The sequence below is a fragment of the Lepidochelys kempii genome, chromosome 1 (assembly GCF_965140265.1).
Source record: "Lepidochelys kempii isolate rLepKem1 chromosome 1, rLepKem1.hap2, whole genome shotgun sequence".
Lineage (NCBI taxonomy): Eukaryota > Metazoa > Chordata > Testudines > Cheloniidae > Lepidochelys > Lepidochelys kempii.
The window spans coordinates 318051227-319204659 of NC_133256.1; the positions used below are offsets into that span (position 1 = coordinate 318051227).

At 41.5% G+C, this 1153433-nt stretch overlaps 2 protein-coding genes and 2 long non-coding RNA genes across 22 annotated transcripts; 3 read left to right on the forward strand and 1 right to left on the reverse strand.

Annotated features, from left to right (window-relative positions):
* Nucleotides 1-132026: 132026 nt before the first annotated feature.
* On the reverse strand, nucleotides 132027-724561 carry TAFA5 (TAFA chemokine like family member 5). 19 transcript variants are annotated; one of them, XM_073328350.1, is made up of 6 exons: nucleotides 722831-724561; nucleotides 406358-406507; nucleotides 240460-240587; nucleotides 168721-168962; nucleotides 140095-140142; nucleotides 132027-134293 (listed from the first exon to the last, which is right to left on the reverse strand). In XM_073328350.1, exons 1-4 carry the CDS (start codon nucleotides 722940-722942, stop codon nucleotides 168936-168938), a joined length of 417 nt encoding a protein of 138 aa, XP_073184451.1. In that variant the 5' UTR covers nucleotides 722943-724561; the 3' UTR covers nucleotides 132027-134293; nucleotides 140095-140142; nucleotides 168721-168935. The 19 variants fall into 19 exon arrangements, with proteins under 19 accessions (XP_073184451.1, XP_073184439.1, XP_073184440.1 ...); XM_073328338.1 differs by lacking the exon at nucleotides 168721-168962 and adding an exon at nucleotides 148400-148533 and having other exon boundaries at nucleotides 722831-724560; XM_073328339.1 differs by lacking the exon at nucleotides 168721-168962 and adding an exon at nucleotides 148400-148533 and having other exon boundaries at nucleotides 140064-140142; nucleotides 722831-724560.
* LOC140905295 (uncharacterized) lies at nucleotides 321414-377547 on the forward strand. Its single transcript, XR_012156811.1, has 5 exons — nucleotides 321414-321476; nucleotides 329581-329631; nucleotides 343347-343460; nucleotides 373591-373665; nucleotides 373755-377547. It is a non-coding gene; the product is annotated as an uncharacterized lncRNA (long non-coding RNA).
* LOC140905296 (uncharacterized) lies at nucleotides 577156-578764 on the forward strand. The gene is made up of 3 exons (XR_012156812.1): nucleotides 577156-577201; nucleotides 577675-577942; nucleotides 578680-578764. It is a non-coding gene; the product is annotated as an uncharacterized lncRNA (long non-coding RNA).
* A 422889-nt stretch (nucleotides 724562-1147450) lies between the features above and the next one.
* On the forward strand, nucleotides 1147451-1151868 carry LOC140905297 (uncharacterized). The gene is made up of 2 exons (XM_073328357.1): nucleotides 1147451-1148529; nucleotides 1151262-1151868. The coding sequence occupies exons 1-2, from the start codon at nucleotides 1147909-1147911 to the stop codon at nucleotides 1151700-1151702; spliced, it is 1062 nt and encodes a 353-aa protein (XP_073184458.1). The 5' UTR covers nucleotides 1147451-1147908; the 3' UTR covers nucleotides 1151703-1151868.
* The last annotated feature ends 1565 nt before the right edge of the window (nucleotides 1151869-1153433 follow it).

Below are 1153433 nucleotides of genomic sequence, written 5' to 3' on the forward strand. Positions count from 1 at the left end.
GATTAACCAGGTGTGGGTTTTTGCAGAGTTTGCAGCCTTGAGGCCCCCAGTAGACATTCCTGGGGCACATCCTGCTCTTCTAAAATGTATCAGCAACTTCAACACAGGTTTCAGAGTAACAGCCGTGTTAGTCTGTATTTGCAAAAAGAAAAGGAGTACTTGTGGCACCTTAGAGACTAACCAATTTATTTGAGCATAAGCTTTCGTGAGCTACAGCTCACTTCATCGGATGCTGTCATAAATATAAAGGGAAGGGTAAACCCCTTTGAAATCCCTCCTGGCCAGGGGAAAGCTCCTCTCACCTGTAAAGGGTTAAGAAGCTAAAGGTAACCTTGCTGGCACCTGACCAAAACGACCAATGAGGAGACAAGATACTTTCAAAAGCTGGGAGGAGGGAGAGAAACAAAGGGTCTGTGTCTGTCTGTATGCTGCTCTTGCCAGGGACAGAACAGGAATGGAGTCTTAGAACTTTTAGTAAGTAATCTAGCTAGGTATGTGTTAGATTATGATTTCTTTAAATGGCTGAGAAAAGAATTGTGCTGAATAGAATAACTATTTCTGTCTGTGTATCTTTTTTGTAACTTAAGGTTTTGCCTAGAGGGGTTCTCTATGTTTTTGAATCTAATTACCCTGTAAGATATCTACCATCCTGATTTTACAGGGGGGGTTTCTTTATTTCTATTTACTTCTATTTTTATTAAAAGTCTTCTTGTAAGAAAACTGAATGCTTTTTTCATTGTTCTCAGATCCAAGGGTTTGGGTCTGTGGTCACCTATGCAAATTGGTGAAGCTTTTTATCCAACATTTCCCAGGAAAAGGGGGGTGCAAGTGTTGGGAGGGTTGTTCATTGTTCTTAAGATCCAAGGGTCTGGGTCTGTAGTCACCTAGGCAAATTGGTGAGGCTTTTTACCAAACCTTGTCCAGGAAGTGGGGTGCAAGGTTTTGGGAAGTATTTTGGGGGGAAGGACGCGTCCAAACAGCTCTTCCCCAGTAACCAGTATTAGTTTGGTGGTGGTAGCGGCCAGTCCAAGGACAACGGGTGTAATATTTTGTACCTTGGGGAAGTTTTGACCTAAGCTGGTAAAGATAAGCTTAGGAGGTTTTTTCATGCAGGTCCCCACATCTGTACCCTAGAGTTCAGAGTGCGGGAGGAACCTTGACAGATGCATACTGTGGAAACTGCAGAAGACATTATATACACAGAGACCATGAAACAATACCTCCTCCCACCCCACTCTCCTGCTGGTAATAGCTTATCTAAAGTGATCACTCTCCTTACAATGTGTATGATAATCAAGGTGGGCCACTTCAAGCACAAATCCAGGTTTTCTCACCCTCCGCCCCCCCCCACACACACACACAAACTCACTCTCCTGCTGGTAATAGCCCATCCAAAGTGACCACTCTCTTTACAATGTGTATGATAATCAAAGTGCGCCATTTCCAGCACAAATCCAGGTTTTCTCACCCCCCCCCTTTTTTTTTCCAAAAACCACGCACACAAACTCACTCTCCTGCTGGTAATAGCCCATCCAAAGTGACCACTTTCTTTACAGTGTGTATGATAATCAAGGTGGGCCATTTCCAGCACAAATCCAAGTTTTCTCACCCTCCCCCCCTTTTCAAAAAACCACACACACAAACTCACTCTCCTGCTGGTAATAGCTTATCCAAAGTGACCACTCTCCTTACAACGTGTATGAAAATCAAGGTGGGACATTTCCAGCATAAATCCAAGTTTAACCAGAACGTCTGGGGGAGGGGGAGGGTAGGAAAAAACAAGGGGAAATAGGCTACCTTGCATAATGACTTAGCCACTCCCAGTCTCTATTTAAGCCTAAATTAATAGTATCCAATTTACAAATGAATTCCAAAGAGTTCCCAGAAGTCACCTACTACAGGACAGGCCTAACAAAGAAAATAACAGAACGCCACTAGCCGTCACCTTCAGCCCCCAACTAAAACCCCTCCAACGCATTATTAAGGATCTACAACCTATCCTGAAGGATGACCCAACACTCTCACAAATGTTGGGAGACAGGCCAGTCCTTGCCTACAGACAGCCCCCCAACCTGAAGCAAATACTCACCAACAACCACATACCACACAACAGAACCACTAACCCAGGAACCTATCCTTAAAACAAAGCCCGTTGCCAACTGTGCCCACATATCTATTCAGGGGACACCATCACAGGGTCTAATAACATCAGCCACACTATCAGAGGCTCGTTCACCTGCACATCCACCAATGTGATATATGCCATCATGTGCCAGCAATGCCCCTCTGCCATGTACGTTGGTCAAACTGGACAGTCTCTACACAAAAGAATAAATGGACACAAATCAGATGTCAAGAATTATAACATTCATAAACCAGTCGGAGAACACTTCAATCTTTCTGGTCATGCAATTACAGACATGAAGGTCGCTATCTTACAACAAAAAAACTTCAAATCCAGACTCCAGCGAGAAACTGCTGAATTGGAATTCATTTCCAAATTGGATACTATTAATTTAGGTTTAAATAGAGACTGGGAGTGGCTAAGTCATTATGCAAGGTAGCCTATTTCCCCTTGTTTTTTCCTACCCCCCCCCCCAGACGTTCTGGTTAAACTTGGATTTATGCTGGAAATGTCCCACCTTGATTTTCATACTCATTGTAAGGAGAGTGGTCAGTTTGGACGAGCTATTGGCAGCAGGAGAGTGAGTTTGTGGGGGGGGGGGTGAGAAAACCTGGATTTGTGCTGGAAATGGCCCACCTTGATTATCATGCACATTGTAGGGAGAGTGGTCACTTTGGATGAGCTATAACCAGCAGGAGAATGAGTTTGTGTGTATGTGGGTGGGGGGGGGGGGTGAGAAAACCTGAATTTGTGCTGGAAATGGCCCATCTTGATTTTCATACACATTGTAAGGAGAGTGGTCACTTTGGATAAGCTATTACCAGCAGGAGAGTGAGTTTGTGTGTGTGGTTTTTGGGAAAAAAAAGGGGGGGGGTGAGAAAACCTGGATTTGTGCTGGAAATGGCGCACCTTGATTATCATACACATTGTAAAGAGAGTGGTCACTTTGGATGGGCTGTTACCAGCAGGAGAGTGAGTTTGTGGGCGGAGGGTGAGAAAACCTGGATTTGTGCTTGAAGTGGCCCAACTTGATTATCATACACATTGTAAGGAGAGTGAGCACTTTAGATAAGCTATTACCAGCAGGAGAGTGGGGTGGGAGGAGGTATTGTTTCATGGTCTCTGTGTATATAATGTCTTCTGCAGTTTCCACAGTATGCATCCGATGAAGTGAGCTGTAGCTCACGAAAGCTTATGCTCAAATAAATTGGTTAGTCTCTAAGGTGCCACAAGTACTCCTCAACTTCAACACAATTCTTACCAGGAAGGAAGCGGGGTCAAGCTGCCCTTTCTGTGGCACCCAATACTCCCTCCCCTCCTTCCCTGGTCCAGCTGAGACTGCGACATGGCCAATTTATAGCCTGTTGACTTGGCTGCTTTTAGCAATAAGCCATAGTGGTTTCAGGTACTTTACTGGTTTGCTGACATCTCCCTGTACACGTCTGGCACTGGCCACTGTCAGAAGACAGGATACTGGGCTAGGTGGATCATTGGTCTGATCCAGTATAGCCGTTCTTATGTTGTTGCTTATTACTTGTTCAATTTTGTAGTTACCAAAAACATTCTTCTTTAATCATAAGTTTCTGATGCAGTTGCATTGTAGTTATTATTTATAAAGCACCCAAAGTTTGCTAGGTACTTTAATTCACTTAGTGTTTAATCCCTTTCCCTCTCTGATAACAGTACAGTAGTTTCAGGCCCAAGCCTGGAAAAAGTTACTCCCATAGGTACTTTTACTGATCTCAGTTATGCATGAGTAATCAAACAATGTATTTTCAAAATTAGACCAGAACAAAGACATTTATTTAAACACAATTTACATTCCTTTCTAATCAGTGCATGTATTTTTAAAACATTTGTGTTCTCTCCTTGATAATCAGATGTTTTGGAAGAACCCACCTTCTGAGATATTTTTCATTCCCTTTGTCTCCTTTTGTCTTTTGGGTTGTAAACCCTTACGGTGGGGACACTTGCATGCACTAAATTCGGTACATATTTTTCCATGTTCCTAACCTGAGCAGACACAACCACCTGTGTATACTTGAAAACCTAATTAGCATACACATATTCCTATTTTCACACCCAAATCATGATAGTCTGTGGCAGTCAAGTATGTACAAAAGATTGCATGCAATTTAGAAGGTGCACTTTTAAATATTAGGACATGTGTCTTTATCTATTTTTTATACATAGGGCTCTACCAAATTCATGGCCATGAAAAGGCATCACGGATTGTAAAGTCTGATCTCCCCTTTGAAATCTGGCACCCAGCCACAGGCTCCTACCCTGTGCAGGGCTGCAGCTGCTAGTCCCGGATGGGGATGGGGAGGATGAGACATCCTCTTCCCTTGCAGTGGCTGCTCTTGGGGCGGGCCATACCCGCCTCCAGATCAACCGTGGTGGGGAGACTGCAGCTCCAGCTGTCTCCTCCCTGTGGGGAGAGGCTGCGGCTCCAGACATCACCTCCCTCCCACACAGAGAGGCCGCAGCTCCAGCTATCAGCCCCTCACTCAGGTAGGAGACTCCTGGGAAAACCGGACATGGTAACCCACTCCCATTCCCTGCGACCATCACTTCTGCACTGCTGCTGGTCATGGCACTGGCTTTAGAGCTGGGCATCTGGCCAGCAGCCTTCCTCTCTGGCTGCCCAGCTCTGAAGGCAGTTCCCCTTCAAGCAGCAGGCAAAAGTAAGGGTGGCAATCCCATGACCCACCTACAACAGCCTTGCAACCCCTCCCCCCTTGACCTTCCTTTGGGTCAGGACCCCCACATTTACAACACAGTGAAATTTCAGATGTAAACATCTGAAAATGTGAAATTGACTAATTTAAAAATCCTCTGGTCATGAAATTGACAAAAATGTATTATACAGATCTGAGCATACCAACATCAGTGCATAGAAAACAATAAATAAAACCATCCTGTCCTGCATTCAAATGTTAGAAGACATCTGAGTACTGTCTGTGGGTTTCCCATTATTGTCCTTATATGGCTATTAAACTTGGTGGTCCATGTGGTTAAATTTTGCTCTGAGTTACAATAGTGTACATATGGAACAACTTGGTGTAACTGAAAAGATTTTGCTCTAGTATATGGTGACTAGGAAGGGGCATTAGCCTGAGAAGTTCACAGAGCTTTTGTGGAACAGAAGGTACAGAGGCTATTTTTCAGCTGGAAATAGCCACTTCACTTAGGTCTTGATCCTACAAACACTAATATATGTGAAAATTGATAAGGGAAGCAAAGGGACACAACAAGAAATCTATGGCTAGCAGAGTTGAGGACAATAAAAAGGAGTTTTTAAGTATGTTAGGGACAAAAATAATCCTAAAAATGTTATTGGTCAGTCACTAGATGGACTAGGTAGATTTGTCAATAATAATGCAGAAAAAGCAGAAATATTCAATAAATATTTCTGGTTTGTATTTGGGAAAAACAGATGATATAGTCATATCATATGATAACAATAAAACACTTTCCATTCCAATGGTAACTAAGGAGGATGATAACAGCTGCTGGTCTAGAGAAATTGCTTTTAAGAGTTTTAAAAGAGCGGGCTGAGAAGCATGCTGGCACATGAATTTTGATTTTCAATAGCTCTGGGGAAATTCCAGAAGACTGCAAGAAAACTAATGTTGTGCCAATATTTAAAAAGGGTAAATGGGATGACCCAGGTAATTATAGGCCTGTCATATGAAATCAGACCTGCACAAGATAATGGAGCAACTAGTACAGGACTTGATTAATAAAGAATTAAAGGAGGGTAATATGATTAATGTCAATCAACATGGGTTTATGGAAAATATATCCTGTCAAACTAACTTCATATCTTTTTCTGAAGCAAATGCAAGTTTGATTAATAAAGGTAATAATGTTGATGTAATATACTTAGACTTCTGCAAGGCTTTTGACTTAGCACCGCATGACATTTTGATAAAAAAATAGAATGATACAAAATTAATATGACACGCATTAAAAGGATTAAAACTGGTTAACTGACAGGTCTCAAAATGCAGTTGTACCCAGGGAATCAAAATCAAGCAGGTATGTTTCTAGTGAAGTGATGCAGGGATCGGTTCTCCTCCCTATGCTATTTAACATTTTTATCAAAACCTGGAAAAAAACAATATCATCACTGATAAAATTTGTAGATAACACAACAATTGGGGGAGTAGTAAAAGATGATGAGGAAAAGTCACTGATACAGAGTAATCTGGATCACTTGATATGCTGTGTGCAAGCAAACAATAAGCGTTTAAATACAGCTAAATGTAAATGTATACATCTATGAACACAGAATGTAGGCCATAATTACAGAATGGGAATTCTACCCTGGGAAACCATGACTGTAAAAAAAATTAGGGGTCATGATAGACAATCAGCTGAACATGGGCTCCCAGTATTAATATTATGTTCAAAAGGGCTACTGCGATTCTTTAATTTATAAACATGGGAATCTTGCCAAGGGTCTTGGTGGATTGTCTGTCACTGGTATTTTTAAATCAAGATTGGATTTTTTAAAGGTATGTTTTAGCTCAAAAATAAATTATTTGGGGGAAGTTCTATGGACTATGTTATACAGGAGGTCAGACTAGATTATCACAATAGGTATGTCTACATTGTAATGAAAGACCCATGGCTGGCCCGGGTCTGCTGACTCAGGCTCACTGGGGTTGGGCCATGGGGCTATAAAATTGCAGTGTAGATGTTCACACTCAGGCTGATGCCTGGGCTCTCAGACCCTGGGCTCCAGGCTGAGCACCTACACTGGAGTTTTATAACCCTATGGCCTGACCCTCGTGAGCCCAAGTCAGCTGACCCAGGCCAGCCGCGGCTGTGCCGCAGTCTTTGATCACAGTGTAAATGTACCAAGAGGTCCCTTCTGTCCTTGGAATCTATGAATCTATATGAATAGCCACACTGAACTGAATGGGGCTGCTCATATTAAAAAAAAAAGTATTCACATGAACACCTATTTGAAAGATTGGGGCCACATGCCTTAAAAACCAATGTTTGTAGTGATTGTAAACTTACAAATCTATGTTTCTATGTGCTTGTTATTGCTGCAATTAAGGAAGAACATAAATTTGCTCTTTTTCAAGATTTCTGTTTTAATAGGTGGTGGGTGAGGGTTCTTTACGCCCTCCCTGACACAGCACAATCAAATAGGTATCAGGCAGAATATAGTCCTAAGAAAGTATGCGATGGTTATAATACAATGATGAATGTTTATTAAAATGTATGAATGTTTATTATTGTGGGGTTTAATTTTTTATTTATTTCTCTTTCAGGAGTTTGTCCCCATGATCTTTCTTCAGAGGAGAAAGCAAGACTGGGCTCAGACTGTTCCAAGAATATTTCAGGTGACTGACTCCGTCCCTGTCCCCACGGAGTCTGAGTTTATTGGTCTTCCCTTCCCCACATGGGCTCCTTCTGTATCTCTCATAGCAGATACTGCCCTGGGCTCAAGCATCAGGTCCCCAGAAATTCTCTCTGTTGCATAGGATCCACTGGGGTCAGATAGATGTTTCCCCTGGACATCTCAGATTGGGACATGAGTACGGATCCCCTCGATTGTGGTGGGGAGACTATTATAGAGGCGGCAGCAGGGGGAGGTAGCTAGGCCTAAAGGCCCCTTACCAAACTCTTTGGTGTTGGCCACATCTGTGCTGTGTCCAATGCCCTTCATCTGCAGCCTGCAGGAAAGCAGAAGAGGAGGTGGCTGAGTTCCTCAGTCAGAGGCATGGCTACTAGCGCAGGCTATAAGGACATAGGGGCAATCTTCCATCTGGTATGTTGCCCTTCTGGGTCCAGTACCATTCAATATTTTCATTCACGACTTGACTAATGGAGTGGAAAGTATGTCTATATTTTTTGCATACAAACTGGGAGGGATTGCAAGCACTTTGGAGGACAAGATTAGAATTCAAAATGGCCTTGATAAATTGGAGAATTGGTCTGAAATCAACTAGATGACATTCAATAAAGACAGCTCAATTCTGCAAGGTGCTCAGCATTATTAAGGTACTGAATATTCTTGTGAGGTTCTGAACACTCTCTTCTCATGGAGATTGGAGGCCGGGTATTTTCCCTGGAGCCATTTCTTTTCCTGTCCTGTCTACTTCTCCTGACCAGGGAATCATGTAAACATAGAACTGTAGGACTAGGAGGGACCTTGAAGTCAAGTCCAGTCTCCTTGACAGAGGAAGGACCAACTAAACCTAGACCATCCCTGACAGCTGTTTGTCCAGCTTACTCTTAACAAATCTCCAGTGCTTGGGATTTCACAACCTCCCTTAGAAGCCTATTCCAGAGCTTAACCATCCTTATAGTGAGAGAGCTTTTCTTATATCTAACTTAAATCGCCCTTGCTACAGATTGATCCTATTACTTTTGGTCCTACCTTCAGTGGACATGGGAGAACAATTGATCAGTGTCCTCTTTATAATAGCCCTTAACATATTTGAAGATTTATCAGGTTTCCCCTTAGTCTTTTCTCAAGACTAATCATACCCCAGTGTTTTTACTCTTCCTCGTAGCTCACATTTTCTAAGTCTCTTATCATTTTGTTGCTGTGCTCTGGACTCTCTCCAGTTTATCCACATCTGTCCTAAAGTGTGGCGCCCAGAATTGTACACAGTATTCCAACTGAAGCCTCACCCCAGAATAAGATTTTTTTGCAACTTCATCACATTGTTGAGTCATTCAATTTGTGATCTACTATAGCCCCCAGATCTTTTTCAGCAGTACTACCACCAACTCAGTTATTCCCCATTTTATACTTGTGCACTTGATTTTAAACTCAGTTATTCCCCATTTTATACTTGTGCACTTGATTTTTTCCTTCGTAAATGTAGTACTTTGCACTTGTCTTTATTGAATGCCATCTAGTTGATTTCAGACCAATTCTCCAATTTATCAAGGCCATTTTGAATTCTAATCCTGTCCTACAAAGTGCTTGAAATCCCTCCCAGTTTGTTTGCAAATATTATAGACATACTTTCCACTCCATTAGCCAAGTCATGAATGAAAATATTGAATGGTACTGGATCCAGTACTGTTAGCTGGGGAACCTCACTAGATACCCGCTCCCAGTTTGACAGCAAACCATTGATAACTACTCTTTGAGTATGGTCTTTCAACCAGCTGTGCAGACACACACCCCATAGTAATTTAATCTAGACCACATTTCCCTAGTTTGCTTATGAGAATGCCATGTGGGACTGTGTCAAAAGCCTGACTAAATTCAAGATATCCCATCTATTGCCTCTTCCCATCCACTAGGCCACTAATCCTGTCATAGAAGGAAACTACGATATTTCGTAATTCCCTCCCACACTGCAACTTGAGACTATTACTCCTCATTCTGTCATCTGCTACCACTGAGAACAATCTAGATCCATCCTCTTTGGAACCCCCTTTCAGGTAGTTGAAAGCAGCTATCAAATCCCCCCTCATTCTTCTCTTCCACAGATTAAACAATCCCAGTTCCCTCACCCTCTCCTCATAAGTCATGTGATCCAGTTCCCTAATCATTTTTGTTGCCCTCCGCTCGACGCTTTCCAAGTTTTCCACATCCTTCTTGTAGTGTGGGGCCCCAAACTGGACACAGTACTCCAAATGAGGACTCAACAATGTTGAATAGAGGGGAACGATCATGTCCCTCCATCTCCTGGCAATGCCCCTACTTATACAGCCCAAAATGCCACTGGCCTTCTTGACAACAAGGGCAAACTGTTGACTCATATCCAGCTTCTCGTCCACTCTAACCCCTAGGTCCTTTTCTGCAGAACTTCTGCCTAGCCACTCGGTCCCTAGTCTGTAGCGGTGCATGGGTTCTTCCATCCTAAGTGCAGGACTCTGCATTTGTTCTTGTTGAACCTCATCAGATTTCTTTTGGCCCAATCCTCTAATTTGACTACGGCCCTCTGTATCCTATCCCTACCCTCCAGCGTATCTACCTCTCTTCCCAGTTTAGTGTCATCTGCAAACTTGCTGAGGGTGCAATCCACGCCATCCTCCAGATCATTAATGAAGATATTGAACAAAACCGGCCCCAGGACTGACCCTTGGGGCACTCCACTTGATACCAGCTGCCAACTAAACATGGAGCTATTGATCACTACCTGTTGAGCCCAACAATCTAGCCAGCTTTCTATCCACCTTATAGTCCATTCATCCAGCCCAGACTTCTTTAACTTGCCAGCAAGAATACTGTGGGAGACCATGTCAAAAGCTTTGCTAAAGCCAAGGAATAACATGTCCATTGCTTTCCCCTCATCCACAGAGCCAGTTATCTCGTCATAGAAGGCAATTAGATTAGACAGGCATGACTTGCCCTTGGTGAATCCATGCTGACTGTTCCTGATCACTTTCCTCTCCTCTAAGTGCTTTAGAATTGATTCCTTGAGGACCTGTTCCATGATTTTTCCAGGGATTGAGGTGAGGCTGACTGGCCTGTAGTTCCCCGGATCCTCCTCCTTCCCTTTTTTAAAGATTGGCACTACATTAGCCTTTTTTTCCAGTCATCTGGGACCTCCCCAGATCACCATGAGTTTTCAAAGATAATGGCCAATGGCTCTGCAATCACATCCACCAACTCCTTTGGCACTGTTGGATGCAGTGCATCCGACCGTATGGACTTGTACTCGTCCAGCTTTTCCAAATAGTCCTGAACCACTTCTTTCTCCACAGAGGGCTGGTCACCTCCTCCCCATGCTGTGCTGCCCAGTGCAGCAGTCTGGGAGCTGACCTTGTTCATGAAGACAGAGGCAAAAAAAGCAATGAGTACATTAGATTTTCCACATCCTCTGTCACTAGGTTGCCTCCCTCATTCAGTAAGGGGCCCACACTTTCCTTGACTTTCTTCTGGTTGCTAACATACCTGAAGAAACCCTTCTTGTTACTCTTTACATCTCTTGCTAGCTGCAACTCCAAGGGTGATTTGGCCTTCCTGATTTCACTCCTGCATGCCCGAGCAATATTTTTATACTCTTCCCTGGTCATTTGTCCAATCTTCCACTTCTTGTAAGCTTCTTTTTTGTGTTTAAGATCAGCAAGGATTTCACTGTTAAGCCAAGCTGGTCACCTATCATATTTACTATTCTTTCTACAAATTGGGATTGTGTGTCCCTGTAACTTCAATAAGGACTCTTTAAAATACAGCCAGCTCTCCTGCACTCTTCAGTCTCATGTTATTCTCCCAGGGGATCCTGCCCATCAGTTCCCTGCGGGAGTCAAAGTCTACTTTTCTGAAGTCCAGGGTCCATACGCTGCTGCTCTGCTTTCTTCCTTGTGTCAAGATCCTGAACGCGACCATCTCATGGTCACTGGTTCCCAGGTTCCCATCCACTTTTGCTTCCCCTACTAATTCTTCCCAGTTTGTGAGTACCAAGTGAAGAAGAGCTCTGCCCCTAGTTAGTTCCTCCAGCACTTGCACCAAGAAATTGTCCCCTACACTTTCTTAGAACTTCTTGGATTGTCTGTGCATCTCTGTATTGCTCTTCCAGCAGCTATCAGGGTGATTGAAGCTCCCATGAAAACCAGGGCCTGCGATCTAGTAACTTCCGTTAGTTGCCGGAAGAAAGCCTCGTCCACCTCATCCCCCTGGTCCAGTGGTCTATAGCAGACTCCCACCATGACATCACCCATGTTGCTCACGCTTCTAAACTTAATCCAGAGACTCTCAGGTTTTTCTGCAGTTTCATACCGGAGCTCTGAGCAATCACACTGCTCTCTTACATGCAATGCAACTCCCCACCTTTTCTGCCCTGCCTGTCCTTCCTGAACAGTTTATATCCATCCATGACAGTACTCCAGCCATGTGAGTTATCCCACCAAGTCTCTGTTATTCCAATTACATCATAATTCCTTTTTGTCTCCTGGTGGTATATTCTGGTATCAAGTGAAGTAGGAAGGTTATGGCCCTGAAGAGTGCTCCTGGGAACTATCAGAGAATGCCCATTGTCCTAACCTAGTAAATGCCTTCTACAAAAGCCATCATGGAAAACCTGTCCGATACCACCAGGAGAGTAAACACTTGGAAGCAAGGACTGTCTCTTACTGTATATTTGTTCACTGCCTAGCACAAAAGGGCCCTAATCTCAGCTGGGGGTCTCTAGGCACTCCAGTAATGTCCATATACGCTTTTATGTAGATTACCCCATTTCAGACATCATGGGATTCATTATTTATGGTTTCCTGCCAGACTGAAGGGATTCCATGGGCCAACACTGATCATATGAGGGTGAGGAGCTCTTGATGCAGAGTGGTGCCCAGAAAGTTATGAGGCTTGAGGATGCAGGAGGTTTTTGGATTCAAGTCATTTAGGTTAGCATAATATTTGTCCTTCTGGGTCAAAGCATCACCCTTGCTACTTTTTGTTCCTGGATGATAGGAGATTATGAAATCAAAGTGTGAAAAGAATAAGGCCCACTGAAGTTTTCATTGGTTGAGCCCTGGGCAGATATTCAAGATTCTTATGGTTAGTATACAGCTGAATGGGATACCCTTCTAGATAGTGGCACCAGTCTTCAAAGGCAGTATTAATTGCCAGGAATTCCTTGTCCAAAATTTTGTAATTTTGCTTTGTGGGTGTGAGTTTCCTGGAGTAGAATGTACATGGATGTAGCAGTTGTTGAGGACCATGCCTTTGGGATAGCACCACTCTGATCACCAACTTAGAAGTATTCACTTTGATGATAAAGGCATGTGAGATGTTAGCGTGGACCAATATCAGAGTTGTGGTAAATGTGAGGTTTAATTGCTTCAAGGCCTGATGGGCCTTGGGAGATCACAGGAACCTGGTGTTTTTGCAGAGCAGGACAGTGAGGAGGTGATCTGCTCCAAGAACTTCAGGATAAACCACCAATAGAAGTTTGCAAACTTCAGGAAACCGTGTTGTTCATGAACGTTCCATGCTGCAGCTCACTCAAGGACTGCATTTACCTTACATGGGTCCATTTCTATACCACCAGGAGACAAAATGAACCCTAGGAATTCTATGAAGGACTGATCAAAGGCACATTTTTTTCTATCTTAGCATAGAGGCCATGTTGGCATAGTCTCTTCAGGACAGAACTGAAGTGCATGGTGTGTTGTTCAGTGTTGTCTGAAAAAATAAGTGTCATCCAGGTATACTACCAAATACTGGTCCAGAGTGTCCCAAAGTACATTATTAATAAAATGCTGGAATATCCCAGGCTCATTTGTCAAACCAAATGGCATCACAAGATATTCAAAGTGATTCTAACATGTTCAAAAGGCAGTCTTGGTCTTGTATTCATGCCCAGCTCTAACACATACTCGGTTGTATGGAACCCGAAAGTGTATACCCGAGCAGCGCTCACATCATCCATTAGTTTGTGGATTAGTGGTAAAGGGTATCAGTTTCCAGTGGTGACCTGATTTAGGGCCTGATAATCCAAACATAGTCAGAGGCTTCCATCCTTTTTATTTTTTTTAACAAAGATTACTGTTGCCCCGGTAAGTAAAGTGGATTTATTAATAAAGCCCTTGGCTAGGTACCTCTGCAGGTAGATGCATAGCACACCTAGTTTGGGCTCTGACCATAAAAATGGAATGTTTGCCCTTGGTTGTAGCTCAATTGGGCAATCTTAGTTCCTGCATGGGGAAAAGGTGTCTGCATTTTTTTTTCAGAGATATCTTTGTAGTCGCTGTAATTGGAAGGAACTGCTGGGCCAGATACCCCAGCATGTGACTGCTGTGGAATTATTGTATGGATTTCTTTGGGTGAAGTAGTGCTGCTGCCAGAATTCTCAAAGAAATTCAACTTTTAATTCATGCCAGCTGATAAAGGGGTTGTGGAGGGCCAGCCATGAGATAGGATCAGAAGGAAGTGTGGGGAACAGATGGTACTGAACTGTAGAGTGTCTCAATGCCCTTGGATAGTATCTTCAAGATTAAGTTTCCATAGCCACTGGGCCAAAGGATAAGAATGACCCATCGATTGTCTCTACAAGGTTTGGAATGGGTTTGGGCTGCAGGAGAATTGGTCGTGCCTAGGCATTCTCTGAATCCAAAAAAGTGTCTGCTGCACCTGAGTCAATAAAGGCCTGCGCCAGAGGGCATTGCCCAGTCACAGTTGTGACACCTCTACAGATAACAAGATCTATGAAGGCAGCCATGTTTCTGAGCACTACCAGGAACCTGCAGGCCCTCACAGTGGGGAAGCCGGGGGGACCCTCACCACTGACACAGGGGTTTGCTTGTAACTCAGTTCTCCGTCTTAGGCAACTCACCCTAAGTCACAAAATTGTTCAGATGTGAGCCTTCCTGTGTGTCAGCTAGAGATATAAGGGACTGTAGAAAATCTCTTTTGCCCCGTGTGAGCCACCCACATCACAAGAGCTTGCACAATGGAGAGGCAGCTGTCATCCTCCAGCTGCTATTCCTCTTCTCACACAGGTGGGTGGAGACGGAGTGGAATCTTAGCTACGACACCCAAATCTCCCCCATTTTCCTTGTGAATCAAGGATGGCAGAAAGCGGAAAATCTGCAACAGCAAAAGGGATGGTACAGATTCCTTCCCTGGAGCAAGGGTGAAGCAGGAACAGATCATGACTCCTAAAATCACAATCTGGTTCCTGTTCTGCTCCTGTGGAGTGTAGATATGGTCTGCCCCTTTCATGGTCTAGATTGCTTGGGTACAATCCAACCTGCAGTGAGTTAGCAATTTTGGGAGGATTAGAACCTGCCCCCAGATCTTTGTTGTAATTTCTAGAATTCATCAGATTTCTTCTCAGGATTATCAAACATAAGCTTCTCTTTTGAATGTATGTTTCAAGAATTCATGCATTGAAATGCTTCCATTTGATCCTATTGATTATGCAGTAGTCTATTTTGTTAGTCCACTGGGGTTTTGTTTAGACTATTAAACTGTTAGTCTGCAGTATAATGTAGAACTGTTTGATTGCTCCCCTCTTTCCTATAAGGAGGTTTGTGAGAGTCAGGAGTGAGTGATTAGGCCCTTAGGGTTTGTTCTTGGTTGGAGCTGAACATCTCTGTTCCTATTGAATTCAATACCATGCTAGACAGGGCCTTAAAAGTGATGTCATCAAGAAAAGACATAATTATATCATGCTAATTAAGTCAGTACTCTTCTGAGAAGCAGACAAAAGAGTACTTGAAGAGTTGTTTATTTCAGCACTGAAGTGTTCAGCTACTTCTTCTCTTTTGAAAAGAATGGCAAACTTGAAATTCCAATTGACTCAATCTTGCAAAAAAAAAAAGTTTAAAAGCATTTTGAAGACTAAGGTTGGTAACATCTCTACCTTGGCATCTTATCACCAATACTACCACATTGCAAATAATATGAGACAAAATCAGACACATGTACAAATAGCTTGTGGTCTTCTGAGTTGGGAATAAACATCCTTGAAAAAGAATGACTCACAGAATTTTATTTTGAGAAAATGTGTATTAGAAACATATTAGAAACCCATCTTTGAAATACATCTGAGCACTTCTCTCCTGAAAAGTGTAGCTCTGCATGCAACAGAGCTTTCCAAAAATACAATGCCAGTGTTAAGAGTTCACTAAGAACACTTTGTAACAAGCTGAAAATGCCTGATCTTTGCTATTAACTGACAAGAAGCAGTAAAATCCCTGTAGGTAAATTGCATGTCTGAGGTATTTCTAGGACATCCACTACCATGGTAATAAAGTATAAAATAAATGACACACTCATGTAATAGCTGGATTCTTGTACATGAGCCTGTGTAATGGCTGATCCCAGTAATTATAATAGCCTGCTACTTACTCAGAGCTAAATGCACAAAAGGAGTTAGGTGCCTAAGTCCCAGTTCTGGGACCCCTGTGATGCACAAAACTTCTGTTGAACCTGTAGGTGCCTAAACTTACTCAGCGCCTATGTTTTTGCCATAAATGTTCTCTAGGTACCTATTTTTCTTCCTCTGAGCACGTGTCTCACTGTAGGCACCCAAGCACCTAAGCCCCAGAGCTCACAAACTGGGAGAAGACAGGCATTCAGCTGCCTAAATTGCATGTGGGGCCCAATCCGATAGGTGTGCTCGGGGGCACCTACCAGATGGTAGGACACAAAACAGCCAGAAGAAGACGCTCCCTCAACTTTTCCCCCAGTAGTTATGATACTCACGTGGGATGTGGGAGACCCCCTAGTTCAAGTTCTGACCCCTCCACCAGAGGGTGAGAAGGGATTTGAACAGGGTTCTGCCACCCTTCACTGAGTGCTCTAACCATTGGGCTACAGGATAGTCTGATGTGGTACTCTCTCATTCTCTCCTGTTGATGCTTTGCATATGGATAAATAATTAAAGCATCATTGGAGCAGGGAGACCGGGTCTCCCACCTCCCAGGTGAGTGCTCAAACTATCACGTTAGAGTCCCTCATGCTTGTGCTCTCTTTCACACATGTGTGCTTTCTCTCTTAAAATGTTATTTTGGCCAGAGAGAGGGTGCACAACCATGAGAATGACACAACAGCCTGCTGGGTAGTGCACACATCTGAAAGATGATACAAACCTGTTCAAATCCTTCCCCCGCCACCCATCATGTGCAGCGGGATCTTGAAAGGGGGAATCTCCTACATCCTATGAAAGTATTGTAACTAGGGGGCTAAAAGTTATGAGGGAAGTCTACCTTCTCCTTCCTCCCCACCCCCCAATTTTAGTTGCAGTAACATCATAGGCACCTACCTGCAAGAGGGGATTTAATTGCAAACAGAAATAAGCACTTCCCTCCAACCCAGACATAGACATTGATCTCTGAGACAGGGATGGGGGTTAGTACTTGCTTGTTGCCATCTCACATTGACTAGCTTAGGTGGCTCCCTGCCTAGTATGTTGGCTTTTTTGAATTGCAGTTTAAGGTGCTTGTCTCTCACCATTCATTGTATGGAAGCTTATGACTAACTCAGGCTTTGTGAATAGCAGTGTTATTCTTGGCACTTAACACCTTTGGTGCATTGACACCTTACTTCTTTACCTCATGTGACAGTGGTGCATTGTATTGTTGCTGAAGATCACTAGTTTGATCCCTCCAAAATCATGGTGTCTGAATAAATGAAGCCATTTGTAAAGGTAAAGTGTCAAACTCTAAAATTTTCCAGACAAAACTTATTACATTCATGTGATAAGTGAATATCTGAAGGAGTTTTCAGTCTGGCCATAGACAGGACACTAAGGGCTTATCTTCACTACCGGGTAAGTCGACCTAAGTTAAACTAATCCAGCTACATTATTCAGTCGACGTAGCTAAGGTCGACTTACCCCAGTGTCTTCACTGCGCTGCATCAATGGGAGAAGCTCTTCAGTCGACTGACCTTACGCTTCCTGGGGAGCTGGAGTACCAGAGTCAAACGGAGAGTGCTCTGCCGATGATTTAGTGGGTCTTCACTAGACCCGCTAAATCAACACCCGCTGCATCAATCGCAGCAGTGTTGATCTCCCCATAGTGAAGACAAGCCCTAAGCCACACAACTGTTTTAAATGGTGTATTGTTCCCTTCACGCATTTTATAAGCCTAAAACCCATTATTCTATGTATCTGATCACTGTTACCCAACATGCCTTGTTAAAGAAGGGGAGGGAACAATTGTTAAAGGTAGGCATGACTGATGATGCAAATATTGTCAAAGCAGTAAGTATTATGCAGTGGAAGAGAAATCCAAGTTTGGGCACTGTTTATATCTGTCTTTGGGGAGCTACTCACTGTCAAATATAGACAGACTGTGTCCACATTTAGCACTTTATGGGAATGTCAACAGAGATTAGTAACATCACAGATGGAGACAACATTATCAGCAAAGAATATCAATGGAAACTGTAAAACCATAAGACAATTTAAAAGAGGATCTCTAGAATCTCTTACCAGAAAAACGTTGGAGGCATTTTAGATGCAATTTGCCAAAACAGCCTGTCTGAGTCTTAAATGAGCAGAACATTGTGCCCTATGCCTGTCATTTGTGAAAGAGCTGGGTTTTCTTATTGACACTCAGAATAGGAAGGAGGCAGTGAATCAGCTGTCCTGCTAGCACTTTGCACAATCTTTGCAAGTTGCTGGATAAAACTGATACAGACGAGACTAGCATTAAATAAAAGACACAAACTGAAGTGCACCAGTCCACATGTGAAAATACTCCTTGAATTGTGCACAGTCATGGACCTTTACTACAAGCACTAGTTCAGCTCTAATCAGTTTATACAAATTGTGTGTTCAAGGTGAACTGACAGTTTCCTTTGAAATTGAGCATACCATCGTTCCTTGCTGGAACTCCTAGATAGCAATAAAAAGCATCCTATCCGTTTGAAAACTGTAACTTATGATACAGCACAAGCCCAGTATTTCAAGTTGTTTCCATACAGCCACAGTTGAAATCATCTGTTCTTCTGTCACTAAACCCAATTAACGCCAAATTGCTCAAGGGTTGGGAGGCTGAAGGAAAAAATACCTGGTTCTTCAGGCAACCGCAGTTGCAAATGAGTACAGGTGGCCTTTATGGGCATCTTTAACTTGATATCCCCAAGCAAGAATGCTTAATATGGGTTTTGGATCGTCAGATGCTGAATTATAATTCTGGAAACACTGTTAAAGTTAGCCTGGAGTGAACTCATTTTAATTTAGTTTGAAATTTTGTTTTGGATCTTAACTTTCTCCTGTGATAGGATAATCACTAAGGTAGTTATGGTGGTTAGCTGGAAAACTGTCTTAATATTGGTCATGTAATGGTAAAATCTCCATGTTGTTTTATTTTGTTACTTTGGAAACTGGCCAAGGTTACTGAAATTAGTTGACTTTTTTCTTAATATATTTGTAAATGAAATTGGGAAAAGTGTTTTCATGTTGAACCTAAATATCAAGGAATGGGCAGCATTACTACAAAATGTTGGGGAACTGGATACCTCAAAGTATTAGTGGTGCCTTTCCTCTTCACTTAAGGTCACTGGTCTGAATGTGGCCAGGGTCAGCAGTGAGAAACATATTACCATACGGTGGTTGTTCACTGGTCCATGTAAAATGAATTGATGGTCTTAGCCAACAATTCTGCCTGTTGATGGACTTTCTCAGTAGAAAGGCCTTTAATTAAATGGTTTTGAGGATGACCGGTTCCTTCATTGTAAAAAATGGCCTGGAATAGCTCACAGTTGGGGAGGTCTTGTTGGAAGCTTGTACTCATGCTATAAGTGTTTACCTGTAAAATGGTTAACTTCAGTGGAATTTTAAGACAATAGGGCATCTTTCATGAGCATTACCGTTATACAGCACATAATGCAGGACTAAACTACCTTCAACCAAACTTCTTCAGGATAATTAGACAGGACCCACTTATGAGTTTTAGGCTGTAACTAATTTCTGCTTGTTTGCCTAGAGAAGTGTGTCCCCTACAGGAAGTGGGGACAAAGTCTTTATCAGAAGCTCTCCACAAGAGATAAACCACAGATGCTGAGTGTGACTAAGAAACACAATGTTTTTGATTAACTTCTTTATAGAATAAATTATTGATTATTAATTTTGGGTCAAATTGTGATTCAGGCTACATATTTGCACAGTGAAATAACTCCGCCCATACCCCAATAGTATTGTGAGGCTAAAATTAATTACTGATTGATTGTGAGTTGCTCAGGTACTATGGTGATCAGGAACATATAAGTACATACCTCACTGAGTTTGAATCCTGGTGCTTTCTATAGCTGTGCTTCCTGGCTGGGTGCAGCTTCTGCATCACTCCTTGCTTAGACCTATGTCTAAAGCCACAACCATGCCTTTAGAGTTCTCTTCCTTGTGTGTATGTCAATGGCACACTCTAAGTGAAGAAGAATCTTTGTGACCAATAGTAGGAAAGTATTTTTTTTAAAAACTGAACTATAAACAGAATAATGAGCTATTACTTTTAAAAATATACCGCCCAAGGAACATGATGGAGGTACCATCTCTATAGTAAACTGCCACAGTTAGTTCTCTGATGTGGTGTTTTTAGAGAAATGCTGCTCAAGTGACTGTATAAATTTCATACAAATCTTCCAATTATTTACCAAGTGATTAAACCAATGTAATTTATTATAGTTGTACCTGAGTATTTTTGCTTACATCTTAAAAAATTTGCTGCCTCAATTATGGCCTTTTACTGCTATTTATCAGTATTGATTTTACTTTATTGTCTTATTTGGCAATTTATTTCTTTGTTTTTTCTAAGATTTGCATCTTAATATTTCTCACAAAATACATAATTGCATCTGTAAAATATAATTAACTCACCCCTAAAGCTAATTTTGTTTATATTATATTGGAAACATTTATTTTTAAAATTCATTCTGCTTATTTTATGGAAGAATTATTTTATTTATTGATTTCAGTGTCAAAGGGGACAGAAGATTTGCTTGGGAATTCCTATAATACTATGATAAGATAGGTAACATATCATGGCTGCAAGAATAATTATTCTTCAAAGAAGTGAGATGCAGGATTGCATCTGCAGTTTGTGGCCTCATTTCTGTATTTCACTGTGTTTTCGTAACTACTTTTAGGAGCCACTTAAACAGAATGGGCCAAATTGGCCCAGGATACAACCCCATTGATTTCAAAACCATTACACCAGGGATGAATGGAATCTCTAAATGAAACAAAGTTGCAAGGTAGGATGTAGAGAGCAGCCCCTGACACTCCTCTCTATAGACCCCAGAGAATTAGAAGACTCTGGCCCAGTGATTAAAAATAAGTTAAGTCAACCTCTTTGGAAATTTGTCAACATAACATTTTTCTGTTGGAAAATACCAATTCATCAAAATCCAACTGTTCCCTGGGAATGTGTTGATTTCAATTCCAGCTCCCAAACTCCCAAGCTTGCAGTTTCTCAGAAGTGTGGGCTCCTGGAGTTTCCTAGCCTCTGACCCTAGCTACCAGGGTCCCCAGTTCCAGGGTAGGCTACCATGGAATTCAGGCTCCTGGAGGTTCCAATGTCCCTGGCTCTAAAGCGGATCCAGGAGTTCTAGGCTTCATGTTGCCCCCTGTATTCCATGGGGCTCTGGGATCTTAGGGAGCCTTGTAAACATTTCTAATGAACTTTTTGAATTCCTGGTCCATGGGAAACTTCAAAATTCCATTTTTCATTCCATTTCAGAACAACTTTTCTTCTTTGGAAATTTGGAATTTCCCACAGACCACGAATTCTAGTTTTCAGCCCGCTCTACAGGTACGCCTACTTACCAACTTAGGGCCAGACTTTTAAAAGCATTTAGCTTGCTAAAGACGGAAATAAGTACCTAGTGGAATTTTCAAAAGCACATAGGCACCTAACTCCCATTTGAATTAGCACCATCTGCATCTTTAGGCACTGCAAGTTCAGATTCACAAAGGTATTTAGGCACCTTTTTCCCATTTAAATCAATGGGAGTTAGACACCTAAATACCTTTGTGAATCTGTGCCCTAAATACCTTTTAAAAAATCTCCCCCATAGTGCTTGACCCGTGTCATAAATATAAAGGGAAGGGTAACAACCTTCCTCTATACAGTACTATAAAATCCCTCCTGGCCGGAGGCACAAAATCCTTTTACCTGTAAAGGGTTAAGAAGCTCAGGTAACCTGGCCGGCACCTGACCAAAAGGACTAGATACTTTCAGACAAGATACTTTCAAATCTGGGGGTGGGGAGTGGGAAAAGGTTTTGGTATGTCTGTTCTGTGTGCTTGCCAGACACAGATCAAGGAAGCAAGCAATCCAACTCCATTAGAATCAGTAAGTACTAGCAAGGGAATGCATTAGCTTATTTTTGTTTTGGTTTGTGATTTTCTCTGTGCTGAGAGGAAGGTGTAATCCTGGTTTTCTATTTGTAACTTTAAAGTTTCGCCCAGAGGGAAATCCTCTGTGTTTTTTAATCTGATTGCCCTGTAAGATTACCTTCCATTCTAACTTTACAGAGGTGCTTCTTTTACCTTTTTTCTTTCTAATAAAGTTCTGTTTCTTTTAGAATCTGATTGGGGTTTTTTTAGTGTCCTAAAAAACCCAAGGTTGGTCTGTGCTCATCTTGTTTATTCTCAACCTTCCCCAGGAAAGGGGAAGTTGGGGCTTGGGGGGATATTAGGGGGAAGTAGGAACTCCAAGTGATCCTTTCCCTGAGTTTGTCTAAATCACTTGTTGGTGGCAGCATTACCTAATCCAAGGTGCAAGGGAGAATTTGTGCCTTGGGGAGTTTTCAACCTAAGCTGGTAGAAATATGCTTAGGGGGTCTCTCATGCAGGTCCCCACGTCTGTACCCTAGAGTTCAGAGTAGGGAGGGAACCCTGACAACCCATAGCCTACAGAAGCAGTTTATGAATGAGGCTTCTGGTTTCTAATGCTGCCCCAAACCTTACCCTCTATGTTCTGATATTACCCTCAATATACCAGTCACATATTTCATTAACATACATATCTGGCATCTGCCCTTTACATAAGGAATGACTTCCTAGTCCACCAAGCTACCAGTTTGTCACGATTCAAGACCTTCCTTTACTCACTTCTTCACAATATCCACACTAAGTGAGTCAGCAGTCATAACTTTATATACATATGAAACAATAGCACAATCTATGAACCAACAAGTGCTCTAACCTTAACAGAGTCATCACATGATTGCCTTGCTGTGCCCATTTCCTTCTTTACGCTATTCAGTCCCTACAGTTAGTTACAGTCATGGTGTTGCATCTTAACTTGGGCCAATGTGACTAGTCCTGACCATAAAGTTACTCATATGGATGTTTGCAGGACTAGTCCCTGAACTCTCTGGAACATGGGCTTTGTCTGTGTTTTTTTTTTTTTAACTTTAGTTCTTGTGACACTTTCTCAGAGTAGTTGGAACCATAAACCACTGTTTTACCCTCTACCTCAGCGCGCGCAAGAGAGAGAGTTGTTGGAGTTTAAATTGTGTGTCAGCTCCCTGCCAGACCAGTCTGTCTACCTCACCAACAAACTTCTCAAGACTCTGCCACTCTTAACCTTGCCTTGAAAATAATATTCTGTGAAGTCCAGTTCCCGAACCATCTGGAAAAGTGTTCCTCTGCACTATCCAGCCCCTATCACTTAACAGTCACAGAAATTACCAAGTTCACTGCTTGCAAAGAGTCAATGCACACACCAGCCTGTTAGTTTAGCTGAAAACCCACACTTTACTACACAGCACTGCGATGATTTAATTGTAAAACCAAAAATAAGTGTATTAATAACCAACAGATTTAAGAGATAGTAAGCAAGGATAATGTACACAGAAAATGGTTACAAATAAAACAAAGTAAAATGCTTTTATTGTATAATGTTTAACAGATTGCCTGAAACCAGGAATGAATTTCTTACTTACAGTCAGTTCTGAGCATCCTCAATGCGCAGGGCTAGGGTTTCACCGTTCAGAGATTCCAAGAGTGCTAGTCTCTTTGTCTTTTAAGTGATGGAGAACCACAATGTCTCTTTTCCCCCATAGTTCAGAAACCTTTTACATGTATTTTTTAAAGTAACCCTAAAGTTCTTCTGCCCTGTTACTTGTTCCTTAGGGCATATGTGCCATGTCTCTTTTTCACCCTCTTCTTAATTAGCTCCTCCTATTGGTTTAATTAATTTGTTCACCCGAGATGCAAATGTACTTTCATTGTCCCTGATTTACAGAGTTCGACCCAGGCAGACTGGTAAATCCACATTTCTTTGTCAAGGACCAGTCTGTGTATCCTCTTTACTCAGATTGCTTTGTCTGAATATATTTTAGGAACCTATTTCCAGCACACATACATAATTTTTTACACACTAACCAAAAATATGTCATGCAATAATATTAATGACAAGATGGGCACCAATTTTTTTTGATACCTTACAAGATACTTTTTGGATAAATGCTATGACAACAGTATGTTAGTGAATTTATCAGGACTGGTAACAATTGTATTTATGAAACAGTAAGTCCTTTCCCATTTGATACTGAAGGGCTTCCAAGCACAGTTCTCATGAAAGTCAAGAAATAATACCATAAAAAATTGCATATTCTGTGCAGATTTACCCCACAATTCTGCTAATGAGGTCAGATCCTGCAACACCTCCACTACTCTGGGGCTGAACCTTGCAGGATAGCACACTTATATTCATTTATATTAGTGACCCTAATCATCAGGATTAGAATTCAGGTCTCTAGAAATAAAAGGCTAGTGCAGTTAGCTGCCTACACCAGTTACCGTAGGTTTTCATGAAAAGCAAGGGTGTTCAAAGGATAATATTTGATTAGTTATATGCAGTATGCCATATGTTCATAAGTGCTCAGCACCTAGCTGCTCTCAATAAGATTTTTACCAAGTCTGAGATCAAAGATGGATGTTGCTTCAGCATCTTTGTTTAGACACTCCCAGTGCTCTGGCATTTAAAATCCAGATTTCTGATTTGGGCCTTTCTCTAATTAAACATAATGGAAAAATATCTAGGGTGGCCCTGTTGTTCTGCTGCACTGCCTTGAATCTCAGCCAATTATCTAAAGGATTTCTTAATGGATCATGTTCTCCTATTCTCTTGGCCTGACAACAAGCCTCATGGCTCACTTAGATATCATTGCCCTCTCATAATTTGGAAAAATTATCTTTAACACCAACAGAAAATCACATACTGTAAAATAGTGTATGCGGGGGGGGGGGAGAGTGGGGGCAAATAATGCACGTTATGTAGGTTTTGTACAAAAGTATAAAGAATTCCAGCCAGGCTAATTAAAATCATGAGGCCTATAAAACTGTGATTCCTCTGAACTGTGTACTTGCTGTCCCCTTGGTGTTAAATCCTAGTATGCCATAAACACAATGGATAGTATTTCGTTCCTACAGTGTGTCCACATCATACACCATCTTTGGCCTGATCCTGCCCATCATAGTATGGAATACTGCGTTTATAAGAACAATAGAGAACCTGAAAGATGGTGAAGGAAAACTGAATATTGCATTCTGGAGAGTGCTGCTGAGGTCACTAACTTATTCCTGTCTAGTAATGGAAGAAGGAGATAAGGGAATGTGTAGCATTCTCATTATCATGATGAAGACTGAATTTAATTCAGTGGTCATTCTCCACCTTGGCACACTCCACTTTTACAGTTTCCATATCTGGATAAGGCAGGGTGTATACAGAGGGTTTCAGACTTACTACTTATCGGTCAAAAGACAAAGATTGGTGATTTAACTTATCAGGGCCCATGCATAGCTTCTATTCACATTTTTACTGCAGTTCAACAGCACTGGACACTCTGCTCTGCCGTGTGCAAGTGCTTCCAGCAGAAAGGCCTGTGTGCAAAAGCAGATGATTAATCTAAGGCATCCGCATGTCTGAACTGAACATGCTATTTCATGATAAATTATCAATTCTGACATTTAAAAAATTAAGGATGGTACCAAAATACAATAGTTGCAGGTTTAAAGCTAGACTAGATATTAAATAATATCTAGGTGGATATCAAAAAAAATGTTTTCCCCTTACATCAATTTGTTGCAACACAAAATAAATGCATACTTACTCTCTTTTAAAAAATGCTTTTGATATCACAGTTTTGGGGTAATTTGATCTATGAATATGCTATTTTCTCTTTCATGACACACTTTAACTGCCTGTTTATTGCAAAATATGCCCGATATATCCATAGAGATGGCACCTAACGTACTACTGAATATCCTAAAATTGTCCTGATCAATGGTTCATAATTGAAACCTTTTATGCTCACCCCACTTTCATTCTAGTGATTTGGATATAGTGGGACATGAATCTAAATAACCTCTGCTTTTGGTTTTGCAAAACCAAAACCCAACCAACCAGCTTTTGGAAAAACAAAAGATATAAAGGAACTATAGCCTCCCCAGTGTATCTGTGGTCATAACACTCCAAAAATCTCAAAGGCATGATAAAACCAGCATGTGCTTAACATAAGAATGGCCATACTAGGTCAGACCAAAGGTCCATTTAGCCCAGTATCCTGTCTTCCAACAGTGGCCAATGCCAGGTGCCCCGGAGGGAATGAACAGAACAGGTAATCATCAAGTGATCCATCCCCTGTCACCCATTCCCAGATTCTGGCAAACAGAGGCTAGGGACACCATCCCTGCCTGGCTAATCACCATTGAGGGACCTATCCTCCATGATTTTATCTACTTCTTTTTTGAACCCTGTTATAATCTTGGCCTTCACAATATCCTCTGGCAAGGAGTTCCACATAGGTTGACTTTGCATAGTGTGAAAAAATACTTCCTTTTGTTTGTTTTAAACCTACTGCCTATTAATTCAATTTGGTGGCCCCTAGTTCTTGTGTTATGAGAAGGAGTAAATAACACTTCTTTATTTACTTTCTCCACATCAGTCATGATTTTATAGACCTCTATCACATCTACCCTTAGATGTCTCTTTTCCAAGCTGAAAAGTCCCAGTCTTATTAATCTCTCCTCATACAGAGGCCGTTCCATACCCCTAATAATTTTTGTTGCTCTTTTCTGAACCTTTTCCAAGTCCAATATATCTTTTTTGAGGTGGTGCGACCACATCTCTATGCAGTATTCAAGATGTGGGTGTGCTATGTATTTATATAGAGGCTTCTGAGTTCCTAGAATATTCTGAAAGCTGAAAATCAAACTTAGGGCAATGCCAAATAGTCATGACAATGGGGCAGATTAAACTAATAATGACTGTGAAGTTGTGAGGCTTTCACCATGATGATTTTAAAGAATAGCATTTGCCCTCATACTTTGGCCATTATTCCTTCTCACAATGAGAGAAAATAATTGATTGTGCTTATTGGTGTTGTACATCACTTGGGAGATGTATACAATATACACTTTTTCCCAATCAGATTGCTCTACTGAATGCAAACTCATCCTAAACTATTTGGTTCACACGGATGTAACAGGTATTAAAAGTTATAATTAGGATATTTTATTATACTAAAAAAAATCATTTAGCTGGCTTACTCACAAGTAAGAAGCCATTCAAACCATGGGGACATATTAAGCTCTATATCAATTATATTAATAGATATCAGGGCAACAGACTTTACACTGCAGAAATTTTGACATAACCTCTCATTCACTTACTCACTCACACCCACACACATTGGTGCTGGAACTAGGGGTGCTGCCACACCCCTTGGCTTGAAGTGGTTTCCATAATGTAAAGGGTTTACAGTTTAGTTCAATGTCTCTCAGCATTCCCACTATATAAATTGTTCCAGTACCACTACTCACAGAAGGGGGATAATATGCAGCATGTTGTTGCCAATTGTTGTTGTTGCCAGTTGTTTCAAGTAGACTGGTATGAGCTGTCAAGGTTCCTCCCCCACTCTGAACTCTAGGGTACAGATGTGGGGACCTGCATGAAAAACCTCCTAAGCTTATCTTTACCAGCTTAGGTCAAAACTTCCCCAAGGTACAAAATATTCCACCCATTGTCCTTGGACTGGCCGCTACCACCACCAAACTAATACTGGTTACTGGGGAAGAGCTGTTTGGACGCGTCCTTCCCCCCAAAATACTTCCCAAAACCTTGCACCCCACTTCCTGGACAAGGTTTGGTAAAAAGCCTCACCAAATTGCCTAGGTGACTACAGACCCAGACCCTTGGATCTTAAGAACAATGAACAATCCTCCCAACACTTGCACCCCCCCTTTCCTGGGAAATGTTGGATAAAAAGCCTCACCAATTTGCATAGGTGACCACAGACCCAAACCCTTGGATCTGAGAACAATGAAAAAGCATTCAGTGTTTTACAAGAAGACTTTTAATAAAAAATAGAAGTAAATAGAAATAAAGAAATCCCCCCTGTAAAATCAGGATGGTAGATATCTTACAGGGTAATAAGATTCAAAAACATAGAGAACCCCTCTAGGCAAAACCTTAAGTTACAAAAAAGATACACAGACAGAAATAGTTATTCTATTCAGCACAATTCTTTTCTCAGCCATTTAAAGAAATCATAATCTAACACATACCTAGCTAGATTACTTACTAAAAGTTCTAAGACTCCATTCCTGTTCTGTCCCTGGCAAGCGCAGCATACAGACAGACACAGACCCTTTGTTTCTCTCCCTCCTCCCAGCTTTTGAAAGTATCTTGTCTCCTCATTGGTCATTTTGGTCAGGTGCCAGCGAGGTTACCTTTAGCTTCTTAACCCTTTACAGGTGAGAGGAGCTTTCCCCTGGCCAGGAGGGATTTCAAAGGGGTTTACCCTTCCCTTTATATGTATGACATGAGCTTTCTATCAGTTTCATGGGATGTGTTGCATGCTTTTTATTAAGAAGAATCAAGAATTTAATAGATGTGTGAAAGTGTTTCTTTCATCAGAGACTCACTCTGTGTGAAGAACAATGCAGATTTGACCCCTGAATACTTTCCTTTAATGAGCTCTTCACCCGGTAGATAATTAAAAGGTACACTCTCTTGAATTCTGAAAGATATTGATTCTGAATTTTGTAGACATTCAAAAGCTTTCAAGAGCATTCATAAGATCTCTCACTGGAATTCCCTATGGACAGCATTCACACAGCTTCTCACTAGAACGTCTTATAAAATAAATTGCATTTTATTGAACACTATGAATATTATCAAAGACTCTTTATAAAGATACCAAATGCTGTGTAATAATAGAGAGCGGGAGTGCACAGAAAGATTTAAAATTACTAAGATAGTTAGACTAAGTTTCGTTCTTTTATTCATTCTTTCTGTCACTGACATGTCTTCTAAGCTCTCAAGAGGACATTAATATTAGGCTCAAATGGAAAACAAGCTAACACCAGGCTTGGAATTTTGGATTTATGACATATTCCCATTAAAAAACCACTGAGACCAAGGGAGGGATTGGTAATATTTGGTGAAGTTCACAGTGACAAGATGTTGAGTACCACCACAAAGGCAAAAGAGTTAAATGCTAAGAAGGCTTTAGTCTATGAAAAGTGGACTCTTTTGCCTATATGGGACATTCTGGTAATGATCAATCAAAGCTGTTATCTAAAATGTAGAACCAATGAAACAGTGTCATGAACACTCACCTAAAGTGCTGTAAAGTTTAGTCTCATCTATACTGATGTATAAATGACACAAGTGAGAATTAGCAGTTCATGTAGCAAGATGAGAAAAGAGATTTGGCACAGCAATAAATGACAACAGCTTTTGTATGGTGAAGAAAGATAGAAGATGTGATGGATGTTACCAGGTACCTGGTGACTAGTCTAAAGGGAAATAAGGCCAGATGGCAAAGTAAGATGGTGGGGTGAATTTCTCTTTAGATGATCAGTAGCAGAACACTATTCTGTAAAGATTTTATTTAGGAAATGTTTCTTCTGAAGTTGAGCTAGATCTGAGTTAAAATAATGGCAACTCCGTAACTAAGCCTGCAGGGAAATATAATGGACTTTCACTTTGGCATTTCTGGCTGGGAATTATTCCTATAACAAATACTTCAGATGCTCATAATTGGTATTTTGGCCGTCTAAATTAATCCTCATCTGTTACACTACACCTGTGCCCATTCAAGGGGTGATAATTTCATTAGGGTTAGGAGCCAGTCAAGAATGGTTGTAGATGAGAAGCGTGCAGAATGTGGCAAGTGTCATCTCTTCCAAAAGAAGCCCCTACTGCATGACAGCAGTGACCCATTAGTGTCATAAGCCTCTCATACCTGTTCACATTTGTATTCCAAGTTAGAGTATGGCTTTGTATGCTAATTATTCAAAGGCGTATTCTGATTGGATCATTTTGATGATGTCAGAGCTGGGTGTCAACCCCCAGTGGTGCACAGTTGGGACCCAACACCAGAAAAAAAGAAACAAACATTCCTAATCTCATTGAACTAAATTTAGTTGTAGCATGAGAAGGACTGAAGTCAGTATGATTTCCATTCATGTGTGTATGCACTGAATTTGACCCATCATGGGTGGGATGTTGGTTTCGAAATAAACAAATATTGGTTAGGGAAAATAGTTAGGGAGGGGTAAAAGTTCAATACATTTAAGTAGTGCACTTCTTAAGTGGTTTGAGGCATGCACCAAAGTACCTAAGGAGTGTACCAATAGCCTATTAACCCCCATGCTCTTGTAGCTTTAATAGTCACCATAAGAGTGGTGGAGATGAAGCTGTAGGGACTGATTCTTAAATTATTTACACTAATTTAACACTCATATAACTCTTGGTAACAGAGATTATGTGTAACTGTTGAGAGAGGGAGCAATGTACAAGTTCTGGTGGTATATAGCACGGCACGGCATATAAACCCTGGCAGAAATCTGCTTGGTAAATAAGGGTAAATTGATGTGAGATCAGAATCATGCCCGTGAAGTTTGTGGTACTTGTGGCTAGCGTTACATAGTACCTTTTACTTTTTAAGAACAATTGTCATATTAGCATCATTTATAAGTACAAGTTAGAAGCCCTCTGTTTGGCATCCAATATTATATAAGGATTCAGCTGGATTGCAATGAGTCGAGGAAAAAACATAAAACAAAAGCCCCTCAAAATATGGCTAAATATTTGGAAGTTCATGCTCACTGCTGGCCTAACCACTGATGCACTGAGATGATACAGAAGGGAAAAAAAAGATTCCATAAATGTTGATTCTGCATGAGGTCTTCATCTTTGTGTATTTCACTGTATATATGAAATAGCTTATTTGTACTTACAATCAAGTAATAACTAGAAGCACACTGACAGGACATGCTGTAAAGACCAGGGCCATAGTGTTTTTACATTTAAGTATTGTAATTGTTGTGGTAGATTTTCACGTCCTTCATATTTGAAATCACTGTTTCTTGTTACATGCTCAGCTGGGTTTTTTATAGATGTTATGTTTATTTTAATGCAATTTTTATATATGTTACAGAAATTGCCATTAAACAGTCAACATTTACCAAAGATTACCACATTGTGGTATCCAAGTTACCTCCATTGAACCCCTATACATGGAATAGTTAGTAACTTTAGTACCTCACATGAAGTGGTCTGGCTACACTTGCTCAATGTTGATCTTTCAATGGTCACCATTGTATTAGGACAAAATCCTGATGATATAATATATTTGTAAGTAAATGTATCCATGCTGTCAAGTACATTAACAATATGTGAGTGACTGAGAGCATGATTGCACTTATCATTCAAGAGCAGTTATGCCTGAGGGTTTTAATTATTTAAAAGCCTTTATTCCATTGATAATTATAATTCAAATATGAGCTCATGATATAAAAATGTTGTTCATGTACATTACATGAATAACTGTAAATGAAGAAAATTGCTAATGTATAGCCAACATAATTTGACTTACAATGTTTTACTTAATTTTTCCCTTGATTAAATTTTGTGCAAGTGGTATGATAAGCTCTGTGATGAGAAGGTATACAGTTCACATCTAAGTAGCTCATCGAGAATTATAAAACAGAGTGCTGAGATAATTAAATAAGTATTAAGTGGATTAGTTGGTCAGATCCCAAAGCTCTGATATGGTGTTTAAGTGGGAAAGAATGCAAAATGACTACAAAATCTGCTGGTGTGATTTCAATAACAGTTTTAGCTGTCATAGTGGGTGTGATCTCTTATATACTGCAATACATGGCATTTGTCATCCTACAAAATTATTGGAAAAAAATGATCATTTCCTGCTGAGTGTTTTAATTTTCACTTTGGATCGGGAAAAGAAAGAAGAAAAGTCTGTAGCAGAAACTAGATTCACATTTCCTTACTGGTCACATGAAATACTGGAAAATATGTTTATAGGTGCTAAATATAGAACCTCAGAAATGGTATTTTTCTTCAACTGTTTCCCTGTTATGGGTGTCATGCTAAATGTTATTTTTATGCTAATCTCATGCAGCACAAAACTCATAGGTCCTTATACTCAAAAGAAATTCAGCAGCGGATAGTTAATGCCCACAAAGGCATATCCCACTGTAGAATTGGGGCAACAGATTACTAGATTGTAAAACCTTCATAATCATGTAGTCTGACCTCCTGCATAACAGAGACCAGAGAATTTCATCCAGTAATTCCTGCTTCAAGCCTATGGAATCCTGGTGCCATTCAAATCAATGGCAAAACTCCCATTAACTTAAATGGATACTGGATTTCAACCCCTATCTTTTAGGGAGATATCCAATCTTGGGTTAAATTCTTCAGGTGATTGAGTATCTACCACATCCATTAGTAAGTTGTTTCAGTGGTTATTCTCCTCATTAAAATGTTTGTTATGCTATCAGGGGGCAGAAAAATATTATATGATTTAGATGATCAGTCACAAATCTGTAAACTCAGGGGTTGTACCGTATGATTGGAGAATTGCTAACATAGTTCCTATTTTTAAGAAAGGGAAAAAAAGTGATCCAAGTAATTATAGGCCTGTTAGTTTGACATCTGTAGTATGCAAGGTCTTGGAAAAAATTTTGAAGGAGAAGGTAGTTAAGGACATTGAAGTCAATGGTAAATGGGACAAAATACAACATGGTTTTACAAAAGGTAGATCGTGCCAAACCAACCTGATCTCCTTCTTTGAGAGAGTAACAGATTTTTTAGATAAAGGAAACGCAGTGGATCTAATTTACTTAGATTTTAGTAAGGCGTTTGATACTGTGCCACATGGGGAATTATTAGTTAAATTGGATAAGATGGGCATCAATAGGAAAATTGAAAGGTGGATAGGGAATTGGTTAAAGGGGAGACTACAACGGGTCCTACTGAAAGGTGAACTGTCAAGTTGGAGGGAGGTTACCAGTGGAGTTCCTCAAGGATCAGTTTTGGGACCAATCTTATTTAATCTTTTTATTACTGACCTGGGCACAAAAAGTGGGAGTGTGCTAATAAAGTTTGCAGATGATACAAAGCTGGGAGGTATTGCTAATTTAGAGAAGGACAGGGATACCTTACAGGAGGATCTGGATGACCTTGTAAACTGGAGTAATAGGAATAGGATGAAATTTAATAGTGAGAAGTGTAAGGTCATGCATTTAGGGATTAATAACAAGAATTTTAGTTATAAGCTAGGGACGCATCAACTAGAAGTAACGGAGGAGGAAAAGGACCTTGGGGTATTGGTTGATCATAGGATGACTATGAGCTGCCAATGTGATATGGCTGTGAAAAAAGCTAATGTCGTCTTGGGATGCATCAGGAGAGGTATTTCCAGTAGGGATAAGGAGGTTTTAGTACCGTTATATAAGGCACTGGTGAGACCTCACCTGGAATACTGTGTGCAGTTCTGGTCTCCCATGTTTAAGAAGGATGAATTCAAACTGGAACAGGTACAGAGAAGGGCTACTAGGATGATCCGAGGAATGGAAAAGTTGTCTTATGAAAGGAGACTCAGGGAGCTTGGCTTGTTTAGCCTAACTAAAAGAAGGTTGAGGGGAGATATGATTGCTCTCTATAAATATATTAGAGGGATAAATACCAGAGAGGGAGAGGAATTATTTAAACTCAGTACCAATGTGGACACAAGAACAAATGGATATAAACTGGCCACTAGGAAATTTAGATTAGAAATTAGACGAAGGTTTCTAACCATCAGAGGAGTGAAGTTTTGGAATAGCCTTTCGAGGGAAGTAGTGGGGGCAAAAGATCTATCTTGCTTTAAGATTAAACTCGATAAGTTTATGGAGGAGATGGTATGATGGGATAACATGGTTTGGGTAATTAAATATTCATGGTAAATAGGCCCAATGGCCTGTGATGGGTTTTTAGATGGGGTAAGATCCAAGTTACCCGGGAAAGAATTTTCTGTAGTATCTGGCTGATGAATCTTGCCCATATGCTCAGGGTTTAGCTGATCGCCATATTTGGGGTCGGGAAGGAATTTTCCTCCAGGGCAGATTGGAAGGCCCTGGAGGTTTTTCGCCTTCCTCTGTAGCATGGGGCACGGGTCACTTGCTGGAGGATTCTCTGCTCCTTGAGGTCTTCAAACTACAATTTGAGGACTTCAATAGCACAGATATAGGTGTGAGGTCTTTTTTAGGAGTGGTGGGTGAAATTCTGTGGCCTGCATTGTGCAGGAGGTCGGACTAGATGATCATAATGGTCCCTTCTGACCTAAATATCTATGAATCTATGAATCTATAAATCATGAATGATAAAGAGCAAATAGTCACAATGAACAGTTCACAAATAGCCCACTGCATATGAAAATCCCATTATTTGTCCATATGATTCAGTTAATACAAAGCATTTTAAAATATAGGAATTGTTTTCTTGTAAAAATATCATTTAAGAAGCTTGAAAAGTTTTCACGCCCTTTCTGTCTTAGGATATTTATTGACATTTTCTTATTTTTGGTCTGAGGAAAGGTGCTCAAGAAGAAACATGTGGATAGTTCCATTAAAAATATGATTGTATTTAAATGTTTGTTAATGAATCAGAATCTAAATAATAATCCTGCATACTGAATCTCTATAGGAAATGTTTCCCTACCTTTGGAATTTACAATGTCAAAAAACCTGTCAGATATCTTGATTTGCATTTCATCTCTTATTTTCTGCAAAACTACCTCTTTGGTTCCTTGGCTTGATATTTTCCTCAGTCTTCTCTCATGCTTGCTCTGTTGTGCTTTTTCTTTTGGTGTTGTGTATATTTTACAATGCCCTTTCAGGTCAAACCCTACTTTTTCTCATTGTACCCTCACATTTTGTTTTAGGTCTCTGTTTTGGATCTCTGGAGAAAAGTTTTCCTTTGTGACCCAATTTCCAAACCCTCCAACAAAATCACAGTTGCAAACTTTCCCCAAGCTATTTCACTGGAGATTATTTCTATCTCTTTTGCCAGGATTTTATATATTACAAATAGGCATTGTCTTGTAGAAAGATACCAATTTAAAAAGCTGTTAAGCCTTTGATTATCTTTTATTAGTTGTGGTTTCTTTCTAAAAAATAACGAAAAAAGAAGGTCCCAGTTCTACAATTAACAGACATGAGTCAGCAAAGAGAAGGACCATATATTAATTATAATTAATTAGTTATTTTTACACTTACCAGATTCCAGTCAGACAAAAGTGTCTGTTAGTAACATGTTAACTTGCATTTTCATGCCTTTCAATGTAATGGTAAAATATTACAGATAAAGATGGTAGTACTGCCTATTATTAAGGTTGTTCAACAAATCTCAATATAATACCCTGTTTTCAATTGCTTGTAACTCTGTGAAACTTTAAACTTTGAAATTTTCTATGCTAGGTGTCGACCCCAGGTGTCTACCATTTATTTGGAAAATGTCAGCCAATATAATTCAGCCATTTCCAAGATCAGGGCTAGGGCAAACGGCACTCTTTTGCCCAGATTAAAAGAAGAGCAAAGATTTTTTTCTTGGAAAAGTAGTAGGCTCTTTGAATCAGGGGTTTGAACTTCGCAAAGGGGTGACTTGGCCTTTGTGTAAGGAATGAGTTTTTTTACCACCCCCCTGCTAATTCACCCAAATTTGGCTGAATTATAAGCCTTAAAAAAATCACAGTTCACACATGTTCAGTGGACACGTCTTTGATTTTTAACACTACAATCTCTGAAGATTCTGTCCTCACAGAGCACATTAAATCTCTCATAGCTCCCAGTGCTGACCAGACTGCACATGCACCATTCACACAGAATGACTAAGTATGATCCCTCATAGCTACTATGTGTCTTTGTTCTGTACCTCTGCCATCTCCGCAGAGAAACTGAACATGCTCCAGACACAGCTATTGAGGTTCAGAAGGACTTTCTTTGTAAGAGCTGCTTTCAGCTGCTTTGGACGAGGCATCAGAACTACGAGTAGGGAACCTGTGTTATTCTATAGTAGGGAACCTATGTTCTTCTATATCGGTATATCTATCGGTATATCTATATCAGTATATCTATATAGGTAACCTGCTGGCAGACCACAAGACATTTTGTTTACATTGACCATCCGCAGGCACGGCCCCCTGCAGCTCCCAGTGACCGTGGTTCGCCGTTCCCGGCCAATGGGAGCTGTGGAAGCAGCAGGCCGCAGGGACGAGCTGGCCACCGCTTCCCGCAGCTCCCATTAGCTGGGAACGGCAAACTGCGGCCACTGGGAGCTGCAGAGGACAGTGCCTGAGGACAGTCAACATCAGCAAAATGTCTCACGGCCTGCCAGAAGATTACCCTGATGGGCTGCATGCCAATTGTTGCCAGTCCCTGTTCTATACTCTCAATGATCCCTGCAGCCATCCAGGCAGCAAGGAAGAAGAAGTCATTGAATGTGAACAAAGAAGAGACAAAAGCTAGACCAGAGGGAGGGAAAAGGGTTTTGATGAGACTGGGACTGGAGGAGGGGAGAGAAACTGGAACTAGAAGCTGGGTGGGCATTGAGGATGGAATTGCTGGGGTAAGGAGACTAGGGGCTGAATTATAGTTGCAAAGACCACCTTAATTCTGGCATTTCCTAACTTTTGAGTGCCTGACTTTGCAAGCTTAATATTATTTTAACATAGTTTTTTTGTGTGCAATACAACTTTATACTAGTGTATCAGTTAGCCTGATTCTAGCCTTTCTCAGTTTGATATGATCATCAGTTTAAAACTGATTTCCTTCAAATTTAGCTGCATTTTTACATCAGAATAATAACTAGAAAACAATTCAAGTTAGAAGAAAATTAGTTCAATAAATATGAAAGTCGCAATCCTTTAATGTCAGCAAAATATTTGTGATAAGTAGAGCTTGCTGAAAGATGGTAAATATGTTTTGCTGCAAAAAATTAACATTTTCTTTGGGGGGGAAGAGAAAAAAGGAGACAAATGGGGGGAAAAAACTGAAAACATTCTAATTTCAAAAAATGAAAATTTTTCATGGTTTCAGTTTTCATTTTTTCAGAAAAAAAATTTAAAAAATTGAAAAATTAATTTCAAGAAAACAATCATTTTCAAGTAACCCAATATTTCATTAGAAAAAAAATTAGAGAGAAAAATTTTGACCAGATCTTATGCAAAGTGCGGTCCTGGATAAAGGAATTTTCTACATGGAGTCATAACTTTGGTAAAAACTAACAAATGTTTTCAAATCAAGCCAAGGACCTAGTCCTCCATGAGGACTATGTGTCAAGTTTCAGCTTCGAAATTCAGCTCTTAAGACATAAAGGCCCAGAGTCGCCAGTCTAGTAAGATCAATTTTCCCAATATAACCAGTGCAAAGTGACCTTAAATAGTCCAAAGATAGGGGATGGAGAATTGCCCCTCCAGGGCAGCAGTCTGCTGACACAAAACCAAAGGAAGTAGCTCTACTATCTCTTCTGCCAACTGCATCTCCCCTCTACCATAAAGAAAGGAGTGTTGGGAGCTGTCAGGGCAGAGTATGGGCAGGATTAGTGGGAAAGGGATATTAGAAAGCAGAACTCTGCTATGCCCAATCTTCCACATGTGTAAATTAGACTTGCTCTTGTGCCGTCATCTTGCTGAGGCACCCCTTCTCCACTAGTGTTGTAAACTCCTTATTGGCTAAGACACTTAGCAAATATTGTCTAAAGTCTCTTACTTAAGTTATCCTATGCAAATTACTTATTAATGTATTTGGAGGCTTGCAGAGCCTTTTAACCCTTTTCCTAGGTAGAGGGACAACTGAACTATAACCTATTTCAAATTATATTTATATATTTACTATTTTTGGCATAACAATAAAATGCACTTGGGGTTCTCATTTTAGAACACCTTTTCCACCACCTTATTAATTATTCTTTTTGAATAGCCATAGAGTCATTGAGACCAAGGTTCACAAAGGAACTTAGGTGCATAGAAAATTATTGGGATTCATAAACCCTGAATGAATTGCTCAGGATCGCTACACAATTAATGGGGAAAGACAAACACCTAACGATGAGATTCACAAAAGCCAACACACTGAGCAAGGGGCCACTTAAGCTAACCAAAGGGAGATGCCAAGATTGGGGTATGTCCTAAACTCTTCCTATCTATGATTCTATGATTCCTCTCAGCTGGAGGTGGGCCCATTCATCCAGGCTCCAAGGAGGCCCTTATCTCTGCTTAGGATTTACAGCCAGGAACCCTCTCCTGTAATCACACAGCTAATATGTTTGCTAGTACTACTGCTGCTTGTTGGAGTAGAGGGATTGGATCGTGGATCTCTCACCGTCTACGGGGTGTGCCCTGACCAGCAGGCTATAGAGTCATCCTCTGTCTTGCTTTCTGGCCCAATGACTCTTTAATTATTTATCCAAAGTAGAACTTCTTGAAAAGGAAGGATTGAGAGAACGCCCCCTTAAGAGACTATCTCATAGTCCACTAGTTAGGGCATTCATCTAAGAGTTGGCAGATCCCTGTTCAAATCCCTTGTCCTACACAGGCAGATAGGAGATTTGAATGGGAGCTGTCCTACACTCCAGGTGAATATCCTAACCACTAGGCTAAAAGTTACAAGGGAGGTCCTCCCCTCCCCATTCTTTCATGTGGAGCTGCTGGGCACCACCTACCAGATAAGACCCCATAGATGAGTTGGGTGGAGGAGAGCCCCTCTTGCACAAGAGTTTAGGTCTTTGGACTCCTTCCACAGCGTGGCAGCAGCACACAAGCCCAAAGGCAGAAACTTAGGTGCCTAGGGAACTTTTACTGCAAAAATATCAGGACTGAAGGAATTTAGGTGCCTACAATGTTAGGCAGCAGTGCGGGGGGAGGGGTTGTGAATGCCATTGGCACCTAAATCTGGGACATCAGCATCAAAGACCCTTTGTGAATCTAGCCCCATGTAACTTATTTCACTTCAGAGGAGAATTAAGATACACAATTGGGCCCAGGGTACCTGCATCTGCAGGTCTCATGGGTGCTGTATGGTAACTTACTGGCCCTATGGTGTATATAGATGTAGATCAGCAGATATCCTTCAGGAATCTTCACTCTTGGCACAGTTTCAATAGACAGTGAAATATAAGGTCCACTGTGGATCTGAAGAGCAGATTTTCTAGACATTACCCACTTGGCAATCTTCAGGATGTGGTCAGTCGCAATCTGTTTCTAGCTTAATGTTCTCTTCACAACACGTTTGCACCTTATTAGTAAGATTGGAACCACTTCCCCAAAAGTGAACCTGAATTTGGGCCAAACACTTTTGAGTAGTATAAATTTAGTATACAATCCATGTCTCTGGTGTGATCCTTTCAAAAAATCCTTTAAAACATTTTTCAGAAGGAAAAAACAATCACTTAAATAAATTGTTCTTCTGAAGGATTACAGAAGAAAAGGCTACATTGTTTCTAACCATGCCACATTCTGATGTATTGCTTTACACGGTGCCATATTGTAATGTGTCACTTTTGGTGACTTTCTTACTTTATTTCCTTGGCACTTCAGATATGACATGATGTTATGCAATGTGACTAATATAACCTCATAGGACCTAAAGCAACATGATGCTTCGGGATAGAAATTTGCTAAAAGGGCTATTATTGTGGTGTTTTACAAGATTTAATTTCTCTGATACTTAATCCAGAATCTCTCTGTGTTAATGGCTAATTAGCATATTAAATTCCTTTACAAAAATATCAGTATTTGAAAATCTGAATCATTCTAAAAATTATCCACATGAAAATATATTTTGCTGAGTGTTAAAGTTCTTTAAAAATAAATATTGTGTTCTTATCTTGATGTACAGTGAGTTATGCATGTAAATACTCAATACCAAGTTGGAAATAAGATCCTTATGCTCCTATTGAAATACAAAATATAAAACCAGAATAGTTTAATTTCTCTGGGCTATTTTTTCTTTTGCACTTTGCTTTAAAGTTTGCAATCTAAAATGTAATCTCATTTATTTTTGCACATTTGTAATCTTTACAAATCCATCTTTCTTTGAAGACAAACATCAATTTTCAAACTTGAGTGCCTAAAGTTAGCCATGTAAATATCCATTATTGGCATCTAAGCCAAAGGCACAAATGGGACGTAGGCCCTCAACTCCATCATCTTTCAATGTGGGATGGGATTCTAACTTCCCTTAGTGCCTTTGATAATCTCCCTGCTAAGTACTGGTTTAAGGCATCAAATTATCTATTTAGTCAGTACATATCTGCCTAATTATCAATCTATGTACCTATAGTATAGTTTGACACTCAATCCTGAAAACTGTTCCTAGGATGTCATAGTACTTAAAGTTAGACTCATTTTGCAAATCTCCTTTTCTGTCTGGCCTGAAACCAACTTCAGAAAATGATAACTGTTCAGACATTTTGTAAATGTTCCCTTACACCCATGAAGGAGGGGTGAACTACGCATGCTAACTCTCATCACTGTTGCTGTCACTATGATAGAAAAGTGAAGCAGGAACAACTTTATTCATAGGGAGGATAGTCAGCCACCAGGGGTACTTCCTGAAGACATGCATTCTGGTTCCAGGAGTAGTTTCACATAGAAAAAAGCAATGTGGACAAAAGAGACTCTGGTTCAAAAGTTCAAGCTGTTGAAACAGGCAGTGAGAAGATGAAGCCTCAGTCCCAGACTTACGGGTGAGAAGAAGGGAAATGATGTTAGGAAAAAATGATAGAGAAGTTAAACAAGGGACAGAGAGAAAGGGATGGGTTGAGGGGTCAATTTGGGGAAAGAAGAAGAAAAAAATGGCAATTTCACTTTGCTGATTTGGGGCACAGGGAGCCAGTACATTTACAGTAGGCACTAATCTGAATGATGACTGATTTTTTAAGTTATGTGACCCCATCACGTCCTTGGTAAGCTTTAGTTGATATACAGACCTAAGAAATGCAACTGATTTGGTCATGAAATTTTTCTGATAACTTTTGCAACGACAATGTTTTTCAAGTGTTCATAACTCCAGGAAGGAGTTGAATCCTTTTTCTGAGCTGAAAAAACAGGTTGTTGGGTATTTTTACTCAAAGAAGCAGCTTTGAAAATAAACTCTTAGAAAGCTTAGAGAGCTGAGGTATTACCCAACATGCAAGCAAAGGTGCAAGGATCTATTTCAGGATTTTCAGTTAAATTAATTATTTCTAGGGGCTTTGCCCAAAACTGAGCTTACATGTGTTTAACACTGGTATAACTAAAATCAAAATCTGCTCTTGAGACAGTGCCTAGACTGCCCTGTCTTCAAATTTCAGTGATTTTAGATATAATTGAGAGCACAGTTTTAGCCTACATATGATATGGGTTTACTGGGGGTCTTTGTCCAATAATGGCTGTAAAGTTTGGCTAGGCTTCAAGAGGACTATTCAACAGTTTGCACACATGAGAAAGAACAATGGCATTTGTCAAGGCTGATACCCCACTCTGGCACTTCGAGTGCAGAAGGTGGGGGCCTGCAAGGATTTTAAAAATTAATACTGGCCACTCCAGGCTGGTATTAAATTCCCAAGGTCACAGCTTCTCTCTGACCTTGGATGGGTAGATGCTTCCACCACCCAAGTACAACCCCCGCCCTTTGAGAAAGGACCCAGAAAGGAACACTTGGGAATTTATTCCTGTGGGTTATCCTCAAGCCCTTTCATGCCCCCTTCCTGGGAAGAGCTGAGAAAAAACAAAGGAAATCAGCTGTTGTCACCAGCCAATTTAACAACATATGCACAAACCTCTTAGGGACACAAAAATCCAATCCTGTTCTTAAAAAAAGGTAAATTTTATTAAACCCAAAAAGAAAGGAAATACATTTGGAACTTAGACTTTCTGCTAGATCTTAAAAGAGACAATTACAAAAATTAAGCATCAGGATAGCTCTCTTGAGGTACAGCTTAAAGGTTAAAAGCAAAACAAAAGCATCTGGGGTTAGCACAGAGGAGTACACAAGACAATAAGAAATAAAAGAAATAACCCTAATCGCATCTTCCTAGACATTCCCTGATTACTTAAATATTTGGGGTTCAGATAAGTAGGGTTGAAGTATGATTTGATGCTTTTTCATACCTGGTTTTAAAGCTTTTTACAACATAGCTTTAGTCCTGTCCTGCTTGGTCCCCTCTCTCCAGAGAACAACAATATCACACAAAGGGAAAGCTTTTTTCCCAATTTTAAAAAGTTCTAGCCTTCCCATTGGCTCTTTTGGTCAGGTGCCCACTCCTTTTCCTTTTACCTGTGGGCTTGTTAACGCTTTATAGGTAAAGCAAGTAGAGAACAGCACCAAGAGGGATTTTATAGCTAACTGGCTGGCTGGGTGACCATAAAAGGAAGCTACCCAACCTCTCATTTATCACAGCATTTGGAGGATTTATCAAACAAACTGCCTGAAAACCTTACTAGCTTCTTCTTCTCCAATTATGATGCTCCTCCAGTTACACAGTATTCTGCCCTAGATATGGGCAGGCTAACTCAAATGAGTTTCATAAATAGATATCTCTATCAATACACTTCCTCTTTTTGTTTCCCCCTGCCCTATCTTCCTGATTTGCATCTTTTACATTTTTTTACTTTCATTCTCTTGTCAGGTTGTACTTACCTTCCAATGAAGAATCTCATCTAGTTGTATGTAATGTGCACTTTGTAATACAGAATTTCCTTTCTATGTTTGAATAACAAGTGCTTGCACAGTCTACCAGACTGCATTCATATGCTTTTCTTTATGCTTGAATGTCTACAATTCAATAGAAGTTTTATTAACAGAATCTATAAATGTCAAGGATGCTGAAATACTCACCATTTAGTTTCTATTAAATAGAAACCTACTAAAAGATGGGAGAGAATTAAGCTCCTGTATTAAGTTAAAACTGGCATTATATCCTCCTCTCTTGCTTTTATTGGTTCTCAAACAATAGTTATTATGCACAGAACATTATAGATGTGTGTGCCAGTTCACTGTATTGGGTTATGACGTGCATCACAATGATGTGACTTTCCCCAGTGGTAACATACTGATTCTTCACTAAAATATAAAGTGGTAAACCCCTCTTTGCAAGTGGCAAACCATTAACAATTCTAGTCATGACTTTAATAGCTGTAATAACATGAGAGGAGACAAACAAAATAACTGTAGGATTCACAGACTGAGAAACAAAACCAGTGTTGTGACTTTTCTTCAAAATTACCAGTAAATCAAAGTAACAATTTCTTCTAAAAATAAGAATGCTTCCATTGTGTGTGTTTAAAAGAAATAGAAAAATAATTTCTATGAATTTAAAGTAGACACAACCCAAGTGTAAGGTTCATATTCTGATTTCAAGATCAAATCAGTAACGGAGTTTGAGTTTGGTAGTAGTGGTACCACAATCTTGTGAGTTGTTCTTGTCAAACTTCAGCCCCATATGATGGAAATCCACAAGATACATTCTCTTTGTGTGACTTCCACTATCTTATGACAAAATCTTCCAAAAATTATTGTTATTAAGAGCATCTGGCCTTTATCAAGGGGCCAATCTTACACTTATTAAAGTCAGCAGGAACTTTCCATGAACAGATCATCATAGATGTAAAAAAAGCTTCCTTCCAGGTTATGGATCTAACCTATAATCATAGATTAAAATCCAGAGATTTGGACCTGAACCTTCCCCATGTCCTTGAAACTTCAAAGATATTCTAACTCCGGGTTCTGGTTTTGGACCACCTCTACTTTACATAAGATCTCAATAATGCAGACTGCTGCAATATATGATGGCACTGCAAGGAATTTATCTTGCCTAAAAATTCAGAATAGTGGGTATATTTTAGCTAAACTGTCTAGAATTATTAACCTAGGCCCCGATCCTGCAAAACCTCATGTGTGAAAGGTCAAACATATAAGTGTTTGCAGGATTGAGAGCAAAGTAACATATATGGACTGAACTTCTCCCTGTGGTAGTAGTTCCAAACTCTCACTGTTGTCCACAGGTGAAGAACCTTTCTACAGCCAGGGCCGGACCCAGACCAAATAGCGCCCTTCCCCTTCTTCCCCCATTTGTTAAACTTTTGAATACCTAATTTTTTATTTTACATTTGTAGCCCATTTCATAACTTTGATGCATGATTTGCATGCATGATTTATCTCTGCCATATAAGATGATAAATTCTCACTCTAGGATCTGTAAATTTGTTTTTATTCATGACAACATTCTAGGAGGTACAAAGAAAATGTAGTTCTCAAAAAGTCTGGAAGGTTCCACAAGGTTCTAGAAAGGTCCAGAACATTCTAATAGGTTAATGAAAAATGAATCCACATATGGAATACCTGTAACATGTTACTTGAAACTATTGTCGCTAACACCAAAAACACCCCAAGCCTGGCACCCTCCATGCCCGGCACCCCAGGCGGACCTCAGGGCAGCAAAATAGCCCAAAATACCACAACCCGCTACTGCTGAAAGACCCCGGCAACTTATAGCTAAAAAAAGCCCAACTGGGCAACCAGGCTGGGGACAGAGGGCTGGCCTTTCCATATTGTTGATATGGGCGGGGGGGAAGGGAGGGAATTTCAATGACATCTGAACCACAAACCTGTACTCTATGTCTTATGCAAAGAACAATCTACTGCAATTCTGTCATATGCATAAATAATAATAATTATTATTTAATTTTGTTCTGATTTTCTAGTATACATAATTGTATTACATTTTAAAATAAATAGATAAAACATAATTCTTCAAAATACAGTATCTAACACACATAAAGTTCAATATACATTTCAGGTACTCAGAACCTAACAGATAAGACTGAACAATAACAGGAGATGAGAAAATAATACATGAAAAGAAAGGAAGAAAAAATACTCAGAAACACCAGTCTGCAAATTTTAACAGAGATGCACATGGCTGTAGCCGAAGTCAACAAGAGGTATGTAGCTCAAGCCTGTGCGAGGGAGTTCCCAAGATATAGCAAAGGAGGTAGGAACATAATGTATAAGATGCCAAATCACCAATATAACAAAAAGTCTGGTATTTGTGATTCAACAAAATTCTAAGACAGAACGAGCCAGTTTTTCTCTGCTCCCAGCCCAGAAATGAAATGGAGGAAAGGGCAAAGAAGTGGTTCTAAGTCTCATTTGAGCCTCCTGAATTCTAGCCCCAGTCCCAGAGCCAAGACAGTGTAGTGTTCTCTGACCTTCTCTCATTTTCCCTCCAACTCTTGGCTTGGCCACACCGTACCCTCTACAGCAGGAGAAAGGAGGGGGCAGTATAACACTTTTACCACAGCTTTACACCACCCAGTAAAGGGTATTCTGCCATTTATGCCTCCTCTGTAGCCACTTTACACTATCAGAGAAGTGCAAAGGGGCTCTGTCATAAGAATTGGGGCCCTTGAGAACTTTTCAATTTGGGTATAAACACATAAAATTATGCCAACTCATGAAATGCTGTATTTGGTGTGGAATAACATTTTAAAATCAGCATGATGACCAAAGAGCTGAGCCAGTGCAACAAAAGCATTTCAGGGATAATGTGATCAATAAATTGCAGCCTGTGTCAGGAGTCTGATTACCGTATCCTAGGTTCAGTGAAAAGGACATATGGGGCATCATCAGAAAGGTCAGAATGCAGGGCATTGTTATAATCAAGTCTACTACTCATGAAGCATGGCTATAGGATTTCGATCAGCTTTAGAGAGACACATTTTTAGGTTAAAAAGAAAATAAGAGCTGAACTTATTGTGACAGTCCATATACTTGGGAAAAGGAAAACTCAAAATTTGATGACAATTCCAAGAGATTCTTAGTTTCCAAAAGATCTAAACTACAGCCAAGCCCAAAGCAAAACCTTGGATAGAGACAGTAACCAGATCTGGGTTTGGATCTGAGTTCACAGTTTGACCTTATTTCTATGACGAACCAAATCCAAATGCAGAATCAAAACACCACATAACCTGGGAAAGTTTGGACTCATATTTATCTTACCCTCTGAGTAGTTCCATTGGTTTCAATAGGATAATCTAGGATTCAGCCTAAGTAAGGGTGGCACAATCTAGCCGATATTTATAAACAGCTCTGGTTTTAGTGCAACTGAAAATAAACAGAAGCTGCATTTCAAGATTTCAACTGCAGGTGAAAGAGGGCAAAGTCACTGATGCTATTAATATCCTCTGAATACTAAATTAAGAAGGCCAGATTCTGCAGTCCTTACTCATGTGGAGTAGAACTTATTCATATTAGCAATAATAATACTTAGCTCTTACATAGCACTTTTCATCTGCAGACCTGAAAGCACTTTACACAGGAGGTAAGTATTATAATTATTAGAGCTATGCATAGGGTGCAAATTCCATGTCATGAAGAATTTTGAAATTTCTAAATATAGCTTCATTCCAAACTGAACCAAAAACTGAAGTTTCTGAAATTCTCCATGAAGGAAAAATCTGGAAAAAAAAAAATTTGGGGTCAAAATGTTAGTGGCCCAAGTCACCAGCTGGAAATAGACAATCAAACATGTCCAGGTTAGTTTTCTGTCCCTTTTTTCAAGGCTCTATTCATTGTCTTCACAAAAAAGAAAAGTGTGCAAAAAGTAACAAAAACAACAGTCTGTTTAGGGGTTCAGACTACGGTCCTCTGGTAGCTACCAGCTAGGGCCCTCTCTGATTCTGCAGCAGCGAGGAAGGGGGTGCTCCTTAGGGTGTGCCTGCCTGCAGCCTCAGGCACCTCTACACATATTTCTAAAGCTTTTATCACTGATATCAAGATCCTGCACAGTATCTACCGCATAATGGAACAGTCCATTGTTATCCACAGGATCTGAATGTCTTCAGAATTAGAGGATTAGAAATCTCAAACTAGTCACATGATTACCTGCTCTGGACACTCTTCAATGATTTATAAAACTAATGATTTCTACTTTTTGGTTATTGTATTCTTTTATTTTTTCTGCTATATTATTAAATATATTCTCTATAAACAAACTATTAGTTAAAGACATGATGGATGAGGAATGATGTATATTCATTATAATTCCACAAATGAAAATATCTAGCCATTATGTTTAATTAATTCCTCTCAATTGCCTCTAAAAAAGTTCTGTTGGTCTATCTCATCAGATCTCATACATTTCTTGGATCAGCGTGTAACTCCTTGTGCCACTTATGCTGCCTCAAATAGGCACAGTGAGGCAAGGTAAGGATTCATGGTCTGCCTTGAAGGTGAACTGAAAGACTTTGAGTCTGCCAGCACCAGAGTTAAAGTTCTGTATTTCTCCTGTCACTGTTGATTACTAGCTGATCGATCAGAGCTGGGAACTGCACTTCTCATAATATTTTTTTTGGTTTTTTTATTTTTAAATTATTTTAATGTATTTATTTGTGAAAGGTGCATTATTTATAAATGATGGTCCTTTACATACAAAGCAAAAACCAACCCTGTTCAGCCCAGCAATGGGGACCAGAGATTTGTCTTCTGTCACTGAGATTATGCCACTCAAGATATTCCAGTTCATTTTGCTGCATTCTCTAAGCAATGGCAACATGCTCTTCCACCCCTCTGCTGACAGCATATGTACTGGTTGGAAGGCTGTGTATGCTGCCTAACTAACAGAGCAAACTTCCTGTTGAGTGTAGCATATGAGCTGCTGCATTGGTCTGATAAGCTCATAGAGCACTCAGATGTGCTATGGAAAGAACTTTCCCTGCTCATTGGGTGGAAGGAAGTGAGTCCCTATGTACTTTTCCTTCCCCCTTGTGCAAAAGACCAGCATGTCCCCTCCTTTCCTCACACACAGACACCTGCCCCCTGAATTGCTAGTCAGACCCTGGATTCGCCGGTTGCCTCCCTCACTGCCTTTCTTTGCTTCCTGTCTGGAAAGGTTTGCTTCAGTTCCACCTCCTGGTCCATGTTAGAGTACAGAGTGTGCTGAACCTCATGAACACAGGCAGCAGGGAGGCAGGGAGGGAGGAGCAGCCGGATTGGGGGTGGCTACCAGGAGAGCTGTAGGAACAAGACATGTTAGAGATAGCGCTGATTAGGGCCTCATCTGGAATGGAGTAAAATACTACATCAGGATCTTTGTGTTCCCTTCATGTGGCCAAAGGGGCTCTTACCTCTTGAGACAAGACTATATGATCATAATTGCACTGAGGATTTTAACCTCCTCTCTGAACCACACCAGTCCTCTTTAGTGAATCTGTTTTCTTCCTCCTGACCAATCATGGCAATCCACCTGACACGAGTCTTACAGTCTCCTAGGAAGGGATCCAAGCCAGTTAATAAAGTGTGTTATGATCAAGGTTACATGTCTTCATCTATCCTATTTTAAAACCTCGGTGTTTAATTCACGACTATTACTCAAGCAGCCTAGCGAACCAGATGAATGAGATGGGGAAAACAGTTAAACTGTTTGACTTTCTAGCCTCAAATACTTCCTTATAAGACACATCTTCCTTTATTTTTCAGGATGCCTTCCCTTTCATACTCAGTACTTCTGCATTCTGAAGGGCAACTCTCATTTTAAAATATGTATGGACTTCATTTAAAATAAATGACTGTGAAACCCTCTGGGGCAAACCCATTCATGGTATATTTCCCCTGACTTCAAAGGAGTTACACCAAGGATGAATCCATCATTGTGTAAAACCAGAGGAAGTGAATATAATTGTTTCCAGTCAGATTCAGTAACTCTAATTACCAGCATTTCTAGTCCAAGCACATAATACACTTAACAATTCAGTAAACTGAAGGGAGATTTAAATACAGCTGATTTGGTTGTCTTTTATGTTTGTGTAAAGAGAATAATCAGAAGAGTAAATAAGGAAAAATGTATTTGTGAATTTTCATTGGTCATACACCTAAGGATATTGCAGAGCTCCACTGAAATGAGTAAGAAAGCCAATCAGGACTCTTCACAATAGGAGAAAATTGTTCCACACATTGTATAAGGAAATGTGACAGTTCAGTGCATTTTTACATTGAAAAACAAGCCTGCAATATGGATTTTATCAATCAGTGTGATATTCATTATTGTTTTATGTGCTGCTAGTCCTTTATTTTAATTATTTTGTTATAGCATTATGATTTTTGTATTCTACTTCACTGAAAATGTCCACAAAGGTTCTAAATCCCCAAAGTCACAGAAACCAAAATGTTAAAAGTATTGATGGTTTTTGTTAGAGTGATCAAGGAAGGTCTAGTGATAATACTGGCAAACTACAAATGTTCCCATCCAGAATCATTTAAAATACACACAAATAAATATTAATGTGTTGTCTAAATACAAAATAAGTCACTTGATTCATATTGTCAGTGGCTGATGGAAATTGATGCTTAAATAGATGTCTGAATATAGATAGGTAGTAAAACAGATGCTTATAAGCATGAAATATGGAAAATTACAATATTCTATAGGTTAACCCAGCCAGCTTATGCAACTTTCAGCAATATGCTCCATACCAACTTGCCTTTAAGTTTCATTCATTACCAAGACTGATCATGGTACCCAGAAAGGAACAGTTTGAGATAAGACACATTCAAGAATGACATCATTAAAGGTAATCAAGATTACTAACGTTTCCCCAAATCTTTAAACATTTGTATGTTCAGGGTACTCAGAGTTCAGCAATTGACTCTGACCCATCTATTCAAGTTTATTTTGGATGATGATTAATTCATCTCAAGGCTGCAAATGAAATAAAGACAGTGATTCATTGAGCTTATTACTTCTAGCTCAACAAACCATGCGATTTAAATATATAGATCATATTCTAGATTATTTAAAATAAATATTAGTCTGTCATTAGCTAATTCACATGAAGTACAAATGATTTTTTTCTGGCGTTCAATTCTCATTCTTTAAAAAAATATAGCATCTCTTCTGTCCTAAGACTTTAATTTTAGAAGTCGAGTTCCCTGTCCTATTGCAAATAGCATGCTTATTTAACAGTATATTCATACAATTCAAGCTATGCTCAGTAAGGGGCCAATATTAATGGGCGGCTGTCTTAATTGTACCTATAATAATATGTTGGTACATGCACACACAGGTGGGTCGATATCAGGGGCACACGAACAAATTTTTAAAGTGCAGCACACATACCAATACAGAAATGTATCCCCAAAGGTCTAATTTGAAATAGTTAAGACCAGGAAATTCATTGTTAGTGCTGAAATGCTGATTTAACCAATCTCTTTTCCTTTACAGGTGACATTCATCTATCTGTAGAGGGCCAGCATACAATCTCTGCCTCACTTACATCGCACTGAAGTCCTCAGCCTAATAAAGTATCCCTCTTCATCCCTCCATTTCATCTTTAGTATTGCAGGGATCTCTGAACAAATAGTGGTTATGAGTGGCTGCCCTTTCTATTCAGTATTCTTTGTTCATACGAGCAGTTTGCTATTGCTGAGTTTATTGTCATTCTCCCTCTTCCATTTGTGGATAACTTGGCTATATCCTACTCAGTAGCATTTGTGCCAAATAACTTCAGTGGGAGTTGAGAGGACTCAGCACTTCCCAGTTTGTGCTCAGAACTTGCACTAAGCATGCTGATAGCTGCCAATTTCATGCCATTACACAGGTGGAGCATTTAGCACAAACCTTAATGGATGTGGCCAACATTCACAAACCTCTGTGCTTAATGTTAGACACTGAAATCCATATTTAGGACCCTAAAGAACAATGGACTCATTTAACTTGGTGGGAGGAGTGGGTACTCAGCACCTCAGAAAAATCTTAGTTTTGAGACTCCTCAGCAAGCAGAAAGACACTCTGTTCAGTGGGAGCTGTGGAGGCCTAGCAACTCTGAAAATCCAGCCTCTATTCTTTAACATTCTAAATATAGAATTAGATGCCTAATTTGAAGTACCAAGTTTGATAGTTTTGGCCTATATACAGCATCTTAACAGCTCCTTAAAGCTGATAGGAATACCCCCATAATATTGCTCAATTTTTATGTTCACGGGAGTTTTTCCGAGAGTAAGGACTTCAGAATGTTGTCCATTATTATTTGTCTATTTAAATCATTATACTTAGCCATCACTGGTACCAAGATGTGAACAGGCATGAACTGAGTTTCCCTCGTTCTTCATCATCCCCTCATTAGGGTTTGCTATTCTCCTGTGCATTGTGTCACATCTAACGTTAGATAGTAAGGCCTGGATCCACAAAAGTGTTTCAATGCCTATTTTTTAGCGGCCTAGAAAATCACTGGAACAACAGTGGGATCCACAAAGCCTGAGTTAGATGCCTAGGCTCTCTATAAAATGCATGGGGCGGGATAGGGGCCTACGAATGAGATAGACAAAAAGCCAGCACTTTAGGCAGGGAGCTACATAAGCGAGTATAGGAGATACCACCAAAAGGGGTTTGTTCTGAGCCCAACCCCTTTCACGGAGTTTGGTGTCTATGTCTTCGTTCAGTGTACATTCAGGAAACTCTCTCATGGAGTTAGCGGGCTTAGACATCTAAGTTGTTTGTCGCGAGCATGAGTTAGGCAGCTGCCTAACTCCACACAAAATGGGGGGTGGGGCATGGAGGAAGAGGCGCTCTCTTATAACCTAGGGAAATTTTAAAGCAGAAATTTAGGTACTAAGTGAATTTAGACACCCCCAGGGTTAGATAGCAACCAAGTGGGAATTTTGTGGATCCCAGTTATGCCTAAAACTGCAGCTTAGGCATCTAAGGCCCTTTGTGGATTTGGCCCAAAGTTCTTCAGGAAGACAACACATTTGTTCTGTAAACCAAATAGCATACCTTATAGAACTAGATAAATAACCAATAATACATGGATTCACTACATATATATGTAATACATATAATTATTCCTCATCATCTTGATTTGGAGAAAAATATTTTATGGGATTTCCGTTATGAACTCTTAAGATTTGACTGTAATTAAGAGATGTTTTGCTGCTGAGTTCCGAATCAAGAAGAAAAAGTGATGGAGAGAATCAGGATGGTATTTAAGGCTTGTTGAGGAAACCTACCATGCTACGGATGTTCCTACAGAAATAAAAATACTACCAGGATTTCCTAAACAATAGAGCTATCACAAGTTACATTTTTAAGAAAAAGAAGAAAAAAATGAGCCTGTTAATCATTAATAGAACAATCAGGTATATAATTCTCGGAGATAAAGCATGGCACTTAAACATAAAATGGCTGAATTTCCTACAAAATCTAATGATCCTCAGCCTACCTTTGGGGGGCGGGGGAGTTCCAAAGATAAACCCAGAAGACCTGTCTTTATCACTGTTCAAGTCCCTGGCATACTCATCTGTGCTCCTCTAGCTTTGACATTAAGAGCAGCCAAAGTCAGAAGTATTTCCAGAAGACTAAGAAACATAATAAGCTTCAGGGATTTCTGGATGATGGATTCTAAAGTGTAACCTAACAAGAGGTGCTGATATGTGATTAAAAATAACAAGAGGTAAAAGCTATCTCCAGATTGCAAAAGGAGCTATGTAAAATTAGCTGTCCCATACGTCATGACTAAAACATTTCTATACAAATGAATCACAAAAGTTAAAGGTGGGATCAATATATTTTGTCATTTGTTCCCTCTCTGCAAATATAATATTGTTCAATACAGTGCTTTTATTTCTAGCATTTTCTGCAGTTTAGTTTCAAATGTCTCCAAACAGGTGTTGCTTCATGCAGAACATTAATGTCAAAAAGCTGTTCACCTATCAGGTTTGAATTGTTCATTTCCTAGGGTCCGCTGAAAATGTTGTCATTGCACTTTTTTTTTAAAGGAATATAAAAAAAACTTAACAAGAATTGATGCTTCAACCTGGCTCAGTTTAATCAGGAAAGTTACTTTGGGCCAGATTCTGCCACCATTGCTTATATCAAGTAGTTCCTTATTCTGTGAATAGTCCCACTGAAATCCATGGGACTATTTGCGGTGGTAGGTGTTATTCAAAGTAAGGATATCAGAATCTGGTCCCTGAAATCTGTACATCACAGCGAGGTCTGAACGGCTGTTTGGAGAAATTGGTTAGGCTCAGTAACACTGTAGCCATGACAACTATGTCATACACCCTGAAGGTGAGTTTTGTAGGAAATCCAAGTATTAGAGCCTCATGGGTACGTAACCCTCCGCAGGTTCACCAAGGACTGACAATCACATGCAGAGGTCAAAAAAATAAACAAGGAACTTTACTTCCAATAAGGCTGGAAGTTGGTTCAACAAAGTAACAATAAACAGAATTAAATAAATCAGACATAATAAAAATGAACAGAACATAATAACAGTCAATAACAATGAGACCTTGTGTTCTGGGCTAGTGCAAATGTCCATGAGTCCCATGTGACTCAGGAGCAAATACACCCTGAGACAAATCCTTCTCAACCACGAATTCTTATATCCAGTCAGAGCTCCCTGTCTCCCATGTCAGAAGCACCTACCTCACTCCTTTTCTTGACTGTGTCAGATTGTTGGTGGTTTCCCTGATCCTCCCATAATCACAAAGATGCTGCTTTCCCCCACCAGCCTTACAAGATGACTCCCATCTCTAGCTCCGCCTCAAAGTGATCTGATTGGCTGAGGGGAAGAAGTCCATCAAAACAGCAGTCTCATATAAATCCCACAACTGGAGCCTCCCACCCCCATACGGGAGAAACAGTAAAATCCCTGTGGAGGTCATTCTAATACATTAGATTGTGCTTTGGTCTGTGTTTTAATTTTTTAACTCTCCCTGCCCTGCCCCAGTGTGAGTGAGAGACAATGAATGTTGCCTGATCTTCCAAATGTATTAAGGAGTTTTTTTCTCTGTTGCAGGTGCTCACACCCACACATCTGCTCATCCTCCTGCCCAGCAATTAATTCTGTCCCCTGCCAACCTCTGTATCAGTCCTGCACCCCATCAATTTTGCACCCATATCTGCCCAGCCTCCCTAGCACTGCCTATATGATCTGTACATGCACACTCTTCCTCAACTCTGCTCCTCCTGCAGTTCCTAGGGCATCTTCATCCCCCTCACCAAGGCTCAGTGGGAGCCCCCCCTCTCTCCCATCCAGGCTGTAGGGGCAGCTCCAGGGGTTCTTCATACTCCCTCCACCCCCCTCATCTCTCTTCCCAGGCCAGGTGTTGCAGGAAGGAAAAGGAGAAGAGGGAATTACAGAGTGGGGAGGAGTGATCCTAAACTGAATTGATCCCTCTGTCTTCCCCCCCGCCCCGCAGCCTCCTGTGAGAATGGTGTGAGCTCCTGGTGGGGGTGGGGACCATGAGAGAGCTATGCCTGATCCCTGCAGTGTTGGATCATATTAAAGAAGTTCTGTATTAAAATCACAAATGAGTTTGATTCCCCAGAGTTTAAATTCCAGGGCATTACTAATTAAGAGGTCTCTTGGTTTTTGGTATTGTTTCTCTCCCTCTATGTGTGAAACTTGCAAGCTGCTAACTGTGTTAGTACATTCTAAGACAGAGTCTGTTCTCAAAGCAATTCACAAGAGAGAGAGACTCAAAGCAATACTCTAACAACAGAAACAGCACCCAGAGACTCCCCACCCTTTTGTTGTATTAACAATTGTGATTAAAATAGAGATAGAGGATGTATGTGGATGGATGCTTGGTGTGGATAATAACTGAATGATCAGGGAGGTGCCAGCCTAAGAATCCAGTGTCCATCGGCTGAAGAAGGTGTCAAGTGGAAATAACCAGAGGACCCCACCCGGAGGGCAGACTGGAATCCACCCAACAGCCTCAAGAATGGGAGAACCAAAGAACAAGATAACATCTTGGAGCCGTCAGGAATGCGCTATCTGCTGATTGATTCAGCAACAGCATGATGAAGCGATTCCCATAGACTGGCATAGGAAGAAATTCCTATAAAAATAGACTCTAAAAAGTGAGAACTTTGGGGTCTGATTCTGCAAACCAACTTCCAGGAGCATCAGATGAGCATCTGACAAGGCCCTGCTCCCTCCTCATGTCCAGGCCACCTGGCCAGTGGCTTGGCATGAGCAACTCTAAGGCTGGTAACTATGATAACAACCTTGCAGAACCTGTGTGTGTGTGTGTGTGTTTGTATGAATGAATGTGAGAATAAATATGAGATTGAATGGAATGTTATAGCTATAACTAACTGCTTACTATGATTCTTCCTGTATTCACAATAAATGTGGTATTTTGCCTTTTTCCCTTTAATAAGATCCTGCTGGTTATTTTTTTATTGGTACAACATTTTGGTGGAGAATTGCGAAAGGGGGAATATTGGTAAAAAACCTCAGTTATTGTAAATATTGGTGTGCACACCGCCAGCTCTAGTGAGCTAGGCATTTCTATTAGGTTAACCAGACCTGCTGGCCTCCGAGAAGGTAGCAGGGGACCTGCTGGCCTCCGAGAAGGTAGCAGGAAAAACAGATTAAACCAGACCTGCTGGCCTCCGAGAAGGTAGCAGGGGACCTGCTGGCCTCCGAGAAGGTAGCAGGAAAAACAGATTAAACCAGACCTGCTGGCCTCTGAGAAGGTAGCAGGGGACCTGCTGGCCTCCGAGAAGGTAGTAGGGAAAACAGATTAAACCAGACCTGCTGGCCTCCGGGAAGGTAGCAGGGAAAACAGATTAAACTAGACCTGCTGGCCTCCGAGAAGGTAGCAGGGAAGAACAGGTCAACCGGACCTGCTGGCCTCCGAGAAGGTAGCAGGGAAGAACAGGTTAACCGGACCTGCTGGCCTCCGAGAAGGTAGTAGGGAGAAATAGGTTAACCAGACCTGCTGGCCTCCGAGAAGGTAGCAGGGAGAAATAGGTTAACTGGACCTGCTGGCCTCTGGGAAGGTAGCAGGGGACCTGCTGGCCTCCGGGAAGGTAGCAGGGGAAAAACGCATAGATTAAGCTATGATTTCAGAATCTAGGCTGTGTCACTTGCTAAGTAATACCAGCAGTGACAAAGAGATTGAAATATCCATGTTAAGATGTTTAAAAGAAAACAGGGTAAGCCAGTACTAGAGGGAGGAATGGAGTCAGAAGGAACTCCAACCTCACCTTTTGTTAAAGAAATTACACCTTTTAAACAAATCCTTCAAAAATTTGGGCACAGTCCTTGGACTAAACAAACCCTAGCTGATGTCTGCACTATTTCGGACCTAGAGGATAGATTGGCTCAGTATATCCTCATATACAAACCTTCTAGTGCTGCCAAAAGAGATGCAGCAGCAATTTGGTTGTTGTGGGAGGCATGTAAGGATTCTTCCCTCCGCTTGTCTTCATGTAAAGAGGAAAAGGCACAAATGGAAAAGGGAGCAGACAATTGGAAGGTGCTGGCTACAAATATCCAAAGCCAGCTGAAAATAGTGAAAGAGGCACTCCAGGAATATAAAAAGAGTGAAAAAGTTAACTCTGCAGAGGCTGGAGGGAGGCAGGTAAAGGGGGAGAAGGTCCTATGTACGGCACCCCCAGGCATAATTACAAAGAGAAAAGAGAGTAAAAAAAAAAAAAAAAGTTAACTCTGCAGAGGCTGGAGGGAATTAAGCAGTTAAACTTTGTATTTCACCCAAACAACTTTTAACCGAAAATGTTAAAAAGGAAAAGTGTTAGAGCATTCTTGGTTTCTTTGCAGCCATTCTGAAAGAAAAATGGGCCCTTTTCCAAAGGAATGTCTGTAAATTAGCCAGGCAAAAATAAACTATCTGATTAAAATCATTTGACTGGACAATTTAGTCAAATTTGCTAAAAGAACATAAGAGGATTCTATTGGAACTTAACTGCCTCAAATGTATAAAGGGAATGTAAGATGTAAAAAACAGAGCAGTGTGGAAGGGATGTTAAGGAAAAGAAAACGTGTATGTATCTGTCTGTGTGTGTGTAAATATGTAAAGTTCTAAGGACCAGTTAGTTTTGTTTTTGTTTCAAATAATGCCACTAAAAATCCATTTGACTCTTTAATTCAAAGTTGCAAAACTGACAGACCTTTTTGCTAGACACAGGTAATTAGTGTTGTTTGGCTTTGGGATTTGGCATTTAACCCTTAAAAGGTAACTCAATGCTTTACAAAATTTAAAATGTTTTTAAGTTGTGGCTGCAGCAGGGCAGTCAAAATCAGGAGAATATAAAAAAAAATTTTTTTGGATTCTTTTTGTTTGTTTTTTGTTTGTTTGTTTTTGTAACAAAATAGCAGATGAGAGTTGTAGAAAAAAAAATTAAAAAAAGACAGTGCCTCTCTGAAGCAACAGCAGGGGTGAGGTGCACAAAACAAAAAGAAGCAATGTTAGAAACACTGAGTCTTAAAATGGCTCTGAGTAATCAGACTGTCACTTTGATAAAGGTACATGAAAACTCTGTAAGCAAAAAAAGAAATAGTGACACCTTATGTAAAAATGGATCTGGATAATGTTATAGAAGTTAAACTATGGAAGAAATGTGCATTTGCCCCAGAACATGTGCAGGGTATATTGTAGAAGGGGCAAAAGAAATGCAAACATACCATGCTACTTAATTAAAATGCTATTAGGGCTCCAAAGGGAGCCACAATAGGTTGGGTTTTCTTTTTCAGATTGCTGTGTGTTTTGGAAGCAGAAGTTAAAAGTAATCAAAACTCTGGTGAAAGTTGATTGTGTCCCTTTTAAGATAGAGTCTCTGAGCTGCTGATGGCTTTAAATCCAAAAGCAGGAAGTTTCTGTGAAAATGCAAATTACCTAAATGATAAAGGAAGGAAAGAACTAGCAGCACAAAGGAGCTGCAGATAAAGGACATACCTGGTCAGCAAACAAATTGTCTAAATAAAAGGCATGGGATAACAAGATAATTTTAATAAATTTAATGATAATAAGTATCCCTGTAACAACGTATAGTGTGTATGATTTTTGGAAAAATCCTTTAAGGTCGTATGGTAATGATGCTTCTCAGTTATTACCTGTAAATAAAACTTAAAGCTTAACACAGCAGGAAAAACATTATAAACTTGGTCTGCTGTATAAGAAGGAAAACTCAGGGATTTAATGACTAAACAGTGGGATAATTTCCCCATAACCCTTAAAAGATAAAAGCCATTGAAACCTGGCCTGCCTATAGAACAAAAACAGGAAAATATGGGGGCAATTTCTCTGTTTTGCCTGCAATCAGCAAGGGTATTTGTAAAAGAAATATGGGTATTTGTAAAAGAAATATTTTAAGCAATAATCTGCCACCCCAAAAGGGGTAGAAACATGTTCTTTTTGTCTTTCAGAAAATCAGGAAAAGCTGATGCCAGCTGAAAAGCAACCCAATACCATGAATCTACTGTCACAATAGAAATTGTGTTCTGTGTTCTATGTTTTGTCTTGTGTTTTGTCTTGTTGCTAGCACTGTTGTGTGTTTAAAAAAAAATACTGAAGACCTGCAGGAACTTAAAAATAAATTAAGCTTTCTGTCCCAGCTACAGGACAGCCTGATACAAAAACAAGTACATGCCAATGTAGACTTGGTCCAAATTGGTCTGGGTAACCTAAAAGGCCAATGGAATCTTTAGTAATGGCTTAATACTACCACATGGCTTATCCATAAGAAAAAAAAATATTAGAAATAGGAAACTACACAGCCATAGCTATGGGATGCACTGAAATGCAGATACTTGCACTAGCTACTTTGGAACACAAAATGTTCTGGGTCATATTGGGAAATATTAAGGGTTTGATGCATTTGTTAAAAAAGAAAGAGATCATTGTTGACACTTATCAATATGAATGGATGCAATATGTTTCCACTATTGTAAAGCAGACTTATTAATGGGAGAAATTGTTGTCAAAATTGCACACCAACAGTCCCTGGAGGCAAAGGTATTGAAGGTTAACCCACTCCCCATATTACACATGGGATCCTTTTGGCTACCCTGGACCTTGAGCCAGTGGGCTGGGAAGGGAGGGAAGCTATTGGACACTAGAGGTTGTACCGAATGGACTCCTCAAAAGTGGGTGTGCCTCACCTTGCCTGTTGCCCCAGAACCTTATAGTAAAGATACATCACTAGGATCATGTATGTGGCATGAATTGGAATCACAAACTCACAGTACTTTCTCTTGAATAGGTTACATAGAAAGTGACACTGACGATTATAAATCTTAGTGTCAAAAGGGGGATTATGTTGGATCATATTAAAGAAGTTCTGTATTAAAATCACAAATGAGTTTGATTCCCCAGAGTTTAAATTCCAGGGCATTACTAATTAAGAGGTCTCTTGGTTTTTGGTATTGTTTCTCTCCCTCTATGTGTGAAACTTGCAAGCTGCTAACTGTGTTAGTACATTCTAAGACAGAGTCTGTTCTCAAAGCAATTCACAAGAGAGAGAGACTCAAAGCAATACTCTAACAACAGAAACAGCACCCAGAGACTCCCCACCCTTTTGTTGTATTAACAATTGTGATTAAAATAGAGATAGAGGATGTATGTGGATGGATGCTTGGTGTGGATAATAACTGAATGATCAGGGAGGTGCCAGCCTAAGAATCCAGTGTCCATCGGCTGAAGAAGGTGTCAAGTGGAAATAACCAGAGGACCCCACCCGGAGGGCAGACTGGAATCCACCCAACAGCCTCAAGAATGGGAGAACCAAAGAACAAGATAACATCTTGGAGCCGTCAGGAATGTGCTATCTGCTGATTGATTCAGCAACAGCATGATGAAGCAATTCCCATAGACTGGCATAGGAAGAAATTCCTATAAAAATAGACTCTAAAAAGTGAGAACTTTGGGGTCTGATTCTGCAAACCAACTTCCAGGAGCATCAGATGAGCATCTGACAAGGCCCTGCTCCCTCCTCATGTCCAGGCCACCTGGCCAGTGGCTTGGCATGAGCAACTCTAAGGCTGGTAACTATGATAACAACCTTGCAGAACCTGTGTGTGTGTGTGTGTGTTTGTATGAATGAATGTGAGAATAAATATGAGATTGAATGGAATGTTATAGCTATAACTAACTGCTTACTATGATTCTTCCTGTATTCACAATAAATGTGGTATTTTGCCTTTTTCCCTTTAATAAGATCCTGCTGGTTATTTTTTTATTGGTACAACAGCAGTAGCTCCGATTGGCTGCTCATCTCTAGTAGAAAGGGCGGTGAGGAACATAGCCAATCAGAGGGGTTTTCCCCCAGACAGGACTGAGATTTGTGAGAGGGCTGGAGTTTCTCTCATCTCGTCACACGCTGGGCTTGTGCTCAGGTTCTGGTCCCGGCTCTAGCTAACCTCATGTGATTCCCAAAGAAATTGCAGGAGTTAGCAATACTGCAGTACACTGAAAATATATATACTCTGGGCAACAGTTTACAGAAAGGATGTGGACAAATTGGAGAGAGTCCAGCAGAGGGCAACAAAAATGATTATGGGGAACATGACTTTCAAGGAGAGGCTGAGGGAACAGGGGTTATTTAGTCTGCAGAAGAAAAGTGTTAGGGGGGGATTTGATAGCAGCCTTCAACTACCTGAAGGGCAGTTCCAGGGAGGATGGAGCTCAGCTCTTCTCAGTGGTGGCAGATGACAGAACAAGGAGCAATGGTCTCAAGTTGCAGTGTGGGAAGTCTAGGTTGGATATTAGGAAAAACTATTTCACTAGAAGGGTGGTGAAACACTGGAATGGGTTACATAGGGAGGTAGTGAAATCTCCATCCTTAGAGGTTTTTATGACCTGCTTGACAAAGCCCTGGCTTGGATGATTTGGTTGGGGTTGGTCCTGCTTTCAGCAGGGGGTTGGACTAGATGACCTCCTGAGGTCTCTTCCAACCCTAATCTTCTATGCTTCTATGATTCTATGAAAACAATGTCTGCTTAATTTTAAGAAACCAAGACTTTAGCTCCATGCCAACTTGCACATGAATAACTTCGTCAAGTTTAATTCACGTCTTTTATTAATTTGGAGCATGCCTTGGCCTAGATGCTCTTATTCTGAAATAAGAGTGCCCACAGAGAGATGTACACTGAAATAACAAAAAGAGTGAATTTAAATTGGTGCAGTGAGTGAAATCCTGGCCTCCCACTGAAATCAATGGAAGTTTTGCCACTAATCTCAGTGGGGCTAGGATTTTGCACCTGGAATCCTGGCATACAGGGGAATACAAAGGCTGCACACTCTTGCACACTCTTTCTTCCCATGTAAACTTATGCAAGGCCAAGCACCATCCTGCCTTAGTTCAGTTCAACTCCATGTAACAGGTAAGCTGCATTTGTTTCATTTACTTGTCTTGTCACTTAGAAAGGTGTGTTACTAAAATAGCCCCATCATATAATTTATGCCCATTATAAAGTTTATCCTTCCCCCTTAAGTTATCTTATATTTGATCTTTCTGTGAAGAGGTATCTCTTCATTTAATTTGAGGCAGGGGTGGGAGGCGAAAGTTCTTTAAAAAGCTGTCTTTCCCTAAATGTTGCTAATTAGAGCCAGGGTAGGGGAACTACTCTTTCCATTTACTTCAATTGGCTTTGGATCAGGCCCTTTGGTAAGGAATATTTGTTTTACATCAGAATTCTATTGCCCCAGTTAAACTGTTGCCATGTAGAAAATAATAATGTTCAAGTTATTTTGAATTCAGTATATCCTATAGGGGTATCGCGAATACAGCTAATACACATAGACTCACACAAATTGGAAATCCTTTTTAAGTCAACATGCGAAGACTGGGGTCTGGAAGATGCTTACATAAATTACATCAGCATGAAAGTTGATGTGATTTCAAGTGAGAAATAAAAATAGGTGTCTGAGATAAGAGTGATTGAAAAGTTGATGTAAAACTGATGTGATTTAAGCCCAGAAATTGAAGCAGAAAGGAAAAATAAAAGCAATTCAAAAAACCAATGCAGTTCTAAGTGAACAATGGAAATGGTGAGCTCAAATAAGATCGATGTAAAACTTGAAGTGATTTAAAATAAGAACTGGAAGAGGAGAGCTAAAATAGGTGCGGCTGAAAAGCTGATGTGATTTAAAGGGAAGACTGAAAGTGACAACCTGGGGTAGAATTAACTGAAAAGTTGATACAGTTCAAAGTGAGAAATAGAAACAGAAGGCCAAATCAGGATTGATACATTTCAAGGAGGGAGGTATGATATTACTTTATTTGCATGAGCAGGTACAGGTAATTTTGCAGTTTGTGTCCTTTCCTGATGGAAATATTGTGTTAGGCCCAATCTTATCCCCTATGGAAAATCCCTGTGGTTTGCACAGGAGCACTCCTGAGTGGCATGGGGGGAAGAGACAGAATTATCTGCCCAATTCCAACTTTTCTGTGGCCACTACTTCAGCCTATAAGTTGAAGTGGCCTCAGCAGCTGCGGTGTTCCTTAATCAACATGAGGAGTTTGGCCAGTGGTTCTGCATAGTTGTTTATCCCCTAGCCATGGCTCCATTCCCCCGCCTCAGATTTCCTCTATGGATCTTTCCTGAGCTATTTTTTATAGCACCCAATGAGTGCAGAAACCCTCTATGAGGCTGTCCCACTCCTATCTATCCCCTTACTGCAGAACTATGTTGGTTCCACTTTCTGCTGTCAGAGGTTTCCATAGTTCAGTAGTGATTGGGTATGTTCTAGTACAGGGGTAGTCAATACGCAGATCGTGGGACAAATCCAGACCTCCAGACACTTTTGAATGGACCCCAAAATCTAACTCTGGCTCTGGGGAAATCACTTAAGTGTTCTGTAGGGCTGGCCAGAAAAATGCCAACTAAACATATTTTTATCAAAAATTGCTGATTCATTGAAGTGTTCCTTGAAGGTGGTTTAGTTTCAATGAAATTGCAATGGAACCCAGGCAGGAATGTTGTCTGGTTTCCTGTCAACTTGCTCACCCAGCTTGTCTGCAGCCTTCCTGGAGGGCTTCTGGGACAGACCTCCAGGCAGACTGCTTCAGAATCGGGGACTCCAGGGCTGCCAGAGTCTGCAAGTCTGGGATAGACTGCCTCAGATTGCCTCAGAGTTGGGGATCCATTCCCTTTCAAGTAGAATTTCTAAATTCTTTCTTTTCATTTTGAATTGGAATGAAACCAAATTTTGAAATATCAAAATCCTCATTGAAATGGAGTTACCTTTCTCTACCCAGCACTATGGTTCTGCCTCAGTTTCCCCCTCAGTAACGCTTTGCTAAAAATTATTCTCTGCTTGTCTCAATAAGATGCTACAATGATTAATTAGATAATGTGTATACAGTGATTTGAGCCTGAAAAGTGTGATGAAAGGGCTAAATATTACTGTTGCAGTTAAAGTGTCCATGAATAATAGAATGCACACCCTGCCTTAGAGTGGGCTAATATCAGTGCACTTTGGAATAAAATGAAGGTCTATTCTCATATTTTTTAAAATTTCATTTACTGTAGATATCAGCTTATGCAGGAGTTCATCTCTGCACCTGTAACTTGTGTAGTCCATCCTAACATGCGCCTTGCTATATGCAGCCACAGTTCCACCTTTCAAGAAAGTTAGATTCCTGCACATTTTACTACGGAATAGAAATGTGGCTTGAGGAAATGCTAGTTCTTTCACTGACATGACTTTAAAATATAGCACACACTGTATTACCATTAAAAGTGTCAATGCAATTAAAATGCAACAGTCTTAGCTTTTCAGTAAGCGTGAGACCAGCCCTTATGCAGATACAAATGCAGAATTAACTCCAGTTCAGATTTCTTCCTTGGAATCTACTTTGTCAGCAGATGATGAAACTGTGGGTCCCCTGGTTAACTCTTTTCTGTGGAATGGGGGTTCTGCTGTCTCTGGCCTTACCACAGACTCCCCATTCCATAGATCAGCTTCTGCAGGGGGATGATGATGCCACAAAGCCAACTTTGTCCCCAGTTCAACTTTGTCCCCAGAGATTCATTACAAGAAAAGGAGTACTTGTGGCACCTTAGCGACTAACCAATTTATTTGAGCATAAGCTTTCGTGAGCTACAGCTCACTTCATCAGATGCATAAAGTGGAAAATGCAGTGAGGATGTTTTATACACACAGACCATGAAAAAATGGGCATTTATCACTTCTCTCCCCCCCACCCCACTGTCCTGCTGGTAATAGCTTATCTAAAGTGATCACTCTCCTTACAATGTGTATGATAATCAAGGTGGGCCATTTCCAGCACAAATCCAGGGTTTAACCAGAACGTCTACATAGAGTGCTTCCGCCGACGTGCACGGGCTGAAATTGTAGAAAAGCAGCATCACTTGCCCCACAACCTCAGCCGTGCAGAACACAATGCCATCCACAGCTTCAGAAACAACTCTGACATCATAATCAAAATCAAAAAGGCTGACAAAGGAGGTGCTGTTGTCGTCATGAATAGGTCAGAATACGAACAAGAGGCTGCTCGCCAGCTCTCCAACACCACTTTCTACAAGCCATTACCCTCTGATCCCACTGAGGGTTACCAAAAGAAACTACAGAATTTGCTCAAGAAACTCCCTGAAAAAGCACAAGATCAAATCTGCACAGACACACCCCTGGAACCCTGACCTGGGATATTCTATTTACTACCCAAGATCCATAAACATGGAAATCCTGGGCGCCCCATCATCTCAGGCATTGGCACCCTGACAGCAGGATTGTCTGGCTATGTAGACTCCCTCCTCAGGCCGTATGCCACCAGCATTCCCAGCTATCTTCGAGACACAACTGACTTACTAAGGAAACTGCAATCCATCAGTGATCTTCCTGAAAATACCATCCTGGCCACTATGGATGTAGAAGCCCTCTACACCAACATTCCACACAAAGATGGACTACAAGCCGTCAGGAACACTATCCCCGATAATGTCACGGCTAACCTGGTGGCTGAACTTTGTGACTTTGTCCTCACTCATAACTATTTCACATTCGGGGACAATGTATATCTTCAAATCAGTGGCACTGCTATGGGTACCCGCATGGCCCCACAGTATGCCAACATTTTTAAGGCTGAGTTAGAACAACGCTTCCTCAGCTCTCGTCCCCTAATGCCCCTACTCTACTTGCGCTATATTGATGACATCTTCATCATCTGGACCCATGGAAAAGAAGCCCTTGAGGAATTCCACCATGATTTCAACAATTTCTATCCCACCATCAACCTCAGCCTGGACCAGTCCACACAAGAGATCCATTTCCTGGACACTACGGTGCTAATAAGCGATGGTCACATAAACACCACCCTATACCGGAAACCTACTGACCGCTGTTCCTACCTACATGCCTCCAGCTTTCACCCAGACCACACCACACGGTCCATTGTCTACAGCCAAGCTCTATGATACAACCGCATTTGCTCCAACCCCTCGGACAGAGACAAACACCTACAAGAACTCTATCAAGCATTCTTACAACTACAATACTCACCTGCTGAAGTGAAGAAACAGATTGACAGAGCCAGCACAGTACCCAGAAGTCACCTACTACAGGACAGGCCCAACAAAGATAACAACAGAACGCCACTAGCTGTCACCTTCAGCCCCCAACTAAAACTTCTCCAACGCTTTATCAACGATCTACAACCTATCCTGAAGGACGACCCATCACTCTCACAAATCTTGGAAGACAGGCCAGTCCTTGCCTACAGACAGCCCCCCAAACTGAAGCAAATACTCACCAGCAACCACATACCACACAACAGAACCACTAACCCAGAAACCTATCCTTGCAACAAAGCCCGTTGCCAACTGTGCCCACATATCTATTCAGGGGACACCATCACCGGGCCTAATAACATCAGCCACACTATCAGAGGTTCGTTCACCTGCACATCTACCAACGTGATATATGCCATCATGTGCAAGCAATGCCCCTCTGCCATGTACATTGGTCAAACTGGACAGTGTCTATGTAAAAGAATAAATGGACACAAATCAGATGCCAAGAATTATAACATTCATAAACCTGTCGGAGAACACTTCAATCTCTCTGGTCATGCGATTACAGACATGAAAGTTGAGATATTACAACAGAAAAACATCAAAACCAGACTCCAGTGAGAGACTGCTGAATTGGAATTCATTTGCAAATTGGATACAATTAACTTAGGCTTGAATAGAGACTGGGAGTGGCTAAGTCATTATGCAAGGTAACCTATTTCCCCTTGTTTTTTCCTACCTCCCCCCCCACCACTGTTCCTCAGACATTCTGGTTAAACCCTGGATTTGTGCTGGAAATGGCCCACCTTGATTATCATACACATTGTAAGGAGAGTGATCACTTCAGATAAGCTATTACCAGCAGGAGAGTGGGGTGGGGGGGAGGAGAAAACCTTTTGAAGTGATAAACACCCATTTTTTCATGGTCTGTGTGTATAAAACATCCTCACTGCATTTTCCACTTTATGCATCCGATGAAGTGAGCTGTAGCTCATGAAAGCTTATGCTCAAATAAATTGGTTAGTCTCTAAGGTGCCACAAGTACTCCTTTTCTTTTTGCGAATACAGACTAACACGGCTGCTACTCTGAAACCAGAGATTCATTGTATCCAAGTCCTTTCTGCATGTTTAAACAGATGTGAGAATGCATTCATGGTGTTTAGAACTATACCAGGAATTCATGGTAATGTTACCATTATATTACTATGTGACCACTACCAAATAGTATACTCCTGGCAAAGTCCCTCACCCCAAGGATGACTCCATGCTTTTGCACATTAATGACTTTGGCTGGAGGTATCATACTGAATCCAGTTTGTTTTGTCTTTAAAGAGATAATGTTCTATGAGAACAGAAGGTCTTCAGTTCAAGAAATCCCAGAAGATATGCAAATGATAGTCAACAATTCTGTTTATCTTTAAAAAATAGTAACTAAATAGACATTCCTATCATATTGATCAATATTGTCTCATTGTCTCCTTCTACTCACCCATCTTTTGTCTCTTGTCTTATACTTGGATTGTAAGCTCTTTGGAGCAGGGACTGTCATTTTTTTCTGGGTTTATACAGCAGCAACTAGCACAATAGGGTCTATGACCAGGGCTTCTTAGTACTATGATGCTACTACTACCATTAATAATAATAATAATTTCCCCTTATAATTCTCTCAACGTTGTCTCATTCTTAGCACATCTGTAGATAAATTAAAGCCAATCTATTCTACAGGCATTTCATCCACACTAGTAAAATAAACAGGTATTACCTGGCGTTTCTTTAACCCAAATTTCTTGGTAACTTTTACTCGGTGTGAGGTGGTGTCAGAAAAGAAATCAGGGGAGACACGGCCGTCCGACCGATAGATGGCTGCACAAACAGGACACACAAGAGTGCTTTCACTTAAAGCTAAACTTTACTTAATCTCAAGCACTTACACACGTCTACAACAGGTTAGTAAAATACCCCCAACCCCCGATAATTACTGAAGCTGAGTGTGGCTCTTGAGTGGCACAGCGGCAGCCTTCCAGTGGCCAAATCTTCCGTCTGCCGGTGGGGACCGCAAGATGTATCCAGAGGGAGAGTCCAGTCCTGAAGAGGCCCACTACCTCAAACTTTCCCCCCTTATTTATACATAAGTAATAGAATGACATGTCCCTTAAAGAAACCTTGTTAAGCAAGCAGTTCCAATGGTCAAGCAAGAGGTTTCCTACTGATTAACCAGGTGTGGGTTTTTCCCAGAGTTTGCAGCCTTGAGGTCCTAATAGACATTCCTGAGGGCACATCCTACTCTTTTAAAATGTGTGTATCAGCAACTTCAACACAATTCTTATCAGGAAGGAGGCAGGATCAAGCTGCCCTTTCCGTGGCACCCAAAACCCCCTCCCCTCCTGCCTTGGTTAAGCTGAGGCTGCTGCATGGCCAATTCACAGCCTGCTGACTTGGCTGCTTTTAACAATAAGCCATAGTGGTTTCAGGCACTTGAACCAATCTCCCCGTCCCACAGGCACTTGAACCAATAAACTTAAACACATGTTGCTAAACACCACCACTGAGAGAATAAATTAAACAATGGCGTGTGGCTCTTTGATTCAAAAATTTAACTTTGTATATATTCACAAGTGATTTGTTCAACAAGGGAGCCTGTGAGGGGACCACAGAGCAGATAAGGCTCTCAGGCAAAGCCTTTGCTAGCCACTATCCCCATTGAGAACTCACAGGTCTGGCAGGACCCTGCTCCTTTAGGTTCTTTTGTTGTGAGGTGATTGATTGTTTGGACTATAGGGATATGCCCCAAACTGAAGGGATCTATAGGTAAAAAGTAGTTCAGAGAAGCAACTTAGACTTACTGCAGGGAGGACCCTGCTGGTGTTGCTTCCCACAGTACCCTGGGCTAAGACATGGAGGAGAGGGTGGGTCTGAGTTCCCCTATAACACCCCCTAAATGGCTACACCCAAATGATCCCCGCTTAAGGTCAGGAAAAAGTACCCATACTGTCCTGATAGAGAGTCAATTGATTGGAATTCTTGTGGACTAACCACTAGGTTGCCCAGCCCTCCAAGCTCCTGATCATAGATGGATTATGTAAACAAAGTCATAGAGTAATTTAGTCTAATAATATAATGGAATTTGTAAAACAAATTGTTTGATAATATTATTTGACTAGCTAAATATTTTAAAGAGCTAAAAAAACACTGCAACACGTTCAGATTTTTGGTGCTGATCCTGCAAATACTTATGTACGTAGTTAGCTTTACGCACGAGCGGTCCCGTTGACTTCAGTGGGAGTGCTCATATGTTTAAATTTAAATATGTGCATAAGTGTCCTTAAGATCAGGGCCTATCATTGCAGTATTTATTCAAGATTCCATTATTTAACCAGAGGTATTACACAATTTGTTGTTTTATCTGTAAACAGTGAAGGTTGCTGTGAATCTAAAGCATGTTATTAGTTAATCAAAATTTAAATTCCATTAATCTTTGGGACACTTTTTGTACTGCTTTGAAGAATCTGTTACAGTAGTAAAATAATGATTAGCCTTTGATATTTGTCCAAGCATAAGTTAAGATTCATGAGTGGGGCAGGGGAGAAGGGATTTAATTAGAATCCAAGTGCTTGCTTGCTGACTTCTTTTCACTGCTGGTACTTTTTGATGGTAGTTTAGGCTTTTACTTGATATTTACTTAAGCATCCAGATATACAAGTAGACTAATTAGAAAAATGAGGCCCCAATCCTTAGTGTTCTTATACATGTATAGCTGTACTCATGTGGGTCCAATGGGACTATTTATATGCCATGGATATTATGACATTCCCGGGTGCAATCCAAATCAGTGAGAGGCTGTGTCACCCCTGCCTGCAAACTTGGATGACTCACAATGCTTTGCTGCTGTGGCTCCCACCTGGGCGACTCACAAATAGCCTTCCAGTATGCAAGAAGTGTTTGAGAATAGCTGCATGCCGCCAGCTACACATCAGTCATACTGGGGCTTCCACCCACCTTGATTACCACTTGCAGGGTGACCCCAACACACTCCCTGTCCAGAATTTTCCCCAAAAATTTGTGTTCTGCACTGTCCAGCCCTCTCAGCCTAGACAGTCCAGATATATTAGGTCTGTTGCCTCTCTAAGACAATCAATATACAAGCGTCTGCTACCTTAAATGAAGTTACTAAAACAATTCACAACACTGGATTAGTTTTAATTAAAGAATAAAACTTAACTATAATGAGAGAGGTTTTAAGTGAGCACAAATATAAAGCATTAAAGTCAGAAATGGTTACAAGAGAAATAAAGATAAAACGCTTCATAGTACTAAACTTAATAAACTAGACTTGGTTCAAGATGAAGCCCCTTACCACATGTTTCCAGTAATATTGCTGACCAAACACTGAGGCCAAGATCTGCTCCCAAAGGCCAATAGCTGTTTCTTTTGTATTCTTTGGTGAAAAGGAAAGAGATGGATAGGGAGAGATAATTTGGGGAGTTTTTGCCCCTCACTATTATAGATCAGTCACTTTTTGAAATGCATTTTCCCAAGGGTTGCCCCTAGATAAAGTTCATTCCTACTGTGAGGTTGGAGTCCAAGAGCTTGGTGTCCATGCTGTTGTTTACTAAGATGCAGATCTGTCTGTTCCTGCCCTGCTTCCTTGCCAAGGAATGGCCACTTGATACGTGATTGCCCATCAGCTTTGATGACACCTAGCTAGCAGTGTCAGCTTGTCCTTTGCCTTTGAGAAACAGGTTTACCCACTTCCCAGACTTGTCTGGTAAACAAACTTCAGTCATGATTTCACCTTATGTTCATAAATTTGCATACAATGTTGCTACATACTTTTCATCATGATATTATTGACTTCAGAGGGAATGAACAAAACAGGGCAATTCTGAGTGATCTCCCCTGGCATCCAGTCTCATCTTCTGACAGTTGGAGATATAGGGACACCTGGAGCATGGGTTTGCATCCCTCATCATATTGGCCAGTAGCCATTGATGGACCTCTCCTCCATGAACTTTCTATTCCCAGCTCTGCCACTGGCCTTCTGAGTGACCTTGGGCAAATCACATCCCCTCTCTGTGCTTCTATTTCCTCATCTTTAAAATAGGGATAATGATACTAACCTCCTGTGTAAAGAGCTTTTGAGACCTACTGACTGAAAGTGCTGATAGCTTGGTATTTTTATTATTAATAATAATATTGAGACTTCCTGAAGCAGCAACTTCATCTGTATTTATTTGCCAAAGAAAACTAAATAATATTACAGAGGAAGAAATGACAATGGCATAAATATGTTAATCTGCCTGGAGAATAATAAATAGGGCTCATTCTGCTGTATGTGTGTATAACCCAGAGGAGAGTGGGTCTCTGTGAGTTTGCACTCATGGCATTTCCTCCTGATTCTTCTGTTGGAAGGGCAGAGTTTGTCATGGTCAAGGAAGAGGTTAGAGGTCCAGCTCCTTCAACTAATTCCCACAGGTTTCAGAAGATTTGATTGTAGCAGACACCATACACGTGCTTCCACTGATAGCCACCAGGGACTTGTCAGTCCCTGAATAGTATGTTCCTGCAGGAATGTTCAGTGATGCAGGTGGAGGTCTTGTAGAGTATGTAATAGCTGGCTCCAGTTTGCCCCCTGGGTTTTTTGTGGGGGTGTCTTGGCAGAGGCTGCCTGGCAACCCTCCCCATCACCCTCCACCCACAAATTTATATCCTACAGAGTTGCTAAGGCATTTCCATAGATTCGAGGGGAAGGTGCTCTGCCCACTTCAGCACTACCATTCATAGAAATGGAGTAGTTCTTAAAGCTTTTAATTTGTAGGTTTACTAATATAAAATGGAAACATTCAGCCATCAAAGGATCATTAATAAAGGCTAAGGGCCTGATTCAAAACCCATTGAACTGAGTGAAAACAGCTCCATTGCCTTCAAGAGAAGAGAAATAATTAAACAGCATGAACGTGACATGACAAACCAGTATAAAGAAAAGTACAAAGATAAAAACTGAATGGAAGGAAAGAGAAATCAGATAATTAATTTAATAAGGATGATAGCTTAATGAACAAGGAGATAATGAAAGGAAAGAAGAGCTGAAGAATGTGAGACTCATAGCCAATAAAGGGAACAATATGAAAATTAGCTGGAAGCAGTAAAGAGAAAATTGCTTTTTAAACAGAAATACAAAAACTGAAAGAAAACTGGGAAGGACGAAGAGTCTAAAGGCTAAATGCTTTTTAAAGACCTCCTGCTTCTTCATTACCATTACTACAGCTTCTTCCTAATATTTATTTTTCTGCTGCTTTCCAACAAATTGATGCTTTCCTGCAGCCATCATCACTCTATAGTCTTAAGATAGTCTCAGATGAGCCATCTAGATGCTAGGTGTAACAGCAACTTGATATGCCATGGATCAATTAATCAGCTGGCAAAGTTTGCAAATATCCCAGAGGTAATGTCTTCCAAATAAGCCAGGTGAAAGGAGAAGAGAGGTACCCACAGCAGGACATTGCATAGAGAGGGAGAAGAATAAAATATCACCAACTACTCATTATTATAAAAGGGAATAACTTTCTATAATGTGTATGCATTATGCTTTCAATGCTCATTTTAGGGAGGGGAAAAAAGCATTGCATACTGTGAGGAAATATGAGTGTTTCTTATTGTTAAATCTAAATAAACAGTTACAAGAAAAATACTACAGATTGTTGATAAAGATCTGAAATGTTAATTTAACTTATTGGTAAACATAAATGGAGTGTGTGTCCTTCCAGGCCAAGCCTAATATTTCATAATCATCTGCCCCCAGCTCCCCAGCCTGTTACATAGGATAAAATACTGTATGCCTCAACCAAAATTAGGGAGCATCAATAGGAGAATCAAATTACATCTTGGAAGGAAAGAGGGTTTTGTGGTTAAAACACTGGCCTGGGAGTCAGGAGATGTAAGTACGTTCTGACCTTTGGCAAATCACAATCTCTTTGTGCTTCAGGTACGCACCAGTAAAGTGGGGATAATGCTTGCTTAATTTCTCTTTGTTTACTTAGTCTGTAAAATGTCTGTGCCCTGAACTCAGTTTAGGCTTCAACTTGCTACTATAATACAAACAAATAAAATAGTAATAGCAGGTGTGCATTCTATTCATTTTTGCCAGAAAGCTAAATATACTTTATATGAGAGGCTATAAAATGTTAGATTAGGTATATTTAGCTACTTGCTGAATGTGTACAGGACTCACAAATGTAATCTGATTATCCTTAATTTTCAGAAGACATATAGTACATAGTTCTAGATGGTGGGAAGGTTCATTAGATGTCTAATAGACCGTCACCACTGAGATGGTTAATCCTGATCTCAAAATGAACTAAAAACCTTCTGGAGCAGATTATTACACTTCAAGTGTTTTTCATCCCCTTTATGGACAAAAGGCATAGATAATTAGCATCACAAAAAGCTGCATGTAACAATAACACTCTCACTTTTGTGACAAGCCCACAAAAGCACTTACATTTGCCTTTGAGTCAATTTTGCTGCACTGAATGATCATTGACATTGGAAGTTACCCTTCACTGGGCCTTATTCATTCCACAGATTAGAGTGGTATTTCACATGGAAGAAAACAGGGTCAGAACCTCAGCTGTTGTACTTCAGTGTAGCTCCATTGAAGCCAGTGAAGCTACATGGATTTATGCCATCTGAGGATCTGGTCTTTGGTTTCTCATTTCCCCAAGGTACAGACGCAGTGCTATTTCAAGGTCTTGGGTGTCTAAGCAGCTTAAATCTCCATGCATCTGAAGAAGTGGGTTTTTTACCCAAAAAAGCTTATTCCCAAATAAATCTGTTAGTCTTTAAGGTGCCACCAGATTCCTCATTGTTTTTAAGCAGACTGTAAGTCCTTCTGGTTCAGAGAACTTTTTCTGATCCAGCAAAAAGTTTTTTGAGGGGAGGTGGAGGGTTGCTTGGTTCAATATTTGGACTAAAGTTTCAGATTTTTTCTAAGATACTTTGTTGCAACTCTGCTGTAAATCTTATGAGATGTAGCTTGTTCATGACCATGGCGGGTCTGGGAACATTTGAAATCTCATACCCAAAATATGGGCAGAAGGAAGAGGTTAGATTTCTGTCTGAATGCTACAGCATGGCTGAATTTTGTGACATTTAGCAGCCCGCAAATGCATATGTATTTTTTTTACTAGAAACTGTAAGTAATAGAACATGTGTAAAAATACTGAATGGAACTGAGGGGTTCACAGCATAAACTAATATTTAACTACAGCAGCATCATAGAACTTCATGGCACATTCCTATGAAAACAGAATGATTGCATCAAGTGGCACAGCATATATAGGCACTAAGCTTCTCTCTCCCCCCTCTTTAAAACATAGTATTTTGTTTCCCTCAATCCCAGTTTTAACAATAATTGAGATATTTTTTTCCAGTGCCTGAATAGTAACATATAGGCAACGTGTACAGTTGGTGATATTCAGATGGCCTTTGACCCACTTCCTCTTAAAGGTACTTATTATGTTACAAAATATCTTTTTATTTCATTCACCCTCTTGGATGAATGGCTAATTTCCTTATTGTGAAAGATTGGTTAATAATACATCTATAGTGTTATGCTATTATGTATCTCTCTTTCTTTCTTGATTTAGAAGCAAGAGGGTGACCTCCCAATATAGCTAATTTAATCTGCAAAAATAACCTTGCAAATTGACTTGCCAGAAACTAATATTAGATGAAATCTTTGTTCTATTGAACCTGACTGTCATCAGTGATTCCCTGTGAAAGGCTTAATCTACAATTGTAAAAAACCTCCAGTAACATTGTCAGGTTTCATAAAATATCTATTTTATTAAAGAATTAGTGATGCAAATTCTGGAGGATTTGCAATATTTGGGGAGATAGCCTGGATCTGATTGAAATTCAGGCTGCCTTTTGTATTAAAGTATGGTAGTGTTAAAGAAATGATGCATTAGCTACTGCGGAGGAAAGCTGAGTGGATGATAAAGTTAATGAAATACGTTAATTCCTTTAGGAATGTGTAATGTTTTGTTTCTTATGAAAAACTTATAATTGGAGCCTTACTAGTTAGTCACAATTGAAAATGGTTACAGTCTGGCCTTTTGCCTAAATAGCATGACCATGGTATTTACAGTATGAATGGTATTAATTACTCTGTATGGCATACCACTGAATGGCAGGCTATATCTTAAATTCTTTGGTTACCTTTGTGGATCATGGACTATGTCTTCCAAGGTGTTTGTACAGTGCCTAGCACAAGAGGGTCCTGGTTTTCATTGTGGTCTCTGGGCATTAACTCAATACAATTAACAATACTAGTTTAAGATTATAGTACACTGCACGGTATAATAGTGGTTACACACACCTAGGGCTAGGTTGCCTGTCTCATGAATAAACGTGGAGATCTGGCTAGAGGGTCAGGAAAATTTCTGCTATATTTCCCTTGGAGAGCTACCTACAAATTGCCTCATCAAAAGGGAGGAGTCTGTGGCCCAACAGAAATTTGCACACCTACAGATCCTTGGGATCCACAGGGAAGGGAATCCAGTAACCCACAGAGGCAGGAACCATCCACACAAATGTCTCTTGCCTCTTCTATCCCCCCTCTTCCTTAGCAGCATGACTCTCTACAGAGGCAGTACTTCCTTTTTTTAAATCCCCTGCAGATGATCGATGGCAAATGGCCCAAGGGAGATAATGGTACCTCAAGCAGCACTAAGTCCCAATAGACATATTTATGACATACACAACACATACAGAGAACCTCTTTGCTCAGAGTCTAATACAATGGCTCTTCCATTTAACCAAGTACAGCACAAGAGAGTACAGATCATACAAAACATAAAAAACATCCTGAATGCAATGCCCCTCATTAATTCGCCCTTCTACGTGTCCTTGGGGGACCATCTGTTTCCAGGAAGGTGAGCAGAATTGCCTGCCTCCGGAGCCCTCTATATGCTGGGTAGTTTTTCCCTCATGGAGGCTTCTTCCCCATCTCCTGAGACTTTCCTGTCTGCTGCCCAATGCTTCCTATTCCTGAGTGGATCTCCCCCAGTTTCCCTATGTGGCTTCTTATTTAAACACCTGACTGGTCATCTGGCTGTCTTTGTCCTGTTTTTGGTAACTTGCCATTGCTCCAAATTTCCATCCTCTCTTCAGACCAGAGGAGGAAGAATCTCTTTCCAGATTGAGAAAACCCACTATTGTCCATTCAGAACACCATGGTGAATGTTGAGTACTTTCTCATTGTCTTCAGTCTGAGGGGAAAAAAATGCTTTTCAGTGTGGTAAAGATACCCATATAGAAGCATCCATATTACAGCAGTTTTTGTATTAACTCTTCATAATGACTTTGCAACACCAACCAGAATTCTCAAATTCTCAAAGCATCAAAAATTCTCAAAGCATCAAAAATTCTTCAGGAGCTAAAGGGTATGAGGAAAGGGCAAAAAAACAAACATATAGCAGTTGAGTAAATAACAACTAAACAGAGAAAGGACAACTATCTACAAATAGCTGAAAGATATAAATTCTGAGGAGAGAATGGAACTGTTTAGGTTATTCTAAGAGGCTATCACTAATTATGACATGAAATCATACAAAGATAAGAGGATGAATAAGAAGAAAATTCGTGAATTTTGAGACTGAACTAGAGTTCAGTCTCCCATTTGAAATAATAGACTGACACCAATTAAATCATAGAAAACTGGACTGAATGATTCACTTGAGAATATACAAGAGAGAAAATCATTCACTGGCAAAGGTGCAGTATGGAGACGATAAAATAATTTAATCTTTAATTTCTATAATGCTATGATTCACTTTCCACTTACAAATAATGCTAGAAAATGAAAGGGGTGTTTCTGATTAAAGGGAATAGAAAAGATTTAAACAGTTCAAAAATAATAGTTACAGTTATGCTGGTGAACTAGCAAATCTTCTCAACTAACAAAAAACACAAAACACTTCATTTATATGCACAGGGGATGCAGACACATTTTTACTGGGTCATGATTAGAGCAGGATTAAAGGTTTAGAAAATAATCCAAGTTCCCTTGAACATCACTCACAAATTTGTAAATGCAAATTCAGTTCAAAATGTGGAAGCTAGAGATCAGGATTCTCCATTCTAGTGGCCCAGTCATAGTACCATCAAACCCTAACCCCTTTCCTTTTGTGGGGCATAGGAGTTACTGTACACTGGAAACAACTTCTTTTAAAGAATTAATTTGCACCCCTCAGTAGATTTTACCAGGTTCAGCGAGTCAATTAATTCAGACTGTGTACAATGCTTGGTTGAACAATATTTTCAGTGTTGTTCTGTGGAGTTCCTGACACTCATGTTGAGACTTGAACAAACACAAACAATGCAAACATGTTGGCCAATGTTTGCGATGCCCTTGTCTTAATCAGGGTTATGATGAAGTATCAGCGTTTTAGTCTGCCTCTCAATCTTGCCTCCATTAAAATCTTTGCAGAAGAAGGGTGTGATCTTGCAAATCTGCACTCCATCACTGGGTCATATCGTGCCATTATTTTTTTGACTGAACTCACTGAAATCAAAGGTGCCTCCTGTATAAAACTGATGGCACAATATGACCTAATGGGATTACTAAAATGATGAAGGGTTCTGTGATTAACACTAACAACGATGTTGGTGACACACAGAGTAAAAAATTTACTAGACACCAAATCCAAATGGCTGAAAGAATATAATAACTAATAATACATTGTAAATAAAATAAGTATGTATTATAATAACATGGAAATAAACATTAAGGTAATATAATAAAAAAAACAAAAGACTCTTACAGTTTGCACTGACACTTTGCTATATTCCTTGTTGATCAGAATTACTAAAATTATTTCTTTAAAGTTTTTGGGTGGCTTTTTTTCCTTAAAGAAGGAAATCAAGAGAAGTAGGTAGTTTATTGAACATTACATAATCTCATACTATTAATGCTATAATTATGGTGAAAGTGGCACTTTCTTATTTAGCCCTTAATGCTAGCTAGAGCTCGGCAAAATTTTTCTTCTGAAACTTTTTTCCATAAGTAAGGAAGGTTTAGGGACTTTTAAACACTTTGTGAATTTGAGTCAACTTCACTGAATTGTTCATTTCAAGTAAAAAATCAGAAAAAAATCTAAAAGTTTCATTTCAACATTTTGAAATGAAACGTTGATATTTTGAATTTTATTTTTAAAAATCTTAAATATTTTTAAATGGTCGAAAACAAAACATTTCAATTTTGTCAATATGAAATATTTTATTTCATATTGACAAAAGAAAAATTAATTCTTTTTATAGTTCATTTCTTTTTAGTTTTCAATTCACTGTAATTCTTTTTTACTTTTCAAAATAGCCTGTTTTACTTTTCAAAATAGCCACTGAACCAACAAAAATCTGTTATTCACCTAGCCAAACCAGTGATGTACTGGAAGGAAGCAGTTCTGCACTTCCTGCAGTTCTCTTCTAAGTTCGGTGAGACGGAGCTGCTCCTGACAAGGCTGGCTCAGTACAACTGCAGGAAGAAGGAACAGATGTCACTAAATTTTCTACGTTCTATATTCCTATAATTACTTCAGCCTTGCCTAGCTCTGGACCACCCCTGTTGGTTACCAGCAGCTGCTGTCTTCCCATCATGAATCTTAGTCTACAATCCACGTCTCTGCTTCGATGTGACAGCACTGGCTTTCACCTGCTCTGTGATCAGCAGCTCCCATGGCTGCAGCACTGTCTGTCTGGTGATCTTTGGTGGCTGTATACCCAGGGTACAATCCAGACTAGTTAATAATTGTGTCACCCCTCCCCTTTATAATGTCTCGCTGATGTAGCCACCAGCCTGGACTGGTCACAAACAGCCTCCAATAGGCAAGACACTCCCAGCTACGTCTGTGTGTTTGCTACAGCCACCCAGCCACACCTTGGCTCTTAGGTTATACTGCAGGGTGACTCCAACACACTCCCAACCTTAGATTTCCCCCCAGAAATGTATGTCTTGTATTGCCCAGCTCTCTCCAAGACAATACAAATTCATATAATTTCTGTATTTCCTTAACAGAAAAAATATACATATACCTGGTTACCCCAAATGGAGTTTCACAGACTCGTCAGTTTAAACACACTGGATTAGATAAAACAATAAAATTAATGTATTAACTACAAAGAGATATTTTAAGCGAGTACAAGTAATGAGGCATAAAAGTCAGAAATGGCCGCAAGAAAATAAAGTTAAAATGCTACTGGAGCCTAGCTTAACAAACTATCAGATTCAAGCGACGGTTTTCTCAACTCATGCTCTCAGCAGTCTTACTGACCAAACATCTTATGTGAGGACTCCTTCCTCAGTTCACTGGCTGCTTCATTTGTTCCTTCTGGTGCAGTGTACTGATGGGCAGAGAGAGAAAGGGAGAGAGGGAGGAGGAGTGCCTTGGGGTGTTGTCCCTCATTTTTGTAGTGTCTTGGAAAACATTTCCAGCTGAGATTCAGAAGACAGAGAGTCTGTAGGAAAGGATGTTCCCTGCTGCTTTTCCAAACCTGTTTGAGGTTTCTTTGTCTACCCTTCCTACTTGATTACTCTCTTTATTTCTTTGATGCAAATTAAGCAGAGCATACATTCCTTTGTTTGAGATAGTCACCTGTTTGCCAACCTCAGTTTGGAACATATATTACTAACACTATACAGTGGAATCTTATAATTTCACATACAATGTTGCCACACACATTTTATCAGGACAGTAAGGATGAGCAGATTATGAGTTTTCAAATGATACCTTACAACCTTATCTTATATAAAGATTATTACAATAGTGTGTAGGGTGTGGACAATGTGTTTTCTGTCACAGTGGCACGACAGAGTAGTAGCCTTTCAGCCCCGCATGTGTCTCCCCACAGGGAGAGAAACAGGTGATCTAGAAAATCTTCCATCTCCATCCAACTCCAGTCCTTGCCCAGCCCTCTCTGCTTCCCTGTGCAGTTTCACGTAGGAAACACTCAAGGAGAAGCGCTTTGTATGGTGTCCAGAGTCCGCCCTCACCATGAGTCCTGGCAAAATCCTTGCTTCTGTCATGGTGGCTATCTTAACTGATACATCATGGATTCAACTGGGGACCTCTAGAAATAAAAGAATCAGTCTCCACAGCTTCAGCTGAAGAACCAGGATTGGTAGCTGATTCCAGTAACATATTCACATCCTTTGTTGATCGGGCAAAGAGAGAAGCACATAACTTACACTGAGCAGTTAGATATACTACAATTCCTTGCATGACAGCACCACCCTGGCTCCACTGCCTAGGTATTCCATCTGGCCGTGGAAGCAGGGGCAAGATTTAAAAACATATAATCCCCACCAGATATTATAAATATAGGGGATGTCTTTTATAGACATACCTTTTTTTATAGAACAATTTCAAGGTAAGACAGAGGTGATGCTGATGGGCAGAGGAAAATACTTTGAGGGGTTATCACCCACAATGCTCTTGCCTTTGGCTGAAGGTACACATGACCTGGCCTTGGTTTTATACACCTTCATCACCTTCTGTCTGAACTAGAGCAGTGCAATATATCGGGGCACTATATCATCAGCCCTTAGGAAACTCCAACTAGCTCCAAACAATACAGTGTGTCTACTTGGAAACATGGGATACTGTGAGCACATTTAAGCTGTCCTCCACACTCTGTGCTGTCTTCCCATAGACTAGAGAGTCAAGTTCAAGGTGTTCAATGGTCAGGACCCAGCGTATCTAAAAGATCACCTAAAGCTCCACCATGAAGACTATGGTCAACAACTTCATTCTGCAGGACTGTCTACCACAAAGATAAAGCATGTCGGTTCAGGAGACACAGCTTTTTGAGAGCTGCTTTGAGAGTATGAAATTAACTCCCTCAGGATGTAAGGGCCATCCCAAACCTCATCACCTTCCATTCCAAGTGCAAGGCATACTTCTTTGACCTACCTTCTCCAATATAAACATACAGCAGTAAATACATTTAAAACACCTTACAAAAATAAAACAGTCCACTGCACACAAAATTTTCACCCTGGGGAGAGAGAGAGAGAATGAATCACATATGACAGATATTAGTCAAGTTGCTTAATGTACTACTGGAAGGCATTCAGATGCTACAGTAATGAGGGCAGTGGAAGAACCTATACAGAATAGAATAAGCAATGATTCACTAACTGGAACTGCACTTTACATGTTCCAATTATTGAAGTCATTCAAGTCTGCAGGGAACAATTCCATACAGGCAGAAGGATGAACTAACCTAAAAGGTATTTTCCATCTACACTTTCTACAGGCTTGTACCTGCTCCCATTTAAGTCTACAGCTTCACTCCTATTGACATCAGTAGAATTAGGATCAGGCCCTGTGAATCTATGGCTATGTTTACACTGCCTCACAGTGCAGACTATGGGAGTACGAATAGCAGTGTGGTCCAAAGTCCTGCGTTGTAACTCCCCTGTGTGTGGACACTGCAAGCACAAAGTAACAGGTACCTAATTCACATTAGTATGGTCCTGTTTAAAGAGAACTACATTAAGGTGAACTAGGACCTTTTAGTTCACACCTGTCTGTATAGTGAAGATTATCTCAGTGTATACTTAAAAACCAATGTAGGTACATTTTAATAAATAACAATAAGTCAGTAATATTAATTGACTTTTTAAATAATTTTATTGTAAAAATATGATTCTTCAAGTTATAAAAAGCAAAAATATATTTACAATTCTTCATTGGTTACCTTGTATTACCACATCAAATACATTTTCAAAAATATGGAAATACTCAATACTGACTCCAATTCCATTTAAGAAATTGATTCACTTTTGCATGCCATTCCACTATTAAAATTCAAACTCAGCTGATCGATGCATACATAGACCCTCAGTCCCCCAAACATGAGGCAGCTGCCTTATATGCTCACAAATATTGTCTCATTGTTTCCTTGTACTCACACATCTGTCTGTCTGTCTTCATCTGTTCTCTTGTCCTGCACTTAGATTGTAATTTCTTGGCAGAGGGACCATGGTTTTGCTCTGTATTTGTATAGTCCCTGGCACAATGGGGTCCTAGTGCATGAGTAGGCATCTTAGGCTTTATTCTAATACATGTCTAAATGAATAACCTTACACACATTTCAGTAGTCCTTTTAATTTGAATAGGACTCTGCATGTGTATAAAGTCACTTGTGCGTGTAAGTATTTGCAGGATCTAGTCCAGAGGTGGGCAAACTACGGCCTGCGGGCCACATCCGGCCCGCAGGACCGTCCTGTCCGGCCCTTGAGCTCCCAGCCAGGGAGGCTTGCCCCCAGCCCTTCCCCCGCAGCCTCAGCTTGCCACGCCATGCCGTGCCACCAGTGCTCTGCCCTGCTGCTCTTGCCGGGCAGCATAGCAGCGTGTCTGGCTCCGGCCGGGGGGCGGGGCTGTGAACTCCTGCCACTCTGGGTGGCATGGTAAGGGAGCGGGGGATTGGATAAGGAGCAGGAGGTCTTGGGAGGGCAGTCAGGGGACAGGAAGCGGGGGGGTTGGATAGAAGGTGGGGTCCTGGGGGGCGGGGGGCCCCAGGAGGGGACGGTCAGGGGACAAGGAGCAGGAGGTTTGGATGGGTCAGTGGTTCTGAGGGGGGCAGTCAGAGGGGATGGATAGTGGGAGGGGGCCAGGTTGTTTGGGGAGTCACAGCCTTCCCTACCCAGCCCTCCATACAGTTTTGCAACCCCAATGTGGCCCTCGGGCCAAAAAGTTTGTCCACCCCTTATCTAGTCCACAGTTACTTATTAAAGACAGTAACACAACAGTGAATAAAAGAGTAAAAAAATCAATCAGATAATAGGAACATATGGAGAAATGCTAGCCTGTCCATGTTTAACACGGAAGCTAGCTTTCTATAGTAAATTGTTTTTGTGCACATGATGACTATCCTTACCTTCACCAAGACTAAATCAAGCCAACTGTATTTTTTCCATGTGTGATCAGATGTCAGTATAAATATATTGGAAAGCTTGAGGCAAGGCTCTGAAGTAGCTAGTTTCCAAGTCATTGTCAAATAGACAGTGTGCTGTTAAATACATGGGAGTGGATTACCCTTCACAGAGACAAGTCCGTGATTCTTTTATTGAGGGGATGTGGTTTTCCCCACGTACACATGAAGAAAGAATCTATGTTTCTATCCTGCTAAAATCCTAGGGCTCCACCGAGTTTCTCACAGATTTTGGGGGTCTACCAGAGATCCGTTCTGATGCCCCTGCCATCCCTTCCAATGGAACCACATTGCCATGAAGTGTCATAGAGGCATTGCCCTAGAACCTAATTGGGTTCTGCAGAAGAGAGGTGCTCAGCACAAAGTTAATACAGTTTGGGATTGTGGTTTTTTTGGAGGATTTACCACAGGAGTTTGTAGTATGGGAGGGCACAACAATGCGCACTTCATGCCCCATGCTGGCACCGTGTGGAAGATCCGGGGCCAGCCTGAGAGGGAATATACATACATAGAGGCATGCTAAGAGCATGGATCTCAAGGGGAAAACAGGGCCTATGAATATTATTTTTCTTAATAATATTTCTGTAGTGTCACTCCCCTCACTGAGGCTCTTTGGCTGCTGACCAATGTAATACAACCAAACATTACTATAAACTTAACTTTAAAAACTTCCCCTTAAATTTCACAATGAATAAAACAAACTCTGTGATGAGCAGTAAGTGATGCTGGGAAAGATAATAAATAGGGGGATAGCTCTGAGTCAAATCATCAAAACATCTTTGAGGTCTGGGAAACACGTAAGGCATTTTTTAGGAGAGAGAATATGCAACAGTTCAAGTTATAGACACTTTAGATCACCAAGCGTCATAAATATAAAGGGAAGGGTAACCACCTTTCTGTATACAGTGCTATAAAAATCCCTCCTGGCCAGAGACAACATCTTGTTACCTGTAAAGGGTTAAGAAGCTCAGCTAACCTGGCTGGCACCTGACCCAAAGGACTAATAAGGGAACAAGATACTTTCAAATCTTGTGGGGGAGGGAGGGGAAGGCTTTTGTTCCTGCTCTTGGTTTACGTGGTTGTTCTGTCTTGGGACTGAGAGAGACCAGACAGAAATCCATCTTCTCCAACCCATCCTAATCCAAGTCTCCAATATTGCAACCAGTATAGGTAAGCCAGGCAAGGCGGATTAATTTATCTTTTATTTTATGTGAATTTTCCCTGTGTTAAGAGGGAGGTTTATTCCTCTTTTCTGTAACTTTAGGGTTTTGCCCAGAGGGGGATCCTCTGTGTTTTGAATCTGAATACCCTGTAAAGTATTTTCCATCCTGATTTTACAGAGATTATTTTTAACCTTTCTTTTTTTTTAATAAAACCCTTCTTTTAAGAACCTGACTGATTTTTGCATTGTTCCAAGATCCAGGGGTTTGGGTCTTTAATGATTCTGTAACCAATTGGTTAGGATATAATTCTCAAGCCTCCCCAGGAAGGGGGTGTGTAGGGCTTTCAGGGATATTTTTGGGGGAAGACATCTCCAAGTGGACTCTTTCCCTGTTCTTTATTTAAAATGCTTGGCAGCATACTGTTCAAGGACAAGGCAAAGTTTGTATCTTGGGGAAGTTTTTAACCTAATCTGGTAAGAATAAGCTTAAGGGGTCTTTCATGCGGGTCCCCACATCTGTACCCTAGAGTTCAGAGTGGGGAAGGAATCCTGACACCAAGTAATGAAGAGAGCAATTAAAGAGGATAATTTAGGGAGTCAAAAAATAAATACAACTTTGTGCATCCATTTTTACCATGAAGGACAATGGGAAAATTCTTGATCCAAAGATAACTTTCATGACAAATTAACATGTGGCCTTAAGAAAGGCTGAAGTCTCTAAGAATGATGTTATTGAGCAACTTGAGAAACTCAAGGGCAGTAAATCACTAGGACCAGATGGTGCTGATGCGAGAGTTCTGAAGGAAATGAAGTGTGAAATAGCAGAGATAACGATGAAGATATGCAATCAACCAGACACCTTTCCCAAAGATTGGAAAGTTGCTATCTTTGGTCTAAAAAAAAAAAAAAACATAGATGATCCTGGGAATTACAGACCAGTGAGCTTCACTGCTGCTCCAGGGAAACTAGTTGAGAATCTAATTAAGGACTGAGCAGTACAACCCTTGTATAACTATAGCTCAGTAGGGTTTAATCAGTATGGTTTCTGCAAACACAAACCTCTCAATCCCATTACAAGTCTTAGAAAACAGTGGGAAGAGGAATGGTGTTCCTATACTGCCCATGCTAATACCATTTTATACTTTTTATCACCTCAGCCATCCAAATGAGGATTCTCTCTATACCTTCTAAGAAATGCTATTGCAGAGAGGTACTCATCCCTTCTCTATAGGGTGGTGTTTCTCAACTGATGGGTCACAACCTTTATGGGGGGGGGTCACAAAAGGCTAGCAGAGGAGCTTCATGGCATTGCAAATTTTACTATAATCTAAATTAAAGAAAATCTTGTTCCCCCTCTTCCTGCACACGCTTACCATTCAAGCTCAAATATTCTCTATCAACTTTTCAAAACACACACAAACAAATAAATTATGTGAGATGATCATTTTTATCAATTTTTTAACTCTTTCTTTTATAGCAAATGGATTGAACTCACAAAAGTTTTGACCCTGTGTAAATCATGACTTCATGGAGAGTGCAAAAATCATGAAAATGCTCCCAAACTGTCATTTTAAAAATATTTTTATTTTAAAGGAAAATGTCTACAACAAAGTCTTTAATACAAATATTACCGTAGCTTGTCAATTTCCAGGACAGAATGAATTTTACAAGGAAATTTAATCCATTTCAAGGGTGGAATGAGTTTTACAAGTATTAGTCAAAATTGATTATGCTTAGTAGTAAAGTTAATTCCATCCTTTAAAACGAATAACATTACTTGTGAAATTCATTCTGTCCTTGAGACTGACTAAATTTAGTTGTAAAATTCATTCCAGGCAAACTCTGAGAAATTCAGTACTGTTTATACTGTTCTGAATTTTCTTTAAAAAATATAAAATAAAAAATTGAGCTTTATACAGGGTCCTGTGAATAAGGAATCACCATCCTGAAAAAAGAAAAGGAGTACTTGTGGCACCTTAGAGACTAACCAATTTATTTGAGCATAAGCTTTCGTGAGCTACAGCTCACTTCATTGGATGCATACTGTGGAAACTGCAGAAGACATTATATACACAGAGACCATGAAACAATACCTCCTCCCACCCCACTGTCCTGCTGGTAATAGCTTATCTAAAGTGATCACTCTCCTTACAATGTGTATGATAATCAAGTTGGGCCATTTACAGAACAAATCCAGGTTTTCTCACCCTCCCTTCCCCCCCCCCCACACACAAACTCACTCTCCTGCTGGTAATAGCCCATCCAAAGTGACCACTCTCTTTACAATGTGTATGATAATCAAGGTGGGCCATTTCCAGCACAAATCCAGGTTTTCTCACCCTCCCCACCTTTTTTTCCAAAAACCACACATACAAACTAACTCTCCTGCTGGTAATAGCTTATCCAAAGTGACCACTCTCCTTACAATGTGTATGAAAATCAAGGTGGGCCATTTCCAGCACAAATCCAGGTTTCCCCCCCCCCCAAAACACACACACACAAACTCACTCTCCTGCTAGTTTCAACAATTCCCATCCCACCATCAACCTCAGCCTGGTCCAGTCCACACAAGAGATCCACTTCCTGGACACTACAGTGCTAATAAACAGTGGTCACATAAACACCACCCTATACCGGAAACCTACTGACCGCTATTCCTACCTACATGCCTCCAGCTTTCACCCTGACCACACCACACAATCCATCGTCTACAGCCAAGCTCTATGATACAACTGCATTTGCTCCAACCCCTCAGACAGAGACAAACACCTACAAGATCTCTATCAAGCATTCTTACAACTACAATACCCACCTGCGGAAGTGAAGAAACAGATTGATAGAGCCAGAAGAGTTCCCAGAAGTCACCTACTACAGGACAGGCCTAACAAAGAAAATAACAGAACGCCACTAGCCGTCACCTTCAGCCCCCAACTAAAACCCCTCCAATGCATTATTAAAGGATGACCCAACACTCTCACAAATCTTGGGACAGGCCAGTCCTTGCTGACAGACAGCCCCCCAACGTGAAGCAAATACTCACCAGCAACCACATACTACACAACAGAACCACTAACCCAGGAACCGATCCTTGCAACAAAGCCCGTTGCCAACTGAGCCCACATATCTTTTCAGGGGACACCATCACAGGGCCTAATAACATCAGCCACACTATCAGAGGCTCGTTCACCTGCACATCCACCAATGTGATATATGCCATCATGTGCCAGCAATGCCCCTCTGCCATGTACATTGGTCAAACTGGACAGACTCTACGTAAAAGAATAAATGGACACAAATCAGATGTCAAGAATTATAACATTCATAAACCAGTCGGAGAATACTTCAATCTCTCTGGTCACGCAATTACAGACATGAAGGTCGCTATCTTAAAACAAAAAAACTTCAAATCCAGACTCCAGCGAGAAACTGCTGAATTGGAATTCATTTCCAAATTGGATACTATTAATTTAGGCTTAAATAGAGACTGGGAGTGGCTAAGTCATTATGCAAGGTAGCCTATTTCCCCTTGTTTTTTCCTACCCACCCGACGTTCTGGTTAAACTTGGATTTATGCTGGAAATGGCCCACCTTGATTATCATACACATTGTAAGGAGAGTGGTCAGTTTGGATGAGCTATTACCAGCAGGAGAGTGAGTTTGTGGGGTGGGGGGGGTTGAGAAAACCTGGATTTGTGCTGGAAATGGCCCACCTTGATTATCATGCACATTGTAAGGAGAGTGGTCAGTTTGGATGAGCTATTACCAGCAGGAGAGTGGGGTGGGAGGAGGTATTGTTTCATGGTCTCTGTGTATATAATGTCTTCTGCAGTTTCCACAGTATGCATCCGATGAAGTGAGCTGTAGCTCACGAAAGCTCATGCTCAAATAAATTGGTTAGTCTCTAAGGTGCCACAAGTACTCCTTTTCTTTTTGCGAATACAGACTAACACGGCTGTTACTCTGCATCCTGAAAAAGTTGGGAACCACTGTTCTAGGGAAACTACCATTTATACTACTTTTATAGCTTCTTTTCCAATTGCCAAGATTCTCATTCTATTCCTCATTGTTTGAACTGAGACCAGAACTATCACAACAATTGTAGAAGGCCCTTGAGATAGTGAGCATACATCATTGCTTCTCCTGCCACTTCATCCTTCACACCTACCTATAGCTGTGCAGAGAAAGGTAATTCAGCTTCACAGAGGATTTTTATATTTCAGAATTTGGTTAATTCCTATTAGGAATGTAAAGTAAAAGTTTCAAAATTGTCCATGAAATGGAATGCAGGCCCAACTCTGGGGCAGTCTGCCTTGCTCATGCCCTGGACCCTGGAATCCCTCTTGTCTCTGGCCCCAGGGCAGTCCATGTAGAAGGCCAAGGATCAGGACCCTGGAGGCCAAGGATCAGGGCCAGGCCAGGCAGGTGTTCCATCAGAACTTCGGTGGAATCAGGCCATCTCCACAAAACATTCTGATTTTTGCCAAATTGGCAAATTCTGACAAAACAATGATTCACTGGGATTTTTCCAAATAGTTCTACACCTGACCCATATGAATCATGCCAGTTGCCCTAGGGCTATAATAATTTTCTGTTGCACAGTCTTCTTACAGGCTTTCTTTCCTCCATCTCTCTGTTCCTCTCTTTCACTCTTTTCACAGAAGTGAATACTTGGAATTTTCTATATCTCAATGCAGCACCTGGCAAAATGAGGCCCAGGCACTACCTTGATATAAATGTTAAATAACAATAATTCCATATGAAATGCAGTTATGTCAGCTCAGGTCTGAGTTGTCATTTGAGAGAGCATAATGTATCTGTCTGTGCTATGACAGACTGAATTTTTCTCCTGTATAATGGTTATATTGTGCAAATGATCTTTTAACTCTCACATTCTTATTGGCCTCTTTTGTAGATGGATAATACATTTATAAATGTTTATTCTTAACAATGCATTGAAGTAATCACACATCTGTCTTCATATCACTTTTCTGACCACACGACACTCTTTTGTAATGCAAATATCATGGAGAAATACAAACATAATGTTGAGTTTAATTGCTTTATGAAATCTTTATTCATTTTTCAACATGCATTTTACTTACTCAACTATTCATTAACAGATAGTTTGCTGTGTAGAGATAATATTTCTAATATGTAATGCATTTTATAGACTGTAAAAGTGCTTACAGTACAGAGCTGTTATATAGGTCACTGACCTATATGGAAATTTATGAAGAAAGCTTTATAGCATAGGAGTGCCAGCGAAAAGTGAGACGTGCCAACAATGCAAATAGATCATGTTTATCTATGTAAATGCCTTCTTTATAAATCAAAGACAAGCAAAAATCAATGAATTTACAGCTTTTGCATCTCAAGCACCCCATTACATGTGTCAAACAAGAAAGCAAACAAACAAAAAAAGCCTATTGGTGTTATTTATTACCCATCGCTTGGGGTGACATTCAAAAACTAAAGACCTACCAATGACTTTAATCTTCTAAAAGAACATTTCTATGCTAATTTTAAAGAATAATTAGCACCAGTGTCAGTTCTTAACTCTGGTGACCAACTTAATTATGTCTTTCCTTGCTACATCTAAACAGAGAGAAAAACAGTAACAAGTTAAAAACAAATGGAAAGACCAAATTTGATATAAGCAATCTAACTTTTTGAACTATAGATTGATTGTTTTATCAAATTATTTAAAGTTATGTTATGCATAAACACATATGTATGGATATAGAATATGTGACGTTTTATCAGCGTGAATTTGGGAGCATCACACTGCTCTTGACTTGCGAGTCATGAATGACTCATTCAGTTCATCCCAAACCAATACAATTTTCAAATCACACAGTGCCATCCTATGTATTAATCCCACATATTTACACCCCCCCACACACAAAATAGAAATATTTTAGTGTGTGTTCAAACATTTATTGGCATTTATTTTCTTTAAACAAATTTATAAACCTTAAGGCCAGAAAAGATCCTGAGGTTCATCTGAACTGACATCCTGTATAACACAGGCCATAAAATTTCAACTAGTAATTCTTGAGTCAAGCCCATATCTGGTGATTGAAATAGAGTATATTTTTTTACAAAGATTCATCCAGTCTTGATTTAAAGACTTCAGATGATGAAGAATCCACTACTACCTTTGGTATATTGTTTCAATGTTTAATTAACTTCACTTTTTAAAATATGCATCTTCTCTCTAACCTGAATTCATCTAGCTTCAGCTTCCAGCCATTGGATCTTATTATGCCTTTCTATGTTAGAATAAAAAGGCCTCTACTATCAAAACATTTCCCACATGTATATCAGTTGTGATCAAGACACCTCTTAACATTCTTTTTTGATAAGCTGAATAGATTGAGTTTTCTGTGTCTACTACTGTAAGGCAGATTTTCCAAATCTCAGTCTTTCTTGTAGCTCTTTTCAGAATCCTTCCCAGTTTTCCAACACTCTTTAGACGTATGGACACCAGGGACTAGATATTCAGCTGATGTAAATTCTTTTACACCATCTGATAATCTGCCCCCAGAACTGAACACAGTATTCCAATATTGGTCTCACCAGTCCCGTATACGGAGGTAATACCATCTCCCTACTACTACTTGATATTCCCTTGCTTATCCACAGAATTGCATCACACTAGGAGCCAGGATTGAGTTGGTGAGCTGTCATGAGCCCTAAGTCCTTTTCAGAGTCACTTCTTCCCAGTGTACAGTCCCCCTCACCTTAGTAAGGAAACCAGATTACTTTGTAGAACTCACCTTTTCTTATTATTTAACACTTGAACAATTGTTGTGTCATCTCCAGACCAATAATTCCTTATTTACAATTACCTTTTGAGATCTATCAGTAATATTTGTTAAGAAAAATCAACATCGCTGGTTCTATGGCCAATTCTTTTGAAACTCTTGTACAGAAGTCATCCAGTCCCACAGATTTAAAAATGTTTAACATTTATTGCTGCTATTTAACATCCTTCTTAGTTACTGCTGAGGGGGAAACGTATTTAATTATCACTGGAAGCTGTGACTATGTCAACGAGCTACTTTCCAAATACAGCATATAAATATTTGTTGAACATTTCTGCCTTTTCTACATCATTATTGACAATTTTAACTTCTTTATTTAAATTAAATTAAATGGAAATAATTTGCAGCAATACAGCATAAAATTTGTAGTTTAGAATCCACCAAAATGTTTTGGTCAATGAGAAATGATTTTTTTCTCCAAGTTTTTAATTTCAGTTAGGCTGTTTCAGGTGTTTTCACCCTTTTGACCGAGTTGGCTGGGGAGGAGGGCATTAAATGGGCCAAATTTAAAATCAACATGCCGTTTTGAATAGAAAAGTAAAAATAAAATATCTTGACTCTTTTTAAACCTTTTTCCTACCTGAAGCAATCTGCCAAATTGAAATCCAGCAAATAGTTACAGATCCCCCAAAATGCACTTTTTGGGGGCAAAAAAAAATTTGTTAAAAAAAATTCACCTGGTTCTACTTAACAAATTGCTCTCATCTGCTTGTTTCAACTCTGCCTGAAGTCAACAGAAAGGATTCCAAAGAAGTCAATGGGAATTGAACTAACCTCTGAACTATTTAAACCTCAATCAAACAAATAACAGCAGGCGGGCAGACCTCAGAGACAGCCATTTGCAGGATCAGGGGCTAAAAATATACCATAATGCATGGAGGATGTGCAACACAGTTGAATTAAAGCTGCTGCTGGAACTGGAATTTTTTCCTTTCATGACTTTGTGTTATTTTAAATTTTAAACTGAAACCTTAATATTGCATGAACACAGTTTTTGGCAGAGGTTTTAATTGTGTGTGTGTTTGTGTGTCTGTGTGCACACACATACGCCTATTTTCCTGACATGGGACAGAGAATTCTGTCCAGGGCCCCAACAACATCATCCCTGTAACCTGGAGATTAAATATTATCCTCTGTTTGCCTTGTATTGTGTAGAAGTTCTTTGGATTGTATTAAATTCAGAATGTTAGGTGACAATTCAAAGCAAGCAGATTATCAGCTACCATTTCCAGAAGGTATAACTTACATAAAGTCTTCTGGCAGCTTTGTGAGCAAGAAGGAACTGATTCTGATTGGCCAGCTCACTGCAGAATTCATGCATATTTTCCTCAATATTCGCAGTTCCTATTCCTAATGGAAGCTGACAGAATGTAAATGAGTTTCTAAAGGAACCAGCAAAAGTGGCAATTTTTCTCATTTAATCTTCAGATGAGCTGTCTATCTCCCAGCTGCTGAGCTTCATTAGAATTCTGAAACTAATTTCACCTATCAACACATGATTATTGGTTTGAGTGAGGTTTTTGGGATACTCTGAGTAAAAAATCACTCTAGAATAAGAGTTGGCTCAATAAAAAACAGGGGGTGGGGAGAAGAAAGAAAGAAAGAAAATTGGCAGACTTCAGAACAATCTGCTCTTACAGTGAAAAAACCTTAAGTCTCCCTTTTGGCTCTTTCCAAGAATTTCATCCTTTAGAAAATATTGCTGTAATAAAAGTGTGACACACAAGAGAGCTAAAATGAGACTAAACTTTCTTTCTTCGCCTAGATCAGGTTACAAACAGCTAATACCCCTGTCACATTACAGAAGTCAGTATGCTAGTAGCTAGTGTTACATCTTCCCAAAACAAATGCATATATGATATATATCAAATAGAAGCTACAACTACAGACTATTAATTGTACTCGCTACATGAAATAAATAAACATGGTTTTCGATTTTAACATTGGACGGTCATTTTCTTTATACCCTTGCTGTGAATACTCTGCTCCACTATTCACTTCTAGTTCATTTATTTTCAGTGAAGCAACTTGCTTATTACTTTTACTAAGAGACCCATCATCAGCGCTTCATTCTCCAACTGTATGTATATTCATTAAGGATACTGAAAATGACATGTTTCTGAAAAGTGGTTACTTTTATTGTAATCATGACACTATGCTCCTTGCACTGGACAATTGCATTGTTTGAGTTTGCCTCCAAATTTATTACAAACAAATCTGTTCTCTGTCATTCATTTACCCCTGCATTTTGTCTTTTTGATTCAGTGTGCGTTCATAATGAGATGTATTTCAGTTCTTTGTCTGCTAGCTAAAACTTCCATTTGGGAAGTGGACTTTAAACTAACGTTGCACATATCTACTGGTCTTTTAAAGTCAAGTCAATTTCTCAAACAAACTTGCTTTCAGCTGTATCTCGTATCAGTTATATCATACAGAATGTGTCTCTTGTTAATCCATCTGTTAACTGTTCAGATTTATATTATTTAGCTTAGGTCTGTAACAGAATGGCTAATAGTCTCACCTGGCAGCTTGTTTCTTTTAAGGAAATTGTGCCTTCCCCATTGTCATTCCTTCATGGTTTTCTTGAAAATTTTTAAGTGACTTTGTATGGCAGTTTTCAGTCCCCTTTATGTTCCCACTGGAGAGTATAGTAGCCCTCCAATGACTCTGGATCTGTCACATATAACATTGTGGAGGATTTCAGCCTCTCTGGTTTCTCCTCAATACCATTTACTCCCACTTACTCTAACCCCCTGTGAAGTTCCCTTCCAGGAATGTGAGGGATTCAGGTGGCTTCATTTGCTCCATTTCTGCCACAGATTTCATGTTCTTCTATCATCTTGTAATAAAGATGTAACACACAAGAGTCCAGGTAAAGGACTGACCTTTACTTCTGTTGTGTGTCTGAGTTAATTATGACTCAATTGGAATTATTTTATCAAAATATCAGTCAGATATTAGTGCAGCATGATACAGAGTACAGGAAGAATAGATGCATTGCAGCCCTTTGTTGTCAGAACAAGAGCTGGCTCTGGCTCTCTCCTTCACTGTATCTGGAGGGACGTGGCAGATTTCATTCTCAACTAAGTTCCCACACCAGTTTCATTATATAGGGGTTTCAAACAAAGAAAACCTCTTTTTCCAAAAGAAACATGTTTTGCTGTCATTTCTATACATTCACAGTTTACCTGATTTATGTGCAAAAGCACAGTTATTTACGGCTGAGAGGAGAAACAAGGTAATATATTTCACTGGTTCTTTCTTCCCACATAATTATTCTTTCCCATCTGCTGTATCAATTATCCCTTCTCAATTTCCCAGGTTTACATATGCTTATGTATGCTATATATAAAAAAGGAATGGTTTCCCAGACTATCTGGCATTCTATGGACATAGAGGTGCCCAAGATCAATAAATACAGTAACACATAGAATTCCTGAATAGAGTTACTTATCAGTCAAGGACCAGAATTCTGTGCCTTAAAATTCAACATGAATTTTGTTAAGATTGTAAAGAAAAGTTGATATATAAATCAAGTGTACAGAAAGTGAAGGACTAGTAGGGTTAATAGTTATTAACAGGTACTAACACTTCATCAACCTCAGTCAACTGATATGGGTCAGGATTGCAAAAGGTTAACCCACTGCCACATGAAGAGGTCAGAACTGCACTGACTTCAGTGACTACAATACAGATGGTACAAAAGAAAAAGGTCAAAATGCTCCCCTGGGGAGGGGGAAAGTTCATTCTTAAAGAGCTGAATCCTGCTTGTTTTACTTATGTGAATAGTCCATTGAAGTTAATAGAACTACTTGAATAAGGAAGAATTTGGCCCCAAAATAGCTCTGTAAACCCTGTCCAGGTCTGTTATCAATAACGACAAGAGTTTTTTGGGGAAAAAATAGTCCCAAAGAGTTTGAGGACTAAGTCACCCAGAAATCCGCAAAAAGAAGGTGCTTACTAAGAATGGAATGTAAATCTGAAGCAGGTTCCAGTTTGAGCCTCAGGTTTATACCAGAGTGAATGGTGACAAATTCTAACTATAGCACATTCATTTACTAGAGATGAGAGCACTTAGGTAAACCTGGTCATGACGTTTTTGACAAAACATTTTGTTGTTGTTTGTTTTGCTTTGTCTTTTGGAAAAAAGAGATTTGTCATTATGAAAACTTTCTGTGGGAAAGTGCTAGTTTCAACACAACTTTCAACAGGAAATGTTCCTCAGGTCCAGGATAGAATTTTCATCAAAACCAGAGACCGAGAGAAGAGAGAGAGAGAGAGAGAGAGAGAGAGAGAGAGAGAGAGAGAGAGAGAGAGAGAGAGAGTGAGAGAGAGCTTGCTATTCTAGGGTGTTGCTTTCTCTCATTTTTCATTGCAATCTTTGAAAAGTCTCAGTTTCATCCCAATGTAAAATGTGAAAAATGTTACGATCCTAAAAAGTTTCATGAGATGATAAAACCATTTCCTGCATTTCCTCTATGCATTATTTATGTTTCAACACAATACTCATATTATGAAACTGGTAAACATTTTTTAAAATGTATTGTAAAATATTTCAATATTCTAATCCTTAGTTTCTCTGAAAACTTGTAACTGTTCCAGGGATCCTGTCTATATCGTTACAAATTATCATAATTAAAATTAGTTTAGTACATGACTTTATAAATTATTGTTATTACTTTATACAGTATTCTGCAAGATAAGTACAGAAAATCATTATAATTCCATTCTTAGCAAGTGACTTTAACCAGGACAGTTTTTCATGTCCCACGCTGATGCACTCAGTGTAGTTTATAATCCATAAAGCATTTTAACAGTCCCTATAACTTGTTTAAAATTATATTTGCCAATCTTACAACAAGCTCCACTGTCAGCAATTGTTTCTTACCTGTTGTTTACAGCAGGTAAACAGGTAACTCTGTATTGAACATTTTCAATAGATATTAGTTAGTGGGGAAAAAGATTTGACATGTGATGAGAGTGAAGGAATCTTCACACTTTATTGACAACCACTACTATATAACAAAGTTTGAGCATCCTGTCCTGTGGTGAAATGTACAAGATGGACAGGGGATGGCAAAAGAGCAAGGAAACTCCTCCAAGTTTTACATCCCTACAGGTACTATCATGACAAATTGAGAATTGTCATCATATATAGATAGATTAGATTATATAGATATAGAACTGACAAAATTATTATATAAACTGATGCACTGTGTGCTACCACAAATGTCAAGAAGAATTCAATACACAATCGTCTCTGATCATTTTGAATTTGTGTATTCATAATGCCACAGATTATTAATAACTATAGGCATCCGTTTTTCCTCAAGCCAATTTGAAAATAAATACCATTTATAATAATCAGACTGAGTTACAAAGAATCTGTTGCTTGAATGTGGTATACAAAGAAAGGGACATTTTGGGGTTCTTTTTTAAGTTTTTCTTTATTACAGTTCCCACCCAAATCCACACACTTCAATGGTCACCCTTAGGGATATGACACTTTAGAATTCTTGCCTTAGAAAAACAGATAAGGGTATTTGCAGTATTCCCTATACCCTCTTTTCTGCATATTTCCCCAAACCGAAGACTATTTGCTTGCCTCAGATGAGCATAGGACATATAGAACTTAATAATGGCTGGATCTGTTCTTTGCAGAAATCTTCACAACTGGCTGGAAAACAGGGGTAAATACTGTGAACATATTCATGATTTTTTTACTCTCTTTTTGGGTCAAAATTCCATTTTGATGGAAATTTTCCAACTAGCCCTGCACAGAGCTGTCTGCACATGGAAGCTCTCACTCCATATGCTAATGAGGTTGACTGATAACTTGCTAGCAGGTCACAACCCAGTCAGCAAAAGAGAGAAGTACTGCTGGGAACACAAAGCCACAAGCCTCCGTGTTTTTCCTAAAGCCAGAGGACTCATTTTTACAGAAATTTGTTGAGCTATGCTGATTAAGTTAGAAAGAGCAACAGTGTTACAGTTAAAGGAAAAGAAAGGCCTGGGGTTCTTTTAGCACCTAGAGGATTATGCAACCATGATTAATATACAGAACGGGTTTACAGCAGTACAAATTAATTCCATTTTTCAATTCCAGTAACAAACCCTTATCTCCCTGTATGAGTGCAGTTACCTGATTGATTGTTTCTTCTTGACTATCATGTCTCAGGTACACCACATTTTTCTGTATATCCATGAATGTCCCCCGCTATGATGATTTTTCTTTTGCTTGCTGTGACTCATGAACATAATCTTCATTTTTCTTAAAACATTTTTTCTCTCTATTGTGGCTATCACCCACACGTTGCACCATTGATTAGTTTGGGGCATAATTTAAAAAAACCCACATTGTCAAGGTTTCTGTAGCATTGAGGTTGTACTTTGTGGGAAAATAATTGAATCTGGTAATTAAGACACCAGTCCTGCCGTGAGTTTCACACCCGTGCACCCACCCAGAGACCACTGCAGCATCACAGCATTAAAGTCTAGTCCAACTCCCCCTGAAAGCAAAGAGAAGACTTCCATTGACTTCCAAAGGAATCAGGTCATGTGCCTAGACACCGACTAAAGGAAACTACAAATGCATAGCCATGGTTGCATAGTCCCTTTCTCTTGATGCTGAGTCCTTTTAATTTCAGATCCATTCTGCAGCACACAGCCTGTGGATCCAGAGAGAGCAAACCCGCATTTGTGTGAGTAAAGGAAAGACAGAGAATACAGATTTTATACCACATTTAGCAGAAGCTTGTATTGGCAGAGTGCAGGAGCCACTGCCATTTTCTAGAGTCTCTGAAATGGCTGATGCTATGAGTAATTCTTAAGTAGAAGTCTTTTCACTTTACCCCTCCTCCCTTATCATCTTTACACATGCTCAGCATACATTATGCTGGACCACACATCCGTTGTTAAATTTCATTTACATAAATGTGTCTCATGAACTGAACTTGTATTTTCCCCCATATTCTCTAGCTTCATAGAACTCTTAATAAGGTTTTTCATAGTTGATAAATGTCATTCACAGTGGTAGGCTATAGTTGTTCATCTGCTTAATTAGTTCATTTATCAAATGGACGTGTTCCATTGTGGGGATGCCTGATTAAAAGTCTGCCTTTTCTGTGGTTGGTTGGAGTCCAGCTCTACTGTTGATTTTTCAGTTACAAGCCAAAAACTTTATAGAATGAAGACATGAGACTCATAGATCTCCAGTCCCTCCTGTTGTGTGCACAAGAGTGCTACTAACAAGTAACTTTTCTGATATTATAGAAAATGCAGACGTTTCTTATGCCTTTGTCTGTCTAGGGAAGCCTTTCCATTGGCCACTCACCAGACTGCTGTGAGGGGATACAACCACTAGAAAACATGAGTTTTAAGCCTCTGCGGCCTCAACAATGCCCAGGTATTGCAGCTGTCTTGGGACCTCTAGGTACACTCTTGGGGTGCAGACCTTTTGTGTAGAACCTCCTCCTGAGTTCTGTGCCCACACAGCTCACTGCCTAGACCCTGGAACCAGTGGTGAACCCTCAAACTTCCTCATAGCTTAAATACACCCTTTTCCAGAACTCCAGCCATGTGGAAGTTCTGGGTCAACAGGTTAACTCTTCAAGGGCATGTGGTAGGTGAAACACATAAAAGCACAGACACTTTTCACAGGATTCTAAACAACCTTGCTCTTTACTTAATCACATGACAAATACCCAGATGTATACAAAATTAGAAACCCTATATTCATTTCCCTGCCTCCATTTCCTCACCATTCAAGAGCTTTGTTTCCCCCAGGGCCAGAGTTGCCTGGCTGGGGTAGGAGGGAGGGGGAAGGGATAATGGGTTGGGTCACAGAAACCCCCTTGGGAACTGCCACCTGATGTGCTGGGGCTACCAATGAGCCCATTTACCCTGGCAGCTTGGGACTTCAGGATCCTGCCTGGTTGTGCCAGCTATGCTAGCCTGCTACAAACATAGACCCATGTCCCACTGAAACCACTGAACCACGTCCCCCAAAAGCTGCAGGTTTAACTGAAAACAGCTTAAGAAGTGCTCCTGTCTCCAACACCCAGATACCCAGTTCCCAATGGAATCCAAACCCCAAATAAATCCATTTTACTCTGTATAGAGCTTATACAGGGTAAACTCATAAATTGTTTGCCCTCTATAACACTGATAGAGAGATAGCACAGCTGTTTGCTCACCCAGGAATTAACTACTTACTCTGGGTTAATCAATAAGTAAAAAGTGATTTTATTAAATATAAAAAGTAGGATTTAAGTGGTTCCAGGTAATAACAGACAGAATGAAGTAAGCTATCAAGCAAAATAAAATAAAACACACAAGTCTAAGCATAATACAGTATGATACTGAATGCAGGTAAATCTCACCCTCAGAGATGTAAAACCCTCTTTTACAGACTAGACTTCCTCCTAGTCTGGGTCCCGCAATCACTTACACCCCTGTAGTTACTGTCCTTTGTTCCAGTTTCTTTCAGGCATCTCTTTGGGGTGGAGAGGCTATCTTTTGTGCCAGCTGAAGAGAAAATGGAGGGGCTTATATAGTCTCTCTCTTGTGGGTGGAAACCCCTCTTTCCCCCTGTAGCTGTAGAATCACAGCTACAAGATGGAGTTTTGGAGTCACATGGACAAGTCACATGTCCATGTATGACTCAGTTCCCTGTAGGTCAAGCCATTGCCAACATATTGGCCCGAACATTCCCAGGACAGCTCAGATGTGGATTAGCGTCTATCAAGGTCCATTGTTAGCCAAGTACTTCCATTTACTTGAATAACCCCCTCCCACAATGTTGACTAAATCTGCCTTAGGTGCATTCTACAACAAACACTTTAAATACAAGCATAGAGCCAACGCTCATAACTTCAGATATTAAAATGATGCATGCATACAAATAGGATGAATACATTCACTAGAACATAACTGGAATATGTTTTATGCTAGATATGCCATGTAACATATATTTGAAAAGGTTATGTCATATTTACACTCATAAGCATATTTCTATAAAGCATTATGGGGTGCAACATGACAGGGGATATCCAGGAGCCTTCTGCCGTGGTTCATGATTTGTCTTCGGAAAAATGGAGCTTCTCATCCCCAGCTAACCTTCTCAAAAGATCTTGGCTGGTCTATACTCTTCCTTTCTCCTACCCACAATTTCATGTTTCTGTCTCAGTGAGTCTTTCTAGTTTATATGTCCCACCAACAACACTTGGTTCCTTTGTTCTCTGCTGATGATTTTCCACTTTTCAAACCCCAGCCCTCTACAGATAAGCTGAAGGAAGTGGCTTCACCCAGCTTCAGGCAACCTCCTTAGCATACCTGTTGACTGGTAAAAGGACAGTTGTTAAGGTTAATTACTCTCCATTGTCCCAAGTCTGATTTTTACATGCTACAGCCTCGCCAGCAATGGTAGCTACACATAGACATAGAGACATTCCATGATACAGTAATTTTCATAAGAACAACTTCACAATATCAATCAGAATTCATAAGTTATACAGACAGATTCCCCAAATTGTCACAGCCTGGCATTCTACAAATGATTGTGTCTCGAAGAACTTACATTCTAGAGACAGGACAGACAAAGGGCAGGAAGGAAAACTGAGTCACAGAATGATGAAGTAGCTTGCTAAAGCTCATCAGCAGGTGAGTAGTAGTGCCAGGAAGTGAACCCTTGTCTCCTGTCTCCCATCCACTAGGCCACACTATCTCCCCAAGTCACCAGAGAAGTTTGTGTATTCTCTGCAAGTTGTCTAAATGTTTGATATCATTAACTTATTGTCATTTGAGTGAATATCTGTTGTTATCTCAGCCACAGTTGTCTTCTATTTCTGGATGCACATTAAGCTTTCTATTGTTCTCTTGTAGTATTTATTTTAGTAATTCACACAAATAAAGATAATTGCATCTGTGCTAATATCAGGTGTGTGCTGCAACACATTGCACCCAAGAATGAACACATCCTCAAAGAAGCACCAGCTGATTCAGTATGCTACAGCAGAATTGCCAAGCAACTCAACACAAACAAATGTTGGTGATTCACTCCCTGTATGGACTCCTATCCAAGATTGGATCAAATCTGAGATCCTGGTACTGATTTTCAAGAATTTCTCTGAGAGACACCCAGGCTATGCTCAAGGACCAACTCTGCTGCAACCATGGCATAGAACAGATGAGCTCCTTGGGATCCCTGGAATTATCTAAAAATGGTCTGTGACTCACTGGAGTTGGGTCAGAACATCCTCAGGAACTGGGTGGCCAAAAGCTATGGACCTGTCTCCCAGGAGAGACTAGCTCAACAATGGACTAAGGTCTCAATTCAACAAGTTGGTTGGTCAATGGGACTATCCATCTTCTTTAAAATAAGGCACATGTCTAAGTACATATCATAACATTCATCACTTCACAATACCTTTCATTTCCCTACAATAGCACCCATCCCCCAGAGAGCAGAAAAAGTCTCAGTCAGTGAGCATGAAAGGGCAGGATGGGAAAGCAGGAAAAGAAGTGGTGCTTAAATCCTGCAGTAAACCTCCAGGATGCCATTCCGGCACTTTTTAGGAGAGCTGGAACAGTGTCTTACAGCACTTCCGGTACTTGCATTCTAGTACTTCATAAGCACAGTACTCATCTGATGAAGAGAAGGATAAGGGAAAGGGTAGGAGAAAGATGAAAAAATAAACAAGATTATAAAGATCAGTCATGTTCCTGGAAGCTGGGAGAGAAAAACAAATCTTGGTAAGGCTTCTTGGTTGTTCTTTTTTGTTTGCTTGTTCTGGAGGGGAAGGGGTTTGTAACTTACTTCAGTGAGAGATGCCACAATGACAAACATGGTTGACATGATCAGATAAGTAGCAAAGATACTGATCTTCTTAAAAATAAGTAAATACATTGTAATGCAGTTACAACTGAACAGTTATTTTATTTAAAAATTAGTTATCTGATTCAAAAAGCAGTGTTGCATTTGGAAAGTCATCTAAATCCAGAATAAATTTAACTGCATAATACTTAGGAAGTGTTGATTCAGTCTTAGGATTCACCCAAAATCCCACATGATGGAATCTGAATCAGCTATATACATTTAGCAACGTACATTTTATTGTATAAAGTCCAGAGAAAGTTTTTTTAACAGTACTTTACTGACTCCAACAGAAGAATTACAAAGTTATTTTTCCCTGCTTGATTCTTGCCTCACTTACTTTAGACTAACTCAAGAGTTTCTCCAGTGAAGTCAATGGGGGTAGCCCAGTGTACTACAGGTGTAAGTGAAAGGAGAAACAGGCGTGATAACTGTATCTGTGACACATTTAAAAAGTAATAAAAGTATAGTGGATAAGAAAGTTTGGAAAGAAGAAATAAGAGTGCTGAATTAATGAGCACATTGCTGGAATACAATATAGTTAAGCATGTATTGTATAAAATAATTTACAATAAAGAATATTTTCAAGTATTTCCCCCTCTCTTTCTGACCTGCAATTATCCATAAGCAATGAAAAAAGCTTCCAATTTATTTGTTGTTCAAAATTATTTACAAATTTCGTCAGTCAATATTTCTTGGTCTGCAGATCATTCCATTTACTAATTAAAATATTATAATTGATGTAGAAATGATAAATTATGCTTTAGTTTTACTAATTCCTTCAATTATTACATCACAAATGTTGAATTCCATATTGTATTATAATATAGATCATTTGTTTTGCTAGTTAATTAACTAAGATGTCCAGGCAGGGATTAGAAGGAACACAACGTGAGTTATATAACTAACTAAGGCCCTGCTCCTGCAAAGAGAATTTGCACCCATCCCCTGCTGCCCTATACTTGGATCCTATTGAAGTCAGTGGGGCTCTGCATAAGTCATCCACCCACACCATTCTTTTTGCAAAACTTCATGCCAGCACAGCATGAATTAGAACATTGTAATCAAATATACTCTCTGAAATTTGCTTTTGGCAAGTATTCAAGGAGTCTGTTTGTCTATGGGACTTATCTGGCCCCCGTTACGGGAGTATCTCAGCATCTCACAGTCTCAGTCTTGTGAGTTAGGGAAGAGCTCTAATACCCATTTTAAAGATGCAGAACTGAGGTACAGAGAAAATAAGGCCTAGATTCACAAAAGTACTTAGGTGCCAGAGCCCCAGATTTAGGAACCTATATCTTGGTTTAGCCACCTGAATCCCAGTTTTAGACTCCACTGTGATACACAAAACTCATTAAAATCACTCAGTGCCTAAGTTTTTACAGAAAAAAGTTCTGCTCAGGTGAGTGCCCTAACCACTGGGCTATGAGCTATTCTGATGGGGAAGGTGAACTCATCTCTCCTGTTGAAGCTGTTCCATTGTAAATAATTAAATAAATAATTATTAAAGAGTAAATAATTAAAGAGTCATTTGGCCCAGAAAGAGAGTGAGAAAGTACTCAAGAATGAGAATGACTCAATAGCCTAATGGTTACTGCACTCACATAGGAGGTAGGAGAGCCAGGGTCCAGTGCCCCTGTTCCAGACACACTCTAATTATTATCCAAAGTGCAATAGCTTTAACAGGGAAGAGTGAGGAAGCCCTACATCAGGATATCCTATAGCCCATCATGTGAGAGATGGCAGATCCCTGTTCAAATCCCTTATCATCAGGTAGAGGGGGAACTTGAACTGGGGGTTTCCCACATTGCATGTGATTACCCAAACCACTGGGCTAAAGGTTATAAGAGAGATCTCAGGAACTCCATCTCATCTAGAACACTGCAGCATGTCTCCTCAGCAACATGGACTATGTTGAGCACACAAATTTGTCCTCCGCTCCCTACAACAGCTTCCCATAAAATATTGAATCAAGTTCAGGGTCTAGCTTTTGAGGGGGGTAGCTGGTGGTGAAGTTTCTGATGATCCTTCGTTCCTGGGAGAGTCCATTCCACAAACAGTTTGGGGAATGGACTCTCCCAGGAACGAAGGATCATCAGAAACTTCACCGCCTTCCATTCCAATGCAAGGCGCATTTCTTGCTGGGAGAATGTTCTTTCTCTTTTTCTTCCTTCTCTCTCTCTTTTCAGCTTTGAGGGCAAGGTGCTTCTCCTTGAAGCGGGCCACTGCCTGATGGAGGATATGGCAACATTGGGATCGGTTGGTGGCTTGCTTCTCCTAGCTTGTGATGTCCACATCAGTTTTCTTTAATCCAGCCAGGAGTCTATGAGACAGCCTAGATTTAGGGCACCTTTTCTATCCCTCTCCCCATACAGGGTGAGCAGGAGGTATCCGAAAGAGGACTGCTCAGTCACTATAGTAGCTGCCAAATTGCACCCCTGTCTCAGTCCAGGTGCCAGATGACCACCTAACTACCACCACCTACATGCAGATTCCTGGCTAGGGACTGCCAGATTCACTAATCTTGTCCCTGTCACCACTAGTCTGTCACTGCAGGACTTGGAAGGTTGGAAAGATGTTATTTCCCATAGTAGAAGCCACCGCATGATTTCTTTTAACGTGAGGAAGCTGGTGCTCCTACAGTGACCACACAATCATGACAAGCTGTCTGGGGCCCAGTGGCAGGGAAAGTCTGAGATGACTGAAGATCCCCACTTGCTGCAGTCCTCATCTGCTTTCACAGCCACTGAGATCTAAGGACCCTCTTCCTCCTGATCCACTGTTGAGGACTTAGGGGATTGGACCGTGCTTTGTCTGGGACCTCCCCTGAGACCTGTTCACCTTGGGATACCCTACCAGGAACATAAAGCTCCTGACAACTTAGCTCTGAGGATCATTGGAACACACAAGCCCCTTCACCACAACAAGGTGACGGTCCCTGAGGAGGAATATAAGCACTAAGACAAGCACATAGCAACATGTGTATAAATATATATATTGAAAAATATATATATCCCACCAAAACAAAACACTCCCGTGCACATAATTCTCCCCGTGGGGAGCGGGTGAAAGAGCAAGAAACAAATGAGAAATATTAGTCACATCACCCAAAGTACTCCTGTAAGGCACTCACATACTACAGTGATGAGGGCAGTATAAAAACCTACACAGAATACAATAGGATCTGAATTTCCCCAAAGTTTGGCAACAGTTAACACTGGGTTGTTCACTAAGCCCCATATAAGGATAAGGGCATATTGTTGGGGGTGGTCAGATATAGGCTTCTGGTTCAGGATGATATTTGAATAAAGAAATAATAATCAAATAAAGGCTTAAAACATGAGAACTTGAATAAAAACACAGAGTTCGCTATGATCCTCCCAGTAAAGAGAGCCTGCCTCAAATATCATTGTATGGGCTTAGGAGAGGGTCTAACCTTACATAAGCAGAGGCATAGTACTTGAATGCCAAGTCCTAAATCAATACAAAGCAATGCTCACTCTGGGCTTTTGATTCAGCTCTTTTACTCTTATCCTTCTGGTAGGTACTGGTTGATTTTAGTTATAAAGATTATCGTTTTGGAACTGAATTATACTAAAATTAGAGCTGCATGAAAGGATTCTGCTGTATCATGCAGATTTTTAGGAAACAGTTTTAAAGGACAAAGCTGTGGGAGGAAACATGACTATATACTCATTGACTTAATAATATCTTCCTCTGCAAGTAGCCCCAATTGTTTAAAGGGGACTGAGTAGAGGACTGATGAATGTGAATAAGAGTGACAGATCTGGCCCATAGTGAGTACCTTCCATCTTACATCATGCAGGCATACCAAGAGAGATAAACTCTGCTTCTTGGCTTAGTACATCCTTGGAAACTCCTAACCCCAAGATAAGATTGAGAAAGAGACTAGAAAATACATGACTTAAGACTTCATAGAGTTGATATACCACCGCATCCCGCACCCTTTATTGAAAGAAAAAATCATTAGTATCTTAGTTTTGTTTTTATTGGATCTTAAAGAAAACAAATTCCAGACTTAAAAATAAGTAAGTCTTATGAGAGTCAGAAGTTTACTTTAAAGTCATTCTTCAAAGTATCACCTAATCAAAGGATAAACCAAATGTCTCCTTAAAAGGACATTATTTTTCTAAGGACAGTGGCAAAACTGAAGGGCCCAATAAAATAAAGTCTGAACCAGAAATAGTGAAGAAACTCAGCCATGAGTCCTATAGATTATTGATTTGAATAAACATGGCTTTTATTTGGCTTTGACTTAATGTCTTATAGTGATGTTCCAGCATGTTGATGATCCCAAAGAAATGCAACTTCTAGAACACATGAAATTTCCAAACATTTTATGCTTTTTTAAGGAATTTAACCATTTACATGAAAAAGTTCCATCAAGAAGAGAATTGACAGGAGGAGAAGAAACTTTTTAACCAACTAGGGGGAAAAAAGTCTCTTAGGCGCCTTTCATATTATTTAAATTGTAAATAAGAAGAAAACACCCATATTAGAGGATAAGGTTGTTTGGAAGCCCTCTAGAGATAGCGAGAAAGGAAAAGAAAGACTGTTGTGAAAAAAGCATGAGATGAGTCCATTTGAAAGGTTGATATAAAATGACAAGCTTTAGAAAATTTGGAAGACAGCACAGACATATCTCAGAAAAGGAGATTTTTCAAGACAGATCTTTGGCTGATGTAAACCAGCATAGCTCCATTGACTTCAGTGGACCAATGCTGATTTTAGTAATATGAGCTGTGAATATGGTCCTTCATATTTCAGAAAAACAGAATCTTTAGGAAAAAGTTATGCCTTCACACACTCAAGCAGAGCTGTGAGATTAATTGTGACAGATAATTTTTTAAACAAACTTTTCCTCTTTTTCTGCTTGCAAATTGTGCATGGGCAGCTCATAATTTCCTCAATTTAATTTATTATTCCAAAATTATTTGCTGAATAATGGCTGCTACTAATTCTTGGTCCTGTGGTTGTTCATGAAAATTTTGTCACTGTTGAGTCTAAATAAAAGCTGTTTTACTTGACCACTCAGCAAGTCAATGTCAGAATAAAGAATAGAACCCAGATGGCTTTGCATATTACGCAGTGCTCCAACATACATCCTTTCAATGGCAATTTCTACCACACATCTGCCAACTTTTTCTCTTTTAACTTCCTTCTACAATTCCAAACATCACTGTTTATTGCAATTCAACAGAGACAAACTATGATGGCAGACTTTGTTAGTAAATTGCCTAGCTACACACACAGATTAGCTCTTTTCCAACCTCTCTCCCTGTACTGCTGACTGTCTAATAAAGAATTGTCTGTTTCTTACAATGGATTTCCCAAAATGAGCAGCCAAAACTCAGGAAGCATCACCTGAATCCCTCATTTTATACCACATAAAATGGACAAACTAACTTTTACTATAGATATATTTGTAGTAAAAGATTCTAGAACCATTGTTAAACATACAAATATTCAACTTTGAATTTACTGTAGTAGAAAATACCAACATTTGAGAACTTGAATCCTTTACCAAAGCTGTTGACAACTGGGTTATGCAGCAAATACTGTAATGGGTAACTTTAAAAAGAAGTATTTAGAAAACAGATACAACTCAACATGGGATCTTGATGGGTCAATTTCTTACTAAGGATCACAAGGCTACTTGAAGTGTTTTTATTAATTGAGAACCATATAAAACACCTTTACTCCAGTGCTATGTGAATAATCCTTTGTGTGAGTGTAATCTCTTTGCAATTATATGGCCACTTACTAATAGAGTGTGTCGAATCCTTAATCCTGGTATTGTAAGTGAATACAGTGGGCACCTCATTGAAAAAGAATGGCAATCAACAGGCTTGAATAGCTTTCAAAAAACATGAACTTTCATTGAATTCAAGCAGCTTAAAAGGAAATTCATACTATTTAGAGAGCAAATCAGAGACTTGAAGGTTTATTTTGTTATGGCACCAATGATCCTCTAAAACACTGTAGATTCTCCACAAGCCAGTAAACGTGTAAGAGATGCTTAATAGCCATTTTATTGTTTTTAATTTAGTCTTCAAAAAGCAGTGAAGCACATTTCAAAGACACAAGTGTGTATCATTAAAGAGGCTCAACTCTTGATGTTGCAACATTTTCGAAGATGCTGTAGTCTCTGTGTACAGGAATGTACATACGTTAGGTAAAGATGGACCTGGGTTGCAAAATAATTATGAAAGGGAGACTAGGCCCAAAATAGTCATGAAAGGGAGATAGGTCCAAAACTTAAAATTTGGAACTCTGTCTGAGTGTCCCTAGTTTTGAAGGGTAGGAAGAACCTCAGAATTGATATTCTGATTCAGGACCATCTTTCTGTTTAAGGTACATCTTCTATATACATTTCAACAATCCTTTCCAGATCAAAGAATGCCTGTGATTCAATTACTGTAGACACTACAATGAAAGTCAGAAATTTCTGGGGGAAAATATGCCATTGGTGTAGTGAATAACTTGAGATATGCTCTCTTCAATAGACTTCACTCTTACATGAAGGGAAAAACAAATAATTGAACAACTTCATAAAGCAGAAAAAAAGACAATGATGATTAATGGCTTAATCATTCTTTTAAAAAATATATTCTCTGAAATTTGTCATAATATGCCACTTTAAATTCAATATACTTAGTAATTAAAATACAGTATTGATTATGTATTTACTTTGCTTTGTCTATTTGTAGACATTTTGATCATGCTTCTCATTCTATATCTGAATGCTATATTTAACATATGTTATTTGTTTTCTCTTAAGAAACAGGGGCACTAAATAACTCAGATGATGGAGAATGACATACATTTTCTTTCCTCTGGGTTTTTCATTTGAATACATCCTAAGCTGGCCAATTTGTTTGACTTGGTGATTGTGTGGGTAGCTGGTGGTTAGGCTGCCTGTGGCCGTGTGTGTGAGGTTAGTCTGGTGGGGTTGATAGAATGTGGGTGAAAGAGACAATGAATGAATAAATAAGACGACAAGAGACAGTGTCCAGGCAAGGGAGAGAGTGCAAACATTTAACAAGTGAGTGGGAATGTGGGATGGTGTGGGGGTGCGAGAGAGATAGGATGAATTAGTATGAGACAGAGTGAATAAAAGATAGATGTGAAGGAGGTACAAAAGGAGAGTGGGGATGGAAAAAAAAGGAATAGAGTATGGAGAGAAATAAAAGGGGAACAAGCAGAGTTTAAAGTGATTACAATTAATAAGATTATAGAAAAGACCCACCCCTGTTCTGCTGTACACTCCATAGGACAGGCAATCCAACAGGTGGGAGAACAGGACAGAAGTAAAGAGCAGGAAATAACGTAGGACTCAGAACAAGGAAGATTTTAAAAATTTAAATGAGCAGAGCTAGCTTTAACAGTACAGATTAATACAATAAAGGGGCATGCATTATTGTCGATACTGTTTATCATTTCTATTGTACTAGCACCAAAGGCTTAACCTGACAAGCGTCTGTATATACAGCTATATGTCTTATGGCCTAATATAAAGTTCAGGATTCATATCTTTTGGGGACTTGTCATTCATAAGTAATACAGCCATCACAAACTCATGTCATTAAAAACCTTCATATCAGTCCATTCAATTCAAAATTTTCTTTAAGCTCATCAGGGTGAAATCCTGCCATTGATTTCACTGGGATCAGAATTTCACCCTTTGTATATATGTGTACATGGTTTGATTGTTTGGTTTGTGTGTGTGTGTATCATGCACCTAGACAGGCATCCTGTGTGTTTATGTGTGGGTGTGTGTACAAATTCATTTATTTACATAGATATGCACATACCAGAAATGGTGACACACACACACATACACAGCATACATGAATTTTGTGAACTGTATGTACTAAAAATTACTTTAAAAAACACAACAGCAAGTTGAGTACAAAATTTAAGAGGCTATTTATAACAGGTTGTAAGAATATCAACATTCCTCTGCTGAATAGGAAAGCGGCCCTTGACTGCAGAGATGTGCAACTATTAAACACAGTTAATTTATACTGGCTATTTAAGATGTTAAATGAACCATAAAGGCCAGATGACAGAGACAAATAATGCTCTTCCCTGAAAGTGAAGAGTTTCAGGCCCTGGATCTCCCTTTCACATTGGCACATTGTGTGAGACTCTGTAGGGCCTGGCTGTTGCTTTCTCTAAATGGCTTAACCTTCAGCTCTGTGTGGTCTGTGTAGTACCACAGCCTGTCAATTAAAGAAAATCAATATCTGGCACTTTTCTGCCAAAAATGTGGAGTCCCCTTTGGGGGTAAATAATTAGTTCAGAAATGCTTTGGGCAATAATTAACCAAACTAGACTTATTAAGAAAACTGCCTGCAGCATTTTTCCTTCTAAGAGGTGTTTAATATCTTTCACATCACTTTTAAATTATTTTGATTTAAGCATTGGGAGGGTTATAACTAACATGGTTTGACTGGATATCCTCCTATGAAATAAATTATGTTTAACTGCAAGACCTCAGTGCATCTTTAGACTTCATCTGCATCTATCTGAATGTGTAGAGAAGGTGTATGAATGATTTGACTGAAAAGCCTGTGATTTATATTGTTATTCAATGGAGGGAGGGGTGACTGCATTAGCTACAGTTTGTTTAGATCACAGTTTATGGACCCAATCCTACCATACCTCTGCACACAGATATCTGGAATGAAGCCAATAAGAGTTCAGCATATGGAGTAAAATGCTGATCCTACTGAAATTAATAGAAGCTTTGTCATTGAGTTCAATGGGGCCAGGATTTTATTCATGGAAGGCTTTCAGGATGAGGTCCAAAGACTACAAGTTGTCTTGATTAGACTAAATGTCCGTTAAAATTCAATAGTAAAAGTTCCTGGCTGGTTGGCGATCAGCTGCATATGTTATGGGCTACACAGAGGCTGTTGGAAAAGGGGGGAAGTTTGTGAAATTTTTGTTTTAAATTTTTTTTCTCTTTTTTTCCCCTTAAAATTTTACAACCAGCTGTAGAACTGAAGCTCTGATCCAGCGAAGTACTTCACCAACTATTTCAAGTCTAATCTCTTTCCCGTTACTGAAAGAATTAATTGGCCCTTTCACCTTGTTCTGGCTGTGAGTGTCACAGGGGCCTTGCTCCTGGTTGTGAGTTGGAGACACATCTCTCCCCAACACATTCGCCTGGTGGCTGTTATTTTGCTTGTAGTCCTCTCACATGATCTAGCATGGTGTGCTCTCCTAACTTCCAAACAATTACAAAAATCTTTCCCCATGTGCACTGAGTGCCAAGCAACTCAACAGCTTTTATAGATTCATTAAAGTACATGGAATTAGCAATCTGGGAATTGTCCTGTTATGACAGGTGAACTAGCATGGAAAATGCTTATACACTGTAACCATAATAACATTGCTTATACATTGTAACCACTAGAGTCGGTATGTGTCAAACATTTGAGAAATATTTTACTAATGAAAATATCCATTGAAAGGAAGATTCAAATTTTCCAACAGTTCTCCTAAACAAAACCTCTGTGAAAAAGAGCAAAATGTGAAGTCACCAGTAGTGAATTATAAAACTGGTGCTTCAAAATTATAATAGATAAACCCACAAATACCAAATGATAAAACAAATAAGAAAAGAGGCAAAGGGAGGATAGAAGCTCCATTCCCATCATAAGTATACAATTAATGGCCATTTTAATTGTCTCCAAAACCTGACCTTACTCCATCACATTACTCTGTTGAATAATTCTCTTAAATTGAATTATTCTAGTGTAACTGAGAGCAGAATCAGGCCTATTAGGTGTAGTTATGTGGGCCATCAAGAAGTTAATTACTTACAGAAACCAACTTCAGTTGAGTTGAGATTGTAGCAATCCATCTTATCCTGGCATAAAAGAAACCTTCCACATTTAGCAATGTCTGGTAAAACATTAATTCATGCTTCCACACAGGGATGGTTGGCTTGCATTTCCAGTGGATCAGAATGATTCATTTAGCAGCAACTTCAGATCTTTCCTTTTCCCACCGATTGATGAGATGTAGAGAAATAATGTTACCCAAAAAGAAATGCATATACATCATTGTTCATAATGATCCTGGCATCCAAACAATTTGCCTTAACTCTCCAAAGTCTTGTTGCTATTTGGAATTGCTGGACAGTCTCTGGTGGAATATTTTTTCTATTGGGGAATGCTTCTATTTAACAAATGCTGATTTGTTAAAATTGAGTTGCTTCATGGAGCTGGCTCGATTTTGACACAGCTGCTATGGAACCCAGGCAGCCTTCCTTGGAAATCTCCTAGTTCACCTGTCCAACACGTCAGCATTCCACCTGCAGGCTGGTGGGGAACTAAAAGCCTGGAAACCCCATCTCCCAAACTCCTAAGCTCCCAGACTCTTCTGAGCCTTCACAGCTCACCTGGCAGGCTGCCACAGAATAGGGAGCCCAGGGCTTCCACATGTAAATAAGGCTCCCAGGTGTTATCCTCCCCTCTGTGAGGCATTAATCTGTGAGCTCCCATTCTCTTATCAGAAATGTGGAGGGTAACAAAGAGACAGGGCAAGGCAGAGAAGGGACATAAATGCAATTGATTTAAATGCAATCCCCATTATAGTAATGAGATAATTTGCTGTCTTCTCAGGACTTCTTGAGTAAAAGTAACTTGGTGGCTGCCCAGCAATGCTTTCATGAAAGCATGGCAAGGTCCCTCAAAGAGCTCATAATAATATATGTAAATTAGTACACAGTGGCCATATGCAAACTTTAACCTGTGGTGAATGAGCAGATGGAGGTCCAATATACACCATGGACCATATTTTTCCAAATAGCCCTACTCCTTGTTAATTTATTTGTGACTTTCTAGAAGAAAGGTTTGCATGACTGGATTTTCTCACTTTCTTTAATCATTTACAGAGAATTTTGGTTCTATGAGATCTATTGAGCACCTCAGTATTGCTTTCTGAGAAAGCAGACCCTTCCTGGGTATACCCAGAATTGCAAGAAACCTCACTACCACCTGCCAAGTGTCAGTTCCCCAACTCCACCACCCTGTGAAAACAGAAGTACTGCTTTCCACTGCCTTCCACAGATCCCACGCTCTCTTTGCAGGTTGATGATAAGCACACTCCAACTCCCAAGTCCTCCGAGTATCGCCCTAGAGTGCCCAACCCTTAATCCACTGGACAATCGCAGAATTCCCAGATCCTGTGCTCCCAAAGGAACAGAACATGCCAGCTTAGCAGTTATACCTACATGCTCAACACACAGCATTTAGATATGTTTATAGTAAATGCAAGAAGTTTATTTAACAAAGAATAAAGATTCAAATGATAGCAAGTTGAAATATTGAAAACAAAGGGTTACTGTCGCAGGTCATGAATGCTCCGTCCCACTTTGGGATGGGGCAAGGGTTCTGATAGACCCCAGGCCAAGTCTGCGTGATTTCTCTGGGTCCTGGAGTAGTGTGGCCTAACAGCCAAGTCAATATATTCGCCCTCTCTATAAGGACGGGGTGGCCTATCAGTCAGAGTCCATATAGTTGCCAGTGTTCCCTCTAAGCTGCAAACCTGTGTGGCCGCACAAGAGTCAGTCAAGTGCCGTGCCCTTGCTTAGTAGAGCCGCACACATCCGGTGACTTGTGTTCAGGTCACCCCCCTTCCCCTCTCCTCCCCCCGCTCTGCTGCCCTGCTGCTCCTGCCCTCTGCCTTGGAGCTCCTGGACAGCTGCTCCCAGGACCCTCCTGCTTGCTGTGCAGAACGGTGGGGAGGGAGGGCACTGATGTCAGGGTGTCCCCCTCCTCCCTCCCTCCTTGTACCCCCACCTCCGCAGAGCGCGGGAGTGGGGACTGGGCTTGGGAGTTAGAGGGAGCTGCTGGTGGTTGCTGCAGTCTGAAGGAGCCTTCAGACTGGTGAGTGCCTCTCTGCTTAAAGAGAAAGAGTACGATCTCTCATGCACTTCCCCCGCAGCCAGCACACACACACACTGTCCCTGTCTCTCTCTCACACACAGTCTCAGCCTCACACACACATACACATATACACTCTGTGTCTGTCTCACTCTCTCTTTCTCACACACACACACACTGTCTGTCTCACACACGTACACACTCACACACACACACTGTTTCTGTCTCTCTCTCACACACACACTTTGTCTCTGTCACACACACACACATACACTTCTCTGTCTCTCTCATGCACACACACACACGCACACACTCTGTCTTTCTCACACACACACTGTCTCTGTCTCTCTGTCACACACACGCTGTCTCTCTCTCACAGACACACCCTGTCTCTGTCTCACACACAGGCCCGCCAACAATGGGGGGCAAAAGGGGCAATTGCCCAGGGGCCTGGGTGATTTAAAAGGGCCCAGGGGCCCCTGGCAGCCACTACTGCTGCAGTAATGGTGACTGGGAGCCCTTGGCCCTTTTATATTGCCAGGGCAGGACGCTGGGCTCCTAGGCGTGCGTGGCCCCGCCGGGACTGGGCATCACACTTTGGCCGTCTCCGCGGGCTGGCACGGGGTCAGTCCCGGAAGTGACGGATTTGTCACTTCTTCCCTGGGCCGTGGCCCTGCCCCCCCTAAGGATGGCCCTGGCCCTGGGGCCCAGAATTCCTGTCAGCGGGACTGCTCACACACACTTACATACACACTGTCTCTCTCTCTCACACACACACACACTCTGTCTCTTTCACACTCACCTCCCAACACATACTTGGGTTGTTACTGTTACTCCTTGATACTTCCTGCAGTGCACATATATTCTCTGTCATTTTATTCTTTCAACGTGCTGTTATTTTATTTTTTGACTGGTCTATGCATTTCACAATTTTATTTCTCTCTAATGCTTAAATTTAATTCTTTGAGTAGCGAGTTCTAAAATGCCTAACCTGTCCTGGCTGGAGTAATTATCCATATGGTAACCCTTTAAAAATATATATTATATTTAGGTTTTTTCTTTCTACTGGGGGTGCACATCCACACATTACCTTGATATTGGTGCCCATAACAAAATTCATTCTGCACATGGATGGAAAAAAATAGAGGGAACATTGAAAGTTGCCCTCTCCATCAGGGCCGTGTGGCCTAGTGGCCAGTCAGTAGGAATGCCCTCATAATCAGGGCTGGGCGGCCGAGCAGCCAGCGTCAACAGGGTTAGTGAGGTGGGCCGCCACCTCAGGATGGGCAGCAGCCAGGATAAGAGAACCTGGGCCCTGCCTCTCCACTGGGTCCCAACCCATGGCCACCAGCTTGGTGGGATCCAGCCAAAACACGTTGCGCTAGTCTCTGGTTCTCCAACCACCGTCCAGCAAAGATTCCCTGGGTTGCTTCCTACCCGCTTGTCCACAGCTTGTGGTCTTGGGGTTCCCCCAGTCTCTCCTTCCTCTGTGGTATCCGGAGCCTGGGGAGCATGGGTCACTGCCATCTGGCTGACCTTCAGCAGGAGCCTGCAGCACACCTTCTTTCCCTCTGACAGATTGAGCCCTGAATGAGCTGGGCTTCAGCCAGATCATGTCCAGCAGGGTAAAGAGGGTGTGGCCTCCTTGTCCCAAAGAGAGGAACTAACCCCTGCAGTCCCCAGTGTGGGGCATGTATGCCCTGTCACAGTTACATGTAAAATAACATCATAACACATATTCTAGAACCTAGACTTACTTAACTATACACCCACTGGCCTAACAAAGTTTATCTGACCCCAAAGTCATTGCAATGTTTTTCAGCCAAGCCTGGCTGTGATCTATTTTTCAATCAAACACACTATCAGCTTTCCTACTAGGTGAAGGATGCAGAGCGAGTTCTTGTACTTACAGTTATAGTCCAAAAAACCATTGTCTTCAATTGTAAACAGGACTCCCACCTGCTAGTCTATTTCTTCCTGTCCATTTCCTCTCTGGAAGATTCTACTATCCCTTCATTAGCATTTGGTTCAGACTGTAAATGGGCATCCAGTGTGAACCATACAATACTCAATTTACATATATAGACATACAGATAAACATTGCATAACTGAAAGAAACTTGTTCATCACCTTTTGGTGACCAGCTCCACTTCACAGATCTTAAGAGCATAATTTTCAGTTTATATACATAATGCCTTTCATATTATCCATCCATACATTTCATAAAAATTATGATAATCAGTGTGACACAGGCTTTCAATATAGACCTCCCTTTTGATGAGCTATTATGTAGAGACCAGACTCAGAAGTTACCTCTCACCCTATGCACCTCTTGCCCTCTGCCAGTTGGCACCAAAGAGGTCCCTGGGTCACAACAGTGCAAATGTATCAATACAGAAGAGTAGCTGCAGAAGCAAAAGCAAGACCACTAGGAAGATTTTATAAAACACACTGAGAAAAGTTATCAAAAAGAGAGGATGACAAATACAGCATGCGGTAGGGTAAAATGCTTGCATACTATTCTGAAAGGTCTTCTTAAGAGGATCACGGTATATTATGCTATGTCACATTTGCTCAAGCAAGTTTGGAGACGTACATGAACATTAAATAAACACACCTGCTAATGGCTAAGTATAACTGAAAGTTTTCAGACAAATTAACCCCAGGTTGTGGTCTCAGTAGTAATAACTGATTCATATTTTGATGCACCAATGAACAGCCACCTAGATAATGGTGTTTTGTACTGGGAAATGTGAATGAGTAGGTAAGCATGAAGGATCCTGAGAATAGTGACATCCTATTTAATAAAAAAAATAATGGAAGTGCTCTGGAGTTTAGTCACTTTCTCTGCTCATACAATGATTTGGGGGGGAGGGATAGCTCAGTGGTTTGAGCGTTGGCCTGCTAAACCCAGGGTTGTGAGTTCAATCCTTGAGGGGGCCATTTAGGGATCTGGGGCAAAAATTGGGGATTGGTCCTGCTTTGAGCAGGGGGTTGGACTAGATGACCTCCTGAGGTCCCTTCCAACCCTGATATTCTATGATTCTATGATTTCAGTGCAGCTATGTCAAATTATACCATCTGAGAATCTGGCCCAAATGGATGGCCCACAATAACTGAATAAACAGCGGAGTCTCTCTGATGTACTTAAATGCTAATGAAATAGAAAGACACTAGGAGGAACAGTAGGAGAATATTCACTGGAAGCATCCACTCCAGATAGAAAATTAACTTTCTTTCTCCATCAGCTTATTTGCTTGATAGATAAAATGAGTAGTTAGGAAACCCATCTCTTCAGATGCCTCATGAATTTGATGAATGGAAAAGTATATTTTATCTCACAGCCTTTTCTTAAATATAGAAATTAACAATCCCAGGTTGCTTTACATATTTTACAGGAAATATATCATCCATATGCCAATGCAGGGGTGGGCCATCAAGAAAATCAAATATAAAATCACAGTGATTTAGCTTGTGAAGCAAAGAATAAACCTACAGGAATTGAGATACTACAAATTAAAGCAAAAGAGAATTGTCTTACTTTTATGTGCACATCCACCTTGAAACACTCAAATATAAATAATCATTATGGATAAAATAACTGAAAGCAGAAAGAATTTCTGTCTGTAATGAACAGAAAAATGAGAGTTGGAAATTACTAAAAAACAAGAATCACAAATAAATACTGAAATACAATAAACCCTTCCTTTACATCCAGACATAGCTTTGCAGCTGTGGATGGCTGAGTTCATTTATTCTTTTTTCCCTTAACCCTACTGTCATACCATACCCAGTAGTCCAGAAATTGATCTCATCTCATCTCATCGGTGTAGGCATAGATCTCACTGGGCATGAATAAACTTGCATATAGATTGATTTGAGTACCAGGGTGTGAAACAAGGGTGTGAAAGGCTGTGTGCTGGAGATGGTGTTTTCAGGTTAGTGAGATAACTGGGAGCACCATGAACTGATAAACTTGAAATGTAGATAAATGAAGGACATAAGTGATTGGTCCTTACATGAGCTGTATGATGTCCAAACTAATTAAATTCAAGAAGTATAGATGTTAATAGCAAGGAAAAATGTATATAAACCATGTATGTGTAACATGATTTGGAATTGTGGTATCACCCAGTGCCTAAACCCCTTGTCTCTGGGCCTGGCCAGTGTGGGCATAGAGCTGTTACATGCCAAATAAAGTAACCTAAATGATGAGCTGGAGTCAAACTGAGTTTTTGGATCCCAGTGAACTGGATGAAGTATTGTCCCAGAACTGGACATGGTGTGATGGAGAAGCTGAGTGGAAACGGTCTCGGTGGGAATCCCAAGAACCTGCTCAGTCTTGGCCTGTTTCGCTTTTATGACTTTTAAATGTCAGTTGTTCAAATTATCTCAGTTACATTCATACTGATAGTCTATGTAATTATAATAGTTTGTCAAGACATACTGTTTATTGCTCATTTTGGTTAGCCCTTCCTCTACCAATAATCTTGAATACGTTCTCCCACATAACTGCACCTTTTGTGAGTTATGAGTGATAGCAACTATTGCGTTTCTTTAGTTTCATGCCAGTATAACTACACAGAAATCAGTAAAATTATACTGACATAAAACCGGACTAAAGTTCGGGTGGTGAATCAACCCCAGTGGTGAATCAACCCCACAGTATCTTCTTGTACAATAAGTCAGGTTATTAAACATATAGTATATGGTATAAAGAAAAGGAGTACTTGTGGCACCTTAGAGACTAACACATTTATCTGAGCATAAGCTTTCGTGAGCTACAGCTCACTTCATCGGATGCATTCAGTGGAAAAAAAATGGTATGGCAAACTGTGGTCCTCTAAGTATGACATTATGGTACAGCATGCAGGCTTTTACCCTGCAACATATTTTATGTGTCAAAGTTGGTTAAAAAGCAAGACACTGAGCTGGTGTAAAAAGATACAACTTCACAGACTTCAGTAAAATGGTAAAAATTACTTTTCCACTCATTATAGTGCACGGAGCTGAATCCAATCACACCCTTGAGGATCTGGCTCAATAAATTAAAACATAACATGACTTATTTTGAATTATAAAATGCTGCTAAGAGGCTTAGGATTCCTCAGGTTGGGATATGTGTATACACTTATTTCAGAGACAGAAGTACTCACCTACTTTAGAGCAGATGGGAATAGAGAAGTTACTGAAAAAGCAGAAGCAGTTTATCCCTTTTTCGTCTCCCAGATAATATGCTTGACTTGGACATTCACAGTAAGTGACAATATTTGATAGAGAGAAAATAACGAAAAGTCAACTAATAATTCATTAGAATACTTTCTGATGATCACCTAAGTTTCCAAATAAGTTGCTAAAAGATTTTTACTGAAGTCCAAAATTACAAGAAAATAAAGTCAAATGAGCCATTTTATTATTTCACTTGAGTTACAATGAGAAAATGGTATCCTTCCTATGGAAATAGACTGATTAATTTTCCACACGCTCCCAACATTTTATATCCTTTTGATTGATCGTTACCTTATTTTAGCACTTTTGCCTTTCATGGACTGTTTCCCACAAGGAAAGTTACCAGTGGGGTCAGATTGTGAATGCTGGGCAGCACAGACATAGCAAAGACCAGTCCCTGTGGTCTTTAGTCACTGTCTGATGTCTTTGCAAGATGGTTCGATATAAGGGTTGAAATTTTGGCTTCATTGAAGTCAATAGCAAAGCTCCCACTGACTTCAGAGAAACCAAGATTTCACCCAAAGTCCTTTCCACCTTTTCTAATATTGTGGAGGTATTCAGTTTAATACACCTCCTTCTACTATACAGTTCATTAACTTACCTGAGTGTAAGTAAGAAGTATGGGCCAGATTTTGAAAAGTATTTCTGCACCTAAAGATGCAGATAGATGTCTAGAAGTATTTTCAAAAGCATCTAGGCACTTGAGGCCAGATTTTTAAAGGTATTTAGGTACCTAAGTACCATGGAATTTAAGTGCCTAAATACCTTTAAAAATCAGAGCACTTTTGAAAAATCTCACTAGGCACATATCTGCAGCTTTTGGTGCAGAAATACCTTCAAAATGAGTAAATGAGACCCATCAGTTTTCCTCTTTAACATTATGCTATAATCACCTATAGACATCTAACAACACTTAATACGCATTTAAATAATTATAGTCCAGGCTAAAAAAGCAAACAGGGTAATATTTCTTTTAATAATGTGCTGCTTGCCAAGGATTCACTGAAACCACTAGTTCTGGATAATCCTTTTTCTAATTCTACGGATACTAAAAAAATTGACTTAATAATAATTCAAAATTAATAGCCTAAAAGTAAAAAATATATCTTTCCACTTGACAAAGTCCAAAGGTAGAACACAATTTGAGCTAGAGACCCAATGTGAGAATGTAATGTAAAATATCACTTTCTGTAATCTTCACTTCATGCGTCAGTGTTTCTCAGTGTTAATAATCTACTGTAATAATATCAGATTGGTGTGGGATGGAGGAAAAAATTGGATCTAGTGTGAGCACAATGGAAAGGCATGCCAGGAAAAGGTTTACCAGCTTTTTCGAGATTCTTCTCTCCCAGCTTTGTTACAACAAAAATTGCATCCTTATATTTTCAGTCAATTGCCTGGTTGATGGAGAGATGCTTGCTACTAGAAACTCCCTTGATTTATTGCAAAATCACATCAACAAAATTATTTATAAAATAGTATTGTATTTAGATAGCTCTTTCACCACAAAAAACATCCAACAATTATTTAATCTGTGAACTGTCAAGATAATCAGATGATGTTTCTATGGTTAAAATCAAAGCCATATTTATGATCAAAGAGATCCTGCAGTTAGCTTTTGTTATTCACTGATATTTGTCTGCAGACTTTGACTAAGCTGTTTGGTAACCCAGTTATTCATTGAAGAACTTGTTGGTGATTTGCAGCATATTCTGTCACAACTGACCTTGTCACTATCATTGTAAATGCAAAAAAACACATATATGAGTTCAGTGTATTGGCATTTTCTCTGATGTATTAACAGTGATGAGGAAAACAACTGGATAAATATTAGACATTGATTTCCTTTTCATTCCTGAATACTCTTTAATTAGATTTAGACAGTAAACAATGCTTCTGTATCTTATCACAATATCTGTGTATATTTCTAAATGCTAGTTGAACAGAATTGTTGGTGTTTGTGTGACATATATATCTGTAATCATGCTGTAAAGTTTTTTAAAGTGGCCCAGTGTATCACTTCTTTTGCTTAAAACCCCTACAGAATTAAAGAGGATGGAAATCTACTATCATATCTTCTAAGAAAGGAAGGCAAGGAGAATGCATTGGAGAATAATCATAAAATTTAATGTCTATTCTGCAGATCAATGTTGTCTGTGTCCATGAACTAATAATGCACAGTTATATTCCATGAGTTACTCTTTTGTTATTCCATGGCCACCAGTTTATCTTTCTACCACAACATCTACCAGGTTGGTACCAAACAAATGACTATGCATGTCACTAACATTTTCTCTATATAGTTTTTAGACTGCTTCATTTCATCAATTTCATTCAATGCAATTGCCTACTTTGGGAGTGGATCTGAGACTAAGTTTTACAATGAAAAAATGGAACAGTGCAAAAGCAGGAGAAGGAAGAATTGCAAATATTTGAAACCTAATACCATTTCATTATTTCTATAGGAGTTAATAGGCAAAATTGTTCTCTGTTACTCCCAGTGGGTGGAATAGTTTCTGCCTTCATGGGTGATATTGTCCACCATGCCCACTCGGGGAAGAAATCTACATTGTCTGAAAATTACAAAATCAAATAACTTCCCTGTTAAACATGCACAGCTGGATGTTTGCATCACTGCTGCTCTCTTAAACCTTATTTTCTTCCTACTGTTGTCCTTTTATCTCCTTCCCTTATGTTTCTTTTCTTTTCCCTACTTCATGCTGTTACTGTGGTGCTGAATCCCAATGAAACAATACTTAGGGTAAGCCCTTTAAAATGTGAGTATTATTATTTGTATATCATTGCCATCCACAATGTACTAGGCATTAGCCAGACATATAGGAAGACATGGTCCTTGGCTGAACAATTTGAAGTTTAAGACAAGAAATGTAGGGAAGAGAAGGAAAAAGGATACAAGCAGAACAGAAACCACTTAATATACATTATATCTGTATATATACCATTTTAAAATATAGATTAATAGGTTATAAGGCTGGAAAGGCCATTGTAATCATCTAGCCTGACCTCCGGAATATCACAGGCCACAGAACTTTCCTGAATTAATTTCTGTTTGAACTAAAGCACAACTTTTAGAAAAACATCCACTCTAGATTTAAAATTGCTAGCGATGGAGAATCCACCACAACCCTGGTAAGTTTTTCCAATGATTAATAACCATCACTGTTAAAAATTTGCTCCCTATTTGCAGTGTGAACTTCTACCTGTTGGATCTTGTTATATCTTTGCCTATTAGATTGAAGATATCATTTTCAAAGTTTTGTCCCCCATGTAGGTACTTATAAACTGATGAAGTGAGCCACTAACATTCATGTGAGTAAGCTAATTTTAAATCATTCTCATGGCTCTTCTCTGAACCATACTCAGAGGTAATATAACCTCCCTACTCCTACTTGAGTTTTCCTTTTTGCCACAGCACTGTACTGGAGCCCATGTTCATCAAATTATCTGCCATAACCCCCCAAGTCCTTTTCAGAGTCACTGCTTCCCAGGATAAAGTCCCCTTATTGTGTAAGAATGGCCTGTATTCTTTGTTCCTAGATGTCTGCCCTTAAATTTGGCCATATGGAAAAGCATATTGTTTGCTTGCATCCAGTTTACTAAGTGATCCAGATCACTTTGTATCAGTGACCTATCCTTTTTCTTTGCCATTGCCCCAAACTTTATGTCATCTGCAGACTTTGATTTTATATTTTCTTACAGGCCATTGATAAAAATGTTAAACAGCATATGACCAAGAACTGTACCCTGCAAGATCCCACTAGAAACACGTCTGCTCTATGGTGATTACTAAGGTTATGATTCTGTCACTAGTATTTTTAGTTAAAGTCAGGGACAGATCATGGGCAATAAACAAAAATTCATGGATGCCCGTGACCTAGCCCTGACTTTTACTAAAACTATCCTGGGGGCAGGGAGACAAACGGAGAGCTGCCGGGGGTTGCAGCGCACCAGCCCCAGGTGAGGCTGACCCAGCCCCGGCCACTTCTCTGGTAGGCCAGGGACCACAGCTCTGGCTGACCCAGGGCTGGCTGCTGGTCAGCTGTTCAATGTCCCTGGGACTGACCGCTGGTCAGCTGTTCTGATTGCTGCTGCTCCAGAGTTGGCTGCTGTTCCAGTGGTCCCAGGGCAGCTGCAGGCCAGCTGTTCCAGGGACTTCTGCTCCAAAGCTGGCTACTGCTCTGGCTGCCCCAGGACTGACTGGGGTCACTGTTCTGGTGGCTACTGCTCTTCAGCCCCATGGCTGGCCGCCAGTCAGCTATTCAGCAGCCCCAAGGCTGACAGCTGCTCCGCCCTGCCCCAGAAAACATTGTGAAGGTCCCAGAAAGTAATGGAATCTGTGACCGCCATGACAGAATCATATCCTTAATGATTATCTATTTACAATGACATTTTGTGACCCGTCAGTTAGCTAATTTAATCCATTTAATGTGTGCCATGTTGATATAGTATCATTCTAGTTACTTAATCAGAAAGTTGTGTGGCACAAAGTCAAATGCCTTTCAGGAGTTTAAGTCTATGACATCAACATTGTTACCTTTATCAACCGAACTTGTAATCTCATTAAAAAAGGCACCAAATTAGTTTCACAGGATCTATTTTCCATAAACTCACCTTGATTGGCATTAATTGTATTTCCCTTCTTTAATTCCATTATTTTTCCTGGGATTGATGGCAAGTTGACAGGCCTATATTACCCAGGTCATCACATTTACACTTTTTAAACACTGATACAACGTTAGTTTCTTCTAGTCTTCTGAAATATATATAAATATACATTAACAGTGCCAAATTGCCCTTCCACCTATCCATTATTAATCACCCAGCTTCCTGTAGGTGTTACCAAAGAAGTGGGTCTTAATGAGGGATTTGAAGTAGGAGAGGATAATGGTCTTACAGCTCAGTATGATATGTTAATAAAATCTTACCACATTTTTAAGTACCAGGCAGGTCAAGTTATCTCATTACCTAGAGGTAGTTTGGTGTTCTCAGTTGTAGCTATAAGCTGAGTAGTTCCTTACTTATACAGTTCTAATTCACATACATTTAAGCTCTTCTAATGGGATTATAGCTCTATGATGATTCATGACAGGCAAATAGGTATATTCTCCTTTTGCATCTTGCAGCACCCCATTAGCATTAAAGGGAGTTATGCCCAAGTGCCAAGAGGAAAATATACCCCACAGTCTATTAATACAAATGGCATCTTCCACAAACAGTCTTCTAAACAGCAATTTGAGTGTCCTGAAGCTCTCAAGTCATTCAGGAGAAATTACTCTGATGTCAACAATTGAGCAGCACAGATTCATCGGTTCCCCCCAAAGCACTCACAAGAGACTCTCAACAAGGCCTTTTTTTGTTTTAGTTAGTGGAAATGTCTTCCATTCTCAAGCCTATTAACTTGTAACAATAGAAATAATAGCAGCTGAGACAGGTGCAGAAAGTTTAATTCTCTTCTTGTGAGCTTAGAATTTAAAAAGGGAGTTAAAAAAACTCATGATAAAAAGGGTATTAAAATTCATGAATGCCAGCATAATATAATTTTGTTCTGCACAGTTTTTCAGGGATTGTTGTCAGGTTCTATTCCACTGTTAGCCATCATTAACAGCAAATATGACAGATACACTAATGAAATCGATTTGGTCGTGTTATCAATTTAATTCAAAAAATGTAACCCTATTTTATCATCATGTAGGTTACAAAGTCAGAGAGGGTAAATGTCATTTGTCACTGTGAGTGTGTATTCTTTTGGAGTCGCTGGTAATTAAATGTAGGCACACTGGTGTTCTGGTTTTTAGCCTCTCAACTCACAAACTTTGTTTTAATTACTCCAGCCAAAAGCACGGTTTGAAATCATCCAGGGGGCTGAAATGTTGGATTGTAAAATCTGGAAAATATTCAGTGCAACTAACTTGCTATTGTCTCTAAATCTGATATATTCTAAAGATGAGAGATGGCTTAGTGTGCAATATATTCTCTATTCACCTACTAAGGAACTGATCTATTCCTGACACACCTAAAACTCCCCTTGGAACTAAGGCAGTTTGGAGGGTATGAGTAATGCAGAGTGGGCCTTTAAGGTGCAAATATTTTTCCTATTAACAGTAGGAGACCTACACATGCACAGAATCTTATCAGACTGTAATACATCAATACTGGTTTCCTTAAATGGGCCCCCAGTAATTTCTTGCTAGCGAAAGAAACACCTAATGAAACAGTGATTGCAATTTATTGTGATATCATTTTAAAAGTCTGATTGTAAAATTAACATATTAAACTATATACTGGTATTGCAGATGTCATCAAGTGCTGTTGTATCACACAGCGTTCCAGGTTCTATTCTGAGCATCTGAGCAAACCGTCAGTCCTGGGAGAACTGTGTGCTTTCATTAGTGTACAAGGTTCAGGGGTGAGGGAAGGAGAATTTTGTCCTCTGCTGTGGGCTCTGCTTAGCCTCAGTTCTTGAGGCAGACTTGCTCTCTGTGAAGCAGACTGCGGTGTTGGGCGAAGCTTCATGAAAGAAGGGATAGCCCTGCAACCTGTGGTGACTACCTGTATTCCAGGACTGACACATACATGTGTAGATGAAACAAGTTTCACATAGACCATACCCAGACTCCACACCACTGATTCTTCTCCATCTGCAAGGCCCCAGACACCTGTTAACCCTCGGCATAGGGGCAACTACTATAGTACAATAAAGATTTGAGGAATGTCATTTTTAAGGGGTGAGGCCCTTTAAAGAAGACCAACAATTCTCCAGGCAGGAAAGACATAGTGGTAGCAGCAACCACTACAGGGGTCAGCGCAAGAAGATCCCCTGTCCCCTCTGACCTCTACAGAATGTTGACTTCAGAGAAATATGGCTGCAGTGGTCTCCCCTCTCTGTTGTCCTCCCAGGAGCACTGGGAACGGTATTTTTACAGGCTCAGACGCTCTGGTGATGTCAGCAGATTCTGTGAGCTATTCTGTGGAGTTGGTAGGCTTGCCAACCCTCCAGGATTGTCCTGGAGTCTCCAGGAATTAAAGATTGTGTCATGTGATGAAATCTCCAGGAATTCATTGGGAGAGTGACTCCAGGATGGGGGTAAGTTACTGAGTAGTGGGTTACATAAGAGGCATGCCCTAGTGACACATCCCTGGCTCTGGACTTCCAGGCCATGAGTGTACACTTCATAACAGATCAATGGATTTTCTACTATCCTACACCTGAAAGCTGCAGGGACCCAATCCTGCTTCTGAACAGCAGCAGTGAGAGTGAACAAGCCCTTGATGAGGCATAGACTTCAGAGGATTTATGCCTTCTATACAGGGAAGTGCCTGATCTTCTAAGGAATTAGGGGGATGGTTTACACTTTAAAACTGAACTCATGGTAGAAGTGGGGTTGCTGGTGATAGTCTATATAAGAAAGGAGGAAAAACAAATCCATCAATGCAGTGATATAAAAATAATATGTGGTGAACCAATGGTGAATTTTTCTGGGAGTTTGAGGGAGAGGCAAATATAAAGGGAGCCCAAACCATTAGGATTTGATAGGGTATTTAAAATACTATAAACAAACACATGATCAAATGTTTTGGAACCACTGAGTTATGGATGTTGTTAGCCTATGATATTATATTATAGTACAGGTTCCAAAGATTTGAGTGGTTAGAGCAGGAAAAAGGGAGTAAGAAAATATGTGTCCCATTGCTGGTTCTTTGTGCTTCAGTTTACCAGTCATTGTTAACTCAGCTAAAATTCCTCCAGGGACAACTGCTCTGGCACAGGTCATCCTCACGTGCCTTGTTTTGCATGTGTTAGAAGTTATGAGTTATACTGGGTCGAGTTCTCGTGCTTGCAATTCAAGAAGGATGTTGATAAATTGGAGAGGATTCAGAGAAGAGCCATGAAAATGATTAACGGATTAGCAAATGTGCCTTACAGTAATAGACTCAAGAAGCTCAATCTATTTAGTTTAATAAAGAGAGGGTTAAGGTGTGACTTGATACTGTCTGTAAGCACCTACTTGGGGAACAAATATTTGATAATGGGCTCTTCAATCTAGCGGACAAAGGCATAACAGAATCCACTGGCTAGAAGTTGAAGATAGTCAAATTCACACTGGAGATAAGACATCAGTTCTTAACAATGAGGGTAATTAACTGTTAGACCAATATATCAATTGTCATGATGAATTTTCAATCACTGGCAATTTTTAAATAAGTTTTTTTTTCTAAAAGACATCCTCTAGGACTTATTTTGGGGATGTTCTATAGCCTGTGTTATACAGAAGATCAGATTAGACAATCATAATGTTCCCTTCCAGCTTTGAAATCTATGAATTTGTGTACACTATCACTATACCTTCTTTTTGGCATAGCTTAAATCCATTCTCAAATCATGGCCTTAAATGCTACTATCAGTCATTTCTGAGCACTCTCACAGATAAAGTGTTAATCTCAAATAACCAAAACCAAAAATAAAGCATTTGTCTGTCATTAAGCTCCCAGTAGTACAGTGTCTCATCTTATAGTGCAGGGGCGGGAAAACTTTTTGGCCTGGGGGCCGCACTGGATTTCGGAAATTGTATGGAGGGCTGGTTAGGGGAAGGGGTGTGTGGCCTGCCCCCCCCCCCCCGCTTCTTGCCCGCGATGCCCCCCCCAGGACTCCTGCCCCATCCAACCCCCCCTGCTCCCTGACGCCCTCCCCCGGAACCCCTGCCCCATTCTCCCCCCCCCCCGCTCCTGTCCCCTGACTGCCCCTGGACCTTCCGCTCTGACTGCCCCCCGCAGCCCCATCCAACCCCTCCGCTCATTCCTGACGGCCCCCCCCGGGACCCCTGCCCCGTCCAAATACCCCTTCTCCCTGTCCCCTGACCACCTCCGGAACCCCTGTCCCTGACTAACCCCTGCCGCCCCATCCAACCCTCCCTCCTTCCTGACTGCCCCCCTGGGACTCCTGCCCCCAGTCAACCCCACTGTTCCCCACCCTCTGACCGCCTCACCCCCTATCCACACCCCCAGCCCCTGACCACCACCCTGAACTCCCCTGCCCTCTATCCAGCCGCGCTGCCCACGACACCAGGACAGACAGCCACACCCCTATGCAGCACAAAGCACTGGGTCAGGCCGGGCTCTGTAGCTGCGCTGCCCCAGGAGCTCGCAGCCCCGTCGCCCAGAGCATTGCACCGGTGGCACAGTGAGCTGAGGCTGCGGGGCAGGGGCCAGGGGCTAGCCTCCTGTGCCAGGCGCTCAGGGACTGGGCAGGAGGGTCCTGCAGGCCGGATGTGGCCCGTGGGCTGTTGTTTGCCCACCTCTGTCATAGTGGCTTAGAAGATGCCTTCCAGCTTTTACATTTAATACATTTCTTATCATTTGCCTTTATTTCTTTTACTCCATTTTACTTTCTACTTTTGTTTTTCTTACATCGTTTGCATTCGTGTTTCTTTGAACCTGGCCTTTCAATATTTCTTATATGCATTTTCTTCTGTCTGATTACACTTTACATTTCCTTGTTCATCCATATTGCTCCTTTTGGCACAGTGCTGCCTTCTGACATGTGGATGTGTTTCACTATGGGTGAAATCTGATCCAGCTGCATAGAGCCAAAGTCATCAGGCTTTATGTGGGCAAAATGCTGAGGGACTGGGGAAATGACATCCAGCCCTCAACCAGGGCCAGGACATAGGGTTGCTGCATAGTCCTCTGTAATTTTCCCTCCATGCTTCACCTGCTGTTCCAAGTCTATGTACTAATAGCTGCAATCCCTCCATGCCAGTTGCACAAGTTGATGCCATTGGATTCACATAAATATGGAGCTCATTGCTTCTCCCCCTGGCCTGCCTGAGGCCAGCTGGAGACTCCTTATGAGTGCATACAAACCCTAGTACAGATGCTTCACTGCAGGTGCAGTGATCATACCTGTGCAACAGTCAGCTTGACCACACAGATATCAGTGTGCACCACATTTCGAAGAGCGGTCACTGTTCTCTTCTTAAAACAGCTTAACATCTTATTTACCTGGTTGACCCACAAAGTGGGCAAACACATTCACTGAGCAGTCCATAAGTCCTTGAGGTCACAAGTAACTGAGAACCCAGTTGAATAAACAGGTAGTTTGAATTGTTCCTTGCATTCCACCACCTTGCACTTGTTTATAATCAATTTCATTTGCCATTGTGTTACACAGTTTCTCCTCTGCTGTTCTTCACACTCATCCCTAGTTTTTACTAACCTATATAATTTAGTAGTGCCAGCAAACCACATAATCACAGTGGTCACCCTCTCATCCAGGATGTTAATACATATACTGAACAGCAATGGCCCTTGTGTTGATCCACCCCCGAAGCAGCCCCTCATTAATCTCTGTCTATGGTGAATATTGGCCATTTATTTCTACTTATTTTCTATCGTTAACCAGGTTTTAGTCCATGATGGGACTTTATCGCTCACCTCATAGCTGTCAAGTTTCATGGGGCTTATACACATGAATCAAGCGACAAATATACCTTATTAGCAGCAGTACAGAAGGCAGATGAAATGACATCCTTTTCACTTTCTATTTCCCTTTTGTGTTTTTACTCTTTTTGGCTCCCCTAGCACTTAGACATCAACAATTAGCTAGCTGAAATGGAGAATCCCTGCTATAGTTTTCCTGACTCTTTTGTTCTTCTTTTAATAATTCCAGTGGGAAATCTAATTGGCCTAAAGGCTTGTCTTTATTGCTCAGTGCTCGAGTTAGTATACCGGACTTCCTGTTTTCGAGCTGGCCTAGCTTTAGTGAGTGTGACAACATTGCAAAACAACAGTAGAGCAACACAGAGAGATTGGATTAGCAGTTGTAACTCAGGCTGCTGCATCCTCACTGCATTACTAGCCTGAGCATTTGGAGTATTACTGCTTCAACCTGCCCCCTTTGGCAGGCCAGCTCGTTCAAGCTTAAAGCTAGGATCACTTAACTCAATTCAGAGATATGTGTGCGTGCACAGAAGTCTAGTTAGGGCTAACACTTGAATTATGGCTCAAGCTAACAATGCAGTGAAGACAATCCCTAAAGTCTCTTCAGTTTAGATTTACACTCACATTCCCATGTCAAATCCTGTAATGTGTAATGTGAATCCTGTCAAGTTGCAGTGGGGGAGGTTTAGGTTGGATATTAGGAAAAACTTTTTCACTAAGAGGGTGGTGAAACACTGGAATGCGTTACCTAGGGAGGTGGTGGAATCTCCTTCCTTAGAGGTTTTTAAGGTCAGGCTTGACAAAGCCCTGGCTGGGATGATTTAACTGGGAATTGGTCCTGCTTTGAGCAGGGGGTTGCACTAGATGACCTTCTGGGGTCCCTTCCAACCCTGATATTCTATGATTCTATGATTCTATGTTTCTCCCTAAACAGTCAGAATTGTCCCCCTTTTTGTGTCCATGACTTGGCCTGGATTGTGTCATGTATCTTTAGAAGGCATACCTCCTTTTTTACACAAAGCAAATTTAACCTGCGGAATTCATTGCCACAATATATCATTGAGGCTGAGACCTTAGTAGAATTAAAAACAAAAACAAAACAAAAATGGATAATACAATTGTATGGATAATCATAACACCAACAGTTACATCAGGCAGCAAAAAATATATAAGGAATAACCCCCCTCATGCTTCAGGGCATAAGTCAAGCTCTAACTGATTGAAGTTCAGAAGCAACTTGGATGGGTTATTCCATACGTGGTCATTAGGAGATTCTAGCAGGAATTATCTGCAGGATAGTGGACTAGATGGACCACTCATCTGATCTGATATGGCGATGCCTGCATTCCACTGGTGTCAGTCTTCTAAAAATGGCCTTGTGTAAAGACACATTCATGTAACATGCCAACAAAGTTAGTGCCCGAGTTATATCCATCATCATATGCACATACTACATACTACTAACTCATCACTTTTCATTAACCTCTATGATTTTTGCTGTCATCTTCATCTGTAATTATTCTTTCCTATAAGCAATCTTTTCTAAATTCCTACTATCAGCTTACTGCCATTATTTACTACTATTCCTTGGTATAGTCAAGTACATTTCAGCATCAGTCTGCAGGGGAGGGTGAAAAGGTGGCTATAAATCACCTTTGCACTGACTCAATCCTGAGGCCACCTGGGTGCCAAACTGGTCCACTGCATAAATCAGAGCAGCCTGAAGACTGCTCTAATTTTCATTGGTTGCCAAAGGCCCTTTAAATGCTAGCAGGTATAAGCTACTTCCCATGCTCCCAATATCAGTGTTTTGGAGCGAGGATGATGGTACAGGAACTCTGCACTTCCTGAGGATTCCCCTGCATGCAGGAATCTTCCCCTGGCTGCACCTGTTATCAGAGCTGTGTTTATCCTTTAAGCCAGTGGTTCCCAAACTTGTTCCGCTGCTTGTGCAGGGAAAGTCCCTGCTGGGCCAGGCTGGTTTGTTTACCTGCTGTGTCCACAGGTTCGCCCAATCGCGGCTCCCAGTGGCCACGGTTCGCTGCTCCAGGCCAATGGGAGCTGCTGGAAGAGGCGCAGGCCAAGGGACATACTGGCCGTCACTTCCAGCGGCCCCCATTGGCCTGGAGCAGTGAACCGTGGCCACTGGGAGCCGTGATCGGGCAAACCTGCAGACACGGCAGGTTAACAAACTGGCCCGGCCCGCTAGGGGCTTTCCCTGCACAAGCGGCAGAACAAGTTTGGGAACCATTGCTTTAAGCCAACTCATGTATTCCCTTTTGGTTCAGACATAGCTAATTCTGCTTGTACAATTCTTCAGCCATGGTACTGCATTCTTTATTTTCTTAAGGAACTCTAATTAATACTCAAGACGATGATTACTAGGCCATATTACATAGAAAATGCGGGGGTTAAAGATTTACACAAAAACATGTGGGTACACTTTCAGTAAACAAGCAGCGGACCAAAGAACATTGTGTGCATAAAACCTGTACAATAATAAAAAGAAAAAGTTTTGTTCACAATAAAAGCTTTTTTGAAAATTATATGAAAGGTTTTCTATATTTTTCTGTATTTCTGTTTTTGTTAGACTGTGGGGTGACCTTTTTCTCTAACTCTACCCTTTTCATATTTTATCGTCCTTTCCATGTGTTTTGAAAAGTTACCCATTTGAAAACTGAGAAAAGGAGGATATTTAACAGCATTCAAATCCGACATGCCTCTCCTATGCTTTGAATTTCTTTGTGGAAGAGGCACATAAAATACCCACATAAACAAATCAAAATTCTTTGTGAAATCAAGTTCCGTAAGGTTTGAAGCCCACAATACTGTAAAAGTGTAATGTCACTTAAAGGTAAAGGTTTCAGCATAGCATTGAGGACACTAATTTACATTTATAAAACCAGTCAGTATATTTTGTTCATTTGAAAATGTACATTCTGAAAAAGTTCTCTTTTGGAGTGGCTTGAGACTGCTGTCACACAAACTAGGCCCATTTCTAGCTAGAATGTACACATGTCTCTGACCAGTAATCTAAACTTTTCTTGCTTTGTTACTTCTCCTGAGCAGACCTTAAAAACCAGGACATCTTTCTCTTTTCCTGCGCATTCAAAGTAATGAAAACAGAGATATTAGAATAAATTTTCAAAAGTGACCAGTGATTTTGGGTGTCCAATCTGAGGACATGTTAAAGGGGCCTAATTTCCAGAGAATGGGTACTCGGTGCTTGTCTCAGACTGGGCACCCAAAAATGTCAGTGCTCAAAACTGTTAGGAATTTTGCAAATGTAGGGTATTATTTCAATTTCCAGTACTGAACATTTTCACCTATTTCATTGTGAGAATCTGCTTCTCTGTTCCCCTACCCGCAAGCACCCTCTACTGAAATTCTCTGTGTGACATCACGATCAGGGAACAAAAGTCTCACTTATAAAAGGATTTTCTTTATTTCCATAATTTAGCTGAACCAACACAAAACTGAATACTGTAAAGCAACAAAAATGTAACATCTTTAGTTTTTCTGTGTTTACTAAATAAGGCTACTACACTCCCTTAAAAATAAACTGAAACAAAACAGAAAATTGGTGGAGTGAGGGATCTGGCTCTTGAGTTCTAGTAGTACAGTAAATGTATTTACCATCGTTTATTGCATGACATTTCAAACCAGACATCGGTCATTTATAGTGCAGTCAGTCCATAACACTTTTCAAGTGGCTGGCCTGGAATTGCTACTTTGATACTGGTCAAAAAACTTAAGATTAAATAAGAAATTCTTATATATTTATTTTACTCAAAAGACACAGTCACCTATAATTCATGGTTTCTGCAACCTGTGTATTAAATAAGCCTGAATAGTGGAACAGGCCTTACAAAAAAAATAACTTTTTGTTTTTGTATTTTTTATCTATGGCTGCTTGAACAGTCTCTATATATTTTTCTTTAGTAGCATAGAACTAGCATAGTACTAAAAGTTAATTGGAGTATTAGGTAGTATACTACAGTGGAAACTTGGAGAATCATTAAAACTGGAATACATTTGCCAGGAAGAAGTTAAGCTCATTTGTTGATTTCATCATATCAGTATGTACCAAACATATATAGAAAGGTACGGTAATAGGGAGTGAGGGATCTTTTTATCTTCATTTCCCTTCTTTTCTATGCTGTCTTTGCATTAACTTTTCACTACCTGATAATGCCAAAAAAGTGGGCTTTCTAACGATGAGGTAAAACATTGAATCTGGGTCAAGGAACAGGCTGCAAATTGACTTTTATACTGTATTATCTAGAGAAGGGTGGGGAGAAGGAGAGAGAGAGAGAGAGAGAGAAATAACTTGGTATGGAAAGCCATGATTAAAATATTTTACACTCTATTTTTACCAGTACATAAAGACCAAAAAAATGCCTTCCAACAGTGCAATGGTTGAATGCATTTATGTAATATAAACAACATTATTCTTTGCTTTTTCTACAGAATCCTCTCTGGTCATGCTTTACATCCAGAATGCCCTAATGGAAGAAAGCAAATGACACCTGTCACTTCAGAGACAACTGAAGTAATAAAACACAACTTAACTCTGAACCATTTGTCATGACCGTCAGAGTTATCACGTTAATTGTTACATAGGATTTTCTACAAATATACAACATATAAAAACTGTTAAATATATAACTTTAGGCTTTTCAAAATACATTTAATGATCTCTTTCAAACAAGTGTTACTTTTTTTTTTCTTTAATTTGCTTTCTGGTGCTAAATGGTGTATCAGATGAGACATAGGCCACGGATGACCAAACATGCTCTTTGCAAATACTGTATTATCCAATTTTAACTATCAAAAATGGAACTGTAGAAGAGGCATGTTTAACCGGTTAAAACTGAAAATGATTTTAGTACGAGAAAGTCAATCTAAGTACAGAGGAATAAAGGTGCCATGTAGACAGTTTGTAGCTGTTTCATCAAAGTTTTTCAAACATACGCCATTTTCTCTCCATGCTCCGTTTCGTTGTTTATAATGTGGTTTTTCAAGAGTAATTTTCTACTTTAGTTTTTACTGCAGTGTTCCATAAAGACTTCTGCTGTATAGGAACATCTCAGCTTTGTGAGAGTTGAAATCATGTCTTTGTGGAGACCACCCTACTATTTAACCCAGATAGCTCTGTTAACAGTAAGATTGTGTCCACTTTAAAATAGATTTTGCTCTTTGGTCTATTGTATATACTGAAAGTATAAGAAAATAAAAGCAATTCAGACAGTCCAGGGCACAAGAAGAGATTCTCTTTTGCACCTCAGTGTCCTCCCATAGACAAAACAGTCTTCTCTAAGGCTGATTGGGATGAATACTCTTCAGTGCAGTAGACTCTTCAGATCAAAACATGTAGGTAACATCGAGTCCAGCAGTGGTGTATAACGCAGATGAAACATTAACCAGGAACTTTGTGTATTGCTAATGCCCAAGCGTATCTCTTATATCTATATTCCTTAGTCCAATGCTCCTTAGTATGGTAGAACAGACTTTTAGCTCATAATGTAGAGGAATTATGCTGTCTTTTATGAGATATAGAGAAACAGACAGTTGAATTGATGACATATAATGGATGATGATCCACAGCAGTGAAACTTGACTAAGGTAAGTAGTTCACACAGAACCTAGACCACTCATACGAGGATTCTTTGCTGCTGCATTTGTCAGGAGACCTGTAAATCAACAAGAACAAATGAGTCAACATCTTACTCTCCACTTTTGGTTATCTTTGCTGTCCGTTATTTCAAAATATACCATACAGAGATTCCAAGGAAGAAGTTAATGATTTGGAAAATATTTATTTGTTACCACAAACATTTTCTCTGGGAAACAACACTGATATAATCTATATACATTATTTGTTGTATGAAATTTTAACCATGACGTCTAGTTAAAAATTAAAGTTCTATGACAATGTTATGAATTAATAGTTTACAACAGCTTAACTGTTACTGTCTACTACGCCCCCTGCCCATCCATTTTTCTAATAACTTTACAGAATTCTCTTTCTTTTGTATTAAGTTACATATAAAATGATCGAATAAATGCTTTATTATGAAGTTTATGATTCTTTCTATCCTGTACAAATGGGATTTGATAAAAACTGAAATCCAAAAGTATTTATATTTAATAAAAAATGCAAGTATGTTTCTACTAGGGGCTTTTCTGCTTCTAATTTCTCATAGCATTGTTCAGCACACTTATTTATTCAATACTGCCCTCTAGTGATGCCATTACAAGTACAAATTAATACAAAAGTATATTTATGATCAATGTAGTTAGAAACTTGTTTTAATTATAGAGATTTAAAAACAAAAAAAATGAAACTGCAAAAATCATTGCCTCAGGAACCTCAGGAAAGAAAAATGGAATAGAAAAACCTTATAAAATGAAAGGAAAGAAAAGAGATAGTAGTTTGAAAGAGAAAAAACAGAACAAAAAAGTGCCCACTAAAGATAAAATGAGAACAATGAAAGACAGCATAAACATAAAGATAAAGAAATGGAGTGTTTATATGACAAGAAGGCTGTTGGACAAACTCACCAAAAATACCAGTTTATAAATTGTTTCTAAAATACACAGGCATTGTTCAGAGAAAAATGTTTTGAGGTGTATTGAGGAAACATGATTACTTCAAAATGCTGTTTGAATGTTCAAACACTTCCTTCTTTGTTTTCGGACATTTCTCAGTAGTTAAAATTCTCATTGTTGATAGAAATACCAAGCATAACTCCAGAAAATACTAAAAGTGTATGCGAAAGAACAAAATAAATAAGAAAATCCAATTTCCTTGGTTCAAGTCGTGTATGAAATTTAGATTTATTTTTTAACCTACCCCTTGGAGAGGTAAATGAAAGAAATACCTGCTTCCAAATCAGTTTAGCAACAGCTTGAAACATTTCTCTCTCTCTCTCTCTGTATATATTTGCCCTATAAGGCATAAAGTGTATTTCACAGATTTCTGCTTTTATCCTCTCACCTTTTCCAGGAAAAAACACCCCAGAAATCTTGAAAACAGCCTTTTCTTTTCGGACTAGTGATCAGATCTCCAAACCACATGGCCTCAGACAGGCTGAAGGCAAAAAACCTGGATGATTATTGAGGTATATTCTCTTGTTTTATATATACATTCAGCAAGAAGAAATTATGTTAAAGTTCTGCTTCAGTTAAATGTTTTGTTTCCCATTTACATTCCTTCCTTCTGGTCTTCCAATATTCTCCCATTGCCGAGGTTTAGCATCAGTACAAAATTCTGAAGTCTAGGAATAATTTTTATGCAGGATATCACATGAAGCTGGAGTTCTCTGACTTATTAGGGTGAAAGTAAGCTACTATTCTGTGAAGGATTAGGCTGACCTAGCTCATGATTTCTGAATCATGCTGGAATAACCCAAAACTAAAAGCAACAGCATAAACTGCATTGTGCGTCCCAGTATGGAGATACATTCAGATCCAACCACACTCATTTGCAGAAATCTATTGCTTTGTCATTTCATGGATTTAAAAGTCTCCTGCCTTGCTATCCCTGCCTCCACTTTGAACATTCAGATTTTCTCTGTGAATATGGTATCAATGCTTTAAGAGATAAAATGAGAGGAGTGGGAAGGATTCTACATTGTAAAATGCTAGGGAACAGTGGAGACAGTAAATTAAAAGGATGGAGAGAGCATGAGGAGGAGAAGAGAGATTGCAAACTTGCTTCTCATCTCCATGCTGTCCTCCCTTCTCTTCATTCTTCATGATCTACAAATCATCACCACACCCCATACAAATTAATAAAGAGAAAAAAGTAGGCCCCTGAATGACTGGAATAAACGGAATTCTTATACCATATACCCTGGTAGCTCAACCCTGCAACCAGATCCCCGGTGTTGGAAAATGAATTTAAAGGAAAAAAGAGACACTTTAAAGCTATTCAGAATACCCACCCTGACTAATCTTCAATTCCTCATACAGCTACTAATTAGTTTGACACAGATTGCAATACAAGTTATAAAATAAGTAACTAAGAATGTAAAAGCTTTTAGCATTAGAGAATGCTTTTGGTTTTCTAATCTGAAACCTTGCAGCTGAGGTAATAAAATCCTGGGCTCCAATTCCCTGGCTCAAGCTTCAACCCTGGATCTGTTTATGTGTTCACAGGTCCAAGTTAGGAATACAGGATGAAATCCTGACCCTGGTGAAGTCAGTGGGAATTTTGCAGTGACTTCAATGGAACAAGAATTCACCCCAAATTTTCACAAAGTAGGTTTTAAGTCCTTCTAAAAAGAACTGTTCTGCTTTGCTTGATACACTTCAGCCAGTGCATGCTGGCAAGAATAATCCTACATTTCTGTTGTTTGCTTTCCCTAATATAGGTTTTCTGTGTTGCTGCAGAGATCGCATTTTCTGAATGGCATACTGGAAATATTTGCACCCAATGCTTAGGGTATTGATAAAATTATTATAATCTGCATTAGCAGCATACTTCCCAACCAACTCTTGATAAACCATCACCCAGCAGCCCACTAGACAGAAGGATCCCACTCCCCACCAATATGTAGAATATAAAGTGAAGGGAATATGGGAAGGTTGTCTCCCCCTCCTCTGCCAAGTCTTCCTCTTGTCTTCCTCCTCCCTTACATCTCAGCCTCCTGCAGAGTTTCCAAGCTCCCTCCCCAGTTGAGGCAGAGCTACCGCAGTACTTACACTCCTTACAAGGGCTGAGCCTGAGTTCCTGTGCTTTGTAAATACTTCTCCGCCAGAGCACTCACCATCCTTGATTTAAATTGTAAAATGCAAGTAGTTGAATGGATTTGTCAAGAGTTGTCTCAACTCTTCCCCACCACCAGGGAATCCCTAAATTTTACACCTTTTCCTATGCTACACAAAAGACGATCTTATCCCACTGTTAGCACTGTGACTTACAAAATCAGTGCAAAATTATGAAACTCTCAATGCAATGTAAGCTACAGTAGTTACTTCCACATAACTGTCCAGTTCCTGCAATATTACTTCTCACGTGTCCTCTACTATGAGTCTTTACTCCACCCTGCCTTACATTTGGGTTTTAGCCAATTAACTGATACTAGCAGGTTGCCCCAACAGATACCCCTCCACAGATTATTGAAGCAGTGTTCTTCCCAATGGGTTTTTTATTGTCTTACATAACTATGTATTTATCTGTGTGTGCATGTACGTAAACTCCAGAACAGATAAAGGGACCACATTTTGTTTCTGCAGTTAACTGAGGGGGCAATTATCTAATAATATTTAGATACCTACAGCCTGATCCCAAATCCACTGACGTTAATGGAGTTTTTCCACTGAAATTAAAGTAAGTTTTTAGATAGATTTAATGGGCTTTGGATCAGGTACCATCTGCACTTGCAAGTAACTGATACTACAGTGGGCATAAAATTAGAGGCTATTTAAAAAAAATGGCCCAGCACATCTGTCTCTATACTACTTATAGTAAGAGGATCATAATTTGGGGAACTCTTGCACTTGTCAGTCAAATAAATTGAACTGACAAATGTCTATCATTTTTTAATCAAATCTAACCACCATAGTAGTGTATTTAAGCTCTGTGTGTTTATATGTAGCTAGGTCCAAATCACCCTGGTAGCAGACTTGACAATATCCCATGAGCAAACCTTATGCAATTAAGATAAGTTTAGTGAGTTAAGTTAAACTTTACTGAATTAGCATTAATATCTTTGAGGTACATAGCATTAAAAACACATGTGTGTATGTGTTGTTGTGGCACTGTATGTACCTTCTCTAGTGAGGAGGAGGGATGCTAACAAACTTCCTCCGTTATCAACCCTCTGAAGTCACCCCCCTCTGGGAGAAATGCAGAGTTCAAACTGGATTCTTCAGAGACCATCAGACAAAGAAAATACTTTTGGATAAAAAACTGGGGTTAACCTGCCCCAGGGGCTTCTTCCTGTTCCAGCAAACAGACAGGACCCCTGATCCACGGAGGGCCCCAATTATTAGGGGAGGATTGGAAGAAGTTGACCAGCTGGGGCCTCATAAGACTGTGTGCTTGTTCTGAGCTGAAGCTCTGATGAACTTGCAACCATGATGATGCCCCTAGGGTGGGTATTAAAAGAGTGCATTTACCAGAGCCCATGTAAGTATTGGGATGAACTCTGGTAAGCTTATTAGCATGTGTGCAAGTTCTTTTATTATTATCAATATGTTTTCTCTGTAATGCTTGTAAGCTTGCTTAGAAAGAGTTGTGTGGTAATTTATATCTGGAGCAATTACACTGTTATCCGTCTCTGAAGAGAAAGCAAGCAGGTGTCCTAGGGCAACCTGTCTGTGCTGGGAATGACGCAGTGAAGGAAAGGCAACTGTCCAGCCTGGAAATACCCCAGTCAAGAGAGAAAGAGACATGTCTCCACCCAAAAGAGGCAACATTTGGGGAGCTGTAAGCTGAGAGTGGGTGCCCTTTTGTGCCACTCAGGAAATACATCTTGTAGTTGCCATGAACTGTGACAACCCTCATCTATAGTATGTCCCATGACATGTCAGAGAGAAAGTAGTGAATAACTTAGCAGCCTTTTTCCTGAATGTCTATTAAAACATCATTTACAATATAAGAAAAACCAAACCAAATCTTTCACATAGCGACAGAAGTGTTATTATAGTTCTTAGATGGTTTAACCATTTTTGTTTATTAAAGCAATTCTAACATACTGAACTTGATTCTTCTTACATACTTCCATAGGGAGGAGGGAAGAGTGGGGGGAAATGCATGACTAAATAAAGTATAAAACTAAGAAAAGTTAATGGTTCATTCTTGATAGCAAAGACAGATATTAAAGGAAAATGAGTTAACAACAGGGGTTGGAAATGTGTGGTGCATTCCTTATCTAAAGTAACAAGATGAGCTTTCCACCAAAGTATCTATCTCCCACCATAGTAACTAGGCTCTGAACTAATGACAACATATCTGGGACTCTGATTACAAACCAGCAAACGAGGTTCGCAAGAGATCTCCGAGCCAGGGCTGAGTTTTCGAGCATGTGTGGACTGAGCTTTTATTTCACTTGGAATCCATAAATGTGCCAAAAATTCCACCCCAATCTTGGCAAAGGTTTGGCAATTTCACATGGGTTGCACTCTCAGTTTTCAGAAAGAAAGTGAAAGTCAGGGAACGTGAACCAAAGCTGTAGTTTTCTACTGTGACAGCCAAGAGCCTAATTTACATGAGACCAACGGATGGCTAGCAGAAGTAAGGACTGATCCACCTCCCCTGTTGTCTTTGCATTCCACAATGCCACATCTAAACTGTCTACTATTTGTCCAACACTACCTTTTGGACCTTCTCCAGAGTCCAAACAGTTATAAGTGGCCATTGAGGGGTTTGTGTTGGGTAACAGCTAAAAGGCTTGTCCTGCCCATATGTTTTACACTTTCAATTGCCTTTTAAAACAGTCTTGCTCCATCTACCTATTTTAGGATTTTATACAGCGCTCCTCACCGTAGTATCTAAGCACTGGCTCCTTTTGTTTCTTGCTTGGACTACAGTCTGGAAAAAAAAAACCAATAAAAAATAATTTACAAAGATGAATACAGGTATCTGGCCAGTCTCTGCCTCAGAAAATGTATTCATAACGGAAACAGTCCCAGTGCTTTGCAGCAATTGACTGCAAGACAGATAAATAGCATGTCTTTGCCCTCTGCTGCTGCAGCTGTCTGTTCTAGGACTCTGAATAACCATGCATGAATAATACCACAACAGAGATGGAAAACATTAAAACTCCCAAGAAAAACCCGACACTGCCCTGTAAGGCACCTCACTCTTCACAGGAATAAAAATGGAAATTTCTTGTGATGATCTTAGCAGCAATACCACCCTGTTGCATTTACCTGAACTGCCACAGTCCCTGGTGACAATTTATTCAGTATTGCTCCTTCCCTCCACTTTCTCCCATGCTATTCATTTATGCAAATTGATTTTTCAACGTTCACAAAAGGACAAAAGGCTTAAAGTGACTATAGCTATTAGAACAACAACAACAAAAAACAACCCAGCCCGACGTGGTTTATTTGGAAAAGATGTATATTTATTATATGTCACTGAACTAGCCACCAGGCAGGCCATTTTAAAAAGTCCAACAGCTTTTCGCTCCCACTGTATTCAAAGTGTAATAGGGTAGGTCATACCTATTGAATGTGTTTGTGGATGAATGTTTATAAAGATCAGCCTCACACATTATGTCGTCCATCCCCAGACATGCTTTCCATACATATATATTGCTTTTTCATAAGTTAGAAATCTGGGGATATCTATATCTGTTAGTATTCTTCCAAGAAGACTTTTCTTTATCATGGATTGTTTGCTTATTCTACATCCCCCGTTCAAATCAGCGACAAAAAGGAAAAATGATTTGCCTGTGGGAATAGGAAACTAATGTGCTAATAACAATTGGCTGTGGCTCCTATCGCTCTTAGGACATATATTTCCCCCCACAACCTCATATCAATAATTTTACTAGAATTCAAATAATAGATGTGCCCAATATTTTTCCTAAACATCACTCCCGCTTCCCCTGTCATATTTTTTTCTTCCTTTTGTATAAAAGTTATGGTTATATTTCTCTTCTTTGTTCTTATGAAAACTTTAAATGTATTGGGAGTCAGAGTCTGATACCTTTACTCAGGCTGTATTGGACCTTACTCTTTGAAATCAGTGGGACTACTCACAGAATAAGGTGACCAAGGGTACTAGAGCCAACTCCGCAGCATGTGTAAGGTTATTAGAACCTGCCCCATAGATGATTGGTGGTGTAGCTGACACAACCAAGTGCTTGTGCAGGAACCCTAGATTTAGAACACACTTTGATATTCCTGACTTAGCCATGTCATGGTGATGCTATATCATATTTCCTATAGATAAAAGGGGAAAGAGGCAGGTGATATTTCACACTACATGACTCCATAGGATAGCCAGATAATGAAGCAGCATTAATAGATGGTCTTATTAAGACTATTCACTGAATGTTCTTCATGGGTGTGGATGTGAAAAGCTGTAATAATATTTCAGGAGAAGAAGTGAGGTCTAATTGGGGAAAAAACAGGGGAAGGATTGGTGAGGCTGTACATGAAGTACAGGGCTGGCTCAGTACAGAGTCATGAGGGTTCTGATAAAAAGATTCCCAAACAGCTTCCCTCTAACATACTCTTTGGCCCTCCTGGTCAATGACAAAAAAACCCTGCCTCAGAAAAAACAACTTAAACAGACATTATCAACATGAGAAGTTCTTTTGAACTGACTAATTTAAAATAATGACTCTAGCTTCTAAGACAGTGGTTCTTAACCTGGGGGGCATGCACCCCCTGGGGGTGTGAGATGCCCTTTCTGGGGGTGTGAGACATGCCAGATTTTTTTAGAAGGTAAATCATCGAAAACACAAATTAAGCACAGACACGTAAGTACAACTACTTTGTTTCATCAAACTTATGTATTTATTAACATTATACCTTTTTTAACGATTACTGTAATATACAAACAAAAATATATCTAGGTTTAAAGAACTGACCTACTTCAATGATTTTTGAGAAGGGGTGCGAGAACATATTTTGAGAACTAAAGGGGTGCAGGCTGCAGTAATGGTTAAGAACCACTGTTCTAAGACAACACCCTTTAAGCAGTGCAACCTGAATTTATTTTTAAAATCCTTAAAGGGCATTTTAATAAGAGGTTTCCTGCTTCTCTGCTGATGTGTAAAAGTGTCTTTTACTAAGCTATAGGGAACATTCAGCAGGCACCCAAAGAATTCCACTCATCTGAAAGATTAGAATAAATTTCCCTATTTTAAGGATAGAGAATTGGTACATTCTTCAATTCCAGTGGAACTTTCTAAGTAGTTCTAAGTAGTGCTGTCAAATGCAGAGAGTAGACTGGGGGGAAAATTAGGAATATTCTCCTACTTTCTTCCTTCAGTTACAATAATAATAATATAGAATTTTCAGGCACAATGTGATTTGCAAGTTGATCATGTCCCTATAAATGGAAAAATTATCTACAATAGTAGAATAATATTTCACTGATTTTGTACATAACGAGCCTCTTGTTTAATCACATAATGATACTCAGCAGTGGAGAGAAACCCAAACTGGAAACTTGAATCTGAACCCTTTTCAACTCAAAGGAGGTAGTGTTTGAATTAAAACCCACCATCCAGCTCTCGCTGTGTGGTCTGCTTAGATTGGAAGTTCTTTAGGTCAGCAATCTGTTCTATCCTATAAAGCACTAGTTCACTTTGGAGTGCTGAATAGCTAATAATATTAATGTTACCTAAAATGTGGCTGAAATCTCATGAGAATTTCTCACAAGATGTAGTTGAACTTGAATAATAGCCACGATTAAACATCAAATCCAAACCCTAAACCTTTGCCTGAACACAATCTGGATTAAAAAACAGGAGGACTTGTGGCACTTTAGAGACTAACAAATTTATTAGAGCATAAGCTTTCATGGGCTACAGCACACTTCATCGGATGTATAGAATGGAACATATAATAAGAAGATTTTATATATATCTATATATACATACTGAGAAGGTGGAAGTTGCCATACAAACTGTAAGAGGCTAATTAATTAAAATGAGCTATTATCAGTAGGAGAAAAAAAACTTTTGTAGTGATAATCAAGATGGCCCATTTAGACAATTGACAAGAAGGTCTGAGGATACTTAACATGAAAAAATAGATTCAATATGTATAATGACCCAGCCACTCCCAGTATCTATTTAAACTCAAGTTAATGGTATCTAGTTTGCATATTAATTCAAGCTCAGCAGTTTCTCATTGGCGTCTGTGTTGGAAGCTTTTCTGTTGCAAAAGTGCCACCCTTAAGTCTTTTACTGAGTGGCCAGAGAGGTTGAAGTGTTCTCCTACAGGTTTTTGAATGTTATGATTCCTGATGTCAGATTTGTGTCCATTTATTCTTTTGTGTAGAGACTGTTTGGTTTGGCCAATGTACGTGGCATAGGGGCACTGCTGGCACATGATGGCATATATGTCTAGTTGGCAGCCAGTATCAAGTGGAGTGCCCCAAGGGTTGGTCCTCGGGCCGGTTTTGTTCAATAACTTCATAAATGATCTGGAGGATGGTGTGGATTGCAACTTCAGCAAGTTTGCAGATGACACTAGACTGGGAGGAGAGGTAGATAAGCTGGAGGGTAGGGATAGGATACAGAGGGACCTAGACAAATTGGAGGATTGGGCCAAAAGAAATCTGATGAGGTTCAACAAGGACAAGTGCAGAGTCCTGCACTTAGGACGGAAGAATCCAATGAACCGCTACAGACTAGGGACCGAATGGCTCGGCAGCAGTTCTGCAGAAAAGGACCTAGGGGTGACAGTGGACGAGAAGCTGGATATGAGTCAACAGTGTGCCTTTGTTGCCAAGAAGGCCAATGGCATTTTGGGCTGTATAAGTAGGGGCATTGCCAGCAGATAGAGGGACGTAATCATTCCCCTCTATTCGATACTGGTGAGGCCTCATCTGGAGTACTGTGTCCAGTTTTGGGCCCCACACTACAAGAAGGATGTGGAAAAATTGGAAAGAGTTCAGCGGAGTGCAACAAAAATGATTAGGGGACTGGAACACATGACTTATGAGGAGAGGCTGAGGGAACTGGGATTATTTAGTCTGCGGAAGAGAAAAATGAGGGGGGATTTGATAGCTGCTTTCAACTACCTGAAAGGGGGTTCCAAAGAGGATGGTTCTAGACTGTTCCCAGTGGTAGCTGATGACAGAACAAGGAGTAATGGTCTCAAGTTGCAGTGGGGGAGATTTAGGTTGGATATTAGGAAAAACTTTTTCACTAGGAGGGTGGTGAAACACTGGAATGCATTACCTAGGGAGGTGGTGGAATCTCCTTCCTTAGAAGTTTTTAAGGTCAGGCTTGACAAAGCCCTGGTTGGGATGATTTAATTGGGGATCGGTCCTGCTTTGAGCAGGGGGTTGGACTAGATGACCTCCTGAGGTCCCTTCCAACCCTGATATTCTATGATTCTATATCACATTGGTAGATGTGCAGGTGAACGAGCCCCTGATGGTGTGGCTAATGTGATTATGTCCTATGAAAGTGTCACTTGAATAGATATGTGGACAGAGTTGGCATCGGGCTTTGTTGCAAGGATAGGTTCCTGGGTTAGTGTTTTTGTTGTGTGGTGTGGGGTTGCTGGAGAGTATTTGCTTCAGGTTGGGGGTCTGTCCATAAGCGAGGACTGGTCTGTCTCCCAAGATCTGTGAGAGTGATGGGTCGTCCTTCAGGATAAGTTGTAGATACTTGATGATGCGTTGGAGAGGTTTTAGTTGGAGGCTGAAGGTGACACTAGTGGCGTTCTGTTATTTTCTTTGTTGGGCCTGTCCTGTAGTAGGTGACTTTTGGGTACTCTTCTGGCTCTGTGAATCTGTTTTTTCACTTCAGCAGGTGAGTATTGTAGTTTTTGCAATCCAAATATTGCTTCCTTGGTGGTTTTGCCTGAAACAGTCACAATGTAATTCCCTATAATATTTGCTCCATAGAGTGGCTAACCAAGTGGAAGTTGTTTTGCGTGGGAAAATGGTCTTGTGATTAAGACACAGAAATGGAACCGAGAGACCTTTGTTTTGGACCCCTGGCTTTGCCACCGATTTCCTGCAAGTCACTGATCAAGTCACTTAATCTCTCTGTGCCTCTGATTCTTCATATGTAAAACAGAGACACTACTACTTACCTACCTAATAGGGATGTTACATTGTAAAGCATGTTGAGCTCCTTGCCAGGAAAATCGGCACAAGTTCTTGTATTATTGTAAACTATATTCTCACTCACAGCTCTACTTTGTAAGGAATTTATCAAGCTATTCTAAAAAGCAAAGGGCTTTTTAGCAGGTACCTGATAAAACAGGTTCTACATTTTACTGGTTTGCTAAAAAAAGCACCTTGGTAATGAGTGTCTTTCATTAGGAAATCAGGCTGAAAAGACACAGACATCTCAGAAAGGACCTAAAGGTTTAGAGTCCAAATCAGCCTCTTGGGGGCAAAACAACTCTGTTTTAGAAAGGCTCTGATGACCTGTGGCATACAAGTTATTTTTGTCTTATCTGAAGCCTAGAGAAGATCACTAAGATTAGGAGCATCAACAGATGGAAGGGTGAAATTTAGGTACCAGAGCGGATAAATTGGCACTTATCAATGTGCGACATTGAGACATCAGCATCAAATAGCTGGGTTAAATAAAAATCACTTGTAATCTAAAATGGAGCAGCAATGGGAAATGGTGTAGCTACGTTTCTCCTAGAGAAACTCTAACGATCTGGGTAAGAATCAAATACATTAAAAGTAACCTCTCCCTAAAGGCCTAGAGTAAGTAACTGGATTGTATCTATTTCCTCTTGGTCTTCAGAACTGTATTAGGCATGAAGCTTTATGGAAAGTGAAAATAAGGAAGATATGTCACTGGTATGTGATTTTAAGTAGGAAAAACGACCACTTCTCTGCTTTTGTTACTGCTCAGATACAAGCAATTCTGATATTAATGTGACTGAAAACATAAGAGTAGCCAGAGGCTTTCCTCTGGGTAGTAAAAAAATAATCAGTGATTATAATTATTGTGATTACTTTTTTTTTGAGGAGGCAAGATCAAGTTAACAATGTGTCTAAGAGTTACTTTTAGTATAGTTTATTATCTATCTATCTATACACAGACATCTAAATATCCAGATCTATATATTGTAAGGACTGTTGCTTATCTCTGACAAGATCTACCTCAGATTTAACCTGTAATTATATCACATCTTCTCCCAAAAAAAAAACATCTTGGAGGAATAGTGTGTTAACAGTGAAGTATTTATTAAAGATAACAGTCTTTTATGGAGATAAAGTAAAGCTTCCATTGCTGCAGCACTGCATCATTATCAAAGAAAATATTGCATGGCGGGTGAGATGAGATTTAATTGTAAGGTTTAAAAACAATCACAGGTATTATAAAGTAAACTGAGCTGCTCAAGAAAACACATACACAGATCTGGCATCAACTGAACTCAACAGACAGTCTTAAACAGCTACTTTTCCTTCTCTAATTAGAGGAGAGAATTGTGCAGGGGCATTCACAGACCGACATCTGATTGACAAGCAGCTGGTCTGGAGCAAGGTTGGGCTCACACTTGCAGTAAAAAAAAAATGGGAAAAGCAATGTCCTGAGATTGATTGTGAAAACAGTTAAACTTTAATGAATAATACATCAGAAAAACAGTAGTGTTCTATTAGGCAGGATATTTAGGCTATTTCACCCATTAAAAGAGAGAATTCAGCCTCATAATGCGTGAGCTTTAGATAGGATGCTTTCCTGCCAGGGAAGAAATTGAATGATCAGTGCTTGCCAGTGAGATATTATGTCTGCTTTATGTATTCCACGTGGCAATTCCTTTAAGAAAAAAAAGTCTTGTTTGGCCTCATTCCAAAGATACAGTGTGGTACAGTAGGTGACTTGAAATCAGCAATCTACTAGCATGCCAGATATAGGAAAGAATCACTGGCATTCATAATTCAATGTGCAGAATTTTTGCCTATGCTTTGAGGATGGAGTCTGAGAGGTTATGGGGACAGGGGAAGAAGAATGCATATATATTAGATAAAGAGGAATGCAAAATATTTCTTCTATTAATTAATTTTTATAGCTCTGATTGAAGGCAAGAGAAAGAGCATGCTCTGCACTCACATGAAGTGGGAATATACAGCCACCCAAAGCATACACAGAAAAGCCAGATAGTGGCCTTGAATGAAGTTCATGAAGATGTGAACAGATACAAATGTGCACATGAGAGGAAACTCTCTTACCATCCTAGAAGATTGCTTGCTGCTGATCATAATCCTCACACTTAATGCAGAGACTGGCAGGAAAGTCTGCTAAAGCAGCAGTGTCCTTTGTTTGATGGGCCAGTCTCCAGCGCAGATTTCCAGAACAGCTCAGTGTCAGCACAAATTAGTTCAGCAGCTAACCCTTGGTTCCATTTAGGAGAACTTTTTTCTGGATAGCAGCCCAATCACAAAACTCTCCAGTCTAACAAAGGGATCTTCCAGTTAACATTTTAATAATGTTTAGATCCTGGTTCCAGAGGCTTTGGAACTTTGGGCAAGTACACCAGTTGTGTGCACATCAAGACCCCATCCCCTCAATAATGGAATTATTTGAATACAGTGACATCTATTTTTTTTTAAAAAGTTCACCTCCCCTAATTTGCATTGGAATAATAACTGTCATCTACAAAGAATCATCATATTATATGGGATAGTGAGGGACATAGCAAAGAAACCAATATCTACCTCTAGAAATATTAGGTTTCTCTAAACTAAAGAATACGTAAACACAGAGGGCCAAATTCTGCCCTGAGAATGTATGTTCAGCTCCTGTTCAATACAATGGAATACACATGTGTATCTACAGGGAGTATTTGGCCCTTATGCATTCTTTGTGTTATATTCCTATAATCACATAGGTGATTCCTCTTTTGCAATATCTACATATAGTCATGTCATAGAGTTCTGACTTGGATCTGAATGAAAAGAATGGAAGGGGATGGGGACAAGACATGCAGGGCTGAGCATAGGAGGAGAAATTACACATTCATCCCCAAAATTAGCCAGTGAAAACATTTTTAGTCTCCCAACAGCAAAGCAGACACATGGAAGGATTACAGTCCATGGAAACTTCTGTTTAACATTTTAATTACATTTAAACCTAAACACAAATTTGGGACGCATACAGTACAGTAGTTCAAAAACCAACCAGTGTGTCGCTGTCTATCAGAGACAGAGCCCTGTGTATTGTGCAGCATATTGGATCTAAATTCTTTGGCAAGATCCCCAATACCCCCTGGTTTCTGTGGAATTTTGGCAAGGAGTTCTGTGGTGATCAGATTTCTGCAGCAGAATGGAAACAAATAGAAAAACAGTAAAAAATAAATAAATAAAACAAACTGGCAAACTGCAAGGAAATGTTAACTCTATAATTTATAACAAATTTTACACGAACACTACACATATGAGGGAGAAGACTGTAAGAAAGCAAACACAGTACAACTTTGGAGGGCAGGGGGAAAGAGAAGTGACCTCCATCCCCCTACACACAGAACTATTTGGTGTTTGAAGAGTCACATCTCTTTTGTCTAGTTCCATCTGTATCATAGTTGAAATGGGATGAGAGTCTTGCCTTCCCCCTCTCAAGGCAATTCCCTCTCATGCAAAGTGTGGGAATCCGCACTCCCTCCCTTTCCCCAGCATATCTTCCAAGGGACTCCTCCGGCTCCCCATAGAACAGTTTCTTTGATAACCTTTCTCAGGCTTTTTTTTCTCAGGCTTTTTTTCGGAGGAGAAGTCCAAGTAGGTGCACCTCTCCTTAGTGGGACACAGCAAGTCCCATGCTACCATCAGTTGCATACTAATTCCCACTGTCACTCCATATGCATCATTGTGAAAAGCATCATCCTCTGGCTGAACATTATCTCAGGAATAAGCCACGGTGATAGAGGGAGAAAGGAATGAGAAACAGTTTTTGTGACTGGTGCCCTCCTGTTCTTCTGACCAATACAGCACACTACCACGGTTCAGCCAGGTGTTACTACCTAACAGAGCAGGTAACAGTTTCCGTGGGTCCCTCATCAAGGAGGAAATTCCACTGTTATTTCTGTGACAATAAAATCCCAGGAGTCAATAAGCCCTGATCACAGGTAGGCATCACACGACAAACAGTTTCATTACATTTGTGTTATAGTAGGTACTGCCAGGTTGATTTTTAGAAACAACTGGTTTTCATATTAAGAAACTGAAAAAACCAGCAAAAAGTGGAGAATAAAGTAAAAATTACTGAGGTATTCAAAAATATATTGGTGTTAAATCAGAGTACTATACGCTGCACTTTACTTGTCCTAATGGTAGGTATGGAACTGACCTTACGACACAGCTTATGACACAGCTACACAGATGAAATGTAATGAACCTCAGAAGCAAATGAGCTTCAGGTGAAGACAGGAACCAGGATATTGTAGTGACAAGCTCATTAGTCAAATCTGGTGTGGTACACTCTCTGCTATTTATCATAGTGCTATTTCCGAGTTCCTAATCAAATGCAAACACTCAACCCCAAGAACCCATTTAACATGAAACTTGTTCTCTTCTTTAGAATTTAAAATTTTCTTTTTAATGGGAGCTTTAGTACTGCACCCCTCCACCACTGTTCTTATCAAATTAAAGGAAAAATACAAGGGATTTGAAAGACTTTAGTGGCAATTTCAAATATATTGATTCCTTGGACTTCTTGGGACTATAAGAAAAATTGTAGGAGGATCTTAAAGTAGAAGGGAGAGATAGCTAGCACTGTGTCTTAGCAATTACAAGAGAATGCAGCCAAATAAAGAGATAGGTCCTGAAGATTTTATAATAGCCCAGATGACATGATTGGTGAAAACTCAAGATCTCACCATTACAATCACCCTTCAGTGCTACATTTTTGCCTTGTGAGAAAATACATGCTCAGATGCCTGGGGCCTGAGATCTGTATTTGATTCTCATTCCCAGGCTCTCAGTCCAAAAAACTGGCACAGGCTGGGATTACTGTGGATGATATCAGGGCTGATGGGGAGGGAGTGTCTGGTGTTGCTTACCACTGACACGTCTAGCTGATTAGTGTGAAAGGTACAGAAAGGAGCCTCATTCAAGTAGAGGAGAGATGTGAAAAAAGGGAGAAATGATGCAAGAGTCTTGAGAGTGGAAGACAACGTGGGTGCGATCTCAGGATTCTTACAAGCACCACTCTGTGTACAGTAAATGATTCGAGAGGCTAGATTGTACCTTAAGGCACAGCCCTACTGTGAAGCTGAGGGAAAGACTGCTGCAGACTGAGTAGAAGCTCCTCAAGGCATTTGCGCTTGAGGTCCATGTTAAACTTACTTACTTACAGCATCCAGCATGAATTCTCCCCTCCTCATGCGGGGCCCGCTCTGCTCACCTTGTGGAGATGATAGGGCTGATGTTGGTGCAGCCCTCAAGCAGCCATTACACATACTGCTTATTCTGGCTTCTACATAGGTAGTTTGGAAGGCTCCTTGTACCTTCTCTCCTACCTTGTGCAACTGCCAGGGCCAGACACGATCTGACCCAAAGTGTTTTTCATATTATTACAGTATGTCCACTTATCTAACTACTATGCAAGTATAACAATATTACATAGCTCTTATATAGTGCTTCTCATCAGAATAGCTCAAGAAGCTTTACAAAGGGAGTTAAGCATCATTAGTGCCATTTTATGGCTCGTGAAACTGAGCCACAGGGAGACAATATATAATACCCTACAAAGTGACTGCATTCTTCATCGTTCATACACAAATGCCAAAAAGCAGAACAGTCACATCAATGGTTAACGTCAAATGTTTCCAAAATGATATTTCCATTTTAAGGTGAGCTTTTGCCAAAATAATATTAAACTGTCCCTCTCCTAAATGGCAACGTGAGGTAGATATTCCACCAATAAAACCCACTCTGATCCTGGGAACCTTCGTTCAAAAACTGGCACTTTGATGAGCCAGAACTCTGACATCTGGAACTTCCTGGGCTTCCTCCAGATGGGAAACAATAATCCCAATATTTTGCCAGAGGTCATCTTTCTCTAGGATGGGCCAGGTGTCTATGGCCAAAAACACAGACTGCAGCCGAGCAGTTCGCTATCCAAATTCAGAAAGACAGTATCCTGAAAATGATCGTAACATTCGTAGTGATGGCAATGTCATATTCACATATGGGATATACTGTTGTCTAGCAAGCCAAAAGCAGCACAAACAACATTTAAATGTGAAAAAATTAAGATGGCTCCTTTATGGATCATAAGTAAACATAATCCAGAAGCTGAAGCTTGAGATTGATATTCATGTCAACAAGAAGATAAATATATTTTGATTTAAAGCCTGGTATGTGGTTTGATCTGAAATCGGTGCCAAGATGCATCATAAGCTGTCAATTGCCATTTGCTGTGATAATTTGAGACATTTGTGTATTTAAATATAGGTATATTCCTATGCCACTCTGTAATTCTGAAAATTCTCCTGAAACCACTAAAGCTGGCTTATTTCCCAGACATCTCCTTGTTAGCAAATCCTCATCCGGAATTTATTTATATATATATATATAGTGGCAGAGCTCCAACCTTGTCTCATGCTTCCAGGCAGTTTATGCAAGCCTCAGAGGCTCACTCCAACCCTCCACGTAGCCCTTTTCTCTCTAGAGCCAGGGTTACAGTCTACTGAACCCTTTTCATCATAAGCCAGCAAGAAGGTTGGTGAGAGAACTCCCACAGTCTCTGTTTTTCCTGTGGGGTTATTCTAGAACAGTTCAGTCTCCTGTCCTGACAGGGGCCTGTCTTCCCCTCCCAGGAGGTGTTTCTGTAGTGGCAGGTTGGGAGGAACCCGGGCCCACCCTCTACTCCGGGTTCCGGCCCAGGGACCCCAATGGCAGCAGCTGTTGGCAGCCGACCTTTCACCGCCAGAGTTGCTACATTTCCCTGGGCTACTTCCCCACAGCTCTCCCGCTTCTCTCTCTTAATGCCTTCTTCACCCTTACCTTAGGGCTATCTTTCCAGTGGCTTAAGGGTGTCTTCATTACCCTGCCCTTCGGCCACACTTCCTCTCCTCTGGCTCCCTGGCTCTCTTTGGCCTGACTGGAGTGAGCCCTTTTATAGTATCAGAGGGGCCTTAATTAGAGTCAGGTGTTCACGTTAACTTAACAGCCTCACCTGACGCTTTGCAGGTTGATTGGAGTCAGGTGTTCTCATTAGCCTAACGGCTTCAACTGACTCTTTGCAGGCTAACTGGAGTCATGTGTTCACCCTAGCTTGGAGCAGCTCCTGCTCTGGTCAGTCAGGGAACAGAAAACTGCTTATCCAGTGGCCAGTATATCTGCCTTCTACTACTCTGCTGTACCTCCGCATGGACTACATGGATCCTGGTCCAGGATCTCTTGGAGCTTGGGTGTAGGGATGGTCTGTCGTTCACCCTCCTGTCCCTGGATCAGGAGAAGGCATTCGACAAGGTGGACCACTGTTAATTCCTGGGCACTCTGCGAGCCTTAGGCTTCCGACCCCAGTTTGTGGGCTTTCTCAAGGTGCTGTACGCCTCCGCAGAGTGTCTGGTCAGGCTCAACAGGACCTTGACTGAGTCGGTCAGCTTCGGGTGGGGAGTACGGCAGGGGTGCCCCCTCTTAGGCCAGCTGTACGCTCTGGCGATTGAGCCCTTCTTCTGTCCCCTCCGCTGGAGGTTGACGGGGTTGGTGCTGCGAAAACCGGAACTGCGGCTGGTCCTATCGGTGTATGCCACTAACGTGCTCCTCGTGGTCCAGGATCCGGGCGACTTGGCGTGGGTGAAGGCTTGTCAGGCAGTCTACTCGGCAGCCTCCTCCACCTGGGTCAAGTGGGTCAAGAGCTCTGGCCTGGTGGTCTGGGACGGGTGGCAGGTGAGCTCCCTCCCACCCGCACTTCAGACCATCCGGTAGAGCCCAGCTCCGCTGCTCTATCTGGGCGTTCACCTTTCTGCCACGCATCCATCTCTGCCGGAAAACTGGCATGGTTTAGAGGGCAGGGTGACAGAGCGGCTCTGGAAATGGACAGGACTACTCCGGTGTCTCTCCCTTTGAGGGAGGGCACTGGTGCTCAATCAATTAGCCCTGTCCATGCTCTGGTACTGGCTCAACACCCCAGTCCTGGCCCCGGGCTTCCTGGCCAAACCTCCAGGTGGCAATTCTGGAGTTCTTTTGGCCAGGAGTGCACTGGGTCTCTGCAGGGGTCCCTGCCTCGTGGACCCAACTGCTCCCCCCACCCCTTCACTGTTAGCTGGCTGCACGACTTGCAGCCGGTTAGTTTCCAGACTGTGCCAAGGAAACATCTATACACGCTCGTGCTCCATACCCTTCACTTCATCACCCACACGTCCCGCCCCGACATGAAGTGGCAGGACCTCTTGCAGCCTCTGGAGGGTGAGGAGCCCCGATGGGCCAGCCTATATTCCATCCTGGTCCCAAGGCCCACCAGGGACATCAGCTGGCGGCTTCTTCAGGGAAGCATGAGCACGGGCATGTACTTGGCGCAGTTCACTCCGCTCCCGGACATCTGCCCCTTTTGCGGCATGAGGGAGACCTTGGCGCACGTGTACCTGGAGTGCGCCAGGTTGCAGACCCTATTCCGGCTCCTCCTAGATATTTTATTATGGTTTTGGTTGCACGTTTCCCCTCACCTGTTCATCTATGCACTCCCTATCCGTGGCCCCACAAAGTTGTGGGACCTCCTTGTCAAACTCCTCCTAGCCCTGGCCAAAATGGCCATCTACAAAACCAGGGAGAGGAGGTTGGCTGACGGGGTTTCCTGCAACTGTGGAGCCTATTTCCATTTCTCGGTCCGTTCACGCATCCAGGCAGAGTTCCTCTGGGCGGCATCCGCTGGCTCCCTGGATGCCTTTGAGGAGCAGTGGGAGCCATCCGGGGTTCTCTGCTCAGTGTCCCCATCAGGTTCCCTTCATTTAGCCCTGTGAGCTCCCGTTCCTGTTATCTCATTAGTTGTCCCCCAAACTTATTTGGAATCCTGGACTTGTGGATCCTCCCCTTAGACTGGGGGGAGGTCCTTTAGTAGTGCTGGGACAGAAGCCTGCTCACCTCCTGGATACCAACAGGACTACTCTACTGTACCCAACTGGCCTGGGTCTATCACAATATACACACAGAGACACACAGAGTATCATAAAATGTAAAGGTAGAAAAAGGGCCAGGGCCTCCCGTGTTTATGAGTTTGGGGAAAATGTACTGTTATCTCAAATTATATTCCCAACTAAGCTCTTAAGAACAATATTACAGAGATAACTGCAATTAAATGTCCTTTGAGTCTTTTGTCATTTTGAAATGAAGTTATCCATTTGTTGATTGAAGTTTCCACTACTTAATGTATTTTTCTGTGTCATAACCTACGATTATTCATCTGTGTAAAGTACAGGTCTCGCTCTCACAATTAACTACGTACTGGACATTGGCTAACTGGTCTAGTGAAGGGTGTCCAAATATAGGCAGAAGGCCAAATCAGGCCCACTGAGTCTTAAAATAAAGACTGAGTCTTAAAAGAAATAGTTTCTCAAAGTTGACCAAGAGTAAATTTATTGCTGGTGTCCTGTGCTTGGGGGTCAAAAAGGTTTGAATTTCTGGAGTAGAATAAATCCTTGGTGGGTGAGCAATAAATGAACACAGATTCAAGATTATTTTTATCTAGATTATGCACATAGTTCCTTTTATTACATTGAACAAAGTGGAATAAAACAGTAGCAATGTGTACACAAAAGGAGGCGTCAACAGGACTTCAGCAAAACATAGCTCTGCATTTAAGGTCTCAGGCCTACCTATTTCCCTGTGTGCTCCTTCCAAGATTCTGTTCCCATTTGCTCTATTATGTTCTAACCCCACACCAAACATAATAAATGGTCTTTTGAAAGAATGTGTGTTTGAACTGCCACTCAGAATTCAACAACCTCAGAACGAACAGTTGCCAAAGTGTCTGAAGTTTCCTGGCATCCAGAAAAAGGTAGCCTAAGGGCTTTTCTCCACTAGCCAGGGGATCGATGTGTGGCGCTCGGTCCACAGGGTTGATTTAGTGGGTCTAGTGAAGACGAGCTCAATCGACCGCTGATCACTCTCCTGTCGACTCCAGTACTCCACTGGAACGAGAAGCATAAGATAACTTGATGGGACAGTTTCTCCCATCGACCCTGCGCGATTTAGACACCACAATAAATAGATTTAAGATACGTTGACTCCAGCTACATAATTAACAGAGCTGGAGTTGCGTAACTTAGGTCGACCTAGCTCCATAGTGTAGACTTGCCCTAAGTCTCACTGACTTTCAGTGAGATTTAAGCTACTAAAGGCAACATCCACAAAGGGGTCTTAGGCTCAGTACTGCAGCACCTTCCTTTTGGTCCAGTGAAATCCCTCAGCTTCATATTTGGAGTCTAGGGTCCCTATACAGTCCATGGGGGGAGTTAGGTACCCAGGCTCCCTATATAATCCTGGGGAAAGTTAGACATGTGAGAATGGGATTCACAGAAGCCAGCAAGCTGAGTGGGGACCCACCTAAGCTAGCGAGAGTGAATGAGAGAACAACTCTATAGCCCAGTGGTTAAAGTGCTCTGCTAGGTTGTGGGAGAGGCAGATTCAAATCTCAGCTCCAAAAAATATTTAAGTATGTCATACAAAGTAGGAAAGCTTCAAAAGGAAAAATTGAGAAAGCCCCAACCCAGACTACCCCACAGCCCAATAGTTAGGGCACTAAGATGGTAGACCTGGGTTCAAGTCCTTGCTTTAGGGATTTGAACCTGGGTCTCCATAGTCTGGGTGAATGCTCCAACCACCTGGCTCTAAGAAATAAGGGAACCATCACAATCATTATATTGTGTGGGTCCTGATCTGGTAGATGTGGTTTTGGGTGTTCTCAAAGCACATTTACTGGGTTGGACCTCACAGGCAAGACAGGCAGGGGAATGCCTCCTTTGTGAACTCCCACTGGGGCTTAGGCATGAGTCAGGTGCAAAGCAGCTCAGTGGTGTCAGGACTCAGACAGCTTTGCACATGTCCACCAGCAGAAACTCAGGGGACTTCACTGGCAGAAACGAAGGTGCCTGAGGATTTTAGGCTCCTACCAGGTTAGGCAGCAGCTGGACATGGGTTCTGATCATCTAAATTGTGGACACAGGCACCTAAGATGGCAGTTAGGTGTCTATGTCACTTTTGAAAATGGAACTGAAGCACTTGAGGCACATAGGGCCTTTTGAAAATTGTTCCCATAATGGAGTAATTACTGTGTAAATATTACTCAGGTGCATTACAGGGCAGGTCTGCTCTGAAAGTGATGGTAAGGATGAAATCACCCGTGTTTTGTCTCAAAGAGCTCCATATAAAAGGCTGCTTTTTCCAGAGCTGGAAGTTGGACAATCATCCTTTTATTTGTGACCTGACCTAATCTGATATGGAATTAGCAAGACACAATAAACACAGAACCCTACAATGCCATTTTTACAGAAGCTTTTCATAGCAAAACCACACTAAGCACTGAGGGCTGAGTGTACTCCTTAGGCTAGATTGAGCCCTGGTTTTACATGGCCCAGAATAAGGCCTGCTTCTCTGGTGTGGCACTGGAAGCCTCCATCACATCACAGCTCCACTGAGAAACCAGGGGAACAAAGCAGACAGGTGATGTGGGAGAAAGAGGATGGAACCTATCAAAAACATCTCCAATAAGTACTGTAAATACTCATAAGAGGTCATTCATTCACTGATTAACAGCCAGTACAATTCCATGTTATTGCTGAGCTAGAGTCATGATATTTGGTTCATTCATGTAATATGAGTAATTAAATAAAGAAATATGAGTTTTCCATTAGAGGTCACCAAAAAGGCATCAGTCATTCTCATCAGATTACAGCACCCAAAATGCCCTTGCATGCTTATTTGGGGTAACAACGTGTAAAAGTTACATTAATTGTTTCCTCTGAGCTGGTTGTATTGGGAATTAAGCCTTTGGTTTGGAGAAAAGAAGATCATCTGAAGTCATTGGGGTAGACATTTTCAAAATTGACTGCTGATTTTGGGTAGCTCAACGTGAGACTCTGGAACTGGAGCCGAGGAACTGGCCCATTATGTGTCTAAGATAGTAAGGTAGCCTTTCTACCAGTTTTACAGAATTTTACGGTTCTATGAAATTACTTCATTCCATTTTTACCATACATATAACAACAAACAGTGTCAACAGAAGGGCACGTTTATGAACAAAAGGTCAATGTTAAAAGCTGCATTTTAGTGATCACAAGCACTTCTTTTCATTTAAAATAATGAAATTAAGTGACATCGCATTTAAAAACTGGAGCTCTCTGAAGGCAAGCAAGTTCACTGCAGGTGCCAATGCTGATAGTCGGTTCTGCTGAAACTGTTATAATTTCATGTGCTATCTGCCAGAAAATATAGCGCAGATTATCCTCTAGGAAAATATAGTATCTCTATTAATTGCAGGTTAAAATACTTCACATAACTTCTTCAGATTTAAGATAAAAAAACTTTTATTTTGTTTTTGTAATTTTTCGTCCAAGTAGTGGCCTCACGTAAATTTTAATAGGTGTGTGTCATAAATATAAAGGGAAGGGTAAATCCCTTTGAAATCCCTCCTGGCCAGGGGAAAGCTCCTCTCACCTGTAAAGGGTTAAGAAGCTAAAGGTAACCTCGCTGGCACCTGACCAAAATGAACAATGAGGAGACAAGATACTTTCAAAAGCTGGGAGGAGGGAGAAAAACAAAGGGTCTGTGTGTCTGTCTATATGCTGGTCTTTACCGGGGATAGACCAGGAATGGAGTCTTAGAACTTTTAGTAAGTAGTCTAGCTAGGTATGTGTTAGATTATGATTTCTTTAAATGGCTGAGAAAAGAATTGTGCTGAATAGAATAACTATTTCTGTCTGTGTATCTTTTTTGTAACTTAAGGTTTTGCGTAGAGGGGTTCTCTATGTTTTTGAATCTAACTACCCTGTAAGATATCTACCATCCTGATTTTACAGGGGGGATTTCTTCATTTCTATTTACTTCTATTTTTATTAAAAGTCTTCTTGTAAGAAACTGAATGCTTTTTCATTGTTCTCAGATCCAAGGGTTTGGGTCTGTGGTCACCTATGCAAATTGGTGAGGCTTTTTATCCAACATTTCCCAGGAAAGGGGGGGTGCAAGTGTTGGGAGGATTGTTCATTGTTCTTAAGATCCAAGGGTCTGGGTCTGTAGTCACCTAGGCAATTTGGTGAGGCTTTTTACCAAACCTTGTCCAGGAAGTGGGGTGCAAGGTTTTGGGAAGTATTTTGGGGGGAAGGACGCGTCCAAACAGCTCTTCCCCAGTAACCAGTATTAGTTTGGTGGTGGTAGCGGCCAGTCCAAGGACAATGGGTGGAATATTTTGTACCTTGGGGAAGTTTTGACCTAAGCTGGTAAAGATAAGCTTAGGAGGTTTTTCATGCAGGTCCCCACATCTGTACCCTAGAGTTCAGAGTGGGGGAGGAACCTTGACAGTGTGTTTACAAGCTCCTGAAATGTAAGGTTTAAAAAAAAAGACTGGAACAATGTTAGCCAACTGCTACCAGAAATTTCCTGGGGTTACAAGTTTCAGAGGAACAGCCGTGTTAGTCTGTATTCGCAAAAAGAAAAGGAGTACTTGTGGCACCTTAGAGACTAACCAATTTATTTGAGCATGAGCTTTCGTGAGCTACAGCTCACTTCATCAGATGTTTACCGTGGAAACTGCAGCAGACTTTATATACACACAGAAATCATGAAACAATACCTCCTCCCACCCCACTGTCCTGCTGGTAATAGCTTATCTAAAGTGATCAACAGGTGGGCCATTTCCAGCACAAATCCAGGTTTTCTCACCCTCCACCCCCCCCCACAAATTCACTCTCCTGCTGGTGCTAGCCCATCCAAAGTGACAACTCTTTACATAATCAAGTCGGGCTTGACTTGATTATGTAAAGAGTTGTCACTTTGGATGGGCTAGCACCAGCAGGAGAGTGAATTTGTGGGGGGGGGGGTGGAGGGTGAGAAAACCTGGATTTGTGCTGGAAATGGCCCACCTGTTGATCACTTTAGATAAGCTATTACCAGCAGGACAGTGGGGTGGGAGGAGGTATTGTTTCATGATTTCTGTGTGTATATAAAGTCTGCTGCAGTTTCCACGGTAAACATCTGATGAAGTGAGCTGTAGCTCACGAAAGCTCATGCTCAAATAAATTGGTTAGTCTCTAAGGTGCCACAAGTACTCCTTTTCTTTCTGGGGTTACAAGAAATTCTTGCCTTATTCCAGGAGCTCAGGTTCAGTTTTACAGAAACAAAGAAAGATTATTAAAAAATCAAAAACCATATTTGAAGCATGTATGTAAGTAACTTGATGAAAGAATTAATGAATTCTGCCAATACAGAGTATCTTGTAGGTTGATAACCTGGGCTTTATTTTTTGAAAAATATACTATATAATATTTTCAGGGGTTCTGCCCTCTTACTTTGTGTTTTTAATTTTTTTAACTTACCCGCTTGAAGTGTTTATTGCATATATTGAACTCAAAAAATGACTGATACCAAGAGTGATATTTCACAAGTATAATAATTAATTCCACAATATAGTCCAACTGAATAATCAGATATGACACATGTTTTAAGTTTCAGTGGAACATACAGGACAGCAGAAGGTAAAAGGCACAGTAGGTTACCTCCATACCCTGAGGACTGCAGCGGGTAAGAGAGAGAGATCAGTGGTTTGAGCATTGGCCTGCTAAACCCAGGGTTATGAGTTCAATCCTTGAGGGGGCCATTTAGGGATCTGGGGCAAAAATTGGGGATTGGTCCTGCTTTGAGCAGGGGGTTGGACTAGATGACCTCCTGAGGTCCCTTCCAACCCTGATATTCTATGAATGCACCCATGACCCACTAATGCACATCTTTGAGCAGTTTTATTGCTGGTATAATAATAGATTTTTTTCTGATTTAAGAACACTATATTTTTGTGGGCTTTAGTGAATATTCCCTGCATTTATGAAAAATAATTAAGTTATGAATACATGAGAAAGAATTGGTAAGAAAGGAGCTAGTAACCCTTTTTACAGAAATTTTGTTCTGACTTTTAAACTAATTTAATTTTGAAATCACCACCGACTAACATTTATTTTCCTTTTTCTGCGTAGGACTGGACCATTTACTTGACACATGTGGCTTTCAACATGGTTTTCACAGTAGTGCTGCTTCAAAATGGCTATATTGAGTCCAGGTTGTATGTGCCCCGGAATAAGGCCTTCTCACATGTATGTGGCCCTGAAAGAGTTTCTCATATCGCAGCTCCAGGTATGGGGAGCAGCTCTGCATACAGTATCACTCCCACAAAAAATAAATGGGGAGAGATGGAGCCATAGTTCTGCTTGCTCCTCTCTCCCTGCATTAACCAAGAAGTTAGTTCACTGTGCACAAGGAGGCAAGTGTGCTTTGCCCTGTAAAAAGCTGTAAAAAGCACATTACTCCCTCCGCCTATTGCACCAGAGGGGCATTGGAGTGTTGTTTGTGGCACAATGCCTCCTAGGGCTCCTGCTGGAGTTGTGCAGCTAACATTGAGGGCTACGTCTCATCTAGGGCACATTCCAGCCCCAGATTACCACTTTTTATTGAAAGCTAATTTGGGAGTCCAACCAGCCTGGCAATCTAGTGACAGAGAATGTAAGGCTTTCACACACTAGGCTGGCAGTGGATGGGAGGGCTGTGCAGAAATGTCCAACTCAGCCTCATTCTTTAATCCTGGTGAAATCAATGGGAACTAAGTACCTGCTTAAAGTTATGCATATGCTAAAGTACTGTCCTGAATGGGGATGGTGAATGGGAAGATCAGGTGATATCTTAGGGAGAAGGGAGAAAAGGGCAACTGATGATACTCTACAGTCCACCTCTGAGGACACAAAGAGTTGCCAACTCAGGGAGGAGCAGTGCAAGACTCCAGCCAATGCTTGTATATTCTTCCTTGGGCTGAGGTCTTTAAAGTGGCAAGAAGAGAAAGATCAGATCTTAAAAACACTCTTCCCCTCTTCCCTAATGCAGGAGATGTCAGATGACTCAGATCTTTCAGTTTTGTTTCCTTTTGGAAAAAGTGGAATTTCAAACAATTCAGACATGGGCAAGGAGCTATCAAGTGTAGCAGCATGACCACCAATTTCACTGTGGCTTTCAAAAGCACTTCATCCACAGCACCGCTGTTTTTTAACTTTCTTGCTGTATTAAAAAAAATCCCAAATCTGGTGGCATTTCATTTTCCTCATGTATCTTATTTAATTAAAGAAGAAAGTTAAAAGCATCCGAGCTGCAGGTTTCAATTTTTGGTGAGAGCTGTGGTTATGCTGATGGCAGAGACGATAGGGAAGACCCAGAAATTATTAATTAATTATTGTTATTTTTAAAACCAACTAGACAGAGTCCAGTGGTTTAGTGGTAAATGCTCTGCGCTGCCATGTGGGAGGCAGGTTCATTTTCTGCTCTAAACCTCTCATTCACAAGTAAGGCTGGATTTGACAGGATTTCCCAGGGGTAAGGAGATGTTTGGCATTGGCCAGTACAAACCCTTGAAGCCAATTAAGGAGCATGCTGATTGGTTCTCAAGGGAACCCCTGGTCCTCCTCAGACAGATGGATGGTGATTGCCACATGCTGTCTCAAAGGGAAGTGGAATAAATCAGGGGGGAAACAATGGCAGATTTTTTAGTGTTTCATAAAAGATATAAAGGTCTTTCAGTGAGGGGATAAAACCCCCACTAGAAACTTTAGGATACATCCTGTAGCCTGTTGAATATTAGTTGTATTTTAAAACTGCATCATTAACGATTATTACAAGTAATAGTAACATTGTTTAATGCTGATTATTAGGTAATAATGCAGGCTAATGCAGGGAAAATGACATAACTCCCTTCTCCTAATCACAACAGCCACAATAGCTTAATATGAATCTATACTCTGCCTAAACCAGCCCTATTTCTGCTATGACTGCAGTGCCCAACTGTTCATATCTTTGGGCTAATAGGAAAACCATCCCAGATGATCGCAATGATTGTGACAGCACAAAGGGAGAGGAGCAATATTTCTGATAGCTGGGACCCAAACCACATAGTTTACAAAACAATACTATACCAGCAGAAGCAAATGAGAAGCCAGGAAAATATCTGGAGAACACTGGTTCACAATACAGTGACAACTGCAATTTTACACTTGCTGTAGCTTCTAAGGCCCTGATCCTGCAATGCATAGTGTGTGGGTAGATTGCTGTGCCTATGTAGGGCCGCCACTGACTTCAAAGGGGCTCTGTGCCGCAGAACAGTCCACCTACATGCTACACATTGTAGGATTGGGGCCTAAGTGATCTTCAGTAATTTCCACTGACATGCAATTTGGAGTTCACAAAAGAATAGTCTGGACTCTGCAGTGGGCTGGGCTGATGTCTGCTTCAGGAAAATACAGCTATAGCTGTCAACCAAGCATACCAGATAAAGGTGCTTCTGGGCAGGAAACTAACTGAAAATTCAGGAGTGGGGGAGGGGATTGAGAAGTGTCCCTCCCCTCAAATTGTGAAACTCATTGATAAAAGACAAGTAGAGACTAAAATTGCCACATCTTCTAGGTATGCAGTGTTGTTGTAGCAGTGTCGGTCCCAGGATAGTAGAGAGACAAGTTGGGTGAGGTAATATCTTTTATTAAACCAACTTCCCTTGGTAAGAAGGTTTCACAGTAACAGCCGTGTTAGTCTGTATTCGCAAAAAGAAAAGGAGTACTTGTGGCACCTTAGAGACTAACCAATTTATTAGAGCATAAGCTTTCGTGAGCTACAGCGCTGTAGCTCACGAAAGCTTATGCTCTAATAAATTGGTTAGTCTCTAAGGTGCCACAAGTACTCCTTTTCTTGGTAAGAAGGTAAGCTTTCAAGTTACAGAGAATTCTTCATGCCTGGGAAAGGTACTCCAAGTGTCACAGCTAAATACAAGATCAAACAGATTAGTAAGCACATATTCTAAATGGCCACTTCACCTTGAATGGTCCCTTAGAATATGTGCTAACTACTTATGCTAAACTATCTGTTTGATCTTGTATTTAGCTGTGACACTCTGAGTACCTTTACCAGACCTGAGGAAGAGATGTATGTATCCTGAAAGCTTGTCTCTCTCACCAATAGAAGCTGGTCCAAAAGATATTACCTCCCACCCCAGAAACACGTTTTGCCTGGATTGAGCTTCAATCTCATGTTTTCCCTTATCTCAGACAAGCATCATTGCCAATGGCACTAATTCTCACTCTTGCTCAGCAGAGAGGGTAAGGACAGAATAGATACAAAGACTTAATGACCCTCTTGCTCCTAGTAACAGTGTCACCAGAACTTTGAAGCACTTTGGAGGGACAATATTGGGGAAGTCTGCAGTGCAGCTGCCTATGATGTACTTATTCTGTAGCTAAACAGAGGATTTCAGGCTCCAAGGCAGTCTGACACCTTTCACAAATAAGTAAGTCACTTTAAAAAAAATTCCGTAATACAATTGAACTGTATATTACTTATACAAGTTTAAGTTTGGAATGAAAGCCCTTAATTGGACTCCTTGCATCTCATGTTCATAAAACGTTTGAAAATGATCAAAAATTGAAAATGAGTATCTTTGTAGATCTAAATGTCATTAGCATACAATCAATTAATCACTTTACATCAGTTGACTCCATCTCTCTCACTCCCTTCAGTTGTATGCTTTGTTGCACAAGTGGAACAGTGAGATAAATCAACCACTCATTTATTTGCTTTATTGCATAAATCACACTGCAACAAAATGAAATAAATCAAATAAAGAAGTTCAAGATGGGTTTCGGTGAATTCCTGAGATGCTTGGAAATTAATCATGCAAATTAATATTATACCTCCTCAAGGGAATACATTTAATAGATTTTTCAATATTTGCTGTTCCTAACCTTTTTCCTCCTTTAATATATTCCCAAATGTTGCCACCATTTTTAGAACAAAAGATGATTAAATCAGTAATCTGCCTCGGTGTTGTCTGTTGCAAAAACAAACACACACACACACACACACACATGCAAAAGTCTCTTGGAAGAATGTTAAACTTGTGACAAAATTGCTAAACAATTCAAAATTAAGGCTTGACTCTTCAGACACAATTCATACCAAACCCCTAAACTTTGAATAAAACAAAAGAGATATAATTGCACCAGGATCAGTAAAATTGGGTAGCCACTACCTAGTGTAAAATGTAATATGGCCCTTGGATAAGGCTGCAGAGACATAAAATTGGGGTAGCTAACTGGTCCTCTTCTTCTAATTGAACACTATGTATAATAAGGTATTTAAAATCCATTAAAAGTCTACTTAATACTTTTGAAAGTTGCCTGATTGATAGTATAACCCATGCCTACTTGGTGTGGCGCTCTGTCCCCCTCTAGTGTCACCTAGCCCAGCAAGAGATTGATGAGTCTTCTACAGCCTTGGCTAAGAGCCATGTGGCATTTAGCTCTAGAGGTCCCAGGTTTGAGCCCAATGACAACCACGGTCTGTTGGTGTTACAACAGCACTGGAAATTATAGGCAAATTTCCCTCTCAAATACGCAGGTGACATCAACTTTTCTGACACAGGTATAATTTAGGACAGGATTTAGCTCTGACTCATAACATGGTCAAATGAGCAGTGTGAGTACAAACTTCCCCACATTGCTTTCCTAATGTGACTCTTCTGGAGGAACCAGAGCAACAAGTTCAGTCTCCCTATCTACTCACTCCCTGACCCCTCTGCAGAGACTGCTAAAAACATCTGTCATTTGTGTAAATGATAACAATCATTTTGTGATGTGGACATTACTCTCCAGCAAATGGAAGTCAGATCACAATCATTGTCACAGAAGCCACCAAAATGCGGTTGAACAATAACAGCAATACAGACAGTTCTGAGCTGTTTTAAACTATTGACCTAAAGGTAAAAGGCTCAGTACACTTCCACTGAACATCCAGTATTTAGTGATCTATCAAACCTAAATAGTTTCATGCACAAATATATAGGAAACTCTGATACCAGTGACTGCCCAGATTATTACGAAGTCAGTTCCCTGATTCAGTAGTATATCATGATAGCAGCTTGTTTTAATACTATTACCAATGCAATGACAACTGTCAAATTTTAGTGATTCCTAACCACTAAGCCTTTTAAAGAATGTGGAAGAAAACGGGGTATATTTTTGTCTCCTCATGAACAGCTGACTGGCGTTTCCAGGTTGGAACCCATGGTTTTCAGATAATCAAACTCATCATGAGCCTGATTCACCATAAAGTGGTTTATGTGAGTTTAAATGAGGTGTCTTTTTCTTGCCTGGCAGAAAGCCAGCAAATTTTATTTCTGATTTCGAGAACACACTCAGGGCCACTTGTGTATAGTGATATGGACAGAATGAAATCTGCAGCACATTTATGAGACAAACTGGTAGCAGCATGGGGGAAACACTGCTCTTTGTTACACAGGCCAAATGTTAACAGTGGTGCACAAATAATATGATTTGTGTGCGAGCCTCCGACATAATATGTACCCTGTAAGGTGCCCTATCCGGATGTGCTTGGAATTTCATGTACAGATACAAATATGGAATGCTCCATTATACTGGACTGAACAGGCTCTCCAGTATTATCTTCTTACTATATGTTCCATTCTATGCATCCGACGAAGTGGGCTGTAGCCCACGAAAGCTTATGCTCTAATAAATTTGTCAGACTGTAAGGTACCACAAAAGTACTCCTGTTCTTTTAACCAGCTTGATGTCACACATAAGCATATATACTAAATAGAGTGATATTGTGATCATGGTTCTGTAGGTCCGAGAGATATCAGTTTGCCATCTCTTCTTTAGGAAAAGGAAAGAGTGTGTCAAAAAGATCAGGATGTTTGGGTTAAATAGTAAAGCCAGGATAAGCCTGAACCGCTTCCATCAAATACACCAGATATGAAATGGAGAAATAAAAGGGAAAGATCAGCTAACAAGGTGCTAGCAAAAATGAGTGCTCAAAATACCTGCTTACATTGGCCTAATAATTGTGGGCTTAGTCCCACAGTCTTTACACAAGAAAACTTTCCGCTGCTTTGAACAGAAATTAAACAAATAGGCTGCAAGATTGGGACTTAGAGCACTTCTCTATAACCAAAGGTATCACATTTGAGAATTGGCTTTTCTTTAAACCATAAACTTAATCAGAAGTTTAAAAGATTTAAAATCTTTATCAAGATAAAAATACAAAGTCTTTATCACTGGTCAACCCCTCTGGTAAGAATGATAAGAGATACCGTCTTCCTTAGGTTTTCTAAGTTTTTGGAGCTAATGAGCCACTTCCAGACAAAGAACACACCATCCCTGGAGAGCTCTAAACCTAATGATATACAGCTGAAATTTTGTAACTATAATCATACCAGAAGCAGTTCATTATTGTCTCATTGCTACCTTGGGCTCTTTCTGGCTCTTTTTTTTTTATCCACCTGGTCCTACTTGTCATACATTTTGACTGTAAGCTCTCCAGAACACGGGTCATCTTGTTACGTTTATGGGAAGTGGCTAGAATAATAGGCCCCTAATGTTGGGATACATGGTCCATACTTTAGGCTGAACTCCATAAGGCCTATGGTGTCCATGATTAACTAGAGAAAATCCAGATTTCCACCTGGAATGCACTAACCCTAAATGAGATCAGGCACTAGGTTTTATTAGACTGAGAGTTGCAAAGATACAACTTTGCACTTGCTGGGATAACTGAGGTGACCCTCGTGAAAAATGTTCAACCTTCGGTGGAAGATGCAAGTTTACTGCATTCTGGAGGAACCAGCCATGTAAACAGGGTGGAACTTGTCCTCCATTCACCCTTTAATAAATCACTCACAATGTGGCACCCTGTTTCTGATCAACTGCTATATGCCAGGCTGATTAATTGTCATGGGCAGCTGTCCATCATTGTAGCCTATGCTCCCACTGAGGAGCTATAGATGCTAATAAAGATCAATTCTAGCAGCAGTGACACAATCTGTTCTGCCGCATGACAAATTTTATTATACTTGGACATATGAATGTCACACCAAGGTGTCCCAGAAATGGCTTTGAGACTATTCTCAGGCCATTTTGCTCTCCTTTTGCACTTCTCATAATATTATCATCCTGGCAGTCGGTTCAGGCACTTAAATATCCATCAGGAAACCTGGATATCCAGTGATGGCCAGCCAAGCAAGGAGCTGGATCATATATTGGTCTGGAATTGTAGTTTCGTAAGGTCACATTGGGCCTACAGAGGTGCAGAATCCCCGGCAAATATTGATCGTTTCTCTTTGTTACTAAAATGGCAATTACCCCCTGATTTCAACACAAGAGTGTGCTTGTTATGACACATAAGGCCAGACAGTGCCATGATACTGTTGAACATAAACTTTTATAAATATGTTTTGGGCGAGAGCAAAAGTGAATCGTGAAGTTTATTTTTAGAACTTGGCAAAAGAGGCAGAAGAGGAAATAAGATCTAATAAATTATGACTCTCATTCAAAGCTGTTCAGTCACTTTGATTCAAAACTGGACTTCATGAGGAGTTTATGTCCATAAATATGGCCGATGGTAAAACATGCTTAATGCAAAAAGTCCTGTAAAGGTAGAAAGAATATTATGAGACAATATTTAACCATCCTGAAGCAACTCCATGCCCAGATTTGAATGTGTTAGAGGTAGATGCAATTCCTGACCCCAAAACCTGTGTAGATGTACCTACTTTGGAAGAGGTTCACTCTGATATAAAGAAACTGTGATGCAGGCATGCTGCTGGATCTAATGGCATAGCACCCAAACTTCTCAGACGTACCATAGAGCCCATAAGTGTAGTATTACACCAATTTTTTCTCTGAGCTTGGACTACTGGGAAGATAAAAGTGGAGTAGAAGCAAGGGATCAACATCCTGCTTTATAAGGGGAAGGCCCATAGACTGAGTGCAGAAGCTGCAGGCCAATAACTCTGTTTTCTGTTCCCCAAAAAGTTTCTACGCACATCCTACTCACTGGGCCCCGGCCTCTCCTTGTGAAACGCCATCATCCAGAGGAACTGGGTTTCACTACTGGGCAATCTACAATGGACACTAAACTTGCTCTTCATCTTTTATCTGATGCAAATTCAACCATCTTTTGACAGTGGCATATGTAGACCTAAAGGCAGCCTTCAATTCTGTTGACAGAGCTGTCCTGGGGAAGGCTCTATGAAGCATTGGCATTCCCAACATCCTCTTGAGGTTAATTCAATACCTACATAATGACTCCAGAGCACAGGTAGGATGGGAGACCCATAGATCTTACAGGTTTTACACTAAATCTGGGTGAAGCAGGGATGTGCCTTGGCCCCTGCCTTGTTCTGATGTGCAATGGATTGGACATGAACATATCTCTGCACATACCAGGATAACTGTCAGTTTAACTCCTTTTACCAACCTGGATTATGGGGATGATGATGTCCTCTTAAGCCAGGACCCAAATGACCTAGACACAAAAGACACACTAGAGATCTTCAGCATGTGGCAGCTGCTCTTGGGCAAAGACAAAAATCCAGAGTGTTGGTGCAAATGTTGTGATACAAGGCATCTGTGCTGCTGGACAAAGTGTGGAAGTGGTGGACGATTTCAGCTATCTGGGCAGCAAAACTGTCATCAAATGGATGTAGCCAGCCCGACACCCTAAGGAGAATCAATTTAGCAACCTCAGCCACGAAGAATATGCACAGAATCTGGAGCCTAAAGAAGGTGAAATTAAATACAAAAGTATGGATTTATCAAACCTGTGTAATCCCAATCCTTTTATATAGATCTGAAACATGGACATTGCCTAAACAAGACATTAGAAGACTGGAGGCATTTCATATGCATTGCCAGCAGTGACTATTATGCATAAGATGGTTTGATTTTATCAGTAATAGAGGCGTATTATGGAAAACTGACCTCTGAGATAAAGTCCCAGCATATCGGACTTGAGGTGAGGAGGGGACATTGCCGGGCCATGGACTAGCAGTGACCATGTGATCATCCGCAATTAACCTGGCTGCACCAGATCAGTAATAACCCTGCGGAACTCTCAGACGCCTGGAATAAAGCCATACAATGTGGCCGGGGCATTCAGCGCTACTGTCTCAGCATATTGTTGTTGTTGTTGCTCTTGGGCTACAGTCCCTAGATGCCACCACAACACAAATAAATAAATAAAAATCCTAGTAGCACCCACTGGGAGTGCTGTGAGGGGAATCCAAGCCTCTGCTGTTCTGGATCCCCTCAGTGTTTCAAGCTTCTGGAGCCTGACAAGAATCCCAGCCACTGCCCCAATCTCAGCATTCCTAGACACACTCTCAGGGCACAGATCTATCTATCTAGCACCCCCCTCCAAGTTTTGGGACCCACTGACCAGCTCCCTAGTCCATCTTGGTCCAGCACTGACCTGGCAGATTCACTGGCACTTAAACACATCCCACTCCCAGAACTCCATCCTAAACACGTGAAGCTTCTGGTTATAGCTTAACAATCTCAGGGGCACACAGCAATTGTGAAGCAATTAATATATAGCGACATACTTGGCTCAGAATCTAGTGCATTTACGCTCTTTTATACTTAATAACGTAAGGCGCAGGAGAGTTCAGATCATACAAAATGATAAACACCAAATACATGTCTCTGTTTCCTCACCACTGTGAGGTATTCTTTGGGATGGGTTCCGATTCCCTACGGTAGTCCAGAGTCCTTGCAGTATATGGACTCAGAAAAGCAGGCAGGGTCTTCCTGTCCCCGGAAGCTACTACATGCTGGGTGACTTCTTCCTCATGGAGTCTCTTACCCAGTTTTCTGTGACTTTTCTCTCTCTTGCCCCACACTTTCTTTTCCTGTCTGGCCCCTGTTCCTGTGTGTTTCTTTTTTTTTTTTGTAAGCCCCTCCTAGTCACCTGGCCTTTTTTCGTTCTCCTTCTGGTAACTTTCTACTGCTCCAACCTTACCCCTCGCTTCAGAGGAATCAGCAAAACTTATTTTTCCCCCTTAAGGGTGTAACTTCTTTTAAAAATATTTTTATGAGATTTAAGTACCATCATTAACCTTCAGTACTTCCTTTTGTATTTGTCTAAGGTGTACATGCTATTGGCCTAGTCGGCAATAGTGGACTCATGTACATATAGGCATTAACAATACAGCATTTTCATAATATAACTTCACAATGTCAATCAGAATTTGTAAATTGTACAGATATAGCCCAATTCAACCCAATAAGTAACATCTAATTATGAAGTTTCAAAAAGGAAAATTTAATTTTAAAAGAGGTACAACATACTCCCACATTTCTGGTTGATGGGATGGGGCTTGATTTGCTGATGAATGATGTCCCAGATAAGGTTGAATTGGGGGGAACAGAGTCTCAAGTCCTTTTCATTCCAAAAGCCATACAATGCTGCCACTGAAAGCAACTTGATTCACAGAGATACGAGGATGAAAATAGGAAGAGACATTTAAAGGCTTTTAAAGCTCTAGTTTGGCAGCCCTCTTTCAGAAACAAAGTCTATTGACAGGTTTCAGAGTAGCAGCCGTGTTAGTCTGGTTAGACAAAGTTGGATGTATGGTCTTATCAGAAGACAGGCCTTTCAGTTCTTCTTGCAGTAGCTCAACCAGTGCTGCAGAGTCAATACCATCTTGGATGAAACAATTAGTAAGTCACATGTGGATCATTAGCAAAACAGACCGTCAGATGGGTCTGAAGTTCTCTCAAATTCTGATTTATGAGTTCCTGATGGCTCTTGAGTTACTCCTCTGTTCCCTTGAAGAAATCTGAAGCAAGAGGAAATGACTCCAAATTTCCTCTACACTCAGGAATTTCCAGGTTTTCTGATGGATGTTTCTACCCTGCTGTTCATAAATTCCAAGGCCAAGATCTTCCAGTTCTTCTAGCATTTGCAGTGCTTGCCAAGCCACCTGACAGCAGCTTCATCAACAGAATGAAGGGCCCTAGGGCCATTATGAACTCTGGTTAGTTGACACTCATCGACAACATGTTCCCCTGACAGATGGAGATCACACTGAGAAAGTGGGTCATTGCGCAGACCCCATGTGTAGAGGTTGGCTGGGCACATATTCCTTGACCAGTGCTTAACCTTTTCAGCAGAGCCCAAAGGTGAGGTGGCAAGTCAAATCCCGGAGGTCAAATGGTTGGATCAGTGACAAGGAAAGCATTCTAAATGTCTAGTCGACAACTCATCATGCCATAGGGTTGCTGCTGACAGATTGGACGCTTCAACATAAGTCACACTCTGGGGTGACTGAAGATGTCTGTGTACCGTGGGAGACCTGAACTGGCATGTCATTTTTTCACCTGTCTGTAAATTCTCTGCAACAAATGTGTGGAGGAGCTATGTTGCTAAGAACTGGTGGTCATGGAATAAGTGTGTGGCGCTAGGTGTCTGTGATGATGCAGATGGTCGTTCAATCTGATGTTGAGCAATTTAGTGTGAGGCGAACGACACCACACAGATATTCTGCTGAGGAATAGCGCAATGCCAGAGCCGATGTGTGACGTGTCTGTGCACCTGCGCCCCATATCGAACCAGCTAATATGCTGATTACTTATTCCTGGTCCTGAGTTTGGTAGCCATGTGTTTTAGATGGTCACAGTAAATCAAAGAGCAGTCCAGTGTGGCACGATGGTTTTGCTTCACGTTTCAGTTGTTTGCCATTGAGGAAGATGTCTAACTCCCACTTAGCACTTGCATTGTGGAGGTGCAAGATGTTCAAAAACATCTTGGTCACACTTGGTTTGAGGCGCCAACTGCTACAGTAGTCTGCCATCTTGGCCAGGTCAGCGTGCAAGATATGGAAAAAAACCCAACCGTCATCTTCTAGTCAGACCTCATGTATAACACAGGCCATAAAACTTCCCCAAAATAGCTCCTAGAGCATATATTTTAGAAAAACAGCCAATCTTGATTTAACATTTGTCAATGATGGTGGTAAATTTTTCCATGGTTAATTATTCTCACCATTAAAAATATATGCCTTATTTCCAGTCTGAATTTGTCCCTCTTCAATGTCCAGCCATTGTATTGTATTATACGTTTTCTGCTAGATTGAAGAACTGATTGTTAAGTCTTTCTTCCACATATATACTTATAGACTGTAATTAAGTCACCATTTAACCTTCTCTTTGTTAATCTAAATGATTGAGCTATTTGAGTCTATCACTACAAAGCATGTTTTCTAATCCTTTAATCATTCTTGTGGCTCTTCTCTCACCCCTCTCCATTTTATCAACAACTTTTTTGAATTGTGAGTGCCAGCAATGGACACAATATTCCAGCAGTAGTCACACCAGTACCAAATACAGATGTAAAACAACCTCTCTTCTTCAATACGAGATTCTCCTGTTTATGCATTCCAGGATCATTGTAGCTCTTTTGGCTGCAGCATCACACTGGGAGGTCATATTCAGCTTATTATCTACCACGACCCCCAAATCTTTTTCAGAGGCACGAACAGAACATATATATTCCACTTGGGACAAAAGAATTCAGCTTGGTCAGGCACCCAAAGTTGTCAGAAAGTCAGGCTAAGCATGCCACCCAAGACTGATTGCATTAGCAAGGGGAGACTGCTGATTATTGAAGAAAATTCAAAGAGTCTAGTTATCACTTTACCAGTCACTGTGAAAGAGGAATTACTGTTGAAGAGAACTTGTGTCACCACAAAGCAATGCAAATGGTTGTGAATACAGCCTTCAGTGAAGTTTTCTACTAAAGAGCCAAATATTAGCATTATTATTAGTTTATTTGCATTATGAAGGACTTGGTTCAGGTCTCCCTGGATTTTCTTAGCAGCAAGAGATTGGGAGTGTTAAACATAAATGCCATAAGGCACTAAGTATGATGGTTTGAATATATGTAACCAAGCCATTGTTCTCATCTCTCATCACATTGGTATTGTCTATGCGAATCACAATACAACACATCGATGCAGTGTGATAATCTTTGACTGCTTCTTGCTGCATCTTAAGTAACCATCGTCCTATTGTGCATTCTGGCACAGCCTTACTGAACAACAAGTCTTCTTCAACAGAGGCAGCGGAAACACACCTTCACAACACACCCAGTTGATTCATTGAGTTGAATTGCTAATTAGTCAGGTTTTCTAAATTTTGCAGGCAATTACTCTCTGCCATTCTCAGCTATATTCTACCAATATGACACAAAACAGTGTTATCTGACAATGACATTGATTTCAGTTGGAGAGTTGCCTCAGACATTATAACTTTTGAAAGCCTCTCTAGCACAGGGAAGGATATGAATTTCTGCAGTGGTACACACCTTCCACTTGTGTGATTTGTAAAGACTTCAACAAAATACCTTAAAGGCGGTCATGTGGATGCTACAGTTTCAGTCTGATCATTCAAATCTTGTTGATCTATCAAGGCTTCAAAATCCTGGAGTTTTCCTTTCCATGCCAGATGTCTAGCTTCAGAGCATGGCAACTTTGAAGTCTCTGTGCTTTCAGCAGCCAGAAGTTCAGAACACACTTCATGTGGTTTTAAATTGACTGACACAAAACCAATCATCATATTTGTTGTCATATTTCTGCAGAGTTATTGTTGTTTTCATTTCTAAATCATCACTGGAACAATTGGTCATCGTCCTCTTCCCAAAACAATCTCTTTCCAAATCACCTCTTGAACAGAACGAGCTGCCAAAAAGACTGAAAGACACATGCAACGTAGATACAGCAGTAAGCACCTTTGGGTGCTGGTGTTTACAGTGGACACTTATGGCATTTTAATTCAATGATATGTTTAACATGGTACATGGGTACTTGTAGTTTGCTATACCTAATAAATATTTTAATGTGCTTTGTATTACTTTTTGTTAAGGCATTCCCAAGCATATTCACAGAAGAAGATTTAATATTGTTTTATTAGCAGGGAGTCTAAAACACACTACATGCTAATTCTTCTCTACACACTAATTCCGTGCATTATTTCATTCATTAAACTATTATTTTGCTGAATTTCACTAAATCAAAAACCAGGCATTCTCAATTTACAATAATATAGTAGCCTTAAAGGATCACACTGTTGCATTCCTCCTCCACATCATACATTCTACATTTAACCCCTATTTGGGGATCTCAGGTTACAATATGGCAATGTCAAAAGCATACAATTATAGAGTTTATGTTATGTATCCAGTTTTTATCATTTCAAATTTACTTAATATCTGTACATACATTTTACACTTTTTGTGCCACCACTGGCAGACTTGTTGATTGAGGGATACCCTCCCTTAGGCCACATAGATCTGTATCTAATAAATTGTATAATTATATATCACTTTTAAGACAGTTAAGAATACCATCAGAACATAAGAACGGCCATACTGGGTCCGACCAAAAGTCCCTCTAGCCCAGTATCCTGTCTTCCGACAATGGCCAATGCCAGGTGCCCCAGAGGGAATGAACAGAACAGGTAATCATCAAGTGATCCATTCCCTGTTGCCCACTCCCAGCTTCTGGCAAACAGAGGCTAGGGATACCATCCCTGCCCATCCTGGCTAATAGCCATTGAAGGACCTATCTTCCATTAACTTATTTAGTTCTTTTTTGAACCCTGTTATAGTCCCAATTTTCCCTATTTGATGTAGAACAACCATCCCCACGCTGTTGGAGGGTCTCAAATGCAAGAACCTAACAGAATAAAGTCATTCAAACAGAAAAAATGCTTGCTTCTTTTCAACAAGCAAGGGTACTAGGTCTATTTGTTCCAAGCATCAAGGCTGGGTAGTGTCTTGTTTCAAAGATCCCCATTTCTGTCAAGAGAAGCAATTTCCATTTCCTCTGTGAGCTTATTCTGCCTCAGGAGCTGCTGCCTCCTGGGCAGGTGCTGGGAAAAGTGTCCATTGCAGTTATCTGTGAAACTTCTTCCAGTGCTTCTTGTAGCTTTTTAAAACATTATTACGGAATGGCCCTATCTGGATCTCTGTACTAATCTTTTGTTATTTTTTATAAATTTAATTAATTTTTTTATTTTAGATGTAATCACAAATGCTACGGGAGGAATAGGAAGATGGGACTCCCCAAGCTGGAATCATTCTTTTCCTTTATAGTGTGATTCCTTCAGCATGTGATGTCAGCCCTTCTATGAACAAGGGATGACACTAAACTGGGAGGAGTGGTAGATATGCTGGAGGGTAGGGATACGATACAGAGGGACCTAGACAAATTAGAGGATTGGGCCAAAAGAAATCTGATGAGGTTCAACAAGGACAAGTGCAGAGTCCTGTACTTAGGATGGCAGAATCCCATGCACTGCTACAGACTAGGGACTGAGTGGCTAGGCAGCAGTTCTGCAGAAAAGGACCTAGGCGTTACAGTGAATGAGAAGCTGGATATGAGTCAGCAGTGTGCCCTTGTTGCCAAGAAGGCTAAGGGCATTTTGGGCTATATAAGTAGGAGCTTTGCCAGCAGATCAAGGGATGTGATCATTTCCCTCTATTCGGCATTGGTGAGGCCTCATCTGGAATCCTGTGTCCAGTTTGGGGCCCCACACTACAAGAAGGATGTGGAAAAATTGGAAAGAGTCCAGTGGAGGGCAACAAAAATGATTGGGGGCTGGAGAACATGACTTATGAGGAGAAGCTGAGGGAACTGGGATTATTTTAGTCTGCAGAAGAGAAAACTGAGGGGGAATTTGATAGCTGCTTTCAACTACCTGAAAGGGGGTTCCAAAAAGGATGGTTCTAGACTGTTCCCAGTGGTAGCTGATGACAGAACAAGGAGTAATGGTCTCAAGTTGCAGTGGGAGAGGTTTAGGTTGGATATTAGGAAAAACTTTTTTACTAGGAGGGTGGTGAAGCACTGGATTGGGTTACCTAGGGAGGTGGTAGAATCTCCTTCCTTAGAGGTTTTTAAGGTCAGGCTTGACAAAGCCCTGGCTGGGATGATTTAGTTGGAGATCCTGCTTTTGAGCAGGGGGTTGGACTAGATGACCTCCTGAGGTCCCTCCCAACCCTGATATTCTATGATTCTATGATATTCTATTATTCTAAGGGCTACCTCTCTTTTGAACCTCATAGTCTCATACAGGGGTATTCCATAATATGAAAGGAAAACTACTATCTCTTGAATAAATTATGCCACTGTGCTCAGTGGAGGGGGGGTAGTATCTCTTGCTTCACTCTCTACCCACCTACAAAGCTAGAGCTTACAGCTACAACTCAGTAGCATAAAACAGAGCTGGCTCTCCTCTTTCTGCACCTCCCTCTTTCTTGACCATGGAAGCAGAGGAGAGCATGGGCTCCTTTACTTTCATGCTCAAGACCTTTAGTTAGAAAGCTGAGGTGTTGCAGTTTGCTGAGGCCCTTTGGGGATGTGACACTATATTGAAAAAGGACAACTGACAAAGACTCACTTGCACTTTCAGAATTATCTCCAGCTGTGCTAAGAGTGTTCTGCTCAGAACTGAAACAGACTTATCCATGGTTAAAATGCCACAAACCCTACATCTTTTCTTAGCAAGCCTTAATTTTTGATATTTTATTTTCTTTGACCATTATTTCAGCGAACTGTGTAAGGTGTGGGAAAAACTGTAAAAACTTATAATCATAAATATGCCTGACTCTCATACTACATTGGAGTTATTTTTTTTCTGCTTGTAAGATAGCCTGACACAGTATATGTTAACCATCACCATTCTCTGAAACAAACCTTTACTTTCTAATCGCTTCCATTGCTGATGATAGCCCTCATTCTGCATTGCTCTTTTCCCTTGTGGATTTCAAGATATCTTTCCAACTAGAAGAATACAAGTTGTTTAACACATCCTTATTTGTTAATAGTTCCCCCAAAGTTTGCATAAAATCCTGGCAAATCATACACAGAAAAGGGAGTTAAATGAACTGGAAGTTTCTAACCATACATTTTCTTTACATCAGATTCTGAGTTTCTTTTGGAACTTTGCAGAGCAATCCTCTCCCACACACGCATGGCTGACTGGACTAACATTATTCTGAAGTAGTCTTGTACTCCCAAAGTAGCAAGGAAAAATGAATAATCCCATATAAAAGTGCAAAAAAAGCAGAGTGCCGAACTGGCATCACGAAGCAAGTAAAGTGGAAGAGAGTACTTGCATTGTTGCAAATGTAAACAGCACTGGGTAGTAGCTGTCGTTCAAAATAGTGGCTGTGACTAGCTAGCAAGATTTACGACAAGGGCAGTCAATCCAAGACAGGCTGACAAAGATGACTGGAATTGCAGTTCTTCAAAGGAAAGGTAGGGAATGCCTGTAAATGTGGCAGTTAAGAAAAGAGTGTAGACATTTCTGAAATCTTACGTCATGCTTTGGCAATGATGGTGGCACAAAACAATAGGCAATATTGGAGCTGTCTCTGATTCAGGGCGTGTGATTACTAGATTTCCACAATGGCCATTTATGATTTTCTTGCCAACTTTTGGCTTGCCAATTTGCTGATGCTGGCTGTTGGGGACAGAGGTGTATGTACAGTTGTCATAAATATACACAGGGCAGCTGTACTGAATTGCCTTACCTGTAAGGGGTTAATCCATTCAATTAACCTAGTTGGCAACTGACCAGAAGGACCAATGGGGGAAGAAGATACTTTCAAACCTGTGGGGGGAGGGGAGAGGTTTTGTTTGTGCTCTCTTTGTTTGTTCCTTCTCTGGAAAAACATCTCCTGAAAACTTACCTGAAATGAGAATCTAAGATTACAAAAATTGTAAGTAAGGCCAGGAAATGTGCTAGATTATCTTTTGTTTTAGCTTGTGAATTTTCCCTATGCTAAGAGGTAATTTAATTTCTGTTTTGTAACTAGAAAGCAGAATCAGAGAGAAATCCTCTGTGTTTTAAATCTTTTTATTTACTCTCTAAAGTTACCTTCCATCCTGATTTTGCAGGTGTGATTCTTTTACTTTTTTTAAAAATAACATTCTTCTTTTAAGAACCTGATTGATTTCCAATGTCCTAAAAACCAAGGAGTTTGGTGTGTGCTCACATTGTAACCAATTGGTTATTAGATGATTCTCAAGCCTCCCCAGGAAAGGTGGTGAAGGGGCTTGGGGTAATATTTTGGGGAAACAGAGACTCCACGTGACCCTTTTTCCTGATTTTCTGTCTAAATCACTTGGTGGTGGCAGCAATACCGTCCAAGAACAAGGAAAGGATTTGTGCCTTGGGGAAGTTTTAACCTAAGCTGGTAGAAATAAGCTTAAGGGGTCTTTCATGCAGGTCCCCACACCTGTACCCCACGGTTCAGAGTGGGGAGGAAACCCAGACAACACTGCACTGAGATTTTGATCATGCAACTATCTTTTTCTTATTACACTGTTCCACGGCAACCTACTGAGTTTGTGGCCATGCATTATTGCACACGGTACCCTAATGCTTCTTTGTTTGGCCAACTATCTCTGTGCCCCTGCAGATGAGGCACCTAACAGGTCTATCCATTGGCATGTTCTTTGTTACCTATTGTCAGATGGTGAACTTTAGCAGTGGCCATGGTTGGACATGCAATAACTGAGATGCTGTTTCACTACATCAGCCCTTGCTGTTTTACTGGTTGTTTTTCATCATGCAGACTGGGTGGACTGCCTTTCTGAGAGCTGCTGTGATACTAGTGATTCTGACCAGTGTCTGGGGAGCAGATTACTGGCCACAACTCATACCCATCCCCTTTGGGGTGTCAGGTGCCACAGTGGAATAAGAACGGAGATGTCCCTAAGCTCCAAAGAGTATAGGGACTGCAATTTGCTGTTGATGGGGCCACACAAGTTCAGAAAAGACTCTAAGTCCTCTCCTACAACTGTGAACCCATTGAAGGTTCCAAGTCATACCTATAACTATTATTTCAATATTATCTAAAAGCAATGGTTTGCCTATCATTTATGGGTGGGCAGAGCAAGACAGGTATCTGGCAATCAAACATTTCTTTGTGCTCATTTTTTACATGCAGCACTTCTGGGCTCTAATGCAAATTACTCATCTCCACACATTCTTTGTACATTACATGGCTTCATAGGGTTGTATTGTAAGCATTTTGAAGCAGGATTATGTTCCTATTCAGGCTTTGCACTCCAGGTCAGACTGTTTGCTTCTTCTACCATCTGTATCACATGCAATCTCCATGTACAGAACATTTTTTTCCACTTGTCTCCAAGGGTTGAATGTCCTCCTAACCGATAGCTACTCAAGTGATTCTCTCAGAATTTTAAGGTTAAGCTTAAAACATGTCTGTTTTCCAGTTATTTCTCAATTGCTGCTGTACACATGGCTACATTTGATATACGTACTTAGTATTGGTCCTTCATACTTGAAGGACAGATGATAAATCAAGAGCTAGATTGAGGCTATCCTTGCATGGGCTTGCAAGAGGTTGAAGAAAAGGGTTCAAAATGCTCTTTCCCCCTCTCCTTGAGCACCTGATCAAGAAGAAGATGCAATCTTGGTTCACTTGAACTCTGAGTGTGCATGGATTTGAATGTTTAGTATTTACAGCAACACTCAGCACCAAAAAGGAGCTATACCCTGACCTTCTATATTAGTCAGCAGAGCAAGGCTGGCCCTGGGGACTGGAAATTTCGCCCTTTCAAAGAGGGTTGCAGCTGCTGCTCAGGCCTGTGTTATCTCAGTGCTCCCAGATACATTCTAGGTCAGTAATAATGTCTGCTGGTGCTGTTGTCCACAAGCCCCCCAAATACAGATTCTGGCTGTGAAAACCAGAATAGGGCCCCCCCCCAATAAATCATCAGATCAATGACAAATTTTGATCAAATTTCCTTAGCCCTGGTTTCCTGTGTGATAATTAATTTTCGAAATGCCTTCTAAAATGAACTCAAGCTGGTTTCTCTCTTATAGCTTCTTATATCATGATACAGTCATGGCATGTTTCCTAACAAATGAAGATAGACTCCCTGTCCCAGAGTGTTCAGTCTAAATCCGAGTGGGTGCAATTACTTTCCTTTCACCTTTTCCCTCAGCAAGAATGAAATTAATAGTACACTTACTGGTAAAAAAAAGTTTTTAAAAGCCCACACCTTTATCTATACTGATTGTGAGATAAGTACAATAAGAGGAAACAACAGACAGGGGGAAAGGAAGAAGTGTAGGGGCTCCCTTCAAGAGTCCATGAGAGATGTGCTTTAATATTACTTATCCCTACCCCTTTCCATTCTCTCCTAGCACTCCTCCTGTGTTCTCATACAATATTAATCTTGTAATGTTGTACAAAGAGAAGGTGACAAAATAAAGGGCCAAATTCTAAAACTTTTCTGATTGGCCCCAAACCAGATACATATTAACACTGTACTGTCAATGAGACCATTGTCTGGTGAGCCCCGACCTAACACACAGACTCACGATACACCAGGACTTTTTTTTTCATTGATTGATTATAATTTTAAACATATATTTCCAGAACAGAGTAAGAGCAAATTATAAAGAATAAACTTGGTTTTAATTAATATAGACTTAATGAAGATTTGACTCATAATTACAGAAGTTTCTTTAGTAGAAAGAATTGTTTTATTACAATCAAAACATAATTACATTATAGTATTCTCTTTCCATTCAACCACATATATTAAAGTTAATGTTATTTTAATTCCTTCACATACTGGTTGAATCAGTACCCGTGAAGAGGGGTATTAGACATGTATTAGTGAGGGATGGGAGAGCTAGTCGGAATACATTTGCCTCATCTGTTTTCATATATTATTTATTAAAAATGTACTGCCTCTAGAAATAACTTCCAGATTTCTCCATATTTTTCTGTTTTGTTTTGTAATCTGAATAGAAGATTTCCATATGAAGCTCCTTCTGTAGAAGACTTCAAGGTTAACTCTGTGGTGCTTCTTTTAAAATCATGGTAAGTACGCACTCACACCCAGGAAAGACCATGTTATTGTACTGTGGTAGGGTTCTGTGGGTTTCAGCAGTGAATTATATACTTAGCACGTGCTTATTAATATTAATGTCTACTGATGCATGTTTGACAAGATGTTAACAATGACTGAGGGTTAAACTTTTGGGAGGGCACTTATAAAGTTGCTGGGGAATACTATCAATCATAGGGGGCCTCCAAAATAGAATAAAGTCACTTAAATAAAGCATACAACTTGCAAGGAGTGCTGTGTACCTTCATGGTCATGGATGCCTCTCCAGTGTAGGGCCTGAATCAGGAAACATAAGAACATAAGAATGGCCACAATGGGTCAGACCAATGCTCCATCTAGCCCAGTATTGTGTCATCTGAGAATGGCCAATGCCAGATGCTTCACAGGGAATGAATAGTACAGGGCAATCATCAAGTTCATCAAAATTATCAAGTAATCCGTTTCCTATTGTCCCGTCCCAACATTTGGCAATTAGGCTTAGAAAAAACCAGAGCATGGGATTGCATCCCTGATCATCTTGGCTGATAGTCATTGATGGACCTATTCTCCCTGAACTTATCTAATTCTTTTTTGAACCCAGTTATACTTTTGGCCTTCACAACATCATCTAGCAATGAGTTCCACAGTTTGACTGTGCACTGTGTGAAGAAGTACTTCTTTTGTTTGTTTTAAACCAGCTGCCATTTGCTTCAGTTCCATTGACTTCAATGGGACATAAGCATGTGCGTAAGTGCTATCCTGAATATGCATGCTTTTCCTGAAACAGTACATTTGTCCAAAGTTTGTTGGAAATCATAGACACATAGAAACATCTGTGTGTTGGGGGAGTTATTTCATGTGAACATATTTCTCTCTCCCCCACTGTTTGGTTCATGGTAGTGATACAAAAGGATTTTGAGCTGCTCTATTTTGATTTTTAAGCACAGCACTGAAAACATTGCTGAAAATAGAGAAAGAACTGAAATAAAATTAACTAAATTGTTAAGAAATGGGGTGTCCACGATAGACCATAACATTAAGGTGCATACATTAACAAATAAGAATATACTAAAGAAATAAGGTGATTGTTTATAGTTTAAAAGTTTGATAATTTAAGTATGCATACAATGTTGGCACACAGCCCAGGGCAGTGAATTAGTAGTTTAAGCAGGTTAGGCTATGGCTAGTGTGTTGGTAGGCAGAGTATGGACTGAGGTTAGGTAAAGGTCACTCCAAAACTGAAAGGAAGGGTCAGTCAGGCATACTGAGTCCAATAGTAGCTGAGGGTCCCCAGATCGTCATAGTAAGCATTTCATAATACTAAGACTTGTTGTGTAACAGTTTTGATTGACAGTTAGACTAATCATAAATGATAAATCTATAAGTATGGACCAAAAAGAGAGGGTGTGAAGGTCATTGGAGGATAGGTATACTAACCAAGCCAATCAGAACAGGCCAAAAATTGAATAAAAGACAGAGAGCAAGCAAGCAAAAGTCAGGAGCAGGAGAAGAAGAAGGAGAACTAGAAGAAGATCAGAAGAAACCTAACAGAACAAAGGAATCAGAAGAAGTACCAGAAACAACCATAGGGTAACAGCAGAAGCAGTGATGTGTAGGTTTATGTTACTATGCATAAAGTTTAGAGTTTATTAAGATTGCTGTCAGTGTCCTGCATATGACTGATCACCATGTGTAGAACATAATCACTTTAACTTGTATACCTGTGATAAGGGATTTATGTTTTAATTTAGGTTTAGATTAATTGTATTAGGAAAGATTGGTTACACTAAATAAAGAAAACATTTTGTTTTGGGAAAGTACTGCCTGGGTGTCAGTCCTTTGAGCAGAAGGCTGTATCTGTTTCCTCCCAGGGGAACAGACCTATTCTGTTCTGGAGACTTTCCTGAAGGGCACAGGGAGATCCTTGGTAAACCCTGACAATTCTATTCGGGCGAGCCCCTCCTTTCACCTTGCAGGAACACATTAATAGGTCAACACCTTGGGAAGTAAGCAATACAAGGGCTACTCTGGAATCCCTGAGACTGTTCTTGGAGTAACAGCAGACCTTTGCTTGCTTGAATTACATGTGGTACATCATGGTGGCTGTAATGTAGCCTGAACCTGTGAAGTGAGCTTTTCTAGAATTATTACTGCACATGGTAAAAAACACTTGTATGAAGCTTTGATTTGTTTCTCCTTTTTTAAAAATAGCATTCCTGCAGACTTTTGTAATAGAGGCCTGCTGCCAAACACAGTATGACTAGTTGTATTTTGAATGTTAACTTTCCAGTCACTGCTCTTGCCCACATGCCGCTTGACAAGTGCTGTACTACTCAGGAAAGATCGCATTAATTACCACTTGACTGTTAGTTATCTCTCCATTTCTTGCAGCACTATTCAATCATATACTAATATTCATTGTACAGAGTGAATATGAAATGAATATTCATGACACAGCTAATTGTCATTGACATCTCTGACTTCATTATAATTTCTGTTTAGATTAGCACTTCTTGATACTTACAATATGCCCATCCCTGTGCTACATAACTATTATGTGCATGAGAAGCTCAGACCCAATTACAAAAACATAGGTGTTCACATCTAATAATATTGAGGATATTTGGAGTAATTTGTTTCTTATGCATGCGTAGATGGATTCAAGTAGCTTCTGTAATATTTTTCACATGTTTATAGCAGACTATGTACTGTATGTTTTAATTACCAGTCAAGCTCTTAATAATTCAGGACTTCTAAAACCTTTAGCAGAACTCACGTAAGCATTTTCCTTCCACTGGGATTTTATGGCAGACATATGGAACGATGTATTTACTCTGTGCATTTCATCCCAGCTTTATGAATGCAATAGGGAAAATATTGCAAGCAAACTAAACCTTGCATATGAGCCAATATAACATTTATCAAGACACTTGTTTTTCTTGCAAATTTGGTAAGTTCTTGACATCTATCTGACTCAGTCTCATTTAAACCAATGTGTTTTGTGAAACAGCATCTACCTGGGACCTTGTAGGTACTCAGGAAACTTAATTTAATTGGCTACAGTTGTAGTGTTAGACAGCAAAATGCCAAGGAAGGTTTACTTCATTTTTTAAAAGGGAATAGGAGGAAAGAACAAAATAAAAGTGGCATACCAAATACCATATCCTTAACCCTGGAGTGATTTTGTTACAAAGATAAATATAGGGCAAAAATGGATTCAAATACAGCCCAAATTTTAAAGAGGATTATTTTTGTTGAAACTAAATATCTTTACAGTCTGATTTGCAAAGTCAAGATGCATTTAAAAATTACATTGAAATACTGCTGAATTTAAAATGTAGGCAATTTTGGATCAGAAATTGTGAGAGGGGAACCTGTCAAAGAGAGGAAGGCAGTGGATTGGGGGAAAAGTTATGATGGTTTGTTAGCAGCCTGATCATGTTTTTGTGAGGCTATATTTAGCAGAGTTCATGTGGCAAGGTGAATAGCTGCCCCTTTCCTCATCTGGGAAGAAAGCTGACCCTAAATGTTGTGATCAGACCATACTGAACTATTTGCCTGGCTGCAGAGTGCCTACCAATTCTTGTTTGTTATAAATGTCAGCCTTTGGAGCTGTTATTTACAAGCACTCTCTGTGGTAGCCCTGAGATTCCCAAGGCATCGCTGGTTGGAGTAGTGTGTACATTAAGTTATTTCATTCAGGGCAATCAAGGACACAGAGATTCAGACTGACAGCTCACAACCTTACTACATTTTATAGTGGCCAGCATTCTATTCATTCAATTGATTTTTTTAAGAAGTCTGAAATTATTAACTTTCCTAAGGAATACCTTCAGTTTCACTTACCTATTAACAAACAGTTTCACTCAACTTTCCTTTAGCTTTGTATCCTTTTTTTTACCCTTTATAGCATGCCAGGCAAATGTACAGAGACATAAATAATAAAGAAACTACTAATAGGATAGATGAATAAATTGTGACATAGTTGTAGCCTAATTTTAATTTTCATCTTTGATATAAAGGTAACAAAAAGAGTATAAAACTGCTAAATAAATAAAGCCCTGTGTATCGCCTCAGCTTAACAGTGTTGCAGCTTCTGGAATGTTTAACAGCCCAGGAAGAGCTGTTAAATAAACCATCCATGAACATTCCAAGTCAGAGAAGTAGTGGAAAGAGCAAACTATCTGAGAAACACATTAAGAACAAAAGGAAGTACTGCAGGTTTCCTGAAGAACATGGACAAAGGGTCATTCTGTGACATGCATGGACCCAGTTAGCTAGTCTCCTGCTGATGGGAAGTAACAGCACATGTTACTCCCTGACAGAAGTTTTCCTGGAGGTCATATCTGATGTTGGTGACATTTATAAAAAGAATTTAGGTCTGTAAGAAGAGAAGTGTAGAAGATAGGACAAAGGGGGTGAGTGAAATGGAAAAGTGGGTATGCTTCCAGCAAGAGTAAATTACTTCAAACCCCTCCATCTCTCACCAACATAAAGTAACAGTCCTAGAATGTAAAATGAAAGACTTACATGTGTTGGAACCTGATTCAGGGAAGCACCCCTATTCAGGACAGCATGTAGGAATGCAGTTAAGGTCCACTTAAGCAAGTGACATTGCAGGACACGTGTTAAGGAAGTTTAAACACTTTAAGCTTTAAGCATGTGCTTAAGGGCTGTGTTAACTAGGGATGAACTTAAGCAAATACTGTCCTCAATCAGGGCCTTGATCAGCAATTTAGTAAGCTGGGCACACAGAATATCTGCATTGTGGAGATGCCCAAGTATGTGAAATTGGGCAATAAGGTAAAATTCATGGCTGAAGTGCTTCCAGAAATGCTAGACCCACTGGAAGGTGTGAACACTGACATGGAGTGAGTAAATAGAACTCAAGGTCTGCAACTGGACTGGACAGCTGGCCTCACCACATTCTGATGCACTTCCTCTGATTCATGGCAAAGGAAACTATTTTAAAAGAGAGAAATACAGACAGTATCTTGCAAACCTTCAATGGACTGGATATTTCTACGATATCTAAGAAAAGAGAAATGTAAACAACATGAACTGAAAATTCTGCTCAACCAAGGAGACTGGGAAACCTTCCCAAGTGACAGCTATCAGCTTCTGCAGAACCTAAACTTTCATTAAAAAACCCAATTCATTTTTAATCTCTGTGTTTTGGAGATAACTTTCCAGATGTTAACCATATGCAAACTGATGCAGGGATCTCTTCTTAATCTGCAGGCAAAAAGCTCCAGGAGGAATTGAAGGTATGTTTTGGAACTTTTAAAAAACACATATATTTTGTTAAATCTTTTCAGTTTTAATTTTGATGAGAAACACTAAATCTCCTGTATTGTAGTCAATACTGCTTTTACTGATCATAATATATTTTGAATTAAGCTGCTATACTTTTCTTAAGGGCTCCAAACTGAGATATCTAAATTCACTACAGCAAGAAGGGATATTGGGAAAACAATGGCTTCATTGCAATCATGTGAAAGACTTTATAATACCATATTTGCATACAAAAGAGGACCCATTCAAAATAAATATACTGATGAGAACTAGAGAAAAAGGATTTGCAATAATGTTATTTGAAGTGCTGCAAAAAGTGCAGCTCTCATCTAATAGAGAAGCTCTTTCAATGTCAGGACAAGATTTTGACAAGAGCAAAGAGAAGACAAGGTGATAGCAATTGTGATCCAGATTCCAAGAGATAACACTTTTACACATGCACAGCTGTTGTATTTGACCCCACTTCACTTTTTTAATATAATCTGTAAAACCCTAGTAGATGTACTAAATGTCAGGCAGAGGTGGTCACATTTTAATGTGTGTTGTGGCAAAGGAATAGTGACACAATACTAATTGCATATTCATTTAGTCAAACAGATACAGAACTAGAAGAAGCTTGCTTCAGTCTGTGTCTACAAGATATTCTAACACAGGTGGGGAAATATGTTACCTGTTTTTATGCACTCCACCTACTGACTTAAAAGCCAGGGACTGACCTTTGTAGTAAATAATTAGCATCAAGCATGTTGTTTTTAACCTACTTGTAACACACTTTGATCCCATCCACATGGAGATGACCATACTGAGTTGTAACAACCTTACTTTAAACAATGTGTAGATGGGCACTATTTTTAACAAGCCAATACCGTTAGATGAAATCCCAGCAAAAATATATTTATGCAATTACTTGGAATACATATCCCAATCTGTAAAATGAGGACAGTGGTACTCATCTGTAACTTTGAGATCTATGGATGAAAAGCACTATGTAAGAGCTAGGAGTTACTACTACTACTAGTAGTAATAGTATAAAATCTAGCTCTGGAGTGGCACAGGGTGAACTTCTCTAGTTTAGCTCTCTCTGGTCCGGCAACATCCACGGTCTGCAATGACTTTATTTTATGTTTTTTATGCTGTATCTACTTATTTCCTTGTGCCAATACTGTAAAATTGTGTAACAACATTAACACTTTGTTATGAAGAGAGCTGGTAAGCCTTGGCTAAGCAGCAAGCATTGTTCAGTTTATTCGCCTCAGCGAGATAAAATAAAAAGAAACCCACTCCCTACAATAGTGCCTCCTGTGGTTTGGCAAATTCTCTGGTTTGGCCCTGGTCAGGTCCCGAGGGTGCTGGACTAGAGAGGATCAACCTGTTCTTATAACTCCAGCTTCAAGTGAAGAACAGTGGTGAGGGGCCCAGCCCCATCAGGATCTGTGAATATCAAATGTGGAGTGCAGCTGTTGTGCCTCCCTTGGACAGCATACAAAATATGCTCCCTCTATGCTGAACAGGCAGCTCTTCTGAGTGCTGCAGAAGGGTAGGAGGATTGGGGCTATGGGCCTGCCCCTTCCTGCCTCCATTGGAGAAGATAGGGTTGATAACAGTACTGTGAGTGCAAGGACTGCCACTGTACTCTTCCCCACAGGTGCCCTCTTTCTCCTTTGCACATCTATGAAGTGGCTGGACACAGTCTTGTCCCTAGTGACTGTAATTCTAAAATGAAAAATTATCTTCCTGCCAACATAGTGACCTTCTAAAGAAAGTAGCTTAGAGTCTGCTAAATATCGCCTTATGGAGCAGGGAGCTAATGGTCCTAGTCATTACAGCTCTGGTGACACTACACTTGGAATATTGCATTCCATTGTGGGCACCGCATTGCCAGAAATATATTGACAAACTGGAAGGAGTTCAGCAAAGAGCAAAACTGATCAAGGATCTGGAATGACTGACGTGTGAGACATGATTGAAAGAGCTGAACAGATATAGTGTGGCTAAGTGATGACTAAGGGGGCAAAGTGATAACCAGCTACAAATATTTGAACACCACCAAGAATGGAGAAGAATTATTTTGTGCATTAGGGTATAATTGGCAGCCACTGAGCGAAAAGTAAAACGGAAATAATCAGGAGAAACAGTGAGATGCACCAGGCCTGAAACAGCCTCCCGAGGAGTCGTGGAAACCCCATTGCATGTGACTCTTACATCCATACTGGACAAAGCACTAGAGTATGTACTTTAGAGAACTATCTTGCATTGACAGAGAGAAGGATGGGATTATCTAAAAGGACTCATCTATCTCAAACTCCTGTGGGTCTATACAAACATTAGGCTAGACATTTTGTCAGAGGCTCTGAGAAATGCCCTCCCAATAAAGTAGCAAACCTGGTAAAGAGAGCATTCACCCTGCAGTCCTTACTCAGAAGTCCATTCTGCAAGTAACTATATTCATTCAACTATACTGCTTCAAACCACATCTACCTTTCACTGTTTCTGTTTAGCAGATGCTCATTTGCTAGTACTTAATTTTGTACTGGATTTAAAGTAATAGATTAAAGGCATTGAGTATTGATGACTAAATTAAAAAGGCTGGTTGCCAATAGCTATAACAGTAAGCAATAAATAAAGAGCATTGGCTGCCTCTGTGTCCTCTTGACCATGCAGAACAATCATTAAGAATTAAATGCTGTGATTCAGTCCCCCTCTTCCCCAAGGGGCAGTGCCTGACACATCACCAAGTATGCAATGCTCTGGGAACGGCGCCAAAAGTACAAACTTGTTCTTTGAATAAGAACAGTTCAAAGATAGTTCTTGCCTAAGGGGGAGGGGGAAGTAATACTTTCTTTTTTTCCTACTCAGGCTCATAATGAACAAATGTTTTTTAAATGGTAATGGGAAATCTTGTAGACATATCCGTTTACTGTGTTGCAGAAATGAAACCCAGGATTCCAGCTGACATAGGGTGCATTTAAGGCATGTGATTACGATGCATACAGAAAATGTATTATTTTCTTTATTCATCTACCTTTGTCACTATAAACATATATGAAACATTGGAAAGACATGTATGATGATGACACAAGCATAAGCCATTGTCAACCTTTTACAGTGAGGGTGAATTCAAAGAAATTGGACTTCAGAGAAAAATAAAATGCAAATCAAAACATATATTACCTGAGAATGATGTCCCCATTATAGGTCTGATTCTGCTGTCTTTTATCTGAGTTTTACACCACTCTAACTTTACTACATTCAGTTACTCCAGATTTACACCAGGATAATTGACAGCAGTATTAGGCTGTATTAGTTTTAGCAAATCACAACAAAAAAAATCACAATAATGTAACACTTACGTGCTTCTTTAGTTAAATTGCTCAATTTGGTACTTGTAGATTGCAACACTACATTTAAATTACACTGTGAATTGCATTTTAATAGTTTTAATTTTTTTCTACTCTCCACTGCCTGCAATAACCTCTTCGATGTTTTAAAATACATTTTATTTTCCAGTTGGCAAACATGTATTTTTTTTGTTGGCTTTCATTTCTAATGATGCTTGACATTAATGTCACTTTTCTATTTACTGCTTTGCATACTGCTCTTTAAGTCAATGCAGCACTGGAACTGGGTTTGGTTAAAATGGGTTTCCTCTGCTTGGTGTGCACCAGCAGAGCATAAAACAGAGATTATGTCTAAGCCCTCCGGAAACAGTACCTATTTTATTGTTTTTAAATGTTACTCCCTTACTGATGTTGACAAGAGAGAGTGGGCCAAACTGATGCCTCTACTGAAGTCAATGGTATTACACCAGGGATTAATTTGTTCCAGTATGTCCAATGTAAACAACATTTCAAACACAGGGCCAAATCACAGCTGGCTATGCATGAGTGTGCAAAATGGCTGAAAAGGCATAAGTCACATCTCCTCCCAAAATCCTAATGCAGGGACAGCCACAATCACAATGAAGAGGGCAGTTGAAGCTCCTGGTTAGCAACGTCAGTAGAGCTGGCCTGGTACAGGGATGAATCCACACCAAGCCCTTTCAAGGTGTGGCCGAGTGCCTTCTCCAGAATGTGCTCTCCACAAGTTCAGACACCCTTTAAAAGGGTTCAGCAAACGGTGGATATATCAGACAGAATTCTCTGGAGAATTCCACTGCTGCATAGCCCTTCTTTGTGTCCTTCCTGTAGTGAGAGGCCTTGACTTGACATGACCACAGACTTAGCATAACCTGCAGCCATCTTGTATGCTCAGCAACCATAAGTTGGAAACAAAAACTACAGAGTCAGAAAAATTTGGCCTTGATGTAGGCAGACAGATAGAAAAGTAGCAGCTGCAGCATTACTAATAGGGATAGATATATATTCACAAAGTCATGAGAATGAGAGAGAATGGACAAGCTAACCTTGAGTTTCTGCAGCTTCGTTCTCATAATAAAAAATATGAGGTTTTGCTGTTGCCAGTGTATCCCACTAATGAACCATAAAGATAAGAGAAACTTGAGAACTTTTTACTACCTTTGAAAAATACAAAAGCTAATGACGAGGGGGTCTTAGGCATGTGAACCCCTGTATAGTGAAAATAATTGGTTAGTATTTTTTGCATAGCCATGTTTTAAGAAAAATAACTGGCTCAGGCATAGATAAGAGAGAGCCTTATTTTAACTATATAATGAGGATCAGAAAACAAGCTCTGGAACTTTATCCCGGGATATAGCTCAAGACAAAGCTACTAGGATTTTTAACCCCTGCATGACTAGACTGTGCAGAAGCCAGAGCCCAGACGACATGACCCTGACTGGCCTTTGGGAGACATCTGTCTTAATTAGGAGTGGTGAGCAGAAGATGCTTGGCATGTGTATTCTCTTGATTGGCAGCTAATTGTTAATAAATATTTGTACATGTTTAAAGATATTCACTGTGTGAAGGCTCTTTCACTGGAAAAAGACCTCACAGACCCATTGAGCCCTGAGTCTAATGGGAATGGATGTTAGTCCTGAGCCCACAAAGGGATAGAGCCATGAGCCCACAGAGAGCTAAAGTTGAGTCCCTTATGCTCTGAGTACCCATGAGGACAGGTAGGGGTGGCAGCCCAACATTATGACCTGAGTACCCATGAGGTAGTGTAGGGGTGGAGTCCTAAATTGTGCGGGTAACATTACAACATAGGTAAAACAGAGTAACTGTGTACTTGCAATTCCATAGGTGTACATGCAAATCATGTTTGTGCACAGAAACGTGCATGTGTGCAAAAGAGGCACCTTCATTTCTGATGACCTGTTGTCTGCTTATAACAGAAAATTTTGTCCCTTTATGCCTGATTAAACTAAGGGAACATGCCTCACCATGACTTTATGCAAACTTCACAAGAGTAATTCTGAATCAACAGATTGACAATGTTTTGTAACTGCCTCATTGCTAGTGTCTCACTCTAGCTGTTGTTCTATTGCAGTTTACTTTTTTATTAAAAATTACTTGGGGCACATCTGTACAGGACATACACTGGGCCGTACAGTCTACTAAATATACAGTACCTGATATGTTGGGCAGCAGACTCAGAGGTTCACAGATTCCAAGGCCAGAAAGGACCACTGTGTAATTTAGTCAGACCTCCATAAAACACAGACCATAAAACTTCCCCAAAATAATTCCTAGTACATATATTTTAGAAAAACACCCAAACTTGATTTAGAAATGATCAGTGATGGAGGTAAGTTGTTTCAGACAATAGAATTAAAAAGTTTAGACAGAGAGAAATAGAATATTTTTCTTTGGTACTACCAGAAATATGACTAATCTTTTCCCAAATGTGGTTATTTAGGTTGTGTAAAAGAAAAGGTTTTACAAAATCTAATATTAATGAAAATGTTTTTATTACTTTCAAATGTCAAGCAATGAACTTTTAAAAAAGAATTATTTATAGCCTGACATATCTTTGCAGGGGGAAATATTATTTTTCTTATACAATAACTACAATAAAAAGGTTACAAATGACTACTCAGAGTGGACAAACTCAAACCTTGATAGAGGGAAGATTTGCAATGGCACAAAGGGGAATTATGGCCCAATTCCAAAATCTCCCCTTCCAACAGGGCCTTTTAACAATGGCAGAGCAGAACTGAACTCTGTATACTTGGAGATACTTTGGAACAAACTCCTTAACTAGACCTGTTGCACTGTCTCCACCCCAGCTGAGATAAGCAGGGCTTTGAACCATGAGAAGGACACAGACACAGATCTGAAAACAGTGAGAAGGTCTACACTACAGCCTAAGTCGATATAGGGGTGTGAAAAAGCCCCCCATCCCCACTGAGTGACGCAGGTTTTGCGCTGTGCACACTTCCACTTCTCGCCGAGGTGGAGTAATTATGCTGATGGGAGAGCGCTCTCCCCTCAGAATAGCATGTCTTCACCAGACACGTTACAGTGCATGGATGCAGCTGCGCTGATGTAGCATTGTCATGTAGACTTGCCCAGTGACATTCCTGGTTTTCAGGAGCACATGATCTCTCTACATGTGACTGCTGAGGGACTCACTCTGATTTTTTGTCATGTCTCAGACAGTTCCCATTAAAGTCAATGGATGCTTATATGATGAGTATCCATGTAAAAATGAGTGAGAACCTCACTATTCGGCCCAATGGAACTACCGTGTAATGACCTCTCGCATGAGTAAGGACTCTGTAATCAGACCAAAACTTAAAGGACTCGATCCTAAAACCCTGTATTGACGTGAGTAATATGGGACTTGAATGAGTAATGGATTCAAGAGCAGGTTAGTTCCAAACTCTAGTTTTTCTATATAATTCTTTTCCAATTTTCCCAGGTGTGCCTTTAACTAGTACAGAAATATCTTTTATACCCAGTTACTGAAACAAACTCCAGCTGTACTACAAAAGGACAAAGTAGACCAGATGACAAATGCCACGTTGTATCACTGAACTTGTATGAGGCCTTTAATCTGCTTTTTTGGAATCAAGTTGAGAAAATAAATGGTTATAAATTCACAATTAAAAATGATTCCATCTATAATGGAAAAATTAACTAGATTAAATTAACTGGACAAAATATAATATTTGGATTTACTGTATATGAAGAGATTACCATACACACAATAATATTTCTGCTATGAGCACATGCCCATACTCCCATATTCACAACAGCTCCTTGGGTAAAAATCTCAGAAGATCCTAAGTGACATGGGACTAAAGTCCCATTTTCAAAAGCGACTTAGGCATTTAGGGCCAGATTTGTATAGGTATTTAGGCACCTAAAGATGCACCCAGGCTCCAATTGATTTCAAGTCACTGAAGCACCCATAATCTTTATACTAAACAACTTTTTCGTAGAAGCAGCTTCTCACATTCTCACAGCTTCTCACATCATATTCTTTTCCGGGTCAGAATCCCAATAACACTCTTCTTATAAGCTTGACAATAAGCAATACACTAGTGCAATTGTATACCATATTTACATCTATTTAGCACCAACAATATGTGCATTAAGAAGTCCACTCATTTTCTGTATTCTTGCACATAATAAAAATTGTATTTCCCACACAAGAGAAAGGTTCCTGACATTTACTATTGCAACAATCCTTTGATGAGAGAGCATATTTCTACTGAGATCAAAATTGAGTGTTATGACCCCCTTTAGAGAAAACATCAGATTTATGTTCACACTTTTACTACTGATCAATATCCTGGGGCATGACTGCCATGTTGCATGCTGAGGCAGGCCATCCAGCACCCATACAAACCAGCAGACACAGATAAAATGACATAGTCAGAAATGCTAGCACTGTAAATCCCTGCTTGAAAATAGCAACTCTCTCCCTACATCACACTTTCTTTCCTTGCAATATATGTTACAGGCTCATCAACAAAACGTTTTTCAGTTGCCTCCCCTTGTAGCTGCAATTCTACAGGTTTTTTTTTAAGGTTGTTCGTTCTCTGCCTAACATGGCATTTCTACAGCTGTCTGTCAGAACCATTTATTGGCAGTGAGATTTCCCTCACTAAATCAAAGCTGCCACTGAAAAATGCACCAAAAGCTGTAAAAAGATTCTGCATGAAAGATGTCATATTAGCTTCCATTTCTAGCCTCCTGCTAGAAATCACTATACTGTAGTTTTCTATCAGATGGTCTGTTAACAAATAATCATTTAAAGGGACAATTCTTTTTAAAAAAAATCACACTTCTGCCTGAACGCTTTTTACCTATTGTTACAAGGAACACTTAAGATTATGAAACCGAAAAAGATTTGAAGACATATTTTATTCTAGATTTTCAGTGTTTATTTTTGATATTTGACAGTGCTTTCTGTACAGTCAGTGTCATTGTATAATCAGTCAGTCACTTCCTAGTTTTGTTCGTGTGGGTCTTTTATATGGCAAGAATGGAATGGGAAACATTATGAAATAGGGGAAACTATGTTCGTAAACCTGAAAAACTGGCAGGAGACTTCAAGTAGAAGTGTCATACTGTACACTACTTTTAATTGCTTTTTGGACTTTACTATATGTCTTTTTACATACTATGATCTTGGGTTAAATTCTCATTCAGGAAAATCTCCCCTGGGTTTCAATGGTAGTGTATGCTGAATGAGAATTGGAATGAAAGAACTACAGGCCGATCGCCTTGTTGTCCATGCCAGGATAGGTGTTTGCGCATGTTCTGCTGGTGTGTTTGGAGCCCCTGCTACATCGGAAGTGTTGCCTCCAACAGTCAGGACTTATGAGGAACAGGTCCACGTGTGGCAGGGCGGTCCCCCCACTCTGGTTCAGAAAGGGTTCAAAGCCAGCCCTTGGAGGGGGCTGAGGCTGACAGCCAATTAGGAAGAGGCAGGAGGCAGCTAATCAGGGCTTGCCAAGCTGGTATAAAAGAGAGCAGATCAGAAGGGGTAGTCAGTCTCTCTCCAACCTTTCTGACTACCTGAAAGTGAAAAGGGTATCTTGGACAGTGCAGTGCTGGGGAAGGGCAGGAGGAACTGGGGGAGCTCTAGCCTGGCAAACCCCCAGGCAGAGGCCTTGCTGTCAGGGCCAGAGGAAGTACAAGGGCTGTGGGGAGGCAGCCAGGGAAGAAAGAGGCAGCAGGTCCAACCCCCTGGCCAATGATGAGTGGCTATTTCAGACTGCAATTCACCTCTGGGGGAAGGGGCTAGATGAAGACTGGCAGCAGGTGAGGTGGGATTAGAGGATTAGGGGTTCCCTAGGGAGGGGAGGACCCCTGAGTGTGGGGGTACTGCCACGGGCACTCCCCAGGAGAAGGGCCACCACAGGCTGGTGAGGGACATGGGGTCAGAAGTATGGTAAGTGGTGGAGACTGACCAGGAAACAGGTACCTGTTAGGGAGACATTGGCCAGCAGGAGGTGCTTTGAGGCTGGGATAAGCTAATTCCTGGATGACCAGTAAGAGGCACCACAGCAGTGAGTGCATGCCTTGCTACACCATGTTAGATGCCATTTTGGCCCCCTGCTTGTGGCTGGAGGTACATCACAAGTTCAAGAAGCCCCTGCACATGGTGTATGTCAATCTTAAGGCTGCATTTGATTCAGTTGTCGGAGTCATAGTATGGAAGGCCTTAAAGGGCACAGGTGTCCCAACCACTCTGCTGGACTTGGTTAGCGAACTGCATAATGGAACCATTGCCCATGTACGTCTTGGGAAACAGATGTTGGCACCTTTTACATCAGTATCTGGTGTCAGGCAGGGCTGTGTCTTGGCCCCGGCATTCTTTTGTCGGGCACAGCGCATTTCATAATGTAGCATTCCGTCAGATCCATAGGCATTAAGATTGGTGATCTCTCACTCTCAGACCTTGGCTACGCAGATGACATTGTTCTTCTAATACACAGTAGTGACAGGTTTTACAAGGCACTCCAGCAAATGGGGGAAGAGTCAGCTTAGGTTGACCTCCATGTTTCATAGTCAAAGACAAAGCTGCAAAATCTAGGATCAGGTCCACCGATGACCCCAGTCTCTTTGAATAATGAAACTATCAAAGCAGACCCCAGCTTTTGCTATTTGGGTTCTATACTCACAAGTTCCTCCAACTCTCACATGGAGGTTCTCCACCCGATTGGCATCACAGCATCTGCCATAAGTCATTTACAATGAATATGGAATCATTGTTTTGGCATGGCAACCAAGTTCAGGACCTATTCAGTCTGTATCCTCTTCGTACTGCTGTACAATAACTCCTCGCTTCACACTGTAGTTATGTTACTGAAAAATGCAACCTTAAGTGAAACGATATTAAGTGAATCCAATTTCCCCATAATAATTAATTTAAATAGTGTGGGTTAGGTTCCAGGGAATTTTTTTTCACCAGACAAAAGACTATATATATATATACAGTAACTCCCCACTTAACATCCTCTTGCTTAATGTTGTTTTGATCTTACGTCCCTGCTCAATTACAGAACATGCTCCATTTAACGTTGTGCAATGCTTTGCTATAATGTTGTTTGGCTGCCTGCTTTGTCCACAGCTGGCAGCCCCCCTACACCCCTCCCCCAGTGCCTCCTGCCCACCGGCAGACCTCGCGGATCAGTGCCCTCCCATCCCTCCCCCGCCTCCTGCCCATGGCAATCAGCTGTCTTGAGGCGTTCAGGAGGGAAGGGGAGAAGCGAGGACGTGGAGTGCAGGCTCCCCCTCCCTTCCCTGCCTCTTGAACGCCGCCAGCTGATTGCCATGGGCAGGAGGCAGGGGAGGGATGGGGGAGGCTGCGCACTGTGTCCTCGCTCTTCCCCACTCCCTCCTGCCCCCTGAATGTTGCAAGACAGCTGATTGCCACGGGCAAGAGGGAGGGGGGAGGAGCGAGGATGCAGCACACAGCCTCCTCCCTCCCTCCCCTGCCTCCTGCCCGCAGCAATCAGCTCGCTTGCGGTGTTCAGGAGGCAGGGGAGGGAGGGGGAGCCTGTGCGCTGTGTCCTTGCTCCTCTCCCCTCCCTCCTGAATGCCACAAGCCAGCTGATTGCCGCGGGCAGGAGGCAGGGGAGGGAGGGGAGAGGAGTGAGGATGCGGCATGTAAAGGGGGAGGAGGGGGGAAGAAGAGGCGGGTTAAGGGTGGGGGCTTGGGAGAAAAGGGGAGAGTGGGTGGGCCAAGGGTTGAGCCCCCCGCCCCTGGTGCTTGCAGAGTAGGGGAAGCTACTGCTGCTGCACAACGTGCTTCTCCTAGCCTACAGCACCTTCAGCCTCCTTGCCTGCCTCATTGTCTCCGCTGCCAGTGGGCTGTGCCTGTGTGAGATAAGGTGGGGGCACCTCCCAACTATAGTACCGTATTGTACTGTATGGCAAAAGAAAAATTCCCTGGAACCTAACCCCTGCCCATTTACATTCATTCTTATGGGGAAATTGGATTCACTTAACATCATTTCAGTTAAAGTTGTATTTTTCAGGAACATAACTACAACGTTAAGTGTGGAGTTACTGTGTATATATATATATATATATATATATATATATATATATATACACACACACACACACACAGTATAAGTTTTAAACAAACAATTTAATACTGGTACACAGTGATGATGATTGTGAAGCTTGGTTGAGGTGGTGATGTCAGAGGGTGGGATATTCCCAGGGAATGCCTTACTGCTAAATGATGAACTAGCACTCAGCTGAGCCCTCAAGCGTTAACAGACTGTTGTTAATGTAGCCTCACACTCTACAAGGCAGCAGGAATGGAGGAAGGGGAGACAGCATGGCAGAGAGAGAAAAGACACACGCACCGTGTCTGTGAGAGAGAGAGAGATGTGTATTGCTCCTTTAAGTACACTGACCCCACTCTAAGTACACTGCCTTTTAAAGTTAATCAGCAGGCTGAGACGGCAGCTGCTGCCAGGAAGCTCCCTCTGTCCTGAGCCCTGTCATGTGTCCCCCACCCTGCTCTGTGGAAGATGGGGTAAGTGGGGTGCAGGAGCAGGAAGGAGGGGGACACCCTGACATTAGCCCTCCTCTTCTCCCTCCCCCGCAGAGCAAACAGGAGTCTCCGAGGAGCAGCTCCAAGGCAGAGTGCAAGAGCAGCACATGGCAGTGGAGGGAGGGACAGCTGAACTGCTGGCAATTGATAGCCTGCTGGGCAGCTGCTGCAAAGGGAACTTAGGGGAATGGGGATCTGATGGGGGGCTGCCAGTCCACCCTGGTTCCAAGCCCCCACCAGCTAGCTGCAATGGGCTGCTCTTCCTGCAGTCAGTGGACAAAGCAGGTGGCTGCCAAACGATGTTATAAGGGAGCATTGCACAACTTTAAATGAGCATGTTCCCAAACTGATCAGCAATGTAACAATGAAACAACATTAACTGGGATGACTTTGTGAGGAGTTGCTGTAAAGTTGTGAAACATGGACACTATGCTGCTCAGATTGGGCAAAGATGGAGGCTTTCTACAGAAAATGCCAACGTTGTACATTGGGCATAAAGATTTCATTTGTAATGCAGATGTTTATGGTCATTCCGGTCAACAGACTACTGGGGCCATTGTCCGCAGACGGCATCTTATGCTTTTTGGAGATGTCACGAGAATGCCAGAAGACGTTCCAGCAAATGCCGTTCTCTGGGTGGACTGTAACATCTGGGATAAAAATCCACCAACTGGGGTGTGGGAGAAGCCGAGAGACAGACCCTTATTATGTGGGTGCATCAAGTATGTTCCAACATCAAACTCTCGGCCCATCGAGCCCTTGCAGCCACTCAAGAACGGACCAAATCGCTATGGCTGACTTAACGTTGAAGAAGAAAAAGAAGAGAGTCCAGTTTCTTTTAAACACACAATGTAGCAGATGTTGCAAGTTCTTTGTGACATCGGAGGAATGTAGGCATTTTTAAACTATCTGGCTATTTAACACTGATTCTCTACATGGTAGAATCTGGTAGATCCTTGAGTTTATTAAGATCAAAGTCCCCTAAGGTACGTGTGACACAGAGGCCCACTGACATGTTTCAGAGTAGCAGCCGTGTTAGTCTGTATCCGCAAAAAGAAAAGAAGTACTTGTGGCACCTTAGACATTTATTTGATTTATTTGAGCATAAGCTTTCATGAGCTACAGCTCACTTCATCGGATGCATGCAGTGGAAAATACAGTGGGGAGATTTTATATACACAGAGAACATGAAACAATGGGTATTACCATACACACTGTAACGAGAGTGATCAGGTGAGGTGAGCTATTACCAGCAGGAGTGGGTGGGGAAAAAAACAAACAAACAAAAAAAACCTTTTGTATTGATAATCAAGGTGGGCCATTTCCAGCAGTTGACAAGAACGTGTGAGGAACAGTAGAGGGGAAATAAACATAGAGAAATAGTTTTACTTTGTGTAATGACACATCCACTCCCAGTCTTTATTCAAGCCTAAGTTAATTGTGTCCAGTTTGCAAATTAATTCCAATTCAGCAGTCTCTCGTGAGAGTCTGTTTTTGAAGTTTTTTTGTTGAAAAATTGCCACTTTTAGGTCTGTAATCGAGTGACCAAAGAGATTGAAGTGTTCTCCGATTGGTTTTTGAATGCTATAATTCTTGACTTTTGATTTGTGTCCATTTATTCTTTTATGTAGAGACTGTCCAGTTTGGCAAATGTACATGGCACAGGGGTATTGCTGGCACATGATGGCATATATCACATTGGTGGATGTGCAGGTGAACGAGCCTCTGATAGTGAGGCTGATGTGATTAGGCCCTATGATGGTGTCCCCTGCATAGATATGTGGACAGAGTTGGCAACAGGCTTTGTTGCAAGGATAGGTTCCTGGGTTAGTGTTTTTGTTGTGTGGTGTGTGGTTGCTGGTGAGTATTTGCTTCTGGTTGGGGGGCTATCTGTAAGCAAGGACTGGCCTGTCTTCCAAGATCTGTGAGAGTGATGGGTCGTCCTTCAGGATAAGTTGTAGATACTTGATGATGCGTTGGAGAGGTTTTAGTTGGGGGCTGAAGGTGATGCCTAGTGGCCTTCTGTTATTTTCTTTGTTGGACCTGTTCTGTAGTAGGTAACTTCTGGGTACTCGTCTGGCTCTATCAATCTGTTTCTTCACTTCAGCAGGTGGGTATTGTAATTGTAAGAACGCTTGATAGAGATCTTGTAGGTGTTTGTCTCTGTCTGAGGGGCTGGAGCAAATGCGGTTGTATCGTAGAGCTTGGCTGTAGACAATGGATCATGTGGCGTTGTCTGGATGAAAGCTGGAGCCATGTAGGTAAGCATAGCGGTCAGTAGGTCAGAGGCCCACTGGTGGTTCACTACTCTGTGTCAGCAAATTGTCAGGCCTGACACTCACACTGCCTAACATACTGTTGATATGATATATACCCAAAAGGTGGCATATAACGTATCTCTGAAAAACTAATAACTCATTGATCATTAATATTCTTGTGTGATGCATGTATGGGGTGTGTAAAAGAGTTATAAATATGTGCTAGAATCATGTTCTTAAAATGTGTTTAGCAAGCAATGCATAAGCACATTCCACCTTATAGAAAGGACTGTATATTTGTTTGTCTGACGAGCCTTATCACCAGGCAGAAACAATGAAGGTACATTTACATATAAGGTAAACAAAGCTAACACATGAGAGAGAAGACCTTAGTGGGAGAGAGAAACTTTAAGTGAGCTATAGCTCATGAAAGCTTATGCTCAAATAAATTGGTTAGTCTCTAAGGTGCCACTAGTACTCTTTTTCTTTTTGCGAATACAGACTAACACGGCTGCTAATCTGAAACTTAGAAGAATAGATTTCAAAGGTTTATTGGGCTATAAAGACGGGGCTCTGAACCTCAAAGGACCAGCAATTGAATCAACTTATTGTATACAATATTATTGTATTATAAAAGTGTATTGAATAAGGTCTTTTATGAAAACCTATGACACACTGGTAATTAATATTGGGAAATGTATTTATTAACACCATATGAGGAATTATGGATACTGACTGATATTATAACAGCTTTAAAGTCTGTGACAGGCATGAGAAGCAGGAGAGAAGTCTGTGACAGGCATTTCTCCCAGGCATGAGAGAAGTCAGCTATTACCTATTTCCAATGCAAATTAAGCAGTATGGAATCAAAGCAATGGAAGCTCCATTTACATGCAAATCAGCAGGGGGATGGGAACTCCACAGAAATGGAAGAACAGAAAGAACCCTTCTTGGATTCTGAAACAGAGACAATGAACTTTGGGGTGATATAAGGGGAGCAAAAAGACATTTGAATTATCTATCACTTGGGGGATTCAAGGGGCCAGAGCTCTTGAAATCAGGCTGTTGGATCCTTCAACCTAGGGGGTTGAAGTGTCTGGGAACTGAATGTATGTGAGAAACCTGCTTCAGCAAAGGTTGTAACTTGCTAAAGTTTAAGTTTTAGCCTTAGATGAGTATTTGTACTTTGTTTGTTACCCTTTCTATCTTTATTCCTTATACTTGGTATCACTTAAACCTCTGATTTTTGTTTAATAAACTTGTTTTATCTTTACTATAAAACAGTCCAGTGCTGTGGTTGAAATAAGAACAAATTCCAGTTAAATTAATGAGTGGTAGTATGTCTCTTTAAAGGAGCAACAAATTTAACAATTTCTGCGAGTGTTCCAGGAAAGGCTGGACACTGCAAAGAGCTGTCTCTGTAGAACTCAGGAGTTGGGGTTCACTATTTATTACCTGCAAGGCAGGGTTTGGACTGGCAGAGTCCTGAAGAGTTTGCTGGCAAGGCAGACAAGCAGGTATGTCAGGGAGTTTTCATGCAGCTTAGCAGTAGCAAAACTCTCACAGGCTGATGCTAAAAGTGGAAACACAGTAACTGACAATTCTGGGAACCTCAGCAGATTGTCACATTGGCAGATGATCTGGGGAAAATTCAGGACTGGGAGGGAATTGGGGTCACTCTGCAAAAAGTAACTGGGTGGGGGAAGCCCCGCTGTGACCTCCATGCTTGTTGGTGTCAGGGCCTTGAGCCACAGCAATGCAGCATTAAAGACACCCAGAGTTTCAGGGCAGGGGGTGACCCAACCCCTTACTGGTCAGGGTTGAACCCCAGAGCGTCACAGTATGTCTACACATTTTGGAGCAAGCCTCCCAGACTCAGGCTAACAGGGCTCATGCTACAGCTCCAAAAATAGCTGTATACACAGCACTTTGAACCTGTGGCTCCAGCTGGAGCTCAGGTTCTGAAGCTTGAGGAAGGGGAATTGGCTTTAGGCCCAAGCTTCAGTTTGAGCTGCAATTTCAAAGCACTGGCTATACAGATGTATTTACAACTCTAGCATGAGCCCCACTAGCCTGAGTCTGTCAACCCAGGGTGGAAGGCTCTCTCCAAAATGCTGCGTCGACATACCCTTAAAGGCTTAGAATCATTAATATCCATGATCTCCGGAACAAGTAGTTAAACTTTCTTACCCCTGTGCTTTGACCCAATAAAAAATGTAGAGAGCTCCTGTTTTGAAGATGTATTGTGGGAACTATTTTTAGGATTTCTTGAACAGAAAGATCAAAATGGTGGCAAACACATTATAGGCATACTAATTACAGTGCAAATTATGAAGCTCAGATGTTTTGGACCTGGATTTATTATTTGGGTCCAACTTTAATGCTTTTTAGAAGTGTCTGTATCAATACAGTAATTAGTGCAATTTGGGGGAATAAGAAACGTCACACACTATGCACTGTGTTCTACTCTCAACTCTCACAAGAAACTCGCGCTGATGTAACTCAATTCCCCATGCAGTATGTAGCTTTACTGCACATGTGGAAATTTCTCCCCGTGAAGTTCTTATGGCTCATTGGTCTTCTCAAGCAGGGCAACTAGCCTGTAGTTCTCTGCCCAATAAGCACATACCAGCACTGCCAGATGAATGATATCCCAACCAAAACAGCTGAACAATGACAGCACCTTTTAATGCTTTTGAGTCTATTCTAGGAAGGGGGAAAAAATCATGCAAGAACAAAAATTCTCAGAAAACTAAAAGAAACTCTATGAAGAAACGTCTTGTGTGAATACTAGCCCAGAGAAAATAACCATGCAGGAATACTGTTGAAACAACACTTGGTATATCATCAAGTAGTTCCTTCTAAGAAATGTCTCTGGTTTCCCAACAGCTGACCTGCTCTTTTCATGAGTCAGTTTATCAAGTTAAATGTGGGTATTATTGGTATGCAGTCAGGTTGGGTACTTCAATCCGCGTAATTACTAGAAATATGGACAGTTTCATTTTATCCATCTTGTATATAAAAACCATAATTTGGACCTTTAAAGCCTTATCTAAGTATGTTCAGCAGCCAAATAATTTCCTTTTGTTTAGGAGCTGCATGATTGACTTATTCTTAATAAGTGCAAAAATTGCTGCAGGCGCACAACAATACTAAGCTTGTAGTGCACAGAAGTGAGCTAAAATACAGATGTCATCCCTCAACTCTTCCTGTATAATTTGTACATTGTAGAGATAGTAAAGTGATTCCTTAAGCATATTTTCTAGCTTATTATTCATCACACTCTCATTTCATGTGACACTTCAAAATGCTCTTTTATACCTGGATTGTAGGAATAGGGTATTAGCAGCTTTGGCCTACTGCAAATAATTGAAAAGCTGGTACTTAAAAGTGGTCACCATTAAAGAGTCTTCATTTGCCAATAGTTATAGCCCAATCTTGTACTCTCCATATGAAAGAACTATGGTGCATGATCATGTTTCAAAATGTTGGCAAATGTTGACCTTTTAATGGTAACTACTCTGGACAGTAAGAAACATACATTTTAGGACTCTATCCGTAGTCTCTTTATATATATATATAGTAATGCTAATAGTGTTAAAATAGGTGAGAAGTATTTAATCAGGAGTTAAACATTCAGCATCAAAGGGCCTGACCCTGAAAACATTCCTTCACATAATATTTAAAATCATGTAGCTCTATTAATTTCAGTGGTGCAACTCTGGTTCTACACTGCCACACGTGAGATTAGAATCAGGTCCCGAGAATCTAACTACTGAAGCACTCCCAGCATTAGATATTTGACAATAGGAGCACTTAGTACTGTTTTTCACTTTTAAAATGAATAACACCATTGATGTGCCCTGATGGAACATGGCACCAAAGGGATACAATATATGTGGCTTTAGACTGAAATTTTGCATCCAGGGTGCAGCCTCAAGTGAGCTCAGAATATTCTCTCATTATAATATACAATAAATAACATGTGTGTTCTCCAGCAACAGATGTGTCCTAATGACACTTCATATTGTGCAGTATGTTAAGTATGCTTACTGTCTGACAGCCAGCATATTTTGTTAAAACAGGGATGTATCTATCATTTCTGGGGCAGAGTTAAGAGTTAGACAGTTAAAATTATTAAATCCAGTGCCTCTTCACCACTGAAAACAGTCTTGCATCTGAAGGCATCAACGAGATGCATTGATTTCTATATTGTTGTACATAAGCTGGATTTGCACTAATAGTATAGTACTGATTATACCTTCAAGCAAGATTTACTTTCTTGTAGAAGATCATCCCTCTTTATTTACTGAGTTAAGTACTTCATGGGCATTGCTTTGTCTAGCATAAAATAAAATGGCTTGTATTTAAAAAGTCAGTTGGTGAATGAACAGTTACGTAAGTCTTCATTTATTTCAGTTATTTGCCATTTATGTATTTAAAATGATTCTATGAAATACTGCCTTAAGGAAAATTGAGACTAATATTGTACAATTACTGTAAATAACCCTTGGGAATGTAATGGCAATGTTTTCTACGACTGCATGATTCCAGATTACTGCCAGAACAAATGTGAATTTGGTCAATACAATTTTTATATTTTATTTCAGCCTAAAATGTAAATGCATGTTTTTAAAGTCCTCAATGCTCTGATACTGTAATATAGATATATAATAATTTATTTACATACAGAAGAAATTAACACATTCATGCTGCTTATACAGTAAAGAATGATAACATCAAAAGAACACACAGACATAGAAATATGAGCTGCAGGAAGAAGACAAAAATAATTATATAGTATTTCCAATTGTCAAATGTGAGAACAATGATATTATGTCACATCCTCGTATATGGCCATTACTTGTAGATGATATGGATATCGCAGCTTTTTTTAAACCAGGATTTCTGAACGTTTTAGCAGCACTTTTTGGCATGACAAGAATACTGTGTTTTTGTTTTAAATGCTCCATTATAATATCATATTATCATCGATATAATAAATTGCCTGTAAACAGTAGATATCATGTTTACATTCCAAATACAGTTAAGGTCAGTTAAGGAAGACTCATTGAGCAAAGATAAAAGATTTTATAGCACTTAGAAAAATTGGTTGTTAAACAGTACGTTTGACTCAACCTTAAATGTAGTGGTGCTATAACCCCACCATTATGTTTCTACATTACCTTACGTCTGTTCACTGGGGGCAGGAACACTGGGAAGTCAGGAGGTGGGAGGGCGGCGGGGAGAGGGGAAGGGAAATCACATTAGGAGCAAGGACCATGCATAAGTATCTGGACGAAATTACTTCAAAACTATAATGAAGATGGTATAAGTTCATTCATCTAATTTAATTCATTTAGTGAGGAACAAATCCTGAGGAGTTTAACTGTTTTTACTTAGACCTTATACAGGACAGTTCTCATGGATTTCAAAGCATGAGTTAAATTAAGTAAAACACATTTGGATTTGACTTAGAATAATTTATAATAGAAATCAGCTTTTTGTCAGAGAAGTCCATTTGTAGGAGGAATTTCTTTCTGTCTGTCTATCTGAACATTTTAGTCTCTTTGCAGTGGGATACTCTACAATGACTAAGTAGAATTCTAATTCTGTTGCTCACGGTGCTTGCTTCATTTGGCAACTTTTTTTTAAAAAGAAAACTGCCACATACTTTGTACAGTTTTTTAAATTATTATTTTTTCATATATGTTTAGAATGTATAGATTAATGTTATCCACCAATGACTTTAATCTTTTTTACTTGAAAAAGGATAGATTCCTTCTCCGTCCCTGCACATGTTAAACTGAAGTTCTGTCCAGCCTCCCTCTTTCACTTACTTCCTGGCTTGCATATCAGTATCAATAATGTCAGCATAGCAGTGAGAACAGGGTTGGAATCCTTTTGCAGTAACCAGAGCAAACCCAACGTATGTCCTACATAAACAGTGGCTAGCGATGGTGGTGGGTTTTTGTGTTACAGTTCAGGAACAGAGTGGTGAATTCCTGCCACTTTCATGATCGCAGGAGACAAGAATCAAATACTGTAGCTTTATTTAGAAGTGGTGAATATACCAGATGAATATGACTGGTAGCCACTGTAATGGTACTTGAGAGGTGCTTCGAAGCTCTGCTGATCAGAAAAATATCAGAATCTAGATAGATAAACACATAAAGCAAATGTCATACTTTGAGCTGTAAATAGTCAACAGGATCAGGAAAGAATCCTCTGTGTTTCTGGATCATTACACCAGGGACGCTGGAGATGCTGAGCACCCTCAAATCCCATTAATTTAACTGTGCACTGAGTACCTCATAGGATCTGGTGTGTGATTAGATGGATTATGTTGTCATTGTTATTGTCTTCCCCAAACGCATCAGGTGGTGGCTAAAGGTTGTGAACATTTTCATAATAAAATGAAAAACTATTTAAAAAAATTAAGTGTTTTCACAGATGGTTAAAAACATAAAATTTGATTAATTTTCTCCAAACATTTCTCTATTGTACTGAAGTAGCTCTTCCTGGGGCAGTTTCACTGCTGCTCCACTGCTGGGAGGAGGATTCCTTCCCATCTGCCTCATGGAGATACTTGGCACACAGGGGTTTATCCCAGAGTCTGGTCTATGCTGCCCTTGGACCCAGTCCTGCAAAGACTTAAGCAAGTAGATGACTCGACTCATTGACTTTAAGGTCAGAAGGGACTATGATGATCATCTAGTGTGACCTCCTGCACACCTTTCATGGGAATAGTCTCTTTATGTACTGTTCTACTCTCATCCACATAAATAGTCTGCTAAATTGGAATATTATCCCTCAGCCATGACATACTTTAATAGTAAAAGTAAATCTTAAGTGATTCAGCAGAGTTTACAACGGAGGTCTATAAATCAGTTTGTAAATTTAAAAGAAAGAAATAAATAGCCCCAATAATTTAGCAAAGTAAAAATGAGGGTTTTTTTTTTTAGAATAATCTATTTTCAGAAACAATCTGAATATATGTATATAGACACACAGAGTATAATTCCAGTTATCTGAATTGCCTTTATCCAAAAATTCTAATTAAATGAAGCCACAATGTGTCCCCCACATAGCCCTTTGTTATTTAATAGCACTTCCATTTATCCCAACGGCCATTTCTCCAAAACTTTCAGATGTTCTCCAGGCCCTTCAGATAAATGGGACTGCACTGTATATATTTCAGATGATAAAGCGAGAGAGAAAAAGAGAAAAATCTAATTATGAGCAGCTGGTATTTAAATCTCATTCTCTCAAAGTTCTTAGACACCTGAAATTATAGTGTTTTTTACTTTTATAAAGGAAAAAAAAAAACCTTCCTTCCATGGCCTCTGAAAAAGCAGAAGGCAAAAGATTTGCAATGTAGCATAAAGAGTTAGGCTTTTTTGCATTGTGCCTCTATCAGGCCATATCTTAAACCAGAGCATCACAACAGAAAAATCCACAGTATATGCTTTAACACATAATATTTGGATTTTCTCTATGAAAATAAAAGGCAATGTCTCTGATGTATAACAAAGACATGCAAAACTAGAGAGACAAGGTGTAACAAGGTGTCTCTCTAACATCTTGGGACTGACATGGCTATAACAACACTGCATATTCTAAATTGGACACAGACTAGTATTAGCTTCCAAGCTGTGCTTACTTGAGAAATAAACTGTCAATTAATTAGCATTTTTGCTGTTATAGAAGAATGAGTAATTCTTGTATAGATCTAGAGAAAATGAAGTAAAAAAGACAGGACCTGCAGTAACCTAATGTTCATAAAATATCCTGTGCTAGCAGCCTGAAGCAGAAAACCTTTTGGCTAATATACAGATCTATGATTTAAAACCATATTTTGGAAAAAAAAGAAAAAAAACAACCCAACAACCAAGACTGAAGATTTTTTTCAGCAGAAAATATATTCTTTATACCCACAAATGCATAATTGGTTAAAGAAAATGGCACAAACTTTAATTTCATCCTCTGGGAAAGCAATATTTTTGAGCTTTCATCTAAGAGGTTTTGTAAGATTTTAAGTTGCACTGCTGTCTTTTTAGGTTTTATTTTGAATACTATGTAATGTAATGCAGGTTTACAGACAGTCTAATATAGACAACAACAAAAAAATTATCGCCAGGCAAGCACTTAGTTCACTTTTCAACACTATGTTTGTAGTATTATTATAACAGGGTTACTGTACTGGCTGGGTCTCAGTGTCTGGCACACCTACAGGGTCAAGCAGCACCCAAGGAGAAGGACACTTGTGATCCAGGGAGTAACCCTGGGAGGAAGATCAAACGAAGGAGTTGCTGCCTGCCTGGGGAGGTGGAGTCAGAAGTACCACCAGAGCAGGAGGGGAGCTGCCTCTGAACCCTCTTCTAATAATAAATACACATTCTGTTATTATTGAGCAAGTGTCAGTGTCTTCATGCCAGCGACTTTGCCTGCTGTGCTAACCCAAAAGAAAGGGAAGAATGAGACCGTGAGGTCACGCAACAGTATAGTAAAGTAGCATAAATTAAAACATTGAACGCTGGGTATATTTCATAGATTTAATTTCTGTTGCTGGTTAAACATCAAGACCAAGAGACAGTCTTTAAAAATACTATAGGGCAAGATGCTTAAACGGGAAAAGCACTGCAGATTGAAGTAAGCTCCACTGGGGGTTTAACAAGCACCTGCCACTTCCATGTGGTGAGAGATCAATCAGTCTCTGTATGAAGCAAGGTGACCTGTCAACAGCTAACTCACAAAGGGAAGAGATGAAAAATGATCAATTGCCCCAATATTGTGCTCTGCAGTAATACAATTACAATACACTAAAACACTGATATTGTCTTTCCCATTGTGCTACCCTAGTGAAGCAGAAACTCAACTCTGAGTCAGTAGTATAACTCCAGCTTGATACATAGAAAGAAAGATAAACTGGAATGCTAAATATTTTAGAAAATGAAATTTCTTTATACTTAATGTACAAATTCTGCAACATTGCAGTGAAAAATAAGTTTGTGATGATTTGCTGAAAGTTAGGGTTGCTAAATACAAATGCTCAGGTTACTGTTCTCAACTATAGAGCCATAATTTACTTATGGGGGCTTCAGTTCCTTGCTTATTTGATTTCTCTTTGCAGCAGGAGAAATGAGCGGGCCATCTGAGTATTAATATACATACACCCTACTCTACTGGCCGGCTCACTATTCCTGCTGCAAATATTTACAAAATCTTACCCAGTTGCAGTACTGGCTACAGGTCCAGAAAGAAGGTAAACTGACCAAGTTGCCAAGTAAACATGGGGGAGAAGATTCTTCTGCTACTGGCTAGAAATGTAATTATTAAAAATATCTATATATTGCACTTTACAGGACAATATATTCCTATACAGAGCATAGCATAGCAGAATGCAAAGGCTGGTTTCATAACTTGGGTTCTGATCCTGCAAACACATACTTAACTTTACTACCATGAAATCAGTTCAACTACATATGAAAGTTAAGCACAGGCATAACATCAGGACCACAATGTAGAATAACTTTGATTTCTGGTTCTTTGTTGCATTCCATCCCTCTTTTGTCTTTTTTGACTCTTTACATTGTAAACTCCATTGGACAGTGCCTGTTTTTTTTATTCAGATGGATGTTGTAACAATGCCTATGAAGCCCTGATCCCGACTGTATTCCAGTAGCACTCAAAAATGCAAAAGAATAAATAATAATTAGAGATGGGTACATAATTGTACATGCTCTAAAAATTGTGAATCTCTGTAAAACCAGATTGGGTGAGTAACCAGGTTTGGATACAGTGGCAAATGGCATCTCACTCTGCAGGGAGTAGCCAAGGTGAGGAAAATCAATCTTATTCCACAAAGGTAAAAAATAATAAGGCAGATCTCTAGATACTTTCTGACTATAAGGGTAGTTAAGCTCTGGAATAGGCTTGCAAGGGTTGTCATGGAGTCTTCATTATTGGAAGCATTTAAAAAGAAATTAGACAAACACCTGTCATGGATGGTCTAGGTTTATTTGTCCTGCCACAATGCCGGGGGCTGGCCTTGATGACTTCTCAAGGTCCCTTCAAGCCCTACATTTCTATGATACTACTAGTCTCTCTCTTAGGATCTGGAATATTGACAGAGGAATCCTACAAAAATGATGTGATTATATTCCAATATCTTGGAATATAGGAGACGGAACAGGGAAGGTAAGTAGCCTTTACACCACCAGCCTAATAGTTTTCATATCTACATCCCCCCTCAAAATGACGTGCTTTAAAGCAATTCCCACATATTATAAAATGTTATGCACCATCCTCCTGTGTAAGAAGAAAGGCTGTAGTTTTCGTGTTTTTGATTGATTGATAATTTTATGCTATTGCGAAAAATGCCAAAGAAATAAGTAAAAAACCCATACTTCTTCCTTCAACAGTGAAAGCAGGACTTGGGGAACTGATATACATGAGGAGTGGAGAAGGACAGAGAGCACTAATGTAAGTGGAGCGTGGGATTTTTCTTTAGTTGAGCACAAGAACACCTTTGTTCCAGACAAAAGAGTAGAAACGAGAAGACATACATGCCTGATGCTGACAGAAAGCTTATTTGTGCCTAATTCATTGAAGAAATTGTTCAAGAACAGTACATCCTTGTGCAAATATTATCCCTGAAATGCTGTCAAGGTCACTATCTGCCTGGGTTGTCTGCTGAGCAAGTGGCTGTAGCGTTCGTACAGTACGTATCCACAGGCAGCTTTAACTTTGGCATCAAACTTTTTAAAAGAAGGGATATAAGCTTTGCCTGCACCAGTCAACGTACGGTAACTAACTCGTTTGTTCTGCTGGCTTCCCCTTGCCTTATTTTCTCTAAAGCCTTTCAGAAAAAGGATGTGCACAGCCCATGACCATATTCACCAAATGACCAAGGTGAGATATACTTATTTTTGTGACAAGCCTGTTTTCCCATATAACCTACATGGAGTGGGGAATGTAGTTTCAGAATGGATCTATTCATGTGATAAAAATGAATTACGAAAAAAGAAAAAGGAAGAAAGCAAATTCACACACAATATACAGATAAACATATGCATATCACCCAAGGCGGGGAACATTTGAGGGGCTGTGTGAGGTGTTCACCTCACACAAAGCCTCAAGTAAAGTGGCCAGGAGGGTCAATTAACTGCCTAGGCTTCACCTGGAGGAGGAGCCAGGGTGCAAGGACTAATTAGAGATGAGGCTCAGCTAGACAGGAACAGGAAGGGCCTGTATAAAGCCCAATAGCTGACAGCAGCTAGAGGCTGCAGAGAGTGCAACTGCAGTTGCTCTCAGGTAGGAAGTAGCACAGGGACACAGCAGTAAGGTTCGGGACTGTGCAGACTTTGACTGCTTGTTGTAGGATTCCTGGGCTGGATCCTAGTGTAGGGGGTGGGCCTGGGCTCCCCTACCAGCCACTGTTCCGGAGCAGTGAATGGGAAGACTGCCTGGGACAGTGGTTCCTGAGAGACTTTGATACCCTGGAAAGGGAGGACTACAGTGACCTGACCAGAGGGCCAAGCCATGAAGAGGGGAGCAGTTGAGTTGTGAGAGAGTGAGACCAGAATGAGTGATGGAGTGTAACCACAGGAAGGTGCGTTGGCCTGGCAGAGCTAACTCCCAGATGTGGCCAGATGGAGGCACTCCAGCGGCAAGTAGAGCACCCTGTGATAGGGGCTCACACCAGACCATGTGTTAATTTTTGTCAGTAAGAATTTTACATTAAGCAAGCGCTATATGATTTCTACAACTGGATTGAACCACTTCTAAAATAGTGCATGGTTTGAGTAAAAGTGGGAGGACTTAGCCCGGTTTGAGTTGTCTTATTGTCTCAGACAGGCATACAGGGGATAAATATCTTGAACATAAGTTATTCCATACATACAATGGAATAAACAGGAACCACAAGCCTGCTCAGATGACTCTGTATACACAGAGTCATTTCTTCACAAGCACTTTTCATATTAGTACCACACTTTCAGGTAACTCATAGAGACAAAGGCCAAATCTAGCCCTCTTTCACGTCACGTGGATTGTGATGCTTTCTAAAATGAGGTGAAATCATGGCTCCAGTGAAGACAATGGCAACATTCCCATTGACTTCACTGGGACCAGGGTTTCACACATGGTATCCTAACTGTGATATCATGATGAGGTTTGTGGAAGAGAATCAAAGGGATGATCCATCATAAAATAATGTGCAGAAAATCATAATTTTTCAGAAAATCATTCTTCAATTAATGCTATTTCTGTTTACTTAGAGGGGCCTTATCAGTGTTGAGGGAAAGGTGAGACAGTGGATAAAAAAGTACTCTACTTATACCACTAAAATTAGGCATAAATCCCACAGTCCTAAGAATGCACTCATTTGTTCTGAAATATTTCTCTTAGACTTTGTCTACATGGAAACATTTTACTAAACAATTATATCAATAAACAAATATCCAGAACCCCTTAGAGTAGTTATAATATATATTTATCAACTGTTTTAATTAAAATGCATCTCAATAGTTTGAAAACTATATTTAAATCTGGCTGGTTTACTATGATTTCGTAGTTTTCTGCTGTATATTCCATACATCTCGAACCACAAACATAAATAAAATGTAACAGAATAAACACTTATTACAACATTTTGGAATATCATTAACATACACAATTTACATAGCATAAATCTGCTAACATCTGCAGTGATTAAAAAGCATTATTCACACTGTTAAAATGAAAAACACCCTGCTTGGTTTTTTCCTTGGTACAATAAACAAAACAGTGGGTTTTCTTTTATTTCCCATTCAATAACAATTCACCGAATGTCATTACAATTTCCTAATACAAAACATTCAAAGGAGAAAAGCTGGGGAATATGAAATTAAAAAGTTAAAGTCTTCTCTAACACAATGCCCAGAAGAACATATTACCTCTATCAGATAGTAATTCTGTGGTCTGGGAGGCTCCAAGATAAATAACTAGGGATATAGAATCATCTCCCTTGTGGTTTTTCATGTCTCCTGATTTCCATCACCCAAACCCATACTGTGGAAATTCAAATAAGAAACAATATAGTAAAGCTGGAAGAAAACAAAGCTATGAAAAATGGAATTCAGAAGGTTGCAAGAAAACTAGCTATCACTGCTGTGGATCAGTTTTTCATGTTAAATCCAAATCTACTATGACACATTAGGGTTTTTGTTTATTTGATTGGTTGATTGATGCAAGAAATGATTTTGGAAATTATATGACAAAATTGTAAACTTCCAGAAGTATTAAGAAGATCTAAAATCAATCTACAGCAGTTGTGAATTTTAAAGATGCTAACTAAGAAGGTAAAATATAATTATATTATAATTATATTTACAACTTTGCCTGCACCACGAAGGTGCAACAAATAAAATGTATGAATCATCCATTTTAGGTCATTAGAGCTAAGACTGAAATCCTGGCTCCACTGAAGACACTGGGATTTTTGCCATTGACTTTAATGGAGCCAGGATTTCACTCTACATGTACGATGTGTTGAGTGGTCTCAACACCCGTTAAAGTGAATACGCCAGAAACTGAGGTCCTTCCTCAGGCTGAATGAGGACCTAAGGATTTAGCCTACTGAGAGTGTAGAGCACACAGAAGTTAACAATAGCAGATTTGAGTTCTTAGATATCATTTGAACTAGAGAACAAGAGGTATCTATTGGAAGGCCCTTACAGGAGACAACTAAGACCCATTTTAGGTTTGCAGAAGTTGAAGCCAACAAAATGCCAAACTATATAAGCCCTCTTACTTTGAGAAGTTTTAGAGGCACATAATTCTTGACACCCTCTCTAAGTCAAGTCAAAGTTGCTGTTCACTCTCTCTTCATAGACTTGCTGCAGCAGTAACCTATCATCAATTAAGACTTGTTTTGCCTCTTCATATAGTCTCCTCTCTTAATGATGTCCTTTGCCCCAGATGTTTTTCTGCTTTTCAGTAAAGATAGTTACAGCCATTCCTGTTGGCATTTAGGACAAGAAAAGATACCCCTCACACACCATTCCATACCAAACTAAATAAGAAATAAGGGCAAATACTTATCCATTTGAAGGCTTCCAATAATAGTGGGGCCCATATGCTTCAACTGTGCCAAAAGCGATTTGTCCACTCGAAGGGGTCAGCAACAGAGTAGCTAGGAACTTCAGTTACCATCTTGCTTAGTAAGCCAGTTTTGACAAAACAAGAAAATCAGGTGGACATTCCACATCACACCCACCCAAGCAAGTGCAAATAGCCAGTCTGGCAGACAGTCTTTCAGTGGCTCAGAGTTCTGTTTAGGCCTTTGTCTCTGTAGTCCTGCCTTAACTGCCTGTAGCTTTGCACAAGGCTTTTATGTGATAGCTCTTCTTCAGGCCATAGCTAATGTGCCCTCCATTACTGTAGCACTGTCATTGCAGTTGCTCTAAAGCTGGTCACTATGGAGTCAGCAGTTCTCACTCTGACAGAACCTCCAAGGGCAGCATTTGTACATTTCCATTCCATTTACCATTATAAACGTATTCAGCTTTCTTTTATTGGGACATTTCAGTAACATGTTGCCATCTAGCAAAGATTTCATTGGTCCTGAAAGTGTGAGGATTTTCAATCCCCTTACTGTTTTAGGACCCTAAAAAAAAGGAAATGGATGAGGGCTATAAATCACAGTGACCCACAGGCTAACAGTCTGGTCCTCAGGTCTCTCTGAAAGCATAGCTCATTACTCAACTCTTCTTATTCTGGGACAGTCTGAACAATTATCTTCAAGAAAAAGCCAAAAAGACTGCTAATCCTTGATAATCAAGAACTTCCTTCTCTAGAAGACAAAGTTTCAAATAATGTCTCAAGTGTCTCATCCATTTTTTTTTAGGGACATAGAGGAAATGTGTATGTGGTATTTCAAAATGGATTTTAGAGTAACAGCCGTGTTAGTCTGTATTCGCAAAAAGAAAAGGAATACTTGTGGCACCTTAGAGACTAACCAATTTATTAGAGCATAAGCTTTCGTGAGCTACAGCTCACTTCCTCAGATGCATATCGTGGAAACTGCAGCAGGCTTTATATATACACAGAGAATATGAAACAATACCTCCTCCCACCCCACTGTCCTGCTGGTAATAGCTTATCTAAAGTGATCATCAGGTGGGCCATTTCCAGCACAAATCCAGGTTTTCTCACCCTCCACCCCCCCCCCCCACAAATTCACTCTCCTGCTGGTGATAGCCCATCCAAAGTGACAACTCTTTACACAATGTGCATGACATTGTGTAAAGAGTTGTCACTTTGGATGGGCTATCACCAGCAGGAGAGTGAATTTGTGGGGGGTGGGTGGAGGGTGAGAAAACCTGGATTTGTGCTGGAAATGGCCCACCTGATGATCACTTTAGATAAGCTATTACCAGCAGGACAGTGGGGTGGGAGGAGGTATTGTTTCATATTCTCTGTGTATATATAAAGCCTGCTGCAGTTTCCACGATATGCATCTGAGGAAGTGAGCTGTAGCTCACGAAAGCTTATGCTCTAATAAATTGGTTAGTCTCTAAGGTGCCACAAGTACTCCTTTTCTTTTTTCAAAATGGATTGTCATTCTTCACATAGATAAATCCATGTGAGTTCCCTACATTGATGCATGTCCAGGGACGACTGTTTAATTATTCTAATCACTGAATGTCACCAACTATGCTCTTGGGTTCCTACTTCACCAAGGACTTTTATCAAGATGATGGAGGCAACAGAACCGTCATATGTCTGATTAATTTGGGCTTTTCATGTCCAGCGGCATTAGTAGCCATACAAGCTGTCCAAAGCATATTTCAGCAATTGAGATGTGATCAACAACTTAGACAGTTCTCTTATCACAAGGCAAGGTAATGATGGCTTCAATAAAACTTCAATACAGCCAGGGGAAAGTATGCATGTTCGCAGACAGCAAACATAAATAGAAGAGATTTCTTCCCTTAAGAAAGATTTGAGTCTCTTTGGCCTTTTGGTTTCTTGTCTGGAATCTGTTCCATGCATCTCCTGCATTCTTCAAGCCCCTTTTACCGTAACAGGGGCTCAGTTTCTAGAGAACTTACAAAGATAAATCAGTCTCCCAGAAAGGTGAGCAACTCCCTACAATAGTTGGTTCAGGGTGTCAACAGGCACAGGGGAGAAGATCTAGGAGAGCCAGAGCAAGAATACTAACACATGATGCCAGGATCTCAGCCTGGGGAGCTCATCAAGATAACTGCTCCTTTCTTAGCATCTTCTTATAAAATCTAAATCATGTCTCTGCATGGACACATTGAGCGTTAAGTCAGTGAAAAGACCAGTTCACCTCTACCACAAAGCAAGAGCCTCTTTCTCCAGGGACATTGCCTTTACCCAGGCTCCAAAGCCCTAGTGCTGTCAGCCTAGTTTCTAAAGGGGATGAATTAATGTTTCTGGGTTTCTACTTTCTGTCCCTTTCCCCAATCTGATTTGGAAAGAAAATGACACCAGCTTGATTTCTATTGGCTTCTAACCTTCTACCTACACAGAATTTTGGCAGTTAGAACCAATGTGCTTTCTATATGAAGGGCCCAGCAAAATACACTACTTGTCCAAGAGAATTTAAACATACGCTCTTAAGGCATACTAGACAACTGAACTTCCCATCACCTCTAGGAATCAAAACACACAGAAGGGTTGTGGTGACGTCCTGGGCTGAAGAAGCCTTTGAATGTAGGACAGCTATTTGGTTTTCCCTACATGCTTTTTCAAAAGACTACAGACTAAAGTTTCTATGTAGACAAAGCTCTTCGGGCAGGGACTTTCGCTATGTCTAGCACACTGTTGGTGCTATAAAGACAGCAATTAATAAGAAATAAAAATGAAATAATGGGCCTCGTTGCCTTTATGTGGAAAAACAAACAAACAATGGAGTGTGGTTCTAGGAGGAAATCTCTGAAAAGCTGTGTGTGCAGTTTTCTCCAATTAATTCCTTTGTGAGGTGGAGTTTGGTATCTCACAAAATGAAAAAAGGGTTCTTGCCCCCCCAGGATCCACAGATCTCTGGTGTTCCATGTGAAACTATGGCCATCACCACAGATGCTCCCTAACCTCCACACCACTGCCAGGAACTGGTGCAGGGCCAGAACTGAAGCTTCACTGGAGTTCACTCCACCACAAACTATGCCTGGAACTCTACACGAAGTATGTACATGGCAGAGGGCACAGAAATGTAATTGTAATGTGAGATTTTTTTCAACAGATTCTCAATGGAAGTTCAGGGTCAGTGTAGCAGGAATACATTTTGACCTCCTCTTACCATTTACTCCCTTGTCCAACTACCTGTTGTCAAACTGCATGGAGGGCTCTCTTCAAGGATCAGGATTGGTGATACAATGCTATGGATACCCATCTGCCAAGCCAATGTGTGATAAAATCCATGTACAGATCCCCCTGAGGATCTGAGACAACTAGACTCAAATGGCTCTGCAAACCTGGACTTTACTAGTCCTGTACTACTGGTTTTGTTAGTATTTTCTGCTCTTATGATCTACAACTCATCTTTTTCATTCTTTCTCATTTCCCCCTCCCCCTCTGTATACTATTTTTTATAAGGGATTGCTATACAGATCACAGCCACTCAGAGATGGTGTAATAGAGAATGCAGAAATATAAGTTACTAGTTATCATGTTGCGCCGGTATTAAACCACTTCCAAATAACATACTTTGAAAGAATTTGTGAGCTGTGTTGACTCTTTCTCATAGTATATCTCTTACAGCACTTCATTTTATTTTTATGGACATACTGGCCTGTCTCCCAAGATCTGTGAGAGTGATGGGTCGTCCTTCAGGATAGGTTGTAGATCCTTGATGATGTGTTGGAGAGGATAGTTTGGGGGCTGAAGGTGATGGCTAGTGGCGTTCTGTTATTTTCTTTGTTAGGCCTGTGCTGTAGTAGGTAACTTCTGGTATTCTTCTGTCTTTGTCAATCTGTTTCTTCACTTCCGCAGGTGGATATTGTAGTTGTAAGAATGCTTGATAGAGATCTTGTAGGTGTTTGTCTCTGTCTGAGGGGTTGGAGCAAATGCGGTTGTATCGTAGAGCTTGGCGATTGAGGATGTGTTGTTCTAAGTCAGCCATAAAAATGTTGGCATACTGTGGGGCCATGCAGGTACCCATAGCAGTGCCGCTGTTTTGAAGGTATACATTGTCCCCAAATGTGAAATAGTTATGGGTGAGGACAAAGTCACAAAGTTCAGCCATCAGGTTTGCTGTGACATTATCGGGGATACTGTTCCTGACGGCTTGTAGTCCATCTTTGTGTGAAATGTTGGTGTAAAGGGCTTCTACATCCATAGTGGCTAGGATGGTGTTTTCAGGAAGATCATTGATGGATTGTAGTTTCCTCAGGAAGTCAGTGGTGTCTTGAAGATAGCTAGGAGTGCTGGTAGCATAGGGCCTGAGGAGGGAGTCTACATAGCCAGACAATCCTGCTGTCAGGGTGCTAATGCCTGAGATGATGGGGCATCCAGGATTCCCAGGTTTATGGATCTTGGGTAGCAGATAGAATACCCCTGCTTGGGGTTCTAGGGGTGTGTCTGTGTGGATTTGCTCTTGTGCTTTTTCAGGGAGTTTCTTGAGCAGATGGTGTAGTTTCTTTTGGTAACCCTCAGTGGGATCATAGGGTAATGGCTTGTAGATGTGGTGTTGGAGAGCTGCCTAGCAGCCTCTTGTTCATATTCTGACCTATTCATGATGATGACAGCACCTCCTTTGTCAACCTTTTTGATTATGATGTCAGAGTTGTTTCTGAGGCAGTGGATGGCATTGTGTTCTGCACGGCTGAGGTCATGGGGCAAGTGATGCTGCTTTTCCACAATTTCAGCCCGTGCACATCAGCGGAAGCACTCAATGTAGAAGTCCAGTCTGTTGTTTCGGCTGAAAGAACATCATCTCAGGCATTGGCATCCTGACAGCAGGATTGTCTGGCTATGTAGACTCCCTCCTCAGGTCCTATGCTACCAGCACTCCTAGCTATCTTTGAGACACCACTGACTTCCTGAGGAAACTACAATCCATAGGTGACAGGGTTTTCTGACTGATTCATTATTCCTGCTTCCATTTCGCTTTAAGGTTACATTTTTGTGTGTGACTCATTGCTCAAAAGCTGTCTCTCTTCATTCTAGGCGTCCTTAGCCAAATTATCTCTCAGCTGTTCAACTCAGGGCTACAATCCCAGCCAGGTCTCAAGGATGTTTTTCCAAGGAAGTCTCTCACCATAGCAGCATGCTGTCTGTCTTTCAACATACGAACCTCTCGCTCTTTGAGAAGTTTTGTATCATGTCCTTCTTTCCAAGGGAGTTTCTTTATGCTTTATGTGATACCCAAGTATCCCCATTCTCTCTAATGATGTCAATATCCAGCAGTGGGAATACAAGTCTGTACAAATTTAGCTAGGCCATCTTTGGGATCAGTTTGTTGACAATCCCAAGAGTAAAAGTTCTTTCCCAGAAATTACAGAAAGGTTCAGAAGTGTAATATGAAATTATAAATTGTATACTTAATAAACTAGGTATTCATAAGCAACACTTAGGCTAATGTAACTTAGCTAAGGGATGGGCCCAGCACACAACTGGACCAAAATTAGGGAGCAAGAGGCCCCCTGCTCCAGAACTGCACTGTATGTTCCTCAGCCATAGCCTAAGACATGGGCTTTTCAGGCCCCCAGGTAGAGTACATTGAAGTATTTCAATATGAGAGTGGGAAAGTCATGGATAATTATTGTAAAGTCTGTATCCAACAGGAAAATTTGCAACCTACGTGATAAGTGCACATGAAGGAAAAAGAACTCTTGGCTGCAACAGTTATATGGACATCCAGCAGCAGTCCAAGTCCGAGGCCTAACAATTCCACAATCTAGGAGTGCTCCATAAACAAAGGGGGAAATGGCCCCACAGTTGAAGGGATAGATTCTATTTCTGTTATTCTCTTAAGCTGATTACCCTATCCCACCACCATCACCTTAGTGTTATTTAGAATGAGCCTTAAACCAGCTGCCTCTCTTCCAAGCTCCGTTCTCAGCCAGATAATGGGACTGGCCAGCTGAATTTCATGAAAGAGGTACAGACCTGAGATTCAACCAACAAATTTGTTATGTTGCAAGCCAAACTGTCTTGCCATCCACCCAAGTGGCTTCCTAGGCACATTGAACAGGTGGGGCAGAAGAAAAGAACTGTATAATTCCCCTCAACAGAGAACACCTGGGGCAGATCAGTATCACCTGATATTACCATTTTTGGTCCTCTCGGAGAAGAGAAAACATAAGGGCAGAAATAAAGTTGCTAACTATCCCAACCCTATTCCAAATAATTAATTAATATATTGAGGGAGATTTTCAAAGGTACAAATGGCAGTTAGGTACCTAACTTCCACTGACTTGCAAGGCGACAAGAGAGCCACAACAGAGGCAGCTAACAGTAAGGTTTGAGAGGGAGTTCAGAGAGGCAGTATGAGAGGCTTTCCTTCCAGGTTCAGCTTCACATGGAATTTCAAGATGGCCAGGGATGGAACAGTGGTGGTGACCTGCAATTGGTGTGCCAAGTTCTCTTTCCTGCCTGAAGACTGAAGGGATTTCATGTGCATGAAATGCAAGTTGGTTGCTGTGCTGGAGCAGAAGATTCTTTCATTGGAGGGGCAAGTAAAGCTGACACTGAGAATTAGAGGAACTGATGAGTTCCTAAATAGTCAGATTCAGGAAACATCAGTACTCCACATTCCAGGAAGGAAGAAGCTGGTCATCAAGGAGTCGGAGAGAAAGGCAGTCAGTCAGAGAGGAGGCCTGGAAGTTTGTAACCACCAGAGGCAGGAGGTCACAGTGGCATTCTACTCAGCTGGAGATAGACAAGGACAGGCAGGCTATGGCCACCAGAGAAAAGAGGCAGGAGAGGAATTGCACACAGCTAGAAGTTTCCAACCGATACCTAGGTCCTCAATGTGAAAAGTGTGGAATATAGATACAGCTGGTCCACAGGAACAGAGAGGGATACAGGACATACTTGTGGATGGCAGCTTGGCCCAGCCAGCAAAAAAATCAAGCTTGTCCACAAAGAGTTCTCCAGTAATCCAAGAAAGATATATGATCTTTGCTGAGATTCAATAAACAGAAGAACTGAAAGAACATTCTGAAAGATTCAGGCAGACAACAGGATGGTGTGCTGTGTTTCTGGAGTCAAGACACAAGACATCAGACTAAAATTAGATAGACATTTGAAGTGGATGCAATGGATCCACTGGTGATAGTTCGTACTGGCACTAATAACACTGTATCACAGGCTCTCTCAGATAGCCGATGACTTTGGAGAACTCAGAAATGTGCTGAAGAAGAACGTCCAAGCAATCTTCATGGAGATCCTTCTTGTCCCATGAGCCAAAAAAAAAAAGAGCGAGAGAGAGAGAAGGCAGAAAATTCTGAAAGTGAACTACTGGTTAGGTAGGTGGTTAACTACTGGTTAGGAACATGGTTTTGTAGACCATTGATCCACCTTCTATGGGGAGAGAGGGTTGTATGATTTGAATAGCCTTCATCTCAGTAGAAGGGGGACCAGTCTTCTTGGGAACAAACTGACTAGAATAGTCAGGAGGGCATTAAACTAATAACAAAAGGGATGGGTTAAAAGAGGGAAGATATGAGCATTCAGCACAAGAACAGAATTAATCAAGGAACCAACGACATGAAGAGAATAAATAATTTAAATGCCTATACCCAGGCTCCTAGCACTGGTGTAACAAACAAAAGGAATTGTAATTGCTCATTTATTAGCATAAATTTGATCTAGCTGTTATTAATGGTGGGATGGTTCCTGTGACTGGAACATTAAAATCAATAGTTATAACCTATTCAGAAAAGATTGAGTAGGCAAAAGGGGAGGGGGAGTGGTATGTTGTCAAAAATGGCAATGCCTCTTTCTGACTCACTGACAACTTGCAAGAAAATGAACTTGAATGTTTATGGATCAATGTCTTAACTGATAAAGCATCTGATGGGGCATTACTTGGGGTCTGCTACAGATAAACAAATCACAGTAGGGAACAGGATGACTGTTTCCTTACATACCTATGTATAATATGAAGGGGCAGGGGGAGAAGTGTGTGATTATGGGGGATTTCATTTAAGTAACATGCTGAGAGTCTCAAGCTGCCAGTACTAAAACATCCTTGGGATTTGTAAATGTTATATATGACAATTTCCTAACTCAAAAAGTGCTCCAACCAACAAGTAGACCTCATTTTGTCAAATAAAGAGGAACTGATCATACAACTAAAAATTAATGGTAACTTAGGTACAGGTAATCATGATTTGATAACATTTATAATGTGCAAACAGAATAAAGACCAGATCAGTGATATGTATATATAAACACACACACACACACACTTGGTGCTATGAAAGAGCCAATTTCACAAAGTTGAAAACAATTATGAACCTGATCAGCTGGGAGTAAAAAAATTAATCAGAAAAATGTGAATGATAATTAGGAATTGTTTAAGAACACTTTACTAGATGCCTAAAAAGCCACAATCCCACAGCTGATGAAGGAGGCAATACAGGTTAAAAAAATGACCTAGTTTAGAGGGCGAATGAAGGTAGCTATAAAAATAATATATAACAAGTGGAAGAAAGAGGAAGTTGATAGTAATGAATATAAATCAGAAGTTAAACATTTTAGAAAATTGATAAGGGAAGCAAAGAAAGACAAGGCAAAATCTACTGCCAGCAGAGTCAGAGGACAATTAAGAGTTTTTTAAGAACAGGAAGAAAAACAACAACAACAATGCTATTGGTCCATTACTAGATGGAAATGGTAGAACTAGCAATAATAATGCAGAAAAAGCAGAAGTGTTCAATAAATATTTCTGTTCTGGATTTGGAAAAATAGATGATGTAGTCATATCATGTGATAAAATTAATATGATATGATAACATTTTTCTATTCCACAAGTATCTCAAGAGGATGATTTGGTGGAGACAGCTGTGAGATGCTCATGTAATCTCCATGCCTGATTTCAATATTGAAAATCAAGTAAGAGAGGAAACAGCAATGGAGAAAAGAATAATAGAGGGAAGGAGAATGGACCACAAGAAGAAAGAGTGCCAATGCAATGACATTAACAGTCAGGTAGGTGATACTGGCAGTAGAATGAGTGAACCTAATTGGGCAAGGAATCTGGTTGAATCCAAGCAGAAACATGTAAGATGCCTGTACACCAGTGCAAGGAGCCTGGATAACAAAATGGAGGAACTAGACCTGGTGCAGGAAGTGAAATCAGATATTATAGGAATAATAGAAACATGGTGGAATGGTAGTCATGACTGGAGTACAGGTATTGAAGGGTATGTGCTGTTCAAGAAAAGCCAGAAATAAAGGTAAAGGTGGTGGAGTAGCATTGTGTATTAATGATGAGGTTTTATCCATTCCATCACTTCAATTTTTTTCGGTCAAAAATCACTTTGGGAAAGAAGGTAACAGATAGTTACCACTACCACTGAGGTAGTGCTTCGGGTATGCTACAGACCCCGAGGATTCAGTCAGGATACGGACAGAGACCTCTAATATTTTTAATGAAATAAATATTACTGGGAATTCTGTGATTATGGGAGACTTTAATTTCCTACATATAAATTCGTGGACAAGTACAGTACAGACCCGTTTACGCACGGATCCGCTTAACGCATGGTAGCGCCATGCCTTCCAGTGCTACCTATTTGACAAGTGAAACTCGTTAACAGGAACTTGCTATGTAGCGCTACAGATTTGCTCACTAACTCACTGACATAGAAATCAACAGGAAGTGCAGAGCGGAAACGTGTTGTACGTCTTTACTGATATTGGTAAAGACGTATCACTCATGCTTAGTCATTGTCACGCTAGAGAGATAGATAATATATAGTAGTTATATAGTAATATATATACTACATTAGAAAATTTTAACCATAGGCCTAATACTGTATAATGGCAGAGGGCAAGCGTCAGTGTTCCTACACTGTAGAAGAAAAGCTAGCTGCAATAGATCGAGTAAATAGTGGAGAAACCCAGGCCAAAGTTTCAAAAGATATTGGGATTGCCGAATCTACTCTCTGAGGATGGCTAAAAAACTAATGTAAACTGAATGGCTTTGTACAAAATATTGATTCTGCTGTGGGGCTTAAGTGAAAACGTGTGCAGTATTCAGCAAAACACACAATAGACAAAGCCATGCGCACATGGTTTGCTCAGGAAAGGCTGAAAGGAATGCTGCTAAGTGGGCTAATTCTTCAAACCCAAGCGACAAAAATTGGAAATTTAATGGGGGATGAATAATTCCAAGCCAGCAAGAGGTTTATAAGTCATTTTAAAAAGCGTCATGGCATAGCGCAGGTGTCGATTTCTGAAGAAAGCCGATCAGCCGATGAATCAGCCGCAAACACGTTTCCCACCGAGTTAAAATCTATTTTACAAAATGAAGACTACCACGAAGAACAACTTTATAATTGTGATGAAACAGCTTTATTTGCAAAACTGCTACCTGAGAAGCCTTTAGCCTTTAATTATGAGACACAGAAAACAGCTGGATTTAAAAAGATAAAACATTGTGTAACTCTTCTTTTTTGTAGTAATAAGACGGGCAGCCATAAGCTTGCTTCTCTTCTCGTTGGCTGCTTTCATAACCCTCACTGCTTTAATCACCTCAATAGAGCCAAACTGCCAGTAATATATGGTAACAGCAAAAATGCTTGGATGACAAGACATTTTCAACAACTGGTTCCACAACAGCTTTGTTCCAGCTGTTTGTAAGCATCTGTGGTCGAAGAAACTCGAAGCCAAAGCACTTTTGCTACTTGACAATTGTCCAGCCCATCATCCAGCTGAATCACTGGTATCAAGCAATGGAAAAATTCAAGTGCTATACCTACCATTCAACACAACATCAAAAATGCAACCTTTAGACCAGGGCATTATTCAGAATTTTAAAACCAATTATAGATTGGAGCTGATTTCGGCAATCATGTCATGCACATCTTCAGGCATTTCCGAATTCCTGAAACAGTTAAACATGAAGGAAATTAGTTATTTAGTTAAAAAAGCTTCGGACGGAGTAAAACAAAAGTCCATTGAAAACTGCTGGATGAAGGCTCTCGGTGATGCCTTTTCTGTCAAAGACAGCTCAGACTTGGAAAACTCCAGCAGTGGCACTGATTAAGAGCCAGACTTTGAAGGATTTTTGGAAGAAAACGTCCAACAAACATGCATGCAAACAAAAGAGGATAAAGGTAAACTTCTCTTTCAAATGATAAAAGATTTTAGTTTGGATACGTCGCCGGAAATCATTATTGTGTGGCTGGAGATGGATGAAGATTGCCCGACTTCAGAATTTCTGTCCAAGGAAGAAATATTAACGGGCTGTGAGGCTACATCGGACCGCAAAAGCAATGGCCAGGATATTGTTGAAAAGGTCAAAATTTTGGCCACAGCAGCCCTTAGTGCTGTAGAAACTGTTGTAAGATTTATGGAGGAGCAAAATGCGGAAAATATTGAAATCATTCATCTGTGGGAAATGACAAACTTCATAAGAAAGAAAAAAATGCGAGCCAGAAAGAGCAGAAAATAACGGAGTTTTTTTCTAAGTGAATCATAAACGCTTTTTTCAGCATGGCCCTCTTAACCTGTGGTCTATTAACATGCGGTCATGAAGGCTTGACTCCCGACATCCGTGCGTAAATGAGTCTGTACTGTATAATAATCATGGTAAAACCCAGATATTCCTGAATGAGAGAACCAACAGATTTCTTCAACAAATAGTCACCAAACGAACAAAGAGGTGATGCCATTTTAGATTTAGTATTGGTAAGTAGCGAGGACCTCATAGAAGTTCCAGTGATCATGATCTAATTTAGTGTAAACTAAATGGAAGGATAAACAAAAGTAGGTCTGTAACTAGGGTCATTGATTCAAAAGTGAAAACTTAAAAAAAATAAGGGAATTAGTTAGGAACTGAACTCAAAGATCTGAACGCGGAGGAGACTTGGAAATACTTTAAGTCAAAGTTGCAGAAGTTATCTAAAGCCTGCATCCCAAGCAAGAGGGAAAAAAAAATCATAGTAAAAGGGTTGCAGAGCAAACTGGATAAGCATCCCAAATAGGTTATTAAGAGAAAGAAAAAAGCCTACAAAGAATGGAAGATGGGATGAATCAGCAAGGAAAGCTACTTTTTGGTGGTTAGAAAGTGTAGGGAAAAAATCGATAACTGCCAAAGGCCAAGCAGAGTGGGGTCCTGTGCAGGAAATTAAAATCAATAGTAAAGGGTTCTTTAAGAATATAACTGATTTTCTAGACAAAGAAAATGCAATACATCTAATTTATGTGGATTTCAGTAATGCATTTGACACAGTTCCCCATGGAAAATTATTAGTTGAACAGGACAAGATGTGGATTAATACAAGAATTGAAAGGTGAATAAGGGATTGGTTTAAGGGGAGACTACAACAGGTCATACTGAAAGGTGAACTGTCAAACTGGAGGAAAGTTTCTACCGGAGTTTCTCAGGGATCAGTCTTGGGACGAATCTTATTTAACATTTTCTTTCATGATCTTGACACTCCCACCAAAAAGTGGGAGTGTACTAATAAAATTTGTGGATGACACAAATTTGGGAGGAATTGTCAATACAGAAGGACTATAATATCATACCCAAAAATGGAGCAATAGAAATGGGACAATTTAAAATGCAAAGCTCAAGGTTATGCACTTTGGAACTAACAACAAGAATTTTTGCAATAAGCTGGGAATGTATCAATTGGAAGTGACAGAGGTGGAGAAAGAAGTGGGAGTATTGATTGATCACAAGATGACTGAGCTGCCAAAGTGATGCAGCCATGAAAAAGTCTAATGCAATCCTAGGATGCATCCAGCAAGGTATTACCAGTAGAGAGAGGGAAGTGTTACCATTATAAAAAGCACTGGTGAGATCTCATTTGGAATAGTGTGTGCAATTCTGATCTACCATGTTTAAGAAAGATAAACTCAAACTGCAACAGGTGCAGAGAATGGCTACTAGGATAATCAGAAGAACTGAGAATCTACCTTATGGGAGAGATTTAAGGAGATTGGCTTGTTTAGCCTCAGAAAATGAAGGCTGAGGGGAGATGGATAAATACCAGGGCGCGAAAGGAGTTATTTAAGTTAAGCACCAGTGTTTACATAAGAACAAATGAATATAAGCAGGCCATCAACACGTTTAGACTTGAAATTAGATGAAAGATTCTAACCAGCACAGGAGTGAAGTTGTGCAACAGCCTCCCAAGGGGCGTAGTTGAGGCAAAACACCTAACTGGCTTCAAGACTGAGATAAATTTATGGAGGGGATAATACAATGAGATTGCCTATAATGGCATGTGGCTCATCTGTGACTGATAGTAGCAAATATCCCCAACAGCCAGAGATGGGATACTAGATGGAGAGGTCTCTGAGTTGGTAAAGTGAATTCTTTCCCAGGTGTCTGGCTTGTGGGTCTTGATGACATGCTCAGGGTCTAACTGACTACCATATTTTGGGTTGGGAAGGAATTGCCCCCTTGATCAGGTTGGCAGAGACCCTGGTGGGGTTTTCACCTGCTCTGCAGCATGGGGCACAGGTCACTTGTTCAGGTCACTGAAGTAAATGGTGGATTTTCTGTAACTTGAAGTCTTTAAATCATGATTTTAGGTCTTCAGTAGTCTTCAGTGGTTATGAATCTATTACAGGAGTGGGTGGGTGAGGTTGTGGCCTGTGACGTGTAGGAAGTCAGACTAGATAATAATGACAGTCCCTTCTGGTCATAAAGCCTATGAGGATGTTCAACAGCAACTACGATTTTAAATCAGCACGTCCAGATAGCTTGTGAGAAATATAAAAGAGCTTGCTGAGGAGCTCATTGGAACTTAATTTTGAATTTCAATAAGTCTTGGGGCAATGGGGATTTTCCAGAAAACTGGAAGAAAGCTAAGGTTGTGCCAACAGTTAAAAAGGGAAACAGAATGATCTGGGTAGTTATAGGCCTTTCAGCCTGATATCTTGCCTAGGATCAATAATGGAATGGCTGATATGGTACTCAATTAATAAAGAACTAAAAGAAGGTAATACAAATTAATGCCAGTCAACATAAGTATATGGAAAATTAAATTGCTCTCTTTTTTTTTTTGAGGCAATTCGATGTTTGGTTGATAAAGATAAGTAGTGATGTATCATGCTTAGACTGCTATAGGCATTTGACTTAGTATCACACGATATTTTGATTTAAAAACTAAAAAGATATAAAATTAAAATGGCACACATTACATGGACTAACTGCTGGCTAACTGAAAGGTCTTAAAATGTAATTGTAAGCTGGGAATCACCACAGGTGTTTTTCTTGTGGGGCTCCACAGGGGTTGGTTCCTGGCCCTATACTACTAAACATTTTTATTAATGACCTGGAAAAAAAAAATCATCACTCAGATTTGCTGATGACACAAAAATTGGGGGAGTGATAAATAATGAAAAGGAGAAGTCACTGACACACAGTGATCTGGATCTCTTGGTAAGCTGGGTGTAAGCAAACTATGAATTTTAAAATAGCTAAATGTCAAGGCATATATCTAGGAACAAAGAATGCAGGGCATACTTACAGGCTCAATCTGGTGGAGACAGATATAACATGATCTAATGATTGCAAGGTGAAGCTAGACAAATTCAGATTGGAAATAAGGTGTACATTTTTAACGGTGAGAGTATTTAACTTTTGGAACAAGTTACCAAGAGTCATGGTGGAGTCGCATCATTGACAAATTTTAAATCAAGATTGGATGTTTTTCTAAAAGATATGTTCTAGGAATTAATTTTGGAAAGTTCTATGATCTGTGATTTTCATGTCAGACTGGATGATTACAGTAGTCCCTTCTGGCCTTGGAATCTATGAATATGGAAGTTAGGAGCTTACAGCCTCCTGTGACTTTGAAAATATCACTAATAAAGTATAACTGGGCCTTTCACACAACTGTCACTCCCTAGTCTATCTTACCCTAGTTCAATGTATTCCATTAATTATTGTTTATGATTTCGCAGGCTTCCAGTTGAAATGACAGTGCTCCACATGATGAGCCAATTAGGATTAATTTTTCAAGTAATGTTTTGACAGACACTTTGTCTAATACATTACTAAAATCACTGTACTGTGACACCTACTGCATTTCCTCTATATATGTAGTAATTTTGTCACTGAGTTCAAGAAGTGGTCTAGGTTACCTCACATGATTTAATAAACTTTTGATTTGTTTTGGATTCAGAAAATAGAAAAAAAAATTATTCAAACCAGATATGCATGTGTAATGGCTTCATGTCATAACATTTTTACCATGAAGACCTCCTCTCTGTGAAATGAGAGTGTAATATTTTAGCACACATTTTATACTTTTGTATTCTAACCCCCCCCGCAAAATAAAACAAAAACAAAAATATGTGCCCCACTTTGATTTATACAGTGTCAAAAACAACATACCACAGGGTTATTTCCTTTCTTAGGGTTTCACTTGCTTTTTTCCTACTCTAAAGGTCAAGATCAGACATGAAAACTTTAATTCTATAAAGGAAAGAAAGAAAATCTGCAATCCATTTGTCCTAGGGTCACAGATACGAATCCCACAAAGTGTTTGTGTTTGATCTTGAACTTCAGCTGTAGTCAGCTGCTCCCCATAAGAGTCTGTAAGATATTCAATGGTGGATCAAGAACTTGGCCACATCAGTTGCCCACAATTCTAGAACACAAAATCAAGATGCAAATCTTCCTCTTTTGTCAAGCTTTGTGTTGGCTCAGTCTCCTCTGTTCCACTACATTTCCCCATCTTTGTTCATCCATTTGTCAATTTCTTGCACAATCACCTCCATGCTTTATTGCACATGCACTAGCTAGTACACGATGTAAACATATGGACAGGATACAGTTCTCATCTACAATAACTGTATCCTGTCCATGTAGACTCATAGACATTAAGGTCAGAAGGGACCATTATGATCATCTCATCTGACCTCCTGCACAATGCAGGCCACCGAATCTCACCCGCCCACTCCTACAATAAACCTCTCACATATGTCTGAGCTATTGAAGTCCTCAAATCATGGTTTAAAGACTTCAAGGTGCAGAGAATCCTCCAGCAAGTGACCCGTGCCCCATGCTGCAGACGAAGGCGAAAAAACCCAGGGCCTATACCAATCTGCCCTGGATGAAAATTCCTTCCTGACCCCAAATATGGCGATCAGCTGAACCCTGAGCATGTGGGCAAGATTCACCAGCCAGATACCCAGGAAAGAATTCTCTGTAGTAACTCAGATCCCACCCCAGCTAACATCCCATCACAGACCATTGGACCTATTTACCATGAATAATTAAAGATCAATTAATTGCCAAAATCATGTTATCCCATCATACCATCCCCTCCATAAACTTATTGAGTTTAATCTTGAAGCTAGATAGGTCTTTTGCCCCCACTGCTTCCCTTGGAAGGCTGTTCCAGAACTACACTCCTCTGATGAAAAGGAGTATCTGTGGCACCTTAGGTACTTCATCGGATGTCCGATGAAGTGAGCTGTAGCTCACAAAAGCTTATGCTCAAATAAATTTGTTAGTCTCTAAGGTACCACAAGTACTCCTTTTCTTTTTGCGAATACAGACTAGCATGGCTGCTACTCTGAAACTCCTCCGATGGTTAGAAATCTTCGTCTAATTTCACGTCTAAACTTCCTGATGGCCAGTTTATATCCATTTGTTCTTGTGTCCACATTGGTACTGAACTTAAATAATTCCTCTCCCTCCCTGGTATTTATCCCTCTTTTATGTTTACAGAGAGCAATCATATCTCCCCTCAGCTTTCTTTTGGTTAGGCTAAACAAGCCAAGTTCCTTGAGTCTCCTTTTGTAAGACCGGTTTTCCATTCGTTGGATCATCCTAGTAGCCCTTCTCTATTCCAGCCCCTCTTAAAGACCTAGTGTTACAGCGCTACTTACAGTGAATAAAGACCTTGGGCAAGTGTCTTTACTGCTCTGTGACTGTTTATTCTCCTATCCTGTATCTGTCTTGTCTACGTAGATTGTAAACACTTTGGGACTGTCTCTCATTAGGTGTTTGTCACTGTACAAACACAACATGGCCCCGATATCAGCTGGTGTCACAACTGGGATATGGACGGTCTCACCCAGGGGTTGACATGGGAGCCGGGCTGGCTCAAATAGCAGGAGATCAGGGTCTGAGCTATGCCAGAGAGCAGCTGGAGAGTCAGGTGGCAGGAGGCAGGCAAGGTCAGGTGTCCGGGAGATCACAGTCCGACTGTAGGCGCGGGAAGAACATGGGGAAGCAGCCCTCAGCAGGGGAAACTCAGTTGCATGGACAACTTCCTGTTCCTGTGTTCAGTTTAAATACAAGCAGGGAACCAATCAGGCCTCCCAGAGTTCTGGCAACTCTGGAATTCAGCTTCCAGTCCTGGCAACTGTTACCGGGTTACTGGGTGGTTGGTTAGCATTTACAAGCCCCTAATAGCCCCATGGCCCAGGGTTTGAGACCTGTGGTCCCTGACAGGTGAAGCCGGTAGGTGCTAGAGTAACATAGATTATTAAGAACCTAAATTGTCTCTTGTTGTTTTTCTTCCACTAATCCCTACCTACTTATGTATCTGTCTTTTAATTATAAATTCTTTGGAGTAGGAACTGTATCTGAGTGTTTGTAGTGATCCTACTACATACACACATAGCATACATAAATAATTAATAATAATGATACAACTTAATCTCATCTTCCTGCTGGGCCTATGTTTTCCTAAAAATTCATGAGACAGAATCACCCATTACTGATCTGAAGCATCTGTATCCTCGGCACTCGATTCTTAAAAAATGTTTTCCTTTGGTTTTGGGGATGGATGTGAACCTCGCCTCCACATCATTATATATATTTTTAAGTTGTTTTATTCTTACAGAAGCATGAACCCTGGAAAGAACATCAAACTGAAGTAATTTTCATAAGGGCCAATTTAACAATGTAGGCACTCCCACAAGACCAGCTATTAAGGTTGTTCATGCAAGTGAACAATTTCAGACTTCACAACTTATTGGTTGGGTTGATAGTATGCCACATTACATTAGTGTCAGTGACTAGCCAAAGTTACAGATGTGTTATGTACGTTTCAGAATTCTGCTTTCAAAGTACAAAAAAAGAAAAAAACAAAATAACTATTTGGGTTATTTCCTTTTAGCAGAAGCACAGTCTATTCTACACAAACATGAAATAGATGACTAGCTGGGAATCCAGCCACTGGTGCCTAGGGTAAAATCTGTTTTTTTATTTACTTTATTTAAAAGGACAGTGCAAACCTGAAATGAATCAGATACCTATAGCTTATTTTACATTAAACTAGCTGGTTTCATGAGTAAATCAACACAACAGTAGTAAATCACTAATTCCTTAGAACCAGTAGGTGAGCAAATTACAAAAAACAATTGCTATGTAGATTTTAGTAGCCTAAGCCTAATTCTTTTCTCACTTACAGCAGTGTAGTGAGATCAGATTCAGGACCTACTATTTAAGAATGTAGCCTCTATCATAAACGGCAGTTACAAGTAAGAATTCAGAGAGAATAGACATCTTTTAAAATCTTATATCCTGAAAACTGATTTCATTTTGAATAGAAATTGTAATGATCTTTACAATATTACATACAGAAATGAGCACCCCTTTTACATTTTCTTTGAGGTTGGCTATGAGACATGAATATGTGACTAGCATGGTTCTCCATTAGTATCTGAGAATACCTCCTCTGAAAGGGAACAATGATGCTAAGTTTCCCTATATTCTTGCAAGGAAGTGTTTGAAATGCTTACACTCCACATTTTAAAATCAGACACTTCACTCCAAGTGATGCACATTCATAGGGGCAAAACGTGTGCTCATTTAAAACAATGGGAGTTTTGTCATCAATTGAAATGGAACCTGGATTTGGCACTCAAAGAGAAGAGCTAATCCTCTTAAAATACTCCCTAAGCAATTTAAATTTTCTCAACAGAAAACTCCTCACTGTCATCCCTCTTCAACTTGGAGCCCTTGGGGTCTGGGAAAAACTCCCAATCTTTGCTAGCATTCTGGATTTGGGGATTAGAGATTTTCATTTTCTGCAAATACTGAGTTCCAATAATATTTTACAGGATAATTGAGTCAAATAATTGAGTCAAATTTAGTTGAAAATTTAGGTTTTAGAAAATAAGCTTTAAAAATATATATTATATTATTTCTTATGGAAACATGGAGTAAATCACTCAACTTTTACTTAAGCAAAAGTCTTATTAGCTTCAATAACTGAGATTCCAGTGAGTTTTGTCCAATTTAGAAATCCAGGATTTGGCCAAGTTATCAAAAGCAAATGTTCTGCAGAGTCTGAACCCTCAAGTGTTGCTATTAGTACATTAAATCCTAAAAGTAAAATGGACTCAACCTAGCCTGAAGGTAATGCAAAAAGGAAACATCATACTAAATGGTGAAGTGTATCACTTCATGTTTAATAATCAGAGGTGTTATCTGTAACACAGATAGGGAGATCTGATGTTTATTTTTATTGCCCTGTGTTGAGGCCCAGGTCCTCTCAAATGCAGTGTGGCTGGTTAGCACTGCACTGGTGGTATAAAGAAGCCCTAAAACTATGCATCCAGCCCTAGCTGGATCACCTCACTGTAGAGAATCCTTCAGTGGCACAGAGCTAGCATGGTAGATCCTAGCCTGTGTCAGTGTAGAAGAGTGTTCAGGAGAAAATAGACAAGTCTGCAGATTCTGTATGCCCCTCAGATATCTGCATACTGGTTTGGATCCTCAGGACTATTAGCATCCAGTATAAATTAGAGTGAGCTTTAGAGCTGCTTTAAGTTACACCTGGGGAACCAGACCAATGTACACCTGATTCAGTATACGGAGAGAGCAAAGGCCATCTCTTCAATCACCTTCTGAGCTCTGTAATTTGACCCATGATGTCTGACCCAACTATGCATTAGTGGCAGCCACCAATCACATACAGAAAGGAAGCAAGCCCCAGGACAGAGAAATCAAGATACAACAAATTCATTACGTGAAACACTCAGTGTGAACAATGGGAACTCTGTTGGGAGAGGTGAATCTTATGAGACCTTGGAAAGGAATAATAGCTCGAATTCACAAGCACCAACAGCATGAATCTACAGAGTATACAAAACTGAAACACATGCTACCCATCAAGAGAAAAGCTTTTCCCCCTAATAAACAAACACCCACCAATTCAGAAAATCAGTGTCAAGTGATACCTTTCATTAAAAACTTAAGTAAGCTTCGAGCCCTAATGGTTGTGCAAATATCTGCATGAGTCTGTAGGCTGCCTGAAATAATATCTGTGACAGGCTTAAACTGTATCACACATCTCAAGAGGGCATTACCAACCAGACCCACAGCTCTGGGGGACCCTGCCAATAACAGATGACTGTGTATGTAGCAGCACAGGGAAGGGGATTACAGTGATCCCAGCCTATACATACAAGCAGGTACATCCTTAGCTGTTGGAATAAGTATTGGAGGCCCCTCTGGTACCCCTTCTGCCTCTCCAGGGTTTGTGACAGGGCTTCCTACTGCCACCTTAAGCTCCTAAGGAGGAGGACCCTGCTGCAACTCCTATGGGAAGATGAGAGCCTCATGCCACTGTGCCGTCACTGTGGGAGGTCCACTAAACATCACCACTACGAAAAGGGAGAGGTGGTCAGGGCTAGTGTGTTCAGACAGCATTGCAGGGAACTCCCAAACTGTGGAGTACAGCCAGTAATTACCTTCATGGGGCCTTGCATTACATCCTAGAATCACATGTGAAACACATGCAGAGATGGAGCTGGGAGGGTGACAAAAATATATATCAGCTGCCTTGTGGAAATGTGAAAGGTGTGTTTAGCAATACTCAGAACTGGAACCTGATCTATCCTTGCTATATGAATGCCAGAGAAATTAGTATAATTCCAGAGCCTATATTAATAATACTTGTATAGCACCCTGAATTTCCTAATCAATTACAGTCATTATCTAATAAAACCTCACAACCCACCTTTGTGATGTAGGTAGGTAAGTATTATTACTCCTACTGCATAGCTAGGGAAATTGAGGCAGAGAGGTTCAGTGACTTACCCAAGGCCACAGAGGCAGTGACTGTCAGAGCCGGGATTAGAGCTCAGGAGTTTCTGGCTCCCAGTCCCATGCTCAGACCACTAGACCATGGCCTCAGGACATTTCCAGCTGGTCTTCAGTCTAAAAAAAAGTAAATTCTCAAATCCAATATGCAATATGTATTTATATTTTTACTTTGAAGATAGAATGTAATGGTATGAGTAACACCACATTGCTGGTAAATCGTTGATGAAAACAAGCCAGTACATTTTGTCCAATTTACCTTAATCATACATTTGTGTATGATAAAGATTTGTAGAAAAATTTTCATTTAAATTCCAGTCAATACAAACAACTTTAGTATTTCTCAGGGTAAGGAACAAATTACCTTTCCAAGCCAGCCAGCATGTCATTTATATTAACGGTGAGTAATGCTAAGTTGCTCTGTGCGTAAGAAAACTCTATTAAGAAAGTCACGTCCCTTGGCGAAGCTAGATCCTTAGTAAATTTTACTAGCTAAGCAGTGAGCTCCATGTCAAAGTAATTACACCTTTTATCCACTGCGAGCTCTCTTTTAGCTTCTTCAGACTCCTTAATTTCCCACTTCAGCTAATTTAGCAGTAAAATCACAGAGGTTTTAAAAGGTTAGCTACTGGCGCATGAATGTTCTGTTAAGCTCCATGCATTGAAATCACATCATGTAAAAGAAGGAATTAATTAAGTAACAATTAAGTAGTGATGGATCATTGACAACATATATACACTTTGGTGCTAAAATTAATCTCCCCTGTAAAGCCAATAGAATTGTGTATCTCCTCATTTATACACTGGCAAGTTTCAAGCTTGAAATATAAAAGGGTCATGGTTCTAAGCAGTATCTTGTGAAATCATGACATATCTTCTGGCATTGATGAGATTATACAGTCTTTCTCACATGAGAGAGTCAGGTAAATTCCTTGTAAAAATCAGATTTGGGAGATTAATAAAAATATTAAAAGCACAACATTTTGCATGGTAGGTGATTTGAAGATAACCACAGAGGCATTTTTAAATAGAGGCATTTTTAAAATAAAACTACTTAGCATGAATCACTTTGTTAAAAGTGTTAACAACTAACTACAAAGTATTCTGTTCCTACAGCATCTCCTCTAGCAAGCTGCCATATTGTTTCCTTGTATTGACAATGCTTAGTACATAGATTGGCAGTTGGCCCAGTCAATCTTCAACGCTAAAAGCCTCTTACCAGATGAAAAATCCTTGGTTCATTCACACCTTGTAGAAATGATGACAGGGCATAAGTGACATCCAGATCCATTTAGAATATATGTTGGGTCTGATTCTCCCTTCCCTGGCACCTTGTGTAGTCATTTACAGCTGTGCAAAGTGAGTGCAAAAAGGGGAATAAAAGGCTGCCACCAGTGTGAGTAGAAAATTACGATTTGGTTGCATTACTTTGCACAGGCATAAATGCTTACACAAAGTGCGTGCAGGCAATGAAAAAATCAGGCCTTGACTATCTAGCTTAAACCATTTTGACACAAACCACTATTTTGACACCAGCCAAAGCTCTTCCTGGAAACACAATTCACTGAAACATGTGGGTGCAAAGTGTATTTACTCGATAAGCTTGCAGTTTCCTGGATATTTGGCACATAAAATATTAAGTATTGTTACATAATGTGATGCTGTTCACATCAGTAAAACTCATCCAGGCAAGAGTTCTATTTCTGCCTCATTTTCATGGGAAAAAAGTGGGAGGAAACTTATCACCTACCTCTACTTAGCTTCATGTTTCACACACTTCTTCTATGCCCAAGCCCTGACATCATATTATTTACACAAGTGCCTATAATGCCATATACACAAACACTAACAACAGGCATCAGTGCAAGAGTCACTACAAACATAAGTGCTAATCTAAGTTCTCCAGTGTTCAATACTATTCCTACTTTCCAGTTTTAGTACATATGGTGCAGCACATAATTACTGATATGATATCAGGAATATGATATGCCGCGTTACAGAAACGTATCCCTGCTCTAGTAGTGAAAGGTACAGTACTAGTACCTCTTTCACTTTCAGATACAACTTAATATTACTTGCAAACGCCTGCATAAATTATTATAAGTTAACTAGTTTAGGCCCCAATCCTGTTCCCATTAGAATATATGGCAGAATATTCACTTATTTCCACAATGGGCTGTACATTCACTGTGTATTTCGAGGCTAATTCCACAATGTTCCTGATCACCCCATCTCGGGCTGCACTTTGCTGTACTTATATTTTTCAACAAGGAGCAGTATGGGTCTAGCAAGTAAAACAGAAATATTACTTACTTTACACCTTCAAGCAATATTGCTACAAAGAAGAGTGTTCATGCTTCCATTATAAATCCTCTTTTCTTAGGGGTTTATATTAGTCATTATGAACCCCATATGAACCAAGTTCCCAGCTCTTTTGCTATTTTCTGACCCCTCCCCTGCACACCAAATCAAGTGCCCTACGAGCAATTAGACATTTTTTTTTAGTACTATTTTTTTCTGTTGGTCATTTATAGCTGGACCCAGTGTTCCTTGGAACATCCTGAACTGTTAATGTATGTGTGCACACCCACCCACCTGCCCATTACACTTCAGCTTAGAGGTCACAAAGGTGCTGGGAGGAGATGTAGTGAGAGGTGTGCAGAAGGGCTAGAGTGAAATTACACTCCCCTCCGACAATTCTCCATTGTTGTATGGTCTCTTAGGGATCTGAGCCAGCTCTTGTAGACTGTTCTAAATTAGGTAAAGGCCTGGGCTGTAACAGGGTTGGACAGAAATCCTTTTCTCTCCTCTGTTGAGTGTATCTTGTTGCAGAAGAGAATCTCCTTACTAAGACTTTGCTCAGCATTGCCATAATTTCCCCGGGATGTGGCCTGATTCTGATCTCATTTATGGTGGTTGAAAACAAGAGTAGTTCTGTTTAGGTCAGTAGAGTTAAACAGTTGTAAAGCGGTTGTGAGATCAGAATCAGGCCACGGTGTCAAATCTAAAAGATCCACTGAACCAATCTGATAGATATCTAACATGAATTCCTCAGGGTAGGCACTGTGCTTACTTTTTATCTTTCATAGCACCAAGCTTATTACTGGTGCATCCTGATACATCCTAAACAAACAATAATAATGATAGATGCAAATATCTCAGGGTAAACAGGTAATTTGCTTTACCTGAGGTACAGAAAATATCACTGAACTAATGAGATTTTGAATAATATTGTGAGCGTTCCAAACATACCCTGCCAGGTCTGCCTGCCCTTGGGAGCTGATGATATTGTTTCCCTCTATTATATTTTTATATCACCATTACATAAATTACACTAATATGACCTGAATAAATGAAGATTAAAGCTCTGATTTGGAGACTGAGAGGTAAATTTGCAACACTGTCCATAATGTACCTTGCTATGTCTAGCAACTACGGCGATGTCAGGACAGCATGGGATCTTACATTAGAACAATACCAAATTCATAGGTTGTGCTTGTAAATGTCAGTTGACAATAAATGTTATTCTCAAAGATTGGTAAAAAAAAAAATTAAAAAGTGAAGGTCATGCTGATTTGGTGTCAAAATACTGACACTGTAAAAAATATGTACTAAAAAATATGCAATAGTGTCTCCTCACCTCTCTCCAGAGAGAGTATCTATGCAGGGGATCCTGCTTGATAGGCCTGTGCCCAAACCCTGCTAAACATCACTAATTTGAAGCTCACTGGGGTTAACGTATAAGGCAGGTTTTGAAGTAAATCTTTATGATGAAACATTCTTGAAATGTCAGTTATTTAAATGTAGCTTGAGAGTCCTGTAAACCTATAGAAAAAAAATATCCCTGCTGGCATAGCAACCTATCAGGGTATTATTCTACCACATCTCTTGGGACGTTTTAAATTTTTGAAGCACAAAAAATTGAAGAATGTCCCACAGACTGATACTTGATGCTACAAGTCCCAGGAGCCATCACTGTTGTAGGCATATTCAACCTCAATATAGAATCTTCAAACAAATCCAAAACACTACAGGAGACGGCACCAAGGAGTTGAAAAATACAGTATGGACAAGTTAGAGCCAAAGTTCTGATTACCCACAAAAAGGGTTTTATTGTTTTGTTTTCTTTAGGCCTCATAAATTTTCCTCTGGGAAGATGGAGATTTGTCTTTGAAAACTGCCTTTTTATTATAGTGAAAAAGCCAAAACTACTTTTATTAAAAAAAATACAAACTAATTTCCCCCCCTTAGATCAGTAGTATGAAGTTTTATATCCTTGCTCTACCCACAGTTCAGAATACACACCAGGGTGAAATAAAGGTGAAGACTGGCTTTACTTTACTGGCTGAATTTATGGACCTTTTAAGTCAAAGTCTGACATTTTACATCCTTTTACTAATCTGCCACACTTTCCTTGTCTGTGATCACAGGTGTGAAAGTACATATGTGTGTCTCAGTATGGGTCTTTGTGAGCATGGGCTACTAACTGGCATCTAATTTTAAAAACCTATGCTGCATTTAAATTTGAAGTCTTACCCTTTGCTCTTTGGAAGTTACAGATGAGGAGGAACAAAAGGGAATTAGCTTACCGTGGTTGTCTTTATTCGCCCACCCGGTTGTGTACAGGTCCAGCCTGACTTATTGATTAGCAAATCACAGCCTTCTCCTTCTAAACATGGAAGCATTTCACACCACTGTTTTGTTTTGATAATTCGTGCTGTGGAAGAGAAAAAAACAAAAACAGTTGGCAGGTGGGTTTGTGTTTCACTTCCCTCTGAACTCTCACTATTAGAGGTACCAATTTTCATGATCTGATAACGCAACCACAGGCTACGCCATAGATAGCCCGAGCAATTTACAAAATTATTTACATCACCTGCTGTGCCACCAATTATATAATAAAAACAAAATTTAAATAACAATAAAACAAGACAGAGTACTGGTTTAACAAAAGAAAAAAAAAGAATAGGCAGAGGTAAGTTTTCAATGGCATGAATTCCAGGAGTATATGAAATATAATGGGAGGAGCAATGGTTAAAGTTCATAATAACGTTGTTTGCAGTTTCCAGAGTGGTAGCCGTGTTAGTCTGTATCAGCAAAAAGAATGAGCAGTACTTGTGGCACCTTATAGACTAACAAATTTATTTGAGCAGAAGCTTTTGTGGGCTAAAACCCACTTCATCGGATGCATGCAGTGGAAAATACAGTAGGAAGATATATATATATATATATACAGACACAGAGAACATGAAAAAATGGGTGTTGCCATACCCGCTATAATCCGGTAAGGTGAGCTATTATCAGCAGGAGAAAAAAATCTTTTGTAGTGATAATCAGGATGGCCCATTTCCAACAGTTGACAAGAAGGTGTGAGTAACAGTAGGGGGAAAAATAAGCATGGGGAAATAGTTTTACTTTGGGTAATGACCCATCCACTCCCAGTCTTTATTGAAGCCTAATTTAATGGTGTCCGGTTTGCAATTTAATTCCAATTCAGCAGTTTCTTGTTGGAGTCTGTTTTTGAAGTTTTTTCGTTGAAGAATTGCCACTTTTAGGTCTGTAATTGAGTGACCAGGGAGATTAAAGTGTTCTCCGACTGGTTTTTGAATGTTATAATTCTTTACGTCTGATTTGTGTCCATTTATTCTTTTATCTAGAGACTGTTTGGTTTGACCAATGTACATGGCAGAGGGGCATTGCTGGCACATGATGGCATATATCACATTGGTAGATGTGCAGGTGAACGAGCCACTGACAGTGTGGCTGATATGATTAGGTCCTATGATGGTGTCCCCTGAATAGATATGTGGACAGAGTTGGCATCGGTTGTTGCAAGGGTAGGTTCCTGGGTTAGTGTTTTTGTTGTGTGGTTGCTGGTGAGTATTTTCTTCAGGTTGGGGGGCTGTCTGTAAGCATGGACTGGCCTGTCTCCCAAGATCTGTGAGAGTGAGGGATCGTCCTTCAGGATAGGTTGTAGATCCTTGATGATGAGCTGGAGAGGTTTTAGTTGGGGGCTGAAGATGATGGCTAGTGGCATCCCAGGACATTAGGATATTAGAGAATCAACGTGGGTGAGATAATATCTTTTATTGGTCCAACTTCCATGGGCGAAAGAGACAAGCTTTTGAATGTATGCCAATCTCTGAAGAAGAGTTCCATGTAACACTGAGTTACAACTAGAAAAATATGCTAAATTTTCTCCATTCATGGGGCTGTCAAGGGGTGTCAGGAATATGTTTGTAGTTTATTTTTTAAAATTTGTTTACCCCATCTGCTAATTTCTCTTTGTGTTTGTTGGTGGGATCTCAGAATGCATCGATCTGTAATATTACCAATACTATGGATTGGCAGCCTAGGTATTAGTGATGTCATATTCTATGACAGTGGCAGCAAATTGAAACATATCAGAAATATTTCACAGAATGGAAAGAAAAACAAATGGTTCATTAAAACAGATTACTGTGCTAAACACACATAGTTAGCAGGATCATTTAGGCCCTGATGCTGAAAATCATTACAAACATATTTAACTTTAGGCATACAAATTGTCCCATGGAGCACATGTGTTAGAGTTTGCAGGATCAGGGCCTTAGCACATATCTATGGTATGAACTTAGTATCATCTTTTACTTTGCCATTCCCCGTTACAGCAGAGTGCTACGGGGAGGTCTCATATTACTAAGACTTCATTACTTTCACAGTATGTTTACCCACATAATATCAAGTACTATCAATAATTAAAATTGAATTACAGTTGTCAGAACAAATAAAGTGCATTTCCTGATACAATATCTTTGCATTTTATTGTGTTTATTCACTGAGGGTGAAATTCAGCCCCATGCAGAGAGCCAGCAGAAAGCCTATGACCCTCTTAAATCTCTCAGGCCCAGTTTTGAGGACTTATATGATGCATAGACTTTTGGATAGCTCTCTGCAAATTTCATCCTAAGGGCCTGATCCTGTGAACTGCTTTGCACGTTCTAACAAGTGACGAGCCCCTTCAACTGCATTGAAGTCAGTGGGGATTATGCACACACAGCACCTAGTAGAATTGTGTTTTTAGATAATGAGCATTTCAATTAGAGAACATGAGTGTGTCCAACCAACAGCGTTCAAGAAGATAATTCAGAACTGTTCCAGGCAGGCAGTGGTTACAACCAACAGGATGCCAAGCTCTCTAGTAAAATATTCTTAACTGATCTGCAACATTCAGTAGTTTTCAGTGGGTCTTCCAGTTATTAATGAGAAAGGTTAATATTGTTCAACTGTAGCTTGGATAAGGTAGCTTGAACAAAAGTGTTTTTAATTTTTTATGGGTGATTTCCTTCTAAATATTGAAACTAAGTGCATGTAATGACTTTTTACTCATAATTAACCTTATAAACTACCTTAACAGGATATCTGTATTTCTCAGTAGAACAGCAGTGTTGTTTTCTGTATTTCTTTTTCACATGGGTTCGTGATTCATTCAGACAGTTACCCTCTGCTGCATCTCTGGTAAATCTCCCAAACAGAAAGCATCATCTTTTTGTGACAGCAAAAAAAAGTGAGATAAACCTTGTCCAACAGCAATAAATACAAAAAGTTATATCCATCTTAGAAGATGTAGGATTGAAATACACACGTCTGCTGAAATTTTATTTATAATGTGTGAAGAAGGAACTTAGAAATAAAGAGAAGAAAAAACACTTTTACTTTTTCCTCAAATAAGAATATCAATAATAAATAATGAAAATAACACTGGGATATAGAGATTGCCATTCCAGATCACAGCAGTGGCCCTAGACAAGAAGTAAGTGCTATGAGTATTCAGACTCCACAATGAGAGGCATGGTGTCAGAACCCAACATAGTTAGTAGAAGATAAGGCTGTCCAGTATCCTATCTCAGAGTCACCAATACTACGTGCTTTAGAGGAGGGTGCAAAAATCCCTACAATGGACAATAACGGAAAAACCCACCCACAGGAAAAGCTTCTTGATAACTCCAGGTAGTAAGTGGTTGGCTTATGCCCTGAAGTATCAGTGTTTATATCACTCATACTTCTTATCCAATGTAAAGTTACTGTGGATGTTGCCATTATCCCCATACATGTCTGATCCTCATGGTTTCAATGATAATTTGTGGCAATTAATTAGGTTAATTATAAATTGTGTAAAAAGTATTTCCTTTGATCAGTTTTCCAATTGCTACTTCTTGGTGTCATTGTCCTTGACCTTTGGAAAAAGTGTAAATAGGTTAATAGTAAGAGTGATAAATAATGATTAACAATCATGAGCCAAGTATTGCTAAGTATCTGCATTTTTTATTGAGGCTAGGATTCTTCCCCTCCCCCTACCTACATGGTAGAAGCAGGTTCAACAGCCACAAAAAGCTTGCAAAGGGAACGCTAAGACTATCCTAGTGTTTCCTTTCTCAAAGTAGCTAAAAGTGCAGGTAGGAGGATTACATCAGTGCCTCTGAGGACCCTGTCTTCCCCATTGGTACTGGAGAGTCCGGCTCAGCTCATCAGACATGCTTGATAAATTTTGTGACTTGATAATTTTGTGACTTGATAAATTCCTAATGATAAATTCCATCATCTTTTCAACCCCTCTTACCCAGTCTCTCTTTCCTCATCCTTTGTGTTTGTCTCACTTCTTTCCTCTTTCTTCTTCTATCTCCCTCCATTTCATTCTCCTTTTAACCACTTCCCTTTTTCTATTTTCACAGCCTGTTCCCACCAATTCCTCCTCAGTCCTTTTGGATAATATAAATAACCAAATGTTTTATAGTATAAATAAAAAATGCAAAAAAATTATAAACCCTTGAACTAACGAAAAGGTTACAATTCACTGACAAGATACCCAGACCACTTTGCATTTATATAATATCTGCTTACCAAAAATCTCAGAACACTCTTCAAACTTCAAAGCATTTAGCTAGCCTTACAACACCCATGAGTGGTAGGTAACTTTTATGGTCCCCATTTTGTATAGAGGTTAATTGAAATACCTAAGGTCACACAGGAAGTTTGTAGCAGAGCTGGGAATAAAACCGCCAGGTCGCCTGATTCCCAGACTTGTACCTTACCCATAAGATATCTCCTCTTCCTATTTTTCCCTTATGGAAATATGGTATATACATATTAAGCTCCTATGTGCTTCTAAAAAAACGAGAAATTAAACAAAAAAATGTATGCAAAGTAATAGACTTTTAAAATATATATTGGTTAAACTGCAGTGGCAGTAAAGAGGCTGATAAAAGAACACAAAATGGATCACAGTAGTTTAATAAGCCACTGCAGTCATGAGTGTCTTCAGCGCAGTAATTTGGTTGTGCTAGCTCATAAGCCCCAAGCATTAATCCACTTTACTATGAAACAAGGAAACAGCAGAAGCCTTGGCTACTTTTCCAGCGGACGGTCATTCTGTTCCAGGCAGAAAATTAGAAACGGCTAATTCATGAAGAGTTAGCCAGAGACTATTTAAATTAATCCAAAGAACATTGCTGTAGTAAATATAGCAATGTTTAGCATCCCTGTTTTAGCATTTTGCTCTTGCTGTCATCGCGAGGTTGGACCTGATCCTGGAGTTGAGGCAGATATACAGAAGAGTTGGGGGAAAGAATCCTCTCCAGTAGGCTGTGGAGTGGCTGCATATTGGCTGAGATGCTCCTTGGGCAGCCCTGATGCAGGGTGGAGGGCTGCATGATCTATGCAGAGGCACTGCCCTTAATCCAACTCCCCCTCCTCTGTCCCACACACACACATACACCTTGTGTGGGAACCCAAACCCTAACCTCCCCATCCAGATAGCAGAACCATACCAGTCCCCATGCCAGGGGAATCTCCTCAGCCACAGAGGAATGGACAGGATTTACCTCTTAGCAGCTAAAGACTTGCTCCTGCAAACACTTGAGCACGTGAGTAACTTGATTCATGAGTAGTTTCTTAGAAGTCAACTCACGTACTTAAGTGTTTGCAAGGTCCTCGCTATGGAGATGAGACACTATTCAGCAAAACCCATAAGCACACACTTAACTTTACATCCATCTTCATAGAGCTCTTTAAATAAAGATGTACTGACAGTTTAGAAAGGAGCAAAACCAGAGACTCTACAAACCACAATGACAGATGATAATAATACAGAAAAACCTAGCAACAGAAAACTAAGGAAAAATAATATTCATGTGAAAGCCTGACTGAATGAAATAGCTATGCAGCATGACTGGAACTCAAGGTTTGATGAAGAGTCACAGAGCAAGTTGGGATGATGAAAACTTTCAATACCCTTCCAGAAAGTTTCTGACAACATGCAGTCCAGAAATCTCTGTTGAAGCTTGGAGAAGTATTTGTACTATGCAAACAGAATAAAGTCAAAACCAGCAAAAATAAATAAATAAATAAATACTTGGTGCTTTAAAATTAGAGTCAATTTCACAAAGCTGAAACCAAACATGAGCCAAAGCACCTGGGAGGAAGAATTTAGCTAAAAAATGTAAATGATAATTGGTAATTATGTAAGAACACTTTCCTAGACACCCCGTAAGCCATAATCTCACAATCAAGAAAAAGGCCTTACTGGTTGAAAAAATGGCCTAGTTTAGAGGGGAAATGAAGGCAGATCTACAAACTAACAAGGAAAAAAGGAGAAGCTGATATTACTGAAAATAAATCAGAAGCTAGGAATTGCAGAAAATTGATAAGGGAAACAAAAACACATAAGGCGAAATCTATGATCAGCAATATATTTCTAAGGAGAATACAGAGTTTTAAAGTATAACAGGAACAAAAATAATCACAATGGTATTGCATCACTAGATGGAAATAGGAGAATTATTACTATTGATGTAAAAAAGGCAGGTGAGTCCAATAAATATTTTTGTTCTGTTTTGGGGAAAAAACAGATATAGTGATAGCAAAAGATGATGATAATGATGACAATGAAATACCTTATACTCCAATAGAACTAGCAATGATGCTAAGCAGCAGCTACTAAAGTTAGACATTTATAAATGAGCAGGTCTAGATACCTTGTATCCAAGAGTTTTAAAATAGCTGGCTGAGGAGCTCTCTGGACCATTAATGTTGATTTTAAATAAGTCTTGGAACACTAGAGAATTTCCAGAAGACTGGAACAAAGCTAATTTTTGGCCAATATTTAAAAAGGGTAAATTGAAATGTCTGGATAATTATAGGCTTGTAAGTCTGACATTGATCTTAGGAAAGATAATGGAGCAGCTGATATAGGATTTGGTACCATATGACATTCTGATTTAAAAAAAAAACTAGAAAGATATAAAATTAACAAGGCACACATTCAGTTGATTAAAAACTGGCTGACAGATAGGCCTTTAAATGTAATTGTCGTTGGGGAATGGTCATCTAGCAGGTGTGTTTTTATTGGTGACCCATAGGTATCAGACCTTGGCCCTGCACTATTTCTTATTTTTATCAATGTCCTGAAAGAAAACAAAATAATCACTAGTGATCTTAGTCCCTTCTATTCTCTGCCTGTGAATAGTCTAGTCTCCTGTGGGCTGTAATACTATAGTCTAATTTTGGCTGTTGCCTTTAGTGTGAGGGTGCAGGGTGGCATTGGTGGATACACACTAGATGATCTGGTAGTTCTTTCATGCCTTAAACTCTATATCTTTATAAAGTTTACAGATGACACTAAAATTGGGGCAATCATGAAGAAAGAAGAGGAAAGGTCACTGATAAGGAACAATCTTCTAGATCACGTGGTAAGCTAGGTGCAAACAATATGTGTTTAATATGACTGAATGTAATTGGGTACATCTATGAATGCAGGCCATACATACAGAACAGGGGTCTCCATCTTCAGAAGCATTGACACTAAAAAAGATTTGGGAGTCATGGTGCATAATTAGCTGAATATGAGCTCCCAGTGTGACACTGTGGCCAAAAGAGTTAATGCGATCTTTGGGCGCATAACCAGGGGAGTATCCAGCAAGTGTAGGGAGGTTCTATTATCTCTCTATTTTGTGCTGGTGCAACCTCTGCAGGAATATTGTGTCCAGCTATGGTGTCCAAAATTCATAAAGGATGTTGATATATTGGAGAGGGTTCAGGGAAGAATCATGAGAATGATTAAAGGATTGGGCAACATATCTTACAGTAAAGAAGTCAAGGAACTTAATCCTTTTATTGTAAAAAGAGAAGGTTAAAGGGTGACTTGATTAATCACAGTTTATAAGTACCTACATGGGAAACAAATGTTTCATAATGGATTCTTCAGTCTAGCAGAGAAAGGTATAACAGCAAGGGCAATTAACCATTGGAACAATTTACCAAGGGTCATGGTGGATTCTCCATCACTGGCACTTTTTATCTCAAAACTAGATGTGTTTCTAAAAAGATATGCTCTAGGAATTAATTCTGGGAATTTCTCTGTCCTGCACTATGATCAGTCTAGAGGACCACAATGGTCTCTTCTGGCCTTGGAATCTATAAATCTATTAACTTGTTTTGTTCTTCTTTTCCATTTTGTCTCCAAACTATATTACAGCTTCCTTATTACATCCCAAACATAAAGAAACAAACTGCTTAGGCAGTCTGACTTGCTGGGAAATTCGCAATGTAGGCAAGGAGCTGTGCAGCCTGGGAAAAACCCAGTCAGGAGGGAGAGAATCACAGACCTCAACCCAAAAGAAGCGACAGCTGAGGAGCCTGGAGTTCCTATCTATATGCCAAAACAGCTAATTGCTTAATATGAACAACCTAACTCATAATAGCTCATCCAGGAGAGGAGTTTGACCCTAAACCGAATACCCAAAGTTCTGGATATCCAACAGTTTTCAGTGTGTGAATGATCCAGAGTCCTATTGTCTGGGGATAGTTACTTTTTGCTGTATAACAAGAGATGTTAATTGAACACTTGCCCCTAGAGAAAGTCTTTGTCAGGACTCACTGTCTTCTGTTTCTGTCTCCTGCTGCTTTCTGCTCTGCTGTATTCAATTAGTGTGCTGGAAGCAAAGTAAAATTTATTTAAAAAAAAACCCTGATCTCTGACGTGCCAGCACAAAACACTTCAGAGATCAGGTTTTGAGCACATTTCACTTTGCTGCCAATAAGCCGAACACAGCAGATTTAAGTGGAGATGGAGAGCAACACTAGACCACAGGAGAGAGGATATGAAGACAATACCGAGAGCAGAGATGCAGAAACGTGGGAAGAGTGAAGAGAAGAAGGAAATAACAAGAAAACAGAGTAGTGAAGAGTAATATAAGAGTGGGAGGGAAAGAGGAAGGAAGGAAAGTTGCTCAAGCACCATGGCTATAGGTGTAGGACAGTGACTGAGGTAATTAGACGGAACCCAGTTCTGCAGTACTTTCTCACCTGAGTCAAAAGGACAATGTGAACGAGTAATGGCTAGCTGGAAAACAACACTTTCATTTTGTGGAAAAAAAACCTGAGGTTTTGGAATTTGTTTTCATTCCAGTGTGTAAGAAAGCCGACCTTTCAAAATTGGTCGTGAAAAAACACAAAGAGAGAGACCTACCCCAGAATGACCAGTTGGTCAGTGGTTGGGACACTCCCCTGGAATCTGGGAGACCAAACTTCAAGACTCTGCTCCAAAAATCACTTACAGCAAGACTCTGTGGATTGGCTCAGCTGTCTCACCTGCTTACTCAGTCCCAATGCATAGAGCCAGATGGACGGAGTGGATACTGGGGACTATGAACTGTTTGAAAAAGTTTTGCTGCTTAAATTTGAATTGACCCCTAAGGCATACAGCAAAAGGTTTTGGGGTGTAAAAAAGACCTTTGGTGTGGCCAAATGGAAGTCACCACCCTCACGGGAGAATATCTCTGCAAATGGGGTAAGGGTGCAGGGGTTACTACCCTGGAGGATTGTAAAACCTAGCTGGGATGGAGCAGCTGTACAAGGTCTGTCCTCAAGACTTTAAAATGTGGTTAGTGGACAGGACCTGCGGGGTACAGGCAGGTTGGCTGATGAGTTTGTGGACAGTAGGTCCAGGTATGAAAAGAGACCCTAAAGGTACTGGCCTAAGTATAGGTCTGAGGAAAGGGAACTCATGGAGGCATCCCAGAAGTGGGACTCAGGCAAACCCAGAGTTGGGGGCATGGCCAGAGGGTGGGGGCAAACCTTCTCCAAGGGACCTCAAATACCTGATTTAATTACTGAGGGCAAAAAGGGCATAAGTGCACAATGCTCAAAAATCAATGAAATGGTGGCCAAACAGAATCCTCAAAGGGTTAACTTGCAAATGTCCAGGACAGAAGGGCAAATTCAGCCTCTGTCTGCACAGAAAGGCAGCCTGTAATTCAGACTCACAGAGTGCACTATGTGACTGAACTTTTGGAGGAAAGCAATCACACTGCCAGCTCTTTGGGGAGCACAGGGAGTGATGGCAGGTGGGTTCCCACTCCAGGTCCCAGTGTACGTGTCCTCTCATACTCTCCTGGGCTCAGGCACATATGATCCCCAGTGGAAACAGAAGGTGGTGGTTAATGGGAAGACGTTCATGAGGTGGAGAAATTCTTTGACAGAGAGAATTCTTGTCAAATCCTGGGTGATGCAACCCCATCAAATGCTAAAGGGCTGTGTAACTTGGTCCCAAACATGTAGACATTCGACCTGCCCATGGCTCAGATCCCTGTGCAGACACAGGAAGGATACAGGTGGCTGGTAGTTGGGGTTCTCCAAGATATCAGCTCTGAGGTCCTTTTGGGAAGTGATTCTCTCTTTAAGGCAGGATGCAGGCCCTGCTTCTGTAACAGCCAAGGATTTGAATCCAGAAAGCCAAAAGGCTGAGAATGCAGGTGTCATAGAATCATAGAATCATAGAATATCAGGGTTGGAAGGGACCCCAGAAGGTCATCTAGTCCAACCCCCTGCTCAAAGCAGGACCAATTCCCAGTTAAATCATCCCAGCCAGGGCTTTGTCAAGCCTGACCTTAAAAACCTCTAAGGAAGGAGATTCTACCACCTCCCTAGGTAACGCATTCCAGTGTTTCACCACCCTCTTAGTGAAAAAGTTTTTCCTAATATCCAATCTAAACCTCCCCCACTGCAACTTGAGACCATTACTCCTCGTTCTCTCATCTGCTACCATTGAGAACAGTCTAGAGCCATCCTCTTTGGAACCCCCTTTCAGGTAGTTGAAAGCAGCTATCAAATCCCCCCTCATTCTTCTCTTCTGCAGGCTAAACAATCCCAGCTCCCTCAGCCTCTCCTCATAACTCATGTGTTCCAGTCCCCTAATCATTTTTGTTGCCCTTCGCTGGACTCTCTCCAATTTATCCACATCCTTCTTGAAGTGTGGGGCCCAAAACTGGACACAGTACTCCAGATGAGGCCTCACCAATGTCGAATAGAGGGGAACGATCACGTCCCTCGATCTGCTCGCTATGCCCCTACTTATACATCCCAAAATGCCATTGGCCTTCTTGGCAACAAGGGCACACTGCTGACTCATATCCAGCTTCTCGTCCACTGTCACCCCTAGGTCCTTTTCCGCAGAACTGCTGCCTAGCCATTCGGTCCCTAGTCTGTAGCTGTGCATTGGGTTCTTCCGTCCTAAGTGCAGGACCCTGCACTTATCCTTATTGAACCTCATCAGATTCCTTTTGGCCCAATCTTCCAATTGGTCTAGGTCCTTCTGTATCCTATCCCTCCCCTCCAGCGTATCTACCACTCCTCCCAGTTTAGTATCATCCGCAAATTTGCTGAGAGTGCAATCCACACCATCCTCCAGATCATTTATGAAGATATTGAATAAAACCGGCCCCAGGACCGACCCTTGGGGCACTCCACTTGATACCGGCTGCCAACTAGACATGGAGCCATTGATCACTACCCGTTGAGCCCGACAATCTAGCCAGCTTTCTACCCACCTTATAGTGCATTCATCCAGCCCATACTTCCTTAACTTGGTGACAAGAATACTATGGGAGACCGTGTCAAAAGCTTTGCTAAAGTCAAGAAACAATACATCCACTGCTTTCCCTTCATCCACAGAACCAGTAATCTCATCATAAAAGGTGATTAGATTAGTCAGGCATGACCTTCCCTTGGTGAATCCATGCTGGCTGTTCCTGATCACTTTCCTCTCATGCAAGTGCTTCAGGATTGATTCTTTGAGGACCTGCTCCATGATTTTTCCAGGAACTGAGGTGAGGCTGACTGGCCTGTAGTTCCCAGGATCTTCCTTCTTCCCTTTTTTAAAGATTGGCACTACATTAGCCTTTTTCCAGTCATCCGGGACTTCCCCGGTTCGCCACGAGTTTTCAAAGATAATGGCCAGTGGCTCTGCAATCACAGCCGCCAATTCCTTCAGCACTCTCGGATGCAACTCGTCCGGCCCCATGGACTTGTGCATGTCCAGCTTTTCTAAATAGTCCCTAACCGCCTCTATCTCCACAGAGGGCTGGCCATCTCTTCCGCATTTTGTGATGCCCAGCGCAGCAGTCTGAGAGCTGACCTTGTTAGTGAAAACAGAGGCAAAAAAAGCATTGAGTACATTAGCTTTTTCCACATCCTCTGTCACTAGGTTGCCTCCCTCATTCAGTAAGGGGCCCACACATTCCTTGGCTTTCTTCTTGTTGCCAACATACCTGAAGAAACCCTTCTTGTTACTCTTGACATCTCTGGCTAGCTGCAGCTCCAGGTGCGATTTGGCCCTCCTGATAACATTCCTACATGCCCGAGCAATATTTTTATACTCTTCCCTGGTCATATGTCCAACCTTCCACTTCTTGTAAGCTTCTTTTTTATGTTTAAGATCCGCTAGGATTTCACCATTAAGCCAAGTTGGTCGCTTGCCATATTTACTATTCTTTCGACTCATCGGGATGGTTTGTCCCTGTAACCTCAACAGGGATTCCTTGAAATACAGCCAGCTCTCCTGGACTCCTTTCCCCTTCAAGTTAGTCCCCCAGGGGATCCTGGCCATCCGTTCCCTGAGGGAGTCGAAGTCTGCTTTCCTGAAGTCCAGGGTCCGTATCCTGCTGCTTACCTTTGTTCCCTGCGTCAGGATCCTGAACTCAACCAACTCATGGTCACTGCCTCCCAGATTCCCATCCACTTTTGCTTCCCCCACTAATTCTACCCGGTTTGTGAGCAGCAGGTCAAGAAAAGCACCCCCCCTAGTTGGCTCCTCTAGCACTTGCGCCAGGAAATTGTCCCCTACGCTTTCCAAAAACTTCCTGGATTGTCTATGCACCGCTGTATTGCTCTCCCAGCAGATATCAGGAAAATTAAAGTCACCCATGAGAATCAGGGCATGCGATCTAGTAGCTTCCGTGAGCTGCCGGAAGAAAGCCTCATCCACCTCATCCCCCTGGTCCGGTGGTCTATAGCAGACTCCCACCACTACATCACTCTTGTTGCTCACACTTCTAAACTTAATCCAGAGACACTCAGGTTTTTCTGCAGTTTCGTACCGGAGCTCTGAGCAGTCATACTGCTCCCTTACATACAGTGCTACTCCCCCACCTTTTCTGCCCTGCCTGTCCTTCCTGAACAGTTTATAACCATCCATGACAGTACTCCAGTCATATGAGTTATCCCACCAAGTCTCTGTTATTCCGATCACGTCATAGTTCCTTGACATCACCAGGACCTCCAGTTCTCCCTGCTTGTTTCCAAGGCTTTGTGCATTTGTATATAAGCACTTGAGATAACCTGTTGATCGCCCCTCATTGCCAGTATGAGGCAGGAGCCCTCCCCTCACAGACATTGCTGCCTGTGCTTCCTCCCGGTATCCCGCTTTCCCACTTACCTCAGGGCTTTGGTCTCCTTCCCCCGGTGAACCTAGTTTAAAGCCCTCCTCACTAGGTTAGCCAGCCTGCTGGCAAAGATGCTCTTCCCTCTCTTCGTAAGATGGAGCCCGTCTCTACCCAGCACTCCTCCTTCATGGAACACCATCCCATGGTCAAAGAAACCAAAGCCTTCTCTCCGACACCATCTGCGTAGCCATTCGTTGACTTCCACGATTCGACGCTCCCTACCTAGGCCTTTTCCTTCCACGGGGAGGATGGACGAGAACACCACTTGCGCCTCCAACTCCTTTATTCTTCTTCCTAGAGCCACATAGTCCGCAGTGATCCGCTCAAGGTCATTCTTGGCAGTATCATTGGTGCCCACGTGGAGAAGCAGGAAGGGGTAGCGATCCGAGGGCTTGATGAGTCTCGGCAGTCTCTCCGTCACATCACGAATCTTAGCCCCTGGCAAGCAGCAGACTTCTCGATTTTCCCGGTCATGTCAGTGAACATGCAAATAGCCTGGAAGGACGAGGGGATTTTCCCCCTGGCTGGTAGCACAAAGGAAGAGCTGATAAGCTTGATACCTTCCAGTCTGTAATCGGACCTGTGGATCGGAGTGGGACAGCGGGATGGTTCCTGCCCATCTCCACACAGGATATGTGACTCTCACTGGCTCTAATGCTGGGACCAAGGCAGCGAGCTCACTGTCTACCTTAACTGGGAAGGCAAAGGAAATGCTGAGCATGGTGGTAGCTGAGACCCCAGCTGAGCGTGGGGAGAGACAGACAAGGAAGGACAACTGCCAAACATGTTTGCCTTGTCCAGGGGTGAAAGAGATCCCACGGAAGGGGAAAGCAGATGGAAGAATGCTGATGGTAACAGAGACACCTGGTCCGAGGGTGGCCATGGCCATTGTAGAGTCTCTTAACCAAGAGAGACCAAATAACAGCCCTCCAGAAAGGGGGCTGGGAGAGGATTCAGTCCTGGGGTTGAGGGCAATAGGTGGACCCCAAGAGGGGAGATGGGCTCCTTGCATATGCACAGCTTTGGCGATGGGACACAACTCCAGAAAGGGCCTGCCAATGTGCAGAAGCACATTGCATGCCCGCCTCACCAGCCCCTGGGCAGGGACACCAGAGCCCCAGAGATGTGGTTGGGTTAAAAAACAATGCAGAAGGGATCACTCCCTGTTCCAATCTAGTGGCCCTCCTCACTCCCTGGCAGATGAGGGGAAGGAGGTAGTGGCAGGACCCTACCCCAGTTTCAAAGCCAAAGGTTTTGGGGTGGCTAAAAAGGCTGGGGGTCACATGAAAGCTTCTTATCTGCGTCCTGTGACTGTCATCAAACAGATCAAACTTAAGGGAGGATGTGAAACTGCTTTGAATGGTGTATTGTAAAAATTGTAATTGTGATGGATTAGCAATGGTGCTAAAAGAATCGCGAAAGTGCCTGTTAGAACAACTGCCAAGAAAATGGAAAAGATGCAGTGGCATCTATGGATAATATTGGTGGGTTTGAACTTCCCCTGGTAATTGGCTTAAGTAATCCTGCTTGATTCAGTCTAGAATGTGGAAGAGATGTAACAAAGTTGGAATTTTTCATAATATTTCAGATGACTATTGTGCCTGAGTTACCCCTTTGTGGTGTGTGGTTAAGTAGGTGGCATGAAAAGGGTTGTTTACTTTTTGCAGAGACCCAGAGATACAGGAGTGATGGATGCCCAGCTGCCGGGAGTCTGGGGGCCCATGCCCATGGAGAGCCTGAGAAGACAAGGGTCATTCCAATTGTCTGGGCATTTCGTCCCTAGCAACTAATGACCACAGACAGCCCACCTCTCTGCAGGAAGCCATTCAGGTGTGACCAGCTGGAGAACAAAGGACTGAGGAGAGGTCAAATGGGGTTGTTAATTGTGGGGCTGTTGGAAGGAGAAGCTGGCGACCACCAGGCTACAGATATTGGCTATTCTGGGACCTCTTGCCTCTCCCCAACGTTTCTGAAAGTTTGGTCCAAACAGGTATGTCTCTGTTTCAACAAACAAGTATTTTCCCCACATAAAAGTTCCCCAGAAAATTCCCAACCAGTTCTACTCCTGTTGTGAGCAGAATATCTAGCTTAGTTACAATGTGCAGGGAAGGGGAGGTGCAAATACTCATGCCAATCCCTCTTGGAAAGCATGCCAGTAGACTAGTGTTTAGGCAAACCTGGGGGAAGGCCAACCACCAGGCCCGTCATGCCCATAAGTATATAGGTGTATTGAGCTAACCGTTGCAAAGGTAGCAAGCCATATGGTTGAAGGAGAAAATCACAGTGAAGAAAACAGCATATTCTAGTTACCATTCTAGGGCATGATCCATAGGTGCTGACTCCGTGGGTGCTCCGGGGCTGGAGCACCCAGGAGAAAAAAATAGTGGGTGCTCAGCACCCACAAGCCACAGCTATTTGTTGTCTAGGGGAACAGGTTGGGGGAGGGCAGAGAGCAGCGAGCGGTGGGCGGGCGGGGCCTTGGGGGATGGGGTGGAACAGTGGTGGGGGCTCAGGGGAGGGGGGGGAGAGTCTGGCGGGAAGAGGTGGTGCAAGGGTGGCCCTTGAGGGAGGGGGCAGGGTGAGGGCAGGGCCTTGCGGGAAGAGCGGCAGCGGGAAGAGGTGGAGCAAGGGTGCGACCTTTGAGGAAGGGGCAGAGTGGGAGTGGAGCACCCCCAGGGAAAAATAAAAGTCAGTACCTATGGCATGATCAGTGTCATAGGGAAAGGTCAGGGAAGGAGGATATGAGATATTTTTGGATAAGAGGAAAATCATAAGAATTATCAATGCAACAAAGCACTGTGTCATGTTGAAATATGCATCAAAATGTACCCGTCTTCCATGTTAACTTCTGCAGTGTAATATATAATGGGTGGGGAGGAGACCATCAAAATGCACCATCCTCAGGGATATGGGTGAAAAGCTGGAGGTGGGTGGGTTACATTTTGATGAGCTCCTCATACCAGTCAAAATGTGTCTTCCTATGTACCTCCCATTTTGTATAATCACCCTTTCATAGCAAGTGCCCAGATACAGTCTGTGTTTCATGGTATGGACACAATGGGATCTGCCTGAGAGGAGCTTTCTGGAGGTTTCACTATTCCATCCAGAAGAACTCAAATGTCACAAATTATTGCAGAATCCCTGCACTGATTCAGTGTACTTGGGAGAGCAAAACACATAATGAAACTGAGGGAAAAGGCAGGATCCTCACTGAAATATGAAGTGAGCTGTAGCTCATGAAAGCTTATGCTCAAATAAATTGGTTAGTCTCTAACGTGCCACAAGTACTCCTTATCAGTCTTGCAGTGCACATGCCCACATCCTGCACGTGCTCATTAGGTATGTGAAGAGAAGAATGCGTAGGCTCGCTAGCAAAAAGGGCACATTTTGACATGACAACACCACATCCACTAAGTGAAGCAAGAGTGGCAATTGGAACCCTGGGGCTTTGAGCACCTGATGTACAGATATCAGACATCCTTTAACTGTTTAAAGCTACATCTTGAAGTCTTAGCTTATTCACACCTTGTGCATTTTCAAGGGAGCACACATAGCACAGTGGCTTTTCCTCTAGCTCAGTGATACTCAGACCTCAGTGGTTCAGGAGCCAAATTAGCGAACAAGAGAGCCGCAGTTGTGTGAGTTCATTGTTTCATTTACTACACATATATACACGATTCTCACAGCAAAAGGACTGACCAAGTGTTATTATTTTATCAACTGCAACTGGTTAATAACATAGTAAAAGCATCCTGATTGGTTAATAACTTAGATTGTTTAATAATTAAAATCACACAGTGTTTTAATATCTTGTGCTGCAAAGAGCTGCAGGAGACAGGTCTGCTATTGGATGAGATAAGGTTATGTGACTTTCTATTAGTAGCCAAAAAAGCACTGGTTCCTCCTCAGAATTGCTCACCTGTAACATTTAAATCTCTTTCTTTAGCTCCCTCTTTCAGACAAATTTCAAACAATGCAGTATTAAAATACCCTGCAACCTCTTAGGTTACAACAGTCCTTAAACCCCTCCCCCCAGTTTAATCTATTTTAAATTAACTGTAACTTTGAATCAATCCCCTACTTTGCTTCTCAAAAATGCTGATTGGTTTAAAAAAATTTAAAAGAGATTTAAAAAAATTGGAATACTCCAGCTGCCCAAAATGCATCATTTCCTTTTAATATATATAATGAGGGAATACCCAAAAAGAGCATTTTCAACAAACTCCTGCTCCTAAGAACAGGGGAAGCCACACTAAGGATTTATGTTGTCCAGCAAAGCAGACAGTACTTCAGCTTGCTGTGCTGACTCAGATAAAATTTCCAGTGACTTCAATGGGACTTCTACTTGACTAAGGATTGAGCTCACAGACCGGAAGTGGCCCTTGTGCTGATGAAGAAGCCTAAAAGTGCTAGTACTCTATTTCTCTTTGCAATAATGCTGAAATTTCTGTGTATGCAAACTGTATTGAAACCTGACACAGTAAATCAAAGTTAGCCTGAACAATTCTTCTCAGCCAATAATAAAAACATTTTCTACAATTTGAAGTAATTCTTGTATGTCAGCTTGTATATTGCCTCATGTGAAAATGGTCAATTGCTAGTCAATAAGGGCTTGTCTACACACAGAAATTGCACTAGTTTAACTTAAAGTTGCACTTGTATAACAATGCCAATTTGTGTGTGGACTATCAGTTTAAACGTGGCTTAAATCAGTTCAGCTTGTGTCAGTAGATTTACGGGTGCAAGCCTAACTCATATAAGCCAAGCTTAAACGGAGAGAGAATCCATGTGCAAAGTTGCACCGGTTTAACTCAATTCATATAAAATCACAGCACTGGTTAAACTAGTACAATTGTGTCTATAGACCAGGCCTAATATACTCAGCTGTGACTATGAGCTACAGCAAATATCATCTACCTGTAAAGCTGGGACACACACAACACACTCCCCAGTGTCCTGCCTGCTGGCTGGCAGAGCATTTCAAAGAAGACACAAGAAGTGTCAGAGAGGATTTGTACTGCTACTAAATCTCAAAGGTGAATGCTTCCTTGCATCCACAGGGAAGGGATAATGTCCATGTTCTCTCTTCTCTGCTTAGCCTCCAAAGCTGCAGGTGCCTTCCAGGTGAGAAGCAGGAGAAAGCCACAGCACAGCTTTAAAGGGAGACCTGGGAGCTGCACAAAAGGACCTGAACCATGTTCTATCCCTGAAAACAAGCACTCGCTGTTGCAGCTAACCACCAAAGAGAACCCTGAATTCATAGAAAGCAGGCAAGTAAGAAAGTGGAAGATGGAAGCAGTGATAGTGACACATTTTAGAGGGGGAAAGGAGGCAAGAGCATTCCTCAGCCAACCAGAGAGGAGGGCAGGTGAAGAGAGTGAAGGAAGGTGGTAGAAATTTTTCTTTCTTTCTTTTTTGCAGTGAGGAGGAAAAAAACTTTGTTTACCCTCTCACATTCTCAAACAAAAAGAAAAAACAAACAAACAAAAAAGACTCTCATCACTCCATAAAGTGGATGAAGCTATTTCACTTGAAAATTTAAAAAGACAACCTCCTCTGGGCAAGGACAAATGGGAAATTTCAGTCCAAGTTATGAGTGTGCTGGAAGTTATAAGCATGTAAAAACAGTACAGTAGCTATACTTAATTAAAGAAATAGCAATTGGCTTGACCACTGTATTATCTATGACTAGTGAAAGATTTTTTTCAACTGGAGAGTCTCATGCAGAAAGTTAGTATTAGATATGTTTTAGAAATATGTAACATTTTTGAGATATTTAAGGTCACTGACCATAATATAAACAGGATTCACTGAAGAATCCTAATTAAGGAAACATAGATAATAGTTTGATATCTCTGTACCCTTGTCATAAATATAAAGGGAAGGGTAAACCCCTTTGAAATCCCTCCTGGCCAGGGAAAAGCTCCTCTCACCTGTAAAGGGTTAAGAAGCTAAAGGTAACCTCGCTGGCACCTGACCAAAATGACCAATGAGGAGACAAGATACTTTCAAAAGCTGGGAGGAGGGAGAGAAACAAAGGGTCTGTGTCTGTCTGAATGCTGGGTCTTTGCCGGGGATAGACCAGGAATGAGTCTTAGAACTTTTAGTAAGTCATCTAGCTAGGTATGTGTTAGATTATGCAAAAAGAAAAGGAGTACTTGTGGCACCTTAGAGACTAACCAATTTATTTGAGCATGAGCTTTCGTGAGCTACAGCTCACTTCATCGGATGCATGCCGTGGAAACTGCAGCAGGCTTTATTTATACACAGAGAATATGAAAAAATACCTCCTCCCACCCCACTGTCCTGCTGGTAATAGCTTATCTAAAGTGATCATCAGGTGGGCCATTTCCAGCACAAATTTGTGGGGGGGGGGGGTGGAGGGTGAGAAAACCTGGATTTGTGCTGGAAATGGCCCACCCGATGATCACTTTAGATAAGCTATTACCAGCAGGACAGTGGGGTGGGAGGAGGTATTTTTTCATATTCTCTGTGTATAAATAAAGCCTGCTGCAGTTTCCACGGCATGCATCCGATGAAGTGAGCTGTAGCTCACGAAAGCTCATGCTCAAATAAATTGGTTAGTCTCTAAGGTGCCACAAGTACTCCTTTTCTTTTTGCGAATACAGACTAACACGGCTGTTACTCTGAAACCTGTTAGATTATGATTTCTTTAAATGGCTGAGAAAAGAATTGTGCTGAATAGAATAACTATTTCTGTCTGTGTATCTTTTTTGTAACTTAAGGTTTTGCCTAGAGGGGTTCTCTATGTTTTTGAATCTAATTACCCTGTAAGATATCTACCATCCTGATTTTACAGGGGGGATTTCTTTATTTCTATTTACTTCTATTTTTTATTAAAAGTCTTCTTGTAAAACACTGAATGCTTTTTCATTGTTCTCAGATCCAAGGGTTTGGGTCTGTGGTCACCTATGCAAATTGGTGAGGCTTTTTATCCAACATTTCCCAGGAAAGGGGGGGTGCAAGTGTTGGGAGGATTGTTCATTGTTCTTAAGATCCAAGGGTCTGGGTCTGTAGTCACCTAGGCAAATTGGTGAGGCTTTTTACCAAACCTTGTCCAGGAAGTGGGGTGCAAGGTTTTGGGAAGTATTTTGGGGGGAAGGACGCGTCCAAACAGCTCTTCCCCAGTAACCAGTATTAGTTTGGTGGTGGTAGCGGCCAGTCCAAGGACAACGGGTGGAATATTTTGTACCTTGGGGAAGTTTTGACCTAAGCTGGTAAAGATAAGCTTAGGAGGTTTTTCATGCAGGTCCCCACATCTGTACCCTAGAGTTCAGAGTGGGGGAGGAACCTTGACATTGTGGCATAGTGGTGGGATTAACCTGAAATCATTTTGAGATCCAGTTGAGATTTTTTGAACTAGAAATACAGATTTTAAAAAGGATTTTTTTTTTTCCTTTGGAAAGGAAGTCCAGAAAGCAGCTGAAACTGAAAGCAGCTTGGTTTTTCTCTGCTTTGTGGCCAAGCAGAGACAAAAGGGGATTATCTTTGTGAATTGCAGGTTTTCTTTGCCTGGAGGCAGGGTACTTAACTCCTGCAGGGAAATTCACAGTGTTCCAACCCAGAGTTGTTTTTTTTTTCTTTACTTCCTAAAAGTAAATAGGGGGTGTGTGTTCTACCCATTTGCCTGGAGACAAAAGTGGCAGGGTTTTTTTTTTAGGATTTTGATTTTTTTGTTTTACAAGGAGCACAGGTTTGAAAAGGATTTTTTTTTCCTTTGGGCTGCTGGTAAGCAGGTTTCCAAGTAGTTGGAGGTTTTTTGCTTTGATTTGGGCCCAGAGCAGAGACAAGGGAATTGTCTTTTTCTGTAGGCTGACAATCACTATCAGAGAATAGGTATTCTATTCCAGCACAGCAAAATTTTACAGCCAAGTTTTGTTTGTTTATTTCTAAACCTTGGGAGTAAAGTTAGTTAAAAACAGAGAGGTTAGAATGACAAAATCCACGGCTCAACAAAAGCTGGAATTAGCCAGATTTCAGGCTGCGGAAAAACAAAGGGAACATGAAAGACAGATAGAACTCATGCGGCTGAAAATGGAAGCAAGGGACAAAGAAATGGAAGCAAGGGCCAAAGAACTGGAGGAGAAGGAAAAAGAGAGGAAGCATGTGGAGGAGGTGGAGAAGATAAAGGCTCAGCGGAATATCCACCTTAGCAATCCTTCTCCAAGTACCACTTCCCATCCCAGAAAGTTCTCCACCTACAAGGCAGGTGATGATACTGAGGCCTTCTTAGAAAACTTCGAAAGGGCCTGCCTTGGGTACAACATCTCTACTGACCAATACATGGTAGAGCTGAGGCCGCAGCTCAGTGGACCCTTAGCTGAGGTGGCAGCTGAAATGCCTAAAGAACACATGAACGAGTATGAACTGTTTAAATCCAAGACGAGAGTCAGAATGGGGATAACACCCGAGCAGTCTCGTCGGAGGTTCAGAGCCCTAAGGTGGAAACCAGACATGTCATTTACCCGACATGCCTACCACATTGTGAAACATTGGGATGCCTGGATATCAGGAGCAAGTGTTGACTCTCCAGTAAATTTGCCCTTCCTAATGCAAATGGAACAATTCTTAGAGGGTGTTCCTGAGGAAATAGAAAGATACATCCTAGATGGGAAACCCAAAACTGTAATCGAGGCAGGAGAGATTGGAGCCAGATGGGTGGAGGTGGCAGAGAAGAAGAAAACTGGTCGCAGTTGGAGCGGAGACCAGAAGGGACCACCCCAGACCACACCCTATTACCGGGGGCCACCCAAAGCCCCACCTACCTCCCAAAGAACCCTCCAGACCCCTTATCGTCCCACCACCCCGTTCTCCAGCAACCCACCTCGCCCCGGTGACCCGTCAGCTGGACGATGTTTTAAATGTAACGAGCTGGGGCATGTAAAGGCCAACTGCCCCAAGAACCCCAACAGATTACAGTTCATTGCACCGGAATCACACCAGAGGCCCACAGGCCCAGATACCTCCCAGATACCCTTGGAGCGGAGGGAAACTGTGAGTGTGGGCGGGAAGAAGGTCACCGCGTGGAGGGACACCGGAGCACAAGTGTCAGCTATCCATGCTTCCTTAGTGGACCCCAATTTAATCAACCCAGAGATCCAAGTGATGATTCAACCCTTCAAGTCCAACTCTTTCAATTTGCCTACAGCCAAGTTGCCTGTCCAGTACAAGGGCTGGTCAGGAATGTGGACTTTTGCAGTCTATGATGATTATCCCATCCCCATGCTGTTGGGGGAAGACTTGGCCAAGCATGTGAAGCAGGCCAAGCGGGTGGGAACGGTCACCCGCAGCCAGGCTAAACAAGCTGTGAGGCCTAGCTCTGTTCCGGAAACTTCTATCAGGACCCGGTCAGAGGTGATGGACCTGGACCCCAGGCCAATGTCTGCAACAGCAGTAGTGGATCCAGTCCCAGAGACCCAAACGGAACCAGTCCCAGAACCGGAACCAGCCGAACAACCAACACCAGACCCCGTGTCAGTACTGAATCCAGTACTTGCAACCTCAACACCAGAGGGCCCCACCGAACCTGAACTGGCAGCAGCCGATAACCCTACCCAAGAGGCTCAGCCGGAGCCTGAATCCCAACATAGTGCATCAGCAGAGAGCGGTTCACAGTCAACAGAAACAGCTCCATCCCCTATATCGCTTCCCGAGGGACTAAGCCTAGGTCCCCAATCCAATGAGGAACTGATGTCTCCAGCATCAAGGGAACAGTTCCAGACCGAACAGGAAGCAGATGAAAGCCTCCAGAGAGTGTGGACGGCAGCACGGAGCAACCCACTGCCTCTCAGCTCTTCTAATCGATCCAGGTTTGTTGTAGAAAGAGGACTTTTATACAAGGACACTCTTTCGGGGGGACACCAGGAAGACTGGCATCCTCAGAGACAGTTGGTAGTTCCAACTAAATACCGGGCCAAGCTCTTGAGCTTAGCCCACGATCACCCTAGTGGCCATGCTGGGGTGAACAGGACCAAAGACCGTTTGGGGGGGTCATTCCACTGGGAGGGAATGGGCAAGGATGTTTCTACCTATGTCCAGTCTTGTGAGGTGTGCCAAAGAGTGGGAAAACCCCAAGACCAGGTCAAAGCCCCTCTACAACCACTCCCCATCATTAAAGTTCCATTTCAGCGAGTAGCTGTGGATATTCTGGGTCCTTTTCCGAAAAAGACACCCAGAGGAAAGCAGTACATACTGACTTTCATGGATTTTGCCACCCGATGGCCGGAAGCAGTAGCTCTAAGCAACACCAGGGCTAAAAGTGTGTGCCAGGCACTAGCAGACATTTTTGCCAGGGTAGGTTGGCCCTCCGACATCCTCACAGATGCAGGGACTAATTTCCTGGCAGGAACTATGAAAAACCTTTGGGAAGCTAATGGGGTAAATCACTTGGTTGCCACTCCTTACCATCATCAAACAAATGGCATGGTGGAGAAGTTTAATGGAACTTTGGGGGCCATGATACGTAAATTCGTAAATGAGCACTCCAATGATTGGGACCTAGTATTGCAGCAGTTGCTCTTTGCCTACAGAGCTGTACCACATCCCAGTTTAGGGTTTTCCCCATTTGAACTTGTATATGGCCGTGAGGTTAAGGGGCCATTGCAGTTGGTGAAGCAGCAATGGGAGGGATTTACACTTTCTCCAGGAACTAACATTCTGGACTTTGTAACCAACCTACAAAACACCCTCCGAACCTCTTTAGCCCTTGCTAGAGAAAACTTACAGGATGCTCAAAAAGAGCAAAAAGCCTGGTATGATAAACATGCCAGAGAGCGTTCCTTCAAAGTAGGAGACCAGGTCATGGTCTTAAAGGCGCTCCAGGCCCATAAAATGGAAGCATCGTGGGAAGGGCCATTCATGGTCCAGGAGCGCCTGGGAGCTGTTAATTATCTCATAGCATTCCCCACCTCCAACCGAAAGCCTAAGGTGTACCATATTAATTCTCTAAAGCCCTTTTATTCCAGAGAATTAAAGGTTTGTCAGTTTACAGCCCAGGGAGGAGACGACGCTGAGTGGCCTGAAGGTGTCTACTACGAAGGGAAATGTGCTGGTGGTGTGGAAGAGGTGAACCTCTCCATGACCCTTGGGCGTATGCAGCGACAGCAGATCCAGGAGCTGTGCACTAGCTACGTGCCAACGTTCTCAGCCACCCCAAGACTGACTGAACGGGCATACCACTCCATTGACACAGGTAATGCTCACCCAATTAGGGTCCAACCTTACTGGGTGTCTCCTCAAGCTAAAACTGCTATAGAACGGGAGATCCAAGATATGTTACAGATGGGTGTAATCCGCCCCTCTGAAAGTGCATGGGCATCTCCAGTGGTTCTAGTTCCCAAACCAGATGGGGAAATACGTTTTTGCGTGGACTACCGTAAGCTAAATGCTGTAACTCGCCCAGACAACTATCCAATGCCACGCACAGATGAACTATTAGAGAAACTGGGACGGGCCCACTTCATCTCTACCTTGGACTTAACCAAGGGGTACTGGCAGGTACCGCTAGATGAATCTGCCAAGGAAAGGTCAGCCTTCACCACACATCTCGGGCTGTATGAATTTAATGTACTCCCTTTCGGGCTGTGAAATGCACCCGCCACTTTCCAAAGACTTGTAGATGGTCTCCTAGCGGGATTAGGAGAATATGCAGTCGCCTACCTTGACGATGTGGCCATATTTTCGGATTCCTGGGCAGACCACCTGGAACATCTACACAAAGTCCTTGAGCGCATAAGGGAGGCAGGACTAACTGTTAAGGCTAAGAAATGTCAAATAGGCCTAAACAGAGTGACTTACCTTGGACACCAGGTGGGTCAAGGAACTATCAGCCCCCTACAGGTCAAAGTGGATGCTATCCAAAAGTGGCCTGTCCCAAAGTCAAAGAAACAGGTTCAATCCTTCTTAGGCTTGGCCGGTTATTACATACGATTTGTACCGCACTACAGCCAAATCGCTGCCCCACTGACAGACCTAACCAAAAAGAAACAGCCAAATGCTGTTCAGTGGACCGGAAAGTGTCAGAAGGCCTTTAACAAGCTTAAAGCGACACTCATGTCTGACCCTGTACTAAGGGCCCCAGACTTTGACAAACCGTTCCTAGTAACCACAGATGCGTCCGAGCGTGGTGTGGGAGCAGTTTTAATGCAGAAAGGACCTGATCAAGAATTCCACCCTGTAGTGTTTCTCAGCAAAAAACTGTCCGAGAGGGAAAGCAACTGGTCAGTCACTGAAAAAGAATGTTACGCCATTGTCTATGCTCTGGAAAAGCTACGCCCATATGTTTGGGGACGGCGTTTCCACCTGCAAACCGACCATGCTGCACTGAAGTGGCTTCACACTGTCAAGGAAACTAACAAAAAACTTCTTCGGTGGAGTTTAGCTCTCCAAGATTTTGATTTCGACATCCAACACATCTCAGGAGCTTCTAACAAAGTGGCTGATGCACTCTCCCGTGAAAGTTTCCCAGAATCAACTGGTTAAAATCGTCCTTGAGATGTGGAAAATATTGTTAGTCTTTATGTACTTGGTAGTATATTTAGAGATGCATGTGTCTTATTAACTCTGTTTTTCCTAGAGCTCCAGGAAGAAATCCCAGCCAGTGTTTCACCCTAGCTGAGATTTGGGGAGCGTGTCATAAATATAAAGGGAAGGGTAAACCCCTTTGAAATCCCTCCTGGCCAGGGGAAAGCTCCTCTCACCTGTAAAGGGTTAAGAAGCTAAAGGTAACCTCGCTGGCACCTGACCAAAATGACCAATGAGGAGACAAGATACTTTCAAAAGCTGGGAGGAGGGAGAGAAACAAAGGGTCTGTGTCTGTCTGTATGCTGGGTCTTTGCCGGGGATAGACCAGGAATGGAGTCTTAGAACTTTTAGTAAGTCATCCTGCTAGGTATGTGTTAGATTATGATTTCTTTAAATGGCTGAGAAAAGAATTGTGCTGAATAGAATAACTATTTCTGTCTGTGTATCTTTTTTGTAACTTAAGGTTTTGCCTAGAGGGGTTCTCTATGTTTTTGAATCTAATTACCCTGTAAGATATCTACCATCCTGATTTTACAGGGGGGGATTTCTTTATTTCTATTTACTTCTATTTTTTATTAAAAGTCTTCTTGTAAGAAAACTGAATGCTTTTTCATTGTTCTCAGATCCAAGGGTTTGGGTCTGTGGTCACCTATGCAAATTGGTGAGGCTTTTTATCCAACATTTCCCAGGAAAGGGGGGGTGCAAGTGTTGGGAGGATTGTTCATTGTTCTTAAGATCCAAGGGTCTGGGTCTGTAGTCACCTAGGCAAATTGGTGAGGCTTTTTACCAAACCTTGTCCAGGAAGTGGGGTGCAAGGTTTTGGGAAGTATTTTGGGGGAAGGACGCGTCCAAACAGCTCTTCCCCAGTAACCAGTATTAGTTTGGTGGTGGTAGCGGCCAGTCCAAGGACAACGGGTGGAATATTTTGTACCTTGGGGAAGTTTTGACCTAAGCTGGTAAAGATAAGCTTAGGAGGTTTTTCTTGCAGGTCCCCACATCTGTACCCTAGAGTTCAGAGTGGGGGAGGAACCTTGACAACCGTCTTGGAGATTTCATGAATACTTATTCTCTACCAGGCGGACTAGCAGGGAGCCTTTACTCCATGTCATGGAAAACATGATTCAAAGTGTCTCAGCCTGCTGAGAAAACATGTCTCCTTTTTTCACATAAAAGGCACACACACTGGGAAGGAGGGCCATGAATAAACAGACAGAACAAACTTTCTGCCAGCAAATTCTTCAACAATTCTTCTGTGGTGCAGATGAAATGATGCCAACTTTCTAATGGATACTATAGCTTAAGCATTGTGTTTATTATACGTAATATTTTGACTACTGAATCTGCACAGACCATCCTAGCATGGATTACTGAACAGGAACCCAATGGTTTTTTTTGTTTGTTTTTTTTTTTTTTGCTCCCATCCAGGTTTAAGTTTTCTTAATGTTCTGCTTGGCTGAACTATTGTCTGCTTCCTGCTTGCAAACAATTCATATTCAAAGCACCATTAGCACAATGGCAATTAACAAAAGAGCCTTTTAAGCAAACGTATTACAACTTCATTTCACACAGTCTCTTTCCAGGAAAAGATCTTTTCTCTCATTCCCAATACCAGTGAAGCACTCATGCTATGTGAAAAGAATTCCCTCTTTCTGTGCAGATGTTACATGATTGTGCTGTGCATGAATGACAGAGTCTCTAAGGTGCCACAAGTACTCCTTTTCTTTTTGCGGATACAGACTAACATGGCTGCTACTCTGAAAAGAGAATCAATTGTATGTACAACTGAGGGTTAGACTAGGTGACCCGAGCAGTCTTTTACAGTTCTGACACCTATGGGAGTTTACAATATGAGGAACTTCATATTAGGGGCCAGATACTGGCCTTTACATTGCAATGAGTGCCTGAACTGAAAATTTTGGTGAATTTTTCTGTTTACTCTAAAGGGTAGAAATTATTTGGTCTTGTCACAGTCTTAGTTCATAAAATAAGTCTTCCAGTAATGTTCTTAAAATAAAAGCACAGTGGTTACAACGGTCAATAACTAAATAACATCGCCTCAGCATCTGTTAAGTATAGAGAACTATGAGGAATACTGCAGTTACTAAGGTAATATTATCCAGTTATCTACAGCAAAATTAGGTATGTTTTTAAGCGCATCCAGGTGTACACTTCTACCAGTGGATAATTTGAAAGGTGGTTTTGCAATGCACTCTGCTGGACAATATTTAGCCAAAATATAACTTAGCACAAATATGGGCAAAATTTAGGAAGGTTGCTTACAGCAATATAATATTAGCAGCATCAAAACACTGTGCATCTGGGCTGCCATAAAAGAGTTGGCCAGATCCTGTCCCAAAAGCATCCTAGTGCCTCATCAATATCTTCAGTGTCAGATAATTAAAATGTTTCCAAATGCTTGAATGATACAGCCTTTTAGTATGATAATATACAGTAAAAGCTTTGTATCCAACACATTGGGAGAACAGGGGGTACCGGTAAGTCAAAAATCCTGGTTAACTAAGAGGGAGGGATTTGGGATGAGGGAGGGGGCTCAGGGCTGGGGTATGGGAGGGGGTGCAGGACACGGGCTCCGGGAGGGAGTTTGGGTGCAGGAAGGGGGTTCGGGGCAGGGGGTTGTGGCATGGGAGGGGTTTTGGGGTGCCGGATCCAGGCAGCGCTGACCTCGGGCGGCTCCCTGGAAGCGGTGACATGTCTCTGCTGCTCCTAGGCAGAGGCACAGCCAGGCGGCTCTGCATGCTGCCTCTGCCCCCAGGAGCCGCCCCCGCAGCTCTTATTGGCCATGGTTCCCAGCCAATGGGAGCTGCAGAGCCAGCACTCAGGGGTGGGTGGGGTGGGGCACCATACACTGCCCCTGTGGCCATTCCTTCGCCTGGGAGCAGCAGGGACAAGTCCGCAGGTAAGGAGCCTGCCAGCCCCGTGCCAACTGGACCCAACTGAAGATCAGAAATGCCAGGTTGTAGAGCTTTCCGGCTGGTAAAGTGCCAGATAACACAACTTTTACTGTACATGTCTTCTATGCATTGTAAGATTATTCACTACAAGCTACAGCATTGTCTAGAATGTGTTATGTATGTTAGTAACATGAAATGGAAGTAAGACCTCCTTCTTCCTTATGTTCCTCTGTGGCCTCCTTGGACTTTGGGCCCAGGACAACCCACTGCTAAATCCTTCCCAGCAGGTGGGTCAGGAGTGGAGGGAGCCTTGGCTCCAAAATGCTGGCCAGCTGTCCTGGAGATCCATTGTAATTTGCAACTGGTGTACGGGTGATAGGAATTGCTATACTGCATCAGACTGAGGCCAGTCTAATCCAGGATCCCATCTCTGACAGTGGCCAACATCACTGGCTTCAGAGGAAGGTATAAGAACCTCACAAGAGGCAGATGTAGGATAATCTGTCTGCCATACAGGTCTCATACCAATCTCTCATGGTTAGAATTTGCGTAAACTCTTATGCATGAGGAGTTAATACCCCTTCCACAAAAATTTTAGTTTTCATTAATTATGGTAATTCCAGATTAATAATTCCCCAGATCATCCCTTGAGACTTTTAAAAATATTAGTACAACAACATTTGCCACCTTCCAATCCTCTGGAACAGGGTCTGCTTTTAACGGGAAACTACAAATTTTTAGTAGCAGCTCAGCCAGTTCATACTTAAACTCCTCCACATCTCTTGGCTGTGCCATCTGGACCCAGTGACTTACCACATCTTAAATTATCAGTTTCCTCTAGCAATTCTTATTCTGAGTTCTCCATCTCTGATAGTACCTTGCCTTTGTTTCCAGAGAAGAACACTTCGGGGGTAGATATCCCCCCAGTAGCCTTGGTGGTGATGCAAAGAAATCATTTAGCTTCTCAACCCTTGATGGCCAACTGATTCTTTCACATGCCAACTTTCAGGCCAACTGATTCTTTCACATGCTATCTGCTTCTGATATACTTAAGTAATCTTTTTGTTTGTTTTTATATCCTTATCTATTTGTTGGTCAAAGTCTATTTTGGCCTTTCTAAGTTCTCTTAGTTAACACCTGCTTTAATTTATGTTCTTATTGTTGGCTTCTCTAGGGAAAGATTTCCAAACTTTGAAGGATTTCTGTTTGACTCAAATAGCCTCCAGAACTTTTCCATTTAGTTATATTGATTTACTCCTTGTCTTGGTTCAGCAGCATGAATGTCTTCTGAGACTCTATTATTGGTTGTGTGTTTATTTTTTAAGTAACGTCCGTGCCACCTCTTAAGATTTTACTTCCTTTACTTTTAGCTTTAGGGTTTTCTGGCCAGTCTTCTCATTTTACTGAAATCTTGCTTTCTAAAGTTAAGTGTCACTTTTAGGTACCCTGCTTGAGACTTAGATGTTGTTGAACAAAATTCTGTTGTGGTCACTATTACTTAGTGGCTCAGCTACTGTCACTTCTTGAATTAGTGCCCGCGTGTTATTTCAGAATAAATCAAGAATAGCCTCTCTTCTTGTGTGCTCTAGAACTAGCTGTTCTAAGAAGCAATCACTTAAAAAGTGTCAAGAATTTGTTTCTCTAAATTTTGTCCCATTGTGCCATGTGGCCAATTATTATGCTGATGGGGGACAAGCAGAGAGGAAATTGTGCCTCTCTGAGTTATTCCTTCCTTGCATTGCTCTTGGGACGGTACAGCTACCCAGTGTCCCAATACACAGGGTTTGTGGCAAAGCCACAGATTAGCCCAGTGTGAATGTCAGAATGAATATAAATGAATAATTTAAAAAATGAACATGTGTGTATTTGAAATTAGAGGTGCTTCTTTTATTCTGGTACTTTGTAATGCTGATTTGAGGACAATGGATATATTTTTTCTTTAAATAATGTGGAAAGTATTGGCACTGAATTATACATGGAACATGGGGGAGGTGGAATTCATATATAAATGAAAATTATAAATTATATTTTTCTTTGTCCCAGTTATAATTCAACACCAATACTGTTCACATCATTAAAAGTAAAATATATCTGTATGTGACTAGCACTTCATTTAAATATGTAAAGACATCCCTTACCTAAAGAAGGTTATAAGAAAAAAAATATAGCATTTAGTTTTTCCTAGTCCCTTCAGTATATTATGTGAAAAACATGCATACTATCGACTGTTCCTTATTTAAAGGTATCTGTAGGGATGTTGCCACTTATGGTGCACTCCCTTTTGGTCAGAGGTCACTTTGTAGGCACCCATCTGTGGGCCTGTTAAACACCCCAGTCAGTTTTTGTTGTGGTGAACAGAAATCTTTTCCGGTTCAATACCAAATAAAGTTAACCCAGACCCTAGAGTTCTTAACCACAAAATAAATGCAAGCAATTCTCAATGAATCCTCACCATAAAGACCAAATTCATAATTCATCAGTTCATATTTAGCTCTGGTTCTTCAGTCACATCCAGAAGTCTGTCTTTGTCAGTCTGCTCCACCTGAAGCCACCATCCCCTGCTCTTTCTGGCTGCAGCTCAGCCCTCTGATCCTGTTTCCTTCTCTTGTTAGTATCTACTGATTCCTGAGTGCTCTCAACCACCACCACCACCACCCCACCCCATGCAGTATAGACCAGGCCTTAGATTTCCTTTTATGCATGCAAACTCTGAAAGAAGGGTACTGTACTATTTTTTTAAAAAGTAAAAATATCTGTCATTTGAAAGAGAATTAGTTGTAAGTGTACCACACTTGATAAGTTTGCATGCTTAAGAAACACATGAATCACATCTTTTTCCATGAAATACAAAATCAATAATAATCTTTAATCGCAAATTCCTAACATACTTTCTTATTCTGTTCAGATTCTTCTATCATGGCCATCACCATAGTATCTGAGCACCTTTCTGTGGGTCATTAAGCAACATGACTAACATCATTCACGTGTCTGTTCTCTCATCATCTCTCCAGGGAAAGATGTGTGTGTGCAGTGGAGTATTTGGTTTGGGATATAAACATATTAGATACACACACACACACAGAGCTAAATGTTTGCTAGAGAAGGCAAGGTCAATGAAATGCACCTTGTACTTAGGGCAGAAGGTGATGAGGATTGTAATCACCTTTAGTTCTTTGGGGAGTTCATTCCACAGTCTTGGGCCAGCCCCCAAGAAAGTTCCGTCTCCTACAGAGACAAGCTGTGGTAGAAAGTTCCACTGAGACAGAGGAGTGAAGTTGTTGACAGTCTTCATCATGGAGCTTTAGGTAATCCTTTAGCTACACTGAGCCCAGGTCATTGAGTGCCATGAAGATAAGGACTGAGATCCTGAACCTGATTTGATATTCTACAGGATGTCAGTGTAGAGAGCAGAGGACAGGTGTGATGACATCATGACAGCCCATGTTGCTGAGGTGAGGAGACATGCTGCAGCACTCTGTACCAGTTGGAGCTTCCTAATTGCTGATGTGTTCATGCTATAGTCCACCTGAGAAAAGGTGTGGATAACTGACGCCAAGTCATTGTTTTTCAGGATAGGATGGAGTGTCCTAGCCAACTGGAGATTGTAGAATGAATTATTCGTGGATGCTCCTATGTGAGAATTGAGATTCAGTGCGTAATCCAGGAGCACTCTTAAATTACAGAATAAATTGACCAGTTGTGGGTGGGGAGCTTCAGTCGAAAGAGATAGCACTGTAGCCACACGACTAAGATGTGGGCCTAGATCAAATAGAATTAGGAGGTCTAAATTACAAAAATTGCTGTTAAAAGTAGTGATTCAGAGGTAAAGTGGAGGGAAGACCTTGAAAGAGGAACTATAGTACAATTTAAGGTGAAGCACCTGGATATCACACTATATAAAAATTAACCAGATTAGTAACAATCTGTTCGTGTTCTTACTTCGTCTTATTTAATATCAAATGTGTAACCCAAACATAATTTTAGGACTATCCCATGGTAGTGATCATAAAAGTGTAATTCTAGACTTTCCAAAACATTTTTAAGGTCTCAGATTTTGTACTCTCCCTATGATTTCTTCTAACAAGTCATCAGAAAAACATGATGCAACTTTAACATATAACATTACACATATAAGGATTAAGAATCATGTCCTGAGCTGGTGTAAACAGGCATATCTCCACTAAAACCAATGCAATGACACCAGCTTACATCACCTATGAATCTGGTGCTGGCCTAGAGCTTTTTATGTTTAATTATGATGTGATTTTTTTCATTCAGTAAGATTTTATATGTTTTAAACACACAAACATACACCCTTAAAATTAACAACATTGCAAATAATTCTCAGAAATGACAACATAGTCAAAATATGTGTGCGTGACTTGAAGGGAAATGCAATACCTGAAGATCACATTTTTAACTGCTACAGTCAATACAAATCCAGCAAATACAAAGAGAAGTAAATTGCCCCCAAATCTATGTAAATAAAACTCGGTTATTAAATTTGTGCACTCAATAGGTCTCTAACTATCCAAAAACAAAAGAGATGAAGCTAATGGAAAATCAAAGGAGAGCATGTGTACAATATACTACAGCACAAAGAGCAGAGAAGACACTCAGATTTTCAGGCCAAAAGGGACATGATAAATTGATCACCTAGTCTGATGTCCTGCATAACACAGGCAATAAGACTTCCCTGCTCCAAGTCCAATAGCTCTGGCTGACTTAGAACACATCTTTTAGAAAAAAACAACCAATCTGGACATAAACATTTCCAGTTTTTTGTCAGAAGCTGGGAATGGGCGATAACGGATGGATCACTTGATAATTACTTGTTCTGTTCATTCCCTCTAGTGCACCTAGCATTGGCCACTGTCAGAAGACAGGATATTGGGCTAGATTGGACCATTGGCCACTCTTATGTGCTTTCGTTCAGTTATGGAGAATCCACGACAATCCTTTGTAAGAAGTTCCAGTGATGAATTACCTTCACTGTTAAAAAAATTGCACCTTATTTCTAATCAGAATATGTCCAGCTTCAAATTCAAGACATTGGATCTTATTATATTTTTGTCTCTTAAATTGAAGGGCTCCATGTTATCGAATTTCTGTTCTCCATGCTGGTACTTACAGAATGTGATCAAGTCCTCACCTATAATCCTCTCTGTGATAAGCTAAATCCATGGAGTTCTTTGAATTGATCACCTAAATATATGGTTTTCCAATTCTTTAATCATTCTCATGAACCTTTTCATTTATCAACCTCCTTCTTGAATGGTGGATACCCAAACCAGACACTATATTACCACAGGGACCCCACTAGAAACACACACACTCAATGATTATTCCCAGTTTACAGTTATACTTTGAGACCTATCAGTTAGCCAGTTTTTAATCCTTTTAATATGTGACACGTTGATATTCTATTGTTATAATTTGTCAGTCAAAATATCAGACGATACCAAGTCAAATGCCTTCCAGAAGTCCAAGTATATTGTATAAACTCTATTTCCTTTATCAACCAAACTTTAATTTCATACAAAAACATATCAAGTTATTTTAATATGATCTATTTTCTATAAACCTATGTCAACCGGCATTAATTATATTACTCTCCTTTAATTGTTTATTATTTGAGTCTTGTATTAGCCGTTCTATTATTTTGCCCAGGATAGATATCAGGCTGACAGCCGTATAACTACCTGGGCCATCCCATTTACCCTTTTTAAATATTGGCACATTATTAGCTTTCTTCCACTCCTCTGGAGCTCTCACCGTGTCCTAAGATTTATTAAAAATCAACATTAATAGCCCAGAATGCTCCTCAGCCAACTCTTTTTAAATACACGGCTGCAACCTGGGATCCAGACCTGCAGATTTAAAAATATCCAACTTTCGTACTTATTGTTTAACATCCTTCTTAGTTACTGCTGGAATAGAAATAGATCATCTGTATTTTTCCCAAACACAGAACTGAAATATTTGTTGAAAGAAAATAAATTTTATGAAGCAGAAATATCTGCTAAAAATCACAACAAATACTCTGAAAATGCATATTGCTATTGACATAGCTGTTATAATTTACAAGTCTAATTTGTGAAGACTTAAGATAAACGCAAAGTGAAGACAACTTGACCAAGAACAGTGATAAGTGCCCAAATACCATTTTTATATGACCACAAATCAACTTATTTATCTGTCTTTCTTTGCTGCTGTATGTGCAAATTTTATAGTACTAATCAACACATGGAGCAAAAATGAAAGATAAAAAAAGTCTCATATCCCAGCTAATATGTGCCTTTGAAGAAGGTTCTGTAAACAATTTTTTTTCTTTTATATGGAATCAAGCAGTTCAGTGCATGCAAATCTTCTATCTCAGTCTCCGAGATAAACCTTTGTAAAACTCTGAGATTACCAGAAGGATTTTACTTGATTATTGTTCAATATAATTTTACTTTCAAATTAATCAACAAAGTACTTTTTCAAACTAGTGAAGTAATAATTTATCTCATTCCTTGACAGCAACAGATCAAAGCTCTAGGGGGGGAGTTGCTTAAAAAGACTTATAATCTTTAGTATAGCAGGCTCATAACAGATTGGGGAACAGAGGATTATATTAACAAGGGAACAAAAGATCAAGTGTTGAAAAGAATGCAATAAAGAGTGAAGTCCCTACTGATACAAAAAAGGGGGAGGGATGGCATCATATATAAAAACCAGTGAATGTAGAGAAATGAATGCACTTTCTCATTACCAATAAAACTGTTTTATCACAGTTGAAAGGTTTTTGTTTTGTTTTTTTAAAACATTTACAAATAGCATTACTGGATGGTCAGGATTATCCAATGGTACCACTGATTTGTTTGTTGCCTCAATGTCTGAATGAGACAAGGATGTGGACAAGAGTGAGCTGACGGGTGCTCAATCTGGGTAAGGCTCAGGAGATGCTAGTAAATGTGAGGAAGAGAATGAAAGATATAGCCAGGATCCCTCCCCCTTTGATTGAATATGTTTGCCCACCATTTGCAACCTGGACGTGTGTTGGATGCCCAGTTGTTATTAGATGATCAGAAACAAAGGCAGTGCTCAGGAACACATCTTAATACGTACACCTCACTGGGCGAGTGAATCTATTTCTTCCAGATGTGGACGTTGCTTCTGTGATCTATGACTTAGGCTACATCTTCACGGCAAAAAAGAGATGGCTATCTCAATATAAAATCCTAGTGGAGACACTAACTAGTGGAGACAAATCTCTGGTGCAGAGTATAGTGTTGGCATTGGCTAGCTACCTTCCGGTTAAAAGGTACGTGTGTCTTGGCTCCAGTTGGATTTTACATCAAGACATATCTTGAGTTAGCTACCTAGATGTAAAACCACACTAATTTGCAGTGAAAATATAGCCTTTGTCACCTCAAGATTGAATTACTTCAGTGCACTCAACCTTTGGACAATCTGAAAATGAAACCAGTACAGGATGCAGTACGCTGATGCTGTGTGGTGACAATTTATGATCATTGTGTCCCTGGATCTGCAATGGCTTCTGGTTTTAATTTAAGGGCCATTTTTAATCTATAAATCTCTGAATGGCCTGGGACCTTCCACCTCTCTCCTCATACTTCACTGTCACAGTTCTGATCAAGAGAGGTGCCTGAGGGGAGCCCTCTCCATATAAAAGAGATAAGGGTCTGGCAGTACAGGGTTTTCTGTGAAAGCCCTCATCTCTAGAACAGGCTCCCCGTTCCTGGTTTGAAATAACTGAGGTCTGTTGACCTTTATGCTATGATGCAAGATGTATTTATTTGTGCAGACTGCTCTAGAAGGCAGGGTTTGATCTTCATGAGGGAGGGGAGCATTGCTTTTTGTAGGGTGTTGAGTTCTGCTGTCTGTCAGGGGTTAAGCTGCAATTTTAGTTTTATTGTTCTTGTCTGGAGTCTTTGACAGGTGCTTCTTTTTATTACTACTGCAGAAATCCAAATAATAAATAGAGATTGTGGTGCCTCGCTTTATGAAATTGAGGCTATTCATGTTTTTCTTTTGTAGCTTCCCTGATCTAAATTGCAACATAGATCCCATGGGGAATGGAGTAGGCACAATTGTCTGTACATTGTAGTAGGACATTGCTCTTTTGTTTACTTAGAACGTTGCCATTGTTATGCTTAAAATCAATCTATGAAGCACTGTTAATTTACTTAATGGTTTGCAAACACAAATTGTCAGTTTCCCAGCCCTTCTGAAACTACTGGGTCTCTAGTGGATACATTTTGCAGTGTACACCTGACCTGTGAGTGAAAACATCTGATCTTTCTCTCTGCATGCTCACACACCAAAAAATTGCTGAAACCATAATATGATTTCAATTAATTACTTCTGCAACCCAATGAGGACAGCTATCCAAGTAATAAAACTGATGATAAAGCTTTAAAATGGGGTGCCCATTTCCTACTCCCACCAAATATTAAAAAAAGGTCTGTTGCTGAATCGATTTACAGCTTTTCATCCAAATTCGAATTCATCCTAAATGTACATTGGCACAGCCATTCCTTTCAATGGAAACCCATATTTGTGCTGGGCTTCAGAGTTTGGTGGAATTTAGAATGTTTCTTTCAAAATCTTTGTTATAAGCCTAATAGATTAAATGTTATATTGCCATTGAGAAAAACATGTATAGCATTTCAATGCTTTTATCAGTTGAAGTAGTCTCTGCTTCCTTAAATGGGGGAAGTAGATGTCTACTCTCCTTTGTGAAAAGCCAGTTTTTCTGATTAATTCAATTTAGCAGAAACCTCATTAGGGAATGCTACACTTAATTCACTACTAAAATAAGCAATACAATTTCAGTAGTGTCCAGGTCTCTTGAATATTTGTTCTCTCATTTTTTATTATAATAATATCCTGTAAGTACCAACATGGCGTGCTTTTCTATTTCCACACATCTTGCAAACATTAAAGTAACCCCACATTAGGTTGGTTTACGGCCAAAATTTATAACATAATCAGAAGTAGTCTGTTGTTGTTTTAATTTCAGTGAAAAGTTCTCTTTCTTAATATAAACATTCCCTTTAAGTGTTTGCAGTTCAAACACTGCAGTATTATGACAATCCATTAAAACATTGTTTTAACAGCATCTCTTTAGTTAATATGCATAGCACTCCTGTGAGAACAAAAATATTTTACACCATTTTACTGAAAGGCAGCGATGTTAAGTGACATACTGAACACCCATGAGTGAACCAGGATCAGATTTTAGTAGTCCTCTCTCCTTTGATGATGCAGTGCCCCTTTCCAACTTCCTTTATTTATCCCATCAGTATATTTAGACAGATCCACCTGTCTTTTTATAGGATGGGGGTAACTGTCTTTCATGATATCGCTAGCAACAGTTTATGTTTCTCACAAGGGGCAATAATTGAACTATTCAGGCAGTCTGGGAGCTGCCAAGTTTTAGATTAATTTTAAGGGACTAGCATAATTATCAGGGACTCAAAACCATTTTTTTCAGACTGTTCTTAAAGATCTTGTCTTCAAGAAAAATCCACTAAATCTTACACTCTTTGTCTCATAATTTGCACTATGATCTTTTATTATCATACAGTGAGTTTTTAATCACAGTGACATAGAGTAGAAATAATTAACGGTGCCTATTTGGGTCTTGAGAAGTGAAAGGTCAGACCTCAAAATTACCTATACTGTCCAGGCACAACTGCTACCATTGAAGAGGCACTACTCAGGTGTGAAATCGACAACCAGGAAAGGAAGCAGAAGGTCATGTGGGTGGGACCAAGAACTAAAGACCAGTCAGTCTCTTACTAGCACTCCTGTATGTCACATATTTATTCCAGGGAGAAGCAGCTCAGCCAAAGTATGCGATGCTGCAGCTTCTCATCACAGCCGCCTTCTTCACCCTCACCCTATTCTGCTAGGTAGCATGACACTGCTCCACTGTACAGAGGAAGCTCCTCTCCCACAGATTACCAGATCACCTGCAACTTTGTGGCTCCTGCCTGCCTTTCCTATTCCTGCTCCACCCCTCTGGCTTAGACTCCACTTCTCCCACCACAGTTACAACACAACATCCTTTTATCAACCCTTCCCATCCAATTGCCACTAACTCTACCACCATTCCAATTTTTAAAACTTCAGTGCTGAAGGGTTTATACTCTTTTAAAAATCTTTTTATGCACTGTATATCCAACACAGCTAACCAAATGCATGCCTTAAAAGCATCAGAACATGGCAGACATTTTGAACCAAAAGAAAACAGTTGTTTACAATAAAATTATTAGAATCTGGAGAGATGGAAAGATAAAATCCTCCTGAATTTTGAAGACTTATACCTTTCAACCTAATGCCATACTTCACTGATGTTTACAAATGCAATAATCTCCCTTAGAGTTTGCTGTCTCTTAATTTCCATGAACACATGGATTGTCTTACTTTAAACAGCTGGAAAAGATGAATCATCTAGAACAAGATCCATGGGTTTCCATGTTAAAGCCCTGCCCGTATTATCACACAATCATAATTTCATCAAATCCATGAGCTGCAGGAGATCACACAACATTACAATTATTTATTATCTAAAAAACAGGAAGCATAATGCACAGAAAATAGGTTCTCCCTGTCCTACACTATTTTGTTCTGTGTGTAGTTCAGATATATGCAAATATTTTTCTTTTTTAACATTTGATTTTTTTTTTCTTAGAAAAGGATAATGTGTAAGTGTGGAGCATTCGTTATCCGTACTTCAAACCATCCACAATCCACAGGATAAGAGTACACAGCATAACCTGATTACTCTCCCCAGGATGTTAGACAAACAAAAAATAAAACTGAGATGGTGTAATAAGTGCAATATGATCTGTGATTTCTGGGATTGTAGCTCCAAAGTTGCCAGACATTTCAGCTCTTTCTTTCTTTACATAGCCTGGTTACAGCTAGTAGTGACCAATGGCTTCTATTTAACTTAAATTTCAGTCTTCCAAGCTTTTTCTGTCTCTAAAGTGATCTCTGTAGTGTCTTGAAACAAATCCAGGCTTACACACAGGTAGTCCAGTCAACGAGATGTTCGATCAAGAAGCAGACTGCTGAAACTCTGAAAATTCATTTGATTCAGGGCATCACATTGTACCTGGGTCTATAAACAAATGTTTGTTTGACAGGAGAGAGGGTTGAGCAATAAAGCTTCCCCAAACTTCAGAGTTATGGTTCACAAGAAATTTCAGTATTTTGCTATTTGTTTTCCTTCTTATTCTTTCGAGCTGGGGTGCCAGGGCTCCCTGGTGGAGCTGACAACCCGGGAACACCAGCAGGTTTCCAATGAAAACCTGCCTGTGTTTTGACATAAGTTTCATTGAATCTGTAACAGATTCTGCCTAACAGTTCGCTTGAGTGAAATCAGCACTTTCCAGCTAAACATAGTTTTGTTGTAACATTTCCAATCAGCTCTATTGAGGAAGGCTGCTTACATTACCCCACAAGCAGAAGCCATAGTTAGGCTGCTTACATTCCCAGAATGTAATGAACTAGGGACAGAGTGGGTAGTAGCCAGCATTACCACTAAGTAGCCAATGTCCAGGTATGCCCCATTGCCAACTGCACACATCAGCTAGTGCAAGAAGGGTACGCAAGCTACTCCTTTTAAAAGTGTAACAACTCCTGCAAGTAAGAGTGCTCCCTAGTTTCACAGGAGCATTCTGTGTTAGCTCTGTGCAGAGAAAGGTAATTCTGATTTGCTGAGGATTTTGCTATTTTGAAATTCTTTTTTTTTTTCTGATTAGTAACAACTCTCCAAAACGGAAGGAACCCAGGGATGCTGGCCTGCGGGGCTGCCCTGGAGCCACAAACCCTGGAAAATAATCCACATAGCTTGCTGGTCCAGGATTATAGATCCTGGAAACACAGGCTCCCCAGAAGTTCACCAGGAGGGCGGCTGAGGAGCAGGGCAGGTGAACTGGTGAGCTTTATGATTACTTAGGCCAAATCAGTCCATATCCGTCAAACATTCCAATTTCACTGAATTTTTCAAACCAGCTCTATTCAGTGTGTTCCTGATCATTCAGGTTAGCGTTCACTCTACTGCTGTTTACCACTCAAGCAGCTAGCTCTCCACTGTTCAAGACCTGATCAGGCTCCGTGAGATGTCATCCACAGACCACTTAGCATTTATTTTATTCTCACGCTTTTGGCCTGCTTCTCATTTACACTAAGGCCTCTCTATACCACTCAAGCAGTACAGAGATTCCTCAGAGTGGGTGCAATTTATGCCCACTTTAAAATAACTTTACACTGCCAAGTAGTATAAAAGAGCCTTAGTGTAAATGAGAGTTAAGGCCTTCTTGTGTCTCACCACTGCAAGCATCAGTTTTAAAGAAGCATATCAGGGCAAATACGGGACTTAAGAGCTACAATAAGATAGTCAATTCTGAAGCCTAACAACAAAGACACTTTTTGTTGTAACTGCTTTTTATAGGTTCTATAGAATAAAGCAACACACAAAAAACCTAGATATTTTGAGCAAATACATTCAACAGATAATATGAGCAAGCTGAATTATATAATACAGCATGATGTATGTAGTATAACATGGTTCCTTTCCAAGGAAGGGGTGGTTATATCCTGGGACAGCCTATGGATCTCATCTGGCAGTAGACATTTCAAGCAAAAACACAAGGATGAGAGCAAAAGAATGTGTCTTGGCTTTTAAGCACCTTGCTAAACAATAGCACTTCCTAACTTGTCTCTCAGACTCCCGTTAACTGACTTTTTGTCCCCTGTAATCCATCAGTATATTATACCACATCAAAGCTGAACTCCAGCCTCTTAAATTACTATATAAAAGACCACAAACGTTTTGGTTTGACTGCATGGGACGGCTTTTTATTTAACAAATGGAAGTGAGACCTCAAGATATTTGTCTGTTTTTTTTATTGGTTCACCATTTACGCCACTTCCCTGACTTTACTACACCAGAAGACCACAGTTGTGGTGAGGAACCCTCTCTCCTTCCAATAGAAAGCCAACAGTCAATTCCCAGATATCAGTAAATATTAAATAAGGATTCTGTAGGTTGAAAACTGGCAGCTGTTCCCAGTGAGTCCCAACAGCAGTGCTCTTATCTAATCATTTTTATTAGACAAGGGAATTTTTAAATGGGGACAAAATTCTTGACTCACAGGGCAGAACCACCAGGCATATTAGAATAACCTTCATGCAGTCTACAGCATAAATCACTGCTCCTTTTGCCAAATTTCTTGAGTCTCAATGGGCTGAGATACCACTAACAGCGTAACCTGCAATCATTTTATCTAATAACATTGCAGACAGAGAATATCATAGCTCCTTTTCCACATCTGGCTCATTTCCACTAAAAATTCCATAATAGAATAAAGGCAGATATGTACACAGACCTAATTTGCATTTACGCAGATCTGACATACAGTCAAAACATCTCTTTCTCAGAGTATGCATAGGTGCATATGTATATAATTATCACTACGACTTCTTATGAATATGAAGGGTATGTAAAATACATGAATATATGTGAAATGTGTAAGAACCAGGAATAAAAGGTTAATAGTTATTAAGTGGGTAACACATTTCCTACAAGATTCCCCATTACATATTTACATCTGGACCAGTCCACACAAGAGATCCACTTCTTGGACACTACGGTGCTAATAAGCAATGGTCACAAACACCACCCTATACCAGAAACCAACTGACCGCTATGCCTACCTACATGCCTCCAGCTTTCATCCAGACCATACCACATGATCTATTGTCTACGGCCAAGCTCTACGATACAACCACATTTGCTCCAACCCCTCAGACAGAGACAAACACCTACAAGATATCTATCAAGCGTTCTTACATCTACAATACCCACCTGCTGAAGTGAAGAAACAGATTGACAGAGTCAGAAGAGTACCCAGAAGCCACCTACTACAGGACAGGCCCAACAAAGAAAATAACAGAACGCCACTAGGCATCACCTTCAGCCCCCAACTAAAACCTCTCCAACGCATCATCAAGGATCTTCAACCTATCCTGAAGGACGACCCATCACTCTCACAGATCTTGGGAGACAGGCCAGTCCTTGCTTACAGACAGCCCCCCAACCTGAAGCAAATACTCACCAGCAACCACACACCACACAACAGAACCACTAACCCAGGAACCTATCCTTGCAACAAAGCCTGTTGCCAACTGTGTCCACATATCTATTCAGGGGACACCATCATAGGGCCTAATCACATCAGCCACACTATCAGAGGCTCGTTCACCTGCACATCTACCAATGTGATATATGCCATCATGTGCCAGCAATGCCCCTCTGCCATGTACATTTGCCAAACCGGACAGTCTCTACGTAAAAGAATAAATGGACACAAATTAGATGTCAAGAATTATAACATTCAAAAACCCAGTTGGAGAACACTTCAATCTCTTTGGTCACTCGATTACAGACCTAAAAGTGGCAATTCTTCAACAAAAAACTTCAAAAACAGACTCCAACAAGAGACTTCTGAATTGGAATTAATTTGCAAACTGGATAGAATTAACTTAGGCTTGAATAAAGACTGAGAGTGGATGGGTCATTACACAAAGTAAAACTATTTCCCCTTGTTTATCCCCCCTCCCCCACCTCACTGTTTCTCAGACGTTCTTGTCAACTGCTGGAAATGGCCCACCTTGATTATCACTACAAAAGGTTTTTTCCCCCCTGCTCTCCTGTTGGTAATAGCTCACCTTACCTGATCACTCTCGTTACAGTGTGTCTGGTAACACCCACTGTTTCATGTTCTCTGTGTATATAAATCTCCCCACTGCATTTTCCACTGAATGCATCTGATGAAGTGAGCTGTAGCTCGTGAAAGCTTATGCTCAAATAAATTTGTTAGTTTCTAAGGTGCCACAAGTACTCCTTTTCTTTTTACTAGGGGAGAGGTTGTTCTAGGTTTGATTTTGATAAATAGAGTGGAACTTGTTGAGAATTTGAAAGTGGAAGGCAGCTTAAGTGTAAGTGATCATGAAATGGTAGAGTTCATGATTCTAAGGCATAGTAGGAGAGAAAACAGTACAATAAAAATAATGGATTTCAAGAAAGCAAACTTTAGCAAACTCAGGGAGTTTGTAGGTAAGATCCCACTGGAAGCAAGTCTAAGGGGAAAAACAGTTAGAGAGTTGGCAATTTTTCAAAAAGGCATTATTAAAGGCACAAGAGCAAACTATCGCACTACGTAGGAAACAGCGGAAGTAGGACAAGAGACCACCCTTAACTTAACCAGGAGAACTTCAATGCTCTGAAACTCAAAAAAAGCAATCAATTTGCAAACACCTAGAAGATAATAAGGTGCTAAGTAACAGTCAGCACAGATTTGTCAAGAACAAATCGTATCAAACCAACCGAATAGCTTTCTTTGACAGGTTAACAAGCCTTGTGGGTGGGGGAGGAAGTGGTAGATGTGGTATATTTTGACTTTAGTGAGGCTTTTGATATGATCTCACAAGATCTTCTCATAAACAAATAAGGGCAATCCACCTATATGGAGCTACTCTAAGGTGCGTGCATAACTGGTTGGAAAACTGTTTCTAGAGAGTAATTGCCAATGGTTCACAGTCAAGCTGGAAGGGCATATCAAGTGAGATCCCACCTGGATCACTTCTGGGTCCAGTTCTATTCAATATCTTCATCAATAGTTTAGATAATGGCATAGAGTAAACTTATAAAGTTTGCGAATGATACCAATCTGGGAGAGGTTGCAAGTGCTTTGGATTATAGCATTACAATTCAAAATGATCTGGACAAACTGGACAAATGGTTTTAAGTAAACAAGATGAAATTCAACAGGAACAATGCAAAGCAATCCACTTAGGAAGGAATAATCAGTTGCATACATACAAAGTGGAAAATGACTGCCTAGGAAGGAGTACTGCAGAAATATTTGGGGGTCATAGTGGGTCACAAGCTAAATATAATTCAACAGTAAAACTGTTGGAAAAAAAAAAGCAAACATCATTCTAGAATGAATTAGCAGGAGTGTTGTAAGCAAGACCTGACAAGTAATTCTTCTGCTCTATTCCATGCTGATTAAGCCTCAACTGGAGTATTGTGTCCAGTTCTGGGCACCACATTTCAGGAAAGAGGTGCACACATTGGAGAAAATCCAGAAGAGATCAATAAAAATGATTAAAGGTCTAGAGAACATGACCTGTGAGGGAAGATTGACAAAAAAGTGTTTGTTAGAGTGAAGAAGAGAAGACTTTGTGGACACACTAACAGTTTTCAAGGAGGAGGGAGAAAAAATATTCTGCTTAACCTTTAAGGATAGGACAAGAAGCAATGGGCTTAAATTGCAGCAGGGGGGTTTAGGTTGGACATTAGGAAAAACTTCCTAACTTTCAGGGTGATTAAGCACTGGAATAAATTGCCAGGGAGGTTGTGGAATCTCCATCATTGGAAATTTTTAAGAGCAAGTTAGACAAACACCTGTCAGGGATGGTATAGATCAGTGGTTCCCAAACTTGCTCCACTGCTTGTGCAGGGAAAGCCCCTGGAGGGCCAGACCAGTTTGCTTACCAGCTGCATCCGCAGGTTCAGCCCATTGCGGCTGCCGAACCTGCGGACGCGGCAGCTAAACAAACCAGCCCAGCCCCCCAGGGGCTTTCCCTGCACAAGTGGCGGAACCAGTTTGGGAACCACTGGTCTAGATAATACTTAGTCCTGCCATAAGTGCAGGGGACTGGACTAGATGACCTCTTCCAATCCTATGATTCTATGATTCTCTTGCAGAAGCCTCACATGCCACTCCTCAAAAGTGGACACCGCCTTCCTTCTAACCCTATGATTATATGTAGCTTCAGTAAGAGCCAACGGTAGGGTTTTCATTAGTTGAAATGACTACACATTTTGTGCAAAAAAAAAGAGGGATGGTATTAGAGAATTTTTTATAACAATTAATGGAGTATCTGTCAGGGCCTGTAACTTTACTTTCTGAAATTTAATAATTTATTGGGTTTAGTTAAAGTAATGTCATCCTCTATTGTGCAATGTATTTCCTGTTAATTAGGAAAATTTTAACTTCTGCAGGAGCATTTTGATGTCAGCTGGAGTCTGTTGCTCCTCAAGATCACACAGCTGTTACAGAAATTCAGGAATCTTTTAATAATAACATGATGATAAGTAGTTTAGCTTAATATGTCATCCTTGAATTATACATAAGAGCTAGAGCTGGGCTTTATGTGAAGTGGCCAACATTTTGCTAGATTTGTTGCCAAAGTTAAGGACTTTATTTCTTACAAATATTTATTACCTTTTTCAGCTAAGAGATGGTCTACATATCTCAAGAATTTAGGGTCAAGGTTTTCCCCACTTTTTGTTGAAAAGACACAACCTTTATCACCGTTCCCTAGAATTTTGGGAATGTAGGCTTTCATATACGAGATGTAAAGGAATGAGAAAAGCTCAGCTCATTTGAAACATCTGCTTGTCCTAGCAAATGGCTGAGAATAAATTGGTCCTGGTTTGCACTTCTTATGTAACCAAATCATCCTAATCTAAGTGGCGATGGAGTAAAAGCTATCCCCTCCATCTATTGCCTGGTGTTTTTCTGCCTATCGTTGGAGTAACTCCAGAAGACACATTTTCTTTTAACTTTCATTAATTATTATTTATAATATGAGAGTCAACTATTTGGATATTTATATTTTACATTATATTATTTATAAATCAAAATGAAACAGTTTGACCTTACTATAACAAAACATTTCAATTTCCTGTCAAGATTATAATGCAACTGATACATTCCCACAAAACATTTATATTTTTGGCAAATGAGCGCTTTTTGAGAAAAAAAAATGTTCAGTCAGAAACACTAGACTAGGAATCAGGAGACCTGGGTTCTATTCCAGGCTCCACCACTGGCCTGCTGGGTAACCTCGGACAAGTCACTTCCCTCCTTTTGCCTCAATTTCCCCATCTGTAAAATAGGGATAATGTAAAGCACTTTTGTAAAGCACTTTGAAAACTACTGTTAAAAGATGCTATGTAGGAGCAAGGTGTTGTTACCATTACCCTTGACCATCCAATTGCTAGAACTGCAACAAGATAGCAAAACTCCAAAACATACCTGCAACTAATTAGATAACATTTTCAGTCCAACACCTACACAGGAACAAATGACATAAGGAAAGGGAAGGTACTCTCTTTGGTGAAAAGAGGTTATTTAGATGAAGGCAATGAATTATTTGAACTGTTTGATTATGAAAGAAAGGTTTACTTTGACAGATTTTGTTGTTTATATTTTAATATTTGATCCAAAGTGTCCAAAGTTTCCAAACGCACATATAAATGTTCCTCATCACATGTTCATTTGTATTTGGGTTCTATAGATAAGAACTAAAGGAAATAACTATGATTACATTTTATGAAAGCTAAATGGAAGATGACAAATCCTCAGTATTTTTCAAAAGATAACTTCCCTTTAAAGTATGAAGGATGCTCTTACACATGGCTAAGGTAACTGGATAATTTATAATCTGCTTGGAAAACCATGCATACTTTCATCTATGAAGCAATTCATTCTAAATCCTTTGTAGTCAACACACAAGTCTACAAAGACATTTACCATCCCCCTTTATTATTTGTTCATGGTTATTTATAACAAAAAAATTCTAGTTTATTACCAAAATAACTGATAATGAAATTATAATAAAATCCCAATGAGATGTTACATTTTATTATTCAATTCTGTTACATTCAAGTCACAAATATATTTTAATCTATGATATTGTCTGAAATTTAAGAATGCTTCCCAAGTTAGAGAACAGAGGCATTATATGAGACCTTGTTCACTTTAACCACCCCGCCTGTAATTGCTTTTGAAGAAATACAGATGATAAGCCTAGCCTCACTGAAGACAAGGACAAAATTCCTATTGACTTCAGTAGGATTTTCAGTAGGGGTAGGATTTTACCCAGAAAGTAAAGAATATAATATCTGACACACCAGCTGAACTATTATCTCCTTACCATAACTGTGATATGAAAATACAGCACTAAGTTATTGGACAAAAGAAAATTAAAATTGATTCAAGTTAGCACCCAGTGCATTTAGACCCACGTATCCTTTAAAAAAATAATTCAGGTTTCCCAAACAGGGCACATTAAAGGAGAAGGAATTCAACCATGCTGAAACAGAATGAGTTCAGATTCACTCCTAGTATAATGGCATTACATTAGGAATTACTTTGGCCCATTTCCTTGTGCATTAGGTCTTCAGTGTGTATAGTATTAAAAATATATATATGATTAAAAAGACCCAGAGAAAACCCTATTGATTTTCTTTTGTATACGTTCCACATCTCTTTAATATTACTGGTAGGGGATATAGGGTATCTGTCTGTAATATCAGATAGACAGCAGTAATTAAGTGTTTTTAAATATCCAGAAAAGCAATAACAATAATCACCACTTAAGCTCCCATCCTGTAAGCATTTGCTTGGCTTTATACAAGTTGTCCCATTGACATAAACCTTGTACACACTAAGTGAGTTTTGCTCATATAGTTATACAAACAAAATCCTCCAGCGTGCGTGCAATTATAGCAATAAAAATGCTTATGATGTAAAAAGTGTCTACACTAGGGTTTTTACAGGCATACATATGTTGGTAAAAAACACCTAATAATAATAATAAGACTCCTAAGAACTTCAAAGCTTTGTGCAAACATTAAGACTACATACTCCTGAATTTGGTAAAGAAGGAGGGGGAAAATCAATGTTAACTGTACAAAATCCAGTGATACTACTCAACAACTCTAGTATCAACCTACACCTACCTATAAATATAGAAGAAACTATTAATAGACCAAGAAAAGATAAGATAGAAGGTAAAGAAGTGGCAGCAAGAGTTGCCTGTGGTAGGAACAACATTAGTCCCATCAATAATTTAGACTTTCCATCCCCACTGTATGTATCAGACCCTATATATGATCAAAGAACTGAGGAAAATATAAGGCAGAAGAGGAGTTCTACAAATAGTGAAATAAAATTCCTGTGTAAGAAGATGGTATTTCTACTAGGGCTGTCGATTAATCACAGTTAATTCAAGCAATTAATTCAAAAAATTAATGGTGATTAAAAAATTAATCATGATTATTCACAGTTTTAATCCCACTGTTAAACAACAGAACAACAACTGAAATGCATTAAATAGTTGTTGATGTTTTTCTATATTTTCAAATATATTGATTTCAATTACAACACAGAATACAAAGTGTACAGTACTAACTTTATATTATCATTATTTTATTACAACTATTTGCATTTGTATTTTTCAACTCAGCTCATACAAGTACTGTAATGCAATCTCTTTATCTTGAAAGTTGAACTTACGAATGTAGAATTATGTATAAAAAATAACTGCACTCAAAACCAAAACAATTTAAAACTTTAGAGTCTACAAGTCAACTCAGTCCTACTTCTTGTTCAGCCACTCACTTAGACAAACAAGTTTGTTTACATTTATGAAACTGTTTACTGTTTACATTCATATGCTGCCGGCTTCCTATTTACAATGTCACCTGAAATTGAGAACAGGTGTTCGCATGGGGACTTTTGTAGCGAGCATTGCAATGTATTTATGTGCCAGATATGCTAAACATTCGTATGCCCCTTCATGCTTGGGCCACCATTCCAGAGGACATGCTTTCATGATGATGACACTCGTTAAAAAATAATGCGTTAATTACATTTTGACTGAACTCCTGGGGGAGAACAGTATGTCTCCTGCTCTATTTTACTCGCATTCTGCCTTGTATATCATATTATAGCACTTTTGGATGATGACTCAGCACATGTTGTTCTTTTTAAGATCACTTTCACTGCAGATTTGGCAAAACGCAAAGAAGGTATCAATGTGAGATTTCTAAAGATAGCTACAGCACTCAACCCCAGGGTTAAGAACCTGAAGTGCCTTCCAAAATCTGAGAGGGACGAGGTTTGGAGCATGCTTTCAGAAATCTTAAAAGAGCAACACTCTGATGTGGAAACTACAGAACCTGAACCACCAAAAAAGAAAATCTTCTGCTGGTGGCATCTGACTCAGATGATGAAAATGAACATGTCTCAGTCTTCACTGCTTTGGATAGTTATCAAGTGGAACCTGTCATCAGCATGGACACATGTTCTCTGGAATGGTGGTTGAAGATGAAGGAACGTATGAATCTGTAGCGCACCTGGCATGTAATGATCTTGTGTCACGGGCTACAACAGTGCCATGCAAATGCCTGTTCTCACAGCCCTGATTTCTGCCTTACTCTGGACAGACGATAGAAACATTGGATATTCTTAAAATTTATGCCATTCCTGAGATTTACCTTTATAGTTAAATTGAAAAAAATATATAAAACAAACATCAGCCTAAGCTTTCCCCACAAGTATGTCTCTTCTTGCGGTTTTTCCTGGAGGACCCATTCTGTCCCAGACCTGACACCTGCTTCAGAGGAAGCTCCCACCACCTTTTATATCTTTGTGCTTTGGGGCAGAAACTTGAAATTTGGAGAGGGAAAATGCCCAAGCGTGGCCAAGTTACAGGCTTTGAAAAATCTGGGACTGCCCATGTTCAGGAGATGTATTCAGTGTAGTTGTAGCCCTACATCAAACTACAATTCATATTCGATGGGGATCCCGTCCTGAAATACATCTTTCCTGAATCCTCTCTTCAGGCCTTTGAACAATGTCCCGACCTCTCCAAATTTATCATCAGAAGCAAACTCCCCACAGACCAGGACACACTAACTCAAAGAGACACCAGACCCTGCCAGAACAACAAATCCAAAACCTGCAGATGTATCTCCACAGCTAAAATGATCAACGCCCTTCACAAAGCACCTTTCAAGATTCATGAGTCCTACGCATGCCTATCTCAACATGTGGTGTACCTCCTCCAGTCCACTAAGTGCTGCAATAACAACTATGTGGGTGAAATGAGACAATCACTACACTCTCAAATGAACTCACACAGGAAAATGATTAAAATCAAAAACACCTATCACCTGTGAGTGAACACTTTCACAATGCGGTAACACCATATCTGACTTATCAGTCCTGATCCTTAAAGGAAACCTGAATAATACTTTCAAAAGACGAGCATGGGAGCTTAAATTCATAACTCTGCTAGACACTAAAAATCATGGACTGAACAGAGATCCTGGATTTATGGCTTATTACAACAATTTGTTACTCACTAACACCCTGTTTTTGTCCTATGATGCACAGGTGTTAAAGGGCCACTCTACCTAGGCCTAAGGTATTCTACTTTAGAATATATCCTCACTACGTATGCTAAACAATCCGTGCCACCTTGCATTTAGCAGTGATGCTGGGAGTACCTTTGCCAGACCTGAAGATGAGCTCTGTGTGACTCTAAAGCTTGTCTCTTTTACCAACAGAAGTTGGTCCAATAAAATATATTACTTCATGCTCAGCAGAAGTTTGGCAGCTAAATTCTCCTAAAAGTCCATATGGACTGACCATACTCCGTCCCCTCACAATTCCTACTTGCCAAGTGGACTGCACATGTACCGCTCACAAACAGACTGAACATGTTCCATCATGAGGCTGCAGGGGTTGAGCAGAATTTTCCCTGCCATTGCAGCTACTGGCGACTGCAGGCCACAAGAGACAGAAGTGGCACAGAACAGGATAGGGGGACAGGGTCCAAAGGGGTTGGAAGGTCTGTGACCACTAAAGTACACTCCCCTCCAGAACCTGGAATGGAACCCCAGAACCTTCCTATTCCTCTGCAGTTGCAAAACACTATGCACCACAGGTTCATCAGAGGTTATGAAAATGTGTGTCTCAACTGCCACTACTGGCTAGTCCACACACAGGATGACACCCTACTCCATTAGCTCAAGCACCTGTGAAAGAAGTTGTTTAAGTGACTTGCCCAGCATTACATAAGAACTGCAGTGACATGCCTTACCTACTACACTGTATTTTCTCTTCTTGCCATCCCCTACCTCAGTGATCGGCAGTCCGATCACTTTGGCTTGCGGTCCACCAGGAAAAGCCGCTGGCAGGCCGGGAAGCTTTCTTTACCTGTAGCGTCCGCAGGTTCGGCTGATCACAGCTACCACTGGCCGCAGTTTGCCGTCCCAGGCCAATAGGGGCTGTGGAAAGGGCAGCCAGCACATCCCTCGGCCCGCGCCGCTTCCCGCAGCCCCCATTGGCCTGGGATGGCATATTGGGCTGCATTAGTAGGAGCATTGCGCGCAGATTGAGGGAAGTGATTATTCCCCTCTATTCGGCACTGATGAGGTCATATCTGGAGTATTGCATCCAGTTTTGGGCCCTCCACTACAGAAAGGATGTGGACAAATTGGAGAGAGTCCAGCGGAGGGCAACGAAAATAATCAGGGGGCTGAGGCATGTGATTTACGAGGAGAGGCTGAGGGAACTGGGCTTATTTAGTCTTCAGAAGAGACGAGTGAGGGGGGATTTGATAGCGGCCTTCAACTACCTGAAGGGGGGTTCCAAAGAGGATGGAACTCGGCTTTTCTCAGTGGTGGCAAATGACAGAACAAGGAGTCATGGTCTCAAGTTGCAGCGGGGGAGATCAAAGTTGGATATTAGGAAACACTATTTCACTAGAAGGGTGGTGAAGCACTGGAATGGGTTACCTAGGGCAGTGGTGGAATCTCCATCCTTAGAGGTTTTTAAGGCCTGGCTTGACAAATCCCTGTCTGGGATGATTTAGTTGGGGTTGGTCCTGCTTTGAGCAGGGGGTTGAACTAGATGACCTCCTGAGGTCTCTTCCAACTCTAATCTTCTGTGATTCCCCATATGTCAGACCAATGTATCTCCACCTTGATCTCAGAGTGACCACTTATACAGATGAAAGCGAAGTTTGGTCTCCAATTGCCCATTCAGGACTTTGCAGCAAGTGTGCCAGTGTGTGTCAACAGTGGTGGATTTTTGTGATGTTGGCTTTTATTAAGAGCTGGACTGAGCCTCCAATCATCATATGTAAGATACTGAACAGCTTTTATAATGTAATGGCTTTTGAGTTATATCCATAATGAACTATATTTGAATTGAACCTAGTGACTTCTGCAAGGCTCTATTAATGTTAATTATCTTTTAGGAACAGAATATTTAAGTCATCCAGTCCTTGATGGCATTTTTTTCTTTTACAAGTACCAAAAGCACCTGTTTGGAGACTGGAAAATTATACAGAATTACATGTAATTTTAAAACAGAGAAGGGTAAAAAACAAGTAAGGTCAAGCATCCCTTTAACTGCTCCTTACAATGTCAAAAGAAATCCGATTCAATTTCTTGAGAACTATTTGATCCTGGCATTTGCTGAAGACAAATCTTTTTTTAGAAAGAGGCTGTCATAAATATAAAGGGAAGGGTAAACCCCTTTGAAATCCCTCCTGGCCAGGGGAAAGCTCCTCTCACCTGTAAAGGGTTAAGAAGCTAAAGGTAACCTCGCTGGCACCTGACCAAAATGACCAATGAGGAGACAAGATACTTTCAAAAGCTGGGAGGAGGGAGAGAAACAAAGGGTCTGTGTCTGTCTGTAGTCGTCTTTGCCAGGGATAGACCAGGAATGGAGCCTTAGAACTTTTAGTAAGTAATCTAGCTAGGTATGTGTTAGATTATGATTTCTTTAAATGGCTGAGAAAAGAACTGTGCTGAATAGAATAACTATTTCTGTCTGTGTATCTTTTTTGTAACTTAAGGTTTTGCCTAGAGGGGTTCTCTATGTTTTGAATCTAATTACCCTGTAAGGTATCCACCATCCTGATTTTACAGGGGGGATTTCTTTATTTCTATTTACTTCTATTTTTATTAAAAGTCTTCTTGTAAGAAAACTGAATGCTTTTTCATTGTTCTCAGATCCAAGGGTTTGGGTCTGTGGTCACCTATGCAAATTGGTGAGGCTTTTTATCCAACATTTCCCAGGAAAGGGGGGGTGCAAGTGTTGGGAGGATTGTTCATTGTTCTTAAGATCCAAGGGTCTGGGTCTGTAGTCACCTAGGCAAATTGGTGAGGCTTTTTACCAAACCTTGTCCAGGAAGTGGGGTGCAAGGTTTTGGGAAGTATTTTGGCGGGGAAAGATGTGTCCAAACAGCTCTTCCCCAGTAACCAGTATTAGTTTGGTGGTGGTAGCAGCCAATCCAAGGACGACGGGTGGAATATTTTGTACCTTGGGGAAGTTTTGACCTAAGCTGGTAAAGATAAGCTTAGGAGGTTTTTCATGCAGGTCCCCACATCTGTACCCTAGAGTTCAGAGTAGGGGAGGAACCTTGACAGAGGCATTAGTATTTATTTTAGTAGGATAGTAATTAAAAGACATGTCACTGAAATATTTATTTAATTGGTTTGAGGGGCTGGGAAATAAAATAAGGATCCAAAAAAAGTTTACATCCTAACATACGGTAAAAGAACCAAGTGTTAGAAGGATTTGTTTGCTTATTATATTGATTCTAACCTGGAATTTGGCAAATTACAATGCATCAATATTTTCCTCTTTCTCCTTAAATCTGGAGCAGTCCAAGATGAAAATGACCTACATCAGTCCCAGTACAGTACATCAAATAATCCATTATTTAACAAATTAGTGAAGCACCTCTACAGAATGAAAGCAACCTATAGCTTGAATCCTACTTCAATTAACTTCCTCCTTCAGAGAAAGCAGACCTTAATTTATAACAATTTGCAATAATCTTTTCAAGAGAATGCTACTTCACTTACACATGCTGTTTGACAGCAAAATGAATTTCTCACCCATGTGGGCACCCTATTATAGTTCCAATAAAAATCGCCCATGGTAACAGCTAGGAAGCTGAACACTTTCTGTATGCTCAAGTGATCTCTGTGGTTAGATAGATGATGAGGGTTAATGATGTATGTTGTGAGTTCTCTCCACTAACATATGCAAGCAACATTCTGATTACTGAAAAAAACCTCAAGGACACTTGCTACAGCCAACTGAAGTTTCTGTTATCTTTGTATACAGATATATTATTATTTCAAATGGGTAATTATAGACATCTTTCACTGTAATATACTACTACTATTTGGCCCCTCCAAATGCTCAGTTAAGTAAATCTCACATCCTTGAAGGACTGGGAAACAAACTCCATTCACATAAAGATGAAACTAAAGAAGATTGTAGGTACTTGAAGTTAGTCAGCTCATTTCACATTTGGGCACTTAAGTAAGTAGCCTGATTTTGCAGAGGTACTGAGTATCTATAGCTGTCATTGAGTTCATTAAAGCTAGACACATATATCAACATTTAGACAGTTCAATAAGTTACCTAACTTTCAAAGGATTTGATATCAACAGAAACTGTGTATCTTATTCAGATGTCTAATCATGAATTTATATGCTTGGCCTAAGTGTTTGCCCAAGATCACACACATTAACTCTGTTTGCAAAGCCAGAAAGAGAGTCAAAGTCTTCTGGATCCCATCCCTGTTATTCTGCCATATATTTTTTAAACTCTGTGATGAATCTAACACTAAGCCACAGACTCATGAGTGGCATTTCACACTGACTGTTTCTCGCAGGAGTAGAGATTAGGATTCTGGTGTTTCTCACCAAAGAATTACACTCTAAATCCTGAGATTTATATTTTTCTGTATCATCTTAAATTATTTCTCATTGTGTTATGCTATGATCCTTTGCATAATTAATAACACATCAACAAATTCAAACATATAGATTTTTATGTTTCATATTCATCTTTGTTAAATGGACAACATTTTGTAAAAACATGAACATACTCTGGTGGCCAACACAATTTCTTCCCCTGGGTTTAGCATTGCCCTACAGTAAAGGCAAGCAGTTCATGAAGCGTTGTGATGATTAAATATGGAAATCTAGGCAAATGTCACAATTTTGCTGTAAAGTGCACTGTCTAAACACAATCTTTTACTGAAATGGTGTATTAACTGAAATGTAAGCCTCTGACATCAGCTTGCAAAGAAACACTACTGGAAGTGATGGCAGGAAAGGCAGGATTTATAAACATCTCCACATATTTCAGAAAAGACACTGAATTTGGGTAGTGTGACAAGAAACAATACTACTACTTTAAACTTCTATTTGCTCTTTCCAGGTACTGATTAACTTAGCTTTATGACATCCCTGTGAGATAGTTATTATATGAAGCACAGAGACATGATATTTATTCAGGATTGCACAGCAAGATAGCTATAGAGCTGGGAATAACACACAGTTCATCTGACACCCGAGGCCTGGGTTTCAACCAGAAGTCCATCTTTACTCTCCGAAGAAAAAGGCAGCAGTTTTTGGCCACACAGTTTTCATGTACAAAGCCCACTTCAGGGCTGAAGTGTGTTGGCAGTTAAATTAGAGATGCACCCAAGCAAATTAAAGTTTTTCTGAAGCGAAAAAAAAAAAGCAGCATGTGTTTAAAATTAGAAACTGTTCTCAAAGCTGATGATTACAGTTAAATATAAATGAGGGAATTTAGCCCATGACTGTCAAACAGAAACAGCTCAATAGCTCTTAGAGCCTTTCTTAAAAGCATCTGAGCTTCCAGCCCACTATATGTTAAAAAAGGTGATCTGTCATACATCCCACAATCATATAGGGAAAAAAATGTAATAAGTCTCTTAACATATCTGACCCAAAAGCCTTGATCTAATATTCTTTATATAATAGAAGATTATCTTGCTTCATTTCATCAGGAAACCCTGAGGAGCGATTCCACAGTAACTTCTAGTGCGTTTTGTTAACTGCCTTTTTTTCCTTAAATGAACCTTGCTTAGATGCCAGTTCATCTCAGATCTGACAAAGTCAATCTGGATTCTGATGGCAAAGAGGAAATACAAAAATATTGATATTCTATAGCCAGATTTCACAATTTATCCAAAGTGTTTAGTGTGTTGTTCCCCTCCCCCGCAAATTGGTACTTTCACCTGGTTTTGGCTCACATTCACTTTGTGCTAGGGTGACCAGACATCCCAATATTATTGGGACAGTCCCAATTTTAAAACATTTGTCCTGCGTCCCGACCACACATCGGTCGGGATGCCCTTTGTCCCAATATCAGGGACCACTCACCATGAGTTACCGCAAGCACTGAAGTCCCAGAGCTGGCAGCGCTTCCTGGGGCAGCTCCTGGCGCCTGCCTGCTGGCAGGAATCTGCAGTGCAGGCGGCCCCTATGCACGGAGGTGGAGGGGGTCTCCGCACGCTGCACTGGCTCCCTCCTGCCCTCCAGCTGGCAGAGAGCCCTCCGTGCCCCCACCGACCTGACCTTAGGAGCCAGAGAGACCTGCTGGATGCTTCCTGGGAGCCACCCGAGGTAAGCACCACCGGGACTCCCCACCTCACCCCCTGGAAGGTCCCTCTGGCTCTTAGGGTAGGGGGCTCTGCTGGCTGCTCCCGCCTGCAAGCCCCGCTCCGTACCTCTGGCAGCTCCCACTGGCGCTTTTTCTGGCCAATGGGAGCCATGGAACTCACGCTTGTGGCGGGCGCAGTACGTAGAGAGTCTGGAGACCCCCCCTTGCCACACTGACCCTAGGAGCCAGAAACCTCCCAGCAGGGCTGGTGAGTTCGGCCAGGGAAGGGGGCAGGGCGTGATGGAGTGAGTGTCTGAGAGGTGTGTGTGGGGTGCTGGGCTGTGAGGGTGTGGAGGGCGCTGTGGGAGTGGGGGAGGTTTGTGTCTTTTGGGGTGCTGGGCAGTGGGGGAGATCTGTGGGTGTCAGGGCACCGGGGGTCTGTGTGTGGCATTGTTTAGTTGTGGTGGTGGGGCTGTGGGGAAGGGCACTGGGAGGAGGAAGGGAGAAATCTGTGTGTATTGGGAAACTAGCGAGTGGTGGGTTCTGTGTGGGGTGTTGGGCAGCTGTGGTGGGGCTGTGGGCGGGGGGATGCTGGGCAGGGGTGGTGATGTGCACAGCAGTGTGCATTTGTGGTGGAAATGTGGTAGGGTTTTGGGGGGACTCTGGGCATAGTGGGTTCAGGGGGTGCAGGGCATAGTGGATCCAGGGGGTGCTGGGCAGGGGAGCTGTGTGGCGCAGCATGGGCCCACCCCCAACAGGAAGGGGCACGTTGGTAGCACAGGGCCAGACGGACCAGAGTCCACATTGCCCCTGGCCGGCTCCGCCCTTCCCGCTGCTCACCTCCTCAACTGAAGGCGGGGGTAGGGGGTGCAGGGGTGGGTCCTGGCAGTGCTTACCTGGGGCGGCTCCTGGGAAGTGGCTAGCAGGTCCCCGAGGTGAGTGTCAGCTGGGCTGAGCCAGCAGTGTGGCCCGGGCTCCCCACAGCAAAGTGCGTGCAGACTGGTCCACCTAGCTCATTGCAAAGCCAAGGAAAGGAGGCATCTGCCTCTGCACATGCTGTTTCCACCCAGGGCAGGCCAGGGCTGCTCACTGCTAAGCTGCTGCCCAGTTCACTTACCCACAATGGCAAGCAGGGATTGCACCTGGCAGCGTACATCTGCTTGATGTACAATCGGGATGCCATTTGTCCCGATATTCCAGTAAAATTTTAAATTTGGTAGTGAAATAGAAAATTAGTCGATTGGGAATGTCCCATTAAACCTGATTGTGATCTGTTTTCTACTGTCAATTTTGGTTTTTCAGGTTGTTTTCAGGTGTAACGCTGAAGCTGGGGCTGAAGGCAGGACTGTGGGCCTCCCCTCTGTGACTGCAGCTGGGGCTGGAGCCAGGGCTAGAACTGGGACCCTTCACTCCCCTGCTCTGTAACTGGGTCTGACTTTGCAATTAAGATCCTGCGCCCCTGTCCTGCGGCTTCAGCCGGGGGCTGGAGCTGGAGCCCTTTGCCCCTGGCCCCGTGGCTTCTGCTGGGGGCTGGAGCTGGGGCCATAAGTCCTTGAGTCCTTGCTCCATGGCTTGTGGTGCGGGTTGAAGCAGGGGCTGTACACCCCTCTTGCAGCTTCCTAGGGCTATGCGCCACCTCTCATGGCTCCAGTCAGGGCTGTGCACCTGTGGCTCTCCGCATTCGTCTCTCTCACACACACACACACACACCCCCACCCGATCGCCCAATGTGTCCTGATATTTCACTCTTGGGATCTGGTCACCCATAGATATTTAAGGAGGGAAAAATCACCTCATAGATGCTTTTCTGTTTGAACAAGTTAATGAAGAAGTAATCGGCCAGGATACAGCTATATTAGAAACACAAAGGAGCACTAAGTCTGCTTCCTTATCTAACAGACACAAGGACCATTTTTCTTAATCTGCTGAAACTGTAGCTACCAAAAGAGATCCTGCCAGCAGCACTGCTGTTTTCACTGGGAATTCATTTGATCAAGATAAAAAGCATCCCAGCCAATTCTGAAGCTAAAAAAAGGTATCAAATCTTAAACAATCTGAACAAACAACAGAACAAGATTTGGGAAACTACAGACCTGATTCTCTACTCATTTAAATCTGTTTTACCGTATCAACTTCAAATTAGTTACTCCTGGTGTATACCAGTGTAAATAAGTATAGGTTTTGGCCCAGTCTCCTTCATTTCTCTAAAAGTCTATATGAAATCATTCCAACTATTGCTCTCTCACATCTACACTAATTTGAGTTTAAAAGGAGAGATGTTAAATTCTTAATCAGCTCATTGTATCTGTCTAACATTTGAAGATGACAAATGCTTAATGTTATTTTCATCCTTCTTAACACAAGTGGGTAGACTCTCCAATGTAACAACTTACATTTGTTTTCTCTTTCCAGCCATATTAAAACACACCAGTTCTTTGGTGGGAGCCTCTATGGCTGTGTGTGTGTTATTTCTTTGGCTTTAGGTTGTAAACCTCCAGAACCATTTGATGAGATGAAGGGAAATGACATATGAGTAATATTTCCCCCGTATAGTTTTTTTTTTACTTACAGTAGCTGTTGGTGATAGTGAAAGCTATAGTTAAAACATGAAAACTAGTGAATTTTAAAAACTGTATTAACAGGAATTGCACATAAAGTATCAGCTCCTGAGTTCCCATGCCCTGTGGTTTTACAAGCACACACTCCTATATGTGTATATGTTTTTCTCTCCCTTGTTGCTGTGGAAAGTTTGGTCCCACAAAAACAAAAGGGGAAAGAAAGTGGTATTCCACAAAATGTTGTCAGATATCCAAAGTAAACACACCGAAGAAACAGACCTTTTGCTCTGATCTCTTGCAGTTAGAGTAGTCTTATGCATTACTTATAAGAACAGCAGCTAAACTATTTTTCAGAGAGAATGATTTTAAGTCACAGATGACTTTTGAAAATTGCTAAAGGGTTTCTGTCAAGGTTCCTCCCCCACTCTGAACTCTAGGGTACAGATGTGGGGACCTGCATGAAAAACCTCCTAAGCTTATCTTTACCAGCTTAGGTCAAAACTTCCCCAAGGTACAGAATATTCCACCCGTTGTCCTTGGACTGGCCGCTACCACCACCAAACTAATACTGGTTACTGGGGAAGAGCTGTTTGGACGCGTCTTTCCCCCCAAAATACCTCCCAAAACCCTGCACCCCACTTCCTGGACAAGGTTTGGTAAAAAGCCTCACCAATTTGCCTAGGTGACTACAGACCCAGACCCTTGGATCTTAAGAACAATGAAAAAGCATTCAGTTTCTTACAAGAAGACTTAATAAAAATAGAAGTAAATAGAAATGAAGAAATCCCCCCCTGTAAAATCAGGATGGTAGATATCTTACAGGGTAATTAGATTCAAAAACATAGAGAACCCCTCTAGGCAAAACCTTAAGTTACAAAAAAGATACACAGACAGAAATAGTTATTCTATTCAGCACAATTCTTTTCTCAGCCATTTAAAGAAATCATAATCTAACACATACCTAGCTAGCTTACTTACTAAAAGTTCTAAGACTCCATTCCTGGTCTATCCCCGACAAAGACAGACTATAGACAGACCCTTTGTTTCTCTCCCTCCTCCCAGCTTTTGAAAGTATCTTGTCTCCTCATTGGTCATTTTGGTCAGGTGCCAGCGAGGTTACCTTTAGCTTCTTAACCCTTTACAGGTGAGAGGAGCTTTCCCCTGGCCAGGAGGGATTTCAAAGGGGTTTACCCTTCCCTTTATATTTATGACAGTTTCCATTTGTTTTCAGCTGTTCATGACTGAAAAAATAATTTTGTGTTGAAACTGTCCCTGTTCATTTTCAGCCAAACAGCACTTGAAAAAAAAAATCAGAAATGGTTTTCTGACCCTTTTTAATTTGACATTGTTGATAAAACACCCTTTTCCCATTTAAAAAACACACACACACACACACCTTTTCAGACAAGACTTCAGCAAAAACAACAGTAGTTGGAAACTTGACTCTCTGTACTGTTATCCTTAAGGAGGAGTGCGGTTTTACCTTTTCATGATGTTGGGAATGGAGAAAATTAATAATAAAAATAAATAAGTAAAGTAACAAGTGACTGAAATATCACTTCTAGGTATGCTCAGTCAGCATCTGCTAAGTTTTTAGCAGGGCATAATGAAGGCCCACCTTCTTTGTAACCTCACTGCACATTTTCTTGGCCCAGCTTGGCAGGCACATCTGTTCCTGGAACAATCTGCATGAGGGAAATTTTAATTGGCTCATTGAAACACAAAGCAATAGCCTCCAAAAAACAAACCAACCAACTCTGCCTCAGCATCAGAGAAACAGAAATTGCAATGGTGAAAAAAAGTCAATTAGACCTAATGATATTAAGGTATTTCCCAATTTTTGTTGAATTCAGAATTTTTTTTTTTCAAATTCTAAGCTTCCCCTGGCCTTTTTGAATTTAGTTACTCTTTCTTTCTGTTGCAAAGATACAGCTATGACAATGAAGAATAATAAGCTGCTGCCCTGTTAACCTAACCTTCCAAAAGCCACTGAGCTTAGGCAATTGGGTCAGCCTAGTTAAATTCTAGCAAAATAACAGCACTAGCAGCTAAGGTGGAAAACATATTCCTTCCTAACCTAAACAACTTCCTTAATTAAAAAATTACCATTGGATGTATTCTGGATTTTTAAAAATAATAATATATAAAAGTGGGTGGAAATCTAAACCCAGAAATGTGATAATTACTCAGTTAATAAGAAAAAAACAGGACTATAAAAGGCTATATTTGTGAAATCAAGCAATTGAATATTGCTGTAGTAATTGTAACTTTTGCATTTTTTTTAACTGTACAGTCTTAACACTATATTTGCAAAGTGCTTTGCAAGTCATGTTTACAGTTTGAGTGTCGCACGCTTTCCTGAGGTCAGCTATGAATTTCTCCATAAAATAAGATTACACACAGAAAAATAGCTACACATTTTCAGCTTGCTTTCGTTAAGTATTGTGACTGCTCATTGAAAATATTGCAGTGTGTACTACGGCTCTCATGCAGCAGTGACTGTGGACCCATTAGCAATAGAAAATTGAGTCAAGAAAGCATGCAGGTATACACAATGTTTTCTAAATACAGAGACCAGGCCAAAAGCCAGCACACTGTAAAATGGGAAAGCATCCAAAAGTGAGCTTTCTGCTCTTCCTGGGCATAAATATTTATCATCCAGAGCAAGGGAATGTGTCATTGCTCTGCAAGCAAAGAATTTACTCAGAAAGCATTCTGGAAAGGGGGGTAGGGAGGAACAGAGAAAAGGGAATAACCCCCAAACTGTTGCCTTTATGAAATCAATCTAGGTTGCAGTGTAGAGCCACATCTAAAAAGCTGAACTAATCACTATTATTTTTTCTTGTCAAAGAGAATGAAGCCTCTTCCAGAACGCCAGCCACCTCCCTGATCTACCAGCCACTGGGTAAGGCACAATCAAAATGACAAAAGTTCATCATACATACCACATGAAAGCTAAAGATACTTTACAAGCGTATGCATGTACTAAATGAAAACAAGCAGCTTATGAGCATGCACCCACATTCATCTCATCAAAGCATTACACACCTTTTCTACCTTTCATTTATTTTTCTCCCAGAGAAACACAATTAGCTTGCTTAGTTTCCTAATGAGTGTAATAGACAATCATGTAAAGTAGACTGTTGCTTGGTAAAAAATGCAGTGGAAAACTGCAGGCAGTCTATTAGAGGTAAACTCACTTAATTCTTTAATTATATCTCTTTGATCAAAAGCAACTCACTTGGAAAGAAACTGGGAGCAGGGGGGAAAAAAGCTAAGTAATGAGCATTCACTTTCCACACTCTGCATTGAATGTTTTGTCTACTTGACATGACTGGGGGAAGAAATGTGGTGCCGAGATATTAAAAACAGTATAACTGATTGAGCATGTGTGCGCATGCACCACTAAAATTCAAGATAATAAATGTTACTTATAGATTTGTAGGAGAGTGGAACTCTGAACAACTGTTCTCTGCTTTTAAACTCCCTTTCCATCTCTGCCTAGTATCTCACTGAATTTTTAAGACAGACAGTTGAGGTCATCCATCAAAATTGTTCTTCATTTCCTACTCTCCCTGCTTCCTGCCTCCATCCTCTCCTCATTCAGCCTAGTCTCTGTGCTGGAGATCTCTTTCTCATTACTTCAAGTACCTCAAAGTTGTTTCCTTGAAGAGTGGGGGGAAGAGGAGAAGAGTGGAATTTTAATCTGATCCAGGGATTACAAAACTAAAAGGAAGGGGAAAAGGGACACTGATAGGATGAAGAGGGATAGATGGAGCCACAGGAAGCAGGCAGGCAGGAGCAAACAACCAATCAGGTGAGAGAGTAAAAAAAAGTCCAGAGCCTATTTTGAAAAAAAAATTGAAAAAAAGAAAAGAAAATCAGCTGACATCACTGGCATACGTGTTCTGCACAAGGGCTACTATTTTGTTCTGGGATCATAGGGTTATTTTAGCATTTTACTGGCTATAAGAAATTGATATAATTAATGCACAAGATTAATAGATTACAGTGTATGTTCCATATTGCACAACCTCTAGTTAAGGTTGCCCAATCCTTTTCATTATAAGACACTCTTTTCAGTTTCTTATAACTTTGCCAAACTGTTTGAGCAGAAATTTTCCATGCCAGATATCAGCCTCACACTAATTTCTTTTGGAAAGTTTCAGCTAGAACAGTTCAGCTGTTTCAGAGTATGAGATTAGGGGAAAATATTTTTTTGAGTGGGGTAGGCCTGGGGTTCCCCCATGTTAAAAGATTCCTACAAGTGTTTAGCTGAGAAGCTCTAGCATCCCCATGCTTTGACACAGGGTCTTAAAATTTGGAGTGGAATGTCCCTGGAGGAAGGTGTGTGCCTTTTTCTATCTCTGTGAAAAACTGTCCAGTTTTGGCCAAGTTATAAATGACCAAAAATAACAATTTTCACATGTGCAGTAAAGTTTTCTTAGAGTTGGGCTACAAAATTCTCCAAAGATTACATCTGCATTGAGTATGCCCCAACCCAGCCCTGCTGGGACTGAGTGGGAATTCTGCAACTGCTCCTCCAAGCCTCTGCGAGCCACTGTGAACACCGATTTAGTAACTTTAGTAACTGAGATCAGGAAGACACTCTGTGTGCGCGCTCAATGCTCCCTCTGCTGATGCTAGGATTGCCAGGTGTCCGGTTTTCGACCCGAATGCCCAGTCAAAAAGGGACCTTGGCAGTTCTGGTCAGCACAGCCAACCGGGCTGTCAAAAGTCCGGTCGGAAGCGCAGCGGGGTCCCGAGGCTAAGGCAAGCTCCCTGCCTGCCCTAGCTGCACACAGCTCCTAGAAGCAGCCACCAGGTCCCTGCAGCCCTATGGTGCACACAACCAGTGGGAATCACAACCAGTGGGAGCTGTGGGGGCATTGCCTGTGGGCCCGAAGGCAACACGCGGAGCCTCCCTGGCTGCCTATGCACCATTGGGCTGAAAGGACCTGGTGTCAGCTTTCTGGGAGCAGCAGAAAGCAGTGCTGGGATCCTGCACCCCAACCCCCCATCCCCAGCCCCCTCCTGCACCCCAAACCCTTTGTCCCTGGTTCCACCACAGAACCCACACCCCCAGCCAGAGACCTTACCCCCTCCATGCAACCCAACCCCTTGCCCCAGCCTGAAACACCCTCCTTCACTCCAAACCCCTCATCCCCGGCCCCACCCCAGAGCCCACACCCCAAGACCAAGCCCACACCTCCTCTTGGACTCCAAACCCCTCAGTCCCACCCTGGAGCTCCTTCCTGCACACCAAACCCCTAATTCCTTGCCCCAACCCGGAGCCCGCACCTCCAGCGAGAGCCTTCACCCTCCTCTCACACCCCAACCCCCTGCCCCTGCCTGGTGAAAGTGAGTGAGGGTGGGGGAGAGCAAGCAACGGAGGGATAGGGTATGGAGCAAGCAAGGGCGGGGCCTCAGAGAAGGGGTGGGGCATGGATGAGGCCTTAGGGAAGGGGCGGGACAGAGGTCTTCGGTTTTGTGCGATTAGAAAGTTGGCAACCCTAGCTGATGCCCAGGGAATAGGAACAGGCTCGAGGACATGGGGAAGGGAATATAGGAACAGAAATAGGCTTGGCAGGGGGGATTGGGTCAGAAGAATCTATAGCTAAGACTAAGATTTAGTCATGGGTAATTTTAGTAAAAGTCATGGACAAGTCACAGGCAATAAATAAAAATTCACAGTCCCATGACCCGTCCATGATGTGTACTATATACACCTGACTAAATCCTGGGTGTTCTGGGGGATTCCGGGGGTGTAACTGCTTCTCTGGAGGGAGCAGGGGGGAGGTCTGGGGGGAAGATTTAGCAGACAGAGAACTGAGAACTGCACCTGCCACACCTCTCATTCAAATTAAAGGTGGGGAAATGCAGTAATCTCTTTGTTTTTAAAAATAAAGAAGTAAAAGTGAGGCATTTCACAGACTTTTTTTTAGAGAACTCACCAAAAATACAAAGCACAGAGCAACTACAAAAGGAAAAGGAAAAAAAAAGTGTGATTACAAATAAACTAGCCAGTGCATCAGTTGAAACTATGAAAGCTACTCATTTATTAGAATTGTATAGTCCAGAAGCTATTCTAGCATCCAGTTCACATAAAGTTGCGAACAGAGGCTACTAACATGGGAGTTTTGGAGGGAGCAGCTGCATACTTCGTGCTTGGAGGAAGTGGGACTTGGCAAGTGCTGCATTTGGTCCACGTGTGGATTGTTTGGTTGACTGTGTGTTTGACCTCTGTGTATGGCAGGGTTCGGTTTGTTTACCTGCTGTGTCTGCAGGTTTGGCCGATCACAGCTCCTACTGGCCATGGTTTCCCGCTCCAGGCCAATGGGGGCTGTGGGAAGCGGCGGCCAGCACATGTGATGGTGATCGGCAATGAATGTGACATGTTTTCTTTCCTGACTGAAGACAAAGGGATTTCATGTGCATGAAGTGCAAGTTGGTGGCTTTGCTTCAGGAGATAATTCTTGGATTGGAGGGGCAAGCAGAGATGCTATTCAGAATCAGAAATGTTGAAGAGTTTCGAGACACGCAGTTTAGGAAACACCAATAATCCAGGCTCAAAGAAGAATGGAGCTTGCCACCAAGGAATCAGAGAGAGAAGTCTAAAACAAGGCTTGATGGCTCACAGTGATAAGAGACAGGAGGTCACAGAGGCATTCTATGTGGCTGGAGACACATGGGGATAGGCAGGCTGTGGACACCAGAAAGAAGATGACCATAAGGAATTCCACAGCTAGAAGTTTCAAGCCAATACCCAGCCCATAACGTGAAAACTATGGATGATACCTCTAACAATCCAGCTGCTACAAGGGAAAGGAGAGATAGGGTGGGACACACATGTAGATGGCAGCTCAGCCCATGCTTGCCCATAAAGAGTTCTCCAACTCTCCACGGAAGACAGATATTATCACTAATGCACTAATGCCACCATCTCTCCCTCTGTACCTGCTTCTTACCTTCTTGTGATCAGACTACTATTTGAATTAGCTAGGACTGCTACTTTTCACTTCACAACTTGTCCACAGGGTGGAGAAGACAAGTGAACTGGGAAAGAGCATGTGAGTAAGCCAGCAAGTAAGGGACATCATCAAGTTGCTCTAAATATGCTGAGACACAGTAATTAGATATATAGATTACATTAGTGATACAGTGAAAATACTGTAATACTGAAATGTGTTTGCTCAGAAAAGTGACCCTAACCCCACATTATCAGTTTTGCAGTCACTTTTCAGAGTACAAATACTTTATAATATCAGTGTTTTTCTATATACCACTTCAATATAACCTTTAAACTCAATTGCAATTGCTTATCTCTTAATATTTTTGTAATCAAATGTACTCACTTTACAAGTAAAACAGATATTTTTTTCAAGCTGCCAGCCTTGCAAACTCAGCCTGGGCTCTGAGAGTCAAGCTGGGTTCTTTACATCTCACTCATCATCACTAGCAATAAATGTTCTGTAGCCTTCAGTGACACCTGTGCAATTCCATTGCCTTCAATTTATTATGCCAGTGTCACCTGTACAACTCCTGCTGCCTTCAATGGATTTTCACAGGTGTCAATGATTGGTACTTAGTAAATATTCCTGTCAGTGGTACACCAGATGGAAAAGAATGTAGCTCACTCAGTCATAGCAGCAGGAGCTTTCCAGTGCTGGAAGGAGTAAAGGTCACTGCAAACTGATTTTAGTTACCAGAGTAGATGTATAAGAATGAACACATACAGGGTAAGGAGGTGCTATTTTTACATAGCCAGAGCACTTTAAAATAAATTTTAAAAAAGAGTCTTTGCCTAGAGTTCCCAGTTAAAGTGGGTTAGAAATTCTATGAAACTAAAATCTTTCGCTTTTTGAATTCTATTACTTTTCTGCGATAACAAATTTAACATTTTTTTAATTGCATAGACACAATTGCTCTATAAATACATATAATTACATCTTTTTAATTATTTGATTTATGATTTTGAGACCCAAGTAGAATTGGAATTAGAAGTATATCTGAGATAGAGTCTACTTTTAAAAATTGCTTTGTTTCTTTTAATGGAAATTATGATCATTACGTATAACATAGAAGATGACGATGGAAATGGATTTTCTACCATTCTAATCTTCAGCCTCAAAAGACGAGTGTCCTGTATGTGTTTATGAAGATAATGTGGAATCTGAACATCCCTTCACGGAAGAAAAATCATCAGATCATATAAACTTCTAACAGACCTTATAAACTCTAATCAAGCCACCTCTTAGCCTTCTCTTTGTTAAGCAAAATAACCTGAGCTCTTTGAATCTATCACTTGAGGCATGTCATTCTTGTGGCTCTTCTCTGAACCCTCTCCAATTTATCAACATCTTTGTTGAATTATGGGAAGCAGAACTAGATAAAGTGTTCCAGAAGCAGTGACTCCGGTACCAAATATAAAGGTAAAATAACCTCTCATAAAATAACCTTTAATCCATTTAATGTGTGCCCCGTTAATTTTATATCATTCTAATTTTTTAACCAAAATGCTGTGCGGTACCAAGTCAAACACCTTACAGACATCTAAGTACATTATGTCAACACTGTTATCTTTATCAACCAAACTTGCAATCTCCTAAAAAAAAAATCTAGTGAGTTTGACAGGATCTATTTTCCATAAACCCATGTTGATTTGCATTAATTACATTACTCCCCCTATAATTCTTTAATAATCAAGTCCCGTATTAGCCACTCGATTATCTTGCCCAAAATTGATATCAGGCCTATAACTACCCCGATCATCCCATTTAGGCTTTTTAAATATTGGCACAACATTAACTGTCTTATAGTCTGCTGGACATGTTTAGGGTTTTTCTTATCTGACCCAGTGATTACAGCAAATTGATATACAAGGGGAAGTCCAGCCACTGAAACACAGGATCTGTGGGTGGCTCTCCAAATACTTTTGCAGAAGATGGGGTGCTGTGCTCCTCCTCTCCCCACAAAGGTGCTGGAACCAGGGGTGTTGGGGGTGCTGCTGTACCCCCTTCTTGAAGTGGTTTCCATCATATGCAGCTTTTATTGTTTGGTTCAATGGGTCTCAACACCCGCACTATAAAAATTGTTCTAGCACCATTGACTCCCCCTCATTTTAATTCCAGAGTCTAATCCAGTAGTTGCTCCCTATGACTTATCTTCAGATTGCACACCAATGGCCAAGGAGCACTAGTCTAATGGTTAAAGGTATGATGGGGTCTATTCCCTTTCCTGCCCTAATATCTTGTTTGACCTTGACAAATCATTTAATTTCTCTGTGCTTCTGTTTCCCTGTCTGAGAAATAAAGGTATAATACTTTCTCACAGGGTTACTAGCAAGTTTAATTCATTAATGTGTGTAAAGTACGGAGAGATTATTGGGTGGAATGGAGCTATAGAAATGCAAAGTATTATTAAACTGTCCATTATTTCCCTCTGAAATTAGACCCTTTTGTCTAAGTAAAATTAATTGGTATGACAAGATCATTGAAAACCTGCAAGTACAACATAAAGACTACCTATTATGCTGAGGCTATCATCTGACACTGTGTACTGAAGATACCGTGGCTCAGCAGCATTCTGGCATTGCAATAAAGTATTGTTTTGGCTAGTTTGGCTCATTTTAATACCTATTCCAGTGTGACTATCAGAAAAAAAAAATATGTGAAAGGAGACAGGGAAGGGCCCAGATGTACCTCTGAGAAATCATTACCAGCTTGTCAGTTAGAAGTATACAGCTTTAGTGCTGGGATTTTGATGTGGGTTACAGCACTTTATTTGAAATTTTTCAGCAGACATCCAAAACTTTTAAAGTTTAGGTTTTAAATAACTGCACCCAGAGAGATGAACTGATCTGAATTGTAGAAGGTTATGAAAAATATTTAAAGAACTGAAAAAGAGGCTCAGGATTACCTCATGGGAATTCTGCTACAATAAGAAAAGAAATATCGGAAATGCAGCATGCTGGTATAAGTAAAAGAAAACCAAGATGAAGACAGACAGATCTTGACAAAGTACTTTATAGTTCATATCAGGTCTACGATGTCACAGGTCCTGGGGAGCAGAAAGTATGTTTGAGGGAGACAGATACAGTGCTAAAAAGAGTGGCAACACTGGAAAATGGCAAGGATAAGCAGAGGATGTGCTAGTTTCACCCATCGTTTTAGCCACGTCAGCCAAGAAATGGAGTATTTGTAGAAATTCAATCTGCTTCCTGCCTAAAACCCCAAAACACGGTAGACACACCACTTGGTGTGAATATCCTTGAGCACAGAGGGATTAGCTAGTGCAGGGAGCTATAGTTTAAGTTCCTCCACATCATTAGTCATGCTTTCAGTGATTCTGGACAGGAAAGACTGGGCATTGCCTTTTAACACAGATGTGCTGCTACTGTGTCACAGCATTGTTTAGTCTTCCAACTCTCAGATCAGCACAACTGACATCAAGTTCTGATTATCTGACTGGAGGAAAAGAAACAATTACTTGAAAGACTGAACATAGAAGTGGTGGGACAAATTTTACGCTAACCCTGATATGGTTATGCATCTTTATATATGGATGTTCCACAGTGTTCACTATTGAGTTTTTAGGTTGTAATGGAGGGGTGCGGGAAACACCTTGAAGTACACAGAACAATGCATGATGGAATAAATACCATCAAATATAGTATTTGTTCTCAGGTATCAGGTTTAGATACCAAGGTGATGAGTATGCCATAAAAACTATAGATCAACTGATAGAAAAGAGAACTGAATGACTTTGAAGCCAGGTGATACTATCTACAAACAAAAAAATTTTAAAGAAGAAGAAATGGAATTCCTGAATAAAATGCTCAAGTTATATTTTATGACCATACTAAAGAGCAGACACAGTGACAGTACATGGAGGATAATACATGGTTGCAAAACTAAATTCCAGTCTGTAATTCAGCTTAGGTCTGATGATCTCATAAAGCACAAAAGCACAATTCAAACAATTCCTGAATGACAATGAATAACCGAATTCCAGCTTCACTACTCCAGCTAGAATCAGAATGCAACATACAACAGCAGAACAGGATTCTTAATTCTGTATTTTACAATCTGCAGGTGAAAAATGTAAAAAGCTACAATGGCAGCAGTTACTGACTGTGAAGTTTAAATTGATAATTAAACCAAGGAAAGGCTGCTATACAAAAATAGGAGATTTAAAAGGTTAATGAAGCTGTAATAAAGATGGAGAGTTGACTGTGTATTTTAGAGGGACTGGAAAAAGAATGTAAATGACACCAGAAAAGGAGGTTGATTAAAACTGTTCAGATTGAACTTTAATATTAGGCAACATATTCCACTATTCAGCAGAAAACCCAGTCTAAGTATGAAGAAAAGGAGTACTAGTGGCACCTTAGAGATGAACAAATTTATTTGAGCCTAAGCTTTTGTGAGCTACAGCTCACTTCATCAGATGCATTCAGTGGAAAATACAGTGGGGAGATTTATATACATAGAAAACATGAAACAATGGGTGTTACCATACACACTGTAACAAGAGAGTGATCACTTAAGGTGAGCTATTACCAGCAGGAGAGTGTGTGGGGGGAAACCTTTTGTAGTGATAATTAAGGTGGGCCATTTCCAGCAGTTGACAAGAACGTCTGAGGAAAAGTGGGGGAGGGGGGTAATAAACACGGGGAAATAGTTTTACTTTGTGTAATGACCCATCCACTCCTAGTCTTTATTCAAGCCTAAGTTAATTGTATCTAGTTTGCAAATTAATTCCAATTCAGCAGTCTCTCCTTGGAGTCTGTTTTTGAAGTTTTTTTGTTGAAGAATTGCAACTTTTAGGTCTGTAACCGAGTGACCAAAGAGATTGAAGTGTTCTCCGACTGGTTTTTGTGTGTTATAATTCTTGATGTCTGATTTGTGTCCATTTATTCTTTTACGTAGAGACTGTCCGGTTTGGCCAATGTACATGGCAGGGGCATTGTTGGCACATGATGGCATATATCACATTGGTAGATGTGCAGGTGAACGAGCATCTGATAGTGTGGCTAATGTGATTAGGCCCTATGATGGTGTCCCCTGAATAGATATGTGGACAGAGTTGGCAATGGGCTTTGTTGCAAGGATAGGTTCCTGGGTTAGTTGTTCTGTTGTGTGGTGTGTGGTTGCTGGTGAGTATTTGCTTCAGGTTGGGGGGCTGTCTGTAAGCAAGGACTGGCCTGTCTCCCAAGATCTGTGAGAGTGATGGGTCGTCCTTCAGGATAGGTTTTAGATCCTTGATGATGTGTTGGAGAGGTTTTAGTTGGGGGCTGAAGGTGATGGCTAGTGGCGTTCTGTTATTTTCTTTGTTGGGCCTGTCCTGTAATAGGTGACTTCTGGGTACTCTTCTGGCTCTGTCAATCTGTTTCTTCACTTCAGCAGGTGTATGGATATTTTTCACAAGTATTGTGGGTGGGGGATCTCAAGCTGTGATCTATTCCAAGCACCCTTCCTGAATTGCTCAGGTCACTAATTGCATGTTTACTGGACAATGACAAACACCTTTTATATCACCAAATCACCTTACCAGGTGTTTGGCCCCAGCTGTGAGTTTTCTATTTTACAGCTTTTCCAAAGTCCTCTTTCGAAATACATAGATGACAAAAGTACACTTGTCATCTGTTGCCACTATCTGTTAAGCAGTGGCAGTGCATTCAGTGTTGTACATGGCACAAAATTATTAACCGCTTAAATGAATTAACTCAAATACACAGAATCATTAGTATACAAAGCCAGCACTTAAAAGCACATTGGTGCTTGTTAGGGGGCTTTTTCCTTCATCCACTTATTCCCTGGTCCTTGTCACATGAACAGAGAGCAACAATACCCGAAGTCCAAAGGTGCAAACAATTCAATGTTTATTGGGGTGAACTTCCAGCAAGCATGATTCCAGTTTCCTTCCTTGGTGTCCCCCTTCCCAGCTCTGACACCACAGAGCCTTACCTGTGGCCCTGTTCCCATTCCCCCCCCCCCGAACAAAACATTATTCCAATTCCCCACTCCCATTCCCTGTTCCCATTCACCCTCTCTCACTTCCTGATTGACTGCAGACTATATAGTAAAACTTCAGTTCTGCTTAGCTATACCTTAACCAATAATTTTCCTGAAATTTAACTAACCAATCCTAACATATTGTAACATGATTATTTAATCAATTATATCCCACCACCTTAATTAGTTTACACCCAGCAAATTAATTATACAGCAGACAGAAACAATCACAGAAGCAGACAGAGACCATGCAAATAAACAATAGCAAAGTGGGAACTATCATGACAAAACAATACAGAAGTGAGGATTTCACATCCCAGCTATTGATAAGTGAGTTCTTGCCAGACAGGATGCTATCAAACTAAGTTTCCTTTTACATTTTCTAGGCACTTCCCTTTCTCTGGAAGTGATGGGCGCTATCAGGACAGGATTGTATTCCTAACAGCCCAATAGCACCTTATTTCAATGTGACTAGTTTGGAATGTGAGGATGTGACCATTTGCTTCCCATCTTAGGGCTGCCTTTTCTGCTTAGCCAAAGGCCTTAGCATAAGAACAGGGCCGCAGACTGTCACAGTAAGAGAAGGCTCTTACACCAGCAGACAGTGATTTGATTCTTTCTTTTATACCTCCATAACTAGCTAAGTGATAAGAATACACCTAAATTAGAGTATAGGCTTTTACAGACAGGCCTGAATATCTATATCCTAACAATGCTGTTCTGCTTCCCCACCTCCTCTCATAGAAAGTGAGTGATGGGGTTTAACCATTAGTATCAGCCCAAAGTAAGACACGGTACTATTCAGAGGGAGCTACTGGAAGGAACTGTGCCTCTGAGTTAGGGATGGGAGCAAATTACTTGCTTCCTTTCCTATGCCTGAACACTTTACCTGGCTGGTGAATAGGGAAGCATATCTAAATATCACATTTATTGTCTCATTGTTCAAAGGGGTGTAAGAAAGGAGGGTATCAGGCAAAGAGCCACTGCTCTCCCCTCTCCATGGCAGAACTCACAACAGCAATGGTTAGGGGCAATGTAATAGGTTTGGGTTAACACAGTAAAGGTTAGGACTGATCTCTATCTTAGCTATTTCTATAGTCCCTCTCCCCCACATCTAGGACTCTACAATCAAATAAATATATATTTATTGGGTCAGTCTCCAGCCTTCCCTTCCCTGCCAAAGATGCCATCCTTGACTGCACATCTCTGAGTGTTCCCACAAACTTATTTGTGCCTGACTCCGTCCTGTTGTATGTATGGAATACCCACACTGTATTAGTAAGTAAGGTAGAGCCCTGTGCAGGACGAACGTAGCGCCCAGCAGCAGGACTGGGATCCCGCAGGCTGACATAATAATGGGAGCAGGATTAAAGAATAGTCCCATGCAGCACTCTACTGTAAGGCCACTACCCTCTCTTCAGGACCCACATCTGCCCTAGTGCCTATAAGAAATTAATTAATAATGGTTTGATGGGCAGTTAGGGATCGTTACAAACGTAGACAATCAGGAAAAAACATACAAATATATCTTTCTGTAGAAAAACTGTGTATCTCTGATTGTCTCTCTTCCTCTCCCCTTTTCATGTTACTTATTTTCTCAGATTGCAAACTCCATAAAACATTTTTATACAGAATCTAGCACATAAAATGCTATATGGTGGGACTTGAACACTATCGGCACCTCTGAATGCTAGTGTAATATTACTGTTAAATGATGATAACACTAGCTGTTTAATTCTGTTTTGCTGCTATTTTGCCTAACACAGAGACTGCAACAACATGCCTAGAGAAAAAAGGGGAGGTGGCAGGTGCTAAAGAATTTTTACTGGCCAAAGCTCTGGGTTTATCACAGCTTTTCTATCTCCAAATTAAAGGGGAACTATCTCAGAGGACGTTAAAGACCTGACACATGTGGTGCGATGATGACATTCCTAAAACACAACTGGATACTGTTCAGCAAACATTGCCTGGAACTGATGTACTGACCCAGAACCTGGAAAGTGGCCAAGTTGTGCTCAGAGCAGTTTGGTGTGTGTGCAGATGCAAAAAAAGAAGTCACCTTTGCACATCCTACCCATTCTCGGAGTGTCCATCTCCAGGTTGATCCCTAATATATATCAGAACAGACTCAAGGTGATTCTCATCTAAGCTGGTTGCCAGTCGCCTTAGGGGGTGTGGTAAACCCAGGACAAACAGTGTGGTAAACCCAGTACAAACAGCTACAAAAAAGGGAGGGGTAGTAATTAGTCCCAGGGGATTAAAAGATCTCTCCCTGTCCACTGAGAATAACCAGGGGAAATAAGGTTCAGCTGGAAAAAAGGGGTTGCTGGGGAGCTAATTAGGTTCAGCTGGCTACTACTGGTGGAGACCTTTTTAAACCCTCCCCAGCTTGGAAGGAGAGAGTGAGAGAAGGAGGGAAGCTGCTAGTAGGCTAAGGGTAGTAAGACACCGAAGCAAGACAGGGAGGCTACACTTCTCCACCCCAGAAAGGAATGAAAACAAACACAAAGGGTCTGATCAGGGAAAGGAATAACCAGACCCTGTGCTACCTGTAAGGATTTGCCTTGCTGAGGCCGTTGTCTCCAAGGCTAAAAAGGACTGAGTCTGCTGAGAAGAACAAGGTACTTTGCCACAGGGGCTATTCCAACTACTAGGGATTGCCTAGGAATAGGTATGCATTCAAAATACCTCCTTTTCCTAGTCATGCTCCTGCAGCCCAAGAAGGGATAGGGAGTGGTGGTGGAGCCATTATATTGGCTCTCCACCACCAGAGGTTTACTTTCATTATTTAATAGCAATATTACAGTAGCATCCACAGTCCCAACAGGTTCAGGGTCCATTATGCACTGAGTTATACAAAGATATTAGAAAACTTCTGCCTCAGTGTAAATGCAGAATTTTCTCCAGTGTCCGCTGGAGATGTCTTTAGGGCTGGTCTGCACTCCAGGAATGACTAATATCCTTAATATAACTCCATATCTTTAAGAATTTTGTCACTTACTCCATAATTACTGACAGTTCCCTGCAGGGACCGTCCTAAGTTCTGAGGAGGTTGGAGATAAGGCTAGGTGAAGGAGCAGTGGGAGTTAAGGGAAAGGTAAAGGTAAAGAAGGGGGAGTTCTGGGGTCAAGCATTGAAACCAATCAAGATAAGAAAGGGAGAAGGGCTTGTGAAAGGTCTTAGTCATAAACAATATTGCATTATCTTGTCGTGTGAGGATATACCTCAGAGAAGAAAATGGGAACAAGAGACGAAATATATATGAAAGGAATTCCTGTCCCCAACTAGGCCCCAAGCCACCCACACAATGTATATATGTAATATATAGAACAGTGGGGCAGAGAAGGGGGGGTGACTCTCTCTCCCATTCTATAAATGTTCTTCTTATACAGGGGGAATATATTCCTCAGGGAGAGGCTATGTATGATCTTCATGCTGTAGCATTCTAGAGGAAACTGAAGCAGGAGACCCTAAAATATATTTTGCCTGATGGACTGGAGATTTATTTAGACATCTTTGATGTTTCTTAATGCCATGGGTTACTTGCTAACGTAGGCAGAATGGACAGGAGGAATCTGAATGGACCCACAACCATTCCTGTTTCTTGCACTGGAACATGCTTGATGGAAGGATATGTCATTTAAAATCAGGACATCTTCACAGTGAGATTCTGTTTCCAGATAATAAGTTCTGAACATATGGTTTACACATCAAAAATGGTCCCTTTGTACTTAAGACTTGCTACATGGTGAGATTTATTGGCATTACTATACCAGTATAATTATACCCCTATGGTAATACTGCCATAACTCCTTGCATAGACATCCTTATTTGGAATGACAGTCCAATTTTTTCAGTTTAGCATATGTCACTAAAACCAAAAAAGGCCACTGTTATTCCAAATAATGCCAGTAAATTTCCCCATGTAGACAAGCCCTTACTGTTATTCTGCCCACTATAAAAGGAATCAAACGACTCAACCTGCAGCAACAAATTTTCCCAGGGTTTTCATATCTGCAGGTCACAGTGGCCATTCAAGAGGTGAAACTGTCACAGCTGGATGCCCTAGTGGACACTTCCAGGGCACGCTTCCCAAAACTATATTTTTTATCTCTATTTTAGATGCCTGTGAGATCTCTGTACCTTGCTTCCATCTCTGCCTATATATCACAGTCTTTCCATGGATATTTATAGTACACTGAACAAAGAATTTAATGGAAATAAAGTTAAACAAATGGCACAAACATGGATGGTATGATGCAATTCTTGAAGATTTTTTTGTTTTCACAGTAAATCTCTTACTTAAAACCCCAAATTCAAAGGATTTTACTGTAAATAGAATAGAATTAAGTAAATCACTTTCAAACTTCTAATGGGAAGGGTTTTTTTTAATGCTACATGTATGTTTATTTCAAACTTAGGGTTTTTTTCCATTTTGCACATGCTTACAGATGAATGCTTATCTGAGCTTGGAACAGCATTTGTGGGGGTGGCAGTAACCATATCCGTCAATCATTATATCACTGCTGGACTGTTACAGTATTCAACATTAAATCCAAATGCTTTATGTTTCATGTAGCACTAAACAATTAAGCCCAGCAAGCTATAAAGAAAGAGACTGCAGTTTCATGCAAGGCACATTGAGCCAGAGTCTCAGCTGGTACAAATCAGCGTAGCTCCACTGACTCCAATGGAGATATGACGATTTACACCTGCTGAGAATCTGCCCTTTATTTCTTTAAGAACGGATATTATCCAAGATTTCTTTCTGCATACCCTGAAATGCAGTATGCAGTGAAAAAGGAAATCCGTAATATCTTATCATCATATCACAAAGTGCCCAAAATAAAGGATACACCCTTTTTTCTAATCACTTAAGGACAATATTGATGCTACGTTGTTTGAAATCACTGCTCTGTGTATAAAATTGTTTTCATTTGTAAACAAACAGCAACCCCATGTCCTATTAAATTTACAATTGTTATTAAGCAAACATCAGAAAGCTCTGGTGCATTCAAAAAATGTTAATTGGAAGTCAATGGAAATACTGTAAGTAAAAATTAAACATACACAAAAAATCTCTTCAATCCAACAAGGATACAGGAAAGAGAAATATTGCTGTACACAGTCAGATTCCATCTTAACAAGACAAGACAGCTTCATTTAATGAGAACAATTCAAATAATTACTTTTCTGTTAAGCAACTACAGTGAAAATGTATTAATTTTCAAGATTCAGTTGTGTCATTAGATTGATTCACGTGTTGCTTACCACTAAGCCTGCATGTGCTTAAGTGTAGGAATGTACAGAATTTAGAATTGCTACAGCATAACATAACCATGTAAAACACTAAAGATTTGTGTAATCACATTAGAATGAAGAAACAACACTTTGTAATTTGCTACCTGTTATAAATGGGGTGGGGGACCCCAAACCTTTGATCATTTTCTTTGGAACATTTGTACAATATGACAGTGGCCATTTAAAATGAATACAGATAAGGGATTTACTTTTTTTTAATTATGGAAGTGTAATCTTCTCCACATCTAGTTTCAGAATGATGGCTAGAGGCTATTTACTTAAGTGAGTGGTGAGCACTAGGAGGGGTGGATAATCACATTTACTGCAGGTATTGTATATATGTATAAAATTATCCTAAAATGCCTTTAGCTTTGCATAAATACACAGAATTTACTCTCTTTTCATCAAAAATAAGCTGCAACAATATGGAAGAAATCAGGTGTCTGACAACATTAAATTGCCAAATGTGTTTGCAAGCAGAGGTGATATTTTGCTACCAATACACTGGCTACATGCTACCAAGAAAGAACAATGCTGATTTGCATTAGTATGCTGTGTTCCAAGTTTTAGAAAAAGTGCTTACAGCTTGGAATAAACAGTTTTAAACCACTGAAATAAATAAATAAATAAATAAATTTAACTCTAGATGAAACCAGAACTAGCAACAATCCCACCAATATGAATCCTGCTCTGTCTATGGACATGCGACAAACCCACCATGACAGTTGTCAGCTTGTTGGCAGACAGAGAAAATAAATCCAAGATTGTATGAGCATCAAGTCAAGGTAGAAACTCACTGGTAGGGAAAGCAAACCTCTGGAGTACTGAACTACCAACATCCATGCTTTCTCAAGAGTGAAATGTTGGCCCCGTTGAAATCATTGGGAAAACTCTGATTGGCTTCAGTGGGGCCAGGATTTCACTTTGGGCATTTTGGATAAAAGTAGTTATTACATTTCCAACTCTGTTAATCTGGCACCTTTTACCAGCACTTTAAAAACTAACCGTTGGATTTTACTCATTATCTCAATAGCCCTTTCACTTGACTGTCCCTTATTAATTTTCCCCTTGTATAGTCTTGAAGGAGAAAAAGTGTTAATCTGATAATCTATTTATTAATTTGTGAAGCAAAATAAATCATTTTGTTTAAATGCACAAATGCATATAGAGATTAATCCATAGAAGCATCTTCACACCTATTATATTTTAAACCTCAGCTCATTGAGTATAGATCTAATTCATATGATCACTATTCTAGTTTCAGTATTAGTCCTGAAACACAACCAACGAAGTAGGACAGAGTCAGTCAATCAATGTCAGAGAAAGCATAATCAGCCATTGATTAGAGGAGTTACATGAGTTTTTGAAGAGGAAAACAAAAATAGTCCCTACATTCTTCTCGGTACATTCTTGGACGTTAGCTTTTGTCTTGCGCTTCAATAGCAATTTCTCACAAACATTTCAGGTTGACAACCCATTACTGAATGTCAAAAATTTTCACACACTCCCCTTCCATTTCTCATAAAAGAGTAAATGATTCAATGATACCAATCATAACCCTATATAGTTTATTTGTGTGTGTGTTTCAAGAAGTTGACAGAGAATATTTGACCTTGAAGGGTAAAGAGATTCAGGAAGTGAGATTTTCTGTGCTTTAGATTGTACTATAATTTTCAGTGCCTCATGGGCCCCTCCCCATTGCCTTTTGTGACCTCCCTGGTGGTCACAACCCACCAGTTGAGAAACCGTATTCTAGAGACTAGGTTTACCATGTGTCCCTGAAAGCCCAGAATGTCCTTTTTTCAGAGCCTGAATCCCTCTAGGTTTTGACAAAAACTACTGTTCTCTCTGTGGTTTTAGAAACCCCTGAAAATCGGTCAACTGCTTACCAGCTGAGCTGGTGTATGGCTAGCACCAAAAACATACACACACACGTCACGTTGTGACTCTGCTCTTCTTCCCTTCTCACAAGGCCTCTCAGTAGTCCCCCTGCTTTCATGCATAGGAGAACTCTCATGAGTGACAATGGAATTTAAAACTGAGGACACTAAGTGACATAATGTATTCCAGTTTTGTGCCAATACAGATATATGATGAGAAAGTCTGGATAATATGCCAGCTCTTGGTAACATATTCAAATGCAATAACACAGTTCAGTTCTTTAAACTATGTTCAGTGTTTATATTGATCAATTTGTTATAGATAAAATTGATCTAGATATATAATTATAGATATAGAAACAATGGTGTTAAAATGCAGACTTTGGGCTGCCTTTCATCAGGCCCTCTGACAATTTAACCCTATCACTTTATATTCTGGTTGCTCTATTTCATCATTTAAAAACATGTAAGAAAACAATACCTTGCAACCATCTGCTGTTCACAAGAATAATACCTTCTAACTCATCACACAAAGAATTATCTTCAGAAGCTAATCTTTTAAATGACATATTTGGTTGAATGCTATACAGAGGGTGCGTGTAATGAGAATGAATGTAGCAGGTAAAGCAGTTATATAAGAGAATGCCTTCAAATTGAGAATATAATCAATGTCAAGCAGTCAGGAACAATCATCATTGATGGACACTGGATATTACAGTGCCTGTTGAATGCTGTGATTCGTATATGTATTGAGAATTACAGTACCATTATCTGAGAAATTAATTCTTTCTTTGACATGAAATTGGGGAGGGGGAAGTAAAAATGAGCCCAACCTATCTAATTCCCTCTGTTTTAGTATCAGACAAGGCTTATTAGATTCAGATGATAAAATCTGTTTGGATAAACCCTCCAAATCATGAATGCTTATTTTACTCTTTTGATGACACTTCTTCACATACATGCCATCCCTCCTTTTAATCCAACATAATCTTTCTCCATTAGTATGGGACCTCCTCATTTTTCCAGCTCCCCCATCCTGCTATGCTATTGCCAAATGCATCAGATCTTTAGATTGATCCTGTCATAAATATAAAGGGAAAGGTAAACACCTTTAAAATCCTTCCTGGCCAGAGGAAAAACCCTTTCACCTGTAAAGGGTTAAGAAGCTAGGATAACCTCGCTGGCATCTGACCAATGAGGAGACAAGATACTTTCAAGGTTGGAGGAGCGGCGGGGGGGGGACAAAGGTTCTCTCTGTCTGTGTGTTGTTTTTGCCAGGAACAGAAAAGGAATGGAGTCTTAGAACTTAGTAAGTAATCTAGCTAGATATGCGTTAGATTTTGTTTTCTTTAAATGGCTGATAAAATAAGCTGTGCTGAATGGAATGTATATTCCTGTTTTTGTGTCTTTTTGTAACTTAAGGTTTTGCCTAGAGGGATTCTCTATGTTTTGAATCTGATTACCCTGTAAGGTATTTACCATCCTGATTTTACAGAGGTGATTTTTTTTACTTTTTCTTCAATTAAAATTCTTCTTTTAAGAACCTGATCGCTTTTTCATTGTTCTTAAGATCCAAGGGTTTTGGGTCTGTGTTCACTTATGCAAATTGGTGAGGATTTTTATCAAGCCTTCCCCAGGAAAGGGGGTGTAGGCTTTGGGGAGGATTTTGGGTGGAAAGATGCTTCCAAGCGGGCTCTTTCCCTGTTATATATTTGTTAGATGCTTGGTGGTGGCAGCAATAAAGTCCAAGGGCAAAAGATAAAATAGTTTGTACCTTGGGGAAGTTTTAAGCTAAGCTGGTAAAAATAAGCTCAGGGGGTTTTCATGCAGGTCCCCACATCTGTACCCTAAAGTTCAGAGTGGGGAAGGAACCTTGACAGATCCCATGATGTAAATTTAGCAATTCTTTTTCTCATTTTCCACTCCTTCCCTTCTGTCCTGATCCAGTGTTGATGCTCTTTGTAGGCATCTTCATCCTTCGTTGATGTTCTAAACCCACTGAGGGTCTTAGCAGTTCTGGCCTTTCCTTTATTTAGTATTTTGAGGTAAAAATATAAGAGAGAAATAGGCCCTTATCACATTAAAATATATATGAACTGTATTAATCTATAGTAAGCTAATCAAATATAGACCAAGTTCACAAGGAGGCATACATCAATCCTTGAGGATGATAGATTATCTAGGTTTAGTCACTATTGCTATTTATTTTATCTATCTAAGGTACTCCTATGGAACCCAATATTGTAATATCTGCATGCCTCACAATCTTTAATGTATTTATGTTCCCAACACCACTGAGGCAGGGAAGTGTTATTGTCCCATCTGTAAAATGGGGAACTGATGTACAGCATGCTCAATGTCATAAAGGAAGTCTGGGTGGAGCAGAGACTTGAACCCATGGCTCTCAGGTGCTAATTTAGTGACTTAAGCACTGGAACATCCAAGAGACAGACAAGATAAAAGAGCTGTGTTTCATCTAACAAATGAAAAAGATTCATTGGGTGTATCAATATTCATATGACTTATAAGTTTCAAGCTCATGGATGTTATAATTCAGAGGGGCAAAAAAGACCCTGTCTTTGGAATCACATTTGATATAAATTAGTTTGGGATTTTTAAAGAAATATAGTTTGCTATTGCTTCAGACTTCTTAAAAAATTAAATCCTCTGCTAACAAAACAGAAACTAAGTTTTGTAGATCCTTAGATCTCTCTTATATTTTACAGTCCTTTGTTAGCTTAAATATATACAATATGAAACAGTCAAGTTATGACTATCTGAATGTTCCTATTATCCACTGAATTTTAAAAGCTGAATCTAAAGGTCATTGGAGTCAATGGACCATCAAAGGCTTTGGATCAAGCTCTATATGCATAGCTACTTCAGACTTTTCACTACTTTTCGAATACTACATAGTTTAATGACTCATGTAATTATGTATTATGTAACACCCCCTTCCCCTGCAAAAAATACCCTGCATGTTAATAGTTCCATACTAAGTGCTAGTATGATACACTGTAATGGAGTTAAGGACTTATTATTATTAAAGTTTTTAGGGGGTCTCCATTTAAATCTGTGCTCTGATCCTTTGAAAATAAGTCAAATTGTACACATGAAAGCACCAAAGAATAGATGAAAAGAGAGAAAGCTACAAGTGAACAAAAAGCATGGTCGATATTCCTCGTTTAATCTACCCTATTATGTTGAGGTGTTGAATCCATACCAGATATCACAGCACATATTATCATATTATCAGTTAGGAACTGAATTCTTATGAGTGCCAAATTCATCATGGGGTAGAACTGGTGTTTCAGCTCCAAAAACAAAATTATCTTTTCTGTATTAAGTATCCACGTAAGAAAAAATAATAGAAAGATGCCAAACTGTAACATATAATTTTTTCTGGGAGAGTAATAAACATTAAAAAGCAAATACTGAAGATTGAAGAGTTGGGTAAAGTTTTACAGTAAAATATATTTTATTTTAAATGTGTAGATTTAAGTTTGTGACTAAATACAAAACGCCACATCGAACTACAGCACTTGCCTCTCTCATTAGGAGGCCTCCTTATTATTACTGTTTAATTTTAACATTGAAGAATCTATCTATTCAACTATTTTGCCAATTTGACTCACTGGACGCCTACTTCATCTTCACATCTGGATTAAAATAATCCCCCTTCACTTAGCAGTTAAATTTGTGATGTCAGCCTGGTTCCTATTAGGCAAAAACAAATAAATAACAACAACAACATCATAAAAAACAAACAAGCAAACAACCCACCACCTCTCACAGTTTAGCCACTTTCTCAGCCTGCTCTGGCAAGGTCCTAGAAGGGAGAGGTAGGGACGGTTACTCTTCCTCTCTGACCCACACAGAGGATCTCTTGTTGTCAGCACTGTTGATCTCTTTTCAACCCTCTTCCAAGCATAGAACTTCCATTGTTATGACTGGGATTTAGACACATGCAATGAAAGCAGAATATGGACATCTGGGGAAAAGTTTTACATCTCCTGAAACATAATCTACTTGAATGGGATTGCCTAGGGGATATAAATCGGGGTAGAAATTGGTCCCCATGGGAAGATCAAAGGGGATTTTGTTCCAAGTTCAATAATTCTGTTATTTGAACAATGTGCTTCATTTAATATTAAGGGCCAGATTATTCCAACCCTGAGTAGAAGCTGATATGCAGCCACCCTGAGCAGGGGAAGTTCTAGCAGCCATTCTAGACAGCGCTTTAACATTGCCAATGTAGACAAGCCCTTAAACTTGTATGCACACTCACTTCAACACAAGTTGAACATCCATCAGAAGCATCCTCTTCATCTCACTCATTTTGATTCACTCTCAGACTCACTCTGAAGACTACAATTTATAGCAGTCCTTTACAAGGATTAAAAGCACAAAAGGAGCAGGTCAAGAAATACATTTACAAACATTAGACACTGTGTACACTGAACACAGTGATTCTCAAACCTGCAGGCCGCTTGCGGCCCAGTCAGCACCTAGTTGAAGCCCATGTGACATCCTTAGGGTCATACAGGTAGTATACACATTGTGTGGATGCAGCCCACATAACACCTACAGAGCTGCAGATGTGGCCCACAATGATAAATAGGTTGAGAACTACTACAAAGTTCCATAAACAAAAACCTCTGCCTGAAATGGAAAAGCTAAACTTTAATTTTCTGGTTGCTTTGACAAAATAAAAATGTGTGCATGTATTATTTTTAATATTTCAGGAAGATGGATAATAAACTAGGACTTTAAAACTATTTCTATAATTCCTTACCTAAAATAGAAATTTAAACCTTTCCCCTCCTTTATACTGCCACCCTTTTACCCCTTCTTTCCCCCCCAGTACCTCCCCCCCCCAAAAAAATAATTCTGAGAATGAATATTCAGCTAAAATGGCTGTAGCTCTGGCAGGAATATGCAGATTTTCCTTCTGTTTTTCCTCTCCCTCGTCCAATCAAGACAGGTTTGAACCCAGGGTTTTCATGAACAAAGTTTTACCTGCCCTGACTTTTCCATACATGAGACTGAGTTGGTATGTTCATTGGTATGATGATGAACTACCATACTGGAACACAGCATCCTATGTGATGAAATCTGAGATTAGAAGACTCTTCACATTTGGATAGCACATTAAGGTTTATAAGCTTTAACTCTTGCTCTGGTGTGAGGACTTCAAATGAATCATAGACTAAAATGGCCCACCAGCTCTAAGAGTAAAGGCTTTTGCCGCTTGAGCTGACAGAGAGATCATTTAGCTGGTAGCAGGGTCCTCACTTTTGGTTTTTTTTTTTTAAACAAATAACTAGTTATCAACATCCTGCACTTATCCATATGCACAAAGCTAGTATTGTTGACTGTTTAGGGCTCATTATATTTGTAGATTTTTATTGTACTGGTTTTTAAATCAAGGCACCCAGCGGCTTCACCCATGGCCACCCATACAGATTCAAACTTATTATATTACTCTATTATTCATGAATTTTCCCCTTAATTTAATTATGTTTGCTAGTCATTAAATAGAAGCTGAATACATTAAACTGAGTGAAAGGAGCTGTTTGTTACCAGAACACTCAGTAATAGACTGAATGGATGTAGTGCTACAGAACTCCATGTTGCTGACATGTATAGAAGTTGACAGAGTTAGTTAAGTGAGTATGTTAAGCATTCTTGGGTGAAAGGGTGTATGTTTGCCTCACTCTATGACATGCTATCTAAAAGTGGGTCATGCATACCCAGTGAGATTAAAAACATTCTTACCTTCTCTCTTTCTCTTGAGAATGCAGACAAATAAAACACTAGCTTATGAGCCTCCGAGGAAGAGGACTGGAAACTAGGTGTCTGATCCTGCCATGTCTCTGGGAATGTTTATATTAGGATTTTTTGCTTAAACTTTCCCATTGTTGCTATCGCCACTTCACTTCCACTGGTGGTAGCAATGCTGGGAGAACTTGTGTACACAAAGCTCCAGGCAGCCACCAGGATTTTAAAGCATCAGATAATCAAATCTTGCTCAGAGAAAGCCTGCACAGCAGGGTGTCTAAAATGCCACCAGCTGAAAGGCATCTTGCCTACATCAGCACAGCTACTGCTGCTGTCACTAGCGGCGCAGAACCAGTGGTAACTATGGCGGGAAATCTGGGGAGGGAGAGGGGAATCTAATCTAGACAAGTCATATGGGAGTAGTCACACTGGGAAGAACTATTGTAAAGGGTTTCAGAGTAACAGCCATGTTAGTCTGTATTCGCAAAAAGAAAAGGAGTACTTGTGGCACCTTAGAGACTAACCAATTTATTTGAGCATAAGCTTTCGTGAGCTACAGCTCACTTCAGGGTTGGTCACGATGGACAGGCTTTTCAAAAGCACATAAATGATTTGAGAGAACAAGTACCATTAATTTTCAATGGGACTTATGCTCCTAAAGCATAGAATCATAGAATATCAGGGGTGGAAGGGACCTCAGGAGGTCATCTAGTCCAATCCCCTGCTCAAAGCAGGACCCAACCCCAATTAAATCATCCCAGCCAGGGCTTTGTCAAGCCTGACCTTAAAAATGTCTAAGGAAGGAGATTCTACCACCGCCCTAGGTAACGCATTCCAGTGTTTCACCACCCTCCTAGTGAAAAAGTTTTTCCTAATATCCAACCTAAACCTCCCCCACTGCAACTTGAGACCATTACTCCTTGTCCTGTCCTCTTCTACCACTGAGAATAGTCTAGAACCATCCTCTTTGGAACCACCTCTGAGGTAGTTGAAAGCAGCTTTCAAATCCCCCCTCATTCTTCTCTTCTGCAGACTAAACAATCCCAGTTCCCTCAGCCTCTCCTCATAAGTCATGTGTTCCAGACCCCTAATCATTTTTGTTGCCCTTCGCTGGACTCTCTCCAATTTATCCAGATCCTTCTTGAAGTGTGGGGCCCAAAACTGGACACAGGACTCCAGATGAGGCCTCACCAATGTCGAATAGAGGGGAATGATCACGTCCCTCCATCTGCTGGCTATGCCCCTACTTATACATCCCAAAATGTCATTGGCCTTCTTGGCAACAAGGGCACACTGTTGACTCCTATCCAGCTTCTCGTCCACTGTCACCCCAGGTCCTTTTACGCAGAACTGCTGCCTAGCCATTCGGTCCCTAGTCTGTAGCAGTGCATTGGATTATTTCGTCCTAAGTGCAGGACCCTGCACTTATCCTTGTTGAAACTCATCAGATTTTTTTTGGCCCAATCCTCCAATTTGTCTAGGTCCCTCTGTATCCTATCCCTACCTGCCACCGTATCTACCACTCCTCCTAGTTTAGTATCATCCGCAAATTTGCTGAGAGTGCAATCCACACCATCCTCCAGATCATTTATGAAGATATTGAACAAAACTGGCCCCAGGACCGACCCTTGGGGCACTCCACTTGATACCGGCTGCCAACTAGACATGGAGCCATTGATCACTACCCGTTGAGCCCGACAATCTAGCCAGCTTTCTACCCACCTTATAGCGCATTCATCCAGCCCATACTTCTTTAACTTGCTGACAAGAATACTGTGGGAGTTTTAAACATCCCACCCCATATGTCCAAATAAAGTAACTGAGTAGAAATGTGCCAAACATGGAGGACAGGAGTATTACCCTGTACAGAATACCCTGTTCCCATATTGTTTTCTTAGACAGTACAGTATCAAGAATATTCAGCTCAATCATATGTTTTATTTAAAATTGTTTTTGCTCCTTTTTTTTAATGTAGCCAAGTGTTGCAACTGCATATATAGTAACATCACTGCACTGGTCTTTCACTGTAGGCTTACTTTAGGTTCAAATCTGATTTAATAAATCTCTGAACCCAGTTTGGTGATTAAATCTGGTCCTTAGACATGGCCCAGCTGGTCCATGATCTGACTCATGTAGTTAACACTAAATACACAGAAGAGAGGCAAAGCCAGAGTAGAGATTCAGTTAATAACAGCATCCAAAATGGTAAATGCCTGGCATTATTGCAAATGCTTATGGTTTATGAACCCCACATTTTCATTTCTGGATATAAAAAAAAAACATTGTAAAAGCTGTAACAAGAACAAGAAGTTCCCAATTATTCTGCTATTTTCGAAGTACTATGAAGTGCATTAATTAAACCTGATTTCTTTTACTCTGAATTATTGACTTTCCAATAGTCATGTCAAAAAAAAAAAAGAGAATTATGTCCTTACAATACACAAAAATTTGGTTACAACTTTGCCTCAAAGTTCAGCACTGAACTAATACATACTGTGGACTTCCATCTAATACCTTTTTTCCAGGTGTAAAGTAAACCACAGTACTGAATTACAACTGCTTCCAAGTTACGGCTCTACAGTAAGTGCCAATCACTACTAATATAATGGAAGGTACATTAATAGATGATGCCAATACTCTCTGAGCACCTGCAAGTACATTAAGATGACTTTGTAATGCATCATTCCTGCCTATCATGTAATTAAGTTACACGTTGCAGTATACAATTTCATTAAAATGGATTAGCACAAATATCAATGCTCAAGCAAATGCAGACTTGCAAAATGTGTAAGTAAGTCAATAACATAAATACAGTGTCCTAGTAACAGGACAGATCAACTACCAGAAGGGGCCTCTTCAATATTGCCATTTAATTGCCATGCATAGTGGGGTAACAGAGGTTATTTTTGTAAGAAGGCACATCTATAGATGGGACTGCCCCTTTGTGATAATTCCTCACTATACTAACATATGGTGAGCTACATTTTGTTACTTTTCTGAAATTGCATTCTTCCGTATATGGGCACTGATTTCCGGAGATGACATGTTACATAAAGGCAAAGGTGAAAAGGAGCACTTATACAATATGAATTAGCTAAAATAAGGTAATTCACAAATGGACTAGCAGTCCATAGCAATACACCACAGAGTCAGCAAAGAAGCTGTCACATCGATAGGAAGAAAATGAGATTTGAGGGAAAGATAAAAGAAACCTGATTCTCTACTTGGTGAGAAATTATGTGTCTAAAATTAGTGTGGTTTTCATAAAGGACTTGGTCATGTACCTTTCAATACCAAAATATTAATTTAGCCCCCAATACTGTGACCTTTATTCTTTGTGCCCCCTCCGACACCCAATGTCTTACTCATGGGGGTTTGCCTGAGTTACCACTGAGTAACACACACTTACTAGTGGGTTACATAAGGACTTCTGCATTTGGCTCATAGTCTATGATATGGAGCAATTTCTTTCTTTAAAATAGAAATCAATGACTCCATAATTTTCCCTTTTGGAAAATAAATGAAAAGTTCCCCATGTATGCACAGTTCTCTGTGTGTTCTTTCATAGTAAGGCTAACAGAATATGGTGCTGGAAATAAAAACTGCATACAAATATTCTTCATTCTCTCCAGATTTTCACAGCATTTGAGATGGCAGCATTGCCATAAACTAAGCAAGAAAAGGTAAGAGCTTTTGATTTATTGACCTTTAGTTTATTATTACAGTTAATGGCATGGCAATAAATAAAAATGCAAAACCATAAATGCTGCATAATATAAGATGCTTTTACTTCCCTCAGAAAACGAGATATAGACTCATCTTAAGTATTTTTATCTTCAAATATTAATATCTGTATTTTCTCAGCCTGAGTTTGTACAAAGGAATGACAATTATCTTTCTTTGGCTCAATCATGTTTGCAGATTAGTGCTGTTGGAGTAGGGTGACCAGATAGCAAGTGTGAAAAATCAGGACACATTTTTTTGGGGGGGGCGGGGGGGAGGGAGGAGGAATAGTTCCCTATATAAGACAAAGCCCCTAATATTGGGACAGTCCCGATAATACCACAATGTCTGTAACCCTATATTGGAGTCAAAGAATGAAGCTTTTTCACCTCACACAGAAAAATTGAAGGAACAGTTTCTATTAATAAACAGAATAAACTCTCAGACTGCGGAAGACTAAACAAAATCATGCATTTCCAGCATCAAACATTAAGATTTTGTAGATTAAAACCAAAATTAATTCAAATAAAAATGGCTCAAAACTACAAAGGCATAAAAATTTACAGCATCACTCCATAACAGAACAAAATGGCTTACAATGCTGTACAGAGATGTTTAACAAACAAGTAAACAAAACACAGCAAACCGATATACTTCAAAAAAGAGTTGGAGAGTAACACATTCTTCATATAAGAATTATGTTCTTAATTATGAGGATCCATAGGACCTGATTTTCCAAAGAGCTGTTAGCTGCTCAGAAATTTTGAAAATCAGGCCAATAATATATAGCCTTCACATATTAAAAAGTCTAAAGAAAAGGAGTACTTGTGGCACCTTAGAGACTAACCAATTTATTTGAGCATAAGCTTTCATGAGCTACAGCTCACTTCATCGGATGCATTCTGTAGAAAATACAGAAGATGTTTTTATACACACAGACCATGAAAAAATGGGTGTTTATCACTACAAAAGGTTTTCTCTCCCCACACCCCACTCTCTTGCTGAACTTTTTGACTTTGTCCTTACCCATAACTATTTTACATTTGGGGACAATGTATACCTTCAAATCAGCGGCACTGCTATGGGTACCCGCATGGCCACACAGTATGCCAACATTGTTATGGCTGACTTAGAACAATGCTTCCTCAGCTCTCGTCCCCTAACGCCCCTACTCTACTTGCGCTATATTGATGACATCTTCATCATCTGGACCCATGGAAAAGAAGCCCTTGAGGAATTCCACCATGATTTCAACAATTTCCATCCCACCATCAACCTCAGCCTGGTCCAGTTCACACAAGAGATCCACTTCCTGGACACTACCATGCTAATAAACGACGGTCACATAAACACCACCCTATACCGGAAACCTACTGACCACTATTCCTACCTACATGCATCCAGCTTTCACCCTGGCCACACCACGCGATCCATTGTCTACAGCCAAGCTCTGCAATACAACTGCATTTGCTCCAACCTCTCAGACAGAGACAAACACCTACAAGATCTCTATCGAGCATTCTTACAACTACAATACCCACCTGCGGAAGTGAAGAAACGGATTGATAGAGCCAGAAGAGTTCCCAGAAGTCACCTACTACAGGACAGGCTTAACAAAGAAAATAACAGAACGCCACTAGCCGTCACCTTCAGCCCCCAACTAAAACCCCTCCAATGCATTATCAAGGATTTACAACCTATCCTGAAGGACGACCCAACACTCTCACAAATCTTGGAAGACAGGCCAGTCCTTGCCTACAGACAGCCCCCCAACCTGAAGCGAATACTCACCAGCAACCACATACCACACAACAGAACCACTAACCCAGGAACCTATCCTTGCAACAAAGCCCGTTGCCAACTGAGCCCACATATCGATTCAGGGGACACTATCACAGGGCCTAATAACATCAGCCACACTATCAGAGGCTCGTTCACCTGCACATCCACCAATGTGATATATGCCATCATGTGCCAGCAATGCCCCTCTGCCATGTACATTGGTCAAACTGGACAGTCTCTACGTAAAAGAATAAATGGACACAAATCAGATGTCAAGAATTATAACATTCATAAACCAGTCGGAGAACACTTCAATCTCTCTGGTCACTCGATTTCTGATCTCAAAGTGACTATCCTTCAACAAAAAAATTTTGAAAACAGACTCCAACGAGAGACTGCTGAACTGGAATTAATTTGCAAATTGGATACAATTAACTTAGGCTTGAATAGAGTCTGGGAATGGTTGATTCATTATAAAAAGTAACCTATTTCCCCTTGTTTATTCCTCCCCTCCCCCCCCCCACTGTACCTCAGACGTTCTTGTTAAACCCTGGATTTGTGCTGGAAATGGCCCACCTTGATTATCATACACATTGTAAGGAGAGTGATCACTTTAGATAAGCTATTACCAGCAAGAGAGTGGGGTGTGGGGAGAGAAAACCTTTTGTAGTGATAAACACCCATTTTTTCATGGTCTGTGTGTATAAAAACATCTTCTGTATTTTATCACAGTTTGCATCCGATGAAGTGAGCTGTAGCTCACGAAAGCTTATGCTCAAATAAATTGGTTAGTCTCTAAGGTGCCACAAGTACTCCTTTTCTTTTTGTGAATACAGACTAACACGGCTGTTACTCTGAAACCTGTCAGATAAAGTAGTAAATTTGAAAAAAAGGCAACATACATAGTAAAATTTAAAAAAGTGCCTAAGCCTTGTTTACATTAATATGTGAAGGCAAGAGGAGCTAGGCTTCTAAGTGACTTAGATGGTTTTGAAAATTTTACCCCAAGTTCTCATCTTTTTATAATTATTGTGGTCCTAATGTAACACACACCCCTTCTGGGTGTGGTGTTCTGTCCCATCTAGTGGCACCAAGACCAGGTAGAGAGAGAGAGATAAAATGAGTCTGCTCTACAGCCTCAGGACCTGCCTTCATTGGCAATGTTAAAGCGCTGCTGCGGCTCTGAAAAACGCTCTGAAAAACCCCACCTCCACGAGGGGCGTAGCTCCCAGTGCTTGGTACTTGATACTTTACAGCGCTGAAACTTGCAGCGCTCCCGGGGGGGTCATGTTTTTTCACACCCCTGAGCGAGAAAGTTGCAGCACTGTAAAAGTGCCAGTGTAGACAAGCCCTTGGATAACAGCCAGTTGGCTTTTAGCTCATCTTGTAGAGGCTCATGCACTAAGCTCCAGAGGTCCCAGGTTCAATCCTGCCCACCGACCACCAGGGTCTGTCGGCGTTACACTAAAATAGAAAGACTTGTAAACTAAGTGAGGTATGTTCTGATAAAAGACCATTTTTACTGAATTTATCCTAACTAATGTATGGTCAAATTTCAATGCCCTTAATGATGCAGTGCAGTACCTTTCTCACTGGAAAAGGGCCACTTGTGAAATAAGGTGCTATTTCTAGAGATATATTTGCACAAGATTATAATTTAGAGATGCTCCCTCATAAGGGACAGTATTATGAACACAGAAATTTGGAGATGTGCCCTGGAGGCGGGGGTGGGGAATACTGCATGGCTGTGTGCAGCAGTTCACCAGAGATGCGCTCCAGTTTTTTTTCCCCTTTTTTCTTTTATTCCTTTCTCATTCACTGGTTTGTTATTTAATGAACCCCAGGATCCTTACATGGTGTCAGAAGTGCTGAATGAGAAGGAAACTGCGGTCATTTTGAAGTTAACTCCTGTGTTTGCAACAGAAAGCAGAGACAAAGGAAGGTACCAGAGAAGCACATAGAGCACAAGGCACAGAGGCTTTTGAATGTATTTGATGAGCACAATACTAGCTTGACTAGCTTAAGAAGGGACGGGGGAGTCAAAAATGGATGTGTTGCAACTTCCATCCAGTCTGCAATTGTCAGCAATGTTGCAAAGAACTAGAAAAAAATCAGACAGACATTTGAATTTTATGTAGCAGCCATAGGGGCAAAGAAAAATGATAAAGTGAAATCATCATTATTATTACATGTTGGGGTGGAAGCATTGGATATTTATAACAATTTTAAGTTTGAAGAAGGTGAAAGCATGAAGTTAAGTAAAATACTGACTAAATTTGAGGAACTCTGCATGCCTAAAAGGTATGAAACCTTTGAGAGAGACAATTTTTTACATACATGCAAAAAAGTGATGACACCATATAGAGCAATATGTCTGAGAATTAAGAAAACCCAGGAAAACCTGTGACTTTGGTGAGCTGACAGAATCTGTGGTCAGAGACAGAATCATTTGTGTCATTAAAGACAATATGTTAAGAGAGAGATTGCTCTGTGAAGAAGACTTAACTTTAGAAAAAGCTCGCCAAATATGCAGGGCAGCAGAACTGTGAAAGCATAAACCAAAGAGCTAAGTTCACTAAAAGGGGTTATCCATGCACTAAGTACAAAACAATATAGCCAGAATAGGTCAAATCAAAGAGTGGAACCATTCACTATGAAAACAAGAGGGAAGACTGGGTACAGACAGTCATGTGGAAGGTATGGATCACAACATGGCCCCTAACAGTGTGTTACCTTTAAGAAACTGTCATAAATGTGGGGGAAATAATCATTTTGCAAAATGCTACAGATCCCAAATGCAGAATAGTCAAGTGCATTCAGTTAAAGACAACCTGGTTGAGGAGTTTTTTATAGACATACTGGATCTAGCAAGCCTGATGAGAGTGACCGGATACTGCCTATGACAGTGATTGGAACAATTATTTCTCTGAAACTGGATGCAGGAGCTCAGATTAATATTCTGTCTGAACAAGATAATGAGAGACTGATAAGACCAAACTGGGACCAACCAAAGTAACTGGTTATTCTGGAACAAATATACCAGTGAAGGAGAGGTGCATTGCTAGCATCAACCCTGAAAATACCACATACAGGCTCCCATTCATTGTTGTGACAAAGGAGGGACACTAATTTTAGGCCTGGTTGCATGTGAGAAACTCAATCTGGTAAAATGGGTGCTCTCAATATAAGATCATACTGAACCTGGCTATGAGGCACTCTTCTGGGAATATCATGACCCGTTTCAAGGGTTGAGTTGCTTGCAGGATGAACATACAATCTGGATAAAAAAGCAGGTCCCTACAGTTATCCATCCATGTAGAAGGTGCCATTTGCTCTGTGTGATAAACTCAAGGCTGAGCTTGCAAGGATGGAAGCAATGCAAGTAATACAAAAATTTCAGGAGCCAGCAGAATGGGTGAGCTCGCTTGTCATTGTGGAGAAAAGTAATGGACATCTACACATATGCTTAGATCACAGAGATCTCAATAAGACTATAAATAGAGAACATTTCAAACTACCAACCAGAGAAGAGATTATGGCTCAATTTGCATACTCAATATTTCAGTAAATTGGATGCATCCTCAGGTTTTTGGCAGCTAAAATTAACCGAAGAAAGCTCAAAGCTATGCACATTTAATACCCCATTTGGAAGATACAGATTCTTACACTAATCCTTGGACATAGCTTCAGCACCAGAAGTGTACCACAAAACCATACATATGATCTATGAACATATTGATGGTGCTGACACCTCAATGGATGACATCATCATCTGGGGCTCAATGAAAGAGGAGCATGATTGTAGACTCTGGGGAGTCCTGGATGCAACTAGAGCTGCAAAGCTCAAACTAAATAGGGAGAAATATGTTTTAGGGATTACAGAACTGACTTTTGTTGGGGACATTATTTCCAATGAAGATGTAAAACTCAATAAGAGGAAGATTTAAACCTAATGGGCAGAAGGTTTAAAACAAATACAAGGAAGTTCTTCTTCACACAGTGTACAGTCAACCTGTGGAACTCCTTGCCTGAGGAGGTTGTGAAGGCTAGGACTATAACAGGGTTTAAAAGAGAACTGGATAAATTCATGGTGGTTAAATCAATTAATGGCTATTAGCCAGGATGGGTAAGGAATGGTGTCCCTAGCCTCTGTTTGTCAGAGGGTGGAGATGGATGACAGTAGAGAGATCACTTGATCATTACCTGTTAGGTTCACTCCCTTTGGGGCACCTGCCATTGGCCACTGTCGGTAGACAGGATACTGGGCTGGATGGACCTTTGGTCTGACCCAGTATGGCCGTTCTTATGTTCAGCAATTGAAATGATGCCATGTACCCTGTCAAAGGAAGATGACCAACGGTTCCTAGGAATGGTTACTTATCTTGGAAAATTCATACTTAACCTATTTACCAAAGCAGTGGGTTTAAGAAAACTCCTATAGAATAAAAATGAATGGTATTGGGGTGCAGAACAGGAGGAATCATGGGAAGGTTTAAAAGAACAACTAATACGTGTTGAAGCTCTATGCACCAGGAAGGATTATTAAAATTTCAGCAGATGCTTCACAGTCTGGGTTAGGTGCAGTGATTTTACAGAAGCATTGTTGTTGGCAACTAGTGGCATATACATCCAGATCACTGACTGAAGCCGAAACCAGGTACACACAGATTGAAAAGGAGCTTTTAGAACTAGTGTTTGTCTGTGAGAGATTCAATCAGTATGTTTATGGACAGACAGTGGAAGTTGAAGCAGACCACAAGTCCCTTGATAGCATTATTTAGCAAACTGCTAGATTACTGTACTTTAAGGATTCAAAGAATGATGATAAAGTTACAAAAGTATGACTTGGTTGTGACCTACATGCCCAGTTAATTCATGTGCACTGAAGATGCACTTTCCAGAGCAGTGGCTCCACAAACCAGAAAAGACTTTAGAGACAGAGATGCAAGCCTATGTAGATTTGATTGTAATGTCAATTCCCAGAGCTAACAGGAAACTGCAACAAATAAAAGAGGAAACAGAGACAGATGAATAATTGGGAATCCTTAAAGAAGTGATAATTTAAAGGATGGACTGAAAAAATAAGCAGTTGTTGTTGTCCTCCAAGTTTAAGAGCCTATTGGAACTGCAGATACAAACTTACAGTGATAGAGGGGGTGATTTTCAAGGGCAGTAAGGTGGTAATTCCAATGAGCCTCTGAAAAGAAATGCTACAGAAGTCCATGAGGGTAATTTGGGAATTGAGAAGTGCAAACATGAGAGGTGCTGCATTGGCTGTGGATCAATCACAACATTACTACATGGTAAGAAACTTCTTTTCATGCTTGAAATACAAGTCATGCCAACAGGCAGAGCCATTGAGATTTCATCCAGTTCCACGAAGGCCTTAGGAGAAGGTTGGCACTGACTTATTTACCTGGCAATCAAAGAATTATTTAATAGTCACAGATTATGATTCTCTGTATCCAGAAATGTGTACACTGCACAGTACTAATAGTAAGTTAGTGATAGCCAGTATGAAGGGAATCTTCTCTAGACATGGAATTCCACATGAATTCTTCAGCGACAATGGGCCACAATTTTCCAGTGCAGATTTTGGCAATTTGACATTGATTGCGATTTTCCTCACAAAACATCAAGCCCAAATTACCCCCAATCAAATGAATTTGTGAAAGGTCTATACAGACCATAAATAACCTTATGAAAAAGACTTTTGACAGTGGGGGTGATTTGTAGAAGGCGTTACTGGTACATCCTTAGAGAATGGCTTTTCTCCAGCTCAGCTGTTAATGGGAAGAAGGATCAGATCTAATTTACCAATTACTGATAACTTGCTGAAATCTCTTCACAATGCAACCATACGGAAGATGAAAGAAAATCAGAAGTGGAAGCAGAAATATTATTTTGAAAAAAGGGCCCAGGATCTCCCATCTCTTAACCCAGGTGATAGAGTGTGCCTGTGGAACCCTAATACTTGGGGGAAACGGGGTGCCATTAAAGAACAGCTGCATCCATCTTATGTAGTCCAGACAGACCAGGGAAGCACATTTAGATGTAACTGAAAGGATCTATGAGTAATTTCAGAAAGTTTCAACACATTGACAGTAGATGTGGATTCTGGCATTTCCCATCTGACTGATCCCTTATCATCAACGCACAAAGGAGAAACTGTCAAGGAACAAGAGAACAACTCATACTCTAATGAAAGGCTGATACTGAGAAGATCAGAGCAGGGGATTAAACGTCCTGAAAGACGTTGCTAACCTGCTTGGCGAAGGGGTATTTTAGGAAAGTGAGTGATAAAGAAGCACTCAAGAGTGATGTTCTGATAACCCCGCCTCTCTAGGTAGGTGACACAATGGGTTTATGGAAATGTACTACAAGGCTTGAGAATTTAATGCATGTCTTATTAGATAGCTGTTACGGTACATAAGAGTTCATTTGTTTTTCTTCAAGAGGGAAGAAGTAGGGATATGTTTGTAGAAGATTATAATTTAGAGACGCTCCCTCATAAGGGACAATATTATGAGCATAGGAATTTGGAGATGTGCCCTGGATATGGGGCCACATGGCTGTGTACAGCAGGTCACCAGAAATGCTCCCCAGTTTGTTTTATTAAAGTTGTATTCCTTTCTCATTCACTGGTTTGTTATTTAATGAACCCCAAGATTGTTACACTACTCAGCACGAGGAAGGGTGTTAAAATCTGGCCTTTAAATGTCTAATTAGACAACTGAACAGATAATTGCAGAAAGGACACTGACTTAAAAAGGTTGGCAACTAAATAGCTATTTTCTCCAGTTTATCAGGTCTATCTTACTACAGTATGTATAGCATACAAAACAGGTTATTGTTAATGTTCCTTTCCACCATGTAAAATTACCCTTATCCAGCAGAGGAGGTCTTTAGTAGGCCTCCTATACTTAAAATGTAGACCCAGCATTTTTCTATTTCCTGATGAGCTGGCAAAACTGCTCAGTCATTAAATATAAGATTCTAACCCTTTCTCACTGTTGCAGAAGAGTGCCAAACTTGAGTTTGACACTTCAAATGTTCTGTTTCCCTCTCCTTTAATAATGGAATAATCTTCGGTTCAGCTTCATGCTCTAGTAATTGATATGACCACTCCTAAATCCTTGGTTCATTCTATAAGCATGTTTAGATACACTAATTTTCTCAACAAGCAATGGATGTTAGTAAATTAAAAGACTGGTTTATTTTAAATACTAAATGTCTAACAGATCAGGACCTAATATTGGTCAAGCTAATGGCTATGGATGCTATAACAACAAAACAGGAAAAACTCTTACATGGATACAGAAATCAGGACTAAGTCAGGAAAAGGGATACACATTTACACTACACTCACAATATTCATTTACAAAGTCTCCACTGTGCTACCAATGATTTATTAATGAATTTAATGCTATACTTAAATATCCTATTTGGCATCTATTGTTACACAGTTTGGCTCTTCATCTTCCTATAAAAAGCAATTCATATAAATACAAACCTGAGACACTCTGTGAAAGCTGTTAGGCTGAGTTACAAACAGTTTAAAAGATCCATAGCCTATATACTTCCCAAGCAGGGGCTGCTGATTAAGACATGCAGCGTCCACAGCCTGGCTCTGACATTGCCCTCCCCCCTCGCCCATCCACCTGTGCCACAAAGGAAACAAAATCCTATTTCCCTATACCACTTATAATGCACTTGGGCAAATGTACATTTTATCAAGGAAAGACCTTTCTTCCTGACCCTGAAGGATCATCTGTTTATGCTCTGAAGCATGGGATTGATAACCAGTGAAGGATAACCACCTGTCCACACAAACGATGTATGTTTAAAAATCATGGCAATCAGAGATGAGAACATCCTTCTAGAATATTAAGGAAAATATAGATTAAAAAAAACAAGAAATTTATCCTAGGGTTAAGAAATGTTTAAAACCCACAACAATCTCTCTTCTGTTACATGTGGTGCTTTAATTAATTTATTTAACAAAACCAACCATGGCATCTGTCATAAATATAAAGGGAAGGGTAAACCTCTTTGAAATCCCTCCTGGCCAGGGGAAAGCTCCTCTCACCTGTAAAGGGTTAAGAAGCTAAAGGTAACCTCGCTGGCACCTGACCAAAATGACCAATGAGGAGACAAGATACTTTCAAAAGCTGGGAGGAGGGAGAGAAACAAAGGGTCTGTGTCTGTCTGTATGCTAGTTTCTGCCAGGGATAGACCAGGAAGGGAGCCTTAAAACTTTTAGTAAGTAATCTAGCTAGGTATGTGTTAGATTATGATTTCTTTAAATGACTGAGAAAAGAACTGTGCTGAATAGAATAACTATTTCTGTCTGTGTATCTTTTTTGTAACTTAAGGTTTTGCCTAGAGGGGTTCTCTATGTTTTTGAATCTAATTACCCTGTAAGATATCTACCATCCTGATTTTACAGGGGGGATTTCTTTATTTCTATTTACTTCTATTTTTTATTAAAAGTCTTCTTGTAAAAAACTAAATGCTTTTTCATTGTTCTCAGATCCAAGGGTTTGGGTCTGTGGTCACCTATGCAAATTGGTGAGGCTTTTTATCCAACATTTCCCAGGAAAGGGGGGTGCAAGTGTTGGGAGGATTGTTCATTGTTCTTAAGATCCAAGGGTCTGGGTCTGTAGTCACCTAGGCAAATTGGTGAGGCTTTTTACCAAACCTTGTCCAGGAAGTGGGGTGCAAGGTTTTGGGAAGTATTTTGGGGGGAAGGACGCGTCCAAACAGCTCTTCCCCAGTAACCAGTATTAGTTTGGTGGTGGTAGCGGCCAGTCCAAGGACAACGGGTGTAATATTTTGTACCTTGGGGAAGTTTTGACCTAAGCTGGTAAAGATAAGCTTAGGAGGTTTTTCATGCAGGTCCCCACATCTGTACCCTAGAGTTCAGAGTGGGGGAGGAACCTTGACAGCATCAGACTTTGGGCAGGGGAAAGTGACACTCGTTTGATACAGTATTGGTATGTTAATAATGTGATAAATTTACTTAATGCTTAGCACTAATCCTAGAAACTACTGAGATGAACTTGATAAAATCTGTCCTTAGAGAAATGACTTTCCACTTGTTTGAGGAACACATCTAATTGGGTTTGAAAATGGCTTCTGATCCACTAATCTATAAATGTATTTTTAGAATGAATTGGTCTCAGGTTTTATATACTGAAAAGTCTACATCTGCTGGGCTTTTGGTAGCATTCTCATTTTTAAGTGTTTTGGAGATGAATCAATGCACATTTGGACAGATCAGTCTCTCTCTTTCATCTTGATTAATCCATTAAAGTTAATGCTTCAGACCTCATTTGCAGCAGAATCTCCTTGAAAACCTGGAAAGGTAAGTTAATCATGAAAACAAGGTGATGCCACATCACAGTGTATGAAATCTCCATTCTGATAACTTGATGAGTGGATCTAATATGTTAGGGAATTATTTTTAAAACTAAAGATCTGAATTTACAATTTAAACTTTGCATTACCAACTGCCAGAAATAGATTACTTTTGTCAGCAAAGTCAGAATATAAAAGAAATTGAATTAAATGAGTGGCAAATTTTAATGCAGTGCAAAGACTGCTGAAGACCATCAATATTCACGTAAACACTGTAAGATAAATAAATATCAATGGGATATGGCAAGTACACAGACAGAGAGGAGTATTAATGTTGAAGACTTTTACTAATATGCAATACCCACATCAAAACAAATAAGACTGCAAATACATCAGGACCACAGTTTTGGTTACTCCTGGAAATGTTTCTTTCCCTCTCTTTCTGCACACGCCTCTGCTACTCATGTAAACAGCTATTTAGTACTGCACTATGGTTTCTTCTATTGAATGAAAGATAAAATGGCAGATAATTAAGTAATTAGGCAATTGTAATTAAATATAGAAGGTGTAATCATTAGTTAAAATGTAGTCAATTTGGTTGTTATCTGAGGGGCTGTCGCAACACAGAAACCATCTGTACATATCTGACAAAGGCTGGTGCATCCTCTTTCTTGAACAAATAGCTTTTTTAATTTAGTGAACCAAGAAGCACATTGCATTTAGCCTCTAGAGAGCCCTCAACTGAAAACAGGCCCCACACTTTTATAAGTAGCTATTTCAAGCAAATGTTTCAAGTTCCTGGGAAACACTGCCCATTCCCACCCTTACAAAACCAAGGATGCACACAGTTGTGTTTACTACTCCCCGAGAGACAAGGTGGGTGAGATAATATCTTTTATTGGACCAACTTTTGTTGGTGAGAGAGACAAACTTTCAAGCTTATGCAGACCTCCTTTTAGGTCTTTCTATTCCCTGACAGGCAATTTTTATTTCCTCATGCAGCCTTTCCAGGAGAAAACAGTGGTTTGAATAAATATGTACAAACATGTAACTTGCTAACAAATGCTAATCTCAAAGGTACAACACGGAAAAGGCAGATTTTTCAAATTCTCACAAACGGATTACTTTAGAAAGTGCATACAATGTTTTCTTTATCCATTGTTGACACGGAACTCTTGAAGAAATCTCAAGAAGCTCTCATTACAGAGACACCCAAATGTACATAATGTATCTGTGTTTTTTATTAGAACGCTGTATCTTTATCTCTGAATAAAGGAGAAAATATGAATTTACATTGTATCCGTATGCAAATATGAACTGACAGACTGAAGTACTAACAAAGGGAACAAGTTATTGCATCTAGGCAACATTCAGAGGGTGAAGGAATTTAACAATTTTTAACATTAAAAACATTTAGGGTAAATCCTGTTCCCACTGAAGTCAACAGCAAGACTCCCATTGACTTCAACGTATCTAGGATTTCACAGCTAACCTCTGAAAAGTTAGGGATTGATCCTGCTCCCATTTAAGCTGAGGGAAACACTCCCATTTACAAAAAAAAAAAAGGAGTACTTGTGGCCACTTAGAGATTAACAAATTTATTTGAGCATAAGCTTTTGTGAGCTACAGCTCACTTCATCGGATGTGTAGTTCACGAAAGTTAGTCTCTAAGGTGCCAAAAACACTCCTTTTCTTTTTGTGGTACAGACTAACACAGCTGCTACTCTGAAACTCCCATTTACTTCACTGGAGCAGGATTGCTTCCTGTGATGGTATGGGATAGTAGGTGAGACTTCTTAATTCGGTACTAGTTCCAGAGTTAAGGACATATTAGTCTTTTTTTTAGGTCCCTCCTCCCCCGCCCCCCCCCCCCAAAAAAAGAGAGAAAGAAATGAAACCATTCAACCAAAACCAAAAGTCATATTGGACTCAAAATTGATAGGTTAGTTCTGGGGCTGTGGTTAATTTTGGTATAAAATTTGAAGTGAATTAAATATGGAATTTTTGAGTATGACACCATAAAAACAAATACAGCTGGGAAACAGTTTCAAAAACTTTTAAAACTTTTTTTTTGCCACTTTGTAGCAAAAATAAAAGAAAGCGGGAGAGAAATAAAGCCAGCTCATCAGCATCTCCTGGCTGAGGCCAGGACCAAAATTAAGTTGATTAGAGACTGATTGCAGTGCTAATGGCATCTAATTTAGGCATGTCTCCAGGCAATGTAGACTCCTGTGACCTTAGTGCAGCACTGGTGGATACTGTGATGCTGGTAAACCAAGGGCCAGCTTTTGCCAAGGTTATAGGCATTAGCTAAGAACCGAAACTCATAGTTGGAGACCAGACCAGTTCACTTATGTGTTAGTGTTAGGTATTAGTCTTATAAGAATGCATTTAGTGTTCAGACTCTATAGAATGTTTGTAAATTGCTGCATGCATTAATCTTATTTGTAATGTCTAAATTGTGTGCTGTAAGGAAATATGTATATTTTGCTTTATTACTTTAAAAATGTTTGCTCTCAACTTGTGAACTTAGATGGGAAGATGTTTCTCCACACCTGTCCAGAAGAACTATCAAAATCAGATAGGCCGTCAAGGGACTTCATAAATATAAAAGATTGGTGAATGGCCCTATCACACCTTGGAAATGGTATGTACAAGGAAGCTTGTCCTATGCACTTGGAGGCGGAATGAAGGAAATAAAACCGAGGAAAATTTGTCATCTCTTTCTTGTTTGAACTCTCACAGGGCCAGGGACACTAAACTGAAGCCAGAAATCCCCAGGGGTTACCCTTGGGTCTGCCCTAAAAGACTTTTTGAATTGACAGATCTCTACAACTCTGTCTCTCTTAGACTTAGATTACAACTCATCTGGGTGTATATACTTGCTTGCTTAACCTGTAAATAACTCTCTTATTTCTCTCAGTTAGTAAACCTTTAGATAGTTTAGTACAAGATTGGTGTAAGATCTAGGGCACAACTGATCTGGGGTAAGTGATTGGTCTCTTGGGATTGGAAGCAACCTGAATATTTTGTTATTTTTGGTGTAAGTGACCATTTATCACTAATTCCAATTACCCTGGATGGAAAGACAGACTGTCTGTGACTGCAATTTAAGACTCTTATAGTGATTCAGGAGTTTACATTTGCCACTGGCTTGGTGAAATCTTATTATAGACTATACCACCAGTTTGAGATATCTGCCCTGTTTTTGACAGTCTGCCTTGAGGCAGGCGCTCACCATGACAGAATGACAGAGACTTAAGCTTTCTTTTTTGGGGGAAAAATAAAGTCTCTAGACCTCTTCCCAGAAGTGCTAGAGCTCAGGTAGTAGCTCAACTGCTACGGCAAATTATCAATGAAAACAAGAGATCTTTTGCCATCAAAAGGTTCTCCCCTCCTGCAGGCCTCAGCGGTACATTTCCTCCCCTGCAAGCTCTCTGCTGTCACCCAGGGTATGTCTTCATTAAAGAGTTAATTCAGGTGATTAACAGTAGGGTCTGAGCTCCCAGGTTAGCCTACCTCAGTTGTGAGTGGCCAAACTGCAAAGCCCTATTTGAATGTCTAAAGTGAACTGTATCCACACTGGTGCTGCACTCAGTCATGTGAGGAGCTAGTTTTTCTGGGGTCATACCCTACAGTTCTTTGTGCTGCAGTAAACTGATCCACCTTATAATTCTTTCTCAGTGAATTGTGGGAGAACCTGTCTGTTCTTCTGGGTGGGGGAATCATGGGAAGGCACTGGAGGACTATCAAAAATGGAATGGGTTAGCCACTGCAAAGTAGCAGGTTATCAGCCCAAGTGTAAGCCGCACTCAGACTTTAGCCCATACCCCTGCACAGATCAACTAGCTTGGGTGTAAAGTACCATCACACCCAGGCAAGAGGCTTGTGTATGGGGACAGGACCTGGGTTAAGGACAACACTGAAATAAGAGCCCGAGTTAAATCTGCAATGAAAACAGCCCCTTAAAGCAGATGGGGAGAGGCAAATGAGAAGACTAAGGGAGAAAGTCCCCTTCCTCTAGACCTACTGAGGTCTGTAGGAGGGAAGAACCCCCCAAAGACTCTTCGGAATTTCTCAACTAGAAAGCCTTAGGAGGCTCAGTTGAATCCACCTCCCCACAACTGTTTAGCTTATCTTCCTTATGCTTTATGAGGCTTATCTGGGGCTATTCCTAAGGCTTGGTACTTTTGGGGCTACAGCATCCTCTATGTACCTTGATAGACTTACTGTGAACAACCACTTGCACACACACCTTAGGCTCACTCAAAAGAATGAATACAATAAGTAACCACCTCCACAGAAGACTGGTTTATTAAGTGACTTGCCTAGAATCACATAGGAACTTTGTGGCAGAGGCAGGGAGATAATCCAATTACCCAGAGCAGCATTCAATTGCCTTAGCCATGAGACATCCTTTCTCTTTCTGTAATCCCCTGCTTCCTTCACTACCTGCCTTCCAACCTTTGAAACAAATGAAGCAGAAGGAGCTAGGAAGACAATCTAGTTCAAACAGCCTCCTTTATTACACAACCTTGACTCAGCCACAGAGCATGGTCAACCCTGTGCACTGAATGAGGTAGGGGTCCTGTGGAAAAAAAACAGTGATCATGAAATTAAAGGCTCTGACAAATTAGCATTAATATCAAAATTTTCTAATTCTTGGTGCTTGACTTTGTAACCTTAATTATGTTCTTTCAGTTCAGTTTTTGTATGTGTAACTTCCTAAGTTTTTAAAAAAGCAAACTGAAAAAAAAACCCAGAAATTCCATCATATGGCATCATATCGACTGATACCCACCTGGTTCATCAACAGGGTTAGAATCTTTATTTCCACCACTCAGACCTCTGCCACTTGAGCTAATGGAATAAGTGACAGCACTAACAGTAGATTTCACAGCTATTTGCTGATTGCTGACAGCAGAGCAAGGGTGAGAGTCAGGAATCTTGGGTTTCATTCCAGGCTGTGGATGTGAATATGTTCTATTAGGCACCAACTCTTGTGTGCATTCCCCGTCCCACATGTATGACTTCTTTCTCTTCCATTCCCTCCAGATTGTCTTTATCCTCATCCCGTCTTTTCCTCATCCCTGGCTCCTTGTCCCAGTCCCTAGATCCTCACCGAGCCAGTACCAGTGTCTACACCTCTGTCTTCTCTTCCTAGTCCTAGTCTCCTTTCCCATAAATCCTGAACTCAGTCCTCTGGACTCCCCCTCCTAGTCTCCTTACCCAACCAGACCCAGACGTTCGCCTTCTGTCTCCTTATTTGATATCTCTCCACCATCCTGGCCTCCAGTTCCCCCATCCACCCACATTCCCCATTTCCACTGGCCCCCAGTCCCAATCTCTCAGGCTCCTCATCCAATCTCAGTATCCCCACCAACCCCAGTTATTTGTTCCAGACACTTTGCACAAAGATAATCCCTTATGTATTGAGGTGCCTTTGTACCCTATCCAACATACTGTTTTAGCAACCGTATTACTAAAAGCAAAAGCAAAAATGGTTAGTGGTGTGGCAGGATTTGAACTACATATGAACTAAGACATATTATCATAGAAAGGAGAAGAGAGAGAGAGGAGACGTGATTGAAGTGTTTAAGATCATGAAAACTAGTTAAAACTGATCAATCGTTACCTTTTAGCTTATTTATTTTTACAGTATCTACTAATATGGCACAAGGACAAGTACAATTAATAGCATATACATTCAGAACCAGTGAAAAGGCATTCTTCATCACACAGTGTGAACGCAAACTGTAAAATTGAATACCATAGGAGCTTGGAGTAAAATATCACAGATGAAATTTTATAAAGTCTGCAAAAGTTTATGAAAAATGGAAACTTTTATACCTACATATGTTAAGATAAATTTTAACTGAATTTCAAGCTAGAGACCATAGGATGATCACTGTAGAGGTAAGGAAAGAATTCATACCACTGCTCACATATATAATAATGAATAATTGACTTAGTGCATTATTTGCCACCCTTTTGAGCACCAGGTATTCTGGCACTACCAGAGGCAGGAAAGTGGACTAGAGGAGCAATGGTTTGATCAGATAGGACAAATACTATGTTCCTGTACTCAAAATTTTTTACAGAAAATGGAGAATTGAATGTCAAGATTTAATATTTCACAGATAAAACCGCCAAATTAATGAACAGTGCAATTCACTTAGAGGACCATGAAGTTAAATGTGATAAATCTGCACTGATCATTCCAAATGCTATATTCAACATCTGGATCCCTAAACCAGCTAAAAGAATTTCATTGTAGCACAGGTGAACACAACTGCATTAAACAAGTGAGAGAAAATGCTGAGTCTGTTATCCACTAGCTCCATAAAGAAAATGGATTCTATAAATATTGCTGAAATTATATTATAACTCCATTACATATTTCAAAAAAATGTATCTTATTTTTCACTGTATGGCTGTGAAACATATCTTGCAATATGGACTATGTGTTCAGCTTTCATTGTCTGCGTTACAATCTGCAGTCCCACGAATAAACCACGATTGCCCCATAAAAAGGACAGCATTACATAATCACATAGTTTTGATAAACAAAATTTAAGGTAAAAATACTAGTAGACTTAGAGGCAGGAAATTGCACTAAATATGTTTGAGAAATGCATTAATATCGGACAAATGTCAATATTTGGGCAATTCCAACTATTTTATGTCAAAATACACCCCTCTTGAAGATCTGGCAGTTCAATCAAAAACTACACAAGGCTCAAATTGGGAGGTGAGATGTGGCAGGCTGGGCATTTGTTCTGGGATATAGCTTTCCTCATCTATTCCAAGGTGTCTTCTTGTGCTCCAGAATTTCTGCTTTCATTAAAAAAAATCAAGTCTCTAATCCTTATGGTGTGAACCAAGTGTAATTGATGAAACGTCTGTCTGAGGGCTTGACTACACTGAGACAGCCAGGAAAATTAATCCAAATTAACTAAATGAATTTAAAGTAGAGTAGTTAAACCTCATTAAACCCCTGTATGAACACCTTCATCCAGAGTTAAACTGGATGGTCTTAGGCCAAGTCTATACTACAGACCTGTACTGGTATAACTCCGTGGCTCAGGGCACCCCTGAGTGACACTGTTATACCAACCTAGCCCCCATGTAGACAGCGCTATGATGACGAGAGAGCTTCTCCTGTCAACATAGCCACCGCCTCTTGGAGACATAGCCACAGCCTCTATGTCTGCATGTGGAAAAGAAGCTCTCCCGTCAGTGTAGAAGCATCTTCACTTAATTGCCGCAGTGGTGGCAGCTGTGCTGATACAGCATTTTAAGTGTAGACCTGCCCTTGGTTCAGTTTAGTTTAATTCATTTCAAGAGTGAAAAAAACTAAACTGCAGTAAGGCCACTATAATTCTGAATAACAATGTCCACAAAGGAATTTAACGTTGTTTAACTAATTCACTTCAAATTCACATCTTTAGTTAATTCAGATTAATTTTTCTGCATGTCCCCACAAAGACAAGCCCTGAGTCTGCAGAGAACATGAAACAATAGCTCTGACACTTGTGAACTCCCCCATTCATCTCATTTAGGCCAGGTCTACACTCAAAAGTTAAAGTCAATCCAGCTATGTCGTTCTGGCATGTGAAAAATCCACACCCCTGAGCAACACAGTTCATAGCCCCTGGTGTAGACCATGCTAGGTCAACTGAAAAATTATTCTGTCGACCTAGCTACCAACTCTCAGAGAAGTGAATTAACTACACTGATGGGAGAATCCCTCTTATTGTTATACTGAGTGTCTACATTGAAATGCTCCAGTGGCACAGCTGTAGCATTTCAAGTGTAGACAAGCCCTTAGGCATTGACTCAGGCACTCTTGCCAACAAACAGTGGCTACACTGCGTACCTTTTAGCAGCACAGCTGTGTCACTAAAAGGTGCGTAGTGTAGATATAGCCAAGGTAACACCCACACTTACATAGAGTCTGCTGGCACACTGTGAATGGCCTATTCAAGTTGAATGGTCTATCAATAATGACAATGGGCCATGGGGAAAGCTTATCTTCGCATGATGAACTGTCCTGGGAACACATCATCAGCCTATGGATAATTGCTGCCATGACTCATCGAAGCAGGGAAAGGCATGTGACTAGACCACATGATATGGAACTCCATTCTGGTACCTGTATTTTTCCACAAACTGGGCACAGAACTTGGCTTGAAACAAAGGGGTTCGGGTCATATGGAAGAAGCTATAAAAGAGGAATGTGACATCACCAATTGGCCTAACTTCCCACACAAGAGAACACCTGGAAACATCTGAGGAAAAAAGACTGAAAGGGGGAAGTGCTGGTCCCAGGCAGGAAAGAAGGAAGCCTGCCTGTGTATGAAACCTTGGAGGACTGTTTATACTATCTAACAGGGTGAAACACTGCTTAATTCAAATCCTATCTAATATATTACGCTTAGATTGTGTTTTTGTTTATTTGCTAGGTAATCTACTTTGATCTGTTTGCTATCACTTATAGTCACTTAAAATCATCTTTCTGTAGTTAATCAATCTGTTATATATTTTACCTGAAACTGTGTCGTTTGAGTGAAGTGCTTGGGGAAAAATCCCAGCTCAGGAGCAAGAGTTGGTGCACATCCACTTTCCTTTGTAGAAATGGTGGGCTGAGTAATAGCTCCTTTACTGGTCAGGCTTTTGACAAGGGCAGGATGGTACAGCTCCAGGGTCCTAGGCTGGGGAGCTGGGGGTATTTTGGCTGGAGCCTCTCTATTGTTAGTTCATGAGTGGCAGAGAAGAAGCTTTCATGTAGCTGCAGTTGGGTGTGTCCCTGCCTGTGTGAATGCTGGTTGGAGTGCAGGATCGGGAGCGGTCTGCAGCTTGTCACAGCAACAGACTGAGAGGGAGCCAAGGCTGGTGAGTCGGAGGGCTCAGTGGTACCCCAGTTCCAGGTTGCATCCGGGGGCGGGGGGGAACCTGTCACAAGTATACATTCAGAACAAGTGAAAAGGCATTCTTCATCACATAGTGTGAAGGCAAATTGTAAAATTGAATACCATAGGAGCTTGGAGTAAAATATCACAGATGAAATTTTATAAAGTCTGAAAAAGTTTATAAAAATGGAAATTTTTATCCCTACCACCAAGTACCACCACAAGTGGTACCACCACTTATTTTTTCCCCCATCAAGGAAGAATAAAGCACAGAAACTATCAGTGTAATAAAATCCTACTGAGGAGGACCTATGCCCAAGGAACCCACATTATCATTTATTTTGAACATCAGTACACAGCGTTGGCATCTCCTTGCATCTCAAATGGGTGGAGTGAGGAAAAAGTGTTGTTAACTCCTGCCCCAGCCCACCCACCCCACCCCACTCAAGCCATGTAAACAAAGTTAATATAACTATTGTGCACTCTAGCTGGCATGTAATGGCTGTTGCCTTCTATCACCAAAAAGTGTTTGCATTTCAAAGCTCTTTGGGGCATGGACCGTCTTTTTCCTATGTGCTTGCATAGTGCCTAGCACAAGGTTCAAGACTGGGGTTCATAGCCACTAGCAAAATACCTATAATGTATAAAGATATAGGGTGCCACAGAAGTTTCATTGCACGTAGGGACATGTAGTGAATTTCATACTAAATTGCTGTTATCATTCTGTAGTTGGCAAGCCAAACGAACACATGACTACAAAACATGTACTGGAAAGGTCAGCTAAAGAACCAACTTAAAGACCACTGAATGAAAAATCACCGGCCGAGCTCCAGCAAAATCTTAGGAATATAGTTGAGAAATCAAAGAGGTAAAGAAAAGGATTTTGAGGAGAGGAGAGAAACAAGATATAGGCTATATTGAAGAAACCCAATGCAAAAAGAAACTGTCACACAGCCCAAGTTATTTGGAAAACATTCTATTACTTCCCTTGCAAAGCACTGGCTCTTCTGAATTTTCAGTCAGAAATATACCAAAGTTTTATAAATAACATTTCTAGGAACCTATGCATGCTTTTGGATCATAACCTGAAGGCAATTAATAAATAAACCTTTTCACGTGGCTACAGGACTGACTGAGAATAACAAATGACTGAAAAACTTCGCAAGTACTTGTTCACATATCTGAAGTGGTTTGATACAAAAGAGTAGTAGTAAACTCATCTCTGTGTGCCTCATTGGTATTTTATGTTTATTTACTGCAGTTGCATGATCAACAAAGACAGTTTATATTTTTCTTTTATGGAGAACATTTAAAAAAATACAAATTCTAACTTTCAAATAGCTTATCTTTTAAAGGGAAATAGCTAAAGCCAGGGTATTCTCAATGATACTGGAAATAGATTCATAGATATTAAGGTCAGAAGGGACCATTATGATCATCTAGTCTGACCTCCTGCACAATGCAGGCCACAGAATCTCACCCTCCCACTCCTGCGATAAACCTCTCACCTATGTACTGAAGTCCTCAAATCATGGTTTAAAGACTTCAAGGAGCAGAGAATCCTCCAGCAAGTGACCTGTGCCCCAGGCTACAGAGGAAGGCGAAAAACCTCCAGGGCCTCTTCCAATCTGCCCTGGAGGAAAATTCCTTCCCGACCCCAAATATGGTGATCAGCTGAACCCTGAGCATATGGGCAAGATTCACCAGCCAGATATCCAGGAAAGAATTCTCTATAGTAACTCAGATCCCACCCCATCTAACATCCCATCACAGGCCATTGGGCCTATTTACCATGAATATTTAAAGATTAATTAATTGCCAAAATCATGTTATCCCATCATACCATCTCTTCCATAAACTTATCGAGTTTAATCTGAAATACATTTTCTTTCTTTCAAATGTGCTCCTCAAAGCTTAAAACCTAAATCATTTCTCCCCTCCTGCCCTTTCCATCATACGCACAGATTTATTATGTTAAAGTTATCCTTTATCTATTTAACATGAGAGAACAAGGACACATTTGTTTTGAAATAGTAATACAAAAGGAATTAAGGAAAGAAAACAAGATGGATCAAATCAGGTGCATGTCAGTGTCTCCTTAAATTGAAACTTTTTTTTTTTTTACACGGCTGTGGATATCTCTGTTTTGAAAGCTTATTTGTCTCGAAGATCAGAAAGAAAATAAAGGACTTAAACGAGGGACGCCGAATGGCAAAAGCATTTTACCTGTGTAAGCTGGAACAAATAATGTTTTCGCTAGTAAATATTCAATTGGTGCTCTGGAATTAAGAGTCATTTTTATAAACATTTCAGGTTAAAATTTTGTTATCTGCTATACCGATTTCTATGCTGGGCTGTGCCAATACATATGGATTGTAGTATACATTTGTAGCCAGTAGTACATATTGCTTAATGGATCAAACATCAGCTTTTGTGACCCACAAAATATCTGTCTGTCATCTTTCTCGTCCCATCCTTTTTCTGTTATCTCCTCTTGCCTTTCTTGTCTTATTTTAGGACCCAATCCTGTTAGCATGAGTAAAGTTGCACATGACTTTGCAGATCTGGGGTCTAAAGCCCTCATCCTGCTAGGCTAGGAACACAGTCCTGCAGCCACATGAAATGGTTTATTTATTAATTGCCTTTAATTTATGACCCCAAAACATGTATAAGCTGCCATACAGGCAAGGATTTTGGTTCTGATTTTCAGAGGTGCTGAGCACCCTGACTACAATTGAAGTCAATGAGGGCTGAAGAGGCTCAACATACAAGGCGCCAGTTAGGGGTCATATCTGACAAACACCCAAAATAAGGACACCAAAAAGTTAATCATGGAGGAAACTTAAAATGAGAGGGGCCCATTCCTTTAGTGTAAACAGCTCTTTCTCGGTTTAATGATTCTCTCTTTGTGATTAACACAATTTTCAGGAATAAAAGTGAAGGGGCAAATTTCTAGGTGGCAATGGGACCAAAATGAGCGACATCTTGCAACACAAGGGACATTCTAGAGCTACTGTGCACAGTATCACTGAAAATCAGGTCCTTTGCCATTACCTGTTTTGTAACAGTCATGCATACCTATTGTGGCATATATAAGCAATAAGTAACTGATGTGAAAAATTGTGAAGAAAAAACAATAGCCTGCAATGCAGCACAGCTCATTTAGAAGTGAAATAGTGTACTTCAAGCAATACATTTTCTGTTTCCTCTTATTAGATCTATTGTATGCCAGTAGAACTGAGCCTTTGTTGTTCTCTTCGCAGAGAGATTTATATAACAGGACTCACCAAAGGAATGTTTTCTGGTTTGTGCCCATCTTATAGAAAAAAAAAGTTCACAATGAATTAAAGCTATTGAAGGGACCATTGTTTTGTTCTCTGATTGTACAGTGTCTTGCACAATGGGGCCTCATCTATGACTTGGGCTCCTAGAAGCTACCACAAAACAGATAATAAATAAAACAAAATAATATTTAGGACTTGAATCTTGCTACAAAATAATGGCCAAACTTTTCAGCTAGTGATTCTGGGTACCCAATATGAGTCACCATAAAGGGTCCCAATTTTCAGAGTGCGGGCATTCAGCAATTTCTGAAAATCAGGCTTGGGTGACCAACGCTTCTGGTTGGATATCTGAAGTTGCAGGTAACTTTGGAAAATGCTGGGTAATCTTTTATGGGCCAAATTATTGTGCTGGAGGTAATAAAGAGCTGAGTGAGCATGGCCACATTGTAACACTTATTCGGTGAGTGTGACACACTGCTCAGCTGGCTATATGTAGATCAGAAACTATGTCCTTGCCCCTTCCCACCCTCTTTGCAGTGTGTGGTTCAAAGGGGCAAAGTCAAGGATAGTGCCCACATCTTGAAGGAGCACAAAAGGAGGAGAGAGCTACTCCCATTCTTCCTCCTCCCCGCTGTCCTGCACAGGAATAATCTGACCATGCTCAATCTGCCATATCTTATATATCAGGAAAATGTATATAACTGAGTTAATACAGTGTATCTCTAGCTCAATATTTTATGAATAACTGCACTTCACACTCTGTCCTTTCTCTGGGAACACACACAGCATGTACCTGTCAGATAGATCTCGGGTTGTTTAGCAGGTGTTGCAAGTCATCCACAGTATGGTCAACCTCTCTAGAGTCTTTGTTCATAACCACCAGCCATCTGCTTTTTGGACTCTCCCATCTCCCCATTCTTTTAAGGCTACCTCTAAAGGGAATGGTGGCAGTAGTGGTTTGTCATCTAGTGAACACGTATCATACCACCTCCTTTTGTTTCCTTTTCTGTTGACAAAAGTAGATTCTTTTAATTGTAAATCACCTTGTCTCTTTTAAGATCGGCTTAATCTAGAAGAGCTCTTAAAGTGGTCTGATATTTTGGGATTATGTAAATATATCAGATTTGCAATTACAGATATTCATTTGGCAAATAAAAAATTACATGTCCAGCTCTCCCTAAGTAATAGAACAGTAATAGTTTCTAGTAATAGTTTCTAGTCTCCTCTCAGATCTCACAAAGCTCAGCAGAGTGAGACCTGATCTGTAATAGCAGTTATAACCTAACTATTTATCAAGTATCCAAAAGTGTGACAGGCATCTCAGGCAGTCCTTGCCCCCACGAGTTTACACTCTTTCACAGCAAAAAGAGTTAATGAAAGAAAGAATAAACAAAGTTATGGGAAAATATCTAAAATAACATTTTAATAAGATACTTACCAAACTTAGAAAGTTGAATATTTATTTATAAACATTTTTCCTGAAAAGCCTGGAAGGCACAGAAATATATATGAACAATGTTGATGTATGTGAAGGTTTGTTGGTTTTAAGAAAGTCCCTATAGAGAGTACCACATTCTTTTATGACAAGGAAGCATTTAAAGCTCACTTGTCCTATACCACTAGCACATACCATACAACTGATTACTCATATCCCTGAGCTCTAGTGATGTACACACTTTCCCTAAATGCAACATTTCCCTTTAAAGCATTGATCTGTGATGAAGGTAAGCTCACCATGATCCTTCACACAGTGCCAGCATTTATCTCAGAATTCCCTTTAATTTTGGTTCTTCATATCCATATAAGGACCTTGAATGAAGACTAAGCTTTCCACTCACCACATCCTTACTTGGCATTTTCTTTTTGTTTACCTAAGAAGTTAAGAGTGAACAGGTAACTTAAGTGGGTCTTTACTCAAGCTGAAGGATAGGCAACAATGAAGTTTAGAGGTCTTAGCTTTAATACTGATCTCTTTCAATCTGCAAAGAAAAGTACTTCCTCTCCCCAATTTAATTCTTTTTTGTTTTTTAAGTTAGTGATTGGTAGCCCAGAAGACATATCAAGAATCAAAATACTTTAATCTTCTTGTATGGCCACCCTCATCATAATATCTGATTACTTTACAGCAATGCCATAAAAGAAGAAAAAAAAATTGAAAAAGACTCTGGCTTTTTTCCCCCAGAATCAGATTTTAGCTTGCAGGAAGGGAAAAAAAGCTGCCAAAAACCATCCTCAATACTGTGTTCTATGATTGCAGAGGAAGAGGAAAGTATAGTTTCCCACAAAATAACTCAACATTGGTGGCAATTAACTAAAGGCAAGTCACTGGATTTAGTAGATAAATGACTGAAAGAGAAAATAAATTATGGTCTGTAGTGATAATAAAAAACAAAAAACACACACAATTTAAATAATAACAGACTCTCATATGGGATTGTACTTAACATATTCAAACCACTGTGTATAGATTTAGGCATAGTACTGTGTTGGGGCCGTGTGCAAATAATTTGCATAAACTGCTGTTCCCCTTTACACACACTCTCCCTGAACTGCTGCATCATGTATGTGTGGGTGAGGTGGGCGGGGGTCACTTCATCCTGACCCATCTGGAGTGAAATGCTACCCATGGTGAGCATCTTGGTAGAACTCTCTGCAGGGGCTACACCTATGGGCAGCCCTTATGCTGGCTGTTCAGGAGGAGAAAGGGTTCCCTATTTCCTTCTCAGATGGTACACTAGTGTAAAGGGTAACCACAATACACCCTGAGGGCTAGCTTCTGCTATCCTTACTCATAGTGAGTAATACCTCACTCGTTGACACATCTATTCAAAAAGTAAGAATCAGCTCATTGTGAACAAGGGTGTAAGAATTTGGCTATATCTACATAATTAAACCTCTGTGTGGTAGGTGAGTAAATACTGTCCCTATATAAAATATCTGCATATGTAATTTTTGTTAATTACTATTGCTTTAAAGACAAGAAAGCTCAATCATAGAGAGGCTGCCCAAGGCCACATACTGAGAGCATGATCCAACTTCCACTGAAGTCAGTTGTGTCTTTTCATTGATGTTGACAGCCCCTAAACTAGTAGCAAAACCAGGATTAAAACGATGATTATTCATCTGCGTGTTCTGGGAGCAAACAAACAGCTAAAAAAAAAAAGATCACACATGCTAAACAAGCATTAAATGTGTTGTTATTAATATGCACATGAGTCACTATAGAAGAGTCAATAGATAAGAACACTAGAAAACATTTAGATATATTGATATCAACAGCTATTCCAGCAAAATACTGAAAAGATTTTATTACTGATCACTGGATACAGTGCATTGTTATGATGTACAATTTAAGAGAATTTATGCTTCCACGAATGGCAGGATGAAGTCTCTTCTCAGCAGATAGAGTCCAGTGAATAATTACTTTAATTAAATTAACTAAGATCTCTGAATATTTTGGGGCTACATTAGGCCTTTACAGTATAGCTTGGAGTTAGGGCTGGTGGGCTGACATTTCTCCCCTGCCTCTGGGGGAGTCCCAAAAAGTACTATGTGTCTCAAAAAGTTCCTGGAGTATACTGAAGGGGTCATTTTGTTATACACCTTTATATTGCCATCCATTTCCCCCCCACCCGAGTCCAATGCATGTGGGGCCTGAGCCATTACACCTCATTATACTGGCAATGAGGGGCGATCAACAGGTTATCTCAAGTGCTTATATACAAATGCACAAAGCCTTGGAAACAAGCAGGGAGAACTGGAGGTCCTGGTGATGTCAAGGAACTATGACGTGATCGGAATAACAGAGACTTGGTGGGATAACTCATATGACTGGAGTACTGTCATGGATGGTTATAAACTGTTCAGGAAGGACAGGCAGGGCAGAAAAGGTGGGGGAGTAGCACTGTATGTAAGGGAGCAGTATGACTGCTCAGAGCTCCGGTACGAAACTGCAGAAAAACCTGAGTGTCTCTGGATTAAGTTTAGAAGTGTGTGCAACAAGAGTGATGTAGTGGTGGGAGTCTGCTATCGACCACCGGACCAGGGGGATGAGGTGGATGAGGCTTTCTTCCGGCAGCTCACAGAAGCTACTAGATCGCATGCCCTGATTCTCATGGGTGACTTTAATTTTCCTGATATCTGCTGGGAGAGCAATACAGCGGTGCATAGACAATCCAGGAAGTTTTTGGAAAGCGTAGGGGACAATTTCCTGGCGCAAGTGCTAGAGGAGCCAACTAGGGGGGGTGCTTTTCTTGACCTGCTGCTCACAAACCGGGTAGAATTAGTGGGGGAAGCAAAAGTGGATGGGAATCTGGGAGGCAGTGACCATGAGTTGGTTGAGTTCAGGATCCTGACGCAGGGAACAAAGGTAAGCAGCAGGATACGGACCCTGGACTTCAGGAAAGCAGACTTCGACTCCCTCAGGGAACGGATGGCCAGGATCCCCTGGGGGACTAACTTGAAGGGGAAAGGAGTCCAGGAGAGCTGGCTGTATTTCAAGGAATCCCTGTTGAGGTTACAGGGACAAACCATCCCGATGAGTCGAAAGAATAGTAAATATGGCAGGCGACCAACTTGGCTTAATGGTGAAATCCTAGCGGATCTTAAACATAAAAAAGAAGCTTACAAGAAGTGGAAGGTTGGACATATGACCAGGGAAGAGTATAAAAATATTGCTCGGGCATGTAGGAATGTTATCAGGAGGGCCAAATCGCACCTGGAGCTGCAGCTAGCCAGAGATGTCAAGAGTAACAAGAAGGGTTTCTTCAGGTATGTTGGCAACAAGAAGAAAGCCAAGGAATGTGTGGGCCCCTTACTGAATGAGGGAGGCAACCTAGTGACAGAGGATGTGGAAAAAGCTAATGTACTCAATGCTTTTTTTGCCTCTGTTTTCACTAACAAGGTCAGCTCCCAGACTGCTGCGCTGGGCATCACAAAATGCGGAAGAGATGGCCAGCCCTCTGTGGAGATAGAGGCGGTTAGGGACTATTTAGAAAAGCTGGACGTGCACAAGTCCATGGGGCCGGACGAGTTGCATCCGAGAGTGCTGAAGGAATTGGCGGCTGTGATTGCAGAGCCACTGGCCATTATCTTTGAAAACTCGTGGCGAACCGGGGAAGTCCCGGATGACTGGAAAAAGGCTAATGTAGTGCCAATCTTTAAAAAAGGGAAGAAGGAAGATCCTGGGAACTACAGGCCAGTCAGCCTCACCTCAGTCCCTGGAAAAATCATGGAGCAGGTCCTCAAAGAATCAATCCTGAAGCACTTGCATGAGAGGAAAGTGATCAGGAACAGCCAGCATGGATTCACCAAGGGAAGGTCATGCCTGACTAATCTAATCGCCTTTTATGATGAGATTACTGGTTCTGTGGATGAAGGGAAAGCAGTGGATGTATTGTTTCTTGACTTTAGCAAAGCTTTTGACACGGTCTCCCATAGTATTCTTGTCAGCAAGTTAAGGAAGTATGGGCTGGATGAATGCACTATAAGGTGGGTAGAAAGCTGGCTAAATTGTCGGGCTCAACGGGTAGTGATCAATGGCTCCATGTCTAGTTGGCAGCCGGTATCAAGTGGAGTGCCCCAAGGGTCGGTCCTGGGGCCGGTTTTATTCAATATCTTCATAAATGATCTGGAGGATGGTGTGGATTGCACTCTCAGCAAATTTGCGGATGATACTAAACTGGGAGGAGTGGTAGATACGCTGGAGGGGAGGGATAGGATACAGAAGGACCTAGACCAATTGGAAGATTGGGCCAAAAGGAATCTGATGAGGTTCAATAAGGATAAGTGCAGGGTCCTGCACTTAGGACGGAAGAACCCAATGCACAGCTACAGACTAGGGACCGAATGGCTAGGCAGCAGTTCTGCAGAAAAGGACCTAGGGGTGACAGTGGACGAGAAGCTGGATATGAGTCAGCAGTGTGCCCTTGTTGCCAAGAAGGCCAATGGCATTTTGGGATGTATAAGTAGGGGCATAGCGAGCAGATCGAGGGACGTGATCGTTCCCCTCTATTCGACATTGGTGAGGCCTCATCTGGAGTACTGTGTGCAGTTTTGGGCCCCACACTTCAAGAAGGATGTGGATAAATTGGAGAGAGTCCAGCGAAGGGCAACAAAAATGATTAGGGGTCTGGAACACATGAGTTATGAGGAGAGGCTGAGGGAGCTGGGATTGTTTAGCCTGCAGAAGAGAAGAATGAGGGGGGATTTGATAGCTGCTTTCAACTACCTGAAAGGGGGTTCCAAAGAGGATGGCTCTAGACTGTTCTCAATGGTAGCAGATGACAGAACGAGGAGTAATGGTCTCAAGTTGCAGTGGGGGAGGTTTAGATTGGATATTAGGAAAAACTTTTTCACTAAGAGGGTGGTGAAACACTGGAATGCGTTACCTAGGGAGGTGGTAGAATCTCCTTCCTTAGAGGTTTTTAAGGTCAGGCTTGACAAAGCCCTGGCTGGGATGATTTAACTGGGAATTGGTCCTGCTTCGAGCAGGGGGTTGGACTAGATGACCTTCTGGGGTCCCTTCCAACCCTGATATTCTATGATTCTATGATTCTCTCTGCCTACTTCATCCTGTGTGTGTGTGGGGGAGGAAGCATCTTGGTTTCAGCCCTGGAGACATCATTCGTGGTGCCCTAAAGTAGGTCATAGAAGAGGTGGAGGTATGAAGGGACAAGTCCTTACTTTCAGCTGTGCCCCTGCACAATCTACCCCTAGGCACTTTACCTACAGTAAGAAACAACCTAATATCCACATTTTACTGACACAGGCATGTACTATGATTCACTATGTGACCCACTTTGCCTCAGCAAGAGACAGACTTGCTGGTGCTACACTGGCTGTCTGCTCCCTGTCACCCCAAGCCCATTAGCCATCCAAACAATATCCTCATTGTAGCCAACCCCTACTTTTCCTTGCAGTGAACCTTAGCACCCCAGTTCCCAAGCTTCTCCACAGCATCACCTGTAGTGTCCAGCCCCTGTCACTGGACACTCACAGTAATTACCACGTTCGCTATTCCCAAGGAAACAGCATATACACAGCTTGATGGTACAACTCAGGTTCTTTATAACACCACAGCACAGAGATGTATTGATAGTGAAACAATCATGCATTTATTATCAAAGATAAAGATTTAAGAGATACTGAGAAAGAATAATGGAAACAGAAATGGTTACATGTGAAACAAAAGGTATAACATGCCCCTTAGAGTTCACACTGTAATAGGCTAAAATTCTTGTCTAAAGCAGTTTCTCACTTCATTGCAGTATTTCTAATCAGGGCAGTTTAGGATCCTACTTTCATTAATATAATTGTTGACTTCCTCAAGTGCAGGATAAAACAGAGGTCCTTTTGCCTCCCTTTTATACTCCAAAGTTTATTGTCTTTGCACCCCACAGACAGGACAGGTTTAGTTTCCAAGTGTCTTCCCAGGTTAATCTGGAATGCACATGTAGCTCCTATTATGTTTGGCTCACACCGTGTAATTGCAAAACAGAAAAACAAAAAGTCCTGATCCCGAATTCAGATCCGTGTGACTGGATCCCAGTACAGCATCCTGTTTAAGTCTTAATGGTTTTGGTCCAAGTGTCTCCCTATGCAGATGGGATTGCAAGGTTGGGGAGGGAGAATGGGAGAAAGAAAAGAAAACCTCTTAACGATGAGAAAAACCCGAAATCAGAGACAAAGATGTTTTATAATCAGCTCCCAACATATTCTGTCCACTAGACCATGTGTCTCTTGTTGGAAAAATCAAATCTTCAGTATCAGTTAGTATTAGAAGTAAAACTGAGATCCCCCAGGCTGGACTACATTAGTATTACATGTGTATGACTGCATGCTACTAGATGGAATATCAAACCTACTCCAGTGTTGCTTTCTAGTGTTTGAGACACAAAGAGGCTCGCGACCCGCAGAGTGCTACAACAATTGGAAATTCTCCATTAGCTCGAGTGTAAGCTATTCCAGAAAAATTCTATTCATAGAAATAAGGATGAAACCAACAGGGCTCAATAGGAATTTAATACGGTTCTATAGAAATCATTAAAAAACCCTATGGCATTTAGCAGGGAATATCATTTCTATAGGTTTTTAACCCTCATACAGAATTCTAAAATAGGGATGCCTGGTTCCTCTGCTGACATTGCTGAGCTACAGAAAAGAGATAGTGCTTCCCAAACACAGTTCTGCTAAGCAGGGTAAATAATACATGCATGGGGTTGGCCATCATAGGGGGACATTAAGTGAGAATGGAAAATGTGCTAGACTAGTTTAATTGAGTTAGTAGTGCTGGCTGAATAGTATTCAACAAATACATAAATCAAGGAATGTCACCATTTTTAATCTAATTTATTTGATCTCTGTTGTATTTGTCTAGTTCCAGAAGTTTGTTAAATATCCCCAATACTTTTATCTAACACAATCTGATGGAAACAATGGAAATGATTCTACCAGACACTTAAGAAACACCACTCCAGCATGCTTAATGGAAACCTGATCCTGCAAATCCTTACTCTCAGGAGTAGCAAGGAGTCCCAAAGCCTGTCCTTATGAGTAAAGGTTTGCAGGTTTGGACCCTCTATTACATGTTTATTACTCTTCAGATTCTCATTTCACAATGCTTATGGGATTGGGGTTAGGCCTTGGGAAACCTGGTTTATAATAAATATTGTTTTTAGACTATGAAAAATAAGTGATTGCTTAAAAAGATTAAAATTTCCCTGAGCCTATGGATTTCTTGCCAAATGTTATTATACATACAGTTATTTATCTGGAAGTCTTATGATAAGTCTTATGGTATTTTCTTTACTCCTTTGCATCTCTTCTAAACTGTGGACTTTATGGCAATGAGTTGATCAAGACCTATTATAGGCTATAATCTATTCTCAATAGTTCACAGTTTAAGAGCAAAGGATAAAGAAAGAAAAAAAGGCTAAGAATAGCAGAAGGTATTAATAAAAGATCATTTTTTAAAAGAGATCTAGGAATACAACTGTTTTTTTTTAAACCATACCTGTTTTTAATGATATATTTTGTCACAGCTACTGGATGAACTATATCTCTGACTCCACCTGAGTGTTTTAAAATACACTTCACCCCTACAGGAGTTGCACATCTTTGTAGTATTAGTGCTATAAATGAGAAGTGTTCATTTACCATGCAGAGGAGAAGACACCCAATGAACTATTTAGCTTTACATTTTATGAAGGTTAAAGAACTCAGAATACTGGAAACTGCAACTCCCTGTTTATCTGTATTCTACCTCTGTATATGGGAAAGGGTGAGCTCTCTCAGTACACTTAATATCATTACCCTATAGGTGTCCTGAATGCACCTATAAAATAAATCAGCCTGTCTCCTGGCTGGGACCTAGCCTCTCCTGCCAAAAGTCTGCCAGTTTAGCTGAATAATTCATGATGCTTCATGATGTCAGCTATTGTCCACAAGAGACAAGCAGACTCATTTTTCTTACATCCAGAAATTAGACTCAAAATGTGAGCCAACAGAAGAAAAATAAATGATTTTACTCCACAATCCAAATGAGTGTCAAACCCAGCTGGTAACAAAAGATGTTGGTATTCATGTGGAGCTGAGTCTGAAGGTAAGACAGCTCAGATGGAACTGGTGAGAGTCAATGAAAGTGATATTGAGGAGGGTTTTTTTATTTCAATCTTTTCAGGAAGAGGAAGTAAAGTTAAAGGTGAGAGGAGGAGGATCAAGGAATTTTGTAACCCACTTGGAATGAACAAATCCTACTTTAATTCACATTATGGTATTTGTCTAGTGTGGTTGCATTAAACTTTACTAAACTTGTCAAACCCTTTCATAGGACTGAAATGAATATGAAGATTAGTTACAGGCCAAAAGACTGTGGCAATGACCTATCTTGGCTGACAATTAGATCTGATTCTTAGTGAATTATTGCTCTATATGCTTATGCAATCTTCTTTTTTGTTGTATTACAACGTTTGGTGCCCCAGACAACTGGAGTCTTTTGCACATGGTTACATTTGGCAATGAGTGTATGTGGTAAGGTGGAGTAGTGTAATGTCACCAGGAATATCAGTGTAGACAGGACTGAATAACTCAGTGTTTAAGGTGGTAGGCTGTGACTTTGGAGACACATTCCATACTCTGCCACAGACTTCTTGTATGACTTTGGACAAGCCACGTTTGGCCCAGATCTACAAAAGTATTTAGGCTCCTAACTTCTTCCATTGACTTCAGTGGTCATTGGATCAGACCCAAATACAGGATTTTCCTGGTGAAACAGAAGCATGCAGAGTTCTTGCAGGACAATCACTGTGCCCAGTTTTGAAACTCTGTCCTTACAACTTTTTCCTTTTTAAAATGCAAAAGAAAATTATAATAAATAATAGAAATACCATGTATTATTTAAAAGGCTTCCATGTTCAAAAATCCATTCTATATATTTCTTTCGTGTTCTCAGATCCAAAGTTTTAACTGATTAAAAAGCAAGATATGATTAGTTAATTAGATATACAGCAATCAAGGATTAAACATCTGTCTCCACATTTCCTCCTCAAGAATATTTTATGCGACATAAAAAGATATTAAGAAGAGCATACTTTAGATCACTGTACTGAGTGTTCAATCTATTTTTGTTTTCTTTGGCTCTATAATAAACTGGTGTTTGACAGCACACTTTTTATCACTGTTTGACTTTACACCTGTCAGAGTTAATGTCATCTACCATAATGTGGTGCAATATTAAAGAAAAAATAACGACAAACACTTTAATCATGGGTGATATACTACACTGTCTGGGATCAACCACGTGCCTTCTGGGGAAGAGTGAGCTTTTCCACAACCATTCTGATAGCTCTGTCAGGAAAACTGTCAACATTAGTGGTTCACAAGTGGCAATTATCAAAGAGCTCCTTTTTTTGGTAGGAGCACAATACATTCCATTAATATCAGATTTTCTTGGGCAAACCTTGTTGAATACATAAACATTTATTGTTATCCTGTGATTGCAGTTTAAGGGATTTTGGGACTATCCTGCCCCTAACATGAGACTGGCTGAGCCTTTTGCTGAGTTACAAGATCCAAGTGAATAAGCCTCTCACCAGCCTAAAGGAAAGAGTATCTTTTTCCCCTCCCTTTCACGGTGAACAACTGTGCCAGAAATTTTGATTTTAAGACACAAAAAACCCTGATGAATTTCCTTATTGCCAGTGCTACTATATTTTCCTCTTTCTTTTCTCGCTGATTATCTCTTTACACTCTTCACAGTTATCTCATTTTTTCTTCTGTTCACATCCACCTTTACAGTTACTCCCATTCGCTGTTCTTGTTCCACAGGTTTTCTCACCCTTTCCCTCCTGTCTCTGCTGCTTCCTTTTTCTACTTTTCTTTCCAATTTCCCCTTCCCTTACCTACATTCGTCATCCCTCACTTCTTCACTACTCCCTTTTCTCCTCTCCTCATCCTGCCCTCTCCACTTTCAAAACACTGCCAGAGGGACAGTATAGAAACAGCCAAAGGATGCTCATAGAATATCCTACAAATACTGGACACATCAGTTGAACTCTGCATCATTTTAATAAATGCTAATAGGTGAGACAGTGTCCAGTCAATCTCCATGATAAAATGTTTCACCTGTGGTGTCGTAGGAATGATCTTGATTGGACAACTTTAATAGCGTCAACAGAAGCTTAATTCACTACCTCTTCCTCTCATTTCTAGCCTTACATCTTTCAAAGAATACTCAGCCTTATCATAAATTTCTGAGCTTTTCAGGGACTCCTGCTTCCAAATACTCAGTGTCATACTTCAGCTCCAGCAAGTCAGGCCGACCTAGCAATGATTCAAATACACATTTTCACAATGAACCTTAGTCAGGCTTCCCGCCCACAGAAGTGGGTAATGTAACTGGATTTAATCCACTATTGAATACCTACTCAAACCATGAAATTCTACTCAGTTGAGAAACCTATTAATGCAACTTTGCTAAGAGGCGATTTTCAAATTGTTAGGGAGGTAAGAGATTCAAGATGAATCACTTAAAATAAAAGCTGAGCTCTGTGCAACTTTTCTGTAATTATCTGGTTAAAAAAAAAACATTGGCATTATGATAAGGGCAGCCGATTCAATGGAGAATATGTAAAGAGAGAATTAATATAAATATTTCATTGTCTCTTCTTCAGTTATCCCTTGATGCAAGTATGGTATCTGCCAAGGGGGTTCATTGGTGGGTTTTCAAGTGGCTGAGGAGCCCAATTCATGCCCTGCAGATTTTCCCACAGAAGTGACAGGTATAATCTTGGAGGAGACATAGCTGTTGGCTCGACTGTTGTGCCATTTCTTTCCTCTTTTGTCACTTCTCTGGCTCATGAGCGTGTCTGTTCTCCTCAAAGTGAATGCAGTGGCGCCACACCATACACCACGCCACAGCTCACTTTGATTTTACTGTAGCCAGCTCCACAAATGTGGAGGGAATGAAACTTGTAATAATCTGATCTGTTTTCCACACAAATATACTGAATGAAAATTATCTGTGCCACTTCCACTTTGTGGGACATTATAGCACATAGTTCAGATTCTAATAACAGAAATTCTAACTTTAGGTGTATGGTGTATCTGATTAAAAGAGTTTGAATAGCCATATTATGGAATTTGTATTACACAAGAAAACAGTTCAGATGGTTTTGTTTTCAATCAGATGGTTCAGATTTTAGGCATCTGCATTAAATTAAATAGACTCAGTATCAGAATGAGTAAAGATGGTACTGTATCAAGTCCAGTGAAATTGCTGCTTTCTGACACAATGCATAATAATCTCGTCCTCAATGAGAAGCTCAGAAATGTTAACATTCATACCTTGTAGCAAGTGTCATCAGTGTTGTGGTAAAAATAATAGCATTTCTGCAGACTTCAAAAAGAAATTGGTTAAATAGGATTTTGTACTCTCTCTTTTTTCTTCACAATTCAACTCCATTTATGTGGCACCTCTGGCAAAGGTTAGATGAGACGTAGATTTGATTAAATGGCTCCAGCTGCTTTGCTGACTTTGTTTGTGTTACAGCCCTTGACAATAAAAGAAGCAGGGTGCATTCTATATCACATTCAAGCGCTATAAGAGGTTACATGTGTGTTAATCTGGACAATGCTAAGGGGGCAATACTATGTTGTAGAGAGGGACTTCCTTATGCTGGATTTATAGCAAATTCCTTCCTCCCTCTCTGAACTCCCCAGAGTCCTTTCTTAAATAACCCGAGTGACATTTCTGAAAATCATTGCAGTTTCAGAGTGACATTTCACTCTGACCGATGATTCATTTGACTAAGTAAATTCTTCCCAAATCATTAATAAAATCCAGCCCTGTTATCAAATGTATTAAACCTTAAGAAGCCATTTTTATTCATTCCTGACTGACTGGCTGTGACAATTTAAAGTTCACTGTGCTTGCAGCCACCTGCTTTCACAAGCACAGTAAGTGTAGATGCTTTAAATGGACTTTAGAAAACTAAATACAGCATGGCTGGACATGAAATAGAGATGTTTTCCATGGGGTTTAAAAATGAGTAGTGCAGGCAGAAAGTGTACTAGAGCGCTATTGAGAACAGGTGCTGTATATACTGCCACTGCATTTTCAAAATTTGTCAGGTCTACATGTCTTTGTTTTACAATGGCACTGACAATTCTATTCATAATTCTATTCACAATCTTTATTTCCTCACCCTTCTCGGTTTGTTATAACACCTTAGAGGATTTAAAATGAAATGTATGACATTTATCAAGTGTTTTATTTTACTGTTCCTTCCTTCTCATGCTTCAGAAGCAAAATGTCTGGTTTTGTTGAGTTCTTGACTGTGCACCAGTATCATGTTATCAATACCAGTAATGCTAAAAGAATGTGAATGGGACAGGAAACCCAGCTGCATCCCAATAGAATCCTGATAAAGATAGAGTTGTAATCAACTAAAGATAGACAGGAACTATAATGACAATCATCTACAGTAGCATATTGCAGTAAATGGTGATCAGTTCTAATGGTTATATGATGCTTTATGGATTTCTGTCCTTAAATACAATATATTATTAAATCATAGAAATGTAGGGCTAGACAAGACCCCCAAAAGTCATTAAGTCCAGCCCCTTGTGCTGTGGAAGGACAAAGTAAACCTAGACCATCCCTGACAGGTGTTTGTCTGACTTCTTTTCAATGATGGGGACTCCATTACTTCCTTTGGAAGTCTATTTCAGAACTTAACTCCCTTATAGTTAGAAAGTTTTCCCTAATATCTAACCTAAATCTCCCCTGTTGCAGATTGATCCCATTGCTTTTTGTCCTACCTTCAGTGAACATGGAGAACAATTGATCACCAGCCTCTTGATAACAGCCCTTCAAATATTGGAAGAGTGCTATCAGGTCACCCTTTTGTCTCCTTTTCTCAAGACCAAACATGCCCAGTTTTTTTAACCTTTCCTCATAGGTCACGTTTTCTAAATCTTTTATCACTTTTGTTGCTCTCCTCCAGACTTTTTCCAATTTGTCCACATCCTTCCTAAATTGTGGTGCCCAGAACTGGACACAGTGCTCCAGCTGGGGCCTCACCAGTGCCACATAGAGCGGAACAATTACCTCCTGTGTCTTACATACAATACTTCTGTTAATACATCAGCATGTGGTTTCACAGTTTTTATTCCCATATTTTGGTAGAAGTGCAACCTCCTGCTTTGCACATCTATATCACAATTAAATAATATTAATTTTCTTACTTTCTCATGTCCTACACTACATTGCCAAACACTAAAACTATAATAAAACATTTTAAGAATATGATGCAACTGATGCATATGTTCTATTCTAATTAGCATGAATAGGCGCTGAGCACACATATCCAGGGGGGAAATAAAATGTATGAGTAATAGTTGTGCTCTATATTAAACGTATAATTAATTCTTCACACAAATAATCAAGAAAGTAAAAAGGCTTTAAAAACAGTGGAAAACAAAAGAAATAAGAAAATAATACTAAGTGGTCGTTTTTTTTCCCTTTCAAATAAAATAACACAGGTACCAGTATAACCTCATCCATCAAAAACTCCTGCTCATTTTGATTGCCGAACACTGATAACTCATTGATAAATGGCTATAATCTCCCAAGTAGTGAACTGCAGTAATATGATTGCAGTAATAATCAATATTATCAGCAAATCACAACTTCAAATAATCATTCTATGCCTAGATTTATGGCAGTATGATAATATTCTAGCAACTGATAGCTATGCAGATCATTCCATTTTTTTCAAAGGACACACCATTTATCCATCATTAACAACATTATAATGACCGCTTCCATCAGGAAAGCTCTACAAACTGAAAAAAAACGCTGAGAGACTTCAAATATTTATTTTATGGGTGACATTTTTGCATATTTTTGAATAATTTCCCTTTGCTGTGGTGTTTTGCTTGTTTTTTTTAACACTCATAAGAGGAAGAGAGGTAGCCCTGCCAGCACAACCAACAACCAGCGAAGTCTATCAACACAGTCATGGGCCAAATCACTCCATCCTGCAGCAAAGAGCATGAAAAGGAATTAGGTAGCGAGACCCTTCTTCTTCCCACACATGGATTTAGTATCCCACAGAGGATCTGGGGACCTGAAAGGACAACATCCATGCCTTCTCCTCCCACACCGCTCTGCCTGGAAAGGAAAGATGTGTGCACAAAAGGTCCCCACAGTATAGATCTAATCATATAAAGGGCCTACTCCTGTTTTCAAAGTCAATGGCAAACTCCCATTGAGTTCAGTGGGAGTAATATCTGGCCTGTAATCACAGCCTATCACATATTTAGAGATACTGTTCAGTAACTTCATCAACATTAACATCGATGACTGTTTTATGGAGGCATCCTAAGATTCCAAGGTCACCATGATCAACCATGGGACTAGCCATAAGGTTGGTCACATGCTTTATCTAATGTTTGGGTTAGAACTGGAAGTAGCATAAGTGAAAATTTTGTATCATTCCCAAACTAGTCATTACCTCTAGAGATACAAGACTGAAGTGAAGTTCCGCTTATCCTGTTGGGGCAAGGGACATGTTTTTTTTTTCCCTCAAATGTTAATGGAAGACTATCACTTCCATACGGAACTGAGAAACAATAATGTTCTGACAGACCACTCCATCAATTGGTTGGTAGTACTTCAACATGATTGTTTCTCCTCAGCTATTCATTATCATATTTATTTATTTATATTATTGCGGTGCATATTAGCCCTGGTTATAGCCCTGGTGCTAGGTAGAGTACAAATGAAGGGGCCATTAAAAATCCTCTTTCCCAGCTTTGTCCTCAGAGTTCATCATGGTTTACAGATTAACTGCGAGAACAGAAGTGGAAAGAAAGAGATGGAGCAATGGTAGCAGAAGTCTACAGCTGACTCTGTTTTTTCAAATCTCAAGACATGGTTGTGTGTGGGAGGCAAAAAAATGTTTTGGGTTTTTTTTGTCTGACACAAGCACCCAAACAAATCTCAAACATGGATTTTTGTTTCAGTAGTGAACAACCTGGTTAATGCAAGCTCTCTCTATTCAGTGGCAGACACAAGTCCATCCCCTTGTGAGATAATTTTCTGGTCTTGGGGAAGCTTACTGGATTTTTATTTTTAAATTGGAAATGTCTTTAAAAATCTCTTCTTCTTTTTTTTGGATTTTAATAGATGAAATGGAGTTTGGTTCTTTATCTCTTTTTCCCTTCCTAAATAAAAAAATATGCAACAATAATATTGATAGAGACAACCTTCCAGGTGCTAGGTGGGATGAGCAATAAAGAAATGGAAGGAGCAGCTGTTGCACCAGAATGTTGTCCTGATGGTTACATTTTGACATAGACCAGACATCTGATGCATATATTTGTCCCAGGTCTGAAGTGTGGAAGGCAAAGACTTGGGGATCCAGGAGAGATCACAGAACTGTTGTCACCAATCCTGAAAACTGCAAAGTACTCCTGATTGTCTTTCAGCATGTTTTCTTAAAAGACAGAAGCACTAAGGTAGTGACATAAATCTGGGAGTACAGGCCTCGGTCAAATAGACTGAAATCCAATTAGTTATCCAGCTATACAGTCAGAAGGGGACTGAATGATGCAATAGCGTCAATTTAGGAACGCAGGCCTGAAGCACAAACAGGAGACACCGTGATGGCACAGATTCTTACAGGGAGGTTTTCTTAGGAAACAAGAGATTGTTGTGTAATAGAGACAGGGCTTGAAATATTTACCCACTATCTAATCATCAGAGGACTAAAAAACCAGTCAAAGGTGCAAATAATGGATATATCAATCCCCTGTGGCCACACCTCCAAAACACACACTGTACAATTACAGCAACAGAACATATGCAACATATCATGAGTATTGATTGACATTGTCAATGTCTTATTTTTAGATATGCTGAGTACCCACATGCCCAATTGAAGTTATTGGGTGCAGCAGGTGCTCAGAGCCTCTGAAAATTAGGTTTCAGCTTTCTATAATTTTTTTTCCAAAACGTTTACTACATTTCTCTTGCTTTTATGATAACACTTCCTTTCCTGCCTTCAGTGACTCATTCTTTTCTTTCCTAAAATAGATTACGGCACCTATTGTCCTGCATTGTTTACAGTGTATGTTTCCTCTGATCCTTGTCGCTCCCTCCAACCTATGTTCTCTCTACATCTTTCCCTACATTGTGTTCTCTGCCACCTCCCCTACGCTTCCTCTCTCCTTTCTTCTCCCAGTTATCCTCCAAAATCTGCATCTCTCAAAACCAGGCATCTCTCAAAAGTTCTCTCCAGTCTCAACCTTTCTTTCTTCCACACTCACACACATTCAGCCAACTAATCACCATCTCACAAACAGCACACTGTACTTGAAGCTGCCTCAGGGGGCCCATCTTCAGCTTCACAAAGTAAATTTGGTAATGATTTGACACCCATATGCTCTATCACATGTAAAATTAAGAACAACTTATCCAAATTCACAATTACTTTGCTTTGTTAATATGTGTAGACAATCTCAAGTTATCTACTGGCAAATGAACTCCCTTAGATATATTTTACATACCTATCTCTCTGAACTCTTCCTAAGAGCAACTTGAACATCATTGAAGCAAAGTAAGGACATATGATGATTGACATACCAATGATTCTTCTCCTGAAGGAGTTTGTACTTGGGCATACAAATGTGAAATAAATCAAATTAGCATGCTAAGGAAATTAATACTAATATAAATAGACTGCTGAATAGTCCCAGAGAGCTAATTCCCAGCAAGGGTAATTTTAATTCTGTTTTTATTTATGAAAATGAATTCTATCGGAGCTCCATTTGCTAAAAATGCCCACACCCCTAGACTATGCCTAAAGACAGAGACATTATATATGTTGCAAATCCAACTATTTCAAGAATTGTTGCTGATAGTTACTGTAAAGGTGGCAAGACTACAACATAATGAGAACAATTTGGAATTTAATTTGATTAAATGTATACTCTACATAATATTTAACCCCATATTTTCCACATATCATTTCATTAGAGTCTCTCATCTTGTTCTCTGCTAATCAGCAGCCACAACTGATGTTCATAGCAAATTAACAGTTCTGATATCACCTTTCAAAGTTTCAAAGAATTTGCACCAAACCACCTTATTGTAACACTAATTCAGTAAAACAAGCCCTTAGGCATAAAAATAAAATGAAAAATATGAGTGCCATAACAGTTCCAGCAGTAATGGGATATGGCGACATCTATAATCATAGAATCAGAGAATATCAGGGTTGGAAGGGACCTCAGGAGGTCATCTAGTCCAACCCCCTGCTCAAAGCAGAACCTATCCCCAATTCAATCATCCCAGCCAGGGCTTTGTCAAGCCTGACCTTAAAAACTTCTAAGGAAGGAGATTCCACCACCTCCCTAGGTATCGCATTCCAGTGTTTCACCACCCTTCTAGTGAAAATGTTTTTCCTAATATCCAACCTAAATCTCCCCCACTGCAACTTGAGACCATTATTCCTTGTTCTGTCATGTGCTACCACTGAGAACAGTCTAGAGCCATCCTCTTTGGAACCCCCTTTCAGGTAGTTGAAAGCAGCTATCAAATCCCCCCTCATTCTTCTCTTCTGAAGACTAAACAATCCCAGTTCCCTCAGCCTCTCCTCATAAGTCATGTGTTCCAGTTCCCTAATCATTTTTGTTGCCCTCCGCTGGACTCTCCAATTTTTCCACATCCTTCTTGTAGTGTGGGGCCCAAAACTGGACACAGGACTCCAGATGAGGCCTCACCAGTGTCAAATAGAGGGGGGCGATCACGTCCCTCGATCTGCTGGCAATGCCCCTATTTATACAGCCCAAAATGCCATTGGCCTTCTTGGCAACAAGGGCACACTGTTGACTCATATCCAGCTTCTCATCCACTCTAATACCTAGGTCCTTTTCTGCAGAACTGCTGCCGAGCCATTCGGTCCCTAGACTGTAGTGGTGCATTGGATTCTTCCATCCTAAGTGCAGGACTCTGCACTTGTCCTTGTTGAACCTCATCAGGTTTCTTTTGGCCCAATCCTCCAATTTGTCTAGGTCCCTCTGTATCCTATCCCTACCCTCCAACGTATCTACCTCTCCTCCCAGTTTAGTGTCATCTGCAAACTTGCTGAGGGTGCAATCCACACCATCCTCCAGATCATTTATGAAGATATTGAACAAAACCGGCCCCAGGACCGAACCTTGGGGCACTCCACTTGATACCGGCTGCCAACTAGACATGGAGCCATTGATCACTACCCGTTGAGCCCGACAATCTTGCCAGCTTTCTATCCACCTTATAGTCCATTCATCCCGCCCATACTTCTTTAAATTGCTGGCAAGAATACTGTGGGAGACAGTGTCAAAAGCTTTGCTAAAGTCATGGAACAATATAATGCCTACACAAAGGCATTTCTTTCTCTTGCTCTTAGAGTCACAATACTGTGTCTTTAAAATAAAGTTAGTGAAGCAAGATAATTAATGGTAAAAAAAAATGAAAATGCCACAGGATCTAAGGAAATGAAGGTTTTGTAAAGAACTCCAACAACTAGCGATCTTTTGTTGCAGAATATGTTTCAGTGTTCCATTTATCCAAAAGCCTCATTTCTTTAGTCCCACACAGTCTCTGGAGTGTTATTTTAAACCCCTCCATAAAAAAAACCCACATTAATTCCTTTTTATTCCCATCAGCTTGCCTCAGATAAGACAGCGTGCCACATTAGAGAGCTTATATCTGAAATCATTCAGGCTAGGAGCACAAATGTACAGAGTCTATAATTTACACAGGCTTCCAAGACTGAGAGGTGCTGTACACCTCTGCCGCTGGCTGAAAATCCTATATTATTAGCCTATTCTAGTATGATTTAAAACATGAGAAATACTCCCTGCTTGAAAATACCAGAGCTACAATGATTCCACTTTTTGAGGAAATATCAGATACCAAATTCTTGGATAACGGGTCTGGATCCTGATAGCCAAACTGGTCACAATCTCATGTTAACTTGCTATCACGTGTACTATTGTGATGCCTCACAGACAGTCTGATATATTTTTCCAGACCACCTGCAAACCTCTTAAGGCTTACAACCATTTAAAGCCTTCCTGAAGAGATCCTACTGCGAAAAGCAAAAAGGTAAAACAGAAATCAGAATGTGCAACTGTTAATTCTATATCTTGGTATTGTCTTATAATTACTGGCTACTCTTCTATTCCCCCAAATAGAAACCGGATGCCAGAACTGGGAAAAAGAGAGAGAGAGCATGAGGCCCGATGCTAGAGTTAAGGATGAGATCCTGACAAAAATGCAAGCAAATCTATCCCCATTCAATCAAAGGGAGCTGATGTTACCTCTGGATATAGCACTGGCAAGACTATAACTAGAATACTTTGTCCAGCTTGGGGGTTCAAACATCAAAAACAAAGCTGAAAAATTATAAAGGTTTGAGAAAAGAATTACAAAAATGAATTGAGGTCTGGCAAGACTGCCCTACAATGAGAGGTTTATAGAGTTTGATTTTTCTTACCAAAGAGAAGGTTAAGAAGTACAATGAAACAGAAACTGGAATTTCTGCCCTTTAGTTTCATCCTAAATCAAGCCAAAAAAATGGAAATATATGGGTTTTTTTCCATAACATGGAAAGTTCCAAATAATAATAAACACATCTGGAAATGGTGAAACTTTTTGTTTTGGCATTTTCTATTGAAATGAGACATTTCATGTTCCCAAATCAAAATACTTCATTATGGATTGCTGAACTGACCCAAAATGCTTTATTTCAAGTCAGTTCAACATTAAATTACATTGACCTATGGTACTGCAGTGCCTTATGGCAGCTGTAGTTTGAGGATCTCTTGACCCATTTTCGTCTATGGTTTGAGCTCCCTACAACTCCCATGATGCACATGCAGCCATATGACTCCCAAGTTGATCCACACTGTTCATGGACAAGATAGTCTGGTCAGAGAGACAAGCCCCTAGGAGAGAATGGGGCCATCAGGAATCTGAACTTCAAACTCCCACAAAACAATGCACCACCATAGGAAAATACAGTTTAATGTTGAAGGATCTAAGAGTGGAAAAGAGCTGTTCTTGGTTATTAGCCAATTGCAGGCTTCCAGTCTTGCTAAAAATACTTCAAAGGGACTGGGAAACAAAGGGGAACAAAGAGAGAACGAGTAACTACAGCATGCCAAGCCTCAGTCCGACTTACCTGGGGCATGCACAACTAGTAGCACCCACTACCATCAATCCAAAAAAAAGCTCAGATTAAGAGAGTAGTCTGTTCATATGCAAACATGCCTGTGCTAAAAAAAAGGGGGGCATTTTTTCAGAGTGTCCACAAGTAATACTAGTTGAAAGTGTATTTTTTAAAATACTTTTATTATTTGAACCCCCCCCCACAAACAAACAGGGATAAAGCCACACTATTTCTTTGGGAGGAGGGCAGGAATCCCCTTGATTTTTTTACCAGCTCTACCTACAACCTTCCCTTCTCACCCCCACTGCCCAAGTAAAATCTTTTGCGGATAGGAAAGGGTGAAGGGACTGCAGGAAGCCATTTTGGATCATTTGCAACATCCCCGCCCTACTGAAATGAATAACCATGGAATGGGAAGGAGGAGATTCATTCACAGAACCTCCCTTATCAGCGCTATTATTATTTATATAGCATGCTGAGTGCTTTACTATAAAAGAAGGGGGGGAAAGTCCTTTGCCCTGAGAAGTGTACCAGTTAAATAAATTCCAGTCATATAAAATAAAGGGAGAATGTGAAAGGAACCCATCTACAGTCATTCCATCCTAATGAAAAGATTAAATAGGAAAAGCGGGTAAAAAAGAGATTAGTGTCTCATCAAATACTGTATGTAGTCACACAGTGGAAATCATCTCTCTCTCTATATATAAACATGTATTTGTTGTGCATTAAGTATGTTTTTCAAATGTAAGCTCTGAATCACTAGTCAAATAGCTATAGGAAATTCAGAATTACCCTTGGCCATCTTCGTAAAATATGATACCATGTAAACATATGTAAAAAGAAAGTCATGAAAGCACTTTGTAATTGGTGTAGAAAATGGTCATAAAAATTCTAGCCCTGTAGCAGTAGTACCAGTCAATCACTGAAGGTCTGGAGTCAAACTAAGCTAGCATAAGACCAGGAAGCCTATAAATTAGCTTAGGAGAAGTAGTTAGTCCAACTAATGACCGGAGAGCTACATGATAGGTACCAGACATGGTTAATTCAATATGAAAAAAAATATATTGTCATAAGGAAAAATAAAGGATATACTCAGAGAAAGGTACAATACAATAGGCAGTGCTAGATTTCCACTGTTTCACCTTGTTGGTTAACAGCCTCATACCAACCACAAACTCAGAATCTGAATGAACTGGGTGCAAAATGAATGGTAATTTCTACCTACAGGTGAACCAATGTTGGTTTGTTTTACTTTAACTGGTAAGATACAAGGCTAATTGCTGGACTGCTTTTACTCTCCTGGAACTTTATACTATCAATATTGCAATTATTCAGTTCCTCTGTATTCTGTTTAGATTCACCTTATTAACCACCCACTGATTCTATTTAACCAGGACACCTGTGCTCATCTTTTTTGTTCCTAGTCTCCACCCTTTCCCCAGTCTCCACAATCCCCCTTTCTCTCCTTTTCTCCCACCTCCTCAATACCCAGACACCTCTCAAAAAAGTTAGCAAAAAGAACAGAAGACCAGAAGAAAAGGAAGGAGGAAAGAAAGCACAGTGGGAGCATCTAGCAGCATATAATCATAATTCAAAATTAACACAGTCTTACCCTTGTCTCCCTTGTCTTCCATTTCCTTACCCATACCCTCTGTTTTCTTACTCGTCTCACTCATTTTACCCATCTAAACTAAGACTCTAAACCCTTCACGACAGAGTCTAGGTCTCATTTGTTTGTAAAGCACCTAGCACACACTGGATGTTGTGAAATTAAAAAAAATAAAATAAACCAAACTACAAGTGCAACATGCTATTAGAATACAGGTAAACAATTTGTTTTAGTGGAACTGGAAGCCTGCAGCTGACCAATACTTTTATTGCAGTGTTAAAAGCAATCAGTGTTCTAGTCCAAAGCTCCATGCTTTTCTGATTAAAGACACAGGAGTATATTTTAAGGTCTGAAAGTATAATTAGTTTGTTGCATTAACAGGATGCAAAAGCTCCAATTTCCAATCAGTCTTGTATTGGCAATTAGACTTGCACTTGCACCAATCAAGGCTACCACATAACAGCAACTATGTATTCTACACCTGAAATAGAAATCGATATTGCACTGCAAGACTGAAGCCAATGATAAAAGGCTCTGGTAGATTAAAAAAATAACCACCCTTATCAAACATAAAACATAAAGAATTGGATTCAATAGCTACTGAATATCTCATAGGAAATAGGAAAGGTCTTTGAAGATAGCTATAGCTTATTTTCCTTGACATGTGTAAAGCTACTGTTAATGGAACTCTTATAAGCTACTAGTTATCCGTACTTAGTCAGTCAGTCTGTCTATGCAGTATAATGAAATTCTGGCACGACTGTTGAAAGTCCTACTAATGGAGGTATTGTGGCCACAGACGGTTATCAAACTATAGGTTGCTGAATATTAGGGCCCATTTTCCAACTGTTATACATTATTTAGACTCAACAAATCTGGGACATACAAAAAAGAAGATTTGGAACGTCTGATCTAGCATTCCACAGAAGTCTTTGTACAGAACAAAGAGTCTACAGGGAAAAAAAGGTTCTCAGTTTCTGTTGCAAATTAGATACTACTTTTGCTTCACAGCCAGTTAAGAAAATGATTTGTGAAATAACTGTAATTTCAGAAAGTAATTTAAGATTCTTTTTTAAAACAATTTATGGTGATTTCCTGTGAGGAGAGTATGAACAAAGAAATGACTTTACTGCTGAAAATGTGTGCCATAGCAACACAGGTTTTATTTATATTATATAAACCTATATTATATATATACACACACATGAATATTAACTTTCTCATACAACCGTTGTATATTCATAAACAATATGGCCACCCCATATTCATGCCTATTAAAATCATTACACTACACTATTGTGTATCAATATAGATACACTTATATAATCGTTTATAGTAGGTATTTACCAACATTATTATAATTAAGTTTGATTATAAAACTTTTTAGCACATTTATCTTTTGGGCTGAAATATTACGTCTTCTGTGTTTTCAAAAGGTGATTTCTTTTTAAAGTGAGTAAAATCCCTTTAGGTTTCTTTACAATATGGACAAATTAAAAAAATAACTTTTTCCATGGTAAAACTAAATTCTAAACACACTTTTCTGAATCATGGAAATTTGAAAACTCGAAACATTACATAGACTCAGTCCTCAACAAAGGCTAGGGCATTGTATTGTGGATGTATTGTTCTTGACTGTAGCAAAGCTTTTGACATGGTCTCCCACATGTATTGTTGATCTAGTGGATGTATTGTTTCTTGACTTTAGCAAAGCTTTTGACACCGTCTCCCACAGTATTCTTGTCAGCAAGTTAAAGAAGTATGGTCTGGATGAATGCACTATAAGGTGGGTAGAAAGTTGGCTAGATTGTCGGGTTCAACGGGTAGTGATCAATGGCTCCATGTCTAGTTGGCAGCCGGTGTCAAGTGGAGTGCCCCAGGGGTCGGTCCTGGGGCCGGTTTTGTTCAATATCTTCATAAATGATCTGGAGGATGGTGTGGATTGCACTCTCAGCAAATTTGCGGATGATACTAAACTAGGAGGAGTGGTAGATACGCTGGAGGGTAGGGATAGGATACAGAGGGACCTAGCAAAATTGGAGGATTGGGCCAAAAGAAACCTGATGAGGTTCAATAAGGATAAGTGCAGGGTCCTGCACTTAGGACGGAAGAACCCAATGCACCGCTACAGACTAGGGACCGAATGGCTAGGCAGCAGTTCTGCGGAAAAGGACCTAGGGGTGACAGTGGACGAGAAGCTGGATATGAGTCAGCAGTGTGCCCTTGCTGTCAAGAAGGCCAATGGCATTTTGGGATGTATAAGTAGGGGCATAGCGAGCAGATCGAGGGACGTGATCGTTCCCCTCTATTCGACATTGGTGAGGCCTCATCTGGAGTCCTGTGTCCAGTTTTGAGTCCCACACTACAAGAAGGATGTGGATAAATTGGAGAGAGTCCAGCGAAGGGCAACAAAAATGATTAGGGGTCTGGAACACATGAGTTATGAGGAGAGGCTGAGGGAACTGGGATTGTTTAGTCTGCAGAAGAGAAGAATGAGGGGGGATTTGATAGCTGCTTTCAACTACCTGAGAGATGGTTCCAGAGAGGATGGTTCTAGACTATTCTCAGTGGTAGAAGAGGACAGGACAAGGAGTAATGGTCTCAAGTTGCAGTGGGGGAGGTTTAGGTTGGATATTAGGAAAAACTTTTTCACTAGGAGGGTGGTGAAACACTGGAATGCGTTACCTAGGGAGGTGGTAGAATCTCCTTCCTTAGAAGTTTTTAAGGTCAGGCTTGACAAAGCCCTGGCTGGGATGATTTAATTGGGGATTGGTCCTGCTTTGAGCAGGGGGTTGGACTAGATGACCTCCTGAGATCCCTTCCAACCCTGATATTCTATGATTTCTTAGATATGGGAAAATAAATAAAGGTTGTAGTGGTTGAAAATGAAAAAGCAGCAGCAAAGATAAACCAACATTTCATTCACATATTATTTATCATGATACAATGTGAACATCAAAGGCCAGTTAGGTCATAAAAATATCAGGCAATGTATTTTTCACTCTTGCATTTTAATTTTATTGTTTAAAAATATAAAAAGAACATTAATATAATATTAAGATTTCACTGTAAAAATCACATATGCAAAAGTTAAGATTACAACAGCAACTAAACCTCAAGTGTATCGCACATGCTATGGCCCTGATCCTACAAAACTACATGCTTACTTCATGCACTGTGAACAGTCTTCATTGACCTCAGTGAAACTACTCAGGAATTTGTAGTTAAGCATGTGTATAAGACTTTGCAGAACTGGATCTTGTAGCATTTTTGTGGTTAAATACTTAGTACAATGCTGAGTTTAATATGAACGTAAACATACAAGATGTGGAACAAAGCAGAGTAATTATTGCTCTTGAAACATTAGCTTTAGCATTTCTTGACTTTTAGCAGTGATTTTAACTGCATAGTTTTAAAGAGAAATAGTTAACACTTATCTAGGTTTCTTTTTTATACCTAACTACAAAATATAGATCAATCCCAGTGTCATATGGGGCCTCACTAGGTATGTCTACACAGCAAAGAAAAATGCAAGCTCTCAGACCGCAGGGTCCTAAAGCCCAGGCTTCAGTCTGAACCTGGAAGTCTACACAACAATGAAACAGCCCTGCAGCCCAAGCCCACAAGCCCAAGTTGGTTGGCACAGGCCAGCCATGGGTGTCTAGGTTTCTTTGAAGACATACCTACTGATTCCAGTTAGGGTCCACCCATGTGCAGCTTGCACAACTGGAACCGTAGTTAGTTAAGCCTGTTATTTGTCTGGTTTTACAGAGCAAGAAGGAAGTGCTCTGACTTCATTTGAAATGAAAATATGATAGTAAAAAACAATAGAATTGGCCTGGGAAGTTGGACAGGAATAGTTCCTTAAACTATTTTGAACTGATTTTTTTAGTTGATTAGATTTCATATTAACAACATCCTTTTAACATCATGTTAATGTATGTTTTTGCGGAGGGTTGCATTTAATATTTATAACTACTAGAAAATCTTCTATGTGAACCTGGCCGTGCAAGAAAGAGTCTGAAGCTAACTCTTGGGCTCTTGCACTTTCAACTGTGTAGTTTTTAAATTAGCTATTAAATCCTAAAACTCATTGGAGAATGGGGTAAATGAACTGGCTATTTTGAACAAATAACAGATATAAAACTAATGCCAATGTTTAACGGGTATGAAAATATTTAACATTTAAATAAGCTTCCCAATTCCAGTTTCAAATAAATAGCTACAATTGATTATTTCTATTAAGTGGAAAACATCAACTATCATGAAAAGTTATTGACTGCAAAACTTGAACACTAGAAAAATAACTGCACTGTGCTCTATTTAAAACTATGTATATTAGGAATATGTTCAGATCCCTCCTCAAAATGCACTTCTTCCATGAAGCCAGTCAACGATACTTCATTGATTGCATCACTTTGTGCACTGGGGAACAAAAATATTTACACTGTCTACAGTGCTCTTTCTGTCCAGCAAAGGGCCTGATCCTGCAAACACAGAGTATCAGTCTTTGGCATCTGCACAGGAAATGAGCACCAACATAGTAAAAATATTATGCTACGTGATGCTGAAACTTTAAGAGGCTTGGAGTTTGTTTTGAGTAAAAAGACAAAAGTTCAGATACTTATCCACAACATTCATATGGGCTGAGGTGTCCACCAACCCATACAAGTGCACAATTGCATATGCAGTTTTGCATACAGAATCTAGGGGAAATTTTAGAAAAAACTGGCATTAAAAGCACAATAACACTTTTCCTAATAATAATGTCAGTCCCATTATTCCACCCCCAAAATCTTCCATCTACACACTTGAAAGGATTAGAAAACCTGATTTATGAGGAAATGTTAAAAAATAAACAGGGTGTGTTTAGTTTTGAGAAATAAAGACTGAGAGCGGGGGACGTCATAACATCTTCAAATAGGTTAATGCTGTTATAAAGGGGACAGTGATCAATTCTCCCTATGTCCACGGAAGGTAGGAAAAGAAGTAATCTTCTTAAACTGCAGCAAGGGGTTGGAATAACAGAGACTTGGTGGGATAACTCACATGACTGGAGTACTGTCATGGATGATTATAAACTGTTCCGGAAGGACAGGCAGGGCAGAAAAGGTGGAGGAGTAGCACTGTATGTAATGGAGCAGTATGACTGCTCAGAGCTCCGGTATGAAACTGCAGAAAAACCTGAGTGTCTCTGGATTCAGTTTAGAAGTGTGAGCAACAAGAGTAATGTAGTGGTGGGAGTCTGCTATAGACCACCGGACCAGGGGGATGAGGTGCATGAGGCTTTCTTCCGGCAACTCGCAGAAGCTACTAGATCACATGCCCTGGTTCTCATGGGTGACTTTAATTATCCTGATATCTGCTGGGAGAGCACTACAGCTGTGCATAGACAATACAGGAAGTTTTTGGAAAATGTAGGGGACAATTTCCTGGTGCAAGTGCTGGAGGAGCCAACTAGGGGGGGAGCTTTTCTTGACCTGCTGCTCACAAACCGGGAAGAATTAGTAGGGGAAGCAAAAGTGGACGGGAATCTGGAAGGCAGTGACCATGAATTGGTCGAGTTCAGGATCCTGACACAGGGAAGAAAGGTAAGAAGCAGAATACGGACCCTGGACTTCAGGAAAGCAGACTTCGACTCCCTCAGGAAACTGATGGGTACGATCCCCTGGGGGAATAACATGAGGGGGAAAGGAGTCCAGGAGAGCTGGCTGTATTTCAAGGAATCCCTATTGAGGTTACAGGGACAAACCATCCCGATGTGTCGAAAGAATAGTAAATATGGCAGGCGACCAGCTTGGCTTAACGGTGAAATCCTTGCGGATCTTAAACATAAAAAAGAAGCTTACAAGAAGTGGAAGATTGGACAAATGACCAGGGAAGAGTATAAAAATATTGCTCGGGCATATAGGAATGAAATCAGGAGGGCCAAATCACACCTGGAGCTGCAGCTAGCAAGAGATGTTAAGAGTAACAAGAAGGGTTTCTTCAGGTATGTTGGCAACAAGAAGAAAGCCAAGGAAAGTGTGGGCCCCTTACTGAATGAGGGAGGCAACCTAGTGACAGAGGATGTGGAAAAAGCTAATGTACTCAATGCTTTCTTTGCCTTTGTCTTCACGAACAAGGTCAGCTCCCAGACTGCTGCGCTGGGCAACACAGCATGGGGAGTAGGTTGCCAGCCCGCTGTGGAGAAAGAGGTGGTTAGGGACTATTTAGAAAAGCTGGACGTGCACAAGTCCATGGGGCCAGATGCGTTACATCCGAGAGTGCTAAAGGAATTGGCGGCTGTGATTGCAGAGCCATTGGCCATTATCTTTGAAAACTCATGGCGAACGGGGGAAGTCCCGGATGACTGGAAAAAGGCTAATGTAGTGCCAATCTTTAAAAAAGGGAAGAAGGAGGATCCTGGGAACTACAGGCCAGTCAGCCTCACCTCAGTCCCTGGAAAAATCATGGAGCAGGTCCTCAAGGAATGAATCCTGAAGCACTTACACGAGAGGAAAGTGATCAGGAACAGTCAGCATGGATTCACCAAGGGAAGGTCATGCCTGACTAATCTAATAATAGAATATAGAATATCAGGGTTAGAAGGGACCCAATCGTCTTCTATGATGAGATTACTGGTTCTGTGGATGAAGGGAAAGCAGTGGATGTATTGTTTCTTGACTTTAGCAAAGCTTTTGACACGGTCTCCCACAGTATTCTTGTCAGCAAGTTAAGGAAGTATGGGCTGGATGAATGCACTATAAGGTGGGTAGAAAGTTAGCTAGATTGTCGGGTTCAACGGGTAGTGATCAATGGCTCCATGTCTAGTTGGCAGCCGGTATCAAGTGGAGTGCCCCAAGGTTCGGTCCTGGGGCCGGTTTTGTTCAATATCTTCATAAATGATCTGGAGGATGGTGTGGATTGCACTCTCAGAAAATTTACGGATGATACTAAACTAGGAGGAGTGGTAGATACGGTGGCAGGTAGGGACTGGATACAGAGGGACCTAGACAAATTGGAGAATTGGGCCAAAAGAAATCTGATGAGGTTGAACAAGGATAAGTGCAGGGACGGAAGAATCCAATGCACCACTACAGACTAGGGACCGAATGGCTAGGCAGCAGTTCTGCGGAAAAGGACCTGGGGTGACAGTGGACGAGAAGCTGGATATGAGTCAACAGTGTGCTCTTGTTGCCAAGAAGGCCAATGGCATTTTGGGCTGTATAAGTAGGGGCATTGCCAGCAGATCGAGGGACGTGATTGTTCCCTTCTATTCGACATTAGTGAGGCCTCATCTGGAGTCCTGTGTCCAGTTTTGAGTCCCACACTACAAGAAGGATGTGGATAAATTGGAAAGCATCCAGTGGAGGGCAACAAAAATGATTAAGGGTCTGGAACACATGACTTATGAGGAGAGGCTGAGGGAACTGGGATTGTTTAGTCTGCAGAAGAGAAGAATGAGGGGGGATTTGATAGCTGCTTTCAACTACCTGAGAGGTGGTTCCAGAGAGGATGGTTCTAGACTATTCTCAGTGGTAGAAGAGGACAGGACAAGGAGTAATGGTCTCAAGTTGCAGTGGGGGAGGTTTAGGTTGGATATTAGGAAAAACTTTTTCACTAGGAGGGTGGTGAAACACTGGAATGCGATACCTAGGGAAGTGGTGGAATCTCCTTCCTTAGAAGTTTTTAAGGTCAGGCTTGACAGAGCCCTGGCTGGGATGATTTAATTGGGGATTGGTCCTGCTTTGAGCAGGGGGTTGGACTAGATGACCTCCTGAGGTCCCTTCCAACCCTGATATTCTATGATTCTAAGGGAGATTAAGGTTAGAAACTAGGAAAAACTTTCTAACTATAAGTAAAACTCTAGAATAAACTTCCATTTGTGGAGGTTGTGGAACCCCCATCATTGGAGGCTTTTATGAACATGTTAGACAAAACACCTGTTAGGGATGGTCATAGAATCATAGAATATCAGGGTTGGAAGGGACCTCAGGAGGTCATCTAGTCCAACCCCCTGCTCAAAGCAGGACCAATCCGCAACTAAATCATGGTTTATGTGGTCCTGCCTCACCACAGAGGGCTAAATTAGATGACCTTTAAGGCCCCTTTCATCTCTCTATTTCTAGGATTCTACGAAAAGCGCACACAAAACATTATTATTACTATTACTGTTATAGCAAGCAAAATCATCACCAAATTCAGATTTCCACCGATTTAGATGGGGTGAAACAAGATATTACTTTTGCATTATCTTTGAGCAAAATAAACTAAGGAAATGTTATGATTTCTGTTTCATCTTGACTCCATTTAGAACTGTGAAAGCCTGAGGCTGAGACTTATTGGCCTCTAGTTACTGGCATTTCTTATTAGATTTTGCATTGTGTCACTACAGTGCAGTGGAAAATCATAATGGATATAAGGATCTATGTAGAGCTCTACAAAATATTTCACACACAAATGATTCCAGTGAAATCTTTTTTTTTTGCCCTTATTGTAAATAGATTAAAGTGCACTGACACTGCAATGAAGGACTCCCATAAAAACAAAACAAAAATCCATCTCCCATGGGTGGGATAAACACTGCATAAAATATGAAGAATGAATGTGCTGATTGGAGAGGAGTATTTATTTGCATTCCCATCGAAACATTTACTCATAAGGTGAGGGAGGAGCTACAAACTTAATTTAAAGTGGAATTGATGTTATAGTTTGCTCCTGACAAAGAGATTAGGATAACATGGTGTTCAACTGACATATTTTAAAATAGGGAGCAGGGATAAAGATATTGTATGCAAGTCTAGGCACTGCCCCACTTTCCCCAGGACATATTTATTTATGGACCCACAGAATCTCTGCTAGCTCGTAAACAGTGTCTTGGAGCAACCCCTTCAGTGTGCCAGACCCTCATAGGGTCCCACCCTTCCTTAAGGATAGGCCATGTGGTCACAATGCCTCTGAGACTGAGCCTCTGAGCTCCAGAACTCCTGTTTCACACTGTGAGATACACCCACCATTTCTAGTTGAAGAGACCCCTTTTTGACCTCTTCAGTCATCCATGCACCTCCGCAACTATTTGCGGTGACACCAGGCAGCCTTTCCAGAACAGACTAGGGTTTATTAGTCAACTGGAATGTTGCTTTAGGAAGCACTTATATTAGCACAGAGAAGCAAAGGTTAAGACATCTTTCAAACTGACCAGCCCATGGCTACCTGGAGCAACAGTGCTGTGGAACCATCTTGGTTTCCTCTCTGTGCCTGTGTCTCCCAGTCCCAGGTGAGCCCCTTTGTCTTTCCAAAGGCCAACTCTTAACCTAGCCTCCTGTTATCTCTTGATTCATTGTCCTCCTCCTACTGACCATGCAGAGTTCACACGTTCTACCTGCTGGGGTTTTCCCTGGACAGGTGTCAGCTGTTCAGTCATTGGGGATCCCATTGGTTTTTCCAGATCCTCCATTGATATGGGTCAGATTCAGCAAGACCTTTGATGACTTATTCATATCACCCCAGACCCAAACACCTTAAGTCTCCTGCTCTGCCCCAAGAGCAACTTTTTAACCCTTTTCCACTAACTGGGCATCAATCCCTAGTCAAGAAAGAAATTCCCATGCATAGCATTCATAAAAATATTACAGAAAATACTCACCTTGTTAGAACCTGTTACTCGGTTTCAATCCTGGTGCAATCCAAAGGCAAAATACGTGCTCATGAAAACCATTTGTAAGAACCATGGGTGTATGTCCTCTCTGATAGGGGTGATTTACGAGTACACAAGAGGAAAGTGTGCTCCAGCTACAGGAAAATACCACAATCTTCCCTTCACTGTGGTGGTAGAATTGTTAAATGTCTCCTCCTGGACAGCACCATAATAAGACACTGGTCAGTCTTAAAAAAAAAAAAAGCCATTTAACTCAGGTAACTCAGTGATTGTAGCTCAGTAGTTGCAATATTGTAAGCATTCCCTACAACACCTATAGGGATGTTTAATAAATAGTACAAATACTGAGGTAACTGAATCTGTTTATATAAAACAAGATTGGTGGGATATAAGGGTCGATCATGATATCCAGCCAGCAATCACTGCTTTATACTTTGCAAAACTAAAAATTCTGTGAAGGACAAAGTTTCAATTGTGCTTGCTGCAGAATGTGGTTTTCACTTGAAAGACACTATGTGGTTTTCAGTACAGACCATCTGTTTTTAAAATCTTGCACTTTGCATTGCGTATCCCTGAGTAGTGAAATTAAAAACTAATGTTTTTTAAAAAGGGGGAAAAAAGATTATTTTGTCATGCTTAGTAGGCGTGTATAGGGAATTACGTGGGACTGTTTATGAAGGAAAGTGTAAACAACAGCAAAACTCAAGAGGAAGGAAAAGGATAAGCAAGGAAAATAAGAGTTGGGGAAAATCAAAACACAGTTCAGCTCAGGTTGAATCAAATCTGAATTGTTTTTGAATTTTCAGTGAATAAAAAAGTCAATTGTGGGTCTAACCCAGAACAGGCATTTGAACATCCCAGGGGAGTATTCTAATCACTGGACTAAAGGTTGCAGCACCACCACTCTCACCTCCAGCTCCGTGTCCTCTGGCTGTTTTGTGAATGGCCAAAGCGATTTGTATCAAATTTGCAAAGAGTTTTGGATCAACTGAAACTGAATTTTTTGTCAAATAAATAATTAATCTGAAAAAACTTTGCCTGGCTCTAATCCCAACTCTTCCAAAACAATACATTTCCAGGTCTATTGTTTCTCTTCTTTGCCATCTGTTGAAAATTTAACAGAACATTGGTACTTTCTTCCACTACAACATCTCCAAAATCCATCCCTTCTTCTCTATTCCTACTGAGAAAACCTTTCTTCACATCCTGGTAAGCAGTCAAGACTCCCATCTGAGGTTTGTGTGGCGGTGGGGAGTTTTGTATTAAAGGAGTTTAGAGTGATGGGCACAGAACAAGAACCAAATATAATTACACACTTTTGTGTAAATGGAATAATAAATGGAAACAATAATAATTAAAAGCACTGCTACTTTCTAGACTACCTAACTCCTGTCTTGCACGTCTAATCTCTATCCAAAATGTTGTTGTTAAATCTCTCTCCCCCACATCACCATCCCCACAATTCCAAGTCCATTCTATGACACCACATCTCCTTCTGTATTAAATTCAAACTACTCAGTTCCCCTTCAAGGCCCTGCACCAATCTGATCTGTCTACACATTAGCTCTAGTTTCCCATCACTCTCCTTAGAGTCCCACCTACCCTGTCCACTATCACATCTCCTGTCACATCTCATTTAGGGCTCAGTCTTGACCTTACCACCAGACTCGAACAAAGGGCAGAAGACCGCTGTCCTTCTTTAGAGCAGACCGGAAGGTAGAATGTGACTGCATCTGGTCTATACCTGGCACAGAATACTTCCTCCTGCGTTGCAATGTTAAACAGTGCATCAGGGGCTAGGGGAGGGTTCAGAGTCCATCCACTCCCTGCATCACTCTGCCCACTTTCACCAAGGAGGGTATGGACTTGCTCCATCGAAACTGCTCTCTTTCCTGTGCAGTCATAATGACCTATGCAAAGAAGCATCTTAGACACCCTTACTCCCTTGCACCACTGCACAAACCATCCTATAATCTTGCCCTTAGACTGGGGCTTGCCTTTGGGATGGGGATTGTGTCTTACTGGTGTGCCTTGTGAAGTATCATTTAAAAACAAATAACTCACTGATCAGTAATATCATGGTGAAATGTATATAGCAACATGTAAAGTTATGAATTCCCCCGGTGTGATGTTGTTAGTACATGTTCAATTCCACACAGCCTGACTAGGCAGAAGTTGTTAAACTGGTCTATCCTAAACCAAGAAATGTATCTTCACCTCAATTTACATATAAGTAGTAAACAGGGTCCTTGGGACAGCAAGGTGGGGTAAACCAGTTTCTCAAGGACAAAAGATTACCCAGGTATCATCAAAGTTAATGCTGGTCAAGTTGCTATTCTTTGACAACCAAGCCGGGAGGAACAGATCGAGCGGCATTTTAGCAAACAATAACATGGAACCTCTTTCACCACGAAACTCCATGTCTCCACCATCACAGCGGGAAGGAACTTTATCTAGGGGTAACTCTCAGGAACATGCATTTCAAAGGGTAACTAGACTATACAAGTGAAGGGCAACAACACCCAAGGTTCTCTCTCTTTCACCTAAGAAGACAAAGGAACCAGCCTTTTGAATTTGGGAGGGATCCTGACTGGAAAATTTGGTCAGCAATGTTGCTGCAAACATGTGGTAAGTATTTAATGTCAAACCAAGTCTAGTTTGTTAAGTTTTAGTTATCTTATTTCTCTTGTAATCATTTCTAATTTTAATACCTTATATTTGTATTCAAAGTCTCTCTCGGTAGTTAAATAAACGTTTTATTTTTAACATAAACAAATCCAGTGCTGCGTTTAAAGTGTTTGGGTAACTTAAATTAGCAAACTGTTGCATATTGATCTCTTACAGGGGCAATGGACCGCTAATATCTGAACTGCCCAGGAGAGGGCTCAGGGTGTGATCTGTACGCTGTCTGGCTGTTTGTGAGCAGACCAGGTCAGGAGCTACAGCAACAAAGTATTATAAAGCACCCAAGGTAGCAGGGCAAGTGGTGACACAACCCCTCACTGGTCTGGATTGCACCCCAAAATGTGACAACAGCACAGACAACTAAGTCCTCTGCTAAACATGCAACTCAAACTGAATGAGCCAGAGAATTAATGAGAGCCCTTACCATGATGTTTATTTATGGATGAAAACAACTATGTTAATGCAACAGCATCTTTGTCCCACTGTGATGCCATCCCAATCTCTAGGGACAGAGGACTTCTTATCTCCTCTCAGTCAGCCCTAAGAATGCAGCTTTTTGAGGGTTCTCCTTCAAAGAGGACATCTTTTCTGAGTCAGCCCTGTGCAGAGAACCATGATGGGGAAAGCGAAGATGTACAGCAATAACTGTGCTGCCACTGTGGATGCTGAATGTAGTGACATTACTAATGCTGTCAGTAATTTGTTTAGCACTCAATTTTAGAGTTTATTTAGGTTTATTCTGACACATCATCCATCATCACACACTAGACATAAAAGAAGTTAAAAATAAAGCTCTAATACTGTATCTCTAGTGATGTTATTTCTAACCATAGTTCTTCCCCCCCCCCCATTCACTTCCACATACTGAAGCAATTTTCTTTTCATACTTAGTCAGTCTACTTGGTAAGGATGAAAAATATTTAATGTAACTGGATCTTTCTAACTAGTTTCATCACCCCCAAAGAGTCACCAGACAACTTTGTGGTGATTGCTAATACTGTAACCCAACTAGCATTAGAAAGTCATAGAAATCAAAGGTAGAAAAACTGCAAGGTCATGTAGTACATCCCTCTGCTAATGCAGGATTTTGTTTCCCAGAATAGATTGTCTAGCCTTTGTCCATTTCACTTTTAACTGTCCTCAGTGATGAGGTTTCTAGCCATTTCCTTGGAAAACTAGTCCACAGTCCAATACCACATAGCCTCTGCTCATAGCACCTTGTGCTGAAATTCCTATCAGAACTCATAGCCAAGATAGGATTAGATTCCATAGGTGACTGCTAAGGACTATCCAGCAAATAAAGGAAATAAAAGGAAAATAAAGGAAGCAAAGCTGGTGGCACTATGTAAATAGTGAACTAATGAGTTCACTAATAGTGAACATTGAGGCACTGAGCTTCTCAAGGTGTCATCTTTCAAATGAGATGTAAAAGCAAGGTACTAACATTTGAGGTAATTAAAGTTCCTATACTCTTCCACATCAGTAACAGTGTTAACCCCTGGTTCCTGGCCAACCACCAAATCAGATAACCAAATTCTGCTTTCCTAAATATTTCCCTGTACTGTCAATTTGAAAACTTTCCTATCATACAAGGATGAGCTTTTTCCAGGTTTGAGGCCAAAGGAGGCTGCATGCCAGTGAGAAATGACTATGACCACAGGGGTATTAACAGGCCACTTCATCTTGAATAGTCCCACTACAAAAGGTTTTTTTCCTCCTGCTGATAATAGCTCACCTTAATTGATCACTCTCATTATAGTGTGTATGGCAACACCCATTTTTTCATGTTCTATATATATCTTCCTACTGTATTTTCCTCTGCATGCATCCGATGAAGTGGGTTTTAGCCCACGAAAGCTTATGCCCAAATAAATTTGTTAGTCTCTAAGGTGCCACAAGTACTCCTAATTCTTTTTTACCTTAGAATTTGTGTTAACTACTTATGCTAAACAATCTGTTCCATCTTGTACATAGCTGTGACACTCTGAGTACCTTTCCCAGACCTGAAGAAGAGCTCTCCTGTAAGCTAGAAAGCATATCTCTTTCACCAACAGAAGTTGGTCCAATAAAAGACTGACTCAGCTCCAGCAACAGCGCAAACAGTGAGAGATTAAGTAATTCCCAGATGGGATACATCTGTACAGCCTATTAGGATCCTTCAGGATGAAAGTATTCTGTAAAAGAAAGCTTTCTAGCATTCAATAAATATCACTGTCCTTATTTTTTCCGGATAGTTTGCCAAAGTGATTAGTGATTTTCAGTGTCTGTTTTTTTGGGTGCTCAACCTGATACACTTTAACAAGTTCTGGTTTTCAGAAAGTGCTGAGTACTCACAGTCTGAAACTCTGGCTCCATTTAAGGTGTCAAGTTGACTATCCCAAATTCCAGGCACTTAAATCACTAGTTGCTTTGGAAAATTTTGGCCTGCCTCTTTATGCATGGTTCCATTATGTGAATTTAGGTAACTCCATCATAAACAATTCCTCTTTGTTCTTTGTGTTTACACATTCACACACTTCCAGAAAAACTATAGCCCTTACTTCTTGCCCCTGAGAAAGAATTTCCCAGGGGCAGTTACAGTTCTCTCCTCTTTACACATTTTCACTTTCTTTCATTTCTGCATTTATTCCTGTGTGTATTTAAAATCAAGAGTGGTATTCTTGCTTCACTAGACTGCATATAAATTGATGTTGCGATGGGTGCTACAGCTACTGACTTTGCGCTGTTTACTTTCTTCTCTAGATTTTGGCCAATTATGCCGACTTCTTGCATGCTTACATTCCAGCTTTAACCCACCTTTTTATTTCAAAACCAAACAGAATAAATACATTATTGTTTCCCGTGATTCTACTTGAGGCTACATTTTACAAGAATTTACCAACCTTTAGTTTGGTCAAACTGTTTGGCTAAGATATTATTGCTAACATACAGTTAAAATTCCAAATAATTTCCCTAATAGTCCATTTCAGGCAGCAAAACAGAAGCGTAGTAAAAAATCTGCTTTTCATGTACTTCTAAATGAACTGTGATTCACAAGTTGGAAACTGTCATAATGTGCCAGGATCAGACATTTGTACATAGTAATGGGGTCTTGGTGGGTCACAGTAACCTACCCACCTCAGATTTCAGTTATCAGGGATATCTACAATTCAGATTATACTGGCATGTGCAAGAAAATTAAGTGCTATGCATGTGACTCCGATGTAAAGTTGACTCTGAAGGTAAAAGATCTTCCAAAGTAATTGTGTTTTAGGTGGGGTAGAGTTGAGAGAGAGGTTTGGGGTAAGAGGTGCTGGGCTTGGATACATTTTTTCACACAGGCATGAAAGCAGGTTTATTGTAAGAAAACAAAAAAAATCATAACTTGTTTGCACGTAAAACTGAATAGAAGTAGCTAATGTTCTAAGTTGCAGTGTTGGGTAGGGAAGGGCATTAACATCATGAACATCTGACGTAGTAGTAAATGTCAGATACATTCGCCTCACCAAAAGCTAGACAAGCTAACAGCCAAGCTAGCAATTTAAAAAGTTTGCATACGCAATGGCCAAAACATTAATACTTCCTTTCATTCCTCAAAAGACATCCCCTCCCCTGCACACAGTATGCTTTCCCTCTCCTAGCATAGGCATCAGGGCACAAGAAGTGATCATTCACATTGTGCGTGCAGTTGGCGAGTTCTTGTAGTGTTTAAAAGGCCTGATGATGAAGTGGAAAACTACTCTTGGGAAATTAAACTGGTATGATCTATGACAGTCTACACACCTGAAAATATTCAAACCACTCATTATTCAACCCATCTTATATATATACATTCCTTTTATTTTCCCACATGGCTTATAACACAGTCTTAGTATCAGGTAATTTAAAAGTTAACGGTCTGATCCTGCAAGGTGCTGAGCACAGTCTAAGAGGTGCTGAAAACCTTCAACTCTCATTTACTTCACTGGAGCTGGGGGTGCTCATCACCCCCTAGAATCAGGCTTTAAACATTTTGTGAAACTGCATCTTTGAAAGCAGTAGAAATATTGAAGCCTTGATCAAACTAATGAATCTCTCTCAGCTCCACAACTGAAATGTTGGTCTTGAACATAATTCATGATATCTGGGCTCTTGTCATACTGAAAATAAAAAAGTATCATGGCATCCAAGTAAAATTTTCTGCTCAGCTAGGATAAATCCCCACTAATCACAGGTTGCCAAACTGCATTAGCATCCACATAGCAGACCTGTTATTTGAATATACTTTTCCAGTATGGGGAGTGAATGATCTTAATGTCTACTGAATTCTGGGAGGCGCCAATCTGGCCGATGTGATCCACCTGTATTTTGATGAAAGGAAGAAAAAGATACTCCTATTGTACTTCTTCCCTCAGAGAGCATGCAGAGCATTAGAGCAGAGCTAGTTTTTCCAGCTCAGCCATCATTTTCTTCAGTTTCATATCACCGTTTTCAGAACTCCTTGCCAACCTACCCAAAAGGATAAAAAAGGCAAGCAGCTTTAAGAACATGCTCCCACCTATTCAATTCTCTAACTAGCCTCCAGGAAAGGCAGCTGCCCTTCTACCACTGTTACCACTGCTATATAATTAGTTCCACCTGTCTAGAACCAAATAGCCCTGGTCACCTCCTAAACCTAGATCTCCTGCATGACTAAACAGAGCACTGTTTGTGTTCCAGCAACCCAACGCCTGTCTACCCAATTTTATTCAATCTCCTATTAGCGTCAAATCTATCCAGTGCTGCAGTTTTGTTTCGCTTGCCTCAGATTTACTTATCATAAATGCAACTAAACTTACTCCATGTGCTGCATTTACAATGATAAGAAACCTTATGCCTTAAATGGCACTACAACAATAAGAGTATATGCAACTTAAACATGAAAGACTCATATTACATTTCTGGAGATTGTAATATTTGCAATATCTTTGGTTGTGTAAACTGGGATATATTAAGAAGCCTGAAGCCCCTTAAGTATTGAATAGAGTTCTGTTTCAGGTGGGTAAGTTCGGAGACAATTAATAATCAATTTTGACCCCAACATCTCCCTATCGGCTCTCAAAGCTAATGAGGAGAGAAGAGCAGGAAATTATTAAATGAGTCTAATACAGCCTCCTCAGAGATCCTGAGTTTCTGTGTTAAACAAAATCAATCACTGCCAACTGAAAAGCATGTTAAATACCATATATGAACTTTGTGTCACATAAAGATGCAGTAGAGAATAATACAATTAGGAATAATTATTGCAAAAAGGTACTAGAATTTAATTATCCTAAAGTATGTCTATACCTGGAGATTATGTCAAGGAGCTCTTTAAAAAGTAGGAGGAAAAAATCTAATAGGAATGGAGGAAAAAAGAGAGAAAACCAAGTATCGAAATACCAGATATTAGTGTTGTATTTTCAGTGTTTTTAAAGTAGTCAAAATAATAATACACAGTAGTACAGGGGTTCCCAAACTTGGTTCACAGCTTGTTCAGGGTGAGCCCCTGGTGGTCCGCGAGATGCTTTGTTTACCTGAGCGTCTGCAGGTACAGCCACTCACAGCTTCCAGTGGCCGCGGTTCGCCATTCCTGGCCAATGGGAGCTGCGGGTAGCGATGGCACGGCCCGTGATGCTTCCCACAGCTCCCATTGGCTGGGAACAGCGAACTACGGCCAGTGGGAGCTGCGAGTGGCTGTACCTGCAGACACTCAGATAAACAAAGTGTCTCACGGCCTGCCAGGGGCTTACCCTGAACAAGCCATGAACAAAGTTTGGGAACTCTTTTGCAGTATTATAATGCAGAAGATCATGCCTTTAAACAAAATTTCAAGATTGGAATCATATTTCAGTACTGCAGTGTAACATATGGCAATATAGATCATATTGTAGATGAAAACACATCCATAATCTTAACTTCAATTATTGACTTAACAATACCCACAGATATCCATCCATCTTCTAAATGGAAATTAAAACCAAGGATATTTTGATTTGTTCTTAGCTGCATTCAACAGCAAGAGGGCAATCCAAATCTTACTGCAACTGTCCTCTTTGAAACGGGATTAGATCATCATCAATCTTAATGCCCCGCGGCAGGGTGCACATGGATAGTTAGTTTGTGTCAGGTTAGTGCGGGGTAGATTCACACCCAGCTTGTGCAACCTTTTGTGTACACAAGCCTTTAGAGTCACAGGATTAGATTGTAGTGGGACAGGGCACAGAATTTCAGTGCTAGGAGTTGCTGTCTGCGGAGTGCTGAGCCAAGAAGAATGCCTCCTGACATTCTGGTGAGCTCAGCAAGAGACTACTATGACACTGTTTTTTGAAGAAGATCTAGAACCTCATCCTTCAGAGCTTAAACCAGTCTCCTGCTATTGAGGCTAGAAGGTGACGTCCCACATCTGCTCACAGTGGAAATTCTTGCACCTTCTTCTGAGACATGTGGTACTGGCCCATGCTGGAGACAGAATAGTGGACTAGGTGGGCCACAGGTCTGACCCTTTATGGTAACTCCCAGGTTCATATCACAGAATCCTTATGTCTCTTTTTGCAACTGGTATTTTAGGACACGATTGTGAGCAGCAAAAATATACCCCAAGTATTTCTACTATTTTGCCCACTTAGAGCAGAGTTCATTGCTGCACAGTATGAATGTCAACTGGGCAGAACATCTGCATTTAAATGATGAATAGCCCTGCATCTGATTAATATACCTGTCCTTACCACACATCACTGAGTGGAGCACCAAGAGAAGAGAGGAAAACATTAATGTAAATCAATGAGAGAGCCATCGTAGCATCTCACATGACTTAGTACTAATCTGTTAAGCATCATGGCTCTGCAAATTTATCCAGATTGGTACTGCACTTGTGGAAGAATTCTAATACAATCATGTGCGTGTATGTCAGTAGGTTTCTCTCTCTCAAGTGAGCACCCGCAAACACACACAGCATTATCTGAGTAAGACTGTACTAGTCAAGATTGCTTTTAGAACAAGAACTAAATTCATTACAATATTGTACATATATATCCAGTCAACCTCTTTCCTCTAATCAATCTCCTATATCCTCCAACTTAAAATGGTGCTGAAGAATGGGTCATACACGGACAAGTTACTCTGTGGACAATCCAAATGGTTATACTGAATTGCCATATATTAAAACAATGCTAATAAACATTTCATTACAGAATTTGATCTAAAAGGAGGGTCTATAGATCTCCAGAATGGTAAAAACAGAAAATTATGAGGCAGATACTAAGTTATATCACCACTACTCCTACATTATAGGTATGAAATTACGCCATAGCCATTACATACAGTTACACCATTGTCTCTTTCAGCAGAGAAGTAATACACATCAACTCAAGCTAGAAATCAGAGAGAACACTGAGGCCCCTTTCAAGCTACATTAGTACTCTACCATATTTAGAGAAGAATGATTGGAAATGAGTACATCAGAGCTCTTCATGCTAGCCAAATATCTAAAAGTAAAGCTTTGTTTTTTATACTTTACTGAGACATAGTGCAGAGTTGTGCCTGTTTATATTTAAGACTGCTTCCAGTTTTCTAGGATCTGAAGCACACACTTTCATTTCTTAGGAAACGACACTAGTTAATATACCAGTAGAAATCAGAACTGACTTTGGTAATCAACTCAGAACTTGTAGAGATTGCTCTTGGTACAAGTGCTTTTGAAGTATAAGAGCCCTTAAATTTCCTATTCTCTTTGCCATATAACTGACATCAGAATTCAGTCCTTCAGAAAATATACAGCATAACAGAATACACGCTAGAATAACATTCAACATAAAACAATGAGTAAATGGTAGTCTAATACCACTACCAGAATGTGTTCTGAATGTATTCTTCTAAATTTGATACAGAAGTCTGTCAGCGGACTTCTGGACACTGCCTCGTGCAAAGTCCTAATTTGAGCATTCTGGGTTGGTCCTTGGCTCAGGCAGCGGTTGCTTAAATCAAATCAAGAAAAATCAGTGTTCAGAAACTTACACAAGTCAAAAACCTTGGCCCACAGGGTTTCCATCTACAGCTCCCTCCCTTGTATTCCAGAAGGTTCTAAGTCTTTTAGAGGCAGACTGGCAGGGAGTTGCTGGCACTGACGTTCCAAGTTCTTTCAACCCATCTCTTCCTGTCTCTCTTTACACTTGTGCCTACCTTCATTCCCTGCAGCAGCTGGGGAGGGGCATGTCTGTCCATAACTGACACTTCTCACAGTTGGGGAGGCTGGTTTTGCTGTTTGCAGGCACAAAGGGTTCTTAACTCTTTCCTGCTGTGTTTGTAGACACCATCACAAAGCCAAAGAGTGCTCCTCTATCAGAGGTTCACATCGTAGTAACTAGTGTTTTCTTAACTACTGCTTTTGCTTAGTCTTCATCTTCAGTGCTTTTGTTCTAATTATTAAAGATCTGGGATACAATTCTGCCATTCAGACTCACAAAGCATAGAAGGAACCTTTACTCCACAAGCAGTCCCAGTGAAAACCAATGGGACTATGCACAGAGTATAAAATGGGAGAATCAGGACATTAGTTCACAGCAGATTATCTACTAAATGATATTCTTATTCAAAAAATCTTACCATTAGGGTATCTTCATTCTGGAGTAGGAGACTGTGATGGGGCTTACTCCCATAACCTGTTAAACAAGGGGTTAAGAGCCAAATTAGTGCAGCTGTGATTGATTGAATCCTGATCAGAGGGAGTGGAGCTAGATAAGGATCATTAGGCACCCGGGCCTTATAGGAATCTGAGTGAACTCAGTAGGAGAAAGACTGAAGAGAAGGTGCAGACAGAAACTCACAGAGAACAAGCCAGGCTCCTTCAAGGAGGGAGCCCTGAAATAGGATTACTGAAAGCACTTCAGTGGAGCCCAAGAGGGGAGGAGAGTGTTTAGTTCAGCACATAGGCACCAACTCCGTGGGTACTCTGGGCTGGAGCGCCCATGGAAAAAAAATAGTGGGTGCTCAGCACCCACCAGTCTCAGCTGTTCAGAAGGGCCCCGCCCAAAGAGTTGATTGGTGGGGCCACCAATCAGCTATTTGGTAGGTGGGTGGGGTCTGGGGGAGGAAAGAGGCAGAGCAAGGGTGGGGCCTCAGGGGAAGTGGTGGAGGGGTGGTGGAGTACTCCCGGGGAAAAATAAAAGTCAGTGTCTATGGTTCAGCAGAGGAAGCAAAAGTTGGGAGGACCTAGGGAGAACCCAGAGGCCTGAGAACCAAAGGGAGGCTATGTAAACCATAGCTGCAGTGCAGCACCACAAAGGGACTTAGAGATAGGAAGGGACCCAGAGAAACAGCAGCATGTCTGAAGAAGCAGACCGAGCTGCTTAATGGAGGGTCCCTGGGTCAGAATACAGAGTTGAGGGAAAGTATGGGTTCCCCCACCAGCCTCTGAGGAAGAGGCATCCAAGCCCAAACGAAGGAATCTTGAGCCTAAGGTGGGGATGAAGACTGATCTGAAAGGACAAGCTGAGGAATAGCCCAAAGGGTGGGGGTTGGGAGGGGAGGTTTTTTGGTGATGGGATGTTTATGAACTTTCTCTTCAACCTCCTTGTTACCCCAGAAGGGGACCGAACCAGATATGACTTGGCAGCAAACCCAAGCCATGGAAGACCCGGTGAGAGGCAGATGGCCTGCAGGAGGTACCGAAGACAAGGACATCTTGTAGCATCGCACCCTGACATAAAGAGGTGCAATGGGTGGTGAATACATTACACTTCACAGGCAAAAAGTCAAGCAGATGACTCAAGATCAGCTGTGAAGGCCAAATATTCCAATAACACAAGTGTCAAAAAGATGTTTTGTGTGTCCTTAGTGAGAAAGCTGAGTTTGTTTTTAATTTTGGCATTGAGAACTACGTGACTAAGAGAGAACAGAAGTCTCTAATAGACAAAAAACACACACACAAAAATCAATAACTGCAGATGTTCTCTCTCAGTGTAAGAAAAAAATATCCTACCCTATGTTTGGTTGTCACATTCCTAAAACAATGGTACTTTGCTAAAAACCAGAAGGATGTACAGCTCTCTGTGAAGGTTACTTCTCTGAACTGGCCAGCAGAAAGCATTCAATAGCAACTTCCCCAACACTTTTCCTAGAAACTAAATATGCTAGCACCTTTAGAAAATTCTACCTCCGCCTGCCCAGGCAGCAAGAATTGTTTGTGTTCTTGAGATTTAGCCATCTCACCAACTCACAGAACCATTTATTTTTGGTATTAGTTGTCAGCATTAAATATATTCATATGCAGGAGATTATGGACATGAGACAATGCTTGGATTACCTTCATATTTTTCTACTTTAAGGGGAAATTATACTTATGTTGAAACCAGATGGACACTGTCTGTCATAGTGCTGGGGAAGTCTTCTCTCTGTTTTCATGAGACCATGTCTGAATGAGCATTGTAGAAACCGTATTCTCTTTCTTTTATGATAAATTATTTAGAATTTGTTACCTGGTTCTAGCAGGTTATGGATCTACTTGATCCCTGATTCCAAAGCACCTGTGGAAGTTCAATGTCCCTAACTACATGCTGGAAACAAAATAAATGTATCTTAAAAGTGTTTGCAAGTGCAGCACTTAATAAAGGGCATAAAGTTTCCACTTTATACCTTTTAGGATAATCTGTGCTAATTGAATCCATTAGCACTACATAGGAACAGCATTCCAAGAGGAGCTGTGGAGGCAAAAAACCTAACTGGCTTCAAGGCTGAGCTTGATAAGTTTATGGAGGGGATCGTATGATGAGACTGCCTACAATGGCATGTAGCCGATACGTGATTACTAGCAGCAAATATCACCAATGGCCAGTGATGGGACACCAGATGGGGAGGGCTCCAAGTTACTACAGAGAACTCTTTCCCAGATGTCTGGCTGGTGCACCTTTCCCACGATGTCTGGGTCTGATTGATTGCCATATTTGGGGTCGGGAAGGAATTTTCCCACTGGTCAGACTGGCAGAGACCCTGGGGGTTTTCACCTGCCGCTGCTGTATGGGATACGAGTTAACACTAGTGTAAATGGTAGATTTTCTGTAACATGAAGTCTTAAAATCATTATTTGAGGACTTCAGTAACTCAACCAGAGGTTATGGGTTTATTACAGGAGTAGGTGGGTGAGGCTTTGTGGCATGTAACATGCAGGAGATCAGAGTAGGTGATCAAGATGGTCTCTTCTTGCCTTAAAGTCTATGAAATAACAGGAATTGTAAGACAAAGCACAAACTGCAGAGTAATCCATAGCCACAGTAGTCTGCTTGTAGCTTTTGCTTTTAGCTGATGATTTCACTACTTATTTCAAATGTGAGGGATTACAGAATGTACGCACCATCTTTGGTTATCTGAAAATTTCCAACTTCATACAAAGAAAAGGAGTACTTGTGGCACCTTAGAGACTAACCAATTTATTTGAGCATAAGCTTTCGTGAGCTACAGCTCACTTCATCGGATGCATACTGTGGAAAGTGTAGAAGATCTTTTTATACACACAAAGCATGAAAAAATACCTCCTCCCACCCCACTCTCCTGCTGGTAATAGCTTATCTAAAGTGATCACTCTCCTTACAATGTGTATGATAATCAAGTTGGGCCATTTCCAGCACAAATCCAGGTCTCCCCCCCCACACACACACACACACAAACCCACTCTCCTGCTGGTAATAGCTTATCTAAAGTGCCTCCAGCTTTCACCCTGACCACACCACACGATCCATCGTCTACAGCCAAGCTCTGCGATACAACCGCATTTGCTCCAACCCCTCAGACAGAGACAAACACCTACAAGATCTCTGTCAAGCTTTCTTACAACTACAATACCCACCTGCAGAAGTAAAGAAACAGATTGATAGAGCCAGAAGAGTTCCCAGAAGTTACCTACTACAGGACAGGCCTAACAAAGAAAATAACAGAACGCCACTAGCCGTCACCTTCAGCCCCCAACTAAAACCCCTCCAACGCATTATTAAGGATCTACAACCTATCCTAAAGGATGACCCAACACTCTCACAAGTCTTGGGAGACAGGCCAGTCCTTGCCTACAGACAGCCCCGCAACCTGAAGCAAATACTCACCAACAACCACATACCACACAACAGAACCACTAACCCAGGAACTTATCCTTGCAACAAAGCCCGTTGCCAATTGTGCCCACATACCTATTCAGGGGACACCATCACAGGGCCTAATAACATCAGCCACACTATCAGAGGCTCGTTCACCTGCACATCCACCAATGTGATATATGCCATCATGTGCCAGCAATGCCCCTCTGCCATGTACATTGGTCAAACTGGACAGTCTCTACGTAAAAGAATAAATGGACACAAATCAGATGTCAAGAATTATAACATTCATAAACCAGTCGGAGAACACTTCAATCTCTCTGGTCACGCAATCACAGACATGAAGGTCGCTATCTTAAAACAAAAAAACTTCAAATCCAGACTCCAGCGAGAAACTGCTGAATTGGAATTCATTTGCAAATTGGATACTATTAATTTAGGCTTAAATAGAGACTGGGAGTGGCTAAGTCATTATGCAAGGTAGCCTGTTTCCTCTTGTTTTTTCCTACCCTCCCCCCCCAGATGTTCTGGTTTAACTTGAAGAGTGGTCAGTTTGGATGAGCTATTACCAGCAGGAGAGTGAGTTTGTGTGTGTATGGGGGTGGGGGGGATGTGAGAAAACCTGGATTTGTGCAGGAAATAGCCCAACTTGATTGTCATGCACGTTGTGTAAAGAGTTGTCACTTTGGATGGGCTATCACCAGCAGGAGAGTGAATTTGTGGGGGGGGGGTGGAGGGTGAGAAAACCTGGATTTGTGCTGGAAATGGCCCACCTGATGATCACTTTAGATAAGCTATTACCAGCAGGACAGTGGGGTGGGAGGAGGTATTGTTTCATATTCTCTGTGTATATATAAAGTCTGCTGCAGTTTCCACGATATGCATCTGATGAAGTGAGCTGTAGCTCACGAAAGCTTATGCTCCAATAAATTGGTTAGTCTCTAAGGTGCCACAAGTACTCCTTTTCTTTTGGCGAATACAGACTAACACGGCTGTTACTCTGAAACTTATCTAAAGTGACCACTCTCCTTACAATGTGTATGATAATCAAGGTGGGCCATTTCCAGCACAAATCCAGGGTTTAACAAGAACGTCGGGGGGGGGGGTAGGAAAAAAAAGGGGAAATAGGTTAACTTTGCATAATGACTTAGCCACTCCCAGTCTCAACTTTCATGTCTGTAATCACGTGACCAGAGAGATTGAAGTGTTCTCCGACTGGTTTATGAATGTTATAATTCTTGACATCTGATTTGTGTCCATTTATTCTTTTACGTAGAGACTGTCCAGTTTGACCAATGTACAGCCCCCCAACCTGAAGCAAATACTCACCAGCAACCACATACCACACAACAGAACCACTAACCCAGGAACCCATCCTTGCAACAAAGCCCGTTGCCAACTGTACCCACATATCTATTCAGGGGACACCATCACTGGGCCTAATAACATCAGCCACACTATCAGAGGCTCGTTCACCTGCACATCCACTAATGTGATATATGCCATCATGTGCCAGCAATGCCCCTCTGCCATGTACATTGGTCAAACTGGACAGTCTCTACGTAAAAGAATAAATGGACACAAATCAGATGTCAAGAATTATAACATTCATAAACCAGTCGGAGAACACTTCAATCTCTCTGGTCACGTGATTACAGACATGAAAGTTGCTATATTACAACAAAAAAACTTCAAATCCAGACCTCCAGGGAGAAACTGTTGAATTGGAATTCATTTGCAAATTGGATACAATTAACTGAGGCTTGAATAGAGACTGGGAGTGGCTAAGTCATTATGCAAGGTAACCTATTTCCCCTTGTTTTTTCCCACCCCACCCCCCCGATGTTCTTGTTAAACCCTGGATTTTTGCTGGAAATGGCCCACCTTGATTATCATACACATTGTAAGGAGAGTGGTCACTTTAGATAAGCTATTAACAGCAGGAGAGTGGGGTGGGAGGAGGTATTTTTTCATGCTTTTTGTGTGTATATAACAAGATCTTCTACACTTTCCACAGTATGCATCTGATGAAGTGAGCTGTAGCTCACGAAAGCTTATGCTCAAATAAATTGGTTAGTCTCTAAGGTGCCACAAGTCCTCCTTTTCTTTTTGTGAATACAGACTAACACGGCTATTACTCTGAAACCTGCAACTTCATACAGTAATCAGGTGGAGAGATTATTGTGCTACTCTGTATGTCTCACCAGAGCCACTCATAATATAGGATGACAGAAGAGAGAGTACGGAGCCAGAGCCATCAATCCTGTGAAAGGAAGTGGTGTGTGCTATTATGAAAATGAAGACTGGGAAATCACCGGGAGTAGATAACATGCCTGCAGAATTGTTAAAAGGGATTGGCAATCGCAAAACTGAAATTATGTGGAAAAACTGTAGTGATATATATATATATATGACTAAAAAATGGCTGGAGGACTGGACGAAGAAAATTGTTCTGCCTTTCTCAAAGAAGGCAGACATGACAGTTGTAGTAACTATCATACCATCACCCTGGTATTGCATGCGAGGAAAGTTCTTCTCTGCATAATTCAGAATAGCATGAAACAAACGAAAGAAGCAGAGCTACCACCGCAACAATCTGTTTTCAATGCACATGTGACCAAATGGCAAATATTAGTCACATCACTGGAAAAATGCAGAGAGTACAATCATCCACTGATCACATGTCATCCATGGCCATCTTTGGAGGATATTGGCAGATATGAGTAGTCCAAAGCATTCCGAATTGGCAGATATGGGGTGTCCAAAGCATGAACTCATTGCAAGTCTCTTCCACCAACATCAGCCATGGTGCAAACAGTAGCAGCTGACAGTCAGTGGTTTTCCACCGGGCAGTCTATGAGACAAGAGTGTATTTTGTTGCAAGCCTCTAACACATACACAGAATTTATGATGAAAAAAGGCTTGGAAGGTTTTGACAAAGTAGAACAAGCTTGGATTTCCATTGGTGGACACCTAACCGACGTCACAAATGCTGATAATATGACATGTTTTGTAACAACTATAATGCAAATTTTGGAGTCTGTAAAAAACAGTTAGTGAGGAATGTGGACTATTCCTGAATGTGATGAGAACAAAATGCACATACGTTGACTCAGATAACAAAAACAGCATGCAAGCAGAAATCATAATTAACAGACAAGCTAGAGAGGCAGCAGATTAATTTAATTATCTGGGATCACATATAGCTAATCAATGAAGTTGTGTCAAAAAATTAGAAAAGACAAGGGATAGCTTGCTCAGGTATTGCCTCCCTTAAGAAAGTGTGGAAAAACCATTCTGTCTCAAAAGGGGCAACTAGTGAAAAGCCTAATTTTTCTTCCATACAGATTTATGGATGTGAATAAAGTTAATGCTGCTAACAAGAAGAAAGTTGAAGCTTTTGCAATGTGCTTCTGGCAAAGATTCTTGCATATCTCATGGACAGAAATAAAAGATGAATGCCTATGTTAGAAAAAAAATATTGGAGAGAAGCAGACCCTGATGTCAAAAATCAATAGAAGCAAACTCATGTACTTTGGTCACTTTAAGCACAGGAAATAACCTTCAGAAAGTTATTATGGAAAGAATGGTGGAGGGTCATCGTAGTAAGGACTGATCAGTGAGGAGAGAAATGGATGGTGCAGCAAATCACTGGAAGGTCAGATGCTGAGTGCTTGAAGACAGCAATGGATCATGAAGGCTTCTGAACATTCTGCTGATATAATTGCTATGCAGACATAGAATCATAGAATATCAGGGTTGGAAGGGACTTCAGGAGGTCATCTAGTCCAAACCCCTGCTCAAAGCAGGACCAATCCCCAATTTGTGCCCCAGATCCCTAAATGGCCCCCTCAAGGATTGAACTCACAACCCTGGGTTTAGCAGGCCAATGCTCAAACCACTGAGCTATCCCTCCCCTGAAATAGATTTATTTACAATAATCTACTCTCTTTAGTTGCATAAAGATGATTACCAAGGATGTTGGCAGCAAAACCAGGAGTCATACTAACCCCTCCCACCCATTCCACAGATAACGGGAGACATTTTTCTTTTCATCATATAAAAATGAGATGGGACCTCCCCCAGACTGAATGTGGAGCCCAGTTAACATATGACCTCCTTAATTGCTTAGCGAAATTTGTGAGTGCATTTGGTTTGTACATGCAAAATCCATATTTGCCCTCACAAAACCTACCTTCTTACTATCACACTGGGTATTTGCACATAATGTTGAATTACCCAATTTGCTAACAAACGGGCTTGCAAAATTTGCCCGAATAGATAAGGTGGCCCACTAAAAATTCATCCCTTAGGTACCCAATGAAACAATATTATGTTACTGCAAACAGGGAGGAAGAAAATTATTGGAGATGGAGTCCCACAATCCATGATGGAGATAGCAGAGAAAATGAACTGATCTACCGAGTACCAACAGTAGTGAAAGCAAACTATGGATGAAGTGAGCTGTAGCTCATGAAAGCTTATGCTCAAATAAATTGGTTAGTCTCTAAGGTGCCACAAGTACTCCTTTTCTTTTTGTGAATATAGACTAACACAGCTGCTACTCTGAAACATGGAAATAGAATGTATATGATGTTCTATGCTTAGCTCTGTGGGTAGGTACTGAAATCCCCATTTGAGCTGTCTTCTTTGACAGTCAATGGGTGAGATCAAATTCTTATGTAATGGCATGCAATATTTTTATTTAAGGACTCAAGCTGGTATGTGAGTCATTTTTCAAAGGCAATCTTTATTGTATCCATATAGAAGCATCTTCTTTTGTTCTTGTTAGAGTCTAGATCAAAATATGCCATTTTATGTCAACTATTTTTAACATATACTTAACATCATATTTTATTTCTTCTAATTGCAATATGAATGCTTTCTAATAAGGTTACCTCAGCAAGCTTACAATGAAGACTGCACCACTGCTAATGTTTTACTTAGCTGTAACATAGCAGTTCATTTCCTTCACAAAATGATTTCAAAGTGAAATATTTTCATACCTCCCTCTACATCAGCATTTTTGCAGGCTGCACGCTCTACTCAGCCACTGCATCCACAGTGAATCATATATAATGATCATTTTAATGAAAGAAGAAATACTATGCATGTAAAGTACATACATATTTTCTTTTCCAATAACATCACTAACGCTTTTTTCAAGAACACTAACTTTCATGCAGGAGTGGTCACTTTAGCCTCAGTGGTATTAAACCTTTGACTCTAGATTATAGTAAATGCATTTTTGGTTTCACACAGAACTTAAACAAACAAACAAACAAACAAAAATCCCACTCTAGAGAGCTCATGGGTTTCAGCATCATTCAAATTAAAATACAGAATAGTCCAATGCTATTAACATCTCACCTGCATTACCAAACTAAATCAGAAATGAAGATGCTAAAGAAGAAAAATACCACTGATTCATTGTCCTTTGGGGAAAATATACTATTAATGAGTAATTCTTGGTTTTGAGGATTTCATATCGTATCACCACAAAACTAACCGATTAGTAGGTTAGCTCACAGATACAATAATGTCAGATACACATAACCTTTTTTGTTTGAATATACAATTAAACGTGATGACTTTTGTGCTGGTAGATACTGATTGAATGGATCTTTGCCTCTTACCATCCACGCAGGCTGGCCTTGCTCTTGTTGTACCGGCAATCTGTCCTTTTTTACATGCACAGCGAGCTGTTTGTCGGGCTATAGTCCTTCGGGGCTGACTGCTATCTCTGTCCAAAGTAACAATCTCACATGTACCTGCAGCCAGTTGACCTGGAAAAAGAACCAGCAACAGGTACCAGAGTCACTGAATGCACTACAGGCAATCTATTACAGCTGAATAGAGTCATGGCCCAATGTCATGACAGACATTCCACAACAAATGGGAAGCCTGCGGATGAATATAATAAAACGGAGATGCCATACAATTTTTCTTTGTGGTGGACATGTGAAAACCTCGCAAACTGGTTTGGTCAGAAAATGGTGATTTTTCTATAGAAGCAGGAAAGCTAGGGTCAAACAGATTACTTTTATGTTAGTTGGCGTAAAGGAACAATCCATTTTTGCAGCAATGAAATTAAATGTGGCACTGTCTATACATGTGTTGAAAACAAATGTTTGAAAATGTTTGAAAATATCAAAGGCAAATTTCAGAAAATATCTGCAAACAGTGCCCTTTCCATGAATGTAAATCTTAATTACAGGATTTTTCTTTGAAAATCTAGTTTTATAACAAAGCATTTAAAAGTTTGAGCAGATTTTTCAATCCCTTAATTTAGCTTCCATCCCATCACAATAAAATACAAAAGCACTTACATACATATTTCCTATTAGATACTAGCCTGTGATCATTTTATGTACTAATCATGCCATCAAATTGCAAACCATATCAAGATGACATTATTTAATGGCCAAGCTTATATATGTATAAGTTCCCCTGACCTATGTTATTTTCTCCAGAAATATTAAGAAAACCCATCCAGTTTGATTCTGGATTTCATACCTGCTCTATGATAGATACAGAAAGTAATAGAAAAAATGTTTTTTGGTGGAAGTTGTGCATCCTGAAAGTTTGAAATGTCACATTCCTTTTGAAGATGTTGATAACATGACACTAGTAAAGGCAAATGTTAACTTTTGCAAGCAAGACAGATACATTACAGATAATACAGTGGTTAATAAGTTTGAAAAACAGACTATCACTTTTCACTGGGTAGATCTGTTATTTATCTCTTCTAGATTTTATGTTACAGTGCAAGATAGCACTTTTATTTGGTCTTGTACTTGCATGCAATCAATTACAACCATTTATGTGAACATGTGCAAAAATGTGCCTGAAATTCATAAGCTAACTACATCTAGTTCTCAGAATACTTGAGATGGAATAAATGCCAATCCGGAGATGACAAACCGGGCTGTGCAATTTCAACAATATTTCTAGTAAATGGTTTCAGGTCTATTGAAAACCTTAATGTTTCTTGTCAGGTGGGTCTTATAATGTAAGGTGCACATTTGAACAAGCAGTTAAAGACTGTGATATCTGATCTTTTACTACCACAGTTCCATAAAAATAAACCCTCTTATTTCACAAAAAGCTACCTAAAAACAACGATAAATTCAAATGAAGTGAAGTCTAAATGATTAAAATAATATTGGCATTGTTTTCTAGATGTAATACAATTTTTACCTTGTAGATTATTGCCCTTTTCTCGGCTTATGTTTCATGTTGCCCTGGGAAATGTGAATAAGATTTCTGGAATTGTCAGAGGAGCAAAATATTGATGGGTCTCATCCAGCCACTGGGATTGATTCACCAATGAGTTGCTCTAATTATATGTTGGTGAAATTCCATGATATCAGTGAATTATACCAGGGTAAACTGGAATAACACAATGATGAATCAGGAGCATAGCATTCTACAGACTACTACACATATTTACATATCTATATTAATCTGTTTAAAGGTTTTCCAAAACACCCATCACCATGTTATCTAGTGCCTCATAGTTAAATTAGATTTGCACAGTGAGATTTTTATAGAACTTCATGAACCTTCTTCTCTTCTGCATTCCCTGTTTAAGATGTGTTTATCTTAAGCAGGGACTATTTATTTTTAATTATTTTATTTGTTTGCTTCATTTCTCCTTTCTCTCTCCCATTAATCTGGTTACGGTGGGGAAGCTTTTCAAAGAGGAGGGCTTTGTAGCTTGCCCAGCCTCTATTTGCCTGATCTCCCTTAGAAAATTATTCCAAAGTTGACACCCCTTAAATTGAAGGAGAAAGAAAGAAAGAAAGAAAGAAAGAAAGAAAGAAAGAAAGAAAGAAAGAAAGAAAGAAAGAAAGAAAGAAAGAAAGAAAGAAAGAAAGTTTCTCCACATCTGTCATACATCTTGTCCTGCGCTTTGGGAGCTGCATTTTCCCCAAAAAATGTAAATACATTAATGAGTCATGTGTGGAGATGCAGTCATTGATGTGACTAGTTCTTGACCCTTGATGAATTTAAATATCATGACGGAGACCTTAGAATGGTAACAGAAATAGAATGGAAACCAGTGGAGGGATAGAAGCACAGAGATGATGAGCTCACAGAGGCCTTTCCCACTCAGGAGGTGGGCTGCTGTATTCTAGACAAGCTGGAGTTTTTCCATGCTTGCCACCATCAGTCCAAAATGCAGTAAGTAACAGTAATCCAGCCTGGGGGATGACAGTATGAATCACTGTGGCCAAAACCTCATACGGAAGGAAAGGGACAAGTTTGCTACCAAGGTGCAGATGGCTACCTGTTTTTCTAGACTAAGCACAGAGTATGATAAATAGGGGTACTTGCCTTCAAAAAGCCAGCTCATTAATTGAATCAATTCTCCCTTTGGACCCATTTCTGAGCTAGAAATACACAGATATCAAAATCCAAAACTGATAAAACTCTAAAAAATGGCAGTACTTCTGTAATTATTATTTTAAATTTGGGGCCACATAAATACCCACAACTTTCTTTAGGCAATGGGAATTGTGGGTACTCAACACCTTTTTTTTAAAAGGAGAAAAATAATATTTATCGTTCAGTTCTGTAACTGTTCCGTGTGTGAGAATCCTATCAAGGTCAATGACAGTTTCGTGAATACATGCTGTATAGCAGGGAGGGAAAATGAGGCTCCAGGTGAAACGATCAAATCCTAAAATGCATCTTACAATAGAGTCTATATTCTTGAAAAAATAAAATTAAAGGCCAGTTTGCTAATGAAACAAAGATTTCTTCCCAGGTTATTTTTAGGCATACTGGTTTGCAATCTCATCAAGACAGAAATGTATTCCAAAGAACCTTGAAATTTAAACTGCATGTCATATCAGAAAGAGACCACTTTTTGTAAGATGTTTGATGCCCTTCATACCACATCCCCAACATGCAGTATAGTAATTACTCCTGAAGGAGGGTCTGCATGATGATCTATTTAATGTTAGTTCTCTGTAGGAAATAACATTTCTGTTCTCTGCCACAGAATAAAATAATCTATTTAAAAGAAAGTCTGCTGTGATTATAACAAATGTGATACAGTTATGAATTTCTCTCTTACACACACTGAAAAGCAGAAGACTTCATTTTTCCTTAACACAGAAATTCAGATGGAGACAACATGTTCTCCATCTTCTAATACAATACAAACAGAATCTGATCTAAAGGGATGGTTTTGCTAAGGGTTTTAGCTTCCATATTCATCCAGGAACTTTAATTCTGAATTGCACATGCAGGCTTATATTGTAGTTTCACTGAATAATTTTCCATGCACCACCAATTTGATGCCTAGCAACACAAGCTCTTTTTAGTTCAAAATGCATAAAGGTAGATGTCATTAAAAATCTTGGCTAGATTCAGGCTCTGTTTGTGATTGAACACAATGCCAGCAGTTGTTTCAAATCAGATCATCATAATAAATTCTGCATTTTGTTACTCAAATACTGAAGTATTATTGACAGGCCAAATCCTGAGTGACGCTGAGCACCCACTGAAATAAGTGGGAGTTCTAAGAGGCTTAGCATTTCTCAGGATTTGCAACAGCTATTAACCCATAAGTGTCCAATAAGTTTACACATATTTTGCTTAGAAGAAAAATGACTGCTTTAGGCAAAGCTTGAAAATATTAATTCCATATTTCTTTCTTCCGATGAAATATTCCAGAACAATAGGTCTTTCCTTGACAATGACCTGAATATTATGATTACATTTAAAATGTCTACTTTTGGACATAGCCCTTTAAGCTTTTATTTTAAAATATAGTTGAAAACAATAGCACTAGGCAACTGGAGGAAATTAATTTAACCTAGAGTAACAAATTATATTCTCAGCATTACAACAATGTAAATTCAGTGTAACTCCAAATTTACATTGGTGCAATTTGAGAAGTCAGTGAAACAACTTTATAATTACTGTCACAGAGCAAAATTTGGTTCATGCTCTATAACTGAATATAGGAAAAGGACATTCACTGAAACATCACGATTTCAAGATAGCTCTCAACTGAGAGTACTATTTCAAACCTAATTTATGCTACAAATGCATTCCAATTTCTCAAGAAACATATACACTAAAATGAACTAAATCCCTTTTCCATCACTAAAATATCTAATTCTGAAAGCATTTGTCTCAAAGACATTCAATCTGTTATTGAGGATCATCTAGAATCCAAATCTTTTATTAAAACATATAAATGCTGTGGTTGTTTAGGTAAAGCAGTGCAAACTGGGATTCTTCAGACGTACTACTCTAGGACAGCAACTCTCTTTAAATGTTCTTAACTGGTTCCAACTGGGGATGACTGTGCTGATGATCAAAGAACCTAAGAATTAATCTGTCACTGTTACTGAAAGAAAAAGGAATTACTTTGGATAATTCCTTCATTACAAATTTATCCTGCAGAGGTACCAAAAGCTAAAAAGCACTGGATGCCTGTGACTCAGTTTTGGGAAATCTGTGGACTCTTGCAGGGTCTTCTGTAGGATCTTTGTTGAGTTACATTTACAGAGACAAATTGTGCTCTCATTTACATCAATGTAAAACTGGAGTAACTCCAACTTCAACAAAATTATTCTGGATTTACACTAGTGTAAAAGAGCATAATTTGGCCCGTATTTTGCAGTGCCTACATTAAGAAGAAAAGGAGTACTTGTGGCACCTTAGAGACTAACCAAATTATTTGAGCATAATCTTTCGTTTCGTGCTCACTTCATCGGATGCATTGTGGAAAATACAGAAGATGTTTTTATACACACAAACCATGAAAAAATGGGTGTTTATCACTACAAAAGGTTTTCTCTCCCCCCACCCCACTCCCCTGCTGGTAATAGCTTATCTAAAGTGATCACTCTCCTTACACGAAAGCTTATGCTCAAATAAATTGGTTAGTCTCTAAGGTGCCACAAGTACTCCTTTTCTTTTTGCGAATTCAGACTAACACGGCTGTTACTCTGAAACCTACATTAAGAAATTTTTCAGCTAAAAGCCTTCTATGATTCACAAGTAAATATTATGAATTAACAAGTGAAAAATCTGATGAAGGTCTGCTCTTTTTAAGAGTCTGGTTGAAATATTTTCAGAGTAATGCAGCCATGAAACAGTACGGTATGTCCCTAAAGTAACCACTAATCTTGTTGTCATTTTCAGACTACTACTTCTTAACCACTTCACACATAAAAGCAGTATGGATGCTAGGTGGATAGGAAAAAAACAGTCATCCTTTTCATTCTGAAATAAGCAATCAATTTTAATGAAAGGAATAAGCCTTCACAGCTAGGTAAAAAAAGGTATAGGCAAAAAAAAAAAGTCTATAGTGTAATAGGCCTTCAAGGTTCATTCAATACATTAGTTTATCCTCTTGCGGAATTATTTTTAAAGTAAATGTAATATTATGCTAACACTGCACATGGTGTTGCCAGTTTACATTATTTGCTTAGTGCCACAGCTTTGAAACTCAACTCTATTTATTTTTGTATAAATATATATTGTATTGTCCTCTGTTCACTGCCTTCAAAAACACAATTAAAAGGAAAATAAATGCAGATAGTGTCTCCACCAAAAACTTCAGGTCTAAAGACCTGATTCTGTAGTCATTCCAAAGCCTGAACTTTTGCTGATGCCGAAAATGAGCTCACAGCCAGGAGAGGCTCAAAAATCAAGACATTAATGCATAAAAAAGGAATGTAGAAACATTGCATACCTTATGATATTTACCATTTTCAATTTGCTTCCTGTTCAGTACATTATTTCCAAAAGTGATTCACAATGGTGAACAAATACAGGACATAGCAGTGTTCATTCTCAGATGCCTGCACAGTCACATGTCCAAATTAACACATTTGGCAGTACATTATATTCTCCGTGAAGGGAAAAGTAACAGTTTGGAGTACTGTATTGAGGAAGAAACTTGTGCACCACCATGGCAGAGGACAGAGGCATAATGTCCATGTGATAAAGCCACCAGAGTACACAGGATAAGCGTTTCTGGTTGGTGGTATGTTGCCATGAGTCAGATGCATCCCAGTGACGCATATCCAAAATCTACCTTTGTTCTCCTCCTATGTTCAAGGCCACCAGGGCACAGTTTACTCATTAAAGAAACTTAGAGGCCTCTAGATTGCTCTAAGTTGCACTGGCTTGTAAGATCCTACACAGAGTTTGATGGAATGTACTGCACTCCAGTCATGCCTCCTTCCGCACTGGCACAGCCCCTATACCTGAGGTGTTAGAAGCAATGGCATACATATCTGACTCTATGCCAGCCATGGAGGGCAGTCATTAGCGCAGTGGTCTAGCCTCTTAGCAAAAAAAAGGGGCTCCAGTGGAGGGCCAGTATCTAGTCCCAGAAATCCAACCCCCTTTCTGAGCACTCAGGAGGTAGGGTAATACAGCTTGGTGCACAAGGATTTGCGGTAAAAATCTGTGCTCGGTGTCAGTCTGTCTCATTTTTCAGTCTGCACACCAAAGCATCTCTTTTCTGTTCAAAGAGCCCAATCTTTGCATACTCACAACTCCCATTGACTCTGTGTAACATTCACTAAATAAGAATATGTTTCTACATCAAGAGAAAGACTACATACAGTCACCCAGAATTAAAATTAGTCTCAAGTTACTGAAAAACTAAAAGCCTTTTCAGTCTACAGTAGGAGAGATACATGGCACAAATCCACTCAACCTTACATCTGTAAGATAGAAGCAAACAAAAAAAAGTCTCACCCATAGGTATGAAAGAAGCAAGACTTCAAGTTATCCATTTACGTTAGTGAAAATAATGTTAAGTCATTAAATTAATGACATTGTGTTTAAAAGTTTAAATTAACATTTTTATTTTTAATTATTCCCTCTCTAATGAGGGCCATCTTTAAATGTAGTAATCAATTTTGGTACCCAATTAAAACTTAAACTGTGCTATCAATTTCCTCACCTAATACATAATACTGTTCAGACCAAGCTCCTTAGTAACAAAGAAACTAAAATGAAGACTTATTCTTTTGCTCAGCCATTTGAAGAAATATGCTTACCAGTACTCATGAATTACCAGTAAGAAAGATGCTACCCAGGACATGAAGTAGTATCACTTCTTGTAAAGAGACTATATATTTTAAAAAATAAAAAATTATCGGTTGTACTGTATGACCCTAAAACCGAAGATACTTCAAAGCAAACTTCTCCTATAGAATGTTTAGAAATAAGCAACTTGTGAAGTCCCCTTCTAGTTACCGTTATACTAGTAACAAAGAATGAATCAGTCACCATATTCTTTGCAAACCCCATATAAACTGGATGAAGTCAATTTAAGCCTGATACTATGAATCCCTTAATCAAACCCTATGAAAAATAGCACTATATAAGGCCCTATTCTACCCTGTATGAAGAACTCCCATTGACTTCAATGGGACCCCTACAACCAGAAGATCCACAGGATTGTGTCCTGAGTTGGCAACATTTTGTGTCTCCTATTTTCACCTAATTTATAGATCTTTCAGATTTAATGACAGAATATTGGCTGTGATCAAAATTTCAGTATGCGGGGTAAGTGTTTCTGATTAGTGGTACTTTGCTACAAAGCCTCCCCAGTCACACTCTGACCCAAGCTAAACACATGTATATAGGACAGCACTGTCAGCATAGACCCTGGTGGATAGTCACCAAGGAGGAATGTCTGCCCAGGCTGGAGGTTGTGGCAATGGACACTTTGGACAATGGCTCATTAGGAGCAAGTACAGCCCCAAAAGTAAATGGTGGAAGGCCAGGGAAGCTATGATGTGCCAATTCATCATTTTCTACCAGCAGCCTGGTTATAAAGTTTTTAACTGAAAGCTATTACCCCACTGGAAATCCTAGGAGGATGATGGCTCTATTACTACCTGCTATTCTTTGGGATAAATCTCTGCTGGAGTGCAGAAGAACAGATCAATCTGGTTTCAGTGGTGCTCAACCTAGCTTTCAAAAGTATGAATACGAGACATGTGCGCAAGAGAGTACAAAAGACACAGACCGAGAGTTGGAGTGCACAGAGGCAGATGGGAAGGCAACAAAGACAGCAAGAAAGATGTCTGAGTTGGTAGATGCATAACCCATCAAACTTAAGGTCAGGTACACATGGATATCACAGACTCTACATATGTGTTTCAGATGTACATCGCCACATTTACCAAAAGTCGACCTGCCTTTCTTATTAAAATAACTTAATTCTACATGTAGCCATAAAATAGGTTGAATGAAAATTGAGGATAAGCTGATATCAGAGATGAAAAGCTGGAAATAAATGTTGCAGTAAAAAGGCTTTTCTGCAAAAGGCCATACAATCTTTAATCTAACTGCTCTGAATCCAGAACGTATAAGTTTTAAACAAAAAGATTTTAATGAGATTTTAAATTTAATCTGTATTTATTATGACACTGAGATAAATCCAATCATTCAAGAGCTTGGGTTAAGTATCTCTGGACAAAATGGGCAGACGCAAGTATATATTATCTAAAAGACAGCGAAGAGATGTGAACTAAATGATTAATCACCACTGCAAATGGTTCTCATGCATCATGCCATTTCTCCATGCTATGTGTATGTGTATAGCTTTGTCTTTAATTTGGGAGGGTTGGGAAGAAGGGAAGGAAACAGATTTTGAAATAAAAAACTGAATCTCATTTAATCTTAAAGTTGGAAAAATACTATTCAAGGAAGCAAGTTTATTTTATAGAAATAAGAAAGGAAGATAATTATTAAACAGGCAGAAATTTATTACATGAGAATCATAATCTATTGTAAATATACAGGACTGAAAGTGAAAAGGTTTGCATTTTATTCCCGACTCTGCTACGCAGTTGCTGCAGTAATTAGCAGGACTACTTTCATGAGTGAAGGGAGCAGGATTTGGCACAATATAGTCCAGATACAGGAAACACTTAAGGACATTAGTAACTTTAAGGATAGGCCTAAATTGGACTACTTCTCAGTTTAAGTGTTTGCAGATATTAAATAAACATTGTAACACTCTGTCAGGATCCAGTCTAGTGATCTGGTAAAAATGAGTCAGAAAGATACGTTTCTGACCCTACACATTCTGATGCTGTTCTATATGACTATTATAAATAATATTTCTAAGAAAAAAATAAAAGGAGGACTTGTGGCACCTTAGAGACTAACAAATATATTTGAGCATAAACTTTTGTGAGCTACAGCTCACTTCATCAGATGCATGCAGTGGAAAATACAGTGGAGAGATTTTATATATACAGAGAACATGAAACAATGGGTGTTACCATACACACTGTAACGAGAGTGATCAGGTAAGGTGAGCTATTACCAGCAGGAGAGGGAAAAAATAACCTTTTGTAGTGATAACCAAGGTAGGTCATTTCCAGCAGTTGACAAGAACGTGTGAGGAACAGTGTGGGGGGAAAATAAACATGGGAAAATAGTTTTACTTTGTATAATGACACATCCACTCCCAGTCTTTATTCAAGGCTAAGTTAATGGTGTCCAGTTTGCAAATTAATTCCCATTCAGAAGTCTCTCGTTGGAGTCTGTTTTGAAGTTTTTTTGTTGAAGAGTTGCCACTTTTAGGTCTGTAATCGAGTGACCAGAGAGATTGAAGTGTTCTCCAACTAGTTTTTGAATGTAATAATTCTTGACGTCTAATTTGTGTCCATTTATTCTTTTACGTAGAGACTGTCCAGTTTGACCAATGTACATGGCAGAGGGGCATTACTGGCACATGATGGCATATATTAGATTGATCGATGTACAGATGAACGAGCCTCTGATAGTGTGGCTGATGTGATTAGGCCCTATGATGGTGTCCCCTGAACAGATATGTGGACAGAGTTGGCAATGGGCTTTGTTGAAAGGATAGGTTCCTGGTTAGTGGTTCTCTTGTGTGGTTGCTGGTGAGTATTTGCTTCAGGTTGGGGGCTGTCTGTAAGCAAGGACTGGCTTGTCTCCCAAGATCTGTAAGAGTATGGGTCGTCCTTCAGGATAGGTTGTAGATCCTTGATGATGCGCTGGAGAGGTTTTAGTTGGGGGCTGAAGGTGACGGCTAGTGGCGTTCTGTTATTTTCTTTGTTGAGCCTGTCCTGTAGTACGTAACTTCTGGATACTCTTCTGGCTCTGTCAATCTGTTTCTTCACTTCAGCAGGTGGGTATTGTAGTTGTAAGAACGCTTGATAGAGATCTTGTAGGTGTTTGTCTCTGTCTGAGGGGTTGGAGCAAATGTGGTTGTATCGTAGAGCTTGGCTGTAAACAATGGATTATGTGGTGTGGTTTGGATGAAAGCTGGAGGCATGTAGGTAAGTATAGCGGTCACTAAGTTTCCAGTGTAGGGTGGTGTTTATGTGACCATCACTTATTAGCACTGTAGTGTCCAGGAAGTGGATCTTTTGTGTGGACTGGTCCAAGCTGAGGTTGATGGAGGGATGGAAACTGTTGAAATCATGGTGGAATTCCTCAAGGGCTTCTTTTCCATGGGTCCAGATGATGAAGATGTCATCAATGTAGCTCAAGTAGAGTAGGGGCATTAGGAGACGAGAGCTGAGGAAGCGTTGTTCTAAGTCAGCCATAAAAATGTTGGCATACTGTGTGGCCATGCGGGTACTCATAGCAGTGCTGCTGATTTGAAGGTATACATTGTCCCCAAATGTGAAACAGTTGTGGGTGAGGACAAAGTCACAAAGTTCAGCCACCAGGTTAGCCATGACATTATCGGGGATACTGTTCCTGATGGCTTGTAGTCCATCTTTGTGTGGAATGTTGGCATAAAGGGCTTCTACATCCATAGTGGCTAGGATGGTGTTTTCAGGAATATCACTGATGGATTGTAGTTTCCTCAGGAAGTCAGTGGTGTCTCGAAGATAGCTGGGAGTGCTGGTAGCGTAGGGCTTGAGGAGGGAGTCAACATAGCCAGACTAAGTAAAAATATTTCCCCATGTTTATTCTCCCCCCCCCCCGCCCCAGTTCCTCACACATTCTTGTCAACTGCTGGAAATGGCCCACCTTGATTATCATTACAAAAGTTTTTTTTTTTCTCTCCTGCTGGAAGAGATCAGCTCACCTTACCTGATCACTCTCGAAACTCCATTGTTTCATGTTCTCTGTGTATATAAAATCTCCCCACTGTATTTTCCACTGCATACATCCAATGAAGTGAGCTGTAGCTCACAAAAGCATATGCTCAAATAAATTTGTTAGTCTCTAAAGTGCCACAAGTACTCCTTTTCTTTTTGCGGATACAGACTAACACGGCAGCTACTCTAAAAGAAAAAATCGTTTCAGTTTCAATTTTTTAGGTTCTTTCTACTTTCTCAAAATCTTGCATGAATGTTTAACTTTTTTGATATCCAGTTTTAAATACTGCTGGCAACCTCGCTAACCTGAGAAGCTATTATTCATGTGAATTGTCCTACTGAAATTAATGGACTGCTGACGAGTAAAGGTTGCAGGTCAGCCCTAATCTAATATATAATATAAATAACAACAGAAAATAACTGGTGGCCCAGTAGTTAACTTTCAGAGTTTGATTTGTCACTGATTTTAACAGAATTATACCAGCGTAAAACTGGAATGACTCAGCAGCAAATAAGATTCTGAGACTTTAAAAATACTTATCAAATGTAGTCTGGTCTTCCATTCTGCTGAAACAAATGGATTAAACAAATCTAGCCCTTCACTCGTCTTTAGTGAAGATGGCTCCAGCTCTTTTGAAGATCAGTTGTACTATCTGTTGTATAATATATAGTGTCCAATGCTGCTCCCATTAAAAGAAGTTTTGGCACAGATTTCCCAGGGAGAATATCTGACACTATAATGAGAAAATCTCCAGAATTATCCCTTTAGCAAATTTGTGTTGTATTTTCAATAGCTGTGGTTCTAACCAAGGACATTTGTCAAATAAAGTCTTATCAAAGTGGGAGCTCTAGTCCAAGAGCCATTCATTTTATCTGAAGTGACTGGGCCATCACTTCTAAAATTTAGAGATTTGTTTAAATGTTTATATTCCACTGTATCAGTTTCCAAGACTGTGCTCATACAGTGTTACAATGAACTGAAAGCTCATAAAAGTGAATAAAAGGCTGAAGAGAGCCTACAGAATGTACAGTATTCTGTGGGAATTGTGGAAATGTTTGATACTTTCTATATGTTTACATTGTTTACTTAGATTTTAAGCTATTCAGTGCAGGTACTGTCTCTCTTTTAGATTTGTACAGCACCCAATACATCGGATTGATTGAGGCATGTAGACACTAATGTAGGCATGTAGACATAATATGCATATTTAATAATATCTTTATTTGTTACATAATATAGAGAATTAAGAAAGAATGGCACTGTTGTTAAGGCCCGGGATTGGGAGTCAGGCAACTCTAGTTCTATTCCCAGTACTGCTACAGGTTTCCTGAGTGACCTTTGACAAGTCACTTAACTTCCTGATTTCTCTGTTAAATGGGGGACAATAATAGTCATCTGCCTCCTCAAGGTGCTGTGAAGCTTTACTCATCATCATTAGCAAAGAACTCTAAGATCTTCCGGTGGAGGGCACTATGTACAACTGTACAGTATCACTTATCAAACAGTAAGACTCACCCAGATCTTCAGCTGTGGTGCAGTCACTTTATGCTGTGCCACTGGAGCAAAATGGCGCCAGCTTAACCAGCCATGACAGATTCATCCTAACACAAAATGCCACCACTGAAGCTCTTAAATCAAAAACTCACTTAATTTCTGCTGGTGTATGGGGTATGGCTAGAAAAAGTGGTGGAACCTCAACTCTAAGCAATCCCCAGGTGTGGTATTAGCCCTTTGGGACCACTGACAGCTAGAGTAAGTTAGAACACCAATCAGACTGCTGTATGCCACAGGATTAGTCCAGAGCAAAGGTGGCCAAGGATTGGGGTGGCCAAGGATTGGGAAAGACACCTTTGGGGACATCCCTCTGAGCTGCACTGTGCTATCTGCTCTCTGACTGCATCCAAGGATTGGGGCTTGTGTATTTTTTCCCTTTACAAACACCATATTAAGGCTCCAATTCCACAACCATTACTACAGTAAGATTTGCAAGTGTAAATACTAGTATCATATGTAAAGGTTACAGGATCAGGCTCCAAATTTCATAAACATTCACTTTTCAAATTGGAATTTAGCCTTCATATATAGACATACCTCTTCATTATTGCTGATGTTGGATTTTTTAAGCATTGGAGCTTCGTTCTCCCTCTCTTCCTTTGCAATTTCAGGTATGCAGCTCCTGTTTATTACTACTCCGGAGTTCTTATATTAATATAAGTTTGACATAACAGAACTATTCTGCTGATGTGAGATAAGCTTATTCCATCTCCATTCCATTTAATACTTGAATTCTGACATCTTTAATCAAACAGGACTGATCGCTGTCAGAACTACACTAGGACAGCAAAAGCAGACATATAAGTTCCCAAGAATTCATTAACAGTAAAGTGTATGTGTGTGTTATTTTTGAGTCTCTAAAATCCTTTAACTGAACGTAAAATAGGTGTGTGTATTTTACACACAAACAATTGTGTTAAGGGTTTTTCACACTCTCAAAAATTGCAGAGATAGCCTAAAATTGTCTGATATCGTAAGTGAGGTCTCCAGTGGTACCTAATTAGAACACGCATGGCAAACAGATGACAAAATAAGAAAAAAATAAATAAAAGGTCAAATCCAGAAACAAAGCAACTTATACATTATATTAAATATAAAATATTCACAAGAGAGATCTGCTTTGATGTGTATAAAATGAATACCATTGGTCTGATCCTCTATAATCTCACACCTTACATAGTCCTCTAAATGATATAAAATAGGTATAAAATGCTACCAAATCAGAAATTTTCTACTCATGTCAGTGGTAATATTTTATATCCACTTGGCACAGATGCAAATGACTACACAAACACAATGCAATGGAGACTCAGACCCATATGTTGCAAGACATTTGGTCCCCTATCTTCAGTAGTGTATGTTAAATAGTTTCCTAGTTGCGTTTAAATCTGACTAGCCACTCTATCAATTATCCTTTGAATCAGAAGAAAAGGTCAAGAATGGGCTAGCTCATCAGCCAGCTGGGTAAACCTTTGCACTGTTAGGTGAGAGCTAGATATTTAGAATTAGCATCCTTTCTTCTCTTGTTTTACATGGGACTATGGAAATAACACTGCACCTTGCCCCAGAGGGTGACTGTTTATTGTGATTTTACATACACAGACACACTAATCAGTAGAACTACAGCTTCTTTGCCTTCCCACTCAGTGGGGGAATTAGTGACAGTAGCTACTATGAGATTATTAAACAGAGGACACCATGGCTCAGATTAAGAAAAGAACTGGGATCTCCAAGCAACCAGTCACTTCTGCAGTATATTCACTGTCTTGAGCTGAGAGTAGCCCTGGTCATTTGTGGACATTAGCACCCTTCTCAAAGTCAGTTTGCTGAAGAAGAACCCACACTTTGGTTTAGACTCCAAAACAAATAAGTAAACAACCCCCCCCCACCCGAAAAATCAGGTTATTGAATAGATTTAGTTATATTTTTTCCCCAAAGATGGAGTTGTATTCAGTGACAGTGTAAACATTTTACTTTGCACAATACAAGAACCACAATAAAAGAGTGTAATTAGCACTGGAAAAACATTCTCAAGGAAGTACTTTGATTTCAAAAGACTGTTGGAGTGATTGTCACCCCTGCTGTGCTCGGATTCTATCTTGATGTGCATAAAGTGTGAATGCAGAGTGCATTATTATGGGACCCATTCTGCCTTGTGTTTGTGTGCTCATTGCTTTTGCCATCTTGTGGTGACCAAAAATAGAAACCTACATAGCAGCTTATAATTCACAGTAGAATTATGCTGCTGCATTTTTTAATGAATTCCTCTGTGCATATACTGAAGATCTACAACCTGAATCCTACTTGTGTTTTGTCATTTATTTTTAAAACATAATATTTATTTATTTTTAAGATTGGGCCCAATGAAAAGCACAAACTTATATCTAAGCATTTAAAATATACATGAATGTAAAATGACTTAATATTCCATAAATATATTTCTAACATTTTATATAAACCAAAATATGCTATAAGAACTTTTCTAGGAGGTGGAATGCTACTTGTACTCTCTCAATACAGAGAAAGGTAACCTCTGGTCCCTAGTCAGCTGAAGGACAGTTTACTGTATGATAAAAACCATGAGGTTTGGACTTTACAAACAAGATAATTATTTATGAAACAGCATTGTTTGTAGGTTTTAGTTTATTGTTCATTATTTTAAATTATCAAGGAAAGCAATGAGTATAAACTATATCTCCTTCCTACGGTTAACTTCTATAAGAAGTAACCCATTTTGAGTTAGCAGTCCCAAGAGAGATAAGACTAGGCCTTCTGTTGCTAAGCAAGACTTTGCTATTTAAAATTTTCAAGCTTTAGCCGAGTACAAGCAAGAATCACTACTGCCTGAAATATATTGGAATGAAAGTACATGGGACCATTCATGACACTTCATCAGCATGCAGGAGGCAAACAGAGTGACTGCAGTGATTGAATACAGGCTCAGACAACTGGCTTTAATCTCCATCTCATTCATTCAGCCTTTACTTTTGGCACAGCTGTATGATAAACACTGACATTCTTTCTTGCCCACCCTCCCTTGGAATCCCATGATTGTGTTCATGTTTGTTACGTATTTAAGGGTGGCAGTGGTGACAGGGGGCACATGGGGGAGGGGAGGGGAAGAAATCTATAAAAACAGTGCAAAATGATTTAGGCAAAGATAACATCACAATTTTATTAATAATAATTCAAAGGCATCTTTATATGAATAAAGTAAAAACCAAGCGACTTTCATTTTGCCTTTGCACATGCCTTAAAACAGAGAAGATAAATTTAAAGCTAACGCTATGCTTTGTTTTATATTCCCATCTGTGCAATACTCCAAATATATGGTGCAGTCATAGTCAGCAAATGTATATGTTTATTATACATAAACCCTAACTATTCTGCAATTGTATAGCAAGGATGTGTTCTTTAAAAAAAAGCAGACCCTATCACTTATAAGTCATTTATTCAGTGTTTCAACACTGGGTATTCAATTTTATTTATTTTAAATGAAAACCACATTAGCCTGTTGGCCTAGCAGAACCACTGTGCACTTCTGTTTGGCAGACCCAGATTCACTCCCCTGTGTGTTGTCACTTTTCAGGCTGGCAGGGGCTAAGGATACAGCAAAGTACTGGGCCTGATTGACTGCTTAAACACTCTAACGCAAAACGAGAGTAATTCCATACAAGTCAACAGAGTTACAAAATCGATAAGAAGCAGCCTTCGCAAGTGTTAGTGTAATGATGAGAGTACTGCTTCTGTCACAGCGGTGACTTTTGTGCCAAAAAACATAAAGTTCTACTCCATCCCCTCACTCCCTTGTCTTAACAAGAATACTTTTTGTCAGTCCCGGCGGCTGCTCCCAGGGGATAACTCTCCAGGTTCCCAACCCCAGAGTGCATGGACACAGTGCCAGCCATCCAATCTCAGAGGCCATCAGCCCACTGCAATGAACTGTGTCTCAGCTTCCCACCCACAGAGTGCAGTGAAGAAAATGCTGCTTGCCCAATGCATCCCTGAAATGCAGTAAAGATTATTTTGGAACACCTTACAAAGGGCAGTGGTGAATTCTCCATCTCTCGAAATGTTTAAATCAAGATTGGATGTTTTCCTAAAAGATATGCTCTAGTTCAAACAGATATTAATTCAGGGAAGTCTATGCACGGTGCAAGATGGGAAATTCAGACAAGATGATCACAATAGCCATTCTGGGTTTATCATCTATGAATCAATGACAGCAGCCAATCTAAAACTTACTGGTGCAATGCACAGAACTGCGCATAATATTCCCAGCCCTGATAGTTGCCCATGTTTATAGGAAAACTGGCTGACTTAGCACAGGAGCCCACACCGGCTCCCCCTGAAGTTCAGCGATAAGTAACAGCCACCTAGGCAACTGGTTGGTTTTTAAAGGAGCCAGACTTCCTAGTGGCATTAAGATGCCACCACTCTTCCATGATTTTTTACTAAGTGGTCATGACTCATCTCTGATTTTACTGAAAGCCACAGCAAGAAAAACATTGCCCTACTCAAATAGCATTCAACATTGTCTCCTTCAGACAAGTAAGGAGCATCATGGTAGACTGAACAGAGCTCTGATGGTCGTAATATGGAGCACAGAGGGTGGGAGACGTAAAGAAGTGGAAATAATGGTCAGACCGTCTCTCTAAAAGATCAGAGAGGATGGATGGAAGGAAGAAAATGGTTAGGAAAAACTACTCAACTGAACCAACTATAGTACCACCTCAACAAAAGGGAATTAAATAAATTGTCTTCAGAGAACAAAATGAACCCTACATGATCTATTCTCCTCATTTGACACACATGTAGATTATAGTAACCTCCATGGAACTACGTGAGCACCTGAAACATTCCCTGATCTGTCTGTTACAAAAGTCAAAAACTGAAAAGTGGGAAGACGAGAAAATGATTTCTTTTGAGGTTTTGTGGCCTGGGATAGCAGCAAATCCTCTAGCACCCCCCACTTCCAATCACCATCACATAATATGGGCTATTAAGGAGCCATATTACTCGCAAGGTGATCTGAACCAAAAAAAGTTCTATGAGGTCTGCATCTGAGAAAGGAGATCAAAATCTCCTGGTCAGTGGCAGAGGGAAAAATAGTGACAGGCCATGATTACTCTCTGCATCTTCTGTACCATAATGCAAATGCACTAGACTATCAGCTAAAGATGTATGCACTGTTATTCTTTTACATGACTTCCCCAGCCTATAATCAGTTCTGTGTTCTTTGGAACCACCTTAAGACAGTTTACTAGTGGTAGCTGGTCACCAGCATTGAATTTTGTGGCCACAACATCTCAACCATTTTTTTTTTTGTTCATTGCACATACCCATGACAACACCACAAAAACACTGTAGATTCCACAGCCCACTCCAGCACACTCATACTCCTAGAGTCCAGAAATTTCTATGTGGCTTAATTCAAGGTAAGCCTTTAAGATGGGAGTTTCTCATTTAAATGCACTGGCAACACAGCTGCAGCAGTACAATACACCCGATGACCAGATATACTTAACTGTGAGAGTTGTGATGCTCTGTCTATAAAGCATCCATGTCCTACAATACTCTGTTCAATTACACAGTTATATCATTTAATTTATTTATTTATTGTGGGAAATAATTTAAAATGTATTTCAACTGGTGGGCATCTAAAACTAACAAACTATAGTAAAGGGAGGCTGAGAAGTGACTGTACGTAACAGAACCAACTGACTGCATATATAACAAATATTATAGGGGATAGCACCAGTGCTTTGTGACCTGCTTTAAAAAAATAGTCTTCTTTCTTTGATCCCAACATCTCCAGCAGCACTCTTTTTTTTGTTTGTTTTTGAAGTCCTCATTAAATGTACTGGGATACTCTGGAACTCATCAAGAGTAACCTTGGTGCTAATGCCAGGATTTATGAATTTCCACTCATGGTGTCCTCAAATATGCAAGACAACTATACTGACCTTGCTTAAAAAGAAATCCACTTTGGAATAAGTTTAATTGGGATTTGAAGAAATGGCCCTGGAGGTGTATATTGAATAAAAATGTAATTGCCTCGAAATTTTGTGTTGTGCTTTCAAAGGCAGCATGGAACAAATTACGTGCAGCATTTTGTGCCAGCCACTTCCAGTCTGATACATCAGAAGAGTTAATGACAATAATTGCTTGAATGGCTTGTTATTCCTTTCATCTGCTGTATTTCATCCCAGTGGTTTCCTTGTCTCTAAAAGTAATATGTCAAGATAACAAAATAATAAGCCAAAATAAATGTGTTTAAACTTAAGTTCTAAGTTATCAACCTTCAGTGGCACTCTGTGTTCACACTTGTCTGAGGCATTTATTCAGGTTTTGGTTGGAAAGGTTTCCTAACGCTCCACTAACAAATCCAACTAAATATGATTTTTTTTAAAAAATGTATTCGGTGGGCTCTGCTGTATTTTATTTACTAGTGGCTTCTCACTGTATTCCAATGTGACTTCAAAGGCCTTTACAAATAAAACTAAAAATGTCTGCAGTGTGTTCTGGTAACTTTTCTAAAATCAGACATAGGGCCCTATTCTCCACTGCCTTGCACCTTGTGCCATTTACACCCGTGCAACGTGGGTGAGGAGTGCTACAAATCTGCACTTTGCTCAGGTGTAAATGACTACAGAAGATACAAGATACTGTGGGGAATCAGCTTCTTGGAATTTAATTCTTTATATCTATATCTATCTATCTATATGCATACACACCCACAAAAATGTCTATTCCTTAGAGCTCAATCTAGATGTCAGGGAAGAAGATATATGTTGCCATGTATGTTGCAAATTCACTTGCTACGTTTACCTGTGCAGCTAAGTAATTTTACAAGATATTCAGCAACATGCCTGCCTGTATTTCAGAGGACTGAACTGGACTTTTAAGAGAATGTATGCCAAAATTACTGATGGAAGTGTCATATGTATTAATCAGAGTTTGTGAGCAATTCTCCTGAGCATTGGAGGAATAACAGAATTTTTAGCATACGCAATGCCATTGAGATATGCATTGTGGGCTTGATCCAGCATCTGTTAAAGCCAATGGGAGTTTTTCCACTGACTTCAGTGAATCTGGATGGGACCCTGAATGGCCCAATTTCATCATTATTGTATATGAGTTCAAATTCTGTGACTTCTACTAAAGTCAGTTAAGATATGCCTGCTTACATCAGATGTTAACTTCATCCTGTACCATATCTTCACATTGCATTAATGTATGCATTTAAGGATATGACAGCAACAGATTTGTGCCCAACTGGTATGATACAATTGCCAAAAAAAAAAATGCAGAATCCAGTTCTACAATTGTTTGAATAGTACCCAAAATTATTCATAGTCTGATCAAAAAGTGTATGGAACAAAAAAGTAAAATTACTACACTAATCTATTCTGCAAGTACACATTAAAAAGCTATTCCAGGAGAGGAACTCTTGAACATAAGTTAATACCAAACTTAGCTAGAGTAATTTGTGTTCTTTAGCATTCACAGCTGGTCTCTTGAGAGTTCTCTGGCAGCATACACTTTTCAACATCTGTCAGCTAAATCAGAGATCCAAGAGTACGGAGTGGATTTGTGACACCCCTTGGAAGACTTCAGGTCTGAAAATCAATGGCTATGTTTCATGGAATCATAAATATAGTATAGTATAAACTTGTTTAACTGACTCTCATTAACTGAAGATAAGTCAGGTCACCTAACATCAAAGCATACCACGAATATCCTGTTTATCTGAAAAATCTCTTCTTTTAAAACCCTTCAGATGACTGGAATTTTACTATATTTATGTCTCAGGTATCTGTCTAACTTGCTCTACTCTTGTTTAAGTCATGTAAAGCCAAACTCTATCCACTGGCCTCAAATCAGCACTCTGAAATGTCCAAAGGAAAGAATGGCTGGTAGGCATCAATAAACTGAGCCATGTGGCAAAGTGGGACTACTTTTCATAACTTCGTAACTGAAAATAGGTACTGTGGCCTTCATTATTTTATGGTATCATGTATGCATGAACACCAAACTATGGAAACGTTTTACCCAAAATATGAGACAATGTTCCAGTATTCTGTGGTACACGGCATGTGTGACAATGAAATGGAAAACAACACATATACCTGGTTTTTACAGCTGATTTCTTAGAACACAGCACACCTGCGTGTCATACCAGTTCTGTGGCATAGCTTATGTGATTTATCACAACCATAAGGATATATGAAACATGCCTCTTATTTTAATGTCATTCACACCACAGGCCACACAATGTTATGCCACGCCTACTGCATACTGCTTCAACGCATTAACGATCATGTATATTGTATTGCTAAGTTGTCATTTTTGGTGTTCATAGGAATACAAATTATCTGATGTTGAAAAAATTGATGAGACAATGGACTGATAACACGACAGCATTAGTACAAGCTTCTTAAAGCCATAAGTATGATGTGATGAACAGGGAAAAATCTGTATTAATTTTAGGAAATATGGTGTAGGTCTCTGTGGGTATGTCTCCACAGCAATAAAACAAAAAGCAAAACAAACACAATTAGTCTCAGAGTTTGGACTAAGCCTGGGACCAATTCCTCAGAGACCCTAGAAAAGGAATGGGGGCGGGGAGCAGGTTAGGTGAAGTAGGAAAGGTTGCCCAGTGTGTGTCAGTGATAAGCTGATGGGCTGGGAAGAGGTTACTCAGAGGGAGAGAAAGACACTGATGCTGTGAGAGCAGGTGCAGTCGGCCTCACCCAACTCAGAGATAGAGTTAGCTGGACTGAGAGAAATTTACAAAGGTTTAGGTAATATCCATGCATGCTCTTTTGCTCTATGTTCTTTGCCCCCTTTGTTCTATGTTCTTTGTATATTTGAGGAATGAATAAATACTGTTCTGTGCGGAAGAAGCTGTCACATGTTCTGGGATTTAGAGGGCTTACAGGTGCCAAATCCACTTGGCCCTGTCCTGTTAACACAGCTGGGAACCAGGGCCTGCAGCCCAGAGATCCAGTCTGATATTAGTTGGACTACCTGGTTCCACACAAAGTGAGGTAAAAGGAATCAGACCTGTCACCTAAGGAGCACATTAGAGAAGGACTAAAAAGGGTCTAAGGCACAATTCCCCTGGTAATCATGACATACATAAAACATGTAATGCCTCTAATAACATGCTGCCATAGGCAGCCTTGCTATTATACATCGTTGGCCCATATTTGTGATAGGTTTTGTTCCTACTAAATACTGTCAAGGATCATTGAACTATTGTTCAAATAATACAATGGAGACTCGCTTTCTAGCACAAACACAAATGTGCTACAGAATGATCATCTTTCTTACACTAAATATCATCAATATGCAGTACCGCTACCCAAGAAAATTACTAAGCACCATAGGTCGGCTGGCCCTTTCAAGGTAGTGCCAGATTAGATACCCACCTCCCTCCCAAACTGGCACTGATCAGCTGGGTGATTTCTTATAAAATGGCTGAGAAAAATCAGTTTGAGAGGAAACAGAGAGAGCAGACTGGTTTCTGTGGAAGTTCCTGCTGGAGACTGAGGGTATATCTATACTGAAAAGAAAAAATGGTGGCACTGAGTCTTAGGCCTGGGTCAACTGGCTCAGGCTTTGGGGCTAAAAATAGATGTTCCCACTTGGGTTGGAGCCCGAGCTCTGAAACCTGGTGACCAGGGAGGGTCTCGGAGCTTGGGCTTCAGCCCGAGCGGGAAAAGTTACATTGCTGTTTTTAGCCCTGCAGCCTGAACTGACTGATCTGGGCTCTGAGACTCAGTACAATAGGTTTTTCTTTGCAGTGTAGACATACCCTATGAGAAGGGAAGGAGCCTGGGGTTAAGGATATCCCAAAGCCAGAGACTGATAGATAACCCAGAAGGAACTGAGAACTGGGTCAAGGCAGACTGAAGAGAACTATAAGAGGGGAGAAAGTACTTTTTATTGGTTTTGGACTTTTGGTTGGACTCATTATCCTGAAAGAGGATTGAAATTGGAGTGACTCAGCCAGAGACCCTGTGAACCCCTGAGAGACAGAAAACCTAGGGGTGGGGCTTACTGAAGTGGGGAGTGCCTGATGCACCATACTCAGCCATCAGGGGGTGCTATGGGACAGGCACACCCCATGTCAGAGCCCCAGTATGCTTTGAGACCAGGAAAAAAACCTTCAATTTTAGAGAAATGCATAAACAAAGCCACAGGTAAAAGCTAGCTATTTGCTTCATACTGACCATGTGTTCCTGAAGTGCAGCTCAGTAAAGCTCTTGCAAAGCCAGATACAAAGAAGGATAAGAAAGTGAACAGTCTAGTAGAAAATTTGCTGTTCTTATAACACGCTGAGAACTGTGACCTTTTTGGCTTAGCCACTTTTTCTTCCCAACAGCATCTTAGAAACATTTTTCAATGGCCCTTAGGGTACAAGTCTCTGTCTGTTGCTGCTGTATAGTTCAAATACAGAAAACAGAAATATGTAAAATGTAAGTAGCTTTTATTCTTTTGAGTCTTAGCCAAGCTCACAGAAAAACAGATGTTGGCATTCAGGTCACTGTGATGGGGTGTAAAAATCCCACACTAGGCCTGAAGGGGTTAAATGACAATACCGGGCCCCAGTAGCCCTGTCCCTCCACACATGGAGAGCATACTTCAACTGGAGAGGAAGCTTAAAATGGAGCCACACAGCTCAGTAAGGGGGAGGAAGATAAACCTACCTTGAGGGTTCTTGGACATGGATACTGAAGAAGCTTCCCTGTGGGGAGTAGGACTTCATGCTGAGCCCCGTAGGGGCTTAAGGCTTAGTTATCTTTTCTTTTTCTTTTGTTACCTTACTTTGGACTTGGAGACATGGAGGGAGACAGATGGTAGGAAGTGGTACAGGGAGAGTAACTCAGAGGGCACCTCAGGGTGCCAGAGATTGTTGAATCTCATAGGGTCCTGAGTCAGAACACAGTGGATTGGGAGGGCCTGGACTCCTCCACCAGCTGCCTCTTCTGCAGGTAAGGCATAAACCACATTCCCCTCTCACTCCTCCTCTGATAAGAAGAGAGCCAGGACATTGCAACCCAAGGGAAGCTAAGCCTGTCCTTCGGTGAGGAATTGGACAGAAAGGCATTCCTGCTGAGAGGTGATACTGGGTGAACTGCCCACTAGACTACCTAGTCCTCTGAGGGCTCTATTCAAGTTATATTTGAGACATAATCTAAACTAAATTAATCTAATCCCAACTCTGGTCTCTTTTTATCGCACCCCAGCATTAAGCATTAATTCACAGGTCTCAGAAGGAACCTAGATCTCTCCCTTATTACTTTATTAAACAAAATCTAAAGCACTTTTTTAATAAAACAATTCAAATGAAGATGTGCTATGTTAATCTAATCCCTCTGTATAAGGCATTTATAAAGATACTTGTCCCCAAAGTATCAAAATCTGTAATGTGTGGATACAGAAACGTATTGTATCATGTACTTTACTAACTGATCTTTCTTCCCTGGAGCTGCAACTTACACAAGGATTTTTTAAAAACAATATACTTCTCCTTGCTTTTCCACAGCTTTGTTATTTGAGAAGGTTTATGTGAATACGTGGGTTTTGCAATGGGATCTGAAGATACTTCCAACACTCTGGGGCAGACACGTATATAGTGTAAATCAGCATAGTTTCACTGAAGTCAAAGGAGCTACAGTCATTTACAACACCTGAGAAGATGGCCCTGTGACACTCTGTACCTCAGGGGAACACTCTGCACCCCCATGTTCATCCTTATAATATGACTGTGTGGTATCCAATGCAACGTTTGTCATGTTGGGTATCTTCAGAAGGCTCATGATTCTCTGAGCATTGTTATAGTAATGTTATAGGTTGTAATTTCATGTATATAGTTATGAGGCTGAAAATGTGTCCTCACGGCTTAAAACAAGCCCAGGCAAAAACTCTTCAGGAGCAGAAGGGCAGTTCATACCTCATCAGGGTACGTATGGGACAAACCCAGCCCAGCCTCACAGGAACAAAGGACACTGGCTAGGCAACAACAAAGGATCTGTTGGACTCTCGAGTCACCCCCTTCCCTTGGTCAGTTTGGGACTATGATGAGATAATACTCACCTGACTCTGAAGGGGGTGGGGGGCAAAGCCAAGAGGGAAGAAAGGACATGATAAAAGGGAGAGACGTTTGCCATGCTCGGTCTCTCTTCTACCTACATTTACAGACACCATGACCAAGCAACTGAAGCGCTGATCAAAGGGGAGAGCCTGGCTGAAGGGCAACCAGCCAGCCTGTGGTGAGAAGCATCTAAATTTGTAAGGGCACTGAAAGTGTAAAGATCAGCTTAGAATGTGTTTTGCTTTTATTTCATTTGACTAAATCTGACTTCTTGTGCTTTGATTTATAATCACTTAAAATCTATCTTTTGTAGTTAATAAATTTGTTTGTTTATTCTATCTGAAGCAGTGTGTTTGGTTTGAAGCGTGTCAGAGACACCACTTGGGATAGCAAGCCTAGTACATATCAATTTCTTTGTTAAATTGATGAACTCATATAAGCTTACAGCATCCAGCGGGAATAACTGGACACTACAAATGAAGGTTCCTAGGATTGTGTCTGGGACTGGAGATATTGGGTAGTGTCATTTGGTTGCACAATCCAAGGAGCAGCTTACATGCCAGAGGCTGTGTGTGAACAGCCCGGGAGTGGGGGTTCTCACAGCAGAGCAGGGTAGGGCTGGCTCCCAGAGTCAAGGACTGGGGTGACCTATCACATCACTAGTCCAGATAACACCAAGGGAACATCACAGGCACTTTGATTGTAGTAACTTGCAATCCTCTGACAAAAAACTGTATGTTCTAAAGCATCAATCTCACAGGTTTTCTCTATATATGCTGGGGCACCTTCTTCCCCAATACATTAAAAGAAACATTCAACACATTTACAGTGTCAATTACTTTTTGACTAGCAATAACCAAACTTCAACACATCAATTAATTCCACTGAAAATAAGAATCTCTCCCCAACTCCCCCTGGATAATGGCTATTGTGTTATACTGTCATAAAGTTCTAATAATAAATTTAATTCTTTGAAAGAAATAATTCAAACTAGCATCTTATTTTCTTTTTTTCTTCTATTCCTTTGCTTACTTTTCTCTGTTGTGCCCAGTATTCTTGTTTCTGCTGATGTTTTCTTTGAAGACTCTAGAGCATTTATTATGAGATTTGGTTCTCTAATTTGCCTTGACCATGTTTGCTTTTAGTTATTTTACATCACTTTAATGCATCCCCTAGGATGCTGGGATGCTGCTTACTTTTTTACTTTTTAGTCCCTCTCATTCACTTATTTGAACATTTGCAAATGAAGGAACAGAGGCTCATATCTCCTTAAAGAGTGTGATTTGTATCACTTCATTAAATTTTAAAAATTCCTCTGGGCTTTCACTGTTCTTCTGTGTTGACCAGGCCAAAAAAAGAAAGTGGAAAGGAAACATTTTGACTACCAATTTACTACTGATATGGTAACCATGATGAATAAATGTCTCCTAGTAGCTGCGCTGTTCTACATTCAGTCTTGCTTTGAGAATTAAGACGATTTACATTTTTTTCTGCCTGACTGAATAATTCCCAAGGTAGGATTTTAGTGCCAACTAGTGAGTCAATGTTAAGTTAAAGAATTCATGGACATAATCAAATACTGATTAATGCAAGTGTCATGATTACCAGGTTAGCTGTGCCTTACATCCCTTTTGTCTCTCTCAAGTGCGCACCCCTTTGGGAACAGGGTTCACTACCTTCCCACACAGTCCTACCGCTCTGAGACTGGACCTCTGAGGTACAGCTCCCCCATTTACCAAGTATGTTAACCCAACAGTCTCCGTTGGGTTTGTCACCTCTGAACCCTTTATCTTAGGGGAACTGAAACAGTAGCTGAATAAAGTGACTCAAAAACGGTTTCTTCAAAACAAAGCTGTATTTATTTGCCAAACTGGAAAGCATCTAGGGAAATGGGTGAAAACCACAGCATCCCATTTCCTTACCTAAGCATACCTTCTTTATCCATAGCACAGGTAGGTCCAGCTTATTCCCATTTCTGGGTAGGGAGAACGGTTTGCTGCAGTTCCTGTTCTCTCTGTCAGCTTGCTGACAATCCACTCTCCCTCTTCCTGCCTATGCTAGCATCTTTAAGGCTTTAATCCTAGGTTTTGGTCTGGGAAGACTGCCCCTCACCAGACTAGGTCAAACCACATAGGGTGCATTCCGTCAACTAACTGTTTTCCCTTTAGTTCCTTAAGGACTCTTGATATACTCCTCATCTTTGCCATTAGTTCATTTCATTTCAGCTTCCCCCAGAACAGCCTCCTTTGATTTAAACTCTATTCAGTCAGGCAGGATAACATCATACAGGTAAACTTAGGTACGTACGATATTTATAACAAAAAATAAAATGCATAACTTCTTAATTCTCCATAACAAGCAATACATTTCTGCATTCAAAGAGTTTTCAGCATTGGTTTGTTGCTGAACACCAAATCCAAATCAGCAGGAAATATGAGCCTATTTAAGCCTGTAAGAGCTCTCTGAACTCACCTGGGAACTCTGTCACTAAGTCACTCAAGCTAAAAAGGCAACACTAAAAAGTAAATCAGTCTTCTCCATATGAAATGTTGTCAACTCCATACTCCTCATACAATAATCCCATCAGCCGAGCATAAAACTGTAAGAATATGACTGTTCCACAATTATTATTATTTATCTAGAGTCAGAGTTGAGAATTTGTCAGCATTCCCATTATAAATGTTTAATGATCAACAGCATGCAATGTATCCATGAGAAAATATCTACAGACTGAAAGTCTATGTGGAAGGTTTTCACTTAGAAAGCAAAATTCCCTTTTTTCCCTCCCAAAATGGATTTTAAATGGTTTCATTTATATTGATAAAACAAAAATTTGGAGGTTTTGAATGCTGTATGAACATTCCTGCAACATAAGAAGTTACAGTAAACTAGAGATCAAACCCATTCTATTTTATATTTCCTACATAGAGCTCCATGCACTTTACCTTCCCAACTGAGGCTTTTCTAAATTTGTGTGGCAGGGACGGAGGAGAGTAATGAGAAGGGAAATAATCTTGTCCCTTCTCTTGCATTTGAATAATCTATTCTGAAAGGAATCTATTGCTTTAGACACACCATATCATCATGGATTATTAGTGTCATTAATCTGTGTATGCAGGACCCTGTATTTGCATTGATTCAAGCAAATATAATGGCCCAGAAATTGTCTCAATGACAAGCTGATTCAGGGTCTTTAACAAAATACAGCAGCACCCTCCAGCAAAGACAGAAGCCTCAATTCTGCATTGCACCATGCCTGGACCAGGAGCAGGAGCAGAGCAGCAAAAAGTGGTTTAAACCCCAATTCTGGGCTGTCAGGGGCCTACCGAGCCTACAGAGAAATTTACAGCAACACCAGGGATGCTTTAAACTGTACTGCCTCATAACAGTCCTCTGTGGGTCATTATGAGAGCAACTAATAGTTGGAACACTGTGCATGGTGGCCCAGCCCCTTCCTGTGTCCTCCACTCTCACCTGAGCTCCAGCATACCCTTTATGCTGATGACAACATACAGTCTACAATAGCCACAGGACTCCTTCTACAATGGGCTATTGGATGGCTATCCATGTCTCTTTTCTGTCTCTGTTACTGGATCAGAGGAAAGCAGAATTGGGGTGAAAGGGTGAGAATCAGACCTGACATCACCCCTGCACCTATCTAGGTGCATCCAGCAGCCAATCAAGGACATCTCTTCTCAGAGATGCACAAAGAGGTAATCTCTGCTTGAACGATCCTGGGACCTTGAGCCAGCCACATCACAGCAGCAGCCAGGCAAGAGCAACAAGACTAGGTGGCAAGATTCTTCACTGACTCAGCGTGGCATAATTAGAATGAACTTTCAATTCTGCTAGTTTGCTAGTTCACTGAATACTGGTTCTAACATCCTGCCACCAGGCTTCAGCCACCCTAATCTCACTGTTTCTCAGCCTCACTTTTACCAAGCATCTTGCTCTTCTTCTCCCTCTCCTTCTGCTTCTCCCCTTCCTTCCTCTGTATCCCCCTTCAGCCTAGGATGAACCTCATGCAGGAACAAACAGTGTACTGATATAAACATAAGTGTAATGTCTACCTTAGTATTTACAGTCATTTAGTTTATTCACGCTAATGGGTAATCAATTGACTCAAATTACAACACTACCAAAATCTACTCTAGACAGATCCTTTAACTGTACATTTGAGAAAATGACTCATTTAAAATTGTCTATAATGCAACAGTCACACTTATGATGCTAAATAAATAGTAGCCATTTATTTAACTAATAAAATAACAATAATAACTAACTAATAAAAAGTATTGGTGAGCCACTAGATAAGGACACTCAGAATTCATTGGCACGATAAATAATCATCTTTTCAGAATCATTGTGCTTCATCTCCATTCAAAATATGTGAATAAATTGCCCCACTTTGTAAACTGCTCTATGCTTTTCATCTATAGATGTCGGTGTAATAGTTCCCATATTAAACACCTTTAGGATTCTGAGTTTCTGCCCCACTCTCATCATCATTGATTGTGACTGCATGTCACTGGAATAATCCTAAAAATGGCATTGAAACTGGTTTTCTAATATACATTTTGAATAATATGTTCTGTTTAAAATCTGTCATGAAGGTCATTTTAGCATTTATTTTGTACTATTTTTAAGCAATCATGACTGGTTGAGAATGCAGGGCATTTTCTGGTAGTTAATGACCACTTTAAAGAGTTGAGAGACCCTTTATACCAAAACCTGTCATTAACCTGTAAGTCATTTTTTGCTGTTAATAATGATGAAAAATAAATGCTCTAAGGGAAACATAAGGTAACTACTGGTTTTCCTTTGACTGCTGAGGTTCACATGAAGAGTGATATTCTTTTTGTCAATAACGTGACGTGAAAAAACATATCTATTTGTCATATCTATTGGTCTCTTGTCAAAGTTTTGGAGGGCAGGGATCATCTTTTAATTTTTACATATATTTGTATGTACACTGCCTAACACAACAGACAACGGGTCCTACTGGAAAACAAATAAATAATAACAGGATAAAGGTTTGGGGAAAATGCAATGAATATACAACCCATTTTCAAACATCAGTGAACCTCTAATAAAGACTGTGTTTTAGTTTGATGAGAGAATTAATGAAACCAAGTCTGAGGAGATTTAAAACTAGAAAATATGTTGTAAGAAGCGCACTTTTCCATCTCTAATTTCTATAAGGGAAAATCTGGGCTCAGTTACACCAGTGTAAATCCCAAAAGGAGGACTCAGAATTGCAAATTCAAATCTTCAGTTAGATCTTACGTACACTGGTTAATGTAATACAGACCACTTATGATGCTAAATAAATAGCAGCCATCCCAACTAATAAAACATATTATTACCATCTTTTGTAAATAGCATTGTAGGCATTTTTACTGTCTCTTGCCTCTTTGCAGAAAGCAGATACCCCCAAAATGTGAGGAGTTCTTTCATATTTACACCAGTGTAACAGAGCAGAATATGGGTCCATGATAATACTAAAATTAATAATCTTTCATAAACTTATGGCAACACTGATGCAATTAAGTCATTATTTTAGCTATGAAGTTTAAAAAAATCTACATATAGTTCTCTTCTCTCATTGGTCAGTTAGCTATGAATAGGTTCTCTCTTGAACAACTAATATCTTTTGGCAGGTCATTTTCTAACAAGGGGTTGAAACTCCACAAATTTAAACTGCCAGAGCTTTCCTGGAAATCTTCTGGAGGGGAGTAGGAGGCAGCAGATTTTGCTCTCATTCCATAGAAGGGTCAGGAAGGGGTTCTGATAACTAAACCTGCACATTATAGGACATCTGCCCTACATATAGAGGAAAAAACTACCAAACACACCAACAACATGCATCAGGTGGTGAATAGTTCAGAAAAGTCACTTCCATAACTGAACTGTATTACATTAACCAGTGTACAATAACTCCTCACTTAAAGTCTTCCCGGTTAACATTGTTTTGTTGTTACGTTCCTGATCAAATAGAGAACATGTTCATTTAAAGTTGTGCAGTGCTCCCTTATAACATTGTTTGGCAGCTGCCTGCTTTGTCCACTTCTTGCAGAAAGAGCAGCCCATTGGAGCAAGCTGGTGGGGGCTTGGAACCAGGGTGGACCAGCAGCACCCCTATCACCTCCCTGCTCCCCTAAGTTCCCTGTGCGGCAGCTGCCCAGCAGGCTCTCAATTGGTGGCAGTTCAGATGCCCTCTCCCCACTGCCGTGTGCTGCTCCTGCCCTCTGCCTTGGAGCTGCTCCAGGGAGCCTCCTGCTTGCTGTGCGGAGATAGAAGAGGGGGACTAATGTCAGGGTGTCCCCATCCCCCTGCTCCTGTACTATACCTTATCTCTACAGAGTGGGGGGAGGGACACAACAGGGCTCAGAACAGAGGGAGCTTGCTGGCAGCAGCTGCTGTCTCAACATGCTGATTTACTTAAAAAGGCAGTGCACTTAGTAGGGTCAGCGTACTTAAAGGGGCAATGCACGTCTCTCTCTCTCTCACACACACAGTGTGTGTCTTTTCTCTCTCTGCCATGCTGTCTCCCCTCCCTCCATTCCTGCTGCCTTGTAGAGTGTGAGGCTACATTAACAACATGTTAACCCTTGAGGGCTCAGCCGAGTGCTAATTAATCATTTAGCATTAACGCATTCCCTGGGAAATATCCCACCCTCTAACTTCACTACCTCAACCAAGCTTCACAATCATAATTGCTGTGTACAGTATTAAAGTGTTTGTTTACAACTTATACTGTCTGTGTGTGTCTGTGTGTATATATATATATATATATATATATATATATATATATATATATATATATATCCCACCCTCTAACTTCACTACCTCAACCAAGCTTCACAATCATAATTGCTGTGTACAGTATTAAAGTGTTTGTTTACAACTTATACTGTCTGTGTGTGTCTGTGTGTGTATATATATATATATATATATATATATAAGATATATATAAAATCTTGTCTGGTGAAAAAAAATTCCCTGGAACCTAACCCCCCCATTTACATTAATTCTTACAGGGAAATTGGATTCGCTTAACATTGTTTCACTTAAAGTCGCATTTTTCAGGAACATAACTACAACATTAAGTGAGGACTTACTGTACTTACAAAAAGCTAACAGAAGTTTTTAATTTGAAATTCTGTTCCCTTTTTTCCCCATTTCTGTATAACTGATAATTTCTAACAAATAAATTGGAGGAGTTGGTACTCATGACTACAGCAGGCATTTCTGTCCAGAATTATTACCATCATTGGGAAGTACCACTTTATAAAGCTAAGATCACAGCAATATTTGAAACATCTTTGAATAAAGGAGCAAAAAGTCTAGAAACTCTCTGTAGTGGTGATCTGTCTCTCTGTGATACTACAGATAGTGAGAGTGACCTCAACAGGCCCCATCAATGAGGTATTATATCCTTAAAACAACCTAAAGGATAGTTCTTACTCTTCGAGTGTATAATCATGGCAAATGTTGAGATTCTATCTCTCATCACTGAGATGAGCAGTATCAGCAAAAGGCAAGGGTAAAATCACTAAAACTGACAGATAGGATAGCTTCTGCACACTTGCTTCAGCCCTTGGCGTACCACTAAGTGCCTTCATTTCATCACTTCTTTCAAGAGGTTGTGTGTGTCTGTGCATGTAATTATGGTGTAAAGCTTTAAGACCAAGACCAGATAGAATTAATAACCTTTGTTAATTTTACAGTACAAATAGCAATATAAATATCATTCAGCGTCAAAATTTATGTCTGATGGTGTCCTGCAAACCCATCCATTAATTCAAGGAGTGAGTTTATTAATATTTTTGAACAGCTTGGAAAGCACAGATGTGTAACTGCTAACGCCTAAAAGACAGCAGACTAGAATGCTATTCACTTTGCATGACTTTTATGTTTCTCTTCAACACGATGTGGTAATACATTATCCCCAAAACATGTAAAAATTGTATTTGAAATGCTGCATGAGTTTTAGGTGGCTGAACTCCTGAAATAACCCCTAATGTGAATTGAAGCCATTGCTATAAAAAGCCCTTGCTATGAAACTTCAAACCAATTCAGGGTTTTCCAGTTTTACATTGTCAACCGGGCATCTCTAAGAACCTGATGCTGTAGCTGATCTATGCATGGCACTCCTGTTAAAGTCAATAAGGCATTTACTAAGGCTTGGTTGACACTACCAACTTCTATCAGTATAATGACATCACTCAGGGGCGTGGAAAATCCACACCCCTGAGCAACATAGTTATACCGACCTAACTTGCAGTGTAGACCAGGCTAGGTCGATGGGAGGGCTTCTCCTGTCAACATAGCTACCACATCTTGGGGAGGTGGAGTACCTATAGCAACAGGAGAAGCTCCTGTCAACATAGATAGTGTTTTCTCTAGTGCTACTGTGGCTTAGTAAGTGTAGACAAGCCCTCAATCTCGCCCTTATGACCAGAAACAAACCTACTCAATTTTGAATCTCCCCATGTCAGTATCAATGCAATATCACCTCCCATTAACTCAGATTTTCTCATGAATTTTAGGCATTCTGCCTCAGTGAGTTCATCATTAGTTTTAGATACCTAAGATACATAGTCATTTGATTTTTTCCAAATATTTTATATAATGATCATCCCTTAAGTGCAGTTATACTCTGAAAAAGGACTATACAAATGGTATTATAAGGTTTTCATGCTCACTGTCTCACAATGACTTCTGTATCAAGTGTTTTTGTACTAGAAGTAGTGCCCAGAGTGTTCTTAGCTTGCCAGTAAAAGATGTTTTCCTATTTACCAGCCCTGCCAATTCAGCTTGGGCAACAAAATGAAAGGCATCTCACCCATCATCACCAGTAATTAATGTTCCAAAGGCTGTCAGTAGCCTCGGTTCAACCAGACAGCATTCAATGATTATAAACCAGCACCATCTAGTAATGGGCCTACACTATTATTAGAAATTTCCTTCGTTTCTAATATACTTTAAAAACTTATTATTATTACTTCACCATTGAACCAAGATGGGCTTTTCCAAGGCCTGATTCTGAAGTCACTTACATGGATGATAATCAAGAACAGCCCCAGTTCAGCCAATGGAATTACGTTGGTGTAAAACCTGGATATGTGATTTCAGATTCAGGCCCCTCGTTCAGTGGGCATGCACAACGGCTTAAAACCAGTCAACAGCATAGTCACTTCAGGCCAGATTTTCAAAAATAGTTAGGATCCTAAATCTGGGGCTGCCATGCTAATTAGTACATCTCATTAGTACAGTCACTCCCATACTAATAACATTATAGCTATCCTTCCAAACTATATTTTCTTACTGTAAACCTTCTAAGCCAGATGGAACTGGCAGCAACAAGGGCTGGGTTCAATACCCAGGGGTTCCTCTTAAAAATACAAAGCAGATCCCACACCCAGTAACCTGGGAAAACTTAACACCACACCTGGGCATCTGTAAGAGACAATACTTCCCCACTCGCAAGCACTGAGTCTGTGTATAACAAAAGAGAGCTTTCAGTAAACAGGAAAGGGAGCCCAGCATTAATCTGGGAAAACACCACAACCACATTCAAAAGCATGTGACCCTAAGTAAAGCCGTCCTCACATTGCTTTGAGCAGTGCCGGTTGCCTCAGTTTCCCATCTGGCGGTGGGAAAGTCCGATGACTGACTGTGCCTTTAGCACATCACTCCCCATTCACTCTCCTGCACCCCACTCATACTTGCCAGTCCTTGGTTAGCAAAGACCGAGAGTTCAGAGGTGTGTCATGGGGTTCACCTCCCACCCTTGAGAGAGGCGCACTGAGCAAAGCCTCCGCTGCTACCGCCTCCACAACTAGCTCACTGTTGCCACTGTTTCTCTGCATGTTATGTTCTGAGGTTCCACCACCTAATCTAGCTCTTATTGATGTCAACAGTAGTGGGGAACCTCACTGACAGTGCACTTCTGTGTTGCCTTTCCCTGTCCCCTGTCCCCACACAAAGTCTAAGGCGGAGCCCCGAGACCTGCTCAGCAGTGATGTCAGCTCCAGGACTCAAAGACGCTCACTTGAGTCTAATCAACTCTGTCTTTAAACCCTGGAAAAGGGCAGGTCAGATGTTGTCTAGGACTCTTCAGGCAGTCTGCACTAACAGGTAGAAATGCCTGTCCCCACCCACTCTCATTTTCATTGAGATTTGGCATCCTCACCCCCTGCTTAGCAAGTGAGGTTCAGTTTAGGGTGACCCTCTCAATCAGGGTATGTTAGGCACAGCTGTGTTTCCCTTTACTTGTACAATAAAGATAACAATATTTCATTACCCCTCCATTGAAATACTGAGTGATTTGTAACCTAAAACCAGCCAAAATTAATCATTTTGACAAAGCAGCTCCTCATGCTGCACATCAAGGCAGAGTAGGCACGTCTATGCAAACACAGTCTGCTTCTGAAATTTTTCCCCAGTGTGTCACTAGACGTCAGAGAAGAGCTCATTCAGACCCTGCTTATGTTATCATTACTGATGAAGTTGAACAAGTGTTTCTCACTGTGTGTCTGACCAAAAAGCAGTGCTGAGCATCTGGATCAGACCCAGTATTGTTGAAACTTCCATTCTGTTGGACTTTAGGATTTGAAATCAGTATGTGTTTTTTAAAAAAAACGTATTTTATAAATAAGCAATGAAAAACAACATGTGGGTGCATATGCCTTTAAGGCAACCAGTCCTTAACCATGCTTCTTTACCACACAGAGTTTAAAACAACAAATTTATAGGGGGTGAGAAACATTGCAGATTCACTCTAGGCTACTCATACTTGAATCACCCACCCACCCGAAGGAGTACAACTGAATAAGGACCATTCCATTACACAGCCCACACAGGTCTTGGGTCTCAGTACACATGAGTATTGAAGATATTTCTTCTCCCAATGCTGCATCAAGCCAGCAATTGGTAGAAAGGCTGAGCAGAAGTGAAGCAAAATTTCCCACTTCACATAGGACTCCAGATCCATTAGCCTTAAGTAGGGATGAAATTATTCTAGGACTATAATTAAATTGAAAGGCAATCAATTTAAAACTGATAAAAATAAATCTCTTTTTTTTAAAATACACATTGCATATCTGACACATGGAATTCATTGCCTCAAGATATTGAGGCTCAAAACTTAGCCAGATACAAGGAGAGGATTAAACAACACTGTCAGAAAGGATACTGGACGGGATGGACCACTGGTCTGATCTGGTATGGCATTTTGCATATTCTCTGATTCATCGGGGTCTCTGAAAAGCTATGTGATCACAATAGTTGCCTGTCTGAAGCAATGCCAGTGCTAGCCCATTGGGGGCCCTAAGTGGTAATATTCTGGGGGTTTCCCCCACACAATACATACTAATAATAGCGGGGACTGGAGCTGCTTGGGGTGCTAAGCAATTGCTTAGTCTGCTTATGCCTAGTGCCGGTTCTGTACGAAGGTAAAGTCATACATGTTAGCTCTGCCTGAATAAGCTGTTTGCAAAGTTATTAAACAGCTATGCTTCCTTAGGCTAGGAGTGGTATGTGTATGCATTTCATCATATATACTCTACCCCACTATATTTCAAACCAAATTTTGTAATTTAAACTCTCTCTCAGCTAGCTGAGACACAAAGATCTGAGGAGGACCTGTAAGTTCAAACCAACCTAGGGCAGAATATGAAATAAAACAAACAGGTAATTTTTTTTAAATGAAAAATGTGCTCTCAGGTCTAGCAGAAGAAGGTGTAACATGATGCAACGGCTTGAAGGTGAAGCTAGACAAATTCAGACTGGAAATAAGCTGTACATTTTTAACGGTGAGAGTAATTAACTATTGGAACAATTTACTAAGGGTCATGGTGGAGTCTCCATCACTGACAACTTTTAAATCACGAATGGATGTTATTCTAAAATCTATGATCTCGGAATTATGCTGGGGAAGTTCTATGGCCTGTGTTATACAAGAGATTGGATTGGATCAGGGGTTCTCAGCTTTTTTCTTTCTGACCCCCCGCCCCACAACACACTAGAAAAATTCCAGGGCCCAGTCAGGGGTTGGGGGCGCCTCAAGCCTCAGGACTTCAGCTGCCAGGTCGGGGAAGGAGGTGATCAGGGCTTTATCCCTGCAGGGCACCGAGCAGGGGGGACCCTCCATAGGCATAGTTTGACTTCTATTTTGGGGGCCCAGGGAGGGAGCAAAACCTCCACCCCCGACCCACTTCAGCAGGCCACCCAGCCTATCTAAGTTTGGGGGAAGGAGGGGTGTGTGCAACCAAAAATTATAACTCAAAGGGTGGGGAGGGGTGGAAGGCTCAGCTCAAAAAGTTTGAAAACCACTCAGGGTGCAGGGACAAAGATAGCTAGGAACTGTGTGCAGGCAGAGGGGAATAGCTCAAGCTGCAGGGAGAGGGGTAGCTAGCGGCTATGTGCTGAGGGAGGACCCCCCCCCCGTGGTCACTGCTCCCCAAGGGCTCTTACTGGCTGTGCAAGCAGTCAAAGGGAGCTCAGAAGCACCCACTGCCCTGGGGCCCCCGAGCACCAGCAGCACACAGGAGAGTACAATGGCCAACCGCTCCATGACACCAACCAGAGTGGCAACACCCCACCCTGCCCGGCTCTAGCTTCTGGACTACAACCTGGCGAGGGGGTGGGAAGTGGAGCTGACCATAGGACTGCCCCACTCTAGTTAAGGCACTGCAGGGTTTTTTAGGGGGGACAACATCCCCCGTGCCTCCCTCCAACTCCATTCATGGGCTCAAGGCTTCTGTCCCACAGGGCGCTGGGATTCGCGCCCCACTCCCTCTGAAACTGGCTTGTGCCTCCACCAGTGGGCCATGAAGCCCTGGTTGAGAACTGCTGGACTAGACGATCGCAATGGTGCCTTTTGGCTTTGGAATCTATGAGTATGCAACATCAGAGCTCTGAGACCCCATATGGGGGCAAAGGGTTTAAGATATTCATCCATACAAACACAGAGTAATAAGATTGAAGACCAAGGGAAAGAATACACTTGAACAACAGGTATTAGGCTTTTTCTCTTCCATTTAGCTAGACATTCAGTCAAATGTTTGGTATAAGCAGGTGCAATACCAATGACTTCAATAGAATTGTAGCTGCTTATGCCAGATCGATATATGATCCTTTTTATTTAATTTTAAGGCTTCATGCCAGTGAAATTGTTGTCTATTTAAATCTGTGCTTGCACCTTGCAGTATTCCATATTGAAACCTTGTTTATATTGAAAAAGTGGAATTTTTGCACCTATACTGTAAAAATACGTATTACCTATGAGTGTTTCTATTGAATTAAAATTTGATGTTAAAAAGAATAAGGGTAAACAGCCAAAGGGGGAAAACAAATGTGGTGATTTGTTTCTTATTTCTGATGTTATATTTTCTAGGATTGTCTGCAATCAACGATTAGTTTATTTTCTTTGTAACCTAATGGTTTGGAAGAACTCAATTAAAAATATGAACAAATATTTTCACACAAAGACAGTATCTGGATAAACTAAACACCTCTGTTTGCAAACTGAAGGAGGAGTTCCACATAGTCCCTGGTAATTTTTATGATCACAAAAATTTTCAGGAGGATAGTATTTTTGGAAGACTTAATTATTCTATAAAATGCATTTGTTGTCGTACAGTAAAATATATAATTTTAAACAAAGAAAAGAAAAAGAAATAGAATGTTAAACTTATTTTAGTGTTCATGATTATAATGCCAGCCACACATTAATCTGATTGCTTCATCTAGATTTGTTACATTGTACAGAGCAGTTGTGCTCATTTTATAGGGAAAGAGAGTAGAAAAGAAATTATACAATAATTAATTCACAGATCATAGATTTCAAGCACAGAAAGAACCACTAAGATAATCTTATCTGATCTCCTATACAACACAGGCCATACAACTTCCCCAAAATAATTCCTAGAGCGTAGCATTTAGAAAAATATCTAATTTTTATTTAAAAATTCTCATCACGATCCAATAAATTAAAGCTGGGTGCTATGGCTAATTACTCTCACTGTTAAAAATATATGCCTCCTTTCCAGTCTGAGTTTGTCTAGCTTCAGCCGTCAGCTGTTGGATCGTGTTATACCTTTCTCTCTTAAACTGAAGGGCCCATGATTAAATATTCCCCCCTCCATCTAGGTACTTATAAGACTGTAATTGAGTCACTCAGCCTTCTTTTTGTTAAGCTAAATAGATTGAGCTCTCTGAGGCTATTATAAGGCATGTTTTCTAATTCTTTAATCATTCTCATGGCTCTTCTCTAAATCCTCTCCAGCATGCTTCTTGAATTGTGGACACCAGAACTGGACAAAGTATTCCAGCAGTTGTCACACCAGTGCCAAATATAGCAATAAATTAACCTCTCTGTTCCTACTTGAGAACTTGAGATTCCTGTTTATGCATCCAAGGATCACATTAGCTTTTTTAGCCACATAATTGTACTGAAAGCTCATATTCAGCTGATTATCCACCATGACCCCCAATTTTTTTTTCAGAGTCACTGCTTCCCAGAAGAGCATCCCCCATCCTCTTAAGTATGGCATACATTTAGAAAAAAAGAAAGTAGGCATTTACAATTTGCTGTATTAAAATGCACGTTATTTGCTTGGCCCAGATCACCCTGAATAAGTGACCTGTCCTCTTCACTATTTACCACTCTGCCAGTTAAAGTTGGATCCAGTCATAATTACTTTGATTATTCACAGAGGTCTTTGACACATACTACCTATGACAAGAAAAAAGGCTGCTTCCTCTATAAACTCTGGCTTGCAGGACCACAGAGAGTACAAAGAACAGGTATAAGGAACTCAGGTGAAATTAATTTTCCAATGACAAAAAGGTTTTCTTCCTTGGGCAAAAGTGTCTACAATTTTAGGCAAGTAGGAATGTTTTTTTATTCGTTGGTTTAACTGGTCGTGTGGACTGTCGGTGTAGCTAGAAGGTGGTTAAAAGAGTGCCACTGCATGGGTACACTCAGTGATGTGTGTTGTATCATATAAATTCATGGGTAATGATGGCAATAGCAGAAAAACATGCACAAAGAAACCACACGCTTCATAAAGGGATTCTATGTATAACTGTGTAATGTTTTGTCATGATATGTTATTTATTTGCTTGCTTGTGTGGTTATATCCTAGAGGCAGCAGCTCTGTACTTGATAAATAATTCACATCAGAAGAATTCTCAAGCAATGAATCAACTTGATTGAGGAGTTTCACAGCTTCTCAGAAAACTACACCACAACTAACAAATAGCATTTTCCCAATATCTGTCTATATACTCATTTAAACAGAACTTGTAAGACCATTTGTAATAGACTTCTCCTGTGAATCCCAGCAATATGAAGTCCTCTCTTCTTATAAAGGAGGTCTTATCAAATTTCCTTTTAACAGACACAGAGATTGTTGAATAGCCTACATTTCAGAAAATTGCTATTTAACTTGAAACTACACTATTAAAATACAAAATAAAAATCACATTATTAAAATATGTCTATATAATATATACCTACACACAAGTATAACGCATACATATATTTCTTCTTTCATAAGTTCTGTTTAGGAGGGTTCTTCTACAAAGAAGATTTTAGTGATATGAAACAAGATTCATTTTTAGGTTCCTTTTATTAGCCTGGAATGTCCCAAGCTCTTATTTTTGTGTGTGCATTTTATACCATGTTGGGAGTGATCCTGGACACCTTTAAATCAACAAGAATTTTGTACGAGCAACAGCAGTCTTTAAACAGATTTTCTAGGTTGATAGACTGAATATTTGTCCATAGGCTGTTTTATTTTTTTCAAAACAAATCTTTCAGTGTTCTTTATTAATACATAAAATAATGAATGAATAAATAAATAAATAAATAAATAAACAAACAAACAGTAATAATAAATAATTATAAAAAGGAACAAAAACCATCAATGCAAGGCTCAGGAGTAGCCCTGAAACCCAGTAACAACAAATAAGTGTGTATGAGGGAGGGTGCGGGGCTGAGGGGGCAGGCAGGAGTGTGTGGTAGACAGACAGGCAAATCTAACAAAATAACATGGCAAAGAGATTTCTGGTCTGATTTTCTTCACTGTGAGTGACTAAATGCTCAGTACTTTTGAAAATCAAGTCATTCAGATTCAAGCATTTAGGGAATATCTACACTTGTAGCTAGGAGTGTGATTCCCAGCTCGCACCCATCTGAGCCGACATGCTAAAAATAGTAGTGAACCCAGTAGAGTAGGGTGGTGAGTGGTGGCATGGGCTAGCCCCCCAGAGTGTGTACCCATGCTACTAATTTCAGTGTTGTAGCTCAGTGAGAGCTACCATGAGTATGTCTGTGTGAACTGGGAATTACACCCCTAGCTACAAGTGTAGATGTAGCCTTAGAGGACTGTTATTACAACACAGGTGCTATGCAAACATTTGAAATTATGTACAATGCCTTAATAGTGTACTAACCCTATGTCATAAATATAAAGGGAAAGGTAACCACCTTTCTGTATACAGAACTATAAAATCCCTCCTGGCCAGAGGCAAAACCCTTTCACCTATAAACGGTTAAGAAGCTAAGATAACCTCCCTGGCACCTGACCAAAATGATCAATGAGGAGAAAGATACTTTCAAAGCTGGAGTGGGGGGGAAACAAAGGGTCTGTCTGTCTGTGTGATGCTTTTGCCAGGAACAGATCAGGAATGCTCTTCAGAACTCATGTAAAAAGTTAGTAAACAACCTAGCTAGAAATGCGTTAGATTTTCTTTTGTTTAAATGGCTGGTAAATAAGCTGTGCTGAATGGAATGTATATTCCTGTTTTTGTGTCTTTTTGTAACTTAAGGTTTTGCCTAGAGGGATTCTCTATGTTTTGAATCTGATTATCCTGTAAGGTATTTACCATCCTGATTTTACAGAGGTGATTCTTTTACTTTTTCTTTAATTAAAATTCTTCTTTTAAGATCCTGATTGCTTTTGCATTGTTCTTAAGATCCAAGGGTTTGGGTCTGTGTTCACCTATGCAAATTGGTGAGGATTTTTATCAAGCCTTCCCCAGGAAAGGGGGTGTAGGGCTTGAGGGGATATTTTGAGGGGAAGACATCTCCAAGTGGGCTCTTTCTCTGTTCTTTGTTTAACATGCTTGGTGGTGGCAGCATAGGGTTCAAGGACAAGGCAAAGTTTGTACCTTGAGGAAGTTTTTAACCTAAGTTGGTAAGAATAAGCGTAGGGGGTCTTTCATGCAGGTCCCCACATCTGTACCCTAGAGTTCAGAGTGGGGAAGGAACCTTGACACCCTATGAACAGCTCCTAAACATTACTGCATAGTCACATCACACCAGTTTTCTTTGGGGAGTTTTGGAGGATGGCGGTCATTTATTTGGTTTTCTTTGTGGGTGATTTTTTTGCTGAGGAGAGAAAGAGCAATCTTTTTCAACATTAGATTTTAGATAGTTGAGTTGGGGGTGGGAGGAGGTAAGTGGGGAACCGTAAAAGAAAAAAAAAAACTAAAGATTTGTTTCTCTTTTCCCTTGGTATTTCTGCCATAGATTGACTGTTGATACCCAGAATAGGGATAAAATTAAGCACACCACAGTGTAACCTGCTCAAAAGAAAAGTTTGATTCTTGAGCAAAGAGTTGATTCATGACAGATAAGCCATAGTTGCACAAGTTGCACTAGTACAAGCACTGAAACAAAGGAAACCCCTAACAGCATGGGAGCTCTAGGGCTGAATCTACACTAGCAAGCTTGGGAATTTTCTGTGGGATTGTAATTCTCCACTGATAAACATACATTGAAGATAGCAATAGTGGTCAACCCTACTGGGTTAGGCAGCTGATGATAAAATGCCTCCACCATGTCTACACTAAACCATCAAGCTTCCACAGTTACTACCAGTGGTGTTGTTTCGCCAGTGCTCAATTATACATCTTTCAGAGTAGCAGCCGGGTTAGTCTGTATTCGCAAAAAGAAAAGGAGTACTTGTGGCACCTTAGAGACTAACCAATTTATTTGAGCATGAGCTTTCGTGACTACAGCTCACTTCATTGGATGCATGGAGCTCACGAAAGCTCATGCTCAAGTAAATTTGTTAGTCTCTAAGGTGCCACAAGTACTCCTTTTCTTTTAATTATACATCTGTCTTTCAATTAGTAAGGCCTTGGGTTCATGGGGTTTATGTAACACTATGGTGGTTACACATAGAAGTTCTTTCAGCTAAACCCTTGCATGACTTGATGTCAAAAGGGAAGCCCCTCTGCAGAGCACTTAAAAATGGAGGACCAAGGAGAAAAAGCCAACCACACACAATAGCCAATCATGTTGCCAGAATAGTGACAAAAATACCCATTCCTTAGTAAAAGGCTTGCTAAGAAACCATTGATTTTAAATAGTCCATGTGTTGTATTTATATAATAATAAGTAATATATAATATTGTACATTTTATGTTTATTATTTTTCCTTCTCTTCCTTCCCTCTCTACCCATCATGGTCTTTTGTCAATATCCATTATATTATCCATTTAGAGAGTATACGTGTTGGGACAAAGATCTTGTTACCCTCTGTAAAAAGCATTGTTTATGTTCATGGCATAATACAAATAATAATGGAGCAGTCCTACAATACAAAACAATCATGGGAAAAATACATACAGTAAAGTAGGAAGATGTTCTTTAAATATGTTAATGTCAAAGAGACAGGAGTCTGTGCAGTCTAAGTATCAACACAAAGGAACCAAGAGGATTGTGGGTTTAATGCCACTGACTCACTGTGTGACCTGGGGCAAATCACCTGACCTTTTACACCTAAACCCAGCTGTAAAATTGAGTAAAACAGAGAATCCCACAGAAAACCAGATGCTGCATCTGAGCCAAAGCTAGCTGGGTGAATGAACCAGGCAGTTCTACATGGAACTTTTTTTTGTATATTTGTTGTTCCTATTATTTTTTTCCTGATGTGGACTATTTACATCAGATTGCATGCACCCTCAGGGCAGATCATTTTTAGGAGATTATTCCCAGTACAAACTCTGAGAAATCTAAACTTAAAAGAAGCAACAACTCTTTTCTGAAGCTTTACAACATAGCTCAAAGAATAAAAAATACATTAATGTTGACAGTTTGCTGTATCTCCAAGAATAAATTTGCTGACCAAGTTTTAAAGCACAGATTCCATCGAGTGCACAGTATTGAAGTATTTGCTTCTAAAACACTACAGCGAAATTAATTTGTTCTGTATGTAACACAGGAATGTTACAGACCTGTGTGAAACAAAGGCCTCAATAGTTCTGTATAATGAGAACTTCAAAGGCAATAACATCAAATACTTTAAGATAATATGACTGCTCTGATACTTTACTATATTATGTAGATAATACTGTATAATAAAAGTACATAAGGGAGATTATGGTGGAAATTGGCCATAATAAACACAACACTATTATGCTGTTTCCCATTTGTTACAACAGACTTTTTATGTGCAATTATGTAATTATGATTTTCAGAAAAAATTGAGCTCTTCAACGCTTTGTTGCAAAGAGGTTTAATTCTTATATAATCCAAATGCCACTAAGTATAGATTTGTTACCTCTGCCTAATTTAATATATTCCACAGCTATGATCTATGAAATATGATGTGGTGAGCAGTTTACATAAAGTCACAGTTAAGGAAAACAGTATCCTAGTTGTATTAAAGAGGGAAAACTAAGACAGAACACCATCAGAAAATGGCTAAAATGTTAGTATGCCATCCAACTGTGTTTGTAATATTTAAATAAAACGAAATAAAAATATTATAAGATATAGTCCCCGTGACTCTGTATCATGGTTTTCCAATTATTCTGACATGACTAATTTATTTATTTACAAGCACTTATATCTTAAAAATATACATCATTACTCAGTTAACTGGAAACTGTTGTTTGAGCCCAAATTTCTGAAGGAGTTCTGAACATAGTTTTGCTATGTTTTTTTTTTCAGTTTGGGTTACAGGAAAAAAGGTGTGTAGAGTCAAGAGACAACAGCCTTGACAGTTTGCTCTCTTACCTCATTAGCTCTCACAGTCTTAGAATTTATTACCTCAATGATTTGGAGAAGCAGAATCTGTAAAGGCCTCACATGATAGTATAATTTTGCTTGCTAATATGCCAGTATTTTATTGAAGGATATTAAAGGAAATATGGACACTTTTATTGTTCTCCTCGAGGCAGCAAAAGCTGCACTGAAGAGGTTCATTATTAAGTATTTTACCACTGTCCAGCTGGCTTACAGTCAATTAAGTTCAGTTAATGTGCATATTAATGAAGATCCTGACATACAGTAGTAATCACAAACTACCCGCTCCAGTGTCAGTCTTTAGCTTATGATTGGTACTTTGTTAGCATAATATAATAAACACTTTGTAATTTGTTGCAGTTGATTACTATTCAAACAGAGTTCAATAAATACAACTTGCAACATCTTATGTTACCCAAGCTCAACAACAATTCTATTCTGGAGATGAGCATTCACAAGGGTGATATTTTTTTGAGGTAAAAAAATGTGTAAACTAAAAACGTTAAAAATGTTAATGACCAATAGTAAGAAAAGTATCCAGTTTGTTAATAGTGATATTCAAGCAGTTGTCACAAACATGCTGCCTCCAACAGAAACACTCCTGCACGCTGCTGCATATACACATACAAAATACTATGTTCTGGAGAGGAAATGATGTGGAAAGACAGCCCCCAAACACAAAGGGCCTGGAAAATGATGTCCCTGCAGCAGTCCCCTCCATGGCTCCAAGGACCACTATGCATGGAAGACATGCAGTCAAAGCTCCGTGACTTTGGACCGTATATGGAGCTATAAGAGGGGACAGAACCAGGGAACAGATGTTTAGCACCACATGCTCCACTCTACTCTGTTCAGCAGTAAGGCCCCATTGATATGTCCTACCTCCAGGTCACAGGTCAGAGAAAATTAATCAACAGCAGCACAGGGACTTGAGCAGCCATTATGCCAGGGATAAGGTGGAGACCAGGCTGTTGAGCATAGCTGCCTGTTCCACCCTGAGGAAACATGCTGCTATGCTCAAAATGCTTGAGTTGCCTTTCACTTGAACTGGTTTTAGACCAGTCAAATACCATTGGAGTTGCTTCTGATTCTTTTGACTTGAACTGGTGTAAATCAGTCCCATGGAGTTCAAAACTTGCTGAGGTCTGGGCAGAAGCTATAAGTTCTGAGCAGATGGTAGTACAACATTTTGATTTAGCAACAGAAACCTACTATTTTTGTTTAGTACAGATTATGCAATTATACAATTGAGCATATTATCATGAACATTATGTACTATTTTCCCCCCAGTTTCTTCATAACCATATTTCTGTCATAACTATAACAGACTTCATTTTATACAGGAAATGATCTTCACCTTCAGAAAAATTATTCTAATTTTAGTGTATTAAAGAGATACTGTCAAGGTTGCCAGGTTACCCATTTTTTTAACTATCTGCTCAAACCAGAAAAAAATGTTTTTATATATATTCTTCCAAAATGAAGCTTGCAACACAGATGAAATTTAAACTTCTCTGCTGAATGACCGGAAAAGAACAAAAGCTTGGTGTGGGTTCTTTACAATCCTGGATGCACATATACAAATTGCTCTACTCTGTTTGTCTGTTAAATTGTTCTAAGTAGACAGGATATAAACATACATAAGAATCCTGAGCTCTGGAGCACACAGAAAACCAGATGCTTATATATTCTGCATTGCCTTCTCTGAAGAACAGAACAGAGCGGCAGCAAAACTTGCACACATCCCTGCATTTCTATTCCCAGTTTTAAGGTCACTCAGGTTGCAAAAAAACAAAACAAAACATTGTTTAATTAATGAGACAGCTAAAACATATATTAATTCAAAGGGAAAAATAATATAAATACATCATTAGAATTGCACTGTTAAATTCACAAAAAGCAGAAAATTTAAAACTCTCCAACAATTTGATCGTGTTGCTTATTTTTCTATATTTTACAGTGCTGGAGCCCTAGGCATAGCTGAAAGTATCTACCAAAGTAAGGCTGTAAACCAAAGTTGTCCTTGGCAGAATAGTAACACTAGGTATCAGCTAACCAAGTCACACATTCCTGCCCTGACAGGTTGGTACAGGAACAAACAAAGTTCTCAAGTAACGACATAAGTATATTCCTAAGAGGGCGATACAGTAACACACAGATCCATTGTCAAGATAAGGATGGGATGACAGGATAATGGATTGGGATGTTTTCTTCTGAAGTAAAAGTTATAAGGGTGGAAACAGACATATGGAATGTAATACGTAATTTGTTTGTATCAGTCTATAAAATGACAGTGGAAGGAGGAGCCTCTTTGTAATGGCCTAGGAAACAACACTAGGTCAAGTGAGCCACTGATATGAAAAAAATTTTAGCTGCTCCGTTTTGTTTCTTAAGCACAGCACTGAAAACATTGCTTTGCCACCAACTGAACTGAACCAAATTACAATTAATAAATTGATAAGAAATGGGGTGGCAACAGTAGACCTTAACATTAAGATGCATAAATTAACAAATAAGTATATATGAAAGAAATCAAGTAATTGTTTTGCAGGGGTTTCAAACTTTTGTATTCGTGACCCCTTTCACGCAGCAAGTCTCTCAGTGCGACACCCCCCTTAAAAATTAAAGACACATTTTTTTGATATTTAACACCGTTATAAATGCTACTGAGGTGAAGTGGGTTTGGGGTGAAGGCTGACAGCTCATGACCCCCACATAATAACCTTCTGACCCCCTGAGGGGTCAGGACCCCCAGTTTGAGAACCCTTGGTTTATAGTTTAAAAGTTTGGTAATTTAAGTCTGTGTACAATGTTGGCACAAGGACAGTGACATGGCAGTTTCAAGCAGTTTGGTCTATGGCTAGTGTGTTGGTAGGTAGATGTGGAGTGAGGTCAGGTAAAGGTCACTCCAAAACTGAAGGGAGGCATCAGTCAGTTATACTCAGTCCAAAACCAGGTGAGGGTCCCTAGACCATAATAGTAAACACCCCATCATGGTAAAACTTGTTGGGTAACAGCTTTGATTGACAGTCAGATTTAGCAGTTGTGATTGGTCTATAAGTATGAACCAATCAGAGGAGGGGTAAAGGTGATTGGAGGTTTGGTATGCTAATGCTAGGATTGGGAAACAAGCCAATCAGAACAGGCCAAAAATTGTATGAAAGACAGCAAGCAGGCAAAAGTCAGTCAAGTTAGGAGCAGGAGAAGGAAGCAGCAGAAGCAACTGCTGAATAGCAGCAATAGCAGTGGCCTGCTGGAACAGAGCAGAGGGAAGGAAGACTAGAGAGAGTAAGCATGCTAGCTATAGTATAGGATATAGAATAGAAGTAGGATTAATAAATGTGTATGCTTGGGATAATATAGTTGGATATCTGTGGTGTGTGTGTGTGTGTGTGTCTATATTACTATATATAAAGTTTAGAGTTTGATTGTTGTCAGTGTCCTCCATATGATTGATCACCATGTGCATAACGATCACTTAATCCATTCTAACTGTATGGCATTACAGTATTGGGTACTTTAGGGTGTATGCCTGTTCTAAGGGGTTTATGTTTTTAATTCAGGTTTAGATTAACTGTATTAGGAAAGGTTGGTTACAATAAAGAAAAATACTTTGTTTTGGAAAAAGTGCTGTCTGGGTGTCAATCCTTTGGGCTAAAGCTGTATCCGTATCCTCCGAGGGTGAACAGATTTAGTCTGTTCTGGGGAAATCTCCTGAAGGGCAAAGGGAAATCCTGGGTAAACCCTGGCAATTCTACTAGGATAGGCACCCTTCTTTCACCTTACAGCAGGGGTGGGCAAACTACAGCCTGTGGGCAGGATCCAGCTCGCCAGCTGTTTTAATCCAGCCATTGAGCTCCCGCCGGGGAGCAGAGTCGGGGGCTTGCCCCCCTCCGGTGCTCCAGCCGGGGAGCAGGGTCGGGGGCCGTGCCATGAAGCTCCTGGAAGCAGTGGCAGGGGCATGGGGGCGCTCCACGTGGCTCACGGAAGCAGCGGCATGGCCCCGCTCTGGCTCCTACATTTAGGGGCAGCTAGGGGGCCCTACTCTGCACACTTCCCCCACCCCAAGTGCCGTCCCTGCAGTTCCCATTGGCCCAGAATTGCAGCCAAATGGGAGCTGCATGGGCAGTGCCTGTGGACAGGGCAGGGTGCAGAGCCACCTGGTCGCGCCTCTGAGTAGGAGCAAGAGAAGGGATATGCTGCTGCTTCCAAGAGCCACTTGCGGTAAGTGCTGCCTAGAGCCTGCACCCCTGAGCCTCTCCTCTCACCCCAACCCCGATCCCCCTCCTACCCTCTGAACCCCTCAATCCCAGCCTGGAGCACCCTCTTGCATCCCAAACTCCTCATCCCCAGCCTCACCCCAGAGCCCTCACAACCCACACCCCACTCCCCTGGCCCAGCTCCTGTCCTGTACCCTGAACTCCTCATTTCTGGCCCCACCCTGGAACCCACACCCCCAACCAGCACCCTCACCCCCTCCCGCACCCCAACCCCAATTTTGTGAGCATTCATGGCCCGCCATACAATTTCTATTCCCAGATGTGGCCCTTGGACCAAAAAGTTTGCCCACCTCTGCCTTACAGGAACAGATTAATAGGTTAACATTTGGGGAACCTGGAAGTAAGCAACAGGCTACTATGGGACCCCAGGTCTGTTCTTGGGGTAACACCACTACCTGGTTATGGCTTAACAGGACAAGCACAATAACACTTCACTTTATCACTAAAAGAAAAGGAGGACTTGTGGCACCTTAGAGACTAACCAATTTATTAGAGCATAAGCTTTCGTGAGCTACAGCTCACTTCTTCAGATGCATATCGTGGAAACTGCAGCAGGCTTTATATATACACAGAGAATATGAAACAATACCTATTCCCACCCCACTGTCCTGCTGGTAATAGCTTATCTAAAGTGATTTCCAGCACAAATCCAGGTTTTCTCACCCTCCACCCCCCCTGTGCTGGAAATCACTTTAGATAAGCTATTACCAGCAGGACAGTGGGGTGGGAATAGGTATTCTTTCATATTCTCTGTGTATATATAAAGCCTGCTGCAGTTTCCACGATATGCATCTGAAGAAGTGAGCTGTAGCTCACGAAAGCTTATGCTCTAATAAATTGGTTAGTCTCTAAGGTGCCACAAGTCCTCCTTTTCTTTTTGCGAATACAGACTAACACGGCTGTTACTCTGAAACCTGTCACTTTATCACTGTGTCCTCACAACCGAGAAATAGATAATTTTTTTTTTTTAAATACATGAAAGCTCAGAATTTGGCCAGTACTGTAGAATACAACAAAAATTGCAAACACTAAAACTACAGGCTTCATGGCTTTTTGTTTGTTTACTATGGTTTTGCTATTAAGGTAGCTTAGTGGAGAATTTTGCAGTGTTCGTCAACTAGACAATATTCTTAATATTAAATTGTCCCAGCGTCAGCCATAGAACAATGGCTCTCTTCTAGACCAGGTTGGTAGAATGGACAGAAAGGAGGTTATAAGGCAGGTTTGGCTTCTTAGGCTGTCTTCACTGCAAAGAATGGGTGTCTTTTTACATTGAAATAGCTATCTTGAATTAACTATCGCATTGTGAAATTCTAATAGTAACAAGACCCTTTAATTCTTCTCTCAATGGAGGTAGTAAAGATAAACCTTGGGGTGATAGAAGGTTGACCTCAATTAGTTGCACTGAGGTAAAAACTATTTGTGCCTTGCTCCACTAGGATTTCATTGTGACACTACACCCCATTTTCATCACAGTGATATTATGATGATATATATGATTATGGCATAATTATGATGCATCTTCTACAAGATAGGTCAGTAAGGTGTCACTGGAAAAGTTATGATTTGTTGAACATGATTATCCTATTTGTATGCATGTATCATTTTTGTATCTAAAGTTATAAACTTTATTTTGGATATGTATTTCAAATGAGCTTACTCTGGAAAACACCCAGAGCCAGCCTTTCAAATACAACAATGAAGAAGCCAGACAGTGCTAATGGCTCATCAACAAAGACAATGGGTTGTGAAAGAGCTTAGCCTTCCTCTTAACCTTTGGGCCAGCCTGTAAGTAATGGCTGCTATGACTCTGCAAGGGCATGTGACCAGACCACATGACTGACCTCCTTTTTGGGTAGCTATATTTTTCCACAAACTGGTCTGGGAACCAACTTAGAAACAAAGGGTTCTTGCCCTATGGAAAAGCTATATAAGGGAGGGAGTGGCATCATCTGTTGTTGTTCTCTCCCCCACAACTCAACACCTGAGAGAAGCTCCAAAAGAAAAGGACTTGGAACGGGGGTGGGGAGCCCAAGCTGCAAAGAAATACAGCTTGTGTCTTGACACTCTGAAAGCCTGCTTGTATCATCAGGTTTAGTTTGCGGTTTTGTTTATTGACTTGGTAATCTGCTTTAATCTGTTTGCTATTACTTATAATCACATAATCTTTTTGTAGTTAATAAACTTGTTTTTGCTTTATCTAAATCAGTGTATCTTTGAGTGAAGTGTCTGGGGGAAAAATCTCAGCTTGGTTAACACAAGTTTGTTGCATATTCCTCTCCACACTGAGGGAGAGATGAACTGAGTAATAAATTCATGCTGGTCGGGGTTTTGACCAGGGCAGGACCATATAGCACTGGAGTCTTAAGCTGGGGAGCTGGGGCTTATTTTGGCTGCAGCATCTCTATTGTGCATGCCAAAGCTTGCATGCAACTGGGTGTGTTCCTGAGTGTGTGAATGTTGGTGAGAATGTAGGACCAGGAGCAGTCTACAGCTTGTCACAGCAGAATAGCGTGAGAGGGAGTCCAAGCTGGTGACTCAGAGAGCTCAGTGGTAACCCAGTTCCAGGTGGCACCCTGGCAGGAACAGTAAAGGTAAACCTCGGGGTGATATTAGGTTGACTTCAACTAGTTGCACTGAGGTAAACACTATTTGTGCCTTGTCTCCACTAGGATTTCACATCAAGAGAGCTAACTTGACTCACCTTTTGAGGAGTTAAGACATAGCCTCAAACCCTGGTAAAAATCTTGGCAGAGGTCCACTGAGAACCCTCAGGAGTGATTTTTGAATTGGTTAAAACAATTTTCGAAGTCCAGCGAATCACACGCTCTTCAATGGAGAGTGTCCTGCTGAGTTTCAAACTTTCAGCCATTTTGCTGTAGTTCTTTAACTAAAGGGTTTGTTCCAACTTCAAATCTCCTAGGCACAGAAATTAAGCATTGGCAATTTCAGTGCTAAATGTGAATGGCTTAGAAAGTTATAAACTTATGAAAACAACAGTGTCAACTGCTTTGCAATCTAGATGTAGTACATAAAAATGTTTAGATATTGAGAAATCAGTTAATGACATAAAATTGCTTTGCCTCTGAAAATTGCCTTTGTATATGGGATGTGTACCCGCAGTGCTGCTGAACTTTGGGAACCTTCTGAAAAAGCAATGCCCATTGCAGTTACAAAATCACCTTCTCAAGGCACAAAGTGATCAGAGTTTAGATAATATAAAAAGTGTGTGTGATCTCAATCTTCTCTGTTCTCTCTTCTAAAGCACAAGCAATGCCAGGACAGTAGAGAATTTTGTTCTCTACATAGCTAGCCAAACGTATGTTGTTGTGTTTATACTCATGTGTTCACTTTACAATTTGGGCTCTCCAAAAGTTTAAGTCTGAAGCTCAGTTTTGGGGCTTTTATTGTTTATGGTAGGATATGGAGGGGGTTGATTTAATGGATTTTTGTAGTGAAAAAACAGCCATCTGAACGTTACAATTCTATGGAGGGGTAGGAGTAGAAAATCATATGTAAGTAACTGGAAAGTACTACTTGCTCTCTCCTAATGTGGAACAAAGATTTGTTATCCCCTTTTGAAATGATGCATTATGTTTAAGAAAAAGATGCATTTGATGTGAACGTAAGAAACAAATCTTTGTACTTTTTTCTTCTTTACAATACTAGAAAAGATATGAAAATTAGGGCTCTCAAGTGATTAAAAAAATTAATCATGAGTAATTGCACTGTTAAACAATAATAGAATACCATTGTATTTAAATATTTTTGGATGTTTTCTACATTTTCAAATATATTGATTTTATTTACAACACAGAATACAAAGTGTACAGTGCTCACTTTATATTTATTTCTGATTACAAATATTTGCACTGTAAAAGCAAAATAGTATTTTTCAAGTACTGTAGTGCAATTTCTTTATAATGAAACTTGAACTTACAAATGTAGAATTATGTACAAAAATAACTGCATTCAAAAATAAAACATTGTAAAACTTTAGAGCCTACAAGTCCACTCAGTCCTATTTTTTGTTCAGCCAATCGCTCAGACAAGAAAGTTTGTTTGCATTTGCAGGAGATAATGCTGCTCGCTTCTTGTTCACAATGTCATCTGAAAGTGAAAACAGGCATTCACATGGCACTGCTGTAGCCAGTATCACAAGATATTTACATGCCAGACGCACTAAAGATTCATACATCCCTTGATACTTCAACCAGTATTCCAGAGGAAATGCGTCCATGCTGATGACAGGGTCTTCTCGATAATGATCCAAAACAGTGTGGACTGATGCATGTTCATTTTCATCCTCTAAGTCAGATGCCACCATCAGAAGGTTGATTTTCTTTTTTGGTGGTTCAGGTTCTGTAGTTTCCACATTGCAGTGTTGCTCTTTTAAGACTTCTGAAAGCATGCTCCACACCTCATCCCTCTCAAATTTTGGAGGGCACTTCAGATTTTCAAATCTTGGGTTGAGTGCTGCAGCTATCTTTAGAAATCTCACATTGGTACCTTCTTTGCATTTTGTCAAATCTGCAGTGGAAACTTGACAAAACGAACAACATGTGCTGAGTCATCATCAGAGACTGCTTATAACATGAAATATATGGCAGAAAGAGGGTAACACAGAGCTGGAGACATACAATTCTCCCCAAGGAGTTCAGTCACAAATGTAATTAACACATTATTTTTTAACAAGTGTCATCAGCATGGAAGCATGTCCTCTGGAATGCTGGCTGAAGCATGAAGGGCCGTATGAATGTTTAGCATATCTGGCATGTAAATACCTTGCAATGACGGCTACAAAAGTCCCAAGCGAACGCCTGTTCTCGCTTTCTGGCATTATCTCCCCTAAATGTAAACAAATGTGTTTGTCCGAGAAATTGGCTGAACAAGAATTTGGACTGAGTGGACTTGTAAGTTTAACATTGTTTTGTTTTTGAGAGCAGTTATGTAACAAAAAAAATCGACATTTGCACTTTCACAATAAAGAGATTGCACTGCAATACTTGTATGAGGTGAATTGACAAATGCCAATTTTTATCATTTTTACAGTGCAAATATTTGTAATCAAAATAAAGCGATCAGTGTACACTTTGTATTCTGTGTTGTAATAGAAATCAATATATCTGAAAATGTAGAAAAACATCAAAAATATTTAATACGTTTCAATTGGTATTCTACTGTTTAACAGTGTGACTAAAACCGCAATTAATCACAATTAATTTTTTTAATTATGATTTTTTAGTTAATCACGTGTGTTAACTGCAATTAATCAACAGCCCTAATGAAATACTATCACTATATTGGTGAAAAATAAAACATTGTAAAGTATCAAATAATTCATGCTCTATAAATACTATATTATATATCAATACAGAGTCTGTGATAAGAGCCTTTTAGTTACCCAAATAGATATTGATTTAAAAAGTCAGTCTACATAATGCCATGCTTAAAAAGTCTATTTTTATAGAACAAGATAGCATAACAAAAGCTCTACCTCCGCTAGTATAGAACAAAATGCAACCTTTATGAAAAAGCTGAGATGTGTGATAATGGCAAGTAAGGGAGTCGGGAGATTTTTCACAAACCACCTAAAAATATTTTTGCAAAGCCTTCAAGTATTTGATAAGAACGTTAAACCCTGTTTCCTTTGTGCCTATGATGTATTCAAAATGCTATTTGGTAAGTAAGTGAACCATCCATTATTATGCAGACTATTTTCCCCTCTGAGCACAGTCTTAGAGGTTTTTAAAATAAAATTTAAAGCAACTTATTTTCCAAAGAAACAACAGTATGGATCACTTAGGTCCTTAGCTTCATTTGAACAAAAGGAATTTGACTTAATAATGAAATCCACAACTATAGGCTTGCACTTGTTGAAATAAAATTTGTAGCAGCACCCATTGTTTTAAAAAAGTTACTTTTTAAAATCCCAACCATACATGCAAACCAGTTCACTTTGGTCAAGGCTTGCATATAAGCAGAACACAACTAATGGTCTCTGCATGGCTTTTCCTCAGGGCAATCTTCTTTCTTCCTTCAGAGGGAAAAAACAACAACTATCTCCATAGCAACCCCAAGGGGTTTTTTTTGGTTGTTGTTTTGTTTTTCCATTTTTGTTTCCCATCTTTTTCAAGCTTCTAGATCTTCATTTCACTCACTTGCTATTTTATTGGCACAATTGTTAGACCAGCCTATCAAGGATTTAGACAGCCTCTTGCAACAGTTATGAATGTTCCTGGTATTCCATATGTTTTGTGACATTTTGTGCTCCCATGTACTACATTTAATCAGTGCAATATGCTTCAGCGTTTCTCTTGCTCACAAAAAGTCAAGAAACAACAAAACAAAACGTGTGACTTTATCACTTTTGCCAGCATATATTTTCCCCTCACTGACAGCTAGGTCTCCTGTTTTTCAAATCTATGCCCATACTACTTTCAAAATTAATTCTATTAATGGAACATATAGCACTATGTATCGAGCTATACTATGTGAATACTCACACCCAGAATTCAAATATGTGAATGGATTCAGAGAACTGTGGAAAGCTCTTTAAAAATACACACACACACAGGCTGTCAATTAATCAGTGTTAATACATGTGATTAACATAAAACAAATTAACTAGATTAAAAATAGTCATGATTAATCACAGTTTTAATCATGCTGCTAATAACAGAATACCAATTTATTATAAATATTTTGGATGTTTTTTCTACATTTTCAAATATATTTCAACCACAAAGTGTACAGTGTTCATTTTATATTATTTTTCATTACAAATATTTGCACTATAAAAAGATAAACAAAACTAATAGTATTTTTCAATTCACCTCATACAACTCCACTCAGTCCTACTTCTTCTTCAGTTACTCAGTAAGAGAAAGAAGTTTGTTTACATTTTCGGGAGATAATGCTGCCCTCTTCCCATTTATAATGTCACCCGAAAGCGAGAACAGGCATTCCCAAGGCACTGGTGTAGCCGGCATTGCAAGGGTATTTACGTGCCAGATATGTTAAACATTTGTATGCCCCTTCATGCTTTCACTTATAGGCTCTAAAGTTTTATTTTGTTTTGTTTTTGAATACAGTTATGTTAAAAAATAATCCTACATTTGTAAGTTGCACTTTCACAATACAGATATTACACTGCAGTATTTGTAATCAAAAATATAAATTGAGCACTTTGTATTCTGTGTTGTAACTGAAATCAATATTTCAAAATGTAGAAAAACATCCAAAATTATTTATAATACATTTACATTAGTATTCAATTATTGTTTAACAGTGCGATTAAAACTGTGATTAATCGCAACTATTTTTTTAATCTCACAATTGTGATTTTTTAAAAAATTGTTTGACAGCCCTAATACACACACACGATTCAAAGGTGGTATACTTTGGACACTGTCATTAAATTCAATTTAATCAGCTGATCATGAAATGTATTTCAATCTAATTCAATCATTCCCATTTCTGTTGAAAGATTGTTTTACTAATTCCATTTATATACATTTCCACCTAACAGATTCCTCCTGTATTTATATGTATTTGCTTTCACATCACTGACTGCAGATCTTTCATTACAAATGAACGTTATAGGTTCTCCTAAGATTTCTCCAATCCTCATATAAATCACAATACAGTTTGGAAAAAAGAAAAGCATTTCTTCCTCTCTGGCATATTTGCTTGAATTCCCATGGTGCACAAAAGTCAGGTGATTGGAAATTTTCTGACAGAACAGTTTTCCATTGGAAAATGCTGAATCAACAGAATTGAAGTGTTCTATGGGAATGTGTGGATTCTGTCAAACTTTTGATAGAAAAGAGGGTGGTTTCCTGCCAGCTTGTGTGGCTTCCAAAGCAGCCAGGCTCTGCAGTTCCCCAGGTCTCCAAGCTCCTCCAGCAGCTCGCCAGGTGGGTTGCCACAGACCCAGGCAACTAGGGCTTCCAGACTCCTTGGGTGGCCAACTGCGTAGGCGGGCAGACAGCTTCCCAGCTCTGATTGCTACATGGAAAGCTGGGCCACCAGGGAGCTGGGCACCCAGCTCCTTAGATGGTCAACTCCCCAGTAGCCTACCTAGCCAGCTTCCCGGACAGGCAGCTACTCAGCTTCCCAGGCTCAGTGTCTCCCCAGGCTCCAAGGTAACCCAGGAAGCCAGAAAAGATTCCATTTCAGTTCTTCCAAAACTGAATTTTTTCAGGAAATCCCTTCCCAAGAAAATTATTATTTTTCCCTCACAATTCAGGACAATCAATCAAACAAAAAAAGGCAAAGATTTTCACCAGAAGGGATTTACATTTTCCTGCCAGCTCTAACTTCCTGCATAATACAGAATAGAAAATTTCACCCAGCAATTCCTGCAGTGGAGTGAATTATTCTTCCCTAATATGTAAGTGAACCCTATTAACATTTGTACATACGGTAGAACGTCTTGAGTTAGGAACACCAGAGTTACGAACCACACTCCTCATTTGGAACTGGAAGTAGGCAATCAGGCAGAAGCAGAGACCAAAATTATTATTATTAATAATAATAATAATTAAAAAACAGTACAGTAGTACTAAAAAACCAAACAAATAAAAGGCAAAGTTTAAAAAAAAAGAAGATTTGACAAGGTAAGGAAACTGTTTCTGTGCTTTTTTCATTTAAACTAAGATGGTTAAAAGCAGCATTTTTCTTCAGCATAGTAAAGTTTCAAAGCTGTATTAAGTATTAATTCCATCCACTTTTAAATGTATCAGGCCACTTACTATAATTGTTTACATTAGTCCTTTATTAGTAGCAAGAATCTCATCATGGGGAAGGCAAAATTTCTAAAGTAAAATAATCATCTTTATCATATCATTTGTCGTATACGTTTATGCTTCCTCTTCCGCAGAAATAGAATACTTTGCATTGAATATAAAACTGGTGACTGTCTAAAGCAGTTTTTCAATGCAGATTATTAAACAGATAATATTTTGGTAAACTTAAGCAGCAATATAACTTACATCTGGATGTCCTAAGGCCAGCACCCTGTTGTCTCTAATTGTGTTCTTTACAGGGACTGCGATACTACTCAATATGAATAAAAATGAAAGAAAAAGGCTGATACATTCATACATGACAAGTATTGTAAACATCTCTAAAAGCAAAATTAATACAAGAATGATCTAGACAAGCAGTCCTCAAACTGTGGGTCAGGACCCCAATGTGGGTCGTGACTCCATTTTAATGGGGTTGCCAGGGCTGGTATTAGACTTGCTGGGGCCTGGGGCTGAAGCCAAAGCCTGAGCCCCACCACCCAGGACTCCCTGCCTGGGGCTGAAGCCCTTGGGCTTCGGCTTTGGCCCAACAGCATGGTGGGGCTCAGGCTTTGGTCCCCACTCCTGGGGTCCTGTAGTAATTTTTGTTGTCAGAAGGGGGTCGCGATGCAATGAAGTTTGAGAACCCCTGATCTGGACAATTTAGATCATTCTTGTGCAGCAAGTGATGTAATGAGATACACAACTGGAAAAATTCAAGTTCATACATCTAAAGATAAAATAATCTGGAACACAGATTTACAAGTGACTCCTTTACACTCAACAGCAATATTGGGGAAAAAAGACATGGGGTAACAGCAGAACGTGCATTCAATATGAATATTCTGTGTAACATGATGACAAAGCCAAGATGATTATTAGTACCACTACTAAAGGCAGCAAATCAGACACCTAAATGGTAGTCCATCTGTGGTCTAAGTATAGGTGTAATCCTATCAAGAACACTGCACTCAGATCAGAACACCTCAAAAAAAAAAAAAGATGGTGAGAAATTGGGAGCAATTTGGAGAATAGCAACTAAAATAATGAAGAAGTTAAAGGGACTGATTTTTGTAAAAAGCTCAGAAGCATTAAATAGCTAGAAGATGTGATGTGCCTGAGTAGAGAAGACACTGGACTAGGACTCAGCAGACCTGGGTTCGGTTCTTGACTCTGCCATTGACGTATTTGTAACCTACAACCTTGGACTAGGAGTGGAGGTCGAATTTAGCAGCATTAAATCGATTTAATCCAGCACCCGTCCACACGACGAAGCCCTTTTTTACGACTTAAAGGGCTCTTAAAATCAATTTCCTTACTCCACCCCGATAAGGGGATTAGCGCTGAAATCGGCCTTGCCGGGTCAAATTTGGGGTGCTGTGGCCACAATTAGACGGTATTGGCATCTGGGAGCTATCCCAGAGTACTCCATTGTGACCGCTCTGGACAACAACACACTCAACTCAGATGCACTGGCCAGGTAGACAGGAAAAGACCCACGAACTTTTGAATTTCAATTTCCTGTTTAGCCAGTGTGCCAAGCTGCAGGTGACCATGCAGAGCTCATCAGCAGAGGTGACCATGATGGAGTCCCAGAATGGCAAAAGAGCTCCAGCATGGACTGAACGGGAGGTACGGGATCTGCTCACTGTATGGGGAGAGGAATCCGTGCTATCAGAACTACATTCCAGTTTTCGAAATGCCAAAACATTTGTCAATCTCCCAGGGCATTAAGGACAGAGGCCATAACAGGGACCCAAAGCAGTGCCACGTGAAACTTAAGGGCCTGAGGCAAGCCTACCAGAAAACCAGAGAGGCAAACGGCAGCTCCAGGTCAGAGCCCAAAACATGCCGCATCTATGATGAGCTGCATGCCATTTTAGGGGGTTCAGCCACCACTACCCCAGCAGTGTTGTTTGACTCCTTCAATGGAGATGGAGGCAACATGGAAGCAGGTTTTGGGGTCGAGGAAGATAGCTCACAGCAAGCAAGTGGAGAAACCAGTTTTCCCAACAGCCAGAAACTGTTTCTTACCCTGGACCTGGAGCCAGTACCCCCCGAACACACCCAAGGCTGCCTCCTGGACCCGCCAGGCGGAGAAGGGATCTCTGGTGAGTGAACCTTTTAAAATACTATACATGGTTTAAAAGCAAGCATGTTTAATTATTAATTTGCCCTGGCATTCGCAGCGCTCCTGGATGCACTCCCAAAGCCTTTGCAAAAGGTTTCTCAGGAGGGCAGCCTTATTCCATCCACCATGGTAGGACACTTTACCACTCCAGGCCAGTAGCACGTACTCGGGAATCATTGTAGAACAAAGAATTGCAGTGTATGTTTGCTGGCGTTCAAACAACATCCGTTCTTTATCTCACTGTGTTATCCTCAGGAGAGTGATATCATTCATGGTCACCTGGTTAAATTAGGGTGCTTTTCTTAAGGGGACATTCAGAGGTGCCTGTTCCTGCTGGGTTGTTTGACTGTTGCTGAACGGAAATGTTCCCCGCTATTAGCCATGGGGAGGGGGGAGGGATGAGGGGCTACCCACGCGGTGGGGGGTGGCAAAATGCGACCTTGGAACAAAAGCACATGTGCTATGTATGTAATGTTAACAGCAAGGTTTACTGTGAAAGAGTGTACCCATTGTTCTATAAAATGTGTCTTTTTAAATACCACTGTCCCTTTTTTTTTTCTCCACCAGCTGCATGTATTTCAAGGATCACAGGATCTTCTCCTTCCCAGAGGCTAGCGAAGATTAGAAGGCGAAAAAAACACACTTGCGATAAAATGTTCTCTGAGCTCATGCTGTCCTCCCATACTGACAGAGCACAGACAAATGCGTGGAGGCAGACAATATCAGAGTGCAGAAAAGCACAAAATGACCGGGAGGAGAGGTGGCGGGCTGAAGAGAGTAAGTGACGGGCTGAAGACAGGGCTGAAGCTCAAGTGTGGCGGCAGCTTGATGAGAGGAGGCAGGATTCAATGCTGAGGCTGCTGAAGGATCAAACTAATATTCTCCAGCATATGGTTGAGCTGCAGGAAAGGCAACTGGAGCACAGACTGCCGCTACAGCCCCTGTGTAACCAACCACCCTCCTCCCCAAGTTCCATAGCCTCCTCCCCCAGATGCCCAAAAACGCGGTGGGGGGGGGTGCTCAAGCCACCCAGCCACTTCACCCCAGAGGATTGCCCAAGCAACAGAAGGCTGGCATTTAATAAGTTTTAAAGTTTTAAAGTGCTGTGTGGCCTTGTCCTTCCCTCCTCCACCACCCCTCCTGGTGCTTCTCTCCTCCACCACCCCTCCTGGGCTACCTTGGTAGTTATTCCCCTATTTGTGAGATGAATGAATAAAGAATGCATGAATGTGAAGCAAAAATGACTTTATTGCCTCTGCAAGCGGTGATCAAAGGGAGGAGGGGAGGGTAGTTAGCTTACAGGGAAGTAGAGTGAACCAAGGGGTGGGGGGTTTCATCAAGGAGAAACAAACATAAGTTTTACACCATAGCCTGGCCAGTCATGAAACTGATTTTCAAAGCTTCTCCGATGTGCAGTGTGTCCTCCTGTGCTCTTCTAACTGCCCTGGTGTCTGGCTGTGTGTAACCAGTGGCCAGGCAATTTGCCTCAACCTCCCACCCCGCCATAAACGTCTCCCCCTTACTCTCACAGATATTGTGGAGCACACAGCAAGCAGTAATAACAGTGGGAATATTGGTTTCACTGAGGTCTAACCGAGTCAGTAAACTGCGCCAGCGTGCTTTTAAACGTCCAAATGCACATTCTACCACCATTCTGCACTTGCTCAGCCTATCGTTGAACAGCTCCTGACTACTGTCCAGGGTGCCTCTATATGGCTTCATGAGCCATGGCATTAAGGGGTAGGCTGGGTCCCCAAGGATAACTGTAGGCATTTCAACATCCCCAAAGGTTATTTTCTGGTCTGGAAAGTAAGTCCCTTGCTGCAGCTGTTCAAACAGACCAGAGTTCCTGAAGATGTGAGTGTCATGTACCTTTCCCGGCCATCCCACGTTGGATGGTGGTGAAATGTCCCTTGTGATCCACCAGTGCTTGCAGCACCATTGAAAAGTACCCCTTGCGATTTATGTACTCGCTGGCTTGGTGCTCTGGTGCCAAGATAGGGATATGGGTTCCGTCTATGGCCCCACCACGGTTAGGGAATCCCATTGCAGCAAAGCCATCCACTGGGACCTGCACATTTCCCAGAGTCACTATCCTTGATATCAGCAGCTCAGTGATAGCGTTGGCTACTTGCATCACAGCAGCCCTCACAGTAGATTTGCCCACTCCAAATTGATTTCCGACTGACCGGTAGCTGTCTGGCGTTGCAAGCTTCCACAGGGCTATTGCCACTCGCTTCTCAACTGTGAGGGCTGCTCTCACCTTGGTATTATTGCTCCTCAGGGCAGGGGAAAGCAAGTCACAAAGTTCCATGAAAGTGCCCTTACGCATGCGAAAGTTTCGCAGCCACTGGGAATCATCCCAGACCTGCAACACTATGCGGTCCCACCAGTCTGTGCTTGTTTCCCAAGCCCAGAATCGGTGTTCCACTGCATGAACCTGCCCATTAGCACCATGAGGCCCACATTGCCAGGGCCCCTGCTTTGAGAAAAGTCTGTGTCCATGTCCTCATCACCGCACTGATGTCACCTACTTGCTCAGTTTCGCTTTGCCAGGTTTTGGTGCTGTATATACTGCTGGATAATGTGCGTGGTGTTTAATGTTCTCCTAATTGCAAAAGTGATCTGAGCAGGCTACATGCTTGCCATGGTATGGCATCTGCACAGAAAAAAGGCGCGGAACGATTGTCTGCCATTGCTCTGACGGAGGGAAGGGTGACTGATTACCTGTAAGCTAACCCTGTAAGCCATGTCATTAAAATCAACAAAGGGGGTGGCTTTGTGAGAAACAGAATGGCCCCCTCAAGGATAGAACTCAGAACTGGGTTTAGCAGGCCCTTGATTTCACAGAGGGAGGAAGGAGAAAATAAATACAAAACAAATCTGGTCTATTTCTTGTTTTGATCCACTTCATCTATCTTTATACATCTTGCTGGCAGCAGACTGTGCACTACGACCACTAGCCATCGTCATCTCCTGGGTGCTCGGCCGAAGACGGTGCAGTATGACTGCTGTCCATCGTCTTCTACTGGCTGCAGATTAAAAGACTCAATTGCCATGAAACGAAACTTAAAAGGGAAGTGACCTGGCTGAATCACTCCCATGTTTGTCCAGGCGCCCCTGACCTCATCAAGGTTGGTTAAAAGAGCACTCTGGACTACATCGACGATGGCTACCAGTCATACTGCACTGTCTGCTGCCAAAAGGCAATAAACTGTTGCTGTGTAGCAATGCAGTACCACGTCTGCCAGCACCCAGGAGACATACGGTGACGGTTCGCTGAGCAGGCTCCATGCTTGCTATGGTATGGCATCTGCACAGGTAACTCAAGAAAAAAGGCACAAAACAATTGTCTGCCCTTGCTTTCACGGAGGCAGGGAGGGAAGGGGGGCCTGACAATATGTACCCAGAACCACCCGTGACAATGTTTTAGCCCCATCAGGCACTGGGATTTCTACCCAGAATTCAAATAGGCAGCAGAGACTGCGGGAACTGTGGGATAGCTACCCATAGTGCAACGCTCCAGAAGTTGATGGTGGCCTCAGTACTGTGGACTACATGCACTTAGAGCATTTGTGTGGGGACACACACAATCGACTGTATAAAACCACTTTCTACAAAACCGACTTCTATAAATTCGACCTAATTTCATAGTCCAGACATACCCTAAGAGTGATTTCACCTCTATGTGCCTGTTTCCTCTCCCACTATTTGCCTGTATTGTCTATTTAGACATGTGTACAGTGACTAGCACTATGAGGTCTCTTGATGATACTGTAATGTAAATACCTACCTAATATTACTACTTGTTAGACAGATGTTGGTTAAAGGATTAGCTAATTTGGATATTATCACCACCAGCGGTGGATGTAATTGAAGGTGTATATTGAGGTGTATATTCCAAAATATGGAGAGGAATTATGATGCTGCCCCGGTTACTATAAACATGAATTTTCCACCAATATCTCTTTGCCTCATGAAAATACTTCCCTGGGACACCCCTGACCACATTGTTTCAGTTTAAAAATATGACCCACCTGAGATTCTACGAACAGATTAATAACTGCTGCCCCACCACCTATTTTGGGAATCAACTGCCACAGCAGCCAGCCGATGAGGAACAGTGGAGTGTACTTTCAAGAGAGTCACCAAGTCACCAATCCCTCAAAATCCATGTTTTCATTAGAAACATCTATTCTATTTAGTCACGTACATATTACACATGTTTATGTTCAGTGACGGCTGTCCCCCTCACTACCCACAAAATACACAAACTCTTTCCTTGTGTTCTCTTTCCTCTTAATAACTAGACCAGTGGCTCTCAACCTTTCCAGAATACTGTACCCCTTTAGGAGTTTGATTTGTCTTGTGCACCACCAAAATTTGCCTTACTTAAAAACTACTTGCTTACAAAATCAGACATAAAAACAAAGGTGTCACAACACACCACCATTGAAAAATTGGTAACTTTCTCATTTTTATTATAAAATAAATCAAATGGAATATAAATATTGTACTTACATTTCAGTGTATAGTATATAGAGCAGTATAAACAAACCATTCATTGTATGTATGAAATTTTAGTTTATACTGACTTTGCTAGTGCTTTGCCTGTTGTAAAACTAGGCAAATAGCTACATGAGTTGCTGTGCCCCCTGGAAGACCTCTGAGTACCCCCAGAGTTTGTGTATCCACTTATCTAGAGAACCCCGTGTCTTATTTATGACAATACGTTTTTTGGAATGCATTGCTTATCTAATAAATTATATAGGAACAGCTATTTTGCTAATTATCACAAACCGGTTGGTTTGGCAAGGCAAATACTAATAGACTGCATGCAAAGCCTTTGCAGTACAGCAGTGATAATGTTCCATGATTTATTTCTTATGACTTTCTTTTTTTTAATTATGAAGACATGAAATATGATCCTCTGAAGATCTGAAACGGATATCTCTATTTAATTACCAAATGTGCTAAGTAGGCACTAGGCAATCTCCTGTCCAACTTCTATGTGCATTTTATGCTCCTATTAATAACAGCTAAAATATTTCTCAATATCTAGGAGAACACAAGGAGTGAGGTTCTGAGCAGTATGCAAGGAGGACTGGAATAATGGCACTTGGGCATAAGGAGAATATCCTGGTTTAGAGCACTTGGTAGGCCTTCAGAAAGGTATAACCAACACTCACTGGAGTGTATGGGAGGGTACCATGACTCATGGAGCACTTCAGGCTGAGCTGGTCATCCTTCTGTTCATAGTACTCCCCAGAACTTTGTAGTCAGAACTTTTGCTGCCATCTGACCAGTGGACATGAAGAGCAGAGAGAAGGAATGAAAGGCCCCATCTACCATACTTGATCCCACCAGTGCAGGCACGGCCACAAATTAAATGCCCATCTATGAAATTCATGTTAAAGCATGTTGTTGGTATACAGCCGAGGGAACAAACATCTGCAAAAATAAGACATGAAATGTCCTTTTTAACCCACAGAAACATGGATCACATAACTGCAGCAGAAATTTGCTCTACGAATTGTTAATTACAATACACTGCATTGTAATGGTACCCCTTCCTTCACAAGGGTCTCAATTATGAGGGTGTTTGCACCTATACACACTTTCTGGTCCCTCGGAGTACATCCTCACAGGTGTTAGGCCTCATGCACTGAGCTCTCTAGTATGGAATTTCCAATTCTCCTATTCTTAGGGCTTGTCTTAACTCGGGCTCTTACTCAGATGTTGCACCTCACCTGGCTCCCCTCTACACACCAAACCCTCTGGCCCGAATATGGTGGTGCTTTACACCAAAGCTAGCCAGCCCATCCTGGGGTATGGGTGAAAGCCTGAATGCAACTTACACTCAGGTTGTTAACTCATCCACTTTCTAGTGAGGACACAGGCTAAACCATTCAAGAGTCCTCCAATGCCTTCCCACAAGTCCCTGCTATGTACCCAGGACAGCTCATCTTATAATTCACTGGGAAAGAATCATGGGACAGCTCATCTTATTCTAGTGCTAAGGATCATGGGATATGACTCTAGAAGTCCTAAAACTTCACAGAACTACGTGCAGCACCACATGGATGCAGTTGAGTGGCCCCACTTAAGACTCTGCAGGGCAGCCGCTCACACATTAGATAGGCTAACCTGGATGCTCAAAGCCCATGCCAATCACTAGGTTAACTCTCCAGTGAAGACATACCCTTAGACTGAGATTGGAGTACAGCACCACCAAGTCTATGTCAACCTCTTATTACCGTCTAGATCTGACGGGGCTTCTGGTTTCTTCTCTTTGAGAGCTCAGAACAAGTGATCTACAGTGACAATCTTCTTAAAACAAGCATGATTATTTAGCAAATGGAACAAAGCAACAGTAAAAGCGATATTAAAACAAGCAGCACAGATGCATATATGTGGCTGGAGAGGGTGAAACTGTTTTCTCCCCCTAATGTTCCAACCCACCACCTCAGGAGTCCTACAACAAAAAAACCCTCATTTTTGGAAACAGATGAATTTCCGAGCATCCACACATTCATCACAAAAACAGAGCACTTCTGTGTGATACAACTCACTTAGCAGAACTTCTCATAAAAAAGGTGAAGTGGTTTAAAACCATCATGTTCCTCCCATCTAGCCAACACCTCCCTCCCAGTTAGTAATGAGAGGACCAGGAAAGTGACAGCCCCATGACACTCGTTGGCCATTCCCCAGATTAAACTCCTACACTATGAATAGAAGAGGAACACAACAGGCTGTTGCAGTTTGTTCAAACCTGTAAATCTAGGATCAGTTTTATATTTGCCATTTTGGAAAAATAATCATTTGTTCATTCATACAACTGTTAAAACTGGCATATTATTTTAGAAGATGAAAAGGATTAAACAGATTTATTTACTTAAATCACGGTGATAATTACTACAGATGTCTTCTAATAACCACTAATATTGATTTAAAGATTTCCTGTCTGTGGCTTAAGGATGAGAATTTCGAAGGGGAAGTTGGAAGTCAATGGATCTTATGTTCTTAAGTCACTAAAAACAAACAAACAAACCACAACTCATCTTTACTGCAGATGTTTCATCCCCTAAACACTGGACATTTAATTAAGGGAGTAAGGAGTGACAGAAGATGCACCCAGCTAAATGTTCATTAGTGGCATGTGCTTAAACTAGTAGGTCAAGTCTAGAATATGTAGTTATCAAAAATTATTGAATTTATGCATCACAATACAAAGTCCATAGGATATATTTAGCTTTGAGTACAGCTACACAGACTGACACACTGGACATGTAGCACATAACTGAAAATGTTTACACAGCACTGTAAAAGTACACAAAAGTAAAATGCTTTACAAATAAAGGCATGTCACTGCATCACAGACAAGACAAACAACTAGAAAGCAAAACAGAGAGCAATACTCCAGGAGATGCATGGCAATGAGGTATACCAATGACAATAAGTGCGGGATGGGTGCCATTTTCTCAACCTGAGCCCCGCTCCTACAAAAATAACCATTAAAGATTTTGTGAAATAAGACAAAACACATATTCTGTTTACTTTGTGAATATATTTAAATCTTTAAACATTAAAAGGCACACATTGTCCAAAAGAAACAGCATCCAACTTTATAAGCAAGCCATAATAATCAAGTTCTAAAACTAGCATCCCCTACCACTCTTCTATGGCTGCCTTTAGGTACAATTACACTATTATCAACTCATTTGCATTTACAGCACCTAATCGATTGCAAAATTTTAGCCAGACCAACCTCAATGTGTTAAATGCCGAGCTGGTTGACATAAGTACGGGTGTAACAGGGTCCTCTGCCCGCCCCTGTTCCTGGGGCCCGCTGACTGCCCCAATAAAGCTCAGAGAGGCTTCCTGTTATGCAGCACCCATGGCTTTATTTACACACACAGTTCTCCCACCACCAATGTTGAGCTATATACAAGGCTTACAGGGTTAGTTTCCGCCTTCCCAAGCAGTCAGCCCACAGCCAGGAGACTGCCTATTCTCCTGGCAGCCCCCCTTCATACTGGGTCCCAGCCCTTATAACTGCTGACTTGTCAGGCGCAGAGGTGGAGCCAATTCCCAGGCCACACATCATGCCTGTTACACCAGCCCCAATCTATTTCTCTTGATTGCAGCTGGCTGAGCAGGAACTAATTAGGTGCTTTTGCAGCAGCACCCTGCTACAACAGGTCTTTTCAAAACAGAAAAAAAAAAAAACCTTAATTCTGCTTCCTGTCATCCATGATTTTATTTCCTCTTTTCCACCATTCACAGGCAACAAACTGTGACATAGCGCCCTGCACAAACATAGGTAGGGAGTAGATCTTTAGTAGGGAGCTGGATCTTTTAAATGCTAGAACAAAGTAATTTCCAAGATTACATTCCATCACCCACATTTCATCCTCTTCTTACAGTTCTGGGCTCAATAATACAACTTTTCCATAGGAGATCAGCCATGTTGGTTAAGTAGTGAAAAGGTTCCACATCATCTCTGAATTATTTTTCTTTCAATGTTTTCCTTGTGCAAATCCAGTTCTTTATTAGAGCAAGACTGACTGTCCCATCAGATCGTGACAGTACTAAAATCAGCCTCTAATCTGTCAAATTCTCTGAAACCTCCTTCAATTGTTTTTTCCAAGGTTGGTGCCTCTCACAAGAGTCTCATTTGGAATATGTTCCAATCAAAGTCTCCTTGTACTCAGTGTGAATTTCAACATGCTTATGGTAGTCAGATGCAAGTGTAAAGGGTCCATCTCTGATTTAATTCCACTGAGTGTCCTGGAGGAGTTGATAATTTCAAGTTATCAACTACTAAGCTAATAGTTGTTAGAGAAAAAAAATTGAACTCAGTTTTAGGATTAAATTCAATGTTCCATTTTGTATTAGTGTGAGCAAAAAAGGTGACTGCCAGTGCTCAAGTTTAAGAACTATAAGTGTCGTCTCATCCACCCCACTCATTCAGTCAACCCCTTCATTCATTCATTTCCTCTCCCTCCATCCTCTACAATTCCTCATTCATTCTATATCCCTTATTCATTATCATTGCCTCTCCATCACTCAGTCTCCTCTACCTTGTAGCTTCCATTCTCTCCTCTTTCTCTCTCCATCCCCGAAACAATAATATTCACTTTCACTGTGAGAGGACAGGAGGGAGAAGTATATTGACTCGGAAAAAATCATTGATGATCATCAAACACTAGTCAACATGCACAGTATTGATCAGCAGATTTCACATTTACTACCATTGGAATAAGAAACAATCATCTACTGAATGAAAAACAACTTCCCAGTGGATATAACAAGGATCCTAATGCCCAAAATGACTTTTTAAAACAGTAAAATTTTCATTTAGCTGTGGTCTACACTACGAGTTTAGGTTGAATTTAGCAGCGTTAAATCGATTTAACCCTGCACCCGTCCACATGACGAAGCCATTTTTGTCGACTTAAAGGACTCTTAAAATCTATTTCTGTACTCCTCCCGGACGAGGGGATTAGTGTTAAAATTGACATTGCTGGGTCAAATTTGGGGTAGTGTGGATGTAATTTGACGGTATTGGTCTCCAGGAGCTATCCCAGAGTGCTCCATTGTGACCACTCTGGACAGCACTCTCAACTCAGATGCACTGGCCAGGTAGACAGGAAAAGCCCTGCAGACTTTTGAATTTCATTTCCTGTTTGGCCAGCATGGCAAGCTGATCAGCAGAGGTGACCATGCACAGCTCATCAGCACAGGTGACCATGGAGTCCCAGAATCGCAAAAGAGCTTCAGCATGTACCAAACGGGAGGTACTGGATCTGGTCGCTGTATGGGGAGACGAATCCGTGCTATCAGAACTCTGTTCCAAAAGACAAAATGCCAAATATTTGAAAAAATCTCCAAGGGCACAAAGGACAGAGGCTATAACAGGGACCCGCAGCAGTGCCGCGTGAAATTTAAGGAGCTCAGGCAAGCCTACCAAAAAAACAAAGAGGCAAACAGCCACTCCGGGTCAGACACCCAGACATGCCGCTTCTATGATGAGCTGCATGCAATTCTAGGGGGTGCCCTTACAACTACCCCACCCCTGTACGTGCCTCCTCCATGGTAGGACACTTTACCATGCCAGGCCAGTAGCACGTAGTCTGGAATCATTGCATAAGAAAGCATGGCGCCGTGTGGTCCCGGTGTTTGCTGGCCTTCAAGCAACATCTGTTCTTTATCTCTCTGTGTTATCCTCAGGAGAGTGATATCATTCATGGTCACCAGGTTGAAATAGGGGCATTTTACTAAGGGGACATTCAGAGGTGGCCGCTCCTGCTGGGCTGTGTGCCTGTGGCTGAAAAGAAATCATCCCCACTGTTAGCCATGCGGTGGGGGGAGGGGTGAAGCGATCATCCCAGAGAATTGGGTGTGTGTGTGGGGGGGGTTAGTTGGGTTTGTGCAGCATGTTAACCCGAAAACTGCAGGCCCTCCTTTTAAGTGGCCATCCCATTTTAAATGGCCCACCCAAGGGGTGCTTGGTATGGGAAGTGAGTGTGCTGCTGTTTGAAACCATTCCCACATGTTATGAAGGTTAAAGAAGCCAAGAAGACTGTGGCTTACCATGGCTGCCTGCAAGTCAAAGTCTGTTGCCCGGCCCTGCATATGTGATCTCTCATGCCAAACCGGCAGGCCCTCAATATAAGAGGCAAAATGCGACCTTGTAAAGAAAGCACATGCTATGTAATGTTAACAGCTTGGTTCACCGTGAAACAGTCTATCCATTTTTTTCTAAAATGTGTCTTTTTAAATACTACTATCCCTTTTTTCCGCCCGCACCTGCAAATATTTCAACACTCTCCCTATCATCTCCATCCCAGAAGCTAGCGCAGACAAGAAGGTGAAAAAAAAAAAAACCACACTCGCAATGAAATGTTCTCTGAACTCATGCAGTCCTCCCGCACTGAAAGAGCCCAGCAGAATGCGTGGAGGCAGACAATGTCAGAGTCCAGGAAAGCACAAAATGAACGCGAGGACAGGAGGGATGTGCAAGAGGATAGATAGAGGGGCACGCAAGAGGAGCGGTGGTGACAGCGTGATGAGAGGAGGCAGGAAGCAATGCTGAGGCTACTGGAGAATCAAACTGATATGCTCCAGCATATGGTTGAGGTGCAGGAAAGGCAGCAGGAGCACAGACTGCTGCTGAAGCCCCTGTGTAACCAACCACCCTCCTCCCCAAGTTCCATAGCCTCCTCACCCAGACGACCAAAAACGTGGGGGGCGGGAGGGAGCCCTCCGTGCACTGAACCACTCCACCCCAGAGGACTGCCCAAGCAACAGAAGGCTGGCATTAGTAAATTTTGAAGTGCAGCGTGGCCTTGTCCTTCCCTCCTCCCCTCCACCCCACTCCTCCGGGGCTACCTTGGCAGTTATCCCCCTATTTGTGAGACAAATTAATAAAGAATGCATGAATTTCAAACAACAATGACTTTATTGCCTCTGCAAGTGGCGATCGAAGCGGGGGGAAGGGGAGGGGAGGGTGACTGGCTAACAGGGAAGTAGAGTGAACCAAGGGGTCAGTTTTTCATCAAGGAGAAACAAACAGAACTCTCACACCATAGCCTGGCCAGTCATGAAACTAGTTTTCAAAGCTTCTCTGATGTGCAGCGCGCCCTGCTATGCTCTTCTAACCGCTCTGGTGTCAGGCTGCGCATAATCAGTGGCCAGGTGATTTGCCTCAACCTCCCACCCCGCCATAAACGTCTCTCTCTTACTCTCACAGATATTGTGGCGCACACAGCAAGCAGTAATAGCAATGGGAATATTTTTCAGAGTAGCAGCCGTGTTAGTCTGTATTCACAAAAAGAAAAGGAGGACTTATGGCACCTTAGAGACTAACCAATTTATTTGAGCATAAGCTTTTGTGAGCTACAACTCACTTCATCGGATGCATTCAGTGGAAAATATAGTGGAGAGATTTATTTACATAGAGAACATGAAACAATGGTTGTTACCATACACACTGTAACGAGACAGATCACTTAAGGTGAGCTATTACCACCACGAGAGCTGGGGGGGGGCGACACCTTTTGTAGTGATAATCAAGGTGGGCCATTTCCAGCAGTTGACAAGAACATCTGAGGAACAGTGAGGGTGGAGGGGGGGAATAAACATGGGGAAATAGTTTTACTTTGTGTAATGACCCATCCACTCCCAGTCTCTATTCAAGCCTAAGTTAATTGCATCCAGTTTGCAAATTAATTTCAATTCAGCAGTCTCTCCTTGGAGTCTGTTTGGGAATATTGGTTTCACTGAAGTCTAACCGAGTCAGTAAACTGCGCCGGCGTGCTTTTCAATGTCCAAATACACATTCTACCACCATTCTGCACTTGCTCAGCCTATCGTTGAACAGCTGTCCAGGGTGCCTCCGTATGGCTTCATGAGCCATGGCATTAAGGGGTAGGCTGGGTCCCCAAGGATAACTATAGGCATTTCAACATCCCCAAAGGTTATTTTCTGGTCTGGAAAGTAAGTCCCTTGCTGCAGCTGTTCAAACAGACCGGAGTTCCTGAAGATGCGAGTGTCATGTACCTTTCCCGGCCATCCCACGTTGATGGTGGTGAAACGTCCCTTGTGATCCACCAGTGCTTGCAGCACCATTGAAAAGTACCCCTTGCGGTTTATCTACTCGCCGGCTTGGTGCTCCGGTGCCAAGATAGGGATATGGATTCCGTCTATGGCCCCACCACAGTTAGGGAATCCCATTGCAGCAAAGCCATCCACTAGGACCTGCACATTTCCCAGAGTCACTACCCTTGATATCAGCAGCTCAGTGATAGTGTTGGCTACTTGCATCACAGCAGCCCACACAGTAGATTTGCCCAACTGACCGATAGCTGTCTGGCGTTGCAAGCATCCAGAGGGCTATCGCCACTCACTTCTCAACTGTGAGGGCTGTTCTGATCTTGGTATTCTTGTGCTTCAAGGCAGGGGAAATCAAGTCACAAAGTTCCATGAAAGTGCCCTTACGCATGCAAAAGTTTCGCAGCCACTGGGAATCGTCCCAGACCTGCAACACTACGTGGTCCCACCAGTCTGTGCTTGTTTCCCAGGCCCAGAATTGGCATTCAACGGCATGAACCTGCTCCATTACTACCATGATGTCCAAATTGCCAGGGCCCGTGCTTTGAGAGAAGTCTGTGTCCATGTCCTCATCACTCTCGTCACCGCGCTGCCGTCACTTCCTCATTTGCTTTTGCAGGTTCTAATGCTGCATATACTGCAGGATAATGTGCAAGGTGTTTACAGTGCTCATAGCTGCCACGGTGATCTAAGTGGGCTCCATGCTTGCCATAGTATGGCGTTTGCAGGAGAGGAAAGTGGCAGCAAAAGCGGTCGTTCGGTGACTATGGTTTGCAGCCCTACTGCACCATCTGCTGCCAGCAGCACCCAGGACACAACAGTGGTGGCTGAGCTGAGCGGGCTGCACACTTGCCGTGGTATGGCATCTGCGCGGAAAAAAGGTGCGAAACTATTGTCTGCCGTTGCTCTCACAGAGGGAGGGGCGACTGATGACATGTACCCAAAACCACCCGCGACAATATTTTTGCCCCATCAGACATTTGGAGCTGAACCCAGAATTCCAATGGGTGGCGGAGACCGTGGGAACTGTGGGATAGCTACCCACAGTGGAACGCTCCAAAAATCGATGCTAGCCTTGGTACTGTGGACGCACTCTGCTGACTTAATACGCTTAGTGGGGCACACACAATTGACTCTATAAAATCACTTCCTAAAAAATCGACTTCTGTAAACTCAGCCTAATTTTGTAGTGTAGACATACTCTTAGAGACAGATTCATAGAACCATAGGGTTAGGAGGGGACCACAAGGATTATCTAGTCTAATCCCTGCCAAAATGCAGGATTTAAAAGAAATTAAAGTTTGAAGTTTCTAGACACAAAACCCTTTCAAACTAGTTCATGTGAGTACACAAAAGTGACAGATGTTAAAAATAAATAAATAAATAAATAAATAAATAAAAGAATCACAAACACCCATTCTTGAAGACAACTGGCTAAGCCAGAAAAAAACCCTTAAAAAACAGCCACTGAGCCAGGTAGGATTTTTTTCCTCTCCTGGAAAGTCAAACAAACAAAAAACAGTAATTTTCCTAACCCTGAGGCAAGATCGGTATGAGAAAGGGATCTGAAACAGGAGGGAGAGAGAGTACAGCACAGATGAGAAAAAGGATACTGTTCCATGCATGTGGGCAGGATACAAACAAAATAGAGTGGGAAAGGAGATGTAGTGTAAGAGGCTTTGGAAGAGGTGAGGAAGCAGGAGGGAGAGCAGATGTATAGATGGGGCAATAAAAGAAGACACAGATACAATCACAAATGCTTTGTTCCTGGGGGAGGTGTGATATTTACAGTGTACTATAACTAAATCCTCCAGAAAATCCTAGTTTAAAATAAAGCATAGCCACCTTCTATCCAAATCTCTCCAAACACTTTACAAATATGAATTCATTTGGCTTCACTAAACCTCTGTAAGGTAGGTATTATTTTCACCATTTTACAGATGGGTTAACAGAGGCACAGTAGGAGTGTGGCTTGTTCACACTCCCACAGGATGTGTGTGGAGGAGCTAGGAATGAAGAAACTAGTGAGATTCCCAGTCCTGTATCGCATCTGCAATATCACCCTTCCTCCCTACTTCTTCATCAAATGTTCCCTAATGTGCAGCACTACTAACAGCCCTGCACATATTGCAGGAAAAATATTTCCTACAATTTCTCACAACATATATCACAATGAAAATTTTAACTGTGTAATTAGAAATGCAAACAGAATGATGCAAACAATCTCTTTTCAGATAAAAGCCATGCTGAGAAAATGCATTCAGAGATTACCAAACTAGAGCTTACATTCACAGCACTGCACCATTTCACTCATTCAGCAGCAGAATGAATTGTTTAAAAGCAGATCATCTATGCCACCGTTTCTCAACCTTTTAATGCTGGTGATTCCCTTTGGACTTAAAAAAAAAACCCATGACCCCCTGACTTGAAAAAAATGTGACCCTCCCCCTACCTTTGGCTTCAGTCCCAGGCAGCAGGGCTTGGGCTTGGACTTGGACTTGAGCTCCAGGCCACGGGACTCAGGCTTCAGCCCCAAGTGGTGGGGCTCAAGCCAAAACCTAAGCCCAGCCGCCCAGCGCTGAAACATGTACATTAGTTTTGCAGGGCCTCTTGTGGCGTGGGGCCCCAGGCAACTGTCCTGCTTCTTGTCTCCTAACGCCGGCCCTGCTTGCGACCCCCTTAAATCCATTCCGAAACGCCTACCCCCAGATTGAGAAACACTTGATCTACCCTGATCTGTGGCAGTCATCTTCAAACACTTTCTCCAGCTAACTCCAAGTTGATTTCCTTGCTAACCTGAAGTACAGAAAGTCCTGGGTTCATAAACTCAGCACTTCAAAGTTGATGGTAAATCATGCTTTCCGTAATCATCGAATGAACACTTGTAAAAGAAGTATTTAAATGCAATTCATCTGTGTATTAACAACTACAGAATAGAAGCTGGTTCATGTTTTTGTATTTGATTTTCAAAATAAAGAAAGCCATGAACTTCATTGTACATTAGGTGACTGTAAAACAGCTGAATATTGTAAAGCTTCAATACAGAGAAATATATCAGTTGCAGAGCCAAAGAGAATTTTCTGTGAAATGGAGATCCTTTGTTTGATGGACTGCCTATTCTGAATGCCTGTTCATAGCACATAGCACTCACTCATAAAGCCTAGGGGATTAGCCTTAGGTCTAGGAATTAGACACACTGGTTTTGCTCCTGACTTTTGCTACTGAGAAGGGGTTTGATTCTCCATTGCCTTGCACCATGTGTAGTTGTGATTCAAACCTCACACAGAGCAACACAAGGTTAATAGCTAATGTGGGCTCAGCTGGTCCTACCTTGCCACACCTGGGAGACATGACAGACCTGCAGGGAGGCACTCACAATGGGGAAACCAGTACACTTGTAGCAGAGCAGACCATTAATCTGCACTCAGCTTCTGGACAGAGGGATGACTGAAGGCAACTGCTTCTTGGATGGCTGATACTGAGTGAACCACCATGAAGGGAGGATGGAGGACAGATGGACCTGGTCCAGTTCCAGATCCATATTCACCTTCTGAGGGGACTATTTTGCCACATTAGCTAGTGAGCCTATTGGGAAGAGAGCTTTACCACACCTGTGGGACAATTTGTTTGTGTCTCTTTTTGCACTTGACAACCCTGTAAGGTGTGGACTGTCTGGGGCTCAGCCAGAGTTCTGAGCCTCTTATGACCAGACTGGTGCTTTGGAACATCCAGACATTGCAGAGAAGAAACCAATGGCCTCGGGGGCGTCCTGGTAAAGGAATCCAGTGCCAGTAGTCATTTATTCCTGTGTAGCGTAATGCTGTCCCAGTGCCACCACTGCCACTATACAAAGGCCATGGGTCAGCAGCAGTCGGGAGTCCAGTTGCCACTACTGTTAGGCTATGTCTACAGGACACAGCTGTGCCGCTACAGCCGTGCCGCTAAAAGGCATGCAGTGTAGCCACTGTTTGTCGCAGGAGAGAGCTCTCCTGCCGACAAAAACCTTCCACCCCCAACAGGCGGCTTAGCATTGTCAGAAGGAGAGCACTCCTGGTGACAAAGTGCTGTTCACACCAGTGCCTGTCATCTACAAAACTTTAGTCTTTCGGGGGTATGTGTGTTTTTTTAACACCTCTGAAGGACAAAAGTTTTGTCTTCTTTTGTCTGTGTAGATAAAGCATTAGAGTTCCCTAGAGGGAGCCTGCCACTTCCATATCCTGAAGGCAGGACAGGATTAAGACAAGACACTCCCACGGCTAGGCTCCAGCGCCCAGAGTCACATGATGGGAACAGTCTCAGTTTTCATTTTAAAAAGTGTATTCTAGTCTTCACGGTTGCAAAGGAAAATGTTAACTTAATGTACTGGATGAAGCACTGTCAGCCTAAGACTGCACACAGCCTGAAGCAGCTGTTCCAAGAAATGAGACTTATTCCTCTTAATCCTAAAACCATTTTTCAGGGAGGGGGAACAGCAGGATCATCCCTGCACAGAACACTTGTGGAGGAAGCAGGAGGGAGAGGCTTACTGCTGCTTTCTAATATAGTACTCCTAGGTTGGTATCAACAGAACTTCCCCACTTCTGACAGATCTTCTTTCCCTCAGGCAACACCAACCCTGGTCTGAGGACAGGGAGAGGTGGTCCAGACAGCTCTGGCTTGGTTGGGTGGCCCCTGTCACCCAATTAACAGCTAGGACCATGTTGAACCCCAGTGAGGATTGCCTCTTGCCTGGTATTTGACTGACCTGGCCGTTTGTTTTTTTTATGGATTTGCCAGTTGGCAGAAAAATAATTTAATATGCCATTTTTTTACATGGATCTAAAGATTTGCATTATTATTATAATACACTGGGATATCTACTGTTAAAAGTTTCTGTGTCCAGCTAAAGACGCTACAGAGTTCCCAGAGTAAGGAGGGGGTTGCAGAGTTGCCTTGTGCTTAGAGGTTGGGGTTGCGGCAGACTTGCCTTGAGAAGGGGGTGCCAGTTTTTTGCATTTCAAAGGTGATAACCCTAACCAATGTTCCCTCTATTTCCATCTATATATTTGTTATGTGCACCAATAGTGAGGTAATGTGCAGATGTGTGCCACCAGTAGAAACAAAAAACCAAGATATAATATATATTTTTAAAGGGTTACCATAGACATAATTACTCCTGTCAGGACAGGTTAGGCATTTTAGAACTCACTACTCGAAGAATTAAATTTAAGCATAAGAGAGAAATAAAATAATGAAATGCATTCAAAAAAACTAAAATAACAACACTTTGAAATAATAAAATTACAGAGAATATATGTGCATTCATGAAGTACCAAGAAGTAACAAAAACAATACAAGTATGTGTTGGGAGGTAAGTGTGAAAGAGACAAACAGAAAGAGAGAGATTATGTGTATGTGTGAGAGACCAAACACTGTGTTCAGACACAGCAGCACTTTAGAGCCCTGTCCCTGCTCCTCCCACTGCTCTGCTGAGATGGGGTACATGGGTGGGGGAAGTGGAACATCCTGACATCAGTGCCCCCCTCCCCCTCATTCTGCACAGAAAACAGGAGGGTCATGGGAGCAGCTGGCCTGGGGCTCCAAGGCGGAGACCAGGAGCAGTGTGGCAGCAGAACAGGGGGGGAGGAGCACCTGAACACAAGTCGTTGTCACTGAGGATGTGCGCGGCTATAATAATCAAGTATGTGGCACTTGATGGACTGTTGTGTGGCCGTGCATGGTGCACAGCTTAGAGGGAACACTGACTAACTCCAGCTGGGGTGCAATTAAATCCCTGGAGTGCCTTTATCTGGCTCTGCTGGGGTGGCAGGGAAGAACCACCCAGCAGAGGGCTCAGCAAGTGTTCAGAGGCGACAATCATCACTACCTTTCCACCCCAGCAGATGGCTCTGCAGCACCCTCCCTGCATTCCTCTCTGCTGAGATGGCAGGAGGAGCCACTCCACAGAGCTCACTGCTTTGTGAGGTGATGTCAAGTGTGGCCCCCTATACAACCACAGCCTGGGTGACATACCAGGCTCTTGAAACCTCTGGTCTTCAGGCTGGTGAGGCCTTCCTGCTCCCCAGTCCTGTGCACTTTTCTTGGCTGAGCCAGCAACTAGTTTAGTCTCTCAGGCCGCTGCTACCACAACACAGGGTCCTGTTTGTGGGGCCATCGTAAACTTTTTTTTTGTTTTTTGGGGGGAGGATAATGGGGAGGAATTACTTGGGCTCAATATTAATTAATCTGTGATGTGTGTGGTGAGTCTTCAGATTTCAGCCAGATTTCTAGGGTCTTTAAATACAAGAAGTGGGGGCTACCTAACCAGGAGAAGACTGGGCAGAAGGTGGCTTGGCTCAAGACATAGCTATGTTTCAGCTTGGCAAACAGGTAACTTGCAAATCCTGATTACTACTTTGCAGAATGTGCTCCAATCAAAATTAGTGAAGATAACATCTCCTATACTGTGTAATTCATTAACAATAAAAAAAGATCTGACCCATATTAAGAGCATTTCTAATGGGATTCCTTTTCTAATTCAAACTATTTCAGAATTCTTGAAATCTGGGCTATAAAGCATATCATAAATATCTATAAAACTTAAGAAATAGACTTCTAGATAATTGGAAAGGTTAAAGTACACAGAATAAAGAATTTCTGTTCTTACAGGAAATTTCATATTACTTTTGAGGAAAAACTGGGTGCAGTCTGGATTTAAAAAAAATCTTCCGTAAAAGGAGAGACACATTCAAAATCACTAGACTTGCTGGACCTTTCTGTAGAACGAAGAGCCATGAGAAACATAATACCAAGGTCAAATAAAAAAACAATGCTGAATATTATAGCTAAAGTTAGTGTCTTCATTAACATAGGTCTAAGTTCAAACTCCTTGTAATGAAGGTGTCCTAACTCTTGGACGCTCTAATGACACCACTATGAAGTGTCCTGATATTTTGGATTAAACTTTTAATTAAAAGATAGACCCCAAAAGCACCTCACACTCAGAGTCTGCCAACTCATTAAAAGAAAAATCTCAGGCATGGTCTACACTGCGGGGGAGAGAAGGGGTCGATCTACATTATGCAACTTCAGCTATGTGAATAACATAGCTGAAGTCGACGTACTTAGATCTATTTACCGCGGTGTCTTCACTGCAGTAAGTCAACAGCTGACGCTCTCCCGTCGACTGTGCCCTGGTGGAGTACCGTAGTCGATGGGAGAGCGCTACACTAGACCAGATAAATCAACCCCCGCTGGATTGTTTGCTACCCGTCGATCCAGCAGGTAATATAGACAAGCCCTAAGATAATTGGAAGAGAAGTTCTAATTGGTTCTTTCAATAGATTCCCATTTTCAGCTACCTCCAGGGTTCTCTAGAGCAAGGAAGATTTGTTATCGCAAACATCTATTGCCTGAGTCTCCCCTGTCTTGTATCTGGTGTACATAGCAATTTTGACACTTGTGCATGCTGGGTGTAAAATATTGTCAAACCACAGTGGTGTTTTACACCTTTTGTGCACAGGTATAAATGACTACACAAGGTGCCAAGCAGTGGAGAATCTGGCCCACCGTAACTTCCAGTTTTGAACAACAGTCAGGTTTAAAGGAGGTATCTACTTTTATATCCATAATATGTCAGTCTGGCTACCATTTTCTTCATACTCTACAAACACATGGGCCTGGTTTCAAAGTTGATACTTAAAGAGTTACTGCCTCTGTAGGTACGTGAGAGAGCTTTGGAAAACTACAGAAAAAATAAGACTTCTGTTTGACTTAAGCCCATTCTTTAGCTGGAGGAAGGTTCTGTGTAGGTGTGAGGATATAAACCCCTTCCTGAGACAATTTTACAGGTACTGAGTCAGTTTTTCTGCTTCTGTATAGCCAAATTGCAAATACACCTCTACCCCGATATAACATGACCCGATATAACATGGGTTCACATACAATGAGGTAAAGTAGGCCTCCCCCCCCAGGGTCTGGGAGGCAGGAGCTGGGGACCCCGCAGGCCCAGAGTGGCCCGAGTGATTAGCTGGGGGCCGGGAACAGCCCGCTCTGCTTCCCTTGCCCTGGCCCCAGCCGGGTCGCTCAGGTGAGGGGGCTTGGAAGGGAAGGGATCCCCACCCCCCTGCACTCACCGGCAGCGGCGGGAGCGGAGCAGTCTGGCCCCAGCCTGCTCCACTCCACCAACTCCCAGCCGCGGCCCTCCGCTTCCTGCCACCGGTGAGTGCAGGGGACGTCCTTTCCCCAACCTCCCCACACTCATTGGCAGCGGGAAGTGGAGCACCGCAGCTGGGAGCTGGCGGAGTGGAGGGGGCTGGGGCTGCGGCGCTCCACTTCCCGCTGCAGCCAGTGAGTGCCTGTGAGGGGGCGGGGTTGTGGATAGGGATCAGGGCAGTCAGGGGACAGGGAGCAGGGAGGTCGGGTAGGGAGTGGGGTCTTTGGCTCCCGCGGACCGTGTTATATCGGCGTAGAGGTGTACTCTATAAAATTAGAGAGAAAGGTCTCCCTATCCAAACAAATAAAGGAGTGATGCTAATTCCTCCAGTGTGTATTACTAGCGATTCCATTTTATTCCTCTCTTATTTGTAGATCTGAGAATATTTATCTGTTTTGGAAGGTGCCTGTTTGCAGAGATTCCTTCACCCTTAGAGAAATGTGAGCTAGGTAAGGGAAGGAGTATCCTGAGAAATTAAGTCTTAAATATAGATGGCCTTAGTAAGGAGGAGTCTTCAATAGGAATTAAAAAATTCTGAAGTTCAGGAGGGCTTACATCTGGAATTTTGGTGAGAGATGATATCTGATCATCAGGGCAACAAAAATGATTAGAGGTCTGGAACACATGACTTATGAGGAGAGGCTGAGGGAACTGGGATTGTTTAGTCTGCAGAAGAGAAGAATGAGGGGGGATTTGATAGCTGCTTTCAACTACCTGAGAGGTGGTTCCAGAGAGGATGGTTCTAGACTATTCTCAGTGGTAGAAGAGGACAGGACAAGGAGTAATGGTCTCAAGTTGCAGTGGGGGAGGTTTAGGTTGGATATTAGGAAAAACATTTTCACTAGGAGGGTGGTGAAACACTGGAATGCGTTACCTAGGGAGGTGGTGGAATCTCCTTCCTTAGAAGTTTTTAAGGTCAGGCTTGACAAAGTCCTGGCTGGGATGATTTAATTGAGGATTGGTCCTGCTTTTGAGCAGGGGGTTGGACTAGATGACCTCCTGACGTCCCTTCCAACCCTGATATTCTATGATTCTATGATATTAAAATGAAAGCTAGACAATGAGAAATAAAGGGGATAGGATTTTCCAGTCAATCCTAGTATGACTGAAGACAGCAGCTACTGTCAGGGCCAGATGTTAAACTGCAAATTCTATGCTCAATTTTATCACTTATTTTATTGTTTTGCTTGTTTTCCCACTTGTCAGTATGCCTTTCTATGCCAGCTACTTTTATAATAAACTGACTGTGATCAAAATGTTGAGGCAATTTCTTCATGAATTTCTCACAGTGGGCATAGCCTGACAGTTGATGCATTTTAGTGGTTGCACCCTGGAATCCAGAAAACATGTTTGGTCCTGGGTTTTCTCTTTCATTTCTTCTGTGAGACAGGAGCTAAGTAGCAGAAACACTGGGGGGAAAAAAAAAGATTCAAACAGGCTCTTTTTGTCCCCCGTGCTGAACCAGAAAAGGAACAGAAATCCATAGACTCAACCCGTGAAAAGCATAAAGGGGGAAAAGGCAGAAATCTTCCGCTTTTCTGCTCTCACTACTTAATTTACTTGATATTATTATGGCTTCTAGTGAAGAGCATAGAGCAAGACTATGTTAAAAATCAGTATGGCTAACTCCTAAGAATGTCAACCCCAACAATGCACATGAAACACTTACCATGTTCAACATTTTTAATCTATGTGAGGATATTAAGAGACAACAAAAAAAATGAGGCAGACCATGACCCAAAGAAAGTAAAAATGAGAGTCTGCAGGTCATTTCATGAATGCTATAGCTTATAGGCCCACTGTCTGTGTTTTGCTGGAAATGTATTTATTTTTTCCAATCCAAATTGGGGTGAAATGTAAAGAGGGAAAAAAATATGTATTTCTGGTATGTGCCAGGTGTCATACAAGCAAAAATGAAGGCATGGTACACACAAAATGTGGAGAGCACATGGTTTGCAATTTATCACAATTTATATATGGTGTGTGTATATTAATGATAAAAATTACCTTCACCTTGTGGTTTTGACCATTTCTCCAGAACTCTAACCACTAATCCATCTCTTCTACTTCTACTATTTCAGAATGGCAAGCAGCTAGCAAAACATGCCTTTAAAAGAATAAATAGAGAAAAAAATTCTCCCACCCTAACTCCTTTCCTCTCCCAAGCCAAAAGTTACACTAGACCAAGGTTCAAGAACAATATTCTAGGAAGGATAGAATTTAGTAAAACCAAAACAATTCCCACCCCTCTAAGAAAAAGTTGTAGCAAAAAGAAGAGATTTATTTATTTCAGCTTTATGCTTTCTTTGAAAGGTCTTATGTATTTCTTTTATAAAAAGGAGATCAGCTTGCACAGTATAATTGATCTGAGATTTTTTTTAAAAGAAACTGATTACAAGACATATTTTTGATTAAATCATTAACTGTAAATGTACTCCTGAATGGTCTTCCCTAGTAATGTTTCCATGGTTACTTAATTTTAGAAATTGTTCTGCCTTCCTAGTATTTGAAAAAAAGTATGCTCATTATTCAACAGTGGAATTTTTTTTTCAGTAATAAGATCAACACAGGGTCAGATTTCTGAGCAGTACAAAGTAGTTTTCCATTCTATTATCACAGGGTTTTTTTAGAATTTAAATACATTGTAAAACATTTGTGACCATGGGACACAACTAGAAATGGAATGTCAAAGAAACAGTGTGTTAAATTAAGACTGCGGTTGCACTTCCATTCTAAACCCAAATTTGAATAATAACTTTTAAGTTCTCTCCTTTGGACTGAAATCTCATGGTTGGACCCAATCCAGATTCTTTTTTAAAAAAATATTTTCCAAAAAAATAATCCATTTGGGCATTTTTGAGTTTCCTCTGCATGGCAAATGGAGGAAAGCTTCAGAATCTTTTGCTTGTGGGTAGCTCAAAATGTGTTAACCTTCTGAATGAAGGTCAGGTGAAGCAAAAAGATCCAAAATGCCAATGGTGACCCGGGGGGGGGGGGGATGACCAAGGGTCACATAACCCTCCCCAAAACGCCAAAGGGGCAGCGGGGGGCAAGGCTGGCAGCCAGGACGATGAATGGGCAGGGCCAGAGAAGGAAGGGAAGAGGCAGGACCAGAGCTTCTCCTCTTCCGGCCTCCTCTTATGGCCACGTTGCCTGGTACAGCTCGCAGCGGCTGCACTCTCTCAGGCAGCCGCTGTGTACCGTACCAAGTAGTGTCCCAGGCAGGCAGCATGGTCAAAGGCTGCTTGGGAGAGTGCATTAGTGGTGCCACACATGCCAGGGGACTGGAGCAGAGTTCCCCCCCCCAGGTAACGTGGCATGGGGAGGGGACAGGGAGACCACAGGGCTGCCGGGCTGGGATGAGTCACGTTGGGGGGGGGTCACATGCTCCCCTTTAGCTGGTTCCCCCTTTCTGTCCCTCCCACTAGTTGCCTTACCCATCTCTTTGCTCAGGTTAATGAGAAGAGGGGAGGCTTAAAAAAGGCTTAAAAAAGGGAAGGAGAATCTGGGGAACTACAGACCATCAGCCTCACCTCAGTCCTGGGAAAAGCATGGAGCAGGTCCTCAAGGATCCATTTTGAAGCACCTGGAGAAGAGGAAGGTGATCGGAACTGTCAACACGTATTCACCAAGGGAAGTCGTGCCTGACCAACGGAATTACCTTCTATGGCGCGTAACTGGCTCTGTGCATATGGGGAAAGCGGTGGACGTGATTTACCTTGACTTTAGGAAAGCTTTTGATACAGACTCCCACAGTATTCTTGCCAGCAAGTTAAAGAAGTATGGATTGGATGAATGGACTATAAGCTGCATAGAAAGCTGGCTAGATTGTCAAGCTCAACGGGTAGTGATCAACGGCTTGATACCTAGCTGGCAGCCAGTATCAAGCACAGTGCCCCAGAGGTTTTCTTCAACATCTTCATTAACGATCTGCATGATGGGATGGATTGCACCTTCAGCAAGTTTGTGGATGACACTATGATGGGGGGAAAGATAGATATGCTGGAGGGTAGGGACAAGGTCCAGAGTGACTTAGACAAATTGGAGGATTGGGCGAAAAGAAATCTGATGAGGTTCAACAAGGACAAGTGCAGATTCCTGCACTTAGGATGGAAGAATCCCATGCACTGCTACAGGCTGGAGATCAACAGGTTAAGCGGCAGTTCTGCAAAAAAGGACCCGGGGATTACAGGGAACGAGAAGCTGGATATGAGCCAAGTGTGCCCTTGGAGCCAAGAAGACTACTGGTATATTGGGCTGCATTAGCAGGAGCATTGCCAGCAGATCGAGAGAAATGATTATTCCCTTCTCTTCAGCACTGGTGAGGCCTCATCTGGAATATTGTGTCCAGTTTTGGGCCCCCCACTACAGAAAGGATGTGGACAAATTGGAGAGAGTCCAGCCAAGGACAACAAAAATGATTAGGGGACTGGGGCATGACTTATGAGGAGAGGCTGAGGGAACTGGGGTTATTTAGTCAACAGAAGAGAAGAGTGAGGGGGGATTTGATAGCAGCCTTCAACTACCTGAAAGGGGGTTCCAAAGAGGATGGAGTTCAGCTGTTCTTAATGGTGGCAGATGACAGAACAAGGAGTAATGGTCTCAAGTGGCAGTGGGAGAGGTGTAGGTTGGGTATTAGGAAAAACTATTTCACTAGGAGGGTGGTGAAGCACTGGAATGCGTTACCTAAGGAGGTGGTGGAATCTCCATCCTTAGAGATTTTTAAGGCCTGGCTTGACAAAGTTCTAGCTGGGATGATTTAGTTGTGGTTAGTCCTGCTTTGAGCAGAGGGTTGGAGGTCCCTCCCAACCCTAATCTTCCAGGATTCTATAGACAGTGTCATTTGATTATTTTATGCAATTTCAATTCATAGCATAGGCTTCCAGAGGATAGAACAGGTCTTTAGAGATTATTTATTTGAATTTACTAAAAATCAGACTATAAAGAAGGTTTTATTTTAAAAACTTGAAGCTTAGCATGCAATGCGTTCTGAATCGAGGGTTTTGGACATAAAAGCCACAGACATTTAAAAAGTATGTACTACCAATGCACTGTACATTACCTTCCTTGCTGCTTCAGCAAGGAGCAAAATGGGATGCCGTAAGTTCAACATTATTCTAGGCACAAGGGAGTGGAGAGCAAATGCTGCCTGGACCTTGATCCTTATGACTGAGCAGTGCTCGGTACCTCTTACTGAAGCAATAACCTTTCTTTCCCGTATCATTTTTTTTAAATGGGATTTTCTTAGAGAGGGATCTGGTTTAACCTCAGTACTACCTAACTGCAAAAGGCTTCTGCTATAACTAGGAGTATGCAGAGGTTTTAAAAATAACATTGTAATTAATTCAAATAATGATTTGGTACAAAAAAAGAATGCAACATGCTGAATGAAGTGTTAGGAGAGAGAATGAAAAGTCTGTAAATTCAAATGAGAACCATAAGTTGGTCCCCTTGCTCATAAGTAGGATTTTTGCTTTTAAAAAATTGGTTACCTTTGACAAAAGTAAATCCATATAATTGCTTACAGATAAGTGATTATGCAACCACCCTGTCTTAACAGGTTGTTGGAGATGTTGGGGTGACCAATCTTCATGCTAGACGTCTGAGCTAACTGGGTGGAGTCTTGCTCATCTCTCTATCTGAGAGTTGAAAGTTGTGGATTGTTCTGTACGTCTACGCTGCTCCAGCATACTTGCATAGAGGGTCATCTTATATTTCTGTGAGCCATCATTTTCAGGCCACTAGTCCCTTGGCAGATGCCTTCCTTCGAGAGAGCGGTGACAGGGAAGAAAGAACCATTGAAGAAAGCAAAGATGTGGCAGCATTTCCTATTGTGACCCAAGGTCCCAGGCTAACTAGCTCCTGTCTTTCTGCCCCACACTCTTCCACTACTCTTGTGAGGATCCATTTTTGGTTATGTTCTCATTCAATGATATATATAATATTCTGAGTTACTGTATATGCTTTCAAATGTAGGCCATATATTTTTTCTATTAAAGTCAGAGGCCTTTTTAAAATTCCAGTGAATACAGCCGATAGACGTATTTCATCTCTATGGTTACAAAAAATATACTATCTATAGAAATGTACATGACCAGGATAAAATAATATAGAGAAACTGAATGACTTACTGTCTATATTATTTGAGTAATTTGAGAAGAATGTGTCAAATGGGAGGAACTTTGAAGTTATATAGATAATTTCATCTTATATCATAAATATAACTTGCACTGCCTCAACTGTACTCTGTTGCCTTATGTTTTATATCTGCCATGCTTATACTTGTGTAAGAAAATTACTTATACTGTCAACAGTTGTTTATCTTGAATAAAAATTCAGCAACAAAAAAAGTTGAGGTTGAAAGCTGGAATTCATTGACAAGCACTACCACCTGTAAACAATATTACGATTTTCTTTGCAAGAGCACTGCACTCCCTGTTTAAACAAAAAACAAAAAACCACCACACACCCAGGCTGAAATCTTCCACAGCCATCTAAGGACTATGGATATATAATTCTCAATAAAATTAATGAGAATGGGGCCCCTACTCTATTAAGCTGTACTGCAAGTCTCTACCCCAAACAGTAAAGTGTCTGGGAAAGGATCCAGCCTGTTCTCCAATACAATACAATACAATCCATCACACAATACAGGCTATGTCTACACTAAGGATGTGAGTCCCAGCTTGTGATATAGATATACCCATCCTAGCAATTATCTGAGCCAGCATGCTAAAAATAGTAGTGTAGACATGTAGTGGTGGAATGGGCTAGCCTCCCCGAAAACATACCCCAGGGGTCAGATGGGTTTGTAGGCAAGGTAGCAAGCCTGTGCCACTGCTGCCCATACTACTACAGCTACAAAACTATTTTCAGTGTCCTAGCTCAGAGGAGAGCTAATGTGAGGATGGCTATGCAAGCTGGGACTTGCCACCCCTAGCTCCTAGTGTAGACGTAGCCTTACCGTGCTCACTAAGTCTTAACCTGGCCCTCTAAAATCTATCCAAAAATATTGAAAAGGTCAAAATGTCACAGAGTGGTCATTTTTTAACTTGACACTATTTTTTACCTTACCAATTGGAATCTCTCATTCCTTAAGAGTCAAGCTGATGTGCCTCATAGATAAAGCATCAATTAATTCCTTTTGATATCAGTACAGGACCAGGAACAAACATATTAATACATTCATAGAATCATAGAAGATTAGGGTTGGAAGAGACCTCAGGAAGTCATCTAGTTCAATCCCCTGCTCAAAGCAGGACCAACACCAACTAAATCATCCCAGATAGTGATTTGTCAAGCCAGGCCTTAAAAACCTCTAAGGATGGAGATTCCACCACCTCCTTAGGTAACCCATTCCAGTGCTTCACCACCCTCCTAGTGAAATAGTTTTTCCTAATACCCAACCTAGACCTCTCCCACTGCCACTTGAGACCATCACTCCTTGTTCTGTCATCTGCCACCAGTGAGAACAGCCGAGCTCCATCCTCTTTGAACCCCCTTCAGGTTGTTGAAGGCTGCTATCAAATCGTCCCCTCACTCTTCTCTTCTGTCGACTAAATAACCCCAGTTCCCTCAGCCTCTCCTCATAAGTCATGCCCCAGTCCCCTAATCATTTTTGTTGCCCTTGGCTGGACTCTCTCCAATCCTCCAATTTCTCTAAGTCACTCTGGACCCTGTCCTTGCCCTCCAGCACATCTACCTTTCCCCCCATCTTAGTGTCATCCACAAACTTGCTGAGGGTGCAATCTATCCCATCGTCCAGATCATTAATAAAAATGATGAACAAAACCGGTCCCAGGACCAACCCCTGTGGCACTCCGCTTGATACCCGCTGCCAACTAGACATCAAGCTGTTGATCATTCTTTAAAATATCTATCTACCACAGTTTGTTTTGAATTTAAATAACCTAATCATTGTAAAATGTATTATATTTGTTACAGATTTTTCAGAGATCATATCTTCAAGGGACAGAGAGCTTTATGGAAATAGCATGCTCATTCCCAGAAGTCGGAGTGAGAAAAGGTTACCTTGTGCCACAACCAAGAAAGACTGGCCAGCTCTCAGTAGAATTGACGAGCTCTCAAGAGAGTTGTTCCTGACCTTGTAAAAAGCCTGAGGTCAGTTGTGTTCAGTCATTTCAGAGCAGCAAAGCAGGTTGTCATATCAGAGGGCCTTTGAAGATGGTGACTGCAAAGGAGAAAAAACTGGGGATCCCAGAGAATACCTTGTTCTATATAGGTTCTCATCCCACCCTCATCACTGTAGTATCTGAGCACCTTCAAGCAGTGCAGTAAGTGACAGGACTACCATCTGTCAAGTGAAATTCATGCTCTCTCTCATCATCTTTTCTGGAGGGCAGAGAAAGTACTCTCTTTTCACAAAACATCCCCCGCCCCCCGGTGAAACAAAGCATGGAGTGACACACAAATCCAGCAACTGAGATGTGACAGATCTTCTATGCCTCACATAGGCCCCAGTTCAAAAATAATCCTCCTTCAGGACAACATTTAAGTACATTCTTAACTTTAAGCATGGTCTGTTCTGAATAGGGACTGACTTAAGCATGTGCTTAAGTGCTTTCCTAGAGCAGGGTCATAAAAAGTATCAATAGCATTGCAGAACTTTTGGTCCTTCCTATTAAACTTGATTTCTTTCTTCCATATAACCAAAGAGATTCTCCTATGGTGTATATGAGTCACAGAAAATTGATCTCCTGATAGGAAATAATAAATGCATTCAAACCAGACTTAAAGCTGGTAGAACAGTTCCTCATCCTCATATTGGAAAAGAGGGTGGTTAAAAATAAGTATGTTTATTCCTGGTGACTATTCACAACAAGTTTCACTAAGGAATTTGCTGGGCAAAGAGAGAGCACCACATGAGAGGACAGCATAGGATGCTACTGAGTGGTATTTGGAAATAACTGCATTTCATCTCCAGTTTAAATCCAAGAGGCAAGCAGTAAGGAGTTAGCAGCTTTTGTGCAAAGCTTTGGAGGGTTTCTCATGGGTAGGAAAAAAGGAAATTAAAAGTTAGTGGCAAAGTTCAACTTCCTGGGATGGGGAAAAGAATTTTACTGGCACAACTTACTGAACAGAGAAGGGGAAATAAATTAAAAAACAATTAAATAGAAGATGGATTAAGATCAGCCTCAACTCCAGATTCTAGAGTTAGGGGTTAGTGCACATTTCAAATGGTGTATGATAGGGTGAGGTAGGGTGACCAGACGTCCCAATATTAGGGGCTTTGTCTTATACGGTAACTGTATCCCACCCCCGAAAAAAAAGTGTTCCAATGTTTCACACTTGCTATCTGGTTACCTTACTTTGAGGTGGGAAATCACACCACCTATTTCACGTAAGGTAAAAATAAGAGTAGTTCAGTTTTGTTCTATACATAGTCTTGTAAGAAGAATGAGGTAGACACCAATGTTTGGGGCCTTAGGGCTTTTGCCAAGAATTGGGGTTGTGGAAATAGATATTTTGAACAATAAGTTAAAGATCATTCATTTTCAAACTTTTTTGTCATTAAAATGTCAGATTATTAAAAAAGTGTTTAAAAGATATAGGAATTAATGGTGAAAATTAAATTGTGATTACCTTTTTTTCATTTCACTCAGTTTAAATAATGAAATTAGGCTAGTAAATTTTACTTTTGTTTCTAGTCAGTTTTACATCATTACTGTCAGACACTACCCCAATATACTGAATATTGGCAGGTAAATTTTTAAATCCAAGTAAAAAACTGTACATGTTTGAATTAAAGAATTATGGCAACATTTCTAAAACCTCGGTTGTATAAAAAGAATTACATTTGGGGTCTGAATCAAGGTGATCGTGTCCCTTTGATGTGTGACTGAATGTCAAGATTCCATTGTTCGCAGTGTTGTTGTTATGTTGGTCCCAGAATATTAGAGAGACAAGGTGAGTGAGGCAATATCTTTTATTGGACCAACTTCTGTAGGTGAAAGAGACAAGCCTTCACAGAGCTCTTCTTCAAGTCTGGGAAAGGTACTCAGAGTGTCACAGCTAAATACAAGAAGTTTCTCTCGTCATTTATCATATTTCTGTGTGAGTTCATTTGAGAGCATAGTGACTGTCTCATTTCACCCACAGAGTTGTTATTCAGACATTTTGTGCACTGGTTGAGGTAAACTACAGACTGTGATAGGCACATGTAGGACCCACGGATCTTGAAAGGTGTGTTGGGGGGTGGTTATTGATCACTACAGCAGTGAAGATACATCTACAGGTTTTGCATCTGTCGTTCTGGCAAGGCCTGGTGCCAATTTGAGTTGGTGTGTTCTGATCTGTGGGGAGCTTGGTTCTGCTGATGAGCTTGGAGAGGTTGGGTGGTTGTTTGAAGGCGAGGAGAGGGGGTTCAGAAAAGATTTCTTCCAGGATGTAGTCCCCATTGAGCATGGGCTATAATTGTTTAATTATACTCCATATCAGTTCCAGTGTGGGGAAGTAAGTGACAATAGGAGTATGCAGTCAGAGAGATTTGTTTTCCCCCCCTCTGGCCGCTCCATATTTCAAGTTCTCATCCTGAAAGAAAACCAGCCCAATACCTTCAAAAGACGAGGTTGGATGCTTAAATTCATAATTTTTCTAGACACAGATATCATGGACTTCATAAAAATCACTGGATTTATGGCTTATTATAACAATCTGTAATTTATTAACCCTCCCTCCCTCCATTTTTTGTCCTATGACTGCAAAGGTGTTGTTAACTAGCTCACTTCAACTTCAGTAGTTTCTTACAATGTGTTAACTACTTATGCCAAATAACATGTTCCACCTTGTATTTAGCTGTGACACTCTGTGTACCTTTTCCAGACCTGAAGAGCTCTGTACAAGCTTGAAATCTCTTTCACCAACAGAATTTGGTCCAATAAAATATATTTCTTCATCTACCTTGTCAAGATTCTAAACAGATATTGATGTGGTCTGACAGTAAACAGATCCAACAGAGTCTGAAAATTAAAAGGTTATATATTTTCACTGGTGTTTACTGACCTATCAAAAAGATACATGACAGATGACCTCTCATATCTAGACTGCTGGGTCTTATATTAACAGAAACAATTAATTTACAGTGGAACGAAGATTAGCCTCTCTTTCTGTCTTCTTTGATAATTAAGACTATTGATATTTTACCCTACCAGAGACCATTTTATCCAAAAATGATGTGTCTTCTGGCAGAGAAAGCCAGTCTCAATACCTCATGACAAGTATGACATCCATGTACCACATCCATTTAATAGGAAACCCATATTAAACTTGGTGGTTTTTTTAACAGAATATTTTAAACATCAAGAAGTGTATACTCTATCTAAGCCACAAACATGTACATCAAAATAAAGTGTTACTGAGAACATGACAATCATAATTCAAGGTGACTAGCAAATCCACCCAAAACGATCTACAGAAAGGAAACATTTGAGTACTAAATTCAGAAATATTACATTATCTTTATAGGTTTCAGAGTAACAGCCGTGTTAGTCTGTATTCACAAAAAGAAAAGGAGTACTTGTGGCTCTTCATCTGATGAAGTGAGCTGTAGCTCACGAAAGCTTATGCTCAAATAAATTGGTTAGTCTCTAAGGTGCCACAAGTACTCATTATCTTTATAGTTACTTATGAAATGCAAACCCAATTAACTTTTTTCTATTTCAAATGCTCCTAACATTGAAGGCACAATATGTCAGTTTTTAAACAATTCTCTAACAATAGCAGGTTCTGTTTATTGACAGTCATTTTCTGTCCATTTATTTTGAGGCAGAACAAAAAATGGAGTATAGTATTACTTTCTAATTATTAGAATTATGCCAAGGTAACTCACAGTTATGAAAATGTTTCAGCACCTTGTGCAAAGTAAACTGAAGTGACATTTTAACTCCATACGAGATACTATGTCAATGCAAGTCATAGCTATCATTGGTCATGAAGGAAAGTATATAACTGTTCTAAATGATTGATAATTTTCCAGACAGGGTTTTTTGTTCTTTTCAGCGACTTTAAGTTTACTAGTCAATGAGGCTTCAGACATCCCATGAATAACATGACACAAGATATATTGGGAAACTAAATTATGTTAAAAAGAAATCACATCAAAACAGCCGTTTACAGCAGATAAGGAACAAAATGTGTCTTTTGGGGAAAGGTATATTAGACAGGCTTTAATTTTCCTTTCAGTATTACAGAAAAGCTCAGCCATAACTCATTCAACTGAAATTAATAATTTATTTTATCTGTGTTCTACATCACTTTTTCCACAACAGAAACTATCACCTGCCTACCTACAAATTAAGTGCTTCAGTGCAAGCCTAAACACTAAATTGTGCCCCCAACGCAGTTAAAACCACATTGTCGCTATCAGTTAGAGGACACAGTATTCCTTGCCAGTTCCTAAACCAAATGTTCTTTTAGTTAAAATGACACAATGCTATATGGCTAGTTACAAAACCAGATCTTGACTATCAGCTGTAAGACACAGTAATGTTCTGCCAGTTAGGAAACCAGATCTTTACTCTTTGCTATCAGCTAGAGGGCACAGTAATGCTACACCAGCTAAGAAACCAAATCTCCACAAGGACACAGTACTTTTCTGAAAGTTTGGAAATTGGATCTTCATTCTGAGCTTGCTGCCAGAGACTGTGTCCTCTGAGAACCCACACCTTCACTATCACCTAGAGGACAAAGCACTGCTCTGTCATCAGCAGAGCAATCTTTGCTGCCAGTGAAACAAAGTATCTATGACACATTCCGGACAGATGCAAAGATGTAATTGTCAGTCTGCAATCAAGAATTCTAGTACTACTGAAGAACTCAGGCATCACAAAAGAAGTCTCTAGCTGTGTTTGAGGTCAAGGCTATGCCTATGCTGCACGCTTCTTTTGAGGGTATGTACAGTATGTACTTGGATAGCCCCCACCTTCCCACACACACACACCCAGCACAGGTTTAAGCAACAGTGTAGATAGTGACGCATGACATACACAAGTAGAGAACAGACATGTCAGAAGGGTGGGAGTGTGTACACAGGCACACACCCTATACGGCTCTCAATTTGCCCAAGCCATGCCTTCCCATCTACACGGCAATTTTTAGCCAGATAGCATACCACTGCCTCCCTGCTGCTGCAGTAGTCTTTCCCCACTGCAAGAAAAGTCTCTGGCAGGGGGCAAGCAGCAGGGAAAGGCTCCGCGACTGGGGAAAGGCTTCACTGCTAGAGCCTTCCCTGGCTGCATTAGTCTTTTTCCCTGGGGCTCCAGCTGGGGAGCTACTGGAGTCTTTCACTGCAGCGGGGAAGGCCTTCAGCAGTGGGGAGCTGGCGGAGCCTTTCCCCACTGGCAGAATCTCTCCCCGCCAGGATCTTTCACTGACACATAATTACACACTGACACATGGACACAGCTTGCTTTTCACTGCAGCATGCAGCTACACATACCCTTCCTGCTGCCAAAAGTAGCATGTAGTGCAGACATACCTTAAGTGGACTAATTCCAGTGACAAAAGGATCAGATCAAAATTAATTTGCCAGCAAATTAAAGAGGTATGGGCTGGATGAATGGACTATAAAGCGGATAGAAAGCTGGCTAGATTGTTGGGCTCAATGGGTAGTGATCAATGGCTCCATGTCTAGTTGGCAGCTGGTATCAAGTGGAGTGCTCCAAGGGTCGGTCCTCGGGCCTGTTTTGTTTAATATCTTCAATAATGATCTGGAGGATGACGTGGATTGCACCCTCAGCAAGTTTGCAGATGACATTAAACTGGGAGGACAGGTAGATACGCTGGAGGGTAGGGATAGAATACAGAGGGACCTAGACAAATTAGAGGATTGGGCCAAAATAAATCTGATGGGGTTCAACAAGGACAGGTGCAGAGTCCTGCATTTAGGACAGAAGAATCCCATGCACCGCTACAGACTAGGGACTGAATGGCTCGGCAGCAGTTCTGCAGAAAAGGACCTAGGGGTTAGAGTGGATGAGAAGCTGGATATGAGTCAACAGTGTGGCCTTGTTGCCAAGAAGTCCAATGGCATTTTGGGATGTATAAGTAGGGGCATTGCCAGCAGATCGAGGGACGTGATCGTCCCCCTCTATTCGACATTGGTGAGGCCTCATCTGGAGTACTGTGTCCAGTTTGGGGCCCCACACTACAAGAAGGATGTGAAAAAATTGGAAAGCGTCCAGCGGAGGGCAACAAAAATGATTAGGGGACTGGAACACATGACTTATGAGGAGAGGCTGAGGGAACTGGGATTGTTTAGTCTGCGGAAGAGAAGAATGAGGGGGGATTTGATAGCTGCTTTCAACTACATGAAAGGGGTTCCAAAGAGGATGGATCTAGACTGTTCTCAGTGGTAGCAGAGGACAGAATGCGGAGTAATGGTCTCAAGTTGCAGTGGGGGAGGTTTAGGTTGGATATTAGGAAAAACTTTTTCACTAGGAGGGTGGTGAAGCACTGGAATGCGTTACCTAGGGAGGTAGTGGAATCTTTTAAGGTCAGGCTTGACAAAGCCCTGGTTGGGATGATTTAATTGGGGATTGGTCCTGCTTTGAGCAGGGGGTTGGACTAGATGACCTCCTGAGTCCCCTTCCAACTCTGATATTCTATGAAAAGGATTTTTTGGTATGAAAAACCCAGATTCAGAAAATTATCCCAATGGGTCTTAAGCTTAAAGTCCTGAACTAGAGCACATCACTTCTCCTCTAATGCAGTTTGTAAGTTGGACAATGCAACACATTATTTTGTTAGTGATCTTCCACATATACAGTAACAGTTTATGCATGCAAGAATAGTAAGAGCCAAAAGAATTCCCATTTTCCAACAAGATACAGCCCTGTACACATCACGCAAAAACAATGGTGTCTCAAGGGGTAATTTTGCAGGAAGGTTTGTACAATATGTAAAACTCAAAAAAAGAAAAAAAAACCCACAAAACTCTTGTGGTGACTAAGATAACACTTATGAGATTGTCCTTTATATTATCAAAAAGTTTTTTTCAAGGCCATAAGAAATGTAGGTCTATTCCAAGACCAGGCCTGCCTTTCTTAGAACTCCTCATTCTTTTAACTTTTAATGTCATGAAGAGTCAAATTCAAAAAAGCTAGACTGGTCCCCTTATTTTCCTAAGTTATCTATATTGGGCCAAATCCTGCTAGCAACTTGCAAGCAGAATTCCTCAGTGGAATCTTCTACTAGCAGGAAGTGAGCCATTTTATTTAGGTCAGTGTGATGGAGTGTACAAACCCCACACTGGGTCTGAAGGGGTTAAAGGAAATAAAGTACTGGGCCCAGGGAACCTGACTCCGTGTCTGCAGAGTATGCTCCCACTGGAGAGGAAGCTTAAAAGGGAGCCATTCAACTCAAAAGGAGGAAGGAAGACGACCTACTCTGAGGACACCTTAACAAGGGTGCCAGAGAAGCCCCCCTGTGAGGAACAGGAGGACTACCAGCTGAGCCCAGTTGGGGGTTAAGGTTTAGTTGTCTTTTCTTTTGCTATCATATTGCATTTGGAAACTTTGGGGAGACAGATGGTAGGAAGTGATCCAGAAGGCAGCTCGGGGGCACTCCAGAGTGCCTGACATTATTGTCTCTCATTGGGCCATGGGTCAAAGCCCTGTGGAGTGGAATGGTTCAGGTTCCCCTACCAACTGCCCTTGTTGCAGAAGGGCCATAACCCTCATTTCCATCACCATGTTCTCCTCCAGTATGGAGAGGGTAAGAACACTGGAAGTCATGAGGCAAGGACAAGCCATATACAAGCATTAGGAACTGGACTGAAGGCCATTCCTGCTGGGAGGTGAAAGACTGAAAATCAGGTGTGCTAACCACTAGGTCAACTGGCCCACCAAGAACTCTGTTATAGTCCTGTTTCTCCTTGTGCCAGGCAACAAACTAGTACAGCATAAAGATACTAAAAACAAAAAAGTTGATCTAACTTATAAAAAGCCAATAAACAAGAAAGGAAAAAGCTATGGAATGTACTTTATTTGTATTTTAATGTACACTTAAATAAGTATATGAGATCCCTGCTACATCCAGCATAAGATGAATTTTATAAATGTAGACCACAATCCTGTATCAAGATCTACAGTAGAACCTCAGAGTTACGAACACCTCAGGAATGGAGGTCGTTCATAACTCTGAAACGGTCGTAACTCTGAACAAAACGTTATGGTTAAGGCTATGTTTTAGTCACACCTATTTTTAGTAAAAAATCATGGACAGGTTATGGGCAGTAAACAAAAAATCTCAACTTGTGACCTGTACATGACTTGTACTATATATCCCTGACTAAAACTTGGTGCTCTGGGGCAGGGGATGGCCCACGGGTGCTGCAGGTGCTGGGGGGTCTGCCTGGAACCCCCGCTGGTGCCGGGGGGAGGGGGAAGGGTGGATGGCACGCTCGCTACCCAGCTTTGCACAGCTCCTAGAAGCAGACACCATGTCCCTGCAGCCCCCAGGCGGAGGCGCAGCCAGGGGCCTCCACGCACTGCCCCCACCCTGAATGCCCACTCTGCAGCTCCCATTAGCCAAGAACCATGGCCAATGGGAGCTGCGGGGGCGGTGTCTGCAGGTGGAGGCAGCGTGCAGAGCCACCTGGCTGTGCCTCTGCCTGGAAGCTGAGGGAGAGTCATGTCACCACTTCCAAGGAGCCTCCCCCAAGGTAAGCGCTGCCCAGAGTCCTCACCACCTACTGCACCTCCACACTCTGCCTCAGCCTGAGCCCCCTCCTACACCCAAACTCCTGCTGCTGCTGTGGGAGGAGGCACAGTTGCCCCAGACTGCCCAGCAGTGGTCAGTGCAGCTGGCTCAGGGGCGGCCTAAGTTGCTCAGGCAGCCCCTGGGCCAGCTGCACCTGCCACTGCAGAAGTCCCAGAGGTCCTGGAAAGTAACAGAATCCGTGATCCCTGTGACAGACTCACAGCCTTAGTTATGGTTGTTCTTTCAAAAGTCTACAACTGAACATTGACTTAATACCACTTTGAAACTTTACTATGCAGAAGAAAAATGCTGTTTTCCCTTTTTTTTTTCATAGTTTGCATTGAAGATAGTACTGTGCTGTATTCCCCCCCCCCGCAATCTCTGCTCCTACCTAATTGTGTACTTCTAGTTCCAAATGAGGCATGTGGTTGATTGGTCAGTTCATAACTCTGGTGTTTGTAACTCTGAGGTTCTTCTGTACTAGTGTTGACTCTTTTCTGTGAAGTGCCTCCCAGAATTTAGTTGAGTATCTTTGAGAAACTATTTGCTGAACGAAAGCTGTTTAGCTTTCCTAGAAAAATCGCTAAGATGCACCCTTCCCGGATTTCAATGGGTAAACAGCGTGCTTTCAAGGTGCTTTGGGAACTTTCAATTTCTCTTTGTCTCTAATGATAGGAAGCACTAGAGCAAGTAACTGGTGGGCAAATGGTTTGCTTCAGTGTATAGCTTCTTTCACACATTCTAGATTTTAGACCTTAGGAGTGAATATGAAATATGTGAAACTGTATACAGAAGGCCAGGTTCTCTGCTGAGCCCAATGTCTGCTGGATGCAGCACAGCTGGGGTGAAGGTGAAGTCATGGAGTTTTCTCTGATCCACCTTTGGTGCAGATTAGAGCAGCATCGGAAGTGCTCTAACTTGCATTATCTGACTATGAGCCCCACTCCTCTCTCATACGCCAGCTGGGATAGCCAGAGTCCATTGCGCACCAGCTACTCTTCTGCTCCAACATGACCGCTGGAGAAAGAAATACAGGTACTGATTCTGCCAGCTCTACAACTACTGGAGACATCCCCAGACTATGAGAATATCATGTCAGGAATTTGTGGGTGGTTTTCCATTCTCACTGCACAAGAGCAGTGCAAATGGAATACAAACGGGTGGAGAACCTCCCTCTACAACTTTGATCTTGCGGGAAGTCTGATCAGGTAGTTTTCCTGAGTGTATTGGGGAATATGCTCAAGTCTCCTTTGGCAACATAAGAGTTGACCTCAAGATGGTAACTTAAGGGAGTCACTCTTTATGGCACATTCCAGAAACAATTGCCTCTGCCAGAGAGTACTGAGAACAATGATGCCATACTCCTGGCATTGGACATATGAAGTCCTACGCAGAGTGTACCAGAAAGGAGAAATTGAAGCAGCCAAAAAAGAAAAAAATTGTCCAGCTTCAAAATCATCTGAAACTGCAAATGACTTGTTCAGTTGCTGCAGTCGCTGGACCATGTCCAAAAGGAAAGTAATTAGCATAGCTGGCTGTTTACAGTAACATCAAAAGCCCTTCAGTATTTGTTAAGAGTGTCTTGTTTCTTCTTATCCACCACTCCCATTATGCTTGCCCCCTTCCAGGTGGGTAGCTCCGCTTTAGGTAAGCCTGCCAAAAGTTACAAGTTGTTCCATCTTTGAAACTACAGCAGATATACTTACTTATTTATCAAAGTCCTGTCTCCTTAGCATCTATTTATCAGATATACCAATTACTGAATCAAAAGAGAGAAAAAATAAAAAGGTTCCTAGGAAGACTTCGGAAGCCAAGACATAAGGGCCCACAAAAGTTTTCACAGGTTGTAGTAATAGTCTCAAAGCTTCCTGTTTGATACGTGTTCTTCAGACTGATTTCCCTTTGATGTCTAAAAAAAATGAGTCAGAGAACATTACTGCTTCTAAGGCAGAAATGTCAAGAGGAGGAGGGGACAGTGAAACTGACTCATCCTGGGTTAGAATCGACAAACTCCTGATATTCTCCTGAAAGCAGCCTGTACTCAAGGGATGTGAATAGAAGATTCTGCCCGAGGAGTCTTTAAAGGAAAAAAGCACAAATCTGAATGAGGGGGTTGGACCCAGGACTCTTAAAAGCACTGGGCTGCTAAGAAAAGCCACACCTACATCTGTCACTTTGATGCGTCTGGAAATGCAGGGTAAATATGGCAGCTCAGTCAGCAGGTACATTCTGTGAACAACTGCAAAGAAACGAGGGGATGTTGTTGAAAATTGTGGTTTGTGGCCCATCAGGGAAGGAAAGTTTAACAGACAGGAAAAAAGAAGTCTTCCATTCTCCCTACCACCAACTTAGTATTCTGAAGGAATGTCAGTACCTGGCAATATCCAGGAATGATTCTAGTGTGAGCTGGCAGCCACATTCTACAGCAGCGGGACTCTGCTGGCTAACATTGTGCTATGAAGGGAAGGAGATCAGATCTCAATATTAGTCAAAAAGACCTGAAAGTGGTTTGAGGCCCCTAACTGCCAGTAGCCTGGCAGAAGCTGGGACACAGTGGGGCAACCTGCGCTCTGCTCAGAAGCCCCACAGTCAGCCAAAGCAAACTAATGAATCGGGTTAGGAAAGGGACTGGGCTAGGACAACCATGAAATGAAATCAGGAGGGCCAAATCGCACCTGGAGCTGCAGCTAGCAAGAGATGTTAAGAGTAACAAGAAGGGTTTCTTCAAGTATGTTGGCAACAAGAAGAAAGTCAAGGAAAGTGTGGGCCCCTTACTGAATGAGGGAGGCAACCTAGTGACAGAGGATGTGGAAAAAGCTAATGTACTCAATGATTTTTTTGCCTCTGTCTTCACGAACAAGGTCAGCTCCCAGACTGCTGTGCTGGGCAACACAGCATGGGGACTAGGTGGTCAGCCCTCTGTGGAGAAAGAAGTGGTTAGGGACTATTTAGAAAAGCTGGATGTGTACAAGTCCATGGGGCCGGACGCGTTGCATCCGAGAGTGCTAAAGGAGTTGGCGGCTGTGATTGCAGAGCCATTGGCCATTATCTTTGAAAATTCATGGTGATCCGGGGAAGTCCCGGACGACTGGAAAAAGGCTAATGTAGTGCCAATCTTTAAAAAAAGGGAAGAAGGAGGATCCTGGGAACTACAAGCCAGTCAGCCTCACCTCAGTCCCCAGAAAAATCATGGAGCAGGTCCTCAAGGAATCAATTCTGAAGCACTTACACGAGAGGAAAGTGATCAGGAACAGTCAGCATGGATTCACCAAGGGAAGGTCATGCCTGACTAATCTAATCGCCTTCTATGATGAGATTACTGGTTCTGTGGATGAAGGGAAAGCAGTGGATGTATTGTTTCTTGACATTAGCAAAGTTTTTGACACGGTCTCCCACAGTATTCTTGTCAGCAAGTTAAAGAAGTATGGGCTGGATGAATGCACTATAATATGGGTAGAAAGTTGGCTAGATTGTCAGGCTCAACGGGTAGTGATCAATGGCTCCATGTCTAGATGGCAGCTGGTATCAAGTGGAGTGCCCCAAGGGTCGGTCCTGGGGCCGGTTTTGTTCAATATCTTCATAAATGATCTGGAGGATGGTGTGGATTGCACTCTCAGCAAATTTGCGGATGATACTAAACTAGGAGGAATGGTAGATACGGTGGCAGGTAGGGATAGGATACAGAGGGACCTAGACAAATTGGAGGATTGGGCTAAAAGAAATCTGATGAGGTTCAACAAGGATAAGTGCAGGGTCCTGCATTTAGGATGGAAGAATCCAATGCACAGCTACAGACTAGGGACCGAATGGCTAGGTAGCAGTTCTGTGGAAAAGGACCTAGCGGTGACAGTGGATGAGAAGCTGGATATGAGTCAACAGCGTGCCCTTGTTGCCAAGAAGGCCAATGGCATTTTGGGATGTATAAGTAGGGGCATAGCCAGCAGATCGAGGGACGTGATCGTTCCCCTCTATTCGACATTGGTGAGGCCTCATCTGGAGTACTGTGTCCAGTTTGGGGCCCCACACTACAAGAAGGATGTGGAAAAATTGGAGAGAGTCCAGCAAAGGGCAACAAAAATGATTAGGGGTCTGGAACACATGACTTATGAGGAGAGGCTGAGGGAACTCGGATTGTTTAGTCTGCAGAAGAGAAGAAACTTCAAAAACATTCAAAAAGAAGAAACTTTAATCAGTTCTGTTGGCACTAATTTATAGCCTGTAGATTCTTGCTAATTAAGAACTCTAATCACTGTTTCAATCTTCTCCATCACACCACTGTCACCTGTGGTGATTCATACCTGCTGATTCCCTTCAGGCTTTATAACCATATATCAGGTTGACATTTCCTGGGATAAAAGAAAAAACTTTTTAACTATGTAAGAGCTAAAGGAGAACTTTCACAACACCTCTTTATCTCTACAAGCTTGGGAAAAGCTTCACAATTACACACTTAGTTTGAAAACAAAAACAACAAAACAAAAGCTTTGGAGAAAGTTTACAATTTACTTGGAAAAGGTTTCAACACCTCCTGCAACACGAATAGAAACAAACTTTTCAACAGATGTGTGCATCTTGATATCAAGTTGTATTTTCCTATTAGACATACCACTGAAAGCGCATGAACTGAAGGAGTCAGAAGTGACTTTAGTTTTTCAAAAAAAATACTCATCTGGTGATCACCTGGCATAATTTGTCCTGTAGATTTATTACTGTGAAGGCACTTAAATCCAACAGCTTTCTCGAGCAGGAATTTCTTTAGCAAAGGAACAAATGATGGCTAATACTGTCTTTGGTCTATTCACTCACTTCATTTTCTTTCTCTGGTGGGAACAAAGAGAATGTGATTTCTTTTTACAACTCAGGAATAACTATTCTTAAATTGGAACTGAGAAGGTGGAAAAGTGCAACAGCCACAGAAACATACACAATCACTAGCAGTCTGAACACTAGTAAGTGGAAATAAGACTAGACATGCATAATCACAACTGGCAGAAGACTTACTGGTTACACTCTCTTGAATTACAGGTTCCCAACTAGGTAAAATAAGCCTACAGTATAGTATCTTAAATGGGCAGTATTATTACGGATCAACACCTATAATTTGCAAGCATGTAATTTAATCACCTTTTTCATAACAGTAGTCAAGTTTAATTTAAAGAGTAACCTCAATTTAAATGAGTATTGTTAAGGTTAGCAGAACTGGTCTTATTTTCCCCATTTACAAAGTTTACATAATTCTATACGTGTGTGTGTGGGTGGAGTAGGAGTTCAAAACAAATGAGTCAATATTTTTCTTCAGGGGAAAAAAAAAAACAGCAACCTTGCACTCATGAGCAATCATATAATCACAAGTGAATGTGCTGGAGTGTAACACTGAAACTGATTTTTTTTAAAAAAAGCTAGTAAGGACAGGTTTCTTTGTTATTTAAAATAATACCCAGAAATTGACAAAGAATTAAAAAAAAAAATCTAACCTGGACAATGTTCTTACGAAAAAAATTGTTGCATTTTAATTTTCCATCTGTAAAATGGGAATACTTTCAATCTACCATCCTTTGACTCTCTCATCTACTTGTATTTTGAGTTTTTAGTGCAAAGACTTCCTCTTATTCTGTATTTGTATGGAACAGGGATCAGCAACCTTTGGCACGCGGCCCGTCAGGGAAATCTGCTGGTGGGACGGGATGGTTTGTTTACCTGCAGCATCTGCAGGTTCGGCTGATCGCAGCTCCCACTGGCCAGAGTTCGCTGTTCCAGGCCAATGGGGGCTGTGGGAAGCAGCGGCCAGCACATCCCTCGGCCCCGCGCCACTTCCTGCAGCCCCCATTGGCTGGAACGGTGAACCGCAGCCAGTGGGAGCTGCGATCAGCTGAACCTGCGGACGCTGCAGGTAAACAAACTGGCCCGGCCCACCAGCGGATTTCCGTGACGGGTCGCATGCCAAAGGCTGCTGATCCCTAATACAGAACCTAGCACAATGGGGTCCCATTATTGGCTGGGCCTCTAAGTGACACTATCATTCAAACAACATACAAAGATAGCACAGGAACAATAAATGCAAACATCCCATACCATAATTCATCATTGCTTAGAATCATAGAATATCAGGGTTGGAAGGGACCTCAGGAGGTCATCTAGTCCAACCCCCTGCTCAAAGCAGGACCGATCCCCGATTAAATCTTCTGATACTTTGTATTAGTTAGCAAAGGAAGACTTACATCTATTTAAATTAATTGGTCACAATCAATTACTTACTCTTGCCTATCTCTTGTTTATAAATCTTCTCCTGATTAATAACCCAGATTATGTGTCTGTAGAACACAGACGGAAAGGAGGAAAGGGAGGGAGAAAGTTAAACAAATTAGTTTATTCAATAAAAGAAGAGGATAGAATGAAACAGTTACAGAATATTATATACAGCTGCCATACTTTTCAGTTCACTTGGTGCAGCATAAATTTAGGTTAGGAAACTGTCATATTGAAAACACCAGAAACTTAAAAATCATGATTTCCAATAAACTGTCTTATTATCTGACACATGTGCACTAAACAATTATTACCAAGAGAATCCTTAAAATAAATCACACGTAGAAGCACACCTGGTTTAAGTTGTTCTGCTGGAGCACACTTTATAAACACAGTTTGAAGAGTTTACTACTGTGCTCATGCAAACAAACTGTGCAAATATTCTGAACACAGACAGACCTGTAATAATTTGCTGCAATATGATGTAAAAAACAGGCCCTTCCTTTCTCCCTGTTGCCAACGTTACCCTCTTCCTCCTTGCATCTATCCTTAACCGTCTTTCTTTTGCTTCCTCTCACTCCCCAGCCTTGTTCCTGGGACTTCAACCCCTCTGCCTTTCCACAGTTTGCTTTCTACATCTCATACCCCATTCATCAAACTCCCCACCCCGAAGATAAATACAATGAATAAATGGAAACCAACTGCAAATAAGCTTGCACACACTACCAGAGTAAGCACACACTCTAATTTGTGTCACCTTTGTCTTCCCATCCCCTATTGTCTGGCAGCTCCTTCTAGATTGTAAATTCTCTAAGGCAGCAATCATGGGTGGGATTCTGACCCCTTTGTAATCAATGGAAAAGCTCCCACTGACTTCAACAGGGCAGAGATTTCACCCATGTCTTCACTATAACCTGGGAGACACTCACCACACTTTTGGATGCTGAACAAATAATAATTTATCATCCAATGGGTAATATCTAAGGCTAAGATTATGTCACAGAGGTCATGGAAGTAATGGAATCCGTGACTTCCAGAGACCTCCATGACATTTTCCTCTTCAGCTGCAGGAGGTGGGCTGGACCTCCCAGCTGCCGCAGATGAGCCACCCCGCAGCTTCCAGCCACCACCAGCGTGTGGTGATGGGGACCCTGGAGACCCAGAGTGGTGCATGCTGGACCCCACGTTCTGTCAGTTATTTTTAGTAAAAGTCAGGGACAGGTCAGGGGCTTCCATTAATTTTTGTATATTGCCCATGACCTGTTCCTGACTTTTACTAAAAATAACTGTGACAAAATCTTAGCCTTAGTAATCTCTCTGTGAAAATACTACCAGCCTGTGGTTCTCTGCCTCAGCAGAAGCATTAATTAGAGCCACAAAACGGACAATGCACCTTGTTCTACAGAACAGAAGTAGAGTAGAGAGAACAGAACAGTTACGTGTATGTGCCAGGGTGGATAAAAATCAATGATTTTAAAAAATAAATAACTAAATAAAAATTGGATTTTTTAAAATTTAAATTGGATTTTTTTGATAAAATGCTTTTTGAGGAAAAAAAACCTATCTAAACATAATTTTAATTAAGATACATCATCGCTCAAAGATATCTCATCATGGAATAGGGATTATAAATTCTAATTCTATAGTAGGAGACAATATATTCATGTAATGTTTCTAACAAAAGTTTTGTAAATGAGTTCCAATAGTTCATGGATTAGGGACCCAATTTTATGGGGTTCCAGGGGCTTCTCGATAGATTCTTTAGGTTAATCTTTCTATCTAACCAATGGGACTCAGTGCTCAGTCTAGAGGATACTGTCAAAGACACTTAGTTTTGCCGTTCTTAAACTGTGGATTTGTGTCTCCAGAGATAACATGCTTGTTAACAGCAAAAATGTTTTAAATAAATAAATAAATAATATATACAGGTGAGAAATAACAGATGTCAACCCTATTGTCCCTCTGCAAAATTTGTGTACAGAATCAATCCCTTACCTCACTCTAAAAGTGCAAAGTTTCAAAAAGTTCAATGAATAGAAGATTGTTGGGGGGCAGAATAGATCTGGACAAGGAGAAGAAGCCTGGAGATAAATGTGAGAAGGGAGGGACAGGCACTAGAAACAAAAGTGAAACTCGTTTGAGCTACATATTCCAGAAGTCTTGAGGTCTGAGTGTAGCCTTTATTGATTTGAGATCTACCATACCATTCTCTCACTAGAAGGGAAAACCTACAATGGCAGCAGGCCGTAAAAGAGACCCAATTTGGGAATAAGAACCATTCAAGAAATATATGTTTGCTGATGATGTTTTAAAGAAAGTCATACCAGTGAACTGGTGGAAGTCACTTAAGCACTTGGATTCAGAGACTGTTGAAGTGATCATCTCACTTTTAACAGCAATAGCTTCTTCTGCCGTTATAGAAAGAATTTTCTTCCTTTGGACTAATTCATTCCAAACTGAGAAATCGTTTGGAACCTGAAGAAGGAGGAAAGCTTGTTTTTTCTTTTCCAGATTATGAACCAACCATTTATGAAAATGAAGGTGAAGATGACTGAGTTAGCTGCAGAAGCCAATATTTTGAGTTTCTCATGTTGACCTGGCTGACATATTCAATTTAATTTTTGTTTTTTGTTTTTTTTTAATATATTTCATGTAACTATTTTAGTTAAAACAATGTTAACAAAAACAAACCTGATTTTTAAAAACTTAAATATTTAACTAAATTCAAAAATTCATATGTGTGTTTTGTTAAAATATTTTATGTTTGCTGTTGAAGAAAAAAATCCAGAATACATAACACTGTTTTAGTTAAATAAAACAATTGAAGTGTCTGTCTGGTGATGTCCTGCTCCTAATATAGCATGGCAAGAAAATCCTCCAAATATTAATGATCAACCTGTTGAATTGGAGATACTTCACCTCCCAGTGGCTTCATAAATATCTGGTTATTTCATTTACCAAAGGTAATTGAAGCAAACAATCATTCATTTTCTGATATAGCTGTAAAACTAATCTGAAAAGTTTTTAAAATAAATCACTTTTAAAATGTATAGTGTGTACCTTCTAAAATGAACCCTACATCTATCTCTGAGTTGTGAAGAATATGTATTAAGGTTATAACAACCAACAAGAATGCACTTTTATGTAGAAATCCATGATTAAATAGAGTCTTCCTGACTAGTGATTTAAATCATTTTGATTTAAATCAAATCCACCCTGGTATGTGCCCCGATACCTGGCCACACACCATTGTGTAATATGCCTTTCATACATTTGATGATTATGAGGGTGCAGGTCATGACCTAGGTGGGTTGCTTCTCTCCAAAGGTAGAGAGGAAAACCCATAGGTTACCAATCTGACAACTTTCAGTAGAAGTTACCTCTAAGAAACTCCCACACACAAAAGTTTCAGATATAGATCCCATTAACCCCATCATTAGACTTTTTTTTGTGCTTGAAACAGCTTCCCCTGAACCTCACCTCCTGTCCTCACTCTTCACACCACTCTCCTGTCTACCAGACTCAGATCGTAAGAGCTAACTACCTAGGGGAGACAGCACAACAAGCTAGAGGTGGGAAATTGGGAAGGGGAGAAAAGTCAGAGTGCAACTTCACGATAAGACGCACAACCAAGAGACAAGATGCCAAATTAACTACTCATAAAAAGGCACAATACTTGTTTCTTGTGAAATTTGGCCAACATTTTTAAGTTTAGATGCCTAAATGTAGTGGCACGATTTTCAGAGGGTCTAAGTACCCACATCTTCCAATGAAGTCTTTGAAATCAATGAGAGTTGCATGTCTTCAGTACCTATAAAAATAAGGCCCTTTGATTAGGCATCTATTTATGGATTCAGTGGTCTTTTTAAGAACCCACTTATGAGAACTTTGGCCATCATTTGTGAGATTTGTGTCTCTTTAAGACTATTTGAATACCCAGTCTCTCTCTGTGGAAGGGAAAGGGAGCTTTCTGAATCTTCTTCCCCTACTCCAGAGCCTCTTGGCTACTAAAAAGGAGTCTCCAATTCTCTGCCCCTCTCCTAGACTTTTTTTTTTAAACTTCAATCAAGATGCAGGGAGTGAGTGTCTGTTATTCCACCTCTTTGACCAAGACCCCTGTCTCTTTAAGTATTCACTTGTGAGAACTTTGGTCATCACTTTGTACACACAGTAAAAATTCATAATGAAATAAAATAAATCAAGAAATTAACTTTAAAACTAACTTCACTAGGTCAAACCATTCTTCACAAGAAGTGAGAATTCAAAAAGCCTGTCCAGATTAACAAGGTTTCTGGGAATCAATTTTAAAAAATCTGAACATGGAATTACACCAAATTTACTAGCACACACAGTGACAGTATAATTCAAAAAGGTACAAATTGTATGATGTAAAGATTGTTGAGAGCTTAGACAACCAAAACTAAGTACTTTAAGCCAACAAAGCATAACTAAGTAACTAACATGCCAACAAGGCATGCTAACTTTTCAATTAGCTAGCTAACTGGCAATAATGCTATGTATCTGACAGAAAGGGAGAGGGGCAGTTTTGGATTTTAATGGTATGAGTTGGTTCTAAACAAAAACTTTTTCCCCCAAAGTTGCTCTGTTCTTGCAGGCATAAGGATATAGTTTATGCTGTCACATCTGCACTTCAGCGCCTTATTATAGTGGGATTTGCAGAGCCGCATTGAGACAGCTCTTGCATCGGTACAGATTTGGCTTGTACAACCAATTCCCAATTAGAGAGTATAAATGAAAGTGATGGATAAATCTGCGTCTATGATTTACTGACTTGTGTGTGTGTTAAGGATTTAACTAGGAACAAATGATGGGGTCACTCAACTGGTTTTGTTGACAGACACCTGATATCTGAAGCTTATTATTTTTTTTAAATCTCTGTAATTGAGGCAGTGAAAACTGCACATGCAGGATATGAATAATGTTCAGCATAATGCATAATTTACCAAGAGTCAGAAGATGGATAACTTCGTCAAGTTTATACTTATTTTAGATAGGGAGGATCTATAGCTCAAAGTAAACTGATAGTATTAGGGGAATAATAATTTTAAATATCAGTTGGTAACTCAATGGATTAACACATTTTTCTGTGAAGTAACCCAGGCACGGTACTATCAGTCTTCACTGATCATAATTATAGGCTATTAATTTTGTTCAACAAATAGATGGTAACCTGATTCAATGTTTCTATACTTTTTGAAAGTAAACTAATAGTTCTAATTATAAGTTACCAAATTTCTGTACTACCAGGAAAACCATCACTTATTAATATGAAATTGTGTAATTATATCAACTGTACATATGTCATAGTCTTACACATATAACGTTGTGGTAATTGTCACCAGATCTGTGTGTTGGAAAGACAACATAAGAAAATGATGCACATCTGTCAATTAAAAAAAATCTCACTATATTATTTTTATGAATCTTGACCCAGTTGCAATCAGCTGACTTTAAAGCTTGTTGTTTTTGGAAAAGTAAATTGATCTCAAGTGACTTTTTTCATTAGTGCTAGCTAAGTGATAGAGCCCTTCCCACCTGCAAAAAAAAAAAAAAAAAAGTTGCAAGCATACTCTTCAAAAATATTGCATGCATTCTGCCTTACACTAGCAGACTACAGGGCTGGAGCACCCATGGGGAAAAATTAGTGGGTGCTCTGCACCCACCAGCAGCCAAGCTCCCCTCCTCCACCTGCCCCACCTCCTCCTCCTGCCCCCCGAGCGAGCCACATCCCCTCTCCTCCACCTACCTCCCAGCGCTTCCCACCCACCCGCCGCCAAACAGCTGTTTGCACACTCTGGGGTGGGGGAAGGGGAGGAGCAGGAACGTGGTGTGCTCAGAGGAGGAGGGAAAGAGGCAGGGTCTGGGCGGAGATTTGGGGAAGAGGTTTGAATAGGGGCAGGGAGTGGGTGGAGTTGAGGCAGGGACTTTGGGGAAAGAGCTGGAATGGGGGCGGGAAAGGGGTGGGAAGAGGCAGGGCAGGGGTGGGGCCTCATGGAAAGTTTCATTGAGGCAGCCCTCGGGCTAACGTACTAGTCCTAATGTGGCCCTCATGGTGTTTTGAGTTTGAGATCCCTGGACTAGATGATCACGATGGTCCATTCTGACCTTAAAGTCTATGAGTTAATCTTCAGAAATTTTTGGTCCCAGACACTCAGCAGGACAAACGTCAAACCAGATGAAGTGAATGGATTTTTCAAGTCTTTGTGCACACCAGTAAACAAAATTTTATTTTACAGATAATTTTACCTTTTATTCTGTATAAGAAGCTGTCAAATTTCTAAGAATAAATCCCCTATCTCTTTTGTCCTTTATTCGTCATATTTTACAGTCTTTAAAGTTACATGAGCAAATACATCTCATAACCCGTCTGTATATTTCCCTATCTATCCATCATCACCATAACCAGAGAGCAAAGTTTTGGGAACAGAGGGCCTAATCCTGAAAAGCAATTTCATGTGTTCAGTCATTCCCAGGACCCAGACAAGAGTCTGTTATCTATTTGTTCCTGCTGAGCAAGATGGAAAGCTCACACATTTCACAGAGTGGAACAACAAAACAGCCATTATATATATTTTTTCTTTTGTACACTGAACTATCCATTTTTAAAAAAAAGTTATTTAGAAACAAGACAGAGCTTTGCCTTACACAAAGATACTATTATGATCCACTATTATGATGTTTTTGTTTTTAAAGAACAAACAGGTTGAGAAGGAAACTCTTCATGATGGCCTAGTTAATTAATTTCTTTGCTGATTTTAGTAAAGGTATTAGTTTAACTGGCCTATGATTCTCCATAACATAATGTGTCTTCTTTGATTTCCTGATTTTTTTTCTTTTGACAAAGTATTATGATATAATAACAACATGGTAAGTCTCAAACTCAGAGCTCAGTCTCCTAATGATATTCCCTTCCCTCTATAGTACATATTGTCAATATTAGATGTGTGTGGATTATAAAGATCCACCTAAATCAATTACAGTTCAAATGAATGATATCCAGGGGGATCTTTTGCAAAAGTATTCGTAAGTTTCAGTACAGTTATCCATGTCATAGGACAGCCCTGCTCTGTAACATCCCCAGCTGGCCAAGTGTGGCACTGCCAGCATTAACTGGCATTGTTTCCTTCCCCAAGGTGCGTCTTCTCAGCTCTCCACACACTGATCTGTGTTGAAGAGATGGCTTAGCTTCCCCACTCAGTCAAGTCAGAAGCAGAACTGCACCCCTTCTGGGGTAGCAAAAGTTCATCTAAAAAGCCCAAACAAAAACATAGGTTCTTCTGCTCTGCAGGGGCTTTCCTCTGCGAGCCCTATTTGCGGCCCCTTTCTGGGCTACCTTTGAGAATCTTTCTGGCTCTGGGATAGAGCACTCATCCCCCAGGCTGGTTCCCCAAAAATACCGGGCCTCCTGCAGACCTTGGATCACAGCCTTCCACAGGAGTCTACCCACTCCCTACTGGTCAACACCTATCTCTCTCAGACCTTTTACAAGGCCAATTAAGGTCCATTGAGCTGTAACTTTGAATCCTTAACCTTGCCCCCTAAGAGTAGGAAGCAACTAATTAATTATGATATGGGTGTGGCTGACCCCATCTTCCCTTAAAGGGACCAGTCATACTGTGACAGTCCTACACATTAGTGTGATTTCCTCTTACAACACAAACAGCGCTCATAGCAGTAAGAGAAAAAGAGGTTCACTTATTCCATACACATACACTTGTTAGCAAAGCACAGATATGATAAGTTGCTGAATATCTGACAAGCCCTCCCAAATGGATTCTGACTTTATAAATACATATTTCATTTTAGCAATGTAATGTTTAAGCAACTGCAACAAATGAGAATCAAGTGCTCACATCATACTACACTAAAACTTTAATCTGCTGCTCTATGCCATTGTGCCTAACAAAAAAGAAAGATAGAAGGCAAGTAAAAACAGCAAGAACTGATTTCTGCTAGCTGCCTTGCCCAGTGTACACACAGATCTTGTTCTGAGAATGAAAGGCAGTAATTCAGAATGAGGACTATCCGGAACTATTCAAGGAAAGTCTTTTTGTTATGATTATGCCAATGAGAAAGACAAGGGTGTCAAACAGGACAGCATTTTCTCCAGTAGTTTAAACAAAATACAGCTCTGAAATATTAGTTATGTAAAGAGAGTCACAGGATAAATGTTAGTTTTCTCCACAGAGATCTCTCACTTTTTTTACTTAGCTCCCTGGAGAGAATGTGTATCTTTCTTTAGAACCCACTTTTTTCTCACTGCTGTGATTCTGAAAGGGCTTACACGCCAGTGACTCATGCTTTGCTTTTTCAATACCACTGCATATAGTTCATTATATCTCAGCTACTTTAATTATCTATCATTCCAAAATCTTAATAGTAGCTTTTAAAAATATGAAAAAAACCAGTTTCATAAAGTTATGAGTCGGGGGCTTTTTTTTTTAACAAATATTTTAAAAAAATCACGTGGAAGTTCTGAGATTAGTAAAAAAACATTATTACTGTTAGAAACAGCATTATTTAACTCCACAATAGTGGTTCAAGTTTGAGCATTTACTAGCAGTGATAAATAAAATTATCAATGAAATTTCTCAGTAGAGATGCTTCCCCTCTCCCCCTCCCCCCCCACACACACTATACTAACCTTCTGGTTATTACTGTCAACTAAGAAAAGTTAATATATAATAAAGAATAATTCGATTTAGTTAATTTGGGAAGAACAACATTCTGGAATTCCACTTCAAATGGTTTAACCCCAATATTCAAAACCCAAAATCTTTAAGACTTTACCAGTACACATGTTTCCAAGATTTCCATCAGGCAAGTACTGTTAAGTATCTCATGAAAAAGGCTTTGAAACTGAAGAATTCAACACTGTGTTTTGGCAACGAAGAAGAAAAATCAACTCTATAATATATCACATGTAATGAGGAGAACATTTTTCATACATGGACTCCAAAATTCAATAACTGTCACTATATTTCTACTTTTACAATAGTTGATATGCTTGTTATTTAAAAACATGCACGTGTATACAATCCATTATATCTCCTGCTGAATCTGTCCTAAAATATACTGACATTGAAACAGAGTTATAGTGAAAATCAAATACAGTTGTAAAAACAGGATACCAAGTCTGTAACGTTTTACTGGACAGCTTATGAGATCTTGAAACTTGATTCCCACATACTGAAGCAATGCAGGCAAGTTATAGAAAGCACTTTGAAAAATGGGGGTGGGGGTGAGAAACAAATAGATGGCATTGTCAGATGGCAAAGAAGCCTGTCTAATCAAAGAATTACAGCAATTGCAGATATGAGGCATCTAGTCCATCTCCCCATCACTTGTGGATTGCAATTAAACAAAACAGCAATTAGATCTTTTGTTTTAAAAGTAACTGTGTAATCTCCTTAACTACATAACCTTCTACCAACTGTTTAATGTTTCTTCCTGGAACTTCAGCTTCCTTCCATTTACTGTTCAGGCACATATGGAGTTTAAGTTGATAATTTCAAATTTCTATAACGTTAAGTTGTGGACCTCACTCAATAATATCTATTGATTGTTATGTATTCATAAACCATACTGTATTTTTGTCTCAGTAGAACCTAATAACTTTTCAGTAATGCATTATCAGCAGAAGAATACATACGTCCCTGGATGCCTTACAAGAAAAATTATGAAAAATGAGTTTCTACAAAAAAGTTCAATGTTTTTAAAATATATAGACAAAATGATGGAAGCAAAGGTTGCCAATGTTAATTTGACCTTCTGTTTCCTTTATGGATATTGTACTTCCTTCACAGATATGCAAACGTAGCCACTTCGGCTGCTCACTAGGGTCATCTATTTATGTTGTGACAGGCATTGATTATACTGTTTTGATAAGCCAACTAATGAATAGTATCATAAACTAGCATGCAGTGGAAGTCTGCCAACACTGTATCTAGGAAACAGCATCCAGATAGATCAAAAACTCTTTACAGATTAATGAAAGGTCTGAAAGATATTGGCAATGTATTAATTATACTTCAAAATTAAATTTTCTAATTAAATGCAAACAAACATAATTTGCTTCCCCACATAATCTCATATTTTGCTTTAAAAATTATATCATTGCCTGTTCACACAGAGAGTTAGATATATCCTTCTGAAGAAAGGTACTAAGTCCTACATTTAGAAGCTAGCCTGGTGACTCACAACTATTTATTATGACTCATTAGTACATTGTGTTTCAAGTAAAACGTGACTGTGGAAAAAAAAGGTTATTTTCCTGAAGCCAAAATGATACCTGCATTACTTGTTATTCCCCAAATCCAAACAACAGCAAACATCCTCCACAAAATGACTGTTAATTTAAATGGGAGATAAAGAGACTATACTTACATGAAAATAGTAGCCCAAGCAACCACAAGAGTAGAACAAGCCATTTACTTGAATTAATTTTAATCCAGTTCCTAAAAAGTTAGATGTTACTTTCAAATTCTGTATTTGAAAACTGAAGAGCCAATATAGAGTATATCATTTTCATGTTCTTTAGAGAGCTTTCATGTCTTTTCCCGTTCAGACTTCACTGAATACAGAGAAAAAAAATCATAGATCCTGAATGGATGCAGATACACACTACACAGTGCACTGATCAGGTTTACATCATTACACCAACACTACAGACCAAGTTACACATAGGCTCTGTGCTAGGGGCTAACCCATCTATCTAATAGGGAGTTCTCTCTTTACGAGATCTAATGAGTGGTCGGTAGGAATAAGTTGTGTCTGGGTCATTGCTGGTAGGCATATTTAGCACTCCACTTCCAGAAGTTTTTGAAATTGAGCATGGTAGTTTTGGGTATGCTCCAGGATGTTCCCCGTTGCTGGGGTCAGCCTCCATGAGGGCAAAGCAATCAGGGCAGCTGCTCTACAAAAGGCCATGTGCATTGTGTGGGCTGGGAGACGCTGAGCCCAGGAGGAGAAAGCAAGCTGTTTTCCCTAACTCTGAAGCATTTTGCAGCAGGTTAGTGGTATTGTTAACCCTCCAACAGGGAAGCCCTGGCAATGTTAATTATAGAAAGGGGAAAATAATTTCTTTTATTTTAAATTGTATACTTTGAATGTTGGTTGATTTTAGCCAATTAAATTGTCTCAACTAATATGATTTACCAACTTTTCTTTTATTTAAATGTGATGATGGGGAAAGAGTCATTATGCTATTTACAGTTTTTGGATTTGTCTAACAACTTTTTTTTAATCAATATACTTAACTGAATGGTTGGTTAATCAGTTAGCTGACTGACTGGCAGTGAGTTCAGCAGAGGAAGAGGAAGAGTCCGCATGGATTCCAACTGAAGATTCCTACAAACAAGTGGCAGAAGATGTTGCTTTTGACTCAGCAAACTGTATAGATTTGGTGATCAAAAGACTCTCACTGAGACTCAGGTGAACTCAAACTAAGCTTTTGGGAACTCTGAGTTCCTTCTGACTGGTTTCTCTGGGGACTGAACTGTTTAATTTATTTTCTTTATTTATGTTTATATATAATTGTGAAGATAATGTCTGTGGGTTATAAATTTGCCATGTTAGGTTATGAAAAATAAGTTATTAGTTATTATGTTTCTTTATTATAAGATTTTATGAAGTTGTTAATTAAATTCATTCCTTTTTTCTCTTTGGGACTTGAATGTGGGGAGGTTGACCCTGTGCAATCCTTGATGAAAATCCTTAGAGACTAAATCCTGGGTCTCCAAGTGCTTTTCTATGGGAGTTGGGTTATTTTTAGGCATTGGAAAAGGGCAACGGAGTGAACCCTAGCCCACCCAAAGGTTACATATGCACAAATCAACAAGTGCAAGGCATCAGATACCTGCAGATGTGTATTTACATATTTAATAAAGCAGTTTATGCCCTCCTCTATAATCACACTAAAATGTTACCAATATGCCACTATTTAAAAGCACATGATGCCACATGAAAAATGTGAAGGACAGTCTGTTATAAAACACTCTTTACATTAATGATGGTGCTTTTTACTCTCAAGTGCCACGGAAATAAACATGTGATTGACAAAGCCTTGAATACCAAGCACAAACATTATCTCCCTAATTCTATCCCTTAACTTTTTCCCTATCATATTAACCCCTACTTCACTTCTTTCCTCACTGAACATCCCTGGTTCAGACCCCTCTTGTTCATGGTTCCTTCTCTAATCCTTCTTCTCTATGTGATGGTCCGCTCTTAACAGACTCTTTGTACATTAGTAGTCTATCTGCTACTGCATCTTAACAGAAGTCTGTTTGAGCAAGGAATGACTGTCTTGTAGTTAAAGCACAGGGCTGGGAGTTAGGAGGCCTTAGTTCTATTCATAGCTCTGCCCACAAACCTCCCAGAGGAAACTAGTTTACATATGCAGAGCTTTGGTCTCTCGGCTTGTAAAATGAGGATAATAATATGCACCGACCTCACAGGAGTGTTTGGAGGATTGGTTAATCAATGTATGGAAAGAGTTTTGAGTTCTTCAAATGTGAGGCACTATGGAAATGTGCTACATTGATCTGAAATCATAATAGGACTGTCATAAATAAAAAGGGAAGGGTAAACCCCTTTAAAATCCCTCCTGGCCAGAGGAAAAATCCTCTTACCTGTAAAGAGTTAAGAAGCTAAAGGTAACCTCCCTGGCACCTGACCAAAATGACCAATGAGGAGACAAGATACTTTCAAAAGCTGGGAGGAGGGAGAAAGCAAAGGGTCTGTGTCTGTCTGTATGCTGCTTTTGCCAGGGACAGAACAGGAATGGAGTCTTAGAACTTTTAGTAAGTAATCTAGCTAGGTATGTGTTAGATTATGATTTCTTTAAATGGCTGAGAAACGAGCTGTGCTGAATAGAATGACTATTCCTGTCTGTGTGTCTTTTTTGTAACTTAAGGTTTTGCCTAGAGGGATTCTCTATGTTTTGAATCTAATTACCCTGTAAGGTATCTACCATCCTGATTTTACAGAGGGGATTTCTTTACTTCTATTAAAAGTCTTCTTGTAAGAAAACTGAATGCTTTTTCATTGTTCTAAGATCCAAGGGTTTGGGTCTGTGGTCACCTATGCAAACCTTCCCCAGGAAGTGGGGTGCAAGGATTGGGAGGATTTTGGGGGGAAAGATGTATCCAAACCACGTTTCCCAGTAAACCCAGATAAAGTTTGGTGGTGGCAGTGGAAATCCAACAGTAAAATAATTTTGTACCTTGGGGAAGTTTTAACCTAAGCTGGTAAAAGTAAGCTTAGGAGGTTTTCATGCAGGTCCCCACATCTGTACCCTAGAGTTCAGAGTGGGGAAGGAACCTTGACAGGGACAAATATTGACAATGCAAACACAGGATTGTAACCTCCTACTAAAGAATTTTTTTCATCTATAGATATTTCTATGAATCTTGTGGGTACGGTGTCTGAATACCTCACAGCCATTAATGAACTGAGCTATCTAAACCTGTTTTATTCTTCTTCCTACTTACACAGGGGACTCCCTAGCTCTAGCCTGCTCTAGGCCACCCAAATCCCATCTTTCCTCCAGCATAGTGGCATGCAAATACATTCAGGCAGAAGGAGGTAGGACCTGCATGTCCTGTGCCCTGGTGACTTTCACAAACCTAATGCATCCTTGGGGGCCTTTACAAGCTGGTGCAAGTCAGGGCAGCCACCCAGCTACTAACATGCAGGAGGGCAGCATGGACCCAAGGTTGGAAGGTGTGGCAAAAAGGTCGGTCAGAGTTTCTGCACAGTTGAAGATTTAGCACAGTACGTTTTAGACTGAATTATCAGAATCAGTTTTTCATCCTTGTGAAGAATGGCAAAAGTATTATCTCAAGAGGAGAGAATTCCCATTCAGGTAAGAGGCACAGAAACTTCACTGATGTAATTAAGGGCAGAATTTTACCCAACAGTTTAAAATTAAGTGTTCTTCCTAACTAAGAGTATTATTTTCCCTGGACATATGAGGCAAAATTATTAGTAATTAAAAGTGTACCGCATTGCTGAAACCACTATCTTTCCACTCCCCTCTCTGTTCTGTTGTCCTTTCATGGGGTCATGAGTAAAATTAGTTTGTAAGCTCCTCAAGGGAGGGACCTGTGGGGTTCCTTATGTACTTGTTGGGCTATAAATAACAGGAATTGTAAAACAAATATGCACATCTCAATTGTAGATAGCCAGCCCATTGCTCAGACTCAAATATTTCTTAAGACATTTGAAATAAATAGCAGTGATTGCAAGTTACTATGATTATACATGCACCCATCAGAGCAAATTATTAATATAAATGTCCTGCTGGTCTGGTAATAGCAATATTGTTATGACATTGCCAGTCCATTTGATTTATTCTCTTAAATGCCCTGAAACAGCACATTGGACCACTGAGATGCTGAAAAACATGTGGAAGTGTATATAATATGAAAATTATTATTTCTTATTTCAGTAGCACCTAGTGTCCCTGCCCCAACCCCACTGCACTAGGTACTATATAAACATATAGCAAAAAGATTCTCCTTATCCCAAAGAACCTGCCACCTAATAGTTTCTCTTTCTTATTTCTTATGGACATCATATTATTTATGACCAAAGTCTGGGGAATTTACTCAACCCTTAAAGGCATCATCAATTAAAATCACACTTCTGTGTGAATCTTGCCCATATGCTCAGGGTTTATCTGATCACCATATTTGGGGTTGGGAAGGAATTTTTTCTCCAGGGCAGATTGGAAGAGGCCCTGGAGGTTTTTCACCTTCCTCTGTAGCATGGGGCACAGGTCACTTGCTGGAGGATTCTCTGCTCCTTGAAGTCTTTGAACCACAATTTGAGGACTTCAATAGCTCAGACATAGGTGAGAGGTTTATTGCAGGAGTCGGTGGGTGAGATTCTGTGGCCTGCATTGTGCAGGAGGTCGGACTGGATGATCATAATGGTCCCTTCTGACCTTAGTTATCTATGAAACACATTTGATTACTAAAACAGAGAAAAGCATATCTTCCCTCTTTTTCCCCCCAGTTTCTTTACTTTTTGCATTTGACAGCATTTTGTGTATGGTTAGTTTTACTGTCTTCCCTTGTCTTGTAAGTCAGGGAGCAACCCTGCAAATATTTATGCATACAACTTTACCACTATGAGTAGTCCTATTGATTTCAAAACAATGACTGAAATTCATAAAGTTGGTCACATGCTTAAGTGATTGCAGCCCTTAATTACTCAAATTACACCCACAGCACTACTGGGCTGTCTCCTGAGATGTGCCACTCAGGAGATGTAGCTCACATTGCGGGCTGTTATCTTCTCTATTATTCTAGCCTCAAGAATGCTTCTCAGTAGTAATAATAATATTTCAGATATGTTTTTAATACTCAGTAAAGCCCATCTTACTTCTTCCAGCCCAACAAATTTTCCATAAAATAATCTGTTTTCCCCAAAGGGCCTTGTAAATATAACTTATCCTTTAGGCGCCAATCCTACAAAGACTTGAAAGCATACTTACATTTACTCATATGCTCAAAGTTGTGCACATGTGAAGCATATCTTTAAAGCTTCAGAATCTTCAAGATTTTTAACCCTTTAAAAGTAAGGATTGGTTGGTTTGTTTTTAAATTAAATCCTAACAAATAAGAGACCACTATAAACACACACTTGTTCTTGCTTCAATTCCACCACAAGTTTAAATACCATCATATCATGGGTACACGAAGAGAAGGTGACTCTTACACCTCATTTGGAAGAAATGAGGATGAATTCTGCCCCTGCTTTCTCCATTGAATCACACAGGGTTTAAATTAGGACAGAATTATACCTATTAGTATTCAGAAACAATACTAACCAATTACATCTTGCCGACAGATAATATTAATATCTTCTATATACTTTCTGACATTGAATATCCTTGTTTACAATAACTGACAAGGGAAGGGGAACTAAAATAAAGTTAATGTCTATCTTCCTGACAGTCCTGCAACACACTTGCACTGATCACCATACTTTGTGCACGTGTGGCACTATAATACTAATTAAAGTTCAGTGCAATCATCATGGATTAAAGGTCTGGGCATGCATAGCTGTAGTCTGAAAACAGCTGTTAGTGCTGGTGACATTCTACTGTTGAGATCACAGATATCCAAGCAGACTGGTTATCAAAACAACAATACACAGTCCTCACCATAAAGTTCTTCTGGTCTGGACCTCTCTGAACTCCTTTCCTTGAAGAAAATGTAGACGGCAGACCTAGATCATTCCCCTTGAGCCCCTCATGTGGGGAGACCCTCCACATATCTCCCTCCTCCATGGAGTGAAGGGGCGCTCGAGTGACTCTGTAATACTGTCCCCCACCCTCCGACTTTTTCATGGATCCACTTTTCACTTCCACAGCCTCGCCCAGGTCCCTGAAAGCTACCACAGCCAGCCAGCCAGGCACAAAGCAGGAGACCTGCCAACTGGAATCGAATGGCCATGGACTATTGACGCAGACACAGCTGTGAAATGAGGACAGATGCATGGATGGACTTTAAGTGGGAGGCCACAACTGTTATTAAAATTAAACACAGAGGAGGGGGCACTAACCACCCATCACCCATACTCTCCTACACCAGGCATTTAACTGGTGCCAGTGTGGAGGCTACAGGGCTCCTACTATACAACCTGTAATTTGTAGAGACTCTGGAGGAGGAGGAAGAGAGGTGTGGCAGTGCAGGAATGGAAGCAACCTCTGAAAATCTTCTGCCCCACCATAGATGAGCTGGAGGGGGGCAGAGCAGGGTGGGGAAATGGGTCGTGTTTTAGCTCCAGCCTTTCAATGAGCCAGATGGTGAGAAGCACTGAGGTGTGTCAAGCAGCATACACTGCATCAGGTATGGTTTACTTCTTCCCCAGAACTGCTATGTGACACTGTGTCACAATATCCCTGCTGGTCTGCTCCAGGGGCAGCACGACAATGTTTTCTTATGGTCTTGCACCACGTAGACAGTGGTAGCTAATAATTAACAAAAGAACAGCGTGGAGAAGTTGTAATAACTATGCATATACAGTTTCTGTATATAAAAGATAGATGTATAAACGATGAGTGTATAAAGAGGTATTTAAATTTTAAACAACAATAATGTAATTATTTCATCATATACCACATGAGCTAATATTGTCCTATCCTACACTGGAATTATTTTCAGCCAATACCTTTGATGGGTAAAGAATAATTCTACTAACCTATGACTACAGTGAATTACGAAGATTAATTACACATTGAAATTTCAGGTTTTTCCCCTTGTTAAGCTTGCTAAATTCAAAAAATGCTTTCAAGATGTATTACACAAGCTGTGGAACATGCTTTTCTTAACAAAGAATAGGCAAGAGATTTTAACAGTAATACCACTAATTCTAAGTGGAACTGGGACTTAAATAAAGAAAAATGGAAGAGAACCGCACAGTAACAAATTATACAGACATTCCTATTTTCATACTTAAGGCTCTGAGAAAGATACCATGTACCACAAGTTTTAATTTATGTGGCATGTAATTCAACTGTAGTTTCAGACACTCTTACTATCCTCTAATCCTTTAAGAAGTATTATTTTAATGTTGCACCACAAAGACATTAATTAAACAGTATAGAGATAAGTTCAAAGCTGGTTGAATTTCAGGTTAAGAAAGCTTTCTAGCTATCCTTCTAAATGTCTTTTGTACATAGATTTATCAAATTGTCCAGGTTTCGTTGCTGAAACTGATAAATCATATTTACATTCAAGGATATTTAACCCACCCTGCATTGCAAATCAAATGTGCAGCATTCAGATCGGCTGTACAACTCTCCAACCCTTGTAAAGTTCTGTCTTTGCTAGCCAGATCAGACTGACTGTACCTTTAAGCTGTAAAGATCTCAATACTGCATCCAGTGTTAACCTATCTATGAAATTTATCCATTTTCCAGGAGCTGGTTTTGTACCACAGAAACACAAGCCAAAATGTTAGCTGAATTTACTACTAGCTGTCTAAGCGCTGCTGCTGCACTGATGGAACAAAATAATTTTAGTTTAAAGGATAAGAATTATAGCAACTCAAGTTAGCAAAAAAAAGTACAAACCATGTTACATGACATTCATACATTCAGGTTTTTAGTTCCATAATTTTACTTTTTTTCTGGAAAGGGCTAGAAAGAGTAGAAAAGACTTGCTATTGAGAAATATCAAAGCAAACTGGTAACATCTGTCTTGCTTCACTGTTTGCAAAACACACATGGTCAAAATCATAATCTAAAATAGAATACTTAACCATCAATTATTGTGAAGCGATGTAAACACTGATGTATTTCAGCTGAAAAGAGGTCATATGGCTCAGACAAAAGCCTTCATTTTCAGAATCTCCAAATTCTAGGTTTGTTTGTACTATTAAAAACTCCTGTGAATTTATAGTCAGATTATGAGCAGCTGGGGTGCACAGCCTGCTGCAGGAAAATATGTACTTCCATATTTATCTAGTTTATGCTTTGCACTGCACTGTAAATGTGTTAAGACTGTTCCTTTAGACAGCATATTAACAATTTTTGAAAGAAGATAGATGTCATTTAGATAGAGCACACCTATGAGATCCCCCTGAGGGCAAATACTACCAATAAAGGGCAAGCAGGAGATACCATATTTAATCACTCTCTCTGACACAAGAGACCAGGACAGAATTTTGAGAGCAGCCCATGGCATGAAGGACATGCCACACAAGAGATTAAAAATAAAGCTGAAAAATAGCTTACAACATAGGAACACAATTTTTCTTTCTTTCTTTGTTTCAGTTCACAGCCCTAAATTCTGCAGTGAGTTTTAGGATTAGGTATTCCAAGATCTCAAACTACCACATTTATCTTGGTTTTGGATGAAATCAAAAATACTTCCCAATGCACGGCATGCTTCAAAGCTGAGATGTGGTTTGCTTTAAAAGTTCACGAACTTCTGTTAACCTTTCAGTGAATCTGGGTCAGGTTTGTGGTTCATAAGTTTCACATGACATAACTGTACAAGCCTTCCATTTTTAAACTTGTAAGTTATTTTCCCAGCCACTCAAGCCATTGTGAGATAGCTAGGCCATACCAAATTCACAGTCCATTTTAGTAAATTTCACTTTCATAGGATTTAAAAAAAACCCAAATCTTAAATTTCATGATTTCAGATATTTAAATCTGAAATTCACAGTGTTGTAATTGTGGGGGTCCCGACCCAAAAAGGGGTTATGTGGGGGGGTGTCCGCAAGGCTATTGTGTGTGTGTGGGGCGGGGGGAGCGTCATGTCATTGCTTCCCTTACTTCTGTGCTGCTGCTGGTGGTGGCATTGCCTTCAGAGATGGGTGGCTGGAGAAGGGCAGCTGCTGGCTGAGGACCCAACTCTGAAGGCAGGGCCTCTGCCAGCAGAAGTGCAGAAGTGAGGATCTCATGGTATGGTATTACCACCCTTTCTTCTGTACTGACAGTAAGATGGGTCTGACCCAGTCCCAGGAGTAGCCAGGAAAAGATGAAGCTCTGTCCCTCCACAGGAACTAGCTGCTAAAGTTCAGGGCACAGAAGGAGCCCCCAGCCACGGCGCCCCCAGCCCTGAGCACTTGTGCGTTAAAGGGGCCTTGGGCTGGCTGTGGTTGGGGTGATCACAGTGCCCACCCCCACCCACAGGGCCACATATAAACCAGCCCTACCGCCCCCAAAAGTTATGACCCCCCCCCGTACTATGCCACACTGCTGCTGGTGCTGCTTTCAGAGCTGCATGCCCAGCCAGCAGCCACTGCTCTCTGGCCACCCAGCTCTGACACCTGCGCAGAAATAAGGGTGGCAATATCACAACCCCCCCTACAATAGCCCAGATTTCACGGGGGAGACCAGATTTCACAGTCTGTGACACATTTTTCATGGCCATTAATTTGATAGAGCCCTAGAGATAGCCAAGCTGGGAAGGCTCTTTCATTGACAAAAGAGCAGAGTCTTTTGGAGCCACACACACCTGGAAGTACCATTTATTTGGGAATCAAATTTAATCTATTTACTTCGTAAACTAGCTAAAAAAACAAAAAGTCAGACCAGATTTTCTGAGTCAGAATACTGGGTAAGAGGAAGGGCAAGGTTCTGTTCCCCTGAATTACTGTTAGTAAGTTACATTTTCTTGAATGGGTGTACTCACAAGGTAGAAGACAACTTTCAAGTACAGTGAATTTCACATCATTTCAGACCAAATGCTTCATAGACACTGGCACAATTTCTAACCCCAAGGCCTGACTGGTCCTTGAATCCAAATCCTAGCCTAAGGCTAAACCAGGACTGAACACTCCTCTGTAGCCCAAAGTTTACTTTTTATATGGAAAATATGATGTTGCTGCTAATTTTGTTAATAACGGTGTTCTTATAAAAGCCATGTTAAAATTTGTACTAGCTGCCTTCCTCTTATTGTGCACATACATAAACAGTTACAGTGAGAGAAAATGAACACACATTGTGCAATAAGGGCCTGTATAGGTTTTACAATATACTGTGAAGAAGAGCCCTTTTAAAAGATAAATGTGTGACTTTCTATTAGTTTAAACTTGAAAAACAAACAGAAGAGGAGGAGAGGTTGGCAGGAGACAACAAAATGGTTGAAGGGCTGACCAAGAGTTAGATAGTACATATGCTGCCCTAAGAATGTCTAATGTCTCACATTTGTACATACACATTCAGTGTTCAATTGCCAAGAGGGGTCTAAGTCTACAAGTGCACAGCTTACTGTTGAGACTGACAGGCAACCGTTGTCTTTGGCTGACTGATACTTGACAGTTAAAAGATTACTTTTCATCCTCCTACCACCTGTTTGAAGCATTCTTTAGAAAATAAAGAAATTAAATGCATGACATGGGCTGCTCAGATAAGGAGTCAAAGTAAAAGTTGAATATGCAACTTTAGCTTTTCTGCCTTGCACTTAGGCATTATGAGACACATTTTACATTCATAGTCACAGTAGATGCACATGTATTTAAGATCCGAGTACACATTTCTATTATGTTATTTTACATTTCATTGATTTAAATAACTGAACTATAGTTATGACTTGCACCAGTGTTGAATTTGGGCTTGTACTGAAATACCTATACACATGAGAGAAGATGTAGTGTTAAGAATTCAATCTTAATGTTGCCCAAACATGTGTTTTGGATTTTGTAAATTCACATTTCAAATGTGTAAATTCATATCAAATTCATGAAGCTAGAGGACAATAAAGTTAAGAATATGTTAGACTATTGACAGGAAAAAAAAAACATGGTAAAATGTTTAGCTAAAATGCAAGTGCCTTCCATCATTTCAGCAGCAAACTGAAGTTACAACAAACATACCATTTCTATGGTTACAAGCTTTTCTATTTTCACCCAGAAATCAAATACATACCCCCATCATACATCTACACAAACCAAAATGGCATTCTGGATATTGAGATGCAAACACACGCACATGCAATACCACTTCATTTCTAGTAGTAGTAATTTTTCAAGCTAGAACAAAATTCAGGCAGGCTACCTGGATACGTATTTAAGTCTGTCAGGGCACAAAATTATATATAAGCTTAGCAAAGCTTTAGTACAGCGGGGATTGTGATCCAATTGAAATACAAAATAAAGTCTAGTAACTCAAGAGCGAGGGAAAGACAACCACTGTTTCTCCCGCATATCTGTGCGCATAGGCTTTACGTTACTGACAAAATGTAAAAACAGTACAGCCTAACACAGCTGTGCTAGCTGGAAAAGAATTCTAGGTACTGGTATATATCAATGAGCACACCAACCATGCTATTGACTGTTAACGTAAAAGTCAAAGCATAATTGTAAACTAGGGAAACTACCCTTGTGGAAAGGTCATGTGTGTTTCTCAGCTTATCTTTTCTGTTTGGATTATCTGTGTATGTATGTTACAATGTATGAAAGGGCCCACTTTTGTATTAGTTTATATCTGAATTGATAAATGATCTCATGCAAACATTTTAAATACGCTACCTTATCACATGCACATGTATTTTCATTCATGTGGAAAAACAAGTAATGTTTGAACAACACTTGGAAGAGGTACTTATACACAGTATAAATTGGGGAGAGGGGAGAAGTGTTTAGATAAAAAAATTCTGCTACCTTTTTACTGCTTATATTAAACTTTGTTTGAATAAGAGAGCTCACTCACTATTCAGATTCTTCTTCTATTGCATGTGACAGTGAAATTAGAATTCCATGTCTTTGGTGTCACAGTTTACTGCCATCAAATTCAGAATTATGGCTTCACTGCAGGGTCAAGTAGGAGAAACAAGATTGGAAAGGAGACAAAAAACACACGTTTAAAAGTATTTTACATTCATATAATAGCTCTTTCACCCAGAAGGATCCTAAAGTGCTTTGCAAATTCATGAAAATGATATACAAACTGGACTGAGGGAGCACTTCACCCACTTTGAAAATGTCCTGCCATCACTGGAATTCCAAAAATGAACAACTTTTTTCCATAACAGTTTAGGACAGGAAATGATGAGGGCTAACATATCTAATTTACTCCTGGAGAAATTCTGTGCCACTGCGTAATGCAGAATTTTGCAGAATTTCCTTTTCCCCACAGAAATCGACTGCAGGCTGCCACTTGGGGCCACTGGACCCGACAGAGACCAAGAAACTGCCCGGGAGACGGAGATGTAGCAGAGGGTTCCCAGCAGCTGCAGTTCTCAGCATGCCCTGGGGGAAGGAGATGGCAGTGCACAGGAAACTCCACACAAGGCTGGGACCAAGCATCAGGATGTTTATCCCTCTGGATCCCTGGGCTCTGAGGGATAGGGGGTGGGGATATCTGGGCTGGGGGGGGGGGGGCAGGGCTGTGCTCTGGCGAGCAAAGAGGGGCACGGGGGCCCTGCGGCTGGGCTCTCAGGGGTAGGATGTTTGGGTGTATTGGCTGGGGGAGGGTGTGCAGCTGGGCTCTTTGCAGGAGGCGGCAGAGAAACAGAAACTGGGTTGTCATAGGTGTTTCTTTAACTCTCTACTCCTGAGGAAAAATGTGTGTGTCTGTCTGTATTGTTACAGGAATAGTTGCTGATAGTTATTTTGAAATAAAATTACCAAAATAATTGAAACTGGCATGATTATGTAGTGTTATTTTGAGAAATAAAATCTGCAGAATTTTAAAATATTGTGAGCAGAATTTTTATTTTTTGGTGCAGAATTCCCCCAGGATTACTAATTGAAACAGCAGAGGTGATTTAAATAGAATGAATGTAACTGTCTATGTTGCAATTTAGCTAGCACCCATACTCCTACTAGCTAGTATCTGTTTTTCAGCTTGGCTGAAAGATGGCATCTCCAGCGGTTCATATTGCCATCAACTAAGCCATGGTATGAAGTACCACCAACACTACTTTCTGAAGTATCCATGTGCTCCTTAAAAGTCTTGCATACAAATACTGAGGCAGCCCAACTGCACTTAGCTTGTACAATATGCCTAGCAAGGTGAATAATCTTGAGTCACGTTTTCAAATAATCCATAACCTGGTACGCAAATGTTCATGTGCACTTTTCCATACCTGCAGTTGAAAAACTTTACATATGCAAAACCTTGTGTATACAAAATTGTGCATATACTAAGGGAGGTTATTTCTTGAAAATGGCTCACTTATTTGATGTACTGTATTTTAAATGTTTTTCCTAGCATAGGGGCAGCCACATGTACACAGAAGCTGGATTTCCATTACGTCGAAATGCGTAACAAAAAGTTATATTTTAATTAACAGTTTAACCACTCATGTCTGTCATACAGCAAAGTGCAGTAAAATGTCTCCTTGATTCAGGCTTCCTACTCAGAGATCTTCTTGTGATGTAATCTAGGGAAGAATTTTAAGGGAGCCACAAAAGACACTGGCCAAGCCTTTAAAAAATGAATGCATAAAGTTAGGCTCTAAAGTCTGTATTTAGACACCTGGCTGAATTTCAAAAGTACTGAGCATGGACCACAATGAAATCTGTTGCATGCTCTGTGCTTTAAAAATAGGCCAGGTGCCTGGAAATGGACTTGGAACCTAACTTTTGGCTCCTGCTTTTGAAAATTTTGGCCACTGAGTTCTTCTCTGAATGTTGGAACCATTGCAAAGGCTGGCCAGAAAAAGCAAGAATAGAATCTGTACAATGAACTCCATCCACCCCACTCCACCCTCAGAAACTAAGAAGCATCACAAACCCTACCACTTTCCACTCCAAATGCAAAGTGTGTTTCTTTCACCATATCTTCTCTAGCACAAACAGAGAGCGACTTTAAAAAAAAAAAATCATACCAAATGAAACCACTCCACTGCACACACTTCTCCTTCTCGGGACAAGATGAGAGTACAAACACGGGACAAATGTTAGTCATGTCACTTAATACATTACTAGGTATTCAGATACTGCGGTGGTTAGCAGAGTATAAGAAACTCTGTAGAACAGAAGAGTTACCATCAAAACTATTTAATAACTAAAACTGGGTTGGGAGAGGAAACCCTGCAGTATACCTACAACTAGAGGAGGGAGGGATCTAACAGCCTAATAATTGTTCTCTGGCAATTAGGTGACAAGCTCCTGTGTATAATTTATTTTATTACTGTTAAAATACCTAGTAACAAGAACAGTCCCATCACTCTTAAACACACATACGGAAGAGAGTTAGGCTGTGTCTACACTACAGGCCTTACAGTGGCACAGCTGTACCACTGCAGCTGCGCTATTAATTAATTTTGTTTTAATTATGCACTGGCAAAAGTGCTAGTGTACACTCAAGCCTAAAATACTCTAACCTACTAAAGGGTTGGGAAATGTTTTCTCTTGAGACATCTATGGCAGCCCAAGCTGACCTTTAATAGCTCAGACACATCATGGCTCGGAAGGCCATGGATGTCAGCAAAATTAGAGACTGTAATATAATGATATTTATAAAATACTGGATAGTAGACTTTTATAGTAAAGAAATATGTAAAAGAAACAAATAAATTATGCATGCTGCTCCCAGTCACTTAAACAAGAATACCATGTGTTGATGGCCAGGCTGTTTATTGGTAGTTGGGGCACATGTTAAATGCAGTATGTTGACTGTTTCATTATCAAATGAGGCCTTGATCCTGCAAACTGCTCAATACATGGAGGCTTATTGACTTCAGTCATGCTTCACATGAGTACAGAGTGTTGTCTACACGAAGCCATATGCAGGATTGGGACCAGAAATTGTAGTCTTCACAGTAACTTGTATGTGTTAATACTGGTCTTTCAATATGGTAACTAAGGGCATGTCTACACTAATAATTAAGTTGACTTAAGTTGACATGCAGCCACCGCAGTAATTTAATTCAATTTTTAACATCCACATTACACTCCTTCTGTCAGCACTGTTCGTCCTCATCAGGAGTGCTTGCACCGATTTAACTGACAGTGTGGGGCACTGACAGCTGGAGCCCTGCCCCCCTGGGGTGACAGACTGAGTCACATCGCCTGGGCTCTCCTCCTCCCCCAAACCTTCACCGGGAGGCAGCAGCGGGGCTCCAGAGGTCAGCCCCGGATGATGGGGCTTCAGCTGTCAGCCATGGGTGGCGACAGGCGAGGTAACCAATGCAGTATCTACATGGACACTGCTTCAACCTAACTAGATTGACTTTAGTGCTACAGCTCTCACAGAAGTGGAATTATTAAGTTAGTGTAGTGGGCGACTTACATTGGCGGAAGCGACATTTTAGTGTAGATGCTGTCATAAATATAAAGGGAAGGGTAAACCCCTTTGAAATCCTTCCTGGCCAGGGGAAAGCTCCTCTCACCTGTAAAGGGTTAAGAAGCTAAAGGTAACCTCGCTGGCACCTGACCAAAATGACCAATGAGGAGACAAGATACTTCCAAAAGCTGGGAGGAGGGAGAGAAACAAAGGGTCTGTGTGTCTGTCTATATGCTGGTCTTTGTCGGGGATAGACCAGGAATGGAGTCTTAGAACTTTTAGTAAGTAATCTAGCTAGGTATGTGTTAGATTATGATTTCTTTAAATGGCTGAGAAAAGAACTGTGCTGAATAGAATGACTATTCCTGTCTGTGTATCTTTTTTGTAACTTAAGGTTTTGCCTAGAGGGGTTCTCTATGTTTTTGAATCTAATTACCCTGTAAGATATCTACCATCCTGATTTTACAGGGGGGATTTCTTCATTTCTGTTTACTTCTATTTTTATTAAAAGTCTTCTTGTAAGAAACTGAATGCTTTTTCATTGTTCTTAGATTCAAGGGTTTGGGTCTGTGGTCACCTATGCAAATTGGTGAGGCTTTTTATCCAACATTTCCCAGGAAAGGAGGGGTGCAAGTGTTGGGAGGATTGTTCATTGTTCTTAAGATCCAAGGGTTTGGGTCTGTAGTCACCTAGGCAAATTGGTGAGGCTTTTTACCAAACCTTGTCCAGGAAGTGGGGTGCAAGGTTTTGGGAAGTATTTTGGGGGGAAGGACGCGTCCAAACAGCTCTTCCCCAGTAACCAGTATTAGTTTGGTGGTGGTAGCGGCCAGTCCAAGGACAACGGGTGTAATATTTTGTACCTTGGGGAAGTTTTGACCTAAGCTGGTAAAGATAAGCTTAGGAGGTTTTTCATGCAGGTCCCCACATCTGTACCCTAGAGTTCAGAGTGGGGGAGGAACCTTGACAGATGCTTACAGAGTTACATCAACCTAACTCTGTAGCGTAAATAAATGTTAATATAGCAATTCTTTGTTTACCCCAGTTTAAATGAATTGTGGGACCATGCTGTAAACTTCTTACTCACGGTGGGTTTGTCCACACTAGAAAAGAGGTTGGGTTGTGTTGCTCACCACAATCTTTTCCCTACCATTAGATGCCTTTTTTTTTTTTTTTTTCTGTTCAGCTAGTCAAGGTCTGCAATAGGATTAAAGTGTTAACCACATTCACACTAAGGAAAAGGTCACAGCGATATTATAGTTAGTTAGCTTACCCCCACCTAACCTCCATCTCTGTGCTAGTACAAAGAGGCCCAGTAATGAGCAATTTATCATGCAAATACTTCTATTGGGTAGGAGTTCATAGTTTGGCTCGATAATTGCTAAGCTATTTAACAAAATAAATATAAAAATACGTTGTATAGTACAAAATTGTTAATTTTTAATACAAAGTTAATTCTATTAAAATTTTACAGTGTTCTTTTCTGTTATTCTAAAATAATTTCAGAGAACAAAAATATATTTTCTGTATTTTGATACATGCTATCAGGTCTCAATCTACTATGGGATCGCTTTCATTTAGTTAAGGGGTCTACTTTCCCACAGATACATGTGCGCCAGCAGCTCCCATTACAGTTAATAGGCATTATGTGCCTGCAGACAGCAGAACAGACACCTTAGGCCACATATTAGTAAGTGATAGCATTAGAACTAATCTTATAGATATGATATATTTTCTAATTTGACTTTCATCATCTTAATGAGCGTTGAAGAGGAGAGGACTTACAAACCCCATACTCTCGTGAAACTAAAACCATTTTTCAAACTACTTGTTAAAATAACCATACCAAATACTGATTTTTTCCACTAATTTCTACACCATAATTGTTAAAATATACACAATTTTAGGGGATGCAATTAATTTTGTGAACAATTATCAATCTTCATCTTGAAGAGATTGCCGGTGAGAGTTCAGCAAAGCCAATAAAGAAGCCAACAAAACAAACACAACATAGTAAGACTACATGAAAAATAAAATGCAGGATTGTGTTTGGCCCTGTCTGGATTCATAAGGAAAGGGAAAAAAGGCACAAGGAGCTTTTCCCTTTTTGCTTGCCCGTGCAAGGAACAGGCACAATCCCAGGCTTTACACTTTCTGGGACAGACACTGCTCCTATTTAAATCAATAGCAAAAATTCCCACCAATTTCAATAGGGCCGGAGCAAGCCCTGAGTGCAAGGGTTCCAATGGTAGTGCTAGAAAGCCGAAAAAGGGAGGGAAGAAGATGTGGAGGAAAGCAGACCATGGACATGTCACCCCCACCACCCTGCATACACCAGCCAAGAAAGATGACCCAACACACATGCTGCACAGCACCTTTTTAAAGAAGATGGCAGCAGCCATGTTCTCCCAGTGGTGACTGTGGCTGCCTCACAATGCTTCTGGGAGCTCTCCACAGTGACTATTCTCATGTGGCTGGTACTAATTTCGCCCAAGCCCTTGGGAGACAGCACATATATATTGTTCTCCTAAGCAGCCAGTTGTCTGGTAACCTGCCAAATGTCAGCATTCTAAAGAGACAAGGTGGGTAAGGTAATATCTTTGATTGGACCAACTTCTGTCGGTGAAAGAGACAAGGTTTTGAGCTAACACAGAGCTCTTCTTCAGGTATCTCTAATATCCTAGCACAGAGGTTCTCGCAACAAATTTTTTGGTGGCCTCAGAATGCAGCCACCAACTCTTGCTGGTGTTTTCCCTAAAATACCTGATTAACTTTAGGAAAAACAAATAAATACCACATATACTATCCACATCATTGTAATTTATTTACGTAGGGGTTTTTTTCAGACTCAGTAATAAAAATATTACTGTGAAAAGTGATATTTGTAGGTTTGTTAATATCACTTTTCTCAGCAAGTCCCAGGACAAATTAAGCCCTGGATTGGGGGGAAGGTGGGAAACGGAGGCAGTAGGGGACATGGTAGTATGTATGTAGGCCACGGGAGGCAATGGAGGGGTGGATGCAGGACCAGAAAGGCAGTGAAATCCAGGGGCAATGGGGAGGGGGGCATGGATTCGGGGCCAAAAGAGAGGAGAGTGGGTGGTGAGCCCTACAGCTGCGTGGCTGGAGGCAGGGATTGGCGCCCACTGCCATCTGGCCAGGGGTCAGTGCCCACCGCCAGAGATTGGAGGTGGGGGCAGGAGCTGCACGGCCAGGGAGGGATCAGTGCCTGTGCCTGGAACAGGGGCTACACAACTGGGGCAGGGAGTTGGAGCCCAGGCCAGTGCCCACCACCACATGGCCAGAGCCCGGAACTGGGTGCTGGAGCCTGGGGCCATGTGCCCGGATCCAGGGGTCAGCGTCTGCACCACAAGGCCAAAACCAGCAACTGCTGCTGCATGCCCGGGGATCGGCACACACCTGGAGTTGGGGATCGGCGCCTGCTACTGCGTGCCGGGGCCAGGGATCCGCACCCGGAGCCAGCACCCACTGCCACCTGGCTGGGACTACAGGTCAGCACCTGGGGTCAGCCGCCAGGAGTGGTGCCCGGGGCCAGCGGCTGTCACCCAGGAAGGGCATTGGTGCCTAAGGCCAGCGGCTGCCGCCAGGATCAGGGGTTGGTGCCCAGGGCCACGTGGCTGGAGATGGGGATTGGAGCCTGCAGCTGCATGGCCAGGGTTGGAGCCTGAACTGAAGCCCCATGGCCAAAGGCCAGGGCTGTGGTCAGAACTGGGAGTCAGCACCCAAAACCCTGCAGCCGGAGCTGGGTGTTGGCTCCTGAAGCCCCATGGCTGGAGCTCTGGTCTGTGCAGCCAGGCTCCCTAAGTCCCACCGCTGAAGCCCGCCTCCCAAACACCCCAGGGCTGAAGCCCAAACCTCATTCCCCCTACCCCACCCCACCCCCCACACACCAGGTAGAGAACTCACTGTACTCCTGCAGCATTGCGCCCCACCTGTCTCAAGGGAGGGGGAGGAGCCAATGCTTCCGCGCCCCTACCCCCGCCCCCATCACCACTCAGGAAGCTGTTGTGGCCACAGGGAAACCCCCTAGTGGCTACATCCGAGAAACACTACCAACATGGCTACAAAAAACACTGCAAGGAGCATTCTAAAGGTTTAATTCCCTGTTAGAAATGATAATTTAATTGCACAAAAGGGAGCAAATTCAAAGCTAAGCTTCTCTCAGATATTTTGATTCTGTCTGTTCATATGCTGAGTTCACACTGGAAACTTGTAGACTTGAGATTGTACCCTGCTACTACTAAAAGTCTGAGTCAAAATAGAGAACTGGTGGGTCATGTACTAATATGATGGACAAAACGATTTTATAAAGTAGAGATAAAAGAGCATTAATGACCATAAGTCAACTTCAATATTAAACCCTCCCTAGCCTGCTGGTAATTATCATTATCCTTGTTTTGCAGATGGGCAAACTGAGGCACAGAAAGGGGAAGTGACTTGCCCAAGTCACACACCAAATAATCAGAAGGGTTGGATAGAACCAAGCCAAGCTCAGCACCCTATCCACTGGACCCTGCTGCCTCCAATGTTCTACCACCAAATCAGAATGGTAGTTGGTTTATACTAAGCTGGAGGGATAGGTGAAGAAGGGCTAGCATTCAGAAAGAAACATCACAACAAATGGTTATCTGTGGCTACATGGCAGAAAACAGAAGAGACACACAATTAAACTGAAACTCAAGTAAGCAAGAACAAGAACAGAGTCTCCAGGAAGAACATGTCATAAAAGAAAGAAGAGGCCAAAAAGAGTGCTAGGAAAGACAAACAAGACTTTATAGATAGAATGGCAACAGATACACAGACCCCTGCAGTACAAAATGATATGAAGACACTGTACAGCATCATTAGAGAATTGTCAGGAAAAAAAAACTAATATCAACCAGCCAGTTCAAGACAACAAGGGCAACTTAACAAAAAATTCCCCAGATATAGAGGAAGCAGAAAAATCTGAACGTTGAACTAGGATCTAAAACCAGCACACAAGTAGAGAGGGCAGTCAATCAGTTAAAAGGCGGAAAAGCTCCAGGAACCAAACAAACAATCTTAACAAGCAAAAATGCTACATGAGTGAGAAAAGGGTTATATAGTGAAACTGCCAAAGAAAGGAGACCTCAGTCAGTGTAAAAACTATAGGGGCATTCAGTTGCTGTCTATACCAAGTAAGATATTTACAGATATTTTTCTAGACCGAACAAGAAACAGGTAGTTTCAAAGTTACAACAAGAACAGGCAAGGTTCAGTCAGGAGGAAACATGTTTGGATCACATAGTAACCCTACGTATCATCATAGAAATGCCATGATATTTTACTGGTAGTAGATTGGATAAGGAGAAAGGCCACAGAACAACCAAGGAGAATACAATGATGAACCTTCACACAAAAGTAAGAGAAGCTTGACTGTGCAGGTGACATCAACGACACCCACAGAGACTTGCAAACCAAAACAAATAATCTACAGGCCTATGCACAATTAGAGTTGAAAATCAACACCAAGAAAAATAAAACCATGAATATCAGCAGACAACAACAAAAAAAAAACCTCCCTAAAACTCTCTGGGGCTGTCATTGAAGAGGTCTGATCTTTCATGTATCTCGTACTTACAGTGCTGCCTGCCAACAGGTGGAACAGAACAAGACTGTAAGACCGGAACTGAAAAAGCCAGACAAACCTTTGCAACTCTAAAGCCCAGTGGTGAAACAGAAATCTTGCCCTCCAAACCAAACTTTGAATATTTAACACCATTGTAAAAATCAATCTTACTACATGATGCTAAAACTTGGACATTTAAGACTTTACTATCTGAACTCCAAGCTTTCATGTGTCTTAAAAAAATCCTCAATATCAGATGGCTAGAGGAGAAAAAAAAAAAACAACACAAACACACCAGTGAAAAACTCTGAAGGACAAAAGAGAAACCAATAGGACAGGAAATTACAGAACAAAAATAGAGATGGCTAAGAAATATATGGAGAAAAGACCCGAACAACATAGCAGGCTGGAACCCCCAGAGAAAGAGGCAAGAAGGAAGGATAACATGGAAACACACCACAGAAGCAGAATTGAAAGCTTTCAAAATGACACCAGAAGAAGCCAAGAATGCAGCAGAAGACCAGCAAAGATGGAAGCTAGTGGTGAAGGCCCAATGTTCCAAAGGAATAGAGAGGCATAGGAGAGGAAGAATAGACACTGGTATGTGGGCTGCCTGCTCCCTATCTCCAAGGCTCAGCAGGGACTTCTCTCCATCTCTGCAAGAGATTGGGGGGCAAGGAAGAAAAAGTAGTAAGCATAACGTCAGGGACTTTATTTGCTCTGAGTCTCCCCGCTTCCCAGCATTATGAGGTTGCATGTTCTCCTATGCAGGTGATGTAGGGCAGAAGAAGGAGAGCACTTCAAGTGGGCAAGGGCTGTGAAAGAATTGGATTGTGGTAGCTGGACAGAAGGAAGAGGGTAGGGGTGCAGCTTATGTGGAAGTGAAACTGGGCAGAAATTGTAATTCACAACTTCTGTTGTTCTATTTGTTTACTTGTTTATCTATTTCTGTTTGTCTGTCTTGTCTTTTAAACTGTAAACTCTTTGGAGCAATAACCTCGTCTAGATTTGCACAGTGCCTTTTTCTCCTTCCAATGAAGATGCTTAACAGTTATTAACAATAACAGCATATTTTTTCATTATTTGGTTTTATCATAATTGATAAATTTATACTCTGTCAGTAAATCACAAAAAGGCAAATAAGATGCAGAAAAAGCAGGCATACTATTCTATACAACAACAGAAAACAAATGAAAATCAATACACAGTAAAGTAATTGCTATCTTTCAAAAACTGGCTTGCCTTAATATTCATAAGAATCCATCTTCATTTCATAAAATAAGTTAAAGTGGCCTCTGGTACTATATATATATATATATATATAGCAAGCATGCAAAAAATGTTTACCACAACAATTACAGGATCTTTACATAATACATGATGCCAAAAAGCCTTCACTTTATCTACCAACATCTACTTTAAAAAAAACAAAAACAAAAAACCAAAAGGCTCAGTCCATTTTTCCTCCTAGAGATGGCATAAAATGTTAAGCATGAATGGATAATTAATGGGAGATGAAGATGCACAGCAAGAGAAAATACCCCCACAATTATTTGAGTCCAACATCATCTAGATAATAGGTGTAAACAAAAGGATATTCAAGCAGCAGCCATTTCAAAACAACTGTTCCGTATTCTTGTGGTCATACTGTATTCTCAGATCCACTACAGACATCTTTAAAATGTATATTAAGTTAAACTGAAGTGTTAACACATTCTTCCTTTAGGGCTGTAAGTTTCCACTGCAAGCATGGTGCAGAGAGTATTAGACTGTGATAATTTACAACTGTAAAAACTCTAGCACAAAACAAAAAGGGACTACACAGGGACTATATCATACAACATCGCTGTCCTGATTTATCACTACCTTCAGGAGAACAACAGGACTCTGAAATGTGGGTACAGTCTTTGATAAAGTGGAAGGCAACAGGAACAAAATATTACTCATTCACTTTTAAAAGCATTACAACTTTCCTGTATTAAAAAAAAAAAAAAAAAAGTTGCTGCTGCCTCAAGGAAGCAAGTAACTCACACCCAGCCACCTCCACCTCTTGAAGTACAATTATATCAATCCGTGACTTTAGCACATTTAAATATACCAAAAACAGAAATGGGTGTGTGGCCTTCACTGAGGAAAGGGTTCTAGATTATTTCAGCTTTTCTCTTGTTGCAAGGATTTGCAGTGGACTTTGGTGCTGCTAGGGCTAATCTAAAGAAGGCTGGCTATGGCCTCAAAGAGCTGGTATGCCAGATAGGGATTGCCAAAATGCAGCCTTCCTCCCTGGCAGTAAAAAATCCCAGTCAATTACACTTTTTCTGATTCCAATACATGAAAAGAAAAGGGGATGGAGCAAGGTTGAGGATATGTGCTAAAGTCTCTATCCCAAAGAGTGAACAAAATAAACGGTTCTTAAGACAAGGTGCATTATCTTGTATTCTGACATACTTAAAAAAAAAGCACAAATCACCAGATATGCACTTCCTCTGCCTGTTATCCCAGAGACCCCAAAAGTAGTATGATTAGGCCAAGAAGTTATTTATAACAAAATATTAAAGATGTTTTGCATGTTCTCATATGATATGCTCTCTCCTAAACAGCTCTGGACTCCGTTTTGGCAAAATAAAAATTAATTAAGAACGGACTTCAGATGTAATGAATCACAGAAAGAACTGATCCATTCTCAGTACAATGTTTTCATCTGACAAATACTATCTTGATCATACACCTTTCACTTTATGATAAATTCAAAACGCACACAAGAGCACATATCAGCAGGACAACATTTCAATACATCCATATTACTTTTTCCATTATACATATGTAGGATTAGCTGTTCGATGTTGCCACCTCAAACAAGCATTGTTCATCCCTCTTCAGAATGTTAACAAGAATTACTATGAAGATCTATGTTGTGTCCAGTAATGAAATTAGTTATATATTTATACAATGCCAAAGATAATATGAAATGAATAGGCAGACCATTCTGTGTTGGCTTTCCAGGAAAAGACACAGGATAGACACAAACATGCTTATACAGAAATCCATATTTAGACAAATAATATGATTTTGCATTGTAAATGGTATCTTAGAATCACCAGACCTTCAGAGCACAAGGTTGCTTTTTAAGCAAGATGGATTTTTGTCTTCCTGCCAGAGGCAGGCAATATACCAGACTAGAGGGATCACTGGTCTGATCCTGTATAGAAAATCCTATGTAGATGTACAGTTAAGATTAGGGCTGTCAAGCGATTAAAAAAATTAATTGCACTGTTAAAAAATAATTGAATACCATTTAAATATTTCTGAATGTTTTCTACTTTTTTAAATATACTGATTTCAATTACAACACAAAATACAAAGTGTACAGTGCTCAATTTATATTTTTGATTACAAGTATTTTCACTGTAAAAGAAATAGTATTTTTCAATTTACCCAATAGTAGCACTGTAGTGCAATCTCTTTATCATGAAAGTTGAACTTACAAATGTAGAATGTAAAAAAAAAAAAAAAGGGGGGGGGTTAAGGAAATGTAAAATTTTAGAGCCTAAAAGTCCACTCAGTCCTACTTCTTATCCAGACAATCACTCAGACAAACAAGTTTGTTTTCATTTGCAGGAGATAATGCTGCCCTTTTCTTATTTACAATGTCACCAGAAAGTGAGAACAGGTGTTCTCGTGGCACTGTTGTTGCTGGCATTGCAAGATATTTAAGTGACAGATGCACTAAAGATTAATATGTCCCTTCATGCTTCAACCACCATTCCAGGGGACATGTGTCCATGCTGATGACGGGTTCTGCTCAATAACAATCCAAAGCAGTGCAAACCGATGCATGTTTATTGTCATTTCTGAGTCAGATGCCACCAGCAAAAGATTGATTTCCTTTTTTAGTGGTTCTGTAGTTTCCGCATGGGAGTGTTGCTCTTTTAAGGCTGCACACCTTGTCCCTCTCAAATTTTGAAAGGCACTTCAGATTTTTAAACCGTGGGTCAAGTGCTGTAGCTACCTTTAGAAATCTCACATTGGTACCTTCTTTACGTTTTGTTAAATCTGCAGTGAAAAAGTGTTCTTAAAAATGAATGCGTTGGGCCATCATCAAAGATTGCTATACAGATGCTCCCCGACTTACACAATCATTCCATTCCGGAACGCCTTGCATAACTCAAATTTTGCGTAAGTCAGACACATATACCCGACAATTATGCAAAAAAAAACAAAAAAAACCACAACATTAAAAACCTCCACACCTCCTATTTCTAGCTAACGGAACTTTTTGCAGCTTACGGAACATTTTCCTTAAGTGCGGATTTGTGTAAATTGGCTCTTGCGTAACCCAGGGAGCATCTGTAACATGAAATATATAGCAGAATGCAGGTAAAACAGAGCAGGGGACATGCAATTCTCCCCCAAGGAGTTCAGTCCCAAATATAATTAAAGAAATAACGTGTTAATGAGCTTCCTCAGCATGGAAGCATGTTCTCTGGAATGGTGGCCGAAGCATGAAGGGACATATGAATGTTTAGCATATCTGGTATATAAATACCTTGCAACGCTGGCTACAAAGGTGCCATGTAAATGCCTGTTCTCACTTTCTGGTGACACTGTAAATAAGAAGAGGGCAGCATTATCTCCTGCAAATGTAAACAAACTTGTTTGTCTTAGCGATTGGCTGAAAAAGAAGTAGGACTGGGTGGACTTGTAGGCTCTGAAGTTTTATATTGGTTTGTTTGAGTGCAGTTATGTAACAAAACAATAAGAAATAAACAATCTATATTTGTAAGTTGTACTTGCACAACAAAGAAATTCCACTACAGTACTTGTATTAGGTGAATTGAAAAATACTATTTCTTTTATCATTTTTACAGTGCAAATATTTGTAATCAAAATAATATACACTTTGATTACAATTACAACACAGAATACAATATATATTAAAATGTAGAAAAACTTCCAATATATTTAATAATTTTCAATTGATATTCTATTGTTTAACAGTGTGATTTATACTGTGATTAATCGTGATTTTTTATCACGATTATTTTTTTTAATCATGAGTTAACAGCGATTAATTGACAGCCTGAGTTAAAACACGCACCACATTGCACTTCATTAACCAAAAACATGGAGTTGCAAGCAACGCCCCACAACAAGACCCACCACCTCAGTTCTACAGTAAATAAAGGGCACTGTCCTAACAAGTTTCAGTTACACCAGTGTACTCGGACTTGTTTGTCTGTAATTTTCTCCACCCTTTAGATTGGAAAGAGCAGGGTGGCATAAGGATAGTAGCACATTTAGTCAACCATAGTGGAACACATGGGCTGGGCTTACTGGACAATAGGGTGGGAAGGAGAGAAGGGACATTAAGATGCACTCTTCTTTTGTAAATATAGCTAACAAGACTTGCATTTTGCAGCATTTTCATGTATTTTAACTATCTCATTAAATTAAGCTCTTCAAGGAAGTGAAGACTTTTTATTCTGCATTTGTACAGTGCCTAGCACAATGGGGTCCTAACTCTAACTGGGTGTATAGGTACTACATTATTAATAATAACAACCACCCCCACATTGTGCCGCCCTTTTGTTCACGGAGGTATGAAATTTTAATATTAAGCATATGAGCCATCAAAAAAGCAGACTGAATCCCAAAGGTTTTAGTGTTTAGCTCTGAAACCACCAAGCATTTCTGCAAATATTTTCTTAGCTGCTGTAGGTCTAAAGTGTATGGATGGCATTTTCTTGATGTCCCCTTTTATATTACATTAAAGGTATCAATAAGCATAAACCGTAATTGTCTTCCAACTTCATCCTTTTAATAATCAAAGTCATGATCAAATGTGTACCCCAAGAATCAAATAATATTCTTCTTCCTAGATTTGTGCAACATAATATTATTAGGAGGAAATCAGACAGTAGGTGTAGGGGATAGTAGAAATCTGTTACCAACCCCTTGTGATCTAGCTCCATCAGGAAAGAAGTAGCCCTTTGCTCCATCTATAGCAGGGCCAATGGGGGCTGTGGGAAGCAGCGTGGGCCAAGGGATGTGCTGGCCGTCGCTTCCAGCAGCCCCCATTGGCCTGGAATGGTGAACCGCAGCCAGTGGGAGCTGCAATCAGCCGAACCTGCGGATGCTGCAGGTAAACAAACTTTCCTGGCCCACCAGCAGATTTCCCTGATCTAAAGGGTTGGCGATCCGTGATCTATAGTGCTTCTTCTGTGTCTAGACACAAATACCTTTTCATTTTAAATATTCTATTAACAATATTACAAGACTGTGTTTCATTACTGTTTCAACAGATAATTATTTTGGGGGTAAAGAAAAGACAGACTCCCCCTATTGGTATATTTTGGCACACCTACATCAAGTGTAAAATCCATGGTGAAAGGAAATCAAAGGACATTATATAGTGCCTTATCTGGGTAGCATCTTTTAACAGCTGTACATTTTCCTTCTCTTCCTTGTTTTTGTTATTTAGAAACTTGGACACTATACTGAAAATTTTATCATGTTTCTAAGCAGGCTCTTCTATTTTCAGTCATTCTGGGCTAACTATCAAACATTCAAGTGATTGGGTTTCTGTTAGTTTTATTTAGCTAATTTGTCATACATGTAACCATAGTAAATCTTAAGGGAAAAAGCTATTTTGATTACTTTTCAAAATTTCTTTCCTACTCTAACACTCATTCAAGCTCAATTTGTTTGAAGGATGAAGTCTGTTGCCTGCCTAAGAAGCTTAATACTTCTCTCTTACTTTACATGTCCTACTGTAATCTGGTGACATTCAGGTTCATCTGTGCTTCTCCGCATGCAATGCAGTATTTGTATACACACAAGCATGACAAGAGCAATTATACCACAAGCAATTATAATTCAGTACGTTAAATGTGACAAAACCCAGAAAAGCAAGAAAATGTATAGTTAAGACATGTCCTTAACTCGGGTTCATTATACATATGTAACATGGGCAACACATCTGGTATAGAAGATACCTTACTGTTTGGAGACCCAGGGACCTCTCAAGCACAAAAACGGGAAGCTGAAGGAAGTTTCCACAGCAAATCCAAATTTCTTTCATATCCCCTTTCTTCAGTTGTTTACAAACATGTATATGTTAATTTTCGAAGACTAAAGAAAAGGGCAAGATAAGTTGACACAATGGACCACAATGGCTTGTTCACAGTATATATAGTCTATTGGGTAATTTTTAATTTATATAATTGCTTGTCATTGTACCAGCTATATGATGTATACATACAATCTTAAATGTGTGTTACTTATCCCATTATAATAGCACCTGAAATTACAATCTGTCATATAATACACATTTCAACTCGTTCCAACAAACTTTTGGGGTTAATATAGCCAAAGCTCTTTGGAAACTGATACATAGATCTTTTCCCTAAAACGATTCCCTAAAACTATTACAATATTTTTTATAATATTTACCAGTCTCACCTACTGTATAAGACTATGGGTTTATATGAGCTGCAATTAAAAGAAAAAAGGCTATGAAAAATCTAAAGTGTGTAGATATTTTTAACTGTTAAAATGTATATTTTTAAATCTCTCAAAACAAGGCATTGTATTAATTTTTGAGAAGTTTGCAAAAAAAATTAAGTTATAAGAACACAAAATAAAATAAATAAAGCATTTTTGCATAGCTCTATAACTTCAAATGTTAAACACCGTTTGTAAAAAGGAATCAAATTAGGACATATATGTCAAACTTCTGCCCAAAGCAAGTTATTATGGCAGTTATAAACACAGACAATTGCAACATAATGTAAATGCTAACAGTCCCTTAAACACAACGGCATTTATTATTAAAATTCAGTTTGTATTTGACAGAAAAATGTCTACACCAATTTAACCAATAATGGTTACCACTCCATAAGGAAAAAGAAAGTGGTAATAATCACAGAAGAAATGCTGAAAAGAAGATTTTCTATATGTACAAATGGGGTACATTTACAGTATATAATGAAACAATTATGAAACATAATGAAACAATTATGTCCAACTGACACTACAATTCTGTATTATATCCACAAAAACAATAACTGGTCACTAAAATGTCTTCCTTAACTTTCCTTGTTCTGTTTAGGTGCTGCAGCATATATGCAAAATCACTTCATTCTATACAGATTCCTATAGTATCTGAGCACAACAGGTTAAGAATTGGAGTTTCAGACTCTGAATTCCTTTGCTTTTTGTGGTTTAAGTAAGTGACACTATATGAATGTTGCTTCTGCGCAGTTTAAGCGCCCAAAACAGTGTCATGCCATTATAATCTGTCAAACCATTCTCAATCCTTAATATAGGAAACATTTTCCAAAAGGAAACAATATTTTATAAATCTAGGACTTAATTAGATCTGATATTCTTAGGTTAAGCAAAAACATCAAAATAAAGAAATTACTGTGCAAACACATGCTGCTTTGTGCATATCACTGTAGTTACCCACTAATTAGGCTACTTTTTATAAATTATACCAAGGCACATTGAGAAAAGGTAGAGAATACATTTTCTCAATTACCATCATAATTGTGAATAGTTAAAATTCATTACTAAATAAAAGGGTTATTTGTTTTTGGAGGGGGCAGATTCTCCCCAATTCATTCATACAATATTCCTCAACTTATGACATTATGCAGCTTTGCTTCTCATTAAAAAAAAATCTTAAGTGATTATAAACAGAAGATTAACCATTTAAAATTTAGACACAGGTAGTCAATACCATTTCCTACTTTTAGTCCCCTATACTGACTGTACAATGTTTTAAATTTTAACTCCTCTTCAAACTGACTGGAATATGTTAAACTGATTTGTACGAAGCTCAGACAGGCATGGGACTGCAATTACATATCACAATACCCTTTTCTTGGTTCACAGCTCTATTCATCTTTTTGAAACACTGAAAGACATATTGGACACAGGGGAACGGATTAGCCACAGGATGACCTGTATTTCCACACAAAAGCCTAAGTGTGGAAAAATGGCACCCTGTGTTACCCATTCTTCACTTCCTGAAAAAAACATATTCATGAAAATGGCCATTTAAAGAGCTCTTTCCCACTCATCTCAGAACAAAATGTTCATTGTTTTTTTTACATCAGGTTGAGTGTACAACAATGTATTAAGTTGCCTTAATTGTGTAAAAATAATTTAAGGATTAAAACATTTATTTTAAACTGAAATGAGATATTTTAAGTGGCATGAGTTCAGCAAAGCACTACAACAGAAAATTTAGTTTACAAACTCTAAAATACATAGGAGGGTGCTACATTTCAACTATCTATCAATATGACTGAATGTTTATTTGCTTTTAAAAATAGTCTTAGCTGGATACTATCCGTTTATTTTAATCGAAGTTCTCAAGTCTATATGTTATGTTTTCAAATTGAAATTATAAAAATATTTGATACTAATATGTAATATATGGTTACCATGAATCAGTAAAATCACTAATCCAAAGTGAGTAGCAGGAAGATAAATACAGAAAAAGATGTGATGATTGTAAAAACTGGGCATGTTTCATCTTGAGAAGAAAAGACTGAGGGACAACCTGATAACAGTTTTCAAATATGTGATGGGCTATTATAAAAGGAATGGTGATCAATTGTTCTCTATGTCAACTGACAGTAAGACAATAAGAAGCGGTCTTCATCTGCAGCAAAGGAGATTTAGGTTAGATATTAGGAAAAAATGTCTAACTATAATGGTACTTAAGTTCTGGAATAGGCTTCCAAGGGATGTTGTGGAATTCCCATTATTGAAGGTTTTTAAGAACATTTTGGACGAACACCCATCAGGGACAATCTAGGTTTACTTGGTCCCGCCTCAGCACTGGAGGTGAGACCTGAGGACCTCTTGATGTCCTTTCCAGCCCTCTATTTCTATGATCCTATGCAGCATTTTCAAGGGACTGTTGTACATAAATTTTATGATCAGTTCCGTCACCAATGGTCTCTAGAAATGACAATAAAAACTAAATATAACTTGTACACAACATACATGTACCATATAAGAAAATAAAAATTAGACCTTTACTTAATTTTACATAACTTTTTTGTAATTCAAGTATCTTCTTACACACAATATAGAGAAGTGGAGTATGTGTCATTTGTACTGTCAGACTGTTTCAGAGATATGCTATCAAGCAGCTTGATCAGGCTAGACAAACTGGCAACCCACTTGATTGCTGTTCTGAGGAGAGCTCAATTTGACAGCCCATAAGAAATCATCAAATGAAGGTACCTTAGCATTTAATTGAGGATTTTGGCTACACACCTGAACCACAAACAATGGACCTGAGCTGTCCACAGAGCTCCAACGTGCAATAAACTTAAATTCACCTGTTGCCAATAAATCAGTGTTTCAATATTATTATTTGAATTCAGATATTCTATTCTGTAACATCTCACAGACTTAAAAAACAAAACAAAAAAAAACAAACACTGCCCTATCAAAACCAAGTCTCAGATATTCTGAAGACAGGCAGAAGTAATCTGTCACATGTATGCTATTTATGTATGTTCAGTAAACAAATATACTGTTATGGTAGGAAGAAGATGAATGTTCTGAAGGGGGAGTTGTTTGTTTTCCTCACTTTTTCCATGCTAATACATGTCTTTTTTTTTAAATGGGTGGGAGAAAAGAAGTTAATTTTCCAATTAAAAAAAGAAAAGGGAATTTTAATTCCTTTAGGCACAATGAACAAAACATGTAGGTGTTTTTTTTTAATAGAAACCCAGAACGCTACCTAACGTTTCTTCTTCCCAAAATAAATAAATTCATCTCAATACAGCTACACATAAAAACAGATCAGTCGATTAGTGATTGGGGGGTGGGGGGTGGGGAAGCTGTGCAAGGCACGGAGAAACTATATGGAGTTTTACCCAACCCTATTAAACTGTACAATGTTATCACTCAAACTGCAGTGCAGAACACATGGAGTGCTGAATGTGAATGTTATAAAAAAAGTCAAAATGCTAATAAGATTAACCAAAAAAAATGCATTCAGGCCGAGAGCTAATATGATACAAACAATCAAGAATTACACTCTTTATACAGCTCTTTGTGTGTGTCTATTTAAAAAATGGGATGAAAATACTTTTGTCCACAGAAATACACAGACAGGCACAGTTAATAAATTATCCTACAGGCTCGGAAGCACATCGGTTTCATATAGTCATTTCACAACAGAATGATCATAAATATTGTTGGAAAAAATAATGCAAAATGTGCTAAAACGCTTGACTGGGTGGTCACTGATCCTTTAATTAAAAAAAGAAAAAGAAAATGCAGTTGGTTGTTAATCTTTTTGGCCAACAATGCTAAAGAATACTTTCTTTTAAACTGTTATAAAGTCCTCCTTCTTACTGGATTATTTACAGTAACGAAGGTGTCAAAATGTAGTGAAAGATAGCATAAAATTGCAAAACATGAAGGCAAATACTAACAAAATTAGCTTGAAATGAATGGTAATATATTCTTTTTTCCACAATACGTCTTTAAAAGAGTCACCTAATTAGGCAGAAAATATATGAACCTTGCTATTATGCTAATTTGTATGATTATTAAATTAATGAATATCTGGGAGACATTATACACACAACACAAGTAAAGCATCTGCAGACCTCTTAAAAGAGAAATCTTTGGCTAACTTCTTAGTGTAGCTAGCTAACTAACCAAATCAACCCTGATGCTTTCTTGGTTTACAAATTCTTTACCAAATGTACAGTACTGCCTGGACCGACTCATGTAAATTACACACCAGTAGAGATCTTCTAGCAGCTGGAACACTGTCACTCTGACCAATCTTGAGTGAAACTTTGTCCCAATCACACAAAACTTGTTTCACATTTGGTGCAGCAAACACCATAACCTACGCTGGTGTTCATTGTTCAGTCAAGTGCTGAGATATTTAGTAACATGCACTAAAAAATACCCAGCTCGGATCCCAAAACACAACCGAGTAAATTGCAAGCGTTTTGACAACGCTGCGTGGTTTACAAAGCAGCAGCAGATCTCATTCTCCTTGCCCCCCCTCCCAAAAAAACTATCGTATGCACCCCTAACTCGTTAAGCTCCCATCTTCACACTGCGTTTGTATCACGAATAACCAACTCAATCATTATTTCCGCAGAGAAAATGGGTTAGTTTCCTCGAGGAGGAGAACGCGGGGGGGGGGGGGGGGGGAGAAACTGAACCTAAGGTTTCCTTCGCCTAGAAACATCCTGTATCCACTTAACCAGAATGCATCTTACATTTTTTTTTTGTTTCCTTAAGGAAACAAAACATTTTCTCCGCTGATTTGTGATGGTGATTTTCTGAACACAGCGATGTAAAAAATAGGAACCCTGAAACCATGCAAAAGGCCTCTGCCAGTTTTAGGGCAGCGAGGAGGAAAAGGAAGGAGCCGAATGCCCAGAATTTGCTCTGCCCTGCCCTTTCCATAGAACTTTAGTGCCATCTATTGAAAATATATTGAATTTAAAAAGAAAAAAAAATAAGCCACCTATTGATTTGATATACAAATGAGACATTTACTTGTGGGGTTTTTTTGGTTTATTAATACTCAAACGATGACTAGTGATCCTCGGTCTTCCTAATAGCAGAAAACCTTGTCCATGCACTAAAATATCTCATTAAAGTAATGAGACGTTAACGCTCAGAGACTGCACACATTATGTGTATATACATAAAAATCAGGAACCCAACCTACATCTAGCTACCTTCTAAATAAAGGTGAACGGTTTTAAAGCGTGTGTGGGGGGAGAGAGAGAGAATACAGTAGACAGAACATACTGGAAACAATACAAAAAATTAAGGCACCTACTAAGAGACCTTCGCGTTGAAAGAACAGGGTATGTAGACATGCAGATATAATTACCTTCTTTAAGGAACTGTGAGTGGATGACAAATATAAGAAAACAGCAGATAGCTGCTCCTGCTAATGCCCATAAAGCTTTCAAGAGCTGCATCTCGGTTTGAAACTCAGTAAATACCCAGAAAGTCACACAATTAATTTCCACAGCGATGCATCAACGTTTCCCCTTTTGCGCCAGGCTCGGCTGCTCCCCGAGCAGTAACCACACTTCCGAGAGAGAGCGAGAGCTCAGGGTTTGGGGAGGAGGGGTGAGGGGATTTACAACAAAGTCTCAAGCAGCAGCAGCACCATGATCTTCTTATGGACAGCAGCACAGAGGAAGCTGGGTCTGGGATCCATGAATCAGCTTTCTGTTTCCTCGTGAGTTGAGCAGCATTGACGGTTGGGGAGGAGGGAGGGAAGGAAGCAAATCTGGGCAGAATTGCGCAATAGCTCCTACACTGCTCCGGTGGGGGTTGTTTTTGCTGCTGCTGCTGCTGCTGCTGCTGGTGGTGGTTCAGTGACTGCTCGGGCTCAGCAGTGCTAGGAATGCGAGAGCCAGGCTTATCTTTCTGGGGCTCCGGGGAAGCCAGTGCACCATCGCCCGGCTTGCTGGGTTACCTGTACGGTGTCCGCCGCCACAATCTGTGGAGAAGGGGGAGCGTGGGAATGGGAGGGGAAATCTCTCTTTATTGCAACTCCTCTAAACCGATTATCACAATCTGAGCCACCCACCAAGCTTGGAGAGCTTCTCCCATTCAGAGCAACTCAATGTATCCTGATATCTTGGGGAAGTGTAGGTACCAGCGGGCCACAGTGCAGCTCCTGGCGTGCGTTGCCTTGCAAAGCCGCTTGCCTTCACTTGGGCTCTCAGCTCCCGCTGCCTTATTCCCTCTTCGTCCGGATCCAGACAGCAGCCGGGATGGGGTGCCCTCTCCCGGAAAGGCTGCACTGAGCCGGGGCCGGAGAGCTAGTTCACTTGCCCGTCTCCAGATTGAGGAGGGGTTGCATAAGTCTTTGTGCGCTTTTCCTGCTGCACCCGCAAAGCGCTTTCCAAACAGGTAGCTGCCGCAAAAGAAATCTCAGCCTACAGGTTGATGCCTCCGTAGCAATCTCTCTCTCTCTCTCGCGCACACACACACACACTCCAGCAACACAATTCCCAAGCTTGGGGTGCTGCCGCCGCCGAGAGGAAACGAGCGGGTGCTGAATGATCGCTGCGAGTCGCTGGCGAGGAGCAGCTCCCGGGCCGTCGGTTTTGGGAGGCTTTCTGGAGGAAAAAAGGGAGGAGGAGGGTTGGGTAGCTGCTGGCTGGCTGGCGGCAGAGAGGAGCTGATTTGTGAGGCTCTGCCCGATCGGCGCTCAGAAAGGTTGGAGCTGTGGGCTGGGTGTCTGGATTGGCTGAACGCTGTAGATCTTCCACTCAGTCTCGGCTGGAGTTGGGCTGTAGGCACAACCTGGGGCTCGCTCGCTCGCAAGAGAGCTTCCTTTCGGGGTCGCGTTAGACCTCTAGGCTAGGCGTCTTCGTGGAGACAAGCTCCCAGGGACTATCGGGGCTTGTCGGCTCAGTCTGGCTGGGCGCACGCAGCGGATCTCGGGGTCTCTCCGGGTGCGCGGGGAGCGGAGAGCTGGGTGCCTGGATGGTGCAACCTCCCAGGCTGTATCTGGGTGGCCGGACGGCCGCTCGCTGAAGATCCCCCTTTCTGGGTGTATTTGGGTTGCTGCAGGCTGGGTGCCGGTAGACCTGCAAGCTGCCAGCCTGTGCTGGGGCTGTGAACCGGCCGCCTGCCTGCATGCAAGCTCCCCAGTGGTACTTCGGCCAGGGGAGATCGGCGGCGGGTAACGCCTCAACACGCTCAGTCCCAGCCCCGCTCCGTCGCATTTAAACACTGCCGGCTTCCCCTCGCAACTTTCCCCGATTTTGCTCCCCGGGTGGTAGTGAGCATGCCCGAGAGCTGAGCCTGCGCAGCGCTCAGCCGCCGCTTGCCGTCCGGATCTGCTCCCTGCTGGGCAGAAGAGGGGCAAGGTCAAGCAGGAAGGGGTAGGGAGGTGTCGAGAGGACCGGGCGGGCAAGGAGCAAACCTGGGAGCAAAGGGGCCAAAGCAGGGGGAGAGAAGCGAAAATGTGGGAGAGGAAAAGACGAGAGGAGCAAACACCGGGGTGCCAGGGGGGATAGTGGGTGCAGAAGCGGAACGGCTAAGCAAGAATGGGAGGAGGGAGCAGAAACGAGGGAGGGGATCAGAGGAGTAAACATGGAGGAGAAGGGTTGGATCTATTATGATCACACTTGTCCTTTCCCTTTTCCTCCTCCCCACATCGCTTCCTTGCCGGTGGAGATAACCCTCCAACCCACTACTTTTTTGAAGCAGAGGGCAAGCCCGTCCTCAACTCTTTTTTCTGGGGGCGGGAGGAAGGATGGACCGATTATTTCAAGTACTAATTCTAGACCGACCCTGTTTGTGCTGGGCAGCCGGGGAAAAGAGGCCGCATTGCCCTTTCACTAGTCACCCTTTGCCCGTTAGAGAGCCTGTGATTCAATCTCATTATTTGACACCTATAATGTACTGTGAAAGCACCAGCTAAAGGCAGCACTAATAGGAATCCGCATTGTATAAAACAACCTAAACCCTGCAAACATATAAGCAACGTGAGTCCTCATCTCTGGTATAACTCCATGGATGAAACTGACTCTTTAATTACCACTAGAATGTCATGTCAATTCAATAAGCAACAGTTATTTTAGTTAGACTATTTGTCTCTACTTTTGTACTGTTTTATACTAATATGTCACTGATTAATATTTTCACAGGGATTTAGTGAGGATTGAGAATAAAGCTCATCCAATGATTCTTAAAGTAGAATTAAACTAAGAAAATAATCCTCAAAATTAATCAGTGGTGTTTTGATATCTTTTTGTTAAATGCTTAAAATGTAGCTTGTAGTAGGTGCTTCCATATATTTACACACCACTGGAAAGAAAGATTTACTCCATCTTAAATTAGAGTTAAATTAAATGTTGGTGGGCAGCTGTCTCTTGTTGACCCTGCTTGGGATATAGTCTGTTCTCTACGCTTTTTGGTTCTTCAGTGACAAAGAGTAGAGAAACATTAAAAATGTCTATCTTTTCATTGTTTTCACTAAATACAACTGCTATATCCCTATAAACCCATTTGCTGCCTTCATTTAAGATATTTAAATCTTGTAGTTTCACAGTAGCAACATTATAGTTAAGTTTGAGATGTTCCATTTGTAAAACCTTTCATTCAGAACTGTACCTACAGATCTGAAATATATCAAATCTGCTTTCAGTCCACAGTTTGTGGGTTTTTTTTTTTTTAATGTATGAAGAAAATCCATGAATTTGAGTTGTAACAGTTGAAAAAAATTGAAATAACTTGTGATTTTTAGTTATCAGATTAAAAATAGGTCAGAAATGGTTTTTTAAAATGCATCAAGCTTGGAATGTATGAGGTCAAAAATGAGCAATATGGTCCACATATTTGAAAATAATGGGCTTGGAGAGAAAAGTTTTGAAAAATCTTGTGCAATACATTTATTTCCTTATTGGCAAGTTTATTCAAGGACATACTCCAAGAGGGTCAAAATATCCTCCTAGTTGCACTTGTGTAAACCCACTGAAATCAATGGGCCTAATTAATCTTGCATTTACACTGGTTTAAACGGGTGTGACTATTTAGGGGCTAATCCTCATTCAGGGGTTAATCCAAAGTCCACTGAAGATTGTAAAGAGACTTCTATGTACTTCAGTGAACTTTGGAGTATATCCTTACATTATTAAGAGATTAGAATTCAAACTCAGTGTACAACACTGTGAGCAAAATTTGGTACAGGGCTCACATTGTAGAAAGCTATTCAGTTTCATAGCAACAAGGGTTTCCGTAGGAAATCCCATTTGGAGGAAAGTGGTATCTGGCATGCTGTACTAAATATGGTTCAGCAAGTTTATATATTTTCTGAATATCTTAGACCTTTCAAGCAGAGTGAGTCCTACTCAAAAATAGCCCTGACCTTTCAACTTGTCAGCTGCATAGAGATTTATACAATTTTAAAGATAATAGTATAGATAACTCAAATAACAATATTGCAAATGCCCAGTGTAGCGGAATATGAATAAATCCCCCTTTTAGAAATTTCCCTATTGCGGTCTATCAAGGGCAGGGAGAAAGTGGGGGGCAAGATTTGGTATGTCACCCCAATGGAATAGGCCATGAGACCTACTTCCAAGCCTCACAGATCCTGAGGGACATGCAGAGCTATCTGTGCAGATGTCCAAAGCCTCTCTTGTAGCGCTGCCCCAGGTATTCCCCAGTAGCACAGATGCAAGGGAGCAATGTGTTCTGGGGATATGCCCAAGCTGCGGCTACTACCAGGGACCCTAACCTCAGCCTGTATTTTCTTTTCCAATTAAACTCTACAGAGTTGATGGGGAGATGATGAATCCCAATCCCCTCCCCTATAAAAATGAGCGAAGGAGATAGTGTTGTAGAAACATCTCAACTGCACTTTTATAGAAGTGAGAGATCCCCATGCAGAAAGTACTCTCTAACCACACAGCTGGTGGGGGTAGAAATGTTTCCCCCGGGAGCAATCCCACTGAGTATTTGATGTGTGTGCTTATCCAGCTGCGTGGAAGATAATAGGAGAACCATATAAAATTTCCAATTTTTCTTTTCCCTTTTTGAAGGAACACAAAGGCCTTGTAAAAATTGTATCTAGATCAACTCATTGTTTTTCTCTTACTAAAACATCCCATACAATTTAGTAGTGATCGTCTCACTATAGTATTATAAAACCACTGTAAGACACTCAGAAGCAAATATATATTTTTCTGTTTAATTCTCTAGGTTCATTGACTATGAGTAAGGCTACGTTTTAGAGACAGGTATTGTCAAGGTTCCTCCCCCACTCTGAACTCTAGGGTACAGATGTGGGGACCTGCATGAAAACCTCCTAAGCTTACTTTCACCAGCTTAGGTTAAAACTTCCCCAAGGTACAAATTAATTTTATCCTTTGTCCCTGGATCTCCACTGCCACCACCAAACTCTAACTGGGTTTACTGGGAAACGTAGTTTGGACACGTCTTTCCCCCCAAAATCCTCCTAACCCTTGCACCCCACTTTCTGGGAAAGGTTTGGTAAAAATCCTCATCAATTTGCATAGGTGACCACAGACCCAAACCCTTGGATCTGAGAACAATGAAAAAGCATTCAGTTTTCTTACAAGAAGACTTTTAATAGAAGTAAAGAAATCCCCTCTGTATAATCAGGATGGTAGATACCTTACATGGTAATTAGATTCAAAACACAGAGAACCCCTCTAGGCAAAACCTTAAGTTACAAAAAAGACACACAAACAGGAATAGTCATTCTATTCAGCACAGTTCTTTTCTCAGCCATTTAAAGAAATCATAATCTAACACATACCTAGCTAGATTACTTACTAAAAGTTCTAAGACTCCATTCCTGGTCTATCCCCGACAAAGACAGACTATAGACAGACCCTTTGTTTCTCTCCCTCCTCCCAGCTTTTGAAAGTATCTTGTCTCCTCATTGGTCATTTTGGTCAGGTGCCAGCGAGGTTACCTTTAGCTTCTTAACCCTTTACAGGTGAGAGGATTTTTCCTCTGGCCAGGAGGGATTTTAAAGGGGTTTACCCTTCCCTTTATATTTATGACAGGTATTTTAAGTAAAAGTCATGGACAGGTCATGGGCAGTAACCAAAAATTCACAGCCCATGACCTGTCCATGGCTTGTACTATACCCCTGAATAAATCTTGGGAGTGCTGCGGGTGCTCATGGGAATGCCGCAAGTGCTGGGGAGAGGGGTGACCTGGGGGCACAGTGAATGCTGTGGGGGAGGGGGGATTGGCAGGGCTGGCAGGCTCCCTACCCAGCTTCTCGGAAGTGGTGACATGTCCCTGCCTAAACTCCTAGCTCTGTGCGCTGCCAGCTCTGCAGCTCCCATTGCCTGGGAACAGCTGACAATGGGAGCTGTGGGGGAAGTGCTTGTTTGCAGAGGCAGCACGTGGAGCTAGGAGCTGAGGGAGGGAGAAACATGTTGCCACTTCCGGGGAACTCACCTAAGATAAGCGCTTCCCAGAGGCCTCACCCCTCCCACGCCCCAACCCCACGCCCTGAACCCCCCACCCAAACTCCTCCTACTGCTGGTGTGGGGGGCGGTGGTGGCCCGAGATTGCCCTGGCAGCGGCCAGTACAACTGGCCCAGGGGCTGCCTGAGCTGCTTGGGCAGCCCCGGAGCCAGCCGTACTGCCACTGCAGAAGTCACGGAAAATCACGGATTCTGTGACCTCCATGACAGACACGCTGCCTTAACTATAAGGCTAGAAGGGACCATTGTGATTTTCTAGTCTGACCTCCTCCAAAAACACAGGTCATAGGATTTCCCTGAACTATTTCTATTTGAACTACAGTATGTCTTTTAGAAAAATGTCTAATGTCTTTTAGAAAAATATCCAGTCTTAATTTTGAAATCGCCAGTGATGGAGAATCTACCACAACCCTTGGTAACTTGTTCCAGTGGTTAATTACTGTTTAAAATGTGTACTTTATTTCCAGTCTCTATTTGTCTTCGACTTCCAGCCATTGGATCTTGTCATAGTTTTGTCTGCTAGACTGAAGAGTAAATATTTATTCCCCCTGTAGGTACTTATAGACTGTGATCATGTCAGCCCGTAACCGTCTCTTTGTTAATTAGATACACTTAATGAGCTCAAACACTAAGGCATGTTTTCTAATCCTTTAATCATTCTCATGGCTCTTCTTTGAACCTCTCCCATTTACCAGCTATACCCCGGTGTAATGTCTCGTTAATACATGTATGAAAGGACTTCCATATAGATTCTTTACAGATGTCTAGGTGGTACACCCTTAAGAGAAGTGAAAGAGGTAGCTTGAGCTCTGGTAGAATGGGCCCTAACTCCAAGAAGAGGGGAACTTCCTCTTTGTTCACATCAAAGCAGAATGCAACTCAAAATCCCTGACAACAATTTTTTGTGAGGCGATTGCCTCCCCTTTCTTCTGCTCAGAGATGGAAATGCTTGGGGTTTTCCTAAAGGAGGACTTTGTCTTCTGCAGGTAAAACGTCAGTGTTCTACAGGTATCCAGAGAATAGAGCTTCTTGTCTTCTCTAGTAGTGTGAAGTTTAAGATGGAAAATGGGAAGATGAAGGGGTTGATTCAAATCAAAATCAGAAATATCCTAAGATGAATGTGGGGTGTAAATTCAAAGTCATCTTATATTTGTGGAACATACAGTATGGAGGGGATGCCATAAGTGACCAAGGCTGTCTAGTAGAGATAATTGCTGTCAGGAAATCTACCTTTATGGAAAGATGTAGAAGACAGCATGAAGCTAACAGCTCAAATGGTGGATTCATAAGCTTTGACAGTACCAGACTAAGGTCACAATTCAGTGATGCAGTTGATACTGGAAGAAAGTTTCTGAGAAGATATTTCAAAAACCTCATAGTCATAGGATGGGTGAATGAGCAATTTTCTATTGGAGGAAGAAAGGCATTAATCACTGCCAAATATACATGCAGTGAGCCGATAGATAAACCAGATGTCGTTAATGTTAACAGATGCTCCAGGATGACAGGGAAGTCTTCCTCCCCTGGAGGTACATGATGGTGCTTGCACCAGATAGAGAACCATTTCCATTTGGCCATTTAATATTTATTTACAAACAATTTCCTGTTGTTATTGTGGATGGACTGGGTCTCCTGAGCATGACTTCTCTACATTAGTCATCCATCCAAACACCAACCTGAGATGAAAGAGCACTGGGTTGGATGGATGGTCATTCTCTTATCCTGGGTCAGAAGATTTCACAGCAGTTGTAAATGTATGCTGTAGGGGGCAGGGAGCAGTCAACTGGAGGATGGAGGTGAACAAAAGCGAACTTGGCCACCAAGTCACCCCTAGAATTAATGTCATTTTGTCTTTCTTCATCTTATTGAGGACCCAAGTAAGAAGGGGATGAATGGGAATGCAAACATTAGTGGTTCCAGCCACTGCACCAAGAATGTGTCCTCTTAAGCTGCACGTGAGCAGAAGGCTAGATACTTGTTTATTTGTGATACTAAGAAGTCCCACTGTCAAAAGATACTCAGTACCACTGAGTTGTGGAGTTCCCAGTCGTGGTCTCTGTGGAAGTGTCTGCTGAGATTGTCCGATGAGATGTTTGTTATCCCTGGAAGGTGCACTGCTTAAAGCCTAATCAGATGCATCAATTCAAGAGTTTGACCACTTCTATGCTATGAAGGGTGGACCCCTTTACTTACTTACGTTGTCATGTTGTCCAGCATGACCAGAACATGTAGATTGTGTACAAAAGGAAAAAGCTTTTTGCAAGCTTTGTATTCTCCTCAAATTTGAAGGAGGTTGATACGTAGTCTGGATTCTTGATGGGTCCAAGAGCCCTGAACCACGTGGTTGTCCAGGTGTCCCTTTCCCATATCCCAATAGATGTATCTGTAATTACTGTAGATGAGGAGAAACAAAGGGAACTCCTATACACACAGGTTTTCCCACCAGGTGAGAGCTGTTAGGATGGTCTAGGGAATTGAGACGCTTTTGCCTAAAGAATTTCAATTTTGGGTGTAGACTGTCTTTAACCAATTCCTGAAGACTCTAAAGATGTCCAGGCATGACCAAGCTGTTGTCTGAGTGCTCAGGAAAAGTTGGATGTTGAGGTCTGTGAGGAGTCTGCCCTGAGGTAAGAAAGCTCTGGCTGAAGGAGAATCCAGAGTTGCTCTAATAAAATCTATAATTTGGGGAGAGGGGAGGATTAAAGTGGATTTTTCTGGGTTTACCTGGAATCCTAAAGACTACAGGAGGCTGAGGAGGGTGAGAATTCTCTCCTGAACTTCCCAAGATGACCTCCATGTCAGCAGACAGTCGTCAAGGTAAGGAAACATTGGGCTGCCATGGCAACAGAACTACCTCGCTACTATGGAGAGCACCTTTGTGAAAACACTTGTGGCCATTGAGAGATCGAAAGGGAGAACTCCATGCTGGTAATGTTTTAGGTCCACCATGAAGCTCAGGAATTTCCTGTGCACTGTGTGAATGTCTATATGCAAGCAGGAATCTTTCAAATCAAGAGCTGCATACCAATCACCTGATTGGTGACTTCAACATTGGTGTACAGGGGGTCAGAGGGCTCAGGAATGGGTTGGGGCCTTGTGGAGAGTTCCATGAGGTGTCTTTAGAGTTAGAACTCATGGGATTGCTGCATTTGAGAAGGGTAGGCACAACAGATCTCTCACTTAGAAGGAAAGTGATACTCCCTGAGACAATACAAGCAGAAGTAGTGTAGATGGCTAATCAGAAAGACCATGGGGCAGGCCACTCAGAAATTGAAGTCTAGGATCTTAGGCATACTAAATGCCTGGACAGGGAAGAGCGGAAAGTGTGAGGGGGGGACTCTAACTAACACTATCACTATCAACACTAAAACACTATCAACTAACTAATTAGTTTTAGTGTCTAAGTTTAAAAGGGGAAAAATCAACTATTTTTATAGCAGGAAAATCAATGCTAGCAAAGCTGTGAACACTGAGGAGATACATCTTCAACCAGAGTGGTTGAAAGGAACTGGAAGTGTAGTTGGTCCGCAGCACATTGTGGTGCACGTTGAAGAATCTTCTGGTCTCAGGTACATGGAGTGCATGCGCACACACAGGGAACACCCATCAGAATCACCACTCAAAGAAGAACTGTGATATTTTGTATTTTAAAAGGTGTTTAAGTTCTTTGAAATTACTGCAGGGCCATTTTAAGATCCCCCTACTCATACCTGTAATCAAACCCTTAATTTCAGTTGCATTGATTGTCTTTTGGGGGACAATAGATTTGGGGGTTTAATTCCTGGTTATTCAATATAGTCCAAATTCATGCCTGGTGTAACTGCAAATTTTAGTGCAGTTATGGCAGGGATGACTTTACCCCATATGCATGTACGCATTTTGAATCCGCTGCTTTCTTGGAACCGTACCAGTTAGAGCTAGTAAAAGATCTTTTCTTAGGTTATCTAGGACAAAACTTTTGCCAGTCTCTGATTGTTCCTGAGTGAACTTTATTTAGTTTACTTTTCCGTTACTCAGTTGATGGATGGGTTAGGATGGAATAGTCTCCCAAGTAATTGATGGCAGGCCTACCAGTTGGGATGGAGGTGGCATGTGGAGGGGCCACTCCTCCTCAGATTTCTGCCACGGTTTATATGCCCTGTCCTTAACCATGCTGCATACCATCAGAACTGTTAAACTGTCCCTTTGCCCCCCACCCCCATCAACAGTTACATGTCATCTCTGAGTTGGGATGTCTCTGATATTTAGTTTAACAGATTACTTTGCCCAGCTTCATCTTGTTACTCCTATTTATCCTTTCATCATGGGTAAACCCTTCACATACATCTGTATGAGCATTAGATTATCCTTTCCCACCTTTTATTGTAATCTGGCCAATTTGGATATCATAGTATAAAAAATGGAGAGAGAGAGTGTGTGTGAAAATTCTTCTAATTACCCTGCACAAATTAATTCCTCCACCCCTTTAGTAATTTTTGTTTCTGTTCTCAGAATCCCGTACAATTTTTAAACATCCCTCTGCTACTGAAATACTCAGAACTGTATAGGGTGATCTAAATATTGGGCCAGATCTCCAGCTAGTGAATATCAAGGTGTGGGGGCATGGATCAGCATTCACATTGCATTCCCCATCAGTACCTGGCCCAAGGAGGGAAGCTAATGATCCAACCAGCAGACCAAATTCGGTGATGAATCCTAGTCACATGCCACCTGAGGCACACTGCGCCTATTCTAAGAAGATGAAGAAGAATATCAAGGTAGTTTCAGTGAACTAAAAAATACCTTAAAGAAGCTCTGTCAGATATCCCTGTTCTGTGACATGATATACATGCAGCTACCATGTCAGAGTAAAAGTTCACATCTGTTTCACCATTCTATGTCTTTCTGACAATTTTCTTTCTCTGTGGCTTCCTAAATATTCCTCCATTCTCCCTTCACTTCCCTTACTTAAGTGGGTGCTACATTAATAAACTCTGTTATTTCCTGACACTCCAGACCACTTGTATTTATTTGTTCTTGCAAAGTACAGATTCTTAAAAGGGATTCTGTAGTTCATATTCTAGAATAGTCAATATAATCCCCTACTCCTTTTTTAATGAGCCAATTTTGTATCTAATGTTAATTCTTTCTGATACATTTGTAAAATCTCTTATTCTTCTTACATCTTTTGGATAGCATGAACTCCTTGTGCTGTTTTGCTGCTCTTCTCTTGTCCCTACAGTATTTAACTGACTTTCCATTCTGGGTTAAATCTCATTTTTTCTTTGTTTATAGGGAAATAACTGTGCCAGTAGTTTTTTGTCAGGTGGACAGTTGCCCACTAGGATCTCATTTGACTTTTTCACACATAACAGCCATCAGTTGGTAATAATTTTTGTCCACTATTGATGCAGGCTGTATTTGAGCTGGCTAAGAATAGGTGAAAGGGTCTATAGCCCATAATGAGCCCTTGAGCCATGCATTAAATTACAAAGCAATGAAAACTGGGACATGACCAAGATGCCAGGCAAACTTACTATGATGTTGCAGTAGAACTACACTACCATACGCCTTCCTCTTCTATCCTGTAAGCATAGAACACCTTCCACCCTGCCATCTCTCTTACAATCATTTACATCCTTAATTCCTCATTTCTGTCATGTTGCCTATTTATTTTTATTATTATTTTGTAATATTTTTATGCTTATTCTACCCTTTCCACTAAGTACTCTGCAACCCACTTAAAAACACAGTTATAAAAACGTATTACTAGGCCTCATGCCTAATAGACATATATAATAACCTAGCAGCTGAAGACATACTTAGATATTTACAGTTTCCCACAGGAGTCCTCCACATTCCTCCCAACTAGGGGAAACAAATGGGCCTCACAGAAGGCAGTGAAGGTTGATGAACTAGGAATATTTCAGACTATTTCAGACAGTGAAGGGATGGGGAATGAATTGCACAGCTAAGGGGCTCTCACAAACCATACCCACCAACTGTCCCATCTCTTATACAAGTTGGGCTCCAGCTTAGGCTACCCTCTGATTTTAAGGTGGCACTACGACATAGCAAGAGATGCAATATTTAAGGTAAGCCACCTAGCCCCTTTAGGGCTTTATACATCAGCAACACAAACACCTTACATTTTAGCCAATACTTAAAAGGCAGCCGGTTCAGATGCAAAAGCATGGTGTCATAATCCCTGAAAGATGAACCATGTAACCAGGGAGTCTATAGGTAGCGAGCTGCTCCTTGACTTTGGAACTCATTGCCCTGTGCCTTGTACACCAGATGGCAGATTTGTTAACTTTTGGGGCATGCCACAAAACCCATTTTCCACTCAGGCTTTTGAGGAAGGGGTGGTCTGAGGACTGAGGAGAAAGTGGTTGATGGATATTTATGGGCAGTTCTTTGTATGACATGTTTTAATTTATGGGCTAGGTCGAAAACCATCAAATGGCTCCCTGTAGATACCTGTGTACATTTGAAGAAATAAAAAATATTAATTTGATAGAACCATCCAAATGCGTCCCTTATTGAGTGATTTGTGATATTACAGTGACCTTTTGTCCTTCCTCTCCCTCCCCTTTTTTCTTGGTTTGTTTATGACCGTCACTTGTGTCATGTGATGGGTGATCTCTCACATCCAGGAGGAGCCTACTGAAGCCAAAGCAGGGCTGGGAGAGTGCAAGAGGCTGCCTAGGTGGCTCCAGTTGCAAGATCTGGACCTAGTTTGAGAATCAAGGAATCAATTCTGAAGCACTTAGAGGAGAGGAAAGTGATCAGGAACAGTCAGCATGGATTCACCAAGGGCAAGTCATGCCTGACTAATCTAATTGCCTTCTATGACGAGATAACTGGCTCTGTGGATGAGGGGAAAGTGGTGGATGTGTTGTTCCTTGACTTTAGCAAAGCTTTTGACATGGTCTCCCACGGTATTCTTGCCAGCAAGTTAAAGAAGTATGGGCTGGATGAATGGACTATAAGGTGGATAGAAAGCTGGCTGGATCGTCGGGCTCAACGGGTAGTGATCAATGGCTCCATGTCTAGTTGGCAGCCGATATCAAGTGGAGTGCCCCAAGGGTCGGTTCTCAGGCCAGTTTTGTTTAATATCTTCATTAATGATCTGGAGGATGGTGTGGATTGCACCCTCAGCAAGTTCGCAGATGACACTAAACTGGGAGGAGAGGTAGATATGCTGGAGGGTAGGGATAGAATACAGAGGGACCTAGACAAATTGGAGGATTGGGCCAAAAGAAATCTGATGAGGTTCAACAAGGACAAGTACAGAGTCCTGCACTTAGGACGGAAGAATCCCATGCACCGCTACAGACTAGGAACCGAATGGCTCGGCAGCAGTTCTGCAGAAAAGGACCTACGGGTTAGAGTGGATGAGAAGCTGGATATGAGTGAACAGTGTGGCCTTGTTGCCAAGAAGGCCAATGGCATTTTGGGATGTATACGTAGGGGCATTGCCAGCAGATCGAGAGACGTGATCGTTCCCCTCTATTCGACATTGGTGAGGCCTCATCTGGAGTACTGTGTCCAGTTTTGGGCCCCACACTACAAGAAGGATGTGGAAAAATTGGAAAACATCCAGTGGAGGGCAACAAAAATGATGCGTAACTGGAATGCGTTACCTAGGGAGGTGGTGTAATCTCCTTCCTTAGATATTTTTAAGGTCAGGCTTGACAAAGCCCTGGCTGGGATGATTTAATTGGGGATCGGTCCTGCTTTGAGCAGGGGGTTGGACTAGATGACCTCCTGAGGTCCTTTCCAACCCTGATATTCTATGATTCTATGATTGTATTCAGGGTAGACAATAATTACCAATCAGCTCTTCAGAGAAGAGGCCATGGTTGAGATTTTCAAGGCTGACTAAGGGGAGTTAGCCACACAAATCCCATTTGAAATTAAAGGAAGTTGAGTGGGTAAATCTAACTAGCTTTGAAAAATTTCAACCCATATCTTTACTGGTACACAGCAATCCTTTAGGTGCTCAATAATAATAATAGTCAACAACTGAGCAATCAGAGGTGTAGAAAATAAATCCAATGCTAGGTCTCAACAGTCCAAAAAAAAAAAAAGAGTGGTTTCCACTATTTCAACTGACTTGTCTGCTTAAGTTAAGATAAATCGTTTTAAGGCTTCTCCAGAATTAAAATATAATGGTTTAATTTATATTAGTCCAACATGTGCTGAGAATTCCATCACACCAAAAGTATTACTGATTAAAATGGTATTTGAAACTAAGTTATAACTTGTGTTAATAACAGAAGAAATTAAGGAACCTACATTTGGGGCAGACACATTTTTCAACATCACTTCTTGCACATCACATCAAGCACCTGGCCTGAATGCTGGCATCTACTTATAGTACAGTTTGGTAATGACAGCAAGTGGACAGAAATATTGGCCATTTATCCCAGACAAAATGAGTCCTTTGTGTCTGAAGACAGAGGTCCGTGAGGAATGCCATGCAGAATAAGCAATGAGAAAAAGTAAGAGATGGCAAAGTTTTAAGGTGCCAACAGTGCCTACTGATAGACACACAATAAAGCAGCACAGCATAGGAAAGGTCCAAGGATAGCTAGGGAAAGTAAAGTGGAGAGAGCAGGAAAAGCATGGTGCCACATGAGAATGCTCCTTATATGCCCCGGCATGCCACAGGATGGTAAAACTGTGATGAAGAAACTGCAGGGTCTGTGACTTAAACCTCGTGACTATGTTCAAACCACTGACTCCCCTGCACACCACAAGGGTTGATGATGAGGGACAGCTGTCCAACCCCTATAGATTCATTTGACTCCTTCCCCCAGCTCTTCATACTCTGCTGTGTGGGAAAGGGAGCTGTTGCACAAATATGGCATACCTAGGACAAACCCCAGATGGACTGCTACTGTCCTACTGCGACAAGGGTGTGCTGTGCACAGCTGCAGATGTGGGAGTGGCTGTCCTGGTAAAATGTGAAGCATGCTAGATGGTATTAATGCTGAATGAGGAAATCTCTTATATAAATCACTTAGGAACAAACAAAAAATAGATCCCAAACAATGCTCCCCTGCACTCTTCCGCCACCGAAAAGCAGTTTAAAATTTCTTTGGATTCTTAAAAACTAAGAGGAAAAATACAAATGTTTTCAGAAACACTTGATTAAAATGTTAAGTGCAAAGCTTTAAAAAAGAGTTGGTTAAAATCCCAAATAAACAGTTTAAAATAGCTATAGACCCAAAAATTTACAATAATTAACATTTAACAAAGAAAAAAAGACCTGATTTACCACTGTGTCACTCCAGGTTCATGCCTGTGCAATTTTACTGGTCTCAGAAGTGCTACACCTGCATAAAAATGGAGAAATACAGCAGTAAATGAGGCCCAGAAGTTTTAAAATATTAAATTACTGTTGAGCCTGGGTTCATTCTATTCCACAATCTTAAATAAGAAAAGGAGGGAGTGGTTTTCAAGTATCTCATTTTAAAATGCAAATTTATTTGTAATTCCATAATATAAAACATTATATTATACATGAATGGCTTGTAAAATGTAATCTATCTTTGGGATATTAAAAAAGTAAAGCATTAATCCAGTCTCACTGGCTAAATATTACCAAGTAGTATGAGACTTCTTTTGTCAAGCAGGATAAAATAGATTACTATAAAATAATCTGCAAAAAGAACAGGAGTACTTGTGGCACCTTAGAGACTAACAAATTTATTAGAGCATAAGCTTTCGTGCGCTACAGCTCACTTCATCGGATGCATAGAATGGAACATATAGTAAGAAGATATCTATATACATACAGGGAAGGTGGAAGTTGCCATACAAACTGGAAGAGGCTAATTAATCATCTTAATTAATTAGCCTCTTACAGTTTGTATGGCAACTTCCACCTTCTCTGTATGTATATATCTTCTTACTATATGTTCCATTCTATGCATCCGATGAAGTGGGCTGTAGCCCACGAAAGCTTATGCTCTAATAAATTTATTAGTCTCTAAGGTGCCACAAGTACTCCTGTTCTTTTTGCGGATATAGACTAACATGGCTGAAACCTGTCATAAAATAATCTGGGGTTCAATTTGGGACTTGGTGCTATGAGGAATTAATTAAATGAAGGCCCATACATGTATATTTGTAGTGGGGGTAATGTCAGAATTTGGAGGTTAGCATCACTACACACACACACTTTTCCCTTTCCCAACCACCCCTTTTCCCCATACAGTCAGTTTTTGTATGTATCACAGTACTAGCATAGTGAAAGATAAATCACTAGAGTTAATGAAGATCCATCGTCCTCTTACATTTAGTTTTGGATTTTACAGTTCTAACAGGAGCATTTTTTATGCATGCGTACACTATTTTAAATAGCAAACTTTAATTACAACAAGAAATGAAGCATCCAAGTTACCAACATTTAAGAAACAACAACAGCAACAAGAAATACCAGTTACTGAAATGGTAATACCCACCACAGTTAAAGCAATATTGTGTTTATTAAGCCACAGCCTGCATTGATGAGCAGGAAGGAATCAACACCAGTGAAAGTTCTACAAGGCACTCTGGTTCACTGAGTCAGATTATTGGTGAGAAAGCATATCCCAAAATAAAGGCTAAGAAAACCCTTAACAAGGTGCAACATGCTGGGATTGCTCAACTCTAAACAGGGCAGAAGTCAGGAGGCAGAATCATGGCCCCACTTTTATTCCACCCTTTTTGGAAGTCTAGTATCATGTTATCTAACCTAGACTCTCTGGACTTTTGTACTCAACAGCAGAGATTTTGGCTGGCCTCTGAGCAAAGGAGAGGAAGCTTCTTGGGTCTTCTTCACATCACTTGTATACCCATGCAGGGACAGACACAGAATGCCCCACAGAGACTGTTAGCATTGCAGTTTTATGAGCCATTGCAAAATGATTTTCATATTTCCCAGTAACAGTAATATTATATTTTAATGGCTTTATACAAAAGAAATAAATATTAAAGTATTCAAATAATACATCATAGTTTTCATGCATCCATTGCAGCATGTGGATTAGTTATTAATTTTATTTTTGCAAGTATACCATATTTTTATGTAAATATTTCATGTGGGTTTCAGCCTAAATAATGTGTTGATTAAGATTCCTTTAGAGCGCCAAGTTATAGCCTGAATGATTGTCTGAATGATCCATAGATAATGGGGTTATCGAGAGATTTTTAAACTGTATATTTTAAATCCAAGCCATAGTGCTTTGAGGATGTGTCAAGGCTCAATGTATTCCTTACCCACCTCAAAAGCATCTTGGAAACACCTCAGGCAATATCTCATATACAAACCATTGAGATTTATCCATTCAAAAATAGCTGTTACAATCTGAATGGAAGATCTATAAATGATTCAATTGAAATCACTTCTGAAAGTGCAAAAGGAAATGAAACAAAATAAATTATGTTCAAATAATATTAGGAATCTAACAACCTACATATCTGAACATTTAGAAATAAGATTTGAACAGTCTTTTCTTATATAATCCGTGTGTGTGTGTTGCAAGAGGCTGGGAATAGTGTGTATAAACTCTTTCTGATTTTTAAGGGTGTTTTTGTGATCACTTTAATTTAATAAAATACACACTCACATTTATACCTAGTACAACTGAAACTAGGAGAAGGCTCTCGCTTTCTTTTCAGAAAGGGACTAACTATTCACATCTGTCTCAAAAGGTCAACAGACAGTACAAATTAACTGTCTAGTTCAGGGGTCGGCAACCTATGGCACGCGTGCCAAAGACGGCACGCGAGCCAATTTTTAATGGCACGCTGCTGCCTGTCAGATCCCAGCGGCCCACCCCGCTCAGCCCACTGCCCAACCCAGGCCAGCAGCAGGCTGACCGGGGCTGGCGGCGGGGACCCCGGCAGGCAGCAGCGTGCCATTAAAAATCCTGCCCGCCTCGGCCCGCTCTTCTCCGCCCCCCACGTGGGGGAAGGGTGAAGAAGCTTGGTCCTGGTGGCTGCTGCTGCAGGGCAGGCAACGTCCTCCCTCCCCTGCTTCTTCCCCCAGCGTGCTGGGTTCCTGCCCCTCCTCCTCTCCCTCCCTGCCACCGATCAGCTGATGGCCCTTGGGAGGGAGGGAGGGGGAGAAGCTGAGCCACAGCACGCTGGCTGCTCTGGGGAGGAGGCGGAGAAGAGGTGGGGATGAGGTCTTGGGGAAGGGGGGGTGAAATCAGGGCATATCCCCTCTAGCCCCCTGCTGTGAGCCGCTCTGGGGAGGGGGCTGGGTCCCCCAGCCCTCTGCCCTGACCCTTACACCCCCTCACATGCCCCCAACCCTCTCCCCTTCACCCCCCCCACACACACCCCAGCTCCCTGCCTGACCCCTGCACCCCCCTCACACACACCCAGCCCTCTGCCCTGACTCCTGCACCCTCCTCACACCCCCACGCCCCCTGCCGTGGCTCCTGCACCCCCCACACATACCCAGCCCCCTCACACCCCATGCTCTGACTCTTGCACTCCTCACATTCCCACCCCGACCATGAGCACCAAACAGGAGCTCCTGCACACATACCCCAACATTCCCACCTGCACCCTCGCACCAAATGGCAGCTGCCCAGGTAAGCACTCTACACCCAACCTCCTGCCCCAATCCTTCATTCTAGCTCCTGGCCAGACCCTACACCCCAACCCCCAGCCTGCTCCTTCATCCCCAGCCCTGTGCTCAGTGCACTCCCACCCTCAGCTCAGTGCAGAGAGAGAGGAAGAGAATAGGCTAGAACCAGGGAGAAGGTAGGTACCCACTTTATGTGGGCAGGGCTGGAATCCCAGACCGGCAGCGGTCTGAGAGGGGCCGGCAGCCGGGACCCTGGTGGCAGGAGCCCGCGGATGGAACCCCAGACCAGCAGCAGGCTGAGTGGCAGTGGGCTGAGCTGTTCAGCCCACTGCCGGTTTGGTGTCCCAGCCGCTGGCCCCGCTCAGCCACTGCCAGTCTGGTGTTCTGGCTGCCGGCCTCTTGCCATCCAGGGTCCTGGCCACAGGCCCTGCTCAGCCTGCTGCCGGCCTAGGTGAATGGAACCCCAGGCTGGCAGCGGGCTGAGCGGGCCGGTGGCGTAAGATCAGCATTTTAATTTAATTTTAAATGAAGCTTCTTAAACATTTTGAAAACCTTGTTTACTTTACATACAACAATAGTTAAGTTATATAATATATAGACTTATAGAGAGAGACCTTCTAAAAAACGTTAAAATGTTTTACTGGCACGCAAAACCTTAAATTAAAGTGAATAAATGAAGACTCAGCACATCACTTCTGAAAGGTTGCCGACCCCTGGTCTAGTTATTGCCTTTCTATTAATATTTAACCTGTATTAAGTAAAAACTAAATCTGTAGTGCCAGGAAAAGTGAGCTCCATCAACAACTTTGGTTTGTTACCATGAGGAAACAATGAGAGGAAAATATCATTTCACTAAATATTAATAGAACACCAAGGAATTCTTTAAAAAAGAGAAAACAGCAATTAAACTGCTATCAGTAATGGCAAGTTACTCCTAGCATTTAGAGAAGAGGGTATGCCAAAAATCATCTAACCAAGATCAATTTTCTGTTCCAGATGAAGAAAGGAAATATTTTAAATATTAAAATTTAATTACCAAGATTTTAAATATCAACCACCTTTTAGATTGTTCTATTTTTTCCCTTAGACATCATGCAAAAAAGTTGTTTCTCTCTCTTTCTTTCTCACTCTCACCCTCCAAACACACACACACACACACACACACACTTCCCTTACTATTAGATCTTTCAATCTGACATTTATCTGGGATTTCACTTTTCTTTTGCTCTGATTTTATCTTTCAAGAATACAGAAAAGTTACTGGAGTGGGTGCGTATGTCAGGTAGTAAATTGAAATATTAGATAGTATTGGCATGGCTATGATTAATTGGACATCGAAGACTATTGCCTGAGAGTTAAGGTTAGTCAGGAGATTAGCAAGGGAGAAGCTAAAGTTTTGTTGTTTTGTTTGTTGATGTAAGAATGTATGACTGGCATCAAACTGAAACCATAGGAACTAGGTGCTTATTGATAATGTTTTCCTATCAGAGTAAGAGGATGAGATTAGTATTTGAGCCCTTGACCCTCCTACTATGGAAAGTTATTGCAATGTACTTTGCCATAAGGAAATTGTTCTCTTCTTTTGGTAAATATCGGATGTATTTTCTCTGCTGCTTCTCACATAAAGATGGCACCAAGAAGTCATCTGAATTTGATACAGCAGCCACCAAAATAATAATATATATGTAAAATTCTGAGTGGGATTAACTTTTTCCCTTTGCAGATGAAATTTATGCTCAAAACTTTAGAAACAGAAGTTTACATTTGCATTTCTTTGTGGTGGTTCTCTCTCCTGACTGGCTGATTATCTGAGCTGAATTTTATAGACAGGTGCTCTCTGGTAAACTGCTTGTTCAAACTACATTAATCTTTGGTTTATATCATTATCTATTTCTGTGAACGAATACAATGTTATCAAAGAGGATTACCCTGCCACAAAATGTGAAATATCTACCACCTTTGAAGAAGATAAAAATAACCAGGGAAGATACACTATTGTTGGTTTGAATGTTTTTGTGTAGTTTGCTGTTATTTTGCCATGAAATACATTCCTTGGGAAAAAAAAATCTTTTTTTTTTTTACAGGATTAAATTATTACATAGTAAAAAGAGAAAATGATTACCTAGAAAGTTGGCAGAAGCACAGATTTTGTGAGTTTTATTTTTTTAAAATTACTGTTTTAGAGTAAACGTTTATTAGTGAATAGATAATTATTGTTAATTGTGTTTCCTACACAATTAATTTAAGATTCAAATGATCTTTTATGTATTAGCTAGTAATACATCTCTACCACCCGGGTGTTGTGAGACTATATTCATTAATGTTTGTGACGTGCTCTTTTTTGTGATGGAGTCCATATAAGCACTTAGAAAGTAATGCAATCCATTTTTGTATTCATGTGCATCTCTCTAAGTAAACCTTTATTTCTGGAAGTTTTTCATAGCTGCTTGTGAATAAATCTCTTTTATAATGATAGAGTGAGGTTAAACTTCCTTTTGGAGTGCAGTTTGGCTTTAGTATTCAGAATAGGTGTAAACAGATATGAGTTCAAGTGCAATTTCAAAAGCAAAGGAAAATTAGTTCCACATTTACAGATTTGAATGGAGAAGACTTCCTGGGCCATCTAATTCAAGATATCTTCATCAATGAGTTAGATAATGGCATAAAGAGTAACTTATAAAGTTTGTGGATGATACCAAGATGGGAGGGGTTGCAAGTGCTTTGGAGGATAGGATTAAAATTCAAAATGACTTGGACAAACTGGAGAAATGGTTTGAAGTTAACAGGATGAAATTCAATAAGGACAAATGCAAAGTATTCCGCTTAGGAAGGCACAATCACTTGTACACATACGAAATGGGCAATGACTGCCTAGGAAGGAGTACTGCAGAAAGGGATTTGGGGGTCATAGTGCATCACAAGCTAAATATGACTCAACAGAACAACACTGTTGCAAAAAAATCAAACGTCATTATGGGATGTATTCACAGGATTGTTGTAAGCAAGACACGAGAAATAATTCTGCTCTATTCCATGCTGATTAGGTCTCAGCTGGACTATATTGTCCAGTTCTGGGCACCACATTTCAGGAAAGATGTGCACAAATCAGAGAAAATCCAGAGAAGAGCAACAAAAATGATTAAAGGTCTAGAAAACATGTGCTATGAGGGAATATTGAAAAACTGGGTTAGTTTAGTCTAGAAAAGAGAAGACAGAAGGGACATGATTACAATTTTCAAGTACATAAAAGGTGGTTACAAAGAGGGGAAAGAAAAATTGTTCTCCTTAACGTTTGAGGATAGGACAAGAAGAAACAGGCTTAAATTGCAGCAAGGATGGTTTAGGTTGGACATTAGGAAAAACTTCTTAACTGTTAGGGTGGTTAAGCACTGGAATAAATTCCCTAGGGAGGTTGTGAAATCTCCATCATTGGAGATTTTTAAGAGCAGGTTAGACAAACACCTGTCATGGTTGGTCTAGATAATACTTAGTCCTGCCATGAGTGCAGGGGACTGGACTAGATGACTTCTCGAGGTCCCTTACTGGCCTACAATTATATGATTCTAATATGTACATCCGCAAACAAACAAAACACAAATACCATTTTGGGTTGCAGATGGTAAAGGGCCAAATTTATCCTAGTATTACTCCTGTGAATTCAACGACGTAGCCTCTGAGCTAGCACAACCATCCATTGGAACTGCCTGAGCCAGCATACCTACCCTGTTCAAATCACCTCTTCCATCTTCTCCCTTCTGCAGGTGGCTGACAGCAGCGAAAAGACTATGGGCTGTTTGGGTACAGTAAGGTCAGTAACTGCCTTCTGTTTATTTGGCTGGGACGACAGAATTTACCAGCTTTCATTCTGCGTGCCACCTCAGCCTCCCTTATTTCCCCAGCTTTCCAACGATTCAAAGCCCTTCTCACACAGCAATGTTTTTGTCTGGAATTTCTGGCATCCTCCACACCCTTCCAAATCCCTTACTTCCAAAAGTTTAGCTGCTGCCATTGGTTGGTACATAGGAAAGGACCTTTCTAAGGTGCTCTGTAGCAGCTAGTCCTGAGGGACTGTGACCAGCAACCTCCAGAGTCCCCATTGTCCCTAAAATGGCCTTGGAGACAATACACCTTCCTCTTTTGTTTGTGATTGGAGCTGATGGGCTGGCAGGTGCTGATCCCATATGCACAGCTCAATACTGAACTGCACCAGAGCTTGCTGGTGCATTCAGCCATGTATAAATGCAGAGAGGATGGATAAGTTTACTGTTCTTTCTTTTCCAGTTCTTTCCTTCCAGCTAAGTATTCCCCTCCCAACTCCCCAAGCAGCACCACCTCCTTGCAACCCTGCCCCAGCAGAAGCACCACACCGCTCCCAATATCTGTGACTCCTTGATGCTTTCTGAGGGAACCCAAAACTGTAGGTCACTGTGCAGCCTCCCTGACGCGAGAGAGAGGTGTTACACCGAGTGGCAGCTCCCAGTTACCCCATTCTTTTAGTCAACCCAGACAAACTTCTCAGGACACTGCCAGTCCTCACTTTACCTTGCAGGTAAGGCTTTGTGCATCCCAGATCCTGAGCCCCGTGGAAGAGCATTCCCCTGTAGCGTTCAGAGCCTCTCACTGGGCACTTGGAGAAATTACCGAGTTTACTATCTCCACAGAGGCAGTGTACACACCAGCTTGTTTGATTAAACTAAAAATTCACATTTTGCTGGATATCACACCACAGCAAAGGTCTACTTATGATAAAACAAAGAGACGTGTATTAACAAAGAAAGATTCAAGTGATACTGCGTAAGGATAGTAGAAGTAGATATTGTACGGTCTGAGGCCTTTTTCTGCAGTAAGCAGCAGCAGCCATAAGCTAAGAAGCAGAGAATCACACCCTCACATTCCATCTAAATTGAATCAAAACAACGTAATATCGGGCTGTTAAGGAGACGCTCCTGTCCTAATAGTACCCACCATCACCAGATAAAGAAACAGATCTTAAGATGTTTTAAGGAAACTTTGTTTGATAGCATTCTGTATAGCAAAGAATCACTTATCAGCAGTTGTGATTGTGAAATCTATTGGTTTGCCTTTATGATCCCTACTTTTTTATTGTTTATCTGTATGGTTTTTCTCTGATTCTTTGATTGTTTCTGTCTGTCGCATAACTAATTTTGCAAGATTTAAATCAACTATGATGGTGGGGTATGATTGGTTAAAGAACTGGTTTGTAATGGAATTGGATTGGTGAAAAATACTGTTTTGTAATACTTTCGTTTAAAATAATTGGTTAAGGTACAGCTAAACAGGATTCAAGTTTAACTATATAAACTGGGGTCAAAAAGGAAGTTCTTTGGAACATGACTCCAGGACACAGCCCAAGATCAGAGCTGCCAGACCTCAACACCCTGCCAACTATATCGTGCAGAAGCTTGAGCCACAGATGACCTGATCCTGATTGGTCACCAGGAAAAGTTTGTCTGCCTTATTGGCAGTGGCAAGCATTGTGTGTGTATTCTGTTTTGGTAACCATTAATAAACAATGGTTAAGGATATTACTGCATAAAGCTCTTTCACTTGTAAAAGGCCCCACAAATCCACAGAAGATTATGCCCGGAGCCCTAGGAATTGGGAACAGGTGGGGGTGCCTAAATTAACTGGGCTATGCCTTAAACCCATGGAAAGGTAAATGTGAGATGCCCTAGAAAGTGCAGGTAATAATATGGTTACAAATGAAACAAAAATATAACACTTCTAAGAGACTAAACATAACTTTAGCAAGCTACAATCCTTTGACTAACACAGTTTCTCACCCTCAGAGTCCTTTTGCAGAGTTTGCTGATTTTCAGTCAAATCAGGATCCAGATTTTTCATGAATCACTCCCCTCCACCAAGAGTGTTCCTCAGTGATGGATTTCAAAATGTCTTTTTCATTCTCCTTCTATTTTCCCAAAACTCAGTGTTTTGACCCCAGAGATACGAGAACCTCCTGTGGCTTTCGTCTCTGGTGTCTTCCCATGCTGATTTCAGATTGTCCTGGCCTTTCCTGTTGACTCACATGAAAATGCAGCTTCCTTTGTGTTGGTTTCCGAATACTTAATTTACATTAAAGGAACAGAGATAACTAGCTTCCCTCCTGTCTGGAAGAAAACCTGTTTCTCCCTACATTTGGTTAGAGCCTTTAAAGCATAATATCAGTAAGTATTAATAATTCCATTAACATATTCATTTCACAATATTAGTGACCAGTGTGTCACTGGCTTTCATTCGATACCTTACAAGACAGTTTTTGGATAAGCACCATGAAAACCATGTGTTAGGTGTAGTGAGTTTGTGAGGCCTGAAAGGAGTTGCTGACACAGATTAGCGAACCACCAGTTTGCCTCTTCATCACAATCCCTACCCCAACACACCTACTCTACCCCTTTTTATCTCAAGATATTCTATGACACATACCATATTTATGTTTATTTTATAGAATGTTTACTCCAAAATGAGAACTAATATGAAATAGATTATATGTAAACATATAGTAGAGAAGTATTTGAGTATATCATTTTGTAAGAAGTTTGCTTATCACTTTTCTGGTGTCATGACCCATCATTGGTCAAGGGACTGTATCCTGCCCTTGCTGGGAGACAAATTTAAAGATCTTTTCCATATCTAGCTGCTGTGTCCTTATGACAATGATAAAGGTTTACAAATAATTCAAAGTTAAGAGACAGAAAAATAGAGGGGTTTGTAACCACAGCGCAAGAACTCACAGCATAAAACTAAAAATGGAAAAAAATGTAGGCGAGACATTTGAACAAACTGTTTAGTTGTGCAGGCAATTAGGCAATGGAATGATTTGCCTAAGGAGGTAGCAGAGGCAATGTAATGAGAAGTGTTTAAAAGTAGGGTAGATCTAACATTGGGGAGACAAATACAGATGTAAATTCTCTTCCATGTTTTGAATTAGATGGCCCAGGAGGTCTTCTCCATTCAAAGCTGGAAATGTGGAACTAATTTTCCTTTGCTTTTGAAATTGCACTTGAACTCATATCTGTTTACACCTATTCTGAATACTAAAGCCAAACTGCACTCCAAAAAGAAGTTTAACCTCACTCTATCATTATAAAAGAGATTTATTCACAAGCAGCTATGAAAAACTTCCAGAAATAAAGGTTTACTTAAAGAGATGCACATGAATACAAAAATGGATTGCATTACTTTCTAAGTGCTTATATGGACTCCATCACAAAAAAGAGCACGTCACAAACATTAATGAATATAGTCTCACAACACCCGGGTGGTAGAGATGTATTACTAGCTAATACACAAAGATATTAAGTGACTTGTCCAAAGTCACGCTGCAAGTCTGTGGAACAGCCAAGACCCAAACCCCTGAGTGTCAGTCCACTGCCTTAACCGCGCCTCTATTCTTCTTCTCTTAACAAAAAAAAAAAAAAAATAGGCTCCAGATGAAGAATCCCCACTCTCATCTCCTTGTGTAATGTGAATGCCCGCTGTGCTGAAGATCAGACTGCTGACTTAATGACTGAGAAAAAATCTTTGTTAACCTATTCAGTTCTGAGCCTCTTTGTGATAGCACAATGTGGCAACACTAATTGTAGGGCCACAGGTCACTGAAACAATGGCACCTGAAATGGGGGACACCTCGTACTGAATATGGGGGCACTAATCGAGGAGCTTGTTGTTCATCATACACAGAAGATGAGGATGCATACATGTGCTTTTGTCTCACTGGGGCTCTGAATGATTTCCGATATCAGGATATTTTTCTCCCGCTGACACATTTTTAAATTCTACAGAAAAATGCCCTATTAGCATGTACTGTGATGTACCTCCTGACTTTCGTCTTTACAGCAAGAGGCTGGCTATTTGTCCTTCATGACTTATTAAGAATAATAGTGTAATTTAATGAAGGACAAACTAAGCTCTCAGTTAAACTGAGAGAACTCAATTGTAATCAATAGGTTTATCTTTGTATTTCAGAGAGCAGAATTTGGCTCAAACTGAAATTTATCATCATGCTGACATATATTAATTGGAAAGCATTAGACGATCCTGAATATTGCTTATATGTAATGGACACATTTTCAGTCCTTAACAGAGCCAACATTTTAATGAACCTAGAGATGTGATGAAATGATAACAATTCCTCAGAGCACAGAGATCTTTAACAAATAATCCTTCTTCCGGGGGAAAAAACCTCAGACATTGCTCAAGTGTCAGGAGTTTTAGAAACCTGATCTAGTTACGAGAACTTTGTATTTACATTAAATCATTTAGATTTCAAAGAAACAGTAAAAAGTGTAATTAGTAAATAAGTGCAAGTTTAGCTCAGCAAGATGTATTCTTTTAATGTCACACCACTGAGAGTTTAAATTAGAGTACAAATATATAAATCTACAAAATGGTCACAAATTAGTGCATTTCTATAAGTAACCCAATAGTGTGGGGGGGCCAAAGGGGGGAGGGTTAAGACATGAACTTGCGGTATAATTTAAATTTGGAAAGAGAAAGCAATTAAGCTCTTCAACTTAGAAGGTTATAACTATGGTACATGAGAGACAACAAGCTATTATAGACATTTCAATAATTAAACCTTAATAAGAAGCAAAGTTAATAGTATTGCAACTTTCATTCAGGGACTTCAAAGCACTTTATAAACCTACAAGGTCGAACTCTGCTCACAGATATGCACTTATGCCAGCTCGTATTGGAGTTGTGTCCATGTATCTAAGGTCTGAATTTCATCACAAAAAGTACAGTACATACATAATATTTTAAACATTTTCAATATATATGTTAAACTGAGGCACCAAAAGGTTCAGTGAGTTACCTAAAGTTATACAGTAAGTGAGTGGGAGCACTAGTAATAGAACTCAGGAGTCCTAATTCTCAGCTCCCTTGCTCCAGGTACTAGATATCATACCTTGTCATTAGTTAGGTTAACATATAAGGTTATAGTAAAAGAAAAACTTTTCCACACCCTTTTTGTTCTGAAGCATTAGGACCCCAATCTAGCAAAGCACTTAAATCATCTGTTAAACTTTAAGCAAAGTAGTCCCATTGAAGAAAATGCTTGCTCTCAATACTGCTTACGTGCTTATAGTTGAAAACTCATGTTTAAATGCTTTGCTGCACTGGGGGACTAATGTTTGGGAACATAAAGGGTATAAGATATGAAAAATGAATATATGAACAGTCTTTTTTCAAGGTTTTTTAAAATACCAGGGCTACAAGCTGAAATTCTTACTCACTAGTTAAATATTTTGAGAAAAGTATGTCAAAGTATTAATTGCCTCACTGTAATTCAGCTAACCTTATTTTGTCCTATTCAAGATTAGTTAGTTTGGACTTCTCATCATTGAGTGACATGACAGGATAAGATCATTTTATATGATGACCCTAGATAAGTGATTTGAAGGGAAACTGAGTGACAGTGACCTGCCAAGCCATTAATTGATGCTGCAGCTGAAAGAAGGAGATTTTCTAGTGTTTTAATTTGCTCACTGGACTAAAACACCAAAGCAGGAATCCCTTAGAGAAAAACTCACTGTCTCCACGAAGTCTACTGTTGTAAGATCTCAGATGTTGTAATATGCTTCACAAGATTTAATCAGAAAAATTGCAAGTAATCACTTAAGATTTCTTATTAATTTATTTTTAATACTTGAATACAAGGATAAATAGGTAAAATATGATAAATTCAATATCTCAAGCACTTAAGTGATTACACTTTATAGTAAAATAATAAATTCTTAGGAGACACTAGTTTGATATTAGTTCTGCTGTAAGCTGTCCTTTCAGCACCACAATGATGCAAGTCTAGCTATAACCATGGGAAAGAGCTATTTCTAAATCCTTGACCAATAGTTAAGTAGTTGATTAAACAACTCAGAGAGTTCATTTTCAGTATCTAAAATTCATAATAGATTTAAGGATGCAAAAGCAAAATTATTCAAATTCAGGTTATGCATGTATGGACATGTAATAAAGTAGTACTTTACAATGGAATGAAAATACTGATGATCAACTGATGATGATTATTAAATTTTCTGTTTATATGGAAGTGAAAACAGATTTTCTTTTACAAAAGTACAATTGTTAGAGGGTATTCAGGTGCTTCAAGTTGCTGGTACATGAAACTGTAAGTCATAAAGGCTGTCAGTTCTATTGCTAAACTAAAAACTAAAAGAGTTCTTACAATTTGTTTTTGCGTGCAAAACAAGCTTATTTTGCACAAGTCAGCTAATTAAACTAATGTTATAGAGAGAAGGTACTGTTTAAATAGGCAGTACGTGTTGCTCAGCATTTTCACTCAAAATTTTAAATTTCTCTGTGTTTGAACATTTCCTCTCTATGTGCACTGTAAAGGAAGGTCTGCAGCAGAATGCCTGATGCACTGCAGTGCCTCGGCTTAAATGTGCTAGGGAATAGAAGCAAATGCAGGAATGATACCTAGGGAGCAAAACTAAATCAAAATCTACTCTGCTTTTTTAGCTTGGCCAGGCCCACACTTGACAAGAGAAAGATGAAAAGTCCAGGCTTAATGCCAAGGCTAAATATGTGTAAGACTCTAGGCTGACCTTTAAAAATGGTCCAGAAGTTACTGTCCACTTGTCTTATTGAATGTTTATGTTGACCAGCACCCTTGTGAAATGTAAAGATTTCATGTAACTGAAAAATAATAGCTAAAAAGAACTTATATTTGCCCCCTTTTGATATTACAAAGGAAATATATATACTGGAAATATCAGAACTCCCTCTTGTGGTGATAATTTTAGCCTTCTATAGGGAACAATAGGAGAGAAAGGGTTGATTTTACCCAGTTGTGCTCAGGAAAACTGCAGACATCTGAAATCTGATATGTGATGAAAAAAGCCCATCAACGCTACCTTGGAAAAGGTTGCAAATCCACTGTAGAATTTTGATGGCAATCTAGCCTGAAGGATATTTGTTTATTTTGGAACAAATCTTCAAGGTATCAGAGCAGCATAATGTGCACCTGTGGGGGGACAGTGGTGTGAAGTTGGGTAGCTTTCCATCACCTCCCCTCCAATTCTGGTGGCTGAAAGTCACTTCAGCCCAAGCACAAATCAGAGCAGCTTCAGGGCTATCCAGTTTCCAACAGCAGTAAACGCTGCTAGGGGCCATTCTGCTAGCCTCGGATTGTTGGAGTACAGTGTGGTCTGGCCAGGCTCCCACCCCCACACACCTATCTGGTGGACCAGGAGCTAGTGGCAAATTGCCAGCCACCCCAGCTTTGTCACCTAGGTTTCCTTTGTGCAAGCTACCTCCTTTTGCTAGGTTTTTGTCCCGGGGTACCACTAGAGCAGCACGAAGAGGACAATAAGACTGAGTATCTGATCTTTTAGCAGTCAGGAAAAGAAAGCCATTGTGAATCCACAATAAGCTGGTTTTGCCAAAGATTACTGTGATTTAAAATAAGTTGATTGTGGAAGGAAACTGATGCACAAAGAGTGAAAATGCTCATGTGCATAGGTAGCAATGAAAGTAATACTGAGTCCTTGGCTCTTCAGCTTTCAGTCCAGAAGGACATATGTGCATATGTAAAATATATATATATGTGTACATATATTGGATACCTTAATTTAAAACCATGTTACAGGAGGCTTTGAGGATGGTGACAGGCTCTGTTAAGCAGGTTCTTTGACAAAATTTCTCCAGTGGCACAGTCACCATGAATTCTTCTCATTTATGAGCAGCACAATGATTGCAGGATGTGGTGGATCCAACTACTGTCTCAACTGTCCATCTACTACGCAACTGGGCTTGCATCATATTGCCATGAGCCCCATGTGTTTCCACTGAAGATACACCACCATGTAAAAAACCAACTGAGAGCTGAAGAAGCAGGAAAGCTTGTTTTCCTCTTCTAGTCTATGAATAAAAACTAGGTGTGAGAGAATAAGATATATTAGTTCTACAATCTTGAAGGACATGGTGACCAAAAACTATCAGTTCAATTCATTAATCACAGATAATACTTCATTTGTGTAATAAATCATTCAGTTTTAAATGGAAAGAATATTTTGATAGAAAAAAAAGTTTATCAAAACGTTTACATATCCAGCACTTAAAGGTGGTTTATTTAATAACAAAAGAATTAAGTGCTGTTTTGCCTATTTTAACTGAATTTTAACTTTCATCCAAATAAAACTTGACACAAATCACAAGAAAAAAATCAGTCATCATCTAGTAAATAAGAAATGCATCATTTGTTATTTTCTATGTAACAAAAATGTAAAAATTAAGAATCTGAATAAATTTAAATTAATATATACAGTTGCTTAAATAAATGTGTATAGATACAGTGTATTATCCTGGTTAGCAAAAAGAATTACCAAATGTAGTGTAAAGCCTATATTTAATTACAAATAGATACATTTTTCATGGTTACCAGCTAATGAGAATCACCTTCTCTTAAGGAAAATCACCAAAAAGTACAAATACAAAATATAATAAAAATTAATTATTTAAATCAAGGTTTCCTTGCTTGCTCTTTTAAATCATGATTAAAAGGTGATTTAAATCAATCCATCATGGCAAAAAGTACTCCTGTGTATGCATGACAGCTTTTAAATCATTGTTTCACTACCAGAATCTTATTTGTATATCATTACACAGACTAGAGAAACCAAAAGACCAGTTAATAAAAATTCTAATCTTTGTAGTATTTCAAAACCACCTGTATGCCTCTTTTGATCATTACGTATATGGACATCTAATTTAACATAAAGCTTTATTTAACATAAATTCCATGAATCTGCATTTGTGATGTCAATAACTAATAGTCATAAACCATGTGACGACACCAGGTTTGTGTAATCAGAACAGCAGTCAGTTTTGGTCTAAAATTAGTGATCTAAATTATACACAAATACAGTTGAGGGACAGGCTCTTGAATCAATGTCAGATTGAATGCAATCTGAATCCTAATCTGAGAATCAGATTACTCCTTTGATAAAACTTTTGATAACAAGTATAGGTCAAAAATAATTTTAGAAAATGCTTATTTGTTTTAGAGACAATATTTTGCTTGTGACTGATATCCTTTGGTCATTACAAATTAAAAGCACTAATTGGACTTACGCTGTATTTGTTAATATAAATTTAAACAAATTGTTTTGAAGAACATTATATAGGTTTCAACATAATTTCACTTGTTTCAATAAAATACATTGGTTTTTGTGTATACCTACTGGTTTGGTTTAATATATATCATTGAAAAATAACAGGCATGAGAAAGTGTCAGTATGAATTAAAATGCATTGAGTGACAGAAAAATACTGAGCTTAGTTGGAAACCTGAAAACCATTGACAGTACACCCTCATGCCCTCCTGTATCTCAAAATTTTAAAGATGAAAATGCTTTAAGACATCTAATGCATGAAAAATGAAATTACTTCAAAGAAAGAAGAGGCAGTGGGGGTGGGGAGAATCATTGGAAATTTTTCTGGGAAAGCATAGTGCCAGTTGTGGTATGTATAGTTATTATAATTAAGGGAAGTGCAAAAAAAAAGTCAACTATGCTCAATTTAATTAATAGAAAATCTGTATCTGAAAAGCTATCTACTGACTTCTCTGCATTTTTTAAAAAATAAGTGGGACAAATTTCTATAATTTTCCAAAATTGTTTTCCCACCAACATTCTATCATCCTACTTCTAAAACTAGCTAAGATTTGCTGCATATGATTTTCTCTGCAGTAAAAATAATGAGGCATAACAATGTATCCCCCAAAGGTGGTTACATCCAGGGTTTCTAAAGACATGAAGCAAGCAAGACAACTATTCCTAACTTGGCTCATGGTTCAAAACAGATAGCAACACTCCATATATGTTCAGCAGCAGGAATAGAAAAATAGACCCAGTCTAACTTCCCTAGTTGCTAGTGGTGTGTGGGTGCAGAATTCTTCCGTGTTGAAGTTATCTGCAAAAACAGACAGCAAGAGAAACTATGCTACTAGCAAAATACTGTGCTTCACAAAATATATGTACCCAATAAGTATCCTCTGATTGTAGGGTGCATGCCTGGTAATAAGTTCATAGCCAACATTTCAAATCATATCTCAATTATAAGTAAAAAAGCAGCAGCCTGTATCACTCAGGAGCTTTAATAGTACTGACATCCCATGGCACATCCAGTAACCACTGCTGTGGACAAAACATGTCAATCTTCCTCCAAAATTCCTTCTACAGTGTTATACCATGCTAACACTCCAGGAGAAAGTGGAGTATTATATGTCAGTGCCTGTGAAATTGCTTCCCTGCCCTACATCCCTGTCCCCAGCCTATTGTTTAGAACAGTATATTAATGAGATAAACTTTACAGACAATCTTTATTTTCCTGACCATCTATTGATATGGCAGAGAGGAATCAACAACAATTGTACCAATGGCAATTAATTGTACTTTAATTATTAAAATGAGCTGCTTGATTTGGTGTATGCCATATACCTTAACGGGATTTACATTTCCACTTTGCTGAAGTTTGACATCAGCTGACAAGCAGAGGGAGTCAACAAGTAAGTTAATGAGTCATTGGCATCTGAAGCCATTCCCCATGATGAAGGAACTCTGCTCATATACAGAGGTATTGGCACTTGAAGTTATTTCCCTTCATGTGGTAACACAGTATCAAGTAACTAAGGGAATTTCTATATCCAGGTCTGTCAAATAGAGCCCAAGCAAGCAGAGATCTCAGTCTTGACAGTCAAATAAATACCAATTCCTTCCAGAACATTGAGGATTTGGTGGTGTTGAGGCTGCTATTCTGAGTAGCACTGCTTGGTTGAAATCTTGATCATTGTAGGAGTTAGATGGCTAATGCAAGAGACATCTTGCGAAGGTCATAGTTGATATAAACTAACCATCAATGTCCAATCAAATGAAAATTTTCATTAGCGTCAACACAAATAAAAAGTCTCTGCATAGTGAAGTTTACCAGAAATGACTCTCGAAACTAGCCTTCAAGTTGAACTGCTCATTCGTAATTTGATTATGTTCCCACATAGACTCACTCATAACCTCCATAGAGCCCTTGTTTCTTTCATATCTTTCAGAGAGTTTGTGAACAATGTCAGGAGAGAATTATTGACTAGAGATTTATTTGACTGTGGAGAAACTATTCCAAACAAGGCATATCCCCTAATGATCCATAACGGTAAAGATAGAGATCTAAGGAGGCACATCAAATTCATACATCAAATTTGTAATAGTAACACATAATTAAGAGCATTCCCAAAGATCTTTAAAAGTAACCTAGCACCATGAAATTTCTAATTAATTGATAGGTGACAAAATGGTGTTTGAACAACACAGATAGGTTCCTAAGAAAGAGCACAGGAACAGCATCCAACTAAGCCATGGCTAAAAATGAAGGAAACTATTCTGTGCGCTGCATCTCACAAAGGAACCATTCTGAAAAAAGTAGACAAACCTCTGATAGTATGTATTACTTTCACCTTCAGTAATCAGGACAGTAAGCAGTTTGTCACAAATGTGAGAAATGCATGCTCTGTCTACTAATATGCCTAGAGTACAGTTTCTTGTATTAATATATTATTTTCACCTCTGCAGGTGAAACCATCTGGGAGATATTTCTTCCACAGTGAACAAGATCAAGTCATGACCCCTAAACTGAAGCTGGAAATATCACTAGAAGTTAATCTGCCAGTGCCATTTATGGAGCTTGATTCATCTCAGGAACCCTTGGTGCATGTGGCAGCTGTTGAGTTCATCTCAGTGGCAATGCTGATCAAAGACCCTTTTGACTCAAGAAAGAACCGTTAGTTAGGTATACGTGCCAGGTGCAACTGTTCACTCTTTGCACTTGCAGACTGATATAGGCTCCATGTCATGTAATCGCAGCTGTCAATGAACACAGCTTGCTGAAGTATAGCAGAAGGTTTGCTGAGCAGCATATCTACCATGGCGGCACCTAGTCAAAATTTAGAGTTCTCCATCCGAGGCCTTTCCAAAGCAATTATACCAATAATTCAAGGTGATACTAGAGGTGTAAAGAAATGTTATGTCAACTTCCAATGAGCTCACAGATATTTGCCCTAACAATTGAAGTGCATTATCACTGAGGATGTTGCTGATGTACCTGTATCACCATTGCCTATAGACAAGAGCACAATCTAGTGGATGCTGATTAATCTGCACGGTATGGATTAGTGACTACTAGTCCCAGCGGTGCAAACACTGGAGACTACAACCTGACAAATATTTCACTGAATCCCCTCAGTGTAGTTTGCAAGAAGCACCTCTGATACCAAAGAAATTCTTAACTGCCATTTTGTGTCTCTGGATTCTCTCTTGAATAAGCAGGAGTCATTTCACCAACTGAAAGCTGCAGGTCATTTGCCAATGGATGATATAGGTCACATGACCAGAGCTGAGAAATCGCTGGGCTGAGCAAACCCAACAGTGAAAATAACATAAAAATAAGGTATGGCCATGAAAGGGTCCAAATCTGGAGCATGAGCTGTAGGGAGAGTGAAGGGAATCATGGCTCTGAGGTAAACAACAGCAGTGAGCATGTACATGGATACCAGTACACAGCTACTGAGCATGTGCAGTACAGGATGAGAGAAAGGTCAGCTAGCTGACTAGCTGGTTGGCCACAGCTCATCCATACTGGTTACAACTTGTTCTAAAGCATGTGTGAATGAGGTAATTGCTTACAGGAATATAAGGAAGTCCCAATAGGACAGTATAAAGGTCAGCTGCCAGCAGGCAGAAGTCAGTCAGGAGCCAGAAAGAAGAGCTGCTGGAAGAACTGCTGGGCAAAGATCGGAAGGCTGGCTAAGAGGACAGAAAAGCTACTGGAAAGATTCCGAAGAGAGTGCTGCTGAAGAAAGCAGCTATAGCAGCTTCAGACAAAGTAATATCCACAGCAGCCACAACATTTGAAACATTGAAACAAAAGGAAAGAGCAAGAGAAACTGCCAGAAGTGAGCTGCAACTGTAACAACAAACAGAGAAAGAGAGCAGACTGGGAATGAAAAGCTACAGTAGCAGCAGCAAGCCCCAACATTTGTAAAAACTCCCTGAATCAATGGATAGCATGAGCATGTCAGTTTTTAAACTATAAGTTTACCGTGTAGTATTGTATAGTACAGTAGAGATGTGTATGCCTGAAATGTGTATGTTTTAATCATATTTTACCTACGCAGAATTTAAAGTACGTTAAGCAAGTTAAGAATTGCTGTCAGTGCTTTACAGGTTGGCCACCTGGAGCAAAGCGCATTGCTTAGAGTCATTTAAACTGAACACTATTGTGGTTTGGATCTCTTTAACTTGCAGTAAGGGATTTGTGTCTGATTTTTACTTTTCATTTTTACTGTACTATGGATAATTAGTTACATTAATAAAAATTATTTTGTTTTGGAAAAAAAATACTGTCTGTGTCAATCATTTTATCAGGTCATATCGGTTTCATTTAGTGCTTCCTTAACAACCTCAGAAACTTATACCTCAAAAAGGACAACTTAAGGGAGCAATAGGCAGGTCATTTTAGGAATGCCCATAAATCAATTTTTGGGATAACACCTCCAGCTGTTATGCAAAGAGCAACCAGGAAAATATTTTGCTAGCATATTGAAGGCACTTCTGACCACAACCATCTCCCATTCCCTTAGTTTGTGGAGGACCTTGGTGGAATGATGGATCACAAGGAATAAAATAAAAAAGAATACCCTACTGGGATCCTGGTCCATGATTAGGGCTCCTAGGTGCTATGAAAATACAAACAACAACATCCACCCATGGGTTATTATCATGGATGATGTTGCCAAATGTTTTAGACCATTAATGAGAAATCATGGCAAATGAATAAAGACAAACAATTTCTTTCCACCCTACTGAATTTACTGTCAGTTTAAGACACTAAACAGGAAGTATAATTAAGTCATGCAAAACAAAATTTCTTGTTGGAAAAATATCTATTGCCTTATGCACATGCATGGCACAACACACATGAAAAACATCATTTCAGCAGTTCCTATGCAGTATACTCAATTTGAATAGAGTATCTACCTAACCGTCTATGTTCTTGTATGGCCTCCATCTTTAGGGGCATACAATTTCAATGCAAGTTAGGATAGGCCAAAAATATTCCACCGTAACACAGTGTATAGTACAATTGGCACTGTATTCACTATATCACCAGTGGTTCAGTCTACACAATGTTCAGAACATCTAGTAGGATAGTGTGCAGGCCATTTCAAAATCTGTTGTGAAGGCATCAGCAATGACTGAAGATGAATAGTAATAGTGTGCTTTATCACCTGATGAGGTCCCAGATGAAGACCAGAGAACCAGAGTCACATATGTCCAGGAGGCAAGTCACTGATTTACATGAGTATTCCCCCCAACCCTTTTTACTGTAGGTGCTCAGATAAGGCCCTGGTGTTAACCTGTACTAAACCACATTGTCCTCAATGTGAAATGGTTTGGGAGGAGTTGGCTCTTCACTTTGGGTGGTTTCTAAATCAAATGGTTTATCTGTTTTGTGGTCTTTTGCAGTAAACGCCTCATTAGAAAGGAATCAGGGTATCCGCCATTTGTTATGTTCACAGCATACAAACATGAAGAACTCTTGTTGGAAGGCTGCAATAGAATACTACTTTATTTCTTAGAATGCAGAATGATAAACTTACAAGAACCCCAAAACAGAGAAATACAAAGCAGGCTGCTCCCTAAAACAGAGAGGCCACAACTCACTGCTGCTGTACCCAGATCTCATGCTTCCCTACAGAGCCTCTAACCTTCAAGCAAGAGTAGGAGACCCCCTGAAATTTGAAGTGATAGCTTGTAATTTTCACACAATTTTCAATACACCGAACAACACCCAAGCCAATTTCCCCCACTACCACTTCCACTTTTTTGACAATAAGATGGAAAAGATTAAGAGAGACCTTATGATAACCTGGTGCCAGACCACTGGAATGTAGACACCACTGTAAATTATATTTACTTCTATTTATACAAAGGACTTGTGACTGTGAATGTAACTGTATGTGCATTTCTAAATGAGTGTTGTGTATTTCAGAATAAAAAAGCTTGCAAAACAGTTCTGCAGCAGCTAGATAAATAGTTGTCAAATAATTAGAGGTACAAAACATTGCAAAATTACAATGTTTAATATTGCAGGTGTCCTTTCTCTGATTTGTTGTCTCTTCTCTATTTTCATCTCTAAAGAAAGAAGGTTCTTCTGTGGAAAATCAGCTCTTTAAACAATGTTACTTTTGCAACTAGACAGGCGGATTACCTACATTCCTTTTTCTCAGCTTTCCTTGAATTTAATTGCACCTTTCCGAGGAAAGAAAAATGTTTTCACTCACCATATACTCACCAAGAGAAACTTATTTGTAGTAAAAAGAACAGGAGTACTTGTGGCACCTGAGAGACTAACGAATTTATTTGAGCATAAGCTTTCATGGGCTACAGCCCACTTCATCGGATGCATAGAATGGAACATATAGTAAGAAGATATATATAGAGATATAGATATATGCATACATACATACATACAGAGAACACGAAAAGATATAGTAAGAGGCTAATTAATTAAGATGAGCTATTATCAGCAGGAGAAAAAAAACTTGTAGTGATAATTAAGATGGCCCATTTAGACAGTTGACAAGAAGGTGTGAGGATACTTAATATGGGGAAATAGATTCAATATGTGTATAGATGCAGCCACTCCCAGTCTCTATTCAAACCCAAGTTAATGGCATCTAGTTTGCATATTAATTCAAGCTCAGCAGTTTCTCACTGGAGTCTGTTTTTGAAGCTTTTCTGTTGCAAAATTGCCACCTTTAAATCTGTTACTGAGTGGCCAGAGAGGTTGAAGTGTTCTCCTACTGGTTTTTGAATGTTATGATTCCTGATGTCAAATTTGTGTCCATTTATTCTTCTGCATAGAGACTGTCCAGTTTGGCCAATGTATATAGCAGAGGGGCATTGCTGGCACATGATGGCATATATCACATTGGTAGATGTGCAGGTGAACGAGCCCCTGATGGCATGTGATGGCTAATGTGATTAGGTCCTATGATGGTGTCACTTGAATACATATGTGGACAGAGTTGACAGCGGGCTTTGTTGCAAGGATAAGTTATTGGGTTAGTGTTTTTGTGTGTGGTGTGTGGTTGCTGGAGAGTATTTGCTTCAGCTTGGGGGCTATCTGTAAGCGAGGACTGGTCTGTCTCCCAAGATCTATGAGAGTGAGGGATCTTTTTCAGGATAGGTTGTAGATCTTTGATGATGCACTGGAGGGGTTTTAGTTGGGGGCTGAAGGTGACAGCTAGTGGCGTTCTGTTATTTTCTTTTTTGGGCGAAGGTGAAAGGCTTGGTGCTCTCCTCAAGAGATCAAAGGGAAGAAAGTTCTGGTGAGCAGGGGCAGTCCTAGAAGAATGTGCAGGTGACTTCTCGGTATTCTTCTGGCTCTGTCAATCTTCACTTCAGCAGGTGAGTACTGTAGTTTTAAGAATGCTTGATAGAGATCTTGTAGGTGTTTGTCTCTGTCTGAGGGGTTGGAGCAAATGCGGTTGTATCTTAGAGCTTGGCTGTAGACAATGGATCGTGTGGTGTGTCCTGGATGGAAGCAGGAGGCATGTAGGTAAGTATAGCGGTCAGTAGGTTTCCGGTATAGGGTGGCGTTTATGTGACCATCACTTATTAGCACAGTAGTGTCCAGGAGATGGACCGCTTGTCTGGATTGTTCTAGGCTGAGGTTGATGGTGGGATGGAAATTGTTGAAATCATGGTGGAATTCCTCAAGGGCTTCTTTTCCAAAAACACTAACCCAGGAACCTTTCCTTGCAACAAAGTCCCATGCCAACTCTGTCCACTCTGTATGTATATGTGTGTATATATATATATATATATATATATATATATATATATATATATATATATATATATCGTCTTACTATGTGTTCCATTCTATGCATCCGATGAAGTGGGCTATAGCCCACAAAAGCTTATGCTCAAATAAATTTGTTAGTCTCCAAGGTGCCACAAGTACTCCTTTTCTTTTTGCGGATACAGACTAACACGGCTGCTACTCTGAAACCTGTCATTGTTTTTAGTACTCCTGTTCAATGCAATGTGAGTCTGGAATAGTCAAAAGTTAGCTGACTGTTGATACTGTATCTAAGGTGTTTCAAATTCAGCATGCTGTTTGTACCACACTTGACTTTAAAAGGACTGTTTGTAGTCCTTTAAAAACACAACTTCTGAAATTAGAATGTATATACCATTTCCAATATATTAAAATACCTTTGAGGTTTTTATAAGGACAAAATTAAGTTTGTGACTGAAGCAAATGTACTGCATTAAAATAACAGTTCCAGTACTTCAGACAGTATGCTTTCAGTATTGGTGGAATTCAACATGATGTAAATGTTGTTTACTGAAATCAGAACAAAGATATATTTGATGCAATATACTGCACTTACAGTAAATGTGTATTGTAAAGATATATATGTGAAGAATTTTCTTTCACAGAAAATTATTTCTAGTTGAGCAAACAATGTCAATAATTGTATTATGTGGTATTTTGGATGTTTCTCTAGATTCATTACAGAGGTTTTTCTAACGGGAAATGAGAAATGGAAAACTGTGCTTACTACTGTTGCTACAGACAGATCTACATTTTGTAGTTTACCCCCAATGACCTGGCCTGTATAAATGTGTGCATATGAAAAAAATGTAATTTTTTCACATTACCATGTCACTTACGTGTAACAATGTCAGGTGTAAATGTAAAATGCTTCTAAAACTTGCTGTGACTGAATGTTTGTTCAAGGCATTTGAAAATCTTATTTTTTTCCTCTGGTAAAGTTTAATTAAAGAGCTATATTAAAATGTCCATGTTACAGTACAGAGAACTATATTATTTCTCTATTATTAGAAAATTATGTATAAAGAGTTTTCTGCAAGTATTGCGTACAGATATGTACTTATTAAAAATTTATTTTTAAAACAGACCACGAGAATGCCTACCATATAGATAATGATGAATATAAGTGATAAAGCTTGTTTAAATAAATCTAATATTTTACTTGGTGTTACTGTGTTCATTTCTGCACAATGCAGTGAGGATCACAGGCTCGCTTTCTCCAGCTCAAACATGTGAGTAGGAGGAAGCTGCAAGAACTGCTGACATTCTGATCAGATCTGTCACAGCATCTTTGGGAATTGTTGATTGCAATCCAGGCTGTCCAACTGGGGTGTGTGTAGGTGTGTGTTGTGAGGGTTGGGGACAGATACTAAGAAAACTGACAAGTGCAGCTCAAAATATTTAAAGGAGGGAAGGAGGTGGTGAAAGAAAATGGAAAGGTTAAATAAACTTGCACCTTATTTGTAAGAACTACCAAAAAAATTACAATTACCTTAAGGCTACAACACATTATTGGAATCACCATGGATAACCCACTCAAAAATAATCTAAAATGGAATTTACATAAATTTCAAATGAAAGAAGATAACAATATAAACAATATCCATATAGATAACCACTGGATCTGTAGATAAGAAAAAAGTCAGCTTAAACTGAATCACAATGCATAAAGCTGCATTACCATACAATAACCTTGTATAGCAGAAATATATATAGTAACACCCTTGCATGGGTCATAGAAATACTCTATGAATATGGCACAACATACCTCAGTATCTGGGCAAAGACAGAAAATGTACCATGGCATAGCAATTCAATTAAAAAGTGTGCAAGGGGTACATTGGGGGTGAAAGGCAATGCTTGTTAGCCTTTATAAACTTAAGTGATATGTTTTAGACATGTGGGAAAACTCTAGAGCAGTCACAATGGTGTGGTCTAATCTGTTAGGATAACCGTTTTCATTAATACTCATTTTTTTACTTGTGAGAAGTTGCTGACATAAATTGATGATGAAGCTGCTATGACCTTCACTGAACCTTAGCAATTCTCATTTGCATTCTCATTAAAACTGTGGTTTTGGTCTCATATTTTCAAATCTATAATACCATTTTAGCTTGTCTTTAAAAAGCCTCTTTCAAGAGCAATTAATTCATGTCATTAAAAAGGTGTGTTTTATATTTATTCTTATTAAAGAAAACATTTTACATCATGGAGGTACCAGATTAAAATGTATAATATATGTGGTATTAATAATATAATATTTTGATAAAGAATTTTGTTGTAAGCCACAAGGAATTAATGGGAAAATCTCATAAAACATAGGATGGTGATGATTTCATTACTGTTAGGGATGCCTGGAAGCTTTTCAGCAAACTTTCTCAAACTGCAGCACTCTTAGGTTATATGTATGAATGTTAGAGTATTTTATCATGAACTCGAATTTATTTAAAAACTGGATGGCACATCAGGGTTCTTTATTATGCCCTGTCCTGTTAAGGTGAAAGGCTTGGAGCTCTCCTCAAGAGATCAAAGGGAAGACAGCTCTGGTGAGCAGGGGCAGTCCTAGAAGAACGTGGAGTGCTGCTGAGATACTCAGCAGTGGTAGGAATTGTGCAAGCTGCACTGGTTTGGTTTTAAGATACTGAGTTTAATACAGCTCCAGTTTTAAAAACATTCCCTGGTCTGCGAGTGTAACGTAACTCCAAAAGCTTAAATAAAAAGTACATTGTCACGTGTCCATGTGATCACTTTTGGAGTCTGAACAAGATCTTTGTGTCATTTAGAAATCTAGTATCAAAATCCAGAACGAGTATGCATAAAGACACATTTTCTAAATAAATCTATTGCAACATGCTGCAACCATTTTTAGAGGAAAGAAAATATTTTCAAAAAGGAGCACACATCTCGCATCTCCATCCTTACATTCTCAGTCATTTCCTGTCCCAGGCCTCTCAATGTACATTAATCATTCCCAAGCCTATCTGACCTATGCCAAATCTTTTAAAAAAATACTGCTGCCCTGATGCCTGCTTGTGACTTTCCCCTCTGGTGTTATCCAGACCAGTGATCTGCTAGGTCACTCCACTCCTTGACTCTGGGTGCCAGCCTTACCCTGCTCTGCTGTGAGAACCCCCACTCCCAAGCTTTTCACACACAGCCTCTGGCATGTAAGCTGCTCCTTGGATTGTGCAACCGAAAGACATTAGCCAATATCTCCGGTCCCAGACACAACCCTACGAACCTCTGTCTTGCAGTGCCCAGTTATGCCCACTGGACACTGCAAGCTTATATGAGTTCATCACTTTAACAAAGAAATTGATATGTACCAAGCTTGTTATCCCAAGGGGAGTCTCTGACACACTTCAAACAAAATGCACTGCTTCAAGTAGAAGAAACAACAGATTTGTTAACTACAAAAGATAGATTTTAAGTGATTATAAGTCAAAGCACAACAAGTCAGATTTGGTCAAATGAAATAAAAGCAAAACACATTCCAAGCTCATCTTAATACTTTCAATGCCCTCACAAACTTAGATGCTTCTCACCACAGGCTCGTTGGTTGCCCTTCAGCCAGGCTCTCCCCTTTGATCAGTTGCTTGGTGTAGTATCTGTAGATGTAGGTGGAAGAGAGAGAAAGAGCATGGCAAACATCTCTCCCTTTTATCATGTCCTTTCTCCCCTCTTGGCTTTGCCCCCCACCCTTCAGAGTCAGGTGACCATTACCTCATCGCAGTCCCAAACTGACCAAAGGAAGGGGGGGTGACTCAGTGGAGAGTCTAACAGATCCTTTTGTTGTTGCCTACCCCACTGTCCTTTGTTCCTGTGAGGCTGGGCTGGGTTTGTCCCATACATGCCCTGATGTGGTTGAACTGTCTCTCTGTTCTTGGAGAGCTTTTTCCTGGGTTTGCTTTAAGCCATGAGGATACATTTTCAGCCTCATAACTATATACATGAAATTATAACCTATAACATTACTGTAACAATTACTATAACATCACTATAACAACCAACCTCAGTGTATCGTGAGCCTTCCAAAGACACTCAACATGACAAACTTTGCATTGGAGTTTAATAAAGATGAGCATGGGGGTGTAGGGTGTTCCCCCAATATACATACTTCATTACCAGTGTGACGCTATTTCTTTGGTAGAAGGCACATAGATTATCTCTGGTGAAGTCATAAATGCTGATATTCTGATTTCTGATACTGTGATATTATTTCCAAAGGGAATGACAGAAAATCAGCCATATGGTAAATCCAGTGCCATTATTTTGGAGGTACTCTCAAGTAGAAGCTGTTTGCCAGATTTTTTTTTCATATTCATTTTTTTATGCAGTGAGTAATCCAGAGGTTTCTTTCTATAAATTTGGAAGTACTTAAATATACCTAAACCCCACACGTTTAAACTGATTCTTATATTACCACAAGAAGAGTCAGCTGACAATAAAAATCTACTTAAGATTTTTTTATTCTAGCTGTCAATTCCTGTGATAAACTGAACACTGACAAAAATCAATAAACCAAGATCAGTTAATATATACCAGAACATCCTGCAACGATTTTAAGCAGACTCCGTAATGTAAAAGTGCTGATAGAGTGTTTAAAATGATTGACCCAATTAAGCACATATTACACATACTCAATAAATCCTAGTACATGATCCAAGGCTGAGGAAAGGGAAAGTGGAGAGCTATATGATCCATGCAATGGAAAAGTGTATGTAAGTGGTAACAGAATTGGAGTGCACTGAAAAATATTTTCTTACAGCTAATAAAAGATCACTGTGAGGACGGTCATTAGGCTTAAACACTGACCTTCTTTGACACTCTTACTCAATTGCCAGATAAGAAGAGGTACAATGTGAGACAGCTGGACAGTGATTCTTCGCATCGGAGTTACCAAGCAGCAATGGAAGGAGTAACAGTTGGGAGCTGGAGAGTTAGAGAATGGAGGAAAGGGAGAGAGCAGGACTAATGGGGCAGAAGTGGGTAGACAGGAATTAGCTAGATCTGTATAGCCAGGCAGTGGAGAGCAAAGAGAAGAAGCTAGAGGAAGAACAGATGAGGATCTTGCGGGAAAGATACAATAGCTGAACCTGCATTGGAGGAACACAGGCCAGCTGGGAGCAGCTCTAACTGTGGTGCGAGTCGTGGAGAGTAGGAGCTTGAGAGCACATATACAAGCCAGTTGGAAGAAGCTGCATGGCAGCTGGTGGAAGAAGAGGAAGTTTGGAGAAGTGTCAGGCCAAGGGGAGTAGCTGAGAAAATTTTGGGGAGAAGCTTCTTTCTGAGTGGTTTTGTATAATGCCAAAACAAAGCATTGGCCTAATTCTCCCCAACCAACCAGTATTTGTTGCAGAAGGAAATGAAACCAATAAATTCCCAACTCTTTTGCGTGATTCACTTTAAACAGAGCTCCATGCACGCACACGCACTATACATCAGCATTGAGTACAATTCTCAGTTTTAGTTTTCTTAAGAACCAAAATAGCTGATGGATGGCAAATACAAACTCACTGTTTCCAATTAGGTACAGACTTCTGTTTATTCCTTCTGTTTATTCCTTTGCTGCAGGCAAACAATCTTGTTTTGTTAACAATACAAATGGTTATCTGTGGAGATGTACCATCTCAGAGTCTAGTGAAACAGCAAACAACAGGTCAGCTCCTCACTCTCTCCAGCTGACACCCACAACTTTTCTCCAGTTGACTTCAATTGCACCAACGCACAGTCTGTATTGGAATATCTCCCCAGACACCTAGGGATTTTTCACTAGCTTCTCCTACCAAAGTTAACCTACTGTGTCTTTCTGAGCAGTCCCACTTTCTTAGCACAGGTTGAACACATGCACTAGAAGTCAAACATTTGCTATATTTCAATCAAATACCTACTATAGAAAGGATGATTTTTTTAAGTGCTTATGTTTGCTATCCTTATGGTAAGGCACAGAACACCATCAAGGTGACACATTTTAGATGCCTACAAGGTTTTGTTAAGAACAGATTTACATTTCCACATACAGAACTATCTAGCCATTAATATCAGACCCAACACTGAGGTATCCAAGTACTCTCCATATTCCTATTTTTTCCCTTCTGTTTAGATGAGCACTCTTTCACACCTACGGTCTATGGGATGTATGTACAGGGAAGAAGGGAAATGAGAATGAATGGCTAATAGGGTATAAGAGGTTTGTAAACCCCAAACTTAGGGTTCCTGAGTGTCCAGTTTTCGATCAGACCATCCGGTCAGAAAGGGACCCTGGTGACTCCAGCCACCACCGCTGACCGGGCTGTCAAAAGTCCAGTCGGCGGCTCAGTGGGGCTGGCAGGCTCCCTGCCTGCTATGACTCCACGCAGCTCCCAGATATAGCGGCATGTCCCCCCTCCGGCTCCTACGCATGGGGCAGCCAGGTGGCTCTGCGCGCTGCCCCCGCCCCAAGTGTCAGCTCCACATCTCCCATTAGCCAGAAATCACAGCCAATGTGAGCTGCAGGGGTGGCACCTATTAGACTTGTGTAAGCTTAATCTTCCTAGCCATATGACAGAGCAGGCTTTGGGTTGAAAATTAAAATAAAATTTTGAAAAACTTGCATCCGAAGTATTAAAATATGCTACAGGATCTGGGGCTGTAACAAAACATGCCATTTTCTTCAGAGCTTAGTATAAAACAACAACAACTAAAAGTATTGAAGCTTTGGGTAATCTGAACACCACTTCAGGCCACTTTCTTCTAACTGCTGCAAGTCACCCTGCATAGTGAACAGATCTTTCCAGAAATTCCATAAAAGTTAATGAAACGATACGAATTAGTGATCAAAGTGCTTCTTAAGCACCTAAGCATAAAAAAAAGTTTTGTCACTCCTCCCTCCCAATAAGAACATACATGAAACTGGGTACATTTCCATCAACTGCATGTGTTGAATTTTATATCCTTTTGTTTGTTTGAAGTGTTTTGTTCTTTTTTAATATAGCTGTGCATGAAGCCAATATATTCTGCAAACTACAAATGGAATCTACTTCTCACTTGCCAATGCACTGTAAATGTGTCCGTCCCACATGTGTCATGTGCACCTGTGAGGCAGCTAGGGACTGCCTGGCCCTAAGTTAGTTAAATGAAAACCTTCTACTCTAGTTGACAGGAACATCTCTGAGATGTAGAGGAGCCATCGACATGAGCAGATTTAGAAGCAAATGATTCTAATAGACATATTTTTCCAGCCTGACCTCAAGGAATGCACTTCTATACTTCAGCTTCCCCTTTCAAAACTTCCAGAAGAAACATCAATTTCTCAGAATACTAAGCATCTTTGCCTTAAATATTATTTATTGATCACCACCAGGGTGTTTGATGCTCTACAAATATAATACATTTCCCGTGCCAAGAAACTTCCACAGTCTTATTCAGGCATATTTTTCTGAGGTGGAAAATTTCCAAATGGTATTAATATTAAAGTGTGTTCCTAATGTCACAGCCAAAAACTTTTAAACATAAAGCTCTGTTACAAGGATAATTTTAACACAAATTTGAGTGTAGTCATTTTGGTTATGAATGAATGATTGTTCTCCAATATGGAAATAAGACATCTCAATATTTAGGTCATTACCCATGTTATATTTTAAGTAACACATTCACCTTGGCTAAATAACCTTGTTTTTAGTCTGACCTGTGGGAAATGTGTTTGCCAGATTAGATGAGTTTTAATTCAATGTATCCGTTTGTCAATTAGCATGGGCACTGGAAAGGTATATATCTTACTATTTTTATTCCATTTGTGTGCATTGACTTCACACTTCATAAAAATTACATCATGATAATAAAGTGAAATAACAAATATTTTGTACGTTATCTTAGAAAACAAAAATGCTAAATGAGAGATAGATGTTGATAATGTTTCCTAAGTTTCCTACTTGCTTTGCGTGCTTCATATTAGGTTGCCTAACTTGTTTTTTCAGAAGTGCTGAGGACCCACCAGTCCAAGTGAATTCAATGGGAGTTGAATTCTGACCAGCTGTGGAATCAGATTTTATATTTCTCAGACTGGATACTCAAAGTTAGGCTCCTAGTTTCTGTACGAACATGACTGTGATATTTATAATACCACTGGGCTTCAGGTTGTAGGTGTCAATAAGAAAGTGCCAATTGAGAAAGGCAAAATTATACCTTTTCCGGAAGAGATTAAGAAATCTACTTTGGTGGCAGAAACTGAATGTTCTACAATCACATGCTTTTGATATATATCCGTATAGCAATGGTTAAATCATTTTCTGTATTGAGCCAGGATGCTACATAATCGATTACCTTTAATGAAAGTAAGCCATTTAAGTTACAGAGTAGCAGCCGTGTTCGTCTGTATCCGCAAAAAGAACAGAAGTACTTGTGGCACCTTAGAAACTAACAAATTGATTTGAGCATAAGCTTCCGTGGGCTAAAACCCACTACATTGGATGCATGCAGTGGAAAATACAGTAGGAAGATTTTATATACACAGAGAACATGGAACAATGGGTGTTACCATACACACTGTAACGAGAGTGATCAGTTAAGGTGAGCTATTACCAGCAAGAGAGAAAAAAAACCTTTTGTAGTGATAATCAAGATGGGCCATTTCCAGCAGTTGACAAGAACGTGTGAGGAACAGTAGGTGGGAAAAATAAACATGGGGAAATAGTTTTACTTTGTGTAATGACACATCCACTCCCAGTCTTTATTCAAGCCTAATTTAATGGTGTCCAGTTTGCAAATTAATTCCAATTCATCAGTCTCTTGTTGGAGTCTGTTTTTCAAGTTGTTTTGTTGTAATATTGCCACTTTTAGGTCTGTAATTGAGTTACCAGAGAGATTGAAGTGTTCTCCAACTGGTTTTGGAATGTTATAATTCTTGATGTCTGATTTGTGTCCATTTCTTCTTTTACATAGAGACTGTCCAGTTTGGCCAATGTACATGGCAGAGGGGCATTGCTGGCACATGATGGCATATATCACATTGGTAGATGTGCAAGTGAATGAGCCTCTGATAGTGTGGCTGATGTGATTAGGCCCTATGATGGTGTCCCCGAATAGATATGTGGACACAGCTGGCAACGGGCTTTGTTGCAAGGATAGGTTCCTGGGTTAATGTTTTTGTTGTGTGGCGTGTGGTTGCTGGTGAGTATTTCCTTCAGGTTGGGGGGCTGTCTGTACGCAAGGACTGGCCTGTCTCCCAAGATCTGTGAGAGTGATGGGTCGTCCTTCAGGATAGGTAATAGATCCTTGATGATGTGTTGGAGAGGTTTTAGTTGGGTGCTGAAGGTGATGGCTAGTGGCGTTCTGTTACTTTCTTTGTTGGGCCTGTCCTGTAGTAGGTGACTTCTGGGTACTCTTCTGGCTATGTCAATCTGTTTCTTCACTTCAGCAGGTGTAAGAATGCTTGATAGAGATCTTGTTGGTGTTTGTCTCTGTCTGAGGGGTTGGAGCAAATGCAGTTGTATCTTAGAGCTTGGCTGTAGACAATGGATCGTGTGGTGTGGTCTGGATGAAAGCTGGAGGCATGTAGGTAAGTATAGCGATCAGTGGGGTTCCGGTATAGGGTGGTGTTTATGTAACCATCGCTTATTAGCATTGTAGTGTCCAGGAAGTGGATCTCTTGTGTGGACTGGTCCAGGCTGAGGTTGATGGTGGGGTGGGAATTGTTGAAATCATGGTGAAATTCCTCAAGGGCTTCTTTTCCATGGGGCCAGACACTGAAGATGTGATCAGTGTAGCGCAAGTAGGGTAAGGGTATTAGGGGACGAGAGCTGAGGAAGCGTTGTTCTAAGTCAGCCATAAAAATGTTGGCATACTGTGGGGCCATGCGGGTACCCATAGCACTGCAGCTGATTTGAAGGTATACATTGTCCCCAACATTAAACAGTTATGGGTGAGGACAAAGTCACAAAGTTCAGCCATCAGGTTTGCCGTGACATTATCGGGGATACTGTTCCTGATGGCTTGTAGTCCATCTTTGTGTGGAATGTTGATGTAGAGGGCTTCTGCATCCATAGTGGCTAGGATGGTGTTTTCAGGAAGATCACTGATGGATTGTAGTTTCCTCAGGAAGTCAGTGGTGTCTCGGAGATAGCTAGGGGTGCTGGTAGCGTAGGGCCTGAGGAGGGAGTCTACATAGCCAGACAATCCTGCTGTTAGGGTGCCAATGCCTGAGATGATGTGGCGTCCAGGATTCCCAGGTTTATGGATCTTGGGTAGCAGATAGAATACCCCTGCTTGGAGTTCTAGGGGTGTGTCTGTGCAGATTTGCTCTTGTCCTTTTTCAGGGAGTTTTTTGAGCAGATGGCGTAGTTTCTTTTGGTAACCCTCAGTGTGATCAGAAGGTAATGGCTTGTAGAATGTGGTGTTGGAGAGCTGCCTAGCAGCCTCTTGTTCATATACCTGCACGTCTACTAATGTGATATATGCCATCATGTGCCAGCAATGCCCCTCTGCCATATACATTGGCCAAACTGGACAGTCTCTATGTAAAAGAAGAAATGGACACAAATCAGACGTCAAGAATTATAACATTCCAAAACCAGTCGGAGAACACTTCAATCTCTCTGGTAACTCAATTACAGACCTAAAAGTGGCAATATTACAACAAAACAACTTCAAAAACAGACTCCAACAAGAGACTGATGAATTGGAATTAATTTGCAAACTGGACACCATTAAATTAGGCTTGAATAAAGACTGGGAGTGGATGTGTCATTACACAAAGTAAAACTATTTCCCCATGTTTATTTTTCCCACCTACTGTTCCTCACACGTTCTTGTCAACTGCTGGAAATGGCCCATCTTGATTATCACTACAAAAGGTTTTTTTTCTCTCTTGCTGGTAATAGCTCACCTTAACTGATCACTCTCGTTACAGTGTGTATGGTAACACCCATTGTTCCATGTTCTCTGTGTATATAAAATCTTCCTACTGTATTTTCCACTGCATGCATCCAATGAAGTGGGTTTTAGCCCATGGAAGCTTATGCTCAAATAAATTTGTTAGTCTCTAAGTTGCCACAAGTACTCCTGTTCCATTTAAGTTAGTATAAGCAGAGGGCTGATAATACTAAAGGCAACTTGGAAAAATGAGTCTGTGCAAGAGATATCCTGAACAACATTCATAGTGCTTTTATTTAAGCGTTCACAGGTAGTGGAAGGGACCTTCATTGATAATATTCCCATTAAACGTATAAATGTGGGTCACAGAATTGAAATTACCATGGTGAATATCAGTATTTGCTGTATCTAGACAAGCCATATTAGGTTGGCATATAACTTTACTTCTAAATATGGAACTGCGGTGCATGTTAGAATTATGATATATGTATAGGGGATGATCCTTAATTCAGAAAAGGACAGAACATTAATCACATGTATAAGTCACATGGGACTGAAGTTAAGCATGTGTTTAAGTGCTGTCCTGAATCACAGTCTCAGGACAAAGTCCTTTGAATACATCCATGAGATTAGATTCAGTCCAGTGAATGTTTTATTTTGAACCCTGTCACATGGTGCCGGCAGGCTTTCTCCCTCTTGAGCCTGCGCCCTGTGTTTAGGCTGGTATAATAAAGAATCTTCCATGCCTTCTTTTGCTGGATCACCCAAGTGTCTTTATTTAGAGTTTTCAGATTAGCAGCTGTGTTAGTCTGAGTGGATGTGTCATTATACAAAGTAAAACTATTTCCCCATGTTTATTTCCCCCCCTATTGTTCCTCACACTCAACTGCTGGAAATGGCCCACCTTGATTATCACTACAAAAGGTTTTTTTCTCTCTCCTGCTGGTAATAGCTCACCTTACTTGATCATTCTCCTTACAGTGTGTATGATAACACCCATTGTTTCATGTTCTCTGTGTATATAAAATCTCCTCATTGTATTTTCCACTGCATGCATCCAATGAAGTGAGCTGTAGCTCACGAAATCTTATGCTCAAATAAATTGGTTAGTCTCTAAGGTGCCACAAGTACTCCTTTTCTTTTATTTACAGTGTTCGTACAGTTCCCAGACCCCCAACAGCTAGTGCCTCACAGACCCTCCCCAGGGTCTCCTGGCTTTTGAGGCTTCCTTCTTTGGTAAGGAGACAGCGATACAACCCTCCTGTCTCCTCCCAGGCCAGCCTCCTCACTGAGGTTTGCCCAGGGCTTTTATAGCCCCCTCATGCCTCATCCCAGCTGTCAGCACTTAATTCAGCATGTTCCTCTGAGCCAGCCCTCATTAGGGCTCGCAACTGGACTCTCTGCTGAATACTTGTGTCTCTACCCCTGGCCTCCTGGCCAGAGAGCAGGCTGCAGCCAGCATTTTTGGCAGAACCTTAAAGGGATTTACCCCTGCCCTGCCACAAACCCCTTTATATTTAATTATTAGGTTTGGAAGCACAGGTATAAATGTGGCAGAGATTTTGATCATCAAGTGCCTATGCATTTAAGGTATGTCTCCTCTCATGGTGGCGCATATAGTACAGACAGTGCATGCACAGCTAGCATGGTAGCAGGGTAGACAGTGAGGTGAGTAGAGAGCTTTACAAGCCCAAGAGCTAAGATATGTACCCTACACAGTTCTTTACATGCCCAAGCAGTGCCTCTAATGTCTACACTGCTAATTTTAACAGTGTAAGGTCTCGCAGCCTGCCCACTGCAGTGAAATGGTCCAGCTGCGGGGAAAGGCTCTGGCAGCAGGGAAAGGCTCTGGCAGCTCCCCACTTCAAGAATCATTTCCTGCTGCTGAAGCCTTTCACTGTGGTGTGTAGCTGTACATGGCAGTGATAAGTGTGGACACAGCCTGCTTTCACTGCAATGTGTAGCTACACATGTAGTGCCTGTACTCTATATGCTGCCATAAGTTAGAATAGGTCTTACTTTACATGTAGTAAATATTTAGGACTGCTATGACAGGACGTTGCTTATTAAGAATACTAAATGGTTCTGATGACCACTTAAATAGGGGGACCGGGAGCATCTTTGTCTCATGTCTCTGCCTAGATGAAGTAAGTTAGACGTTAGTCCATTTTATTATTACAGATGCTAATAGTAAATAATATAACAGTCATTTATTTGAAAAAGGCTTGTACAATTTTTTAATATAGTGAGTAAATAGGACCACTCAACCCTATAATGTGCTTTTTTTCTATCCTTCACTACTAGGGAAATTGTAGCACAATCTGTCATCAGATTTTAATATATAAGGAGATTGATTTTATTAGTGTTACAAGTATTCCTTTATACATACCAAGTATACCATAGTGTATAAGGGTAGGCAACATTTCATGAAATCTAGTAGGTAATAGCTTTTTGCTTGTATTTTGGATTGTCTTCAGGATGAAAATATTCATCATTTTTAACCTGGTATGAATACTAGTTTAACTGGTATAAATAGTATGGTAATTAATGCAGTTATTTTGACCTTGAGAAAAAGATAAATAAATACTTTTCACGGTAGCAGTGAGAGTATTGTCTCTGCATATTCATCCTTGTGGGATGCACTTCCCAGCTCCAGCATTTCAGTAGCATTCTGGAAAGCAGCGTCTGTTGTTTCCTTGTGGAACTGAAAGTTTGGAGCAGATGTTATTAAAGGCACTTATGACGCAAAATGCCTCTGTTCCTTCTGCTAAACCCAAGAGTCCTATGAGACAAATATGCAGGTGCACAACTCTCGGAGAACCAGTTACTATGGTAACAATTTCTTCTTCTAGGTAGCCTTTACACATTTGCACTTGGAGCAGTCTAGCAAGCAGTAGAACCTGTGAGAAGGTGGGCTGATAAGCTCATTAAACAAAGACTACTTTCTCAAGGTAAGCATCAGATCTCGATTCCAAATAGAGAGTAGCATTGGATAAATGATTGTACATAAACACCAGGCAGTAGTTCTGCCAATTTCTATGATGGAAACTTCATGAAGACATGCCCTAGGCCTATTAGTGTGAGCTCCAAGACCCTGACACCCAAGCTAATATATCATAAAACATGGCTCAATGCACAGCCTAATCCAATTAGAGAAACACTGAAAGGCAAGGATATTTCCTTTACACTGATCCCCAAAGGCTACAAAAAGTCTTATTAACCTCCTAAATACGTTAATATTACGAAAATAAAAATCTCAAAGCCCTCTTGATATCTAGAGTACAAAATCTAGTTTTCTGCCAGAGGAGAATTTAGATTTGGAAAGAACACAGGGAGATTAATGGTCTGACTCAGGTGGAACTAAGACACTAGTTTGGGTATAAATTTGGGATGAAGATACAGGATAACTCTGTCCCTATGGAATACAGTAAAAGGAGGATCAGCCATTAAAGTCTGCAATTCCTTCACTCTTCTTGCAGATATAATTGTAATTTAAAGTGCTACCGTTAGCAACAGGGGGAATATGAAGCACCCTCCCAAGGACTCAAGCAAAGAGTCCATTAACTTGATCAGCACTAGATTAAGGTCTCGTGATGGAATTGGTTTTCTGACTGGTGAGATGTTAACTGGGCCTCCAAGTAATGGAATGGCGGGATGACTGAAATCAGAACACTGTCTGTTGACAGATATGCTACAATCTGTCCCTCAGTCCAGCCACTTCCTCAATGGTGAGTGGGGCAGGGGGGACCTGGTCCCACCCACTACTCTGGATCTCAGCCCAGGGACCCTGTAGATGGCCACCACTTGCTGCGTCCCCTTCAACTCTTCTGTAGATCTTCCTGGGCCCCTTCCCCACGGCCCAAGCAGCCTCTTTGCCCTTGCCTCAGGGCCTCAGCCTGCAGCCCTGTAGCTCACCAGGAGCTGCCTTCAGCTCCCTGGGTCTCTGCCTGCAGCACTGTTATGTCCAAGGTGCTTGCTGCCCTCCACCTGCAAGGCAGCCAGTCCTCCTCTTTCCTCAAGCTCCAGGGACTGACTGAAGCTGCTTTGTTCCCCAGCCCTTCTTACATGGGCAAGCTTTGGCCCTGATTGGCTGCTCTTTGCAGCCCCTCTCTAATTGACTGCCTCCTGAGCAGCCTCCCTAGGGCTCTGTTAACCCCTTATGGGCCAATGTGGGGCAGACACACCATCACATGTAGAAGCAGATTTCTTAGAAGTCTGTGGAGTTCCCAGAACTGATGGTTCCTTAGAGGCAATTACCCTAGACATTACTGAAACTGTGGGACCAGAAGGCTCTCTCCTCAAAGCAGATGTTCTTTATGACAGTGAGGCCTCGAGGCCCATAGAAGATCTAGGCACCACAAGCATCAACCTCCGTCTTCCTGAAAGAGTTCCTGTCTTTGAAACCAAAGGCTGTTGGCTCAGGCCCTTCACTGCCAGATGGTTGATCAGATATCTGATTCAGGGACCAAGTTTCTAAGGCCTCTTTGATGAGGAAGGTATGGCACACAAACCAGTGCAACTGTATGGGTGAAGCAGAGCCACAATCTGGAGAATATGCTTCCTCTCAGCAGAATAAAGACCAGCTATGTGCATCCACCTTCAGCAATACACAGGGACACGATGCACTCCACATAAGTCCACGGTTCTGAGCAAAAGACTCCGCAGACACATGACCAAGATGTCCAAGGAAACCTAGACCCAGATTTTAAAAAAGATTTAAAATTCACAAACACATGACTACCTAATTCTGAGTTTTGGATGCAAATCCACAGAAAACATTTTTTCCCCTGAAAGTTTATGCCATACCATATGCAGAATGTTTAAAACATGCCTATACACTAAAACATTATTCAAAATGTATCAGTTACAGTTAAAATTTTGATATATGTCTACATAAAGCTGTTACCGCAATTCTGCCTTTTCTGATTTGCAGTCAACTGACTGAACAGTAAGTGGACTTGCTGGGCTCGAGTACACACATGTTATTGCTGAAATTCAGTTATTTTTTTCCTACTTGGCAATCACCTCATGGTTTTGTAAAAAAATTGGCTGTACAATTTGGTATTTATGTATTTCAGATGCTTCCTAGTATAGCTTCTGCTGAAAATTGCTGAATTATTTCCTTCACTCAAAAACTGTTGACAACCTTTAATCATGCAGTGTCAATTTCCACATTTTCCCTCCCAAAAGGTAGAATTCTGTAGGCAGGGCTATTCTCTCATTTTAAATCTAGCTGCTTTCAAATTCTCAACAAGTGGGTTTTACTCAGCTACTAATTCATAAAAATACAAAATCCAGAAACTATCAGCTGTTTCTCAGTTCTGACATAATTTGTATATTATGTTCATTCTTATGAAGTCGCTCAGAGGTGCCATTTTTAAGAGCTGGTGCCAGTCCTGCAAAGGACACAGCATTGGCTAACTGCATGGGTGAAGTTTTACCACACAGTTGTTTGGGTCACACTTTTGATTCCTTTGAATAACATAATTGTGAGTTTTGGTGGTGGACCAAACAAGGTTACTCTGGCAACAAGAGCAAATCAGCCCCACTCCACTGTTGATTAAGGGTAAAATCAGTGTGGAAGGAAGGGTAAAGTTTGCATTCTACCCACAGGGTTGTTGGGAGATTGAGGTTATGTAACATCCTGTAGATTAGACATCAACCCACCCAATACCCTATGCCGATAAGGTGGGAACGGTAGTCTGTGGGAGTGCATATGCTATAGTATTCCAGCTAGCAGACTGAGTGGAATTGCATTCCTGTTCAGGCCATAATCCAGTTATAACCCTGCTGTTGAATTAGTACTAAATGGGGAGAGAGAGAACTAACATTAAAGAGCTACCATTTCATCTCTGTCTCCTACTGCTCTTGGAGCTATCCTGTTTAAGTTTCAGTTGAAGTTTCAGCCTTCCCAAATAACATTTGTTTGTACTCAGTAGGGATACACTTCTATTTTGGATTATTTTTAAATTGTTAGAACATGTATTATGTTGACAGATGCATTTAGCGAGGTTTATAAATTAAAATGAGCATTTAATTTTCAATGTTTCACAAGCTCATGTTTAATATTTGGTAGGAGAGCTTCATTTTTTAAAAATTAATTTGTTATACAAAAGATTGCAGTAGTAGCAATGTGTTGAATACAGAATAAAATTTTAAAATAAGATTTCTCTGCTCAAATATATACTGTGATGGGGTGTGTACCCCACACATGCTCCAAAAGAGTTAGTGTGGGCCTGAGAAGCCAAATAAAACACCCATCTGCATCTGGGAGGAGGCGGGGGGGGGGAACAGCCTGGTTTAATTGAAGAGTAAGCCCAGTTTGAGGGCACTGGGAAAGGACTATAAATCAAGGAAGTTTAGAGAAAAAAGAGAGAAAATTTGCAGTCACTTTTTGGGACTAGGGAAAGACAGCAGAGGAATCCCAGGGGGGAGCGTAAGCCCTGGACAGAGACTGACCAGAGAGACGCAAAGCAGCCACTGGGAGTGGAGCTGGCTCCAGTGGTAAGCCCTGATAAAAGGGCACGATCAGGACTTCCAGACAGAGAGCCCTAAGAGGTGTTCAGCAGAGGAACAGCAAGGGTTGTTTAAGAGTCATGAAAAGCCAGCCTGAAGAGGGCAGAAGTTGGTTTAAGTTTGTATCTTCAGTTTGGGTCTGTTAGGGGATTCCAGGGAAGGGTGAACCTAGAGAGGCTGCAGGGAAAAAGGCCTCAGAAAGGCTGAATAGGAAGAAAACCCAGAGAGGCAGCAGCAAGGAGCTGGATTAAGTAGTCCTTAGCTGCTGTTTATAGATCCCTCGGCTGGGACCTAGTGTAATAGGAGGTTCTGGGTTCCCCTACCAGCCACTGATTTGGCAGCATGAGGTTGGGGAATGGGACAAAGACGACAGAGTCCTGAGAAAAGAGAGAGAGCACATATCGGGCTCAAAGGTGGGCCCAAAGACTTGAGGCGAGGTCTTGGACTTCGGTTTGTTGGACTTTCTGTTACTCTGAAGGGGTGGACTTAAATTGTGACCTGGCTGGAAGGCCAAATTACAGGAAGAGATGGCCCACTAAAGGATTAGAGTGGCTGTTGACAAAGGGTGCCAGATGAGGACAGAACTTCTATGCTATACCTGGCCAAGAGGAGGCACTCTAGCAATCACTCCACCCCTTCACAAAACTTATCATGCTATAGAATAGTTGGGGGAAATGTATCATGGATCTGTAACAAATGTTTTGTTATGCATAAATATGCAGCTCTAAATTGCATTTTGTTGACAGCTTTGCAGTTTACATTTTTTAATAGTATTTATTGCTTTGGGCAATAATTTACATCATTAAAACTGCTAAGGACAAAACTGTTATATGAGCAGGTATTTTCTGAGATCACCAACACTGAGTGCGAGCTCAAAGGTGGGAATACTTCCGGATTAGAGACTTCCAGGCAAGTAGTCTTCGGAAAAAAGACAAAAATAAACTTGCACAAATAATTGGTGGGAATCTGTCCACAATACCTACAAAGTATATATACACCCACTCGAAAAGTGAATTGAGCGTAATAACTGTAGAATAACATTTTCATTCAAAGAAAAACGCAGACTCAGACTTCAAAGTCAGAAGGGACCATCATGATAATTTGGTCTGACCTCCTGCACATTGAAGGCCACAAAACCTCACCCACCCACTCCTGTAATAGACCCATAACCTCTTTTATTGATGTCCTGAAATCATAGTATAAAAACTTCAAGTTACAGAGAATCCACCATTTACAATAGTTTAAACCTGCAAGTGACGCATGCCCCAAGCTCAAGAGGAAGGCAACAAAACAAACAAACAAAAAAAACAGGGTCTCTGCCAATCTGAATTGGGGGAAAATTCCTTCCCAACCCCAAATATGGTGATCAATTAGCCCCTGAGCACATCAACAAGACCCAGCAGTCAGACACCTGGGAAAGATTTCTCTGTAGTAACTCAGAGCCTTCCCCATCTAGTGTCCTATCACCTGCCACTGGAGATATTTGCTGCTAGCAGTGACAGATCAGCTACATACCATTGTAGGCAGTCTCATCATACCATCCCCTCCATAACCTCATCAAGATCAGTCTTGAAGCCAGTTAGATTTTTTCTGCTCCACTCCAGAACTTCACTCCTCTGATGATTAGAAACTGTAGTCTAATTTCAAGCCTAAAATTATTGAGTTTACTAGTCTACAACAATTAGTTTCCCCCTGTGCATGCTACACAATGTCACATTTTAAAATTAAAATATTGAGATAAATAGTATGCTCACTTATACCCAGGTAACCTTAGTCAGCTGAATGGCTACATAGTCGCTCCTCAGCTATACAGGCTAATGCAAGCACATCACACCTGTCCTCCACTCTCTACACTGGGTTCCCATTGAATGAAATTCAAGGTCTTGGTTCTCATCTTCAAAGACTTCCACGGTCTGGGCCCAGAATATTTAAAAGACTGTCTAATGCTCAAAGAAAAAGACAGTGGTCGACAGCTACAACCCTCTGGCACAATGGAACCCTCAACAATAAGAGTAAAGCTCATCTGTGAGGGACAGAATTTGCTCCAGGGCCAGTCAGGGACTGTAGAATGTACTCCCTTAGGAGCTAAGGACCATCACAAACCTCGCCACTTTCTGTCCCAAGTGCAAGACACATTTCTTTGACCCTGTCTTCTCTAACACACACATAGCAACAAGTATTTTAACTTAAAAAAAAATAAAATAAAATCCCTACCAAAAACAAGAGATTCCACTGCACATGCTTCTCCCTCAGCAGAGAGGATACGAGAATACATGTCAGAGGCATCGTCATGTTGCTTAATGAACTACTACAGGAAGGCCACACAGATACTACAGTGATGGGCACAGTAGACAAAGCTATATAATATAAAATAGTTTGAGGCTGCCTGCTTCTGAGCACTTAAGAGATATGGGGCATCCTCAACTTCCACACACTTTCAGGAGAGTTAAGGGTACTCTGCACCTCACAGGAGCACTCAGCACATTGCAGGATCAATGGTTGAAGGCCCACCAGACATTCTGGGGGTGAGCCCAATTCTCCCTGCTCTCATAGTCAGTGGAAGTCAGGAGTAATTCCACTGAAGTCAAAACCAGCATGGCAGAGAGTATTACAGGAATGAGAATTTACTAAGGAAGCCAAACAACTTTCACATGAGGGGAAAGTTTTTAGAGGAAAGGATTAGGAGTCAGCAGACCCTTAGTAATCATACTAAGTCTTTGTTATACTGAGGAAAAAGTAATGACTTTAGTTAATAAATCAACCATCATGTTGGCAAAAGTGAAACTAAAGCTTATAAAGTAATTATTGTTTTTACATAATATATCTATACTGCCACTGAATAGATTTATCTGGCTGGATTTAATGATCCCCAAAACTGCTTCAATATATTCTTCTAATATTTTTTGACTCAGGGCTGAGTTTTAATGGCCTGTGGAAAACAGCATAGTAGCCAATGACCCAAAGTACCACAGGCTCATTTTCTGCTTAAGAACTGTTTGGGCACACTTCACATAGCACAAGCATGTTGGTCGTGCAACACTTAGGTATCCCCTGTCTGTGTCATCCTCAAAGACAGACCTTGACACTTAAGGACATTTCACTTTATGAGGAAATAAATAAATACATAATCATAATAGAAAGTGCAGTGATCTAGTTTAATCCTGAACTTCCTCAAATACACTATGCATTAGTGTACCTAATCCAGCAGTTGGAAAATGTCATTAATATTTATTTAATTCGTTTAATTGCCTACTAACAGTTATCATACTCTAAGAAGCTTATTTAAAGTAATAATTTCTGTACAAAAATTCTTATTAGAGAAGGTTCAGAATGGGAATTTTAAATCTAAACAGTGAGGGAGAGACATATTAGAAATAAGATCTCTTGAACCAAACCTGTCCCTTTAATTTTGGTTCTATGTTACTCCCAAATCCTAAGAGTATAACTTCCTAATGTCTGTTCATTCAGTCAGTAGAAATCTCATGAGAACATCTACCAAGATTTCAGTATTGTCTAACCTGAAGACAATCACTGGATTTGATTGAATGTCAAACCCTAAATCTAATGTCAGTGTAAATATTGTTCTGAGGTGGGTAAAACATTGTTGTGGGTTGAAAGCACTTGTAACCCAAGATAGTTGTAAGAAACACTTTAGGGGCCACACCTAGAACCAGGCCTAATAGTTTGCACAGAAATTAGCACCATTTGGGTGGGAGGGTCCACTAGGTATTGTGCCTAGGGATTGGTAGGGGGTGTGTGTGTGTGTGTGTGAGAGAGAGAGAGAACACATATAGAAACTGAAAACAGATGAGAGAGAGAGAGCGCTAGAGAAAGTGCATTTGGGTCTGTTGGCTAAAGAGGCTTGGGGGTTCTACGTTACAAAACTGCTCCTATTGTTTTTTAGTTCCTCCTGCCTTCAGAATAAGCAGGATGCTGTACATTCCCTGTAAACAAACAAGATTGCATCAGTGAACATACCAGATTCCATCAATTTCTACTTCCAAATAGAACATCAGCAGGTCCATGAAATTTTACTAGTTACTTGGGTCTAAAGGCAGTGTGACAGGGTCGGGCCAGATGGCTATAGGAGAGTATTAGAAGGCAGATATATTAGCCCCAGGTTAAGTATGTCCCTTCTCCCTCGGTAAGGTAACCGGGAAGGTTCCAGAACAGTCAGGAACCTTCTGGAGAAAATTAAGACAGACAGGCTAATTAGAACACCTGCAGCCAATCAAGAAGCTGCTAGAATCAATTAAGGAAGACTAATCAGGACACCTGGGTTTTAAAAAGGAGCTCACTTCAGTTTGTGGTGCGCGTGTAAGGAGCTGGGAGCAAGAGGCGCTAGGAGCTGAGAGTGAGAGCACATACTGTTGGAGAACTGAGGAGTACAAGCATTATCAGACACCAGGAGGAAGGTCCTATGGTGAGGATACAGAAGGTGTTGGGAGGAGGCCATGGGGAAGTAGACCAGGGAGTTGTAGCTGTCTCACAGCTGTTCCAGGAGGCACTCTAGATAGCTGCATTCCACAGGGTCCTGGGCTGGAACCCAGAGTAGAGGGCAGGCCCGGGTTCCCCCCAAACTGGGTACAAGCATTATCAGACACAGGAGGAGTTGACCTGGACTGTGTGTTCATGAAAACAGCCAAACTGAGGGCTACCGTGAAGCTCCAAGGTGAGCAAATCCGCCAATAAGTGCAAGACCCACCAAGGTAGAGGAGGAACTTTGTCACAACAGCTACACTATCATCTTCTCGACCCAAACCTAATTGTTATGAAAGATTTGACTACCACTGAATATTTTGAAAGGCCACTTTGCTTATATACTTCTGTTGAATATTAATTTTATTTAGATGCATTATAGTAATTTGAATTTTCCTTATTTTAATAAATGTAGAAAGAGAAATATAGCAATTAATAAGGTCTTCTTTAAAATAACGTTTAAAAAGAAAGTTGAAACTAAGCTCATTTCCAGCAATTCATAGAATCATAGAATCATAGAATATCAGGGGTGGAAGGGACCTCAGGAGGTCATCTAGTCCAACCCCCTGCTCAAAGCAGGACCAATCCCCAACTAAATCATCCCAGCCAGGGCTTTGTCAAGCCTGACCTTAAAAACTTCTAAGGAAGGAGATTCCACCACCTCCCTAGGTAACGCATTCCAGTGTTTCACCACACTCCTAGTGAAAAAGTTTTTCCTAATATCCAACCTAAACTTCCCCCACTGCAACTTGAGACCATTACTCCTTGTTCTGTCATCAGCTACCACTGAGAACACTCTAGATCCATCCTCTTTGGAACCCCCTTTCAGGTAGTTGAAAGCAACTATCAAATCCCCCCTCATTCTTCTCTTCCGCAGATTAAACAATCCCAGTTCCCTCAGCCTCTCCTCATAAGTCATGTGTTCCAGTCTCCTAATCATTTTTGTTGCCCTCTGCTGGACTCATTCCAATTTTTCCACATCCTTCTTGTAGTGTGGGGCCCAAAACTGGACACAGTACTCCAGATGAGGCATCACCAATATCGAATAAAGGGGAACGATCACATCCCTCGATCTGCTGGCAATGCCCCTACAAATACATGCCAAAATGCCATTGGCCATCTTGGCAACAAGGGCACACTGTTGACTCATATCCAGCTTCTCATCCACTGTAACGCCTAGGTCCTTTTCTGCAGAACTGCTGCCAAGCCATTCGGTCCCTAGTCTGTAGCAGTGCATGGGATTCTTCCGTCCTAAGTGCAGGATTCTGCACTTGTCCTTGTTGAACCTCATCAGATTTCTTTTGGCCCAATCCTCTAATTTGTCTAGGGCCCTCTGTATCCTATCCCTACCCTCCAGCGTATCTACCTCTCCTCCTAGTTTAGTGACATCTGTGGTGCAATCCACACCATCCTCCAGATCATTTATGAAGATATTGAACAAAACCGGCCCCAGGACTTGATACCGGCTGCCAACTAGACATGGAGCCATTGATCACTACCTGTTGAGCCTGACAATCTAGCCAACTTTCTATCCACCTTATAGTTCATTCATCCAGCCCATACTTCTTTAACTTGCTGGCAAATATGGAAAGGATATTTCTGTCTGTAGCACTAAAAATCAGTACAAACCTTAGCAATTGTGGAGGGAGGGAGGGTAAAATGAAGATAATGGATTTCAGGAAGGCAGACTTTAGCAAACTCAGGGAATTGGTAGGTAAGATCCCATGGGAAGCAGTCTAAGGGGAAAAACAGTTCAAGAGAGTTGGCAGTTTTTCAAAGAGACATTAAGGGCACAAGAGCAAACTTTCCACTGTGTAGGAAAGATAGGAAGCACGGCAAGAGACTGCCCTGGCTTAACCTGGAGATCATCAATGATCTGAAGCAAAAAAAAAAAAAAAAAGAAAAGAAAAGTCCCACAGAAATGTGAAATCTAGGTCAAATTACCAAGGATGAATATAATCAAATAACACAAGTATGTAGGGACAAAATTAGAAAGGCCAAGGCACAAAATGAGATTAAACTAGCAAGAGATTTAAAGGGTAACAAGAAACATTCTACAAATACATTAGAAGCAAGAGGAAGACCATGGACAGGGTAGGCCCATTACTCAATGGGAGTGGGAAGGGAAACATTAACAGAAAATGTGGAAATGGCTGAAGTGCCAAATGACTTTTTTGTTTCAGTTTTCACCAAAAAGTTTGGCAGCAATTGGACATCTAACTTAATGAGTGCCAGTGAAAATGAGGTAGGATCAGAGGCTAAAATTGGGAAAGAACAAGTTAAAAATTACTTAGAATCCTAGAATATCAGGGTTGGAAGGGACCTCAGGAGGTCATCTAGTCCAACCCCCTCCTCAAAGCAGGACCAATCCCCAATTTTTTTTGCCCCAGATCCCTAAATGCCCCCCTCAAGGATTGAGCTCACAACCCTGGGTTTAGGCAAATGCTCAAACCACTGAGCTATCCTGTCACGGTTCCTCCCCCACTCTGAACTCTAGGGTACAGATGTGGGGACCTGCATGAAAAACCTCCTAAGCTTATCTTTACCAGCTTAGGTCAAAACTTCCCCAAGGTACAAAATATTACACCTTGGACTGGCCGCTACCACCACCAAACTAATACTGGTTACTGGGGAAGAGCTGTTTGGACGCGTCCTTCCCCCCAAAATACTTCCCAAAACCTTGCACCCCACTTCCTGGACAAGGTTTGGTAAAAAGCCTCACCAATTTGCCTAGGTGACTACAGACCCAGACCCTTGGATCTTAAGAATAATGAACAATCCTCCCAACACTTGCACCCCCCCTTTCCTGGGAAATGTTGGATAAAAAGCCTCACCAATTTGCATAGGTGACCACAGACCCAAACCCTTGGATCTGAGAACAATGAAAAAGCATTCAGTGTTTTACAAGAAGACTTTTAATAAAAAATAGAAGTAAATAGAAATAAAGAAATCCCCCCTGTAAAATCAGGATGGTAGATATCTTACAGGGTAATTAGATTCAAAAACATAGAGAACCCCTCTAGGCAAAACCTTAAGTTACAAAAAAGATACACAGACAGAAGTAGTTATTCTATTCAGCACAATTCTTTTCTCAGCCATTTAAAGAAATCATAATCTAACACATACCTAGCTAGATTACTTACTAAAAGTTCTAAGACTCCATTCCTGGTCTATCCCCGGCCAAGACGACTACAGACAGACACAGACCCTTTGTTTCTCTCCCTCCTCCCAGCTTTTGAAAGTATCTTGTCTCCTCATTGGTCATTTTGGTCAGGTGCCAGCGAGGTTACCTTTAGCTTCTTAACCCTTTACAGGTGAGAGGAGCTTTCCCCTGGCCAGGAGGGATTTCAAAGGGGTTTACCCTTCCCTTTATATTTATGACACGCCCCCCAAATCTCAGCTAGGGTGAAACACTGGCTGGGATTTCTTCCTGGAGCTCTAGGAAAACAGAGTTAATAAGACACATGCATCTCTAAATATACTACCAAGTACATAAAGACTAACAATATTTTCCACATCTCAAGGACGATTTTAACCAGTTGATTCTGGGAAACTTTCACGGGAGAGTGCATCAGCCACTTTGTTAGAAGCTCCTGAGATGTGTTGGATGTCGAAATCAAAATCTTGGAGAGCTAAACTCCACCGAAGAAGTTTTTTGTTAGTTTCTTTGACGGTGTGAAGCCACTTTAGTGCAGCATGGTCGGTTTGCAGGTGGAAACGCCGTCCCCAAACATATGGGCATAGCTTTTCCAGAGCGTAGACAATGGCATAACATTCTTTTTCAGTGACTGACCAATTGCTTTCCCTCTCAGACAGTTTTTTGCTGAGAAACACTACAGGGTGGAATTCTTGATCAGGTCCTTTCTGCATTAAAACTGCTCCCACACCACGCTCGGATGCATCTGTGGTTACTAGGAACGGTTTGTCAAAGTCTGGGGCCCTTAGTACAGGGTCAGACATGAGTGTCGCTTTAAGCTTGTTAAAGGCCTTCTGACACTTTCCGGTCCACTGAACAGCATTTGGCTGTTTCTTTTTGGTTAGGTCTGTCTGTGGGGCAGCGATTTGGCTGTAGTGTGGTACAAATCGTCTGTAATAACCGGCCAAGCCTAAGAAGGATTGAACCTGTTTCTTTGACTTTGGGACAGGCCACTTTTGGATAGCATCCACTTTGGCCTGTAGGGGGCTGATAGTTCCTTGACCCACCTGGTGTCCAAGGTAAGTCACTCTGTTTAGGCCTATTTGACACTTCTTAGCCTTAACAGTTAGTCCTGCCTCCCTTATGCGCTCAAGGACTTTTTGTAGATGTTCCAGGTGGTCTGCCCAGGAATCCGAAAATATGGCCACATCGTCAAGGTAGGCGACTGCATATTCTCCTAATCCCGCTAGGAGACCATCTACAAGTCTTTGGAAAGTGGCGGGTGCATTTCGCAGCCCGAAAGGGAGTACATTAAATTCATACAGCCCGAGATGTGTGATGAAGGCTGACCTTTCCTTGGCAGATTCATCTAGTGGTACCTGCCAGTACCCCTTGGTTAAGTCCAAGGTAGAGATGAACTGGGCCCGTCCCAGTTTCTCTAATAGTTCATCAGTGCGTGGCATTGGATAGTTGTCTGGGCGAGTTACAGCATTTAGCTTACGGTAGTCCACGCAAAAACGTATTTCCCCATCTGGTTTGGGAACTAGAACCACTGGAGATGCCCATGCACTTTCAGAGGGGCGGATTACACCCATCTGTAACATATCCTGGATCTCCCGTTCTATAGCAGTTTTAGCTTGAGGAGACACCCGGTAAGGTTGGACCCTAATTGGGTGAGCATTACCTGTGTCAATGGAGTGGTATGCCCGTTCAGTCAGTCCTGGGGTGGCTGAGAACGTTGGCGCGTAGCTAGTGCACAGCTCCTGGATCTGCTGTCGCTGCATACGCCCAAGGGTCATGGAGAGGTTCACCTCTTCCACACCACCAGCACATTTCCCTTCGTAATAGACACCTTCAGGCCACTCAGCGTCGTCTCCTCCCTGGGCTGTAAACTGACAAACCTTTAATTCTCTGGAATAAAAGGGCTTTAGAGAATTAATATGATACACCTTAGGCTTTCGGTTGGAGGTGGGGAATGCTATGAGATAATTAACAGCTCCCAGGCGCTCCTGGACCACGAATGGCCCTTCCCACGATGCTTCCATTTTATGGGCCTGGAGCGCCTTTAAGACCATGACCTGGTCTCCTACTTTGAAGGAACGCTCTCTGGCATGTTTATCATACCAGGCTTTTTGCTCTTTTTGAGCATCCTGTAAGTTTTCTCTAGCAAGGGCTAAAGAGGTTCGGAGGGTGTTTTGTAGGTTGGTTACAAAGTCCAGAATGTTAGTTCCTGGAGAAGGTGTAAATCCCTCCCATTGCTGCTTCACCAACTGCAATGGCCCCTTAACCTCACGGCCATATACAAGTTCAAATGGGGAAAACCCTAAACTGGGATGTGGTACAGCTCTGTAGGCAAAGAGCAACTGCTGAAATACTAGGTCCCAATCATTGGAGTGCTCATTTACGAATTTACGTATCATGGCCCCCAAAGTTCCATTAAACTTCTCCACCATGCCATTTGTTTGATGATGGTAAGGAGTGGCAACCAAGTGATTTACCCCATGAGCTTCCCAAAGGTTTTTCATAGTTCCTGCCAGGAAATTAGTCCCTGCATCTGTGAGGATGTCGGAGGGCCAACCTACCCTGGCAAAAATGTCTGCTAGTGCCTGGCACACACTTTTAGCCCTGGTGTTGCTTAGAGCTACTGCTTCCGGCCATCGGGTGGCAAAATCAATGAAAGTCAGTATGTACTGCTTTCCTCTGGGTGTCTTTTTCGGAAAAGGACCCAGAATATCCACAGCTACTCGCTGAAATGGAACTTCAATGATGGGGAGTGGCTGGAGAGGAGCTTTGACCTGGTCTTGGGGTTTTCCCACTCTTTGGCACACCTCACAAGACTGGACATAGGTAGAAACATCCTTGCCCATTCCCTCCCAGTGGAATGACCCCCCCAAACGGTCTTTGGTCCTGTTCACCCCAGCATGGCCACTAGGGTGATCATGGGCTAAGCTCAAGAGCTTGGCCCGGTATTTAGTTGGAACTACCAACTGTCTCTGAGGATGCCAGTCTTCCTGGTGTCCCCCAGAAAGAGTTTCCTTGTATAAAAGTCCTCTTTCTACAACAAACCTGGATCGATTACAAGAGCTGAGAGGCGGTGGGTTGCTCCGTGCCGCCGTCCAAGCTCTCTGGAGGCTTTCATCTGCTTCCTGTTCAGTCTGGAACTGTTCCCTTGATGCTGGAGACATCAGTTCCTCATTGGATTGTGGACCTAGGCTTGGTCCCTCTGGAAGCGATATAGAGGATGGAGCTGCTTCTGTTGACTGTGAACCGCTCTCCGCTGGTGCACTATGTTGGAATTCAGGCTCCGGCTGAGCCTCTTGGGTAGGGTTATCGGCTGCTGCCAGTTCAGGTTCAGTGGGGCCCTCTGGTGTTGAGGTTGCAAGTACTGGATTCAGTGCTGACACGGGGTCTGGTGTTGGTTGTTCGGCTGGTTCCGGTTCTGGGACTGGTTCCGTCTGGGTCTCTGGGACTGGATCCACTACTGCTGTTGCAGACATTGGCCTGGGGTCCGGGTCCATCACCTCTGACCGGGCCCTGATAGAAGTTTCCGGAACAGAGCTAGGCCCCACGGCTTGTTTAGCCTGGCTGCGGGTGACCGTTCCCACCCTCTTGGCCTGCTTCACGTGATTGGCCAAGTCTTCCCCCAACAGCATGGGGATGGGATAATCATCATAGACTGCAAAAGTCCACATTCCTGACCAGCCCTTGTACTGGACAGGCAACTTGGCTGTAGGCAAATTGAAAGAGTTGGACTTGAAGGGTTGAATCGTCACTTGGATCTCTGGGTTGATTAAATTGGGGTCCACTAAGGAAGCATGGATAGCTGACACTTGTGCTCCGGTGTCCCTCCACGCGGTGACCTTCTTCCCGCCCACACTCACAGTTTCCCTCCGCTCCAAGGGTATCTGGGAGGTATCTGGGCCTGTGGACCTCTGGTGTGATTCCGGTGCAATGAACTGTAATCTGTTGGGGTTCTTGGGGCAGTTGGACTTTACATGCCCCAGCTCGTTACATTTAAAACATCGTCCAGCTGACGGGTCACCAGGGCGAGGTGGGTTGCTGGAGAACGGGGTGGTGGGACGATAAGGGGTCTGGAGGGTTCTTTGGGAGGTAGGTGGGGCTTTGGGCAGCCCCCGGTAATAGGGTGTGGTCTGGGGTGGTCCCTTCTGGTCTCCGCTCCAACTGCGACCAGTTTTCTTCTTCTCTGCCACCTCCACCCATCTGGCTCCAATCTCTCCTGCCTCGATTACAGTTTTGGGTTTCCCATCTAGGATGTATCTTTCTATTTCCTCAGGAACACCCTCTAAGAATTGTTCCATTTGCATTAGGAAGGGCAAATTTACTGGAGATTCAACACTTGCTCCTGATATCCAGGCATCCCAATGTTTCACAATGTGGTAGGCATGTCGGGTAAATGACATGTCTGGTTTCCACCTTAGGGCTCGGAACCTCCGACGAGACTGCTCGGGTGTTATCCCCATTCTGACTCTCGCCTTGGATTTAAACAGTTCATACTTGTTCATATGTTCTTTAGGCATTTCAGCTGCCACCTCAGCTAAGGGTCCACTGAGCTGCGGCCTCAGCTCTACCATGTATTGGTCAGTAGAGATGTTGTACCCAAGGCAGGCCCTTTCGAAGTTTTCTAAGAAGGCCTCAGTATCATCACCTGCCTTGTAGGTGGGGAACTTTCTGGGATGGGAAGTGGTACCTGGAGAAGGATTGCTAGGGTTTGTTGGTATATTCTGCTGGGCCTTTATCCTCTCCATCTCCTCCACATGCTTCCTTGCCTCCATTTCCCTCTTGTGGGCAGCCTCCTGTACCTCCTTCTCCAGCCGCATGAGTTCTATCTGTCTTTCATGTTCCCTTTGTTTTTCCTCAGCCTGAAATTTGGCTAATTCCAGCTGTAGTAGAGCCGAGGATTTGGCCATTCTAACCTCTCTGTTTTTAACTAACTTTACACCCGAGGTTTAGAAATAAACAAACAAAACTTGGCTGTAAAATTTTGCTGTGCTGGAATAGAATACCTATTCTCTGATAGTGATTGTCAGCCTACAGAAAAAGACAATTCCCTTGTCTCTGCTCTGGGCCCAAATTAAAGCAAAAAACCTCCAACTACTTGGAAACCTGCTTACCCAGCCCAAAGAAAAAAAAAATTTCTTTTCAAACCTGTGCTCCTTGTAAAACAAAAAAAAAATCAAAATCCTAAAAAAAACCCTGCCACTTTTGTCTCCAGGCAAATGGGTAGAGCACACACCCCCTATTTACTTTTAGGAAGAAAAGAAAAAAAAACCTCTGGGTTGGAAGACTGTGAATTTCCCTGCAGGAGTTAAGTACCCTGCCTCCAGGCAAAGAAAACCTGCAATTCACAAGATAATCCCCTTTTGTCTCTGCTTGGCCACAAAGCAGAGAGAAACCAAGCTGCTTTCAGTTTCAAAGCTGCCTTCTGGACTTCCTAAAAATTCCTTTTTAAAATCTGTATTTCTAGTTCAAAAAATCTCAACTGGATCTCAAAATGATTTCAGGTTAATCCCACCACTGTGCCACCATGTCACGGTTCCTCCCCCACTCTGAACTCTAGGGTACAGATGTGGGGACCTGCATGAAAAACCTCCTAAGCTTATCTTTACCAGCTTAGGTCAAAACTTCCCCAAGGTACAAAATATTACACCTTGGACTGCCCGCTACCACCAACAAACTAATACTGGTTACTGGGGAAGAGCTGTTTGGACGCGTCCTTCCCCCCAAAATACTTCCCAAAACCTTGCACCCCACTTCCTGGACAAGGTTTGGTAAAAAGCCTCACCAATTTGCCTAGGTGACTACAGACCCAGACCCTTGGATCTTAAGAATAATGAACAATCCTCCCAACACTTGCACCCCCCCTTTCCTGGGAAATGTTGGATAAAAAGCCTCACCAATTTGCATAGGTGACCACAGACCCAAACCCTTGGATCTGAGAACAATGAAAAAGCATTCAGTGTTTTACAAGAAGACTTTTAATAAAAAATAGAAGTAAATAGAAATAAAGAAATCCCCCCTGTAAAATCAGGATGGTAGATATCTTACAGGGTAATTAGATTCAAAAACATAGAGAACCCCTCTAGGCAAAACCTTAAGTTACAAAAAAGATACACAGACAGAAGTAGTTATTCTATTCAGCACAATTCTTTTCTCAGTCATTTAAAGAAATCATAATCTAACACATACCTAGCTAGATTACTTACTAAAAGTTCTAAGACTCCATTCCTGGTCTATCCCCGGCCAAGACGACTACAGACAGACACAGACCCTTTGTTTCTCTCCCTCCTCCCAGCTTTTGAAAGTATCTTGTCTCCTCATTGGTCATTTTGTTCAGGTGCCAGTGAGGTTACCTTTAGCTTCTTAACCCTTTACAGGTGAGAGGAGCTTTCCCCTGGCCAGGAGGGATTTCAAAGGGGTTTACCCTTCCCTTTATATTTATGACATATCCTGTCCCCTGCACTGAGCTATCCCATCCCCAAAGTTAGATGTCTTCAGGTCACTGGCGCCTGATGAAATACATCCTAGAATGCTCAAGGAGTTGATTAAGGAGATATCTGAGCCATTAACGACTATCTTTGAAAAGTCATGGAAGGGGGAGAGATTCCAGAGGATTTGAAAAGGGCAAATATAGTGCCCATCTATAAAAAGAAGAATAAGGACAACCCAGGGAATTACTGGCCAGTCAGCTTAACTTCAGTACCTGGAAAGATAATGGAGCAAATAATGAAGAAATCACTTTGCAGACACCTAGAAGATAAGGTGATAAGTAATAGTGAGCATGGATTTGTCAAGAACAAATCATGTCCAACCAACCTAATAGCTTTTTTTGACAGGGCAACAAGCCTTATGGATTGGGGGGGGAAGATCTGAGGAGGAAGTGATGGTGACTTCAATAAGGCTTTTAATACTGTCTTGCAAGACCTTCTCATAAACAACCTAGGGAAATACAACCTAGATGGACTACTATAAGGTGGGTGCATGACTGGTTGGAAACCCATGCCCAGAGAGTAGTTATCAGCGGTTCACAGTCAAGCTGGAAGGACATATCAACTAGGCTCCCACATGGATCAGTTCTGGGTCCAGTTCTGTTCAACATCTCCATCAGCAATTTAGATAATGGCATACAGAATATACTTATAAAGTTTGTGAACGATACCAAACTGAAGTACTTTGTCTATTTCTGGATGCCATATTTCAGGAAAGATGTGGACAAACTGGAGAAAGTCCAGAGAAGAGCAACAGAAATTATTAAAAGTCTAAAAAACATGACCTATGAGGGAAGATTGAAAAAATTTGTTTGTTTGTTAGTCTGGAGAAGAGAAGACTGAGGGGGAACATAAGTTCTCATGTACATAAAAGGTTGTTACAAGGAGGAGGGAGAAAAATTGTTCTAGTTAACCTCTGAGGATAGGACAAGAAGCAATGGGCTTAAAGTGCAGCAAGTTGGACATTAGGAAAAACTTCCTAATCGTCAGGGTGATTAAGCACTGGAATAAATTGCCTAATGAGGTTGTGGAATCTCTATCATTGGAGATTTTTAAGAGCAGGTTAGACAAACCCCTGTCAGGGATGGTCTAAATAATACTTAGTCCTGCCATGAGTGCAGGGAACTGGAATAGAAGACCTCTTGGGGTCGCTTCCAGTCCTATGAATCTATGATTCTATGAATAAAACATACAGTATATTTGTGTCAAGTATTGGGGGGAAGCCGTGTTAGTCTGTATCCACAAAAACAACAAGGGGTCTGGTGGCACCTTAAAGAATAACAGAAACGCATACTCTTTCGTGGGTAAAAACCCACTTCTTCAGATGCATGGAGTGAAAATACAGATGTAGGCATTATATAATGACACATGAAGAGAAAGGAATCCAGGTGGAATTCTTCAAGGTTAGGGTTAGGTTTAGGGTTCAATTCTTCTTCATTCCACATGAGGATGAACTACAAGCTGTCAAAAACAGTATCCCTGATGAGGCCATGGCACACCTGGTGGCTGAGCTTTGTGACTTTGTCCTCACCCACAATCATTTCAGATTTGGGGACAACTTATACCTTCAAGTCAGTGGCACTGCTCTGTGTACCCGCATGGCCCCACAGTATGCCATCATTTTTATGGCTGACTTAGAACAACGCTTCCTCAGCTCTCGTCCCGTAGCGTCCATCCTCTACTTGTGCTACATTGATGACATCTTCATGATATGGACCCATGGGAAGGAGGCCCTTGAAGAATTCCACCTGGATTTCAACAATTTCCATCCCACCATCAACCTCAGCCTGGACCAGTCCACACAAGAGATCCACTTCCTGGACACTACAGTGCAAATAAGCAATGGTCACATAAACACCACCCTATATTGGAAACCTACCAACTGCTATACTTACCTACATGCCTCCAGCTTCCATCCAGGACACATCACATGATCCATTGTCTACAGCCAAGACCTAAGATACAACCGAATTTGCTCCAATACCTCAGACAGAGACAAACACCTACAAGATCTCTATCAAGCATTCTTAGAACTAAAATACTCACCTGGGGAAGTGAGGAAACAGATTGATAGAGCGAGACGGGTATCCAGAAATCACCTACTACAGGACAGGCCCAACAAGGAAAACAACAGAACACCACTGGCCATCACGTACAGCCCCCAGCTAAAACCTCTGCAGCACATTATCAACAATCTACAACCTATCCTGGAAAACAATCCCTCACTCTCGCAGACCTTGGGAGGCAGGCCAGTCCTCACTTACAAACAGCCCCCCAACCTGAATCAGATACTCACCAGCAACTACATACCACACCAGGGAAACACTGACTCAGGAACCAATCCCTTTAGCAAATCTCGTTGCCTACTCTGTCCCCATATCTACTCTAGCGACACCATCAGAGGACCCAACCACATTAGCCACACCATCAGAGGCTCATTCACCTGCACATCTACTAATGTTATATGTGCCAGCAATGCCCTCTGCCATGTGCATTGGCCAAACCAGAAAGTCCCTATGTAAAAGAATAAATGGACACAAATCGGACATCAGGAATGGTAACATACAAAAGCCAGTAGGAGAACACTTTAATCTTCCTGGATATTCTATAACAGATTTAAAAGTAGCTATACTTGAAAAAAAAACTTCAGAAACAGACTTCAAAGAGAAACAGCAGAACTAAAATTCATTTGCAAATTTAACACCATTAATTTGGGTTTGAATAAGGACTGGGAGTGCCTGGCTGATTACAAAATCAGCTTTGCCTCTCCTGGAATTGACACCTCCTCATCTATTATTGGGAGTGGACTACATCCACCCTGATCGAATTGGCCCTGTCAACACTGGTTCTTCACTTGTGAGGTAACTCCCTTCTCTTCATGTGTCATTATATAATGCCTGCATCTGTAATTTTCACTCCATGCATCTGAGGAAGTAGTTTTTTACCCACGAAAGCTTATGCCCAAATAAATCTGTTAGTCTTTAAGGAGCCACCGGACTCCTTGTTGTTTTTACAGAATATTTGGCGTTCAATGCCCTTTCAATATAAATACAAAGAAAGTGACATGGTGTTAAATATAACTAACACTTTCTTTCTTGCTTTAGTGTTAATTGTAATGAAAAGGGAATTATTCTCTGCAGCAATTTGTGTACTGAAACACAGAGTCCTGCTTTGGCGGATATTAATGACCGCATAATTAACCATGATAATTTTATATGGACTATTGTAATTAACTGGCTGGCACAAACAGTACCACTAAGTTAATCACTGCTCTCTACTGGATGTAATGGAATTCTTCAGGTATAATATTATGAGTCCTTACAGTGCTATCAGTGGACTCTGCCATCTTCCTGTTGCTTCCTGGGTGGCCTCTTCTAGGCTTGTGAAATTCCATATTAGGAGGGAGTGTAATAGGCAGGGACACCGCCTCCTCCAGGTTCTCATGAACATTTGGGTGACATCAGGAATTGGCTTGACCCCTGATACACAGAAGGCAATGGAAAATAGAAATCCTTCACCCCCCCTCTGTAGTTGGCTCTGTAATAGCAAGTAGCTCTCTAACATTTTGCATAGTTGTTAGGGCACCTGGGAGGTTTATTTTTTTGTTGTTTGAACTAGCCACATTGTTTGACTCTTCTTTCCATCTCTAACCATTGTTCCATCATCTCAAATGCACTGAACTTGTGTACAACTGCTATTTTAAGGACCCCTCCTCTAATTTTGTTCTAGAACCTGATTTATAGCCCTTAAACTCTTCTAAGAATGTTCTTTCCAAGATCACTAATGATTCATAGATCATCAGGCCAGAAGGGACCACGGTCTGACTAATCTGACTTTCTGTATAACATAGGCCATAGAACTTCCCTGAATTAATTGCTATTTTAACGACAGCATATTTTTTTAGAAAATGATGACTACAGACCTCAGGGCCTGTAATGGGGTCTACAAACTCCATACTGACCTTAGACAGAGGGGGAAAGAGAACCTCTCCTGTTTATAAGCAAGCAGCTTGATTACACCCCCATTCAACTGCCAGAGCTGCCAATCATGGAGACAGGAACACACAGCTGCAACCAATCGAGGAAATAAGGTCAGCTATAAAGGAGGGAGTACAGAGAAGGAAGAGGATGAAGACGGACCTGGGACAGTAAAGGGTAGACAGCCCTGCACCAGGCTGCCTCCAAGAAGGTAACCAAGAGACTGAAGCAGAGTGCAAGCCCTAACATTAAAGAACTACTAAACTTAATTAGAGGTGAAAGTCTAGGTATTGACCTTATTGAAGACAAGTTAAGGAAGGTCAGCCAATAGACGCTGAGGCCTCTCGAAGGATCACACCAAGAGACCATGATAATGCCTATATTTCATCTTCATCTTCCATATCCAATCAGCTACCCTTCAACCATCTACCATTCTCAAAAACTTTAATTCCTTGGCTCTTATGAACCATCTTCTCTTGGTTCTCCACCTACTTCTCAAATCAACCCTGTCAGTGCATCCTCCTCCTCTTCCCCTCTCCATCTTCTGGAAAGCCTCTCTATAGTTCAGTCTTTGACTCATTTTTTCTTCTTCCTCTAAACCCTATCTCTAAGGGATCTTATCAGTTTTGGCTTTGACTCCCATCTCTATACTAAGGATTCACAAACTAAAAAAACCTCAGTTGATCTTTCTTGGATATCCTCATGAATGTCCAACCATTAACTAAAACATAACATGCCTAAACCAGGTCTTGATCTTTCCTCCCCATTTCTCTATCATGGTGGACAGTACCACCAACCTTACTGTTGCTCAAGCCTATAATCTTGGCTTCTCCTGTGACTTGGCTCTCTGTTGAGCCATATATCTAGATAGTATCTCTGTCTTGCATTTCTTTTGACCTTTCCTTTCTACCCACAATGAATTAATGTCCAATCCGTGATCATTCGCTCATTACCAAAAACAACGAGGAGTCCTTATGGCACCTTAGAGACTAACAAATTTATTTGGGCATAAGCTTTCATTATGCCCAAGTACATTTGTTAGTCTCTAAGGTGCCACAAGGACTCCTCGTTGTTTTTGCTGATACAAGAGTAACACGGCTACCACTCTGAAACTTGCTCATTACTGACACTGATGCCTGCATCTTCAGATGCCTTCCCCACTGCATGAGTCCATTCAAAATGCTGCTGCTAAAAGTAGTTAGATCAGCATGCCTGGTAGACTATGTCATCCCCTTCTTTAAGTATACCTCTTCCACTGCTGTTTGAGACAGCAGTATGCAAAGTGCACTATGGAACTTTCAGTGTAAAGCAGCAGGGTCAGTTAGTGAGCAACACAAAAGAGTGCTGTAGATTGACACCACAGCTGGTCACACACTAACTCTCCATATAGATAAGCCCCAAGTCTCATTGTAAGTCAATGAGACATGGTCTCCTAAATGGCTAAGTGAGCCAAAATGGGACATAGGGGGCTATGTCACTTAGACACTCTGGAAAACTTTCCTTTGAGCTGATAAGCTCCAAGATTTACAAATCCATTGCAGAGCTCCTGTTAGATTTATGGCTACTTACCTTGCTCCCTCATGATACCTAAACTCATTTATTTTGGCTAAATTCACCACAACACCTGCCTAAAGCAACCTCCCTGAGCAGTCTGGTCTCTTGAATTAAAGCAGTTGATGAAATTGGTGCTAAGGTGTGGCAGCCAGGTTGGAAGAAGTGCTTCATAAGATTAAGATTTGATATTGCTGGGTGAAATATTGCTATGGACTGCAGCAAAAAAAGAAATTGGGGTTGGGATTACTGAAGTGGGGGGATAAATAAACATTGATTTCATTTTAAATAAGTCAGTTCTTCATTATGATGGGACCAGATGGGGCCATTTTCATTTTAAATGAATGTGTTAATCATTGCGGGATTTGTCTGCTAGGGCAGGGAGGCAGTTTATGTTTTTTAGATATGTCACTAAGATATACCTACTCACTCTTTGAGGCTGCTTTCATGCAGCCTTGAAGCAAAAGGATCTCTGAGAAGCATTAATATACAAGTATTTTAAAGTAAAAGTCACTAATGTGAATTATACACCTAAGACTTTTGAGTTCAGCAGCTTTCTTGGGTTTTTTCCCCCCAGAAAGGGCATATTAAGCAAATGGAATTTTCCACGTCCTCACAGTTCAAAATTCAGATATCAACACCCAGCACAATCTCCACATTCAAAGGAAATCATTAAAGTATGTTCATTTTAGGGCCTGCCAAGTTAGAGACGTTCAAGAAAGCATTATAGCTATACCAAGCAGAATATAAACAGCTGGAAGATGTACACAGAAGGATGTAAAAGGTTACAAAATTATGAAGGATTATAATCAGATAGTTAAGAAGTGTCACACTCCATGAAGATTACAAACATTTAAACAAGCTTCAAGTACAAGGCTCCATAATTTTCAAATCATCTTATGCAAATAAGCGTGGTTGTTTTCATGAGGAAAACACAAACATATGTGGTGGGAAGATGGGGATAAAAAACACAATCTCTCCTGGTGTATGCACTTCAGAGATAATGACATCTGAAACGTTGGAGAATTTATGACCAGAGTAATGGTGGTTATGACCTAGGCAGCCAATGATTTGTTTAGCTTTTCCTTTCCTTATCTCCAAAAGGACATATGCTACCAGTTTCAAATATGGTGCTTTTCTTAGTCCACAAGTAAATATTTTATACGCCATTAGTGTGTGACTCATTTCAATCATTTTTATTTCAGCTTTTTTATGTAGTCACAGTAATAAAATACACTCCATGTTCCTAGTGATCTGATAAGTACAGGGAACAGGGCCATATCACATCCTGCTGGCTACAAACTCATCATGTCAAGTCTCCATCCTACCAACAGTTGCAACTTGAAAATATGAGTTGCAGAGACAAGATTTATTTAGTGCATTCCTGGCATTCACTATCATTATATACAGCAGAATCACTGGTATCCTGAGGCAATGGAAAACCTCAGTCACCAACTCTTTGTACTGCTGTTGCACCATGCACAGAAATACACAATGAACTTCTGATTCTCCTTAGCCCCAGGCAAGGCTCATTACAAAGGTTGTTCTTTCTCTGCCCTACTTTCAGTTCCTTTTATCATGCAGAGCTTAAAGCCCTTCTTCTAATTTATTTATTGGTCTGAACACCAAGGAAGCTTTCTATTATGATCTGCAGCCATAGCTGCTTTTGAAACAGTTTTTAACCTTAATATCCTGCTGAAACTAGCAGACATAATGCTTAAGTGTGTGTGTGAAAAATACTGACCTAGCCTAAGAGTGATTTAAAATATATTCGATAGCAAAAGGTAAAAGTTAATGAAAAGCTACTGGCATAGACAATTTTCTGATTGAATAATGCATTCCATTTCTTTTATTTGGGTCAGTCTGGCTCAAATAATAAGTAAACTAATGCAGACAAAAGTATAATAAAAATGAAATTTAAATTTCTTCACTCTGCTAGCCCTGTAAAGCATTCTAAAACAGCAATTAACAGGTTCTCTCTCTGCAATCCCGCTGGCATTGCCAGAAAACGTTAAACCAAATGAAAAGGATTGGGCTGACTGCATTACTGATCCCACACATGCCTGTGGAAATAAACGTTCTATGGTAGGGAGACTGGACAGTGTTGAAGTTCTGCAAATGCCAGTAAGTGCCTATAACCATACAAGAACAAGAGAGAGTCAATTGCACTGACCTCTTAGATAAAACAGATTTACCTAAACACAGTACTTGAGGCTGCCTCGCAAAACAATTCACTTTGGGGAAATGAAAAAGGTCAGAATTTTCAAGTGATATTACACACAAAACAAAAGCATTTGAAGATGAAACTCTATAAAAACATGTTTCAGAGTAGCAGCCATGTTAGTCTGTATCCGCAAAAAGAAAAAGAGTACTTGTGGCACCTTAGAGACTAACCAATTTATTTGAGCATAAGCTTTCGTGAGCTACAGCTCACTTCATCGGATGCATTCAGACGTCAAGAATTATAGCATTCAAAAACCAGTTGGAGAACACTTCAATCCCTTTGGTCACTCGATTACAGACCTAAAAGTGGCAATTCTTCAACAAAAAACAGACTCCAAGGAGAGACTGCTGAATTGGAATTAATTTGCAAACTGGATACAATTAACTTAGGCTTGAATAAAAACTGGGAGTGGATGGGTCATTACACAAAGTAAAATTATTTCCCCATGTTTATTCCCCTCCCCTCCCTGTTCCTCACACATTCTTGTCAACTGCTGGAAATGGCCCACCTTTATTATCACTACAAAAGGTTTCCCCCCCCACCCCAGCTCTCCTGCTGGTAATAGCTCACCTTACCTGATCACTCTCCTTACAATGTGTATGGTAACACCCATTGTTTCATGTTCTCTGTGTATATAAATCTCCTCACTATATTTTCCACTGAATGCATCCGATGAAGCTGTAGCTCACGAAAGCTTATGCTCAAATAAATTTGTTAGTCTCTAAGGTGCCACAAGTACTCCTTTTCTTTTTATAGAAACACGTTAACTTTAGAGGCAAAGCCCATAGCACTCACTATTATCTCAATTTATCTATTAATTTGATTTATATTGCAATATGTGAACTATGGAAAATGTAGAAAAATAATATTTCTATGTTCTATATAATTGTATTTAAATTTAAATATAATTGCTTAAAGCAAATGCACACAGATACATACTAAATTTAAAATACAATAAAGCATATGCACCAAAGTCACAAAATACCATGAATGCAATTTCTCCCTTAAAATAATATTTTAGAAATGGAATTAAACAGCAGAAATCTAAGAAATAAAATATTGTTCTGGAAAGCACCTCTAGAAGTGACAGCCTTAATAATCCATGTAGAGTGAAGAACAACATGAATCTCAAAATTTATGTAAACTTAACTCCAGCTTCCATTGTTATAAGGTATTTGTGGGAAAGTTTCCTCAGAGACAACTGTAATCATACAGAATTTGCTGGCACATATCAAAAATCAGTGTTCTAACAAACAAGAGTAGCAGCATCACAAACTGCCTGTCCTCATCCATCCTTGAAGAATAAAATATGTAAAACTAATAAAAGCCCAAATTAAAGTGTCTACATCATTCCAACATCACAGCACTTTGCTAAAGACGTAGGTCTAAAAATCAAACTCTAGGTGACATTTGAAAACACATTAGTTGCTAAATCAGCAATAATTACTGAATTACCAGGTTTCTATGAGACATATGTGAAGACAGATTTGGGGGAGGAGAGTAATCAATAGGTTTGACTAGCTAAGCCACAAAGACAGATTTTTATTTGGGCTGTCAATTAATCATAGTTAACTCACGCGATCAACTCAAAAAAATCAGTCGCGATTAATTGCACTGTTAAACAATAGAATACCAATTGAAATGTACTAAATATTTTTGGATGTTTTTCTACATTTTCAAATATATCAATTTCAGTTACATCACAGAATACAAAATGTACAGTGCTCACTCGATATTATTTTGATTACAAATATTTGCACTGCAAAAATGAAAAAAAGAAATAGTATTTTTCAATTCCCCTCATACAAGTAATGTCATGCAATCTCTTTATCATGATAGTGCAACTTAAAAATGTAGAATTTTTTTTGTTACATAACTGCACTCAAAAACAAAACAATGTAAAACTTCAGCGCCTACAAGTCCACTCAGTTCTACTTCTTGTTCAGCTAATCGCTAAGAGAAACAAGTTTGTTTACATTTGCAGGAGATAATGCTGCCCACTTCTTATTTACGTCACCTGAAAGTGAGAACAGGCATTCACATGACTCTGTTGTAGCTGGCATTGCAAGATATTTACATGCCAGATGCGCTAAATATTCATATGTCTCTGCACGCTTCAGCCATCATTCCAGAAGACATGCTTCCATGCTGATGATGCTCATTAAAAAAATACCACGTTAATTAAATTTGTGACTGAACTCCTTGGGGGAGAACAGTATGTCTCCTGCTCTGTTTTACCCTCATTCTGCCATATATTTCATGTTATAGCAGTCTCAGATGATGACCCAGCACATGTTGTTCATTTTAAGAATACTTTCACTGCAAATCTGACAAAATGCAAAGAAGATACCAATGTGAAATTTCTACAGATAGCTACAGCACTCGACCCAAGGTTTTAGAATCTTGAAGTGCCTTCCAAAATCTGAGAGGGATGAGGTGTGGAACATGATTTCAGAAGTCTTAAAAGACCAACACTCCGACGCAGAAACCACAGAACCCTAACCACCAAAAAAGAAAATCAACCTCCTGCTGATGGCATCTGATTCAGATTACGAAAATGAACATGCGTTAATCCACACTGCTTTGGATCATTATCAAGCAGAACCTGGTATCAGCATGGACGCATGTCCTCTGGAATGGTGGTTGAAGTATCAAGGGACATATGAATCTTTAGTGCATCTGGCATGTAAATATCTTGCGATGCCAGCTACAACAGTGTCATGCGAATGCCTGTTCTCACTTTCAGGTGACATTGTAAATAAGAAGTGGGCAGCATTATCTCCTGCAAATGTAAACAAACTTGCTTGTCTGAGCGATTGGCTAAACAATAAGTAGGACTGATTGGACTTGTAGGCTCTAACGTTTGACATTGTAGAAAACATAGAAAACATCCAAAAGTATTTAAATAAATTTTATTTTATTACTGTTTAACAGTGCGATTAATTGCACAATTAATTTGTTTTAATGGCACGATTAATTTTTTTAATCACTTGACAATCCTAATTTTTATATACTCACATTTTTATATACTTGTCATCATTAATTGGATTTCAAGTGAAAAACTGGCCTGTTTTAGGCCTGTTTAATCCATCTGACATGCGATAGCTGAACTGTTGTGATTGCAGTTTGGTTGAAAACACCTTACTTACGGACAGATTTTGCTTTGACTTAAATGGTGTAAATCTAGCCATAGCTGCCAAGGTTTTCCCAGTTCCATATAAACTATTTTATGCCTTTTAAATTATATGATTTATATACTGGCAAATAGTCCTAAACTTCAGTTTCTAGTCAACACACCCTTCTGCAGGCAACAGGAGGGACAGGACGGGACAGGGAATTGATCAAAACCTGGCATCTATGACTGGGGCAGGTAGTGTAATGGGATGTCTCAGAGTAGTAGAGTAGGTGCTGTCGGGTATATGAGTTGCGGACGCATGTGGGTGGTGTCTAGGGGTTGCTGGGATGTGAATGCTGGATGCTGTCTGGGTTGGCTGTGGACTGGGACGTCTGGGAGCACTGGGCTTTAGGGAACTGGTAGCTGGGATCTGCCTGCAGTCTCTCTGGGGGGCTGTAATATCTTTGAGGGTCTGTGGTATCTAGGAGTGGGGGGTTTCTCTGGGGATGGGGCTGAAGGAGGCTAAACTAGTAACAATCTGCCTCAGCTTTTGTCTCTGCCTGCCATCCCACCTGCTGCTGCTTTCATTCCTGCCACTTCTTTCCCCATCCAGAGCCAACAGGGGGAGTCAGCAGAAGAGAGGCGTACAGGTTATCTGAATCCAGGTTCAAGGCGGACATCTAGTGATCAGCTGGAGGAACTGCAGCTTCTGCCCATCTCTGGAGGAGTGACATTCAGCAGCAGGCAAGCTTGACAGTGCTGCTAAATCAGGGCTGGGCAAACTAAGGCCCATGGGCCAGATCCAGCCCCTCAGGGCTTTAGATCCGGCCCGCAAGATTGCTCCCCATGGTGCCGCAGGCCCCGTGTCACTCTCAGAAGCGGCCAGCACCATGTCCCTGGGGCCACGTTCCTGCACAACCCCTGGGGAATGTGGGGGGCACAGGGCTCCGCGCAGTGCCCTTGCCATGCCTCCAGGTACCTCCCCCGAAGCTCCCATTGGCCATGCCATTCCCAGCCAATGGGAGCTGTGGGGGGGCGATGCCTGGAGGCAAGGGCAACGCACGGAGCCCTGTGCCCCCCACATTCCCCAGGGGTCGTGCAGGATCGTGGTTCCGGCTGTTTCCCGGAGCAGCGCGGCATGGGTCCAGGGCAGGCAGGCAGGTAGGGAGCCTGCCCTGGCCCCGGTGCATGCTGCCGCCACCCCGGAGCCACTTTAGGTAAGCAGCGCCAGGCCAGAGCACGAACCCCTCCTGCGCCCCACCCCACCCCTAACTCCCTGCCTGCACCTCGCACCCGTCCTGCACCCCAACTCCCTGCCCTAAGCCCCCTGTCACACCCCGCACTCTTCCTGCACCCAACCCCTGCCCTGAGCTCCCTCCCACAGTCTGAACCCCTCCTGCATCGCTGCCCTGAGCCCCCTCCTGCACTCCGCACCCCTCCTGCAGCCCAACCCTCTTCCCTGAGCCCCCTCATACACCCAGCACCCTTCCTCTGCCCCAGTCCCTTGCCCTGAACCCATTCCTGCACACCGCACCCCCTCCCACACCCCACACTCCCTCCTGCAACCCAACCCCCTGCCCCGGCCATGCATACAATTTCCCCACCCGGATGTGGCCCTCGGCCCAAAAAGTTTGCCCACCCCTGTGCTAAATGCATGAATATCATGCAAGATGTGAAACACTTGGCAGCCTTGTGGAGTAATTCCCCCGATGTCAATTTGCCTGATTTTCAACCACCTTGCACCTTGTCTTGTTACATTCACCTATGCAAAGTGGTGTCATGCTACCATCCAGATTTAGCATTTTTCAGTTGCTTTGCTTGAGTGTAAATGACAACACAAAAGGCAAAGCAGTAGAGAATCAGGCCTGATCAAATAGCTAGGCAGGTGCTGGGAAATTGATTGCATTAATTTAAGTATTTAAAACTATGGCTAAGGATGGCCAAGCTTGAAAAGCTCCCCCTTCCCCGCATCTTCTTTATTAAAATAATATCCTTTCAAGAAGGTGTTGTTAATGTCAAAGGCTAGTTCAAATAGGCCATACCTTGAAGTGCTTGGATGACCACACAACTCAAACCTTGCTCCAGTTTTGTTTTGTTTTTTTTGTATAATACAGGATATGGACGGTCATTTGAGCTTGCACAGTAGCAACTGAAACCCAAATAGCTAGAGTGACAGAATACAAGGTCAAACGGAACCAAAGCCACAAGTCACTTCTGATTTGCCAAAGCTGGATTTACAATAAATAAACAAAGTAGAGGTCAACACAAGAGTTGTCAAGCAATATGCATCCAGAACAATGGGATAATGAAGCCATATTTTTAGTATTGGTATGAATTTTCATAGAGTATGACAAGACCCTAATCCTATCAGCATGTATAAGACTATATTAAATATTTTTAATAAATAATATTAAGACTATATTAAAATTAATGGTTTTTTAATCTCCCATTTTAACTTTCCACATATAGTTTCAAACCAGACCACTGGGAAGTACAAGGGTTCAGATTCAAAGACTCCTATTGACTTCAAGGAACTCTGGATCAGACCTTTAGGAAAAGAGCACCACTGAAGTGTGAAAGAATGGATGGTCACTGTCACAGCTTCAGGGCAACTGCACCTGTATTCCCCTCCATGGTCCAGCAAGGGCACTGACTTTAGATTTCTGGATCCCAGTCATCACTCCTCTTGGGCAGAGATTTATGTCTCACTCCCTCCTGACCAGGGGTTTTAAGGCTGCACAGCATCCTGGCTTCCACTGTGATATTCCCAGCAAGTCAGACTGCCTAAAAGGCCAGCACTTGTGCTTGGCTTTCTCTCTGAGGGCTATGACCCATGTATTGCCCGCCATTATATGTTACCACATCCTTCTAAGCAAGCTCATTTATTCTTAAGGTAAAAGCATGAAAGAGAAAAAATATTAAAACAATAAAAGAATCTACACACATGTTAAAAAGCTTACCAGAGATTAGTAGTAGTAGGTTACAGTCCTTCAAAACCCACAACTGGGTTGTTCCCACAGTTACAAGTTCATCCATCTTAGATCCACAACCAGAAAGGATACTCGGCAGATCAGCTATTTCCTTATATAACTTGAGCCTTGGATTGTAGCCTTCTATAACAGGTAATCAGCAGCTAGTGACTACCTGCTCAGGGCAAAGCTTCAAAAGGCTGTGTTTTTGCACAACAGGAATTGGGTAATTCGCATTAACCTCTCCCTAGGGATTCCCCAAGGAAGTCAACTTAACACCTATTGTCCCAAAGAGTCTATTCTTAACTGGCACATTTTCAATATAGTCTTTCAAACTCTCAGGTCTTACATCTGCCACATCTCCTCCTAGAGAGGTGATATCCTGGCCCACAAGGATACATAAATTTAATACAATAATACTATTGCCATATCTGTCACAGTTGCTGTTCCTTTAAAGTGACCAACCATAACTCTGTTTAACTAACATTGGTCACAGTTGCCTGGTCAGGATGCATCCTCTCCATCAGAGAAAACACAGCCACCATTCAAAAGTGATGCAAAATTGGCTTGCATTGCCTTCTTGGGCAACTGTGAATGAAAACGGAGTGGCAGGCATAAACATAGCAGAAGCTATAGCCTTAAAACCAGAAATATAGCAACATAAGATATCCAGTGTTCCTTTGGAACATCAAGATTGTTGGACAAATTGAAGAACCAGTTAAAAGAGATCAGTTCAACTAAAGTATCCTTGAGCACTGCATTAAAACTAGGTTACAAAAGAGAGAGTTAAACAGAGATTGAGCTATAAGGATTATAAACCCAGGACTGAAACTGTATTTGTTTAGAAGGAATACACATAATCAGCCTCATCCTCCTGTAGCAGATTTGGAGAACCCATTACATAGTGATTTATATCAGTATTTGACCAGTGTGATATAGAAGCTCAGAGAAATTTTTTGGACTGTTCCATTTGCCTAATAAATCTGAACCAGTGTATTTACCTCTGCATCCAACTGAGCCAAGAAAGGTTTGAAGTATCATCAAAAGCTTGTTGAGCCAATTTTCAAAGGCAAACATAATGGGGTAATAGCATATTTGGGATGAAATTAAGCACTATTTGGAAGATCCCAAAGTTAGTGACAAAACCTTGGGGGAGTGAATGAACCTTGTGCTTATCTTAATGTGATGGATCGTCAATAAAAGATACGGAAAGACACCCTTTCAAACATGCCTTCCCTAATGCAATACAGAAAATTGAAAGTGCAAAATAAAATGAAGGTTGTATGAGGGAGGAGTCTGAAATACTTGCCATCTCAAGAGAACATCAAGAAAACCAAATCTAGCTGAATATTTCCGAGATACAGAAACCATTTCTTTCCTGCGTCGGATATATTTAATCATCATTCACAATATGTATCTTTAAGGTCTTGTCTGCTTTAACTATAAAATCCCAGTAGTGTGGACATGGTTATAACAATATAAAAGGGGTTTATAAAAAGTATAGCTTCTTCCTGTAAGGGAACAGTAATAAGGAAGAAGGCTCTTTTACACAGGTATAACTGGATCCACATTAGAGGTTGTACCAATTTTACTATTTTGGTAGAAAATCACAGGTCTAACCAAAAGGTAAATCAGTACAAAAACTGCATGTAAACCACATCTCACAAGCTGGAAATATTAAAAATAAGGCAATGCCTGATATTTTGAGGAACAGTTGATGTGAAAGAGGCAATTCAGAAGTTATATATTTACAGTAATATCAGAAGATTATTTTATTTTATTGGGAATTTTTTACATGGGAAAATATTTAGCATCTGGTTCGTTGAGCCAGCACCTTGTCATCACTCAAACCCCCCCAAAGATTCTCATATTCCATCATGCCTACATGAATTGAGAACACTTTTTAAAAATTATTCTCTTCTTTGGGTTGCCCAGTACATCCCATCTTCAGAACCAATTCTTCAGATACTTACTACCAAGCATAGTGCTTCCTACTGTGAGCTTCATCATTGACGTCAATACCATTACCCACAATATTAAACATTAGACCTGGTAGAAAGCTTTTGCAAGACAGGGCACTTCCCCTGTAAGCTCTTTGAGCCAGGGACTCTCTATTTTGGGTCTTATCCAGAGCTGAGCACTCTGTCAGCACTTATATATTTAAAAGTTAATAGATAATATAGTAGCTCCCATGTCAATTAATTTTATGACTTCTTGGACATTTAACATCTTTTTGCAATTCATATTTATGAACACTTTTTAAATTTCTTAAAGTGAATTTATTAATATTTTTTAAAAATAGCAATAAAAGTCTCCTTCCAGTCACTGATTTTTCCCCACACAACCAGTCTTGACATTTCCATCTATTGGACTGTAATTTATTTTAGGTAGAGGCTGTCTTCATTTCTGCATATTATTTAGCACTAACGAAAAAGAAAATGTGAAACATAATTATAAATAAAAAAACATAATTTTGTCACAACATATGGACTTCATCTATTGTGATGATAATATTGGACAACAATGTAAAATGTAAAACTTTAGCAAGTATTTAATCAGTAATTATACTGCAAATGTTGAAAATCATTTTTAATGGCCCAACCACTTTTCAAGGATTTACTGATAAGCATGTTGCATGCAAAACTGACATCATTCTGTCAAACTATACACCATAACCATAGAAAATAACAATTTTAACTATCTTAATTTTGCAAGATCTTGCAACGTCTTTAGTGCACAAAAGTTGAACAAGGCCCTTTGACTTTCAATACGCTATAGCAAGTCATCTGCACATTAAATTTCATGAAAACGCTGTAAAGCCCACTGTAAAAAATGAAAATTGCCTTTTTAAAATCACATTTGTATGCAGATGTGTCCCTATGGCTTCCTCATATCAGCTGCCAATGACAGAATGCACACCAGAGCTAAATGGAACCAAGCTGCCCATCTGTGTGCTTTAAATACAATTGTCTGCCAACAACTTTCAACAATCATACAAGCTTCTTCATTCTGGAAAATCTAATTTGAAAAGGAAAAGCATGGTTGTGCTCCATGAGTCATCTATGTTAACAATACATCAGTTATACCATAGTTTGCAACCTTAGGACAGACAATATTACCATCACATAGCCATCAAAGCACCACCAAGAACATGTGTTGTCAGGTTCGGCTGTAGTGGAGAACAGAGCTTGACAAGCAGGCACCAATTCCTTGGTTTTGGTGAAAATCAGTTGCCAATTATGAGGCATCAGTCAATGGAAATTTCTGAATTACGCATATTAATTGTTCAATGACTAAAGGAAAAAGAAATCCATTCTCTTATCTGTCATTTCCTCCTTCTGGCTTCAAGAGTTAGCCTTTTCTTTCACCAATTACACTAACACATGTAGAAGTACAGAACAACTTTAGCTAGATGATACATGGTTTTTCTTTGTATTCTCTACAATATTTTTCAATCTACCTATATTGTAATTGCTTGGAATGTTTACAACTAGAGGGTATTTTTTTTGCCTAAACTATACTTTTATAAACTATTAAAACCATTTTTCCATACCCCCAGAGGAATATAGCATGCACCTAAAAAAATGTCCACCCTCAAAAAGTAAAATTATCAAGTTCAAAATATTTTCATTACCTACAGCTTGCTTCCACCTCATTCTCCTATTGGGTCTGTCCTTATGATTTGCCTCCCTTTGACCTTTTACCACACAATTCACTGGAAGACAACTCTTCTGTCTGCGTCCTTGGACAAAGACAAGAATGGGGTGCCCCAAGCTTCAGAATTCTTTTACTTACAATCCCCTTTTAAAAGTAACCTGGATGTTTTTGCCTTCAAAGATGGAACTGCATGAACATCCCACCCAAACAACCATATTATTTTATAAAATAAGTTTATTAAACGAGAGAGAAAAGGATTTAGAATGAAAGGATTTGAAATAAAATAAAATTATGATGTAGTTATTGAAGCTGCTCAGTGCCAAAACATACCAAACCCCTAGGTGCCAGTAGCATGCCAGGTTTCCTGTGACTTGGAGGCAAGCACTGTAGGTACTTCAGCAACTAGGCCTTGTAGGAGCTAGTCCTAAGACTCATGGCTAAGTGAAGGGATATTTTACTAGGTCAGTCAGAAAAGGGAAAGTTGGCAAATACCCTAGATATAAAGGCTTAAACTGTTACAGTTCAAAGTGAGCAATAGCTGCTCCCCAATAAAACTTTATACCCAGCTGTAACACATGGCAATCACATGACTCTGCATATAGTTCCTGGGAATTCCACTAGCTTCTTTTCAGCTCCTGGCTTGCCCTGTGGCTGCTGCCTCCCAACCAAGCCCAGTCACTTCCTTGTTCAGGACCGTTCCCTTTATTCGTCCAGGAGGAAGGGGATGTGCAGTGGGGAGGGGAGTTGTAATCCCTTGCTTAGTAGATCCATCACAATTGTCTTAATATACCTATATTGAAATTTTTCCCCAACACTAAGCTAGATAAAGCTCTCTTAGTCTAAGATAAAAAAATAACTTTTAAATTTTTTATTATTTGTTATTTATTATTAAGAGAGCAGATTTTAGAGTCTGACCTTCCTGTTAGTAGTCAGCCCGATGTTGGACAGTAAGTCAGCCTGTAACAAAAGATTTTGCTCTTAGCTGCTCTGAAAAACCTTGCAGCACCTTGGATAGAGACTTGCAGAGAAAAACTGAAAAAGGGGTTTAAACACTGTAAGATTGCACCTCTCCAGATTGGCATAACAAGGGTGGTGACAATACCATAATGCTTTGGCTTGCATAAAACAATAGTTAGTTTTAAGATTAAGGCTTTAGATAAGTAGGAATTAATGATAGCTTAGAGTCGGAAATCCAAAATGGCAGCTGGAATGATTCTCTGGAGAGGACACAGGTTTAGATAGAGTTCAATGGGGAATGACTGAGCATGTCTCCCAAGACCTCAAAGGGAGGATCTACACTAATAATGACCTCAAGGGGAAGATCTATGCAGGAAGGTCAGGATCTAGACAGGATGAGATTCTGTCAGGGGTGGGCAAACTTTTGGGGCCGAGGGCCACATCTGGGTGGGGAAATTGTATGCAGGGCCGAGACAGGGTGTTGGGTACGGGAGGGAGTGTGGGGTGTGGGAGGGGGTGCGGTGTGAAGGAACAGGCTCAGGACAAGGGATTGGGGCAGAGGAAGGGTGAAGGATGTATGAGGGGGCTCAGGGAAGGGGTTGGGCTGCAGGAGGGGTGTGGAGTGCAGGAGGGGGCTCAGGGCAGGGAGGCAGGAGGGGTGCAGACTGCGGGAGGAAGCTCAGGGCAGGGGGTTGGGGTGCAGGAGGGGTGCAGGGTGCGACGGGAGCTCAGGGCAGGGAGTTGGGTGCACAGGGGGGCAGGGTGCAGCAGGGGCTCAGGGCAGGGAGTTGGGGTGCAAGAGAGATTCAAGGTGCAGGCAGGGAGTTGGGGGGCAAGGTGCAGGTGGGGTTAGGACTCTGGCCCAGTGCTGCTTACCTAAAGCAGCTCCAGGGTGGCAGCAGCATGCTCCCTGCCTGCCTGCCTGCCCGCCCTGGCCCCGTGTACGCTGCTCCGGGAAGCAGCCGGAACCATGTCCCTGCGCAGCCCCTGTGGGAGGGTGGAGGCACAGGGCTCCATGCACTGCCCTTGCCACACCTACAGGTACCTCTCCCAAAGCTCCCATTGGCCGAAGTTCCCCATTCCTGGCCAATGGGAGCTGCAGGGGGTGGTGCCTGGAGGCAAGGGCAATGCACGGAGCTCTCTGCCCCCCCTACCCTGGGGCCCCAGGGTCGTGGTGCTGGCCGCTTCTGAGAGTGGTGCAGGGCCTGCGGCACCACAGGGGGCAATTCCACGGGCCAGATCCAAAGCCCTGAGGGACCGGATCCAGTCCGCGTTCCTTAGTTTGCCCACCCCTGGTCTATGTTAATAACTGGAAGCTGATTGGCTAAGCCAGTCTAATTGGGCGGGGAAGACCTATGTTAATGAGTTGGACTTGAGAGATCAACCAGTATATAAGGCCAACAGCCAGCAGGCTTAAGTGTGGGTGTGCATGGTACCTAAGCTTCCAGAGGCAGCAGCTTTAGAATACACTAACAATGGAAGCCTCTGAGGCAATGGACCCAGGTAGCCATCGCAGCAGCCCCAGCAGCAGCAATAGCAGTGAACCTAAAAAAACTAGGACCAACCTCTTTTTAAACAGAATAGGAGCAAAAAACGAAACAAAACAAAGGGAGGAAGAAGTGTAAGTTTGAATTTCTGTCAAATTTTAAGAAGAGACTGGGTGTGCCTGTCAATAAAGCTGGATGCCTGTGTTTGTGTGAGACCCACCACACCCATTCTGTGATAGTAGTGCATTGTAAGGCTCTTTTCTATGTATATACAAAGGCTTTATTATATTGTAATAAGCATAGTACTGCTTTATAATATCAAGTTAACATTGTGACAGCCATAAGATCTGTGTTTATGTTACTAAGCTGCTTTAATGTATCCTCTCCAAGTGCATTATTATTGTGCCTTACTATATATTATATACCGTAATGATTGAATGTATTGACACTATTGTGTCCTGTAACCCATCAATTTATTGAATGTATTGTCACTGCTTCTTTCCTTTTAAATAAATAATAATCGCTTGAATGTCAATCCTTTGAGCAGAGGGCTGTATCTGTCTACCAAGGGTTAGCAGGATTAGCCTGCTCTGGGCAGTCCTCTGTGGGCTGGAGATAAACCTCTGGTAATACCCTGGCAATTCCTCTAGGGCAGGCCACCACCTCTCTCCTCATTTGGGCAGAGTAAATTGAGGATCAATTTAGGGTTACAGGCAAGCCAGTATTGGACTGCCTTACGTCCAAATTCTGGAGGAACAAGCCCCTATCTGAATTTCCCCAACCATGTCTTTTAGGCTTATCAATCCCATATTATGAAATTTATTAGCATCTCCTGGAGGTTTACTTCCTCCCTACTCCAAACTTGTTTGCTCAAACCCAGGGAAAAGCTAGAACTATCAGATTGCTTTGTGTGATGGCTCTGCTATTGTGCTTTAATAGTTGTCTTCATTGTCCTTGGTGGCACATTTAGTATAGCCAAAAAAGGTGTGGTTTCCTCTCTACGTCTCTGATAGATTTTTTTTTTAATAAAGCAGATTCACCCCACCTCTCCAGTTCCCTCCACAAATTAGGAAATATAGGGCCAGAGGTATTCAGCTCCTGTAACACATCAAAATACAATAAGATAATTTGTCATAGTGTTGTAATTCTCCTCGTGGTGTACACAAGATTTAGGATTATCATAGGTAAAATATTCCTATTTTTGGAATGAGATTCTCTCTCTTAATAAAAGCTATGAAGAGATCAAAGTGGGATGCATGCCCATTTAAATGAAAATCAGTTTCATGGAATCAAACCCTCCTAGTGTGGGTTTGTTACTAAATGTTAACCCTTATAGTCCTCTTTTTCTTGTATATTAAATTCATTTGCATATTAACTCTTCTCCTAGAATCTTTAGGATGTTAGCAAAGAGTGTGTTTGAATTCTAAGGCCAGAGTGTTGGTTCTTAACCTGTGACTGACCTGTATTCAGGAATCTCATGTGATTGAGTATTGGGTTGTACCTCACTATTGCTGGTGCCTCCATGTCTGTGGGAATCTAGATGTCTATGGGAAAGACTCTTCAAACTAATAGAAAGTGTGTTGTAATCAAGACTGGATGATTGATAAGGGATGCCTATGATCAAATTATGTTCTGTGATTGATAAGAGACACTTTTTATTGTAGAGATCTTCTGTAATGTCAGAAATAAGGATCCATTCAGAGATGATTTTTAACGCATTAAGAACTGCCGGTTGAGTAATAATGACCAGATTAGAATTCCATTTAGCTTATCAATCATGTAACCTAAAGACATCACAAAAAAATTCTGTAAGTAATTAGGTAAAATGAAAAAGAACGGTTACTCATCTTCTCATAACTTGTTCTTCGAGAAGTGTTGTTCATGTCCATTCCAGTCAGGTGTGTGCACGCGCACAGTAGCAGGAAGATTTTTCCCCAGCAGCAGCCGGAGAGTTGGCCTAGGCGTCCTCTAGAGTCACGCCTTCCTGGTGCCCAATATAGGGCCCTGCAGACCCGCCACCCCCTCAGTTCCTTCTTGTCAGCTACTCCGACAGAGGGAAAGGAGGGTGGGTATTGGAATGGACATGAACAACACATCTCAAAGAACAACAGTTACGAGAATATGAGCAACCTTTCTTTCTTCTTCGAGTGCTTGTTCACGTCGATTCCAATGAGGTGACTCACAAGCTCAAGTTCAGGAGGCGGGGGTTGGAGTTGTCCACTGATTGGAGCACTGCTCGCTCAAAGGCCACATCATCTCTGGCCTGCTGAGTAATCACATAGTGCATGGTGAAAGTGTGGATAGAGGACCATGTCACTGCTCTGCAGATTTCCTGAGTGGGGACCTGCACCAGGAATGCTGTTGACTAAGCCTGTTCCCTGGTGGAATGCGCAGTGAGCGGGGGTGCGGGAACTCCCACCAGGTTGTAGCATTCCTGGATGCAGGATGTGATCTATGACGAAATGCAGTGTGATGACACAAGTAGACTTCAAGCAGGCTGGTTCTGTTCCCCAGGGAGGTACGATGCTTGCAAGTATATTGAATGCTCTACACCGAGGTCCTGCAGCATGAGGACTTCCTGGCACAGGGGAAAGAAGCGTGCACCGCCCCATTTGTTGATATAGAACATTGTGGTGGTGTTGTCCATCATGACTGATACACATTGTCCCACTAAGTATGCCTGGAAGGCCTGGCACACCAGGCGCACCGCTCTCAACTCTCTGATGTTGATGTGGAGAGCCAGATCCGCCTAAGACCAAAGACCTTGAGTCCTGTGGTCTCCTAGATGTGCTCTCCAGTCCACTTCTGATGCATCCATCACTAGAGACATGGACGGCTGCGGACTGGTGAAGGTGACCCCTGAGCACACCTCCTGAGGGTCGAGCCACCACAGGAGGGAGTCGAGGACTGGGCAAAGTAGGGTCACTATTCTGTCCAGGCTGTCTCTGGCCGGGCAGTACACTGAGGCCAGCCACAATTGAAGAGGTCGTAGTCTGAGCCTGGCATGCTGCACCACACAGGTACAAGCTGCCATGTGTCCCAGAAGCTTCAGGCAGTTTCTTGCTGTTGTGTTGGAAAACTGTCTCAGGCCTTGAATGGTATCAGTGAGGACTCGAAACCTCACTTGTGGCAGGTATGCCATGGCCTGGGTCAAATCCAATACTGCCCCTATAAATTCTATCCTCTGGACAGGACAGAGTGGACTTTGCTTCATTTAAAAGGAGACCCAAGTTGACAAAGGTGGCTCTGATCAACTTGACCTGAGCCTCCACTTGGGTCTTGGAGCGGCTCTTGATCAGCCAGTCATCGAGGTAAGGAAACACCTGAACTTGGTGCCTGCACAGAAGATCAAATGGGAGGACTGTAAATTTGTAGTGGGTGTTATTCTCTGCGAAACTGAGGTACTTCCTTTGGGGCTGAGTAATCGTGATAGGAAAGTACACATCCTTCAAGTTGAGGGCAGCACACCAGTCTGCTGGATCCAATGAGGGAATGATGGAGGCCAGAAAAACCATGCAGAACCTGATTTTCTTTATAAACTTCTTGAGTTCCCACAGGTCCAGGATGGGCCTGAGGCCACCTTTGGCTTTCAGTATGAGAAAATACCAGTAATAAAAGCCCTCACCCCTGTGCTCCTGAGGAACCTCCTCCACAGCCCCTAAAGATAGGAGCGACTGCACCTCCTGGATAAGGAGCTGCTCATGAGAAGGGTCCCTGAAGAGGGACAGGGAAGGAGGGGTGGAAGGGCAGGAGGGCACAGAATTGGATGGAGTATCCCCTCTCTACCATGCAGAGCACCCATCGGTCCAAGGTGACAAGGACCATGCACGGTAGAAAGAGGATAGTCGGGATGAGAAGGTAAGGTGGGGTGGATCCATTGCCAGGTGTGGTACACCGTCCTTGACTGTACCTTCAAAAGGCAGTCTTGGTGCCCGAAGACAGCTTTGGTTGTCCCAAAATCTGGCCATAAAATTGATGCGGACGTCTCCTGCCACTTCTGTTATGCCTTCTGAAGCCATCTTGGTGGTTCTGCTGACCGAACCTCTGGGTAGGCTGAGGGTGGAAGTGTCTCCACTGATTGGAGGGTGTATAGAGGCCCAGGGCCCTGAGGGTGGCTGTGGAGTGCTTCAGGTTATTTAGCCTTTTGTCTGTTTTCTCAGAAAATACTCTCACCCTTGAAAGGCAGGTCCTGTATCTTTTGTTGGACCTCAAAGGGGACACCCGATACCTGGAGCCATAAGCCTCTTCTCATGGCTACACCCGTGGCCATGACTCTAGTAGCAGCATCTGCCGAGACCAGTGCTGCTTGCAGGGATACCCTGGAGAAGAACCTCCCATCATTGACCAAAGCCAAGAACTCAGCCAGGGAGTCCGAGGGAAGCAACTCTGTAAACTTAGCCATTGCCGAGCAGGTATTGTAGGCGTACCTGCTGACAACGGCCTGTTGGTTGGAAATGTGGAGTTGTAGTCCTCCCGTGGAGTATATCTTCTGCCCGAATAGGTCAAGCTTTTTCAAGTCCCTATTCTTGGGGGAAGGGCCTTGGAAACCCTGTCTCTCTCTCTCTCTGGTTTGCAGCATCCACCACCAGAGAGTCAGGTTGTGGGTGGGTGTATAAATGTTCATAGCACTTGGAGGGCACAAACTACTGCTGCTCATTGTGCTTGGCAGTAGGCAGCGGAGAGGCAGGGGTTTGCCACAGGGTCTTGGTCATGTCCGTGATGGTTTTATTTAGTGGTAAGGTGATATGGGAAGGGCCCGAAGGAGCCAGGATGTCTACCATAGGGTCTGCATCATCCATAACTTCTTCTGCCTTAATGCCCAGACTCTATTCGGCCCGGCATAGCAACTGATGCAACACCCTGGAGTCTTCCAGGGCTGAGGCAATGTTAGCTCCTGCTAGTGTCTCATCTGGGAAAGATGAGGAGGCCACTAAGGGAGGTGGTTGTTTCCTTCCATCCCTGCCAGAGGGATCACGCGAGCTGGTGGGGACAGTGATGGGCTAGGCTGGTCTTGGTGCTGAGAAGAGTGCTGGCCCTGGCATCGACATCACCCCCCACATCGGTGATGGAGACACTGTCAGGTGGTGTGTCTGCACCATGGTGATCATCAATGTCAGGGCTGGCAGTGTTGATGACGGCATCAGTGCCAGTGCTGATGCCATCGCAGGAGCCAGTGCCGCAACTGGTGCCAAGGGCACTATTGGAGTTGTGGCCTGAGCCACTGGCACCTCTGGTACCAAGGACACTGCTGAAGGGGGCGCTACTGTTGGTGCCGACGTCAGCAATGTTGATGCAGATGTCGGCATCGACACAAGAGGTAAATGCTCGGCCGCTCAATGTGGTGGGACAAAGGTAGCAGACACGACTGAAGCGGCACCTGAACAAGAGCCTCAGCTTGGTGGAAAGCCCATGGAGTCTAGAAGGGCCACTGAGCTGGGTTCTGCCACTGAGGGGCCCACTGCCTCAGTCAGAACCTCCTACGGTGCCTGGAGGATGACCTTCTGCTCCTGCTATAGTTGGAGTGGTCTGAGTCCGACTCAGAAGCTTTGGAATACGAGGACCAAAGCGGTGTTGCACCTCTTGATGCGGAGCGCCGTGAGTCCTGGGACCGACTTTGTTTCCTAGATGGAAGTGCTGGCATCTGTAGTTTCCGAGGCAACTGGGAGCAGCGCAATATCATAGCCGGCTTTCCTTTAGACAGCACAGGATGGGATGTAGCCTGCAGTGCCGATGTCATCTCTTGCCTGAGGGGGTGGGGAGAACAGCGCCAGGAGTCTGAGCAGGTCCTATGCTGCCCCAAATGCTTCAGGAGTAGACAGAAAAAGCAGGCTCTCAGAGGGGTTCAGCGAATGCAACTGGCCTGAATTCGACTGCCTCTCCTGGGCAGGAGTCAACAAGGCTAACCCTTGCATCTCAAAGCTGTGGCCCGGCTGTGGTGCCACTGATGGCTGGTCTCTGGGTCGAGGTATTGGGGCTCAACCCCTTTCGACCCTCTTCTTCTTCTGCACCAGTGACTGAGACAGGTGCCGAAGGTTGGAGTGTCCTCGAGATGCTCCATGCCAGTGCTGAGGCTCCTTGGGCGCATCTTTCTTCAGCGCCTGATCCCTCGAAGAGGGCGCCGGCCCGCTCTGCACTGCTGGCGGTACGGGTCCAACTGTGGTCGAAGAGCTACCTCCATGAGGAGGATTTTAAGCCACTGCTCTCTCTCTTTCAGGGTTCTTGGTCAGAATTCTCAACAGTTTTTACAGCAGTCTTTTTGGTGACCTTTGCCCAGACACCGTAAACAAGAGGAGTGGGGGTCACTTTTAGGCATGCACTTCGCGCAGTCCTTGAAATCCGGGGATCATAGCATGCCCCAGAGGCAGCAAGGAAGGGAAGGGGAAAGGGGAGGGTGGAAAACCCCATAATGGAACCCACGACTAATTAACTAGGTAGCAAACTATACTAACTGACTAAACAAGAAGAATACAAAGAGCTGCTATTCCACTTGCTGAAGCAAGAGCCAGGGAAGTTCCAGCTACTGTCACTGGTGGTAAGAAGGAACTGAGGGGGTGGCGGGTCAGCAGGGCTTTATATTGGGCACCATGAAGGCACGACTCCAGGGGGCGGCCAGGCCGACCCTACGGCTGCAGCTAGAGGAATAATCTTCCAGCTACTGTGCACGTGCGTGCGCACACACCTGATTGGAATCGACATGAACAAGCACTTGAAGAAGAATGCCTAAAACAGAATACAGTGAAATTAATTGTGGGAAAGCAATATTCCCTCCAAAAAAGGAATGTCTCTGTCTCATCCCCTATAAAAAGACAGAGGTTTTGGAAGTTAGATTGGGAACACCGTCATCATTCCATCAAGTTGAGAGAAAGGGACCAACCTACCTTCCCGTCACCATCTGCAAGGGATGGTAAAGTATGTTTTTTCTTTCTGTATTCTGTACAGTGCTGTATTACTCTTTGATTAAATCATTCTACTTGAGCCAGTTAATTGACAATCTCAAATCGTTATAAAATTCAAAAATAGAAGAGGTTCTTCTCAAAAAGCCTTTTTCCATTAAAACTACTAAACAAATCCTACCCAGATATGTGCACACAATTCAGTGGATCAGAGGAAGATGCACAGATGTACATGAGGGCAGAATTTAGCTTTGAATTCATGTAAAAGGGGCCTGACAACACAGAGAAGACATTTCTGTTTATAAAAAGAATATTTTCAGGCAGTAATTACACATTATTCCTCACATTCTTTTAGGGCAAGATCCTCACACCTCTTCTGGCCCCATTATGCCACATAAAAGTGCTGGAGCAAAGCAAAGGATGCCCATCCATCCAGAGTCACTTCCCCCACAGCAGGTGCAGCAGAAGACAGAGCTAACACTATCGCCTTAGGACCTCCTCACAAACTGGGCATAGCAGATGTACCAGGGACAGAGCTGGGGTAGGCGGCTCATGTTGCAGGCAGAATATCCTGCAGTGATGTGGAGATTCCAGACAGTGCTTCAGCCTATAGGGCTGCTGTATCTCAGATGGCCCCAAAGTTAAGTTGCACCAGTGTCCCCTTCAGCCTCAAAAGCAGCCCAGGATTGGGAGGGCACAAAAGGTGGCTTTACGCCTCCTCCTCCCTTTGGGCTGTAAATGCTGTGTCACTTCGAATAAGTCTTCTCTGCCAAATAAAAGGTATTATTTTTACCATACGGTTGAATTTGCCCGTTTACTTTTTGGTAAAAACTACAGTGTTTTGTCTCCACTAGGATTTTACAGCAGGTTAGCTAATATGTGTTAGTTATCCTGCAGTAAAAAAAATCCCTTCTTTGGCAGTGAAGACAAAACTTGAGTCTTTTATTGCCCTCTTCAAACAAACTGCCAACAAGTATGCTAAGGAAGTGTCTACTCAAACAGTTAGCCCAAGTGGAGCTGAGATATGAATCTACCTCACAACCAGTCTGCTGTGCACTAAGTATCGACCCTGCTTATATGCATTAACAGTTCCTTACTGAGCTTTAATCTTTTCAAATTGGGGTAAATCCAAGCGCACTAAGGAACCACTAATGCATTTTAGTAGTGTCCACACCAACACTTAGTGCACAGCAGGCTAATTGTGGCCAAGTTTCATACCCCAGTTTGCTGCCTACATGAACAGTTCATCTGCAACCCCTAAATGTGTTGGTGGTATTTGTGATTTGGACACAGGAACTTGACTGAGCCAACAAATTTGTTTCAGAATGGGCATCAAACACCTGCTTACTGCATGTAAACTAGAATCAAATCATTGATGTAGAGGTCAAAAGCTGTATATCTCATTACTAATCTCTTGAGACATGCAATCTCCTAACACTTAGAAACCAAGTCTGACCTCACTAAGGTCTTGTCTATATGGGGAAACTGACCATAGCAGAATAAGCTCATAAAGCTGAGTAATTTTTCCTGATGAAGTCACTTTTATTGCAGAATACAGTGTCCAAATAGGGAACTATTCTGGAATAGCAAGAGTGGAATAGCTTATCCTTGTTAATTTCCCTGTGTAGACAAGCACTAGGGTAACTTCAATATTTCAGAAGAGCTACTCCCAGTTTCCCTAGTGTGAGTTGACTCAAGCTCCTAATGTTCTGATTACCTTCATCCTCTCCAAACTATACACTAGTATTTTGTTATTTTTTTGTTGTCTGTACACTTTACAGATTCCATCTATCTCACTAAATCCTCCAAAGTGCTGAAATTTTCAAACACAAGGACTAAGACCAGTACATGGCTTTATCCCTCATCTGTCTCCAGTTTTATTCAATATTAAAAAATGTGATGCATCATGCACAGCAGTGTGTGCACTACATTCTTCAATGTCAGATGGGACTCTAAATATCATCATACCTTTTATCTAAGAAAAACAGCAATAAATAGATGGATGCCATCTCAGGAAGAATATACATTTTCGCAAGAAGGAAAAAAAAAACTAATTTGCTCTGAGGAGCTATTTTATGTGTATAATTTAGGTAGACACGTCTTGTCAAAACTTGCATACATCCATCTTCCCTCTGAAGTGCCTTGGGCAAATCTGTTGCTTTAGATCTTTTAGAATAAAGTAGCCTAGCAAATAAATTTGGTGTGATTATTTGTTCTTGAATGAGGCAGCATAGCTTTCTACACATATTCAAAGACTTGTGACCACATCTGAATTGTGTGTAAATTCAAGGACTATTTCTTAGCGCAAATACCTCCCACCCTACCCACTTTCAAGTCACTCATGTGGAATGTTTTCCCCTTACAGAGAAGAACAAAGTCAAGGAAAGAAAGTATTTGATCTGTGTAAGAACTGTTTTGTTGAAGAGATCCTTGGCCTTTAATCAGTGTAAGAGAAGTCTGATATTATACCTCTCAGAGTTAAAAATAAAACAAAACAATCCAATTACATAAAGGATAGCTCAGAAGATCAGTCTCATATGAAACATATTTCCCTCTCAGGAAAGAATCCAGTTAAATTAACAGCTGTAATGTGGATGTCACAGTGCAAGTTATAGCAGATTCATAAATGCTATGGTTGGTCGAAACAGTTAAAAGAATGCTAACAAGTGCCTTTACCCAGAGATTATGATTGTGGCATTTTAGTGGGTTTTTAATCATTTGTACTTTAAATTTAAAAAATGCAACAGCAAGTGATAAATTAAGGTTCAGAAAAAGAAGGAAGTTGTTTGTTTTTTGCAAAAATAACTAAACTGGGTATTTAATTAAGAGATTTTCAATACAAGACTCGTTGGCACACCATATAACTGATTTTTTTTTAAATCAAAACCCACATTTGTATAACATTGAGGTTACAAAAAGACAGGCTCATTTCTGTCTTTCCAACTCAGTGTACATGTTCAAATCTTTCTTGCTAACACCCCATATGTTTTATATAACTGGATGTGTGTGGAGGGTTTCAGCACAAGACCTGCCACATCTTCTGACAATTCTCTGTTTAAATTGTGAGTAAAATCAGACATTCATAGGTCAATGCTCCATTCAGAAGAGAGAGCCCAATTCTCACACCAGTTTTATAGAGACTCCGCTGACTTATACTATACACTGGAGCTATACTGCCAGTATACTGGAGTTATACTGCAACTCCACTGACTTCAATGGAGCGATTTTTAATTTAGACTGATGTAAGCAAGAGCAGAATGAGGCCTGATCAATGGCTATTAATCTTTCTCAATCTTCCACAAACCAATTGCAGAGAGATTCTCTAAAGGAAATTGTTACTAATGGCTTTTTACCTACCAGGACCTGAATTCATTATTTTGAGTTAATTCTGCAGGGGCAACTTCACTACAAAAAAATAGACACAGGGAATTGCATTCTTACAATTATATAGTAATGCATACTCTTTGTAATTTTATTAGTTGTAGTAGAAAAAAAATCTTCTAATCTCCAGTCTTGACAAATAGTAATGAAGAAAAAGATTTTCCAGTATTTTAAAATGTAAAGATATCTAAATATGAAGTTCATACATACTGCAAAGGACAAATACTTCTTTCCATCATCTTTCAAGAAAGATCTTGGAGTCATTGTGGATAGTTCTCTGAAAACATCCAGTCAATGTGCAGCAGCAGTCAAAAAAAGCTAACAGAATGTTGGAAATCATTAGGAAAGAGACAGACAGAAAATATCATATTGCCTCCATATAAATCCATCATAGTATGTCCACATCTTGAATACTGTGTGCAGATCTGATATCCCCACCTCAAATAAGATACACTGGAATTGGAAAAGGTACAGAAAAGGGCAACAAAAATATTAGGGGAATGGAACAGCTTCCATATGAGGAAAGATTAATAAGACTGGGACTTTTCAGCTTGATTAGAGACAGCTAAGGGGGGATATATGATAGAGGTCTATAAAATCATGATTAGTGTGGAGAAAGTAAGTAAGGAAGTGTTATTTACTCCTCCTCATAACACAAAAACTAGGGGTCACCAAATGAAATTAATAGGCAACAGGTTTAAAACAAAAGGAAGTATTTCTTCACACAATGCACAGTCAACCAATGGAACTCTTTGCCTGAGGATGTTGTGAAGGCCTAGACTATAACAGGGTTCAAAAAAGAATCAGACAAGCTCATGGAGAATAGGTCCCTCAATGTCTATTAGCCAGTATGGGCAGGGATGGTGTCCCTAGAATCTGTTTGTCAGAAGCTGGGAATGGGTGACTGGGGATGGATCACTTGATGATTGCCGGTTCTGTTCATTCCCTCTGAAACACCAGGCATTGCCCCCTTTTGGAAGACAGGATATTGGGCTAGATGGACCTTTGGTCTGACTCAATATGGCCATTCTTACGTTCACCCTCAAGTTTCCTGGTGTGGAAGGTTTTGAACTCAGTAGAAGTGCTCTGGTGTGTTTCTGCAAAGCTGATATGGGGTGGCTGTGCTACAGATTAATCCTCTACATACTACTCTGCAAGAGATAAGTGGTTGAGGGCTGGGTATTGAATACCTAGCTATACAAATCCATCAAATTCCCTCTCTCAGAGAAGAGTGCAATACACCTAGAATCTACCGCAGCCCTGAGGCTACAACTGCGACTGAAGTGAGAAATAATGACACATTATTTCTCTATTTTCCTTCCTTCCCAGGCTGGCGACGAAACAGATTGATTTGTTTAGCGAGAGAGTGTGTGTGTGTATACACATACATATGTGCGCGCATGCACATATCACCTGAAGTGAAAGGCACTTGAAAGTGTTCAGCACCCAAAAGATCTTTCGGACAGCTTCAGTGAAAAAGAAAAAAGAAAAAGAGTACTTGTGGCACCTTAGAGACAAATTTATTAGAGCATAAGCTTCCGTGAGCTACAGCTCACTTCATCAGATACATACAACTTATGCTCTAATAAATTTGTCTCTAAGGTGCCACAAGAACTCTTTTTCTTTTTATGGATACAGACTAACACAGCTGCTACTCTGAAACCTGTCAAAAAACTGAGGCACCCAGAAATATAGATCACTTCTGAAAACCTGAGAAAAAGCTACTTAGTTAGGACTGCACAGGAAGACATGCACAATAGAGAACAGAACCTTGATCTCCTGCTCCCAATGCTTGTGTTTGAATCCAGCACAGGATTCAATCTTTTTTAATTTGTTAACTGAAGCTCAATTATCATTTACTCATGCTGATTACATCAGATTACATACAGTGGACACTAGTTCAAGACAATTTATGTGCTATGCAATTTATGCAAACCAATAAAGGTCTCATCTTCACTTCAGAAAATTCACTTGATTATAAATATATCTATTAATTGCTAAACACGAGCCAATCCGATATATAATTTGGCATGGGTGGGGGAGAAGAGAAATCATGGAGACATAACTGTAAATGGAGGGAGACGAAACTGTTGACATGGAAACTTACAAATTCCTCATGCGGACCAAACTGTCAAATTTTGATAACCAGGTTGGATTCCTTGTTCCTCCTACTAAAATGTTTGGCAAAACAAGTGCTGGCATGAAATTTTGACAACACATCATCTTCAATACTTGAACAAAATCGTACGTCTACACTGCATTACAGTAGAAATGCACAAGTTACACAAGTTCTTTGGACTGCATACAGAAAAAAAATCAACATTATTTACAAGACTCACATTTCTGGATATCCTGTTAGTTTAGAAAAGGGTGTTTTTTTCATTTGCCTCTTGCAGAAGCTCATTTTGCCACAGAGTGCTGACATATAAATTACATTCATCTCTTGGTTTGCATGTACAATAACAAGCATTATTAACATATTTCAATGTAACATCCTTAGCGGTGAAACTTTGCACTATTTGCAATATTTTCTAACAAGCAGTGATTGTATGTTTTGAGGCCTTGACTAACTGGGAAAAAACAGCATTCAAGCACCTCTACATCAAGATGTGCCAGTATTTTGAGATTTCAAGAGAAAAAACAATGAAGGGGGAGTTCTAAATAGCCAGCCAGCACTGTATCAAATAGTCTTCTATTGCGTTCAGCTACTTCACCTGCTTTCGTAGTTCTCCAGGGCCAGTTCAAACAAATCTAGGGTTTCCTGTGAAACTATTCAACACAGCCCATCTACAAGATTCAATCTAATACTTCCTACCCACCTACCATGAACAGCTCTGTCATGCCAAAAATAGAGAATTATTTAGATTCCAAAGATAGGGGCCAGGAAGAAACATGTTCAAAACTAGTGCTTGTATCTTCCTCCGTTATATCCACAGAGAAGTCAGCATGAAGTAGATTGAACTGTATACCAGCTGGCACTAGATCATATGTGGTAGTCATCCCACTATCACTGTCCCTGGTGGAATGGAACCCCAGTGATCTAGCAGAAGGAGGGATGGGGGCCTTCTGCAGCTGCAAATTTGGCAGCTTTGTCTAATATGAAAAGGCAAACTTAAAATATTGTTGCTTTTCAGAAACTGGAATAAGGCTCCAGAATTTACATTAACAGATTATTTCATTTCTGGCTGGTTACCCCCGGTTTTATTTCAGTCCCTGAGTCCTCAAAGTTGTTTGTACAGTGGGAGACACTGATTACTGGAAGAATAGCTTTGTTTGTTATGACACAAAACACAGGAAGCTCCCCTAAACCCACTGGTTGAATAATGGTCCTTATGATGGCTTATGGCTTAAGAGTCCAGGATGTCAGCCTCAGGGAGGGTAGGGACAGTTTTCTTCAGTAAGACCAAGAGCATACCACCCTTATTCACACAGAGTAGTACTTTATTCTGCAAGTAGTTCCATGGAGATCAACATGAGTAAGAGTGGCATGAGTAAGGAAACTAACTTTAGATTGGGGAAGCAGAGTCCAAGAATATTCTAGAACTGGGAAGTCTGGAGACTGCCAACTGTACAATAAAACTTGGTGTGTAGGCACTAGCTGTAGAAGTCAACATTCCTCATAGCGATCTCTTCCCCCAGGCTAAGTTCATGAACAGTACTGTGATACTGTAATTGAAGTGTGATATCATTTCTTTTTCAGTCTCAATCTCTAGCAAAGGCGGTACTACCAATCATTTTCTTTGTTGGGACCAGACAAAGAGAAAACAACCCCCACTGTATTTTCCACTGAATGCATCCGATGAAGTGAGCTGTAGCTCATGAAAGCTTATGCTCAAATAAATTTGTTAGTCTCTAAGGTGCCACAAGTACTCCTTTTCTTTTTGCGAATACAGACTAACACGGCTGCTACTCTGAATTCAGCACTTAATGTAAACAACATCAGAACAATCCTTATCTTTCCAGCTCAAGGTCCATGCATTCTCATACTTATAACTAAGGACAATTGAAATCTATTGACAAAGGCTGGTGAGTAATTCCTGTTCTAATCTGAAATCTCATCAGGAAGCTATTTTAGAACAAATTTCTTCATGCTCCCGTAGGATTTTATTTTTTTCTTCAAATGAACATGTAATTCAATCAATAGAAGAAATGCATGTGTTCTATTATTAGGAGAAAATAAACTCCTCAGTTGTTACAACAGATCTTTTACTCTAGGAAGGAAGGATCATTTTGTGTTAGCCTGGACACTTCACATTTAAATGTAGTGTTCCCAAAATAGATCTTGTCTTTACAGAAGAATAAAATGTCACCACAACTATACGAAATTACATTAAACATTAGTATACAATTAAAATGACTGTCAACATATTTTATTTTTAAAGTCTATTTTTTTCTGCTATGAATATTAACTCTGAAAACTGAAAGCCATATAATAGTGAAGTTTTCCTATTTTGCAGTGCATGTTTGTTATTGAAAGCTTGCTAATAAGTACTAGGCTGCTGGAATTTCTCATCTTTATTTAAAAGAAGAGCACTGCAATACGTTTTCCCCAAAAAGAAAAAATAATTGATCCAGATCCTCAGTTGGTGTTAAATCAGCAGGGCTCCACTGATGTCAAGAGGGCTATTCTGGTTTACAACAGCTGAAGTTTTGGTCCATATGTAATACATGAACTATCTAATCCTCCCCCTCCAACAGAGCTTATGTTGAAAGATTGGAAGATCAATGTGACACTACTTCTACCACCACTTCTTACATAAAAGTGTGTATGAATCACCACTGTGGTGCCAGTGACAAGTACACTGGGATGGTGCCCCCCATAAGGCTTTATGTAAATATGCTTATGAATGTATATATGACATAACTGGAATATGTTTTATGCTACATATGCCATGTAACAGGTCTCTGTAAAGGTTATGATCTACTGAATCTATTCATCCTATTTGTATGCATGTATCATTTTTGTATTCGAATTTATGAATACTGGCTGTGTACTTGCATGAGTTTTAAGTAGCCTTTGTAAAGCTTGGTCAGTTTCTTGAGAAAGGAATGTGCAAATTAAGTGCCCAATCAAGAAGCACTTAACGCACAATGGATCTTGGAAGGCTTCAATCCACATAAGAAGTCTTCCTGGAGACATTCAAGATAACATGTGGGCAATGGCTGCTGTCTGTAAAAACTGAGTCATGCATGGACATGTGACTCCAAAACTCCATTTTGTAGCTGGATTCTACACAGGGGGAGAGAGGGGTGTCCACTCACAAGAGAAAGTCTATTTAAACCCCTGGGACACCCCTCCATTTGGTCTTCAGCTGGCTCAAGAGATAGCCTCTCCACCCCCAAGGATACCTGAAAGAAACTGGAACAAAGGACAGTAACTACAGGGGGTGAGAATGATTGCTGGACTCAGACTAGAAGGAGACTAGTCTGTAAAAGGAAGCTTACTGGAACACCACTGAGGGTGAGATTTTGTCTGTATTCAGTTTTCTTAGACATAGACTTGCATGTTCTATTTATTTTGCTGAGTAATTCACTTTGCTCTGTCTGTTATTACTTGGAACCACTTAAATCCTACTTTCTGTATTTAATAAAATCACGTTTTATGTATTAATTAACCCAGAGTATGTATTAATACCTGGGGCGGGGGGGGGGGGGCAAACAGCTGTGCATCTCTCTCTATCAGTGTTATAGAGTGCAAACAATTTATGAGTTTACCCTGTATAAGTTTTATACAGGGTAAAACGGATTTATTTGGGGTTTGGACCCCATTGGGTGTTGGGCATCTGAGTGTTAAAGACAGGAACACTTCTTAAGTTGCTTTCAGTTAAGTCTGCAGCTTTGGGGCACGTGGTTCAGACCCTCGGACTATGTTGTAGCAGACTGGCGTGTCTGGCTCCACAAGACAGGGTGCTGGAGTCCCAAGCTGGCAGGGAAAGCAGGGGCAGAAATAGACTTGGCACTTCTGTGATCCAACCCGTCACATGCACGTCTCATGATGATTGTGCAGCCCAGAAAAAAAATCATAGTAGATAAAATATACAGCAATCAAACTTGGCAATGTCCTCTTTAGGAGCTCAGATCTCACACTGAGCCCTTCACTGTGGTAAGGCAAACACCCCAAAAGACCTCACAACACTAAAATTATACAGTAATTTAGTGTTGCCCATTTAAAAATATGATAATTATCCAAACACATAGCTAGGTTTATAATGCTAGAAAAAGCAAGTAAAACTTCACTGATGTCAGTGAAGTTGCTTCCACTTATATCAGTGATAAATTTGGCCCACAGCAGTAGTCTCCTCAGACATTATTGAAGCTTGCAAAATGAAAGTTTTCAGGAGGGAAGAGTCAATTTTAAGAAATCCAGCACTCATTGTATGAGAAACATGAAATATTCTCATAATAAAATTAGGGAAGGGATCATATATTGGGAGAGCAGAGATGTATGTTTATCAACATACATATAAAGATGTGATACTACACCACTAAAGCAAAATCAGTTGATAATATTTTTTTAAAAGTATCCTGAATTATAATGCTGTCCAAAAGAAATGTTACTCTAACATATCTCTTTGTTGAAGATTATACAGTTTCTGACACCTTGATGCTGGTATGATGATAAACTAAATATATTGGCTCTTTAAACTCTGCTTACTGTACTAAAACAACGATAACTATTTAGAAAGCTGGTTGCATGCTACTATGAAAGCGGGACATGTGAGTGTAAGATTCTGCTTCTTGCATATTGGCAAAACAAGCTGGAGGGGGCAACTACAGAAAAGTGAGACAGGGAGGAATGATCATGTATGCAATGGGAATCATTAGAAAAGGAGATGCCACATCAGTGAATTGCAAGATGCTTAGCCCATGAGAATGGAGATAAGCTCACACAAAAACTTTTCTGTGTCATTTAATTCTCTTGTTTGTGAGCAGGAGAACTATCATATCACCTTAGCTTAATTTTCAATAAATCTATAGATCTAAGTTTATTTATTTTCTCCGTTAAGAATGAGAGAGAATTTAAAATGGTGAAACATGATTAAAGATAACTGAATGGACACAGCTAGTTCTTTGCTAGGCAAAATGATAAGGAGACAGGGTAAAAAGGAGAGGACTCTGCACAGAAAAGTCAGTGCTAGTATCTTTAAATTATGACAGGTCCCAATCTCCAGCATAATCCAGAAGAGACTTCACAAACAATTTTCCAGCATCTTTACTGTATTCTCTAAAAGCTTTTTGTAAGCAAAATAGGCTAAATGATTTAGATTAGCTCAACCAATTAAAAAGTCTACTTTTATCTGATCTCACATAAAACTTTAACCAGCAAGTGATCACTTCTGGGACAGCACTTTAGCAAATCTCCACAGAGAAATCTTCAGCACTAAATGCAGAATATTCCTGACAAAAACAAAAAAACCCAAAGCCCATGCAAACAATCTTGTTTCATTTGATAGCGTTGTTAAAAAAAATGCTAAAAGGACGTATTATATCTTTACTTTTAAAGTTAATCTAGAAATATTACCATTTTGTTAGCAATAATTAAACTAACAAGAAAGTATTAAAAGGTAGAAAGAAGGACCATGTACAATCACCAACACTTGACAGTATAGAGGGCATGTTGCACTGAAGTACATATCATATGGTAAGAGAAAAAAAATGGGAGAAGTTCTAAAGTAGTTACTCAAGCCTCATTCAGAGAAAACTCCCACTGAACTCTTTGGCATACATAGGACAGTGCACCAGAATCAGAACCTGAACACCTGATTTTATGTTCAGTTCTTAGGTCTGCCATTAACTTTGACCTTGGAGAAAGTTACTTAAATTTCTTAGCATCTGAGTTTCCACATTTGCAAAATGGGGATAATACCTTTGTAAAGCACTTTGGGGGCCATGAATGAAGGAAGTGTGTAATAACTATTATTACTCTCCTCAGTTTTGCCTAAAAGCAAGCTAAGGCCCAAGATTTTTAAAGACAGTTAGGCATTGCTCCAGTCAACAATGCAACGCCTAACTGACTTGACTTAAGAGCTTAAGTCTCACTGAAAGTCAATGAGATAAGTCAGTCAGTGAGACTTAGGCTCCTAAATCACTTAAACATTGCAACACTGTGTGGAGCAACAGCTAAATGCCTTTAAAAATCTGCGCCCAAGCCTTATATTTCTGCTACCCCATCCCTTGCCAATAGCAGGGTATCTTGCTGGGGTTGGTAATATGCCTGGCACTTTCCATCACATACAGCACAGAGGAGAGTCACAATCTGTTCCTTACTGCAGTCTCTATTGTCAACTGTACTACAGTAGTCTCTGAAGATCCCTCACACAACACTTAGAACGAGCGACTAACCTGACAGTATCTTTGAGCCAGTGGGGTGGAGGAAAGGCAGCCAGTGTCCTATGAAGATGCCAAGAAGAGAGGAAGGCCTAGAAGCTTGAAACTTCACACATACAGAAGATTTCTAATGAGAGACTGGGACAGGGGAATGGTGGAGCTCTGTAGTTCAAGTGAGAGGGAGGAATAGAAGCATCATAAAGACAATTATTCTTGTAAGATTTGCACCATTTGTTTGCATGGTCTGGTCCAAAGTTCTTTCAGGGGTGGACAAAAATCCTAACTCCAAATTATAATGTAGAAGGGATCCCAATCTGGGTCTAAATCCCACTATTTCGGCCCATCTCTGCTCAAAAGATCAATAAGTAACAACAGATGCAAGACAAAGAGTATCAGTTATACAGACTATGATGGTTGGTTTCTTATGAAGTGAATATTTAAAGCAAATTCCAATCTTATGCTCCAGAGTTAAATGCTAAAATGGAAAGAGAGCTTATCCTCAGAATTCTTACCTGGATGGTGATTTTTCATACATTATATATCTATTTACAGATACTTCTGAGCATCAAAATGTTTCCTGACAACCATAGAGAACTTTTGTCCACTAATTTGCATTTATGTTACCCCATCTTGCCACCTCTGCCAGACTGGAAATATCAGCCTCAGCTGATCACCATGGTTAAAAGTTCACACAAAAGAGAATGAATTAGTAATACTTAGCACTTTTCACCAATAGATCTCAAAGCACTTTACAAAGGTGGTCAGCAGACATGTTACAGATGGGGAAACTGAGACACAGAGCAGCAAACTGACTTACACAAGATCACCCAGCAGGCCAGTGCCAGTAATAGAACCCAAGTCTCCTGTCTCTCAGTCCAGTGCGCTACTCACTAAGATATACTGCCTTCTATAATATAAGGATTTTTGGAAAGTGTTAAGGCTACTGGACTCATTATACATGTTTTTTCCAGTTCTCATTTTCATAACTGATCCTTCTATTTTTTAAAATAATTTCTACAAAACTCTATTCAGGGCGGCATCACTGCACTGCATTGTTTAGCTTAAATTAAGTCTTGATACACCAATCTAGCTTGTTGCTCAAAATCTAGATGAGGTAATTAACTCGCAGTGCTTGGGGCAAGATAAAGTACTCAAGGGAGTGAATCTTGTGTTGAATGAAGACTCCTTTCAACTGATCAAGATGGCACCATGTCCTCTGACACTCTTTCAGCAATTATTTCACAGGGAAAGCAGATAGAGACAAGCACTGCTGAACTGAAAACTGCAGTGTCTGCCAGCATGGATTTATTGTAAAAATAAATAAATAAACATAATAGAAGTGTTTAGACAGTAAACAGGACTCTCTGCTCACAATGGGAGAAAATATGAAAGTACAAATATTAGGAAGGCAGGAAGAGAACTTAAGAGTTTCTGTGCTGAAATCCTCTTCTCCAGGTCAGGAGGCTATAGTTTCAATTATGATAAAAGATAAAGCCCTACAGAATAAGATGTAGAAACTGGAGAACCATGCACGAATCTGAAGCCTTCAAACAATAAGTATTCATGTGCAAATTGAGGGTTTGGGCTCTGAAGGTTTCTTCAGAGGCTGATATCTGATCTGTTCTTTCAGGCTGTACCATGGTGAAGGTGACATATACTCAGGTGGTCCCTGCAAAACAATTGCCTATTTCTTAGTTACATATGCTGTTTTGGTAGTGTGGCACAAATCTGAAGAGCCGATATTCCCGTGACACAAAGGCCCATTGGTGCCAAGTGGCAAAGGATTCAGTACTCTACGTCAGCAACTCCTAACAGGCCTGAGAAACTCCCTACAGTTAACATACTGCTTTCATGGTAATTAACCATGAATAAGGTCTTGTATGGAATAAAAATGAAAGCTGGTGTCACACTGGTCATTCATTTAATTGAGAGATGCATGTACCGATGGTGTGTTCAGCATTAGGTGTACCTACTAATAATATTTTAAACTACATAACCAGCAAGAGTTGACAAACAGGTTTTCTGCCAGACAAAGCTGTGTATTTGTCCATTCCCATCTTTGACGTAAATTACACTTTGTAAGTCAAACATAATGGGAGCTATGTGTGCATTCCAAGTCAGCATGGCAAGACGCTGGAGGATGTGAAGTCAACATGGAAAGATGCTGGAGATTCAACCACAGCAGGTTGTCCTGGCCCTGAAGTGCAACAACAACGAACTTTGGGGTATAGGAGGAATGCCAAAGAACCCGTTTTACCCTGCACCTAGGGAGTAATCAAACATTCATGAAAAAGGGATCTCAACCAAGGTTTTGTTGAGAACACTAAAAAGGACATTTGGATAGACATTACAACAGACTTCTTTAGACAAGGGCTTAGCTGGTTAAAGTTAAGTTTAGGTTATAAAAAGCAAGTTATATCTTATTTGTAACCTGTTGCTTGTGTGTGTATGGTCCTTTTGCGGACATCTTACCAGGTAATTTCTGAGTGTGTTCAGTAAATAGGGGCTGGACACTACAGGGGGACACTTCAAGAGAACTTGGAAACTGGGGTGTACCTAGTGTTAACCTTCAAGGTGAACTCAGGGCTAGCATAAGACCAGAGGAGAGCGCTTGAGTGTCTGAAAGGCTGGCAGTGTCACAGAGCAGATTCCTTGCTGGAGGCAGGGGGTAACACATTGACCCACAGTCTTAGGTACCCTGAAGAAAATGTCACAATTCCCAAATTGGAATAAATCCAGGTGATACATTTTACATTCTGAAGAGAAGACAAGCTATGGACTGTTAAGTTGACATTGTGAGATCTGGAATTCTACTGTGCTTTTTTTTTTTTTTTTAAGATGCAGCCAGAGGTAGTACATGGTACTGATGTATGTATCATTACTTCTTTAAAATACCAAATGAAGCACTGATATTCGTGCAGCATCAACTGAAATTTAATCAAGTACAAGGCAAAACAATGCATATGAAGAACAGCAGTTATTCTTGTCCAAATGTAAAATTCTGTTAAGTATTTTCTTTCTGCTCCCAATAAAGTAATATAGTAGACAAAGTTACAAAATTTTAAGAGACAAATAGAAACTAGACTGCATTATTTAATGAGCAAAGTGTTCTGTTAAAAATATAAAAAAAATTATATCAGATTTTGTTAATATCATTTTAACCGTTCTATAGACATTAATAAGTTGCTAGATAGATATTTAATATTAAGACTTGCATGGACCTAAACTTGCAGGAGTAGAGACAATATTAATGACTAGATTGCTCCTTGTGCTTTATTACCACAGCCTTCACTCCGAAGCTCTTGTAAATGGCCTCTGCTTCTTATGCTTTGGAAAAACTATTGAGCAGAGCTGGTGAAAAAAAAATTCATAGAACTACATTTTTGCAAAAAAATGTTTTGCAACGAAATAAAAATTATTATTTTTGTTTTCAATCAAAAAATTTCAGATTTTGTTTAAAACTATATTGACTTTTGATATTTTTAATTGAACAAAAAGGAAATTAATTCAAATATTTTTTCCATAAAATAACACTTTTGTGATCAGCCTTACTTATTGAGATATTAAGTGCTGCCAACTATGTTGACAAAAAGCTGTTCATGGCTTGGACACAAAAACTGATTAGTCCAGCTACACAATACGAGCCTCAAATCACAGGGCATTTACAATCTCTTATATCTGATTACTGACCTACAGAGGGGTTTGATATTCCCTTTCATTTCACATTACCACTTCTGCTCCATCTAGATCTTTTAATTTTTCTGCAGTGGATTACTTTGTGGTTTCTGAAGATGGAACCAGCTGGAGCACAAGCATTTCTTCTTTGTACCCAAGATTTTTATATAAGAGCTATATATTTCCCTTCTAAACAGCTATTGAACACTGGGTCTCTAGAGGATTTTAAAAGATAAACTGAACACTTTAGGCCTGATTGCCCACAACTTTGCACTTAGAGCAATTTACATCTGTGCAAGGTGGCTATAAAATGCTATCAAATTTGAATAGAGTATTTTATAGCAACTGTGCACAGGTGTAAATGACTCCACAAGATGAAAGGCACATATTAAAAGTTGAAAACTTTGGAGTGTTTTAGGGAGTTTTTTTAAAAAACTGACTTTCACACTAGCTCTGTCCAGAAACGCTGACTCAATATTTTTCTTTACCATCCACAGCTGCCAAGGGCTTCTGTGGTGTAGAAAGACAAAGATCAGTTTGGGGGAACAGAATCCATTATAAATTTCAAGGCTAAAAGGGACCATGTGCACAATGTTAAGTGTTGAAAGCTGTAATGTTGTTGCCTCAGTAATGCTGTTCAGGCTGCTCAGTGCTTCTGTCCTTGGAGCTCCAGAGTTATCAGTACTAATAGCAAATAATACAGCTTCCTAAATTGGCAGACCTTGATGTTACTCATAAAGAAAGACCAGAGGCATGGTTTGGTGACAAAGGCACACAACCAGGTTTATTGCCCTCAAGGCACAGTCCTGGTGCCCTGGCTCCATGGGTACAGATACATTAACATGTGTGTGCCCAATGGTAAAGAGTGGCTCAGTCAGCAGCAGGAGTCTCTGCTGTCCCCTAGGCCACACAAAGGGTTAAGTCAAAGCACCCCGATGTTTATAGACTACGACAAACAACGGGGATAAACGACTTATGTACCACCTTACATGTTTTGTGACATCTGTTTGGTACCTTGCCTCGTTCCTGATATCTCGGACACAACATCCCTATTAATTATTTTGTCAAACCATCTTATCTATGCAAAAAGAAAAGGAGTACTTGTGGCACCTTAGAGACTAACCAATTTATTTGAGCATGAGCTTTCGTGAGCTACAGCTCACTTCATCCAATGAAGTGAGCTGTAGCTCACGATGAAGTGAGCTGTAGCTCACGAAAGCTCATGCTCAAATAAATTGGTTAGTCTCTAAGGTGCCACAAGTACTCCTTTTCTTTTTGCAAAGACAGACTAACACGGCTGTTACTCTGAAACCATCTTATCTATGCTAGCTGAAATATATTTACATAAATATTTAGTGCCTAGTACACTAGCAACAACATTGCCAAGTTCATGTACTGGGCAATGAATTTGTAAGAATCTGATTTAATACATGGCCCGACTTCAGTTCACTGCCCCTGGTTAAGGCTTCAGACCTTGTACCAGGTCAACTGCTCCAGTCTCTCTCTCTCTCTCTACTACATACAACTTAGAACTTCCCCAAAATAATTCCTAGAGCATCTCTCTTAGGAAAAAACATCCAATTTTGATTTAAAAATTACCAGTGATGGAAAATCCCGCATAAACCTTGATCAATTGTTAATTACTCTCACAGTTAAAAAATGTATGCATTATTTCCAGTCTGAATTGGTCTAGCTTCAAATTCCAGACATTGGATCATGTTATACCATTCTCTGAAGGATTCTCTGCACCCTGAAATCTTTAAACCATGATTTGAGGACTTCAATAGCTCACACATAGGTGAGAGGTTTATTGCAGGAGTGGGTGGGTGAGATTCTGTGGCCTGCATTGTGCAGGAGGTCAGACTAGATGATCATAATGGTCCCTTCTGACCTTAATATCTATGAGTCTATGAGTGTGATAGAGTGAAGAACCCATTATAAAAATATTTGTTCCATATGTAGATATTTATAGGCTGTGATCAAGTCACCCCTTAAACTAAATAGACAGAGACCAGGAGCTCAATCACTATAAGGAGCTCAATCACTATATAAGGCATGTTTTCTAATCCTTTAAGCATTCTCATGGCTCTTCTCTGAACCCTCTCCAATTTACCTTTCTTGAATTGTGGACACCAGAACTGGACACAGTGTTCCAGCAATCACTGACACACCAGGGCCAAATATAGAGGTAAAATAAACTCACTACTCCAACTTGATGTTCCAAGGATCCCTTTAATGCCTTTGGCCACAGTGTCACACTGGGATCTCATGTTTAGCTGATTAACCCGGAAAACAGTGGTGCTGAAAAAGATGCATCAGGTGGGGGTGGATAGAGTCCCCCATCCTGTAAGTATGGCTTACAGTTTTTGTTCCTAGATGTATACATTTACATTTAGCTGTATTAAAACACATGTTGTTTGCTTGAGCCCATCTTTCCAAGCAATCCAGATTGCTCTGTATCAGTGACCAGGACTTTTCATTATTTACCATTCGCACAATTTTTTGTGTCATCTTCAAACTTTATCATTGATGATTTTATGTTTTCTTCCAGGTCACTCATAAAAATGTTAAGTAAAATAGGCCAAAAAACCAATCCCTGCAGGAACCCCCTGGAAACACACTCAATGATGATTCCACATTTACAATCACATTTTAAGATCTCTCAGGTAGCCAGCTTTTATTCCATTTAAGTGTGCCATGTTAATTTTATATTATTTTTTTTTTAATCAAAATGTCACGTAGTACCAAGTCAAACGCCTTACAGAAGTCTAAGCGTATTATATCAACCAAACTGCTAATCTCATTAAAAAGAAAGAGAGAGAGAGAGAGAGAGACAGAGACAAAGACAGAGAGAGATCTAATTAGTCTGACAGGCTCTATTTTCCATAAACCCATGTTGATTGTCATTAATTATTTTACTCTCCTTTAAATCTTGATTAATCTTGTCCTGTATAAGCTACTAGATTATCTTGCCCAGATTCAGTGTCTGAGAACGTACAGTTACCCAGGTCATCCTGTTTACCCTTTTAAAATATTGGCACAACATTAGCTTTGTTCAAGTTTTCTGGAACTTCTGCATGTGGTTCTAGACTTATTGGAAATCACCATTAACAGTTGTACAAGGTCCTCAGACAGTTCTGTTAAAATTATTGGATGCAAGTTATCCAGATCTGCAATGACTGCTGTGATCTAGAAGAACTATTTAAACAACTCAAAACAGTGGTTAGATTCTGTTCAGCAACAGAGTAAGAAAAAATATTTAAGGAAAAAACTCTGAGGGTCAAGAAATACCAACTGATGGAGGGGGGAAATAAGCAGCAATATATCTCTATGTAGAAAAATTGTTTTCCTTCAGATACGTAGAACTCTCTTAATATAGACAAATACAGATTAGTTCATAGTTGATATTTGAATTGGAAAAGATTTAGTTCCTGGGAAATTTTCCAATCGAACAAATATACCAAGCCTTTTGCTTCCTATATCTGTAGGTAAAACTCACTCCCCAACTATCAGTAAAAGGAAAAAAATACCCCCTACAAATGTCAGAAGCATCTCTGAATATTCTTCTATTATTGATTCACATGGTAAACACTGATGGGTAAAGAACATTCAGTAAGGCTGGTTTTCACCGAAACTAAATGTACAAAATATACTACAGTTTAGATTTTGTTCAATGTATTTTGTAAGACTGATCATTTCTCCTCCATCTTCCAAAAGCTGAGCCTGTTGACCCTTGTTCAGTGCTTAAACAAGCACAGGAGATTGGACAATGAACAACAGCAAGAGAATAATCTTATTCAAAAATGCACTTTAACCAAAGAAATCTCAATCTGTAATATTCCATTTGCAATTGCCACTCTGGCAACCTGGATACAGCAATGAAACTCAAAGCCCATATCTCCTGCTGGAATGCTGATCAGCAGCTGACTGACCAACTCATGACATTAAAGTGTTGCTCTGACCACAAATGAACCTTCCCAAATATTTATGAATTAATAAATGAAGTAATACTAACATCAATACTTTCTGTTTTCCCCCATTTTAAAAGGAAAGTTGAAATGGCTTTGTTTAGATCTAAACACAGATGGTTTCACTTGCTCCGTGAAAGATATAATCTCATCTCAATTTCTGCGACATTGATATTCTACTGCATGTGTTTTCCAGCATTGTACAAAGAGTTTCATTTCCTAAACATTTGCAGAATAAACCCAATGATTACTCACAAATCCCTGTCATATGCACTGCTCTGTAGTTCAGTTCCTCTTCCCTAGTTTATTTAATTATTCTTTGGTATTCATACCCATGGTATGTTACATTTTCTAGAATTCTAAAAATATTCTAAGTGACTAGGCTTTTTCTGATGAAAGGTTATGGCTGAAAAGTTCATTGTATAAAAGAAACTAATAGAATGAGAAGTGAACATGCAAATGAAATATCCCAAATTGTAAAGAGAAATCCAAATGACGGAAAAAGAAGATGAGGTCTGGGGAAACACTCCCATATAAAATTTATAAGTTTTCTAACCTAGGAGAAAGATGGTTGAGATAATAGACAGTTAATCAGGATATCTGGTGTCAATTCCCACCTCTGCCACAGACTTCCTTTGTGGCCTTGGGCCAATCATTTAATCCTTCTTTGCCTCCGTTTCTCTGAAACATGGATAATATTACTTGCATATTCATTTTAAGCTGTTTCAGGCAGGGATTCTCTATTTTATATAGTACCTGGCGCCACAGCATGCTGAATCTCGAATGGTAGCAGCTAGAGGCTCCAAAATACAAACAAATACAAAACAAAACAAAAAAACCCAAAAAAGATAAATAGCCTTGCAAACAAAACCATAGTGTCAAACTTTGCTCTCAGTCATCCAAGTGAACACCCCATTGTTTCCACTATGAAGGCTGTCTTCTCAGTACACAGGTTCAATTTGGGTCTTGATGTTTTGAGGAAACATGCATTCTGAAGCAGAACTGTTGCAATGGCTCCTCTCTCATACACACTCGCATTGAGTGTATGTGGTTAGAGACAATTACATATTATAACTGTCATTAAGTACCAGCTAGATAGAGGTGATCAAGTCTCTTCCACAGGGTAAGCGCTGATTTTAGACAACAGGTGATAAACAGACAACAGGTGATAAACAGAGAACAGACCTTTCATGTCATAGGAGAGGCTTAGGAGATATACAGCATCTCAAACAGAGTGAAACCAACAATATCAGCAACTTCCAGAACATAATATCTCTTCACTTTATCGTCCTGCCATAAGTGAAAGGACTGCACTGAGTAGACCTTCTAGAATGCTAACACTGTAACTGGTCTATCTGTAGAGTTCATAGGCTGCACTTGGGGTATCATGTCTTAATCTAGTTAGAAATAAACTGAGGTGGGTCATTTCTACTAGCCTGCTACAGAGCTAATTAACACAATAAGGCGCTTTATATAAAGCAACAGTCAACATATTGCTAACCATACTTTAGACCAGCAGTTCTCAAACTATGAGTCGGGAACCAAAAGTGGGTCATGACCCCATTTTAATGGGCTCATCAGGGCTGTCTTAAACTTTCTGGGACCCAGGGACAAAGCCCAAGCCTTGGGTGGCAGGGCTTGGGTGAGCTCAGCCTTTGGTCTCTCCGCTGGGGTCCTATAGTCAGAAGGGGGTCACAGTGCAATGAAGTTTGAGAACCCCTGCTTTAGACATAACCTATCATAAGGTTAGAGAGAGCAGGCTCAAAGATTTTGTTCCTGTAGTTATATATCCAAATTTTCAACCATTTTCCAAAGTAAATGCAAACTCTACCCGGTATTGTCTAATGATGGCATATATGGACAGATTTTCAGAAGTGCTTTTCACAATAGTTCTCCTTGTGGCATTTATGGCCAGATTTTAAAGCGAGATTAGCACTTGATATTCCAAGATCTTCTAAAAATTTCACCAATAATGATTAAATTTGCTTGCTGACTTTGTTATTGTCTTCATCATTTTAGCCTCGTCAAAAAGAGGTGGAAATAGCTTCTAAATTAAGCCAAACCATCTAATTCGTGGTGGGTAACCTGCGCCCCGTCAGGGTAATCTGCTGGTGGGCCACCAGACAGTTTGTTTACATTTGCACGGCCACCTGCAGCTCCCAGTGACCGCGGTTCACCGTTCCCAGCCACCGTGGTTCACCGTTCCCAGCCAAAAGGAGCTAGGGGAAGTGGCGCGGGCCGCAGAGATGTGCTGGCCACTGCTTCCCACAGCTCCCCTTGGACGGGAATGGCAAACCATGGCCACTGGTAGCTGCTGGCAGACATGCAAATGTAAACAAACTGGTGGCCCACCAGCGACTTACCCTGAAGGGCTGCATGTGGCCCACCACTGATCTAATCTATAGATCTAGATATATTCCAAAATATATGCAATAATTTGGGAGAGATGAAAAAAAACCCTCTACTTTTTCTGGAGCTATGACAGACATTATCCAGCCAATCTATTTTGTTAATCTGCTGTATAAATAGGTACACTGAATAGTGTTCTTTTATCTATGCTTCTCAAAGATGAGCTTCCCTATTTTGAGGGAAACATATGGTCTATAAAATGGTTCTTCCTCCATCTGCATTGTAACTAAGTACTACTAAAGGTGTTGTACAGAGAGCTTTTTTTTTTTCAACTCTAGAACAGAGTGGCTGCAGTCTGAAGTGTCACAATCTGGTCCTTAGATTTGGCACTGTGTGACAACTACAGAAAATTGACCACTATTTAATCCAACTGGATTGGATATTTGATCCTGAGGTTTTTTAATGAATATCTATTCATAATCAGGCATAAATTGCTTTTCACAGAACTCATACCCACTTAACGCCAACTTTGATTTCATAAAATAGATGTTTTATGAAAGTTAAATATTCAAGATACAAAGTACCAACGTAAACATTGAAACAAAATCATGATGAAAGATAAAAAAAAAATCACTACAACTCCTCAAACACTTCACAGTGTCAGAAACTAATGCCAGCAAAAGGCGGCTCTCTTAATTTTTCTAAATGACACATTCACGAAACAAAGCAAAATAAAAGAATCATCAGCTCAGCATTTAGAACAACATGTTTTGACAGTATATTTTTATACTAATTCCACTCCTCCAATAAAAGTGCCACCTTGCAATCTTTTAAGTCTATTCAGAGTATACCAACTTGATCATCTCATTCTTCTCCTGCATAAAACCCAGAGCAAACACAATGACAGTGTAATCAACATTGAAATGAATTCACAAGACATTGTCTAATCTTGTAAAGACCAGGAAAGCTGTAACAATGAGAAGCCTATTCACCACCTGGTATGGATCAGTTTTGTAAAACTGATACTCTCAAAGCTTCCAATGAAATTAATGAACAGAGAGAAGAAGAGAGATAACATCTAGGGACTAATCCTATAAGATGCTGAGCCCCCGCATCCTCCACTGACTTCACTAGAAGCTGAGAGTAGTCATCACCATGCAGGACTGGTGCATAAGATGTATTCTAAACTTTGGCGATGCATCCAAACGCATTTATCTGCCTTCTGCAGGAGGTTCACTTCTACCTCTTTTATTCATGGTAAGTGCATTTCTCGAGGCCTCTGTCAACATATGTACCTCCAGTTGGAAACTGTATTTTATTTCTTTAGATTTATAAAGGTGTGTGTTCTGTACTCTGGGTGCAAACACAGCAGCTTTATACAAAATAAATAAATAAATGCATGTACCAGAATCAGAAATGAATTGCATCAATGCCATACAGAACCTTATCTAAACCAGTGCTCCCATCACAACTGATAACTTCCCTTCTTAACTCATTTCAACTAACTCTGCTCTGAACACTAAGAAACATAAGTACACATTGCATTGAAGCTCTGAAGGCTGGCCCACCTTGATTATCATACACATTGTAAGGAGACTGATCACTTTACATAAGCCATTACCAGCAGGAGAGTGGGGTGGGGGGAGAGAAAACCTTTTGTAGTGATAATCACCCATTTTTTCATGGTTTGTGTGTATAAAAACGTCTTCTGTACTTTCCACAGTATGCATCCGATGAAGTGAGCTGTAGCTCACGAAAGCTTATGCTCAAATAAATTGGTTAGTCTCTAAGGTGCCACAAGTACTCCTTTTCTTTCTGAAGGCTAACAGACTCCTCTTTGTCGGACCAAGGCTAGGGAATGCAGATTCCAGTGTACAATATGGAAAACACTGAAAACATCCTGCCACTAGCCCCACCGCACAACGAAAATAGATGCCAGTTTGATTGCCTCAGCTGTTCGCAACTGTCACATTATCATATAGCAGGTGAGGTAATATCTTTTATTGAACCAACTTCTGTTGGTGAGAGACAAGCTTTCAAGCCACACAGAGCTCTTTTTTTTTTGTCTCTCTCAATGGCAGAAGTTGGTTCAATAAATGGTAATACCTCACCCACCTTGTCAAATATCCCGGGAATGACCTGGGTACAGATACCTGGTATACATTATCACAAACAGAGAAGCACTTTCTAGGTAGACTTGCTCCAAACCATTTTAGGAATTCAAATGAAAACCAGTAGCTTGGATTGCACCAGGAAAGATCCTGGAAATCATTGCCAATCTCACTGTTAACATCTGCAAAGCCACTTCATTATCATTCACAACCCTCCTTAACTTTCTTCTTTGTTGTGATGCTTGCAAAACAATAGTTAGGTAGTTGGTTTGCTGTGAGTATAAATGTTCGAACCCTCTGGAGGGCACAAAATAACACCTCTCATTGCGCTTGGCAGTGGGCGGCAAGAAAGCTGGGGTCTGCCACAAGGTCTTTGTGGTGTCCACAATGGTTTTAATGAGTGGAAGGGCAATACGGGAAGGTCCTAAGGGGGGTAGGATGTCCACGATGGGATCAACTCCTCGACTACCTCCTCTGCCTTAATGCCCAGACCCTGAGCAGCCCTGTGCAGCAACTGCTGCAGGACCCTGTTGTCCTCGAGTGCTGGGGCTACAGCTTTACCCGCCAATGCTTCATCAGGTAACAAAGAGGAGGAAGCGCTTATAAGGAGCAGATGCTTCCTGCCATCCAAACCTAGGGGGTCCCTAGACTCTCGGGGCAACATCAGTGCCAGTGGTGTGCTCGACGGTGCCAGGACTGCAGACGCCAGACCAAGTGTTGGCACCATCATTAGTGCAACGGGAGGAACCGTTGATGGAATTGGTGCCGATCCGCTTGTCTGCGCCAACAAAGACAGAGGGCCCATCGCCAGCATCAGCGCCAGGCTGTTGGCGCCTGTGCCACAGTCAATGCTGGCAACGGTGCCAGCATGTAAGTCAGGCACATCAGTGGTGCTGAGGACATTGCCGAGAGCGGTGCTGGGGTTGATGCCGAATCAGATACTGGAGCCGATGACGGTGCCGCTGTCAGGGACATTGGTGTGTGGGCAGGCGCCGAGGGAAGTTGCATGGCCGATGGTGAGATAAAGGTGGCTGAGGCCACAGAAGACACCACAGAGTGGTGACCTTGGGTCCCTCCCTGTCCTTGGTGAAAGGCCCAGGGAGGTCCAGAAGGGCCACTGTGGCGGGTTCTGCCACTGTGGAGGTCATGCCTGGGACACCCTCCTGTCTCTCCTGGACCTTGATCTTCAGCTCCTGCTTCTCCTGGAGTGACAGGAGTCAGATTTTAACTCCAAGGTCTCTGAGACTGAAGACCACCAAGGAGCCGAGCCCTGGTTCCTCAAGCATCAAGAACTCGGGGAGTGGATGGTCTCTCTGTCTGAGAGGGCCCGTGCCAAGGGACATGGAGAGGGGGAGCACCTGAACTTCATAGCTGGCTTCCCTCTTGACTGCACCGGGGGAGTGGGGTGGGTCTGTCACGTTGGAGGTTCTTCCATCCTTGCGGGTGAGAACGGCGCTGTAAGGTACAGGAGGTCCCAAGCGGCTTGGTAATCTTCCGGCGTCGAAGGGAGTTGTAGCTGCTGTGTAGGCACTGGCAACCAAGAGGGGGGCCCGGACTCAACTGCCTCACCTGGGCAGGAGTCGACACGGCCCCAGTAGGGGATCTGGAGCTGTGGCCTGCCTGGGGTCTCACTTCTCTGGATTTAGCCAAAGGTGAACGGCTGTCTGGCTTCTTTTTCTTCTGATGCACTGGCTAGTGGGATTGGTGCCTACTCTCAGCTGGGCCTCATGAGGTGCAGTGTCAGTGCCAAGTGTCCTGGGATGAATCATAGAATCATAGAATATCAGGGTTGGAAGGGACCTCAGGAGGTCATCTAATCCAACCCCCTGCTCAAAGCAGGACCGATCCCCAATTAAATCATCCCACCCGGGCTTTGTCAAGCCTGACCTTAAAAACTTCTACGGAAGGAGATTCCACCACCTCCCTAGGTAACGCATTCCAGTGTTTCACCACCCTCCTAGTGAAAAAGATTTTCCTAATATCCAACCTAAATCTCCCCCACTGCAACCTGAGACCATTACTCCTTGTCCTGTCATCTGCTACCACTGAGAACAGTCTAGATCCATCCTCTTTGGAACCCCCTTTCAGGTAGTTGAAAGCAGCTATCAAATCCCCCCTCATTCTTCTCTTCCATAGACTAAACATCCCCAGTTCCCTCAGCCTCTCCTCATAACTCATGTGTTCCAGTCCCCTAACCATTCTTGTCGCCCTGCGCTGGACTCTCTCCAATTTTTCCACATCCTTCTTGTAGTGTGGGGCCCAAAACTGGACACAGTACTCCAGATGAGGCCTCACCAATGTCGAATACAGGGGAACGATCACGTCCCTCCATCTGCTGGCAATGCCCCTACTTATACATCCCAAAATGCCATTGGCCTTCTTGGCAACAAGGGCACACTGTTGACTCATATCCAGCTTCTCGTCTACTGTAAACCCTAGGTCCTTTTCTGCAGAACTGCTGCCGAGCCATTCAGTCCCTAGTCTGTAGCGGTGCATGGGATTCTTCTGTCCTAAGTGCAGGACTCTGCACTTGTCCTTGTTGAACCTCATCACATTTCTTTTGGCCCAGTCCTTTCTCAGCACCGAATTTGTCGATGGTGCCAGAGTGCTCCACGTCGAGGATGAAGTGTTAGGAGAGGGTCCCCTGAGCCCGAGTCGGAATGGGGGCATAGGGCTGCCTCCACGAGGATCATCTTAAGCCACTGTTCCTTTAAGAGTTCTAGGGCAAAAATTGGGGCAGATCTTACAGCGATCCTTTTGGTGGCCCTCCCCTAGGCATCGTAAACACGAAGACTGTGGATTGCTCTTCAGCATGTGCTTCGCACAGGCCACACAGTTTTTAAACTGCAGTGACTGCAGCATACCACAGCGCTGGGGAGGCAGAATTGGGGTGAACCCCCAACAACTCTATACTAAGAACTTTAGTACTAAGAACGGATATATCAACTATATACAGCAATTATAGAACGCGCTTGCTAAGCAAGGGCTAAGGGAAGTTCCAACCAACTGTCACGGGCGGTAAGAAGGAACTGAAGAGGTGGCAGGTCGGCAGGAAGGCGCATCTCCAGGGGGCACCCAGGCCGGCCCGATGGATGCTGCTAGGGCAAAAATCTTCCGGCCACCATGCACGTGCACACACCCGATTGGAATGGACATGAACAAGCACTTGAAGAAGACCTACATTTTACAGAACTTTATTGTAGAAATTCAGCAATAATTTGATACCTGCCTGTTTCTTCTGGGACTCACTGTTATACCCTCATGTGCATGTCCCATATTTTGGGGTAACACCAAGATGATGAGAAGGGATTTAAGCCAAGTGACTCCCTGTGATAGGGAACACACTGAGGAACCAAGAGTTAATGAGGAGCTCTGGGCCCAGAAGGCCTCACTCAGCCTTCTGGGCATGCTCATAATGGAGGCACAGTTCAAAAGGGAATGCCCATCTTGGTCAAGGTGGACAGAGAAAGGGAGCCATCCTTTGCTGTTAGCTCCTGCAGGAACTCCTCACGCCTGGACCAGACCTCTCTGCTGAGCCACTGAAGGCCCCCGTGGAGATCGTGAATGGCAGGCTGTTATTGAAGAAGAGGAGCATCTGGATCACTGCCAAGGAGAATTTTCATCCCTCCACTACCCATTAGTCCATAAGAAGAACCTATTGTGACTTTGGAAGAGCGGAGGCTGTGGTAGGAAAAGACTCAGGGAGAAGGCTTGGTGGCATGTGCCCCCTGGCTGCATACCAGACCTGCCAGTCACAGGGCCCTGAGTCAGGACCTGGTGGAGCAGAGAGGGCCCAAGATCCACTACTGCCAACCCCACAGGCTCTTGTCACTGGATGACACAGCCGGACTTGGAAGCACCCAGCCCTGACACTCCCACAGACCACAAAGATTCCTAATTAAGTCCTCCTAATCCCTCCCACCCTACCATCACAAGATGTTTGAAGTGTCCTAGGAAAAATGCAGACATCATGGATGTTTGTAGCACAAGAAAGAACATTAGCACATCAGATGAGACCAGTGGTCCATCTAGTAGTTTCCTACCTTTGACAAAGATCAGTTCCATCTGTGTCAGAGGAAATCCCCTGTACGAAACCCCATAGTGGACAATTACAGAAGGGGAAGTTTCTTCATCTAATTGTCTTCTGTCCTGAAATATGAGGTTTTATATTCCTAGTTTTATTTTTAATCCATCTAAATTGACTGTGTTCTCATTGTTCATAAAAATGGCCAGCCCTTCTTTAATCCTACTAAACTTTTGCCCTCAAATGGTATGTTGGGGCAATAAATTGCCTGAATTAATTATGCGCTGAAGAAGAAAAAAAGCATTTTTATCAATTTTAAGTTGGTTTTCTTTCACTTTAATTAAATATTCCCTTGTTCTTGCATTATGAGAAATGGGTAAGTAGAAGGGTCCAATTTACCTTTTCTATACTATTCATTGTCTTTATATCCCTATCGTGCTTTCTCTTGTCTTGTTTCTAACCTGAGTCACAATCTTCTCAGTCCCTCTCCATATGGAGGTCTTTCCATGACTGATCAGTGTATTGTCCTTCTCTGTTCCCCTTCTATTTCTTTTCCATCTTTATTTGAAAAGGACAACATGACCAGCACCAAGTATTTTTAAGAGTCACTTAGAAAAACAAAGTTCTGAAGTGAGCAATCAAATTTGGGCTTGGTCTTATAGCTATGCAATTCCAACAAATATCTGAATACAAAATGTAAATTCACAGAAATAAGAACAATCCAATGGAAACTAGCATTTACTACTAAGGATGCATAACCCAAAGTAATGTGTTGTTTTAATGACCTGTACAATAAATCTGACTACAATTTTAATAGACAATTTAATCCTTGCCTCGTATTTAATAGATTAGATACCATTTGTGGCTATTATTTGGTTGCAGCTCCGAAGATATATTAGCACATGACAGATCCAAGAAACCACATTTTAAATAGAACCTATTCATGCTGGACAGTGTGTTCATCCCCTAAGTAGTTTTTACAAATTTTGCTTTTAATCAGCAGTTTAATGAGGTCTAATGGATCCAGATAATCCTCTGCTTTTTAATGTTGCACTGGGAACAAAAAATATCAAAGGGTACAGGAAATAAATTAATAAAAACTAAAGTAAAAAAAGAGCGAGGTAAAAGAATTGCCAAATTGCAGTTGGCTTGTCAACAGACAGTAGCCCAAAACATACTGATTTGATGAGCACTAGTGTTTATTATGGGCATAGTGTTTATTAATAAACTTGCAATATCCTAAACCTGTTATCCAAACCTCTAATACTTATTTTGTTATTAGAACCAAAGACGACTTAATTTTTGTACATCTAAGTCTTTTTTTTAAGTCAGGGTTTTTCACAATATATCTTAATATACCATCAGTATAGATATATTTATTGGAGGTTTATATAAAGGCCATTTAAGAAAGATCTGGCTCTTTTGTATTATTCCTATTAAAGTACAAGTCCATCTATCCAAACTGTTTTAGGGAATCTCGAATATGGAGATCTGGATCAACAGGAAAGGCAGCCACTTATGAAGAAAGTATGTCCATCCTTTGGTGTACTAAGGTTAAACTGTATCTTTTTTCAGGTGACTGCATTAGCAAAATTAAGCTCAATTAGTTTGCAATAACAGATGTGTATTGTACAACTACCTGTTAGAAGCTCCTCCTGTACACTGACTAGGATTTTCTCACTTTATTATTGTTCTAGGTGGTCAGAGACCTAACGGAGACTAGAAGAAGCCTGAATTTAAAGAGCAAGTATGAGTGGATTCATAAGGATGCCAGCACAAAGGTGCATATTTTGTAACCAGTAACAGAGAGAAAGAGAGATCTTTTGTATAACCAGTCTTTCACCTAGATAGATATTAAATCAAAAACTCAAGTTTTTCTCATCATGCTTTTCAACAAGCCAAATAAAAATATTTTCTCCAACTATAAGAAGTGTTTTTAATTTAAACATTAGCTTGCATTTCTAGGGCAAACAGAAAAGCTAATTTCTCACATTTTTCATCCAAGAATATGCCAAATACAACTATTTAAGTCTTTAATAAAAACTCTGAACTTTTATTTTTTTAAAAATCTGGGCATGACACCAGAAAATGTATTCTATTTATTACACTATACATTGCTCTGCAATAACCAATCATTTCAAAAACATAAAGCATTTACATCTTAATCTTAACCCTAGGATTTCCTGTCAACATGGTTCTGAGGAAGATCGCTTGAAACTTCATGCTGGATTCTAACTCCTAGGTTCTTTCCCCAGACAATCATTTTTGTATCATCTTTAGAGTCTGATTAACATCACATTGTTATAAACATCTATTTGCTACCTCTCCATGTTTTATGGCAAAATGTTGTGGGTTTGGAAGTTGTAGGTAAGGAAGGAAGAGGAACAAGTGGGAGAAGGGAATTCAGGTTAGGCCATTTTAGAGGTGATTGTGACATTTTCAATAATTCAGTGGGAAGAGCTGGTCTGGTTAGGATTGGTAACTAAAAAGGTATGGACTGGGCTGGATTGTTCATTAAGTGGGAGAAGTGTTTGGCAGCTGCAAGGTAGATTTAGCATGGACTATTTTGTTGCTGTTATGTTTGGCAACTGGCATCACTGAAATGCACAGGGAATTAGACACTGATTTTTACTATATTATCATAAGAAGCTTGTTTTATATCTACTTTGCGGTTCATCATTAAAACACACACAAAATCCACTTACCTCTTACATTTTTGAGAAACTGGCAACTCTTCTCATTGATGTCCCGCATTTTCCACTATAACACAGAGGGCCTGAACGCCCACTGAAGCCAAAAGGGATTTTGCCAATGACTTCACTCGGAGCAGGGTTAGGCGCTGAGTGAGATGAGTTTTCAGCTTTAGGTCATTGTGATACATGACCAAGCCACCACATAGTTTTGTGAAAATTTAAACTAAGATGTTTAACAGAATTTAAATATCTGTTTCATACTTCATATATATGCATTTTCATTGTATTTAAAATAATTTTCTCCAATAAACTTGCGATGATTAATGTAATATTTCTCATTAAAACATCCCTAGGATAATTAGGATTTTGAATATGCTAATAGTTTAATGTAGTAATTTGACTAGGTGTTTGACTAGCTTGCCTTGTTACCAAGGGTGAAACAGGTTTCACAATCATTATTCCATTATGAAACTATGCAGTATTCAAAGCACTCTATTTTCCCCTCCTCCCATTTGAAGAAGAAATATTATAAATGGAATGCATCAGGGTAGACAATTATGAATATTTAACTTCATAACTCATTCATGTCTTCCTAGGTCCTAGGAGTGTTGAGCACATTGCCTCACACCACGATTCACGGATTATCCTGTGCATGCGAGGATGACCGTAATTAGACATTTTAAGTGGGGAGGAAAGTTATGCAACCCCCCATCCTTCCTTCCACACTACAGTTGGAGCCAACTGGTTTTTCAAGCCTGTTATGTGCAATCCTGCTGTTAAAAGGAGAACTATTCTGTAAGAAGATTAGATATTAGCTTAAGCTGCCTTAGTACAACTGAATAAGCACAAGCCTGAAGATATACAAACGCTAAATCCATTGGCATTATCATTTCTTAAGCATTCAGAAACCTCAGAGAGAGCTTTTGTAGATGCTAAAGCATCATACTATGCTTAAGTCTATTTCACAGACATACCAAATCTGTTTATTTTTAACAGAAGCAGCATTATTCATGTAAAGTTATAGCACAATAAATAGATTAGGGCATTAGGCAACAGAATTATTAAAAGATCCTCAAAGTGAAGGAAAAAAGGGAACATCAAACCTTCTATTCCCAGCAAATACGTAATGAAATTTAAATTCAATCTAGCTCAAAATCATTTACCTTTTGGCATTATACACCAGTATACTAAGCATCAAGACAGAAAGTAAATAGCCTTCCAAGTTGAATGAAAAATTACTCTGTCTCTTTTGATTTAACGTTAATTTCCAAATTTCAAGTAACCTGTAGTCATTTATTTAGGGCACTGTGCTAACATACTGCTTATTGCACAACCTAGAGATAGGCACTTCCAAAATTTGAATTTGTACTCAATACCTTGTGCATCTCGTTTTAGTCTATCATGCTCTAGGTCTTCTGGCAGATTTAAGCAAAACAAACAGAACGTATACACCATTTAATTCACCTAGGAAGATGAAACCCAACCCTGTGCAGAAGGCTCATCCACCACTTGCATCTCTCCATGAAAGTTTAAGCGGGACTTATGTGGTGCATGGCCTCATGTTGGCACTATGTAAATGGGTATCACCTCTACTGCAGGATAATATTTAGTAAGGAATATGATGGCGTAGAGAGTATGCTTATAAAATTTGCAGACAACACCAAGCTGGAATGGATTGTAAGCACTTTGGAGGCCAGGATTAGACCTCCAAATGATCTTGACAAATTGGAGGACTGGTCTGAAAACAGTAAGATTAAATTCAGTAAAGACAAGTGCCAAGACCACACTTAAGAAGGAAAAAAAAATCAAATGCAGTTACAAAATGGGAAATAACCAGCTATACAGCAGAACTGCAGAAAACGATCTGGGGATTATAGTGGATCACAAATTGAATATGAACCAAGAATGTGCATTTGATAGTATACCCTCCAAATGATATTAGCCTTTTAATAGGAATGTTGTTTGTAAGACACAGGAAGCCATTTTCCTGAGCTATGAGGAAAGGTTGAAAGAATTCATCGCCAAGGAAGGCCAAGCTTAAAACTACTTTTTAGTTTTAAGAAGGCCAATGGCATTTTGGGATGTATAAGTAGGGGCATAGCGAGCAGATCGAGGGACGTGATCGTCCCCCTCTATTCAACATTGGTGAGGCCTCATCTGGAGTACTGTGTCCAGTTTGGGGCCCCACACTACAAGAAGGATGTGGATAAATTGGAAAGAGTCCAGCGAAGGGCAACAAAAATGATTAGGGGTCTGGAACACATGACTTATGAGGAGAGGCTGAGGGAACTGGGATTGTTTAGTCTGCAGAAGAGAAGAATGAGGGGGGATTTGATAGCTGCTTTCAACTACCTGAAAGGGGGTTCCAAAGAGGATGGCTCTAGACTGTTCTCAATGGTAGCAGATGACAGAACAAGGAGTAATGGTCTCAAGTTGCAGTGGGGGAGGTTTAGATTGGATATTAGGAAAAACTTTTTCACTAAGAGGGAAATACTGGAATGCGTTACCTAGGGAGGTGGTAGAATCTCCTTCCTTAGAGGTTTTTAAGGTCAGGCTTGACAAAGCCCTGGCTGGGATGATTTAATCGGGGATTGGTCCTGCTTTTGAGCAGGGGGTTGGACTAGATGACCTCCTGAGGTCCCTTCCAACCCTGATATTTTATGATTCTATGAATTGGCATGTTTAATCTTAAAATGACTGACGGGGAACCTGATAAAAAAATCTCCAAATATATCAGAGGTTGTCATAATGAGGATGGTGATCAATTGTTCTCCATTTGATGTCCACTGCATTTAGGAGAAGTAGTTATCAGTTTACATTGTAGCAAGCAAGATTTACGTTAGCTATTAGGGGAAAAAACCTATAAATGACAGTTAGCATTGGAATAGTTTACCAAGTGAGGCTGTGGAATTCCTAAAATTGGAAATTTTTAAGAACAGGTTTGAAAATACCCATCAGGGATGTTCTAGATATACTTAATCTTGCCTCTCCCTGGAGGACATAGACTAGATAACCTCTTCAGGTTCTTTACAGCTCTATACTTCTACAATGCTACATCGCTCTGGATCATGGAGAGCATAGAATCATAGAATATCAGGGTTGGAAGGGACCCCTGAAGGTCATCTAGTCCAACCCCCTGCTCGAAGCAGGACCAATTCCCAGTTAATTCATAGTTAAATCCCTAGTCTGTAGCTGTGCATTGGGTTCTTCCGTCCTAAGTGCAGGACCCTGCACTTATCCTTATTGAACCTCATCAGATTTCTTTTGGCCCAATCCTCCAATTTGTCTAGGTCCTTCTGTATCCTATCCCTCCCCTCCAGCGTATCTACCACTCCTCCCAGTTTAGTATCATCCGCAAATTTGCTAAGAGTGCAATCCACAGCATCCTCCAGATCATTTATGAAGATATTGAACAAAACCAGCCCCAGGACCGACCCTTGGGGCACTCCACTTGATACCGGCTGCCAACTAGACATGGAGCCATTGATCACTACCCGTTGAGCCCGACAATCTAGCCAGCTTTCTACCCACCTTATAGTGCATTCATCCAGCCCATACTTCTTTAACTTGCTGACAAGAATACTGTGGGAGACCGTGTCAAAAGCTTTGCTAAAGTCAAGAAACAATACATCCACTGCTTTCCCTTCATCCACAGAACCAGTAATCTCATCATAAAAGGCGATTAGATTAGTCAGGCATGACCTTCCCTTGGTGAATCCATGCTGGCTGTTCCTGATCACTTTCCTCTCATGCAAGTGCATCAGGATTGATTCTTTGAGGACCTGCTCCATGATTTTTCCAGGGACTGAGATGAGGCTGACTGGCCTGTAGTTCCCAGGATCCTCCTTCTTCCCTTTTTTAAAGATTGGCACTACATTAGCCTTTTTCCAGTCATCTGGGACTTCCCCGGTTCGCCACGAGTTTTCAAAGATAATGGCCAATGGCTCTGCAATCACAGCCGCCAATTCCTTCAGCACTCTTGGATGCAACTCGTCCGGCTCCATGGACTTGTGCACGTCCAGCTTTTCTAAATAGTCCCTAACCACCTCTATCTCCACAGAGGGCTGGCCATCTCTTCCCCATTTTGTGATTCCCAGCGCAGCAGTCTGGGAGCTGTCCTTGTTAGTGAAGAAAGAGGCAAAAAAAGCATTGAGTACATTAGCTTTTTCCACATCCTCTGTCACTAGGTTGCCTCCCTCATTCAGTAAGGGGCCCACACTTTCCTTGGCTTTCTTCTTGTTGCTAACATACTTGAAGAAACCCTTCTTGTTACTCTTGACATCTCTTGCTAGCTGCAGCTCCAGGTGCGATTTGGCCCTCCTGATATCATTCCTACATGCCCAAGCAATATTTTTATACTCTTCCCTGGTCATATGCCAACCTTACACTTCTTGTAAGCTTCTTTTTTATGTTTAAGATCCGCTAGGATTTCACTATTAAGCCAAGCTGGTCGCCTGCCATATTTACTATTCTTTCGACTCATCGGGATGGTTTGTCCCTGTAACCTCAACAGGGATTCCTTGAAATACAGCCAGCTCTCCTGGACTCCTTTCCCCTTCAAGTTAATCCCCCAGGGGATCCTGGCCATCTGTTCCCTGAGGGAGTCGAAGTCTGCTTTCCTGAAGTCCAGGGTCCGTATCCTGCTGCTTACCTTTCTTCCCTGCGTCAGGATCCTGAACTCAACCAACTCATGGTCACTGCCTCCCAGATTCCCATCCACTTTTGCTTCCCCCACTAATTCTACTCGGTTTGTGAGCAGCAGGTCAAGAAAAGCGCCTCCCCTAGTTGGCTCCTCTAGCACTTGCGCCAGGAAATTGCCCCCTACGCTTTCCAAAAACTTCCTGGATTGTCTATGCACCGCTGTATTGCTCTCCCAGCAGATATCAGGAAAATTAGTCACCCATGAGAATCAGGGCATGTGATCTAGTAGCTTCCGTGAGCTGCCGGAAGAAAGCCTCATCTACCTCATCCCCCTGGTCTGGTGGTCTATAGCAGACTCCCACCACTACATCACTCTTGTTGCACACACTTCTAAACTTAATCCAGAGACACTCAGATTTTTCTACAGTTTCGTACCGGAGCTCTGAGCAGTCATACTGCTCCCTTACATACAGTGCTACTCCCCCACCTTTTCTGCCCTGCCTAAGACTTCTGCTAAGTCTAAGCAGAAAGACTAGTTATAATGTATGTGGTATGCTTTGTTATTCTGTACTATTAACCCTGCATGGCACTGCAAAAGAGAAATGGTAACAAGTTAGGTACTAATGTAACAGGAAATAGCATATTTGTAATTCCCTTTTCAACATCTGTTACATAAAATGTAATTTTCTCCTTTGTGCAAGCTGCACTCCTTTAGAGGCAATCTCTAAATCCCTTTTTGGATGCACCTGCCCCAATTTGTTTAATTTGAATGTGGCCCAAAATGGCCCACATTTTAATTTCACGTAATTTGAGAAAGCTGCAGTGAGCATCCCGCTTGTTAAATTACACGAACAGCAGAGCAACAGAGTGGCACAAGTGGCTAAAGAATAGGAAAGGAAGAATTTAAAGAGGTTGGGGTTGCGGAGGGTTTTTTTTTGGTAAATTAAAGAAAGCATAGTTCTCAGATCACCAGGAAGAATATTAAGGAAAGCAGTTAATGAGTAGTTAAAGGAATCTTAATTTGCATGAACATATGCTGTTTTACCTAATTTTGACAAAAATAAAAGCAAAAATGTCTATATTCTTTCAGTTGGGTTTAACACACCATCTGGTTTAATTATTCCCTAGGTAGTGTGCTATAAAGTTAATAGTAACAGTATCGCTAAGTCAATCAGTAAGAACATTTCCATTGTGATTTTTCACTGAGGATGTTTCTCTTAAACCCGCTAACAGTCGGGTCAATGTAATAAGCTTGTGCATAAGTGTTATATTACTAGTAGTACTTAGCAGATGTTAGCTTGGAATTGCCACCTAGGTATTGAATAAAATGTTCTGCCAATCCATGAAATGAATTTAGCACCTTCATATACAGCAGCATGCTACATTACAGCATTGCAGTGAACCTACAGAAATACTATATAAGCACTTTAATCTTAAAATGCCTTATGAATAATTTTGGATCTATGGAGGTGATGACAAACTGGTGACAAAAAAAATCCAAATTTTATAGGAAAGTATTTTAAAGAGAAAAATCGATTGTATTCAAAAACTTGCATGTTGCATAAAGAATTAAAGAATCTGAAGAGCAACAAACAGAAGACACAAAAACTAACAGCATTTTTTAATTACATCAGAAGCAGGAAGCCTGCCAAACAATCAGTGGGACCATTGGATGATCAAGGTGCTAAAGGAGCACTCAAGAAAGACAGGCCATTGCAGAGAAGTTAAATGAATTCTTTGCATCACTCTTCATTGAATATGTGAGGAAGGTTCCAACACTGGAGACATTGTTTTTTAGGTGAGAAGTCTGAAGAACTGTCTCAGATTGAGGTGTCACTAGAGAAGGTTTTGGAATAAACTGCTAAATTAAACAGTAATATGTCACCGGGACCAGATGGTATTCACCCAAGAGTTCTGACGGAACTCAAATATGAAATTGAAGAACTGCTAATGGTGGCATGTAACCTATCACTTAAATCAGGCTCTGTAATGTAGGACTGTATGATAACTAATGTAATGCTAGGTTTCAGAGTAGCAGCCGTGTTAGTCTGTATTCGCAAAAAGAAAAGGAGTACTTGTGGCACCTTAGAGACTAACCAATTTGAGCATAAGCTTTCGCGAGCTACAGCTCACTTCATCGGATAGTTAGTTAAAGGCTCCAGAGGTGATTCTGGCAATTATACACCAGTAAGCCTAACTTCAGTAACAGGCAAATTGGTTGAAACTATAGTAAAGAAAAGAATTATCAGACACAAAAATTAACATGATATTTTGGGGTAGAGTCAACATAGCTGTGTAAAGGGAAATCATGCCTCACCAATCTATTAGAATTATTTGAGGGTGTCAACAAACATGAGGACAAAGGTGATTCATTGGATATAGTATACTTGGTCTTTCAGAAAGCCTTTCACGAAGTCTCTCACCAAAGGCTCTTAAGCAAAGTAAGCAATCATGGGATAAGAGGAAAGGTCCTCTCCTGGATTAGTAACTGGTTAAAAACCAGGAAACAAAGGGTAGGAATAAACAGTCAGTTTTCAGAATAGAGAGAGGTAAATAGCTGGGTCCCCTAAGGTTCTGTACTCGGATGTGTGCTATTCAACATACCTATCTAGCTCATAGAATTGGAAGGGACCTTGAAAGGTCATTGAGTCCAGTTCCCTGCCTTCACAGCAAGATGAAGTACCTTCCCTATTTTTGCCCCAGATCCCTAAATGGCCCCCTTAAGGATTGAACTCACAACCCTGGGTTTAGCAGGCCAATGCTCAAACCACTGAGCTATCCTTCCTCCCACCCCCCAAAACATATTCATAAGTGATCTGGAAAAGTCAATTAAACAGTGATGTGGAAAAAATTGCAGGGGATATTAAATTACTCTAGATTGTTAAATTCTAAGCTGACTATGAACAGTTACACAAGGATCTCACAAAACTGGGTGACTGTGCAATGAAATGGCAGATGAAATTCAATGGTCATAAGCGCAAAGTAATGGAAAACATAATCCGAACTATACAAACAAAATGATGGGGTCTAAATTAGTTGCTATCATTCAAGAAAGATCTTGGAGTCATCATAGATAGTTCTCTTAAAACATATCCTCAGTGTGCAGTGGCAGTCAAAAAAAAAAGCTAACAGAGTGCTCAAAACCATTTGGAAAGGGATCGGTAAGACAACAGAAAATAGCACAATGTCACTAAATAAAGCCATCATACACCCACACCTTGAATACAGCATGCAGTTCTGGTCACTCCATCTCAAAATAGATATTAGAATTGGAGAAAGTACAGAGAAGGGAAACAAAAAATATTAAGTCTATGTAACAGCTTCCATATGAGGCAGTTCATATTAGAAAAGATGCAGTTCAGGGGGGATATGACAGATCTATAAAATTATGAATGGTGTAGAGAAAAAGGGTTATCTACCCCTGCACATAAAACAAGAATCAGGGTTCACCCATGAAATTAAAAAGCAGCAGATTTTAAATAAACATAAGGAACCACTTCTTCACACAGTGCATAGTCAACCTGTAGAACTCATTGCAAGAAGATGCTGGGAAAGCCAAAAGTATAACCGAGTTCAAAAAAGGAATAGATAAGTTCATGGAGGATAGGTCAATGGTCTATTAGCCAGGATGGTCAAGGAAGCAACTCCTTTTCCAGGTGTCCATAAACCTTCAACTGTCAGAAGCTGGACTGGACAGCAGGGGATGGATTACTTGATAACTGTTTCAGAGGAAATTAACAGAAAAGGGCATTGAGCACTGGCCACTGTCAGAAGACAGGACACTGGGCTACCTGGACCTATGGTCTGACCCAGCACGGCCATTTTTATGTAGTTAGAAAACCAAAGCATATCTTGGCCCTTTTAATTCACCAAGGGAGAATTTAGCCCAATGAGACTCCTGAATTTCACTAATTTTGATCAACACAACTAGTGGAAATATTACCAGTGGCAATGAGTAGGTACTCATTGTACAGTTGAAGTATATACAGGGGTTTAGTTTGGACTCTTCAAAACATCGTATTTCTCAAGAAGTTTGCCTGGGATTGGTGAGTATCCGAGTGCATGTTTGCTGAGTAAGTATCCGAGTGTGTGTTTGCTGGGAGGGCAGTGTGAGAGCCTGAGCAAGTGCCTGATAGGCTGGTAGCCTGCAGGGGGCGGGCACTGGGGCTGTCTGTTTGTTTCAGAGAAGCCTGGCTGTTAAAAATAGCCAGAGCTTCGCGAACCAGCTGAGCGGCGGCGAACCAGCTGAGCAGCGGGGAACAGCAGAGCAGCACACAGCAGGAGTTTGCCTGGGAGTTCACCTGGAGCGAGCCCAGTGATGCTTACATCTTGCCAACTTCTCTGAGGAAGCTCATAGTAGGAAGGTGATATGGAAGGGGGGGGGGTTCAGCTGTTGTGACCTGCACTGGATGTGCCATGTTTGTCTTTCTTCCACAGGACAGAAGCGACTTTGTCTGTACAAAGTGCAAGCTGGTCTCCATATTGGAAGAGAAGATTGAAGGTCTGGAGCAACAGATAACGACCCTGCGTTGCATACGAGAAACGGAGGATTTTCTGGACAGAAGTCAGGATATGCTTCTACGGGCACAAAGCTCTAAAGATTTAGAGCAGGTTGCACAGCGGAGCCAAGAGGCCAGTGAAGAAGCTTGGCAACATGTGACCTCCAGAAGAAGAAGGGGGAATGTCCGGGTTCCAGCAACGCAGACACAGGTAACTAACCGCTTTCATGTTCTCTCCACAGGTACCATTCCGGAGAGTGGACCAGATGATATGTCTGGGGGGAGAAAGCAGAAGGAGACTCCGCTGGTTGGAAGGCATGAGATGCACTGTCCTAAGATGGGGGGTTCCACGACCACCACTCCCAAGAGGAGGCGGCAAGTGGTGGTGGTCGGGGACTTTCTACTCCGGGGGACTGAGTCATCTATCTGCCGCCCTGACCGGGAAAACCAAGAAGTCTGCTGCTTGCCGGAGCTAAGATTCATGATGTGACGGAGAGACTGCCGAGACTCATCAAGCCCTCGGATCGCTACCCCTTCCTGCTTCTCCATGTGGGCACCAATGATACTGCCAAGAATGACCTTGAGCGGATCACTGTGGACTACGTGGCTCTGGGAAGAAGGATAAAGGAGTGTGAGGCGCAAGTGGTATTCTCGTCCATCCTCCCCGTGGAAGGAAAAGGCCTGGGTAGGGACCGTCGAATCGTGGAAGTCAATGAATGGCTACACTGGTGGTGTCGGAGAGAAGGCTTTGGATTCTTTGACCATGGGATGGTGTTCCATGAAGGAGGAGTGCTGGGCAGAGACGGGCTCCACCTAATGAAGAGAGGGAAGAGCATCTTTGCAAGCAGGCTGGCTAACCTAGTGAGGAGGGCTTTAAACTAGGTTCACCGGGGGAAGGAGACCAAAGCCCTGAGGTAAGTGGGAAAGCGGGATACCGGGAGGAAGCACAGGTAGAAATGTCTGTGGGGGAGGGCTCCTGCCTCATACTGAGAATGAGGGATGATCAGCAGGTTATCTCAAGTGCTTATATACGAATGCACAAAGCCTTGGAAACAAGCAGGGAGAACTGGAGGTCCTGGTGATGTCGAGGAATTATGACGTGATTGGAATAACAGAGACTTGGTGGGATAACTCACATGACTGGAGTACTGTCATGGATGGTTATAAACTGTTCAGGAAGGACAGGCAGGGCAGAAAAGGTGGGGGAGTAGCACTGTATGTAAGGGAGCAGTATGACTGCTCAGAGCTCCAGTACAAAACTGCAGAAAAACCTGAGTGTCTCTGGATTAAGTTTAGAAGTGTGAGCAACAAGAGTGATGTAGTGGTGGGAGTCTGCTATAGACCACCGGACCAGGGGGATGAGGTGGATAAGGCTTTCTTCCGGCAGCTCGCAGAAGCTACTAGATCGCACGCCCTGGTTCTCATGGGTGACTTTAATTTTCCTGATATCTGCTGGGAGAGCAATACAGCGGTGCATAGACAATCCAGGAAGTTTTTGGAAAGCGTAGGGGACAATTTCCTGGTGCAAGTGTGTCAAGGTTCCTTCCCCACTCTGAACTCTAAGGTACAGATGTGGGGACCTGCATGAAAAACCTCCTAAGCTTATCTTTACCAGCTTAGGTCAAAACTTCCCCAAGGTACAAAATATTCCATCCTTTGTCCTTGGATTGGCCGCTACCACCACCAAACTAATACTGGTTACTGGGGAAGAGCTGTTTGGACACGTCTTTCCCCCCAAAATACTTCCCAAAACCTTGCACCCCACTTCCTGGACAAGGTTTGGTAAAAAGCCTCACCAATTTGCCTAGGTGACTACAGACCCAGACCCTTGGATCTGAGAACAATGAAAAAGCAGTCAGTTTTCTTACAAGAAGACTTTTAATAAAAATAGAAGTAAATAGAAATAAAGAAATCCCCCCTGTAAAATCAGGATGGTAGATACCTTACAGGGTAATTAGATTCAAAACACAGAGAACCCCTCTAGGCAAAACCTTAAGTTACAAAAAAGATACACAGACAGAAATAGTTATTCTATTCAGCACAGTTCTTTTCTCAGCCATTTACAGAAATCATAATCTAACACGTACCTAGCTAGATTACTTACTAAAAGTTCTAAGACTCCATTCCTGGTCTATCCCCGGCAAAGACAGAATATAGACAGACCCACAGACGCTTTGTTTCTCTCCCTCCTCCCAGCTTTTGAAAGTATCTTGTCTCCTCATTGGTCATTTTGGTCAGGTGCCAGCGAGGTTACCTTTAGCTTCTTAACCCTTTACAGGTGAGAGGAGCTTTCCCCTGGCCAGGAGGGATTTCAAAGGGGTTTACCCTTCCCTTTATATTTATGACAAAGTGCTAGAGGAGCCAACTAGGGGGGGAGCTTTTCTTGACCTGCTGCTCACAAACCAGGAAGAATTAGTAGGGGAAGCAAAAGTGGATGGGAATCTGGGAGGCAGTGACCATGAGTTGGTTGAGTTCAGGATCCTGACACAGGGAAGAAAGGTAAGCAGCAGGATACGGAGCCTGGACTTCAGGAAAGCAGACTTCGACTCCCTCAGGGAACGGATGGGTAGGATCCCCTGGGGGACTAACATGAAGGGGAAAGGAGTCCAGGACAGCTGGCTGTATTTCAAGGAATCCTTGTTGAGGTTACAGGGACAAACCATCCCGATGTGTCAAAAGAATAGTAAATATGGCAGGCGACCAGCTTGGCTTAACGGTGAAATCCTAGCGGATCTGAAACATAAAAAAGAAGCTTACAAGAAGTGGAAGGTTGGATATATGACCAGGGAAGAGTATAAAAATATTGCTCGAGCATGTAAGAATGAAATCAGTAGGGCCAAATCGCACCTGGAGCTGCAGCTAGCAAGAGATGTCAAGAGTAACAAGAAGGGTTTCTTCAAGTATGTTGGCAACAAGAAGAAAACCAAGGAAAGTGTGGGCCCCTTAATGAATGAGGGAGGCAACCTAGTGACAGAGGATGTGGAAAAAGCTAATGTACTCAATGCTTTTTTTGCCTCTGTCTTCACTAACAAGGACAGCTCCCAGACTGCTGCGCTCGGCATCACAACACGGGAAATAGATGGCCAGCCCTCTGTGGAGAAAGAGGTGGTTAGGGACTATTTAGAAAAGCTGGACGTGCACAAGTCCATGGGGCCAGACGAGTTGCATCCGAGAGTGCTAAAGGAATTGGCGGCTGTGATTGCAGAGCCATTGGCCATTATCTTTGAAAACTCGTGGCGAACGGGGGAAGTCCCGGATGACTGGAAAAAGGCTAATGTAGTGCCAATCTTTAAAAAAGGGAAGAAGGAGGATCCTGGGAACTACAGGCCAGTCAGCCTCATCTCAGTCCCTGGAGAAATCATGGAGCAGGTCCTCAAAGAATCAATCCTGAAGCACTTACATGAGAGGAAAGTGATCAGGAACAGACAGCATGGATTCACCAAGGGAAGGTCATGCCTGACTAATCTAATCGCCTTCTATGATGAGATTACTCGTTCTGTGGATGAAGGGAAAGCAGTAGATGTATTGTTTCTTGACTTTAGCAAAGCTTTTGACACGGTCTCCCACAATATTTTTGTCAGCAAGTTAAAGAAGTATGGGCTGGATGAATGCACTATAAGGTGGGTAGAAAGTTGGCTAGATTGTCGGGCTCAACGGGTAGTGATCAATGGCTCCATGTCTAGTTGGCAGCCGGTGTCAAGTGGAGTGCCCCAGGGGTCGGTCCTGGGGCCGGTTTTGTTCAATATCTTCATAAATGATCTGGAGGATGCTGTGGATTGCACTCTCAGCAAATTTGCAGATGATACTAAACTGGGAGGAGTGGTAGATACGCTGGAGGGCAGGGATAGGATACAGAAGGACCTAGACAAATTGGAGGATTGGGCCAAAAGAAATCTGATGAGGTTCAATAAGGATAAGTGCAGGGTCCTGCACTTAGGACGGAAGAACCCAATGCACAGCTACAGACTAGGGACCGAATGGCTAGGCAGCAGTTCTGCGGAAAAGGACCTAGGGGTGACAGTGGACGAGAAGCTGGATATGAGTCAGCAGTGTGCCCTTGTTGCCAAGAAGGCCAATGGCATTTTGGGATGTATAAGTAGGGGCATAGCGAGCAGATGGAGGGACGTGATCGTCCCCCTGTATTCGACACTGTTGAGGCCTCATCTGGAGTACTGTGTCCAGTTTTGGGCCCCACACTTCAAGAAGGATGTGGATAAATTGGAAAGAGTCCAGCGAAGGGCAACAAAAATGATTAGGGGTCTGGAACACATGAGTTATGAGGAGAGGCTGAGGGAACTGGGATTGTTTAGTCTGCAGAAGAGAAGAATGAGGGGGGATTTGATAGCTGCTTTCAACTACCCGAAAGGGGGTTCCAAAGAGAATGGATCTAGATTATTTTCAGTGGTAGCGGATGACAGGACAAGGAGTAATGGTCTCAAGTTGCAGTGGGGAAGATTTAGGTTGGATATCAGGAAAAACTTTTTCACTAGGAGAGTGGTGAAACACTGGAATACGTTACCTAGGGAGGTGGTAGAATCTCCTTCCTTAGAAGTTTTTAAGGTCAGGCTTGACAAAGCCCTGGCTGGGATGATTTAATTGGGGATTGGTCCTGCTTTTGAGCAGGGGGTTGGACTAGATGACCTCCTGAGATCCCTTCCAACCCTGATATTCTATGATTCTATGAAGTCACTAAAATCCCAGTCCTAAAGTGTAAGAGAGCCATGCACTCAATTACCATTGACTTTCAATTAGAGTTGTGCAGCAGAACTAAACAAATTTATAAGTGTGACTGTATTCCAGGATGTGACTTTTTTGGGTTCAACCCTGACCAGTGATGGGGTGTGTCACCACCTACCATGCAACTCTGGGTGTCTTCAGTGCTACGTTGTTGTGACTCTCAGCCTGAACACCAACAGCCAGCATACAAGTCAGACCCTGGTTTCCAGTTACTTTTTACAGTGACCCCCCCTCCTACAATATCCTCTCAGTCTCAAATTCCCCCCAAACCATCTGCTTGTGTAGCATTCAGCCCTCTCCTGAACACTCAGAAGTTAAGTTCATTTGCTCCTTTAAAGAGTCAATAGACTGCAGCTCACTAATTTAACTGGTGTTTGACAAACACTCATTTCAATCACAGCACTGAATTAGTTTATAGTAAAAGTAAAACAAGTTTATTAAACAAAAATGCATAGGCTTAAGTGGTACCAAGTACAAGTAGTAAGGATAAAAATGGTTACAAACAAGAATAAAAAAATATATGCTTCTCAAACAATCTTAACTTCAGCAAGTTACAATCTTAGCCTAAACAGGTTTCTCACCTATATCCAGTTCCCCGAGACTTCAACCCCTTTAGTTGAAGGATCAACTTTTCTCAGATGCACAAGAGCCCTGGCCTCTTTTATCTACCCAGTAATGGACAGCTATGAGGTTCTCTCCCCTTTCTTTTTTATTGTCCAGCAAACCTTGACAATTAATTATTTGAAAAGTAAGCCCAGACAAAGCTCCTCTTCCATGCTGGCTGTGGATGCCATGGCGTCTGGTGCAGGCTCCTTGCTGCTTTCGCTCCTTCTGGTGATTTTTACAATGAAAGTGGTCTCTTCCTGTAACCTCCAATACCAGCCCATTGGATGTTGCCATGCCTGGTTTGAGGTGTTGGCCACTTCCCTTGTCTGGAGAGACTCTGTTTATTAACTCTCCTGACATATCTAGTTTAAACATGTTAGTCACATATTTCCAGCATATATTTATAAACCCCTTTGTGGGTTTACCATACATTCATCATGCAAGAATATTAATGATCAGCCAGCTATTAGTTTTCCAGTGATATATTATGTGCTACCTTTTGGACAAATGTCATGACAACATATTAGGTGTAGTAGGTCAGGCCTCACAAGAATTGTTGACACAGAATAGTGAGCCACCAATGGGCCTCTGTCACATGGGTTTCCTTGTGATGGTAGGGGGCAGGGCTCAGCAACCCCAGAGCTCACTTCCAGTTTATATTGTATGTTACTAAAAGCACATGCTTCAGAGTTTCAGCTGGACACCTGCATGCATCAGGAAGGGACACCCACCCTTTGAAGCCTCAGGGATGTTCACAGCTAGAGACGGAATATTAGACTGGAAGGATCAGTGGTCTGAGCTGGCACCAAGCATTCTCTCTTGCAGGCACATGGCTGGCTAGTTCTTGCTCACATACTCAAGACCTAACTGGCCATCATGTGTGGAGTTAGGAAAGATTTTTTTCCCCCAGGTCAGATTTGCAGTGAGCATAGATGGTTTTCACCTTGCTCTGTAGCATGTGGTCACTTGCGAGAATTATCTGGATATATTTCACCTAATCATTTCCCTGCTATTGCAGGGGCCTTGGGCACTGGTACACCTCGGACTTTCCTATCTTTTGTTTTTGGCACATAATAGTCTCAACTCCTGTGGGATGTAATACTTTGGTCTAATTTCAAGTGTTGGGTTTAGTGAGCGGATTCTGGGTGGTGGTGGTAGCCTGTGCTATACAGGAAGTTACACTGGATGATCTGATGGACTCTTCTGGCCTTAACTCCATAACTCTGACTTTTGAAAAGCCTAGCTTAAAACTACTGTAACTGTTCTTTAGCTTTGATGCCTGTTAGAGGGCTTTCCCTTCACCCTCTCCCCTGATTCTCACACCAACAAAAAGCAGAAGACTAGAAGTCCGAAGTGCAGGCAATGCAATGTTTATTGGGGTTAGTTTCCAGCAAGCATGTATACCATATTTCTGATGCCACAGAGCCTTGTTTCCCAGTGTCCCCTCCCTACACCCTCAGCAGGCATAATTATACCTGGATGTGCACAAGTCCATGGGGCCAGATGCGTTGCACCCGAGAGTGCTAAAGGAGTTGGCGGATGTGATTGCGGAGCCATTATCCATTATCTTTGAAAACTCATGGCGATCCGGGGAAATCCCGGACGACTGGAAAAATGCTAACATGGTGCCCATCTTTAAAAAAGGGAAGAAGGAGGATCCTGAGAACTACAGGCCAGTCAGCCTCACCTCAGTTCCCGGAAAAATCATGGAGCAGGTCCTCAAGGAATCAATTCTGAAACACTTAGATGAGAGGAAAGTGATCAGGAACAGTCAGCATGGATTCACTAAGGGCAAGTCATGCCTGACTAATCTAATCGCCTTCTATGATGAGATTACTGGTTCTGTGGATGAAGGGAAAGCAATGTTGTTCCTTGACTTTAGCAAAGCTTTTGAAATGGTATCCCACAGTATTCTTGCCAGCAAGTTGAAGTATGGGCTGGATGAATGCACTATAAGGTGGGTAGAAAGTTGGCTAGATTGTCGGGCTCAACGGGTAGTGATCAATGGCTCCATGTCTAGTTGGCAGCCAGTATCAAGCGGAGTGCCCCAAGGGTCGGTCCTGGGGCCGGTTTTGTTCAATATCTTCATAAATGATCTGTAGAATGCTGTGGATTGCACCCTCAGCAAGTTTGCAGATGACACTAAACTGGGAGGAGTGGTAGATACGCTGGAGGGCAGGGATAGGATACAGAGGGCCCTAAACAAAGTAGAGGATTGGGCCAAAAGAAATCTGATGAGGTTCAACAAGGACAAGTGCAGAGTCCTGCACTTAGGAAGGAAGAATCCCATGCACCACCACAGACTAGGGACCGAATAACTAGGCAGCAGTTCTGCAGAAAAGGACCTAGGGGTTACAGTGGGCGAGAAGCTAGATATGAGTCAACAGTGTGCCTTTGTTGCCAAGAAGGCCAATGGCATTTTGGGATGTATAACTAGGGGCACTGCCAGCAGATGGAGGGATGTGATCGTTCCCCTGTATTCGACATTGGTGAGGCCTCATCTGGAGTACTGTGTCCAGTTTTGGGCCCCACACTACAAGAAGGATGTGGAAAAATTGGAGAGAGTCCAGCGGAGGGGAACAAAAATGATTAGAGGACTGGAACACATGACTTATGAGGAGAGGCTGAGGGAACTGGGATTGTTTAGTCTGCAGAAGAGAAGAATGAGGGGGGATTTGATAGCTGCTTTCAACTACCCGAAAGGTGGTTCCAAAGAGAATGGATCTAGATTATTCTCAGTGGTAGCGGATGACAGGACAAGGAGTAATGGTCTCAAGTTGCAGTGGGGGAGATTTAGGTTGGATATCAGGAAAAACTTTTTCACTAGGAGGGTGGTGAAACACTGGAATGCGTTACCTAGGGAGGTGGTGGAATCTCCTTTCTTAGAAGTTTTTAAGGTCAGGCTTGACAAAGCCCCAGCTGGGATGATTTAATTGGCGATCAGTCCTGCTTTGAGCAGGGGGTTGGACTAGATGACCTCCTGAGGTCCCTTCCAATCCTGATATTCTATGATTCTATGAAATGCACGCCCCCTTACAACTTATGGTCATGTTCCATTTTGGGGGGTCATCGGTCTGGGGTCTTCATCCCACTTCTTTTGTACCCCATGGGAAGGGTAAGGAGGAGGTTGCGCTATGGTCAGGGATAGGCATGTCTTTGGCCTTTTAGTGTTTTATACCTTTCCCCCAATCCCCACTTGCCCCTCCCGACTGGTTGCTTGACCCTGCCTTGAGATAGGAGTTGAGGCAGTCTTAAAGTTTGCACTCATAATTATACTCCTCCCATGTCCAGGAACAGTAACTGTTCTTATCTGTTCCTATTATACCAACAAACCCATCTGGCGAGGCAGAAGCAGCATACTAATATGTGTAAACAAAGGACAAAGACACTGTAAGCATCCTTTTGTTCACACATATTAGTTAAGAATATAAGTGTATCAAGAATCAAATGGGCAAGCAAGACCCAAAATTCTATCTCAGAAGAAAATACAGGCATGAATATTACATTGTCATCATTAGCACTCCTAACACGGCCACTATATTAATAAAACAGAATTCTACCACATGGCCTTGAGGAACTGGACTTTTTAATCACTCGATAGAAAAATACCAAATTAATTGAGATCTGAGCAGGAAATGAATATCTGTAAAGTTTGTTGTGGAAATGGAATTGAAAGAAAAAACAAAACTTTCAGATTTCCATTCCAAGATGGACCTTTTAATGCAGAAGGTTTAGAAATTATTCAGACTCACTTTCTGTATCTCTTCCAAGAATATCCAACTTCCATATACTCCACATAAAATAATAAAACAGAGGCCTGCCCTGTTAATTAAAAAGTACTGGTTTTTACTATTGATACTTATGGAGTGCAAGAAGAAGAAGAATAGCAGTGCTGTCAAATATCAGAAATAGTATGGATGCCAAAATACCAGATATTTTTGTGTGTGTAGGAGTACATTAGGATCTTGTTGAACTTTGTATGGTCCATTTCAGAATAGCATACATTTCTGAATATAGCTAGAGAACACTGTAAAAGTTATTTTACAGCTATGTGGTATTCAATATTCAGATTGTCATCAAGCATACACACATGCATGAACTGAGTTTGCTTAGTCCTCAATTTCAAGTCTCTGCCGAAATGACTGTAGCTCCAATAGTAAAGTACATCCTCAGACAAGCATTGTAATTGAGCCACACAAATGAAGTGGTTTGTTGAAAAGTTACTGTATATAATTGGACACCACCAAATCATGGGTATCTAGTGATAACGTCAGTGCACATTTTGTCCAGTTCTGTAACAGCAACCTTGCCACGTTACACTTCATCCCATTGCTTTACTATATGAGTCAGTGTAACACAGTGGTGGCACAAGTGAAGTGGCATATTTACAACACATCCCAAGCAAATCCCTTTTGATGGAATATCCACTGTTTGACATTCATCACCAGCTTGTATATCTGATTCTGAGACATGCTATACAAGATTCAGGTTGTATCAGTTAATGCAGTAATTATGTGTTTTGATTACCTAGGGAGGTGGTAGAATCTCCTTCCTTAGAGGTTTTTAAGGTCAGGCTTGACAAAGCCCTGGCTGGGATGATTTAACTGGGAATTGGTCCTGCTTCGAGCAGGGGGTTGGACTAGATGACCTTCTGGGGTCCCTTCCAACCCTGATATTCTATGATTCTATGATAAAAAACAGACAAAAACAACCTACACAAACCAATTGCAGCACCTATTTTGATTTCATATTTAAAAGTAAATTATTAGTGCTTTTCATTTGTAGGAAACAGCTGCACTCCTAGATTTACTATTTGGAAAGCAAGAGGAAGAGTAGCAGTTTTAAAAAGCATACCATTTTTCGTGAATTATTGTTTCTACTATGGGAATAATTGCTGTTGCTAATAAGTTGTTGGAAAATTTCTAATCAACTGTTGAAATAAGATATTTAAAATCCTCTAAAGTTTAATATAATTTATCAATTTGAAAGTGAAGAAAATATTCTAATATAAAAATAATCAGGCTGCTCACAGATATTTGCCACCAAGAAATGCATAATATAATGTCAAGAACTAGCTCTCTGGCCCCCCAAACTTGGGCAGCTAGCTAAATTTATAAATAGAGCTTAGAGAAATAGAACCTCAAAGTGACAGTGGAAACCAGGCAGTTCTCTCCTTGCAAGATCTACTGACAGAACCATGGAAACACTTTCAGAATTCAATAGCTGCTAAGCTTTTTCTGTCCTTTTGTAGGTAGATCTACAGAACATGCCCAAAGAACAACAGATTTACTAAATATAGTTGAGGCATTTCTCCCCACTCAGTCAGGTAAAACAAAATATTAACAGTTCCCCCCATTTTTAAAAAAGCATGGTACTTAAAAATGGCACCTCTAAATGGCATTACTCTAGAGAATCTGACCCTAACATTTTCAGACAATCCTTTGTTAACATTGCATTTAAAAAAAACCCTAATGCAGAGTTTTAATGTACTGAGTATTCATCTACAGAGACACACATTCATATTTGGTTTAGCTCATTACAGAGCAGTTTGAAAACTATCACTTAGTGTCCACAACCAAAAGCTTCCATCCAATTTGGCACACTAAAAGCCTCATCCAGTATCTTTGACTTCAATGGAAGTCATCAGGCCATTAGAAATGATGGACGAAGAGACTCTGTACTAAAACAGCAAAAGTGTTGCAGGTCAGTAGTATGTGTAAGGATGTGTTTTCTGGCTTGGGGTTTCACTGCAAACATCAGTGTAATGGCACTGAGATCATCCACTGAAAATGTCAAGGAAATGACACAACTCACACTGGGTAAGGAATGGTGCCCCTAGCCTCTGTTATCAGAGGGTGGAAATGGATGGCAGGAGAGAGATCACTTGATCATTACCTGTTAGGTTCACTCCCTCTGGAGCACCTGGCATTGTCCACTGTCAGTAGACAGGATGCTGGGCTGGATGGACCTTTGGTCTGACCCAGTATGGCCATACTTATGTTCTTATGGGTGATAGAATACAGGTAACAGCACTCTTCTTGCCAGCTGCTTTCCTTGCCTCCTGTCACCCAGTGATCAGTGGGTTGGGTCTTCTTGCTATCAAAATATTGCAACACAAGTGTCTTCACAGAATATTTTTAAAACAAGAGTACTTCACACTATCAGTATTTTAAGACTTCAGAACATTATAATCTGCCAAAATCAAATCCATTACGTTGGTAAACCTGAATTGACCAATACAAGCAATTCATTTTTTTCCCCTTTGAACCTTTAACTCAGCACGAAAAAAGGACCTGCAAAGCGAGGAAGGGCACACACCAATGCCATTTAGCTTAAGCCAGTACTATAATTCTCATATTTTCATGAAAACACAGAGACTAAACATCAAGCTTTGGTCACACATTAGGGAGAGATGAAAAATTCTGGTCTGGACCAATGTATCAGAACTATAACTCCCTAGCAATAAAATAAATAAAACACACAGACCCACAAAGACAGATAACCTCACTTCTTCTGAACATTTCCTTCAATGTAGCTTAGATATATTGGTGACAGTTTGCACCAACACTTGGAACTCCAATTCTTGTCCTTCCTTAATAAAGGGCAACAGTAGAGAATGGCTCAGACCCCTCTACTAATGAGGCTGTCAACACCTCCTTTGTTGGCGGGAATCTATCAGCCACCTTATAATATGCACTAGTGTGACCAGTGCTGGAGACTTCTCATATTCTGCTGCCTGGTATCTAAACTCCTTTTTCTAAGCAAGCTATTTGAGAAGTTAAAAAAAAAAGGTCCAGCCCTAAATGAAGTCCAGCATCAATCCGTCAGGTGAGCACAGAATTTTGAGACAGCATATATTGCTCTCGTGGATGATCTCCTGTTTATAAGCAAAGGTTCATACTCATTCTAATGCTCCCTTTAGAAGCTTTGATTACCAAATACTCCTGTTTCCACCTCAAAGATAGTTGCAAGATATGAATAGTAATGACTTCAAATGGCTCAGGTCATTCCTCTCAGGCCCGACTCAAAGGGAAAAATTATGAGCAATTACTTCTTCACCTACAAAGCCCCTGCTACCTGCCCCCATAGTACTTCAGCTGTGGGGGAGAGGTCATTGTAACATAAAACAGACAGACAGACATAGCAGAGGATTCTAAACCATCCCTGCTCTTTACTTGCTAGCATGAGAAATACACAGATCAATACAAAGCTAATAAAATGTACATGCATTTCCCTGCCTGCACTTCCTCAACACTCCAGAGCATTTTTTAAGCTGGGATCAGAATCCATGGGGGCGATCCAGGGTCCTTCTGCTATAAGCCATGGTTTGTCTTCTCAACCATGGAGTCTCTCTAGGCCACTAGCCTTCTCTGATCTTGGCTCATCCGTGCCCTTCCTCTGTCCTGTCCAAAGCATCCCATGTAACTCTATGGCTTGGTCTACACTACAGACCATAATTGCACTACACAGGTTAGTGAAAGGCTCTGGCAGGTGGAGGCAACAGGAAAAGACTGTGGCAGCTTCTTGTGGCGAGGGAAGATTCTGGCAGCGGGGAGTCATCTTGACACTGAACTCCTAAAAATAGCAGTGTAGATGAGGGAGGCACTACTTGGGCATGTAGAGAGACGTGTAAGATACATATCCTATGAGTGAAGATGCATCTGTACACTACTCCCCAAGCTGTGTCTCACTGTCAACACTGCTATTTATACCCATGCTAGGGGGTGCGCAGTGTTTGTACTCTACACGCCACCCTAAGGAGTATGCAGTGTAGATGTACCCTCTTGTTTATATGTCCCAACAACAACACGACAAGACGACTAAGGGGGGGGGAGGGATATGATAGAGATCTATAAAATCATGACTGGTGTGAAGAAAGCAAGTAAGGAAGTGTTATTTACTCCTTCTCATAACACAAGGTTTCATTTGCGGTCACCAAATGAAATTAATACGCAGCAGGTTTAAAACAAACAAAAGGAAGTATTTATCACTCAATGCAGAGTCAACCTGTGGAACTCTTTGCCAGAGGATGTTGTGAAGGCCAAGCTTATACCAGGGTTCAAAAAAGAACTAGGTAAGTTCATGGAGGATAGGTCCCTCAATGGCTATTAGCCGGGATGGACAGGGATGGTGTCCCTAGCCTCTGTTTGCCAGAAGCTCGGAATGGGTGACAGGGGATGGATCACTTGATGATTGCCTGTTCTGTTCATTCCCTCTGGGACACCTGGCATTGGCCACTGTTGGAAGACAGGACACTGGGCTAAATGGACCTTTGGCCTGGCCCAGTATGGCCGTTCTTGTGTTCTTAACATCTGGTTCCTTTGTTCTTCTTCTGGTGATTTTCTGCTCTCACACTTCCCCAGCCCCTAAGAGGGAACTTGGGAAGATCGGGTTTCCCCTCAGTTCCAGCTAACCCACTGTCCAAGGCACTTCACCCTAAATTGATGGTTGTTGAGTTCTGAATGATCTACCTCATACCTGTTCTGGGAGGAGCATGCTTAAAACTCTGTCAGCCCATGGTGGATACACATAGACACAGAGGCTTTCCAGGATACCACAGTTTTCATAAGAACTACTTCACAATATCAACCAGAATTCATAAATTATACAGACCGATTGCCCAAACTGTCACCATATAAAATACTGGTTAAAAAAATTACATGAATGGCACTGAAATTGCCAGACAAACACAAGCACATTTTAAAAGTGATACCCTGGAATTACCAGCATAAATATTATCACTTGCAAACAAAATTCTAAGCTGCACAGCAGATCTGGTTGTCAAGCATTATATAAAAATGGATTGAACAGAGACTTTTGCAAAGTAGGCAGGGTGCAGAATGGATGGGAAAGATTGAATAATACAAATTCACTGAAAAAAGAAAGAGAAGACAAGATTAATCCCAGAATAATCAGAACCTCTGACCAACTCTTAGGAACACCAGAATATAAATCCTTGCCTAAGGGAGGTATTTTGCCCCAAATTGGTTAAAGCTTGTAGTAGTCCAAAAAAAAAAAAAAAACCCACCACACACTTTCCAATATCTTCATGTGATATTTTGGCAGAGTGTGCAAAGAATTCACGTTCTGATGTTGTTTTACCTTTGTTATCTTTGCAAATGAATATACTCACACAAATCTCAAATGTGTGGCTTCACCATTAGTCATCATAAATCAGTGTTCAGAAACAAAACTGAATGTATTCTCTCTTCACTATTAAGTGTCTTTCATTATCTGTAATTGAGTTAAAGGGAGCCTATTCAATTGTTTAGAGACAATTCATCATGCTTCATCTTGGGGATTTAAAGCCTTTCAAAGGTATTGTTCTTTCTTAGAAAATCAGCATTATGCCCATTTTTGTGCAATCAAAGGCAAATAAAATTATATAAATATTTTAAACATATCTAGCAATATTATTATTTGCTTTGTAAGTTGTTTCATATACCTAGCAGCAGCAAATCTCCTTTTGCTGTGGAAGAAAATGCAGGATTTTTGTTATTGCCATGGTTGTATTTTTATAGAGCAAACTATTTTATCAGAGGTTCCAGCTATGCAAGTCTATGCTATAACTAAACTAGCTAGTCTAGGCCTTCCAAGAAATCCTTGGACAGACATAATGATGTTTTTCCTACCGTCTTCCTCAAATGTGAAATACTACAGATGCTAGGAACCAAAAGTTTTTAAAATCTAACTGGTTTTTCAGCTGTAGGCTGTCTCCAGAGAGCAACAAGTGGGAGTTCTCAGTTTCACCCACAAATTGCCTCTAGACTACCCACTTCGGGGGGGGGGGGGGGAGGGGAGAGGCACAGGGGAGAGAGAGAGAGAAAAAAAAAAGACACACACACACACACACACCCCAGAGGAGATAAGAATGGCCACAGAACACACAGCTTTCAAAACAAGTGCTGAACTACTTTCTCAGCTTTCTCACAATAATTCTTGATTTAGTTGGGGATTGGACATGCTTTGAGCAGGGGGTTGGACTAGATGACTTCTTGAAGTCCCTTCCAAATCTGATATTCTATGATTCTCTCCAGACACATTCCAAAACCTTATAAAAACTCATTAAGCTGTTTCTCCCACAGCTGGGAAAGGGGGAGACAAAATTAATATTATCCCACTTCTAAAGATTAAGCAGGTGGTCAGATACAACAATGAGGAGGATCACAGAAGAGAAAATGCTACCTTTAAAAAAAAAAAGTCAATCAACCTCATAAACCCCCTCATGCGTGCACGCGCACACACATACACACTAGCATTTTAAAAATCCAGTATATCAGTTTCCATGGAAGCAAAAGTGAATCTGAACAGGCAGAGCTGATGACAAAGTGGGGTATTGTGGATTTGCTTACATACAAAGGAAAACACAGCATTTCCATATAGAGGAAATTAATGACCAGTACATGGTCATTCACTGACACACTCAAGTCCAAATGTCAGTTGGTTTGACTTAGATTTCCCTGACATCCCTAAGAATGAAGATTTAGTGTCAATATGTGGGATTTTCTCCTCTGGTAATTCATCACACAGATAGCTACACATTATTTAAAGAGGTGTTTGCTAACTTCTTAAAGTTAAGAGCTACCGTGAAGTTTGGTAAATCCAAAATTTAACCCATTTTCCGATTCCCAACACCATTTCAACTAACATGCAAAAAGATCACACCAGTTATATGTGGATGCTTTTCTGAAATGTAAGTATTTTCATGATTCCCCCTTCCACCTACAAAGCCAAAAACTAGAGCAGCATCTCAGCCCTTGAACAAAACAAATCTGAGTTTAAAAAAGGAAACAATATTCTGGTAATCATTTTATTGCCGGGTAAAATCCTATATTCTGACAATAAAGCTGTAAATATGCAACAACAATGTGCATTGTCCCTGAAGGAAGCAATATGGGCATTACCACTGCCTTGCACCTGAAGTTAGGAAGGGGGAAGAGAGAATGGCAGTCAAGGGAACCCTGGGTTGAGAATGTGAACAGGAGAGAAGAGTAGAGCTAAAAAAGAAACCTCCAGAGAAGGAAGAGAAAGTCAGAGGAAAAGTCAGGAAATGGGACAGGAATATAAAAAGGGACAGAAAGCATATTTCAGAGATATTCCCTCATTAGTAGAGCAATGATAAACCTGGCAATTTAAAGCACCAGTGTACTCCAAATAGCTCTACTTCAAGTGTCTGCTCAGAGTCCTATCTGCTGCTTTAATATGTTTTTACTGATTTTAACTCCTGCTAGCTGTGGGAGAAGAAGCTGAATTCTCTTCTATGTGCATTATCAACTGAATGGTTTACAACATTCCAGTCAGTTGCAGCCATGCAAAGCCTTCGTGCGACATTTGCACAGACACAGCAGGGCAGAATTTGGTCTGCAAAATCTTTAGCACTGATGCACAAGAAGGAAGACAAGACAACTCAGTCTGACTCTCAGTTCTCAATTTGAGACTGGGACGTGAGGGATAGGGGAGAAGTCCCCTCTCTCCACATAAATGCCAACCACATTTGTCCTGGAAATCACTGGCAAACAAACATGTTCTATGCAGCTCTGCTTGCCAGAGAGAATAGCAGACAACGTACTTCTAAAGAGTGGCAGAAACAGAGCAAGTCCAAGTCACTTGACCTTAGCAAGAAAACACACACCAACAAAAAGTGTAAACATTTGACCCACTTTTTTATTATTGGGAGTCTGTTCCAGTTGCATATTTTTTTTAGAAGCAGCCCTTAGTAACAAAATGGACTTCAAATTATTATAAGTAGTTGACTAACTTTCACTGTTTTTATTCAGAATGCTGTTTTAAAAAGCTGGATGTATGAAACATTTTTCTTTAACGTTCCTTATGGTTTCTGTCAGAATGGAAAGTCTCACTGATAAAGTCTGAGAATGACAGTGATAAGTCTATCATTAAACACCAAGACTAAAACATATTATTTTGGCTCTGTTCAATTAAAGATTCTAAAGCCTGTATTTTTTTTGTAAAGACAGCCTTTTATGAAAAAAGACACATTAAATGATAATTCTTAATTTTACATACATTTAGTATAGTTTTAGCCCCTTTTGTTTAGTTTCATCAAACTCTATACTTTACATTTGGTTACATGTATTCCTATCAAATTTTGTACATAATTATGATCGATTGAAAATGAAAAAAAGCCAAGTATTTAGCCATATCGTAAGAGTTGCTTTTGAAATGCCACTGACTCAGAATTTTCAAGCTAATCCCTATAATTTTTTTCCACAATACTTGAAAAGTAGTTACTGTAATTATAAAAGTAGCAATGCCTGAATTGCTCTGTTGCAGTTCACAATACTTGATAGCAATTTTACAGCTCACAAGAGCACTTTATACTTGCCTAAAAGCACAGGAAGAGAAGCCCATATAATATTATACATTTAAAAAAGCATATTGAGTAATATGTTTTAAAAAGAACCTTTTAAAAACTAATAAAATTACAGAACAACATTCAGACAAGATTAACACATGGGGGGGCCTCACTGTATTGGCAGCACAACCAAATTTGACTAGGCAGCTGTTGGGAGTGAAACATCCACGAATAAGCAATCAGTAATAAGGAGAGCCATCACAGAGAAAGATGAAAAAAGACCTAAGAATATGTTGGATGTAGTCTATCACTATCATCTTTGTAGAGCCAAAAATTTGGAGAATATACCAATGAAGGAATGCGGGGTAGGAAGACAGCGAAGTATCTCTAAGAAAAAGGATTGTGAGAGCAGCAGCATTTATATAATACTTCGAATTTCCTGGGAGAAATTCAACTCCTGAATATCTGAACAAGTAAGGTAGATGTTTCCAACCCCTTTTTCTCCACAAGTGCTTCATGTAATACTATATTTAGTAGAGCCCTTTCACCCTGCCTCTCCTCAAGTTACCCACTGATTACACAAAGTAACTTAACTTCAGTGAAGATGGAATGCAATGACAGAGTGTGTGGCAGAAATGTGAGATTCTGTGACACTATGTAATTTTCTTGTTTTCTCCAGAAAAGACCTCATGGAGGTAAGGAAAGAGATAACCATGAGGACCACTGTTCTAAAACTCACCTTGGCCCCCCCACCCCTTTTTTGGGGAAAAGTTAACATCTATGTAGTGATAAAGCCTGGTGAAAACAGTGGTGAGGCAAGTGGAGACTTGCCATTAAAAAACAAAAAGTAGTACAAGAAGCTTCAGACTGAAAGTCAGTTGCAAAATGTTGCTGTCAGTTGATCAACATTTATGCCAAAAACAGCCTCCTGTCTATATATATTTGCTGTAATGGTTTGATATGTCTTGATAAGTTTGTCAAGAATCTTGCATTGTTGATCAACAATAACACTTGCCACTAAAGTGCCTGTTTTGCATCTTGACTTACAGTGTTAGTCTTAACCTTAAGCGTTCTTATATAGCTGAGCACCATCAGATGAATGGTTCAGAAGGTGAGTGTTAATCATTTTATTTTATATGAGATCACTTAAAGGCTAAATGAAAGGCTTGAAAATAAAATACAAAGCTATTTAAGATCCTGTCATGGAAAAACTGGATTGTTTTTGTAAAACTAAATGAAAATAATTTCTTCTTACCTGCCAGGTATGGGAGGGAAAAGAGAGAGAGAGTGTGTTTTTCTTCTTACCTGCCAGGTGTGGGTTCAAGGTAGGGAGTGGATGTGGGGGTGGGGGTGGTTCCTCCTGCTGGAGTTGATGACAAACAGCTAAATAACTATAAGGATTACTGATCATCTTTGGATGCCTGAGCTGAAAATCAGCTCATAAGAAAAATAAATTATGGTCAAAACATCTAGTCTTATGCACAAGGTGAGAAATTTTGTTTTAAATTTGTTAAGATAATTCTCAGTGTGTTGTAACTGTCACTCCCCTTTAGAATGAGGAGCTAGGGGTGGACAAGGAGTGGTAAGAAAAAGGGAAGTATTGATGTAAAAGGTATATAGGGTTGCCAGGTGTCGAGTTTTCAACTGAACACCCAGTCAAAAAGGGACCCTCCCCAGCCCTGTGAAAATGAGTGAGTGAGTGAGGGTTGGGGAGAGCGAGCTAAGGAAGGAGGGATGGAGTGAATGGGGCGAGGCCTTGGAGAAGGGGTAGGACAATGGTGTTTGGTTTTGTTCGGTCAGAAATTATATTCTCAGAATATAATTTTCATTATGGGTGGAGGACTGAAAGTGCAAAACAAATGTATTTACCAAAACATTGTACTGAAACTACTCCAAATTCACAATCAGAAAATCTTCTGAACAGTCATCTACAGTTCTATTAAACAGACCAACATTAGACAAAAACTATTCTCAGCTTTACTGGATGGGCATTAGCTAAAGAACACAAGAAGAAGAAGGAAATGAAACCGAAGTAACGGCAGTAGTTGTAAACAGTTTGGGTCCAGTTCTCCACGGCCTTGCACTTTGTGTAGTCGTTTTAGATTTAGAAGTGGGTGTAAAATTCTATCAGATCAGCACAGAATTAAGCGATTACACAAGATTTATTCTTGTTATTCTATGACAATGTTAGAGGCATTATCTTTGTAACTAGCTTACAAGACAAGCAAGAAGATGTGGTCAAATCATTCTAAACAAAAATCAGGGGGAGAACTGAGGTTTCTGGAACCTTTAATTCTTTTCCTGAATGCACACATAAAAAAGCCATTTCTTTCCCAAAATAAATTTTCAATGCAGCATTTTTTACTTTAGTACAGCCTTAAATTAATCTGTGTAGGCTGGAAAAGCACTGGAACACTACAAACTGTCCTTACAACAAAATAATCTTTGTCAAGATTAACTCTGTAAAAATCTATAACTGAAATTAAACCAATGCAGTATGCCACTAGAGTGGGTAAAGCCACTTAGTATTATAGACAGAAAAGATAGTAATGAATGAAAAGACAATATAATGCCTTAAAGAAATTCAGCAAAGTCACACTTCTATCAACAGCAGCAAAGGAAAACTGGCTGTTCAAGCTCTAACACAATACAAAGAATATTTTGTTTTGAGAAGAGCAACCTGTCAGCACCTTTAGTGGCACTAGAGAATGCTATCAGCACCAAGTGATCTCTCATATCTGTTAAACATATATTTACTGATTTCTGCTGGAAGATTAACAAAAGGGCCAGGAAGAACAGATAGTCACATCTGTATTTATAAAAAATAGTAACTGATGTTTACTAGCCTGGTGATGCTGAATAGTAGTAAGGGACGATTGTCACTTAGCACCAATCCTGAACATCATGCAGTTTGACCATTTACCTTGCCCAGTAATTCCTACACTCTGCCATTTAAAATTATTGAGAGATAGCATTGAAGAAAAGAGGCTAAAGTTAAAGTCATTTTAAAAACCAAATGTGATTGACAAAAATTATCTACTGTATAATATGGTAATATTCCAGTTAGTGGTTGCAGATTGAACTCAGAGTTCAGCTCAGCATGACTTCACTAGTTTCATGAAGTAGCTACAGAATTTACAAATCAAGTGAAATATTGTTAATTTTAGATCTGTCAATTCTGCATTTTTGCAAGTTTGAAAAAATAATGTTGGTTTCTCTAAATGGATATTACTTTAGTAGTTTATGAAACTAGATGTCCATCCTCCCCCTTCACATAGTTCATCTAGTCAATGTAACCATATTCCAAACACATGAAAATAACAGGTAGACCCAAACCACAAAGTACATTTTTAAAAATTCACAAATTTCTTGGGTGTTTTGATCTGGGCATTTGGTTTAATCCTATCTGGAAAGTACATAATGCATGTAGAAAGATTTGATAATGATGCTGTGAAGGAGTCACCTTCTCTTAATTAAGGTGAATTTAGGGATCTGCGCAAGCCAATATTGTGCCCTTATCTACGTATAGTTTTCATTCCAACCACGGATAATAAAATCAAGTCTTTTCTAACAGATCCAATTCTGTAATTTAAGCCAGGGTGGAAGCTTTGTGCCCAAGCAGAGCTCTGTTAAAGTGAATGAATTTCCACATGGACAGAAGACTTCACTTTCACATACCCAATTGCAGTACTAGGCCCATTGGGACTACCTGTCAAGATAGGCAATGCAAATTAGAAAAAACAGCCAAGAGTAATACATTGCACTACCACACTATATTAGCTAAACATTTTATTTATATTCTATGCACAATAGTGTTAAATCCACTTTTCACTAGATAGACTATAAAATTTCCCATTTTAAAAAAGCAAAATAGTGCATAAAAAGCTGTGCATTGGACAATAGATAGTCACTACTTCCTCCAAGTCATTTATTAAAAGAAATATCATGAAACCTTTGGAACAACCCTGCCAACCAGAAAAGCTTGACAAATAATTGTAGAATTTGGTGATATGCACCTAAGCCTGAAAATTTGATCTAACCATCTCTTTTGAATTCAGCAATATATAACTAGATATAGATATAGATATAAAAAAAAAGAGATTGACCAAGAATCCTAGTCTCTTGGATTATCCATATCTGTTCACAGGTTTTCTACTTCTGTACATCACCCATAGTATCCAACTGCTTGTGTTAATTAGATTGGCAACAGAAAAGACTCTAGTAGGCTTCTGGAAAAGGAGACAAGCCAGAGGTTCCACGGTATGAAGAGGTCCACTTAAGGGAAATTTTTGTTTTTAAAGTTTGATTTCCCCAGGCCAATTGAGATTATGCCATCAAATTTGCAGTGCATGGGGTCCCTGGACACTAGGGACTCACCTCACATTGGACAGGTTTAAGTGCTACCATTGTATTTCCTGATCATGCTCTCGTGCTCTATGGTGTGTAATACAAGTCTTGCAGCTCTTTGGTGATACTAGATTGAGCCCACAGGTTGAGAAGAAGAGATGGCAGCTCAAGAGCCTCCCCTTTCTCACACACTGGCTGGAGTGCTTCACAGATTCCCCCCCCACCTCCTATATAGCATCCATTCATTCCCTCCATCCCCCCAACACCCTTAACTACTTATGCAAGTACATGAATAAATGATGGCTATATTCCCTCTGTCCCCCATTACATTCTCCAGAACCTCTTCAGCTTCTATAATCAGTGCATGGACTAGCTGGTGGAATAGAGAAGCTCTCACAATGATTTTTGGGTCTTGCAGAAAGGTCATCTAATGGAACAACGCTGCAGGAGTCACCAGATTTGCATGAACTAGTCCCACTTCCCCATCAGCTGATTTTATTACTGTTGGCAATACAACTTGAGCTCTGAAAGATGGAGAATTTAAGAAACAGTGAAGAAGCTACTGCAAGCTCTTCTTTATTCACTAAGTTTGAAAATTAGGAAGAAGTTTGTAAGAGATATAAAAATGTCCTCTTGCCTTCATTATTGTATTTTTATCTATTCAAATAAATGCATATATGAAAGCAGTCACAGCACAGAGAAAAATATATAGCTCCCAGTGATGCTGAAAACAGAATGAGTTGCTTTAAGTGTGAACCTGAACCACCTGATAAAAAACCAAACTAAAAACAATGTGATTAATCAATTTTTAATACACACACAGCACTAGTTACTGTGTCATCCCACAACAAATTTCACACACACATGTAGATGATCAAACAGAGCATCACAGTCCTTCAGTCATTTAGAGAAACTACTCCTTAGCACAGACATCAGTAATATGCCTGACTGGAAAGAAAAGCCTCACTCCATGTCTTCAGCTCATGAAACTCAGGCAGTAGCTGTCAGTTAGTGGAGCATTTCTACAGACAGGATACTCTTAGGAACTCCATGTCCAGGAACTGAAAGCTGTTTCACCACAGTGAATCAACCAAACTGACAGCACAAATTGTTGAAGAACTTACTTCAGCACTGAGAGGAAGGAGGGTCCAGTGATTAGGGCACTAGCCTGAGACTTGGGAGACTGGGTTCAAGTTCATGCTGTGCCACAGACTTCCTGTGAGACCTTGGACAAGTCACTTACCCTCACTGTGCCTTAATTCCCCATATGTAAAATGGAGATACTACTTCTCTACCTCACAGGGATGTTTGTGAAGATAAAGGCTGCAATGTGTCAGATTCTATGATAATGTGGCTATATGAGACCATGAGATAGAGAAACAAATGCACACGATACCTATCTAACTTATATGTAATTCTACAGGCAGGCATGACTGACTTTTAGTCTCATACTGAGCAGAAAATCCTTCATTATTAAACAACTGTCAAGGCTGGTGACTTTTAAGTCTCCCCCAACCTTCACAGTAATCCTTTACAAAATGAGTTAGTGATCCAAGAGAAAAATTCCTGTTGAATTTGACAAATAGTTGGGAAAGGTCTGATCCTGAATGCATAATACAAGGGGGCGGGAGAGGGGGGAGTCCTTTTGTCTGGCTTTGAAATACCTTATGTGCTGCCACCTCTTCAATCCTGCGGCAAACTCTATTTCCTGCTTAATTTTGGTGTCTCTAAATCAGTGCTTTTAAAACTTTTTTTCTGGTAACCCAGTTAAAAAAAATCGTTGATGCCCATGACCCAACGGAGTTGGGGATGAGGGGTTTGGGGTGTGGGAGGGGCTCAGGGCTAGGGCAGACGGTTGAGGTGGGGGGGTGAGGGCTGTGGGGTGGAGCCAGGAATGAGGGGTTCAGGGTGTGGGAGGGGGCTATGGGCTAGGGTAGGGGGTTGGGGTGTGGGAAGGGGTCAAGGCTCTGGGCTGGGGTTGCAGGCTCTGGGGTGGGGCCAAGGATGAGGGGTTTGGGGGTGCAGGAAGGGGCTCTGGGTTTGAGGGGTGAGCTCAGGGCTGGGGCAGAGGCTTACCTCCGGCGGCTCCAGGTCAGAGGCGCAGCCAGGGTGCAGAGGCAGGCTTCCCATCTGTCCTGGCACCACGGATCGCGCTGGTCCGCTCCTAGGCAGAGGCGCACAAGCACCTCTGTACGGCTCTCGCCCGCAGGCACCACCTCCCCAGCTCCCATTGGCCGGGGCAATGGAGGCTGCACACGTGGCCCCCCCACCTAGGAGCTAGACCTGCTGTTGACCGCTTCTGGGGCGCAGTGCAGTATCAGAACAGGTAGGGACTAGCCTGCCTTAGCCAGGCAGCACCGCCAACAGGACTTTTAACAGCCCGGTGAGCCACCGCGACCAAGTGCCTTACATTCCGTGACCCCGCACCAGGTCGCAACCCACAGCTTGAAAACCACTGCTCTAAATTGTGACTGGCTACAATGGGACATTGTGGCAGTTGGAGGTTGCTGAGCTCAGTAATAGTCCAGCCACAACCGCTTTGCCTCGGGCCCTGATGCTGGGAAGAACGGTGCAGAGTTGGCTACACCTAGGTCATGCCACTGAAATATTTCCCCTGGGCTAGCAGAAATGTTCAGCCGGCTGCTTAAGCCAACCTTGTGCCTCAAAGTGCATAAAACACATTTAACAGAGCTGAATACTAGATTGAATACTAGCATTGAACATTTAACTTTGGTCCATAAATGCTTGCCAAACTGTACCATGAGCTGGATTTCCAGCAGCCATATTGGTAACATTTTATCCTGTTTCTTTGGCCCATATGGACAAGAATGAATGATTAAAAATATTATGAGTTCAATAATCCCTAAGAATTATCACGACTACCCTTCCCCTCCCCTCTATTTACAATAGGCATGCAACGGATAATAGGAGCAGGTCAGTAGAAGACCTTTATACCCCTTTTAATGGATTGTTTTCCTATGAAGCCAATGTCAGCCATCCCACAGAAGTTCTAAATAACAGAATTCAAGTTATGTTTGTTTAAAGTCATTTGGAGACATTTAAATGGTCACAAGACACACACAAAAATCAGAAAAAAGGAAAGAGAAAAATATACATTTGCAGATCCTGGTTGCAGAAGATTCTGATACTAGTACCCACCAATAAAATCCATGTAACAGATCACCTTGTACTTTCTCCAGATAATTGGTCATATGACATTCTCAGTGTCAATTCTGGTGCACTGGCTGACAGGTGGTATTTTGTAGAGGTCATTAACTTTAAAGTACCATTTTTTAATTCAAAAATGAGGAGCAGCTGGGATGCCATATAAAGAGATGGAAATTTTAATGTTTTGCTTTTCATGTTTTAATGTCACAAAATCATCATAATAATTTCTCATTTCTATACATAAACATGACAGAGAGCAGGTTGAATAATGCAAGTTGATCTACATTTTGCATTTATTCAAAATTCAGAGTTTGGGAAAGAAACACAAGCACAGTAATGCTTGTAGTAAACAATGATTTTACAGATTGATTCCACAGATTAACAAAAGAAAAAAGTCTGATTTTATTAGATGGAGAGAGAACTGGATGACAAGGGTTTGATAATATGAGATGGAAGCCCTACATTCATAGGTCACTTGTTTACGTTTGATGTAGGTCAGAGGTGACCTTTCTCATCTGACAATTGTTCAGTGGCCTGTGTGAAATGAGTTGGTAGTCTCAGTCCACTGCTTAGTGGAGTTGTTCAGTTAGAACTAATTGGTATCTTTGCTGGCAGTTTCAGAAGACATGCCAAGGAATGGCTAGGCCTAAAAGCCATACTGCCCTCTCCCTCCTAGAAAGATGATACCTCCAGAGCAGGATTGACAGGATAGCAAGAAACTCATATTTGATGGATGGTGGCAGCATCTATTCTGTGCATAAACAGAGGACTTGAGTTTCAAGTGAGGTAAATCTGGCACCTTTCATGAGCATTAATGTAATTTTTTCCCTTTTAAAATAGTTGGCATTTGGAAATATATCTGAAACTCTCCTGCTTTAACTTTAGCTCTGAAAGTTGTTTTGTGCAGTTATTGAAATTGTTTATGTTGTGTACATATGTAATGTTATTCAAAACATAACTAAAAATAAACAAGGAAAAATTAAAGGTCTGATCCTTCACTGCCGCTGCACACACCTTCCCCACCTTCCCCACCTTAAATGGAGGGGCTTCAGGATCAGGCCCTTATTGTATGCCTAACTTCTAACTATTCTATCACTATCATATATATATATATTGCATTCAGCAAAGGAAAAATAATGAGCCAGAAGAAATGGTTCCACTTTTCACTTGTCCTTAGTCTGAAATAAATTGTACTTATATTTACAACACAAAAGGATTGTGCACTTACAGTAAACATACATGACTACAGGATTTTGTGTTCCGAGTCAGTGATATGAAGTCTGGCTTATGATACCTCTTCAAACCATGCTAGAAAGGTGAACTTTCAAAATAGAATTCAATTTTGGTAGTGCTTTTTAAAAGATCCATATCTAATGCACTTCAGAGTATTACTTCAAAAAAGAAAAAGAAAAAACCTAAAAGGGGACATGCCGCTATTTTCCTTTTGCTTACATAATAGTACTGAACAGGGGAAGTCAAAGAGTCTTAACTGCAACATCATAGCTAATGCTGAAGTGCACTTTGTTTCAACAGCTATTATTTAAGTATAAGAATCACACCAAACAAATACCTTAATATTTACAATGAAGTGAACTGAAGTAAATCCATACAGAATTCATGCTATAGTGGTCAAGAATATGCCTCCTGCATTTCTAATGTGGCATTCTGTTTTAAAGTCATAGGTAAAATCATCCATCTGAACTTCCTAAAACACAGGAAAAAGAAGATCCAGACTTCTAACACCTATCTGTACTTTTTTACTGACTGATTTCAATACACCTTCACAGAACACAATGTTAAAGCTTGGGGCAAATAGTTCTCTCCAGTCTCTTACTATTCATTAACCAAGTTTATAAAATTAGGGTTTGAGAGCACTACCCAACTCTGATCCCTTCAATGACAATTGCGGGTGCTCAGCAGCAGGGAGGATAGCGATATTCAAGATTTCTTTACATTTACTTTATTTCTTGTAAATAAGTAAGCTCCTTGGTAATCATAATCATACAGTCTTAAACAGTCTACTTTTTAACCATCCCATATTTGTCTCACTTTTTCCCCCCTATTAAGGGCCTACAATCATAATTCAGAATATTTTCCTCAGGATGAAAGAATGACAAGACTTTATCACTATAGCAACTAACTAATTGGTACAGTGCAGGTCTGTCTTCAACCATAGGATGGAGCCACTATCCTTAAATATAATCTAAACATTTAGGGAAGAAAAATGGCCAGGTTACCATCTTTACCACTACAAAAAGAAAATACTAGTGCTTTATAAAATAAAGAATAAATAAAAATCTTGTTGACTGTACATGCATCTCCTGAAAGCTCTCTCTAAATTTCCACAAATGTGCTAAATTCAATTCAAAGTATAACATCAGTTGCTCTTACTAACAGAGCTGTCCTACACAACAGAAACTTATTCCTAATAATAAAAATCTAAAGTAATAGGGAAGGGAAACAAGCAGCCGTCATACAACTGCATTGTGAATACGCTGTCAGCATGAACAGACTGATAAAGCAAATGAGCAATACAGACAGAACAGTTTAATTTGCATTTTTCATTTGCTTTTACAATACTATAAAAGTTCTGTCTTCACTGGAACCACAGCTCCAGGGTTTCACACACAGTTATATAAAAAGGATACAGTTAGGGATATAAATCCTTACTGGATTTTTTTTTATTGTTTTAAGGAGTATAACATATAAACATTTACTACTTTATAATTAGCAAAGCTGTGTGTGTGTGCGTGTGAGAGAGAGAGAGAGATCTAAAGTCTTAGTGTAATTTCCATTACTTGAAGCCATAAGTGTGTGAAAATGTTGGCTAATAGGTTATGTTTTGGTGAGTATTTTTAAAATATTTTGATAAAAGTAATTCAAGACTCTTATTTCTCGTTAAAGAAAGGAAAAAGACTCTGCCCTTAATGAACAATACATCATATGATGAATGGAAGACTAGACCTATATGAATCTGAAGAGAATTGGTGTAATACTATAAACTATGAGCTAGTATCTATACTCTTCTTCCTAAGATTTTTAGGCATCTTTACTCTTTCCTTCAGGGAAGGAATGTTATTAACAATTCTTCAAGTACTATAGCAGATAGTATGTAAATAATACTTCATTAACATTTGGAATTGCACCTTCAGTCATTAACTCAGTGAAACTCCTCATAAATGGTGAAGTGACAGGACACTACATGTTTTAGGCTGCCTGGTGTTTATTCAGCACTATATGGTACAAAGAATATGGTATGTTTGATCAACACCATCTAGTATAAAATTTACTGGCAAAATAAATTAGTGGTTGCTCATTTAAACACAAGGCATTGTCTGCATATGCCAGTTAACATTTAATTATTCAGCACCCATAAGCAATGCTAAAAATATACTGAACAATAATTAACAATAGAATTGAAGGCAAAAAATCCTCTCCTTTCACAGAACAATACCAACTCTCTCATCCTTAAACACCAGTATATATATTATAAAAAAAATTCTAAAAAGACTCCTTCTGATAGTTGTTGGTTTTTACAGTTAACCCATTACTGGACTGTAACTACTGAAGGTATATTCAGAGGAGAACCCTTGCCATTTTCATCTGGGAAACCTGTGACTCTGGAGATATGCACTTTCTAGAGAAAATCTTTATAGAAGTTAATACAGATTTAATAAAATAAAATACAGTTTAATCCTCATTACACTTTAGCTAATCACCCTCTAATATGCATTTATTGATTAGCAGAACACATCTCCCAATGCACTAAATTCTGTTAAATCTTAATAAGTTGTTTAGGATATCCTCAGTGTTTATGAGCAAACTGAATACTACATCATGTACAAAATAGAACTGATTAAAAGGGAAGCATATTTTACATTATTTTAATGAGCTATTTAATTCAGAATGTATTAAATTAAAATAAGTGCTTACAAAATAATTCTACATTACACTGGAATTATCTTTTAGAAAGCATCATGAGCTTCTGTCACACAAAGCAGTGAATGAAGATTGTCAGTGTCATGAGCTACTATAACGTGTAAAGCAGTGAAGGAAAGGTGCTCATGGCTAGTTGCAATCTCATTTGAGAGAATGCTGGGGGATGGTAAATTTGATAAGGGTTTGAGAGAATAGAATGGAGGGTAACGAAATGCCTTAGGCACACTCTTTAAAACGAGAATCCATTTCTTTTCCATCATACACATCATACCACTACAGCTCATCATGACAAGCTTTCCCCAGAATGTCTACTTTACATTTATTAAAGGAATATCCATGTCACATAAATTACAGATCCCAGCCAAGTCAAGTGACCAATATATGGAGAATACAGCATGGGTTAAAATGGATTGTTGACAGTTAAAGTTGTACATGTACTTGTCCCTATATTGATATGGTTTATTATAAACACAGAAACTATTTTTATTTTTTTTTACTTTTGCTGTTGAATGCTCAGTCTAGTACTGTGGACAATTTTGTCTTTTTGCAAGAAGATGGTCAAACTATACCTACATTACATAACTGTTTGAGAACTAAACTTACTGGGAGCAATAACACTGATTGCATTATCAGTGTTAATATTTGATTTTTCAGCCAAAAATAAGCACATTTTTTTAAAAAAATTGTAATACTTAGAGTATCCATTCCTAACAACAATGTATACCCCTCAAATCTGTGCAATTACATTTTTGCCCTTCAGTACTTTAATCCGAGAATGTCAACCCTGCAAGAAACTAACATACAATCATCAAGTGATTATCTATCAAACAGCTGTAAACTCCTGATGTGGCTTTAGTATACTGCTGAGGTAGTGCTAAGGAAATTCTGGGGTTTGTTCCAATGCAATTTCACAGTCAGAATCACATATGATCCTGGCAACATTAAGACATCAGTCATAGACTAAGCATGTGCTCTCCCTAAGAAAAATCAACCTGAGAAAATAACTCTTGCTCATGAAGTATGTGAGTGAAAGACTGTGGGGGGAAAGCATTCCTACTCAAAGTTGATTACATTTAATAAACATTGGAACTAATCACTATGGAATATTCAATTGGATTATGCCTAGTAAAACTAAAGTTTGTTCTTAAAATCAAAGAGAAATACTCTATCGATGTTTGAAACACCACAACTACAATCTAGGAGTATCTCAAGGGTTCTTCTGTAATAGTAATATTAAAGCTTCAGGTCTTATCTGTTTTTTAATTTGGAGGGAGAGGAAGAAAGAGAATCTAGAGCATAGACTAATGTGTTGGTTTGAAACCTTGGCCTTTAAGATATGCATTACCTCGGCTGGAAAGGGCCTGGATTTGTGTCCAGTGGAAGCATCAGAACAAATGTACTTACTGCAGTAGGCGATTAGAAGACTAGCCAGGATCATAATTGCCCAGAAAGTTGAGGACATGCTTGGCAAGGCGTTGGCATCTTTTCTATTGTTTGTCCTGGGAGATGGAGCCATTGAAGCCACTTTCCCGGAGCAAAAATGTCAGTTAGTTTCACCAGCCAGTTCTCCCCTTGACGGATCGCCTTTCTCCACGTGTAATCCCAAAAAAAACCATCTTCACAAGACCTAAGGGTTGAGCATCGGCAACCCTGTCATGCTGCAGGAAGCATCTTTCAGCAAGAAAGCAAAATAATTCTAAAACAGAGAAAAACCTCTGTGCAGGGGGGGCCTTCGATGGGTTTCCTCCTGTACCGTGGCACCAATTCACTAGCGTTTTGGATGTTGCTGAGCTTAAGATGCTACTGAGCCACAAATGAGGCTTTTTATTTGAGAAAGTTTTTTTTTTTTTTGGTTTGTTTGTTTCCGCCCCCTCCCCGCGCGCGGGGGGGGGGGAAACACCCCCTAAATTTTCTTAAATCAAATCAGTTACAGTCGCGCGGAGACTCAGATGGAACTTCCCCACCCCCACAACCCAAAGGCAGCTTTAGGGTAACCCCCTGGCCAACTGCAACCACTGCACAGTCCAATCCAGCCGTCAATGCGCAGCACCCGGGGGGTGGCGGGCGGGTGGCGGGACCCGACTCACGCGCCGCCCCCGGCTGGCCAGGTGACAGCCGGTAACTCCACAGAGGCAGGGAACCCAGGCAGATCCGCTCCAAATGCCGGCGGGGGGGCGGGCTGGGAGGGAGCCCGGCGGGAGCTACGCCTGCCAACAGCTGGGGATGGCGACGGAGTCAGGCAGACACGGCGGCCGGGGAGCCCCAGAGCAGGAGGTGCTAGCCGAGCCAGGTCTCCCCTCCCGTCGGATCCTCGGGGCTTGGCTGGCGAAGGGGCGCGCTGGCGGGCGCTGGGGGGGGGGGGGCGGGGCAGCAAGAATCCCCGGCTCACGGGACACTTTACACAGAGGCGGCTCTGAGGCCGCCGCCGCCGCCGCTCCCTCAGCCGCTCCGCTCCAAGCGCCGGCTCCGCTCTCGGCCCCTTGGCGCCTCTGCTGCTGCAGCTGCGGCGGCGGCCCTGACAATAAAAGCGGGGGTGGGGGTGGGGGGGAAGAAGCGGGTCACGCCCACAGGTGAAGGGCGCTGGGGAGCTGCCCCGGCCAAGCCCGGGGCGCGCCACGCCCGGCGGCCGTTACAGCGGTTGGGCGCGCAGGGCGCTTTCCCCCGGCTGGCCCATGCCGGCTCCGGGGCGCACGGCGGCTCCGAGTGCGCCTCTGGCTGCCTGGCACCGCAGCTTCTTGCAGGTCCCGGCTTCCCGGCTTTCCCTCCTCCGCTCCGCGCTCGTTTTGACACCGAAACCACGTCGGAAGCGTTTAACCCCCTGCGGGTGGGAGCGTCTCACGGAATCCAGGCTCCAGGGCGGCCGCTTCCCGCTAGAGGACGCCTGAGCTGGGCTGCATCTCGGGCAGCAGGTGCGTGGGGTGAGCGGACAGGAGCAGAGGGGGCGAGCCCTCCCTGCGGCCGCCTGGGTCTATGGAAGCAGCGCGGGCTCCTGCCTGCCCATCTCCGAGCAAAGTCAGGTTGTCTCCACTGGGCTTACAGGCGGGAGGGATCCGCCACCTTCCCACCTGCTGATGGATGCAGAGCAGCGCACCTACTCCAGGGAACTCCGGGGCAAACTGGTCCCTCTCCTTGAGAGGCTTGTCTAGAACTGAGAGCTTCTTTTTCTAACACAGATTCTCCCGATTAACAAAATGCGCTGCCCTGCTGAGCCGGGTGAGTAGGACAGGTAGCCACACCAGCAACGTCAGTGAGGGGGACTCTTTCCCAATTGTTCTCACTCTCTTATGAGAGGCTTTCATTATTTTTTTGTAAATAAAGGTTATGCTCAATTTAAAGGAGCTAAAGAAAAGTAGTTTGGGGATTTCTCTCCTCTAGGCATCTCTTGGCCTGGCCACCCACTGTAAATATCCTGCAAGGTGTGACCTTCATTGTAGGCCAGTTTACAAGCAGGTTAATGGAAACATCCCTTCTGTATCAAAGTGTGGTCCATAGCCAGACTACTCGAAGGTACGGCAGACTAGTTCTGTCACTGTAGTGAAACATGTCCGCCTTCAAGTGGTGACATTCCAACATGCTAACAGAGGCCAGTTTAGGATTCACGCAGGCTCCAGGAGAATTTTTGATCAAACTAAACACTTTAAAAGGCTCCTTGCAGCAGAGCTTTCCATTTGGTGTCTCCTTAGCAATATGCTCAGATTAAATTTTTAGATTCTACATTAAGTAACCAAGCTCTGTGCAACTCTGAGGAAAGTGCTGAATCAGGATTGGCAGGCTAGAAAGGATTACAGGAGGATCTCTGCTCACGCTATGCAAATATTGTGAAAACACACAGCACAGTATACTTCAAGGTTGCTTTCCTTCCTTCTCAGTCACTTAACATACCTAAAAACTGATTATAAATGGGACATATATTATTTTCAGTAAAGGGTTTTGGTATTATAATGGTATATTTACAACTTTCCCTTCTAAGATGCCATTTCCCTTTGCCTCATTTTTCAGTGCTAACGTCCTGTTATGTCTGAGAATAGACTATAAAGCAAATCTACCATTAAAGCAATGGGCTAACCGTTTCTTCCCCTCATTGTGAAAAGGAGCATTTAATTCTCATTATTTAATGTTTAGTGACTAAATCTTTGTGAACCCTCCTAATCACTGAGATTCCACATCTTCTTTATAAATCAGTATAAATTCCACAGTTCCTTTGGCATTCATTGAAATATACTATTTGAAAGCATTACTGCATAATCGTTTCTTAAAAAAAAAGACTGGGCCTTTCAAGTTTTCCATTCACAGAACAACTCTACATAACTATTAGGAAACAAATGTCTCCACATGGTACGCTGTTTACTGTAATTCCAGTGCCAACATGTAAATTAAACAGGTCCCTGGGAATATGCAATGAATTCTGATCTCCATTACACCTGGACCCATTGAATACAGCACTGAGAAATTTATTAGAACACATTTGCAGACACAAACACCCCCAAGTTAGCAACTCTGTAACAGATACAGAGAGTTTGGTGTATGTAGAGATATGATTTAAGGCTAGAAGGAACCATTATACCATCCAGTCTGTCCTAGTATATAACAGGACACAGAATTTCACCTGGTAATTGCTGCAAATTGTCTAGTATTTTTTTCAGAGTAGCAGCCCTGTTAGTCTGTATTCGCAAAAAGAAAAGGAGGACTTGTGGCACCTTAGAGACTAACCAATTTATTAGAGCATAAGCTTTCGTGAGCTACAGCTCACTTCCTCAGATGCATATCGTGGAAACTGCAGCAGGCTTTATATATACACAGAGAATATGAAACAATACCTATTCCCACCCCACTGTCCTGCTGGTAATAGCTTATCTAAAGTGATTTCCAGCACAAATCCAGGTTTTCTCACCCTCCACCCCCCCACACAAATTCACTCTCCTGCTGGTGATAGCCCATCCAAAGTGACAACTCTTTACACAATGTGCATGACAATCAAGCTGGGCTATTTCCTGCATAAATCCAGGTTCTCACATCCCCCCACCCCCATACACACACAAACTCACTCTCCTGCTGGTAATAGCTCATCCAAACTGACCACTCTTCAAGTTAAAATCCAAGTTAAACCAGAACATCTGGGGGGGGGGGGTAGGAAAAAACAAGAGGAAACAGGCTACCTTGCATAATGACTTAGCCACTCCAAGTCTCTATTTAAGCCTAAATTAATAGTATCCAATTTGCAAATGAATTCCAATTCAGCAGTTTCTCGCTGGAGTCTGGATTTGAAGTTTTTTTGTTTTAAGATAGCGACCTTCATGTCTGTGATCGCGTGACCAGAGAGATTGAAGTGTTCTCCGACTGGTTTATGAATGTTACAATTCTTGACATCTGATTTGTGTCCATTTATTCTTTTACGTAGAGACTGTCCAGTTTGACATGGTTTGACATGGTCAAACTGGACAGTCTCTACGTAAAAGAATAAATGGACACAAATCAGATGTCAAGAATTGTAACATTCATAAACCAGTCGGAGAACACTTCAATCTCTCTGGTCACGCGATCACAGACATGAAGGTCGCTATCTTAAAACAAAAAAACTTCAAATCCAGACTCCAGCGAGAAACTGCTGAATTGGAATTCATTTGCAAATTGGATACTATTAATTTAGGCTTAAATAGAGACTTGGAGTGGCTAAGTCATTATGCAAGGTAGCCTGTTTCCTCTTGTTTTTTCCTACCCCCCCCCCCCCCAGATGTTCTGGTTTAACTTGGATTTTAACTTGAAGAGTGGTCAGTTTGGATGAGCTATTACCAGCAGGAGAGTGAGTTTGTGTGTGTATGGGGGTGGGGGGATGTGAGAACCTGGATTTATGCAGGAAATAGCCCAGCTTGATTGTCATGCACATTGTGTAAAGAGTTGTCACTTTGGATGGGCTATCACCAGCAGGAGAGTGAATTTGTGTGGGGGGGTGGAGGGTGAGAAAACCTGGATTTGTGCTGGAAATCACTTTAGATAAGCTATTACCAGCAGGACAGTGGGGTGGGAATAGGTATTGTTTCATATTCTCTGTGTATATATAAAGCCTGCTGCAGTTTCCACGATATGCATCTGAGGAAGTGAGCTGTAGCTCACGAAAGCTTATGCTCTAATAAATTGGTTAGTCTCTAAGGTGCCACAAGTCCTCCTTTTCTTTTTTCTAGTATTTTTTGTTCAACCAGAGCATCTCTCTTAAAGAATCCAGCCTTGAATCTAGGCTAAAAGTTAGAAGGGAGGGGGATGCTACCACCTCAACTGTTTTAGGTGGATTTTGGTTTAGGCACCCACCTTTCTTGAAAGAATGGTTTAGGCACCTGACTCCAGGACAGGGATTCCCAGCTGTGGATCACAAGCAGAGATAGGTGCCTCCTTACAGCCCAGACTTAATAACCTAAATTCCTGAGAGGGGTGGGGCCTAGGACATACCCCTCTGATTGTCATCATCTATTGGCTAACTTACGTACCCCCCCCCACACACACACCTCCTATGGACCCCATTGCCAGTCCTCTTTGTCTCACAATGCATACAAAGCCAAAGTGCCTCGATCTGGGTTTGTGGATTTTCAAGGTGTCTAAAAATTAGGAATTTCAGTGCCAGTCCCTTTGTGGATCTGGACCTTACTCCACAAAAGTCTTACTGATTTCAGTGAGACTACTCACAAAGTGAGTAAGGGTGGCAAAATCTGGCCCTAAATGTTTTTTCTAGTCCCCCCCCATTCCAATTATAAAGTTTCTTTTGCTATCTTTGAGTAGCATGAGCTCCCCAAATGGGGAGACAACAATGAAATCCTCTGCTCGGTGTCTGCAAGAGAATATGTTGTGAATAGGAACCAAGCAAAAGTCTGTATATCGGGACAAAATAAGCTTGTCAGTAACCAGATTTATTCTCATACAATCCAGGACATGTTTCAGAGTAGCAGCCGTGTTAGTCTGTATTTGCAAAAAGAAAAGGAGTACTTGTGGCACCTTAGAGACTAACCTTAGAGCTCACAAAAGCTTATGCTCAAATTAATTGGTTAGTCTCTAAGGTGCCACAAGTAATTCAGGACACATATCTCTTTTTCCACATCGCTGCTGGCAGTGAAGATGTCAACAAGGAAATTAAACTAAGAGCTAAACTGTTTATTAATATAAGGTCTGCTACTGCTCCCATTGAAGTCACTGAGAAAATTGCCACTGGCTAGGCACAGACATTGGATCAGTCCCATTGTATGCTGTATCTATGTGTCAGATCTTCTACAATACATACATGCACCACTGCTCTTCACTAGACTATCAGACCTGTAAAGTATGTATGACAACATTGCCCTCTACTATAGGTGTAGCCTACAAAGGTTAAACCTTAATTCTTATATAGTGCCATAAATGTATGCAGTGCAAGATGTATATCCTATTTTTAAATTTACAGTGTGAGCTCCCACTACTATTGAATTTATTGGAACTTTTGCCATTGACTGCCAAGAGAAGTCTCAGACATAAATTAGACTGCACAAATACAAGCGCAGTTGCACTGGTTGCCAACCAGAAATATCGGAGGCACTAGAGTTATTTTTCCATTCTAGGCAAACTGAAATACTGTGGTTTCTTAGGTACTACAATGTTAAATTGTGGCTTTAAAGAGACAGGAGCATATTGGGGTAAGCAGGAATATGTCATGTGTTAACATAGTTCTGTTTAAGGTACAATCAAAGGCAAATTAAATAACGTTTTTGTCACACTTTCTGGAGTGGTTCTCAACTGAGAATGCCAGTCTCAGGTCAGATTGTCAGAAAACAAGGCAGATACTCCAAACTGGTGATATATTCTATAATTAGAGTTCACCATGCCAGTAACAAATGTGCACTCCTGGATCACTATACCAATCTTACCATGGAGTCACAGACAGTCCCCTTGGGCTCTCAAGCCTATCCTGCTATCCACACAAACTGGACTTAGTGATAATGGTCACATAAACCAAAAATCACACCACATCTGATTACTTCCAATCCAATGGATAAGTCACTTACTCCAGATCAATTGGTACTCTGGATCTTACAAAGGAAAAATGGGACCCCTCCTCCCCCACTCACTCCTGTGGGGCTAGCCCAAGCCACTTGCTCAAGCTCTGGCTGCCCCCTGCATAAGGCTGGGGTCACTGTTCACCCGAGCCCTGCCTGCCCCCACGTGAGGCTGTTGATGCTCAAGCCTTGCCTGCCGCCACTCGAGCTCTGCCTCTCTCCACACCCCCACCCTGAATTGGCCTGGCATCGCCACTTGCCCTTCCGCACATTCTTCCACACCACACCCTACTTTTTGACAAAAGTGGGCATTTGTCCTGTTTGCTCTTACCTACTGATCAAGTGGGTAAGAGCAAACAGGACAAATGCCCACTTTTGCCAAAAAGTCAGGACGGCCAGGACAGGGCTTAAAAAGGGGACTCTCCCAAAATGGGACATATGGTCACCCTAATCTCACACTAAAGACAATGCTGGCAGACAATCCTCTAGAAAATAAACTAAAGATTTGTTAGCTAAGAAAAAGAAATTGGACTTATTGAGAGGTTAAAGCAGTAAAACACATTTACAGGCAAGTCAAAGATTGTAAATACAAAATATCAGCAGAGATGTAGTAATCTGCCAGTTTCCCCATACTCCCTCAGGGTTACCCAGAATAACTTGGAGGCTCTCCGTCTTCTGGTTCAGTTATTCCACCCTGTTAGAATTCAAACAGTCCAGAGATACAAGATCTTTCCTTGAATCAATATTTATAGCTTCTTCTCCAGAAAACAATCTGAACAAAGTCTTTACCCACTTGGACTTTTCCTTTGATTATAATGAGTAGGAAATGCAGACTGAGTCTGTGAATTCCCATTGTTGAATACAATGGCCCTCACTTTTGCAGTTAGCACTCTTTTCTTTACATTTCCAAGGCTCCAATCGCCTTTGATGGGTAATTTAGTTAGAGGGATATACACAATGTAAATGTAAGTATGGGGGTATATGCAATGTAAATAATGTAACAGCAAACAATGTTTCATTAGTTTTCATGAAGTTTATACAACAAACATCTTCTCATCTTAACCCTAACACACACTTTGATCTAGTTATCTAATTACTGGGTATACATACATACAGAATATCAAACAGCCAATTACATATAAGTGAATACAATAACATCAGTATCTTTTTTTATCTCTATTAGCATACAAGTGAATTAGCTTGAATACACACTAATACACTTAACGTGTCTTTGATATTCAGACAGAAGTGAATTGGTCTATGGCTCTGAGCTGAGCTGGTGTGACACTGTTACAGTTTTACTACCGATAAAAATTGGTTTTCTTAAAAGACAACTTTAAAAAATACCCACTGAAGTAATTGCAATGAAGGCTGTATAACTTCATCTCCTGATGTCATACCAGCCAGATTCCAAAAGGGGAAGAGTTGTGAAACTTAATACTAAAATGTTAAGTAAAGTTAATATTATATAAATATTTACATCTATAATATTTTGCATTAACAAGGCTCTTCAATGATCTGCAGGGTTTATTTTCTTTGTGCCAGATAAACATCAGGAAAAATGCAGGTGGGCTGCAGTTGCCTTGGTTCTCCCAGAAGAGAGGTTTCACCAAAATGAAAAACCAATAAATAAATAAAATCATTTGAGGCAAATGAAACATTTCAAGTGTCATTTTGAAATTACTTTTCAAAACAAAATGGTTAGTTTTGAAATGAAATGTGGACTTTCCAGTAATGTCTTCTTCTTTTGCTATTTGGTTGAAATCATTCACTGAATTCAGCCCAAATTTGTGAATAGGTTTGGGTGCCCCAAAACTGCATTTTTGGCCAATGTACTATTGGACTGAAAAATTTCATCCCTCTTCTAATTAAGAGAGAGACATCTAATGAAACCCAGTACCCCCCAGGTTAGAACACTAACCTGAGAAATGCCAGACCTGGGTTCATATAGCTGCCTCACTTCTGGCAAAGGCGGAATTTGAATGTGGGGCTCATACAGCATGGGTGAGTGCTCTTGCCATTGGACTCCTAGCTGGTAAAAGTGGCAGCTCCTCCCCAGTTTTTCATCACAAAGGCCCCCTATGTCACCTCAGTCCTAACTCCATGAGAGGATTCACTGATATGAATCCCCAACAGAGAGAGGTGCCTCCATTAGATTAAATCCCTTTGAGGGGCAGGGCTTAGGACTCACCCCTCTCCTCAGCATTTCCTATTGGCTAATTTAGGCAACTCCCCATTCAGCTTGTTGACTTCTTGAAGTGCCCAGCCCTCACCATACATTGTTTAGAAAAACTGGGTCCCTAACTCAGAGGCGTGGATTCCAGCAGGATGGAAGGGTGCCTAAAAATTAAGCACCCCAATGCTGAGCCTTTACTTCTTACCCTGTATTTTATAGATGCATTTATTTATAAAATTATACATGCCTGGAAACAGATTTTGACACTGGTTCATGGGAAAGGTATTTTTTCAAGGAACAGTAAAGTTGTTCAAGAACTAGTCAGGATTCTCTAACACTTAAGATGGAGAAAAGACAAAAACTGACAAATTCTGAGAGAGGCTGTTGACAGTTGATTATTTCAATGACCAACACAAAGCATGGCATGGCATGGCTTTATACTTCTTGTATGTAAGTGCTCTCACTTATGAGTGCTTTTCATGGCCATTGCAGATATATAGTTATGATGGATTACTTTCAGGCAGTGCATTTTCATTGACATTTTCAAGGTTCCTCCCCCACTCTGAACTCTAGGGTACAGATGTGGGGACCTGCATGAAAACCTCCTAAGCTTATCTTTACCAGCTTAGGTCAAAACTTCCCCAAGGTACAAAATATTCCACCCTTTGTCCTTGGATTGGCCGCTATCACCACCAAACTAATACTGGTTACTGGGGAAGAGCTGTTTGGACACATCTTTCCCCGCCAAAATACTTCCCAAAACCTTGCACCCCACTTCCTGGACAAGGTTTGGTAAAAAGCCTCACCAATTTGCCTAGGTGACTACAGACCCAGACCCTTGGATCTTAAGGACAATGAACAATCCTCCCAACACTTGCACCCCCCCTTTCCTGGGAAATGTTGGATAAAAAGCCTCACCAATTTGCATAGGTGACCACAGACCCAAACCCTTAGATCTGAGAACAATGAAAAAGCATTCAGTTTTCTTACAAGAAGACTTTTAATAAAAATAGAAGTAAATAGAAATAAAGAAATCCCCCTTGTAAAATCAGGATGGTAGATACCTTACAGGGTAATTAGATTCAAAACATAGAGAACCCCTCTAGGCAAAACCTTAAGTTACAAAAAAGATACACAGACAGAAATAGTTATTCTATTCAGCACAGTTCTTTTCTCAGCCATTTAAAGAAATCATAATCTAACACGTACCTAGCTAGATTACTTACTAAAAGTTCTAAGACTCCATTCCTGGTCTATCCCCGGCAAAGACAGAATATAGACAGACCCACAGACCCTTTGTTTCTCTCCCTCCTCCCAGCTTTTGAAAGTATCTTGTCTCCTCATTGGTCATTTTGGTCAGGTGCCAGCGAGGTTACCTTTAGCTTCTTAACCCTTTACAGGTGAGAGGAGCTTTCCCCTGGCCAGGAGGGATTTCAAAGGGGTTTACCCTTCCCTTTATATTTATGACAGACATTCTTTCCATTACAATTTCAAAACTACTAGGGTAATGTGGGTTTTTTTTCTAGCCATTATTAACTTGGTGAGTGTTGCTCATTCCTTTATTTTACTTATCTAGTAATAGTCTCTTTCCTGTTTCAAAAACTTGATTTTCAATGAATTGACTATTTGAAAGGAAAAAGCTCCTCCAAAACAATCAAAAGTGACCTACACACTTGATGTTGCTAACCAACAGCAATGTACTAACCTATCCAGTTGTTTGCAAAATTTAGACACTTAAAGGAAAGGAAATGATATGAGAAGGAAAAAAAATCTTACACTGCCCACACGCATTGGTATGCATAATCAATGTGTCATCACAACACTGCTTAACATAACTCTTACCCAATGCTATTTATAAAACAATAAAAAAATCCATCTGAAAGAGAAATAAAAGTTTTATATGCATACATACTAATGCTGCTTATTAGTGTCAAATACAAGTCCGCATACAAGCATACTTTTACTAGAAATTGACAGTGATATACATTGTTCCTGTTAAAATGCATATGCAATATTGTTCTCAAGAAAGTCATTATAAATACATTACCAAGAATTTCAACTGTCAGTTTTGCAAAAAGAAAAGGAGTACTTGTGGCACCTTAGAGACTAACCAATTTACTTGAGCATAAGCTTTCGTGAGCTACAGCTCACTTCATCGGATGCATACTGTGGAAACTGCAGAAGACATTATATACACAGAGACCATGAAACAATACCTCCTCCCACCCCACTCTCCTGCTGGTAATAGCTAATCTAAAGTGATCACTCTCCTTACAATGTGTATGATAATCAAGTTGGGCCATTTCCAGCACAAATCCAGGTTTTCTCACCCTCCGCCCCCCCCCCCCCACCTCCCCAACTCACTCTCCTGCTGGTAATAGCCAATCCAAAGTGACCACTCTCTATACAATGTGTATGATAATCAAGGTGGGCCATTTCCAGCACAAATCCAGGTTTTCTCACCCCCCCCTCCTTTTTCCAAAAACCACACACACAAACTCACTCTCCTGCTGGTAATAGCTTATCCAAAGTGACCACTCTCTTTACAATGTGTATGAAAATCAAGGTGGGCCATTTCCAGCACAAATCCAGGTTTTCTCACCCCCCACCCCCATATACACACAAACTCACTCTCCTGCTGGTAATAGTTCATCCAAACTGACCACTCTCCTTACAATGTGTATGATAATCAAGGTGGACCATTTCCAGCATAAATCCAAGTTTAACCAGAACGTCTGGGGGTGAGGGGAGAGGTAGGAAAAAACAAGGGGAAATAGGCTACCTTGCATAATGACTTAGCCACTCCCAGTCTCTATTTAAGCCTAAATTAATAGTATCCAATTTGAAAATGAATTCCAATTCAGCAGTTTCTCGCTGGAGTCTGGATTTGAAGTTTTTTTATTTTAAGATAGCGACCTTCATGTCTGTAATTGCGTGACCAGAAAGATTGAAGTGTTCTCCAACTGGTTTATGAATGTTATAATTCTTGACATCTGATTTGTGTCCATTTATTCTTTTACGTAGAGACTGTCCAGTTTGACCAATGTACATGCCAGAGGGGCATTGCTGGCACATGATGGCATATATCACATTGGTGGATGTGCAGGTGAACGAGCCTCTGATAGTGTGGCTGATGTTATTAGGCCCTGTGATGGTGTCCCCTGAATAGATATGTGGGCACAGTTGACAACGGGCTTTGTTGCAAGGATCGGTTCCTGGGTTAGTGGTTCTGTTCTGTGGTATGTGGTTGTTGGTGAGTATTTGCTTCAGGTTGGGGGGCTGTCTATAGGCAAGGACTGGCCTGTCTCCCAAGATTTGTGAGAGTGTTGGGTCATCCTTCAGGATAGGTTGTAGATCCTTAATAATGTGTTGGAGGGGTTTTAGTTGGGGGCTGAAGGTGACGGCTAGTGGCGTTCTGTTATTTTCTTTGTTAGGCCTGTCCTGTAGTAGATGACTTCTGGGAACTCTTCTGGCTCTGTCAATCTGTTTCTTCACTTCCGCAGGTGGGTATTGTAGTTGTAAGAATGATTGATAGAGATCTTGTAGGTGTTTGTCTCTGTCTGAGGGGTTGGAGCAAATGCGGTTGTATCGCAGAGCTTGGCTGTAGACGATGGATCGTGTGGTGTGGTCAGGGTGAAAGCTGGATGCATGTAGGTAGGAATAGCAGTCAGTAGGTTTCCGGTATAGGGTGGTGTTTATGTGACCGTCGTTTATTAGCACTGTAGTGTCCAGGAAGTGGATCTCTTGTGTGGATTGGACCAGGCTGAGGTTGGTGGTGGATGGAAATTGTTGAAATCATGGTGGAATTCCTCAAAGGCTTCTTTTCCATGGGTCCAGATGATGAAGATGTCATCAATATAGCGCAAGTAGAGTAGGGGCGTTAGGGGACGAGAGCTGAGGAAGCGTTGTTCTTCAGATCAGCGGCACTGCTATGGGTCCCCGAATGGCCCCACAGTATGCCAACATTTTTATGGCTGATTTAGAACAACGCTTCCTCAGCTCTCGTCCCCTAACGCCCCTACTCTAAGGTTCTGGTTAAACTTGGATTTATGCTGGAAATGGCCCACCTTGATTATCATACACATTGTGAGGAGAGTGGTCAGTTTGGATGAGCTATTACCAGCAGGAGAGTGAGTTTGTGTGTTTGGGGGGGTGGGGGGTGAGAAAACCTGGATTTTTGCTGGAAATGGCCCACCTTGATTTTCATACACATTGTAAGGAGAGTGGTCACTTTGGATAAGCTATTACCAGCAGGAGAGTGAGTTTGTGTGTGTGGTTTTTGGAAAAAGGGGGGGGAGGGTGAGAAAACCTGGATTTGTGTTGGAAATGGCCCACCTTGATTATCATACACATTGTAAAGAGAGTGGTCACTTTGGATGGGCTATTACCAGCAGGAGAGTGAGTTTGGAGGGCAGGGGGGGGAGGAGGAGAGGGTGAGAAAACCTGGATTTGTGCTGGAAATGGACCAACTTGATTATCATATACATTGTAAGGAGAGTGATCACTTTAGATAAGCTATTACCAGCAGGAGAGTGGGGTGGGAGGAGGTATTGTTTCATGGTCTCTGTGTATGTAATATCTTCTGCAGTTTCCACAGTATGCATCCGATGAAGTGAGCTGTAGCTCACAAAAGCTTATGCTCAAATAAATTGGTTAGTCTCTAAGGTGCCACAAGTACTCCTTTTCTTTTTGTGAATACAGACTAACAAGGCTGTTACTCTGAAACTGTCAGTTTATAAGTGTTAAATGACACTCCTCACTTAAGAGCAATCCTTAAAAAGAAAATATTCAGATGCCAAAAATCAAGACAAATCGTAATGCATAAAAATAAACTGATCTACGGGTCAGAGTTAAGGTGGTGTTGTAATGCACTCTGCTTCTCTTTGTGGCAACATATTCATTTTTATGATGTGGTAGTGCAAAATTTAGAATAGCAATAACTTTGCATTTCTTTGTACTAATGTGCATGGAATTTGTAAGTGATGTGGTAGGAATGTATGTTTTTGTCACTTAGCAACCTTAACTATTTGGGAAATGAAGTTTTTTTGTATGTGGAATGCTATGATGAAAGTGCCTCAAGTTTAGCAAATTACCAACTCATTCAGAAGTGAGTCATCACCTCAGGTAGTATGATAAAATATACTAGATTTGACAGCAAGAACAAAAATAACTAGCTCGGATACACTGATGATTTAGAAAGGTGAGCTTTTTCCTAAGATTAGGAAACAATTAAGTCTTCACAGACTAAGAAACAGCAAACAAGACTGAAATAAAATTATAATACAGTAAAATGTCTTCATATCATTGAATGAATAAGGACTGATGAGGATATAAAAGACTTAGCAAAATGAGGGCAAAATTTTATCTTGAAGATTATCTACATCAAATTCCTGGTACGTTAGGTCTAATTTCCAGTAGCCTCCTTAAGATATTGAACTGAAAGAAGTAACCAATTAAGTATCTACCTCTGAATTTTAGCACATTACTCAGTAATCAGCTGCATTTGATATATAGACATTAGCCATTTAAAATCTTAAAGCCAGCATATTTATACCAAGCAAAATAAAGAACATTGGTAATTTCCATTCTATTGTCAGTCTTTGACCTGATGTCCCCTTTTTTTAAGTCTTCCCTGCTTTTCAGAGCAGTTAAATACAAGCATGTTTACAGTCATGAAGAGGCATTTTTACTTCACCCAGTTCTCTTTCAGCCTTTGTGGTGGGTGGTTTCCCTTCACTTAGGCAGAAACTGGTTCTTTGGATCAGTATTGCTATCCAACATTAAAAAGCTAGTATGTGGTAACCAACCAGTAAGTCCACAAACTATGAATCCATCTTTTTTCTAACTGTAAACTACTTTGAAAACCATTACTGTAAATCACAGTGAACTAGTGGTGGCCTATGGGCCTAAAAGTCTTCTGCTGTAACGGTGAACCATTTGTCTTTAAGTGACATTTTCTGGAAATTGTAGTTCAGACGAAGACTTGGGAGTTTCCAAAGTCTTCTCCGATCCTCTAGAATACAGATAAACCCATCATCATAAAATGCTCTTTCTCACTTCTTCTAAAAAAAGGGCTAGCTGTAAATAGTAGAAAAAAAGACTGAATCTTGAGAAGTAGAGTTAGTGAAAAGCACAATAATGAGGACAGAAGATGGAATCCCCTAGATATACTCTGTGGAGCTCCAAAATATGGAGCTATTGAATCATTATAGAACTTTGCAGCTACATTATTAGTTTGCCTTGATTTTTCCAAAAAGCCCTGCCAAGTAATAATCTGGGAGCACTGTGGAAAGTAGGTGCTGCAGGAAATACCATCCAAAGGAGCAGCATGACAATACGCTGCGGCCCACTGGCCAACCATCCTATTTAAGCCGAGGGGTTGCTCCAGGAAATTGTCTGGGCAACAACACAGACTTTGGTCTGCTGTGATTCCAGCCTTGTCTCTGGTCTGACTCTGACCCTGATTCCAGTCTGGTACTACTGTACCTTTGACCCTTGCTTGACTCTGACCCAGATTCTTACTTACTGAAGCTGGCCCTTGCAATTCCTCTGACTTCTGCTCTGCAACTACTGTCCCTGACATGCAGAGCACAGCCAGCTGTGACTGCTAGACAAGACTGCTTAGTACCTTACACCATACTTTGGAAGGGGCATTTATTCATATGCCATGGGACCAATTTTGCCCTTCAGGTGCATCTCCTATTCATGCCACTAGAAGTTGCATTCATATACAGGAGGATGAGATTGAACACCATGTTCTCTACGCTTGTATATTGGGCCTGGTTTGGCAAAAAATGGTAGTACACTCAGTCAGATAAGTTGTTCATGTGCTCATATTTGAAAAAGAGAGGCCAATAAGGAACACAGGTTTCTAGAAACTATCTTTCAGTTGGTCTTTGAGTCTACCTTTTGCCTGTGAATTAGATATTGCCTAGCTTGAATGTGTAATTTTCATGAGCAGTTTGGTATGATCTTGCATAAACCCATGATTTGTGTGTCTAATGAATCACTTTCCTACCAAGCAGTGCTAATTTTCCAGTGTAGTCATATCTAGGACAGATTTCATTAAACAAAATAATTTGATACATTAATATTCACAACAGTATAATTCTGACAAGATCAAAGGCATGTAACAACTAATACCACAGTATTATTCTCTCCTCTCAACCTTCCCTCACTTTACTAACATTTTTCTGTGTCCCACTCAAACCAAATTTATCTCCCTTTATCAATGAGGTTTAAATAGGAAAGTGAGGTTACGGAAAATGGGAATTACCTTACAGAAATCAATTCTACTTTGTGCAAAGCTTCCTTGTGTTACCCTGCCACACTCCCCCTGTTTTTGTCCTTTCAGGCTTTGGAAGTTTAATTTGTACAGTGAGTCAAATTCTCCTGAGTTACACCTGCATAACCCCATTAGAATCCTAATGAATTGATACTATTTGGATGGAATTGTGTAACTCAGTGTGCGGATTTGGTGTCGTGTTTGTGGTATGTGTGGATGCACGTATTCTGTACCTACTTGTAGAAACTTTCCCACTGTTACATGCCTGCAGAAGTCAGTAATTCAGTATTGTATCTTATGTACAATAATGTCAATGCTGTTGCCCCAGTGTCAGTAGAAGGATAATATAGCTCGGTTATACAAGTTTACCGCTACACACAAACTACCAGAACAGCCACAGCTGATTCACTTGACTCTAAGGAGTTAATTCCCTAGGTTTCAGAGTAGCAGCCGTCTAACTGCAGCTGGCTGCTCAGTACACTGGAACTGCTCCTTTGCTGGGAGCAGGCTTGGCTTTGTCTCCTGCTGGCCACACTAGCAAACATGTTGGCTGATTCCTGCCTGCAGGCTGTATTGATCTTGCCCAGCTCTTGGAGACTTCCCTTCACTGCTACCCTAGAGAACCTGATTGCCTCAATCATGCCTGTATCCTGCAATTGACAATATTATCTTCAATTGAACAGAACTCTTCTTCAGTTAGAACAGAGTGAGTTACACAGTCAGTTTGTCAAATGTTAGGTTCTGAGGGGAAAAATGCAATGTTAAAAATACGTGCAAGCTTAAACAGTGAGGCTCAGGGCTTGGCTATACTTGTGAGTTACAGCACAATAAAGGAGCTGCGGGTGCCCTAGCTCACTACCCGTCCACACTGGCAAGGCATGTAGAGTGCCCGGACTCTGTGGCTACAGCACTGCTGGTACTCCACCTCGGTGAGTGGAATAATGTTTGCTGCACCCCCACTGCAGCACTGTGGTGCCAGTGTGGATGCTCTGGTCTGTTATTGCGCTGTGATTGGCCTCCAGAAGTATCCCACAACGCCTGTTCTAGCCACTCTGGTCGTCACTTTGAACTCTACTGCCCTGCCCTCAGGTGACCAACCATCAGGCCCTCCCTTTAAATTCTGTGGGAATTTTGAAAATCCCCTTCCTGTTTGCTCAGCCAGGCATGGAGTGCTCTCAGTGAATCTTTCCAGATGACCATGCCTCCACGTGCCCAGCGATCCCCATTATGGAACAATGGTGAGGTGCTGGACCTCATCAGTGTCTGGGGGGAGGAAGCTGTCCAGACCCAGCTGCGCTCCAGCAGCAGGAATTATGATATCTTCGGGCAGATATCAAGGGCCATGCTGGAAAGGGGCCATTACCGGGACGCACTGCAGTGCAGGATTAAAGTGAAGGAGCTGTGGAATACCTACCACAAGGCCCAAGAGGCAAATGGCCACTCTGGTGCTGCCCCCATGACTGCCGTTTTTACAAAGAGCTGGATGCAATACTTGAGGGCAACTCCACCTCCATGCCAAGTACCACCATGGACACCTCAAAGCCAGTGTAACAAGGCAGGAGGAAGAGGAGCAGCAAAATGGGAGCCAGGGTTCTCCGGCAGAGGAAGACACCCCGGAATCCCTAGATGCATGCAGTGAGGAGCTGTTCTCAAGCCAGGAGGAAGGTAGCCAGACGCGGCGGCCGGTGCCTGGGGAAGGACAAACACCAGAGGAGGTTCCCGGTAACCGGCTTTTATTTTGGGAAGGAAGTTATTCAGTGTTGGCTCTTGGGGTGAGGAGGGTTAGGGCCACATGCATGCCTAGATGTGGAATAGGGCGTTGATGTGCTCTCTCACATCATGGTAATCGGCCTCAGTGATCTCTTCAAAGGGCTCAGCCAGAACTTGGGCAATGCACTTGCGCAGGTTTTTTGGGAGAGCCACTGTTGTTCTCATCCCAGTAAAGCTAACTTGTCCACGCCACTGTGTCATGAGGGGTGGGGGGACCATTGCTGCACATAAGCAAGCTGCATATGGGCCAGGGCAGAAGTCGCATCACAGTAGAAGACTGTCCCTTGTTTCCCTGGTCACCCTCAGCAGCAAGATATCCTCCAGGATGAACTCCTATGGAAAATGTGGGGACAGTTTTCAGTGTTCAGGGGCCCCCTGCTGCTGTTGGCTCTCTCCAAGGCACAGAAACCCAGAGGACATTACAGCCATGAAACAATCAGTCACGCTTGACCCTGTGCTTACTCACCAATTTGGGGCTCCCGTGGGTTATGTGTGCTCGCTTTGGGAGGGGCAAATTATGCTATTGTGTAGACTGTGCTTGCCCTTGAGTAAGGAAGAATCATTGCTCTGTCTGGTGTGAACAATGCTGCCTCTGTTAAGTGTTGTATTTTGCTTTTACAGATGCAACCTTGAGATCTCAGCTGTCCGTGTTATCAACGGCCGAGAAACTGCAAAGAATCAGGAAGAGGCCATGTAGAAGCAAAGAGGACATGCTGCAGAAGTCATGCAGCATTCTACTAATGAAAATAAAAAAGTGCAGGAGTGGCGGGAGAGTGAAAGGAGGGTGCACAGGCAGAATGTGGATCACCGGCACCAAAGCACAGAGTGGCTGATAAGCATCATGGAGTGCCAAGTGGATTCGATCCAGGTGCATGTAGCCATGCAGGCGGAGCACTACTGTGCCCGCTCCCCTCCGCCCCCCTCAGCCCTTGTCCCAAAACTCTTTCCCTTGTGACACCATGTCACATCCAAACCACTTTCCCCAACCTCTGGGTTCTTACCGCCACCCACTGCCTCCAACATCTGTAGCTTCACCACCCACCCTGCAAACTACGACCCTTACCCACTGCACTCAACCCCCATCACCATGCAGTATAGCCATCCTGAAGTGCAGCATGCATTGCACAGCACTCCAGACAGGACATACACAAATCTGTGATTGTACCATTCACCACCCTACCCCACCCCTTAGCCCTTTGTGTTTCCCAAGCAATTGTGTTGTGTTTCTTTTCAATAAATTGATTTTTTGGCTTTGAAAACATTCTTTATTATTGCATAACGTAAAAGAAACCTTAGCCCAGAAAAGCAACAGGCACAGCAAGTCAGTGTATCATATGTAGCAAACACAGATTCCTACTGCACTTCACTCCCATGTAGGGCACCACACCAGACATTACTGTTGGCTTTCAGCCTCAGATTGCTCCCTCAAGGCATCCCTAATCCTTGCAGCCCCACGCTGGGTCCCTCTAATAGCCCTGCTCTCTGGCTGTTCAAATTCAGCTTCCAGGTGTTGAACCTCCAAGTCCCATGCCCGAGTGAATCTTTCACCCTTCCATTCACAAATGTTATGGAGGGTACAGCATGCAGATATAACCACAGGGATGCTGTTATCGGCCAGGTCCAGCTTCCCATACAGAGAGCACCAGCGACCCTTTAAATGGCTAAAAGCACACTCCACAGTCATTCTGCACTGGCTCAGTCTGTTGTTGAACCGCTCCTTGCTGCTGTCAAGGCTCCCTGTATAGAGTTTCATGAGCCACAGTGTCAAAGGTTAAGCAGGGTCTTCAAGGATCACAATGGGCATTTCCACTTCCCCTACGGTGATCTTCTGGTCTGGGGAAAAAGTCCCGGCTTGAAGATTCCTGAACAGTCCAGTGTTATGAAACATGTGTGTATCATGCACCTTTCCAGGCCAGCCTGCGTTAATGTCAATGAAATGCCCACGGTGATCCACAAGCACCTGGAGAACCATAGAGAAATAACCCTTCCAATTAACATACTTGGAGGCTAGGTGGGCTGGTGCCAGAATTGGAATATGCCTCCCATCTATCACCCCTCCACAGTTAGGGAAACCCATTTGTGCAAAGCCAGCCACAATGTCATGCACGTTACCCGGAGTCACGGTTCTTCTGAGTAGTATGTGATTAATGGCCCTGCAAACTTGCATCAACACGATTCCAACAGTCGATTTCCCCACTCCAAACTGATTAGCGACCGATCGGTAGCTGTCTGGAGTTGACAGCGTCCAGATTGCAATAGCCACCCGCTTCTCCACTGTCAGGGCAGCTCTCAATCTCGTGTCCTTGCGCCGCAGGGTGGGGGTGAGCTCCTCACACAGTCCCATGAAAGTGGCTTTTCTCATCCGAAAGTTATGCAGCCATTACTCGTCATCCCAGACTTGCATGATGATGTGATCCCACCACTCAGTGCTTGTTTCCTGAGCCCCAAAGTGGCATTCCATGATGGTGAGCATGTCCATGAATGCCACAAGCAAACTCGTGTCATTTGAGTTCCTTGAGTCGATATCATCGTCGGAGTCCTCACTTTCACTTTGGATCTTAAGGAATAACTCAACTGTCAAACGTGACACGCTGGTGAGACTCGCCAGCATATTCCTCAGCAGTTCAGGCTCCATTCCTGCAGACTGAAAGGGAAGACAGAGCGTGCAGTACAAAAAACATTGAAAGATGGCACCAAATGTGGACGGAAGAAAAGGGAATGCTGGGATGCAAACCGAGGCATCACGGTGCATTGGGACAGGACCCAGAATGCCCCGCACTCCCCGCCCCCTTCCCACAAGCCACAGTGCCAGAATGGGAAGAGGTGCTCTGTGGGATAGCTGCCAACAATGCACTGCTCCCAATGCCACTGCAAGTGCCGGAAATGTGGCCACGCCAGTGTGCTTGCAGCTGTCAGTGTGGACAGACTGCAGCGCTTTCCCTACTGCGCTGTATGCAGGCGGGTTTAACTGACAGCACTCTACATCTGCAAGTGTAGCCATGCCCTCAGTTTAACTCTTGTGGTGTTCAGATGTTGCTTGTAATTATTAGAATTGGGAACACTGGCTGTTAGGAGTCTGAAAGGAGAGGAAACAGGAAGGAGCGGGGAGGAGTTGAAGACGCTGAGGGAGAGCTACTGAGGGTGCAGCAGCAGCTTGGAAAAGAGGTTTCCACTTTAAAAAAATAAAGTCCTGTTGAAGTTTGTGAGTAACTTGCCTGGCTACTACAACATTTTGGTGACGAGGATGGATCTTCTGCCTCTGAACCCACCTGCACCCTTTCTACAAAGCCCAGGTGAGCCTCCAGTTGCTTTTACTTCCTGGATCCATATGTTTGAGACTTATCTGCTTGCAATCAGTGATACAGAGATTTCTGAAGTAAGAAAGCCTGTTCCACTAATCCACTGCCTTGGAGCAGCAGGGCAGTGCATATTTTACACTTTTCCCCTTGCAGATGATAAATATGAGACTGCACTCACTACATTAAAGAACTTTTTTGTACCAAAAGTGAATGTAATAGCTAATCGCTACAGATTTTGCCAGCGTGAGCAGAAACCAGGGGAGAGTATAATGCAGTATATTGCTTCCCTGAGGAGTCTGATTGTAACTTGTGACTTTGGGAATATGGCAGATGAGATGATTAGAGACCAGCTCATTGAGAAAACAACCATGTTTCGTGTAAGAGAACGTTTACTTCTAGAACCACAACTTACACTAGAAAAAGCAATAACCAATAACCAGATTGAGTCAGCTACAGCTGAAGCCAAAATAATGAGCATGGATACAGGAGGCACAGTCCAGGCTGTGACTTCTTTGCAGAAAAGTTCACTATTGCTGCAGACAAACAATTACAAGAGGAAAACTAATGAAAAACCACCAAATCAGCAAATTCAAAATACAGTAAAAGCATGCTTTCGCTGTGGATACTCACAACACCTTGCAAGCTACACCGGATGTCTGGCAAAAGTAGCTCAGTGCAATCATTGCAAAAAGATTGGATATTTTGCTAAGGTATAGCGCAGCAGCCAGTTCAATCAACAAGCATGCAGTTACAATACCAGATGTTACTGTGCTGAGCGTGGACAAAATCACTACTACACATATTCCAGAACAAATAAAGTGCATAGTAAACATTTCCGTCATACCCTCAGGCCAATCACACTCTATTCAGCTAATGTTGGACACTGGTTCAGCAGTATCTATACTACCTGATTTCATCTATTTGCATTACTTTAAAGATGTGCCTCTTACTGAACCCAAGCTTCACTTGGTGTGCTATTTGAAAAAAAACATATTCCAGTATGTGGCTGCCTGCCAGCAATAGTTACTTTTGGTGATTGCTGCCTAACTGCAGAGTTCTACATGGTCCACAAAGGCACTCCTATCCTTGGAAGAGATTTATTGGCTGCTTTAAATCTCAGGGTAATTAATGGATGAATTGATCTTCCTCAGCAAAGCACTCTTGCAGTACACACACCAGTTTCAGCTAGGACCCAACACCAGGTTGAGGAGAAACTAGGCTGTGCTTATGGGTTTCTGCATAAAGTTAAAATGTGGAATAATGTGATGCCTGTACGACAGAAATTATGGCGCTTACCATTTTCAGTCAGGGAAGCTGTTTCAGAGGAACTTAGAAAACTTGTTCAAGAGGACATTATTGAACAGATTAACTCCTTGGAATGGGTTTCACCTATAGTAGTGATGCAGAAGATGGGTGGAGGCTATTGTGATTGACAGCCATCCTCTTCCTCACATAGAAGAAGTATTTGCAGAACTGCATGGAGCAAAGATGTTTTCTACTCTTGATTTGCAGAGCGCATACCACCAGGTTATGTTGCATGAAGATAGCAGAGACCTCACAGCATTTATTACACATGAGGGACTATTCCGTTTTAAACATGTTCCATATTGTCTCGCATCAGCCCCAAGTGCCTTCCAAAAAATGATGTCATTGATTTTGAAGAATCAACATGGAGTTCAGTGCTATTTGGATGATATTATCGTGTTTGGAAATACTTCAGAGGAACATGACAATAAACTGTAGTCTGTACTAAACTGCATCAGCAAAGCAGGCCTCAAGCTCAATAGGTCCAAATGCAAATTTAGACAAACTGAACTCTCCTTCCTGGGGCATACAATTTCACAGGCTGGACTAAAACCTGATTTGGCTCATATCCTGGTAATTTCAAATGTTCCTCCTCCAACAGATTTGCAAACCTTACATTCCTTCTTGGGTCTTACCTCCTGGTATGCAAAATTCATTCCCAGTTATGCTTCTGTCATTAAGCCGTTACAAGAATTACTATGTGGAAGTTCAACCTTAGTGTGGACAACGGATGCACAAACTAGTTTCGAAATGGTGAAAGACTTGATTGTACATAGTCCAGTATTTGCACTATTCAGTCCTGCATTGCTCACAATTGTAACTACTGATGCTTCTGATTATGGACTTGGGGCTGTCCTCACACAACTTCATGAGGACAACACAGAGAGGACTTTTGCATTTGCTTCAAGGACACTAAGTAATGCTGAGAGAAAATATTCTACAGTCGAAAAAGAAGCACTTGCTTGTGTCTGGGCTACTGAAAAATGGAGAACTTACCTGTGGGGCCGCATGTTCAAGCTGCGCACAGACAACAGCCCTTTGACAACGTTGCTCACCACAGAAGGACTGGGAAGAGCAGGATATCACATTGCTAGATGGTCTGCAAGACTACTCTCTTTCAATTATGAACTGTAATATAAGCCTGGAAACCAAAATGTGGTAGCTGATTGCCTTTCTCACCTGCCTTTGCCTTCACCAGATGGTCCACTGGAGGATGAGGACGTAGTAGTTGCGCTTGTTACAAGCACTCTTCCTGCAGTTACAAGAGAACAATTTCAAGCTGCTTGTTCAGCGTGTTCAATTCAACAAAAACTATGGGAATTTCTGACAAAGAGATGACCCAGTAACCCTAAACACCTTGACCCAGTTTTGCTGCCTTATTTTAGAGTTCAGGATGAACTTTCTTTGCTTGATGGCTGTGTGCTACTAGGTACACACCGGCTACTTGTGCCAGAAGAATTACAGTCAAAACTCATACACCTGGCACACAATACTCATCAAGGAATTGTCAGAACCAAACGACTATGGGATCTGTATTGGTGGCCAGGGATGGACTCTCAAACCGAAGCACTCATAAAATCCTGTGTCACTTGCCAAATGCATGATAAAACAGCAGTGACATGTACCCCTCCATTACAGCCTGTTCCTCTTCATTAATCTGCATGGGAAAAAGTGGCAATTGACACTGTAGGACCCTTTGATACTGCTCCAATTGACTGTCATTACGCCATCACCTTAATAGACTATTTCAGTAAATGGCCTGAGGTAGCGTTTACATCGCAAATCTCTTCTGCTACAGTAATTAAGTTCCTTTCTTCAGTTTTTAGCAGGGAAGGTAACCCCAAAGAACTGGTTTCAGATAATGGTAGTTGTCATAAACATAAAGGGAAGGGTAAACACCTTTAAATCCCTCCTGGCCAGAGGAAAAACCCTTTCACCTGTAAAGGGTTAAGAAGCTAAGATAACCTTGCTGGCACCTGACCAAAATGACCAATGAGGTGACATTCAAAGATACTTTGAAGATACTTTCAAAGCTGGAGCAGCAGGGTGCAGGGGAGAAACAAAGGTTCTCTCTGTCTGTGTGATGCTTTTGCCAGGACCAGAGCAGGAATGCAGATCAGAACTCCTGTAAAAAGTCAGTAAGCAATCTAGTTAGATATGCGTTACATTCTGTTTTGTTTAAATGGCTGATAAAATAAGTTGTGCTGAATGGAATGTATATTCCTGTTTTTGTATCTTTTTGTAACTTAAGGTTTTGCCTAAAGGGATTCTCTATGTTTTGAATCTGATTACCCTGTAAGGTATTTACCATCCTGATTTTACAGAGATGATTCTTTTACTTTTTCTTTAATTAAAATTCTTCTTTTAAGAACCTGATTGCTTTTCATTGTTCTTAAAATCCAAGGGTTTGCGTCTGTGTTCACCTATGGAAATTGGTGAGGATTTTTATCAAGCCTTCCCCAGGAAAGGGGGTGTAGTGCTTGGGGGGCTTTTGGGGGAACGTTTCCAAGTGGGCACTTCCTCTGTTCTTTGTATAACACTTTGGTGGTGGCAGCGTTTAACCTAAGCTGGTAAGAATAAGCTTAGGGGGTCTTTCATGCAGGTCCCCACATCTGTACCCTAGAGTTGAGAGTGGGGAAGGAACCTTGACAATTACTTCCCTGGATTTTAAAACTTTTCTAGCACAGAGGAACATTTTACACGGCAGGTCATCCCTATACTACCCTCAAGCCAATGGGGAATGCTTTAACAGAAGTTTGAAAGAGTTTGCAAATGGCTAAACTGGAAGGGCAGTTGTGGATAACCTTCACTACTGATTTCTTGCAAGCATACCGGGCTACACGACATGCCACAATGCAAAGATCACCCACAGAGTTACTGCATGGGAAACAGATGAATACTAAACTGAACATTGCTGGATTGTTAAAGGCACGACCTGAGGCCCCAACCGAGGATGATGTGAGAAAAACAGTTGAACAGAACCAAGCAAAGTATAAAGTATAAAGCCATCACAGACAAGTGGTGGGGAGCTAAGGAACCAAAGTTTCAGTGTGGTTCCTTCGTTAGAATACGAAAACCTGGAATTTTATGCAAAGGGGACAAAAATCACAGCTCCTCTTAAAATCATAGAGAAGGGACCTAACACCTATCGACCTGCTGATGCGCAGGTATGGAATACTTCTTATCTTGCACCTGCCTAGGCACCAAGAGGAGATTATGCCAACACCCAGTCTGCATTGGATGACTTCACCCTAGTATCAACACAACAAGACATTGTACTGGAACCGGGGCTGGAGAGACGGCCTGTCAGACCTAGACGACCACCTGTCTGGTCTAGATACTATGTTATGTAGTATATAGTGTTTTTAGTGTAATATTTCTGTCAACAATATAGTACCTTGTTTCCTATTTGTTCCTGTGGTTAGAAGCACAATGTTTATTGTAATTGGGAGAGTTTCTTAAGAGAGGAGGGAATGTGGTTTTTAGATGTTGTTTGTAATTATTAGAATTGGGAGCACTGGCTGTTGGGAGTCTGAAAGGACAGGAAACAGGAAGGAGGGGGAGGAGTTGAAGAGGCTGAGGGAGAGCTACTGAGGATGCAGCAGCAGCTTGGAAAAGAGGTTTCCACTTTAAAAAATAAAGTCCTGTTGAAGTTTGTTAGTACCTTGCCTGCTACTCCGACAACACTCCTTCTCTCTACAGCTGTAGGGGAGCAAAGAAGGACAGCAGTTGGTGTTGTCCAGTTTTATCAGGACTGGATCTGTTTGTGTAACTTTCAGGCTGTATTCCAAAAGTCAAAGGAAAATGCCAGACTCGTTAGACTGGTTACCTCTCAGCCTCACCTCTTTAAAACAGAGCCACTTTGGATGCAGATTGACTTCTAAGGTTTCCAGTGTTGTTCTGATCTCAACCTATAAGCAGCTGAACTGAGCTTACTGGGATAATGAATATGGGAGTTACTCTGTAATTCAGCAGAGCTGATGGGGTGTCTTTTTGTCATGGTAATCAACATTGCTTTTTTACCAGTCAATTTATGGCTAAAAAGAACTAGAAATCATAATATGCTTTAAATCATACTGTATCTAAACTGCCTAGAATTCAGAGCTGACAAACGGTAACCCATTGTCAGAGGCAATTTCTTCCAGATTGCAGAGAAGATTAAAAGTGCCTTTAAAAATATTCTCACCAAATGCACATATCAACAAGTAATAGACACAGAATTTTACAAGTCTAGAAAAATAAAATGGTTGCCAGGTCTAGCGTAATTCTTTTCAAACCACAATAGGCAATACTGTGGATATGAGAGGTTCTTTGAATTGTCTTTATCTGGTCATTCTTCATGATTTGTGTGATTCCATTTTACAGATTAAATCCTGCCATATGCTGGACCACGATACTGACATTTGGGCTCACTCCTAGCATTTTATGAGGTCCTGGTGTTCCTCATATATCTTCCCCATGTTGTCTAGTAAGGATGGTGGGATTTCAAATGGTTGCCATATATAATTAGATCTTCAGTTTCCCAGAATTCCCTTCTCACTGCATAGATGTTACAGGCTTGATATGAGACCTCTGAAAATAACTGAGCTGGCCGTGTCTTATAACCTTGAAGGGTTCCTCAATAAGGTGCTAGTCATCACCGGTAGGGACTTCTCTGCTGAATACTCTACAGTTGAGTTTTGAATCTCATTGAATGCATGAGCCATCTTTAGCATCCCAGGAGCACCATGTTTAGAAGTACATGGACCCAACTTGTGGGTCCAAACACAGCAGCCCACTGAGAGTCCAACCCTTAAAGCACTCACTATGCCTGTGACAGAGGCAACTTGTGGTTAATCCCCTGACATCACTTGCATAGCCCAGTTTGCATAAATGGTAAATAAATGGATGAGCCAAGGTCTCTGAAATCCACAGAATGCATAGACTGAAATTCTGTAGCTGCTATGGGAGTAGAACTTTCTCCTAAGGAATGGGCGCAGCTCCCATGCTTTTTGATTGCAAGAGCTCCTTAGCAGGGGGAAGCAAAGTCCTGTACATCTCATCACAGTGAGCATGAACCAAGTGTCATGTAGGCATCAAACCTTGAGCCCAAGGCTAAGTTTGACATTTAATGCAAACATTTTGCTCTGATTTAGCAAAAAGGTTATTTGGGGCTGGTCAGGTCTCATGCATGTTATTTCGTATATGTTATTCAAACAGGCACTGTAGAATAATTTTAGGTCAGTAATTCTACTGACCTAGGTATGCATTAATGGTAAGGAAAATGACTATGCCCATCATCTAGCCCATTACTAGGCTTATTAGGTTGTAAATTCATTCACAATCATTTGTTTTCCCTAGCTGTAGATCTCATTTTAAAAGAATCTATTCATGTCATAAATAAAAATCAACACAAGGTCTCAAAATCTACTACATGCTACTGAAATCTCTCCCAGATTATGATGTTAAAACACTTTAGTTTAAACCATCTCTGCCTTCTATTTGTACTGATTTGTATGGTTTCTTGGTGTACCTAGTTATAAAACAAAACAAACACCCATTTTGAATGTAAGGGCTAAGTTTAATAGCAAACCTCACTTGTGTCTACCTTTGTTTAATATAAGGCACCTTTCACCTTGATATCTAAAATGCTAATAGCACTTGTGTTGCAAATCTGTATGCATGTGCCATGGAACACTATTATTTTCATACATAGTTACAACAATTGCATGAGCAATGTGGATAGTTGTCAATTTTGGCAGGGTCCCTTCTGTGTCCTGATTCAATTTTTGTGTTTATTTTTTTTTCTGTGATAGTTGACTTTTATCCCATCTCAAGAAAAAGAAATCTACTTTGGGGCTTAAAAATTAGCGATGGGCTCTGTGACAGAGTGCTAGCTGGAGCACTGTGGTTACTGAAGTAAAGTTGCTGCAGCACAGAGAAGGCTGCAGACTTAACTGGAACCAGTTAGCCTGTTTCTAGTGGGCAGTACTGACATTTGGTGGTAATTGTTGGGTTAATGAGCTAATTGGCTCAATAATTGGGAGGAGATATACTTGGGAGGAACAGGCAGTATAAGGAGATCAGATGGTGAGCTGGGGAGGGCAGAGAAGCTGTGTGAAAATCTCCTCCTGTTGTATATGTGTGTATAATATGTATATCCTCTGTAATGTGTTGAAACTGAAAACTAAATACATATGGGGTTGTGATGAAGTGGGAAGGTTCTTAATGTTTTCTCTGAATACTGTGCGGGTGCCTCAGTTTCCCCTATGCATTTCTTAAGTATGTAGGTGGTGGGATAAGGGTGTGTGATTGTTGCAGAGCCCTAGAGGGCCAGTGTGATGCTGTCTACACAGAGAATGGCTGACACCCAGTCTCCTGGCAACTGATGGCCTGGTGCCCTCCCTTGCAAGTGCCAATTGAAGGTATTGGAGAACAAAGAGATCAGGTGGCCTCCTGGCCCAGGAGAGATACAAAGGCCAGAGAAGGGGCTGGAGAGTTTCAGTTTGGAGCTGGCAGGGGAAAGAGAGGGAGGTCGAGACCCAGGGTCTGGCCTCCCTGCCCCCAAGATGGACCTGACTTATGGTCCTGTTTCTGTACCTACAAGCTCTATTTTAAACTGTGTTCCTGTTGTCTAATAAAACCTTCTGTTTTACTGGCTGGCTGAGAGTCACGTCTGACTGTGGAACTGGGGTGCAGGGCCCACAGGCTTCCCCAGGAGCCCCGCCTATGTGGACTCGCTGTGGGAAGTGCACAGTATGAGAAGGGGATGCTGAATGCTTCGAGGTCAGACCCAGGAAGGTTGAAGCTGTGTAAGCTTCTTGCCCTGGAGACAGTACGCTCACAGAGAGGAGGCATGCTCCCTCAGAGTCCTGACTGGCTTCATATGGAGTAGTTCCAGAGCATTGCCCGGTGAGTCCATGACAAAGGGTAAAAGGGAAACAGCCTGAGGGTGTTTGACCAAGAGACCACAAAAATGGGCTAGGCAGTGCTGCTTGCTGGGAAGCTGAAGAAATTCCCTGTGACAGGCTGATCTAGTTGCCACTTAACACAATAAAAAGACTTCCACTGATTTTAGTGAGTGTGTGACCCAGCCCTAAAAGGCTAGTTTAAGCACCCCTGACTGGTGGGGGAAATGTAGATGTTGAGGCTCGATCTGGAGCCGGGGCTGTGAGACACTCCACCTCAACAGGTCTCAGAGCCCAGGCTCCAGCCCAAACCCTAACATCTATATTGCAATTTTGCAATATAGTCCTCCAGTGTGAGCCTGGGCCAGCTGTGGCCATGCTTTGGCTCTTTTATTGCAGGGTAAATGTACCCTGAGATTCCCAGAGCTAGGAACACTGACCAGTAATGGCCCAGACCTAGGGGTCTTAGGGTATGTCTACAATACAATAAATCACTCACAGCTTGCCCATGCCAGATGAATCAGATTCAGGCTGGGGGCTTTTTAATTGTGATGCAGACATTCTGGCTCAGGCTGCAGCCCAAGCTGTAGGAACCCTCCCACCATGTAAGGTTCTAGAACCCGGGCTCTAGCCTAAACCAGATGTCTACACTGTAATTAAACCACCCTGCAGCCCAAGGCCCATGAGCACAAGTCAGATGACATGGGCCAGCTACAGGTTTTTAATTGCAGAGTAGACATAACCTTCGAAGCACATGGGAGTCATGATGGGAACCCGACAAAACAAATAGCTGTCCAATCAGAATGCATCTGGGCCAGATTGTGACACCATCGCCGAAGAAAACTGGTGATTATACCAAAAAGTTTGCCTCGATTTTCTGCAGTCACAAAAATCCATCTCTGAAGGGATTTCACTTTTCAGTAGTCTTCACTGTTCCAATATGACATTCGCTACTGTCTCATATGTTAGAAACATAGTGTTTGCCTTTGACTTTGTTTGTGACACCAAGGGTGGCAGCAAATGGCCCACTGCTATTATACAATGAATTGAATAGGAAGCTGCAGGGTACTGGCATACCACAGCTTGTGTCAATGCTGACAAAGAAGCGACAGGCGCAGTAGCTGTCTTGGAAAATGAACAAATGAGAGAGAAAGAAATGACCCAGAGACACATAGCATTTAATTTCTAAATAGGATTTTATAATAGAGATTGTATTGTAAGATGCTCATTTTCTTGTGTAACAAAATAGCAAACACACCATTAAAACCTGCTTTGATATTCTAGTTCTGCAATACTCAGTTTTAAATGCTAACATCATGAGACAATAGTTCAAAAGAGGGTTCTTCATGTTACTTATTCACATTTTGAACCCACATCTACACATGCAAATAACCAGTTATTCATACCAGAAGGCTGACTATATGCCAAAGCTCCCAAAAGGCGAATCATCTAATGCACCAGCTGTCCACAATAGTCTGTAGACCATAAGTGATAGAGAACTGGTGGAGCACATGGTTCTGGCACCCCACTCTTTGCTTCCAGCTCCTTCTGCATGTGTCCATGCTTTTCACTGTGAAGAAGAGCCTGGATGATCCCAAAAGCAGCTGGAAGGAGGATGGAATCTATCTGACTCTAACAGTAGCTGTTGCTATGTGAGAGGATGGAGTGATGAAACAGGAGCCACCTACACAACAATTACATATGTAACTTTCCAGATATTTTTTTCCAGCTGTGCTATTGCTGTTATTGTTGTACAATAACAAATGGAGGTGGTGGCCACTGTGGGACTGCCTTTGTCAAGCAGAGCTTCCCACTATGAAACAGTGTGAGAACTCTTGAAGTCTTATTTAAAACAAAGATGTCAGAATCAAGCGATGAGAAAGAAGCATAAGAAACAAAACAGACAAAAAAGAGAGAGTGTTATGTAATGGAGTAGACTCCATTAGCTCTGGAAAGAGAGAAGAGGGGATAAAGAAATGATGACAACTGGTGAAAGCAAAAAGAGAATTTTTAGGTTAATCAGTGTAATTTAAGCTCCTTTATTTCATACTTCCCATGACAGACAGCCTATGTGTGAAATCTTGGCTCTATCACAGTCAATGGCAAGTATCCCATGGACTTCCATAGGGCCAGGAGCTCACCCTACATCATTAAAAAGTTTTTTTTTTTTTTTGAGGGGGGAGGGAAGACATTGGATCACTATTTGGATCACTTACATTACATTAATACTAGTAGCCACTCTTGATACTAGAGTTAAATAATTGTGGGAAAACGAGCGAGAAAACAACGACACACCCCTCCTGAGGATGCAGCCCTAACAGTGTTCAGGATCCCATCTTAATACTGATCCCTTTGTCTGATTTGTTAAATGTTGTCTCTTTGTACATGGACCTAAGCATAAGCTGCTAGGCTCAGCATCTCCTGTAGTAAAGAGGCTGGAAGTAGCCTAGTGACTTCCTCTCATTTATATTGTTTCTCCTTTGGATAAGCAAGTAGCCAATATTTGGAGCCTTGCAGCATTGTTTCCATTAGGAGGAAAAATCAGTGATATGAGTTGGGTATATTCTTGGGTGTAAACTTGTGTACTTATAAAAATATACGCAAAATCCTGTTTTTCTGAGCCCAGTACAGACACACAGCAGGCAGTTTCCTTCCTCTGAAATGCCTGTGCCTGCTGTTCCAGTGAGCTTTGTCCCCAGGAAGTGATCTCTCTCTCCTTCTTCTCAGGGTCACACGTCCCTCTCCTCCTCCAGGCTCTCTCTTTCCAACATATACAGGAGGCATCCGATATCCTAGCCAGTGCATTTGCAACCATGGAAACACCCCTTTATCTACCTGGGCTAGCTCTGCTTAGGCCTGGCCATGCAGCAGAGTGCCTGGAGTGGTAGCTTCCACATATCTACAGATTTTTAACTCCTTAAAAGGGGCTTAATTTCTCCTTCCATTGAGCCTAAAAGAAAGTGCTTGGCCTACTCATTGGTCTGTGATTGTCTGAGGATCAGTGACCCTCCCCCTGCTGGCAGCCTCTTGCATCTTTCAGAATAACAATATAAAATAAGTCAGATAAATTGGGAGTAGGGAAGGGAAGGGAGAATAATTTTTGTGAGATATTGTTTAAAGGTATGGGTGAGGGACCCACACCTCTGTTTTTCAGGCATATCCCAAAATTCTCAGGCTGCCTTTGCTCTCAACTGCTGCCGACCTTCCTGCAAGCAAAAGACATTTTAATCAGGCTTTGTCTACAAGCTGAGAATTTGACCCCTAGTGATGACTGAACATCAAAAGGTTTACCTTTTGGACTTAAATCAAATGATTACCTGAATTATTCCGGTTTCTTGAGTCCGCAAACTATGGGTAGCAATCTTATGCAAATAGGGTTTCTTGGAGAATTTCAGGTTCTTGTTTCAGCTGAAATCTGGAAGTGTAAATGCTTTGTGCAAAAATTATTTTTAAAAAATTCAATATATCAAAACCTCGAAAGATTGGCATTTGAGAGCAATCCTAAACTAAGAAAGAGAAAATCTAGCAGGGAACAGCGACTGAATGTTTAATCCAGAAATGTACTAAGCCCTTTTCTGAAGCCTAATATGAAGCCTTGAGAAAAAGGTGTATATAAGGAGAAATTGCTTCAGGATGCACCCTGCATAGCTAGTCTCCTCCATTCTCCTGCTCACTACACAACTAAAATAACGATGAGGTTATAGTCTTGTTCTAGGGAAGAATTCTCTTAAAAATTAATCCTCTCATCTTCTGGGAATATTCTGGAGTCAGGCACAAAGGATCAGCCTGCAATGTCTACTTATTTTGGGAAAAATCCAGTGTTGCTGATTGATCTGCATAGAGCACCACCACACAGTGGCCAAAATGTAGTATTTCATCCCACCCCACCAATGAATGGGCAGGCACAAAGTTTAAAGTTGTGCTATTCCAATATAGTTCTTCTGGTTTCTTGCATATCTCCTCTTCATGGGTGATGCTGGTATAATTTTGGTTCCTGCTGGCCAGAGGAGGCTAACAGAGAAAGTTGTCTGAATGATTATCAAACAATGAGGTTGAGGTTACTTTTAAAAGATATGAAATACAAAGCATGTAAAGATGGAGAAGGGTAATTAACTGAAGTGAAAGGAAAGAGTGGTCAAAAGCCTATAAAACTGGTCTTCAAGTGGTAGATAAGCCTTGAGGCTTTTGACCACCCTTTCCTTTGGCTTCAGGTCCTAATCCAAACTGTGAAGGGCTAATTATTAGCTGAACTTGTATGTAATTGTTTCATCAATTGACTGGGTCTGCCTTCTTCCTCTGCACTGGAATAATGGGACTCTACACTGTATGGTTCCATCTATCTAACTATAATGTTATGTTGAATCTCTCCTTTAAATTATAAGGCATGGCCAATGGTGATCACAGAGGATAGGAGTTTCCTATAGTAGGGGTGAGGTTGGCCTGAAAAATTGCACAAGTGCTTACTCCAGCAAATTCTTAGATTCCAAGGCCCAATGGACCATTGTGAACATCTAGTCTGATCTCCTGTATAATATATTGAATTTGTCCAAACTATTTCCTTTTGAACTAGAGCATATCTTTTTTAAAAAAATCCAATCTTGATTTAAAAATTTCCTGTGATAAAGAATCCACCACAACCCTTTCTCTGCTAGATTGAAGAGCCTATTGTCAAGTGTTTGTTCCCATGTAGATGAATAGACAACTCAAGTCACCCCTTAACCTTTTCTTTTTAAGCTAAATAGATTGAGCTCCTCGAATCTATCACTAGAAGGCATGTTTTTTAACATTTTAATCATTCTCATAGATCTCCTTTAAACCCTCTCTAATTTATCAATTATCTTGAATTGTAGAGATCAGAACTGGACACAGTATTCCAGCAGTGGTCACACTAGTGCTCAATAGAGAGGTGAAATAACCTTTCTACTCCTACTTGATTCCCTTGTTTATGCATCTAAGGATCACATAAGCCTTTGTGGCCACAGTGTTGAATTTGGGAACTCATGTTCAGCTGACTATCCCCCATGACTCCCAAATCTCATTCATAGTCACTTCTTCTCAGGATAGAGTTTGTCATCATGTAAGTATAGACTGCATACTTTATTCTAGATGTATAACTTCACATTTGGCTGTACTAAATGCATATAATTTGCTAATGTCCAGTTTACTAAGCAATTCAGATTGCTCTGTATCAGTAACCAGACTTCTTCTTTATTTATCAGTCCTCCATTTTTGTGTTGACAGCAAACTTTATCAGTGATGATTTTCTTCCAGGTCACTGATAACAATAGCACAGGGACAAGATCTCATCCCTGTTGGACCCTACTATGAACACACCTACCCAATGATGATTCCCCATCTACAATTTCATTTTGAGATCAGTCGGTCGGTTTTTAATCCATTTAATGTGTGTCATTTTAATTTTGTGGTATTCTTATTTTTTTAAATCAAAATGTCATGTGGTACCAACTCAAATGCCTTAGAGAAGTCTATTACATCAACTTGTTACCTTCATCAACCAACTTGTAAGCTCCTTTAAAAAAGTTAGTTTTACAAAATCTGTTTTCCATAAACCCATGACAATGGGCATTAATTATATTACCCTCCTTTAATTATTTATTGAGTCCCATATCAGTCATTCTATTATTTTGCCTGGGATCATGACTACACACCTATTTCTGGTTTAGGATTTGCTGAAGGTTCACATTTACCCTTTGTTAATAAAAACAGTTTTTAATGAGTAAGTTTGTACCTTAAGCCTGAACTATCATAACTGGTGAAGAGCCAAAAGTAAAAATGATGGACACAGAGTTCCAGATCAAGATACTTCACCTGGGAATACAAGGGAATTTATCCAGATGTCACCTAACTCCCTGACTGACACACATACAGTTTGAATATTTCCAGAATAAGCCTAGGAGAGGAACAACTTAGACTTGCTGGAAGCCAAACCAAGACATGACACAGCCCATGTTGTTCCAGGGTTAGCGTCACAAGACTTTAATCCATTTCCTTTACAGACTGAAGGCCAAATTTTGTGTAAGGTGGTGTTAGACCCTCTTTTGCTCCCTTTGACTCCTAAACCCACTCTACTGATATGTAAGGGAGTCTAAGTAGGTATAATTTACAAACCAAGGAGCCAGAGAAGGTGTGAATGAAAACAGTATGTGAACTAGGTGTTAGGCAGCTGTGTTGCTTTATCTGTGTCTTTTGCTAAGTAACTAATGGATATAAATAGTTCTTCCTATTCCTCCATTGGTGTGAGCCTCTTATTACATTGCATGGAAATAACTGAGGTTGAGAACAGCAGTTTATGTAGGTGAGTTGATTGAAATCTTTGCTTTGAGGACTTTAGTTTTGTGGAAGTATTTGGGGGGAAAGGCGTTTCCAAACAGCTCTTCCCCAGTAACCAGTATTTGTTTGGTGGTGGTAGCGGCCAATCCAAGGACAAAGGGTGGAATATTTTGTACCTTGGGGAACTTTTTGACCTAAGCTGGTAAAGATAAGCTTAGGAGGTTTTCATGCAGGTCCCCACATCTGTACCCTAGCGTTCAGAGTGGGGGAGGAACCTTGACAGTAACTAATGGATATAAATAGTTCTTCCTACTCCTACATTGGTGTGAGCCTCTTATTACATTGCATGGAAATAAATGAGGTTGAGAACAGCAGTTTATGTAGGTGAGTTGATTGAAATCTTTGCTTTGAGGACTTTAGTTTTGTGGAAAAGGTGGGAACATGAACCTTCAAGAGATGGGCAATTGCATGCATAGATGGATGACTCATAATTACAGTGTAATGCATCATTTCCCCTTTATCAAAGAGACTGTATAGCTACCACGGTTCCTGATCCTTTGGGCTGATGACCCTTGCTTTTACATTATTTTCACAAAGATGGAACTAATCAAGTAAAACCAAAGAAATGAATGTAGCTCTGTCTCTCTCTCTCTCTCTCTCTGTATATATATATATATATATATATATATATATATATATATATAAAATTATGAAGTAGAACAAATGGGAAGTTAATAGTAATGAATATAAATCAAAAGCTAGGAACTGTAGAAAACTGATAAGGGAAGCAAAGGGACACAAGGAGAACTCTATGGTTGGCAGAGTTAAGGACCACAAGAAGGAGCTTAATTATATTAAGAACGAAAAGAATCCTAACAATTTTATTGGTCTATTACTAGATGGAAATGGTAGAATTATCAATAATGCAGAACATCCAGAAATGTTCAATTTATATTTGTTTTCTATTTGGGGAAAAAACAGAAGTAGTCATATCATATGATAACATTCTTTCCATTTCACCTGTATCTCAGGAGGATGTTTACCAGCAGATAATAATGTTAGATATTTTAAAAATCAGCAGGTATGGATAACTTGCTTCAAGGGTTTTAAAAGAGCTGTCCGAGGAGCTCAATGGACCATTAATGTTGATTTTCAAGAATTCTTGGAACACCAGTGAAGTTCCAGAAGACTGAGATAAAGCTAATATTGTGCCAATATTTAAAACAGGTAAACTTATGTGTAATTATAGGCCTGTCCGTCTCATGTTGATCCCAGGCAGTATAATGGAGTGACTGATATGGGACTTGATTAAAAAATAATTAAAGGAGGAGAATGTTATTAATGCCAGTTAACATGGGTTTATTGAAAATAGATCCTGTCACACTAACCTGATTTTTTGATGAGATTACAAGTTGGGTTGATAAAGGTAATAGAGTTGATGTAACATACTTAGAGTTCTGCAAGGCATTTGAATTGGTACCACACAACATTTTGATTAAAAAATTAGAATGTTGTGAAATTAAAATAACTAGCTTTTAATCTATTTAATGTGTGCTAACTGATAGGTCTCAAAATCTAACTAAATGGGGAATCACCAAGCAGGTGTGGACCCTAGTGGGGTCCACCAGGGATCGGTTCTTGGCTGTACGCTATTTTACATTTTTATCAATCACCTGGAAGAAAACATAAAATCAGCACTGATAAAGTTGAGAGATGACCCAAAAAATGGGGGAATGTTAAATAATGAAGAGGCCCATTCACTGAAACCAAGGGATCTGGATTTTCTGGGAAGATGGACAAAAACAAACAATATGCATTTTTAGTATGGGTAAATGTGAAATTATACATCTAGGAACACAATGTGTTCTATACCAACAGGATGAAGGACCCTATCCTGGGAACAAGTGACTCTGAAAAAGATTTTTTTGGGGGGGAGGGGATAATCAGCTGAACATGAGCTTCCAGTCTGCCACTATAGTCAAAAGGGCTAATGTGAGCCTTGGATTTATAAAGGAGGAACCTCAAATGGAAGTACAGAGGTTATTTTAGCTCTCTGTTTGGCACCGGTGTGACCACTGGTCAAATACTTTGCCCAGGTCTGATGTGCACTATTCAAGTGATAAATTGGAGAAGGTTCAGAGAAGAGCCACAAGAATGATTAAAGGATTAGAAACCATGTCTCATAGTGATAGACTCAAGGAGCTCTATTTAGCTTAACTAAAAGAAGATTAAGGGGTTACCTGATTACAGTGTATAAGTACCTATCTGGGAAACAAATGTTTGATAATGGGCTCTTCAATCTAGCAGGGAAAGGCATAACAAATCTCTAGGGAACTTGAAGAAAGACAAATACAGACTGGACAGAAGGTGTACATTTTTAAGAGTGTGAGTAATTAGTCATTGGACCAGTTTACCAAGGGTTGTAGTGGATTGTCCATCAAGATTGGATGTCTTTCTTTCTGAAAGAGGTGCTATCAGAATTACTGTGGGGAAGTTCTTTAATCTGTATCATACTGGAGGTCAGTCTAGATAATCACAATGGTCCTTTCTGGCCATGGAATCTATGAAAGAAATGTGATTTTGAGAGGCCTTTTTTCAACCTCTCCTACATTAGATCAGAGAAAAAGGGGTAGAGAACATACATGATACTTTCCTTTAGCAAACAAGCATAGTTGTTTTAGAATGATGCACTTTTTATAGCTGCTGGTAACTTCAAAAGTGTGAATATTATAGTTATTTCTTATCTCTGTATTCTAGATTCCAATAATCACCTTTTCCTTTCAATATGGAGTTCTGCTGTTCATGAATTGTATTGCAAATTGCTTAAAATAATGGGATGTGTTGCCCTGTGAATTATCTGTTCCTTACCTTTTTTTTCAGAAGTTCATTGCTCCAGAAATACTGTTCTTTTCTGAAATAATATTATACAGTGGCAAAAAAGACCGACTATATCTAATTGGTGTGACAGTTATTAGAACACATCTTTAAAATCCAACTAATAAAAATCCATCTTCTAAACATATACTTCAGAGTACATGGCATTACTTGTTGGAATTTTTACAAATATAACAAATATGTAACTTTTTGATAAATTAAAATTGACTTCTAGATAAATGAAATAATTTCTCCACTTCAGCTTACATACATGTGACATAGACAAATGCAATCAACACATTTAAAGTGAGATACAAACTTATTACCCTCAAGTGGCAAAGAATATGAGAACAGATAAATTTGACTTGAGATTTAAGCATTAAATGAATCTCTTTTAATAAGGAATTACATATCTTTGGAGTTTAATTGCAAAAAGGCCTGTCACTATAAGATTAATGATGAGAAGTTTTTCGCTTCAAATGATTGCAATTGAATTAAGATAATACCATTATTCTTCGTGAGATAAAGATAAGCAAAAGGGGGAAAGAGTGGAATTCTGAATTGTATTGAAATGAGACTTTCTCTCTGTAAAGGCTCTAAAATGCAATATAAAAAAATTGAAATGAAATTAAGAGTTTTGTATTTAAAAAAAAGTGCAAGGTCAGATTGTGTTCCCCAGAACTGTGCTTAAAGGGAAACTTTCACACCTGTATCTCTTCCTCTTCTGTGGAAAGGGGATGCAGCGGCATATGTGGCTTCCTGGTGTCCCCCCACCCTTCCTCAGATTTCATGTAGACTGTATGAATGCACAAGTGAGGAGGGGCAGACAATAGGTGGGCTGAAGTCGGAATGGGTGGGAAATCCACCCTGCACCAGGTGACCAGTTTCACCTCCAGCAACTTTGGAACACAATATTCTATGTTACATAATTTGAAAAATATTTTCCATACATGCATCCTGCTATAACTGTAACAACCACTGAGTTCTTAGTTTTAGGCAAAGACCACACATGGCCTTCTTCAGTGAAATATTGTAAAGAGGGCGGTCACAGGAGAAATAGGCCTGTATGGGTAAGTCAAAGCAAATCCCTGGATAAAGACTCATCATAACTGTGTACTCCCTGTTTGTTGCCAACATGAGGCACCTGGTTTATATACTCCTAATTTCAGATGCTCTTTCATGAGCTCATGATTGAGCATCTGAATTTCGCATGGAAACAAGGATTATTAAACAGGAAGTGATTGTGAGATGTTCTACCCACAAACACATTAGTTTTTATGGTGTCAGCTGGGTTGATCCCACCATAGACTGGTGCAGCCTAGCTGAGACCATGGAGAAATGACACGTGTGTGTACAGAGTATCACACCTCCTTAACTTCATAATAGCCACTGGTCATTCTCCCTGCTGAGAAGCTAAAACACATTCTTCAAAGTGTATGATAGTTATTATAACTTCTAGTTAGAGATAGTGTGATAATCCCCCTTCTCAGACACATTTTTTCAAGGCTGAACCTGTTCAGTTCAGGGAAATGTTTCCTAAGAAATTCATTCCCGGCAGAATTAAACCTTTTTGTCATCTTCTTTACCCTTTCGAGGGTCAGATTATTTTCTTTTGGACTCAGTGCCCAGTTCTGCACATGATACTATAAACACACTTTAACAAAGTCCTTATACAAGAAAATAATTACCTCTGACATGTAGTTACATTCCTTTGTTTATATTATTTATGTTTCCATTTTCCCTTTTTGGGTGCCACCAGAGCTCCAACTTTCTCATTATTACTGCTACCCCAAAAGACTTTTTTTTCTGCTGTCATTAGTGGGCAAAATACCATCTAAATTATAGACTGCTTTTCTCTGTGTTTCTCTGTTGCTATCATTGGATTCCATATTCCAGTCTTGTGCCCATTCTTCTAGCCTGTTTTGATCCTCTTAAAGATGACTGACATCATCTTCAGTACCAACAAGCATTCTTAACCCTATAAACTATGGGACCAATTCTTCCATTGTTCTGGCTTTGGAAATCGTATTGTTGTCAATGAGAATTCTCAGTGAAGATCATGCTCTTTATTTAATGAAGACACCCTATGGAATAATAGTGTAAAGACTGTATTAAATATTGAGAAACATGTACTTTCTCTTTTGTCTTCCTTTTGAAAAAGAAATTTCCCTAGAGATAAAGAAATCTAGTTCACTGTCAGCTCTAACTGTATCCAGAAACGAGGTTATATAATAAAATATTAACATCCATCCTGTTCCCTCCTGCTCACTAGTTGAATTCAGTGCCTAACCTCAAACTAGGTTTAGTCTATGAGCTAAAGAAGTTACTCAATCATCCTGATTACAGACAGCATAAATTAATTACATAAACCTGATTTCAGGTCTTAATTAAATTAATATAATTTGGTGTAATCTCTCAGAGAATAATAGGGATAGTTTTCCACCCCGGTTCCTGCATAAATCAGTTTACCTAAGAGCTGGTGTTTGTTTTCTGTTCTTTGAAATGTGAAACACTTATACAGAATTTTACCATAGACTCTTTTTTAAAATTCTCATTACTTGGGAATAATTATTCCCATTATCATTGAACATAACACATACACCTTTGTACATGTATCTACATATCAGGAGAATACACACCTTTCCTATTTGTTAGTGTAATCTCCCAGAACAAACATTCTGTATCTGTTCACAAACATTACATGAAATTGAAATGTTTCCTTTAAAAAAAACCCTAATTCATGAGTAGGTAGACATACCATTTGGTAATTTGCATTTTGTTTTGATTTTTGATTGTATTATCAAGGTACTTAGGAGCCCCAGTTATGGACTGGGACCCCATTATGCCAGGTACTGTACAAACACCAAATAAAAAGGTGGCCTCTGCCCCAAAGAGCTTACAATTTAAGTATATGATAAGAGACAACAGACGGATAGAGACAGAGTGACCGGGGAGTACAAGAAAACAATGAGTCAATATTGGTCAGCATGATAGTCAATGACTTTAAATTGAACATAATGTATAAAGCCAGTAGAATTAATGCAAAATTGCTACCCATCAAAGCATATTATGCACTGCATAGCTGAGGACTTGTGAGATATAAAGAATGAACATAAAATCACAGGAACAAGGAAAAGCCACTTGATCTCTATTGACTTTCCTCAATTGTCTATGTACTCCCCAGGCAGTTCCATCTTCTCTTGTTTGGTACTCATCTACCTGTCTTCTGAACATATTGATGTTTCTTGCTCCACTGCTTTAATGGCCTCTCTTGGTATATTATTCCATATGTTAGGTTTTCCAGTTTTCCATAATATTCTGTTGCTTTTGTGCTTCTTGAAAATGCCGTTTGAAGAATTTACATGTATCATTTCTATAACAAGTGCCTGATAATTTTTTTAAAAAGACCAGACCCAAGAAAGGTATGTGTCATATGTTCCCTTTTTGTCACAATTCATCCATTCTGAACTGGCATTAGCATGTTCTTTCTGAGGAATCAGAAAAGGGGTGATTCCGCAGCCACAGAATTTACTGCAGAATTCATCCCATTCCTCAGAATTGGGCTCCAGAATCTCTTTCACTTACTAAAAATTATGTTTCTAACCCTTCTGCCCCATTCAACTGAGCCAGAGCCCATGTACTTCTCAGTTCCATTGCCACAGAATTTGGCATGTTTACAACATGCTGTAAAATGCAGTAGTTTTGGTATGGAATCTGCAATATGGCTACAGCCAGGTGCCCAACATTTTGTTTTCTGTCTCCTTGTCCTACTAAGCCCTGGTCTACACTAGGACGTTAGGTCGAATTTAGCAGCATTAAATCGATGTAAACCTGCACCCATCCACACAATGAAGCCCTTTATTTCGACTTAAAGGGCTCTTAAAATCAATTTCCTTACTCCACCCCTGACAAGTGGATTAGCGCTTAAATAGACGTTGCCGGCTCGAATTTGGGGTACTGTGGACACAATTCGATGGTATTGGCCTCCGGAAGCTATCCCAGAGTGCTCCATTATGACCGCTCTGGACAGCACTCTCAACTCAGATGCACTGGCCAGGTAGACAGGAAAAGAACCGCGAACTTTTGAATCTCATTTCCTGTTTGGCCAGCGTGGCAAGCTGCAGGTGACCATGCAGAGCTCATCAGCACAGGTGACCATGATGGAGTCCCAGAATCGCAAAAGAGCTCCAGCATAGACCGAACGGGAGGTACGGGATCTGATCGCTGTTTGGGGAGAGGAATCCATGCTATCAGAACTCCGTTCCAGTTTTCAAAATGCCAAAACATTTGTCAAAATCTCCCAGGGCATGAAGGACAGAGGCCATAACAGGGATCCGAAGCAGTGCCACGTGAAACTGAAGGAGCTGAGGCAAGCCTACCAGAAAACCAGAGAGGCGAACAGCCGCTCTGGGTCAGAGCCCCAAACATGCCGCTTCTATGATGAGCTGCATGCCATTTTAGGGGGTTCAGCCACCACTACCCCAGCCATGTTGTTTGACTCCTTCAATGGAGATGGAGGCAATACGGAAGCAGGTTTTGGGGACGAAGAAGATGATGATGAGGAGGAGGTTGTAGATAGCTCACAGCAAGCAAGCGGAGAAACCGGTTTTCCCGACAGCCAGGAACTATTTCTCACCCTAGACCTGGAGCCAGTACCCCCCGAACCCACCCAAGGCTGCCTCCTGGACCCAGCAGGCGGAGAAGGGACCTCTGGTGAGTGTACCTTTTAAAATACTATACATGGTTTAAAAGCAAGCATGTGAAAGGATTACTTTGCCCTGGCATTTGTGGTTCTCCTAGATGTAGTCCTAAAGCCTTTGCAAAAGGTTTCTGGGGAGGGCAGCCTTATTGCGTCCTTCATGGTAGGACACTTTACCACTCCAGGCCAGTAACACGTACTCGGGAATCATTGTAGAACACAGCATTGCAGTGTATGTTTGCTGGCATTCAAACAACATCCGTTCTTATCTCTCTGTGTTATCCTCAGGAGAGTGAGATATAATTCATGGTCACCTGGTTGAAATAGAGTGCTTTTCTTCAGGGGACACTCAGAGGAGCCCATTCCTGCTGGGCTGTTTGCCTGTGGCTAAACAGAAATGTTCCCCGCTGTTAAAAGCCACAGGGAGGGGGGAAGGTTGAGGGGGTAGTCACGTGGTGGGAGGAGGCAAAATGCGACCTTGTAACGAAAGCACATGTGCTATGTATGTAATGTTAACAGCAAGGTTTACCCTGAAAGAGTGTAGCCACTGTTTTATAAAATGTGTCTTTTTAAATACCGCTGTCCCTTTTTTTTTCTCCACCAGCTGCATGTGTTTCAATGATCACAGGATCTTCTCCTTCCCAGAGGCTAGTGAAGCTTAGAAAGAAAAAAAAACGCACTTGCGATGAAATGTTCTCCGAACTCATGCTGTCCTCCCACACTGACAGAGCACAGACGAATGCGTGGAGGCAAATAATGTCAGAGTGCAGGAAAGCACAAAATGACCGGGAGGAGAGGTGGAGGGCTGAAGAGAGTAAGTGGCGGGCTGAAGAGAGTAAGTGGCGGGCTGAAGACAGGGCTGAAGCTCAAATGTGGTGGCAGCGTGATGAGAGGAGGCAGGATTCAATGCTGAGGCTGCTGCAGGACCAAACCAGTATGCTCCAGTGTATGGTTGAGCTGCAGCAAAGGCAGCTGGAGCACAGACTGCCACTGCAGCCCCTCTGTAACCAACCGCCCTCCTCCCCAAGTTCCATAGCCTCCACACCCAGACGCCCAAGAACGCGGTGGGGGGGCCTCCGGCCAACCAGCCACTCCACCACAGAGGATTGCCCAAAAAAAAGAAGGCTGTCATTCAATAAATTTTAAAGTTGTAAACTTTTAAAGTGCTGTGCTTAAAGTGCTGTGTGGCATTTTCCTTCCCTCCTCCACCACCCCTCCTGGGCTACCTTGGTAGTCATCCCCCTATTTGTGTGATGAATGAATAAAGAATGCATGAATGTGAAGCAACAATGACTTTATTGCCTCTGCAAGCGGTGATTGAAGGGAGGAGGGGCGGGTGGTTAGCTTACAGGGAAGTAGAGCGAACCAAGGGGCGGGGGGTTTCATCAAGGAGAAACAAACAGAACTTTCACACCGTAGCCTGGCCAGTCATGAAACTGGTTTTGAAAGCTTCTCTGATGCGTACCGCGCCCTCCTGTGCTCTTCTAACCGCCCTGGTGTCTGGCTGTGCGTAACCAGCAGCCAGGCGATTTGCCTCAACCTCCCACCCCGCCATAAACGTCTCCCCCTTACTCTCACAGATATTGTGGAGCACACAGCAAGCAGTAATAACAGTGGGAATATTGGTTTTGCTGAGGTCTAAGCGAGTCAGTAAACTGCGCCAGCGCGCCTTTAAACGTCCAAATGCACATTCTACCACCATTCTGCACTTGCTCAGCCTGTAGTTGAACAGCTCCTGACTACTGTCCAGGCTGCCTGTGTACGGCTTCATGAGCCATGGCATTAAGGGGTAGGCTGGGTCCCCAAGGATACATATAGGCATTTCAACATCCCCAACAGTTATTTTCTGGTCTGGGAATAAAGTCCCTTCCTGCAGCTTTTGAAACAGACCAGAGTTCCTGAAGATGCGAGCATCATGCACCTTTCCCGGCCATCCCACGTTGATGTTGGTGAAACGTCCCTTGTGATCCACCAGAGCTTGCAGCACTATTGAAAAGTACCCCTTGCGGTTTATGTACTCGCCGGCTTGGTGCTCCGGTGCCAAGATAGGGATATGGGTTCCGTCTATAGCCCCACCACAGTTAGGGAATCCCATTGCAGCAAAGCCATCCACTATGACCTGCACATTTCCCAGGGTCACTACCCTTGACATCAGCAGATCTTTGATTGCGTGGGCTACTTGCATCACAGCAGCCCCCACAGTAGATTTGCCCACTCCAAATTGATTCCCAACTGACCAGTAGCTGTCTGGCATTGCAAGCTTCCACAGGGCTATCGCCACTCGCTTCTCAACTGTGAGGGCTGCTCTCATCTTGGTATTCATGCGCCTCAGGGCAGGGGAAAGCAAGTCACAAAGTTCCATGAAAGTGCCCTTACGCATGCGAAAGTTTCGCAGCCACTGGGAATCGTCCCAGACCTGCAACACTATGCGGTCCCACCAGTCTGTGCTTGTTTCCCGAGCCCAGAATTGGCGTTCCACAACATGAACCTGCCCCATTAGCACCATGATGCATGCATTGGCAGGGCCCATGCTTTCAGAGAAATCTGTGTCCATGTCCTGATCACTCACGTGACTGCGCTGACGTCGCCTCCTCGCCCGGTATCGCTTTGCCAGGTTCTGGTGCTGCATATACTGCTGGATAATGCGTGTGGTGTTTAATGTGCTCCTAATTGCCAAAGTGAGCTGAGCGGCCTCCATGCTTGCCTTGGTATGGCGTCCGCACAGAAAAAAGGCGCGGAACGATTGTCTGCCGTTGCTCTGACGGAGGGAGGGGCGTCTGACGACACGGCTTACAGGGTTGGCTTCAGGGAGCTAAAATCAACAAAGGGGGTGCCTGTACATCAAGGAGTATTTCAGGCAGGACTTCACGGAGGGTTCCAATAAGAAATGGTGCACCTAAGTTATCGTTCTTATTGGAACAAGGAGGTTAGCCTGGCCTCTGATTGATACATGGCTAGATTTACCTCGCTGCACCTTCTCTGTGAGTGACTGCAGTGTGACCTAGAGGAATGAGTCCCCTAGACAGGGGAGGAGGCAAATGAGTACAAAACAAATCTGGTCTATTTCTTGTTTTGACCCACTCCATCTATCTTTTACATCTTTGGCTGGCAGCAGACGGTGCAGAAGGACTGCATGCCATCCACATCTCATGGCTGCTCGGCAGAAGATGGTACAGTATGACTGCTAGCCATCCTCATCTCTTGCCTGCCTGGCAGAAGATGGTACAATACGACTACTAGCAATCCTCATCTCTTGCCTGCCTGGCAGAAGATGGTACAGTACGACTGCTAGCAGTCCGTATCGCCTGCCCGCTCACCATAAGACGGTTCAATAGGACTGACTGCAGGACTAAAGAGAATGACCTGGTCAAGTCACTCCAAATTTAGTCCCTGCGCCCATGTCTGCCCAGGCGCTCCCAGCCGACGTGGCCAGGAGCACCTCGGACACGACGAGGACGACTACCAGTCGTATTGCACCGTCTGCTGCCAGAAGGCAATGGGTTGCTGCTACTGTGCAGCAAAGCCGTACCGCGTCTGCCAGCACCCAGGAGACATAGGGTGACGGTTACCTGAGCGGGCTCCATGCTTGCCATGGTATGGCGTCTGCACAGGTAACTCAGGAAAAAAGGCGCGAAATGATTGTCTGCCCTTGCTTTCACGGAGGGAGGGAGGGAACGGGGGCCTGAGATACGTACCCAGAACCACCCGCGATAATGTTTTAGCCCCATCAGAGTGCTCCATTGTGACTGCTCTGGACAGCACTCTCAGATGCCCGATTGTTTGCCATTGCTCTGACGCCAGGAGGGGCGACTGAGGACACGGCTTACAGGGTTGGCTTCAGGGAGCTAAAATCAACAAAGGGGGTGGCTTTACATCAAGGAGTATTTCAGGCAGGACTTCACGGAGGGTTCCAATAAGAAATGGTGCACCTAAGTTATTGTCCTTATTGGAACAAGAAGGTTAGCCTGGCCTCTGATTGATACATGGCTAGATTTACCTCGCTGCACCTTCTCTGTGAGTGACTGCAGTATGATCTAGAAGAATGAGTCCCCTAGACAGGGGAGGGGGGGAAGCAAATGAGTACAAAACAAATCTGGTCTATTTCTTGTTTTGATCCACTCCATCTATCTTTTACATCTTTGGCTGGCAGCAGACGGTGCAGAAGGACTGCATGCCATCCACATCTCATGGCTGCTCGGCAGAAGATGGTACAGTACGACTGCTAGCAGTCCGTATCGCCTGCCCGCTCACCATAAGACGGTTCAATAGGACTGACTGCAGGACTAAAGAGAATGACCTGGTCAAGTCACTCCAAATTTAGTCCCTGCGCCCATGTCTGCCCAGGCGCTCCCAGCCGACGTGGCCAGGAGCACCTTGGACATGACAATGACGGCTACCAGTCGTACTGTACCGTCTGCTGCCACAAGGCAAGGGGTTGCTGCTACTGTGTAGCAATGCCGTACCGCGTCTGCCAGCACCCAGGAGACATAGGGTGACAGTTACCTGAGCGGGCTCCATGCTTGCCGTGGTATGGCGTCTGCACAGGTAACTCAGGAAAAAAGGCGCGAAATGATTGTCTGCCCTTGCTTTCACGGAGGGAGGGAGGGAACGGGGGCCTGATGATATGTACCCAGAACCACCCGTGACAATGTTTTAGCCCCATCAGGCATTGGGATCTCAACCCAGAATTCCAATGGGCAGCGGAGACTGCGGGAACTGTGGGATAGCTACCCACAGTGCAACGCTCCGGAAGTCGACTCTAGCCTCGGTACTGTGGAAGCGCTCCGCCGAGTTAATGCACTTAATGCACTTAGAGCATTTTCTGTGGGGACACACACACTCGAATATATAAAACCGATTTCTAAAAAACCGACTTCTATAAATTCGACCTTATTCCGTAGTGTAGACATACCCTGAGACTTGCCTGCCCCAGACTTCTGCTCTCCAGCTTTCCCCACAATGAGGAGTCAGTTGAAATACACTGCTTGGTGTCTGCAGTGTTTCATGGAGCCAGAGCTGGATTCCAACATGCAGCCAAGGGGAGCCAGAAGCATAGGCTGGAAAACTGGACTGTGGAAAGCAGTGCAACAACTGAGGCTTCATGAGGTGGGGAGACGAGCCACTCAAGTATACTCAAGATCTCCTCGTTCCTGGAACATATGCAGGGAAGAAGATTTTGACGTAGAATATCACAAGAGTGAAGGCCCAGAGGGGTACAGTCAGGCCACCTAAACAACACAAAAAGAGACCATCTTCTAAAATAGTCAACAATGAGTTCTACAATAGAGTATTTTCAAGTATGAGCCATAGTTGTGCCTGCCTATGGGGGTGATGGTAGCATAGGAATGAAGGGTACTTTGTGGTGGTATGATACGTTGTTACACAGGAATTTAGGGGTTGTAGCTCTGTAATTTGGTTCCATTTTGGCACAGAGTACACAGGGCAGGGGGTGTCTAATTAGCTGTGCTATGCACTTGATGGAAATATTAATTATATATTGTCCCCAGCAAACTTGGAAATCTTGCTTCCTATCCCATCACTCAGAACATTTATAGTAGAGCTGGGTGAATGGCTCAAGTGGAAATCAAAGTCCTCTTAACCCAGCCACTCTTATTATCAAAATCAAGAAGAATTTGTCACTATGAGACCCCATCATCCCAGTGAGTGCAGCAAGAGGGGACCGTGCACATAGCCAAATAGGAAGAAATTGCACTCTGGGAGCACATCCACATAGAGTAGGAAGGCCTCCTGATCCCACAAGTAAGCCTTAGAAGAATCATTTGCTTTTGGACCCAACCCCCGGATCATGGAGGAGGAGGAGGCCACATTCAGATTCTTCAAGTTCCACAAGCTTTGTGATCAACAACAGACTCCAAACTTCTCTGTGTTTGAACCAGTTCCAGATTACAGATTAAACAATGTAAAACCAGACTTGTCCCCCCACTCATAAAAGGATATAGTTTGTTGTTTCTAGCCTGAAAAGTCTGTGTTTATTAATGTTTTTTCTTATCTGCCCTACAGCCAGTTTTATTATTTTGTTTTTAATCAGTGACCCAACTTTTCCCGCCTCCAATGACACTTCACTTTAGACATTAATCTCCATGTGGAACTTTGTCAGATGGTTTCCAAAAATATAATTCCCCTCTATTGCTCTTCAGAGGGCTGATATTTTTCCTGCTGATTTGTTATCTTTATCCTATTGCTCTTGATGATATATATTTTTATATCCTAAATATACTATTTTATCCTCATTTTCATTTTGACTCCCATAAGTATTTTTGTCATAATTTTTTTCTTATAGTTCCCAATTAAACATGGAAATACGCTCACTAAAATTTTGAATCACATCTTCATCTATGCTTAATGTAATTAGTGTCCATTGTTATTTTTTTCTGACAGTACAGTGTTTACTGAAATGCACATACAGTAGAATCCATCATCATTACATGTTCCCTAAGTATCTTTAATTTTCACCTGTGCATTTTGCAGTTCAGTTAGTTTACCTCCTCTTTTTTTTAAAGTCCATTGCAATTGTTGTCTTACATCGTTTGAATAGTCTTACAGTTTATGATTAGTGATTTCTAGAATGTTTGCTAACATCTCATAACATAGCATATTCATTTCCTGGGATAATAGCCTTTAATATTTTTTTGCTGAAGAAAAAATCTTATACTACTCTTTATTTTAATGATGTATCATAACTTGGTTTCTTGAATATTTTGAACTCATTTCTGCACACAGAGACTGATTCGTATAGTGCTGAGTATCCTCAATTTCCAGTGAAGCCAGTGCAGCTAATCCAGATTCCCACTGGTATTCTTGAGACCAGACTACAGCCCCTTATCTGTTTTTCATATTTGCTTTATGGTTTTAATTGGATTTTGTTTTTCACTTGTTTATTTAGTAGTAAAGGTTTGGGAACAGAATGGTTTATAAATAAAGGGAAAGACTGTCATGGACCTTACACATCCATGCAGTGGAGTAAGGCGATGTATGTATTCCTCTGCATGAGCTACCCACACCATGGCTTGTAGAGAAGGAGATGGAGAAGCCTCCATAGGGCCACTACACTCCCTCCCACTTAGGTGGGTAGGGAGTGGGCAGACAGGAGTAGGAAGTGAATAGAGTTGTCCACCCCACAGTTCCCTGGTCAATGCAGCTGAGCCAGTGCAGAGGGGGAAGTAAGACACATGTGGTATAGGGCTGGCACATGTTATTTTCCTTTAGACTTTGAGCTGCTCCTAGGGCAGGACAACCATGCACTGGAGCTTATGAGGGATTTGTGGGAAAGCTCAAATTTAGCCCAAATTTATTATTCTAGCATCATCTTTAGAAATATAAAACCTTTCTTGTCCCTTGAACATTTTCTGTCAGGAAAAGTATAGTGGTTTACAAACTAATTAAAAGGCAAGAGGCCACATTGTGCCTTCATGCATATTTCCTGCATGCATATCCACTATTGTCCTCTGCGTTTTTATATATACAGTGGGCCCAATTATTCCCTTTTTGTTAGAGTTGTTTGTCTGTTATTCAAGTTCACAACTTAGAAGGCTTGTTGTTGCAATGACTAGGATAACCATTTTCCATTTGTTCCTACCCATGAGGTTGCAACCTTCTCTACTAGATGCAGACCTCATTACAATTATCCCTACCCTTTGTTATTTCAAGATTCATTAATACGATACACTCAACATGGCATTACTTTAAATCTATCTGGAAACTGAAGCTAGTGCCAAAGGCCTGTGTGTTATGAAGTGGACATGTCATCAGTGCCCTGTGATCAGAACTAGTTGCTTTGCTTATTGGTTTCTGGGCAAAGTTTAGAGTATTGGTTTTGGCCTACAGTTTTAATCCCTCAACGGCTTGAGAAATGTCTACCCCAGGTGATACCGCCACAGCTATGGTCACTGGTGGCACTCAGGCTAGAGCTGGGGATATGTGTCTTGTTACATTTAAATAAATAATGTATTTGAACCAGACATTTTTTCTTGCCTACTCCTGTCACATTAAAAATTATTTTGCTTTTTGATTTCTAAGTACACTGTTTCCCAAGGATCTATATCACCTCCCTTTCTTACTACAGTTACATAATTAACAATATAAATTATTTAACTTATATCATTATAGTTTGTGCATGATGTGTGACCAAAGCATGGGGTGAAGGTGACATTAATCACAATGGCTTGGAAGAAAGCCTATAAATCAGAAAGCCTCATTTGGTAATTTATAGTGAAGTATTTTTTCCTCACATACATTGCATTTCTAATGCACAGAAGCGACATACTTTCTTTGTCTGGTGTAGTGTAAAACTCTGATGGCAATAAATCTGGATATACAGGTTGTACTATTCTCTTTAGCACATAAATTTAGTAAACAGCAGAGATTCTGAAAATATATAAAATAGAAATAGAACTCCCTCTAGACAGAAAAGCAATGTAATAAAAATGAAGTTCTCCCTTTGCATGGTCTTTTGTGCGGAAGTATATAGCTGTTCTGGTTCAATATATTCAAAATTACAACTTTTACTCTCAATAATTTTCAATGGTGAGACCCATATGAATATTATTTTGATACGGTGTTCAATGAAATGTAAAATATATGATGATCATTATTTTGATGTTACTGAGGCACTGATGGTCAAATCAAGATATTTCAAGGAGTGGGTTCCAAAGTCAAAACATATCTAAACTGCTTAAAGAATAAGACTGATGGATACAAAAAGTGATATAAATAGTAGTTTTTAAATAATGGGTAGTCTTAAACTTACTAAATGTAAAATATGGAAATAAAATATACATATATGATATATATATATAGAGAGAGAGAGAGAGAGAGTCATTAATTTCTACTTTCCAAGTGATATAATTGACACCAAACATCAGAACTGTATTTAGCCCAACCAAATAGCATCTCTTTCATATTCTTGCCCTCAGTCAAAATCATAAAACAATACAAACACAAAATATGGTGTAGTGTGTATAAATTACCTAGAATTCTAATGAATTATATTTGTTACTCTGTGAAGTAGCATTTATCTTGAAGCAGGAATTCCTTAACTCTCTCCTCAGTTCCAGCATTTTTCTTTTCGTTTTTTATGGAAGATGACTTGGATGTGTACTAATAATACAGTTCTGGAAATACAAAAGGCCAATTTCAGTAATTTTGGGTGCTCAACTTGAGGCCTAATTTTCAGAAGTGCTGAGCCTCTACATCTTCAACTGAAGTCAGTGGAAGTTGCAGGTGCTCAGAATCTTAGTGGCCCCAACCTTAGAGGGGCTAAGCAGTCAAAGTTTCTGCAGAAGTCAATAGGAACTGTGAATACTCAGAGACCATGAAACAATACCTCCTCCCACCCCACACACAAACTCACTCTCCTGCTGGTAGAAAGAAAAGGAGTACTTGTGGCACCTTAGAGACTAACCAATTAATTTGAGCATAAGCTTTCGTGAGCTACAGCTCACTTCATCCTGCTGGTAATAGCCCATCCAAAGTGACCACTCTCTTTACAATGTGTATGATAATCAAGGTGGGCCATTTCCAGCACAAATCCAGGTTTTCTCACCCCCCTCGACCCTTTTCCAAAAACTACACACACAAACTCACTCTCCTGCTCGTTGTAGGGAGAGTGATCACTTTGGATGGGCTATTACCAGCAGGAGAGTGAGTTTGTGTGTGTGTGTTTGGGGTTGGGGGGTGAGAAAACCTGGATTTGTGCTGGAAATGGCCTAACTTGATTATCATACACATTGTAAGGAGAGTGATCACTTTAGATAAGCTATTACCAGCAGGAGAGTGGGGTGGGAGGAGGTATTGTTTCATGGTCTCTGTGTATATAATGTCTTCTGCAGTTTCCACAGTATGCATCCGATGAAGTGAGCTGTAGCTCACAAAAGCTTAGGCTCAAATAAATTGGTTAGTCTCCAAGGTGCCACAAGTACTCCTTTTCTTTTTGCGAATACAGACTAACACGGCTGTTACGCTGAAACCTGTGAATACTCAGCGCCTCTGAAAATCAGGCCAAATATGTCTCTCATTGGGTATCCACAGAGACTAGGGCAATAAAAATTAGGAATGACTTATGACAATGTTGGCTTGCCTCTTGCCATAAGTAGCACTGTAGCCAGTAGTAGAGCTGGAAAGAGACCCCTAAATTCCTGGGGTTAAATGCTGCCTCTATTGAAAACAACAGTGAAACTCCCATTGACTTCAATAACTCAGGATTTTGCCCTGGACTCCCAGTTTTGTAGTTAGGGCACTATAACATTGCATTGCTATTAAAGCTGTAGTGCAGTTAGGAATACATTTTATGGAACACTCTTTCAAAAATAAATAACATGATTTCATTTTATTTTTGCTTCTGCTCTAACTTCTGAGAATCCCACGCCAGTGTACCTGCTAATGGGTCTGACCATTCCACCATTTCCTTTGCTGTCAGCTGCTTGTGTTTCTTCCTTTCATGTTCACTGAAGCACTGCCTTTGGCAGTGTTCCATCTCCATTCTTCCCACATAACTAAACAACTTTCATTTTCTTACCACTGCTATGAATCATGTTTCTTGTTCCATTGATAGCTCTTGTGCTCACACAGTTCCTGACCTCATCATTTGTTAAAAGATATGCAACATGCTCTTCTAACTTCTCATTCCAAAATATAATATATCTTCATTTTGGCAAATAGAACAGATTTAACAACACTGAAAGGGCCTTGAGCAGCCTGTTTATTGTTGTCATTGCCAAACTAATCTTCAGATTTACTAAAATGTACACATTAAAGTTTTCAATGACTAAAGGGGGTAGTGAAGGCTTGATCTCTCATGACAGGGGTTCAAACAGTGAAACATTTGTGCAAAGAATTTTGCCTCCTATCTTTTCACTGAAAGCCATGCTATTATTTTGAAATTATCCACCATTTGTTTATCTACTACAGAGCTTGCTTAGTGATCTTGCTTAATTCTGGAACTCTTTTTGTTGGTTTCCTTTATCTTCTATCATCTCTTGTACTGTGATCTAGTCCGATTGCCCAGGGATGGATGCAAGTGCTCCTGTGAAATCTCAGTTTGCTGGAAAAAGTGGCATTGGTGAGGCATGAGGTGCCCATCTTCTTTCTGACTCAGTGCTGAATCAGTACACCAGCATGGTGTTGAGTGACATTATACTGCTGGAGTTATCGTCTTTCAGAAGGAGTGTAAAACCAGGGTTCTGAATACCTATGGCAGTAAGAGAGAATTTTAAAAAGAAGGCCTCTATGTGTCAAATGATTTATTTGATAGGAACATTTTTATTTTGTATTAATAGTAGTGCACACAAATCATAGAATTTACACAGTCAAGACTCAGTTGAATATGCAAATTTTGAGCTAATATTCTAAACTGGGGTGATGCTTTTAGATATACAATAATTCGACAAGATAGCAGCCAAGTCACAGACACACAAAATCTCCAAACCTTTAGAAGAACTGCATATCTCAGAAGCAGACTTCTCAGGTCAGTGGGAATAAATACAGCTCTGGAGACCTTATTGACTTTATTCCTTATATGTCCCATTTTAGACTTGATTGCCTTAATATAATTCAAATTAGCTAAGGGCACTGTGTAATCCATTAAAGAGACATTCTGCATGTAACCAACTGGCACTAGTGTAAATAAATACAAGCCTTAGCTTTCATTACATGTCCTCATCCATTTTATTTCTAATAGAAAAGTACTTGGTTTTCTATTTTACTTTCCCAATAGCATAGCGCTCTCTAAATGGAAACTAGTTGCAATTTTTCAGCTTTTTTTTCATCTCTGCTCCTTCAAACACATTTTTATGAGGCTAATTTCAGCTGCATATTTGACACCACTTGCAAAAGTGAGCTAACAAATGGTATTATTAATGTCTCCCACAGGTGTCCTACCACTAGAGCTGTAGAAAATGTACAGTTTTTCATTACGGTTTAAAACTGATCTTAACATTATCATTAACTCCAAATTCCAAGGAAGACAGTCACTGAAGCCTGACATGGAGAGAACAGTGAGATGCCTTATTGAATTCCATCTCAGCAAGTATTTTTGTTGTGCACTGACAGTTCAAGCAGCATGCACAATCCTCCCAATACAGAAGCCTAATAATAGTAGACTGATGATAAGCTATGCCACTGAGTGGTGCCTTAATGATATGCAAATATCAATCTCCAAATCCATGTGAATGCCTTTATGAAAAGTGATTGAAGATTATATTTTTGTTTGTTTTCTTTAGGTATATGGCATGCCAGATTTTTTTTGTTTTAATTCAGAAGGCTTCTTGCTGCTGGAGGTTTGTGGTGCCAATTGTTAAGTGCACAGTTATAGTTCACATTGCACAGTGAATCTCTTTGAACATAGACTATTAATGTCAGTGGTACTTGAGGACTAATTCACTGATCATATATTTTGGGGACCTAACTAGCAGCACCAGATATCAGAGTAAAGTCCAAATTCACAAAGATAATGGGTATGCAGTGGGCCAACATATTCAGGAGAAATACAATGCCAAAAGGACAGCCATGCCTGCCCCCTAAAACCATCCAAGTCTCCAGCTGAAGCTGGATGTTCTGTAGTTGGTCAAGATGTGGGGAGCCAGTGGGAAGCCAGGGAAATTACCTTCTCATGTACTGCTTCTTCCTGTTTTGGGCCAATGTATATCTTTCTCATGAAGACACAGAGCCCACTGAAGCTATTTCAGCCCTAGTGCTTATGTAATCATCATGTAATCCATTTGTCCCTTAATCCTACAAAGGGAAGGGACAGATGGATCCAGGGCCTGACCAAACTTGTTTGAGGTGTGTAGGATTTCCAAACCCAATTACTGGAGAGGGAACACTGATGAAGGTAAAAGGATCTGTTCCTTTGATTACTGGTAGAGAAGGTGATGGATATCCCTTGCAGCAATCATCCAAGGAAGAACTTCATCTTCAATTAGTGTTATGATATTGAATGCACTAACTGCATGTCCTAACATCACCTGGGTTGCAATGTGAACTATAATGCCATACTTGGGAAGGTAACAGACTTGGGTAACAGGATTGTGATGAAACTACAGAGGCAAAATTACCCAATGGATCATAGTCTCAGAAGCCCATGAAGGTTCCAAGGGCCAGGAGCATTGTACCTCAAAGTAGTGCCCTGTAACCCCCATATTCATCATTCATATGTGGTTGTGATATTTCATACAAAGCAGGCCATGCAAAATATCATAGGAAAGGTCATGATCTGCTAAAACCCATTGTTCTGTCAAAATATGTATGTTGTTATTGTGAATGAAGTTATGAGATTTTGCTGTATGGTTGTTATTGAAATATGTTGTGAGTTGCCCACTGCTAGTTCTCCAGTAACAGCAAAGGAGTTGGAAATTAAATGACCACTAATCAGCAGCAGAGTTGTAAACAAGGGATTTACAATTCTGTAAGAGAGTTGCGCAAGCACCACACAATGCAGGTTGCTCAACTCTATGACTCAGCTACACAAGCCCACAACAGGCAGATTGCTCAACTCTGACTCAGCAAGGCCCACCATGACATGTCTGGGCTAGTATTTTCCTGGCACTCTGACTGAGGGTATAAAATAAGGGACAGTGGTATCATGCAATTACTTCTCTCCTCTCCCTCCTACACTGAACAATGCTGGGAAGACAAAGACTTGAACTGAGGAGACTGGTTCTGGGCTGAGAAGGAAAGTCAGCCTGTGTATTTAGACTTGTAACATGACTGCAACATCCAGAGGGGTGAGAAAAACTGCTTGATACAAATACTGCTTGGTTTAATAAGGTTTAGGATTTAGACGGCATGCTGACTTTTTATTTTCTTTGGTAACTATTTCTGACCTTTATGCCTACCATTTATAATCACTTACAATCTATCTTTCTGTAGTTAATACATTTATTTAATGTTTTATCCTTACCAGTGAGTTTATCTAAAGTGCTTCGGAAATCTGCTCAGGTTACAAAGGCTGGTACTTGTCCAGTTTCCTTTGACAAAGTGGTGAAATAATTAATAAGTGCACTGTTCAAGAGAAGGTCTTGAGCTGTGTTAGACAGTATATTTCTGGGGTGTAAGTCAGGGGGCTTGGGAGAAGTGTAGGTTCTTCCCTCTGTATGGTCATGAGTGGTTTAGGGAGCCTTCATGAAACTTAGCTGGGTGTGCCTCTGCATGCTGCTGGCTGAGGGATAACAGCACCTACAGGGCTTCACTGCTTGTCACTGGCAAAGCACTGTGAGAGTCAGCCCAGGTTGGAGGCTTAGGGGGAACAGCAGTCCCACAGTTCTGGGTTGTATGCCAGGGGTCCTGTCACAGAGGGAAAGGGTGAATGAGGATTGGATAAAATTCTAATGAATAAACATTCCTTACACAGGAAACCAATACCACAATTGTTTTCTATTAGCGGCCCTGCATAAAAACTCCATTATCAGTAGTAAAATTTACTTACTTCAGCTAAACCAAGTTTTTCCCACCTTTTAGCTAGCAGGGCTGATTGTCAACTGGAAAAATGGATACGTATTTACATATTTATGTAATATAAAACAAAATAAAAGAGAATGTATGTGCAGTAAGTACCTTAATTATTCTCTCTCTCTCTCTATAAGTCAATTACAGGCAGGGCTGGTAGAACTTCCCATTATATGACTTTGTTTTCAGTTGCTTATAACTTCACCAAACTGCAACAATTCAAGCTGACAATTTCATAGTTGGGTGTCTGCTTCAGGTTGAATTTTTCTGGAAATTTTAAGCCAAAATTTCCAAGAATGAGGGTAGGGAAAAATACATTGTTTTGCCCAGGTGAAAAAATCCTGTCAACCTTTACTTTGAAAAGCTCTAGCGCTCCTGCATGCTTTGGAGCAGGGACTTAAAATTTGGCCTGTATCACGGGGTTTCTTTGTGACGCTAGGCAAGTCATTTAAACCAAACTTTTCACAGGTGGTCTCTAACTGTGTTCTTATTTTCTGGGTGCCTGACTTGAGACCAGTTGTATTAATTTAGATGTGCCTGAAGAGTCAAAGGTGTTAAGATAACACAGTTACTGTCCAACATTAAACAATTTTAAACAAGGTTCAGGATTTGGTACACAGAGACCTCAGCCTGTTTAATACCATGGCAAACACACCATTAAAAAATCCCTGTAACCTTTTATTGAAGATACAGAAAAGAAGGAAAATAGCCAAAGCATTTTAAATGTGAACAGTATTAAGTAAGGCTTTCATTTTAACAACACCCCTTTCACTGTAGCTGGGGATAGTCTTTAAAGGAAAAAACCCTGGTTCAACAGTTTCTTACATGGTATTAAAAATAACTTTTGGGGGAAAAGGGAAAAATAGCTGAAATGGGCTAAAACTGTTGCTGTTGTTGTTGCTAAAGTATGGTCCCATTTCCTAGAAGAAAAAGCAAGACAGACACACACAAGAGGGAAGAGAAAAGAACATCAGAGATAGAAAATGCAGTTTCTGACTCTGGTGTTGACTTTCACTTGGAACCTCTCTGCAGAAAAAAACACAGGCACAGCACACAGTCTTCTCAGCCACTCTGAGACCTGGCAGACTTGTACCAGCATTAGGCTATGTAAGACATTGCACTTAGCTGCCTCTTTCTCGTCTTTTATGGCAGTGTTGCAATAATATACAGTCTTGGCAAACTAAGTCAGACTGTTATTAAACAGAAATAAAATGAAGAGAGATAGGAAAGAAAAGAAATAAGATAGGGGAGGAAAAGGACACCCTGGAGGACCTCAAACAAAATCTCACATCCCAGGTAGTGTTTGGGATTTAGCTGAAACCGGTGGAGGTGGTGGTGTCACTCTCTCATCTCTCAGAATTAGGATGAAGGTATTGGGTTCCAGGAGACCATGGAGGTGATAGCCATTATGGTGAAGTTTGCTCCAGTAGCCAATTTTTCTCCCAATGTCTTTTTTCAAGGACTCAAAAAGGAAGTGGTGGATTAAAATAGCCTCATTATTTTGTCCCCTAATTAGGCCTAATTTTTAATTTACCATCTGATTTCTGGAGTCACATTTTTTTTATTTACCAAGCATAATCTTAACACAGTCCTTTAATTATATCAGTAGTCCTTTTTATTTGGGCTATTTCAGTCTGTCTCTCTTTTAAACCTTCTCTCATCAACAATTATTGTTATAGATTATTGTAACATTAACTTAAACTCACAATTAGGTTAATTTTGTAGGCCCAATTACCAAAATAAACCCTCAGCACTACCAGCTGTAACTGAAGTCAATAGGATCTGTGCTTTAAATATAAAAAGTGCTATGTAATGCTAAGTACTCTGAAAAATCAGGTCCAGGGTATGTCAAATTGTGTAGCCAAAATTAGTGGATACTTTTGACGTTTAATCTCTTTGGACCTCAGTTCCCCATCTGTAAAATGGGGATAATTCTCACTCATCTCAAGAAAGATGATGTGAAAATAAGTGAATAATATTTGTGAAGCACTCGGATGCTATAGTGATGAGCCCCATAGAAAAGCCCCAGAGGAAATTCATAATTCTCTCTTCAGAGCAGGGTTTGAACAGTGTTCCTGCAGGGCAAGGCATTGAACAATGAAGAAAAATGAAGTATTGAATAGATGCTTATTAAGGGAGCACCTCCATTCTGTGCTCCGAAAGAGGCAGGGATACTTTGGAAAAATAGTATGTGATTATATAATTAGATTGTATCATAGTTCATACACAGAAAGGGGTGTCTCCTAACTTTTTATTGCTCGACACTGCAATCTTAATAGCATAAGTGTTTTTAAAGTGTGTTTGTGTGTGGCGTGGGGAAAGATGGGATTGTAGGCATTTTCAAGTTCTCTGGCCTGTGCCATGCATGAGGTTAGACTAGTGGACCTTTCTGGCCTTATGATTTATGAATTGTCTTCCTCACCCCACCTTTCATATGCAGTATGTCTTCAGAGACCAAAATCTCTTTGGGACAGAGGCTGCAGCTACTTCTGTGATAGTATGGTAGCAAGCACTAGAGGTGGCGTGTTCCAGTGGATAGGGCAGTAGCTTGGGGCTCAGGACACCTGGTTCTATTCCCAGCTCTGCCACTACTTTGTTGGGTGACCTTGGACAAGTCACTTTCTCTCTCAGTACCTTAGTTTCACGGTCTGTAAAATGTCAATAATTATACTGACCTCCTTTTCTAAAATGCTTTGAGATTTATAAGAACTGGCTATTCATTATTGTTATAGGGCCCTGAGGTGGTTGCTATAATACAAATATTCAGTAACATATTTTAAAGTTTGTGTTAAAATGGTACTCCCATTTATTTATTTTGATGTGGAAGAGCATAGGTACCTAATCTACCTTCATGATGAGATAATGAATGCAACAAGTATTCATTGGACCATATCACAATCAGCCGCCATTAGGAATGCAGTCCTGTGAGATATGAAATATCTCCTGAGAGATGTTGAATATCCTGAATGCAGCACCTCAGAGGACCGGGCCCCTACCATAATTATTATCAAGGCAGCTGAATTGGCTGAGCAGTCTTAGTATGGTCATTTTATAGGTCAGAATAGGATTCTTCCTTTCAGGTCTATTTTTTTCTTTTTGAAATGTAGGTCTGATATAACATATCCTAATACTAAAGGGGATTATGAGAATTATTTGTCCTCACCTCTGTTGTGGTCCAAATACAAGACAGCACAAAGCTTTAAGCAAGCAGGTAGGCTGGTCTGCCAACGGGCTGCTCCTGTCAGCTTTCCACCCTCTCCTTTATTCTTTCTCTCCCCCCGCGCATTACATTCTCCAACAGATAAAAGGAATACACTGGCTTTGTTTAACATTCTTATTTACCAATTTCTATCTACCGCATTCCTTGCTCTCGGGCCTTGAGCCCACTCCTGGGAGGCTTCCCACGGTTCATGTCATCTGGGCGAGATTCCAAGGTTTATGCCCTTGAGAGGAGCCGTGTGTGCACTGCTCCTACACAACACTCCGGGTGTGCCCTGAATGTTGCCAAGTGCATGAACCTCGTATGAATGCTACACACCTCTATGTCCCTCTTCCAGTTTTTCTTTTTCTGGGGAATATGATTATTTTCTTTTGGCCACAGGCTGAGAGATTGAACAGCTGTCCTCACCTTTGTAAGGTTCTACTATTAACCATCAGAGTGAATCTCCAGCATCTGCCAAGTTTCATCTTTAACTTCCCTGACATTTTCTCACTAAAGATTATCGGAAATGAAACTGAAAATATCAGGTAAAGAGAAGAAGAAAATAGTAAATTGCTGTAAATTGCACAAATTCTGTCTGGCAACAAGAGAAGGCATGGAATATAGAGAGATGTTGCAAGCAAGCTGATGGACTAATTTACTGGTTATGAGTTCTCTATAAATGCCACATATATACCAAAATGTACAATAAATCACTTATTAAAATAATACAGTAATACAATAATAATGACCACCATTCAAGATACTTTCTGAGAATTACTGACCAACTAGTGTAAAAGCCCTTGCCTCACCACCTATCAAATTGTCACTATTGATTACGGAATAACCCATAATAATATGTCAGCTATCAGTCTCTGTCTCCCTTAAACAGAACCAGTACTCCTGTTGAGGAGAAGAACCTGTTTTGATGGTCCTCTCATGGAGTCTAATATAGCTGTAGGTCCATCATAGCTCTCTGAAAACCCAGTTAACTGACGTTTTACTAAGACTGACCAATTTATTTGAGCATGAGCTTTCGTGAGCTACAGCTACAGTTACAGTTACAGCTCACGAAAGCTCATGCTCAAATAAATTGGTTAGTCTCTAAGGTGTCACAAGTCCTCCTTTTCTTTTTGTGAATACAGACTAACACGGCTGTTACTCTGAAACTTTACACCACAATATTTTGCCTTGTATTATCAATCGCTTTTTCCTCAGCCATCCTCTTCCAAAGCTTCATTCTCACAGGACACTTTTGTTTTCATCTGCCCTGTGATATATGAAGCAAGAAGCAAGACAACTAAGCACTGGTGGCAGAAGTTTAGGGTTGAATGTGACCAATTGAATCATAAAGAGACATTTCTTTGCCTGTACTACAGGTTCTATAGAATAGAGATCAGCAGATTAGTTTATAGTGATATTAGCATGATCCAAGCTGTCCCCATACAACAACTGCTTTGAGTTCCTTCTGGTGTGAGAAATTTCCAAATATTTTGTGGAGAAAATCATCTTATTTGAATAGCCATTTCTGGGGTAGCAGAGCAAGATCTTGAGGTGACAAGTGAAAGAGATTTCCTGATTATGACAATTAATGTGACTATTATAGGACTGTCAATTAATTGCAGTTAACGCATGTAATTAACTCAAAACAAAGTAATGCATTTTTTTTAAACAAGTCTTAATCGCACACCTCTGGAGACAGAACTCGGCGGCGACTGGGTCGGGAGGTAGGTACTAGCTGTGGCAGTGAGTAGGAGGTGGCCAGGGACAAGTGACTGTGGGCAATTTGGGAAAGCCGGTTAAACACCTTCCGAGGGGAGAGAGGAGCCCAATTCCCTATGGCCTGCACCATCCCCTTTCTGCTGGACAGGGATGGCTTTAGGGGTGGGTGAGGAGGGCCACTGCCTGGGCACTGTGCTCAGTGGGCACCTCTGCGTGCCTCCAGGGCAAGGTGTTCCTTCTCCCACTGCCCTGGTTCACTGCTTCTCCTGCCTCCTCCTCCACCATGGAGCTGCCCCTGGCCAAACTGTTCTGAACCTGGAGCCTGCCTCCTGTCTGCTGTGGAGAGCAGGAGCATGGTGGGGGTTGATGTCTGTGTATCCCCCAACCCCAGCTCAGCGGTGAATAGGGGGAGCCTGTCTGCTGCTGGCTCAGGAGTGAGTGCTGCCGACAGCAGTTGTTGCTGGCTGAAAAAGCGTTCAGGCTCCTGAGTGCTCTGCCTAAAGAGACAGTGCTCCCGCAACACACACACACATGCACACACTTCCCCCAACACACACAAATGCAAATATTCATAATCAAAAATAATAATATAAAGTGAGTACTGTACACTTTGTATTGTGTGTTGTAATTGAAATCAATCTATTTGAAAATGTAGAAAACATCCAAAAATATTAGTTTAAATGGTATTCTATTATTGTTTCACAGTGGGATTAAAACTGTGATTAATCATGATTATTTTTTAATCATTTGACAGCCCTAGAATATTATAGTTTAAAAATGAAAATCCATCATCTATTATTTTACCACATCAACAAATACAAGCAGTCAATGATAGGCAAATATGTATAAAACTAATCTAAATACCAGCTCGCTAACAGAAGACTCAATAGGCATTTTCTAATTAAACTGAAAGGGTGGTTATAGTACGCATTGTAGATAACGATTATTTTATTTATAATCTAATTATACATCATATGTTTACTAGTGTTTATTATTATTTTGTGGTGTCTAGAATTAGTGGACAAAAAAAATCTAATACCAATTACCCAGGTTTTCATACCAATTATAGTAATAAATTCTTTATTAGTGCTTATTAAAAAAGTTGGCACAAAAATTAACAAATACATCAGAATGGTTGGAACTTGCCTTTTCATGATTTTTTAAAAAAAGCCTGGCTTAGTACTGTGATTTGATTTAGAATAAGATACTGTTTATACAAACCACTTTGGATTGTTCAGATAATCAGGAGTTTGCATAATCAAGAGGCAATCAAAAAATCTGTAAAGCGACATAAGTATTGTAAAAACTAGCATGGTATCTTCATTATACACTGTACAGCTATAAAATTCATAGAAATAGCTCAGAAAATGTAGAGCATTATATATTTTGTAATACATAAAGTTAAATCCTATAACAATAACAAGAGTTCATTTTCATGGGGGGAAATAGTGAGACTGGATGCTGAAATGTCTGTAGGAGAGTAATTCAAATTGGATCACAGCCACTCTGCCTACTATCCATATACAGAATACATTTTTTCATACAATCAGGAATCTCTTGGGGCTAAACTCAGAGGTGATTCATATAGGTGTATAAACTGGACCCCCTAAGCTAACTTAGATTCCCTTATACTCTGTTAGACTCTCTTAGGCCTGCTTACATCCCCTCAACCTGTTTGTCAGGGAGTTTAAAAGTTGTTAGTATTTGTTTTACAAGTAGCTCCCAGTCAAGATTGGCACTAGATGCGAAAGAGCCAGAAGAAAGTATAAGTTAAAGTAGGATGGAGTTAACCATCTTCTTGTTCCTCACTGTGTGAGTTTCAGACATCAGACTGACCTCACCACATTCAGAGTAAGAGGACAGGCATATCCTTTTGCATAGCTTTCCCTCATGAATAATCTCAAGAATAATTGGGTGTAGATAGACTGACAGAAGATGAACGAAAAGTAGTGTAACGGGTGACCTGCCTCTTTAATAGACTGGGGGAGGGTAGTGGGAGACAGGGGAGCTACCAACCCTGCCCCAGAGAGAGGCCCAGCAGACAGGTGCTGGGAGTCAGCTGACACACCTGATCAGCACTTCATGGATTATCCCACACTCTCAGCCTGGACAATATAAAGGAGAACTCAGCTCCTTTGGGGGTGAGCCAGGAGAGAGGATACTCTGGTAATCAGAGCAGGAGGCTGCAAGCAGGCAGACCCTGTGGATCCTCCTCCCCACAAGGTCAAAAAGGGCTCTACCTGGTGCCTACTGGAGGCCAGAGGACCCCAGTCTGAACCCTACCAGACTGTTGTTTGTGTTACCTTTAGCACACTTCACTGTCTTTGTTTGTGAAGACAATAAATAGAGCCCTGAAGAAAAGGACAGAAACCTAACTTAGTTGTGATTGACTGTGTATTTTCTGCTGGTGCCTGGTGCCAACAGTGTGCAAATAGGAAGAAGAAACGACAAGCATACATCACAACAGCACTTATGAGGAGGATATGGAGAATGTAGTTCTTTTATTGCTAATATGCTTATGTAATTTTATTAGCACTCAGATATATCTATCATGACAATGGGCATATTAAATATACTTATACAGAGAGATTTCAGAGTAGCAGCCGCGTTAATCTGTATCCGCAAAAAGAACAGGAGTATTTGTGGTACCTTAAAGACTAACAAATTTATTAGAGCATATGCTTTCGTGGGCTACAGCCCACTTCATCGGATGCATATAATGGAACATATAGTAAGAAGAGCTATATGCATGAGAAGAAAACTTTTGTAGTGATAATCAAGATGGTCTATTTAGACAGTTGACAAGAAGGTGTGAGGATACTTAACTTAGGGAAATAGATTCAATGTGTCTCTATTCAAACCCAAGTTAATGGTATCTAGTTTGCATATTAATTCAAGCTCAGCAGTTTCTCGTTGGCATCTGTTTTTGAAGCTTTTCTGTTGCAACATTGCTACCCTTAAGTCTTTTACTGAGTGGCCAGAGAGGTTGAACTGTTCTCCTATCGGTTTTTTAATGTTATGATTCCTGATGTCAGATTTGTGTCCATTTATTCTCCTCCCAGTTTAGTGTCATCTGCAAACTTGCTGAGGGTGCAGTACACGCCATCCTCCAGATCATGTTAAGTATCCTCACACCTTCTTGTCAACTGTCTGAAATGGGCCATCTTGATTATCACTACAAAAGTTTTTTTTTCTCCTGCTGATAATGGCTCATCTTAATTAATTAGCCTCTTAGAGTTGGTATGGCAACTTTCACCGTTTCATGTTCTCTGTGTGTGTGTGTATATATATATATATATATATATATATATCTTCTTACTATATGTTCTATTCTATGCATCTGATGAAGTGGGGTGTAGCCTATGAAAGCTTATGCTCAAATAAATTTGTTAGTCTCTAGGGTGCCACAAGTACTCCTGTTCTTTTTGTGGATACAGACTAACATGGCTGCTACTCTGAAACCTGACATGGGATAAGCACCCAACTCCAGAAGAGGGTTGATGGCTGAGAACATCAAATGGAAAGAAGTCCTTTCCTCTGGCCTAGAGCGCTTAACTCCCTTTGAGGGGTGGGGCCACACCCCTCTCCCTGGCATTTTGCTATTGGCTAGCTTAGGCAGTTCCTTACTCAGCTGTAGGATTCATATAAGGTTCATGCACGTGGCAACATTCAGGGCACACCAGGAGTGTTGTGTAGGAGCAGTGCACACACAGCTCCTCTCAAGGGCATGAACCTTGGAATCTCACCCAGATGACATGAACCATGGGAAGCCTCCCAGGAGTGGGCTCAAGGCCCGAGAGCAAGGAATGCGGTAGATAGAAATTGGTAAATAAGAATGTTAAACAAAGCCAATGTATTTCTTTTATCTGTTGGAGAATGTAATGCGCGGGGGAAGAGAAAGAATAAAGGAGAGGGTGGAAAGCTGACAGGACCAGTCCGTTGGCAGACCAGCCTGTTTGCTTGCTTAAAGCTTTGTGCTGTCTTGTATTTGAACCGCAACACTCAGCAGGCTGTTTTTTTGTGAGTCCCATTCTTAGTCACCTAACTCTCTCCAGTTGTTGAATAGGGAACCTGGGTGCCTTTCTCATGGCTGTGGATTTCACTGGGTGGCAAGCTGCCTAAAGTTATGTGTTGCAATGCTGAATCTAAAGTTCCCTTTGTGGATCTAGCTGCAAAAGCCTATCTTTTCATCTACCACAACTCTCTTAGTAAAAGGAGTCAGTATAAAACAACTTAGCATGTCCCAGAAATTGCACTGTAAATGTCTGGACTTGGGCTGGAGCCTGGGTTCTGGGACCCTGCAAGCGGTTGTTTTTTTTTTCCAAAGCTTGGACTGCAGCCTGAGTCTGAATGTCTACACTGCAATTTTATAGCCCCACAGCCTGAGCCCAAGTGAGCTGACATGGCTACTGCAGATGTTTTATTACAGTGTACACTGACTCACAGAGCCAAATTCTTGTTCTATGGAAGTCAATAAAAACATACCAGAAATGAATTTGGTCCAAAGAGTGCTACTGCAGTTTGATATTTGGGTCTGACCTTCCACTTAAATACACCAGTTTTACATCATTGGCTCCTACAGTTGCAACGATCGTCATTAGTTCATTGGAGTCAGATTGGTATAAAGTGAAGGAAAATCATACCCAAGAAACTGGCTGGTTGGAGCCTGGCTGGAGATTCAGAGATGTTTTCTTGAGTTCTGTCTGTGTCAGTTATAGGCAGTGCTTTGGCTCTGTCTAACATCTCTGTTCAAAAGTGAACATATCTGAATATCTAAATATATCTAAATATAGACTCAGATAGACTATCCTGTGATTATCAAGTATTTTATCTCCCAATAAGGAAATAAACCAGTCATGAAGTAGAAATATTCAGCTACTTTGAAAGCCTAACAGTTGAGACATGTACAGAGAAACAGTACAATTACTGGTTTATTGGTACACAGTAGAATCCTGTTAATTGGGACTCTTTCTCTATATTGACTCCTCACTGTAGTACCTGAGACTGTAAGTCTGTGGAGGCAGCCATTATCAAAGCTACAAAGTTCACATACCAAGGTTCAAATAGTACAGGATAACAATGAACTCAATGATGAACTTATAAGCAGATCAGAAAAGGTATGGACTAAATAGAGACAAGCGATAGGATAATACAAATTGAAAAGTAAGATTTACAAGACAGTAATTAGGCCTGCACTTTTGTATGGCCCTGAAAGCTGGGCACTGAAGAAGACACAGGAGCAGATCTTGAATACAGTGAAAATGAAAGTATTAAGATGAATGCTTGGCATTACAACGATGGACCATGTTAGGAGCAAATGAAGTAGAGGAAGTATGAAGGTGTTAAACTTAGAAGTGGAGGAAGTTAAGAGATGGTTTGGAAGTCACAAAACTAGATTGAGAGATGTCATCCAAAAGGATTTGATTAGTTGCAGTTTCCAAAACAGACTGCAATGGAGAAGGAGGACTCAAAGATGGGACAAAGGCTAGAAGAAGAAGTTTTCAATATCTGAGTATTTCATGGTCCCTCTGTCGACAGCCAATCGTTCCAAATAAATAAGTGTGCTAATGTCTAGATTCTTATTTTAATTGCTCCCATGTATATCTCTGTAATTCTATTGAAGAAAATGTATATCTGAGTAATTCTATTGAGGCAAATTTACTTTGGTGTAACTGTGATAAGAATCTGTCCCTAAGGAAAGAGGCCATTAAAATAAAGAAAATATAGAAAAGACTGAAAATGAGCTAAAAGATTGTAGTTAATAAAGTTCAAGAAGAAAAATGATATTCCTCATTTTTCATATTTGTTATATCTGTATTTCTTCTTTCAGTCTTTCTTTACCAACTCCTCTTTACCAATTTTAGAAACATTTTAACACTCATTTGATGTTGTGCTGCCCAAATGGGTATGTTCCTGATATAACTGAAATCAATGTGAGTTTTGCCTTTAATTTCTATGGGAGAAAAAGGAGGTTCTGGGAAATAATGATATCCCTGATTAACAAGAACACACTGTCATTTGGCTAAATTGTTTCCCTGGGAGATGTCCCAATTAAGCAGCTTCTCCAATTAAGTGCATTCCATTTAAATGGAGATCATTGTATTTTATTCTACAAATAAAGTATGCAGTATAACAAATGTAATACAGAAATAACATCAAAGAAACCAGTTAGTCTTTTAGTTGAATACAAAGTTTAATTCAATGATTTTAATCTATTGTTCAATTATCTTTTTTAGGATAAAAACCATTCCCTGCAGAAACTTGAAAATGTTGTTCATTGTTTCACTGGCTGTAGGAGTATGATTTTTGCCTTCTCTGCTAACTCTTTTGTATTAACTGCCAAGTAGTTATTGATGACATTTTTTGAAGCTGCCATGGCAAGAACTGTAATACATTGCTCTTTTGCAAGGTCATATATCAGCTCAAAGATCTCCAGTTATAAAGACTGCTTAAATCTGTCATTAACATACTAGGTTGCCTAAGAATCTTGCCCTCTGTGCATTTCTTTCCCTCTCTCCTTTAAGTTATGAGCTTTCATTATTGTCAAAAGCCATAGGAAAACACATTTTGAAAAATCAGTCCTGATAAGTCTTGTAGATAAAAAAGGCGAACAGGTCACAGAAGAAAAGTATATGGGAACCTCAATTTGCATTATTGACTGCCACTATCTCAGAAGACTCACTTTAAAGTGCCTGACAGCTTTTTCCCTGGTAACAGTATGTAAATGAGAAAAGTATTGAGGTTATGCAGTCATTTCACCTCACACAAAGCCAAATGTCTTTGTACACCCATTGGGTGTCAGGAAGAGCAGACAGGAACAAGTTGTCCTTTTCATCTGTACACAGTCCTTGAGGAGTTATAATTACAGTGAGAAAATATAACTTTTCAGGTTGCCCATGACCATCAGTGTATCTACAAGGCTTCCCTTGTGATATGCTTCACCAACAGGAAAAGTGATAGGTTTGATTATCACAGTCTTGTGGAGCTTCCCTGATATCCTGAATAAAAGAAAAATCAGAGAAGGCAAATGAACACATTGTGAGGAAATTGCCAACACTCTTACCTCACCAGTGCGGGCTGAGGGCACAAACTATAGATTCATCATTGTGATATGAAGCCTCTCTGTTCTCCATGCTACACCTAGACATACCGATCACCACAGTTGGGGTTAGGGTGCCAGGACTGGTGGAGTTGGGACAGAGAAGAGTATGGAACTGGTGGATTTTTGGGGCGTGCAAGGGTGAGGGAAGAAAAGGATAGGACTGATCAATTTCTTTGAGGGAAGAGTATTTTAGGCAGGGTATCTTACACATATTTCTGACGGAGGTGGAACACTTCTGAAGGAATCTCTTGTTACAATTTTGTCAGCACCTTCGCTGATTCAGTTGACGACCTGGGAGGACACTGTACACATCTTTTTTTAAATTCACTAATAGAAAAGTGTTTCCTAAATGACCTCTTCCCTTTTTTTGTCCTCATAGGTTACCATACTGTTCAGATGGCCTGCAACAGATAAAGTGGGAAGGAAAATAGCTAGAGTTCCAAAAGGGAAAGTTTTCATTCTAAGCCTCATCAACATAACTGCTTCTTCTTCATATATCTTATGCTGTGGCTGTGCAGGATGAAACTTTTCTATGTCTCCTGCATGTCCAAAGAAGCAGGTAAGATTTCTGGAGCTTAAGAGAAGAGGAAAAAAATGAAATGGCTTTCTTTACTTGGATCATATTTCCTTTTCCTGCCCTATTCTGTAAATGCTCTGTTTAAGTCAATAGTATGCTGATATTCAAAACTGTGCCCTTGTTGCCAAGAAGGCTAACGGCATATTGGGCTGCATTAGTAGGAGCATTGACAGCAGATCGAAGGAAGTGATTATTCCCCTCTCTTTGGCACTGGTGAGGCCACATCTGGAATACTGCATCCAGTTTTGGGCCCCCCACTACAGTAAGAATGTGGACAAATTGGAAAGAGTCCAGCGGAGGGCAACGGAAATGATCAGGGGGCTGGGGCACATGACTTATGAGGAGAGGCTGAAGGAACTGGGCTTATTTAGTCTGCAGAAGAGAAGAGTGAGAGGGGATTTGAAAGCAGCCTTCAACTACTTGAAGGGGGGGTTCTAAAGAGGATGGAACTAGGGTGTTCTCAGTGGTGGCAGATGACAGAACCAGGAGCAATGGTCTCAAGTTGCAGTAGGGACGTCTAGGTTGGATATTAGGAAAAACTATTTCACTAGGAGGGTGATGAAGCACTGGAATGGGTTACCTAGGGAGGTGGTGGAATCTCCATCCTTAGAGGCTTGACAAAGCCCTGGCTGGGGTGATTTAGTTGGCGTTGGTCCTACTTTGAAAAGGGGGTTGGACTAGATGACCTCCTGAGGTCTCTTCAAAACCTAATCTTATATGATTTTATGATTCTAAAATACTGTGTAAGGTTGTTCCTGTTCGCCACAAAGCTGCCTACTTTTCAGACATGGATGAAGTGATCCTTGTGCAGAGTTTATATTTCAGATTGGGGACCTCATCCTGTATCTTTAGGATTCAGTCAGAATATTGTCATTGACTGCAGTGGGGGCCAGCTCAGGCCCTAACTTTGAAAATCATATTGGTATTCATATTGGTATTGATAATAAAATATCAATAGAGACAGCATTTAAAGGAGCTTCATATCCTTTTGAATTCTAAAAATTTGGGTACATTTAGTTAAATGCTAATATATAGCCCTCTGTCTATTGAAGGATATAGAGCTCTGATGATTTACACCAGCTGAAGATCTGACCCATTAAAAGTTATTTAAAACTGCAATAACACTGATTAAGTTAACAGTATCATATTATTTCCATTATTTGTCCCTCTGATTTGGCTGAAGAAATTTAACTTTGATCTGAAATTTGTTCTACATGATAAAAAGCTATAAGCAAAGAGTCATAATTTAAAAAATATGATTGGCATATTTTACGATTGGATTGCGGGAAAAGTGACAATAATATAAATGGGTACATTTTCAAAAGGGTTGAGGTCCAATCTCCTTTTCTGTGAACAAAAATTTGGGACTGCCAAATAAATTGTTGGTGTAAATCTCAATACTTAGACCTCTAGCTTCCTGATTTGTGCAATTAGAGTATCAAGTAATTAAATTTGTGGGGACACAATTTTTTCTGGTGCAACTTGTACTCCAAAATTATGGTCCAAAGCATTTAGGGTGAAAATATCAAAAGTGCCTGAGGGAGTTGGAGCTCTGATCCTTCACAGAAGTCAATGGCAGCATTCAACTCCCATTGAATTTCCTAACTCCCATTAGTTTTTTAAAAAAATTCTACCCTTAGATATTGATAATAAAGTAAAAAAAGAAACTAAAGGAAAAAAGCTTACTGCAAATGGAATGTTAAGGCTGCAGACTGATGCACTCAAAAGTAATGAAATACAAAGGGGAAGGAGTACATTTGGACCCACCAGTGAAGGAGACAGACACAGGAGGAGCTGGATTCAAACAGCCTTCTGCTGTGGTGGCTTTATTGTTCTGGCAACAAACAGGAACAAATGGAAATGAGGCTCTGCTCTGTGTACAGAGTGCCTAATCTTTTAAGGAGCAGGACAGCACATTCTTCCATCCTACTTTAAAGCATTTTCCAAATATATACACACATTATCATTTACCTGGCTTACACTATATAATCTAACTAAAACTTGCAGATGGACTACCACAGACTTTCATTCTGGGATCATTCTGCCCTGCTAATGGCAACTCACTACCTAAACATCTTATAAGTTTAGGTGCACCACTGGTCTCCACACTCTCTTAGGATGACATGGTGATGGTGGTGTGGCATTGTTGTGGACAAGAGGAGCAGCTGGTGGTAAGGAATCAGCTGGTTCTGATAAGAAAGTTTCTTCCAACAAGTCATTGACATTAGAAGTTGTAACAGGAAGAGGAACAGAAAATCCAACCAACATCCCCAGACCCTGGTACTTGTTGAGGCTGCAACTCGTCCATATGTTGGTAACATAAAGTACCATTGGATAGTTTCACTGTGAACAAAACAAGTCCTGTGCCTTTTACAAGGTCTCCAAGTACCCATTTCACTCCTCAACCACAGTTGCGAGTCCACACTAAGTTCTGCTACTTGAATAGAATGCTGACAAGTGTATTGTGGAACAATTTGCAAAGACTGAGATTTGGCTACCCATGAGGCAACACCAGTATGCAGAAGATCCAAACAGGTATGCAAAGATTGCATCAATAGAAGACTTGCAGGTGACTCCTGGATAGTAACATGTGGTATATTCCTGTAGACAAGCAAGAAATTGTCCAGTTTCTGCTGATGACTCAAAATAGACTTGTCAGCTCTTAAGACAGGCTTGAGTGTCTATACAAAACATTCTGGAGACGAATGAATGTGCTGAACTGAATATGAATCTAGGAACATACATGGGACACTTTTAGTTTGGTTAGGGCATCCAATTCATAAAGAAGAATGGGGACATCGTACACCCAAACTACAACTCCCATAAGGCACTACAGCATCTCAGGCTGACACCGTTCAATACTGAAATATTCCAAAATAAAAAGTTTTTTCAATGTGATTTGCCAAATTAAAGTGAAACATTTCAATGCAGGAATGTTAACATTTTGTTTAAAAAATTTCCAGAACCTTTGTTCTGAGAATTATTTTGATATTTCAACTTTTTGTCTCAATTTAGGATGAAAGTAAATGTCAAAATATCAGAATTTCCTACAGGACAGAAATTTTGATTTTGGACCATCTCTAATATTTACATTCAGTTATCTACCTATCTATTGGCCTTTAAACATGGACAACCATTTGAGAAATCTCAAAATAAGAATCATAGTAAAATGTTTGAGATATGTGAAACAGCCCATACAATTCTAGAAAATGGTTTGCGGCCTTATTAGTGTAATCCTATTTACTTCAGTGGGCACTGAAATTTTTGTAACAAATATCTGTCACAAACAAATTTCTAGATAAAAGCACATACTGTACACTGTGGCACAATAATGTAAACTCATCTAGGTTTTTATAACAAATCTAACTGTATTTAGTCACTACAGCACATATTAATTCATAATTAGTTATTTATTTTACAACATGGAAGAATGACTGATTCCTTCCTTTTACCAGGTTCATACATAAATAACAAGTTTTTAAAATATATAGTATTACATTTTTTTCAAAATTGTGGGCCTGATTATCATTTACACCAAGGTTCCTTTGTGGCTATAAGACTCACCCCCTGCAACCAAGCAGTGAGACCATGGTGTATCATGGGAGATGCAAACCAACCAGGGAACTCGGCCTATGGAAAACAATGGGAGCATGAGGTATCCTGGCAGCATTTTAAAAAAAGAAACATTTCACCAAAATCTTGAAAATTGCTGTGCAAAATTTTCACCAAGATTTTTTTCCATTGACATTTTCATAGATTCATAGATTCATAGATATTTAGGTCAGAAGGGACCATTATGATCATCTAGTCTGACCTCCTGCACAATGCAGGCCACAGAATTTCACCCACCACTCCTAAAAAAGACCTCACACCTATATCTGTGCTATTGAAGTCCTCAAATTGTAGTTTGAAGACCTCAAGGAGCAGAGAATCCTCCAGCAAGTGACCCGTGCCCCATGCTACAGAGGAAGGCGAAAAACCTCCAGGGCCTTCCAATCTGCCCTGGAGGAAAATTCCTTCCCGACCCCAAATATGGCGATCAGCTAAACCCTGAGCATATGGGCAAGATTCATCAGCCAGATACTACAGAAAATTCTTTCCCGGGTAACTTGGATCTTACCCCATCTAAAAACCCATCACAGGCCATTGGGCCTATTTACCATGAATATTTAATTACCAAAACCATGTTATCCCATCATACCATCTCCTCCATAAACTTATCGAGTTTAATCTTAAAGCAAGATAGATCTTTTGCCCCCACTACTTCCCTCGGAAGGCTATTCCAAAACTTCACTCCTCTGATGGTTAGAAACCTTCGTCTAATTTCTAATCTAAATTTCCTAGTGGCCAGTTTATATCCATTTGTTCTTGTGTCCACATTGGTATTGAGTTTAAATAATTCCTCTCCCTCTCTGGTATTTATCCCTCTGATATATTTATAGAGAGCAATCATATCTCCCCTCAACCTTCTTTTAGTTAGGCTAAACAAGCCAAGCTCCCTGAGTCTCCTTTCATAAGACAAGTTTTCCATTCCTCGGATCATCCTAGTAGCCCTTCTCTGTACCTGTTCCAGTTTGAATTCATCCTTCTTAAACATGGGAGACCAGAACTGCACACAGTATTCCAGGTGAGGTCTCACCAGTGCCTTATATAACGGTACTAAAACCTCCTTATCCCTACTGGAAATACCTCTCCTGATGCATCCCAAGACGACATTAGCTTTTTTCACAGCCATATCACATTGGCAGCTCATAGTCAACCTATGATCAACCAATACTCCAAGGTCCTTTTCCTCCTCCGTTACTTCTAGTTGATGCGTCCCTAGCTTATAACTAAAATTCTTGTTATTAATCCCTAAATGCATGACCTTACACTTCTCACTATTAAATTTCATCCTATTCCTATTACTCCAGTTTACAAGGTCATCCAGATCCTCCTGTAGGGTATCCCTGTCCTTCTCTAAATTAGCAATACCTCCCAGCTTTGTATCATCTGCAAACTTTATTAGCACACTCCCACTTTTTGTGCCCAGGTCAGTAATAAAAAGATTAAATAAGATTGGTCCCAAAACTGATCCTTGAGGAACTCCACTGGTAACCTCCCTCCAACTTGACAGTTCACCTTTCAGTAGGACCCGTTGTAGTCTCCCCTTTAACCAATTCCCTATCCACCTTTCAATTTTCCTATTGATGCCCATCTTATCCAATTTAACTAATAATTCCCCATGTGGCACAGTATCAAACGCCTTACTAAAATCTAAATAAATTAGATCCACTGCGTTTCCTTTATCTAAAAAATCTGTTACTCTCTCAAAGAAGGAAATCAGGTTGGTTTGGCACGATCTACCTTTTGTAAAACCATGTTGTATTTTGTCCCATTTACCATTGACTTCAATGTCCTTAACTACCTTCTCCTTCAAAATTTTTTCCAAGACCTTGCATACTACAGATGTCAAACTAACAGGCCTATAATTACTTGGATCACTTTTTTTCCCTTTCTTAAAAATAGGAACTATGTTAGCAATTCTCCAATCATATGGTACAACCCCTGAATTTACAGATTCATTAAAAATTCTTGCTAATGGGCTTGCAATTTCTTGTGCCAATTCTTTTAATATTCTTGGATGAAGATTATCTGGGCCCCCCGATTTAGCCCCATTAAGCTGTTTGAGTTTCGCTTCTACCTCAGATATGGTGATGTCTACCTCCATATCCTCATTCCCATTTATCATGCTACCATTATCCCTAAGATCCTCTTTAGTCTTATTAAAGACTGAGGCAAAGTATTTGTTTAGATATTGGGCCATGCCTAGATTATCCTTGACCTCCACTCCATCCTCAGTTTTTAGCGGTCCCACTTCTTCTTTCTTTGTTTTTTTCCTATTTATATGACTATAGAACCTTTTACTATTGGTTTTAATTCCCTTTGCATTTATTTTCCCTGGACCCCTGCCTCCATTTTCTGACCAACTATCCTGCTGGACACTTTCTACTCCCTACTCCCCACTTCCTTACCTAAAAACTCCTCTGGGCTCCTGAGGAATGCAGGGAGAGCTCTGCCTATCCCTGCAGGCAGCTTTGATTGGCTGCTCTTCCCCTGGAGCCTGAGAGTGAAGAAGGCGACCAGTCAGATTTCCACTAGGCACTGAAAATCCCATGAGGACTGGAGGTTTTCGTGCTATCAAGAGACTGAGTCTATGAGGGGCTAAAAAAATGTACGATTAAATTGTGAAAGGGCAACAAAAATGATTAGGGGTCTAGAACACATGACTTATGAGGAGAGGCTGAGGGAGCTGGGATTGTTTAGCCTGCAGAAGAGAAGAATGAGGGGGGATTTGATAGCTGCTTTCAACTACCTGAAAGGGGGTTCCAAAGAGGATGGCTCTAGACTGTTCTCAATGGTAGCAGATGACAGAACGAGGAGTAATGGTCTCAAGTTGCAGTGGGGGAGGTTTAGATTGGATATTAGGAAAAACTTTTTCACTAAGAGGGTGGTGAAACACTGGAATGCGTTACCTAGGGAGGTGGTAGAATCTCCTTCCTTAGAGGTTTTTAAGGTCAGGCTTGACAAAGCCCTGGCTGGGATGATTTAACTGGGAATTGGTCCTGCTTCGAGCAGGGGGTTGGACTAGATGACCTTCAGGGGTCCCTTCCAACCCTGATATTCTATGATTCTATGAGCGTTGGCAACACTGTTAAGAACCCTGCACTGATTATGGTGAGCCAACTAGGAAGGCTGGGTGAAAGATTTGTGTTGGTTTGAAACTTATCCTAACAAATGAGACTCCCAAAAGGGAGAATTATTGAGAAAACACTCACAGCAGGAAGTGAGGAAGAAGGGGAAACTGAGATAATAGATGGGCCCGAAGCCAGAGTGGGTAAGTCTCTGCTTCAGGGTCCATACTTTCTCATTAATTTCACAGTGGTGTACAACTGATAACTTTTAAAATTAAATTGCTCGATGGAAAAACTGGTCATTGAAGTCTAATGAGCCATCACAAATTATTTACTTTTTTTACTCCTTGTGAAACATTCTTTTTCCACTCTGAACAGAAATAACTGCTGAATCTGCTAGTTAAGAACATAAGAATGGCCACACTGGGTCAGACCAAACGTCCATCCAGCTTAGTATCCTGTCTTCTGACAGTGGCCAATGCCAGGTGCCCCAGAGGGAATAGACAGAACAGTAATCATCAAATGATCCATGCCCTGTCATCCATTCCCAGTTTCTGGCAAACAGAAGAACAGAAGCTATGATAAGTTCTTCAATTGTTAAACTTTTAATGGAACCAACCCATGATTATTCCTTAAGATTTACGACAGTCACTTATCTTTTGAGTGAATAAAGTGCTATTAATTGCATTTATATGCTTTAAATGAAGTACATTTGATGCTTTTAGCTGATGACTTTCCAGTCAATTTGCATTATAATGAATAAAATCCTAAAGATCTAAAATATGGAGAACTAATGTGGTCAATATGCAAATATACGTATGCACTTTTGGAGTATTAGATATTGTATACTTTCACTTTTAAAAGGCAGACAATGAAGAAAACTGTAAAACTTAATTAAAAGTAACATTTTATCACCCTGAATTCCAGCAAATCCAACATCAATTAACTTTGCAATACAAAGTTTATTTTTCCTTACTATTTGTATTAGGAGTATTTAAACTGTGATGAGTACCACACAGGCTAAATTCCAAATCACTTGCATTCTCATTTTAATTGAATAATGTCCATAAGTTATTAGCTAGCAGCATTTCTTCCCTGACATATCTTGTTTAGTCTGTCTTACACAGCCTTTGCAAAAACTTAAGGTGTAAGTCAATGATTCAAATTAAAGGAACAAATGCTATGATTTGTAAACTGTTATATACATGCTGTAGCATCAAAACTGATGTTATTTCTAAACAGTTGGCTGTCTTAGATGCTATTTGCCATGGAAATGCAAACATTTATTAACATTACTCTTGGATGGTGCATTCTTGGGAAGGAAAGCAATGTTAAGTTGCAAGATGTCATTTGTTATGAGCAGATGTTAATAGGAACAGTTCTATCAAGACCCATGAATTAAATATTGACAGAACAACCTTGGTAGATTAGTTTATTAAAGCAGCATGGGGTCTGATTAATAATTAGCAGATTGATGTAATTGTATTTCTTTGCATATGACAGCAAACAGACTATCAAGTTTATTTTCCTCATTTTAATTCATGTTATTTCCTAACATTTGAACCAGGACATTTCTCACTGAATTATCAAACTAAGTTAATGCCTCTCTTAAACAGCTCCAATGTTTAGGTTTGTTCTTATATTGTTATTGCAGCCTGCTACAACTAATTCTGTCAGCACCAACATTCCTACAAAACCAACTCCTCTGAAACCAGGTAGCAATGCTATCTAGAAATCAAGCTTTTGGAAGAACACAAAGCAATAGCATATGAGTGACTTTACTTGCTACAAAACAGGAAAGCATGTTAGTCAAAGAGAAATAGGATTCCTTTAATACGAGGAGATATCGTTCCCTTAGCAAAAGAAAATTGGCACATCCATACAGTTCTCTTTCCTTTTAATATTTTAACCTTTTATAAGAAGATTGAGAGTTTTTTAAATGGTGCTTGCTGCGTTCATAATCAAAATAATTAGAGACTAGCTGTTGCATTGATTTCAAGAAGGTAGGTAGTCTTAACATAGAGTTTCTTTGAAAACCTCCCCCCTGTTTCTGCTACTTAAACTGTCTCTCAGAGCAAATAATTATCCACTCTCTTTAACTTTACTTTGATGCCTCCTAAATTTAATACATTCAATTCTGGGTCATAGAAAAGAACAACACAAGCCTGTGATTATGTTAAGCAAAACTTTTAAATAGCTTTTGTTGTTCTTATATTCATGCCTCACATAATTCCCTGTCTTATTTGTCTCCCACCTTCATGTCTGCTCCCCAGCATATAAAGCAAGCACTGCCTACAGACACTATACATCAGAGGAGTCAATTCACATAACAATATCAATAGTTGCTTTTACTCCATAAAAGTTTCTTAACCTGACTAATATATTCAGTAGAAAGGCTGCAGAGTTTCCAAACCAAAATCAATAGTAACTCTGCAATGTCAAGCTGAGAAACCAACTGAAAAGAGGACAGCACATACAGATAAGATCCTCTCTTCTGAAAGTGCACTCTTCCTGATTCTCAGAACCTTTTACCTGACTAGCAGCAAAAGCTCTGGACCGTGACAATGCTCTTGTGCAGCTCAGTGTGATGGAGTTTGAAGGACGCAAGGCTTGTCTTCTGGTCTGGGTTTAAAAATATTTTCAGGAATTCATAGTAGGAAAAGCCTTGTTGTCTTGAAACAAAGATAATGTCATTTGGTAGCAGTAAAAAGTTGAAAATTGTTTAGCTTATGTGAAATGAACAGAAGGTCTCATCATGAACGCTATGCTAACTTACCTTAATTGATACCATTGTTAGTACACACATCAGAGAGGAAAAGACATTCAGGATCTCTTTCATCCCCTATAGCTGATCCCTCCTGAAGAAGAGCTTTCTGCAAGCTCAAAAGTTTGTCCCTCTCACCAACAGAAGTAGGTCCGATAAAACATAACGCCTCACCCACCTTGATCCCTTCCAAAAGTCACTTTAGTGGGGGATGGCAGGGTCAGCAACAACAGGTGTTTAATTTTGGATTGCCCAACACATGGTGCCACACATAGTGACTGCCCACCAACCCTATTATTTCTATGCCCTGATAGATACTTTGTCATTTTCACCTGATTTTCTGTTTCTTTCATCCTGTCTACAGTTGAATTCAGATGAGGATCGGGCACTCCGTGTGCAGTATATGAGTCAGAGCTGGCTCAGACCCTTTTTTGACTGTGGCTGCTTTTGGAAAAATATCTTTGATATGTACAATTGAAAGGTTTCTTTGTATAAAAAGAGGGTAGCCAAGAAAAGGGTAACACCTCTTAACTAAATAAGGAAAGGGCATCTCCTCATTTACAGAAAATGACTCTTCAGCAGGGAGTTATGACTTTCTAAAGATCAGGGCCCAAATCCTGTTTGCTTTATGCAGGTAAGGTGTCTCACTGATCAATGAACTACTCATCTGTATCAGGAGAGTAGGTTTTACCCCACAGGTAATAATAATATTGCAGTTCAAATACTGTGAATTGGCCAGTGAATGCCACTACAGTTCTTTGGAGGGTTAGATTCTAGGCAGACCTGTAACGATTCCCTGTCTGAATAACATATCTTAGCTGATTCATCTAGTGTGAGGCACTCTTCAAGCAAAAGCTGCTTTTTGCTTGGTCTGAGAGGTATTAGAGGTTCAGTCCTGTGTCCACAGAAAGCTAATTTTAGCTAAGAGTAAAGATGAGTCCTTTGGGGGAAGGAGAATTCCATAATTATCCTCTGCTCGTAGACCCTTATCCTACAAACATTCAGTCTTGCCCCCAAATTAAAAAATCATGAGTTAGGCCTAAAAAACCCATCACATTGGCCCGGAAATGAGATTTGAAAAAATTAAATTATGGTTCTTAGTCTGTCCTTCTGACTTGAACTCCCCCTTAACCACTCCCAGTGCATGTTTGCAGTGTTGCCAACTCATAAAGTTATGATGAGTAGGCCAGTTTTTGATCCTTCTTCAGGAGCTCTCACTAGATGATCTAACTGAAATCTGGGCCCCATTGTGTTAGGCACCATACAATCACATCTTAAGAAACAGTCTGCCTCGTCCAGTGCAAAGCAGGATGATGAGTTTGTGCTATGGGAATAGCAGCTGGAACTCGGATGTGCCAGACTCATCCTACCAAACATCCTTTAGATTACAACAATTTTTAATCCCTGCTGTGCTCCACAGGATCCAAACTGGTGAGCTACACGTGACTAGCTTACTAATAGTACCCTGAAGTATCCAATCCCCCCAGAAATGCTAATATTATTCCTTTCCAGAATAAGTCCTGCTGCCTGGAAAGATAAGTTTATTAGATCAAGTTCTGACCTTTTCAGAGGTAGGCAAGGTTTTCCACTCTCTAGGCAAAGTCTCCCACATGTGGCTCTCAGATTGAAGAACTCTGACTGCTGCACCCCACTCTTAAAGGGACAGCTCCAATTAACCACAGACAAATAATAAAAAATGGAACACTTGAATAATTGCACAATGTCCAATTTCACTTCTATATATGCTGTTTTACAATATAAAGTGCCTCCAGCAATTATTCCATGGTCTTAATGTAACTCACATGCTATTACATCATACTACACATTTGACTCTGTGAAGATACCACATAAGTCAATCTAAGTACGTCGACTTCAGCTACGATATTCACAGCTGAAGTTGTGTAATTTAGATCGCTCCCCGCCCCCCATTGTGTAGACCAGGCTGAAGTCTATATATATGTTGTCTAGCATCTAGGGTGACACCGCCATACTGTGACAGTTTGTGTTACGAGAAACTTAATCTGGCATGCTTCTTCTGCAAGGCTGTGTGGCAGAGTCGGAGCTCTGTTATATGAGAGAACTGCAGTCTCTTCCCATCTCTGCATGAAGTGAATTTGTGAAAGCTCTTACCTTATGTGTGAAATTAGTAAATATTAGTTACTTGGCAAGGTATAAGACCTAGACTTATAAGAAGGACACAGAAATATTAACATCAGTCAGTAGAGGAGCAGGAGTGGAACTAGCGGTCTCTGGGGTTTAAGTTTAGCACACCTTCCACTAGGGTACAGGCCATTGCATGGAGGTGCGGAAGCTAGGTGAGAGTAAACCATGTGAGGGGTGGAGCTTTTTTTGTATCATTGTGAGATTGCCTGAAGCAGGGGCCAAAATCATGATAAACTGGTAAGAGTCAACATCACTGATATACACAAACTTTTATGCTGTGAGTAGTAAAATGATCAAGTATGTCTCTGTTTGCAGGATGGAGTGATACTGTTCAGGAAAACCTTTTGTCACAGACATAGAAAGAAATGTGATGATTTAGGGAATCTGTCAGTGCAACTTATGAATTCTGGTTGATATGATGTTGGTTCTATGAAAATTACTGTGTCATTGACTACCTCTGTGTATGAGGATTCCACCCATGCTGATAAGGGCTGTATTGTATCTCTGCCAGTTCAAGGACAATAGAGAGATGTTAACCTCATGGACTGTTCTTTGACCAAACAATGAGTGTGCTAAGGAGATTGACTGAAGCTAGTTTCTTTAATTTCCTTCAGGAGTCTGGCTAAGTGGAGAGAGTGGAAAATTATCAGAAGGTAAGAAAAAGAACCAGGTGGTTCTTAAAAGTGAGAACAATACAAAATTAACATGGCACACATTAAATGGATTAAAAACTGGCTAACTGATAGGTCTCAAAATGTAATTGTAAAGGGTGATTATAAGAGTAAATGGAAATAAAGAATGTCAACCAACCCTAAAGGATGGGGGTCTCTGTCCTGGGAAACAGTTACTGGAAAAGATTTGGGGGTTGTGGTGGACAATCTGCTGAACACAAGCTCCCAGTGTCGTACTGTGACCAAAAGAGCTAATGCAAAATCTCAGGCAGGAGTTAGAGAGATTATTTTAGCTTTATATTTGGCACTGGTGCTTGGATAATGTGTCCAGTTCCTGTGCCCATAATTTGTCTGGTAGAGAAAGGTATAACACAATCCAAGGGCTGGAAATTGAAGCTAGACAAATTGAGACTGGATATAAGGCATAAATTTTAATAGTGAGAGTAATTAAGCATTGGAACAATTTCCCAAGGGCTGTGTTGGATTCTCTATTATTGACATATTATTTTTGATATATTATTTTTATATCAAGATTGGATGTTTTTCTAAAATATATGCTCTAAGACTCGTTTTGGGGAAGTTTTATGGTCTGTGTTATATGGAAGGTCACACTGGACATTCACAATGGTTCCTTCTGGCCTTGGAATCTATGAAATTAATAAGACTCTGAGTCACACAGGAAGCTTTGGGTGGGAGAGAGGAAGGGCATGGACCAGCCAAGTTCAGAGAAGGCTATCTGGGAAAGAAAGCTCCATGTTTCAGCAGACAAGCCATGTGCTGCCACAGAAAGACCCTGGATGCTATTAGAGGATTCCGACCCCAGCTCAAAGAATGCTCTGAAGTGATGAGGAAATGGAGGCAGACCATACAGGGTTTATAATTTTTGTATACATCTATGTATTTCTTGTGTGATAAAGAGAAAAGGTAAATTTATAATTCGGTGCAAAGTGTGTGTGTGTGTGTGTTATATGTTACATTTATGATAAGCCCCTGAAGAGTGGACCTGTGGACCCAGAACACCCACACAACTGCTAAGTTTACCACCTCCTGAGGTGCAAAAAAATGGGATATCTTGGATGATCCTGAGCCCATAAAACTGGACAGCTGAGAGAGTGTACTGAACACTTTTACAGATTTCTCAAAATACTTACCTCAAAAAAGAGATGATCCTGAGAAAACCTGGCCAGGTGGCAACCTAACCACTGGACTTCTGGGAGAGAATGTGTTTAAGCTACTGGGAGAGTTTGAGGGGGTCAGCACTGGTTCCAGGAGCTGGTTGCAGCTCTCAGGAAGGGTTGCTAAACAGAGGGTCTGTGTGCTGAGAGTGTTCTTAGAGCTACCAAGACAGGGGAAGTGCCTGGACACCATTCCAGCTCCAGAGGTTTAAAACACTCAGGACCCAGCAGCTGGAGCCCATCACAGCAGTCTGATTGCCCAAGAGAGGGAGGCAGCTTGACTAGGTCTGTGACATGGGCTTTATTCTCTGCAGAATAACTTCTGTCATAAAGCGAAAGAAACTAATCAGAGATAGCTTGTCAGTGGCAGATTTTTTTAAAGCATGATTATGATCTGAAAAGTGACAGTGTAGAAATGATACAATCTTACTCAACATATTTGCTCTCTGTTTAGTTTTGAGTGACATCTTCTTACTTTCCAAAACATGTTTTCCGTGTTGCTAACATTACAAAGCCAGTAATGCTATAGGTGAATGAACTACATTTTGTAATAGCTTATAAGTTAGAGGTGGCTGAAACTTGAGATTTGTTTTGCAAGAAACTTTTGAACAAATTTCAGAACAATACCAAATTTTTTGAAATTTTCCATGAACTAGATATTCTAAAAACATTTTTTATTGTTTCAGAAACACCGACACATGGTGTTTTTAATTTGTAAACTGATCTGGGCTTGACTTGTAAACTGATCACCTTTTATGGAAATTTTGAGAAACGATAAATACTGCACCCAACCAGCTGCCATGGAAGTCAGATTGAATTTTGCAGTCAGTTTTAATGTAGTAAGCAGAGTATGAGCCCAGTAATATAGTTTTTATTCAGGCAAATCTCCCAGTGACTTCAGAGAAACTTTGCTGATGTAAGAAGCACAAGATTTTTGCCTGTAACCCTGACAAGAACTGTGGGTCCTCATTATTTATTCTTTTTACTTTTAGCAACTCAGCAATTCGTTAATGGCATACCTTTACCTTTTAGTCATCTTCCTGTCTGGAAAATCAGGGCTTTTAAGTGCTTCTGTAGTGCCATGGGATTCATGTTCAGAGGATTTCTTTTGACTTTGTAGCCTCTCATCTTGAACTGACATTACAAACCACTCATCACTGTCAGTGTCAAAAGCTATATCAGTATTAGTAGCAGCAGCATCTTTCTGGAAGGAAATATTACATCTTTACCCCTCCAAAGAATTTAACTGGGATGAATCCAATATGGTCCCATAGAAATCAGAAAGTCTTCTGCAGAAATGACACTGGAAACCTGTAGAATTTAATTAAAAGTGAGAATTTTTCTATGGAAAATGTAAATCACCCTATCAACCATTAAATTTAGAATTTTATTCTTGCTATCCAAGTGGTTTAGATTAAAAATTCCATAATAAGTGTATCTATTTTTATTACGTTGTATATGAGATTTCTACATGGGTAAAACTAAGTATCACTGGTCTTATATTCCCAGGATTAAAGTGTGTATGCCAGTCCTTCATGTGAGCAATTCATTCTGAATAAGCATGCTTAGCAGGATATAATAAATATTTGTCAGTAATTAGAGCCCAGGGCACATTATTCATTTCACAACCTGGTATGTGAGGGGAATCTTCCAAGAGTGTAATAATATTTTCTCGTCATTTCAGTAGGATTCCTCCATAGAAAATAGATTATTCAGAGCTGCACTGAAAAGAACCTTTTCTGTGGTTTTGCAGGTGACTACAGTAGCTCTGCACTTGGCTCAGAGCCACAGCCATAGGAGTAGCTGAGAGAAATCACGTAGGAAGCGAGAGGAGAAGACGGAAGATGCTTCATTTCCAGCAAATGTCCCTCCTCATGTCTGGCCTCTACTGCAGCTCTAGAGGATTCCACATAGAAGAGAGATGGGTGAGATCCACAAGAGGCTAGCAGTTGGTATTTCATTTGCAAAATTTCCTTGACCCCCATCAGCTCCCCTAGGTCCTGACCATGGAGCAGCTTCAGAGTTGCTCCAGGCTGTTGTCCATACTGTCCGGATCATCTTCACATCCTTTACTTGCATGCAAAAAAGTATTTGGCCTGTAAAACCAGAATTATCAGAGAGTACCAGGGCTCAATTTCAGAAAAGCTCAGCTCCAACTTGCCTTCCTTGGTTACCTAGTTGCAACATGAAGACTTGTATTCTAATGATCCTAAAAGCTATGTCAGTGGTGGTTTAAACTTCTAGTTGTGGTAGTTGGGAGAGTGTCTGTAAGGGTTGAGTTTTCCAGACAGAGAGTCTGGGTAGGGCATTGTGAAGCTCTTGTTGTGCACAGAAAGTTGGAACCAGACACAGAATAAAGCAGATCTCAGGCAAGCAGTTTAAAAGTGAGTGAGCAATCACTGATCACCACACTGGGAAGCAGGGCCGGCTCCAGCGTTTTTGCCACCCCAAGTGGCAAAAAAACCAAAACAAAAAACCTTGCCACCGAACACAGAGGCGTAGTGATGGTGCGGCTGCCGAATAGCCACCAGGCGACTGAAGAAGAGTCGCGTCCCCGCCCCCGAATTGCCGCCAAGCGTGAAATGCTGGGAAGTCCACCCAAGCCAGACTCATCAAGGAGTAGGGACCAGATGGAAAAAAACAGTTCACTGGCCCTTGAGGTTGGACAATAGACCAGCAACCAATCATCATAAAAATGTTGTTATAGAAAAACAACAGGGTAGCCATTCTGGCAAACAGCATGGGTGGACTTGTGACTCAATTTCTCAATTTTTACCCCAACACCCCCTTTGAGTTCAGTGGCCTTTGGATGAGGCCTTAGGTACCAAATTAAGTGGCCAGAACTTCAAAAGAGCTCAGCACACATACAGTGAATCTGAGCCATAAGTATCATGGGAACTGCTGGTTGCTGTACAATTTTGAAAATTTCATCCTTATTTAGGTGTCTAAATGGGAGCTGAGGTGCCTTGAAAATCTGGCCCCAGTTGTGAGTGCGGAGCATTCTAAAAATGGCCTTCAGTAACTTGCTTGAGGTAAGGCCATAAGCACATAACAGAGCCCACTTTGGCAGATCCATATTCCTGAGTTTCAACCACGTCTCTCTTCCTTCCTTTCTTCCTATGCAGGAGAAAGAGGTGTGGTCAGGTGATTTAAGCGTAGGACTGAGAATCAGGAACACTGGGGTTCAAATTCTCTAACTGGAAGCCCCTGTGTGGCACTAGTAAAATCACTTAAACTTTCTGCATTGGTTTCCCCATTTTTAAAGTGGTGATAGATAACAATACTTCCCTACCTCACAGGACTGTTATGAGGGCTAATTAATTTTTGTAATAGTCCTTTGAACATGAAAAGTGCCATGTGAGTGCAAGATATTATTATGTTACAGTTTTTTTCATATAGTGAATTATGTCATAAATTATCAACTCTCACGCATAAATCCTCATAGCAGAAAACAATCTTTGTTTAAGGAATTCAGCACGTTTCTCAGAAGACTGATTGTGGTGGAGACGGGAATGTTTGACTGATGAGCACTCTGTTCATTCATTTGTGATACAATTATGCCATACATTTCCACTTCTTAGACAGATCTAAAATGGTGACTGCCTCATGCTAAATCTATGCTGATGTTATTTTTGGTTTGCTTTATGTTTAGTGAGCCATAGCACTTTACATGGCCTTTGAAGGGCATTTCCAGTTGTGAGTGGGAGGGTGTAGATGGGCTGGTGATGGATGAGATGAGTGAAGAGAAAAGGATAAGCAATATTAGGAGATAAAGTCAGACATGTAAGACAAATCTACTGGTTGATGAATATAGCTCGAGCAGGGCTGGATGACTATATCTGTACTTGGTTGCCAATTCTTTGTTTCCTTCAGTATTAATTTAGGTGGTAATGGCACCTAAATAAGTGGCTTAAATTTCCAAAATGCTAAGCATCTAGCAGCTCTGTCATAAATATAAAGGGAAGGGTAAACCCCTTTGAAATCCCTCCTGGCCAGGGGAAAGCTCCTCTCACCTGTAAAGGGTTAAGAAGCTAAAGGTAACCTCGCTGGCACCTGACCAAAATGACCAATGAGGAGACAAGATACTTTCAAAAGCTGGGAGGAGGGAGAGAAACAAAGGGTCTGTGTCTGTCTGTATGCTGGTTTCTGCCAGGGACAGAACAGGAATGGAGTCTTAGAACTTTTAGTAAGTAATCTAGCTAGGTATGTGTTAGATTATGATTTCTTTAAATGGCTGAGAAAAGAATTGTGCTGAATAGAATAACTATTTCTGTCTGTGTATCTTTTTTGTAACTTAAGGTTTTGCCTAGAGGGGTTCTCTATGTTTTTGAATCTAATTACCCTGTAAGATATCTACCATCCTGATTTTACAGGGGGGATTTCTTTATTTCTATTTACTTCTATTTTTTATTAAAAGTCTTCTTGTAAAACACTGAATGCTTTTTCATTGTTCTCAGATCCAAGGGTTTGGGTCTGTGGTCACCTATGCAAATTGGTGAGGCTTTTTATCCAACATTTCCCAGGAAAGGGGGGGTGCAAGTGTTAGGAGGATTGTTCATTGTTCTTAAGATCCAAGGGTCTGGGTCTGTAGTCACCTAGGCAAATTGGTGAGGCTTTTTACCAAACCTTGTCCAGGAAGTGGGGTGCAAGGTTTTGGGAAGTATTTTGGGGGGAAGGACGCGTCCAAACAGCTCTTCCCCAGTAACCAGTATTAGTTTGGTGGTGGTAGCGGCCAGTCCAAGGTGTAATATTTTGTACCTTGGGGAAGTTTTGACCTAAGCTGGTAAAGATAAGCTTAGGAGGTTTTTCATGCAGGTCCCCACATCTGTACCCTAGAGTTCAGAGTGGGGGAGGATCCCACTAACTTCAGTGGGAATTGCCAAATACTGAGCATTTTTGAAAATCGGACCATTTACTTAGGTATCTTAAATAGGGATTTATGAGATTAACTTCAGGCTGCTACTTTTGAAAATCTTGGCCTAGGTTTAGGTTTCTTCATCATCATCATGTTCCTGCTACACCTCTGGAATTTAGGGTAGTGACAAAGCTCCTCCTCTCCTGTCAGTTTCTAGCAATAGGTTTCTTGAGGTGGACTTTAATTTTTTTCTGTCATAATAGCTGCCATACCAGTTACGCAATGCCGTGATGGTACCTAGACAACATTAGCTTTTATAGTGTATAGCTGAAATGACAAGCAGGCTGTGAGCAGCCTGGCAACTGCCAATATATGGTCATTGTATCTGGCAGACCAGAAAGATCAATGTGCTGTTGAGGGCTTGTGCACATGCCAAAGGCAGTTGTCTCAGGCTGTAATGAACTTTCATTTTTTTGGTCAGTCCAGATGTATACAGTGGAGAAGTGAAAAATATTCCTACTGTGCTTTCAGTAATACATGACTATGTGTCTGGGAGCAGGGGTGTGACACTGTACCCCATATTCTTCATAGTTTTATTATGATCTGATTATGGCATAATTATGATGCATTTTGTACAAGATAAGTCATGTGAGGAGTCATTGGAAAAGTTATGATTTGCTAAATATGATTATCCTAATTGCATGCATGTATCGTTTTTGTATCTGAAGTTATGACTATTAGCTATGTATCTGTATTTCAAATATAGTTACATCTGGGTAGCGCCCACTAGACAAGATGCTTTCAGCCTAAATAACTGGCTGGGAAGGGCCTATTCATGGTAATGTGCAATTAGGAAAAACAATAGGCGTTAGGAGAAGCTTAACTCTGTAAGTAATGGCTGCTATGACTCAACAAGGCCACATGACTCTGGATTCCATCTTGGGATGTCAGTATTTTTCCACAAACTGGTCTGGGAATCAAGTTTTGAAATAAAGGGTTCCTGCCATATGCTAAAGCTATATAAGGCAGGGAGTGACATCATCTGTGGTTCTTCACTCCCCACACAAGAAGATTCTTGGAAACACCAGAGGAACATAGACTGAACTGGGGGAAGTGCTGGACCCAGGCTAAAGGGATTTCTGTGTATGAAAGACATGGGGATTCCAAGCTGTAAAGCAAGTGCAGCTTGTCCCATAAGAAACTGCAGCCCACCTGTGTCATCAGCCAGGGTGAGAATTTGCTAGTTCTTATCCTATCTTTCTAGTATCTTAGACTTAGTTTGTGTTTTGTTTATTTGCTAGATAATCTGCTTTGATCTGTTTGCTATCACTTATAATCACTTAAAACCTATCTTTTGTGTTAATAAACTTATTTTACATTTTAATCTAAACCAGTGAGCTTTGACTGGAGTGGTTGGGGAAAATCTCTGCTTGGTTACCACAAGTGTGCATTTTTCTGTTCATATTGAGGGAGAAGTGGACCAGGTATTTAACCCATATACTGGCCAGATTCGACCAGGGCAGGACTGTACTGCTCTGGGGTCCTAGGATGGGAAGCTGGTGGTTAGAGAGCCTGCATGTAACTGCAGCTGGGTGCATCCCTACCTCTGTGATTGCTAGTGAAAGTGAAGGCTTGAGGGGTTTGCGAATTGTCACAGCAGCACAACGTGAGAGGGAGCCCAGGCTGGTGGGTCAGATGGCTCAGTGGTACCCCAGTTCCATCACGGGGCTTATAGATTTGAGTGAGGGGTTTGAAATGAAGGCATAGGACCTCAAATGGAAAAGTTTAACATCTTCTTTTGGTATTCAACTAGCTTGAAAAGTCCTAAAAGTTGTAGATAATCTGTCCAAAACCCTGCAAGGGTGGGATGTTTGAGCAATAGAAAGCCAATCTCATATGAAAATGATTTTTAATTCATTTCAATCCATCTGATCAGATGAAAGCTAGAATTTATTCTGGGAGTAAACCCACCAGGAAAGTTTAAAGTTAGAGATAGAATGCCTGAGCATCCGAGGAAGAGAAAAATTGCCAAGAAAATGCAAATGTGGACAGGGGAAACCAGTACCCAAATTCAGCAAAGGAATTTTATAAGTAGAGCTACTTTGAAGTAATTCATTTTATAATGTCCAGATTTGAACAGAGGCTACAAAATTATTCAAAATCTTGAAAATCTCATAACTGCAAATATAACAAATGCCAGTTCAAGAAGTGTTTCAGGAGTGTGGTTCTTATTTCAGCCATGACTGAATCATAGAATCATAGGACTGGAAGGGACCCCAAGAGATCCTCTAGTCCAGTCCCCTGCACTCATGGCAGGACTAAGTATTATCTAGACCTTTCCTGAAAGGTGTTTGTCTAACTTGCTCTTAAAAATCTCCAATGATGGAGAGTCCACAACCGCCCTAGGACATTTATTCCAGTGCTTACCTACCCTGACAGTTAGGAAGTTTTTCCTAATGTCCAACTTAAACCTGATGATTGAGTAATCATCTGTCACAAGCCAACAGTCAGCTTACAGAAACGTTGTTGAAGTCATTTCAGAAATGTCTCAGTTTTGCTCAGGCAACTCGAATGCCAACTTATTCTCCAAAGTGGTGAAGATGACAAAAATAATTTTGGTGGAACAGGCAACCAATGCTGGGAGTGTAGTTTCAGTACTTTAAGTTGTATTAAATATGGCTTCAATCCACAACGGAACCATCATAGCTCACGTGGTGTATGACTTTATATATGCACCATAACAAAACAGATAACTTGCAGCTTACAGATGTTTCAGAAAATTTCATTTCAAGCAGCCATGGGTGAAGATCACTGTTGGGAACTCTTCCAAATTTGAAAGTCATTGTTTTTACTCATATTTTATAAGCAATGCTTTAATGAGTAGTTTTGTACCATTACTAAATTTGTCCACTTTTAATAAAGCGAGCTAAACTCAGTGTTTTTTATTTATGAATGCAATTCCTATTTTGGGGGGAAAGCTAAAGCCAGCCAAACTCCCCATTTTCTATAGCTGTGAAAACTCAACATTAATGGTCCAGAGAGCTCTTTGGCTACATTTCTTAAAAATCCTGGATGGAAGTTATTTGGACCTGCTGCTTTTAAAAATGTTTAACTTAAATAGAGTGGTTTAACATCCTCCTTAATTACTGTTGGAAAGGAAAGTGTTTCATTATCCAGAATGAATTCATCATCTGCCTTTTTTCCCAAATACAGTACAGATATATTTATTGTACCCGTCTGCTTTTTCCACATTGGCAATTCTACTGTTTCCAACTAGTAATGGACTGTGACAAACTTATAAATTCTGGTTGATATTGTGGAGTTATGAAATGTTACTATGAAAAACTGTTGTGTCATGAATGCCTCTCTGTATGTGGATCCATCACTGCTGACAGAACATGTGCTAGCTACACTCCAGGGTGAGGACAAAGGAAGGTAGCTAAGGTTAATGACGCTGCTTTGTCCACACAAAAGTTATGCTGAAAAATAGCTGTATCCTTTGAAGGGACAGGGAAGGGGAGAGCAATGGGAAAATGATCCAGACAACAGAACAAAAGCACCCAGGTGGCCAGTAGGGATTTAAATAAGGGGGTAGACAATAAGAGAAAATTTTGGGCAGGAGAGAGAGGTCACAGAAGCAGGGGAAGGAGCCTCCGAGAGGAGAAGCAACTCAGCATGTAGCAGTCTTATGAAGCAAGAAATTCCTTCCAGCTTTCCTGAGCCCAGATAGCTCCAAGGACTCTCGTCCAGAGGTTCCCAAACTGTGGTCCGTGGACCACCAGTGGTTTGTGAGCTCCATTCAGGTGGTCCGTGGATAGTTCCCTCTAAGATGCACACCTGGGTGGCCGCACATGAGAGAATGAAGGGCCACCACCCAGCTAATTAATGGAGCCGTGCAGGTGTGGCTCCACTACTTAGGTTCCTGGACCCTGGAGAAGACGCACTTGGAAGGTGAGATGGTGGCCTTGGAGGGAAGAGGGGATAGGTGGGAGGGGTAAGTGGGGTGAGAAGAGGGGGTGGGGAGTATTTGGGATGTGCAGGGCTGTGGCGGCCAGAGAAAGAGGCAACTTTTCCCAGCTCCAGGACTGCAGCTGCCGGGGAGAGACAGCCCTCCTTCCCAGCTTCAGCTCAGTGGCTGCTGTGGCGGGGGAGAGATCCCCCTCCTTCCCAGGCCCAGCTCGTGGGCTGCTGTGGCGGGGAAGAGAGGGAGAGACCCCCCCCCCACCTTCGTAACCCCGTCACTGTGGAGGAGAGAGGGCACATCCATCACATTAGAAAGATAAGACTACTGATATTAAAATATGAATTGTGTGCTTTTATTTGTAGAACAAATATTTGTTCCCTACTAGACTCCTATCTTGGGCTTTATCTGTTATAACATTGATCCATAAATATTCAAGATCATTTGCTTCTGAGTCATAAGTGACTCGGAAACAGGTAATGTCATTTTTGACATGGAGTGCCACTCCACCTCCACTTCTGGACACTTGATCCTTCATAACATTCCAACCATGTGAATCTTCCCACTAGACTTAGTAATATCAACTAGATCAAATTTATGCTTACAAATTAGCAATTCCAGTTCCACTTATTTATTACACAGACTCCTGGCACTGAGTCTATATATGCAATTAAAGAATGCATTCTCTTCAATGTCCCTTGATGCCTTGACTAATTTTATTCTTGATACCTAGTTTTTTTGTTAAATGAACGATCATTTGTCCGACACTCCCTTTCGTTTTTGTTGAACATCCTGCTGACATATCTAGCCAGCCTGTCCCCTAGCAGATTGCTTCCCATTCTACTGAGATGGAGGCCATCCAAATGATACAGCCCCCATTCCGCATAGAAAGTGGACAAATGTTCCACCCTGTACCACTTACCTTGCTAGTTGTTCTCTTCTAGAATCTTCTGCCTTCTGTCTTCCTTCATTTGCAGGACAGGAAGGATCACCGAGATCAGTTGAACATTCTTCTCCTTCAGCACCCTTCCGAATTCTCTGAAGTTGTCTATAACCTGTGAGGTAACCCTTGAAGCAGTATTATTGCCGATATGCAGCCATCACCAATGGATTTTTGCCAACTGACTTCAGAAGCCTATTTAGTCTTGAAGTTTCACATCTCACATCTTGATTCTGGGAAGATAACACACAGCCCAGTTGTCTTCCTCTTCCTTGCAAAACATTCTTTCCATTCTTCTTAACTTAGACCCCCAGCAAGGGTAATCTGTCTTTTTTGGATGGTTGGATTGCTCTTCATGGGCATGCTTGATAATCCTTCATCTTGGATAGAGCAGCCATCTTCAGGTATATCCTTTACAGCTCACTGTTTAGGATCGACTGGATTAGACCGACGGGATCTTCAAAGATTTTCTACAGTTTCCACACTGAAGATGTGATAACAATTGGATACTTCTAGTGATGTGGGATGTCTCCTTGTCCTCTTCTCTCTGGTAGTCATGGCATACCCATCACCTACCCTGACTCCTGCTGTGTAGAGTGCAGCCTAGTCCTCTTGCCTCTGCTGATTATGAACTGCCAATCCTCCTTTCTGGTTGCCACTTTCCTTGATTCCTTGGTCACCAGTTCATTTGTTCTTGAATCTGGGGTTGTGATACTTCCCAAATCTGTTTGTCCAAGTACTCCTTCACCTCTCTGATGTACCACACTGTCAATGCTTGTCTTTCCAAACCACAAATATTTTATTTCAGCATAGCCACCATCTTATACTTCATGCAGAAAAAGTCCCTTCTGGCTTCATGGCACATCTGCTGCAGGTCAACCACTGTTCCGTTGCTGGCCATCATGGTGCTGAACATAGAACTATATCTAGAAAGAAAGCCTCACATATTCGCTCCAAAACTCTTCAGTTTACCACTTCCTGTTCACCTGGCAACTGGCTTCTATACTAAGTCTTCCTGCTTAGCTCTACCCCTACACTAACAGGGAGTGATTAACCACTCAAGAGACTTCAAACATTATGGCTGATCATGGGTTGGGGGAAAATGAAACACTGCCAGGCTGTTCAATTGGTAAGGCAGAGCATCCATGCCATGGTAGGAGACCAGTTAATATTTGTCAGAAGGCTAGAGATCAACAATCCCCATATTAATGAGGCATGTGTTACCAAGAAGAGAGTTCAGGCTTCCCAAAGTATCCCTACCCCCCCACTTTGATTTGTGTGCAACCAAAAAGGGATCCCTGCTTCTCCCAGTCACTCTCTTTCCCCTTCTCATTAGTTATATATGTAACCCTTCTGCCCGTCAGAGTTGGCAGCAACAAGGGCCGGGTTCAATATCTAGGGGTTCCATTCCAATAACACAATGCAAACCGGCTCGAGCCCCCACCCAGTGACCTGGGACAAATATATACCACCCCCGCTGGGCGCCTCCAAGAGGCAATACTTCCCCTCTCGCAAGCACATAGTCTGAGTGTAGCAAAAGTCTTTTAATAACAGAGAGAAACAATGTGGCATTATGTTGGGGAAACACCACCAACAGGATTCATAACACAACCCATGAGCAAAAACAACCCCACCCCAGGCAAATTGGGGCATGCCCTTTTCCCTTTGGTTCTTGAGTCCAGCAACCCCAAATCACCCAAAGTCCCAAAAGTCCAATGCCCCAAAAGTCTCTGTCCCTGGTCAGGGCAGCCCCAGAGTTCGAAAGTTTATCGGCGGAGCTTTACCTCCCAACCTGGGTGGAAATGGGACGGGGGTAAGAGGCACCTTACGTGATCTGAAGCTGACCGCCCCATAGCTCCATAGCGGCGCTCCGCTCCGCCAGCCGCCCCATAAAACTCCTTCGCGCAGCTGCACTCCACTCCACCAGCCGCCCCACGAACTCCTTCGCTCAGCTGCGCTCCGCTCCGCCAGCCGCCCCACGAACTCCTTCACTCAGCTCCACGGCCCACAAGCAGCTCCTGCCATCCACACACTGCTCCGCGTCGAACTGCTTCACCAGCCGTCCCGCAACCTGCTCCACAATATATCTTCAGGCTCCCCCACTACTTAACACAACACTCAGTGATTTCAGCTCTTAGGTGAATTCAGCTTATAGTAGGGGAGCCCCAGTGCTGGTGCACTGTCAGCCCAAAGTGAGCTCAGCAGCCTATAACTAGACTTCTAATGAAATCAAAATTAGCTCTGATATTCCACAGTGGAGAGAGGAGGAAGTGCAATCAGCATGTAAGGCCCTCACCAAAGGGCCCATGCCACCAAGTATTAATACTTGTCCCCAGCCTCTCTCCATTCACACAGTTTTGGAACCCATGACCCTTGCCTAGCGAGTGCTACTTAGATGATGGTGAATCCCTCCATCATAACAAAAGGCCACATACAGTTCCAAGCACAGTTCCCATAATCAGGGTAATAACAATTTATTCTTCCTGCCCCAATAACAGAGACACTGGGGATCCCACAGCAGCCAAAGTGACCATTTGGGCAGCTATGGTCTCATTCTAGGCATGGTGGGTGTGCCTATGCAAATGAGATCGGCCCCTGAAGTTCTTTTCCACAACTTGCCACACCTCACCACCAGATGTCAGGGTGGAGCTCATCCTGACACTGCTTACATCTAAATGACACATAGCAACATCTAACAGGGTAGCAGAGAGTACTTTCCAAATAAGACGTTTACTGACGTTAAGATGGTTTTTCTGTGTACACAGTTGGAATGCACTGTGACCACAGTCACGCCTGTCTGCTGCTGCTGCCTGGCATGGGTATAGGGCAGTGCCTGATTACAGGTAGCGTCACAGGTGCTGTTTAACTTCTCAGAAAGTTGATGCAATTATTTTTTTCATATTAGTCCAGTCCACACTGCAGAGTGACATGAAGATCTTTCAGTTCATCAGGGAGAGCCCTCCTTGTCATGCCCCACTGAAGCTCACGCTCTACCGACATTCTGCCATACTGGGACCTGGCATCATCCACTTAAACAACCGGAATGTTAAGCTGTCTGTAGACTCATTGCGCATGTTGTAGAGAGCTATATGTCTAGAAGGAAGGGATGGCTGAACAGTTCTCTGCAAGTGGCATCTCTAGCTATTTTTCTGTTCCCTATGTGTCTGGCATGCGGGGGAAGTATCCTCAGTGCATATCAAGTCAACATAGCATTCCCTCCCATTCTCCCCCAATCCCATATGCAGACCACAGAGCAGAATGTACCATTGCATGAGTGATTGTGTCCCGTAGGTCAGTTTGGTGCTCCTGGCAAAAGCAGAAGTTATTCTGTGGGCTGGACCAGTCCCTGACCTGTCCTGGATTGGGGAAGCAGAAAATTGCCAGGACCTAAGATTCAGGCCCACAGAGTCAAACTATTAGGATGCTTGCACCTATAAAGTATGTTCAACATCTATGGAGAAATGCATTCTATATTCTGGGACCTCTATCCCTTGTGTAGTCGTAATATTCTGTGATCATTAACTCAGTCTGTAACTAGTCTGGGCCCTTTTATTTATTTGTTCATGTTGGGATGTGAAGTGTTAAGATCTCCCTAGTTATTACCAGTACCCAGAGTAGGTTCTGCAACATGAGTTCTGAACTATTTCCTACTCTTGAGTATTGAGCTCTACATGACCAAAGTCAGGGAAGCTGCACAAGGCTCTCACACTAAACTGTGGAAATCAAATTTCAGTCTGAAGAGAGCTGTCTTTAATTTGCCAACCCTTGTGAGAGATCTGCAAATCTGGTTAGTGTAACATAGACGCTTCAGTTTAAATTCTCAGCGGAAGGGAGAATTTGGCCCTTCCCATTCTACTTGTGCTGCCCGTACCCTCTGAAAACTGAGTGATGAAAATGATGTTCTTCGCAGCTGTATTTGTTTTGTTTTTTCCCTACACTTTAAAAAAAATATTTGTTAATTTTTTTTGCTGGGCTTTACTCCCATATCTCCTGAAGATTTAGAGAAGCAAAGCTTCACTGCAAGATCAGTTACTGCCACACCACCACAGGTAAAGGCCAACTTTCTCTTCAACTGACTCTGAATGCACAAATAAAAGACAGAGATGTAGGTTTCTGTCCTATAATGAGCCCCCATATGTGTGGACCCCATGAAGGCAATGAGCTCTCTGTGTGGACCAGCTTGCGCGGACTAGCTTGCAGGACTAGGCTTTATTGTGTGAGCAAAATCCATATAAAAACTAAAGCTACATTGTGCAGAAAAAATACATTTGCATTGCTTTAGTTTCTCCACTCAGTCTCCATTGCACTGTTTAAACTGTTTAAACCAACACATTACTTTATTTATAATGTATCACGACAATATTTATTGTGCTAATCAAATCTGCAGCTGGCTTTTCTTAGCTGGGGATTCAGTACTGGCTTCTTTGTAAGCAACACAGAATCTTCTTAAATATAATGCTCAAGACAATATGCTCATCAAAAAAAAAAAAAGAGGCCCATTCTGTTTTCATTTTAAGGGATGTGTTTGGTGCATGTTAATGCTGAATTCTGTAATGTTTTCCCTAGAAATGTCATAAAAACTATATTTTGATAGAAAATATGTCATAATGTTTTCTGATATTTTTAGATGAGCTAAGGAGTATATCTGCTCTTAATCTATTCCCTCTGCTGAGGCAATGTACATCCTCAGCAGCATATTTAACCAAATGGATTTTTTCTTAAGCAGATCAAACTGAGTTCTGCTGCAGGCACAGAACTTCCTGTTTAAATGACAAATGGCCTTGCTCACAGATCTGAAAAACTCACTTATTGACTCTTTCATCTCATGTAAACACATAAGCAGCCCATTGCCACCCTGGTTAGGGGGCAGTGGGGAATTGAGTTTTTGGGAGTGCTGCCAATCTTGCACTATTTGGATTGAAAAACTACTTGTTTGTTGCTAATGTTGCCATTATACACAGATAGTAGACAGCAATGCTGAATAACAACAAAGAAAAATCTACAAAACTGTAAAACCAAATGTTCTTTCTCGTTTAAGAAACAATAAAGTGTCTGGTTTTATCCCCCAGAATGACAGGAGTGAAGTCCTGATTTTTTTTTACAGTGGGGTTTAATATGCTTTTACATCCAGGTTTTGAGAGAGCTATTTATTTAAGGGGTTTTCAAGACATCAGTGGGTTTAAATATATTTGGACCCTATGTAGTTGCACTGTGAAGCTTTTTTATTTTATTGTCAGTATTATTTCTAAAAAATATTTTCTTTTCGTTCTAGTTATCTGTATAAATGTGGTGCATTTGAGACATGCTAGAAAGCTTTCCCTCCCAACACAATAAATTGCTGGAGGGGGAGAAAAAGAGAAAAAGTGCAATAAATTATTTTCTTTTTCTTTTTCAGAGGACATAATTTTGAAAGGTATTGTAATTGGCAAACACAGTAAGCCAGTGAAATCAATAGACCTGCTCAAGAAGGAAAGTACTACTCAAGTGTGAGTGAGGGTATTAAATCTGCCTCTGAGAAAGCTTCATGCAAAATAAGCATATACTGGAGATTGGGGGACCAATCTTCAGCCAGTGTAAATTTGCAGAGCCATTTTAAGTCAACTGGGCTCTCTCCAATGAAGCAAAAATGTGACAGAATTAACTTCAATGGAATTATGCTGATTTACATCAGTTGAGGATCGGTATCAATATATCTTTCCTTCCCCCACCAGGCACCCTTCTTTTCTTCCAACAGTTTTTATCATACACAGTTCACTCCAAAAATTAGGAGAGAGATTTCTGAAAGCAGAGTTACATGCTACATCAGTTCCTTTGTCATCCAGATTCAGTGAAATTGCTCTGTTCTAAATTCAGCTATTTCTTCCAGCTCTAATCAGAGTTCTTCAGAATGGCAAAGAAGCATACAAATTTGCAGTTATAGGTGAACTTTGCTCCCTTCTCTATATAAACTTTCAATACCTTTGAATTAAATCAATTTTTACATTTTCAAACAGTGACTGTATTCTTCACAGGTAGGCTGTTCACTCCAAGGGACAAATGTAGGACAAAATGGATATTTTCCATAAGAGGAATAAACTCTAGGGAATATAAAAGCAATGCTATGATGTAATTCATTTATGATGCGCAGGAAAACAAAACAAGAGAAAGCAAACATTATGATGTCTGAATCTTATAGTAATGACATGTTTGCAGACTAGAAGCTGGCAATTTGTTAATCCTATGCAGTGCTGGTCCATCTGTATTTGAAATTAATTTGTAAATTGTGTATGAGAATCATGTAGACTAAGGTACCTCCATACTTAAACACTAGTGAAACCTGCAAACTCGTACTGGAGGAATATAATATTAAACACCTTTTTTTTAAGTCACACTGCAAGAGCTTCTTCAACAACATGAAAAATGAACATAACTGAATCCATATGGAGAACTTAAATGTGTACACACAAGAAATACAAGTCTGTACCTACTCACTGAGTTAAATTAATGCTGACAGAACGCTCTGTGTTACTCTTTTTGAATATCTTCATTTAAATGTAGATTTTGACTTTGACTTCACGGCTAGATAGGAATACTAATTACAGTACGTATTGAAATAATTTTAAACCAAGATTTTCAGAGAAGACATTTTATTTCTGAGTTAAAAAAAGCTTCATCTATTCTCATGTTCTGTTTGATGTTCATAAAAATATCTTAAATCCCCATCATTTTTTATCTTTTGAATTTTCTTTTCTGTCTTTAGTGGTGATTTTGCTACATATTTGCAACTGCATCAGTTAGCAGAGTGGGCTGTGTAAATTGACACAAGGACTAACACAATGAAAATAAAGGTGGAAAATTAATTTTCTATTTTTGTAAAAGGAAAAAAAGATGCCCCAAATGAAAAGTGGAATACACCTTTGTGCAAAGGTGTATTGTGTTATTTCTACTAATTTGTTAGCTGCTTCTAGTGAAGTCATTAGGAATTCTGACATTAGCTTCAGAATCATTCAGGATCATTCAAAAGGAAAAGCATAGTATAATAAACTAAGGTTATATAATAAGCCTGTAGGCCAAATTCTGCTCTTTGCTACACTGGTGTAAATCCAGAATAATTCCACTGACTTCATTGGATATATGCTGAATTATGCTGGTGGAGTTACTGAGAGCAGTTTGGCCCATTGGACTTGTTTCATCAATATAATTTAATTAATTTAAATTGAATTATTCCTGATTTATGCCATTGTAAGTGAGCTCAGAATCTAGACCATTCTCTTTACTTTTGCTTATATCATTAATATTTTTGTTGCTTCCAAGGAGAGACAGGCTAGCTAACATGCTATTTCTGTGTTTTTGTAAATAATCCCCATGTACAGCAGAAAGTCTACCAAACCCAAAGAAGTCCCCCAGTTAGCCAGTGTCAACCATCATCACCATAGCATGGTCTGCTATAGTTGGCTAATATTCATTGATTATTAATAAAACTGCTAGCTTCCTTCCTCCTGCTTCATGAACTGAGAAGCTAGTCAACAAATTCTCTCAGCTCTTGTACTGGAGACAAGTGGTAACAAATGGAAAACAAGGTGTAGCCTAGAATGCTTAAGAACACAAGGAGAATAATTTATCCAGTGACAGACAATTCAAATTTGTCCTGATTCTAAGGCTGGCACCCTTCTCTCTCCTAGAACCTAATCAGATAAAATGAGAATACACAACTAGAGTCAAATCTTGTACATTTCACTCAGAGGAAGTTGGCTGGGCTGCATACATGAGTAAGGTGAGGAGGATTTGGCCCCAAATGAGCCTCTTGTTTCAAAAGGGGGTGAGTGTTAGAGATGGGCAGCTAACTGATTTTTTTGTTTGCTAATGGTTCTGAAAAATCAGGGGGAAAAAGTTACTGTGCAGGCTGAATGGAAACGTTCCATATGTTTTGGCAAATCAACAAAGTTCATGTCAGGTTGAAATAAATGTTTTCTTTCTGGTTATTTTTAAAGGCTAGATTCCCTAAACAGGTGGTCATGCCATTGCTTCTGCCCTCACACCCCATGGCTTGAAGTGGCATCGTATACAGGATATACTGTTTGGTTCAAAGGCTCTCAGCTCCCCCCCACTATACAAATTGTTCCAGCACCACTGGCAAGATCTTGCTTTGACATAAAGAAAAGAAAATATCCTTCTCCATTTCAGATTCTACATGTAAGACTAGTCAATCTGTCAATCAATACTTATAATTGGCATATTGTGCCTGTTTGAATAAGCTATGCATTAGCTATGCTTATTTGCGTAGACTCTTTGGTCATTGAAAAGAATGGAAAACTGCAGTAAAAAATAAAGAAAAAGGTAACTGAAATGAAGAGTCTTCCTTAAAGAGTATTTCACAGCATAACTGAAAATGTTGTGTAAATTAGAAAAATGATCTATTGCAATTGGAGTCTGAACATCTTTGAAACTGGATGGTCTTCCACAAAACATAATATACAAGCCATTTTGTCTGGGTTTTTCAGTAGAACCTAACAAATTCCACAGGAGTAGGGTGCCTAACTCCCTACATCTACTTTGAAAACACCAGAGACAAATCAGATAGTTATGCTGAAATCATACTGAAAATAAATTCAGCAGCATGCCTCAACTACGACCCATAGTCCCAATTATGACAACATAATCCCAACTATACATACAAAATGATGGGGCCTAAATTAGTTGTTACCACTCAAGAAAGAGATCTTGGCGTCAATGTGCATAGTTCTCTGAAAACATCCACTCTATGTGCAGCGGCAGTCAAAAAAGCAACCAGAATGTTGGGAATCATTAGGAAAGGGATGGATAATAAGACAGAAAATATCATATTGCCTCTATATAAATCTATGGTATGCTCACATCTTGAATACAATGTGCAGATGTAGTTCCCCCATCTCAAAAATATATATTGGAATTGGAAAAGGTCCAGAAAAGTGCAACAAAAATGATTTAGGGGTATGGAACAGCTTCCATATGAGGAGAGATTAATAAAACTGGGACTTTTCAGCTTGGAAAAGAGACGTCTAAGGGGGGATAAGGTAGAGGTCTATAAAATCATGACTGGCGTGGAAAAAGTAAATAAGGAAGTATAATTTACTCCTTCTCATAAGACAAGAATTAAGGGGTCACCAAATGAAATTAATAGGCAGCAGGAAGTATTTCTTCACACAACACACAGTCAACCTGTGGAACTCTTTGCCAGAGGATGTTGTGAAGGTCAAGACTATAATAGGGTTAAAAAAAGGAACTAGATAAATTCATGGAGGATAGGTCCATCAATGGCTATTAGCCAGGATAGGCATGGATGCAAAACCAAGTGTACTCTGAAGTGTACCTAGCCTCTGTTTGCCAGATGCTGGAAATGGGTGACAGGGGATGGATCACTTGATGATTAACTGTTCTGCTTATTCCCTTTGAAGTCCCTGGCATTGACCACTATAGGAAGATGGAATGTTAGGCTAGATGGACCATTCATCTGACTCAATATGGCCATTCTTATGTTCTTATGAAAAAGTAGTTTCAGATAACACCAAGGAAAGTCTTTTGATCAGAATTTTATTCCTAACATTATATATTTCCAGTGTGAGTTTAAAATAGTCCTTTCATGCTATTTTCAGCCACCATATTTGTATTTCATGCATTCCCCACTGCACAGAGGTGGCTGAAAGCATAATTTAGTCAAACACGAAAGGAAGTCTTCAAGCACGCAGTAGTGCCAAAGGTACCCACCATCTGCATTTGGCGATTTATTCTTTTAACATGGAAGTAGTGGGACTGGAACTATTATTTTGTTATCTATGTAATTTTTCTTTAGTGGTGGTGTCTACCATTTCTTGGCCAGTTTGTATATACATTATCGTATTGGCAGGGATAACTGCTAGTTAAAAAATTGTTGCTAGATGACTGCTGATGTTGTGCAACCTTCCAGTTGGACTTGTGTTTTTCAGTGTCTCCCCCTCCTTCCTCCACAGCCTCTCTGCTCTTACTTGTGTATTGATAGATGTTCATTGCCATTGTATCCAAGTGACTCACACACATTAATGAATTTAGCCTAGCAACTCTTTTGTACAGAGTGTATCCAGAGTTGCCAAACCTGGAGTCTCCTCAGGTGAATTACACAAGACCTAGAGGATCCCACACAGTCAATGATAAATTGAAATTCAAGTGTGGTGAGTATAGCTGTGGGTATGGTTTTTTGAGCAGAAGTGAATTTGTACTGACAGAGGCAAGTGGTGATAAATTTTGCCGCCAAAGGAATCGGGATGTTTCCCCTGTCTCTTTGGCTCTCTGAGGAACATATAGCAGATTTCTCCCCTCCTCACGTTCAGCATGCAACTTTCATCCACTGTTCTAGTTCTTTACAGAAATGCACCATTTCTGGGGATATATATCCTATTGTGTCCCCCTCCAACATCCAGTATTTAGGAAAGAGAAGACTGGGAGAAAGGGTGAAGAGAAGGTATAAAAATAATCTTACTCTTGTACTGGGAGCCCAATCAAATAATTTGTAAAGGGGCCTGGCTTTGTTTGAACTTTCCCCACTAGTACGGTTTTTACTATCCCCACTTTACATACAAGGAACTGAAGCAGAATGGTGAATAGAGCTAGGTGAAATTTATCGCCTGAATAGTTTATTTGCTGAAAAATGCAGTTTTGGTTGACCTAAAACTATTCCCAAATTTGACCCACTAGTTTTGGCTGGGGAAAAGCTTTTCAGGGTCAGCTTCAGAAAACTGTGTGTCCATTAATCCCTTAATAACCTTTAAGTGCTTATAAAAAATGTAACAGCTTCAACAGGAGAGACTGAGAGCATCCCATTCCCAGAATTGCCTTTACCCTGGTGGTTAAAATGCTCACCTAGAAGGGAGAGACCTGAGTTCAAGTCCCTACTCCAGTGCAGGGATTCAAACCTGGACATTGTATATTTTGGGGAAGTGCCCTAACCAATGGGCTAACGGGCACACACTCACTCTCTCTCACTTTGCTGGCCTGAAATGGACTCTTCCAATTTGCTGATAAATTCCAAATATTTTGGGAACTGAAGAATCAATTATTTGCCCAGGTCTAGTGGTGAAAGCCCACATTCTCAAACTTGGGTGCATCCATCTCCATTCTTTAGATACTTGTATAAAAGTGGTCTGATTTTTTTTCAATGGTGCTTTGCATCTTCAACTACCATTGAAGTCAATAGCAGCTGTGGGTACTTAGCACCTCTGAAAATCAGGCCATGTTTTATTTAGAGACCTAAATATGGATGTAAGTGCTCAGTTTATACAACCAAGTTTGAAAATGTCAGCCTACCACAAGTGATTTCCCTAAGGAAGTGACCTCTCTTGGAACACCGGTGATGTTCCAGAGGCTTGAAGAAAGCTAATGTGCCAACATTACAGTCCCACCTAAATGGGATGGCCTCGTTAATTATAGGCCTGTCAATCTGACATCAATCCCAGACCTGATAATGGAGTGGCTGATATAGGACTTATTTAATAAAGATTTAAAGGAGGGTAATATAATTAATGCCAATCAATATGGGTTTATGGAAAATGAATCCTGTCAAACTAACTTGATCTCTACGTTTATGATATTACAAGTTAGTTTGATAAAGGTAATAGTATTGTTGTAATACACTTAGACTTCTGCAAGGCATTTGACTTGGCACTGCATGATATTTTGATTAAAAAACTAGAATGATATAAAATTAACATTACACACATAAAAAGGATTCTAAACCGGCTAAATGACAGATCTGAAAATGTAATTGCAACCCGGGAACCATCACTGAACAGATGTATTTTGAGATGGGTCCTGCAGGAACTGGTTCTTGGCTCTATACTATTTAACATTTTTTATCTATGGTGTGGAAGAAAATGCTAAAATAATCACTGATAAAGTTTGCAGATGATATAAAAATTGGAGTAAAGGTAAATAATGAAGAGGACAAGTCACTGATACAGAGCAATCTGGATCAAGTTGTAAGCTGTACACAAGCAAACAACATGTGTTTTAACATGGCTAAATGTAAATGTATTCATTTAGGAACAATGAACATAGGCCATATTTATTGGATAGGGGACTCTATTCTGGGAAGCAGTAATTCTGAAAAAGATTTGGGGATCATGGTGGATAATCAGCTGAACATGACCTTGAAGTGCAGGACAAAAGGGCTAATGCAAATCCTTGGTTGTATAAACAAGGGAATCTTGAGTAGGAGTAGATAGGTTATTTGGCATTGACATTTGGCAATCTCTGCATTTGGCACTGATGCAGCCACTGCTGGAATACTGTTCCCAACACCAGTGACAACAATTCACAGAGGTTGCTGATAAATCAGAGAGGGTTCAGAAAAGAGCAACGAGAATGATTAAAGGAGTAGAAAACATGCCTTATAGTGATAGGCTCACGGAGCTCAGTCTTTTCAGCTTAACAAAGAGAAGATTAAAGGTTGACTTGATTACAGTCTATAAATACCTGTGTGGGGAGCAAATATTTAATAATAGACTCTTCAGTCTACGAGAGATCCAACTATTAGAAGTTGATGCTAGATAAACTGAGACTGGAAATAAGATGTAAATTTTTAACAGTGAGAATTAGTAACCATTGGAACAATTTACCAAAGATTGTGGTGGAGTCTTCATCACTGACAATTTTTAAAATCAAGATTGGATGTTTTTCTTAAAGATATACTCTAGGAGTCATTTGGGGGAAGTTCTATGAACTTTTTTATACAAAAGGTCAAACTTGATGATCACAAGGATCCCTCTGACTTTGGAATATATGAATGTCACATAGAAAGTTTGGGGCAGAGTCAGGAATAAAATCTAGAACTCTTGTTTGTCAATGTCTTACCATAAAATCATCCTTCCTAGTCCTTTTGATATATTAGTGTTACTAGCTGATAGTAGTCGCTGTTTTCACCTGGTTATTTGTCATGTGAGTTGTGAGAATATTTGCTATTCTTTGTATACTTTGCCTTCTTTGACCAATGCCATTTCCAACATAGAATACAAATTGCTCCCCAAATAAGGATGCTTTATTTTATTTTCTGTCGACTAGGGAATATATCAAATGCATGTCTTACAACTGGAATCATATCTGCAGTTGCTGTGAGGGAGCTAGAAGAAGTGAACTCTAACTTCCTAAGTAAGTCTCATAACAGAACTCTCAGTGCAAACTTAACTCTGGAGTCAGTACTATACCTACATAATTAACTTAACACAGGAAGGGATACTGGCCCAAATGGGTTGGGTGTAGGGAGTAAGAAGAATGTAAGTTACAACAGTGTGAGTTAATGGCATGTGATTCTTATGTACACATCTTACGATTCCTCTTTGCATTTAATTTTAAAATTTGTTAAAATTTGAGGACACTGGCATGTGTGAGGGCTGGAATGGAGAACACCAGTAGAAGACTAACTGAAATAAATGCCGTTTGAGAAGGGGAGTTTAGTGATGACTGTTAGAGGGTGGCACAAGAAAGGGAGCAGCGACACTTGTGGGATGGAGAAAGGGAAACCAAATTACTAGAGCTTAAATTTCATGCAGTAAAGGGCAACTAGAGATGTTGCTAATGCCACTTTGCAATGCCTTGGAAGTGATACAGAAGATGAGGCTGAGACACAATGGGGAAGTCAGTTTTAGCAGCACTGTGTTGAATAGACTTGAGAGGCACAATATGAGAGGTACCAGGCCTGCAAAGAGGAGGTTGTAATATCAAAAGTAAAGACATGGCAAGGGCCAACTTTTTGGAAGTAGGAATGGATCTTTCGAATAGAGAGAAAACCCAGAGCATTTATCAATAGAGTTGATGTGGGGGAAAAGGAGAGAGAGGAGATGATGACACCAAAAAAGCATTTGCAAGTCAGGGTGTCTGGAAGAAAGGTGAAGTTGTTGATTGTGATTGGAATTGAAAGAATTAAAAAGGAAGATCTGTAACTAACCATGTCAATGATTAGAATATTGGCACATTGGCACATAGGAAAGATATTCCAATCAGCAGATTGGCAGATTATGATGTTTGAGTGCATCAAACTCTTTTTGGAACTTTAAACTATGCTATATGAAATAATTTTTACACCATTTGTTTATGCATGGCAACATCTGTTCTTTCAAATTCGTTTGTCACCAAGAAATTAAAATAGTACAAAACTTACAGTGGTAATATTTTAACATGAAGCAAGCTCCTGGATACTTTTTGGAAACAATTCTGAGTCTTGGTTGTAGGCTTGTATTGAAAATAAGGGCCTTAATATCATTTTAGTTTTATTTCATCTTAGTCTATTTTCTAAAACACCCAGCATGCAGAAACTTCTTTATGATACAAAACACATAGACTGGAAAAACAAAATTGGCAGATGCCAGGAAGAGTCCATTATCAATTTTTATATCAATGTTGCCAAGTGATGTATGGAGTACTTTTACAAATCTGAAAAGTTCTTTATGAATCTGCTTGAAATTAAATAAAAAGAATATTAAGATTTCCAGTAATTTAGTCTATTGTACTTCACTGCCTCTGCCATGAACAGCAGTTGAATTCAATTGACATATTCTGTACTGTTCATCAGATATCACAGTTAGCCAGGCTTGTGTTGGATAGGGAAAAGGGAGACAGAAGACAGATATGGCCAATGAGAAGTGGCAAATGACGGTTCTTTCCTCACTATGTACATCAGTGGACTTCATATTGTGTTACCAGAGACGGTTCAGCAATCTCTCCAATTACTCATTATGTGGCTTTTGGTGGGAACCCTTTCTTCCTCCTTTAATTGTTCAAGAAAATGTGACCTCCTTCACTTAGCTGAGGATCTGGACACTGAGTCATATGTTTTTATCCTTTCTGTGTTTTTAACTTTCATGTATTGAAATTTTGAGAGGCGTATCCATCATGGGCGCTGGAGTAGAGGTCAGTGTTAGAACGTTTCAGAGTAGCAGCCGTGTTAGTCTGTATCCGCAAAAAGAAAAGGAGTAAACCTTAGAGACTTAGAGACTAAGAAATTTATTTGAGCATAAGCTTTCGTGAGCTACAGCTCACTTCATCGGATGCATTAAGTAGAAAATACAGTGGGGAGGTTTATATACACAGAGAACATGAAACAATGGGTGTTACCATCCACATTGTAAGGAGAGTGATCACTTAAGATGAGCTAATACCAGCAGGACAGCGGGGGGTGGGAGGGGGGGAACCTTTTGTAGTGATAATCAAGGTGGGCCATTTCCAGCAGTTGACAAGAATGTCTGAGGAACAGTGGGCGGGGGGGAGGGGAACATGGAGAAATAGTTTTACTTTGTGTAATGACCCCAGTGTCTGGGCAGTGTCTTTTGTCTCAGGTTCTTGAGTCCTACAACCAAATGTTCCTTTAATGTGGCCCTCTCTGCTCCCTCACCACATACCCACTCTCAGTGGTTATCCTTGGTTAGTGCCAGAGTTCAGAGGTGCCTGTATGTGAGTTCATCTCCTACACTGGAGATGGGGGGGGAGATAAGGCACCTTGCTTGCTCCACCATCCAAGTGCTTGCTCTGGCATCGTTGCCTTGCCAGCCAGCCACTGCTCTGCTCCGCTGGCCACCCTGCCACATGCTCACGGTTTTGCTGGTTGACCTGCCACGGCTTGCTGCTGCACGCCATCACCTTCTGCAGCCACCTGCTTCTCTACTGTGACCTCTGCTGGTCGGTCTTTTGAGGTTCTATCCAGTTCTCAGTGATTTTCAGTTTTTAGTGGGGGAACTTCGTTGCAGAAGCAGGCTGGGCAGAAATGCTGTTTCACAATAAGTGATTTCAGCTCTAGTGATCACTTAAAACAAAAGACTCCTAATGGGCCCTGTCTTCAAGTCAGCAGGGACTGATAAAATATATCCTAGAATACTTAAGGAAATAGCTGAAGAGATCTCTCAAACATTTGTGATCATTTTTGAGAACTCATGGAGGATGAGGGAGATCCCAGAGGACTGGAAAAGAGAAAATATAGTACTTAGCTATAAAAAGGGAAATAAGGACAACAAGGGGAATTATAGACCCGCTAGCATAACTTCAGCACTGGAAAAGCGCGAATAATCAAACAATAAATTTGTAAGCACCTAGAAGAAAATAAGGTGATAAATAACTGTCAGCATGGATTTGTCAAGAACAAATCATGTCCAAACAATCTAATATCCTTCTCTGACAGGATAACAAGCCTGGTGGATAAGGGTAAGCAGTAGTTGTGATATATTTTAGCTCCAGTAAGTCTTTTGATACTGTCTCACATTAATTTTCATAAACAAATTAGAGAAATATTCCAGCTCTGGTTGGAAAAACATACCCAGAAAGTAGATGTCAATAGTTCACTACCAAGCTCTATTCCACCCTGACACCAAGTGGAATTCGCAGATTGGAGTTAGGTGCTAAGGCTCCTATACATTGTACGGGGAGAGTTAGGAGCCTAAAAAAGAGATTCACAGAAGCCAGCAAGCTGAGGGGCTAGTCTCTTAAACTGGCCAGTAGGAAATGACAAGGAGAAGGGCAGGACCTAAGCCCTGTCCCTCAAAGATAGTTAGGTGTCTAACTCCAGGCCAGCGGGAAACACTTCCCTCTGCTTGGGATGCTCAGCCAGGAGAGGTTCTGGAGTTAGGCACCTAAGCCAGGTCAGCCACTTCTATAGCCCATGTCCTAGCAGCCAGAACCCACATAGACACAGTTAGTCAGTAGTTAGGGTATTTACCTGGGATGTAGGAGTCCTCTTTTCAAATCCCTGCTCAGCCTGATTTAGCTCGGGGGTTTGAACCCAGGTCTCCCAGGTGCTACATGAGTAAAGCTCTAAGCCAGTGGTGGGCAACCTGTGGCCCAGGGGCCACATGCTTCCCATCAGGGTAATCTGACTGCAGGCTGCGAGACATTTTGCTGACTTTAACCGTCTGCAGGTACAGCCCCTGTAGCTCCCAGTGGCCGTGGTTCACCGTTCCCAGACAATGGGAGCTGTGGGAAGTGGCAGCCAGCACGTCCCTGAAGCCCGCCACTTCCCGCAGCTCTTCTTGGTCAGGAACGGTTAACCGTGGCCACTGGGAGCTGCGGGAAGCCAGGCCTGAAGACGGTCAATGTCAGGAAAATGTCTCGCGGCCCGCAATTAGATTACCCTGATGGGCCGCAGGTTGCCCACCACTGCTCTAAGCACTGGGCTGGGACGCACACCAATCGTTAAGCTTAGGTGAGAAAGAAAGTAAGAAAGAGTAAAATATCTTCAGTCAGCAAGCAAGGATTCAGAGGAAGCATTTTAAAGTTCAATGCATAATAAAATTAGCAGCTGTGTGTTCCACGAACTTGATCTTCAAGATGCTATTTTGATTATTATAGGGATAGGTTTCATTTTCCAAATATTTTTCTATTTGTCTTCTTTGTTAGGTTGCTAACCCTGGAGCACTTTTTCTGTCAATCAAAATGGTTCATATTGGCAGCATAATAAGAAAAGCTTTGAAATGATGATTGCACTATGTTCCTAGAAATATGCAAAGTCATGAGTTTAGGAATATTCAAATATAAACGGGAGAGATTCTTATCTTAATAAACTAACAATATTGTTAGAATATTGATGTGCTTTGCATTTTTAAAAGTTGTGGTCCTAATCTGAGAGAGATTTGTTTTGTATCTTGGAAATTTAGTGACTTCTGTTTGAGGTGGAGGATGAAATAACTATTTCCCCAATTCTTTTTTGCTGCACAAAAAAATTGTAACCAATATTTACCTTTTAGCTGAGCCAACAAAAACCAATCCAGATGAGGAAAAGAAAGAAGAAAAAGGAAAATTTCCAACTATTTTTACTAATATCCTATTCTCCTTTTATTTTTGACTTTCCTCCTTCTATATTTATAGACACTGGTAGTGCAGGGCATCATTATAGATAGATATTTTGGTTTTCCCTTTTTCAGATTCCCACCGCAGGGCCAACAACTAGCAGTTGGGATAGTTTGGGACCACTCTTTTGAGCAATAACACATAGTTGTTTGCAAGTTAGAATGTGATGTTCAAGGCTGTAATCTTTGCATCATCCACTGAGTGTTTATAGTGACATCACCAACAGAGGATGTAGAAGTTACTTACTGAAACTGACTGTCACAAGGACTGTCACAAGCAACATTTTGAACATTAATATTTCAGAAGGTCATGAAGCCAATCCAACCTGGAAGATTCAAAGGCGGGGGAGGAGGACGGGTAAGAAACACAAACCAATAGGTTCGGAAATGTATAATAGCCTAAGAGGAGCAAGTGTTCTAAAACGTTGAAAGTTCCTCAGTAATACATAACTTCTTAGTGTTTCAACTAGGGCTGTCAAATGATTAAAAAATTAATCATGATTAATCGTGAGATTAAAAAAAAATACTCACTATTAATCACAGTTTTAATCACACTATTAAACAATAACAGAATACCATTGCCTCAGCAACCATGGGCTCCCCCCACGGGCTTCCTCCCCCTTGGCTCCCATGGGCTCCCTGGGTCACCTAACTCCCCACCATCTCCGGGCCCTGCTGTCTCCCCTCAGTGCTTAATTTGTATTGAACGAGGTGCTGGGGCTCTTTAAGGGGAGCACTCAGGAGGAGTGTAGGCAGAACTCACTCCTGAGCCAGCAGCAGCAGCTCCCCCTGTTCCCTGACCCCAGCTCCTAGGCGATAGGGTATGTTAGGGGGCTTATTCCTTCACCCACTTACTTCCCTGGTCCTTCTTGCATGAACAGAGAGCAACAATACCCGAAGTCCAAAGGTGCAAACAATTTGATGTTTATTGGGGTGAACTTCCAGCAAGCATGATTCCAGTTTCCTTCCTTAGTATCCTCCTTCCCAGCTCTGACACCACAGAGCCTTACACCTGTGTCCCTGTTCCCATTCCTGCCCTTAGCAAAACATTATTCCAGTTTCCTTACCCCCATTCCCTGTTCCCATTTCCCCCTTTAGCAAAACATGATTGCAATTTCCTTACCCCTATTCCCTGTTCCCATTTCCCTCATCCACCCCCACTCCTCCTCCCATTTCCTGATTGACTGCAGACTATATAGTAAAACTTGAGTTCTGCTTTGCTATACCTTAACCAAGCATTTTCCTGAAATTTAACTAACCAATCCTAACATATTGTAACATGAATATTTAACCAATTATATCCCACCACCTTAATTAGTTTACACCCAGCAAAATTAATTATACAGCAGACAGAAACAATCACAGAACCAGACAGAGACCATGCAAATAAACAATAGCAAAGTGGGAACTATCATGACAAAACAATACAGAAGTGAGGATTTCACATCCCAGCTATTGATAAGTGAGTTCTTGCCAGACAGGATGCTATCAAACTAAGTTTCCTTTTACATTTTCTAGGCACTTCCCTTTCTCTGGAGGTGATAGGCACTATCAGGACAGGATTGAATTCCTAATAGCCCAATAGCACCTTATTTCAATGTGACTAGTTTGGAATGTGAGGATGTGACTGTTCACTTCCTAGCTTATGGCTGCCTCTGCTGCTTAGCCTAAGCACAGGGCCACAAACTGTCACAGTAAGACAAGGCCCTTACACTGGCAGACAGTGATTTTGATTCTTTCTTTTATACCTCTATAACTAGCCAAGTGATCAGAATACACCTAAATTCTTACAGTACAGGCCTTTGCAGACAGGCCTGAATATCTATATCCTAACAGGGTACATGGGCAGACAGGCGGCAAGCTCCTGGTCTGGAGCACCCTGCCCCAGAGGCATGCAGCGCTGCCCCTTGAGCACAGCGCGGTGGGCGGTGGCCCCCCTCACCCAGGCATAAGGCTGGTCCTGTCCAGCGGGGTAGGTATGGTGCTGGTGGTGGGGGGCTGGGCTCCTCTCTCACCCCTAGAAGGTCTTTAACCAGCTCTCCCAAATTGCCCGCAGACTACAGGACAAGCTCACGATCAATTAGTGCCACAGCCGGTGCTTCCCTCCCCACCTGGCTGTCACTGAGTCCTATCTTCAGAGATGTACGATTAAGGCTCATTTTTTAAAAAACATTATTTTGTTTTCCGTTAATTGCATGCGTTCAACTGCTATTAGTTGACAGCTCTAGTTTTGACAGATGCATCTATTTAAGAGAGGAGAGATTTGTGTGATGGTTTACTTTTGTGTCAACAACAGGAGCAAATAGATCTGATGACCAGAAATCAGAGGGTAGCAACTGCAAATATCTGTTCATCATAAAATAGAAAACAAACAGTTTCAAAGCATTTCTACTTTGCATCCAGAGCTAACTTTAAATTACTGGCTTTTCTCTCTTTTTCAAAAAAAAATGTTGCAGTGCCATGCTGTTTTAAAACATTCTGGTTGCAAATTATGAGAGTATTCAAAGGTGTGAATTATTTTCTTAAAGCAGAAATTGTCTACGGGCATCTTAAGTATTTTCAATATGAAATTCAGGATAATAAGTGACAGAAACCTTTTGAAAACTATAAATTATGTTGAAAACTTTGTCTGTGTGTGCCTTGTCATTAAAATATATATTGTGTTAAGATGCGGCAATACAATACAGTGGATAGAAAAGTACCTCCAATATGCCAGTTGAAAAAAGTTGTAGAACAGGGACTCAGACTTTTTTATAGTGAAGACCCCAATCCAGTAGAGATTGTCTCATGGAAAACTCCCTTCCCTCTCTCAATCGCATGAATGTCTTCACTTTAGATTGGTGATCAAATAACATCCCTATAGGACTACAGCCATTGCTTACATAGAAAAGCAAAACTGCAGATGTTTTTTTTCTACCATTTTTAATGTAATTAAGCTCCTGGAAACAAAAGGGAGAGCCAGCACCTATGATTACCTGCAAGTTTTCTGGATTCATGAGCTGTATTTTGCAAATCAATGGTCTAGAAAAGAATAGCTGTAGGCCAGTCTGTTAGATAATGCTAGTTTACATTTAACCTAAAAACAAAGAGCATTTATTTTATTACTATATTTTCCATTCTGAGATGGATAAAAGAATCATACAACTTTAAAGAATATTAGTATACACTTAAATCTGTACCAGAGCTTCATTTATGTATTTTACAGTTGAACAGAACTTAACATTTTGATTTTTGCAGGCATATTATCTACTCAGTTTGAAATAAGTCTTGTATTGCAATTTGTACCTGCCTTCTAATCTCCCTAATTCTGATACTGAAAGATTAAATATAGCTCTCATCTAAACCATGTTTGTTTAACGAACTAGTTTTAAAATAAATATGAAAGGGACACTATTAAGGATGAAAAGCCCCACAATCGATCCAAATAGATAAAAGTCACAGGCACACATGGTTTCTTGCAAAGTCTACACATTTCCATGTGTGTGAGTATATTCAATCAAGAAATTTCATTTTTTTTCAATAATAAAGTGAGTAGCTCCAGCTCAGCAAGAGAGCTGTACAAAACCCAGTAGTTTAAGTTCCTAGGGGTTTCATGTGAATTTTTTTTTCACTTGCATGGACTCACTTTCTACCACACTGAATTTCACTTTGCATCTGGGATTTGATCAAACAAATATCCAAGCTAAAGTCACAAGTAGAGATTCTCCATTTTGGTACTTTGGATTTATGCCAGCGTAGTCGATGACTTTATTGTAGTAGAGCAGAAAATCAGGCTCCCTGAGTTTTGCCTAGTTTCCATTCCATCTTTTCCTGACACTTGCAACCTGGCTCAGGTAACTCCAAACGAAGCCCAGAGTCACCAGAACATTTGTAAACTGTAGGAAAATTGTGGCCAAATATACTATGCATGGATTTGTTTCTGTCAATCATTGGTCTATTGTATTAAAAAATGCAAACTCTATAGATTGTTGAATAATGTATTTTTAATATTTTCCCCATAAATTATTGAAGACATTATTTGCAAAATACTATGATTATAAATAGAATCTGGACAGTTCTGAGAGTAGCAAACACAAGCCTTTCCTCTGTGACTGCAGAGGGCATTTTGGTAGCAGAACCAGTATGAAGATGGGGAGGGGAAGGGGATAGATGTCAGGGAGGATGGAAGGGAGGCATGAAAGCAGCGTGCTCCCATTGCACAGTATAGAACTCCATGCTGCATAAGTCCTCTGTGCAACAATGAGTAGAAGTTGTAAGGAGGTGGGAGGTGCAAATCTGGAGGTTGGCTGGGGCTAGAAGATCTTCAAATCCTTTCCTGGGAAGATGGAGTAGCTTCCACAGATTGGCTGAACAACTTCTTCCCACCACAGATTCCTCCCCACTCTGCTGCTGCCCTTTCCACTCAGGCTGGGGTTTGGAGACAGGATTTACCACATTATGCATTTCTTGGATAACTCACTGGTCCTATTTTCCCTTTCTCTATTGTCCTTTTTCTTCCAGCTTCCTTTTCATTTTGTTTCTTTGTTCACAGATAACACATTTCATTTTCTCTGAGCGCATTACAGTTCCCTGCTTGCTGGACCCTTTTAAGACTATATTCAGCAGCCACATGTCTGGTAGCCTTAACGTGAAAACTTTCGCAATACGTTATAGCCTGCTTTCCTTTTTTTGTCATTCAATCAAATATTCTTTGTATGGCTTTGTTCACACCAGGTATCACAGGATGATTCATAATGGATTATAGTTTTTAGATACACCCTCCATTTAGTCTCCTTTGTCTGTGTGATGACTTTGTACAAGTTATCACTTCCCTTTAGCATTTCATTACAAATGTAATAAGTTTAATATAAAATCTTCTCCTAAGATCAGCTGGAGATCTTCAGTCATGGAGAATGTTTTTTGTCATTCTGATTGCTTCTGGCTGGACACTGCAAGGGCTTTCTTTTCTTAATGTCCATTCCTCAAGAAGAGGTACATCCAATTTCACATCCTTTGGATTTACAATAAAGATCCTAGCATTTCAAACTGGAATCTCATTCACCTTTTTTAATTTCAGTGGCTCTCATGTGCCAATGGTAAAGAATCACACAATCACTTTCTTTTAATAATGAACATGAAAAAAAGAAACAAATGTTATCCACTAAGGCTATTTTTGTCTCTGTTCTTCAGTTTAGATTTACCCCAGTCCTCTCTTTTCTGGCTTCCTGCTTTTAGCAGTAATTTGCCTTCTTTTTCTGGTCATTCTGCTGTAGGATCTTTCTATCTGTATCTGTTTTATCTTTTGCTTCACTGTTTGAAGTCTAATTCACCTACACTTATTTACTTCAAACTGCTTTCATCATGTATTACCCACATATATTTATGATCTAAATTATACTGTGCAAGTCTGAAACATTCATTGTTATTTTCTCTCTGCCTGCCAGTTTAGCATCTGTAAACTTGGAAACCTTGGTTTTTATATTACATTTCTAGTAACTGAAATATATTATTTATAATTCATTCTTTCAGTGAACCTTGTAGCACCATTCTATCAGTTTGAAATTTAAATAATGCATATAGTGCAAGAAAAATCAAAAGATTTCCCAGGAAATCTGACCCACTAATGATTCTGCAATGTGTCATATGATGAAATCCAGAGTTTACATAGCAAGGCTCTGGGTTAAATGTACCTTAATGCCATAGCCTTGGTTATGCATTAAGCAAGCCCCTTTCTTGTACATACTGTAAATTCATGTACCATTAAAAAAGAGCTCAGTCCAAGTATATTGAAGAGAACATGCTGAAGTTTCCTGCTTAGTAGTAGTTTATTTGTTATTGTAATTTTTACTCTCTTTATTCACAAGCAAAGAAAACCCAGAGTGTGTCTATTTTTTCACATCGTTGACATGATTCTTCACGAGAGTTTCACCTAACAGTGTATGCCACTATCATCCATTGTTATTGTTGGGTTACATGAAATGCCTTAATTGATTAGGTGGGCAACTTGCTGGCAACCTTGTAATTTTGTTGGGGCTTTGAATCGATCACAGAGAGGTAGTAATTTGAGGAGAAGTAATGGATAAGGCAGATTATGGCATTTTAGAAAAAATTAAAACATTTCCTTTCTGGGCCACAAAGGTCTTTCCCAAGGTAACATTCCTAGGCTCCTCTATGAATTTTATGTTGTCACCTGAAGTAACTATATTGTGCATGTGCAGTCTTGTTGTATGTAGGACTCAGCTACTGTGGTAATGAGGGGCATACGAGTGGTTAGATCCTGGTCTGGCTTGTTTAATTGCCTCTGTACCAAGGTCTGGTGAAGGGTTTTGGGAATCCTGTTCCACTGCTACATCAAGCAGCATTAGATATAAAATATATCACTATTGTGGCAAATACTTGTTTTCTATGAGTTTAAAACTGCTGTACACAAGTGTTTGAGATTGCAGCCTTAAATTTGGCATTATGGGAACATTCACAAGAGTAAAATTAAATTGCTCAAATATTCACAGAAATCAAACACAAAAGAGGCTCAAACATGGCTGAGTGATTGCATTTAAAAATCTGAGCAATTATTTGGGGAAGTTTCTGCTTGCAGTATTCAACCAAGTCTCTTAAAGACTCAGCGAGACAGAGGCAACAGGTAGATCTTGTATAAAATAGCCAGTATTTAGTAAAAGAATGTCACCAGAGAAACAATGCTAAAGAGCCAGCAAGATAGAGGAATGCAAAGTACTGAAATACTCTAGCCATGGTCCTTTGAGTTACGGAGCGCCACACACACACAACTGATTATACCTAATAATGAAACTGATGATTGTGCATTAATGAAATTTATTCTTGGCAACCCTGAGGACATGTCTACACTTTGGGGACCATAGTAGCATACCTCCTGTGCCATAGCTAACTGACATAACCACATCCTATAGATGTTGTCTACAGCAAAGGTTTTCCATCATTAGAGGAACACCACCTCTCTGAGCAAAGGTAGTTGATTGATGGAAGAATGCTTCCATCAACCTAGCTGCACCTACATCAGGGGTTAGGTTGGCAATAGCTACAGCACTGAGTGGTGTGGATTTTTCATACCCCCGAGCACTGTAGCTATGCTGATCTAAATTTTAAGTGTAGACTAGGCCTGACTCTGCAGTCCTCACTCTGCAGACCCAGCAACTATTCAGTCTCAACAGGAATTGTGCCAAGGTCCACTTCTTGGGTTTTTGTATTCATATCCACTTTCTTCTTGTTGCTGTGGGAAAATGGCTCTCTTAAGAGTGGGAAACAAAACTTATGAAGGCAAAAATTGTTGCTGATATAGTTTGCATGACACCACTGGGGAATGGAGCTGACTGGTTTAAAAATAATTTTAGTGCAGTTTGGCTCAGGGTAATAAAGTAATGAAAGTCTTGTTTTTCATCTTTCCTTCCTTCCCCTCCCCACTTTGCCATGAAATGCCACTGGCAGGAAAAATGGAAGGTACTTTAGAACATGTCATCTGCAGTCTGCTTTTCTGATAAATTTGTTCAGGCAAATATGATAGGCCATAAAAAAGTAGATATTTTGAGCCAGCTCTATCTGGTAAAAGTAATTCTTTCTTTTTTCCCTATAGCTTGCTGTCAGAACATTTTATTATCTTGACTAGAAAACAAGTGAAACTGAACTTGATAATGTCTGATTCACCCCCGCCCCCTTTTCAGAGCACATAGCATGCATAGTAGTTTTTGTCTTGCATACATTTAAGAATAGCATCCCTATGTTATTTTTTTAAACTTTGGATGATTGTGAATGCCAGTCCAGGCAATACTGGTAATAGAGAAACTTCACCCTGTTGGATAACACTTCTTTAATGGGTTATACACTTGTGTAAAGGTTAACATAGAAAGCAATTTGAAGTGTGAGGAATACAAATGGGTAAATGATGGCCTGTCAAGTCCCTCAGCAGCAGCACAGAAGCTAACTACTAGCTCCTCTCACCACAAGCACACTACTCCAACCAGCAAGACCAATCCAACTTCATTGCAGAGGACACTTCACCAAGCCCATAAATATTGATTTTTAGATGTGAGTAATTCATAGATAAGGGTCTTCAGCAACAAGTGTCTTGAATGCAAATGAAGAAAAGAAACCTCAATGATTTTGAGGCCTATCTAGAATCTTAAGCAAAACCAGACAATGTATTGATTACAGAGAGACATTGCCTATACTAGCTAAATGCACCCCACAGAAACCCAATTATCAAACAGCAAATCAAAAAACAAGTACACAAGCAATTAAGGCTGATGAGTAATAACTGAATTAATCTTTCTTGAAAAATAAGAATTAGAGATGGAAATGTTTTTGTGTAATGTGTAATGTGTAATAGGTTGAGTTTCTAGGTTTTATATTTTTATCTGAACAACTGGCTCAAATGCATAACTGTCCCATCTAAATGGACTTCAAAAATATCACTCAAGCCCACCTTACACACCACATACAGGGTGATTTGGATTATTTAATACAGAAGAACTTCCCCATTTTATTAAGCAAGAAGCAACTAAAGGAAAACATTAAAATAAGTTTTAAAAAGTGCTCCTTTCTTTCAATATACTGCATGGCACTTGAAGCCATAAATTAGTGCTTTAGGAGAGGGTGCATTCAAGGTAGAAATTTCATATTTGAAACTCAAAGAGCCTTGATTGGCATGGCAAGCTATATAAGTGTTGCCAAAGTGTGGGAAAGAGACAGGCCATTTGGATTTCTGTCAGAGGTGGGCCAGAACAGGGCTACAGTATATGCGGATACTGAAATACTCCCTATTGTGTAATAGGCAGGCAGATTAAGACACCCTTTTATAATCTAAATCGCAATAGGGTTTTTAGAATAGTTTTAACCACCAATTGGTGTCTAGATAGTCAGACCCCACTTAGACTGGTTTTTTTTTTCAGAATCAGCAGCTTCTTTTGTGTTCAAAGTGAGTTGTGGCGGCTCAGAATATAGAAGGTCAGTCCCATTCAGTAAAGTGTCTCATGCCGTGGGTTTACTTTTGTGTATGGATGGCACATCACTTCTGTCACAAATTTAAAGTATGCTTCTTGTAGTCCACAGATAGAAATTCTACCAAGCAAGCTAAAGATAAACTTCCATTTGAATATACCAGGAGAAGATGTGTAAGTATTCCAAAATACATGTCGACTTATTTGCTAGATGGACCAAAGTCTGAAACATTATGACATGTAGAAGAATGATCCTGTATTCAAAACAAAAGTCTGCACTTCGAAAGAGTGTTGATTCAATGTTTGTATTAGAATGTCTTTTCAGTCTATAAATGCTGGCTGTATATGTACTGTTGGATCTCTTTTTCTGCCTTAAATAATATAATGAAAGTATTGCTTTAAAAATAACCACAAATTTATCACAATGATTTGTTCTGAGTCGAGGAGGAAAGAAACCAGATAACTTTTTGTTACTTGCAACTTGATTTGACTTTACTGTATTTCCTGTTCCAGCTCAGTGGATGGCTGACATCTATTTTTATATGTATTATTATGACCGGAACATTGTGCTATATATTCGTTCAGAGACAACATTTTGTCTCTTGCATGGGGTTTGGGCAAGTGGGTTGATGTCAATTTTAGTTTTTACTAAGGGCAAGAAAAAGAGTTCATCCATGAGTGAGATAACGCTAGAAAATAATTCCTCCTTCAAAAGCCAACCTCAGCCTGTTTGCTTTGTGAGAGAGCAGATCTGGATATGGACAAAACATTAACCTGTTTGTATCTTTGTTACTGGTGGTTCTCTCTTTACCCCAGCTATCTAAATAAATCTTAAATAATGCAACACTTCTCTGCCACTTCTACAAGCAGCTGAGCCAAGTGACTCATTCCATCTCTACATTTGGAATGTAGGGTCTGTATTAAATGATTCTTGTTTCCAGTCTTCTAATCAACACTTTAGAAAAGAGAATAATTAAAAAAAACCCCCACAACCCTCCACCTCCCCCACAATTCATATTTTTGCCAAGAAATGAACATAAACCCCCCCAAATGTCATGAATCAGGCACACATCAAAGAATTCAAAGGAGTTAATCAAATCAATGGAATTATAGGAGTCTGGATTTACTGTGGTTTACCTGAGATAAAGTCTGGTCCCTTTTCTTTAAGGATATACGCAGAATGGGACATTAATATTTAAACAGCTTTTTTAAAAAGACCTCCTGATAGACACTGGAGGCATTTACTCTGTCCTGGAGAACTTTAAGGGAAAATTCAGAATGTAGAAAGAGATGTGTTTTTGATAACTAGAGGGTTAATTGCTAAGGAAAGGTAATACCTCCATTCCATGTGGTAATATGCCTGTTACCATCACATCTGAGTTTTGAATGAATGGATGTGCACACATACATGCACACAAACATGCTTCACAAGTTAAACTTAGCTACCCATATTTGAAAATTTGGCTTGAAATGACAGATTGTATACACATGGAAATAGGTGTTCATAACCCTACGTGTATTGCGAACTCAGCTACGCCGCTCTGACAATCAACTCTGTGCTTTATTTCTTTCTATCTTAAAGAAAATAAACCCCATTTAGTGTGTTTTTAAAGTTAGGTTTATGGGAGGGAAAGAATATATTTTGTAATGTTTACTTCTTATCTGATGTGACTGAGAGCAAATGTTATGGGGTGTGACATACCAGGATACAATCTGGACCAATGAGTAGCTGTGTCACTCCTGCCCTGTTACCTGGGGTGCCCTTTACAATGCCTTGCTGCTGTAGACTTCAGCCTGGACTGCTCACAAGCAACCTCCAGCATGTAAGTCTCTGTGTGTACTGCAGCCACTTGGCTCTTACCAGCTTTGGATATTCTACAAGGTTAGTTTGTTAGTTTGTTAGGGGTTAAACAGGGGTTAAACCCCTAGTTTGTTAGTTTGGATATTCTACAGGGTGACCCTAACATACCCCAGTTAGGGTTAAGTTTGTTAACCCCAGTCCTGGATGTTCCCCCAGAAATGTATGTCCTGTAATGCCCAGCCCTCTCCTGGACAGTACAAATATGTCAAGCCCTTTATTTCTTTAACGGCAGTTTTCCAAAATTGCCTATTTAGTAGCTTATTTATATATATATATATATACACACACACACACACACACATATATAGATATACTATATGTATATGATAGATAGATAGATAGATTTGTTAGATTTGGAACTGGCAAGAGCTCCTGGTGAGGATGTGCCCTGTCAACACCAGGAGTGTAGTGAGGATGTGCAAAAATGATCCAATTACTGCGGAGGATTTATATTAACATAACTAAGGGCTGGTCTTCACTATGGGGAGATCAAAGCTGCTGCAATCGATACAGCAGGGATCGATTTAGTGAAGACCTGCTAAATCTATGGCAGAACACTTTCTGCTCAACCCCGGTACTCCAGCTTCCTGAGCAGAGTAAGGGAAATTGACTGGAGAGCATCTCTTGTCGACACAGTGCAGTGAAGACACTGGGGTAAGTCAACCTAAGCTATGTTGTCTCCAGCTACGTTATTCACGTAGCTGGAGTAACATAACTTAGGTCAACTTACCTCGGTAGTGAAGACAAACCCTTAGGTTCACTTAATTTTATAGTGTAGACTTGACCTCAAATTATAGTATCTCACCTATTGGCACTACTTCCACAGGGCAAGATTCTGCCTTTAGGCACAACCCTGAAAAAGGAGCAATGTATAGATGCACTGCCACCAAAGACAGTATAAAGAGACATTGTGCCTGAGACACCCCTGTTCTGCTGAGGTGGAATACTATAAAATGCTATAACTATTAAAAAGGTTGCAGCATACTTCTGCCCATCCAGCTCTGCTGACGATGCACAGGAGAGTGGAGCTGTGGCTCTCTTCTTCTATTCCCCTCCAAAGGACACTTATTCATGGGTGGAACATCTCTGGTAAAGTTCCCACTCACTGCCCACAGCATTATGAGCTAACATGACCACGTAAGAATGTGGGGCCTTACTCCCTGCTGCTTTTCTGTATAATTGCAGTAGATTAATAAACTATTTTGTCCAGAACATGGTACTAGTCAATGTGAGTAAGGGAAGCAGGGTCTGACTCTCTGAAAGCATTAGGGATCAGATTCTTAGCTGGTATAAACTGTCATGGTTCCATTGACTTTTATGGAATGATAACAATTTACACCAGCTGAGCATGTGCACCTATGTCTTCTTTCTTTTCTCAGCCAGAAAGAAATGCTGGGTAATCAGGACATCTACATGGTTCCCTGAGGATTTTCTTGAGATGCGTCAAAATAATATGGGTCATAGACTGCTTTTGATATAGAGTAGAAAGTCCATTGATATGAGTGGGAATTGAGCAGGGACTGAGAGAAATGTGTGACCATTAATATACTTTGAAGTATTCTGATGTAACATTCCTGTTTCCAGTAGAAGGGGCAGCGTTGCTAATCTTCAAGAAACAATTTATAAACCCACTTAGAGTTAACTGCATAAATTTAGCTGCTTGGCACTTATAAACTAGCTAATTGATATTAGTATTGTGCAGAAAGGAAGATGGAAGAGAAGTGAGTAATTTCTTATGTTCTGAATCAACAACCACTGATTTTTAAAAATAAAATTCTCTCATCACTGACCCTCCTGCTTCTACTTCTTGCCTGCCTAGTTTTCCTGTCACTGTGCTGCACTAAATAAACACAACCAGAAACAGGACTAAGGGTGTGTCTTCTCTGCAACAGTTACTTTGAGTTAGGTCTGGTCTACACTAAAGAATCATGTCAACCCAATTACCTCTCTCAGAGGTGTGAAAAATCCACACTCTTGAGTGATGCTGTTAAGTGGATTTAACCCACAGAGCAGACAGTGCTAGGTTGGTGGAAGAATTCTTCCATCCACCTACCTACCACCCCTGTGGGAGGTGGATTACCTACACCAATGGGAAAATCCCTCCCATCAGAGTGGGTAAGTGTCTATACTGAAGAGCTAGAGTGGCACAGCTGCAGCAGCATTTCAAGTGTAGACAAGCTCTTAATTCGTTCAAGTGACTACATTTGAATTAGCCTAGTTTGAATGGGAGTGACCACACTGTGAAGCAACACTGCAGCAACCTCCAGTGATGGGATTAACAGCACAGAGTGATTGGATTAGCAATACAGTTTTTGTAACTCAAGATGCTGTTTCCTCATTGCAATATAAGCTTCAACACCCAAGTACCACCTCCCCCATCCCCCGCACTTTCAGGCAGGCCAGCTGCCTGTAGTTTAAAGCACTACTTAATTTAAGATAGCGTTTTTTGTGCCTGGATGGCAATGGCATTAGGGTCAAAACTGGAGTTATAGATGGAACTAACAATGCAGCAAACACAAGCCCTAAGAGGGTATGTCTACTCTGCAGCTGGTAGCAGTGAGATGTGCTGCCTGAGTAGAATTACATCCAACCCCCTCCGTGAATATAACTGGGCAGCTAGCCTGTGCCACTGCTATTTTTAGAGCAAGCCTAGTGTGTGTCTGTCTATATGCATGGGGAAGCACCCTTGTAAGTGTTGTATAGACCTATCCTAAACAGAGTAAGCCAATTTAAAAAAAGAAAAAAGCGAGGGGTGGTGCCAGCAGACTAATGGTGTTACCTTTAGAGGGTCATAAAATTATTTTAGGCCTGGATTTTTAAAAGCAGAATTATGGGCCCAATTTGCATGGTCTTTGAAAGGGAACTGGGCAGTAATTCTCAGATCCCTTTGAAAATTCCAACCTAAACATTTAAAAAGTTTGTTTGTTTGTTTGTGTGGGAGAGTGATGAGGATTTGAAGAGGGAGGAAAACAAGAAAGGGTACAAATGACTTTCCCTTTCCTCAAATAATCAGAATGTGTTTGTGCCATTGTCATATTCAGGAGCTGTTATTGTTTGACGAACGCTATGTAAAGTAGAGAAGCAAATCTGGTAAGGTTATTAAAGGCCCATTTTTAAATTATACTGAGTTGGAAAAAAGAAAATATTTTAAAGAGACAAATATGTGAGGACCTTTTGGAAGAATATCAATTTAATAAAATCAGGCTTTTCCCAAGTAAATAGCATAAAGAATTTATGAAAATAGTATCTTCCATTTATGTATAGCATGCTGTTCGGTCTCTAGGAGGGGGAACAAATCGCTGTATTTCATTCCACGCAGGACATGCAGAGTTTGTCTCTTCCCCTCAGTTACCACACTAATTGAGATGCAAAGATCTAGCTCAGCAATAATGTTTATTTAATATGGTTTGGGCTGAGATAAATTACCCAACTTCTTCAACATAGTGTAAAAAAATATTACTTCCTGCAGATATTTAACATGTTTCTGGTCTGTGAAAAGTTTAATGTGAAGTTACATTTTCAAAGCATTGTGTGGGGTTCTAGTCCTGAGACTCTCATTTAATCTGAATTGGGAACCTGGAAATTTGTTACTTATTCTTTAAAACAATCTATTTTAATTACCAACTCTAAGTGCATACTTTGGGGTCTCAGTTGTGTCTCTGCTGAAAGGCAAAATGCCTCTTTAGGTCAAAACAGACCAATAAGAGGTGGTACTTGATACTCTTACCGTTTCCACTCTGGCTACCATTCAACACACATAGTCAGAGTTGAAAGGGCATAATCCAGAGCATCATGTCTGAGGGTACAGATCAAACACTAACTGCCTGGGGTTAGCGAGAAACGTCACTGCTTCCTTTAGATACAGGGTAAATGTCAGTCACACCAGCTGATATAGATGGGATAAAGATACAGACCTGTGTGTCAGCTGCATATTGAAGACATTAGAGTCCATATCCCCTCACTAACCTTCCTATAACTCCACATATACATGGGTGTTGCAATGGAACCCTGTGGAATCGTATGTGGGACAGTCCTGAGGGAAAATCAGCTCAATACTGTGGTCAGGGATATTTCAGAAAGAAAGAAAGAAATAGAGCCAATCAAGAGTGAATATGCTAGCCCCTCCTCCTTTCTGCTAAAGTGACGGCAACACTTGTTCCCAAGTCATTACTTCACCTCCACAGAGGCAAATACCCTAGTCCAGTGCATTATAAGTTATCATATTATAATTTACTTGTAATATGCAAGTGATGGTATAGTTACAATAATATTACTTTTCCAGTTGTTGCTAATGATATTAATTCTTTAACTACTGGCCTAGGGGATTGTTAGTCATTAGCATTTTCTCACGATGCATCAGTCTTTAAAGAATGTGTCAGATCTGTGTATGCCTGTTGGTAAATACTGACTATAGTGTGATCTGAGAGTCCCTTTTCAGTCTGTTTATTTTGTCCATTACAATTCACATCACTAATATGCATTATCCCAACCTGCTTCAGAGTTATTACTACATGAGGCCTGTGACTATGTTCAAGATCATGGTAGGAGAAATGACAAATATGTTAACAATCCTTTGGAAAATATTGTGGAAATAGTTGACAAATTGGAAGATTTCTTGGAAAAGTTAAACTAAAAAAGCTCATGCAATAAGTATTAACTTTATACTTTATAGAATGTTTGTCACTGGGAGGTCATAATAGACCACTTTTAAAAACTGTAATTTGTCACATTGGTAGGCTGCTTGAGTTAGTCACCTAATAGTTGTTAAGAAAATGTAATAACCCCTTGGAAAATGTAACTCAGTATATTAAGTTATGACACATTAAGTGTTGAGATTCAGTGACTTTGTGTGGAGGTGGTATGCCTTGTGGTAATGGTATACAAGAAAGATATTAATAGCTTTCTTCTTTTGCTTGTTCGTCATATTAATATTTAGGTTGCAAGGCAAGGTTTTACCCACAAAATCAGAAAGAAGAGTACTATGAAGCTGGCGTATGTGGGAAGTGGTATAAAGGGTTGGAGCAAAAGGGAGTAACCAGAGGGGCGGGGGCGTATGAGAAGCACTCTTGCCGAAACAGAAGCAAATAAAAGGGTAACCCAAGAGGTGGCCTATATATGGGATCTAGGTTCTAAAGAACCTTGAAGAGGGAGTCCTGCTTCTCAGTCCCTAGGACTGAGCATTTTGTAAAATTACATCTATGGAAACTCTGCGAACTGTCTGAGCCAAAATCTTTTTAATGTGACGTGGCATAGGATTCAGGTAGCATAGTAGAACCTGCTGCTATATGAATGGTACCCACCAATCAACAAATTCAGTTAGGTCAGCATGTTTCCAAATCTAAAAATGAATAGCAACTTGAGTTTTGGCAACCTACTTATATGGAGGGGGCAAAAAAAAAAATATTTTGTAGTTAATTGAATTTTCCATCCTAGGTGTATTCACACCTGTGATACTTCCCAGAGGTATCCAGGATTATAAGGTACCTAACCACTACCTGCCTTTAGCGTGAATCAGTCTTGTTGGGCCTGCTCTAGGTCAGCTTCTTGAAACCAACAATCTCTGTCCGCACACAAGCACTGACTTCCAGCCTCTCTGTGCAGGCTAGTGATAGACACACACCAACCCCTGAATCCTCAAAGTGCTCCCAGCACTGGTCATTGGACACTTGCAGAAATTACCAGGTAAGCTGTCCCCAAAGAGACACTGTACACACAGCTTGACAGGTACAACTCAGGATCACGTCCTTTATAAAACTACAGCACTGAAATATATGCATAGTCAAATAATCAAAAGTTTATTGTCAAAAGTTTAGTTTCAAGAGATAGCAAGTAAGAATAATAAGTGGAAACAGAAGTGGTCACGCATGTAAAACAAAAAGTACAACAGGCTTCTGAGAATGTAAACTTAACTTTAACAGGCTAAAATCCTTGTATAAATTAACTTCTCACCTAAAGCAACCTCCCAGCATCACCAACCCACCTTGCTGGGATCCACTGTTCGTGGATGCAAAAAGCACTGCCCATTTTGCTCCCTCAGTGATGCATTCAAAGGTGTCCTTAGTCCTTCTTGTTATACTCCCAAAGTCCTTTCTTTTTGGTCCCAGAGCCAGGATGATCCCCCGTGGTTACTTGCTTTAGGTGCAGGCGCCAAGGTGTCTTTAGGGACTCCTGTTTACTCTGCGTGCAGTTGGAGCTTCCAGTGTATTGACTTACAATGCTTAATTTACATCTGACAGAGAGAGACACACTTCAGCTCCTATATGGAAGAAACCGGGTTGTCAGTATTGCCTGGGACACAGTCTTGAAACATATTTTCAGTTCATATACACAACTCTATACATTTTGCAATGATTATGAAGATCTTTATGATATAAGCTTTTATTAGACACCTTACATGACCTTGTTTAAGAAAGTAGTGTGCGAGATGTAATGAGCTGGTCAGCCAGATAGGAGTTGCTATTATAGAACAGTGAACTTTTCCCTTGACATGGAAGGGTTCTTAGGGTCATAATGCTATTTTATTGTGAATGTGGTACGGCTTATAAAATGATTGAAGATTTCAAGTTAAAGTCACTTGTGGGACCAAGTATATTGTTACAGGTTGAATTTATATTGTTTATTATTGTGTGAACCAGTTTGGAAAAGTCTTCAGATGAAGATGGTGGTTAATACAAGCCCTGTGATTAATATCTGCAAAGCCACCCACCCTCAGCAAATACAGTGAGTAAGGTACGTCAGATTCAGGCTCTCCCATGAACAATAATTCTGCTTTGCAGCAAATTTTGAGGCTTTGAAATTTCTTTTCCTTCCGCATTGGAACAAAACCAAGATCTTTCACACATTTTTTGTGAAAGTGGAATTGTGTTGAAATGTGTTTTTGGATCTAAATGTGAGGGTTTTTGATTTGGGAAAAGTGTGTGGTTAGCCTGTTGATTAGGGTACTGGGCTCGGAGAGACCCAGGTTCAAGTCCCTGCTCTGCATCATCACTCTGCATCAAGTAGAGCAGGGACATCTCAGGCCAGTGCCCTAACCACCAGGCTGTAGAGTGACAGAGAGACTCTCCAAAGCCTTCCTGCTGAAAACATCAGTGAAACCCAAATGTCTCTGGGAAATATTTTGGTTTTGATGAAATTTCATTTAGTTCAAAATGTTCCAACCATCTCTTCTTCAGATTAGCTACCTTGATTAGCAGTGGAGAGTCATAGCATTTACTATTTATTTAAACATCAGGCTAAAACCGGTACAGTCTCACTAAAAATACAGTAAGGCATAAACTGACAGACCTGATCTTCTGCCCCACTCTGGCTGCTTTGCGCTGTTCTAGTGGTGCAAATGAGCTTGAGAGCCAGCTGTACCATCACCTTGAAGTTTCCCTACACCATGCGGAATCCTGGGGTGGCATATAGTCAGTGCAGCTATTCGTACACAACTACCCTCATTGCCCATGGCGTAAGAGGTATGTGTGAGAAAACAGGGCATAACCAGGGTGTCCCTATATCTTAGCAATGCCTAGCACCTTTGAAGCCATAGGCAGCTGGCATAGGTTAGAGCACCACTCAGACTGCTCTAACTTGCACTGGAGGTCTGGGCTGGTGCAGTTCAGCCCCACAGGGCCACAAAAGAAACTTAAAGCCACCTTTGCCTGCCACTACTTCTTGTCTTTCACCAAGCTAGACTTGAGGATTTGGCTCTCCAAGAATAATGCTATGGAATAATAATGCATATTGTTAGGGAAATGATTATTTATGGGGAAAATTTCTTTCATTTGAAAGCACTCATAGATTCTCAACACAAGAGAGTCCCCAGACAGAGTGAAGCACTGACAGTATAATTGCTGGGGAATTTGGACTGTGTAGGAATTTGGCACTGATGGAAAGTAGGCAGATTAGTTAGTGCACTAAAGTAAAGAACAATCTGTTAAACAAATGACATAAATAAACAAAAGAAAAAGGAAACTCTTCACTTCTAACTAATAGGTAAAGATAAAACCTAATTCAAGAGAGTACCCTGGCACAGAGTAACCCCCTATTTTAACTATGGTGGGAAAAGACAGGGAGCAAATTAATTAGGGAGGGTTTACCCTGGTTACTGCACAAGGTGCAGATTGGCCTGGAGGCCAAGTGCTATATACATGCATCTCACACAAGTAGCTTATGTCCCTCAGAGCCCATGTAGTGCACTCTTGGGGGCCCGGTGGAGAGAGAGGAAAGGAATGAATTATTACTTACTATCAGTGAAAAAAATTTCTCGTTAACCTCTGAGGATAGGACAAGAAGCAATGAGCTTAAATTGCAGCAAGGGAGGTTTAGGTTGGACATTCGGAAAAACTTCCTCACTGTCAGGGTTAAGCACTGGAACAAATTGCCTAGGAAGGTTGTGGAATCTAAGGCACTGGAGGGTTTTAAGACTCTGACATCCTTCAAGACAGATGCCCACATACAGATGTGGTTTATCTGGGTGACAGTCACATTGTCTGGTGATTTACATGAGAGCTTGTGAATTGTTTTGTGCCGGAAGAGACTGCCTCCTATCTTGAGGATGTTTTTGCCACAGAAATTCAAGAGCCGTTCACCATTATCAGTTCAGATATCTACTGCTGCTGTGCCCATAACTCCTTCCCAGCCAGTATGGTTGTTGCCAATTTGTGCATTGAAGTCACTTATCATCAGCTTGATGTCATGGTTAGGCATGTCATCCAATATTTCTTGCACCTGCTCAGAGACTATATCCTTTTCACTGTCACCTGCTGTGTTAGGAACTGCATTTGCTTGGATAATTGTTCTCTTGACATGTCTTGTTTGCAGCCTTGCTGTTGTTATTCTGCTGTTCACTGGCTCCCAAGTCAGTAAGGTTTCACTGTTATGTTATCCAGCATAATTACTACATCTCTTTTGTGTGTTCCTCCTTCTCTCTGTAAGATTATAGCACCACCTACATGTGGTCATCATTTTACCATTCCCTGTCCATCTCATTTCACTGAAGCCAAATATGTGCAGATGGTATATTTTTTCATGTCTCATTTAACCTATGCTAGCTTTCCTGTACTACACAAAGCATGTACTTTCCACATGCCTACTCTTGCTACAGATTTGGTCATCAGGATTTGGTGTCTTGAGATCTCAGTTTCCTTTTGGCTTTCATTGAGATCTGTCATACTTGGGTTTTGAGAGCCATCTGCACCTATCATCATCAGTTTTTGGTTTAATTGAACTGTTTCTGTTGCAGAAAGGATTATGGATGCATGAATTATATCTGGAACATGGGGAGTAACTGATGAATGGAAAGCTCTGAAGGCAAGAAAGGAACAATGAGAGACACAGCAGAACTCTTAGTGGTGGATGCAAGATACAGAGAAAAGGACAAAGCAATAAAAAGAGATGCAGGCAAGATAGAAATGCCTGGGTTCAGAAGAAGGCTGCAGAAAGGGGAATTCAGGCAGTTCAGTAGAATAGTGGAAGACCTATCAGGAATCACCAGACTGTCACAGATGATGCTGTCAAGGTTCCTTCCCCACTCTGAACTCTAGGATACAGATGTGGGGACCTGCATGAAAACCTCCTAAGATTACTTTCACCAGCTTAGGTTAAAACTTCCCCAAGGTACAAATTAATTTTATCCTTTGCTCCTGGATCCACTGCCACCACCAAACTTTAACTGGGTTTACTGGGAAACGTAGTTTGGACATGTCTTTCCCCCCAAAATCCTCCCAACCCTTGCACCCCACTTCCCGGGGAAGGTTTGGTAAAAATCCTCACCAATTTGCATAGATGACCACAGACCCAAACCCTTGGATCTTAGAACAATGAAAAAACATTCAGTTTTCTTACAAGAAGACTTTTAATAGAAGTAAAGGAATCACCTCTGTAAAATCAGGATGGTAGATACCTTACAGGGTAATTAGATTCAAAACATAGAGAATCCCTCTAGGCAAAACCTTAAGTTACAAAAAAGACACACAGACAGGAATAGTCATTCTATTCAGCACAGTTCTTTTCTCAGCCATTTAAAGAAATCATAATCTAACACATACCTAGCTAGATTACTTACTAAAGTTCTAAGACTCCATTCCTGTTCTATCCCTGGCAAAAGCAGCATACAGACAGACACAGACCCTTTGTTTCTCTCCCTCCTCCCAGCTTTTGCAAGTATCTTGTCTCCTCATTGGTCATTTTGGTCAGGTGCCAGCGAGGTTACCTTTAGCTTCTTAACCCTTTACAGGTGAGAGGATTTTTCCTCTGGCCAGGAGAGATTTTAAAGGGGTTTACCCTTCCCTTTATATTTATGACAGATGCCCATAAAGAACTCCAATGAACAGATGTTGAAAAACATGAAGAGGAATGCAGATGATGGAAAGAACATTTCCATTCCATATTAAATTATCCAGAGCCAACAATCATGCACAAGTTCAAGTGAAATGTCAATGCTAAATTAGAAATAAAAGAGGGACTAGCAACATTCAGTGAAATTAATCACTGGTCTCTTAAACAGGAAAAGCTTCTGGGATTGAGAGAATTCAAGCAAAGGTACTAAAGGCAGGAGGTGGAAGTTTGAGCAGTTAACAAAACTCTGTAATGAAATGTGGGTGAAAGAATAAGTCCACAAGACTGGAAAGATGTTCTCATCATGGCATTGCCCAAAATGGTGCTCTTTTTGGTGCACAAACTTGAGAGGTATTGTACTGCTCTCAATCCCTGGGTCAAGTATTGGCCACCGTTATGCTGAATAGAATGAAGAAGGTAGTGGATGAAATATTATGAGAAGAACAGGCTGAGTTCTGTCCAGGTAGACCATGTTGTGAACAGATATTCACTTTTTGACAGATCATCAAAAAAGTTATTGCTTGGCAACCCACATCTTTATCAACTTTACTGATGTTAAGAAAGTGTTTGATAGTATCCACAGAATATTGTGGAATATTGTTAGAAACTAAGGGAGACCAGACAAACTGATTAACATAATGAGTTTATATGATGGAAGTAGATGTGCTGTACAATTGGACACACGCCTGGGTGGCTGGATCAATACTGTGACTGTAGTTAGAAAAGGATGTGTGTTTGTCACCAATTCTTTTTTGCATTAACATAGACTCAGCAATGAAATTGGGCAATGAACAGCATCATGAAGAATGTAAAATGGGTTAGCAGAGATGAGTTACAAAACCTTTACATTGCCTTATTATGTATGATGTGGAACAGAATGATTGCTCTTACAGCGGTAGAACAGGAAGCAGCAAAAACTGGATTGAAAGTAAATGAGAGAAACCAATATTATGAAGATACAAAACTACACAATAAGTGCAAAGGTGTATGTGGATCAGAAGAAACTGAACTGGTAGAAGAGTTCTGTTTTTTGGTGAAAGATATTCAGATGAGATTAAGAAAAGCAAACGCCATTTTTGGAAAGATGAAGAACATTTAGTCAAACAGACATCTCCACATCAAACTAAAGATCAGATTATACCATGCAATTGTTACAATATGGAACAGAAATTTGGCTGATGGCCATAGCTAACAAAGAGAGATTTCAGGCGGCCCATCACAGATGGCTGAGGAAGATACTGCACATTTCATGGAAAGACAAAATAACAAATGTGAGAATAAGAAACTTGACAGTGCCAGACATTAGAAAATATCATCAAAGGAAGGCCTAAGTAGTTGGGCCATGGACATTGTATTGAAGATGGGAGACGTGCTGAGCAAAGCATTGAATTAGATACCTGAGGCAGGAAATAGAAAGCAAGGAAGGCCGAGGAAGAAATGGCAGAAGACAGTGACAGAATATTAAATGTGCTGGCAAGACCTGGGAAGAAGTACCAAAACTTTAAGTGACCTTAATCAATGGAGGAACTGGACTGTCCACTGTGTTGGGGGCACAGAAGGAAGTAAGGTCTAAGGTACAGCCACACAAAATAATGAGTGGAATAGAAAAGGTGAACTGGCAACTCGTGTTTATGAAAGAGCAGTGAGATGTTCAATGAAATGGCAAGGCAACACATAAATCAGAGAGAATGAAACATTTTTATTTACACATCTGTACCCTTTATAATATTGGCGGGTTGATATTATCAGTGGTATCTTAAACCATAATAACCTGTGCCAAAGGAAGTTTGCACTTCCTAAGAGCTACAATATCAGAATTAGGATGGTGAGGACATCTATTAGAAATATCATTACATCTAGAGACTCTGAGGAATGATAGCAGTGACCATAACAACATTCACAAGTTATCAATCTTGCCTTTATTAAAAACCATACTACACAGATAATCAATGTCACAGTTATAGATACATAAACAAAGAGGGAGGAATACCATAAAATGGCCAGCACCAGTGTTTTCATATTCACATCCCCAAGGACACCATAAAGATCAGTGGATCTCTCAACAAGTGGTCATCTGTGAAGAGTCTCCTGATGGATTCTTCCTCCCTATTCATGCTGGAGAATCCTTCTTATCCTGTGTTATACTCATGCCCATAATTCTTATGCATATGCCTGAGGGTTTCAACCCCTTTTCCCTTATCTGAACTTCCACCTCCCCATAACATTTAGGGAGACTGCTTTTTGTAGGCTATTCTCTTAGTTCCCCTTATTTTCATTACCATTTACATCAACAAGTCCCCATGGTAATCTCTGATTGCTGCAGAATTTCCCATGATGGTACAATCAGGAATCTTGCAGTATTGATGGGTACATTGTAGTATATTTTCCTGAACATCACCTATTAGCACATATGTTAAACTAATCTAGTAATGCTACTGGTATGGGGTTACCCCTAGGTCACCTTCTCATGTCAACCTTTTTTTAGTCCTAAGGCTTAATGTGACTAAGCTAAAAGCTTACAGGCCTCAGTCTTCAGGCCTTGCATTGAAACCTTATTTTTCTTTATGTATGTAATACACACTCATCACTCATAAATGCTTGTAATCTTTTACCCCTATAGCCCTACCCTACTTATTCCTATACTTATACATACAGTTTAAATCTGTTCATCACACATTGATTGCATATATATTAACTACAACAACAGATAACACAATTAAATTATTATATAAATTGATTAGCTACACATCACATAATTTAAATCTGTGGAACTCAATGCAACTACACCTGACTGAAGGAAAGAGAGCTTTGCAGGATTAAAAATGGATTACACATGTATTTATGTGGATAATGAGAACATGAACAATTATATTGCATAGGACATTTATTTTATTATTATTTTAGAAAGTGCATTATTCATAGACTCATAGATTTTAAGGCCAGAAGGGAACATGGTGATCATCTGGTCTGACCTCCTGCACATTGCAGGCCACAGAACCTCACCCACCCACTCCTGTAATAGACCCATAACATCTGGCTTAGTTACTGAAGTCCTCAAATCATGGTTTAAATTTACAGACTTCAAGCCACCATTTACACTCGTTTAAACCTGTAACCACCATTCTTCAGGTCATAATTCAATCACAAATTTATGGGGTTAAAAATAAAATTCTTCCTTGGGTAGGTTATTCCAAAGCTGCCCACTATGCGGTTTCTTGCAGCTTCCTCTGCAGCATTTGGTACCAGTCACTGCTGGAGACAGGATACTAGACTACATGGTGAATTCTGGTACCCCAATTCCCATGTTCCGAAGCACAAATTAGCTTGCTGCTTAGAGACCAAAGAACGTGAGCGAACCATAAGATTTGCCATATCTGATTAGACCAATGGTCTATTACATCTAGCATTTTGCTTCTCAAAGTGTGCTATGCATGATGTGTTACGGGAAAGTTAAAACTCAGCATAATGCATCTGTTCTGTGTGTGATACAATACATGTTGGTAATGGAGATGGACTCTGAGCCCTGCAGCTATCAACTCAAAGCAGGACATAAGAGCTCATGACATTGCAATTGGTTATTGATCATAAAATTATTCACCCTTTCTAAAAAATGCATGAAAACCACCAAAAATATGTTAATAACATCAGTCTGAAACTCATTTTGAGCCTTGTATGCTGTTCTGGTTGTTTCTAAGCTGCTTATCACTTTGCTATGCACACATTTCTATAAACTATGGATTAAATAACAGTACAGTAGTGACCGGATGGTTCTAGTCAGTTAGATAAAGCCTTTGCATGTAATGTTCATTCATCATTCACAACTTGCTATATTGATTCAACTGCCATAAAACAATCTTAAAGTTAATTCTGAATTTAAAAGAGAGAGACTGCCATGAATACTGTTATTGTTTATAAGTGTTATAATACCGAGTGTAGACTCTGAGTATTGGACTCTGCAACTCATTTTGTTTATGTTCCACTGCATTGGCTGCAGAGGTATATTTCTTTTCAGTCATAACCACTCCACTGCTACCAAATGTATTGAACGTGTAAATAGGATACATGCCTCGTGTGCTGTAGATTGTGTCCTCATATTCCACTGATTTCAATTAATATTTGTCAGTATACAGCAGTATGATCAAATGTGCCTAGGATTTAAATATTACAGACGATGCAGGTAGTAATGCCTATAATTAACATTGACTGACACTTTTCATTATAAGACCCCATGTTCAGTCGCTTTTAACTTTACTAAACTGTAACCATTTGAACTGAATTTTTCTCTATTCGTTGTCTGCCTCAGGCTGAATTATTTTGGAAAATGGTGTCAAAAACTGTTTGACCATTGTTCAGAGTAAAGTTAAGGAAAAATTGGTTGTTTTGACCATGTTAAAAAATTCTTAAAAAACTATTTTGTTGAGAAGCACTAGTTCCACCATGCTTTGGAACAGGGACTTCAAATTCAGCAGGATAGTCACCCTGGTTTCTGTGATGTGCCTTTTGTCATCCTTGTGAAAATCTGCCAAAATTTGGTGAAGCTATGAGCCTCTGAAAAATCTTAGTTTGTGCATATTCAGTAGAGACTTTTTAAGAAATTGGCAGCTAAATTCTCAGAAGAGACTGTCTGTACTGAGCATGCTCCAACCCAGGGATTCAGGGGCTGTCAGGGTTCCCACGCCACTCTGAACTCTAGGGTACAGATGTGGGGACCTGCATGAAGGAACCCCAAGCTTATTTCTACCAGCTTAGGTTAAAACTTCCCCAAGGCACAAATTCTTTGCCCTTGGACAGTACACTGCCACTGCCAAGTGATTTAACAAAGAATCAGGGAAAGGACCACTTGGAGTTCCTATTCCCTCAAAATATCCCCCCAAGCCCTTACACCCCCTTTCCTGGGGAGGCTTGAGAATAATATCCTAACCAATTTGTTACAAAGTGATCACAGACCCAAACCCCTGGGTCTTAGGACAATAGAGAAATCAGTCAGGTTCTTAAAAGAAGGATTTTATTTTAAAAAAAGGTAAAAATCACCTCTGTAAAAATATCAGGATGGAAAATAACTTTACAGGGTAACAAAAGATTCAAAAACACAGCAGAACTTCCTCTAGGCTTAGTTTCAAAGTTACAAAAAACAGGAATACACCTCCCTCCAGCAAAGGAAAAAATTACAAGCAGAACAAAAGATAATCTAACACGCCTTGCCTGGCTTTTACTTACAATTTGTAATATTTTTAGGATGGTTTATAGGAGAAGGAATTTTCCGACCTGATGCTTCTCTGCTTCCCAAGAGAACACACCACAACAAAGCCTTTCCCCGCCCAAGATTTGAAAGTATATTCTTTCCCCATTGGTCCTTTTGGTCAGGTGCCAACCAGGTTATTTGAGCTTCTTAACCCCTTACAGCTAAGGAGGACTTCTAGGCTACCCTTAGCTGTATGGTTATGATAGGGGTTGAGCATGACTTTCCCTAAAATTGCTCCTCCTGGTGGCCAGATACTGCTGTGGTGCTTAGATGGAGCTGAGATCACAGAGACTTTCTCCTGTTGTCTCAGTTCTTTCCTTATTATTGTCCGAGCAGTCAGGAGGAGAAAGAGGAAACAGCCTGACTGGAATGCAGAGGGGTGAGGATCTGAGTCTGGGATTGTAGAATGGAAGTTGGAGGGAAGAGCACAGGTTGCAGGAGGGAGATTCGAGAAGGCACCAGGAACCCAATCTGACGTTTGTGGCTGGAAAGCTAACTGCAGTTGCAGCATCTCTGTAAATAAATATCAAATAACGAACTAATTAAATAAATAATAACAAAGTCAGTTAAAAGAGTCAGTTTAGTTTTAGAAGTATGGGATCCTTTCATGAAACAGGGACAAGTAGTTGGGGTGCAGCAACTGGCATAAGGAACCAGTGCTCTGGGAGGCAGGTGGGGAAAGAGACAGGGACTATGATAGGCTGGAGTGCCATGGGGAAAAATAGGTTGAGGGTGTGGGGTGTGGAAGAAGACGGGGGGAGGGACACATTAGCAGAAGGGTATCTAACCACTAAAATATAGTCCCCTAAAGTAACTGAACTAGAACCCAGGATTCCTAAGACTCAACATTTCTCTGCACTAGCAAATATCTGTAAAACACAACTGGCAAAATGTGTGGTTCATTTCTCTCTAGGGGCTCGGCTACATGTAACACGACAATCTCCTGCTGTTATCAAATTACTCTGTTAGCTCAAGTGACAAAGGTCTGCACTGTGGATGTAAATGTCTAACTGGTTTTATCACTGCTGATGAACCCTATGGCGGTCAGTATGTATCCACAACATGAAATTTCCATTTTTTCAGTTTTCTCTTTTGAAAACCTTAATTTACACAAAAAACCACTATATTAAAAGAACTGTAAGGCTTCAAAATCAAGCACTCAGAAGTTAGGAGATGCCAGAAATATGTCTGTGGAAATTAATTCATCCTTCTTGTGTGACTGCATTGTGACACAGTCTTTAATTACAAGACCACATACTTCTATTTCTACAGGACCCCTTGCCTCATTCAGTATGCAGGATGGACTGTACGCGCTTAATGAGCAGCTATGCAATATTTTGATTTATCCTCATCATTCAATATGTGCCCTTCCCCTGCCTTATCTACTGCTCTGAATCCAGAATTATTAATTTCCTCATAGCTTTTTCTATGGTATTCATCACTGCAGCATCTGGCTGCTTCACAGACATTAATAAGTTTATCTTCACAACATCCTGTTAGGGAAGGTGAATTATTATTCTTCCCATTTTAAAGATGGGGAACTGAGACACAGACATTAATGTCATAAAGTTTGTGTGCATGATTTGTCTTATGAAAATGAAGAAAGTCTAGCACATCAGATTGTGCTGCCGTTTGAGGACTTTTTCCTAACAGGAACAAGTGGTTTATGGCTCTTTAATGCTTATGGCCTTTCAATATGGTTTTTGTCTGTAATATATATTAAGGGGGTGATTTCATGCTGTGTTTCTCTGGAGAACCACAGCACAGAAGACATAGTCCAGTGGGAGGAAGGGCAAAAGTAGTTTTAAGTTATCTTTGTGCTGTCCAGATTCTGGGCTGCTATAGGGGCCAAAATGGCCCCGGCATAGGTTAGAGCAGCCCTTCAGGGTTCCTTGTATTTACTGCATCCACTCCACATTCACCTATGGGGCTGCACTGCATCCCTGAATCCCTGTGTCCCTAGGCACTGTGGGCACACTCCCTCCCTTCTCCAGCCTCATCCAATCTTACCTCAGTCCTGCTCTGCATCCTACCTCTATGGGGCCTGTCAATGGGGACAGCCCTGGTGCAAGCAGCCCTACACTATTCCTCCACCGGAGAAATCTGTCACAGCTGTTTTGCAACCCCTATATACTGCCAGCATGGTGTCTAATGGTTTACTGTGAATGCACCTAAATATTCATTAAAACTCTATCCAGGCCTCTTACACACATACCATATTTAATTTGAATATGTTATAGCACCATAAGCTACCTCAGCAACCTTAGAGTTTTCAATTTTTCACACATTTTCTAGTGAAGCCTCATCTTTCTAATACAGTGTCAGAGGCTACTAGAACTATATGTAACAAAGACCAGTCTCATATTGAAGCTCAATAAAAAAGTGGGTAGATCTGGAAAGAAAAGGAAGCTCTACCTCCTTGCCAAAAATAAAATAAAATAGAGTTATTGACCACTGTCAATAATCTGTAGTAACTAGGCACCAGAGTGGTGCCCAGTGATAGATACATTAGACCTCTGGACAGATAAAAGCTCTCCTAGCAAAGCTGAATTAAAAGAGCATAATATCTGGTCAGTGTCTCTGAGATGACAATCAAAGAAACACCAGCACGTTGTCAGTGCGAGATGAGAGACTGAGTATTCGTCATACAAACAACCATCTGAGGCAGAATGTCCTCTCCTCCTCCTCCTCTACTCCATTAAATACATCAACAAGAGGAGAACCAGCCATAGGCTAGTCAAGGAACATACTTTTTAGGTTTCCAAAGCAGGGGAGAGATAGAAAGTTGCAAAGTTACACATTTGAACAAAAAAATCCCTAACAAATACAAAGACTGTTCTGTTGAACCACGTGGAGGCTGGACACTCCAACTGTTAGGAAAAGTCCCTAAAAGTCAGCAGTCTGATGTGCTGAAATGTTTCCACCTTTACAAGACAAACCTATTTATCCTAATTTGCTATTTCTGCAAGTAAACGGTGAGCAAGGGCAATGGGACCCACCTGGTCAGATCTGGACTTAAGCTTCAGCTGGCTACAAGCAACTAATCATCAACTTTCAGGACCATGCTTCATCTATTATTGTGTCTCCAGCAGTGGCCAGCGGTAGATGCCTTAGAGGAAAGTGCAAGAGAATGATGAGTAGAAATGTGGGGCCCTTAATTTGGCAGATTTAGGATAGGCTTTCCCAAAGGTAAATCACATCCTAACCCCTAACATGGAGAGATTGGCTTAAATCCTGGACCATGAGGTTGTATATCTTTGTCCTCAATGACATTCTGTGGTAATGAGTTCCACAGTCTAATTATCCATTGTGTGGAAAAGTATTTTCTTTGGTCAGTTTTTAATTTGCTGCCTTTCAGTTTCATTGAATGTCCCCTGGTTCTTGCATTATGAAACAGGAGAACAGAAGCAGCTGATCTACATATCCTATGCTAATCAATATGCTGTATACTTTTATCATTCTCTCTCCTACTCATCTCCAAATTGGCTACTCACCATATGAGAAGCATAATGATATCAAGAAATGTAAGGGACCCAAACTCCTTCTCCCATTCCTCCTCTGAACTAAAGAGAGAAAAGGCTGAGATTGAAAGTGTTTGTAGAGCTAACACCAGTGTAAAAATGTGCAGCAAATCTATGTCTCATAGTTTATCCCAATATTAGAAATTGCAGAGATTTAGAGTTAGGAGGAACATGAAAGTGATGAGTGTGGCAAAAGCCATCTTAAAGAAGCTGAGGTTCTGACCCAAAATGATGTGCAAATCCCAAATCTTCACAACATACCTGGCATGACGAACAGAAATGGCACACCTGTGTTTATAATAATAAATCTTTAAAAAAAAATCACAAGCTAAGTTTTATATTAAAAAGACAAGCTTAAAAAATGCTCTTAGGACAGAAATAAGAGTTTCAAAAGCTCTTTGAATTCACTTGTTATTGTTGGACTTTCACAAAATGCTCCTTTATAGTCAGCTTTCCCTTTATGCAGCCAGAAATAAAAATAATAAAATATTTGGACAGCTGGTCTTAGTTAAAAAAATAACTGGACTTGGACCCCAAACCCAATTTTCTATATACAGTTTAATAAAAAAGAAAAGAAAAGAAAAACAGGATTCCTCCAGCCACCCTTCAAGAACTTAATGGTTCAGAACTTAAATGTGTATTATGGCATAGGCACCGTGGAACAATTACATCTTTCCAGAGATGCTTTTTGCCTTTCCACAGCTACCAACATTTTGCATCTCTCTGTTCAAAATATGTCTTTCAGGTACAAATCAGGAGAATCAAATGCTTTTAAAAATCCTAAGGAAAAACATGAATAACCACAGCCGGAGAATGCTCTCAAGAAACTGATAAACATGTCCACAGAGATGATGATTTTGAAATAAAGAATAAAATGAAAAAATCTGTTGCTCAAGTGATGAAAAGTAAAACACAAAACCAAACAAAAATTCTTGAATTAATGTAGGATTTAGGAGGAAAAGTAAGTTTGACAAAGCATCAGTGCTCTTGTACCATCTAAATATGAGACATGATATAATGTAGGCTGAGATAAGCCACTTGAAACGGAAATGAAATAAGAAAAGGAGTACTTGTGGCACCTTAGAGACTAACCATGGTTGCATCCGATGAAGTGAGCTGTAGCTCACGGAAGCTTATGCTCAAATAAATTGATTAGTCTCTAAGGTGCCACAAGTACTCCTTTTCTTTTTCCGAATACAGACTAACACGGCTGTTACTCTGAAACCGGAAATGAAATAGTTTATTCTTTGAACAGAGCAGTAGTAAATCAGTCTAAGTATGTCATATTTGCATGTGAAAGACTGATTTCTTACAAGCAATTTTAATAGATTGCAAGGCACAGGAATGCAGTGAACTTAACAACATCTTGGATTGCTGTAAACAATTGATATTTAACAGTCCTACACATCAATATTAAATCCAAGATGTACTCTCTCACGCCAAATCCAGAAGTGACAACTGCTTGCTTAAGGGCCTTGTGGGCTAGAAAGCGGTAATTTTAAATTGCTGGACACCAAGTCATTTTATTTTAGAAACTGCTAAAATATTTAGTTTAAAGAAAACAGAAATGGTAGGCCAGCTCTTACTAATTGGTTCTCTTACTGCTAACGAAGGTGTGTGAGTCCCACTTTTAGTTAAAGGGTTCATTTACGCACCTTAGGGGACACCACGTTTGAGACCAAGCAAAATAATCAGAGTTATTAGCCAGGGCCATTTTATCCTTAAAGGAAAAGAAAGCATTAAACAAAACAACAACACAAATAATACACTGGTTACTTCTGTTACGCTATCTTCTGTATGTCACTCTGTAGAGAGCTTTTAATAGATAGTGAACCTGCCTTCAGTGGGGCACTTTTCTCTTGGTAAATTGAGAACAAGGTCTTATTTCCCAAAATTATTGTGAAGCCAGTCTTAGGCTATCCTTAGATAATTAAGGCTATGTACACATTACAGCTTACATAGGTGTAAGTTATGTCACTGGGGTCTGAATAAGCCACCCCCACAAGTGACGTAAATTACACCACCTAAGTGCTGCTATGGACAGTGCTGTTGGCGGGAGACATTCTCCTGCCGACATGGCTATCGCTGCTCGCTGTGGGCTTAGAGTGCTGTTGGCTTAGAGCATCTGCACGAGCAGCATTACAGCAGCACTATTGCATTGGTGCAGCTGTAAGCTCTGTAGTGTAGCCGTAGCCTCAGAATGTTTATAAATGGGTAAAAGAATTTTGATTAAGGGCAGGTAGATCCCATTTGGTATGTCATTCATAACCTAAACTGTTGAAATAGGACAAAGTAAGCAATCATAACTAAATCTTATTAAATCAAAGAAAATATTTAAATCAGTTACTCAGAAGAAGCCATTTAAGGAGCTGTCTTGAGACACTCCAATTAGGAATGTTAACTATCTGAAATCCAGTTAAGCCCCACTATTTCTCTTTTATTAAGGTGCAGCTCTTGTCTCCTCTGCAGAAATACATAGTCTGACCATTTAGTGATTAACAGGAGAAACTGTTAATCTTAAATTACAACAGTATTTCCATATCCCAATGAAATAATTACAAGAGTTTTAAATCTAATCCCTTAGCAGTGTCTTAGATAACTTTCTCTCATGAATCCATGTTGAAGTCTTGGGGAGGTTTTCCTCATGTTGGTTTCTTCTTGAGTCTTCTTTGTTCTTCTTAGCTGTTTATCGCTTCCTTGTAGAGAAAGACAGAATGAGGTGTGGAATTCTTGATAAGGAATGAGTGTGAGAGGAGTGCCCACTCCAAAGTTCTACACCAGGAAATTATGAAAACACACCTCTTTTACACTTGTTTAGATTCAAAGTTGGTTGCTCTCATCTTTTCACTGCCTTCAGAAAGCATGTTACCATTTACATAGCAATGACATTAAGAGCTTTGTGTTTGGCTAGCATATATGCAAGTATACATTTCACAAAGGTGTTTGCCATTTCTGCCTTTAAGAAATAAACAAAAGGTTTTTAAAACATTTCCAACTACACATGTTTTTCCTAGAATTGTAAAGACACAAACTGAGGTGCAAAGGGATGGTGGAGTGAGTGGAGGCCCCATTTATCACCTAGATGTATTACTTTGATAACACATTTCTACATTCCTTTTCACAGTCAAGTCTTTACCTAAAACATTAATATTTTACATGGTTTGTTTTATTTTGAGTCAAGGTCCTTAAAGCTACAACCTGTTTGTTATAGCAATTACACTTCTTTTAAATATTTTGCACAAAGCACAAATTTTAATAACCAATATATCATTTAAACATAGCACAAAGGAAAATAATACAAAAGTTAAAGCAGGATAAAGTTTAAAATGTTTTTCTGAGTTTGTATAACACTCTTAAGGGTAACAAGCATGGTTTATTGGCTAAGGAGGTTATTTTCCTGACATTTGCTTGTCCTTGGGAGACAGAAACAGGAACCTCCTGGAATTTCTTTGATTATCTTGAACATTTTGTAACATAACTAGCGAAACATAATATGTATTATTATACCCAGAATGTGTGAAAATATAACATATGTGTGACTATGTCTTAATATTCAGTTAAGGCCTAAAATGTGCAATGATTGAATATTAAACTAAGTTATAATAATGTTTATCAATACAATTTTTGCATCAATATTGAGGTCACTCCCCAAAGTCTAAGGAATTCAGTAGGACTATGCATAATGGCAAGCACTACCTATTTTCAGGATTGACCCCTAAGTGTGTATGGTTCATGTCTATCAAACTGGTAGTCATATACCCATCCACCAGAGGTATGGGAACAGGAAGTTCAAACATACCAAGTAATTCCTAGCACTAGCAAAGGATTCAAAATACTTGGAAAGGAGGAAGAGACTTGATGCCAAGCACTACAGACACCACCCCCCTCAACATAGTCAAGATCTGGCAGTGATCTATGAAAGGCAACAGAGTAAGGGTTTCATTATAAAAAGATTGGCAAGTTTATTGATGAGAGCCAATGAATCTGTATGCATCCGATGCAGTGAGCTGTAGCTCACGAAAGCTCATGCTCAAATAAATTGGTTAGTCTCTAAGGTGCCACAAGTACTCCTTTTCTTTTTGCAAATACAGACTAACCCGGCTGTTACTCTGAAATGAATCTGCATTAATTTTATTTATTGTAACTTTACATTTAATAAAATGCTTTTGCTACAGATTAGTTGATCTTGTTCAGCAATTATAATCGTTTCACCTGCCTTGAAATGGGAGTTCTATGCTATTTGATTAATGGATTGAGTAGCCAAAGAGTTTTACTTCAACTTCTATATCTTTGTATTTTTCTGCTGAACACTATCTTCTCATAACTTCCTTCAGCAATACTCAGTGAACCACGACTGGGCTCTGGTCATATCGCATTTCCTAATGTAAGTAGATGCACTACTTGTGCACTTGGATGGGAGACTATGAAAAAAAATTCAGGATACTGGAAAAGTGGCGTTTGTGATTCAGCCAGTGGCGCATTTTCCTCAGCATAATGCCATTGACTTTGCAGTGAGTCTTGTGTCAGCAAGGATTGAGGAACTGGGCCTGTTAGGAAATGCATATTTGATCAATTTAGCTGAAAGGTAAGAACTGGTACAGTAGTCAAAATCTATTATCACTGTGACAGTTCTCTGCCTTGTGTAAACACTGAATAAATAACCTTGACAAAGGAGCTCTGCTGGGGTCTGGGACAGCATGGATCCTCTCACCTACTGCAGGGTAAGCAGTTGCATCAGGAACCCAGCCTGTTCTAGAGTCCACCTTCCTGTCAGGCCATGACTGATGGACCTGCCCCCTTTCCTGGCTTTGGCTCTGCCTCCTTTTGTGGATGCATACTGAGAGTCCTCCCCTTAGTTCTGTAGAATGCAGGGGATGTGGATCCATGGTACAGGGTAGTTTTGTTGTCTCAGTCATGTAGTTCTTTCAAGGCCAAGACCTTCCAGAAAGATGGAGCTGTGTGGTGGGCGCTTGGGAGAGATGAGATAGGAACAATGTGGGGTTAGAATGTGCTACAGTATTGCTAAGAAAGTAAAATATCAAATTACATCTAGAAGTCTCTCAGTCCAGGCTATAGGACAGATGCAGAAATGCAAGAAAATATTTTAAAACCAAACTATACAGAAATGTAGTAGAAATATTTTTCTTTTTAAAACTTTGGGTGATTAATATCCTGCCTTAAAGCAAAAACAAACACTTTATTCCAATCCCTGGGAGTATTAAGTCCATTTTATTTATCTTCCACACTAGTAACTAAAGCATTCCTTTAGCTGAGACAGTGCAATTTGGTCCCTACTGCCATCACTTCTCCCCAGAAGGTTTGCATTGCTGCAGAGCTGATAATGTCTCAGCTGTGGTAAAGTGAATCATAAAAGCTGCTCCTTAATTAGCTGTAGGATGAATCTCCAAGAGAACTCTAGGGTCTGTGCCTAGAAAAATCTTTGAGCAAACAACCTGGATTAACCAAAGTTGAAAATACATACTGGTGCTTAAGAATTAATGCAAAATGACTAGCTGACTAATTGGCAAAGCAGATGTCTCACGTGAGCAATGGAATAAACCATCTAGCAGCTGACAAACAAAATGGCTGTGCTTGTGCTGATAAATTGACACAAATAGAAGGTACTAATCTGTCTCTGCCTGCTTAATTGACTAATGATAAAGCATAACTCAAAATATAAATAATTCATAGTTAAATCTAATCTAAGATGCTGGCATTCAGGAGGCTAACATTTTATCTTCTCTGCAGAGGTGTGTGCCAGTCAGCATGCAACTCCTACAGTGAATTTGAGGATTAGGAAAGGCTTGAATTGCAATCTGCACACCAACAGTGGCAGTCAGGTTTATCATTACCTCCCTCCCCCAGCTTTGAGGCATATGCCTGGCTGTGGACAAGCTGCCACTAAGAAATTGGGACTCAGGGTGTGGGCAGGAGCAACAAGGACCAGGATTGCCAACTGGCTATGGCAGGCTACTGTATCAATATGTAAATATTTACATTTGAGGCAAAATACAAGATCTGGCAATCCATGCATTATTTTTAATATGAAAATGAATATGTTATAGGTATATGGCAATTCATTATTTGCTACAACTGACCTATAAAATTTGACCTATAAAAATAGCCTCTTTGTTTCAGTGGAAAGTTTTTCCTTGCATGTTGTTAGAACTTAAATGCTGACTGTTTGTCATTACTTAAGCAGGTGGAAGTGACCAACATGTAATGAGAGATCTTTCCCCGAGTCTGGCTTGCTCTAAATTACACATTTCTCCACAATATGGCCTCCTGCTGCCTTGTCCACCTGCTTAGAATTTATTTCCAGAATGCAGCATTTTTCACCATTTGCTCAAATCTTGTTCATGAGCAGACTCCAGCCTGGCCACCATTTGTTGTTCAGAGCATGCAGAATATGTATCCTTCAAAACACCAGAGCACTCTGTATTAGCATAATTGTTATTAATACTAAAGAGCCCATACGATGCTGAGTGGTACACAGCTGAAATGCACCAATAAGTAACATCAATTAAAGCAATATAAATAGACCATTTTACAAAATGCTTAAATCTTAAAATCAAAGAAACCTCACATATGGACTAGAATGTATGTTGGTGAGCACTTAACTACATGAGTGGGCCCATTGAAATCAGTGGTTCTACTTGGATCAGTCAAATGGGGCTATTCTTGTGAGTAAGTACTGACCAACCTAAATAGTGTTTGCACGGTGGAGCTGTAAAATAAGAAGGAAACATAGGGAGCTAAACTGAATAATGGCATACAGCAAAGATAAAAGGACTTAAGTTTAAATTGTCAGCTGGAACAGTAGTTGGGTTCTGCAAGTACTGAATTTTTTTATTGGAGCATTAAATTTTCAGAACTATGCAATGCACTACAATATTTGGTTGAGAATGATCTGTAGTAATTCAGGATGGTAATACATTTTTGTACATTTTAAACCAGTCAAATATTACCCATTATGGTGCAGCAGAAATAAAGGTTGAATCATAGAATCATAGAATATCAGGGTTGGAAGGACCTCAGGAGGTCATCTAGTCCAACCCCCTGCTCAAAGCAGGACCAATCCCCAATTAAATCATCCCAGCCAGGGCTTTGTCAAGCCTGACCTTAAAAACTTCTAAGGAAGGAGATTCTACCACCTCCCTAGGTAACGCATTCCAGTGTTTCACCACCCTCCTAGTGAAAAAGTTTCTCCTAATATCCAACCTAAACCTCCCCCACTGCAACTTGAGACCATTACTCTTTGTCCTGTCCTCTTCTACCACTGAGAATAGTCTAGAACCATCATCTCTGGAACCACCCCTCAGGTTGTTGAAAGCAGCTATCAAATCCCCCCTCATTCTTCTCTTCTGCAGACTAAACAATCCCAGTTCCCTCAGCCTCTCCTCATAACTCATGTGTTCCAGACCCCTAATCATTTTTGTTGTCCTTCGCTGGACTCTCTCCAATTTATCCACATCCTTCTTGTAGTGTGGGGCCCAAAACTGGACACAGTACTCCAGATGAGGCCTCACCAATGTCAAACAGAGGGGGACGATCACGTCCCTCGATCTGCTCGCTATGCCCCTACTTATACATCCCAAAATGCCATTGGCCTTCTTGGCAACAAGGGCACAATGCTGACTCATATCCAGCTTCTCGTCCACTGTCACCCCTAGATCCTTTTCCGCTTTTTGAGTTGCTGGAGTTCAATGTAACAGGATCTGTAAACTATCATTTTGTAAAAATCTCCTTGAAATGGCAAAACATAGAATGGAAACTTTGAGTGTGATTTGAATTTTTCATGCTGGTCTGATGAAAAATAAATTGATACAGAAAGAATAATAATAATAATAATAAAAACAGTTCCCATTTTGACAGGTTTGATCGCCTCACTTTTCTTTGTTCTCCTTTTGCAAAAATTCTAAAACACATTGGGACCAGTCCTTTGGCCACATTGTTGCTCCTCATGTGTTGATTCCCACAAGATCAGATATATGTTGGTAGCCTTTATCTATAGAGGATTATATAATATTTTAGCCACAATGGCATGTAAGTAACCAAGCTGAACCCACCAAATTTTAATTTGAACAACAAATCGGTCATTCACTTCCAGGCATGCCAAAGGAAGACAAGAAAGAGAGACTCCCCCCACAAAATATGCCTGCAGCCTAGAGAAAAGTTTCCTATGAGGGGAAAGAGGAGACCAGGATTTAAAATTTCACCTCTGATCACTGTTTAAATTGCCATGTAGTTCACTAAGACCATGAACCCCAACATAGAAGATGTTTAGGGAACAGCTGTGGAAAACTCAGCCCATTTTTAAAATAAGTTGGTAGAGATAACATGCCTCCCTAAAACCCAAGCCTCTATGCTGCCCAAGCACTTATCATGTACAGTTTGGGTTATCCTATCTCTACCCACTGCAAACCACCGTCCTCTCCCACAGCCAGGGGTAGAATCTAGAATTCCTGCTCACCAAAATTCTGCTGCTGACAAGTTAAGTATTTGTGTAGGCCACTGGGAAAGTATGGCTAGTCTTTATGCAGTAATTGGTCTACAAAGGGGCTAGCAATCAGACAAGGTCAGGAATTTTTTGACTTGGGGTGTGGGGTATTTTTGGTCAGAAAATGCAGATTCACTGAAAAAAAACTGTGAGAAAGGGTTGGTTATGATTCAAAACATTGATTTTTTTAAATTGTCAAAATAGTTTTGACATTTTCAGAATGAAAACATTTTTTCTGATTCATTTAGAATTTTCTCTCTCTCTCTCTCTCTCTCTCTCTCTCAGAAAAGGTCAAAAAGTTTTGTGAGATCTTTTTGAAGTTCTTCACAGTCTGCTTTGGTCTTAACTATCTTAAGCAGTTTAGCATCATCTGCAAACTTTGCCACCTTACTGTTTATCCCTTTCTCCATATCATTTATGAATAAGTTGAATAGGATTGGTCCTAGGACTGACCCTTAGGGAACACCACTAGTTATCCCTCTCCATTCTGAGAATGTACCATTTATTCCTACCCTTTGTTCCCTTTCTTTTAACCAGTTCTCAATCCATGAAAGGATCTTCCCTCTTACCCCATGACAATTTAATTTACGTAAGAGCCTTTGGTGAGGGACTTTGTCAAAGGCTTTCTGGAAATCTAAGTACACTATATCCACTGGATCCTCCTTGTCCACATGTTTGTTGACCTCTTCAAAGAACGCTAATAGATTAGTAAGACTTGATCTCCCTTTACAGAAACCATGTTGGCTTTTGCGCAACAATTTATGTTCTTCTGTGTGTCTGACAATTTTATTCTTTACTATTGTCTCAACTAATTTGTCTGGTACTGACGTTAGACTTACCAGTCTGTAATTGCCAGGATCACCTCTAGAGTCCTTCTTAAATATTGGCATTACATTAGCTATCTTCCAGTCACTGGGTACAGTAGCTGATTTAAAGGACAGGTTACAAACCATAGTTAATAGTTCCGCAATTTCACGTTTGAGTTCTTTCAGAACTCTTGGGTGACTGCCATCCATGGTATGCAAGTAATGGAAGTAGTGATAGTACCGCTCTACTCGGTGCTCGTTAGGCCTCAGCTGGAGTTCTGAGTCCAGTTTTGGTCACCATTATATAGAAAAGTTGTAGGGAAACTGGAAAGGATCCAGAGGTGAGTGACAAAGATGACCACAAGGATGAAATGCAAGTATTATGAGCAAAGGCTGAAGGAACTGGGTAGGTTTAGTTTGAAAAAGAGCAGATTAAGAGGGGACATGGTATTGGTCTTCAAATACTTGAAAGGCTGCCATAAAAAAGATGGAGAAAAGTTGTTCTCTCTTGCCACTGAGGGCAGGACAAGCGGCAATAGGTTCAACCTGCATTTGATTAAATCTCAGGAAAAACTTCATAACCGTAGAAACAGTAGAGCAATGCACAAACTGCCTAGGGAAGTCATGGAATCTCTTCACTGGAGGTTTTCAAAAAGAGGCTGGATGGCCATGTGTCTTGGATGGTTTAGACACAACAAATCCTGCATCTTGGCAGGGGGCTAGACTAGATGACCCTTGTGGTCCCTTCTAACCCTACTGTGATTCTACGATTCTATGGTGTGTATCACCAAAATATGAATTTCACATTTCATTTTTTGTCATACATTTTGCTTGGGTAATCAACTGGGTTGTGTTGCCCTCGGTCTATGGAATGCAGAGGATGTAGTAAAATCTCTATCATGAAAGTTGAACTTACAAATGTAGAGTTATGTACAAAAAAACCTGCATTCAAAAATAAAACAATGTAAAATTTTAGAGCCTGCAAGACCACTCAGTCCTACTTCTTGTTTAGCCAATCGCTCAGATGAACAAGTTTGTTTACATTTGTAGGTGATAATGCTGTCCGCTTCTGTTTACAATGTCACCTGAAAGTGAAAACAGGCACTCTCATGGCACTGTTGTTGCTGGCATTGCAAGATATTTACATGCCAGTTGCACTAAAGATTCATATGTCCCTTTATGCTTCAACCACCATTCCAGGGGACATGTGTCCATGCTGCTGACGGGTTCTGCTCGATAACAATCCAAAGCAGTGTGGATCAAAGCATGTCCTTTTTCATCATCTGAGTCAGATGCCACCAGCAGAAGGTTGATTTTCTTTTTTGGTTGTTCAGGTTCTGTAGTTTCCGCATTGGCGTGTTGCTCTTTTAAGACTTCTGAAAGCCCCTTCCTTGCAACTTTTATTTGATTAATTACTAAATGCATGTGCAATTCCCCAGTGTGTGCAGACAACTACTTATTTTGCTTCTGAAATGTAAGTGCACAATTTTCAAAATGTATCACTATGTGTTCAAAATATACTTATCTCATTAAAAAATATCATAATATTGATCTGGACATTTCAGTAAGAAGTTTTCTTTGCCTCTGAATATGGATTTGGTGTGGAAACATATAGTGTTCAAAGATGGATATTGGGAAGAAGCATAATTATCATGCATGTTGGACGGTAGAGCTGGAAGGTCAGTATGGGCAAAGAGGTTTGGGGCCTTAAAGAAAGCTATAGGGAAGGTGGGAAAAGCTTGAGGGAGAAGGACTGGATTTGGGAGGAGAGAGAGATAAGTGAAAGTGTGGTGCATGAAGTGGGACCACTGAGTCTTCAGAGCAGAGGGAAAGGAAGAGACACTTGGGAGCAATAGAGAGCACTGATGTTCTGTGCTCTTCCCTCTGGCTGAATGGCTTTGGTGCATCATAGGAGACATAGTGTGGATGTTCTAGTACAGGGGCAAAGTTAGATGGGCATAGAACTGGCCAATGTAGAACAGCTGCTAGGGTAGGGTGCCATTGGTTAGCTATTAGGTGGTTCATGAACAGCATGTGCCCAATAGCGTGCATCAGAATCCTATACCTGAACACCCGTGAACTGTCAGAACATTCAGATTTGGACTCACTCTGGCTTGTGCCAGAGTCTATTTAGAACCTTAGATGGTGCTGCCACCCACAGGAGTGACTTTCCAACTCATGTTATAATCTTCAGGGTTAGAACTAGTCAAGGGAGAAAAGAATGGCAGATGGAGTCATGTCATTTTTACTGAGCAGTGCATAGAAAGGCAGCCAGATCTCAGCCTAGCAAGAAAAAAATATCCATTTTGTTGCCAAGCAGAAGAAGAAAAAATAAATCTCAGATAGAAAGGGATTAATTTCTGAGGGACCAACTATTAAATGTAGCATGGAAATTGGACTCTTTCAGATGTTTTCAGAGTTCAGTTTGACAAACGATGTCCAATCGTGAATTATTACTTTGAACTCATAACCCAAGGCTGCAGCCCAGGGATATGGAAGGTAGAAATTAATTAATCAGCAATCTAAGCTGAGAGCAATACTTACTTTTAGATGCTTGGTGAACAAAACTAAGGACACCAAAGGACTTACATAAATTATAGGTCACTGGAAATAACAGCACTGAAATCTGTGAAGGTCTCCATGTTAAAAGCAGAAGTGGTGTAACAAGATAAATAACAAGTGTTTAATGAAAGCAGAAAAACAATAATAACCTGCAATCAGATGGATAATAAATTATGGCCAGATGGTACTTGGATTCTACAGATATTTCATTGTCCCATATGCCTTCATCCACTGGTATCATTTTAGACTGGATTCCAAAAAAGCTGCCTGTTTATTTTTTCTTTCAAAATTCATGATGAGCATCACATTGTGTTAGAGTCATTGCTTCATGTCTTATTGTGATACATTACCAGCAGAACATCCTACGATGTACTGCAGTAGGGCACTCTGGAAGGGTGCCTGGGAATTCAGTGGTCAGACATTTTTGTTTCGGAAAGTTTCATGAAACGACCTTGCTCAGTAAAGAGGGGCAATGTTGTTGCAAGAATATAGCCTGGATGTTTCACTTCAATGAGACAACAGTATGACTGTAAAAGTAAAGCAGAGTATTTGTCAATCCAAATAAATATATTGTATAAACATAGCAGATTAAATATTGTCCAAATCCAAACTAATTTAGTGAAATTGCTAAAAAACATCAATGGATGTTGTACTGACTTTGAATAGGGATTTGACTGATTCACATTTATTAGCAAGACAATTTCCCCCTGAAGATAGAGGATCAAATAGGATGTTCTAAAATGTCTATTAAAACACTGAGAAAAAGCTTTTTCTCCATTTTTTTTTGTTTCTATTTACAAAGTTGTGCCCAGCTCAATGGCATCAAAAAGTCTCACTTAGAATAAGGCCTTAAAAAAACCCCAACAAAACAAAACAAAAACCCCACCTAAAGCACTTTCCAAAAGTTTTCACCAAGGGGACAAAACAGTAGGCGAGGACAATTTCTTTGTACTATAATATCTCTAGCAAAAGGGAGGAGAAAGTGGGGGACTCCGGCTCATTTGAAGCAGGCTGTCCATCAAAGACACCTGCAGCTCCATAGACACAGCCATTCATCACCATCATGCTAGCAGAAGAGGAAAAAGTTTTTTTTAAGCAGTTTAATGAGCTTAATTCCCAGATGTGGCAGAGCTTAGCCCCAGGTAGCTGATCTCTGAAATACTGTTCTCACATTTAACTGCTGTATGAAAACCTATCTTTTTACAAAAGGGTATGTGTGTGTAAGGATGGAAGAAAGTGAAAATTGCTAGGGCATCGATTTTGTTTCTCCATTGTTTCCAGAATGGTAGGATAAAACAAAGGGTAATTTTCCTTTGATTTTGATCCATTGAGAGGCGACTATGCTAATATCTTATTTAAATCAGGGCAGATAAATTTGCATACTGTAGTGTTTTCATATCCCATAGAGATCGCCAGTGCCTCAAAGTTCTGTGCTCTCCTTGCTCTTCAATTTCAAGGTGGTTTTTTTCACCTCTTAAAGAATTTATTATGTGCCTTCTGGATGGAGGGAAAAAACAGTTCATTAGAACGTATTATCTAAGAGAGGCATTAACCTTTCATTTGTGAGACACACAGTAACATAGGTTGAGTTCATATCTCACAGAAACTTGGGGAGACTATATTGGACCACTGCAGAAAGAGTGAGATTTTATGTGCCTCCTAATATGCTAATAAGTTTCTTATAAACTTTCACAAGGTCATTAAATATTACAGGGTTGAGCCTGTAGCACAGGGGACAAATAAGAAGGTTTCTGTGGCGTTTTGTGGGTCACTACTAGGGATGGATGAATGAATCTGGAGAAAATAATGTAGCATGGAGTTTGTGTAATGAAATTCCAATAGGTGGTGCTTCTGGGAAAGAAGTGGTCCTAACCTAAAATGTATATATTTGTGCTAGCAACTCCATCTACCTGTAAGTTTTGTGCAGAGGTATTCATGCTTTGGTGGTGTTAAAAGGGCATGGGTCCCAGGGTTTATACACGACCCAGTATACCAATTCTAAGCCAGGCCTTTTAAAGGAGTTGCTTCCTATGTGGTGAGTCGGAGGGAACCGTAGTTTCACTTGAGAGAGCATGGGCTAGATTTACAAGGGGGATTTAGGCTAAGCGTTCTACCACCTAACTTTCAGGTGTCTTGTGGAATTCACAGCCTTGAGGTTCCATAAGCAATGCATGGGAAGAGCCAGAAAGAAGGATTCACAAAAAGAAGGATTCACAAAAGCCAGAAAGGTGAGGAGGGAGCCACCTAAACTAGCCCATAGGACATGCCAAGGAGAGGGGTGTGGCCTAAGCCCCTCCAAGGTAGTTAGGTGACTAAATCCAGGGGAGAGGGAGGTAACTTCCTCCACTTGGGATTCACAGCCATGAACCCTTTCCTTGAGTTAAGCACCTAAACCACCCTGACATTTCTCAAGAAAGTTCCCCTTATACCCAGTAACTCCATGGTAAGAGCACTCACCCAGGGTGAGGTAGACCCAAATTCAAATCACTTCTCTGCCTGTTGAAGAGCAGGGACTTTAACCCAAGTCTCAAACATCCTAGTTAGGGCTCTCATAGTGAGGAAATAGGTTTAAGTCTTGCTCTGTATCAGGTGCCATGTGGCTAAAATGGTCACTTGGGAAAAACAAGAGCAGACTGTGTTCAGTTAGGAAGAAAGACTAGAGTGGAGATGATTCTTTATACTTCAGGGAGCAGTTGCTTTTGGGGAAGGGGGGAGCCTCAGCTGAGACCTGAAGGGAGCAAGGGCCCAGAGGAGAAGCCTTAGCTGGGAAAGGCTCTGAAGGACTGGGAAGCCCTGGAGGGGAAGGGTCCTAGGGATACTGAAGCATGTGAAAAGTTATAAAGATGAATGGAGCCTGGAGAAGAGGTCTGGGACACATGCTTTTGAGGGTTTTTTAAAATGTTAATAAAGGAGACTCGGAAAGGAAGAGTTGATTTTGAAGGACCCTGTTGTGTGGCATTTTGATTGGGGTGAGAAGGGAAAATGAGGCAGTGGGTGGGTCCAAAGCTGGATCGGGTAAGTCCAGAAACAGTGGACCTCAAGACTGTGAATCAGGAACTCTGCTGCTGCCTGCGTGTGTGGCCTTGTGCACTTAGGCCCCAGTTATCAAAAATGACTTAATTAGGTTACTTAATTTGAGCTACCTCTGTTTCTGAGTGCCCAGCTTTAGCTGATTTTCATAGGTGCTGAGCATTTACGGCTCCCACTGAAGTTAAAAAAAAATGGAGTCTACTTTCCAAAGTTAGCCCTTGATCTTTGTGTGTCAAAGAGGGATAATATTCATTAATAAGAACTAGAAATGGAAAATGCCTATGGTATCATCTTGTCTATTCTCCTGCCAGCACACAATTATTCCCTACAGTACACAGGATTTTCTAGTGTTTTATTTCTGTATTTTTCAAAGTCCCTATCGTACCTCTTTCCCTCCCAGGAGCAACTAGAATCATGAGGTGAAACTGCAACACTGACAAACCTGACAAGAAGAGGATTTCCAGATTCATGACAGATTACAACATGCCGCAGCCCACTGTACCACAAAGGTCCAGCCTGTGCAGCTTTTAATTCTGCCTGTTACATTTATTTGAACAATGGTTTTCACTGTAGATGTTTGGGAGTAAGTTGTCACCCTGAACTGCCTAATTAACATGCTGATCAATGCCTGCCTTGAGATACTTGTTAACAATGAAAAGGAGTGGCTAATACACATGTGAATGACTTGGAGGGAATAAACATATCCAGACAATGTAATAATCTTCTGAAATGCCTTATATGTTTATAACAGGAGAGAAAAAATACTTTCCTGCACAAATTGCTATCAGAAATGGAATATGTTCTTTGAGAGTCCCTGACTTTGTCTGTCATAGAATCATAGAATATCAGGGTTTTTAATTTTAAAAAAATTAATCGTGATTAATCATACTGTTAAACAATAACAGAATACAATTTATTTAAATATTTTGGATTTTTCTACATTTTCAAATATATTGATTTCAATTACAACACAGAATACAAAGTGTATAGTGCTCACTTTATATTTATTTTTGATTAAAAGTATTTGCACTGTAAATAAATGAAAGAAATAGTATTTTTCAATTCACCTACTGTAGTAAAATCTCTATCATGAAAGTTGAACTTAAAAATGTAGAATTATGTACAAAAACACCTGCATTCAAAAATAAAACAATGTAAAATTTTAGACCCTGCAAGGCCACTCAGTCCAACTTCTTGTTCAGCCAATCACTCAGACAAGCAAGTTTGAACATAAGAATGGCCATACTGGGTCAGACCAAAGGTCCATCCAGCCTAGTATCCTGTCTACAGACAGTGGCCAATGCCAGGTGCGCCAGAGGGAGTGAACCTAACAGGTAATGATCAAATGATCTCTCTCCTGCTATCCATCTCCACCCTCTGTCAAACAGAGGCTAGGGACACCATTCCTTACCCATCCTGGCTAATAGCCATTAATGGACTTAACCTCCACAAATTTATCCAGTTCTCTTTTAAACCCTGTTATAGTCCTAGCTTTCACAACCTCTTCAGGCAAGGAGTTCCACAGGTTAAATGTGTGCTGAGTGAAGAACTTCCTTTCATTTGTTTTAAACCTGCTACCCATTAATTTCATTTGGTGGCCCGTAGTTCTTTTATTATGGGAACAAGTAAATAACTTTTTCTTAATCACTTTTTCCACACAACTCATGATTTTATATACTGATGTGACAGACCCAGAGCAGTGGGGTACAGGAGTCTGGTCTTATTGGGATCCAGGAAGTGGGCGGGCGGAGCTCGTCCACTACTAAAGGATCCCACCCCAGCCTAAGGGGGGGATCCACAGAACCTGGGAAGCCAAATAATTACGGGGGACAACTAATGAAAAACAGGGATGGGAGTGCGGTCAAAGGGTCAAACAAAGGGAACCGGACGGGGACACCGAGCAGAGAACCCCGGACAGCGCCCACCGCGCCTCAAAGGCGTCAAGGGAGTCAGTGGACGCCACCCAGAGGAACTCTGCCCAGAGGCGTGAACGGACAGAGGATCGGAAATAGGCCCCGCAGTCGCAGGAGACTCCATCGGCCAACCTCCTCACCCCGGTTTTATAGATGGCCACTTTAGCCAGGGCCAGGAGGAGGTTGACCAGGAGGTCCCGCGACTTAGTGGGGCCACGGACAGGGAGTGCGTAGATAAGAAGGTGAGGAGAAAAGTGCAACCAAAACCTTAACAAAATATTGGTGAGGAGCCGGAATAGGGGCTGCAACCTGGCGCACTCCAGATAGACGTGCGCCAGGGTTTCCCTCACGACGCAAAAGGGGCAGGTGTCCGGGATTGGGGTGAACCGCGCCAAGTACATGCCCGTGCTCACGGCCCTGTGAAGGAGCTGCCAACTGATATCCCCGGCGGGCCTCGGGACTAAGGTGGAATAGAGGCTGGCCCACCGGGGCTCCTCACCCTCTAGAGGTGGCAGGAGGTCCCGCCACTTTGTGTCAGGGTGGGACGCAAGAGTGAGAACATGAAGGGTGTGGAGCATGAGCGTGTAGAGATGTTGTTTTGGTGCGGTCCGGAACTGGACCGGCTGCAGCTCGCGCAGCCGGCTCACGGTGAAGGGGCGGGGGGGGGTCGGTTGGGTCCATGGGGCAGGGGCCCGATGAAAAGGTCCGGAGGGCCTGGGGTGGAGGGCGGGCGGGGCACGCCCTCTCGCAGGACCCGGTCGAGGTAAACCCGAGTGGCGGGCGGCAAAGCGGCCCTCACCTCCTGAAGTACGCGCAGGGCAGTACGAGGTCTGGAGAGCCCCATGCGCTGAGCGAGCGTCAGGGGATCCAGCCAGTCTCCCTGGTCGTAGTCCAGGAGGTCTCCGACTCTGGTGACTTCCACCAGGACCAACCTCTGGCGCACCGAGGGGGACTCCGTCACCTGCACACGGAGCTGGGGGTTGTGTAGCAGGGGCTCCGCGAGGAGATCTTCCCCCATGGAGGCCGCCACGGACCTGGTCGCTGCGAACAGTTTTCAGGTCCGGAGGAGGTCCTTTTAGGAGACCGGCAGCCCGGATAGGTCTCGTGGAAGACCCCTCGGATGGAGATAAAGGAGCTGCCGGTCACATCGGAGCCCTCGGAGGCGGCGCAGAAAGGCGTGCGCCAATATGCTCCACGCCGGACTACCTGCACCATAAAGGAGCCTCTGCAGGGCCTGGAAGCGGAAGACATGGACCTGAGTGCGGAGACATTTCAGGCCTTGCCCTCCCTCCTTCAGGGGCAGATGGAGAACCGCTGCAGAGACCCAGTGCAGTCCTGACCAGAAGAACTCCAGAATCAATTTCTGGAGGTAGGCCAGGAAATCCGGGGCCGGAACCAGGGTGTTGAGCCGGTACCAGAGCATGGACAGGACTAGTTGATTGAGCACCAGTGCCCGCCCTCGAAAGGACAGACACCAGAGCAGTCCCGTCCATCTCCGGAGCCGCTCTACCACCCTGCCCTCTAGACCGTGCCAGTTCTCCGGCGGAGACGGATGTGTGGCAGAAAGGTAAACGCCGAGATAGAGCAGCGGACCTGCGCTCCACCGGATGGCTCGAAGCGCGGGTGGGAGGGAGCTCGCCTGCCTCCAGTCCCCTACCACCAAGCCAGAGCTCTTGACCCAGTTGACCCGGGTGGAGAAGGCCGCCGAGTACACAGCCTGGCAAGCCTCCACCCGCGCCAAGTCGCCCGGGTCCTGGACCACGAGGAGTACATCGTCGGCGTATGCCGACAGGACCAGCCGCAGCTCCGGCTCCCGTAACGCCAACCCCGTCAACCTCCTGCGGAGGAGACAGAGGAAGGGCTCGATCGCCAGAGCGTACAGCTGGCCCGAGAGGGGGCACCCCTGCCGTACTCCCCGCCCGAAGCTGACCGGTTCGGTCAGGGTCCAGTTGAGCCTGACCAGACACTCTGCGGAGGCGTACAGCACCTGGAGAAAGCCCACAAACTGGGGGCCCAAGCCAAACGCTCGTAGAGTGCCCAGGAGATACCCGTGATCCACCCTGTCGAACGCCTTCTCCTGATCCAGGGACAGGAGGGCGAACGACAGACCGTCCCTACACCCGAGTTCCAAAAGGTCCCGGACCAGATAGAAGTTGTCGAAGATGGTGCGGCCCGGGACGGTGTAGGTCTGGTCTGGGTGGATCACGTCCGCCAGCACGGACCCTAGCCGAAGCGAGATGGCTTTCGCTACGACCTTGTAGTCCGTGCTGAGGAGCGAGACGGGATGCCAATTTCGTAAATCGCGGAGGTCCCCCTTCCTTGGCAATAAGGCGAGCACGGCTCGCCTGCACAAAAGAGGGAGGACCCTGCCCTGCAAAGACTCGGCCCAGACGGTAACTGAGTCTGGGCCGAGGACGTCCCAGAACGTGCGGTAGAACTGCACGGTCAGCCCGTCCATGCCCGGGGATTTATTGGTGGGCATGCGGCGGAGGGCTTCCGAGAACTCGGCCGGAATGAGAGGCAGCTCTAGCCGGTCTCGGTCGCCCGCGCTGACCGTCGGGAGTTCGTCCCAGAGCACTCTGCAAGCGTTAGGATCGGTTGGACCTGGAGAGAAAAGGCCTGCGTAGAAGGCCCTGGCCCTCCCGCACATCTCCACCGGATCCGTGAGGAGGCAAGTGATGTGCTTCTTGGCCCCCCTCTTTTTCTCCAGGGTGTAGAAGAAGCGGGAGCCGCGATCCATCTCCCGAAGGAGGCGGATGCGGGATCGAACAAAAGCACCCCGGGCCCGATGGTCCTCGAGGGCCCGGAGCTCCTCCCGCTTCTCCCGGCATGCTCCGCAGAGGGATGGATCCTCAGGGCTCGCGGCCAGACGCCTCTCCAGCTCTAAGACCTCCCGTTCCAACTGCCCCATCGCCGCATCCCTCCGTCGGCTGGCGCCCCGGGTGTAGTCACGGCAGAAGAGCCAGGCGCGCACCTTCCCTAGGTCCCACCACCGCCGCGCCGAGGGAAAGGCACGCCGCTGCCCTCGCCAGGCCAACCAGAACTCCCGGAAGGACGCCACGAAGCCCACGTCCTCCAGCAAGCTGTTATTAAAATACCAATAGGCCGGCCCCGGCCTCTCCGCACAGAGAGAGATCGTCACGGTGGCCAGGTGATGATCGGAAAACGGGGCTGGCCGGATGCTGGAGGAGTGGGCCTGTGAGAGATGGAAGCGTGATAAATAGATGCGGTCCAACCGGGAGTGGCGCGACCAACGGGCCTCCACCCGGACAAAGGTGAACGTCGAGGTGTCATCCGGTGGTGGTCGCGCCAGACGTCCACCAGGGAGTGATGGTCGACTATCTCCCGGAGGACGTCCGCGGCAGCCGGGCACTGCTCGGTCCCCGAGCGGTCCCGCTCCTCGAGGGTCGTATTGAAGTCCCCGCCCAGGACCAGGCATTCGTGAGGATCCAAAGTGCCGAGGAAGGCGAACGCCTGCTGAAAGAAGCGTAGCCACTCCGGGCCCGATGTCGGGGCATAGATGTTGACAAGATTGACCACAAGCCCCTCCAAACAGACCCGGAGGTGCAGCAGGCGGCCCGGCACGGCCTCGGCGACCCCCAGCACCTCGGGCTGTAGGTCGGGGGAGAACAGGGTCGCCACTCCAGCCGTACGAACTGTAAGATGGCTAAAGTAGACGCTGTTCCCCCATTCCAGCCGCCAGCTAGCTTCAGCGGCCGGATCCGTATGGGTCTCCTGCAGGAAAATCTCAGAGTACCCCCCCTCCCGAAGGAAGGAGAGCACCTGGCACCTGCGGAGACCCATCCTACAGCCCCAGGTGTTTAACGTGATGATGGTAAGAGGTTCCATGAGGAGGGCTGGGGGGGATCCTCGCCGGCAGGGACGCTCGCGGTTCCCAACGGGCCGTGCAACAATCCATGACCTAACCCGTAGGTTATTAGGGAGTCACGGAAGAGGCGGACCCGCTGGTAAGTCGTGGCAGCCTGCTTCCCGGTTCTTTTACCCTCTCCCATGACGGCCCTCGTGGCCCGGAATATGAGATGGAAATCCCCCCATCGCTGCAGGGTGAGCTGCACCTTGTTACGGGAGCCCTGGACGTCCTCAAGGAACTCCCGCAGCTCCTCCCGCAGCGCATGGGGGGCCGGGGCCACTAGTCCCCGGCTGTCCTCCGGAGGGACTGCTGACACAGCCCCGTGGCCCGCCAAAACGGGCAGGCAAGGGGCAGACCCCCAACATGGCGCCGGATGGACTGGCGCCACACGGCTCCCCTCAACCCCTGGCTCGAGTGGGGGCAGCGGAGGGAGGGTAGCAGCCCCTAGCAAGTCGGGACTAAGGAAAACAGGAGCCACTCCCTGGGGGCTATCCTCTTGGAGCGAGGAGATGACAGCCCCAGGGGCGGCAGTGACAACATGGGAGGTGGGGGGAACAGGAGCGGGGTTGGCATTAGGGGCAGGGCAGGGATCCTGAGGAAGGGCAAGGCAGGGGTTGGGTGCAGAGCCAGGGAGAGGGGCAAAGGTAGGATCCTGGGCCCCAGGAGCCAAGCCAGTGGAAAATGGCCCCTCTCGATCAGGCCCTGGGTGGTGGGGATGGGGCAGGGGCCCTCCAGGATGCCGGGCTCTAGCACCACGGCCGGCAGAGTTGCCACAGCACCGTCAGTGGGGTCCCCGCCCGGGAAGGTCAGTCGCCCCACGCCCTCGAGGGGCAACCCATGGGGCTCGGGTCCCAGCCGCAATGCACCAGCAGTCGCCTCGATGGGTTCAGCGGCTAACCGCAGGGTGCCACCCACGGCTGGGCAGATGGAGGAGCCCTGGGAACCCTCGGAGGCGGGAGCAAAGGTGGCGGTCAGGGGAAGGGGGCACGGGACAGGCGGGGCCGGGGTGAGGTCGCTCAGATTGAGGCCCGCTAGCAAAGGGTCGTCCTCCCCCTGGGTGACTGGGGTCAGACCCAAGGCCTCAATCTCCTCGTATATGGAGGGGAGCTCTACTTCCGCCACCCCGGAGGTCTCCCTGATAGTGCCCGGAGCGACACTCGCCCCGAGGCTCACAGGGGTTGTGGGTGGTAAGGGGGCAGGTGGGACCCCATCGGGGTCCTTTGAGGGAAGGGACTCGAGGGGAGGGACGGCACTGCCCTCCCGTGCTGCCACGTTGTCCCCAGCCGGCACCAGGGGATGGTGTGCACCCGCGGGCAAGGCAGAGGGCTCGGCATCGGCGCCCCCCCTTCTGGTCTTCCGGGGGGCTTCCGCACTGGTAGAAAAGGGCGGAGCTCGAGCCTTCCGCTTGCCCCGCTTCCCCTGGACTAGGGCCCAGCCCTCCATGGCATCATTGGGGGGCTGGCTAACAGGGGTCGGGTCAGGGGGCAAGGATGATGGCTCAGGGACCGTGGGAGGCAGCGGTGGGGCGGAATGAGGGAGGGAAGAGTCCCCCTGGGGTGGGCCCTCTCCCATGCTTGGTGGCATCCCTGCCGCACCCTCCTCTGGGGGCCCCGCTGAATCGCAGGCTGCAGAGGCAGGGCTCTCCCGCTCGTCCGGGCGTGCTGGAGGGAGCACCCCTCGGACCCGAGCGGGAGCAATGATGGACTGAGTGGGAGGAGGGGCGGTTTCGGGCACCGGGCAGCCAGGGGCGCCGGCGATGATGGGGCCAGTGCCCTGCCGGGGCTCGGGGGTCCCGGATGCCTCTCCTTGCCGGGCCAAGGGGCAAACCCTCCGGACGTGCCCCATCGCCCGGCAGAGGTAGCACCGGGCCTCCCCTGTAGAATAATGCACCCGGTAGTGGGCCCCCTGGTAGGGGATCAAAAAGGACCCCTCAAGCGCCTCTCTGACGCGCGCCGCCGGCGGCAGTTGCAGCTGCACTTGCCGGCGGAACGAGAGGACGTGACGGAGGGCGGGGTCCTTGCAGCCCAAGGGAAGAGGGCTCAGGACGGAGATGGGCTTCCCCAGGGTAGAGAGGGCAGGTAAGAGGGCGGCATTAGGAAGGAAGGGAGGGACGGAGGTCAGGACCAGGCGGACGCCCAGGTTGTCCAGCGGCTCGAGGGGGACGAACACGCCCCCCACCGCCAGGCCCTTCTCCACCGCCTCCTGGGCGGCGGCCTCCGACGCCAGGAAGAAGACCACCTTCCCGTACATTTTGGAGGCCGCCACAATGGCCGTGGGCCCCACCACCCTCGCCAACGCCCGCACGTACGTCTCCACGTGGGGCGAGGCGGGCACCAGGAGGCAACGGACGCCGTGCTTCCTGGTCATGGTGGGAAAGGGGCCCCGGCCGCTATAGCTGGTAGCGGAGGCGGCGGGCGGGAGAGATGACGTAGCAGCAGGCGGGGGGGGCTGCCGCCACCTGGGCGTACGCCCTGGGGGCCGGGGGAGGGACACCCGCAGAGCTGGTGGAAGGAGCAGCGGGGTGGGAGGCCGTGGCCGGGCCGCGGCAGTGAGGGCAGCCCCTGCCATGGAGGGCCTGGGCGTTTTAGCAGGGCCCTTCCCCTTCTTCCTACCCTGGCCCTTCCCGCCGGCTGGGGGGACTCCCCCAGAATCTAAAGGGGGGGGGGTGAACGTGGCAGCAACGGAGGTCACCCCGGTGCCCGCCGCTTCCGGCGCCCCGGCGGGGGCGGTAACAGGTGGTTTGGCAGCGGCGGCTGAGGTAGAGGCTTGGGGGGGTGACGGAGGGGCAGGCGGGGGAGGGGTAACCAGGGCTGTTGGAAGGGCCCCACCCCTTGTATCCCCCGCCATTATGAGCAGGGAGGGAGGGAAGGACACCAGAAAGGGAAGGGGAAGGGGGAGGCAGGTCAACCACTCCTCCCCGCTAGGCTGCAGGCAGGGGAGGAGGGCGCCAAAGGGGATGGGCTGGACAGGGGGGCTTTCGAGGGCTTGTGGGGGACAGTCACCGACTCAGAGTAAAAAAACGGCTCCTCTAGTTGCACTAGGGGAGGGGGGTCATAACAGCATTCGGGGAGTGCAGTGAGAGCGGGGCAAACTCAAACGGGGGAAGGGCACAAGCGCATGGGAGGGGGCATGGGCGCACTGAATAAGGGCCAATCGGGGCAGGGCTATCCCGTGGGGAGGGGGGAGAACCAGGCTAAAGGCAGGACAGGGAACCTAGGGGCTGGCTTCAGAGGCAAGGGCGGGGCCAACAAGCAAGGGCTGCAGAGGGGGAAGGGCACGGCACGGCAGGCAAACAAACTGAAGCCAGAAAGGTGCTGGGGTAAAGGGGAGGGCAGAAAGGCTGCAAGGGGAAAATGGGGCAGGGAGCCAGGGACAAAGCTGGGGGCTGGTAAGGGGGGTCAGTCCAGGATGGGGTGGGGGGCACGGGCGCCCACGTGCGCTTGTGGAAGAGTCAGTGCAGGCTGGCAGGTGCTGCAGGCCCCAAAGGTGGTGAAAGGGGCAGCAGGCCCAGCAAGCAGTGGAATCCCAGAAGCAGGAGCTTGAGGCAGATGGTGAGTGTCCCCTGGGGGTGGTGGAGGGGGCAGCACCGGTGGTGGTGGGGGTTGGGGGGGGGCACACTGATGGACTAGGGGCAGGCTCCACGCCACACCCCGTGTCCCCGCAAACACAGTCAAAATCCCCACCACAAGAGCACAGTCCGAGAGTTACTCAGCTTCCTGGCCCCCTCCACAGTGGTCTACAAAGTCCGTGTGCGCTCCCCCAGCAGCAGATGGCCTCGTCCCCTCCTCCTTCGGGGTCCAGCAGCTCGCAGGCAGCAGCAGCTCCAGGCAGCAACCCAGTGGCCAGGCAGGCAGAGAGGACCCCGCACAGGTGGTGGTGTTGGTGGTATTATTCGCAGCAGCGGTAGCACCAACGGCTGGGGTAGGGGTCCCTCACTCCCCCCCCTCTGGGGAGCAGGCCAGCAGCCCCCCCCCCAAGGGGCTGTAGTTGGAGTAGTAGCAGTAGCACCCAAGGGTGGGGGGGTCCAGTAGCTGGCCAGCCACCAGGTAGGGGAGATGGCGTCCGGCCCGGCCAGGGGAGCAGCTGGGGCAGGGGCAGGGGCAGTGGCAGCAGCAAGGGCCAAGGCCCCGCAGCAGCAGCAGGAGCAGCAGTCTCCCTCCTCTCTCCATACTAGTGGGGTACAGGAGTCAAATATACTGGCCACTGGATGAATAGTTTTCTGTTCCCTGAGTGACCAGAGCAGGGGCTGCATTAGAGCAGTCATGAACCTGCTAGAACCAATTAAGACAGGCAAGTTAATTAAGACACCTGGAGCCAATTAAGAACATACAAGAATCAATTATGGCAGGCAGACTAATCAGGACACCTGGTTTAAAAAGGACCTCCCATCAGTTAGTGAAGGACATGCAAGGAGCAGAGTGAGAAGGTATGCTGCTGGAGGACTGAGAAGTACAAGTGTGATCAAGCTTCAGGGGGAAGATCCTCTGGGGAGGATAAAGAAGGTGCTGGGGGGAGGTCATGGGGAAGTAGCCCAGGGAGCTGTAGCTGTCACTCAGCTGTTACAGGAGATGTAGACAGCTGCTATCTACAGGGCCCTGGGCTGGACCCCGGGGTAGAGGGTGGGCCCGGGTTCCCCATGTTCCCCCCAACTGCTGATTGGACACAGGAGGAATTGACCTGGTCTGTGAGCAGAATTACCCCAACTCTAATTTTCTTAGGAGGGAGGGATAGCTCAGTGGTTTGAGCTTTGGCCTGCTAAACCCTGAGTTGTGAGTTCAATCCTTGAGGGGGCCATTTAGGGATATGGGGCAAAAATTGGGGATTGGTCCTGCTTTGAGCAGGGGGTTGGACTAGATGACCTCCTGAGGTCCCTTCCACCCCTGATATTCTATGAACACCAGAAGGGAAGGTCTCATTTGGAAAGGGATCTGGCCTGTCCTTGACCCACTCTGTGGGACAACAGAGACTGTGGAAATTGTTCTCCATTTCCCCCCATGCTGGCTAGTGATGAGGTTAGCTGAGTGTATGGCAGCTTTGAGCCTCTAGCAGAAGTGGCCAAACTGAGGGCTGCCATGAACCTCTGAGGTGAGCAAACCCACCAAAAAGTGCAGGACCCACCAAGGTAGAGGAGGAACTTAATCACACCTCTGTCATTTCCCCCTTAGTCTCCTCTTTTCCAAGCTGAAAAGTCCTAGCCTCTTTAATCTCTCCTCATATAGGACCTGTTCCAAACCCCTAATCATTTTAGTTGCCCTTTTCTAATGCCAGTAGATTTTTTTGAGATGAGGGGACCACATCTGTATGCAGTATTCAAGATGTGGGCGTACCATGGATTTCTATAAGGGCAATAAAATATTCTCAGTCTTATTCTCTGTCCCTTTTTTAATGATTCCTCACATCCTGTTTGCTTTTTTGACTGCTGGTGGACACTGCATGGACGTCTTCAGAGAACTATCCACGATGACTCCAAGATCTTTCTCCTGATTAGTTGTAGCTAAATTAGCCCCCATCATATTGTATGTATAGTTGGGGTTATTTTTTCCAATGTGCACTACTTTACATTTATCCACATTAAATTTCATTTGCCATTTTGTTGCCCAGTCACTTAGTTTTGTGAGATCTTTTTGAAGTTCTTCAGTGTCTGCTTTGGTCTTAACTATCTTGAGCAGTTTAGTATCATCTGCAAACTTTGCTACCTTACTGTTTACCCCTTTCTCCAGAGTATTTATGAATAAGTTGAATAGGATTGGTTCTAGGACTGACCCTTGGGGAACAACACTAGTTACCCCTCTCCATTCTGAAAATGTACAATTTATTCCTACCCTTTGTTCCCTGTCTTTTAACCAGTGCTCAGTCCATGAAAGGATCTTCCCTCTTACCCCATGACAATTTAATTTACGTAAGAGCCTTTGGTGAGGGACTTTGTCAAAGGCTTTCTGGAAATTTAAGTACACTATATCCACTGTATCCCCCTTGTCCACATGTTTGTTGACCCCCTCAAAGTACTCTAATAGATTAGTAAGACATGATCTCCCTTTACAGAAACCATGTTGACTTTTGCACAACAATTTGTTCTTCTGTGTGTCTGACAATTTTATTCTTTACTATTGTCTCAACTAATTTGCCCGGTACTGACGTTAGACTTATTGGTCTGTAACTGCCAGGATCACTTCTAGAGCCCTTCTTAAATATTGGCATTACATTAGCTATCTTCCAGTCATTGGGTACAGTAGCTGATTTAAAGGACAGGTTACAAACTATAGTTAATAGTTCGCAATTTCACATTTGAGTTCTTTAGAACTCTTGGGTGACTGCCATCTGGTCCCAGTGACTTGTTACTGTTAAGTTTCTCAATTAATTCCAAAACCTCCTTTAGTGACACTTGGATCTGTGACAATTCCTCAGATTTGTCACCTACAAAAGATGGCTCAGGTTTGGGAATCTTCCTAACATCCTCAGCCGTGAAGCAAAGAATTAATTTAGTTTCTCTGCGATGACTATCGTCTTTAAGTGCTCCTTTTGTATTTCCATTGTCCAGGGGCTCCACTGGTTGTTTAGCAGGCTTCCTGCTTCTGATGTACTTTAAAAATATTTTGGTATTACCTTTTGAGTTTTTGGCTAACTGTTCTTCAAAAACTCCTTTTTGGCTTTTCTTACTACATTTTTACATTTAATTTGGCAGTGTTTATGCGCCTTTCTATTTACCTCACTAGGATTTTACTTCCACTTTTAAAAAGATGTCTTTTTATCTCTCACTGCTTCTTTTACATGGTTGTTAAGCCACAGTGGTTCTGTTTTAGTTCTTTTACTGTGTTTTTTAATTTGGGGTATATGTTTAAGTTGAGCCTTTATTATGGGGTCTTTGAAAAGTATCCATGCAGCTTGCAGAGATTTCACTCTAGTCACTGTGCCTTTTAATTTCTGTTTAACTAACCTCCTCATTTTTGCATAGTTCCCCTTTCTGAAATTAAGTGCCACAGTGTTGGGCTGTTGAGGTGTTCTTCCCACCACAGGAATGTTAAATGTTAATATATTATGGTCACTATTTCCAAGCGGTCCTGTTATAGTTACCTCTTGGACCAGATCCAGCGCTCCACTCAGGACTAGATCGAGAGTTGCCTCTCCCCTTGTGGGTTCCTGTACCAGCTGCTCTAAGAAGCAGTCATTTAAAGTATCTAGAAATTTTGTCTCTGCATTTCATCCTGAGGTGACATGTACCCAGTCAATATGGCGATGATTGAAATCCCCCACTATTATTGAGTTCTTTATTTTGATAGCCTCTCTACTCTCCCTTAGCATTTCATCATCACTATCACCGTCCTGGTCAGGTGGTCAGTAATAGATCCCTACTGTTATATTCTTATTAGAGCATGGAATTACTATCCATAGAGATTCTATGGAACATGTGGATTCATTTAAGATTTCATTCGATTCTACATTTTGTTTCACATAGTGCCACGACCTGTTGTGTCCTTCCGATATATTTTGTACCCCGAAATGATTGTTTCCCATTGATTGTCCTCACTCCACCAGGTTTCTGTGATGCCTATTATATCAATATCCTCCTTTAAGATGAAGCACTCTAGTTCACCCATATTATTATTTAGAATTCTAGCATTTGTGTACAATCACTTTAAAAACTTGTCACTGTATATTTGTCTGCCCTTTTCTGATGTGTCAGATTCTTTATGTGAATGTTTCTCATCTGATCTGGCCCATACTTTATCCTCTTCCATCCTCTCCTCCTGACTAAAACCTAGAGAATCTCTATCAATAGACTTTCCTCAAAGAGAAGTCTCTGTCCGATCCACGTGCACCTCTGCAGCAATCTGCTTTCCCCCATCTCTTAGTTTAAAAACTGCTCTGCAACCTTTTTAATATTTAGTGCCAGCAGTCTGGATCCACTTTGGTTTAGGTGGAGCCCATCCTTCCTGTATAGGCTCCCCCTATCCCAAAATTCCTAATAAAGCTAAACCCCTCCTCTCTACACCATCGTCTCATCCTAGCAGCCTAAATCTGGCCTTCAGGATGTCTTTCCTACCCTATCCTATGTCATTGGTACCTATATGTACCACGACCACCCGCTCCTCCCCAGCACTACACGTACATTTATCTAGATGCCTGCCTAGTGTGAAGGTTACCAATCTCTCGAGGCAAGTCACCATAAGGTTCTCCTGGTCATCAGAAACCCAGCTATCTATGTTTCTAACGATCAAATCTCCCATTATTAACACCTGCCTTTTCCTAATGACTGGAGTTCCCTCCCCAGGTGACAGGTTTCAGAGTAGCAGCCGTGTTAGTCTGTATCCGCAAAAAGAAAAGGAGTACTAGTGGCACCTTAGAGACTCTCAAATTTATTTGAGCATAAGCTTTCGTGAGCTACAGCTCACTTCATCAGATGCATTCAATGGATAATACAGTGGGGAGATTTATATACACAGAGAACATGAAACAATGGGTGTTACCATACACACTAATGAGAGATCAGGTAAGGTGAGCTATTACCAGCAGGAGAGTGGGGGGGACACCTTTTGTAGTGATAATCAAGGTGGGCCATTTGCCCCATAACCTCAGCCATGCAGAACACAATGCTATCCACAGCCTTGGAAACAACTCTGACATAATCAAAAAGGCTGACAAAGGAGGTGCTGTTCATATTCCAACCTATTCATGATGACGACAAGAGGCTGCTAGGCAGCTCTCCAGCACCACTTTCTACAAGCCATTACTCTCTGATCCCACTGAGGGTTATCAAAAGAAGCTATAGCATTTGCTCAAGAAACTCCCTGAAAAAGCACAAGAACAAATCTGCACAGACGCACCCCTGGAACTCCAAGCAGGGGTATTCTGCTACCCAAGATCTATAAACCTGGGAATCCTGGACGCCCCATCATCTCAAGCATTGGCACCCTGTCAGCAGGATTGTCTGGCTATGTAGACTCCCTCCTCAGGCCCTACGCTACCAGCACTCCCAGCTATCTTCGAGACACCACGGACTTCCTGAGGAAACTACAATCAATCGGTGATCTTCCTGAAAACACCATCCTAGCCACTATGGATGTAGAAGCCCTCTACACCAATATTCCACACAAAGATGGACTACAAGCCGTCAGGAACAGTATCCCAAATAATGTCACAGAAAACCTGGTGGCTGAATTTTGACTTTGTCCTCACCCATAATTATTTCACATTTGGGGACAATGTATACCTTCAAATCAGCGGCACTACCATAGGTAGCTGCATGGCCCCACAATGTATGCCAACATTTTTATGTCTGACTTAGAACGACGTTTCCTCAGCTCTTGTCCCCTAATGCCCCTACTCTACTTGCGCTACATTAATGACATCTTCATCATCTGGACCCATGGAAATAAGCCCTTGAGGAATTCCACCATGATTTCAACAATTTCCATCCCACCATCAACCTCAACCTGGACCAGTCCACACAAGAGATCCACTTCCTGGACACTACAGTGCTAATAAGCAATGGTCACAAACACCATCCTATACCGGAAACCTACTGATCACTTTGCCTACCTACATGCCTCCAGCTTTCATCCAGACCACACCACACGATCCATTGCCTATAGCCAAGCTCTACGATACAACTGCATTTGCTCCAACCCCTCAGACAGAGACAAACACCGACAAGATCTCTCTCAAGCATTCTCACAACTACAATATCCACCTGCTGAAGTGAAGAAACAGATTGACAGAGCCAGAAGAGTACCCACAAGTCACTTACTACAGGACAGGCCCAACAAAGAAAATAACAGAACACCACTAGCCATCACCTTCGGTCCCCAACTAAAACCTCTCCAACTCACCATCAAGGATCTACAACCTATCCTGAAGGACGACCCATCACTCTCACAGATCTTGGGAGACAGGCCAGTCCATGCTTACAGACAGCCCCCCAACCTGAAGCAAATACTCACCAGCAACCACACACCACACAACAGAACCACTAACCCAGGAACCTATCCTTGCAACAAAGCTTGTTGCCAACTGTGTCCACATTTCTATTCAGGAGACACCATCATAGTGTGGCTGATGTGATTAGGCCCTATCAGAGGCTCGTTCACCTGCACATCTACCAATGTGATATGCCATCATGTGCCAGCAATGTCCCTCTGCCATGTACACTGGTTAAACTGGACAGTCTCTATGTAAAAGAATAAATTGACACATCAGATGTCAAGAATTATTACATTTAAAAACCAGTTGGAGAACACTTCAATCTCTTTGGTCACTCGATTACAGACCTAAAAGTGGCAATTCTTCAACAAAAAAATTTCAAAAACAGATGAATGAAAACAGTCTCCAATGAGAGACTGCAGAATTGGAATTAATTTGCAAACTAGATACAATTAACTTAGGCTTGAATAAAGACTGGGAGTGGATGGGTCATTACACAAAGTAAAACACTTTCCCCATGTTTATTCCACCCCCCCTCCCCACTCCGCCCACTGTTCCTCAGATGTTCTTGTCAAGTGCTGGAAATGGCCCACCTTGGTTATCACTACAAAAGGTTTCCTCCCCTGCTGGTAATAGCTCACTTTACCTGATCACTCTTGTTACAATGTGTATGGTAACACCCATTGTTTCATGTTCTGTGTGTATATAAATCTCCCCCCTGTATTTTCCACTGAATGCATCCGATGAAGTGAGCTGTAGCTCACAAAAACTTATGCTCAAATAAATTTGTTCATCTCTAAGGTGCCACAAGTCCTCCTTCTCCCCCAGTGAGGAAGCCTCAGTGCGAGAGGATACCCCAACATCATCTGGAAGGAGGGTCCCAACTATGGGAAGGCTTCCCTCTGTTCCCGTTGACTGCTCTCCTTCTCTGGGCCTTTCAACCTCCTTAACAGTGCAAGGGCTATCTAACCAGAAAGCCTCATCAATATACCTCTTTGCCTCCCTTAGCTCCTCCAGTTCTGCCACCATGGCCTCCAAAGCCTGTACATGGTCTCTGAGGGCCAGGAGCTCCTTCCACCGAATGCACACATATGCCACCCGCCCAGAGGGCAGGTAATCATACGTGCTATACTGAGTGCAATAAACAGGATAGTCCCCCACTCTGCTGCTGGGCTTCTACCTGTATTCTCTCCTATAGCTACCTCGGTTAATGACAGGGTTTTTGTGTAAATCAAGGAGTTTTTGATTATAGTTTAAAGGTTTTAAAGAATGGCAAGTGTACCTTGCCCCCTTTCCACTCCCCTTCTAAACTCCCTCTCGAAACTCCCTGTTCACAAAGCTCCCTGGTCACTTGCTCACTGCTTTATAAAGGCCTAGCCTTCTTGATAGCCCCACCCCCCTGACTAAGTCTCAGCCAATGAACAGAGACGTCTAGATTTCAAAGCAGGCAGCAGTATCTCCTGCAAATGTAAACAAACTTCTGAACAAGGTGAGAACAGGCGTTCTCATGGCACTGTTGCCGGAGTCGCAAGATTTTTTTTACGTGCCAAATGCATTAAAGATTCATTTGTCCCTTCATGCTTCAACCACCATTCCAGGGGACATGTGCCCATGCTGCTGATGGGTTCTGCTTGATAGCAATCCAAAGCAGTGCGGATTGAAACATGTTCATTATCTTAGTCGGATGCCACCATCAGAAGGCTGATTTTTCTTTTTTGGTGGTTTGGGTTCTGTAGTTTCTGCATTGAAGTGTTGCTCTTTTAAGACTTCTGAAAGCATGTTCCACACCTCATCCCTTTCAGATTTTGGAAAGCACTTCAGATTCTTAAATAGGTCGTGTGCTCTAGCTTATTTTTAGAAATCTCACATTGGTACCTTCTTTGCGTTTTATGAAATTGGCAGTGAAAGTGTTCTTAAAATGAACAGCATGTGCTGGGTCATCATCCAAGACTGCTATAACATGATACATATGACAGAATGTGGGTAAAGGAGAGCCGGGGACATACAATTCTCCCCCAAGGAGTTCAGTCACAAATTTAATTAACACTATTTTTTTAACAAGCGTCATCAGCATGGAAGGATGTCCTCTAGAATGGTGGCCGAAGCATGAAGGGGCATACAAATGCTTAGCATAGCTGGCAAGTAAATACTTTGCAATGCCAGCTATAAAAGTGCCATGTAAATGCCTGTTCTCACTTTCTGGTGACATTGTAAATAAGAAGAGAGCAGCATTATCTCCTGTAAATGTAAACAAACTTATTTGTCTTAGGGGTTGGCTGAAAAAGTAGGACTGAGTGGACTTCTAGGCTCTGAAGTTTTACGTTGTTTGGGTTTTGAGTGCAGTTACGTAACAAATACCATATGTAGATTTTTTTTGTATGAGCTGAATTGAAAAATACTATTTAAATATTTTTACAGTGCAAATATTTAAGTAAAATATATATTTTGATTTCAATTAGAACACAGACTATCTATATGAAAATGTAGAAAAGCATCCAAAATATTTCATAAATTTCAAATGGTATTTAACAGTGAGATTAAAACTATGATTAATCACAATTTTTTAATCACAATTAATTTGAGTTAATCAAGTAAGTTAACTGCGATTAATTGACAGTCCTAACTCAAACCAATTTTTTTTATATCCAATGGATTCATAAACTGCAACTTCCATGCGACATGGTCATTGACAGTCGGAATATGATTTCCCCCTTTTAATTTATATGGACACAAGTCAAGGTTATCCACTCTCCCAGCAAATTTTCACATTGGCTATGGAGCTATTAGTAGGCTTTTTTCGCCTTAATTTATTGGATAGTTTTACAGGTCAAAGAATGAAGTAGCAGATGGCATGGCTCTGTATACCATTGCTATTTTAATTTATCCTGCCACCTTTCAAATTTCAATAATTATTAGAACTGAGAGAACAATGAGAATTTTCTTCTGTGAAGAGTGGTTTGGTGAGGGCTAGATTGTGAGCCTCATTCACATTGGAACAAGCAGGTTGCATGGCAATCAAAGGAAGTAACAGTTTATTAGTGTGAGTAAGCAGTTCACAACCAGACCTTCATCAATGCACATGCTGATCTTAAAATTTGTTTTCTGCCAGCATTTGTAACCATTAGGTTTTACTGGCAAAAATATGAAAGTGAAATTACAAATGTGACTACTCTTGGGAACTTTATTTTAGATTTGCACATGCAGGTATCTGTACTAGAGAGCAAACATTCAAACATTATAAAATGGAATAGAAAACAATAATGAAAATATGTCATTATCTTGTCTGGAATACTCTATTCAATTCTGGTTGCTGCATGTTGCTGCTCTTGTACCAATTTTTAAAAGAGTAAATGGGATGACCTAGGTAATTATAGGCCTGTCAGCCTGACATAGATTCCAGGCAAGATAATGGAGCAGCTGATAGGGGACTTGATTAATAAAGAATTAAAAGCAATTAATTAATACAAATCCACATAGGTTTATGGAAATCAGACTAACTTGCTATCTTTTTTTGATGAGATTACAAGTTTGGTTGATAAAGTTAATAGTGTTGATGTAATATACTTTGCCTTCTATAAAGCAAAGTATTACATGGTTTATATCATTTGGTTTAATATGATATTTTGATTTAAAAACTAGAATATAAAATTAACATGGCATACATGAAATAGATTACAAATTGGCTAAAAGATAGGTCTCAAAATGCAACTGTAAATGGGGAGTCATCATTGAGCAGGTGCGTTTCCAATGTGGTCCCGCAGGGATCAGTTCTTGGCCCTACACTATTTAACATTTTTATCAATGACCTGGAAGAATACACAATCATCACAGATAAAGTTTGCAGATGATACAAAAGTTGGGGCGTGGTAAACAACGAAGAAGACAGTTCATTGATTCAGAGAGATCTGGATTGCTTTGTAAACATGCCTTATAGCAATAGACTCAAGGAACTCAGTCTATTTAGCTTAACAGAAAGAAGGCTAAGAGATGACTTGATTACAGTGTATAAGTATTTACATGGGGAACAAATATTTAATAATGGGCTCTTCAAACTAGCAGAGAGAGACCTAACAGGATCCAGTGGCTGAAAGTTGAAGCTAGACAAACTGAAACTGGAAATAAAACAAATTTTTAACCATAAGAGTAATTAAGTATTGGGACTATTTACCGAGGGTTGCAGTACATTCTCAACCACTGACAAATTTTGAATCAAGATTGGATGTTTTTCTAAAAGACATGCTCTGGGAATTACCTTGGGGAAGTTCTATAGCCTGGTGTTATGCAGGAGATCAGACTAATGGTCCCTTCTGGACTCAGAATCCATGAATCTCAAATAAAAATTAGCAAAAATAGAAAGGACCCAAAGATGGAGAACAAAAATAATTAGAGCTGGAGAGAAACTCCTTTATGAAGAGAGACTCAGGTTTAGGACTGTTGAGTTTAGAGAAGTCAGCACAGGAGTATATAAAATAAATTGCATGGAGAAGATACCGCAGCTCCCATTGGCTGGGAACGGCAAACCACGACAATTGGGAGCTGGGGGAGGCCGTGCCTGTGGATGGTCAACATCAGCTACATGTCTTGTGGCCTGCAATCAGCTTACCCTGATGGGCCACATGTGGCCTGCAGGCTGACCACCACTGCTCTAGTAGGTCAAAAAGTCCTTCCAAGTCTTCCACAAGGGGAGGAGGAACACAGCTGCAGTTACGTTGACACCTGTGACACTGTAACAGCTGTGAATGTGACACACATTTCACAGGTATTTAAAGGACTGTGAGGTTTGCAACAACTGTGGTATGATCACTGCCCCTCTTACTTTTTCTATCAGTAGAAACATGTTGTTTTATGTAATTTGAAGTCCAATAGTCCTGTCCATTTGCTGAATTCGAAAGAAGGCCCTATGTTAGTTCAAGCTCATCCTTTATATCAAAAGTCCTTTCTTTGTCTCCTACTATTTGGAAAATGCAGCTTGAACCAGTATATGCAAACCATGCCAGAGAATAGCTGCTCTCTAGATCTGTTAGTCTCAGCGATCCATCTTAATAAGAACGGCCATACTGGTTCAGACCAAAGGGCCATCTAGCCCAGTATCCTGTCTTCTGACAGTGGCCAATGCCAGGTGCCACTGAGGGAATGAACAGAATGGGTAATCAAGTGATCCATCCTCTGTTGCCCATTCCCAGCTTCTGGCAAACAGAAGCTAGAGACACCATCCCTACCCATTCTGGCTAATAGCCATTGATGGGCCTATCCTCCATGAACTTATCTAGTTCTTTTTTGAACCCTGTTATAGGCTTGGCTTTCACAGCATCCTCTGGCAAGGAGTTCCACAGTTTGACTGTGCATTGTGTGGGGAAAAAATACTTCCTTTTGTTTGTTTTTAAACATGCTGCCTATTAATTTCATTTAGCGACCCCCTAGTTCTTGTGTTATGATAATGAGTATATAACACTTCCTTATTTACTTTCTCCACACCAATCATGATTTTATAGACCTCTATCAACTCCCACTATTGTTAGTTACTGTAGGAGCTATGGTAATCCTCACCCATGGAGTAGAACACAATCCTACATCCACCATTCATAGATTTAATACAGTATGGTCCCCAAAGATACTGCATGTGATTGCAGTGTCTGTCATATATGGAAATTCTAGAATCTCAATTTCATTCCTTTTTCCCTTCACTCAATTAGAACTTAAAAAAACAAAAATACAAAACTCCAAACTTGTCCAACCTTGTATTATCTCTGATTAGAAAATGAAGTTTGATCAAAATGACAAATCTTCTGTATTGTCATTACCTTTAAAAATTCCTATTCAAATTCCCAATGTATTTTTCTCCAAAAGATATGCTCTTTTATCTTATCCTTTCTGTGGTCAAATGCAGTTCTATGGATTACTTTCAGAATGATATTCAGAAAGCTGATGCCTGAGGTTTGTCTGCATTAGCGCTTATGCAAATTGCATCTGCAGACTAGGATTTTTTGTGAGCAAATGGATATTTAGCTCCATTAAAAAATTCCTCCGATGGCAATGTTTCAGCACAAGCAAATCCACCAAGATCCAGCTACATTCTGTAGTAAGACAACCAACAAATGAGAGATTAGTACCCTGTGGGGAAATGGTGGATTGGCCTGTCATTACTTCATTGGATTTATAGTTTATTACAACAAGCTGCAACCCTCTAACTACCCCTTTCTTGTCCTATGACTGCAGAGGTATTAACGGGCCACTCTATCTTGAATGGTCCCTAAGAATATGTGCTAACTCCTGATGCTAAACAATCTACTCCACTGTGCATTTTCCTGTGACCCTGGGAGTGCCTTTCCCAGACATGAAGGAGAGCTCTGTGTGGCTTGAAAGCTTGTCTCTTTCACTAACAGAAGTTGGTCCAATAAAAGGTATTACCTGACTCACCTTGTCTCTAATATCCTGGGTCCAACACAGCTACAACTACACTGCATGCATTACTTCATCAAATAATTCTCCAGTGCTTAAAGTGTTTAAATCAATATTAGATGTCTTTCCCAAAGAGTGTCTATTTCAACCACAAATCATTGGGATAGATGCAAATATTGGTGTGTAATTCTATGGTCTGTGTTATGCAGGAAGTCAGACTAGAAGATCATGATAATCTCTTCTGGTTTTAAAATCTATTACTCTAATCTTTAGAATTTAGAAATTCCTTATTCATCCTCTCACACCTTGCATAGTTATCATAGAAATGTAGGGCTGGAAAGGATCTTAAGGATTCATCTAGTTCAGTGGTTCTCAAACTGTGGGTTGAGACCCCAAAGTGCATCATGACCCCATTTTAATGTGGTCGCCAGGGCTGGCTTAGACTTGCTGGGGCTAGGGGCCGAAGCCTAAGCCCCACGGTCTGGGGCTGAAGCCTGAGGGCTTCAGCCTTGGGCAGTGAAGCTGAGATTACAGGCCCTCTGCCTGGAGCTGAAGCCCTTGAGCTTTGGCTTTGCCCCCCTGCTGGGGCAGCAGGGCTTTGCTTTGGCCCCCCACCCCAGGGTGGCAGGAATTGGGCAGGCTCAGGCTTTGTCACCCCTCCTGGGATTGTGTAGTCATGCTTGTTGTCAGAAGGGGGTTGCGGTGCAATGAAGTTTGAGAACCCCTGTTCTAGTTGATCCTCCCATGCTGATGTAAGACAAACTATACACAGACCACCCCTTAAAGGTGTTTGTCTAAACTTTTCTTAAAAACTCTAGTGACAGGGATTCCACAACCACCCTAGGTATAACATTTCCAGTACTTAACTATTGTGATAAATTCCTCCTCTGCCTTGGTGAGACCAGAGCTTATTAGCAAATTTGCTCATCTCAGAGATTCATGGCAGCCCTCAGTTTGGCCACTTTTGCTAGTGGCTCAAACCTGCTGTTCACTCAGCTAACCTCATCACTGGCCAGCATGGGGAAAAGGAAGGAGAACAATCCCTGCAGTCTCTGCTGGTCCACCTAGTGGGTTGGGGAACAGGCCAGGGACCTTCCCCTCTCATGGGACCCACAGTCCAGGTCAACTCCTCCTGTATCCAATAGGAAGATGGGGGGGGACCCGGGCCCACCCTCTACTCCGGGTTCCAGCCCAGGGCCCTGTGGATCACAGCTGTCCACAGTGTTTCATGTAACACCTGTGTGATAGCTACAACTCCCAGGGCTACTTCCACATAGCCTCCTCCTAACACCTTCTGTATCCTCACCACAGGACCTTCCTCCTGATGCCAGATAGCATTTGTACTCCTCAGTCCTCCAGCAGTACACCCTCTCACTCTCAGCTCCTTGTGCACCCCCACTGGGGGAAGTGAGGTCCTTTTTAAACCAGGTGCCCTGATTAGCCTGCCTGTCTTCATTGATTCTAGCAACTTCTTAATTGGCTCCAGGTGTCCTAATTAGCTTGTCTACCTTAATTGCTTCCAGAAAGTTCTTGATTGTTCTGGAACTGCCCGTCACCTTACACAGGGAAAAGGGACCTGCTTAACCTGGGACCAATATTTCTCCCTTTGATCGCTCTCCTGTAGCCTTCTGGCCTGGAAGGAGGGAGAGGGCTGCTCCTGCTGCTAGGCCCTGAGCTCTTGCTGCTGCTACTCCAGCTGCTCCCCTGGCTGGGGCCAGACCCCCCCACCCCCCTCTCTGGTTCCTGGTTGCTGGACCCCCTTCCCCCCTTGGTTGCTGCTGGTCCACTCCCTAGAGGAGGGGAGTGAAGGACCCCAGCCCCAACCTTTGCAACCTTTGCTTTGGACACCACCATCACCACCACCACCTTTGAGGGGCCCTTCCTGCCGCCTGGAGCTGCTGCTGTGTTTGCTGCTGAGGAGCTGCTGGAGCCCCAAGAAGGAGAAGAAGAGGACCATCTGCCATTGGGGGAGCGCCTAGAGCAGGGGTTGGCAACCTATGGCATGCGTGCCAAAGACGGCATGTGAGCTGATTTTTAATGGCACGCTGCTGCCTGCTGGGTCCCAGCTGCCGGCCCTGCTCAGCCCATTGCCAAACCCAGGCTGGGACCCCAGCAGGCAGCAGCGTGCCATTAAAAATCCTGCCCACCCCAGCCCGCTCTTCTCCGCTCCTCCCAATCCCCCCGGCAGGGGCAGGGTGAAGAAGCTTGGTCCTGCCGGCTGCTGCAGCAGAGCAGGCAAGGTCCCCCCTCCCCCACCATGCTGGGCTCCTGCCTCTCCTCCTCTCCCTCCCTGCCACCAGTCAGCTGATGGCCCTTGCGAGGGAGGGGAAGAAGTGGAGCTGCAGCACGCTTGCTGCTCCGGGGAGGAGGCGGAGAAGAGGTGGGGATGGGGCCTTGGGGAAGAGGGCTGGAATCAGGGCATATCCCCTCCAGCCCCCTGTCATAAGCCGCTCTGGGCAGGGGGCTGAGACCACCCCCATGACCCTAGCCCACACCCCCAGCCCTCTGCCCTGACCCCTGGACCCCCCCCAGCCTTGACTCCAACCCCCCCACACCCCATGCCCTGACTCTTGTAACCCCCACATTCGCACCCCCACCCTGAGCACCAAACGGGAGCTCCTGCACCTCCCCCAGATTCCTACCTCTGCCCCTCGCACCACATGGGAGCTGCCCAGGTAAGCACTCCACACCCAAACCTCCTGCCCCAGCCCTGAGCCCCCTCCCTCATTCTAGCTCCTGGCCAGACCCTACACCCTAACCCCCAGCCTGCTCCTTCACCCCCGGCCCTGTGCTCAGCGCACTCCCACCCTCAGCTCAGTGCAGAGAGAGAGAGGAAGAGAATGGGCTAGAACCAGGGAGAAGATAGATACCTACCTCTATGTGGGCAGGGTCGGGATCCCAGACTGGTAGCGGGCTGAGTGGAGCCGGCAGCCGGGACCCTGGTGGCAGGAGCTGGAGGATGGAACCCCAGACCGGCAGCAAGCTGAGTGGCAGTGGGCTGAGCCACTCAGCCCATTGCCGGTCTGGGGTCCCGGCTGCCGGCCCTGCTCAGCCCACTGCCAGTCTGGGGTTCTGGCTGCCGGCCCCTTCCCGGCCGCAGGCCCCGCTCAGCCTGCTGCCAGCCTAGGTGAATGGAACCCCAGGCTGGCAGCGGGCTGAGCGGGCCGGCGGCGTAAGATCAGCATTTTAATTTAATTTTAAATGAAGCTTCTTAAACATTTTGAAAACCTTGTTTACTTTACATACGACAATAGTTTAGTTATATATATATATATATATATATATAGACTTATAGAGAGAGACCTTCTAAAAAACGTTAAAATGTTTTACTGGCACGCAAAACCTTACATTAAAGTGAATAAATGAAGACTCGACACACCAATTCTGAAAGGTTGCCGATCCCTGGCCTAGAGACTCTGCAGACCATCGTGGAGGGGGCCTTTAAGACTGAGTAACTTTTGAACTGTGCTCTTGTGGTGCTCTTGACTGTGTTTGTGGGGACACAGGGGGTGTGGCATGGAGCTTGCCCCCTGGTCAATCTGTGTGTCGTCCCCTCCAACCACTGCCCCCTCCACCACCCCCACTGGCTGTTTACCATCTGCCTCAGCTCCTGCCTCTGGACTCAGCAGCTTGCTTGGCTTGCCACGCCCTGTTTCCAACATTTGGGCCTGAAGCAACAGCCAGCCCAAACAGGGACTCTTTTTGCAGGCGTACGTGCCCCCCCCTTGGACTGCCCCCCTCCACCACTGCAACAGTCTCCCCCTCTCCCCTTGCAGCCCTTTGCTTCCCTCCCCTTTTTTTTGCTCCAGCGCCTTGCTAGCTCCAGTCTGTTTGCCTGCCCCACCCTTTTCCCTCTGCAGCCTTTGTTTGTTTGTCCCGCCCCAGTCCTGAAGCTAGCCCCTTGGTTTCTCTGCCCCACTCCCAGCCTGGTTATCTTCCTCCCCCTGCGGCCTCCTCCTTGCCTTGATTAGCCCCTCCCCTCGTGCGCCCATGCCCCCACCCATGCGCTTGTGCCCCTCCCCTGTTTGAGTTTGACCCCTATCTCACTGCACCCCCTCACACTGTTATATCACCCCCATCCCCTAGTGCAGCTAGAGGAGCTGGAATGCCATCTCGAGTCGGTGACTGCCACCCTCTCCCCCAAGTCCTTGATAGCCCCCCCCACACCTTTTGGCACCCTCCTCACCTACCTGTAGCCTAGCGGGGAGGAGTGGTCAACCTGCTTCCCCTGTCCCATTCTCTTTATGGTGTTTTTTTCTACTCCCTTCCTTTCCCTCCCTGTTCATTATGGCAGGAGACATGGCGGGTGGGGCCCCTCCAGCAGACCCAGCCACCCCTCCCCCGCCTGCCCCCCTGTCACTCCCCAAAGCCTCTACCTCAACCGCCACTGCCGAACCACCTGCTACCGCCCCTGGGGGGGCGCCGGTAGCAGCGGGCAACAGGGTGACCTCTGCTGTGGCCACATCCCTCGCCCCTTCTGATTCTGGGGGAGCCCCCCCCAACCAGCAGGAAGGGCCAGGGCAAGAAGAGGGGTAAGGGCTCTGCCTAAAAGACCAGGCCCTCCATGGCAGGGGCTGCCCCCACTGCTGCTGTCCCGCCTCCAGCCATGGTGCCCCACCCCGCTGCTTCCTCCACCAGCTCTGCGGGTGCCCCTCCCCTGGCCCCCAGGGCGTACGCCCAGGTGGTGGCAGCCCCCCACCGCCGCTACATCATCTCCTCCAAACACCGCCTCTGCTACTGTCTATAGTGGCCGGGGGCCCTTCCCCACCTTGACCAGGAAGCATGGCGTCCGTTGCCTCCTGGTGCCTGCCTCGTCCCACACAGAAACCTACGTGCGGGCATTGGCGAGGGTGGTAGGGCCCACGGCCATCGTGGCGGCCTCCAAAACTAATGGAAAGGTCGTCTTCTTCCTAGCATCTGAGGCCGCCACCCAGAAGGTGGTGGAGAAGGGCCTGGCGGTGCGGGGGATGGGTGTTTGTCCCCCTGGAGCCGCTGGAGGACCTGGGCGTCTGAATAGTCCTGACCTCTGTCCCTCCCTTCCTTCCTAATGCCGCCCTGTTACCCACCCTCTCTACCCTGAGGAAACCAATCTCCGTTGTTAGCCTTCTCCCACTGGGCTGCAAAGACCCCACCCTCCATCACGTCCTCTCGTTCCGCTGGCAGGTGCAACTTCAATTGCCACCAGAGGCACGTAATGGAGGGGCACTTGAGGGGTCCTTCCTGGTCCCCTACCAGGGGGCTCGCTACCGGGTGCATTATTTAATGTGGGAGGCCCGGTGCTACCTCTGCCGGGCAATGGGGAACATCCAGAGGGATTGCCCCTTGGCCCAGCAAGGAGGAGCGTCTGGGACACCCGAGCCCCAGCAGGGCACCAGCCCCATCATCGCTGGCACCCCTGGCTGCCCGGCGCCACCCCTCCTCCTTCCCAGCCCACAACGGCTCCCACTCGGGCCCAAGGAGCACCTCCTCGACTATGCCCAGATGAGCGGGAGAGCCCCACGTCCGCTGTATGCAATCTGGCGGGGCCTGTGGAGGAGGGTGCGGCGGGGATACTGCTGGGCATAGGAGAAGGCCCACCGCAGGGAGATTCTTCCCTTCCTCGTGCTGCCCCACTGTTACCTCCCCGAGTCATCGCCCCTGTCCCCCCACCCGACCCCTGTTAACCAGCCCGCAGATGATGCCATGGAGGGCTGGGCCCTAGTACAGGGGAAGCGGGGCAAGCAGAAGGCTTGAGCTCCGCTCCTGCCGTCAGATGCGGAGCCCCCCCAGAAGACCAGGAAGGGGGGCATCGACACCGATCCTTCCGCCTTGCCCTCGGGTGTACTTCACCCACCGGTGCCAGCTGGGGAAGACGTAGCAGCACCGGAGGCTAGCACTGCCCCTCCACTAGAGCCCCTCCTTGCGGAGGCCCCCAATGGAGCCCCGCCTGCCTCTTTGACGCCTAAGACCCCAGTGAGCCCTGAGGCAAGTATCACTTCGGACGCTGGCAGGGCAGACCCTAGGGTGGTGGGTTTTGATCTCCCCTCCATCTATGAGGAGATCGAGGCCCTGGGTCTGACCCCGGTCACCAGGGGGAGGATGACCCACTGCCAGCCGACCTCTGATCGACCTCACCCCGGCCGCCCTTTCCCCATGCTCTCTCCCCTTAACCGCTGTTCCTGCACCCAGCTCTGAGGGTCCCCTGGACTCTTCCATCTGCTAGGCCGCAGGTGAGGCTCGGCGGCCATCAGCAGGGTGCCAGGAACCACATCCTGGGTGCAGGAACCACATGGCCAGGACCTGAGTCACCAGGGGTATCCCTCATTGGGGCGGGGCAACCAACCTTCTTCCTGGGCGGGGGCCCCATCGAAGATTGTCCATCTCCCGATACCATGGCTGCCACGCCCGCCATAGAGCCCAGCATCACTGAGGGTCTCCTTCCTACCCCCCAGATCCCTGAGCCAGACCGAGAGGGGCCATCTCCCAGTGGTCCAGCTACTGGGGCCCAGGAACTCAACTCTGCCCCTCTCCCCAACCTCGCTCCTGACCCCTGCCCTGCCCCTTAACCTGACCCCTGCCCTGCCCCTGATGCCGACCCCGGCCATCTCCCCTCTTCCTCCCGCGATGCTATTGCCACCCCGGGGCGGTCTCCTTTCCTTTCCCAAAGGATGTCCCATAGAGAGTGCCTTCGTGTTTCCCTGTCCCGACCCACTAGGGACTATCATCTTCCCTCCGCCACCCTCCATTGAGCCGGGGTCTGAGGCGGGCCATGTGGTGCCAGCACATTGAGTGCCATGTCGGGGGTCCACCTCTTGCCTGCCCATCTCGATGGGCCACAGGGCTGTGCCAGGGGCCCCACCAGAGGACGGCCGGGGGCCAGTGACCCCACCCACCCATAAGCTGCGAGAGACGCTGCGGGAGTTTCTGGAAGAGGTCCATGGCTCCCGCAACAAGGTGCAGCTCGCTCTCCAGCTGTGGGGGGGATTTTCATCAAATCCTCCAAGCTGCAAGGGCCCTTATGGGGGAGAGTAAAAGGACAGGGAAGCAGGTCACCACGGCCTACCAGCGGGTCCGCAGCTTCTGTGACTCCTCTGTGACTTCGTTTGGTGTGCGGCCCAATGGGAATCATGAGCATCCCTGCTGGCGAGGATCCCCTCCAACCCTCCTCACGGCACTCATATCTTTGCAACATTGAACACCTGAGGCTGTAGGATGGGTCTCTGCAGGTGCCAGGTTCTCTCCTTCCTTCGGGAGGGGGAGTACTCTGTGGTTTTTCTGCAGAAGACCCAGATGGATCCGGCTGCCGAAGATAGCTGGCAGCTGGAGTTAGGGGACAGGGTCTACTTTAGCCATCTCACAGTTCATACAGCTGGAGTGGCTACCCTGTTCTCACCTGACGTATGGCCCGAGGTGCTGGGGTGGCTAAGGCTGTGTCAGGCCACCTGCTGCACCTCCAGGTCCACCTCATTAATGTTTATACCCCAACATTGGGCCCGGAGCAGCTGTGTTTCTATCAGAAGGTGTCCGCATTCCTCAGCTCCTTGGATCCTCGCAAGTGACTGGTGCTGGGCGGGGATTTTAACACCATCCTCAAGGCGCGGGACCGCTCGGGGACCGAGCAGTGCCCAGCCGCCACGGACGTCCTCCAGGAGATTGTCAACCATCACTCCCTGGTGGACGTCTGACGCGACCACCACCCAGATGACGGTTCGATGTTCACCTTTGTCCTGGTGGAGGCCCATCGGTCGCGCCACTCCTGGTTGGACCGCATCTACTTGTCCCGCTTCCACCTTTCATGGGCCCACTCCTCCAGCATCCGGCTGGTCCCGTTTTTGGATCACCATCTAGCCATGGTGATGGCCTCTCTTTGCGTGGAGAGGCCAGGGCCGGCCTATTGGCATTTCAACAACAGCTTGCTGGAGGATGTGGGCTTCTTGGCGTCCTTCCGGGAGTTCTGGCTGGCCTGGCGAGGGCAGAGGTGCACCTTTCCCTCGGTGTGGCGGTGTTGGGACGTGGGGAAGGTGCGCGCCCAGCTCTTCTGCCATGACTACACCTGGGGCGCCAGCCGACGGAAGGATGCAGCGATAGAGCAGTTGGAACGGGAGGTCTTAGAGCTGGAGAGGCATCTGGCCGCCAGCCCCGAGGATCCATCCCTCTGCTGGGAGAAGCAGGAGGAGCTCCAGGACCTCGAAGACCATCGGGCCTGGGATGACTTTGTTCGATCCCGCATCCGTCTCCTTCAGAAGATGGATCGCGGCTCCCGCTTCTTCTACGCCCTGGAGAAAAGGAGGGGGACCAAGAAGCACATCACCTGCCTCCTGGCAGAGGACGGCACCCTCTTCACGGACCTGGCGGAGATGTGAGGGAGGGCCAGGATCTTCTACGCAGGCCTTTTCTCCCCGGATCCGACTGATCCTAATGCTTGCAGATTGCTCTGGGATGGGCTCCTGATGGTCAGTGTGGGCGACCGAGACTGGCTAGAGCTGTCTCTCACTCTGGCCAAGTTCTCAGAAGCCCTCAGCCTCATGCCCACCAATAAATCTCTGGGCACGGATGGGCTGACCGTGTAGTTCTACCATGTGTTCTGGGATGTCCTCTGCCTGGACCTAGTCACCGTCTGGACCGAGTCTTTGGAGAGTGGGGTCCTCCTTCTCTCATGCAGGCGAGCCATGCTCGTCTTATTGCCGAAGAAGGGGGACCTCCGCGACTTACGGAATTGGCGTTCCGTCTCGGTCCTCAGCACAGACTACAAAGTCATAGTGAAGGCCATCTTGCTGTGGCTGGGGTCTGTGCTAGCAGACATGGTCCACTCAGACCAGACCTACACTGTCCCAGGCTGTACCATCTTTGATAACCTGTATCTGGTCCGGGATCTCTTGGAGCTTGGGTGTAGGGATGGTCTGTCATTCGCCCTCCTGTCTCTGGATCAGGAGAAGGCATTCGACAGAGTGGACCACGGATATCTCCTGGGCATTCTGTGAGCATTAGGCTTCGGACCCCAGTTTGTGGGTTTTCTCCAGGTGTTGTACGCCTCCGCAGTGTGTCTGGCCAGGCTTAACTGGACCTTGACTGAACTGGTCAGCTTTGGGTAGGGAGTACAGCAGGTGTACCCCCTCTCGGGCCAGCTGTCAGAGGTTGATGGGGTTGGTGCTGCGAGAGCTGGAGCTGCGGCTGGTCCTGTCGGCATACGCCGACCATGTGCTCCTCACGGTCCAGGACCCAGCTGACCTGGCGCAGTTGGAGGGTTGCCAGGCCATCTACTTGACAGCCTTCTCCGCCCAAGTCAACTGGGTCCAGAGCTCTGGCCTGGTGGTAGGGGATTGGCGGCAGGCGAGCTCCCTCCCACCCGCGCTTCAGGCCATCCGGTGGAGCGTGGGTCCGCTGCTCTATCTCGGCATTTATCTTTCTGCCACGCATCCACCTCCACCAAAGAACTGGTATGGTTTAGAGGGCAGGGTGACAGAGCGGCTCCAGAAATGGACAGGACTACTCCAGTGCCTCTTCCTTTGAGGGAGGGCACTGGTGCTCAATCAACTAGTCCTGTCCATGCTCTGGTACCGGCTGAACACCCTGGTCCCGGCCCCGGGTTTCCTGGCCAACCTCCAGACAGTGATTCTGGAATTCTTTTGGCCAGGAGTGCACTGGGTCTCTGTAGGGGCCCTCCATCTACCCCTGCCTACGCACTCAGGTCCATGTCTTCCACCTCCAGGCCCTGCAGAGGCTCCTTTATGGTGCAGGTAGTCCGGCATGGAGAGTACTGGCGCATGCCTTCCTGCGCCGCTTCCGATGGCTCCAATACGACTGGCAGCTCCATTATCTCCATCCAAGAGGTCTTCTGTGAGACCTCTCCGGGCTGCCGGTCTTCTGCCCAGAACTCCTCCGGACCTGGAAATTGTTCTCGGCGACCAGGTCTGTGGCAGCCACCGACAGGGCAGATCTCCTCGCAAAGCCCCTACTACACAACCCCCAGCTCTGTGCGCAGGTGCCGGAGTCCCCCTTGGTACGCCAGAGGTTGGTTCTGTCAGTCACCAGAGTCAGAGACATCCTGGACTACAACTGGGGAGACTGGCTGGATCCCCTAATGCTCGCTTGGTGTATGGGACTCTCCAGGCCTCATATTTCCTGGTGCATACTTCAGGAGGTGAGGGTCGCTTTACCACCTGCTGCTCGAGCCTACCTCGACCAGGTCCTGTGAGAGGGCACGCCCTGCCCACCCTCCACCCCAGGCCCTCCAGACCTTTTCATCAGGCTCCTGCCCTGTGAACTCACCTGCCGCTCCCCCCGCCCCTTCACTGTAGGCTGGCTGCACAATCTGCAGACGGTTCGTTTCCAGACTGCGCCGAGGAAACATCTATACACGCTCGTGCTCCACACCCTCAGGTCCTCACCCTCCTGCCACCTCTGGAGGGTGAGGAGCCCTGGTGGGCCAGCCTATATTCCACCCTGGTCCCAAGGCCCGCCGGGGATATCGGTTGGTGGCTCCTTCATGGGGCCATGAGCATGAGCGTGTACTTGCTGTGGTTTACCCCGTCCCAGACACCTGCCCCTTCTGCAGCATGAGGGAGACCCTGGCACAAGTTTATCTGGAGTGTGCCAGGTTGCAGCCCCTATTCTGGCTCCTCTTAGATATCCTGTTACATTTTTGGTTGCACTTTTCCCCTCACCTTCTTATCTACGCATTCCCTATCCGTGGCCCCACAAAGTCACGGGACTTCCTGGTCAACCTCCTCCTGGCCCTGGCTAAAATGGCCATCTATAAAACCCAGGAGAGGAGGTTGGCCGACGGGGCCTCCTGTGACTGTGGGGCCTATTTCCAATCCTCCGTCTGTTCACACATCTGGGCAGAGTTCCTCTGGGCAGCATCCACTGGCTCCCTTGATGCCTTTGAGGAGCAGTGGGCGCCATCTGGGGTTCTCTGCTTGGTGTCCCCATCAGGTTTCCTTCATTTGACCCTTTGACCACACTCCTGTCCCTGTTATTTCATTAGTTGTCCCCCAGAATCATTTGACTTCCAGGTCCTGTGGATCCTCCCCTTAGGTTGAGGGGGGGGAGGGTCCTTTAGCAGTGGGTGGGCTTCCGCTCACCCACTTTCTGGATCCCAATAGGATCACATTCCTGTAGCCATCTGGCCTGACCCTGTCACACTATCATTACAGTTAGAAAGTTTTTTTCCTAATATCTCTCTTGACTATGCCTTGCTACAAATGAAGGCCATGTCAACTCTACAAAATTATGTCAACTTAAGTTACTTTGGCATACAGTCACTGCAGTTATTACATTGTTTGTGCGTGTGCACACATTGCTCCTTGTGTCGGCGGTGTGCATCCTCAACAGGAACACTTATATTTATATAGAGTTCAGTGCATCTTGGGTAGTTATTCCACTGTGCAACTCACTGCTATCCAGTGCAGTGTGTTTTGGGAAGGTTTTGCAATGCCTCATGGGACCTAAAAGAGTCCCACAGGGGTGACTCAGAGCATGGGGTCAACTTCCAATAATGCAATGTTTTCCATCCCATAATTTCATCAGCATCCCATATTATTTCACTCCTTCTTTTCAAAATCCCCCACAAATCCATGCATCCCCCCTCACTGTCTGCCATCTCTGACAGAAGCATGGAGCTTGCACAACTCTGCACTATTGTAAGCCTTGCAAGCACAGGGCGCATGACCCTGCAGCATTTACAGAGCTGCAAGAGGGGCCACAGGGAACATGATGATTCCTTGGGGGCTAGATTGCTGTGGGACATAAAAAGAACCAATTCAAGGTTGTTTGTGTTATTCACAGAGCAGCTGGAGATTGTGGGGCACCTGATTCTGGGCCCAGGCAACTAGCACTGACTGGTGAGACCACACTGTCATGCAGGTTTGGGATGACAAGCAGTGGCTGCAGAACTTTCAGATGCACAAGGCCACATTTCTGGATCTGTGTGCCGAACTCACCCCAGGACTCTAGCACAGGAACACTAAAATGAGAGCTGCATTGACAGTTGTGAAGCAAGTGGCGATTGCACTGTGGAAACTTGCAATGCCAGACTGATTCCCGACTGACCACTGGCAATCTGGAGCTAGGAAATCCACCTCAGGGATAGCGGTCATGTAAGCATGCAGTCAGTAACTGTCTCCTCCTTCAAAGCCCTGTGACTCTGGGCAATGTGCAGGATATAGTGGATGGTTCTGCAGCAGTGGGGTTCCTGAATTGTGGTGGGGTGATAGATGGCAGGCATATCCTTATTTTGGCACCAGACCACCTTGCCACAAAGTACATCAGCAGAAAGGGCTACTTTTTTTTTTTTTTACTGTAATGCAAGTGCTGGTGGATCACCTGGGACACTTTACCGACATCATGGCAAGTTGGTCAGGGAAGGTGCATGACGTGGTCATCTTTAAAAACACAGGTCTGTTCAGAAAACTGCAAGCAAATACTTTCTTTCCAGACTGGTGGACTACTTTTGGGAATGTTGAAATGCCAATAGTGATTCTGGGGGACCCAACCTTCCCCTTATTTCTGTGGCTCATGAAGCCACCTTGACAACACTAAGGAGCGCTTCAATTACAGGCTCAGCAGATGCAGAATGTCTGTTGAATGTGTCTTTGACTGGTTGAAGGGTTGCTTGTTGTTGGTTATTTATAAGAATGGAGCTCAGTGAGAAAAATATCCCAATGTTTATTGCTGCCTGCTCTGTCCTCCATAATATCTGTGAAGCAAAGGGGGAAAAGTTTCCACTGGTGTGGAGGGTGGAAGTGGAGTGTCTGTCTCTGAATTTCACCAGTCATATATAAGAGCTATTAGAAGAGCTCAATGCAGAGGTATATGGCTCAGACAGGCTTTGAAAGAACATTTTAATAGTGATGCACAGTAGTATGAGCTGCTGTAGTGTGCTCTATCTGGCCTTGTTCTTTTGCAGCCTAGTATGAATCTTGTAGTGATTGCTATGTTTGTAGGTGTATCAGACCCTTTGAGGCCCCCTTCTGGAGACCTCAGGGTCCTACCACACCCCATCCCACAAAGGACCAGTGGAAGTGTGTCTTCCAAGTTGCCCAGAGAAGCTGCTTGGGATGCAGCCAATCAGAGAGGGGCTGCAGGGAGCAGCCAATTTGGGCCCAGGAAGCCCATGTAAAAGGAGCTGCAGGAGTGAAGATGATGTTCCTGGCTGGATGAAGGACCTCAGATAGAGCAGTTACTGGTAGGGACCAGGGGAGCAAGAAGGAGTTACTGGCTGGCTGACGGGACTCAACCAGGACAAGACCCTGAGGTGTGGGTGAAGAATGTGCTGTGGCTGTGGGGAAGTGGTCCAGGGAACCATAACAGTGATGCAGTTTAGTTAAAGGGATGTGGACGGCTGCTATCTATACAATCCCTGGACTGGGATTTGGAGTAGTGGGTAGGCCTGGGTCTCTCCCATTAGCCTCTAGGGAAGTGGCTTGAATATCAAACTGTGATACATACCCAGAAGGGGAACTGAACTGTTTAGTGGCCCAGCTGGAGAGTTGGGGCCAGAAAGGCCCGGGGGAAAGAATCTCAGTGGAGGGAGCCCTCAGGGTATGGCTCCACACCAGAATGGCTGGGACTTTTTGAAGATAGAGGAACAATTTGAAGGCTAGTCCAGAAGGAGTTGCAGGACAATTTTAAGATTGAGCCCAGGAACTATGCAGGAAGACACTGACCAATCGAAGGGTACTGAGATAGGCCTCTTGTTGGACTTGTATCCTGGAAGGGGTTTGTCTATTTGTTGTTTCACATATAGACTGTGTGTGACTCGGCCAGAGGGCTGAGTCACTGAAGACTCACCGCAAAGCAGAGAGAAAGTGAAGGCATATGCACTCAGCCAAAGGGGCACTCACAAGAGGTGAGTGCCACTTCATTACAGTAGGAATGTTACATTGTCAATGCACCTATTAATACTGTCTGTGAATGATGTTATGGGTTCAATGACAAAGTGAAATTCCAGGAAATTGGTGGGTGTCAGACCTGCTCAGCACCAGACAGCATAGGTTGTGAACGAATAAAGATGAATTTTGTTTCAAATCATAGAATTTTATTCTGTAACATGAACCCGGCAATTAAAAAAAACAATTTAAAGCTTAATAAATTAAGGGAACAGAACTTATGAAGGGGAAAGAACACCCATTTCTATTTCAGGTACACATACATCCGATGAAGTGAGCTGTAGCTCACGAAAGCTCATGCTCAAATAAATTGGTTAGTCTCTAAGGTGCCACAAGTACTCCTTTTCTTTTTGCGAATACAGACTAACACGGCTGTTACTCTGAAATACACCAACTGTGGCTTTCACAGGACAGTGATTGTTTTTAATGTCCCCAAGTGGAGTGGTAAGGGTAGTGCACCGACCCCTGATGCCACATGGAATGTTGAGGAGAGGGCTATAGGGAGGTCCCGATATTGGGTTCTCTATAGGCTGCAGAGGGAGGCGAGTACAGACCTGTACCTGCAGGTTTACCATAGTCTGCAGCATCTTTGTTTTCTATCTGAGAAATGCAAGCATCTCCTGCTGCATGTCCCTCTCCGTTTCCTGTGCCTTTCTCCTCTCCATTCTATCCTTCACCTTGCTGTCTGTAAGGGTGATCCTTCAGGCCCTATGCTCGTTCTCCGATACAGCACTGACTTGCAGGATCTCCTGGAACATGGCATCCTGAGTCCTCTTCTTTCTCCTCCATTTCAGGCGTTCCGTGGTGGTGGAGGGGGAGACCCTAAAGGCCACAATGGCAACAGCTGCAGATATAACACACAGGTACCATTATCAGGGTATTCACAGTGGAAATCAAGACTTAAGATACTGAATTCACTTTCCTTGCTCCCCAAAAGTTGTAAGCACTGCAGTCTCACTTCTGCTTGGGATTGATGGAGCACGGTATCAGTCACAGCTCCAGCCAAGGTGCGTATGGCCCTCAGGGGAGGTGGGGTTGGGGAAATGAGTGGCAGACAGCTCACTGGCATGATTACAGTTGTATAAGGCAATGGCTCTGAATACTGGCAGCATTTTCTATGGGGAGTGGTGATTTTAGTGGATATCTCACTCCTGAAGGTAACAGAGGCAGAGAGAGCACAGCAGCTCCTGGTGTCCCAATGCTGCCCAGCCTCATATGCTGCTAGCTTGTGTGCTGCAATGGTGCTTGCTGAAGTAATTGCTGAGTGGCATGGCAAAGTGTCCTACTGCAGTGGAAGAAACAAGGCAGTCCTCCCCAGAAACCTCGGGCGGAGGATTGCAGAATACCTCCATGAATGTTTCATTGGAGGATTTATGGGACATCCTGGTACACATTAACAAACTGCTCTGTGTTGCCTCTTCTGTCTAATTCTAGAGGGGAATGAAAAGCAGATAGCAACTCTACCTCTCTTAGTTGTTTCACTACTTCTTCTAGCACAAGTAAAAAAGAGTAAATCAACAGATGTGTCCTGTTCTTTGGGGGTTCCATCTGTGTAATTTCAAAGCAAACTGCATACTTACCAGAGGTTCTTTCCCTTGCATCAGGCTTGTTTGTGTTCGACTGTCGGGACTGGCTGGACTGTGGTGGAGTTAAAAGCAGGTCCTGGATCATTGATCATTAATCCCCCTGGTCGCCTGTCCCCCATACTTGTCCACCTTTCCCTCCTCTCTGTTCATGGCAGAAGCTTGTGACTCAGGCTCCTCAAAATTATCCCAAGTGCTCTTGGGGGTGGGGTGTCTGCCAGGGATGGCTTGCAGCTCTTTGCAAAAGTGGCAGGTCTGCTGCTCAGCACTGGTTTGATTGTTGGCCTTCTGGCATGCTTGCTGCAGCTCCTTGACTTGCATGTGGCACTGCTTCTGGTCCCTGTTGTAGCCCTTCTCCTGTATCCTCTGAGCAATCTGCTCATAGATGATTGTTTCTACAGCTGGATTGGAGGTATGCCTGCACAACCTCTTCTTCCCACAGGCTCTGGAGATCCAATACCTCCTGTGTACTCTAGGCACGGCATGTCGCAGCATGTATCCATCTTGGTCACATGGGCAGTTACACTCCAGAATGGCGAGCTGCTAGGTCTGCTCACTAACCTAGGCAAAGGAATTTCAAAAATTTGTGGTGCCTTAAAAGGGGAGAGGTGGCTTCCTGTCTACCTGATCTCTGGGCAGCAGAGTGCACAATGGTGACCAGACTGGTCAGTGTGGGGCATTGTGGGACAGCTTCTGGGGGCCAGTAACAGTCAAAGTAAGTAACAGTGACTACAATCTCACTGCAATGATCTAACTATGTCAACCGTGACTCTACACCGCTCGGATAGGTAGTGTTATTAAGTTAGCATAATGAGGCACTTACATTGGCAGAAGCCAAATTTAAGTGAAAACACATCCACAGCTAGGTCGAAATAAGCTGCCTTACATTGACCTAACCATGTACTGTAGACCAGAACTAAGTCAATTACTTCTTGTCCTAGCCTTGGTGGACATGGGGAACAATTGGTCACCATCCTTTTGAAAACAAGTTTTTACAAATTTGACAGGTGTCAGCCTGTTTCCTGCCCCTTACCCCCAATGACTTTCTAAATGTCTGTAGACTAAACATGCCCAATTATTTCAATCTATAAATACAAGAAGCTTGGACAGAGTAATAAAATCTTGAGATGCAGTCACTGGCAGGATGTGTTCTAGACACTTTTAAAAAAAATATTTTGTCCCATGTGTTTCACTGCATGCCCAATTCTACAAGATGCTTCAGCCTGCTGTAGAATTGTTCTTGTTGATTCAGTAGATTATTAATGCCCACATGGTAGCTCTTAGAGCAGTACTTCCCAAGCACTAGTTCTATTTCTTACTCATTCTCCCTAACTCAGTGACATTCCCCTGTTTGTGGCCCTAGTTTACTGCTGCTGCCCCCCCTTCACCTTTGCATGCCTTAAACTTCAGTGGCAGCTGGTCTGATGCAGACCCCTAGTTTCTTTTGGTTAATAGTCTGCCTGAAATAGAGATAGATTATAACTCTCAGGGGCAGCTTCAACATTAACAAAGATTGTAAACCACTTACATATTGTGTGGGTTTCACAACAGATGTACATGAATCATGACACATTTATACTTTTTTTCCTGAGTTATGAAACTATCATTAAAAAGAGGAACAAAACCAAAGGAAACAAGAAACCTTGGTGCTGTACGGTAAACTAGTGGTTCTCAAAGCCAGTCCACCGCTTGTTCAAGGAAAGCCCCTGGCGGGCCGGACCAGTTTGTTTACCCGCTGCATCCGCAGGTTCGGCTGATCGCTGCTTCCACTGGCCACGGTTTGCCACTCCAGGCCAATGGGGGCTGCAGGAAGTGGCTTCCTGCAGCCCCCATTGGCCTGGAGCGGCGAACTGCGGCCAATGGGAGCCGCGATCGGTCGAACCTGCAGACGTGACAGGTAAACAAACTGGTCTGATGCGCCAGGGGCTTTCCCTGAACAAGTGGTGGACCGGCTTTGAGAACCACTACAGTAAACAACATTACACCTTTTGCTCCTCTGCACAATGAAATTACAACTGAATTAGTCTCCCTCACTATTTTCTTTTATCACAGACCATTTCAGAAGAAATACCATTGACTAAGCTGCCATGGCTTGTCACAGAAAGTTGCATATACGTCAACTTGCAGATAAACTGACCCAAGTGTTTCATCCAGAAAGAGTACACACCTCTGGCTGCATCACAGACTTCTTCTAAAGCTGTATTGATTTGTCAACTGGGAGGAGAAAAAAGAAGGCATAGTCCCTGCTGGGTAGTCCATCTGCCAGATGGTAATGCTAAATTAACTTATTTGAGGAGCATCTTCCACCCCCCTCCCCAAAAGCCCGCTGTGATTTTTTTTTTGAAAATTTTCAGCTTAATACTAGAGCTTATGCAGTACTTGGTTTTCTCATTTTATTTTGTTTTGAAGGGGACTGTTGGGCCAGATTTTTAAAAGGTATTTAGATGCTTAAAGATGAAATAAGTACCTAGTGTGATTTTCAAAAGCACCTAGCGGTTTTGAAAATCCCACTAGGCACCTATCTGCATCTTTAATTGCCTAAATACCTTTAAAAATTGGCCCATGCTCCCTAAGCAACTTATTCCTTGGCATTCTACCTGTATAAAATGCAAAGTATTGTAACTCAGGTATATAATGTCTGCTAATCAAAGCCCCATTTTTTCTTTAGTGAAAGCTGATCTTTTTATCCTCTGAGTTTTTTCCTATTAAAAAGGTATTCCTCCCTCTGTTCTACCTAAAAAAATGACTTCTGAGTTGTATTTACTAGCATGAACAGTCCTGCTTTATTTTTCTATGGGGAAAAATTGAAACTTCCAGATATCTTGCTGCCAATAAAACTGCTGAAGCAAGATCAGAGATTTTCAATATGGAGATAAAATGTTAATAAATGGTAGCCATTGTCCCATACTTGAAAATTTATGCACTGCATCTATATGGGTTCATTCTCTTCTTGGTTAAATTCAGTAAGTAATTTCTGACTATATTCATTGCCTACGGATATATTTCTTTATAGTTAAATATCATTAGCTGTGCATTTTGATAGAAGAAATGCAGATTGCAATTTATAACCTATAAGATAGTATGTGAATAGAAAGCAGCCCGTTGGAAGAAGTGTAATAGAGTATATAAAAATATAACAGTTGGTTTCAACCATTTCTTTTGAACGGTTTTGAAGGAAAAATCCGAACTGGAATTCTAATGCCTTTTTTTAAAGCTTCCCCCATTGTGTTCTTTGAGCAGCAATAACAACAATGTACTGACAATCAATGCAATAAAAGATTAATCGAGCCAGGGCTGGACAAGGGGAAAAGAATATATAATGACCCAGGTGACTAAAATATCTTTTGGGTATACACACTCTAATAACAAACAATTAATTATAAGGAATTATTTCTTTTTGCACCAGCACTATACTTTGAACATGGAGGCAAAATAGTCCCATCCCAATGATCTTACAGTTTATAATATGAATGCCATCAGGGATATATACTCTTCAGAAGTCAAATGTTATTTGTGTCTGGTGTAAAATTTTCATGATTTTTCTTTTTACTTACTAATGTTTCACTAAAAGAAAATCAAGATGTGTGTATGTGTTGTATTTATGTATTGTACTGTATCATAAAACGCAAAATCATCTTCTCCAAATGCATTCAACTTAATGCAGTTATACATCTAGAAACGGAACTGTATCCTGGAAAGCAGTGACTCTGAGGAGGATTTAGGGATCACAGCAGATGAGCAACTGAACATGAGCATCCTGTGCAATGCTGTGGCAAAAAGGGCTAATGTGAATGTAGCAAAGAGGCATGGCCTCCCTCAGACCTGGACGCGGAGCAAACGCCGCAAGCCGCCTGGTAGGTGGGGCCAGGAGGACCAGGCCCTGCACGCCAGAAGCAGAAGGGCAGGACAGGATGTGGAAGTATAAAAGGCCGGCCCAGCAGCTCAGTTAGGAGGGAGCTGCCAAAGGAGACAGGACGCTTCTTCCCTACTGCTGGAGTGGGATGCCAAGGAGAACCATGGCTACCCCAGGGAGCAGCCTGAGCTTCCAGAGGGCCCTGCTACTCCTGACGCTGAGGAGCTGCTACTGCTACCCTTGGCAGAGGATCCCAGGGAGACTGAGGATGACCCCTGGACACAAGTACATCTGAGCAGGGGAGCAGAAAGCAGCCCAGGGAAACCAGGCAGCAGTGTGGTCGAGAGTGGGCCTGAAACAAGGTCAGCATGTTACAGGCAGTTCTCTGCTGACCTAGTGGTGGACCAATCCACCACTGTTAGGGCCCTGAGCTAGGGTGCAGTGGAGTTAGACAGCCCTGCTTCCACCCTGACACCCCACCCCTGGAATGGCAGTACTCCCCCTCCTTAGGCCACGAGGCCTGCACTCTTTATTCATCCCTACCAGAGCCGCATACGCCGTGCTTAGCGCTCACCCCTACCGGAGCCCCTAGACTGGACTTGTGCTACAGCTCTGCCTGACTACAGGTCAGAGCCTTGACTGTGTGCTGCCCCACCCTGCTTAACGGCTTGGTGAGCAAACTACTATCACTCTACCGGGTTGCAGACCAGAGACCAGAATGTTTATGGTCCTGCCCCGCCTGAAGGCCGGGCCCCACTGAGAACCGCTAATTCCCTCCTTTTTCCCTTTGCTTGGAGAAGGCTCTAGCAGACCCAAACTGCGAGGGAGCACGGCCATCCTCGGATGCGGAGGGACAGCCCCGCCAGCCTACAGTGAACCTTAGGTGTCTGAAGAGGGGAGTAGTGAGTCAGAGCAGGGAGGTGATTTTACCTCAGTATATGGCATTGGTGAGACTGATGCTAGAATACTGTGTTGAGTTCTGATATGCACATTTAAAAAATGTTGAAATATTGGAGAGGTGATGAGCTAATGGTCCTTTACGGGCTTAAACTCTATCTTGTCATTGAATAGACAATTATAATTATGATATGATTGATTGACCTTGAGCATTTTCATTATACTTTTCATCCATAAAGCACAAAGCATTTCTCAAAGGTTGGTGATATTATACTCATTTTATCTATGTGTAAACTGAGGCACACAGTGAGGCTACAGCCAATATTTTCAAATATGATCTCTAATTTTGCGCATCTTACTTTTTTACACCCAGCTTTGGGCTACTAGGTGTTTTAGGACCCATGGCTCCCCAAATGAGATCTCACCCCAGACGGATTTTTCTCATCCATCTCCAGCAACATCCAGCACCCTAGACCCTAATCAGAATCCACCGCCAGCCACCCTTTACTACCACTACTAGCTATTTATCAGACATCACCCAGGCACTCACTGATCCAAACACCCACAGATGCCCCAGCACTAACCCAGTTAACAACACTCCAGACATCCTCTGGCACCCATCCACCTATGCAGCACCCCAGACAGCCTCCCTCCCATCTCCCCCAGACACCGAAGCATTCACCTCCCAGAGCTGGCAAGTCTTGCGTTGCTCTATGTTCCACCTTCCATGGCTTGGGTCAGGCTGTATTAACCATAAACTGAAGATTCTGGGTATATGCAAACTATTTGCAAATATGGACACTTATCGTTAAATAAATTGCATTAAAGTCACAAATGGAGCTGCACAAAACATGTCAACTGTGGAGGGCACCTTTGAACATTTGGGCCAGAATGATTTGTGTAGAGCTACACAGTGCATCAGAGAGGAATACAACCTAGGCTCTTGTATCATTTGCAAATCTTGCCACCTCACTGTTTACCCCTTTTTCCAGATTGTTTATGAAATTGTTAAATAGGACTGGGCCCAGTACAGATCCCTGGGGGACACCACTATTTACCTATCTCCATTCTGAAAACTGACCACTTATTCCTACCCTTTGTTTCCTATTTTTAACCAGTTACCAATCCATGCAGAACCTTCCCTCTTATCCCATGACTACTTATTTTGCTTAAAAGCCATTGGTGAGGGACCTTGTCAAAGGCTTTCTGAAAATCTAAGTCCACTGGATCTCCTTTGTCCACATGCTTGTTGTCCCACTCAAAGAATTCTAGTAGATTGGTGAGGCATGATTTCCCTTTACAAAAACCATGTTGACTATTTCCCAACAAATTATGTTCATGTAGGTTTCTGACAATTTTGTTCTTTACGAAAGTTTCAACCAATTTGCCCGGTACTGAAGTGAGGCTTACTGGCCTGTAGTTGCCAGGGTCACCTCTGGAGCCCTTTTTAAAAATTGGCGCCACATTAGCTATCCTCCAGTCATTTGGTACAGAAGCCGATTTAAATGATCGGTTACAGAGGTCTTCACACTGAGCCTCAGTGGCAGTAGGTTCTTGCTGCCATCTTATAGCAGCAATTGCCAAACCTGCTGTTCCACAGAGGGAGACAGTGCTACAATAAAAATTCCACAGGTGGGAACTTTCCTTATGCTCAGGCCTGGGAGGTCAGTCTAAGCAGTGGCCTCCTATGAGAGAGGGGGTAGCCTCCCTTTTTGGAAGTGGCTGTGATGTGTGTGATTAGAACGCTGATGGTGTCTATTTGAGTGAAATTCTACAGATTTGTGGGCATGCCTCTTGGGAAAAACCGAAGGGCTCTGGAACCTGTGCTGTTTGGGTGTGTACAGCCTGGTGTTCACCTCATAGATGCTACATAGTGGGTTGGTTTAATATTTAATTTATAGATGTCGTTACATAATTCAAAATGCTTTAAAATCTTTCAGTCAGCACAAAACAAATAAAAACCCTCACCCCAAACAACCCCCCACCACTACCACCAACAAACCCTCTCTCTGTCAATACAACATTTTGTAGTTCAGGACCTCAGCACCTCTTATTTGTTTGTGTCTTCCTGTGTTGTTTCATTGGTTACAAGTGTACCTGAGTAACTTACACTGCACAATTTGACATAAAACTGTTGAAATGTTTTATTCCATTTAATAAAAGTGATGTATTGTCATTTTGCTATTGATTTATACTTCCATTTCTTGAAATTTCCTTGTGACATTTCCCTCTTGTCTGCAATGTACTTAAGAACATGAAAGGCTGAATATATATTTAGCTCTTATAAAGGAAAAAAAGTACAAGTCTGCTTCTGTATTTACATACCCCGGGTACAGTAACCTCACTCCCAGAAGAGTCTCTGTTCAGTTTTAGTAAATCATCATTCCTGCTGCTCTGAAGCCATTGTTACTAGAAGCACTGCTTTCATTGGGATTCCTTTAAGATGCTGTTTCTTTGTGGATGATCTATGATTCTCTAAAACAAAGGATCATTAACTTAGGACCGTCTGGCTTTCCACTGGCTCAGCTGAAAATGCTATTACATCTGCTTTGAAGCTTGAGTTGGGCTAATTTTTAAAAAAAGTTTCCTTGATGCTTAGTCTTCTATCACTAGCAGTCAATTTCAAAAAGCCTGTTTTTTCCTTAACATTCTCCAATATGTTGCTGCACATTTACTGTTTTGAAATGCAATTCTTTGTATGATGATTTCCAATTGGATTTTTCGTTTCAGTGGGGGTGTTACATGTAACCTAGAAACAGCTCTTCTGATAGTAAGAAGTAACCATCAGAGAAACTGTGCTATGGGTTACCTTTCCTAAAGGTGCTATTGGAGACAGTTTTTAGGTCTAATCTTTAAAAAATAAAACCAAACCTAAAGGTTTTCACTAGTTGTGAGACTTTTCATGACTTTTCGGGGGTGTTGGTCTCAGTGTTATGGCCAGATTACCAGTTTCAGAAATTACATTCTGCCTGTCTAATTTCCCATTTTCAGTGTCAGTTAAATATGGTATTGAGCAGTTCATATGGCAAACACAGGCCTGATGCCATGCTTTGTTAAATAGCTGCCATAGTTCACGGCAGAAGTGGCTGCATTTCAATGGTGAATAAAGCCATGTTGCCAACTGAAAAAGGCCTAAAAAATAAATACATACATACGACAACCTTTTGGGGTCTTTTGATATGCCTTCTGGTTTTGAGCTTTTAATAGTACATTTGGGTCAAATTTTCAAGCTTTTTGATGCAACCATAAGGGCCAGGTATGTATTTACTTATTTAAATGAAAACTGAAGTTCTCATATACTCACTTGATTCTAGCATCCATCGCCCCGACCTCTGCTGTCTCACACCCACCCCTCCATCCAGGTCTTAGCTTGCTGGACTTGCTCTGAAAAGTGATATTTACAAATATCACTTTTAATAGCATTATGTTTATTGAATCTGGAAAAAACCCTACATAAATGATTTACAGTGATCTGGATGTGTATACACATTTTTGTTTTTCCTAAAGTTAATTAAGTATTTGAGAAACAAAGTATCACTGCGGCCACTAGCAAAAGTTGGTGGCCGCACTCTGAGGCCACCAAAAATCTGTTGCAAGAACCCCTGCTCTAAAGGTATGCTCACAATGTAATTAAAAACCTGAGGCTCACCTGCACCAGCTGACTCAGGCTCACAGGTCTTGGGCTAAGTGGCTGTTTAATTGCAATGTAGACTAGGGTTCCCAGTTTTGGTTGGATGTATTCTGGAGGTTTCATCAGGACATAATCTTTAATTAAAGATTAATCTTTAATTCTTGGAGACTCCAGGACAGTCCTGGAAGGTTGGCAACCTTAAAGTAGATGTTTGGGCTCAGGCTGCAGCCTGGGCTCTGGGACCCTGAGAGATGGGAGGGTCCCAGAGCTCGAGCTGCAGCCCAAGAGCCCCTTAGCCCAAGAGCCTGAGTAAGCTGGGATAAGCCAGCCGCAGGTGTCTAACTGTAGCGTAAACATACCTCAGCTTCTCATTCCTGCTAAACCCCATGCCCTCTACCATTTGCACTCACAGGTGGATTTTATTTTTATTCCTTTTAATCTTTTTCAATGGTCTATTTGCTAAGTCCAAAGTAGAACCCTTCTCCTGCAACCATATTCTCATTGTTTCCTGTTCTCCTCCCCCCCAAAAACTCTTCTCTACATTTCTTGTTCCTTTACCGCTTCTTCTTTTTGCTCATATTCTCTTTCAAATACTGGCCCTTTTCTTGGTCAGGGTTTCCTAAATTGCAGATTCAAATCTAAGATGTAGAGAGAGCCCGGTACCATTTCAATTCACAATCAAATAATAAACTTGCCTCCTAAAATCAGAAACATAATTTATTACATTATTAATTTCATAATGTCCACTCCAACTTTACTTCGATGCTGAGAAATATTTGTTCTAAACCTGTGCGTCTGTGTGTTGGGTGGGAAAAAAACCAAAAGAAAGCAAAACACAACAAGTCAACCACAGCATGAGTACTCTCAGAATATTTTTACCTAACGCAGAAATGAAGCAAGTCTTTTTCCTCCGGAATTAGCATCATATTGTGTCATGTTACTATGACAAGATACATATATTATTCTTACTAGATAGAAATTGACCAGGTTTGAAAGATGTGTATTATGATATACCCGAGGGTAGTTTTAAAACCACACATGCTTATTTTGACTCTTTGCTTGGAGTCAAGCCATGGTTCAGCAATAAAGAGTGAGCCTCAGATCTATCCAATAACCAAGCTCTTAATGTTTCTTCATGTTTACTTGTAAGGATGCATGAATAAAGAGGCTATCTTTCGAAATGATGCAGCGATTATCCAGGACCTTTGCTTTATACCTGTTAGAGTATATGTAGAATTATCTTCAAACTGACAGCCTTCCAGTTACCTAAATGCAATTTGTGCACATGCATACTTCAGAGAAAATTAAATACCATATGGTGCTGAGCCAGTCACAATTTGTGCTGCTTGAAAATAACACCCTTCTGAAGCCTGCTGACAAATTTTATGGGTTTTCTCTCTTGCTAATTTATGGGAAAATAGCTCTTAACCATTTATCCACAGAAGCATTGCATAAACTGTGGCTGTAAAAATTCACTGCAAGAACTATTTTGAAGTAAATTACTGTCTATAAAATGCAAGAGACTTATGAAAAGAGATTTTTACCTTTGAAAACACCTTTGAGATTTTTCATTCTCTTGCCTCACTGTGTGCTGGTCTGTTTTTCCTGCTGGCAAACATCTTGGGCAACAGAGATAAAGGGCTATCCCACATGCTAACTAATGCCATTTTAGGCCGCAATCCCGCAAAATGATCCACATAGAGTGGAGAACTCATCTCCTGTGCCATCTCTGAGAAAGATGCATTGGAGTTATTCAGAAATAGCTATTCAAAAACAGCTGTCCCTGAACAACTCCAAGTCCAGACAAAGGGGTGGAAGAAGAAAGGATATATTATTCCCATTTTACAGATGGGGAAACTGAGCACAGATTAATCAATTTGTCCAATGTCACACAGGAAGTCTGATGGAACTAGGAACTGAAGCCAGATCTCCTGACGCTTAGTGCCTTAGCAACAAGACCTCCCTTCTTTCTTCTTACAAAGTAAAGAATATTTCCTTACATGTCCAACAATACAACAATTGCCTCAAAAGATAAAGCATCTGCAGGCCATGGTGTATAAATTTTTGGTGACAGTTGAAAGGCTGTTTTTCTTCCTCTCTAATTTTGATTAGAATTTCTCTCATTGCATAAAGATTCTCATGTCAGTGTTAACCAATGAAACATTTTCATGTCATCTGTAACACAAAGTGGGCACTGACAACACTAGCGTTCTATGTTTACAGCACTCCCACTGATTTTGCTGGCACAGAGCATGGTGAAAGCTCTAGCTTAAAACTGTGATCAGTGAAACTTTAAATATGCTTTAACGTTTCCCAACTCCAAATATATATATACACATTTTAGTCTGTATAATTTGAAACATCGCTTTTGCCCTAGAGGAAGCTCTGTGGACCTTTGCGGGCTGTAAAGGTTCAGACTCATCCCTGCAGTGCCTCCTGCTGGTCATCCTTGGGAATTAGCTCCATTTCCAACCCAGAGCACCCTCCGCAAGCTGGTGATCCTCCTTACAACTGGCCCCTATGTCCCTCCCAGACCCGGTGCCCTTGCCTTGGGTGCTGCCTCCCCAGCAGTACCCCCACTCCCTGGGTCTCCCCAACCCAAGGAATCCTCACCCACTATCCCTACATCACATCAGTCATAGGTACTGCCAGTCACAGTCTAGCCCCCACACCCTGGGTGGACTGCAGTGTAAAAGCCAATCACCACAGGCAACAAGAGGTTTGGACTGGCTGCCTTTACCCACCCTCAGACTGCCCCTCTGCAAGCCCAATACCTATATGGGCCTGGGACCAAGCCCTGTAGCCTGGAGAGTTGCTGGCCTAGGGCTTCCCAGCTCCTGAGGCCTTTCCCCAGGCCAGCCTCTGTCCCTCTCTCCAACCAGAGAGAGTTTCTACCTAAGCTTCTGGCTCCCAGCCTTTATAAGAGTCAGCTGGGCCCTGATTGGGGTGTGGACCAGCTGCTGCTACTTCCCCAATCAGCCCAGCTGCCAGCCCCCAGCCCTCCCCAAGGGCTGGCTTTTCAGCCCTTTAGGGCAAGAGCGGGTGACCACCCTGCTACATGGGCACACACAAAAAATCATTTAAAAAAGTTGCAATATACAAAATGCACAGTATAGGGCCTCATTGTGCAGTCCTTATACAGGCAAAGCTCCCATTTATCTGAGCAAAGACATCCGGGTATTACCCAATGGTTTATGCAATAAACTATATATAATATATTCTAAGAGAGCCTCAAGGAGGACATGATTAATAAGATTCAGCTTGTCTGAGCCAAAAATATATTCATATATTCATCGATACTAAGCATTTACAGTGTATCCCTCTTCTATCTAGAATGTGCTACCCTTTGGGCTCAAGAGAATCTCCCTCACTAAATGTTTTTAAGAGTAAGATTAAGGCTCTTCTTTTTAATATTGCTCTTAGTTGAGCTCCCTCTAATCCCATTTAAAGTATACACTGCCTTGGGATGTTTGCATGAATAAAGGACCTTCTAAATGAGATTGTATAGGATTCGTGTGGGAATTGTGCCAGGTCTGAGTTCAAAAAGGAGCCTTATAACTTTCAGAAGTGGCTGATATGCTGTCAGATCATTCGTAACAAGATTCCCTCTTTATTTGATTCCAACTTCTCCAGGACAGGGACTAAGGCCTGGATTCACAAGGGGACCTAAGTGCCTAAATCCCCGTTTTAGGGCTCTACTGCAATTCACAAAACTCCTGCTGAATCCTGTAGGCACCTAAACTCGCTCAGAACCTAAGGTTTTGCCCACCTTTCCCTTTCCTTTGATCTTCACTTGATTCATGGTAGAGAAGGAACTGGAGAGGCGGTCAGTCTGCACTGCCCCTTACACATTTGACTCAGAGCCCAAGGAGATGAAGGGCACTGGCATGGACCAACAGACACTGTTATTAAAGTATCTGCTGATCTCAGACATACGGAGTGCATGCGCACCCACGATGAATAATTCTAGAGACCACACATATCAAAACTCCAGTTACTATAAGACAGGGATCGGCAACCTTTGGCATGCGGCCTGTCAGGGAAATCCGCTGGCGGGCCGGGGCAGTTTGTTTACCTACAGCGTCCACAGGTTCGGCCAGTCACAGCTCCCACTGGCCACAGTTCGCCGTTCCAGGCCAATGGGGGCTGCACGAAGTGGCTTGGGGCGAGGGATATGCTGGCTGCTGCTTCCTGCAGCCCCCATTGGCCTGGAACAGCGAACCATGGCCAGTGGGAGCTGTGGTCAGCCGAACCTGCGGACGCTGCAGGTAAACAAACCGTCCCGGATTGCCAGTGGATTTCTCTGACAGGCCGCGTGCCAAAGGTTGCCGGTCCCTACTATAATATAAGTAATCTTCCTTTACCAAAACTCTTATAACAACCTCATAAGACCATAAATAAGACTTCATAAAACCCAGAGTTTAAAGAAGCCCTTGTACAGGTTGAAGAAGAAAAAATATTTCTTGGCTGATGAAAGAGTGAGTTTAGTGTGGGCATTGGCTTTAAGACTAGAACAGAGCTTTCCCAAAACCAGAACCTCAGGCTTGACTGACTTTTTCAAAGCTGAAATAAATTTTACAGCTCCTGAACCCTGGCCCTATTAAACTCCAGCCAATCAGCAATCACTCTCAATAACAGAGCACTCCGTCACAAGGTCACAGGCTGAAAAATAATGAATTCAGAGAAACTGGCATGTGCAGAGACAATGTTTACACTAGGGTGGTGGTTTACTCCTCCCCCTCCCCTTTTTTAAAAATGTTTTTCCCTATTTTCAAGAGAAGTGAGATGGAATGGAATTGTAATTTCAAACAATGTGTAGAAAGTCAATTGATCAAATAGATCCATTATTGCTTTCTTATCAGATCATAATGGAAGCAATTTCAGTGGTTTTGTCACAATAGTAAAAATCAGCTTAGCCAACCTATTTATTTATGTATATAATTCGCAGGTGATGGCTGGGACGACAGCAGTGGCAACTAAAGTGGAGATTCCTAGGGCTGAAGTTGATAGTAGGGAGGTTGGAACTATGGATAATAGAACAGGAGGGCTGAGCTTGGAAGGCAGGTGGGTGAGGTAGCATGACGAGAAGATAGTCTCTGAGTGATTGCAGGCCACCCGGTATGGTGTTAATAGCTACCAGCTGGCAGGAGGGAAAAAGGAGCAGTATAAAGTGGAGATATAGTGTTCTGACAGGTGGGGGTGTAGAAAATAAAAAGCTGGTTGCGAAAGGAGCTGCAGAATCAGTTAAGGTTGCAGCACGGTAGAAATGCTGCAATCATTTGAGATGTGAAGTTGTTTCCAATGTGCCACCTACTGGTGTGTCATTGTTAAGGGGTTAATGATCAATCATATATTCAGCATATGTCTCACTACCTGTGAACATTGTTGGCAAATGTATTGGCAAACAGAATCAAAGCTTTCCACTTGAACAGAGAGAACAAAGTGATTTCTATTCCCCAGGCAGCTTTTAGGATTGGGATGAACTTGATGTTTTATTTTCCCAATAAGCTATTTATATCTGAATCAGAAGACAAGACTGTTTTCTCAGCCTTTTCTTGTGAGATTCCAGTGTCAGAGCCTCTTGAGAAGCATTGTCACAAAGTATTTTTGCAGCAGATTAGACCACACAGATCTGGATTTCATGATCTCTCAGTGGCTGTCATTGTCAACATTCCTCATTCAGCGACCGGTGGTAATGTTTCCAATGCATTCAGTCCCTGCTCTAAACATCGTTCCCTTGGTAATCTGTAGCACTTATTCTAGCAGTAGACTAAGCAAACACACAGTTTTGTCAGCACAGTTTGTATCTCCTCGAACAAATACAGTTTGCTATTGCTACTCAAAGTCAGCACAGTTCTCTTAAAAAGGCTTTACAGGGTACAGGTGCCACCTGCCAAACTGTAGGCAGGTCATTTGCTACAGTATACATTTTTAGAAACATGAATATGAAAACCTTAACTTTGTTCCATAAATTATAATGAATGACCTCCGTGTTCCAAAATTATGCCTTTTATTTGATGTCAGTAGTTTTATAGGGCTGTGACAGATATGGCAATTTCCTGCAATGTCCTTGGGAGACCTTACTGATTTAAGTTCAAGTATCTTTGGAATGCATTGTGTTAATTGAAAGGTTTATGCAGTATTATGGGCTGGGTTTGTATATAATTGTGAAGGGGAAGGTACGTGTTAGGCCTGGGGGTTCAAAGGACTCTACTGAACAATGGGCCAGCCAGGAATGGACTCTTGGAACAAAAATGTATTAAGTGGTTTTCCTGGGGAATATCTAGGGGGAGGTGAATGCAAATCCTCACCTGCAGTTATGCAAAAATCCAGCCTTTTTAAGCTATACCCTAAGGAGTGGGCCATTGTCTAATGATCACCTGTTAGAGGAGGCCAGGATCAAAGGCCCAAGCTGTATAAAGGAAAGACTGAAGTATTCATTGTTGTTCTGGTTCTTAATATGAAACAGCTATGAATTTATAACCACAGGGAAAACCCAGCTGTGGGTATTCAAGGCCTGACACCTACCAGAGCCAGAGGATGGAGTTGGCATGAGCTCTGGTAAACATTTTGGCACATGCGTATGTTCTTCTATTGTTTTTAATATGTTTTCTCGGTAATGCTTTCACCTTAAGAATAAAAGTACTTGGTTATAAACACTGTGTGGTAATTTATAACTGTGGGCAATACACTTGTTGTCGATGCTGAAGAGAAAGCAAAGCGCAGATGCTGGCCTTTTAGGCAGTCTGGCTTGCTGGGGATATCAATGGACAGCCTTAAAGATCCCCCAGTCAGGAAGAAGAAAGACTTGGGTCTCTGCCCAAGAGAGGTGATGGCTGAGGAGCTGGGAGCCTAAAGTGGTTTGCCCTCAAATGATGATAAAGGGGAATATAGGTGTAATTACAACTGAACTGTGACAAGGGCTTTATAGTGAAATAAATCCATAATGCATTGCTTTTAGCCATTTTTCATTCTAAAAGGTAAGCACACTCAGCAATTACCTGGTAAATAGGCAAGGACTGCAGGTTGAGACAGGAAATATACTCAACATTTTAAAATCCTAATAGGGTAGTAGTTTGTATTACACCTGGTAGATCTATATTAATCACAGAGAACAGTGATTATAATAATGCCTATGGAAAGGCAATCTTCTTAAACTAAAAAAGAATCACTTCACTGTCATTATGAAGCTATTCACCAGAGTCAAGGAGTTTGAATATTATAAAAAGGTGTTATAAAAATTGTGTTAGTAGTAGACCTGGTACAGCCATGTCTGAAATCAGCTTGAAAAGAGAAGGTTATGAAATGCTGGAAGATAAGATTTATTTTAAAAGGGATAATTGTTTGAAGCTCTCCTAGCTAGGTGGGACAGAATTTATTTTTGATCTTGTGAAAATGAAGGTTGTGCATTTTATTGCCATTAAGAAAAAAGGTGAGACAGAATCATTTTACAGATCTGCCATCTTTTCTTCCTTTTTTTTTATTCCTTCCTACTACCTTTTCACTTGTTGCTTTATGAGTGTCAGCAGATGGTTTTAAATAACTGTTTCATTTCTTAGTAGCTTTCAGTATTAAAACTGGAGATATTAGTTTTGATATGAACTGATACTGAATTATTTAGGACTCCATCTAGTAAAATTATGTGGAAAGCTGTGGAAGGCACAGAGCAGGGTTCCATCTGATGGCAAACATTTATCTGTCCCATTGTGCCATTTTTTTCAGTCAGTTCACAGACAGCCTAAAAGGAATGTTAACTGTAATATCTATCTTTGATTCTAATCCAGAATCATAAAAGCTGGCTGCTACAGAAGAGAGTTTTTAAAATATTAATCAGGCTGAGTGATGAATTAGCAAAGGCATATACCACCTTACCCACAGGCACACAAAACTCAGGACAAACAGCTGTTTTGACATTCCTAACTGGGAACCCTGCCCTTCACATACACATTTGATGCTCAGACATGGTCTCTTGGCTGCCTACATTCATCCCCATCTGTTAGGATGGCATTGTGCCCACACACAAGGTGGTATGTCAGTTTCACTAGGGCATAGGTGCCAAGTAAACAAAGGCAGTTTGCAGAATTCTGCACGTGCTGTCTCTTCAACAGGAAGTTATTACTCTATCACAGCAATGCCACCTCGCAACATGACTCCCTACACTGGGTTACACCTGTTGATGCGTGTATGGCTAAAGAATACTTAAATACCAACAAAGCAGGGTTCTCATGAGCACCAGTGACTATAACAGCCTGGATTGCATCAAACATAGAAAACCCATTTTTACAACCTGACTTTGTATAAGATAAGTGTACAGTCTGCAAGCACTATATGTGAAGGCAAACACATGGTACAAGAAAAAGAGCCTTTGAAGCTATTATCCCTGCATAGGAAACATACCTTTCAGTGTGGGACATTAATAAATAAGATCACAGTAGACGGATCACCTTGTAACGTATCTCTCCAGTCTGGCTATGGGAGAGAAATAAAATGATACATTCACTTAGACTTGTCATAATCCAGAATTGGAAATGTCTGTTATCAACATGAAAGCAGTCAAAAGAGAAAAGAAAACATGTGGTGTCTGACTCTCCTGGCATATTGGCTTGACATCAGTGCAACCACAGTGGGTTACTCTGGATTTGCATCAGTGTAAATAAGGGCAGAGTCAGGCCTGTACTATATATTGCCTACAAAGGTGATGAGCTTCAGGGTTGAACTGATGTGACAGGTGTGACAATATGAATCCTATTTCTTTTAAAACAATAGCACAAAATCAGGAGTGGCCAGGAAAATCATAGGCAGAAGCTCTATGATAAAGCAGGGAGAGTTGCTTTAGGGATCATACCTCTCTTTCTTGTTCTAAAACATTTCCAGTTTCAGCCTTAGCAAAAAGCAACACTTTCTGCGATTGTTTAGCATTGTCACCTGAGGTGGAATCAGAAGTTAATGCATTTTTGAACCAGTATAAATAAGAGGAAGAAAATAGTCCAAACTTTCACAAGGCATTCAGTCAGATAAACCCATGTGATGCCCTGAGAGGAAGTTCCACTTCAGCAGATTCAGCACTGCAATGAAGTTTAAACACAAAGTGGCAAAGTACAAGTTGGCCCATGGATTTCTAATGGGGAGTATAGCTGGAAAGATTTACAGTGCATTTCCCTTACTGAAGAAGATGATAGAGTAACTATGGTATGGCATTGTTCTTAAAATGTTTGATGGGTATTTAATTCCATTTTCCCCACTGCTAACTTACACATCAGACATAACTGAGGATCTGACCCCGTAGGCCTGAGTTTTCTCAAACCATTGTAACTCAGGAATAACTCCAGTGAGGTCAATGGAGTTAGTCAGTGTAAAATCAGAGGAGAATTAGATAAAATAATTATAGGCAGGATTATGTCCTTGCTACCTCTGGTGAGTAGTTTCCATGGGACTACTTGTGGGGTAAGGTATACTCGACTAGGGTAAGAGAGTTAGAGCAGGTTTATTTATAGCCTATTGTTATCCCCAGGGCACTTAAGCCCACATTGTGAGGGATACCAAATCACCTAATCCCGTTCAGAAAAGCCATAGTCTCCTTTTATAGCATGGTACGAGGAAATGAAAGGATTCTGTTTCTCAGCACATCTTTGTTTTACTTCTGAGTAATTGTAAAGCAGTCTTAAAAATCTAAAAAGTGCTTCAAGTCCCAGCCAGGAACTGGCAAAAGTGAAAAGTAAGCTATTAATAACCTCTGTTTTTTAGTAAACTGGGAAATATGAAAGATAATTATAATACACTTAGTATCAGGTCTCTACTAAACTGATTAATCTTGCCCAATACATCTACATCTCTTCTCCAGAACTTCAGATTCCTATGCTCCTACTTACAGTACACCCATTAACCAGATTGTGCCTGGCCCTTGAGCAGCTATGTGAGAAAATGGAAGTCCGGGTATTTGGATGGCCCTTTTTAGTAGCCGTGGCTGCCTCTTATAGTAGCCCTGGGTGCATAAATAATCACCCCAATGATTCGTTGAGGATGCAGAAGAATGACCCAACTTTCCTTCCTGCAGTGGCCAATGCAGCTTGTCAAGTCTGATGTGAAGAGAGCAAGCTACAATATCTGAAGGGACTGTGGGACATGCACAGTCCCTTTCATATTGGGGAAACTCTAGGAGGAGCAGTGCCCAGTGTAGCTCAGTGCCTAAATGGCACCATAGGGCTCTCTATATAACCGGAATTCTCTCCTGTCCTTTCATCTAAACAAACTCATTAGAATCTCCAAAAAGACTCTTCTTCCTCCAAACCCACCACCTCTCTTTTGCACATGACTAGTTCTCCACTGCAATGTGGTCACAAGACTCCTCATGGGTCCTCACATATCTTGTAGATTTTAAGTTACAGTAGGATGTTTTGTGTAATATTAAAGAGCATTGTTATTGCACTCTGCAGTTTCACAAAACTCTTCCTCCGATATCTTTTCTGTCTGTTAGTGGAATACAGCTATTCTGTTTTACTCATGACTCATACCTCTGTGCTTAGTCGTTTCACCCATTGCATATGTTTCATTGAAAAAATCTCTCAAACTCTTACATTCCCAGATATATCTACTTCTCTTCTGACAAAGCAACTTTCTAATTCACAAACATCTGCCTATTTTAAATTCCTCCTGTTTCCTGATTAGTCATACATTTCTCTAAAAAATTCTTAAAAATGTAAAAGTAACCATAAATTGTTTGAAACGTTCTCAAATATATTTTTCCTCCTTTTTCTTTCTCTCCCTGCTGACTGTAGGAAGACTTGTATGTACAGTAGCTGAAAATGATTTAAAGTTACAGAAAACCTCTTGTCTCTGGATTTTATTTCCTTTGCTGCCATTCATTATTTTCAACTCTCTGCCATTCTTTTATGCATTTTTCTTGGTTAATGTTTCATATTTTAACTCAATTTGCATGACCATTATTGCATTTATTCTTATTACTTCATTATTTGTATAGCACCAAGAGTTTGCTAGGCACACATAGCCTCCTACATTTATCCAGAATCCTAATGTTTTGTACTGTTCTACCTCTCTCTTTTGTCCTACTATGTTGTTCTCCCTTCCTTTAGCGCTATATTATATTATTCTAACCACGTAGTGTATCATTGCACCTCGCCTACCCTACCACTCTACCTCTTAGCTTCTTTGACAAATTATCACCATTATTTCCCTTCAAGTGTTCGTGTGCCATACATCACTAGTGACATTAACTAACTGCTCTGCTATCAAAATAATGTACCTGAATGATCTAGCCAAGTGAATGTTCACCCATTTTCTATTAGAGAAGGCCTGAGACTGACACATCCGTCCCACCTGACTATCCACAGATAAATGGGTAACTCAGCTATTACCAGAAAAAGCATGTGCTGGGTTATTGGTTCCAAGCCCTGATACCCACCAAAGAAATCCCACTTCCCAGTGAAATGACAGATGCCATAGAAGTCAAAGAGAAAATCTGTCAGTCATGAAGAAGGTTGTGGCTGTTAGAGAACGTTAAAGATTCATCTGAATCTAGTATGTTTCCTGGTAAGGTCTTGGCTTCCAATTAATTTATTGTTTAAATTAGAACAATTTAATATAACTAATGAGAGAGGCTGACCAATTGTGAGTGGTTCTGGTCTTGGACACCGATTTGCCTCCATTTAAGGGAAATCTCTTTCCAGCATCCTAAATAGAGCTGGTCAAAACTCAGAATTTCCATTTCATGCTAAATTTTGACATTTGTTTTCATTTAGTTTCATTTTCTAAATTTCCTTTGCTGAGTTTCTATCTTGTAATGACTAGTCAATATGTTCCTTATATTTATTCCTCTTACTGGCCCCACAACCTTCCTTCCTACTTCCCACTTCCCTTGTAATTTCACATCAAATCCCTTCTGAGCTTGACATAAAACCACATGTTGTGGGGCATTTACCCTGTATTTGCTTGGCTAAATCCCGTTTATATCAAACAAATCAAAATGATAAATTACATTTAAGAAATAACTCTTCTGTAGTTTTCTGAATAGTAGACTGCAGTCTGGATTTCAAAGAGCAGAGAATCTGTAATACCATTACAGAGTTCTATCTTCCTTTTTCTAATGCCCTTTTGAGGGCACAATGTGTTCTACTACACTATTGGAAGCTGGATAATGTGCAAAAGATCTGGGAATCTTTTCTATATATTTCCTGAGGAATATTTGAAATTCCACAGAAACAAAGAGCATCATTATCTAAAACAATCTCTTTCCACATGCAGCAAACCTATTCCACAACGTTGCAATAGTTTTAGCAGCAGAAGTGTTCATCTTTTGCAAAATTTTGTTCTACCAGGAATAATTACTAATTAAAACTAAGTAGACTAACTTATTTTTTTTTTCAAAATCAATGTTAGGCCTGCACTGTGGCTTAATTGCCCACTTCCAAGCATAACATAACATGGATTCTGAAATATTTTAGTGACTGATAAATAGTTCTCATCACCTAACTTCCCTTTTCTACCCTGGTCTAAGCCTGGCCAATATTTAATGTTTACTATGTCTTTATGATGTTCATGTAATTCAAACAGGATCCTTTGCACTGTTAGCTTTTGGGAGATGTTATCCTTATACTGCATAGTAAACAACCATTCTCTACTAAAACGCCATTTATCTAGATCAATAAAGACAAAATCTCTTATCCGTTATGTCATTTGACAATCTAGAAAGACTACATTGTATCATTTTCACCAACACGGGAGGTTTTTTCATTCTCATGGCTCTGTCGTTCTATCCTTGGTTGAAAATGGAAGGTCCTTTAGGAAAAATGTGCCATGTAGATATTGCATCATTCTAGTTTCTTAATTAGAATGTTGTGCAGTATCAAGTCAAACACCTTACTGAAGTCTAAGTATATTACATCAACACTGTTAGCCTGGTCAATCAAACTTGTAATCTCATCAAAAACAGAGATCAAGTCAGATTGATGTGATCTATTTTCCATAAACCCATGTTGATTGGAATTGATTATATTACTCTCCTTTAATTCTTTATTAACCAAGTTACATTTCATCAACTGCACTATCTTGCCAAAGATCAATGTCAGACTGACAGGCCTATAGTTACCCGGGTCATCTGTTTACCCTTTTTAAATATTGGCACAACATTATCTTCCAGTTCTCTGGAACTTCTCCAAGTGTTCCAAGACATATAGAACATCATCGTTAATGCTCCAGTGACCTCCACAGTCTGCTCTTTAAAAGCTCCAATAGGATCAGTGTGAATTTAATGTTATAGTTAGTTTGAGTTACTTTTGGTAATAAAGCCAAAATGTGTACAGTCTTTTACTGGAGCAGAGGTAGGCACTCTGCAAACTCAATGTAAACTGAGAGGTAGTGGAAAGTCTTTTACATCCAGCTAGAAATTCAGATAATTGGGACCAAATTCTCTGCTCTTGTCAACACATGCTTAGCATAGATTGGGGACAAAGGTGGCTTTACATCACCTTTGTGCCCCCCAGATTTGGGGGCTGTCTGGGTATCAGACCAGTCCTGGCATACATTAGAGTAGTCTGAAGGCTGCTCTAACTTAATCCTGGGTGCTGGGGATTGCTGGCGACATCCTGGCTGTTCCACCTATTCATGCCACTTCACACGCTAGGGACTGAGAATTAGGACTGTAAATAATTACTATGTTGGCACTGTTACACAGGGATTCCCCTTGAGGCAGGGGATTCCTCAGGTAGCCATTTAAATTTGTTTTCTGGCTACTTTGTGCAGAATTTTGTTTTATCTTTCTATTCAGTTTCTTATATAGAACACACATCTTTCTGCTAGAAAGTTTAGTTTTCATTCCAAAAACTTGCTAAGCACTTCTTTGGTCCTTATACTCTAATTTACCCATTGTATGTGGAAAATATATATGATTCCCCCTGTTTGAGGGGCATCACTTAGCATTCCCAGATACTGGTTGGAAATTATTACTTGCTACCGTCTTTCACAGTATTTGCATGGGAGTACTGATCAGGTCTCCAAACCTGAGTTGGAATTTTTGTTTCTTTTTTATTAAATTGCAAACTACCTTTCTCTGAGTCTTGTTCTTTTTTTAACCAAGAAATCTCTTCATTTTTTCTGAGGCCTTTGCTGCTTTTCACAATCCTACATTTGTCATCAAAGCCCTTATATTTTTCTACACCTGAAGGACAAACGTAGACAGGACTTTCAGTCTGTACGATTTTTATTATAGAATGAGAGAAACAACAAAACAAGAAATAACTTAAAGAAGACTCTACGAAAGAGCACAGCATATATCTCCTCTATAATGTACCACATCAACACTGCCTCAAAAAATGACAGCTGCCTTGTGAAGACGGAGTTCCTAGAAATGCAGTGGGCAGAAAACAAAATCACAACACTTACATACCTGCACACACAGACATTTTAATTTACAAAGTTATATATTAGCCATACTACACAATTAGCCAAACTTCTCTTTGGCAAAAGTTAAGACAATCACATATCCTAATAGTAATTAAAGAGAAACAGGATGTACCATGATTTTAAGATGAAACTTTTTGTCCTCAAGTGTAACTTATCATGTGATTCTAAATAGCAGTCCCACAAGACTCATGGAGGAAATGAAATTTACTCACCGCAGACTGTTAGACATCATTTTTGCCATGCAAAAATTCCTTGCTGAGTATCATGAATACTAAGTGCTTGGTCTCACATGTGTAATAGCTACAAGACCCGAAGCGTTTACTCAGATAAGTAATTTGGCTAAAGATATATAATGTAAGTTTTAGAGACCAATGAATGTGTAGTTTTGCCTTAATGAAAAAAGAGATTACAGCTTCAGAGAGTCTAATCACCATACAAATACACAGCATTCTTGGATCTGCATATTCATATTTCTATAATCTCTTTCTTTAAAATGGTTCTTAGAAGCAAAATAAAAAATACATGCTTGAACAACCAAACAGTATCAAGATTACTTTGGTGTAGATAAGATCAGGATTTGCATTGCATATAATAAGGAACAAAAAGAAAAATACACTGACCTTTTTAACAGTATTTTACAATAGGAAGCTATTTGTCATAGAGAAAAAATCAATATTAAAATGTACAAATGTCAAATAAAATATTTAATATTTAAAATTCGAAAGAAGAAAAAAGATGTAGAGCATGAAATACTTCTAATGCACACACACAAAAGAATGAACTAAAATTAGACTTAAATGTTTACAATATTAAACTAAAATATTTTGTTATTTGAAATAAACAGAGAGGTAAGACATATAAATTCAAAGAAGATGTCCAAAGGATACATTGGATAGAAAATAGCTTTTATGAGTACTCTATATTCTTAGCTAATTTGTCTTTGCTGATGGTAATATTACAACACCTGAACCTGGTAAAAATTTTACAGGCCAATTCAGAGAATAAGAATGAAACAAATATATATTTTTTAAAGTTAAGCCAGTAAAGAACCCCTTTAAAAGCTACCATAGATCTTTCTAATCTCCTAGCTTGAATAATAACTATGGGCCTATATTGCAAGCCATCATCACATGAAACGTCCATGGAAGTCAATGACAATTCCATGGAAGAAAGGCTTGAAGTATAATGTCCTAAGTTTCATTTGTTAGCAACCACAAAACCTATATTGGATCCAAGAAAGCAGAATATTGACTTTTTGCAGTCTGATGCCCTTCATGATGGTCAATGGTCAGCAGTGGGACTGTGGAGCAACAGAAACGGTGTCCTCCAGGCAGAAGATGAAGTTATTTATGTGATGTACAGTAGCCTCTCACCTTGTGTAATGGGGTCTACAAAAGCCATACTGAGCTGAGGTAGAAAGGGGAGGGGAGCCTCTCCTGTCTGCAGGCAAGCAGCTCAACCACTCCCACACACAGCTGCCAGAGATGTCTATCATGGAACCAGGTACTCAAAGCTGTGCCCAGTAGAGGAAACAAGGCTTACTATAAAGGAGAGTGTGCAGAGAAGGAGGCCAAAAGTCCTGGGACAGTGTGATGTGATGCCTGCCCCACACTGGCACATAAAGGGTTCATGGAGACATAGGGATGTTGCACAGGAAACAACCAATAGAAGAGGGACCGCAAGGAGCAGCAATCAGGGCCCAGTGGGCCCACATAAGAACTGCAGGGCAGAGACCAAGGAGGGAGGCCTGGATGCCCTGAAGGCAGAAGGAAGCTAGCACCCTAGACAGAACAGTGCTAGGCAGGAACATGGGAGGAAGAGGGGGGCTCCTGGTTGGCTGCTAGGACTGGCATGCTGAGGCCCTGAGATAAAGATGAACATGATGCTGGGGCTGCAGGAAAGTGGCCCACGGAAATTTACTTAGGAGTTGGAGGGCACACAGCATGTGGCTGTCATCTACAGGGTCAGTGGGCTAGGACCCGGAGAAGTGGGTGAGTTGGGATACCCTCCCTCACTCGCCCTTGGGGAAGTGGTTGGACAGATGACTGCAGGTCCCCCAGAAGGGTGGAACACCTTTCATCTGAAAGTCTCAAAAAATCCCAAATTGTGTTTTAAAGACCTTCTTATCCTGTCCCTATGTAAAATATGAAGTGGCACTCAAACTCCTGTTCAAAATGTTTTACAGTTATCTATATTGAATATGAAGAGGACTGAATAAATACTAGAACTTTCTTTGGGAAAGTCCTCTGTCTATTCATAAGCAATAAGAATCAGAAGCCAAATTCAGCATGGGTTTAGATGGACACAGAATCACAATGAATTTGGCCCCAAAAACCTAAAGGCTGGATAAAAGCCTGCATTTCCAAAGTCTAACATGAATTAATTGTTACCACTTTATATATCCAGCAGTTAATCTCAAAAATCATCCTTACAATATATCAGTACATTAAATTATGTGACGTTACATAGAAGAAAATTCTCAACAAAAATGAGTCTTTTAAAACCTGCTAGTCCTAAATATGATTAAAGGTGTGCTTTTTCTATTAGGACAGAAGAGCAGCAAATTACCCACAGCACCTGCAAACTGAACAGCAAACCTATTTATTAACCATCTAAATTGTCTCAGAGCAGTAGGAGACATCTCAAGTTTATTCATGTTATTTACATGGGTAAATATCAAGAAAATAAGCCTCTCATTTACAAGAACTCCTAAGTGGTAACTACATAGAACACAGAAAATAATCACGTTGTCAGCTCACTCTGTAACAACAGATTGTTTCTAATCTATCGCCTATTTTACATAGCTAATAATATCTGACTTGTGTGCAGAATAAAAGTGATTTCTAAAGTTAGGGTCAGACTCTTCCACCAGAGTGTGACTGAAGATGACAAATTAAGACCTACCTTTCATGGAGGCAATTTAAAGCAAATTCACAAGTCTATTTCTAAGGTCCCAACAAGTATTTAGAGCACTAGTTTTCTTGAGCCAAAGGAAAACAGCAGAAACCTTGGTCATCTTTTAAAAGAAGGGAAAAAATACAAGCTTACTTCATTTCTGATTAGCACAATGGAAATTAATCCTGCCTGTGTCATGACACAATGCTAGGCATTCAAATCACATAAGAAAATTCATTCTACCATCTGCTACAAAGCTTATCAAGTTTCGAATGGTACTGTATTATTAGCCAATCTGTAAAAGGAATCGTCACAGTCCAGAAAAGGGAAAAATTATTAGTTTTAAAAGATGTATCTTGTCATATAAGTAGAATTTTGTTTGAAATGGCAACCTAGCTGATTTTTGTCCCAATTAAAACACCTACACCTTGAATACAAGTGTGTCTGGACCATTTTCCATATCTCTTCCTCATTTTACTTTTAGTAAGTTTATGCTCATGAAAGATATAGTTTGACTGCCCTGGAGATCAAAGTGATCTATTTAGAGAGAGGGAGAGTGTGTGTGTGTTTGTGTGTGTAGATAGTGTAAGATCCTCACCCCTGCTCTTATGCTTTGTGCTGGAATGGTGTAAAGTGGCTCTAAAAACCCTATGTCTAACTGGGGGAGAAACTGTGGATGACCACTGTAAGGCTGCTTCCTGAGTGCCCCGTCCCAAGCTCCAGAGTAGGGACCATGTTATGTATGGTGTAAGTCAATGGGGGAATACGGGGCATGAAGGGGGTGGTGCATGCAACACTGTGGCGATTCCAGGCAGCATTGTGTGGCTCATAGAGTAGTCTGGGAAACCTACAGTAACTTAGACAGATCCCCAGGGCTTTCTAAGCTACACTCGGTTTTCAGATCAACCCGGAATGAGGAGGGCACAAAGCTAATTTAAAGCCATCTTAACCTACCCATACCTCTGGCCTGCAAGTTCTTAGATTCATAGCACAGAATCTCACCCCAAAAACTTTAAGTTCCTCAGGACAGTGTCTTTGTGGACAGTAGCACATTGTGAGTGTTACTGGAATACATATATTATATAATAGATAAATATAAATAATAATTAATCTCTGCAGAACAGGGTAGTGTGCATACTATGGTGTACAGTATGTATCCTTGCTGTATAGGCAGTAAGACCACAAAGATCATTTCCAAAAAAGAGAGATAATACACATTTTCTACTACCATTCAATCTTTGGCCTTCCTGTTGAGATGGAAAACAATGTTCCAGTTAGCAATAGATTGGGGTGGGGATAGTTTTTGTGATGCTGACATCAAGTCCTCTATGGATGGAGACTAACCATTTATTTCACATAAACCAGTCTTTAGATAGAAATGATCTTTGGTCACTAGTGTTAGCTGGATTTGAACTGGGAACCAACAAGTGAAAAGCTCTCTATTCCATTTCCGCAGCCACTTATCCACTCTCCCCCCCCCAAATAATTAAGCAAAACACAATGTTTTCAAAAAATATTGTCTTAGAGAGTATTTGCATCATGCCTGTGTATACAGAATCTATACATTATCACTTTTGTTCTGAATCTGAATGACTGTGAATGTGAATCGTCACTTTTGAAAGAAAATAGCAAACGTTACAAAATATGTTAACACAGACAATAATATTAATGCATGTTTTAGGTTCCTAAAAATAAATCTAAAGGCTTTCAGTGGTTTGGTCTAATGGCTCAGTATTTCCATAATGTTTAATGACTGAGAGCCAGGTTGGGCAAGGTAGTGAGTGCCTCCAGACTGTTTAGCATTTTCCAGGAGCTTGCTTATTTACTTGTGTGATCAATTTCTGAGTTTGAGTTACAAAATTTGAGGTACATTTAATTTAATTTAGAAAAGAAAAGCCTTATTGCAATGTTTGAATTCAGTGTTGTTGGATTGGGACACCATTATTCCATATTTTGCATTGCTACAGGTTGAAATAGGGAGACAAATGATAAAGGGGTAGAGAGAGTTGGAACAACCATCATGCCTTTTTCCCCCAGTTTCAACATGGAATTGACTTAAGTTCACTTGCACAGATTTATACATAAGCATATAGAGAGTATTTAACTGAGAGCACACTATTATTTCAGATATCAGATAGAGGTACTGGGTCACTTCTGTCTGTTCTTATGTCAACACAAATATTTTCAACAAGGCTAATTCAAGAGAGTACAGGAGAAATGGCCATCTCTATTACAGAATGTCAACAAAACAGTGTAGATGGAAAAACATTGCCACATTGTATAATACTGTCTCAAACTATCCTTGACATTTATATTTTGCCTTTTTGAGCATATAAAATGTGCATTACCACAAGATGTCCCTTCTAGTTGCCAACAGATTCTATGGGTTTACCTTACCTCAAGCTGGCATGTCATGCTCTGCAAAATGGAACATATAATATTGCCCCTGATCACAAAGGGCGAAATCGTGTCCTTCCCTGTGGGAGAGGGTGAAAGAAGCCTTTGCTCTTGCACATGAGATGAACACAACTGTGTGAGGAAGTGCTGTGTCCTCTCTGCTACCATCTCCGAGGATACCAGCCCCATATTCCCCTAGTCTCCTCCAAAGGGCTGCTGCAGAATGGGGAAAATGCTGCAACTTTTCCCATCTGACGGAAGTACCACTGCACCCGTCCTGGCAATCCCCACAAGAAATTATCTCTAATTTATCTGTACCCCTCCAAAATATATTTATGTAAGCGGGGGAATAGTCCCGCTTTTGTGGGGAACTTTCCTGGCTTTTGCACTACCCCAGTGAAGTGGGCTAGCGAAAGGATCTGAGTCCTCGCTCCCACTTCCTTTACCCAGTGGCCTTCCTGCCCTTGAGGACTCCCCTTCCACTCTCCTGTCTGGCAGAGTCCTCGTAACCCCAACAAAGCTGGGCCCAGGATTCCTGGGGGGGCTCGACCCCCAACCCTGCTGCGGTCACCTAGGACAGGGGCTAGGGTATCCCCACTCCAGGGTATTCTCTCTGCCCTGGGCACTTCTCTGACCCACTGATCATTACATACAATTTGAAGCAAATGCAAGTTATTTAATCAACAATTAATTTTAAAAAGAATAAGGGGAAATGGGAAAGGTTAAAGGAAACACATCAACCCGCTTTGTGACCGGGAACATCACAAACAGTGTCTCTGGAAGGTCAGGGCAGTTCACAGTCTGTTCCTTGTAAGTCCCAGGCCTTCTCAGGCCCTGGCTGTGCTGCAGGGATGCTGTGGGTTGGACACTCGCTCTGGTGGTGGCCACAGGCTCTAGGTGGAAGGGCCCCTCTTCCCAGCATTGCCCACGCTCTGTCGGGGTTACCAATCCCCCTCTGAGACTGGTCTGCAGAGCCTCCTGGCTGAGGCGTCTCCCTGTGCTTGGCCCCTGCCCAGGGTCCCCCCTCGCTCTCCCCAGCTGCTCACAACACCAGGCTCCAGACTGCCCCAGCCCCAACCCCAGCTCCAGCTCCACCCTGTCTTAGCTCCAGCTCTACTCTACCTCAGCACGCCTGCTGCTCTGCCTCTAGCTCCCTGGGCTGCTTCTCTGGCCACTCTGGCTCTGGTTGCTACAGCTCTCCTCCCAGGACAGGTCTGCTCTGCAGGCTGCTTCTGTGACTCTGCTCCCAGCACTGACCTGCTTCCTGGGCTGCTTTTCTGGCCCCTCTGGCTCTGGTTGCTGCAGCTCTCCTCCCAGGGCAAGTCTGCTCTCTCTGGGCTGTGCCTCTGGCTTTGGGGCTGCAGCTCTGCTCCCCGGACAGGGTCTGCTCTCTCTGGGCTGGTTTTCTGGTCCCTCTGGATCTGGCACAGTTCTGCTCCCCAGCTCAGCTCAGGCCCCTGCTCCCCTTAGCTCGGCCCCACTCTATCTGGCCCAGGCAATTCCAGCTCACACAGAGGATAGGACCTTCCTGGCCGCCTGTCTCCCTGATTAGCCTGCTCGCCCTTTCATTCAGGCTGACCTGAGGCATTGGCCTTTCCCCATTGTTCCTGGGGACTGTCAGTCTCATGGTCCTGATTCCTCATCGACCCTTCCCCCTTTGAGTACTGGGAGCTAGCAACTAAAACACCCCCACTGAATGTTAGTAAGGGGGTAACAGTCCCCTTACATTTAGTTACCAAAACCAAAATCTAGCCTAGAACAGCACATTTCATTTGGACACCTGAGTGCTTAGCCTTAAGACACAACAAGGCAGTCACAACAAAACCATTTCACCCAAGGTTTTCACATTTCATTTCAAATTTACCAAAGTTGTCTGATTTTGTAGAAAACTTGCGCATTTTTTGGTGTTGTTTGCTTGAAAAGAGGATAGATTTAGAACAACAATATGTCTCATCTTGCTCAAAACAGTTTTTAGAATGCATATAATTCCAACTTTAATTTATATTGAGTTTTGCACTGAAACAGACAGTTTTAAAATTTTACATATTTCAATTATCAAAATGAATAAAAAGCAGCATTTCTGTACTGTGCAATGGTACAAAATAAAGTTGTGATTATTGGTTCATGACATTTGGTTTTAAAAAAATCAGTATTTTTGCAAACCACTCCTTAGTACTCAGTTCCCAGCATTAAAGAGCTCATATAAAACATATTTTTACACAGAAATGTACTATACCTGATGTTTGTGTGTTTGGTTTTTATATTTTACCCCATAAAAACAGTTTCCGTGTGGATAAATTGTTTTTATGAATTGCATATAAAGTACATAAATAATGAGTTAATTTCTTTTTAAAATATTCAGTTTTCATTATTATTATTATTTATTATTATTTTATTTATTTATTTTATGTATTTGTTTTGCTGAACAAAAAGAACTCAGGAGAGTAAATCCTGTATAGGTGGGTTGATTTTCACCCCTGTGAATTACATGCCTCTTTGTGTCACCAACATTATTACTGTTTTCATGAATAAGCCCATAAGTAATAGAGCAAAGTCAGGACAAGTCCACTAGATACAGACTATTCAAACACTATGATGCAGCTCCTGGTGGCTTGATTTGCCAAGAAACATTCCCATAACATTTGGAATGAAAAGCAGAAGCCTTTGCTTTGAAGAAGAAAACGTTAATAAATATTATGTCAATTCGGCAGAATTTAGTGGGTTAATTGTTCTTTTATCCCTTTTTATGAAGACATGAAACACATTTTTGTCCTGTTTACCACTATGTAGCTGTCCCTCTGAATTTCTTTTAAAAAGGTGCATATATGTGTTTTGTTGAAGTGATAATAAAGTACCTTGGTACTCTTTTTTTAAATTTTCAGCTGCAGCAATATTACAGATCATCAGTTCTGTGCCAGCCAGTTGGTAGCACCTAATCAGCCAGGTAATAATTTACACAGTGATCTTGAGGTGAGCACACCCTATTCAATGCATCATTGCTGCAGAGCTGTCACATATTTCATAGCCTTGTTGAAGGTTCAGGTCCATGCCTTGTGTTTTTTAAAGCTTACTGAGGCATCAGGTTACTGTTTTCTCCTTTATTTAATTTATTTATTTATTTATGTCTGCTAGAACTTCCAACTTCAAAGGAGGATGGAGGGATAATATGACATCTTTCTTCAGAACATTGTAGACCTTCATTGTTCACCTTCTATCTATTGCAAAGCTAACTGACATAACAGCAAAATACCATTAGTGTTGCACACACCATAATTTTTTTCCTAATTATTCTTGACATTTTTGTGTAATAAATGGCTTTAGAATAAAATAAAAGTGTCTTTAGACAAATCTTGCCCCTACCTCCATGGAAGGGCAGAATTCTGGGAGCTCAGTTCCATGTCGATGTATTTCGCAGCATTGTGGTGGAGGGCAGGAAAAGCTGAGATGGTTGTGGTGGATTCCTTAGTGCATAGTTTCACTGGCCAATAACCCCCAGCAAGAGGGCATGGGGCAAGACCTGTGGAAGCTACTCTGCTGCCTGCATTCTTTTTCAAACTCATGAATATCCCCTAGCACCTACCCCAACAACTTGGGATGGGTCTTTTAAGTATAGGTATTAAGTTACTATATAGAATTGTCTTTGCAAGTGAGACTATGTAATGTGAGTTTGGGTGTATGCAAATGCCTATATATAGTCTCTGAACATGCCCAGTTTAACCTAAAAAGAAAAGGAGGACTTGTGGCACCTTAGAGACTAACAAATTTATTTGAGCATAAGCTTTTGTGAGCTACAGCTACAGCTCACTTCATCAGATGCATCCGATGAAGTGAGATGTAGCTCATGAAAGCTTATGCTCAAATAAATTTGTTGGTCTCTCAGGTGCCACAAGTCCTCCTTTTCTTTTTGCGGATACAGACTAACAAGGCTGTTACTCTGAAACCAGTTTAACCTAGTTTCTCCTGGAAGCCTGAGAAGAGACTGTGAGAAAAGATCTTGGCAGTTAATAAAGGCACTGCACCATTTCTGCCGGCAATCATGACTCCCGAGTCCTTAGTAAACATAGGAAGACACATCTGACTAAATTACGTATTAAGGTGTCTATATTGTGCTATAGGGACCTACCTTTTGGAAAATGGGCTCTTTATTGTTCCTTAACTGTCTAGTATTTTTGTGTACCATTACCCTCTCCTAGATAAGACCATTACTGATCAACCATGTGTCATAGTCCATATACTGCCAACATTATCCCTTTAGTATGAACTTTTTCCATTTAATATAGTGTAAAGAGAAGCTTATAGACAAGGTGCAATAAAATACAAATGCTTTGATCACATTACAGACAAGTAACAACTTTAGGAGAAAATAAATACAATATCAAATATATGAAAGAGTTCCAACAGCTTCATAGTTATAAATGCTTACAATAAAAATAAAAATATTACTCTGATTTTATGGAAGTAATTTTTGGGTGGCAACTTAAATGGGATAAATAAACAAGGGAAATATCATTCTTACTTTATGGGAGGCTTTTTTTGCTCTTTCCCTTTCAACTTTTTGATTAGAATGTGCTTTATGTTTTTATTAGTTGGAACTTTTAAATCAAATTATAGCATATTTTCTTTAGAATTTGAACAATTCATACATTACAGTATTTTTTTTTATTTTTTTCTAATAGTGGTGATCTGGGAATCTATAGGCTCATTGCAAAATCTCTTTTTCATGTTGTATGACATTTTGTACTGTTGTGTATTACCACTTTGTTTATTTCCATCATTTATACATGAAGTAATAAGAGCAGACACCTCTCCCTCACCCATACTCTGAATCTCTTATTTTCAGGAGACATCTTGTGCATAGTCTGTATTTGTTCGGAGTGTGAAACGTTCACTGTTATATGCAGAACAATTTACCAAGGGTCATGGTGGATTCTTCATCACTGACAATTTTATGTCAAGAGTGGATGATTTTCTAAAAGATATACTCTATAAATTATTTTGGGAAAGTTCTTTGGCCTGTGTTATACAGGAGGTCAGACTAGATGATAACAATGATTACAATTCTGGCCTTGCAATCTAAGAATCTAAGTTCCTCATGTGGAATTTTTAACAACTAAGCTCCAGAGTGAAGATTGGACAGGAAAATTTTATTTGAAAAGACAAAACGAATTTCCTCTGGATAACACTGAGCTAATTCTTCATTCTTGAAGGTATCTCAAGCACTGGTTTTATGTGGACGTTGCAGCTTCTTTATCTTGTCTTCTCCAGCTTGCTTGTATTTTTAGTCAGCTCCTTCAAGTTTAACAGTGTAATGTATTTGTGATTCGTTCACTGAATGTTTGGATTCCAAAGGGTGGACCTATTGCATTAGTTTTCTGTTATAATTTTTTTCTATGTAGTATGCAGTTTGTTGGTCTCAGGTCTCAACAATCAGACTGAAAATCCAGGGACAGATTCTCCTGTCACAATGGTGTAAATTGGGAGAATTTGGTAAAGTTTGTGGTGTTTGGAATCTGAAATCTGGACTCAATTCAGGCTCTACCACAGGCTGCCTGAGGGTATGTCTACACAGCAAAACGACCTGTGGCAGCGAGTCTCAGAGCTTGGGTTAACTGACATGGGCTTATTCTATGGGGCTAAAAACAGCAGTGTAGATGTTCCCACTTGGGCTGGAGTCTGGAAACTGAGGCCCAGCAAGGGGAGAGGCTCCCAGAACCTGGGTTCTGGCTGGAGTGGGATCATTGACACTGCTATTTTCAGCCCCATGGAGCAAGCCCAAGTCAGCTGACCCAGGCTCTGAGAGTTACTGCCTTGGTTTTATTGTTGTTGTTTGCTGTATAGACATAACCTAAACCTGGATCCTGACTTAGGTTTGAGCCAAAGCTCCCTTCTGTCCACACACAATCAGTCTGACTTGGGTCAGCAAGCAGTCAGGACCTGGGTCCTATGCAGGGCCGGCTCCAGGCACCAGCAAACCAAGCAGGTGCCTGGGGTGGCAAATGTGAAGGGGTGGCAGGATGTCGGGCTCTGGGTTGGCAATCCGCCCTCGGCAGCGGCAGGAGTTTGCCACTCCGTCACAGTGTGTTTTGTGCTTGGTGGCAATTCGGCAGCGGGGACGTGACTCTTCTTCAGTCACTGGTGGCAATTTGGCAGCCACACCATCACTCCCTGTCCGTGTTCGGTGGGCAGGAATCCACCTTCCCGTTCGGCAGCAAGTTGGAGCCAGCCCTGGTCCAATGACCCAACTAGGAAGGTGGATTAGGGACTTAGTTCCACTGTGACTCGGGTCTGACCCCTCTAATTTTGCAGTACCAAGCTGCTGACCTGATTCAGAAGGTCAGGGTTGTGAAGCATGGACACATTAGCCCAGGTTTACAATGCAGTGATGATTCTTAAGTGCAGACTTGGAAACATTGAGTCCACAAGCCCAGGTCCCAGAGACCTCAGTGTGCAAGGCGGTATAGACATACCCTTACAGTCTTTGTGCCTCAGTTCCTTCGCTGTAAAATGAAGATAATATTTCTGTACTTCACATAAATATATTAAATGATTGTGAGGCATTCGGATACTCTGGTGATACATGTACCCAAACCAATGGAAATGTCATCTCACCTGTAAAATTTATTTTCTCAGTAATAGAAATTCCAATAAACCAGTAAGTGTGGATGGGTCCTTCCCTTCACTAGATCAGAAAGCAGGACCCCTGCTGTAAACCGGAACAAATTGATTTCACAACTGGAAAGCAGCACTAGTTAAACTGCAGTATTAGTCAGTGAACAAACCATATACTTAAGGTATCAACTAAATATTTTCTAAATCAAGATCACCCAAACTGGTGAGACTGGTCTGCCACACATGCTGTTATTAAGAAGATATATTTAGGGTTTAAAGGGCAATCTTCCTTTTATTATTCAAAACCCTAGAAAATTCAGCATTGTTTTCCAATAGACCGGGCACTCAGTTCTAATATCCTTTTAGCTTGTATGATAGGTATCAGGAAAGTTGTCCGTGTAACTTTATATCCAGATCGGCCTGGGGTCTCACAGTTTCTTGGGTCCTATTGGGTGAGGGGTTGGGAGAGGGAAGAATACACCTTTCTCCATGGAACTGTCTCCATTGCTCTGATTTGAATGAAGCACTCAAAGGTGTGAAGCCTATTGGCATGTTTTTTAGGGTCTCGGGGGCTGAGAACTGAATGAACCACTTTTTTTATTCTTATCAGTAAAACTAGTCAGAAAATGGAATTTCTGTTCTGCAGGAAATCCCAACATTTTGAACTTTGTTTTTGTTCTGAACTGGAATGAAAAGTTGAAGTTTTGAAATTTCTGAAAAATGTCAGTTGGGAAGCATTGAAACATTTTGTTTCAATAATGTCAAACCATTTTACTTCAATGAGGTAAAAACAGAATAGAAAATACATATAATAAATTACATAATATATTGTCATAAATATAAAGGGAAGGGTAAACCCCTTTGAAATCCCTCCTGGCCAGGGGAAAGCTCCTCTCACCTGTAAAGGGTTAAGAAGCTAAAGGTAACCTCGCTGGCACCTGACCAAAATGACCAATGAGGAGACAAGATACTTTCAAAAGCTGGGAGGAGGGAGAGAAACAAAGGGTCTGTGGGTCTGTCTATATTCTATCTTTGCCGGGGATAGACCAGGAATGGAGTCTTAGAACTTTTAGTAAGTAATCTAGCTAGGTATGTGTTAGATTATGATTTCTTTAAATGGCTGAGAAAAGAATTGTGCTGAATAGAATAACTATTTCTGTCTGTGTATCTTTTTTGTAACTTAAGGTTTTGCCTAGAGGGGTTCTCTATGTTTTTGAATCTAATTACCCTGTAAGATATCTACCATCCTGATTTTACAGGGGGGATTTCTTTATTTCTATTTACTTCTAGTTTTTATTAAAAGTCTTCTTGTAAAACACTGAATGCTTTTTCATTGTTCTCAGATCCAAGGGTTTGGGTCTGTGGTCACCTATGCAAATTGGTGAGGCTTTTTACCAAACCTTGTCCAGGAAGTGGGGTGCAAGGTTTTGGGAAGTATTTTGGGGGGAAGGACGCGTCCAAACAGCTCTTCCCCAGTAACCAGTATTAGTTTGGTGGTGGTAGCGGCCAGTCCAAGGATAACGGGGGTAATATTTTGTACCTTGGGGAAGTTTTGACCTAAGCTGGTAAAGATAAGCTTAGGAGGTTTTTCATGCAGGTCCCCACATCTGTACCCTAGAGTTCAGAGTGGGGGAGGAACCGTGACATATATATAATAAGATTAAAATTAAAATTGATATAATAAAAAAGTAAACATAAATTAAATGACATGATAAAGTTTAAATTAAGCATTTTTACCATATTGAAACTAGAATGTCAAAATTTGTTTTGTCAAAAATGTTGCCAAAATCGGCACCTTCTTTCAAAATGTTCTGATTTTGATTAAACTGCATTTTCCCATGGCAATCTGTTCCATCAAAAAATTGTCAACCAGCTTTATTTTAAAAAGGAAGGTCACTGAACAGCTTTCATTCATGATTTGTAATATCCACTTGTCTGAGAGAATAAATTCCCATTTCATGGGGATAGGAATGTCTGGCTGTATAGCATATAATCTTGTCTGAGGCGTCCTTCCCTATAATTTTTTGGCCATGAGTCCTGTCTTTGAAATCCTGAATCTCTTCTGGAGTGTTTAGTGTGGTGAACGGATCAGAAGGAGCCTTTTGGTTTGCTAATTGGGTTGAAATTCTGGCTTCACAGCAGTCAATAGAAATTTTGTCATTTGATTTCACTGAGGCCAGGATGTCACTCTAGGTCTTTAAGTTGGCTTTAGATACTCTTGAAAGGAGCTTAGTTTCCTTGTGTTTGAATTCACCACTAGCTTTTCACTTTTTTTTTTTTTTTTTTTGCCAAGCAGTTAGTCTTCACTAAATTTGCTCTAGGCCAGGTGTTGCTTAATATGTGTGTCCTCTCCACCTGTAGCCAGAGAGGTCTCAGTGCAGCTGCATTTGCTGCCATTGTGCAAGCAAATAGCTGATGGTGTCCATAGAAGCTTCTCCTATGAGATAATGCATAAGGACATCTTAATTAGGAGAAAATTGATTTCCTTGTTCTGAGGATAGTTCTCCTTGTTCTTTAGTCCATGTGATTATCACTGTGGCAAAGCAATTGGAGCTTGATGGAGTGTAAAATAAGACTGATTCTGCCCCCAAATTCTATTCCAGATCTGCCTACCCTCTTTCATCCCTCTTTCTGCCTGTCAAGTTACTGGGGAAGAATTTCTCCCCCTCTAAAGTATGATGATGATCTTAGTGGGTACAGGATGTATGAGCAACTCTGGTGTCAGCATTAGGTGCCACAGCTGACCCTTACTTCAGGAATATTTGATGTTTGGAATTTTGCTTGTTGAGGCATCTGCTCTTAGAAGGCTGTCTCCTTTTCCCTCCAATAATATTATTGGCTACATTCTGAGAGATCCTGGCTTCCTTACTCAGGGATGTATTTGCCCACTGGCAGCTTTACCACCTTCCCTTTGGGGGAAATAACTTAGGTATGGTCTCAAACACAACAGCTGGGAAGCTGCTGGGTTTCAATGTCTGATTCCACAGGTTTGGAGGATGAGAACTATTTTCTGGTTTTCATCAAAGAGGAACGGACAGAGAAGAGGAGCTGGGGTGAGAGGGATACTGGGTCTGGGACTTGGATTTGTTTTATGGTTAGATTTGTTTTTTGTTTTGGAGAGCGACTGGACAGTGTAGAGGGGCAGGAGACAGTTTCTCTGCACCATTGGTGAACCAGAGGTGCCTTGAAGTTTTGGCTATAGTGATCCTCTGCTGTCCAGTCAGAGTCAAAAGGGAAGGAAGTAGGAAAGTGCAGGCAGACTCTCATTCTGGTATAGGAGTGGCTGGGAGTTTGTTTAGCACTGGAGGATGCAGAAGGAAGGATTCCACCTTGTTCCCCTGGCATGGTCATGAATCATTTAAACACTATTGGTGGATTTTCATGCCCTCGAGGGACAGGGACAGATTGAAGCAGTTCTGACTTACTCTGCTGGCTGCAGTTCCTTAACCTTTAGGGGCAGAAAAACTTCTTTGCTGCCCATTCTGATTTGCACAGATGGATAATGGCACCCTGTGCACTGATTAGAGCTATCCAATCCTTATGGCTCAGCAGGGGCTCATAGGCCCTTGCTGGTGTGGAGACTAGAGCTGGATCAATCAGGCCATGTTGGTAACCATCTTTGAAATATCCTGTATTGAAGACAGAGTCCCACAGAATGGTGAAGGAAGGGGAAACACATGCTCTCAAAATGAGGCTAATATGGCTCAGGATGTATACTAGAAACAATCCTACTCCAGGGAGTTGCTGTTGGTATTGTGCTACACATGTCCCTAAGTAGCATGGTAGCGTTCTGGGTGTACCACAGGGTTGGTGGCAAACACTGCAGTTACTCCAAGCATTAGGTTCTCCAAACTCTAGCCCTTGGTTGGTTTCCCCAGGAACACCCCCACTCTTCAAATAAGAGAGGTGACTTTTTTACAATGGTTGCCAGAAAACAAGGTGCAGATACATTCAACCCAATGACTATTAGAAACTTTAAAGATAAACCCAAAAGCTCACAATCCAGTCTCTAGAGGCAGTTCACCTGGGGGTATAAAAGGTACAGTGGTCTGAGTTTAACCACTTTGCACTGTCCTCTTGGATGCAGGCTTCAGCCCTATATCTTCCTGCCACAGCTATCACTGGCCCCCGTGTGTGTCTTGACCAAGCCCTCCAGTCCCAGCTCTCAGGCTGCCTGCTATCAGGTCTTCACTCCTCAGCTACTCCCAGGCTGCTGTCCCTTGCAAGCTGATCCTTCTCCCAACAACTCTGGCTCCCTCCCGAGCATGGTCCTTCTGACCTCTCCCTTTCCTGGGCTAGAGTGATGACACAGCCCACTACTAACTGGGGGTTAATACAGTGCCTGGTAATGAGCGATCAGGTTTATTATTCATTGGAAGGGTGGGAATTAGTAGGCCTTTTTGAGAAAGGACTGCTGTCAGGGTTCCTGAGGGAAGCCAAGAACAAAAAAAATCTGCCTACAATGCTCCTGATAGTGGAGGCAGGAGGTTCTGGCTCACAGGCAGTGGGCAGGTCTTTAAAGTTGCCTTTCCATCTGACTGACAGTCCTGACCTACCTCCAATCCAGTGTAGGGAAGGAGCCACTCATATGTATCTGTTGGCCAGCTAACCTTTGAAGGAGAAGTTATGTACCATATGTACCTGCTCATAAGCGAGAGCAGAGAGCCCTACTAAAACACCCACCTAAAATACCACTCACAGGTCCAATTAAATTCAATTCTAGTACAGGATGCCAGGGAGCACCTCTCCTCTGTCTGTCTGTTCTAGTTGAGTGAAGTATATGACACCAGGTACCTCTCCAATGGGTAGCTACCTGGCTCAGTTCTGTGACTTCAGCTCTGCCACCAATGGTCTGGTCAGTCCTTGCTGTTAAATCAGTTCTGCGTTTCTGTCACTGGTCCAGTTTAGTCTTACTTCAATTTCATCTCTGGGATACCAGTTCAGTGTTCCACTCCCACTAAATCGCTCCACAGGGAGTTCAGAATCTCTAGGTGGTGAAGCCAGAGCAAACCCTCAGACAGAGTCTTTGCTTACTAGGCTAAAGGTCCTAATCCCTGTGAGAGACTGCTCCCCTCTCTTTATTGAGCTTGAATCTCATTCCCTAACCCCTGCCTGGGAAGTCAGAGTAAATCACTTACTTCAGGAGATATCTTGCACAATTCCTATGTTCTTTTGAGAGTACAGTCACAGTTGTGATCTAGTATCATTTATACAATTAAAATATAGGCAAATTCCACTTAAAGCAATAAAACATAAATAAAACATAGTATGTGGGATGATGGATAAGCAGCTTAACATTCATGTAAACGAGGCTGGCCAGACTTGGGTTTTCCTCTTTTCCCTATGGACGGAGCAGAGAATTTCATCCCTCTGACCATCTAGCTCTGGGACTTACATTTCTAATCTCAGGCACCACTGTGTGGCAACAGTTGATGATGCAATGTAGGCCACTGTGAATAACCATTTTGCCCCAAAGAGGTTAAAAAATGTTCAGAGGAAAAAAAATAATTGTCTAATGCTCATACTGTAACAGTGTGATGTTTGTTTCCTCTTTCATCTTTTAACCCTGTTATAACAGTTCCAAAATTATCCCAAGACTTTTAAAAGCAAGTTTTGTTGATTTCTTTTGGAGGGGTGTGCTTATTATTATTATTCATTCTTCTTCAGAAATATATATTTAAATTTCATCTGCTGCTTCACAGTTCACACACAGTGTTTGCCTGATTTCTCATTTTTTGTGGTTTCATTTGGTTTATCTGTCTGTGAGGTCCTGCAAGCAATTCTAATTCTCCTAGGCTAAGAAGAATTCATGGGTAATTTTCTTCAGTACCTGAAACATTTATGAGTGAAATATTAGACATGAATAGGAAACTGAGCTAAATAAATCACAGCTCAATCCAACACATATATTACAATTTATTTATAAGTGAGTTCAGTATTTAGAGATGCTAGGCACAATGCAGCCTTCTGATTGGTTGTAAATGGTGTCACTCAGTAGTCTGAGCTCAAGGCTGGGGAGCAGGAACTCCTACATTAAAATGCAGGCTTTAACATTGAGTCCTTCAGGAGTTTTCATCAAAGCTCTTCATCCACCTGCTTCAGTTTCACCATCTGTAAAACTGGGCTAATCCTTAACACAAATGGTTTACAGTTTATTAATTGTTAAGTCATAGAATCATAGAATATCAGGGTTGGAAGGGACCTCAGGAGGTCATCTAGTCCAACCCCCTACTCAAAGCAGGACCAATCCCCAACTAAATCATCCCAGCAAGGGCTTTGTCAAGCCTGACCTTAAAAACTTCTAAGGAAGGAGATTCCACCACCTCTAGGTAATGCATTCCAGTGCTTCACCACCCTCCTAGTGAAAAAGGTTTTCCTAACATCCAACCTAAACCTCCGCCATTGCAACTTGAGACCATTGCTCCTTGTTCTGTCATCTGCTACCACTGAGAACAGCCTAGATCCATCCTCTTTGGAACCCTCTATCTGGTAGTTGAAGCAGTTATCCAATTCCCCCTTCAGTCTTCTCTTCTGCAGATTAAATAATCCCAGTTCCCTCAACCTCTCCTCATAAGTCCTGTGCTCCAGCCCCCTAATAATTTTTGTTGTCCTCCACTGGACTCTTTTCTATTTTTCCACATCTTTCTTGTGGTGTGGGGCCCAAAACTGGACTCAGGACTCCAGATGAGGTCTCACCAATGCCAAATAGAGGGGAATGATCACGTCCCTTGATCTGCTGGCAATGCTCCTACTGATACAGCCCAAAATGCTGTTAGCCTTGTTGGCAACAAGGGTACACTGTTGACTCATATCCAGCTCCTCGTCCACTACAATCCCTAGGTCCTTTTCTGCAGAACTGCTGCCTAGCCATTCGGTTCCTAGTCTGTAGTGGTGCACGGGATTCCTCCATCCTAAGTGCAGGACTCTGCACTTGTCCTTGTTGAACCTCATCAGATTTCTTTTGGCCCAATCCTCTAATTTGTCTGTATCCTATCCCTACCCTCCAGCATATCTACCACTCCTCCCAGTTTAGTCCTTGAAGTGACTTGCTATATAATTAGTAGGTATTGTTATTGATGATTCCCAGCATGCAAGGCTATAATTTGCTCCTCCTTTGTATTTTGTAGCTTCATTTAATCAGAAATAAGAGTATCCTCCAAATTGTGTTTTGGAAGTGAGAGCTATATTCTCATCTCAACTGATTAGAAGCCTACAGAAGAAGACTCGCATATGGGGAAGGATGGTTTTAATTTTGTAAAATCATCCGGGCTAGATCATGTCATTTTAAGTCACTTCCCTTTATAGAGGGTGGAGCAGAGACTATCCCCATGGTGATTTTTGCCTGCCTAAGTCACAGTTTGTGTGCAAAGGGGTTATGCATTTTGCACCAGCTATTAGACTGCTACAAATTGTTTATCCTTTTGCACTGGTCCTGGCCTAAGGATGAGTCCAGAGAGGTGACAGTGCCAAGACCCCATCTCGTCCCAATACCTTCAAGGCTAGGTTGAAGCAATCCAGGGCCAACGCCCCCCACATTGTGCTCCTGCAGTGCAAGGGGTCAATTACTGAGCTGGGCAGGGGCACACTACAATGCCTCTTTGAGCAGAGTGGGGCCTCCCTTCGCCCTTGAACACTGCTCCCTGTCTTCAGATGGCATTTTCAGGAGAGAGGACTTAGCATTCAATGAGAGGATTCTGTGTATAGGGGACCCCATACAGCAAAATGGTGGGCACAGTCATGTATTGTCAATGAGGTTTAGAGCTCACATGCCAGTAAAGTTGCCAGGTGTCCAGTTTTTGACTAGAAAGCCCAATTTATTATGTGAAAGCTGAGAGCCTAACTTCATCACACAATTCTAGGAATGGGGGTTGGGCACAAGAGTAAAACACTGACCTAAGAAGTCTATGACTTAATCCAGCCAAGGGTTTCTCCCTTCCCAATGTCCAGAATTTTGGTCATCATGGAGAAGCCAGGACTGAACTGTTCCAGAATGCAGGGAAGACAGGGACTGCTGTCCTGGAAGCCCCTGTGCAGCCACACCAGAGTGGGGAGAATATAGGGTGACCAGAGAGCAAGTGTAAAAAATCTGGTTGGGGTAAGGGGTAATAGGTGCCTATATAAGAAAAAGCCCCCAAAATTGGGACTGTCCCTATAAAATCAGGACATCTGTCACCATAGGAGAAGATTGTATTGTTTGCTCCTCCATGCCTGCAGACCAACACAAGGGCTACTCACAACTTGGCTTGAAGAATTTCTCCTGCAATTCAAGAGGTGTTAGAATTTTCAGAATCTTTTCCTTTTACACAAGATGCTACATGAGTAAAAATCAGATATGTTCTTTGTATAAGACATAAACTTTGTAAATAAACATATCAGAATTAGAGAGTGCTGATTTTTTGGTAGTGAGTTTTAGATTTTATTTTTTACTTTAAGGTCACCATTGTTCTCTTGGCTTCCAGGGTGCAACCTCTCTTTTTCCTGCTCTCTTTGTATCAAGAGATATGATGTTCTCACAGCTACTAGTCCTCTTCGTCTGCTAGCTACTAGGCTTTCTTCCTCTCTACAGGTTTTACTGTGTTCTCCAATTTAGTTCAGTAGTTGACAGTCCTCTTGTACTTCTTGCCTCCCACTCCCACAACACATAATGCTCCTGACAACTTATTAACAAAGATTTTAATGCTGCTAAACCTTACCTGCTCTTTCTTCTCATGCGTCTCTGCAGTTTGGTTGATCCCTTTCATAGAAACGTAGGCCTGGAAAGGTCCTAAAATAGGTCATCTAGTTCAGTCCCCTGCACTAATGCAGGACTGAATATTATGAGCAAACTACATTTCAAGCTCTCTCTCACAGTTAGCCTTAATTTGGAACTCAGATGGCAGAAAGTTTAGTTCCATTGTGACATTATGAGCCCACACTGTGTGAATTTCCCAGCATGAATTCCTATAGGATGTAATCAGAACATACATGATGTCTCCAAAAGCTCACTGTCTATCATAATTATTTTTAAATACAGTGTAAATATATAGGGAAGAGGTGTTTTCTTTGTTTTTTTTTTTAAATATCTTTACAGGATGTCCTCTTGGACACACTGGACAACCACCCTGTGATATTTAAGAAACACAGCCTGGCTCCAGTTTCCCAGTACAGCCAGGTGATTCAGGGAAGTACTATTTTGGATAGGCATCACTTCTGAAAAAAAAACGTGAAAAACATGGTTGTGTAGAGGTTCTGGCATGGTTAATAAAATATCTGACGGAACACTAAAATCATATTATAATATTCTGCCACTAGGTGGTGCCATGGACAATATTCCTTACCTGAACTGGTAACAGCCATACCTGACAGTGCATTAAAGTACCTTAAAGAGAACACATGTTTTTTATCTCTCTATATAAATAACACTCTGTGGACAGTCCAAATCTGATATGGAAGCCTGACCTGCAAATAGCAGCCCTACAACTTACCATGTATGAGAAGTACGTAACAGTATTCTGCCTTCAAATTACTGAGAACCCCCTGTGATAGGGTGTCCATTCCACACTGGATTGGAAGGAGTTAAGACGGCCAGGCAGGCCAATTAACTCCACAGGCTGCACCTGGAGGAGAAGCAAGGACCAGGGAACTAACAGAGCAGGTTCAGATATGGAGGAACAGGCAGGGCCTATTTAAAGCCAGGTAGCTGGCAACAAACAGGGCTTCTGAGGAAGGCAGCAGTCACTCCCTGGGGAGAGGGAGAAGGGTTTAGGAGCTGGTACACCTAGAGTGAGAAGGGAACTAGGTGTAGTAGGAAGCAGTTCAGAGAAGGAGAAGTGAAGGCTGAGAGAGGAAAGGCCAGAACTGCTGAGTTGAGGGTCTCAGGACTGGAACCTGGGGTAGAGGGAGGGCCCGGGTTCCCTTACCAGCCACTGACGGAGTGTCACTGAGGCAGTGGAAGGGAAGACTGCCTAGAACCCCTGGGAGAAGGGACTTTGCTACCCCAGAAGTTGAGGGAATACTGAGCCATGAAGAGGATGCTGTGGTTCCTGGGGCTGCAGACCAGAGGGAGAGACAGAGAGACAGTGTACAAACTGTGGACGGGGATGTTGACCTCAAGAGCTAATCCCCAGTGTGACTAGGAAGAGGCACCAGACCAGTGGTGAGTGGTGCACCCTGTGACACCCCATATTTTTGATGGTGCCTAAATATTATGTATAACCAGGTAGCTTGTACAACTTTACCAGCAGCATTACACTCAAAGTGGAACTTAAGGCTCTGCTTTTGCTTTAATTATAGGCACTTCACAAACCGAATGGGCCCTGCATGAATTCTAATCCCTTTATCATGGATTTAGTTCATCTTAAAATGATGATCATGAATCTCAGTGGTGTATGAGGGCTTGCAATGGTGATTAACAAAGGCCTGTTGCTATTCTGAAGTGCACTGAAGTATGTAATTAAACATTTTTTTCCAGATTGGAGCTGAGGTTTGAAATAAAAGTTGTTTGATTGAAAAGACAGCTTTATGAAATGGTTGAGTTCTCCCCAAGCCACAGCCAGTTTAAAAGAACTGATTGTACAGTCAAAGCTGCTTGAGTTTAAACGATCAGTGTGACCAATACAGTGACAGGCATTCAACTCCTCCAATGTCCTTCAGTCTGTGGTAGATTCACACTCATTTAAATATGATTAAATCTATGTTTTAAAAATGTCCCTACTGTGTCTACTTCTTTCCTATATTGAAAAGGAGAATGACAGCATAGAAGGGCCTTCCTAAAGTCTGAGAATACTTTTAAAAGTCAATGTGAAAGAGATGATTCAGTGCTGCTACCCAAATATGAATCCTGTTAGTGTCAATGGATTTACTCTAGATGTACACTGGTAAGCAACTAAGATAAATCTGACACACATGGTCTTGGCTACGGTGTAAATCTCAGGTAACTTCGATGTCTCTAAGCTCAGAATCACATAGCTAATTTTTCTGCTAGCAGAGTGGAGAGCTAGTCTATGCTACAGTTGTATTCATAAGAGTGCACACATAATTACATTTACTTTTTCAGCCCTGGGACAAGGGGGAGGGGTGATTAATCTAGAGGCTTCATCTGAAGACAGCAAGTGGCACTAGTCAGCAAACGCTGATCTGTGAATGGGACAGTATGTACCCTTATATTCACTTTTTCAAAACTATGCTAAATCTTGTACAAAGTATGCCTTGTGAGGTATCATTTGAAAAATCATAATCTACTGAACATTATTATCCTGGTAAAATGTGTGGTAACATTGTACATAAAGCTATAAGATTCAACTGTATGACTTTACTGAGACATATTCCAAGTGTAGGGAAACAACTTCAAAACAGTTCCCAAAGAGAAAAGGCTAGTCAGTGCCTCAGTCAGGTATCAATATAATCAAATAAACTGTTCCCTGGTTAAGCGGCCATTTTTTGGCAGGAAGAAGGGTGTGAGTGAGAAATGTACATCTTGGCAAATAGACTTGCTTTCTTCTGAACCTCAGGGAGAGATGATTCTCAAGGAGAAGGAAAAAATATAAATCAAGGAGGAGGAAAAAATATAAAAATGAGGAACAGAGGCCCCAAATCACCTCTCTCCTCCCTTTTTCCATACCCATGACGTCTACAATGCCTGAAGGAGAAGGAAAGGAGCATTCAACTAGGGGAGGAAAACATCCATCCAGTAAGACTGCAAAAGAACATGTGGGGAGAGAGACATTTTGCTTTGAATTTACTTGGACTAAGGTAGGCATTAGTTGTGTTTTACCTTTTATTTCTTTGTAACCAATTCTGAATCGTGTGCCTCATTGATTGTAATCACTTAAAATCTTTCTGTAGATAATAAACTTGTTTTATTTTATTTAAACCAGTGTGTTTGGATTGAATTGTTTGGGAAACTTCATTTGGGATAACAAGATTTGTGCATATCATTTTCTCTTAATGACATGATGGACTTTCTATGAGCTTGTATTGTCCAGAAGGAAAGACTTGGGCAGTACAAGATGCACATTTCTGGGGACAAATCTGGGCCTGGGAATTTGCTGACATCACTCTGCAATGAAATTCAGGAGGGGCTAGCTAAGAGCACTCATATAACTCAACAGGGAATAGTTTACATGCTAGAGGCTGTGTGTGAGCAGACCAGGAGTGGTTGATCTCATAGTGAAGCAGTATAAAAGATACAGCAGGCTGGAGAACTGCGGGAACACAGCTGTCTCACAGTCCAGATTGTATCCTGGATAATGTCACAGTGAATCACCATGAAATACTGAAATTCCTTAAAACCGGAAATTAACAAATGAAAGACTACACATAAGGCTTGTTTAGCCTGGAAAAGGGAATGCTGTATTAAAATGTTAGCTACCATATGCTAATTAATGTGTTTTAAACACTACTTAATACCTAGGATAAACGACAATAATGATGTGTGAAAAGACGCCAGATTGTCATGGTTCACACTTGACCTGTAGGCAGGTGTCACAGGCTGAGCTAGGCCTTTAACGGTTTAAGGATCCAAGCTTTGGCCTCTGTCTGAGTCAGGTGACCATGGTGACATGGTAGCCTGGAGGTGTACTGTGGGCTGCTGGTTCACAGAAGGAGTTTCAAGGAGCCAGAAGGCTCTTTCGGAGTACAGCCAGGATGGCAGCAGACTGGGAAGGTGTGACAGGATTCATGCCATTCTCTGTGAAGCAGAAGTGGGGGAAGAGACCTGCAGAGAGCGGAGATTGCCGTTAGGTTCCCAAGCATGGAATCCTGGAGAGGACTGTTTGGCTTGGGAAGAGCCATATGGGTGTCAGGAATGAGGAAAGGAACCTTTAGGCTGGCTTTGTGAACCAGCAGCCAGAAAAGGACCAAGCCTAGAAGGGAAAAAGGGATTATTTATTCTGAGCAGAAAAGGAACTGCTTCATATGGGAAGGCTTATGTTCTAGAACCAGAATGGCTTAATAAAGCAAACCTGAAGAATGGGAATGGTGAAAATGCCTGTGTATGTATGTGAATTGATTGGGATGTCAGAGGGGAAACTGAGGCCAGGAGGATGGAGGTGCCATGCCTTTGGGCTGCCATCATATGAAAATTGGTCATTTGATTCAAGCACAGGTCAGGACTTGGGATCCATAACTCTTTATAGGCCCAACTTACCCTGTGACAGCAAGTTATTCCATAACTGCTTACTTCAGGGGTTCTTGTGCCATCTTCTGAAGCAGCAGGGACTTGCTAAGGTATACAGACATCTCCTTTCTAGAGCATTCCTGTAACAGCATTAATTGAGCACTGTTAGAGATGAGATAGTTGACTACATGGCCCACTGGCCTGATCTGATATGGCAATTCTGAAGTTTCTATACTCTTGGCTCTTTAGACTTTACTAACAGAATTGATAAGTGTAATACCTTTATTGTAATAATTTTTCCAGTGTTTGTATTTCAGTCTTGCTTCACTTCATCAGGGATTTCTTTTGTGCTGCTGAAGACTAGGAGCAGCAAAATATGCTTATGTTGGGGTAGCAATCAGGACCATCCCTGCACTTTTGTGATTTATTTGATTAGAAATGAAAGGGAAATGGATGTCAGTAGTAAGTGAATGTTTTAGTGATTTTTAACTCTGCTAAATTCCATTGTTTCATACAAGTCATTGGAAGCTGTTGTGAAGTAAACCTGGTGAGGAATCTGGACACCAACTCAAAATAAACTGTATCTGTAAGAAAATGGGTGAAATTCTGGCCCCATTAAAATGAGTGGCAAAACTGCAGTTGACTTTAATGAGGCCAGGATTTCTTCCCATGTGTTCATGAAAGCTATGGTTGATTTTGAAAAGGAGAGAAAATTACTCACCAGATGGTTAAAGGAATGCAGGAAAACACAGCATAATTACCTAGAAAAGAGAAAGCATCTTTTGAAGTATGTTAATATATATGTCTACCTTGGAGGAATCTGATGGATGTTCATTCTTGATGTTATCATTGAATAAATACAGTACTTACAAGATTAACTGTAATCTTTTATGCTTGTTCAGTTCTCTTGTGTTAGAGGTCAAATAAAAACATGCCTTGGAAATTTAAAATTGGAATCTAAGGACATCATGTGGAAGTCTGATTGTACTGATGGTCAGGATAAAGAGCAGAGATCAGTTGTGAATGAATAGTGAACTATAATTGCATAATGCTTCAACTAAAAGGCAAAATAACCAGCACATTACCTTACCACTGTTTGCTCAGTGACAACTCCTATTTTGACTTCAGTTACAATGCAAATATTCCTCTGTCTTTCCTCTCTCTTTAGGAGCACACATCACCCTACATTCTTTCTCTCCACAAACAAGAGCACCTATGTGCCCCTTTGGTATTTCCATTCTGAGGAAAACAAAAATCATCAGAAGTTAGGACACCTTATTTTTTTCCCTACAGAACTGTACATTTCCTGTAATCTTTATTGCATTGGAAATGTCAGTTTCTGCTAATCTACTTTTTTCTCTCCATTATTTATCTTCCTTAATACTACTTTTCGTAGCAGGCTTTGTTTGAAAATTCTGATGCCTGATCTCAGGGAAAACAAAACAAGAAAACAGGGAATCTTTTTCTCAGTAAGAACGTCTTTGAAAACTAAGACAGTCTTTTAAAAAAATTAATAAATTCTGCATACTCCAATAACTCATCCGTACTGATGCTATTCCCTTTATTTAGCTAAAGGAGAATAATAGATTGTGCAGTTCATAGTTTCCTTCATGCCTCATGCAAACCACTTTGTTAGATTTCATAAGCTCCTTACTTCTAGTTCCCAACACATGTATACTTATAAAATATTCATCTAGAGGAACCACATTAGACTAGCAAGCAGATTTAAACAAGTGCTCTATGGAGAGGGAAAATTACTGCAAAGACATAAACACTGCACAGTTACACAGTAAATAAAGTAATAACAGAGAAACAATGATTTCTGAACAAAATACATCATTTACAACTTTGTGTAACACCCAGATCACAAACAGAGAACAAATATATATAATTGGCTATGCCTCTCCTGCAGGTAGATACTGATACTAATTGTTATGTTAGTGTAACACTCCTTTAGTATAGCTGCATCAGAACGTGCTATCTCAAGGTGTATTTGATATCTCCAACCTCTACTTAGTGATGTGCATTCCAAAGAATCTGTGCCCTTACTTCTCATGGTAGTATTTGTTTCTACAAGATACCAAGATGCTGGCAATACCACCATTTAAAGTGTCTTTAATTATTTTACTACTGAAAATTTAAATGGTGCCCAATTTATACAGAGAAAAGCGTTGTAATCTATATATCTATGAGACAGGCAACAAGTTAGGCAGGTTAATGCTCTGGGTTCAAATATTAATTTAGCAGTTACAGTTCCGGTCCCATTAAAATATGTATTTTGGGCCTGATCCAAAGCCCAGTAAAGTAAATGGAAAGACTCTCATTGATGTGAATGGTCTTTAGATCAGTCCTTTTATACATCCGTGGTCTTATGATGCTGCATTCTGGTTCAGTTTGTGTATATTGACACCATCTTGAATAAATAACTGCAACCAAGAAATCTCCTAACATGGACATCAAATAAATATATTATAAACCAACCGTGGATGTATGGAGAGTTCCTTAGAGCTGCAATACACGCAGCTTCTTGCTCCATGTTCTCCCTGTGCCGGCTTGACAGCTCACTATCTTCTGTAATTCAGTCAAGCTCCAGATTTTTAATTTACTATTACAATTTAACAACTTTTACTTCCAAAACACACAGGCCTTTTTAATCTCATGGTTAACACTAACATAACAAACTATGATAAGCAGTTATAATATGGACTGCTAGCCAGAGCTGGGCGAATAACAGATTTTTTTGGTTCACTGGAAAGTTTGAAAAATTAAGGAAAAAATTAACTTTGAGTTAAAACAAGACAGAAACTTTCAGCAAATTGAACAGTAAAAAAAAATGTTTCAAGTCTAACAAAAGGTTTTGTTTTGACAAAACCAAAATATTTTGTTTTGATTTTCAAACTATCTTTTGAAAATAAAGAAAATTTTGAAACAGTCATTGAACCAAGAAAACCAAAACATTTCCTTTAAAAATGTTGAAACTAAATGTTTTGGATTTTGTTGGAATTTTTTCCATTTTTTTTCCCAAGAGAAGCAATTTGGCAAAACTGATATGAATTCACATAACATTTCTGTCACTTAATCTGCATTTTTCACCAAAAAAAAAAAATTCTTACTAAAAATTTCACCCAGCTCCTGATTCTTCTTCTTATATCTCTGTACAATTGTGCTATTCCTGGAGCTTCAGTGTTAGCTGCATAAACTTAGCTTGCTGATTCAACATACCGCAGTGTTAATCATAAAGACCCTAGGCTCTGTTTGGTGACAAAGGCTTGGCCAGGTTTACTGTCAACAAAGCATGGTACTATAGCATTGCAAGGTATAGGCACACTAACACAGGTCTGCCTGTGACAGAGCCATGTCTACAACATCAAGCTTACAGCAGCACAGCTGTACCAATGCAGATGTGCCACTGTAAGATTGCTCGTGTAGCCTCTCCATGCCAATGGAAGAGAGCTCTCCTGTTGACATACTAAAACCATCTCCATGAGTGGCGGTAGCTTTGTTGGCAGGAAATGCTCTCCCACCAACATAGCGCTATGCACACTACCACTTATGCCGGCCAAACTATGTTGCTCAGGGGTGTGGTTTTTTCACATCCCAGAGTGACATAAGTTTTGCTGACATAAGTAGTAGTGTAGACATGGCCAAGGTATCAGCTCAATCAACATAATGTTGTCCCCTAGGCCAATACAAAGATGTCCCTCCTTCCACTCTCTTTTTATACATGAAAGTTACATGTTACACTTCATACGTTCCTTGTACCGAACAGTTTGAACAAAACATCTTCATCCATTATAGTGTCATCCCACCCTTACCTTTATGAGGAGACTGTGTGTTCCTGTACTATCCTCTCAGGAATATGTTTATGTAGTTACTTGAGAGGTCAATGTGTTCCTGTACCATTCTCTCAGGAATGTGCTTGCTTGGTTAGCTGATACCTAGTGTTCCTCTTCTGACGAAGCCTACTTTGGTTCACAGACGTACTGTAGTTCATACCTTTAGCTATGCCTAGGGCTCCAGCAAAGCCTACACTGATAATACAAATCTCAAAATGAATTCAGTGTAAACTTCAATTATGATCACTCTGAATTTGTACACACATAAAATACCAGAAAGTTGTCCGTCCCCTTTCTCCCAATATCAGAATGAGTTAACATAAGAACAGCCATACTGGGTCAGACCAATGGTCCATCTAGCCCAGTATCCAGTCTTCTGACAGTGGTCAATGCCAGGTGCCCCAGAGGGAATGACCAGAACAGGTAATCATCAAGTGATCCATTCACTGTCACTCATTCCCAGCTTCTGGCAAACAGAGGCTAGGGACACCATCCTAGCCCATCCTGGCTACTAGCCATTGATGGACCTGTCCTCCATTGAACTTATTTAGTTCTTTTTTGAACCCTGTTATAGTGTTGGCCTTCACAACATCCTCTGGCACAAAGTTCCACAGGTTGACTGTGCGTTGTGTGAAGAAACACTTCCTTTTTGTGTGTGTTAAACCTGCTGCCTATGAATTTCATTTGGTGATCCCTAGTTCTTTTGTTATGAGAAGGAGTAAACAACACTTCCTTACTTACTTTCTCCACACCGGTCATGACTTTATAGACTTCTATCATATCCCCCATTAGTTGTCTCTTTTCCAAGCTGAAAAGTCTCAGTTTTATTAATCTCTCTTCATATGGAAGCTGTTCCATACTCCTAATAATTTTTGTTGCCCTTTTCTGGACCTTTTCCAATTCCAATATATCTTTTTGAGGATGGCACGACCAGATCTGCATGCAGTATTCAAGATGTGAGCGTACTATGGATTTATATAGAGGCAATATGAAATTTTCTGTCTTATTTCTATCCCTTTCCTAAAGGTTCCCAACATTCTATTAGCCTTTTTGACTGCTGCTGCACATTATGTGGATGTTTTCAGAGAACTATCCACAATGACCTCAAGATTTCTTTCTTGAGTAGTAACAGCTAATTTAGACCCTGTCATTTTATATGTATACATGGGGTTATGTTTTCCAATGTACAGTACTTTGCATTTATCAAAATTGAATTTCATCTGCCATTTTGTTGCCCAGTCACCCAGTTTTCGGAGATCCCTTTGTAACTCTTCACAGTCTGCTTTGGATTTAATTATCTTGAGTAGTTTTGTATCACCTGCATATTTTGCCACCTTACAGTTTACCCCTTTTTCCAGATCAATTATGAATATGTTGAACAGCACTGGTCCCTGTTAGAGAGCTTATTCCTTCACTTTCCCACTTCCCTGGTCCTTCTCACATGAACAGAGAGCAACAATACCCGAAGTCCGAAGGTGCAAAAAATTTGATGTTTATTGGGGTGAACTTCCAGCAAACTTAAATACAAGTTCCTTTTCCTTATTTCCGAATCCCAACTTACTTCCTGTTTGCCCCTAATTTATATAGTAATATTCTTAGCTATAGCTTAACCAATCATTCTACTAAAATTTAACTAACCAATCCTAACATATTGTAACATGATTATGTAACCAATTATATCCCACCACCTTAATTAGTTTACACCCAGCAAAATTAATTATACAGCAGACAGGAACAATCACAGAACCAGACAGAGATTATACAGACAAACAATAGCAAAGTGGGAACTATAATGGCAAGACAATACAGAAGTGAGGATTTCACATCCCAGTATTGATAAGTGAGTTCTTGCCAGACAGGATGCTATCAAACTAAGTTTTCTTTTACATTTTCTAGGCACTTCCCTTTCTCTGGAGCTGATAGGCACTATCAGGACAGGATTGTATTCCTAACAGCCCAATAGCACCTTCTTTCCATGTGACTACTTTGGAATGTGAGGATGTGACCGGTCGCTTCCCAGCTTATGGCTGCCTCTGTCGCTTAGCCAAAGGCCTTAGCCTAAGAACAGGGCCCCAGACTGTCACAGTAAGAGAAGGACCTTACACTGGCAGACAGTGATTTTGATTCTTTCTTTTATACCTCTAACTAGCCAAGTGATAAAAATACACCTAAATTCTTAAAGTACAGGCCTTTACAGACAGGCCTGAATATCTATATCCTAACAGTCCCATTATAGATCCCTGGGTAACACCGCTATTTACCTATCTCCATTCTGAAAACTGACCATTTATTCCTACACTTTGTTTCCTATCTTTTAACTAGTTACTGATCCATGAGAGGACCCATGACAGCTTACTTTGTTTAAGAGCCTTTGGTGAGGGACCTTGTCAAAGGCTTTCTGAAAATCTAGGTACACTATATCCACTGGATCACCCTTGTCCACATGCTTATTGATCCCCTCAGAGAATTCTAGTAGATTGGTGAGGCATGATTTCCCTTTACAAAAAACATGCTGATTCTTCTCCAACAAATCATGTTCATCTATGTGTCTGACAATTCTGTTCTTTACTATAGTTTCAACCAGTTTACCTGGTACTGAAGTTAGGCTAGCTGGCGTGTAATTGCCAGGATCACCTCTAGAGCCTTTTAAAAATATTGATTTCACATTAACTATCCTCCAGTTGTCTGGTATAGAAACTGATTTAAATGATCGGTTATATACCACAGTTAGTAATTGTGCAATTTCACATTTGAGTTCCTTCAGAACTTTTGGGTGAATACTATCTGGTTCTGGTGACTTATTACTGTTTAATTTATCATTTTGTTCCAAAACCTCCTCTAATGACACCTCAATCTGGGACAGGTCCTCAGATTTGTCAAATAAAAATGGCTCAGGTTTGGGAATCTCCCTCACACCCTCAGCTGTGAAGATGGGTGCAAAGAAATCATTTAGTTTTTCTGCAATAGCCTTATTGTCCTTCAGTGCTCCTTTGACAACTCAATCATCCAATGGTCCAACTGGTTTTTTAGCAGACTTCCTGCTTCTGATGTATTTAAAAAATATGTTGCTGTTACTTTTTGAGTCTTTGGCTAACTGTTCTTCAAATTATTTTTTGGCCTTTCTAATTATGTTTTTATTAGCGCTGTCTAGTGATTAAAAAAATAAATTGTGATTAATTGCACAATTTAAAACATTAATTGCACTGTTAAACAATAATAGAATACCACTTATTTAAATATTTTAGGATGTTTTCTACATTTTCAAATATATTGATTTCAATTACAACACGGAATACAAAGTGTATAGTGCTCACTTTATATTTATTTTGATTACAAATATCTGCACTGTAAAAAACAAAAGAATTTCAATTCACCTAATACAAGTACTGTAGTGCAATCTCTTTATTCTGAAAGTTGAACTTACAAATGTAGAATCCTTTACAAAAAATAACTGCATTCAAAAATAAAACAATGTGAAGCTTTAGAGCCTACCAGTCCACTAAGTCCTACTTCAGCCAATCGCTCAGACAAACAATTTTGGTTACAATTTGCAGGAGATAATGCTGCCTGCTTCTTGTTTACAATGTCACCTGAAAGTGAGAACAGGCATTTGCATGGCACTGTTGTAGCCAGCGATGGGAGATATTTACTTGCCAGATGTGCTAAAGATTCGTTTGTGCCTTCATGCTTCAATCACCATTCCAGAGGACATGTGTCCATGCTGATGACTAGTTCTGCTCAATAACAATCCAGAGCAGTGCAGACGGACACATGTTCATTTTCATCATCTGAGTTAGATGCCACCAGCAGAAGGTTGATTTTCTTTTTTAGTGGTTCAGGTTGTGTAGTTTCCACATCTGAGTGTTGCTCTTTTAAGACTTCTGAAAGCATGCTCCATACCTTGTCCCACTCAGATTTTGGAAGGCACTTCAGATTCTTAAACCTTGGGTCAAATGCTACTTTTATAAACCTCACATTGGTACCTTCTTTGCTTTTTGTCAAATCTGCTGTGAAAGTGTTCTTAAAATGAACATGTGCTGGGTCTTCATCTGAGAGTGCTATAACATGAACTACCCACTCCTGGAAGCACATACCATATACATGCACATCATTAGTGCTGAACAGGGCAGAAAAGCTTGTTAATCTCCTCTCCTCCAGTGCAAGGGCATGTCCCTCCACATGGGGTCTGTACACTACACAAAAATGGGCTCTAATAATGATTGGGGCCTTTGAGTGGTACCATAACATAAATATTTACTACTAACAACAATAATCTCACACAGGTGTACTTGGTGATTCTGCAGCTGTGGAATTTGCTTCAAAATTCATGTCTTGCTGAAAATATGGGCCCCAGAATCTCAGCTTTCACTATTAACAAATTATGTTTCTAGCTCACGTGGTTGAAAATAAAACCTTGAAAACAGGAACCAAACGTAAATTGATGCCATTTTGGCAGGTCTGGTGCAATGTCCAATATAATGGCTTATCTGACAGCAACATCCTTTCTGGTCCAGAATACCAGAGCCTCATGTCTGAAATCTTTTCAAACTCTATGGTTCAGCAAACTTTTCTCATCTCTGCTAGGTATGTTGTTTTCTCTGCTTGATGACAGCTAATCTTACAGAATCTCAATCTTGCATGGTTACTTGTGGCTTGATTTTCTGTTTCCTTCTGACTTTCCTTTATCTCAGAACAGTGCTGATAATTGGCTTTGTCTGAGGTTGTACATATAGTTGAAAGGGCAGACAAATGCAGATCAATCCAGTCTGCATGCACTACTGCATGGTAATTAATTCATTTGCTAATAGGAAAAAATAAAGGGATATATAGTCTATTTCTATAAGAGTGTATTCCATTTCTACCACAGCTCCTTCATGCTACTAGAATAGGGAAAGGTGGCATCAGCAGACTCTGCAAATATTCTGGCAGTGGGTTTTATGGAGACTATGCCCTGGTCTACACTAGGACTTTAGGTCGAATTTAGCAGCTTTAAATCGATGTAAACCTAAACCTGTCCACACGATGAAGCCCTTTATTTCGACTTAAAGGGCTCTTAAAATCGATTTCCTTACTCCACCCCTGACAAGTGGATTAGCGCTTAAATTGGCCTTGCCGGGTCGAATTTGGGGTACTGTGGACACAATTCGACGGTATTGACCTCCGGGAGCTATCCCAGAGTGCTCCATTGTGACTGTTCTGGACAGCACTCTCAACTCAGATGCACGATTGTTTGCCATTGCTCTGACGCAGGGAGGGGCGACTGATGACACGGCTTACAGGGTTGGCTTACAGGGAGCTAAAATCAACAAAGGGGGTGGCTTTACATCAAGGAGTATTTCAGGCAGGACTTCACGGAGGGTTCCAATAAGAAATGGTGCACCTAAGTTATTGTTCTTATTGCAACAAGGAGGTTAGTCTGGCCTCTGATTGATACATGGCTAGATTTACCTCGCTGCACCTTCTCTGTGAGTGACTGCAGTGTGACCAAGAGGAATGAGTCCCCTAGACGGGGGGGTGCGGGGGGGTTTGCAAATGAGTACAAAACAAATCTGGTCTATTTCTTGTTTTGATACATTCCATCTATCTTTTACATCTTTGGCTGGCAGCAGACAGTGCAGAAGGACTGCATGCCATCCACATCTCATGGCTGCTCGGCAGAAGATGGTACAATAGGACTGCTAGCCATCCTCATCGCTTGCCTGCCCGGCAGAAGATGATGCAATAGGACTACTAGCAATCCGTATCACCTGCCTGCGCACCATAAGATGGTTCAATAGGACTGACTGCAGGACTAAAGAGAATGACTTGATCAAGTCACTCCAAATTTAGTCCCTGTGCCCATGTCTGCCCAGGTGCTCCTGATCGACCTCACACAGGCGACCAGGAGCACCTTGGACATGACGATGACGGCTACCAGTCCTATTCCACCGTCTGTTGCCACAAGGCAATGGGTTGCTGCTGCTGTGTAGCAATGCAGTGCCGGGTCTGCCAGCACCCAGGAGATATACGGTGATAGTGAGCGGAGCGGGCTCCATGCTTGCCGTGGTATGGCGTCTGCACAGGTAACTCAGGAAAAAAGGCGCGAAACGATTGTCTGCCCTTGCTTTCATGGAGGGAGGGAGGGAACGGGGGCATGACGATATGTACCCAGAACCACCCATGACAATGTTTTAGCCCCATCAGGCATTGGGATCTCAACCCAGAATTCCAATGGGCAGCGGAGACTGCGGGAACTGTGGGATGGCTACCCACAGTGCAACGCTCCGGAAGTCGACTCTAGCCTCGGTACTGTGGAAGCACTCCGCTGAGTTAATGCACTTAATGCACTTAGAGTATTTTCTGTGGGGACACACACACTCGAATATATAAAACCGATTTCTAAAAAACTGACTTCTATAAATTCGACCTAATTTCGTAGGGTAGACATACCCTAAATCTCTATGCCTATTCCTCTCCTAACATCTGAGGTAGAGGAAGGAAAGGGGAAATAAAGCACATAAGTGGAGTGTAATGTACTCCATCTATTCTGGGCTGCGATAGAGCCCAATACTGTCATTACAAACCAGTGTCCAAGGGGCTTGGGTCCAGAATTTGGGAGGCATAATGACAACTTAAAGCTATTTTTGGGGCTACAAATCTTCCTTCTTGTGCATAGGAGGAATGGACAATTGGACCCCAGAGCTTTTAAAGGCATTTCCAGGTTTGAGGCAAGATCTGAGACTTTCTAATCCAAATATCTATGATTTTACAACAGGGAGCCCAGGCTTCTTAGTCTTTCATCACAAATAGCATCAGGGTCTTGTCACAAAGCAAGTTCACACCACTTAACTTTTAGGATTACTGTGGATTTCTCTTCTAAAACTCTTTGCAAACAAACAATTATCACTTATCAACATACATTGCACGACACATTTATAATTAGTTCTCAAGCATCTTGTATATGGCCATTTTAATAATAAGATCATTTCAGTATGTGATTGTACAGGATTTTAAAGCATAACTGCTTGATATTAGAGTTCATGAGGTGCAATAAAATTACTAATTATTATTGCTTGAAACATTTCTCTTTCTCTCCCTCTTTTTAAAAAAGTTTTCTGTAAGGAAGATTATATTCTTACCAGAATAAAAAGAGGATAATAATTTACATAATAGTTTTATATCCCAGCACTGCCAAGGATTCAGGGCAGTGGTATAAGATTGTGTATAAGAAAGGCTTCAGAAATCTTTTCCCCCGGGCCAGACTAGCAGATGGAACTAGCCTTGACAATATCTTTTGAGCAGCTCATAAATTAAGAAGTAATGCTTAGGATGGAAATAAAATCTTTGTAGTGGGGGCTTAGGGTGCCTTTCTCTCTCTTTGTCGCTCTTTTTAAAAATGTATTTGCCATTACAAAGGTGAAAGTATTTACTCTTTATTAGGCAAGTAACAAAGTCATCCCTGAAAGGGATAGATGGCTCAGCAATAGACACAGGTGGAGTGAGTTTCACCAGGAGCAGGTAAATACCCTTTCAGTTCCCTTGCTATTCAGCACTATTAAATGCAACTCACGGTGTATGCTTCAATTGCTATTCAACTTCTTTCTCTGTTTCTAGTGTACATTGTATTTAGCCAGATCTTTCTTTCTTTCTTTCTTTCTTTCTTTCTTTCTTTCTTTCTTTCTTTCTTTCTTTCTTTCTTTCTTTCTTTCTTTCTTTCTTTCTTTCCCTCAAAACCATTCTCCAGATAGACCCATCCCAATATCCAGTCACTCTTTTTCCAACCCCCCCACATTTACTGCTTTCAGACACAAACACACACAGAGGAGTTACCCCTACCTGCTACTATTTCCCTGACGATTATTAAACACCATGCACACCTTCCTGCCCTCCCCTTTTCCTCACACTGGCTGCCCCCTGTGGCAGACTTGAATGTTTAGTTAAACCTGTTAACATGTAATCTTATACTTTCCTCAGCAACTGGCAGGATGGCTCACTACACAGCCTCATTTTCTGTGGCCCAGCTTGTGAATGGTGCTTGTGTGAGCATGAAATGCCCCAATTCTAGGGCAGCTGCTCAGGGACCTCTCACAACAACAGTCCCTGTGTGCCCTCTACTCTAGGGAGCATGGGGGCTGCTCGCTTCTCCTCCACCTCCCTACACAGAAGAACTCTGAGAAGGGGCAGGGCACAGAAGGGAAGAAGTGGGGTCAGCCCTGACCTCGTTATCCAGTAGGCCACAGAGCAGGACCATAGTACTGGAGACAGTAGATTGCATTCCCCCTGTGTACAAGGAGCAGCACTAGATGTGCTACTCTGAGGCACAATCTTGCTGGTGCCCTTCCTGGGACAGTGCGACTCCATCATCATCATCATCATGGCAAATCACAAAGGGACATGGCCTTTTTGCGGATTGAGTACCACCTGGATCAATCTCCATCTCTGTCCTTAAGGTGGGCTAGTTGGATATTCAGTTTATGTCCATCACTGGTAATCTTTTTTGCACCACCAAAGCTTTGGTGACCATGTGATTGCTGGCAGTGTGGCAGCATTGCTTGGTGAACATGCTTTGTAATTTTTGGTCTTTCATCTTGATGTATCTGTGCCAAGAGAGCTGCTGAAACTGAACCAGCACCGATGGTGGCATTTGCTGGGTTTGGCTACAAATATCCTCATTTCTGATCTTGTACTGCCAGTTAATATAGAGCAGCTAATGAAGACAGCTTCACACAGCCCCTACTCAGGGCAATGATATTAATGCCACAATCTAGCCCTATATGTTGTGCAAGTCCTTTAGAAAAGCTATTCCCCCTGGAAGAGAACAGATTGCACCTCTGTGTGCTGCATCTCAAACTACATTATTTATGTCATTGTGTTTATTACTAGAACATTAAGTCTACATGCTTAAAAACACATCAACCCCAGAGACAGACAAACACACACCAATCACACTCTACCCCCCTGAGATAGACAGATGGACAGAGGGGGAGAGATGCTGAATTTGGGGCCAGTAACAGAACTCTTACTGGCAGAGGAAGTATACTGAATGGATTATTCTCCTGGGTTGGTGTATTCTCTACATAGAATTGCTAGGGCTGTTCTCTTTGACTGCGGAGAGGTGGGGGAAGGGAAGGGAGCCAAAGGGAGAGGGGACTCCTTCTCCCTGATGCTTGTAGGCCAAGAGTTCTTTGCTCCCTCTTTTTGGAACTTGTGGGCCAGGTATGTGCGAACTCATGGAAGTTTCTTCAGTGTCCCCTCTATGGAGGAAGCTGGAGGTAGTTGTCCCAGCAAAAGCAGCTGAAGCATCGGACAGAGTGAGCAGTTCTGATCTGTCCTTTGTTTCAGCTGTGCAGGCATCATGACCCCTGATGACACTAAAATAGGCTCAGTTCCTCTGCCTGTTTTCACACTACAGCACATGGAGTTAATGGAGAGCTGATTAGAGCTCTCTTGCGTTGGCTCTGCCAGTCACCAAGCAAGTGCCCACTATGGGCCTGCATTTTGCTCAGAGTACGGATAAGAACAACAGGTTTGCCAACATTTGAGTTAATTCTTAGAAATATCATTCTTCCTTCCAAGTGTAACAGGAATAACAGTTGTTGCACTTCTAGGTCACTTTCTAATTGCACAACATTTTCCCCCTAACTCCACTGTAATGTGCAGCAGATAAGAATAGTGCAGTTTCATTCTTCAAGAAGGAAGTTAGTGATTTAAATTCATTTTAATTATCAGCACAGCTCCATCCCTGCCTACATTTCTGTTCTAATTTCTGTAACACCCTCTCTTGCTTTAAACTCTTCTGTTTTCTCTCCTCTAGCTGTTTTTTGTTGCCTCTTTCTTCTGCTTTTGATTTTACAGTTTCTCACATGCATCTCCATATTCTCAGAACTCTCTTGCTCCCAAGAGCTCCTTCTGTCCTCCTTCAAATCCCTGCTGTGGTGACAGTCTTGAACACAAGACACATGGAAGACAACAGGAGACCTAATGGAAAGAGCTAACTTTGATATATTTTTTTCTTAGTCAGTTAATCAGGTCTGATTTCCTTCTTTTATCTTTTGTTGCAGTGAAGTGGACATCTGATGTGCATTAGATGCAGTCCTTAAAAAGGACCAGGTGAACTATGACAGGGAAAACCCTCAAAATATGGACCATGTTATACCTCTTCCAGCTACCTTGATCAAATAGCAAATATTTGTTCCACATACTTATACTTATGGACTGTAATCAAGTCACCCCTCACCCTTCTCTTTGTTAAGGTACATAGCTTGAGCTCCTTGAGTCTACCTTGATAAGGCATGTTTTCTAATCCTTTAATCATTCGCATGCCTCTTCTTCGAACACTCTGAAATTTATCCACATCCTTTTTGAATTGTGGACACCAGAAGTAGACACAGTATTCAAGCTGGGGTTGTACTACTGCCAAATACAGAGGTAAAATAATCTCTCCTACTCAAGATTCCCCTGTTTATGCATTCAAGGAATGCATTAGGCCTTTTGGCCTCTCAGTTGATTATCCAGCCCCCACCTCCAAATCTTTTTCAGAGTCACTGCGTCCCAGAATAGAGTCCCCTATCTGTAAGTATGTTCCACATTCTATTTTCCTAGATGTATATTCCTAGCTATATTAAAACACATATTGTTTGCTTGTGCCCAATTTACCAACCAGTCTACATCATTCAGCATCCGTGACCTGTCCTCTTCATTTACCATTCCCTGAACTTTTGCATCATCTGCAAACTTTATCCATGATGATTTTACGCTTTCGTCCAGATCATTAAAAAAATGTTAAAGAGCATAGGACCAAGAACCAATCCCTGAGGGACCCCACTAGAAACACATCCAGTTGAGACCTGTATGCAGTGTTGTAGCTGTGTTGGTCCCAGGATATCAGAGAGACAAGGTGGGTGAGGTAATATCATTTATTGGACCAACTTCTGTTTGTGAGAGAGACAAGCTTTTGAGCTACACTGAGCTCTTCTTCAGGTCATTGAGACCAATCATTTATACAGTTTTTAGTGTGTGGCATGTAAATTTTACATCTGTCTCTTTCTTTTTTTAATTAAAATATCATACGGTATCAAATCAAATGCCTTATAGAAATCTAAGCAAATTAAATCAACACTATTAACTTTAGCAACTATGGCAAATTGTCGGCACTACTATGATGGGTCTCGTGCTTTCTCTTTTTGTGGGAGGAGGGTTCAGGGCACCTTTTCTTGCCCCTGAACTGGGGTATTAACTGCCCTACTAGTGTCCTAGAGGAAGGGAGCGGAGAGGGAGGGACCCAGGCCCGCCCTCTACTCCGGGTCCCAGTCCAGGGGCCCTAGGGATAGCGGTAAACCACTTGAACTAGTGGTTCCTTCCCCGGGCTACTTCCCTCTCCTGCCCTTCAGCTTGTGGGGCTTCCTGCCCTCCCTCTGCACAAACCAGGTGTCCCTTCACCTAGGGTCTTGGTCTTCTTAGCCCACCGCAGCACTTCTCCAAACTCTCCCCTGCTTCCCTCCAAACTGCTCTCTACTCCAATATCAATCCACTCTGCTTCAACTCCTCCAAACTGCTCTCTACTCCAACACCAATCCACTCTGCTTCAACTCCTCCTCTTGTCTGATTGAAGCAGGGGGTTTTATCATGTGACTGGCTTCAGGTGCTGTAATTGCCTTCAGGTGCTTTAATTCATCTATAGAAACTTTCTTCCCTCTCCAGGGAAGAAGGCTTCCTTTGAACCCTCTCCTGCCCTTTGGCCTGGGCTTTCCTTGCTTTTTGCCCCTGCTTCAGTTCCCCCCCCCCGCAACCGGGCCAGACGCTTTTTCTTCATTTTGTTTTTTTTTGCAGTTTTTTTTTCTTTGTTGCCGTTTGAGTGCTGGTCGGCTGCCAGCTTGCCTGCCAGCCCCCCCATGCCTGCCCTCGGACGCTGCTATTGCTTCAGCTGCAACCCCCGGAGAAGGGGGGAGGACTGCCGACCCGCTCCCTGGAGGAGGGGATTGGACACCCCCAGACCCAACCGTTTTGCTGTTTGTTTGTGGACGCGCAATTAATCGTCTTCTTATCTTTGCTTGGCATTTTTGGAATGCTCCACAAAGACCGGGAGAGAAGACAGTTGACAGAGACATCGCCTGGGGAAGCTACAAATCATCGTGGAGGGGGCCATAAGACTTAGGGAGTCTTTGGATAAAAGCGCGTGGGTCTGCGTTCCACCCCCCCTCCCCCGGACTGCCCACCCCACAGTTTGCCCCTACTACCTGACCCCAACTCCTGTTTCCTTCCCCTGTCCAGTCCGACCCATTTGGCCACCCCCTGCCTGCAGCCCAACAGGGAGAAGTGGTTAATCTGCTTCCCCCTTCCCCCTCCTCCTTCTGGTGTCTCCCCGTCCCTCCCTGCTCACGATAGCGGGGAATGAGAGGGGTGAGACCCCTCTAACAACCTCAGTTACCCCTCCCCCATCTACCCCCCTGCCCAACCCCAAGCCTCCCCCCCCACCACTGCTGCCAAAACACCTGCCACTGCCCCGGCTGGGGCATCGGCAGCCAGAGGCACCAGGGCGACTATTGCCGCTGCTACGTCCACCGCCCCCCCAGATTCTAGGAAAGCCCCCCCCCCGTTAGCTGGAAAGGCCAGGGTGCGAAGAAGGGGAAGGGCCCCGCCACAACCACCAAGCCCTTCATGGCAGAGGCTGCCCCCACCGCTGTGGCCTCGTCATCGACCATGGCATCCTTCCCCGCTGTTCCCTCCACCAGCTCTGCGAGCGTCCCTCCCCGGCCCCCAGGGCGTATGCCCGGGTGGTGGCAGCCCCACCCCCACCTGCTGCCTCGTCATCTCGCCCACCCACCACCTCCTCTACCATCAATAGTGGCCGAGACCCCTTTCCCACCATGACCAGGAAGCATGGTGTCCGTTGCCTCCTGGTGCCCACCTCGCCCCACGTGGAGACATACGTGCAGGCGTTGGCGAGGGTGGTAGGACCCACGGCCATTGTGGCGGCTTCCAAAATGTATGGGAAGGTTGTCTTTTTCTAAGCATCGGAGGCTGCTGCCCAGGAGGCGGTGGAGAAGAACCTGGCGGTGGGAGGGGGGTTGTTTGTCCCCCTGGAGCCGCTAGAAGACCTGGGCGTCCGCCTAGTCCTGACCTCCGTCCTTCCTTTTCTACCCAATGCCACCCTGTTTCCCGCTCTCTCCACCCTGGGGAAACCCTTTCTGTCATCAGCCCTCTCCCGTTGGGCTGCAAGGACCCCACCCTCCGTCACGTCCTTTCGTTCCGCCGGCAAGTGCAGCTTCTACCGCTGGCGTCGGTGCGTGATGGAGAGGCGCTCGAGGGGTCCTTCCTAGTCCCCTACCAGGGAGCCCGCTATCGGGTCTACTATTCCACAGGAGAGGCCCGGTGCTACCTCTGCCGATCAGCGGGGCATATCCGAAGAGACTGCCCCTTGGCCCAGCGGGGAGGGGCACCCGAGACCCCTGAGACCCGGCAGGACATCGGCTCCATCGTTGCCAACTCCCCTGGCCACCCAAGATCTGAAACCACCTCTCCTCCTGCTCGATCCACCGCTGCTCCTGTCCTGGCCCAAGAGACACCTCCCCTACAACACCCAGACAAGCGAGGGAGCCCCGCCCTTGCTGTTAACAATCCAACAGAGCCTATGGAGGAGGGTGCAGCAAAGATATTACTGGGCATAGGAGAGGGCCCGCCCCAAGGAGAACCACCCCCTCCATGTTGCCTCACCGTTACCCCCCCGAGCCCGTGAACCATCGCCTCTGCCCCCCGACACGACCCCTGCTAACCAGCCCCCAGATGATGCTATGGAGGGCTGGACCCCACCAGGGAATAACCCGGAAATCGCAACCCCACCCCCCCATGAGCTGCGAAAAGCATTGCGACAGTTTTTAGAAGACATCCGTGGCTCCCGCAACAGGGTACAGCTAGCTCACCAGCTATGGGGGGACTTTGATCACATCCTCCAGGCTACAAGGGCCCTTATAAAGGAGGGTAAAGGGAAAGGAAGGCACGGTGCCGTGGCCTACAGGCGGGACCGCAGCTTCCGTGACGATTTACTCACTTATGGGATGGGTCACAGATTGTTGCGTGACCCGCAGGGGGCTGCGAACACCCCCACCAACAAGGAACCCCCACCCGCCCCAGCCCTCCACATGACGCCCCTCATTATTGCAACTTTGAATACCAGGGGCTGTAGGATGGCTCTCCGCAGGTCCCAGGTGCTCTCTTACCTTCGGGAAGTGGGGTACTCTGTGGTTTTCCTGCAGGAGACCCATACGGATCTGACCACCAAGGACAGCTGGCAGCTGGACTGGGGGGACGGGGTCTACTTCAGCCACTTCACGATTCAACAAGCTGGAGTGGCGACCCTGTTCTCCCCCAACCTACAGCCTGAGGTGCTAGGGGTCACTGAGGCCGTGCCGGGCCACCTGCTGCATCTCCAAGTTAGGATGGAGGGGCTCATGGTCAACCTTGTTAACATCTATGCCCCGATAATGAGCCCCAAGCGGCCGCAATTCTATCAGCAGGTGTCTCACTTCCTCAGCATCCTAGATTCTCACGAGTGCTTAGTCCTGGGAGGGGACTTTAACACCACCCTTAGGAACAGGACTGCTCAGGGGCCGAGCTGAGCCCAGCCGCTGCGAACATTCTCTGAGAAATAGTCGAACATCACTCCCTAGTAGACGTCTGGCATGACCACCACCCAGATGACACTTCCACGTTCAGCTGTGTCCGGGTGGAGGCCCATCGGTCACACCAGTCTCAGTTGGACCGTATTTATTTATCCTGTTTCCATCTTTCACAGGCCCACTCCTCCAACATTCGGCCGGCCCCATTCTCCGACCATCATCTAGCCACCATAACAGCCTCCCTCCATGCAGAGAGGCTGGGGCCGGCCTATTGGCACTTTAACAACAGCCTGTTGGAGGATGAGGGCTTTGTGACGTCCTTCCGGGAGTTTTGGCTGGCCTGGTGAAAGCAGCGGCGTGCCTTTCCCTCGGCACGGCGATGGTGGGATCTAGGGAAGGTGCGCGCCAAGCTCTTCTGCCGTGACTACACCCGGGGCATCAGCCGACGGAGAAATGCAGCGATAGAGCAGTGGAACGGGAGGTCTTAGAGATGGAGAGGCATCTGGCTGCCAGCCCCGAGGACCCGTTCCTCTGCGGAGCGTGCCGGGAGAAGCGGGAGGAGCTCCGGGCCCTCAAGGACCATCAGGCCCGAGGTGCTTTGTTCGATCCCGCATCCGCCTCCTTCGGGAGATGGATCGCGGCTCCCGTTTCTTCTACGCCCTGGAGAAAACAAGGGGGGCCAAGAAACACGTCACCTGCCTTCTAGTAGAAGACGGCGCCCCCCTCACGGATCTGGTGGAGATGTGTGGGAGGGCCCGTGACTTCTACACAAGCCTTTTCTCCCCAGATCCGACCGATCCTGGCGCTTGCAGGGTGCTCTGGGAGGAACTTCCCATGGTCAGCGTGGGAGACCGAGACTGACTAGAGCTGCCTCTCACCCTGGCCGAGTTCTCGGAAGCCCTCTGTCGCATGCCCACCAATAAATCTCCGGGCATGGACGGGCTGACCGTGGAGTTCTACCGCGCGTTCTGGGACATTCTTGGCCCAGACCTAGCCACCGTCTGGGCTGAGTCTTTGCAGGGCGGGGTCCTCCCTCTTTCATGCAGGCTCGCCTTGTTGCCGAAGAAGGGGGACCTCCGCGATTTACAAAATTGGCGTCCCGTCTCGCTCCTTAGCACGGATTACAAAATCGTAGCGAAAGCAATCTCGCTGCGGCTAGGGTCCGTGATGGCGTATGTGATCCACCCAGACCAGACCTATACTGTCCCGGGTCGCAGCATTTTTGACAACCTATTTCTAGTCCGAGATCTTTTGGAACTCGGGCGTACAGACGGTTTGTCGTTCGTCCTCCTGTCTCTTGATCAGAAGAAGGCGTTCGATAGAGTGGACCATGGGTACCTCCTGGGCACTCTGCAGGTGTTTGGATTCAGACCTCAGTTTGTGAGTTTTCTCCAGGTGCTGTACACTTCCGCAGAGTGTCTGGTTAGGCTCAACTGGACCCTGACCGAACCGGTCAGCTTCGGGCGAGGACTATGGCAGGGGTGCCCCCTCTCAGGCCAGCTGTATGCTCTGGCGATCGAGCCCTTCCTCTGTCTCCTCCGCAGGAGGTTGACGGGGTTGGTGTTGCAGGAGCCGGAGCTGCGGCTGGTCCCGTCGGCGTACGCCAATGACGTGCTCCTTGTGGTCCAGGACCCGGGGGACTTGGCGCGGGTGGAGGCTTGCCAGGCCATCTATTCGGCAGCCTCCTCCGCCCGAGTCAACTGGGTCAAGAGCTCTGGCTTGGCGATGGGGGACTGGCGGCAGATGAGCTCCCTCTCACCCGTGCTTCAGACCATCTGGTGGAGCGCAGGTCCACTGCTCTACCTAGGCGTTTACCTTTCTGCCACACACCCTTCTCCGCCAGAGAACTGGCAAAATTTAGAAGGCAGGGTGATAGAGCAGCTCCGGAAATGGACGAGGCTACTCCTATGTCTCTCCCTCCGAGGGAGAGCAGTGGTGCTTAACCAACTAGTCCTGTCCACGCTCTGGTACCGGCTCAACACCCTGGTCCTGGCCCCGGGTTTCCTGACCGACCTCCGGACATCGATTCTAGAGTTCTTTTGGACAGGAATGCACTGGGCCCCTGATGGGGTTCTTCATCTACCCCTGAAGGAAGGAGGGCAGGGCCTGAAGTGTCTGCACACTCAGGTCCGTGTCTTCCACCTCCAGGCCCTGCAGAGGCTCCTTTATAGTGCAGGTAGTTTGACATGGAGCATATTGGCGCACGCCTTCCTGTGCCGCTTCCAAGGGCTCCGATACGACCGGCAGCTCTTTTATCTTTGTCCGAGAGGTTTTCTGCGAGACCTCTCTGAGCTGCCGGTCGTCTACCAGGACCTCCTCTGGACCTGGAAACTGTTTTCAATGGCCAGGTCCGTGGCGGCCATTGTGGAGCAGATCTCCTCGCGGAGCCCCTGCTACACAACCCCCAGCTCTGTGTGCAGGCAGCGGAGTCCCGTTCGGTGCGCCAGAGTTTGGTCCTGGCGGAAGTGTCAAGAATCGGAGACCTCCTCGACTACGACTGGGGAGACTGGCTGGATCCCGTGATGCTCGCTGGGTGCATGGGGCTCTCCAGACCTCGTACCCCCCGGCACGTACTTCAGGAGGTGAAGGCCGCCTTGATACCCGCTGCTCGGGCTTATCTCAACCGAGCCCTACGTGAGGGCGCACCCCACCCACCCTCTAACCCAGGCCCGCCAGATCTTTCAATTGGGCCCGTACCCCGTAGATCCCAACAAACCCCTCATCCTTTCACTGCGAGCCGGCTGCATGAACTGCAGTCGGTCAGCTTCCAAATCGCGCCACGGAAATATTTATACACACTCACGCTTCACACCCTCCATGCTCACACCCTGGCGTCCTGCCCCGATACAAAGTGGCGGGACCTCCTGCCACCTTTGGAGGGTGAACAACCCCGGTGGGCCAGCCTGTATTCCACCTTGGTCCCGAGGCCCATCGGGGACATTAGTTGGCGGCTCCTTCACGGAGCTGTGAGCACGGGTGTGTTTTTGACATGGTTCACCCCCATCCCAGATACTTGCCCTTTTTGCAACCTGAGGGAAACCCTGGTGCACATATATTTAGAGTGTGCCAGGCTGCAGCCCCTTTTCCGGCTCCTCACGAATATTTTATTACGCTTTTGGCTACACTTTTCCCCTCACCTTTTTAGTTACACACTCCCTATCCGTGGCCCCACAAAATCGCAAGATCTCCTGGTTAACCTCCTCCTAGCCCTAGCTAAAACAGCCATTTATAAAACCAGAGAGAGGAGGTTGGCTAATGAAGCATCCTGAGATTGTAAGGCTGTTTTCCGATCCTCAGTACATTCACGTATGCGGGCGAAGTTCCTCTGGGCGGCGTCCACCAACTTCCTTGATGCCTTCGAGGAGCGGTGGGCGCTGTCCGAGGTTCTCTGCTCGGTGACCCCATCTGGTTCCCTCCGTCTGACCCTTTGATTGAGGGGAAGAGCGAGAGACCCCAGCCCCAGCCCTTGCCGCTGTGGATACCATCATTACTGTCGCCTAGGAGGGGTCCTATCGCACGTGGTGTACATCCCCTCCCACCCCCAACCTGCCCACCCCGCAGCCGTGCCCATCTCTGGAGAGGAATAATCGGTGACGCTGGGCGTGGCACTAGGTAACTCGAGGGGGTGGAAGACCATGAGTGTCGAGGAAGCCCCCCCGATCTAGGCCACCAGGTAACTCAGGAGGGTGGAAGACCACAAGTGTCGAGGAAGCCCCCCCGCTCTGGGCCCAGGCTAGCCTGAACACTTCTCCCTCCTGAAGGCTGCTGTGTCATACCTTCTGTTTGCTTTTGTTGCATAGTTTTGCTTTATCCTTTTTGGTGATTCTTTGAAAGTGTTACACAAATAAAATTCTTTTCTGCTTCAAAAAAAAACAAAACAAACACTCTCCTGATGCTGAGGTTCTCTGCTCGGTGACCCCGTCCGGTTCCCTCCGTCTGACCTTTTGATTGAGGGGAAGAGAGAGAGACCCCAGTCCCAGCCGTTGCCGCTGTGGATACCATCATCACTGTCACCTAGGAGGGGTCCTATCACACATGGTGTACGTCCTCCCCACCCCCAAACTGCCCACCCCGTAGCCGTGCCCATCTTGTCGGGCACTCTCAGGAGAGGAATAATCGGTGATACTGGGCGTGGCACTAGGTAACTTGAGGGGGTGGAAGACCATGAGTGTCGAGGAAGCCCTCCCGCTCTAGGCCACCAGGTAACTCAGGAGGGTGGAAGACCACGAGTGTCGAGGAAGCCCCCCCGCTCTGGGCCCAGGCTAGCCTGAACACTTCTCCCTCCTGAAGGCTGCTGTGTTATACCTTGTGTTTGCTTTTGTTTTGTTGCATAGTTTTGCTTTATCCTTTTTGATGATTCTTTGTAAGTGTTACACAAATAAAATTCTTTTCTGCTTCAAAAACACTCTCCTGATGCCCTCTGGCCATGCTGTATCACACAACCCAATTTGTAATTTCATCCAAAAAAGAGATCAAGTTAATTTGACAGGATCTACTTTCCATAAACCCATTAATGATATTACCTTCCTTTAATTCTTTATTAATTGAGTCTTGGATCAGCTGCTCCATTATATTTCCTGGGATCAATGTCAGACTGGCAGGCCTATAATTACCTGGGTCATCCCATTTACTCTTTTAGAAATACTGGCATAACATTAGCTTTCTTGCAGTCTTCTGGAATTTCCCCAGAGTTCCAAGACTTATTGAAAATGAACTTAATGGTCCAATGAGCTCCTCAGATTTTATGCCAGTGGAATTCTGTTAACTTCAGTGGAATTACACTGCTATGAAATTAGAGTAATTTAGCAGTGAATCAGTTTCTATATCACTAAACATCAATTTTGGAGTCTGTTCACACAATCTGGCTCTGTCCTGCTCTCTTGTTGGACACCAGTCTCTTGTGATTGGGTTTAACCATGGAATTCAATGTGCTTTTAAGGCCCCTGGGTCTGGGTAGTGACTAATCACTGTTCCTAGATTGGAAACTATCAGACTGTCCCAGGAGCAGACCATATGTCTGATGTCCTCCTTAGGCAGTGGGAATCTGCGCTCCAAACACCAAGGGCAGTGCCTGATCCCAGTTGCTTAAACATGTTCACCTGGCTGTGGGCACTTTGGTTTCTAGTTAAACCCTCACGGACAATATGGCAGTAAAGCAAGAAATATAGACTCAACAAAGTAATTTCTTAAGCACAAACACTTCACTCTGAAATAGCACAAAAGAATTACAGCACAATGGAAAACAATAAACAGTACTGACTGCAACCCCCTTCGAGCTCTGACTTCACCTTATCTGTGAGTACTGAGTCTGGTGCAGCATCTTCATATGAAGAAGTTCCTCTCTTGTCTTCTTTTCAGCCTGATTTGATTACACATGGTGATGATATAGTCCCCTGTCTAGAAAAGCAGCCTCATTTGAAAATATTTTTGACCCATTTCTGCCTGTGTGCTGTGGCTGTGGGATGTGGGGGGGAGGCGTTCCCCACCTCCTCTTACCCTCCTCTTGCCTTCTGCATCGAGAGTCCTCCAAACTGAATGGCCACGCTGACAGAAAATCCTTTGTTCCAGTAGGGAAGCATTGAACACTTGCACTGGATAGCCCTGCACCTTGAAATCTTTAAACCATGATTTGAGGACTTCAATAGCTCAGACATAGATGAGAGTGGGTAGGTGAGATTCTGTGGCCTGCATTGTGCAGGAGATCAGACTAGATGATCATAATGGTCCCTTCTGACCTTAATATCTATAAGTCTATTAATCTATGAGCGCACAGTGTCCAGAATAGCCTGATCTCATCAACAGGATATAAATGGTTTTCCATATAACCTCGATGCCTTGATCCATGATTGAGAGTGCAATGTAAAGTGAATGTTACAGCAAAGGATACTATCAAAATGGCCTTCACCAAACAAAATGGAGTTCACAATTGACACATATGCCCCCAGTCAGTCCCTCCTGTTATTTCTTATTTGTATTGCAATAGCATCTAGAGGGCCCAATGGAAGATTAGTGCCCCATTGTGCTAGATCAGTGTTTCTCAACCTTTCCAGACTACTGTACCCCTTTCAGGAGCCTGATTTGTCTTGCATACTCCAAGTTTAATCTCACTTAAAAACTAGTTCCTTACAAAATCAGACATAAAATACAAAAATGTTACTAAAAAATTGATTACATTCTCATTTTGTCTGTATGAAATTTTAGTTTATACTGACTTCGCTAGTGCTTTTTATGAAGCCTGTTGTAAAACTAGGCAAATATCTAGATGAGTTGATGTATCCCCTAGAGACCTCTGGAAGCGTACCCCTGGTTGAGAACCACTGTGCTTGAAACTTTACATACATATAATAAAAAATATGTTCTTGCCCTAAAGAGCTTACAATTTATATCTAAGATAAGCAACAGCAGACAAATGGGGGCATGCAAAAGGAAACAGTGCAAAAGCTATTATTAGTATAATAAGCAGTGGTCACGGTACACTAACTTCCTCACTATTTTCATATAATTTGTGGGCGTCAGTCCATAGGCTGGTTCTTGTATTCACCACTCAGGCAAGGCAGACATTGAGTTCAATGGGAGCTTTGCCTGACAAAAGACTACAGAATCAGGCCTTCAATTTGTATCTACTCAGTGGCAGCCAACTGAGTTTACTGTTAAAAACTGTTAGCATATAGAATAATACCAAGAAAGAAACTAATGACATACAGTAATGTAATGAATATATACTTTATTTTTAGAGTAAAAGATAATGAAAGATAGTATTACATTTGTTCTTTGAAAATAACTTTTAAAAATTTAAAGACCTCAGTAGGCAATGAAGCTTTATAGCAAGAGACTAGTTGTAATCTTTTCACTCAGAGTGGAAGATATAACCAAGACAGCACTTTAATAGCACTTCTCATCCAAAAATCTCAAAGTGGTTTACAATCATTAATTAATTAGGGATCAGTTGTGATACTCCTGTGAGGTAAATATTTCCCCCATTTTAGACATGAGTAAATAAATCATTATGTATTTCAAATAATTATTAAGCTTAGTGCTTATTTTCAGGGGGGGGAAATGGAAACATTCCAATTGCTGCTCATAGGAATTTGAGCTGTCAATGAATGGACCTGATCCTGGGAGGTGCAGTGTACCCCCAACTCCCATTGAAGTGGAGGGTCCTTAGCCCTTTCTGCACCTCTCATGTTTGGGAAGTTTTGGCATATTGACTCCGAGTATTTATACCCTGGAAAACCTGTTCAGATTCTTGATAAAACTGCCAGCAAAAAAGAAAAAAAAATGTTAACATGAAGGATTTTAATCCTTGTTGTAGCTTCTATAGCTCAGAGCTAGAAAGCTTGCAAACATCTAATACAGGGAGACGGGAAAAAAAATCACATGAAAGGGAAGACGTAACACTAGAAAACAGATGGTGGGATGAACAACTAATTAAATCCTATACAAGAAAAAAACCTGTTGGGTATTGAAGGCGCGGAGAGCAGGGTGTGAGTTACACGTGCATGTGAGTATGATGACAGAGATCACATTTACAACTGAAATCATTTTGGAAATGATAAATGAGTTTTAATGCTTCCTGTTTATCATTCTGTCTCATCTCTTTTTCTTCCAATAATGCCTTTAAATGATAAAAGGAGATCCATGTCCAGATAGCTCCATGATTCACTGTTAACTAGGTGGCCACCACTGAACTCACATATCTGCTGATACGGGGAGTATAAATATTTGGGAAATAAAGGAGGCGCTGGCCTGACATTTACCCACCTTAGGTGGTTCATGATACTGAATATGATACATTGGAGGATGATTGCATACTGTTTCAAATTTCATAATTAGAGATGAGTGAGCTGGCTTGGAGAAAATAAGAATCACCCCAAATCATAAGCAAATCCAAAACTATTTTGTTCTTTTTTGAAATTCAGAAAAAAGTGTGGTTAATCTTTGAAGGCATACGTGCAGTGATGAGCTGCCAAAATCTTAACAACAGGTTCCCTTCTCACCCCACGAGGGGGTCGTTGCCCAGCCCCGCTCTCCGAGACTCCTGCCTCATCCAACCCCACCGCGTTCCTTGACGCGCCCCCCCCAGGACCCCTGCCCCATCCACCCCCCTCCCCTGTCCCCTGACTGCCCCCAGAACCGGGCAGGAGGGTCTCTTGGGTCACTGTAGTGGGTGCCCACCCCACTCCTAAGAGCCAGAGGCACCTGCCGGGGAGGGAGGTGGGGAGTCCCGGAGGTGCTTACCTGGGGCAGCTCCCAGGAAGCATCTGGCAGGTCCCTCTGGCTCCTAGGGGCGGGGAAGCGTAGCTGGGGGGGAGAGACTGCTCCCCCACTGATCACATCAAAAGTGGTGCCTTAGGCACCGACTCCTTGGATGCTCTGGGGCTGGAGCACCTACGGGGAAAATTTGGTGCATGCAGAGCACCCACCGGCAGCTCCCCACCCCGCGCCCAGGCCCAGATCACCTCACCGCCGCTCTGCCTCCTCTGCTGAATGCGCTGACCTGCTCTGCTTCTCCGTGCCTGCCCCCCCCACCCACTTCCCACAAATCAGCTGTTCGGCGGGAAGCCTGGGAAGGCTGAGAAGCAGGCGGTGGCTTCCTGCTCAGGCCCAGGGAGGCGGAGGTGAGCTGGGGCGGGCAGTGGTTCCCCTGCGTGTCCCTGTTCCCCCCCCCCCGGGTTACTTGCTGCGGCGCAGGCAGCCCTCCTCGCACCCCAGCTCACCTCCGCCTCCCTGGGCCTGAGCGGGAAGCTGCGGGGGCACGGAGAAGCAGAGCGGGGAGGAGGTGGAGGCGGAGCGGAGGTGAGCTGGGGCTGGGGGTGGGGCGGGGAGCTGCCGGTGGGTGCTCTGCACCCACCAAATTTTCCCCTTGGGTGCTCCGGGGCTGGAGCACTCATGGAGTTGGCGCCTAAGGCGCCACTTTTGGCCAGTTAAATTTAGAAGCCCTTTTAGAACTGGCTGTCCCTCGCGGAACAGCCAGTTCTAAAAGTGCTTCTAAATTTAACAACCGGTTCTAGCAAACCGGAGCGAACCGGCTCCAGCTCACCACTGCATACATGTCACGTCTGGAGGACTCAACTTTCTGCTTCTAGCTTGGGCCAAAAGATAAATTGAAGCTAACAGGAAATATCCACGTTCCCAAACAAAGCAATAACAGCAGCAATAACAACTTTATGTCCTTGAAACATGCGAAATATAAGGAATAAAAATATGTGCATAGGTATTTACAGCTGGGAACTATGGCTGCTTGCACACAGTAAACTTTTTCATCCACAAGTGGAGGCTGGATAGAGGCCCACAGTTCAATTAGGTTTTAAATGTAAATAGTTTTTTTCTGGTTGCCCCCTGTTTTGCACAGCTCTACTCTCTATCCGAAAAGAAAGCAATGCATCATAATTAATAAGAAAGATAAAAGGACCGTCTGTTTGTTTTTCTGAAATTTCCACCGATGCACACATTGCATAGACAGCAAGAACAGAATGTAAAGAATGGGTTTTGTTTCTGAAAAATTCACATTGCTCATCAATAGAGCCCTTCCTGGTATCCGCATCCGAGCTGCGGTCTGTAAAAATTGTCTGCAGATACCCGCATCCGCAGATATCCACAGATTTGCAGGCTCTATTTATTGTGGTCGGGCTGAGGCTCCAAAGCACCCCCTCACTGGAGCCCGGTCGGGGAGAGCCATGCGGCAGCTGGGAAGCCGGCGTGGCATCGCGGACCCTCTGCCTGCCCTTGGCCAGGCAGGCAGCCTGGGGGGCAGGGACATGGCCAAGAGCTGCTCTCAGCCCCATTCCTCCGCACCACGGGCACATGGAGAGTCCGCTCCCAAACAGCCCTCGGCCTGTGTCCCTGCCCCCCAGACTTCTCGCACAGGGCTGTGGAGAGTCTGCACCGCAGTTCCTAACAGCTGCCGCCCAGCTCTTACCATTGGAGCCCTGCACAGGTACAAAATTTGTATCTGCATCTGTGATGCTGTCTGCAAAAATGGTCCAAGGATATAAAGCAGATATTTGCAGATTTGCAGGGCTCTACTCATCAAGTATAGTACAAAACTGCCACAATTCAATGTTTCATATACTTTCTTCATGTATGTGTTTCACATCCCAAACAATTCTCATCTCCTCAGAGCATATTGCCATTACGCTCTTTTGTAAATGAGTGAGCACAATAGTCTGTATCACAAAATCCAGAGTAAGTTCACTCATTGGTTAATTAGGAGCTCCTTTTGCCCTGCTGAAGTCTTGGGCAGGGGTAGGCCCAGGATGAGAAAATCACCCTTCTGCAGAGGGCACAGAAGGGCTATACACCACTGAAGTCCTACTTAAGCCCTAAAGCCCTCCTTAAGTGGGACCTTAAAGTTGCAGATATGCCTAGAATGGGTCCTCTGAATAGGGCTGAATTTCATCCTTTGATCATAAAAATATAAGAACTCCATCACTGGGCAGTTTCCCTATCATTGATTATTCTCATAAGATATTTAAGGGAATAATAGAAGTGAGACATGGAAAAGACCTAAGAGACTCAGTCTATCTCCTGGCAAATACAGAATTGTTCCTTAGAGTACTGTTGGGACAGTATGTTGGGACAGAATGTGGTGCAAGGGAGTGGGTCATAGGCAGTCTGGCCTAGCTGGGCTGGGAACCACACATCAGGGACAGTAGTCAGTGAGCAGAAGTTGAAGGAATTGCTAGAGCTGGGTTCAATAAGCAAGAGTCAGTGTCAAAGTCAGGCCTGGACAGAGGCTGGAGATCAGAAGTAGTACCAGGCTGGAGTCAGGTGGCAAGAGTCACAATCAGAATCAGGCTGGGATCGAAGACAAGGTGAGGTCTGGTGTCACAGCAGGCCCCAAGTCTGTGTGGTTGCCCAGACAACTTCCTGGGGCATCCTCCAGGATTAAATAGGATGCCTGGCCAATCAGAGGTTCCATAGGGTTCTGTCACTCTGGGTCCCTTGGGTGGTAGCTCCTTCGGCGGCTACTCTCCACAGTGCTTCCTGGCCGTGGGCCTACATGTCCTTATGGCAGCGCTGTGGGAATATCAGCTGTCCCAGACTCTGCAATCCCATTTTCTAGTCCCCACCTTCTCATACAATGTGCAGTTTCCAAAGTAATTTCTGCCTGGCAGTTTGCACCATCTTTGGAGGTGACCAGAAAAAGCCACTTGTAATATTTTTGACCTTCAACATTGTTCTTTTTTGTTCTTTTTTTCTGCTGTTGGGTGATGACTTGAAAACCAAAATGACTATTTCTGGCCATGGAGGCTATGTGTCATGCTTCATCATTGCTTTGGTTGTGTGGAGTTCCATTTGTTATCTGATCGCTTGCCAACCAAGATGTTGGTGGGAACCGTTTCAATTCTCATAGTATTGTTGTTTCATAAGTAGTATCTAACATATGCCCAAGGACATATTTCCCAGGAAACGATGTATCAGGCTTCATAGCACTTGATAGTTCTTCCAGGCTGAGTTCCTCAAAAGCAGAGAGTTGCTTGTAATTGGCCGGAAAGCCAAAGCAAAAAGGTACCATTTTGTTAAGATTAAAATTTTTCTTCATTATTTGCATATTCTTTATCAATGTATGTATTTTATTTATGCAATACTCATCAATGGAATACATACAGAAATGTATGGTTCTATTTGTTTAGTCTATTCAATATTGACCTTTGGTTCTCTTTCCTTCTCAGACAGTAGAGAAGAGATATTTTTATGTATTAATTTTTCTGGCACCTGCAGCTACTTGGGAATACTGACAATCTTCTCAGTCCCAAATAATTTGTTCAATGTGGTAGAGACATCCCTTGTTGGTTGTATTAATAAACTTGCAGTGTGAGGTATTGATAACTGCTTATGTGAAATCTCCAATAACAAGCTTTGGTTTGTAGCCTATAGGGCTAGCCGGCTTGCTTTCCTATATATCTTTTCTTATAGGTTTCTTATTTTCTTTTGGTTTTGATTATTTCTTTTATTATAATAGGTTATAAGAGGTTTATAGGTTTATATTAAAGTAGTTTGGCTGTAACACAAAGAGCCTACAGGCCACATCTTGTATGTTGAGCTAAGACAAAGTTAGCATACATATGTCTGGGACCTTTCACCTAGAAAGATAGTGATGAGTTAAAGCATAAAGTTCATATATGACTGTGACTTTTAACATGGATAGATAAAGGATGTGTTGAAGCAGGTTGGCATAGGGAGCTTTCCTAAGTTCATACCCTCTGTAAACAGGTACACCACAAGGAAAAAACCAAAATAACTGGGACGATAAAAATAACAAATGTGAGAATGATCTAATGTCATTAATATGTATGTATATGTCATCAATATGTACAAACATACCAGCCTTTTTCTTTTTTTTTGAGCACCCATGCCCTCTAAGAGCAGTGACCCATCATGCCAAGGAAGCATCTAAGCTTCAGGGTTTTTCTAAGTTTTTGCTTTCCTGAAATTCTGGGGTTGTTTTCTAAGTTTTCTAAGCTTCAAGCTTCTTCGTTCTTAGTTTATTAGTCTGTTAGTTTTAAATCAGTTAGTTAAGTGAAACTCTGTTAGCTTCAATAGCTCTCTAGTTTCTTCTAAGCTCTGCACCTCCCACTCAAGAACTGAGGAACCTGGACCTGAACTCTTTTGGCATACCAGAGGCTAGGCTGGCCCTTTGTCTCTTACCACCAGATTATCAAGGAAGGGTGTGAGTATATTAATCAAAAGCTTTATAGTATATACTACCATATATATCTTTAGAATAATAGTATTGCATTTGTAACTCTGATTGTTTTACCATTTGATTATTATTTGATTATAATTCCATTTATCTCAATAATGTCTCAGTGTGAACATCCTGTCATACTACTGAGGGTCCTTTGCAAATTCTGTGTAGCCTGATTCTGGGACAAGAACCTTATTATCTTCTGATCAGATTAATTGGTGAGCCTATGCTATCTAAATTAATAATATTAACCTCCTAAAATCAGGCAACAGGTGTAAGATGACACCCATGGACTCCCATAATATCCCTGCTTAGATTGCTTTGGTTTGGAAATTTTGATCATTTGTGGACTCTATCGTTTGATCAGGTCCTATAGTGGCACCTGTTCGGAGGGTGGCTTCCCTCATAAAAGTCTCTTAAATTGAATTCTATCAGAAAATGATATTCTAATACTTGTGTTTCATAATAAATATGCAGTTAAAGGTGATGATAATAATAAATAACAATACCTAATAGCTTTCAGCAAATACCTTATCAGATTAATTTTCTCTCAATTTCTGTTAAAGGAGTGTCTTCATGCAAATTGCAATTTTGTCATTTGAAATTATTAGGTGAACAATTTTTGCAGATAATTCTTGGTCTGTAGCTTGCTCTAGAAGAGTTTGTTGTGAGTGTGCAGTATTAGAGTTGGCTCCAAAATGGAATACATTTTGCAAAAATGTTTGTGTTAATCAAAATTTGGAATATTTTGACCAGCTCCATTCCATGAAGCGAGAAACATCAGCCTCTCAGGTCTGCGTGAGTATGTCTACACAGCAGCTCGGAGATGTAATTTTTAGCTCAGGTAGATGTACATTCATTAACTCTCCTTGAGCTAGTGCCTAAAATAGCAGTGTTGCTGCAGCAACGTGGGTGGCAGCTCAGGCTGGCTGCTCCAGTACAATGCTACCTGACTCTCTGGGTATGCACTTGTGCAGCTAGACCGAGCTGCTGCCTGCACCACTGTGGTCACACTGCTATTTTTTTGGTGCTAATGCATGACTATCTACCTGACCTCCATATTGCACCTCCCATCTTCTGTGTAGACATACGGTATATCGGGGTAGGCAACGTGTGGCATGCGTGCCAAAGACGGCATGTGAACTGATTTTCAGTGGCACCCGGTCCGGGGGCTCTGCATTTTAATTTAATTTTAAATGAAGCTTCGTAAACATTTTAAAAACCTTATTTACTTTACATACAACAATAGTTTAGTTACATATTAAAGACTTATAGAAAGAGACCTTATAAAAACATTAAAATGTATTACTGGCAGCCAAAACCTTAAATTAGAGTGAATAAATGAAGACTCGGCAGACCACTTCTGAGAGGTTGCCAACCCCTGCTGTATATTTTGTTTTGTTTTCTTAATTGTTATGATTGGCATTGCGTGCTCATATACAATCTATGCTCTAACCTCAGCAATTTATGTTTAGCTTGTTTCTGCAGACTAAACATTCCATATACTGCTACTTTTGGGGGAGGTGGGAGGGGGTGCGCTACATAGAAGGTTTTGCTATCTTGTTAGCTTTATAGTTTTTGTTTGTACAAGAAATTAGTTAAGCAGCTGGGTACTCCATACGTCTTCTATGTCTAACTCACTCAAATTGTTTCTTATTCAATCGTCATCTCTAGAGAAGTGTTTTAATCAAAGTTATGCATGACACATTAAAACTCCATTTATTTGTTAGTAAGTATCTCTAAGAATGAGTTTGCTGAATGATGGTGTCCCATGTAGAACTGAGTGGGAATTTTTTGACAAAACATTTTTATGTTGGAAAATGAGGATTCATGAACACCGGAATTTTTATGTGGGGGTAGGTTTTGATGAATTTTTTGACTCAGGCTTTTTTAAAAAAAATTATATTGTCCATATTTCATTTTGACATTTTTAAATGAAACATTCTAATCTTCTTGTTCAAAATATCTTTTCATTTAGAAATTACAGTTAATTATAGTTAAAAAGTAATTTTAAATGGTCAAAATCTAAACAAAATGTTTTGAAATTATCCAAACAAAATGTTTTGACCGACTCAAACTGATTTTCCTCCAAATTGTCAGTACATAATTTTGTTGTGACTTTGACTTTTTGCCCTAATTAGGTACAAGTATATTTTTCAACATCTTGAAAATGTTCACAGGATGAGAGAACCATTTCTTGCTCAACCCTACTTCTATGTTTTAAAAGGGATCCAGTGGACAATGGTTACTGCAGTGACTGATGCAGATTTAGGGCTTGCCAACACCGCAGAGCCTTGGTCAACATAGCTATGTTGTAGGCTGGCAGAGCTCTCTAGTATAGATGCAGTATAAATGGTCAGGGATTATTCTGCCAGCACAGCTATACCACCTCCCTTAGAATATTAGCTATGCCAACAGAAGTGCTCTTTTTCCAGCATAGTTCAGTCTACACTGAGGGTTTTGCTGGCACAGCTAGGTTGGCTGGGGGAGGGAGGTTGATTTTTTCATATTCCTAGCTAACATAGCTATGCTGGCATATTTTGTAATGTAGACCAGTCCCTATGATATCTCCCCACCCCCAGTAAATAAAAAAGAAGGCTTCTAGTCCAGTGCTGATGTAAATCAAGAACAAAAATTATCAATAATACTTTGAATTTATAGTGAATATTTGATTTAAAGGTATGAAAACGTCTTTACATAGATACATTCTTAGATATCTTTATACTCATTTTATAAATGGGGAAACTGAAAGTTAAGTGACTTGTGCAAGGTCACATAGCTAGTCAACATCAATACACTGATTAGAACACTACAGTTCACAGCACTCAGTCTCCTCCTCTGCTGTTCCAACCACTTCTCATTTAACATCTGTAATTTGCTGGTGTTGCACGTTGAAGGGATGTATTTTGGTACTACATTTTTGGATGTCCAGCCTTTGATATCTAGGGCCTGATTTTCAGTGGTGCTCCAGCCACTACATCTGGAATTATGGGTTTCTCTAATGTTGGGCACCAAAAAAATCTGGATGAGTATCCTCCAAACTGAGTGCCATTGAAGTGAAAGAGTCTTTCCATTCCAAGGTTCCCTTAGAGGACCCTTTAGAAACTTTGGGCTTTAAATGCTTTGAAAGAAGTTTCTGCAGTTCAAAAAAGAATTACGGAACAAGGCCTTGCCAAGTGATTTTATCAGAACAGAATGGCTCACAAGCAGACTGCTAATACGGATGGACACTCATAGTGTTGGAAACTTAGCTGGACCTTCACTAATGAAGCTGCCAAGAAGCAGGCACTACTCACACTATTCCCTACATTGTTCAGAGATAACAGGTGCACTATGATTCTTGGAATTAAGCATAACATTAGCAAGATGATATTTATGCCTTAATGATAGAGGCAGGCAACTCAGCCGAGTAATAATTAGAGCTGACTGTTCTGTCACTTTGTAATAATATCTCAGTTCTGTACAAATAAATGAAACACAGGCCTGTGTGTGTGAGAGAGAGAGTTATTTTGTCGGTTAGTGAAAGTCTGATCAATCTCTTTCAACTTGCTAGAGAGTCTGATTGCAAATTTTGAAGTATGAAATGTAACTGATAAACAACAAAAAGGGATTAGTCTGAGATATTTACTATGTATGGTGTTAACAGTCATTTCTTCTATATCAATTGGCAGAGCCTTTTCTGTGCCAGATGGTCTATTGCAGGGATTGAACATTACCTTGGTGGATTTATCCAAATTAAGCTTATGGGATTTTCATGAAAGCAGTTTATTTCTTTTACTAGTTCAGCACTGAGAATAATATTTGTCCTTTTAATGCTCTTAATTGCTACAGGTAATGATATGTCATCAATAAATATGCGTGCAAAGGACCTGCTGTGTTGTCGGCAGGAGAGATACCATGGATGCTTTTAACAAAAGATGTTCAGAACAGACAGAGCTAGCCTTTGAGGCCGGTGAAGCTTGTGGCTGAAGGTCCCCTAATATTTAGGGTCTTGTTATTTTGTTGCTTTGGGCATATGGGCTGATGGCACTGGAACTGCTGCAGGCTCCCCTCTAGCCACATAATGCCTGCCTGAAGCTAAGCCAGCTCCTGTGCTGGGTTGCTGTTGTGGCCTCCAATCGCAAACACAGGGCAACTCAGTAGAGAATCAGCTCAGCTGCAAGCTGCTGACAGACCCCACCCATCATCACTGACTGTCAAACCTACCACAGGCATACCCCAGGATTGAGGGAGAAAAGGCAATATGGGAAACCTGGGTTAAAAAAAAGAGGAGGCACCATATGGATAGGGATGATAGTAAGAGAGGATGGTGGACAGAGGCAAGCTGGAATCCCCAGGAGGTTGGATAAAGTGTGAGAGAGGTAAGAATTTCTGCTCTCTTATAGGTAAAAATAGATATATGTATATAAAGCTATTTTAGCAAATACACGTACCAAAGAGAGACAGCAGGAACAAAAAGGAGAGATCACTACATTGGAAGCAAAGGGAACAGCGAGAACAGGAGAAAGGGAATCATGAGAGAGACCACAAGGTTAGTCAGCAGGGAATGTAGCCAGCATGAAATAGCATGAAAGGCACAACAGGAGTGCAAAGGAGATGCCACTTTTTGAAGAAAGCAAAATAGAGACAAGAGAACAAGAACTAAAGGGGGAGAAAAGTGTGTGTGAGTGAGAGAGAGAGAGAGAGAGATGATGTGGTGATGCCAGAGACAGAGGTAAGGAAAAGGAATAGGATGGGGGGGAGGGGTTTGAAGAAAGATTTTTAAAAAGTTAATAATTTTTACTTAATTTATTTTGATTATGAAATTTTATTATATTTTAATTAGGAAACCACCCCTGAAATGCACCAGAATGTCCCCATAATCTTGTGGGGTGGAGGAGAGTTAGCAGGTTGGAGTATATTTTAAAACTTGTCCTTTGGGGGAAAATAGTGTCAGATGCTGGCGAGTGGACATGGACCAGAGCCCTCACCGTGGAACTCCATTTCTCTGGCAGCAAAGCAGGCTGCGGGCTGCCTGAAGATTTTCCCATGACATACCTCTTTTATTTAAAATCAGTCAGTTACATCTGAGAGAGTCCAACAAGTTTTCAGCAGAAGAATCTTTCTGGTCCTACTGTAATTGTAAAGGCAGTGCTAAGATCAGAGTTCTGGGTGCATAAAATTCTGGATAGTTAAGTAAAAGGCTCACCCAATAGCTATTACTTGCTGCCTTCTAGTGTGGCTTACACTTAACACAAAACACTCATCAACTGAAAGAGGTGATATACACTGAAAAGAGGTCAGGAAAAGTGAGAAACGTGAATAAACATTAACTGCTCGCTAAACAAAATGATGATTCATGAATAAGAACAGATACAATTTTAAAGGTCATTAGTCCCAGTTAAACTGCATGTCTAACTCCTATGTAGCTGGCACATACTGTATGCAGAAGAGCCAGAGGCCAAAGCGGGGAGAGATAGCTCAGTGGTTTGAGCATTGGCCTGCTAAACTAAGCACTGTCAGTGCAATCCTCGAGGGGGCCATTTAGGGATCTGGGCCAAAAATTGGGGATTGGTCCTGCTTTGAGCAGGGGGTTGGACTAGATGACCTCCTGAGGTCTCTTCCAACCTTGATATTCTATGATTCAATTACTTGTGTTTTCATCAATATGAATTATTCTGGTCTTGGTCTGAACAAACCCATACTAAATAATCTAAAGGACATGGGGTATATTCTCTGCTCTGAACTCAGGGCATTAGCTGTGCAGTTCCAATCTCTTACAGACATCCTGGCACCCTTTATACAACCTTGCCTTCTTAGGAAGTGTGAGGTATTTCTGGAACAGGCATCTGATAGGTCTTTCTGAGAATGGCTCTCTTTTCTGGCAAAGGCATAGATATGTCATTTTCCATGGACACTTTAAAGTCTCTTTCAGATGGCTTTCAGCCCATCACGTTAAGAGGTTTTAGTGTTTTATTCAGTATTACTTTGTTATTTTAATCTGTATGTATGTATTTTATTATTATTGTTGCTTTTATGCCTGGCACTTAGAATCCCAAGGCAGATACAATAACTCCTCACTTAAAGTCATCCCGTTTAACGTTGTTTCATTGTTACATTGCTGATCAATTAGAGAACATGCTGGTTTAAAGTTGTGCAATGCTCTCTTATAACTTTGTTTGGCAGTTGCCTTCTTTGTCCGCTGCTTGCAGGAAGAGCTGCCCATTGCAGCTAGCTGGTGGGGGCTTAGAACCAGGGTGGGCGGCAGCCCCCCTATGAGCTCCCCATTCCCTATGTTCCCTGTGCAGCAGCCACATAGCAGGCTATCAATTGCCAGCAGTTCAGCTGTCCTTCCCCCCACTGCCATGTGCTGCTCTTGCCCTCTGCCTTGGAGCTGCTCCCGGAAGACTACTGCTTGCTGTGCAGGAGGTTGGGGGGAAGAGGGGTGCTAATGTCAGGGTGTCCCCCTCCTCCCTGCTCCTGCCCCCCATCTCCATAGAGTGGTGGGGTGGGGTGGGGGGGACACAACAGGGTTCAGGACAGAGGGACCTTGCTGGCAGCAGCTGCTGTCTCAACTTGCTGATCTACTTAAAAAGGCAGTGTACTTAGAGTGGGGTCAGCATACTTAAAGGGACAATGCACGTCTCTCTCTCTCTCTGTCTCTCTCTCTCTCACACACACACATGCACACACACACACAGTGTGTGTTTCTGTCTCTCTCTGCCATGCTATCTGCCCTCCCTCCATTCTTGCTGCCTTGTAGAGTGTAAGGTCACATTAACAACAATGTGTTAACCCCTTGAGGGCTCAGCCGAGTGCTAGTTCATCATTTAGCAGTAAGGCATTCCCTGGGAATATCCCACCCTCTGACTCCACCGCCTCAACCAAGCTTCACAATCATCACTGCTGTGTACAGTATTAAATTGTTTCAAACTTATACTGTGTGTGTGTGTGTGTGTGTGTATATATATATATATATATATATAGTCTTTTGTCTGGCAAAAGTTTTTTCCCTGGAACCTAACCCCCCCCATTTACATTAATTCTTATGGGGAAATTGGATTCACTTAACATCATTTCGCTTAAAGTAGCATTTTTCAGGGACATAACTACAATGTTAAGTGAGGAGTTACTGTATGCTCCAGATAAATATAAGGCATTATTATTATATTCTGTCTCTTCCCAACATGTTCGTTTTCTACACATATTAAAATCTTCAGCTATATTTGCTGTCCTTAACAATGAGAAGATGAGGACCTACTGTAACAAGCACATAGCCAAGCTTCCTTCAGCTTTATGAAGGAACCTGACACTGTCATTAAGGGCTCAAATAATCCATTTAACAAAAGTTCCATAATGGGGGTAATACACAGTCACATCCTTCTGTAGGGAACAGTGGGAGGAATTCTAACTTTCTGAACTTCCCTGGGGTAGGATGCCTGCCAGTCCACTCCAGTATACAATGCTTCATCCCAGCTACATCACTTTATGCTGTGCAGCATAGTTCCCTCCAGTGTGCCAAGCCAAGCGTGCATGGTAGGATCCTGTCTTGCTTTCATACATATTGAGGGAGCCAAAGGTACTAAGATTTGGTGCCCATTCGTGGGGTTTGTCTTTTGCTCTACCCCACTCCAGTGCAGCTGTGTAATGGGTAAGTACAATCTCTTCTTTAAATACATATATCTCTTCTTAAAATATTTTAAAAATTCATGAAGATCATATGACAAAATTCGAATGGTCAGGAAACCTTTAGTCTTAGAGTTTTCTATTTCTAAGAGTCAAAAAATCATTAGCTATAGAAAGGAGTCCCTCATTGATACATTTTTCTCTTTGTGAGAATTTTTAAAATTAATAACTTGATGTTGAGTGTAGTGACATTTAGTGGTGGGATATTCTAACTGCACTTAGTGTTCAGGTGAAGTAATCCCTGAAGGGCATGCTGGGAAGTGCATCTGTGCTATGAGAGTTCCAGCAGAGGATGGAGATATATTTGCTTGCTCCTGGGGAACATTTGAAGTGTGGTTATGCACTGCTGCATCTCTTCCTTCCTTCCTGGGTTTTCATTGTTTCTCCATCCAGTCCAGCCTCCCTCCTCCGCTTTTGCTTTACTCATCTCAATCCTGATTGCAAAATGGGTCCTTTCCCGGAACATTCCTCTTCTTCTATCACGCAGTCATCCACTCTCTGCAGCCTGCCCAAGAGACAGATTGGAATAAAGAGTATAATAGTAATTGAAACCCTGGCATTTGTTAAACAGAGCAAGGTGAGGCCAGATGTTGATAGGAAAGCATAGTGGTAAATTGCTGTGCTCACACTACCTCTATGGTGGAGAGCATTTCCCTGATTCTTTGTGTTTGTTTTTCTTGAAAATAAATTTCCCCCCGGGCTATTTTTTCCATTTTTGCTGGCTGTAGCAGTTTCCCTTCTTTGATCTCTGCTGGCTCTTTCCCTTTCTGCACTCTCCCTTACTGGTCTAGCGGTTTCCTCCCTTTCTACTTTGCCTTTTTCTAAAAATCTTTCTCCTGCCCCCTTTTCCAGTTGCTTCCCCCCCTCAGAGGTGCTGCACTGGAGCTCCTGGTGTGCTGGGTCTGCAACACACTGATTGACTTCACAGGGATATTCACCAGCTTTGATCATCTTCATTATGCTGCAAGTGAAGTGATACCGAGCAGAGCTGTGTGCCCAGCTAAAGGATGATTAACAAAGCAGTTAATTTTTACTGTGAAGGCCATTTCAATGTTGAAGATCTAATTCAGTGGAGGACTCTGCCAGAGAGTCCCTAGAATAGGGAAACTACAATAGGTAGTTTGGAATCAGAGGCTCTTGTAGGGGGTAATAGTGTTGCTGGTGTGGGCAGAGGAGAAAGATCCTGCAGGTCACTCCTGATATAGGCACAAAGACAGGAAGCTACATGGCTCAGCATGTGAGTGAGACTCAGTAAGAGAAGCTCTGTTTCTGAAATCTGGTCTCCCTCTGTTTATGTTCATGATTCATCTGTGCCTACAGACTCTTACGATCAGCATGCTACACTACATTATTAATCAAGATACTGTGCACATTGCTTCTGGGATTTGTACATATGCCTAAGAAAAAGAGAAGAAGAGTGTTTCAATTAAATCTCACCCATATGTCAGGTCAGTATGTGTTTGTTCTTTATTTTTCTCATTTAGGTGATCCCAAGAATCACTCAAAGGCTGTATCTAGCCAACAACAAAGGACATTTCTAAAAAAGAGAAGATGCACCTGCATATATTTCATATATTTCCTGACAAATAGAATGAAATGTTGATATGCAAAGGGGGTTTATTATGGAAAAAAATAGAAGATGACCCAGTGGCCTCAGGACATTTCCTTTTCAGGAAGTTATAAGAAAGATATAAACTAAATATGAAAATATCTGACTGAAACCCAGTCCTCAGAAGACTCTTGTATACGAATCTCCCAATGATGATGTCAGAGTTGATTCAAGAATAGTGAGAGCTCAAACTGTCTGTAAAATCAAAAAAGTTTCTATGAGTGTGGAATGCATAACTGGGCCTTGGTGTATGTGCACATCCTCGTGTACCTGTTATGGCCCTTGGACCCTTTGCAGCTGTAGTTGCAGAGCAGATTACTAGGAACAAATAATTGACCTATGGCAAGCCAGATAAAAGAAGGGGCTGCAAACATGAGACCCAGGCTAGGGTAACTCTAGTTTGGGGTTCTCCATAATAGCCATGAGTCTTTTCCCTTCCCATTTGGTGGAAGCTGGGAAAGTCTCAGGTGGTTAGTACCCAGTACTTTGATTGCATTAGCTCTTGTTCTGGAACTCTTGTTTAAAAAATAAATCTAGCCCTGGGGAGAGGGTCTTGAAGTGGACGGTTGTTGGAACTTTATTCTACTTTTCTAAGCAGTGAGTTTGCCTACTGGCTTACAGCATGAAATTCACCCATATGCAGAGGGCCAGCCCAAGACATTTGGGCCACCTATATTCCAGTTAAGCCCTCTGAATAAGGTTTAAGTGTGACAAAAGTAGTGCATAGACTGTGTGTTAGCTCTCTGCCAGCACAGAAACTATAATTCTGCCAAGTTCAGTGCAAACTACATAGGCTTATATACCTAGCTGCCATATTAATCTCTTTATCAGCTCTCCATAAACTTCATTATCGGCTAAAAATGTCTGCTTCATTTATAACTCAGAGTTCATAAGAAGAAAGCAGAATGCAGTTTTCACTTTTCTTGCCAATATTACACTGAAGACAGATAATGATAGTTTTCATTGTATTTCCCCAAATCTTGAAGGTTCATGCAATCCATTTAAAAATAATTTATATTCTGTTAACACCCACTTCATGGCTTTTAGTCATGTTTTCTAAAAGAACCACTATAAAACTCAGTGTTGCTGGAAATTTCAGCACAGCTTCAACCAACTCACATTGCCGTGAATGATGGTTTATTTGAGGTAATATTGTAAGAATCTGCAGGACTAGAACTTGGGAGTTCTGGGCTGCTGATACCTCTGCATCACCATGAGAGGCTTAGGCTGGGTTGTCCCGGGGAGCAAACTGCACAGCTAGGCTTGGCAGGAAGTACTGCCCCACAGGCCCTGAGTGGCAGTGATGTGAAAGGATTTTGAGCTGCTCTATTTTATTTCCAAGCACAGCACTGGAACACATTGCTCTGTCACCATTAACTGAAAGGAGGGGGAAAATGAAATACAATTAATTTAATGGGTGCATCTTGTCCTCACTCCTGTTCATGATTTGGACAGGCTATTAAGGTGCAGCTGACCAGTGGAGTGTATCCAGTATGGTGACTTGGAAGTGGCATCTCTGCTGCTTGCAGATGATGTCCTTTTTGCTTCTTCAGACTGTGATCTCTGACATGCATTCAGACGTTTCGCTGCCAAGTGACTGGGATGAGAATCAGCACCTCCAAATCAGAGGTCATGGTCCTTTCCTGAAACAAAGCAGACTGTTCTCTCCAGGTGAAGGGGGAACAGATGCCCTTAGTGGAAGTGTTTAAGTATCCAGGGGTCTTGTTCACGAATGATGGCATGCCAGAGCATGAGATTGACCTGAGGATTTGTGAGGCGGTGGCAGTGATGTGGGTGCTGTACTGATCCGTGGTGGTGAAGTGGGGGCTGAGTTCTTGGATAAAGCTCTCAGTTTACAGGTCAATCTACGTCACCACCCTCACCTATAGTCAAGAATTTTGGGTAATGACTCAAAGGATGAGATTGCGGGTATAAGCGGCGGAAATGAGGGTTTCTCCACAGAGTGGCTGGGCTTACTCTCCGAGACAGGATGAGGGGCTCGGCTATTCAGGAGAGACTCAGAGTAGAGCCATTACTCTTCTGGACTGGTTCGGGCAGGGAGGCTTCCTTTGGAACTCTACCAGGCATCTCCCACTTGGAGGAGGCCCTGAGGACAACCCAGGACATGTTGGAGGGATTATATCTCCCGGCTGGCCTGGGAACACTTGAGATTCCCTCAGCAGGAGCTAGAATCTGTTGCAGCGGAAAGGGATGTCTGGTCCTCCCTACTCTCCATGCTGCTGCCGTGACCCTCACCAGGAAGAACGGCATAAAGGAAAAGAAGAAAAAGGTAAGAAGTGGGGTGCCACATTAGACCATAACATTAAGATGCATAAGTTAAAAAGTAAATATATATTAAAGAAATAAGGTAATTGTTTATAGTCTATATGTTTGGTAATTGTAAGTGTGTACAATGTTGGCACACAGCCAAGGACTGTGAATTGGAAGTTTAAGCAGGTTAGCCTATGGCTGGTTTGTTAGTAGGCAGAGTGTGAACTGAGGTCAGGTAAAGATCACTCCAACACTGCAGTGAGGGGTCAGTCAGGCATGCTCAGTAAACTTGTGCAACAGCTTTGATTGACAGACAGATTTAGCAATTATGATTGGTCTATATATATGGACCAATCAGAGAGGTTCTGAAGGTGATGGGCAAGCTGCAGCGTAGGCTGTGCTCACAAAGATAGAGACGAAAATAAAGTTAGCCACGGGGCCTGTTAGCACCAAAAATGTGCTCCATAAGGTGAGTTGCAAGTGAAAAAAGGAGTGATAATGGCAGTAAAGGGGCTAGAAGGCAGAGATTCAGGTGGTAAATTCCCTGATTTATGCAATAGAATAGAGAGAGAAAAAACCCCAATGCTTGGGATAAGGATTCCTCTAGTTTGTACTATGAGATTGACAATGCCGAGGAGCTCCCTCAGAGACCTTGCACTGTGAAACAAATTGGGGCTTTAGGCAAGTTTACAGGTCCCCTAAATATGAGTACAGTAGCCAGCTGGTTGGCTAAGATATCTGATATGCTTGGGACAGCAGGAATGGATGTCTCAACCCTGATTGCAAAAGAACTAGATAACCCCTGTATGTTTAAGTTAGAGAAATCCAAATGGTTAGAAGATCCCTCAGACCAGTCTCAGCAGCTGCTTCAGCAGCAACTGAAATTTTGTTTTAGGGAGAAGGCTCAGCTTGAGAACTCCACACTACAAAAGAAAGGTTTGGGGATGGAATGCAGACTGAAAAGCTGCAGTGCACTTGTAATAAGCAATAGCTTAAAATATTAAGGGAGCAAGATTTCTGCTTAAGGGAAACTGCCCACACAGGCAGCAGTAAATGTGGTTCTGAATTCACAGAACCAGTCGATTGTAACTAACCATGCCTATTGCTTGCAGGAAGATCTGCAGGCTATGCGGGTAGTTAACAGCACAGCTCTGGGAAGTGCTGAAAGTTGCGCTCACAAAATTGGATTTAAAAAACAGGGTTAGCCCTAGTACAAGTTCAGAAAACATTCTGGGCTCCCTTATGGAAGTAATACTAATAGCCTTGAAAGAAAAGAGGTGAAGTCTTTCGTCCCAGGAGGGAATTCTGATTCTGTAATATCTTTTCCTAAAGAGGAACAATGATTAAAAGAAAAACCAAAGTCACATATGACTTGGAAAGTAGTGTATGAAAATCCTAAATTAATTCAGGAGGATACCATCGTGTATAATGTACCACATTCTGAAGGAACATTAGTTTCACAATTTGGTGTAACAATGAAAACAACAGTAATGTTTAATAATTCAAATGCTGCTTTCAATACTGTAGGAAAAGTTGTAGGTAAAATACAGAAAAGATGGTCACCCCCAAGGAAAAAGCCAAAAGAGGTATTAGTGGTAACTTTTTTCAAAAATGGCCCACAGGAAAAGGGGACCAACGGAATGAAGGGGAAAGTAAAAGTAAAAAAGTTAGTAAGGAACAGAAAAAAGCTCCTGAGTCATGTAAAACTCTGATTGCTGTCTGTAACCTGGTGCCTGAACCCGATCTCCTGGTAACTTGACTTTGCTTGCCTCCTGATGCCTGACTCTTGGTTGTCCTCTGGCCTGTCTTGGACTCTGAGCTTCTCGCATCTGATCCTGACTGACTCCTGCTCTGACCACTAGGTCAGACTGCCCACGTTCTGGTCATGACAAATATACGTTGGAGTGAAATTATTACAAAGATTCAGTTTCTATGGTATAAAGCAGCCTTTTTCAGACCAAGTCCCATGTCACTAAAGAGATTCTTTCCTTACAGTTCTGGAACCGACCCCTTCCCCTCCCCCATATTGAGCTATAAAGTAAGGGATGGTGGCCATGCAGTTTTGGAATGGTTTGAACCCTTCCTGGGAACACAATCCCCATACTGAGAACCCGTTGTGGATGGGGTTTATTTTCATACAGAGAGAGGAAGTACTGGCTTTTCCTATGCTTGAACTGATCTCAGAGTTAAACAGTGTTCCTTAGGTAAGGAGCTGCTGGAGAGTTACTTCAGTTAGATAGTTCTGGCTAAACTTCAGAAATATTTTTCTGTTCTGGAACTAAACCACCAAAGGTATTGCTGCTGAGACAAAATCAGCACTCTGATACCATAAATTGTGTTCTTGTTAGAAATGTTACCAATAAAGGAAGCTGTTTCTCTGGAGTACTCATTGCATCCTGCTTTGTCGAGTGTTAGCCATGTGTCATGGAAACCTTTATGAACCAGAAATATACAATTGTCCGCTGTGCAAGCCTATATGCTCTGTACAAATCGTATTGCCATTCGGTTTGCAGTGGGTAAGGCAGCTCTTCTTTGCACATTCTGTCGCTCAGCTAGCCATTAATGCAACCTTCCTTGTATCTGAATGTTAACAAAATGTGCTAAATCAAATCTTACTCCAAATACACTGCATTTGAGAGGTATTATTTTCAAACCTTATTAGTTCAGGCAATTCCAAACCAACTGTCACTGCAACGCTTGAAGGCACTACTTCTCAGTGAAGAATTACTTCCTGACATATTCTAGCTTTCTAGTCTCAGTTTATGCTCAAATAAATTGGTTAGTCTCTAAGGTGCCACAAGTACTCCTTTTCTCTTCACTATAGCTATTCAACAAAAGGTTACAGGAAATATTACACTAGAAGTTAATTTTTAACCTCCCCTCATACGCTGAAAGACTAACTGCTTTGGTCCAAACTTTGCAAAAAAAATAAAATCAGCTGTAGGCATGGACCAGGCCTGGAAAATTTTACTTCCAAAGGCAAAAATTTCAGAAAGTTATGAATGGCTGAAAACAAGGGATTATAATGGAAATCTGATGCTAGGGTGCCAGCTATAATAAACATTAGTTACTCAAATTTGTACGGAAGCCAGTAAATGTAGGCAAACAGTCCTCTCTCTTAAGACTACCATGTGTAATGCAACATTAATAGCCAGAAATACAGGAGAGGTTTTCAGAAAGGTAGTATATGAGAGGACTTGTGCAGACTCCACAAAAATAAAGCTATATTTTAATACACTACAATTCTTAAAACACAAAGTCTTTTAAATTATAAATCATAAACATTATTCCACCCTGGGTGAAACAAAATGATACATTTCTTTGCCCTGTAGTATACTGGGTAATTCAGACTGACACAAAGGAGCGAAAATTTACTTTTTAAATTAAATTCCTGCAAGGAAGAATATTAAACTTATGTGCTCAGACTTTCCTTGGAACATAGCCATGCCTAACTGCTTTTTCCTCAGAAAAAAAGTTGGGGTGAAAAAGAGGAAGGATGGTCTAACAGTGAGGATTCTGCCTGATCACATACTTCCTCTGCAAGCTTGAGCAACCTATGTAATCTCTGTGCCTAAATTCTCTAACTATAAAATGAGATATATACCTTTACTGTATAGGGGTATTGTGAGGATAAATACATTGAGAATGACTGTTGAGGTGCTCAGATACTATGGTAATTAGAACCATATAAAACCTGCAATAGATAGAATTCACTCCGGTTCAACCAGCACAAGGCTTATGAACTATACAGAGATATAGGAAAGAGAAAATTCTGTCATATATAAATTTTCATTCTAAGGCCCTCCATATCAGACAGTCTGTATGGTGTGTGTTCCCCAGCTCCATGGCAACTGGAGTCAGACCAGATCTTTGCTCTGAACCAGGGCTTAGGACAGCCCCTCAGGAAGAACTCTCCAGAACAATATCTTCTAAAGCTGAAAAATATTAACTATATTCAAAGTACTATTCAACTCAAACCATTTGCAGTGGAGCCTTGTGATGAAATTTAGGATTTCCTGGAGGAACATCCCCTTTCCTTTCAAATTATTTAATAAGCGAGCAATAGAGAGTAATAAACCCTGGACATGATACAATTCTGTCTGACATGGAGGGTTGTAGAATGAAAATTTGCATGTAAGACAGAATTTTCTCTTTCTTAGTCCCCTCTGGGTCAGACAGTCTTCACAGTGGGATGTAGAATACAGTAAATCATCCTTGAAAGAGAGAAACATTCAGTTTACCGGTGGAGAATTGAAAAGGGACTTTACAGGTCATTAGGGCAACCTGTTTTATAACATCCGTCTGCCAAGCCCTGCATCAACAGAGGTGAAGATGTTGAATCTATGGTTTTTGAGAAAGTGTGGATGAAAGAGTCTGTGGTAGCCTTACAGACCTCCTCATAAGATGTGTGTGATCCCGGCCCACAGAATCACTGTTCTTTTTGCAGAATCTATAGTAATGAGAGGATTTGTATCTGGTGCTTTGAATGCTTGTGCTAGATACCTTTATTCCTGTATACTCGGTTCACATCAAACTAATGCATTTCTACTGCCTTGATGTTGACAGTCAACCAGAAAGATAACAACACTATTTCCTGTTATATGAGGAAGATTCTGATGATCTTGGGGATGGAAGCCTGTTTAGTTCACAGAACTATCAAGTTTGATAGAATGTTCCTCAGACATTCTTGTCAACTGCTGGAAATGGCCCACCTTGATTATCACTACAAAAGGTCCCCCCCCCCCCGCTCTCCTGCTGGTAATAGCTCATCTTAAGTGATCACTCTCATTACAGTGTGTATGGTAACACCCATTGTTTCATGTTCTCTATGTATATAAATCTCCCCACTGTATTTTCCACTGAATGCATCCGATGAAGTGAGCTGTAGCTCACGAAAGCTTATGCTCAGATAAATTTGTTAGTCTCTAAGGTGCCACAAGTACTCCTTTTCTTTTTGCGAATACAGACTAACATGGCTGCTACTCTGAACCTGTAAATGTAACTGTTGTGCATACTATTAATAGTGTATCAATTGATGGGGTTCTTTGTTAAAGTTACCTAACAGTTAACAGAACTTCTGACACTGCATACAAAATATAGTATGTTTAATTTTTTTAAATGAAACTTCCAAATCAAGTTCAGATCTCTTAACAGCAATCTTGTAGCAATTGCAGAATCCAGGGAAACTGAAGAATGCTAGATTGAGCAAAATAATGCTAAGAATCACATAGGAACTATCATAAATATAAAGAGAAGGGTAACTACCTTTCTGTATATAGAACTATAAAATCCCTCCTGGCCAGAGGCAAAACCGTTTCACCTGTAAACGGTTAAGAAGCTAAGATAACCGCCCTGGCACCTGACCAAAATGACCAATGAGGAGGCAAGATACTTTCAAAACTGGAGGGGGGGGACACAAAGGGTCTGTCTGTCTGTGTGATGCTTTTGCCAGGAGCAGATCAGGAATGCTCTTCAGAACTCCTGTAAAAAGGTAGTATGCAATCTAGCTAGAAATACATTAGATTTTTTTTGTTTAAATGGCTGATAAATAAGCTGTGCTGAATGGAATGTATATTCCTGCTTTTATGTCTTTTTGTAACTTAAGATTTTTCCTAGAAGGATTCTCTATGTTTTGAATCTGATTACCCTGTAAGGTATTTACCATCCTGATTTTACAAAGGTGATTCTTTTACTTTTTCTTTAATTAAAATTCTTCTTTTAAGATCCTGATTGCTTTTTCAGTGTTCTTAAGATCCAAGGGTTTGGGTCTATGTTCACTTATGCAAATTGGTGAGGATTTTTATCAAACCTTCCCCAGGAAAGGGGTTGTAAGGCTTGCGGGGATATTTTGGGGGGAAGACATCTCCAAGTGGGCTCTTTCCCTGTTCTTTGTTCAACACGCTTGATGGTGGCAGCATAGGGTTCAAGGACAAGGCAAAGTTTGTACCTTGAGGAAGTGTTTAACCTAAACTGGTAAGAATAAGTTTAGGGGTCTTTCATGCAGGTCCCTACATCTGTACCCTAGAGTTCAGAGTGGGAAAGGAACCTTGACAGGAACACATTCTGATCCCTTTACTCATTATGCACTGAGTGAAACTCACTCAGTGCAGAGACCTTGCACAAAGCCCATGCTCTGCTTAAGATCTGCTTCGGCACTGATTTAAAAAAACACTTAAGTATGTGCTTTACTCCATTCCTATTCAGCAAAGCACATATGTACCATTGAAGTTAATGGGACTTAAACACCTGCTTAAAGTTAAGCAGATAAGATGGGACCTTAAACCATTAAAATACAGTTACCATAGAATTTATCCAGGTTTACACACTTCTTCTGTGGCTAATTTGACTTGAATGGAACTATTGGTGAAGTAGATACTATTCAGTGTGCATACAGTGATCAAACCCAGGCCGTTAAATATCTGTAGCAGTCCTAGAATAAAGTTTTGGAAATCTCTGAAACTTGTAAGTAATTTTCTTATCACATTTTCAAAGCAGTGCGAGAAAAGAAATCTGACAGTTAGTTTGATAAATGTCATTGTTTAAAGAGCCATAGGTACTCTGATTTACTGCATCCAAGTCATTAATTTTAAATTAGATTAAGACATTCCTTGAATTGTACAACAATGATTAAAGGCTGTCTTCTTCTAAAGTTTCTCTTGCACATGTTCATCCTAGTGGGGATTTGGTGTTCGGCCCAAAACCTTAACTAAACCCAGGATATATATGAATAGTAAATCATTTTTGATAACATTTTCTTTTCTAATCCTATTCAAATATCAGTACTCAGGTCAGAGTGGCAAAACTAGAAAATGGTTCTGCATAAGTTATATGGTGTGATAATTCCTTTGCCCGTAGTTTCAATCTGTTTTAAACAAACAGTAATGAAATTAAAATGCAATAATTTTTAAATACAGTTATAAATACAGCATAACATCAAGCATAAAAAAAGCATTATTCAAAACCAATGCCTAAAGCTACTGATTTAATAAAACATGCCAAGGGAAGATGTGCATGACTCTTTAAAATGACGTTCTGTTTTAGAAAGTAACCATGTAAAAATGGCAACTTCTTACTCAGCAGATTTGTTCCCTGTGTACACTCAGCATCATATCAGCTGATGTTAAAGAATAAAGTAGAATGTTACAACTTTTTATGACTGCAGAACCAACACAGCTCTGGGAGAAATGAACTGGATTTTTTCTGCCTCTGACACCATCAAAAGGATTGTTAACATAATTCTGCTTGTAGGATCTTCTGTACAACTAACTCCATGGACCTCAAGTTATGTTTATATACATTGGTGCAATCCCACAGGAAGGTAGAGAATTGCACTAGTGTAACTGAGGACATAATTTGATGAACATAGAGCTGCAAATGAGGCCAGCAGTTAGTCTGCAGATCCTTTATTATTGGTGAAGGTGCATGAATGAGAAAGAACCTATTTTGACTTTCAGATCCCAGCCTAAGATTGCCTGGCTGGAAGTGAGGGCGGAAAAGTCTTTGTACTTGTCATCTGAGCAAACATGCTCTGGGAAGAAACAGAATTCATATGGATCATCCATAATGCCAGTTTACAGTATTTTTTTCCAGAGAATTGCATCTTAAAAATCATTTCATATAATATCTCCACAGTGGTGGTAGGGAAAATAACAACACTGGTGTGGGTTTTCATAGAAGAACAAATTATTTGAAAACTTCTGAGCACAAGAAACCCCATTATTCTGATCTTATTACAATGACTACTTTAATCTTTGTTAAATCCCAAAGGCTGTGCTACCACAGATTGTCCTTGGTTGCAACTTCCCTTCAACCCCAGGTACAATTGAGGGAGCAGAAGAGATAATACTCTCCCAGTTAGTATTATCTTTTCTAAATAATTTCCACTGGGCTAGAGAAAGGATGTCTGGTAACTTGCATCAGTCTGACTCTGCTCCCGTCCTGCCCAATCCTGCCGACTCACCCGGTTTCCCCGCACATCCTCCAGCACAGAGCACAGACCATGTGGGGTGGAAGAGCATGAACAGTGCTGCAGAGGTAGAAGAGCCCACAAGGAACAGAGGAGGACTGTGCACAGAAGGTTCCTTCCATCCATGGTGTGAGAGAGCAGAGGGAGGGAGAGTGCTGCTGCAGGAGACTTGAAGCCTGGAACAAAACTGCTACCTGATTTAGCATGGAAACACAGGCACCAGGGTAGGGATAGGATACAGAGGGACCTAGACAAATTGGAGGATTGGGCCAAAAGAAATCTGATGAGGTTCAACAAGGACAAGTGCAGAGTCCTGCACTTAGGATGGAAGAATCCAATGCACCACTACAGACTAGGGACCGAATGGCTCGGCAACAGTTCTGCAGAGAAGGACCTAGGGGTGACAGTGGACAAGAAGCTGGATATGAGTCAACAGTGTGGCCTTGTTGCCAGGAAGGCCAATGGCATTTTGGGGTATATAAGTAGGGGCATTGCCAGCAGATCAAGGGATGTGATTGTTCCCCTCTATTCGACATTGGTGAGGCCTCATCTGGAGTACTGTGTCCAGTTTTGGGCCCCACATTACAAGAAGGATGTGGAAAAATTGGAGAGAGTCCAGCGAAGGGCAACAAAAATGATTAGGGGTCTGGAACACATGACTTATGAGGAGAGGCTGAGGGAACTGGGATTGTTTAGTCTACGGAAGAGAAGAATGAGGGGGGATTTGATAGCTGCTTTTAACTACCTGAAAGGTGGATCCAAAGAGGATGGATCTAGACTATTCTCAGTGATAGCAGATGACAGGACAAGGAGTAATGGTCTCAAGTTGCAGTGGGGGAGGTTTAGGTTGGATATTAGGAAAAATGTTTTCACTGGGAGGGTGGTGAAACACTGGAATGCGTTACCTAGGGAGGTGGTGGAATCCCCTTCCTTAGAAGTTTTTAAGGTCAGGCTTGACAAAGCCCTGGCTGGGATGATTTAGTTGGGGATTGGTCCTGCTCTGGGCAGGGGGTTGGACTAAATGATCTCCAGAGGTCCCTTCCACCCCTGATATTCTATGAGTCTATGATTCTATGGACTTTTATGACAACAGTTGAGGCACTGAGGATGTTTAAGTGCCTGCAGGGTGACGCAGCAGTTGAATGGGGGTTTTGAGGATCTCAGTGGCATAAATGTTTGACTTAGGGGTCTAAAGTGATAGTTACACACTTAAATCCTTTTGTGGATCTGGTTTGAACCCTGGTGGCAAGTCTTTGTAGGTTCATTAGGTCTTAAACTTACTATGAAATCCTAATAGTTGGCTGCCTGTTGCATTTGGGAGCTCCCTGCAGAATCGGGCTCTTGTACTTCGACATCACTGAAATTCTGTTAGATTATGTACATGTATTATGGCATCTCGAGGACCTGTAATTAAATCAGTGCTGGGCAAAACTGATTTGAAAATATAATGCTATAAATAAAATGACTTTAATGCTGCTCTAATTACTTTGCAATGGGTACTGTATTAAAATAGTGCACTACTCTTCACTAAGTCACATTTCTTTCCAAGATGGAATTCCCTTCTGTGGGCAGAAGTGTTTATTCATACTCTGTTTAATTCCATAGTAATTGCAACAAATTAATTTTACTTTGAAAGAGCAAGAAGAAAAATATCCAATAGAAAGCTACACTCTGTGGAACACAGAAATCTGAAATTAGAGGGAAACAGGCGGATTAAAAATCACATACTACAGAAAACAAAGCCAAAACAAATTTACTTACCTATATTATTAATAGCACTTGAGGTGTTTAAAATTTAAAAGAATGTTTCAAATCTGATTTCCTTTTCACCATTTCTGCTATTTATTTAATTTTTCATGTCTCTCAGCTTGGACAGTAGAAATAAGGGAAGAGTGTAAAAAAATACTTTCAATGAGGCAAGTATTCCCAGGATTTACAGATATCCAGACAGTACTGAAAGGTTCTGTCCATCTCCACTTACAGTGACTGTTTATTCTGGAAACAGTTTAGAAGATAGTAATCAAACTGAGTTACATTAGAAGTTAGCTAGGGGACAGTACTAGAGGATATTAATATGTGGTGCTATACATATTTGACTGGATTACAACTGTCTGGCTGTTAGTCACAGTGAGTATGTCTAAACTGCAATAAAACACCTGTTGCTAGTCCATGTCAGTTGACTCCGGCTCATAGGGTTCAGGCTGCAGGGCTGCAGTGTAAGAACATAAGAATGGCCATACTGGGTCAGACCAAAGGTCCATCCAGCCCAGCATCCTGTCTACAATGCCAGGTGCTCCAGAGGGAGTGAACCTAACAGGCAATGATCAAATGATCTCTCCTGCCATCCATCTCCACCCTCTGACAAACAGAGGCTAAGGACACCATTCCATACCCATCCTGGCTAACAGCCATTAATGGACTTAACCTCCATGAATTTATCCAGTTCTCTTTTAAACCCTGTTATAGTCCTAGCCTTCACAACCCCTTCAGGCAAGGAGTTCCATAGGTTGATTGTGCACTGTGTGAAGAAGAACTTCCTTTTATTTGTTTTAAACCTGCTACCCATTAATTTCATTTGGTGGCCCCTAGTTCTTATATTATGGGAATTTTTCCTTATTCACTTTCTCCACACCACTCATGATTTTATATACCTCTATCATATCCCGCCTTAGTCTCCTCTTTTCCAAAATGAAAAGTCCTAGCCTCTTTAATCTCTCCCCGCATTCCAAACCCCTAATCATTTTAGTTGCCCTTCTCTGAATCTCTTCTAATGCCAGTACAGTACAGACCCATTTACGTGCGGATGTTGGGAGTCAAGCTGTCACGACCGCGTGTTAATGGACTGCGGGTTAAGAGGGCCATGCTGAAAAAAGTGTCTATGATTCACTTAGAAAAAATGCCATTATTTTCTGCTCTTTCTGGCTTGGATTTTTTTCTTTCTTATGAAGTCTGTCATTCGCCGCAGATGAATGATTTCGATATTTTCTGCATTTTGCTCCTCCATAAATCTCACAACAGTTTCTACAGCACTAAGGGGTTCTGTGGGCGAAATTTTGACCTTTTCAACAACATCCTTGCCATCATTTTCATGGTCCGATGTAGCCTCACAGCCCATTAAAATTTCTTCCTCAGACAGAAATTCTGAAATTGGGCAATCTTCATCCATCTCCAGCCACTCAGTAATGATTTCCGGTGAGGTATCCACACTAAAATCTTTTATCATTTGAAAGAGAAGTTTACCTTTATCCTCTTTTGTCTGTGTGGATGTTTGTTGGACGTTTTCTTCCAAAAATCCTTCAAAATCTGGCTCTGAATCAGTGCCACTGCTGGAGTTTTCTGAGTCTGAGCCGTCTTTGACAGAAAAGGCATCACTGAGAGCCTTCATCCAGCAGTTTTCAATGGACTTTTGTTTTACTCCATCCCAAGCTTTTTTAACTAAATAAATAATTTCCTTCATGTTTAACTGTTTCAGGAATTCGGAAATGCCTGAAGATGTGCATGGCACGATCACCTAAATCAGCTCCTGTTGATAATTGTTTTTAAAATTCTAACTAATGCCCTGGTCTAAAGGTTGAATTTTTGATGTTGTGTTGAATAGGTAAAGCAGTCAAATTTTTCCATCGCTCGATACCAGTGATTCAGCTGGATGATTGGCTGGACAATTGTCAAGTAGCAAAAGTGCTTTGGCTTCGAGTTTCTTCAACTGCAGATGCTTACAAACAGCTGGAACAAAGGTGTTGTGGAACCAGTTGTTGAAAATGTGTCTCATCATCATAGAATTTTTGCTGTTACCATATATTACTGGCAGTTTGGCTCTACTGAGGTGATTAAAGCAGCAAGGGTTATGAAAGCAGACAATGAGAAGAGGGGCAAGCTTATGGCTGCCCATCTTATTACTACAAAAAAGAAGGGTTACACAATCTTTTATCTTTTTAAATCCAGATGTTTTCTGTGTCTCGTAATTAAAGGCTAAAGTCTTATCAGGTAGCAATTTTTCAAATAAAGCTGTTTCATCACAATTATAAAGTTGTTCCTCATGGTAGTCTTCATTTTTTAAAATAGATTTTAACTCGGTGGGAAACACGTTTGCGACCAATTCATTGGCTGATCGGCTTTCTCCAGAAATCGATACCTGAGCTATGCCATGATGCTTTTTAAAAGACTTATAAACTCCTTGCTGGCTTGGAATGATTCATCCCCCATTAAATTTCCAAATTTTGTCTCTTGGGCTTGAAGAATTGGCCCACATAGCTGCACTCCTTTCAGCCTTTCCTGAGGAAACCACGTGTGCATGGGTTTGTCTATTGTGCATTTTGCTGAATAGCGCACATGTTTTCACTTAAGCCCCATGGCAGAATCGATATTTTGTACAAAGCCATTCAATTTAGATTTGGTTTTTTAGCCACCCTCGGAGAGTAGATTCGGCAATCCCAATTTCTTTTGAAACTTTGGCCTGGGTTTCTCTGCTATTTACTTGATGGCAACTAGCTTTTCTTCTACAGTGTAGGAATGCTGACTCTTGCCCTCTGCCATTATATTAGGCCTACGGTTAAAATTTTCGAATGCAGTATATATATATATTACTATATAACTACTATATGTTATACATCTCTGTAGTGTGACAATGACTAAGCATGCGTGATACATCTTTACCAATATCGGTAAAGACGTACAACACGTTTCCGCTCCGCACTTCCTGTCGATTTCTATGTCAGTGAGTTAGAGAGCAAATCTGTAGCGCTACATAGCAAGTTCCTGTACCGCGTGCTAATGAGTCTCGCGTGTCAAATAGGTAGCACTGGGAGGCATGGCGCTACCATGCATTAAGCGGATTCGCGCGTAAACGGGTCTGTACTGTATATCTTTTTTGAGATGAGGAGACCACATCTGTACACGATATTCAAGATGTGGGTGTACCGTGGATTTACATAAGTGCAATAAGATATTCTCCGTCTTATTCTCTATCCATTTTTAAATTATTCCTAACATCCTGTTTGCTTTTTGGACTGCCTCTGCACAGTGTGCGGATGGCTTCAGAGAACTATCCACGATGATCTACATTAGGGCTCAGGCTAGAGCCTGGGCTTTGAGGCCGTCCCTATTCTCAGGGTCCCAGAGCTCAGGCTCCAGCCCAGGCCTGAACATCTACACTGCAATTTTATAGCCCCACAGCCCAAGCCTCCCCCAGGCCAGCCACAGGTGTTCTATTGGAGTGTAGACATACCCAGTGTTCTGGAATAAGATACTCCTTAGCTGCCTGGGGGTGCTGTTGCTCTGTCCTCATTACAGTATATATAACACACACACACACACACAGAGTTGGGCAATCAGCTCCCAATTTTGGAACTGGATCAGCCTCATTGCTTTTATCCTAGATGGCCAGCAGAGAGGCATTTGCCAATAAATAATAACATTTTTTATTGGGGTTCCTTGCACTTACTGGTTTAAACAAATAAATCCAAAAAATCCCCCAGAGAATATCATTATTTTAAAAAAGTTGTCATTGAGCCTCTACATTATAGAGACAGACACTCCAAGTAATGCAATATAAATAGCTATCTAACTCTCATAGTGATGGGTCCACATCAAACTTCAAACCTGAAGCCATGGAATAAGTGCTGAGCTCTAGTGTCTGCCAAGTCTGTCCTCTGACCTCTTCTTCAGAAAAGATACAAAAGATGAATTAATGCACAGAGAATTCTTGGATTTCAACTACAGTAAAGTACAGTTTTAACATAGTTGATGCTGAAGTCTATGAGCCAAAAAAAGCAGTTATGTAACTGACAACAATCCATGAGAACAATGACAAGAAGGCAGGGTCAGTGTGCAGCCTTCAGGAAAGTAGAACTGAAGTGCCATGCATCTTCATTTAGAATCTGTGCCTTCTATTAAATTTAATTATTTTTGCCTGCAGCTTGCAGGGTGAAGGGGACTTAATTCCATTGAAGTAAATGAGGTCTCTCCAGATTTATACCAGCGTAAGCAACTGGGCTGACATGAGAATGGCTACAGAGAAGGGTTGACGTATATTTAAAATCTACATAGTGAAAGTGCAGAGATGTCTTAGGTGCTCTTGCAAAGGCTTCTGTACCTGCTGAACACTAGTTGGAATTAGTCTGTTGCCACTGAACCACTAAATAGAAAGCTATAAAGTGTGAAAGCTGTTGTTGGAAAGGAAACACTTTTCACAATATGTTCTTAGGGCCAACTGGATTGCTCTTTTGCAAAAGTGAAATGTGTGTGTTACAGCAGAAGGCAAAAGGAGACAAGAAGTAGAGGTCAAAGGGCATTAAACTCCACTGTCTGACATGTTTTCATGTCTGCATTTCTAACATTTGATGAGCACTTTCAGCAGCAATGGCACAGAGTGTCCGGTAGCTCAGGTAGGCCTCTCAGAAGGTGTTAATTACTATAAATTAAATTGCTTTCAGACACTGAAATTGTCATGTCTCTAAAGTGTTTGTCACTTTTGGGCGTCACTGTAAAATGTATGACAAAGAATTTCTGACTTGCCAGTCGTTTTTTTTCATGGGAATCAAAAGAAAGCAGAACAGTGGGAGCCTTTGGCCAAGATTTTCAAAAGTGACTCATGATTTTGGGTACCTCCGTTTTTGGCTTCTTGACCTGAGACATATGAAAGAGTGCTGATTTTCAGAAAGCGCTTAGCAACTGCCCTCTGAAAATCAGGCCCTTTTAAGGTGTCCCCATTTAGGTACCTCAAAACTGAGGCACCTAATGTCACTTTTGAAAACCTTGGCCCTTATGTATCGGCTTCGTGACAACAAATGGAAAAAAGAAATGACAGAAAAAGAAGGGGTAGGAAAAAAGCAGAGCATCTAGCCCTTCTCTAAGCAACAGCAAGGCTCCTCATAATCGCTTTTTACATTTATAAGTGAAAGAGTGAAAAATAGATGAAGCTGCTTCAATTATACCAAACGAGGATCATCTGACACAGAGGCAGATGCTGCAACAACAGTTATGGCTGCAACAAGGTCTTTAGTGAGCATGGGATTGTCTCCTTATTTCCTACTAACCAGACCCAGAAGGTTGCCATATTCTTCCATCTTCTATCTTTTTTTTAACAAGTGCTTGATCTGTGGTATCATCCTGGAGTGACTCCACTGGTGCCTGCCCCATCCCTTTTCTTTGTGACTTCAGCTGTTGTTCAAGCCACTAGCTTTTCTTCTACAATAGAAACTTGACTGCATGATTTACATATGTAGGACCCTTTTGGTTTTCCTGCAAATGCTAGACGATTGCACATTCCATACAACTGACTGTTTTTTATTCTCCAGTGGAAATAAAATTTTAGTTTAAATTTCCCCTGATAGTCAGAACCTGTTAGCATCAAGTCATTCTGTACAGAGAGATCTTGGCAGACCAGTAAAGTGCCCGAACCACTACTGTTTGTTGCTAAAAGTAGCCAAGCTAGCAGGCCATAAGTGGGCCTATGCAGCAGCTGTAGCATGACCGAGTCAGGAGGGGAGGGAGTTTGGATGACCACAGAAAGGGCAGCTTGACCTCGTGTCCTTCCTGATGAGATCTCTGTTGAAATTGCTGATGTAGGCATTTTAGGAAAACAGGAAGCTTGTCTATATGTGCCCTCAGGAATGTGTCTGTCAGGGCCTCAAGACATGCAAACTCTGAAAAAACACTTCTGGCTAATTGGTGATCAGAAGGCAACCTCTTAACCTCTGAAATTGTTTGCTTAAAAAGTTTTCCTTGAGTGGTGTGTTATTGTAATACTTATGAATAAATAAGGGAAGAAAGTTTGGAGTAGTTGGACTTGTCAGGGACTTTTCCTCTGGACACATCTTGTGGTTCCCACGGGCACATGGAAAATTGGCCATTGGAAGACTGCTGTTGTGCCACTTGCGACCCACAACAAACTTCAGTAATTATTGAGGGTTGGGGGTGTATTACTAACCTGTGGGGAACGTGTGTACATGCTTGAGACTAAGTAAAGCTTAACTTTAGGTGAAAGTACTTTTGTGTTGTCCTGTTTGTGCCAGCCATCTATCGGTCAGACGGCCATGTCTCCATTGATTTATTTCCTGACACCACCTTGCACAGAGTAAAGTTACCTGAGGTTCTTTCAACCCAAAGCTCTTGGTAACAATTCTGCCATTTTTCCCTATTCTCTCTAGGGTCTTATACCACACTGATCACTGTAGTATATAGGCACCTTCCAGTAGTTCATTAAGCAACATGACTACACATCTGGCACGTTGGTTGTTCTCACATCCTCTCCTCAGGGGGAGAAACATGTGCAGTGGAGTGTCTTGTTTTGGTAAGGTTTTTAATATAAATATACCTGTTGCTTTGTGTTCATGTTAGACAGGGAAACATACCTTGGAACAGGAAATGGTGAGATTTCTGATAATCCTTTGCTCCTGCGGGAGATCATTCTACAGCCTCAGACCACATCCCGAGAAAGTTCTGTCTCCTACATATATGAACTTCACCTGTATAGCTGAGAGTTCCATTGTACCAGAGGAGCAGAGCTGTCAACCCCCGTCTTCATCCTGAAGTTTAGGCACTCTTTTAAATAGCCTGATACAGGCCATGTAGCACTTTGAAGATAAGGATCTACCAAAATCCTGTGGGAAGCCAGTGTAGAGAGCGTGGAGGGCAGTTTAATGTGCTTGCGGTAGCCTGTGCTTGCAGTAGCTTGCTGAAGAGATATGTTCTTTACAGATCTCTTCCAATCATTGCTAAATTAGGTCAGCGTCTTCTTTCTTTGTCTTCACTTTGAGATGCTCCAAAGCCTGCTAATCTCAGTGGAAGTCTTTTCACTAAATCAGGCCCTCAGTCTGACAGATTGTTGTACAAAATGTTGTCCAGCATTATTAGTGCTTCACTATTTCCAATTTTAGATATTATCAAATAGTGTTCCCAGAAATACTCCTTCCAGAAATTCATGTGATATTTCAGCTTTGAAAATGCTAATATCTTATCACCAAGTCATTCCAGAAAAACCGTTAACAGGCAGTAGAAGGCAGTTAAGTGGGTAAAAGTGAGGATCCAATACTGTACAGATGCAGATGTGATTATTTTCACATCTTACTATTGATGTTTTTCAACATTTAGGTTAAAATTCCACATTAATTAAACTAATGTATTATGATATTAAATGATTACTTAGCAATACAAATCACCCCATGCTTTTGTACCAATAAAGTTACAATTTGTAATACTCTTCTTTCTTTGTTTATTATTGTATCCAAAGAAGATCTGAAAAGATTTTGTTCTGCTGAGAAAAGCGGTGTGTGAAAGGCAAAACAACCCAGTGTTTAGGGCTATTGCAGCCCTTCAGAAAGCTGATGTACTTTTCCATTCTTCATGTCCTAAAAAATTGTTCCATCATTTCTAAACATGTATCACTCAGATGTTAGAATGTGCAAGGAAGCTAAACCTTTTTTTCTTTATTGCTTAGGGCAGTACATTATTAATAGGGATGAGTGAATAATTTCATAATGAATAATTTACTTGATTTTTGCACCTTTTTCTCTATGGGACAAAGGCCTTACACAAGTCTTCTCTACCACAGAAGTCCACAGAAGTAGTGGTGGATAGGCGTAGTCTGAGTCCTTTGAGTAATGTTAATTTTACTTGAGAATTATGGTTGAATAGATTGCAACTTTCTGATATTAATTAATTATTCAAATTCATTCTCCAGAAAATAATTCTTGGTGTGTAGATTGTTTGTTTATGACCAGTTTGTTGTGACCCAAATTCAAAATCTGAGTTGTGTTGGTTAGTTTTACCTGGACTGTAGGTCAGCTTAGTAAGTTTCTGTTACCTGTTTGGGTGGATGTAACTCTTAGAGTCATGTTTTCATTGCACCTGTTTCCATTTGCAGTTTGCTTTCCATGAGCATGCCTTTGCCAGGTTACTGGTAGAAAGTGAGTTAAAAAGGGGTGGAGGGATCAAGGTACAGGTATGTCAGTAGAAGTAAATCTATTTTAAAAACAGGGATGAAATATTTGTGGGAAATTGTTTGAAGTATTTTCCCAGCTATATTACGAATATTTATTAGTGATAGCTTATTCCTATACATCACTGTTTATCAGGAGGAACACGAAGAGCTATATAACTATTCATTGGTTCTCATGATACCAACAGTTACTGTACTGTCCCAGTTAGGCAAACTGAGGCACAAAAGTTAGTGAATAATGAGTAAGACACAAAGCAAAGAGTAAGTTTAGAGACCTGAGTCACAGTCCCCTGCTCCATCTAGTAAACCACCCTGTCTAATCATTAGACATCCCATCCCCAGCCAATGTGCAAGTACATAGATTCCATTAACGTTGCTGCTGTGGGTAACTGTAGCAACAATGGCATGCGGACAAAGCATTTATTTTAAGTTATTACCAAATAGGGATTTAAATGATACAAACACAGCAATATGAGGTTATTCGGGGTTTATTTAAGAAATCAGCTTAGCAGTTCAAGGGGAAATTCAGATTTTCTTCCAATGAAAAAAAGTGCTGCTGCAGTATTTGTGCTCACTGAGTTTTTGACCTGACCTTTTGTCTGAGCAAGAGTGTACTTCCAAAGAGCGAAAAAAAAAAATTCAGATACATTCAGCTCTGCTGCAAGATCAAACCACAAGGATCATTCTTACCAGATCAATATTGAGCTGGGCTTCTGTTCCATTGTCTACACTGTGGCTTTTTATTTTCTTCCAAGATCTGTGTAATTCTCAAAGGCTGTCACTGTGCATTACTTTTTCATGCTGATCAAAAGTACAGACTGTACAGCATTTAGGGCACAAAAAAAGATAAGGTCATATTACAAATGGCTTCCACTTTAAGCAACCCAAGACAATATTTATTAAGCCACAGAGAAAGCTTTGTTAAAGTAATAATAAGGGTATGAACTCAAACCACAAGAGCCAAGATATCCAGAGTTAAGGCTAAGAAAACATTCTTTCACCCCATCCTTAACACAGGTAGGTAAGGCAGCACAGACAGCGTGTTATATAAGATCACCTACAGTTTAAAGACTTCTCTGTCTCTAGGCAAAAAAGCCAGGTTACAGCACTCAGGAATGTTAATCTTCATTATTAGTATCCTTGCTTTTGCATATTTATATTAAAAACTTTGTTTTAAATTTTAAAATTCAAATTTAAAATTCTCCTTTTTACACAGAAATAAAAAAATGCTTCCATAATTACCCTGAGTGGTGTCTTCATGACAGATCTAAGATGACTGTTGCAAGCAGAAGGAGTAGTCTAGATGTTTGAATCTCCTTGTAAGGGGCTTGTAGGGATAATCCCCTTAATAGGGACAAAGAAGCAGGGAGACATAGACACCATAATATGCTTAAATGCAGAGGCCACCATGTTATTTAAACCATTACCTGACTGGAGTAACAACGCGAAACTCCCTGGTGGGGTTGTTGCTTGATGTACTATAAATGTGGGGGTGGATGTGAAGGCTATGTCTCTTGTACACTCTCAGGCCTGCCAGAATCTCAACCCTCTCCTCTACTCCACACTGGAGGTAGGAGAGATGAGATATATGAATCCACAAGCTATGCGGACATAAAGACATAACCCCTCACCATGCCTTACGAGTGCCCAGGACCAATGCCCAAGCAGTGCACTAGGCAAAATCCCATTGAAACCCCAGACTTACGGTTAACCTAGCCGTCAGCATCATAGGAGATCTAGCATTCAGGTGGGAGGTGTGAGTGTGGCTGAAACAGCTTCTGTTCATGGCTACTCTGCCAACAAGTAAACTGCACACACCTCTCCTTCACCACCACTGTTTCATGGGAGTCAGTTACCAAGCTTCCTCCTCTCCTAGCCAAGGGACAGTGGCACCTAGTCAGACAAGACCCAGAGCCTGGAACCAGATACAGCATGAGGAAGGGGAAAGAAAGGACACTGAGGAGTGAAGCAAAAGATGGGGAAGGAAGATGAAAGGATGGGGAAGAAAATGACCCGTGGAATGCAGCCTTAACTGCTTGCAGTTGAGCAAACCCTTCCCTCCCACCCTTGCCCTTTGGAGCATGTCCTCACTGCTCTCAGCTCCAGCAAAGCCTCAGCGAAGATAACACAGTGAGCATTTTTATCCATACCCATATGGTGGGACCAGGTTGGTCTACATGCAAATTCAACTCTTAGAAGAAGTTATCAGGGTAGTAGTCTTGAAAGGTGGAACTGTACAGGGAGACTTTGGCAAACCAGTAAAGTGCCTGAAACCACTATGGCTTATTGCTAAAAGCAGCCAAGTCAGCAGGCTGTGAATTGGCCAAGTCAGCAGGCTTAGCTTAACCAAGGCAGGAGGGAAAGAGGGTCTTTGGGTGCCACAGAGAGGGCAGCTTGACCCTGCGTTCTTCCTGATAAGAATTGTGTTGAAGTGGCTGATATATGCATTTTAGAAGAGCAGGATGTGCCCCAGGAATGTCTATTGGGGGCCTCAAGGCTGCAAACTCTGGAAAAACCCACACCTGGTTAATCGATAATCAGAAGGAACCTCAATGGTCTTGCTTGACCATTGAAACTGCTTACTTAACAAGTTTTCTTTAAGGGGCATGTCATTCTATTACTAATGTATAAATAAGAGGGACAAGTTTGAGGTTGTTGGACTCTTTTTAGACTCTCCCTCTGGATACATCTTGCAGTCCCCACTGGCAGATGGAAGATTTGGCCACTGGAAGCTTGCCGCTGTGCCACTCGATAATTACCAAAGCTGAGTGTGGCTCTGAAGGGTTGGGGGTGTTTTACTAACCTGTTGCAGATGTGTGTATAAGTGCTTGAGACTAAGTAAAGTATAGCTTTAAGTGAAAGCACTCTTGTCCTGTTTGTGCCAGCCATCTATCAGTTGGACGGCCATGTCTCCCCTGATTTATTTCCTGACACCACCTCGCACAGAGTAAAAGTTACCATGAGCTTCGAGTTGAAAGAACACTGGGTAACAGATGAGCTGTTAAATTAAAAGTTGACTTGAGTTTCAGGGGTTAGTAGCTAGGAGAAGATTGCACTTGTGGAACAATTGAACAGATGGGATGGGTTTACCTTGCTAAAACTGAATACATATAACTCCACCATGACTTCTGCTTTTTAAAAATATTTTGCATGATGACTGTGTCATAAAGAGGAAACATAAGTGCCTACAATCACAAAACTATTTGTAGCCTGTAGCTTAAAAATGGCTGAACTGATGTAAACCATATTATAGTAGATTATAAATGTCTCAAAATCAAGGTAATGTAACTGATGAGACCTGAGCAAGTGGTTTTGCTGTAATAAGTTGCACATCACTGAAATTTGTAGAGATTTAGGGTAGGCAAAATTAAAGGTGAATAGAAAACTTTAGGAGCTGGAAAATAATATATTTACCTATGTTAAATTATAAACCAATGGAGTAGTTTAGCTTTATTGTCTTTAAAATGATGACTAGATAGATTAGTAGAAAAGACAAACCAAAGTAGGCATTTAAAAAAAATCTGTTTATGCAATGGTGAAATACTGGGCAACAGCAAAGTCAACAGTTTTGCAGAATTCCTTCTTACTATGTTTGTAGACAAAAAACAATGTCATTTGGTTGGTACCTAGGGTCATTAGTACTGGAAAGCTATTTTGAGGTGAAACAGCTGGTATTATTTAACAAAATTGTTATTGGAGCCGGACATGCCCCCCCGCATTTGCTCTTTTGAGTGCAGTCTGCAGTTTCCTGTTACTCCATTACAAAGCCACAAGCAGCAGAAAGGTCCCAATGATGTTAAATGCTTGCTTAAAGCTGCATTGATCTATATACTCAATTGTATTCATGCTTATGAATATGTAATAAATTAATGTAAGGAATGAGTAAGATAGTGTGAGTGACATCCAGTGGCAAAACAAAGAGGCAAATATTGCCTTTTATGGAACCATGGTATTATCTTGATGAAGGTATAAATCTCGAGATGGGCAGCCAGGATGGGTTCTCAACAGGAAATCTAACAGCACACTAAACTTGGGACCAGACCGGAAGCAGTAGAGCCCTCCCACGGATCCGAAGGGATTTTGGGGACACTCGTTGCCTCGCGGCTGATCTCGGGCAGCTGAAGCCTGGCCAGCCTCAGCCACCTGTGAAATTGAAAGCAACCAATGCCTGCGCCTGCAGGCTGCCAGCATAAATGTGATGTGGGAGTGAGTATAGCCATGTTAGATACCCCACTAAACAACCCTCTGTGTTGTTCTAGTTCAACCTTTGTTTGTGGTTATTCCTTGGCTGGTTCCAAGGTCAGGTTAACAGCTATGAAGTTAAGCTTATTTTTGAGTAATAGGCTATGGCTAACTGCACAGAAGAAGAATATATAAGCAAAGGGCTCAGTCCCACAAACACTTAAACTCATGAGTAACTTTAAGTTCACAAATTCTTCCATTGAACTCAATGAGATTACTTGCAAGCATAAAGTTACTCATATACATAAGTGTTTGGAGGAGCTCAGCCTCACAGGTAGTACTTCTCTGGGTCCTCACTGTATCCCAGATCAACTAGGAAAGTACATATGGAGGTTCCCTGGTAGTGACTCCATAGCTACTGTTGCAGTAAAAGTGGGGTTAAAATTCTTTTCTCTAAAACTAGATGGCCTTTTGGTGTGAAATTCTATAGTCTTTTGAACTTCCTGTCATTCATTTTAATGTAGGGGTTTTAAATTGGATTTTGGGTCATTTTTGGCAGTTATATGCACAAGAGGTTGGTGAAGGAAAAATATTTTATGTATGAGTTCATATTATCTGCAGGTGCATATAAACACTATGTGCTCTTTATGTATAACTTCTGTGCATAAACTCTGTTTTGTGCAGTTATTGTTCAGCTCCAGGAACTTAAAGGTTCATATGCAGTAACTGATAGTGTGTAAACTCTTCTCTGTCAGCAGCTGCACTTCCAGCTTCCCGCTTCTATATCTTTGTGTTGTGTCCAGCATTCTGTGATGAGTGTACCAGCCCCATACTGGTCCAAAAATGGTCAAATGGCCTCACCTCACTACATTTGCAATGGGTGTCAAGCAGTGGGAAGCATCAGTAAGATGGGTCTGATTGAACTCTTTCATGATGTCTAGTGATGAACTGGAGGGGGAGGGGAAGACTTCAAGAGAAGACTGTGTTTGCATAGGTACACTTACTCTGCCTAGGTGCTCAGCAGATGGAGCTGTTTTGCAAAGTGATTAATTTTGGCTGCTTTTGGATTATAATTCACTTTAGTATTGAATGCAGAGGTAATGACATGTTATTATCCAGATTGAATGAGTAAAATGCAGCAGAACTGTGCTTAGCCTGCCTTGATTGAGGTGGTCACCCTATGCTGAATCTCACTTGCTAAACGGGTAGGAATGCCAAATTCCAGCGAAAGAGAGAGGTTGTTAGGGGCCATTCTTGGTGGGTATTGTGGATGCTGTTTAAAGAGTCCTAGGTGCCATTTGACCTGCCCCCTTCCTGTGTTTAAAAACAGAACTGATTGGACTCTTGAGAGTTCTTTTTTTTCTGTTTGATGATTAGCAGAGCTAAATCACTGATGACCAGGTCTAGGGGTTAAGCCTTAGACCTGATGTGGGGACAGTGTTGCAATGCAGAGGCTGCACTCTCAGTGAAGTTCCCTACAACCCACCAAAATCACCTAGGGCTGAAATTACTAAGAGTGGGGCTAAGTGGTGGAACCTCAAAACACAGCATTGTGGAAGTGGCAGTGGGTAGCAAGCAGCAGAGATAACAGTGGCAGAGATGGCAGTGAGCGATGGGTGGTAGCAGAGAAAACAGCAACAATAAGCCCGTTGCAGAGACACAGGGCAGCAGCAAATACATTGCTCAACGCCCTCCCCCTTTTCAGGGGAAGGAGGTGAATGCACCTCTGAACTCTGGGTCTTTGCTGATCAAGGACAGCCAGCTTTCTTTTGTTAAACACTGACTCAGTGCTTGCGAGAGGGGAAGTATTGCCTCTTAGAGGTCTCTGAGAAGTGGTGTTTAGTTTTCCCAGATTTCTGGGTGTGTCTCAAGCCACTTCTGTATTGTATTGTCAAGAGGAATCCCTAGGTACTGAACCCAGCCCTTGTTGCTGCCAAGTCCACCTGGCAGAAGGTTTACACGTCAAAAGGGCTGAACATGGCTCAGGTGGAGGCCAATGAGGAAGGAAAGCCAATCACCTTCTGGCTTGTACTCAGTAGGAGAAGCCTGTCTGAAGCCAGGGAGCTAAACCGGACTGCTGGCAGACAGAGCCGCTCTGAAGAAAGGCAGGCCTACAACAGGGAGCCCGCGGCAGTTGGGAAGGAAAGGAGGAGGCAGTGAGTCACCCAGAATTCTCTGTGCTAGTGTAGGGGTCTCTCCTGCTGAGTCAGGGACTTCCTGGCAAGGGGCCCAGAGAAAACTCTCCTTCAGCAGAACCAGTTGACTGGCAGAAAGTGTTAAGAAACTCCACAGTGAGCCCATGGAAGAGGCACAGAAAAAGTGAAACTGAGGCTACGTCTACACTAGCACTTTTGTTGGTATAACTTATGTCTCTCAGTGTGAGAAAAAGATGCTATGTTGGTGGGAGATGCTCTCCTGCCAACATAGCTACTGCCACTCATTGAGGGTGCTTTAATTAAGTCGATGGGAGATCTTACTACGGCACAACTGCACTGGTATAGCTGTGCCACTATAAGGTCTCTAGTATAGACATGGCCTGATACACAGTGAGCCTGAGAAGAGGTTGTGGGAAAGGGATAAGATAGGGCAAGGTAGGAAGTGGTCCAGGGAGGCAGCAAGGAGTTTGCATAGTCAGCCCCTGACTGCTTATTAAAGGGTTCCTGGAGCAGAGATCAGCCTGGGTTCCCCTAATGGCCCACCAAGAAGGGCAGAGTAGAAACTCCCTGATGAGGGGTAAGGACTAGTTAGTCAGGGCTTGGATTGTGAGAGCCTGTGCACACTTGCGTTACTGCAGCCCCAGCGGTCAACTTCCCGACTCCAAACTGATTCGTGACTGACCGGTAGCTGTCTGGAGTGGTAGTGTTTTGCAACCACGTTGCACAGATATAAATGGCTAACCAAGCTGCAAAACAATGCAGAATCAAGCCGAAAGCGTTTCTGGGTCAATATGAGGGGTAAGTTAATCCAGCAAACCACTGATAAAAGTCATGGTACTCAGCTTTTCATGGACACCATGTATTGCTACTTGCCTTACACCAGGCTTATACCCATAAGTCACAAGACTGCAGTGTTTCTCCTTCATGTTTCACAGCTAGCAGGTTAAAACTCTTGACTATCTCTCTCTGCTCCTGTATTTCTTCACTCATCCCAACATCTTCTATCTAGCCAAAGCGGCATCACCAACTTTATTTTTGTGTCCTTTTCCCACTTGTCTCCTGGCCCCCTTTCATGTAGTCTCACAGAAGTCCAGAGGGGCCTCGGCCACTTCCAGCTTTTGAGGCCCCTAGCCATAATAAAAATAAAAAATGATGACACATGAAAACAAAATAAGGCACCAAAAAAAGAGTGAGACATAATTTGAATATTTTTTTATTTAACAAATGCTTTTCTAGCCTTTTTCTGTGCAAATGCACTAATTATTGAGGAAAAATCGAGCTTTCGTGTAATTTCACAGTTGATATTAAGCATGGTGAACCCATTCAAATGCTCTTGTCCCATAGTTGAACGGTGATGTTCTTTACCTGCTTCAACACATTGAAGGTGCGTTCACCTGAAGCCACAGATGGAGGCAAACTGACAAAAATATGCAATATTTATGAACATTTTAAATTCTTTAATATGACAAAATCTATATCAGTTAACAAAAAATTATGTCTTTTACTAAATCACATATCTTATTTGCTTAAATTTGTAGCTCTAAGCTGAGAGAGTGTGTCACATTTTGGTCTGATAGGGATGCGCATAAAAACAAGTTGTGAAACTTACCTACCCTGTTTTGTTGACAAAACTGTGTAGTGTAGACAAGACTTTAGTCTCCTGTCTTCAGCAAATTAATGAGTGGGGGAAAAGAGCTTAAGAAAATTTCCTCTCTACTCCCTCCCTCCCAGACTATTGGTCTAGAACAGGTAGCTTTTGATGTTCCAGGTTTACTCTGGACTTGAGACTGGACTTGAGTGTGAGGAGTGTGGGGCAGGCATGACAGATTAGGGTCTCTCGTAGAATAGTTTTGCAACCCCAATAAACATTTATAATAAAAGAAGAGATGATAGTAAATTATGTGATTGATTAACTAATATTTGTAAAACACTTTGAAGATGACAAGTCATAAAAGTTGTTGTTGTTAGGCCTGATTCTGCATCCCTTGCTCGCACTAAGTATCTCATCCATAAAAAGTTCCATGGGAGCCAATGAGAATAACTCAGGTGAATGTTACTCTGCTCAAGTAAGAGTTGCAGAACAGAGCTGATCAATAGCCACTAATTTGATATCAGCTACACCCTCATTGGTATCCTATATTATGCACCAGTCTGATATGCTAAAATGCTATATCTGTACAGAAAGTTAAATAATATGCTTTAGGTTTTAAACTAATTAATCTATTTTTTCATGGAACCTTTTTATGGGCATTGTATATTAAATGATTACTTCTTTCCCAGAATTATAATTTCTTTTAGAATTATAATTAGACTTGTCAAAAAAAATCGATACTGGGTGGTTGCTGCATGAAAGGCCTATTGATACCTGAACAGCAGTTGAACCATAGCAACATTACAGAGTTGTAACTGTATGTAAACACTTACCTAATTGATTGTTAAGGAAGGAAAGTTGACAAGGGACTATCAGTTGATGTGTCTTTTACATAAGAAATTGAAGTGCATTTACCATAAGAAAAATAGAGAGTACCACAGAATTATAAGACATCTAATATACTAAGATTGTTCCTAAAACTTAGCTAAGAGGCACTATCTCTCGCCAGTTCACACAAGAATTGTAGAATGTAGAATTTGGTTTTGAAAGTGGTCTAAGCTGCCCTGTGTATTAGCTGTCAATATTAACATGCTGTGTGCACTGTAGGCGTAGCGGTGTTGGTCCCAGGGTATTAGAGAGATAAGGAGGGTGAGCTCTGTGTAGCTCAAAAGCTTGCCTTTCTTATCAAAAGAAGTTGGTCCAATAATGGACATTACCTCACCCACCTTGTTCCTCTAGTATTACATGCTGACAGATACAGTATGCAATATAGCATACGATGGAACTATTCTCCAAACTATCTCCAGATCAGTTACATTGTGAAACATGGATTGAGTGTAGTCTAATTAAGTACAGACTAGTTGTGGTGCTGTTCATTATTTGAAGTCACCATTGCTATCTTTTTTTCATAGGAGCAGATAAAAATAAATATCTAGAGAAAACATCACTAGCATCACTGAAGTTAAAGTAAAAGCATGTAAAATGTATGACTAGTACTGATAAACAAAAAGGATGAGGAGTTTGTCCTGTTTAAGTCATAACCTTAATAGTAACAGGCAGGCAGCTACAGCATTAATCCAATGACTAATGCAATGACATTTCTGTTTTCCATATGTCCTCTTACCACAGAATGCACAACATAGGCACTGAGCTGCTACACATACTAAGCTTTTTTCAGTCTCTAAATGTCAAAATTACATATAAATTTTGTATTTCCCCTGTCTGAGTCTGCTCAGTTCATGGTCTATGCTTCCTACAATTCCAGGAAACTACAACTGAACAGAAATGGAAGATTCAATTTGTTTCTTTCAAGCACACTTTCTGTTTATGGATTTGTATCCATGCTACCATAGATCTTTTAATATCCAATATCATATTTTTATAATCACTGATTGTGTTATGAGTAAGGGTAACTCACTGGTCAGTGTGTGTTATCTATCTGTCTGTGCCCAGTCACACTCTATATGTATTGTTATAACCCACAGGTTGAAAGCCTGGCTGCTCAAATGTCATTGAGAGCCCCCAAACCTCTCCTCACCTCTTGTCTAACCCTGCAAGTGCCTAAAGTCCCTCAGTGCCTAAATTTCCACCATTAATGATCTCAAGCACATAAGTTTCTGACAGTGAGCATGCATACAGCTGCCTTAGTCTAGGTACCCAGGCACCTAACTCATAGCTAAGACCCAACAGGTCTTCAAACTAGGGGTTCCTTACCTCTCTTGCTTGTGGGGTCCAATCTGGCAAATATGCTCTGAATGCCTAACCCCACACAAAACAACCAAAGGGGCTATAACCTTTAGCCCATTGATTAATGCAATCAACCTCACTTAGGATGCGGGAGATCCAGATTCAATTCCCCACTGTCCTGCTTGATGTGCAGAAAGGATGTGAATGTAATTTCTCCACCTCTCAGATGTGTGCCCTGGCCATGTGGCTATGGGATATTCTTTCTGGTGGTCGTGGGGTCTCACTCAGTCTCTCCTGTTGAAGTTATTCCACTGTGTATAAAGGATTAAATAAATAAATAATACATTGGGCCACTTATTGTCTTTGAATTATTTCCGTCCTCACTAGTGTTCACAGCTTCTCTCAGTTTAGTATTGTCTTCAAATTTCATTGATATGGTGTTTACTCTTCCTTCTGCATCATGGAATATTGAGAATGGACCTAACACAGATCCCTATAGACTACCTCCTAAGTAGCTTAGTAGCAGTTTTATAACATGGTGATAACATGTTTGTCTGACAAAAAAATTCCGATTCACAGAGATGACGATGCTGAAACCCTCCTAGCAATGACAGTGTTTAAACACAGCACAATTATCATGGTTCTGATCCAAGTATGGACAGGGCCATAAATATACAGAACCAAAAGTGTATAATCAGACTTTTAAGAGCAGTGTGATGGATGTGAAGCATTCAATAAGTTTTACACCAAGTATAAAAGCTGTTTCTATACATTTGTTGTTTGTTTTTTAGCCAGAGCCAGAAGCACAAATTTTAATGCCTAAGGCAAAACAGACAATATGCCCCTCAGTAGGAGATTTTGCAACACTGCTGGAAGAGTCTTCAATCACCACTAAAACGCATTCAAGTGCCAAAAAAAAAAAAAAAAAAAAAAGGCCCTCTAGCTCTAACAGAAAAAGGAAGTGGTTAAATTCTAGTTTTTAAAAATGGCAGAAATATGATCTAACATAACTAGCAGAATCTGAAATGCACAAATACAATGCAAATCCTTATAATGCTGTCTCAATGGTGTTTGTTTTTCAAATGGTTTTATAAATACTGTATTTTTTCATAAAGAAAAATGGAGTTACCATCCCAGGATTGAAATAGAAACTCTTGGCCTGATCTTCCTTTGAAGTCAATGGAGAGTTTTGTGATTTACTTCAACAGGAGCAGTACCAGTCTAACACTATCCTTTATTTTCAGTAGTTACTATTCATAAGATATTTTGGAAGTGACCAGATTGCAGAACAGGGAATCAAATTGATCACAGTACAATTTGGTGCAAATGGAGAACTTTAAAGGATGGACATGGCAGGAATGGGGTATGTGTGGGAATGAACCATGCACTAGTAGTAACTACATTATGGAGAAATATGAGAATAGAGAAGAGATCTGAATAACAGAGATGCTCATGTTATAATATCACCAAGTTAAAACAAATGACAACACAACAAAAGTTCAGAAGCGTGCTAGCAAATAGACACCAGGTGCTTGAAAATGTCAGAACAGTTAAAGTCAAATGGATATGGGTAAGGGCAACTTTCACTAAAACCTGTGAAATGTTGGGATTCAGGAAGAATCATCACAAGGAACGGTTATCTGAGGATACATGGCAGAAAATAGAAGAAAGATACAAAATTAAACTGAAACTAAATCAAGCAAGAACAAGAACATAGACACAGCGAATCTGAAGAAATATGCCGTAAAAAAGAAAGAAAGAAAGAAAGAAAGAAAGAAAGAAAGAAAGAAAGAAAGAAAGGAACACAAGACCACAGAGACCAAAAAGAGTGCAAGAAAGGACAAACAAGACTTTATAGACAAACTGGCAACAGATGCATGGACCATTGCAGTACAAAATGACATGACAACACTGTGCAACATCATTAGACAAGTGTCAAGAAGAAAAACAAATATCAACTGACCAATTCAAGACAACAAAGGCAACTTAACAATAAAGATATACCGGTAATTTATTTATAGTTAAATATATGGAAGCAGTACTTTAGTCAATCACTGAAAGGCAAGCCAGTGGCCAATCCCTCAGATATAGAGGAAGAAGAAAATCTGGGTGTTGAACTAGGACCTGTCACCAGAGTAGAAGTAGAGATGACAGTCAATCAGTTAAAAAGTGGAAAGACACTAGGCCAAGTTGACATTCCAATGAAGGTTCTTAAGGCAGACTTGAATGAATAAGCAGAGAGTAAATAGGGATTGGAGAAAGCTGTTGATCAGCATATAAAGCACATCATGGAGGAATAAAATGTAGGAATAAAATGAAAATTGCTAAAAGTCAAGCTGAATTATTCCTTGCCAAGGAATTAAAAAAAAAAGTAGTCTTTTACTTATATAAATAAAACGAAAATAAGGAGGGATGAGGTTGGGCCACTATGCAGTGTGGATGGAAAGATGATTAAAGATAACCTAGGTATGGCCCCCAAATTAAATGAATACTTTGCTTCAGTTTTCAGCAAGAATGATACTATAGAACATGTGCATGAAGGCATTGTGGATGGTTGAAATGAGTATCTACAAATGGAAATTACCACATCTCAGGTGGAAGAAAAACTTAAAGAGCTTAATGTGCTCAAATGGGGGGAATCAGATAAATTCCAACCCAGAATATTGAAAGAACTGAAATATGAGATTGCTGGTCTGGTAGCAAGGATGTTTAATAAATCTATCTAGTTGGGTGTAGTAACATATGACTGAAGAACACCTAATGTCGTACGTATATTTAAGAAAGGGAAAAAAACGTGATTTGAGCAATTACGTACCTGTTCTCCTGAGTGCAGTAATTTGCAAGGATTTAGAACAAATTTAGAAGGAAAGAATAATTAAATTAGTGGAGGTTTACCAAAGGTTTATCATAGGTTTACCAAAGGTATATCATGCCAGACAAATCTGATTTCCTTCTTTGAGAAAATAACTGATATTTTAGATAAGGGAAATGCGGTATATCTAATGTAGTTGGACATCTGTAAAGCATTTTACATGGCACCACATGGAAAATTATTTGTTAAATTAGGTAAGATGGAGATCATTGCAAGAATTGAAAAATGGATAAGAAACTGGCTAAAAGGGAGAAGGCAATGGATTCTGCTGAAAGGTGAATTATTGGACTGTTGGGAGGTTATGTGGAGTTCCTCATGGATCTATCTTTGGAGCAATCTTATTCAATATTTTTAATAATGACTTTGGCATGAAAAGTAGGAAAGTGCTAATGAAATTTGCTGATGATATAAAGCTGGGAGGCATCACCAATACAGAAAAGGATCAGACTATTATACAAGTACATCTGGATGACCTAGAAGAGTGGAGTGACAGAAATGGGATGAAATTCAATAGTACTAAGTACAAGGTCATGCTTCTGGGGTCTAATAAAAAGAATTTCTGCTACAAGCTTGGGGCTCAGTGGACTGCAGTGACAAGAGGAGAGCGGCCTGGATGCTGGGTTGATCACAGTGTCTGTATAAGCTACCAATGTCCTGCAGCTGTGAAAAAAGGCAAATGTGATCCTAAGACATATCAGGCAAGGCATTTCCAGTAGAGATAGAGAAGTATTAATGTCATTGCACAAAGCACTGGTAAGACCCCATTTGAAATATTGTATAATTCTGGTCACCCATGTTCAAGAAAGATTAATTTAGTCTGGAACAGATGCAGAAAAGAGTTACTAGGGTGAACAGGGGAATGGAAGACCTATCTTATGAGAGGAGACTGGAAGAGCTTGGTTGAGAGGATTTGATTGCTCTATATTAATAGAGAGGCATAAGAGACATACTGTATTGTAAATATTATTATTTTATAGATTTATTTAATTGACTGAAGAAAGGATTTTTAGTGTAAAACGATAACCTTGCGTGTTGAAAAATCGGAAATAATTGGGTAACAATGGCTAAGCTGCAGGCTAATGAGTATATTCTCTACGTTTATAATGATTAGATAAACATTTCCAATGTCAGTTGCACTGCTGCTCTTCCATCATAGCAATGATATACAGTTGAATTCAGTTAGAGTGAAGTCAGACATAGTGAAACTGTGAAAAAGTGAAAGCCTTCAACCGATTCAATACATTCATACTGATTTGCACTCCTCCTTGGCCCTGGTACTTTAAATTATGGAAAGTTGCAACTAGCAATTGTTTGGAACTAAGAGCCCAGCTTACACATAGTTTCACTGCATCCACCCAACTACTCTACTGGGAATTTTACAGTGACTGTACAAACCACCTGGGCTTTCCTCTCAGTGGTACCACAATGCCATCAAAATATTGTAAGAAGGTGGACATCCTAACTTTCATGTTAGTTACTGTAGCACAGTGTACTGTTGCTATAGATTGTCTTTCTAGATTTATGAAATGAGTTAGTTTTATGCGTCTTCATGAGTTTGGGAATAAGCTCTTGGTACACACATAGCATAACAACAACAACAACAACGACAAAAAGAGAAACAAGCCATCTTCAAATCATAGAGTTTAAGGCCAGAAGGGACCACCAGGTGGTATAGTATGACCTCCGGTATATCACAGGTCACGAAATACCCCCCAGCCAGCTGCACATAAACATAACATCCAGATTTAGAGCCAAGTATTACAGCCTTCTGGAGACTAAACTATTGTCTACCTCAGGCACAGAACAGTAGGCCAGAGGTGCACCAATGCCCATGGCTCCTGCTATGGCAGGGAACTGATTAAGTGAGAGAGACCCAGATGATCCTAGCAACTGACCCGTGCCCCATGCTGAAGAGGAAGGGGAAATCTCCCCAAGGTCACTGCCAATCTGATCTGAGGGAAAATTCCTTCCTAACCCCAAATATGGCAATCAGTTAGACCCTGAGCATGTGAGTAAGAACAACCAGTCAAACACCTGAGAGTATCACCTATCATCAAAGCACCACCCCATCCAGTGTACCACCACCCCATCCAGTGTACCATCTCCAAACATGGCCATTTCTGATCCTTCAGGGGAAGGAGACCAAAAAACAGGAAAACAAAACAAAAAAACCCCAACCCTTCAAATGAGCCAGCATCTCGGAATATATTGTGTGGGGAGGGAAGGGGAAGAAATAATTCCCTTTCTGACTCCTTTTGGTGATCAGTTGAAACCCTGAAGCATAACATTTTAGGGACATCAGATATAAGTCTATGAGATATGTGCTAGAAGGGATACCCAGGGCTGCTGACCCCAGCCCTCCCCCTCACCACTGCAGGTGACTCAATTGTAAAATCCCATTCATGAACTGATCAAGCACTATCTTAAAAGTAGACTAGAGATATTTAATTTAAAAACATGCTCTTTACCTAAGAGAAATTGCTATATTACAAAAGCAATCTTGGAAGTGCTGCTTCTCTGGCACTTCCTGGGAAGAAATGACAGGACAGTGGGGACAATAGTTTTGTCCCACAAATCAACAGTGATATATTTCTTATTCACGTAAGCCTGAAAGCAAGAAAATATTCCGTTTCTCCGAGTTCCTGAATACACGCAGGAATAGTAATGTACCTGTAGCACTGGTTGAAATACCACACTACCACTCACACATGCTAAGTGATTTGAAGTTTTGGCACTGGTGCTTTAAATAAGGGCCTGTGTCTGTATCCTGTTGTTTACAAAAAGGTAGATTATAATCAGTTAAAAATACTTAAATTCCCCCCGGGGGAATTCTGAGCCACTGCGTGTGCGCAGAATTAATCTCCCCTGCAGATTTCTTTGCTTCCCTGCAGAAAAATGACTTTCTGACAGGGAAGCAAAGGGAAGCTGCAAGATCAGTGAAGCACCACTCCCAAGCTGCACAGGTACGTTGTTTCAGGCACCCAGAGAAGCCAGTAGAGAGGTAAATCACCGCAGGGATGGGGACACCCCAGCCAGTGGCCCCTACCCTGAGCCAGGATCTGCTGCTAGTCCCATTTGGGCTGGAGGCAGTAGAGCCCTCCATACCTGAACCCCACCTCACGGAACCTCACCCTCTGCATCTGGAGCCTCCTGCATCCAGACCCCTGCCTCTGGACCACCCCACTGAGCTCCCTGCACTCAAACCTCCACCCTGATGAACCCCAAAAGCCCCTGCACCACCCTGAGCCCCCACATCCAGACTCCCAAGCCACTGACCCCCAACGAGCTGCACCCAGACCCTCACCCCACCACAGCCCACTCCCCCAGCACCCTGCTGAGACCCCCACACCCAGATCCTTCCGCTGAGCCCCAACCACCTTTACCTGGAAGCCCCTGCAGAGTCCCATTGCACCTGGAAACCCTCCCCCCCATGAGCCTATGTGCATCCAGATCCCCCCACACCTAGACCTCCCACTGAGCTGCCTGCACCCAGATTGTCCCACACAGAATCCTCTCACCCCACACCTGGATCCCCTCACATTGAGCCCCTCCACACTTGGATCCTGCCTGGTTGAGCCTGCCCCACATCTGGTGCACCTGGCACAGAGGGGCAGGGCCCCAGGATGTTTCTGTGGTAGGCCCAGGCCTTTCTCTGGGTCATGGATGGGTGCAATCTCACCATTAAGTCCGTGTCACAGGTATGGAAGGAGGGACCTGCAGGGTGATCTCCCACCTTCATTTAGCCAGTGGCTTGTGCTCCCCACTGCCCAATGCTGGAACCTCTGCATTTATTTATTGACAAATAAAACTTGCAGAATTTTGCAGAATTTTAAAATATTGTCTGCAGTATTTTTAATTTTTTGTGTGCAGAATAACCTCCGAAGTAATAAATGTAACTATCCCTGGTAACTACATTTTGCTCTCTGTTAGATTTGTTATTATGCAACTGACTTCAATAGCATTACTCTGGGTTTACACAGGTGTAAATTAGGACAGTAAAACATAAATACACCATAAATAAGAGCATAATCTAGCCAGATATTCTTAAGGCTAAGAGCAATTATTTTTAAAATGTCACAATATATATGTTATCAATCTCATTTATTTTTGGTGTATTTTAAGAGAAAAGGATGCAATTAATTCTTTCTAGTTAGCCTCTTTTAGCCTTTGTGCTGTGGAACAATTTTTGTATCCTCATTACCTTTCTTTTAGAAAAAAATATTCGTTACAAGAAAAAGGTGTGGGGAGAAGGAGTGGAAAGGTATTTTAATTGGTAATAGAGGCATGATATGATGTAGCATCGTACAGAAATGTATACAAAGTGGCACGTGTATGCCATCTTAGGATAGAGGAATGAATTTCAAATGGTATTACTGGGTTTCCATGTAGCACCATATTTATTCCTGCAAATAATCTTCAATGCCATCAGTTGCTTAAAATAATCTTGTCAGAAAGCTGGATGCCCCAATAGCCGTTGGTTACCCTGGACAAGGTCTTTGGTGGATTTTAGCTTTGAGCATGTGATGTGAATTGGGTCAATCCTCTTGTAGGCAGCTGCTTCTGTCCCTAGGCCTCCAAGCCCTACTTGTCTTGTCTGAGATGTGAACACAAACCCCATTGGAGGTAACTTTTTAATTAGCTACACAGCGGCTTGGCTATCTGTGCATTTCATGTTACTTCTTTATTTTTGATGATGATGGCATGGGTTAAAAATAGAACAAATGCCAAGACGTTTGTACTGTTCATGAAACGTCAAACACTCTGGTTTTGTTGCTGTCAAAATCAGTCATGTCGGGTGCCTTTAAGCTGACAGCTTTGTTCCTGCTTGTCACTCTCTTGTGCACTGGAAGTGCTGTGGGAGAAACTGGTAGTGGTTTAGTGGGAAAAAATGCTTACTAAACCCTTGAGTCTTGCTGGACTACTGCTAAAAATATGTTGACAAACTGACATCCAGTGGACTTCAGAAGGGGTTAGCTCAGAAGCTATTGTTCTTGTTAGATGCACAAAAATTCAAAGTATCTCTGGAACTAATTTTTCTGAAACTAAGTGGATTGATTTCATGACAAGATCGCCCCTTCTCCCCCGAGCAGTATCAGACAACAATAGCTTATGTGCCAACTGATACTATTTGTCGACCCACAACTATTAGCTAATTTGAAATGAATTTGCCAGATAGTTTTGGTGACAAGGGGACATAGGTTCCATTCACAAAACATTTGAAGGAGGAGTCTCTCTTCTAATCCTTAGTCTGGTGGTTAAAGGATTCAGTTGGGACATGGAAGGCCCAGGTTTGTCTTCTCTCTGTCTGATGCAGAGCAATGACTTGAAGTTAGTGCACCTACATCCCACGGGAGTTCTCTCCCATCAGACTATAGAGTTATGCCCAGGTGCTATCTTTGGCCCAAGCACTAGTCAAGTCTTTTACACAACACGAAACAGCTTCCACAGGAGACTACACTATAACCCAGACTACAAATGAGATTATGCTATAGTGCAGCGATTAGGACACTTCCCTAGACAGTTGAAGACCTAAATTCAATTCCCTGCTCCACACCAGACAGAGGGAGACATATTTTGTTTGACCCCAAATTATCTTTTCATCAACTTTTTCAGTTCATCAAATATTTTGGGAATTTTTTATTTCAGTTCATGTTGAACCATCTTTTTTTCTTTTTTGAATTTCAGAATTGCAAGTGAACCAAAAAAGCTGTTTGTTCAGCTACAGTCATGTCATAATGCACTCCCAGCTGTGATATTTGTCAGTGCACGGTGTAGTAAATGCGTTGAGTGACTGAAAATGAAATCTGTGAAAACTTGAGAAAAATGCGATTCTCAAGAAAGCAATCTTAACTTAAAACAAACCTCTTCAGGCCTGCTAAACCAAGGAAAGCTCAATTAAAGTTACTCAGTACTTAATATGTCTACTCCCATTTTAAGCTTTTTCAGAAAAGATTTTGGTCTGTGATTAAAGAGCTGACCACCAGGAAATTAGAAAGAGGGTTTATGGAGCGTCATTTGGATTTCGCCTTGGCTCTCACTGAAAGATCCCAGTTCTGCAAGTTTCCAGTTCTGTCTGATAGAACATAGAGTGTGCCCTGGAAAACAGAGCAAGAGTTTGAGCGCTGGGGAGTACTGCCTTCCATTTCCAGAGTTGTCTCTGAGTTATTGTGTGACTTCAGGCAACTCATTAAAACTTGCTGAGCTTCAGTTTCCCCATCTTTTTAAATTGGCATAGTAATGCTTACCTCATATGAATGTTTCAAGAGTGAATGAATGCTTGTAAAGTGCTTTGAGATCTTCAAATTAAAGATGGTATAGAAGTGCAAAATATTAATATCATTTATAATATTGGCTCCACTTTACCCCCAATCTTATACTGCAATATTAACGATCCAAAGATTTTTTTTTCATTTTAAGATGCTAGCTATACCATGTAGGAAGATCGGGAAAGATGTCCTAGAGCAGAAGTCCCCAAACTGAGGGGCATGTCCCCTCAAGGGGGGTGCAATGGGTGCATTATATTAAATAGCTTGTGACTTCTACAGTGTATTGATTGTGAGTACTAATTAGGTAAAGTGTTTATTATGTACACTGAAGCTTCCCCATTTGAGAGAGACAGTGTTTCCTTTGACGCCTCTGATCAAAGAAAGTCCCTGAGCAAAATAAATTGGCAGTAACATCAGCAGGCTCAGTTTAAAACACATATGTGCGTGCATGCACAGAGAGGAAAAAATTCCACTGCCAGACCTGCTGAGTTCTCATAATGGATTTGGGGAGTTGGCAGAAGGGATAGTAGGGCCTTAGGGAAACTGAAGAGAAATCCAGGCACAGATTGAGAGACAGAAGGGCTGCCACCTGTCCAGGTCTTCCCAGGATCGTCCCTTTTTAAACGTTGGTTTCCTGGAAACGTGTTAGGTCTTCCTTGGATGTTAAAAATCCAGATTTTGTTAGCTCCTATTCCCCAGCCATCAGCCCCACCTTTCCCTCTAGCTTTGCTTACTGTACAAGGGGCCGCCCTTGGTTTGGTCCCGGGCTGAGTCTGTTCCCTGGAGGTGGGAAGGAGCATGGCGCACCCCAGAACTGGATGGTGAGAGCTCTGATGGCTTGATGGATGAAAGGAGAGTCTGGCCTTAGTATGCAGGGCTTATTGACAGTCGGCTCTCTCTCTTCAGATTCCTCAGTGTGTCGTCATTTTAAACAGCAGAACATGTGGGGCACAGAGGGAGGGAGTGAGTGGCACTAAGCCCCACCCTCTCACTGCTGAGCCAGACTACCTCCCCAAGGCCTGTATTTCTTTTTGTTTACCTATGAGATAGCAGCTCCAAGGGGAAGAGAAACACTGGGAAATAACTTGGAGAATATTTGAAGAAGGGAACAAGGCTGGAGGAAGAGGAGAAATTTTAGTTTAGGAGGGGGAAGGAGACGTCTGGGACAAGAAGAAGTGTACGGAAGTGTCCTCTCCAAGAAGAGGAGAAAGAAGCTCAAAACTTTATAATAAATCCAAATACATTTTAGAGAAGCAGACATTTTTGAGGATGCTTTTTCTGAATAGAACTTTTTGAGTAGAGCTGTTTGGAAAATTGAATTGTTTTCCCATTGGAAATTTTTGACTTTTTGGCAATAAAACAAAATATTTCAGCCAAAAAGCAAAATAGTTCAAGTTGACAATGCTGCTTCTGTGTCTCATGGGAATTGTAGTTTGTGTGCCTTAATCTCATAGTCACCTCTAAAGGCCAGGCTTTCTGGTCAGACTACCTCTCCCAAAATGCACAATGGTCTCCTCGCTTAGTGAGCGGGAGGTGTTGCATCATTGGAGAGGAAGTCTGTCTGAGAATCCTGGCCCATAGAGGACAATGGGGATAGAAGGTAACTTAACTACAATTCCTGAGGCACTGAAGCAGCATTTATGAATCAAATTATTAAGGCTTCCTGTCAAACACAAAGTTTTTCTGTGTTTGGCTGTTTGGGTTTTTGACAAACATTCAAAAATATTCATAGAGAGCAGACATGTTTAGTGAAAAAACTCGTTTTGTCAAAAACCTGCTTTTCCAAAAAGGGTTTGATGGAAATTTTTGAACACTGTTGAGCTTAACGTATCACTAATTGAAAGGATGCCTGCAATCCTTTCAAAGGAAGCCTGGCTCTGTGGATGAGGGGAAAGCAGTGGATGTATTATTCCTTGACTTTAGGAAAGCTTTTGATACGGTCCCCCACAGTATTCTTGCCAGCAAGTTAAAGAAGTATGGGCTGGATGAATGGACTATGAGGTGGATAGAAAGCTGGCTAGATCGTTGGGCTCAATGGGTAGTGATCAATGGCTCCATGTCTAGTTGGCAGCCTGTCATAAATATAAAGGGAAGGGTAAACACCTTTAAAATCCCTCCTGGCCAGAGGAGAAACCCTTTCACCTGTAAAGGGTTAAGAAGCTAGGATAACCTCACTGGCACCTGACCAAAATGACCAATGAGGAGACAAGATACTTTCAAAAGCTGGGGGGGGGAGAGAAACAAAGGCTCTCTCTGTCTGTGTGATGCTTTTGCCAGGGACAGAAGAGGAATGGAGTCTTAGAACTTAGTAAGTAATCTAGCTAGATATGCGTTAGATTCTGTTTTCTTTAAATGAGAAAATAAGCTGTGCTGAATGGAATGGGTATTCCTGTTTTTGTGTCTTTTTGTAACTTAAGTTTTTGCCTAGAGGGATTCTCTATGTTTTGAATCTAATTACTCTGTAAGGTATTTACCATCCTGATTTTACAGAGGTGATTCTTTTACTTTTTCTTCTATTAAAATTCTTCTTTTAAGAATCTGAATGCTTTTTCATTGTTCTTAAGATCCAAGGGTTTGGGTCTGTGTTCACCTATGCAAATTAGTGAGGATTTTTATCAAACTTTCCCCAGGAAAGGGGGTGTAAGGTTTGGGAGGATTTGGGGGGTGGAAGACGTTTCCAAATGGGCTCTTTCCCAGTTATATACCTGTTAGATGTTTGGTGGTGGCAGCGATAAAGTACAAGGGCAAAAGGTAAAATAGTTTGTACCTTGGGGAAGTTTTAACCTAAGCTGGTAAAAGTAAGCTCAGGAGGTTTTCATGCAGGTCCCCACATTTGTGCCCTAGAGTTCAGAGTGGGGAAGGAATCTTGACACAGCTGCTATCAAGCGGAGTGCCCCAAGGGTTGGTCCTGGGGCCAGTTTTGTTCAATATCTTCATTAATAATCTGGAGGATGGCATGGACTGCACCCTCAGCAAGTTTGCAGATGACAGTAAACTGGGAGGAGTGGTAGATATGCTGGAGGGTAGGGATAGGATACAGAGGGACCTAGACATATTGGAGGATTGGGCCAAAAGAAATCTGATGAGGTTCAACAAAGACAAGTGCAGAATCCTGCACTTAGGACGGAAGAATCCCATGCACTGCTACAGACTAGGGACCGAATGGCTAGGCAGCAGTTCTGCAGAGAGGACCTAGGGGTTAGAGTGGACGAGAAGCTGGATATGAGTTAACAGTGTGCCCTTGTTGCCAAGAAGGCTAAAGATATTTTGGGCTATATAAGTAGGGGCATTGCCAGCAGATCGAGGGATGTGATCATTCCCCTGTATTCAACATTGGTGAGGCCTCATCTGGAGCACTGTGTCCAGTTTTGGGTCCCACACTAGAAGAAGGATGTAGAAAAATTGGAAAGAGTCCAGCGGAGGGCAACAAAAATTATTAGGGGGCGGGAGTACATGACTTATGAGGCAAGACTGAGGGAACTGGGATTGTTTAGTCTGTGGAAGAGAAGAATGAGGGACAATTTGATAGCTGCTTTCAACTACCTGAAAGGGGGTTCCAAAGAGGATGGATCTAGACTGTTCTCAGTGGTAGCGGATGACAGAAAAAGGAGTAATGATCTCAAGTTGCAGTGGGGGAGGTCTAGGTTGGATATTAGAGAACACTTTTTCACTAGGAGGGTCGTGAAGCACTGGAATGGGTTACCTAAAGAGGTGGTGGAATCTCCTTCCTTAGAGGTTTTCAAGGTCAGGCTTGACAAAGCCCTGGCTGGGATGATTTAATTGGGGATTGGTACTGCTTTGAGCAGGGGTTTGGACTAGAAGACCTCCTGAGGTCCCTTCTAAGCCTAATATTCTATGATTCTATGAATGTTTGGTTTCCTCAGGTGAAAATGTTTTAATTTTCTCCTAATCTTCTGCAGAATGCATTTTGTATTCATTTGTAATTGGAAGGGTATTATGAATGATTGAAGTAGTCAAACTGAAACGTTGTGCTTAACTAGAATAATGTTTTAGCAGCATAGGAAAAGTAAAGAGAATTGCATTATCAGATTTTTTTTTATTCTAGCTTGAATATTTTGCAGGAGTGTAGCTTTTTTTCTCTGGTTTTTGAAAGCATCCAGTCGCTTACATGCAAGTTCCCTGAGCTTCCAAAATACTCTTGATTGTACTCTTAGGTATTTCCCTTCAAAATCTACCAAATCAATTAATCTCAATAACAAGTCCAGAGAAACATGCTGCTCTATTCTGTGTTCAATTAAGCCAGTTAATATTTATTTATAACATTACATACTATCGTACTGTCTCTGGAAGAAGAAAAACTAAGAGAAATATTCCCATGAAAAGTTATTCACTGAATGAAGGCTGCTTAATTAGTTAATTAATTATGCATATATTAATAAAAGGAAATGAAAAAATGTATACTGGAAGAGAGGCAGTGACTCAAAGGAAATGTTAACCTCGATACATTTGTTGTCTTCTGAAAGGTTTGTTGCTTTAACTGTTGTGACGGGGCAAGGCCAGATGTCTATAGAAAAGTAGTGGGAGTTAGATATATTAGCTCCAGGCTAAACAAATCCCTGGTACCAGGATAAGTGAAATAGCAGCTGCTCCAGGTCAATTAAGACACTTGGGGCCAATTAAGAACTTTTGAGAAGGCTAGGTTGATTGGGACATCTGAAGCCAATCAGGGGCTGGCTGAAACTAGTTAAAAGCCTCCCAGTTAGTCAGGTGGGTGTGTATGTCAGGAGCTGTGGGAGGAAGTTGCGCTGGTGGAGAGGCTGAGTAGTACACACCATATCAGGCACAAGGAAGGAGGCCCTGAGGTAAGGGTGAAGTGGAGCTTGAGGAAGTGAGGGCTGCTGTGGGGGAAGTAGCCCAGGGAATTGTACATGACATGTTTCTAAAAGGTCAGCTACCATGGCTGATACTATTAGGGACCCTGGGCTGGAGCCTGGAGTAGAGGGTGGGCCCAGGCTCTCCCCCCTCCCTTTGCCCCCTGATTAATCACTGAGACTGGGAGACAACAGAGACTATGCAAGGAAGGATAACTTCTCCTCACCTCCCTCGCTGGCTTATGATGAAAATGGCTCAGTAGACTGTGACCCTTGTCTCTAGGGAGAGAAGGGTTACGTGGAGGGTCACAGTGAGCCTCTGAGGCTAGCGAAATCTGCCAGGAAACGCGGGACCCACGGAAGCAAGGACAGAGCTTTGTCACACTGTGTTATCTTTTTGTTACTTTATCATCAGAAAAGTTCACATATAGTGCTTGGAAGTTTCTAAAAGAATCTATAATTGTGTCTGCTTTTATTTAGACAAGGAATTTAAGAAACTTGTAAGGCAACCATTCAAAGAAATCGAGGTAACATTACTCATCTTTATAGAAAACATATTCCACATGTTGATGTTGAGCTAATAACCATTTATATCTCCAATCTAATCTGTCAAATGCAGAATTTCAAAACTGTACAAAAATCCAATACTTATCTGGACGTATTTGATGGGCAACCTTAAAAATAACCAGCATCAGCTTAATAACTGTCTGGATTATTTTTTTCCTTGAGTATGTCTTGAACACAGAGTAATATACCTTGTTAAATTCTAAGCCTGTTGCTATATTTTACTTCAGAGGAAAATAGAAATGAAACCACATGAAAAGTTTTCTTTTTCTTTTCCTGTGGTATAGAATTTAATGAATACCACTGGGGCTTTCAAAATGTTTATATATAGATATATATATAGACTTAGTGTTAGACAGATATTTTCTCCATTCTGAATGTACCTTGGCAACAAATTGTCTATGCGTCATGTCAGCTAAAATTGCCATTAATCTTTTCCACATTTGCAATGAAGTCAAGATTAAGATTTAAACAATGGTAGCACTTCTGTCATGCACTTTAGTATATTATACACCCTACGAGGTGTATAATATACCCTATAGAGCAGCCAAATAACTGATGGGTGAAGACCTACAGCTTACTGCAATTTTGATTAAAAATAAACAAACAACCCCCACCCCTGCCACCAATACCAGGAGTGAAAAGAAAAAAATCCAGAACTTAAATGCATTAATTCAGCTTCAATCATTTGGATTTTCTAGATTGGATTTCTTCTGGAACAAACCGACCTTGTAAACACAGAAGTTTAGAAGAGATCATAGAGCAATGCTATTTATTTATAAGATCTATTCCCTTAAATCGTTCTTGTAACCCTTTTATCTGTAAACAATTTGCTACCACAGGTAAAATGTGCCACACACATGGGTCTTATGGATTAAGGAGTCCTGTGCATTTATCATCTATATTGATTAGTGGATGAAGAAAATTAATATGAAAGCTATACTCTATTGACTTGTACCTTTGGTACACAGTACAGATAATTTTTCTTGAGGAAGGATGGAGAAGAAATCCTCCAGGATTCATGTCTTTCTCTTTACTTCCCATTCCCTGGTTGTACTTTCAACAGTCCTCCATCACAGTGGCAATCCTCTCCCCACTCAAATAGGGCTGGCTGTAGCTCACTCCAGAACACAATGCTGAGGCAAGCAAACTAATGCTGATGTGTGTCTCTTCCTGTGCAGTGCTGCTGTCTTCTGGTGGCTTGGGGAGTGAGGATACCAAGTTGGAGCCTTCTTGTGGCCACACATTGTATTGTTTGCTACACCTACTTGTCTTTCTCTTCTGTTACAGATGATAGGCTAGATGATAGGGTAGTGAACTGTGAGTTAGGAGACATGGGTTTTATTCCTGGCTCTCCTTTGGATGAATTGTGTGTCCTTGGGCAAGTTGCTTCACTTATTTATGCCTGTGTTTCCTCCTACTTTTTCCTAGCTTATGTATTTCAATTGCAACTCTTTGGGGCAGGGACTTTCTCTTACTATGAGAGGGGTAGCCGTGTTAGTCTGGATCTGTCAAAGCGGCAAAGAGTCCTGTGGCACCTTATAAGTCTATAAGGTGCCACAGGACTCTTTGTCTTTTACTATGGGTATGCATCTAGCCCAGTGATCTTGATCCAGACATCTAATCACTACTGTAACACAAATAATAAATAATAATCAGATGCATCAGAATCCTATTTTGCTATTATTCCTATACCACACCCATCATAGAGATATCTGAGCATCCTCTTAATAGGGAAGCACTGATGGGACAGCCTATTGTCTAAAATGCTCACCTCACAAGCTGGGATTAGGCTTTGTTGAGGCCAGGAGCAGTGGAGACAACTTCAAGAGTCGGGGGGGGGGTGTGGAGGGAAGGGGGGAGGAGAAGTGGGTAGATCTAAACTAGGACATGCTCCTTCTTTGCTTTTAGCATGTGGGGGCAGCATCTCTTTCGTCCATCTTTCCCCCTCACCCTCCTTTCTCATACTCAGGGTATGGGAGAGAGGTCCTATGCTACATCCAGGGTCTGGTTCCACGACCTGCCACACCCATCTACTGCGGCTGCCATTGGCTGGTGAGGGTGTTGCTGGGTGCTGGCTCCTGTTTAATGGTGTGGAGAGCAAGGGGCACTGAGACAGTTTGCTTCCTAGGTGGGATAGCTATTGTGGGCTCTTGCTTTAGCCCCACCATTAATCTTTGTCATAGGGGGCTAGGCTGATCATCAATTTTAAAGTCTAAACAATTTTTCACATATGGCAAAACTGACAGATGTCTGTGTGGGTTTTTTCCACCTTCCATTTGATACCCAGGATGTCTGATTTTGGGGGTTAAATTACAATTGTGGTAACTCTAGCAGGTTCTGGTGTACTTTGTGTGTTAGGAAGGATCCGAATGAGGTCATTCTACGCAGGGGAGTGCCTGTACATTGGTTGTGGGCACAGCAATGCATGGTGAATAGGTGTGCCTCTATGTTCCCAGACTTTGTGACTCCCCTCCTCTCTCCTATCTCCTGGCATGGAGGAGGGGGTGGGTCAGGAATCTAGCTTCCAGTTAGCGTCCCTTGGTGAGGCTGTGGGTGCACAGTCACCCTCAGTTTTACTGGGGCCATTGGTATCCATTGAGAACTGCACTGGACCAGCCCTGCTGGGTAGCTGGACATGGGTACCTCAGTGAGATACAGTTTTTTAGAAAGTTGCATCCTCTGTATTTAACCATATTGTGGTTTGTGTCTCATTGTTTTCGTGTCCACATCAATAAGAGACTATCCTGATTAAGGGAATTAAAAGCTACATTGTGGCTGCCTTAGCAAAGATAATTCAGAGGGGATAATAGGACTATTTTACTCCATGCATACATAATATGACTATCTGTAGTCCCTGACTACAGAAGGATAGCTAGCAAGTGCTGCCAGCAATACTTAATGGTCCAAAGAGAGGGTGCCTGAGTGAGGTGTGGGGCACCACCTGGAGTGTTATGTAATGGGAGCACATGGTACCTCTCTTTGGAAATGTCAGTTTGCTTCCTCAGCATGTCTGGAAACATTATGCTTGCTCCTGGCCACCTCAGACACAGTCCCTCCATCCACAGCATCTTCTATCCACTCCTAAGCTTGTCGCAGGAACACTTAATTAGACCCTAAGAGAACAGGCCATTAAAAATAAACAGTCTGAAAAGACTTAAATAAAACAAAGTTCTGTAGTGGAAAAAGCAATACAAGCTGGCAAATCATACCCATTGCATGTCATCTATATTTCTTTTGTGGTTAAAGCACCACTTTTAGAGTTTTCATGCCAGGTTAAACACTATGGCGATGTGGAACTCACAATTTAGGTTGGCAGAATTTTGCACAAAATCATTTGCTATTTCATTTCATTCAATTTCACACCCTCCATTTTTTGTGTCTATTTACAGTTTAGATGAAGTGGCTATTTTCATGTTAAATTTTCCATGTTTACGTAGAACAAGCCACCTTCATTCCATAAATGCGGCCCATTTGCTCTCAGAAAGAAACACATTTTTGTACTAAAACTGTGGGTACTGAGATTATCTTTCTTCAAATGGACCAGTTTTTGAGTTCAGAAAGGTGTGAAAAATTTAGTTTTGTCATCGCTGCTCTAGAGACCTTTGTTTAATGTCACAGGTGGGGTCCTCTGCTCTGACTGAGATGCAATTGGCACAGGACCAGAGATGGATAAGAGTCGACTCCAAAGCTGTATCTACACTTGGAGCTAGGGGTATGATTCCCACCTTGTGTAGGCACTGGTGCCAGCTCTCATCTGAGCTAGCACGCTAAAAACAGTAGCATAGCCATGGTGGCATAAGCCGTGGTACCATGCTAACTGCCCTGAGTACAAACCAAGTATGTAACCACGGGGTTCAGAGTCAGGGCAGCTAGTATGGTGCCACCACACTGCTACTGCCTGTGGTACTGCAGGTACCTTACTATGTTTAATGTGCTAACCCAGATGAGAGCTAGGTCAAGTATGTCTACACAAGCCGGGAAACACACCCCTAGGTCCCAGTGCAGACGTAGCCAAAGACCAGGGCTATACGAGCACTAGAAATCTTTGATAGAATAACAATGCAGGTTGGGGTGTGCTGCTTTTTATTTATTTATTTATTTTGGTGGCATTTCTATACTAGCAAAATCCTTACTGTAGATATGGTTATACTGGTATAAACATCCTTTTGTCAGTATAGCTTATTTTGCTCTGGGAACCAATATAAGCTATACTGGCAACAGCAGCTGGTATAAATGACATCAACATTAGGAGGGCTTCCTGACATATCTATATACCAGCAAACCTTTTCTAGTGTTGACTTGGCCTAAGGCACATTTATATTCCTACAGTCCTGGGGCTGTTGGGGAAGTTTCCATTCAGCATCATTTAGAGCCACCTAAGGGCTCCTAGCCCCCCCACCCAGAAGCCAGCAGATCACTGGGGTGTGGGGATGCTCCAAAGCTCTTTCTCCTTGTAATGCCTCCTACATATGGGGACCAGGAGGGACTGTGGTGTAGGAGCCACTGTGGCATTCTTATGACATCCCAGGATTCCCTAATGTAGGAGGAATCCTTAGGGGATCAGTGCCTGCACTGGCTTTCCAGCTGCTTTATGCCACTAGAGAGGGGTCAGGGTCTGGCACCACATTTAACCCCTGAACACTAGCTGAATGCATCATCATTTATTGGATGATTTACTAAACCTCTCCAGATTAAACACCAATTATTGCCAATGACAGGTGAACCTGAGCCACGATAGTCACCTCCAGAACTGGTGAAATTCAGGCGCAATCTGTATCCTGGATCTATCTCTAATCATTTGCATTATCATTATGCATACTGGCTCTCTTGGAGACATCTAAAGTGGTGACCTGATTAAGCACTTCCTGATGGAGTAGAGTGTTCTGTGTTAAGTTAGTAAACATTCTGGTTCTGTATGCTACAGGACTGATGAAACACACACACGAGAAAGTGGTCAAAAAACCACACCTGAACTGGGGATTGTAAGCTGACTGCTCATTCTGTCAAAATCATGTAAACAGCACTGAGGCCCAGATCCTCAAAGGTATTGTGGCTCCTAACTTCCATTGATTTCAATGAAAACCACTGTTGTCACTGTCACTGATGCTGATTGTCCCCCTGCAGACAAGGAGGAAAACTGCACCCACAAATGCACATACAAAATGGAATGCAATGTCCACATACTCAACCCACTGATAAATGTACAGATTGCAAAGTGTACCTCCAGTATAAGGGAAAGCAGAGTGGTGTGCACTAGTTATAACTGATCGGAGGACAACAAACAATCACGTAATGATGACCCACATATGGCATGGCAAAAATGCTATGAACTGCTATAATCTGTCTACTTTCACTGTTTATATTGCTGTTGCTGGAGCATCTAGGAGTTGCTGCATTACTGAAGATATATCCTTCACCTGACTGTGAGAGAAATGAGGCCCGAGTCCAGGAAGTAGTTACCTACATATCAAAATATCAAAACAGAAAGTAGTGCACAAAGGTATCTGTACTTGCATTGCTTATATTGAACTATAGCAGGTGGTGTCAAAAGGAACAGGTAACAAGCTCTCTTACTCCAGACTGTAAGAGCAAAATAGATTAGGTGAACACACAGACACTGTGGAAACCCCACTTTTTAACCCCTGTGCTATGTCAGAATGCATCCCCTTTCTTCATATACTAAACTTGTGATGAGAGGAAATTGGAGATTTTCCAGGTAAATTTTAATTTTTCAGTAAAAAAAAAAAAAAGGTAGGTTGAGTTGGAAACACCAGGATGGTGCTTCATGGGGGTTGCAGTTTGGTTATTTCCTGTGCCCATTCTCCTATATAGGACTGACTCCCTAACTGCATTACATCTCCCCGGAGGTAACGCAGTCTCTCCTCTTGACACAGGTGAATGGGGACCAGAGGCAACCAAACTACAACTTTGATAAGGCACCTTGTTGGCATACCTAAACTGAAGTGTTCTGCTTTTTAGATGTTTTGTTTTTTTGGGAAAAAAAATTTCCAGCGAAAGCAAACACTTTTTGTGAAATATTAAGATTAGTCAAACCCCTCAATTTCCATCACAGTCTCATTGAAAAAGCTCCAATTAGCCCTGCCTGTGATACTGCTACCTTTCTCTGTCCATTCACATGGACAGACCTATGTTCTACTGTACCATTTTGTCACATATACATGTTCTCCTCCTGTAACGTGTTCTCTAATCCACTTGTAACCCACTCTTCCCTCCCAGATCACCTGGGAGCAGGCAAGTGCTCACCTCTTGCTTGAGTGCCAGATGTTCTTGAGAATAATGGAGATCTTGTGGCAGTCCTAGTGGTTCTGGATCTTCTGTCCACCCATCAGCAGCTGCCCTCTACTCATAGTCTGAGACCACATAGAGATTAATGAGTCTGCTACAGTGTTACTTAAGGGCCATGTGGCTTTTCGCTCATGAAGTAGAGGCTCATACACTAAGCTCCAAAAGTCCCAGGTTCAATCCCAACTCTTGACGCCTGGGGTCTCTTGGTGTTACAAGTGGTGGCCCATACAGGGACAGAGCACCACACCCAGGAGGTGTGTGGGTTACAGAAAGAATGACAGTTGGCGGTGCCTGAACCTGTATATGCACCATATACCTCTGTTAGGATATCTTGATAGCTTCCACACAATAGGTCTAGCAGATAAGGAAAGCATTAAACAGACAAGCTGGAGCCAGGAACAGATACCCCTCCCTGAGTACATATTCCCCCATAGTTTTAAAATTCCAGACACTTTCCACCGATGGTGTGCTTGACAAACTGGAGTTCAAGGGCAGCACTAGATATCTCTGAATTTAAAAAGGCAGCCAAAATAATAGGACACAGACACTTTTGACAGAAGAGGTTAAAATTGGCACAGTGATAGCTGGTAATAATCCTGGTTATAAAACAACAACCACAACTCCAAGCAGGCAAACACTTTCTTACAAGCGTCCTGTTCTTCACCTCAAATAGCTTGTGATGAACCACCATCTAGAGCAGAAGAACTTTAACACTGGACCACCAAAAGGATTGAGAGAGTCTCCCCAAATAAGGAGGATAGTCTCTGGGATACTCAGCCTTTCCACAATTGTTGTGGGGACAGCTCAGGATCTGCCAGTACAAACCAGCTTTCTGGCTGCCGCTTTCAGTGGCTGGCTGCTGAGAAGTAGTAAATGGGCTGGAGCTCAGTGCTATCAGGCCTGCATCTGCAGCATGGCCTTAATATTGGTCACATGGTCTCAGCCATGATGGTTTGATAGTAGAGTCTCCCAAATCTCCAGATCAAACCCAGGCAACTGCTACTAGATCCCATTCCGCCAAATACTCCAAACCTGGCAAAGCAGCACATCCAGCTCCAGGCCCAGCACACTCTCTCCTCTAGCTTTCCTTAGCCAGCTTCCTGCCCTTCAATCTGCCAGCCAATCAGTGCTGTACCTGTAGGATCGCCTCACTTTCAACTTTCCCCACATACAGGATCACCAAACCAAGTCCCTACACACTTCTGCCTGTTTGGTGCTGTTATCAATTGTGAGTGCTCCCATGGCCACTCATACTCTGCAGTGTGCTTGAAAGTTGCCTCAATCGCCTTTAATTTGTTCATTCCTGCTGCTCATGTAATGTAAGAGGGTAACATTCTGCAAGCCTATTTTCTAGTACTCATACCTAGTACTCATATTGCTTATTTCAATACTCTCTTTTGTTCTGGTGTACAGCTTTCTGGACAAATTCACATAGCCATACTGTACTATTGCTCTGAGCTGCAATGCAAGTGTTCACATTTTTGGTACAACTTTCTCTCCTTTACAGGGAAAACTGTATTTCCTATGCCTTTCTGCACTGCTGCATGACATTTGCCAGATGGGGTAATCAACCCCTCCTTGTTAAATGAGAGCAAGAAGCAAGGTGAGATGCTCACATTCTATATTTTCTTTTTGTCTTCTGAAAATGGATTCTTTCAGCTGGTCTGTTCCTTCAGCAGGTATTAACTTAGATGGGTTACACTGTATTGCATAAGAACAATGACATCAAGTGACTTAATGGCATTAATCTTTTCCATATCTTACCCACTCAGAAAACACTCTTCTTAGTTTTAAGGCTTCTGTTATTACTTACTGCAAGTAAAAAATAGGACAAAGGAAGAGGAACACTGTTGATATAAAATGAATGGCAAATATAAAAACTCTTCAAGTTCTGGCCATGAAAGCAACAATAATAAGCTAGCAATAGACTTATGAATTGCAATCCATAAAGGATGAAAACTGTTGTTTTATGAATATTATCATTTAACATTATGAATAGTTCACAGCATGCCCATCTGGGTCTAACAGTCTCAATATTTAAATCTCATTCCTCAGTTTGAAACTGCCAGAAAATGTTCTCCTTCTGTTGGTTCTAGAAATTTATTTCTCTCTTGGTGCTTTTATTTATGGGATTAAGTACTACCAGCTCTTCTTTGTGCTACTGTTTATTAGACGTGGAAAAATCTGCTTGGAAAGCAATCTTTTTAGTTTTTGTTCTTTGAACAATGCTCACCAGGTTCCCTAAGATTCACAAAAACTTATGGATCGCTTGTTCAAGCCTAAAACTTTACAAATGGGATGCACCTAACTGCCAGTTACCTCTTGTGGATCAGCAATGGCGACTGCGGCTGTGTTTTTGCTAGGAAAAAAATGTGTGTGCCTCAACCTGAGTTAGCTAACTCGAGTTAACTATTTCCTGGTAAAAATCTTAGTGAAGGCAAGGCAGTTTGTAGTTTTCACGTAAGTTAGCAGGTAGGCTTCCCCATAGTCTTTAACTCAACCTGTGTGAAAAGTGCAAACTGCTTTGTCTTCACTAAGATTTTACTCTGTTAGCCAACTGGAATTAAGGACCCTATTTTTTTCCTAGTTGAAGACAAGGCCAATAGGGTTATACTTCACAGGCTTCTCATGGTGTATACATTACTTAGCCAAATAAAGCAGATATGGCGGGTTGACAGAAGACAAAATAACAGAGATAAATAAATGCAATATTCATTAGGACTATACTCTCCCTCTTCCTCTTCATCAATAGCAATAAAATCATGTTTCTGTATCTGATGGTCTATCTAATAGCATTTTTCCATCAGTATCCACTCACTTCCTCCTGTTGTCATCTGTCAGCAGTGAGCTGATAAGGCAGCAGAAAGTGGAGATAATGCAAGGGTCAGGAAAGGTGAAGGTGAAGAGGGAAAAAGATGAGGATGAGGTAGGGGTGGGTGAATTTTTTTTCAGGATTCTAAATTTATAAATGAATTTTAAATTAGCTTGGGCGCTGTGGGTTTGGAGTGAACCAAAACTGCAGACAGATCCCTATGAACTGAATCTGCTACTTTGGTATCACTAAAACCAACCAAACCTAAAGCTGTGAGTTTGCATCTCTTTAGTTCTGAGTCCTGTCTGAGCCTGTGAGATACTCATTACAGCACTTGGCTCTTAAAAGTAAACATTTACATTCTCATAATATTGATCTCTTTTTATATACACAGCATTCTGGGCCAGTCCATCCCAAAATCATTGATTTCAACTTACTGCAATAAATAGACAATAGTTTGAATGGATATATATATTATTCTCCTAGTTCAAACTATAATGTATTAATTGCAGTAAGCCAACACCAATGATTTGGGGATGACCTGGCCTAAAGTGCTTGGGATAATAAAAGTAGTTTTGCTTGGTTCAGAGGACCAGTGAGTATTTTAACTTGACTGTAGAGTAGCTCATGAACCACTAGCAGTAGAAACTAATAGAAGTATATGATTGATCAATTTTTCGGTTTGGTGGCTGAACCAAACCCTTCCCCCCCACCCAAAAAAAAAAAAATAAATATTGTTTGACCAGAAACTAAATATTTTGTTATATTTTCAATGTTTCTAAAATGTTTTAATAGCTTTTTAAAATAAAATTTAGGAAAATTCCTAAAGAAATGTCTTTCCAAAATGAACAGTCAAAATGTTTTGTTTTGGAAATGCTGAAATGAACTGTGTTGACATTTCTGACTTTTAGTCACAAATTGTTTCAGTTTGACCACAATCTGAATTTTCTGAGACAAGAATACCGGCACAATTTTTTTTAATCATATCCAGAAACTAATGAACCAATTGTCCCTGGATTGACTTTGCAATTCCCAAGAGAGCAAATGTTAATATGTGAAGTAGTCTCGGTTCTGTTTTGCTGGGCGTACAAAAATCAATGAGAACAGCATATCAGATCATGTACAAATGCTTTTATCTAAAATTTAAATGACAAACTTTCTACTTGTTCTAACTAAAAGATGCTAGGTGCAAGCAAGTTTCACTAATTGCATAGCTATCTCTTTTTCTACTGAAGTTTTTAATCCCAGAAGTAGGTTATGAAAGAAGAATATATAGAGTGCAAACAAGAACTGACAGAATTAAGAAGGTATGCAAAAACTTTATTGGAAAAGGAATATTGTAATGGATTTAATGTATAAAGTTGAAGAGAAAAAGCAGAATAACAGAGGAAATTGTAACCTCTTTGTGTTAATAATGAATCACAGAAGATTTTATCTTTTGTTTTTTCTCGTTTCATTATCTTTTAGTGTTTCATTCTGTTGATGACATGTCTTTCTATGGAGACAATTCAGATAAAGAGTATTCTAAAACACTCTAATTGCATAATTAATGTATTACATAGTACTAATAATGACATACTTCATCTAGTCTTGGCATTGGCTATTGTAAGAAAGAAATAATTTAATTCCAATATTATTAACTAGATCAAGTAACTGTTCATAGGTACGCTTCACAATTCGACAGTTTAGAGCCATATTCTGTGGTGATGTAAATTGATACAGCTCTATTTACTTCACATGTAAAGTTGACTTCAGTTATCTGTGCCAGTTTATACTAGCAGAGAATTTGGCTCCAGTATTTTCCAGCTTGTGCACTGAGATTTAGCAGAGTCAATCCAGTAGAGTGTGACTCTACTTTCTGTCTTCCTAAATATTTGACATGTGGACACACACTTTGATGCAGTGTGTTGAACAAAGTATTTTGTAAAAACCTGCCTAATGCCTTCCCCTTTCTGGTCTACTAATAAGGCTGCATTTTGGCAGAAATCCCACCTGGCCTTTTCCTTCATTTCTGGGCCAATTAAGAAGTGGTCCTTGGTCAGTAGGAACTTGTGCCATGGGCCATTTTGGTTAGTCTTTAACAAGGTATGATAAATCAAACCTTCCCTACCCCCTTATCTGAGGTTAATAGCAAATATGTAGACAGGCTGTGTTATTCTAAGTCATTTAAAGTAAGAGGTCCTGATGTTATGAAAGGAGAGGAAAAAAGTGGACTTTTATTTGGGAAAAAAAGTAATTAACAATATTCAGAATGTATCTATAATCAATCTATCTAATCTATCTCATAGCTAAATTTTGAGACGGAGCAGATAAAATCACTAGGAAATCATTCAATCTGAATTTTGTAGCCTTTTTTGGGATCTAATCAGATTCCTTCAATATTTGATGTGTTGTATTTATCACATAGTTAGCTACTATGGGAAACACTAGAATGGGATCTTAAGAGATGTCTCCAGAAGAAATACTGACCCTTGGATGAATGCAGTGAAATTATTTCTCTCATATTAGTTTAAAGAACATAGTAGAGCAGGTCAAGAATTTAAATATGTGACTTACCCATAAACCTCTGAACAGCTGAGCAACTCATGGAGAAACTTACAAACATTTCTAAATGCAACTGGCATATCTCTAGCTATCTCTATACCAGCATCTACAAACTCAGAAGCCATTTGGATCCTTTTGGACAGTGTTATTCCTGTTTAGGAGTACCTTCTTCTAGTTTAGCCTGGATCATTCTGAAAAAACAGTTTTTATTCCTCAGTAAGAGTGCCCAAATGGGGAGTTATACTGGTATAGTTTTGCTGCTTAATTTTCCCACATAGATAGGCCCTAAGTAGTTTTCTCTAGGGCATCACAAAGCCACCTATTTATTGCCATTGTCTAAGAATTGTTCTTAAAAATAACTAAGTGCTATATAATCATAGCCATTAGTCAGTCATGGGAGAAAGTAAAGCTCCTCTTACTCTCTTGCTTAGCTCTGCAATTCAACTCAGGGGATAACATTCTGGCCCCAATGAAACCAGTGGGAGTTTTACCATTTACTTCAATGGATTTCAACCAGGCTATAGAGATCAGGGGCTGCTCACCTTAAACTCCTGGCTGTGAGCCAACAAGCAAGGAGGCAAAAGAGGGGAGTTTGGGCGGGGAGTGGGGAGAACCCTGGCTCTGCCCTCCACCTCCCATTTGCCTGGCAGAGTAGCTGGCTGGGCACAGGGAGGGGACGGATATGTTCTGCAAAAAGAGGTGAAGTAACTTGTTCCTACCCCACAGCAAGGTAGGGAGGGCTGGGTAGTAGGGTAGAAATTCACTTCCCAGGCTCTTCCTGGGATGGTGTAGCTATGCTCTGCCTCACAGGGCAGATTGTAAAGTTCCAATATAGCCCAGGGGTGGCTAAACTGTGGCTCGTGAGTCACATATGGCTCTTTTAATGCTCAAGTGTGGAGCCCCCTATACCCTTCCCGCACATTCTCCACCTATTAGATGGTAGGGGGGAGCTTGGAACTTTTGGCTTGCAGTGGGGAGTGGGGAGTCTCAAGGCTTTCAGCGGGCACACCTGCCTGGGTTCAGGCTTCAGCAGGAGCGGGGCTGAAGCCCCGAGCCTTGGCACGTGTGCCCCAGCTCTCGAACTTCTGAAGATTGTCGCATGCAGCTCAGAGGGTGAGTAAGTTTGGCCACCCCTGATCTAGCCCACAGGGATTAAGCACAGAAATGAAAGAACTGTTTCTACAATGTTTTTTAATTTACATTAAAAGTCTGTGTTCATTTAGAATGTTGTTGTGAAAAGCAAGGAGGGTCTCAGACATGGTTAATCACTGCAGATGGTTACAGACCCATTAAATCTTAAGTACCTGTTTGCTTATCAAATCCTCACATGGTAAACTACCCCCTGGTTCATGTAAGTAACTTAGTTTTAGAACATATAATTAGGATTACAATAACTGTACTTTTGCTAATTGCCAGCCCCCCAAATGAGAGAAGTGTATCTTGTTGAGAGATGGGGGTGGATGGAACTTAAAAATGTAGTTTCCAGACTAAGCAACAAGGGCTGGATGACTCAATATGAACTGTTTGTGTTATTTCTGGGAAACATGGTTCAATTCAGCAGCTAGCATCTATGTGAAATAGCTTGATTTCCTCGGCAATCAATCACAGGAGAACAACAGTACACATAATTTATCACAATTTATCTCTTTTCAAGAGTTTTATGATGGAAATAGCATAAAGACCAAATTATTTCTCACTCAAAAGGGGTTGGGTGCTTTATTTTAGCAAGTAATTCTTGGCAAGAAATTGCAATTTCTTGTCATTTATTAGGCCTTATCAGTTTGAGGCACTCTGTTAAAGTGCTTTAGAACATTCACTGTGCTAATAACTTTCAGTGGCCAGTACCATTTAGTCCCAACACAGTATGTGGTTTTTTTCTTGATTCCATCCAACAATCAGTTTATAGTTATTAGATATAAATTTTAGAATAAATGTGAACAAAGATATGATCAGAAACTCATACAACAAACGTGATATGATACTGGAGAGTCCATAATTACAGTCATGGGACCAGATACCTAACTGGTGTAAATTGGTATAATTTAATTCATTTCAACGTAGCTGTGCCTACTTCCACATGCTGAGGGTCTGGCCTATAATCTCTTCATAAATTATAACAAAAATATAAAGAAAGCAAAGAAGGTATCGTTCTGACTTTACCAGAAAGAATCTCATTGAGGTAATAGTACAAGAATATGGACAAAACAATAAAGGCTGAATTTTAATGCTACTCAGCATGAGTAAAAGTACTTTTATTCCACAAGTGATCCATAGAGTTCTCTATTTTCTAGCTATGTCAAAATAATACTTAGTAACAGATATCACTAGAGTGACAAGCCTGAAATACGGTTACTTCAAAATATCTCTGCCATAATTTCAGACCAACAAAAGAGGCATTTACCTGCCTTTATTTAGGCTTGAATAGGATTATCGTCTGAAAGTTTGGAGGCTTATCCAGTCTTCTGAAATATCAGAATCTTTTAATGGAATGGGACTTCTGAGCTACAGTCACAACAGGACACAGTCATTGTAATGAAACTATGATATAGGAATGTTCCAGCCAATAGCATATCCATGGCAATATATTCATACACATTCTATTCATGTTGTATCTGGAGACTGACTTCTCCCAAATTCACTTTGGAGTGGAAACTATTCCAAAACAGGGTGTGTGTTCTGATTGACTTGATAGAGGACCTGGAAGAAGATGAAAATAAAATCTGTAAAATCCTGAATAACCTAGGAGAATTTGGAATCTCCATCTAAATTTAGTACTGCTTAGAAGCCATGAAAGTGAATATTGGGAATCTTCTACAGAGTCTGACATGCGGTTGGATGTCTCCAGGGTCAGTGTCTGTTGGGGAGACTTCTTGTAGGGTATGATTACACTGCAGTTGCATGTATGATTGTAGCTCATTTAGGCATACCTCTGCTTGCTTTAATCTAGTCAGTACAACTAGAAATAGCGGTTAGGATGCAACAGCATGGATCTGGGTGTGGATTAGCAATGCAAGTGTAACCCACACACCTCCTGGGTGTGGTGTTCTGTCCCATCTAGTGGCACCAAGACTACTTAGAGAGAGAGATTAATAAGTCTGCTCTACAGCCTTTGCTAAGGGCTAGCTGGGTTTTAGCTCAGACAGTAGAGGCTCATGCACTAAGTTCCAGAGACCCCAGTTCGATCCCGCCCACCAACAACCCCGGTCTATCGGTGTTACGCAAGTACTTACCCAGAGATTCAGGTTGGCTTGTACAGTCCCTGCTAAATCCCATGCAGCAGTACCTTCATTGCTATTTTTAGCCATTCTAGCTAGATTAAAGCTACCACATGTATGCCTACCTGAGCTGCAATTGCACCTTCAGTTGCAGTGCAGACATAACCATAGTGATAGGTTTAAATAAGAGCTAGTTATCCTTTTTTGTTGGTTAAAGAAAGCTAGTTTTGTAGCAAGAAGTTTGTAATGTCTTCTTCTTATGTATTGATTTATTTATTTTTACATAAATCCCTGTGGAGGTCCTAAATCAAAAATCATTAGGGCCAAATTCAGAAATGATATTTAATATGATATATTTTGACTGCATTAAAATTAGACTCTCATACCCCTCCTCAGTAATGTTTGAGTCTAAGGGAATTTAAGATGGTGAAAATTTCACACTGAGGAGTTAGCATAATTTGTAAGTTAAAATTGGATGGATCTCACTCCTTTGTATACTTTCCTATTAAGTGATTTTTTCACTATAATCCTGTTTTCTAGACACTCAGCTTGTGATTTATCCCAGTTTATACTCTGTTACACTCCCTTACCCCCAGACAGAGAGGACCAAATTCATTGGCTATGGGTAAGAGGTTGTGTGTATAAGGCCAAGTCTACACTATAGGCTATGCTGGTCTAATCCCATAGTGTGGATGCTGCCTACACCAGCAGAAGGGGTTTTTCTGTCAATGAAGGAATACCACCTCCCCAAGTAACGTTAACTAGGTTGTTGAAGGCATTCTTCCACCAACGTAGCTGCATCTACACTGATGACTATGTTGACCTAAATTATAATTGTAGACTAGGCCTTAGCTACACATTGGTACTGGTATGTAAAAAGCTTTTCCCTGTGGATCACACTGATGCTTAAGAGGGCAGGAAGAAACTTGTTACTTTGTTGTACATGTGTCATGCTTTGACTTTGAGAAAAATTTCAACTGGCAGGAAAACTATACTTTCCCCTGCAACTGCTGTTTAATGTAACCAATGGGCCAGATTCACTGGCATTCTCCACCACCCAATTAATGCAAACCAGCTGTAAATCCAGTTTAACTGGCTGATTATGCTGGGTTTATGGCTTATTTAGTCAGATCATATTGTAAACCTAGCCCAAAATTTCTGCCACATTTGTTAAAGCACATTTGCTTAGGAAGTATATCAACAAGTACATAGTTGAAACTAGTTGGATATACACTAATTACTCTTCTAGAATATTAAAGTATTCTTTAATAAACTTGATATAAGACTGACAAGTACTGCCAAGTCTGATTGTAATTCATATAAATTTTAGTAAGCCTTTGCTAAGACAAGAAGACTCACCTTTCAAAACCTTAGAACTCTGATTAAAGAGTTTTATGCGGCAAAGGGTATGTTAAGTAGTAGAAATAAGACATGATAATTATCAGCAGTATCCTATGAAACTACCAAAAGCTGAACTTTATTATAAACTGCTACAGGTTATGATATTTTTGTTTCAGCAGGCAAAATTTTGATTGCTGTCTACCCATCATCTTTCAAAAATGTACTACTCTGTTATTTTTGCAATGCACGTTTCTTATTAGATAGTACCCTATCAGAAGTCAGGCTTATGGTAGGTTTTGCCTTGTCAAATATTCACCCCACATTTGAACTGAAGCACATATTACTTCTGCATTTTTTAATACCTTAAGAAAGAATAATTTCAGGTCCTGAATGATGATGTTTCAGCTCCTATATGGATATAATGTTAAACCCTCTACAATCAATGGGCCCAAACCAACTCCCATTGCAATCAAAGGAAAGCCTCCGAAGGACTTCAGTGGGAGTCAGATTAGGCCCTAATGCAGAAGTCATCATAGGATGGGATTCTGATTAGTGTGAAAGTGATTGGAATAGACTGAATAGAATATAAAAACAGACACAGTTTGTGCTAGAACTGAAGTCGTACTCCATCAGTGTAAAAGTCATTGAGGCAGAGTCAGTCCTTCGTTTTGCCCATGCAGCCCCAGTTGAGCTCACTATGTCAGTATGTTAGGAAAAAATAATGCTGGTATCTGATATCCAAACATAAATTGCTTTCAATGCAATAAGATACCAGGCAGAAATTGAGAAAACTAGGTCATGACTAGTGCTGCAGCAAAATGTTTTCCATGCTGATGAGTTTAGGAAATTCTGAACTCATGGGCTTTGCTCACAAGTATTCTGTAATTCATCTATTCTTCTCATTCCAATGTGGCCCAGGGATGATCTCTCTTCCAGAGTGCTCATCTCCCATTCAGCAGCTCCAGGCCTTGATGGTCTCTTCATTGCCTACTCTAACCTTTCTGCATCCTCCCTTAGCCTGCTCCGACATTATATTGTTTTCAGTTAATAGCTAACCTCTGGCAATGGTTTTAGTTAAGCCTGGCTGGTCACAGAATGACAAGGAAACCCATGGATTGATTTACATTGTGAAAGTTGATTTTTTGCAACTAGAAGGGGTAGAGAGTTTAATATTTTTTGAATGACAGTTACAGTCTGGAGATTTCAGGAAAATCTGCATGAAGCTCCTATTAATGAAATAATACCCTCAGTTCAATTAATGTATAAACACAGTGTCTCAGAAATGCAGACGCAATTATAGAATTAGGGAATGTCTACACTAGAAATGCTACAGCGGCACAGCTGCAGCACTGCAGTGTAGACCCTTAGTACAGCGACAGAAGGGGTTCTTCTGTCACTGTAGTAAATCCACCTCTCCGAGAGGCCGTTGTTAGGTTGATGGAAGTATCCGTCTGTTGACCTTGTGCTCACTACCCTGGGGCTTAGGCTGGCTTAATGATGTCTCTCAGGGGTTTATATTTTTCACACCCCTGAGTGATGTAGCTATGTTGACCTGGGTTTTAGATGTAGACCAGACCTCAGACTCTTCATTCAGATTTATGGTATTCTACAAAATGTAACCTCTCATTAAAAGCAAAAACAATACCCCAGCTTTCCAGCCCCTCTGTGGATGGATAAAGGTTTAGTTTATTTGTATCTTGTCAAAGGGGATTTAGATACTGGGAAATGCAGCAAATTAAAAAGAAAGAGTAATTATATTAATACATCTGTATTTCACAGGCACTGATTTCATGCATTCATCATGCAATTCAGTTATTGTTTGGAGGACCAGTGCAAGGCCATCTGGGCTGGTGAAGTGTGGTTGCAGAGGTGTTTGCAACTGTTTGTGCAAGGCCTTGCATAATCTGTTAAAGACCACATAATGGGGTGAATCGATGGAGAAGCTGTAAATCAAGCCTAACACAAATTCAGTGGGCCCAGTTCCATGTACAACAGGTGCAGAGTGGCAGGGATACCAGCATCTGGTGGTAGATTTCACCTCAACCAACCTCTCTGTACCTGCACAAACCTTGTCTGCTCAGGCTTTGTGCGAGTGGCACAGATTTCACCTGAACTGAAATGAAGCTATTATTAGACTCTTCATGCACAGCTTGCTGTATTATCCAGAATTTAAGATGTCATTAAAAAAATTCTAGCCCTTCTAGTTGCAATGATAACCCTCAGAATGTAAATCAATCGTTGTTGAGTCTGTAACCAGCCAGGCTGAAATAATGTTGCCAAAAGTGGTTAAGTATTAACTCTAACCGGCTTCAAAATATCAGGTTTTTGCTATCGCACAGAGAGAGTTTCCCCAAAAGACTGTGAAAGGCTTATGTCTTCTTTGGCCTTTGGAGCTAAATCTACAAAATGATCTTCTAAGTTGCTGCAGTAAGACATTTTCCTGGGAACTGATACCTGAAAATCTCTCTAGACCATGAAAAGTATTTTTCAGAATTGAGGCTTATATGTTGAGATCATCTTTAGCTGGACTTTATCACAAAGTAAATGAGCACACATTTTAATTATATCTGAGTGCATAAATAGTTCTGTATAGCACTGACTCAAACATTTAAGGAACACTTAAAATATACAGAATGGTATTAGATCTGAGCAGCAGGTGTTTGCCAAAATGGAATATGATGTTTTGTCAAAGTTGAAAAGTTTGGTGGAGACCAACTGGTTTCTGCAAAACTTTCATCAGGAAGATTTTTAGGTTCCGGGCATGTGCACAGAGACCCAGTATAACTGGGTGGTTAGACCCAGTTTCAAATCCCTGCTGTGCTTGATTTGGGATAAAAATTCTGCTTTGAATTAGGCAGAATCATTTTTAGAATCAATCTGCAGGAGTTGGTGCAGAGTCCTTTGTGCTCAGTGCTGTACAACACAATACCTGCTCCAAAGAGCTTATAGTCCAAACAGAGGAATAGGCAGGGTGGAGTGACTTGCCCACTGTGACAGAGCAGGTCAGTGGCAGAACTGGGAATAAACCCCATGCCTCTTGACTCCTAGTACTGGATCACGCTGCAGCAGCCTAAGGGACATACAAGGTCTGAGCACACAGTTAGCTCTGAGAATGAGTCTTACAATCCTACTTTGAATTAAGGCTTTTAAAAATGGATTTTGTATTAACTGTGTCCTTTAACTTTAAAGAAAGCTCTGGCATTTCGAATACACATGCAAGCAAATATGTATCTGTCACGCTGGAGAACAACATTTTATTGCAGCTTTATTACTAGTTCTATCAATGAATCTGAATCTTTTGATAGGGACAGCCTCTTGACCTATGGCTAGATCGCTCCCTCCTGTGGCAGGAAAAAAAACCCGAAGGGGCCGTGTGGAGGAAACCTTTGTAAGATTCCTTTTGCTGAGCTTCCTCCAGAATCTTTGGTCAAAGGAGTGGGGTGACCCTCCCACCCCAACCCTTGTGAAAAATGCAGGAGGTTTTGTCCTTTATATGTATACATCTGAAAGAGTGACTGGAGGCACTAGGTCTCCCTGGCCATTTACCCTCTCTCTTCTTCCTGTTCTGTAGAAGTTATGTTGCCTGTGCTTTTCTATCCACCCCTGCCCCTCAGAACTACCTGCTCAAAGAAGTGTGCCATGGCTTAGAAATTAGTAGCCCACTCCCTCCCAACTCACAGAGAGCTCTCCCCGGGCCTGGAGATGTGAGGACAGAGCCACATAGGCCACTGGCTTGGATTGCATGCAGGACATGGGAGATGCACATGCGGAGTGAACTTTCTGTATACAGATCCAGTTGCGGGAGGAGAGGAGGGTCACTGATTACATTGACAAGAATTAAATATTCCTTCTACATTCAAATAAATATCCTTGTTTAGTTCTTAGGAGCCAAATCCATCTCAGCTGTTGACAGTATTACGCCAGAGATGGATACGGCTCCAGGTTTTTGAGGACAATGAGGAATGGGAAGGTCGGTTATTTTATAACATGCATTAAGAAGGGACTAATGCTTTGCTATCTGTTGATTTTCATCAACCTTTGAGCAAAACCATGACACTTCTCCCCTTTTCTCATAGTTTTATTTTTTTTAAAGAAAAGGTCTTGTATATAATTATACTGATAGCTAAATGGGCAGCAGATATAAAATTCTTTTAATCAATTGATGCATGAAAATATTTATGATATTGAAAGGAAATCACAGAAATATATGAAAACATTTAGGTCTTTTGCATTTTAACTATTTATTTTTCAGAATATCTGTTTCTCTCACCGTGTTATTACTGTGCAAGGGCAATCAGGATGCTAAAGCATCTGTGACAGGTTTCAGAGTAGCAGCCGTGTTAGTCTGTATTCGCAAAAAGAAAAGGAGGACTTGTGGCACATCTGAGGAAGTGAGCTGTAGCTCACGAAAGCTTATGCTCTAATAAATTGGTTAGTCTCTAAGGTGCCACAAGTCCTCCTTTTCTTAAAGCATCTGTGTGTCAAGAATTTTATAATTATGTGACCTTGAGTGACCTTAGCCAGACATGACAGATATGAATATATATCCATTTGTAGATGACAGTTGCAGAAAAAATATCTATACTACTGTTAATGTTCAAAACACATTCCTCTAAAAACTGACATTTTGAATTATAAGTGCTAGTCATTGATAACATGCACAAGTTGTGTGTAGGCTACAGTTTTACTTTTCTCTTTTACTTTTTAAGTCTAATGTTTTTTGAGTACAGAAGAAGAGCTGGTCAAATAGAAGAGAAAAATATTAGCAAGCCTGTGGCAAATTAGAAACCAAATTACTAACATATTACTCACAATGCAGTGAATGTTCATGGAAAATGAGTTTAGGGCTTGTAGATTAAATTAATATTATGACTAACAATTTATTTCAAGTTGAAGTGGAAGTAGCATAGCTACCATATTAGAATTTCATTGCTATAAGGATAGTGAGGGAGGGTAATAGAAGAAGAAAGCTGAAGAAGAAGTTTGAGGGAATCACATGAACTGATGTTTCTAACCTGCCTGTGAAGTAGAAGGTAGGGCACCGAAAAAGAGGTAGACTTTCAAAGGCCTGGAGGAAGGGACAAAGAGACAGACGGATGATGGAAGCACAGGCAATTCTTTCTCAGGTTAGGCTGTGTTCCTCCACAAAACCTGCCATCTACAGGAATCTGCTACCAGAGTTCATAGGTGAGATCCCTCTGGAGAGGGAAAGCCCCTTGGCCTATAGCCAGATCATGCCTTCATGCTGATCCCTTTCCTTTTCCTCTGACTCCTCTTCTGAGGAAGAAGATATGCAGCATTGCTAGAGAAAGTAGAGATCAGTTTATTTTTGTTAGTTTAGTTCACTAATTTAGTTTAATATTGATACATGTGCCAATTCCCAGACAAAAATACTGTATTAAGTTGGAGATAAAGTTAAAAGTATAAACTATGATAAAAAATCGCAGAGATGCTGCAATTTGTTATGCATGGCATACACACAGAGAAGTTAGCTAAAAACATTAAATACTCTTTCTGAAAGGTTACAGTGAAACATAACTTTATTTCTTTGAATCCAAAATGATAATATACAACCACCAAAACAAAATAAGACCAAAAAAGAAAAAAACAGAGAGGAACATTTACTTCTTTGATTCTTGTCTGTCAGGTCAACAGTGATGATGGGACCAAATGAAGTCTTTCCACCACTTTCTATATTGTATCAGCTTCACCGCTTAGTTCATCTTTAAATGTTTTTGTTCAATGTCATACTTTACCATGTCTATCTAATGCATCCTTGATCTTTCCGCTATTTCTAGTTCCTTGCCATGTGGTATGCATCAGCATGTATGGCATCCTTGCTGCATCCATTCTTGATATGTGTCCAAAACATCAGTCATCTTTCTTGGATCTTCTGTGACAGTGTTGTTTCTTGGTGTACCTGTTTTCTTATCACTTCGTTTTTTGCAATCTTGCAGTTCCCAGTATTCCCCGCAGCCAATTAATTTCTCCAGTCAATATCTTTAATTTCTTGATTTTCCTCATAGTCCGACATCCTGACTCATACAGCAGTTGTCTCATATATGCTGATTTTCATTTTTATTTAAATATCTTTAGCCTTCCAGGCCTTGAATAGTATTACAAATGCCAAAGAGGTTAGTTTGATTCTTCTTTTTATGTCATCTTTACAATTTCCATTCTTTGATACTAGTTCTCCAAGATACACATTTTTCCACGTTTTGGTTCTTCATCTCTGAGTTTGATCTTTTCCTCTTCCTCTAGTGTTCTGATTACCATAGTTTGTGTCTTCTCCATCCTGATCTTCAGTCTGAATCTTCTGCTTTCTTGGTATGCCTTGCCAGTTATTCTCTGTAAATCCTACTTGGTCAAAGCTATGAGGGCAATATCATCTGTGAAACTAAGGTTATTCACTTCCCTCCCACATAACATGACCCCTCTAATTTCATAGCTCACTGCTACAGCCATTACGGCTTCCAAGCTGAACAAATCTGGTGATGATGTGTATCCTTTTTGCACTCATACAGTTGTCCTGAACCAGTCTGTCAGCTTCCTGTCTACTCTCACTTTACTCATGAACTTGCTGTAAATATTTTCTGTCAGCTTGATCGATTTCTCAGGGACACCAGGCATTCTCAAGACATTCCATAATCTTTGCGCCCAAATGGTATCAAAAGCCTGTTTGAAGTCTCTAACATTGTTATAACAGGTTTGGTTGTGTTCTGTGTACTTCTCCAATATCCGTCTTATCACAAAAAGCTATTATACTTTGTTGTGATCTAAATCCGGCCTGTTCCACTGTAAACATTGCTTCCACATAGCTGTTCATTCTCCTCTGACATTTCTTGGTGAATGCTTTCACTGGCAGGCTCAATAAGCTGATTCCTCTAGAGTTCTTCCACTCACTCTTCTCTCCTTTTGTACAGACTGGTACTAGTATTGCTGTTCCCATTATCTCAGCACTTGCTCTTGTTTGTAAATCTTGTTGAAGAGCTTGTTGTTCACCTTTACGGTGTGCTCCTGGCCTGTTTGCAGTAGCTCTGTGGTTATGTTTTCACTTCCTAGCACTTTTTTCTTTTTCAAACTTACTATTGAGATCTTTACTTCTGCTAAGAATTCTGGCATCTGCTCTCCCTCGTTTGTACTGGGAAGCTTCTCCAGAACCATTTAGTCTATTCTGTTCTGCAAGTTGTTCAGCTCTTCAAAATACTTTTCCTTCACTGATTCTCTGCTTGTTCATCCTCAGTTATTTGTCCGGGCTTGTCTTCCACTGCTGACATCTTCAACTAATGTCCTCAGTTCTTTTATCTTGCAATCCACCCAATGTCACATTTCTCTTCATACATTCTTCTGCTTTTTCACATTGTTCATTAATCCAGTTGCTTCTGTCTCTTCACTTTCTGTTTTAATCTCTCTGATCAACCTGTTGTACTCACCTCTTAGACTTTGGTCTTCCTTATATTCTCCTTCACCTTCCTATGCTTGTCAATCAACTGCAGCATGCCAGCCAGGAGCCACCTTGGTTTCTTCTTTTTCACCTTTGTGATAGGGTACAAGGGCACGTCCTAGCCCAGACCATAAAGGGTTAATGCAGTGGCTAATTAACCGTGACCTATTATAGGGAGCAGGGGAAATATCAAGGTCTGCCAGGCAGGGGTGGAGATGGGGTGGGCAGCTGGATGTAAGCTAGAGCCCCATCCACAGGTTTGTATGTGAAGACTGTTTGTTGTAGTTGCTGTCTGTTTTGCTACCACTTGTTTTGTTATGTGTGGATTCTGTATAAGATTTCATAAAAGCAGCCATGGGAGAAAGACCCCAACTGACTAAAATAGTCAGTCAGCTTTCATGGGAAATCAGGCTGGGCCCATCCATCACGTCAGAAGCTGGGGGTGGAACAGGAAGTATAAGAAGTGGGACCTCCAGCTTAGTTGAACGAGAGCCAGGGAGGGAGCTGGACATGTCTGCCTTGCTGCAGGCCACTGCATCAGGGACTGAGCATTGCCAACCCCTACCCCTGGAGCAGGACCCCACGGTAGGTGAACTGCTGGGACTGCCAGCTACTGAGTACCCTGAGCAGATTGAAGACCCACAAGCAATGGAGCCCCACAGACAGGTGGGGTAGGAAGCAGGCCAGGGAAATCAGACATTACTCCGACTGTGTTGCTGAAACCACAGTCAACATGTTTTGGCAGGATCCCTGCTGACCCAGCGGCAGGATTCCCCACCAATGTTAAAGCCCTGGGCTGGGACCCAGTGGACTAGGGTGGGTCCAGGTCCCCTACTCCTTGCTGCCAACTCCACCTCTGGGTGGCAGCCTACCCACCTTAGGACAGCCGGACTGCATTTGTCTGCTGTCTGCCCCAGCCAGAGAGCTGGGTCAGAGACCGCTGTTGCTCTGCCCTTCCCAAAGGGCTTGAGCCTGACTCTGTATGCCCCTATTGGAGATCTGGGCTGAAGACTGCTAATTGCCCTGCCCTTCCCCTAGGGGTCAGGGCCCTAGACTCTTTCGTGGCCCATACTGTGCTAATCTCCAGTCAAGTGGCTATCAGCCATAGATGACTCCTGCCTGCTGACAGTGGGGTGCACAACCCTGGAACAGCTCAAGTTATGCACCTCCCCTCCCCCAGCATCCCCTCCATTCCTGGAAAGCAGCAGCCCTTTTATAGAGCTCCCAGAGGTTCCTCTGCCTCTCCCAGCAGAGTTAAAGCATTAGCCCCTTCTGCAGCTCTGCCTCTCTGTGCCCAGTGCAGCTCCCCAGCTCAGCTACTCTGCAGGATGATGGCCCAGCCATACCATGTGCCCGAGCAATCTGTGGGGGATGTGACCCTGCATGCCCCTCCACATTGCCTCTGCTATTAGCCCCTAGATGGCACAGTGAGGTGGAGTGGCCTCCCTCCGAGGCTGACAGGGAGGAACCACTCCAAGCCACTACAGGAAGCAAATTGATATTTCACCAATAACTTGCGGGCAACCAGGTATCCATATCTACAGCTGAGACCAGTGAGGTGGATGAAAGAAAGGTTCTTCTTACTCTTTTCTTTGCTCCTTTCAAAACAAACAGAACCAGAATGTATATGGCCATTTGTCTTGGGTGCAAAGGTGTCACATTCTGTTACCCACGACACTGGGATACAGACTGCTGCTTCTAACGTTGATAAACTATGAAATTAGTTTGAAGACAAGTTAGTCTGCATTATAAATGAACAAATGCTTTTCAGCTGTTGCCTCGGGCTGCTGCCAAATTTTGTCCACATCAGTTATCTGACTAATAAAATGGTGAGTAAAAAAACCTAGCTTATGCAGAATATTTTTGGGCAACTCAATAAATAACAATGGAAATTTTTGCATTCAGATGTAGCTGCAATAAAATCAGGTGATTTTTTTTTTGACTAGCACACATACATACATAATGGTTCCTTTGTTGCATAGTATACCAAGTATATTGGACAAAACTCAGTTCTAGTACTGCCAACAGTACTTAGTAGTTCTTCTTTGAAGTGTTGACATTCCAGTGGAATATTAATATTTGATAGAACATTGTGAAATGCCACCCTGGCACAGAAGCTGTGAAGGTGTTCCACAGTAAAAGGGTTTAACAAGAAAAGCAATGAAAATAAAAATAAAGGACAGACATAACTCTCGATAAGACCAGAATCGCAAGCCTCTAGTAACATCGTGACATTGTAATCATTACTAGAAAAAAAGATAGTTGCATGAATAATATTATCAAGCTAAGTTAGATATAGCCTTATGGAAAAGTCCTATATAACTAAATAGGGATGAAACCCATAGGGTTCTATAAAAAGGAAATAGATTAGATATAATCCTGTCATGACCCATTGGTTTCAAACTTGGGTCTGCAGGGTTTATAGAAGCAGCCACACATCAACCCTCCATCTGATAACCTGCTGATGCTTGCTTACCTGGAACCTATGAAGCGCAGTCCCAGTTTGAGGCTCCAATCCTGAAGCCCTATTGTTGGACTCCTGGAGAAGCTGATTGGCCTGCTGGCTCTACTTAAGCCAGCATCAGGAACAGGTCTGAACAACTGGGCTTCATCCTGTTCTGAACTGTATGCCTTGTGCCTCCTGCTCACTCTCCCACTCATCTGGCTTGATTTCTTGGTATTCTGACCCAGCATGACTCCTGGCATCTGATTTGTGGTTCTGACCTCCAGGTATCCTGATCTAGCTGATCTCTGTTTTGTGACTGTGGATTCTGGCTCTGACTATTAGGTCTGGCCCCAGATGACCCTGCTGTGACTGTGTTTTTTCAGACCACAATTATCCTGAAGGGTCTATCCTGGTGTGGAAAGGATGGACCCACCACCACCACTTTAGCCACTAGAAGCATCGGACTTGCCCAAGTGGACTCTCTGCCTTCAGGGGGATAATCAAGCACTGCAGGCCCCAGTTGTGCAGCCAACCTCATACAATCAATGACTGCAGGAGCAAGTGAGGGAGCTCAGCACTCAGAATACTGTGTTGCAAATGCAATGTGCAATGCCTTGCCTCAAATAGGGGCCAGAAATACTGTTGCCCCAATGGTTTGATGGGGACCGTCGACAGTTCTGAGGCTTCATGAACCAGTGGCACCTTCTGTTTCTGATGCATCCCCAAATCTATGCCTCTGACGAGGCCAAGGTGGCCCTGGTAACAGGCCTGCCAACAGGAAATAAGTTAGACTCCTCCCTCTCTCCCCTTTGCTGGAAGGCCATAGCTCAGTGTTGTCAGATTGGGATGCTTTTTTTCAGTCAATGCCCACCGTCTTTGATAACCTGCACTGAGCAGGAATGGCTAAGGCTGCTCTGAGTGGATTCTGGCGGGGGCAAGGCACAGTGGCCTCATATGCAGTGCACTTCTGCCACCTCCCAGCAGGTACAGAGTGGAATGAAGCAGCATAGCTGTACCAGTTCTGATGGGGCTTGCAGGAAGAAATCAAAGATGAACTGGCCCATGTAGAGACACCAATGGGCCTAGATGTCTTTGTGGACCTCACCATCAGCATAGATAATCATCTGTGAAAATGAAGACGGGGATGGGGTTGTCTGCAACCTCCTTTATCATGTACCATGACCCCAGTTTCTGTATCTCCTGACAAACCCATGCAAGCCAATCTGGCTCACCAATGACTCACACCTGAAGAAAAGGAATGGCACTGTGAGCACTACCTATGCTTCTACGGTGGTGAAACTACTCATGCTATTTCAGCCTGCCCAGTGTGAATGCTGAAGAGCATGGAGAAACAAGCTGTCCCAGGCCTGGTGGAGGGAACCAGCCTGGATCTTGAAAGAACTGAACTTGTTTATAACCTTTCTCGCTTTTACTTGATATCACTTAATCTATGTTGTTTTCCTAATACACTTCATTTACTTTACTATAAACCAATTCAGTGCAGTGCTTGAAGAGCAGGGTATATTTACTCCAGTTAAATTGATAAGCTGTGATGTACTGATTCTTTAAAAATGCAGCAAACTTAATATATTATGTAAATGCACAGTGGTAAGAGCTATGGATTGCAGAGAAACATCTCTGAGGAACTCAGGGGCTGGAGTTCACTGATTGTTACCTGTTAGGTGATGTTTGGGCCAAGGAAGCCTTGAGGAGTTTGCTAGTGAGGAAGACAGAATGGTGTCACAGAGAGCTGACACAGTCTAACTGCCAGCAAAACTCACTCTTACTGAAGCAGAGAGGTAACACAGTGGCTCACAGCTCTGGGAATCCCCAGCAGAATATTACATTTGTTTGTTTTCTTTATTAAAGAGATGGACTAAATGCTTGCTTGTTCTTGAGAAGTGAGCTGTTCCCTTTGTTTTGCAACAAAAAAGAATTGCACTAGAATTCAATTATTTTCCCTTAAACACCCACCTTTTGTTCTCATTAATTGCCTTTATGTACTGAGATGTTAACATGTCGGTGAGCTATAGTTCTTGGATCTAGGTAAACTTCCCAGGGGCAGTGTCTTCTGCCGCAGAACATGTCCACAGGTTGCAGATAGTGGAATGGCCTTCAGATATGGAGGTTAGCTGCGATATAAGCCAAAAACCCCATTGAATAAACAGTAGTGGACAATTTGATAACTGTTCTGACAGGGTGTGATGAAGCAGCAAATAGCACTGCTGCCTCTATAAAATGCCACAAATGCACAAAGATTGACAGCAGAAAAAGATGAATACTTAAGACTAAATAAAAGGATAAAGAATAAATGCAGATTAGTAAAGTCTGAATGGCTGAATCAGAAATATAAAGAAACTGAACAATCGGAAAATTGAGATGAAACAAAAGTGAGATATAGCAAAAGATAAGTCTTCAGTTACAGAAGAAATGTGGCTAATGTAACTCTGATGCACAAAAATGGACAATATTTGACAGACCCTAAAGGCACAAATGAGAGAGAAACAACAAGGAGTCCGGGGGCACCTTAAAGACTACCAGATTAGTCTTTATCTGTTAGTCTTTAAGGTGCCACCAGACTCCTTGTTGTTTTTGTGGCTACAGACTAACACAGCTACCCCCTGATAAATGAGAGAGAGAGAGAATATATCAAGGTGATGATCAGCCTAAAAAACTTCTTCTAGAGATTAATCAAGTAAGCCCACCAGTAATGGATGAAGAAATCCTGGCAGCAATAAAAAGACTTCCAAGTAGAAAAGCACTTGGCTATGATGAAATACTGGCTGAACTGTTAAAAAGCATAGGGGATGAAGGCTTGAAAGGTAATGAAGAATATATCTGAGACAGGAGACTTGCCAGAAGATTTTACAACCTCACTGTGTATCCAAATCCCCCATAAACCAAAACTATGGATTGTAACAACAAAGAACAATTAGCATAATATTGCAAGCCTCTAAGATACTTTTGTTAGTTGTACAAGATGGAATACAAGGAAAGATTGATAAGGAGATAAGTGACCATCAATACACTTTCAAACATCAAAAGGGAATGAAAATGCCATTATGAACTTGAAGCTCATATTACAAAGATCAGTTGAAATGGGGAAAACAGCATACTTGTGTTTTATTCATTTCCAAAAAGCATTTGACAGATCTACCACTACAAGTTGCCCAACATATTAAGATCTGTAAGAACTGACGGAGATAAACTTCAAGTAATAAAACAATTATATTGGAATCAGAAGGCGATTATAATGGAAGATGAAAATGAAAATCTAATAGAGTTCAAGAGAGATGTGAGAAAGTTGTATAATGTCACTGACTCAATTCAACAGTTATAGTGAGTGTTTGATTAATCAAAGAAGCAGAAAAGGTATTAAGATGAATGGAAAATGGATGCATAACATTCTCTCTGCAGATGACACAGTGCTATTGGCTGATTCAGAAGGTTGGATGAATTTAGTGGAGATTATATATAAATACAGCAAAGAATGTGGACAAGACAAAAACTGGTGGTATACAAGGATCTTAGGAAAACATGCAAGATTTTAGTGAATGACACAGCCATACAGCAGATGAAGATTGGTTACTGAACTCAGCACCAGAATAGCAAAGGTGAAAGAAACATTCTGGAACAATAAACATCTGATGAGAAGGGACATAATCTAAAGACTAAATTCTGAATCTTAAAAATGTACATTTGGTTTGTGTTAAATTGTGTATGTGAAACATGGACATTAAAACAACTGATAATTAAGGAAGTACAATCCATTGAATTATGGTGTAAAAGAAATCGAGACAATATCCTGGATAGCCCACATAACTAACAAAAAATATTGGAGATGATTGGAACCAGTAAAAAGTAGTCAGTTCTTATGAAAAAGATTCAATGTGCTGGGCACGTTTTAAGGGGTTTAGTGGGAGATGAATGTTTACAGGCACTAGAAGAGAAAGTTGATGGCAGAAGAACACAAGGCAGAAAAAGAAGATGTTGGATGGATGATATGGTATCTTGGGTGTATTAAAAGGACTATTTATCCACAAAGAGATTGGCAGAGGATCATACAGGATGGGCTACCATGGTTGCTAACCAACAGTAATGGAGATGCCAGATAAGAAGATGCTGGCTCTGTGTGTGTGTTCTCTCTGCGTGCTGCACTGGCTCTGGCTAGATAGCCCATACAGCAGGTTCCGAATGAACTGCCAAATAACCACAGACCCATTTAGTAGCAAAGGCACCCAGCCAGATTTATTGTTAATGAAGAATGGCCCTAGTATCCCATAGACTCTAAAGGACCACTAACACATGCATGCCTGTCACAATGGACCAGCTCAGTCAGTGGCAGGACTTTCCACTGCCCCCTACGCCAGCCAAAGACACTCACTTTGAGACTCCATTTTATACACTGATACAAACAAGTTATGTGTTGCCCCTCTGACATGGTCAGTTACTGCCCCCTGACATAATTTGTTGCCACACTCTACCTTGTACATGTCGGTTCAATCAAAACATCTTTATCCATCACACTGTCATCCTGACCTTATCTTTAGGAGGGTCAACTTGTCCTTGTTATATTTGGGCGGGGTGTTCGTACCATACTTGGTATCAGGATGTTCTAGTTACCACCCTTTTGGAATGTGTTTGCGTGAATGTGTGTGTTTTTGCAATATCAGCCCTGTTCTTGCCAGGTTCTGTGAGGATATAATGGAGTGACACCAGGATGTGTCAATATGGAATAACCTTGCAGAGCTGATGATTCCTCCTTTAAACATTTCTAAACATACTAATGCCCAAGAACAACATAGTCTCCAAGAGTGAAGTCTAAGCATTCACTGTGACTCTGATCCAGGTTGTTGTGACCAAACCCTTGTACAGTTTAGTTTATTGGTTAAAAAAAGAACAGTTTTTCTTCCTAAATATCCTCTAGAATGCCAAAGTGTAATGCCCATTCCTCCCCTGTGACTTCTGGCAATGAAACAAATATGATACAATATCTGCTATTAAGGGTAGGGAATTTGATCATATGCCATATTTTGCAGCCTGCTTTCATTTTCTTGTTACATTTTTTTAAACAACCCAATGAATTGGAGAAAGCCTGCTGGTCACAGCATGGAAATTTGGCAGTCACTTCAGCTGTTTCTTTCTGAGATGGTGAAGAGGCAGGTCATTTTTTCATCTGCATCACTTACAAGGTAACTACAAAATACTGAGATCCTTTGTGAGCAGCAGACAATAAATAATCTTCCCCTATAATAACACAGTGAGGATCCACTTATTACTGTCTTCGCTTATCAAAGGCTCCTTGTTCTTTATTTTTAATTTGAAGGTAATTTAGTACTCATTAAAATTGCCATATTCACAGCCCAGGAGATTGAGAACTCATATTTGTACATAGAAAAAGTACAGAACAGCAGTGATGGAAATTTCCTCATTTTACTGTCTCGCCAATGTGGCTTGATACTATTTTGGAAAACTGTGAGGATAGTTCCAACTCCATGCCCATTCAGTCTTGGTTTCACTTCTCTGCCATCAGGAGTGTCAATTGTGCTAGCAGGCTATGAAATGATTATTGGGATTCTGTAGTGCTATTAAAAATTCAGCTTCTGCCAAAGGTACCATACATTGCTATCTGAGATATTGGAGCTATTTATCTGTATTTAGCATAGGACATAACTGTGGAATCCATCTCAGATTCCATGGTGTGGTAACAAACAGTTGGTACTTGGTGACGTTCTAATGGTGACAACTGAATTTATGAAACCATCCCTTAATTTCTTGAAGATCATGCATCTTATACATTATTATGATCAAGTGAAAAGGCACTTGCTTATTGTTAAAACCTGGTTTTTGACTATTAATAAATGTATAAGGTTCTGTATTAAAAAATAATTTTCCAACTAGTACTGGTATAGGTAATGCACTACACATACAACTTGGTTCTGGAAATAGTAGAAACAGCTTTTGAGATACAGTCCTTTTAACTCCTTGGGTGATCCTGCCTTTTGTCAATGGAATGCCAAAATGTGAACAGAAAAATGTTGATCTCAGTCTTTTCAAAGTGCATTGTATATAAGACCCAGCAAATATTACAGAGATGTATATGCAATTTATGTACAAACATCTACCCTACACTATAAACATTGCTTAGGTAAGCTGTAATTTGATCTTTTTTCAAACATTCTTTATGACAAAGTACAGTAGTTGAGGCAGCAGCTGGAGTTGGCATTTATGGCAGAGAAAATAGCTAGTACCTGAAATTTGTTGAATACTTTCCAGTCACAGATCACAATTGCCACAGAGGTGGTTGACATGTTGGAGAATTTCCAAATGAACACATCGTAGAAGGAAACCACCAACCCACAGCGAAGAGCTACAGAAATTATTTTCAGTCTGTTAACAGCTACAGTCCTATTCCTTGCCAACTTAAAATGTAGCTGCTTGAAAGATTTCAGGCAGTTTTAGTGGAAATGATTTTACTTTGAAACTTATAAAATATTTGTGCTTTTGGCGCCCAACATGGGGCTGACAAACTTGGTCTCCAGGAAAAGGAGGGATGGCTTCATTCCCCGAAAGGGAAAGTCCTCTTACCAAAAGGCCTAATCCTGCCAGTATTACAAAAATTACATCAAACCACTCATGCTGGCAGGAAGGCACTTATCCAACTAATAGGAAAGTACTTTATAACCTCCAGACTCAGACCCCTGGCTGCCCAGGTACAGGCAAAATGCCTAGTCTGTCAAAAGAATAACCCCGACCAGGACACCCAGTGCCACCAGCTGCCCTGAAACCCACTCCGGGCCCCGGACGGGTGTAGCAAATAGACTTTACTAAGTTTCCCCAGACCCAAGCGTTCAAGTATCTCCTTGTCATAGTGGAGAGATTCAGCGGATGGCCAGAAGCCTTTCCATGTCGCAATTGCACTACCAGGACAGTGGCTCTCAAGTTTGTTAAGGAAATCATTCCTCACTTTGGACTTCCCCAGTAAATAAAATCTGACAATGAAACACACTTCACATCAAAAATCGTCCAAAGCATCTCAGATGCCTTACAGATTCCCTGAAAACTCCAGACACCCTGAAGACCGCAAGCCGGTGGAGTAGTGAAGCGGACCAACCAAACCCTGAAGCGACATCTCTCGAAAGTATGCCAAGAGGCCTCCCTATGGTGGCCTGATGCCCTGCCCCTAGTTCTGCTCCCCATCAGTGTTCTCCCAAAAAGTAGAATAGGGCTCAGTCCCTTTAAAATTATGTTTGAAAGGACATGGCCTATAAATAGTACACCAGTTTTGTCAAAAAAAGAAGTAAAAATTTAAAAATGGGTTTCTGTTTCAGTATATGTGTTCCCTGTCTGTTGTTCTTTTGTCTCTTCACAGGTATACTAAGGATTCCCAGCCTCTACCCTTGGACTCGCCTGTCCACTCCCTGCAGCCTGGTAATTCAGTGCTCGTACGTACCTGGAAAGATAAGCCCCTCCAGGAAAAGTGGAAGGGACCTGTCATAAATATAAAGGGAAGGGTAAACCCCTTTGAAATCCCTCCTGGCCAGGGGAAAGCTCCTCTCGCCTGTAAAGGGTTAAGAAGCTAAAGGTAACCTCGCTGGCACCTGACCAAAATGACCAATGGGGAGACAAGATACTTCCAAAAGCTGGGAGGAGGGAGAGAAACAAAGGGTCTGTGTGTCTGTCTATATGCTGTTTCTGCTGGGGATAGACCAGGAATGGAGTCTTAGAACTTTTAGTAAGTAATCTAGCTAGGTATGTGTTAGATTATGATTTCTTTAAATAGCTGAGAAAAGAATTGTGCTGAATAGAATAACTATTTCTGTCTGTGTATCTTTTTTGTAACTTAAGGTTTTGCCTAGAGGGGTTCTCTATGTTTTGAATCTAATTACCCTGTAAGGTGACTACCATCCTGATTTTACAGAGGTGGTTTCTATTTACTTCTATTTCTATTAAAAGTCTTCTTGTACGAAAACTGAATGCTTTTTCATTGTTCTCAGATCCAAGGGTTTGGGTCTGTAGTCACCTAGGCAAATTGGTGAGGCTTTTTACCAAACCTTGTCCAGAAAGTGGGGTGCAAGGTTTTGGGAAGTATTTTGGGGGGAAAGACGTGTCCAAACAGCACTTCCCCAGTAACCAGTATTTGTTTGGTGGTGGTAGCGGCCAATCCAAGGACAAAGGGTGGAATATTTTGTACCTTGGGGAAGTTTTGACCTAAGCTGGTAAAGAGAAGCTTAGGAGGTTTTTCATGCTGGTCCCCATATCTGTACCCTAGAGTTCAGAGTCGGGGAGGAACCTTGACAGGACCCTATATCATCCTGCTGGTCTCCGACACGGCAGCAAAGGTCAAAAAACACAAAAATTAAATTCATTATACCCGGCTGAAAGCGGTGTCAACCCCCCTGGCTGAAAGGTGGACCGTGCATTCAGCCCCCTCCACTAAAAATCTTAAATTAAAATTATTATTTAAACAGCAGCCCGCCAAAAAGCAAAAAAGTAAATAAAAGGGCATTCATCAGCAAACTAAAAAAAATTAGCTAGGCTCTTTATTTTCCAGTTGGAGCCTTTCCCCGTAGCTAAGTAAGTTGTTTAGCCTATTATTTAAGCTTTTTTTCCCTGTATTAATCATGTTATGTTTACTGTGTTGTGTATATAGTCCTATGTAAAAATGCTTATTTTGCATAGCTTTAAAAATTTTAATTTTATGCATAGCCTGCTAGTAAGCAAATAAAAATAAAAAAACTCAAGCAACAAAAATAAATATTCTCAAAAGAAAATTATTAAAAACCCCAGGGCATGGCCACTAGTTAAGTCAAAAAAATAAAAAGCCATAAAGATCAAAAAAGTCTCCCTGCTGTAGGCCTAAGGGCTTCTTTTCAACCCCCCTTAATAAAACTCAGGCCTAGGTAGTTTAAATACGCTCTTTTGCTCTTAAAATAATGTTGCAGCTGCAAATAATGCCTCATAATATAAAATTTGCTAACGCCAAATTAAAAATAACAAAAAAACAGCTACAAAGCCAGACAGGATGTGCTAGTTATTTAAATTAATAAAAATGCTTATTAAAAATTGCAAAAAATAAATATTATTGTAATCATATAAAAAACAAAATATTTGTGCAAAATTTTAATTAGCTAATATATAATGCAGTAGCATTAAAAATATAAAAACATATATAATAACCTGCTCTAATGTGCAAAATTTAAAATTCTATTCTCCCTGTACCTTGTTTGCAGCTGCAGATAAACTTTTCTGCTTCTCCACCCCGTTGTGTTTATTGGGTAACGCATACCGGGCAACAAACCCCTGCTGTTGTTTGCCTCTGGCACTGGGTGCCGGCAACAGTGCGACTAGATAGATAGGATATTATCACCTGACAGCAATGAAAACAATCTACTGCAAGAAAACTACTTCCTTGTATCACAAACCAAAAATTCCATACCAGAATAGCAGAATATTTGTTATGATGAACTTGATACATATATAAAGACAGTGCAACCAAGCCATATGATAAATCATGGCTAAATCCAAAAGATTTGTGTTTGTCTAGGATATATGGAAGGCTGTGTGTGCTGGTGAGCCAGAAAGAACACAAGTTCAGTGTTGAGACAAACATGTCTGCTTTAATTCAAAACTCATTTAACACTAAATTTATATTTCTGTTCCTTAGCTCCATCTTCTGGAACAGGATCAGAACCCTAATATTACATTTCTTTTGAACTAGGTTCTACATATTCAGCTGGATTATCCTCTGGCTAATACCACTTTGCACCATGTATATTTATTACCTTCACTAGAGTTACTCCCAATGTAAATGGGAGGAGAACCAGGCACATTGTATCATGATTTTAAAATCTAGTAGCCATTGGCATCTTTCTACATTTAACTGTTGCATTCCAGTTCCCAGATTTCTGTAGAGCTTTATCATCTTTGTCTCTGCCCACGCTCCAGCCTCAAAGGTCTCCAGTCATTTTCTTTAGGTGCTCTGGGGATTTCTATGTGTGTTCTAAAGACAGCAGAATCCCATATTTACCCAAATAGTAGAATGCCTTTTATGACAGGTGCTGTGTTTTTAGCCCTTTATTCAGTTTTTGAACTATGTGTCTATTCCACTGGTTCTTGTATCTGGTTCACTGCAACAAAGCATCATACCAGCTTGCCCTGCTGGCTCTGAACTCATGGCTGTTCTCAGCATCTCCACTCTCCCCGATAGGATAGATGGATCTAGTAAGAATCCCTGTATTTACAAGACTACTCACTTCATCTTTCCCATTACCATCCTATCTAATATCTGCCTCAACAGTCACTCTAACCATTTCATTTGGTTATTTATTGTGCTTCCCTATTGTTCTTACTGTTCAGAACTTTTCCCAATGTCTAGCCTAAACTTACCTTCAGGTTTGTGGTCCCTGATTCACTATCTTCTGAGACAATTAATAATTCCTTACTTTCACTGATATGGTTACTATGAAGGTATTTCTGGACTGATTCTTTCCCCCCATTTTCTGACCAGTTGTAATAGATAAGGTTAAATAAAAACGTGCCATTTTGCATAGTCCTTAGGGCATAATAAAGCCTCCTACTTTTCTCTATAATAGAGGAAGAAAACTATGGAAGGGGATAAATTCAATACAAAACTCCTTGAGAATCATCTCACAGAGGTTCTTCAAAATCATCCCATTGGGGTGTGTTTTAGGCTCCGGCTCCAGCCCATGGAATAGACAGGGAAATGGGCCCATAAAATCATGTATATCACAAGATGCCTTCTCACAGTCACCTCCTTCCTAAATGTCCCCATATAGTTTTCACTGGCTACTGCCCCCAACCTTCCCTTAGCAGGTTTCATATTACTGAGGAAGAAGGAGGGCACCAGATAAGATCATTCTGACAGGTGATCATTATTTACCTTGTGAGAAAATCATTATTTACTTTGTGAGAAAAATTGCTATGAGTTTGAGACCAGGGGAACATGCCACAGAAAATGGAATCTTTCAGGCCCCATTCCCACAGAGGCTGGGTAGTCTGGTTTAACTGCAGAAAGGTTTCCACAAGATTAGGACTGGGGAAAGAAAGCAGGTTTCCTACACCACAGATTCAGCTAACTGCTACCAACACCCAGCTTTGAACTTGGAAACTTTATATTGTGTTACTCCTCACTCTGCTCTCTATTCCAAGGACTCTGTCCCCAGGATCTTGCATGTTTGCTGATAAATATAGTTCTTTGAAGGCCACTGCAGGAATATCTAGCCACCACTGCTCCACTCCAGAGTTGTTTAATGGACTTTTACTTTATTACTTACAAGTAAATCCATGAATGAACTCATTTACTGTTCATCTCAAGCATAGGAGGCCCTATTTGAAATCCCAGTTCAGACTCCCTTCTCAGATGCTACTGGGTCCTACATCCTCTGAACTGGATCTCAGTGCCATCTTCCTGGTATCCTGGATTCATACAGTGCCCAATGGACTATTCTCTGGAATCTCGAGAATCCATTCCTGAAACCTTCTTCCAAGTCCTGAAAAAAACAAAAACTTTTAGATAGCAATCCTAGCCTCTCTTCCTTCTCTCAGGCCTTGCTGAACTGGCTCTTAGCAGCACAGTGGGCCTTTACAGAGTCCTCAGATGTTAAATCACTGGCTCATATTCAACCACAGGGTTTACCTCCTACAACCCCATACATAAAATAACATTTTCTCAACACATTACCAAACATTTTTCACAGGACCCACAGAGCTGACACACTATACATCCCTAGCAAGTTTTGCCAGAGGGGACTGTCTTTAACTTGAATTACCAGAGCTGTGAATATGACCTATACTACCCAAGTCTCTTTTAGACCCAACTGGGAGTTAGCTAGTACATGAAATGATACTAATTGTCTAACAGAGTTTTATTTTGCTGAGCATGAGGGAAATACGTTAAGGTATAAAAATTAGTCACCATTTTATAGGTCTCTTGACTAATTTCAATTATATTATTTAAACACAATGGGTGAGATTATATACTGAACTTCTAAGAAGCACCACAGAGCATTTGAAGTCCAGGAGGAGAGAGGCTAAGGTGGTTTTAAGTCACTATGAGCCCCCTGATTCTGGGCTGTTCCAGTGGCCAGAGCAGCTCCTGGTATAACTTAGCCCCTCAGAGCTGTGTAAGTTATAGCAACCTGTCCCCAACTTCCAATGTGTGTCAGCACAGCCTAGATTCTTCACAGCATCATGTTCTGCATTTCTACCCCTAGCATGCCAGAGCTGGCAAAGGGATCCTAGGAAGACAGCCTGAAGTTATGTCCTTCAGCTGGATCCAGGCGGCTAAGGCTCCCTTCACCTCAGTCTGGCTCTTTTACCCACCAAAGAGGCCAGTGCAGAGGTGAGAACCTCACTCAACGAGTCTACTTTTCAAGTTGTATGTGAAAATAATACAAAGCTCAAAGAATGTCTGGTACTGGAGCACATTTTGGTTCTTGCTTTTCTGCAATAAAAATGTAAATGGACTAGCTTTTTAGTTGTCTTTCATGTCTGGAGACCTGAGGTCAAATCTGCCCATGGTTAGATATGATAATGAGATTGGTGATCCCAACTTATTGCTTAGTTAAATTTAACTATGGTGTTGCTCCATCATAAACTCTGGGATAATTTAGCATGACTGGAAAAATTCTGTTAGGAAAAGCACCTAGGCAGTTCTAGGTCAAGGTTCAGTGTCACTGGCAAAGGAAAGTGGAAAAGCTTATGTATTTTGATCACTATTATGCTGTTGTTTTTGATGACCTCAAAAACTGCCCAGATATGCCCAACATATTTTGTGAATGAAAAATAAAACACATGCAAATTTGCTGGAACATTCTCTTGGCCCCTGGGCTGAGCCAACATTATATATCAATGTTTTTACCTGGAGCACATTTCTAACAACTCTGTTATTAACCACTCAAAGTCATTATTATGAAAATACAGATATCTCCTTAACAATCGCAGTGTTAGTGTGTGTGCCTGCAATCCAACATTTTATTTAAAAGAGGAGATTCCAAATAAAAGGTATGTGAAGGAGAGGACGATAGGCATGTGGCCAAATTTTTCAAACACCGGTACCTAAAGTTAGGCACCTACGTTCATAGTAGGGCACCTAAACGTGCTGAACACTGCAGCTTCCTTTCACTGGGGTGTCTAGCTTTTGGCCATAATGTACAGAAAGAAGAGCCCATAAAAATATCAACAAAGAAATAATTGGCTAATAATTGTAATGAGAGCTGGGGAAATAATTTGGAACAATTTATGTGGCTTTTTTTGTCTGGCAAATGAACTGGAAGCAATTTGCAAAATTCTTAATTGTAACTGTTTGTTAATTGAATTATAAATTTAGTGAAATTTTGTAGGTTTGCGGGGAAAAAAATGTAGGTTGCAACAATAACAGAATTGGTTGGAGCTGCACCAAAGATCTCATTTTTCTTATCTCAGGCAGTGGAAGTACAATTGAAGTGATCTTTCATCAGACTTTACCCAGGCTTTTCTCATAGCAACACAGAATCTTTTAATCCAGAAATGAGTCACAGCGCTTGCCCTGAGAAGCAGGGAAATACCTCTGTTAGACTCCATTTATTCAAGACTATGCAAGTTGGATTCCCCTTGTTACCCTAAGACTGTCTTTTCATACTTTTCTTATAAAAGCCATTTTCTTTTCTTTTTTCTGGAGGAATTCAGTAAAACTGCAGACGTATACATACTGTAGTAAGCACAGAAATCCCCAAGCACATTCCCGTTATGAATATGTGATTTATATTTTATGGGCAAAAAGAGTTATTTCCCCAAGCACATTGTTTTCTTTTATCTGTGTGCTTCCTTTAATCCTGTCAATAACCCAGCATGCAGCTGCTTTCTGCTCATAGATTTTTTTTGGAAGATAATAGAAATAAGCAGGCACTGTAGATAGAACTATTCATGGGTAACATAAAAATACCCGCTGTTCATCAAGATTTCTGCTTGCTAATTAACCACAAAAATTGGCTTTTAAAAAAAAACCCTAAAATTGTGGCAGGTAACTAGCATGAAAAAAATAAAATGCACTTCTCAGTTAGAGCTATAATGAAATACCAGAATTACATCTATGTACTAAGGAACCAGAAATGTTTACTTATTATTCACGGGTTGAAAGAGCATTTTTATATCTATATCATTCTAACAAGCATAAAACGATTTGGCATAATGCAATATGCAACACAATGGGAGTTTGAAACAAAATCATTGGGAGGCAGCAAATTCACAACCTTAACTTATGTTGGTGATAAAGAAGAAAACAGCTGAATGCATTTGACATAGTTCAGATACTGTGTGGTAAAATTCACCCTTCCTGCTCGAATCACAAAACCGTATCTCTGTGAGGGTTGAGGGATGGGAGGGCAAATAGCATTTATTTACCAGTCAGTATGGAGGCTGTTGAGATGCAATGAAGCCCTTTTGTGTCTGTTATTTTATTCCTCTGGACAGATTAGAATAGTGTCCATTCCCACCAGCTGGAGTTTCTGGGCAACTGGATCTGTGTAATCAGGTCAAGGATCCTTCTCTTGACTCATCCCAAGCTACCTTGCACACGCACCTACTGCCCACAGGATCCCACACACCACAATACACTGAGGAAGTAGATATATCCTCAGGTGGTCTCTTGAACTCTGAAGTGGTTGTATCCATGCCTCCCTGGATCAAAAATGAGAATACCAAATTCAGGACAAATTGCTAAGAAATACGGCAGATACACCCCAAAACTGGTGGTTATTCTCCCTTAAGATATAGCAAACCAGCAAGAAAAGTAAACTTCTGTTTCACCACACTAGCTAATAAGAAGTCATAACAGCAGTTTCCTTAGGCATTCCAGTCCTTGTATCGCCATCAAAACCACTAGACTTTAAGATGAGTGGTTCTTTACAACCAATTTAATCAAATGAAAGGTTCTTTTGATCCCAGAGGATCAGCCACACACCCAGGTCAGATCTTACCCAATAATCACGCTGTTGCCAATCCTTTAGTATCTAAAATCTAAAGATTTAAAGAAAGAAAGAAAGAAAGAAAGAAAAAGAAAGGTGAGAGTTAAAATTGGTTAAAGGAATCAAATACATACAGCATTTGCAAAGTTCTTGGTTCAGGCTTGTAGCAGTGATGGAATAAACTGCTAGCTTAAGTCACGTCTCTAGTTGCTTCCAAATCATTGGAAGGTCCTCAGTCCCTGGGTTAGAATGTTCCCATTAGTATAAGTCCATAGTCCAGAAGTTTGAGCAGGAAAGAAGCAAAATGGAGATGTTTCCAGGGCCTTTTATAGCTTCTGCCATGTGGAGGGAAATCCATTGTTTCAAACAAAGCCCTCAGCACAGCTAGTGGAAAATTACAGGTAAAAGATGGCGTTTCGAGTCACATGGGCAAGTCACATGACCAAGCATGACTTTGCTTAGTCATAGCAGGAAAGTCCATTATCTGTAGATAGGCGTCTCCCATGGTCCATTGTGAGTTAAGTATTTTTTAATGGGCCATTCAACTCAAATAGTTCCTTCACAATGTGCTGGCTAAATACTGTGTTGGTGCTACCCAGAAGCAAACACCTTGGAAATACAGGTACATAGTTAAAATTCCTAACTTCAGCTACAAAAATGATACATGCATACAAATAGCATAATCATATTCATGCATAGACATCTTTCCACAGACATCTTACATGTCACATTTTGTACAAGATTTGTCACAATTATGTAACAGTGGTGGCAACAATGATCTACATGGTCATATTTTATCAGGTAACATCACACCACCAATACAAAACTGATGCAGGAAGGGGTGTCCCAGACACTGCTGAATGCATCATAGGAACTTCCCATTCTTGGTTCTGTATTACTACAGCATCTAACCCAATATTAGAAGTATTGGTGTATAACAGAAAAGGTTTATCAAAATCATGTTTGGTGCATAACACTGGACTGTTGTGCGCAAGGAGAAAACATATTATGACCCAGTTTTATAGCTGCTACACATACTGAACTCCCACTGAATGGGAACTGTGTGTGTCAAGTGGTTGCAGATGTGGGCTTTTAAGGATTCAATTATTTTTCTCCCATAGATTTTTTAGTATCAGGTGACACAATAGATTATCATGAACACTTTGCTTTAAAGAGGTAATGAGATTTCCCACAAAAATCAGAGCACCATACATAGCAGGTATACCCTTGAATTAATAGCAGATGGTGGTATTTTGCTATCAAAGACATTACCAGCCCACAGGAAGACTCAAGGTGAAATGGGCTGGTGATTATTCTTTCATTAGCTGATGAACACTAGCAGTATGGTCAGCGGTGTACAGAATGTAGACAGACATGATCCTTGCTATAAGAAGCTGTACCCTTATTGATGTGTTGATGTATTGATTAATCTCTTGATTGATTAATCTGACTGCAATGGTCAGTAATGGTTTGGACTCCTGAGGGTTACAGTATCAGAAATATTTTATCAGTATCATTAGAATGGGAGACCCTAGAAGCACGTGAGAAATAATTGCAATTTATCCCACTTCCTTTTATTAACAGATCTATTAAGCAGATAAATAATCCCACAAACAATGAATAGCAGATAGAGAGAGAATGGAAAATCTTTCGCCCTATGACTGACATCAGTCACATCTCCTGCTGGAGGACCCTGGTGTGGCAGTGATCTTTATCATTGTCATCATCACCATCACCGTCATCACCAGTGGTTGTTATCTCAGAGTCTCCCCGTGCATTTTTCCCCAACACCTGGACAACACCTTTTATCCTGAGTTACCCTTATGCCTACTAAGGCACATACATCCACCCCTTTTCCTTATCCATTCCCATCGTACTAATTTAGGTGTGGCCTATTTTCATAGGATACGTCACTAGTTCCTTTTTTACTCCTTAACATGTATATATAAAATTAGTTACAAAGTTTACAATATGATTACTACTACTGTGACCCGAGAACCTCTTAATGCCAACTGCCAGGCAAACACAGAAATCTCATGAGTCTGGTGTATACATTCTAGTTCACCAGAGAATATCATATAAGGTCTTAAATAAAAGCTAGTGTCATCTTGGTCATTAATATCATTATGTGATATATGTAGAGATACTATGCAAGAGTTTATATATGTGTTCTTAGAGTCTGTATCAAGCTATCAGTTACCATCAGAGGTGAAAAACAAGTTTCCTGTCAGATGAGATGTTTATTCACCTATCTCTGTCAGCATGTAAATTAAGCATTGTAACTTGACACAGTGGATGGCCATTGACATACAAAATCAAGTGTTGATGTAAGCAGAGTCAGGATGAACTCCACCTTGACATCTGGTGGTGAGGTGTGGCAAGTTGTGGAAAAGAACTTCAGGGGCCAATTTCATTTGCATAGGCACACCCACCCCGCCTAGAATGGGGCCATAGCTGCCCAAATGGTCACTTTGGCTGCCGTGGGATCCCCAGTATCTCTGTTATTGGGGCAGGAAGAATAAATTGGTATTACCCTGATTATGGGAATCAAGGACAGTGGAACAGTGCAGAGCAGTTTGTCGGCTGCCTAGAGCAGCTCATGGGGTGGCTGGCAGAGCGGAACCCCAAGGAGAGGTGAGGCCATCAGCTTTGGACCATGTAAGGTGCCCCTTAATGCCCCCCCATCTCCACCCAGGTTGGGAGGTAAAACTCTGCAGATAAACTTTCGAACTCTGGGGCTGCCCTGACCAGGGACAGAGACTTTTGGGTCATTGGACTTTTGGGACTTTGGGTGATTTGGGGTTGCTGGACTCAAGAACCAAAGGGAAAAGGGCATGCCCCAATTTGCTTGGGGTGGGTTTTTTTGCTCATGGGTTGTGTTATGAATCCTGTTGGTGGTGTTTCCCCAACATAATGCCACATTGTTTCTCTCTGTTATTAAAAGGCTTTTTGCTACACTCAGACTATGTGCTTGCGAGAGGGGAAGTATTGCCTCTTGGAGGCGCCCAGCCTGGGTGGTATATATTTGTCCCAGGTCACTGGGTGGGGGCTCGAGCCAGTTTTGCACTGTGTTATTGGAATGGAGCCCCTAGAAACTGAACCCAGCCTTTGTTGCTGCCAACTCTGACAGGCAGAAAGGGTTACATTAACAAAGAGATGGTAAATCAGCAGGAAGGAAGCACAAGGAAAAAAACTTTTGGGAGGTTATCCTGCAATATAAACAAAGACAATGAACTTGGGGGTGTATCTAGAAAGCAAAGAAAATAACCTGTCTTTCTGCACCTAGGAAGTAAATGGACAGCATGTTTGCATTCATAAAAATGGAATCTCAACCAGCTTTGGTTGAAAACAGTGCAGAGTGCATTGTGTGAGATAAGTATCTTTAGACAGGAGGTTACCTTTTAGTTAAGCTTAGTCTCTAGAAAGTGTGTTATGCTTCTGTTTTATATGTAGCCATTTGTTTCAAGTGATACTGAGTAAGAATTTTGGACTCTTGAATCTTTGATGATAATTATTTTTTCACTATGAATATATCTAAGCCCTATGGTGTTAAGCAAAGTGCTGATCCTGAGTTGAATCTTACAAGCTGCTCTTCTGGGTACAGTGGACATGGTATTTCTGTGAATAGTCAGTACTATGGGCTGGATATCACTAGGGGAACACTTCAAAGGGACTCGAAGACTAGGGTGCACCTATTTTAAACTGCAAGTCAAAGTAAGGGCTGGTATAGCCCAGAAGAGAGTGCTTGAGTGGCTAAGAGGCTGGTGGGGCTAGGAAGCTGACAATCAGCTAAACACAAGCAAGACTCCCTCATGTTGGAGGCAGGAAGTAACTAGGTGACTCGCAGTCCTGGGTACCCTGTAAACAGTCACAACTACATCAGACATAAAATTCAGTGTGTGACTGGAAGATTAGCTTAACATTAAGCAGTGTAATGACCCTATGTTCTGGAGCTGCGTTATTATCAGAATTCCTTTTGTTAAAAGTGATTGCCAGTTAATTCTTGTTAATATCACACTCTCTCACACACACACACACACACACACACACACACACACACACACACTAAATAGCAAATATGTAAATAAAATGGAATTCAGTAAAATGTCATAATGCAATTTTTGCATAATTGGCTTAGGAATGTGGGGATTGGAAGGGTTGGAGATGGACAGAGAGTCAAGCACAGGTGACTTCTAGTTTCAGTAGCATTTATGATGCATTGACGGAGAGGAATAGAGAAGTCATGAGACTAGAGGCAAAGAAATGCCTGTAGTCAAGGTGAGAAATCATTAAGACCTGAAAAAAAGTTCTGACAGAAGGAGTAGAGAAGAATTGAGGGAACCAAACCCAGGTCTGGAATAGAATCTTGCCTCTTAGCCCCATGTTTAGGTTAGGTTTGTGTTGGAAGTAGAGGTATTTTAAATGTCAAAGTTCTTTGCATCACTTGTGTTCTGAAAAAGATAGAACAAAGCTAATATTGACTATACCTAATCTACACTGTAATTGATATGTTTTCTGATAAACAGTATAAGTTTACTTCAACCTAAATTGAAGCAAAAGTATCAAGCGCTTATCAGACCATTTTGCTTTGAAATAGCAATAATGTTTTTGTATACAGTGTACATGATGTGTGTGACACAGAAGACGAAACATTTGCTTATCAAAAGCATGGGCCCAGAGTTGGCAAATCCCACTGCAATCAAATATGTTTGTTTAGATCTTTTCTTTTCCCCCCAAGTAATAATAATACTAATTTGTAGGTACAGTAGATAGTGTTTCCAGTGTTTCATTGTTGTTTCTCTGGAAATCCTTTGTCATTTAGAGCATTTTTTGTTGTTGCTTCTGTCCATTTCTAGTCCTCTGAGAAGCTGATTATACGCTAAATTGTACCATTTTACTTCAGGGCAGTTTTTCCAACAGGAATTTTCAATCCCTTCTCAAACCTAGGAAGGAAGTATTTATTTTGTTACTCACACATCACCACATCTGAATACAGAATTGAGCTGAAAACTTTTCAGGCTCAAGTTCTGTTTGTCTAGAGCAAAATATGCATTCTGAGCTGCTGAATAGATATATAAAATGTTTACATGTATATGTTTACATGTAAATATTTGCATTTACAAAAGTGTAAAAATATACATTTTCCCTTAAATTATTCGTGTACAAAAGACAAAACATATTCATAGAACAGGTTGTTAATAAATTAGGGAAATAATATTTTAATTACACCTGAAAATCAGTGGTTCGAGTTAAGGAGAAAATGTTTGTGTGAAGGACAATGCAGAGTGTGGACTAGATGATACATCTGAGGGAAGGGAGTAGAAGGAGACTCCGCCGATTGGAAGGCATGAGATGCACTATATCCCAAGAGAAGGGGGCAGGTGGTGGTGGTCAGGGACTCCCTCCTCAGGGGGCCTGAGTCATCTATCTGCCTCCCTGACTGGGAAAACCGAGAAGTCTGCTACTTGCCAGGAGCTAGGATTCACGATGTGACGGAGAGACTGCCGAGACTCATCAAGCGCTTGGATTGCTACCCCTTCCTACTTCTTCACGTGGGCACCAATGATACTGCCAAGAATGACCTTAAGTGGATCACTGCAGACTACGTGGCTCTGGGAAGAAGGATAAAGGAGTTTGAGGCGCAAGTGGTGTTCTCGTCCATCCTCCTTGTGGAAGGAAAAGGCCTGGGTAGAGACCATCGGATTGTGGAAGTCAACAAATGGCTACGGAGGTGGTGTCAGAGAGAAGGCTTTGGATTCTTTGACCATAGGATGGTGTTTCAAGAAGGAGGAGTGCTAGGCAGAGATGGGCTCCACCTAACGAAGAGAGGGAAGCGCATCTTTGCAAGCAGGCTGGCTAACCTAGTGAGGAGGGCTTTAAACTGGGTTCACTGAGGGAAGGAGACCAAAGCCCTGAGGTAAATGGGGAAGTGGGATACCGGGAGGAAGCATGAGCAGGAGAGCACCAGAGGGGAGGGCTCCTGCCTCATACTGAGAAAGCGGGACGATCAGCGAGTTATCTTAAGAGCCTATACACAAATGCAAGAAGCCTGGGAAACAAGCAGGGAGAACTGGAAGTCCTGGCACAGTCAAGGAATTATGATGTGATTGAAATAACAGAGACTTGGTGGCATAATTCACATGACTGGAGTACTGTCATGGATGGATATAAACTATTCAGGAAGGACAGGCAGGGCAGCAAAGGTGGGGGAGTTGCATTTGTAAGGGGACTGTTGCCCCCTTACTAATATTCAGTGGGGGTGTTTTAGTTGCTAGCTCCCAGTACTAAAAAGGGGGAAGGGTCGATGGGGAATCGGGACCCTGAGACTGACAGCCCCCAGGAACAATGGGGAGAGGCCAATGCTTCAGGTCAGCCTGAATGACAGGGCGAGCAGGCTAATCAGGGAGTCAGGAGGCCAGGGAGGTCCCGTCTGCCGTTTGAGCTGGATTTGCCTGGGTCAGACAGAGTGGGGCCGAGGTAACGAGAAAGCAGGGGCCCAAGCTAAGCTGGGGACCAGAGCTGTGCCAGATCCAGAGGGACCAGAAAAGCAGCCCAGAGAGAGCAGACCCTGTCCTGGGAGCAGAGCTGCAGCCCCAAAGCCAGAGGCACAGCCCAGAGAGAGCAGACTTGCCCTGGGAGGAGAGCTGCAGCAACCAGAGCCAGAGGGGCCAGAAAAGCAGCCCAGGAAGCAGGTCAGTGCTGGGAGCAGAGTCACAGAAGAGCCTGCAGAGCAGACCTGTCCTGGGAGCAGAGCTGCAGCAACCAGAGCCAGAGGGGCCAGAGAAGCAGCCCAGGGAGCTGGAGGCAGAGCAGCAGCAGCAGCGCAGAGACAGAGTGGTGGAGCTGGGGCTGGAGCAGTCTGGAGCTGGGTGCGGTGAGCAGCTGGGAAGGCCGAGGGGGATCCTGGGCAGCAGGCCGAGCACAGGGAGACGCCTCAGCCAAGGGGCTTTGCAGGCTGGGCTTGGATCGTAACCCCGACCGGGCGGGGGCAACACTGGGAAGAAGGGTCCTACCACTTAGAGCCTGAGAGCGTGTGGCCACCACCAGAGCAAGTGTCCAACCCACAGCATCCCTCGCAGCACAGCCAGGGCCTGAGAAGGCCTGGGACTTACAAGGAACAGACTGTGAACTGCCCTGACATTCCAGAGACACTGTTTGTGATGTTCCCTGCCACAGAGCGAGTTGATGTTTCTTTTAACCTTTCCCATTATTCCTTATTCTTTTTAAAATTAATTGTTGATTAAATAACTTGCATTTGCTTTAACTTGTATGTAATAGTCAGTGGGTCAGAGAAGTGCCCAGTGCAGAGAGAGTACCCTGGAGTGGGGACACCCTAGCCCCTGTCCTAGGTGACCACAGCAGGGTTGGGGGTTGAGCGCCCCAGGAATCCTGGGCCCAGCCTTGTTGGGGTTACGAGGACTCTTCCAGACAGGAGAGTGGAAGGGGAGTCCTCCACGGCAGGGAGGCCACTGGGTAAAGGAAGTGGGAGCGAGGACTCAGATCCTTTCGCTAGCCCACTTCACCGGGGTAGTGCAGAAGCCAGGAAAGTTCCCCACAATAGCAGGACTATTCCCCCGCTTACACATTGTATGTAAGAGAGCAGTATGACTGCTCAGAGCTCCGGTATGAAACTGCAGGAAAAACCTGAGAGTCTCTGGATTAAGTTTAGAAGTGTGAGCAAAAGGGGTGATGTCGTGGTAGGAGTCTGCTATAGACCACCAGACCAAGGGGATGAGGTGGACGAGGTTTTCTTCTGGCAACTAACAGAAGTCACTAGATCGCAGACCTTGGTTCTCATGGGAGACTTCAATCACCCTGATATCTGCTGGGAGAGCAATACAGCGGTGCATAGACAATCCAAGAAGTTTTTGGAAAGTGTAGGGGACAATTTCCTGGTGCAAGTGCTGGAGGAACCAACTAGGGACAGAGTTCTTCTTGACCGGCTGCTCACAAACCGGGAAGAATTAGTAGGGGAAGCAAAAGTGGATGGGAACCTGGGAGGCAGTGACCATGAGATGGTCGAGTTCAGGATCCTGACACAAGGAAGAAGGGCGAGCAGCAGAGTATGGACCCTGGATTTCAGAAAAGCAGACTTTGACTCCCGCAGGGGACTGATGGGCAGGATCCCCTGGGAGAATAACTTGAGGGGAAAAAGAGTCCAGGAGAACTGGTTGTATTTTAAAGAATCCTTATTGAGGTTACAGGAACAAACCATCCTGATGTGTATGTAACCCTTCTGCCCGTCAGAGTTGGCAGCAACAAGGACCGGGTTCAATATCTAGGGGATCCATTCCAATAACACAATGCAAACCGGCTCGAGCCCCCACCCAGTGACCTGGGACAAATATATACCACCCCCGCTGGGCGCCTCCAAGAGGCAATACTTCCCCTCTCGCAAGCACATAGTCTGAGTGTAGCAAAAGTCTTTTAATAACAGAGAGAAACAATGTGGCATTACGTTGGGGAAACCCCACCAACCGGATTCATAACACAACCCATGAGCAAAAACAACCCCACCCCAGGCAAATTGGGGCATGCCCTTTTCCCTTTGGTTCTTGAGTCCAGCAACCCCAAAAGTCCAATGCCCCAAAAGTCTCTGTCCCTGGTCAGGGCAGCCCCAGAGTTCGAAAGTTTATCGGCGGAGCTTTACCTCCCAACCTGGGTGGAAATGGGACGGGGTAAGAGGCACCTTACGTGATCTGAAGCTGACCGCCCCATAGCTCCATAGCGGCGCTCCGCTCCGCTAGCCGCCCCACAAAACTCCTTCGCGCAGCTGCACTCCGCTCCGCCAGCCGCCCCACGAACTCCTTCGCTCAGCTGCGCTCCGCTCCGCCAGCCGCCCCACGAACTCCTTCGCTCAGCTCCACGGCCCACCAGCAACTCCTGCCATCCACACACTGCTCCGTGTCGAACTGCTTCGCCAGCCGTCCCGCAAACTGCTCCACAATATATCTTCAGGCTCCCCCACTACTTAACACAACACTCAGTGATTTCAGCGCTTAGGTGAATTCAGCTTATAATAGGGGAGCCCCAGTGCTGGTGCACTGTCAGCCCAAAGTGAGCTCAGCAGCCTATAACTAGACTTCTAATGAAATCAAAATTAGCTCTGATATTCCACAGTGGAGAGAGGAGGAAGTGCAATTAGCATGTAAGGCCCTCACCAAGGGGCCCATGCCACCAAGTATTAATACTTGTCCCCAGCCTCTCTCCATTCACACAGTTTTGGAACCCATGACCCTTGCCTAGCGAGTGCTACTTAGATGATGGTGAATCCCTCCATCGTAACAAAAGGCCACGTACAGTTCCAAGCACAGTTCCCATAATCAGGGTAATAACAATTTATTCTTCCTGCCCCAATAACAGAGACACTGGGGATCCCACAGCAGCCAAAGTGACCATTTGGGCAGCTATGGTCTCATTCTAGGCGTGGTGGGTGTGCCTATGCAAATGAGATCGGCCCCTGAAGTTCTTTTCCACAACTTGCCACACCTCACCACCAGATGTCAGGGTGGAGCTCATCCTGACATTGCTTACATGTAGAAAGAATAGTATATATTCAGGCGACCAGCTTGGCTTAAGAGTGAAATCCTTGCTGATCTTAAACACAAAAAAGAAGCTTACAAGAAGTGAAAGATTGGACAAATGACCAGGGAGGAGTATAAAAATATTGCTGAGGCATGCAGGAATGAAATCAGGAAGGCCAAATCATACTTGGAGTTGCAGCTAGCAAGAGATGTTAAGAGTAACAAGAAGGGTTTCTTCAGGTATGTTAGCAAGAAGAAGAAAGTCAAGGAAAGTGTGGGTCCCTTACTGAATGAGGGAGGCAACCTAATGACAGAGGATGTGGAAAAAGCTAATGTACTCAATGCTTTTTTCGCCTCTGTCTTCACAAACAAGGTCAGCTCCCAGACTACTGCACTGCGCAGCAAAGCATGGGGAGGAGGTGACCAGCCCTCTGCGGAGAAAGAAGTGGTTCGGGACTATATAGAAAAGCTGGACAAGTACAAGTCCATGGGGCCAGATGCACTGCATCTGAGGGTGCTAAAGGAGTTGGCGGATGTGATTGCAGAGCCATTAGCCATTATCTTTGAAAACTCATGGCGATCAGGGGAGGTCCCGGATGATTGGAAAAAGACTAATGTAGTGCCCATCTTTAAAAAAGGGAAGAAGGAAGATCCTGGGAACTACAGGCCAGTCAGCCTCACCTCAGTCCCTGGAAAAATCATGGAGCAGGTCCTCAAGGAATCAATTCTGAAGCACTTAGAGGATAGGAAAGTGATCAGGAACAGTCAGCATGGATTCACCAAGGGCAAGTCATGCCTGACTAATCTAATTGCCTTCTATGAGGAGATAACTGGCTCTGCGGATGAGGGGAAAACAGTGGACATGTTATTCCTTGACTTTAGCAAAGCTTTCGATACGGTCTCTCACAGTATTCTTGCCAGCAAGTTAAAGAAGTATGGGCTGGATGAATGGACTATAAGGTGGATAGAAAGCTGATAGATCGTTGGGCAGTGATCAATGGCTCCATGTCTAGTTGGCAGTCGGTATCAAGTGGAGTGCCCCAAGGGTTGGTCCTTGGGCCGGTTTTGTTCAATATCTTCATTAATGATCTGGAGGATGGCATGGACTGCATCCTCAGCAAATTTGCAGATGACACTAAACTGGGAGGAGTGGTAGATATGTTGGAGAGTAGGGATAGGTTACAGAGGGACCTAGACAAATTGGAGGATTGGGCCAAAGAAATCTGATGAGGTTCAACAAAGACAAGTGCAGAGTCCTGCACTTGGACAGAAGAATCCCATGCTCTGCTACAGACTAGGGACTGAATGGCTAGGCAGCAGTTCTGCAGAAAAGGACCTAGGGGTTACAGTGGACAAGAAGCTGGATATGAGTCAGCAGTGTACCCTTGTTGCCAAGAAGGCTAACAACATTTTGGGCTGTATAAGTAGGGTTATTGCTAGCAGATCAAGGGATGTGTTCATTCCCCTCTATTCAACATTGGTGAGGCCTCTGGAGTCCTGTGTCCAGTTTTGGGCCCCACACTACAAGAAGGATGTGGAAAAATTGGAAAGCGTCCAGCAGAGGGCAACAAAAACGATTAGGGGCCTGGAACACATGACTTATGAGGAGAGGCTGAGGGAACTGGGATTGTTTAGTCTGCAGAAGAGAAGAATGAGGGGGGATTTGATAGCAGTTTTCATCTACCTGAAAGGGGGTTCCAAAGAGGATAGATCTAGACTGTTCTCAGTGGTAGCAGATGACAGAACAAGGAGGAATGGTCTCAAGTTGCAGTGGGGGAGGTTTAGTTTGGATATTAGGAAAAACTTTTTCACTAGGAGGGGGGTGAAACACTGGAATGCGTTACCTAGGGAGGTGGTGGAATCTCCTTCCTTAGAAGTTTTTAAGGTCAGGCTTGACAAAGCCCTGGCTGGGATGATTTAGTTGGGGATTTGTCCTGCTTTGAGCAGGGGTTGAACTAGATGACCTCCTGAGGTCCCTTCCAACCCTGATATTCTGTGATTCTAAGGACGAGGGGCTGATGTGTATATATGAATGCTGTATGTGACCAGGCAATTGGAAATGTTTACTATATGACTATATAGGTTATTGTATGCATATAGTGGTTTATTTAGCAGGCTGTTAGCAGGAAGGTAACATAACTGGTCTCGGTAAAACACCTTCCTGGTAATAGGTCAGGAGGTTAAAAAACGATACTTGACCTATGCTATTAGCTATGAAGGTGCTAATTCCAAGGTCAGGCCAAAGTTACACAGTTGTTTTGCTAAGGCTGAGAACTAACAGACCAAAAGGACACTAAACATTAAAATGTTACCATCTAGAAAGAGGGGAGGACAGCTGTCAGCAAGCTGCTCACAAAGAGCAGAGTGACACTGAGACAGGCCATGAGCAAGGGTCTGACGCAGTTGGGATGGTAAACTTTGGTAAGACAAATATAGGTATAGACTATGCAGTGTTGTTGTAGCCATGTTGGTCCCAGGATATTAGAGAGACAAAGTGGGTGAAGTAATACCTTTTATTGGATCAACTTGATTTGGTGAGAGAGACAAGCTTTTGAGCCTACACAGAGCTCTGCTTAAGGTCTGAGAAATGTATTCAGAGTGTCACAATTAAATACAAGGTAAATTCAGTTAAATACATTGGTATAGACAGTTAATTTTGTTAAAACCCCATTCTCTTATGCTTTACTGTTAAGATTAAAAAAATACTTTGACTTAAGGAGGCTGCCTGGTCACTGCATTAATCACTGGTCAGAGCTCCCAAGGGGTAGGCTGGCAGGTGCCAAGCCCAAGGCTTGCTGAGGAATCCCAGTTGGGGCCGCAACCTGGTGACCTAGTCCAAGAGTGGGAGAATGGTGGGATACAATCATAGGACTGGAAGGGACCTCTAGAGGTCATGTAGTCCAGTCTCCTGCACTCATGGCAGGACTAAGTATTTGACTAAGTATTATCTAGTCCATCCCTGACCAGTGTTTGTCTAATCTGCTCTTAAAAATCTCCAGTGATGGAGATTCCACAACCTCCCTAGGCACTTTATTCCAGTGTTTAACCACCCTGACAGTTAGGAAGTTTTTCCTAATGTCCAACCTAAACCTCCTTTGCTGCAATTTAAGCCTATTGCTTCTCGGCGTATCCTCAGAGGTTAAGAAGAACAATTTTTCTCCCTCCTTGTAACAACCTTTTATGTACTTGAAAACTATTATCATGTCCCCTCTCAGTCTCCTCTTTTCCAGACTAAACAAATCCAATTTTTTTCAGTCTTCCCTCAGGATTCCATCTTCTGCATTCAGAAAGACAAGAGAGGTTCAAGGAACAGCACACTCTGACCCATGGCAGTTAGCAAAAGTCAGAAAAGCTTCATGAAATCCCCAAATTTAAGGTTCTGAAGTTCTGTGAAGCAAAACACCTCTGAGTCTCCATCTCAGCTAAAAAAAATGCTTTGGTACAATCAGATTGTAGTTCTGGTTCTGCAAAACTAATAACTCTGTGAGTGCTGGTTTTGAAAAGTGACACTACAAATGACTCGTCCTTTGAGTTCCTACAACATGCTGTATTAATATTTATTTGACAGCCAGGAGAAAGAACAATGATTGTAAAAATGAAACACTGTATTTGTACAAAATACAAAAGTGAGCCTTTTAGCCTGTACTAATTTCTAGGCAGGTCCTCTATTTCTTTCTCACCTACAAGTAACATTTAATTCGGTCACTCCTTCAACTTTAATGGGAATCTTGGTTACACACTCATGAAAAAAGAAAAAAGTAGCATGAAAAAAACCAAAGAGTCCCAGAAATAAAGGCATGCAGAAAACATATCCAGATGGTGTGTTGTGTTTTTTTAAAAAACACATTTGTAATATCAAAGATACCCAAACCAGTTCCATTAACTTTTTTTTATTTAAATCACTTCTGTCCTACTCATTCCCAGATAGCCAGCAGCAGATATTTTATGATTGGTTTATAAACATCTAAAAATATGGAGTTATACCAGAAAAATAGTAAAACAATCCATATTTCAGTATCCAGAGCAGAGCTATTATAATAAAATATAGAAAATTGCAACTACTATTGCTATTGCTTAGAACATTTTCATTGTTTTGTAAGTTATTATATCAATTATTGTATATTAGTTATCATACAAATGGATTACAGTGACTGACTTCAGAACTCTGCCGTTGAATGGACTTGCATAGACTCATAGAAATATAGGACTGGAAGAGACCATGATAGGTCATCTAATCTAGTCCTTTGCACTGGGGAGAACTAAGTATTAACTAGATCATCCTTGACAGGTGTTTGTCTAATCCGATTTTAACAACCTCCAATGACAAAGATTCCACAACCTCCCCTCCTCAGCAAGGTAATTTGTTCCAGTGCTTAACTATCCTGACAGGTAGTTTTTCCTCATATCTAACCTAAATCTACCTTGCTGCAATTTAAACCCATTACTTCTTGTGCAATCCACAGTGGTTAAGGGGAATAATTTATTATCCCCCTCTTTATGACAACCTTTTACATACTTTAAGACTGTTATTGTGTCCCCCCTCAATCTTCTCTTCTCCAGACTAAACAACCCTGTTTTTTTCAATCTTTCCTAGAAGGTGATGGGTTTTTTAGACCTTTAATCATTTTTGTTGCTCTCCTCTGGACTTTGAGATTGGGCCACATCTTGCCCAAAGTGTGGTGTTCAGAACTGGAGTAGAATGGAAAATTAGTTTTGTCTTGCTCACAACACTCCTGCTAGTACAACCCAGAATGATGTTCACTTGATTTTCAACAGTCTTACATTTTTGACTCATATTTAGTTTATGATCCACTATGACCCCAGGATCCTTTTCTGCAGTAGTCCATCTTAGGCCACCGTTTCCCATTTTCAAAAAGAAAAGGAGTACTGTGCCACTAGTACTCCTTTTCTGTTTGCGAATACAGACTAACACGGCTGCTACTCTGAAACATGTCATTTCCCATTTTGTGTTTCTGGAATTGATTGTTCCTTCCCAAGTGTAGTACTTTGCATTTGTCCTTATTGAGTTTTATCTTATTTATTTCAGACGATTTCTCCAGTTTGTCATAATCATTTTGAATTCTAATTTTATTCTCCAAGGACTTTGCAGCCTCTTCTAGTGTGGTATCATCTGCAAACTCTATAAGTGTCATTATCCCAATCATGGATGAAGATATTGGATAGAACAGGACCTAGGACAGATCTCTGAAGGACCCCACTCAATATGTCCTTACAGATTGACTGTGAACCATTGATAACTGCCCTCTGAGTATGGTTTTCAAACCAGTTGTGGACCCACCTTACAGTAGATTCATCTAGCCAGAGGGGGGCAAACTACAGCTCGCGGGCCACATCCAGCCCACAGGAGCTTTCCCTCTGGCCCCCGAGCTCTTGCCAGGGAGAGGGGTCAGGACAGGCTTGCAGAGGAGCCAGCCCAACTCCCCAGCTGCATGGTGAGTGGGGTGGAGGCTAGCCCTTGGCCCCACCCCTTCTGCTCCCCTCCCTCCCTGTCTCATTCACAGTCACAGTTCTCCCAGCACCTGGGCAGTGTGGTTGCAGCTCTGGCTGGGCGCATGGCTATAGCACCTGGTGCTCCAGGGCGGCAAGGTCAGGGGGAGTTTGGGGGGGGGAAGGCGAGGAGCAAGGGAAGTTGCATGGGGGCAGTCAAGGGGCCTGGGCCCTGCTGCCAGGAGCAGGGGCAGAGCAAACCAGGGCCCCCCTCCTCCTCCAGCATGCTTGGCCCCTGTCCTGAGCAGCAAAGCCAAGACAGGGGAGCGAGCCCTCCCTGACTGCCAGGGAGAGCAGCCTAACGAGCAGGGGAAACACACAGGGAAATGACTGAGCCCCCTTTTCCCCCACCCCACAGGTAATGTGGGGTGGGAAGAGCAGGGAGGGTTGGATATGGGATGGGCATCCCAGGGGGATGGTCAGGGGCCAGAGAGCAGGGGTGTTTGGATAGGATGCAGGAGTCCTGGGTGGGCAGTCAGGGGTGGGAGCAGGGTGGGCTGGAATGGGGACGGGAGTTCTGAGGGGCTGGAATGGGGGCATGGGCCAGGCCATGACTCACTGTTTGGGAAGGCATAGCCTCCCCCAGCCTTCCCTACCCAGTCCTCCATACAAGTTCTGTACCTGATGTGGCCCTAGGGCCACAAACTTTGCTGACCCTTGGTCTAGGCTATATTTTCCAAGTTTGCTTATCAGAAAGTCATGTGAGACCATATAAAAAGCTTTAGTAAAGTCGAGATACATCTCATCTACTGCTTCCCTCCTTCCACAAGGCTTATTCTATTTCAAAGAAGGATATTATGTTGATTTGACATGATTTGTTCTTGACAAATCCATGTTCAGAGTTGCTTATCAACTTATTTTCTCATAACTACTTACAAATTTATTGTTTGATTATTTAATCCATTATCTTTCCAAGTACTTAAATTAAGCTGATTGGTCTATATTTCCCTGGGTTGTCTTTATTCCCTTTTTTATAGATAGGTACTTGTCACAGGGTCCGCACACGTTTCCTCCTTCTCTCCCCTGTGCCCTGTGCTTAGGCTGGCAAAATAAGAGCTCTCACACCTTCTTCCGATGTTTCGCCCTTGTGCTTTTATTTACAGTGCTACAGTGTAGTCCCCTTTATCCCACAACAGTTGTTCCCTTTCTAACCCATTCCAGGGTCATCAGGCCCTGCTGACCTGAAGGCATCTAACTTGTCTAAACACTTCTTAACTTGTTCTTTTCCCATTTTAGGCTCAGATCCGACCCCATGTATGCTGAAGTGCACTAAGTTAGTCATCCAATAACTGCTCATTTTTTGGTGAAAACTGAAATAAAAAGGGCATTTAATACTATGGCCTTTGCTACAATTTCTGTTACTGTCTTTCCCCCCTCATTGAATAATGGACCTACCGTGTCCTGGGTCATCTTCTTGCTTCTAACATATTTGTAATGTTTTCTTGTTTCCCTTTATGTCCCTAATTAGTTTAATCTCATTTTGTGCCTTGGCCTGTCTAATTTTGCCAATACATACTTGTATTGTTTTTTATATTCATCCTTCATAATTTGACCTAGTTTTCATTTGTTTTATGACTCTCTTTTTTTGGAGTTTCATGGCGTTGAAGATCTCCTGGTTTAGCGAATGAGGTTTCTTACCATTCTTCCTATCTTTCTGATACATTAGGATAATCTAACATAGTCATAGTTTAACGTGACATATAGCACCTGTAATCCATTTGTTTTAAGCTCTTCTAATACAGCATGTGTCATGTTACATCATTAAGGTCCCGATTTAGCAAGAAGATAATTACTGTGTGGCACATGTTTAAGTGTTTTGCTGAATCAACTGATACTTCATTCTTAGATATACAACTTCTATTAGCTTTAACAGGAGTATTGCATGCAGAAGGAATGCAGGATCAGACCCTTAACTGATACTTCTATTTTTCATGTTTGCTAAAATTGTGTTCCCAAAAGAAAGATACAGAGATGGAGAATCTAATTTTCTGTTGTTTTATTAAATATTCAGCAGCCAAAGCAAGGCTCCAGTCCTGCAATGTGATTCTTAAGCACTCATGCAGAGTCCTGCTGGATTCAATATGGCACTGCATAAGTGCAGAAACGCAAGCTAGCAGATCCTGTTTAGGCATTAGGGCCTACGGCCTGATCCTGCAACTTATTACACACAGGAAGACCTTTGGGGCCCCACTGACTTGGAGCTTTGATGAGGCTCAGGACTGCATTCATATAGAACAAATTGCAGTATCATGTAAAATAAAATACAACAATTGTCCCTAATTCTGTAACCTTTACTGAAATAAGCAAACTTTAATCTCACAAGTGGTCATTTCTCATACTATTGGTTTATTTTTTTATGATGTCATGGATGGTTATAAACTGTTCAGGAAGGACAGGCAGGGCAGAAAAGGTGGGGGAGTAGCACTGTATGTAAGGGAGCAGTATGACTGCTCAGAGCTCCGGTACGAAACTGCAGAAAAACCTGAGTGTCTCTGGATTAAGTTTAGAAGTGTGTGCAACAAGAGTGATGTAGTGGTGGGAGTCTGCTATAGACCACCGGACCAGGGGGATGAGGTGGATGAGGCTTTCTTCCGGCAGCTCACGGAAGCTACTAGATCGCATGCCCTGATTCTCATGGGTGACTTTAATTTTCCTGATATCTGCTGGGAGAGCAATACAGCGGTGCATAGACAATCCAGGAAGTTTTTGGAAAGCGTAGGGGACAATTTCCTGGCGCAAGTGCTAGAGGAGCCAACTAGGGGGGGTGCTTTTCTTGACCTGCTGCTCACAAACCGGGTAGAATTAGTGGGGGAAGCAAAAGTGGATGGGAATCTGGGAGGCAGTGACCATGAGTTGGTTGAGTTCAGGATCCTGACGCAGGGAACAAAGGTAAGCAGCAGGATACGGACCCTGGACTTCAGGAAAGCAGACTTTGACTCCCTCAGGGAACGGATGGCCAGGATCCCCTGGGGGACTAACTTGAAGGGGAAAGGAGTCCAGGAGAGCTGGCTGTATTTCAAGGAATCCCTGTTGAGGTTACAGGGACAAACCATCCCGATGAGTCGAAAGAATAGTAAATATGGCAGGCGACCAACTTGGCTTAATGGTGAAATCCTAGCGGATCTTAAACATAAAAAAGAAGCTTACAAGAAGTGGAAGGTTGGACATATGACCAGGGAAGAGTATAAAAATATTGCTCGGGCATGTAGGAATGTTATCAGGAGGGCCAAATCGCACCTGGAGCTGCAGCTAGCCAGAGATGTCAAGAGTAACAAGAAGGGTTTCTTCAGGTATGTTGGCAACAAGAAGAAAGCCAAGGAATGTGTGGGCCCCTTACTGAATGAGGGAGGCAACCTAGTGACAGAGGATGTGGAAAAAGCTAATGTACTCAATGCTTTTTTTGCCTCTGTTTTCACTAACAAGGTCAGCTCCCAGACTGCTGCGCTGGGCATCACAAAATGCGGAAGAGATGGCCAGCCCTCTGTGGAGATAGAGGCGGTTAGGGACTATTTAGAAAAGCTGGACGTGCACAAGTCCATGGGGCCGGACGAGTTGCATCCGAGAGTGCTGAAGGAATTGGCGGCTGTGATTGCAGAGCCACTGGCCATTATCTTTGAAAACTCGTGGCGAACCGGGGAAGTCCCGGATGACTGGAAAAAGGCTAATGTAGTGCCAATCTTTAAAAAAGGGAAGAAGGAAGATCCTGGGAACTACAGGCCAGTCAGCCTCACCTCAGTCCCTGGAAAAATCATGGAGCAGGTCCTCAAAGAATCAATCCTGAAGCACTTGCATGAGAGGAAAGTGATCAGGAACAGCCAGCATGGATTCACCAAGGGAAGGTCATGCCTGACTAATCTAATTGCCTTTTATGATGAGATTACTGGTTCTGTGGATGAAGGGAAAGCAGTGGATGTATTGTTTCTTGACTTTAGCAAAGCTTTTGACACGGTCTCCCATAGTATTCTTGTCAGCAAGTTAAGGAAGTATGGGCTGGATGAATGCACCATAAGGTGGGTAGAAAGCTGGCTAAATTGTCGGGCTCAACGGGTAGTGATCAATGGCTCCATGTCTAGTTGGCAGCCGGTATCAAGTGGAGTGCCCCAGGGGTCGGTCCTGGGGCCGGTTTTATTCAATATCTTCATAAATGATCTGGAGGATGGTGTGGATTGCACTCTCAGCAAATTTGCGGATGATACTAAACTGGGAGGAGTGGTAGATACGCTGGAGGGGAGGGATAGGATACAGAAGGACCTAGACCAATTGGAAGATTGGGCCAAAAGGAATCTGATGAGGTTCAATAAGGATAAGTGCAGGGTCCTGCACTTAGGACGGAAGAACCCAATGCACAGCTACAGACTAGGGACCGAATGGCTAGGCAGCAGTTCTGCAGAAAAGGACCTAGGGGTGACAGTGGACGAGAAGCTGGATATGAGTCAGCAGTGTGCCCTTGTTGCCAAGAAGGCCAATGGCATTTTGGGATGTATAAGTAGGGGCATAGCGAGCAGATCGAGGGACGTGATCGTTCCCCTCTATTCGACATTGGTGAGGCCTCATCTGGAGTACTGTGTCCAGTTTTGGGCCCCACACTTCAAGAAGGATGTGGATAAATTGGAGAGAGTCCAGCGAAGGGCAACAAAAATGATTAGGGGACTGGAACACATGAGTTATGAGGAGAGGCTGAGGGAGCTGGGATTGTTTAGCCTGCAGAAGAGAAGAATGAGGGGGGATTTGATAGCTGCTTTCAACTACCTGAAAGGGGGTTCCAAAGAGGATGGCTCTAGACTGTTCTCAATGGTAGCAGATGACAGAACGAGGAGTAATGGTCTCAAGTTGCAGTGGGGGAGGTTTAGATTGGATATTAGGAAAAACTTTTTCACTAAGAGGGTGGTGAAACACTGGAATGCGTTACCTAGGGAGGTGGTAGAATCTCCTTCCTTAGAGGTTTTTAAGGTCAGGCTTGACAAAGCCCTGGCTGGGATGATTTAACTGGGAATTGGTCCTGCTTTGAGCAGGGGGTTGGACTAGATGACCTTCTGGGGTCCCTTCCAACCCTGATATTCTATGATTCTATGATTCTATGAATGTGATTGCATTTACATTGATATTCAAGTCAAGTGTGTTAGTCTAAATATTTTAACCATCCAATATCTGAGGGAGGAGCGGGCACTGCTCGAGCTCGAGGAAAACTAGGCACTCTTGCTGATGGATGAAGCCTGCAAATATATGCTCTACATGTTTTAACTAGCTTTAGTGGGAAAGAGGAGAGTCATGAAGGCCCCACTTATAGTCATTTGAGGCACATTTTGTCACTTTACATCTAAAGCATTGAGCTTTACCCTCAGACGGCTTAAAACTAAGAGGCTGGACTATTGGATCTGTCATGAGATAGGCATTGGCTATGGCTGAAGCTTGTTCTTGTCTCCTAGTACATTATCTGGAGAGGACATTGAGGTTCTTTAGAGGAATTGTGCAAATGGGATACTTTGGTAAATCAGGGGATTGGACACATCTTCAAACAGGGTTAGATGTAGTATGTTTTGAACCTTAATGAGCGCTAAACCATTGGTTTAGTGGTACTACCAGTCATGAGTAAGGATAACAAGAGAGGGGTTTTTCAGGATAGGCTTAATCAATCATAGCAGTACAATATTTTCCAAAGTTAATTTTATTTACAGTTTCTTCAAGTCCATAATTTCAAAACAATTTGAAATTTCCAGTGCCCATAGGCACCGAATTCCAAGTAAAGCTCCTGGGTTGGAGGTGTGGGGGAGGAATATAGTTATAAACTTTTTGAAGTCTCTCTCATGTGGTGACCCAACAACTGAAAAGTGCTGTTCTCCTCTTGTAAAGTGATGAGTGTTGTCAGCTTGCACTGAACTCAGAGTTGAGATTGTTTAATACCATGCAAAATGAAGCCCACAGTTCGTAGCCAATAAAGCATCCTTGTTATTTAACAGTAAGAACAAATAAAGCAATGGCTTGATGCCTAAGTGTCTAAACCCCACAGCAATTAATGGCCTTGATTCTAGAGCTGTGTGAAGAAAAGTAATTGTGTTTCACAGAGGATTTTGATATTTCATAACTTGGTTCTTTTCCAATTTGGAATAAAACCAAAAATGTCAAAATTCTCCATGAAAGGAAATGAAGCCTTGGATTAGAAGCAGTCTGCATAGTGGGCTGCTCCAGAGTCACTGGCTCAGAGACAGTCCACATGGCAGACTGCTACAGATCTATGGGCACTGGAAGCCCTGGGATACTAGACTGCGAGTTACGAGCTTGGAAGCCCCGGCTTTCAGACTCCTGGCTCCTCTTCATCCCTCCTGGAAGTCTACAGGGAGCCTGGAAGCCCTGAATGAGCTGGGAGTCTTGGAGCTTGGGCTCTTATGGCTTCCAGGCTCCCAGCTCCTCAGCTGCCTAGCGAGCTGCAGTCAGGACCCTGGAAGACCTGGCTGAGTCAGGGACCTCAGAGTTTGGCAGCTGTAGATTCCAGGGCTTCCAGGCTCCCAGCTACCTGTTGGCTGATAGGCTGGTTACTGAAGAGCCAGGCCAGTGAGCTGGTAGAAACAAGGCAGGCTTACATCAGAATGCTGCCTCTGTTCCATTGCAATTTCATTGAATTCAAATAATCTCCATAAAATGTTTAGATTTTGATGAATGGACGTTCTCTGGAGGGAAAATGTTCTATCGAACAACTTCCAACCACCTCAATTTAATTCAGGTATGTGCTTAGGACATAAGAATATGCTGTCACTAATCAGTATGATTTCCTGAATTGGGTTCATAATTGGTTTAAAACCAGATACTTATAACAAGAATCTGATTTTTCATTGCCCTGCTTCTGGTGTGGTCATTTATACCAGTGCAAACCTGGTGTGAAATGCTACCATGCTCATCTGGTTTGCATAGGTGTATGACTCTGCAATATGGAAGACAGTGGAGAATCAGGCCCTAAACAAATAAACAAGCTGTATATAAATTTTATTTTTAAAGTATTTTCAGAGTAGTTAGTGTCAAAAGAAGTGAATGATAAAAAAGTAAGGCATTTAGTTATGCATTGAATATATATATACACTAGTGATATACTTGTACAAATAAGAATTTCATCCAGGTACCTCTTTCCCTTCCCCCCTCCCCTCAGTTAGTGATATTTATTATATGAGGACATTGCTAAGAGATTAGATCACAATGTTTAGTCTTCTGCACATATTTATTAATATGTTTAGTGTCCCTAAAACCAAAATCACGTATTTCATTAAGAGCTCAATAATTTATGCAGAATCAAAAACAAACCTTGTATTATTATGATACATCTAATATTTCAACCAAGATGTTTTGCTTTTAAACAGCACTAAATTCATTATAGTCCATTATCAAAGAGAAAACCAACAACTAAAGAGTAAGCTTAAATCTCTGAAGCAGTTAACTTGCTTTCCAGTCTCCTTCATTTGTTTTGAAGTCTAAAACTTTTAATAATTTGAGCCAATTTGGTGAGGAGCCAAATAATAAATACTCAACTCTAGATCCAACTGCATTTAATATCACTTTATGTTCAGTCAACCAATTTGAACTCAATTAAAGTCCTCCTATAATGCCTTCTCATATGTGTTAACACAATCTCAAGTACTGTAAATTGAAGGATCATCAGTGTAAACCTGTATATAGCAGATTTGGTAATAATTTTGCTAGTATATCATTTATGGAAATAAAAAAAAATAGAAGTTGGCCTAATACACTTCCTAGTGGAGTACAAACTGGGTGGTGCGATATTCAAGACATTCTTAAAAGTTATCAATGCAATTTGATTAAATTGACAAATATAGTAGCCTCCAAACACCTACATACAATATAAATGGTTAATTCTAATTCTGCATACCGATTGAATGAAAATAATTAAAACCTTGACAATTCCCAAAGATTTGTTTTATATGACATACTGTCAAGTTTCTTTGTGGCTATTTAATCTCCTCTTTATCTCGGCAATCAAAGGCAAGATAGAAATAAATTGATGTTCCTTTCATTTATTATATCATCATCAACCTTATGCAAAGGAGAAGAAAAGATCTTGCAGGTCCAGTGAAGGATGTTCTCTCACTTGTGGCCTATTTGGTTACTACAGAGGACATCATGGGGCTTACTGTAAAGAAATCTGACACTGAAGCAAAATGAGCAATAGTCCAAAGGATGGGAACAAGCAGCAAAAAGTGTGTTAAACTAAGAAATATGGGATTGTTTGTATATATGTGTCATGATCACTTTACACTATATCATATCCTGTTCCTTCCCCAACATCTGCATCAGAGGAGGCTTATGACACTGGCTGAAATGCTGCAGTGTTGCTGAGCAGGAGTGGAGGAGATGGATGCCAGAAGTCTCTGTAGCAGAGCTGCATATGCTTAATGCTGTTGAGCTGTGTACCACAGGAGCACACTGCACCTAAGGGATTCACAGATCCCACAGCCATTTTCTTTGTAGAGTGGAGGGGTATGGACCTCATGGACTATTGAGTGCTGAGGCTACAGCATTGCCCACAGAAACATTTTGCTTCTGTCAAGGTTCCTCCCCCACTCTGAACTCTAGGGTACAGATGTGGGGACCTGCATGAAAAACCTCCTAAGCTTATCTTTACCAGCTTAGGTCAAAACTTCCCCAAGGTACAAAATATTACACCTGTTGTCCTTGGACTGGCCGCTACCACCACCAAACTAATACTGGTTACTGGGAAAGAGCTGTTTGGACGCGTCCTTCCCCACAAAATACTTCCCAAAACCTTGCACCCCACTTCCTGGACAAGGTTTGGTAAAAAGCCTCACCAATTTGCCTAGGTGACTACAGACCCAGACCCTTGGATCTTAAGAACAATGAACAATCCTCCCAACACTTGCACCCCCCCTTTCCTGGGAAATGTTGGATAAAAAGCCTCACCAATTTGCATAGGTGACCCAAACCCTTGGATCTGAGAACAATGAAAAAGCATTCAGTTTTTTACAAGAATACTTTTAATAAAAAATAGAAGTAAATAGAAATAAAGAAATCCCCCCTGTAAAATCAGGATGGTAGATATCTTACAGGGTAATTAGATTCAAAAACATAGAGAACCCCTCTAGGCAAAACCTTAAGTTACAAAAAAGATACACAGACAGAAATAGTTATTCTATTCAGCACAATTCTTTTCTCAGCCATTTAAAGAAATCATAATCTAACACATACCTAGCTAGATTACTTACTAAAAGTTCTAAGACTCCATTCCTGTTCTGTCCCTGGCAAGAGCAGCATACAGACAGACACAGACCCTTTGTTTCTCTCCCTCCTCCCAGCTTTTGAAAGTATCTTGTCTCCTCATTGGTCATTTTGGTCAGGTGCCAGCGAGGTTACCTTTAGCTTCTTAACCCTTTACAGGTGAGAGGAGCTTTCCCCTGGCCAGGAGGGATTTCAAAGGGGTTTACCCTTCCCTTTATATTTATGACAGCTTCCAATCTGCAGCATGTGGGAAGGAGTCCTTCTGGGCCCCATGGAGATCCCCTAAGCTGTTTGCCGGGACCATAGGCAGTAGCTTGGACTCCAGCAAGAGACTGGAGGCAGTGATGTTGCAGGAACCTGAGGAGAAGGTTCCAGATAGGCACGGCAGTTGGGGCAGCTGGGAGAGTAAGGAGCTGACAGTCCTTTCCTGATTTGATAGGCCCTGAGGCAGTCCATCTCGGTGAGTGAATACCTGTTTGTATGAGTGAAGGGTCCAAGTTAAGAGCCTGAATCCAATCAACCTGAACCTTGAGGGAATTCAGATTTGATTCTGAGCTCTTAGGCTTGGGCTCATCTAATATATCTATGAACTAAATAAGCCTGCAAGCATTAGCCTGTGCCGAATTGGAAACAGTGAGTTTGTGCATTTCTTCTATTTTCTATTTTGCTTCTTTTAAAACTCAAGCTGAAAACTCTGATGTTGTGGCTTAAAACTCTGAGTCCCTTACACTGCCAAGAGAGCCTAAAAAAGTGTTGTGGAGTCTAGCATAGGAAGTGGGGAAAGAAAAAGTGCTGGAGGCCTGTTCCTGGTATCTCTCCCCACCCTGCTTGCTATTCAATAAGGATTATAAAGAACAGCATACATCTTTCACATCAGTGTGCATTACAAGTATAAATCCTCCCTATATCCCATGCAAGGTAGGTAAGTACATTTTATTATCCCATTTTTACAGATGGAGAAACTGAGATGCAGTATGGCTAATTTCAGAGTAACAGCCGTGTTAGTCTGTATTCGCAAAAAGAAAAGGAGTACTTGTGGCACCTCAGAGACTAACCAATTTATTTGAGCATAAGCTTTCGTGAGCTACAGCTCACTTCAGCGGATGGGTAACATTTTCAAAAGTGTCTAATGTATGTCTACATGGGAGTTGGAGGTGTGATTTCCAGCTTGGGCAGTTATACCTGTACTAGCTTGATTGAACTAGCATGCTATGAATATCCGTGTCGCTGCGGGAAAATATAATGGGCTCACCACCCTGAAGACAATCCTGTCTCAGGCCCTTGTACTCAGGGTGGCTGCCCTGTCTTACTGCCTACGCAGCAGCAGCTACAGTGATATTTTCAGTGTGCTAGCACAATCCGAGCTAGCATGGCTATGTCATTATGTCATTTAAGGTCAGGCTTGACAAAGCCCTGGCTGGGATGATTTAATTGGGGATGGGTCCTGCTTCGAGCAGGGGGTTGGACTAGATGACCTCCGGAGGTCCCTTCCAACCCTGATATTCTATGATTCTATGTCTACCTGGGCTGGACATTACACATACAGCTCCAATGTTAGATGTAACTAAGTGACTGGGGTGCCTTGGTACCATTATCAAAAGCCACTCAGGCACCCAGACACCCAAGTGTCACCTACATCACTTAGGCACTTATGAAAAAGTAACCCCTAGGGAAACCAGTAAGGCCAGTGACAGAGCCAGGATAAGAACTCATGCCTCCTAATCCTGTGACTAGTTAACTAGACTGCAGTGACACTCCAGAATGGAATGGGCTACTGGCAAGACAGATTACAATATCAGGAAATGTGATGTCACACACCAACAAGCTTCCCAAGGCAAGCACTGTCCCCATCCCAATATCCAAAATATGTTAACCTGCCATCTGGAACATTTGCAAGATTACTTTTGACTGACATGTCAGAAAGAAAGAAGAAGATAGTTAATCATCTTCAGTGATTCTAAGAGGATCAGCTTGCTTACCACATGCTGTGAGTCACAATCACACTTGAGTTTGGTGGATTTTAAAAAAACAACATTTTTGTTAGCGCAATACATCATGTAAGGGAACATCTTGAGTGTTCAGTACCATGCAACAGTAAACAAACATATAACAACAGCAAAACCTGGCATCAAAAGCAAAAGGCACAGTTTTAAAATTAGCTCACCCTGATCTCTTGCCCAACTTGGGTACTTGGAAAGCGTCATTTCCCTCCAGTCCTGTAGCGGTGGTGTATGTGCACTAGATTTAAAGTCCTATCCTTTGTGTGCATTCAAAGATATTGTTGCTTTGCAGGCTGCATCGTGCAGGATTAAAGGCAATCCTTTTCTGTGTTGAAGCAGCGCTTCCCTGGCACCAGAGATCTCTAACTGAGCTATACACAGGGAAAGGTTGTTGTCTCTGGGTCTGCAGTCCCCTGAGAAGGCACAAGCAAAAAAAGGCCCTTCGGCTATGCTCTGATGTCTAGGGCACTTCATGGTGAACATTAAAAAACCAAAAAAGCAGCAGCAACAAAACAAGAGCCAAAAAGTCCCACCAAATCAAGCTGTCAGGTCTTGATAGCTCTCCTGTGATCTTCTCTTCAGCCTGACAGCTTGGAAGAAGTAGCATTAGTACTGTATACTTCTTTCTCAGTCCTTGATCTTGTTGCAGAGGTAGCTGTAGATTGGAATGACAATCATAGTATAAAGAGAACATTTTGATTGAAGATTATGTAATGAAACACAATTCCACTCATTGCAGTAGTTGTGTGTCTATGTGGCATTAGATATCAAAGCTTCGTAACGAGCAGTACATCATTGTTAGTTTTCGTGCAGTGCTGACAATGTGATCTGTGCTACACATACATGAGGGAACTAAGACAGTTTCTGTCAAAAGAATCTTAACACAGACAACACAAACAAAGTTCAAGTATATTCTTCATTGGGAGAAGGTATTATCTTGAAGCTGTGGCAATGTCTAGGTCAGAACATTGCTGAAAAGTTAAAAGGAAGGAGCATGTATTAAGACAGGATTTTAAGGAGAAAGAGGTAAATCCAGACATATGAGGTAGAATGAAGATGGCAATAGCAGAAGGATGCAAGGGGCAAGTGAGATTAACTACCCTTTATTGCTTTTTACTAGGACTGTCAAGCGATTAAAAAAATTAATTGTGATTAATCACATGATTAAAATAATTAATCTTGATTAATTACACAATTACTTGTATTGTTAAACAATAATAGAATCCAATTTATTGAAATATTTTGGATGTTTTCTACATTTTCAAATATATTTCAATTACAACAGAGTACACAGTGTACAGTGTTCACTTTATATTTATTTTTGATTGCAAATATAACTGTAAAAAACAAAAGAAATAGTATTTTTCAATTCACCTCATACAAGTACTGTAGTGCAATCTCGTTATCATGAAATTTGAATTTACAAATGTAAAATTATGTACAAAAATAACTGCATTCAAAAATAAAACAATGTAAAACTTTAGAGCCTACAAGTTCGCTCCGTCCTACTTCTTCTTCAGTCAATCACTCAGACAAACATGTTTGGTTACAATTTGCAGGATATAATTCTTCCCCCTTGTTTGTCACTGAATGTGAGAACAGGCATTTGAATGGCACTGTTGTAGCTGGCGTCGCAAGATATTTATGTGCCAGATGCACTAATGATTCATATGTCCCTTCATCTTTGACCACCATTCCATAAGACGTCCATGCTGATGGTGGGTTCTCCTTGATAATAATCCAAAGCAGAGCGGACTGATGCCTGTTCATTTTCATCATCTGAGTCAGATGCCACCAGCAGAAGGTTGATTTTCTTTTTGGTGGTTTGGGTTCTGTAGTTTCTGCATCTGAGTGTGGCTCTTAAGACTTCTGAAAGCATGCTCCACACCTTGTCCCTCTCAGATTTTGGAAGGCACTTGCTATCTTTAGAAATCTCACATTGGTACCTTCTTTGTGTTTTGTCAAATCTGCAATGAAACTGTTCTTAAAATGAACATCATGCCGGGTCCTCATCCAAGACTACAATAACATGAAATATATGGCAGAATGCAGGTAAAACACAGAGCATGAGACATACAATTCTCCCCCAGGGAGTTCAATTACAAATCTAATTAACATTTTTTTTAACGAGCATCATCAGCATGGAAGCATGTCCTCTGGAATGATGGCAGAAGCATGAAGGAGCATATGAATGTTTAGCACATCTGGCACTTAAATACCTTGCAACGCCGGCTACAAAAGTGCCAGGTGTATGCCTGTTCTCACTTTCAGGTAACACTGTAAATAAGAAGTGGGCAGCAGTATCTCCTGTAAATATAAACAAACTTGATTGTCTTAGCGATTGGCTGAAGAAGAAGTAGGACTGAGTGGACTTGTTGGCTCTACAGTTTTACATTGTTTTGTTTTTGACTGCAGTTATGTAACAAAAAAAAATCTACATTTGCAAGCTGTGCTTTCATGATAAAGAGATTGCACTACCATACTTGTATGAAGTGAATTGAAAAATACATTTTTTATCATTTTTACAGTGCAAATATTTGTAATTAAAATAATATATAGTGAGTACTGTACACTTTTTATTCTGTGTTGTAACGGAAATCAATATATTTAAAAATGTAGAAAAACATCCAAAATATTTAATAAATTTCAATTCGTATTCTATTGTTACAGTGCAATTAAAACTGCAATTAATCACAATAAATTTGTTTTGAGTTAATCATCTGAGTTAACTGTGATTAATCGACAGCCCTCCTTTTTACTTATATAAAAAGGAAGAGGAACCAAGTTGTTTTGATGGTGCTGCAATCTTTTTTTCCCCATTTGGGAAACTTTTTCGTTTGTTAAATTCTGACTCTTGTAGCAGAAATGCACGTTATCTCACTGCCCATGGATTTACAATATTCAGGAGATTTTCAAACTCACTTTCAGGACAGCCATTGTGGAGGATCTAGCAGTGATGGTCATTAGGCAGCACTTACGGTTCTATTACGGATTCCAGACACAGGCTCCTGTTGAACCATCTGGAGTTCACTGGCATGCAGGAAGGTGTATGGCCACTGCCATACTCTTTAAGATACATTCCTCTTTGTTACTGACCAGCTGTGCTGGCCACTACAGTGGGCTGGGGAGCAGGGCCATTGCCCTGCTTCTTCGCTTCCATTTTCAGATGGCTAGCAGTGCTACCCTTGTACTAAGAAGAGAACAAAGTCTGCAGTTGTGGTCATACTTGGTCTCCGTGCACTCACAGAGGGTATTGGGCACAACCTGGTCCTTAATTTACGCACCAAATACACTACATTCTCATGAAGTTTTGAGTATCATATGGTCCCTCAGTACAGGACCGTCCCTAGGGAGGTGGGGGGCCCGGGACAAATCAGCCCCAGGCAGCTTGTGGTCCCCACTCTGCATTGGCGGCTGGGCTGGCGGGATGGATCCAGCCTGGTACTGGGCCGCCTGCTGCTGCTGGTGGTTGCCGGCGCCTACCGTGGGGCTATTGTTGGCCATAGCGACATGGTGGCTCAGGGCTCTGGCCAGGGCAGGGGACTCGCTGCACCGAAATGTGGGCAGTACGGCCCCTGTCGTGCAGGGCAGCAGCCAAGACCCCAGGTGTGCGAGGCGGCAGCCATGACCCTGGGCATGGGGCTGGCAGCTGGGACCCCAGGGGTGCTGTAGCACCCCCCATGCCCATCGTTCCCATGCTTATGTCTTCTGGGACCAACTACACCGGCCTGTGGGGCCCCCCAAAGTACAGGGACTGGAACGGTCACCCTGATTCGCCCTACCCAAGGGACGGCTCTGCCTCAGTAGTGGGTAATATTTTATTATCTATAAGTAAAAGTGGTTAGTTAGCATTTTTTCCACATGGCTATTTATATTAAATATTATGCAAACCTAATTAGGTTTCCCCCTTTTTTCACCATTTTGCTACCATTCATTGGCATGCAACTCTGTTTTACGTTCATAAGATACTTTAGTGCGGATAACCCTTCAAGAATGATGCCTCATGTACTTTTAGTCAAAGCAGAAACTGAACAGTTCTTCAGTAATGATGGATGTAATTGGTCTTCACAATGCAACCATTAAAAATGGCCCAAATTAAACATTTCAAGGTATTATTATAAGATACAAAGCAATTAAGGGGAGCTATTCAAAGTCACAAAGGGCACTAAGTGCCCAACTCCTGTTGAAAATCAATGGGAATTGGGCACCTACAACCCATTTGTGTCCTGTCTCTTCCCCTTTAAACTTCAATAAATAAACAGTATAAATCCTAAAAATATAAAAAAGCCCTTTATTTTTAATAAGGTATAACAGGCAAATAAATTATAACATTCCCAATGTAATTGTACTGTAAGTCAAACTGCCTGAATGGAAACTGCACAGCCCACATGGTAAAAGCTCCTGAGTGCTCAGGCACACATAAATATAATGGGCCTTCTTTTCCACTGCTTTGCACTTTGTGCTGTTGTGTGTCTGAGTTAATGACTCAAGATTGTCAAAATAACAGGCTCTAATAGAATTGTTTAATCTAAGAGTATTAATCAGAGATTAGTACAGTACTATGCAGAATACAGAAATAGATAAATTACCACCCTTTGTTGTCAAACTAAGAGCAGAATATGTTGTCAAGGTTCCTCCCCCCACTCTGAACTCTAGGGTACAGATGTGGGGACCTGCATGAAAAACCTCCTAAGCTTATCTTTACTAGCTTAGGTCAAAACTTCCCCAAGGTACAAAATATTCCACCCTTTGTCCTTGCCGCTACCACCACCAAACTAATACTGGTTACTGGGGAAGAGCTGTTTGGACGCGTCTTTCCCCCCAAAATACTTCCCAAAACCTTGCACCCCACTTTCTGGACAAGGTTTGGTAAAAAGCCTCACCAATTTGCCTAGGTGACTACAGACCCAGACTCTTGGATCTTAAGAACAATGAACAATCCTCCCAACACTTGCACCCCCCCCTTTCCTGGGAAATGTTGGATAAAAAGCCTCACCAATTTGCATAGGTGACCACAGACCCAAACCCTTGGATCTGAGAACAATGAAAAAGCATTCAGTTTCTTACAAGAAGACTTTTAATAAAAATAGGAGTAAATAGAAATAAAGAAATCCCCCCTGTAAAATCAGGATGGTAGATATCTTACAGGGTAATTAGATTCAAAAACATAGAGAACCCCTCTAGGCAAAACCTTAAGTTACAAAAAAGATACACAGACAGAAATAGTTATTCTATTCAGCACAATTCTTTTCTCAGCCATTTAAAGAAATCATAATCTAACACATACCTAGCTAGATTACTTACTAAAAGTTCTAAGACTCCATTCCTGGTCTATCCCCGGCAGAAACAGCATATAGACAGACACAGACCCTTTGTTTCTCTCCCTCCTCCCAGCTTTTGGAAGTATCTTGTCTCCTCATTGGTCATTTTGGTCAGGTGCCAGCGAGGTTACCTTTAGCTTCTTAACCCTTTACAGGTGAGAGGAGCTTTCCCCTGGCCAGGAGGGATTTCAAAGGGGTTTACCCTTCCCTTTATATTTATGACACCAATGTAATTGTACTGTAAGTCAAACTGCCTGAATGGAAACTGCACAGCCCACATGGTAAAAGCTCCTGAGTGCTCAGGCACACATAAATATAATGGGCCTTCTTCTCCACTGCTTTGCACTTTGTGCTGTTGTGTGTCTGAGTTAATGACTCAAGATTGTCAAAATAACAGGCTCTAATAGAATTGTTTAATCTAAGAGTATTAATCAGAGATTAGTACAGTACTATGCAGAATACAGAAATAGATAAATTACCACCCTTTGTTGTCAAACTAAGAGCAGAATATGTGCATCTGGAAGGGAGGTGCAGTTTTTATTACCCCCAACCTAAGTTTTCATATCATTATTATTATATAGGGTTTCAGACAAAGGAAATCTCTTTGCCAAGAATATTCTCCCACAAACATATGTTGTGATGTCATTTCTATACATTCTCAGTTTACCTGACTCATGTGTGAAGGCATGGTTATTTACAGCTGAGAGGACTAACAATTCAAGTTAATATCTGTCAGTGGGTCTTTCTTACCCCACAATCATTCTTCCATGTTGATTTCCACAACAGAAAACATCTACTATAAAAATACTCTCTTATTAGTTTCCCAAATCTGTGTATGCTTATGTCAGCATTTTATATATATATATATATATATATATATATGTTAAGGAGATGGTTTCCAAGAATATCTGGAGTTTTATAGAAAGCATCCCAGAGTTATTAAATACAGCATAATGAATCAATTCCTGAATAGGGTTACTTATTGGTCAAAGACCAGTGTTCTAGCCCTTAGAATTCAGACATACTCTTTGTTGAACATAAAGATTCTAAAGAATAGCTAATATATATGAACAAATCAAAGATACAGAAAGAAAGAACTAAAAGTATTACTATTTGCTAACAGGTACTAAGAGTGTAGTCACACCTGTGCAAAGTGAGCCTTATCCTCCTTTTCTTCAGTGGAATGATTCCTGATTTATACTACTGTAACAACAGAATCAGGCCATTGGGACCGGGAAAATAATGGCAGCATTTTCCCACTTTTCTCTGGTGTCAGTGACTATACAAGGTGCAAGGCAGTGGAGAATCAGTCCCAGTGTATTTACAAAAATATAAAACATGGAATTTGCTCAAGTAATGTAGTTTTTTGAAAAAGACTTAATAATTTAGGATAGTGCCATAACAATCCACCTTTGACAGATTACCATAAAATATTTTGCTTTCCAAAAATAACATATTTAAGGATAAGTTCATTATCCTTTTTTCTCACATGTGGCAACTGGGTGCACTTTCACATCTTAAATTGTATCATTAACATTTTCAGATAAAAGGGCAAGACACAATGACCTTCTGTTATCTATCCAGAGCTTTAAAGAGAATACTGAAAGAAGTGATGAGTCGTCTAAGTACCCAGGATTTCACAGTGGAAAGCCTAGACAAAGAGATGTCCCTTGAAACTATTTCTAACCACAGCCAAGCTTGCATGTAATGTGTATTAGGCAAAAGCCAATTCCACAAGAGTAGACCTGATACAAGCTTCATCCATGGAACAGTTAGCTCCAGTTTTATGGTGGGCCTTGAGGTAACTTAGGCTTTTAGACAGTAGTTAGCTCTTTAAATTTCACCCAGAAGTCTTCTGTCACCTACTGTAGAATTTAGAGCACAGATATCATACGCTGTCACTGCACAGCCTGATTCAGAAAGATACTAGCCATTCTCCTTTAACTTTAGCAAGAGTCTCCTTGGAGAGCTTACACAATATGGGACTGATTCAGCAACAACTAAAGACAATTGAAAGATTCCCATTAACTGGATCAGGTAATTAGTTTTAGGCAGAGCTGATTGGCTTGGTCAAACCTTAAAAATAATGAAGTAGTGGCTGACAGAGGCCCTGGGATGGATTTTTCACACTGTTACATCAGTTTTGTGATGGTGTAACTCCAGTGTCAGTCGAGTCAGACTGCTGTGTAACTGATGTATAGAATCAAGCCCGAGGTCTGTGGCATCCTTTTTGCCAGCTGTAGATGAAACAAAGTGTTTCTGGCAGCCATGGACTCTGGAAACAATGATGATTCTAGTAAGCCCTTGACAATGTAGACTACTTTGACATTGTTTGGGCACAAACCCTCATCTGATTGAGTGGCTATGCACTCTGCCAGCTACAAAAAAAGTGCTTCCTTTTGCCAATCAGCATAACGACCACATTATCTGGATTGAGCTTCAGCCAACTGGGTTACATCCAGGTATCAATCTCCGCCAGACTCTGAAAAATCCTGAAGACATACAGCAGGGTCTGGGTCAGATAAAAAAGAGACAAACAGCTGACTAAGACAGTATAGCCCATATTGTCTCATGATCTTTCCTAGCCCCACAGCACTTTACACAAAGATGTTGGAACAGATTATTTGGGACTCCACAACTGAGCACTTTTGAGGAGGAGAGACAGTCAACCAACAATATCCCTCAGGATCGTATCAAGGGGAATGAATGAAACCAATTTGGGTGATTTTGTCCACTACTGGCAGTCATGTCAGTAACAATTGACAATGTGGGACTGAAATATCAAGGTTTACCACCAAGCACATCTATCCTCAGTAGAGGTGTCCTGAAGAGATCATCTGCCATCTGTTTTCCTTCCAGGATCTTGTCCGAACCCTGCTAGGATGCAATCCAAAGAGCTTGAAGTCCACCTGGTCTGGGGAAAAGGGACTTCATCTACCAAGTTTGCCCTTTTTCAACTCTCCAGCCCTTCTGGTCCCTGGCGATGAGTCAATGTCATCACACTGACCCATTCCTTCTTTTGCAGCAGCCTCTTAGCCTCTCTCTCCCCACCGCCTATAAAGTGCTGTTCCCTCTTCCCTGGCAATCAGACAACAGCCCCTCCTGCTTAAAGGTGTAGTGTGGTCATTGTCCGGCTATAACAAAAGAAGGACAGGAGACACTTGATATGGTTTTAATCAGGCTGCAACTTTATTATTAGATGTCTGGCACTACCCAGCAGATAAAAATGTACAGTGCAGGTAACCCCATGTTTATTCAATATCCACTTGAGGAGCTTCTGCCAACCCTCCTCTTTTTCCATCCAGGTCCCACAGCCAACCCACTGCTGGGACCTTATCATCTCCCCCTCAAATGAAGGTTAGGGTTGGCTATAAGAAAGGGGGGTTGGCTCCCTGCTGTACCAGTCATAGGAGCCCCGAACCACCCGCCACCTGTTCCTATCATTTAACCAACACCTCCTTTTTATGTCCTTTGCAAAGCCATTGTCTGGTCACTGTATACTTTCTTGTAACGGGGTCGGCACCTACCTCTAGCGAGCATCCCCTTTTCTCTCTGGCTGATATACCTGCCATCACTGTCTTTTTTGGGGGGCGGCACCTGCCTCTCATGGGCAGCTCCCCTTGGTTGGGTGGGTGTGAGCTTGCTTGGGTTTTAGTTCTTATATTGGGGTGGCACTGGCCTCTTGCGAGCACCGCCCTGGCTGATGGTTCTCTTGGCCAGTCTTCAGTGACTCAGCCCTCTGGCCGAGCCACACTCACTGTCTCCCCTTCCAGAGTATACAGTCCAAGTTCTTTCTCGGACCCAGTATGGGGCCATAGCTCTTCTTCCCTGAGGCACTGTCTTCGTCAGTCACCCAGCCGGGGCCCATCTTGGTACCCTCAGCTGGTGTCCTTTTCAGCAGCCCTCCTTGGGGACAGTCTGCAGCCAGACCAGCAGGACCCATCTATGCATATGTATATGTATATATATATATATATGTCAAGGTTCTTCCCCCACTCTGAACTCTAGGGTACAGATGTGGGGACCTGCATGAAAAACCTCCTAAGCTTATCTTTACCAGCTTAGGTCAAAACTTCCCCAAGGTACAAAGTATTCCACCCGTTGTCCTTGGACTGGCTGCTACCACCACCAAACTAATACTGGTTACTGGGGAAGAGCTGTTTGGACGCGTCTTTCCCCCCAAAATACTTCCCAAAACCTTGCACCCCACTTCCTGGACAAGGTTTGGTAAAAAGCCTCACCAGTTTGCCTAGGTGACTACAGACCCAGACCCTTGGATCTTAAGAACAATGAACAATCCTCCCAACACTTGCACCCCCCCTTTCCTGGGAAATGTTGGATAAAAAGCCTCACCAATTTGCATAGGTGACCACAGACCCAAACCCTTGGATCTGAGAACAATGAAAAAGCATTCAGTTTTCTTACAAGAAGACTTTTAATAAAAATAGAAGTAAATAGAAATAAAGAAATCCCCCCTGTAAAATCAGGATGGTAGATATCTTACAGGGTAATTAGATTCAAAAACATAGAGAACCCCTCTAGGCAAAACCTTAAGTTACAAAAAAGATACACAGACAGAAATAGTTATTCTATTCAGCACAGTTCTTTTCTCAGCCATTTAAAGAAATCATAATCTAATACATACCTAGCTAGATTACTTACTAAAAGTTCTAAGACTCCATTCCTGGTCTATCCCCGGCAGAAAACCAGCATATAGACAGACACACAGACCCTTTGTTTCTCTCCCTCCTCCCAGCTTTTGGAAGTATCTTGTCTCCTCATTGGTCATTTTGGTCAGGTGCCAGCGAGGTTACCTTTAGCTTCTTAACCCTTTACAGGTGAGAGGAGCTTTCCCCTGGCCAGGAGGGATTTCAAAGGGGTTTACCCTTCCCTTTATATTTATGACAATATATATATGTATATGTATATGAATGAGTATATTTGCATATGTATATATGTGCGTATGAACATATTTGTATAATATGAGTATATTTGAATAATATTATATATAAGTGTATACACATAAAATATACTCATATATATATAATGCAAATATACTCAGATGTGTGTATACACACAGACACACACACAGACACACAAGTACTGTATGATTGTACAGATGTATAATTTGGTCATTATGACCTAGTCCTATATGTGTATATATATATATATATATTGTCCACGACTGCCAGGGCGTAAGCATCATTATCCCCAGTTTACAACTGGAAATAATATGAGATAGATAGGTGGATGGATGAACAGGTTAATAGATAGTATTATTCCTAGCTGTAATTTGGGAATAATGATGCTTACATCCTTTGTAAAGTGCTTTGAGATCTACTGATGAAAAATGCTACGTAAGAGCTAGCTATTAAGTATTATTGATTATTACTATTATTAGGGCTGCTATTACAAATTAATCGCAAGATTAAAAACCTTAATCGTGATTAATTGTGTGATTAATCACACTGTTAATAATAGAATACCATTTATTTAAATATTCTGGATGTTTTCTAATTTTCAAATACATTGATTTCAATTACAACACAGAATACAAAGTGTACAGTGCTCACTTTACATTTATTTTTATTACAAATATTTGCACTGTAAAAGACAAAAGAAATAGTATTGTTCAATTTACCTCATACAAGTACTGTAGTGCAATCTCTTTATCATGAAAGTTGAACTTACAGATGTAGAATTATGTACAAAAAATAACTACATTCAAAAATAAAACGATGTAAAACTTTAAAGCCTACAAGTCCACTCAGTCCTATTTTTTGTTCAGCCAATCGCTAAGACAAACAAGTTTGTTTACATTTATAAACAGGAGATAATGCTGCCTGCTTCTCATTTGCAATGTCACCTGAAAGTGAGAACAGGCATTTGAATGGCACTGTTTAGCTGGCACTGCAAGATATTACATGCCAGATGCATAAAAGATTCATATGTCCCTTCATGATTCAACCACCATTCCAGAGGACTTGGTCCATGCTGATGACGAGTTCTGCTCAGTGACAATCCAAACCAGTGCAGACAGATGCCTGCTCATTTTCATCATGTGAGTCAGATGCCGCCACCTGAAGGCTGATTTTCTTTTTTGGTGGTTCTGGTTCTGTAGTTTTCAAATCGGAGTGTTGCTCTTTTAAGACTTCTGAAGGCATGCTCCATACCTCGTCCCTATCCAATTTTGGAAGGCACTTCAGATGCTTAAATCTTGGGTTGAGTGCTGTAGCTATCTTTAGAAATATCACATTGGTACCTTCTTTGCGTTTTGTCAAATCTGCAGTGAAAGTGTTCTTAAAATGGAAAACGTGCTGAGTCATCATCCGAGACTACCATAACATTAAATATATGACAGAATGTGTGTAAAACAGAGTCAGAGACATACAATTCTCCCCCAAGGAGTCCAGTGACAAATTTAATCAACTCCTTATTTTTTTAACGAGTGCCATCAGCATGGAAGCATGTCCTCTGGAATGGTGGCCGAAGCATGAAGGGACATATGAATGTTTAGCATATCTGGCACGTAAATACCTTGCAACGCTGGCTACAAAAGTGCCTCTTCTCACTTTCTGGTGACATTGCAAATAAGAAGCGGGCAGCATTATTTCCCATAAATGTAAACAAACTCATTTGTCTTAGCAATTCACCGAAGAAGGAGTAGGACTTAGTGGATTTGTAGGCTTTAACGTTTTACAGTGTTTTGTTCTTGAGTGCAGCTGTGTAACAAAAAAGTACATTTTTAAGTTGCACTTTCACGATAAAGAGATTGTACTACAGTACTTGTATGTGGTGAACTGAAAAATATTATTTCTTTTGTTTATCGTTTTTACAGTGCAAATATTTGTAATTAAAATAATATAAAGCGAGTTCTGTACACTTTGTATTCTGTTTTGTAATTGAAATCTATATATTTGAAAATGTAGAAAAACATCCGAAATATTTAATAACTTTCAAGTGGTATTCTATTGTTTAATAGTGCAATTAAAACTGTGATTAATCGTGATTATTTTTTTTAATCATGGGGTTTTTTTGAGTTAATCACGTGAGTCAACTGTGATTAATCAAGAGCCCTAATTATGATATTATTATAGTGCTTTGGAGATATTGTAATTTACCTGGTGTATGATTAAAAAATTCAAGCCTGGAATTTTAGGTTTCAGTATTTGCTATGGCTTCTTTATGAATAATTTTTTACTTACTATATATTATATTTGACTAGGAGATTTATTTTTATTTCTGTACAAATATTGTTACATGCAATATTTTGTTCTAATGTACAGCTAATATAAACAAGTCCTCATTACTTTGTAAACACATATGCATTTCTATGATGTCCATCACAGTAGCATCTGGGCAACAAATTACCCCTCATATATTTTTTTTCAATTTTTAGAGGCATCTATTGCAGTTTACATATGAATACAAATTTACAAATGCTCCTAGGCAGCAGTATTCTGTTTTATGATTCCAGAGGCTGTTGTAAGCTTCAATGATGATGGGACGAGAAATACAGACAGAAACAGAATGGATGCCAAGACCTCCCTGCCAGATATGACAGGCAATATATGCTTTGCAATGTAACACTACATATTTTAGCTTGTCACTTTGCTAAAGAAATTTCCTCCAAGGTATTTTTTTCTCATTTTAATGGAATATTGAAATTTGAAATGAAATGCATACCTGCTTAATCTTAATACAGTGGGATTTTCCTAACAAACAGAAGAAGGATATGTTTGTTTTACTCATGCAAGAGCTTTTGCTTTGTGACTGTTTCTTCCATTTTATGAATTAAGACAAAGGTTGCCTACTTGATTAGAATTATTACATTCCCTGCAAAACACAGCAAATCAACCTTTTTGGCTCCAGGACAGGGAAGAAGTTTGGATGTGTCACATCACTGATTGAAACTATTGACCACAGGTCAACCCTTGCTAATGGAATTATATTGAGGGTAGGAGGGAGTTGCTGTCCAACAATCCTATCAAGTTCTCCTAAGGTGATAAACTGTACATTCACCTGGACAACTGCACACTTTTTAAAAAGTTTTTTTGTGTGTAATATAGTAAAAAATAACAGTGCTGTGTTTCTGAGCAATAATTATGTCACAAGAGAATGTGGTGCAGGGCCCAGTGGTCAGAACAGAGGAACCGGAGCTGGGCACTCATGCTTTCTAATCCCAGTTTAGACACTAACTCAAGTTATTTAACCTTTCAGCCTCAATTTCCCAATAGTAAATCGAGGATAGTACATATTTAACCAACAGGTGTGTTGTGAGGGTTTTGTTCATGTTTCCTAACCAATACTATTCTAGCCAATTAGATTTTCATAGAAGGGGAAGGGGAAATATTTTTATGTTAAATATGTTGCCCAGTTTACAACTGACCTCCAGGAGCTCTTTCGATACCGCTTTGAAGCCTAATATAAATCAGATCTCATCTAGCGATCACTACCTATGAGATTGCATTAAGACTGTGCCCATCACTTTGTTTCTATTACATAATAGAACTTAATATTTAGTTTGAAAAACACCTTCTACAAGTCCTCCTAAAAATAATTTCTTCATTGAAAGACTACTTTAAGCTCCTAATTTGGCCTGCAAAAATCTAATACATACCTTGCTGTTTTTAATCATAATAATAATAAATAATAATAATGATTAATAGAAAAGTGTTCTAAAGTAAAAGAAAAAAAACCTTTTCAGTGGTTTACATAGATAGTAATACACTCCAGGGCATGTGTGTATTAGTGAATTTGGGCATACTCCTGTAGACCAAAGTCAAAAGCAAACTGTCCTTTATGTTAATGTTGTCTGACTCAGCAGAACTTGGGTGTTTTTAGGGACCAAGACATCTTCAACCCACCCAAGAAAAATGCATGTTGGAAATTAGCTACTGATTGCATGCCCTAGAGTTTGACAGTAACCTTATAAACTGGTGGTTTAATTCCCCCCCCTTGCAAATATTACATGGATGCAGAAAGGAAAAGTATAATCCAAAAGGTTGGTTTTGTAAATATAAGCTGTAACAAGATTGAAGAACAATAGAACTAGATTTTTTTATTTCAGTGGAATCATTTCATTTAACAAGTACACATTCATTGGCCCACTCTTGGCCCCCAAGATAAGAGGTGCTCCCAGGACAAGGGGGTGTGGCCCAGGAACCTCTGAGATCCAGCTGTCCCAAGATGCTGGGATGGCTGACTAGAGAGGTGGCCATCTAGATGAGTTAGAGCAACTGATCCCAGGATTTAGGTTAGCTAAAGTGTCTTAGTAACTTGCTTCCGCACCAAACCCAGTTCTGCCAGAAGCAGGACTTGATTCTGTATATCTTTGTGTTAAGGTTCAGCTTGTGTATGATTTGGAACCATCAAGTTATATCCAGCTAGTCTAGATATCTTTTTGTTCTTAATACCATTATGCTTGTCTTCCCTCAAATTATTGCATCTTTCAGAGTAGCAGCCGTGTTAGTCTGTATCCTCAAAAAGAAAAGGAGGACTTATGGCACCTTAGAGACTAACAAATTTATTTGAGCATAAGCTTTCGTGAGCTACAGCTCACTTCATCGGATGCATTCCTAAATATTCCAACCTATTCATGATGACGACAGCACCTCCTTTGTCAGAGTTGTCAGAGTTGTTTCTGAGGCTGTGGATGGCATTGTGTTCTGCATGGCTGAGGTTATGGGGAAGTGATGCTGCTTTTCCACAATTTCAGCCCATGTACTTCGGCAGAAGCACTCTATGTAGAAGTCCAGTCTGTTGTTTCGACCTTCAGGAGGAGTCCATCTAGAATCCTTCTTTTTGTAGTCTTGGTAGGAAGGTCTCTGTGAATCCGATGAAGTGAGCTGTAGCTCACGAAAGCTTATACTCAAATAAATTTGTTAGTCTCTAAGGTGCCGCAGGTCCTCCTTTTCTTTTTGTTGCATCTTGTTTCTCTTTAGATTGCAAGTTATTTGAAGCTGGGACTATTGTATATCATATGTTTGTGCAGTGACTAGCACAGTGGGACACCATGGGGATTATTGCAATATAAATAATTAGTAACATTAACATCTTTTTCTTATCCCAAAGCATCTTTACAGACATGGAGAGCAGGATAGCATTGCCATTCATTCCTATATATGGCTTGTTCCTCTATTAAGCCCAGCCTAGTCATGGCCCTGTGTATGATGTCCTACCATGTAATTGAGGGTTGGCCTCTAGGTCCAACTGACCTTGATTAGGTTTGCATTATTTTCTTTGGCATCCTATGATCTGTTTGTCTTCTACAGTACCCCACCATCATAATCTTTTTGATTGCAGCCAATCCCATACCTTAACTTGACACCCTACTCTCCTAACTTCATTTATTTTACAATCATTCTACTTCACATCTTCCAAGGAACCCTCATACCTACTGCTTCCAGCCTTCTGATGTCTGCTTAATTTAATTCAGCTGCTTCCAGACCATACATTGGTTTGATGAATTTTCATTTGATACCAAACATAAATGTTTTTATCTTTTCATAATTTCAAGTAATGTATGCTGCCCCCCTTTTTAATCACTATACTGGTATTTGATATCTCTACACTCACAAACTTTGGTTCTTACTGAACTTGATATGCTGCCCTTGCTTCCCTCCCCTGAGCAGTTAGGGTGAGCTTGAGCATGGTGACATTTGAGCTGCAAATAATTCCGAATGCAACATCTGTTTCTTTGTCTGGAAACTGCCCGAGGGCTGGGGATGTCTCTTTAAAATTTATTCTTCTGCCTGCTTTGAACTCCAATCTTCTTTCCCCCTTTTATCTTTTACTCCCTCATGTTTTTAGAGTCATCTGAGCTCAGCTAGAGTTGCCTGTGTGTCCCACTGGCATCCTGTCCTCCTCAAAGCACTGCTACTTCCACTGTCTTAGCAGCTGAGACATGGGAAGGAAGTGAGAGCATTTGAAATTGATGTGGCTACACTGCATAGGCTGTCAGAATAACTAGCATTTTTTAAAACCTTACGTTTCTGGAGTGCAGTATGTCAGCAAGGGAGGACTACAACCATTTGGCTCATGCTGTTTTATGCATGATCACTGGTGAATACAGTTTCCGCTATCCATGATTTAATCATGGATGAGACCCTCAGTTCTGCATATATAATTAAGACCTGGCTGGATGATTCAGCTGGCCCTTTGTTAGAGCAGCTTTTTCCAGATGGCTATTTGGTGCAACTGGCTTCGGTTGTAGGAAGTTCCTGTTTTAAAGATGGATTTTGTTTGTGTGTGCACTTTCCATGAGAGACCTGGAATGGGATTCAGATATGAGTTGTTGTAGTGTACAGTCTATCATATTTCACTTCAGATCTCCCATCTGAAGCAGAGGTCTTGTCTGCTTTGGTTTATTGTCTTGTGTGACTTCAGCACAGCGTCCATGCGTATAACATTAGTAAATGAGCAGAAGCAAGAAGACTTCTCACAGTCACACTGCGAAAGAGTGCTTGAGAATGGTGTGAAACTGAATTGGCTTTGGCTAGTTTACTCAAAATCAACTGACAAAGTGTTCTGTTTTTCTTGCAAAATATTTAACAAGAATCCCAAATTGTTGCTTGCACTTTCTGAGTACAATTACTGGTATAACTTAGCCTATGTTCTGAAGCAACATGAAAAGTCACTCAATGGTATTACAGCCTACTCCAAATGGATGGGGCTTGATTCCAGGCTCAAGCTGAATAAATACAGAGATGTAGAAAACCAGCACATTAATAATGTAGAAACCCAGCACTGGAGGAACGTGCTCAAGTTTCTGATCTCAGTTACCCTCTTCTTTGCAAAGAATATGTTAGGATATAGATATTCAGGCCTGTCTGTAAAGGCCTATACTCTAAGAATTTAGGTGTATTCTTATCACTTAGCTAGTTATAGAGGTATAAAAGAAAATCAAAATCACTGTCTGCCGGTGTAAGGTCCTTCTCTTACTGTGACAGTCTGAGGCCCTGTGCTTAGGCTAAGATCTTTGGCTAAGCAACAGAGGCAGCCATAAGCTGGGAAGCGACCGGTCACATCCTCACATTCCAAACTAGTCACACTGAAATAAGGTGCTATTGGGCTGTTAGGAATACAATCCTGTCCTGATAATGCCTGTCGCCTCCAGGGAAACAGAAGTGCCTAGAAAGTGTAAAAGGAAACTTAGTTTGATAGCATCCTGTCTGGCAAGAACTAACTGATCAATAGCTGGGATGTGAAATCCTCACTTCTGTATTGTTTTGTCATTATAGTTCCCACTTTGCGATTGTTTGTCTGTATAATCTCTGTCTGGTTCTGTGATTGTTCCTGTCTGCTGTATAATTAATTTTGCTGTGTGTAAACTAATTAAGGTGGTGGGATAAAATTGGTTAAATAATCATGTTACGATATGTTAGGATTGGTTAGTTAAATTTCAGTAAAATGATTGGTTAAGGTATAGCTAGGAAGAACTCAAGTTTTACTATATAGTCTGCAGTCAATCAGGAAGTGTGTGTGTTGGGGGGGAATGGGAACAGGGAATGGTGGTGGGGAAATTGGAATCATGTTTAGCTAAGGGCACTGTCAAGGTTCCTTCCCCACTCTGAACTCTAGGGTACAGATGTGGGGACCTGCATGAAAACCTCCTAAGCTTACTTTTACCAGCTTAGGTTAAAACTTCCCCAAGGTACACATTAATTTTACCCTTTGCCCTTGGATTTCCACTGCCACCACCAAACTTTATCTGGGTTCCTGAAAAAACGGAGTTTGGACACGTCCTTCCCCCCAAAATCCTCCCAACCCTTGCACTCCACTTCCTGGGAAAGGTTTGGTAAAAATCCTCACCAATTTGCATAGGTGACCACAGACCCAAACCCTTGGATCTTAGAACAATGAAAAAGCATTCAGTTTCCTTACAAGAAGACTTTTAATAGAAGTAAAAAAAAAATCATCTCTGTAAAATCAGGATGGTAAATACCTTACAGGGTAATTAGATTCAAAACATAGAGAATCCCTCTAGGCAAAACCTTAAGTTACAAAAAAGACACACAGACAGGAATATTCATTCTATGCAGCACAGCTATTTTCTCAGCCATTTAAAGAAATCATAATCTAACGCATACCTAGCTTGTTTACTTACTAAAAGTTCTAAGACTCCATTCCTGTTCTATCCCCGGTAAAAGCAGCGTACCGACACACACAGACCCTTTGTTTCTCTCCCTCCTCCCAGCTTTTGAAAGTATCTTGTCTCCTCATTGGTCATTTTGGTCAGGTGCTAGCGAGGTTACCTGTATCTTCTTAACCCTTTACAGGTGAGAGGATTTTTCCTCTGGCCAGGAGGGATTTTAAAGGGGTTTACCCTTCCCTTTATATTTATGACACGCCCCCCAAATCTCAGCTAGGGTGAAATGCTGGCTGGGATTTCTTCCTGGAGCTCTAGGAAAAAACGGAGTTAATAAGACACATGCACCTCTAAATATACTACCAAGTACATAAAGATTAACAATATTTTCCACATCTCAAGGATGATTTTAACCAGCTTGTCATAAATATAAAGGGAAGGGTAAACCCCTTTGAAATCCCTCCTGGCCAGGGGAAAGCTCCTCTCACCTGTAAAGGGTTAAGAAGCTAAAGGTAACCTCGCTGGCACCTGACCAAAATGACCAATGAGGAGACAAGATACTTTAAAAAGCTGGGAGGAGGGAGAGAAACAAAGGGTCTGTGTCTGTCTGTATGCTGCGCTTGCCAGGGACAGAACAGGAATGGAGTCTTAGAACTTTTAGTAAGTAATCTAGCTAGGTATGTGTTAGATTATGATTTCTTTAAATGGCTGAGAAAAGAATTGTGCTGAATAGAATAACTATTTCTGTCTGTGTATCTTTTTTGTAACTTAAGGTTTTGCCTAGAGGGGTTCTCTATGTTTTTGAATCTAATTACCCTGTAAGATATATACCATCCTGATTTTACAGGGGGGATTTCTTTATTTCTATTTACTTCTATTTTTTATTAAAAGTCTTCTTGTAAAACACTGAATGCTTTTTCATTGTTCTCAGATCCAAGGGTTTGGGTTTGTGGTCACCTATGCAAATTGGTGAGGCTTTTTATCCAACATTTCCCAGGAAAGGGGGGGGGTGCAAGTGTTGGGAGGATTGTTCATTGTTCTTAAGATCCAAGGGTCTGGGTCTGTAGTCACCTAGACAAATTGGTGAGGCTTTTTACCAAACCTTGTCCAGGAAGTGGGGTGCAAGGTTTTGGGAAGTATTTTGGGGGGAAGGACGCGTCCAAACAGCTCTTCCCCAGTAACCAGTATTAGTTTGGTGGTGGTAGCGGCCTGTCCAAGGGGTAATATTTTGTACCTTGGGGAAGTTTTGACCTAAGCTGGTAAAGATAAGCTTAGGAGGTTTTTCATGCAGGTCCCCACATCTGTACCCTAGAGTTCAGAGTGGGGGAGGAACCTTGACATGGTGGCACAGTGGTGGGATTAACCTGAAATCATTTTGAGATCCAGTTGAGATTTTTTGAACTAGAAATACAGATTTTAAAAAGGAATTTTTAGGAAGTCCAGAAGGCAGCTTTGAAACTGAAAGCAGCTTGGTTTCTCTCTGCTTTGTGGCCAAGCAGAGACAAAAGGGGATTATCTTGTGAATTGCAGGTTTTCTTTGCCTGGAGGCAGGGTACTAACTCCTGCAGGGAAATTCACAGTCTTCCAACCCAGAGGTTTTTTTTTCTTTTCTTCCTAAAAGTAAATAGGGGGTGTGTGCTCTACCCATTTGCCTGGAGACAAAAGTGGCAGGGTTTTTTTAGGATTTTGATTTTTTTTTTGTTTTACAAGGAGCACAGGTTTGAAAAGAATTTTTTTTTTCTTTGGGCTGGGTAAGCAGTTTTCCAAGTAGTTGGAGGTTTTTTGCTTTAATTTGGGCCCAGAGCAGAGACAAGGGAATTGTCTTTTTCTGTAGGCTGACAATCACTATCAGAGAATAGGTATTCTATTCCAGCACAGCAAAATTTTACAGCCAAGTTTTGTTTGTTTATTTCTAAACCTCGGGTGTAAAGTTAGTTAAAAACAGAGAGATTAGAATGGCCAAATCCTCAGCTCGACTACAGCTGGAATTAGCCAAATTTCAGGCTGAGGAAAAACAAAGGGAACATGAAAGACAGATAGAGCTCATGCGGCTGAAGGAGGAGGAGAAGGAAAAAGAGAGGAAGCATGTGGAGGAGATGGAGAGGATAAAGGCCCAGCAGAATATACCAACAAACCCTAGCAATCCTTCTCCAGGTACCACTTCCCATCCCAGAAAGTTCCCCACCTACAAGGCAGGTGATGATACTGAGGCCTTCTTAGAAAACTTCGAAAGGGCCTGCCTTGGGTACAACATCTCTACTGACCAATACATGGTAGAGCTGAGGCCGCAGCTCAGTGGACCCTTAGCTGAGGTGGCAGCTGAAATGCCTAAAGAACACATGAACAAGTATGAACTGTTTAAATCCAAGGCGAGAGTCAGAATGGGGATAACACCCGAGCAGTCTCGTCGGAGGTTCAGAGCCCTAAGTTGGAAACCAGACATGTCATTTACCCGACATGCCTACCACATTGTAAAACATTGGGATGCCTGGATATCAGGAGCAAGTGTTGAATCTCCAGTAAATTTGCCCTTCCTAATGCAAATGGAACAATTCTTAGAGGGTGTTCCTGAGGAAATAGAAAGATACATCCTAGATGGGAAACCCAAAACTGTAATTGAGGCAGGAGAGATTGGAGCCAGATGGGTGGAGGTGGCAGAGAAGAAGAAAACTGGTCGCAGTTGGAGCGGAGACCAGAAGGGACCACCCCAGACCACACCCTATTACCGGGGGCCGCCCAAAGCCCCACCTACCTCCCAAAGAACCCTCCAGACCCCTTATCGTCCCACCACCCCATTCTCCAGCAACCCTCCTCGCCCCAGTGAGCCGTCAGCTGGACGATGTTTTAAGTGTAACGAGCTGGGGCATGTAAAGGCCAACTGCCCCAAGAACCCCAACAGATTACAGTTCATTGCACCGGAATCACACCAGAGGTCCACAGGCCCAGATACCTCCCAGATACCCTTGGAGCGGAGGGAAACTGTGAGTGTGGGTGGGAAGAAGGTCACCGCGTGGAGGGACACCGGAGCACAAGTGTCAGCTATCCATGCTTCCTTAGTGGACCCCAATTTAATCAACCCAGAGATCCAAGTGACGATTCAACCCTTCAAGTCCAACTCTTTCAATTTGCCTACAGCCAAGTTGCCTGTCCAGTACAAGGGCTGGTCAGGAATGTGGACTTTTGCAGTCTATGATGATTATCCCATCCCCATGCTGTTGGGGGAAGACTTGGCCAATCATGTGAAGCAGGCCAAGAGGGTGGGAATGGTCACCCGCAACCAGGCTAAACAAGCCGTGAGGCCTAGCTCTGTTCCGGAAACTTCTATCAGGACCCAGTCAGAGGTGATGGACCTGGACACCAGGCCAATGTCTGCAACAGCAGTAGTGGATCCAGTCCCAGAGACCCAGACGGAACCAGTCCCAGAACCGGAACCAGCCGAACAACCAACACCAGACCCCGTGTCAGCACTGAATCCAGTACTTGCAACCTCAACACCAGAGGGCCCCACCGAACCTGAACTGGCAGCAGCTGATAACCCTACACAAGAGGCTCAGCCGGAGCCTGAATCCCAACATAGTGCACCAGCGGAGAGCGGTTCACAGTCAACAGAAACAGCTCCATCCCCTATATCGCTTCCAGAGGGACCAAGCCTAGGTCCACAATCCCATGAGGAACTGATGTCTCCAGCATCAAGGGAACAGTTCCAGACCGAACAGGAAGCAGATGAAAGCCTCCAGAGAGCTTGGACGGCGGCACGGAGCAACCCACCGCCTCTCAGCTCTTCTAATCGATCCAGGTTTCTTGTAGAAAGAGGACTTTTATACAAGGAAACTGTTTCTGGGGGACACCAGGAAGACTGGCATCCTCAGAGACAGTTGGTAGTTCCAACTAAATACCGGGCCAAGCTCTTGAGCTTAGCCCATGATCACCCTAGTGGCCATGCTGGGGTGAACAGGACCAAAGACCGTTTGGGGGGGTCATTCCACTGGGAGGGAATGGGCAAGGATGTTTCTACCTATGTCCAGTCTTGTGAGGTGTGCCAAAGAGTGGGAAAACCCCAAGACCAGGTCAAAGCTCCTCTCCAGCCACTCCCCATCATTGAAGTTCCATTTCAGCGAGTAGCTGTGGATATTCTGGGTCCTTTTCCGAAAAAGACACCCAGAGGAAAGCAGTACATACTGACTTTCATGGATTTTGCCACCCGATGGCCGGAAGCAGTAGCTCTAAGCAACACCAGGGCTAAAAGTGTGTGTCAGGCACTAGCAGACATTTTTGCCAGGGTAGGTTGGCCCTCCGACATCCTCACAGATGCAGGGACTAATTTCCTGGCAGGAACTATGAAAAACCTTTGGGAAGCTCATGGGGTAAATCACTTGGTTGCCACTCCTTACCATCATCAAACAAATGGCATGGTGGAGAAGTTTAATGGAACTTTGGGGGCCATGATACGTAAATTCGTAAATGAGCACTCCAATGATTGGGACCTCGTATTGCAGCAGTTGCTCTTTGCCTACAGAGCTGTACCACATCCCAGTTTAGGGTTTTCCCCATTTGAACTTGTATATGGCCGTGAGGTTAAGGGGCCATTGCAGTTGGTGAAGCAGCAATGGGAGGGATTTACACCTTCTCCAGGAACTAACATTCTGGACTTTGTAACCAACCTACAAAACACCCTCCGAACCTCTTTAGCCCTTGCTAGAGAAAACTTACAGGATGCTCAAAAAGAGCAAAAAGCCTGGTATGATAAACATGCCAGAGAGCGTTCCTTCAAAGTAGGAGACGAGGTCATGGTCTTAAAGGCGCTCCAGGCCCATAAAATGGAAGCATCGTGGGAAGGGCCATTCGTGGTCCAGGAGCGCCTGGGAGCTGTTAATTATCTCATAGCATTCCCCACCTCCAACCGAAAGCCTAAGGTGTATCATATTAATTCTCTAAAGCCCTTTTATTCCAGAGAATTAAAGGTTTGTCAGTTTACAGCCCAGGGAGGAGACGACGCTGAGTGGCCTGAAGGTGTCTACTACGAAGGGAAATGTGCTGGTGGTGTGGAAGAGGTGAACCTCTCCATGACCCTTGGGCGTATGCAGCGACAGCAGATCCAGGAGCTGTGCACTAGCTACGCGCCAACGTTCTCAGCCACCCCAGGACTGACTGAACGGGCATACCACTCCATTGACACAGGTAATGCTCACCCAATTAGGGTCCAACCTTACCGGGTGTCTCCTCAAGCTAAAACTGCTATAGAACGGGAGATCCAGGATATGTTACAGATGGGTGTAATCCGCCCCTCTGAAAGTGCATGGGCATCTCCAGTGGTTCTAGTTCCCAAACCAGATGGGGAAATACGTTTTTGCGTGGACTACCGTAAGCTAAATGCTGTAACTCGCCCAGACAACTATCCCATGCCACGCACAGATGAACTATTAGAGAAACTGGGAAGGGCCCAGTTCATCTCTACCTTGGACTTAACCAAGGGGTACTGGCAGGTACCGCTAGATGAATCTGCCAAGGAAAGGTCAGCCTTCATCACACATCTCGGGCTGTATGAATTTAATGTACTCCCTTTCGGGCTGCGAAATGCACCCGCCACTTTCCAAAGACTTGTAGATGGTCTCCTAGCGGGATTAGGAGAATATGCAGTCGCCTACCTTGACGATGTGGCCATATTTTCGGATTCCTGGGCAGACCACCGGGAACATCTACAAAAAGTCCTTGAGCGCATAAGGGAGGCAGGACTAACTGTTAAGGCTAAGAAATGTCAAATAGGCCTAAACAGAGTGACTTACCTTGGACACCAGGTGGGTCAAGGAACTATCAGCCCCCTACAGGCCAAAGTGGATGCTATCCAAAAGTGGCCTGTCCCAAAGTCAAAGAAACAGGTTCAATCCTTCTTAGGCTTGGCCGGTTATTACAGACGATTTGTACCGCACTACAGCCAAATCGCTGCCCCACTGACAGACCTAACCAAAAAGAAACAGCCAAATGCTGTTCAGTGGACCGGAAAGTGTCAGAAGGCCTTTAACAAGCTTAAAGCGACACTCATGTCTGACCCTGTACTAAGGGCCCCAGACTTTGACAAACCGTTCCTAGTAACCACAGATGCATCCGAGCGTGGTGTGGGAGCAGTTTTAATGCAGAAAGGACCTGATCAAGAATTCCACCCTGTAGTGTTTCTCAGCAAAAAACTGTCTGAGAGGGAAAGCAACTGGTCAGTCACTGAAAAAGAATGTTATGCCATTGACTACGCTCTGGAAAAGCTACGCCCATATGTTTGGGGACGGCGTTTCCACCTGCAAACCGACCATGCTGCACTAAAGTGGCTTCACACCGTCAAAGAAACTAACAGAAAACTTCTTCGGTGGAGTTTAGCTCTCCAAGATTTTGATTTCGACATCCAACACATCTCAGGAGCTTCTAACAAAGTGGCTGATGCACTCTCCCGTGAAAGTTTCCCAGAATCAACTGGTTAAAATCGTCCTTGAGATGTGGAAAATATTGTTAGTCTTTATGTACTTGGTAGTATATTTAGAGATGCATGTGTCTTATTAACTCTGTGTTCCTAGAGCTCCAGGAAGAAATCCCAGCCAGTGTTTCACCCTAGCTGAGATTTGGGGGGCGTGTCATAAATATAAAGGGAAGGGTAAACCCCTTTGAAATCCCTCCTGGCCAGGGGAAAGCTTCTCTCACCTGTAAAGGGTTAAGAAGCTAAAGGTAACCTCGCTGGCACCTGACCAAAATGACCAATGAGGAGACAAGATACTTTAAAAAGCTGGGAGGAGGGAGAGAAACAAAGGGTCTGTGTCTGTCTGTATGCTGCGCTTGCCAGGGACAGAACAGGAATGGAGTCTTAGAACTTTTAGTAAGTAATCTAGCTAGGTATGTGTTAGATTATGATTTCTTTAAATGGCTGAGAAAAGAATTGTGCTGAATAGAATAACTATTTCTGTCTGTGTATCTTTTTGTAACTTAAGGTTTTGCCTAGAGGGGTTCTCTATGTTTTTGAATCTAATTACCCTGTAAGATATATACCATCCTGATTTTACAGGGGGGATTTCTTTATTTCTATTTACTTCTATTTTTTATTAAAAGTCTTCTTGTAAAACACTGAATGCTTTTTCATTGTTCTCAGATCCAAGGGTTTGGGTTTGTGGTCACCTATGCAAATTGGTGAGGCTTTTTATCCAACATTTCCCAGGAAAGGGGGGGGTGCAAGTGTTGGGAGGATTGTTCATTGTTCTTAAGATCCAAGGGTCTGGGTCTGTAGTCACCTAGACAAATTGGTGAGGCTTTTTACCAAACCTTGTCCAGGAAGTGGGGTGCAAGGTTTTGGGAAGTATTTTGGGGGGAAGGACGCATCCAAACAGCTCTTCCCCAGTAACCAGTATTAGTTTGGTGGTGGTAGCGGCCTGTCCAAGGGGTAATATTTTGTACCTTGGGGAAGTTTTGACCTAAGCTGGTAAAGATAAGCTTAGGAGGTTTTTCATGCAGGTCCCCACATCTGTACCCTAGAGTTCAGAGTGGGGGAGGAACCTTGACACAGCTGATTCTGGGAAACTTTCACGGGAGAGTGCATCAGCCACTTTGTTAGAAGCTCCTGAGATGTGTTGGATGTCGAAATCAAAGTCTTGGAGAGCTAAACTCCACCAAATACGTTTTTTGTTATTTCCCATGGCTGTATGAAGCCACTGTAGCACAGCATGGTCGGTTTGCAGGTGGAAATGCCGTCCCCAAACATATGGGCGTAGCTTTTCCAGGGCATAGACAATGGCGTAACATTCTTTTTCAGTGACTGACCAGTTGCTTTCCCTCTCAGACAGTTTTTTGCTGAGAAACACTACAGGGTGGAATTCTTGATCAGGTCCTTTCTGCATTAAAACTGCTCCCACACCACGCTCAGACGCATCTGTGGTTACTAGGAACGGTTTGTCAAAGTCTGGGCCCTTAGTACAGGGTCAGATATGAGTGTCGCTTTAAGCTGGTTAAAGGCCTTCTGACACTCTTCGGTCCACTGAACGGCATTTGGCTGTTTCTTTTTGGTTAGGTCTGTCAGTGGGGCAGCGATTTGGCTGTAGTGCGGTACAAATCGTCTGTAATAACCGGCCAAGCCTAAGAAGGATTGAACCTGTTTCTTTGACTTTGGGACAGGCCACTTTTGGATAGCATCCACTTTGGCCTGTAGTGGGCTGATAGTTCCTTGACCCACCTGGTGTCCAAGGTAAGTCACTCTGTTTAGGCCTATTTGACACTTCTTAGCCTTAACAGTTAGTCCTGCCTCCCTTATGCGCTCAAGGATTTTTTGTAGATGTTCCAGGTGTTCTGCCCAGGAATCCGAAAATATGGCCACATCGTCAAGGTAGGCAACTGCATATTCTCCTAATCCCACTAGGAGACCATCTACAAGTCTTTGGAAGGTGGCGGGTGCATTTCACAGCCCAAAAGGGAGTACATTAAATTCATACAGCCCGAGATGTGTGGTGAAGGCTGACCTTTCCTTGGCGGATTCATCTAGCGGTACCTGCCAGTACCCCTTGGTTAAGTCCAAGGTAGAGATGAACTGGGCCCGTCCCAGTTTCTCTAATAGTTCATCTGTGCATGACATTGGATAGTTGTCTGGGCGAGTTACAGCATTTAGCTTACGGTAGTCCACGCAAAAACCTATCTCCCCATCTGGTTTGGGAACTAGAACCACTGGAGATGCCCATGTACTTCCAGAGGGGCGGATTACACCCATCTGTAACATATCCTGGATCTCCCATTCTTTAGCAGTTTTAGCTTGAGGAGACACCTGGTAAGGTTGGACTTTAATTGGGTGAGCATTACCTGTGTCAATGGAGTGGTATGCCCATTCAGTCAGTCCTGGGGTGGCTGAGAATGTTGGCACGTAGCTAGTGCACAGCTCCTTGATCTGCTGTCGCTGCATACGCCCAAGGGTCATGGAGAGGTTCACCTCTTCCACACCACCAGCAATTTTCCCTTCGTAGTAGACACCTTCAGGCCACTCAGCATCGTCTCCTCCCTGGGCTGTAAACTGACAAACCTTTAATTCTCTGGAATAAAAGGGCTTTAGAGAATGAATATGGTACACCTTAGGCTTTTGGTTGGAGGTGGGGAATGCTATGAGATAATTAACAGCTCCCAGGCACTCCTGGACTGTGAATGGCCCTTCCCATGATGCTTCCATTTTATGGGCCTGGAGTGCCTTTAAGACCATGACCTGGTCCCCTACTTTGAAGGAACGCTCTCTGGCATGTTTATCATACCAGGCTTTTTGCTCTTTTTGAGCATCCTGTATGTTTTCTTTAGCAAGGGCTAAAGAGGTTGGGAGGGTGTTTTGTAGGTTGGTTACAAAGTCTAAACTGGGGTGTGGTAGAGCTCTGTAGGCAAAGAGCAACTGCTGCAACACTGACAGGTTTCAGAGTAACAGCCATGTTAGTCTGTGTTCACAAAAAGAAAAGGAGTACTTGTGGCACCTTAGAGACAAACCAATTTATTTGAGCATAAGCTTTCGTGAGCTACAGCTCACTTCATCGGATGCATACTGTGGAAAGTGTAGAAGATCTTATTATATACACACAAAAAGCATGAAAAAATACCTCCTCCCACCCCACTCTCCTGCTGGTAATAGCTTATCTAAAGTGACCACTCTCCTTACAATGTGTATGATAATCAAGGTGGGCCATTTCCAGCACAAATCCAGGTTTTCTCACCCCCCCCCCTTCCCCACACACACACAAACTTACTCTCCTGCTGGTAATAGCTTATCCAAAGTGACCACTCTCCTTACATTGTGTATGATAATCAAGGTGGGCCATTTCCAGCACAAATCCAGGGTTTAACAAGAACATCTGGGGGGGGGGGGGAGTTGGAAAAAACAAGGGGAAATAGGCTACCTTGCATAATGATTAAGCCACTCCCAGTCTCTATTCAAGCCTAAGTTAATTGTATCCAATTTGCAAATGAATTCCAATTCAGCCGTTTCTCGATGGAGTCTGGATTTGAAGTTTTTTTGTTGTAAAATAGCGACTTTCATGTCTGTAATCGCGTGACCAGAGAGATTGAAGTGTTCTCCGACTGGTTTATGAATGTTATAATTCTTGACATCTGATTTGTGTCCATTTATTCTTTTACGTAGAGACTGTCCAGTTTGACCAATGTACATGGCAGAGGGGCATTGCTGGCACATGATGGCATATATCACATTAGTGGATGTGCAGGTGAACGAGCCTCTGATAGTGTGGCTGATGTTATTAGGCCCTGTGATGGTGTCCCCTGAATAGATATGTGGGCACAGTTGGCAACGGGCTTTCTTGCAAGGATAGGTTCCTGGGTCAGTGGTTCTGTTGTGTGGTATGTGGTTGCTGGTGAGTATTTGCTTCAGGTTGGGGGGCTGTCTGTAGGCAAGGACTGGCCTGTCTCCCAAGATTTGTGAGAGTGTTGGGTCATCCTTCAGGATAGGTTGTAGATCCTTAATAATGCGTTGGAGGGGTTTTAGTTGGGGGCTGAAGGTGACGGCTAGTGGCGTTCTGTTATTTTCTTTGTTAGGCCTGTCCTGTAGTAGGTAACTTCTGGGAACTCTTCTGGCTCTATCAATCTGTTTCTTTACTTCTGCAGGTGGGTACTGTAGTTGTAAGAAAGCTTGACAGAGATCTTGTAGGTGTCTGTCTCTGTCTGAGGGGTTGGAGCAAATGCGGTTGTATCGCAGAGCTTGGCTCTAGACAATGGATCGTGTGGTGTGGTCAGGGTGAAAGCTGGAGGCATGTAGGTAAGAACAGCGGTCAGTAGGTTTCCGGTATAGGGTGGTGTTTATATGACCATCGTTTATTAGCACTGTAGTGTCCAGGAAGTGGATCACTTGTGTGGACTGGACCAGGCTGAGGTTGATGGTGGGATTGAAATTGTTGAAATCATGGTGGAATTCCTCAAGGGCTTCTTTTCCATGGGTCCAGATGATGAAGATGTCATCAATATAACGCAAGTAGAGTAGGGGCGTTAGGGGACGAGAGCTGAGGAAGCGTTGTTCTAAATCAGCGATAAAAATGTTGGCATACTGTGGGGCCATGCGGGTACCCATAGCAGTGCCGCTGATCTGAAGGTATACATTATCCCCAAATGTAAAATAGTTATGGGTAAAGACAAAGTCACAAAGTTCAGCCACCAGGTAGGCCAGTCCTTGCCTATGGACAGCCCCCCAACCTGAAGCAAATACTCACCAGCAACCACATACCACACAACAGAACCACTGACCCAGGAACCTATCCTTGCAAGAAAGCCCGTTGCCAACTGTGCCCACATATCTATTCAGGGGACACCATCACAGGGCCTAATAACATCAGCCACACTATCAGAGGCTCGTTCACCTGCACATCCACCAATGTGATATATGCCATCATGTGCCAGCAATGCCCCTCTGCCATGTACATTGGTCAAACTGGACAGTCTCTACGTAAAAGAATAAATGGACACAAATCAGATGTCAAGAATTATAACATTCATAAACCAGTCGGAGAACACTTCAATCTCTCTGGTCACGCAATTACAGACATGAAGGTCGCTATCTTAAAACAAAAAAACTTCAAATCCAGACTCCATCGAGAAACTGCTGAATTGGAATTCATTTGCAAATTGGATACAATTAACTTAGGCTTGAATAGAGACTGGGAGTGGCTTAATCATTATGCAAGGTAGCCTATTTCCCCTTGTTTTTTCCTACCCCCCACCCCCAGACGTTCTTGTTAAACCCTGGATTTGTGCTGGAAATGGCCCACCTTGATTATCATACACATTGTAAGGAGAGTGATTACTTTAGATAAGCTATTACCAGCAGGAGAGTGGGGTGGGAGGAGGTATTTTTTCATGCTTTTTGTGTGTATATAATAAGATCTTCTACACTTTCCACAGTATGCATCCAATGAAGTGAGCTTTAGCTCACGAAAGCTTATGCTCAAATAAATTGGTTAGTCTCTAAGGTGCCACAAGTACTCCTTTTCTTTTTGCTGCAACACTAGGTCCCAATCACTGGAGCGCTCATTTACGAATTTACGTATCATGGCCCCCAAAGTTACATTAAACTTCTCCACCATGCCATTTGTTTGGTGGTGGTAAGTAGTGGCAACCAAGTGATTTACCTCATGAGCTTCCCAGAGGTTTTCCATAGTTCCTGCCAGGAAATTAGTCTCTGCATCTGTGAGGATGTCAGAGGGCCAACCTGAAGGGTTAATGTCTAGCTATTCCACCTGGAAGCAGGAGGGGCACACCCTGACTGTTTCCTAGGAGCAATGCACACATTGCTCTATCCAAGGACAAGGGCTAGATATGAACCCTGAGAACTTGATTGTTTGGACAGCAACTGTGGGAGGTTTCTTTAGCCTGGGCTCAAGGCCTGAGAACCAGGATTGTAGTAGATAGAGGATGGTAACTAAGCATATGAATCAACGTCATACATTCCTTTGTGTAGCAGTGTGTAATGCTTAGGGGGAGAAATATAATAAAAGGAGAAGGTGGAAGGCAGGGGGGGCAGAACAGCCCATCTCCGCTGACCAGCCTGTTTGCTTGCATAAAGCTGTGTTCTGTCTCATCACTGAACCGCAACAACTGGCGCCCAAACGTGGGGCCCTCAGCACTCACCTCGCCCGGCAAGGGTTTCAGACGCGTCACTCATCCACTTCGTGGATCCCGGTGAGTATTTTTCATTGTGGTAAGTATGGGAAGCTCCCTCTCTGCTTTGCAAGTGCAACACCGCAATGAGCTGCAGTATTTGCTGCGTAAGGCTCAGCATGACTGCCCGGCTCGAGAACTCACTCTCCTGCTACAGGAGGTGCGTGCCAAGTGCCCGTGGTATCCTGAAGCTGGAAGCCTTAAGCTAGCGGACTGGGAGCGATTGGGCCAGACATTGCACAAAGAGCCTCGGGCACCCGTGCAGGCTTTACATGCCTGGCACCTCTGCCGCGACGTGGTACAGCGTGTCGCCTCGGACAGACCCTCCCTCGCGAGGCTGGTGCTCTCGCCGCCCCCGTCTGCCCCTGCAGCCATCCCTCCCCCTGCTTCGCCCCCAGTGCCTCTATTACCACCGCCTCCCTGGCCTTCCCCACCGGAGCCGGTGTGTGATCACCCTCCCCCCGTGGGGCCCCCCGGAGAGTCATCTGCATCTGCTCAGAAGCTTTCGCTGGTGCAACAAATGGTTCACGCAGCGAAAGCTCGATCAGATCTTACAGCAGAGGAGCTGGCTGATCTGGTCTCCGTTTGCCCGGTGACCTGGCAGAATGATGACCAGGGCAACCCCGTGGGCACCTGGACCACTCTGCCATACTCGGTGGTTAGAGAGGTAAAGAAAGCAATTCGTGAATTTGGCCTGACTAGCACCTTTGTGCGTGGTCTCATTGAAGGGATGGGTGCTGGGTACTCCCTAATCCCTGAGGATTGGAAAACGCTGCTGCGCATGATGTTGTCACCCAGTCAGTATGTTATTTGGCTTAGTGAGTATCGGCAGATGGCAGAACGCCAAGCCCAGGTATATAGAGAGCAAGGTATCATTTATGAGCATTTGGCAGGGGAGGGCCAGTTTGCTACTATTGAGATGCAGTCTCAACTCCCTCAGGCCGTCTTCCCCATTATTTCCACCTGTGCCCAGCATGCTTTCAAGAAGGTCCCGGATTCAGGCAAGCCTACCAAAAGCTTTGTCAGTATCCGTCAGGGTGCCTTAGAGTCCTTTTTGGATTTTACCAACAGATTGCAGGAGGCTATCCTCCGACAGGTGGATAACACTGAGGCAGCTCACAAGCTCCTGTTAAAATTGGCAGTTGAAAATGCAAATGAGGATTGCCGCCGTGCTCTCCAGGCAGCACAAGTCTCTGGTATTTTAGAGCTCTCAGACATGCTGCGGGCGTGCCAGAACATTGGCACACAAGCCCACAAGGCTGGAGTTCTGGCTGCCGCCCTCAGAAAAACTGGGAAGGAGGGGAAGCGCTGTTACCGCTGTGGTAAGGAGGGTCATTTTCAGCGGGAGTGCCGCTCATCTAAGGCACCAGCCCGACCCTCAAAGAAGTGCCCCAAGTGTGGGAAAGGTTATCACTGGGCTAATCAGTGTCGTGGCGGGTCGGGAAACCGCGCGACGGGTCCCCCCCAAACCCAGGGCCAAACAGGGGTGTTTCCTACTCAGGCAATCGCTCCTCTGCCTTGGAATCCGTAGACTCTATGAGGGCAGCGACTGCTGGAAGTGCAGGGCTTGATTTGATCATGCAGGAGGACACTGACTTTCAGCTGCCAGGGGAGGTCTGTGCCATACCTACACAGGTGATGGGACCTCTCCCTGCCGGCTTTGTAGGTCTTGTTCTCCCTCGCTCACATGCTGGGAAACAGGGCTTTTTTGTCATTCCAGGGGTCATTGATGCTGATTACACTGGCATTATTAAGGTTCAGGTGTGGACTCATCTTCCACAGTTGCTCCCGCGTGGACGGTCAATTGCACAATTGATTTTAGTCCCCTATCAGGTGCCAGCTGCCGAGGATCAAACTCGGGGCGGAGGAGGCTTTGGATCGACGTTGTCTCACTCGCCGTCTCACAGCGCGTCTTCTCCACTTGTTGCTCTGACAATGTCAGTCCGCCCCTCGAAACCTCAGTTAACACTTCTCTTAAATGATGTTCCTTTTACAGGGCTGGTGGACACTGGAGCTGACGTTACAGTGATTCGTGATCTGGAGTGGCCGGTTAGTTGGCCTACGGTTCCTTCTAAAGAGTTGTGGGGGATTGGGGGTAGCAAACCCGGGCGCCAAAGTTTGTCTTGGGTCACGGTCTCTAAACCAGGAGGCCGTGCCCTTGCTACAATCCGCCCTTTTGTGCTCCCTGTCCACCTCAATATTTGGGGCCGTGATTTACTTACAAAGTTAGACACCACCCTCGATATTAACATCTGATGGCTCTCCCCACCGAGGTGTAGTCACTTATCAGTTGGGTGACCCCCCTCGTTGGCATTCTCGTTTTACACTGCCTCAGCGTTCGGCACAGCGTTCAGAATTAGCTGCTGTTATTTTGGCCTTTCAACTTTTCGCTGATTGTCCCTTTGATTTAATTGTGGATACCCATTATGTTGATCAGGTAATTGATCATTTACCCCTTGCCCTCATTACCCCTCAGGTTGATGCAGACCTCCTTCACCTGTTTTTGTCTTTACAGCATTTTCTTGCCACTCGTCATTTCCCTTACTTTGTTGCTCATATTCGCAGTCATACCCCTCTGCCTGGGCCACTCACTGAGGGCAATGCACGCGCCGATCGCGCGTTGCGTGGTCAGGTAAATTCCCTTTTTTCTGATTGAAAGCCATGCCTTTTTTCATCAGTCTGCCTCTGTTTTGGCCCGGCAGTTTCACATTCCTGCTGATCATGCACGTTCCATTGTTCGTTCCTGCCCCCACTGTGCTGCTGCTGCTCCTACTTTCTCTTATGCCGTTAACCCCCGAGGTACCGCAGCAAATCAGCTGTGGCAAATGGATGTTACTCATGTGCCACAATTCCGCCCCTATTCATTTTTACATGTTTCCGTTGATACTTATTCAGGCTTCCTTTGGGCAACCCCACAACGTGGGGAAGCCACTAACAAAGTTATTCACCATTTGCTGGCCTGCTTTTCTGTTATGGGTCGCCCTTGCCAAATTAAAACAGATAATGCCCCAGCCTACTGCTCTGCAGCCCTCTCCACCTTTTGTGCCCGCTGGGACGTCCGTCTTAAACACGGAATCCCTTATAATTCCACGGGCCAAGCCATTGTTGAACGTGCCAATCGCACACTCAAAACCTTGCTAGATAAACAATTAAAACAAGGGGAGCTGCATCTCCGAACCTTAGGAGACATTCAACAACAAATGTATATCCTCTTGTTTACTTTAAATAATTTAACACTGAATGCAGATCAGCAGACCCCTGCGGATCGGCATTTTCACAAATCTGAGGTACTGGAAAGACCGCGTGTCTTTTACTGTCAGCTGCCCGATCCACAGTGGCTGGGCCCAGCACCTCTAATCACTTGGGGTCGGGGATATGCTGCTGTGTCTCTCCCTGCAGGACCGTTGTGGGTTCCAGCCCGGTGTGTGCGACCAGCACTTAAACAACATGGCATGGCACCAGGGGCTGTCGAATCCCATACCAGAGTTTCAGCTGACGTTGGAGGAGACCGCGTTGCCCCCCGAGTCGACAACGGCGGGACGGAAACAGAGGAGGCGTAGCGTCCCAAGCCAGCCCGTGACATGGGGAGCAGTAAAAGCATTGGTCGCCGCGGCTCAACGAAAACTGGCAGCAGATCAGCAGCCAGAAACTCCTAAGACTTTGTTTGTGGCGATTCTCGCCCAAATCACTGCTAATTCTGTGATGATTGTGTGCCTTTTGTGCCTATTTCCTGTTCCCATGCTGTTAATGTTTCATATAATTATGGCCATATCATCCTACCATCAGGATGGGTTTTTACTTGTGGTTCATGCACCTTTAATTATATTCCTGCAAATTTAAGTGATGGCACCCTTTGCTGTCTTAGTAGAATGACACTTATATTGCCTTTTGCTGGTCACAATTGTAGTAAAAGAAGTTTACCCCTTTTAGATGATTATATTGCAGATGTTAAGCTTTTGGTTATTTTGTGTTTGTAATCATTGGGCTTATTCTTTTTGTTGCTGCTGTGTACAATGTATTCCTTCCTTGTTAAGACTTTGTAAAATTTTTGCCCTGGAAAGCTCCCCAGGTTATGTCCTTGTCTGTCTGGGAGTTAAATAGCATGATAAAACAAATTGGCGGCTACCATGAGATGGCCAACTTCAATAAACAAAAAAGGGGAGATGAAGGGTTAATGTCTAGCTATTCCACCTGGAAGCAGGAGGGGCACACCCTGACTGTTTCCTAGGAGCAATGCACACATTGCTCTATCCAAGGACAAGGGCTAGATATGAACCCTGAGAACTTGATTGTTTGGACAGCAACTGTGGGAGGTTTCTTTAGCCTGGGCTCAAGGCCTGAGAACCAGGATTGTAGTAGATAGAGGATGGTAACTAAGCATATGAATCAACGTCATACATTCCTTTGTGTAGCAGTGTGTAATGCTTAGGGGGAGAAATATAATAAAAGGAGAAGGTGGAAGGCAGGGGGGGCAGAACAGCCCATCTCCGCTGACCAGCCTGTTTGCTTGCATAAAGCTGTGTTCTGTCTCATCACTGAACCGCAACACCAACCTACCCTGGCAAAAATGTCTGCTAGTGCCTGGCACACACTTTTAGCCCTGGTGTTGCTAAGAGCTACTGCTTCCGGCTGTTGAGTGGCAAAATCCATGGAAGTCAGTATGTACTGCTTTCCTCTGGGTGTCTTTTTCGGAAAAGGACCCAGAATATCCACAGCTACTCACTGAAATGGAACTTCAATGATGGGGAGTGGCTGGAGAGGGGCTTTGACCTGGTCTTGGGGTTTTCCCACTCTTTGGCATACTTCACAAGACCAGTCATAGGTAGAAACATCCTTGCCCATTCCCTCTCAGTGGAATGACCACCCAAAATGGTCTTTGGTCCTGTTCACCCCAGCATGGCAACTAGGATGATCATGGGCTAAGCTCAAGAGCTTGGCCCAGTATTTAGTTGAAACTACCAACTGTCTCTGAGGATGCCAGTCTTCCTGGTGTCCACCAGAAAGAGTTTTCTTGTATAAAAGTCCTTTTTCTACAAGAAACCTGGATCGATTAGAAGAGCTGAGAGGCGGTGGGTTGCTCCGTGCAGCCGTCCAAGCTCTCTGGAGGCTTTCATCTGCCACCTGTTCGGTCTGGAACTGTTCCCTTGATGCTGGAGACATCAGTTCCTCATTGGATTGTGGACCTATGCTTGGTCCCTCTGGAAGTGATGTAGGGGATGGGGCTGTTTCCATTGACTGTGAACCGCTCTCCGCTAGGACACTATGTTGGAGTTCAGGCTCTGGCTGAGCCTCTTGTGTAGGGTTATGGGCTGCTGCCGGTTCAGGTTCTGTGGGACCCTCTGGTGTTGAGGTTGCAAGTACTGGATTCAGTGCTGGCAATGGGTCTGTTGCTGGTTGTTCCGCTGGTTCCGGTTCTGGGACTGGTTCTATCTGGGTCTCTGGGACTGGATCCACTACTGCTGTTGCAGACATTGGCCTGGTGTCCAGGTCCATCACCTCTGACTGGGTCCTGATAGAAGTTACTGGAACAGAGCTAGGCGTCACGGCTTGTTTGCCTGGCTATGGGTGACC

Coding starts and splice junctions, on each gene's coding strand:
- TAFA5 (XM_073328337.1), bottom strand. CDS start 722,942: ATGGCTCCATCTCCCAGGACAAACAATAGAAAAGATGCCAACGCCTTG. Junction 406,508..722,830: donor TCTTCTAATCGCCTACTGCA/GTAAGTACATTT, acceptor TTCTTTTTCCAG/GTCAACTGGCTGCAGGTACA. Junction 240,588..406,357: donor AAGGCCAGCCTGCGTGGATG/GTAAGAGGCAAA, acceptor TCTCTTCCACAG/CACGAATTATCAAAACAAAA.
- LOC140905297 (XM_073328357.1), top strand. CDS start 1,147,909: ATGGGAAGCTCCCTCTCTGCTTTGCAAGTGCAACACCGCAATGAGCTG. Junction 1,148,530..1,151,261: donor CATACTCGGTGGTTAGAGAG/GTAAAGAAAGCA, acceptor CTCTCCCTGCAG/GACCGTTGTGGGTTCCAGCC.